At 38.1% G+C, this 1,153,433-nt stretch overlaps 7 protein-coding genes across 23 annotated transcripts; 4 read left to right on the top strand and 3 right to left on the bottom strand.

Annotated features, from left to right (window-relative positions):
- The first annotated feature begins 23,511 nt into the window (after positions 1-23,511).
- Positions 23,512-570,376, top strand: SORCS2 (sortilin related VPS10 domain containing receptor 2). 4 transcript variants are annotated; one of them, XM_082758745.1, is made up of 28 exons: positions 23,512-23,882; positions 199,729-199,796; positions 334,455-334,554; positions 462,377-462,541; positions 466,978-467,051; positions 476,518-476,582; positions 478,795-478,913; positions 482,967-483,056; positions 494,313-494,492; positions 499,765-499,911; positions 500,812-500,914; positions 511,230-511,306; positions 518,586-518,677; positions 519,761-519,868; positions 530,484-530,604; positions 532,078-532,211; positions 532,803-532,931; positions 535,030-535,201; positions 538,751-538,937; positions 543,834-543,967; positions 545,344-545,467; positions 547,376-547,488; positions 549,508-549,633; positions 554,523-554,622; positions 556,160-556,262; positions 564,053-564,210; positions 566,414-566,493; positions 566,825-570,376. In XM_082758745.1, exons 1-28 carry the CDS (start codon positions 23,526-23,528, stop codon positions 566,846-566,848), a joined length of 3,450 nt encoding a protein of 1,149 aa, XP_082614871.1. In that variant the 5' UTR covers positions 23,512-23,525; the 3' UTR covers positions 566,849-570,376. The 4 variants fall into 4 exon arrangements, with proteins under 4 accessions (XP_082614871.1, XP_082614872.1, XP_082614873.1 ...); XM_082758746.1 differs by having other exon boundaries at positions 564,053-564,198; XM_082758747.1 differs by lacking the exon at positions 566,414-566,493.
- A 12,291-nt stretch (positions 570,377-582,667) lies between these two features.
- On the bottom strand, positions 582,668-700,430 carry AFAP1 (actin filament associated protein 1). 4 transcript variants are annotated; one of them, XM_082759922.1, is made up of 19 exons: positions 700,306-700,430; positions 647,317-647,445; positions 642,454-642,551; positions 630,195-630,303; positions 625,871-626,082; positions 622,743-622,922; positions 610,612-610,704; positions 609,778-609,862; positions 606,751-606,900; positions 603,254-603,465; positions 601,306-601,451; positions 597,573-597,690; positions 594,152-594,266; positions 592,197-592,361; positions 591,411-591,601; positions 590,558-590,719; positions 588,689-588,751; positions 588,545-588,595; positions 582,668-585,994 (listed from the first exon to the last, which is right to left on the bottom strand). In XM_082759922.1, exons 2-18 carry the CDS (start codon positions 647,441-647,443, stop codon positions 588,590-588,592), a joined length of 2,232 nt encoding a protein of 743 aa, XP_082616048.1. In that variant the 5' UTR covers positions 647,444-647,445; positions 700,306-700,430; the 3' UTR covers positions 582,668-585,994; positions 588,545-588,589. The 4 variants fall into 4 exon arrangements, with proteins under 4 accessions (XP_082616048.1, XP_082616050.1, XP_082616051.1 ...); XM_082759924.1 differs by lacking the exon at positions 588,689-588,751; XM_082759925.1 differs by lacking the exons at positions 588,545-588,595; positions 588,689-588,751 and adding an exon at positions 595,756-596,013.
- A 10,696-nt stretch (positions 700,431-711,126) lies between these two features.
- ABLIM2 (actin binding LIM protein family member 2) lies at positions 711,127-858,340 on the bottom strand. 8 transcript variants are annotated; one of them, XM_082759280.1, is made up of 21 exons: positions 858,262-858,340; positions 820,837-820,980; positions 806,196-806,379; positions 795,694-795,809; positions 791,221-791,347; positions 789,698-789,791; positions 769,154-769,241; positions 765,781-765,839; positions 762,493-762,570; positions 757,772-757,918; positions 751,967-752,087; positions 750,166-750,264; positions 744,142-744,243; positions 742,949-743,002; positions 737,770-737,822; positions 736,985-737,132; positions 730,028-730,086; positions 727,733-727,787; positions 726,310-726,374; positions 726,053-726,133; positions 711,127-712,915 (listed from the first exon to the last, which is right to left on the bottom strand). In XM_082759280.1, exons 1-21 carry the CDS (start codon positions 858,275-858,277, stop codon positions 712,802-712,804), a joined length of 2,004 nt encoding a protein of 667 aa, XP_082615406.1. In that variant the 5' UTR covers positions 858,278-858,340; the 3' UTR covers positions 711,127-712,801. The 8 variants fall into 8 exon arrangements, with proteins under 8 accessions (XP_082615406.1, XP_082615405.1, XP_082615409.1 ...); XM_082759279.1 differs by lacking the exon at positions 858,262-858,340 and adding an exon at positions 828,652-828,772; XM_082759283.1 differs by lacking the exon at positions 757,772-757,918.
- A 12,072-nt stretch (positions 858,341-870,412) lies between these two features.
- SH3TC1 (SH3 domain and tetratricopeptide repeats 1) lies at positions 870,413-903,689 on the top strand. Of its 3 annotated transcripts, XM_082759182.1 has the most exons (18): positions 870,413-870,493; positions 877,399-877,671; positions 879,923-879,997; positions 882,435-882,562; positions 885,936-886,041; positions 887,859-888,002; positions 888,701-888,878; positions 889,712-889,785; positions 890,693-890,888; positions 891,846-891,973; positions 892,875-892,916; positions 894,402-896,090; positions 896,782-896,962; positions 898,388-898,538; positions 900,652-900,774; positions 901,069-901,219; positions 902,116-902,312; positions 902,535-903,689. In XM_082759182.1, the coding sequence occupies exons 2-18, from the start codon at positions 877,440-877,442 to the stop codon at positions 902,763-902,765; spliced, it is 4,026 nt and encodes a 1,341-aa protein (XP_082615308.1). In that variant the 5' UTR covers positions 870,413-870,493; positions 877,399-877,439; the 3' UTR covers positions 902,766-903,689. The 3 variants fall into 3 exon arrangements, with proteins under 3 accessions (XP_082615308.1, XP_082615309.1, XP_082615310.1); XM_082759183.1 differs by lacking the exon at positions 870,413-870,493 and having other exon boundaries at positions 877,622-877,671; positions 882,346-882,562; XM_082759184.1 differs by lacking the exons at positions 870,413-870,493; positions 877,399-877,671; positions 879,923-879,997; positions 882,435-882,562 and adding an exon at positions 886,544-886,639 and having other exon boundaries at positions 885,996-886,041.
- A 31,946-nt stretch (positions 903,690-935,635) lies between these two features.
- HTRA3 (HtrA serine peptidase 3) lies at positions 935,636-959,494 on the top strand. Its single transcript, XM_082759492.1, has 9 exons — positions 935,636-936,425; positions 944,232-944,331; positions 946,100-946,322; positions 947,026-947,220; positions 949,874-949,906; positions 950,559-950,673; positions 955,974-956,022; positions 957,633-957,728; positions 958,473-959,494. The coding sequence occupies exons 1-9, from the start codon at positions 936,002-936,004 to the stop codon at positions 958,636-958,638; spliced, it is 1,401 nt and encodes a 466-aa protein (XP_082615618.1). The 5' UTR covers positions 935,636-936,001; the 3' UTR covers positions 958,639-959,494.
- Positions 959,495-1,015,076: 55,582 nt separating this feature from the next.
- On the bottom strand, positions 1,015,077-1,052,673 carry ACOX3 (acyl-CoA oxidase 3, pristanoyl). 2 transcript variants are annotated; one of them, XM_082759025.1, is made up of 18 exons: positions 1,052,510-1,052,673; positions 1,049,393-1,049,576; positions 1,046,937-1,047,170; positions 1,045,680-1,045,751; positions 1,044,435-1,044,524; positions 1,043,707-1,043,850; positions 1,042,956-1,043,044; positions 1,034,131-1,034,227; positions 1,033,552-1,033,734; positions 1,032,038-1,032,160; positions 1,030,361-1,030,481; positions 1,029,752-1,029,871; positions 1,028,963-1,029,076; positions 1,027,167-1,027,282; positions 1,024,275-1,024,449; positions 1,023,654-1,023,721; positions 1,022,907-1,022,993; positions 1,015,077-1,019,050 (listed from the first exon to the last, which is right to left on the bottom strand). In XM_082759025.1, the coding sequence occupies exons 2-18, from the start codon at positions 1,049,558-1,049,560 to the stop codon at positions 1,018,931-1,018,933; spliced, it is 2,121 nt and encodes a 706-aa protein (XP_082615151.1). In that variant the 5' UTR covers positions 1,049,561-1,049,576; positions 1,052,510-1,052,673; the 3' UTR covers positions 1,015,077-1,018,930. The 2 variants fall into 2 exon arrangements, with proteins under 2 accessions (XP_082615151.1, XP_082615150.1); XM_082759024.1 differs by having other exon boundaries at positions 1,052,505-1,052,673.
- Positions 1,052,674-1,052,738: 65 nt separating this feature from the next.
- TRMT44 (tRNA methyltransferase 44 homolog) lies at positions 1,052,739-1,069,451 on the top strand. The gene is made up of 11 exons (XM_082759278.1): positions 1,052,739-1,053,140; positions 1,055,112-1,055,229; positions 1,056,068-1,056,287; positions 1,057,530-1,057,598; positions 1,059,850-1,059,957; positions 1,060,335-1,060,406; positions 1,062,971-1,063,077; positions 1,063,662-1,063,845; positions 1,064,688-1,065,075; positions 1,066,018-1,066,134; positions 1,067,720-1,069,451. Exons 1-11 carry the CDS (start codon positions 1,052,747-1,052,749, stop codon positions 1,067,953-1,067,955), a joined length of 2,013 nt encoding a protein of 670 aa, XP_082615404.1. The 5' UTR covers positions 1,052,739-1,052,746; the 3' UTR covers positions 1,067,956-1,069,451.
- Positions 1,069,452-1,153,433: the final 83,982 nt, after the last annotated feature.

The following is a 1,153,433-nucleotide window of genomic DNA, read 5'->3' on the forward strand; positions in this document are numbered from 1 at the left end:
CACATGCTGGTGTAGGTGGGAGGAAGGCCCAGTGACGTGTCATTTGGTGGATTCGCTGACAGCCCGTTTTGAAGCAGGAGGGTGTTTCTGAAGCAGATCTCCCAGCTGGCATCACTTACTGCACATTTATTTGCATCACAGAGCAGCTGTGAATTAGATGAACTAGATTGCTTTCAGAGGAAACTAAACCAGATCATCTGCTGTAGGTATCTACCAAATGCGCCCCAGTCCCTAGTACTGGGGACTACTGAAGCTATGAATTGCCCTCAGTACCATGAAGTTCCCAAGCATGAAGCAGACACACGCCAAGAAAGGGCTCGTGAATTTTTGGGAGCTTGTGCAGCACTCTGAATGTGCTTCTAGGGCTATACAAAAGCCCACGTGGCAGGTATGCATTGATGTTTGCTGTTGTTGACCACCCCTCAGCTCTTTCAAATTTGCTCCTTTTTGTTTTCTGGGACAACTCTTACCTTAATATTCTTTTCTTTCTTTATCAGCCCTGTTTTGTGGTACAGTCCCTGTTTGCTGAGCCTGGTTCTGAGCAGAGCCCTGCTTTCTTCCCCTGTCTCTCTGTTTCTCCCCCTCTTATTATTTCACGCACACCTCACTGCTCTCTTTCCAGATGGACTGTCTGCTGCTTCTGCCTCCCAGAGGATCCAACAAGGTACGTGCTGCAGCCCCAGGAATCTAGTTGTGTTTATTATCTTGTACTGTGAGAAAGCTGAAAACTTCTCCGGGGGCAGAAGAACCAGTGGCTGTACCAAGAGCTTGCTAACAACAGGATAGCTTCGAGGTGCAAGGGGCTGGCAGGCAGTGTTGTACAAAGCACAGCAGGATGAAGCTTCTCTTGGTAACAACTGCACTTTGGCAGGGGAGGCGCAGTGAATGCATAATCTGTGAAGTAGATTTGAACTTCTGTTCAGGTGGGAGAACGCCTCTTGGGCTGCCATCTGCTTGCATGCTTGCACCCTGGGTCCTGGGATCCTCGTGCGGTTAGGCATGGAATTGAACTCATTAATGCCACCCCAGGGAAAGCTGAATCCCACCAATGACTCCAGAGAAAAGTCGTCAACATCAAGGGACATTTCTTTTGTGTTAGTGTTTCCATTCTGGGTAAGCTTTTGTCTGCACAGCAACACTAAGGAGCCCACTTCCACCCCACAAAAGCAACAAGGACAAGTGCAAGCTGGGCTTGTTTCAGAAATCAAGCCAAGGGTTTAACTTGTTCTGCTGATACTTTTGAAAACTACAAAGTTTTCTGTCTCCGTTAATGTTCTACCCTTAATTTCATTGTCAATCTGATAAAAGCAAACCATGAGAACAATACTGACTAGCCAAAATTAAGACTTTTAAAAATATTTGTTTCTTCCTCCCTCTTTCTTGGCCTGTGTGATAATGAACAATAATTCAGATGATACACTTATTAAACTTAATGATAAGTAGAATAAAAAGCAGGTGATTCAAAATTATTTTAAAAATTGCAATTAAACATTTTCTTTTGAAAATGCATATTAAAAAAAATCCTTAAAACACGAGTGTACGCTAAACCCTTAGCTCAGTGAAAAAAAATACTTTTAGTTCTTTTAAACACTGAGTTTATTAATTTGCTGTCAATATCTTCAAGACTGAAACCACTGAAGTCACTGTGTATTTGAAATCATAGGTTACTGAGGCTCTAATCTAGGATTAGTGTTTTTCTGCAAGCACACACACAAAAAATCCCTTATTTTGGCCTTTTCAAACAGTTCAATTCAGTAATATTTAAGTCTAAGCTGAGAAACTGACCTGTACTGAAAAAGCAGAAAATCTTGCTTTTCTCTCCCAGATTTGATCAGGAGGATCAGACTAATTTAAAACTTGGAGACAGCAGCTGAAAGAGACAGTCGGGTTGGTTTGCTGCTTTTAGATGAGAACAGTTCTTTGTCAACTAGACATTTTTGAACAGAGAATTGGAGTTGACAAAAATTTCTCTTCAGGTATTCATCAGGTTGAAAATTTTTCTTTAACTTGTAAAATATCTTCAAATGCTGTGTTGTGCATTTGGGGTGAATTAGGATTTTTGATCTAATTCCATTTGAGAGAAATTACACATGCACATCTGGTAAACACGAAAAATGCTCTTCACAGGAGTCCAGCTCCAAGAACCTGAAGACTCAAAATCATCGTATACTACTCAAATAAAGCCTTAATTAGTGTATTTGGTTAACAAAGAGAAAATAAGGGTGTATACCACCAACAAAAATATACTAATTAATGCAATTACAAAATAAGAGTAACAAGTATTTAAAGTTTTCTACTTGGTAATTCAAATAATCGGTAAAATCTGTGACTACCGGCATAGCTCCAGAACCTGAGAATGGCTTATCAGGAATTCAAAGCTGGTGGCTTAACTTTCTTTACCCTTCAGACAATCTCAATATTCAAGATAGAAACTTCTGTGGCAAGACAGGCAATAGAAGAAAGGTTCTGGAGGAGACTGGTGATTGTGGTTGCAGTAATTCCTCTGTGGTACAACGCTTATTCGGCAGTTGAAGCTGAGTTGAAATGGTCTTACGTTTACTGAAATACTGACTTACTCCACCGGAGCTCGCATTTATTTCAATGTCTTGTGCAGTGATATGGTGTTTAGGTAGTCTAAGACTACTAATGGTCTTGTGCAGTTTTAGTTTCTTCATTCTTATGCCTGGAAACACTTTTCTCTGTACTTGTAGCTATGAGTAAATAAAAATAAAATGACCACCATAAGGGAATTGAGCCAGCGAAAGCAGTTTGCCTTCGGATATGGATTTAAAGTGGAAACAGCAACAACAAAAACTCTCAGAAGCCCATTAATTGGGAAAGGCTGAGCTCTATATTTAATTGTGACACTTTTAAATAAGTCTGTGTTGTTTCTTCAGGTTGTTTCTCAATGGATTTAAATAGTTTGTGATGAATAAAATATTGATTGGTGGTTTCAGATGACAGATGCTTCTAAATCTGAACAAACATAACTAATATGAAATTCAAATTCTGATCAAACAAAAAATTAATATGAATTTCATATTTTGTTGCTTTTAATAAGCACAGCTGTCTTGCCAGTGGCTTAGACTCTGTCAAGCATCACTGCATCATTTTTTTTTTCTGGGCTCAGATTTAAAGGTGTGGAGTTCCTTCTGTATTTGTGCTTTGCATGCAGAATCAAAGTGGTTGATATTCAGGCATAGCTGATGTGGATTTTCTTGAATGGTGATCATGGTTCTGATGTACAAATCTAAACACTCTTTCCTCTTCCAGTACCACATGTGGTTAGTAATTCAGGACCAGAAGGGTCCTAGCTCACCAGTGAATCGTGTCCCATCTTCTTGTAGGCAACTTAATCACATAATCCCTGTAACAGACTTACGCAGCTCTGTACCTCCTCCTGTTTACCAGTGGGTAAGAAAGATAAAATTGCTGATACTGTGTTAACTTCTACCATGTTACTGAAGATAGATAATGCCCTAGCCAAAATGAACTAGCATGAGTGTCTAGTCCAGTATCCTAGGTTAGGCAATGTGTTGTACCAGAGCAAGGTTTAAGCAGCTCTTTTCTGAATCATCACATGGTAACATTTCTCTGGGGGGAGGTATTTTTGCAATGGCTGTCAGTGGGTAGCTCACCCGAGTATGAAGTTTAGTGTTCCCCCTGAAGGAAATGTGTTGTTGTTGTTTATTTCTGCTGTGGAACTTGGGTGTTCTTCCTCTTCATAGAAACATTTAAGTTTTGCTCTTAATGCCTTCTAGTGATGAGCTTCAGAGGATAACCTGACAGTTTTATTACTTTAAATATTTCTGCCTTTTACCTTTTCTACTTCACTGAATGAAGGTATACCAGACCCTTGGCTGACTGTGGCTATACCACTGATTATTTTCTGTATCTTCATCATATGTCTTCATGTTGGCATCTTGCTGAAGCACTTAGTTTCTTCCATTATCTTTGAAAATAAGATGCCCAGAGCTAAATGCACTATTTCATCTGAAGGCATACTAATGACTATAATAAAAAGGCATGCTAGCATTATTTTTATTATTTTCTGTATCATTTCACTACAGAAAATAAGGCTGAGAGTCTCAAGAAATCATCTTTTCCCCTCCTTCTCCCATAATCCTAACATTGTTTGCCTCTTTATTTGCAGTTGTGTGTTGATCTGAAGCTTTTGTATTTGATCTGTTTACAGCAGAGCTCTTGTCTCCTTCCGGAAAGGTTCTAATTAATTTAGACTTTAGCACTGTAAGCAATTCAAACCGGATTAATGTATAGCGAGCTCTGAATTAAAATCCTTGTGTCTAGGGCTGCTGAGGGGACTGGTGAAAGCACGCAATGCCTTTCAGTTCCAGGGCACTTATTTGATACAGTAGGGACCCTGAGTTGTCACTGATGTGAATGGAGTTTGTGGTGGTATCATCTTGGCTCTTACTAGAAAAAAGCCACTTTTGTCATGACTGGTATGTTTGTAGGCAATCTTCACCGGGAGGTGTCTCTGAATGGTGGCAGAGTGACAACGCTGACACTGCTGCTTGCTCTGTGTTATTCATTCAAAAATAAGCCCTGGGGAAGTATTTTTGGTTTATGTCAGTGCATCTTAAGTGATATTTCTCCCTTTTCCAAAGTGGTTTTCTGAGCTGGACAACCATGTTATTACCATCCCTTTAATATCCTAACCAACCTCACTCTAAAGGTGTGGTGCCTGTGGCATGGCCAAAGTATCCTACAGTAATAATACATTAACAGTAATTAGCATCAATATGCAACAAGCTGGAATATGCCCAAGAGTGCAGGATGAGAAAATTCTGAAGAAAGTTACCATTTACATCCCATCACCTCAAAATATTTAAAATGAACAATATCTACATGTCTGTACAGCAGCAACACAGTGTACAGCCTAGTATAGAGATGTATATACTGATATGGAAAATAACACACTGATGGAAATCTCACTTCATGGCAAGAATGTAGACAGTATTCAAGGAGCGAAGCAGACACAACCCACTGAATACATGAAATAACAATGTATGAGAAGTGACCTAGACTTTTAAACTGTGCTGATAGACTTGTGGTAGATTGATATGTCTAATGTTTCTGTGTATATTTTAGATGCCAGAACAGCAACAAAAAGTCTTTGCCTAGAATATATCTGAAATCTTATTAATTGCACAAACTTTGTCTTGACAGCATTATGTCTGATGAAACACGAATTTATTCCTCTAGAAATTTCAAGTGCAAACTGGTGAAAAATCTGTGTGTTTGTGGCATATTTTCTATGTTTATAAAAGAATAGCATGAGCCAGCCTCTCATGGCATTCTGTACTACATTGTCCAATATTACTTAAAAGTTAGCATTTATCCTTACAGTCCATGCAAGACTCATGCTAGACAGATGACATTAGATAGACATTGTTCTGTCTCGGTCCTGAAGTTGTTCAGAACTGTCCCTGATTGCCATTACTAACAATATCTGCCTCTTTTGGAGCACCTGAAGAAGACCAGGACTGTTCTGTGTTTAATGCTGAATCGGACAGGTAGGAAATGTGTCTGAAGGCTGAAGTTGCCAAGGAAGAAGTGCAGAAGCATTTAAGTACTCAAAACAAACAGCCATTATATGTGTAGAATATCCACATGTATGTACCAGGGCACGTTTTAGCAAGCGTGAGAGTAGAAACCCACCATTTAATTAAATGTTAGCTCTATTCTTCTAGGTATCATGGCACAGGTAAGGATTAAAAAAAAAAAAGGGATAATCAATTTGCTACTGCTCTGACCTGGAAAGAATTTAATTCTCTGTGGCTGACTGATTCTGGAAGAGTAAAAAACTTACACTGAAGCAGACCTCCAGAAGTGATCGGTTTCATTCCCTTGCCCCAGTCTTCTCCTGGTTTGAATCCACGGAGCGACCTGGTTATATTGGCAGTCATCACACAGGCTGAGACTCCTTCTTTTATTTTTCTTAACTTCACATACTCTGTCCATCCTAATTATACAAAGCATAAGTGCCCAAACGGGTGGTTTTTCTTGATGCTGAAAACCTGATTTAGCATACTGGGTAGCAAAATGTAGCACTCATTCAACATTCCTCCTATTCCTTGCATGGTTTATGTAGCTTGCGTGATATCAACCAGCTATTACAGTTTTGTTTGTCTTGGCTTTTATGAGTTCATCTTTAGATTGGCTCACTGTGCTGCAAATGCCATAGCCACAGTTTCTAGTGATATATTTAAAAATTCTAATTCCGTTGTGTTGCTGCTCGGTGTGTCTGCATCCTGTCAAACTGATCACAGCGTTCTCAGTGCTCAGCGATCTCTGCGTAAGGCCAACATCTTGCAGCACTCGAGCAGCTTTCATCTCTTCCAACTACTTGCTCCTGCTTATAAACATTCTGCATGGAACTCAGGATTTATCAGTATTTTAAAGAAGAAAATAAAATCTCAAGAGAAATTTGTTTTTATTTATGTTTATTAAGTCTTCTCCTCTGACTGTGAAATATAGAATCTCCTATTCCTTAAATTAAGCAACCGGTATTTTAAAATAATGTTCATCTCAAGTTTATAGAAGAGCCTTTGGATTTTTCCATTTTAAATGCATTTTGTGTTTTCCTGTGGGATATGAGTTATTTATTGCCTTTCTCTCTTCTTTATCATGGGATGTGAGGCAAAGATTATCCTTCTGTTCTCAAGGTATTATAGAGCTGTATTTCTACTTTTTTTTTTTTTCCTACACAGACCTAGTGTACTTCTGATAACGTTGCTTTTGATTTTAGTAGGTATCATTTAGAGAAGAATCATCTTTCTGATTTTAAAACTGCTTAAAGCTATTTGCCTTTATTCCATGATTTGAAAGGACAAGAGAATACTACAGACATAAAGTCAGCTCCAGGTGCAACCAATATGGAAGAAGTGATGTTGTTGGATGACTCCTTCCATATCTTCTGAGCACTGTCATGTGTGAGACTGAGTGGCTTCACTGCTTTCCCCATACCCACAGGAATGGATTTGCTGTTGTGAAGCCGTGTCCTGACCGTCCTCTACAACCAGCCTCCCAATGACAAGAAGCTCCTTCCTTTAGGGTCAGATGCTGAGCCATCAAGAACACCATTTTCACCCCTCTTTCTGCAGCTATGTCTATTCTATTTATCTAGAGGGTGATGTGTTTTGGCAGGAGCATGTACCACTCGTACTTCAAGCTTTCTTTGCCCTCAGGGCAGCATTAAGAAATTTGTTAGAGTTGTTTTGTGACAATAAATAATAACATCTTGCTTTCTTAGGGAAATGACAGAGCCATGTCTGGTTTTGTACAACAGACGTGTTTAAATCACCTGAGTTTGAAAGGGAGTAGAGGTATCAGAAATATTACATGCCTGTGAGCTTTGTGAGAAGGGGTTGGTTAGCGAAGGCTTAGCCTTTTACATTTGCATTAATGTCAATCCATAGTGAGTAGGAGGTTTACTTAATTCTAGTAATTGTAGAAGCACTTGATTTTAAGCAGGGGGGCTCTCTAGATGGCCGTTCACCATTGGAAGGCTGTGTCTGGGGTTAAGTGGCTTTTCTGTCCCTTTTTCTTTAATTTCCTCTTTCTAAATTGGATAGCTTTTGAATACAGCTTCTATATATGGCACAAGAACTAATTGCTGCAATTGTAAAGGACCCGTTTTTCAGAAAACAGGTATATCATGGTGCTTTCAGAATGTAAATATTTAATGCAGACTTCTTCCAGGAGATGGAACCACATCGATCCTGTCTTCCTAATCTTTACAACTTTATGGTTTGTCTGGCTGCAATTGGAAAGCTTTCCTTTGTGGGCTTTGGAGTGTTCTTTCTATTTATGCTGAATGACCTTACTACTAACTGTAACTTACTAATCAGTCTTTCACCAGGTAAACTAAGGGTATAGGCATGAAGGAAGGGAAAAATTTGGAACTTTGTACACAGGAGTTATAATTCAAGCAACAAAGCCAATATTTTTCAGAACATTTATTAGTCGTTAAACAGAGTAAAATCAAAGCCTCCAACACTTTTTTTGTGTTGAGGTTTTGAGTTAAGATAACAAAATCTTCAGTAAAGAGGATCAATTAAATGAAGTCATATGCAGGCCGTAAGTAATAGCACATTCACCACTGCAATGGAAGTACACTTGATTTTAGTAGAATGTGCTTTCTTTCTATGAAATGAATTATACATGTTTTTCAGGTTTTTGATCTCTGATTTTTAATGAGTACAACTACATCTTCTATTCAGGTGGGTATTCATTATTTGGCAGAGACTATAATTTCTGATATTATCAGTTGGTGACTAGACTGCCCAAATCTGTCTGGAGCAGACTTTGCACCTCATTATAAAGCAGAGGAGGAGGTAGGGGCCGTGTGATGCTTTGGAGCAGTATGTGCTATAAAGAAGATGGGTGCATAGCAAAAACTCCGAGCTGTCACCCTCTGAGGGGCCCGAAGTGATCGTTCAGGAAGTTAATGGTTTGCAGGTCCCTCTCCTTGGTGAGGGTTACTAGAAGTTTACCATCACCGTGCACTGGGGTTGATTCATTTGAACCCAAATTGTTGCTGAAAATATCCCATAACGAACGGTAATCTATCCAGCAGATACAGCCTCCCGTTCAGCAGTCCTGTTTATGCCATTATGTCTGTAATCCTATTTGTCCAGAACACATACTCCAGTCCACCCTCGCAATTTCTGAGACACTGAATCATTTCATTTCCCTAAATCCCTCTGTGACTAGATGATGGATTCTTTCAACTCAGTAATCTTGCACCATCGCTGACATAACATAGTAACGGGGAGCCTTAAACTAAGCTCAGTGCTTTTACACCAAATCTGGGGGACCCTTATGTTTCTGTGGCTGCCTTGCTGAATGTCTTCAAAAGTAAATCCCGTTTCATGAAATGAATGGGACGAGAGCACAGTTCTGGTAGTGGTCTGGTTAGTTTGATAATGCCATCTGGAAGTAGTGCAAAAAGGCATGTAAGTAATTGAATTTCACATGCCTGTGTTGTTATTTTGTTAATACTGCTCCATATCTGAATGTAGCTTCATAGGGATAGAGAAGTGTGCTTGCTACTGCTCTCTCCTTTTCTAGTTAAACATCTTTGTATTTAAAAAGTGTAAATGGTGGTACAGGCACAGCAAGGAGGTATAAATAGAGTACTGTCTCACAATCTCCAGTAACAGATGTTTAGGGGAAAATAAAAGAAACAGGGCAAATGCAGAATAATCTTTCCCCGGTGCTATCCAACCTTTCTATAAATGGCAACTTGGGGCCTTTCAGACCTGGATGTTTCATTTATACCATGATGCTCAAAAGCCTTGATGCGCCATTACCTCTCTCTAGTGTCTCTTTACACTTCTGGCTTCCACAGCATCTCCTGTGGAATTTAATTATGTTAAGAAGTGTTTCATTTTCTGTTTTAGACCTGCTCCATGCTGAATTCATGAGCTACTTTGTCCCTATCAATTATTTCCAAGAACTATACTTTTCAGTTATCCCTCTTCCAAGCCCAAGGGTCTGACAAGCCTTTTCTCATGCAGATGTCGCTCGTGCTTCAATCATCGTTGCCCGTTCTTTCTTCTGGTTCTGTTGCAACCTTTCTGAGGGGAGGATCAGCACTCCATGCACTATTTAAAGTGTACGCACACCATAGTTTTGTGCAATGATGAAAACTGCCTTTGCATCTGTTTTCAATTTCTTTTCTGTAAATGTTAGAGGATGTCTGAGTGCCTTCTCATGCCATTTACAAGGTCAAAAGCCGTGCTTCAGTGGCTTTAATCAGTTGTGCAATTCATCCAGGAAGACGAGACCTTACCCCTTTGATGTCTTTTAATACACCCTCTCTTGATCTTTAAGAGTTTCAGTGCTCCCAAAGGGCCACGTTCTCTCCAGTGGGTGCCTGGCCCTGGAGCAGGTAACTTCTTTCACCAGTACTTCTTTTAGTGCTTTCCCTTCATTGCCTCACAAGCAGCTACTGCTGTTTGCTTGCTTGCTGTAACTGCTACTCCCCGGGTTCTGTATGCAAAGGTGCTTCCCAGCTGTCACATGCCAGTCGGCTCTCCTCTGCTGTGTTTAGCCAGCTCCTCTGACTGCTTTCACATTCCTGGAGCACCATGTTCTTCCTTCAGTCCCTGTTCCCCTGTCAGGGTCTTCCATTTCTGCATTACTTTGCTTTTTTTTTCTCCATCTTTTTTTTTTTTTTTTTTTATATAATCAACGGTAGTGTTTAAGCGATGGGAGATCGGAGGTCTGCGGCTCATTTCATCAAGCAGCAGACAAATGCGTCAGAAAAGGGAATCCTCATTCCTAAGAGCTTACCAGATAACTTAAAGGTAATGGGCAGCTCTGACAAGGGAAATGGAGCAGAGCAGTGAATCGTGAAAACCGGAGGCGGTCACAATGGCACCGATAGTAGACAGATCTGAGGCTGAACCTGAGACCTGTAGTATGGAAACGCGGTACGGAAGGCATGGGCCTTGTGTTTAGGTCAGGCAGAATCAAAAGTTTGATGTGGACACCACTGAGCACTATGGCGAGAGAGTGTTAAAAATTGAGATGTTTTCCTTGTGCCTCAGCCCCATGTTTAAGTGAAGACTTTAAAAAAAAAAAATAAATAAAAAATCTCTGATTGCAGCTACGGTAATAAAAATACCAAATAAAAACACTAAATACACTGTAAGGCTAATAACAAGCACACCTTGTCATAGTGATGTGTTCATGGTTTTATCCAGAGGAAGTCGTACATACCTATAACATGATAAAAAGTTATTATGGATAGAAGAATCATTTGCTTAAAAAAAAAAAAAAACAAACACAAACCTACAAGATATTCCACTACTAACAAACATTTATCTGAGCTCCACTTTTATTCTAGTACTTTTTTATAGCATCTTAACATAAGGTGTTATCTTAGACCTGTAAGTACAATACATAAGGGCTTGGGAGAAGAATAAACGAAAGTTGCTGTAGAAATAATACAGGAGTGCTTAAGAATGACTTTTAAATGGTTCGGTGAAGTAGATACGGCAACAGCAATCTAAATTCTATCAGACAAGGTAATGGAGGGTAAAGGAGCTGGCAAGCAGAGTGACTGGAAATCTAAGTGATAACATAAGCCTAAACCATAGAAGAGCTTTGAAAAAATCTGTGCAAATTAGCCAGGAACTAATGTATGCATAATGGTTTGTAACTTGAAAGGAGGAAAAGGAAAATCTGACTGAAAGGGGTCAAGGAAGAGCTGTGAGCCCCAGGTTTTACATGGGTTTTTGTTCTGGGTGCATGGAAGCTATGCAGCTGAGGGCTAAATTCCCATTTGTGGTGTTGTGACATGAAATAAGACCGTGCAAAATAAGTCTGGTAATGGTTATGTGGAGAACCTCTTGGCTCCAAACCAGAATTAACTATACCTAAACCTTCCTAGGCAAAGCCTCGTTCTGCTGGTCCTGGAAACGTGCATGGGGACCTGCAGTCACTGGGGGCATTCCCTTCCAAATGCCAGCACTTCAGCTTAGGGAACTTGTCCTGGTAGCTCGCCTTTGTATTTCTTCCCATACTTTTGACCCTTTACTTCCATCCACATCCTCAGCTAATGAGGATGAGACCTTGCTGCCGTATTAGCTTGAATGTCAAGGTTTCTTTCCCTGCTTCCACAATCATCCCTAATATCAGCAGTTATCCCTAATATCAGAGCCCTTGGGCTCTGGTCTGGAGTGAGCTGCTCACCTCTGTGGACAGGGAACCTGGGTCAGTGGCAAAATGGTGCAGGTGCCATATTTCTGTCTAGTTTTTTAAATTTATTTTATTTTACACAACAATGTTTGCACACCAGCCTGATAGCTACTAGTAGCTACTATTTTGGCTGATACCCTGATATCTAGGAGCCATTCACAACTGTCCGACTCTCCATATTAAGCCTGGAAGAAAATCCTGGCTTGAGAAAGAGAAATGAGTGGGAATACAACTTGGTGCAGGGGGGAACGTTTGTAGCTGGTGAACTCCAGACTGAAAGTGTTGAGTCTGAAGTGTCCTGACAGCGGAGTGCTTACTGACAGGTATTTAAGAAATACATCATACAATAGAGGAGAGGCAATTTTGGTCCTCATGGAACAATCAGTGAGAGCTGTTCCCAGAGCTTTTCAAGAAGTAGGTGAGCACTCACAGGTTCCTTAATAAAAAGTGCTTTAAAAAGAAAGCTTAGCACAGCGATCCTGCTGTCCGACAGCATCCTGAGCGAGTCAGCATGTCATGGGTACCACAAGGGAATCCCAGGGGGGTGACAGATTTTGGGCGTGTGGATGGTCTGGCTGCCAGTGGACACAGTCAAACAGCAGATGCTGTGTTGAAATTTTGATTGAGGAGAAGACTGTTTTTAAGTACATCATCCAGCACGGTTCCTTGAGGATTTAGAAGGAAGGATGTTCAGACAGCGCAGCAGATAAATGCCTCGTCTGTCCTGGTCAGTGCTGGAGCTCTGCTTGGTCTATCACCAAAGCCTGAGCTTCCCAGCACATGTGGTATTTGGAGAACTAACTGCTGACTTCATAAGGGGTACGAATTTGATGTAACGGGCTGTATTTTTAGCCACTTGGATGGTGCCACGCATTATTCAGTTTTGATTAGCTCAGTCAGTGCACAGGGCTAGTAAATGTTAAACATTAATATTAATCACGCCGCGGTGCCTCTCTCAGCATTCTGGTCCTCAGCCAGCAGTGCAGGTGTGCAAATGAGGAATGTGTGGGTATTAAGAGCCAAACTTCCCTGCCTCTCACACCTGCACATGTTTGGGAAATAAATACATCCAACAAAAGCTCTTCTAAACCATTATTGTCCAAGTATTCCCTACCCAAACACTCATGAGGTATGCACACGTATATAAAAGAAGCAGATTTTATTCTGAGAAGCGTAGAGCAAATGTATTACACAGACGTTGATGTGATCTTGTGCTTATCAGGACAGCAGCTTGTAGGAGGTATTTGATTACCTGCAAAGTTTGGCCTTGTCTCAGTAGACCGCTATATGATTATCTACAAAGCCTCATCGTGCTCACGCTAAAGTCAATGACAATGTTCTCGTCTCCTTGTCTTTAATGGGCTGTGTCCCAGCAATATTTCATTAGATTGCTGTTCACGAACATGAACTTGCAGTTATATTTGCAAATATCTCCTTGTTTGGTTGTCTGTTTAAGGAAGGCATTTAAATATTTTCACTTGCCTCTTTTCTGCGTTGTTTTTGTTATCTTACTGTAGGGTCATATTTTTTTTTTTTTTTTAACACTCAAAAATGCAGGGTCAAAATAACTACAGGAGTAAGTGGTATGTTACTCTACAGATTTCAGTGATGTTACAGACATTTAATTTTTAATCCATAGGATTAAAAATTTGTTTCTTCAAATGCAAAATCTGGCATTAATGATTTTTTTTTTTTTTTTTTTTTTAAGAAAACCTACTTTGAACACTGTTTGCTGCACTGTATTTTTGAAGATACTAGTCCAGAATAAAATAGCAATTTGGTAAAGTGTTCTTGCAAAAAGAATCAATCGCACAGGGGATAACATTTCCTGAAAGTTGCACAGACCCTGTTGAAAGCTCAGCTGCCAAGAAGCAAGGCCTTTTTGTAGCACAGGATATACAGACACCTAATATGTGACTTCCAGGGGTCAAGGAGGAGATAAGAAGATCACAAGTGGTCCACAGCATCTATAACCCATAAGCCTTTGACCAAGCAGAGTCCCATCCTGACTTGCCCTACCCGGGGAGCTCCCTAAGGAAAATGTAAGTGCTGGTGAATCCCTTCCTGACATCCTGTGAGACGAAGGATTTGGGAAGGATCTAACGTGGTTACTGTTAGAGCTTCAGCTGCCTAAGCAAGCATGCTTGCAGCATGGTGGTGGCACAGCTGGACTGCTTCAGAGCTGTTTTGATTTTCCCTTTTAGCAGCAGAGGTGAATCTGGTTTAATGGGTAAGCCCTGGTGAACCCAAGCTTACAAGATGATGATGGGGAGCATTGGCAGATATTTGAGGTGAATAAACAGCACGATTGAAACTATTCAGAGACTGAAAGGATATCTAACTGTCTGGAAAAAATGTAACTGAGACACAGAAAAACGGTTAGGAAAAGCATCTTATTTGCATTGTGGCGCTAGTGGAGCCACACTTGCTTATGCTAGAGCTCATTTAAGTCATACGCCCACCTAAAAAGATCACTGCAGGCTTGGTTTGTCTGCATGGCAGTAAATGTATCGAAGGTTCAGAAACAACCATTTGTAGCAGGAGAAGAACCAAGTGAATGGCAGTAGCTGTTAAGACATGATTAAATGTGATGTATGTCAGCAGCGGTTAACTTCTGAATGGCTGGAGGCTACTTCTATTCCCCGGTAGCTGTTTGGTGACCAGAAGCAGCAGCTTGCTTTCTGTGGCATTGCGTGACCTGTCCTTGATTAGCGCCCTCTGTAACCCTCGCCTTTCAGCTCTGCCCTTTAATTTGGTTGACCTGATGACAGTCCTAGAATCCAGGTGCCTCTAAGGTTTCAGCAAGACCTACAACCCACAGAGTTTCAGCCCTCAGATTGCTAACTGGCCACTCCTTTTAACTGTGGCTTTCCAACCTAGGTTAGGGGTCAGAGCATGGCTGAGTCTTTAGGGCAAGCTGGAAATAAAACGTCCAAATGACAAATCCAACAGCCTGCATGGACACATCATTAGTACGGGAAATACGGGAGAAGTCAGCTCTCCTCCCTGGAAATGCTAATGCGTAGTGAATGCTCTGGACAGGAAGTCAGGAGGTTTTCCACATTTATCTCTTTCAAAAAATTCACAAAAATATTTTGTTTTGAGGGATGCGAAGGAAGATTCCTAGTGAAGTCTGTGGCTCCGCTTGCATGATTTAAGTGAAACGGCCGCGTAAGGTCTCTGCTGATTTGTGGGCCTTGGCTGAGAACCTTCCTTTATTGCTCTTCTTTGTCACTGCAGAGTCAGTAATGTATTCAACATATTTTCCATAATTTATAACCCTACAGAGACGGGCAGTGTATCAAGTGCTGCTGTAGGAACCAGTGACTGATCGAACTAATGAAGTCCAGGGCCCACGTGCCGTGTTGCAGAGATTCACAGAGTTAGCCCGTGTTCTTGGAGATGGGGGAGACTCAGTTAACCAATATTAAAAAATAAAAAAGGTGAAATACGCATCTGATACACGGTAACACTCGTATCCCTAGGAATAGCTGCTAATACAGCTAGAATGGAGAACCTAGAAAATGAAGGTGCTTTGAAGATAGACCTGTAGAAATAAATTAAGGATCAGACAAATTCTGCATCAAGCTAGCTACAATGGAGCATCTTCGCTAATATTTTTTTTCTGCTGACAACAGAGACCCCATGAGAAGTCTTTTATTTTTTTTCTTCCCAAAACAGAAGATTTGTGTCCTGCGATGCAGTTCTGCACAGGCTAAAGCTACAAGAGAGCTGCTGGAAAATTGCAGGAACAATGATTTATTCCTGGGCTGAGAGCTGAACAAGGGGAAACACATAAACACTGCACTATAGGCACAAAAGGTGATTATTTTTGCCACATGAAACTGCTTTAAAATTCATGGGGAAAAGTAATTTTTGATAGTACAGTGTAGGTGTTTTAGTCCTTATAAAAATAGCTACGGAAGGAATGTTTGTTTGTCAGAGACTCAATCTTTGCTTTACCACTCAGGTATTTTTAATGACTTTCCTTGAATAAGACTGAGCGTGGTTATGTTTATTGATGGATGAATTTGGATGATTACAGCAGACTAAAATTGCAGAATCATTACGATAGCAAAAACAAATCTGTAGCCTTACTGTATTTTTCCTGAGCAAGTTTTCTTGGGAGAAAAGCTGTGATCATTCTATTTGATTGGATTTTTTTTTTCTGGTTATATGTAAATATTTTGGTGGATAAATGTACTGCTTTTCTGGGTGCTAGACTCTGAATCATACATGAAATTAGAGTAAAGTAGGAGTAGTTTTGCCACTAAAATGTATATAAAAGTAATTGTCTGTTTCTTTGTCAATGTTTACAATTTATATAATTCAGATTTGGTATGGTCTTCATGACCCCTAAGCAGAATTGTTTTGCCAGATGTTTGTTTTTAATTCTCCATATTCCCCAAACTTCTGGTCCAATCTTCTGTAGATCAGGGTACAGTATTATTAACGAAAGATTAAAAAAAATAATAATAATAAAAATCCCAGTTAAAGTATCTTTTCATTTTTTCTTAAAAATTATTTCCACAATATCATTTCAAAACCAGAAGAAATGAGCTCAGATCCTGTATGCAGTAACCACCAGAAGCTTTTTTGAGTTTAGTCAGGCAGGAGAAGGAAGGTGTTGAGAAAACCACGCCAAACCTCTTAGCCTTAGCACTGCCAGAGAAAACCTGTAAGGTTGAAAAATCATGAGATTGTCTTAAGGACTGTAACATTCAAGTGAAATCCTCAACTCCACCTTCTTTGGCTTCTGATTCCCTGCTTCTAGAGGATTTATTTGCTCCGTGTCTTCTATCTTTGAAAACACGAAAGCTAGCGAACTCTTAGATGCCAACACTGAGATTTTTATGCAGTCTCCTGATTCCAGCAGCTGGAGCTCTAAGAAAAGTCTTGCAAGTCTGTCAGCTGCTGTATAAGCAGAAAGCTGTATGTATTGTTTCCTAGAGATACACATTTGCTCTTATTTACCTCTCACACAATGCTTATTCGTGGTTTTCAGGTGAATCATATAGCAGGCATGTGGAAAAACATACACGTTTCCCAGGCTTCCCTGCTTTTTGATAATCCCAGTGCAAATTGAAACAGCCACTTGTGCCAGATTTCAAAAGGCAAATTCATTTTCTAAAGCATTTGAGCTCTTAGCTCCCCATTGATCTTTGTGCAAGGTAGGAGCCAAGTGCATTGCAAATGCCTACCTGCATCTTCACAGATTTAGGCTATTGCAAAACTGCATCAAAGGGACCTTCAGGCGAGGCTGTGGTTCTTTGGGACTGGAGAGAAACTACTGTGCTTGGAAGAAAAAAGGATAGGGAAATACTTTCTTTTGGATATTTTTTCATTATGTGTGATTAGAGGTACTGACAGTGTAATTTGTATAGGACTGTTCAAAACATAATGGTATTTATGTACTTGTTTGTTTTTATCGAGGTAGGTTATCCTCTATTCATAAGACAGTGCTGCCTATTCTTTGGGAGAACTGGTGTACTGTCTTGGTGTATGTACTCTTGCTTGATGCATAAAACAAGATTTTGAGATGTTGTGAAGTATATATACATGTTCTGCTTTACAAGCTCAAAAGCAGAACAAGAGTGATTTAAAGGAAAGCAACGTTTAAATATAGAAATTGATTTGATAAGGGGAGCCTTGGAAAATGTGAAGTTCTTTGTATTTCTCCAGCTCGTGATTCCAAAGCCCCCCAGCCTTTTGCTTATGCAAAACATCTGCCTTCAGCTGTTCCATTTTTCAGGAAAAATAGCTTGTAGGAGAGGCGCCAGTTGTCTTTTATGTTTCTATTACTTTAATTTTTACTCTTACCCATATGGCTTTTTTGGAAAATGGTCTTCTCCATAACGTGTGATAGTCAGGGTGTCTGGCATCTAACAATACACATTTCTGCAGTTCTACGCTGCTTCCAGTTACTTGTTTTTTCATTGGGAAAATAAAAGATCCATCTTTATCCATTCCCCTAGACCACACAAATGGAGAACACAAACAAATGAGGAAAAAAAAAAAAAACCACACATAGAAAAGAATAATCGATCTCAGAAAAAAGTACCACCTAAACAAAATGAGCGTACTTCTGTGGTCATTATTTAAACCAGCTGCTCCTGAAGGTTGTTACTGCTATAAGTGAATCTATCTCATGGATTGAAGGTAGTGTGGACTTCTGTGATGTTCTAGCTGAAAATGTCTTACACAAAAACCCCTTCTTGCTGGTTTGGCCTTGAACCAGCCACTGCTAGCATCTGGAGACCTCAGACACGAGACGAAAATTAGCAACCTGCCTGGAAAACTTGGAGCGAAAGCCTTCCCTGCGTCCAGCAGGCACGTGGTCAGCACCCAGTCCCACACCAACTGAAGCCTGCTTGCTGACAACATTTGGGATTTGCTCTGGGGGTCCAAGCCTCTTACCCATGGGTTGGAGCCTGCTCCCATTTCCACGAAGACCCTGAGAGGATTGTGCTAGGCCAGGACATGGAACAGGTAAGGGCTGGGAAGATCTCCTGTTAGAACAGTGGTGTCTTCGGGGTCTTTTGCCAAAGACCATAAGACTGACTCAGAACGGATTGGTTTTGATTGGGTTTAATGTTTATTCCTTTTTCTGATATCATTTACTCAGAAATGCAGCCATATCAGCAGTTGACACAGGTAAAAATCCTGTAGATTTGAAGAGCATGTAAGTGGTTGGTAAGGCGCTAACAGTACTTTCAAGACAAAAGGAATTGTGTATCTGTATGTACATGAAGCTGAACGTAAACCTGAGTGTTACCTCCTTCACAACACAGTTTTCTTACCTAACTACTCCATTTTTTTTTCCAGATTTCCATGTTTTCTCAAATTAGCTTCATGAAATCTTGGGAATGAAAGAGCACAATGATTGCGGAGCTATTCCATGAGAAAATTCCCACACATGAAAGAAAAAGCTCTGCTTGTTCTGTTGTGAGCTCTTAAGGTATAGACAATGAATCCGACCCTCTCATATTTTGAGACCTCTCCTCGTTAATTGTCAGTGAGAAATTACAAAGGCTGCAGACAGATAATCTTACAACAGGTACCACAGGGCATTTTTCACCGTGTTTTCAGTTCAGACTAAACCACTACTTCAGGGTCTGTGGCATAACAAATTGATGCAGGTTAGGTTGGTTGCTTTGAAAAAAAAAAAAAAAAAGATTTTTAGGGGCTCAAGGCAGCTTGTGTTCATTCTTAGTCTGTTTTGTAAGTGATGGAAATTTGATAACTTCAGTTTATGAGCTAGAGACAATTACGGTGTGCATTTTTTTTACCTACTTGTTAGGGAAAATCCTGCAAGGTGCTGAGCTGTTCATACTAAATACCAGTTACTTTAATTGAACTAGGTGAGAGCTGAAGATGCTCAAAGAATTAGGTTCCTCTTCTGTCTCAGTGACTTCTTGTTGACAGGCTACCAGCCCTTATAAAGGCGGCTGGTTGTGTCCGTTTTTCGGCATGCACACTGCCTGGCAGTTTAATGCTGCTAAAATGAAAAGCTAGTTAGCTTTCCCCCAAATCCCATGCAGCTCTTCCAAGTTTTTTCTCATGTGCATATGTCAGCACGCTCAGACTTGAACACAGCACTCAGTAATACTCAGAGATAACACATTATACTGAAATTTTCTCTGGTTTATATCATTCAAATGTGAATAGGATAATTGGGAGTGTACTTTATAGCTTAGTCAGATCCTCACAGAACAAATGCAGCCACTCACATTATTTTTTATTTTTTAACTTCAGAACTGCCCACAGAAGTAAAGTTTTTTTTTTTTTTTTCTTTTTTTCTTGTGATGAGTATTTCTTGCTATTAATTAGGTTTTCTTCTGTGGGCATCCGAGCTAGCAGCTGAGGGCAACACAGCAATGAGTGGATGCGAACAAATCAGCCTGACAGCAGCTTGGGTTTTTCACTCTGCCAAATGGAGCCATTGTTGGGAAAAGTGCTAGGAAAGACACCTAGATTTTTTGAATCTAGAAAGAGCACTATTCTGTTCTATTTATTTATTTATTTTCATAATTGTAACAATACAAACAGAAATTATTTTGGATCCTGAGAGGCCATGCTAAATGAAAACTGCTGTTTGGCATTAGGGCAATTAGGGTACGGCAATGTGCGTAGTAATTTACATATAATAGAGAAGGAAGCATTTGTTTTTTGTTAATTGGGTTACAAGGCAGTAAAGCTTTGCCGTTTATTAATTTGTTGGCTGGCAAGGTGGTGGGAGCAAGCAGGCTGCTTTGACACGACCCATGTGAGATGACGGTGCTCTCACGCGTGAGCGGTTTGTCGGAAACCCTGCAGGTCACTGGGTGCTGAACGATGGCGTTAACATAAACACGATGTAAATGGCAATCATTTTGTATCTCATCTATATAATAAAAGTGTCCTAAGCGTATCTTGATACATTAATTTAAATTGACCTTTAATTAGGTAAACGATCCATAAAGAGCATGCTTGCATGGGTGATTCTCTTGTGACTTTCTACAGCATTGTGCCTCTGTGGTCATCTTGCTCTACTGTGGTAAGAAGCCTGTGAGCTTGAAATATAGAACAAATTTATCGATATTTTTATTTGCAAGAGTTCTTCTTGCAGCCGATAACAGGAGGAGTATTAGTGTTGCGTCTTGGTTTCGGCCCAAGCAGACTTGCGACTTTCTGTAATGCTTCTCCGTGTCTGATCAGAAATGAACCTGCTAAAAATCAAGCGGTTAACTGAAGCCTTCTTAATCTTAATCTGATCTGACAGTCAATAAAAATGTGAGCAGACTTTATTAGTATAGCAGTAATAATTCTGCCATTAACAGGAAGAAACTTGTCTTGGATTTACAAGGCACTAACTCTTTTTCAAGCTTTTTCTATTTCCATTCTGGGACTAGAAGAGCTCAGAGGTGTCTGATACTAGGTTATTTTTCTTCTTGTGTGTCTGAGTGTATTTGCTGGGCCAGAGTTTATGGGAGAGATAAAAGGTGGCAGAAATTTAGGAAAGCCTTTTTGTTTTAGGAATCCTTAAACATGGACTGAAAGAATAAATGGTGAGAGGTGATTTAGTTACAGGACTTTGAAAGAAATTCATGGGAGAAACTTCTTTTTCAGTTTTGCTGCAAGCTCTCAGCCTTCTCTCCCAATCTGGTAGATACTTGTATTTTGAGCCATACTCATATTTTGTGCACACAGCAGTGATATAGGGCAACCGGTATTGTTGCTGCCGTATCCCTAGCCTAGAGTTACAGCACTGTGTTATTGTGAATTACGGATATATTAAACGTGCATTATTTATTAGATAGGAAGGTTCTGTGAGTGTGCATTAATCTGGCTGCTGTAAAAATGGCTTTAAAGCCATTGAAGTGGCCGGGTAAAAGCCTTTTACCTGGTGGCTGAAGTTTTTTCTGTACTTATCCTGAGAACGTGCTGCATAGACACAGATGGTGCAGGTATCTTCATAACATGTTCTGTGTTGTCAGGGAGCAGTCAGACGATCACTTTCTCTCCATCCACCTCGGTCAGCATCTTCTCAACCCTTCTCGATTCCAACTAAATTGGCAAAAGGGGGAGGTCACGGAAATAAACGGCAAGTGCTATGAAGGGAAAATTTTGGGGCAGACAGGGAGGACTTCACTGGTGGATTCGTTATGATCCTCTGAGATTTATGTGAAAGACAGTCTGATGGGGGAAAACGTCTGCAGACCTTGCAGTTATCCACGATGCACAAAGCTGGAGGAAACCAGCAGTCATTAGTTCTAGAGCAACTGATTGCTTTTTGGTTTTGTTTTTCAGTTTCATTTTGGAAATGTTGGTTCCTGCCAGGTGTAAGGAGCTGGCCCCTTGGGAACTTGGATGTTATCGTCTCCTCTCTTCCCTGCTGCTCACTGGGAGCCCTGTCTGTCCAACACTGAGGTGAATGCAAAATGGGCAAGCACAGCCCAACTTCAGCTGAATGTGGCATTCAGCTGAAGCACTGGTTCTTGTCTGCAAGTTTAAATCTGCAGCGGCTCAGGCCTTTCCTTCTACTCAGTGTATTTTTAGGTTATTATACAAATGTTGAGCAATCTTCACAATTTCATAGGAGATGTCTGGGAGTGCTGGATGGCTGTCATGCCAGAATGAAAATTACTCAATAATTGAGAAATCACCCTTTGTATTGGTTAATATGACTGCGGTTGGGCAGTGTTTCCTTATTTTTTTTCCCTTTAGAGGTTGAAGTGCAAGATGGAAGGTGATATGGTCGATACACAAGCAGTGCCCAGCAGGAATGACTTCCCACTGTCACTTGTGTGTTTTCTGGGAGCTTCTGGATCACTGCCTAATTGCTGCACCCCTAAACAACACGTCCACACAGTAAAAATTCAAACAAGTGTTTTACCACCTCCTGTCACTGATGCCAGTTTGCAAGAGCCAAGGGGTTTTGCCTGGAAAGCTGACTTTCTGCCCACTGAGGCCAGGTGCTTCTCCTCTTACAAAGGTTGGTGGTTTAGAGGAATAAGGTAACATGAGGAAACTGCATGCAAGGGTCGTTCTTGTCTCACACTTGTCTTTAACTTCACTACATGGCTTCCTACAGCCACAGAGGCCTTTTAAGGATGTTATCATCTCCTCTCTTCCCTGTTGCTCCAATGTTGTCTCCAGAAATCAAGATTTTTATTGTTATTTTTTTTAAAGATCAATCTGCTGGTGATGAGCCTGCTGCCTGCTAGGAGCTGTGGGGCAGAAGAAAGGATGCGCTCCTTCTCTCCACCAAAGCGTTCCTTATCTTAATTGCAAAAATTGCAATTTTGCAACTGCTTCATTCATTCCTCTGCTTCCAGCTTCTGACAGAGCCCTTCTGGCTTTTCTACTGCACCTCTCCGGGCCTCATGGCCAAACCCCGTGCTGCGAGAGGCCAGGCTTGCCTGCTCCATGGTCAGCAAGTAGCACGTCCACACCGAGGGGCTGCGTGAGGGTGGCTGGGGGCGCTCTGGCCCTGTCTTTCCCTGCAGCGCCACGGGACAGCCCGCAGGCAGCCGGTGCTGCAGCGGGGCTGCAGGAGCACGGTCAGAACCAGCAGCCCAAAGTGTGTCCCCATTGGGGTACAGGCGGCTGGGAGCGTGTGGCTGTGGCCCCCTGGGTGACCTGGTTGCTGTCCCCGAGTGTGACCTGGTCGGTGACCCAGGGTGTGACCCAGGGTGTGACCCAATGTGTAGTCCTGTGGGTGACCCGGAGTGTGACCTGGTGGGTGACCTGGTGGGTGACCAGGTAGGTGACCTAGTGTGCAGCACCGTGGGTGACCCAGAGCATGACCCGGTGGTTGACTTGCTGGGTGGTCCCATGGGTAACCTGCTGGGTGACCCGATGTGTGGCCACGGAGGTGACCAGCGTGTAGCACTGCGGGTGACCTCGAGGATGACCCCATGAGTGACCCACTGGGTGACCTGGTCGCTGTCCCTAAGTGTGACCCGGTGGGTGACCTGGCTGGTGACCCAGTGGGCGACCCGCTGGGTGACCCTCTCCCTGACCCTCTGCCCCCACCCTGTGCGCGCCCCCATGCGTGCCCCGCGGCGCAGCCACCCCTGGGGGCTCCCCGTGCGCCCCCTCCCGCGCCTCCCCCGGTCCCGGCGGGGCCGCCCCGGGCTCTCCCCCGGTGCCGGCGTTTCGCTGCGGGCCAGCAGATGGCGGCGCCGCCCCGGCCGGGCGCTCAGCCCCGCTCCGGCTCCGGCTCCGACCCTCCCCAGCCCCCGCCCTCCGCGGCGGTGTCTCCCTCGCCGCCACCTCCCCGCCTGTCACTGCCACTCCGGAGAGCCACCATGGCGCACGGCGGGCCACGCGTGTCCCTCGCAGCCACCGCCACCGCCGTGGCCTCCCGCCTGCCTCCTCCTCCGCTGCTGCTGCTGCTGCTTCTGCTGCTGGGCTCCGCCGCCGCTCTGCGCTGCGCCGAGCCCTGCGGCCCCCCCGGTCCCGCAGCGGCCGCCCGGGGGGCGCGGAGCACGGCCGGGGGGCGGCGGAGCACGGCCGGGGAGGCGGCGGGGGGCGGCCGCTCCGGGAGAGCATCTCCCCCGGCTGGCGGCCGGGAGCGGGTGGCCCTGCTCAGCACCTCCTTCGTGCTCAAAGGGGACGCGGCTCACAACCAGGCGATGGTGCACTGGACGGGAGAGAACAGCAGCGTGAGTACCGGGGGGGAAACACCAAAAGGGAGACTGGGAGGGGGGCTCCGTGCTGGCCGCCGGGGGTGCCGGCGCTCCGCCGGGCTCGTCTCGCCCCGTGCCCGGTGCCCCGTGGGATCCCCGCGGGCGAGCAGCGCCCCGACGGGCGGCGAGGTGCCGCTTCCCGAAAGTTTGGAAAGTTTGGAAAGCGGAGGGGCAGGGTGCCGCGGGGAGGAGGGTGGCTGACGGCGAGGAAGAGGAGGATGAGGAGGAGGAAGGCTCGGTCCCGGAGCGGCGAGGCGCGCACCCCCGGCTGAAGGAGAGGCGCTGCCCTCCGCGGGGAGGGGACCCCTGCAGGGATCTCCTTCTCTAAGGTCTGCACGGTTACCTCGCGGCACCCCCTCGGCTCCTTCATCCCCTCGGGACATCCACGGGATGCTGCCTGCCGCTCCCCGGGGGCTTCTCCCCGACCAGCTCCCCCCTCCTCGCCCCCCGGCACCCTCCCGGTTGTGTCCCAGTCCCGGCGATGCCCGAGACCCCAGCGCCCGGAGCGGGGCTCGCCCCGCAGCACCAGCGCTCCCAGCGTCCCGCTGCTCTTCACCCGGAGCGCTTCGAGCCCCGAAGTTTCGTGGCGAGCCCGGTTTCGTTTGCCTCCAGCCCTCCCCTCTTCGTGTGCCGACCCCGATGGCTGCGTGTTTGCACGGGCGGTCTCAGGGCTTGGCTTTGCTGCTCGTGGTTTCTCCAGCACGCAGGCAGCAGCTCGTCCCCGTGCGCGTCCCAGGCAGGCGATCCCCGGCACCTTGCGCTGCCCGCACAACTTCCCAGGCAGGGAAATGGTAGGAAGGCTCGAGATCAACTTTCCTCTAGAGGATTTTAGCGTTTCGGGAAACCCCTCGGGTGTTTTTACTGCGGTTCAGTCGAGCTCCTCCCCTGCTTGAACTTTGTGAGTTTAGCATAAAGTTTACTTAAACTTGGCTCGGTTCAGAGCGCTGCTGTTGTGGTGCTCGCAAATCCGCGAGCTGTCATCCTTCCCGTGGGGGGCCGGGTCCTGTTTTCCACCTGTCTGGTTGGGGATCCACCCGGGATGTGTGGCGGCCGCGGCTCGGCGGGTGGGGAAGCAGCGGTTCCCCGGAGCACGCCGGCTGCTCTTGTGGCATCACGCGTTTTCGTGTGCCAGAGGTGGAGGCAACATCGCAAAGCTTGGCGCTTTCAGAGCCGGTTTCTCGTTTGCTCGGGAAGGAAGGGTGAGAGGATGGAGGATGGCCATTTTCTGCTCACAGAACGCGTCGCAAACCAGCGGCATCAGCTCTTGTGACTCTGCCCTTCCTCCCCGGTAGGCTGCTGCCGTTCCCTGCCTGGGGACGGTGCTTGCAGGCTGCTAGGGCTGCCTCCTTGAAGAATTCAGTATCCAAAAGTTGGCAGAAGTTCGTTTTTTGACATAAAAGGCAAGATACCGCCTTCATGCAAAGCGCTCGGCACTCTGAAATGAATACAGCAGAGCCTCGCTAATCCACCTTTCTGGCTGGTGGTCTCTCCTCACCTCCATGCAAAGATTTAATACCAGATGCTGCAGCGAAGGCTTGTGTTGCTAAAACGTTATGAGTTTTTCACAGTGTGCTACAGTTCACTTGCTAGCGTAGTATGAAGTAGGCTGCTTGAGAGCAAAGATAAATGGCAACTGTCAGAAGAAATGAAAGAAGTGTGGTCTTTGATGCAACTTGTTAGCTCTTTTTTGTTTGCTTGTTTGCTATCTACTAATTCAGCACTGCCGGGCGGCACTCTCGTCCTGAATGCCTGCAGATATTCTCGGCGGTATTTACACGTTCAATAAGAAATGCTTTTTGCAGAGTTACTTAAAAAGTGTGCTGCTTGCCGTGCCTGCCATCAGGTGATTACTGCCAAGCAAGACTGGGTTTGAAGGAGTGACCTGGGAATGAAAAGCTTTGCTGTCCTAGCCCAGGCAGAGCAGGCAGACTTTTTGCACTGGGTGTTTTAAAGGCTGGCTGTCAGCAATTCTTTTTGTGCCTTCTATTCTTGTTAGCTTTGTTTTATTGCACGTTTCCAGTAGAAGAGCTGATTTTAACAAAGGCTTCCTGAGGAAAATGATTTGTAAAGAGATTATTTTTTTTTTCCTCCTTGGAAAAAAAACAGAAGAAGCGAATGAAGCCCAATGGAAGCAGGATGGGCTTATGGGGTTCGGAAGGAATCCTGCTGCCTCTGTGTATGTGAGATTAACACGTTTGAAACTAAATACCCAATCCAAAACGCATTTAAGGTAATAGTGAATGTTTGTTTGTTTATTTTGCCCTGGGTTGGGTGTTTGGAAGTAGCAATGCTAATATCCATCTCTTCTTGAGCCTGGCACCTTATCTTGTAAGTCTCAAGCCTAGGAGAGCTCCCCTTGCCGTGGAGGTACAGGCTTGAAAAGTGAAGTGCTGTTCCATCCCAGGCGTGCTGCTGTCGATGGAAGGACCGTCGTTCATAACCGAGGGCTGGATCAGGCCCCGTGAACCTCGTGAGGCACTAAGCAATCTTCAAGTGTCACCACAGACATTTGGCACCTCGTTGGAGGTACTCAGCACTTTGTAAACCATGGAGCTAAACTAGTTCCTTTCCCCTTTACAGCTGCGTGGCTGAAAATTTGACAGTGATGAGCTCCAGATGACCGTATATCCTTTTAAACACCTCACCTAGTGAAATAAATGAAGAAGAAATACGCAGTGGGATTATTCCTTTGAGCTCCGTGATGGGGAGACGAATAACCGTAAAAGCTGAGGGGGCAGCTGCTTCTCTGGGGAATGATCACCTGCACAAATAGTGCATCAGGAGCACCTCAAGTGTGGATCGAGGGCAAATAAATAACTTTGAGGGGGGCAGAGGTTAGGCTGATGTGCACATGGAGCTTTTAAAAAATGTATGTACGTCTTGTAAGTCCTCCTGCGCTTCCATAACAGGAGCATGTGATTTTGGGTTGCATGTGATGCCTTGAAAGAAACAAGGGAGGCTATACATTAAATTGTTCCTCTCTCCTCCCCCTTCTTTTCTGTAGCGTAGAAGCCTGATGTCCTCTCATAATGCCACTCATTTTGTGAATTAGGGAAATTGCTGGGTTTGATAGCACAGCAGAGTACATGGTTGAGCTGATGGCAAAGCGAGCTTGAGTAACTGGGAAGATCGCGGTGTGCTCCCTGGCTTTGTCACCAGAGAGCTGCGTGGGGAGCTATGCTAATTGCTTCCTGTTTTCTGTCCACATTGCTTTTATTTTGCAGTCTGATAATAAATTATTTATGGATTCCGTACAGGGTAAGCCTCTCCCTGACCTTTCTTGACAGTGGGCTGCATAACTAAAACTGCCACTAGTGATGCACGCCTTGCAGACCCAGTCCTTTAACACCAAGGGTGTATCTTGGTGAGTTCCTACAATTAGCGCTGCTGTTCTCTGTCCCTACGTCCACAGGAATCTGTTGTGCGCTATTACTTTCAAGCAAAGGTTCACACAAGTGGAACTGATTCCCTTTCCAGTCGTCAATAATCATAAGCTGAAGATAGACGTGGCAGGTGGGTGGTGTGGCACACACTTGCTCAGGTCAGGGCTCGTGACTGACATTTGTGAACTGGTGAGGAACGGGGAGCTGTGCACGCTTACAGAGCAGCCTCTTACTGCGTTAAATCGAGTATGTGTGCTCCTGGCTTTACTCAAAGTACACTGCCCACTTGGATTTAGGGAAGACAGGCACTTGATAGACGAAACTTTTAGCATTTTCTTTAGGAAACCTTACGGTCATCCCAGAAGCTTTTTTTTTTTGTTTTTGTGCTGGGTGAACAACTTGCTTTGCAAAACTGTGGTTTTTTTGACCCTCCTGGAGAACTCCCATTGTGCATTAATACCAATTGATTAAAAAAAGTAATCAAAGCCAGAACAGAAATAGGGGAAGAACGAGACTCGTATTCACAGTAGATTTTGGTTCCTAGGATGCTCTGCATGCTCTGTTCAGGCTGCTAAAGCGCCGTGAACAGGATGTCGGCCAATTAGTTCTGAGGCTGCAGCTTCACGGTGCCAGTATTCCCTCGTTTTGTTTGCTGTCGCAATATAAAGTCCCATGCAGGCACTTATTTATCCAGCAAGTTGATGTCATGATCTCTCCTAAATGAGCAGCTCTTTGTTGTGGGAAATAAACATACAAATGCACACAATCTTTTCAAGACTCAATATTTAGCAGCAGCTTACCAGAGGGGAAGATTTATTGCACATCCACAGAAATTGTTACATGCAAACTTCAGCTGGTCCAGACTTCTTTGTATTTGATGCCCAGACATCAAATATTTCTTTAATTTAAAAAAATATTATTCTTTGTAATACAGTTTCACTGTATATCATTGGTAGGGTCGAGTGATCACTAAATGTATTCTTCTGCAAGATATTTTATTTAATCGGTTTTCTGTTTTGTTCAGTTTGCAATAAATTGAGCTGAGGGAATCTATAAAAACCATTGACTTCAATATTACCATTGCACTATCTGTAACGGTAAATGTAATTATCTACCCAAACTGGGCAAAAGCCCATTTGTGGCAAGGTTTTGGTGCTGTTCCTCAAGAGTAGCGAGGCTACTTTTAAGGAACTAAAAGGAGCACGGGGTCAAAAATCCCGATGGCTCAGACCTTTGATAAATGGCAGATATATCATCAAGTGGAAGGCAGATTTCCCACAGGGAGGATTTTTTTTTTTTTTAATTCCTTGAGATGATGGCATGATAAAAAGCACAGAAACCAAACCCAGTAATCATATTTGAATGGCAGAGCGGAATCCCTCACTGGAAGCAAACTGATTTTAAGCTGACTGAAGGAAATGAGGAGTTTAACATCATATATATATTTCATCATGGTGTGAATTTTGTGGCTAGCTTCATTTATTTGTTTCTCTCAGCCTCCGTTTTCCCCCTCTTGCAGCCCTACAGCCTGCTGCTCGTGTCGCTGCCTGCTGAGCTCTCTCACATTTCAGCAAATTCCACCTGATGAAAAGAGGGAGCACCTCTTGTCCCCTGGGTAGACACGGAGAATTGATACATAATTTAATTACAAACCTCCTGTTTTAAACATGCCTCAGAGTCCTCCTCTGGGAGCACCCCTCCACACCTGCAGTCTTAGCTGGTTTTAGCTGGTTTTGCTGGTTTAACTGGTGTTACCCGCTTTGCCTAGGAGCAAGCTACAAGCAGCCTTAGCGTGAGCAGGCACTGCTGTGCAGATTTTGGGGGGTGCTCCCAGAGTTTGGATCCGGGAGGGAAATTTAGCAGTAAACACCACGGGCACACACAAGATTGAAACCATATTTCTGATGCTGATGATATATTACAAGTGCACGATGAGCCAAATCTGGCTTAATAACAACCATTAAATACGTGTTTGCTTTTGGTAGCAGGGTCATGTATCACAGGGGGAACTTCATGTTGCAGGTGTGTACAGATTTATGAATTAAAAGCATGAAACTGCCCAGATTGTGGAGTTGTTTCATGCCAAGCCCTTTGTATGCCCAAATAAAACATTCCGTGGTTGTGTCCATTAAGACCAAGGGGTGCTGGCACAAGGTGAGGCAATCTGCAGCACAACGCAGGTGGGATCCCTCTCGTTCCTGGAAGCAGAAATCCAAGTATACAAAAGCTGAAAGTATAGATTGGAAGTAGTCTGCAATACATGGCTGCTTGCAGGAGCTCAGGACAAAACTTGATGACCTGCAACATTCCTTCGGCATTTTTATTCTCGTAGCCTCACATTCTTTACCAACCATTCCCATCCCCAGCCCCTTGCCCCAGCAATAATAACTTAAAGCCCTGATGAATCACCGATGACAAAAATGCTTGAAAGAAGTAATGGATGAGATCCTTTGTCATGCCCAACCTCAGCCTGCACATCTAAGCTTGGGCTTCTGCAGTGGGAAGGAGGCAGAGATGGTCCTTGGGCTGATCTTGTTGATGATAATTGTAATGTACGTGCCTGAGGAAGCTGGGGTGAGTTGTCCCAGGAGAACGTGCACCTATCTCTCTCTGCTTATTTTAGAGGGGTCTGGGTGACTGACTTAGGTGAAACACAGGATTTGGTTAAAGTTATACCTAACCTGAATAACTGATGGTTGTGGCTGCTGCAGTTCCTTCCGCACGGCTGGTAGAGTTTGAGTTACGGACTCAGGCTCTGGTGTGGCAGGCATTGCTCAACCCCAGTGTGAAAATGCAGTCACAGCTTTGAAGAGTTTGTGCTTGCAGTTTTACCTACGTCCATCCTTGAGAAACAGAACTGTGTGCTTAAAGGATGTTCATTGACAGAGATCACACAAAGGTCTGTTTTAGTCCAAGGGCTGCTCCTGCAGCTAGGTATTTTTTTCTAACGACGTGGAATACTCGTACATAAGCAGTGTTTGGAGCAAGGCCTGATATTTCCCCTCCAAGAAGCTGTGTTTCAAAGGGAGTTGTTCCATGCACCATATCCCGTGTTGTGCGTGTGCAGCACCGCTTCTGTTGGACTCGCTGGCTTGGGTAAGTGGAGAAGCGCCATGTTTATGGATCCTACTGGATTTTGTCAGCCCTGGGTGAAGCTGGTGTGCAAAGAAGAGAGATGCTCTGACGCTGCTCTCTTGCAGCCTGCGGTGATGCTTGGTGAGCCCCACTGCCCTGATACAGGGATAGGTCAGGGGAAGTGCGAGGCTGGGCTGGAGGTAGAACACGAGGTGCCCAGTGAACAGCTTTTGGGTTAAATTGCAGCTGGACAGGAGTGTTGAGGAACTTTACTCTTCACCAGTTTCCTCTGAAATACCGTTTGTGGCACATAGGTCATTTTGTGCCTCAGTTTCCTACCTGTGACGTGACAATGGTGGTACTTCCCTAGGATCGAGGATTGCTGTCCTTCTTGATAAACCAGGCACTTTGATATGAAAGTACTGCTTACCACCCAAACGCCTAAAAGAGGCAGGATGATAGAAGATGATGTGTGGTTTCTTGGCTGCTTTGGCCACTTCGCAGTACAGGCTGGAGAAGAAAAGGCACTCCTTGTCGGTCCTGCTTGTTCCGGTGTTCATTTTCATCAGGATTTGATCAGGGTTTGATTTAATGTGTAGCCCAGTTTAATTTAAATGCCTAGACTTTGGCACTTCAGTGGTCAGACCATTGAATAGACTTCAGAGTGTCTGACTGCAAACATTTCCAGTGCAATTTAACCTGTATTTAACTGGTTCCCTCCCCTCATTTACCGGTATACTGAAATAACTCTGCTTCTTGCTCACTGTTTGTACCTTTCTGCTTTTGCAGACTAGTTATTATTTCTCTGAATAACTTCTATTTTAGCCTTTAAAATTTTCTTTCTTCCCAACTCACTTCTGCTAGCTCTTTAATTGTGCCATCTGAATAGGACAGTATCTCCATGGAGCTGTATTCACCTGCTGCGTGTTTGACGGGCATGTTCTTACCAATGTACATGCACCCAGGGATGGTTGTTCATTTCTGGGTTCCCTCTAGTCTCTCCAATGTCCCTGTGATAATCTGTGTGCTCTAAAAAGAACATTGTAGGACAGCAAGTAGGGTTTTGTTTGTTTTTAAGCAGTAAGTCATAAAACCACTCAAACAATGTGGTCATTAGGCAACATCTAATTGCTGTGGTTTCTCTGCAGTAACACTGTTAAAAGTTTGTACTAGTAGATGGAGTAGTTGCAATAAATGTTTAGCCTTTCCCCGTTTGCTTCATGAAATTTCTCTCTTCCACGGTGCCTGGAAGCTCATCAGGGAGCGGTGTGGCAGCAGCGGATTTGCAAGCCCCAGCTACCAGGATGCGTCCTTGTTCCCTCTGAGCAGTGAGCCCCCGTTTACTGGCCAGCACGTTCACTTTTAGCAGATGGCAAGCTGCAGTCTGTGAAAACACATTTTTTATTACTGTTGCTGTCTCTTCTCTGCTCCCAGACTGTCAGTGCCCCAAGGGAAAGAGCAGTCTTCCCCCAGCACACGCACGAGCGAACTGTGCTGCACCGGGGCTCTGCTCCGAGTCGGTAGCATTTAGGTGCCTCTGTGATACCAGCAAATAACGCCAGTGCTGGCTGAAGATCGAGCTGTGCCACCTGGAAATTGTAGCAGTGCCTCACCGAGCCTCCCAAACTGAGCCAGGCTGGAGAAAAGTTGCTTTTCTTGGGTACTGAAGAACAACCTATTTATGGTTAATGTATTTGCACGCCTGCCTCCAAGAGCAGCTGTCACTGCAAGGCAGATGCCCAAGGGGCTGGAGCTGGGAGGTTACAGGAGCGTGTTGGAATCCCTCTTTGAGCTTTGGGCAGTGTTTCACAATGTTAAATGTGACTGAATCTGAAGAAATAGTTGTTTCTTCATTGGAAACACAATTGTATCAAGGGATGGTAGGTTGCCATGAAATCCTCCTGGGTCTAAGTTCAATAAGATATTTTCCCTGTATTTGCTACTGGAAAATACCTTGTAACTTGCTCTTTTCAGAGGATTGAAACTGCCTGTGAGTGCAAGGCATCTAAATCTGCAGCAGTACTTGTTAAATCTAACATTTATGGAAAACTGAATATTTTGTTCTTGGTTTTTCCTTTTGTACTCTTAGGTATTGTGTTGAGGGTTCAGCATAAGTAGGGATCAGCACTAGCATAGGTGGAGGTAAGAAAATAATTCCCTGGGGGAACTCCTGAACCCCTTTTGTCCAGGCAGCTCTTTTTCTTGGTGGGCTCCATGAATGAGGCACCAAACTAGAAATAAAACAAACTAAACCAAATAGATGCCAGGGACAGGTTGATTCCTTGGTGCACAGAGATACCATCACACATCAGTTATGTTCAAAGGTCATCGGGGACCCATCGGGACACAGTGCACACATACCCTGTGCCTCATACATTGACCCTAACCTCTATGGGTCTTAACTGAACCCCAGCATCCCAGGCCACAGCAGGTTGGTGTTGATGCATCCAAGTTCTCATCTGGTTTTTAGAGTGATCCCACTCTTCTTTCTCAGCACTTTATGGGGCATCGTTGAGGTTAGTAGGGTTAAAATTAGATTTGGCTGCCACATCTTGATTCGCGGATACGCTACATGAGCATCATTCCTTCTGACCGCTCTCATTTTAGTCCTGTAAACCACACAAGTGTAATTGGTATGTATGGGACTCTGGAGCCATGGGTATTGTCATATTCATGTGGTTAGAGCAAAGAAGCAAGCAGGCACACGAACTAAAAAGCTTTCCCCTCCCATGGGCACTAGGATTTCATCAGAGTCGCAGGTTTTGATTTAGAGGGAAATTTCTTATTTTGTTAGTTTGTCTTTTAATCAGTGGTTTCCCATGTTTCCCTGCCCGTTATCCAACCACATAATGGAGAGCATATTCAGAGATCTCAGCTGTCTTGAAAGGGGTCTTAAAACATGTTCTTTGCCCTGAGAAGTGAAAAATGAACAGAGACTATGGAAAACTTCGATGTCAGGAGTACAGTGGCTTCGGAGTGAGAGCTGTGTCCTGCACAGCAGTGATGGACCATTGGGGAGTGGCACTGAAATCCTTCTTGTTCTTGGCTGGGTTGGTGCAGGGGGTAGAGAATTGGGAAGCTGTTCCTGCTGGCGGTTCCGAGCTTTGCTTCCCCAAAGCAAAGGCAATGAGACCAGTATTGACAAAGCCAGCTGAGACCTGGTCCTCTTCTTTTTGAGGTTTCCCAGCCTGGTAGGAAAAGCAAACATGAGAGAATCCAGAGTGATTTTTCCCTCTCTTGTATGTGACAGCCACTGAGGTGCTGCTGAGCACATGCAGCAGGGAGGGTGATGTGTAGATGGGGCAAAAGTGCCCAGTGTTTTTGAGCAAGTGGCCCATTATCAATGGTTTAAGTTTCTCTTGGGTCTCAGCTATTGTTATTAAACTCTAAAACAACTGTAAAGAAGAGAAGCAAGAAAACGAGTTGCACATCAGCTGTGCAGCATTTTTGTAGCTCTGTGAAGCCCAGCTGGGATTCACTGCCCAGACTGCTGGCACTCACCAGCTCCTGCCAAGGAAGACATAGAAGGAATGCATTCCCCTGCAGCTTGGCTGAATCGGACACCTCAGCTTACAAATGGCAAGGTGCAGCTCAGCAAACACATTTTCAGTTCCTAATGAAATACCTGTGGTCTTCTTCATGCAGCATCTCTCAAGGGCTACTGTGCAGAGCACTGAGGGCCACAAGATCTTCTTTTCCTTCCTTCCTTCCTTCCTTCCTTCCTTCCTTCCTTCCTTCCTTCCTTCCTTCCTTCCTTCCTTCCTTCCTTCCACTGATCCTGGAGAACTGTAAGAGACAGCATTTTTTGAATTCGCCCCTTGTGCCCTGTGTTCTGTTGGTTTATTTAAAAGCTCTAGAGAGGAGCAGGGAAAGGCCTTACCCACCGTGGGAGATTGATATCAGGCCACTGCACATAATCAGTGCAAGAGCTGGGTTGTTAGCTGCTAAATTATCAATACAAAAGTGTGTTTTAGCTTAGTTTAGCTTACTTCACGTAACTGCTCCTTAAACATGCACAAACTGGCACAACATAAGACCTGAATGAAAGCCAAGCTTCTTCATCTGCTGGTGGCCTTGGTTCGGCTTGGTCGGTCTGCTGGTGCCCAGGAATGTTTGAGCTGCTTTTGTGTGTGCTGGGGAGGCCGGAGATGTTTTACCAGCACCAGAGCTGCACAGGAAGAAGTTTGAATTGACATCTATATTATTGTGAGCCATTACATCTTGTCTCTAACATTGGTGACTGCAAAGAGACTGTTCCCGAAGATGGGAAAGTAGAGTTAGAGAAGGAAATCACCTTGTTTGCAGAAGCTGCCAGCAGGCCTGCTCACTGCCTTGCTGAATTTGGCGAAGTATGTCGAGGCTCCCGAAGGGAGCAGGACTCAGCCAAGGGTGATGTTTCGCAGGGGTCGGTAGCTCAGAAGTCAAGCCCGCTGAGATGAGAGCACTGAAATTCCCATTTAGACGTAGATTGTGTGCCAGGAAATAATATCAAGAGTTCCTAGTCTTTGATCCACAGCCTGTTGTGCGTGGAGGGTTCACACAAAATATGCAAGCTTTTTATTTTTGTGCTGCAGCTAAATAGACTTGTAGTTATTAACTGAGCCCGACTGTCACAATCGCTGTCACTCAGCGAGAAACCCGGCTCCCCTTTAGGCAACTTTTACATCTGTCCTTTGTTTCCCTTACTTTTCTGTCTACTTGTTTGTACGGCTCTCATTCCTCCCCCCTCCTTTCTCTGTCTCTGAGTCTCCTTTGTTATTCTGCCTTCATTTCTTCCCTGCATTAAATCACCTTTCTCACCCCTGAGGCTTAAATAGCATCATCTTCCCCATTCCATCTGCAAAAAAGGATCTTCAAAGACGTAGTCAGTAATGACACCGATGTGGCATCAGTGCAGGAGCTGCTATCCCGGCGAGCAGAGATGTTCACACTCGGTCACACGTTGTCTGCGGGCTTGGGCAGACACAGGGGCATTGCTTCAGGAAAGCTTGTGTTCATGGCACTATCTGTAGTTCTGGAAGACAGCAATAAGAGATGTTTAAAAAAAAAAGTCCCCAGAATATCATCTAAATTGCCAGTGGCCCAGGAGCAGTGTGTTTCACCTCATGCCCCTAGCCTAAAGCTGTGGAGTGATCTCTTAAACTCATCGAGGGAAGACTGGGGAGAGCAAGTGAAATACACTGCTGCTGTGTCAAGCTTCTGGGTGAGTTGAAATGATCATAATTAGAAATGAAAGACTCAAAATCCCATTTCCAGTCATCCAGTTCTATAATCTGCACATACCATCTAATAAGAATTTGTATATTGCCCATCACTGGAATTACTCTGCTGCTCATCTAAGTTTAATTGAAAAATAATCATAATCTATTCAGTGTTAGATTTAATGCATAAATGAGGGATTGTGAGCAAAACACAACTTCTGAAATGTCTATTACCGTGGGCTTTATTATGCAGGCTTAGTTCAGATATTAGTGCTTGTCATTCTGGTATTTGGGTGATGTCACTGATGTGGGACTTTGCCAAGCACGCCTCATTATTCCTTTTTGCAACCTACAGGCAGCGAATTCTTTTTGCCTTAAAAGAAATGAAATATTTACAAGCAGTCACTTATTGCAAGAATTTAAATGAATGAAGCATCTTCTGAAAACAAATGCAAGCTGAGGGAACCAGAGACAGCATGAACAGAAAGCTGTCATGAAAGGGAAGCAGTGCAGTTCATACAGGCAAGCTCAGCGGCTTTGACTGAGCCTTGAAAACACAGGAGTCAAGAGCAGGGAGTGCTAGGTCTTGGTTTCTGGCATAGCCCCTTGCCCTGATGTAAGTGCACTTGCTGAGCAGTCATGGACTCGAAGGTGAACAGCCTTAGAGTGCTTTTATCTAACATGAAATTGATACTCTGCTATGGGAGTGACTCAGGAGAAGAACACAAGAAGGTCTGTGCAGGGCTAGATCTGAGGATGTCTACCGGAGAGCACCAGGCTCAGCTGACTGGTTTGGGATCCTTCACCAGACAGCTTTTCTGGCCAGCAGCGGTTTGTGGCTCGGGGGTTACAGGAAAGCTTTTCAGGTGCAAGAAACACACCTTTTTATAAACATGAAAACGAGAGGGAAGATGAGCTTACATACTTCAATGCAGCAGTTAGCCAAAATTGCTGGGGCTGAATCTCTGTTGACCACCATCCTTTCTCCAAATCTAAAAGAGTCTGTTTTCTGGGTTTGATCTCTGAGTAACCTAAATTGTGTGTTCTGTAGCTACATTGTAGAATTTCAAAGCAGTTTCTAAGTGTATCAATTTAAATAATATTTAAATTCCAGAAAATTACAGAAGATAAGGAGTAGACCTATCAGTGCATAATTGACAGAGTACTTTTTTTTTACTGTGAGTTTCTCATCGGTTTGGAAAATCTAAAGGATCCTATTTCACTGAAGTGAATGCCATTTCTGCAAAGAAGGATGCATGGCAAAAGTAGTTTTTAGGTGGCTTTTTGTTTTCGTACAATTTATTGAAGCATCTTTCCAGGAGTGTTGGATGATGGCACTATCAGCTGAAAAAAGTTTGAAGTACGCTGAATGTTTTCTTTCATTATTTAGAGTGGAATTAATGTTCCTTTAATGGACGACCTCATCTGAGCCAGGTTTAATTTTGTTTCCAAGCAATTATTCTCTTGGTATTTAACCAATACAGTATATGTTCTTATCAACAATTGAGTCTAATTTTTAATTTATGAAAGTTTACCTCAGAGTATTGAAATGTTTCACCCTCTGTAAGTACGAAAAACATGCCTTTGATGTCTTAGTGTTTGACTTTAAACAGCTGATTTGTGTGAGGAAGTTGTTTTGATATTTACAAGATTTGCTCCTTGTTCGATGCAAGTTTGCATGGCAAAAATAAGCTTTTTTTTTTTTATGCAAAAATGGATGATCCTATTAAAGCAAAAATAAGTCCTTTTCTCTTAAGTTACTCTAAGGCCAGTTATTAAAACATCACGGTCCTGATTCTTAGATTTTAAGAAGTGCTGAAGGTGAATTTTGAGAATTTTCTTGCTCATTTAAAAATATGTCATGATTTTTAAAGACTTCTAGTGCTCTCTTAATTTTTACTATTGGATTGGAGGTTATCAGAAAAAACATTCAATTATAGTGGGCTGTCTGCAGGCTCCATGGGAACCCGAGCATTGTTTAGGTTTCTCACAAGTATACAGCGGCACTATTCCTCTGACTTAAATTTCTCCCCTTATGGAAGGATTCGTAGCTTTCATTTGTCTCACAGTTACTGGAGTCTACACAGTAATAGAAAAGAAGAGGTTCAGAAGCCTACAAAATGGGGAAAAGTAAACAGAAACCAGGTAATACCTCAAGAATTATATTTCAGATGTTGAATTCCACATTGTTCTGTTTTTACTCTTTTTCCTCTTTATGATTTTCTCCTTAAACATTGATATGTTATTGAATTTACCTAGAGAAAGCAAGCTTCTTAACTCCAGCAGAGGTCTGTATTTTGTTGTCCTTGTCTTCTCCCTCTCTCTCAGTCCTCTCCCTTACTTTCTATGGTTGGGTTAATTTAAGCCTTCTAGCTGCTGCCTTGGCTTGTTGGGCATCACCAGGGGCAGCATGTTACAGATGGAAGGCACGTCAGCTGAAGGGAACTAATATCCTGACCAACTTACCATCCCTGCAGATAGTGGGAAGCCAGCTGGGGTGGGCGAATTGATTTTTGCATCAATCTCCATGCACAGGCAATCAGTTTAACAGAGAGAAACAGAGTGGAAGCCTCATCGCTGCCCTGCTGTAGAAGGCTCCCTGAACTGGAGTCTCGTTCTTCATCACTTAGCAAAGCTACTTAGTGCTTTTAAAATCAAACCACCCGATATTCCTGAACCCAAAGCCCCTAAATAGCAGCAGCAGGCTTCACTGTGTTTTGGATCAGGTCCTTGAGCTAATAATTCAACATTTTGGCTGCCTAGTCAGCCACCATACTAGTCACCATGCTAGTTAAGAGGTATTTAAGCCACAAAAACATTAGAAGGAATCTGTCATAGCTAACAGCATGAGGCTCATCTTGATGACAAAGCAGGGCCAATTTTATTCATAATTTTTAGTATATCCAGCTGCTTTTTGTAGTTTCTGTACCGCATGCACACTAATAATTATGAGGAATGACATACTGTTTTAGTAGGCATCATTATTATATTCAGCGTGAGGCAAAAACATGGTGGTTTTGCTGCTCTCTCACTTTTTTTGGTGAAGGAACAGGAGTGCAGAAAAGCAGATCTGTTCTTTAATGAAAATTTTCAGGTCGCTGCGCTGTGTAACTCAGGTAATGGCTTAAATAGCCAAAGAGAAAGCAATTAGAAGGCTAATTTGGATTCACCTTTCCCCGTTAGTACTTAAAGGTGTTGAACATTGACTTCTGTTACTGCTCCATGTGTGTCAGACTGCTCTCGTCCAGGTGTGAGGTGGGGTTTTTGTGTCGCTGGCTCGCAGCACGTAGCACTTGAGGCTTTTCTGATACCACAGATTTAGAAGCAAGTAAGCTGACACACCGGCTTACGGACTTGCTCCGTGTTGGTCCCAAAGGTGTCATTGATTCTCTTTATATTACATGGTCAAATATTTGTATGTGGTATCATTGAGGCTAACAAAAGGTTGGCATAGGGCAGCAGTTATGTCACGAGTTGTGACATTTTCCTGTTGATGGGTAGTGTAATGTCAGCGCGCCGTGGTGCAAATGTCATCATTTTGTAACGTGACAAATTGTCCCTAGGGACAGCCCTTTTAAAAGACCTTAACTGACGTTGGGAAAATGAATTGGTTTTGACTGATTTTATTTGTGTCATATTTAGGAACAATCAGAAGTTTAGAAAGCAAAGCTTGCAGCAATTTGTCTCACTTTTCATTCTTGAAGGGTCTTTGCTAATGTCACAAACTCTAGCCATTATATACATGACACTGTTAGCAGACAAATCCGTTGACTCATCATGCTTAAGGGCAGCTCCAGAGTAGGCAATTCTTCAGTAGCTAACGTGTTTAATTGGACTGATCTCCATTTGTAACACGCCGGATTTTCCTGTTTTAACCACAAAACAGTAAGGTAATTTGGCATGCTTCCAGTTTTTCAAAATGCAAATGAAGTGGGAAATAAGATAACTGTGTTTCTGTTTGCTCTGTCCTTCATTCACCACTTCGCAGAGGCAGCTGCGGAGCGCACTGAGCAGTGCTGCTCGAGCCGGACCTGCAGGGCTAATTCTGCAGGGAACCTGGCTGAACCCAGCCAGAAGTGCATTTGGTATTACAATGTCTTCCTGGGAAGTTCCACATACCCGCCTGACACACGCTCTAATGAGTAGAAGTAGAAGGTGCTCAGTAGTTTCCAGACGACATTTTTAATAAACTTCAGACGTGTAACTTGCAGTAAAATCAGTCCCTTGGAGAATGCTGATCAGGCTTCTTAAACCATAAAGGAGATAGGATCACAGAATAGAACCACAGAATCATTTTGGTTGGCAAAGACTCTTAAGATCATCGAGTCCCACCATCATATAACACTACCAAGACCACCACTAGGCTGTGTCCCTAGGTGCCACATCCACACATCTCTTCAATGCCTCTGCTGCTGGTGACTCCACCACTTCCCTGGGCATCTGTGAGAGCTGAAGGCTGCAGAAATAGAGAAAGATTTCTCTTTCTGTTCAAATAGACATGATGGAAAATGTGTTTGTCCAATCACAGAATAATTAAATCATAGATTTGCTCGTCAGGTAAGGTGGTTTGGGATTTAATGGTGATGTTTGGTCTCAGACTGGCCCAGTTTTCTCCCGGGGGTGGCTGCATGCAGGTTTATTTTGCCCAGCGCCGGTCAGAAGAGTAGCATGGAACAGCATTAGCCAGCAGGGTCCTGGCCCCTGTTCCTGAAGCTCCATGTGTTTGGTGTAAGCTGAACACCATTAGCAATTCTGCACGGAGCTACTTTTCAGTAGGTCTGGGAAAAATCTGGATGAAGTTTATGCTTTCCAAGTCTGTATTCTCTCAACGTTGTGTTTGCACAGAAGGTATTGCATGTTTTGTGTATGTGCTGCAGATGAAATTATATATGCAAATGTTCAGCACTTTTTCTATGTAGTTTGTAGATTTAATGCTGATTTGAAGTGCTGTTCTTTGAAAAGACAAAGAGCAGAAGTTGTAATCTTAATACAGCGTGTTCTCTTGTAAGGTTTGCTAAACGTGGCTGGGTTGGGTAGTCCTGGATCAGCCCCCCCAGGAGCTGGTATCTGGGCATTGGGTATTTTTTTTTTTTTCAAACTGTTTTGTCTGTAATTGATCCAAAGCCTTCTGCTGAGTGAATTCCTGCTATATGATGTTTTGGCTCAGATTGCCAACAGCATAAACCTCCATTTCTGTGATTTCCATGTCAGTTCAAAGGCCGACTCCAGGTGAGCTGTGCTTCCTCTGCAGAGGACTCGCCAGTGGTCGCAACATGATGGCAGCTCCTGCAGAAACACCAGACAGAGGGTCTAGTTGTTTTTGCATTAATTTGGGCTTCAGAAAAAAACACTTTGGGTTCATTGGGCTGCCAGAGGCTTTCTGCTCAACCTCAAGCTGGTAACTTGAAGCTTTTTGTATCTGAATTCAACACACACATGTCTTGTTCTGCCTCTCTGGTTATAAGGGCAACATCAAAGATCATGAAGTGTTTGGATACTTTGGAAATTTGTGTGATCGTGTTACCCTAGGTAAACAGAACGGTAAAGAGAGGCAAGCTACACAGGAAAGTGATTTTTATGTTAATCTGATATAAGGGAATCTCATTTTACAGTTTCTTATCCAAAGCTTTCATGTGGCTTTACATCATACATGGTATTGCTTTTCAAATACCGTCCTGCAAAAACAGGAGAAACGTATGAATGATTTTTCATTTATGTACATTTTTAATGCCTGACGCTTGCGTTGGTGCATTTTGCGTTGGTCTTCTTACCAAGCCACTTTTTATTTTGAAGTATTTGATTTTCTTTCATAATAACATCTACTTCAAAAATCATTAGGAAATTTTACCTTCCAAGAAAGATTGGGATTTTTTCGTTCTTTTAGTCAACTATATGCTGTTTAAATTTTAATTTGGTAAGAGTTGTAAATTTCTTAGAAGACTCATTGCATACACAATAATTTGAAATGTGTCTGGCATTAGTTCTGCAAAAACAATCTGGATGTTCTCTGATCTGGATCTACAGAGCCATAAAACATATATGGCACTGTATTAAGTTTTATAATGCTCATTACTTCAGCGTTGTACCTGTTGGGTAGAAAATCACTGAAGCGAATGAAGAGTATTGCTCTTTGAGCAGCAAAATTATTAGAAGTGCTTTCACATGGCCCCTTCTAGATACGAGTTTCACTGCAGGGTTCAGCAAAGAAATAATTAGTATTTAAACTGTTTGCTAAGGAATATGACTATTCCTCCAGAGCAGAAGAATTACAAATCACTGAAGTGCTTCAGAATTTTTCTTTGGGCTAAACTAATTGCCGTATGAGGTCTTGAAGATGTAATGAGGGATATCTGTGGGTTAGTAAAACAAGCTTAAAACTTGATATAGGGGGACCCTTTTTTAATTCCCGAATCTTTCACAGAACCATCGCTGTAATTTTGGGCAATGCTCTCTGTTCCCGTTCTGGCTGTTAGAGCTGTATTAGCAGCTTAATCTGTGTGCCTTTAAAATTAACTGTGCCTTTATATTTAGTTACTTTCGGGGTCAATTCCTAAGCTACTTAGGCAACAAATTTAATCTACCTACTTTGTAATCACTGTAATCAGTACTCAGGAAGGCCTGGGACCAACATGTGTGTTGGACAACATAGATCATTTGAGTGCCGCAGTAAGCTCTGAAAGGTTAAATATTTAGATAGCTTAGTATTAGGTAACTTTCTGTTTAACACTGTAGCCCTAATAAATGTTGATATTCATCTTGATATCTTTCAATTGTTGAAAGGGATTTTTTTATGATCTGTAGAAAATGCGTTTATTTAATAGGTGTTGCATTAGTGTTGCTAATAGTTGTGATGCCTTACGTTTCAAAGGGTATCTTGAAATTCCCTACAGCATGGTGGAAGTGCCACCATTCACTTGGGAGCGTCTAGGAGAAAGTCATGCAGATGTTTTAGGTTTAGGATATTTCATCTTACCACTCAATTGCCATCACCAAAGCGCTGTTTATTCAGTCTCAGTAGCAGCGTACAGGATATGAGGTATTTTCTCTGAAACAGTCCTGTAAGTATCATGGTACAAATCCATAAGAAAGCTTGGAAGTTTTTGGTGGTTAAATAACCCCCAGCTCTGTTTCACATGGAGAGAATTTCTTGTCCATTTTTTGGATGTACGCAACTCCTGAGTGCAAAAAGCAGTATGCATACCCAATTTGTGGGAGCGACTCAGGTTCACCTGTCTGTTGCGTGGCTTTGAGGCTTTGTGGTGTGCTGATTTTGCATTCTCCCAGCTTATGGCTCCTTGAAACAAGCCCTCCAAAAGCAGAGTTATGCTGAAGTTGGCTCATTTCACTGTCCTGGCATACTGTGCCACCGCACTGGCACAACTGAAAGGGCATCGGGCGCTGACAAAGGGCTGAGAACAAGGGCCCAGAGCGGCTGAGAAATGGGAACTGTGGAAAGTACACTGCTGAATCAGCGTGTTGTGTGCTAGGTTCCTTAAAGCATAGCCGGCTGCTCTCTCTGGGTAGCAGTGCTGTCTTAAGCAACTACAAAATATTTCCAGGCCTGTGCAGACCCTCTCAGCTGGTGTTAGTGCTGTTGTTGATGGAGCTGGGTGCAGAGCTGAACTGGAGAATTGATCCTGGAAGATGACTGGGTTAGACTGTTTTCTTTAACGTCTGATTTAAGCCTGCTTTGCTTCAATTTACTTCTTTCCCTATCCACTATGAGTGTGGAGAAAAGTTTATTCCCCGTCTCTTTTCATCACACTTTAATATATCTGAAAGCCTTTATTATGCTTCTCCTATGTCTTATATTCTTCAGATTTAATAGCCTCAACTTCTTCATCCTTCCCTTCTCGCTCACTAGGTTTTTCTAGACCTCTCATCATTTTTATTGCATTCTTCCAGGCTCTCTCCAATTACTCCACATTAGTCCTGCGGTGCTGTGGCTTGAACGCTCTTCCACCTGAGGGCTTCAGGCCAGAGTGGAAGTTTCCTTTGGGTCTCACCATCTGCATGTGTCTTGCAGCCTCTCAGCCCATTACCTGATGATGCCACGCTGCTACGAAAAAGACAGACATTATTGTCTCATGATTCATTAACATTCAGAGCTCTTCCGCTGAGTGTACTTTGCTCTTGCCTATTCTGATTATATGCACTTTAGTATTTAATGCTCATTGAGTGTCATCATTCTTGCTGAACGGCACCCAGTCATTTTTGATCATTTTGCCAATTTGTGAAGATCACTTTGAATTCTAATCGTGTCCCTCCAGTACATCTTTCAGCTTGGTGTCATACGCTCATTTAATAAGCGTAGCTGCTTCACGCAGATGTCAAATAATACCAGGCTAAGGACGTGATCATTTGTTTGCCTTTCTGTTAGCCCTAAGGCCTGTTACTCTATGAAAGGAGGGAATTAGATCATTTTGATAGTATTTGCTTTTGAGAATTTCAAATTGCATGCCACTCATTGCTTGCACACAGATTATTTGGTGCTAGTTTCTAGAATTGTTCAGGGAGTTGAGAGCACCCTGACTAGTTGGTAACTTCCAGACTCCTCCTGACCCTTCTCTTTTTATAAAAATAGGTTCAATATCTGTTCTTTTCTGGTCAACTGGTAGGCACCCCATTTTATGTGAACTCTTTAAGGAGTGAAACAACCTCAAAACTTCTAACAGTTCAAGAATCTGAGGATGATGTTCATCTCCACCTTATCTATGCTGCTCTTGCTTTGTTCTTTATGAAAATACTTCCAAAGTCCTTCTTTCGCCCTTCTCCATCTCCAGCCACTGGTTACTTTCCAATTTCCCTGAGCTTTGGCACCACTACTCTTCATGCAGCCTTGTGGTGAAGCACATCAGGGAACTGATTTGATAAAATGACTAAACAATTTTCCAGTTTCTTCAACTAGTATGAGCTTCAAAAAACATTTATGGATTATAGACATTTGTAGGTAAGTTCTATATGACTAACATGAGCAACTAGGAAAAATAATTTCTACTGAAGTCTGTGAAGGACCAAAAACTCTGTGTGCATGTATACCTATACCTATACCTATACCTATACATGTACATATTTATATCTCACTTGAAATACTTCATAGGTTAACCTCTCATTTCTTTTCCAAGAAGATCACTGAAATGTTAACAAATGATGACCTCAGTTGCCTTGGTTCTATGTTTAATTTTATGTCTCCGTCCATGTGGCCAATGTGAAATCTATACTGCTCAAACAGTAGCTTACCTGTCGCTTCGTATGGCTTGGATTTTGGTCTTGGAGCAGGGCATAGAGGTGCTATGGTAAAGCAGGTAATAATAGCCAACAGATGATAATGCGTTAAACAGAGCAGAAGTTCAGGGGCAGGCTTCTCACTTTTACTATTATTGTGACACAGCTTTTAAGCGTCCCTTTGTCTTCCTAGACAGATATCTGGAGTTTATCGAGTGGAGTAGATTCCTTCTGGGTGTTTACAGGAAGATGTGACAAATGTGAGTTGATAACATTGACAGCTACACAACCCCCTTCCTGCTGTGAATCCCAAACAGCTTTTGTGAGCAATATGAAATTAAGTTATGGCCAAGCCCAGCCACCGTGAGTTACAGTAAAACCAAGCTTTTGATTAAAGCCACGGAGCTGAGGAATTTCTTAACAGAAACATTCAGACAATGGTGGAAGAAAATCAGAATGTTGATGAGCTTCATGTCTGAAACAATTAAGCTGATTTTTTAGATAAGCAGAAGCACATTGCTTGCTGAGCACAATGAAGGAGAAGCCTTGCTGGTGCTCATACCAAGCCATCACTACAGCCAGCTGGATTCTGCCCTGCTACAATCCAAAGACTTCTCCAGGTGTTGTGGGCTGTGCGAGGCCAGTGGTCTCTAAGAAAGTGCTGAAGGGAGGCCTAGCATGCCAGAAGAGAGAGGGTCTGGGTCTTCAGAAGAAATCCTGAAATAATTGGCTGTAGGTATTTTCACTGAATATTAAAGAGGGCTCTGAATTTCACGTTGTTACTGCTTGAATTGTTTTTTAATATGGTCATTGAGTTGTTGGAGCTCATGCTGTTCTTGCTGGAGGAAGAAACAAAGGTGAAATACGTCACTACATAGCAAAGGCTACCAAAATAATTTGGGAGACTTTTGGAAACAAAGAACAGAGGAGATTGTGCCAATGGGAGTTACTATTGTGATTGTAAATCTCCCTCCTCTCTGAGACCAGAGGAGCTGAGCTCTGAAATGTGGGTCCAGCATTAGTCGTGCTGGAAATGTGAACATGTTTGGAGAGGTGGGGAGTTTTGTGATGGGAAAAGTGATGGTGTGTCATGGGCCATAAGGCTCAGTTTTTTGCTTTGGCTTTATTAGAGCTAGATTTGATTTTTGAAGAAGTCATGTAATCAATCTCTTTCTTGACCTTGATAATCTAGCTTTTATTTTTATTTATTTATTTATTTATTTATTTTTATCTATTTAGATAAAACCTCAGGGAAAAGGCTCACTCTTACCATGCATTTGTGTAGCACAAAGCAGAGAGAAAGCCCACATTTAAGCATCATTTTGATGTTCTACAGCGCAGAGAGTTCACCAAAAGTAGAGTTGGTGCAAATTATTTTGCCTACTGAGCTGTAGCAGACCTGAAGAAAAAGTTTGCAGAGAGAGCGTTGGCTCCCCTTTTCCAATAATCTGTGCTTCAGCAGTTTGTGATTCCGCACATGTTCTGCTTCAGGCTGGATAATTAATGTTGCTCGTGGTTATCACTTCCAGTGTAATAACTCCTATCTGTCCTCGACTAGAGGATGATAAGCTTTTGTTCCATCTAAGGGCTGCTGTGCATCCTCATTGTGCCATGTATATACTGCTGTTAATGAGTAATAATCACTTTCTGAACTTCCTTGCTCGGGCTGCTCTGTGGCAGCGAGCATTTTTCAGGGTTTGACAGAGGGGGCGAGCGGGCGATACCCTTCACTGGGGAGCGAGGGCTGTTAAGGGAAGGCCATGTAACATCATGCTGAGGTATTTCTTGGTCTTTAACTCAAGCAGGCAGGAATTCCTGTCATTTAGGGAGCATATTTTAAACTTCTAGGTGGGAAAACATGCCTGTGCCTTCACTTGCTGAGTTAGAGTGGGGGATGGAGCATGTAGAGCTTAACAGGACTACATAGCTGTTGCTCTGTATCAGCACCCAGGACATCAGCCTGTAGGGTTTTGGGTGCTTGCAGAAGACTTCCCTTAAGCTGGTGCACTCTGCACCGGGGTGACAGCAGTGGCTCGCAGTGGGCACAGATGGCTCCATGCTCCCAGTTCCCTTGGGAGAAAGATTTATTGTCACAGCATCCCGTTGTGACTAACCGAGGAGCTGAGGGTAAAAGTGGGACGGAGGAGGCATTCGTCATAACTGCTAATTGTAAATACTCCTTCAGCTTGTCTTTGCTTTATTCTGATTCTGAGTCACTGGGGAATAAGCATGACAAATAAGCAGAAGTTATGAGTAAGACGTAGAGAGTAACCGAGCCCCAAAATGTTTATAAGATCACACTTTGATTTTTAAACAATTGCTTAAACAAATAGATCGTTGATAGAAGGACATTTCTTTGAGTTGGAATGTGATGTATGATTTGTACAGTAATTGAAGTGGCAGTTGCTTCATCACACTTAAGTTTATTGATTCCATTTGTACACTGACCTCCTTCCTGCTGAACCACCAGTCTGGATGTCCGTGCCGTGTGGGATAAATTACAAGGAAAAGATGCCATTTTCCTAACTACGCAGGATCCAGTTTTCTGCAATAAACAAAGAAATGAAAGCAAACAAAGTGGTGGACAAAAAATCCCAGGAGAAATGATGCTTTGAATATCTTTAGATTTGATGGATTTTTCAAAGAAGCTGTGAAACCAGAGAATGCCTTTTCTGCAGGTCAGTGATGGATATGGAGATTGCTTGCTTAGCTAAAGTGGCTGGCATCCATATTCCAGCAGTTCAAGTAAGCAGAAATCCAGAAGAATATGAAAATTATCATACGAATGGGAGAACAAGGCCAGCTGGAAAGTCAGTTTGTATATTCTACATATTAAATAATAGTTTCCACATTTTTATTTCCCCCCAGAAAGATGGCTCATAGTTGGGCAATGTTCAAAGCTGCAAAATAAAAACGTGGAGCATTGGCATGTGAACTCGGTGGGAGCTGGGAGCCGCTGCCTTGCAGAAAGGCAGAAACATCTCTGCTCATGTATTCTGCAGGGCAGCAGCTCCCTTCTCTAGCTGCTTTGGAGCAAGCTGCCTCCTGCTGCAGGCTTGCTCAGCCTTATCTCCCCTTTGGGAAGGAAGATGGACTTCTGCACCAAACAGCACCTGTACGAGCAGGGGCTGGGAGCAAGCAGTCCTCAGTCTCTGGCTGCTCTCTGCACTCCTGGCATCCCTCTGCCTGCAGCAAAACCCCGGGACAGTGTGTTGTAAAAGCTGGTGGTCTGCCATGACACGGGGTGAGTGCTCTTCCAGCCTGAGCGCGGCACTGAGGGATGAATATTTTGGCTTTGCTGCCTATCCCTCAGATTTGATAGGTTTTCTGTTTCCTCCCCTTATTCACTGATGAAAGTCAGCCAGCCTGAAAGGACGTGTTTTGCTCTTTGTAGCTGGGAAACAGAACAAAACAAAGTGAAGAGTTGGCCCTTGGGATAGCTGAAGTGAGAATAGCCGATCTTTCTGTGTCTGGTAGAAGGATAGTTGGTATTTTGAGCGTTAATGCTATCTGCTGGGCTAATGGATGTAAAGCCCCCAAAGTAGGTATTCTGACCATTTTAACATCAAATTCTGAGATAGCTATTGACATAAAGGACTTTGGTTACAACCAAGGCTCAATATAACTCTATGGAGCAAACATTCAAGGTCTCTCAGCAGTACTTAGATGCTGGTAGAAGAGGTGTTTAGTAAAGTCATCCTGGGAGCACCATATTTTTAACAGCAAGATTTGTGCCTGGATTACCACTAAGTGAGTTTTGACGCGGTTCCAAGAGCACCTTTTCATGGGACTTGGCCCAGGCGTGCTGTGCTTTCACTGAAGTGAGCCTGGGCCAGCTGAATGGGAGAAATAGAGATCAGGAATGGTCATGCTTTTTCCGAAAGGTTTTTCAAACAGATTTGTTTTCTTCCTATTGCAAGATGGAAACTTTTGGATGCAGAGCCTGATTCAGAGACCAAAGGGATAGAATAGTCCTGCATTTATTAAATTGCACCGCGAGTTGGGCCATATGGCACGGAAGAGAACAGGGATATTGTGAAGGTTTTTCTCCAGGGATCCAGCTCTCTTTCTGTGACTTCACTGGAGCTATTACCATTTTATTGTGCAGACATGCTCAGATGCTCTATTTAGAAGTGCCATATAGTAATCGGAACCGAACAGAGTTCATTGCGCTCTTCTACATGACAACAAATTCTCTGGCCACATTACGAGGTTGGCCTCCTCATCTTTTTTTGATTGTGTTGCTCTAAATTTGGACCATCTGCATGGGGTTATATTAGTGTTGTTGCTCAGAAGTTTACAAGCTTTCTGACAGCCAAGTGGAAAGGGCATTTCTCGTTATTGTACCAATGGCTGAGACACTGAGTGCTTGCCATTATGTTCACAAATGAGTGTGTGTTTTTTTGGCAAAAATGAAGAAGTCAGATTTGCTCATGCAGATTAAGGTCTTATTACAGTATGTCCAGGGGAGCCATACACACCCAGGTCGAACCACTGGGTCTTTCATGAGAAACAAGGGGCAGGTTTTAGATAAATGATAGAATTGGCATAATGTTTTATCAGCACCGTTCTATTATTTTTTTCATTGACCTGATTAGAGAAGAAAACAGGATCTAATTTAATTTCCTTTCCTCCTCCCTGTAAAAATCTGTTTTACTGGCAAATTAGAGTGATGAGAATTTCTGAAAATTTTATCAAGCAAATACTTTCCATCTGACAAGGCTGAAACTCCAAAGTTGCCAGGAAACCAGAAAGCTAGTGTGATGTTAATTAGAGGAGATGGTCTGGCTCTTGCCATCTAACTCCATTTTGCTATCCTTGCATCGTTTCACAGAGAAATTCCAATAACTATTCTAGGTTGAATAGCCAGCTGATTGTCTTGTCTTTTATATTGCATAACATGAATAAAAAAGAGTTTATTCGCACAAGCACCGTGAAATCTTTGCCTGTGCTATCTATGAAAATACAGTAAACTTTTCAGACTTCATGGGGCCTAAGATTAAAGGGGAAGAAGAGGTATGGGGACCAAAAACGTAGCCGAGTTCATAAAAGCTGCAAGAAATACCTTCTACAAGCTCTCTGTTATTGTTTTATTTAAATGATGATTAGGAACCAGTGTGAATACTTGGAATAGAGAAGAAGGTTATGCTTCCCACCTCCTGATTTAAGGAGATGCATAGGGATTAAATTAAAATAAATATACCTGTAATTTACTGTATTGAGTGCATTCAGCATACTCACTCTTTGACAAGTACCCAGCTCCTTTCTGTGCCAGCTACTCCCTGATCAATAGTAGGTGAGACTGGAAGGGGTCTGCTCAGCATCCCCTAGTTGAGTTTTTGCTGCTGGGTAAAACGGAGCAGAAGGCTTAATGGGGCCGGATGCAGGACAAGCAGGAGGAGGCAGGATGCTATAGGAACACATCTGCTTGCTGTACAGTTTGTTTATACCTTTTCCTTAAAGAATCATTGGCTAAAGTGTGTAAGTGGTGATTAAAGCAGTGTCTTTAGCTGTGGTATCAATAATTGTCTCAAATGAAGCAATCACTGACTCCCTGATTAAGGACTGTAGCACAGAATTTTTAGAAGTGGTTATTTCGAGTGCATCCATGTTGGCTGTGTTGCCAGCCTGAATATAAATTACTTTTTTGGTCATTTAGCTGTCATTGATGTGGACTCCAGCCTTGGGTGGTTATGAACACCTGCTGTCAAATAAACAAATGGGTCCAACATTAAGAAGTAGGTTTGAATTTAAGCTCAAGCTTATGTTTAGTCTTGGGATCATAGGCAGGGACTACATTCATTGATCCACAGTGTGTGGTATCCACTTGGTTTTGGAGTATAGATGTGGATAGGTGTATTAGGACTGCATCTTCTCCATGGAGAATTAAATGAAGTGCTGGGGCTGAGTCTAACCATACTGTAGAACCTGTGCAGAAACATCTAAGTTTAGACAGAGGCATAAGTAGCATGTATCCATTTTTTTTTGTACATAGAATTTCTTGAGAATTTAGTTAGAAGCTTGGCTTACAGAGTCCTTTCAGTTGTAGCAACAGTAATCCTTTGAGTTTGAAGGTGGCTATCATGGTTTTAGATCAACATAAGCCAAATGGAGCTGGCTGGTCTCTGGGATCTTGACCTTCTGCTCTGAATCTATACAATGGAAATAACGATAGCTCCTTACATTCATATTGTTATCCTGAGAATTAATTCATCAAAATTAAATCATGAAAATAGGTTGTGATATTTTTGAGAATTTCTAGAGTTTGGTGCTGTGGGCTACACAGAGCTATGGTCAGAAGTGGAACTGAAGTTCTTGTTTTAATTCAAGGCTATCATTTGGCGTGCCTCTTCCTTTGCAACCCGAGAATTTGTCCTTTTTAGTCTAATATAAAACAAAAGGGAAGTAATTTCTTTCATTGTTTCCCAGCAGGCATTGACCATGCATTGGACATGTGCCTGTGCCTTGATTACATTTTAAAAAGCCCATGATGGCAATAGCTCTGCTTTGTGTTAAAGAGCTTGGTCCTGCAGTGTGCTGGGCACTCTTGCCAGTTCTCAGTGCCCTTGCCATGGATCAGATGCTGAATGCATCCCACAGGACTCTGTATCCATGCTGAAATATATCACAGTGCTCAGAATTTAAGTTTCATTATATGTTCTTTTCTTTCCCTCTCTCTTATTTCTTTCAACTGTTCTCTCCATATGGCTTTGAGCTCAGGCCTGTAACTGATTCAAGGTTGTTAGCGAAGTTTTCCACTACCTGTCTACTGTTCCCTAATGAGAACCGTTCTCTGTAAGAGTAGAAACTTTCAATCTGTGAAGATTTGGTTGGCCAACAAGACTTTTTGCAGCCAAATATTTTTTAATGGCACATTGATTTGGTTTCTTGTAGCCTCTATGCCTAACCCTTGTCCCATCCCTAATGCCTTTCTCTTTAGCATCCACTCTTTATGCATTTATTTATTTAGATTTATTTATTTAGATTTATTTATTTAAATTTATTTATTTATTTAGATTTAGGACCAGATGCAGACATTGCTGGTGTGCCATTGCGCTGCCCTTCTACCTGCTGACCTGCTCCAAAGCAGAGGCAGTTTGAAGAAAGAGCCATACCCGTCCTAACTTTTAAATTTAGTGTGGAATAAAATAAACTGGGACATGGGTTCTGTGTTTCAAGCAGGTTTACAGGGCACAGGGATTGCAGGATTTGGGATCCTGGTGCTGGCCGTCCTGCTGAGCTACTGATGTCATCTCCTGGTTGTGTTGCTGCACCATCTATGCACTGTGGTAGGGAGCTGAACCTCCTTGCTCCAAGTGCTGTGTACACATCACAACACAGAGGTTGGGGAGCACTTTGCAAACTTTTTTCAATAAAGTTAATTTTCTAAAATTGATACTCAAGAATTTAAACGCACTTGGCTGCTTTTTCTCAGAAGTGCTGGGCTGCTCTTTACCCTTACAAAGACCAAGGGCCTAGCTCTTGTGGAAATGAGCTAAGGTATCAAAGCAAAGAATTTTAAAAGCAATTAATTATTAAATGTATTTATAGCTGTTGAATTATGTAAGGTTTTTGGAAACCCATTTTGAGCTTTTTCTTTTTAAAAAGGGTCATTTGAGAGGGCCAAGAACACAGAACTTTCTGAAAATTAGGTCTAGTTAAGGTTGCCGAAAATGGAGACGAGCGTGGGGCAGCTCACTAGTCACTTTTGAAAATCTGTGCCTGTCTGATGTTGAGGACCCCGATTTGAGGTCCTTGTTTAGAAACCCTGATACTTTTTTATTTTCCTACCTTCTTTTAATCTCTCTGTAGAGGGGACTGAAAGAGATAGACCTCATCATGCTGCTGTCAGAGTTAATATTTTGAAAGACTGAGTGCTTTACAAATTGTAACCCTAAAGTATTAATTTATTCATTATTGTGGCCGCAGGTGGAAACATACTTTGCCTTTCTATGTCTGTATCTCTCTAAAATGAGCACAGTAGCATTATTTGGTATTAATCTAGATTTTCCCTTTTGAGGATTGGAAACCAGTTAATGGAGGTAGGAAAATCCGGCACTTCTACAACCCTTTCCCGGTTTTGTAGCTTAAGAGTTCCCTCTGTCACGTTGCTGTCCTATTAATCTGAAATTTGAAGCTGTTTCCATCTCCTGTTTGGATGCCTGCTTTGTAGAGTATTTCTCTTGACATCACATTTGTGTTCCGCATCGTATCTGGTGCTGCCGCGTAGCTGAGAGGTGCAGGCATTCCAACCCCGAGCGAGTCTGGGGCTTGTATTCATATTCAAATTTTGGTATCATCTATCTATGAAATTATTCATCAGATTCATGTGTGAATGCTTTTAATGGTTTAATGTGTTCAGCTGATAACAAAGTGCATGCTCAAACGTAGCATTGCTCTTTTTAGCCTTGATTAGACTCTTTCCTTGATTGTGATTTAATGGCTGTTCACAAGCTTGTTCGCTCTTGCTGTTGCATATTAAGTACCGAAGTATCCAGCCAGGTCTGCCAAAGTCTTTCAAGGGACCATGGGTTCTCAAGGGAGATGAAAAGCCCTAAGTAGGCTAGCGGTTTGATTCAGGACTCGGATTGTGTTTGATTGTTCTTGATCATCAAAGATTTTGTCCGTAAATCCCTCTGGAAATGTTTAAGTGCTCAAAGACCTGTCTCAGTGCTGGATTTTACTCTCCTAAAATGCTATTTAAACAGTCAAACAAAATCCTTTTTAAAGCAATTAGCACAAGCAATAGCAGTCAAAACAGTTCCACATATAAGTTTTATTCACATTTTCCTTTTCATTTCTCAAATGCTTATCTGAGCCACTGTGCCAGAAAAAGCAACGTCTGATTAGAAGTCAGCTATTTTCCACATACTTTGTGTACCATCTCTAACATGGGCACTTACATGGCCCCAATTACCCTAATCTCTGCTCTTTAGCATACAGTATTTTTCAGTGTGCCCTTACAGAAGTACTGATAACCTGACCTCACAAACAGGAGGATGTGGGTGAGGTTAATGGGGCTGCTGGGGATTTCCACAAGAAGTCTATGGAGCAAGGGCTTGATCTGAAGTCTTAGGCTAATGCCATTGCTGAAGAGTCACTTTTTCCATAACTATCCTGCCTTCTCTGTTTAAACTATGAGAGGATTAATGAATTTTGATAGAGATACACTAATTAGGAGACTGTTTAAGCTAAACTTGACATTATGCCATAGGCTTGAACGTCATGGTAATGAATGAAATGTCCTCAGTAGTCTTCTGGACAAGGACTCAGATGAGGGAGGACACACTGCTGAGAATACCCCACCAGGAATGGCACAGTGAAGTTTTGTATCAGCGCTGATTTCCACAGCTTGCCATGATTGTCGCTTTTCTAAAGCTTTTTGCCAGTGCCTCCATCTTTTCCTTCCTCATGTCTGGCCGTGGTTAAATAATGTGCCATAAGGTTGCTGCAACTTTCATTTTAGCTGCAATATGAATATCACCTGATGCTTCTGAACTGCATTTTATTCACTTATTAAAATAAAATACGTTGATTAGGAGAAGGGAAGGGAAGGGAAGGGAAGGGAAGGGAAGGGAAGGGAAGGGAAGGGAAGGGAGAAGAGAAGAGAAGAGAAGAGAAGAGAAGAGAAGAGAAGAGAAGAGAAGAGAAGAGAAGAGAAGAGAAGAGAAGAGAAGAGAAGAGAAGAGAAGAGAAGAGAAGAGAAGAGAAGAGAAGAGAAGAGAAGAGAAGAGAAGAGAAGAGAAGAGAAGAGAAGAGAAGAGAAGAGAAGAGAAGCAACTTATCACCTGTGCTTAGGAAAAATACCCAACTCCCTAGCCTTTTATTAGCACCAAGTGCAGAAAGCTGTAAATGAAGGCATGGTTTTGCTGCGATAAGTAGCCTGGTAAATGCCAGCTATCAGGGAAAAGCCCTAAAAGAGATGCAATTTCGACTCCTGGTGAGGAGGTGCAATTGGCTTGTTTTGAAAGCAGTCCTACACGCCGACAGGTTCTTGTACCTTGCTTTAACACACACCTCCACGGGCCTGGGCCAGGCCAAGTGGAACCCCATGCCTTCATCCCTGCCAGCTAAAAGTCCTTCATTTTTCCATGGGGAAATAATCACCTGCTCAAGTGGATCAAGAAATACCTCTATGTGGATCATTCTCAGCAACAAGTTTAATTATAACCGAAGTGGCAAATATTCCCCTTGTGACACATCCTCCCTTTATTGGCATCAGAAGAAACATTTAGCAGTGGAGGAACTCTGAACTTCCCGGAGAATATTCTGCTGTTTTACTGCTCTGGCCAGGTGACTCTTACGTTAGCCCAGCTGCCCCTTTCATCTTCCTTTCAGGAGAGGAAGAATATATATCTTGTGATTTAATGCATACCCAGCACAAGGGCTTTCTTTTAAAATCTGCAAAATATTCAGCAAGCTTAAGTTGCATGATAATATTTTATTAAGGCAGCAACTCTGGATTTTGTTAAGATTTAATGTAGACATTTTTATTACTTATTAATCAAATCCCAGATACGTCAGGAGCATGATTTAATTTCTACTTAATAATCCCCTAAATGCAAATATTGGAACTTCTTAAAACAAGCTAAACATTTTTTTCACTTGAGCTTGATGAAGCTGATTAAGAATTACCTGCAATAAGGGGTTTTAGCTACAATGTAGACTGTCTGTTTAAGAAAATAAATCACCACCTCATGGGAGTGTGAAGAGAAACACCGAACACACCAAGAGTGAGATTTCCAGAAGCACTTCTCAGTGCCTCAGCTCTGCTCCTTGTGACTTTTCCTCTTCACTGCAAATGGATCAAGGTGAGGGAAACACCCAGTGTCCATCTGGGATAAATTCTGCATGGAGAATGCAGAAATATTTTTTCATTATGTTCTCTCCAAAATGTTTGTGCAGCATTGCTGTGAAATCCTAGTCATCTTGCTAAAATCAAGTCTTACAAAAACCAACAAGGACAGGTTAAACTAAGTGAGCTGAAAAACAGCTGTTAGATTCACTGGCAGGACTTTATTGTCTGTGTCTTGTTAGCTTTTTGTTGGATTTGGCTCTGTTCCTTGAGAAACAATCCCATCTCCTGAAGAAATAAACCTCATGTTACCACCTTAACATAATATGAAAAGTCCTCGGTTCCTCTTGCTACATTCCTCCCACCTTCTTCTCTCATTGAGCTGCGTTTGGCCACTTTTCTGTCGGACCCTTTCTGTACTGAACCCAATACCTGCAGTATTTCTCATTGCTTTATCCCTTAAAAGCTCAAGTGTATCGCAATGTTTGCCAGGAGTCATTCAAGCAAAACATCACTAGTTTATGTCTTATTATCTTATTATTATGTCGTATCTTTAATCAATATGCATCTACTTCTAAGAAATAGGAGATGTTAAAGATTGTTAAGCCAAACTAAGCATTGTGCCCTTGTTTTTATCCCCAAATCTCCCCTCTTTTGTTTGCCTGGATCTCTGTGAAATAACAGAGGGAAGCTATGAGTCCTTCGGAGGGGTAGATCTGCTTTGCCAGGGACCCCCCCTACTTTCTGGAGCCTGGGAAGTGATCAACATGCAGGTGAAGCAATGTGGAGCCAACTGGAAGTCAGAGAAGTGAGGTCGTTGTGTGGCACATCAGAAGTACGTGGCTTTTCACCCGCTGTCTCACGCCTGGCTCTTGCCAATGTCCCTGAAAGCACAGAGATCAAATACAACCTGCAACACGTCCGACCTCAGCTAAGCAACATGGTGCAGGGGCAGGCGCGATTCTAGCAATAAATCTGAATTTTCCGCAGTTTTGTCGTAGTCAGAACATAACTCGGTGTTGATGTAGAGACACAAGTGCATGGTATGTGCAATGGGAGGGAAGGCACCAGGGCTTCCTCCATGTCCCACGTGGCTCCAGCAGCCACCCAGAGACCAGGGCAGGGCTGTGGGCAGTGGCACGTGCAAGCTCATGCTACAGGGGCTCTTCTTGGCCCAGAGCAGCCAGAACCCAGCTCACAGAATGATTTGTTATTACTTGTCCTTCTGGAAGCTGATAAAATAGAGTGAGGAACAGACAGTAACTTGTTTCTTTTTTTTTTTTTGGGTGCTGGAGTTGAGTGCATCTCCTAATGGAAGTTGCAAGTTGCGGCAGCTCAGAGTGAGTGGTGTCCTCTGCAAGTTCGTTGCTAGAGAGACTGAATGCAATTCCTTGGGGAAGAGGGCATATTCGTTTCCGGACCTTGTGTATTAAGCCCCTTTAGGGAAGGAAAGAGAGTTTTCCATGCATAGTGCCTTTCATGTAGATGGGAAACCTCTTCCACAGCTGTCTCTCTTTTCTCTTAGCTTTGTGCAAGGGTCACAGACACGCAGTGCAAGCCGTGCATGTGCCTGCTGGGAGGGCTCTGATTAGGCAGAGGCACCATAGGGGAGCTCTTCTGGCTTCATGTCCTGTCCTTAACCCCAAGTGTCTTTGCAGCCCTAAATAAGTTACTTAGGCCAACATTCCTCAACGTGGATGTCTGCAGTTAGACATCCAAATCTGCAGTTAAGCAACTAAGTAGGGCTGCTCTGATTTTTATACGCACTGACTCCCACGGCGTCTTTATGTGCTATGTTGTGTGGGGGTTTGCAGCATTGCTGACAACTAAATGCGAATTTAGGAGCAGAACGTAGGACATCCGAGTTTGGGAATGTCAGCCTTGACCTACACACCTTTCATTTTTTGCCCCTCTGTAAAGCCAGCGTGGTGCTGCTTGCCTGCCTGAAGGGGATGCCAGCAGGACCGATGGGCTGTGAGTTTTCTTACTACAGCAGTGTTCTGATCAAGCAGTAGCTGCTATGTTCCAGTTTCTGAATAAAGACACTTATTGTTGCTACATAAAGGAGGAGATTTCTTCAGACCCGTTGCCCATGGTGCAGCTGACATGTGCGAATGGAGCTGGCCAATAGATTTCTAAATGTCAAGATCGGGCTGTTAAACACAGCCTGGTTTGATCCACCCTCCACCAAACGGATGAATCGCAGTTTCTCAACAAGAGGTTAGATGGCTTCTCCGAGACATGTGCAGCATCAGGCTGAGGAGATAAGGGCTCCTTTGTGGTGCTCCGCAGTCATAAATATGCTGGCTGCACGGGCTGGGGCAGCCTGTTGGAGCATTTTATTAAAAAGTAAATAATCCACTCTTTTGGTAAAGTTTTGGGGGCACATTTTGATCTCATTTTTCATCCCATATCTCTGGCATGGAGAACAGAGGAGCTTAGAACTGCACTGGAAGGAAACTCAACTTCCTTTTCATCGCGTGGGGACCAAAATACAGCGTTCTCCATTTAAAATTCCTCTTGTGTCCATGTAAAATTCCTCTTGTTCTGGTTTACAGTGGCAAGGGTACTTTATTACTACTTCATAACAGGGAGTGGGTTCAGTGGCATACTTTGAAGGCCTAGATGTGACGGTAGGAAGCAGTCGCAGCTTTCAGCTCGGTGCAGGATTAAGCCCCAGAGGCTCCCGGTCGATGTCATTCTGCTTGCAGGCGGAGGCGCCTCGACTCCAGGATCCCTCTGTCCCCCGGCTGGTGGCTGCTGTGCCAGCCCTGCCCCTCCTGGGGACAGACCAAAGTCTTCCACAGCTTTATACAGAGCACGTATCAAAGCCTACTTTTGTCTTGATGAATTCAATGGGAATTTTGTCTTTAAATGGAGCGGCAGCCCCGCTGGATTCCTTCCCTTAGAATTTCTTCTTTCAGGAGTTTGTGTCCAGAAGTGCTGCCTGCCTCTTGCCTCCCGTGACTCAAACATCAGCCGGCTGCTCCCAGCTCACCCTGGACGATGGGGTTCCTCGCTGCAGAAGGTTCCAGCTTAGACAGACAGTTGTAATTGTTCAGAAGCAAATTTTCCCTTGGTTCCTGATGAGCCTGTCTGAAGTCAGGTTTGGTTTTCGTGCTCTGATACGGAGGTGTGACAGTGCTTTTCACGTAATTGGGTTACCACTGCAAGTGTTGTCTATTTTCATTAACACGTTGCAGGTTTTCTTTAACAGGTAGGGAAGCGGTACAGGCACAGAATCCTTCTGACTACCAGGAAAATGTTCTTCAAGCAAATGGGTTTATTGCATACTTGACCAATCTTTCAAAACCCAGCTGTTGAACAGAATCAGTGTAATCAATTGTGCTCTCTGCATTAGTAAATAATGTATCAGAAAGGATCACGGCTTTTAAGAAATGTACTGCCTGTGTTGTTTTCTCGCTCCAGAGCCTTGAAGCTGCTTTGCTCCAGTTTGGATTCAGGAGCCTTATGCAGCACAGCGCCGTGTGCGGTACACAACTGCTGGAATTGTTTCTTTTTTTAACGAAGAGATTGGCAGCCACTTGGATGAGTCACAATCATGAGCCTAATTTTAGCTGGTATGTATGTATTGGGAGAATTTACCAGAGCAAGTTGCATCTCAGGGGTTCAGAGAGGTGAAGTGAATTTATTTTTTGGTGTCTTAGAAACTACCTTTTGGGTCTGAATTCTGTTTCTTCTCCCGTGGGTTTGTACAGCCTGACCAGAAATGCAGCGTTACGGCCTTGCTGTTGCTGTCAGAATTAACCAAACTCCTTCACCTTCAAAGAGATTATCAGAAGGAGACAATCTAGATTGACAACATCAATACTATGATTAATGCTTGCTCGCTATGTGTCTGACTTGCCTTTGCCTGTGTTTTGAACATAATGAAGTCCAGAGCTGAAGCTGTCTGTAGTGTCCCGGTGCATCTTTTAATTCACCCACACACAGCCTCTGCTAGCGTCCTCTAGCTGCCATGGGAAATAGCATGGTGTGGTAGGGTGCCACTTAAGAGTTTAATTCCTACAGTCAGAGCCCTCCAGTCATAATAGGCTACATAATTTGGTTACCAGCATGCATGCTACTGTTTTTTTTTAAGCCAGTAGAGATATTCAGTTGAATACTCCATTTTGCTGTGTTGGCCTACCTGTATCAAAGCAATGCATCCTCTGGCAGGAGCCGGCTCCTATTTCTGACAGCCTGTTAGGAAGGCAAATGTGGGACAGTGGTGCTTGGGTTTTGAGTGCTGTGTACACAAGAAGGAAAAGACACGCTTTTTATGGCATCTTGCGGTTCCCTCATGCATTATTCCTGTCTCCTGTGAGGCGGAGGTGTCAGACTGGATTGCTGAGGGAGGTGGAGGTGAGCTGTCATTTGGTGCTGGTGCTCAGCAAGAGGCTGTTAGGAGGACCCAAATCCCTCCCCTGCTTTGTGCTGTGATGCTCCTGCTCAGCCTCTTGCATGCACCTCGGTAGTAAACTACCATATGCTGTTTATAGAGGCTGCAAAGGCAGTGTATCATTTTCCACTTAATCAGGATGTTCCTAATCGGGGAAATTGCCCAGAGAACTAATTAAAGCCAAATGTAGTCAATAACTACTGTTTAAGAGACACTTTAATTCGGCTTAGCAGGAACATCCCCAGGTGATTTACAGGTACCCGGGCCACGTCCCATTTTTAAGCTGAACGTGGCCTGGTTTCTCCCGGGAGAGCTCTTCCTTCTGTCTGTGATACAGTGCAGGGAACGTCTGTGCAAGCGACTTTGTCACTGTCTGATCTGTTCTGAAGCTGTATCCTTATCTTTATGAGACCAGACAGGAGGAGAACCCTCCCAGTCCCTGCTGGGGCAGGGTGGCGAGCTCTGCTCCCGCTGCACCCCAAGCTGCTTTTCCCATTGCTCCGAGGAGTGGCAGGCTGGGTGCTGGTGCCGGTGACAGTGCTGCTCACGCTCAGCACAAACACCTCCTGGGCCCGGACACGTGGGCCTGATTTGGGCTGCCTCTCGTGCTGTCCTGGCAAAGCGTTTGTTCAGCTGGGCAGCTGTATCAGGATACCGGTCTAGCTGAAAAATAACCCAGAGAAAGGGGAAGAAATAAGAAAAAGAAGAGGGCTGTCTCACTGAGATGGGTTTTCTAGCCTGGTTGGCCATGCGGCTGTGCAACCAGCTGTACAAGCACAGAGGAGGGAGTGGTGGGAAGCGCTGGGTGAGGTCAGGGAGAAGGGAGGCTAAGCCAGCGCTGCTGCCAAAATGTTCCTTGCCAGATTACTTCTCAGCTTCTCTGCTTTCTTGAACATTTCCTCACATCTGCTCTGTCACACTGAACTCTTCTGGATGCTAGCACTCCTGCATAATAACATCTGTGCCGGGGCAGACAAAGCCTTATCTCACCCAATATCCTGTCTCCAGTGGTGGCCATAATGAGCAGGCCCAGGGGGTAAGAACGGGACAAGCATGTACGAGACTGCCACAGCTGTTCTCTCAGCCTCAAACCACTTTTTAGCTCAGGGGATTTCTTGAACCCGCTGTGATTCATTTATACAGTAACTCTCAGTGGGTCTCTCGAGTCCTTCTTGAAGCTGAATGCTCCCCGGCAGGCCAGGTAAGATCCTGGTGTTCATAGCGTGTTTTGGCAAAGAGTCCCACGGTTTTTCTTGGGGTAATCAAGAAGCCCACAGCCAGGACAGACCCACGCTACCATCCTGGGACCATGTGCCATGGAGGGGGACATCTGTGGGAGCCTGCCACCCACCCCTAACCTGCTACACCTCACCTTCAAACCGTGGTAGTCCCACCTGCTGCTCCTGCTGGCCATGGTCCCTGGCCCCGTGGCTCTTGGGCCATATCTGGTGGCTGAGCCCTGGCACAGGCGATTGGGAGCGGGGCCACTCCACAGCTGGCAGCACAGATGGGAGAGCTCTGGTGCTCGGGGCTGGTCCCTGGCACTGTTGTGTTTTTGGAAGGAGTTACAGCTGTGATGCCTTCAGTGAAGCATGTCAGGACTGAGATCATCGGGGTATTCCTAGATCAGCATTTTTAACCTCTGAGGATTTCAGGAAGGTGGTGATTTCCTAGAGGAGATGATAATGCTTATTGATAGTGCTTATTTAGTATGCTTAAACTGATAATTCCCTTGAGTCAGGTTTAATACCCAGTCCAGTCACCTGTGACCTACTGTCATGATTTTTATGAATGCATAACTTTACATAATGTTGGCTTGCTTGTGCAATGCATAAAAATATTGGGGAAAAGGCTTTCTTAAAGAACTGGAAGTGTCATGAAGCTGGTAACACCCGCTAGCTACTGCTCAGCGGAGACAAAATGTTTTGCTGTCTCAGTCCAGTACCTGAAAGAAGGATGCCAAAGGACCGTGTCCAGTGAGTGAAATTGGAGTACTTGGCTAAAAAGTCCAGGGAGGTGCAGTTGGGATGCACAGTATGTGTTCTTCTCGAAGGCAGACAGGTTTCGTGTCTGAAAGCACGCCAGCCGGTGGAAAAGCTTGCAGGCTCTATCAGTTCTGTGCGCAAAGGAAGTTTCTTTCCTAGTGCTTGTCTAATTTCACCAGGATTCGTGCCAGACCGTAAACTGGATAACTCGGGATAGCACCATTCCCTGTGCACAGCTGTGCTCTGATCGAGTCGGTGGGTTGCAGAGCTGTTCAAGAAAAGTGAACCTGATGAGGTGAGGCTGCGTTAACAAACCAGGGCAAAATTAAAATGTTCCTTTAGTGGTGTGTTAGAGGCAGAGTAGGATTGTTGCTAGAATATGCATACCTTGTGTGCTGTGATCAGAGGGAGAACTCCATCTCTTTTCACCTGATGCTCATCGTGTTTCCCATGGTAATGTAGAGGCTGGTGGGGCAGCCCTGCCCAGCGTGACTGCCTGAGCTACTGGAGGGGCCTTAGCAGTGAGGAGCACATGGGTAGCCTCATGGCAGAGAACAAAATTGCCCGGTATTTGTCTGCACATCACAAGCTTTTTATGAGTAGGTTGTGCACTGCTTTTTCCCACCCCCTTGGCATGTGGATCCCCCTTTGTAAGATATTCACACTTCATGTAAATGATTGTGATTGCCCAAACTAATCAAACCAAGGACGAAAGCAATCACAGGCTCTCATCTAGCATCCAGTTTCCCGACTCCACTTTAGCCCCCACATTAATGTCTCCTTCATTAAAATATATATGACCCAATTCAAGAGCTAATTTGGGTGAAACCATTAGGCTTCTGTCCTCATCGCTGGTGGAAGTTTGAAGTTCATTTTCACACACGAGCGAGCAGTTGCGGCTTTAAGATGCATGAAGGTTATTGCTGTGTGCGCGCGTGTGAGAGAGAGGGAGAGGGAAGGTGGCAGACACTGATCTGGTAGGACGTGCTCTTATTTCTACAACAGCATCATTTTATAAGGTCTTATTTGTGTTCTGCCTAGGGAATGTGGGGCAGGAGGTGAAAATGTTTGGATCAGTGAAGCACACGAAGGGCAAGTTGAGCCTCTGAGAGCAGAGTGGCAGGATGCTTGTGCAGCCTTGTAACTGCTGGTGGCTAATCCAGCGGCTGGTGCGGGGCTCAGCAGAGGCCCTAGTGGAAGATGTCTGGTTGGATCTCCAAAGGTGTTGGGGCCAAGCTCAGAGAACATCTACAAAGTCTGAAAAGTTGCTTGTTTGCTTGTTTTTCCCTGTTGGATAGCTGTTTAAAATCCCTTAACTTCAAAAAATTCTCTAACCAGGCAGAGTTTGCAAAAATAAGCAGAAGATGCCCAGATTGAGGATCTCAAGGTATGTTTTAATCCAGCAAACCCGAGTAGTTTATCCCAGTAACTTCCCAATGACGGGCAGGATGCTGCGACTAAATCGTGTCAATAATATCTCCCGGCATGCGTGGCTGGCGGGGGTTTCTTCCCTGGAGCTTCCACGTGGGGTATGAAGTTATCTGCGGCCTGATGGATGAGCGGCTGGGATCTCTGGTTTGTTTGCGCGGTGTATCAGCAATCATCAGGCAGCCGTCAGCGTGATTGACTAACTCAGCGCCAAGTGTCAGGCAGAGGTAACTGGAGTGAAGGAACGCAAGTGACAGCTGAAGAATAAGCAACAATCTGTCTTTTCAAATGAGTTGTTCTGCTGGCAATTTGACAAATGGCGCGGTGTAACTCAACGTTGGAGTTAATGCACTGCGTTGCTTTATTTCCAAATATTCTATTATGAATCGCTTGCATTTAAATTCCGCGAGATAGAGTGCTTAATGAGAGCAGCACAAATACAATAAAATTGACATAAAAATGCTGAGACAGTGCAAGTCGTCCAAGATTTATTCCTAAATATGCTTGCAAAGTCCTGTTTCAGCATTTTTAAAAATAATTTGACGTTTTTGTTTTGTACAAAATAGAATGTAATAGGGGAGTTCTCGATATAAATGGACAAGAAGGAGAAATGGTGGGATTGGAAACAATTTGTTTGCCTGTAGAAAATGTCCTGTAAACTTCCACTCAGCAGATTTATTTGGGTGCCATACCAACTGATTGATCTAATTTGCCTGCCTTACATTGGTAACTCAAGCTTTTCCCATCCTAAGAAAACTTGACTTGATGTTTGAGTTTGATCAAAATGACTCTGGGTCCACGATATTAGGGTGAGTATTTGCTGGGAGATGTAAAGAAGGAGTATCTCCATAAGCGCCCATTTTGTGCACAGAGGTATGCCAGGAATGTGGGAAGACCTTTCCTCCAAACTTTTGTTTTTCTTGGCTGGTTAATGCCTTTGGGGAGCTCACAGCTCTTGTAATCGAAAGTATTTCCCCATGTTTTTTATAAAATTACCGTCAGTCTGTAAGAAAATGTGAATCATGGTTTCTTGAGGAATGGCTATACTAATTTATTGTAACTGTATTTCAAGGTGTTATAATTTGTTTCTCACAATCTGGGCACTCAGTGGCTTGTACATGGCAAGCTAATGATACAGCCTGTAAGAAGCTCTACTGGAAAAATTAAAGTGTGATATTAAACAGTTGCAGTTTTACTGGTGTACCTCCCTGGGGGGATATCCTTAGTTTGCAATAAGCAACTTTTTCCTTTTTTTTTTTTTCCTGAACTGACAAATCAAATTTGTAACTAAATTGAAATATTCTGCTGTGATTCCAGAGGAGGTGTACCCAGATGAAGAGCTATTCGCAAGCAATCAAATGGCCCCATTTAAAAGACTTGCTGTGAAGGTGAAGTGTCCTTGTTTCATATCGTGCCGCATGGACTAGGAGGATACGTTGTACCGTGCGGGTGCCAAGTCAATCCCATGTTCATTAAAAACATACTCCGGCCATTAAATTGCTAACACTGCACCTTCAGCTAAGATTGCTCGGATGATTGCAGCAGCTTTTGGTATCTGGGTGCTCTAGGTCTCCTGGCACGCTTGTTAGTGTGAAGGAACTCTCTTTATGTTGGCAGGTAGGGATGGTACATTAAGCACTGCTTCCACAGCAGCACTTCTGTTTGTCTTCAGCACTGCCATGGTGCAGATTTGTCCATGAGTCTCCACGAGGTCAAGAACAGACATCAGGAACAAATTTTCAGTTATCCCTTCTTTTAGGAGACCTTGCAAATGGAAAAGTTTAAGCGCCACTGGCATCAAGACATGACACTCTTCTGCTGTAGCTGATGGAACTGAGTTTGGTTCTCTGAAAGGGCTGAAACTGGAGCTCAGACAGGGGCTAGGTGGTGGCAGCTTACCGCAGATGGGAAGGAGGAGAGGTCATTTAAATAGATTGCCAGCAAGTCGCGGCAGAGAATGTAACTTCTGCTTGCCCTGAAGATATTTACCTGTACTTTAACAGCTGAATTTGCAATGACATCTTAGTGCCTGTGGCAAGTAGCACCGTAAGAACTTTTTCTTTCAGATGCAGGCTTTGTGTCTAAGCCTTTAAAAGGCTGCAGGACCTGCAGCAGGTATTGTATGCATGACAGAACCAGCGAGACAGAGCAATGCTGAGCAGACCCTGCGGCAGCTGCATTCCCTCACCTGCACTACCTGCTCTGCCGTGGGGCAGGCAGTTTTGGAGGCCTTGAACTCCTCTCTCCCCTATCCTCCAGTTAGCCTGTTCCTGTGTGGGGTCCTCCATCGATGAGAAGCTGGTGGATGCATGCAGGCTGCTGTTGTTCCAGAAGGCACTTGACATGGCAGCGCTTTGGACGTTAGGGGTGGAGAGCTGTGGGTGGAATTGCTTACCAAGACCTTAGAAAGGAGAAAAAGGTGATTGCAATAACCCCGTTTCTCCTCCCCACAGACTCTCAGAAGGTTGAGGTTGGAAGGGACCTCTGGAGGTCACCTGGTCCAACCCCCCTATAAAACAGCTTGGATGTTGGCATCTTTTCTTCTGCTTTCAGACAGATGAGCACTAGTCCAGAGGTGTGGATGATAACAGTTGATGGGTTTACTTCTATTATGGAGTGAGTGATGTATTATCCTTTTATTCTGTGATTTATGGTTAAAAATAAAACTTCCGACAGTTCTGAGAATGCAGAAGAGACATTTCAAACACGCATATTGAAATAAAAAAATAATTAGATGGAAAAATTTACATTCCTTATCAGTAAGTGTGTTTATTTCAGGTTATTTTTTGTAAGGCAGATACGAAAATTTCGTTATCTAAGTTCATATAATTATGTTTACAATATTTTCTTACTTTGTTGGCTACTCCCTTTTTTACTCTATATCCCCAGACTTTTGAAGCACAGAGATCAGCTACTTAAAGAATCCCATTGTGGGCTTAGATTGCAAATTAGCTCCTTGAAATATCAGCTGTACTTACTTTGCATTTAATAAATTAATTTATTAAGGAAGCAAGAAATTGATTATTCAATTACTGTGGATCAGGCACCAGCCATCCTAGTATGTTAGATGAAGCATGAAGCTGATCAATAAAAACACATTTCATCAGGATTTCTTAGCAGTGAACTAGCAGCTCAGAAAGGAACAGAAGTGCACACATGCAAACCCCTCTCTGCTGTAAGTGTTTTCAGATGATGTGAAATGTCCTGTGCAATGAATTTGTGTATGTCAGGAAATTTGTATTATGTTTGAAATGCAATTTGCATTTCATTCCTTCAAACCAGTTCTACATGTTTGTTTATATTGTGTATGTTTGAATGAGGTATAGGGATCCCATGAATCAGAGACGTTATAAAATCCATACACAGAAAAAAATTGTTGGGTTGTAACTTTAAAGCTGTGCTGAACATTGGCAACCATGGGGAATCAAAACTGCTGTGGTCTGTATGTGTCTCCCTGTTTTCTTCTTCTTAAAGATCCTTTAAATCTGTGCCTGGGAGCAGCCTGTCCCAGACAGTTTACCGAGGGTGCTGCCAAGCTCTTCTCATAGCGGACATCTTACAGGGCAGGCAAAGCAAAACAAGTGTTTTCACTGGGAATTTATGTGCGGAGTGGTTGTTGAACACTTTGCCTATTTACTTTTTTTCAGGTCTCAAAAATGTTCCTGTTGTAGCTGCTGGAATAGGTGATGACTTACTGTGTTTTGCATAAGAATAGCAGCATAGATCAGTTCTGGGACGTGGGCAATAGAATATCGTGACCCTTAATAACATTCACTGTTTTAATGTTGCCGTGTTTGGATTCTAAGTCTGCAAGCATCAAACTGTTGCTTGCCATTGTAACTGCCTACAAAACACTGATTGTGCTTGGCAGTAGCATAAGTACTGCATTACTTCTGATCCCGTATTTGTTTAAGAATCTCAGATTTGGCTTCTGCAGGCCAGACAGTTCTGCACTCTTTGAGATAAGTCTAAAACCTTTGATCTCTGACAAACACTGAAAGTTGTTTGCATACTCATTTGAGATTAAGGAGATGACAATGCCTTTACTCAAGAGGCTTCAGTGGAGTTCTTTTCCACTTACACCTGAATAACTGAGATCAGAGTCAGGTCATTGCTTTTGGAGCCCTGTTTTTCTTCTTTCTTTACTAGAATCCCTCTAATGATATTCAGCTGCCCGAAGAATGTCAAGAGATCCAAAGTAAGCATTGCCGGGTGGTTCAGGAGGCTGTTCTGCCTTTGAACAGTTTTGTTTTGAAAATAAAATTGTACAAGCTAATTTTAGCGCATTTTGCAAGACACGGGTTGTGATCTATGGTTTGTGTTACGGTAACATTCTTGTTCAGCCTCACAACTCCCGGCCAGTCCTGGGAGATGTCGTAGCAGAAGAAAAATCTTTATCCCTCTGTCTATAAACCCATAAAGCTGCTACCACAAATCTACACAGATGAAAGAAGCAAAACAAGTTAAACTCCAGGTAGATTTATGGCTGTCACCAGCCAAGCAAGCACTTCAGCATGCAGTCAACTATGGACATGGGTTGAATCCACTTTTAGTCAACAGGTTACTGAAGTGCATGACTAAGTCCCACTGCATTACCAGAAGCGGGTGTGGGTTTACACGCCTTGCTGACTTGGAGCCTGTTCCCCATGAAGGCGCGAGAGTCTCCTCGTGTCGTGTGTGTGACGTTTGTGCCACGGCAGCTGAGTACAAAGCTGCGGACTGACGGTGAGTCATCGACATCACCACAGCAACACATTTCTTCTTAATTCTCAAAACCTTTGTCTCTGGTGAGACAAACCTCTCTTGCTATACCTCCTTCGTAGAGTGGTACGAGGATTATTAAATGTTGGAATGAACGAGCAGGAGGCTTGCACACATTGAAGATCAACCATCGGCCCTGCTTTGCATTGCCCAAGGGATCTTTGGACTTTTTGCCCTGTGCTTGCCTCTTGGATGCTGCCATGGTGCTCTCATACACCTGGAAAGGCTGTGGCCATCCCTGGGCAGGTACACATGAGAGGAGATGGGCACCGAGTGCTCTGCTGCTTCCTGGCACCTGTCTGCAACCCAGGGAGGAGCAGATCTTATTAAACCCACAAATGTTTGTGTATCAGCAGCAGCTACATCCAACTGCATCATGTAGGGCCATCCATGAAATTAAATTATTTGATATACCAGATTCTCAATTGGTGAAATTCAGAACCTGAATTAATTACAACGATATAAAGCAGCCAAGGGGAGGACCCGTTGTCTTCTGTGTGTTTTCTGAGAGTTTGCTCACTGAAGCAGACATCTGAAGTACTTTTTTTGTACGGTAACATAAGATGATTATTTTGAGAGAATGCAAATGTTCAGAATGAGCCATTTTTTAACCTATTTTGAGATTTGAATTACTCTTCCAGAGACAGCTGGTATCTCTTCAATTCTCCAGCAGGGCAGGGAACTTTCCAGGATGAATTTTGTGTTGTCCTGTTCTCTTCATTAGCACAGGTACAGATGTTTCTGTGAGGACTTCAAAACGAAAAGATGTGTTCTGAGTCTTTGAATAGCGATTTCCAGTCAGATTGAGACTCCTTATGGGATACCGTTCATCAAACACCTGTCAGTCACTTAATGTTCTCTGCTTTGTTGAATTCTCAAAAAAGGCATAGACGTCTGTTTTCAGCTTGATTCTTTAAAATAATTTAATAACCACGTGAAGTCAATTTTTTTTAAGATGCTTTTTGGCTTGTGTATGCTTTTCTTGATATGGATGAAGGCACTTGAAGCTGAAGCCAGACCAAGGGTCAGAAGAGAGGTTACACTGAGACAACCATCATGGGAGTCCTTTTCTCCCCACTAGAATTATTTTTGATAATGGAGCTGTTGATGATGGCAGAAAAGAGATTTGGGGACCCCTGTGGGCAGGAAGGCCTCGCAGACACAGCGGGGTCGGGTGCCTGTATGGAACAGTTAGCCGATATTCCTGCAATTGGGAGCATAATTACACTTTGAGGTTTTTCCTGTATCTGAAAATCAGCAGGAGAAAGGTAAACTCAGCATTATACACTGCACTAAGACACCACAATGATTGTACCTCAGCTGCTGCCTCTTACAACTGCGTGCCTCATTGTGTTTTGCCCCAAAAGGTTTGTTCTGAGGAATTAGAAATGTTTCTAAATTTAAAAAAAAATACTGCAAGATTTTGTTGTTGAACTGGGGCAGAGAGAAGACAAATGTCCAGGGAGCTGACTTTGCTTAATGACACTCTTTGTCCTGGCAGTTATCTTGTGGATCTGACTGGGCTCATTTCCCAAAATTTATATCCATCTGTAATCGGAAGTTAATGCCGTAGAGTAATTCCAGTTTGGAGCCTGTGCTCACTCTCTTAATTAAATTACTTAAGACAGTTTAGGGTGAATAGAGGCAGGACTATGCAAAAGTTGTAGCCTCCCTTCCATCTTGCAGAAGTCAGTGCTGTTTCGTGGGTGTCACCAACAAGAATAAGAAGCTTCCTTTCCAGGTGAATGCCATTCACTTTAATGGTTTATTTTTACATCAATTTAGAACATGCAGATGTGTTAAACTTACTCTGAGAGTATGTGCCAGAAGAATAGCAGGTAATATTGAGAAGCCTTACCCAAATGCTTTGCCTAACTTTTCCAGACATCGTTTTTAATAAAATATATAAGAATTTACTGATTGAACAGGCTCAGCTGGCTTTGACCAATTGGTAAGTGGTAAGCACATATCAACTCTAGTTCCTAGAAAGACGTTCTCTCCAACTTGCAAATTCTTAGTATTTGCCTACTGACTATATTTAAAGCTGATATTTTGAAATTTTTAAGTCCTTGGTGTGCTATGTAATGTGTTTGCCCTTCATAGCTAAATATTTGTAAAACTTGCTATCTGTCATAGCTATTTTTTGAATCAGTTGAAATAAAAAAGAGCACTTTCATTCCTGAGGACATTCCTCTGTGTTAATGGATGTGAAATAAAGAGAGGGAAAATCTGTATTGTACAAATCTGGTAAAACAAAAGCACAGGAGAATTAGAGAACATACACGAGGACATTTTCCCCAGGTAATATGGCCTATAGCTTGCTATTCTGCAAGGCAGACGATGTGTTAACCATTCAGCTCAAGAGAAGCACTCCATTTAGAGTTTTTTATCATTTGAACCAGTCAAGACCCTTGTGACTGCTGGATCTTGGAGAAATATGTGACTTTTTTTGTCTTGAATTAGCCATTACATTTGTAGTTCAGCAATATTTAAATACTGCATAAACTCTCTCTGTAATTCCACTTTTGATGTACACATTAGAATCATTTTTTGAAAGAGGTTACAACACAGGGGTTGCTGAACAGTTCCTGTTTTACTCCTGAAATTTACATGCCTAGGTATACTCCTGGAGCTGAGGCAAGTGCAATAGAACAGTATGATTTTCTTTTCAGTCCAAATGATTAATTTTTTCTCATGATATGGATACAGCCTAAGATTTATCAGTTTCAATTTAGCAGGTCAATAATGGCCTTCTCTCCAGATGTAATATATTGAGTTCAACAGACAGCAGCCTTTTAACATTTCTGTCTTCTAAATTGCTATTTACGGGGAGAAGACGAGTCAGTGGAATCAGCTGGATTCAGATTTTCCCAGCTCTTCAGAATGGGAGACACTAGAGTAAAATAAACTTCTAAGTGCCTTCTGGGTCTAACCAGCTGAGGTAGGTTATTCTCTGTCTACTCTAATACATCATAAGATATTCTTTGCTGTCCAGAAGCTAATAAATTGTACTGTGTGCTATCAAGGGAGTATAAAATATGACCTAAGAATTTGATATCCTTTTATATTGAGGGCTAGATAAGACATGGCTTCTTTATTTACTGTGAGGATTCAGAAGTAGTTTCATACTTAATGGCAGCTATTGATTTACTAGTTTTCTTATTACATGCTGCGGGGGTTGAAAGAGGAGTGCTTCTGTTCATGCATAAAGTAGCAGCAAACAAAATTTTTGAATCCAGGCTAAATCTGAAGGTACATCAGCGTAATCACATTGGTAGTCCTGGGCTATTTCTACTGCATCCTCCCTCCCCCCCCCTTTTTTTTTCCTCTCTGATTTATATTGGTGATAAGCACCTGTAGACCCTGATGACTCCTGAGTTTCATGGTGTTCATCATTTGGAAACAAGATACTTAGAGAAATGTGGATTTAATTTTCCAGCTTTAGGATGAAACATTCAGAATCTTAGCCTTTATTTCAGTGACTTGTCGTAGACATCACCGCAGTTTTCTGGAATAGTTTTATGGATGTATAATCTCTTTAGCCACTCTTATCTTCTTTCCCTCCTCCCTTCCATCTCATCTATGATCTCCTGAGCAGCCACAGCTGCTGATCTTGCACTCTTCTGTTACCATGTTGAATATTGCAGAATGAAGACCTAGCTATGATTCTCCCCAGCCTCGATGCTTGTTATCTAGAAGCTGCCTTGGAGAGTAGGGCTGAACATCAGCATGTAGGTGAGGTTGGCAGCATGCATCCTTGTCTTCTGGACTTGCAGCAGCTCCGTGCTGTTGTGCATCTGCCCCTGTTTAGAAGCATTGCCCTTTATGTTTGTGTAGTGGCAATTCTTAAGTTTCAGAATCCAGTGATCTCTTGGCTGTATGCTTTTGCTCCTTACCATGCGTGTGACTTGCATTAATAATGGTCCTTTTGGTACTGTGGGGAGTTTGGTTTGTGAAGACAACTCTTTCCATAGACAATCTAGACGGTATTTTAAGGACCAAAAGTTACACTTTTAAGCATAAGTTTTTTGTATATAAATTTCCTAATGCAACACATTTGTTGTACAAGTGATAGCACAGGACTGGCCTTACTCAGAGAAGTAAAAGATTTCTCATGTTCTTTCTATGTACTGATGCTGAATGGGGCTTGCTTCCATACCTAGTCATAGGTAACTCTTTCCTAAATGATTGTATGATCTGACTTTGTCTGTGTTATGATTACCAGGAAAAAAAAAAAAAAAGAATAGCAAAAATATGTTTATCAAATTGTATAGGAACGTCACAAAACAAATGGTTGTATTTTTTCCACTGAATGTTGATGGTTTTCTCCATCCTCACTTAACTTGTTGAAGGGATCTGCCTTGGAAGGTACCTGAACTCTGCAAGCCTCACTGGGAACATGGTCCATTGATGGGTGACACTTTTAATGCATTAGGCAGCCTGGTGATTTCTTAAAAAGAGAACTTAACTTCAGTATGCCTGTGAAAGATTTTATATGCATTGAGTTAGTAAGTGACTTGTGTACTGCAGAAGAATAGGAACTGATTTATCTTGTGAACAATTGCCTATACATAAAGTTGTAGTATATTAACAAGACTGGGATATAGCTGCTAGCACATATTGAAGGAAAGCCCAGCTCTGTTCCTATGTGGCTTCAATTCTGGTAAGTAATTATTGATTATTTCAATGAAATTATTTGGTTTATGTAATTCCATAGTGCCTTGATAGTGCAGAAACTTGTGGTGCACAACTGCATTGTCAAATTCCTGTTATAGTTACTGTTTGGGAGGAACATAGAAAATAATAGAATAAAAAAATCATAGAGGATACATTTGCCTGTTTCCAGTGGTTACACTAGGAGTTTTACAGTGTGCTTCTTCTCTAATACATGCCTGCATTTGAAATATCACCACCCCCGAATAAACACATTAACATTTTGGATGAATAAATGATCCATTTCTACCAAAAGAGCTTTCCGGGATATCTCATGTTGCTTGATCTCATAACGAGAGGGTTGGCTGCGCTTGAGACAAGCCCGCAGCTGTTCCCCACACCGTTTCAGGTCTGTGGTTTGTGGCATTTGGGATCTGGTACCATCCAAATGCAAAGGCACGTGGCCCAGGAGGAAGACAGAGTTATAAGATACCAATTTCAGAGCATGAGCCATTGTTATCTCTCTTCTTTTTCTTTAGTAACATTGAGGTCTTTCTGTGCTGCCTGTTCTTTGAAAATAACCTTTTCTTCTTCAAGGAGGAGAATTATGCAGTTGCCATAATGCTCCTGCTGGGCTTGCTAACAGGGCACTGCCGTATCTGTAATTACGGGTTGCAGTTGGAAATGCTTCTTCTCTGTCTTAGGCAGAGAAGGAAGAAATTAGTCTTTTTGGTGGAGATAACTGCATAGCAGGTCAAAACATTATTTTTAAGGGGGGAATTTTCTAGTGAAACAGATTTGAATGTGGGTACCAATTTATTTTTTTTCCTGTCTCTCTCTACTAATTTTCTGATAGGGCACCAACCAGCCAGAAGGCTAGGCTGTTGCTTTCTAAGAGACTTTCATTGTTGAAGTCTAGAGATAAAGCTTCACTCCGTAGGGTGATCAGTTTTCTACATGTGAGGGGAGCGTGGTGTATGTAAGCATCACTGGAGCTTGTTGAAGCCATTAGAAAAATGACGGCATCAGCCTTTTTATTACAGCAGTTGGGTTAGGACTTCGGCTTGCGATGTTATCTCAGAGGCAGCAGATGAAGCAGCTGTTGGGGAAGCTTTGCGTGTTCCCATTTACAAGGAGCTCGCAGCTGTACTTGTTTGTTTTTCAGGGGGTGGGGAAAAGGCTGAGGGAGCAAAGCCATGAAGTGGCCAGAAACGATACCAATCCATTGCGGTTTTCATGGTTCATATTTTTTTACTGTGCTGTGAATGGTTACTCTGAGCCACCCATGGAAACACACATAAAACATGTGCCTCCTGTGCTGTAGTGGATCGTGCCGTTTGTCTTCATCTTTCCCGGGTGATGTATTGATCCCGAGCCCATCGCCTTCCCTCATACCAACAGGACTTCCCTGCGTGCAGCCCTGCCTCAACAGGAGCCATTCTGGAAGGCCGGTTTTGTGTGAGGATGAACGTGCAGAACTGGGCTGTGATTTCTCTTTTATCTTCCAAGGTGCAAGGATTTCTGCTGCTTATTGATCACAGGCAGGAGAAATTAAATATACGCGTGTCCGGATTAAAACATGCAACCACCACGCAGCTCTTCCTTTCTTCAGGCATATATGATTTGAAGGGTAGATTTTCAAGTTTGTTTGGTTTTGGTTTTCTTCATTATTATTATTAGTTTTTTAAACTTACCTTCCTAAATCCTCTCTGGGCCTTGGAAGATAGGGAGTTTCATTTTCAAAGGCACTGAATAGTGATTCCATGACATCAGACACTTAGTACTTTCAATGATTTATAGACAGAGATTTAGAAATCCAATTTATTTTCCAACAAGGTATGAAACTCAAGATGTTTGTTAAGCTTTATTTAAAAAAAAAAGAATACCAATATGTATTCCCATCAAGATCTTTATTTCTTTGCATTTACAAGCATATGACTGAAAAGTTCCTTTTCCAACTTGTGATGATTTTTATTGAAGCTTCACCTAGAAAAAGTTTTCCCCAAAACTTAGCTTGTGTTTGGAGTTAAGCAGAAGGCTTCGTCAAATTTCTTTTGACAAGAATTTTCATATTTGGCACCCAGCCATTGAAAATACACAGTCCTTGCTGCTTCTCTCAAAGCTGCATTGTTCCTCGCGAGGAGAGCTATCTTGCAGGATCACAGAAAATGAGGGGATTGTAGAGACAGCTTGGTTAAAGGCTTTGTGAATTTAAGATAAGGCTTCAAAATATTTTTGAAATTAAAAAGAAGCACTCATGCTGACGAGATGTGTTTGTGCAGACTCTTGCTGTGCATGTCTTCATAGTCAGGGACCTCACGCTAGACAGATAGGGCTGCAGCAGATCAGTACGGGAACAATAGTCCACTGTCAAATTTGCTTGAACAGAAATGCCCAGTGTCTGGCATCATTAATTAAAACTAGGAGGTTGCTTTTAACAGTTCTGGGACTTTGAGGAAGAAGGGTAATCTTAAAAATAGCTTAGACCTAACTAATCCATATAAAGAATTTCATAGCTCAGCGTCTACATCTTGAACTGTCCTGGGGTTAACAGAAAACAGGTCTCAGAAATTATTAGGACATGTTCCTTATGGATAGCTGCTTTCTCCTTTTGCCTGCAACTCCACGTACAGCTGCTCCATGTAAAAGTCAATTCAGTAATCCAGTCTGCAGGTCCTAAGGTGTAGCAACCGTGGAAATTATGCTTTGACAATAGACTTCTAAAGTGTGTGCTGTGGCTTCAATACGGTGAATACCTTAAAATATGCTGCCAGTTCTCTGAGGCTCAGGCGATCTGGGCTGAGCTAGAGCAGAGATTGTAAATCAAGGCAGCAACTCCCTCTGAGCAGCCCAAGCAAGTGGGGCTCAGCGCGGCAGCCAGTGCGGTGATGAAAATGTTGCACCTATGGCTCCGTGTAGCACAGCTCTGGATACCACAAAGGTTGCTTTCAGACCAGACAGTGGATTAGGATTAGTTTAAGGGGGGCAGAGCAGATGGTTACAGCAAATTAGCTGCTCTGTATTTCAGGGAACAGGAAAGGTTTCGGGTTAATTTGTGCTGCCTTTGTTGCGACTTGTGGCCACCAATAAAGAAAATTGTGTTTTGTATGGACGAGGCGTCTAGCTTGCACGTGTATCTGAGATGCAGAAGATATTTAAGCCATTAAAGAGATGAAAACATAATGGTAGAAATAAACCCTTACAGATATGGCGTTATTGTATTTGGTCTTTTGCCAGGCACAGCCCTCAGAGTTACGGTATTTTGCTGTCTTTATTACTGAGATGTGGCCGCCGCGACAGTCGGTCAGGGTTGGAAGTTACTTAAATCAGAATGCAATATTGCCTGCTGAGACTTGCAGTCTGACGGGACTTCAGCTTCATCGAGCAGATGAAGATGGATGGCTCTGAAAGTGGATCTCCGGCCTTGCTGAGCTGCACACAAGTGTGAGGGGTCCGGGCAGAGGATTTATGCTCTGGTTCAGCCATCCTGCTGCAGCTTGGCCCCAGGGCTGCTACCGCCATCCCAGAGGGCTCTCTTTTGGCCAAAACCTTGCTGCTTCACCCTTAAAGAATTTAAGATAAAGGAATGCATGTTCTAGTCTGAAAATAATAATAATAAAAATTTTTCTAGCTGTCAGTATTATTTGTATAGCAAGCCTTTTCTGCTATAAGTTAGCTTCAGATTCGTGTGGCGATTGCAAAAGGTCAGTCTCTTGCAAAGTAACCGACAAGAAGGCGCTTGGTCGCTCAGCCAGCCCTCTTTCTCTCAAGTGTAATCCGTCAATCATTTCCCAGCTCCTCTCTCTGCTGTCATGAGATGATAGCAAATTAATTGTAGGTCTGTACATCAAACGTTTAAGCGCGTGTGTGTACTTCTCTGCAAAAACAGGTTTCAAATGGCTTGGAAATAACAATCCTGGTGAACACCCTCCCTCACCCATAACACTCTGCGACTTCATAAAGTCATGAATAAGAATTAAACGTGGGTTTAAAAACTAATAGCTGTTAGCAGAGATGGTTGCCTACACAAAATGCAGAACCCCAAACTGTCCATGCTGACCTCTTCATGCCTGCGTTTCTCTACCAAGCTCTTCTTATTGAAGGGAAGAAAGTCTCCGTGGAACTGATGCACTCAGTGATGAGCAGGGCATCCAGAGCAAGCCAAAATGCTGTTTCTTGCTATTTCTGAACAGCCAAAAGGCTTCTGTGATGCTGTGTATCTTGGTGTAGCTCTTGCTGCAGCAAGTGGGGATCTTGGCTGCCCACTGCAGGTGCTGTTGGATTGACCTGCAGAGCCCCATAAATGTGCAGGGTTGTAGTTTCCCAGCAAAGAGAGCCTTAAAAATCCCATTCTTTATGGCTCAAACTGATTCAAAGACCAGCACCTTTAGTAGAGCTTTCTGTTAATCTGGTTCTGTAAAGAAAAGTATCTAGGTCAGAAGCTAGAGCTGGTGTCACTTGCTTTTTTTTTTTTTTTTTTTTTTTTTAGCTGTAGTATGATTGGAAAGTCTTTGATAAAGTTGGATTGCCATAAGGTATCCAGTTGATTTGTGAAGCACTCGCTGAATTTAACCTGTCAAACTTGACTGCAGGTTAACTGAGGCTTGGCAGCCGGTGGTTGCTCTTCATTTCAGACTGACGTGAATATTTTGAGAAAAAAGCATGGAAAAAAAAAATCTGTGTTCTCTTTCTCCTATTCGCATGCCTTTGGAGCTCTTCTCACTTGTTTTCCTTCCTTCCTTGTGCTGCAAAGCAGAGCCTTACTGTCTGTCATTCAGTAGTGCAGGGCACCTGGCCTCATCCTGCTGCCATCTAGGGCAGTGGCTGCGGTGCTGAGGAGGCTGTGGCTGCTGGGGCACTGCCTGCCTTCTGCTTCACCACTGTGTCCTGCAGAGCTGGAGCCTCCGGTAGCAAGACAGGGAGCCCAAGGGGCACGGTCAGAAGTGAGGCTATCCTTGTGGAGCATAACCCTCTTGGGGTCATGCAGAAACGAGACTCAGAATGGACCCTGGTTAGAGCACAAACCCTGCCCCCCCTAGGAGAGGCACCGTGAGTGGAAGGACTAATTCTAGTTCTCATTGAAATGTTTTTTCTCTGACTTCAAAATAAAAAAAAAATAAAAAAAAAAATAAAAAAGAAAGCTTTTAAAGGGTGTGTAAGCAATTAAAAATTCAGTTAGAGGCCTTGTGAAATTTTAAGAAGAACCTGTCCTTAGCCTGCAGTTACTACAAGTACCTAAATGCCTTTAAAATCTTCCCTGTGGCTTCTCTACTTTAGATTTTCCTTCGGTGAAATGAAAAAAAAATAACCACAATTAATTCTCTAATGCAAAAATGTATGGCAGTTGGGCAATGTCCTGAGGACAAAAAGTATTTTCCATTCTGAATCCAAGAAGCACAAAATTCTCGTAATGCCTTCAGAAGACCAATATGAACTCCGTTGGCCTGGCATGGTGGAGGTGGCAACGAACAAGTGGTGTTCCCACTGCCACCAAAGAAACAACATCCCCCAGACTGCCAGAACTCTGGGGTCCTTCTTGGCAGAAAGCAGACTGACAGCATTTGTAGGTTAAATGAAACGAATTAGCAAACAAGTAATTATATTTGCATGTAACCTTGTTAAGATAATATCCTGTCCATCTTAAACCTGTCACGTTAGACATATTTAATCTTTGTGACGCATGGAACAGTATATTATGTTTGACAGCTTCTAAAGGAAGAAGGACGAGGGGCTGTAATTGGAATGCTGGCATTGGATAATAATGATGAGCACTTCTCATCTTCAAAGCATTTTCAGGCTCGCTAGCTAATCCACACGTCCGCTGAGTGGGGAAGGTAAGTTTTATCCCTCTTTTACTGCTGGGGTAACTGAGAGGGAAGAACCATCTCTGGATTGGAACTAGAAGTGCCTAGATGCCAATTTTGCAGTGTGAAAACAAAATTAATGTAATTTGCTCATTCTAAACAAAGTAACTGCATGGTTTAGAGTCAGATTACGTACATCTCATCAATCATCCTGGTATCTGACCCTTCAAACATAAAGTCAGTCTCGTGTATTACCGATGTAACAAGCGTTCTCTAGTAATCGCCTTACTGTTGTGTTCAATACTCTTGGAAAGTAAAATGTGAAGAGTTTCTGAGTGTTCACTCTCAGAAGGGATGATCTGATCCTGAAAGCCTTCAGAAGCCATCCCCCCCTTTTTATTAGAAGTGATTTGTTTTGGGTGTTAGACATACTAAAGGTGGTTTAAAAATAACATTTTCATTTGATTTTCATTTATTGTAAGTCTGTAAAATTATCAAGTTGGAAAATGATTTAAAAAATCAGCTTACTCAAATCTTACTGTACTTTTTTACTGTGCTGACCCACACTGGTGGGTCAACTACTACACGGTGCTTGTCCCTTTGTATGATTCTGTTGTCCTAAGGCTGGTGAGTTGCAAATATGCATTAGAGATTTTCACAAAAAGTCTGTTTTTCATGAATAAATAAATACTATATTATTTTCCCCTCATCTTAAATTTGGGAAATCCTCCCCATTGTCACCAAATTTTAATGCACAGAGGCATAAACTGAGCTATTCTGTAATCCCCCTGTGGAACTCAGTGGAACCCAGAACATTTTGCAGCTGGTGAGCAGACAGAAAAATACACTGACTGGTGACACTTATAATTACTCTCTGGAGAATGTTTCATATATGCAAAAAAAAATAAAATATCGACATTTAAAAACCTTAATAGTAATAATAAAGAAATATTCCCATTTCCTTTTCACTGGTTTTCTGCTCCCTTCACTTATTTTTACGTTCCAGACTGCCCAGTAATTTTGAGGGGAGACATCCCTTTTGTTTTATTTCCCCCTTTTTTTTTTGGGGGGGGGGGGGGGGGGGGGGGGAGGGGTGGAAATTCCTACATGCATTTGTCAGTTCCCCGATAAAAGAAAACATTTTTGCTTTGTCTTTACCTGACTTCTATTGGCTGAAATGACAATGCCATTAAAAATCAATGTGCAGAAAGCCAGATCATTACCGAGGTTCTCCGTTGAACAGTTCATATAGACAATACGCTCAGGAAAACAGCCTGGGTAAACTGAATCATGATTGATTTCAGGTACATCTGATGGGGCATAATTGTCTACCCATTCATTTCTTTCCATTCTCTTCTCTGCATGCTTCTTCTTTTGGGATCAAATAATCAGCAGCAATAACCACAAGCAGCAAGAATAATAAGAAAAAAAGAAGATACCTATAAATGATCCCCCCTCAGTTTTGGTTTCCAAAGCAAGTAGCAGTAACTTTATATTTCATACTGGTGAATTCTGATACCCCACTATAATACCAGCAGAATCTTTGGGAAAGCCCTGACTGCACTTGATGCTAACTTAATAAAAAATATACACTTTAGTTTATATTGATTGCTTTACTGTTAGTGGCATTGAAACTGAATTTTCATGTGTCTCAACATCATCGCCAATATCTTCTTCCACTTAACATCCTTTAAAATGTGGCAAGAGAATCAATACTGTGAGATATTAGGATTCAAATGGTACTGGGTTTTTTAATTGATGTTTATAGCACTCAAAATGGAGACCCTCTGCAGATTAGAAATACAACTCTAAATGGCCTTTTGGGAGACAGAGCAGTAATTGGGGAATGGGGGCTGATATCTTACTTGACATAAATTCAGACTACTTAATTTATATTAATAAACTTCATTGAATAAGGATCCTAATTAAAAGAAATCCAGATTTTGTTCATATTCCTTACCTTATAAACTTACATCAGAACAAATTCTGCTGCAATAGTTTGTAACTATATGAGAATAAATTGTTCTTCCATATCTGCCACAGGCCATAAGTCTGTTTTATAAAATTATTCACTGCTTAAGATATTATTCTAAAAATTACTTAAGAAATTAGTATTTTGGGTATCAGGCACAAACTTGTATCTTAACACTGCCTAAGCAAATGGTTTGAAATGATTAAAAATGTGTATAATAACACTTTTGTCTTACCTGTGTCTAGCAATGACATGCTGTGTATTGCTCTTATTGCACTGAAAGAAACTGTTGTCATGAATGAGGACTTTTTTTGTTTTGTTTTATTGACATGCTCTATGCTCTAAACTACTTTTATACCATTGATGATGTCATCAGAGCACTGTGATTTTGGGTGAATGCTGGCTCTAACATAATGGGTTTTGTTTAGTTATAAATTCAGATCTCTAATAATATTTGTCAACACAGCCTGGCATTCCATACCTATAACTTCTCAGTGTTTTAAGTATCAAAAGTACTGGTGAATACCTTTTGCCTTTTTTTTTTTTTTTTTTTTTTTTTTCCCTGCAAACCCATTTGAAATGTGAGAATGAAGCTCTGTGTCATTCATTGACTGTCATCAGAAAAAAATGATCCACTTGTTCAGATGATGCTTTTAGTGATTTCACCCACTGAAGGTAGTGGGACCGTGCATCGAGAACAAGGCTATGAGGAACGAAAACAGTAATATTTCATTTTCTCCAGATATGTCTCTGCAAAGAGCAGATGCCATGGAAAGAATGTGTCACTTCATGTAGAAGCTCTTCAGAACAGAACAATACTCTTGCATATCTGAAAAGTCATGTCTTTTGTCATTTATATAGGAAGATCGTTAGACACAGCTTAGCTATTCAAACTCATTCTCCTTTTCCTCTCAAGTTTAGGTGTACTAAATTCTTTCCTTCTTTCCCTTCTACTTTTCACACAGTTAATCAACAACTGCATTTTCCTTCTTTCCTTCATTGCAACCCTCAACCTTTCTTTTTCATTTCACTGTAGGCAAGTCATTCCAGCCCTGGTCATTTTTTTTTTTGTTACCCCCTGCAAACACTGTCCAGTTGATGTACACCTCTCAAATAATGATATGCATTGAAATGTTGGTTTGCCAACTGCATCTGTGCTAATACGGCCAAGAAAAGTGATTTAAATGTTTTCAGTTGTGTTAATATGTTAATACAAGTAAATATGATTAACAGTATATTGGCAAATACATTTCAGTATTACATGGACTTTCAAATATGCTTTTCCTATTTCAGCTTTGTCTTCAAGGAGTGCTATTTACTTCTGCCATTCTAGATGAATTTATGGTTGAGAAGGCCCTATCTTGCATCTTCTAAATCATTAGAAACCTTGCTATTGTCTCAAATGGAATAAGATAGCACGAAAGACATGATTTCTTTGTCAGGCACTACACAGAAATATGTGTCGCTCAATCATTTTTAATGAACAGCAAAGTGGATATAAGATGAACTGTCAATCACTTCTTAAGAAGTGTTGTTGACAAAAATCCTGTTTTTTTTTTTTTTTTTTTTTTTTTTTAAATAGTAGTATCACTTTAAAATGAGAGTTACCTGAGACAGATTATCATTATTATTTTTTTTCCTGAAACAACTGATTTGAATGAAGTGAATGGGAGAGTCAGATAAAGATGTACAGTGTCAACATCAAGACCTTTGCAGATACTGAAGTTTTATGGGAAACAACCATGAATTAGCTTCTGATGAGAATTATATTGCATTAATCTATTACTTTTTTTTTTTTTTTAAATACAAATTAATACTGTGATACTGTGGTCTTTTAATTGCCTTAAAACACATTTTCATTAATTAAGCAAGATAGTGTGTGACATAACTCGTATCTGATTTAAAATAAAAGAAAACATTTGAGTTTGATGTGTGGACCTGAGAGCAATGTCTACATCCTCCTTGTAGTCCTTCTGTTCTTGTATATCAGGGAAGTTCAGCTGTTTGGTATAGTCCAAGAAACTGTAAAGCAAGGAAAAACTGTGGAATTTGACTCTGAATCCAAGATAAAGTTCCAGATGCAATTCTATCCCTATACTTAAATCCACACTCGTACTTGTGGCTTATTTTTTCTTATATTTTTACTATTAATTAAAATGTTTCTACAAATAAGTCTTCTGAGATTTACTCTTCACTCCTCCCTCCCCCCCCCCCCTTTTTTTTTTTTTTTCCCTGACATTGGAGAATCTCAAGATTTTAAGCCATGATAAATCCCTTTTAGTTATTATCCATAATCAAATATCCAGTTAAATTCCCGGGAGAAAGACTCTGACAATGCAGCATCAGCTGTTACATGTACAGTGTGTGACTAACTCACAGGTCGGTTCCAATTGTGCGTTAAGGCACAGGAGGACGTATTTGTGATTTCATCCGCTTCCAAGCACAAAATTACATGTTGTTCCTCATTAATAATGTTCTTTTAAAGATGGTGCAGGGATGAAGAGGAAATCTGGCCAACCTCGCATAATGATACCCTGGAGCATTAGAGACACTATGAGCTTCTGATCTTGGTGTGAAAATAGTGAGCAAATGGAAAATGTCTGTGTACCAAAAAGGCAGTGAGGCCTTCCTGAACACTCTCGTGCACATTCCTTTGTTTTGGTAGGTTTGGGGCTATCCCGCTGTGTTTTTATGACAACCTATCATACATTAGTTTCTAATTACACTACTCTTCAAGCTGGTGTAGATCTCCAGGCTGTTTTCAGAGGTGATAGCTTCACCTATCACCTCTAAACACAGATATCAACACAGAATATCAATCACAGTAGTTGTTTGTTGCTGCGCATACAGAATCTGTGCTGTTCATAGGAATTCCTTTCTACCTGATGTCTAAGAAACTTGAGGGAGTGAGACTCAGTTTTCTACAGGTTTTCTGTGCCACCATAGGCAAATTTTTTAGGGTCATAAGAGAATTTTGGTCCTAGCACTTTTTGTGCTGTTTATTTTCCTCTCCCCTATCCTTTACTTTTTTTTTTTTTTTTTTTTTTTTTTTTTTTTTTTTATTGTAAAATACCCAAATAGTCCCTTACATTTGCACTAAAAGTGTTGGAGAAATTGTATAGTCCACTGTTACTAATGACCTGGTGGTTAGAGGACCTTCTACAAAATCAAGAGATGCAGGTTTGACTATAGGACCAGTATTTACAGGATAAATGTTTTCTCCTTTGTATTACACAGTATTGGGAGTAGTTAAGAGGAATGAATGACATTAAAAAAGTTGAGAATAATGAATGTAAGTGTATAACTGAATTCAGAATTAACAACTCTGCCAGGAAGCCTTTCATTTTCCTTGTTGCTTTCAGATATTTGAATTCACCAAATGAAACTTGCTCTGTACAACTACTAGTGAAAACAGGAAGAGAAACTGGTTTGAATCTGAGCCTTTGCCATTGACATGAAGTGCTCTCCTTAGAGTCCTTGGGAAAATTCTTTAGGGAAATCTACTTATTGATAGAGCCAGAAAGAAACCATAGAGGGGTCATAATGACAGCAGTAATGCTAGAAGCAAACAGAAAGACATTTTTGGAAGGTAATGCAGGAAGTGTCAGATGCTCAGGCAACCTGTCAGCAGAGTTGTTCTCTTGCTGCCATGCTAGTCGTACATAGTAGACTAAAGGGCTAAAAGTGATGGATCTGCGATGAAGACACAAAAGCCTAAATCAGGCAGAGCCAGATTTATAGTTCATAGTTGGTATTTCTAAATTTGGATGTGAAGGCAATGTCATAGCAATGTAAGGTGGGAGGAGGCTCGGTATGTGTGGCAATCGGCCACTGTGCTGCTTTGCAGTGACAGAGCAGAGATGTCTCCGGGAAACATTCCTGCTCCCAATCCACCAGGTTGTGCCTACAGCCAGCCTTTGTCAATCGAAGCGGGGTCCTCAGACGGTAGGTTAATTCCCAGCTGCCGTCGAGGAGCAGCTGGGAGCAGCTTTCCCTGTTCGCAGGTGTGTTTGTGCACCTGAGCCTCCTGGGCTTGTCAGCTGCAAATAGCGCGGAGCTGTCAGAGGGGGAACTAGTAGGACGACAGATCTTTGTAGAGGAAATCTGTGTGCTTTTTGTGCTTGGAGAACTACCGCATGAAAACCGCCTTCAAAAAAAGAGACAGCCCTACTACAAAGCTACAATTGTCACCTGTTTTAAAAGCTCCAGTCATAACTCCCAAATTTCCTCTTCAGTTGCCTTTGAGGTGCTTTGACATTTCGCCCTTCAGTGCCAAGGTTGTTTTGTTGCTGTACACGGCTTGTAGGCGATTTAGTCTCACTAAGGGGCCTGTGCTGAAAAAGGCCCAATAATGGGAGATGCTCTGTTCTTGTTACTGCAGTTGACATCTGTGGGGAGAGAATTCTGCATGGGTAGCTCAGGGTGTGAATTGAAAAAAATGGGGAGGTGATGAACAAGTCGAAAATGCTGTGAACGTGAGCAGAGAAACTGGATTGTTGAATGTTTCTTGTCCTGCAGCATAAAATAATTACTGATGAAAGTTTTAGTCTGCAGAAATTCTGTTTTGAATTTGGTGTACATGAGCTTTTCTGTTTGGCATGCAGATTTAAATGATGAGAATTGCAGTCTCTTTTAGGATGCAGCCACTGATGGTGATGGCATTAACCTGGAATCTGTTTCTGTTTCCTGTGAGTTTGGCAGGACAGCCTAGGAAAGCACTGAGCATCCTTTACAGTTCTCATGATGAAGAGGACTCATCTTCTGCACTGTGCTTTGGATTCCTCAGACTCCACAGAATAGATTATCCGGTGCTTTTTTCAGGAAGAAGTTACAATAATTGTATTGATTGTCTTTCATTTGACTCTTGACTGAGAGGAATAAAAAGCTTCAGGATTATTGATTTAGTTCTGCAGTCAAGTATTTTACTTTTGTTTTTACTTCCCTTAGGACCTAATCCCAAGGCCATTTAGGCAGTTTTGTAAGGCCTTAATGCAGTAGAGATAATGCAGTGCTGCTCGTCAGGAGCCTGAATCTGCAGAGAGCCCGTGTGTCTATCTCCCTGCTGTCATCTGGGAATAATCCTGAAATGAATTAAGAGAAGTTTAAACAAATGGATGTTTATTCTGCCTTCTGAGGAACTATTCTGCACCAGATACAGTGTACCCAGCAGGACCAGGGAAGTAACTGTCCCCTTGTATGTGGCACTGGTGAAACTGCACCTCAAATGTGCAGGCTGTTGGGCTCCTCGTTATAAGAAAGATTACGAGTTAGTTAAGCATGTGCAGAAAAGAGCAACGAAGCTGGTGAAGAGTCTAAAAAACAAGACTCATGAGGAGTAACTGAGGGAATTGGGGTTGTTTAGTCTGGAGAAACGGAGTCTGAGGTGAGACCTTATTATTCTCTACAGCTACCTGAAAGGAGGCTGCAATGAGGGTGGTGTTGGTTTCTTTTCTCAGGTGACAAATGATATAGGACATGAGGAAACAGTCTCAAGATGCACCGAGGAGGTTTAGATTGGACATGAAGAAGAATTTCTTCATGGAGAAGGGTGGTCAAGCATTGAAACAGACTGCCCAGGGAGGTGGGGGAGTCCCCATCTCTGGTGGTATTGCAGAAGTGTGGATGTGGCACTGAGGGACATGGTTTAGTGATGGAACTTGGTAGGTCAGCTTGATGGTTGGACTCGATGATCTTGGAGGTCTTTTCCAACCTAAACGATTCTAGGATTTTATGATTCTATTCTTTTCTCTCATGCACCCAAATGACTTCTAGGTAGACCTTGCTGTATCTATCCCTGTCAGTGACCTTGGGGGAAGTGAGAGAGGCCATTCTCAGCTTAAACTTGAACTAAAGGGATAGAGATTTAGGGCTACAGATCTTCTGAAGTTTCAAGTATATCCTGATCCTCTTGCTACTGAAATGTCATAGTAGAAATGCTCAGTGTGCTGTGCTTTGGAACACCCGTGAGTAGGCGTAAGGCCATGTGTTCGTAGTCAGCGCTTACTTACACTGTAGCATTTAAATTTGATTATCTTTTCCTCACACCCTGTTCTTCCCCACACAAACTGGAGTAGCAATAATACAGATCCAAGCACTTCTAGAGGAAGGCCCGTTGAAATCCCATGCTAACTGCAGAAGGGATGCCCACCCAGCTCACTGACTGGAATTGAGAGTCCTTTTCTTCAGCCTCTCTGTGCTTCAGACAACGTGAAAAACAGTCTCTGTTAAATGTGCTGGATTTTATGTTTAATACTGACTTCTCCAATTCCTTTACTTAATAAATAAATGAATAAGCCCCAGATATAAACAAAGGTCAGGTGGGCAGAAACGCTTAGGCATAAATACAGGAAAGCAAACTTACTACTAGGTAGACACAGAAATATGCCATTAAATACAAGAGAAAATTATTTCATGGATTAGGGTCTGTGGTCTGTAAAGATCATGTGGTTCAAAGACCCCAAATGGGCTCAACAAAACTCTCTCCAGCAGTGTATGCACAATGCCTGTTTATGTAGTGCTAGTGTGTACAGGAGGAAAGGAGCAGGACATGTGAATTGATCATTTTTATAACACAATTACAAATTCCAGTTCCTTTGTTTTGTGTACCATTGTGAAAATCACACGATGCTGCAATAATGTAAGTTCATCTTAGAGTTCATGGCCACAGTTCTTTCATCACTTTCAGATATTTTCTATACCCCTCCATCACCTTGTTTTCTTGATGTAAAGTGTATTAAAACCTAGGAAATTCTTTGGAACAGACGTGCATTTAAAATTATTTTACTATATTAAATTCATTTTTCACTCCCCTCTAAAATAGTGATTTATGCATGGCAGGGTAGGAAGAAATTTAGGAAGGCAATTAAATACCTTTAAATTAAAAATCCGGGTCAAGTTTGTTCTCTTAGACAAAGGTGTTTTTTTTTTTTTTTTTTTTTTTTTTTTTTTTTTTTCCTGTTAGGATGGTTAATCATAGAAAATCCTGAGTTGGAAGGGTCCCATGAGGATCATCGAGTCCGACTCCTGGCTCTGCACAAGACCACCCAAAAATCAGACCATGTGGCCAAGAGCGTTGTCCAAACACTTCTTGAGCTCCATCAGGCTCGGTGCCACGTCCCTGGGGAGCCTGTCCGAGTGCCCGACCTCCCTTTGGGTACAGAACCTTTCCCTAACCCTCAGCCTGACCCTCCCCTGTCCCAGCTCCATGCCGTTCCCTCGGGTCCGATCGTTGTCCCCAGAGAGCAGAGCTCAGCGCCTGCCCCTCCGCTCCCCTCGTGAGGGAGCTGCAGACCGCCATGAGGCCTCCCCTTGGCCTGTTCTGCTCTGGGCTGAGCAAACCAAGGGACCTCAGCTGCTCCTCATACATCATCCCCTCTAGCCCCTTCCCCATCTTTGTAGCCCTCCTTTGGACACTCTAATAGTTTTATGTCCTTCTGATGCTGTGATGCCCCAACCTGCACACAGTACTCGAGGTGAGGTAGCACCAGCACAGAGCAGAGCAGGCCAATCCCTCCCCTCAGCTAGCCGTGCTGGGCCTGATGCCCCCAGGGTTCAGCCGGCCCTCCTGGCTGCCAGGGCACACTGCTGGCTCACGTTCAACTTGCTGTCAACCAAACCCTTCAGATCCCTTTCTGTGGGGCTGCTCTCCAGCCTCTCATCCCCCAGTCTGTATGTACAACCAGGGTTACCATCACGGGTGCAGAATCTGGCACTTGTTAAACTTCATGCAGTTGGTAGCTAACCCAAGTCTGGTGCTCTAGTAGTGATGGCTTTGACTTACCAGATGACCTTGACAAATCTTTTCTGTTGCTTGTTGTCCTCATTTGTAAGATACAGATAAGGAGGCAGAGATCCATTGCACAATACTGTGACATTGCCTGATGAAAAATGCCGTGACATTTCCACGTATTTGTTATCATCCAAGAAGTGCATTTATTAGCGTACTGTTTCCTTGAGCGCATTAAGCACTTCTCTAACCTCTTCCTTTTCTTCTCCAAAAATGTATGTGTTTACCTAACATCGAGGAACCTACTCGCACTTCATAAAGATCAGGGGATAATGCTATCTCTATTTTACAGATGTAGCAACTGAGAATCTGTACTAAGATCCTTCCTGAAGGTTATACATCTTGCTCAGTGGTCAGGTTCCCATCTCCCAGCAGCTTTCATCACTAGACAACTTTGCTACCCTTTGTAACAGAGAGGCTGATGAAAAAGCCATCTGCTGCTGTGGCTGCCAGGGAGTCACATGCTGCCCTCAGGTTAGGCTGATCCACTTTCTCTCCCATTTATGTGTTAGTAACACTGCTTTACTAATGTTGACTTCGCTTTTTCTTTTTTTCCCCTCTCCCTCCCTGCAGTATGGCGACTGGACAATTCAAGGTGGACTGCATGGATTTCAGTGCGTAACCTCTTAATAGGTACATGCAGGAAGGGAGAGTAAGTGTAGGTTTAGGAAGCATTGCTCTGCTACTTGTTTGTTCTCTGAGGCTTCCAACATGAATAAGAAAACTGCTTTTAGTGAAGAATGCACACACCCGAGACATGGGCAGAATACTGAGGTTGCTATAAAACTGTTCATCATGGCTCTGTGGGGAGTTTCCAACTGTATTAGCATTTTTAGGTCCTCTTATCAGCTCTTCAAAGATAAAGTGGAGCAAGATGAACACTTCTCCCTTAGTGTGCCAGGTCTTACATACACTGTGCACCCAAAATAGGCAGGGAAGTCTAAAAGGGGATTTGCAAGCATTTTAAAAACATGGTGAATGATTTTTCCTACAGTTTTTAATTATGATTTGTCAGATGGCTTCTCTTAGGAACATAATCACATAGCAGATAATCAGTGATGGTTTCGTTAAAGAGAAAAGGAGAGAAGCCAGGGTAGGGTTTTTGCAAGGTGCTGCTTGTGGGGGCTCTGTGTCTCTGTCGCGTTTCTCTCTCAGCTCCCTGTCGTCATGGAAGCTTGGAGCCAACTGGGACACCTTGCTCTGCACGGGACTGGATTACTGACCCTAATGCATGGAAAATTGAATGTATTAAGCAGCAGCTGCATTTTCAACCCTAAGGACTTCACAAGGAATTTGAAACAAAAGGCCAGAGCCCTCTGAGGAGATTTTCATCACGGGGGGGAGTCTCATTTTTAAAAAAACAAATTAGCATCACCATAGAGAAGCAACTTCCACTGACCAAAAATTAGATTACAAAATGAAAGATTTTTCGTTCTTCTTGGTGCTGCTTTCCATCTCATTTTTTTTTTTTTTTCTCCAGTCAGAGGAGTGCTCTTGTCTTAGATATAGCTGAGGTGAGCTAATCTCTGACCTCAATGCAGTCGGTTGCACTCACATTGGAAGTGGGAAAACCAGAGACATCTGAATGTCATGCCAGTCTGTGGGTGAAAGATAAAAGAGTCTCAATCTTTTATAGAGGGTTAACAACAGCGGTCTCTTGATTTATATGTATATAAATTCTGTAAAGAAGGAATCTACAGGAGTTAATCTAGCAGGGACAGATAAGTTTTTTTTTTTTTCTTTTCTTTTTTTTTTTTTTGTTTTCCTGATGTCAAATAAGGTATTTTGCAGACTTCTAATAAAAGATAGTCAAAACTCCAAAAAGATCAGCAAAAGAAACCAAAGAAACTTCATGTGCTATAAAAACCTGGCTTCCATGTACACGCATGTGGAAAATGTGCATGCAGTGTACCTCAGCTGACACCCAGGAGCTGCAGGGAGAAGGGCTGAAAGCTTTGTGTTTGGAAACGTGATGGATGGAATTATGAGAGGTGAGAGCACGGCCCACCTCCGTGTCTCTGCTGAACTCTGGTTTGCTGCCTCATCTTGCAGATGTGGCCCAGCAGCTGGGTGTTGATGACTTTCAGGGTGAGGTTAATAACAGCCGTGTGCCTGGGCAGGAGGGAGGCAGGGCACAGGCTGATCTCAGTAGGCTCAGTGTGCCTACAGCCAGGATGCCGCAGAACCGCATGCTAACCATGCCCCCGGGGCAGTCACAGAATAGCTGCGTGCTCCAGCTCCTGCCAGGGAAGTCTGGGGGGGACTGGATGCTGAATAAATGCACGGTGAGTTTCACCCACCTTTCCCAACAATGGATCCTGTCTTCTGAGTTCAGCATGTTGTTTGAACTCCCCGTTTAAGCCTCGTAGCAAACAGTTTTATAAGCTAACAAGCTTATATTGATGAGTGTTTTCTCCTTAAGCCTGGCTATCCAAATGCAATAATACACTACAGATTTTCCCCTCAAGGGTGCCTGCGTAGCCTGTCACTTTGGAGGATATGCACTACGACTGAAACAACACTTCATTATAAAGAATAAGCAGATTTTAACGATAGCTGTTGTCGTAGGAGATTTTGCAAGTGAAGCATGCATTTTTGATGCAAGCAAACCAAGGGCAGACCTAACAATGCTCCCGTTGCTTTTTGGCTTTGTATGTAGAAAGATTCATATTTTTGTCTGCAAAACACTTTGTAATTATTAAATAACCACTCATCACAAAATACATACTCAAAGCCAAACGTGTCCCAAGGTCTCTCTTTGCCCATCAGATTATTTCTTAATTTCACTCATCCTGAGTTGATTAAGAAATAATTTCATGCACTGCTCCATGTTGATTTGTTTGTGATGGTAAAGTACCTTAAGAATTTGTAGCATAAGAATGAAATAGGTACCTACGTATTTTATTTTAAAAGATTCAAAGTATGTGCCTATATAATTAACAAGACTGACACAGCAGTTTCACCATGTACAGCTCTATGGCTTTGGACTCGCTGTACACAGAACATAGCAGGGATCTTTCATTGTAAAGGTGGTGGCAAAATAACCTCTTTGTGCTGTCCACTGAGCATTTAAAGGTCACGCTTGTTGGTAACTGTGACTTTATTTTTGCAGCACAAGCGAGGTGTTTTGTCCTGGTTTATGCATTTTACTCTAAGGTGCGAGCTGTGGTGCTTGCGATGTGACTTCACACCATTTCAAATGGGCGAACGCTGCGTGACATATACCATAGGAAACAGGATCAGGCAGAGAGGAACAAAACATCTTGGCATGATTTTGTTCAACAAAGATGCTGAATCACTGTCTGTCCTGAAGACATCTCCAGCAACATAGTAAAATTAAAAGACAGTAACTTTTCAGCTATTTAAGTGTCTCCTAACTTAGGCATACGTTTCTGGTGAAAATGGGGATATCTGAAAGACTGCATCCAGTTAGATAACAGTGGTAAATCATGACAGGAGGGAGAACAAAAGAGAGCTTTTCTCCAGTGCCAAAGTTATAAGGGAACAAGGGAAAATAAATAAATAATGAACACCCCACATCCCCAAGCAGTGAAGGGAACGCCGTGATTACCCTGGCAGAGAAGCAGAGATGCTGGCACTGCCGTACGTGAGTCAGGAGAAGGCAGCAATGACAAATGGATGCGCAACAGCCCGCCAGCCATTCGCAGCTGATTAGAAGTGCCACAGACAAGCAGCTGTCACACCAATGAAATATTAGGGAATTGAAATGAACTTACAGCTGGTTGGGGTGCCACCCCTCGTGCTTCACTTTTATCACTGCTACTCCAGGCTCCTGCTTTTTACCTAGTCACCGAGTCCCTATCTCCCCACATGCATCCCATTTAATTAGCTTCGCTTCAAATCAAAACAGGCTGCTGCTCCTGCAAGCCTCTGTTTTATAGGGTGGTGAGGTATGGGGCAGGCTCAAAGGGTTCTCCCCAAGCACAGCCAATACTGGGTTGGTTATCAATGGTACAGCTGAGATCCTGAACAGCTGCAAAAGTTAGGAGATCAGGTCCTTTCCAAAAAATCTCTCTGTTTTCTGCTCTTCACTTGTCTCACTCTTTTTCTCTGTTCTTTTTTCCTCTAGTCCTCTATAGAAAACTTGTTAGCATTTTGTTCAGCTACTGGCTAGGAGAAGAAATTTGCAAGTAAGGGAGCTGCTTTTCCTGAAGTAGCAATATACTTAAATTATATACCTGTACGCTTAAAATGCTGCACCTTAGTATAACACATGTAAAATATATTTGCAGGTTATTTGGCTCCAGCCACGGTGTGAAAGGTAATTCTAGTTGACTGCTGGGAAATAGGAAATGTAGCCTCTCATTTTCTGCTTTCAGTGCTGAGCTATTCATGGAATCTGCAACTTTTTTTTTTAGGTCTCTATTATTTTCCATTATTCTCTAGATTTAGCTGCTTTTAAATCCACAGCAATACTCTGGATTTAAAATATTGCCTCCAGGAGCTAAAAGTCCGTTTTCCTTTAGGATGGATGTTTTGCTCTTGAGTCTATTAATTATGGCCTTTTCTTTCAACGGGAATAATTGTGTTATTAATAGTCTTTTCATGAACAGAAGAAAGGCCTCTTTGGAAGGAGAATGCTCTTGCTTCACAAAAGGTTTCTGATAGCCTTAAGGTGGATTTATCTGGTGGAGCCTTGGCTAACCTTCATATTAAACAGACAGAAGCGGTTTAGGGAATTTGGGGATGTGAAGCAAATTAGAAAATAAATTAAAAGCATTATAGCTCAATAGTATAAATTAATGCAGCTGCCGTAAGCTTCATCCTGAGAGAGTTGTCAATATCTGCAAAGCTCCTGCTATGGGGAAGAAAATTAATGTGTACTCCAACATTTGTGTTTTGCCCCACAAGAAGCAATTTGAAAGAGTCCCCTGTAGCTTTGATGGCTTTTCCTTATCTTAACTCCTTCCACACCACTGCCCTGGGTGTTCCCTGGGGACTGCAGAGCGCAAGAGCTAAAACCCATCCCCAGCAAAGCACATGGCGAGCAAAAGCTGTGCAAAGCAGATGCTGATGACAACGGCGATGCCCAGACTTCCCTCTGCAGCTGCTTCTCGCTGCTACTGGCTGTGTGCGTTACGGCAGGCTTTGTCCAGCGATTTCTCCGTCTTGCAGATAGGGATGGCTTGGATGGGAGAGAGGCGTCAGCTGAGCCTGTGCCTGCAGAACAAAAGTCTTCTCTGTTCTGCTAGGGGTTTTGTTAGTGTTGGCGGGAGAAGAGTACTAACCTCCCTCCGCCTCCAGGATCCCAGCCCTGCTGGGATAGCCAATTCTCTCTGCTGCGGCTATTTGTCTGCTCTTGTCAGCTAAGATTTTAGCATTGTCTCTCCCCTTCCTGACACCAAGACATCAGAGAAGGCAGTGGCATGTCTCTTTTTTGCTTATGGAACAAGCAGAGGAGTGGTGATCATCCTAAACAGACATGTAAGGCAAACCTCCTGAAGCAGAAAAGGCTAAGATAACAAGAGCTCTGTCTTTAGCATGGACTGAGTCACTCAGAGTGGTTACATGGGAATCTAGGATAATAGAAAAAATATGTTCAGTTGCTGATTAAAAAGAAGACTCCATGGCATTTATGCTTCTCTAATATAAACAGGAATTGGGAACTGTTGTTGCTGTTGTGTTTATATTCTAGTTGCACTGAGCATTTGTGGTCCATGGTGTTCTGAGAGCTGTGCAAACACACAACGAATGAGAAGTTATGTCCCTGTGAGTTTGTGATCTTGATTGAAATAAGATGTTTTAAAGTATATGAAGGAATGCAAAGGAATTCAAAGAGGGTAAATGACTATTGGAGGTTGCCATTACTGGACCATACTGGAGTGAGACAAGTAGTGAAAGCATAGGGTGTGCTAATGTTGCTGCAGGGGACAAGGCACATATCCTTGAGTGAGAGCTAATAGGTGTTATCAGTAAGAATGGTGTGCCAGGGCACAGGTCCTTGTGGAGATGAGTTGGGTGCTACAAAAATGACAAAATACACACTGGGTAGTACCATGAAGAGGATGCAACGTGTGGCAGAACATAGCAGCAGAAGACCCGGAGAAAATTTAACTGGTTTGCTGTCATCTATGAGGAAATATCCTAGAGGTGTTATTCCATGGTTCTAGATGAGCTGCGAGATACTTTGCTAAATTTCAGCTTGCTAGCTGGTTTTAAAGGTTTTTATCTGTCGTAATTTTTAATAAAAAGAATTACTTGCTTTCTTTAACACTGCTTTTTAAACATGAATTCTAATCCTATCGCTGTGTAATAGGTTATGGCATGCTTCTCACAGAGCATGATTTGCCTCTAGAACAAACAAGGGAATTTATAATCTTGAAAATCTGACCTTTGCTTAATTTATTCTTGTTCTTAGTATTCTTGTTCTTGTTCCTATAGACTTTTCTTTATTTAAATCATGAGAGAACAGGAACGCTACATTCATCTAAAGAAGGTCTTTCCGCCTTCTTTAAGGTGCTCAGCGTACTTTGGGTGTCGTACAATTCGCTGCATAAGGGCAAAGAGATGGGAGGGAAGGATGAGGAGTTAAGGGACGTGGAGAAAGATGGAACAGAGCAGCTAGATAGAGGTTGGAGGGAAAAATTCTGATCAAATGATAGCTTGCACAATGCTGCATCTGGCAGGTAACCTAAACTCCTTGCAGCCTCTGCCAGAAGACTAGAAACATATTGTCTAGGCAATATGTCTGAGCCCCAGTCATTACAAATGGAGTAAGGAGGCCTAACGTGTGCCAGTGGGTGCTAATATCTCTATTCAGCTGCACCTGAGACCCTGACATTTCACTTCTAGTGCTGCTGAAAATGCAGGTCAATTAATAGGAGCAGAGTTCTCATTTTTGATCCTGTATTTAATTCCCTGAAGCTATTATCGCCTTGAGGGAGTGGGGGAAAACTGAAGAAGATAATTAGACTTGACCTTGTGCTATGGACTTGTGCAAACTGTTGGATTAGCAATGAACACTGTCAAAGCTTGGTTAGCAAGCAGGGCGGGGGACAGGGAGCATTGTAAAGCACATTGCTGAATATGCAAGAGAATAAAAATTGAAATGGGAAGCTGAAAACAAATACTGAAGCCAACTCTGCAAGTGTGATGCTGTCAGGAGTTAATATGTCTTTTTCTTTTTTGTTGTCAGAACATCAGCGATAATCAGGCAAAATGGTACTTACTGCAGAGAAACAATTAAGTTGGGCCTTCACAGACTGCATGATTAAAAAAGAGGAAAAATGGAATTACACTAAGGGTATGTGTTATAATGAAACTTGTGATGGCTAAGAGGCAGCCGTACATCAAATAGATGGAGCAGAGCAACTGATTCTGATCAGCTTTGTTTTTCTTCCCCATTTCTCTCCCTGAATGCTATCTCACACTATCCTACTATTAGCATTACTGGCTTCCATTTTGGTGTGGATTACAATGGCTTGAATAACTCTTTTTTTGGAAACCATCTGGCCTTAGACATCAAAGAACAGCTGTAGATAGAGCTGGCTTTTAATGTAGCTGAAGTTCACATCTCTGTGTAAAATAAAATGGAGCGGTGCACGCATTGATGCTGACATGGTGACACCGAGCCTTGGGGAATTCAGTTTCTCATTTTCAGTTTCTTTGCCTTTGGTCTCTGCCCCCATCGGGGATTCTGGGCCAAATTCTGTTCACCTGACCCATGAGAAAAGAGTTTTTAATGTCTCTTCTTCTCTAGCACCTTCAAAACACGCAGCCTATGTTCTAAATATAGGTGTTGTTCAGCAAGTCGGGCTGAAAAGAAGAGAAGGAGATATGAAACCCAAGATAGTAAGAAATTTTGTCACGATTTAAATTTTGATAAAGGCCATTTCTGTTTGTCTGAGTCCTTGGGGCACTGGAAATCCAAACTGAAAAGCACTTCAGCAAAAAGAAACAGCAGAATAACATAAAAGGGTGAAACCATAGGGCTGGATTCTGCTCTCATTTCCACCGGTGTAAATCTAGAGCGATGTGGACAGCTTCCAGATGTACATAGCTGTCACAAACAACTGCATTGAACCTAGAAAATGAAACTGCTCATTGTTTTCATGACCAGGCTGTGTGCAGGAGGGAGAACTTGAAAACTTGACATGATTTATGCAAACATATTAATTTTCTGAATTCCTATGACTTAGCGGTAACATTACGGCTCAGCTGGAGCTGTAACGTGGAGTTACAAAATTTCAGAGGCAGCATTAACAGACAGACCGATTCCAAAAAGCAGCGTGGGGTTGTTGCATGGTGACCTGTACGCGGGTCTGCATAAAGGGGAGCAATGCAATGATCCCCTTCCCTCCCCTTCTCTCCCTCCCTTTCCCTTCTCTCTTCTGGCTTTTGAGGATCGCGATAGAAGCTGGGTAACCTGGCTCACTGATCCTCCTTTTCTGTTTCAATTTCTGTAAATAAAAGTACCTGCGGCCCCTGTGTCCGGTGAAGCAAAGAGGAGTGTGTGTGTTAGTAACATGCTGCCCTGTCAAAACAGAGCAAACAGGGAGTGAGCAATGAGAGGGGAAACTAATCCCCTGTTTATACCAAATCATCTTGCATAGCTGTCTCTGACAGGAACAAAGAGAAAAGCGAAGGCAAAGGAAGAGGCTGCTGCAAAAACATGTTTCAATTACTTTATGAAGAAGTAACTGTAAATGTACCTCTTTAAAATTTGCTAAGCTTCATTGATTTAACATTGCACTCAACATGGGAATTTTCCTCCTGAGCTGCTAGGTTGTATTACACCTGACCTCTTCCCAGCTCCTTCTTTTATTTTTCAAGAGTGACTTTTTAATAATGGTTGGCAAAACAAAATTAGATTTGCTTTTATAAGCTCTCTCTCTACTTTCCTGTACTTTTTGGCCATTGGAAGTAATTGCTTGGAGACAAATACGCTAATGCCGTGAAAAAAAAAAATCTATAAATACACTGTATCCCAATGCCTTATTCTGAGCAGATTTAGTTTTAAGATAAAGTGCCCTTGCATACAGTCTCATGTTTAACAAAATGCTATGACCCGTAAATATTTCAGTGAATATTAAATGAAAGAGGTATTGGGCTGGATGAGTTCTCCTATTTTGTACTTCCTCCGTAGAGTCTCAGAAAGTTAATCCAAAGCCTGCTTCCCTTGGGCTGCCGAAGAGATAGGGAGTGGAAAAAAAAAAAAAAAAGAAGAAAAAAGTTGCCCTGAAGTTTGCTGTGGAATCGATGATTACAGGAGTGAACAGAATACCGGACAGATAGGTTAAAATCACTGCCCAGCTGTACTGGAGGTTTATACTGGGATTATATAATGAAAGCTCAAGGAGAGGAGTATATGTGAAATACATATATATATACATGTGTATATATATATATATATATATATATATATATACTTAGTCTTTTCTGTTTGAATTGTTCTGACGTGTTTGAAGCAGGGGCTGCCTGAAGGGGTGGCTTTCCCTGGGCTCCTGCCTGTGAGTGACACTGGTACCATGACGTCTCTGCGTTTCGCTGTCAGTGGCCCTGTGTTTAGATAGCAGTCATCGGTATTAAAGGAGAATTCATGAGCTAACTCAGTCCCGAGGGGCTGGATTTTATAGTTGTCCACCTCTTTCAGGAAGAAATAGGCTCAGATTATGAACTGCCTTCTGGAGGCTTCACCGTCTGCAGATGCGTGGCGTTGGCAGGCCTCCCTAGGCTGCGGTGTGCTTTGTGGGGGTCTCCGAGGAGCCCTGCCTCTGAAGGCGAGGGAAGGATTCAAGGCCCTTCTGCTGATATTTAACTGATACCTTTCCAGATTTGGGCTTTCTGGGAACTGTCTTATTTTTCCTTGCACTGTAGTCCTTCGGTGTACTCAGCACTCAAACTCACCATAGGTATTGTTGCTTCACCAGTTACTGTAAATCAGCCATGCTCTGGTAACTTTCTGTGAGTGCTTGATCATGAGCCTCAGCCCTTAAGTGGGTCCTAATTGCTTCACAGAGATCTTGAGTCCGATCTCCGTGATTTAACTGACTGCACAAGCTTGCTGTCTGCGCTCTTTGTTTTTCAATGATGCATTAGTTACTCCAAAGTCAGAGATATGCTTGAAGTTTTAAATCAGTTGCCAGTCCCAGAGAAAGCTTATTTTTTGTTCATCTGAAGATTCAGTTTACTTTTTTTTTTTTTTTTGAACTTGTTTTTTTAAATCCAAATGTATATTACTCGATAATTTGATCAGCACTGCAGCAACAAAGGGCAGCCAGTGCCTCATTGCCTGTTGTACCCTTTGGTTTGAATAGTAACTGCACATTTTCATGCTGAGTTTAGATGAATTGGCTCCTGCCTGTGTGTGCCGGGTAATGTCCTTTCATATTCTTGGCATTGGGAATGAATAGGATTTTGAACACAGCTTGCAGATGTTAAGGCTTATTGTAGGAAAAACCCTCACAAAAACTTTAAGCTTCTAATATGTGCCTAAAAGCCAAAGAGGGTATCGGAATTACAGCACTATTTCAGTTGCTATTGGGTGCTTGCTGAATCTCTAATTGCCTGTGCTGCACGCACTTAAATGCATTTGGTGATAGGTGACTTAAATCTATAGTTCCCAGACTTTTTTCCTGTGTTCTTTTGTAATGCCGTAAGACAACTTTGGCAACCTGATTGCTCGTAGACCTATGTTCAGCTACAAAATCCCAAATACCTTATTTGACATGAGTGGTGCCCTTGCATCTCAATTAAGATAAAAGTTTGACTTTTTTTCCCCCCTAAAGTAGCAAAATAACTCTGTTATGATATCATAATCTACTATAGGTAGGAATTAAAGAAAAAAAAATGACAAAAAAGATCCCAAACTCAACTAAAATGTCTGTTGTCTGAAGAAAATTAGTGTATTTGCCACCTTGTGATTTATTACTGGCTTGCAAAACCAGAAACTGAGAAAACCTTTGCAGTGTCAAAGCTGTCAACTTCTTACTCTGACAGGATGTTTTTCTGAATAGTAACACAAAGCATAAACAACTAACAAATCTCCTTTATTTTTCTTTTTCTTTTTTTTTTTTTTTTTAAGGAATTACTGTGATTTGCTGATCCTATTTGATTTTACAGCAGAGGGTAATGCTATTGAAAAGCCGGATTTAACACAGATAGTTAAGAGGGATTCTGTTTTTTTTTTTTATATTATTTTATTTTTTCGTTTTGTGAGACGGATGTTTATTTCAGCTGTGGATTTAATCCTTTCTTCAAAGAGAACTGGGGGATAAAGTGAATGCTAGAGCGGTGCTGCGGGTCTCTACTGTACTTTTGCTTTTTGTTGCTGCAGTGTTGTCCAAGGTTCTGTTAATGTGGTTGTGCAGGTGAAAATGCTGGGACTTCATTAACAGGCCTGGTGATGATGTGTGAACCAGAAAAAAGTCCCATTCCTCCTCTGTTAGCTGTTAGATTTGCAAGACTAACAGAAGTAGAAAGTAGCATGCCCTGCTTGTGTTATTCCACTGAGCTGATTTCACTCAGGCTCTACATGGGCAGTAGAGTGAAAAGAAAAATAGCAGTAAAAATGTGAAATCTTTATGCAGTCACATTGCTGAGCAAAACCAAACATCTGAAACCTTCAAAGTGAGGCTTCACAGGCAAACTACAATGGGTCATCTGTGCTATAGCCAAAACCTACGGAGAAAAAACAACCTGAGAATGACACATTAACAAGGAAAAAGTAAGGAAATGAACACATCATTTTACTGTGCAGCCCATGAAATTCGGCACAGTGTTGGAGACTGGAGGCAGACTCCTACATGGTCGCGTGTGGCTGTACTGGTGCCTCGGTTACCACCTCCCTAGCTCCAGCATGAATAAGATCGATGGTTGTGTGCCCAAAGACCTAGTCTAGGTCTTATGAGTAAATCTGAATGAATAATGATTTTTCCAATTCTAGGCTAAAGTGAATTAAAACAAAACAAAACACACACACACATCAAAAAAAAAAAAAAAAAAAGTGGAAAAATGAAATGTTTTAAACCAGGTTAGAGCCACTTGTTTTTTCTGCCCTTTGGTCCCTACTCTCATGTGAGAGTAAACTCAGTGATGCTTGGGTACTGTCACAGTGGAGTTGTGTGAACAGACAGGATAGTCCGTTTGGTTAAAAAGTATCCAGCCCACTTAATAATTTCTTTATTGCTAAAGAAGAAGCTGTTTTTGTTCTGCCTTTTATAAACTCTGTTAGATCTCTTTTCTAAGCTGTGTTTTTTTGCATAAAATAATTTAACTTATACTGAAAAGAGTGCTTCAACATGTGTTTTAAGAGAGATGAACAAACAAAGCCTTTTGCAGCAGCAGGAAGTACATCCAACACTTCATTCTTCTTAAGCATTGCAAAGCACAAGAAAATAAAAAATAGAATAAAAAAACACTCAGGTGAAGGTGGTAACAACAGAAGAGTTCTTTAAAAGCCAGTGTATCTTGTCTCTCGGTAAAGCAATCAATATGTTCTCTAAAAGCTTTAAGGCAGTATGAATTTCTCTAAATAGTGATGTAGTTTTGAAATTCCCTTTCATACCTAGGTAGAGCAACATTAAAACAAGAGATAGCATCATCAGACTTGCTTTGACTGATGAAAGGAAAGGGGTGGTTGTCTGAGCAGTCTTTCTGTTCAAGATATCTTGTTAGATGCAAATCACTCTAGACCAAAATCACATTTTGCTCTCATGTTACCTTCCTAGAGAAATCTTTGCAGACACTGAGCAGCAGTTTCCCTAGCAGTCACCAAAGTCATTATTTTTTTTTACTCAATCTTATATACTGGATATTTTACTTATTTCCCAGGGCACTTCACAGACATGAAGCATAAAACACAGGTCACGGGCACCTGTGGTAATTAAAGCCCCATGGTATGTATGTTCTAGGCTGTTAACTTGGGTATCTTGGCAAAGTTCCAGCGTGGGTAATTATGTGCTGTCTACCTGAATTCTGTCTGCAGCTTCTGCTGGATAAGGTATTGCACTCGAGTCTTATCCTACATTAGTACATAATTTTAGTTGCTTGGTCTCCTGGGCCTGAGATCCTAGGAGCTGTTCACTGATTTATCTTTTGGAAAATCACTAATGATTTTGGATATCTATCTTGTTGCCCCATAAAAAGCTGCAGTTCTGAGGGAGCATATCCTCAACACTTTGTGAAAGTCAAGTCCTTTCAATATTTCTTGTTACGTTAGGCATGTGAAATCACCAGCTATTTTGGAAAATTTAAGCTTTCAGCAGAAATTCAGCAGTTCCAGGGTGGGTATTGTTCACTGGTAAATGCCTAGTGGAAAAATAATTCTCAACTGGAGCTGCAATGCATTTACAAATAGAAATGACTCCCTTTCAGACAGAACAAAACAACCCCTCCCACCCCACATACACCCCTAATAATCCCAAATTTGCCTGAGAATATGTATATCTTTCTGTCAGAGACGAATCAAGGCAGAACAGATAACTAAGAGGACTGCAGTTCATGCTGAATCTTTACCGGAAAGGAATCGATTAGCAGGAGAGAATTCTCGTTGCTATTATCTTAATGTATTCATATATTCATAAATATTGACACTGTTCCACTGTTTTGTCTGAGAGTTAGTCAAAAGCTTTTGAATATGTAAGTCATTAATACTGTAACGTCTTGTAGGTCAAAGAAAATGATGCTATACTTTCTATACCATCAGCCGCTTTGTGAGAACTGGTTTTGGCCATATGCGTGCTCTGTTGTGTGGTACTGCTCAGCACCAAATTCCCGAAGACATCGGAGGTATGGTTCTGACAGTGCCTGAAGCTGCTCAGTTAGAACAGAGGACTAAATTTAACTCCGGTCATTTTTGTTTTAAAAATGGAGATTTATACTAAGAAGACACTCCAGTAAAGTATCCTAGGGGACTACCGTGATGAAGTTAATATAGCAGAGATTGTATGTCTTACAACATCACCTGCAGCAAACTGTGTAGTCACAAAAACCATCCTGCCTGTGTGGAAATAACCTCCTCAGGCACAATGTCTGCGGTGTCTCGAATAACAGGAGTGGTACCTCAGGATGGAAATTACCCAAACCATAAATGTACATAGGATAGATATTAATGGGGTTAAATGTACGTATCGTGCCTCTGAGAAGGAGATACTTAAGGGCTGCTTCGCCATCTGTAATTCTGACGCTGGTGTTATTGACTGCTTGCACAGACTTTGCTTCCTGGTGTTGGGAAGAATCACAGCAATTAACGTCATAGATTCTGAAATGCCAAACAAGCAGTTTTCTTTCTCTTTTCCAGCTGCATTTTTTCATTTTTTTTTTTTTTTTTTTTTTTTTCTGTCAAAGAGGAAAAAAAGAGCAGAGAATACAGAATGTCATTAGGCCTCAGGAAGCCTGTCTGGGTGGGAATAGCAGTGGTTCAGGGACATTCTTAATCCTTTTTGCTGCTAACAAGAGGATAAAAATGCTGTATAAGGTCATGTCAATGCTTTGTCTAGTACAGTGGTTTGTCCCAGGCAGTGGCAACAGGAGACACTAGTCAGCACTAGCCACATTCCTTCACCCTTGTTCATGTACTCCAACATCTACGATGATTAAGTGAAGGGTGCTAGAGGATGGATCCCCATCTATTCCTCTTAATACTTGATTATGGACCTGCTGATGCCAAATTTTATAATCCCTTTTTGAACTTCCCGATTCTGTCTCCACAACCTAACTGCTGTATAAAGAAATACTTCCTGATGTGTTTTTTAAACCCATCTTCTACTCGTTTCCTTGGGTGCACCTCTCAGAAGTAGCCAGAGTTGAGGAGCAGCGTTACCCTGTCCATTACTTTTGCATTGAGAAACACATCCCCTTTTGGCCTTCTCTCCAAATTTTTAGCCTTTCCAGGTATGGCACGAGTGATTTTTTCCAACAATATTTGAAAGGTGTGCTGGGTCAGCCTCTTGGACTTCACCTAGACACAAGTTGAAATGAGGGCAAATCCCATTAGATATTAGGAAAAACTTTTTCAACCATGAGAACCATCGGTGGTTAAGCAATAGAACGGGTGCCCAGATGAGTTGTGGAATCCCCACCCTTGGAGATATTCAACCTTTGGCTGGCTACAACCATCAGCAGCCAGCTTTACCCTGGAAGTTGACACATCTTTGAGCAAGGTACTGGACCAGATGACCTCCAGAGATCTTTTCTGCTTTATTCCATGATTCTGAATGCACATCCAGATATTTGGAGATGAATTTATCACTTGTGTTATTCCACCAGAACTGTCCTCATGCTATTCAAGCAGGTGGAGTTGTTCATTTTGACTTCAGTTGGAATTAGGACAACTTCTTAGTGTCTGTAGTCCTGTTCCAGTGCCCGTTAAATCAGACATTTCATGACTGCAATTTATTTCTCTAATTTCTCTAATCCATTTATACGTGTGACATCTCTAACCGTGTGTGGGAGTCAGTTCTTCAGTATCATTGTATGAAAAAACATTCTTCTGTAGCCTAAAAGTTTATCTACTTTTTTATTTGCATTCTTCCCCATTGCCTTCCCTCTCTGGTTTGGTATGAGTTTGTCAGACCATTTATAGGAAGCAGATTAGTGGGGGGAAACAGTAAAAAAAAAATCTTGAATAAAAGAGCTTAATACGTAACACTGAATTGGGAACTGTCAACCATGACAGAAGATGAAAGTGTTGAAATTCAAATAAGCACACTGGGCAGCGTATTTCTACCTCACCCTCAACATTAATATGCCTTGGTAGTGATAGCAGGGCATTGTGCATGCAGAAGTTGAAGGCTGCTCTAAGAGGAGGACTGGGGTGAGATGGATTATTTCTCCAAAATTGCTGACTAGCAGCAAGTCCTCAGCTGGTTTAGGAAAACCCTTTTACCCCAGCTGAGCATCCTGCCTGATGGTGTCATTGCTCCTGTGAGGAGCTGGAGCTGGGCCAGTGACCCGGAGGTGAAAAGCTCTGTATCCCATTAGCCAGTCTCTGGGGATATTTGGGATTTCCAATTTTAACTGTTTGAGATTCACGTGCTTTCTGTGACGGCTGCATTTGGCAAAGGCAGACCGCTGATAAGCAACACGCTCAGGCCATTCCCCTGAGGTTTCCTCCGTCACCCTCTCCATTTGTAACTTTACAGTTTGCATAGCAAAGAAATCAGTTATTTACTAACATTTTCCAGTCATTGAGCAGAAAAATGTCACAACATCTCTGTAATACCATCTTTAGCTCCAAATCACACTTTGAAATGGGTAGAAATATGCATGACTCTGCAGCAAGCAGAAGAATTGTAGCCGATAACTTTGCAACCAAATCGAGATGACACAGATGTGCTGTGTATGAATATCCCCTGCTGTTTGTACCTCTTCTGTCTGAGAATGGTATCTTTGCTACTTGTAGATCAGATTCTTGTAGGTTTTATAGTGTGGGGAAGAAAATCTGGCCACTTCTCTTTATCCTTTGCAGTTCTCAGTGTTTTACAGCCTCTGGTTCTGGAGCCCTTTTGATTACCCCAAGGTGCTGCTGCCGAGTTTGTTAGCACAGAGTTTAGAGGCACTAACTTCTGAATGGGCTGTAAAAGCTCGAAATCTGATCAATTATAAGGAGTGCGGTAATTCTCCTTATCTTAGTGCCTTCTCCTCTGAGACGGTGCTTGGTTGTGTTATCAGTGCATTGCTAAAGGCTTCCTGGGAGCTGCCTTTAAACCCAACGGTGTGGGCAGTACCAGCAGTGAGCTGGCATGTGGAAGCCTGGGTCTTCTCTGAGTACATCTCCAAGAGCCTTTGGTTTGCCAGCCACTTCCCACACTGCTCTTCTGAGCCACGCGTGTCTGACATAGGGTCTCCCCAGGAGATGGGAGAGTGCAGCATCTCATCAGTCCACGCAAGAGACTCTTTGTTTCAATAATGTTGTGGTTCCGCTCGAGTGGGCAGCCGAGCTCCACCACAGCCGCTCTCTCACTCCCCCTCCTCAAAGAGGAATGGGGAGAAAATATGTGAAAAGGGCTCAAGGATTGAGATAAGGACGAGAAAATCACGCAATAATTATTGTAACGGGCAAAACAGACTCGGCATAAGGAGATAGTAAGATTTATTGCCTACAACTAACAAGCGAGAGAAGTGAGAAAACAAAGGAAAAAAAAAACAAAAGCACCTTCCCCCCCCATCCACCCTTTTCCACCTCCTCCCCCCGAGCGGCGCAGGGGAACGGGGAATGGGGGTTATGGTCAGTCTACAGCACTTCTTCTCTGCCGCTCCTTCTCGGTCACTCTCGTCCCCTGTGCTGTGGGGTCCCACCCACGGGATGCAGTCCTTGATGAACTGATCCGGCGTGGGCTTCCCACAGGCAGCAGCTCTTCCAGAACTGCTCCAGATATGGGTCCGTACCACGGGGTCCATCCCTCAGGAGAAAACTGCTCCAACCTGGCTCCCCTACGGGCAGCAGCTCCTGCCAGATCACCTGCTCCTGCGTGGTCTCCTCTCCACGGGCTACAGGTCCGGCCCGGAATCTGCTCCGGCAGGGGTCTTCCACAGGCGGCAGCCTCCGTCGGTGCAGGGCCACCTGCTCCACCGTGGTCTCTTCCACGGGCTGCAGCGTGGAACCCTGCTCCACCGTGGTACTCCATGGGCTGCAGGGGGACATCCTGCTTCACCATGGTCCTCACCACAGGCCGCAGGGGACTTCTGCTCCGGCGCCTGGAGCACCTCTCCCCCTCCTTCTACACTGACCTTGGTGCAAGGCTGTTCTCCCACTCCCTTGACTCTCCCGGCTGCTGTGTGGCGCAGCGTTTTTTCCCTGTCTTAAATATGCTCTCACAGAGGCGCAAAACAACATCGCTTATTGGCTCGGATCTGGAAACCAATGGGGCCCTTCCCAAACATGGGGCAGCTTCTAGATCTTTCTCACAGAAACCACCCCTATGGCTCCCTGCTACCAAAACCTTGCCACGTAAACCCACTACAAATAAACATAATGCTGGCTGTAATAAGCAGGCGGTGGACTTCCCCATGAAGCTCTCTCTTTTTCCCAGAGGCGGTACAGTATAAAAAATTACTTTTATTCCATCCATTTCTGCCTTGAATGATGAGTGAGAACGGGCGATTCTCCTTAAAAGAGCATGAGACAAAAAGTGATCAGTGATATTGATATATATATATTTTTATTTTTAACAAACCAGCAGAATTAATTCCCTTCAGGTGGCCACATTCAGCAGCCTGTTAGAAGGAAACCAAGCAAGATATCTCTTCCTATGTATGCAAAATCGATTTGAACTGATAGGCTGGGATGTGGGAGCCTGTCACTCCGGCCGCGATGCCACCAGTGGAGCCTGATGGCATTCCTTGCGGAGCCCGACAGGACGCCTCCGTGCGCGATTGCTGTGCCAGCTGTCTCTCTTCCATGGAGTGTAGCAGAGTCCATTTAGATTCAATTTTGTTTTTATTCTTTGATGAGTGTTTAATAACCATTTCCAAATCTCTGCACAGTTGGAAAGTGACATTGTCAAGAACAGGTGCAGCCAGCTGAAATTATATGGTAATGCCCGTTGTAACAGCACTGGGAAGAAGCAAAGCGGAAAAGTTTTATTGCCTTGAGGGCAGAGTTGGCTAAATGGAGTTGAGATATCCTGGGATAAAATAATTACCCTCTTGTTTTTGGTTCACTTTCCATTGTGAGAGAAACAAAATGGCATTTGGGGCTTGGAATAAAAAGCCACATATTCCAATCCCAGCCTTGATATCAACTTGCTGGATGACATCTGAAAAATCACATGGAGAAAATATTAAATTTACTTGTTCTGCAACTAGCTGCTTACATAAGCCACCTAGTTTCTTTAGGTAACCCACAGCTTTGTTATTCCTGCTGGACACCCAGCACTGCCAGCACTTGCTGTTTGGGTAATTAGCTGTTTATTGATACAGGCACTTGGGACTGATTGTTTCAGCTTTATTTTTGCTGTAGGAACTCTCCGGGTTGCAAGGAAAATTAGTGGAACCTGGAGGCTCGCAGCATCTTCTGAAATTACTTCTTCTGTTTCTTAGTTTCTTCCTGGCTAAATTGGAGGGAGTAATTCATAGCTCATCAAGTTGTTTGGAGGGTTTTAATCAATCGGAGGCTGGTACTGCAAGGTATTGAACATGGTGAGCTCTGATGGATATTAATAGATGGGCATGCAGAACACGTGGTGGAAGCAAGGATATTAATGTTTGTGATTGCTTTGGGATCTTTGCTTTGAGGTGCTGTTGAAGTGCTAAGGATTATTAAGTGCTGTCTTAATGGCAGCAACCCCATGCACCGTCAGTGGGAACGAGCTGTTTGTGGCAATGCTCCTTTACTCATGATGTTGTGCTGCTTTTTCTCTGGTATTTTCTACTGACTGCTTCATATAAATGTTTTAATGATCTCTGTGAGTGCCCCAAAGCCTCCCCTTTTCTTGCAGATCTCTACCACCCTCTCCTCTGATTTATTTTTCTGTTATTTTGCCTTTTCCCTTTCATTCCTCAGTGTAGCAAAATAGCAGACACAGCAGTCTCTGTCCTTCAGAGCAAAAGGATTTACAGGGGTTAGATGGTGTGAAAGTGTACATTGGATGAATAATTCCCATTAGAAAATCTGTTTGTGGACTGTGGGAAAGAAGCTAGGGAGGGAGGGAAGAGAAGAAAATGACTTACTTAAAATTGTTCTCATGGGTCCCTGTTGAATCCTTGTTAGCATGGATAGCTGATATCAATGGAAACTCTCTAACCTCCTTTCCTTAACCATTAACTTCCTCTTCATTGTTTTAGCTCCTTTTTTTTTTTTTGCTAATAGAGGGGTTAACTCAGTAGATGGCAGTCTCTTTCCTCCGAGTCAATGCAGAGGCAGAGCCGGAGCTGCGCGGTGGTTCTGCAGGTGCCCTCTTTTGGAGAAGATACAAAGCCCATGCCCTGATCCACTGGCATCAGCCGGGATCGCTGCAGATTTCGTGGCAGTGGATGTCTTCTACCTGAGTAGGCCATAACTCTCATGATTGCATTTCATCTTTCCTAGTTAACAGTTTCTATTTTTATTATACCGCAAAGTTTGCAGGAAACAATGCTGCCGTGAGGTCCAAGGCTTGTCGCACTAAAGCTGGCTGCACAGGGCTGTTGAGCAGAGAAGCTGCTGCTTCTCATTTGTGTGTGGATGGGGAATCTATCCTGACACCTAATGTTTAGCATGGTATTTGTTCAAAAACATGAGAAAGGGACCATGAAGATAAGTAGTATACGTAAAACCTTAATGGTGAATAAAATGAGTAGGTTGGCTGCTCCTCACATGGAGATTGAGTGCCCCATGGAAGAGAAGTTAATTTTTTTTTTTTCACTTACATAGTCATTGTTGCAGCAAGAACCTGTAATATTCACTATAATACTAAATTTACTTTGTATTTTGTTGCTAACTAGTATTTAATTAATTGTTTAATATTTTATTAAAATTTTAGGAAGAAATTAAATTTATGTCCTACTAGATTCCTTGTTACAATATTGAAAAAAATCAGTCTTAAATCCACGAATCAGGCTTAAAAATCAAAATCAAGCATGAAACTTAAAGAGGAACCAAAATGTATATAGAAGTTTATTATTATTATTATTATTATTATTATTATTATTATTGATTCCTGTGTGAGGTTCTGCATGATTTGACTAACTCCAAGGGAAACCAGCAGCACTTATAAGCACTGCTTTGGGTTGTCTGCATGTTGACTTGAGGAGGAATCAACTTCCAGCCCCAGACAACATCCCATGGTTGCAGAAACTCACTAGTGTGGTTTCCAGCTGAGGGCAACTGCCAAATAGTTGGGTAATTTGAAGATCAGAACTTTGCTTTTTTTCTAACCTTTTTTTTAATTTATTTTTTGACTGTTTTCTCATCAGCCAGTACAGTGAGCAGAGCGGTGATGAAGACCATGCATTTTCTACTAATTGGACAGCAGCTGCCTGTTACTCCAGCTGGAGTTGGTTTAGACCTCCAGCTTTCAGTCCCACGTAGTCAGGCTTGGAGGTCATGTATGTGGATGACCCCGTCTCTCTCCCATTAGCAAGGAAGAACATCCAGCCCTGGATGGATTAGTTGTAGGATTCACTCCAAAATGCCCTTGCCTGTTCTTATTTTTGCCCCCTCCAAAACAAAAAGGATTCAGTTATTAACACGTCTAAGGCTGGAGACTCTGAATGAATTTTTAAGTGTTTTGCACCCTGCATTTTGACGTCCTGTACACAGTATTACTTCAACACCTGCTTTGAATTCTTTTCTCTCCTACCTGTCAGTGCATCATTTCATGCTCCACTAAGTGGTGTGAATAGCAAAACCATCTGTTCATTACTCATGTAGCCATTGTGTGAAATATGAATGAAACATCTCATGGCTGAAAGAGTCGTTGTCAACTGAATCCAGCTGGTAGGGCTGTGGTGTGCCCAGAGCCAGAGTCCAGTTGCTTCCTTCAGTTGCTGTGCTTAGTCTCGGTGCAGTACTCGTTCAAGCAAATGTTTAATATATGATTCAAAATCTTCTGTTTACACGCTTGTTCTCCCCCTTTAAGCATACTTTAGGGCTGAGATCCTTGCTAGGGTATTAAAAGTGGCAAGAGGCCATTCTTTGGCTTTCTTTGTAGGCACAGATAAGTGAATAATGTATGCAAGTATACCGACAACTGAGGGAAAGAGATTAATCTGTTATGTATGACAGGAAGGTAATGAATGTTTTAGAGAACTCATTTTTTTTTTTTTTCCCCACACTGTCTTTGCTGAAATAACTTCCATCAAAAGTTTTCTCCAGCAGGTCTAGAGTTCCACCTCCATCAGAGCTATTTGTACGATTCTTTCTCTTGGCAGAAAGAATTGTTCCTTTGGAAGCCATCATTGTCAGTGCTGCACAGATCAGATGGCAATGGCTTCTAAAATAGCAGGTTAATATCCCTGTCTGACAGGATTAAATGCTTAACAGTGATTCTTGCTTTTACAGCTATCAGGGTAAGTGATGCCATATGCAATGATAAAGATGTGACATTGTTCAGCATGCCTTTTGGAGAATGATTAAATGACATGCTTAAATCCTTTGTGGCCTCACAAATTTGATGGTACTGAATGGTGCAGTGGAGCAGAACAGCTATACCTTAAGTGAGGAACAATGGCTAAGTCACATTTCTGAAATTTAGTTTATACCTACAAGTTGCAGGCAGGAGGAACAGCAGGTACTTCTTTCATCTGTAACTAACAAATAGGTATATTGTAAAATCTGTCTCTGGTGTAAGCTCTGCCACATTCCTAATAAAGGAGGAATTATCCCTTTGGAGTGGAAAAGACAGGATGACAGAAACATTCAGCAAAACCTGCGCCTCCATCATCTCTTTAGAATTTGGGGTAAGATTCTGTTTGTGAATTTAAATATCTAAGTAGAGCTGTCTACATGTGAAGCAGGAGTCTAAGCTTGTGCAGTCGATGAAGATCTCATTGTAGGAGTGTAAAGCCATCCAGGTTCTGAAGCAAGGCAGACTAGAGCTGGTCAACTAACCAAATCGAAGTGCCTGCTTTAGGATGAGCTGAGCAGCTGACTTGGACTCCGTTGAGCGCTCAGGTGAGTTATTTACATGTGAACATCTGCGTGCGACACCTATATTTAGGTATCCATCTGTAAGCTGAATCCAAGCGCCCCTTTTTGCAGTTTACAGCAAGATGAATATGGCATCACAAAATGAACTGGACCATTGCAGCACAGCAGGTGAGAAGGGTCTGGCTTGTTGCGATGGACCTGTGAGCATCTCAGCAACCCAGGGCCAAAGCTGCCTTGTTTTCTGTGTACTGACTTGTGCATCTGTGCACCTGTGGGACTGAAGGAGCAGCTGAGCTGTAGGATTTGAGGCTATCTTAGAGCCTTGATGATAAATGTAGGTAGTGAAGCAGAGGTTGGTGTCTGAATATAGACAGTTTGGGCCTTGGCATTGTGCAATGGTTGCTGACATAGCTAAAACCAGCATTTGGAGATGCACTTTAGTCCATTTCCATGTTTTTTATTGCTAAGCATCTGATTTAATAGTTGTGTTGTACAATATTAATCATCCATACCAGGATACTGCAGAAGACAGTGCTGGGAGAGCTCTCAAGTGCCTAAATGGGCATCCTGTCCCCAAAGTCAGGATGAGGAGTGGCAATATATTTGGAGAAGTCCTGCAAGGGTGGAGCCTGACTGGTAGGTGCTTGGGGATCTCACTCGCTGGTCACACTGACAGCCCCATCGATCTGAGTCCTGCTACAGGTGTTGTAGGAGCTTCTCTTCATGCACAAGTTTCCCTCCAGCATGGAGGTAGGAAAAGAGTGCTTACTTCAGTGTTTTCAGTCTTTTTTTCTTCTGTTGAGAATGATGTAGTATTTCACACACAGAAATGACTTCATTAGCCAACATAAGAATTGTTTGACTAGACATTAATATCAGACCACATATTTCTTTTAAAATGAGAATTTGTAGCTGTCTGGCATAAACCTTTTACCATCAAGAGCAAAAAAACTGTTTCATTGCTCTGTGTTTCTAGCTCTAAGAGATCCCTGTAAAGGAAAATTAACCCTTCTATAATCAGGTGCCTAACATTTTACAGTAGGATAAAATACAACCGGTAGGTTTGCATTATGTGTGGTTTCCAGGCTCTTAGGATGTGAGCAGGTTTGGGTCAACCCTAATGCTACAAAATGACTCAAAGTTCAAAAATCTGGAAAGCTGATGGTGTTTGCTTTGCTTAATAAAGCAAACTGTAAGTCAAACATTTAATCACAGCATTCTGGTAACAGGGGGCCTGTTTTAATACAGCTCTTTTATTGGCCTCTTTGTAGTGCAGCAATAATAAAGGCGATCCTGGCGGATAAGGTGTTTTCAATGCAAGCCTCCTGTGGAACCTTTATTTTCAGACGCAGGCCTTGTATAACAATATGAATCACCAACACGAGAGCTGTGCTGATCTACGGTGGGTTTTCCAGTAGGGAAATAACCTGCTGAGTTTATTAATGTTTGTCTAATTTACATCATTAGGGTCATTTTTTAAATAGCCTTGTCTGTTTGCTTTATTGCTGGAGTGAGTGTTGGGAGGAGGGACGCCAGAGCAGGCTGGAAAGCCGAGCTGGGCATCCTCACAGGCACTCCCTGAGCAGGAGAGAAAAGCTCTGAGGCTTCAGGCTCTCAGGGCCTGTGCTTGCATACACAGGTATACATTTTTTAGTGGTTTTTATTTTATTTTACTTTTTTGTGGCTCTTCAGAAGAGCATTGTGACAGCAGGAGGGCAGGGAGCTGGCAGAGAGTGTAATGCACCTTTTTGGGATATTAAAGAGGAGTCGGTTCCAATCCCTGTTCTTATGGGTCTGGTACATCTCCTTTGCTGAAGGGGATTTTTGCAGCTCTTTGTCTGCGTGTTGACCATTTGGCAGTGCTGGCAGAATTTGGTGGGACCATCTTTGTGTTGTTTCTTACTGGGAGAAAACATAGCAGTGGCAGTGGGGACTGCTGCAGGCTGTTGTCACAAAATGATTCGTGTGGCGTATTTCTGAAAGACTTGTTCATCTCCTCTGAAGCAGCCCCTCCTCCAAGGGGTTCAAGATTTTTATTTAGATCAGACTGAAATTCATTTTTTTTCCATTCTCAAAGGGAAATAAATGAAAGAACAAGATAATATTACAATTTATATCCAGCAGACCAAGTTTTGATCTTTGTCATCCAGTGAAAATCTGCAATATCTCTTTGGTTTGCTCTTTACTTTGGGTTTATATTATTATTTACATTATAATCTGATCAAGCTGCTATATTTTTTTTTTTTTTGTGAACTGTATATAATTGATATCTATCTATCTACACATATATAGGTGATATGAGGACAGTTGCCTGTAAATTACGTGGACTAAAATTGCACTTCATTGTTGTGGTGGCAGAGCTAATTTGGTTCCATAGTTTCCACAATTAAGGCCTTTTTACTTGAGTGAGGACACTTGAAGGAGTTGCCCAGTCTGAGCCATTGTGCCTGTTGAGTTTGCCAGCATGAAGAATTGAGGTACTCTTTCCCATGGTGCATCCAGCCAGGCAGGTAAAGCAGAGATATTATTTTCTTCTCAATATATAGCAGAATTTAAGTTTTTGAGGTGATTTGGTTTTTGGATAAAAAAAAGTGCTCTGAAAGAGCTGTTCGCTGTGGCACACTGACTGTGGTTCTGTATTAAACTGTAAGGAAGCAGTTACAGGCAATGTATTCTTTCTTTTTCCTGGGTAGGGATTTTTTTTATGCTCTTTGTGTGGACAGCTGCTCAGCTTCAGGTAAAAAAAAATGTTATAGTTTATGGGACTGCCAGCTGGAGCCAATTAAAATCTAATGGACCAGAGTTAGCACTAAAATATCATTTTCTGCCCTAGCAAAGTTGAGATTTTGTTCTGCTGCTTATACATGTTTTAAGAGGTTTACAGTGTTGTTAAGAAACAAATTTACTTACCATTCTGCAAACCAAGACATGTTTGAATTTAAAACCTTGCACGGAAAGATTACAGCTTGGGTCCTTTAATGAAGTTATTGTTCCACTGAGCATGAAGAGTTGTGGTGCAGGGACGTTACCTGCCTGATGATGTTCTGCCCTAAGTACATGAGACAGCAGCAGAGAGCTAAATGACTTGCTTTGGTCACACCAAGGCCCTCCTGTATCCCTAGGAGAAAAATACAAGCCCTAAGACAGGCGATCTGTCTTTTTGTTCTGCCTGCCTCAAGCGAAAGAAACTGAGGACAAGACGAGGAGCCTGAGTTACAGCATTTGTGGAGTGAAAATCGTTATTATTGAGAGTAACATGGGCAGAAGGAGACTTGGCTGAGGTGTGCTAGATGGATAGAACAGAGTAAAAGCTCAGCAAAAAGAATTGATTTTCTGAAGAAGAATTCAGTTCATTTGAACTGGAATGAGATGTTTGTTCTTGAGAGAGAGAAATCAGGCTAGTCTTCTGTGCAAACTCAAAGGCTTAAAAGACGTTTTTGGCATTTCCAAAATGAAGTATTTTCAAACATCCAATTGAGACTTTTTGACTTAGTTATGAAGTCAAGATGATCTTTATTTTTATTTTCTTTTTTTTTTCAAAATGCAAATTTCACCAACACTGTATGACACAGGGTTGGTATAGGCAATATTTCTTCTAGGAAACCTTTCTATTTCTTTACTTTATGGTAGTTTAAATGCATTTTGCTTCATGTTTTCTGTGAGAACACTTGATTAGTCAGTGACCAGGGTTTGTCTGATAAACAGGAACTCAATTGCTTTGTGCTTGTTTCTCTGCATTCTTGAAGATGGCTCAGGGCATAAAAGATACCCTGATGGCAGGTACAAAAGTAATTCTAGAGATACATGAAAAAGGAAAGAGATGATTCTTAAGGCATAAACCTGAAGCATATTGTCCTGTGGTTTCCCCAAACAAGTAGGCCATGCACTTGTAAGAATTAGAAATGGCTATGCTGTGATTAGCAGGCATTCAATGCATGACAAATTTAGGCCCAATTTCTCTATTTTGCTATTCTTGAGGCAGATCTAATCTTCTTTCAAGCATTCTGTCATTGATTCAAAGATTCATGCATTCAAAGATTGGCCAACATGGCAGATATTAGTCCCGAACTGACCAGTTGCGACCCAGAGATGGGTTATTCCATGTTCATGACTTTGAAGGGTGGTCAGGTTGCCCTAGAAAGCAAGAAGAAAAGAGGATTGGAAGGACAATAAAAGAGTGTAAGAAGTAATTGAGTTTAGAGTTACTCATATGGAGAAGGTCATGCTGAACCCGAGAAACTTGTTTATTTTGTGAGGTGCTTCAGAAACAAAACCTGGGGTGCATCTAATACAATGGTAACTGCAAACAGTTAACGTGTGTCCTGGTTTGACTTGGCACAGTGCTTCTCTGGTTCCTGAATGACTTTCTTCCCACTGCTGTTGGGCTGTCTGCATTCACGTGCTGTTTTGTCCGAATGCCAGCCCCAGATCTGCCTGTGTTGAGCAGCATTTACTATTAGGTTATTCCAAGGTGAAGATGCAGAGCTCAGAAAACTGTCCTCAGGGGAATGAGAAGAAGAGCCTGGTCCCTTAAAACTGATTCAGCCCTAATATTATTTTTGTTCATGCTTTTCTTTTTCTAAGCCTTTGTGACCCATTTCTATCTGGTTTTGTGACAATAAATTAATGAAATTACCTGTAGTTTCAGAGTTGAAACTACGTAGTTCTCCTTATGGTATATTCAGCTCCCCTCAATGCTGAAACCAAGATTCAAACAGAAGTGGAGATCATACAGCCTCAGGGTGCTCCTCAGGCACACGACTGAGCTGGGCTCTCAGGAAACCCTTGGAAATGCTGCGTAGGTGTTGCTGTGCCTGTATCACAGCCAGAGGACTTCCTCCTCTGAACTTGTCAACGTGTCACTTCTAATAGGCATTAAATTTAATATCTGGAGAGGCACACAGCTTCATAACATTAATAACAGCTTCCTAATGTTAAAGACAAAGATATAACCTAATTGGAGAATGAATGTGGACTTCTTTGGCTACTGTTCAGAAAGGAGATTTGTTAGAAGCCCTGTAGTGCTCTAATTCCTAATCCATCTCCTTTCCCCCAGTTTACAATAAGTTACTCCATTTGCCATTCTTTATATAGACTACCCCTGAAATGGCTTTTTATTCATTTATTTGTTTATTTTTAAAGTTCCTGTGTTTTAGAGAACATCATGGAGGAAAAGGAAAAAGAAGCCAGTCCAAAACTGAATACGGATGATTCATAGTGAGAACTGTTGAGGTTGTAAAAAACACTGGTAGGGATTCTGACGAGTTGGCACATCTCCTTCCACATCTATAAATTTGTCGCTGGTGAAAGTATTTATTCCTTCACAATGTTATGATTTATATTGGACCATTGATACTGTGTATGTGGACCTCTAGCTCATCCTCAAATGGTAGAAGATGAACTCTGACTAATAGATTTCAGTGCCTATCCTGCAATTCTTGCAGGATTAGTATTTTTTAAAGGGTAGTGTGCATGATTTAAGTAAGGTTTGAGTACATAGCCATGGTTTGTCCTTTGCTGTCAGCAAAGCCATCCTAAGTTCATTTCTTTAAAGAAGCTCCAGGCCAAATGTCAGGAAAAATTAAATCAAGCAGTGATGTAGTCCCGTAGGGAAAATGTATTTCAATTGTGAGGTATTCATGGATATAATATGTCATCCTGTAGTCTGTGGCTGTTGGGTGCACTTACAAGCAATGTGGCTTAGTAATTGCTACTTGTTAAGAAATTTGGCTATAATAAAAAATGACCTGCCAGGGAGAGAGTCAGTTTTGTTAATTTTATTTATGAGACTTTCATCTAAGTTGGAAGGATGTGTGTACGTGGCAGCAAATCCTCCATGACACAGCATCTTTAGAAGGACATTGCTTTTGTCTTCCAGCAAGGAGGTACCACAATCTTTTAGAGCTTTGGCTTCTGGACGCTGAGGAACAAGTTGGACACAAGAGCCTTATTTTTGCTCAGCCACCAATATTTTGCTGCCTTCCTGATGCCAGGTGCAAGCAAATTTTCTGTCTGTCCAACAGCTGTGGGACAAGGTTAAGCTTGTTAGATCTGCCTGGATCCAAAGCTGGCAAGAATTAACTCCACCTTCTGTAAGTGTTTTTTCATGATGAGTTTCTTTTTCTGGTGTGGTCTAAATAAATCAGCCCAGAGCCTTACAGGGCAGAATATTCTTCAGTCTGGCTGCCTGACCCAGGTAGGAGAAGGTGGACATCCTAGCCAGAGGCCTGGCAAACCTAGATGGAGCCACAGACTGCCTTTCCATGAGATACCTCCCCCTGCATTTTGTTCCTGTTTGTTTTTATTCTCCATGCTTTCCTGAGGCCATCGGGTCTTGCAGTGTTTGTTGTTGTAGTTATTAATAGTTTTTAATTACAGATGTGTTAGTTTTGTGATATCCACAACCATCAGCATCAGCAGCATTCGGGCTGCCGTGTCGTTCTCTGCCCTCTTATTTGATTATTGTGAAACGCTACATGGTGAGCACACATTTAATTTAGAAAGGGTATCTCTTCAGATCCAAATAGATGTTTTAATCCTCGTAAGAAGTCGATGCACATTTGATAGCAACATCCTTCCAGAATGAACAGATTTATCACCTATTGAATCATTACGGAACAAGAGACCTGCTCCCTCAGCTGGTCAAAATCATTGTAGTGCTTTGGACTCCAGTGACCCTGTGACATTAATGATCTAACCCGATATTGTTCCTGTATCTGAGGAAGAGAGTAATGAAGCCACATCTCAGGGATTTATTTTAAGCTTATGGGAAATGGAAAGGGCAAGATTCTGCTTCAGCTTGTACCATGCTAAGTCCAGAAGAGATGAATTAAAAACCTTGAGTAATTTTGGTGGACTTGATGATCGATTTTGGTTTGAGTTGGTGAGCCTTGTGGGTCCCTTCTGCTTTTTTAAGCAGAGCATTTATATTTTTCCATAGTAACATTTCCCTAGCCAAAGCTTAAAACGAAAAACAGAAAACAATTAAATCTTAAAAATTTCTGAGTAGTGTCACTGTGTGCTAGCACAATGCATGAGATGTTCTGTGTAAGGAAATGGGTTGCACAGGCTTTTAAATAGGCAAAGCCCTCATACAGTTGACCCTTTAGACTCTGCAGATATAGGGCAGTGTTACAGCAGCCCCAGGCAGGAAAACCAAGGATGAGCTGTCACCAGACAGGTGCATCTTGCATGCCTGACAAGCCAGTCATTTCAGGGAGGGTTTTATTGTTACTGGTCCATCTGCAAAATGCTTTTTTTTTTTTTTTTCTTTTTTTCCCCACATCAGATTCAGCTTTGTTTGTCACTTTTTGTGTGCAGATATGTTGAATTAAAAGACCACTTTTAAGGAAGACAAAGTTTTTGTTGTATCCTTTAGTATTCATTCTTTCATGTCTTATAAGAATCATGAATTACTTTGGGTCTGTTGGGACTAATGTGTTCTGGGAGACTCTTAAACAATGCCTCTTCATTGGAACAGAGGTTGGGTGACAGATCAAAGTGCGTCTTTCCCATAATACCAAACACAAGGTTTTTGTGTTAAGCAAAGTGAAGAGCATTCTGCAAACATTACACGGGGCAATCTTCGCTGAAGAAGATTGCAGACAGGGAGGTTTTTGGCACTTGTGGTTCCTGTCCACTCTTTGGCAAAGCAATTCCTGTAGATGTTACCCAATAGCCCTCTCCCAGAGGTGCACTAGCCTTGTGGAGTCACGGAGCTCCTTGTAAGGAGGCATCTCCTCCTGGCCTGGGTTTGCAGGTGGGAGCCTGGGTCAAGGAGACCTTGTTGGCAATGGCTGCAACTTCCAGCTCCTTTGCATTTATCCCGTGAGAGGTACAATTTAAATTTTCAGACTTGTTAATGTGGTTTGGTGCATAATGATAAATTAGGAGCAAATACACTTTTGTACAGCAGCCGTTTGGAGCACAATGGTAATGTTGCACTTTTATTTCTAAAGACCTGGGGGATTCTTTCCGGGCCATATGACTCACAACTTTGAAGTCACTGAGCAAAGGGTCAAGCCCTTCTTCACTCAATAGATGCTTTCAGCTCCAAGTGCTACTGGTACATTCAGGGCTAGAATCTTGGCTATTGAAACAGCTGTAGCTTCAAAATGTCGTGACGCTGCATTAACGCTTCATTTCCTGCACTGAATCGTTTTGCTTGTGAAAGTATAAGAGCAAGGGACATTTGGAAAAAAAAAGGGAGAGAGAAATAGAAAGAAATAAACCTTCTGTCCTCTGGAATGGGTCTTATTCTTTTTTTTTCTTTTCTTTTTTTTTTTTTTCCTGTTGGATAACTTTTTCCCATCTCAGCAGTAAAAGGCAATGATATGGAATAATTATGTGTTCCTAAGCCTTTCCAGTTGATACACTGTTGTGAAAATATATTCAGTAAATTCACCTGAGTGACTTTGGAGATCGAAACACAAGGACGTTATGAATAAAAGAAACTGATACTCGACAGATACAATGGCGTGTTGTGACCACATTGACATCATTGTCAACCTCTATTCTGGATTAGGGTAGGTCTGTTGTCAGAAAAATGGGTGTGTGGTTAGGAAGGTGACTGTGAAAATGACTTGAGGGAGCTTTGTATTTATTCCCTCCCTCTACTTTCAGGTCTTAAAAATGTAATTCTGCATTGGAAAATCAATTTTTTTTTTTTTTTTGTCTGTTTTTTTCTTCTTGCTATTGTTAGTAGAAAGGTGACTTATTTATTTATTTGTTTATTTTCCCTGAGGGAAACCAAATGGAAGTTTTGCTGGGTGAGTAAACAGGAAAAAAATAAAGCCTAGCTGTCTTGATTGGCTTTCTGGTATGACCCATATTAAATATATAATTTTTAATATGAAAAAAAATTGAAAATTGAGTGCATTCAGATTTAAGGGAGTAGATACTTGGGCAAAGAAGGTGCCATTATTACTGATTTTCTTCTATCAGTAGGTGCATTTTGAAACAACACTCTTCTTCCCCAGGCTGTATTAGCATTGTGAACAATGAAAACAGAAAAATGCAATGTCATAGATAAAAAACATACCCATTATTATTCCCCTATTTTCCTGCAAGTATTCATCTTCTGCATTTGTCAGCCATGCTTTAAAATATGAAGTAAAAATTGTTTAAATGTTTGTCAGATGGGGATGTAGGAGTTAGGAAATCCCGTGATGAGAAGTTATTTCAATACATGAGATAATATATATTCTATCTAATGTACACGGTTTGATGTTATGAAGACATTATTGCGGAATTAACAGATTTCAAAAAGCCACTATGTACCAGCCAACTAATGTGACATATTGCAAATAAGGTCATCTCGTTGTACAGCTAGAAGTAATAAATTTATATTGCTCGTGATTGTGATTCTATATACATTTATCCTTCCGTGGCATTTGAATATTTTTTCTTTGTGTCTCACAACAACAGAAGAACTTATTGTAAAGGCTCATAAACAAAAATAGAAGGAAAAAAAATCTAAGAAAAGGCAGAAGAGTCCAAGAGCATTGCAGAGGATGGTTAGCAGCTGAGAAAAACCCTTCAGAAATGTATTTTTAATTCAAGAATGTAATTTTAATGGGAGACCAAGATACAAAGTTGCCTAAACCTTAGAATGATTACAAAAAGGAAATTATTTTGTCAAAGGTTGTTAAAAAAACATCTCCAAACCTCTCTTCTGATATATTTTTTTTTTCATATTTTTATTTATGAAGTGTTTTTTTTTTTTTTTTGTCTACAAACTTCTACTTAAAATAAATAGACTACTTCTATTTTTTAAATGATTATGGTAGAACTGAGAACATGTAGCATGTTCCTGAATGGCGTGACAACTATAATTACCCACACAGGGAATAATTTTTGAGAGAAGAGGTCTTCAATCCAGGTGTCGGAGACAGAGCAAGATCAAGTGGCAGGAATCTGAAGCCAGACAAATTCAAAGAGAAAGAAAAAGCACACGTTTTTAACCAGGTGCAGGGGGCTGTTATTCATAGGAACGTCTCTGCGGGGAATGCTGCTCTATCTCCATCGCTTGATGTCTCACCTTGGTGGGATGGCTTTCTGAAAGATGTACTGGAAGGGACTGAACAATTTCAGGGATTTATGTGCTTCATTCTGTCAGAGGAGAAGTCAGATGAGATATCACAGCAGTCCTTCTGGTCTTAAAGTCAGAAGCTAAAACATTTTTGGTAAGCTTTGTGAGTCTCGTCTATGGCTGTGGGATTCATCCTACATGCTGAGCCTGAGGAGCCAGTAAGAGAGCGGCTTATCTGCCCGCTTCAAGGGGATGGTTCAGAAGACCCGCATAATCCAGTACAGCATGTGGCACAGCCAGGGCTGCCATATCATCTTTTGTGCCCCCTCGACAGCTGTGTGTGTTGGCTTGTACATGCGTATGACTGGGGCAGCCTCAGCACATCTCTGCATGCACTTCTCTTTCCTATTCCAACTCCCACCTGCTCCCCAGCCACCGAGTGAATGCACAGCAGCGAGTTGATGTCCCACCGGCACTTGAAGGACACGCTGCTGCAGCCCACTTCTTGAAGAAACCTTCATTTAGGAAAAGAAATTTTTGCTCTCCAACCTCTCTCTTGTTGCTTTTTACAAGGATGCTGATTGTCAAGCCAGGAAGAGGAGGAGGAGGGTCATGGTTGCAGGTGGGCAGCTCTTTGCTGATGAGTAAAGGGTGTCCTGCTGAGAGCCGAGGTCAGGCGCAGGAGGAGGGATGTTTTTCATCTGGTTTTAATGTTGCAGGGAGTTAAATGTGGTGTTGCTAGCACTTCTGTCCCCACTGAACTGTGCTACATGGGACACATCCTGTAATTTCAGGCAGAGGATAGGTGAAACATTCAGACAGGAGGCTGCCCCCATTAGTTACTCAGTGGTTAGCACCATGAAAATACAGATAGTGCAGAGGCTAAACAGCACCTGAGGGAAAGAGGCTATTGTGTGTGAGCAGAAAGGTTTTACTTTATTCATACAAAGATTTGAAATTACAACTGAAATATAGCTGAGCTTTTCTCGGGCTGTCGTTTGGCTGAGAGAGGAGCCTGTCTTATTCATGGGCCAGCTACAGGTTGCTGTGGCTCCTGGTCTGCCTGAACATGTGCCTGGGTGGTGGAACAGCCCGATGACATGCAGTCTGGCAGGGTGCAGGTCTTCCCAAGGGAGAAGTCTGAGACATGGCTTTGTGGCTCAAGGCTCCCCTGTGAGCCAGGAAACGTTTTAGTGGCTGATTTTTTGTTATCCCAGTGGACAGAGAAAGGAGCATCATGCTAAATTCCATGCTTAGAAATGTTTCCATAATTAAATCTCGATATACCAGAGGGTTTGTGTGGGATTAATCAGCATTAATACTGGGCCATTAGGAGTTAAATCATTCTCCCAGAGTCTTCAAAAGGAGCAGAATCAGAGCCAAGATTTGGAGCCAGAATTTGTAGCCAGGTCCTTTGGTTGGACAATGAGGCTCGGCTCTTTTTTCATGGGGTACAGAGCAGCTGGAGAGAAATGTCTGTTATTTGCAATATACGTATTCAGAATATCTGCACAATTAAATTGCAGTCTTGATCCTTCAGCAGTTGCATTTGAAACCTCTGTTGACTGGAGGATGCAAACCTTAGTAGGTTTAATGTTTCCTAAATTGATTTTGTAATTATGTTTTCGATATTTCCATTTTTTCCCCCTGAAATACAGGCACTTGATATACTTTCTCCATCTGTCTCTGTCCAAATTCAAATGGTTTGTGAGGTAAATTTAATCTCTCCATTGCATCGTTAGATTCAACAGCTTGTCAGTATTTCCATTCCGAGCTGTGTTATGGAGGCCTTTGTAACTCATCTCGATCCTAGTGAAATTTGGGCTTAAATGACTAAGATGTGAGTGGTTCCCCCCTGTTGCTTATGGGTAATTAAAATAAATTGGTACGGAATGCATTTTTAAGTTTGAGGAAGAGCTAACGTTTAGACAGGGAATAGTTTAGGAGGTGGTTTGTTGCCGCTTGCACTTGGAGAAAGCCTGCATCATTAGTACAGTTTGCAGTTACTGTTAATTGGTCCATGCAAACAAAACAGACAAATTGTTTGCCTAATTCTCTTCTAAATCTCACCTTTTTTAAAGTGGTGCTCTTCCAGCATTGCTGATAGAATGACTGTAGATTTACACCTAATGACTAGCGTGGCGTTGTGCACAGTGCTCTCCAACACAGACGTGTTCCTTGCTTGGTAAAATCTGACCTCTGCCATCTTCAGGTACATTGAGTGGTGTCTGCATTGAGCTCATTGCCTGAGAGTACATTGGGCACCTCTGTTTTTTTTCCAGGTATTTACTGCTGGAAGCACTGTAAGCCCAGAGGGTCCAGATTTACATAGATAGGCCCTCTTCCATGCACTTAATTTAAAATATTAGCTGCATATTAGCTGAGTGTTGACTCAGGGAAGCAAAGCCTTGACCCAAGGCTCAGGGCAGGAACAGGTTTGAACTTGGCACTTGCACCTGACTCAAGACATCCTAATTTAGAATAATTTTCAGGTTGTGTTATGATTGACCGTATTTGTGCCATCTCATTCCTCTTCTGAAAATTTAAAATGCTCAGTGTGCATGTTAAGGCAATTAAATCAGCAGTGCAGGCCACAATTTACAAACCCTGCCTTATGTGTGTAGGTCCATGCATATCCAAAGAACCAGCTACGTGGTTAATTGGCATGAGATTAATTCCCCAGGAATGAGTAGGGCCCACGTAAAGGTTCTGAGGATAGACAAGTGAATATAGTCACTCAACATATTTTAAAATGAATTTCTGTGTGCACTAAGTATGTCCCAGAGAGATCTGTGATGTACTGAGATGGGCAGAGCCTTGTTGCCTTGATACCTTGCTCTGGGGTTGCTTTAGTTATTAGGTGTTGGAAGATGAAGGCTAATAAGGGACCTCAGGAGGCTGATTTTCGGTGATCACATTATGAAAATGAATTTCATTACATGCTTTGTGGTGTTCCTTCCTTATGTTTGCTTACAGAATAAATCTTGCATATTCAGTGTCAAGTAGGTGAAAAATATACTCATCTGAAATGAGGAGAGTCAGCATTTCACTGCAGATCTTTCTGGTACTCGTGCTTTCTTCTGCTCCGGAGAGGATTGGTGACAGTTCCCAGTCTCTGTATGGGACCTCAAGATGATTTCACCCTTTCCACTCCAGTTCCATGGTACATTTAATCAAGAATAATTTTAATCTTGTCTTAAATGTTTACTGCATAGTGTTTGTCTTACTGAAGCATAAATAATGCTTTGTTTTCAGTTGTCAGGGTCAGCTGCATGCACATAGAGCAATCGAGTATTCAGAAGAGTAGGAAACCTCTCCAAAGCTTTTGGCTTTTCAAGAATTGTAAGCTTTGAAAGTTAACTACAGTTTTGGCAAAAGTCTAGTATGAAGGGTCTTAATAGAATATAACAATTTCTGCATGTGTGCTATCATTGTTTTTGTGTTTGTTCATTGTTAGTTTGGCAGTAAGTAATGTGCTGGGATTATTTTTTTTGTTAATGTTTGTTTTATTACATTGTGGTACACAGAACAATTGCAAAAGTACACTTGTTTGTTTTAATTGTCAGTGGAGAGATTCTTGCTTTATTGGTAAGATGGGATACATGTCAAAATAAGGAACTACAGATGTGAATAGGCTGGGGCCATGAGCCCAGTCCTCATCACAGCACTCAAAGCACTGGATCAGCAGCTTTCCACTAGGGTCCAAAGCTGGTGTGTTGTTGCAGAAAAAGGGCTTCTAATGCTCTTCTAATCTGTTCTGCTTCATTTATTAGCATCATGTTACATTTATTTTGGATTTGATATGATCGAGGAACCATTTTCAGCATTTTAAAAGACATTGTTCAGCTTTCTGTAGGCATCTTATATAAACTGTATGTCCTGTATAGTATCTAGAAGGTACTAAATGTATATTTCCTTTCCATGACAAACACCGAGAGTTGACAGCCTAAAGGGAGTTCTGTAAAGACAAGAGTTTGCCGTTAGCATGGAGAAAGGATCAATAATACCTTTGATAATTCCATTTTTATAAATGGTTCAACACAGATGAAGCAGATGAAGGTGACTGAAGCATGCTAAAGCCATGTGGTCACTGTGCACGGAAGATCAGTATAGAAATGCAAGACAGACAAGAAAGGCCATGAATAACCTTGTTGCTTCAATACTTTTTTTTTTTTCTTTTTTTTCCAAATAGGTGGCTTTTAGGGATTGATGGATGAACGCAATTTTAGTGGCCTCATGTGGGAGCTTAAACTCAAGCAATAAAATGCTATCTAATCATTTTTCTCTAGTGAAGGTCCAGCAAGGTTAGCTGTCCTAGCAAGTAGCAGCTGTGGTCTCACCAAGGCTGCTATACTCCTAGCTCCTCAGTGGTGGGAAGATAGGAGCGTAGATTGAATTCACCATTTTCAGTTCTTTTTGACCCTCCCTATTAGATTTCTTTTGTGCTTAGTGGTCTGTGAACGCCCTCCTTGCCATTTATTCACTGTGCATATGTGGTTGAGTGATGCTGAGAGATGAAAATGAACTGTACCATCCTCCCACCCACACCTTCTTCTCTCTCTCTCTCTCTCCTTTCTTTCTCATCTATTTTACTTTAATTAATTAATCTATTTCAATGTTAGTTCTGCTTTCATTGTTACACATGACACCAGTACATTGAAGGGTTTGGGGATTTTGGATTAAGAGATAGAGTCTGATGTAGTGAATGTGCAGACAGAAAATGTGTGTGTGGCAGACGATTTTTTCATTTGCTGGTGAGCCGGCTCATGAACTTTGTGTGTATCTGAAACCCAAACTCAGATCTAACTTGGCAAAGCGCCCCTAACTCTAGAGTAGTCTGACTTAAAACCTCTGGGCACTTTGAAATGGAAATGAGTTAGTATTGATTTGTGTGTGTCTGAATGTGCACATACCTACGTCCTTCCCTTCCCCACCACCCACGCATTTTAGAATCCTCTTTTTTTGTAATTTTCCTTTTCTCCTATTTCATCCAAGGCCTTTTTGCCATTTCCAACATATGTAGGATACTATGAAATGCAAGTCCACACGGAGGTATGCACGTTAAACCAGCAGTCTGTTCTTCAGACAGACAGAGGGACATTTTGAAGGCACTCTACTTTGAGGAGAAAGCCAGCTTCAGTGTAAAAACAGTGTTTGAGAAATGAAAGTCACGCTCTTAAGGGCTAGGGCAGAGGTTGGATGCCATTAAAATTTTACTTAAGCTTATTCTTTGTGAAATTTCCAAATTTTAGGTCAAAACCATGTTTCTTCCAGAACTCCAGCTATTTCAAAGTCATTTTGTCTGTGAAACTTTCACAGCTTGGGCTGAAGTTACTGATATGATGCAAAGCACTGTGAGCTTTGAGATCTCGTGGGGTGTTCTAGCCAAAAGGCTCTCCTTTGGTAAAAATCGAAGTGAAGAGTTAAAAGCAAGCCGTGGAAAAGAGTGTGTAATGATTTTTAAAAGCCTAAGCATTTCATGCTCCCTAAATTTTTAAAATTAGGGCTTTTTTTTTTTTTTTTTTTTTTTTTTTTTTTCCCAGTGTTCAAAAATGCCATGCAGCATTCAGAAGAACCTATTTTACTATTTGTGTCCATAGTTATTTTTATGGTGGTGGCATCTACCTGTTCTGCCAGAAATTAGTACCTTGTTCTGTTCCAGAAAACCACTGAGAAGCTGTTGTGATTGAATAGGTTTGCAGCCTAAATACACAAGCATTAAAAGTTGGTGAAGAATATATTAGTATCTCCCTTTTCAAATGGGGGATATAAGCATGGAGGAATTCAGTGCTTTGGACTTGTTTGTTCTGTGCCTGCTCATGGCAGGAACAGAGCCCACATTTTGTGAAATCTCTGAAAATATGAATAGTTTTTATCTGACTGTGTCTTCTGGTGAACAGGTCAGAATTATTTAAAAATAATGCAGAAGGTATTATTAAAATAATGCAGAAGAATTATTGAAATAATGCAGAAGCATCTCCCCGTATACCTGCGATGTGATATGTATTCTAACCTACGTTTTAGTGAAGGAGAGCTGACAGAGAAGTGAATCAAGCTTTTTATGTCATTCCCAAACCAGACATCCCAGAGAGGGATTATAAGGCTAACACAGGAATTCTCTTGCTTTTGCAGTAATTCCCTTCTCAGCTTTCACCACAGAGATGCGATCAGAATCACTGTCTACCGCATCAGATACAGCTGCTTAGTTCGAAGGCAGGTTTGTGCAACTCTGCAAGCTGCTCTGTGGTTACACATAATCAGAGCAGCTATGAAATTCCATCACTATCCTGAATAAACCAAGAAGTTTTATATGTTTTTGTGGAGTTTGTCCAGGTTCCACTGAAAAAGAGTGGAGTTTGGGTCCTACATGGCCTTCAAACTAAAGCACATAGTATGGTAGTCTGATAAATTTTATTATATTTTTAATTATACTTTCTCTTTTTGTTTAGTTCTGTTTGTATTTATTCATATCTATACCCAAGAATCAGTGTTTTATATACCATTGGCTTAATTAATACTTTAATTAATCTCAAAGTCAGATTTTAATACAATAGCTTCTGCTCCTTAATATTTCACTGAGTTGGTTTTAAGGTGCATGAAATACACCTGTTTGAAAGCAATTTCCATTTCTAGTTAATCGTCTTTGAATGTATACCGGGAATCATCTGAATGTTGCTTCTTGCACTAAACTTTTATTTTATTTCTTTCCTTATAATAAACCACTTTCTGTAACAGGATTGCCATTTATTTTGATGGTACAAAAATATTCAGTATCATTATCAAAGTAACCACCTGGAGTGCTGTAAGTAATGCATACACATGGAACAAAACTCTGCTTTTTATTACGGATTTCTGAATGCAGTGTAGCCGTGTACCAATTTAAAATAATTGTTGACTTCAGTAGAGTTGCTCAAGATTTATACTTGTGTAATTGAGAGCAAAATGTAGCTTCATGTATACATCTTCTAATAATGCAGCAATATTGCATGAGCAGTAAATCTGAACTTTATTGCTGTCTAATACATTATCTGGTAAGCACTGTAATTAAACTACAAACCAGTTCATTAGATGCTAAGCAGTAGTCCTAGATTGAATCTAATATAAACTAGGTAGTTGCAGAGTGAGAGTGGCTGATTGTGAATATTATCGCTGTGACAGCAACAATTAATTCAAATAACGATGGAACTTTAATAGATGAGATTATGTGACAGAATTAGCAAAAGCAGAATTGCTGAATAATTGATTCTTTCGTGGTACAGTAAGTCATTGATTTCTATTCTCTTCCTTCTCCTCTCACGGTTGTAATCATCAATCTGATCATATGTGTGTAACGCCCTGAGACTTTAACTGGAGCCGTAGCAAAATCCAGTGCCTGTCAGAAGAGAGCGAGATTGGCAGATGAAACACCACACCAAGTACATCACCGAGCCAGGCGTGCAGTCCGGAGGTACAGGCTGTGAAACAGGGAGAGGAAATGCATTCATCTGGGGGTAACAACCAGCTGCCCCCAAGTCCGAGAGCTTGGACAACCCCAGGGTTATGCCATAACTCTGCTGAGCTGCTCTGCCTGCTCCTATTTTATTTTTTTCCCCAAATGAAGTTTTTGCCTAATGCAGTGCTTTCGAAGTGTAAATAACTGTGTTTATACTGCAGGTTTTATGTAGTTGTTCTTTTCTTCACTCACTTTTCCTTGACCTGATCTGTTAGAAAATGACCAGTCGAGCTGCTTCGCTTGCGGATCAGACAGTTTCATGCTGTCCTTTGCTCTCACAGCGTGAAGAGTAGTGCATTTTTATACCTGAGCCACTGCAAAGTGTGTGCATGCATATGAGCTCATGAATGGATATGTCTGTGGGAACACACATAAATCTTTTGCTACTCTGTTTTGGAAGCTATAACACCAGAGGTTGTCAGCAAATGTGTTCAGGGTGTGTAGCCTGCTCGAGTACACAAGCCAGTGCAATGTTTTGTTTTAATAGCACCAGGCTGTGGATTGTGCTGCCAGTTTCAAATTGATGGTAGCTGTTGTAAAACCATTCTGAGGAGAAGTGAAAGACGCGAACGCTGGAGACAACTGGTTAAAATGTGGCTCAATAGGCGAGTGTCCAAGGATCACTTGTAGCTCCAGACTCTGCATTAGGATAAATCAATTTTCTTACACAGTAACATTTCTCAGAAAGTTTGGAGTTGGAGCTACATTTAGTACCCCGGGGGCCCTGCTTTGATTTTATTTTTGCATACTGAAAGCCTTGATTGGACCCGCATGTCAACTTGCCATCGCTTCAAGGAAGTGTTACATAGATTCATCAATACTCATTTTCCTGTGCCATGACTGCCTGGCTTGTTCTGCAGCAGATGAGGTGAGTAACAGCTCCCCGCTGCTCCAGCCACTGCAGGCTCTGCACTTCTCTCACATACTGCTTCTGGTCTTTAATGCCATGTAACCACATTTAGGAGTGCAGTAATTTGGGACATGTTTCTTTTTGCAAACTCTCACAGTGCTGAAACAAGACTCCAGAATAATTCTTAAAAATAACATTTTTCCTAGGTTTCCACACACTGAGGGGAAAGACTGTGCAGGTATAGAGAAAACTTGTTTTTCTACATGCTCTGCATCATGTCCTTGCAGTTATTATATTGTATGGATTCATGCATGATTTAACCCAGATTCCAGAATTCCTCTGATTTTGAGTTAACCTTTTTGGATTCTAATTTCCTAGAATAATGAAGTATGAACCAAATCATGAACTTAAATGACCACAGAGTTCAGGGAGAGATGGAAACGATTCAGATAATATACATATATTTTTCATTCCTCCTTTACTAGCATGAAGTTGTTTACTGGATTGTGGAGAAAGTCAGGCTTTTTCAGCTGCAGACTCTAGGATTCTTGCAAATAGTTTTATATTCCAAGAGCTCCGGACTGATCTTCTGCCAAAATTCAGGAGACATTTGCCTGCTTTTTCTGATAAAGCAGGCAGTCTTTGCTTGGTATCACATCAACCAGAATCTAGACTAGCATAATGAAATATGTGCTGCTCTCTTATAATCTTTAGTGATTTAGTAATTTTCAGTGATAAGCTCGATTGCAGTTCAACATTTTTGTCCTTGTGTTATAGGCAGACACGATTAGGTACAACAGATTAACAGCTCAAAACCTTATTTAAATACTATAAAATCTGATTATTTTATAAATCTGTAACTTTATGCTTTGATTCTGAAAAGAATTTGGTATATATTCTGTTTTGTGCAGTCCTCTATCATTCTTCTTTCCCAATTGAGGAAGTTAGTCAAATCCAACCGGAGTGAATGTTTTAAAGTGATAATGATGTGTTGTTTTGTAATAGTTTCTAGTATACTACGACAGTCTGATATTTATCCTTGGATGCCAGTAGATAAATTCAACTTTGACTGTGGACATTTTTCTTGCTAGATAATCAATTGTTGTTTACATGGGTGCTAAATAAATAGCAAATATTTCCTTTCCAGCTTCTCCCTTACAGAACTTCCCTTACCAGACTTGACTGCAACATAAAATGGACAAATGCTGCCATACTGTGCCACTGGCACAGTATTTTGATAGTTTATGTGAAAATGTTCGTGTTCTTGGTTCCAAATTCTCTTCAGTTCTGCAGCTGAGAAGAGCAGTTCTAGTAAAGAGTAGATCTTCAATTTTCTTGTGAAAATCACAGATTTGGCTATGTTTTCTCTAGTTTTAAGCTTTTCATTCTGGAATGATAACAATTATAAATTTATGAGAAGTAGGTCTGGCACCAGTCATTTTCTACTGTATTGTCAGTATTTGTGGACAAGAAGTATAGAGACTCTCGAAACGAATATGTAGTTTTCCTGATTTATTTGCAGGTACGCTAATTTAAAATTGTAGATTTGCTGCTTTACTATTGAAATAGAAGAACAGTGTGTTATATACAAACCTTACAGTAAGTCACTAACAGACAGTTCCTAAAGGATTTTTAAATTTAATTCAACTTTTCCTTAATGGATTAGCTTTCAAAGATGTTAATACAATGAGGGTTCCCCTATAAAGTTTTATATAAATTCATATGATTTAAAGAATAATGTGGATAATTGTTCTTTTACTCTTTGATAATTATTATGGTTGTTAATCCTTAACGATCCAAGTAGATATATGAAATTAATTGGGTATTTTTTGAGCTCTGCTATGCTTATCTACCAATTTAAATACTTATAAATTTAGTTTGAAGTCTATTTTTATTTAAGAATGGATAAAAAGAAGCTGATTGGATTCACATTCTTCCATGCACAACTATATATTGTTTTAAAAATAGTTACATTGATTTAATTTGCATTTGAATATTTACTTACGGAAATTAAATGAGTCAGTTTTGCTTTTTAAGGGCAACCCTATAGGGTTTGATAACGCAGTTTGAAATTATATTGTTTTTGTTATGGACACAACTAAGTATGGAATGACTCAGTGCAAGGTAAAGCAAATCAATTTAAGCCGCCTGTGGTGAGGCTCAATATAAGCTCCCACACAGCACAGCTGGGAAGTGGTAACTTCTTAAGTGCTTGTAGCTCTGTGACTTCTGAAGAAGTGCTCATATCTTTGGGACAAATCTAGGGCTCAGGCTTGTAATCAGTTTAGTAAAGCTTAATCAGTTACTCTGCACCATCTGAGGTGCAGTAACAAATGCTCAACGACATAATCTACCTTAAATCTCAGTGTAAGAGGTTTGAGTTTATGTGGTTTATTTATTTATTTAGAAGTTTGAATTACATACCTTGGTATCTTTCAGAAGAGTTGAATTTTCTGGGGCTTTACCCATTTTACTCAAATCATTGGAAGTTGCTAATTGTTGAGCACTTCTCAAAAACAAGCCACATGTTTGTGCTCTTAATACAATGTGAGGCTAGTTTTAGCATCTTCAGGGCATGGTCCAAAGTATATTACATTCATAATATGCCTTCCAGTTATCTTAAAGATAGTAACTTAATCTGTAATTGATTCTTAGCTACTAATACATATTTTAAGATATCTTTTCTTAAAATACCTCATACTGCAATAGAAGAGCTTTGGAACAGGTATTCACGTACAGTGATCACCTCTGTGTACTTGTACAAAGCAAAACACTGACACAGGTTAGAAAGAATTGTTCAGGGACTGAAGTCTGTACAATACGGGTCAGGAGGTGGCAATTCAAACCCTCTGTAATTGGTGGTGTTTCTGTTACTTACCGATGTAACGTCTCCTCTGAATTCTTCAAGGAGATTGAAATGTTGAAAACCAATATTCTGACTTGGGCTTTGTGAGGTGAAATGGTGCTCCCAGCTCACGTTCTAGTTTACAGCACTGTCTCAAAAAGTTGCACATAGTATGTGCCCATAGTGCTTAATTGGAAAGAGAAATCTGGAAGCCAGGACTACAGCCATTCCCCGCTGACTTGCACCCGGTCATCTCAGTTAGACGCAGCTCAGTTGCTGTAAGTATTGTTATTTTTTCCCAGTTGCTTGGATTGTATGAAGTAGTTTTTAAGATCTTTGTCTGTTTCTTCCTGCACACACTATAAATATTACCTTCCAAAGCCATGACAATCTGATGGTGCTGCCTGCAGGAGTCAAACCAAACTGTGTCCTGCTGGAGCACAAGCACCCTTTGGGTGAGCTCTGAGTCTGTGTCTCCAACAGAGCACACCAGAGTCACGCCGCTGATAACCTGAGGATGGCAGACTTCATGCTGTCACTCCATCCTATCTTTCCATCTGGTTCTTTGTTTTCCAGCTTGCCAGTGTGTAGGGGGAAGCAAGTCCGTAGAAATCTAGAGTATGCTTCTGAGACTTCAACAGTGTAGAGCAATGCTGAGGTTTCCTATTTCAGTGATTAAACTTCTTTTCATATTCAAGTGTTCGGTGTTTAAAATTAAGATGTATAAAATCAAGATGAAGAAATAAGCTGTAATAATATTTTTTTTTTTAGGAAATTAACCAAGATAGGATCCTTAATATTGTGTAGCAGAATTTTTTTTTATTAATGCATTCAAATAGTCAAACTAAGATATGATCATACAATTAATGAGGTTAATGAGGTTACATTTGATGAAAATTTCAACTCTTTATTACTGTCATTGTGTTCATAGACTCCATAATAATGTCTGTGTATGAAACTTGCTCAAAAGAACAGCTCTGCTGGGGAATGCATTAAACAAGCATGTGGCATGAGGAAGTATCTGGAAATGAGTCAGAATTGTGTATTTAATACTGAAAGATTTCTGTGGTACTGTAGTGATCAGTAAATCTTAAGATTGAAACAGTAGCTAATTAAGGCAATTCTCTCAGTCTTATGAACAATAGTTTAGATAACACATCTGGATTCCCTTTTGTCTGCATCCTCTTTCTTTCCGGATTACATTTATTTCCACTAATTCTTGAGCAGAAATACCGGACTGACCAAGCTTCATAATAAGTTTTTTAAGAGGTGGAATTTCATCTTAGGAAAAAACAAACAAACAAAAAAAAAACAACCATGAACTATGTAACACTTTTTTATTTTTTATTTTGTGTATTGTGAGATTAATAAGGAAGAGATATGGGACTTGATGATCATAGAGGCCTTTTCCAACCTAAATGATTTTATGATTAAAGAACTAACAATTTCTAATCAATCCTTTACATAAGTTTTCTCTTACAAAAATAAGTTAAACTTGAGGAGCCTCTGTATGCATTTCCATGTCAGATCTTCTCTGGCCACAGACAGAACTGTGCATGCATTTTCTTTTTGACATCATCTGTTTTCCTCTTCTTCCCAGGGCTACTTTTTGTATTAGCATTGCAATCTATAGGAGAAAGGGTCCAAGACCTGAAAGCACAATTTTGAGAATGTGCTGCAATTGCCATTATGTGGTTCTGTTTAGTGGATGGTCTCTGTGATCTTCCCAAAAGGCATTTTGATATTATTTGAAACCAAATTAAAGGAAAGAGAATGGTTGTAGAGAGGGAAGCACTTGAGGACTAGAACTGAAAATGTAGAGGAGCACTTTCAGGCTGGCTTCTGTGAATAATGGTGTCAGAAAAGTAAAAGTAAATAGGAATAGGACTGCACCTGACTTGTTTCCTTTCACCATTTCTGCCCCACTTTCTCAGCAGCAAGCTTGAGGCTGGAAGCCTCTCTGTGGCACAGTATTGTGCTGCTGCTCTCCTGGCAGGTCTGTTCCAAAGCTATCTGGGATAAAAAGCCTTTGACACCTTTCATAGACGTGGATGACAGTGACTTTTTCTGGTCATTCTTTTCCATGTTTTCCTATTCAGAAAGGGTGACAACTGCGCCTTTCCTAGAATCTGAGATCTGAAATTGAGTACCTTTAGTAGCTGTCTTTCATCATCCTGCTAGGAGGATGAGGTCAGGCCACTTATAGATGATGAAGACCGATGTGTCACAGACAGGGTCAGAAACAGAATTTGCTTCATTCTCATAGAATTGTGTTAACTCTTGAAGAGCTGAGTTTCACTTTGGATTCTGCTCAGTAGGCAGTATTTTCAGCTGACTGTTCTGTTCACAGAAAGTGTCTACTGTCAAGCAGAATACATCACCTTAATCACTGATTACATAAATCTGTTTTTCCCGCTTATCATCACTTCATGAACAACTATCTTATGTTGCCCTTCTTCAGAGATTTAGTTTTCTCTTCAGGTCATTTTAGTTACTGAATTGCATAAAAGACTTTCTACCAGCCAAAGGAGGAATTATCTTAAAATTCCAGTGCACAAACTTTCCTACGGTCCCTCACTTGTCTGTTGATTTCAGCAACTTCAGCTGTGTGTGGACTATGGCATGGGGTCTGTTCTGAAAGCTTTGTAGTCAGGTTTGTCAAGAGACCCTTCTCATGCAAATCCATAGTAGTGAGAGCAGTTCGGTAGATCAGGTTGTAATAGTGACCATGGACCAAATGCTTGGCTGAACACAGTATGCCAGGAATTGTCAAGCTTCAAAAGGTGGCTACCAACCTATAACTGAGCAGTGACGTATCGCCTAGTGTTTGCATGCCAAGTCTTTTAAGACAGTGACTTGGAAAGGTGTGTCCTGTAATGTTCATATGCAAGCCAAGGCTGAGACATATCGCTGCTCTGGTGTAGAAAGATTCACATTCCTACAGCCCTTTCTGTACCAATTCCACCATTGGAATTGTTATTTTTCCAGAATGTTGAAGCACTATTGGACTTTAATGCCTTTAATGTGCCATGTTTAATGAAAGAAACTACTTCTGTTCCGGTTTAATACCTTGACCCAGATATGACAATCGCTCTGAATCGTCTCTCATTCAGGACATTCACATCTCCTCCTGTTGGCTGGTTCTGCACCTTTGTTCCAGATGGACTCACTCCTTCCTCTGATGTAAATGTACAGCCACTTCCCTGATAATATCTCTATCCTATAAAAAAGATTTATTAGTTCTAGCAGTCCCTTTCCAGATTTAATTAGTGACTCTTCTTACCTATTTGTACTGGCAGTATTTTTCTTATCCATTTCCTCCTAAAAAGGCTCATAAACTAAGAGCATAATTGACAGTGAATGCATAGAAAGATGAGTCGATGCTGTTCCATGGCAGTTGAAGGTCTTAATAGTGGTCCTTAGTTATAAAGGCTTTGTTGCTCTTGAAATTCAGTAAATCACACTGGATCTTTCAAACTAAATGAGGCTTCTACCTAGAACAGTTTAATCCTTTGCTTTCTATCACATGATAGGGAAATAATACAGAAAGCTAACATTTTTCATGTTCATATTCCGTGGTTCAGAGTGAAACATTGTGCGGCAAATTTTGAGATTCCATTTGAGGTGGGAATTTTTATGACTTCAGGTCATGTTTGTATTAGAGATTCTGTTTTCAGCATAAGGAAATTATTTGCTGTTAATCTCTATATATGTAAGATGGAATTTTCAAAAATGTAGAGTACTGTCTGCTTTCATTGGGGCATCAAAGGTAATTTTCCTTCTGACTTCAGTAGGAATTGAATTGCGTGCCAACTCTGCATGCTTCTTAACAATCCAGTTCCCTAATTATTTTAAATTTGGATACGCTTATTCCTGGCAAAGGTGCTTTGCTTAATAAAGTTCCTTCTAGACTTGGTTCTTGACCATATCCCATGACCAATATAACCTTACTAATCAGGAATTATAATCTTGTGATTTCATCTGACCTAACTTTCCATGGCAGTGCCTTTCTACTCTCACTATTACGCTTTGATAACATCTTTTCCTTACTTGAGTAAAGACTCTTAAATCATTTCAAGTCTTACAGGAAACTCAGCTTTAAGAGATTTGGAAAAAGTTTCTTCTTGCACACTCCATTGATGAAAGAATGCATAGAGGGAGCAGTAATGGTAACAAGAGGCTTCACATAAGGGTAATTGAAGGAAGACAGTATTTTAATTGCAAGATTTATGCTATATCAAAGACTTCACTGAGTATCATCTAGGTGAGATCGTCATTTAGGCAGTCACAGAAATGACTGGACATATCTGTCTCTCTCCTTGTTATTCTCTCCTTCGTTCCCTTTCTTTTCCTCTAGGTCTTCCTATTTAAATTCACTGCAGAACAGCTGCCCTAGGCCAGCTCCTGCTGAGCCAGGATGATGTGAGTGCAGGTTTTTGTTGCTTTTCTGTGGTATGTTGTGGGTGGATGTTGGACATAATGAACTCAAACAAAAAAAATAATAAAAATAAATGTACTAAAAAAAAAACAGAGGCTGAGCACTTTGGGGAGGGTGGGATGGTGTTCTGGGAAAATGCATTTGCTGTGTATTCCATCTGTGCCAGGATCCGAGAGGAGCGGTTATTAGAGCAGGACCCAGCGCATCACACCTGCAGTCCAGTCTCTGTGGGATTAGTAATTACGTGTTAATTAACAAGTCTGGAATGAGTGAGAGTTTGCATGTCAGCAGATAATCTGTATGGTGACTAATAAGCTGCAGAATGTTTTCAATTAGCAGGCTTGAAAAGGAAATCCCAGTGAGTGTTTTGCTTGGTTGGGAAAGGACCGAGTGAATGTGCTCTGTTGTTAGGACTCTCAAAATAGGAAAGTGGCAAATGTAAAAACTACGTTGTAAAGGTTAAGATCCGTGAAACACCTACACGTAAGTTACTTGCTACTGCTGTGCATTGATGTAATCATACAGAATAAACATCAGTGAAATTAAATTTTTCACTTGATTAAATAAGAGCAAACATGGAAAAGTTCCACTCTTGCACAGATTCATTAAGCCATTTTAGTAGTCTAAAATGTATTTTTATTACGAGTTTTTTTACTGGACTGAAGTAGGGACAACTCAAGAATTTGTTCACTCAGAGCTCTTTCTTTGACACAGCTTCTGGGAATCGTTGGCTATACTCAACCCCTGTTAAGCTTTTCACTGTGATCTCCACATGTTAGATTCTCTCCACTATGTTTACTTAGTAATGTAAGGAGAATGGTTATTTCCCTGTCACCTGGCTTGCCTAGTTTGACTTAGCTTTATTTCTTTTCTGTCCACCTCTGCACTCAGGGGCGACATTTGGAGATGTAATTTCCAGAAGCATTTGTGCAATTTCATCATTTGTTTTTTCTAGGCTGGTATTAAAAGGGCAGTCAGTTTGGGACCCCGTTTTTTTAACTGCTACAAACAAGGAGGACTTATACAAGGGAAGAATGATTAAAATTGTTTGGGATGTTGCACCATATAAAAGTGGGCTATAAAACTTTTCCATTAGACTGGACAATTTAAGAGCTTTGAGATATATAGTGCAGAATTTTGAACGTCTTTCAAGCACTGCAGATGGATCAAAACTGGCCAAATTAACATATGGGCATGGTTTTCAAGTTAATTCTTATTAAGTAAGCTATTTGAAAAGTTACATTCAGACAGAGGATACATGCTGTGATGGCCTCGGTGTACTGAGAATTGTCGTTATGGAGAACCACTCAAAATACAAGTGAGTTTTCAGTGAGTTTTGTAACTGTCTGGAACTATCTGGCTCTCTTTGCATGTTGTGCAGCTGCTCTTATTGTTTCCTCATGGTGAAGATGCTTTTTTTGGGAAGGAAAAGCTGATCCAGACCTAGTTTGTCCATCCTTCAACCTGCCATGACTCATCTTCAGTTCCTTCCAAACATCTTCTATCTCTGGTAATTAACATTTTACAGCAAGTGAGTTTTTATTATGATCTTGTTCCAAGTGCAGCTTAGATATGATTAATAGCATCAGTTGTGACTTTTCTTAATAACTGTTGGTCTTCAGGTTGGCAGTGAGCTATTGGCATGTCTAAAGTGCAGAACACAGATTTCTTCCTTTTCATTCAGGTAGGTACATCTTACCCACTGCACTACATTTATACTGATCAGGGCTTGAGTAGACCTTCTGTGAGCTTCCGAGGTGCTGATATATATCATACATCAATCATATATATATATATGTCCTCCTGTCCCTTATATTGTTGTGGGAATGTTTAGGGAAGCAAGGAGAAGGCACCTGAGGAGGTGCTAGGTCAGGACCACATGGTGAGATGTAGCAGAAGGGGACTGCTCACTTTAAAGCTCCAGATGCTGTAAAAAGCCATTCCCAATTTCTCTTCTGTGTTTTCCTGCATGTCCTTTCTTGGCTGCTCCACTGACTGGCATTAGGTCTAAGAGATATCGGTACTATTTATTGGTACTAATTACTACTTGGTACTAATTATCTCATAATTAATTTGCAAGTTTCTCAGTGGTACCCGTTAGGAAACTGAATTGGATGTACAGATTTGGCCAAGATCCTTCTAGAGCAGGCAGGCATTCTGCCATTGCAGATAAACTGTGCAGATAAACTGCTTGACTTCAAACCTTTCTAATTCTCATGGAGCTTGTTATTGCTCACCTCCATCAATTGCATACTGGCAGATTATTTTTAATTACATTAATCTTGTTCAAGATATTCCTCTTCTCCACCAGTTTCTGAAGGAAACGTGAGCTTGTATCTTGCTTGGATCAGCTTGCAGGTGTTTCAGCCTTCTCTTGTCACGTTAAAAACAGGATTGGTTGAAGCCTAGCAAAGAGCATGCATTTTTCACTCTGAAGACTACATACATCTAGAATTGTGTCCTCAGGTAACCAAAGTTGTGGCTGTTGTACTAGCCACCTCTTTTCACTCTGTCAGGGAAGGGAGGCACCATGGAAGACCACTGGCTTCTCAAGCCAATAGTCAGTGCTTCTGACACATGTAGACCATTATCTGTGTAAATATGAAGTGTTGGAAACGTGTTAGAGCAATTGTACATTGGTTGACAGCAGAGGTTTCTTTGGATAGCAAATACCATTATGGCCATATCTCCCGTTAATCCTTCTGCTTTTCCATCAGCCTGACAGCTTATTGTTGAGAATGTTTGTAAAGTGATGACAATTCATATTATTCCTCCCTTACGTGTCTTGTTCCAGATTTAATTAATCTAATACAATTATTTTTAAAGTAATTTTCCCTCCTACTTTTGGGTACATGTAGAAATCATTTAATTACTTGCAATTCTTCTTCTAAAGTACTGCGTACGTTTCTGCCTCCCCTGCAATTTGACAGGTTATGCTATACAAAATGTGAAGATAAAAATGCCAGTGAAACAATAGCAGCAGTTCCCAGCACATTGTGCCTGACACTGCTGCACCACAGAACGAGCCGTACAGAACTTTTAAATTACTATAAAATAAAAACACATGGAAGTGAAGTGTAAAGGACTTGATCTAGACTTTCAGATGTTCAACCGACCTCATGGAAGTCATTTCACTTATCTGTAACTGTCGCTATTTGACATCACCTGCATGATTTACAGTTTCTAGAAATTTCTCTCACAAATGTCTCTTAAATACTGTGACACACCTGGATGCCAGAGTACGATAATTATAAACAAATTCTCTTCCAGTTCTTAGAGCAGTCATATTGCTGTCTGAAACGGGGTGATAGCTATAGATGTAAAACCAGGGTCTCATACTCTGGGATCTCAAAAAGTTCTCATAGTTCTTAAAAAGCTAACGCTCTTCCACATGTTTATAAAAGCAGGTAATCCCAAATAAAAGCTGAAGTCCTTAATTCATTTTACAGTAATTTCTGCAGTATCAATGCCTCTGTCCTGGAGGTGCAGCTTGGCAATGAATTCACATGGTTGAAGTGGTGTATCGATTACTGAGTTGAAGTGGTTGGACAAAATCTCATCCTGCTCTCTGTATTTTGTGAGTGAATTATCCCAGGAAGGGTGGTGTGGCACGCTAAACCTGGTGTTTTTTAACTAGGTATGGAGTCAGACACTTACTGTTGATCATAGAGTTTGGGCTATTTAATTATTTATTAGCCATAAGAATCTGAGGATTCATGAACCAGCTCTTTTGAGGAATGCAATGATTTCCTCAGATAAATGTTTAAAGCAGAGCTGAGATAGTAGCCAACCATAGTAGAAAAATATTTTTTCCTTTGAGATAACCTCTTAAATATATACATATTTAAAACCATTTTATCTTCCCTGTCTAATTCTAAGCACCCCTTCTGTCAGCATCAGACAGAATTAAAAAGAAATAACCTTCAGTGGATGCCTTTATTTTTTTTTTCTGAAATGTGTCAGATAAGCAAAATGTAACTGGGTATTTATTCTACTTTTCATGTGCCCTGCAAACTGTGGAAGGCAGCAAGAGATAGATAGAGCAGCAACGGTCTGATAAGCATGGCTGTTCCTTTTTGCCTGCTTTCTGTTTATCCAGCCTTTGAGCGAATATTGGGCTGGGGACCAAATGTCTTTACTCATCTGGGAAATTTCAGAGCTCCTGGGAATAAACTGGAGCAGAAAGCATCTCCTTGATTACAAGATCTGTAGGTAAATGTTACCCTTCCAGTACTCAATGTTTTCTCTTCCATCTTCACCACAGTACATTTTGTAACATCCTAACAATGCCTAACAACAATAATAGCAAAAATAAGGAGTATATTTTACACTGGTTATTTGCTCTCTCCTTGCTGAAAAGGACACATAATGGAATGAATCTGGCTTCCCATCTGTTGCTAGGTGCAATTCAAAGTGGCAGTTTTGACCTATAAAGATTTGACTGGTTTGCGTCACACTTACCCTAGAGACAGCCTCTCCCCTTTAATTTCTCTGTGTCTCCATTTTCCATCTGTGAAAAATCAGGATAACACTACTTTTCTACTTCACAGGGATATTACAAGGACACATTTATTAACAGGGACAAAGTATAGGCTCTGTGTTAGACATCACATGAATATCTATGTCTAAAAACTCGCTGCCACCCTCAGTCCCACAAAACCCAAGTCGGTTGACCTTCATTATGGGTTAGAAGGTGATTCACTGTCCTAGGCTGTATTATGGACTGCCAGACCCTAATCTTACAATTTTTAAACACATGCATAAAGCGATCCTTGCAAGTCATCCAGCTGAATTTTGCATTTCATGTTAAATTGATTGGGACAGCCCATGAGTATAAAGTTAGAAGTGTATTTCCACATCTCAGTTTTGGGTCCCAAATAAAATCAGAGGCTGTGGGGACCACAAGCTGTTTTATGCTGTTTGGGTTGGAGAAGGTGTATGTAAAGTACTTGTTTACTTGAGAATGGTTTCTCCAGAGCACATGTTTCTAGAGTTATGGGTGTCTAGAATATTAGAAGTATAATAGTCCTTCAGTTAGCTTCACCAATCAGTAGTTGCCACGTGTATTTTTGCAGTCATGTGAGGTTCATGTTTATGAAGGTCAAGAGAAAAAAGATCTGGGCACATTAGCAGATAAGGCAATATTTTAGAGTTGTACTAGACTATGGACTCAGTCCTGCAAGAGTTCAGAGGGCATGGAAAGGAACCTTGACTTTACAGCAGCCCTTCAGTCCGAACTTAGGGCATTTCAGATCTGTCCTTCATTACTGTTGGAATCACAGAGCTCAATGGTAGGAGCTCTGCAACTGAACAGTGGACAGGGCAGCTGCATTTCTTGTGAATTATTTCAAGGTATGGTTCATCAAGCCAGATGGATCAACTTCCTCACTGGGGTGGGTCTCATCTTGGAAAAGGTGGGGTCCATCCCTACTTGACCTTTACAATCGCTGGTAAAATCTCAGTCTTCTTTCCTTGCTGTGCTAAGAATGGTCATAGCGTGCACATACTGCCATGATGCTAGTGGGGATCCCTTAGTGGGGATTTTGATGGTGATTCACAAGCTCACAGAGACTGGCAAGAGGCAGGTTGTGCCAAGATAGCATGTAGGGAAAATGCTACGAGTTTTTTTAAAAGGTCATTGGCATGTTTTATGTTTTCCAGCATATTAAAACCTATTATTCTATTCCCCCCCCCCACAATACTATTTTCATAAGAGTAATGAGTATTGATCTTGTTTTGTATGATAATGTTCTCTTACATCTTCATTGTGTTAAGTGTGTGTATACACATGCATACTCCTTCCTCAAAATCTTCCACAGAGATCTCTAACAGCTTAAAAATAAATAAATAAATCAAGAGCTGCAGCTCTTCCTAGCTGAATAAATGCTCTAAACTCTGTTCTTTGTGTGTTTAGTAAGTTTAGGGATTTGCCCTTTCCAGGTCCAGTTACCCTCCAAGAATCTTGTTGAAAGAATTAAAGAATGAAATAAAGTTCAGCAGGCTTTTTTTTTTTTTTTTTTTCCTCCAACCTTTGCTTAGGAACATGTTAACAAAATGCAAATAAGTAGCAAATTAAAATTTATCTTACTGTGTATTAATTTTAGTTAACTAAACAAAATCCACAGCCCCCTTCATTTGAACATAAATGATGTGGTAGCTGCAGTTCAGAGGTTTGGCAGGAAAGCAGCCAGCCTTTGAGAACTGGAAATAAGAGTACCGGGGGAAGATAAGAGACAGGGCCTCATCCTGCGAGGTTTTACACATCTGAATAGCTCTTCTTATTTTCCTACGGTATATTTGCCTGTAGCACCACATTCCAGTGGAACATCTCTTAATTTTGCTCCAAATGCACCAGAGTCAAAGAGATTACAGGGGGTCAGAAGGAGGTCATTTCTCCCGATGCACGCCTGAGCGCATCCCGGGGCAGCTTGGGCTGCCCTGCACCTCCTGCTCATCCCCAGCAGCAGTGCTTCGGGCTGGCCGTGGGAGCTGTCTCTGGACACCTCATTAGCATAGGATGATGGCTTTATTGGGGAGCGAGTCATAAAATAGCTTCCTTTGGTTAAAAGCGAGCAGTTTAATTTTAGCGTGCTGACAGCCCGATACCGAGGATTACATTTGCATTGCTGTTAGTTGTGTGTCTGCGTGCAGGCAGGAGGAGAGGACCACGGACATACACACATAGAAGGCAGCCTCTGTGGGGGCAGGGGGATCAAAAGAAAGAAAACCTTGATGTGGCATGTGTGTGTGTGTTTAACTTCTCAGGTTTTCAATCGATATGCACTCCTTTCAGCTCAATGTGCATCTGTTTCAGTAGCAAAACCCTTGCTCAGAATTCCTGCCCCTGAAGCTTTTCTCTAGTTAAAAGCAGTGATTGTTTGCAACTATGGATTAGTAAAGAACCAAGGAAGAAGGTATAAGTTTTTTTTTAATTATTTTTTATTTTTTTCCTGCTAAACATAAAGCAAACATCAAATTAATGTATTGAACAGTCCTGTCCTCATGGAAACACTGTCTATAAAAGTTTATATCTCACCTGTTCTAGTGAAAAAAATAATGTGGGAAAACATTAAAAAATAGAAAAAAAAAACAAACAACAACAGAATACAACAAACAAAAACTAAAATGAAACAGAAACAACAGCAAAAAAAAAAAAAAACCCTAATGGAACACCAGTATTTAAAAATCTAGGTTCACCTTTCACATGAACACCCCAGAGTGCTTTTCAGATAGGAGAACTGGAACACAGGTTAATGACGTGATATTTTTGGCTACCTATTACAATATACCTACTTCCTCTTTCTTTTGTATCATCACCTAGGAAAGCCAAGCTTGTTTTCTGTTATGGCTCGTACCATAGTAGTGCCCAGCCCAGAGGTCTCTGGATGCTACAGCAGTGTAAGGAATGCACAGCAGCCGATCACCTGGTGAGATAGCAGCAGGGGGAACAGAAACCAGGCTCCAGGGCATATTTTCCTGGCCACTAGACCGTACTGCCTCTCTATTGCTGGTTTTCATCATTGACGTTGTATTGATTTCCAACAAAAATGCCATGATGCAGACATGCATTTGCTGAAACACAGGGACAGCCTATAATAATGTTAGGTCTAGAAGAACAGTGCATGCGTATCACCCCCAAAAACCCGTGGTTATCTGTGGTCAATCATGGGCTAATATATCTGCCACCAGTTAACCACAGATATGTGTCATGAATAGTGTCTAAATTATTCAATACTAAAATCGAATTGACAGCCTTCTGCCCAACAAGTCACATAAAATAATAAGCATGAGGAGAGGTCTGACGCAACCTTTTTATTAATTGTTGTTTAGTTTTTGTGATAACAGCCAGTAGAGGGCACTGGTACATATCTGTATAGTACGGAGCTGTGCATTCAAATACCGTAAGAGCCCAAATAAACCCACAGACTTGGTGTGACTTGTTGCCAGGAATACGTTGCATTTGTCTCCAAAGTGCTTTATTCACCAACAGTATAAGCCTGCTTGAACTACCGGCAAGTGGATTTAGTTCTTCAGCACGTATTGTGGACCTACTGCTTTAGGTCAGGAGGTCTTAATCTAGCTCGGTTGACAGCCAGATGATAGTTCTTGTGATAGAGGACTTCCTGCTGAAACAGCAGGTAATATTTTCAGACAGTGCACTGAGATTGCCGTGCATTTATAATTGGAATGTCTATACGGGATATCCATATTTAGAGATTAGGTAGAGATGGGGAAAAAGTATTACACATCTTACATAGTTTAGCCACCTTAATTGGAAGTGGACGTAACTGGAGATAATAGACTTCTCTCCTCACTGATGAAGTTTTCTAGGTGCAGCTGTGACATCCCCACTTGCCTGCACAGTGTCATGTACATCTAACATGCAGACACACTACTTGCAAAGGACGAGGTAACTTAAAGGAGGTATTTGGTGTTTTGGGCAGGTCAGGCCCTGACCCATTCTCTGCTATCTGTGTGTTTCATACATTTTTGTGTGATGGCTCCATTTCTGTCCTAGTATTTGTAAAAATAACCAGCACAGAGGTACTCAGGTTCTACTCGGAGCCACTAGGCATTATCATGTTATCCACCTTTAAAGCCCGTAACAACCTCCTCATGTTCTTCTGTGACATACCTGCCTTTTAAATGGTGGTCATCATTACTCTTCCTGAGGAAAGGAGGAGGAACATTGAGTTGCCACTAAGAATATAGAACCTTAGAGCAAACAGATTGGTTATGGCAATTTTGGGTGTTTTGGAGCCTTTATATTCTTCAGGTGAAAGTGCTGTTTATTCCTAGTGCTGTTGACCTGCTTTTAATCCTAGCTAATGCCTTACAGCCATTGAATGGAATATATTGAGTAGAAAAATAAATTCAGCCTTACAGAATGATGCTATAAGAGCGGTTTAAAAAGGTCAAAGATGGAATTTATTTTCTCTGTGTTACTGGAACTTCTATGTTTGAGTGTTTAGAAATTTGATATGCCTTTATAGCAGTTCCTGAACACTTCACTGAGTAGCTTCTCCTTGGAGGTAAATCAGTGCGAGGTAAAAGGTGTTGAATGTCTTCAGCCATCTGAGGACGTAGAACAGATCGGAACAGAGTGGAATAGAATCCATCCATGAAATAAGTCAACACAAATGGTTTTCAGTCAATGCACAGTTTTTGCACATACTAGAATAATAAAGAATGAGGGTGGCCATATCAGAGGTCATAAGAAAAAACTGAACTGTGTTAAATGTTCGCATCTGTCAATCTTGGTCTTTTTGGAGTAAATGGAAAATAGCTGTAGAAATCATGATGTGTGTCCCAAGTGACTCTATGCATGATCTGGGAAGTCTGCAGGGATGGTATTTGATTCTGAATACGCACTATTTTTTCTTGTCAGTCATCAAATTGGCATTGCACACTGTTATTAAGCAATTACCCAGCTTTTGTAAAATGCACAGAATCATCGCAACAAGATAAAGCCCTAAGTGAAAGCCACAGTGGCTTGCAACATACGTGTGCTGAACAAAGCAAAGTTCATACTGCTGTCTTCATACTACTGATGATCATGGTCAGGGGCATGTCCATTTAATACACTAATGTATCAGCAGCCTGTCATCAAAGCGTGAGTAATAGAGAGTCTAAAGACATGAAAGGGTATTATGAAACCTACTAATGAAAGTGAGGATTTTGTTCACTGAACCAGTAAGATTTGTCGGCCACTTCCATGTGATTCTTTTAAATTGATCAGCACATCTGGAGCACAGCAGAAGGGAAGTGGCTTCCTAGTTGATGCAATACAGTTTGTTAAAAGGATAATTGGTGATTATATTCATTTTTTTTTTTTTTTGACAAATGCTTTCCAAAGCACCAATTCACTTCTGGATTTAAACAAAATGATGATGACTGATAAGTACTGTATTGTTTCAGGGACCTTGAGGACTGTAGATTTACCATAATTTGACTATTCCTTCCATTGACTTTGGTAGGTTGGGCCCAGAAAATGTTTCCCTATTTTAGGGGGAAAATATTTTTCTTTTTCTCTGGTGCTTATAGTATTTATTACTAAAAATACTTTTGCTTTTCACTTTTTAAATGTGTATTGTTTGTCTTATGCTTTTTTTCCCTCAAACCAAATGGACTTTCAGTTTTATCCACTGCACTCTCAGTTCCTTTTTCTCAGGGAAGTGCTTTGTTTTGAATATGGTATTTTGCACAGAATCTTCAAGAAGTATTCAAAATAGCTAGTTTACGTATTTTGTTTAGAAAATATTTGTTCTTTATTTCTTAAATGCTACATGCACATTTCAGATTTATAGCACCCATTACTTTTGAAAATGGGAAATGTAGACAAGGAAGACAGAGAGATTCCAAATATTCCAAGTATTCATTTAGTTTCTACATTGAAAGATGTAAAAGACTTTTTTTTGGCATTCAATTTTCTGCAGATGGATGAGAGCATATATTAAACTATGGTAGGGGCATGTGTACATAAACATAATCAACCTTATAATCTGTACAGTGTTAAAAGAAAGACCAAATTCTCTTCCTTGTTATTCAACAGAAAAGACTTGTTTGTAACAGGAGAGCAGCAATCCTAGAAGAACTTTACCAGATGTTTAGTAATTCCTTTGTTTTGTTTGGGAAGGTGACTGTTTTAAAATGACTTTTCTAATTCAGGATATTTTGATATTCAATAAATGATTTAAAAGAGTCTGGATTAGGATGAATGCCTTTAATAAATGTATTTTAAATTAAATAGGATTGAAATATTCATTTTTGTTCCCTCCAAGTTGCCCATCAAGTAATATATTTTTTTTGCTAGCTCCAAATTCTTCCCTAGTGTAAAGTCACCAGGGTTATTGGAGTTAATCCATGCAAATGCTTTTGCGCAATGTCATTTTTGGTAACTTAATTTATGCTTAATTGTTCATTTCAATCACAAAGAGTACTTCAGTGTTAGTTTATGAGAAATAGTCTCAATGAACCATTGCTAACACCATGGTTCCCTAAATGAAATGTTCCATCACAGTCTGCTAGTTCTAGCAGCATTTTTTTTGGTAAGTAAATAAGAGATGACATGAATAGATTCAGTGCTGAGCTCAACCTACAAAAACAAATAATTTTCCCCCATACCAACTTGAGCTTTTTTGCTCCTTATATCATTGCCCTATACCAAGTCTAATGGTGCTCTGTATAAGCCATCTGCACAATAGGAAGACTGCTTAGTGAAATAAGCTATTAGTTGTTTCCTCCTGTTGAGCGTCCTTGGACTGTGGATGGACTGGAAAAATGAGACAGCACTGGCCACTTATGTTAAAGACAGCAGGATCTCCATAAAGTTCAACTCTTGGACCTTGCAGGGCTCTTCCAACTCAACATATTCTATGATTCAATGTAATTAAAGGTTGTATTTTTCTAGTGTGTGTGTTGCATCATACAGCTTCCCCTTGCGTCTTGCACAACCAGCATGTATTACAAAAGACTGAGCTTACTTAAATTCATGTTGCAGCTCAAAATACTAAGGAGAATGACACCAGCAGATGTGGAGCTTTATAAAGTGACCTTCATGCTATTGTTAAAAATAACAAAACAAAATATAAACCTGACACTGAATCCTAATGAATGAGATCTTTGCAGTAATTCAGAGACTGTAATAGGATTTGGTAGGCCTTCTCAGGTGCCTAGAGTAAGGTTCTACTGCAGCTGTGAAAGGAAGCGTACAATTATGGGTATAATAATCCTTTCCTCAAATACTGAATATGCAGTCAGTTCCTTGATCAATGTCATTGTAGCTCCGTTGCCATGCAGAGTAAAAGGTATGAAAAAAAAAACTAAAAATACTGGTATGTAAATAACATAATAGCATATATTAATATCAAAATAACTGGAATTGTTCAGACCTGCTCTGTAGCTTATTGGGAGATACAACTGTCTATTGAGATGCAAACCTGCAGTAGGTTTGTATTCTCTTGTCTTCAGATGGTAACGATATTTTCATTTATTTCTCTGTATTGCGCACAGACTTTTGAGCTTCCTATCAAGCTATTTCATGAAATATTTGATCTACTTAATCTTATGTAAATACTAGCAATCTAGGGTAGGATTCTCATCTATTTTCATTTGCCAAAGTCTAGAGTAACTTTGCTCAGCTGAATTAGCTAGCCTTGTGTTGTAAAGGAGGTTATGGTCTGGTCCATAACAGCAAACGTGAATTGCAAGTCTCGCTTTTGATTCATGTGCATTGTTCTCATTATCCTTAATGGATGTTGCACACATATATTAGAAGAATAGACCCTATTAGGAACTGTCTAAGAAGTGAAATGAAAATGATAATCACTTTGTCTTGGATGAGGTATTGTATTTATTCTATGGGATTTTAAAGGATATTCTAGTGTTTAAATTATCTGGTGCATTAGAGAATGGTTTAGATAGGCTTTGGTTGATTGACAGCAGTGGGTATATTTTAGAAAATTATTATACTCACTGGGACTTTAATTTTGCTGTGAATTATATACATATATTTTTGGAGATGTAAATTGCTGTCTCTCCCCGGAGAAAGAAATAGCATGCTGCTTATTTGATTTTAGCAATAATTAAAATGTGTTGAATCAAGCTCAGGTAGTGTCATGAAGCAGGGCCCTTCTACTTGTGTGGCTGAGCACAGAGACCTTGATGAAGCTAGGCATTTGTGTAGTAAAATAAACCAGGTACCCCTTCCTTCTTATCCTAGAAGCCCCCATTCCCCATTTGTAGAGTGCTGATACCTGTACGAAGGCCAAGTGGCCTGGCAGGGAGACAAAGCAGCAGAGCCTTTCACTGAGATTAAGGGTGGGTGCTCTCCAAATGAGAATTACGCTAATTGAAGAACAGATGAGTGGACTCAAGCTATTGCCCTGCATTACACTTAGCTGACACTGAAGACTGTAATTTGGAGTGCTGTCGATCCTTTAATTTTAATCCATTGCCGTTCAAATCAGGTAAGGCTGTGACTGAAGTAGTAAGTGCATGAGGGCTTCAAGGGAGAATTTTCCATCAGCTGAATAATGTTGAGATCTGCAGGTTACGTCTCACTTCTCAGATCACCAGGCTTTGTGAAAGGGCTACAGGAGGGAATAAGGTTAAAGGAAAGATCATTGGGTCTCTCTGTTGTTTGGACTTTGTGGCTTCCTACCAGCAGTCCCAATTTAGTTCGGGTTGTTATTTTCTCCCCTAGAGAAGAGAAATCACGGGAAAAGTAAAGTGACGTTTGTTACAGCTGGTGGGAAGCAAATTGAGTGCAGTGGAGTAGCTGATCTTTATTGAGGACTGGGTGGCGATGTCACACATCACCCTGTGCATGGAACCTGGCAAGTGTAAAGATCCTCTTTCCTCTTCTCCTTCCCCATAGCAGGTGAAGGCTGTCATGCTGGATGGATGGCGTGAATGTGAGAGGACTTGGGGATTTCTTATGCCTGTAATTGAGGAGAATCAGAGAAAACCTGTTAATCTCCAAGGGACAGCAAAGAAAGTTCTGTCAGCCAGTCAGTCAGTCGGTCGACAGCTTGGTTCAGAGAAAGAAAAAGACTTCAGTGCAGGTACTCTCAGATCAGAGTAAGTTCTTTCTAAACAGGGGTGGGTGTGCTTGTACGTGCACATCCTTCAGTGCTTGAAGCACAAAATATTTGTCTGAAGCACAGGAGAGGGATTTGGAATAGCATTCAAATCTTTTTTATAAATTGTAGCAAAGATGAATATAAATTTACCATAGCAAGGAACTACAAAATTAAGACACAGTTTGTTTCTGTTGCACTACATTGCGTGCAGTGTCTCCTTTGTATGTTGTAAAAAATGGAAGTGCTTTGCAATTTAATCATGTTACTTCCTACTGAGGTCATCCAGTACTTTGAGAACACTTAGCATGCAAGCACTGGAAGGAGCATCAAGACTGGATTCCTACCACCGATTTTGAATTCCTTTTTGTTTTTGTTGTGGGCATTACAGGTATGGTCTTAACTCAAGAGACTTGTATTTAACTTTAGTTACAAATTGGGTATTTATTTATTTAATCCTGTAGGTAACAACGCATAATCTTGATGCTGGAATTCAACAGTCATAGGAAACTAGAGTCTGTGGGGCCTCCAATTATAACTTATTTGGAACATGGGCTCTTATTATGATATGTTTTCACCTACATATGTAGGGAACAGCAGGGAACTGAGTTGAATTGAGTTGGCTCCCAAAGGTTTCCATAGTATCAAGAAATGATATCAGAATAGGTACTTGCAGTGTTATATATTAACCATAAACCTCAGTGCTTTAGGTGTGTATACAAAAGTTAGCAATGAGGTAATCAAATTCTGTGGAATTAGAGACCACTCTCCTAGGCATCTATATAGGCAAAACTCTGAATACAACTGGAAGCCAAACATGGACACGTGAGAAACCTGCAATGCTGCATCAAAACAACTGTGTGATTACTATAGCTCCTATTGTCAGCCAGTACTCGAATTTTCCGAAGGCAGGGATATAACATGGCCAGTAATGGGTGACTGCCACATAAACACGAATTTCAACATTACTGAGAATTATCGTATGCAAAATGAGAAAAGCAGAATAGTCTTCTCTCTAAAATGTTATTTATAACAGTAGCTGGTGTATTGATCAGATATGCTCTGAACCAGTGTTTTTATTGACTTTGTGTTCTTAGCTGTTCATCATAGTATTTATTCCTTTTCTTTTTTTAGATTTTGAGGCAAAAATATCACTTCATCTCAATAACGATAGGACTTAATGATTTTCACATTCATTAAAAAAAAAAAAAAAAAAATCCTGCAAGGTTCCCCAAATCCTCCACATTCTTGATTTGTATTTCTCTTTATCACTTTCCCCAGTATCTTCTGCTTGCATCCTGATGATCACTTCCTTGTCAAATCAGAAACTCTTCCTGGTCTCAGAGAAGTTCCTCATCTCTAGCTTCTGTTATTTTGAATAAATTATTTGTGTATCTCCATCTTATCAGCTCACCTTAGTGACTGTCCAGTGTACTTCACATTTTGTCTAATAATCTATCTTTCTACTTTGTCTCCATTTCTTTGTCATTCTGCTCTGTCTTGATATTATTATCACTAACTATGTAACTTCAAACTGAAAAACAATCGGGGCACAATGTATCTGAAAAGCTCAATATGATATGAAATTGTCTAATATTTCTTTTATTCTGTTAATTCCTCAGGATGCTTCCCTCCCTGCAAAAACAAGGCTCAGTTTCTGGAAATGTTCCATATCAACTCCCAGCTCTGTTGTGCGCTACTGCATCTTGAGGTTGGCTTGTCTTTGTTGGTTACATGCATGGTTATGAGAAACAGAAAGTGAGCAGGCTTAGTTTTCCATTATTTCTCCAAAACCAAATGAGAATCACTCCCTATCAAAAATGTAAGCAAGTCTGATACTGCCACCCACACTTTCTGTGTAAAGAAAAGCCATCACAGAAAAAGATCTTGATAAGGAAATATTGATAGTATTTTTCTGGAGGTGAAAATTTAATATGGCTTGTTACTGATGTCTCTTGCACCAAAATAGTGCTGTTGACTCCAGTTTCACTTCAGTTCCTCTGAAGTCTTCAGAAATACTTCCAGCATGGAATGTAAGCAGAATGGATTTTGGTGTTTCCTGGGATCATTCTCTGTTTTCACAGTAAAAAATAATTATGTATGTGAACTGTGAGCGTGATCAGGTGGATGGGACACTTACACCCGCTGTGGACAGCTGTTGGTGACCACTGTCAGTGCCTACTCAGGCAGGGTCTGCACAACAAAGTGCTGCTGGGCAGAGGTGAGATTCGCAGGTCAGGTTGCTGTGCCAGTGACAATCAGGATGAAGAGCTCATGGCGAAGGGTGCTTTTGCCAAAAGAGCCGACATAAAGCTGAGGGAACACTTGAGCTGGAATAGCTCCTGATGACAAAAATCACCAGTTTGTCCCCATGAACCACATCTTCACAGTGAGCGATTTTTTTGCTGTAATATAGTAGTATAGCTGTAGGGGTGAAACTTGCCTTACACAGAAGTGGCCGAAGAGGTCAGGGTCTGTCGCAACCCTCCATAAGCTCGCTAGCATCTCTCTCACCTAGCTGTTCTGTAAACAAGAGCATTACTTTTCTGTCACTTGAAATGGGCTCGTGTTAAGGAATTGTGCTGTCGTGTGGGCAGGCTGCCTTTCAGACAGCGTCTTGGCACTGAGAAGCTGTCTGGTCTTGGAGAGTGATGTTTTCCTCTGCTTTTGAGTGTATCATATGTTTTTCGCAAATGAATTCCTTAGTCTGAATGCGATGCTGTGGTGCGTGGATCAATACTGTTCCTCTGTGGCAAGGTGCACAGAATGCCAAATGCATTCGGCAGTCTGTTATTATAAGGCTACTTAGCAGAGCCAAGAAGCCTGCAACCACCACTTTCATTAACAATAATTATCCTTGAGCAGCTGTGATAGGAGCAGGAGCCTGAATGGTAATTAGCCCCAATTGTTAGGAGATGCATTTGCAGGTTCCTATACCATTTTTCTGTCTGTTTAAAGAACAGACTGAGGGAAGTGTGATAAATTGCGAGTCCTTGCTGTTGGAGAGGAGCTAGCTGCCTGCTGATCAGTTCAAATTAGGATGTTCTTAGCATGTCCGTGTTCTCTTGCTGCAGTCAGAAATCATTCTGCATTTACACGGTTTGGGTCTTTGCAGCAACATTAACATTTTCCTATCTGTCTTCTGAACAGATGCATTGCTTTATTGTTGAGTTTTATGTTGTAATAAATTCAAGTGACAACTAATGCAGACCTGTTTCAATTCAGTTTTGTTATATAGGTAGAGAGGTGGATGTCTGTCACCAATGAGCAGAATTACAAGGCTGGTGGAAGTACCAAAGATACAATGTCAGTCATAGATGAAATTGATGTTTCTATCCATCAACGATATATATTGTCAGTGGAAGTTTGGTGTAAGATTTAAATGGAAAAATGACTTTATTTTTTAAACTTTTTTTTTTTTTCCCCAGAACCTTCCTTGCCATTATGTTTCTGTAACAGTAAATAGCATTTGGTGAGCTTGAAAAGTATTATGTCCTTGCCCCAACATCTTTTCATGAAACAAGACTGAGCCCAAAAGAATTCGTAAAGCTCTTACTGTGCAGCACAAAGCTGCTAGATACTTGTTCGTCCTTGGAACATAACAGCTATCCTTATCTAGTAATGTTCATCTTCAAAACTTTTACAAGCATTAGTTAATGAATTCTTGGAACACTGCTTAACCTTTGAAAAAGGGTGCATGAGTAAAGATGTTATGTAGCACATACTTTTCTGTATTACATTTCTGTGTAGGATACACTTGTTTTGGGGGAAAGAGTGAATGTTGAAGACTTGCTCCTGTGCTTTGGTAAGGAACCTTAAGGAATTATGTCAGAACCAAAGTCATTCAGTATTTCTGTGCTAGATGCTGGACCCCCTGGTGGGATTTGTCTTGGATGTCTCTTCAGGTTGCTAAGTTGTTTTTTCTATGACTGGAATTTATAGTGTACTATATAGAATAGTTATTGACTTCTTTTCAAATTGCATGCGAAAGTGTATGATAAAAATCTCTGTAAAGCAGGAGTAAATTTCATAGTATTACAGATTTGACTGTAAATATCAGTATTTCCTTAAAGTGCCTTTTCTTTCCCTGCTACTTCAGATTTTATTTTATTTTTTATTTTTTTCCTCCTAGTTAAGGTTTTTCTGCTTTCTGTTGGAGGTCTAAAACAATGGTTTCCCTCGTCTAGTTCTAGCAGAATTTCGAGGACGCTATTTGGTGTTAATAAATAGCATTTGATAAGCTTGATAGTCATTGCCACAGCATCTTTTCACAAAATGAGACTGAGCCCAAAAGAATTAGTAAAGCTCCTACCATGCAGCAAAAATCTGCTAGGTCAGTGCTGAGAAACACTGAGGCATTGCATAGATGGGAGTGGAGAGGACTCCAGGCACAGGGCTGATTTATGACCATGTGCTAGCTGGATGCCTTGGGGTGAGTTTTTCAGCTTTCCAGCAGTCTTCTTGGAAGTCTCCACCAATCTCTGGAGCTAAGGCTGTGCTGATGTAACTCTTAAAAGCAGAAGTTTTCAATATTTACATTTTTGACACCTTTCCTCTGCATAACTCAAAGTCCAGGGGTTTATGTTCTGTTGTAAGGGTGCTTTGTTGATGCTAGTATTGTTTTGTCTGCCTGCTTCTCTGTATAGAAAAGAAGGCCATATGAAGGCATGCTTATAGCACAGTCTAACAGAGAAGAGCTCAGCAGCTGAACCAGACATGTGATGAGCTTAAAATAATTGTCCATATATAAGTTACAGCATCTATCCAAATATTCCTTTGCAGTACCTCTTGTCCCTTACTTCTTCTCTCACTCTCTCTCTTTTTTTTTTTTTTTTGGCTGATCTTCCTGTTCAGCAGCTATTTGCTTATAGGTTGTGTTAAGTTACAACTTAATTGAAATTCCCCCATTTGTTGGCTACGTGTAGGCCCCCTGGTGCCTTGTTAAGTGCTCTGTTACCAGTGAATGTTCTTAATTATGTTCTGGAAGACGTTGTTCAAGTCACAAGTCATTTACTCAAGGTTTGGGCCCAGCAGGTAAACATTTTCAAATTAATTTAGGTTGCTAAACAGAAATTGCTTAGATTGCGTGAATGCTGATAACTTGCACTTCTTACCGAATTCAGGGGGAGAGGAGATTATTTACTGCAGTTTGAAATCAGTCTGATTGCTGTCTGAATGACAGAATAGGAGGGTTACTATTCTCCTAGTTTGAAATATATTGACTGTAATTCTCCAACTGTACATGCTTAATTATAATCCTGAATCATCACAGCATCTTCTCATACTGGGCAACTAAAGGGTAATGATGTGGATGTACAGAGTGCTGTCTACAAAGTGTCTAACTTGAACATTTAGATGGGACATCGCGTGTGTGCTAATGAAAACTGTCGCTTCTAAATTGCTGGTAACAACATCTGACTGCAGATGGCTAAACATGAAGATTCATTGTTCTGCATCTTAGCAGTTTCATATAAAGTAAAACAAGAAAGCTGGCTAAAAATCGCTTATTCCTTTGTGCGTACAGTTATGTATTATAGCAAATGCTCTAAATATTTTCGATATTGAAGGTGTGTCTATAGGGAAATGATCTGTTATTTGCTTATTAAGGACATATCTTTTGTTTTGTGGGTCTTCACTTTATTTTTTTTAACCTTTCATTGAAAGCCATATATAGAATCTTTCTAATTTCTTAGCTGTCATTATCATCATCATCATCTTTGTCCCAGTGCCCTTACTAATGAATGACAGCCATTTAAAAATCCACCATCAGCAAAACTAACACAGGACAGTATCCAACATGAAGGGCAGAGCACTGAGGGCTGCACTGCTGAGGGACACAGACTTTTACAACTGCAAACATATCTTGACTGAAACCAGACAAATTATGGGGAAAGTGTTTCCTCCCCTCTGTATCCAGTTGTAAATCAACCAATAAATAAAGCTAGCAAAAAAAGCAAACTAAAAATCTCTGAACACATATAAATCTCCTTGAGCTTAACTTAAACAGTTCCACTAAATTTTGTTGAGAAGAGTGTGCCTATTCCTGCTGAGCAATAAAGAAATAGAAATTTGTGAGTCTGACATAAACACAGCCTCAGTTTCTGATGCAAACCCTCTTACGATGATAACTGTAGTTCCAGAAAATTACCTTCAGCAGGGTCTATTGGCATGGACAAGAGTAGCACAAGAGTGGTCATGGTGGTTTATGCAGCAAACTTTAACGCGGGCATGTATTTGTGCAGCTGGAAATGGGGACTGCTGCTGTTGTAACTTGAAGTGCATGCAGTTTTGCTTTGTATTCCCTCCTACTGTTGATAACCTGTCTACCTCTGGAAAACTATGTTAGCTGTTTTAATCTGAGGTAATAGTGCTGAATATCAATACTTTTTAGTGCAATACTTTGGTTAGCATCTGTGATTTTGTTAGTATAGAACTTCTGACTGCAACATAGTAGTCTTAATCATAAAAAAACATTGAGCTTGTGGAAAAACTGTCAACACCAGAATTCAATTTTATAAATAGCTATAATGCTATACTTGTTAAGACTTTCTTGTGAAAACATCACTCCAACACACTTTCTCCCACCAAAAAAAAAGTAAAAAAAAGACTTAGCTAGGTAAAGCCAAAAAAGTTACTGTCAAATGTCATGCAGGTTATTCTGTCAGGGTTTATGAATTAAAATCTCTCTCTGTGTAGTTGAATTTACAATAAAAATCCAGATTTTCATCAGTCAATCTTGTTCAAAATGTTACATGTGTAGGGGAGGGACTGGATGCATCAGTTACCATGGAAGTATACAAGAAATATGACCCATGACTGTCATCTTCTGCAAGTAGGTGACTGTCTGAGGCAACTGATAGTAAATCTGGATGTGGATGGAGTTCTTACAGTCACCAGGAAAGTGGATTTGTGAGACTGTTTGTTACAATTGTGGTAATACAGGTTGTACGGATATTTAACAACTGGGTGTTAGCAGAATCCGAGTAGTTCCCATTAGAAAAAGATGTAAATAATGGGGATTTGGGCTACTTTGGATAGGAAAACAGGTGAGTGCTTAGGAAAAATGGTACTGGGTTCTTAATGGGAGTGTGGTACAACTGGATTTGGAAGAACTGAGAGTGAGACTGCTAAGTCAGCACAGAAGACTCTCAACCTGATGGTGGTGCTTCCACGCCTTTGCCAGCAGCCATTAGGCAGCTGGAGGGGTGGTTCCCAACTGCTCTTTCTGCAGTGGTGACAAGGACTTCAAGTTTAGATGTCACACTTGATGCTTTACTGACACTTCTTTTCATGCATGGTGGCAACTAGTGCTCAGTTATACTTCGAGATATTGGACAGAACTGGTCTGGGGTGAGAAGTGGTGAAGAACCTCTGTTCTGGCAAGTGAACAGCACACCAGGCCTCTCCAGTTGGTAGGCCATAAAAGCATGGGCCTGGTTAAGTACCAGGAAGAATGTGGATACGTGGTGAACGTGGAAAAATTATCAGTAGAAGCTGGCAAGAAAGACAAAAGCTGCAGACATTGTGGTTGGTTGAAACAGTCAGCAAAGTGGAAGCTGGTTGTTCTGTTCTCCTGAAGCCCTGTTTACTTCTGAATGGCCGTGATGCAACGCCTCCCCTGTTTGCCAGATGACTTCCTCAGTTCCTTCCAGGCCCCCAGACAAATTCCACTCTTTCCCCTTATGTGCTTGAGAGGTAAGGATGTGCCTCTACATTTCCTGAGCAACCTAGATCAAAAGGGACTGAGTTGGCAAGAGCTGGGATGGCTTCCTGTTCAGCCTATTCATCATACTTGACTGCTGATCTCCACATGCTTTCCGTTCTGGTATTATAATACAAACCTCTTTTGCCACTCATTTTAGTCATTTCGATGGGAATGTTTCCTGTAATATTCACATGTCGATATCAAAGAGCTTATTGGAATTCAAGAAGTAGCAATTGTTGATATGTATCAGCAGTAATTAACATTCTTCAAATTCTTGATCCTTGTCCATAACAATATAGCACCAAAGACCCGAAGGTAAAGGGGTAGCACTATCTAATGGTGCAGAGACTGCTTTCACCAGGTCGTATATCTGGTTTAATAAAAATCTGAAAGCAAACCTAGAAGTTTTTTCCTCGTAGGAATCCAAATACTTTAGTCTTTCATGTATATAGGAGGGGAATATACCTGCCCACAAGTATCAGAAAGAGCAAAGAGACCATAGTTAGGCAGTAAAAAAGCTTTTTGAAGACTTCAGTGAGTTGAGGCTCTGGGTTTATTCTGCCACTTCTTCAAAACTAATTACCCACTGCTGTGTATTGAAGCATGCTGGGGTGTTGCCATACTTTCTTCCTTACATCCCTGAGGAATAGTTCATCTTCCACTTCCTTTCAGAGAATCCAGAGATATGTTCTGATGTATGAACTAGGGATAGAACTATGTGAAAGCCTTAGCCACCCTGCATAACCCTCCCCCCCCCCCAAAAAAAAAAAAAAAGGGAAGGGAAGGGAAGGGAAGGGAAGGGAAGGGAAGGAATATATTCCACTTTTTTCCCCCTGGTTCCTTTTTCAGTCGCAGGGCCTCTTCCGTAGTAAGGCATGCATATTCTTTTTTATTTATTTATTTGCTTAAAAATTTTTATCTAACATCCCTAGTTTTTTGTGTTCAGAAGTGCTGTCCCTAAACCACAAGGCACTGTTACATTATTCACCTGTGAGCAGGAAGGCACTTTTCCACCCATGTTGTCTGAATAGTTTAATCACAGTGGAATTTATATTTAGAGAGGACAAAAATATTCAGAGGAAAAGGGGCAGGTTGTTCTGTACTGGCTGGTGCCTGGAAGAGATGGACAAAGCCCCCATGGACACATCTTGTTGATATCATTCAAAACAATGCCTGGAATAAATAGTTTATTGCTTCCTATCCCAAACTAGTGTACAGAGGGCAGTTCTACTCCCAATGCTGGTTATTTAATAGAATAGTTCAGCTTGAAGGGACCTACAAAGTCCAAGTCCAACTGCCTGTGCACTTCAGGGCTAATGAAAAGAGAAGGCATATTAATGAGGGCATTCTCAAAGGCCTTTTGAACGCTGCCAGGCATGGAGCATGCACCACCTCCTTAGGAAGCCTGTTCCAGTGTTTGACCACCCTCACAGTAAAGAAATGTTTTTTACTCTCCACTCCAGACCTCCCCTGGCTCAGCTTGTTGCTGTTGCCTCCTGTTCTGTCATAAGGTGCCAGGGGGCAGAGACTGGCACCTCCCTTCCTAGGAAGTTGTGGAGAGCAGTGGGGTCTCCTCCAAGCCACCTTTTCTCCAGACCAGACAACCCAAGCATCCTCCCTTCCCACCCTTTTGCCAGCTTTGTTGCCCTCCTCTGGATGCTTTCATGGACCTCAACATCCTTTTTGCATTGTGGAGCCCAGAGCTGCACACAATAGTCAAGGTGAGACTTCACCAGCAGTGGAAGAACAGCCACACCTCTTAAATGAGTTCAAATTCCTCTGCATTTATTTTATGAAGCCTAGTGGGCTACTCTGAAGTATTATATGATTCATTGCTGTATCTGTAATTGCTTCTGCGCCTTTATTTTTATGCAGATGTTCAATTGCATACTCCGAGAAGATAGCAGGCTTTCAAACCAGCTTGTCTGAGCTAATAGAACCTCAGAAAAGGTGTTTTTCTTAAAGAAACACAGCTAAATAGCTGTGAATACTAAGATTTACACTGAATATCTCCCCCCCAAAAAACAACAACAACAATAACAACAACAAAAACTGCACACACACACACAAATACCTATTGTGTTATGGAAGCTTCCCAGTACTGTTTTAAGTGACCTTACTGAGAGCACCATCCAAAAAACCTGCACACAGAAGCAAATTGTTAACTAGATCAGTAGACTGAATTGCTTATGAACTACTCCACTCTCAGCAGTCATGGATTCCTCTGGTAGATATATCGATGACCAACACTAATTCCTCAAGCTGTTCATGCTTCATGTTGTCAGAAGACCAATCTAATGCTTTTTCTCTCCTTTCAGCAGGCTGAGAGAATACTAAACTACATTTCTCTTTCCAGGCTAGTAGTGTACTGAAAAACATGTATTCAGGTAGTTTCAGGTACTGTCCTAGGGTGTGGACTCACCCCCAGCAGTACCTAGTGATGACTTGCACAAGTTTTCTTCAGCCAGTCTTTATCTATGTTCACCTGGCATCAAGAATTGGTAGAAACAACAGTCTCAGATGGAGATTTTTAGTCGAAAAACCCCTCTTCCAGCATTGTTGCAACAATATCCTTAGGGACATGACTTGATTACACTAGTAATATTATAATCTACTATTACGTAGCGTAATCTAAACTACCAATGAGCAATTGATCACTTGGTAAGAATACTAAAATGTCTGAGAAGCAAAGAGGACCACTTTGGTGGGAGTTTCCTTGTATTCAGATTTGGTGAGAACATCTTAACCATTTTCCAGTAACAAATTTGTTCTGTTAATATGCTAGGAATTCTTATGATGGATGATCTTATTTTGGTACAGCAAAAATTTATTTTTAAAAATCGTTATACATACAGCAAGCAGAAACTTCTTATTCTGCTGGAACCAAGTTTCTCCTCTCCATTGCAGGGGCCGGTGATGAGCAGTCACTATTCTTTAACTCTTGGAAAAAGTAAAGGAAGAAAAATCTCCATTCATTGCTAGTTGAGGAGGTTTTACATATGTATACTTCAGGGCTTTTTAATTTTTATTGCCCTTGATGTCTCCCTGTCTAGTAACAGTTTTTTTGGGGCAACTTTTCCTGGAGGCTGCTCTATTAGTTGTGGCTGGTTACCCTTTGCACCAGCCACTTTGTGCCTTGATGCTGCAGCTCGGTCTCCAGTGTCCTGACTTCACATTCTCTCTAAATGTCAGCTAGTTGGGGACTTGCCTTGTAAGTGATCTTTCTCATCTGGTCCTCAGGATACCACTGAATAGCTTGCACATGGACCTCTTCCAGCGTGTTTATCCACATCCCTAGCAGTTAGTCCTTAACTTGTTACAGCTGCTGTGAAGTAGTTGCCCTGAGGCAGAGAGTGAGAGCTGGTATCTTTAAGAAAAGCCCGGTTTCTGCTTCTGCTTTATGACTCTGCATACAGCTTGGCCTGTAGCTTTGTGCAGTGGGTTTGCACTGTCCACCAGTGCACTGGGGCTCCCTTGCTGATTGCTTGCAAACTGACTTTTCACAGATGATCTCTTATGTCGTGCATCTGGGCACGGAGCTCTGTCTGGGCTGCCCTTGCTAGAGCTGGCACAGCTGGCTTCACTTCCCTTGAGCTCTCTCTTAAGACAACTGGCACGAGCAGGAGGAAAACTGCATGGAAGTGTTTGCAGTGCATATAAATAGGCATCCAGAATACTCCTCCTGCCTGCCTGCTGGCTTGCCATGCTTTTCAGTGTTTCTGAAAGATGGTCTTGCCTGAATCCTGCCCTGCTTGGAAGTGCTGTAAGTCTGAATCACCATCTCTAAGATCCTCCCTGGGAAACCACTTGCAATTGCTGATAATTCTGATAGGTGCAATGCAGCTTTCCCTTTACTCCTTTTGTATCCAGAAAATAACAAGTCCAAAATTCAAATACAGAGATGCTTGGTTTAAGCAGCGTGATTGGTAAACTTCATCTCAAGTGGAAATGCTTTTTTTTTCTTTTTTTTCTTTTTTTTTTTTTTTTTTAATCATCTGAAACTGCTGCCAGCACTTGTAATCATTATTTTCAAAGACCACTGTTTTGGAGCATAAGAAAATTGTAGTTTCAACATACAGAGGTAGGATGCAACTACTTTTTTGCCATTCTTGTTATCCAGCTTCAACGCTAAGATATAGACCCACTTTTTTGTTTGTTTGTTTTTGTTCTTGTTTTTGTTTTGGCCTTGGGTAGGTATGTGTTTTTTTGGGGGGGACAAATGCAGCCAGCTTGCTCTTTCACTTCACCCAAAAGTGACATAGCAAATTGCACTGACAAACAGGCAATATGATATGCAAAAAGTGAAGCATTTCAGGTTGTAAAAAGAGTAAAAAGGAAGAAGACTGACTTCTAAGGAATGTTGCTGTTTACTTGAAAATGTTGTTTGTGCTTTGTGTTGCTAAGGTCAAAAGGAAAAGGGCCAAATCAGCTTGGGGCTCTTATTAGTATAGCTCTGTGGCAGAGCATCAATATTTACCCCTTAAATGAAGTAATCACAACCAAGTTGCATCCTTATTATGTTAGACACATATAACTGTACAGCCTTGGAAACTTGCTCTTTAGAAAACCGGATTTAGCAGATGAGTGAAATAACAAGCCAGGAAAGGTGAGGACAAATCAGGGTGGTGGTGGTAATTGCATCATTAGCAGTAATTGCAATTGCCCAGGCATTAGGAAAACATCCTTGTGGCAGGCAGTTGAGATGCATAAAGCAGTTTTGTAATGACAGAGAGCACCTTTTGCACTCCTAAAAATGAGCTAGCCAAGATGTAGCAGTCTGGGAAAATGGCACCATATGCTTGTGGGTTGTACTGAACTCTGCTATGGAAAACCTGAAAGACGGACAGGTTTCTAAGCCTCTTCAAAGGCAGAGTAGGTGTCTGAAGGTAACACCATCACTGTAATGTTCTGCCAGGCACCATCCTACCGTGGCTGGGAGCCAAGCCTGAGTAAGCTCCTGGCCCTATATCCCTGCCCATAGCTGTGTTCCCTGCTGCTTAAGGACCCAGCTTGCCTGCAGATCCTGCCAGCAACTCCTCTCTGCTACGGGGGCAGAGGCTTCCCCTCATGCTGGAGAGGAGCAGGGGGCTGCAGCCAGCCTCATCACTGCTGTTGTCTTGGCAAGCAGCATATTCTGGGATGGGAAGGCAGTGCAGGTGCTGGGGGAGGCTGTGGGTAAAGGCAGGCATTGACAGTCAGAGAGCCTGGGGGGTTCCTCTGCCAGCATGGCAAAACTCCGTTTAGCCTGTGCCTCTGAGAAGCTGAAATGTAACCCAGCTCCTCTGCAGCAGCTTAGCTGGGAAAGGCTCTGCGTCCTGTCCCCATTGCTCAGCTTCAGAGAGCAGGAGGTGGTCCGGGATATGCTGCTGGCACAGGTGGCCTTGGACTTAGTTCCTCTGTTGGAGAGAGAGATGCTGTGTAGGGCTTATAATATACGGAAGTAAAAACCAGACACAAATAGGCACATGCTTTCACCACTGCACATCTCAGTGACTTTCCTCTTCTAAGCTTTAGAAATTAGCTTCTTTGTAGGATGGGCAGCAGGAACTGGTCGAGCCCCGTAGCTGTCACACAAACCAAACTCCTCCAACTTAGGTATGAAAAGTTCTCTCTTTGACAGAACTAATATTTGAGTGGGTTTTAGTGCATGCAGAGGCTGGTGACTTGAGTCTGTCATGAAGTATAGGAGCACAGGGCTGTGCTCTGAAGACCCCGATCATTTACAGATTGAAAGGTGCTATTTAGTGTTGTTGGTTTTTTTTTTTTTTTTTTTTTTTCCCCCTCATCACTTGTTATAAGCTCTAATTTTATTTTTATTCATTTAAAAAACACACATTTCTTAATATTGTATTGCCTGAAGCTGTTAGGTAGTATTATGGAACAATTGGGTAGTTAAAACACTGCTTAAGAGTGTGTAGAAATTGAAAGAATTAGTATTATTTGTTAGGCTTTATTATTTTATATACCACTGAAAGAAAAGGAAAAAGCAAAACAAAACATGACAGAGCAAGAAATTCCAGTAAGGAACATAAGCTAACATGTAAGAAATAGTGAAGTGTCTGGCTTAATCTTAAAAAAAAAAAAAAAAAAAAAAAAAAAGAGTTAAGGCTGAAAAGTCATGTTGACAATCTGCCCTGTTGTTTATTTAGATAGTAAGAAGAGTGGAGGCTGAATGTGTTGTCAACCTGGATTTTCAGCTGTAGCTCAAAATCTAATTCAGATACTCTATTGTTTAAGAATAAATTCAGGTTCTTATAAATTACCTTTCCTTTTAATAATGTATTGTACTTTCTATAGAGAGAAAGGAGAAGGTCTTAAAGTCATTCTTGCAAGTCAGCTCCAGCCTGACATGCTAAAATGCAGGCATAAGTGTGTCTTTCAACAGCAGTTCACATGGAGTACAACGGGATCAGCCTGTTGGTAGAGAAGTGGTGTGAAAGCAGAGAGGTGGTAGTATTCTGCAAACTGCAGGTGATCAAAAATGAGGAATTCAGATCATTTAGAACTTGGCAAGCATCTTACTGAGTGCTTAATATATATGAGTGTATATATTATACTGATAACATATCAAATATATAGTTAGTGTAACTATAAACATATAGCGTATATGATATCTCTATCAGTGCTTACTTGCTGGCCTTTGAATGGCTCGAGTAGGCATGCCTACTTTTTTAAACTTTTCTTTCAGCTGAATTGCTATGACAGAAGCAGTTAGAATTTAAAACATAATCAAGAAAAGATAAGCAGTTGTTCCAGAAAATGGTTTAATTGCAATAAAATCCTGAAAGTTAAAAATGCTAGTTAAAAATCATTGATGCCGAATTCCTTTTGATTTTGAAAGGTCACTTAAAACTTCTCTCTGATTTGCATTTTATTGATGTGGACCTGTAATACTCACAAGATCTTAGATGAAATGGGAGGCAGAGAAAACTCACTTTTTTTTTTTTTTTTTTTTTTTTTTTTTTTTTTGGAAGTCTAAAGAGAACTCGCTGTTCTGTCTTGCTGTTTGGCTGAACAGTGTTTCCTGCAGATGCAGTGAAACCTCCTCCTACTGTTTCATTTCATTGTAGGCATTGAGTGTACTCAGCGTCTACGCAGCAGATGAAAATCTCTAACCCTTTGAATGAAAAGTGCTCAAAATCATCGCTGTACAAAACAGCCAGCACACATCGATCACTCATCTCGTCCCAAGTGGCCGTGATCAAACCCCTTTCCCCAGGAGGGACAGCATTTCCTATAGTGCTCTAGGGCTTTCCGTGTAAGCTGTGAAAGAAGATGCTGTGATAGGAAATCTTTAACTCGAGTTCCTCTCTAGTCCTCATTGACTGGAGTCAAGGTTATTGGCATCCACTGCCTTTGAGATGGAAAATAGATCTCATGATCTAGAACTCAAAGAAAATGTTCCTTCAAATTCCCTAGAGAGCACTAGTCTCTATTTTTAATTGGGAGACAAAGTTTAAAAATGGATTTTATTAGGCCTCCTGTTCCATGCAGTAAAAGAGGAATTTGCACAGCAGCAGCATTGTGTTCTGGTAGCATTGAAATAAATGCTCAAAATGGGCTTGAAGTTGGAGATGCATTTTATGTGCTTTAAACGTCTCTTAAGAAAATGTTGCTGACATGATCTGAGGTTTGTTTTTTTTTTCTTTTTTTTTTTTCTTTGTCTTAATGTACACATCCCTCTAAAGAAAGAACAGGCTATTAAAAAGAAATAAAAGTCTACTAGATAAATCACTGTGAGGGCTATTACCTGTTGCTTGTTTCTTCTAATTTTTATTTAAAGCCATAGAGCTTTTCTATTCTGAGTGTGTCTTGGGAAATTGCCGTGCAGTTCAGAGTAGTTTCAGGATGCGTGGAGTTTAAATTCACTCTCTGCTCAAGCATATCTTCTGACAAACAATGCTAATATGTTTCATTGGTAGAGAAACGTCAGAAACGTCGCCTTTTCTATTGAACTTAGCGTCCCTGTGTGATGCTATAAACAGTGATATCCACAATTCTCTTGTGGCGCTAAGTTGTCTCAAATCAGGTCTGTTTTCCCCTTAGCCCTCAACCCCACTTGCAACTTATGCTTTATAGCCCTGGAGATCTGCACAGCTGGCGTGAGCTGGGTTCAGGCAGGCTGTGCAGCGACCACAGCCCTGCTCTGATTTATTTTTATGTAGAAGACACATGCCTCTTTAGGGTTTTTGTGGGGAAGGAAGTTCAGCTGCTGGAAAATGCAGGATAGTCGTGTCAGGGACAAACCCAAGTAGGTTTGTCATCCTGCAGCTTTTATTTGCAGAGGAAAGTATTGTGTTGTGGTTTTGGTTAGTCTGGGTCTGGGCTGGAAGTTTGGCTTGAACTTTTCAGAGCCCCTGTTGTGAATCCTGCTAAGACTTGCTTTTTTTTCCCCTCTAATTTTCCATTTAAATTCATTCTCAGTGAATTCTTAAGCTTGGAGCTTGCAGTGCTTCTGGCAGACTTGTTACATGGGTGGTGAACTTTCAGCTGTGAAATTCTGAATGAAGGGTGTAGCAGGGACACAACAAACTGAGCTAATTTCCCCTTATTTTTCTCCTCCTCCTGGAGAAAAAAAAAAAAGCATGAAAGGCTTTTCTTTCAGCATCTCCACTGGCAGTTGTTTGGATTCTCCATTGCCCTCTGCACCCCGCGACACAGGCTGAGCATTCAGGACTGATTTTACATTAACAGGAAATATCTGTGTTTCAGAGGGGAGGAGAACCCCAAATTTCCTTAAATTCCTTAGCAGCTCCGAGTAATCTGAGCCATCATTCATCCCATGTAGATCTGATAGCTGAGCCACGTATCAGAGAAACACAGTTAAATGTAGTAAAGGGTGGGTTTGAATCATGGTTTGGCCTGAACGTAACCCTGAATTAAATGTCTTATATTAATATTTACAATTGATATTAATCATTGCAATTAGTAATAGCACTAATCAGAAGCAAAATAGTAACCTTATTAAAATTCTCATTTCAGTAATGTAACATGACTCAGATGTTTGAAGTGAAATGGGATGCAAATTCCTTACATATGAAAAATGATTTTTAGGACTTTTTTTTAAACCTGCTTATAGCTTGATTTCTAACCAAGGTTTACAGCTACTACTTCTAGTGGAAATGCAGAATCCAGTTAAATGGAGATCAGAGGAATGGAAAATCTAGTCTTGTGGCAGACTCCTGCTGGAGCAGGCTTGGTTATCATTTATCTCTGGGGTTATGTGTCTTGCAATTTAAATATCATGTTGCATAAACTGGAATCATTAGGGATTAAGGATATTTATGGTAACCATAAAATGTGTGATGATACTATCAGGTGTAATATTCATAGCGTCGCATGTGGTAAATATATAGTGATCAAAATACTGAATTTTCAGGTACTTCCCCCTACTTTTCTAATCAAAACAGTGCTATAAAATAGAAGCACTTAATTTCCTACTGCTGATATGATCTTTCTGCTAACTCCACCAGTAAAAGAGTACAAATACTTCTCACCGCATCTTAGCCAAGAAACACACATTTAAAAGCAGGTTCTGAGCAGTTTCTATAACATTCTGTATTCTCCTGCCAGAAATTTTCTGTTCTGCTCCTGATTATGTTCAAGTTGCAATCATGTAAACCATAATGATAATGAAAGATATTCGGTATTCTAGGAAAACATTATAAGCAGGAGAGTAGAAAATAGTTCCAGTGCTTTCTTGGGCTTTGTGAGGCTAACAACATGACCCGTCTCATGACTGAAATATTTGCAAAAACACTTTGTCTCAAAAAGCCTTTCCCAGCTTTTCATCTTAGGAGAGTCTCTCCATCTTCTTTTTTCTCTCCATTTCAGGCTGCCTTAATTGCTACAAGTCCTAGCACAAAAGTCTCATCTGAATGCATCATGCGCAATCTTCCTGGCTGTAGCAGAAACGTCTGCCTGTTTTTTTTTCTTTTCCATTCTTGTTTTCTGTTTGTTTTAAAGCCCTATTGCAGTCAAAGAAACTACACAGCTTCTGTCTGTTAGCTGTAAACCTGTCTTTTCAAAACATAAAACCATATTTTTTTGTGGCTGAGAATACTGCAGTTGCCTTATCCTGTAAACTGCATTTGGTGAGTGTGGAAAAGTACAACCACAAAATTCTAGGTAAACTGCCAATTTTGCCATTGGTTCTTTGCTGTTAGAAATCTCCATTACCACTTGGTTTTGGAGAAATTTCCCATCCAGCTCCCTGTCTTGGTGTTTACAGTTTTTTGGTGTCCTCAGTTTTATAGGACTGTTAGTATTATTTATTTATTTATTCCCCCCCCCCCCAGAAGTGATGCACTCGCTTTGGCTATTCAAAGCCTACTGAACACTGTTTCTCCATCTCAGCACTAGGCACAACCTTGATGTTACTCTTTCAAAGGTGTGCTTCATTTTGCTCCAGCAGTTAACAAACAGACATAATTCCTCATGGAATGAGGAGATATGTTCTCAGTCTTTGGGGGTGTGCAGCTTCTGACTTATTTTTTCCAGCCAGATCTGTATAGGTAGAGGCATTTTCCTCCAAGAACATGAACGATGTCCCTCATCCTCCATGTGGATTTACAGATTCATGTTCTTCTCTGGGCCCATGGAGACCACTGATATGAGCTGCTTTTCCATGGGTACCTATTTCATGGTCTTTATGGAAAGGTTGACTTGGCTTTTCAGCTGGAAAGGTTGCTGTGTCTGGAAGCACATCTTTTGACTAAGCAAGGACTGAGCAATTCAATTATTTCCATCCATCCAATTTTGGGTAGACCTGTGCAGTGCCAGGAATTGAACTTGATGATCCTTACAGGTCCCTTCCAACTTGGGATATTCTATGATTCTATGATTCATGTGAAATGAATTTCCTCTTCCCTTGTCTCCATGTCTCCTCAGCTCATGGGACAGGCAGAAGGGCTTTATGGCCCTGCATATTATTAGATATGCTGCGTGTATGTTACATATAGGTTATCTGGACTTGTAAGTTCTTTGGGGCCTGCAACTTTGGCTGGGTCTGTGTTCATTTACTGTGTAGTGCAGTGGGGCATGACCTTTAAATGGAGACCGAATGTAGGGCATAATCATGAAAGCCAATGGTTTGTCAAAATTCAGGGACAACTTAAAAACAAACATACACAGAAAAAACAAACAAACCAAACCAAACCAGGTCTCTCTTCACCTATCTTTAGAAGGTTCACTGTCTTCTCATAAAATCTTTGTATTTAAATAGCTCCAGATAAATCAAAAGAGCAATTACAGAGGAGACTCGTGGCTCCATAGTACTCCCCAGACTAACCATCTTGACTGTCCTCCCTGCCATTCCCATTTGTTTTCACATGCTTTCGCACTACTTTCATCTTTCCCCATCAATTTGAAAATCAGTTATTTCTTCCCCCCCCCGCCCCCCCCCCTTCAGAACACTTCTAAACTCCCAACCCATTGTCATGGGCCCATCATTGTTTTCTTGGCTTCAGAACAATTTTTCCTTACCCTTGATTGGACTTTCATCACTAACAGGAAATTTGATTGACAGGGGAAATTGTAATCATTTTCTTGCCTCTCTTGCCAGTCGTTTGGAAGAGAAATTTCCAACCCATTGGGCAAGGCTGCTATCTGTGGGAACCTCATAGTGTGCTTCCATACAAATTTAGTCTCATTACTGCAAGCTTTCATTTCCCGATAGCTCCTGCAAGTCGTTCCTTCACAGAAGATGTTTTGGTACCTTAAATTTTATTTACATCTGGATATTGTGCCTGCAGACTTACCGAAGTAAGATGCTGACTGATTAAAGTAGTCTTTTTGTATTCCAACTGAAAAATTCACCATCTGGGATCTGTAATTAGAATTCTCACTAATTAGATATAATAAATCAGCATAATGCCAACAGTTTGAGGAAAATTTATTAAAAATATGATGTAATATATGGCTGATTATTTTTTTTATTGCTTAACTGCAAGTAAAATGTTCCTCTCATGTCCTGAGCATCCACAGTTTCCTACCCCATAGGTTAAAATTCTTTTCAGTCATTCATGACAGTACTTTGGTTGCTATAGTGATATCAATTTCCTGTCTCAAATTATTGTACTTCAGAGGTACATGAGGCCTTTTAATCTTTTTTTTTTTTTTTTTTTTCTTTCCAATTCAGTCTTTGATTTTACAGAGGCTCTTACTCAAGGACTGGAATTCCTATATTGCCAGTTTATTTGTTCCATTATCTGATGGAAAACAGAATAAATATATACCTTTCCCCACAGGATTAATGAAGATTCCTGCTGTTTTACTATTACCCTTCCTGAACATTGCTTCATATCAAAGCCTTACAAAAGTTGTTTGATTTTGTTACGTGTCAATTTGCTAGAGAAGCACAGCCTGATCACCTCGGCCAGATCAAGAGCAGCTGCACCCAACCAAGTGGAATAAACATACCTATGAAGAGCAGCTTGTCAGTCACAACAGATGTTAGGTTGGGTGAGATGCTATTCAAATCCAGTACCAGAAGTCCAGTTGGGTCACACCTCTATAACACAACTGAATGAGGATTCAGCCCGGCTGAGACAGTTGGCTGTTTCTGTGATGTATGCAATAGGCAGAGATCACAGCACAGTATTCCTTTTGTTTTTCTGTGCATCACAAAGTTCGTGTGGTATTTGAATTTGCTGTGTGTATCAGGATTTTCTTGTGGGGTTGTCACCGTGCTGGGCTTCATGAGGTTCATAAGAAAGATGTAGAGGGACTTTTTACCAGGGCCTGTGATGACAGGACAATGATTTTAATCTAAGAGTAAATTTAGATTAAACATTAGGAAGCAGTTGTTTACTCAGAGGGTGGTGAGGCACTGGAACAGGTTGCCCAGAGAAGCTGTGGATGCCCCATCCCTGGAGGTGTTCAAGGCCAGGTTGGATGGGACTCTGGGCAACCTGATCTGGCAGGTGGCATCCCTGCCTATGGCAGAGGAGCTGGAACTAGATGATATTTAAGGTCCCTTCTAACCTAAACCATTCTGTGATACTTTGAGGGCAGCTCTGATCAGAGATATGCCTGTTAGTCTTCTGAAGGAATACCGCAGTTGATTTATGCCTTCTAATTCACTCTTTATTTTGTTCTCCTTCATGTTGGTGCTCTATGTTATTGGCACTTTAACTTTGATCATCAGAATATGTGGAGCTTCGTATATGTTTTGTGACATGTGCAGATATAAGCTGAACTAGCCTGAGTTCAAAGGTCCCTGTTGCTAAATGCTTTTCTGTTCAGGATGCATTCATACAGGTAAATGATACTGTTTCTCATACACATCACACCCTGAAAACTCTGTGGATTCAGATAGACTGATGGAGTTTCTACACAGTAAAAAAAAAAAAAAATAAAATAATAAGATAAGGTTACTGAATAAAGTAAAAACAAAACCTAATAAGGTAAAAAGAAAGTAATTATAAGTGGGATTACTGAATTCTCAAATGGGCAAAAACTACGCGAGGGAAGGGGCATATAGAAAACATTCAAGGAAGTCAGGAAAAGAAAGGGATCTGCGTGGCTGGAAAAAGCAATGAGTTTGTATTCTAGCATGTGATGCATGCTAAAACTAAAGGAGAATGGGAACTGAAAAAGACAGATTTATATGGATCCTGAGATAAATTCGTATCCTGTGGAATGATACCAGAATTAAGCACAGTGGCAATAGTGTTTGTGTAACTCTGAAGGAACATACAATATGTTTTTCTTTATTAATGTCTTTCTCATCTATATTATATCTTACCCAATTTTCTTTCTAATTTAGGCTGTCTTTTGATTTTTTTTCCCCATCTCTTGAGTGGGGTCTAGCATGGTGGATTTTATGTTGTTTGTTCAGCAACATTCTTGCTTTTCTGAATTCTGTCCCACATGTGTTTAGCATCATTTTCCTTTCCACTTTCACTTGTTGGCTGCTTGTTTAGCTTTCCCTCCCAGGCCACCAGTTCGGCTGTATTTTGTTGAGGGGAAAAAATTCTTTCTGTGATATGAGTAATTAAGTCTCCCATGCTAAAATCATATTCTCCAGGGTACTTTGGATTTGATCTAGGCTCATTCCCATTAAATCCATATGTATTGCCACGGATTGTCGATAGGAAAAAAAAAAGTCTTTTTATGCTCCTGTTCCAGACAATGAAAGTTGCTAGGGATGAAGTGGTTGGCAGCAGTTGGGTCCCATAGCAGTACCTGCAGCACACCATCAGCAGCTACGTGCTTTGCCTGCCAGAATCTTACCCTATGGTGTTGTCCTCTTTATTTATACTACTGTTCTCAGGTAGCAGATCCTTGCTTCACTCTGTTTTTAGCTGACTGCGTGTGGGCATGAAACCCGTGCAAGGATTGCTCTGCTGTGGTTGTAATAGCAGAAAATAGATGTATTTTCATCTCTCACTTGATTCTTCAGATCTTTTCAAACAGAAGTGAACTGCGATTGTGCAGGGTGAAAAGGGTCTTGTGCTTTTTAACTTCTATATGATGACACAAGGGACAACTGCATTTCTTTCTTCTTTTTCTGTTCTTTTTATTGAAGCTGGGAATTTAAGGCTTGTCTAGCTCAGGGGAATCCACAGGATTTATCTTGTTTTCTTTCTATTTTACTTGACTTCATAGCAATGATTGGTTTAGAAGTATTTTTTTTTTTTTTTTTATCCCTTTAACATTTGTTGAATTCCGGTGCTTTGTCTCCATCTCAGCTGCCAGTAAATGCTTCAACCACATCTCAGAACCCTGAAGAGTATTGCAGAGTAAGCTAGGAAGAACTGGTAAACCAGTGTCTGAATATTTTAAAACTTTGGCTTGCTTGCTTTTTAACTTTTATGTGGATATAACAAACCTAGTTTAAAAATAATGCAAAATGAAGGATTTCCTAGCTGCAGGCAAGGTAACAAGTCAGGTCCAAGGTCAGCCCAGGAGATCCAAGCAACAGTTCAGGAACATCAGAGATGAGGAATGGGAACAAGAAGACCTGTGACTCAGGCTAGGAGCATGTGCCTGAGCTGAAATTGAGGTCCTGGTGTTATGGACTGAGTGTGTAGGCTGGGTACAAGGTGAGGCTGCCCAGGGAAGACAAAACTTACTGGTGCTCTCAGGACTCTGAAAAATTCCCCTTTCTAAAAGTTTTTACTGGGAAGATCTTATGGCCAAGGTGATTGTGACAAGTTAGAAGCGAAGGGTAGAGCTAAAGGGTAAGTGATGCTGACTGTGGTAAGAATGAGCATGAAGAACATGGGGTAAGTGAATGCTGGTGTTCAGACTGAGCAGGAAATTAGCAGGAAAATGTTGAGGAGATGATATCATTCCAACAGTGGGCTGGATGAAGAAATGGATAATGACCTATGATTCAAATTCATGCCCTCTTTGTACACTAGAGGAGACTGGTAAGGGAGAGAGGAAAGAATATGTCTCAGAACAGCTAATAAAAGATGATAATTGTAACTGAATTATTCCAAAAATAATCAATATACTTACATCATACTTGCCTAGAAAGCCTGGCATTCCAAAATCTGGTCTTTTACTTTGTGCTTTTGATCTGTTAAAGTAACTGCAGGTGATACTCAGTTCATATTCATGTCAAAATACCCATTTTCTGTCACAGATCAAGTACTTAAAATAATAACTGATTGCACCTGTATGTTTTACGGAAATGACAATAGCAGGAAAAGGAGATGACAATGAAGAACCAAGGTCAAAAACCAGGTTCTTAGACTATCTGACTAATAATAAAAATATTTCGTTTCCTGAGTCATTTGTTTTCCAAGTAGAATACGCTTTTGGTAGGGTTATTTTTTACACAATGCAATTGGCCTTCTGCCAACAGATGAGAGCTCCAGATTGATACTAATGAAAGAAATATTAATGCACCGTAGCATGTCAATTATCTTGAAAAGGTCTCCAGCAACCATTTATCACTTACATTTCACGTCTTATAGCCAAGGACCAAATTGTGTTACATGTTAGAATAGTTCTGCCAAATTTGATCCATCATTAACTTTCATTTGTTGATAATTTGAATGTGAATTTTTATTTAAGTTGTGCGTCTTTGTCAACTTGATGGAAAGGTCCTGGACTGTTGTATTGTCATAAATGAGTGATGCTGCTTCCTTGTTGAGACTCAACTGTGTTCTCAAAAGCCTTAAAGGATATGTTCCCCAGGAAAAATCTGAGACCAGGGACTTTGTTTCATTTAAAGAAAAAACAAAACACCAAAAAAAAAAAAAAAAAACCAACAAACACCACCAACAAAAAACACTGCCAACAAAAAAAAGGTCTTTTGTGACCCAAATTTGATTCTGTATTGCCAAATGATGCATAAAAACTACTTACTTGGTTTTTGTTTTTTAGTTTTTCCACCTCATTGGTATGATGGTTTTCACTGGTAGGGCAACCATGCTTCCAAGAAAAACAGAGATGGTTATAAAGAGGAAAGGTTACAGTAAATTGTATTTATATGCTAGACAGACGGGTTTTTGTGGGTTAGATGACATATGTCAGGTGCAAGAAGGCAAACAAATCCCTTGTAGAGAATGTGATGCAGTCACAAGTCTCAACACTAAGGAATATTAATGATCATTACTTCAGATTTCAGATAAAGGCAACCCCCCAGAGAGGTTGGACCATGGAGGATCAACTCAGAAGCAAACCCAATCACAAGACTGGTGAAATCTTTTGGCTAAAGGAGTTGGTTGGACTTTGGAGTGTGGAATGTGATGGCTGCTCCTACTGACTAGTAAGGGGTAACACATGTAGGCTGTGGAAGTACATATATTTCTAGGTAAAGCTGGACCACTACAAAGCTCCTCAACTTCTTTTCCCTGTGCAAGGCATACATTTTTTCTTGCCTTTAAAAACAAACAAACAAAAAATCCCACAGCAGCTTATACAGGTATTATCTTTTAAAATTCTAAAATAAAATCCCTTGTGGCATGCAGAATTTTGGCCTGAGAAGGCTGTAGGAAGGCTCATACCTAGCAGGCTTCAATCACAGTGTCATATACTTCTGCAGTGTGCTCAGGTAATGTCTTCAGGACTGCGGTATAAGAAGCCAGTGTTGAATAAACAGAATAGGAATAAAATGAAATGTACTTAAGCAGCCAGCAGATAATTTAGGTAGCTCAGGTGATACCCTCAGTTAATATTAATTAAAACCAGCGCAGAGGAGATGACAAAGGGTAAACACTGCTTGTAGCTGTATGAAGTGCCTTGGAAATGGAAGTGAAGCCTTGGTTTTGGGAAGACCCGCATTTGTTTTCTTTTGGACTATTTTAAGCTGTGTCTGGTCAGCATTCTCACCCATGCTTAAATGGACAGTGCAAATGAATTTGTCATGCAAAGCTCAGAATTGCTGTGTACATTGTATTTCTTCCTGTATTTGATTTAATTTATTATTCCAAAGACCCGTAGCACTATGAAAAGCCCCATATGGCCTTACGTATCCTTTCTCATCTTTGGGTAGAGAAATTAGACCTTTGCATTATAAGTTAAGAGATCATGGTCGTAGTCATTTCTCCATTATCCAGGGCATTAGGCGGTTGGCACAGGCTTTTGGTAACGCACCTAATACAGGATGTGCTTGGAGTGCAATTTAAAGACCTCGAGTCATTGTGCTGAGCTCCCCAGGTTCCTGGAAAGGCTAATTAGCTCCGGTTGTGAACATAAAACACCTCTGCTCCGCTTCTAGATAAAACCTGGGCAAGAAGCGGCAAAAAATGAGTTGTTGCTGCAACCTGAGCTCATAAACCTTAGTGTGTTCAGCAAAGAGCTATATCCATAACCCTGTGCAATTAGTTGGCATCTTGAATAATTGGACCACATCTGGGCATAAACGACAGCGTTGCCAGCATTTTGCTCCACTGTTTTACTCTCCCTGCCTTGTGATGGCCAGTAGTTGTCGCTGTCTTTCTGAATTGTGCTCACCCTTCTGCAATGGCTCTTGTGCTTAGGGTTTTCTCTTGCCACCGTGTTTCCAGTCATGGTGTCTGGCTAAGGCCCTCCTTGCTCTGGGTGCCAAGTGGAGAGTTGTGTTTCTCAAGGACCACACTAATCTAAAACCTGTGTTTGTGTGGTTTTGTGATGGTACCTCTTCTGTCACACACAGTACTTCAGGAGGGGAGTTCTTTTAAAAGAGCTCCATTGCTTTTAAAACAGGGGGGCAGAGATATTATGGAAAGCTGCTTTTAGAGAGAGTGCTGCTGAGATGGAGACTCAGTTATGGTGCTGTCACAAATGTGAAATGTCAAGTCGCCCACGCTACCTGGTATAAACATCCGTGGATACTTAATGCATCTGTTCCTAATTTTATGTAGCTTTAAAAGCACCGTGATTCATTAGTGGTACATGAAGAAAACCACAGCAAGTAATATCTCAATTTGCTTGTTCTGCTGCAAGTAATATCTCAATTTGCTTGTTTTGCAGCAAGTTGAGTAATGCTCTCTGACAATGGACATGTGAGCATCTCTTTTATATCTAATGGTAGTATAAAGACTTCTGATATGTGCTTCTTAATTAAAAAAAAAAAAAAAAGCAAAACCTTTCAAGTTTTCCAAATACTTCTTAAATTATTATTTTCTGGGCTGTATCTAAATGATTCTAGATCTTACTGTTTTTATTTGTTTTATACATGTTTTGTGCATCATTTTGTATCTTTTAATATTTAAAGTCTCTATTACTTTTTAATTTTACTATCTCATCTTCTTAATCACCGCTAGAATTTACATACATGCTTCATGTTTGTCAGATAAACAAACGTGGGTCATTTTAAAGAAGTTAAAAATCTTTTCTGTCACCTTTTTTGCAAGAATTAAAAAAATGTAAACATCAGACATTGTGTGTGGCAGGGCCCTGTAATAGTGTACAGCTCATGGCACTCTTTTTGTATGGTATAGAGAATGGAAATGCTCGTTTAGCTCAGTATGGCTTTGAAACGGGGAATTTGAGTCTAGCAGTTGCTGCTTAAGGGAGAATTTTATGATTTTTTTTTCTAATGATGATGTATGTGTTTCATTTAGAGTAACTTTGGAAGGTTTTGGTGAACCTTGCTTACTTATTAGCAAAAACTACTTGATGCTAATATGAAAAATTCAATAGTGGAGTAAGATAATATTAATATACTGATTATCCTTCCACCAGTTTGACTGATACGACTCAGTTGCCTTCATTCTTGCTGTACCACGAAAACTAGCTGGGTACAGAAACTTCTGGTTTTGGAGGACTCTTCATGCTCAGTCCCCTTAGCTGTGAGGCTTAGGGAAAATAAATTTTGCAATGGAAGTTGGTCTTGGGGAAAGTAAGAGTTATAACAAACATCATTGCACTGAATGTGTTTGTGCCGATGTACGCTGCCCTGGCTTTGTGGTGCTGTTATGATAAATTCAACATAAGCAGAACTCTCCTAGCAATCAACCTGTGAGCTGGCAGAAACAGCGACCATTGCCTCCTGTCTGCCCTGTTGGGGTTGTGCTCCATCTCCTTACACGTACTCGTGGTCCACAAAAGTTTATCTACTCATGGAGTATTGCCATTTCTGTCTTGGGAGCTTTTTGGGAGAAAGGAAATTTAAATTCCAAGGATCTTTATCATCAGCTCATAACATCATTAAATTGCATCCAGTAATGGGGTCTTGGACTGACAGCATGCCTCAGCTCTTTCCACCACATAATCTGGGTGGCATCTGCAAAGTATCCAGGCAAACGGCCTGGATAGCATCTGCAATACTTGGCTGGATTTTTCTGACACCACATGATCCAGCCTGTGGTCTGCTCAAAACTACATCTCTGTGACTGTTCTCAATGGATGATGACTGGAGAGCAAACTCGCTTGTGTGCCTGGCCCAGCAGCACTGGTGGATTGTGGCTGGAAGGCCGTGCCAGTGCTGGGTCAGAGAAATGTGACTGCTGGAGCTGAACGGTGCTGAAGTGGCCTCTGACCGCCTTCCCATATCTGTGCATGGGGTCACCTCCCTCCACAGGCCCAAGGGAAGGCTTTTCAGTGCGGGCTCAGGCCACAGCCCCTTCTCTCCTTCATCCTGCGGCTTTTCCTGTGGGTAAGGAGCGTTTTGGCCAGCACGCTGCTGCTCTGTCCGCTTGCAAGCCTGTTGCTTCTCCCCGCTTGGTGCAAATTAGCAATGAGAGTCCGGCTGCTGGATCATTAATCCCAGACCAGGCGCCACTTCATCATCCAGCAGCCCAAGTGTGATGCGGAGCAGCGCTGTCAAATTAGCCAGGCAGCACAGTGTGAAATCCCCGCTGGCTCCGTGCCTGCTGCCGGGAGACAGATGTTACCTGAGCCACGAGAGCCATCGGAGCGACGCGGACGGGTGAAACCTGAAGCAACACGCAGCTCAACAGTACGAAATTAACTTCTCAGGGTTTGTTCCTCAGATTCGAACTGTCAGGGGGAGGTGATGCTGAAGCGGTCCACTGGTGGTTTTAGGAGCCCCAGGGGTAGCTGTGCTGTGGTATCAACCCACAGCCTAACTCGGCTTCAGCAGCTGTTTATGTAAAGCTAGTGGTGGAACCCTGCAAGAAAACGAGTGCTTAAATCTCCTTGACTGCTTTAGCAACCTCACTCGCTGTGAGAGATTTGCACTCGGTGAGCTCTGTAGCTCTTCCCAGCCAGCAGCTGGGCTCAGCTCGTGGAGTTAAAGCAAGCAGTAGGGGCCTGCCTAATGGGGTGCCACCCAGATGCAGCTCCATCAGATGAAACCAACTGGAAAGGAAGCACTACCAGGCACACTATTGAATGCCTTATTTTTTTCTTTCTCAGCTTTAAATTGCTTAGGTAATGTTGCTGTTACCATTTTGAGCTTGCTCCTTTTTTTCCCTTTATCCATAATGGGAAGAGACTCCCCAAGAAGAGGATCTCCTTCATGTTATCAACAACATTTTAAGGGCAACATTCATAATTTTCCAGTGGGTTAGCTGTGCTCATGAAAGAGTGCTTGGAAGTATGGTTTTCTGAGGAAAAAAAAAAAAAGAATAGCAGAAGAGTGCATCATACTGACTTTTGTGAGAAAATCTAGTTGAAAATTGGTGTGAAGTACATAAAATTTACGTAATTTTGTGGTATTTTACAGTTAGCTAATACTTTGCAGCTGATCAGGATTTGAAAGTGACAATGTTTGACCAGATTATTGTTTTGCAGACTGCTGAAGAGGTTGCTAGAAAGTCATCTCTGCAGGGTAGATATCCATAGCAGGATCTCACTGTTGCAAATGTTTTGTAAATTTTAAGACTTATTCTTTACAAAAGTAGTTTATTTTTCTAGGCTGAAACTACAATGATGCTCAGACCATTGTCTTAAGGATATGAACTCCCTTTCATGGTGCAATGCTATTGCAAAATTAGAAGCATTATGGGGAGACTTCTTCCTTTAAAATGTCCTTTTGGAGACTGACTATCTTTAGCTTTTTCTAGTGTGACTTTAAGTACTTTGCAGTAACCAGATGTTAGAATAGTAGAATATATAAAGTAATTGGAAATTCTTTTAAAATATAATCTACATGTATGCTGCCTGGCTTGCAGACAGATGACATTTTAAATAGTATTTTTTTCAAGCCACCAATGCTTTCTTTAAAAATTAAATTATCTGGTTTAGAAAAGGAGAAGCAGCTTTAACAAGATATAGTGACCTTTTTTTTTTTTTTTAATATACTTGTAGGATCTAATGGTACTTGTTCTGATGCCTCACAATGGACTATGTAGGTGATCACATTCATGTAGCTGGAGATAGTCATATAACACTGAGTCTATAGAGAGGGAAAGAAAAAAGAATCAGCTCAGCCAATTTTGGTTTTGTGGGAAGAATTTTATCCTAACTACATCTCCTAGTCTACTTCTTTCACAGTGAAACTTTTTAAAAGCAGAAAAAGTGATGAACATACAGTTATCATCGTGGGGGTGAGAAATAGATTCTGAAATAAAAAACCTTTTTTTAAAAAAAAACAAACAGCAAAAAGACTTGCCTGTGACACCTCTGATATTTACAGAAGCATGACAGAAACAACCTCAAAGCTTAGCCAGTTATATTTTAATACCATAAATAGATTTGAACTATTGGGTACTTCCAAGGAGCTGGAGGTATGTAGGAAATCATTCACAAAATGCTTGTGTGTATTACAATACAAATCTTGGTTGAGCATCAATTCAATGTCACTCTTCTTACTGCAGTAAAAATCTGTCCTGTTTGAAGCATTGCCTCTTGCAGTAGCAATATCAGAGATAAGAAATGAACTAATAAAACGACACTTTTGAGGTGCATTTTTTGTTTAATTTTAAATTGCAGCTGATGAATGACATTTGGTAGCCTGTGATATGGATGATATAAAAGTTGGTTTGGAGCTAATTGCTGCTGTCTAGCTTAGCAACTCAGTTGTCCTCTAGACAGTGAGCTTTAGGACTTGAGCTTTTAGGCCCTAATTCAATAAATACTTTGCATGTGGCTAAGTGCTTTGCTGAATCATGGTTTCTGTGGAAGTACAGGGCTGATTCCTGCCAGTTCCTCCCTGTTGGGCTGTTATGGAGCGTTGGGTGGAGGGGATTTAGATTCTGGCAATCCCGAATGCTTGGACTGAGCTTTTTTGTTGAAAGATGTGTTGTGCAGTGGGGGAACTGTGTGAACTTGACTGTCCCTTCTGTGGCACAACTAATACATTAGACTGCTTTTGTGAAAAAGAAGCCTGTGTTTCCGTGCTTCCCAAAGGTCATGATTTTGTCCCCCTCTGAGCACCCTGCACAGGGTGGTACGGAAGAGTCATTTTAAGTTTGATGAGCATTGGAGAAAGTCGCCATTCAACCTCGGAACATGTTGCTCTCACAGATGAACAAGTCCATGTTTGTTGCAGTGAGCTGGGGCTACTTGCTGCAGCTGTGTTGCTTTTCCTTTTTTTTTTTTTTTTTTTCTTCCCCCCCACCCTTAAGCTGTTGGTCCCCTTTTGCTCTGAAATATTCTGGTGTCTTCTCTGTGTGTTTGCGTTCACTTTAACAATAAAAATACTTTCAGTGGCCTTTTTTTTTTTTTTTAATTTTCTGATTAGCAATGTTGATTAGGACAGTGATTCATGAAAATCTGAGCCATCAGTCTGCATTGTGCTTTTCACAATAAACCATTATTTCCTTCCTTCTTCATGGAGGGCTACTAGCCCAGACTCCTAGCACATCCACTGCAGTAGCAGGATTGATTTAACTCAGATCTCCTTCTTGGCTCGAAAATAAGTGACTCATCTCCCCTTGCTCATCCACTCAGATGTACATCCTAATAAAAATGTTTGCTTCATCATTTTGTTGCAGACAGATCTAAGTTGCATTAAGTGAGTGTAGGGTATAGATTCAGGCGTGTCGTTGCAGCATGATATATTTTCATGCAAGCTCATGCACAGAGGCCAGAAGGGCTCAGCACTCCCTTGCCCTGTCCTGGTGGCTCGGCAGCCGGCTCTGGCTGCTCCACCTCACACGGCAGGAGATGGGAAAGGCATTGCTTGCAGCTCTAGCCCCTGGTTGCTTGGGGAAACCAGGCACCCTATCTAAAAATAGTCTCTTCTAAGTTAGCAGCTCTGCTTGCGGATGCATGGGAGAAGCCGATTGGGATAACGAGAGATTCCTGTGGCAGACAGGGAAACTGGGCTATCTGGGAGGAGACAGGCAAAAGGTGCTGATGACAGAGATGTCATGTCTTTCATTCTAGCACTACTGCTCTGTGGAGTGCTTGATGTGGCATCCTTTAAGTTTGCTTACAACTTTGTATTGCCTTAAGGTCTCAGTCAAGGTCAGAATTTCATCCCACTAAATGCTTTATACGCATATGTGAGAAAGCATTTGTCTGAAAGACCCTAAAGTTTTAGCAGGCCAGGGCCATGTGAGGGAAGACAAAGGATTACTGTATCCTTGCTCTGCTCATGGGGAGGTAAGGTGAAGGAGGCTTCCTTAAGAGGCTGAAAATTTACAATTGGAGGAACTCGATCCCAATTCTCTGAGCTCAGGATGTGACCTGCAGACCAGTTCCTCTCTTCTCCATACCGCCTGTGACCTGGCTTCTTCTCTGTCCCTCTGCAAAGCTCTCTGTAATCCTCCTGCTTTTCATTTGTGCAACTGAACCGAACTAATCCTGCTACCAAGGGGAATGCCTCGGCTGGGGGGTGATGCTCTGCTCCAAAGTGTTTGATTTTTCTGGTGGAGCTGGCAGCTAAGGGAGACTTTCAGCAAGATCATCCATGTTGCAAGTAGGGAAATAAAGATGGGGTTGGGAAATGCGATAGATAAAGGCTTAAGTGGTCAGAATTTAAATCTTAAATTGCCAATTGCATGGCGGGCGAGAAAAAGGAAATGTGGGAAGAAAAAGGAGGCAGTAAACATGATGATTAAGTGGATCTTACTCAGAGTAAATTATAGCATTCCTGAATGAAAGTCTTCTCTTTAACTGAGAAATCATTAAATGTTAAACTCACACTATTATTTGCGTTTCATTGGGTAGACTTGCATGTGCAGAAATATCCATTTTAATTAGTGTTGAAAAGAAGTCTCGTGTACAGAGCAGTGCCTGGTAGGTATTTTTATATTCTCTCTCAGTGAACTCATTTTATATGATGATGATTTCTTCTAATTTTTAATTAACATGTCTAAGTTAGAGTTGGGAAAAATGATCAGTGATTCATTAACTGCCTCGCACTTGGAGATCTATGCAAACCTAATTGATATGGTTGCTACAGGGTACTTTGTTAAAATGAACACTCCTGCCACTACCTAGCTTCCCTTACTTCTTATTTATGTGTTTGAATGAAAGGCATACTGCGACAGCATATAGTTTTACCTCTAAAGTGACAGCATGTGATATGGCACTATATTTCAGTGCAGTGTTTCATCCAGAATATTTTAAAAACATTTTTATAGACTGTGTTTTGGAAGATCATTTGTTTATCACTAGTATATAGTGTGCTAGTGTGCTGTTATATATATATATATATATATATATGTATATATATATACACATGTGTATATATATTATCACTAGTATATAGGGAGGAAGGAGCTACTACTCATCAGATGCAGTAGTAAATAAGTATATGCATGCTAAATGTTTTTTGAGGGGTCTAGGTTAAGCTATAGTTATTTTAGCTGTAGGGTTTCTGTTGAAGTACTGTGATAATGAGCAAGGATATGAAAACAGCAAATAAAGAGAGAGAGAGATGAAACGTAGCAATATACTTGGTGCTCTGCCTACAAATTATGCCATGAAACTGAATTAGGGATTGTAAAGTCTGAGTAGAAATGCTGTTCTCCAAACTTGCTTTATCTCAGGAAAAACATGGCCTTTACTGTCTGCTTATCATACTGAGGAGAGCTAACTGCAATTGCAGTAGTAGAGTTGATACGTTATAAATTATTTAAATATGTTTGTGTGAAGCCATTATGAAAAGATTAAAAAACTTTTTCTTTACAAAGTGATGAAAACAGTTATGATGATAAAAATATACTTGGTTTCCTCCAAAGCTTTGCACTTAGGACATGAGATTTCTTGATCAAGATTCTAAAACATGATATTCACATGAGATATTAACGCACAGGAGATAAATTTAAAAGCAGTTCATGTGCCAGAATTGCTGAATAATTAAAGTGGGAAGGGACATCTGAAGATCTGGTCCAGCTGCCTGCTTAGTTTAGGGCTTGTATCAAAAGTGAGATGAAGTTTTTTAAGGGCCTGGTCCAAACACATTTTGAGATCCCCAAGAATAGAGAGTCCTCAGTTTTGCTGGACAACCCATCCTAGAGAATTGTTAAAGCATGAATGGTAGGTCCTCACTGCTACCTGGATGCAAGGGGACTTGGTTTATATGCCAAACTTGCCAGCTAATGTGAGAATCTGAATGCAACCTGGTAGCATGAATCGTATAAAATTTTGTCTTTGAACCTTGTATTTCGGTTCTGAGAAGAAAAGGAGTAGGAGAAACACTCAGTCTAAAATATGAGAAGAAGGCAGCAAGTGGTCACTTGTAATGGCCATAGAGGAAGGCAGCAAGTGATCAGTTATAATGGCAATATTAAGTACAAATCCTAAAGTTTCATTTTCCTGGAGAGGTAATGAAGAAGTGAGTTAGAGAGAGATGAGTAAGAGCGTGTCTTTTTTGACTGGAGCAAGCACATTGCAAGCTTTCAAGTTAAGTGAAACACCAGAGCCACTTTAGAGTTACAAATGATTTAATACTATGAACACTTTATTTAACCATTTCCAGTTCTGCAATTAGGAATGTAACCCATTGCTTTATGAAAATAAAATTTATTTTTCCTGGTAGGAAAAATAAGCGTTGGGTAAATATGACAGTTGCAGTACATGTTGTTTCCTTAAAAACTGTGAGTTCAAATTTCAATTTTAGGTTGGATATTAGAAAGAACTTTACTGAAAGGGTTGTTGGAATTGGGGAACACAACACAGGGAAGTGGTTGAGTTGCCATTCCTGGAGGTCTTTAAAAGACATTTAGATGCAGAGCTTAGTGATATGGTTAAGTGGATTACTTGTTAGTTTTAGGTCAGAGGTTGGACTAGGTGATCTTGGAGGTCTCTTCCAACCTAGATGATTCTGTGGAGTGATTGCATTGTGTTGAAAAAAAGATCTTGGGTGTTTACAATCCAAGGCAGGTCTGAAGTAGGGTAATGCTTTCCACCCACTCATATAGTCTGGGGTAAGTGCCAGGAAAAAACAACAAATATCTCACAAGTACATAATTCACAATTTTGAGAAAACTCATTACCTTAGTTTCTAGGCTTTAGTTCTGGATCCAATGCTAGTCAGTAATTCTGTATTTTTAATCACTGATAAGGATACTGACATGAATTTTCCTGTTAAGTTTGTAAACGGCATGAAGATTTCTAAAATAATGATGGCTGTTGAAAGGATAATCTGTAATGGCTGATTAGACGATGAAGGTACAGCAAAATTCATTTTGATACAGCCAGATGCAGAGCAGTGCATCAAGACTTAAGAAAAATGGACCTATGACTCTTAGGGTAGAATGCTGATTTGGGAGAACTGGATAATTCAGAAGTCATTGTAAATTAATTGGGGATAACTTGTTCAACATGTCCTTTATCTGAATTGGTATGGCAAAGAGAGCTCATGAAGCTTGTTTTTCATGCCAAACATTCTATCTGTATTTGTGAATGGAATTTGGAAGACTGTTCTATTTCCTTTTTCCATTTTTTTTTTCTTGTCTTGTCTCTGACTCTCTGACTGCAGACTTTTTCTTGACAAACTTGTTCTTTCTTCTGCAGAAAGTCTGTTGGATTCTACTGGCAATTAGCCCAGGGAAGCAGAGGCTAGTTACAATAATTATTGCTGCAGGCGTAGATGGAGATCTATAAAGCCTAAGGCTAAACAAGAGGAGTCTGATTAGAAACAGCTCTTTGGAGTCTGAGAGATGAATTACGTCTGAGTTTGGAATGTTCTTGGATTCTTGGGGAGAACCTGGTGGTGTGGATGAAAAACTGTTGATTATTTTTGTATGTATCTGCACTGGTTCAATCCCCAATCTGCATGCACTAATTTTATAAGGCGTGCTTGCCAAGTGGTCATTCCATTTTAGGGAGAGAAGAACAAAATGTTTAATGCAGCGCTCCAAAGGAAGCAGTGTGCTGGATTATCCCAGAATCCCTAATCATGGAAACCTGCAATGAGGCTCCTCTAAGCTGTTTGTGGGCTGTCTGTAAATGGTACGGTACAAGTTAGAAAATGAACTTGTATCTGCCTCTGACTTTGGTGCCCTCACCTTACTCTGAAGACCACTCAGAAGATCTGGTGGCCTCAATTCACTTCTAGAGAACATGCTCTGAAGATAAAGGGTGCAGAGAGGACCCACAAAAGATGCTGGAAAATAAGCTTTATGAAATGAGCTATAGGGAGGTCAGTCATTAACCTTATCAAAGAGAAAAGATCAAAAGATGATATGATTGCTATATGTAATTACTTATGTGTGGAGAATATATTCATCAGTAAGGGCCTTCTAGTCTTGTATAAAAGGACACAGCAAGATCTCATATCTAAAGCTTCAAGTTGGACAAATTTAGTCTAGAAAAAATGATATAGGGAGTAAAATGAAATGATCTGATGGCATTTTCTTGCTAAAAGTCAGTGTACACACATCCCTCCCCAGTAAAAGTAGAATATGAAATTAAACACAGAATAAATCAAAATATCATTTCTATTTCTGATGCCTAAATTTCAGGAACAATCATAGGATCCCACACAAAACATAAATAATGTTACGATAAGTCATACTACAGATATGTCTTAAGAATTCAAACCTGCATTTTAGTGATTCTAAAGGCTAAACTACAAAACGCCTTACAAGCTGTCTGAGATGCCTACATACAGAAATCATTCACTTCACACCAAAATGGAACCACTGCTGGGAAGCAAAATATTATATTTCTATAATAACATGTATTACTGTTCCTTTCCCTTTTCCTTCCTTTCCCTTCAATTTCTTTTTACCAAGAATTACATTTTCTACCGGCCTAGTAAGCATTTACCTCACAGCCTTTATCCACTTGGGTTTATTATGAATTTAGGCAGAAAACATTTAGCTGTTGTGATCATTATCTGCCATCACCTGCTATGTGGATTTTTATACTTTACTACATTGAACATTACTGGAATTAAGGTTTTAGTTGCAATTCTTTCAAGAAATATCTATTTCCATGGATTTTCAGCTCAGTTCTAAGCATTCGGAATAGGAAGCATTTAGCTACAGGCAGTTATTTAATTTTTATTTATGTCTTTTTCCTTTGGTGTTGAAAATAAAATTTTAAACAGTATCATCTTCTGAAACTATCAAATTAACAGCTTGTCTTGGAGGCTTACTGATTTCTTCTACCTTCTTTTTTCCGTTCTCCCCATTCCCCTTGTAGCTGAAGTGAGATGGACTTTAGTCTGCCACTGTGAAATAACCACGAGAGTCACTGCAAAGCTGAATGGTAATTAATAATTAAAGGTGGAACCAGAGGAATGTATCTATAATGCATTGATTTGTGGGGGGAGGAGTGTGTGAAATTCTTTTTCTTTTTTTCCTCCTTTTTTTTCTTTTAAATTTTTGTAAGAAAAAGTCAGTAGCTATTCTTGATTTTAGACTGAAGTTTCCAAAATGTGTTTCTGAGCTTCTTATAAGACAGAATGCCATTTCTCAATGTAATGAATCAGGTATTCAGTTTGCAGATCTCACAGTTCTTGGTCATATTAGCCAGTCAGGCACAGCCACAAACTGTTAGCATTCTTTGCTCTGAGATTTTTTTTTTTTTTTTTTTTTTTTTTTTTCCTTTTTGAAGGAACGATAACCCTAGGTACCAGGATACTAAACACAAACAAACAAAAGAGTTTTTGAAACAGTGATCACAGACCCTATGCTATTTCCCTAAGCTATTTCTCTTAAGCCTCTGAGGAGTGAATATTTCATAGGGACTGACTGTTCTTCAAATACCTTACTTAGTCCCTTGAGAAATCCACTACTTGAATGGAACAGGAACCAGAGAACTCAGTTTTGGAGTATGTCCCCCTCCTGCTTGATATGTTTCACTTGTAACAGACTTACTGCCTTTCTTATTTTATTCATAGGAAATACATGTTCTTTCCAGGTATTTTCCTGATTTTTTTTTTGTAGTTCTCCAATCTCCTTTATATCCATGCTGTGCTTGTGCTGTGATTTGGGAAAGAGAAGGAGAGGCTACAAAAATACCACGTTAGATAAATTGCTACTTGTTGTCACAGAGATTAAAGGATGCTTTCACCTTCTGTGGAGCAGGAAATATGGAGGGGACTTGATTTCTTTCTGGTCTGATAGGGAATCAGCATCCCTGAAATTACGCAGATTTCTGTCAATGTCTCTGAACTAGGTAGTTTGTGAAAATAGATAAGAACTATTGGGTTACCATCCACATGTTTGGCTGTCAGATTTCAGCTGAAATAAACTTTAACATTTTTTTTATTTATTTAAATGCCGCTCTTGAAGAAATGTCATTCTTCTCTCATTGGAAGAGAGTTCATTGAAGAATTGTCAGGAAAGTAGGAACAATAACACTGTAACACAATACGAAGTAGGAAAGTAGGAACAATAACACAATATCAACAACAACAAGTTCATTAGCTTTTGACATGCTTCTGTCTTCAGGAGGTGGCAGAACAGTCTTGAATAGAAATTTTTTTCATTGTATTATGTCCACAAAATAAACTTTTGCAAGCTAGTTCATGGGCTGCATTGAAAGCATCTTGTCCCTTCTCTTTGCTGTTGAAAATCATAGGTGTGCTGCTCTATTTAAGATAATGAAATTAGGAGAGGTTGGAATATTATTTCTGTGCTGAGGAAATATTATTTTGGGGGAATAAAAAAAAAAATAAATAATCTCAAACTGTGGGGAAAAAATTACCAGGAGTGAAGAAATTAAAGGAGTCAAATGTTGGTTTTAGATGTATGGGATACTTTTCCTGTGGCCTTTTTAGTTGTATGGGATATTTTTCATTTGGCCTGTAATCTTGCAAAATACAATTGTATTTTCAGTAGTTATTTCAAGTAGTCTACCTCTGCTCACTTTCTCTCACACGTTGCAAATGCACTTTAAGAAATGTTTATTTAAGAAAGAGCTTCTGACATGTTAGTTTCCACTACAGGATAAAAAAAAAATTAAAATAAATAAATAAAAATTGCATTATTAACTGTAACCCTAGCTGTCCTACTTGGGTAATGTCATGTCCCTTATAATTTGACATTTAAAGCCATAACTTTCTGAACCTACATTCATTTTGTGGAAAATATGGCACGTATTTTCATTGTTTTTCCTGTGCATAGAATGTATGAGACTTCTAGAAATACTGGTTTTATCAAAATTGAATCCTTCCCTTCATGAAAGAAAATTCAAGATCAGATTTTATTTTAATCTGTTTAGAATGGGCTTAATCCAGATTCCCATTGATTTAAGTAGATTTTGGATTGGACTCAAAAGTAAATGCATGGGTATGTAAGGGTGAGGAAGGAGGAAGAAAAACATCCAGTTGGTAACAAGATCAAGCTGTAAAGTTGCCATTGGGTTTGGGCTATATCCTGTGTGCTCTGAGTATTAATGCCTTTCTGTCACGGCATTAAATCCCAGACTCCAAACTAAAGAAAAACAATTTGCAAGAATTTGAGCGTTCAGCATTTTTTTTCTTTGTTTTAGGATAAAGTAATTTCCACAAGAAAAGGACTATTGACTTGTAAACAGAGGATGCTATGCTGCAAGTTTTGGAAATAGAATATAAATAGAGACAGGCATTTATAATACAAATATAGAACAAACTCATTAGGAAAAAAGATTGGAAAATAAATAGCAGTTGCAGAGAAATGCTTAGTATAACGGAGGACAACAGTAAATGTCATGTACACTGTATAGAATTTTTAACTGTTTAATACTATTAAGTTCTGTAATACAGTACCATGCTACAAACCACATCAGAGTTATATATGCCATTTTCAATAAATTGAATATGTTCGTGGTAGTTACAAAACGTATTCTGTACCTTCTGAAATAAAATATAATTGCATGAGTTTCTTTTAACTCCTCAGATTTCCATTTTTTTTTCCTTGTCAGGAAATTGAATTTTTCCAATAATGAAAATTTTGACTTCTTGGCATAGTTTATATTACACATCAGTTAGGAGATCTGTGGTACAAAAGCACATTACTGTACTTCAGGCCTCCTAGGCCTGCAAAATCTGGCATTGTTGTAAGTCACAAGTCCAAAGTTACAGTAAGCGGTCTTGAATCGGTCTTGCATGAATTGGGTCCGGGAGCACCAAGTATTACAAAAGAAAATCATTAAGGTTCATGGCACACATAATTTGTTGTCTGCTTCTCAGTTTGTTCCCTTTTTACATGTTGTTTTCAGCTCAGTGTAGACTTCTTCCACAACTCACTTACGTGTGGATTCATCCAGTTTTACAGAGAGCCTCAAGCTAAAAGTATAGTTTCTTGGGATCAGTAGTCAATAGGAAACAAACACTTCCAAAGGGCTGTTCAGATCCAGATGGGCAAAACTGGTCTCCAGAGGTCTCTGTCTGCCTGTAGATGCTGGTTCATATTAAAGTTAGGTGGGATAGATACATCTGTGCCTCCATTTCCCAACTGTAAAATAGATAGTGTTACTACCTTAAGTTAAGGGGAATAGTTAGTGTTACTACCTTAAGTTAAGGGGATGTTAAAAGCCTTTAATTGGTGCGTTTCTAGAGAAAAGAGTCATGAGAGGATATAAGTGTTAGAGATAATTGTTCAGAAGTGTTCTAGTAATGAATTAAAAATATTTTCCTTCCAAGTCTTCTGCGGCTAAACTTGTGCATCTATCTGTGAAGATTGAAAAGAATAGATCTTATAACACAGACAAAAAGTTATTAACATTTTAAAAACAATCTAGGAACACAGAGGGAGAGACCAAGCATGAAAAATATCAGTCTCTGAGGGGAAAATCTCCCTTTAAGTGTTTGTTACTGAAACTTTTTTGCAGCTCTAACTGTAGCCAGATAAATGCTGACATAGAAAAACTGTCTCCAAAGAATCTGTTGAATGCCCACTTCTTTGCTAGAGTAAAATAAAGAAATATAGATCTCATTTATCAGGGCCTACAATCTTTTCCTGCTTGTATCTACTTGATCTGAGGGTCATTTAAAATATATTAGAGGTTTAAGATTGGAATGCGAAGCTAATTTGAAACCTGGCTCTAAGATGACCGATTGTGTTAATATTCGTGCTGGTTAGAAGTGCTGTGTCTGTGACAGGACAAAATTAGCTAGGGATCAAAAATGACATGGCACTGCCTGGTGAAATAGTCATTTCTTTTCACAGATAATTCTGCATAATTCCACTTAGTTTTGATGGCCCCATGGCGCCTAAAGTAATGAACACACAGGACAAAGCTGGGTGAGGAGTCGTCTGAGGAAACACAGAAAGCTGGCAAAAACTCTGTGCTCACAGCTTGGAAACCTTCTGGTTTTGGCTTTGGACCGAATGTAGAGAACTCTCCAGAGCTCCCCCAGCCCCTTCCAATGTTTTCTCTGACATATTTGGCCTTTGACCAATTTTCCTAACAGCTCCCAAGCCCTTTCTAATAGTCTCCTAACCCAGTTGGATGTTCCTGCTGGTCCTTCACGCCCTTTCCATTGGCACACATACGAATTTCTGCTGCTTCACAAATAATGTCTAAGATAAATGTACTTTCATGCTCCTTCGTCTCAAAGGGGACCATTCCCATTATTTTGCAGTAGGCGAATTCTATTAATATCATTTGAGGTGGTATTAATTTATTTTGAATTTAACCACAGGGAGTAGACAGCTTTGGAAGTTGAGTAGTAAGGGGTTCCCTTCCGTGCCGTACTGGGGACAGCATGGCAGTACTTCTGCTAAAATTATTATTAGTATTATTATTAACAAGGAAAGTAGGAAAGAAACAGTTAATAGGAAAGACAGACACAGAGAGACAAACTCACTCAGTAAAAGAACAAGGAGGGGTAGCGTTGGGCCTGTTCTGTCGCTGTGTGAAGCTGTAGAGCAAACAGTCCTTGATGTGAGAGGCATCTGGGCCTACCCCATGCGGAGGGTGATAGCATTGGGGTACTGGAGGATGTATTTTAGACAGCACTTGAAGTAACAGCCCAAGATGTGTTTATTATTATTCCTGTTTTACTAGGCAACCCCGTTTGTTTTCCACTCTGGTTCTGTGTCATTGTCTAGGCATGATTTTATCTTTGGACTATGGAGTGTTGAAGCACCCCTGAGTATGCTGATGATTTCCAAAGCAACACATACATTCCACGTCACAAAAAAAAAAATCAAATGGAGCTTTACATTTGCTTTTCCTGTGTCTCCAGTCTTCTGGATAAAATTTTAATCAACATAACCCTATCACCATAATATAACCACCATATTCTTTAGCATATTTGTCCTTGCAGTATGCCTTTCAGGTAGGAGTGTGTTGTTGGTCCCCTTCTGTACATCATATGACCATCTTTAACTTTCTAATTTATAATGAACAAATTCAGGTATATACAACATCCAGGAAATATCAAGTCCAGTCCTCATTCATGATAAGAAGGATATTAAACATTGTGACTCCCTGGCTCATCTTGTTGCAGCATCAAAGACTTTGTTCCCATATGCAGTCTTATAAAGCCCCTTTATGATAGGTAGTTAGGTCTTACTTGAACACCATAAGTCATTCTCAGAGATAATTAATTGTAATATTGAGGTCAATGTAGGTTGATACAACCTCTGGTACATAAGATGTTATCTGGTACAATGATATTTAATCCTGTGGTTCTGGTGAAGACAGAGCAGCAGTGAGGGAGAGTAACCAATACGAACAGATCTGCCAACATCCCTGCGTCAAATGAACAGCCTTCCCAGCTTGTGGTATCCTCTACAGATGTCTCCATATGTCTTGCATAATAAATTCTTTTTTTGAAATAAAGAGCTTAATTACTTTTATATGGTAATGTAAGAAAATAGCTTTGGCTTTGGAAAATGATTTAGCTAAGTGGATTGGAAGTTCACTTTCAATTTTTATATTTTATTCTTAGGCAATAACATTGCATGACAGCCTGGAAATATTTCCCAAACAGCATTTAAAATTTGATCTTTCTTCTCTGGCGGTGAATAGTTATATAACACTGATGACCAAGGTGAATTGTTTACCCATAATACTGGATTCCTGAAATATCCAGAGGACAGCAAAAATGTTTCACATATGTCTTCTGTGGGTGTCAGCTCTGCTTCCTCTTGAATTTTCATAGGAATGAAAAAGAATATTCAGACAATAGGCTTGCTTCTGCAGGATTGTTAATTCAATTTAGAATACATTATTAGAGGAGATATGTAAAACCAGTCTATAATTCAAGATTTTTTACAATTAGGAGTCAAGCCAGACTGTTAAAAACTGGGAAAAAATATTCTTGCTTCATTCTTTGGAAATTTTTTCTTTTGGCATGTTCATGGATATGGTTTTAAGAGCTTACAAAATGCAATGTCAAATATTTAAACCTTAAAAAAAATGCAATGCTAGAAAAAGGCAACGGCAAAGAACTGGAGATTTTTGTGTCAGAGGTGACTTTGTTTTGGGCTCTTTGAAAACAGTTGGGAAGTGCAGTGGAACAACTAGTCAAAACATTAGGCATTGTTTTCTAAATTTCATGTGTAATCTGCATTTTTGGTTCCTGTTACTATGTGGCCTTTAAGTTGAGTTCCCATTTGCTTGAGTGAGTAGCAGACCGACTGCCTGAGTTGCAGTTATTATTTGCCTTCTTTTCCACAAGGACACTTTGCTTGCTCATCTTCTACTTGGTGTCCACCAGGACCCCCAGGTCCTTTTCTGCCATGTTGCTTTCCTACTGGGCACCTCCTGGCTGGAAAGGCTCCCCACCCAGTGCTGAGAAAGGATTCACAGAGAGTCACTTCGCTTCATGTCCAAAGATGGGCTATGAAACTGGTGAAGGGTCTAGAGAATAAGTCTTATGAGGAGTGGCTAACGGAGGTGGGATTGTTCAGCTTGGAGAAAAGAGCCAAGTGATAAGACGAGGGGAAAGGGCCTCAAGTTGCACCAGGGGAAATTTAGGTTGGATATTAGGAGAAATTTATTTACTGTAAGAGTGGTGTGGCATTGGAATAGGCTGCCCAGAGAAGCAGTTGAGTCACCATCCCTGGAGGTCTTCAAGAAATGTGTAGATGTAGAACTTTATAGCATGATTTAGTGGTGGACTTGTCAGTACTACGTTAAAAGTTGGACCAGATAATCTTAGAGTTTTTTTCCAACCTAAGTGATTCTATGATTCATTGTTCTTTTCAATACTTCCTTAAGATTTTCCTTTGTAGTGACACCTCTAACCAATTAGTTCTTTGAGTAGTACTTCTTAGGAAGCTGTTTCCTTTGCTCTTCCCTTGATTTTCAGATGGGGTACAAGCTTTGGCTGAAACACTTGCTGCATTTGAACATTCATAATTTTGTCTCATTGCAGCTTTCCCTTAGTAGTATTGTTCATTTGAACCAACAGCCAGTTCTTACAGACTTCTTGGAGCCCAGGATCTCTGTCAAATATGATTGAAATCAGTGGATTTAGAGTTATAAAGTAGAGACTGCATACACATGCAGTGCCATCATGTAAGCATAATTTTCTTAGGAGCTTGCACTGAAAATCTGAGATAAGTTGTTGATGTGAAGACCTATTTTCTGAAATTGGATTATAGGTTCCTGATGGCAATGGGTTGTCTTTTTGTTCTATGTTTATACAGTCATTGTGAACACAATATAATATGGTTCTGTAGTAGGCTGCGTATTACATATCGTAAAGTTACGCTTTTGCATAAGTGTTTGCAGGGTCAATGTGTAAAGTACTAAATTTCACATGGTTTTTGAATCCGGAAGTAATCATAGCCACTGCTTTCAATAATATGCACTTATTCAGCTCCTGTGGTAAGAAATACCATTTAGAGAAAAGGAATTGACCCATTATTGTGTCTTGCTTTGAATTATGAATAAATTCACTGTACAGAATTATTACTAATGCTTAAGACATAAGTGCACTGGTCCGGTCAGTGACTTCATACACAGCAAGTTCTCTCTTCTCCCAATACAATTTAGTTGGAAGAACTATAAATCTAATCTCCTTAAGTCTTTCATGTTAAATCATGGGTTGCTTCTATGAACTTTATTAACAGAGAGGAGTAGAAGCTTATACAGTGAATTCTTAATAGCTTTAGTAATGGTCTAAACGTCTCCTATTTCACCTTTCATCACAATGCTGCAACAGAGTAAACCTAAATGCTCTTTTCCCACTTATAGTTCTTCCAGCATAATCAAATTATTATAAAGTTGTTAATAGTACTATGGGACCTGGACCATGTAATATACCCGTGGTAATATATTTCGTATTAATAACCTTTTGTTTTTTTACTTTTCTTGCAAGTGTCTTTTTTAATTAATAAATGTATAATCTAATGTCAGCCTTAACGTGATGAGCAAAGAACCTGCCTGCTGCAAAAGTAGAATTGGCTTGAGGGACTGGAGCTGTAGGTGGTTACCTATAATTTGTTTTGGAATTTTTTGATTATCAGCTGTCAAGAAAGTTCTGGAAGTACAGGAGGTGATGGTGATGAATTAATAGGCTGTGCCTAGAACATCTTGAACTCCCTGAAATAGTTACAATTTACGGTTAAAAAGTTATAGTTTAATAGCTGAAAAGATGAATTAAGCTATATTTGTGAACAAAATAGCAACTTACGTTCCAGTCATGCAGAGTATTAAGTGCCTCTTTAAGTGACTCTCATAAACACTTCTGCTGATTTCAGTGGGTTCATTCGCATGAATTAAATTAAGCAGATGCTAAAAAGTTTCCAGAAACTTGAGTCTGTCTGAGAAGTAATTTTCCTGGTATTTGCAGTGTGCTCTCACCTTCTAATAAACTTGGGAAAACACCAAAACTTGCAGTCATACCTGCAAGTATACATTTGAAAGTATGAGTGTTTCTCTATTAAATTTCTGAATAGATGCCAAAATTAAATAGATCTACAAAATCAAAAATTTCAGGGGTCAAATAAAGAATAACCCACAAAGATCTTCATGTAGATAGAAGAAGATAACATGGAAAGTGATTGACCTCTCTCTATATATTTTTCCTTTCTCACCAACCTAGGTGACATGGTCATGAAAAGAGAGGATTAAAATGGGCTTATTTAAAGGCAAAAATTTATTAGGAACTGATTAAAGCATATTGTAATCTCTTAAAGGGAAGGTTTACTTGTTTTGGTCCACCATTGCTGCAATGTATTTTCAGAAGAGAACGAGAAAAAAGGAGATAATTCTAACTTTAATTATTCATGGATTATATCTGTGGAATATTCCTTTTGTTTTTGCTGTCCATCATTCACTGAAAACCCATTGCACTCATGAAGGTGGGCCTATGTCCAGAAAGGATTTTGGGGACGGAAACTGCTACAGCACCTCTGCAGAACAGCTCTGAGCTGTAGCTACTTTAACAGTAAGAATCTATCAAGACAGATTAGGGAAGCAGGAGAATGGCGTGGGAGATCTCTGGCAATTCACAGTTCTCTCTGTTTCTAGAGTAATTTCTGAATTTCCACAGAAAACTTGCTTTGAACGCACATTGCATATAACTTCCTAAGGAATCCTAAGGAATTTATCCTCTGTACTTCAGCCCACACGGAGAAATACTGGCCAACTCTGGCTTTATGGAGGGTTAAAGGGGTAAAGTAAAGAGGGAGATAATAGAGCACTGTTTTTGTGATATAAGCTGAAGGTTTTAAATTTCCTTTTCCTCTTTTTCTGTTTTAAATCTTTACTGTGTCACATAGTTGGTGTATGCCTGTCATGCAGTATGACTTGAAAGAAAGAGGTGAAAATATTGTCTCCTGAATTCTTTGCAGGGAACCTGGCAGGAAACTGGAAATGTGATGCTTGTTTATTCTAATGTTCTCCAATGGTCTGCAACAGTGCTGTAAAGGGGGCAGAAGGAGCTAGTTTCTGAGCAAGCAGTAGAGATGTAATCAGAAACCTGTAAGGTACAGTAAGGACTGCACCTAAGAGATGGGTGCAATGCTTAAATACCGGGCCAGAAAGCTGCACTGGGCATTCATGTCTTTATCTTGGGCCAAAATATGTGTTTACTTTTATTTGTATTTACTTAACACTCCTTCCCTCCTCTACCCTCCCCCCCCCCCCAAACCAACCAACCAAAAACAAACAAACAGAAACAAACAAAAAGAAAACAAACAAGCAATGAAAACAAAATTCCCATCTTAGAGCTTCATTAAAGTTTTCCTCCTTTAGGGATTTGAGGTAGAATAGCCCTGGCGTTGTTACTGGTAACAAACGCTTTCTGAGGAATCTGGGAAGAAGGAATGCTGAGGGATTTCTGTTTCAGGCAATGAAAGAAGGGATACATTTCTTAGGTATTCTTGGCCAGAAGCACCATCAGCTGTGGTGACGCTAGATTCCTAGCACACAAGGGCAAATTATTGTCGCCACCTCCATTGACATGCTCTGGCAATTAACTCAAAGAAATGTGGGTGAATTTAAGATGAAATAGTTCAAAATAGTTTTATGAGTCTCCCCGTAAAACAGGAGGTGGGATGGACTAGGAGATCTCTAGGTAACTTTATAGATCTATCTTTAAATACAGAATCTGTTGAATTTAATTCTCCTCTATTGCCGTTCTTTTTAGCTGTCCTCGCTGATGATAGCAGGAGCTGGTTCTCAATCCCACCCTTGATCATTGCTCAGTTACTGTTGTGCTTTGAGCCTCTCTCCATTTACAGGCAATCCAAACACTTTCACTAGGGCAGCAGCGTATATGAGCTACTGGCTACCATCCAAGCTGTAAAAATGCTCTCAGTTGCAGAGTTGCACTGAAATGAAATTGGTGAAACAAGACTCTGCTCTTACAAATGATGCAGAGAATCTAGAGATCCCAAAGACCTTCACTTTTTTTTTTTTTTTTTTTTTTTTTTGTGAAATTATTCCTTCTGCTCTTTGGATCTGTTTACTAATTGAGGGAAAATACCATCCTGTTTAACAGTATCACTGTTTAGCCTGAAAAGATGCACACAGTCCAAATGACAGTTCTCTAAAAATCTGTAAAGCAGACAATCTGTATTTTCTTCAGATGCTGGGATAAAATCCACTGGCATAACTGAAAAAGTGATCAACCTCTGCCTCATATGCCACAGGTTGCAACAGTTTAAGAATTCAAAGATGGCTGGTTATCACTTTGTTTTTCCTTCATTAATATTTAGGACGGATGCTGAGCAACAGAAATGGCTCATTTGGATTGTACTGTGTTGATCTTTTGGTAGAGGTTAAGTTCAAAGCACGTGGATCTATAGGGATCTTCAGTGTGTGGTAGTTATCAGCTTGCCCTGTGGTAGAGGGGCTCCAATGTACATTGTTGAAAATCATCTAAATAACAAAAGTTATGCTTACAGGATGCACAAGAATGAAAAAACATTGGCCTACTAAATCCAGGATTCAGTCTCTTGTTCTGCATGAATTTAAGGAAAAAAGAGTACTCTCATGTATCTTTTGATATATATTTTTTTTCAATACCAAATATACATTCTTGTATCTCTTAAGGGAATCTCCTAGGTCAACTCTTGTGGCCTAAGGAGAATTTCAGTTGTTCAAAAAAGCAAGGTCTGAAACTTCTTCCTTAATAATTAGAACCAATTGATGCTCCCAGTAGTGAAGTTTCTTTCTTTTCCTCCTTAATTGCAAGCACCAGCAGAAAGCTGTAGTTAGAACGCTGACAATAGAATAAATAGCTGACCTGATGGAGCGTGCTTGGGCTGTAGCCAGGAATCTCATCAGTAGATACTCTGTCCTTTGGGAAATGTTTCTTTCTTCTGTGTTTGTAAGTCTTATAGTAATCTATTTAAAAGTAAGAGATTTTTTTTTTCTTGTTTGCTTGCTTTATTTTAAACCAAGACTCTATTTTTATAATGCCTTCTCATCAAATTCCAATAAAGTGATCTGGTAGATTTTGATTCTTTTGAGAATAGGAGAGATTAATATAATTTGTGAACTAAAGGATCGATTCTGAGTTTATTTATATCAATATATATCCAGTGATACTTTCTTTTGTTATTTGTTAGGCTTCAATCACCCTGAGCATGGCTACTATTATAGCTCAGTTTTGCAATATGTTATTTCCATGACACCACGTACATAACACCCATGGTCTGGGATTCTGCTCTCTCATAATCTCCAGCGTACAGAGACCCGAGCACTGATCTGTTACATAAATGTAACATCAGCATATGAATTATCTGGATAATCAAAGTGGACGTCTACAGTTGCTGTTTGCTAGGGATTTCACCTGATGGTCATGAACAGAGGAAGTGCCGGTTCAATAACAGCATGCTCCAGGCTGCTGGGGACTGATGTTGACCCTGCATTAAAGAAAACTAACAGCTGTGCAAGGAACCAGAGGTTCTCCCAACTCTACCTCAGTGGGGTTGCTATGGTAACTTGGGGATAAGAAGCACTAATATGGACTGCCAGTGAGTGAGGGAGATCTGTTTTAGGTGATCTACATATAAAATATAGCTTTCAGATTGATTAGTCATGGACTAATGCTTTATGTTTCTTGACCAGTGAATTTGTCAGATGTTGAATGAATGGGATGTGATTCCTACTGGCTTTTTGGGTAAGCCGAAGATGTTTCATGGGTGAAATTTGTTAATATGTATTTGGATGACTTCTGGTAATCCAGATGAATAATTTACAGAGTGGAGAGCTGTTCTTGAAGGAAGAAAAATGAGTGATACTTCTAGGAACAAAAAATCACAGACACGAATTTCTCATTTCTGATCTTGTAGAGAAGACCAAAGCTCATTTTCTGTCTGAATTTATCTGGATAATCAGGGTCAATTGACATTGTTTACCACCCTGTGTTAAAAAAAAAAAAAAAATAATAATAGTCGTGTCATAGATGTCAAAGACAACTGCCTCCTAAATTTAAATTAGCAATCAAATCAGTTCTTCCTGCTGAGAAAGTCATTCAAATTGCTTGGGGGCTGTCATGGAGTAGGGGGATTTATGTGACTACTCCAACTCCACTGTTCATGTGAAACAGGCAATCTTTCACAAAGTCACTGGGTTTGCAGAAAACTTTGAGTGCTGAAATCACTCTCCCCAGGAAAAGGAAGAAAACCCACCCGATCAATCTAAAAATAAAACTGGTAAGAAGTGAAAAATAAAATGAAACAGTTCAGATTTTCAGCAGCCTGACCTTCACATTCACCAGAATAACTGCCCATGATCTACTTCTATTTCTTTTATCAGTGAACTTAAATATGTTTGTTTTTCATTGTCTTTTTAGGTGATCCTGATTCTTACCAAGTATTACCATACCGACATGGGAAAAGTCCTGGAGAGCTCTTTGTGGAGGTAAGTTCTTTGCTTTTCCTGTAACATTTCCCCCTTTTCTATGAGTAGATTTGTCTCTCTTCCCATTAGAAATTGCTGGTGAATTGATCTTGGTGTTAATATAGCGGTATTACCCAGAATCTCAATAGTGTTTACTCCTTTTCTTCCTTAAATGAGCTGCAGTTCAGTAAGAAAGAGCTTGAAATGAATTTTAACAGTAGAAGTAAACAATGACAGAGTATAAGGTACCTTTCTCATGTCACTCTTCAAGATGCCATTTCTCTTCCTTTTCTTAGAAATTTTACCTCTAAGTTACCTGAAGTCTTTGAGTTGCTTCTTGTGTTGATGTCCCTGATGGGAGTTTTTGCTGTTCTTTTGTACTGCATTGTGGTTAGTGAGTAATCCTGATTTGGAAGGAGTCATGATTGTCTGGATGTGAAATATAATACCAGAGCTGGTTTTGTTGTGACTTATGATGACTGGAAAAATGTAGTAGTTCAACTAAGATTTATAAATTGATTGTCACTTCCTTAACATCTGTGAATTAAGATATCAATATGCTTATTGCCTGTGCACACACAAATTGCATCACTGGATGTTTATCAGCACAAAAACAGGGCTAGGGTAAGCCTATGCTACACTAGTTCAACATCATAGATCAAGATCAGTACTTTCCTATTCCATTGTCTTTTTTCACAAACATACCTGTTTTCAGCTTGCCAATAGGAGATAAATTGCTACAATACGCTGTATTTTTTGCATGTTGAGATGATTTGTTTTTTCAAGGTAAATGGTTAACAGGCACCTAGTTTGCGGAGATGTGTGCATCTGAACGATTATAGAATAAAAAGTGTGAACCTATTTAAAGTTATTTAAGTGCATCAGTACTGAATGATAACTCCTACACCAGACACCTGAAATCTGGTTGCCTTCTGATACGTTCATTTTATTTTGCTCTGTAGGCTTTGTGTGCTCTGTGTAATTTTCTGTTTATCTCTATAAATCTTCTACCACAGATTTTCAATACCCATTATGTACACTTCAAAATTGAAAATATTTTGCAGTTATCAATAAATATAAAATGGCTCCAGTGTTTGCAATGCTAGTTTTCCTGAGTTATCTGTAGTGCTAGAAGTATTCTTGAAATACTCTGCCTGGATATCTAAATAGTTGTTAGAAATGATAGGAGACTTACTTCAGAAGTCTGTGTGAATTTCTTAGGTTGCCAATAAACATCAGGTCTAGAAACAAATGGGTGATGTAATACCTTGTGGCTTAGGTACTTGTAAACATCATACTTTCCCCAAAGCTATATTTTTCACAGAGCCAGTCCAAGAAAAGGAGTGGGTCACAGAATAGGGAGTGAGAGAAGTCTGTGACCAGGACATGGTGCATAGCAGTCTTGGTACTTTTTTTTGAAGGAGGCTGCGTTGTTTTAATCTTGTGAGATTTCTCATGGCAGCAGCAGACCTTTGCAATACCTTGTTTTAATACTGCTGGTAGTCAAGTCTAGCCAAGTGCAGGGCTCCATGCAACACAAGGGTGTTTTCAAGTAGAAAATAACACTTGTAAGCACTGAAAAGGTGTCTGCAGGAAAGAGAGTAAGATCGAATGGAGAACGCTTAGTATTGGCTAAGAATTGGCCTTTTAGGGCTACGATGGTTCATTTGTAATTATCCTTTAAACTTACAAGATGGGAATTTAATTGCATATTTTTTTCTGTTTTATTTTTCGTCCAACATCTTGTGCAAAGAAGACAACCAAATGGAAATTTGTATGCTATCATAGCTGCGTAAGCACACGCTGCTTTCCTGTTGCATGACCCTGGCCGATGCAGCATGTACAATGTGTTTCAAGTTTTGCTATTCACGCCTCAGTACAATCTATCATGGAAGTCTTTTAAACTTATCCAGTCAGACTCTTCAAAATAAACTCTCTGCTCTTTCAAAATAAACATAAAACAGGCTTCAGATAATGTTTCTTTCTTTAGAGAACATAAACATTTTAAACAGAGTTGTTCAGCCCTTGCTGACAGCTGGTGTGAAGACGATCTGGTGTGAACTGCATTTGAATAGCATTGATGCTAGATTGTGTTATAGGAAAATCAGGTCCTTTTCCTCACGAGGAATGGATTTGCCACATGCTTTGGTTGTTTATAAAAGTAGGATGGAAAAGCTTAAAGGAAACAAGTGCTTAAGAATAGCATTTGGGCCAGAGGGAGTAGCTGATCCATCCTGGCTGTGGTCTGCTCTGGGTTCACCTCCTGCTTCTGTCTCTGCCCGTTGGGGTGTGAGAGCTGCACACGCAGTTGTCAGGCTGGGACTTAAGAAGTGGCTGTATTTAGAAACGCACAGCCAAGGCTAGCATGCAAAAATATTGAATGTGCCTGGCTCTGTTGAGATGTAGCTCAATATATGTAGTAAACGAAATAAAAATAAATACTGAACAAAGCAGACTGTAAAGTCAGGGAAGTTCTGTATTTTTTTCCTATGTTAAGAGTTTGGGTGTAAATTGGTGAAGCTGCATGTTTCACCATGGTCTTGTACTCATGCTGGCAGTCTGCCCAGCATGCACAAAACATATGTATTTTTTTAAGCTTTTGGGTTTGTTTCTCTTCTGCACTCCTCTCATTTGCATCAGAACAAATATACAGTAAAATGGGTGTGAAAAATGTTATAGATTTTTTTTTGTCAGTGGATAAAATCCATTAATCTTGGTGAAGTTTCTGTGCCCCAGTAGGAATGGATGCTATTCTGTTATTTTCTGATTCAGTCCAGTGTTCTTCTTCTTCCTGTCTTGCCCAGCTACATCATACCAGGCAGTTAATATTCCCTAAGTGAACATAAACCTGGTTTATAACCCAATCAGTCCCCACCAAGTTAATTTTTTAACATTGTTTATCTCCCACTTTTATCTTGCTGATCTCTATAAATATTATCACAACTTGGCATTTATCAGTCCCTTTATTTCCTGAAAATACATCCTTATTTTCTTCCTCTAAAACATATTTCCTCTTCACCTCTCTCTCTCTTTTTTCATCCTTCACTCAAAATAATTGTTTTTCCCTGCAATCACTTTGTGGAACAGGGAGTGAGAAGGGAAGGGTGACTTGGTGGTCCAGTGCTGGTTAGTTGTTCTCAGTCACCATGGCATTGCAGGCAGACTTTCAAGTGTAATGCAAATGATGGAGGCAAAAAAGAAAACAGTTTGAGGTATGTTCTGGTGGAGGTGTGGGGAGCTGCATACAAGGAAAACAGATTTTTGGAAATGGTTCTCGGTGGCAAATTTCTGCACGTTTGCAGACCTTTGTTAATTTACACAGGTGACTTATGCCTGCCCCTATGGGTCAGGTTACATGACTGGGATGTCTAAATTTTAATTGCCTTGGAATCTTATCATTGTCTAATAAACAGTGAAAATGGTGCTGGAGAATAAAAGTCTTTTGACTAGTAGCAGTTGCTTCTGCTTACACTAGCCAGGTGAAGGCATAAATATCAGCGGAAGCATGCTGTTAGAGAGCACCCGTGTATGGTTCTCTGTAGTCAGCTAGTTCTGATGCTTTGTTTATTCACTTATTAAATAATTATTAAGGTAGGGTTAAATTGAATAGTTATTTGATTCAAAATAAGGTAAGGAAATAAACTGAGATGGCATTGGTTGCCTCTTGAATATAAAGTAAGCAACTTTCTGAGAAGGAACAGAAGATTGTTTCCAGAATTATTTTAAGAGTTTCTAAACTGTAGTATATCTTGGGAACACAAGTTGGTTGTCATTTCAGGCCTCATTAACTTAATGAAAAAACTGATATTCCAGACTAAAACTTCAAATTCAAGTACTAAAGCTATGTTCGCGTATTGTGCATATAGTGTGGATATATGCATATAGTGCTATTTATATCAGAGTCTGCATGTAGCTTTAGACAGCATGCTTAGCATATGAAGGACTTGAATTCAACAGAGCGTTTAGGAAAACAGATACTTGATCATGTGTTTCCTTGTGCTTTATGGACATGTTTGTACCTAAATACATAGGGGCACATGTTTTACAGCCTCAGGTGCCTGCATGCAAAAACTGCATGCGTGCAACTTTAGGTGTATGTACTTGAATCTTAAAATGAAATATTTTAGCTTTAAATTGGTAGCCACTAAGAAACTAATACTAATAATTATCTGCAGATCTTAGTTAATTAATCATGGTGATATCTCTTGGAAATGGACATATATTATTATCTCCATTCTATAAATGGGGCAACTGAGATGTTACCTGAGATGTAACCTGCAGGTTATCCAGTGACTCAGCACCGAGTGGCCATGAGGTTGACTTCCAGCCCTGTGCTCAGACTGTCTCTGACTCCTGTTTCTGATATGTATGCAGCCTTTCCTTCTTAACTTGTTCTACGCAATGAATAATAGATGCTGATGATGATTGCTAATAAAGTTTTGATTGCATATTATCAAGCATAATGATAGGGTAGCGCTAACTCGACTTGCTGTGTAATTGCCATTGTTCCCAATGGCATCCCCGTGTTGTTATTGTTTCACCACAGCAAAACAAGCTGCATTGTTGGGTATTAGCTGCACTGTTACCTCCCAGTACTCCACCCTGAACCCTGACTAGGCCGGTTGACAAGATGTTTGTTGGGATATTTTGCCCAATGTTGTCAATAATGAACTGAATGAAGCAACAGACCTCTCAGCCCACATAGACGTGGCCAAACGTACTGGGACTCCCTGCTCCAAAGGCAGCTTGAAGAGGGAGTGAGGTTGCAGTTCTGGGAGCAAAGCTGTGAGGGTCCAGGTCAGCAGCTGGGCATGAAAGCAAATATCTGAGCCTCACGGACAGCATGACACTTGGCAAAACTCAGGGAGTCAGAAAAATCCTTCTCTTTGATGGCACAAATGTTTTATCTGCACCCGCAGGTAAAAGCCATGTGTTCTGGGAAGACCCAGTCGTGCAATTCCACTGTACATCATTAATGCTCAATGCACAGTGACCACACAGTGCTTTGGGCATTTACACAAAAGTGTATGCCTACACCAAGGTTAAAATCCAGACTACAAAGAGCAGGAGAGTCTTTTAAGGTAGATGCAGTGAACAAAATACCACTCAGAAAAGTACAATTTCTGGACTCTGTGTGGCTCACGGGGTGTGAGAATGAGTATAGGCAGTTGTCTCCAAGCTCTTCGCACTTGTAGGTGAAATTAATTTAAAAAGAAAACCAAAACAGAACGGACAACAATATAGGATCTGATGCCCCAGTCAAATTTGGTTTTGGTGTGAAATGCTGCTTTCTATGTGAGCAACCATATTCTGCAGCAGTGTGCCTTTCCAGATGGTCTTATATTGTGGTTCTGCTTTGAAAAGTGACTTTGTAGAAATGGCCCCAAGGGACTGAGTTATTGAGCCTGTGATTTCCATATCAAATTTGCTCTTTTTCCAAGTAAAAACAAAAAAAGAAATGGCTTTCTAATTATTAGCCCAGCAAACTCAGCTTGGGATCTAATGTCTAGCTGTGCTTACTCTGGCTAATGCATCATCCTGAGTAATGCAGATTCTGCAATCAAACTAGATTGCCCTCAATTATTCTGCAACTCTTTTTGCCCTCCTATTATATCCTTGTTTACACTTGTTCCACCATGAAAAGGTTTTGGGCAATATGGTTGAAAAGGCAGCCCTACAATTAGAATTCTGTTTTCATTATTGAACAACAGATTTCTATACTCTCTTTGATCATATTTCCATATTTGCCTAATACCATTACTAAGACTTCCATTATCTTTGCTGCAATTTCTGTCTTGCTAATACTCTGCAGTGTGTCATTATGAGATGAATTGTGCAGGCGAGTTTCTATTTTAAATTTATTTTGGGCATTTAATACGGGCTGTAAAACCAGAGTTAGAAACTGAATGTAGTAGATTTCAGTCTATGAGCAATGTTTTAATATGGTCGTCAGGTAAGGAAAATACATAAAAGACAAAGTGAAAGGAATCCATCTCGACAGCCTTTGAACATGCAGGATGTTGAAGAGATGATTACTGATGTTTGTAACAGGCAGTTGTATTGATTTAGATACTTAGAGGATGCCAATGTTGAAATGTGCTTTTGTGATGTGTACTCCAGCGGACACATGGCCCACTGTATTTGTTCCTATGACAGAGACCCAGCATGCTGGCAATAACCTTGATGTCACCTTGATGCTGCACTCATCCTGACATATGTTTTAGCCATAGCTTTTGGCCATTTATTAAAGGAATGAACTTTGGTTGCAGATGTTGCAAAACACTATGTGAGACGATCATGATCCAATATTCTGTAGACACCTCTGAATGCGATGTCTTTAAATAGGCACTGGACGTAAGGAAGTCCTTCTGTGTCCTCTGTTACTGCAATGGCAGCTTTTGTATATTTTGATGTCTAGGATCTTTGAAAGTCTGAACTGTTAAAAATAAATCCCTCAAGTAAATTAAAGCTACCAGAGATCTCTATCCAGAATTCTTTACTAAAGATCTGTTGTTCACAGATGACAGTGCTGTGTCATAACTATTTTTTCAAGCCTTCAACTTGGAGTGATGATGATGATTTCAAATGTTTATATGTTTCTAAACTAGTTTGTGAATACACAAAGAATATATGACATATGGATTAAGATCCACTTGGAAAGCTGTGATTTATGTAGTTAGGAAAAGGCTTTTGCTTGCAGGGTGCTTGTGTCTCTTCAAGCTGGTTGCAGCACGGCTGCTGAGCATGTTCAATTTATCTTGGAGGATGGGGATGTTTCTACTTTACAGGCTGGTTTTGATCTCTCTCTTTTTTTCAGATTGTTCTCTCTTATTTATTTTATTTATTTTTTTAATCTACTCTAACTTCTGGAAAAGGAGTGTGAGATTTATCTCAATGAGTGAGTCAATTTATTCAGAAAGAATAATCATTTACCTAAAATGGTGTATGAATCCTTTACCATTTTTTAGTAACTTGATCTTATGTGATAGAATTTCTGATTGCTATGAGTGGAACTGGAACAGTCTTAAAACCTGGTATTTTATGGGTGCAGGCTGTGTGCGAATTGTCCCATAAAATACGTGTTTGTGCCTTAAGTGAGTTGCATTTAGCTGGGGTTGATGTTAATGGAATAAGCAAAATAAGCATTTTTTCTACTCCAAATCCATCCAACTCAGTAGTAGTAGTAAGTTCAGAAAGGCCACTTCACTGGCTTCTGCTCAGATCTGTCATAGTATCTATTGCACAAGCCTCCATTAAAAAAATTATGGTCTTTCTTGCTAGCTTCAGCAGGCAGGTCTAAGATAAGGAGAGGAGAAACAATGCCCTTCTGTGCATTAGCCATCTGTGGGGTTTCTAATTTTTTTTTGTGTGTGTTGTTGTCATCCTCCCTGCCAGCGTGCTCAGAATAAAGAAGGAAGCTTGCATTGGCGCTGCCCACGGTCTACTTGTATGTGATCAAACTGAGAACTGCAGTCTCAGAGCTTTTATTGTGACATGATTCCTCTGTACTAAATTCATATAAATAGTTGAGCCATCATTTTTTTTAGCTAATCAGAAGTACTTCGCTGCATTGTCATCCATTAACTCCCACTGTCAGCAGGCCAGCGCAGCGGGGAGGTGTGGAGCCCATAACCTAGGGGCAGATGGAATGACACCATATATATATTAAGCAATGTTTCCTTTGCCACTCTGCAAAATGGAATAAATAAGAAACCACAATGAAAGCAGCCGTTTCCATTGCTCATCACATTTTTATGATGATGAATGAGGTATAAAAACCTGAAGAGGATAAGTTTTTAAGAACTGAAAAAGGACAAAGTCACGGCTTAGAGGAGCATATGGGAAAGTAGATATGGCAATGCACTCAAACTAGTCATGCTACTGGTTCCACCTTCAGCCTACTGTGTGACCTTGTTTGAAGAACTTACTGTGCCTGTGTTTTCCTCCTCTTGGTCTTTGCCTGATTTGTTTCTTTGGAGTAGAAATAATTTGGAGAACTGCTTGTACAAGCACAGTCAGTGTTGGGGCTGTAATGCTGTGTTAATACAAATAATGTGAAGGAGCTGTAAAACTTAAGGACTTTTTGTGTTCCATCTCCCCAGAGTTTTGGGGTTGAGCCTGAGAAAGATGGGGGGCCATCAGAGAGCACTGACGTACAATGAGAGCCACCTGAAAACACTTATCTGTAGTCTCACAACAAGGCAGCAAATGACTGCACAAGCAGCAACAGTTGTTTTTTTCTTTTCTTTTTCTTTTATTTTTTTCTTCTCTCTCGGCCCCTATTTTGAAAATAGGGGTTTTGCAAACCCCCATCGCTTCTCTTGGTGTTGGGTACCTTGTGTTACTGATGTGGGATGTGGCATGTGAGCAGCCTTACTTACTTCTCTAGGATGTGCAGTCTGCTCTAGTGCATCCCCTGCTAACTGATTGCAAATTAATTTGGTTGTTGGGGCTGAATGAATGAACAGCTGCATAGTTAATTATGCAGAATGGTATAGAAAAATGTAGTGTTAATGTTTTATACTCTCATTATCCCTGCAGTATGGGTTATATTTTTCAACGTGAGAATAACTCAGGTGGTATTTCCCGCATAACGTATTTATTAGGAACTTTGTAATGTTAGGCAGCTTCCTCTGTTATACTTCAGTAGGGATAGGGAAAATTAAAAATTCCATACAAACTAGGTTTTAAAATGTAAGTATAATCCTGTGTGCTGAGGAATTTGAGGGGGTGGGTAGTTTACAAAATGAAATTAATCTTACAGCAAGATTTAAATGTCTTGATTCTTTTTGATTTTCTGAGTTATGGAAGGTGAGAGGAGGGTTGTTCCTTTCTATCCCTGCCACGTCTTACTGTTCAGATGATTGATAATTAATCAAACATTTGATGCTCTGTTCCATCTCTTTTTTCCTTCTCTCTCTTTTTTCCCCCCACGTAGTGTTTGGTTTTCTCCCTTCCATTTTACCTCCTGTTCCCTCTCTTCCCACTTCAGCGTCATTTCCTCCTATTGCATATAGAGGGGGTTAGTAACTTACTAACTGTAACTTCAACATATAGCAATTTTTGAGCTAAACTTTAGGAAATGTATGTTGCTTTCTCACCTAGTTCTTCCTTGCTAGTTATTGTCCTCCCTCTTTCATTGGGCTGGATTTCTGTCTTTCAGGCCTGACTTTTCCAGTCCAGACTGGAGAAACTGCTTTTTGGATGGGGTGCTAAGTGCCTACAAGAAGTTTTTGCATTTTTGCCTAACATGTCAGCTCCAGTGCTGCCTTTTGAAGATGTTCCAAAGCTGATGTTCTTCTGATGGCAGCGCTTTTCCCCTTTAGTTGCTTTGGCAGATTGTAGATTTTTCTATGACCTGTGAGCACATTTGATCCAAGTTTTCTATCACAGGATCTGAAATTGTGATTTCAATCTGAGGGGAGAGAAAAACCCCCGTTATCACCTATTTGTTGAAAAGCACCTGTCAGCATGAGTTTATTTATTTATTTATTTTGATTCTGGTATGTACTTCCTTTGCCAAATGGATATCATTTTTCTTCAAGAGGGTGCATGGAGTTCGAATTATGCCCCTTGATAAAAAGACATTTCATTATCAGTGAAATACAGCCACCTCTGGGCAAAAGCCAAGGGAACATGTAAAGCAGACATGCAACAAAGTGTGCTTTCTTAATATCAAAAGGACTAACAGTTCAGTCAGTCTCAAAAGAATCTCCATAGTTCAACCTTTTGATATCCAGTCTTTCAAGCTTTCCTTTCTGGCAGGAAGAGGAAGTTTGCTCGTGCTTTCTGTACGATTCAGATAGTTTTCTGTAACGCTGAGCTGTCCGTAGGATTGTGGCTGTGCTGAATACTTCAACTTAAAATGTTAACACATGGGAGAGAAAATGATTTTAAAAATTTACTCTCTTCCAAGAATTTGAAGACTTATCACTGTTTTATCTTAATTGTTACCATGTGCTGTCCATTCCTTAATTTTGTAATGTCTCTTTGGGATATGGTGTATATGGAAAAATGTGATTGAAAAGTACAGTTTTATTGTTCTGAAGTACAGTCTCAATTTTGAGATTTCTCTCCCTCTGCCCTACCCCTAGGCAGTGTTTGTGCCAAACCGTGGTCTCTCATGTTTCACAAATTTGCTTTTTCTTTAGCCTAATGCTTAAAAATAGAGAAAAAAAAAAATAGTATTTTACTTTTTATCCTCATTTTTAAACAATCAGAAGCAAAAATATATAGAGAGGTGTTACACACCTGAACTCATCACATATGTAACACTTGAATTCTTGGTGCTATTTTGGTACAATTTGCATCTTGGTTCAGACCACAGCTTGCTGTCTGTTCTGCTCTGTGCTAGTGGGAGGTACACACTGGTAAAAAATACTCTTCTGCACTATGAGAGTGCAGTGCTTTCTGGCAGGCGTAGGAGCTCAGGGTGAAAAATCTCATGCCTTGGCTTCCCATGTGGCCTCTGGTGAGTCTATGAAGTTGTCCGTGTTCCAGAATGGAAAGCATCCAAGGAGCAAATTTAAATAAAATTAAAGAAGGTAAGAAAGTTAATTATTTAAAGATCAGAAAAGTATGTTGCAAGTGTGGTGTATAAAACACCCTTCCTTTGTTCCTATCACAGTGTTATCTTAATAGGTCAAAATTAGAGGAGACCTTGACTCCTTGCTTTAATATTTTTCTGATACCACATCTCTGTGTACTGATACGTGACATTTAGAGTTGGGTCCCCCAAAAACTGGGTCCCCCAGTGTTAACTGGACTTAGCTTCTCAAAAGGCACATTAACATTTGTCAAGTACTTTAATAAGTAAGTGTAAGTAACCAGTTTTCTCCTCACTCCCATGTTAACTGCAGTCTTGGTCTTGGTACTTCCAAATACTTAAGTTTTTATGAGAATTTGTTGAGATTTCGTCTTGGGAATGGATAAACATTGATGTTGTTATAAAAAACATTTTCTGTTTTTCTTGAGCACATTTTGTAGGGCTGGGAATAGGATGTGAGTTTTCTGATTTGCAGAAATCACTGCTGTGACTGCCTTACTGAGATGTTTCCTCTGTATTGCAATGGTTCTGGTTGCAAGAGGGCTCTGGTGGTCACCTCATACAGCTTGCTGCTCTAAGCAGGGCTCACTGCAGCAGTCAATCAGGACACTCAGTGCCTTGTCCTGTCTGGTTCTGAAAACATCCCAGGACAAAGATCCCACAGCTTTGCTAGGCAAGCTCTGTCTGTGCTTTGTTGCTCTCATGAAGGGTTATGTCAACTGGAACTTCCCATCTTGTGCCTGCCATCTGTCATCTCCTCACTGTGTACCCTGGTCCTCTCTTATTTCTAACCTCCCTTCAGATATGGGAAGATTGGAATCAGATCCCCTGTTAGCGTCTCTTCCCTGACTAAACAAAACCCAGCTCCCTCAGGCTTTCCTTGCATGCTGTGTGCTCCAGCTCCCTTGCCATGTTAGTGACTCTCCACTGGACTTGCTCCAGGCTGCTGAGCTCCCAATTTTATGAAGCAACACGAAACTAAACACAGGTATTTTATTCTATTTGTAGAAGTGGGACAATCTGCCCTCCAGAGGTCCCTCTGTTTCTATCTCCACACAAATAGGCTATGCTTGGGTGAATAGTTTAGAATAGTTATCTGATTATGAAAATAAGTGAGAAAAATCTCTAAATCTCAAAATCATTAAAAATATAAATTCAACTCTTTAGAAACTGTTTGGATACCCAAGTCACTTCATTACCTCTTGAAAAAAAGATAACGTTGGTCTTGTTGCACTGAACCTCCAAGTGTGGAAGATTGGGATGCCAGCATTAACTTTGTGTCCTCACTTTCGTTATGCAGTGTGAATTCTTGATGGGTTTTGATTTACTTGCTGGTACATTATTTATGACGTCTCTTGGCTGCAGCTGCTGTAATCCACTAACCAACACAAAGCCTATTGTTTCTAGTCATAGAATTGTAGTTCGCTATGGAGCCACTCCCAGGTAATTAGGCAGTATATGCTGTAATCTGTTTTAACACGGTCTCTTCTAAATAAAACATTAATCAGATTGTTTGACAGGTTAAAGTTTTTTTTTTTTTTTTTTTTCTTGAAGATGTCTGCCACAGGTAAGCATTATTGTGTCTACAAACATTAGAAAGCTTAATTTTGCCATGAAAAGAAGGAGAATTACATGATTTTTTATGGTCCTTCAACTAGAAGAGAGTTTTTCTAAGTTGGAATATTGAAACATCCAAAGCAGAGTTTTTGAAGGCAAGAATTCACATACTAATTCCAGGATGTGGCTAAGGCTGAAGTCTTATTTGGGGAGGGGGCTTCATACATCAGTCTTCACTGCTATTGGATTTACAAAGTTTTGAACAATTTGGGGTCATCTTTAGCTTGGTCTTTACTTTTGTACATATGTAGTCTTGATTGATGACGTTTCAAGGGCCATATGTAGACACCAGAAATTGCTGGAGTAGAAACTGCTGATTGCTTTAATATGTGATTATGAGCTAAGCATAAATTATAAGAGGCACAGCACTCATTGGTAAATTTCTTGTGTCTTGACATCTTCAAATCACAGATGGATTCTTTTGCAGAGTGTGTGGTAGGTACAAGTTAACCTGGAAACAGCACGAAAGAAGTAGGATGATATATAGCATTAGCCCTGAAAATCAGAATATACAGTAGCCACCCCAAAGCTAATGGATTTGCTTCTGTTCTCACTGTAAGTTACAAAAACATTTTAGCCACAAGAATGTTCAGGACTGGGTGTGGGAAACAAAAATGAGTAAAATCACGTTTGTTCCATTCAAGGTTGTTCCCTTAAAGGTGTTATTTTTTCCATAATGTTTTATTAAGGGAAAAATAAAGAATGAAGCACCAAATTTTTTATCCTTTATGACTGTCCAGCTTTAAATCAGTATATTCAGATTGGCTAATTGGAAATGGGGTTTGTGGAGAGGCTCCAGTCTACTCTCTCAAAGTGAATTACTATGTGTTGCACACCCCAGAGCAGGTGTTTGGATGACAGTAAGTCAGAGCCTGGACCAGATGGGGATTCTTCCATTTTTCATTTTGCTCTACTGAGTGCTGCATAGTCAATATTTAATTTTCGTTTGCACCTTCTCTGTGAAGTTCACATGAAAAGTACTGTATGTTGTCACTGTCTTGCTCCCAGTGAGGTAGATTTTCCTGTCTGCAAGTCACAAAGATGTTTAACTGGGAGAAAATAGTCCCTCCAGAGGAACTCAACTGGCTGTTGTGACCCTTGGGGAAATGCAAACCTACATGGCCCTCTCCTCAGAAATAACCTATATTTTAGGGCACAAATATATGTGGTACTGGGGAGGGGAAAACAAATTGGCTGTGTTGCTGTAAATAGTGCTAGTTCTTTTGGAGATAGCAGGGCTGCAATGATTTGCAGAGGTTACAAGTCAGGTCCAATAGTTAGCAATAGCCTTCAACTACTGTTCGTACCCTTTGTGGATTTTTCAGAAGAAACATTTGTGGAGTACAATGCTATTTGTTATGGAAGTTGGAAGTGGTGGTCATCTATTTGCATTCTTTTTTCACTCTGCTTGGTAGTCTCAAAGGAGGCATTTCTTTCATTACTGGAGTGTCTGTCCAACAGATGAAGTCTTCCAATAGAAAAGGGGTTAAATCTGAGCCCATCAGGAATTTTCTCATCTTGAGAGTTTGCATTTTTTTTTTTTTTTTTAACACAAAGCATCTTAATCTAGGCAGAAATTGCGTGATCTTAAATGGGATGGGAGGAAGGGGAGGTTAGTTGTGTACAGGTTTGATTATTATGATTAAAAATTGTTGCTTGAAAGCCTTGGGCATTCCGCCATGCATCTTATAATGATTGTGTTTAGACATCATTGTGGAGAGAATTGATGTGTTAGGACTAAGACTCCTCATACATTCATTCTCAGTTTTCTGACCTATTCTTTGCTTTGTCTCAAGCAAAGATCTTTGGACTCATTCCTTACCATTCATTTTGTCACTTAGTGTGAAGGGCAGAAGATTTCAAGGAGGCACACTGGAGGCAAAGTGGCTCTGGAGTATATGCTTGGCTCTTGATTTCCTTCTGCATCTGATAGCAAATGGCAGGAATCCCAGTGCTGAACCAAGTCCTTCTCCCCCAGCCAGGCTTAACTCAGTCCTGGCCACGCAGCAAGACTGCGGGTTGCATAAAGGCAATCACTTTGTCACAGTTTGCTTGCAACACCTGGCTTAGCTCCATCCTGAAAACAAACAAATGGATCAATCTCTCCTTTGTTTAAATATATGAATATTAAAATGTAAGTGTAAGAGATCAGATTGCCTTCAGCCTTGGGGACACTGCTCAGAATTTGATCAGTGGTAGGGTGCACACTTGGCATGGCATCTGGTTGTCTCATGTTTTATTTTAAAATCAGTGCATGACTCACCCAGGCTAAGCAATTGTTGAAATTAGACCATGGTGTAAGGCTCACTGAAGCCATTATCTGTGCACCCTTTGATATAAATGTGCCGTAACCTGGTCAGTGTACTTGTTCATGTACTAAATAAATTAACCCAATATTTCCATAAATGACAAGTAATTACAGATAACCAACTCAATTTCAGAGGTTGGATGTTCAGTACTTTGTAGTTACCACGAATGCCTTAAAGCTCTTCCAGCTGAATACTCAGAATGGGAGTTACCCAAAAGTATGATCTTTGAAATTAAATGGGGAGATGTCCATGAAAAAGCACAGTTGATAAACAGTGAGAATTTACTGTTCACCAAGTTTGTGCTTTACTATCAACTGTTCTGTTTATGCAATTAAATAAGAAGTATCAAGGAAATAAAAGCTGATCTGGTTTGCTTGATTTCCACTGTTTTTCCACACCTTTGCTAAAATTCTCCCTAAGCTTTTTTCTTTCAAAATTAGACTGGGAGTTTTTGAATTTAAATATTCCCACTGATTCTTTCCTGTATCATGTTCTGAGTTTACTGCCTTTTAAAACTGAAACTTCCTGATATTCACTCTCTATTTGGAAAACCAACCAGCCACCACCACCAATAAAACACTGAACAGCCCTGTGCAATGTCAGTAAGTCAGGGGTAAATATATTAAGAACTGGTTAATTCACAGAACTTAAAAATAAATAAATTAACATTGAGTGAGTAATCCCAACTGTCTGGAGTTAGTAAAGATCAGTATCAGCCTTGCTTCTAGTGAATATGTTAACCACTTGTTTGGCAGTAAATAGAAATTATTACAGTTATAGGTGACAAAAAGTAATTAACAGTTATGAGGACTGGACTGGCAGAAAAGCTTTAAGTTGGCACGTTAAATCTGAGTTCAGCTTAATGGAATGCTATTTATCTGGGAACAAGAAATGTGGGATATGATATACAAAATGTGTTGGCAAATGGTAGGAAATTGTGACTGTAAAAAGGCTCAGGGGATCAGAGTGTGGTTGTGGTTGTGTTATGGGTAAATGGCCCCTTAGGAACTTCTTGTAAATCGCAGTCCTGAGCAGGGCGAAGAGCACTAACTTGCTTTCTGACCGTGCCATTGCAAAAGTGATGGTGAATTACCTGCCTAGGCCTCCTGCCCACACATTCAAAAGCATATAGAAAAACTGAAAACAGTCACAAGGAACATTTGAAATCTGGTGTAAATGGCCTGCTGTGAGAGATGTGCAGAGTTCAGTCTTTTTGCTTAATGGAAACGAGCTCTTTAATTTAATGGTTACACTTATAGTAGGACTTGACTTTTGCTCTGCCTGGTCCTAGGTGACTGCTGTAGCCAGTAGGCTGCTGGGAAATTAGGGCTGTTTCTATACATTTTTGTTATTGTTTCTTGTTTGTTTATTTATTTATTTATTTTTGTTAATCCCCATTTTATCTGTTTTGACCAAAAATACATTTCTGCCTCTTTGGTCCCTAGCCCAACAGGCTTATTTGTGAACTACTTTTTAGTAATTTTCCTTAAAAAGAAAGGTGGGGAGTATTTGTGAAATATGCTCTCCTCCTTGGATGTGGACAACTCAGCCCAGAGATTTGGTCCTTAGCAGGATGCTTGCTTCTCTTCTTGTCTGTGCTTATCTTCTTTTGTCTGCTTAGTTTCATCAACAGTGCATTTTGAAACTGTGAAACCTCATTAGCTGATTCTTTTAAGACTATGTGAAGTAAGAAAGTCTCATCACCTCTGTGCAACAAAGAGACAGCAAAGAATCCAGACTCAAGCAAGGGTGATAGAGATTTGCTTACTGGGAACATGTACAGCACATTTCTCTCTGCCTTAAGGATGCCTAGTAAACTCGGAGACTTTGGGATTTGATTCTGAGAGCAGAGGCAAAGATGATATTCCTATTTTGCTTGCTTCTTATCCACATACTCTGTCCCTTCAATGTTTTCTCAAGAGAGTCTTAATTAAAAGGAAACCAGATATTTTAAATGGAAAGGATATCAGCAAATGCTGTTTGAATGAAAACGATAAAGGAATGAATCTCCCTCCTGTGCCTCCTGTGTCACTGCTGTTTATAGAAAGAATCGCAATATAGAGATGAAACATGCAATGGCTTAGGTTTGTATCATTTAACAATTTGAAATACTCTAATTTCAGTAACTTACTAGGTACTTTTTAGGAAGTAAGTATTAGGATAAGGGGTTGGTATTTGGAAGGAGAACAAATGACTTATGTGATTCAGAAACACTATACTAAACACTAGTAAATATGCGTTTTTTGTTTAGGTTGAAATAGAGACTTTACAAAATGATGTTGGACAGCTTGTAGGTGTAGCATTTACCTGAGCGGAGATTGTTTGGTAGATTTCGATGGTCAATTTGAGTAGCATCTATGCTGGGGATGCAGTTCATGTTTTACTTCTCTATTATTCATTATTAGTTTTCTATTATTCTATTATTAGTTTTGAATAATTATTCAAGGTTTGTTCAGTATTAAAATAAATGGGCTGGAAGAAGAAAAATAAATCAAGATTAATTCCCTTTTGGAGGATATGATTTTGAAAACCCTTACTATAAATACCCTTCAAAACACCTTGAATATACAGAGACAACTTTTGGGGAGATTACTTTTCTTGGAAAATTTTCTTTTCGATTTTTCCCTTTTTATTTATTTATTTTTCCTACCAGATGAGGAGTGAGGAAAGGTGAGAATAAATGCATTGAGTATGGTGAGAGTCAGAGTACAAAGTAATACGAGAGTCCTTCTCAGGTGTGCATTCATTATTTTCAATCCTGTATTCTCTGAGTTGGGATTAGAAGCGGTTGGGTCTTTATGAGCCAGCTCTGAACAGCTTCTTCTCTAGAAAGAAGATAAAAAAGAAAAATAGATTCTTCAAGTAACATAAACTCCATTTAAATCCTGGAGAAGTTTCATGAAAAGGAGAATCACTCCCTGGAAAGCTTTTGCAATGTGAGAATTGAATTTAAGAGGCTAAGTGTTCCGTGATAATAATTGCATAGCTAAGGATGATGCAAATTTAATGGCTTTAATCAGATGAGGTGAAAGAAAGCAAACATTAGGTTTATGCTTTAATTTGTGATTTGCTCTACAGTTGATTCTTCTGTGCAGGAAGAAAGGTGGATTGTGTGGTGTTCTTTTTCTTTTTTCCCCTTTTTTTTTTTCTTTTTTTTTTTTTTCTTTTTTGAACCTAGAAAGCTTTGAAAATATTAATCAAAGTGAGAAAGTAATCTGCATTAAGATAATCTGATTCCAGCTAAAAATATGCATTTTACTGAATTTAAAGTAAAATAGTTTACTGTAAGTTATCCTATAGAAAACAAAAATGACCATAGAAGGTCCCAATGAAGGACTACCCAGCTCAGTATTCTGTCTCTGCCAGTGGGTGATATGAAATAATTCTGAACACTACGAAAAGTGAATAAGTCTGTAGTAGAGTGAGTTGTCCAACCCTTGTTCAGCTTCACGAGATTCCTATTTGCCTGCTTCTCGATCCTGTTGAGGTCCCTCTGAGTGGCAAAACAACCACCCAATGTATCAGTCAATCCTCTGTTTTGTATCACCTGCAAAATTGCTGAGGTTAGTCTGTGCCGTCATCTGGATCATTAATGAAGATGTTAAACAGTATTGGCCCCAATACCAATCCATGGGGTGCACTGCTAGTTCCTCATCTCCAGAAGGAGTTACTGATGATGGTCACAACCTGCTGACATGCTGAGCCCAGGAGTTCAACCAGTTTTCAGCTCATCTCACTATCCGTTTATCTACCCCCATATTTAATCAGTTTGTCAGTTAGGATGTTAGAGTTAGGAAAGAGTGTCAAAGGCCTTGTTAAAGTCCAGACGAACAATGCCTACTGCTCTCCCTTCGTCCTCTAAGGTAGTTATCATAGAATGTTATCAGGTTGGCCAAGCATGGTTTTTCCCTTCATAAATCTATGCTGACTTCTCCCAAACCTTCTTCCTTTATGTTAAAGTAGTTTGAGGATTATTTTCTCCATCATTCCCAGGGATGAAGGTGAGGTGGACATGCCTGTATTTTTTTTTTTTATGGACACCGCATTTTTTGGTTCTTGAAGAGATGTCATTTCATACCTTACCATCGTCTGTTCTCTATGTGTTTCTTGTGCTTCATTTCTGTCCTGGTTGAGGTAAGTAGAACAGTATTGAACAGTGTTAAGGTAAGGGAACAATGAAAGGGCTAATACAGTGTGATCTTGATATTTTCTATTATGTTCTGCATTACCTTCCCCAATAAATCAGAATTGATTTATGTTTTGAATTGCTGTTGAACAGCAAATTGATGTTTTCATGGAACTGTGTATCATACCACTCTGGTGCCTTTACTGCATGATAGTAGTTTGTGCAGAACCCCTCATTTTGTATTTCATAGTAGAATTGTTCCCTGTGAATATCTCTTTACATTTATCTACTATGAATTTCTTTTGCCATTTTAATCACCAGTCTCTCAGTGTCTCAGTGTCACAATGTTCTTCTGCAGATTTGCTCATTCAGCCTTTTTTTTCTTTCTTCCCTGCTCGAGTACTGTAATGTTATCAGCAGACTTTTGTCACTGTCTGCCCCTATTTCTTTAATTATGAATACTTTAAATAGCATTGCCCATATTCCTTCTCTGGACTCCCTTCCTGACTTTTCTTGGTAACCAAAAATGAATCAAACCTTACGTTTCCCATTTTTACAATAGTTACTCTTCCAAATGAAGACCTGTCCTCTTATCCTCTTATTCTCTTGTGATTTAGTTTCTTGAGCACATTTTGTGGGAGATCTTTCTAAAAGATTTTTAGCGTAGGCTATTCAGTTGAATGTTCCTTTTCACATATTCATATATTCTGTCAAAAAACTCTAGGAAGTTAATGAGTCATGCATTCCCTCTCCAAAGTCATGTAGATTGTTGTTCAGTACATTTTCTTTCTATGTGTGTCAAATTACAGAATTGGAATAATTTTTACTAATTTTCCTAGTGCTGTCATCAAACTTTACTGCCCTGCACCTCTCTAAATTGCTCTCAGCGACCTTTAAAAATTGGAATCTGTATTTGCAATATCCATTTCTCTAATACAAACGTTATTTTAAATGAGAAGACAATCTTTGCAATTAATGGCTTAGTAATTTCATCCTTGAGTTCCTTCAGAACATTTGGATGACTACCATCTGGTTTGGGCAGATGAGTAGTGTTGATTTGTGTTAAATGTCTTTCACTGACACTTTAATATGAGACATATCTTAATGCAACCACAGCAAAGAAGAGCTCTGACGTGGGAACCTTTCAGAGCAGCTCCAGAGTGAATGACACAAAACATTAGCTTGGCTTCTCTGCTGTGGCCTCATCTCTGGATGCTCTTTTCTCACCTTGCTCGTGCATTGGCTCCACAGGTTTCTGTGTCCGGCTCCTCGACTTTTGGTAGATTGACAGAAGATTCATTATTACAATGTAAACTTTTACAAGTTGTTTTTCAAAGGTTTTTGTTTTGGCTTATTTCATTCTAGCTTTATCCTTCTAAGGACTTTTTTTTCCCCTGTTACCTTCAGCTGGACAAAAATTCATCTTGTTAAAGTTTTGTTTTTCTTCAAGTAGCCATTTTTTTTAGTGATGCTCTTTTATTGCCTATGTTTGATCCATTCCATGTAATTATGCATTTGCTCTGAACTTCAGTATCTTGTCTTTAAAAAGACATTTCAGATGTTTTACTTGAACCAGGGCTTCTTTTTGTTTTTCGTTTTTAAACAAGTTTCCTCACTTTTGGGCAAGAATCCTGTTGAATCCACTCCCGCTGTGGATATTTTGGCTTCCTTGCTTATGCACAGCTGTTGCATCTACGTCGGCAATGATCGCTATTATGGAGTGACTCACTGACAGCCCTGCCGAGACACAGTGAAGAGTTGCTTCCCCTCGAAGTTTCCTGGCTAGCTGCTTGTGAAGCAGTGCCTGAAAATTTACTCTTGGCACCATGCCCCAATATAACATTTAACCCATCTGCGTAGGGTCATTGAAATCTCCCGTTGCCGGTATGTTTCCTCATCTTTCAGCCTTGAAGTTCACAAAGGGAATCCTGGTCACTGCTCCCATCCAAGCCAGCCCATCGGTGGCGTGCTAAATACTAAATGCTGCACTTCCAGCCCTGAGTGGGACTGAAGTCCTAATCCACAGGGATTGTGTGCTACTTCATACAGTTAGCATATTTATCTGATTTAACTTTTAGCTCTTCCTGATGGATAGCACCCTTGATAGCTACTCTGGTTTTTGTTTTTTCCTTCCTTCCTTCCTTCCTTCCTTCCTTCCTTCCTTCCTTCCTTCCTTCCTTCCTTCCTTCCTTCCTTCCTTCCTTCCTTCCTTCCTTCCTTCCTTCCTTCCTTCCTTCCTTCCTTCCTTCCTTCCTTCCTTCCTTCCTTCCTTCCTTCCTTCCTTCCTTCCTTCCTTCCTTCCTTCCTTCCTTCCTTCCTTCCTTCCTTCCTTCCTTCCTTCCTTCCTTCCTTCCTTCCTTCCTTCCTTCCTTCCTTCCTTCCTTCCTTCCTTCCTTCCTTCCTTCCTTCCTTCCTTCCTTCCTTCCTTCCTTCCTTCCTTCCTTCCTTCCTTCCTTCCTTCCTTCCTTCCTTCCTTCCTTCCTTCCTTCCTTCCTTCCTTCCTTCCTTCCTTCCTTCCTTCCTTCCTTCCTTCCTTCCTTCCTTCCTTCCTTCCTTCCTTCCTTCCTTCCTTCCTTCCTTCCTTCCTTCCTTTTTTTTCCCCTGGTACTTGAACAATCTGCTCATTTCTTAGAAATTTAGCATTTATATAGAAGGGCATTTGTTCACTTTATCTTCTGGTCTTATTTTTATTATTTCCTGCTTGCTTATCTGACTTCTTTTAATCATCTGCCATTTCAGAATTGCCAACGCCTCTTCTGTTCTTTGCCTAAACATGGTGTTTGACTCCTTTCCTAACAAGATGTATTGTCTTGCATGTCCTTCTGCACCTTTCAGTATTCTTTATTATACATTTTCTTAACTTGTTTTCTCATGATGTGACTATCAAAATTATTGACTTCAAACCTACTAGTAAGTAGAATGCTGACAGCAAGAAATCGGCATTATTTTTCCTCTGTGGAAAAGAAAAAAAAAAGCCAATGATGCTAAATATTATAACATACTAAAATATCTTACTATATTCTGGGGATTTCTTTTCTTTTATTTTCTGTTTTTCCTATGATTGTGAGTTTGCACAATGGAAGCGTAAAGAATGGGGCAGCAAAATCTTTCTAGGGAGGAGGGTCCTCAGCTCAAAAGCATTCCTGCCTTTCTCCCTCAGTCCAGCAGCTTCCCTGGGAAAATTCTTGCTAAGAGCAAGAAAGCCTTTATAAAATCCTTTGCCATGTGTTTTCTGTATATTTGTCATCTAGTCTTCTTCTTTCTTTTTGTTCTTTTTTTTTTTTTTTTTTTTTAAATTTAAATTTTCTATTTTTCTTTAAGTTACACATATTTGCTATAAAAGCAAGTTAAAACTAAGCAGAATTTGGAGTCTTTGACTTCTGGTGAAAAGCAAAGATAGTGCACATGGATAAAACAGACTTTGCATGTCTGCAGCAGCTTCCCACATTCGTTCCATGTAGCAGCCAACACTTTCAGTTGGCGTTTCAATTAAAGCTGCATGCATAGGCATGAATTTGCATCATTTAAAACCAAACTGCTGTTTAGTGCCTCACACACATTAACTCCAGAATATTATTATTCGTTCATTTTTATACCTAGAAACAGCTTAGTCATCTGGATTGTAGTTTATCTTACTGCTATTTGTGCTTGTAGTAGATTCTCTGTCATCTTCCTTTCTATACATTTGTCTGTATTTGATTTGTGAAGCAGTGTCTGGTGGTCCTTTCCTCCCCACCTGTACCTCTGCTGCTCCTGGCTCCTCCTTTTTAGAAAGACATCTCTTATGTTCCTTCACCTGAGAGGAGGCTTCTCCATCTTGTCTTTCTTCGGGGTGTTTCAGAATATAAGTAGAAATATTAATAACAGGAGATCATTATTTCTAAGAATAAATACAATTCATGGTTGTTTCCAGGAGGGAAATCGTGGATGAAATTTCCTGGAAATTTCTTAAAGTTTCCATGTATTTCAAAATATGATTTCATATTATTTTTTAAAGAATATTGCTTTTATTTGTTTGTTTTTGCAGTAGTTAAACTCTGCCCATGACTTTCCTGTAAGAAGAGACTGAAGCACTTTCTTGCTAAGGAGTCCAGTGCAAGGACAGAGCTTTGTATCAGACCTGTCAGGGGAAGAAAGAAAAAAAAAAAAAAAAAATGCATTTCCCACACCCCTGCATATTCTGTATCTGGGGTGAGAGAAGAGGATGATAGAAGTGAAAACTGTTGAGAAAAGATAAGTGGGAGGAATTCCTAAGAGACTATTTCGCAGCTTTTCTCTGCAGAAAATGCAAATGTACAATATAGAAATACTGTTTGCCAGCTAAACCACATATTAAAGTTTACGTAGTCATTAGATTGTTAGCTTGTGTATGTCAACTCAACTGTGTGTATTGAGGGGTATATGGTTGCAATAGAGGGCTACTTGAATGTGAATGTGGAGTGCTTTGTAAGCAAGGACTGATTGTCCTTCCTTTGGGATTTTGCACTATTCCTTGTAATCAGGACCAAAACGAGATCTAAGCACCAAGGAGTGCCTTTAAATTGGCTTTTACAACCAATGTCAGCAGTTTAGGATGTGCCAGGTATGTACAGAAATGAACTTGTCTGCTGTGAGCTGGAAATCCGTTCTGTCATTCAGCTGTGGAGCTGTAATCACTTCAAGCTGTGATCTTGTCAGATCCCATAACCTAGTGAGCAGGGTAAGGCAGCCTTCTCCACTTCTGTTTCAAACTTGGAGCTAAGTGCTGAGCGTAGTGCGGAGGAGAGGTGGCCACTGTGCCACTGACGCTCCTCTGAGTGACCAGTGCTGTCTCTTTGATAACATGCAAATGAAATAATTATCTTTAGTTATTGGCAACCCAGTTTTTATGAAAGGAGGATACATTTAACTGCTAGATGCACATTTTTCAGTTCTTGTAGAGGTGTTTATCTCAGGTAATAATGATGTTATGCTCTCTGTGCTTGCCTGTACACATTCATTTTTTTATTCACTAATATAAATCATTTGGAAGAGATTCATTGTACCCTCAAAGAGAGGAAATACTGCGTACTGAGAAGGCCTAGACTCTAATAGAAAAAGGCACGAAAAGAAGCAATGGCTAGGAACTGAAGCAAGACAACATTAAATTAGAAATCAGGTACACATTTTTATAATGCATAATTATGTGCTGAAACAAACCAACTAAAGACAGTGTCAGATTCCTCTAGTCAAGGCTAGGCAGCTTCTGGAAAGACAGGCACTGCTCAGATGAGTTGGTGTGCTCTTACTGAGCTGCACTTGGGTGAAATGCTCTGGCTGGTTCTGTGCAGCAGGCTAGATGAGCTAATGATTCCTTCCAAATTAAAATTAAGTGAATCTGAATGCTAGCAGCATTGCTATTTGACAGATGTTTCTCAAACTGGAAAACAGCAACCTTGTTAAAATGTAAAGGGGCAAGTGTTAGTCTGTGTGAGTTTAAATCTCTGGTCTAAAACTAGCCATTTTTTGTGCTCTTTATTTTTGTTTGTTTGTTTTTTCATGGCATTTATTTTAACCTGTGTTGGCAATAAATAAATAAATAAATACAAGAATCAATGTACAACAGCTGTACAAGGGGGGATCCAAGTGTATTTCTTAATGTACGTTTATAATTTGTTGGATTAAGGGGAACTATGATGCTGTCATTTTCCACATAGGAGTAGGGAGCAACAATTTCAAATAGAATTTCTGTTCCTTTTTGGTTTTGGCTCATTTGGTCCTTTTTACATGTGCCTCCATGAATATTTTTCTCAGTGTTGTTTTTTTTTTTTTTTTTTTGACTGTGTTGTGGGGGTTGTATCCTTCTGTTTGTCATTAGATTGTGTCTCCTTTTACTATCCAATGGAGTAGAATAGAAAATTGGACAATGCATAAGAGAAATTTCCAGTGGTCCTACACTGGAGGAGGCAGGTTATCCATCTCCTACTCTGGCTGCTCTGTCAGCCTTATGTCAGAACAAAGAAGCAGCGTGTCAGCAAAGTTGAGATGGGGAATGCTGGAAAAGCTCAACTGTGCCGGCCTTAGAGGAGATTGTTAAGACTGTTCTTGTATGCTAGCAAACTCTGACACAGTGAGAATTAGTATCTCTAGTGCTGGTTGGGTCTCTTCGGGGATGGAAGGAAATCAAGCTTTGAACAGGCATTTTGAACATTTTTTTCTGTTCCTTCTTGTATAATACTCGCTATTCTGCCTGACAGTACATTGGCATCCAGGGACTACTGGTATCCCCTGGATGGGGAGGAGGAATCATCCCTGGAGATTACATGGACGCAATCAACTTCCAGCAGTTGTAGGATTTCAGCCACCCAAAGCCGCTACTGCCATCCATCATATTTATTTCAATAATTTGCTTTTGAATACATTTTCTTAAAGCTACAGCAAAATATCACATTGGTGTTAGTACAAAAATGTGGAAGACTTTATATACACGGTACTCTGGGAGACCATGCAATGTACCGGATCTCTGTTTGTGTGTGTTTCTCTCTCTTTCTCTCTCTGGCAGTAGACAAATTACACAGGAAATAGAAATCTCTTTCCAGCTGTTTTCCTAAATTTTATATAGATTTGGAAGCTTCCTATGAAGTCATCAGTCACCTAGTTACTGCACATAAATGTGTTCCTAAATGAAACAGGTTTCAGATTTCTGGGTAAATTCCTCTTTGCCTGTGTCAGAAAAGCCCCACAAACTGCAGACAGCTGGAGCTAAACAGAAGAAATCATTCTGTGGAAGCGCCTTTACTGTGCATGGCAAATGAACCACAGTTACTCAACTGCTTTTTAGCTTGCTCTGTTTGTGTATTTTCCTGAAGACTGTACATAATACTAAGGATGTTATAAATTTTAAATTGTCGCTTTTGCTACTTTTCTTACCGTCAAAGAGTAATTTGGACTTGGGGAACTTATTAGTAAGGCCTTGAATCCATTTGTTCTGCCCAGCAGAAACTGTTTAAAATATTTAGAAGTGCTACTAGAGGAAAGCAAGGAAAATAAAGATACTTAATGCTTAATGAACAAAATTGTAATTAACTCAATTCCCTATTCCGCTCTCCATATAGTTTTTATTCTTTGAAGGAAGACTCTCCTCTAAATGAACCAAATGACTGTGAGCCCCAGACATTCTTATTAACTTAAATGCCTAAATTAGACATGTAGTTGCTTGAGGTCACATGTATTGCTACTAGAAATGAGTAGAGGTCTCCAGAGGATGATTTGGGAGTGCTGAGCTGACCATTGCAGTTGCCTTTCTGTGCCCACTAATTCCCACAGGGATAATGTTAAGAGGGATGGATCTGGATCCTAAGAGTCCCAATGGGAGAGGAGAAAGGAGGAATCAGTAGATACCAGCTCTCCAGTTCTGTTGTTTTGGAGTCAGAGCTGAGGATCTGAGATAAATTTAAAAGGAGGAGGAAAACCAACCAAACAATATAGAACAACTTAGGTTGGATATTAGGAGAAATTTCTTTCAACTGAAGGGGTTGTGCAGCACTGGAAAAGGCTGCCCAGGGAAGTGGTTGAGTCACCATTCCTGCAGGTCTTCGAGAAATGTATAGCTGTAGAAGCTAGTAGCTTGGTTTAGTGGTGGACTTTAGTACTAGGTTAAAGGTTGGACTAGATGATCTTAGAAGTCTCTCCCAACCTGAATTATTCTGTGATTCTATGAACTCTAGGGAAATGGGATGGGTGATGTTCATCTTAGGGCCTGCTGGGCAAGGTGTAAAGAAGGTGGGAGATGTGATAGGAGAATGACACAGAGTGAGAAAAACAGTAGCAGACCAAATTAATCTTGTCAAAATACCTTTTGGATGATGTTCATGTCTGGTTTACTCCTATCTTCCAGTGCATCTAGAATGTTTCTGGAGCAGGGAAAGATTTGCTAATTGTATATTGTGTCCTCAGAGGTTTTGCTATGTAGGTTATGGTAACCATGACCATAGTGCTTTTTGATGCAACAGGGATGTTATTGCCATCCCTTCCTGCCTTGTTCAGTGAGTTGTTAGATTTCCCCTTCAAAGAAGTATCCAACAGAAAAGGATACTGCAGTTCCTCCTAACAAATTTCTCATTGTCTGGGTAGGGACAATTCTTGTTCTTAAGGAAAGAAACAGCTTGGTGTGCCACCTCCATCTGCTGGTTGAGCAGATTGGCAACACAAATATTTTAGGAGAAAGATTATTAATGCTTAGGGAAAGATGGGTAGGAAAGTAGAAAGCATGATACACGCTTCAACCCTTGCTGGGAAATGGCATGTAATCAACAAAAAATAAAAAATTGTGTCCTTCCCCTGGATAACTTAACCCTGTCATGAAAATGTAGAAGAATGCTTATAATTGCATATTGTAAGATTAATTGCATATGATATTACTGTGGAATATAACTTTACTGATATAGGTATACCGGTATGCCTAATAGCGTATTGAAAATGTGCTAAAAAGATTTTTACTTTTTTTTTTTTTTCTTGGAGAAGGTATCATGGTTTGTTTTCAAAATTCAACTATGTATACATTCAATAAATTGTGTACTTCACAGACTGTTTTTGTTTCTGACAATGTACTTGGTAATTTCATTGTTATTCTTAGGGTGTAAAATTGCTTAATTGCTAATGAAAATGTTCAGCCCACCTGAAAAATGTATTACCTAAGTGCTCATATCAAGTGTTTTCTCTACTGTATGGAACAAAGGAAGTTCTCGTTTTCAAACTGGTTGTCACTGAAGTATTCACTTACTGTTGCTATGCTTCTTGATTTGAAATCTATTTAGAGGAGGAACCTAGGAAATGTATTTTCCTTTTCAGATTGTAGTACATAAAATAGTCTGAGTGGCATGCTGATAACCTTTGGGGTGAAGGGATTTCTTCTGTGCCTGAATAATGGAGATGTACATTCAAGGCTTTCCTGAAACAAATTTTAGAAATTTTAAAAAGGGTAGAGGTGAGCTCTACCAGCTGGCAAGTTTGCTTGGCAGGTTGAGTTTGCTAAAATAGTACACTAGGTAAGTTGTGACCTGTAATTTTGTAGTTCAGTCAGATAAAATTGTGTATTTACATATTTTTAAATTTGTGTGTGTGTATTTATATGGGTGTGTGTATTGCAAGTGTGTTCCTGAAGTTTAGCAAACTAAGCTTACCAATGTGTTTTCCCTGCTGTTTGAATTTATATTCAAAGCAAAGAATGGTAAAAATTCTGTAAGCCCTACCCTTTCCTAATTTCTAGAAGATACTATTTCCTTGGTATTGACCTATTCTGTTATTTATTTATTTATTTAAATATATATAGATTTATCTGCATAGAGAGGTAGAGAGAGAAGCATTAGTTTCTCAGCTGCATATTTCAATGAATACAAAACCAAAGTGATGCAAGAGTGATTACTGTCATCTTCTGGCTTAGGGTCAAGGTTTTGCATCTGAGTACCATAGTGACTTTTTGATGAAAAACTGTGTGGTTTCATCTTTACTTAATCCATTTATTTGAAAACTGAAAGAGTCCATCAGGTTCCAAGAACAGGCAACATATACAGACAGCACAATTGAGGACAGAATTAATATAATTATTTTATTTTTTTGACTAGAAGATTAAAAAGAAAAAAATCAAACCAGAACAGAGTAAGTAGTTTAGTATTTTGGAAGGGGTTGGAGGTATGTGCCAACTAGTTATTGATTGTAGTATGGAGCAAAATAAAAAGTTACTGTGATAGTTATACATTGACAATAGACCCGGTGCTTTGCTTTGCATTTCTCCTCTCCTGGAGTAGCAGCACTTACAGTTTGGTATAACTAGGATTCAAAAACTTCATGCAGTAAGGAAATGTTAAGTATCTCGACTTGAAATCACTGATGCTTAGTTCTTGGTATACTATCTCTTAGTAATTATACTATCTCTTAGTAATTCTTCCAAAAGCAGCAGGATATGGGAGGGACCTGGTGTAAACCTGATCTGCTGTTTATTCCTTAAGAGTTAGTTGGCATTAGGTAAAATTCATCTGTCCAATCTTTGCCAGTTTGTAAAGTGTGATTGGCAAGAATATATATCTAGTTTCAAAAATAATTGCACTATTCATGAAGTCTATTGTCTGATGTACATTCTTATATCCCATGTGAGTTTTCCTTCCATGAAAGAACAGGTTTGTCTTCATGACAAATATTATTTTCTTTTAGTAAGCACACCTTTGATTAAGAGATGATTTCCATCTTAGAAAAAATCAGCCCAAATAGGGTTTGAATAACCACCAGCAGCTGAACAATAGTTCCATTTCGTCCTATTAGAATATGCAGTGTGTACTCTAGTACTGCAAGCAGAGAACAGAATACGTAAATACACTTTGAAGAGTAGTAAGAGTCAACCCTTTCACATAATAGTTGATTGTGTATTCCCTGATAACGTATCACTACTAAGAATGTCAGAGCCTGTTATTTGTTGCTGCCTGAATTGCTGGAAAACTTTTAATAATGATAAAGCCTGTGAATGTTACTTTGAGGCTAGGTCAATGGGACTATTAGTGGGGCTTTGTGCTAGCTCCCACTTCAGAGGCATTCACTGAGATTCCTTCTTCAACCTTGCCTACGGGAAACTCGATTAAAAAAAATGAGAGCTTGTTTTATTCCTCCAAGATTTCAAATCCAAAGAGGAGAAAATATACTCAAAGGGATCAGAGAGGATATGCTGGTATGTCTGCCACAGACATGTCTGATTTTGATGTCTTCCCTGGAAAACAAAATTTGTTCCTGTGCTACCCCTCAGGCTTCTGAACTCTTAAGCCATTTTTCAGTTGTAGATTATTTGAACAAATGACCCATATCTTGCTAGCGGGTCCTTCCTGCAAGGTTGATAGCACCGCAGAATTTCCTTCCCCCACTTTTTCTTGGGATTATTTCAAGTGAGGATGTAGAGTTCTGGTGATGTCTAAAGGAGACTAAGCATTTCATACACCAAAGAAGGGGATCTTTCTTATGAGCTCTGAAGGGGATAGTCTTATGTATGAGACTGTACCCCAAATCAGGATCACAGCTGGAGTTACCCAGTTGTGCAATGTCTGGTCAAGTCTTGGAGAAACTAGTTAAAGGCAGGATTCCCACCTTTGGAAATGGACGCTAGAGGGAAACTTCATCTCTGTTAATGAGAAATCACCACAGGATAACTGTGTCACATAGTTGAACTGTTGAGTTGACATAAATAGAGGGGTGGCAGGGAAGAAAAGGGGTAAACCCAAGTGTCCTGCTTGCTGCTGATTTTCTGTCTTCATTCAGTGCCAGAACAAAGTGCAAAAAGCTCAGGTTTCTCTTTTCATTGCTCTTTCCTTGGAAGTGGTATGTTTGAAATTGCTGCCATTATTTCTTTACCCTGGGGTTGTCGGGAACCTGGACCTCCTACCAGGTGAGAGAGACTTCTGTGTTCCCATGCCACAGAGTGCAACAGAGGCAGCAAGTGTCCGGATGAATCCAGGCTAAAAGCATTTCCAAGGATGTCTCCAAACTTCCTGTGGTCCAGAGATGGTGGTTTAAGGAGAGATGGCACAGAGATCATTCAGGAAGTCTCTTGATGGAAGAACACAAGCTCCCTTTGTTTGTGTGTGGTCTAGTCTCTGAGACTTTATTAATTATGGTTTAAACTCACAGGAAGGGGTAAGTGAGCTGTAAAAGCAAGATCACAGAATCACAGGCATGTTGGCTGGAAGTGACTTATGGAGGTTATGTAGTGCAGCCTCCTGAGATCTGTGCATTGGGTAATTTCACCGTCAGCAGCTGTTCAACAGAGGTGAACCATTATTACTGTTGTATCTGTGAGGCTGGATATTGAGGTTATTCATATGCCTATGTTTTAGTGTTTTCTTATTTTCATACAATTTCTTTTCCTTGCAATAAAAGTACCTTTTTAACCAGGCTTGTGAAAAGGATTGAGCTACTGAGGCGTAATCAGATACATAAGATCCCTTGGATGTCTGCATCCTTCCACTTCTGTCATTTACAACATTATTCCGACCAGGATTTGGGTAGGTTTGTTTGTTTGTTCTGGAAGGGACAATGGCAATATTTGACCAGCATGTGTTAGGTGAAGACAGACTGGTTTTAGTAAGAAAAGGAAAGAAGAAAAAAAGGAAGTGCACATATGAAGTTATATGGGATACTGTATGGAGGTGGAAAACATGCTTCTATACTTGGAGGGCACTCCAGGTTTTATAATGTATTATGTATTTATCCTTTAATGTTACTTTGAAGGCGGACGGTGTCTGGGAACTCCCTCTTGCACTGTTTCCTAAATACCTTAAATATTTTCCTTCAGATACTGTAAGAAAAACCCAAGTGGTTTTGAAATATGAGAGAATCATAGTGTTGGGAAGTGAAAACCTCTTTCTTTTATGTGCAGATCCAGTTCAGCAAAGGTCATGATAGGAACCGTTTCCCAGCTTGACCCTGTCCAGTGGCACCACCTCTAGCAGAGGGAGGCTGTGGGCTCTGTTGCTGTTGCCTGTTGAACCACTGACATCTTGCCTGTGAGATTGCCAACAAGGCTGTCAATTAGTACTAATTGTGGTGGTAGATTTTGTGAGTCTAATTGCTTTTTCAAGTCATTCACATTGCTTTCTTTGGCCTTGCTAGTTGACTTAATGTTACTCGTAGTCTGGGAGAAAATATTTATGCTTATGTTGCATCGTTGCCAAATTAGATGGTTTAATGCGGATAACTAGTTGCAAACTGATGCATGTAGCCTAGGAGCACATGGAGGGAAATAAACACTAACAGCATCTAGGAATAATTTTTTTTTCTCATTTTGATTTGTGGGCTCTTGCACAGACAATGCTTGCAGGTGTTAATAAACTCATCTGCTCTCCCAGTTGTTTGCCCACCAACTCAAGTAAGTAAATAGTGTAATAAGCAACTGGAGATAGATGATGAGCTGTATGTTTGAAGGTGTAAGTGAGCTTGGCTTCATTAATTGTGATGAGCTTTACTTTAATTTCCATTATTTAAGGATATGTCTGTGAGGGACCCTATTTCTGTACATACTGAAGTAATGACTAGGGCTGAGAATTTTCAGGATATAAAGTGAGATCTTGGGATGGGGGGAAAACCTAGTCTCCTTCTTAATATAATACAAGGTATTGGAAGAATTACCACTTTGACAGGAGTGCTTACCTGAGTGCACTGGCATACTGCCATTCACTAACCTTCATTTGAGTCTAATCTGTGAAGTAATACTAATTCTTCAGATAATTTTTTTTTAAAGCTCCAGGATGTTCCCACAAATTTTGAAAGAAAACCCACGTGATCAACTGTTTTCATCTCCATCCTGCTGCAGGAGGGGAGATTATTTCTAACTCCTTCTTTCAAAAAATATGCATATTTTCAACAGTACCTGTTGTCCCAACCCACACAGTAACCTTAGCTACAAAACATAGGAACTGCTCATGGCATTTCATAAGCAGAACAAAATGTTTCCTACACTTTATGTGACCATACAATGATGGATGGAAAGAAAAATGTGATATTGATTTAGGAAGTGGTGAACCTTTATGCTCCATAGACTAACTTGCTGTGTATTCAGAACTTGATATATTCTTTCTCTCTGTACTTTATAGAACTTTGTATGGAAGGAGAATTTGATACTAAGTTACCATCATTTTTATAGTAAGAGGCAAAAAGCCTGTTAAGTTGATCTTTGAGGAGAAGTATTGTAGAAATATAAATACTTGTCTAAGCTTTACTTATGCACAATTTAAAAATGAATAGAGGAGCTAGAAAGCATATGAAGTTTCTTGCTTGAACATGTTCTCTAGATGAACTAGAAGTTCCTGTTACAGTTATTCTAACCTGTGATAAAAAGTTTAGCCCTGGATCTAAATGCGGATTGTGAGCATCCCTTCTTATTGCTGAAAGCCAGGGGTTTGGTATTGAGTCGATACTAGTAGTGTTTCAGGACTGAGGGGACATTCACAATGGGGGCTCGAGTTCAGAGACCTGTCTCCTCTATTATCAGATTTAAAAACCCTTAAAAATTCTGGGTTTTTGCCTTGGTCTCAGCAGCTTATCTTGGGTTTATTTTGTAAAAATGAGTCAACTGGGGAAAATTTTCCTTTTTTTTTTTTCCTTTTTTTTTTTTTTTTCTATTTATGATTACTCCTGCTGTCAGGGCACAAGAGAGTTTCTTTAAGGAAATTTATTGCTGAAATAAAGGAAGAAAATGAAATTCTGCTGGCTGCTGCTTAAGACTTATGGACAAAAGAACACACAGACAAAAATTACTTTTACTGGAAAATATAAAAGCTTTTGCTATTAGCTAAACTGCCTTTAAAGAAGGCATGTGCATAGCCGGCACAATTACTTTGTGTGTGTTCCTGTGTAATTCTCTGGAGGTTTTTCAGTTCATGTCTGTGTTCACAAAGCTGTTCATTTCTTTCCTCTTTTTGAAGAACTTCTAATGCCTGTTTGGACACAGAGAATGCACACTGTAATACAGAGTTCTACTGCAAAATTTGTTTATTTGTTTATAGTGTTTAATTATAATACTGCATGGAGGTCTTTGATAACTACATAAGTATGTGGGCATCTGACTTGCACTTGGAGCCTGTGTCTTAATATAATTAGTTCTTACTTTGCAATGAATTTTCTGGTAAATTGCAGTTCATCTGCTCTTTTTGGGTATAATATTTCCCAGAGATGAAATTTAAGGAAGGAAATGGGGAAAAGCTAGACTCAGGCTTTGCTTTCTGGATAGCTCCTCTCTGGAGGATCAGAACAAATCCCTGAATTTAATGATGCACTTGAAAGTAATGAAAATTTGGATATTAATCATCAGTAGGAACTCATGTTCTGTCCTCATTAAATAGCAAATTTTGGTGAGTGCTCCCCATTCCCTTACAAGAGAGTGTTGTTCCTCCAGAACAGCAGGAAAGCACCTAGCAACGTCAGGTTACAATGAAATTTTTTTGTTGAGGCAGAATAGTGCATATTACATTACTTTTCATTGAAACCTCAGATTCTGCTTATCCTGATGCAGCTTTAATATAATAAATATGCAGAATGGCTTTATTATATGCAATATCAGATTCCCATCAGTTCTCTTAGTGAATGCCTGGACTATTTAGAAAGACCAGTTGTTTTAATCTACATATGAATTAAATTGAAAAAGAGATTTCAACAGAGATGAATAATAATTCAAGTCACTTTAGAAATACATGACTCCTCAAATATTTCCTGGCTTCCTAGGGAAGTATATCTTCATGAATTAATTATATCTGTATACAGGGATGCCACATAACCTTAATCTTTGGGGTCATACAAGACTCTCAGCAGCATTCTCAGTCCCGTGCATTCAGAAGTCAGAAACAAGCTTGGCTTAATCAATTATGAATTATTGTTGCTTGTCCTCTGGCATTTTTGCCTTTAGGATCTGATTTTCCCTTACAGTGATTTTAAACTTAAAAAAAGAGGGAAAAAGCTTATGATTTCCATGTGATTGTGTGTCTCACTGAAAGGAAAGAGGTCATTTGAAGAAGAAAAAAAAAAAGTAATTTAAAATCTGAAGTCGTGGGATGATGCTCAGATTTGTTGTGAGATTTCACATTGTGTGAAGCAGATGATCCCCATGGGTGGATGTGGCTGGCCTGTTCACAGGACAGTGTTCCTTTTTCTCTCCATAACCTCCCACAACTGCTGCAGCCAAGGTATGTTTTGCTGTGATAAAGGTATTTCCTATTCTGATGGGGTTGGTGAGACTCAGGAGACAGGACTGTGGCAAGTGAGTAATGGCATTTGGAGTCTAGCTCTGGGTCTCTTGCCGTGATGCCCTCCTCCCTGCTGACCCCAGCCAGCTCTTACCTTGTGGTGTATCCTGGCACAGGGCTGTCACTCTCAAGGGGACAGTAAATATGCAGGTATTTAAGCAGCAAGGGATGTGTGCTGATTGTCACTGCCCATTTCCACTGAAGTGCAGTTAAATGCATATGCGTCCACTGTGCAAGGAAGTCTAGCCTTTTATATACTCTGTGGACATGTGGAGATGCCTCTTAGTTGTTTGGTTCACACTGTAGGAAGCAGCTGAAGAACCATTCAGGATCCATGTGTTTCATCAGAAGGAGAAAACCTAGGGTTCCTTTTGTGTAATCAGTACAGGAGCACCACTTAGGAGCAGAGCAAATACGACAGCAAGTTTAAATTGTCTCTTTTCAAACTGCTTTTAACTTGGAACAGCAATATCTAGGCTAATCTTTGGGAATGCAGCTGAAGGTGTGTAACTTCTGAATTTGCAAATGCAAACATTTTTAAACATGAAGAAAACTAGACTGGGAACAAGCAAACTAGACTGGGAGCAAGCAATTGGACTCATGCTGTTGGTTCCCTTTGTTAAGTAAACTTGGCTAAGCATTATATGGCTAGACTGTATTAGAAAATCATGTATTAATACATTGTATGTTAGATAATAAAAATGAGGCCTCTGAAGAAGATTTTAACTTCTCCTGGCTTGTTTGTTGATCTTAAGCAATGATATTTGAATATCCTTGCTTCTGCAAGCTGGCTGGGAAGTGGTGTTAATTCACCAACAGCACTTTCTAGTTGGTTGTATTTTTTGGATCTTCAGATTCAAAGGAGTAATACTTGCTCTGGAAGTATTATCTATTTTTTTCCTATTTGTAGTGGATGCTAAGCAGCTCTTCTTTCAAGACTAGACTAAGCTTGCAAAACTATAAACTCTTGTACTAATGTGTTTAATACTAGATTTATACAGTCTGCTTTACAAAACCCAAATTGGAATGGACTGTTGACAATATTCTTCTAAACCCTCTTCTCTTGTGCAGTTTCATAATGATCTATGTAATTTATAGGAAACAAGTATCTGCAATTACTTTCTGAGTTCGCATTCCTTCCTAAATGCCATCTTCTTGTCTTGCTTTGTACGCAGGAGAGGATCTGGGGAGACAGTGGCCTTATTTATTCTAATATCATAATCATACATTTTAGTTTACTTGTGTACATCAGCAAATGTGTGTTCCATTCCCATAAAAGGAAAAAATAAAACCTCTTTTTCTAGCATTTGGCATGACTTGGTTCAGTTGAGTCTAGGTTTTAAGAGCCAAGATTTGCCCATTTGTCCATAATTCGCTAACTAGTAAAGCCTGCTATTTGCTTGTCCTCCCCATACCATGCCGACTGACTGGTTTGAATTTCATGACTAAATGAATTTTTGAGCAATAGTTTGTTCCATTCTGGCTTAAAGGCTTAATGAGAATGTAATGTATCCAGGCTGAGGTTTCTGTTTGATCTTGTAATAGTAGGAAACAGACAAGTAGATTGCTCTAATCATTAACAATTGCTAATACATTTGTTTCCCCCTTATTCTGACAGAATGACTGTCTAATGCATGGGTTAGCATCAGGCACATGGTAAAACCAGAAGGGTTATATTATCTCACTTATGTAATGTCACGGACAAAAAAAATACATAGCTGGTTAGAGAAGGCTGGCTGTACTTCAAATCTCCCTCTGTAGGAGTTGAAGATGGAAGGGTCAGCACTGTTTGGAAGAGCAGATGCTTGTATGGGGAACATCCTCCTCCTCTGCAAGCATGGCAGAGCCAGTTCCAGTGAAGGAAGTGGGATACTGTCAGTCATGCCCTGTGTGAATTGATAATCCAGAGCATTGTGTTTGAACTGGTGGCATTTTCTCCCAGTGGATCATCCCCTAAAAGTAAGGGATCAGCTTTAATGTAGTGACTCTGTCTTTTGGTGTTTTTTTTTGGATTCACTCTTAAAACTCACTCCTTTTGTTCTCTTGTAGGTGTTGGAGTGAATTATCTGCCCTGCCAGAGTAGTCTGAAATGAATATGCTTCCTTTAGGAAAACTGCAAAATTAAATTAAACTTTAAAGAAACCACAGAATCCCTCTTGAATATTTAACTTAAACCTTAACTTTTTTTCCCCCTTTCTCCTGGCCCGACATCGGACAGAATCAAAATTGGAGAATGGAAATAAGGGGTAGTATGGCAGCTGTGAGCTAGAAGTTGTTTTTTTGGATTGTGGCCAACCATGGGAGAAAGCCAAACTGGAAAACTTGCAGAGGTGTTACAGGCTCAGGCTCCAAGCCCACAGATCTAAGCTAGAAAAGGCTGTTGATTTGAAAAGGTAATGTGAAATGTATTTTGAAACATCAAGATGATGACATAATATATGTAGTGAAAGGGAAGCAGTCTTGGACTTCTCAAAAACATCTGGATGTTCTATGGTGATTTTTGTTGTTGTTTTTCTTTCTTTCTTTCTTTTCATTTTTTTATTTTTTTAAAGTTAAATAGGACTTAAAAAATCTGCAACATATGGGAGCTGCAAATTCCCACCATGTGTTGCTGCTAAGTGTAAGGGTGTATGGTTTGTGCAGCAACTTTTATTGTTTTTAAAATGTGATTTATCTGCTTGCTTTGATTTTGCTTTCCTTCCCTCCAAACCAGCGAGTGAAGGCTGTCAGCTTGCAGAGGGAGAGATCGCTGGAGCCATTGCAGATGAAGTCATGGGGATCTGGAGATGGAAGTGGGTCCCTGAAGGAACTGACACTGGGAGCCTAAAGCTTCACCTTGTAACTTCCACACTCAGCTTACTTTCCATAGACCTTGTCAGTGACGCTTAACTGCGGTGGTGATAAGTGCTATAAAGTGTTAGGGGTGTTGTCTAGAGCCAAATCCTGATGGTGTTGCATTAGTTTAATCATGTGCATATGCATTTTCTTAAAAACAGTTCTGATACCGAAAATAATCGTTCGTGCACCACCATTTGGCTAGAAGATACATAGATCTCAGTAACAACACAGACGGCTTTATTTGCTTTTGGAAGGTTTTGCTGTCTGGGTTCATGCTCCTTCCCTGTCTTTCTCCACCCTGATTTTTTTCTAAAGTAGAACTAGGTCAAGGGACAGTGGGTTTTGCAAGAAACCTAATGCTTTTTGGTATCTCAGTGACAAAATGGATAAGGAAGTCAAGTGATTTTTCCTGGCATACAAACATTTACTGACTGGAAGAAACAGTATGTCGGGAGTATCCAAACATTTACAGAAAGAAGGATGGCTGTGGCAGCTGTGCTATATTTTATAACTGTGCCAAAGATAAAATCGTTCTTGTTCTTCTTTGAACCCAAGGAAATAATTTAGTTAAGAAGAAAAGTCATTTTCTAGTGTGTGTGAAGAAACCCACATGCACACTAAACTATTAATGTAATTGAAAAAGTATTTTAATGTAATAATTTCAGCAAGTTTAAGAGCTGGGATTGGCCTTGTGTTATGACATTTCTTGGGGACACGTAGAGCAGACACTTGTGGCCTCTCGAAGGAATAACATGTGCTGTGTGATCTGTGTGATCCTTAAGCCTTATGATGTTATTACCCCTATTTTCTCTTCCTATTTCCATGTGCACTCTTTTAATGTAATGCTTTTAAGGGAGTATAAGGCAATCTGATCTCCAGGTGGGGATACATAGCCATAGGTCAGCTCCTTTCTTTGAAACCTTAGCAATGTCTGAAACACTGGGGTAACTTCACAGCTTGAAGTGGCCCATCTTGGTGGCTTGGTTAAAATATTGAAAGATGCCAGATGGATGATATGGTGTTGTTGGCAGATCACAGGGGCTATGACTAAGGTTTGTGGAAATCCAGCCATGATGAAGACCGCTAATAACAGATGATGTATAATTTTCTAGCGCAAATGCGAGAAAGAGTAACTCAGAGGTCTAACATCCTGTTACCTAGGCAGATGATTCTGGAAATCCCCAGATGAAGGCATGACCCACCTGTTGTATGTGCTGGTAACGATGCTTTGTTAGTCTTAGAAACAAAGCATGCATTTCCTCTTTGTTATTTCTTTTGAAAACCTTCTTTGTATGCAATGACTAATGTTTTCTTTGCTTGGAGCATTCACTGAGCATTTTTTAAAAACTGCTTTTAAAGATACTAAAGGTTACTAAATAGTCTGCAAAAACAATCTGCTAAGTTAAGAGATGCATTACAGGATTGTTCCTAGCCCTGAATAATGAAGACTAATCAGAGGGGAACAAAATGCAGTCTATTTTTACATCTATTCTGGGAGATAGAATAGACGGGTAATCTTTTGGTTCAGGCATAAGTCATGGGTTTGGCTCTGCTGTAAAGTTCACGCATGGTGCTCTCAGAGACTATTCAAAGAGCTTTCTCAAAGCATCTACAGAGCATGTCAATGACCAGTTTTGTACATTTAGGAAGCACAAGGTTTCAAGGTTAGTCATGGTTCTGGGAAAGTGATTTCCTGGACTGTGTACGCAGCTCTCATCGCTTACAGCTTAAGCAGTACACAAATGCTGCATTTCTCAAATCCCATGCAAAGTGCTCACTTTTGGGCAATCCTATCTTTCTGGGCACTCTCGTTCTCTGATTATAATTGTTACTGTCTAAGTGCAATTATAGTCTTCAGTAGGGCAATTGAAAGCATACTACCTGTGTTTCATGTGAAGCGTTCGACATGCTGAGATTTGATACAAAAACCTGGTAAGCATCAGTTGTGCTAGGGAGACATAAACTGTACTTCCCATGATTCAGGCCAACAGGAAACACTAGATGATGCAATTCTTATTTTTGTTAGAGAAATTCATAGAAAGAAGTCATTTTTGTTATACCCAAATATTCCTGTGTTCAGACTAAAGAATTTTTGTCTTCTGAAGAGATGGGCCTGAGAACAGGAGAGATCAAGAAACTTCCAATGCTTGATACCCTTGGAATGATGGAGAATTTATTAGATATAATTACATTGTTCATTGAAACAAAAAGTTAACTTCTGCTTAATCTCTGATGCTGTAGATGTTGTTAAATACAGTCCTTTCCTTTTCTGCCTTTGGAATGAGTCTAGATAGCTGCACAGGAGGGAGAGCTGTTGTTTCTGACCTCAGTGCATGATTTTGGAAGCCCTAAAATATGAGACTTCAGTAAAATGATTTTCTTAAAGAACAGAAATAATTCTGACTTTCTTGGGGGAGAGAAAATAAATGCCATTTTTTCCTGTGACTTTTGGAGGAAAAGAGATGATTAGGCAGAGGGTTTGGAGTTTGTTTACTTTGTAGTCTTTTCTGGCCCTGAAAGTCAAAACACTATCTTTCCTGTCCAGTCCACCAAAGCTCATTAACTGCAGAAAATTTCTCTAAGAATCTACAGGAGGAAAAAAATGAAACAGAAGAAAAGATCTATATTCTAGAAGAATAACATAATTTTCTTTCAGACTTGAAGCAATGCGGAGTCCCATGGTAAAACATTTCAATTTGATTTTCCCAGCTGCGAAAGTAATCAAAAGCTTCTTTCAAGGTTTAACTTGCTAATGAGCTCCAGTGACTGAAAGTTAGTTATGCCATTGTCTGCACGATTAACTATTTCCATTCTGATATTACATAGCTATTATGTGTGAAAATACCTGTGCGTGGTGATGAAGTCATCCCTTAATCTTCCCTTTGATGATCTGAATATGTTGCATTTCTTGAAGCCTCACCTTGTAAATCATGGTTTCTAGGCCTGAGTCATTTTTGTGGCCCTTTTTTGAATGATTTCCAGTATTTCCACATGTTTCTTAAATTGTGAACACTACACCAGTAGTCTGTCAGAGGTCTCACAAATGATGCAAAAAAAAAAAAAAAAAAAAAAAAATTTGGTTTGCCTTCTTGAGTTTTTTGTCTCCACTTAGAAAATCTTTCGGGACTTCTCCATTCAGTTGAAGTTCTTCTCTGAGTTCCTGAAGTGAGTGGCTGGGAGGGCAGTGAGGAAATGATGGTGATGAAATGATGGCCTTCAGGCACCCAGTTCTGGAATTATCTTTCTCTTTTTTTTTTTTCCATAATTAAGTAGGAAACTTAGGTTCTTATTTTAAAAACTTTGACGAGCTTCTAAACTAAATTTCTTAAGAAGACAAGTCAAGTACCATCCTAAATCTCCCATTAGGTGCATAAAACCTCCATTCTTAATTCCCTTTGTGTTACCTTTAATTTGGTTCTGTTGAATGAATGCCATTAGATTCTCCTTGTAGCCAGCAGCTCATATCACTTCTCAGACACTACATTTTCTTCACTAATCTTTGAGATGCTATCTCACCTAATCATGTATTTTTTGATAAAAATAACTTCAGATGAAGAATTAATCCCTCATTGCTCCTCTAAATGAGTTGTTGTCAGTATCAAGAACGTTCCAAGACCTGTGAGTATGCTACAGCTTAATCCAACTGAAGTAGACTCTGTTAATTCCACATCATCATTTTTTAATTGAGATGTCATGTAATACTAAGTCAAATGCCATGGAGAAATCAACTACAGTATAGCATACAATTGCCTTTGTCAACCAGATCTGTTATCTCTTCACAAAAAGACAATAGGTTTGTTTTACAAGACCAACCTTCCATTACACTAACTGATTGACATTAATTAGATTTTTAGCTTCTAATTCTTTGTTGATGAAATTCCAAATTAATCACTCCTGTTACTGAATGTAAAATAACTATCCTAGAGGTCTGTGGCCCATCTCTTTTATCCTTATTTAAATATTGGATGTCCTTTGGCAGTCCTTTATTTCTCTGGAATTTCCCCAGTTTTCAATGGTTTGTTTAAAAATTGATATTAGCAATTCAGGGAAGCTCCTCAGCATGTCCTTTTAACACTCAGGGGTATATGTTAGCCAGGCTGCTGATTTGAATGTTGTTTAATTTTAGCAGATGCTGCCTAACATCCTTCTTTATCGCATATGGCAAACTTTGTGTTCCATCCGCAACTTTGCATGAGATAAATGCATCCTCCGGCTTTATTCTGAATATAGATCACAAAAACCCATGTGAGCATTTCTGTGTACTTTACATTATCCTTTGCACTTTTACTGCTCAGCCCTTGCAGAACTTCTGCGTCTTTTCTTCCCACTGCTATCTTCTGTACAGTGTCATTCACTTATGTTTCCTTGTCCTTAGACATCCATACACTCTGTCTCTTTTCCCGTGTGCATTTTATTTATTCTAATTTCTTTTCTGTTTGTGTTGCTAACTCCATGTCTTATTTTAGAAAGATATCTCCTCGTCCTTTTTGTGTGCATCTGGGTAATGATGTCTTTTTGCGAATTTAGGATACTTGTAAAGGCACAAATGTACATTGTTAAAACTTTCAACTTAAATTTAATTTGTTGTTTTTTAGTCTTTATGCCCACGGTTGCTTTACTTTTGAAAAAGCTATCCTCCAAAATTTTCAAATTTCCTGCAAAGTGAGTGTTTGTGGTTTTAGATAGAATTATGATGTGCTTTTTTTTTTTTTTTTTTTGGCATAGAACTGTTTTGCACAAGGTAAGCATGGTGAAGTCACAATCAGGAGTACCCTGGTCTGACACTGAGCATTGTTTTTAAAGCAGTGTTTCACATTTGATATCTGAAATAGCTCATGGCTGATGAACCTGGAGTTTTGGGGGTTCTGACATGTTGATCTTTGCAATGGATGAAACACGTTATTTGTCTCTGCTAGAATTTACTTGTTTTTTCTCAGCGGAGCTATGCGCATCAGCTGGTGCAGGGCCTGTGGAGAGCTGTGCTGTGCTGCCAGCATGGGGGCTCTGCGCCATCAGTGAATTACAGCAGCTGGTGTCTGCAAATACAACATCCCTTTAATGATACTTGCTGGTATTTACACAATATTATGGTCAAAAGAATTCATTCAGGCCCTCTTGTGTGTGCGCTGTTAATGCAACATGCTAGATCTCCTGCTTGCTGTCCCTCCTATGGTACAACTGCAGACAACAGGATTAATATTACTTCCCACTGTCCCAGTGTTTGGGGAGGTGTAATGTGGGGTCTGATTAAGCTGTACTGATGTCTTCGTGTGCTACCCTGTCTACTTCGGATGCAGAATCGCTGTGGTTAGGAGTCCCTCCCCTCAGCGTTCAGTCTGTTGGGCAGCAAACAGGGCTGTAGCCCCTCAGGTTTAGATTTACATTTAAGAAATGCCACAGAGGGAAGGCAAATACCCTGTCATGGTTGAGGTGAACCCAAGACATCCTGTGGCAGGATCTGCTCATGGTCACTCATGGTCCTATCTCCTCCACTGAGCCCACGTAGGCTCAGGATGCTGCCATGGTGAGTAGGGGCTGTGTGCAGGGAGGTTTGTGGGGCTACTTGGGAAGTCTGCTCCTCAGAGAAAGGATGTGTGTGGAGATTTTGTAAGAAGCAGGTGGGACCAGGGAAAGGGAAGCTGAGAGCTGAGGTTGGTGAGCACGTCTGAGCAAGGGGAGTACACTTTCATGCAGCAGCTTGGTCTCACAAATCTTCCTGTAACTCTGGACGGCTTCCAGTAGCTGAGCTGTGGGTACTGATGTGTGGTACCTGCTCCATGTAGGAGTGGCTCAGCTGCCTGTATGCTGTTCCTAGCCCCAAGAGAATGGTTGGGTTTGTGTCCTGGAATTTGAAGAATATATTAACTGCAAATTAAGAGAGACTTAAGACACTGCAGACTTGATGTTCTAAGGGTAATTGCCTCCTTGAAAATCTGACATGTTTCCCAAAATATTTTCTGTATGTCCCACCCACCTCTTCAGATTTCAGCTCCAAGTCCTGTGCTTTCTTCCCTCTCTCATTAGTATTCCTGCAGATCCCAGTACATCCTCTGCTGCTCTGAGTGTTGTGGTAAAGATGACTTTATTATGAATACAATTACAAATGCTCTTTATGGTTTGTTTGACCCTTTTTAATCACTTCCCTTCCCCGAGTCGTTGGCTGCTGACAGACGGACTTTGTTTTCTGGCTGTCACCGAGTGTGTGGAGATTGAATAACCTTGGACTTCAACTGCATGTTCAATGCTTACTTCCCTAATAGAAAATTGATTGATTAGCTAATTGATAAAATCAGGCTAGGAACTTACTAAAGTGCTTGTGGGCACCAAAGAGATGAGGGGGAAAAAATGGAAAACCTCTTTATTCTAATTAACTCAGAAAAAATAGTTTAGGAAACAATGCCTGCCTCTGTGGTGTGGAAGCCTACAGATACATGCAAAACAGCTTCATATATTATTCCCCGTTTTATTAGGAGGGAGTTTCTGGTTTGTCAGAGGGGCTCACTTTGCAGTATTTTTGCTATACAAGTCTCTGTTCTTTGCTCTTGCAATGTTTCCCACTACAGCTAAAAAAATCAGAACAAATAAAATAGAAGAAGAAAATTTAAAATAGAGTACTGGCAGCTTGAATGTAAAGTGTGCTCACCACAGTGATCTTTATTCTTTTTGCATCCTCAAGCAAAGAAAAATCTCCCTTGCTCTTTTATTTCTTGCCTCAATACATATATTTGCAGTAAGGCAGAGTCAAAGTCAGTGGTAAAATTCAGGGCATGAGACATTGGAGTGAAATGGAAAGGAGCTGCAAGAAATCAGACACATGATTCTAAAACTCATTGATTTTATCTGCTTCTTCCTGGGCTGGAGTTGGGAAGAAGCTTTTGACCTTGCATCCTGCTGCCTCACCAGGAGTGACAGAAAGGTTGCTTTGACCTGTAAGTGTTCAGGAGTCTGAGTGTACATGCATGCATGGATAGTTGAACTTTCTACAACTTTCTGTGCAGTTGATTCCTTGGAAAAAAATTGAATGCCGTAGCAAAACATTTATTTAAAAAACAAAGTAGATTAAACCCACAAAAAAAACCCACAAGCTCATCTTTCTTCAGTATATCTTTCCACTTATTAGAAGAATAAACTAACAAATCTTTACTTGTCTGATTTTAAGGCTTGATTGTAAGAATAGCCTTTAGAGGGTGCAAGCATTTATTTCATTGGGATGTCAACCTTTGAAAAAAATCAAGTGGTACCAGTGTGAATAGCATCTCTTTCATGCCCAGTTTAGGCAATGAAATAATTAACTAAGTAATATGATTTTTTTTCCCAACTCAGATGGCTTCCTCAGGTATCAAAACCTTCTAGTATTTCCTCTCTATCTATCAAAATTTCTGCTTTCCTGGTAGCTTTCCTAATGGGTATTTATAACGTCCTCGTGCGTTTTCAGCACAAAAGTTTCTCTGTTTCACTGTTTAAATCTTGAAAGCCAAAGTCATTCAAATGTAGAATAAAATTAAATATAGCAGTAAATGCTGACCTGATTATTTAATACACGGTTCACTTTGTTTTTAAGTGTGATGCACATGCACATTTCCTTATGTTGCAGTAAATGCTAGATTCTTCCATTGAGTTTCAGTATTTCTCTCATTGGTCCTTGAGCTTGTGTTCAGCAAGGTCATTCCCCACGTGCAAGGCTGTGTGGGACAGCAGGGGAAGCCACTGACTCGATCTGCGATTCACATCTAGCCCTAGCAGGGTCAGCGTTACCTCACTTCTCTATCTGTGGTAGACGTAGTTCTTAGATCTGATATAAAAGGTGTACCTTTGTGGGGACAGGACATTTTCTTCCTGAAATCTTTGATTCTTCCTCCCCTTTATGAATAGCACAGAGCTACTGCTGTTACTGTTCGCAGATTGGCAAAGAAACTCATACAATGCAGCTGCTTTCCTTCAAAAATGACTTCAGTGAGCCCCCCGGCTGCTTTGGGTACATCTTGCTACTGTAAAGCCAGGAAAGCAATGTGGTACTGCTTTGACAAACCTTAATTTATAAAAGAAGGAAAACTTTGTTTTAAATTAAGAAAGAATATTTTTTCTACCAAAGTGTCTTGGTTTTTCTAGAAGCAGCATTTCTATATTTTATAGCTATGTTACAAATGTGACATGAAATTATTTTTAATATGGGAAGAATATGATCTCTTCAAAGAGTTTGTCTCCTGTCTCTGTGTACCACCAGCTATATATTGCTGGTAAGTACGTTGTGTCAAGTAAGTTACAAGTTTGGTTCAGGATGACTTAACTCAAATTGCCTCAAACTAAAGATCTTATAAGCTCCTAAAGTCTGAATGTCCTAGCTCAAGGTATTTATATCTTCTGCTTGCCAAGGCCAGGCTAGTTTGTTTCTTCTGCAAGAAGAGCAGCCTGAGACTTCTGTTCCTTTTTTTGTTTTGTTTTGTTTTTCTTTGTTTATTTCTTAACTTGTTTATTTGTTTGCTTTTCCTTGTCTCTGGGTTTTTCTCACTTCTGAGCACTCCTGATACTGCTAAAAAAGCAAGTCACACGCTCATGGCTTGTGTTAAGTAAGGGCGAAAAAGAACATACACAAACATCAAGAAGCTGAAACTAAAACTTGAGTATCCAACTCTAATTCACCCCAAGTTGTATTTATAATTAGATAATGTGTAATTTTGTAGCATTGACTATTTATCATACAGTAAAATCAATCATGCTATAAAAAGTTGAAACTGTCACATCCATCATATACAATCCATCACAGGCATTGAGGGCAATGCAGAATTCCATTTACAGACAGGAAAAAAGGGTCTGTTCAAGAATGTAAAAAAAAAAAAAAATATTTACGTTTAAATGCTGCAGACAGGCCCTTTAAAATAGCATTAATTTCTTACAATTAAAACCCAAGCTGATATGAATATTTAATACAGGAAATTATATTTAGTGTATGGAATGCATTAGCAGTTACTGATTGCTTTGCTAAGAATATTTGAGGCAATGTTCAGGTTAACCTTGGAGAGCTGGCGTGATGAGACAGTCAGCTGAAAGCCTGCGTTCAGGAGATGTGAGAGCTCCGTGAGGCTGCACACCCTGAGGCTGCAGACAGGCTGTGCTGGGCTCTCTGGGCACCATGGGTCCTCCGCAGTCCCCACAGAAGCCCTGAGGTATGGCACCCAGAATGTGAATTCCCTGCACCCTGGCAGGGGAGCCAGAACCTAGGGCTAACGCTGGGCAGGCTGCCAGTTCCTCTTACTGCCTTTATCAGTCTGCTGGTGTGAATGGGTGAAACCGCTAAAATGTGCCTTGACTCACTGCAGCTATATGCAGAGACCAAGCAAGCAGGAGAAAATGAGTTTGCCGGGCACCGATGGGAAAGCAGAGGGACAAGGGGAGGAAGCGTGGCTGCTGGGCACACTAATGTAAGGGTGGCTCAGACAGAGCCTTAGTCAGAAACCTGTTCCTAAAACATTCTGTTTGCCTAGTGTGTAGGTAGGGCTCCCGCCTATCTGTGATTTCCTGGAAAAATCTGCCTTTTCTGTTTCTAATTTCAGCCTTGTTGGTGTCTGTTACTTTGGTTCATGTCTGAGATTCCTGCTTGACTGATGGTGCAGGCACGAGCCCCTGCCCTGCTTTCAGAGCATTTGCAGCTCAGAGGAGGGGCTGCTCTGTGCAATTCCACCTCTAACTCCTGCTGCAGAAACCAGTGGCCAAACACAGCACCCAAAATATGATGTTTCTGTAGGAACTTTATCTGGCTTTGCATTAGTGAGACAAGGAAAACAGTATATTTTATGTACTTAGTTATTTTCAAAAGCTGTCTCTGTGCGTGGCAGGGACCTGACTTCTTTTGTCCTTCACTTTAATATTAATTAATATTTTCAGTAAGTGGTTAGCTTTTCCATTACAGATTTTTGCCAGTAAAGATATTGTGCTGAACATCCCCTCCTCACATCCATTGGCTACTTTTGCTGTCAAAGGGTCTGATGTTGATTTATTTTCCAAATAGTACATTGTTGGTAACTAGCTTTAAAAAGGTAATGTACCTCCAAAAACTGGAATTTTGTTCATCAGCTTACATGCATAACACAGCATGAATGGTGAAAAAGGGAACTAGTCTTCAACATGTATGCTTATTCCCTAAACAAATCCTTGTTATAATTATGTCTTCTACAACTTATTTTTTTCCCCTTACTTATTTGGGTAATGTTATATAACTTCACTTACATATATTTATGTGAATAAGTTTATTAATTAAATTTGATATTTTCTCTCATGTTAGTTTTCTGATACTGCCTTTTCCCTTTTTATAAATAAAAGGGAAGTGAAAATAGAAAGACAGAAGTTGAGTTTTGTCTTTTGATATCCTACAAACAGGAGGTATATATCTGGAAAATTGTTGCCTTCTAAGGCCTCCCTCTGATTCAACTAATCTTTTTAAATTGGTGCTCACTTCTGCTCAAATCTAGAAATAAAATGTGTTGTAACAGTGACCTATGAGCTGCTTCTGGTTTCCAATCTTTTTTTCTCTGCCTCCTCCCCTTCACATAATGCCTGCTGGTAATGGGAAAAAATGGTCAACCTGTTGTACACATCTAATTTTAAAATATATATATATATAGCTATGTGAAAATGAATTCACTTTGAGCAAACTTATTAAGTTCCTGTATTTCTCTGTTAATTCTGTGCCAACAACTTATGTGCAAGCCCCCTATCTAGCTGAGGGTCATCCATTAAATTTTTTTTTTTTGATCTTAGGTTTGTGGGTTGGAAAGGTACATGAAAGATCTAGTACAGACACATGTAGTCTGCCTACACATATGTGAAATGGACACAGATTGTTACTGATTTGACAAATTTGTTCTTTACTGTATCTGAAATAGGCACAATTCTGAAGTGCACCCAAGTGTGCAAACATGGATCCTAAACTTTGTTTCCCATTAATTTTTATTTCTTTGAAGTCTCGTTGCATGGTTTTGGAATACTTTAGGTGACAAAATTAGTTGCTGCGTAATTCAGTTAATGAAGGGATTAGCCTTATTCTTTCAGTAAGCGCCGTATTACTGGTAAAGAGACTATAAAAGGACTAAAAATACCCTCCAGTGCATCCTACAGTCTGCATGAGTGGTGCTGAAGAATCCCCTTTTACTGGATTAAGTCTAACCAAACTAATAATGAAATAAGTCAAACAGGGAATGGAAAACTTTGGGTTTTAATGCACAACCAAGATGCAAAGGGTGTTTTGAACTTCATAGAATTTAACACCACCTGTAGTCCAAATGAAATTACCTTTTATGAAGCCAGTGTACAAATGCTTAAATAGTTGAGTGGAAGATTAAATGCTTTTATCTAGTCTTCACATTGGGGTGGGCAGGCACTCAGTGTAACCTTTCACAAAAACGAAGCCTGTTTTGCATTACTCAGAAGTAGCAGCCTTTGGTAGCATCTGCTGGAGCAAGCAGAACACAAGGGAGAAAAATACAAGAGTGGAAGCATCTCCCTGAATACCCAAAGATATGACGTTGCCTTTGAGTGGAGCTTGGCATGCCAGAGCATGGGATCAGCTGCGTTGTGAAGAGATGTTCTCACATCTAAGAGATGTTTGAGTTGTTTTGTTTCAGTGGTAGCCACGTACGGATGTAATCTCTGCTGCACTGTGTGCTCTCTGGGAAGGCAGGGTACTGATACAATCGGCTGGAAAATTTAGCCAGATATTAAGGAGTCAGATGACAATCCTGAACATGGATTGTAGATGGAGAGGTGGAGTTCTTGGCCTGTTATTTAGTGTCTTCATTTGAACACAGAGCACTTAACATCATAACATTTTCATCTCTCAGTGGTTTAGATGCTGCAGTCTTTATGCAGATAATGATACCCACAGAGCAAATAGTTTCTGCATTCCAGCAATCACTGTTGCATTACAAGATAACCTTTTCCCGGGGGAAAAAAAAAAGGTAACCACACATTCATAATCAGGAGAAACTCACTCTCAGAGTGAGTTAGCTATGTGTCTAGTGCTACTCTTGTAGAAGGTAATATTGTGTACCTGTAGATGTGATTACAGCCCTGTCACTTTTCTTAAAAGGTGTTTTAGGTTCTTCTCAGTGATTTTTCTTGATCAAACTGTTGTTCCACGTAACAGAATCATTACCCTCGTAACACTGTCCCTCAATGGTATTGATACCTAACAGCAGAAATTGAGCTGGGGACACTTCAGTGCCAACAGTGTGCAAGATAATTGCAGTCTTTGCATCATGCCCAATTTCACAGGAAGTTCATTTTTACCAAACTAATTAAACACACTTTCAAGTGATTGAAGAAACCCTGTAAAAACTGGAAAATGTTTGGAACAAGGGTTTTTGAAGCCCAGTGTTCTTTCACAAGCAGTGCCCAACGGCAGATGTTTAGGAAACTGTGAAATAAGCATAGGTTATACATTCAGAGAGATCCTGCCTCTGCTGATAGACAATATTTTAGACTTTCTGAACCACAGACTGCATGAGGATTACTGCAGCCATTCCTGAATCCTCCTCTAGTGATACGATACAAAGGAATATCTATAAGAGAACCAGTAAGGTTGAAGTCTGTCCTGTGTACTTCACCATAGGCATAGGAATCTGCTGCTTCTTCTATGACCACATCTTTTGGAAAGCTGTCCACCTTTTTCTGTAAACTACTTTATCAACCTTCTGGTATACCATATGCAACGGTATAATGGTATACCATATGCAAATGGTATAACATATGAAGGTTTCCTATGCTACCTCTGAGAAACCTAATTTTGTAAATCATATATTTTTTAAGAGGATATATCTTTTCTTTAAAGATAAAGGTTTGACTTGTTCAGCATTTATCCCAAGTGCTTCCTTCCCAGCTCTGCCTGTGACTCACTTTGGTTTTGGACAAGGCTGTTAATCCACTTGTGGAAGCAGAGGTAATATTACTTTCTGATTGAGGAGACGTGTTTAAAGTTTTTTAATATTTAAAGATACTAGGCCCACATTAAATCATAGTATTTTATTCATGAATTGGACAGTGTGTAAAGCTTACAGTAATCATGAGATATTGTTTGGGAGCCAGCTTAAATTTACCTAGTGGTGAAAATTCGGTATATAGCTAAATAGCTTTGGCATATCAGAAATATGCATCTGAAATAAACTGAGCTTTTTCCTTAAACACCATGTCATGTTGGATTTTGTTTTTATAATAGCAGAATTCATTTCAGCTATTTAGGTCCTATCTGTACTTACAAAGCACTTGACTCCTATGGAATAATGCTTAATGTGCTCTAAAATTTATTGTGTGGTGTTAAACCCCTTTTCTTTCAGGCTTTGCTCTCATTTTTTAAATGTAAAAAGCCCTTTGGTCCCACAAATTTGAACTGTCCATATTTAGCTGCATACCCAGCCTGACCTGCTGAAGTCAGTTTGCTGATTCTAGCTCTTCTAGAAACAGTTGAAAGAGCCAGGCTGTATCTTTGCTTTGTAATGTGTCAGACATAGTGGTTTATTGCATTTGTTTCCAACTTGAAGTATGGTGCAAGAACCTGAATCTCATCATGATTTCTTCTGGTCTAAAGCACATGCTAAAATGGGTATGAGATTGCTATGAACAGGGAAAATTATTGCCATTAACTGGTATAAGTGGCTAGTTGCAAGTGGGCAATGCTGAGCAAATGTGCCTAAAATTAACTACTGAAATGTAATAAGAAAAACCTCTATGGCACTATGGATTCCTACAGGAATTTTATTCTCCCTGAAGTGAGATGCGGAAAGGATATTTCCTTACAGACTCTGCTGCATTCACCTCCTGCATCACTGGGTGTTCCTTCTTTATGATGGGGACATTTTTAGAAGTTTGGGAAAATGTACATTGCATCAGAGTGAAAGATCACTCCATTCTCTCACTATTTTCATATGGATATTTTTCTTATGTAGTGGTTTAAATTAACTGAAAAACAACTGTACAAATATATATGTACTGTTTTGGTAAATGAGTCAAAACTGTACCCTTTTTTTTTTTTGGCAGTATTCTAAATGACGCATCCTATCCTATCCTATCCTATCCTATCCTATCCTATCCTATCCTATCCTATCCTATCCTATCCTATCCTATCCTATCCTAGTTTCTAAAATGATACTACCTTCCTTAAATGATAACTGAGTTTAATTGCAGCAAACACTAAAGTAAGGAATTGCACAAAGATGCTGCTGTGCCAGTTTCCCTGTGCCAGCTCACAACTGAACTATGCTGAACTGAACAGCCTCTGTTGTAAAGTTCTCTATGTACAAAACTGAGGAATGTTTTAATTGTTGACCTCCAGAGTGAAAAAGCTGGTGCATTAACTTATGATGTCTTCTACTATGCTGTTCTTATTGATTCTAGGAGTCAGAAGTGTTGCATCTTAACAACAATTTATTATAATAACAAGTAATAATTGTTTGATGGCACCTCCTCTCCTCTTGTTCATTCCCTCCTGCAATATTGTCTTATGCTATGTCTTTGCTTCCTCTCCCTTAAACTGTTGGTTTATCTGACCTATTTACTAGTGTATGTAATTAGTGCATGGATTTTTAATTCTTCATCAGATATCCAAAGAATCTTGTATTCACTAGGAAAAAACACGGTTGTTCACAGTAAGTTTTGTAGCTCTTCTCTTGGTTCAGCTCAACAGGAAAAAAGAAGGTTTACTGGAGACCTCGTTCTATAAATTGTTTTGTGTCTTCAAGGAAGTACAAATACTGTTTTGCTAAGAATTGAATAAAAGAGATGTTTCAGACCAAATTGTATTTGTGCTAAACTGCATGGCTAGAACTGAGCTAAAAACCAGCCGTGTGCCAGAAGTCACAGCTAGGGTTTCTGGAGATACTCTTTTAGAAAGGATGCAAAACTCTTAAAGCCACTGTCAGCAGTCTGCCTCTGTCCTGTTGTGATGAAACTTTCCAGCCATGCAGAAAAGTGATTTTCTACAGCTGTGCAGTTTATCTTTTGCTTGATCTCTTTCTTTCCTCAATCCCATAAAGAATATGGCATCTCTGTGAGGAGGGGCTGGTTCTGTTATTGACCTGACCACTGACCAACACTGCTCCTCATAAAGGACAAGAGGAAAAGTCCGATGTCCCAGCAGTTGGTCATTGAGATGCCAATGGGTGTTTTGGTCACTGATGTTAAAATTTAAAACTGGGAGTAAGTGTAGACTCTCTTACCATATTGAAAGATCTCAGTTTAAAGAATTGTTGTACAAATCCAAACAGCTTTTTTTATTATTGCATTTTTTAACATCAGAAAATCAATTAAATGATTAAGATTGATGAAAGTTTTATTCCTTTCAAGTACATTATTGTAATCTCCTTTTCAGCTGCCTAGGCTACTCTCTTTTTCCTTTTTCTTTTTGTGCATCTTTGCTCCTGATTTTGGTCTTGGCAGGTTGAGAGCTCTGCAGGGAAAACTCTGTAAATGCTTTACAAATCTTTAGTAAATTAGGCTGTAAGTTACATCGAAGTAACATTTGATCTCATTAGCTAGAAAAAGAATGGCTTGCTGAATAATTTAATGGTGATTGAAGTGGCTGATTTTCTTATTTTTATTTCTTGTTTTGTTTTTATACTGGCTACTATAATCTCTGATGGATGTAGCTGGATAAGCCATTGTCCAAGAGGACATGTGTCTTATGGAGAAGTACAGTAGTAAATAGTTCAAACTAGAACTGAAGATGTTAAAAAAAAAAAAAAAAAAAAAAAAAAAAGAAAAAAAAAGCTATTGTTCCATGAATACTCATTCATGAAAATACTCATTTTTGATCATTCTCACGACACACATTGTATTAAACCAATCTGACAGGTTTTATTTTGTAGATATGGTGTTTAAAGAGAAGAATAAATTATACATTTAAGTATGAATGGCCTGAATTCTCATCAACAGGAACCACGAATTCTTGTGTCTGTTAGGAGCTTAACCCTTGAATACACAGACTGGCAGGTAGTGACTGCAGCTGCTGTTGGTGACTAAGGCACAGTACGGAGCTACTGTAATTGTTTATTTTTGTCAGTTCTGTAAATTTTTGAGTCTTTCCAACTAACGATCAACCTAAGTTTTATGGGTATTTTTTTTTCCAGTGTGGACAAATGTTTCCTTGTTTGCATTTGAAGTCAAGGCAGTCAGTCCTCCTTACCAATAGATTAAAAAAGAAAAAGCAAATTCCTTCATTCCTAGTCCTCTGTAGAAAAGATAATGAAGAAAAACTTCCAAAGATGTGATTGATAGACTTTTAAAATAATTTAAAAAGGTGGTGAAATCCATGACATTCCAGAAAACATGGCTTTCTGTATGTGTGACCTTTAGGCAAATTTTTACATATGAGATTTTGGACGTCAGACTATAAATGATAGGTTCAAGCAGAATTTAATCCTGATACTAAGGACAGCATTAGGTTGTGAATTAACAAACTGCTGATTGTTCTTATTCCAGTATTACAAAGAAGGATTCTCTGAAGCTCTGCAATGAAGAGAACGAAGGCAGAATGTCTTGTTAAAGTATGACCACTGGTGACTTCTGGTGCATATGGTTGAGGTCAGAGAGGAACCTTTAATGACAATTGTGTGTCAGGAGAGATTGGTAATAAAGGTCTTGGTAGGTGAAATATTTTCCATTAACTGCAAGGACCCTACTGAAAGCTCACTGGCCGTATATGGATCATGCTTTTAGTGCTGTGTAGTGTGGGTATGAATTGATTTGTCACGGGCCTGCATCACTTGTACTCCAGGTACAGAGGTAGTCTGATGTGGCATCTGGATCAGTTATTTTGCAGTTGTGTTTTTGGCTTTTGAGCTGTGCAATGCATTGGCTTCAGAAGATCTTAGTTTGTCATACATTACTGAAAGAGAAGGTAATATTTTAGTGCAACTGCACTACCTACTAAATCCCTCGATGCAAGATGTAAAATAGTTATGCCTAGGGCATAGGCAAAAGTTCTAATGATGGTTGCGGAGCATTTATATTCTGATTCCTCCTTTCCAAGACTTATCTACAAAGGCTCTAATTGTCCATGCTTTGTCTCTGCCTAGGAGCAAAAGTTTTGTTTGTGTGGGGGTTAGGGGGTGGAATGGGTCTTTTTCTGTTTTTAAACTCAAGCCAAAATGGTTTAGTCATTATACAGAGACATGAGAATACTAAATAGAGCAATTGTCCCTGCTTTTTACAGACTGAGAAAAAAAATGAAAAGTTTAAATAAGAAATGAGAGAAGGATAAAATTTATGACTGAAAAATCCTTGCCTCAGAACATAGTGGGGTGTTTTGATTAGGTTGAGCAGACAGAAAATATTCATTTTTATCTTGATTAATACAGTTCTTTTTTGCCTCTTAGTGAAATCTGGCTGAAGTGCACATGCTTGACTATCATTCTCTGCAAGTCTTGAACCTTGCATATTTTGTGATGTACTTAACCCTAAACATTTTATTTGTTAGACATCGAGAAGGTCTTCTCTTTGACCAGGAAAAAAAAAAAAAAATGAGTCCTCTGCTTGGCTCTTTGCCTGAGTACAGAACAATCTATCCATTGTTCTGTTCTCTGTCCATGTATTCTGCTCAGGACCCAGGTGTGTTTCTACTTTGTTTTTCCTTAGAAATATTTTTCGATGCTGCCCCATGGCAGCAGCACCCTCTCAGTGCAAGGAGCTGGGAAGATGAGAAGATGAGCACTGGAACATTTTCATTCCTGGGAACCTTTCAGAAGGGTCTGGCCATAGATATTCAAACAGACTCTCTAGGATAGGAACATATTAGGACTGAAGACTGTGATTCTGCAATGGCAGGTTTCCTAGAAATTTATCTTTAGATTTACAAAATTTCCTTTTTTTTTTTTTTTTTGTTTTTTTTTTTTGTTTTTTTTTTTTTGTTTTTAATGGTTCACTAAAGGCAATTCCCTTCCTTAAAGAGGATCAAAACATAAGCAAGCTTTGCCTGCTTTGTGTTTTCCTAATACAGAGCTTTGATTTTTGGCATGGATGGGGTGGCAGGCAGAGGCAGGCATGTTTTTGCTTTTGATAACTGTTGTTTGAACTTGGTTTGAGAACAATCTGAATTCTTGACTAATAGTTTGAGACAATTTAGTCTTAAAGCAACCTAAGAAGCCAAGTGATCATAAACAATAATTGCCTAGTTTCTTATATAAATCTATTCACATAGCTCTTTTAAAGATGTAATTTAAGTCTTCGTGATATTATGCTTGTTAGCTCTCAAAATAATTTTAATTTACATTTATAATTCAAGTGAGTAATTCTTACACTATAGCATTATGCTCTGGATAGTATTTATTCAATGTTTTTAAATGGGGAAATTTAAAGCATTTCACAAAGCATTAATAATCCTTGCAATTGCCTTCTTAAAGGAATTATTAATAGCCCCCGTTTACTTATAAAAGAAGACAAAGACATTGAGTCGTTTGTCCTAGGTTATAGAACAAATCAGGGCGGAGTGAAAATATAACCTATAGGTCCTGATCTCTGAAAAGTAAAATAAATCTAACAGGAAGAGATTTTACACTGCATGGGATTTCCTTTATATGAACAGGGGGAATAGGGAATAGGATAGACTAGTAGGTTTAATGAGTAAGTGCTTGTGGAATTATGTACTAATTTTCTTGAACTCTTTTCCATACCTCTTTGAGAATTTTTATATATATATATATGTATACATATGGTTCTTTTTGAAAAGATAGGCTATAAGTAAAATTTACTGATAAGACTATATAAAAGACTAAATAAGAATGCTTATCTTCTGTATCTTCTTTTTTTTCACTGTGGTATTACTAAAACAAACATTATGAGCAGTGTTTTTGTAAACATTTGAATTGTAGATTAGCATTTAACTGTTCAATGGCAATGACATGAAGCAGTAACAATCAGGGTTGACACGAGCAGTATGGAAATACACAACAATGCAATTTTTGCATCTGTGAAGAGAATCGTTACTGTATGTAGAAAAGTATATTTGAACAGATATCAGCCATATGAGAATAGATGCTTTTAATTGGGTCAATCTAAGTCCTTGAATATAAAAATGCTTTGTTTCCATAGCCATACACTACTATAGCATTTTTTTGTTCTGTATTTGATTTTTTTTTTCTGTATTTAGAGCTACATAATGTGAATGTTCAGATTAGTGATAAATTAGTTTAATAATAATTAAAATTCTGCTGTAAATCAAATGTATAGCTCTGTTTTTATATCAGTTTCACAAGAAATATAAAACTTAAAAATTAAACTTAATATCACAAAAAGCAATGCTATATTGAAAAGAAATAACACTTGCATGAAAAGATTATGTATTGAAATCAAGTTTTCTTTTTTCATCTAGCACAGAAAATTTAATCTAATTTTCAGTGATGAATGAATCATTTGAGTTGAATATACCTGATCTGGTGACCACTGATCTTTATAAGCATCTGGTTTGGAGACTGAGTTCTCTGCTGCTGGCTCATGTCTGAAAAACATCTATTCTTCCATAGTCAAAAGACCAAAATCATCAACAACAAAAAATCCCTTTTTGTGAGATAACCATAGAAATCAAGTACTTAAGAGTAACAAATACAAGATTGGAGCTAGGTATAAAGAAAAAAAAGGTAAAAGGAGAAAGGGAATATTTTGTAACAGTACAATTACACTTTCAAGTAACCTACCTAATTACTTTCTCTTGCTGATACAAGAAAATGTTGATCTTTGAGCATCTCGTGGTTTCTAGGTGACCAATGACCAGCTTGTCCAGTAAATAACATCTGAGTACCAAATGCTCAAGAAAAAATTCATAATCCTTTAGAGGTCTCTTTTGGTATTTAAACTCTCTGAGACCCTGAATTGGCTTCAGTAAGGTTTCCAAAATGTGCTGCAAGACTTGACAGCAACTCTAGAAATCATTATTTCTCTAAATACCATGCCATGATCTGAATAACATTCTTATGCATTCTTGGTATTTCCCTGCTTGATTTCTCAATGTGACAGTAAAATCCATGGATTCATTGCTAGAGAAAGATTGCTTTGCTTTGCTTTATCAAGTTTGATTTGATAGATTATTTAATTGAGTATACCTTTGTCACTGTGCTACATTAAAAAAGTGTCAGATCAGCCCTCTGTAGCCTGTGATTTTGCTATACAGTATGCTTATCATCTTCCCTCTAATGTTATCTTTGTAAAATAAACTATTTCAGGCTCTTAAATCACTCCTTGTGAGGGAGTGCTGCTATCACTCTATAATTAATCTTATAACCCCCCCCCCCCCCCCCCCCCCCCCATAAAGCCCCATTCAGCTCTTTAATTAATGGATTTAGCAATTTGGATTAAGCATAAGGCAGACTCATTCTGCAACTAGAAATGGATTTAAATTTGTACTTTAATGTTTTGCTGAACCCTGGCCTAAATGAATACGTTGGTTAAATTATAAGTGTTTCTTAATTAGTAGGCAGACATTGGTGAATGAATGTTATTAATTTCTTATTAGCTATTTTGGGATCGAGTTAATAAAATTATTGAGCATATCATAAATAAATATTTTTAATATTTTCCTATTGTGCACTCCCGCCTTCATATGTGATTTTTTTTTTCAGTTCTTAAGTTTTCTTTTGCTCCCTAATGGATCAACACCACATTTTAGAAGCAAACTTGCCATTACTATATGGCTTAAATGATAAAGTGCTAAATTTTGGCATACAAATAATATGAGAAAGTAAGTCTTCCACTTATCAAAGGTTATAAGAGAAACCTGGGCTGACCTTTAGCTATAATGTCATAATGGTGACTATATAGCATAAAACACCCTATTGGATTTCAGGTGAAATAACTTAATTTATTTTAAAACAGTTTAGGACATTGGAACAAATCTGTTCCCTTTGGTTCTAACAAGCCTTATGGTGTAGTAGCCTTGTTAATCTTCCAATATATGTAAACCACACCACAGTTTAAATCTTTGCAAGGGATAGGTACACATACACAAACAATAAAATGATTGTATGAATTACGTGAAAAAACATTTTATAATGTGGATTTGTTAGGATTACCTTCTTTCAAGGTCTGAACTGTTTGTGAAGTGGGAGCGCACTGGGAAATGTAATACGGTTTGGCTGCTGGTTCGCAGTCTCTCCCCCTCTCCCTCCCCTTTTTTCTTCAGTTCCCAGTCCGAAACCTGAAGCTTTCCCAAATCCACTTCCAATCCACAGGGATAAGTTGCTGGTAGTGGTTAGCCTTCCAGTGAAAAGTGTCTGTTCTGGGGTGCTGACATCTGTGGCCGTGACCTTCCTGTGAACTCCCTAACAACTCTATTGCATTTCTTCTGCGTTTCATTCAATATACGTGGCAAAGATTCACTAATTGCATTTGTTATGCTATGCTACCCTTAAAACATGGCTTTTATAATGTCTTTTCTCCTTATCCACTGTTTTGTTGTTGTTGTTGTTTTATTTCCTCCTTCTCTTCTGCAGTATCTGGAGAATATCAAGCTGATAGTTGCCAACTGAGTAGGAGCTTTTGAAGTCCAGACATTTGGAATATTGCTCAGCTTTAATGGTGAAAATGTTATTGAGAGATATTAAAGAGTTCTAATGACGTCAGGCCTGAAAAAATGATTATTCTATCAGTAGAACATTTAATTTCCAAAAATTAAATTATGCATCATTTCCAGATTTGTAATAAAATAATTAGTGTCTGCACTTTCTCATTATCAACCAGTTTGCTCCAATTTCTTTATATGAAAGGGGCTTTGTCGGTTAGTGAGGAGTCATATTATAGTAAAGTTTTACACGTTTTATTGTCTCAAATTCAGCTCCAAGAATTACATGTCTACTTGGGAAATGAATTCACAGTACCACAGTGTCTGGCAAGCATCCAGCTTTTAATTGCTTACCAGCGAGGTTCAGGGCAGACTGTTCTTCCTAGGGTGGGAAAACGAAAAAGAAACAAACCTCAGTTGTGCTAAATAAAATGAAAACCACCTTTTTGAAAAGAGTGTTCACTGATACATGGAACAAAGGACTGCATCATATTTATCGTTGCATAGGGGGCCCTGTGGCTGAATTAACAATGTTGGGAAACTATAAGCAAGGTAGAAGCTGGCGTGGTATCTAGCCAAGTCTTCTGGCTTTTTGTAACGAACTTCTCTGATGCAGGCTGAAGTAGCTGATGGGGAAAAAAAGGGGAGTTAAGATCAGAATACATGGGAAAAGTTGAGAGGAAGGATGGGCTAAAAAGCTCTGTAGTAGCAAAACAGAGAAGTAGCCCAGAACATGTCAACTGCAATTTAAAGACACCACACGAGGAGGTCAAGTGATGAGATCCTGCTACGAGCAGCCAAGAAATGTGGATTTCTGTCTCTGGCTCCGCAAGTGACTCCTCTCAGGGCCTGTCTTGCTGGGTTTTGGGTATTCTCTATCTGCAAATAGGGCAAGCTTTTCCACCTTTTGCCTGAAGATACCTTGCTCTCTCTTTTAAACCGTTATTTCCATTGTGTAACTTCAGATCATTGCTTTCAAGTCTCCAACTTGCAGCGCGTAGCCATCATGATACAGAAAAAGTAGTGAGAATAACAGAGTAAAGGACTGGTGAAGGGTAAATGTCTGAAGTGAAATAGCAACTGTAGGTGTAGGAACTTCTGTGCAATTTATTGCCGTCATCCAGGCTATTTATTTACTGCAGCTTTCAAAGGGGATCATAGGTGCTTTGAGAAGGAGAACGAGGTTGTGTTTCACCCACTGAAACTACTGCAGCAAGTGCATAAAATGACAAAAAGGAAACAAGGGACAGAGGACAATGTTGAACAGGATCAATTCTAGGCTCTTTCTGAAAAAGTCATACCACAGAGTTAAGTAGTTAATAGGAATTAAAAAAGTGAATTTTGTTTGCTATAAGAGTGGGTAGAGAACCAGTGGAGCTCTACTAGGAAGGGTATATATTGCACTTTCCATGAATAGATGAAAAATGATGTGCTTAGATTTGGATATGAGCAGCTTGGGATATTGTGGAGGAGATCAACAGCTGTAGGCAAGCCTGGCAGCTGGAAGGGTGGCTGGGTTGGTGCAGGGGGGTGGAGGGGTCTCTGTTCCAGGACTTGTTTACTTGGAGCATGGACAGCTTGACATCTGGTTGTCTTCCAGTGAAACTCAGATTCGCAGCTTCACTGCCTCTCCTGAGCTTTCCTTTCATACCTGTTAACCAGCTTGTACTAACATTTGAGCAACCCCCATATTTTTCATTCTTCTTTTCATTGCCAGTCTGGTAAATGACAAGAAAGAGATCAGCGCTGTTTAGCCAAGGGAAAAATATTTTCGTGCAGTGCAATGTGGATGCTAAAATATATCCACGGAACAAGAGAAAACATACTGCTTACATGAGTTAAGATCGCTTTACCTGTCAACAATTATGTGCTTCGATAGGTACTGTTTAATCTCAAGGTACTTAATAATACACATGCTAAAAAGAGCTCTAGTTAGATTTGTCAGATCCCAAACTTTATAAGCCCCGCTATTCACTCACTAATGTTCACACTCACTGATGTTCATGCTCATTAAATGTAATATTCATTAATAATATATAATCTGTATTAATCATTTCAGTTATCCATCACTAAATCAGATTAATAGATCACTGTACAATTTTACATTCTTTTTACAACCTCATGGAAATGGTACATTATTCAAATCCTGAGCACTGCCCCTGTGCACATTTCAACTGTGGGAAAAAAAAAATCACCCATTGCTGAGTGACAAAAAGAGTGACGCTGACAAATGTATTAGGAAATCTTCAAGATGTTGTTGCTAAGACCCCTTACAGGGCTTGGTCAGCCTTCTGAGTCATTACTCTGTGCTTCTGGTTTCTTCTGCATCCCCAGATGGGGTAATCCTGTTTTGGCAATGCCTCTGAAGGATATGATCTCTGTGGTTGGATTAATGGTTTTTCTTATTATATCTGATGACTTTTCATATTTCCCATTTGAATCCATCTTTTAAAAAAGGTCTCATGTGCTGGTAGCCTTGTTCCCACGAGAGGAGGTCTGTTTTGATCAAAACATTTTATTAAAGGGATATTTTGAAGTAAATATCTCATTCTTTTTGCTGGTGTTGCCATGTAAATACCACGTAACATTGTATTGTATTTTAAAATTATGTGTATCTGAGATAGGCAGGGCAAGTTTCTATTCAAGTTAACGGTTTCCGAGCACACTAAGGGGGTGAAAGACAATGTGAAATCATAGCTAACTTCATTAATCAAAACAATAAATGACTGCAAGCATATCTCTCTTTGATTTGTTTCATCTGGTTTTAGCTGAAGCAAAACCTGCACTCCGAAAGATTTCTCCCTCAGGATTTCCCTGCCTGTCTCACCTACTCATTCTGACTGTTTGTCCTGAGCAACATCTCCAGAGAAGATGGCTACTGAAAACCAGTGTTTAGCAGTCGGTCCTTAAAGGACAGTCTGTTCCCTGCCTCCATCCCAAAGATGCGTCACCATGAGGCTTGGGAATAGGTTCTGAAGCCTAAAAGTTTGGGCAGCCACAGGTGATGCGAAATGATGCAATTATGGGAGAATCTGTTGGCAATCTATTCTTGTGTTTAGAGTCGGTGGTGAAGTAGCAGATATAGTGTGTGTGTGTGTGTGTGTGTTCGGCCAAACTGTGCATGTAATATCTTGTAAAAATATCATTTAGTTAGTCCAGCATTTTCCCTTTTATTCTTTTGTCCTCCTTTACCCTTCATTGCCCCCACACTTCATTCTCTTTATCCATACCAGGGATCTGCTTGTCAAGGCTAATGGCGGCAGGGATGCCAGGCAGGTGCCATGCTGCGGGTGCAGCAGGGACATCCTTTGATTCTGGCATTTCCTCACAACCTGATTCCGACTGTGCTGACAGTCTCAAATGGCTGTGTACCGAGCGAGGTCATCACTTTTTGAACCTGCTCTTTTCCTCCTGTTTGTTTTTCTCCTTGTTTTTACCTTGTTTCCTGTGCCTGCCCTCTGCCTTCCCTCCCGAGAGCTGCTGTGGAGGGGAGCGGGTGCAGGCCGGACTCGCTGGCTGTGAGAGGTTTCCACAGAGGGGCCTTGTGGGAGGTGGAGAGGTGAGAATTGTTTTCTTTTTCCTCAGTAAACACTTAAAAAAGCAGCCTTTACAATGAAATAAACCTTCAGAAATGGTACTAGAAGTAAAAGTGTAAATTTTTCACAGCGTGGAAAACGTATCAGGCAAAGCATATTTTAATTACAGCTACAGAAAAGCACATAAAGAAACTTGTGAAGTCCCCAGTTTTTAGATTCGATAATAGTAGCTTTGTGAATTGCTCAGAGAGAAGTGTTGCCATGCTGGGAAATCATCAGATTCCCCCATGCTTGCCCTGTATCTGTAAAGCAAAACCAACTCCACTTTATGTATTTATCTGAAGCTTACTCTCTCCGCTCCTGTAAGCTTCTCACAAACCGAGAGTGGAGCTGAGTTATTGATCACTCCAAAGTAAGGCACTTCAATAACAGAAAAAAGAAAACAGCACTAGATACTGTATCAGTATTTTAAACATTCAGCAAACGTATTTCACAGACTATCTGGCAGTCCTTTCCTAGTCATGCATTTGGCAGTAGATTTTTTCTGTGCAGCTCCAGTGATGCAGTGAGTTGGGTTTTTTTTATATGTTGTGCAACCACACGTGACTTCACCTAAATGTTTCTAACTTGAGAGACAGTGATGAGGTAACCTGTACAACAGGATGTGAGCTCTGTCCTATAGCTAAAGCATGATGAGCCAATTTGTATTGACCTTTGGAAGTGTTTGGACAAGCTCTTACACTATGAACATTTTGTTTTAACATTCAGCGGTTTGCTGAGATTGCTATTTGCATTTCCCATTCTCTATGCCTTCCCACTCCCTGCCTGCTCTGCCTTCACACTTCCTTCCCAAATACAGTATCTTTTTTTCCTCTATTTTCTTGTGTCTTTTTTCTGTGCCTTTTTTCCCCCAGTCCTTTTCTAGTCTGAATTCCTTTGTTCACTTTCAGCATCAAAAAACCTCACCCGTATCCTTACCCTGACTCTATAAAGCTTTTCAGAAGCAATCCTCCTCTGAGAATCCCTAATGTCAGAAATGAAACAAAACAACAGAAGAGGGAGGCCAAATTAATGATAAATGCATCTTTCTGAGTTTCAGTATTTAGCCTGCATTGTTTTTGTTGGGGCTATGTTCTGTACTAAGCCCTTTGTTTATGTGGTAGAGATGCTTCCCTGGAGAACTTACAAGCTGAAAAGCACCACTGGAGAAAGCAATCAGTTGAAGAGGTTACCACATACCAGCACAGTATTTGGACAAACAAAAAAAAAAAAAAAAAAAAAAGCCCCCTACTAGAAAGGGCTTTTTTTTATTTTATTTTATAATTTAAATGGCACTAGTGTGTCTTTAGGAAGGATGTGAGCAATGAGAAACCTGTAGAGAAATCATTTGCTTAAGAGAGTTTCTCATGTGTGAGGGGCATGGGAAGGAGGGGAAGGAATTTGCATTGTTGGTGGAGGAAGGAGGCAAGGGAGTAATTTTACAAGAGATCAAGACAGTTTCCTGGACTTACTGCTCCAAGTTCAATGGAGCCTCAAAGTGGAACAAAGAATTTTGGATGACAGTCTGGCCTTTTCAAAAGATGAAGGCATTTGTATCCTCCTTAAATATTTAAAGAACACAGTGAGCACTCTGAAAAGACTAAAGCATCAGACTAGGCAATTAAGAGAGAAGATTCTGCTGAAACTTTGTTTTTGAAGATGTACTGGAGAGGTTAAAAAGAAAAAAAAAAAAAAAAAAAAAAGGCAGGCTGGTCTAAATGCTTAGTGCACTGAACATACCAGACAGTAATTGCTTAAGCAAATGTGTGTCATAAAAAAAAAAAGTGAACTATGCAAAAAAGGTCGGTGTTCCTAATTTGCTGTCGAGAACCTGAGTAGTGTTGCACTCAGTTTGCATTAGAAATCTGTGCATGTAGTACCCCCCCTGTACTAATGAAATGATGAGCTTTCCTCCATAGTTCTGCTTGGACAAAATTATTGCAGCTTCTGCCCAACCTGTCACTGAGAACTGATGGGAAACCCAAGATTTATTGTGCTCTGTAAGCTTTTGAATGCTCACATTTTTTTCATGGCTGATGATCTATCCAAAGGAGTTAATCATACGATTTATCAATCACCAAAAATGTCCACCCCCAAACCCTGGTAATGTGAGGATTTCTGTCCTGAATTAGGAGATCTTTGATATAGGTAGTAGTAGTACCTGTAATGTGCTAACAGAGATGCATAAGTGGAGAAGGCATAGGTCATTCAGTAGTAGATATTCACAATTGAGAGAAGTCTACAAAAATAATTGGCCTCAGAAGACTTTTGATTTGTGATTAATTATTCACAGCACAATTTCTCTAGCCCATCTTGGTCTTACAGTTTAATCTCTTCAATTTGTCTGGCCTTCATTGGTTTTATTTGTAAGTTCATTAAAATTAATCTTTCTGAAAAAGAAGTCTGACTTTGAATATAATCTAGCTTGTGCGATGAATGTGGACATTTTGCTTTGTTACGTGCATATATATATCGGGGGGAGCCGCATATAAAAGCGTAGTCATGTGGATTAGATGAATGTGCAATCAGCTATCTCTGGATGTAATATGTTGCACAGCTCCCTTGTACAAGATAATGGAGCATCTGTGTGGACACATTCCCTGCAGCAGCGCTGCCTTCCTATAACCGTAAACTGGTTGAAGAAGATAAAAGCACTGCTATGAATGGCTTTGAATTATTTCTAAATGGGAATGCAAGTGCAAAGCCGAGCTGTGCTTTAGGTGCTGTGTTTGGTTTCCTACTGCTCAATACATCCCATGTGGTTTCTGCTGGCTTTGGTATGGGGTTGTGGCATCATTTTAATGATGAAAAGTCCCTGTGGCACATAAAGAGGGAAACTTATGTCTCCCTCCTTCCCCAGTTACAAATCACATGTACCTGGTGCTGGTGCTTGCGTTGGTGCAGCTGTGTGGTGGGCAGGGCAGAGCGTGGCTCTGGCTGACAGCTTTGGGAAGGGGATCAGCCCTCAGCCCGATGGGTTTCTTGCTCTTGCTCACTTGTCTCACCACAGGTTTTGGTACAAAGGAGGGAGCAGTGGCATGTGGCAGAAAAGCATGGCTCCAAGCAGGCTGTGTTTCTGCTTCAGAAAGCATCGGCAATCAGTGCTTTATGTATAGGTGCAGGTTAGCATTGAGGTAAACCAAAAGTAGCTCAAAGGATAGGTAAGAAAGGATGTTTAGGACAGCAGTATTGGTGCTAATGAATTTAGGTACTAATCAAGGCTGATGCATGGTTTCCTATAGCGCTATTTTAAAATACTGGTTGACATAAAGAAGTGAAATACTATTTTTTTGCAACTTTAATATTCTGGTTCCTGCACCCCATCTGCTGTATTTCACTGGGAGGTGGTGTAGGTTCCCTCTGATTTGGGATTTGCTAGGTATTCTGGTATGTAGCCATTTGCTTGAGTTTCATGCACCTTCTTTTGATCTCTTCAGAAATATTTCTGTACCCATCTGCAGATACATTCTTGATTAGGCATCAGTGTTTCATCTGAGCCTTTTTCAATATTATAATGATGCTCTGCTAGTTCATATTCCAGGAGGAATACATTTTACCTTGCTTTAGTTCTTATGAAATCATTACTTTGTTTTCTGCCTCTATAGATTTTAAATGTGTTTTTTGATTCAGCTAAATATAGTTAAATTTACTTTTTTTTTTTTGAACAAAATAATAAACCTGAATTAATATTTCATAATTAGCATATCCTAGTGTTTGCTGATAAAAGTCAATTTGAAAATGAATCCAACCAAGATTACCATAGTGCTAGAAGTAATCATTAGGTTTTTCTGTACATAATACTGTTCCAGATGTTCCCCTAGGTTTTTGTGCTAATATTAGGATGGCTGGCAGCAGATGGGGGAAGAGTTTGGGGCTTAAGTCCTCAAAACAGTAGCAGATCCGTAATTTTGCATTGCCCAGTATGGAGCAGAAGCAAGAGAAAATAGGATGGAAACGTGCAACCAGTATGAAGAGAGATTATATCACGCTGGTAGTCATGCTGTCATTTAGGCACGCTATTCACAGCCAACTCAGCCAAGGATCAGTTTGCTTTATTCTTATGTTTCTAAACCTGTTGTGAGGGAAGAAGGGAAAGCATAATACTTCCAGGGTCTTGTGATAATGCTTTAATCCATCACATGTCTTAGTGGAGCTTTTCAGAATTGCACAAATGCTGTCTTTTAGTCTCAGGTCTTAAAATGGGAAAGGATGAGTCAAAGCCTTACCACAGATGTGATGAAATGGCCCATGGAGGTAAGGGAATGTCTTGCAAATGAAAGAGAGAAGTTGGAATTATTTGAGAGCTTCCAGTGATAGGCTGTAACTGAATGAGGGATGAGTGAGGCATCACAAAGTGATTTCAGCGATATGAGGTACTCATTAAATTTTGCTGTTAAATAACATTTGGAGCTTTACATAGAATTGAGCAAGTTGTTACATACATACCTTTCTCTTCTTTCCAATATTTAATAACAAATTTTGTAGCACTGAGGGGGGAGTAAAAAAACAAACAAACAAAAAACTACCTTAAACCCACATGAATTAGCCCAGTATCTATCTCAATATCAGTTTCTTGGGAATTACAGATATCTCCACAATTGTATGGGACCATTCATTAATCCTTAACATGTTTTTAATTTTGGAATTTATTTTAATATGAGGTAGTACCCAGTGATTGCATAAATACCAATACTTAGATGGCTGTCTCTCTTAGCAAGCTGTTTTAACATGGGTTTTAGAAATGGAACATTAAATGCACTTCCTTAAGCTTGATCAGAGTCAATGTGATTTGGTATGTTTTATTCCCACATTGTAGGTTTTGAAACTCAAAGTTTTCACAGCTTGACTAAATGGAATGAAAAAATCTGCTGCTTAGTTTAGATGTGATTCATTGGGAATTCATTTTATTCTCAGCTGAATATTCACTCATAGGTATTCAGACGGAACTTGCTTTTCAGGTGAATTTTCCAGATGGTATAGCCTACACATACAAAAATAAACTAGCAGAGACTACTGTTGTAGAACAGCATTTTCACTGTAGATAAAGTCAAGAACTGCTTTTAGTTTGAAGGCTCACCATCCAAAGTTCTCTAAAATGTGTATGCTTACTCATTTATGTATTTTGGGTTATGTGCATGGATATGGCATTAACATGACTGATTAGGGATCTCTCAAGGAATGCAGTTCTGGAACATACACCTTACCTAGATGCTAGAGCTGTTTATTTCCCTCAGTTCTTAAACAAAGCATATTGAAAAAGTAAATTTTGGTTTGGTAGGGCCTTCAGTGCTCTGAATGACATAGTATTTCCAACCAAGCTGATAGAAACTGTGTGGAATTATAAGTGATATTTAGTATCAAAGTTGAGTGATCTGAGTATGTGTGATTATGGGTCTTAAAAACCAAATGATTCACGCTATTCATGGCCAAATAATTTACGTTATTTAACTTAAGTTGTTCAAATACATCTAGCTTGTTAGTTTTCATGTAGATGTAAGCTAAGTCATCACTGAACCTTTCCTAAAACCCCTGTCCTCTGGTATTATACCAATCATAATGAAATTAGAAATAAAAGCAAACAATTCTTGTAGTGTGCCTTTGTCAAAACATTTTTGTTCCTTTGTGAAAGGTGAATACAGTAGAAAATTCAGAAAATGCTTGTTTCTCTGGTGACCCCAGGGGTCAGTGTAATGTATTTCCTTAAGCACTGAACTGATCTTAGATTGCTCCCTGTTTTCAGTACTGCACTACCAACCTGCACTAGCTGATCCTAATGCACTGAATGTATCTGGAATGCTGCAGATTATTCCTTATGTTCAGCTTTATTAGGAATTGTAGAATTTAAATTTTCAGAGGTTTGCCTTAAGTTTTTAGTTTCCAAAAACTTTGCAAAACTTGAGATTCAGAAAGAAGACATGCTATTATCAAGCAATGACTTATTACGCAGTATCGTCTTCAGCTCAGACATTTACACATTACCAATGTAAAGTTAAGCAAATGCTTAACTTCAACTTGCATTGACTTAGTGTACAAAATTTTCAGCTGGTGTGTTTAGAATTTCACAAATTCAAAGACTTACTGATGATTGAAGGAGTTTTTAATTTTTATGTTGCTTGCATGAATGAATTTCAGGGATAGGTTACTGCTAACCTCATAGGCAGGGTCTAGAGAGTTAAATCTTCTTTGTGTGTATGAATATGTTAGCAAAATTTTCTTATAATATGGCATATTTGGAAACAAAACAAAACAAAACAAACAAACAAAAAACAGAAAATTGGAAATAGCCATACATTAGTATTCCTCTGATTCAAAGATCGAAGCCGTAATTCCTTTAAGTGATATATTCTTTATTGCAGCGCTGGATGCACGGGGGATCTCTCCACCTATCGTGCATACCTAAAGCGGAAAGCAGTCTTGAATTTATACAATCAATCTATCAATATTCTACAAGCACCTATACATATGCATTACCTATCCCCGCCTTCCCTTGCTTCTTATGCTAATTAGCCTTTTGGCACCTTGCGCCTGCGTAGAGCCTCCCAAAAATTGTGGGCAGGGGTCTTTGGGACGTGGGCAGGGGTCTTTGGGAGGAAGACCCCGAGTCTTCCTCACAGTGTACTTTTCACCTTTGGTCAGGAATCTGCTGAATTGGCAGGTTTCTTAATTGCAAGAGCTGGTTGTTGCTAATTCTTCCATTTGTTGTATCTTTATAATGAATTCCAATGTCCAGTTTTGAGATTTATAGTCCTTACGTTTGTTTCTCTGTCCGTCTGCCGCTTCCTTATCATGAGTTCCAGTGTCTTGTTTCGAGATATACAGTCCATGTCTGGGGATTGTCCTTGCCTCCCCAATGCCTCCCCAATACCTCCTTAATCACCTCACAGAAACTTGGGTACTTTGGCCTTCGAGTAGTGTGTGGTGGAAGGATGGTCATTGTTACTGTTGTGGTCTTTTGCTCCGCCTATATTCACTGAGTTTCTCTTACCACAAACTCACTGCATGTGAATTTCTACTGACCATTTGTCCCAACTGATCCAGCCAATATTGTCTCCTTTTACCAAATGGAATGAAATTGGGCAGTCAGATGGAAACTCCTATTCACACTCTGAGATGAAAAAACTAATGAAATGCTCCATTAATCATTTAGTTTAACCTTCATTCTGACTATAATAAAGAATGAGAGGCAACATTAGGCCACCTGAAAGGTTTAAGCATTTGGGATTGATCTTGAATAGGATAATGATGTGATATGATACAGGATTACTGAAGGCTGAAATAAATAACTCATGTCTTATTGTTGTGTTAACATAATAATCTGCAATATGTAGTTACTTCTAGGTACTGTATTTAAATTTCATCATTGACATATCTCTCACTGCTGGGTGTTTTGTCCATTTGCTGAGAAACTTGTGAAGGATGTTGTTTTGGCTATCCAGTATTTAACTGCACTCTTTATAATGCTGTGTTAGCAATGCTAACTGATGTAAGAATTATTTTTAACATCTGTAAAGTAAAAGTACTGCTGCTTTGTGAGATTTTGTTAGTTGATATCAGCAGCATTCTTCCCTTAGTGTGATGTGATCTGACATACAAATCCCAGTTGGAGACATGGACATCTATCAATTGTCTCAACATCTTGACATGGTGTCTAGTGCTTAAGTGAGAAGTTGAGCCATATTCAGGCTTGAAGTGTGAATTCTGAATTCTTGAAGTGTGAATTACAGGCATGCTTTATGAAAAATGTAGAAGAATTTAGGATGCAATGTAATTCACATTTTTCTTCTGTAATGATAGCTTTCCAATCCTTATAATTAGGACAGAGCCTCTATGGAAACAAGCATTGGTATTCAAGGGGATTTCCATTATAAGCGTCTCCATTAAGTAAATAGATGTAGGAGTCATAGCAAAGCAATTTGTTGTTTAGTTGTATAAAACAGCAGTGATTTGTGCTTATTGAATTTTAAAATAATGCAGAAAAAGTTAGAGCAAAATTTAGGAAATTGTTATGCAGTTCTTGTTCACTGTTACAAAAAGTTGAGCGATGCATACAAATAGCACTAATTAATTTTTCAGGAAGAAACCAACACTTCATGCATACTGATTCTTCCAACACCGGCATGAAATTGGTTACACTAGTTTTGTATTGGGAGCAAAAGGCATTACTGAAGAGAATTATAATGTGTGTAGATAGATGTTAAGTCATCAGTACTTCTTGGATCTACAGTCTCATTGGCCTAAAGTATTAAAATGGAGAAATGTAGCATTCTGTTTTTACTTGTTTTACTTACTTGGAAAGCATATGAAGTTTGAAATACAATTTTCTTATTTTTGCTTTAAGTAAATCAAACAATGCTCAGTCTGTAACAAATGGAAGGAGTACTGTGATGTTTGGGTCAGGGTAGACAGCAAGCTATGGGCAATGACACTCATTATTAAAAGAACTGAACTTGTGACTTGTCAAACAATATTTGTTTATAGAGCAAGTTTAATACTAGATTTTTAAAAACAGCAAGACTTCTATAGATTGCTATTTAAAGAACTGTAGTGTTCCTTTCTTCCTAATAATGAAAGAAGAATGAGATTTTAATTTATTTTATCAGACTGAAGTATATTAAAATCATTAAGTAGTAGTTAAGAACTGCAGCTGGTAATGCCACTTCTTTGCATCTACCTTTTTTTTTTTGAAATGCAATAGAAAGCAAAAAAGTGTGATAAATTTCTGTATTGTGGGGAGCGGAATTTCATCGTTCTGACAATATGGAGAGTAAATTTTCTGTAATGTTTTTACAGCAGAAAAATGTGTTATAATAACAAATGAGTCATGATAACTAAAACTTCAGGTCATTGAAGCCTTTTCACATCCACTAAGGAATTAGCCCATTAAATATTTCACACCTTTGGATGACAAAGTGGAAAAGCACCCTTACTTGTAGAGGATAGAATGGACTAGGTGATCTTGGAAGTCTCTTTCAACCTAGATGATTCTGTGATTCTGTGAATATAAAAAAATCGGTACAGGAGTTCTCACAGCCACTGTTACTTTCCACTTCCCACTTGATTTGGGTGCGCATACTTTTTGTGGAATAAAAGTATACAGTGTACAAAAGTAGCAGTTGATGAGGTTTCCATCTTTCACCAAATAAAGTCTTTCTGTAGCTTGTGTTAAAATAACATGGAACTAATTCAGAGTCGGCGTGTTTGTGATTTTATGAGTTGAAAAAAATGTGTTTATGTCTCTGCAAAATGTCTAAATTATGGTCCAGGCCTTGGCTGCAGCCTCTGGGATGATTGTCCAGTCTCAGAACAATTAGAAAGTCTTTCATCTTCCCTTGCCTGTGTCAAAGTACTCACTCTGTAAGCTGCTATGGGAATCTCCTGTTGTTTCCTGAGAATGGGGTGCCTGGCTATTGATATGTATGACAGCAGACATTTGGCTCAAAGGTGTGATGATGCTGAATAGCCTGACCTCAGAACGTAACAACAGAAGTGTAACATTTAAGGTGTTAGTGCAAAAAATTACTATTGATTTAATTGGATGCAAGATCACATGTTAGATAGATAGAGCATGATACAAATTTCAGTGTTAACATTACTAGTGTGCTCTAAGAAAACAGTAATTTTTCACTCATTCACAGGCTTTTCTTTATGCTTTTCTTTATGCTTCCCTTAGAAAATTCTCCTATAGGTTAATTGACTGATAGGGAATGATTTGGAATATTTCTGAAATTTCTTTTGTAATTCTCTGTGACATTTGCAATTCATCCCGCCAGGCAAAGGACTTGAACACTTTTCACCAAGCTGATGTATCAGGGCCATTCTCAAGTACCAGCAAACATGGTTGCTGTGTCAAACTGTGGGAATTTCGTGTCACAGCTCTGGTGCTCTAATGCATAGCCATAGTCTTTTTAGTAGGCCAGTCCTTTCCCCAGCTGGAAAATTTGAGCCAAACTGAGAATTAGCTAAGTGTTTCTGATGATTTTCAGGCCTATGTTCTTTGTAACAAAATACCCAACTGAACAGTCCTACTATATAATATTACCTTTATTGATCTGTACTATCAAATTGGGGGTGTGTTAAGTGACTAAATGAGTCATTTGATCTATGTACTGCTCAGAATGCATGCTACTTGCTGATGGTAGTACAGAATTTCTCCTCATGTAAATTAGTTTAGTATGGAGAACAAGATTTAAATCCAGTTCTTTGAAGAGATAATAGAAGTTGTGCTTGTGGACTGTATAAATATTAGAATGGTAGCAGCTCAGAGTAGAACAATTTCTGTGTGAAACAGGAAAGGGAAAGCCCACCAGCGAAGCCAAACAAAATTTATAGCCAGATGGTAAGGGTGGGGTAAGGTAAAACTGCTGAAAGTGGTATCTTTATGGTAATGCTACAGCATTAATAGAGGCATAGAACTTGCTCTAAAACATCATCTAAGAATTCAGACCTGTTTATGAATTCAATTTAATTTGCATTCAAATGCTTTTGATGGTATCCACTATTATAGTCAAGTACAATCTGTGACACAGAGGAAGGTTTTGTCACCTTCTTTGTTCACTAGATCCCGTACGTATTAGGAAAGTTAATGGAAGAAAAGACCTTTTATGGAAGAAGTACATCTAGAGCCTTGAAAAGTTTTCTCCCCTCCCTGGCCCTCCCTTATTCAGCTATATTCCTGGTTTTATGCTACGGTATTTTTTTCTAATGCTATATTTTACACCCCTATATGAGATCCTATAGCTGCCTGACAGTTTCTTCTATATGTTGTATGGACAAGACTTTGCTTAGAATGAATCCCTGCAATTTCTTTTGTGGAGTTTATTCGCTCCATGAGAAATGGAGACAACGTCTCCTTTAGTTTTGAGTATGACACTGATTCAAACTGCCTGATTCCCTCTTAGACTTGTCTCTTAGATTTTTCTCCTCAATTTATTGTAATAGGTGATTATGAATGTTATTATTATTATTATTTAAATCTAATCTAGGCTTTTTAGCTTGCATATTTCTGTAGACTATGTAGAATAGTTGAAATATTAATCTGCCCATATCTCTGTATTCCCAAGTCATTAACAATATTATTACTGCTTCCCTTTCTATTAACTGTAGGTTTAAATTATCAATATTTTTAACCTGTTTACTTATTTGTGAGTCTTTGATCAGTTTTAATTAAAGACCATTTTTAGATTCAAGCTATTACTCACTCATTCTAATTCTCTCTTCTACCATTGTAACTAATCCCTTACCAAAAAGTATTATTCTTAAAAGGTGTACTCTCACCTTTCCCTCAAGGTATAAATGAAACATTCTCATTCCCTCTCCTCTGGGCTTTATCTTTACAGCCCTTTCATTGTTTTGCTTGCCTCCTTTAGATTCTCTCTAATTTATTAATGTCCTTTTTGTAATAAGTGCCCAAAGTGGCATGCGGTACTTTAAAGCACAGGTGCTAAATAATTTATTTTCTATGAATAATTCAGTCCATATGCTGTTAATGAACTGATCCAGCCTCCACAGAAGCATCCAGTGTTCTTAAGTGTGTGCCAAATAGTTTGTGCAAACAAATTTTCAGGTCATGTGGTCTTGAATAGTTCAACTGTTTTTTACTTTTTTTTTTTTTTTTTTTTTTTTTTGTGGTATATGACATAAGGTCTTGTCTTATGACAATTTTCCTTAGTTATGTTGGTGCAGAGGGCTTAAGCTTTAAGAGAACTTTGACATGCTATTGATTTTTAGAAGTTCTGCTCATCAGCTCATTTTCATCAATTTTATCCATGCTCTTAGTCCATCACAAATATGACATGAGGTGGGATTTTGCCTGTCTTTGAGATAAAGAGGTTTAATCTAAACCCTGATACTACTGCTCATGAGTTTTCAGCATTTATATTTGTATTCTTTTTCACGTCTAAATTTAACTTACCCTAAATGTTTCTCAAGCAACTTCATCTAAGTTGAAACAAATATGGTTGAAATGGTGTAAGCTGAAATGAGAGCACATACAAACACCTTTCAGAATGTCAATGCGACTCCAATCCATTTCTGTCCATGTGCCAGGATTGCAGGAGTGAAATTTGTCAGTAAAAACAGAGGGATTACAGAGAGACATTTGGTGAAAACAAACAAAGGAAGGCCTGCTAAACAGGTAGATATGGCAGTTATTACCTGAATCCTATTCCATATCTATTCCATCCTATTCCACATGTAACAACATGAGCATAGTCAAAGCACAGTCTTTCAGGGATGAAATGTCAAGAGTAAGGTCTGGAGTGGTTTCATTCATGATTTTATTGCTTCTAAAAAGCAAGATTTAAAAAAGCTTTTAGCTGGGGCCACACATTTGCCTGTTAGTCAATGAAAGATAACACTGCTTTACTTTTCCTGCTATTAATTGGCTTTCCACAATTTGTGGGATTAGTGACATTGAATTTTGACAGAGACATTGAATTTTGTAACAAGCTATTACAATAATATACTATAGAAAACATCACTTAAATTTATTTAACAAGCAATTTGCTCTTTTGACTTCACATTCAATTTCTTAATAACCTGGTCTGTAAGACATTGCATCAAGACCCTCTTCTTCTGTGCTTTGCTGTCTGTCTCAAACTGGGTGATACAGATAATGGAGTAATACAGATAACTTGGTCCTAGTGGAGTTCTGTGTTAGTTTAGTCCTGTAGATTGTCTGCATTTTTTTATTCAGTTGCTGTAAATAAAGAAAATTCAAAATATCAAACTATAGATTTAAAACAGTCCTATAGCATGTGATACATCAGAATTTAGAGATCAAATATCTCTGACATTATATTTTGAAGGAAAACTTTAGCAGACTTTGGTCCTGAATGTTCTCATCTAGGCAAAACAATTGTAATTCCTCTTTCCTGTCTGTTATTTATCTGCAAAGTGAAAAGTCATTCTGGTCTTGGTTACTACCTCTGATTTTAGGATTTCTCAATTAGGGAAGCCATTTTATAATGCATTTCGAAAGTAGTATAGAAGCTCTATCCCATCTCTCATGAATGGTTATAGAAGATGGTATTTCTTTGACTGATGGGCTGGTTTTGACTTCAAGTAAAAAAATGAATTGCAGCCATAACTATGAAAGCTCTATTTCCAATTCCCATAAGTGCTCTTCTATTGTATATTAAGGAACTGAGATCTGAAAGAAGATTTAGGAAGGAGTCCTATAATTCAGAATTAATAGAATATCTGGAGTTATATCAAGGTATTTGGTTGGCTAGTGTACAACTTATTACTTCTTCTTTAGAGTTCATTTAAAACACATTGCTTCAAAATAGCCTTATGTCTATCACATTTAATTATTTTTTTATAACAGCAGTAAAATAACTACTAGTCATTTCTGTGGAATCAATTGTCAACAAAGGTTAAAAGTCCCAAGAAATATGTTGCTTCTCAATCACTTTTCTAACCTTAATGATTCTATGACTCTATGATTCACTGCAACTGAAAGAGGTGTGGATAGTTTAAAAACTTGAAAAAGTGCTGGCAAGTACACAGAAAAGTCTGTTCTAAAGCATAAAGATGAGAAACCATATCAAAAGTAAGATGTGTGAAGGAGTATAAAGAGGTATTTGCATTTGGACCAAGAGGAATTTAAACAACTGAGAGATATTCTACAAATAGTTTCCTGAGAAACTTCAGTTCAGTGCAGCAAAAATCAAGCATGTCACATGGAATTTTAGTATAAAAGTCTAGCTTGGCTTTATTATGATTTGACAAATAGAGAAAAGCAAAGAAAATTGCAGAAGAAAAAAGGTGGAACTTTAAAGTATTCAGAAATGGCAGAAGTAAAATAGAGAACAACTTCTGAATCATTTTATAGTTATATGAGAATTTTAAAACACTTCAAAGATTTGCTTAAAGCATATCCATGGTGGCATGCAGCTCCCAGCACACTAGAACTCATTTTTTTTTCAAATTCTTTGTGTTTGAAGATAAAAAAAATATTTGCTGTTAATGCATAGATTTGTGAAAGAGATTATACAGCAAACTGGTATAAGTAGGTGGCAGAAAATTGGCTAATGTACTTGTGGCAAAGCCATTTTCCACTTTTTGTCCACTGGTCCTAATTTTGTAGTCCCTGTAGAGCATTATGGATTCAGTGCCATTTGGAGACTCTTTTAATAACGGTTAAGCAGCAAATTTCAAATGTGGAATGACACTAATGCAAGACTTTTCCCCTGACTACCAATAATATTTAGTTAATACCCCATGATTATCTTTTAAAGACACCTGATATTATGTGGATTATTTTCACAGTCTTTAAAATTTTGTAGTGATTATGTTATCTAATCTTGAATTAAGCATAAAATAGTAGGATATTTGGCAGAAAAACACATATATACTTTTTCTATTTCTAAAATAAAATAATATATTCTAAAAGCAAAACAAATCCACTAGATTAGAGGGCAGTGCTGTTGAAATTGTGAAGACCTCCATTCAGGAAAGCATTCAGGACAGTTTAAGCATAATCTCCTCTGTTTGCAGTGTTTCAAAAAACAAAGTCAAAAAGACAACAAAAAACATTCAATCCTTCTAGAATCCTCAAGGCCCTGCTGAAGGCACTGATGGGCCTTAATGACCTTGAACAACCTCTCTCATCCCCTGATTGTGGTCCCAGGAGCTTGGGTTCAGTTCAGCCTTGGACATCCAGCCCCTGCTTGAGTGATGCCATACCATAGCTGTACCTGCCTCCAGCTTTGGCACTGTGTGCCCCTTCCTGGCCATGGGCAGTGATGATCTGGACCCCAACATGCAGGTTGACTTGGCTTGAACTCAAACCTGCCTCTACATGTGATGTTGCCCTATGATCTGGACTCATAGTTGGACCTGGCCATCATCCCTGGGGCTGTTCAACTCACTTCACTTGGTGCAGTGGGACGTGGCCGCGGTTGGTGAGGTCCTCGCCCTGTTCACCTTGGCCCTCAGGGAGCAGTCATCCCTTGTTGCTTCCTGACAAATTAAGGATAATTCCATGTATTTATAGCAGTTAGACTTACTTTTGAATGAATTTGAACACTGCAATCTCTGCAAAAGTCTGCACTGCAGTCCTGTATCTCCCCCAGTATTTCAATAGTTGCTTTAGGTTCATTTTATTATAAATCTCAGTAAGGGAGGAAAGTAGGCAAAATACACAAACTGCATGCTCTGTTGCCTGCTTCTGCAAAACAGTCTAAAGGGAATGTTCTATCTGAAAATGGAAGTCTGAAAGACTACTTTTCCTTATCGTGGTAATTAACCTCCTGCCGGGAAATGTGCCACATGTCAGCCTAGAGTCTGGAACACAGACCGGAGAACGACGAAAGATCAACCCATCCTGTGAGAGAGAATATATTGTGTTGATTGAGAAGATCATAGGCAAAGACTTGTTTTCAGATATTGAAACTGTGGTAACTACAAAATTGCATCTGTTAACGTAAATACACTGCTAGGGGTGGCTGAACTTCTTTCTATACAGGGTATCTTGCCTCTATAATTTTCTGCTATTTTGTTATGTGACTCAAACCCATTGGGATGTTGCCTTTGATCTTTTTTCTGGGAAGGGAAAAAAAAAAGTTGCTTTTGTTATGAAAGAAGAGCAAATGATTAACATGTTTTTGCAAGGAAAGCATGCTTATCAACAGTGACAATTTAGGCTGGTTTGCAGCAGAAGATGCAGCATACTTTCTAATTTAGGTAAACGCAGATAAATTCATAGTCAAATACATGGAGATTTTGAAAGGTTAATATGTAAAGGCCAATATAATGAGCTGCAGACATCCTTTGTGTGTTATTTGTTTTAACTCTTTATTCTTATTACTCCTCTTAAAACAAGAATGGAAAATGCTGCATCTTGGACGCTGACATACAACCTTCAGGCTTTTCAGGAATACATGGCAACTCTTCTTCATTGGTTGTTGCTGCTGAAGAGCTTTGTGGTAGCAGCATGATTTAATCAGTTCCCTCTCTGGGCTGTCTCTCTGTGCTGCCTTGGCCCCGGTAATAACAATCACTGTTATTTTTCTAATGGAGTTGTTTTACAGCTTGACCACTTTCCCCATTCTATGCATCAGTCACACAAACACCTGCTGGAGCACAGTGTTGTGGCCACGCAAGAGCAGGAGTAAGTGGCTGGGACTGAGGATGTGATTACTTAAGCTGCTATAAGCAGTGCTGCTGGTGAATGTGTAATTGCAGCCTAACTCCCATTGACTTTCAGCCTCTGTCACTTGTGCTTATGGAAATCTGAATCATTGTTTATGACCCAGCAATATTTCCTGTTGTAGACTTCAAGCATATTTAATCTGACTACTTGGTGTTTTCAGACTGAAATACCTGACCTTTTTTTGGTTTATCTGTCTTTATATGACCCCCTGAGTAGACAGTGACTTATTTGCCCTACAATACTGAGACTTAGCTGTAATTACGGGCTCATTCAACCATTCTGGAGGATCTGATCTGCCGTAAACAATTGCATTAGGTGAGCAGTCCCCTGCTAGTGAAACCACTTGCAGTCACTTATCACAGCCTGCTCTCATTCCTCTACCTTGGAAGAACTGAGTTTTTGCAGATTGCTGCTGCTTAGCAATTCTCCAACTTCTTTCAGCTCTTTTGCCCCCCTTCCAGAGGGGCCATGATCTATGGTGTAAGGATGCATTCATATTCATAAAGTGAACGAATGAAATGTGTAACGTGAAGTGAAATTGAAAAGAGGGACGTGGATTTTGGAAGAAGGAAAAAAAAAAGCCTTTCAGAACCACTTAATCTCTTTTTGAGCTTCATCGTAATAAAAATATACCTAGCAGAATCTGTCTTTTATTAACTTGAAGACCATATTTCTTGCATCATATATTAAGTCATCCTGCTGCTTTCATTGGGGCTATTTAGGAGTGTAAGACGTGAATCAGCATAGCATTTGAATGCGGCTGTAAGCAGTGCTTGAAATTATACTTTCAAGTGTTTCCTTTTTAATCTTGGGCTGCCTTATGAACACTTTTTTTTTTTTTTTTTTAAAGCTATTTATTTATTTTATTTATTTATCTATTTTTACAATGGAAATCATCATTTAATATAGCTTCCTGAACCAGCTGTGGAAGCTTGCCAGGGATCCATAAGTAGGCTGGAGACTGCATTCTGAGAGCCCAGGATAAATCTAATGATACGTAAGAGTTTGAGAAGTTTTCGTGGTATCTTCTGAAAGTCTAAGTGGGTAAAAATAACAATATTCTTGTCCTCTGATTTGCTTTATGATCTGAGACCACCAAGAAGCAGTATTTCAGTGTTCTGAGACAAAGATTAATGATGTTTAATTCAGAGTTTGTGTTTGTTAGTGTACAGACTGCCTCACTTTCTCTCAGCCCAATGTGCTGTTAAGCTCATATCAGACACTAACAATTAGCTCTTGGCTTCTACTAGTCCAATGTATATGCATTTGAAGGTGTATAATGCTCTAGTTCTCTCTCCAGTCTATTTTAAATTGTAAAAATCAGATGGGATACACTTAGTTTAGAGATGTCTTGAGCTTGAGGGATCTAGCAAGTTTTTAATGTGCTCTTTCATTACTCTGTATGCCACTGAAATACATCACCTGTCAAACCTTTCTTTTCATCTTCTTTTCTTTTAAATCTAAAGTTACACTCCTTAATATAGCATGGAGAGTTTCTTATGAGTCTGATCAATCTGTGATGGCTCCCTTTTGGCTGGTGCAGGAGATGGTGATAAAAATCTTCATGCTTTTGTCTTGAGCTTAAGCCAGGGTCTTCGGCCATAGCAGCTGTGAACTAGGCCAATGCGCACTGACCAGTGGGTTAAACGAGGACCATAAAACTAGATGAGAATCTTTCCAAAACTTCAGTAAGGTTTGGTCTTGATCCTGAATAAAAATTAAACATTTTGAAAGGGACATAGTCACATGATGTGTGTTATATTTATGAGCTGTAAATTTTCACATGTACCAGGAATAGGTTTTGATGAATGAAATGGCAGCAGTTCAGCTGGTGCTGCTAAGAAGTACATTGATTGCATGTAAGCAAATAGAGACTTCACTAATGCGTGTTTTAGCAGCCACATAGTGTCATTCCAGGCTTACATAAGTTATTGATAATGAAATGTTTCATGCCTCCAGTATATTTTTGCCCTTCAATTGGAAGCATATTTATTGTACTCGTGATCTGGAAATTAGCTCTACTGAAGTTGGCACATATATTTTGCTATTTTGAGGGGACATAATAAAAGCAAACATCACATTACAGTGTAGTAGAGAGGTAGATGAGTTTAATTTCTAAAATATTTTATGGGACTTGCAGCTGAAATCCAGTCTCAATCTACCGTGCAGTGATTGTTGTTCTATAATAAACTTACGGTGCTGTCATAGGATGAAATATATAGATGTAGACACACAGTTGTGTTATAAATATTTGATTCTATGTTTTTACAAAGACTCACAGCTTGAATCATGTGCTTTTGTTGATTTGCTTTATAGATCACATAAGGGTAAGTTGATTCCTCATTGTACAAAAAATACCTTTGGAGGGAAAAAGAGGGATATTGAATATCAAGCACAAGAAGGTTTAAAAACAAAAACAAAAACAAAAACAAAACAAAACAAAAAACAGTAAAAGGAAGACAAGCAGAAAAAAGGAGAAATTAAGATACAGAGCTTGTGAGAGTTACTCCATCAAGCAGTGAAACAGACTTGTTCTTCTTCAATATGCCATGCTTAGTCTATATTGTTTCAGGCTGCTGAATCCTGTAGTCTGTCATTTTTCCCAGTTCTTTGGCTTGTCTGTTCATTTTTTGTTGTTGTTCACAGCAAAGAAGTCTTCTCCAGAGGACTGCAGTGATAAATGCACAGAATGCAGGACATCCATCTTAGTTATAATTATGACCTTGCAACTTTTAAGGAGTATTGGAGGGATTTCTTGCACAAAAACTCCCTAGAAATTGCTCATTCATAATAACAGCATTTCAAATGAAACTGGCAATGAACTGTTCATAACACAAGGTCAGTGAATCATCAATGGTAGTTACTCGTGGAAAAAGGTGTACTCTAATTTAGATGATGTTAGCGTCAGAGTGGTTTGTAACTGTAAACATGGCATTGAATGCTAGTGTTCTCTGTGAATTATTATTTAGCTTAGATACATGGAGAAAACAAAACAAACAAACACAACAACAACAAAAATCAGAAAACACAACAAACCAACTGAAAAAACAAACCTTACATCTAATGGCATGTGTCTTTATGTTAGTCACAGTTAACACTTAGTCAGCCTACATGGAGTCCGAGTAAACTGTGCAATATTGAAAGACAGTGCATTCTTTAATAGTGCCTGGGGTTGCAAAAATTTTTTCTTTAGAAGTATATGATACCACTTCTACAGCAGGGAGCATTTGTACATGCAGGTTGCATCCTTCCTGAACAGCCTCCAGGCCAGACTGGAGGCTAAATTCATTACCTGTATATTTAAGTTTGTTAAGTGCCTTCAGGGTTGCTTCTGCAGTGACCCAGCAGTGTTTCTGGGACCTCCTAGGTTTCAGCACACACTCAAGCATTCATAAATTTGTATACAGCCTGGTATTCTCATATGGCATTGGCACACATGTAACAGACATTTATGCAGTACTACTTACATGTTCACCACATCTATATGCAAAAAAGGTAGACAGATTTCTGTAGGTAGCAGGATTTCAGGCTGTGCACAAAGAAAATGTGGAAAGATGATACAAGCCTAAGCAAGTGTAGGCATGGCCAGAGCACCTCTAGTGGGACCAGAATCTTTGATGAAATAGAAACAACAATAATAAATAAGGAATCTGTGGTGTGTGCTGTCCAGGTCTCAGAGTATAGAGGAAATACAAAAAGGTTCAAGCTAGGCTATTGCTTCTTATTCCTCATCTTTCATTTTTTCATTTTCAATATGATGTCTCCTGTGGATTTCCACATCCACCTTCACTCTGCCTTTGTAGAGCCTCCCCAGGTGTATTGTCTCCAATAGTTTTGCTCTCTGTTCTTTTCTGTAGTTTTTCTTGCTGCTTCTATTCTTTGAACTACTTTTGGCCAAATATATTGGTCCAGATAAGGGAATTACTTCATGCCTCAAACCCTAAAATAATAATAAAAAAGGAGTACTGGAGAGGGAAATCAATTTTTCCCCTTAATCATATCTTTTAACTTTTCTCCAAACCATCTTTTGTTTGCAGGCACAGCTCTACATTGGAGTCCTGCTGCCAGCAGGAAAAAAAGGGTCCCCAAAATTAATAAAACAAAACACAGCACTTTATAGATACCTCCAAATATATGGTGTGTGCCTGCCTAAATGTGGCACAATATAAACAGTAGCAGAAAGAGTAAGAAAGCAAAATGTTTCAGTAGCAGTATCTTTCACCGCAGCAACCAGGAGTCCCATTACATTCCCTGTGGTCATCACCATAGCAGAAGGACTGACTTGGTTAGTCAGGCAGCTATCCCTAAGCATGAGAAATGAGATATGGGAACAGAGGAAAACTGTGTGTGAAGAAAACACGTTTCTTAATTGAGCTGGGACTGAAAGTGAAGGAGTCTTTATAAGAACACCTTTTATTATCTCTCTCTGCATCAGGTACAAGAAGTGACCTGGAGCACTTTGTTAGAAATATTTTCCCCTGTTAGGGTAAGCACAGCAAACAATGTAGCCCAGCAGTAAAACTAACAATATAGGACAGCACAAATGTGCATTGGCAATTTATGCAAATGTTCCAAAAAGAAAATTTCATTTATTTATATACACAATGTTATCAACACAGTCAGAATTGAAAATAATAAGGTCTGAATTGTTTAGCTGTTTTCTAGATAAAGTGTCAAATGTAGGAACCAAATAGTATTTGCATTAGTTTTTTAGATGGGATCATTTAAAAATTGTTTTTATATATCATTGTGTCCTGGAAGGTGCTTTACAGCTGAAGAGACTTATTCAGATCTATGAAGAATTGCCATGCTAAATGAGGCTCTATTTATTGAGGTGTTATCACATTTCTGCTTGAAAACGGGACATTCCTTTTCTAGCTACTTAGAAGTTTATTCTCTAAGGAAGGGTGCCCATTACTCAGGCTAGTAGTCGCAATTCCAGCACCGTTTTCTTAATTCAAGAACAAGTCTTGAATTTGCAGGACATACAAAAAAAAAAAAAAAAAAAAAAAAGGAACAGGATTGATGTAGCTCAAGCTAGACAAGAAGAAATTAAAGCTTGACTGCTTTGAAAGATGGATGCCTCCCAGCAGGAGCTCAGAGAAGAATTGCATGTAAGAATAGAAAGTGGGGACAGGTTGCTGGGAAACAGATTAATGAGCTGGAAGATAAATTGAGAGGAAAAATTAAACAGCAGATAGACCCTGCCTTTAGTGTCACAAAGACTGATGTCCATTTCCCAGTAAGTGAAGAAGCTGTGAGTAAAACTTCCATTTTAAATCCTCGTGCTCCTGGTTTTCAGACCAAAATATGTTCTGTAATCACATCTGGTGGCAGGGGAGGTTGGTGGGCTTTGCACAATGCTTGTGTTCTCCTGCCTGCTCATGGTGGTATCAAAACATGCTGTAGTGCCAGCATTAATGATGCTCTGATAGCATTATAGGGAAGAAAGGAAGAACTGTACCATAAACTAAGCAGAAGAACATCTAATAATATGGTGTGGTAAGTCATATTTGGATGCATTTACCTTAGTTGCATTAAGCAGATGGGAAACAGTAATGTTTTCTGACATGTTTTAAGGGGAAAATTGCTTTCTTAATTCATTTAAAAGTTAATCTTTAAAAATGACTGGAATACTTAAGAATTTTATTTAGGAAACAAACTATTAAGATGCTATGTATGATGTACATTCATTGGTACAGTATCAATCTGTTGTCATTTTACAATCTACACATTTGGGATTAAGGTTAAGTTGATCTCATATGCCTAGAGGATATCCTCTGACTCACAAACTTTAGTTTGTCTGAATAATGGTGCTAGTACGTCACAATGAGTGAGACAGTGATGAAACTTGTAAACATGAAGATTTTGGATACGCATGGGAGATCTACAGATTCTCAGACAAAAGGAGAACATGTCCCATTTGGAGAGACAGCAGTGGAAAAAGCAGATTATGGAAATGGGTCATGCTCTGCAATGCCTGAGAGAGTGACCAAGAAGTGCCTAAGAGCTGGAAATGTAATGACATGGTTATGGATGGAGCAACTCTGCTCCATCCCTTCTGTTACATCCCTTTTGAAGAGCAAGAGAAGACAGGTTCAACAAGAACCGAAGGGAATCAACAGTTACATACTGAGTAAATGTTTCCTGTACTAAGGCCTTGGTATCGAGGCCTTTTGTACACGTTTCCCAAAATAGAAGGCTTTTTTTTTGTAGGCCTTTTTTTTTTTTTTTTTTTTTTTTTTTCCTCCCCAGTAAAATCTTTCGTACCTTAATTATGGTTTCATTTAGCCTGGTGTAAATTTAAGGTCAGTCCATTTACTTCACTATTTGCTATTACTTTATTTACTTTACTATTTGCTGTTTCTACTAAGGCAACTGCAAGCAACATCTGACACCTATGGATGTTATAAATTTGAATGCTGAAGAGAACAGTTGTGTGAAATTATGATCTTGTCAGAGCATGAGATCAAGAATGTTAACAGGAAGGAGGTCACCCTTCTAAATTTATAAAATTACATTAAGTTTTCTGAACTTGTGGCCTTTAATCCAAGCAAAGGCAAGCATGGGGCAGAATCTCATAGGATGGGTAAAATGAGAAAATGAAGAAAGGAGTCCAGCAGAAAAACAGGCTGAGATGACAGGGTAGAGAATTGTATCATTTACAGTTTTCTGATCTATGTCTGATCCTGTTGTTCTCACTGGTTTAGGCAACAGCAGGCAAGGAATGGAAATATTATGTGAAGGTTGGGAAAAAGCTAAGTGGTAGACTACTTAGAATTGAAACTAATAAGGCGATATGGATCTACTAACCAAATAAAACCAAAAGAAAGGAAGGGAAGGAACACCCCAAATATAGTATGTTTAGACAACCCTGAATTTTTTATTGCTCTTTACTTCTCTTCCAGGCAGGGAGAGGGAAAACACGGGGAGTTTGTTTTGTTTAATTATGCTACATACAAAGGTAGCTTGAGTAATTTTATTTTTTGTGCCATTTTGCCACTTGTCAAAATATGCAGACATGCCCTCTTTGTCCTGATAATTGATGTACTGCACAAATTGCAGTCAGAGCTGGATGATGCTAAAAAAGGTTGGCTTTGAAAATACAAATATCTTCTTTGCTATATTAGCTCCCCAGCCTCTGTCCAGCAAAAGAATGGAGACAGTGTCAGCTTCTACAGGATACTCTTTCTCTTTCTCTTATTGTCTGCTAAGTTATGAACAGTCATATGCCTGGTGAAGCAGCTGGCTAATCTTTAATTCTGTAGTGAATAAGTTCTCCTGCCTTCAGCACTGATGTGAAATAATGGGCCTGACCTTTAATTTCAGACCCTAGTCTTGGGGGATAAAGTGAAGCATAATGCTTTTTTGGAGCTCCAGGAGATTCCCTGTTTAATATTGGCAAACGTACAATAAGAGCTTGTGTCTCATTATCACTGGGAAGTTTTAGGGATTTTATTCAAAGTATTTAGGAAAATAACAAGAGATGCCCTTTGTAGAAGCTTATGTATAGCAAGTATCCTGATGAAGCGTTTCAGCAGGGCCATCCCATGAAGCATATCAAGGTCTATTATCAGGAAGACACATCTCTAGTGAAATAATCATACCCTTATTCTATCATATATCAAAATCCTAAGAACTGCTTCTGTCCTTCAACTGTTATTTTCCCCCCAGTATAGTCCTATGATTAATAAAATATTCACCTTGAAACATATGTAAAAAAGAAATTAAGATGAAGATAAATTTCCAGGCATATTTCAGAGTTCCAAATTCTCTGATTGCTGATTATGAAAATAAAATTCCTCTAGTGCAGACATTGGAAACGTGTAATGTTAAGAATAACTTGTATTGTTAGGCAGAAATGTTCCAGTCCTACTAATCTGTACAGATTTATTTTCTGATTTTCTCTTCACACTGATTTGTTTATGCATCACATTTCTGTTAGTTTATTACCTGTTTAAAAATGCAGTCATTTTCAGTAATGCTGATACTGGTATAGTAAATCTCAACAGTGTAAACTAATATAGAGATGATGAAGCATCTTAATCTCTGTGTCTCTGCTGTTAAGAAATCACACAATAATTATGCCACTACTTAATAATATTTTTGAAGGTTTCTTTTGTTTTGTGAAATGCAATGCTAGGCATCAAATTAAGTAACAAATGACAATGCCCAACCATGACAGCTCTGCACACAATATTCAAATACAGTAGCTATGGGAGAAGACCAGTTTCTTTGATTCGTACTTTTAAGCATAACTTATTTTTATGTCGTGCATAAAATATACCCTTCAACTAGTTTTAATTTCACTTGTTGTCAAATATATTTTACGTAGGCATATATCAGCTCTGTTGCTTTTAGGGTCAAGATTTCACATGCTTGTAAAAGCTATTGAAACTAACAGAGACAGTTATCATAAACTAATTGTTTTATTTTCTTCTGATTTAAATTGCTGATAAATATATTTTTCTAGAGGATGGAAATTTGAATAGAAAACAAAACAGTGGAAGCTTCTCTTCCCTGCAAACTAGTACTCTTCCCTGCAAACTAGACCTATAGTCTATCAGTGGGGATAAAGAAGTGTATGGCCTCTTTCGTAATCCCCCAAATGTTATGTTTAATGTTGGAAAAATTCTTGATCTTATCAGGACATGGCTGTTATAATTTAGTAAGAAACATTGATATTTCTCATTAATTTGACTGGAATTTCAAGAGACAGTAAGTTTCCATCAGTTCGTATATTGAAGAGACTTTGATATTTGATTAATTTGTTTCCAATTAGAGTTCTCACTTATGGATGTTTCCATTTGTTTGACTGCCAAAACTCTGGTGAGATGCAATTTGTTCCTAAAATGCCTCAAAATCTATAACATGTTTGTCATCTAAAGATGTCAGAAACCAGTGGAGAGAGTCTTCATTAATTTCAATAAGATTTGGGTTGATAAAAAAAAAATAAAAAATTACTTTACTTTTAGACTTTTTTCTACTTTCTCTTTACCAGCACATATTGTGGGTTACGCATTTTTTCCATACCTCTCTCTTATTAAAAAACATGTTATTTGTAGAGAGAAACTTATAAGCATCGTGTGGTTGGAAGACAAACATTCTGCTTTTCAGTTTTTAGTTAAGTTTTGTTTTGTTTTGTGAGGAGACTCATTTTTCACCTATGAAGGTATTTCAACTTTGTCATGATCAACAGTTGTAATTAACATTGTTCATTCTATTTATTATTTCTTTTCAAATAAGAATAGATAACCATTTCCTAAAATTATGAGAAAGCAAAGAACTGGGAAGACAGATGGATAGTCTTAGGGAAGGGTTGAGGGGGAGTTAGAATGTTCAGTCTTTTCTAAGATCTATAAACAGATTACTGACTTCTACGTGCATAGTTTCTCAATGGAAAAAACAATCTTCCTCTACAGGAGTTGGCTTGTTGTAATCTAATCTGTGCAAGAGTTTAGAGGCATAACACTCAAGTTTAAAATGAATCCATAAATTGAAAAAAAAAAAATCTCTCTTCTCTAAACAATGGAAGTATAAACTACAGTCTTTCTGTCTTGGCGAGAAGGGAGAATTCTGTGAAATGTGGGTGGTCCATAGTCTGTGCAACAGACAAACTCTAATTTACACAGGGCTCATGATTTTAGGGGATAAATGTTTATAATCCCAGATGGAAAAAAGTATTAGGAAATACCTTTACAGTCATGGGGTTGCTACTCAGAGAAGAATTAACTTCTGGATGTAGCTTCAGTTAAATATGTGTATGTACACCAATAATAATTTAACACCTTCCTTCTTTTGTGCCTAACTAAGCTGGAGAAGGGTTTTAATTCTTCAGCAAACCTTTGTCTCTGTTTTCCTCTTCCATTGATTTTTCCATATATCTGTAATAGATGCCATGAAATGATAAAAACGATTAATGTTTTAAGCGATCTGGTGATGTAAGACTTCCTAGCATTAAAAATCCTAATTACTCAGCATTACTCACATTTTCAAGGCTACCTTTATTTAATTTTCAGTACCTTCCTTGTAGGGTGTTTTAAATCATAGATCTACTTTTTTGCCCATATTCAAGTACAAATATTCAATACCTTGATTATTTGCCTGCCTTCTGTTAGTATTTTAACTTACTGAAATATCCTTGCAAATACTGGAATATTCCTCCTATATTTTTGTTTCTTTATTTTAGTTGTGAAGCATATGTATTTATGTTTATTATATGTTCTGGGTTCGTTTACAGCTTTTTATGTAATCTGCTTTTTACTGAAAAAAAAATAAATCTAATGTCCCAATGTTTTAATTGCATCCTTTTGAGGATCTGGGCAAGGTCTGTAGAGTTCATGCAATACACTGTGATGGAAATTAAATGAAGAATTAAGCTTCTTACTCTAGTACTTCATGTAGTTGCTTTAATAAGCAAAAGGCTCTCAGTATAAATGAAGCAAGCAGCTCACCAATGGCTGAGAATTGTAACTGTAAAATTATCCGGTCCTTTGGAGTGGAGAGGATCTTCTTTACAAGTACTTCAAAGAAAAAAAGCATCTACGGATTGACTCTGGAGACTTTATGAATGTGTACCATGTTTCTAGGGCTGCACTGAAAACACCAAGACAACTGCTCTTACCCTATTTACAGGAGGGAATGATATCCCCTGGGTTGTAGTAATGCAGGAAAACATTGAAGTCACAGAAATTTTCTGAACATAAAATATTAAAAATTATTCAAGGCCATGTTTTGGTATTTTATCCCAACTAAGGAATTTAAACAAGTAACAATAAATTAGCAATATTTGTGAAGAAAAAAAAAAAGATATTGGCATCAGATACTGAGTGACCTAATTTAAATGTCACTGATGTCCATGTTTGTTGTCTAGATTTTGGTTTAGACAAATTTGCATAAACTTAATCTGTAAATTTATATGTCCTATTAACTTAATCCTAAAACAGCTTTCAGAACAGAACCTTGGTATGCCCATTCCTCTTTGCTGGTGATGAAGCAAGACCACATGACTGATTCAGATGTTGGCACTTACACTGTAGAGGTGTAACATTTGGCAAGATGAGTTCCTCCATTGGCATTGCAAAGTTAGAAAACCCTAAATCTTACTTGATTGTTGATTTTAGTATGCAAGCTCTCTTCTCAGTTGACAAGGCTATGAAAAGGCCATGCAGAATACAAATTGAGAAGTAATTTATTTCAGTGCCATGTTGTGTTTTTGTTGAAATGGGCTGCACCTCAGAACATGTTTTACAGAAGAATAACTTTGAGTTCAGTCAGTTAAGGCTCTAAGCAGTAAGAAACCACTTCTACACAAGAACTCATCAAAGCAGCTAGGGATGCGAGAACCACTGACCACAGTGCTGCATGAGTGAAAGCTGCTTAGATCCATATCCATAAGGAACATTACCATCAGCAAATCAATGAAAGTTGTCAAAACTCTAAGTAACGGAAAGACTCCAACACTTAGTTTCCTTTCTGAAGTGCTAATCATATGCTTTCATAACTGAAATGGGATTTGACTGCATGAAATTTTACCTGTAGCTGAAATTTCCAAAATGAAGAACAATGTTGTGGGTAAAACCCAGATATTGATGTGGTTCTAGCTGACCTTTATAAAACAAATTACTGACAGATGTTCCTTGTTTTACAACAACCTGGTAAACGTGTAATATCAATTGTTGTATTCTATACTTAGAATGCATCTCACTTTTTCTTAAAACTGATAAAGTCCTACCCTGAGGCATCTGAAGTCAGTCAAAGTAAATTTTCATCCCCCCTTTTAAAATTCAGTGGAAACTATCCTGTCAGGTACATGAAAATCTTTCCACCATTATTAATGAACATCAACCAGGTTTTGTTTTGGGAAAACTGACTTTTTTCATCTAAGTTGGCTGTTCAATATCTTTTCCTACCCTTAGGATTTTAATCAAAAGGCTGTATTCTCATTTTAGGCTTTAGGATACCATTCATTCATAATGACACAGAATATCTCTTTGCTATATTTAGGAAAACAGAGCTTTGGGCTTGGATTTATATTCAACCCCCAGGTGACTGTCAAAACCAATCCATAGACATTTTGTAATCTCTATCCTTTGGGAGAGGAAAATTGTTTAAAACACCCTTTTACACCTCTTCTCTTCATCACTTCAGTAGTTTCTCTAGTAAGACTTAACAGTAATCCCAAAAAGGAAGGGATAGCTCTGGCATAGGACATGCTAATCATTTGAATTTGCTTTAGCACAGAGACATCAGAAAACATGTTTTAGAAAACTATACTGCAAATATGAATGACATATTTATTTATTTTTTTAATTTTTAACTTGTATGATTTTGTAGCCTATATAGTTTATTTTCTCAAACTCTATTTTATGGCCAGAGAATTTGTGTGCACAGTAAACCAGGATAGGGCTCTGTATCTGTTTCTCTTGGACTGAGGTTTGCTTTTCTTTGACATACCTCTACTTTTTGATGATCTGTAAAATTGCTTACACTATTCAGTATAATTGCAAGATGGCTGCAAGGGCATTGTCCAGTTCATCCTTTCCCTTCCACTAAATCTGAAGTTTAACAACCTTTATGTGGCATTCTCTCCAGAATGCCTTATCTTTTTATGTTCAGAATGTCCTATTTTTGCTCAGGAAAGAACATAAGAACTGTGACTCTGGTCAGGTCACAGGTCTTGCCAGCCCAGTTTTCTTTCCCCATGAAAGACCAGTATGAGGTGCTTAGTGGGCGATAATAAAAATAGGGCTTCAAAAAGAAGCTTTAAAATATACTGAAAAGTCCTTTTGTTGAATTTATTTCAGCCATTGATCCAAACAATACACATTTCAATATACATACATGAAGGAGTTAAATCCACCTGGCGGCTGGTCTCCAGGGGTCAGTGTTGGGGCACATCCTCTTTAATATCTTTATTGATGATTTAGATGAGGGGATTGAGTGCACCCTCAGTAAGTATGCAGATGACACCAAGTTCAGGGGAAGTGTCAATCTGCTGGAGGGTAGGATGGCTCTGCAGAGGGACCTGGACAGGATAGGTTGATGGGTAGAGGCCAGTGGGATGAGGTTCAACATGGGTAAGTGCCAGGTTGGCAATAACCCCGGTTGCAATAACCCCGTGCAACACTACAGGCTTGGGGGAGAGTGTCTGGAGTTGTGCAGAGGAAAAGGATCTGGGGGTGCTGACTGACACTCACCAGAACATGAGCCAGCAGTGTGCCAAGGTGGCCAAAAAGACCAAAGGCATCCTGGATTGTATCAGGAATAGTGTAGCCAGCAGGACCAAGGAGGTGATCATCCATCCCCTTTTACTCATTTCTGGTGAGGCCGCACCTTGAGTACTGTGTTCAGTTTTGGGTCCCTCAGTAGAAGAGGGACATTGAGGCCCTGGAAAATGCCCAGAAATGGGCTACAAAGCTGGGGAAGGGCCTGGAACACAAGTCCTGTGAGGAGCAGCTGAGGGAACTGGGGTTGTTTAGTCTGGAGAAGAGGAGGCTCAGGGGAGCCTTATTGCTTGCTACAACTACCTGAAAGGAAGGTGTGGGGAGCTTGGGGCTGGCCTCTTCTCACAGATAACTAGTGATAGGACTAGAGGGAAATGGACTCAAGCTGCACTGGGGAGGTTGAGGTTGGAAATTAGGAGAAATTTCTTCTCAGAAAGAGCAGTCAAGCATTGGAACAGGTTGCCCACGGACGTGTTGGAGTCACCGTCCCTGTGAGTGTTTAAGGAAAGGTTGGATGTGGTGCTTGAAGACATGGTTTAATGAGTGATATTGGTGGTAGGGTGATGATTGGACCATATGATCTTAAAGGTCTTTTCCAACCTTAGTAATTCCATAATTCTATGATTTCCCTTAGCAATAGTGCACTCATACAAAATAGTCTATGAAAACTTCTTTCATAGTTTTAGCAGCCTTACATCATCTTTAGTTTTGTTTTATACCAAAGTATAATCAGTGCTTACTATTTTTCTTTCTAGACTCATATAAATTGCTGTATGAAATATAAAATTTTAATAAAAATGGAGATATAACACCTACAATCATCTGTAGAAAGTTTTTAACATATAAGGTACAATAAATACAATAAATCTTGATCTGCTCTTGTTTGCTACATACAGAACTGTTCTTCAGATATGAAAACAGGCATAAATAATGCTGGAGAAAGCAGAAGCTGAGATAGATTAAGTGACCTTTCTAATAAAACGAACAACAATTGTAAATTAAAGTTTCAATTACCCAGCATAACAATGGATCAATATCTTCAGATGAGTCTTCTGTTGTGGCCATAAATACTAATGGAAAGATCCTATATTCAAGAATAGCTTGTTTTTAAGCTCTCTTCCTTGAATCTCTGGAATTTTTGTTTTTATTTTTATTGCATTTTTTTCTACTGTAATTTCTTGAGAGGGTATTATGTTTGTCCCCAAACCTAGAACTTCTTATCTTCATTTCTGTTGACTTTGCCTTGGCCTCTTTACTTACCCTCACAACTGCTCACTTTCTTTTTCCCTGGATCTCTCTACCAGGCTTGCCCTTTGCTAGCAAAACTAATATAAATAATCCATTTATATTCTGCTCTCCACTTCTGTTTACATTTCTGATTTTCTCACTTTCTGCTTCTGTGGCATACTCTTCATATAAAATTTTCTCCATTTTATTTTTCCACTCTGAACTTTGATTTCTTATTTACACCTGGAATTTTTTCCCCATTCAGTGGGGAAATAAGCTCTCTTCATTCATATCCATTTGAAGAACTCATCTCCTGTGTATATTTGATACCAACATGCCAACAAAATTATTTTAGTTATTCTTAAAATAATTTATAGTTTAAGATAAAGTCGTCTTCAGATCTGTAATGTCTTATTTTTCTGTCTCGTATGGCTTACCTTTTCTGACTATAGCATTGTTGGGACAGAGTTCCTATCTTCATTTCTTTTTGTATGCAGAATTGAGCATGATACCATCACTAAAGAAATCATGTTACTGTTGGCTAATATATGGGATTTTTTACTTATCTGTTTTCTTAATTTGAACTTGTGTGAAAGGTGATTCCTATTTTTAACTACTTAAAATGTATCATACAGTTACTCTCAACCTAATGGAAGTAAACAAGGTATTTTATTGGCAAAAGCATTTTAGGTAAAATCATTGGGATGGCTCCTGAATCATGTTTTAGAAGATTTTAGAACAGACATTAGAATGATTTTTAAATGAAATACACTGAATGATATGCTGTGCTCACTTCAGGGAATGACTGACAGGCAATCTAGGATTTCTTCACAGTTGTATAGTTACTACTTTTGATTTTAAAGTGAAATTCAAGCCACCACTATCAATTTGATTAATGGGGTAATACAACTTGTGACATGAAAAAAGTTAAATGCTGATAAAGATAGCATTTGCCTAGAAAGCTGAAAATATATTGCAAATATTGCTGAAGAGTTATGAAGCCTGGTTTGTTGAAAATGTTAGCATGATTCTTAATGTTACAACTTTAAATAATACTTGTCATCTGAATATTTTTGCAATTTTCCATTCTGGAAGACTTAACTGTGAAATCTTAATCTCTGCAAGGGCAAAGAACTTTGTTACATAAACTAATTGGTTGTGAAGAAAGGAAAAGGGCATAAAATTGACAAAAGAATAAGCAGTAATGCCACTCTTTGAAATCCACTGATTAGAATAGTTCTGAAAAAAAATACATCTGTAATGTGGATATGCAAGAAAGCATGCTGGCCTTTTTAATTTCAACATTTCATTTTCTTTTTTCTGTGCAATACGTGGTATTTTTATTATATTTAACTATTGCAGTAGTACAAGATATCATTCAGTTTAAGGAAATACACAATTTTCTGTATGGGTAAAGCAAAAGAATGCCATTACAGACAGAGACAGCAGTAGTCGGTACAAAATGTAGTTTAACATGCAATCCGTTCCAAGAAGTGACGCTCTTTCAACTGTGCAGTTGAAACAGGGAAGAGGAAATAAGATTTAGCAGGAGATTGGAGTGTAAGGGTAGATGAAAGTAGGGTATTTAACAGGAGGACTGGAAGAACTGAACCCTTCAATATCTGTCTAAGTCCGTTTTTCTAGAGACAGTGCTAATAGCACCAATGAAGAGACCCTGCTCAGTGGGTCTTTCTGTAACATCCTTGTAAGCATTCCACCAGTGTTCTTTTAAAACCCAGCCTCTCTTCCTTCCAAGAAAGATTATTCTGCCCATTATTACACAGTAGTCATTCAAAATAGTGTATTTTCACAGGTGAGACAAAGCATTATGGGCAGAAGAGATCACCAAACTATGCACTCATTCCAAGAGGAAAAAATGTGTAATTATACACATAATTAATTTAGTATTCTCTTGATTTCACAATAGAGCATAGAAAAATAGTTTTATTTGCTGTGAAAAGTGTTGATTCTTACAGGCTGTACTGCACATTAGTTAGCATTTCTTAGCATGTATGAAGTATTTCTTAGCATGTAGTTGGGTGGTTTCCTGAGGAAGAGAGAGTCCTTTATGCCATAGGGTGTAGGTATGTGCAAGTGTGTGATACAGTTGGTATCTGAAAGACCTCACATTGTAATCAGGCAAGAGGAGCTGTGTGTGATTGGAAAACAAACAAACAAACAAAAACCTTATAATATTATCCTAATTTACAGCCACAAAACTGAAGAACAGAGAAATTACGTAATTTGACTGAGGCCATGGTACAAATCTCTTGTGACAGCACTGAGCCTTCAAAGCCCAGTCAGATCTTTCCAGAACTTCCCTCAATAGCAGGAATGTTTGCTACCACTACTTCAGCTCTCCGTTTGCAGAATTATAAGCCTTGGATTGATCTTGTCCATAAGGTATGCTTCAGGGCTTGTAAGATTCATGTCATGAATACTTCAACTTTTCAGAAACTACATCATTCCATCATTCTCAATGTCATCATCTCACCTCCCATCTCTTCAGTTCCTTGATTAATGTAAATGTGTCTTTAATGAAAGACTGGTGCTCCTTACAGATTTTGTTTATAATTACCATTGGTTTAGGGAAGATTGGCTTGTTGTTACAGTGCTCATGTAAATTCTTCATGGACAAAAAGAGCCTTGAATGGCATTAAATGCATGTTTTAACATCAGTTTTCTCGAAATAAATTGACAGTTTTGGAGATTTAAATACATATAGTCCCACTCTCTGTTGAGACTATAAGCAAGCCCAACTGGATTCATAACTGAAAAATAAGAAATTGCATAGTGAATGAAAATAGCAAATGCCAGTCCCCTGCTATTAATAAAATGATGCAGTGGAAACATACAAAGTTATGTCTAGGGGAAGAAAAAAAAAGGCTTTAAAAGGAAAATAGAATATAGACAACTATGAATAAAGATTTAAAAGGATGATGAAGATTACCTGAAAGCAGAGTAGATTTAAGAAACACCTTGCAGAATGAAAATTACATCTCTTCTCCCCACTGATATTTTGTTCATAAGATTTTAAAAAACAGCACTGACAAGTTAATGCTTTACACCAATTAACATTTTCTCTATGATAGACTTTGAAGTTTCTGCATTCTTGGTGAAATCTAAATTGCATGGTAAAATACTAAAATTGTGTTGTTTAAATTCTGTCATCTTCTTATGCTTGTGACAGATGAGAACCTATTTGCCTTTATTTTCACTCATTTCATTCAGTGGTTGCTACAACATTGACTTTAGGTTCCTATGCTTGGTAGGCTTAGAGGACTTTTGTGTGATGTCTGAATGTGTAATGGTGCTATCAGGCCCTAAATCCAAAACATTTTCCAAGGCTGAAGCACAGATGTTGCATTCATTTCACTGAATGTTTGTTTCCTCTGTAGAAATCTAATTCAAACTCCCATGGGGCAGGTTTCCATCTTCTTGGTTCTGTATAAGAACTTCTCTTAGACTGTTGAATCTAGTATCTGTCTCCAAACAAAATCTATTCTTCATAAAAGCTGTCAATGTGCTGGCACTGAATTGACTGATGCCATCTGTATGTTGATTTCCACATTCTCTATGCACTTATGGCCTGAAATATGAAAGTTTTCTTTATTATACAGATAAAATCAGAAGCAGAAATATGTGGAATTATATTGGTTTTCTTGGTGTATGGTATTGAGGAGTAATGAGTCCTTATTTTTGGCTTTTTAATCACTAGATACTGATATGGTGAATTCAAAAATTAGGTTGAGCACCAATATGTTTTAATGTAGCTGTGCATCAGGTTTTATTATTGTATCTTTATATCCAAATGATTTCTTCTTCCTATTTCTGTCCACGGTGTTCTACATTTTTATGTCTAGATGAAGCAGTTTTATGGTTGAGAAGTTTTTTTCTAAAGCAAATGATGAATGTAACTTTACATATGAAATTGAATGCAACAGATGCATTCACTTATAATAGAACCTCAAAGATGCCTTGAGAGCAAAATGAAAATACATTAGTTTGTTATTAAAGGAATTTTGACTTTGTTACTAACTTAGATGAATGTAACAAAGTACATTTTTGACATCTCATTAGTTAAGTTGATTTCAGTGGAGTTGTACAATGGTAAATATTATAAAACATGACATTAGACCCTTGACTACAAGAGATGACTGGAAAATACAGTACATAACAATTTGGAATTGATTTGTGAATTATTTTCTGAACCCACTTTTTGCATATGATCAACATGTTTTTATGTTAATCTTACATCAATCTTACATAGGTATTACAAAAATACGAATTTTGCCCTGTTCATTTATTTATTTTTTCTTTTAAGTGCAAATACAACTATATGATTGAGATACAAAACTACTTTATAGTTAGGAAAGAGGTTGGTACATAGACTTTCAACTTGCCCATACCACTGGGGATGGTACAATTTTCTGAAGAGCTGGTGGGCTGTTTAATGATTGGTGTTACCTCTTAGGAACTGGCTTTGTGCAGGGATAGCTGAGAGCAAGCAAAGTTTAGGATTCAGGAGCACAGCGCACAAATGCATCTGTACACTTCTTTAGGGGAGTCCTGTTCAGTCTGTCACCAGCTTGGGTCAAAGATCGATTGCAGACTCCAGCTTAATCTTGATCACATGGACTAGATGGAGCCCTTGCCTCTGCCCCACACCTCCACAAAGGCTCTCAGGGGGGCTTTGGTTGCACGTTATCTTGCAGTTCATAAGTTCTCCCTTTGGGATTTGTCAGCCAAACATCATGAAGCTGATACTTAACCAGGTCTTGCTAGGATGTCTTTGAGTACATTCCCATACTCCTGTTTCTAGAAGGATGTATTCAATGTATCACACTCATTTAATTTGCTGACTGACACTACAATTATGGTAATGTAGTGCAAACATCTCAGCCAAGCTGTAGAACCCAAGGTACTACAGACAGCTGTATTTAGTACAGGAACAAGTCAAGCCTCTTCTGATTATCTGGGGTTTTGCCCTTCTTCGGAGTGTGCCAGTCTCCTTCCTTGCCTTAGATGATAATAGCCTCTTTTTTGAGGATCTACTAAAATGACAGTCTAGGGACTCTTTCGAAGGTGATAAAATTTAAATGATTATCAGTGCTGGTAGTTATTCATATTTTCCTTTACAACCTTAAGAAATGTGGAACAGGACCTAGGAAGGATTTTGTTGAGTGTACGTTTAGAGTCATCTTATTTTCACCTTCATTAGAAGTATATGAGGGACAAAACATGGTATTGAGACATTATTTGACAATATTCGGTCTTTCCAATGCAGACAAGATGGAGTGGTGCTTCAAGTATGTTGTTGAATCTTTGCAATATGTCATAATGTATAGCCTGTCTCATTCCTTACGTAAAGTCAGAAAATGTACAGAATTACTGAAAAGTTCATTGCTGAAATGTAGAACAAGGTTCAGGAGCATGAATAAAGCACAGATTAATCTAAACCACACAGAAATAACAGATTTGTTATTACTCTTGTGTTTTGATCCCACAGTATAGTTAATGATAAGTTAATGATAAGAGCTTGGATGTAACTTCCTATAATATGATTTAATGATTGTATAGCATGGCTTCATCATTTCTATATTTATCTGTTTCTAGAAATAAGCAGGAAAAAAAATCAAGAAATTCAAAATGGCTCAGTCAACACATAGGCTAAAAGAAAGGAATAAATTGAGCAAGATAGAGAAACACAGCATTTTCACAATACTGCTAAAAGGCAGGGTGAACATCATTACAGGAGTGACCAGTTTATGGAAAGAGAGGCACTGTAATGATAAGGAGGGAAAGAGTACGTATAAAAAGAATGGTGCAAAAAGAAAGTATGCTGGTTGGTGAGAGAGAAATTATATGATGATCTATGAAATGAGAGAGGAAAGAAGGATATGATGAAATGAAATTGCATTTAATGAGGTAGAAGAAAGGTGATTAGGGACAGAAGAAAAATAGAATTTAGTGATGAGAAAATCCTATTAAATTATCCAATAAATCTTCTTGCCACTTAAGGATTTCCCTTCTTTATTCTCCTTCTCCTGAGGATATTTTCCAGGGTATTGTCTCAATATTCAACCATATGAGAATGCCATTTTCCTTAGGAAGGACTTCCACATACAAGACTAGGAAAGCAATATAAGTGTACTCCTGACACTTAGTCATAGCCTTCAGGCTTGCAGTTTACATAGTGTGTAGTGCTTTGTCAAGACAGTGTTTAGGATACTGGCATAACTTTATGTCCTTATCTAAGGGCTCTTCTTGTTGGCGGTGTTGGGTTTTGTGTGTATTTGTTTTTACAGGGGGAGGGATAGGTTATAAGGTTATATTTGTTATTTATATCTACTACATATGAAATAGCTATCCTTCCAATTTTCCAGTAATCTCCATTGCATAAGTTAAATCTCTGGATTTTTTGCCATTCGCTTGCTTTTAACATTGTTCAGTTCCATATTACAGCTTTTAAAAATCCAAACAAAGTAGATAGAAGCAGTGATAGAATGCATGTAGCAGATGGCATTCCATTAGGAAATGATCAGTTTAGCCTACTGTAGTCTTGTCTGAATCATACTCAAAAGGTAAAGTGCACAGTATTTGTGCAGACTGTCTCTTTGCTTTCTCTTTTTGATGGATAAACAGGAAAATTCAACACTTCATACCATAAAAACCATAATACCATAAGACAATCTATCAAAACAACAATTACAATACAGCTGCTACTGCATTCTCAGTATGTGACCTTTCTGCCTTGATGTCATGTCATTGAGACCTAATTTGGCAAAAGCTTGCCTATTAGTTAAAATTTGATATGTTTGGACAGTAGGATAGAAATGCCAGCAAAATTACATATGGGAACCCATTCTGATTTTACACAAAAAGTGTTTTAACAAAACAAGTCTGAAGAGACTTAAAGGAAAATTCTTGTTTTGGTCTGAGACAGGGCTCTCTTAAGGTCAATGAGATAATAGCAGTGGAGGAGTGTGGTGGAGGGTTGTCCTGAAAAACTAGCACAGCTACACAAAGTTTTAATTTAATTTGCATATAGAAAGCTTTCCTATGGTGTTACAGTAGATCCGATGCATCAACTAAAGCATCAGTACTAAACTGGTATATGTTTTATACAGCTAATTGACCTGGAGATCTCCTGATCCTAATGAGTAGTCACTGCTTGTTAATGTTTTCTTTTTTTCCTTTTGCAATAGTTTAGTACTTTTACAATGCTTTTTAGAAGACTATTTTGCAGTAACAAAGAAACCCAGGTTAATGTCATTAAAGAAATGTGTTGGTTTGTTCAAATCTTAATATTTACTGGAATATATTGTTATCCTTATCCTATAAACTGGGAGCAGAAATAAATGTGTGTTAAATATATCTACCTACCTCTGTGTCCTTCATGGGAAAACATTTTGAGGGTTACAGTTGCTCAAGTCTGTTTATTCAGCTTGAAGCGTGTTTCAGAACTGTTCTGGTCAATTACATAAGACTGATGTTGGTCAGCAAAGTTCTTGATTTTGAGTGCCATAAAGTTGCAAGGAAGTTCCCGTAAGCAGTCATCCCCATCACATAGAAGTTGCTGAAATCAAAAATGAACAAGCTGCTTTCCTCTCCTGTAGTCTCAGGCTAATAACACTGTCTCCATGTATTCAAGTTAAGCCACCCCTTGTCTTACTGAAGATGCAATTGGCAGCATCGTAGAGAAATAAAATTCTTCAATTATTTTAACAAGAGAACCAATATCTAAATACAGCCTGTATACCGAGATTTTGGATTTCTCCACACCGTGTGTGTGTGTGGAGAAAGCATTTATCATGACTGTGAAAAAGAGAAAAATGCTGAAGTAATGGCACAGTTTAAAAAGAGAAAGAAATATATGCTTTTAGCTCTGTGCTGTATGTGTTTCTTAAATATGTGGCATTAACAGCAAGGACTCTGCATTAGTCCTAAAACCTCTCTTTACTGAGAAGATGATGTACACAGCCTGGTATGCCAGCTGTTTTTCCAGCCAATGAGCATGGTCTGTGTTTTTTAGTTATTCATCAAATGCCCATTCTTTTAGTGGTGATTCTTGCATCATGTTCTGGGTAGGTTTCAGCTGCATGTTTGCACTGAAGAGTCAAATTATATGTGAAGTAAAATTTGAAAATCAGACACCAAGAAAGATTTTTTTGAAGGAATATAAAATAAAACGTGATAGCAGTAGAAAGCTAAAGGAAGCTTGAATTGGCAAGAAGAGGCAGGAAGTATTTTAAATTTATAATGAAAATTAATTATGCATTCACTACATTTGAAGAGGTCAGACATGATGAATTTAAATAGTACATGAGAATGAAGGCCATCTTTTATATTAAAGGCATTACAACAGGGCAATGTGAGGAGAGGCAGGGAAATAAAGGAAGCAAAGGGGGAAAATTGCAACATTGAGGCAATGAGTAACAAGAACATTAAATCGAACAGATCTGCTTTGTGACTAAATTGATTCACAATTTTCAAGCAATTCAAAATAATGATAATTTATTAGCCATAAAATTAGACTGGAAAAATGTTTAAAGCTTCTGAGGAAGTTAATAAAGGAAGGAATTTCATAGTGGATTCTCACCAGCTCGCAGCAACCTTTAGAAGTTCTGTACAATAGGGTAATTCTTTGTTCAAATTTTTTTCCTTTCTTCAATGTAGTTGCTATGTATGCTCGTTGATGTGAAGTGGAAAATACTTTTATTTTTTCTCCTTTTCCCCGCTATCTCCTGTCAAATCTGTCTTGTTTTCACTAGTCCATTTCATTTGTGAGTACAGTATATGAACAAAGTAATTAAAAACAAGTTTGTGGAAATGCCGTATGATATAAGTAGCTGTAGGGCTAAAACAGAATATTTTGAGCAACCTGGCCTAGTGGGAGGTGTCCCTGCCCATGGCAGGAGGGTTGGAATTAGATGATCTTTAAGGTCCCTTCCAACCCAAACCATTCTATGATTTTGCCCCACTTTCTGGAATACTGGAGTGCAGTTTTTGTTTGTAGGGACAGACCATACTGAATAACATCAGTAGAAGTACAGCACAGCCTCTCCGCCTAACAAAGTTTTAGCATTTATTCTGGGATGTTCTGAATGCATATATTCTGGAATATTCTGAATTGTGGTATTCTGAAGATACCTCATTACTCTGCAACCTTTCTGTTCAGAAACTCGGATACTTTGGAGCTGGGGACTCTACATCCTCTTGCGGAGCCGGGCAATACCTACTGTGATGTCTACGTGTTGCTGTCAGACCCAATAGTTTATTTTGACTCAAGGTATTGCTATGGAGCCTGAGGAGACACAAGGAGTGTGTGCACAGTAGCATGGTTAGGAAGTCCGAAACTCACACTTTCTTAGTGAAAGGTGTACATTTAGTTACAGAAATTCCAGGTGAAGGGAGTCCTTCAAGAATTACATTTCTGTGGCCCTGAGCTAAGGATTGTTAACAGAAAGTTAAATCTGAGAGGCTTAGTGGTTAAGAAGGGCAAAAAAAAAGCTAGAACAGCAAATAGTAAATTGTCACCTAAGGCTTTTACAAAACAGCACATAAGAGAAATCAAGACTTTTTTTTTTTCCCCTCCCTCAAGGGTGGTTTCATGTACCAAGTTGTCCATGGGGTGCAAGGTTACCAGAACAGGATACTGTACCAGATAATTCCCCTATGACAGCTTTTTTGATTCATTGGTTTTAATATTATCCTCGAGTTCACTTGAGGGAATTCTCAAGGCAAGCTTCTAAAGCATAACATGTAACCTAATAGCATTATTGTTTTTATTTTTTTTTATTATACGCATGTTCTTCATTTACTTACAATCAATCTCTATGCTGAAAATGGCATCATAATGCCTATAGCCACAATTAGATAACCACGGTTAGGTTGAATCAATACCCATTCTTCTGAAGAATATTATAGTGAAATTGTGGAGTATGGCTCTCATCTTTCTCCTGACAAATGCAATTATCACTAGAACCAAGTGGATCCAAGGCCCACTTAATTCATGTAATATGTTATTTACCAATTAAACAAGCCATCATTAAAGGATAAGTAAGCATTTAACATATTTATGCAGTCCTCGTATTTTAGAATGTTAAGTGTTCAGTGTGGTTTTATACTGATGAGTAGTTACTGTACAATGTTTGATGAAAAGTCTAACAAGTTTAACAGCTGACAAGGGGATTGCTAGGCATCTAGCACATGGGAGTTTTGATACCTTTTAAGAAGTGAGGGCTTTTCACATTATATTTCCTTTTCTCTTTTGTTTCTCATTCTTCACCCTAGAGATGAGGGTAATTGTTTTTGTGAGGGTAGAAAACTTGTATGATATGCCTCCTTACCCCCAAAGCACTCGATGTTAATTCCCTCTCAAGTCTTCCACTGCATTCTGAACTGACAAATGGCTGGGCTAGCGCAGTTCTACTAAAATCATCAACAGTGAAAGCTATCTTATTAACTTGTCATTTTTTTTTTCTTTGAGGACTTCACAATTCCCTCCCCTCAGACTGAAAATCAAGTCTAGCATTACAGGTACTGATTTACAGAGATTTGCCATTAGGTTGGCATGCTGGAAGGTACTTCTGTACAACTGCATGTTAGCCTTCTAGCACTCATCCATGTTCCTAATTTGCCTTATTTTGCTATAACTGTACCAAAGATTGGCTTACCTATTGTCAAATGCACAAGTCAAGTTCAAGCACAATGTTACAAAACACAAAATCACTTTCTGATTCAGTTACATTAGTGATTTTGCAGTATCAGTCGGGTCTTTTCATTTGCCCCATGAACAAGGCTCTGTGTACTGGATAACAAAATGGAGTTAATAATACACTCCCTTCTCCTTCAAACTCATAGATAGGTAAAGCTTTGTCTGTGTGGAGATGACAATGTGTGTATTCCCCAGTTGTGGCTTCTCTTTGCTCAGTTGTGCCAGATGCAAGTTTAGTTAGCTTTTCAGCTACATCTAGTATGGAATATGGGGTGTGCAGAGACACTGCTGCAGCTTGGCAGTTGCTGATCTTGTGGTAGGAAGTGAGGGGGCAGGAGGCAAAGGAGCAAGTTGCAGGCAGAAGGATAGATATTAGATTGTTCTGGGCAAAGAACTTATAAATTTCCATGAGAGAGAAATACTAACCATAGTATGGCAGGGAATCAGCAGAGCATATCAGACATCAGTTTGCATTTTAGAGAGTCAATGTATAAAATGGGACAATCATCTCTTGGTTTACACTTCAGTTGAAATTCAGTTCCAGTCATGACTCTTTTTCAACTTTGTGGGATTTAAAAATGTTTCTACATATTTACTGTTTTTATTTTATTACTCTGTCCTGAAACAGAAGTAGATTTTTTCTCTTAAAAAAAGGAAAATAGGGAAAAAACCTTCCCTACTAGAAACCAGTCAAATTTTCCTCATCAGTTAGGCTGACAGTAGGTTTAGCACATTCATTAATTATGAGCATGATTTGTTAGAACAAACAAGATTCTAAACTTTTAAGAGGCCTGGCATAATTATAAATAATAAAGAACCTTTAAAAATGCTTCAAGGCAAGAACTCTGTAAAGAAAAAGAAGGGAATATACTTCGACACTATGCCACTAAAGGGGTGAGTACTTTTCTCTTCCCCTTTTGAAGACTTATGAAGGGTATGATAACAAGACATAAATGGTCTACAAGTATAGACATTTTTGTTTGTTTGTTTGTTTGCTAGAGATTCATCAGAACAAAAATGTTATGAACTTGTGTAAATCTCTTTGTGAGTATCTTTCATCTTCAGGACTGGAGGTATTTCTGCCCTCTATCTTGTGTCTGAGCATACTTCCAGCTTTGGGGCATCTGTCTATGCCACTCACTAGATAAAATTCTACAACAGCATTGATTAAATGGAGAAGTTGGCACTGTCAAGTGATTTTCTTCTTTTTGCTCTTCAGGCCCTTACAAGGATCTGTGGTCATCTCTCCAGTCAAAATCCCTACGCAAAAATGGGCAACCACCTTTTTCAGAATTATCATCTCACGATAATTGTCCAAAAGGGGAAGGTTCATTTTCATGTTGCTTTTGTTACCTTTGGTTCTGACTGACCAGAAGCAAAATATTAATGCTATGGAAATCAGTTGTCATAAATCACTACAGAGCTGCTTTTTGTATGCCTATTGGCACAGTCAACTACTGGATTTAGGGACCCAAATATCCTGTGTTACAGGCAGACAGTGTGGTGATTTAGTAGGACAGTGCAAAGCTTATTGATTTCAGATCTTGAGAGACTTGTTATTGTATTGTGTTATTGTATATATATATTGCATATATATATGTATATATATACATGCACTACAACATATTACGATATATTGTAAAGGCCAGTATTCATTTATTGTTTTTATGAACAGACGTCTATACTGAAACAATGAAAGTGGAGTGTGCAGTGGTGTGAATAAACCTCATGGCAATGTTTTCAGATGAAGTAAATACCTATTTGTAACAGGTACAATAGTATTTGTCCCGATCTGCCCTGTGTTTCCATATTTATGATTATCTCTTTACAAATATAAATTTCCATTTTTATATACCTCACCTTGTGAGTATGTGCTTTCTAGTGCTGTAGCTACTCATTTCTGTGATAGATCACCAGTATGAACAGTAGTGTCTTGTCTTACTGTCCCAGGATTAGTATGTGTCTGTATTTTCTGCAGGGGATTTGCATCCACCAGTTGCTGCACTTCTATCTCACTGCTATAGGCTTGACCATGAGAATCGGAAAAAAAAAAAAAAGTAATAAAAAACAAATAATCGGCTCATCACTAACAGTAGAACTTCAGAAACATTTTTTTTTTCCTTATCTAACCTTAAGAACTCCTTTTTCAAGGAAATACAAAAGTGCATATGCAGAGATCTGCATTCACCTCTTTATTACACTAATGTTAAAAAGGGCTTTGTGGCTGCATTTCTGAGGCAGTTAAAGGAGATACTTCAGCTGAATTTGACTTATTAACATGTTTTTCTTAACATGTAAGATTTGATTTTGTGAATGTACTAATCTAGTCCGTTGCTTTTCTAACTACATCAGTTTATTGGAAGCTACATCTAAGATAAAATGGTGTACAGTCAAGGTAGGACAGACCCACAGGACTTTGTCAGTCAAGAAGAGAATATTGTGGACCGTGAGAGTGTCTGTGACCCAGAAAGTAGCACAGAAATGTATTTGCTCTGGGTGCCGATGACATGCTCACTTTGCTTTTTGAAGGACTTGGTCACTCATTTTCGCACTCTATTATGTTTATTGGACAAGTTCCACATAGCTCATTATCAGCAGAAAACTGAGGTCATACCATTAAAATTTTTGGCGTTCACAGTTAGGCACATTTTTCCCCTTGTAACAGAACACAGCTTTGAAATACATACATTTTAAAACTCTAAAGGCAATCGTAGTACCTTGTATTACGCAGGTATGTTAATGACTAGATTTTTCAAAAAATGCTGGTGCCGACAACTTGAATCAGCAGTTGCTCAGCTTTTCTGAAACTCAAGGTATCTACTTAGGTACATAAGTGTAATATCTCTTTCTGACTTAAGAGTTCTACATTACCTTTTTTCCATGATCTCTTTGTGGCTTGGACGGTGGTCTTCCTATTTTTCACTTGACACACAATTAATGACCAACAGAAAGCAGGCTTGGATCAAAGTGACTATAAACCAACAGAGAAGTGAAAGAACTGGTGTCTGAGTCTCAGATTTTAGATGTTTAATATCTGAACAGTTCATCCTTGTATGTGTAGTTGCGGCATTGACCTGAAGGTCTATGCTATCAGTTGGAAGGCAAGTATTTGTGTCCTAGTTTTGAAAAAGCTCTGAAAGATGAGTTTTTAATTCTCTGGTACTCAGAGAGATGTTGTCCTATTGCATTAGGTATTATAGAGAATGCATATATTATATTGCATAATGTGCTTATATCTAATATTCTTACAAAGATAATTGTATTATAATTAAAATGGCCAAGATAAGGAAAGAGATGTCTGAGGAACTTCAAGATTAATTCAATATTGAGAAGGCTGGTTCTTCATCTGAAAACTTTGTGCTCTGCCTGGCATTTGTCCTGTGGAGTACTCTTCTGTTTCGGTCCTTTTTGTTCCTGTCATTATCCTCGGTGACTCTGCACTGCCCGGGATTTCTTCTGTGGCCTCTTTTTGCTCTCCCTATCATTGGGAAGGAGACTATCATGCATTTGGGAAATTACAGCTTTCATCCAAGGTATGCAGACCAGATGTGATACTTCTCATTTGCAGGTTATTTTTCCCTCTTTCCCCCAATGCCACCCACTCCACATGTGGTTTGTGCTGCAGGGTGACTGCTCAGTTTGTACCAGGAGGTGGTCTTGTTCATTCCCTATGTAGCTCTCCTTTTGCCTTGAAGCCAGAAAAGTACAATTTCAGCTGCTACCTGTGGTTCAGGCAATACAGAACCAGGAAGGTTTCACAGAACTCATCTGTGAACAGCTATGTTTCATGATGCTCTTCTGTGGATTTTGGAAGATTCTGTATTTAAAATGACCAAAATTTAGTTTTAACAAATGCTTTTGTGAACAGTTCATAGCTGTGCCCAAGCTGTTCTCCACATTTTGTGCAGAGAAGGCAAGACAATTTCAAAGGAAACATTCTGTGCCTTTCTGGATAGCATCCTGCTGCTTTGCAACCTTCTTTTTTGTTGTTCGTCTTTTATTTTTTTTCTCTCCATCATATATTAATTCTGTCTCTTCTTCCTTCTGAGACAGATGGTGAGCTGGTGATACTAATGAGCTCCCTGCTGCCCAGGGAAGGCAGAGTGAAATGGTTTGTGTTCTGAGAGTTAACAGGCTGAGCACCCTCACTAAGGATGTAACACGCACGTGATGGAGGGTTTGATGCACCACATACTGTAGCAGACTTTCTTCACATCAACCTATGAGTTGTGTTTCCCCAAGAGAACAAATTCCCCAAACAGCCTACCTAATAGTCCAAACCTTACTGTGTTTATGGGGGCATTGTTGTGAACAGTGCAATAATCTCCTGCTTATCGAGATGGAGAGAGCATTAGGTTGTGGACACATGGCAATTGAATGCCCTGCTTCTCTGGCATTAGCACATTGAGAAATAAAAACAAAGAGCACCTGCTGTTTCTCAAAATGGTTCTTTGAACATTATAAACACTTTCTTGGCAGAAGGCCATTCTTTTCTGGGCTAACTTAAAAAAAAAAAAAAAAAAAGCAATTAATTATAGGCAGTGCAGACCTCTAAGGTAACAAACTGCAATTATCCAGGGATTCATGATGGATTCATTTATATCTTGTTTAAAATATGTCAAAAAGTGACAATATAAGTCAAAACTGACTTGTACTAAGTATGCAATTAAAGATAAGTCCAGTTGGCCTGCAAATCTAACAGTTGCAATCTTGTGGCTAGTTCAAGGCTAACTACAAAGTTCCCAAATGGTGGTAGTTATGTGAATTCAGCATGATAATGAGCAATTTTTCAAAACCTAATGTATTGGTTACGATGCTGAGAACTTTCTTAATGGATTCATTAAATGTTCTCTCTCCAGCAGAGATCACAAAGAGAGATGTATCCATTTCTCTACAGTCAGCAGAAAAACTGCAGTGACACAAGATGTCTAATTGAGTGAATGCAAACCATTCACTTTTTATGTTTAAAAACAAATAAATACTAGTATCAGAATATGTGTCTCAATGTGAGATCTTTTGATCAAGAATACAGCATTTTGGCACTGGAATGGAGAACGTTTAAAAACTCAGATGTTTGCTTGCAAATACCACACAGAGAGATATCACGTAAGTTTAAGGGATAGATGATAGTTAATTTAACCTGATTAACTATTATAGCTGATAAAGAGGTGTTGGTCTCTTATCAAAGCAGGTACTTTGATGTCTGCTGATACAGAATAGTACCCAGTCCACATTTAAGTTAATTACTGAACACTAGCAAGTAACAGATGTGCTGCAGATGGCTAGGGTGATTAAAATAAAAAAGATCACAAATAAAGATTTTACAGCTTTGGAAGCTAACAATAAATAAACAGGTTAAAAAGCACTATATTAAAAAACTTAAATATTTTAGTAATTAAACCGAAAATGTGTTTGATTCCTTATTATCAGCCTGTTGCGGTGCATAGGTTTAAAACAAAGTAATGAGTTACAGACTTAAATAGAGATGGTTTTCACATCTGAACTTACTAGTACTACATCAGCAGTTACTTTGGGAAAGTGTGTGTATACTCTGTTCTTGGGTCTGTGCTTTCACCAGCTTTCAGTAAGAACATAAAATAAGGGTTTTTTTTTTTTTTTGAATGTACATTTACATTTACTGAAATGAAAGCTTTTTACAGAAATGAACAGGTTTCGCAAAAAATGCTTTTACAAGTATTTGTGCTTTATGACTGGAAATCCTACCCTGAAAAGAGAGGGAGCCATGTATAGATATACAAACACCTATCTTGGAAGAAGTAAGTTGGTCGTGTAAGTAGTATAGCATCAGGAAGCTGAACCAAAAATTCCACAGGAGTGGTGGGTATCTCCACTACAGAGCAGTTCCCTTTTTTTTTTTTTTTTAATTTGAATTTTATTTTTTATATATTTTTTTATTCTTTCCTGGTGGGGGGCTGATTGAGAAAAAGCCTTGGCAGGTCTAATTTCATCTTTATTTTCATCCTAATTCAAACCATGGCAATTTATGGAGTCTCAAAACTTTCATGTGACAAGAAAATGGTTTCCTGCCCAGCTATAAGAGGCATCATTGTAAGATGAGAAAGATTACGAAATGTTAGTAAAGGAAATGATACAATCCCAGTAATTTAATCGTGTATTCGCAGGTTGACCCAATTTCCAAATTAATAATAAAAATGTAAACCACCTTGCCGTGAGATGTGACCTCTTAAATAGATAAGTGGTGTGACATTGAATTAGCCTAAAGGGGCTTAGCTTATTTGGTATACTACACTAGGTAACCTGTGCAGAAGACCCGCCATACCATAGTACTCTGGGCTGAATGCAAAGAAGAATAAATAAATAAATATTAGCTCATAATGACATTTTTTTCTTTTCTTTCTTCTTTTACTTTTTTTTTTTTTTTTTTTTTTTTTTCCTGGTGGAATTAAAAAATCAATGAGAAAATGTATGAAAATGTATGACCTTTGGTTTAAGAAGGTATTTTTATTATTAGGGGAAATAACTTCTTTTAAAAAGACATTACCAAATGTAGGTGGACTGGTTTTTTTGTTTGTTTGTTTGTTTTTCAGGATTATCTTGTAGGTATTTTTGCAACCAATTGTTAAAGGGGAGATTTTCAATAACAAGCTCAGCTTCTACTATTTGTTATAACAGACTGCACTGTAGGAGTGGGACACTTGATAATCCCAGTAAGTGTATAGAAAGGCCATAAAAATTTCTCCCTATATGTTAAGACATTGTGCTTTTTGTTCTAGTAAACTTCAGTACTGTACAAGTCATTCACAACTTACTCTTGTGGAAGGAGCTCTGGTGGTAGAATCACAGAACACCCTGCTTGTGGGATTTTCTTCCCTCCACTGTAGCAACAAACTTCCTTGCTGTGCTCCCCTGACCTTTCTCTTTGACTCCTGCAACACTGTTTGACTCTCTAGTTGTCACCATGTACTTTTCGGAAGGGGAAGACTTTCACAGGGCTTTCTGTGGCTGGTAACAAGTGACATGATGCAGCAAGCCAGCTGGCTGCTGAACGCCAGGCCCCATAATGGCCTCTTCCATTTGTCTTTCCCTCAGCAGAGATGCTAATTGGGTCTGTATCCTTTATCCAGCTATTACTATTCAAGAAACTTGCAGGAGTTTGGGATTTTGGGGGTCTCTCATCCTCTGAAATCTGGGCCCAAAAGCTACTTTGGAGGAAAGAAGGAAATGAAAGAGAAAACAAATGATCATGTAAGTCTTATTTCCTTAGGAAGCCAGGCTAAAAATGTGTATCTAAGACTTGTCTCACACATTGTATATCAAGCAGAAGGCATTCTCTGGTGTATAGGCAGAGTGGGGAAATTTAATTACAGGGGTGACCAAGAATTTAAAACTGACTAAAGGGTGTTGCCATGTCACAGCTCTGGGGTTTATTAGTTCAAAAATGGAGTTGCCATTTGTTAAGTCTGTAACATCACTGATTTTACAGCATTATGCTTTTCTTTCATGTATGTTATAGGTAGTTATTATCTATTTCCAGCTGTTTCCTCTCAGGTAATAGACAGCAATGGCATGATTACATGCATGAAATAAATATTTTTATATATTATATATGTGATATACATGTATATTCTGTTTGCCAAAATGTGTTGTATTTTTTAGTGGTTTGTCTTGTGAGAAAGTACACACTAGATGCACTGCAGAAATTTCCTTGCACTGTTGCCTCATTTTTAAAATTTGGTTTCTATTAATGCTTTCTGTTAGTTCTAATTTCTGGATGTGGTGGAACATTATGAAATATAATGTAATTGGGTTCTTTCTTCAGAGTAGTTTTAAGTATGCATTGTATCAGACACTGCCGTAAAGAATTAAATGAGAAGGAAAAAGAGGAATGTTGACTTTCCCTGAACTTGGATCACAAAGCACGTTCTTAGAAATTGTTTCAAATTTCCCTCATGTCATACAAAAAAAGTCCTTCCTTTCCCTTTAGTTGTGAGACAAATATCCCCCTAACCCCAGAGGCACAGAATGATGGAGGCTGAAGGAGTATTTTGAAATTTTTAAGCTTTTCAGTTGGAACATGTGCTGGTGTTACTGTGGAAACCTGGGAAATACTCTCCCAGTAAAAACGAAGTGAGAGAAAATGCCTTTTCAATGCTGAATAAACCGCCTCTGCGTTAAATATGGAGAAGCTTTGGTATTTTGGATTTAACGAGGCCTAAATATGTCAACATTGGAGGCTGTTTGCTTCTGTTAAATAGTTGGCATGCTGTACTAGCTGGCATTGTTGTATTTGGTCTGTCAAAATTCTACTGAACTCATCGTTTTCTGAACTGTATGGATTTAGCTCTTTTGCCTGACTTTATATTAGGTTGATCTTTCTAGTTCTAGGATGAACCACATCTGCTCTTTATTTCATTTTTGTCCAAATGTCTTGCTATTTCTTCTCTTATGCATTAATATGCATAATACAAATTAATATGAATAATTCTTTTGAATAATGCCAACCCAAGAAAATGTTGCATCAAGTGATGAATTTGAATTGTGAACTGAGGAAGTGTAGCTTGTCAGGACTCTCTAAAGCAGCCCATTTGTGTTTCAAATTGCTTTTTGACCCTCTTAGCCAGGGATACAATACTCAAAAGTAGGGAGTGGGTAGGTGTGCAGAGCCATATCTGAAATCTCCTGAGCTCCCAAAGGAATTATACATGTTATAAGTGATCAGTCTATAATCTACTATCAGATTCTCCACCAAAAATAGTTCTAGTCACAAAGTCTACTTATGTTAGTGTCTAGAACACATTTTTCCTTCACTGCTATGTTTTTTTTTCTCTTCTGCTGTGCCTCGTGTAAAATGACGACAATAAATTATTTCCTTTGTTGTAGCACATATCTCTTGTGAGTACAATGCTAGAATTATAATGTAAATTGTTAATATCCAATTCTGAGCTCTGAAGTCAATGGAAACTTGGCACATAGGATGATGAGATTATCAATTGAAATTCAGCAAAAGGCATGTAAATGCTATTGCTTTACTTGGTCATTTTCCATGAAGTAGTTTAAGAATATCAAGTTCTTTATTTTTCTCCAAAGATTTTGATGGCCTGCTTAAAAAAAAAAAAAAATTTAAAAAATCTAAGGGGTCATAAAAGAAACTCCTACAGAGTAGATGCAGAACTGGTTTGAGAACTTTCTTAGCACGAGTCATTGCTGCTTCACTGAGAAAATAGGGAAGTGAAATGAAGTGATTCTCTAGAGATCTGCTTGTGTTCAGGGTCAATCAATTTTTATTAGTGACCTGGCTGATGGAATAGGCATCATATATATGTCAAGGAGTCTGAAGGGCTTGTAAGTATCTTGAAAGACAAAATTAGAATTCAAAATGATCTTGTCAAACTGAGGAAATGACCTAGGTAAAGAGAGGGGAGTAATTAGTGGGTATAAGTGTAAACTATTGCATTTCAACAGGAATTGCCAACTTCACAGGTACTAATTTTGTGGACAATTTGCAGGAATAGAAATTGGGTATTACAGTGAATCACAAATTGAACCATTTTTGTGCATCCTAGTGATGCACAAAAGCCAAAACTCATGCTGGAAATATACGTAACTGAGTTTAAATACAAAAGAAGTGAAGATGTCCTTCTGGTCAGTTCAACTTCAAATTTCACCGAGTGAGTCTGGAGAAGAGCATTGGGAATGAAGGAGGATCTAAAATGTGTTCTGTGACAAAGACCAGAAAAATGGGACTTATTTGTTTTAAAGAAGAGTAGTAAATGGGAGAATTGGTAACAGTCCTCAAATATGTAATATAAAATAAAATAAAAAGCTCAGAAAAAAGAATACAGTCTCCATGTGCATAGTGCTAGATGATGCAATTTAGAAATTAGGGAAGACTTTACAGAATAATATGCTGTTTAGATTATTATTTGCCTGAGGAGGTTATAAAATCCTCATTACGGGAGGTTAATAAATATATAAACCAACATCTGTTAGGGATGACAGAGATATGATTCACCAGCCTTGGCTGCAGAGGAAGTGGAGTAGTCTTGTTCTGGAGGAACTTGCAACTCTGTTTTTTGGTTTTCTAAGAGGTTTTGTTTGTTTGTTTTGTGATTATAAGGACAAACTGCTTTTATCTGATTTTATCTGCTCTGATATCTTGATGGTAAATAAAATATAATGTTAGTATTATGGCTCTTTTTTAAGTGTCAGATTTATTTTGATTACTACTGTGACCTCCTGAAAGTAATAATTTGGAAAACACAAAACTGTTAATGGGCTGCAAAGGCACATTAGTATGTTTGGGATTAGACTTTATTTCTAACTTCAGCAGAAGTTCTTACAATAAAGCAGAATTTGGCTATTTGTCTTTGGTCTCACTCATACAGATGCAGTGTTACAAGTGGCATAAAACTTACATGGAAAGCAGCATAAAATAAGGTTGGAAAGTAGCACAACATCACAGAGAGGAATAACTTCAGTAGCATCTGATGAGGATTCTGTTTCTTTTGTTCTCTGTCTTTCCCATCCGGAGATTGGCATAACACAACAGGCAGGGCTCCATGTGTTATTTAATGTAGGACACCTGAGTTAATCCTTTGTAGGGGTGAGCAGTCACCAGAAGTCCCACAGACTTCTGCTTTCTCCCAGTACCCTTCATTCTATGATTTTAGAAAAACAAATAAACAAACAAGCAAACAAACAAACAAACAAAAAAAAATTCAATCAACTAACCAACAAGTAATTTCAAGCTGGGGTGAGTATACATAGAACAGAATCAGCTCAGGGGTCTGGACCCACCCAAAGCGTGATGTTGCATTGCTAAGAATAAATTCCAGAGCTCTGTAAGACCATCCTTCAGCATGGACTGTGCCCCAGTTAAGTGTGTTCAAACCAAGCTCTGCATGCAAGTACCTTAGTAAGGACACCATAAAATGCTTATTTGCTAGAGAAAGCAAGTTTTTGATCCTCAGAGTTATGGATAACATCATTGTGGATTACAGGTGTGCTGGAAACTGGTGCTTTAGTCCATAAAATAGATCCATAATTAAGTAATGGATCAAGATCTAAAACGTTTTTACTGAGAAACAAACAAAAAAAGATAATTTCCCACTAGTTGTATACAACAGTGAAATATTTATAGGCACTGTGATAGAAAATTGGAATCCTAACAGCAAACTGCAACTTATACTTGAATCAAGAAGCTTCTTTTTTATTTTTTATGCTTTGCATGTGTTCACATTTCTGTCCAAATGTATTTTCAATGCCTTTTGTCACCTTAAATATCATCCATCTTTTAGATTTTGAAGAACAGACACAAGGCTCTTTTGTTCCGAATTGCAACGTTACTTCATGATTTTATCCTGTCACATAGCAGCAAACACTTAGCTGCGTTAGCTGGCTTAGAACATCATGCAAAGTTCTACATGAATTTGATATTGTACACAGATGTCAGCTCCACTGTAAAGGTACAGCACTGAAATCTGATCCTGTTATAACTGAACTCAATCTCAATGCTTGCTATCATTAAAAAAATCTTAAAATAAAATAAAATAAAATAAAATAAAATCTCTCAATGACCGTAGTAATAACAGCAGCCCACTGCAGGTTGTCAAGGTTGTGAGCATTGTCTTGTGAGCATTGCCGGATGAGAGTTGGAATTTGGTTTATATGACTGTTGTGTTGTATGATGATTACCACTTGAAAACACTTTCATATATGAACACTCTTCATATGTATGTGAAGAAGAGGAGCCAAGATGTGTTTGTGGTACTGACTGATGACATTGGTAATTTTCTGTAGTGAAATCAATTTTTTATGAAAGCTGGAGCATTCCAAACTACATTAGAACATAAAATTCCAAGGTTAAGACTGAATTCAGAATGTTTCCGAGTGGTGAAACATTGCCAAAAAGGCACAAGTGTACACCAGATGAAGAAACTCTTGTTCTGTAGGCCTTGAACTGCTCTGCTTGCACTCTTCTGCTGACTCGAGTTTCTGGGGAGAAGAAATACATGCGCTTCAATTATAATAACTTTTAGTTTGACATGGAATAGCTTCTCAGTTAAATGCTTCTTAACAACTTGGATAAGCAGAGTTTAGGATGAAAGTTATTTTTTATGAATGCTCTGCGTATTGAATACAATAGGAAAATAACAGTTATAGGATACATTTTTTTGAAGTGCTCTTTAGAGCATCAATTGTTAGTTATAAAGTACGTCATTCCCTGTCAGCATGGTTAGTGGTAGCTAGTAGACAAATAGGACAACACTGGAATATCTGCTTGGCTCTGGAGGAGCAAGCGTCTTTCCTCTGGAGCACAAAGTGGCTCTGGCTCCTGTGATAACCCAAGAAGGGCTGCTGTCAGTAGGTCTTGTCTGCTGCAAGTTCTTCCAAGCGCCTACATGCACTTAGTGGGGCATTTAACAGAATCAGTGCTGCTAGTAGTTGTTACTACAGAGTTTATGGCATGTAATGCAAGTTCTGTTTTTTGTGTTGCTGGTTTTTGAAACCAATTCCTGGCAATGTTCCCTGCAATGCAGAACCTGTTAGCAAAACCAAGGGCAGGAATGGTAGCATTCCTCTCATACTGAGGTTTAAATGAAAAGCCAAATAATACCGTTGTGGAATCAGAGGAGTTTCTACATCCATGAATTTTATCTTGGAAGTCTCCTCTATATTTCAGTGTGTTTGAAGTTGTGATTGAATTTGGTTTCAAACAGGAAGCATATGGCAGTGGGCTGGGGAACTGGGACATTGCTGAGATACAGAACATGCAAAAGAAGCCACACAAGTAATTGAATCACTTGTTATGGTTGAGTAGAGCAGCAGAAAATTGCAAGTTTTCTGTGAATATTAGCTCACATTTGAAAATTATTTCATTTCAATCCTGTCTAGACCTATCTTGTGTTCATTTTCTACAAATGGACTTCAGCAAATGGCAGGATTTGCCAAATCAATACATTAAAGTATGCATTACAGAATACTCCAGGATGGTAATTGGAGTTTATGATCACAAATGCTCAGAAGAGAAGCCTGATTCTGTAAGTCATGGCTGATCTGGCAAAAACTAACTCAACTTGTTACTTTATGGCCTATCAAAGCTCATGTATCTTCATCAAACATAGCTAAGAAGCTACAGATCAACAATTCCTTTACAAATAATGACACATATTGTTGATTTCTTACATAATTTACAAACAAAAAATACATTTGTTTGGATAAATACTATAATGCAACATTCAGTAATATTCTCATGCATCACGAAGTATTTAGTGCTCAATTCCAAGCATTTTACTTAGGTGCCTTTTTATTACAGCTTTGAAGGGTGGATTGTCTTCTACCACTCAGCACCTCTTCCCTTCTTGTGTACATCTTTGTAGAATATTTACTATATTCAGAAAATGCAATTTGCCTGACTGTTCTCAGAGCTTTTCCTTTTCTTTGTTATAACAGAAACTAGGGTGGTGAGGGTGGTAAATGAATTTGGAGAGGGTAGGCTAAATCCTGAGTAAGTAAACACAGTAAAATAAGCAGACTACTGTAGATTTAAATGAACAATTTTCCAGCCATCTGTCATGTTTTTCTCTGCAGAATGGATGGCAGGGTACCAAAACTGTAGAGTGGTTAGCGATAGCTGTTAGAGGTATCTGTACATTACCTATATATATAGTGATTCACAACTAGTGAGTATAGATCACTGATGATCTTCAAGTTTATAGGCAATGCGTCACAGCTAATCTGTGGAAACACATTGCATGCATGCTATTTTCAATTGGAAATTTAAAGCATGGTGGTATTTGAAATATTCTGACAGAGATGCACTTATCCAAAGTTTTTGGAACCACTTGCCAAAAGACAAATGGACTTAAGGCACTTTTCTTGTCTTTCCTGAGATGGGACAGTAAATTGAAACCAAGCACTGATATGCTAAAATAGCACATGATAGAAAATACCAAAGCAAATACAAATAGGTCTTCTCATCCACGTGCCAAGGATGCCTGACTTTGCTATCAATACTGTCAGTGATGCTCTACCTGCAATTTAGATGAAATCTGTGCTTAGCATGCCCGGCTTTCAAAATAAGGAATAATGCATTTCTCTTCCCTTGCTGAAGCTATACGGAGTCTTGTGTAATCACAGTGAAAAGATAAGAATAAAATGGGGAAAAAAAAAAAAAAAAAAAAAAAAAAAAAAAAAGAACAGTAGCAAAAAACAATGCTGTTCTGATGGGGAAAAGGCAAAGAAAAGATAGGTATAAAAGGAAGATTGTATGTGTAATTGGTGCTGTGATATTAATTTGAAAAGCAATTACTAAAGGTCAGCTATCTCCAAAGGCAAACTTTGCTCTACTGCTTATGGACTTGTAGGATGCGGAGAGAGCAGGGGGACCAAAAGCAGGAGGCTTACAGGAAGTTACAAGTAGGAATGGGGTGGGAAGCAGAAGGTAGCTGATAATATTTTTCCCCTAGAGAGACATTAGATTTTCTAATAATGAAATCTAGTTATCGTATACCTAACAGTATGGCTTATTTACTACATCTTCAAGGCACAGAATGCTCCGTTCCTGTTTTGTTATACCTCTGCCTTTGTGTAACCACTGTGCTTGCAATGGAGGAACAGTGGAACTAATTCCATCCCACATTATTCTATGGCATTTGGCGCATTTACTAACAAGACAACATCTTTCCTCCTCCTCCTCCTCCCCCCACCCTCCCAAGTTCTATACCTAAAAACTTGAAGAGGCAATTGTAAAGCATAAAATTGAAGCCCGAATGTCTACATTCAGTATGCGTAACTCGAGCTGTATTTTGTTTCAGATACTGCATTAAAATATGACATAAATATTCTTCTTTTGTTTCCTTTTTCACTTGACAGAATGTGCATTTAAATCTGAGAGTCTGAATGTGGTATTATTTATTATTGTAGTTGTTGTTATTTAGTAAAGCCACAGAAATGAAATTGTGAGTAAACAAAGCATCACAATAGGCACGACTCATGGTTTGCTCATAAAGTATTTGTTGCATTAGCTCAACTCTATTGTGTGGTTTTAAATTAATTACATTTTGAATACCAGTGTGAATAACTTACTGGTTTGGAATCACTTGAAATTTCTTATCGATACATTAGCTAATATCCCTTACTTATAATTTGCATTCTTAACAGAATCAGAGACTCAACGCAACTTCTTATTCAACCTTCTGATTATAATCTACAGCTTCCTATGATTATATGGTAGTTACCTTCACTTTTATGTCCTTCAGTGTCTTAGAGGCAACAGGTATCAATATGGTTCTGTTTTTTATTCTTTATTGTGGCAAAAGGAGAAGCTTCTTTGATCTCTTACAAAGTTTGAAGACTTCTGAGGAATCTGAAGCTCAGTTGTGTTAAATGTACATCTCTTTATCTATGTAAATATGTGAAATGTTAGAAGAACCTGTGGTAGATACAAAAACTAAACCCAGAAAAAAAAAAAAAAAAAGGAATCTGTAAGTGCTAATCAAAATGCTGTCCACACATAGCTGCTGAATAGGCCATATGTGGCCAATGCAAATACAGGTGTGACGTGACTGTTCATTGTTCCACCAGATTAGTCAGTTCCTGAAGACAAAGCATTAATGTTTGAGGACAATTTCTCTGGGATTTCATGGGTCACCTGATTATCATATTTTATATTATTCTTACTAATCTCATGCTGTACAGTAGATGAAATTGTGAGAAAGTAAACAGGAGGAGTGCAACTCTATTGGAAAGAGTTGGAAGTAAAGAACACTTTTCCTCTTGAGATACTTATGCAGCAAAGTAAAGGGTCTTTAGCAAATACAAGAAAAAGATATTGCTTTGTGTGTGTGTGTGTGTGTGTGTAATATTGCTAAGTAAAATATTACCTATGAGAAAGATTTCCTTCCTCCCTCCTTAAACCTGTCTGTCTCATTTTCATGCATCTGAACTACAGGAATAGAGTGTCCATGTTAGTGACAGAGGAACAAATAGCCCCTTTTTTATGCATTGGACATAATGATGAAAGAATAAATCAGCAGATAGGCTGCTTCTCAATTTTTCCCAAAACTTGCTCAATAAGAAGTGACTCAGCTTTTTGGATTCTGTAGCTGTTTCTGGAAAGGGTTTTGTATTTCTTAAATCCTCTGTCAGTATAGCTTTTTTCTTGTCACATAGTGTGGTCTGTGTTTGGCCTGAAAAAATAATGTTCTTCAATAACAAAAAGAAAACCCACAAAGAATAAAAAGTGGCTTAAGAATTGCTGTACTTGTCCTTAATCGTAAAGTGGAATAATGAAGTTTGTCTTGCTTAAAGTACATTACAGATGACCCTACTGTCCAAACTCATTTACTATTATTAGATCTTTTCAAACCTGAAAAGTGCTGACATCTTGTCATTAATACTCTTGTAAATTCTGAAGTAAACAGATTTCAAAGACACTCAACTGTTAGTGTGAAGACAAGGTCAAAGAGTTGAATGACAAGTCCTCCTGGTACAATAAGACTACCCATCAATCAGTTTTACTAGCAACTTCTTAATAAAGAAAAGAGAAGTGAACGTGATGAAATAATATCTCGAAAAATGTATGTGCATGATGTCCATTTTGGTATCCTTGGACTAGAAGTTAATGAAGAACTAATGTCAACCATTACATATGATCTAGAAATATGGTAGTCTCTGGTAGAAGAACCTCTTCTGCAGTTTAAAACTTTTCAAAGGGATCTTGTCTTAAAGTGAAATTCATAAATAGAAAAAATGTATTGTGTCAAATCTTTCTTTTCTATTGTATTGCTACTAGAAGATATATTAAAATAACTGAAATAAGTAAGAGGGGTAGATTTTATCTAAGAATTATCAAATTTTAGTAGTGGTCACTCAAGGATGGTAATTTACTGCCTTAAAAATAATTTGATTTCAATTATTAAATATGCTTTTCTATGAGCATGCAAGCTATGCTATCAAGGCATTTGGCAAATACATAGCTCAGAAGTTAGGTCATTTTCCAGTAACTTTCTGCTGAAAGTTTTTAGAACTTTTTAGCTTGCTCAGTGGTGCAACTGTGTTTCCTTTCCTTATATTTTCAATGGCATTGATTCTGTAGGATTAGATATTGCAGATAGGGATAATTGATAATGTTAACTACAGCCAATCTACAAGTTTAACAGTAGGACACTATCTAATTTTAGACAGATGATCCTAGAAGAAGGAATTCCCCTTTTCAGTAAGTAAATGCATAGGAACAACAAAATTATGATTCAGGTCTGTCATTTTTATTAGCATAGGATATTAAAAATTAGACAAAATACAAAGTGCCTGCATGTGCAATGACTCCACAAGCATTCAACAGTGAAGGTATTATGTCTTTAAGATATATTGCAATACTTTTTCAGCTGATCATTGTCTCAGTGGTGATGATAAGAGTTTGTCTCAATAAAAAGAAAACAATAGGAAGTTCATATCTGGAGATTCAGTCTGATTCAGGAGAAGAGAAAAAAAACAACACTTGGTCTTTGAAATTAAACAATGGAAGAGATCTTTGGTAAACACCGTGCAATTCTGTGGGTCTGCTGCAGATTTCCTGCATGACATTAAGCTTTTTCCTCTTATGCTAACCCCTCTGGTTCCCCAAAGGCTTAACAGTATTTATCTTTCATTAGATTACTTGGTGAGCTTTTCAAGATATAGTGTAGTCTTTCCCACATGGCCTTCCAAGTGAGAACCCATCTCCGAATTGGAGGCTCTTCTTCTTCAATAAATGAAGAAGTAATGAATAGTAAGTGAAAGTTACTGGGAATCCTAAGTGATTCCTTTTATTAAAATGAAAATGAAATACTTTGCCTGCTCAGTGGAAAGAATGGATATATAACACTTCTGCAGACATACAGATCTTCCCATTTCATTTTTGTATTCTGTAACCATATAATTTTGGTTCTGGCGTACATGTAGACCAATGTTGAACATCCTAGTTGCCCTCCTTTCTTGTCTTATAATTAACTGCAAGGCTCAACGGTTGTTGTCTGCTTTTAATTAGCTCAAGATCTGCTGTTATAGTTAGTGCTTGGAAAATACCATGAAGATTGGAAGTGGTCATGTGAAAAGACTAATTACAGGAATTAAAATGTCCCTCAGGCATGTTTCCTGACATAAATGACAGAGCAAAGTAATTGTCACTTGCAGTTTTGGTAAACATTTGGGGCAGCTGTGAAGCCATTGTAGTTTTTTTGTTTGTTTGTTTTAAAGTATTGAAGAGTTTGATTGTGAAAGATGCCTCTTGTTTTAACTGTTGAAGTTTTCATATTGATAATCTGGATCAGTATGGCCAATGTGTTTTAATAGTATTTAACAAGATTGCAAGTCAACAAGTAGAACTACAAATGCTTTCAGTGGATAATGGTCATAACGTCACTTCTCAAAAAGAGTAAAGTGCAGTTATGTGGTCCAGAGGGAATTCTCACATAAGGATCTGTTTTATTTCCTATAAGATCTCAGTAACATTCACTACAAGTATTATATGGGTTCACAAAATGTCAGAGGTGTGGCTAGAGTATTTTTTGATTTCCTTCTGATCAGCATTACTTCAGTGAAAATCCAAGACTTTTCAGGAAGGTTTTTATTATTATTATTATTATTATTATTATTATTATTATTATTATTATTATTATTATTATTATTATTATTATGACACTGTATTTATAAATATTACTTGTAAAATAGAATACTGATTTATTGATTTGGTGTTGGTGCTCACTCATATTGTGGCAACATTTGAGCTACCATTTCTGTTGGAAATGCAAATACACAGTTTTTGCCCCAGGTCTGGAGGTAGATGCTCAGGTTAGAAGAGGAACCCAGAAAGCTGAACGGGTCACCATGCAGAGCAAAAGACATTTACTTTATTTACATTATTTCAACAGATGATGAATTTATATGGAAAATTCACTTGACATTATAAAGCTGAGTGAAGGTCAGCAGACTTGTCTGCTGTGTTCCATGGGAACAGAAATGTGGGGCAGTTGGCATAATGTTGTGTAACAGCCCTCCTGTTGCTTTCTCCAAGAAGAGAGCTGGAATCTTGATTTCTTTGAAAAAGATTGCCTTGAAGTGGATGTGATTTGGAAGTAAGAACAGTAAGTGTATCTTACTCTCCCCAAACGTTTGCACATTGGATTTCATTTTTATTGCTTTCCAAGTGATGTATAAAAAGTACTTAATAAAATATGCCTGGTGGGACTAGTGGCTAGCATTTGTGATCTGTACATACATTTGTAGATGAGTAGCATTATGCTGAACTTTCACTGCTTGACCGCATTAAAAGAAAAAAAATAAAATAAAAAAAAGCTTTCATTGGGCAAAAACACTTTTTTTTTTATTATTTATTTTTTTTTCCTTGTAAGTCTGACTGCTTTGGGCAGAATAAGGGTTACCTGAATGCAAGAAGAAATGTAGGTAAAATGCCACCTTTTGAACTGCAAGTGTGTAGTTTGGGATAGCACTGTCATTTCAGACTTAAGATCCAAAGATTTTACAGGCCCAATGTTTTAGGTACATTGCATATTAATAATAAACATTAGTATATCTTTTGTTGGCTTAACCAACCTTGCCACACAATGTTCAACACAAGCAAACTCCAGGCAGAGTTCTGATTCTACTGAACTTACAGACTAAGCAAAATGATGAAGCATTTGCTGTTTGTATGGTCAAGACTGTGTAAAGTTGTGGATTTCCTAGAAAATACTCAAATAAGTTTCTTTTGTGAGTTGGTAATGCTGTGTTTTTTGTTTGTTTGTTTGTTTTTAATCTACCGTTGCACAGTATCTTCAACAAAGACAAATCATGTAAATCATGTTATTTAATTTCATGTAATTGCCAAATCACAGAACCAATGAGGTTGGTTTTCAAATAAGATCATAGCCCTACAACTGCATACAGACTTCACATTTTTCCTCTTCATTTCTTAAGCTGCACATATTAGTGTGCAGTCACTTCTGATGGGCACCTAGTTGTGCTGATTTCCCAGGCAAAGGGTGAAAGCTTCCACTACAGGACCCCTTGTCCTGTGGTGTCTTCCTTATCTAAGTGTACACAGTTGGCTGGACCCCCTTCTGCCCATCACTGTTGATTACAAGGTCTCTCATGTCCATGTGACCTTGCACCCTTTGCTCACCAATCTGGTCTGCCACTTCCTTACTTCATTGTGGATACTCATCTCCCTCTCTTGTCATTTGTAGTTTAAAGCTCTTCTTACCAGGCAGACAGCCTGTAGGAAAAGATATTTTTGTCTCTTTTTGTCAAGTGGTTCCCATCTCACTCTAGTAGTCCTTGATCACTGGAGAGGATCAAGATTTTATTTGGTCCATGAGAAAGAAGAGCAGGGAGTAATAAGGAGAAAACAACAACAACAACAACAACAAACCACTACCAACACCAAAAAACACCTTAGCATCTGCCACATCCCAGATCCAAGCCCCTGACAAGCAGTAAATCCCCCTAGGCAGCAGCTCAGGTAAGCAGATAGGGGCCCCCACCCACTGCAGTGGGGAGTCTTCAACTACCTTCACCTGCCACTTCTTCCTGGAGCTGCTGCATGCTGAGGCACAGCCAGCAAAATGTATTGATGGATGCTGCTCCCAGCCCTTCATGTGCTTCCAGGGCACTGAAGGTGTTCTGTGGTCATAGACCTGCACATGGAGACAAAGCTGTCCTCCACGTCGTGCCAGGACTCACCAGCTTCCAACCTTCATCATCATGGGAGGAGGATTCAGGCTCATGTAGCTGCAGTGTCTCAGGATCCCATGGATTTCTTTCCCATAATTGTACGTGCTGTGAAGGCTGCTGACCTTCATCTGGAGCTCTTCATTTGGTGACCCAGAACCTTTATCACCACAGAGTTCCTGCAGGGAAGGAGGCCATCTTCTGTTGTCCTCAGCCTCAGTGAGAGACCCCGGACACCCCTGCAGCCCTAGACCAGCAGAGCTGCATCACCTCCTGGCAGCTTCATCTGACCTTGAGTGGTAGATGCTAGGGGAAACAGGGCAACATGTAATAATCCTCATTCCTTCAGAAAGAACTTGTTTTTACATGCAGGGTCACTTTTTTTTTTTTTTCTTTTCTTGATCTTCCTGAATGTCAGACGAGTGTGATTGAAATTTTCAGCTCCATGAGTGCTTTGTGTTATTTTAAAGGTAGAGAGTTAATCTTATTCTGTGGGGGTTGTTTTCACTTGCATTTGAAATTACATGGCAACAATTTATAGTGGACCGAGCTTCTGTTAAGAGCAGTTAGTCATCATCAAGTGAACAAATGTATTAACGTGTCACCCTGGCATATATCAACCCACTCTCCTGTAAAGCACAATGTCAGCTGTGAATGCACTCTTAGCGCGACTTTCTTTTTTACAAAATAGATCCAACATGGCATGTATGCAGAACGCAACCTCTGCCAAGGATCGTCTCCTTTCTGTTTTATTTTTAGAATGTTAATTATCATGGTATGGAAGCACAGTAGATTCATCTGAAAGTGTTAATGGCCGTAAAATCGCCTGCTTCCTGTACTTGTTGCTATGAAGTGTAATCTTCTCAGTTTGGAAACTTCTATGTAAATGCGTGTATTTGTCTTTGGGTTCTGTTTCCTAGCAAACTGTGATGCAGTGCAAAATGTGCTGCATTTGCTGTGGCTAGCCCTTGTAATCTGTCTGCATAATTTATGGGAACACTTCACTGCACCTTCTGCTGCTAATGGTCTCTCGGAGTCCTGCAGAAAAGGTTGGTTCTGCCTTCTAATTTTAAGAGCCATGATGGTGGCACTGTTTGTCTCTTTTCTGGATCTATTTTGGATTTATGTCTGGCCAAGGGTTTGGAAGAGCTGCTATAAAAGCAGAAACATCTGCTGGGGTTTTATGTGCTGCTGGCTTGCCAAGTTCAACAGCAGGCCAAACTACAGCTGATGGGCCCAGCCCTCCCCAGGTGTCACTGCAGTTACAGGAGAATGACTGCAGGGGAAATTTGGCTGCTGAAAAACTCTACACAAAATAAATATAGAAAGGCTTCGGCAATTGTAGAAAGCTATTAGGAGATTATGACTGGGCTCATTAGCAAGTAAAAGAAACAAATCCTACTGAAATGGTGGTGAGCATCCGAATTCCCCCAGTTTCCCTGGTGAGTGACCGTGGCCTCCCAAGGTGTGCTCCTCTGTCGGTAACTGCATGTGTAAGCACTATGCTCAGCAAAGCAGTTCAGGTGGCACAGACACACTGTGATTTTAATGACTGTTAAGAAAACTTGGTCTTGCTTAACTGTCTGGACATTTTTGTGACTTCGTATACATCACCGCAACCATTGGGTGAGGCAGGCAGTGCTTTTAACTCAAGCAGTGAACTCCTGTGGTAGGATAAGGATTCAAAATGTTGCCTTAAAATTCCTTGTAGAGGTTTTGTTCCTGCAGCAATTGTAATAGCTTACAATAATCCTTTAACAATGGAGACATAGGAACTGATATCCTACATGAACTTGTGCTCCATCTGGACACTGTCCAGCCTCGATTCATGATGTGTGCAAGCAGATTTGAAGCAGCATGCCAGATAAACCCACAAGAGATGACTGTATGGGACTTGGTAAGTCTTTAATACATTTATCATAAGGCTTGACACCTTACAGTGTCTATTGATCCGTATTTACTGACTGGTTGGGTGATATTTTCATTCTGTTTATAAATATGCCCAGTTGCTCCCTGTGTTCTGCCAGACATTTGGCTTCAGCGGCAGAGTAACAGTCAAATCCCTGACAAAACATTGACTTATTTACCTTTTTATAAAGTGCTACAACCTGTTTGTGTAAAGTGCTCACTGCTCCCCTCACTGAGAGCAATCATAAAGCTGAGGTCAGCACGTTAGCAGGAAAAGTCAAAACTTCTATAAATTGAGTCAAAACTTCTATAAATTGAGTCAAAGAAGGAGTTCCACATACAGAAGAGTCAGTAGCCAACAGTTATAGTTGGCAGAGCCCATTAGTAGAGGAATACGTAATCACATGCAAATATGCACATACAATTATTAAAAGATTATCAGTTCTTTTTTAATTTCCTAAGTGTTCTTGTTGCAGCTGGATCTCTCCAGTGATTACAAGAAATTTTGTATTCTGGTCTGAAAGCACAAAGCCAAATTCTCTCGTCTCATACATCCCAACATCCTTAATGCCTTCCAAGGAGCTGCCTCGCCTGACTCATATTAGGAGAATAAAGTTAATGATGAAATAATGAAAATGATATAAGGATGTTTCTGCTTTTGGCAATATTGGTTATAAACATAATTTTCAAAAATTGTGCTTTAGCACCAATGGTTTTTATTTCTTTTTTCTTTTCTCTAAATTGTCAACAAACATTTTTTTTTTTTTCAAAATCAGTGGAAGAAATTTAATAATATATAGGAAGTGATATATTCATTTCTTTTTTAGATAGTAATGTAATAGTTAAGTGAAGCCACTTTTTTCAATACAGTACTCTCAGAAATAATAAATTGAGGTTGTAAAGGAAAGCCTTTTTATTAAAAAATATACACCTTATAGTAAAATTCTTCCTGTGTTCTAATCCAGGCAGTATTTTTATGATATGAAACAAAATAAATTAATATTAATAATTTTTGTATTGCTGTTGAGTTATCAGTTCTGAGTTCAGAGTTTATTTATGTTTCTAATATGCCAGAGCTGTTTTTCAGCAGCAACCCCCTCAAACCCTCTCTTAAGTACTCCACTCCTTGCTGAGACATGCTAATGCAATGCTGGATTTGCAGCTACTGAAACTAAATCTACACAGGACTGTTTCTTAGAATAAATACTTGTTCACTAACAGTTAGTTACATGATATGCTGAATTCAGTGAAGAAGGTGTGGTAAGAAAGCTTTCTGTATTTTCCACCATTTCATTCTCATTTTCTACTCACATGTTTAGGCAACTAGAAGTATTTGAGGGAGTGAGTTGTTAACAGGATTATTGAAATGAATGAGGTTAATAAGAAACCTTCAAAAACTATCATTTGGATGTGGATCATTTCCATTGCTTTTTTTTTTTTTTTTTTTTTTTTTTTTTTTTTTTTTTAATTTATTTCAATTGCTTCTAGCAGGACAAAATGGCTGGAGGTAGATTGGTGGGGATTTTTAAGGTGCCCCCCAGAGATGTCTGCATTCTCCAGCGACTGCATCCCAAGGGCTGTGTGTGCTTCTGCTGGCCACAGCCCAGCCTGGATTGCAAAGGTAGAAAGGAAGAAGTAATAAGGAGATTTTACTTTTGTGATTCGTATCCCTGTTTTCCTGGATGTGTCTTGTCTTTTTTGTCACTGCAACACTACATGTTATGTGGTTGAGTGGATTCATCACAAATATGATGTATGGTGAGTGTGGCTACAGACTATATCCCCTAATATGTGCCCATCAATGGCTTCTGTGCCTTGGTGATTGAATTGATACACCAAGGCAGTAGTTCCAAAATAGATGTCCTACTTAAACTAACAATTTCAGGGAGAAAAGGTGGTGATTGCAGCTAATAGAAGCTAATGCAGTGTTGTGGAGGCCAATAAAATATGAAGTCTAATTATTGGAGCTGTGCGGCAAAGTAATGAGGAGCTTAGAAATGTAACTGATAAGGAGCTCGATTATAGGCTAATGAGCAGGATGTTTGTGGTATATTGAAGGACTAATGAAGGGCTACAAAAGATAACTATGGTGGTGTACAATGAGCGTATGCAGAGCAGGAATATTTAAATACAATCCTAAAAGATACGTAGTATATATTGAAGCCACAGTTCTGCTTACCACTGGAGTTTAAGTGTGTGCATGTGTTTACATTTTACAGAGTAAGTAGTTTGGTTGTAACTAATAATCAAATAAAAATACGTGGATAAATGCAATGACCGAGGATACCAGTAAGAGAAAGCCTGTTGCAATATGTAAACAAACAAGAATCAGTGCTTAAATTTCTGTGCTAGATTTCACTGCCGACTAACACCACATGCATGCAGGGTTTACTTGCGACCTTCCATGTTCCCTCATAAGAATCTGTCAGTGATTCTTGTACTGTGGTAAGCTTTGTGTCTGAGTAACTGAGACAGAATAGTTCCTGGAAAGGGTGGCCTTGGAAATACTTTCTGCAGATGTAGGTATTGCAGCATCAGGGTAGAAAGTTGTAGCCTGGCATGCCAGTATGGGTAAGTCAGACCAGGTCTGCATTGTGGAGCACACTGTCAGCCCCTTAGGGATGAAGCCAATGTGTCACATTGTTTAGAGTTTGTCTTTGATTTTTAAGTGCATTGCAAAACAAGGCAGCATCCTATTCCTCATTTTGAAGTTAGTAACCACAGACACTGGGGAAGGACATGTCTTGCTAAAGCCACCCAGCGGGCTAATCCTTACTTTTATTACTGGCTAAAAAGGACTGTTTTTCCCTCTCAGAGCAGATGGTTGAGTGAGGTGTTTTTTAAACATTTAGTAAAAGTCGAGTTCTAGAAGTCATGACTGTTTGATCCTCCTCGAGTTCTCATTGGGTATGAACACAGTTCAGTGCTTTGTTTTATTCTGTGGCTTTTTTGGAGGCAGTGTTTTACAGTCAAATTTGAATATATATTTACAGATTGATGAAAAGCCTCTGCAAATAGCTGCTTGTCTTTTATTGTGCTTGCATGTAGTGACTGGGACTGTAGGACTGTTCTTGTGCATGTAATATTTGTATTAATGGGAGGGAATCTCTGTAAGTATATAAACACTGGGTTGCACCATCTTCTCATCAGAGCACTACAGAGGAGTTCACTTTAGCCAAAAGCCTGCTGTGATAAAACACATTTCTTTAAAATCTGGCTACTGTTATCAATAATGGACTGATAAATAAAACCAGGATAAGTTCATCTTCACAGTGAAAAAAAAAAAAAAAGAGTAAACTATATATTGCCTAAATTTGAACTGGTAAACAGGTGAACTGTTTATCTATTAGCTCTTGACTGCACTGTTGATTTTTTAGTGTAAAACTGGATTAAGTCAAAGAAACATTTCTAAAACTTCTCTATTTCTGAGAGGAAAAATATCATGTAACTTCAAAAAGGCTCAACTTTTCTAGAAAGCCTCAGAGTGGAATACTTATGCAGAGCTGGTAGCTGATGAGTAATCTGCTAATTGGATTGCTAGCATTCATACTCTTGCATAGCTGTTGAAGAAACTTTCATCTGCATGAATTCCTAAATATTGTCAGGTATTGGAACTCAACCATTACAATATGTTTCTACTGTGACGAAAGGTTTTTTTTGGTGTGTGTGTGTGTGAATGATGTAAATACTGGATCATTCTTGTGACCAAAGCAAGGGGAAGGAAAGAAGATGTGCAATACAATCTGGAAAAGATTTAGGTGGGAAAAAGTCTAGTGAGTGTTATGAACAGATCCACTCATCCTTGATACTGCAATGTGTATCTCAACTGAATCGTTTTTTTTTTTTTTTTTTTTTCATTCCAAAAATTTATCAATAACCTTTTTTTTTTTCATTATTATTATTTTATTATTATTTTTTTTTTCCAAATGCTTTCTTTTTATTTGGCTAGTTAACTAATTCACAAATTGTTTGAAACTTCTTCATTGTTGTCTTCCAGGATTTTCAAATAATAGAGATTGTACAGAATATCTCATTTGGCTAAAATAGTTCTGGAGTTAATCTTCAAGGAGGAAAGGTAGAGAAAATCTGATCCACATGTGTGCTAGCTCTTCCAGCCACTGTCTTTCCAGTCCCTCTCTTCAATTCATTAATAGGGGAAGAAGAGGACAGGACTAGGAAAGGAAAGGAAATAGCATTTTCAGTTGGCATTTTCTTTGACTATTAAATTTTACTTGGAATTTTGCAGTTTTGACCTCTTTTTTTTTTTTTTTTTTTTTTTTTCCTTAACATCTATCTACATTTTAATATATCTATTTTACTATATACTTGTAAATATCATCTGGAAAAACAGTAATACTGAATCATAGGTGTGAATCATTAGTGGAGAGCTGTATAATGATAGTGAAGTTTAGACAGGCAAACATTTGGTTTGTGTCTCTTTTGGTATCTGTTAAATTTCTTCTTCTTTCTCAATACTTCTGTTAAAAGATGTCAAGACTCAGAGTTTAGGTACAGTTCCAAATTATATTAGGCATAGATTTATTTCAGCTCAAGTATAAAAAAGATGGTTTTTAAAGACAAGATCCAATTTTCACAGTTTTGGCAGTTTTGAGTGTGTGGCCCCCCCCCCCCCCCATCATTTCTGTACCAGTTGGAAGGTTTCCCAACTATAGTCTGAACTCACAGCATTAAAACACGGTAAAGACATCATTCTGTCTGTGCTGTAATATCATTGTTTGATTTTGATGATTGCTATTTCAACACACAGTTATTAGAGTGGGAAGCGACTTCTTAAAAAATAAAAATAAATAAATAAATAAAAGGAAGAAGAAGAACGGCACGTACATGTATTTCAGCAGAGGCATACTTTCAAAGAAGCTGTTACCTAGCAGTAGGGCCTGTCAGGCTGTGTGATGTCTGCATCTCTACACGAATAATCACATAGTTTCAGCACCTGATGGTTCTGCCTGTCAGGAATGGCCCATCACCAAAGTTCAGAAAGATGTTTTTCTTACAAGTCCTCCACTTTACTGAGTTTTGCTATACTAAGAAGCATCCACACAATCTGTAGCCCTTAGTGTCCACACAGATGAGGAAGAAGCACGTGTGGATTGCTTGCTGTATCTGCTGGAATGTCTCACAGAAGTGAAAATAGTCACTATCTGGATCCAGATCACTCAGAGCTGCAGTCAGGCCCATGTTTAAGAACTCAACCTTTATGCTTCTTGTTCAGGTTTATGGAGTTCTGCTGTTGTGCTTCCAATGCAAATAAACCATGTTATGGAAGGATTTTCTTTTTACTCTTCTTATCAGTTGCATGTGTATCATCCTCTTTGCATTTCACCTTGAAAATATCTTTTCATCAATTTTCGTGAAGGAAGGGGAATACTTCCCCCTTCCCCTCCCCCCCCCCCCCCCCCCCAATAAACAGAGATTTGTGTTTTGCTTGTTTTTTTTTCACACTCCCAAAAAAAGTCGTTCTATGACTGGAAGAGAGTAAAGGGCTCTTCCTCTCCTGAATTTGGTACAACACTCATTTTTTGCTGCTACATAATACATTTCCAAAGCAGGCAAACTCTGAGGTCCTGGAATTTATCCTCCCCAACCCTATAGCTGAGTTATTACAGGGACTTTGTTAATAAAAATGTTAACTCTTTATATATGCTCAGTCAGGAACTTGGAACTTATATCTCAAATAGAAAAAGAAGTTGTGACCTGTTTTCTCTGGATTAACACAAATTTGGAAGGCCAGGTGATTTTTTTGGACAGAGCTTCCCTTGAACGAGGTCCTTGAGCTATGTCCTCTTGAACGTAGATGTCTCAAGGAGTAGCTGGCATTCCTGGTCTCCCTCAAGGCAAGGTTGTAGTAAAAAAACAACAGTCTGAATAAATTTCTCTATAGATCCACAGATCTGTCAATCTGAATCTTCCTGCTTGGGCATGGTGCACCTGTATGGATATGCATTAGCTTGTTTTATCATGGTTTTTTTTTTTTTTTTTTTTTTTTTTTTTCCCCTTTTTCCCCTTGAGATAGCTAATTTGTATGAGAAAATAATTTTGACTAGAGTTGTTCTACCTTTGAAAATACTTTTGTTAATTTAGTGTACTCTTTTTGTCACGACTTTATTATTTCTTCGTAGTAACTTTTATAAGTCATAATAGTTAGAACAGGAAGTTTTAGACTGGATTTTTTAATCTTTGAAATGGCTTATCCTCTTCCTGCCTGTACTGCTCTCATACCTTGATACAGTTGCCGTCACCATCACTCCTGTGGTGTCACTCTCCAGTGGTCCCATTGTATTAATCCTGGAATTGCCTCTTCAAAGTAAATTGGATCATCTCTAAAGTTCAGAGAATTATTTCAGGATTTTATTACTGGGCAAGCTGCTGACCTGATATTCTTGCCTCAAAGAGAATATACCAGGCTCTGTTTTCAGCATAGATACTTGTTCTGTGTGATTTCAGTACATCTGGCTGAAGTCAGTATTTTAGTTTTTCCTTTAATTTCTTTTCTGTCAAACACCTCTGGCAAAATCAGCTTAGCACCATCCATCCTATTCCCCTGAGAATTTTAATTAGCTCTGTGCTGAATGCCCACTGCAGTGCAATTGTGTGCGCTTGATTTCTACATAATTATTTGTCAAAACTGAATTGCTATGATTATGTTAACTTCTGCATTGTTGTGTATCTGCAGCCCAAACAACATTATGAGGAAAAAAAAAAAAAAAAAGGAAAAAAAAATTGAATCCATTCAGACATCACTATAAAAGAGATATGATCTCAACCTTGGGCTGTGGGTATGGTCTGTGTGTCACAGTCATTTTTTGACTGGTAGAGAGGAAAGAAAAATAAGGTAAATATGAACTGTTCTTTACTTGGTGTGCCTTTGGGACTGATCCAGATATACCATTCTGTGTCTCATATGTTTGGTGATGCCAGAGACATAAAAACTACTCCAAGACAGTTACAAGCTCTTGCAACATGCAGGCAGCTGGATGTGTGATAGAAAAATAGCCATCTCTGGCTTCATATCATGTGTATTCTGACTTAAGTAACATTCTTGGTGGGATGGAGACACAGGGAGATGGAGGCCAGGTGCACTCCTGCAGGCAGGTGGACCCTTGGGTACCATTCTGCTTTATGTAGCTTGAAGGAGATCTTCGGCTCTGAGCCACCTGTCAAGGACACGGTTAGCCAAGGATTTATCTCCCTTTTCACTCTTGCTGTATGAAGTCATGCCTTTGAATTTCAGCAATAACTCACCTGGGCAGGGGGGATGCAACAACAGAGCCTGCTGAGGAGCAATGAAAATGTGAGAATGGTGCCGTGGCGCAGAAATCAGTTATAGGCAGTCCTCAGTGTCATGCTGGAAGGGACCGAGGTTTCATTGTGATTCCCTTGGATAGGCTGGATAAGAGAGTTGTTGAATGTTCCCACTTGTTGGCATAACCCAGGGGCACCTTGGCATAACCTGACAGGGCACCTTCAGTCCTGGCTTTTGACAGAGTGTTATTCCACTGAAGAAAAGGGAACATGGAGTGGGAGTCCACCCAGCAACTCTCTGTCCTAGGGAAGGCTTCTTGGTAGAGAAAGGGACAGGTGCCTTAGATGAGTCTCCTTCCAAATGAGAAGGGAAAATATGGAGAGACCATATGGTGCAATTTAATCCTGTACAGAACAAATGAAGGTTCATCCACAGCGAGTTAATTTTGGATGTGACTTGCTTTGAGTTTTGCTTATTAACGTTTTGCTAAACTAATGTTGTTTTTATACTAGACTTTGGAGGTGCAGGTACCTAAAACAGATGCCATTTCTTGCTGTCAATTTTTCAGGAATACAAGGCAATTTCTGCTTGTGCTTACATTTGTTATATTCATAGCTTTGTGTGTAAGACATATTGATGGTCAAGAACTTGCTTTGTTTTTATTTAGTCAGAACTATAATGATCCTCCGAAAAAGAGCTTGAGGAGTGGATACCTTTGTCAAGTCTAATGCCTTTCAGATCTTAGGCCAAATTGTTTTTTTATGCAACACCAGGCACTGAAATTAGCTTTTCTTTTTCCACATAGCTGAGCAGGTGCCGTTAGTACTCGCATACAAGCCTTTGCTCTGCCTAGCTCTTTTTTTGCAACTTGTGGGTGGTGATGGAAAGGTATATATTTTGTGCTTCTCTCATTGTACAGGGTAGTGTCAGGATGAAAGCTAGCACTGCACAGACCTGTGAAATACAGACAAGACTAGCAATGTTTTTTCAGACCTCGAAAAATATTCTTATATTGGCAGGTTTCTTTTAGTCGCTAATGAGCAATGAAAAGAACAAATGGATGGCAGAGAAGCATTGAAAATGGATAGTTAGTACTACAAAGTGTGCATGTATGTTTTTTTTTGTGTTTGTTCCTCACCCCCCCCCCCCCCCAAAGAGTTTTCATGCTGAAGCCCTTAGAGGAAAGCACTTACAGATGTTTGATTTCTTTCAGGTCCTCAGATTTTGGGACATTATACACAAAGTTGAATCTGCAGCCTGGGATTGCCACTGTTATTGACAATTTCTACATTTGTCCCACCAACAAGAAAAAGGTATGTGGCAAAAAAACGACATTTTATAGTGCAATGGAGACTCTATGACTATGTGAAGTGTGTTTTATTGGCTTGTAAAAAATAGCGGAAAGTTTTTCACAAAGTTGCTAGTCTCTTTAGGTGCATTTGTGACATATGCAAGCAGGATATTTATTCTTGCTGTATAGTATAGAAGGGGAAAATGCCTTGAAGTATGAAAAGTATGAAAACTTTTGAGGCCGTTGACTTCTGGAAATGGAGTTTCCATGGAGTTTTTCCCAGAAAGAGAAAAGCAACTTGTGTAGGTTTTCACACATCCACACAAAATTTGGGACTAGCATTTAACCTCTTCGTCTTTTATACACAATTTAAGTCCATTTGGATGTTTCTGAGTACAAAGTATAGTTATTGGACAGGCTGTAATTGAGAATGATGTTTATCCTGTGCAAAACCTTAATTAAAAAAACAAAACCCACTGATCCTTGGAACTCTTTTTTTTTAAAAACAAAACAAAAAACAAAACAAAACAAAAAACAACAACAACACGTTTCTACATCATTACTGAACCAAAAAGCTTTTCATGGCACCTAGGAAGATTAAGTGAACTTCATATATGAGAGTGAAATTGACCCACTGAGTGTATTTACAATGGATGTTATATTAGAAGAGGCAAGAAGAGTGATTATGAGAAAAAAAAACAATAACAAGCCTTCTAAGTCTGCAAAATGCTTGTGATTTAAAATGCAGGAATTGTGAAATACATTATGAATAGCACAAACACAGTAGGTCTTTCATGAAATAAGAACTTTCTCTTGATAGGTGCCTTTTAACTACAGTGTAATATGGAAGAATTGACTTCATGTGGAGGCCACTGATTGGAAGGACAATTTTAGTTGTGTTTATCTGTCTGTTCTGTTTAATTAAAATCAGTAGAATTTGTTGAGACTGCCTGGATGATTAAGTACATATTTTATTTCTCTTGCAATTGTGACTGGAGTTTTTGTGACCAAGCTATGCTATTCCTTGGTAACATATTTTTAATCTCCTATGAAGTCAGAAATGTTTTTTTGTTTGTTTGTTTCTTGGAGTGGATCTACCACCAAGCACAAAGTTTCTGTGCACTGTATGTCTTGGAGCTAAAATTTACTGATGATTTCAAGTCCAAAAAGAATCAACAAAACTTTATCCATTTTGGTTTCCGGATTGGAAGCTGAAAGTATGAGAAAGATGACAGCTCTGTGGAGAATTTTTCCCAGTATAAAAGCCTACAGACGCATGTCAGTGCCTGTGTGATTGTGCCAGTTGTCTGGCAAAATGGTAAGATCATTGCTGAATTTCAAGCCTGAAGATGGATGTTCACAAAAAATCTCATGTTAACCCAGTCTTAAAAAAAAAAAACACACAACAACACTATTTTCTGCTCAAGGCAACTTGAAGTCCTTAGAGATACATATCTGGCTTAGTAAATTGATATTGTATTGCAGTCCACTGATTATAGAGAGTGCTTTTGTTGTTAGTCATTAAATACACTATTTTTATGCTGTTTTGTTTTTCCGAAGATGATGTTCAATAGTATATGAACAACAAAACAGAAGAACAGAAGGACTGTAAGGAGACATATGTATATGTGCAGATGTACACACATACATGGTACAAAAAAATGGTGAAAGCATTGGAGTCAAATGGTGTAGCCCACAGCTTCAAACTTGGCTTGGAGATGGTGTGGTCACACATATCAAGTAAGCAGGAAGTCTCCATGTCATGCGAACTTTGTCAGTTGAAATGGCTGCTTTTCTGGTGTTGGACATATGATTAGGATACAATGACTAACGTCTGATTTCACAAAAGTCATTTGGAAAGATGGAAGAAAATTTCTCCCTACCGTCCATTTCAGGACAAATGCACTAGGGTGTAAGAAAACATTTACAGCTCTGACTTCCTTTTCTGACCTGAGCAAAAGTTTCAAGTTTTGACTTTTTATTGATATTACTAGACTTCAGATCACTGTGGTGTGGGTTTTCTTCATCCAGTTCACATCTTTTGAAATGTGCTGAATATGGGAGCTGTGCTGGAGTGCTGGCTGTGCTTACTGGCATTGAGTGTGCATTTAAATTTAAGGCGTAAGTAGTCCCATGCTGCCAGTTAGCATTTAGGGACGGGGAATATGCATGAAAGCAAAGATAAAAGACATCGATGGTGATTTTTTGAATATTTTGCATATTGAGCACTATTCTGTGCTTTAATTTTGTTTACCTATTGTAGACCTCATCTGTGGAAGAACTAATACCGCATATATAATGCTAATCTTTTACACCTCAGTGTCATCAGTGCTTTAATCTCACCTGAGTTTAGGTGTTCTGTCAAGTCTCCTCTCTCTGTAGTGAATGGAAAAGCTTGGATACCTCCAGGCAATTCATCCTGTTAAAGTCATAGATTATTATACGTATGAGAGTAAGACTGAATGGTCTTGCACAGGTTGCTGTGAAAGATTTTGTGACTCTAGTGGGTCTGCAGTGAGTCTCACTGCAGCTTCCTACAAAGAGAAATGAAGAGATGGAAAATAGTTTTTGGATTGGAATGATATTAAATGAAATATTTGTAAGAAGGCTCCAGTCTAGTTCTTGGATTGACATTATTTCTTCAGTTTACCTCTGCCTATAGACCAGCTCCTGGAAGACCTTACAATTTCACTCAGTGTGCTTGCAGTCTGTGAGGTGTAATTATACCATAAAGACCAATGGACTTGTAAGTGAGCTTTATACAGAAAATGTGAAATTATACTGGAAATTTTTGAATCCTGTGAATTGCTCATTTTTACTTTCTTAAGATGAAAGAAACCTTAATTCTTATCTTCCCAACACCATTAAGAAGTTTAAGAAGTTAAAATTCCACAGAATCATCATGCTGTTTATGATGAAGTGCATTTGCAAGTGCAGAGGTGAGAACCACATCCTTTTCATGCAGTGCTCCATGGAAAGGCAATTATATTTCTAAATAATAATATAATAGTTTTACAAGGTAAGCTATAGGAATGCTGGGGACTTTCAAGTAGTCGGTGGAAGGAAGGAAGTCAATTTACAAACCCCACTGAATACATCCAAAGAAGTGACATGTTCCTTTTCTATGTTACTCTTCTGTGAGTGGATTGTGATGAGTACTGTTCATAGGTCTGCAAGAAGAATCAGTACAGAATTGTATCAAGGTTATGTCTTTTGTAGGTGGTTCTTGTTCTGCCTGAAAGCAGCAGAACTCTGATGCAAAAAATGTGTTGCTGTGCTTATCACAGGACTCAACCTATGAAACCCACTTTTGATGAGAAACGATGACAAATATCTGAGGGTAGAGCTTTAGGGTGTTTTGCATTACTCTGAATGAACCTTTTGGATGAAATCATGGCATGGAGGTGTAAGCTGTGACTGTTCTGGTTGTGAATCAGAGCTGACTGCAGTCAGCCAGCAGCACAAGAAGACATTCCCATCTACATGCAGAAGTTTTTGTAGGCTCACCCTAAATTGCTGTGAAACAATGGAGTAATAGGAGAGGTAACCCTAATTAAAAGTTCACACTTCCTGAGGATGCATTATTTGCTTTGTAGTCTGGCTGCTTTTAGCATAGTAGAAATCTGCAACAAAAGACAGGGAAACCATTAATCACATTTTTCTGCCATGGTTTTGGAAAGTTATAAGGTAATGTGGGTGAGATCTCTTACGCAGTCTCTCTGATAGTAACTTCTGCATATGAACTAATTTTTCATTGATCTGTGACATAAAATACCCCTAGTTTTTGCCAGCCTTGAAGTGCTGTGCCTTAATAAGGGATGTTCTTGCACTTGAATCAACAGAAACAACTTTGCAGTAATTACTCTATGCTGATAGCATCAAACATTGCAGGCTTTCTAGAACGTACCACGTAGAGAAAACAATTTGATCTGTATCCTCTGATTTTTTATTTTTATTTTTTAAACAAACAAGCATGATAATTATGCTTATGAAATGATGCACACAGTTCATGGAATACAGAATTATGTTTTCCATAGTGTCATTCTGGAGTCAGGTAAACGGAGTATTATTTTTTTTTTCTATAGAAGACAAAAACTAGCAGAAGTCACATTCACTGAGATAAATTAACAACAGAACATATAATATTTTTATAGGTCATACATGTTTTGAGGTATAGAAGTTATATATTCATTTTAAATCTGTTTTTATAATATTGCTGGACAGGAGTTGAATGACAATGCTGATCTTTTCCCACATTGGGCACATATTTTAATTTTCATTGATGCACAGGAGTGTGACGCATCCATCCTCTATTTACACACTTCTGGAAAAGAAGCAGCTAAGCAGTTTGTATTTTCATGTTAATAGAAAATAAATGTCGATTGTGTCTATACTGACTTAATAGTTAAATGGGCTGAACACTTACGTTCTCCAGCTGTCACAATAACCAACAGCTGCATGCTTTTCCAAGCTAAAAGGCAAGATGACAGACATGTATTCTTGCCTGACAAACTTTGCAGAACATGTAAAATAGTAGTAAGGATATAGGCTATCCTCTACAATATTTTAACTCCCGATACCTTAAAAAATAGTATAATTTACACATGATAGCAAAATGGTATTTGCCACAGCTATAAAAGCATTTCCCAAGATGCAACTGGGTTGAGCAATGTTTGTAATCACTAACAGGTAAATGCAGTCCTACACCATTTTGACATTCGTCTTTCAGAGCAAAACAATTGGTAGTGGAAGTTGTCAAAATGCAGCATGGCTACACTTACTTGTAAGGAATAATTCTGCTTGAGTTTCAATTTCCTTAGAGACCATACCAGAATGTCTTGAAACATACCGAGCAGAATTATCTTACACTTTTATTAGTAGTTGTTGTCAAATAAGAAATATTTCTTTCAATAACCCGAGTAGTTTCTTCAGGAAGGTTTCACTCTGAAATTGCAGAATATGATCTGTATCTTGTGATGCATCATCATGATGCATTCTTTCCTTATAAATAGTGTCAACATTCAGTTTTATTCTAGTAATGCACCATGAAAATAGATGTAGCCTGACTGCATCACTTTGCTTCAAACCTCTGTCCAGCACTGTTCAGTTCATCCTCAGATATTCCAATATTCCAGATCCTCCCAGAAGTATGCCCAGTAATTAAAAATTGATTCCACCCATAGCTTGCTACTAAGTGGATTGCTGTGAGAATCAGTCCTATGCAGAAATTCCAGATTTATTCAGACACAACTGATGAGTAGTTGCATCAGTTGATGGCCTGCCTGGAAAGCTGTTATATGGAACTAAATAGGTTAAAACTGTCAGAGCTTTCCCTGAGTGGTTTATTAGGGGTCACCATCCACAACAGAGGTTCATGTAACACCACTGAGACATAGCCATTTGGGGAGAAGATTTGATGGATGCTATTTGACATACATAGATGTGGAAAAAATGTAATAAAGGTTTGAAAAGCTGAGAGAGAAGCAGCTGAAAATTAAGAACATATATGCAAAAATTACTAGGAATACGGCTATTAGAAAAGTATTGAGCTAAGTACTGGCTGAATGAAGGCTAGGAACTCCAACTTCTTCTGTCTGACCAATTCCAGCTATGTTTGAGAAACCAGGGATTTTTCAGACTTCATATGTAAACAGGACTGCATCAGAAATGCATAACTCTAGTAAGATTTTTGCATTCTAACTCTTCAGAACACCTCCAATAAGTCAAATATAACAGCAGTATTACAGTATTTAAATAGGTCATGTATTTTAAATAGATTTTGAATACTTTTTTTTTTTTTTTCTATATAGTGTGATGGAGAAAGGTTTGGTTTGGTATCTATAACAAGATTTTCAGACACTTTCTGTGCATTTCTTCATCCTGGTCTTCTACATGTGGAGCTTGAAAGGAATCCTGTCTCTTGTTGACGAAGATGAATTGTTGTCTGCATCCTTTTCTACTAGAACACTGAACCATGCTGTCTGAAGCTGCCTTTAAACTTCTTTATTTCACTTTTGCTGTCTTTGACCTCCAAATGTTTTATAGTCAAGCGCATGAAGTAGACCATGGTCAAAGGCTGCACCTCATAAAAAAAACAAAATGGAACAAAACAAACCTGGCAAACAGTACAAGTCTAGTCATGAGTAGTCTGTAGGTTTGCCATAGCATGTAGAACAATTACTCATTAAGGTAGAGGGTATGTGGGCTAAATGGGTGAACACTTGAACAGACATTCTGTATTATTATTGTATCCTATAATTTATTTGATGTTTAATGTGGAGATCTCAATTGAAGTTTTTGAAAATGACCTGCAGCTGTGATTTTATGTCCTAATGTGTAACTTTTGCATTCTTTTGTGCTTAGGCATACAATTATTCTAAGGAAAAATACTCTTGTCTTTACCACATGCTTATTATAGATTCTTTTGTTCTGTTTTTATGAATTTCCTGACTAAAACTCATTAATCAGAAATGCAGACCAACAACTACAAAAAGCCCTAATGTTAAATTGTGTTTACTGTAGTGAAGCCCAAAATCCAAAAATAAAAAAGACCAGTTTGTGGGAGTACAACAACAACAACAACAACAAAAAAAAAGAAAAAGATTTGTGTGAAAATGGAAAAGACCTATGAGCAAGTGTTAAGAGACCATTATACATGTGATTCTGCATGTGAAAGACATCTATTTCCCTTCCAGTAATTCTGGGAAGAGAAGGAATCAAAGCGTCATGTTTTCAGCAAGGTTTGATTTCCTGTTATGATGAGCAGGTCATTGCCTGGAGATATAGAAGTAGTCAGTCAAGAGCATATAGTATGTATGCTATGAAACGTATGTATGTAGAAATCTGTGTATGTAGAAAGTATATCCGAAACTACCTTCTGCAACTGTGGCACTGGGTGCTACTGAAGGGGTGTCTAAACTGAAAAGCTTAATGGTCCACACCAGAGAGATTTTAAGATCTGGGATTTTTGATTTGGTATGTTTTTTTAAAAAGTGAATTTTGCAGAATTTAGACCATTTCAAAGCTCTTTATCTTAAAATGTTGATTCTTGTATTTAGTCCCAAATCTAAATCTGCGTTATATCACAGAATCACAGAATGGCTGAGGTTGGAAGGGACCTCTGAGGATCCTCCTGTTCTTCAGTTTGTGCCTGTTGCCTCTCGTCCTGTTGCTGGGCACAACTGAAAAGAGACCGACTCTATCCTCTTGACACTTTCCTGTCAGATACTTACACACATTGATGAAGTTTCCCCTTAGTCTTCTCTTTTCCAGGCCACTCAGCTTGTCCTTGTACAATAGGTGCTCCAGTCCTCTTTTGATCATCTTCATAGCCCTCCTCTGGACTCTCTCCAGTAGTTCTTTGTCCCTCTTGTATGCCAGAGTAAAATCTAAGATGTGTTGATAGATACACTGGGCAGGTGATGTGTTTCTTTGGTCTGTCCATGAACTCATTGGCTTGAAAGGACTTCTTAATTCCTCTTTTGCTTCAGAAGAGAACCGAAGAGGAAACCAAAATCAACTCACCAACCAAAGTTGTCCATGAGGGAGACCTCAGCTTTCCTCTGGCACACAGGCAGCAACTTTTTGCATCCTAGCTAGAGCTAAAACTGCAGTCTTTTGGTCAATAGCTATGAGGATCACACAGTTTTTGAATGCTGTGTGTTCCTATGAGAACATAATCCTGGTAGATTTTCTCATGCAATATGGAGCTCACAGGTTTAAATATAATGAAGAGGTAAATGGTAATATATTGAGTCCAAAAGAGAAGGTATCCATATGAAATGTGCTATGGATAAATGAACCAGAATAGAATAGGCTATTATATCAGCAGTGATCAAACTTTGTGAAAGGATAGAGGAGAAAAAAGAGAGAAGGTAATTGTGAAGAGGGAGTGGTTAAGGGGTAGTAGCAGGCATCCTACAGTACCTAATAAGTAACTGGCTGCCCTGTGTGCTAGAATGAAATGGATGCAGTTGTGCCCATAGAACAGATTTCTGCTAAAACCAGTGTGCAACAAGGCCTTTCTGTGATGAATTCTATTTTTATCCATTGCATTTACTCTGAGACGTGTTGAGATAACTTCTGTGCAATTGTTTGAGCACCACAACGTGTCTTGGGGTTCCTCTGTTGCAGAAGGGATCAAATTGGGAACTCTTTCATCTCAACTCAGTCTAACCACGGCAGTAACTAAGCACCAAGACAATCTTTAGGACATAACATGAAAACTTCTAAATGCTATTTGAAGAAAGATGAGTAACACTGTTCAGCAGATCTGCAAGGACAATGTACAGTGGGCAGATTCCCCAGACAGCCTGGAAATAATGGTGTAGCGAGTTTGAAACATATTCATCATGCTTGCTGATGAATCTTCTGCATCTCCTGGGGACCTGTGCATTTCCTCCTCATTTCCCCAATGATGGAACAGCAGCGTGAATCCCAGCTTCCACGCTTCATGCTCTGTTAGCATTTTCCAATCTACTGATGTGTCAGATTCTGCTTCTCTTCGCTGCAGCTGCTCGAGTTCCCCCCACTCGTGCTGACCACAGAAACTTCTCTTGCTCGCTCAGGAGCAGAGATGAAGGAGGATTTTTTTTCCCTGGGGTTGGCATGGAAGCACAGTGGAAATGAGCAGGGTTTAAACTGCTTGCAGCATGCTCACTCCATGTTGCAGGGCTGGTGGTGTGCTTACCCCAGTGAGAATCCCTGGGGTTGCTCCCCCCCCCATCCTTGCTGGGAACAAACCTGCTGCTTCCACTGGTCAGCTGCTGCAATCTCACTACTGTGGCACAAATATTTATAAAATAGAAAAGACTCCTAAACTACTGGAATCTCACAGTTATATTCCAGCGATTTTTGTATATTCCAATCTTTAAAACAGTGCATTGTGGCATTTACTTAGAAGGGATGAATGTAGCTGTTTTCTTACTTGTGTCTATTTCTGGAATTAGTACTGATTCTTGGTAGCCTCAGCACTCTGCAGCAGCAAACTTCTATTGAAAAGGCAGGGCCAGTGTGACAAATACATTTTAATCATGTCTTTCTCGTGCAGCCTGTACCATTTATTTGAATATAGTCATCAAAAATTCATGCAAACATAGAAAAAGATTTTTTTTTCATTTCACACTATGCACTTCTGTCAGGCAGGGAAAGATTCTTACTCATGGAAACTGCAATCTCATATGTTTAACTAAGCCAGCTCTGAAGCCTTCTTGACAGTCGCCTCTTTCACACTCTCACTCTAGAGACAGATTTTTTCCATTTGTGAGTAATGCACCAGGCTGCTCTAGTCCCTTTATACCAGAAGATTACTGTCAGGTGAATAGTGGATTCTTCATAATTCCTGATTATTTTATTTTATTTTATCTTATTTTATTTTATTTTATTTTATTTTAGTTTAGTTTAGTTTTATTTTTATCCATCTATCTATTCATTTATTTTTGTGGTAGAATCTTCTCCAAGCTTGTTATGTGCTGTGTATTTTTCCCTCACCATTTTTTTCCATAAGGATTTTTCACAACATTTCGTTACCTCTTTCAGTCCATCCAACACTTAATCTCTTCTAACTCTTTCTTGTATTCCTGCTTTCCTTTCTTCCATTGCTGAGCATTACTCCTTTTTGTACCTTTCATGTAGTTTCAGGACTGAACTAAACCTTTTTATTTCACAGTTACAATCATTGAAGAAAGATATTACTGTGAAAAATATAACTAATAGTCTACATTTCTATTGAAAATCATACATTTGTTGGGAAAATAGTAAAAAATGCTGACAAATCACTAACCATAATTCATAAAATGAACCTTTTCAACAGCAATAGCAGGCTGATTTGATCAGGGAGCTGTTAGCCAGGAGACCTGACTTCAGTCTCTATGACCTTGAGCAGTCCTGAACTGCTCTGAAGCCTGACTTCCCATTGCCTCACACCTCACAATATCATTTGCCTTGTGCTAAAACATTATGCCATGCCATTGTTTGACAGTCTACCTTGAGGTCAGATTACAAGGTTTTACAAAAATATAGAAAAAGTCTGGGTTCATTTCCTTATGTATAAACTTAAGAAAATAATACTGAAATGCAGCGCACCTGTGATCCTTAAATAAATGCTGAGTATTTTTATGATTCCATTTTGAGAAGAATGCATATTTATAAGGTATTTTTTATGTCATATTCCTGCATTACTGAACAGCATTTTAAGATTTGCAACATGCTGAAAATAATTGTTATAAATAAGTTCCTATGTTTCTCAGCATTGCTTAGCATTTATCAGGCATAGCTGTTTCAGGACATAGGTAATAATTTGAATATGATGGTAGCATTTCTGCTCTCACATAAATGAGGAAATTAAACTGCTTGCCCCAAACAGAACAGGATTAATTTCTGCTATCATTGCTGGAACTACAATTTATGGATTTACAATCCTGTTCTCAGTCCTCTAAACAATATTACCACTCTGGGCATTGAAAGGACATTTAGATTTGACTTTAAAATGCTCTTATTCTTTTCCAGAAGACTCTAAGCCTATGCAAGGAGATCTTGTGGAAAGGTCTGGCAGGAGAAGTGCCTCAGGTAGCACTGAGGGATTGTGGAGTGTTTATCTTGTGAAGCTTGGTGCCAAAAACCGGCGACTGCTAGTTGCGTAAAAAGCTCTGCTTTCAGGGTAACTATGACTACAGGAATTGGACCAGCATCACTGGGAATAAGCAAACATCTTGTGTCCACTTAAGATATTAAATGCACTGGAGATGGTCATCTTTAATATGCTAGTATACGTTCTGTTTATTTAATTCAATCATAACTGAGAAGTAATTTTTTTCCACATTGCATCACTTCATAGGATTTTCTGTGTTTAAGTGCTTTTACAGTTTGTTTGTGATGCAGTGCAGGCAAACATAAATGAGGGTGTTTTTGGCTAAATGTTTGAGCCTCTCCATGAAAATAATACCATGCAGCAACTTGTGCTTTCTGTGGGCTCCAACAAAGACAACAGCTCTGTTACGTGCTGCAGCAGAAGGTTGGAGAAATGTTTTTATTAATTAATTAATTAATTTATTTATTTATTTATTTATTATGCTGTAGCTCAGGAGCAGAAGATCTGGGCCTCCACTGCCAGGCAGAGCCCTGGAGTACAGGGTTTCTGCCGTGCTTTGGGATTGCAAAGCAGAAAGGCTCCTCGGGAACTCGCCCACAATGTATATTATTGCAAAGGCCAGCCATAACTTTTCGCTTGACTTAGGCAGACAAACTCTATAAAGCTGTCCTTTCTGGGATAAAATGCTGTTCTGAAGGTACTAATGTTCCATTCTAATATTGTTTGGTATATTGTAAGACCATATTAAATCCACTTGTGAGTTGTACTCTGCCATAAGATCTCAGAATTTTATATGCTTGTAGATGATTTTGTGTCTCCTGTTAATAGCTTTGGGAATTCTGACGAGGTTATATGATTTCCATTTTACAGACGTGGAAACAGAAAGATGTAAATGACTTGCCTGGGAAATAAATGAAAGAAATTTAATAATATGCTGTGAGTCTAAGCCAACCTCTCAGCTTCAAGCACAAAGCAACCCTTCTGCCCCTCAAGAAAATAATAGATTGTTTAAATCAAATGCATTTCTACCAGTTGAAAGGAGAGTGTGGGTTTGTAGATGATCTATTGATACTGTAAATATTATCAGCAGTCAAATATATGAAAGCTTATCTTTGAAAAAACAAAACAGAATAGATAATATTTGTAGAATAAAGGACTGATTTTTGTGTTTGTGTGTGTTATGATTTCACAAGATTAAGTAGACTAATACAGTGAATTTGATAAAACGTTCAGAAAAACCTCTTTTAAGATTAAAGTTGTGACTTTTGAGCTAAATTTCTCTAAGAAAGAAAGTTAACTTGTGAAAATAACAAAAAAAGTTTAAAATCTGTTAGAGACAATTTGAGCTGCATCTTTAAAAATTTATATTCAAAAACAAAGGACATAAATTCACATCCAGAACTGTAATTTTAGGTACTTTATTGGGAAACACTGGTCCTCTTTCCGCACAATTTTTAAAATTCACTTTATTTTAACATTCCTGTACTATAACTCAGTTACCATGTAAAACATGTCTAGATTATGATAAGGTCAGAAATGATTTTCAATCCTTTGAGAAGTTCTGAAAAAAATGTATCTGGACTTACAGATGAAAATAAAAAACTTGGAAAAGAGTCAATGTATCTGAAATAAGAAAAAATAGATGTGATTAACTGAGATATTTTTCTTTAAATTGTGACTCTCTTAAATGTAGTGTTTTAAAAGTATCTTGACGTTTACTTATAAAAATCATAAATACTCAAAATTAATATTTGAACTGGGAAAATTGTCAAAATCAAAACATGCACTGGAAAACATTGACATTTCAGCATTTTCTGACCAAAAATTATTTTTTCAGAAAGTGCCTTGGCATCTTTAATAGCTAGCGAAGTGCCAGGATCTTATACATTTTTTTCCTCTGATATCTGGTACATTTTTGACTAGCATAATATTAATGACTCTGAGCTTATCTCAAAGCATTAATGTATTCTGTTTTGCTTATATGTTTTTCTTCCCATGGGATTCTTTGATTCATGAGGAGGCAAATTCATCAGACTGATACTCAGAGACTGCATGTAACACTGCTATATTTTATTTTATTTTTTATCTTTTTTTTTTCCCCCTGTACTCAGTAGTCCATGATATAAGTAATTATCAGTCATTTATCTCTGAATATTTTGATAGCACGTTTCTCTTATTTCTCTTTTTTCTTTCTCTTTTTTTCTCTTTTCTTTTTTCTTTCATTTTTTTTCTTTTTAAATTCTTTTTTCTTCTTTTTTTTTTTTTTTTTAATTTCTTATTTCTTCCTTTTTTATTTTTTATGCCTTTTTATTTTTATTTTTTTTTTTAATTTTTATTTTTCTCTTCTCTCTCATCAGCCCTCTCTATCTGGAGAAGCTAATGCACCTTGTCAGTGGCTGAGGTTGGACATTTCTTTGTTCCTTAATATTACTGTGTCACCTGCCACTACATTTAAGTCATGTTAACAAATGTAAGTTAAATATTGCCCAGTTAAAACCCAGAGAGAGGCAAAATCTCTAAATGCTCATGACAGCAAATAAGTTTATTTAAAAGTCACAGTGTGAGTCCCCACTTTCTGCCTTCCTTGGAGGTTAGTTTATAAGCTTCAGCTCACAAAATTACCCACAGAGAACATTGTGATTGTAAACTGTCATTGTAAACTGTCATACTGTGGCAGGGGACTGTAGGCTGTTACCCAAAATCTCAAAACCAGCTGTATTCCTACAGCTGTGGTTATTTTTATCAGATCTTCGAAAGGTGAAAGTATGACATAAGAATGCACAATAATTTGTCAGCCCACTTTTTAATCCAGTAAATATTTGTGGTGGCTGGGCAGTAAGATATTATTGTGCTTTTGCCCTGAAGGATTTGAGTTTGCAACTTATTTTTATACTTAAGGATCTGCAAGAATCAGGAGGAAACCGCCCATTTAGGCTTGCCCATCTCTCTTGCACTATATTATATGGTAATCAAGCATACTTCAGATTGATGACCTTTCATCTAGGGCTGTTGTTTAACAGCATACAGTGCTGCAATCTGGGCTTTCGTGTGTTTTGAGTATTGATTTTCCAGATACAGCGAACTGCAATAATAACCTGGGGAGGTCTGGCAGCACTGTGACCTGGTTTGCTTTTATTCTTTATGGCTCTAGGCAAAACAGTCAGTTCCCAGGAGCTGCAGGCTGTAACCATCTCTCCCTCCAGCTTTCTTTTCCGGCTTCTTTCCATTCCATTTCTCTTTTCCCAACCTGCCTGTTGCAGATCTGCCCACTGGGATCTTTCCCAGCACCCCAGGAGCAGCAGTGTTCAACTCAGCCTGCATTGCTAAGCAGCCTTGCCCTGGTGCTACTAATGGCAGAGCGTCAGAACCGGAGTTGCATATCAGGTGCACAATTGCATATCCAATTCAATTTTGGTCAAGAATCACTTCAAAATGGTCCGGTGCATTGATAACGTTGTCTCTTTCCTTTGGATAAAGAAATGTCCTGGCTCTGTCTGGTTCAAAATTCTGTGTAAGTTTCCTTCTTCCCTTCATAAAGCTCAAGGGTATGAATCCCATTCACGCTGGGGTACCATGGTGATAGGTGGCTTACAAATACCAAAGACAGAAAGTGTGATGGTTGCCGTGGTATGCTTAATCCCCTTGTGATCCTCTTTGTAGAAGACTAATTCTGTATGAGGCACCCATGATCCAAACTAAATGCTCTCCATGTCAATTAGATGAGAATATGAGGAGCAGTGGTGTCTCGTGGGATTGAGCTGGTGACTGATGTCAGTACTCTGTGTTTCTAAAGCTGTGGCACCAGATGCCTTTGTAATCTTTCATACATTTACTTGATCTAAAGGACTCTGGAAATGGGGTTCTCTTACCTGACTGAGGTTACTTACCGCTATTTCAGAATACAATATGCTGTCAATATTTGTTCATCAAATGTAATGGTGAGTATGCAACATTTATAGGGTCTTTCCCTTAGGATTACCACTGGGAATAGCAGAGTCACAGCCAATTGCCACAGCTGCTACTTACGAGAGCTAGCTCAGTTACCATAGCTTGGTTGGAGTAATGTAGCCATGCATCATAAGTGTATTACCCAGAAAATGCAATGCAGTTGATACCTCTTTGAAGAGATTCACTCATTTCAAAAATCTCAGGAGACAAAATAAGTTATCTGTGTGGCTGAATCACTGAACAAAAGAGAAGCCATTTGTTATCTGAAGAAACAGGACAGCATATGTTTCACTGCGGTGTGGCTGGCAGCCTAGAGCCTTGAAAAATATGTTCTTGTCTTCAGGGGAGCACAGACATCAACTTTGTGCATCTCAAGAGGTGTTAAAACAACATCTGATGAGTCAAGTTGCAGTCAAATTAGCCTTGCTAGGGAAGAGCAAGCAACATATTCAAAATTTTGGCAACTGCCTTTTTACCTTTGCCTTTTTTAAGCACAGAAAATCCACTGTGGTTTCTCACAAGTTTTCTTGATTCTTGAGCTTTACAATAAAGAAAGATGCCCTGAGCAATTATGTCTCTCACCCAACCATCTTGAAATTTTAACTTTAGAAGTGAAAATTAAAAGTTAAAAACCAGGCAGTATTCTTGCTTCTGTTCTTTCACCTATTAAAAATTACTGAGTTTGTCACCCAAGATTTACTGAGTTAGTTAGTAAATCAGAAGGGAGACCCATGGAGCTTGTTTCTAAACTGGAAAAAGTAAATTGTCAATTTTTATTTTTATAATTTCAAATAACACTTTGACTGCCAAACAATACCCCAAGGAGTCAATTCTGCAGATGTACATAGTCCTAAATTTGTCATGTATGTGTTCAGATATCCACGCCATCTGTCTTCATGATTTTTAAAAGAACTATTACTTGTGACCCTTCAGGTTTGTATTTTGCAGTAGAACACGTCAATGATTCCCACACTTTCAGCACCCTCACACTGGTAAAGAAAAGACGGTAATGACTAGAGACTTTTTATGCCTGGCAGCTTGAAAACACTATGGAGAGCAGACAGTCCTTGCACAAGATAAACATGAAAGGTGTGTGAAATTTTTAAAGTCCATATGGTTTCTACAAGGCTGAGTAATTTCATGAGGGACTTCATTTGTTGCTGGTGAAAGTGGCTTGGTCAAAAGAGGTAACATACATAAAAGTATGTTGAGGGGTTATTTGCTTTGGTTAGATCTGTAATTCCATTATTCTGTCTGAGTAAAAGGTGCATGGAAAAGAAGTTTAACAGCAGAGCCCGAACCACAGATTCTCTGGAAGGAGAGGATTAGGCAGAGAAACCATCTTCTGCCTAGGCTGAGCTGGCTGAGGGTGGAAGCAGAAACTGATTTCACAACAGCTAACTGTGGCTGATTTAGTGGAAGTGCTTCAGCTGGGGCTATGACACATTCATTAATGGAAAATACATAATTATGTTAGTATCAAAAGCTCAGACTTTTCCAGTCTTCTGAAGTAATTAACAGCTTCATTGCTTGAACATGTCTACTAGTACTATTGCAAACCAATCATTAGCATGTAGTAATGCAGTACTCTTGCCAAATCCACTTAGAAGCAATTGCAACAACCTGTAAAAAGGTAGATAACGTAGAGACCTGAAGCTGTTTATGTTTTGCTTCACCTGAATCAAAACTGCTGTGCTTAGTTTCTTAACCCATCCTTCTAGTACAACGTGCTGAACAAGGTGTAGGCAAATGAGAAGAGATGCCTTAGGTGTGAGGCTTTTCATTTCTGATATATATATTTTTTAAACCTCAGAATACCTTTTTACCTCACAGAAACCATGTTTATAATGGAAATTAAGGATTACAGAAAACCCCATCATCTTCCTGTGGAAGGTAATTAGTATGGGAAAGTAGAAAGAATGACCTGTTCTATATACAGAAATAATAAAGAAAAATGAAATCAATCAATATAGAATATCTCAATATATGTTGGATAAAACTGCTTAGTTGTGCCTGATTCATCATGAAGAAATTTTTATATTAGGATGACTAATAATTGCCTGAATGAATGACCTCCGATTTCATCAGCATACCTCTGCGGTTCTATGTTAATTAAAATGATCAAGGTAGTAGAGTGGTTTTTACATGTGAGATGGCAGTCTGTTGACATCATCCTATCAATACTTGGTCACAGGATGAGTGGTTCAAGTGGCTTGTGGGTGGCAGTGATCAGTAGGTGAGACAGCAGGTAGACAACGCTCTTAAACATTATTACTTTTTTTCACTTTTGGCTTTTCCATGGCAGTGAACAACATAGAAGAACATAACAGGTGCATATATGTATATATACATTAAAGTAAATTAGGTGGATTTACTTTTTCACATCTAAGCAAAGGGGCATTTAGGGAAAAGTTGTACAAAACTATGTATGTTATGTTTATTTGCCTATAATTTCATTTACACATCATCACAAGCCTAAACATTTCATTTGTCGCTAGGACTTGAGTGTTGAAAATAGTTCCTTAATTATTTTGGGCACCGTGAACATTTCTTACAATCAGATTATTTCCTCCCAGCATAGAATATAGCTAGACATGTATAATATGTAATATAAATATGATAAGCAGTGTCACTAGAGCACATCTTTGATTAAGAATTTATTTTACTCTCCTCTTAACAAGGATTGACTGGATCACAGGCCATTTCATTTAGGAGGCTGTATGTGAGAGCTTTGTTGATTTTTAATTTTCCTCCATTGATTTTCTGCATCCAGAGAGCACTTGTTCTCTAATGGCTCTCTGTGTTGGTGTTTGCTTGCAAATTGAAGTAAAAGATAAATGGCTTTCAGGGTAATACCTCTCCAAGGGCTTCCACTTGAGGGTTGGTGGCTGTTAGTAGAGCTGCAGTGTGTTCAGAAAAGTTCTGTGCTCAGAGAAAGACATTCCTGAGTTGCAACATGGTAAAATTAGCTTATTCCTTGCCCTGGTGTGACAACAGTTATCAAGGTGATTGATAATTCTTTAAAAAGGAATAAGCATTTTTGTATGAAAGTGAAATGCTCTGCACTTTTCTCAGTAGGCATTTAAATGTTTTCTTTATACATGCTTCCTCAACAACAACAACAAAAAGATTTTTCAGTAAAAGAAAGGAAGAAGAGGTGCTGGTATTTGGTTAGTTACGGACAAGTATTTGAACTGAAATGCGGTAAAGTTATGCTTCTGCTAAGATTGAAAGATTTGGCCTCTCTATTGGAAAAACAATATTTGGAAAAGACTATAAATTTAATTTTCAAAATCTTTCCCAGCTTATGAATCTTAAGCTCATATTAAGTGTGAATTTACTTACATTTCGATATTTCAGACCTGCTTAAATGCTGCTGCTGTAACACCTTATTGCATTGTGTCACTGTGCATTGTGTCTTGAAGCCGCTGCTAAAGGAAGGGTCCTGTTTCATGCTCCTTATTCATTACCAAGTCAGGCCAGGTTTCACTGTTTGGAAAAGGCATATGCTCTCCCTAATTCTGGAGTATAAAACCACGGAAAAGGGCATGTCAGTCTTGTGGAGCTCCAGGGAGATGATGCTGTGGATAGTGAGCCTCATCTCCAGGTGCTGGGTATCTCTTCCCATGGGCTCTTCTGGGAATGATTGCTGCTCATTGTTTCAGTTGTATTTGCATGTCAAGTAGCTTTATACAGTGCATATGCAGTATGCATTTTCATACATTTACATGTTAAAGTTAGGTGAACACATTTTTAAAAGTGTTCAGTTATTAAAGATAAACTGCTTGTCCATGTATCTTGTTTCTTTGTTAGGTTTTCAACTTTTCAAGAGTGTCCTGTAAAAATCAGTAAGAAATTGGCCTAAGGAGCCTCTGATACATTTCTGGTACTCTTTGTTTCTTATGGCACGTGCATTGGGCTTAATTCAAGCAGCTTCCACAAAGGTCTGGAACGAGATATAAATTCACATGTACTGAAGCAGCTTAACAAATGACTCTATTACCAAGCAGGTCTAAGAAACTAAAGACTTAGTCTGGAATGAAGAGGAGCTGCAGATCCTGGGATCCTTTCTCAGTTCTTTGCTCAGTCACTTTGTCTCCCAGATGGATGTTAAGGACAGTATTTCTTATAGTTCCCTAGCCATGCAGTGCCTGGCATCAGTAGGAATTCAAAAGCTGGAAGAATGGAGATCTGAATTTCAGGTTGGTTTCTACGTTCTGGCTCGGTAAAAAGTTTAAGCTGTTCATGTTTGGCATTAAGTGCCTGCATGATGCCATTGACTTCAGTTCAGCGCATAAGGTTAAGCATTTGCACAATTGCATTTGGGAACTGGGGAATAAAATGGAATGCACACAAATTAGTCATTACCAGAAGAGCGGGAGAGCAACCTCTCCATGTCTTAATTTATAAATGAGAAGAGTAGATATTTTCCAAGCAAATGAAGTTACAGTTTTACAGCAAAATGCAGTTTATCTAAAGCCTTCCATTAGCTTTTTTTTTTTTTTTTTTTTTTTTTTAAGCCATAAATTGCTGATGGCTGTATGTGCCACAGGGCACACAGAAATCTTTTGCAGAAGACTTTGTTTCAAGGTTTTGGGGCTTTTCCTTCTAAATAGCTAGGCTTATTACATCATGTTCTTCTGTTTTGTTTCCTCAGTGCAGCTTTCAGGGTGACCTCTGCTGAGATGAAAGGACTAAAACTGCTGCGAATTTTCCTGTTCCTGGAGCAACATCTTCAGCAACGATGGGCAGGCAATTCAATGCTCTGAAAGCAATTGCACACTCCTGAAAATAATCCAAAATAGTCCTGACCAGGCCTGGCAGAGTTCTTAGTTTTCTCTGCCCTTCCTGTATTGCTTATGAATCAGAGCATCAATGTTAAATTGTAAAATGCAGGAATATATGTAATGACCATATTAGTTTTACAGCCTGAGAAAAGGTGTCTTGTTTTTTTCTTGAGGAATTAAAGGAGTACCGTAGTGTATTTACATTCCTGGTTGTCTGTTCAGGGGGGGCTCTTCCAGAAGAGCTTGAATTTGGGGCTCTGTTTCTTCACTGCCTTGCTTAGTGTCATTTAAACATGCAAAGTAGTTTAAAGTGCTGCCAATAGTGAGGGCTGGATTTAAGCTTTTGTTACGAGAAGCAATAGGAGAAGGTTGTAAGCAAAATTAGGCAGTTTCACAATCCATAGGTTAATCCAAGTGCTTTGAAATGAGTGTGTTGTGTGTGTCTGTTTATCAGCAAGAGATTCTGTAGGAGAGTTTTCATGGAAATGAGCAAGGGTACTATTAGGGAATGGTCCTGGAATAAGAAACAGGTTGATAAAATAATGAATGTTTTCCATAATAGTTCTTTTTAATAAGATGCCTAACAAGGGAGTTGAGGGAGGGCATTGGAGTGGTCTGAAACTGAAAATCAAGCATTTTTATGGAAATAGCCTCATTAAAGCTGCCTGTTAAAGAAGTGCAACTGTTTTTCTATGAACAGGATATTCATTCAATGATTGAAATATGGTTCTTAAAAAATACATCCTGTCAGATTTATTTTTTTTTTTGGTCTAAGTGTTTCATGAATGCTATTTATAAGCAGTCTAGGAATATTGGCCCAGAAAGCCTGGAGCACATCTACCTGCTTTATAGTAGTCAGGTAATACAATACAACCTACAAAATAAAGGTTTAGTTTATTACCTTTAGGTATATTACTAATACAAATCAGTAAATAGATAAGTGGTTCTACACTGCAGCATGTATTGTCTAATGGTGATGAACCAGACACAAGCTGGTTTAAGTTCTTTGCATTATTCATAAGAAGTTACATGAACGAATGACTTATTTTACAATATATTTTACAATTTATTTTTAAAGAGCAGTTCTAATCAGATCACTCTGCCCTCAGCTTCGTCTGCTTGAGCAGGAACCTGGGCTGGAGACCTCCTGAGGTCTGCTGGGCTCTTGGGGTTAGTGAATGACACACACGTTCAGAATTTAGTTCCATGGTTTGTTCAGTCAGAGGTTATGATTTACTTAATGTGTTTTTATTTTATATGTCCATTTGTTTATCTGGAATTCAAGACTGCTTATGAGTTGAGGTTTTTTTAAGGTAAGTCGAAAAGTATGAATTGCACCATTTATGTTTACAATCTGGTTATATATTGTAGAGTTAAAAACACCATGAGAAAGGAAAATGCTACGAAGCATGCAGTATAGATCCTTGAAATAGATCCTCCGAGTCTTAAAGTCACCAATTTCTTACTGCTCGTGGTATGAAAAAACATTGGTTCGATTCTCCAGTTGGTCACAGGTCCCATTTTAATCATTTATTTCTCATTTCCTTGATATCCATTCCCCCTTGTAAGTATCTGAACTAGACTTTTTGCAAAACTGTAGCATTTCCTTCCTCCCCTTCCCCTGATGGGGCAAAGAATTGGTGCCTTGTTAGACTGAGAGCATCCTGATTTCTGAAGGGATGGAAAACTATGCTGTTGTAAGCAAGATGACCCAAGTTCACTTGGTTTTGTTGTGTTATGTATATTGATATTGGTTCTTTTGTCGCTTGGCTGACTTGTCACTTAACAACCTCCCTGATTTGAAGTCTAAGCGGCACGCTGGAGACCAGTTGAACCAGAGAGGCACTGGTGATCTATTGTGTGGGAGTTAAAGATGTATGAAGCTGTGGTTTGCAATTCAGTGAATGCTGCACAGTTCTTGTGGCAGATGCCATTAGTTATGGTTTCCCTTCAAGCAAAAGGTTTGCAAGTGACTTTGTGCTGAGTTCATTGGTAAAACAGAAAGCTGTAGTACACAAATAGGGTATTCACTCCATTACTGAGCAATGCCCTCACCTGCATATTTTTTTTTATTTTGCATAACATTACATACTTTGCTATCTATTGACAGGGTTTCCCTCCCTCCCTCCAGGTTGTTCAAACAAAGACATCAAAACATGCTAAAGATTTGTATCCAACCCCTGGCAAAAGTGAAGGTCAGGTGCTGGAACACAATTTTTCATGGAAAAGGAGACACAGTGAGAGGTAGAGGGAATTGAGGCAAGTCACACACCATGTGTGACTGAATCATGGATGGCTTGCAGAGTGCTGATTGCATTCCAGTTAATAGTTCTGGTTCACAACCTTTAGTTTCTGAGTTACTTAGGCATATATTCTCACTGTGCAGTGCATGAACTGCTGGGTCTTTTGCTGTTGACACAGAGTATTGAAGGTAGACTTGTACAGAATCTTTCTTCCTTCTTTTTTTTTTTTTTTTTTTTTTTTTTTTTTTTTTTTTTTTTAAGTCTTTTTTAGTGGAGGCAAGCTGTGAGAATCTCCAATGTGCCTACAGGTGAAGTGCATTCTGTACAGCATATTTGGTGACCCCTTTCAGCTCTTCCAGTAAACAGCGGAGCACGTATTGATGGGCTTTGTGTTGGCATTTTCATCAGGTTTCTGAAGAGGCAACATTGCTGTCTAGATCAATAAAACTCAGTTAGATTTACTGATTACACTATTCCCTTTTCCCGAGACAAACAGCAAGTTAGTAATTGCACAGCATACTATATTTTCTACCAGCTATACCCAGCCACACCTGTCAGTTTGCATGTATTTGGCAGGGTTTGAAGCACTTCAGATCTCTTTCTTCTCAGCTGTGAGCTGATGGACTTCCTTTAGTGGAAAAGGAGAAACATGCTTTTCATAATCAGAGTCCACCACTGCAGTCTTCAGAGCAGTGACCGTAACATGAAACAAATCTTCTGAGATTTTAAGAGGTTAGGTTGTGACGGCTGAGTGTGCTATCTTAAAAAAAGAGGTGAACTATTTCAGTATAGCATACTAATGCATACTAATTTATAGTTACAAATTAAGATACTGTAGTATGTTCAACTGATCTACACTATCACTGTATTTATTTATTTATTTATTTATTTTCTGAAATGCAAATTAACTTTTTGTTATTGCCAAGACTTTGCTAGGAATGTTAGATGCATATCTCATATCTACTATTTTCCTGTATATTATCAGGCATGTAAGTTTGTGAAGTAGTAGGTTTCCAGCACGCATAAAAGCTCTGGACTTAGTATTAAGTGTAAGGGTCTCTTGAGCAAACTAAATGCCAGTCAAGAAAACCTGATGTTAAAGTCTACAAGTAATTAATTCATTTAATCAAGCCTATCTGTATATCTGCAAACCACTGTGCTACATGTTAATGGGCAAGTCTCTTCAACTGTCTTTTTTTCTCACTAGGTTTGGTAAAGCAGGTACATCTCCTCTTTGAAAATTCAGGTCATGTACAACTCCTGAGGAAAATACATGCTAAATAACGCAAAATAGGTAGATGAGAACTTCCATTCCCATAATCACATTTTCTCCAGAATTGCTGTTGCTTTTTAGTAATCTATTTACTACTATAAGAGTGCTGCAATTACTGGACTAAAGTGTACTTACTGAAGGACTTCCTAACTATCTCTGAGATATGTCCTCCTTTAATTTGACTACCTACTAGGGAGTTACAGATACTCCCTCACAGCTTCCTTACTTCTGGAGCATAGATTTTCAGTTGACACAAGCAGACAACGTTTCACTGATAACACTACAGATTTTGAGCCCTGTCTTTGCCATGCCCTCTCCTGCACTTCTGTTGCTGCTGCTGGAAGAGGATCTTCTCATCAGCCTTCAAAATTTCTTTTGTTAAACGTAACTGCTTTACCCTCCCTGTTGTGGGACGTGCAAATATCATATACCTGGAGAATCTGTGGGAAAAGCAGGGAAGGATTCACTGATGCTGAATTGCCCCCTTTTAGGAGGTTGTGTCTCTTCAAAAAAAGTAATGTTGATAGTCTTGGGGCATGATTCTCCACTGTCCTCAAACCTGTTTAATGACTTCTAAAACTGAGAGGTAAAGCTCCAAATTCCCTCTTACTCTTTTAACTCAGTAACAATGCAAAATGAAGGCACCAGAGAAACAGGCCTGTTTTTATGCTGCAGAAAGCAATGATTTGAGGGCCCTAATACTAGGCTTAATAAACGTTCTCAAGGGTACAAGCAGCCTGAATTTCCCAATGAGTATTTTATTAAATTTCAGGCTACCATTTCTCCAAAATTATCATCTTTGTTTTCTTTGAAACAGAATGACCTGCAGCTGAACTGTGCTAAGACACAGGTTTAACAGAATTATCCCAGCTGCTAATAGAGAGTTAGAAAAAAAACAGGTGCTAGATTCACTGTTGATATAAATTGATGCAATTAGATGGCATTGAGGGGAGTGCTGCTCATTATAGGAACCTGAGGATCTGGTTGTTGGGGCTTTTCTGAGACTGATGAGTAGCCTGTAGCTGCTATTTTCACATGTGCTTTGTTGTTTTGCTTATGGTGAGATAGTGCAAATACTTGTTTTTAAGTCTTAGAGATTATTTTCTTGGAGTTTGAAGAGTCTCCTGAATTTGACCTATTACAACCACTAATGCTTACTAGCTCTTGAAGAGCACGATGTGCTGTCTGCCTGGCTGGTTATGAGCCAGCCTCTCAGAGATACTGAACCTCCCTAAGGTAGGCATCAATACATGGGATTTCTTTTTTCACTTACCAGTATAGATGTGCTTAAAAGGAAGTTCTATTTTCAAGGAAAACCGTGCTGTCTCTTTGAAGATATTTACATTTGAGCAGTATCTGTGTATCTGCATCATGGTCTTAGCCAGTGGTTTGCAGGTAATTAATATTAAATAAGGGAAAGAAATTGGCAGCTTCATGTTTTCTAGGTTGTCTACTGCTTAGGGAGACTATACCTGTGGCTTTCTTCATTAGATGAATCCATCTTCTGTAGAAATTATTATTTTTAATATTAGAAGTCATCAATGAACAGCTTAATGTGGTTTTATGTGGTTTCCTCGTAGTGCTCTTAAATTATAAAAATCTACGGGAGATGGCTGCAATAGAAGAGAGTCACTATCTAAGTCCAGAGGGATCTTCAGAGAGAAATGCTAGGCTGCTTTTGTCCAAAGTTGTGTTTTTCAGTATTTATCTATGATAGTGTAATTTCTGTGATGAGTTGAGACTTCCATCTTTGTTTTTTTGAAACTGAAGCAGTAATTTTATGTTAAAGGTGTTACTTCAGTAATCTGTGCTTACTCCTGTATGTAGAACTAAAAGCCTTCAAACGAAATAAAGGCAACTATGCTGAAGATATTTTGAACATCTTTACTATTTTGGATATCTGAACTAACATATTCTCAGGTGATTATTGCCTGCTGTTTTCTAAAGTAGGGACTGTCTTCAAGTGTGTATACGAGATTGAGATATCAAATCCTTTATTTGTGACTGCCTTTTAGATAGCATATTGAACCTAGAGGGAAGGGCTAAAAATGTTAAATGATGTGTCCTGGGACGCAGATATGAATTTCAGAGGCAGCATTAGGATTTGGAAAAACTAGCACCCTTCTTGGATTTACACATTTTGGTGAAAAAAATCTTGGACTCTTTAAATTTCCTTGCAATAGTTTTAGATTTTTTTCTTTAAAGATTTGTGTGTGCATATACTTTTTTGAAATTGAAATTTATGTTTGTCTAAATTACTTCCTTCCTCCAATATATACTATTCCTTATAACCAAGGGGATAAACCATTTATTTGTAAGGTAGGACCGTATGTATTTCTAGCCTGTTTTGGTCGGGTTTAGCAGGTGGAAAGGGGAACTTATTCCTGCCAGGTGCGCACACTCTGCAGCACCAGCAGGTGAACTGCTGGCCTCTAGTGGTAAACAGGGAGCAATCTGGGAGGTGGAATGTGTCTTGCCCAGAGACATTTTGTGTTATTATTTCACGTAAGATACACCAAAATTTGAAGCGTGAGTGAGACTATGGCTGTTATTTATTTTGTTACATGACTTATGTTCGGTGTGGTTCAGATAATCTTGAAATGAAATGCTCTTCATTTTTACGGGTGTAAATAAAGCTCAAGCTGTGTGTGATCACTGGAAGAAAGCAATTCTTGTAGTGAGAGCAGAGGGAATATGCAGTCAGTATCTTATTTCTGTAATGAGGAAATGATGCTGTCAGTCTGATTTTGGTGGAGAAATAATGTCATTATAAAATATGTAATCCTCCGAATATATTTATTTATTTTATTTTTAAGTGGTTTTATAAAGATATAGGGCTCTCCCTGGGCTGTTTAGGTACTTCTCTTGTTTTACAGTTAATAAGGAAAATAGTATAAAGGCCGCTTTGTTGGCCTACAGGTACATGCTGTGTGACAGGGCTGATGGCAGATGCTGCTGATATGACGAGCTGCTGCATTCCCCTTATTAGCACATCACTGAGCTGCTGTTCAGTCCGTCAAGTTTTGTAGTGGTGCTCGTGTGAACTCTCCTGATTAAAATCTAGTTGTTGTCACCTGAAAATTATACCCAAAGCATGCTCGATCTGTCCAGCAGCCTCTAGGACAGATGATCGTTATAGCAATACTGCAGAGGAATTCCAAGAAGGGAGGAAAAAGCAAACATTTCAGGACAGTTAAGAAGAAGAAAAACCCTTCATTAGCCCGAGATGCAATTAGCATGGAAGCAAGACATTTACTAATTTGTGTATCTTCAGATGTTTTTGCATTGCTTTAACTTACTATGATAAGTATGAATTAAAACTTTTCCATTGCCCAACTTGTACTAATACTCAATGTAGTTACTTTCAGCTCAGTTCAGTCCTTTTTAAAGGGCAGAAATAATCTGAGCCCTGCTCATTGAAAATAATGCAATTCAAAGGTAGAATCAAAGGATTTGTGCTAAGGCAAAACCAGAATGGAATCAGATTAACTTGCTTTGAGTTGAGTTTGACTGACTCTGAGGTTGCTCTAGCATTTTCGGGTTAGCTCAGATTAGCTGCCATTCCTACAAGAAGGATATTCCCTTCTGTAAGCCCTCCTTCATCCTCTTTTTGCTCCCCCTCCTCAGTCACTGGAGTGACAGAAAGGATCTGCTTACGCTTACATGGACCTCAATAACAGTATTTGCCAAACATTCTTTGGCAGGACATTTTGTGGTGACTGGAAGTTTCTCTTTTTGTATCCATTTACTCCCTTGTTTGCCTATTTGGGGGCATCTAAGGCATCTTCTGAGTTTCTGGACGCATTTTATCCAGCAGAGAAAGGCATAACAGACTGGGAAATTCTAGAAATATAATATACTTCTCTCCATCAAAGATGGTTTTCAGCACAGGCTGCTCAGCAACAGACCCATGGCTAAATTGTGCAGAGCCTAGCTTTTCCCACTGTGGGGTGACTGCATGCATAGGATGTGACGGAAGGAAATGGCAAAAGCAAATTAAAACATCAAAACCTGCAAGAAGCTTTAATGGCTAGGTGTTTACCTTGTGTTCTTTCTTTGAGTCTTTTTCTGTAGAAGTTGTAAGTGTTGCCTCTGAAAACTTCTGTATTTCAGCAGCTCTAAAGCCTCTTGGTGCTTTCCCCCAGTGTCCGCACCTTTGAAGAATGTGTGGCTGTACTGTAGCTGCTGGAAATCAGTCTTTGTGTTTGTTTCTTAGTGCTGTTCTCCTCATTCACAGGGAGCAGTGGCTTGGAAGAAAAGACTGATGCCCCTCCTGGCATTCATAATAGGATTTCCTTCCATTTACAGGCCCTTAACATTACTTACTCAGCTGTGCAGGGGTTGATGTCAGTGAATAGCTGGCTGAGTCATTTTTGAGTTATTTAATGTGTTGAGAATAAGCCTGCAGCTGTCAGACAAGTAACATCGACATAGGCTTTTTCTAGTTGCAGCCATTCTTAATTTCTACGCTATATTAAAGCTAAGCTAATAATAGTACTTTGGGTGATACTTTGATGGGAAGCCTTTGTAATATGTTTATGAGGACTAAAGAGGCCTCAGTAGTGTCATTGCACCTCTAATGTTTCTGTTAAACTGGAGACTGAATGAATAGATGGTGCAGCTTGTTGTTTTGCTGGAGATACAGTATCTGTGTATAGGTCTTTGCAGTGAATTAGCTGTTGAATAGGCACCATAGCTGTGTTGTCATAGCTGAATTCGCTTCTTTTCTTTCTCTTTGACCATGGTTGCTTAGTGTTTCAAGTAGAAACTGGATTGTTAAAAGTGGGACAAATTTAAAGACATAGGGTACAGATGCTGAGTTCCTTGTAACACATTAGAACTCATCATTAGCACTCATTCCCATCATGGTGTTGTGTGGTTTTTTCTTCCCCAGACATAACCTAGCATTTAGCCAAAGCTAATCAGAAAGGAGGAGAGTGGTACGACTATTTTTGCTACTTTTAGACAATGTACAAATGGCACCTATTCCTAGACTACCGTGCAGCAAAATAAATAGAGCCACCTCTGAACTATTTGGTGACTTGAGAATGTTAAGAAGAGCGACAGCAATGAGCTGCATCTGAGAAGAGCAGGCAGTCATGGTAGTGGAGAGATTGATAAGGCCACCATTGTAGCAGAGCTATCTGTCAAATATACCTGTGCCTAGAGAACCAAATCCCTTATTGCTTGCTGTGACAGAATCAGGGAAGCTATGGTGACTTGGAACATGTGAGAATTTATTTCAAATGGTATGTCGTCTTATTAACATCTTTTGTTTAATGGTATAGAATGGCTGATGTCTAACCTGTGTGAAGAACCCATACTGTCATGGGCAAGAAATAAGAATAGAAAGTTAACAGTAAATACAATAGTTATTATAAGACTGTAACCCTTTAGATGTCATACTGATTTTTGTCTTAAAATTATATTCCATTAGATATTAACTGAACATCAGACCTTTCTTTGAATAGTTCTGTATTTATTATCAATAAACTAATAAATACTGAATAATGTGTTGATTTCTGTGGATATCTTTTTTTTTTTTTTTTTTTTTTTTTATGTGCAGGTGGAGTTGCAGTGTGAGAACTAAATGTGTTAGAAAGTATTTTGTCAGGGATTATGTTGTTTGCTTTCTTGCTTTTCCTTGCCCCTTGGGGTCTCTCTGTGGAGCAACTTTTCTGTATTAGGTAAATTCTATTTCTTGTATAGATGAGCTTGAAAACCATTTTGAAAGAAAATGCTCTGTGGATTGGGTTTTATTTCCTTTGTTCATACTGAATAAGGCCATAGTGGAAGAATTACATTATATGGCATTGTTTAGTATCGATAATCGTGGCAAAAAACACTTCATGTACTTGAGAAATTTCTTTGTCCAAGTCTGTGAAAACATCAAGGGCACCACAAAGAAACAGGCCAGGGTAGCTTGAAAATGCTCTGAAATGACTGGAATGCTTTGGTCTACTGAAAAAGATTATGAAAAACTTAAATATATAGCAGTGCAAAGAAACGAAGCTTGAGGTAGCCTCTTGTTGCCTTTACGTAAATCTCCATGGTTAAGGGTGTAAGCTAGCATTTGAAGTCCCCTGGCAGGAGACTCAATGCATGTTTATTTGTTATTGAACCCCTGTCAGTTTCTCTGTAGCACTTTCCATCCAAGCATTTACCCCAAGAGTTAAACAAGTTAATCTGGTGTCTGTGTTTTAAATATAGTGAAGCTGTAGCCCAGGCAGGTTAAGAGACAGGTCTGGGGCTGCCCAGTGGCAGGAGGCAGATGCAGAATGCAGCTGGTGCAAGACTCGCTTCTGTCTTTGCCATGCTGAGGTATGCAGGACATACGGTGGTGGCAATCACCACACCTTCTTCCTTTGGGTTTTTGTTGTCTTCTGATTACAGAATATCGCTCAGTGTAGGACAAAACATGTCCTTCATGTTACTTCTTCACAAGGAACATTGTGGAGACCATGAGTGAATGTTATCCTGTGGAAAATATTGTCTGTAATCTATATATATATAAAGGGTACCTAGCAGTGGCAATTCTCTGTCCACATCTGCTCCTCCTTTTGAAGGGAGAAAGGCAATGGGGCCAATGCTTTGTATTCCTTGTGACCCTATTTGTCCACAGTGTTATGTAAGGAGATAAGCTCCTCTCTTATATTCTCTTTCCAATTTTCTTGCATGTTTTGCTTCTTTTTTCCCCTCTTTGTTCATTGTCCGGTTGATAAACCTTGAAAGCAATGTGTAAGAATAAACAGATTGTCCACTCTCTGTATCCCTTACAGACAATAGACTTTGATTTTATTTTTTTTTTCTTGCTGCTAGAAATGTCAAAATAGTCAGTGACTGGAAAGCTACTGCTCCATGTAACTGGAAAATGTTGACACAATTTTTACTAGCATCAAGACTCTTAATGAGCAACTGTTAAGGGACAGAAGACCAAAACAAGTAATTGTATTGTTCATTGCGCTTACCCTGTCAGCTACAGTCCTCTTCTGAAAAGTAGAACAATATCTTTATGATAATTAGAGATGTAAGATCTGAGAGTCTCTTCTTACACTTGAAATTTGTAATTACCAATCATTCCGAAAACCTGAATAGGTATTTTGGCCACAGAGTGTTGAGAGCAAACTTGGCTCAGAGCCATTAATGAGTCACTGGTAGATCGGTGTCCTAACCTTGTCTTGGCCTCCATGCCATTCACAGTTAGTGTGAATACCTTTGGATGATATAACTGAATAGGATGCCCCTTCTGGAGATTTCTAATGCTGGAATAGCTGCAGCCCTTTGTCTAGTACAATGATATTTGCAGTGGCAGTGAAACAGACACATTTTTAGTAGTTAAAACAGTGAATAATGGAAGCTGAGGGAAATAGTCTCACTTCTCTTTGTGGGATTTAAGTGTGCAAAGTCTATTAATGCAAATGGTGGTAATTAGTTTAGACTCTGCTAGTACTCACATGTAAGAAATATGCAAAATCAGCTAAAATACGTACCTTTTTTTTCACCAGGATTGTCTGAAAATTAGCAAACTGCTGTTCTAGATTTTACTAAAGTGGGTTTTGTTTTTAATGAAAAAAATAGAGCTATCACAAGCTTCATTAAAAGGACACCCTGGTTTATGTACTGTACAGCTGTGGTGCTTTCTGCTTTCTCTGCTGATTGCACTGTCATTATCCCAGGTATAAAGGCTGTTCATGTGTTCAATGTGTTCTCTAAACATTTTTATTTTTTTTTTTTTAAATACATAGACCTTTAAAGATAGCTCTATGCAAGAATTAATTATTGGGATGGAGTCAGAAGGGAATGCTGGAGTCCAAATTCAGGTTCTCCAAACATTTGGTTGATGAAAGAACTTCAAGAGGTCCTTGTTTCAATGAGAAAAATATTTTTTATATGTTTCTCTCTCATTACTTGTTCTATTTGCTAAATGGTACTTCCTGCTTGATTTCTTGATGATGTGATGATTTAGAAGAACTGCCAACTTGAAAAAGGCTTGGAAATTGAATTTGCCTATACACATGCAGAATATTTATTTTTTTCTCTTGGATTTATTTTGTGACTATTATTGCTAAGGGCCTGATTCTAACAGCTACCACCTCTATTGGTCTTATATTTTTATTACAGCCTCATCTGTAGGAATTAGATTAGAGTCAAGCCTTGTAGTAACAAGGACTGACTTGTTTGCTCCTGAATTCTTCAGTTGTACGTCCTCATCTCTCAAAAGGTCACATGTTCTGTCTGTCCCTCAGGTTTTTAACAAAGTGAGAACCTTTAGATGCATTTTGTGTATCAGCCTAACAAATAATATTTGGTTATGTACTTAATGAAAAAGATTGCTTGTGGATGCTCTCGCTTTACTTTCAGTTATCTGTGCTCATCGATCCATGAGAGCAGTTTAATTGGACTAAAAATGAATGTCTATGGATGTAGAAAAAATAAGTCTTTAAACTCGTTTATGGCACTGACACAACTGACTCCATAGAATAATTTAGGAAAGGTTAAAATGGAGATACAATGTTCCATGTGGCTGCTTCCTTCAAAACTCACATTTAACCTGCCACTATTTTTAAAATCAAGAGCTGTGACAATGAGTTGATTTGTTGATGAGAGTTCTGGAGGCTTCTGGTAATCTGTCTCTGTGTACATACATTGCTTTGATTTACTGTGAATTTATTTCAGCCACGCTTATGACAGCAAGAATTGGCCATGAAAGGATAAGAAATGGCCTTAACTCTTACCCAAAAACCAGAGAGAGTTATTGACTGAGCTTATCTCTGTCTCTTAAATAGCTAAGTGGGAAAAGTAGACTTTGTTCTGTTTTGTTACAAGGAAGTGGATTCTTTTTTTTTTTTTTAATCTTGAATATAATGTATTGTTGAACAATCAGAATCACCAGCTGTGTTTTCCAAATTGTGGAATTCAAGACATCTATTTGTATGCATGTAGGGCAGAAGGGTAATTGATGTTTAGGTCAGTACCTTTAATGGTCTCTCAAAATAACATAGTAGTAGTGTGATCTGATTGTTGCTAATCTCATTTCCTGGTTTAAAAAGTGTTTGAGATTTTTGGCTGCATTTTCTGGCAGTCTGCTGAATTGCTGGGTGAAAATACAGTAATTTAGAACAACTCACACTTCTTTAACTCAATTTGTAAGTGAATTTCTCAAAAGGCTTGATAAAGCCTTTAATTACAGGGTAGCTCAAAAAAACTATCCACAGGACAATGCAGATACCATTTCAGTCTCAGCTATATTACCTTTATGGCAATCACTCTTAATGTCAGCTAATGAGTATAGTGTTGAGGAGAGAGCAGGTATTGGCAGTATAACACAGCTGTTGCTGCAACTATAAAAGGTCATTGGATTTTTAAACTTTCAGTTAGCAAACAGCTACTTAAATGGAACTGGGAGTGATGTTTCAGCCATACAAACCAACAACAAAGCCTTCTTTAAACAGTAACCCAATCACATTTAGGATTTCTTTTTTTTTGGCCCTTCTCTAAGTGTGGTATGGTGCTTACTTTTGAAGCTGAGACCGAAACAATCACTCTGAAGTCAGACATGATTTCCAACTCTTCAACCCAGCTCCTAACTTGGGTCTCCTGGTGCTGTTTTGACATCTTGTCTGTTGGCTTGTGCTTTCCCCATTAGTGGCACGTGTCCAGTGTTTTTAGCTTGCTCCTGTATTATAGTCAAAGTAACGAGTATTGCTCATCTCGCTTCCTGCTAGACCATGCATTATATTAAAATCAGTTTTTCTATGTTACCCTTAACTTGAACTTGAGGGTTGTCATTATAGTTCAGTGTTTGTGGCTTATTTAACATTGTATTTTTAAACACAGTTATTTGTATTCCTCTGTTCTTTGTTTGCAATCACTGAAAGGAGACAGTAGCCCTGTCTGACCAAGTGCATTGGACAGAGAAGTAATTTACAAAATATGGAAGAAAAGATGAATGGGAAGGAGGAAACACTGCTTGTTAAACAGGACCTTTAGTTTCCTATCATTTAGGAACAGGATAAATTATTCAGCTAAGCTTGTTTGTTATTTAAAGAATGTCATGTCCTGATATAATTCTTTGATTCAATGATGTGTAAAAATGAAAACTTAAAATGTTTGCTACTGTAGTTTTGTGATCTTGTAAACAGTAGGCCAGATCCAGAAAGCAAATATTAAGATTAATTACACGCTACTTATCTAGGAGAGAAATTCACTTCTAAATAATAATGTGAATTTCTCTCTTCAGCTTTAGCCATCCAGAAAGTTAGGCATTTAGCATACATTAATTGTCAAAATTAATTGACAGGACAATAGCATCTCAACATGATGCATTGTAAAACTGGAATGAGAGACAGCTGGAATGTCTATCATTGAATGCGGAAAGAGCTGAGATGACCGGCTTTGTCTAGAGACTGGGAATATTATCACTGAGAGACAGGTTTTTAGAAATAACAAGTGGAGAAGATTTTAGAAACTGGCCTTTCATTGTCATTATTGACTTCTGCTTTGTGTGTGATCACTGTTAAAACCTTAAGCATCTAATCCTGTGTTAAGTTTGCATTTCTAAATCAATACTACCAGAGGAGAATTTTGCTTGCAGAGTTTATTCCATGTTTAACAAATGAAAACTATTAATGAGGAATTCCTAATTTCCATCTACATTTCTGTTATGCATTTAGCTTAAATGATAGATTTATGCTACTGTGCTTCGTCATTCATCTTCCTTTCTTCTAACAGAAATTATCGTTATTATTTTTACTTAGAATATGTTAAGTGGACATTTTTTGTCACTGTTATCAATTGATATTTCTTGGTGCACCAACAGGCATGTTGAACACCTTGCAAAGCAGTAGAATATGACTTCTGAACCTGGGGAATTGTGATGAAAATTGGTGTAATGAGGGTGTAGCAGTGACGATAGTAAAACTAGAAGTGTTCCTATATTCAGCAAGATTATAGCATACCTGGAGGTAAACAAAGTGAACTGGGGATATTTGTTTTACTTTTCTTAGTTGCTGGTCTCCTTGCAATGCAGATCTTTTGTCTTTGGAAAAGCTATGTCCTTTCTCAATTGTGTATGTGTTCAGCAATAAATTACTTGAAAATAAAAATCATAATTGTGTACGCGCCAATGAAAAATGAGTCTTGAACTCCATCTCTACTTAAGTGTCTTCCCTCCTAAAAGTAACTTGTTACTGCTTTTGAAAATGTAATAGAAAATGTGCAGCAAGATGATGTGACACCATTTTAAATAGTCTTTATTGTCCATGGCCGTTTCCTGTTGATTTAGAAGGATATACATGTTTGCTGCATATTCCTCTCAGAAGGGCTCCATCTCTCTTTCAGGACTGTGGTGATATTAATGTTAAGAAGGTATTCCTGCAGACAAGACAAATAGAAGACAATAACAGTTCTGTCTAAGGTTAATCAAACAAAGATCCTAAAAATATGGTGGCCTCTTGATAAAGGTAATTCTGTATTTGTAGATCAAGACGATCTGCAGATCATTTTGAGCATGTAAGGATTTGCAGTAGGCATTGTCATTGTTTTAATAGGGTATAGCAGTACATTGTCTGTAGATCAACAAGGGATGACTGAAGTAATTCCTCTAGAATTAACACTCAATAAAAAAATCCCAGTAGGATTAATGAAGAAGGGAGATCAGTTATAAAGGATATCTATTTATACTTTTAACACTTCTGAAAAACTGAAAAATACTTTGATATATTTGTAGAGCTTGAGGGTCTTCCTCAGTTGCATAACAGCACATGGCTTCTGAAGTACACAATAGATGGACTACATTAGTGTGGTACACACCAGATTGGCAGCAGGCATGAGTGATGCTCATCTCCTTTCTGAAGCAACTTGTCAGTCATTCAATTTAGCAAATATGTGTTTTCCACTGAGAGTGGAAATACCAATGTGGTACCGGGTTGATGTTGAATACCAGATACCATGGCTCTTTCAGCAAAGGTAGTTTTTTTTTTTTTTTTAATTTCACTGTCACTAAGATTGTAACCTGCTGAATGTGCCTAACAATTACAGACTTCTTTAGCTGTCAGCTGTCACTGTATTGCAGAAGCTGGAGATTTTCATTGGCACTGTACATGACTTTGAAATCTTCTGGGGTGAGCAGAACTGCTGTGTTAAAGTATTGCTAATAAAAATGTAAATACCAAAAGATACATTATCCAGGGAAATTCAGATCTGCAGAATGTGCAGATCTGTGCTGCAAACCTTTGTGAGGAAGAGCAGCAATAGAGATTTGGGTATTGAGATGAGCAGCACTGGCTTTTGACTCTTCAAAGTGTCACAGATGGCAGGGAGGCAAATTAACAATTCTTTGAGAAAACAGTTGTGTGTGTTACCAGGCTTCTGACAGATGGGTTTCTGCAATAAGGCCTGCAAGCTATAGTTTCCGCTGCTGCTGTTGACTTACGAATTCAGGGGAGTTAGTGCTGGATCAATAGGGATTTCATAAGGCTTCAAGGCTTATACTCGGAGGTGAGTAAGTGATATCCTTGGGCATTCAAGAGGTTACTCAGTAATAAATCAGGCAAATAAATGAATTTATGCTACAGTAGTGATATTACAGAATGAACTACATAGCTTGGAAGGTACTGTTTTTTTCCTGTCTTTAGCAAATGCACGTATGACCAAGATTTGGTTAATTCAGTTTGGTAACTGGATCAGCAGTTTCTGTGGCAAAAGCCTGACTACTGGTAGTGCTGATGACAGAAGTGCAGATCTGTTACCCTTCTGAAGAGCTGAGAGGCTAACCCTTCCTGTCCTGTTTTCTGAGGTGCCATCGCTGATGGTCCTCTGGCTTGGTGGGAACAGCATCTTGTGGTTCTGCCACACCTGTCCTGTGGTGCATGCATTGAACCACTCTTGTTCCTGGAACGGAGTGGAAGAAAAGACTTTCAGGAAATGACAGTACTCCAAACTGCTACTCTTTGATTAAGAAAGAAATAGGAGGAGATCTAAATCCTTTCTCTGCAGACTTTTTTAAAAAAAAAAGAGACCAGCAAAGGGTCTCTGCTGTACACATGGATGCATATGAGATCCTCTTACAGGAAGAGGAGAAGGCAAGTGCATGCTGATGTTCTAATTTCTTTCTCTCAAGTTTCTTTTTTTTTCTGGATGCATTCAGTTATATGATAAAGAAAAAAAGCTCGGATTAAACTAACCTCAGATCTCTTACAGAATGTCATATCAAATGCAGAGAGAGAATACCTCTTAAGAGAATTGTGAGTTGTTATCTGAATGGTTATAGGAATTCCTGTCATATTAAAAAAAAAAAAAAAAAAAAAAAAGCAATATGCAGAAATGCAGAATTAGGAAGCAATGGAAACGTGTAATGTAAATAAGAGTACTAGGATTTATTGGTGTCAGTAAAAGGTTTGCCTCATTTCAAGAGGCATGGAGAGGGTTGCATGTAGGGGTATTTAATGGACATAGAATTAAAGAATGGTTTGGGTTGGAAGGGACATTGATGATCATCTTATTCCAACCCCCCTGCCATGGGCAGGGACACCTGCCCCTAGGCCAGGTTGCCCCAGGCCCCATCCAGCCTGGCCGTGAACAACTCTGGGGTGGAGCATCCACAGTTTCTCTGGGCAACTTGTGTAAGTGCCTCACCACCCTCATAAAATTTGCATCTCATTTGGGATTCAAAATCAGAGTACAGTATTCAAAATACTGAACATCAGATTCAAAATCAGTACAATTTAACCTACTGAAATTTCCACCTGCAGAACAAAAATCCTCTTGCAGAGGCAAGGGTAACAAATAGGGGAACATCAGATATTGTATCACCCTTGGTATACCTTTTCCCATGATTTGGGTCAAGTAAGCCCCTATGTGCCTTTCCTAGACCACCTGCTAATGGTTAGAACATCTCACTACTTGAACAAATAACCCAGTGTTGCCCTTGAGGAAGTCATCCTTAGATCCTCAGGAGCACAAGTTAGGAATGGAAATCTATGGGAAAACTGTTTTTGCACATCAGTGAATGAACCTTTTAGATTCCATGGTCCCCAACATCAAATTTTGACTAAATGCCTAGCAGAGGGGAACCCTGATTGCACCTGGACCACTATGCACCAAAATACAGATGTATTAATTAAAAGTGTAGTAAAAGCAGTAACTACATATGGCATTAACCTATTTAGGAAAAAAAAAAATACTGTCGATGAACGTTGTTATTCTCAAATTACTGAACTTTTAAGTAATTCACTTTCCAAACATTTGTAATTCTTGTGCTGTATCAGTCAGCAGTATACCTAGTACCAGGGAGGGAATGTTTCATACTGACAGGGTAAAGGAGAAAAGGGAATGTTATTTTTTTAATTTTTTTCTTCAGAGATAGAAGCAATGCAATTCATTGATGATGGTGTCTTAGGAAATGTTAGGGACAGCCTGTCAGGTTCACTTGTGAGAACATCTTCTGGGTAGACTGATAGACAAGAATAATAAAGCTAGGTCTTAAGAACATGAAAGAGCAAGCTCTTGGCAGGAAGCCATAGGCAAAAAGTTCATCTCTGTTTTTAGAAATGAGTAAAATTCCAACAGAAAGGAGGTGGAAATAAGCAAAGCTAGATGGGTAGAAGGGTAACCAGAGCACTGATGCTATTTGCAAAGGAAATACAGAGCTGCATATTGCATGGGGACTCATCACAGATTCATCCCTATTTCAGTGTCTGAGAATAGAAAAGGGGCAAATGAAATCATGCAAAATTCAGACTTCCTGTTAAATTTTTAGTATTGTACTGAGAGCAAGACATCTGCCCAAACCACTTCTACCCCAAAGCACCCCCTGCTGCATGCAAACACAAAGCTGAGGCATGACCAATGCCTGAAGCCAGTGGCAGAAGGCAGTGAATGTGCTCAGCACAGGCTAGGAGCAATTAGCTGAACAGTTTGCTGTCAGTATGGCCTGGGGTATGACACCTTCCCAGTCCTAAAACTAACATGAACATAAAGGAGATGAAACCATGAACTTAAACAATATTTGTAAAGTCATATATTTGTATTTCTGCTTTCATATATGATATTCTAACGTGCATATGTAGTAAAAATAAATAAATAAAAATTATAAAACTCCATTATAAAACTGACTTTTCATCACTTTGAGCACTTCATTTTTATTTTTTACAGTTCCAACAACATCATCACACTTTATATGCTCCCTGCTTTATACTCTATCTGTATTATTTATTTATTTTTTGTCACCTAAAAATGGTAACAAGAAGAAATCTGTATGGTCGATGGTGATGTCTGGTTGGGGAGGGAGGGAAAAAACAACCCTGAACACTGCTGAACTGTGTATGCTGCAACTGGGGTAGCTGAATATTTCTTGAACTTGTCACAAAATATGTAACTGCAGTTGTGATGTTGGCCTAGATCTGTTCCTGCTGGAGACCATAGTAAACTTCTTTTTCTATCCAGTGGGAGCTAAGTTAGTCAGGCAATGAGAGCTTTAGAAAATCCCACCCTACAATTACAACCAAAAATAATTTTATAGCAAATGGTTGTCTCTGGTTTCTTTCTTTAAAGCTAAGCCACCCACTGGGAGTTTGATTCTATAGGACTGTGAAGATGATTTGAGGGAGGGGAATATCAACCTAAAAATAACTTTTTGAGGCATAAAATAACTTCTCTAAAGTCATGGTTGTAGGCTTGTTATTTCTGGACCTCTAGGGCTGAGAAATAAGTGGTGGATGCTTTGGAAAGAGAATATGTGTGTGTGCATGTGCCTGTGTGCTTTGAATGTATACACAATTTTTTTTTTTTTAATTTTTGCCATCCTTGGAATGAATTAGAATCACTTATTTAAGACCCTTGATTACTCCCTTCTTCAACGTTCTCAACGTTCTCATTACATTTGTTATAGTTACTGCAGTTCTTAAGAGTCTTAATTATTAGAAAAGTTGTTGAAAATCGTTTAGTTATGGTTTATAAAAGGTGAGGCTGTTGATATAGGCAAGTGAATCACTGTCAGCAGAACTGCAGAAAAAGCTAAAGCTTTTTTTTTTTCTTTAGCAAGAATCTGAGAAGCTTCTTTGTAAGTATAACAATAGGCAGGGGAGCCTTTTTTTGTGCAGAATTCTCACCAGAGTCGATCCAGATTTGGTAACTTCAACAAATCTGTGATAACTTCCTAGTGTGTTCACATGAGAACAGAATATGCCCTGTGGTGTTCTGCTGCTTGCTGTACCCTAGAGCTAATTAACAAAGTTCTCTGCTCTGGCTGTTGCCAATTTGGGACTAGCACTACTGCATCTCCCCTTTGCTGCACGCCTGGCTGTAGCATCATTGGAGGCTGAGATGTTGCTTGGGAATGAGGTGGCTAATTCCTGTGAATAAAAGGCACCTACTTTTTTTGCTCCTAGGAGACCAAAGCGTGTAATGTGTTGGTTGTGTTCAGTTATCAGAGTATTTGCCAGGTGTGCAGACTTTTTTTTTCTCTTGTTTGAGTTGACTGACTTGGGAATACAGTCTTACTGCTTTTCAGAGGGATGTCATTGGTCTTGCAGTGTAAATGCATAAGGCTATCTGCAGTTCTCTGCTGCATTTCTGCTGGCAGAGCTGGCTATATGATGTAAGGTGAAGCTAAAGCCAGAAATGGAACAAATCTTGCTTGAGTTCTGTAGCTCTTCCACGAAGAGTTAATGTTCATGTGTTTGTTTTAAAGCACGTTTTTGTGCATTTATTTTTTTCTTTGAGCCTTCAATAACACACATCAGCCTAATATATGAAGGATTTGCAGTCAGATGCTACTTGGGAAGAAGCAAGGATGTAAACATTGCTGCTTGCTTCATAAAGAAGCATATTAATCTCACTCTACCAGGCCTTTGTAAATGTTTGCAGTGGATAAATGATATTACAGTTCTTCAAGCATGTAGAGAAGGGAAAGCTGGTTCCTTCACTTGTGCTGTCAGCTATCATTGGCAACATAAAGTCTGTGTTCCTACAGCTGCTGACAGTTTGTAGAAATCATGAATAAAAATATGCATTTTTAGTCAAATTGTGCTGTCTAACCCCAGTATGCTGTTAGCATGATATCCTATTTCTAGGAGGAATATAATAATTTGATTGAATAATTCTGTTTTGAATTAGTATTTCATTTTTATGCCTGTATTCTCAAGGCTATAAATATATTCATGTGATCATTCTGACGTATAATAAAGAGCTATGATAATTCCTGAATAACATAAAATAATTCATCTGCAATTTAGTTCAAATGTTATATATATGTATACACACATCTCAATGATTATGCAACATTTTATTTTTGTCACCATTTTACAAAAACTTATAATTGCACTTTTTAAGACTATAATTTCAAGAAAAATTCCATGTAGTAATTGAAGTGTTGATTGGTGCTAGAAAAGGTAGATTACAGAAAGCATTCCAGTCTGTCTTCCAGAGGTCATAAATAGAATTGCACATACCACAGTAATATGAATTTTAATTTATATTTCTGTTCAGTTATAGAAAACATTTGTGGTTATTTGTCCTCTGTAATTTGCCGACTGTTTTGTGTAAATGCCAGATGTACCATTTTTCTATATATTTTCCATTTCTTAGCTGAACAAAAATGTCATTTCCCAGTAGACGAAGTCCTCTGTAAATAAAGTAAAAACACAAATGTAAAATGTCAGCAACTGTTTTCTTTTAAAGAAGGCCTTTTTTGTTTGTTTGTTTGTTTGCATGCAGTGGGTAGGGAAAAGGAGTTGCATTTTTTCCCATTATTGCCAATAAGCGTGGTATTTCAAGCAGCATCTTTAATTCTTCTCTAGGGGCTGGCTGGTATAAAATGATGATAATGAATTATTAACAGTTTTTAACAGAGATGCTGTTAGTTCAGTGTGTCTGTAATCCATAGTCAGGTCCTGTCCTCCTCAGGGGAATAGCACTTTGTTCTGTGAAATCAGTGGGATTTCAGCTGTGGTCAGATGATCTTTGATGAAACAGCTCTAGTGGCCTGAGGTGTTACCATCCCTGAACTGCTCAACTTTGTGTTGTAGTTTGGGCTGGAGGACAGTTCTGCTAGTGGACAAGTTGTGCTCATCAGCAGCTTTGATATCAAATCAACTGTTGCTGTTTAATAAGGTCTCACTTGAAGTGATGCCAGCTGACTCTGTGCTGAGGAGGAGGAATGTTCATATGATCAGCTCCTCAATGGACAGTGGAAGGAGTTGTCTCCATCTGAGGAGTGAGCAGATGGCTTATACAAGTGAAAGGCTTACACCATATAGAAACAGGTAGCTCTGGGAAATACCAGCCTTTAGGTTTTCTTAGCTTATTTGAAACATGGGGAACAAAGTTGTGGATCATGTGTGGATCACACAGAATCACAGAGATCTGCACATTAGAGCCCAGATTCGTTCCAAGAACTGAGTAGATGGCAGGTTAGGAAGGTAAATTGTAGTCTTCATTTGAAGAGAGAGAGGAATTTTGAGGTTATGTTTCCTTCCATCTAAGTTTTAAGTAGTTTCAAGTGCTTGACCTTCTAATTTTTCTGTAGAAGGACCACATGCCATTTTATACACATACATTAAGTATTATCCTTTGCTTATCTTACACATCCCTAGGTAAGATGAATGTGGTGTTAACAGGTCAAACTCACAGTCACTGTGCTAACAAATTGCTTCTGATAAAGTCGTGCAAGTTATCTTGCGTATCTCTCACTATGTGTTAAGTTGTAGTGCATTAACTTGCAGTTAACGTCTAAAACTGCACAGTGATGGCTGCCAGGGTTAAGCTGATATTTTGTAGGTGAATAAACCATAGTAACTGGTTTTGGAGTCTAAGCCCAAGCTGAATGTGCATATAAGGAGTATTGACATGACTTAGCTTCTTTAGTAGTGCAGCTGTATACTCAGAAACCAGGAATTACAGTAATAGGTTCAGCCTAAGGTAGGTAAATGTGATCAGTTTAGTTTAGTACCCTACATCTAGCAGAAATTTGTTCAAGGAAAAGTCAATAACTTAGAAGAAAAAGTGAAAGGGAAATATTTTTTTTTATTTTGTTTTCCTTATTTTTTTAATAAATATACCACTACTCGATTTCATTGAATGACCTACACTCTTCTGTCAGGAGACAGAGAACTAAAGCTCTCTCAATATATCATTATTTTAGCTACATTAATTGTGCATTTTCTTATTTCCCTTCTGGGATAAGCATTATCAATGTTTTCAAATCCTACTTCAAAGGAAGAAGTTCTGTTTACAAAGAATTTCTGAAAATATGGTTAATCTTAGAAGTGTGTTCCAGATAAACTTTATCTAATAAATGTAACATTACTGTTACAACACATTACCTATTTCCATTATTGTGGAAAACATGGAGTCAGAAAATAATGTCCTATCTGTTCATTCACCTTGTGCTGGTACCTTTAGACTGAGCCTGAGAGCTAGCACGAGATAATCTGTCTGGTTATGTTTGAGGATAAAGAACGAACGATATATTTCTCATAAAATCAGCTACTAGTGAGTCAGGGTTTTTAATGGAGTTTCTGGATTGCCCAACTCCCCAGAAGTGTGTTAGAATGGCTTAATAAAGAGCAGCACAAACCAGACAGCACAGTCACCAGAGAAACAAAGATAATCTACATATTTATGAGAATAAATAAAGACAACATTTGTACTACTTCTTCTTGCTGTCTCAGTTGCTTCTTCCAATTATAGCATCCTTTCTTTAATCTTTCTTCATCTTTTTCTTAATACTGGTAAACTCATCTTTAGCTATGTTGTCTAGACATCTTTTTCTTGCTTAAATATTTATATTTTTAATTTGTTTTAATTTATGATCACAACATACTCTGAATGAGATAATATGAATACCCCTAGTTGTGTTTGCCCTAGGCTACTTTTGTGGTGTATTTGTGACATTTAAGGTGGAGTTAGAGAGAGAGAGCCTGTCTTTAACATAACCAGTGGCAAGAGGTATGACACCGTGCGGGTAGATGTGGATGTATATGTTGGGAATTTGAACAGATATGTGCCTCTTTTTTTTTTTTTTTTTTTTTGAAGAGCATACTAACATGCATTCTAATGCTCTCTCATCTGTAATAAACTTAGCACCAGTGCCTAGGTTGTTAAAAACAACAACAAAAAAAAAACACAACACCATACTCATCTAAAAGATGGCCATTGCAATAAGACTTCTAAATGAAATGTCATAGTATTAAAATGTGAAAGTATTGTTTTTTTTATTTAAAAAACAAACAAACAAACACAACAACAACAACAAACTTGCTGAGCCCCTGCAGAATTGTGATCTAGTAATTACTATAGCCAATGGTCAAATTCTGTGTAATGAAGTCTTAGTGTAAAAATAAATAAATAAATAAATAAAGTTGGTAACTGTTGTGAAAAGATTGACCAGTCCTGAGATTACCTTTCTTGACCTAAGTGTTTTTGGTACATCCACCTGTACCATGCTTTTTAGCATTTGAGAAGAACACTAAAGGGGAAGAAGCTACAAGGGGAATATATCTTATAACTAGTGTCTGTGCTGGCTAACCATGACAGTGCATAGCAGGAACTACGCATACCTTGTTTAAGTGTAGTCTTTAGGTAGTAAAGAAGAGAGCTAAGAAGGATTTAATCCTTACTGAATGCTTTAGAGTATGCATTCCCACCACAATCCTGAACAGACTGCTGCTGCTGTAGACCAACAATAGAGAAGCTCAAATTTTGCACTAAATCAGGAAATCAGGGTGATTCAGACAAAATCAGGGTAATTCATATAAAATGGATCTGAATCAGAAGGTATTCCAATTTGTGTTATATAAATGTTAGTGTTATATAAACAGTGTTTTAACATGCACTTATGTAGACTTTTTATCATGATTGTGTTTATTTGGTATTGTTTTGCTGCAAGAAAATAATTCTTGAAGTATAACTAAGATTAATATTTTTCTCTTCTGTTAGTAAAAATAAAAATACAAAGTTAATCTGGGAAAAAAAAAAACAGGTGTCTACTCCATTTTATGCATAAATGCTAGATAAATGCCAATCTTATGTATTTTTTTAATTAAGTTTAGTAAAGGTTCCTTGACTAACTCTTGCACTTCTTTTGGTCATTGATATATTAGGTGAAATACCTTTATTCAGTCCACATAATTGTACAGATAAATTAAACCATAATAACAGTGAAGCTGTTTCTTATTTGGGAAAGAAATCATGGTGGTCAGCTCCAATACTGATACATGTATTTGGGCCCAGGACTTAGGATGATGTCTGTCTACTACATAAATTGAATAATCACTGTTCAGTTTCTGCTATGTAAACTTTAAATGCTGTAAAGGTCCCAGGGATGATACTGGTGCTTCTCATGGGTAGTATCTCCTTTTATTGTTGGAGAAATCATTGTGAATTCAAATGTTTCCCAAGGTAGTCTGATATGTTGAACAGTTCTAACAATTAGTTACTTAATGATTTTTAAAAGTACTGAAGATATATGGACATATTCAAGGAATTACATAATCTATACAGTGTAAGTGTTAAATGTAATGTATTTGATATAATTAGGAAAAACAGTAATTGAGATCTAAGAACGGAATTCTCTTTTTTTCTTCTTTGTTTTAAACTTCTCTACTGTTAGCCTACTAGTAGCTAGAAGATTTGAAACTTTTTGACGATCTAAATTATCTTTGGATTTCTTATATATAGAGAAAATAAAGAAAATAAGTTTTTAAAAAAGGATAAAGGCAACGGCAATTAATGAAGTTGGAGAACTTTTCTCCATGGCTGGATGATTTCTTGTTGTCTGAATGAGTTTCTCTTAGCAGTGGCCAGTACAGGAGAGACTAATCACAGTTCATATAATATGAGTAGCAAAGGCCTAAACTCGGAGTTCAAAGTCAACAGTTCTTCCTAACCACAACAAATTGCTCCTGTGTGTTACTCTACTAATGTATTTCATGTTTACATAAAGTATTTTTGTGTATGTGTGTTTGTCAAAATTCTCCATTATAAGAACAAATACACTTAATTCATGTTGATAACATTCTGCGAGCTCCTTTTCCCTTTTTTCTGTGATTGCTTTTGGTTGCATTTTTGAATTTTTCTGCTGGTCTAGCTGATACATTTGAAGACTCCTGTGCTGCTGAACAACAAGCTATTTGTGATTGCAACAGATGTTTGTGGCATTTTGCTGAGCATATTTTGCTATTTGTTCTACTCCAGGAGTAAATGAAGGCGTGGTTCCCTGAAATCAACATTTGGCAACGAGGGCTAATTGTGGGAAAAATCTGTTTCCAGAAGAAGTCCTTGAACCATCTCTTCTGTGATGGTCGATTCAGACTTTTGAGGCAGAGAAGAATTGTATCTGTTGTGCAAGTACTTGACTGAAGGCAGCCTTTCAGAACTGGAAACTTGAATGGGTGGTGTGCTTGCCTGGTGCTTTCAGTTATCACGAACTATAAATCTGACTAAGGACCGCACCATCGTGATTGTTGTATATCATCATATAACTGCATCTGGAAAACTGTTTGTCTGCCATTAAACAAACATTTCAATGCTTTAAGACAGCAGCACACATACAACAATTTCAGGTCATTCATCTGTCCAGCTTTTGATCCACTGTGAAACGAAATGACAAAGTTTATGTACTTGGTCACACTGCTGACAGATTCCTCAAGATGCTTTGAAGAAATCTGGCAGCTCCAATTTCAGTTTACTAATGTGAGAAAGTGCTTTTTAAAGGGAATAAACATTTTATGTGGTGAGTTGCAGTCTTGTCAGGAAAAGTGTTTAGCTTTACAAAAACATAAAGCAAACTCTCCTCCATAAATATGATAGGGCTTTTCAGTAATACTGTTAGACAAAACTATATCGTTAATGCTGCAGAAAGTTTGCTGGAAAAAAAAAAAAAAAGATTCCATAGACCACTGTATTTCTAGGGGAAAAAAAGAAAAGGAAATTGAGAAATATTCTGACAAAGTTAAACTGCATGATTAAAAAAACAAAACAAAGAAACAAAAAATCCTTCATTGTTTTGAAGTTTGTTTTTTTTTTTTTTTTTTTTTTAATTCTAAATTTAACATGAAATATTGGCCCAAATATGATTCTTTAGGGAAATACCTTTACAAATGATAAATCCAGATGTTCAATATTTTTAGATAATTCTTGTTTATGGACTAACCTGAAACTTTGTATTTAACCTCTCAAAGCTGCTGATGTATCCAAATCAAATTCTTTGGTTTGGGACTGTCTCAAGTTTTACAACAGAGTAACTGGTTGAAGGCATTTCTTCAGTGATTTTGTACATCTGGAAGGAGATTGAGAGTACAGTAAGGGTAATTGTTTTATCCAAACACACAGAGCAAGAAGTAGTTCAGGAGAGAAAGCTGCCACAACACAAGTTTGGGCACTGCAGTGTCTGCTATGCAAAGAGACTTTGCTCCTGAGAGCAAAGAATAAGAAAACTGATCTCTCCCTTCCTATTCAAATTGGATCGATTTCCTTAGTGCTTTTTAAAACAGTATAAATGAAATAGAGCTTGTAGAAGAACTTAATTGCTGTTCAAGACAATTACTTGTTTTCTGCTGTACTGTAATATATAATGCCCTCCTCCCCCCAAGATAGCATGTTTCATCTTAGGTTGAAAACACTTAATAGTAATTATTCTGCCTTTAAGGTACATACACCCATGGGAAGGTAAATATTATGTTATTCCAGATGTGAAAGGAACATAAGGATGAAAAAATGGGCCTTTTAACCTGTTGCTGATATCTGATGTGTCACCAGAGGGCTAGAAGGTCTCAAATACACCTCAAAATTGAGGGAGGTGGGAGTGATCTGTAGAACTACTCAGTAAGCCCAATACCCATAAAAAAATGTTTTTAAAAAATAAAAGTTAAAGAACAAAAATAAAAGATAAATTTGAAATAAATAATATTGAAAGGATTCTATATGAAACTGAATGTCTCAAACCTGTTGGAGCTTTTTGGAGGAACTTACCAAATGTATAAACAGGTGTGATTTGGTTGTTTTAGTCTACCTGGATTTTTCAACAAAACACCGGAGCAAATCCTTTCAAACAGTTCAACTGCTGTAGCTTGAGAAGTCCTACTTTCCTATGTCTTCCACTGCTTTGAGCGTTTTTATTGGCATAGGGTTCTGTAGATGCTAAAAATTTGCATTGGTTTAAAAAGGGATTAAGAAATTCATGGAAGAAAAGTACATCTAGACTATTAAGCACAAAGCTTTCATTCTTGGCTTAGAAGCTACTGAACCATGAGTTGTGGGAAGATGGCAGTGTAGAAAAACCGTAGGGCAAAAAGCACGGGGCAAAGATTTACTTTCCTATTATGATTTGCCTCAGAAATCTGTTTCTTTCTGATCTGGGAGAAAAGACATTGATATGCAGCCTCTGTCTACTCTAATGTGGCTAATCTTATAAATATTTGAAGAGTATAAAACTGCAAAAGCCCCTACATAGCATCTGCACCTTGCACTGGCCAGTGCTCTCTGTAGCTATATTTTTATGTGAGGTAATAAAAGTACTCAAAAATAATTTCTTAAATTAAATATTATGGTGGTTCTCAGAATCGATTATTTTTGAATGATTACCCTCGTACAGCTAAAAATACTTGATTTAACACCATTCAAGTACAATTGTGCAGTATATGATTCTCTTCAGGAGGATGTACCAAAATACACCTGGATACACCTGAAATGACTCCACATGTTCTTGCTCAACGTTCTGAATGGAATTCCCTTATAACTTATTATATGATATTTTCTATATGTTACCTTTAAGTGTTGGATTCACTGAATGAACATGTTATTGGGTGCTGAACTTTCTCGTAGCTTTCTAAATCTTCTAATTTCTTTCAGGAGATAGATATGTATACAGTCTTCTGTGTAAATATAACACATCTACATACTTACTACTTCTTTTTTGATTCTTATAGCACACACATTGTCTTTCTCTTAAGACTAGATCAACATTTAGCATCTAAATATGTTTAGTTGGAATTAAAGTGCAATGTCACTGGGCAAGTCAGAATCCCTGGAAGTTTTTCTATTAGTGGAGTGCCTAGGATTTTACTGCCAAGCAAGCGTAGGGCTGAGTCTGTCTTTGTCTTGGCACCTGTCTTGTGCCTGAGGCAGTCAGTGTGTGTGATTATCAAAGCAGGTATCTCAGTGCTTGATCCCTCAAGCCAACAATATAGTAGATATATTTAGCACATGTCTAGCTGACAACATGTTGCAAAGGTATGGCTATTGCAATTGCTACAAGTGGTTGTTATACCTACAGACCTGTAAATAATTCATAAGGGTATCTATCCAGGGAGTGGAAAATCAGGATCTTAGGACTTTGGATAAAGTCAATTAAACCAGAGCTTTCACTTTTCAGAGGTGTATCCTAAATATCAGTTTGTTTTACAATAAATAATCAGTGTATATATAAAATACATGTCTGTAAGCAAAGGCCAAATCCTGGACATTGCCTTCCCAGATGATTCCCAGAGGAGTTAGACAGGATTCTGCTGCTCCTTTGCCCTTCGTGCCTCCCTAAATCTCTTGCTGATGCGATGGCCAAGCATTAGTGTGTGAGTTGGATTGTGACCTTGTTCAGTTTGGCTGAAAGCTGGGTGGTGGCATAATCTTTAATCTTTAACCTTGTGAGTAGGTTACCAAAGATAGTAAATAGCAATTATTATACCCCCTTGACTTAATAATGAAAAACGTACATCAGTTTTGTACATAAATATTAAGCATTTAGTCAGAGGGAGAGGATTTCAAGCTGATAATGCCATCTTCTGTAAGTATCTAACTCAAGTCTTTTGCTCAGTGTGAAATCTCTAGAAAAAGGTGATATTTTTCATAATTTTATCTTGCTTTAGGTATACCCTCAATTCTCTGCACTTCTCAGTGTAGTGACTAGGTATATCCCGCTTGCTGCCCCAGTATCAGTCTACATTTTTTTTTCTTTTCATTGTATTTAAAAAAAAACAAAAACAAAAAAACAAAACAAAACAAAAAAACAAAACAAAAAAAAAAACTAAACACAACTAATGCAGACCTGAGGGAAGCCTCAAAGGCATGGCACAATATGCATGCATTTTCTTTCCTTTTTTTTTTTTTTTTTTTTTTTCTTTCTAGGATCAATACATCTGTTTTTGTATAGAATCATGGAATGGTTTGGGTTGGAAGGGACCTTAAAGATCATCTAGCTTCAGCCAACTTCTATGCACAGGGACACCTCCTGTTGCTCAAAGTTCCATCCCACCTGGCCTTCAGCCCTTCCAGGAAGGGGACAACTTCTTCCTGCATGATGGATGTGTGAGCTCAAGGGTCTCTGCATCACACTCTTGCTTACAGGACTGGCTCAGGAAACCCTGTTGGGGAACTTGGTTAGACAAACTTTCTTGCCCCTTAAGCAGGCTTGGTAATTTGGCTTTGGTAGGTGGATGTCTTCCCTTCTGGACATGACCAATGGATTGTGTGGATACGTATGCTGTAATTCAGCATATGTTTTCATACTCTTCTGCATTTTTAAAATATGCCTATATCTCTTCCATAAGCACAGTAACTTAAGCTGTGGAAGTTTTATAACTAAATGCATTGAAATTGCCATATAGTATGAAGAAAATTTGAAGACATGGTTCAATATTTTGTTTTAAATGGATTTGTAATTACATATGGGGATTCTTTGCTTCCGCAGTCCTGAATGGGACAGAAGGAGAAGAATGACAGTATGTGTGGGAGTATTGATTTTATATAACCAGACTATTAAATGATAGCAAAAAATGCATCACTCAGTAGATACCGCTAGGGACGATATCACATTCATCTATCACTGTGGAATGAAAAGAACTTTTAGACTAATACCTCAGCTTTTTATATAGATTTTTATGGATTTTTTTCTTTTATAATTGGATTAGAATTGTTGCACTTGTAACCTTTTTAGTAACTAGTCATTCCAGTATTGACATAGGTATGTTTTATTAGTATCAACCTTATTATGCAAGGGCTTATGCTACAAACAAGTGGATATCTGGTTCTCTAGAAATGTCTCTGAATGACCACAAATTCAAAAAAAAATAAAATATAATAATATTGATTTTCGTTTTTTTCCCCTTTACTTCAATTTAGCAACATCTTTTCAGGTTGATAGTGCTGACTATTAAAAACCTCTGTTCAGGTTCACATTAAACTCTTCTCCCTGCACAACAGTTAAATCATGTCAGCCATTCTGAAAGGTGTTTTATGACTGTTTAATAGAGTTGGGAGGTGTTTTGTTGTTTATAATAGTTGTATCCAGTGAAAGATACAGAACTTTGGTTAATAAAACTATTTTTAAGTTTTTGTTGATGTAATAGCATTATTAATCAAAAAAGTGGGGGGGGGGGGAAAGGTTGTGATATTGCAAGAGAGACATTTTTATTAAGATGATTTTCATTTTTAAGTTGTTCTAACTTAAAAATAAAATGCATTAAGATAGGTGATTAGGCTGTGCAGTAGTTTTTAATCCCTTTCTCACTTTCAGTATCTAGAAATAAAGGAAGTGCTAGAACCATTTTTTTCATAGCAATTTTGAAATCTCTAGAAATTTAGAAACTTGCGACCAGGAATTAGGAATTAATAGCATCACATAGATACAAAAAACATTGAACTGGAGAGTAGGCATCATATTTCATGCAAACATGTAACAGATACTTTCATACTATTTTCATGTAGACAGTATGTATTTCAGCTGGTGAAGTCTCAAAAGCAAATGAACGCATTTAATTCAAAATGAATTACTGCTAACAGTTTAATGTTGATACAAAGGAGGCTTTTTTGATTTTAGAGTAATTTATTTTTAATATATGCACAAGATGTAATATTTTGAAATTTTGTTGCTGTGCTCAAGATGGTATAGCTGTCTTGCATTATAGCATCCTGAGGTGCATTTTAGTTTTGGTAACACTTGTGGGAGATTCATGTGAGAAGGTCATTTAACACCTTCCTAATGCGGAGAAATAGTGGAGAATCCACACTAATGGTGGTTTCAGGATACAGACTATTAGGGCCTAATCCTGTACCTGACTTGTGAGGTGTGTCTCAAGTATGAATATTTGCATAGGAAAGGATAGCAACATTTCCAATTCACTCTTTCCCCGTCAGGAGTTAGATGACGCTCAATGCTATTAGTATGAAAGTGCTCACTTAAAGTTTGTTTTTAATCTTGTTTTCAGTAAAATGTTTTGTATTCTTACAAACCGTTTTTTTTCCTGTACATTTGTCTATAAATACATGAGTTTAGCTGAGGAAAATCATACCCATGTAAACAGTCCTATTAATGTCAAAGTTTGTGACTAATCATCCTACACTGTACAACGGCATAGGCTTATGTTCTTGTGGGAGCTCTTTAAAGACAGGAAATTCTCTCTGATTTTTTTTTCTTCCCCTCCATAATCTACCTAGTTCTTTTATTTTGCCTGCTTGTTTCTTTTTGTCACTCTTAAAGAAAAGAGATTCAGAGCTTATATACTGACTTCACACATGAGTAATTTTTTTTGGGAATTTGTAGAGTCATAGAATCATTTCGGTTGGAAGGGACCGTAAAGATCAACTAATTTCAACCCCCCTGCCATGGACAGGGACACCTCCCACTAGACCAGGTTGCCCAAAGCACCATTTAGCCTGACCTTGAGCACTTCCAGGAATGGGGTATCCACAGTTTGTCTGGGCAATCTGGTCCAGTGCCTCATGACCCTCACAGTAAAGAATTTATTCTTTATATCTAATCTAAGTTGACCCTGGTTTAGTTTAAAACAATTACCCCTTGTCCTATCACTACTCCCCATGACAAAGAGTTTGTCCCCAGCTTTTCTGTAGGCCCCCTTTAGGTACTGGAAGGCTGCCCTAAGGTCTTCCCAGAGCCTTCTTTTCTCTAGGCTGAACAACACCAGTTCAGTGGGAATTACCTGACCACCTGTGATATTAGACTGCATATCGCCTTTATTCCTTGGGGCTGGGATTACTTCTCATCCAATACAGTGCAATGCACATTATCTACACTGTAAACAAACCAGTGCTATCTATATATAAAATACCAGGCTTAGATTTATCAGTGTTCAGGAAAGTACAAGAATAGCGGTTTTGGTGGTGGTCTTCATTCTTTTCTTTCCCCTGCTTCCTCTTGTAAATTTATTGTGCATAAATAACTCAAAACTGGCAAAATGATCTTGTATTAACCTTTCTGAAGTATTTTCTTTTGGAATTGAGAACAGGCAAGAGCAATATCATCCCAGATGCATGCATTTTTTAGGAGCTTTACATGACAGAAAAGGCCCAGTTAGAAGTGAAAAATGCTATCTCAACTTGACCTTGAATGTCCATCAGCAAGTGATGCTCTATGAATAGTTCTAGTGAGGCTCACTGCAGTCTGGATCGTTATCCTCAATATCTGATTGATGCATTTCTGATAATACAGGCTTCGGATAGGAATATGCTAACAGAAGTTATATTGGTGATGCTAAAAATCTCTGTGGTGGTGAGAACCAGGTTGTGGTGGTTTAGTGGGGAAAGCTGTTGGCTTTCAGCTGAGAAAAGAGGCTGAAGAGGCTGAAAAGAGGCCATAGCCTTGGTGATTTTTTTTTTTTTGTCCTCCCCCCCCCCCCCCCCCCAATGTAGTACATTGCAAGCATCTTTCTATTTGCATTTCTAAGATGTGCATCTTTTCCCTATGACTCTATATGTGCTGCAAACAAAACAGAAATGACCTTTTACTGAATCAAAGGCAGACTATCTCTGGAACAATCACAATTTTTACAATCTAAAAATGTGTTTTTAATCAGGTCAGGTAGGCAAGAAACAGTTATTTTCTGGATCACTGTTATCTTCCTTGTTCTCCCCTCCTTGGTGCACTGTGCACAATCAGGAATAAGTTAATGTTGTGAACTCACAGCTCCTGCTTTGGGACCTTACTACGTAAGCTTGCTTGTATTTCATACAGGTGATGGAGTGGGAGCAAGCAGCATCAGGATGATCCAACCTTTCCTTCCTGGTGGCATTTCTAAATTGCACATTTCTAGGTTCAGTAGCGTTGTCTGAAGCAGCTCAGGCTAATAATTGAGGTCACTTCAGTGTTTTTTATTTTTTTTCTGGTAAATTCATTTTCAAAGTACAGAAGGTTGCTGCAGGAGGCAAATGCAAGTCCAGTGAGAAGAGCAGCAGATGCTGCCTACTACAAAAGGGGGTTGAAAGGGATTTTGAGGACATGAAATGAGGATAAAGATAAAAGTGAGCTGCATATATGTTTTGAAAGCTTTTGAAGCCATAATCCATTTCTATCATAGGATTTGGGGGATATTTAGAATCCCATGTAAGGGCAGCTTTTTCAGGGTTGGATACTTGTGTTGGCATAAGGTTAAATTAAAAAAAAAAAATAGTGACAAGTTGTAACTACAATATCAGAAAAAAAAAAGTGAAGTCACAGGGGTGAAAAACAGCTGACATATCAAAGTGTAAAGTATGTTTTATCTTGGTTCTCAGTCCTTTTGTAAGATATTAATGGTTTATTTGAAATGCAAATGAGAAAGTACTAAATTTTATTGCAAAACCATATTCCACATCAAACTTTGATGTTTGATTATACAGCAAGAACTTCTAATTTTTTTCTGTAGTTTTAAAATCAGCTCAACATATTCTTAAAGGGCCTGAATTTGTCTAAGATAAAAGACTCAGTAAGCAAACAGCAGTTGCTGTTTTAAGTGCAATTTCCTATTCTCCAATGCATCAAGCAGCAGAATCATTAACTCTCCTTTGTTTAACTCAAGTGGGAAGAGGGGGCAGGAGGTGAGTAAAGACATTGTTTTTTTCCACAGAGACTGTTTTATGTAGCCTGTCTGTACCACCTGACTGTGGATCAATACTACTTTATTGGAAAACAAACAAGCAAAATGAGAACTCCAGAAAGCACATGAACATATCTGCCTGCATTGCCATTGGGAAATTAAAATTTTCTTCAGCTTTCAGCATTTGCACTAAAGGGCAGCAATGCTGTTGTTTGTTTGTTTGTTTGTTTGTTTTTTCTTTTCTTACATTACATCATTACATTAGACTTTTTGACTTTTTTCTACAAATATCATATTCTAATATATTTTTTGTGTGCGTGTAATATGAACCATGTATTCTCTTATGTGCTCTCTCTCTCACTTTTTAACCACATTGAGCTCTATTTTCTTACTTCTTTCCCTCTTTTCTTTTTCTCCTCCCAAACCCCATCCCAACTTTCAGTTCTATACAATGGAGTAAATGGCAAACAAATTGCAGGGAAGTGGATAAGTATTTTCAAATGACACAGAAACTCTTGGTCTCTGGTTTGCACTGTGGACATCTTATCTGTGTGCCTTCCTGTACTGAGGAAGTGCTATCAACTGAACAAGGTAAAAGAGAAGTCAATTCTAATTCAAGCTGAAAAAACTGAACTGGAAGCTTGTTTCCAAAGTGAAAGAAAAAAATTGTTTAAACAGTTCATCAGAAAAATGTGGCAAGTCTGTGATAATTTGTGAATGGAATGAGATTCACTTGTAAAAGTTGGCATTAAAATAAAGACTACTGACCCAAGTTATGGATTGTAGCCTTGAAGGAAAGTCTCTTAAAATTATCATTGTTTTTGTCTTTCTTCTCTTCTCTTCTCCTTCTCTTCTCCTTCTTTTGTCTTTCTTCGCTTCTCCTTTTGTCTTTCTTCGCTTCTCTTCTCCTTTTCTTTTCCTTCTCTTCAATGGTTTTGTAAAAATTAATGATGGTTAACTTTGGGGGAAGAATTCCTTTTCCTTGGACCTAAGGAGATGTCAGCATCTCGTTTTAAAGTGGGTGGAAGGAACTGCACTTTTAGGATGCAGTTCAGTTCATAGAATGTACAGTCTTAACTTGTACAACAAATCGCTTATTTCTCTTTGTCTAGAGAAGCTTGGGCAACTAACTTAGTTCTAGGTATTTATGTAGATGTCTAAATTTAGAAGTTAATTTTATGCTCTAACTTGGTGACGTTCAGTTACAAATAGACTTTGGCATAAGTGTATGTAGCTGAATTCAGGCTTCTATTTATTGTGCAACAGCTGTCAAAAATAAACAAATAGTTAAAGGAATGGGAGGAGGAAAACACTACTGCTACTATTTTATTAAATTAAAAAAAAAAGTCAGTGCTATGCTGTCACCTGGAATATTGCATTTTGATTGCTGCATCAGAAAGATACATTGGAAAAACAGAGTACTTGAGAGAGGGAAGATGAGAATGATAGGGGTATGGAGAAAATGTTCTCATGTGACAAGAAGTTGAAAAGACTAGGAGGACAGGCAGGGTAGGCGAGGTGGTGGGGTGGCGATGTATGTGAAGCAGGGGCTGGACTGTGTGGAACTTCAGGTCGGTGATGGCAAAGTTGAGAGCCTCTGGGTAAGGATCAAGGGATGAACGAATAAAGGGGATGTCGTTGTGGGAGTCTATTACAGACCGCCTGGCCAGGACGATAGCGCCGATAAATTATTCTTTACAGAACTAAGAGAGGCCTCGAGATTAACTCCCCTTGTCCTTATGGGGGACTTCAACTTGCCGGACGTTAACTGGGAGTGCCACACGGCTGACACGAGCAAGTCCAGGAGGTTCATGAAGCACCTAGGTGATAACTTCTTGGTGCAGGTGCTAACGGAGCCAACTAGGAAAGGTGCCCTCCTAGACCTGTTGCTAGAAAACAGAGAGGGTCTGGTGGGAGATGTGGTGATTGGTGGCCGCCTCGGTCATAGTGACCATGAAGTGGTTGAGTTCAAAATTTATGGTGACAGAAGGAAAAGTGCCACCAAAACCTCATCCCTAGATATGGGGAAAGCGGACTTCAGGCTGCTCAGGGAACTAGTCAGCAAGGTCCCCTGGGAAACTGCTCTTGAAGGCCTCAATGTCCACCAGTGCTGGTCACTCTTTAAGCGATGCCTCCTAGAAGCACAAGATAAGGCAATTCCAAAATATCGCAAGTCAGGCAGGCGGGGCAGGAGGCCGGCATGGCTGACCAGGAATGTTCTAATGGAGATTAGGCGGAAACAGTGTTTCGCTACTGGAAGGAGGGCCAGGCGTCATGGAAAGAATACAGGGATGCTGTTCGTGTTTGTAGGGAGAAAGTTCGAGTGGCCAAAGCACAGCTAGAGTTGAAGCTGGCTGTGTCTGTGAGAGAAAATAAAAAGGTTTTTTTTAGATATGTAAATGGAAAAAGGAGAACTAAAGAATACATAGGGCCGCTCCTTGATAGGGAAGGTCTCCTCACAGACGATGATGTAGGCAAAGCAGAGACGCTTAACGCCTTCTTTGCCTCTGTCTTCAATGCCGATGATGGGCTTCGGGACCCAGGGTGCCCTGAGCTGGAGGGCCGGGACGGTGGGGATGACAAACTCCCAACTGACCCTGAACGTGTGCGGGATTTGCTACTCCACCTGGATCCCTACAAGTCCATGGGTCCGGATGGGATTCATCCCCGGGTGCTGAAAGAGCTGGCGGATGTCATCGCAGAACCTCTTTCAATTATTTTTCAACGATCCTGGGAATTTGGAGAGGTCCCGGTAGACTGGAAGCTGGCAAATGTTGTGCCAATTTTCAAGAAGGGTCAGAAAGAAGACCCTAGCAATTACAGGCCTGTCAGTCTCACATCAGTGCCTGGTAAAATCATGGAGAAGTTGGTTCTCGGACTTATTGAGGCGCACCTGGGGGACAAAGCAGTCATTGGTCCCAGCCAGCATGGGTTTGTGAAGGGTAGGTCCTGCCTAACTAACCTGATTTCCTTTTATGATAAGATCACCCGTATGGTGGACCAAGGGAAACCAGCTGATGTGATTTTTTTGGACTTCAGCAAGGCTTTTGACACGGTTTCCCATAGGATCCTACTGGACAAAATGTCCACCATACAGCTAAATAAAAGCATCATACGATGGGTGAGCAATTGGCTAACGGGCAGGGCCCAAAGGGTTATGGTAAATGGGGCTGCGTCAGGCTGGCGGGCGGTCACCAGTGGGGTCCCTCAAGGCTCCATTTTAGGGCCGGTACTTTTCAATATTTTTATAAACGATCTGGATGTAGGAATAGAAGGTATTTTGAGCAAGTTTGCTGATGACACCAAACTTGGAGGAGTTGTGGACTCAAATGAGCGCGTAAAGGCCTTACAGAGGGATCTGGACAGGTTGGAGAGCTGGGCGATCACCAACCGCATGAAGTTCAATAAGAGCAAGTGCCGGGTCCTGCACCTGGGACGGGGAAACCCTGGCTGCACGTACAGACTGGGCGATGAGACGCTGGAGAGCAGCCTAGAAGAGAGGGATCTGGGGGGCGTGGTAGACAGCAAGTTGAATATGAGCCAGCAGTGTGCCCTGGCAGCCAGGAGGGCCAATCGTGTCCTGGGGTGCATCAAGCACGGCATCGCTAGTAGGTCAAGGGAGGTGATTGTCCCGCTCTACTCTGCGCTGGTGCGGCCTCACCTCGAGTACTGTGTGCAGTTCTGGGCACCACAGTATAAAAAGGACATGAAACTGTTGGAAAGTGTCCAGAGGAGGGCTACGAAGATGGTGAAAGGCCTGGAGGGGAAGACGTACGAAGAACGGCTGAGGTCACTGGGCCTGTTCAGCCTGGAGAAGAGGAGGCTGAGGGGAGACCTCATCACAGTCTACAACTTCCTCGTAAGGGGGTGTCGAGAGGCAGGAGACCTTTTCTGCATTAACACCAGTGACAGGACCCGCGGGAACGGGGTTAAGCTGAGGCAGGGGAAATTTAGGCTGGACGTCAGGAGGGGGTTCTTCACAGAGAGGGTGGTTGCACACTGGAACAGGCTCCCCAGGGAAGTGGTCACTGCACCGAGCCTGTCTGAATTTAAGAAGAGATTGGACTGTGAACTTAGGCACATGGTCTGAACTTTTGGGTAGACCTGTGCGGTGTCAAGAGTTGGACTTGATGATCCTTAAGGGTCCCTTCCAACTCAGGATATTCTATGATTCTATTTAGAGAGAGGTAAGTAAGAGAGAAACATTGAAGCTACCCAAAGTAATGATTACTGTAAAGAAAAATAGGATGGGAACTTGTCCTTCTATTCGTGCTTTAGAAATGTAGTACAAGGAAACACTGATTGAATCTGGAAGGGCGAAGTTGAAAACTGATGTAAGGAAAGCTCTTATTCACACATTTAATAACTAACCGATGGCATTCATTTCCCTAACATGGCATTGATGGTAGTGTTTTAGCAGGATTTGGAAAAGGGACTGGAAATACATATGGGAAAAAGCAAAACATCTACAGCAATGGTAATATGCAGCAGCCCCACTCAAAACCAAGAGAAATGTTCTGAGTCTTTTCAAAGTATTTTCAGTGCTCCTAGAGCAGTTTGATTTTGGGGATAATTTCAGATTTCGCTGCTTCTGAACCAAGAAGAAAGTAAATGGTTTTGAGGAATTTTTTTTAAGAGGTAATTTGTTTATGCAAAATAAATGTACTATTTGAAACCATCAGATTTGATATTGCTTAGTTATCATCTGTTCTCATTTACTCAACTTTATGCAAAATCCATTGTGGGCCTCTATCAGAATGAAGGCATGTTTTTGTTCGTGATATATTAAGGGCAAAATAGCAGCAATATTTCAAAAAGAGTAGGCTAAATCAGTTTCAGTACATTGTCTGGCTGGGAGATGAGCTCAAAGGAATCTCAAAGCAATTCAAGGAGGTTGCAGCCTTTAAATGCTAATTGGGTTTGTCTGCAATGTTATTGACAGAGCCTCTGAGGAAGAGAATAAGAATTCATTATCTTTTATATGAATAACCAAAGGAAGAGGAAGTGAATTAAAGGCAGATGTACTTTTTCTTCCCAAAGTCTAGATTTATCAAACTGAATTCACTCATTTGAATCTTGTTTGGTGGTCAAGGTAATGTTTTAGATTTTCTTCTGTTTGAAGGTCGCTAAATATCTGCTGCAAATATCAGTACATTTTGACTTAAGCAGCTAGAAAGAATGTGATCTCTAATTAATTGCTCCAGCTGGGGTTAAACATAGCAGTGCAACATTTCTATGTCTGCTTTGGTCTATTCCATAAGGAATATATAAAGTCCTGTTTCTCTGAGTTAAGAAGAATTAAGAATATACAGTTTTCTGAAAGCCTAAAGATTGGTGGCAGGTCCTGGTTTAAACAACCCTTAAATATTCTTAAATGCCTTTTTTTTTTTTTTTTTTTTTTCCTCCTTGGAAATATGGAGTTTTTCTTGTCTCAGCACACGTTCCTTGCTGTGGCATTGGATTATGCAGTTTTCAAAGATGTATAGGCCCAGCTGATTCAGGGTTGGTGCAAGAAGGCACACAGCAGCTTCCTGAAATTAATTTGTGCTCCATGGAAAAAGGTACAGGGACATGACTTCCAGAAATGTAAGATAAAAGTTTGTGAGGTAGCACGTTGATTAGAGGTAGTGTAAAGCAGCAAAAATTGAGCTGCTTGGAAGTAAACTTTTTTTTTAAAATGTTGTTGGTTTTTGTTTTTGTTTGTTGGTTTTCTTTCACTAATCTGGAATCATATTCTGGTTGTGTGCAATTCTCTCCCTTTTCTCAGTATAGTTTTCTGTGGTCTAACCCTTAATATGAACCCCAGATTTCCACTAAGCTGCAGCGGTGAGTATAGAATTGGGTTAGAATGTGACTAAGAATGAGCATGAACAGAGTAAGGAGTTTAGTACTGGGAGCAATGGGTTCACTAGTGTTCACCAACTATTCACTAGTGTTTACCAACTGTTCCGTCTTGATATGAAGGGTATGAAAACAATCAAATCAGGAGATTAAACTAAATGTATGGCTGCCTTATGTTACTTTCAAAGCAGTTGCCCTTCTGTACTGGTGTACAGAATTGTAATTTTGAGACTGTTTTGAAAAAGGAAGGCCCTTCATATTTTAGATTTATTTTGTTAAACTGAAGGAAAATTGATGTCGTTGAGAAGACTTATTTTTCACAGACTTGAAGTAAAAACTAGAGAGCACCTGTAAAGATGCTGGATACTGTATGAGCATACTGCAGATAGACACGCCCCAAATATCTTAAGAACCATTTGCTGAAATGATTTTTTTTTCCTATTTCAGTGACGTTCTTTCAACTCATTTCTTTTTTTTTTTTTTTATTGATGTGTAAAACAGATTTTAAACAAAGTTTGCAAGCTCTGATTTTCACTGATGAAGTGTGTTTTTTTTTTAATTCTTTTGTTGTTGTTGTGGCATTGAAATGTTATAATTATGCTCTCTCCTAAACCAACCCAAAAAGCATTTCTTTGTGGCTGGGCACAAGTTTGTGTGCCCTACTCCACACGTTGTGGACTCATGTATTTCTTGGCATTCTCTCTTAATCATAAAATTTAAACCAGAACAACAATAAAAGTTGTAGTAGTACAGAATTTTGCCTGAATTTTCCTTTTTTTCTTCTGTAATACCTCTTTCCAGTTGCTTTTATAGGGTATTCCCAGCCATTCTCACTATATATCTTTCTCACTTGTCTTTGTAATGTTGATATAATGAGAACTGTCTGAGTAAAATGATCCAGCACAATAGCTCTTTATCTGTCTTGTGGCCTTATGGGGGAGAGAAGAGGGCAGGAGAGGAGGAAGAAGAGGCAGGGCATAGTAAGTGACACCTGGATTTGCAAGGTTCCTGAAGAGGTCTTGTTTTGTATGACATCCATGGGATGTAATGTTCATTGTCTCTTCTGAAAATCAGTCCCTGTCTTCCCAGGCCTTAATGTAATGTTGGACTTAGTGGGACCATCTGCATGAAGTTTTTTAACTTTACTACCAGATGTGTCATTGCAGAAGTAACATTTTCCTCTGAACTACTTGGTTCTCACAGCAATATATACTTTATGCACTTCTGTATATCACTCCATTATTAACTACTATGTAATTATTAAGAGAGGAGTGATAATGTAAGTAAACATAATGCAAAAAAAAATATATTTTCTCCTATGTTCAGACCCTAAATGATGGAGATTTAAATATTAACATTGTATAAGATGATATATTTACTTGGTAGCTGCCAAATTAAAGAAGAATGGAAGCGTGTTTAAATTGAACTTGTTTTGAATTCCCAAGCACCAAATATAAACAGCTAGTCACTGCAGCTCTTTGTGTTATAGCTCTTGAGGAGAAAAAGTGTGTAAATGAAGGAGGGGGAGAGAGTTTGTAGGATTCTAACTGTGAAACCCAAACTCTAAAACCAATGAGGATAATTGGCAAAGTTATTCCAGTTATATTTTAATACGAATTAATTATAGTAAATCTGTTCTGCCCAAGAGGCAACTAAAAGCTGTCTGTCATCATTGTGTGAGTGTATATGGTGTATGGAAAAAAAAAAGGCTTTACATCTGTAGCAGAAAGAAATGTTTCAGAGGGAAGATTTAGAACGCATAAATTTGTAAAATAGAGTCAAGTTAGAGAGAAATAAAAGAATGAACCTATGTAATAACTGTCTTAGGTCACAGACAGAGAGAACATGTTATGGCCGGTATTAAGTATTAGCAGATGATGAGTAGAATTTTTATCTTAAGTCATTATTGTTACTTCCCCATTTCACAATGACAGGCAGGCCACGGAGCATTTCCAGTTGGTCTGCTGAGCAAGGGAAGCATCAGATGCTTTTTGCTAATGGCTGTCGAATTGATCCTTAGCATTAGAGTTTTTCTGATTTTTTTTTTAATTTTTTTTTTTTTTACTACTTAACTAATAGTAGTACAAATATTGAAACTTATACGTTTCGAAACGTATATGAAACTTAAACTTATATGTATATTATACATACGTGTATGCTTACTTCATGATCGTATTTGTTAAGTATCCTTTCGGTGCTGGTTCAATACCCAGAAAGTGATCACAACCAGTGCAGAGAAAAACAGGAAAAAAATGTCAGTGTGAAGTGAGAAGTGAAAGTGCAATCGATAACTAGTGCAAATTAAGGCCAAGTTTGATTTTCAAACTATTGCATGGAGAGCGCTGTATTAGATTTAAATTTCTTTATGAGCATTGTAAAATGTGAATGATATTGGTGTAAAACAGATGAGGAATTAGAATAACGGTTTCTATTTTCCTAGTGCCTTTTATGCTCCGATGATGCAAACAGAATGGAAGTATTGGTTAGAGTGAGTTTAAAATAAGATGAATCCTGTTCCTCTGTTGTGTATACCAGTGAGGTTTAAAAAAAAAAAAAAAAAAAAAAAGGAGGAGGGAGGATGGAGAGGGAGAGAGGACTTGGGAAATAAAGCGTTGTCTGTAAATTTGCTTCCTTAAATTAGTAGTCTTGAAAATCAGCACAGCAGTCATTGGTATGTTTTGTTTTTCTCCATCATTGGTATTGCTAACAAGAACATTTCAAAATTATTTACCTTCTTTGAAATGGTGACCAAAGCTTTCCTACAAGTCATTTGCCTTGGCTTGCAGTGTAATTTTTTTCTTTGCTTTCCAAGGGGAGGCACCACTAACTGGCAACATGAGCAGAAAGGTTCATTAAATGAGAATATGATGGTGTTTCAAGGCATTCCATATTAGCTGCACATGCTATCTGCTCTCCATTATGAACCATATAAGACAATTAATTGGACCACCACTGAGAATTTTTACAGCCATCTGGTTATATACAGAAATGGTGGTAGAGGCTTTCTTTTTTTTTTTTTTTTAAAAAAAAAAAAGCGCTAATCTCACATAAAGGCTTTAACATCTGTTAGTAGAACTAATAGTCCATAACCATCAGAATTTTGAGCATCAAATATTAAAGGCTCAAACATATCTGACTTAGCAGTATAAAAATTGCACATTTAGCTTGAGTTGTTTTTCTAGTGTCTCTGTCTTGTCAATGGACAGAGCTATCTTGGAGGATCACTTGTTCTGTCCTAAAGTCTAAGATGAGTATCAGGAACTGCCATTTCAAGCTGCCTACCTCTATGGTATGACCTTACAGAGAAATTAGGCCTTTATCTGTATATTGCTAGGGTGGTCAGATTAATTCCACTCAAGATACAAAACTGCAGCTTATTAAAAAATAAATATATATATATATATATATACACACACATCAAGAAGTGTGAGGTGATGATGGCTATCATATAGCAGGTATAAGTCAAAGGGCATATTAGGAATCTTCTAAATCAACCTGGCTTTGGAAGTAGTGATATGTAGGGATGGGACAGGATAAAAGATTGTTTGGAATTTAATAAGACATGACATTATATAAGGAACACAATACTCTTACGTTTGTTTTCACTTGGTCAACTTAGGTCTGAACCCCAAACAGATCTGTGCAGTAGGTACTTGTCTTAGCTGTTTAAGTATGACTACTTTTTAAGCTGTGAGTTTTTTGTTTTTTTTTTTTTTTTACAGTTACTCAAGCATAGATGCTGATGATTCTGTGCTATAAGGGAAATTACCATTTTCTCACCTTAATAGAACTTTTTCTAAGGAAATTAGAGCATTCCTATCTCCATGCCTCTTTCTCCATGATTTAGCAAATCCCTAGTGTATTTGAATTGTTCATTAACCAGATGCTACCTACATTAGAAAGAAAAAGGTAATCTACCATGCAACATGACCCAATACTTGCTTAAAAACGAACTAAGTTCATTCCAAGCCATAGCAAATAACATGGGCTTGTCTCCTGGGCTTTCCAATGAAAATTTTATTCACAGTATAAATGTTACGCCTGTGTTCATATGCAGTTTGTACACGTTCCATTTTTGTATAGTGAGATGTCAGTTTTGGACAGAGTTGGAATAATCTTGGAATAATTTAAACAATCAAATAGTTCTACAGAGGTTCTGGAATTAGATCTGGTGCCCTTCTTCATAAATCTGTTGATTTATTTAGGATTTCATGACATTTTAAGGTCATGTGAACAGACTCTAGTTAAGGTTAAAGGGTGGACCTGGTGCTTAGAGACATGGTTTAGTGGGTGACAAAACTAGCTGCATGTCACCTGATTTTCCAGTGATTGAATACCTATTCCACTGGCTACTGTTTGAAACTGGTGGGTTTTGTATAAAAATCAGAAGAGAGGACAAACCACAAATTAAAAGGTACACTTTAAAAGTGTGCAGTAGAGCTGGAGGCAACAAGAAAATGGAGCATATTGAAAAAAAGCAATTTTATGATAGGTTTTGTATGATGACAATGGTAATAGTAACATAGTAGTAAAGTAACGTAAACTCAAGATACCCATTTGTCATCTACTTGCTATTAAAAAAAAAGTCAACTTTTGTGCTTGTTTTGGTGTTCAATGCCAATATTCTAGCTAGGTTTAACTTAATTTTGGTTCTTTTATGTTATTGCTCATTGTTACTCTTATTATTTTAGATACTTCCTTTCTTCTTACCTCCTCTGTGAGAGAAAGGAAGAAAGTGCTGTGATGTTTAAGATCAAACCATCATGATGGAGTTCAAATTTGGTGGAATGACTTCAATCAGTTTAGATACTGATATAAAATATACTGGTAGTTAATATTTTTTTAAAAGTTATATATATTGGGCTGAATTACTCCATGATCTTATGAATCTTCAGTATTATAAAGCAATGCATTTCTTCTGGTGAAGTTCTAATCTCAACATGCTGTAATGCAATTGTCGCGTTAAGGGGTGTAGCCATTAACCGTTACGGGTCTGGTCAGATTCAGGGTACTGAACTATCACAATCACAGATTCACCTCTGAGAAATTCAGAGTGCATGCTCAGTTGAGGGGTGGTCGCACCTTGGAAGTGGGTAGCTTTTGGCATGGAGGTGTGTTTTGATATTATAATGAGCAAAAGTACACTAGGATACAGCATTTGTCAAAACATGACGGGTTCTTAGCTCAGGGTAGCAAAAAGTGCAGCTTATTGGTCTCGGTATGCACAAGAACAATTGGGTCCCCACCTCATCGCAGAGCCTAGCCGTAGTGTCTCCACTCCACTCTACACTCTGTACTGTTCCTTAGAGCTAGCACACCAGGTTTCCCCAGCATGATAGCATCTAAGGTTGGAAGCCACTTAGGTAATGCAGCTACACCCTATCCTGAAAGCCTCTTCAATGCTGTACATTTTTTTAAAATGAGAATGTTAGTTTTATTTTCCTAGTTACTTTAAGCAATTGCACCACATCAATAAGTGCATTTTTTTTCTTTTCCTGTAGAAAGCCTAACAGACTGTATTTCAATTGTTTTATTCACAAAGGTGTTAAATTATTTATATGCTACTTTGTATTCACTTCTACAATTCCTCAATGAGCAAATTAAAGCTTAAGAAGTCTGTTGGGTGTGTGGAACAGTATTGTGTTCCGCATCTCAAATCTTTTATCTTAATCCTCTCTTCTACTTCCATTTATCCTTACCAGTGCTTCTTGTGTGTGTTGCCCGTATATTTCTGACCCTCTGCTTCTGTTTTCCCATATTTGTCATATCTTCTATCTACAGAATTTCCATTTCTGCAAAAACACCCACACTTCCACAACCTACTCAAAAGTTGCACTTTCTATTTAGTTAATTCTGTAAGTTACAGAAAAGTATCAAATTTTAACCCATTGCAATGGAGGGGGTGGTGAAATTAAAATTTCTGTTCACTTATTGACAGATATTCGCCTTGAGACAGTGCTGAGTAGCTGGAATATCAGCCTTGTATTTTCTGTGCTGCTTGGAGCCTAAACCAAAACTTCTTCACCCAATTTTCATGAATGTAAAATATGAAATACTTCCATTAGAATCAAAAAGACAAACAATTAGCTTATTTATATAAAATTAATATTATCTATTTTCTGTTGCGTAACTTGACTAAATGACTCATAAGTTCACGATGAAGAAATTAAGCGTCTTACAAGGCTCTAAGTCAGCTCTTTGCTGACTCCAAAATTAATGATGTAAAGACTGGAGGTAATCACTTGTCAGTTAATAATCTAATTAGGATGATATATATGTAGGTTTTGAGGACAGCAAGAAAATCTGAAAGGCATCTAGAAAAATTCAACTCTAGTGATTTCCTTCGTGAACAGGGTTAGTAGGGTACTTTGATGCTAGGAGAAAACATTCATGAGAACGCAATGGGTGTCACTGCAGACCAAAAACTACAGTCTTTTGCAAGGAAGGAGAGGAACTCATTCTGTTGCAGGCAATATTTCACTGCATTAAAGTGTTAATAAAAATAACTTACAGTTAAGCTGTGAAAATCAGGAAGGTTACATTCATGGATAATTTCATGCTAAAATGTATGTGCTCAATGGTAATCTCCTTGTAAATGTGTTAAACATGCATGAGACACTCAACTATATCTCAGAGCAGTTAGAGATAACTTCAGTAAGGTGACATTGATATTCTCTCAGGTTTTACTAGTAATCAATAAGAAAAGGTTGACAGCAATGTTGCTTATTAGCACATACATGTAGTTGTTTTTTTAGTACCACTTTCCATTTATTGAGAAAAGAAAATTAGAATTTTGATCTAAAATCCTGAAATTGTTGACATGTCCTGAATATTTTTATGACTTACAGTAAATTGGTAAAACTAAGACTTGCCAGACCAGCGTTACCAGTCAAAATCATCTTCATGCATGGCGGTTTGGTTGTGTTTTTTTTTTGTTTGTTTTTTGTTTTTTTCAAAGACACAAGAGAAGATAAGCTATTTAGAATTAAGTGCAGACATCTCAGCAGTCATTGAATGGTCAAAGTTGAGTTAGAGGTAGTTTAAAAACTGAAAAATGAAGCCAAGAATGCTGTAGTTCATAGGTATGGGGGGGGGGGGGGGGGGGGGGGAAAGGAGCCAGAGGAGGAAAGAATAGAATAGAAGAGAATAAGAGAACAACAGAACAGAATAAAAAAGTTGCTTGAATAAGTGTCAGTGGGATAAGGCTGCATTTGCAAAGGCCAGGAAATACTAATCTGCAGGAACAGTTTGACAATGTAATATGTTGAACAAGACCAAATAATATGGTAGGAAATTTGTATTTTAGATTTGGCAGAGTGCCTGCTAAATGTAGATGCATGGTAAAAAGGCATGTGAAATGGAAAGTTCCTCAGTCAGGATAAATCATCACCATCTCCTAATCCAGAAGCTCTTAAATTACTGACTATTTTTCTTTAATAAAACATATGTTTTACCAAATAAGCCTAACTGTTATTTAAGAATGTTTAGTTGATTTAAGCTTGTATACAGTTCAGATTTATAACAAATTAATGAGATCAATTTAAAATTGATTTGAGTTAAACAAGTTCAATTTCTCATGAAGATTAAATTACAGATAGGTCAACTACTGGAACAAGAGATTAGGGCAAAGTTTTCTTCGACAAGGAGAATTTCTAGATATTGGACAGTTAAAAAATTCAAAGTTCTTATTGAGTGGCTAAATCAAATGTGGGAACTTAACTCTGCTCTCTTTTCTTCTCTTGGCCTTAGTGACTTGCCCAGGGTCACTCTGTAAGTCAATGGCAGAGCTGGAAATAAAACCAAAGAATTATTACTCCCAGTCACAGGCACTAACCACAAGACAATCTTTCTTCTCATTCTTCTCATTTCCCTTTTAATGGACAACACTTGCATTTAGCATTCCACACCAGTCAACAGGGTAAAATTATTGGCTACAGTTAGACAACTGTACTAAAGAGTACCTCAGTTTATGGATGAAAACAGCTATAAAAATGCTCAGTTTTATTATTATTATTTATTGTTTGCAAACATGGAAATTCAATAAAAGTTTACTGATAAAGGAGGCCCAGCATAGGACTTAAATTTCCCATTATTTCTTTTCTGTTCCAAAAGCAATATGGATTACTTAAAATATTTAGCTGAAAGACTTTGTTGCCAACTTTTTTTCTGGTATTTATTCTTGGAAAAGTATATAAAAATATGGAAGAACTCATTATTACAAATTATTTTAAATGATCTTTTTCCAGTTCTTATCTTGTCGTCTTCACCTAGTAATAACTAATGCAGTTCTCTGCTAGTAATAAAAAATAGTACCTATTACTGATATTAAGAGTGCCTATAGTTCTGAGTAATCTATGAAAGGTTTCATTGCCAGATCATTCTCACTAGTCTGAATGCCAGCTCAGTTTTCCACACTAAGGTCAATTCCATTTTTTTTTTAATTGATTTGTCTTCCTGTCTTTGCCTATCAATATGAATGAATGGTGGGCATGAGTAGTATTATCAAGTACCATTCAACAAGTATAGCCCATAAAAATTAATGTCTCTCTTTTTCTTTTGGGGATGCCATTATTTAAATGTGAACCACATTTGACAGCAATCATTTGCACCATGGATTGAAGTAACTGGGAATTGAGATGAAAAGCTAAGTTTGGCAAGCTATGAATCTTCAGACAGTTCTGCACAAAATTGGCAAGGGCAACACAGCATCTCCAGTCATGAGATGAAGGCTCTGTCTTCTTGAAGATCTCATAGTCATGAAACAAAGCAAAAAGATCTGTGAATCTGGCAGAACCTGGCTGTAATGCTTCACCAAAAGCATCAGCAAGCTATGCAGGCAGCAAGCAGTGTTGGTTTTGAATATTAACTATCGCTCTTGGGAGCGAGATACAGAGATATGCCATGCAACTCACCATGGAGAGCAGAGAACCTTCAGGTTATTCATGTGCAGTTGTGAGGCTTGAGGGCAGCACTTCATCATGTTTAAGAATTTCAAATTACTTCTGTAACCAGAAGACCTATCCCCATGCATTCAGTGTGCTAGAGGCGTACTACGTATTTGCAGAAGAGGCAATGGGGTAATATACTGATGCTTCTAAGGACTCTAAGCCCTTGCAATAAATGGCTATGTATTTTTGAATTCATAATAATTTATTCCATAGCTTATGGGCATGGCATGAGCATCTGTGAATGAAATCAGAGTGGTGAAATGTGGGATTGGTGCTGATAATAGATAATATGCTGGTACTGCTATAAAAGGGTGAATACATTAGCATTAGCGAGTAGTCCAGTAGTGCTGCTGCAGAAATGAGATGGGGAGATGGGTGGTTTTGTATGACATGCTTGGGCAAGTAAAGTCATATACAGAAGCAAAAAAAAAAAAAAAATATATATATATATATATATATATATATATATATATTTGCTGATATGTCTGCTATTGCTATCTATTGGTATCTATGCTAAACTTGAATAATAAGCCAAAAATCAGTTTCATGCGGGATTACAGATAAATACATGTACATTGATGTAGCTAGTACAAAGTGGTGCTTTTTGTTGTTCGTCATGTCCACCCCACGCTTTTTTTGTTCAATTTCAGTGTCTTAAAGGACCTTCAGTCTTCTCATTCTGTTTTTTGATTACCAAAGGATTGAGAGTGTAATCAACTTCAGTTGGCCAAGAAACAGCAATTTTAAAGCTTCCTGCTCCTTGGCTGTTTGTGTGACTCATATACTTAAGTTTTTCTCATTCACTGATGCTAAATCCTAGCAGAGTGAGTGAAGGAAAAACAGAAAGGAAGCCTCAGAACCTGACACAAACCACAGTCAACAAGTAGCAGAATCCAATAGCAAATTTCAAGCTTCCCTTGACTACAAATTAATTCTGCATTCTAACTTTTCTCTTTGGGTCATTAACATTCCAGTTTCTTTCGTGTTTTCTGAGCACCGTGTTTAACTGTAGCACACCCCAGTTTACTTCTGCATAATAGCATTCCAGTAGCAGGCAGCCAGCTCTGAGAAATACTTTTTTTTTTTTTTTTTTTTTTTTGAAACCTCCCCTCCAATATTTTTATGATCTTAAAGTCATTAATAACATTTTGGTACCCTTTGGTCTCATTAAAGAGACTTAGTCTGTTAAATAGACTCAAGAAGGTACGTATGTGTGTGGGGAGAAACTTCCGTGTTTGAAACAATACCAAATTCTTCTGGCCCTCCCCACACCTCTAAGATATAATTTTTAACTAGTAATCTGAAAATATTGTGAAGAAGTGGTTATAATGCAGAAGTGAGTACAGTAAAATTTAGTGAATGTGAAATCATCATGCACTTGCTTTAAGATAAACTACAAATGATGTGAATTGTCAAGCTTTGGATTTGCAAGCTGATCAACTGGAGCAAAAGAATCTCCTAATCTCCAGGTGCATGAGGTTTTATGCATTCCTCTAAAGCATTAAACCACAGCTGGAAACAGATGAGGATGATCTGTGGCATTTAGTGTAACAATTCCCAGAAAAATACGCATTTAGCATTTGCAGCCATGAAACAAGTACATTTATTTCATGGATTTATGTTGTTATTCCTTGGACAAATGGTATTCCAAAAATGAAATGTTTGGCAGACTGCATTACAGCGTGAGAGACAATTTTTTTCATTATCCTCTAGTAAGAGGCTAACAATATGATGTAACTGTTTCACTCTGTTCTTCTTAGTGCACTTCAGTCACGAACACTAAATGTAAGTGTGCTGTGACTCATGTCTCTTGCACAAGCCGCTCCATGTTGAGGGATTCACATCTGAGTTTGGAGCCCTGCTCCTGGATTTATTTTTATTTTTTTCAGATGGTGGCTGTTTAACATGCAATGTATAAACTAACAGAAGATATAACCCAGATTCTCCCTCTTCCCACTGAGTACCTTGAGGCCACAGAAGCTGTTCTCTCTGTAAATGAACGCCTTCATGCTGCACATGCTGGGGGTGAGATGCTCCTTCCACTACATTCTTCTGTAGCCTGGTGGACAGGCACTTTGGCTTGTATTTGTCTCCCTAAATTTTAGGCACTTAATTGAAATGTTAAGAGGAGATCAGTATCTTACCTCAATAATGAACAGAAAGAATGTTCAGTGTTCTCAGTTGAACATATTTACAGTGAAATTGCTCATGGGAGGTACATCTTTCTCTCTTGAACATAAAGACACCTGATAAATGTTCTCTAAGTTTAGGAAAACACCTAGATTGATGTGGCATTGTCATGCCTCTCTGAGATGCATGGCAGATGCTTTTGAGTTTCTTCTACCCAAGGGAAGACACAGAATTCCTGTCATCCATTCATTGTTGGATATGTTAATCTATATGGCACTTTGCAAGTGATTATTGTCACCCACCATTGGATGACGTTTATAGATATGAGTCTGAACTGCAGCTGTGGAACTTGTATCTCAAGGGACTTCCTTAGGTGCCTTCATTCCAGAGCATGGCAGGAATTTGGAGGCAGCCTTGTTGTCTAGTTGTAGGTTTCTCCTTGCTAATTTTGGGGCTTCCTATGTTGGAAGTTCCTGCTGCAGCTCTGCTGTTTTTTATTTATCTGTTGATGTTGTTGTTTAAAGAGGGTACAGAGTACTCAATTCAATGCAAAACAAGAGCACATGTGTTTTACCACTTGTCTCTGTGAACTGGCTTATTTAGCAACCCCATTTGCAGTCACTATTGTAGCCAGGCTTGGCAGGTTTCAGGCAGTTCCCAACCAAACAGGTCTTTAGCTCTGCGCTATCTCTGGTCAGCAGGATAAGGGGTAATATTCGTTTCCCTCCTTCCTTGTTGTTTTGGATGAAGAGAACATGAGTAAGGCTGACTCCAACCACAAAACATTACTAATAATTTCTGGCAGCCTGGTATTAATATACCCATCACATTATCAAATCCTGGTGCTGTGAGAAGGAATACACATCTTCTTAAAACTCTTAGCCTGGAAGATACAATTTAGTTATGAATAGGGATGCATCTATTGAAAACAAAATCTTTCCCCAGTTTTGTTCTGAAGACAGTTACCTGACTGTTTGTGGTTATATACATGTATTTGTAGTAAACAGTATGACAAGCATATTACGTATCAATGCAATGTATAAGTAATGGTCAGCTGAAAATGAAAATGCAGCTCAGGTGAACTGAAAGATTGTGGTTGCAGTCTTTTCTCCTCTCACTGTAAGCACTGAAGAGTAAGTGAAATGTCCCTTGTTTATATGTAGTTATGTAATTTTGATATAGTTAAAACTTGATATTTTGGGCGGGGAAAAAAAAATCTAACTGGTACAGGTTCTCCTGAGTTCTGCTGATTTTTTTTTTTTTTTTTTTTTTTTCTCCTCTTCATTCTGAGAAGTGATGATCTAGTAATATCAGAAGGTGTAACAGTAACATTTTGGCCAATACAGTATGAAGTGCCTTGCTTTAAATTAAAGTACATCATATTTTTGACTTGCATTTTAAATTAAACTTAACTTCTCAGTCAAGCATACAGTGAGATGGCTTGCTTAAAAAGGAAGTCCTAACGAAGGAAAGGAAAAACTATTCTTCTTCCAACAGAACTGTTTTTGTTTGTTTGTTGCTTAATAATAAGGAAGAAGTGATTTGGCTTCACTGTGCTTTTTAATAACACACTTCTGCTAACATCTTTTTAGCACAGCTCCTTCTATAGATTGTATAAATAGGGCAAGGTGAGCGTTGTCTCTCTTATGAATGATAAGGGATTACAGCTGATGGGCAATGTATATGAATTCCTGTTTAAAGACACATTAACAGTTCTTTGGTCTGCTATAGGGCAGAAAATACACATATAATATGGCATTTATTTAGTACTAGTGCTTTCAAAGACTGCTTTGAGTTTTACAAAAATCATAATTAAGAACTCAATAAAATCAATCCATTAAAAAGTTCAACAAATAATTAAAGTACAGTGAAATGTCACTTTTTTATTTATTAAGTAGGTTTTTGAGTTACACTTTTATTATGCTTAAATAAGTAAAGTATTTGAATAAGGTCATTTTCTCCAACTCTTAAAATGTCACAATTGTATTTCTAAGGGGAAAAAAAAAAAAAGAAAAAAAAATTGGCATTGAGTATCCTACTTTTTTTTTTTTTTTTTTTTTTTTAGATTGCATGCAAATTGAATCAACTAAGCATTTGAAAATGCTCTTTGCTTTAAATTAATAGCTGTTATTTCCATTCTACATGGGACTTAAGCAATTCATTGGGTTTTATAATCTACTTGACTTCATTTCCTGGAAAAGTACTGGAAGTCACTAAAAGTATCTGTAAGCACATAGAAAAATAAAAGAGATGAGAAATGGTAAACATACATTTGCCAAGAACAAAATATGTCAAACCAATTTATTTTTTTTTTTATCTATTAGAGAATAATAGGCCTTTTGGGTAGAGGACAGGCAGTAGATATCTTATATTTTGACTTCAGCAGAAGAAATTATTGTAGGTGGATAGAAAACTGTTCAAAAACTATAATAGTGTTATTCATATGTCACTGCCAAAAGGAAGCATGCATCAAGAATGTGCTTATTAAATTTGGATAACACTAACCTGTGAAGTACTGTAAGCACTTGGAAAATAGTGAAGAAAAACATCAGGAAAAAAAAACACTAAAATGTAATTACATAAGGAGAGGTACATGGAAAATGTAATGATGTTGCAGTAATGTAGGGATGCTTTAGTTTTGCAGAAGTTTAATATAAACTGAGGCTGAATAAAAAGCAAAGCAGATCACTACATTTGCTATTTTTCTTGACTGCGTTTGAAAAAGATCTGATATGATACTTCTATCTAATGATTTGTGTGAAAAAGGTTGTATAAATGGCAAAGGGCATAGTATGTTTGAGAAAAGTACATATCTTCTATATAAAAATTTACAACTATTTTACGTCACAACTGGCTAAAACTTAAATTTCAGCATTGGAGTGGATACCTCCATTCTATTCAGCCATAAGCTTTTCTTGTATTTACTGATTTTTTATCATTTAAGTAGGCAAAATATGCTTTACTTAATAATTTAAAAATATAAGAAATTATGTAACGAAGCAATTTTTATCTCTGTATAACAATGAGAAGGCAAATATTCTGTGGTAAAAGCAGCATAGCATCATATTTGAATAATGTCATTTAAATGATGTTATCCACTTTGCTACTTATTTTTGATACTATATATTGCTTCTGATAGAAGTATATTAACATCTTAATATTAATATACCATCTACATATGTATATATGCATGTTAATGTAATGCATGCATATATGCATGTTAATAATGCCTGAGAGACTTACAGTTTTCAAAAGACTATTCTTAAACCCTCCTTTAGGAAGTTACTATTATTTTAATAAAATTATTTACTTTCATAAAAGAAATATGGAGGAATGGAATTCAAATCCTAATTTCCCTAATAGCATTGTGTTAAACTCATTAAAGAAATTCTATGAAGTGTAGGAGCACTGTGGGTTAAGTAAAGGATTGCTGAACAGTTTCTTTTCATCCCATCAAAATTATTGGGTTTAAGTGATCAAGTCCCAGCAAAATAAAGGATTCCAAAATTTGCTTCATTTCAAAATACGTATGGGAAGTAACTTTTTTGGGGAGGTATAAATCTGCTCTTCAGTTACCCTGTTAACATGTAATTTGTTGTTTCTAGTCAATGTGTTTTTAATATTAATCCCATTAGTATGTTTTTACTATCTTTTTTTTAGTAAGATTGTTTTATCTTCACTGAAATCATTATATTTTCTTTAATAAGATGAACATTTACTGTGCTCTTGGCATGAATTAATTTTTAATAAGCCATTAATAAGTCAGATCTCTGTGGATTTCTTTCCCCTAAAAATCAGTTTTTGATAGATCTCAACACTTGAATTTATTGTAACATTTTCAACATTATTCATACTAAGAAGAAAGGGAAAAATTTGTTTTGTCATAGAGTAGATGATTTTTCCCCTTTTGATACATTTTTGAGATGGTGTAAAATTTGTACAGCTAGAGAAGCTGATTACTTTAAGCTGTGGTGAAGCCTGGGTTATTATACCTTCTGTTTTATTTTCCTAGCAGCAATTGGCAAATTTGCAAATTATTCCTATTTATCTACCTGTCAGAACGTCTGTGTACTACTAGATTTGTATTTAAATTTTTTTTTTTACAAGCACCAATTTACTATTCAGTTGGTTGATGAGCCACCATGATAGTTCCTGAACTGATGCTTTGAAGAGCTGAGTTACAGAAGTGACATGGTCTGAGTACAGAAACAGCTATTCTACTTAGAACTGGAAAACCTAGTGTGGTAAACTGCAAATATCTCCTTTTATCTGTTCTGTTCATGACTTACAAAGCAGATAGTATTGGCGGTTGATTTTTTTAATGATCAGTCTTTAACTGATAAATTAAATGTGACGGAGTTTGCATATGAACTCCATGAAAAACTCACAGGGGGAAGGGGAACGTAAATGCTGGGTTAATTTTTGTTGCACTGCCTGTAGGGTTGGGAAAAAGTGGAAAACATTTTGGGCTTTCCAGTTCATAAGAGAAGCAGCAAACTTCCAAGTGAACAGGTTGTCAGAGTTTAGTTATGTTGATATCAGGTAAACCATTTGGGAACAGGTGTTGTGTTACCTGTAGATAAGAGTGGAAGAGGCTGAGTTGTGTGTGCTCTCCAAGGAAGAGATCAAGACTAATTTACAATTTTTCCTATCCATTTAAAAGAAATGTAATTCAATGCTAATTGCTCTATGCAAGTTTAGGAAATTTGGCTTTTTAATGCTCACAGATATTCAACATTTATAGCAGAGAGATTTTGTTGACCTCTAGTGGGTTACTGCATTTAACTGAAGTAAATGGCTTTTCCCATTTAGTGTAAAATGGAGGTAGAGCCTTATAACCTCTTGTGCATGGCCTGTGGTTCCATATACATTTCTGTTAGCTGAGAACAAAAGGTTGTATAGTGGAAGGCTTCTCTGGGGTCTTGTTGTGCATCTGGAGTTATTTCAATATAAAGTCCAATGGATGTTTGCTTAAAAATTACAGAAAACATAGAGTGCTCTGAATTCCAGATTCTGTTTTATTACAGACTGCAAGGAGAGAGTTGGGTACAAAACCATTTGGTCAGGACATACCCAGAAGGAAGACCTACCCTTGATCCTACTTATACTGAACTTTAACGATGTTTTGGGTGTCTGTGGCCTGGCTCCAGGATAGCACCTAATCATCAGCTGAATTTCAACTGTATTAGTAGTTCCCTTGAATTAAATGGGGCTCCTTCCATTCTTCCAGCTGGAGTACAGCGGGTGCTGCGCAGGATCAGGCCATGCATAAACAGTGCTTCAGCGACTTTGCTATTCAATGATGAGCCCAAGGCATTTTTTAAAGAACAATGTGTTATTAGTGAAATGGTGGTGAGCCTAGGATAACTTCAGCATTTTAAAGAAGCTGCAGCAAAGCAGAGAAACATGCAATATAGGTATTCCTGTGTTCTGCAAAACAGTTGTGGTAGTTCCTTCCTCCATTTCACTATGGAGACAATATTTTCCTCAGGTTTGAACCCTTTTCTCTCTGCCCAGAAGTGCTGCTGTTATTGTGGAATTCAAAGAAAAGGAAAATGTTCCTGTGCTCAGTATGATTGTGTGTTGAAGATGTTTTTGGTCTGAACCATTGGTTTAAGAGGAAGCCATTTATTTTGTTTAAATTGGAGTGAAATGTTTTTAGTATAGACTTCAAAGATAAATGGATAAAACAGTCTGAATAACTTGTAACTGGTCTGGATTTAGGAACTATGTAGTTTATATATCTTGCGGTTACTTCCAAGAAACTCATCAGCTTCTTGCTTCAAAGATGCTGACAGTTTCTACTGTGGTGCAGTCTGAATAAGCATGCAGACATGCAAATTAATAACGTTTTACTAATACTAACAGACAGTTGATCAAGTTGAGTGACAGAGGAGGCCATGAAGGGCTAAAGCCAAAGCCTGAAGAGGATTCTCCTTGCTTCCTTTGTATTCATTTTCATTGATTCTAAATCACTGAGGTACATGAAGGGGAACACCCATGGACATTTCACTGTGTAGATGGTCACAGAACATCTAGAACATGCCTTTTGCAAGCATCTTTTTTAACCAGTTACTGATACTTTGTACGTCACAGCATAGCCATTTTTATTATTGTCTAACTTAGTTATGGAACATCCCGAGGCTTTTGTTACCTGCTCTTCTTGCTCTGCCTGTACTAATTCTGTCCACCCCAAAACAAGGAATCTTGTATAGTTTCAACGTACTTCTGATTTGATAGGTGAAATCCTCTGTGTTTTTTTTTTTAAGATTTGAAGCTGTCCAATGTAGAGGATGACTATTATGTTTAGAAAATGCTTAAGTGCTGTGTGGTTTGCTTTATTATTTGTTTTTGTTTGCTGTTATGAAACAAATTAGTGAAATTAGAAATACAAAATATAAATGCCTTAGAATAACTAGACAAATATGATTAGAAAGTGTTTTTGTTGGAATTGTACTTTTTGGTCATCTAACTACTTTTCAGACAATACTTGTTGAATATGATCGGTGCTTTGTGTGTATGGGTGCATTATCAAGCTACCATACACTGTATAAGCTACTGTATAGTGCAGTATTTGCATGCATTGAATTTGGCCAGTACAATAACCAGATGGCTGAGGGACTTTTTTTTTTTTTTTTTTTTTTTTTTTTTTTTTTTTTTCCTGAAATAACACTACTATAGTTACTGAAGTAGCTTTCTGAATGGTAATGAGCATTAAGGCTGCATGATTTAGAAAGTCTGCACAGCCTTGGGTGTTCATCTCCGGCACATAGCTGTCAAGCTCTGGTGCAGAAGACATACTGTTAGGCGCATCATAAAGAGGCTAAAGGAATAAGAGCTAAGTGTCCCAAAATAAATACTGAGCATGTTGGGCAGGAAAAGCTGTTGAGGTTCATTTGCCATCTCCGTTGGTCATTCTAATAAGAAAACAGGAAAACAAGCCCTAAATCAAACTGGTCTTCTAAATGTAGTTTAGAGGAATCTTCTGAAGATACTTGTGTCTCATGTTGTTAGTGCAGTATTTGCTTTGGAGATGAGAGAGACAGATTCAGCACCGCTGTCAGCATGACAGCGCTGTGTCTCTCTGCTCCTGATGAAAATTGTCATTGTGGACAGTGTAGGAAGAAAAAGAGAGGAGGGAAATAAAATACAGGAAAGAAAATACAGGAGTGGTCTGAATTCTTGTGACTCTGCTTCTGTATTAAGCAACAACTGTTTAATATAAAAGATTTGAGTGGTCTTGTAAGCAATGATTCAAGGCTTCACAATCCCTGTTTCTCTGCAGTCCATCCTCCCCATAGGTGGTCTCATAGTTACAGCCCCTTTGATAGGAGACATGGATTTGAACCCTTTTAGGTAGAGGAAGATGTTGGATTTCACTTTCCTGTTCTGCAGGAATTGTGTTTTGTGCAGATTTTTGTACTTTTTGTATCAGTGGTAAATGTTAACAATACCTCGAGAACATCTACCAGACTGAGGCTCCAAAGGCATATAGACAAATAATGTCTCTCTCTTTTTTTAAATCTAGCTGGTCTTTCTTGCCATGATACTTATTTAGCAAAACCTTGGTGAGAAGCAAGCATAATGTCATTTGTAGAACAAGGGAAGGAGGCATATTCTTGGCGTTATGAGGTTATCTGCTTTACACTGGAAGGTATTAAAAAAAAAATTATTTGTAAGGAACTAAAAGATGATAAGGAAACAAATAACTAATCAATAAATCAAGAATAATCAATAATAATAATAATAAAAAGCCAGTGTCATATGAGTTTAATTCTCAGTTCTTACAACTTAACAGTTCTGGCAGATAGAAGCCAGAATATGTCTCTATACGTACTCATTAGAAAATTTCTCAGAGTGGACAGATGTATCAAATGGGACTTTTCAGGAGCCTGACTTCAGTCCAATTTCTATTCCCATATTTTCTCTACTTTGGATGAAGGATAGAGACTGCTTATTCAATCTTCAGATGAAAACGTCATGGGAAAATGCACAAGGATGTTTGGGAGGCATGGTTTGAATTCTATGAATACAAAAACATTTGAGTCGTTCTATTCTCGAAACACTATGGGGAAAATAAAATAAGCATAACTGGGTTGCTATGTAGAAAGGACAGATTTAAACTGCTATATTTAGATAGGAATAATTAACTGTACAAGCACAGGATGGGTAATGACTCCTTAAGCATCAGCAATACAAGAAAAAATGTGGACTAATAGTCAATCTCAACTTGAAAGTAGGTAAACAATATCTTGTCAATCATGTTAAACACCATCTGGGGTGTAAGGCACATTGTGTTAAATAGCAGAAGAAATTCTTTAGCTCTCCTTGAACCTACTAAGGTCAAAAAGGGTATGGACCAATTTAGGAGAGTTCAAAGAAAAATAATGAGAATCTTCAGAGGTCTGTTTAAGAGAAAAAAAAAAAAAAAAAAAAAGACTAATAATAAAAGGTTGAAGGAGCTGGATTTTTTTTTAATACAGAGAATGTAGGACTAAAGTGTCATGATACAGCTTTCAAATACATAAAAGGCTGTTGCAAAGAGGTAGAGAATACATGCATGGTCTTTCACAGGAAGATCAGTGAGATACAGACTTGAATTACAGCAAGGAAGATTTAGGTTATACATCAGAGAAAAAAACAAAAAACAAAAAACTTCTAACGGTTAGGATGGTGAAGCTTTGGAACAGATAGCCTAGGGAAAATGTGAGGTTTCCATTATTTGAGGTTTCAAGAACAAGTACTCAGTATTTGGGGGAATAGGGCAGGAGCTTGAGGAACTCTGACTAAGGGTAGTGATGCATACAAATCTGATGCATGGAGTAAAGCAATTTATTGTCTTTGAATTCTTGGAGATGTGCTTGTAATTGCATGCTTGTTGCATGATACTGATATCTGAAAATACTAAGATGTAACCTACCAAAATATGCATTGAACCTGAGAAGAGAAACGTGTTCCTTTGCACTCTCATTCTTCTGAGCAAAGGGATTTCTATCTGTCAGTCTTTCAGAGGTGAAGCAGAGAACAAACCTGAACTGCTTTTCTTACAGATTGTTCCACCTTGAAATGCTGGTTCAGCACTAGTGTTTCTCAGCAGCTCAGAGCGCAACCCTTCCACTGGAGAGCTGTAGTTCTGTCCTAGCCCCATTCTAACAGCACCGCTGGGCCCAGTGCTTCTCGGCCAGTGCTTGTTATTCACTGATTTTGGAGAATGTGACAGATAAGGTCCTGCAAACTCCAATCTTGCTATATTTTTATTTCTGTGTTTCATAACCTCTTTAGGCGAGCACTAAGGAAAGCTTCAAAATGCTTCTCTCTGCAACTCTCCCCTCCTCACCCTCCCCCCCCTTTGTCCAACCCTGGTTGGAATTGTTTCAAATGGTGTCCGTAAGCATCAGATCCACAGCAACCTCTCTGCTTAGGCCCCTGCTTTTGTTGAGAAAATAGATCTCTTTTAGTCTTGTTTTTAAACAGCAAAGGGCTTCACTTCAGGTCATACTATTTATCTGAAAGGCACTTCAGAGATAAAAAGAAGAAAGCTGTATTTATCTTGCAGTAACAGCAACATCCAGTGAATAATGCAGCTTTCTCCCTTGGCTCCTATGTCTGAGATGCAGACAAACCAGCTATAGTTGCTATAGACAAACCAGTTCATGTTGCTATAGACTCTCAATTTAAGCACTGCATATTAAAGGACATGTACATGGCCTATTTTTTTTCCTTGCTTTACTCCCTCAGGAGGAAAACACACCTAGCTGTTTTTCAGTCACAAAGGTTCTCAGTCCCAGCAGACGGAATAGTCATCACCTCTCTTCTCCTTAAGTGGGGAAAAAGGACATTTGTCAGCTTTTAGAAGTGGATGCAAAAATCAATAGCTCCTGTGTTGTTAAAGCAGTTCACATCAACATATTTGTAAAATAGCTTAATGTAGCGAATAAAAACAAAGGATCACAATAGGAAAACCTCACTAATTTAGCCAGAATATTTGCTATTAGCTCACTCAAATATTAGTATAGTTCCAAAATACAATTTGTTTTCCTTCTAATCTAACACAGACTTGGTTTTTAAACCCAAAGTGAATTTCTCATGTTTCTTGTCTTCTAAAGACTTATGTACCTTAAAATTTAACGTGCACTAGCTTAGCTAGTACTGTATGCATTGTAAGATGTGACTGGTAAGAATTGTTTGTACAACCTTGTCTGTGCAGAAGTGACTCAAAGGCACAAAGCGAGTAGATGGGGGTTGCTTCACTGAGTTTTGTTTTGAACTGGTCTGCAGTATGTAGCTGAGTCACTACTGCAATATCCTCTGGTGGTGACATTTCAAGGTACTGGAATTTGTCTAGGATAAATGCATCGAGTCTCCTGGTGAGTATAAACTTTCTTTGTTCTGGAAAGTTAAGTGCGAGTGGGAAATCATTTTTCTGTAATTAACGGCAGCTCTTTCACTTATCTTGACCTGTGGAGGTGTTTTTTTCCACCCCTCTGGAATACATGACACAGTTTGATTCCTTGATGACACTGTTCATTTGAGACCTCATGGCCATCTGCAACTCACTTTATTTTTTCTAAGTTTGAAACTACAATCTGTATTTAAAGACACTTAGGACTTTTTATCCTTATGTAAAAATCTGTTTTATGTCAGATTTAAGAGCTTGATAAGGAGAGCTGGAATTAGGTTGTTCTGGCTGTGTTATGTCAATAAGCTATAACAAATATATTTCTCATCTCATTTATGTTTTAGCAGATGTTAATATAAAAAAAAAAAAAAAAAAAAAGCTTGATTGAATGTAACATGTGAGAGACTGAAATCCAAGTTCTTTGTCTGCAGGCAGAACTAAGATACAAATCTCTAGTTCCCATATCACAGATAAGTGCCCCAATCTCTGTGTATTGGGTGTTCTGCCTTGTTGAGGTTTTGGAAAGACCACTTGGGAAGGTATCGAGTAGTTGAATTTGTAATGAAAAATTTCATGCCTGACACTAGCTCATGGTCATAGTTATTCTTGCTAGTGATGAACATCCCTTTTATACCATATGTTATTAATGTTACATATTACTGTCTTCATAAAAACTCAATAATGTTTGTTTATATGCCAATCAGATTGTTTACAGACCATTTATGAAAATTCATTGAAAGCGGTTGGTTTGAAACGCCAGTTAAGTCAGGATTGGGTACTTTGTTATTGCTGTAGATTGCTTTGAATGAGTATAATCTTAATTTATCACATGAAGCAGTATTTCTAGTATTGACAATCTTCTGAGTAGTTCAGCTTGACTTTGCACATTGATATTTTTAGTGGTAAGAAAAGTAAATAGCTGTGAAAATCTTGGAAGGAGTATGTCTTGAAACTGAAATTTTGCAGTCATTTATGCAATGCAAATTACACTAAATGCCTTTATTTCAGGATAAGCAGGAATGGTTTTTCCTTGTTCAGACAGATTTAGCCTACATTACAGGGAAATCTTTATCTTATCACAGGTTTTCTTCTGTTGTAACAAGGTATTATCAATCACATTACTGTGACATCAGATCTTGTTTTCTTCTGGAGAACAAATGTGTTTGCAGTAGTAGATTTCATTCAGTGTATTGTTTTCAAGGTGAAGACTTGAGATATCCTTCTCCTAATGAGAAAACCTTGAGTTCTTAGATGTCATCGTTGCTTAGGTTTAGAGGAAGTTGTGTTAAATTTCAATTGTGTTAGTAAAGATGGTCAATTGGTTAAAGAATTCATTCTTTTATCTGTATAACATCTCTAAAATTGCACCTTTTTTGGTTCTGACTTTAAAGATTAAAGGTGACTGAGGGGGTTGTTAGAGGTGGATTTCACTGAACGCTTTGAAGAAAATCCTGGTCCACTATTCAAAGAAGATACAAAGCTGTAATTCTTTCTTTGATGAAGTCCACCACTGCGTGATTTGACACTTGAGTCCCCATTGTATTCTGTACACGCATGATGGATTTTTGATAAAAGTATCTGCTGCTCTCTCATCTGGCTTTGTGTGTGTTTGTGTGGTTATTTTAGAAGATATATAACATCTCTATCCATTTTTGCTGTCAGTGTTCTCAGGGTAGTTAACAGAAGATCTTTTAAAAGTTTTATTGTATAAATTAAATTGTAGATGAAGAGGAACGTAGTGGCTCATCACTACAAAGAAGAAATACAATTACTTTTTTAATTGGTAGTTGCATTGCAAAACACGTATGCATAGTCTTCTGAGAATTTTGTTGTGCTCAATGTATCGTTTCCAGTCTTTAACACTTTAAGAGAGATGCCAAATTCAGTTTTGAGTACTTTTATGTGGCAGTTAAACATAAAAATTAACTAAAAGTAGTTTGGTCACATTCTTGATAAGAACATTAAGGAAAATTATCTGATTAGTGCTTTATCGTGACTTTGCCCTACATAAGCAATATCACCTGTGGGAAGATATAATCTCTTCAACCTGAAAATTTTCTATTGAGATTTGTGCTTCTCATTCCATTCAAAAATAAGAAAGTAAAATAGGCAGAGTTCTGAAACGAGCATCTCTGAAATGATCCTTTGTGACATGTACTCAACAAAAATGCCACAGTTTAGCCTTATGCTTACGGCTTGTCTTCGTTTTCTTCTTTCAGACATTGGCAGGTATTTTATTTTTTCTCCTCTATTAACAACTCTGTACTACTGGCCTAAGGTACAGCTTCAGTTAAAAGAAGCATGTTTGAGTGAAATCAAAGGAACAACAATTCCTCTTGGGCATGACAATATCAACACTTGAATGATATCACACCGGCAGAATAGATGTAAGGATTTGTATGCTGTGTGATTTTTTGGGGGGTCCTAGGCATATGATGACAGGCTATTAACCCTTAGGTCCTCAGCTGGCTCTGAAGCACATAATCCTGAACATTGACCATCTTTACAGCTGGGTTAGAAGAATGGAAAAAATAAGTATTACAGCTGGATGGATATTTTTTGGACTTGGTGGCAGGTGGACTTTCTATTGGGCATTTGGTAAGGTGGAATTGCAGAGAGGTAAGGGAGATGGAGGAGGGGCTTAGAACCTGAGCATAGCCAAATCATTTGTCAGAGAAATACAAGTGGATTAGGCAACTGGGCAGTGGGTCTGTAACAGCTGCATGGTCTGAGGTTTTAGCAGCTGCAGAGAGGAGGAAAGGTGCTAGAGATGCACTGCATGTATGCTTTGAATGCTCAACAACAGTTGAGAATGCAGCAGAGGATGCAGCACTTCTTTAGTCCTGGCAGGTTAACAATAAATCTTTCCAGTGTATTTTCCAAGTGGTTTTTGTGTGTTGTTAGCAGGCTCACCGAGTGTCCACCCTCATCCAGGGTCTCTCTCACAGCTGCAGTTATTTTGATCCTGGTTATGTCTTCTCAGGCTTTTAAGTAATACCAGCATATTAAAACCTTGTCAGCATTTAATGTCAGCAATTAAATAAAAGGCAGTACCCCAATATTTCCTCCTCTAAAGTAACTCAATTAATTAATTAATTTTAATTTGGAGTCAGGGAAGAATTTGCGTATGTTTGCTTTATTTGGCTTAGATAGTAGGATAAGAGGGGCACATAGACTGAATGCCTGTAGGTTGTTTTTTTCTTGTTTTGTTTTGTTTTTTAACCTGCACAGGTAATATTCTCAAACGAATAAAAATCACTAGGAACTCCATTATTATTCCATGGACTTGGGAATTAGATGAGAGATTTCAATCACCTGTGGTTTACCTTACAGCTCTTGCATTCATGCAGAGCTGGAATCTTTTGCAGCATGATAAAAAAAGAAGTCCAGATTTTCACAGATTTAGGTGAGTGTTTTGCTGCTAGAACACTGCATATTTTGAGGGATTTTTTTTAAACAGTTTTCAAACAGTGCAATCTCATTAGTTTATCAAAAGAAATATTGAGATATGACTTGACTATGATTTATGAGTAGTGTAATTAGAGATTTCAATAAACAGTAAGCCAGAGAGTTTAAAATTCGTAGTGCATGCAAATTTTAATGGGTTGTGACTTTTTACCTCTTGAGGTTCCTGGCTTGAAACTGGTGCCCTGTTGTATAATATAAAATACACTGTAGGCAAATACTAGTTGAACTTGAGAATAATAAGCTCCATTCCATGGCCATTACTGCACTGATTTCAGGCTATGAGTCCTGATGACTCCTTACTTTAGAAATTGGTAAATCAATGATTGCCAAGTACTAAAAAAAGCTTCTGACAAATCTAAGCTAAAGTAGACCTCTGCATTTCTTATTCAAAATTAATCAGTCAAGTTAGACCAAAAAATGGAACTAAGTTTCATTTGTAGAATGAAAACCTTTCTTCGGTAGAACTGAAAAAATATGGGAATTGTAAATCATTAACTTTTCATGAGATCTTGGCAGTTACATCTGGCTTGTTTTACACTCCTGTATCCCAAGCAGAATAAGCAGTTGGCACATAATCTTTGTTACAGTAAGTGCAACAATCAGTGTTAATACTAATGAATTTATTCCAAACTTCATGTCCATTTTTTTTTTTTCTGGTTTTAAATATTCTAAATAAGCCTAATGATGAGCTCTCTCTTACTCTTCATTTGTTTCATATCAGACTTGACCAATTCTGATTGAAATGGATGGCTGCAAACTTCTGAAAATTGTCTGCTTTAGAAACTCTGTTCTGAATCTTTTCTGAGCTAATGATAATGTTGAGACTTGATCCTGTAATAGCATAGCTGTCACTGTCACCACTAAATGTTGGAGGTGTTCTGTTCCTCAGGAAACTTTTTTTTTTCCCTTCTTATTTATGCAAGAAAGTTACCAGCTTTATGGGAGAAATACTGTTTGAGTTGCAGCTGCTAAAGCAGGCCTGTTCCATCAACTTTTGGTCACTCTCTGCCAGTTCTGGTGTTTCATAGCATTGATCATCCTAAACAGAGAGATTTCTCTTACAAACCATTTTGTTGTAATGGTGTTGTGATTCGTTAGTGGCCTGCTGATTTGTGAATGAACAAAAAGTCTTTCCTATTATCCACATCTACTGCTCTTCACATGATTAGCAGAATTATTTGCTTTTGTGAGAGTTAGGGAAGTGACATTAAATGACTAACGTGACTAAATTATTAAGAGCAGACTATCCATGAAATAACAGGCATAAAGAAAAGTTCTTAAGAAATTGCTTGTCTAACAAGGAGATGGTTATTCAATAAAGGCACCAAGAGAACAAGAGGAGAGCTCTCCATCATCCTTATGCCGTGTATTAAAAAAGCTAGGGAAATGTGTCAGAGCTATCCCGATGTGAGATATAAGCAGTTTGTACCAAACCATTGCACCTGTATTTTCAAAATTAAAAGCATGTAGGTAGCCTTTCTTATTTTCAAATACTTTTTCTTGCTTTCGGTCTAGATTTGGTGTATTCTTGGCATGGCCAGAAATGTGCCCTTAGGGCAACACGTTGGTGGGGACAGGACACAGCCAAAGCCCTGTTACCTTCTTCTTTATGCCGGAGCCATTCTTTGGTGGCTGCTTGCCAGGAGGGTTCAGGATGTGTGCTGCAGCTCCAGTCACCCCCAGCTTGCCACCAGCCACAAAACGGAAGTACAATTTGCAAAGGTCCATTTCCCATTTTTCCATTTGTTTTCTCTTCCATTTTCAGAGGAAAATTATTTTTGACCACTAGAATTCATAATGTTACCAAACTCAGACCGTTTCAGGGTGGAGGGAGTGATTTATGATAGATGAAGAATATGAATGAGACCTGAAACAGTCTGTGACGAAGAAATAACTGCTGCTGTTGGGTTGTTTTTTGAAGGAAATTCATAAATCTGAAGCCCAGAGATGCATTGAATATGTTCTGTGTATAACAGATCAGACCATCACCTGTGTGATGAGCTGTATATCTTGACTGGAATCTGTAGGCAAAGCAGATTGTTTCTGAGATGTCTTAATTATTATTAAAATACTGGATTATTAAATCAGAAGAATATTACTATTATTTTGAGGTGTATAATACCTAGGATGCAGAAATATTTTGTTAATATGCATACAGAGTAACAAATGTTTGCTATAGTGTGAGACAATAATGGCTGCTCTTCAGTAAGCCGTTTCTTGTTCATTGCAGGCATTTGTGTAAGCTTTAAAAGAATTTATTTTTATATTTAAATATAATTTTATTACATAAGTTCCTGTAACTGTATAACTTCAACAGAAAAAAATAGGAAATTTCTAAACAAAGAGTTCTCATAAAATGATTTCCTAGTAGTGCCAGGCTGTTGTATCTGGAAGTTGTCTCTTTTGAGACAACTCCAGTACCAAGCTATGCATCTGTACAAAGACATGTTCTTTTGTGTTTTGTTTGTTTGCTTTTTAAAAAAATTCATGCTGAATCAATGCTGCTCACTCAGTCCCTGACATCTTGTTTTTTTTTTCCTTCCCTCGTCCTTTGTAGAGCCAACACCAACTCCCTTTTAACAAAGGGATGCAGTCTGTGATTTTATCAGTATGCTTTCTTTCCAACTGCTCGTTGTTCTCAACAAGGCTGAGGAGTCTGTTGCTAGCTAACTTCAGTTGTTTTTGGAAATGAGCTCCATCATTTTTACACTGCAGTACAACCCAGACTTTCTTTGTCATGAATTTTCTTGATAAATTAAGGCAAACAGATGAACTGTGAAGGTGTATTGCTCTGTACTTGTCAGTGAGGTATCCTAAAATACAATACAGAAATACTCCCTTTGCAACTCTGTTGTGCATCAATGGGGAAATATTTGTGCAGGAAATGCTGTAAATCAGTTTGCTGAAGTATGTCATCCATGATTCCTAAATTCCTAGTTCTCAGCTGGGAGCAGGGTTTTATTAATCATGACTCAGTTGGGAGTTTTATAATAATCTGTCATCGCCTCTCCTTCTTCCCAACCTGTCCTGTCTGACCCTTTTCTCCTGCTAATCAGTGACAGAGATGTTTTTATTTCCTTGAATTTTGTCATCTTGGTGACCCCTCTGGAGGTAGTGCTGAGCTCAGATAATCCATTTCAACTTAAAGCTCTAGACAAGTGCAGAGGAAGACAGCAGGGAGTGATAGAAAATGGTATTTGGAGGAATAGAGGGTAAGCAATAAATTTTTAAAACATAAGCGATGAAGAGGTGGGGACACAGGGAAAGAAATAGCAGCAAAAATGTTTTCATGAATAGGACATCTTTTCAAGTCATTGTTTGGAAATAATGGGTCATGTTATGTAGTCCTGAATCCTTGCTTGGAAATTCTAAAGAAACATTGTACATATGGCATCAAAAAAGGCACTATGATGTTAACTGGCTAAGTTCTTTATTAGAGTGGTTTCTCTGATGGACATCTGCTTCCATTACTACCATTTTGTTTGTGTTCTACTTCTAAGTTCATTAATTTGTTACATCAAGATAACAAACTAGAAAGATTTTTGGTTATCAGCTTTTTGGTGCACCATAGTTTTCACTGACTGAAATTCTTACAGTGATTTTGATATTCAGAATATACATCTGAAGAAACATTGTGATTTATCAAATTGGCACTTCTCAGGGTTACACCTGCATCTTCTTGCAGTTCACAGCACATAATTTACAAAATCAAAATCCTGGTTATGTGCTTAGCCCCACAATAGGATGGTGCTCAAAGGTAAGCACAGCTGAGATGCCAACACCAATTTTCTGCAAGACCTGAGATTTTTTTTTTTTTTTTTTTTTTTACACTTTCTTTTCAAATGAATTTGATGAATCACAAGGAAACGTTGTCTGAGGTCACACAATTAAGATCATGGTTCAATGCCTATTTTTCCTTAGGCATTTTATCCTTTCACTTAAGTACCTGATGGCGCGGTCTCATTAAAAATGAACTGGAAGCAAGAATATACAAGGATCCTATCAAATCCTGACAATTACTGCAATATGGAAATATATGCCACTCAAATGGTACACTTTCAGATTAAGCAGAGTTAGAATGGCTTTCCAACACCTTTGTTTCAGGAGGACATAACTGATAATCAAAAAATGAGCCAGTGTTCAAAGGGAAAACTGCATGATGTAGCTAAGTGCTTTCCAAGCAGTGATGTAGTGGAGGGCAGGTGAAATAAATTAACTCTGCTTCCCATTTTTGATTACCATTGCAACACTGCCTTGAAGGAAGCAAAAATTTATAATCATGTTTTGATCTTAAACTGAAGCTACTTAGCGGTAGAGTACATTAGCTATCTCTAATTTATAAATATCCACTGTGTTTATATATCCTTTTGACTGAAAAACTCAGCTATGATGGTCATTGGTTGTATTTGCACTGAAGTCATAAAGAAAGCGTGAAAATATTTAAATGTGAAAGATATCTTTTAGTAATAGATGTGGTAGGACTGCTTTGATATCTTCTCTGTAGTAACTGTTCTTATGCATGAGCGGCGTCTGTGCTGGACAACGCAAAAACCTCTCTTCAAAGCTGTCAGTCTGAAACAGGCAGCCTTTGAGCAAAGCAGGCTTCAAAAAGCCTAGAGAGGGCTTAGTTGTTGCTGACTTGCTTTTGGTCAATAATACAGGTTATCAGACTGAATTCTGTTAACATGCACATGAAACATTTTTATTAATTTATTTTTTTTCAAATGTCAGAACAATCCCATGTCGTGCAGTGTTTCATATGTTTGTGAAGTAATTAAAGCAATATAAGTAAGTTTTATTTTGGCACAGAAAGCAACTATAACTCTCTCTTGAGATTGTTATTCTTCTGCAAGGGATGAGCATAAGGAAGAAAAGACCTCATCCTACCACCGTTGAGGTCAATAGTAAATAGCTTCCTCAAAGAATCTTGTCACTACAGGTCTTCCTATTGATCTCAGTATTTATGGGCCAGCCTCAAGAGAAAGGGAGAAGGTCCCTAGCAGAGGAAATGCAAAAAGAGCAGAAAATGAATTTTCACCTTGACTTTAATCTATTTTGAAGGGCCTTGAAGTTTTGAATCCCCTGAAGGTGAACCATCCTCACCTTCATTCCCTGGAAGTGTCTCATATCTCCCAGCAGGCCTGCAGATGACCCAGGAAAGGACTTATTGCTGCAGATCATCTCAGTTGTCTTTTAAATATCCAGCTGCAGAAATGGAGCCCACAAGTCCATCATCCAGCACCTGTTCTTTATAAAGTGCAGGGAGAGACTCAGATGTCCAAGCACATGAACTGTGCAGGAATGTCTAAGCCAGCTCAGAGCTGTAGCCAGTTGCCTGGGGCTGCTGAGGGTAATGCAAACTGGTCTCAGCAGCAGCTGCAGGCTGACAGCTGTATCATGAAGAATGGGGAATGAACGAGATCCCAGAAGATGATGTGAGAGGAAAGAGTGAGATCCCAGAAGAGAGCAGGGAGGAGAAGAAGAGAGACATGTGCAGCTTGAAGAGCTGTGATTCCTGGTCCTTCAAACCAAGTCCATGCAAATGTGCAGATCCCAGTACTCTTACTGCATCTTCTCATCAACCTTTCCCATGTGACTCTCTAGCCATTGAAATCCTGATGGCTGCTTCTGGCACTTTTGCAGTTCTTAACCCACTGCATTGCCACTGCAAGACTGAATTTTGTTAATGATGTTAAACCTGAGGTCACCTGTGAGACATTCAACAGGAAAAGTAAAAAACAGACAAACTTGTCTGGGACTGTTAAGTATGGAGGGTTTTGTATATCTCACCCTTGGACCCTGCCTAAATTCTGGTTGAGTTGCATTTTGGATGTCTGAGTATTTTTTGGACCGCTTCCTAACTATGGACAGATAAATATGTCTTGGGTAAAATTGAGGCACACTTAACTTGTATATGTATATTGCTAAGGAATGTTTTATGTTAGAAATTAATTTTCAGAATTATGGATGGATTTTTTCTATGATCTTCCTTTTCTTTAATTATGTATTGGAATCTGCTAGGAGCTAATGATCTAAAGGTATAATAGGCACTGGATTTTACAAGTTAGATAATACATTCATTTTTTTTTCAAGGAAGGAGAGATAATGCGACTCAAAATGTATTTTATTAAATTATTTGACAAACATAGATTAATACTGAATTAAAGGCTTCCCATAATGCTAATAAATATTATTTGATAAATTTCAGCAAAGCTTGAGATTCTTACTGTAATGCACAGTAAATTGCAAATCTCATTATGTCAGTCTTTAGAAATCCTTTCTGAGAACGTGGTAGGTGGTGATTATAATGCAAATTGTGGATTGCAAACTAAATATTACCTAGTAAGGTGCTATTCTATTTAGATTTTATGATTCTTATTTTCTCAGATAAAGCTACTACATTTGTTTTCAAAAACAATAATGTTATTGAATTTGTGCCTATTATGCCCTAATTTTATTTTATTTATTTTTTTTTATTTGTGGGTGTTTAATCTGAAACAGTTTGTACATGAAGATAAAGAAAAGTGCTCCCCTTCACTCCTTCCTCCTGCTCTGGAACTTTTTACTTTCTGCAGTGACTGCTTACTTGGCAGTAGTAGAAGGAAAGGTGATTTGAACTGGTGTGACATGGCTTTCTGGCTTTCCTGGCAGTTCTTCTGGCCTTAATTTCTCTAGATTTGTCATGACTTCCCAATGAACTGTCATTCTGGCTCTCCCCAAAGTGATGATTCCCACTAATGCATTGACACCCTTTCATGACAATGTGCTTATCAGAAGTGTAACTGTTCCTCAGCATATGCGGTATATAATGAAACTGTCTTTATGTCCAGGGTGGGTTCCCATGGCAACAGCAGTGTGTTTGCTGAAAGGTTAATTACAGTCATGTTGGTAAATGAAGTGCTCCAGAAAATTGGTGCTGAGTGGTAACTAATCTTGTCTACCTGTGCCAGCCACAGTGGTGATGTTTGGTGTGGGAGAGCATATCATTCACGTTTTGAAATTACACAGTCCATAAAGCAATTCCTTCTACAAAGATCAGGGCAGAACAAATTTGACCAGTATTATTTTGGTTAGATTTGGGCTAAGGACACAGCCTGGTAGGTCCACTATTGAGGTCACCTCCACTGACCTCTGCTATTCAGGTCAGGTTCCACAGAGCTGGAGGCAGTTGGTGCCTCTGAAGCACCTTATGGGGTATTTCTCTTGCCACAGTCTGGCACATACTGGACAGCTTTGTAACTTGACAGCAGATATTTTTAACTTTTCACTGCATATTTTAAAAATTATTTGAGAAAAATAAGTTTTTCTGTGAGAACAATCAGTCATGGGAACAACCTCCCAGGGGTGTGCTGGAGCATTTTAAAACGTGATTAGATGGGGTGCTAGGTAGTCTCATCTAGGCTCCCTTTCCCAGAAAAAGTTAGACCAGATGATCTTTTGAGGTTTCTTCTAACTTGGGACATTCTATGATTTTGTTTTCTGGGTTTCTTACTGCAGAAATGTAATGTCAAATTTCAGCAGAAATCATTTTGGAAAACACGATAAGGGAAGCAGCAGTCAGAACATTATCTATTCCTTCTTGTTTAACCCGACCACCAAGAGTCTGTTTTTAACTGTTACACAGAGCGAAAAGTTCCAGAACAGATCCTTATAGACTTTCTAGAATCCATTTTGTTGTTATCTGACAAAAGATATGAGAAAGTATAATATCAGAATTAGCCCTACAAAGGTATCAATGCATCAGCAATATATTGAGAGAAAAATCCTCTGAAAGACAGTGGAGGGAAAGCTACAGCTCTTGTCCTTAAGATGTGACTAAACTTTTCAAAGACAACAGAATGAATCCTGAAAAAATGCATCTTTTATTTCAGATAGTTACTTTTTCCAGTTTCATTTGTTTATTAGCCTCTCTGTTAAGCCGGTCATCTTGGTTTTTTTTTGTTTGTTTGTTTGTTTTTGTTTTTTGCATTTTCATTTTGAAAGCAAATACTGATTCAGCGATTTTGCTTTCATAATATAAAGTGCAAGTAAAATCCTTAGGAATATAACACAGACTGGGAATGTCTTCGTGTGAGACACCAAGATGTTATTCTACCATTTAGTCCAAGATTGTATGCAGTGAGAAGGGTATATTGCAGGATTTGTATACATTGCTGTCTTCCTTTTATCAAGCAATGACTAAGAAATGTGTGCAGAGGAAGGAACAGCAGATACAGTTTAGCAAACAAAATGTATACTGAGCTTAGCCATGCTTTTATCTCTTCTTTTTTTTCCTTTGCCTAGTTTGATTTTATGCCCTTCAGAATAGTATCTGTCTATAAGAAGTACATCACTGTTCCTTTTTGATAGGATGCAAATAAACGTTAACAGAACTTTACCTGACCTACAGTGAGAAGCCAGGGAGACTTGGTCAGAGAAATTTCCTTAGCTAAGCAGAAGAAAATCACCATATAAGACAATTGGAATTTCAGACTGTGGAAGATTGCAAACACAATTTGTAAAAAGTGTTTGTTGTGTGGGAATAGTTGAGATATACAGAATATACAGAGCGTTTGCACTGGATGCACAGAAATGTTTTTGTTTGTTTGTTTGTTTGTTTTTGGTACAAGTAAATCTGTTTTGTAGAGATCAGAGTCTTTTAAATAAATCTACTATGAAATGAGATGGCTTATTGCTTATTTCTTAGTCCAAGCTTAGATCATTCCAGTGATGGATGCAGGACAGTTAGATATCCTGTTTCTAGTGTGATTGAAGCCTCGAGAGACCTGATAGCTGCTCATCAGCAGAGATAGCTGGCAATATGTTTGAAGGACATGGTGGAGGTCACTTTTTAAAAAAAAATCTATCTAAATTCTGTCAACAGTTTTGTGGAGCCACTTACAATTCTGTAACATTTGTGTCTATTTAGTCTCAAAATAAATAAAGAGAGCTAGTAGGAAGTAGGTGCAGGGTTTTGTTTGCTTGTTTTTGATATTTTTCACCCCAACTGTCTGTCCCTTTGGACAGACAGAGTAATCCAACTAGAAATCACAGAAATATGCAGGAACTAGATGTGCAGTTCCCACTATCATTAACTTTCTGAAATAATCTAAAATAATCTTAGCACAGTATTTTCATCCCTTGAAAACTAAGTCAATCAGATATTTGTGGGGACAGGGAGGTGCAAAGTAATAAATATGGTATCTGCATGTGAAAAAGTGTGTGAATGAGATAAGGCTGTTCCCCGGTTTTAGTAGAGAACTTGAGGGTGAGGTATCTGGAAAACAAATGTAAAATCTGTATTAAAACAAAGAGGGAAGGCATGCCATGGTTTACTGCTTTGTGTGGATAATATGGATGCAGTGTTGAAGTAATGCTTTTGGACAGCTAAACCAGTATGTAAAAAATGGAGTATGGTCTGTCTAACATTAATTTTATTTCCCAAAGCCTTCAGATTTTCCTTGAGGGGACAGCATACATCCAGCAGGGAAAAATAAAAATAAAAAATCGGTGTAGATATGTGCTGTTAAAATGATAGGGATTGACTTCAAAGGCAGGGTTCCTAGTCAAGTCGGTTTTGACCCAAAGCTCTATTTGCCCTTAGTCAGGTTTATTCTCTGGAGTTGTATGTAAGGGTAGAAAAGTACATATGTTTACACAAAATACATGAATGTTGGCTGTTAAATAAGTGGCTGGATTACTGCCATCTTTGGGTAATCTTCTACAATAGCATATGTTGGCAAGAAAATATGTTTATGTAAATGACCAATTTGTAGACAAGGAATGCTAAGTGAGATTTGACTCGTCTGAGCATGCCCAACATTAGAAGACGGAAGATTAGCCTTGTCAATTGTAATCACTCTCTCTTCCTCCAGCCCTTGCAGGGGAAGAATGATACCCCATGCACTTCACTCCTCAGTACCTACTGCCATATGATAATTACTTTGACTCAATCAAGCAAATTGAAATGTTATTTGTAATTTTTCTGTAAAGAAATATTTGCTTGCATTTCTTAATGGGAGGTCAAATTGCTTATCCTAATAAATTAAAACTATCAAAAAATAACTAAAATTTACCTTGGTGTTTGTTTTTGCGTTACTGTGGAAGTGTTTAGAAGGTTTCATCCTGATGATTTCTATATGCAGAGCTAACAGGCAAAAAAAAAAAAAAAGTTAATTTGTTGAGTGATTTTCCTCTTTAGCTTTCATCTTCACATTAAAGTCTAACATTCTGATTGCTTCCACATCTGAGACAGATCTCTGTGGGAGGAGATTTGTTATAGTACGTCTAGCAGATAGGGTGGGGAATCTCTTTTCTGTCATAAGTACTTTATGTAAGAACAGGCATAAATTTAGTCTCCTTATTGCTGTGTACAGGAAGGCCAGTTTTCTCATTCTCTTTCCACCAAGAATTAGTGTAAAAAGTTGCTTCATACTCCAGCATCCTTTTGTGATCTCTTTTTCATTGCTGACATAACTAACATACACTTTACACTTCAATGGTGCATTATCAGAGTGTTGTGCAGATCATTAACAATCCTTGTCATTCCCCTTTCATTTTGTGATGATAGGTATTATCATTGACATTTTTATGGAGAAGTTTAACAGGGAAGAGAAGAGTCTTCTCCATCATGGTTCATTAGCAGAGTTAGACCCAGAAAGTGAAAATAGCAGCGGTAGAGTGGCTGGTCACCAGGGTGCAATTCTAAGCAGCGTACCGTGCTGTCTTGTTGGGAGGAGAGTTAAGACAGGATTTCATGTGAGACAGACTGAGAGAGCTGGGGATGTTCAGCTTGGAGAAGAGAAGACTCTGGTAAACCTCGTTGCAGCCTTTCAATACTTAGAGGGGTCTTATTAAAAGGTTGGAGAAGGACTCTTTACTTGGGTAGATAATGATAGGACAAAGGGGGATGGTCTTAAACTAAAAGAGGATAGATTTAGATTAGACATTAGGAGGAAATTCTTCACTGTAAGTGTAGCAAGGATCTGCTACACAACTGGATCAATCCGTGAAGGTGCTCAAGGAGAGGCTGGATGGGGCACTGGCCAACCTCACCTAGTGGGTGGCATCCCTGCCATTGGCAGGGGGGATTGGAGTTGCATTTATGATCTTTAAGGTCCCTTCCAACCCAATCGATTAGGAAAGGAGACAATATTTATCAAAAGATTCATATTGCTGTTGTGTTTTCTTACCAGGGAAGTGAGAGCATAAATATTCAGCCAGATTTCTAAGTGTTCTTAGCCAGTCAGAGGGAATATGCAATCTGTGCATTCAGAGTTACATTTCTGTGAATACAGCATCAGTTTTTAGTTGCAGGACAGTTTTAACTCTCATATTGTATCATCTTATTTGGCATATACTCAAGCATAGTCATCAGATATCTGTAATTCCTGTCCTGTTTTCTTTCTCTGAATGTACACAGTAAGTGACCAGTTTACAGGTAGACTTCTTGGAAGTCATTTTGTTTCAGCTGTAGTGGGACTCACTTTTTGCATAAGAAATCTGTTTACCCACCAGACGTATTTATGCAGTGATTCCAGTGAAGGCTTCCTTGAGGAGATTTCTTAAGTAAATGAAGAAATTTTCTCTTTCTTTCTCTCATTTGTGTTTTGGGTATGGAAATTTTGTTTGTTTTTGTTTTTCTGTTCATGTATATGTTAGGCGGTAGGTAAAAGGATAGAAATAATGCAGTTGTGGATTTTGGACTATGAAAATATGAAATTCCTTTATTGAAGACATGGGTCATGACATGGGCTATTTTTCCTTTACAGTCTCCAGATCTCCTTGTATTTAAATTTTTGTTATCCTTGTCCTAAAGAATTTCTTACCTCATCTTAGCTATAGAAATAAGTATTTTTTTTTCCCCACTGATTTAAAACAACCAATTCTCTCTGAAATTCTTCATCTATTCCATCTTCTGCTTTGCTCTTTCGATGACTATAGCCTTAGTATCTTGTATTCATTCACTATCTTGTCTGTTCTCAGTTTTAAACCTATCTATACAGTTTACATTAATTTTATTATCTAAATTACTTAGCATTTGAAATGTGAAACACATATATCATGCCTTGGACTCAACCACTGTAACTTGTGTTTCTTTGTGATTTTGTTTTTTCAGCGGGAACTGAGAAGGGAGAAACTCACTCATGTGAGCAGAAGTAGTAGTCCTAGCAAAAAAACAAACAAACAAAAAAACCCTACCTAGTAGTAGTCAAAGCAAAAATGGAATCTAGAGCTGATGTCCTGTTTGTAGACTAAGTAAAAATCTAGCCCAGGCTGATGAAAAAATTGAATATTCCCAAAGGATTTTTTTGCATTTTCAGTCATTTTGACAAAACCATCAGAAATAATAATAGTGAGTCAGAAATTGGTAATCTTTAATATTTTTATTTTCCTTAGGAAATCAAGTTGTTTTACCATTAATATGGTATCTGATTTTGTATAAGCTATGCTACTTAAAGATGAGCTATATTCTCTGTAATGACAGCTTAGCATAAATGCTTCCAATTTAGCCTGTTACTTTGACCCCATATTATTAGTGTCTGACATATTTATGTCTCATCATAATTTGGCCAAGATGACATTAAAGTATTAGCAAATTTCTTGAAGCTACATAATGTAACTTTCTGTAACAGATAAACCTCTCAAGTCAGTAACGTATTTAAAACTAATTAAAAAAAAAAAAAAAGCTGAAGGGTAAGAGAAAAGTTGTCTACAGTGTTTTGGAATCCTGTAGATGAAAATCCTAAAGACTTCATACTTCATATAGTAAGCATTTATTATAAAAATAAAAGGATGAAATTATTTCCAATCCCCATATAGTATCTATCTTGTTGTCAAATAATATGACATCCAACTAGTTCAGTCCTTGAAAAGCTTGAACGTGTGTGAAAAGTCAAGCAATTAAATAAAGTAGGTGATAAACCCGAAGAGGTTATATTGTATGAGGTCAAAACAGAGTGGCCTGAAATTGTCACCGTAGGTTTGTCTCAGGATAGCATCTCATGCCATTGGTCAAGGTCATCCAATCTGTCCAGTTCCTGTTATATATTATGGATAAGTTGTTTGACAGGTTGTAAGAATAAAGTTTTAATCCAGGATCTGTGGGGATGGGGAGGCACCAATACGTTTATTCAAATACTTACTGTATTGGTTTCACTAGGTGCTCGATGTTGGAACTTATGTTTATCTGTTTGTGATAGTGTTTAACTTGCAGATGACATATAGAAGTTTTTCAATATGAGTAACTCCTCTTTTATTATATATAATAAATATATGAGATATATATAATCATCCCTGTGTTGTTGTTCTAATATGCATGTTCTTTTTCCATAAATAAGAAATGTAGATCCTCCAACAGAAGGGTTTTTACAGGCAGTTTTCCTGCCTGAGCAACTTATCTATTGTACAACTGTCTACTGAAAAAAAGTTCAAAATTCCCAGAAATAATCATCACTGAAAGAGAACGGAATGAAAATTTTTGTAGTAACAGATAATGGTGGAAAGAATGTGTGAGTGAAGATGAAACCTTTTGTGAAGATGACACCTTCTTGCAAAGGTGTTTTATTTTCCTCCAAATCTTTGTTTCCTTTTCAAACCTGGCCTCTGATTGAAAGTTTGTTCTACATAATTGATTTTGTGGTAAATAAACCCTAGATGACATGTATAATATATACTGCAGGCATCTGTTCTTCTCTGATACAAACTTCTGCTAGAACAAGCCTTTCAACTACCAGATGGCTATATGTGTTTTAAAGAGCGCTTTTTCATTTTGAACCTAGGCTCAGGTTATCTTAGTCTATCCAGTTTGCTTTGTGGATTCTGAACACAGTGTTGGAAAAATAAATGAGTGCAGTGCTACTCAGTCTAATAATACGTACTCATCAAAGTTTTTCTGTTTTTATGCACTAACGTTTAAAGGAAAGAGAATCACAGTAGTCCATGATGGTTTGGTTTCTTTTGTATAACATGATCTGGGCGAAGAATGTGGCAGTTCTTTGGGCATTTAAGAAATGAATGTTGAATTTTCATATTGAAGCTGAAGAATTTCAAGTATGTATGGTACAAAGTGAAATATTGAAGCTGGAGAATTTCAAGTATGTAAGGCGCAAAATGAAATGCTTAAGAAGCAGAATCAACATGTCTTTTTGAGTCTTTTAAGACACAGACATGGTTTGATTGAGTTTTAAATTTAGTGAAATGCTTTTTTTTTTTTAAAAAAAAAAAAAAAAAAAAAAGCTTGTGTGTGAGAAAAGACCCATATATTAAGACTTGATTACTTTAAATAATAGGTTCCTTATCAGTTTTAAAAACTTTAAGTAGTCACAGTAGAGATACCACTGAGTCACCTTGTTTATTTTTTTGTATTGCTCATTTTAATTAACTGCATCAAGGAGAATTTATTAAAGTGACTAAATGACTTACAGTAACGTGGCAGTGAAAGTAGCGTGTTCAGATTTTTTTTTTTAAAAAGATCTATGCTTACTGTAACCTGTGATGATGAATTTTACAAATAGGGCAAAAAAGTACTTCAATAAAATGAAGCGCTCTCATGCACTTATCAATGATTTTGATTAAAACCTTCATTTTCAGTGCATAAGCATTGTTTTAAAACATTAAAAATAAAATGACTTGATGAAGCCATAAGTAGCCTTGAACTTTTTGTCCTTTCTACAAGATTTGATGTAACACTCTGTGTCATTCCTAAGCAAAACCAGAAGTAACAGGAATGTTTTAAACAACCAGAGGATTTGGAGCATCCGTGAATAATTGAGAGAATGGAATTGACCTTGACTGAAGGTTGGCTTGCTTATATGGTCTTAAGTTTAATAGAATATTACATTTTGCTTTACTTGCCTGTTATGTGAGAGCCTGATTCCAAGCTGAATCTTCTCATATCCTCCACTGGGTTTTGAATAGATTTCGTAATGCAAAAGCTGAGTCACCCATGGTTATTATAAATGTTAACAAGTTAATGTTTGCAATGCATAGAAAATGTAAGGTAATCCCCTACCCAGTGAATATCTTGAATTTAGAAGCAGCTATAGTCCTGGTATGGATTGAGAGAAGGGGTGTGAAAGGTTGAAGCAAGCTACATGTCTTTGTTGTCTGCAGCTAGGCTAACATGTAATGCTAGGATGTGGATTTTGTATTACTAATCTCTACCCTAGACAAGCAGAATTTTTTTGCCCAAAGACCAGCAGTGTATGAATGGGATACTTTTAGATTTGCTCTCATGAAAGACAGTTTATTGCAAAAGTTAAATAAATACAGTTCCATTGTGTATGTGTTCCTAGTCATGATATGCCCTTTTGAATCTGAAGGATTCCCTTGAGGGAAGAAGCCAGAAATAATATTAAGACAGGAGAGGGCTGGACTTTGAGACCATTCAAAGGAAACCTGCACTTTTTTATATGACTATGTCATGTCTAGAATAGTGAAACCAATTAGCAGTACTCTGGGCTTGTAGAGCAGTCCCTATGGGCACGTTAAAGGAAAAAAGTGACACTCGGTAGTAAGTGGAAATTAATGTACCTTTAAAGATGTTTGGCTCCCTGCTCTATTTCACCCTCCAGTGTAGAGTTTAGCTTAAGAGACTGTAGCTTTAGGAAGATTCATTGTTTAAACAATATTTTAATATGCTTTTGCTTGGAAGTAGGTACTGGTAAACTTTGCACTGAGCCATGAAGTCTTTCCTTTTTATTGTAGTTTTTTTAAAACAGAAAATTGTTGCCAAAGGGATGTTACCTTGCTTTATTGGCTGACATTTCTTTGCCTCACTTTTTCAGTAAAGTGCAATTGAGATCAAGGAGGATAGTGAACTTTTGAGGTAAAAATCAGGGACAGCTGCAAGGTATGTTTTACAGCCAAAGAGGATCACTTATCATCTCTGTTACTAAGAGCCATGGGGTACCTTCTGTCTCCATAAACATCTTTGTAGAAAAACTTAAAGATAACCAAAGATGCTGAGAAACATTGGTTTAATCCTGCCTCTTGCATCAGAAAGGAGTGAAAATTGAACAGAAAAGCTTAGAGAACACATGAAAGTGCTATAATAAACAAACATATTTGGCTGTGGATGAAGATAACTGGACACATCTGCCTCTAGAGATGTATAATGCAGTCTTGTGTGGCAGCCAGAGGGGCCAGTTAAGAGTGATCTGAGCTGCTAGCAGCCCCCAGGAGATATTAACAATTGGATTTAATGCTTATGTAGCACTTTTCCAGTGTTTAACTGGATTACTGGAGACTTGTAACTTAAGGCTTCTGGTGACTTAAAACAGAAAAATATCTGAAACCCATTCAAAACATAAAATGCCTCCCCTCCCCCCCCCCCCCCCCGGAAAAACAAACAAATAAACAAACAAAAAAAACAACAAACAACAACAACAAAAAAAACTCAGTGTCCCCCGCCTAAATCTCTTGCTCTCCAACAACAGCATGATTAAAAAATAAATACAACCAGAGGGAAGAAACATCTTCCTCCTTACAGAAATACTCTAGGACAAAAGCACTCAAGTATGTGTGTGTATATATATATATATATATATACACATGTGTATATATATATATATATATATATAAATAAATAAATAAAGAGGACTTGAGTACTCTCAAACTTTAACTTCACCAAATGTATCTTGTTGCATTCAGACTTGGCACCAAAATATCTAGCAAGACAAAAAATTGCAATCTTTCTTACTTCTTTTTTCCTTTAACTTTCAGCAGATTCTTTTACAGCAGGAATTTTACAGTAGGAATATGATAGAATATGGAGGGAATAAATACTGAGGTAGTATATCAAGATTTGGCTTCTCTTAGTAAGGGGAAAAAAGGAGATATTCTGATGCTAATAGCTCAGCACACTACAAATATAGCAATGCAGAAGCCATGCGAGCAGTTATGAGCATGGTTGACCAAACAAATATAATTGTGCTCAGTCAACCTAGTGTGATGGTGACACATGATGTGTTCCTTTCCAGCAAGACAGGATGTGCAGTTTCATCATGACATGTTGCATGGACCAGTAGTCCACCTAGAAATGCTTTTGGTAGAAAAGATCAAGTAAGTTGATCTGTTGTAAGTACTGAGGAAAATACATTTTATCTGTGTTTATTCTTGAGGTTTATACACCCATTTTTCTGGATGTCAAATGAAATGTTTCATTCAAAAAAAATGAAACAATCTGGTGCATTGCCATTTAATCTTAATCTCTGAGTTTCCTATTGTGTGTTTCAAATTTTTGTTTTTATTATGTTGTTGTTTTTTTTTCTCCCAAATGTATATGCAACCAGAAGACTATATTTTGTTTTCAATAATACACTAATTTTTAGAACAAATAAATAATAAAGGAGTATAAAACTCAGGTTAGAGCTTTGTCCTCACTGTGTTCATCGTGGTGATGAAAATTCAGTTGCTTTTCCTCTAAACATCCAGTTACACATCTGCATCTACTTGTATGCATAATTATATAAGCAGCTTTTTAAAAAAATTAGGTCATTTATAATTTTGCTTACTCTGCCCCTGACAAAATGGTCAGTCATCTTACTATTCCAAGAGCATGCTTGATTGTATGTCCGTTTGTATAATGTAGTTAGCTAGTTTATGATTACAGAAACACTTCAGTTCTCAGCTGATTGGGAAAGCTGATTAATTGTGAACAGTGCAGGCAGACTTCAAAGCTCGTTTCACAGCTCCTTAATTGTAGACAGTTGTTGTGCTTCCTTGGGAAGCCAGGGAGGCTGTGCTTTGGAATTGCAGGTACTTAAATCCTTCTGCAATGAACAAAAATGTTGGAAGCATGTCTATCCTATGGAGAACCATTCTTTGGAGAATCATGATGCATTGGTGGTATTCTAATACAGCGTTAGAGTTAATAAAGTGCTCAGTGGATTGGTGGTTTATTACAGGCCCTATGCTTACCTTCTATCCAACGGTGATTTTTTTTTTTTGTTTGGGGGAGGGTGGGAGATGTAAAGGTTTTATATCTAGTCCAAAAACATTTCAGCCAAACTTCATATTTCTCTTACATATTCCTTTTATGACTATCTGCAGAGATGTGATTTTAATTTTTCCAGTATTTTTTTTTTTCTTGCAACACTGATTAAAATTGAGAAATGGCAAGGAATTCTTCTTTCAGAATGTATCTGCACAATGTTTGGTAGTAATCATGTAATGTCTGATTACATAGGCTGATTACAAAAGCAGGTGTTCAAATTGATTACATAAAACAGCTTCCCTATTGCAAATAACTGTCATTAAGGGATGGATTGTGCTCTCATGCTAGCATAATTCTAAAGTCACTTCATTTAAAATTAATGGAAAGTCTCTGGATTTCAACCAAGATATTGTGTTTAGTGAACAATTCAGGTGGCAAGCTGACAGCCATACGTATCTGGCCTATTACCGTATAAATCTGTTTCTCAGGTGTTCTCTTAAAGCCAGAGAGAATGCTTTGGGATGATTGTCTAGAGGTCATTATCTGAAATACAGATTAAAGAAAGGAGCTATGTAAAGTAGATTTCTTTTAAGTTTGTTTGTCGTAAAGAGTGGGAAGTTCAGGTTTGAATGATATAAATCAAGTATATCATTTTGTTGGTGTCTTAAATGGCACTAAGAAATAGGCCCCAGGCAGAAAAATATAGTTTTCTTCAGGAGCATCATTTATTTGCCTTGGATACCTCTGCAATTCCTAATGTAGGTAATGCTCTTCCTTGACAGCTGTAGACCATTCTGCAGTTGAAATATGGTTCCATTAATGTAGAGACGCATTGAGGTTACTTGGATACTAATGGCGTCCCAATATTTCCTGATAAGACCCAAACTATTGCTGTGTTCCCTCATAGGGGATTCGTTTGCTATGATATTAAATATGGTGGTGTTAGCATAACTCTCAATAGTGCCTCCTAGTCTTTGGATCTTTCTGCTAATGAGATGGACTAAAATTTTACAAAAACAGCAAAACACATTCACTGATTTAGGAAATAAGCTGGCATCTTTTTGAGTTTTACTCTACATGATAGTGTTTGTTTGTTTGTGTAAAAAAGTAAAGGCAGCATAGTATTAAATAAATAATTAATAAAGATCTGTGGAAATTCTGGCAAGCCAGCACAATTATGCAAGTGCAAAAGTGACATTAGAAATCAACATGCTGTTCCAGCAGTGTTACACTCATAAAGCAGTCTGTGTTTGTGGCCCCTTCTAGCCTTAAAAGGTATGAATCTGTGAGATTTTTATAGTTATTGAAAATATTGAAATTGCTGTGTATTTTTATCCTAAACGAGTACTTTTAAAAATTGCTTGATGTCAATACATGTAACTGAGTAAGTTGTATATATATCTGGGTTGCAATCTGCCTTTAAGATGAATACCTCCAACAAATGGAAGCGTCATAATAAATGTCTTTAAGCACTGTATGGTGCTCAATGTTAATAATATGGCACAGCAAAGCGTTTTATGATTTCTTACTGGGCTTTATTGTCTTTGATGTATCACAGAAGGAGAGATAAAGGACTATCTTCACTTACTGAACTTTCTCAAGCATGCCCTGCATTTAAACAGGAACATTGCTTAATATCATCATATTACAATTCAAATTCATTGCAATGAAGCCAACATTGTCATGATTTGAGCACTTCTGAGTTGATTCTGTTGTTTAATCTATAAATTCACAAGCTGCTGTACAAGCGATAGCTTATCAAAACTTTATTAAGAGGTAGAAACTGAGTAGGCAGGATAGGAATCTCAAATGCTATACCTTTTGAACTCTCACTTTAAAACCCTGACGACAAATAGCTGATAGCAGTACGTTGCTATTGCAAAGGCTAAGAGAGTACTGGTAAAGGGCAGTGGTGCACATCCATGTCAGCTGTGTATCAGCAGTGATATCTGCCTCTCAATTACACTTATCTCTGAAGTTTTATGACATACCACTGTCATAAAACATACTAAAAAAATATATAAATCTAATGCATAGAGCCCAGTAAAAAGTTGTCTGTCTTCTACAGATGCTGAACTGGAAAGTTACTGAAGGAGGATCTGTAAAAGAGTGATGAAATTCAGAAGAGAAAAACACTTTAATAAATCCTAACTCTTGACTCTAATGAATGTTGATTGACTGTGTAACTTTTAGGTAGGTTTGAGCTGGAATAAATGTCAAATATAATTCAGTTAACACAGCAGTGTGAAAAGAACTGTTACTTCCCTCAGAGAAAACCTGACAGCCCAACTTTCTTAAAGGGCTTTTCTGTCTTTCTCGTTCGTTATCTCTTTGTAATGAAGCCTTTCACAATTGACATTTCCCTAACAAAAGGTAACACAGGTCATTCTATTAAACAGAATATTCTTCCATCAGTGACATTGCAGCTATAATCTGAGATCAGAAACCATTATTTCCTTTTCATCTAATGGAAATTTGAATTGTTACTTATACGAATAACGTGGTTTTTCAGAGCGGTATCTCCATACCTCAGGTGACTGGTATTGATGGCATATGTTGAGAACTGGTAGCAGGTATTTATTTGCCATAAATATATTAAAAACTAAAATGAACAACAACAAAAACCACTCTATATATGAAACTAAAAAATGTGTGGTATTAAGTTCTTGAGTGAAACTGAAAACATTAATTCCCAGCTCTACGATAGACTTCACATCTACAGAATCCTTTTGGGAGTAGATTTGGGAGATGGTGGGAGAGGAGAGAAGGGATCAAAATTGCTTACTGCTTATCATTAAGATCAGAATTTCAAGAGCTTATAGTACTGATTTCTGACATAATTGGAAAATGTCTTCATGGGGTTGCAATAACAGTTGCTCTATGCATACCATTTTTGAAGACTAGGTCTTCATTTAGAAAAAAGAATCATTGAATCATTAAGGTTGGAAAAGACCTCCAAGATCATCTACTCCAATACTCCTCCTCCTCCCCCCCCCCCCCCCCCCCCAATATCACCCGCTAAACTGTGTCCCTAAGCACTAAGTACAAACTTTCCTTAAACACCCTCAGGGATGGTGACTTCACCACCTCCCTGAGCAACCTGTTCCAATGACTAACCACTCTTTTTCTGTAATTTCTCATGATTTTTTTTTTTGGGGGGGGGTGTTTGGTATTTTCTGTTTTCCTTCCTTCCTTCCTTTCTTCCTGGAGAGTGATGATATTTTTCCCCTGTCCTTACTTTGTTCTGTTATTTACATTATAAAAGAAGCTTAGGATATCTCTTTCCTTCTCTGTGCTCACAGTTTTGTTCTGCTGTCGTTGGTACAGAGTCAAATATGTATTCAGAAATCCTTCATATCCATCTGTTATATTTTAATATTTTGGGGTGTGATCGTACTGCTTTTCATTATTGGAGATAACTGAGAGGAAGGCCAATGCATATGCCAGGCAAGTTACGAGGAGCAGAAGTGTTTTATTTTCTCCTAACAGGGAAGGATAAATTGAGTTGAAAAAAGGAAAAAATTCCCTTCAGTTGAAATCAGGAGTGGTGCAGGAGCAGGGAGAGAAAGGAAAAGCAGGAGCAGAAAGCTGTGGGTGCTAGAGATTGCTTTTGACAAGTGATTCAGAAAGCAACTGTCATGTCAATGATTCAGCTAAGTCGAACCGAAACACCTACAGTGCTGCTACTTGTTGGAAGTTGAGATATGTGTTAATTCAGCATGTTAGTGAAAATAAATAAATAACTGTGTCTGACTGGCAGGGAGCTGGGTTGAGCCACTAATGAAATAGAAAAAGGATTGCCCCTGTAAAATGGAAAGAGTTCTGTAATTAAATAAAGCAGATAGTAGGGAAATATGAAGGAGGAAAAAATATGCATTCTCAGGTAAGATTGTGATTCTGCTTGTATCTGTATTTGTTACTGGGGAAAAAAAAAATACAGAAGAACAGAAGATAAAGATCCTGTTTGAAAATCATTATCCCATTTCCTTGTGAGGAAATGAGTTTTGAGAGATCCTTGTGCTTAGAAAAGGAAGGATGATTCCTCCATCCATCCATCTATCCACTCCACATGGGGAGCCTGTCTTGGCTCAGTCCTTGGCAGGTTTAGAGCTTCATTTACTGACTTTTTTTGGGAAAAGGGGTGGGCAAAGAAAGAGGTAGTGGATGTTTGTTAATGTTAATTTTTTGCTCAGTAGTGAATTACTACTTACACCTTTTGACTTGATGGGAGTTAGCTTTTGCACAGTGGAATTATTTATGTAACGAGTAGTAATTGTGAAGAAAAATCTTTTCTATTACTGGCAGGTTTTATTATTATTATTACTATTTTATATTTGTCTTGATTAAGAAAATCATTTTGGTAGTCCAGTCTGAAGATAAATTTTGACTTTCCAATCATTCTGTAAGTACAGTTGTTTATGACTTGGGAGAAGCTGGCTATGTGGAGTGGATAATGATGATATCCCTAGTGATTACTTCGAAGGCAGCAGGAGTGGTACAGTTTTCTGGGATTTTCGTCTAGATGAATTGTACAAAAACCACTCAGGGATATAATATTTCTCAAACGACCAAATACTGTTCTTTGAAGGTTCTCAGAATTACTCTGGTAAATGTATTTTCTATGTAGGTAAAAGCTAAATAACTTACATCTTAGAATGATTTGCAGTGCTGTATTTCTCTGCCATATTTTGCTGCCATGCCATATATTCCCCCCTGAGTAAGAACACATTAATACTGCTTTGAAGTAAGAATCATATTTGATTTCCCTCATTTTAGCCATTTATCTTTTTATAAGATGACCACTTCAAGGTGGGAAGGCTGAGGTACACACTTAATGCTTTCCAATTGCTCAATTCTGAATTGAGTTTCAGTTCAGACCTAAGGAAAAGTGCACTGGCTCTTAGAATAGTCCACCGTGGTTGCCTCCTGGGTGCTTCATGAGAGAAGTATCCCAGATTCAGGCACATGTGACCATTTTCTTCAATAGGACCTGCTCTGGCTTAACCTCTCTGTTCAGCCTACTTCACAATCTCAGAAGCTGTTAAGTAGCCTTGTTGGCTAATTATTTAGTAGGTAGATTAGTCTGAGGTTATTGTGATTTTAATGCATGTTTCAGTACTATACGGTAGATTTATTTCATTTTGTTTCTTAGCTCATGCAAGAAGCCCACTTTGCTCTGTGAAATATAGTGATGGGATCCACTGGGATTCCAGAGATCCATCAAGCCATGTCACTTAACTGAACTGTGGGAAAAGTAGATGTATGTTTTGAAGGAATCCACAGGGCACAATGATGATACATCAGGAAGAAAATCAGGGATTGAGGTAGACAAAGTAAATATTCTGATAATTCAGCAGAGTGTACAAAATCACATATTTGTTTGCTATTGAAATCTGTAGATACTGAAGTTCTGTGTTATTGTGTTACTCACTAGCCTAATGGATAAAGCTTGTGTATGCAGAATACAAAACTTTCTTGGAATTTGGTCTGGAGGAAGGTTTAAGATTTGTCCACAAACTGTGACTTCTACAAGGGGCACTCTTGATCTTGTATTCTTCAGAGTGCAGAAATACGTATATTGGTGAGTGGGTCATCTTTCAGTAAAACTTCTGATAGAGGCTGTGCACAAGTGCCTTGTTGAAAAGTATTTTTAAGGTTTTCTTTGTGATCAGAATATATTGATGCATTTATTCAAATCAGCTGTTTCAGAACTTAGCATCCAGAAACACTGCTAAGTTGCAGTGCTAATGAAATGATGTTTTTTTCTTCTGAGGCAAATTATTATTTATATTGACTTGTATGGAGCATGATTTGACATGAAATGACTTATGATTCCTTTTTACTGAGTAATTTAAGTACAGTCCAATCAGAATTCGCAGCATAATTGTGATTCTGCTTTTTCCTCAGATCTAAAAACAGACAGCTAGCTAACCTCAGATGAGAATTGGGAAAAAACAATGAACTACTAGTACAAGTGTTAACTTGTTACATTGAATTCACCACCTCTTGATAATATGAAAGACGCAGAAATGAAGCTAAGGATAATCTTGCGAATACTGGTGTTCTTTAGAGGATAATATACCTCTACAGACTGAACTCTTACACCTCTGAAAACTAAGACACTTATCACAAATTGTTTTACTTTAGCAGGTGGCCATGGAACATGATTGCACAGCCTCCTATTACAAAAGAAAGGTTTACCTATTTCAGTAAAATAAGTTAAAATGGAGAAAGACTATATAGACTTCTACCTCCAATATCAACTGTTTTTTTGAAAGGACACAATAGATATTGTCTTCATAGATCTAGCCACAATTCGTATATTGGTAGATGTGACAGAAGTAGATTTTATGTCAAGGGATTTTATTAGGGATTCATATCTGTTTGAATTTCAGCAAATTTATGGTTGGCTATGTCATTTCCAGAGGGAACTATGAGGTTGGATGAGTGGAGGTGACAAATGGAAAAACTGCTCTTGAGACTTCATCATGACATTACAAAAGATGTTTGTTTTTCTTCATGGTAGTGTTGGTTTTCTTGTTCAGTGGCTATTTTTGACCTACATTATGCACATTACAATGATAATTTTACATTAAATGGTTAAAATGCCAACATGAAAAACACAATTATCAGGGTGAAACCTGTGTGCTTTTATGGAGAAGTGTAATCTAGAGTTTTCTGAAGTACTTGGAACAGAGGACAGTTTCAGTCATATTTTAATGCCATCATCTTTGTTCTACAGAGCACATAGGTATTATCTCCATTAAGTTGATTTGCATCCAAAAGCACAGAGAGGTAAAGTAAACACTTAGTTTTATAGTCTTATAGCAAGTTGCTGAGAAAATCTCAAATACAGCATGAGATCCTGACTCCCAAGTACCTGTTGTGACTGTGTTGTGCAGGCAATCAAGTCCTTGTTGGGATCCAAGAGTTACCTTCTGGTCAATCATATGACTGTCCTCCGTATTGATGATTTAAACAATATACCAGTCTGTGACTGGGGCAGGCATTTTGCCATCCCTTTTCCAGAGGGTAACCTTCAGCAAAGAGGTTGTACACAACCAATCTCAAAATGCAGCACAGTTGGCATAGATTTAGTATCTTGTGTTGAGGGCGAAGGCTTTATAAGCATGTACTTTAATTACAAATCTCCTGTTGAAAAAAAAAAAAAAAAAAAAAAAAAAAAAAAAGGCTGTGTGCTTTTTGCAGCCGTGATCTACATTTGTGTAGTGCAATGTGCTTTGGGAAACAGTTACTGTACCTTGTCAGCTCGCATTATGTTACAGTATTCACAGAAAATTGTTTTGCTACCATCACTCTGGTGGGGAAAAAACAAAAACAACCTCTCCAATGAATTAAACCCATTGAAAGCATTTTTCTTTCTTACATTTAACAAAGTGAGTATATATTAATAAAGGTCACAGCTGATTATTTTGCCTAAAAATACAGTAGCTGGATTTGCAGAATAGTTACAAACATTACAGTGCATTCCCCAGGTCTCAGGACAAGCATAGACAAAATATTGACAAAACCAAGCCATTCTTCATTATATGATAATTCAGAGTATCGCATGATCACCCATTGCTATTGTGCTACATAATGGAAACTACAGAACACCAAATGCTTTCCTGTGGAGCCCAGATCTGATAGAGATACAGGTCAGCATATAAATCACTGTAACTGCAGCTTTTGATGAAGACACTTATATGAGCGTTTCTTGTTCAAATCGCCTATAACCTGCACTGCTCATTCTCCTTTCCCTTCAGTGATTGGTGGTCAACTTGTAGTTTCACTTAGAAATGAAAAATGGGGAGAAATCAAAAGATGGACTGGGGGTTGAAGGAAAAAAAGACATAAATTCCCAGCCTGAGCATGGAAAATTTTGGATACTAATGACAATACAAACTTGAAATGCATACTGTAATGTGATCTGTATCCCATGAATGTTTCCAATGCCTTGCAGACATGTAAAAACAGAAATGGTCTCTGATTCATAGGTTATTATATGGACATGTTGGTAGGCTGTAAAATTTAGCTGATTGTCTTCTGTCTTTCCGAGAAACATCTCAATATAAGGCATACTTTATTTATTTATTTATTTATTTATTTATTTTCAGTGAGATTAAGTAATTATATGACTGTAGAATTAGTTCTAGTTGGAAACCAGAGCTGCACTATATTGAGCTATGTGGCCTCAGTTCACTTAAAAGTGAATGGATATGGATACCGTATTCCATAAGAAATTGTGTGGCCTAAATGTAAGTTCACAAATTACCCTCCCCCAAACAGAGACAAAATAAACATATTCATTAAGTGTAAATATGAATGTGGATAAGAAAAAAAAGTCAGCAATTATTTTGTTTTAGAAAAATCTTGACATAGTATTACAGGTGCCCTTACTGGTGGGATTTTTGGAAATGACCTGTGCTGATGACCTGTGTCCAGTTCAGCAGAGGAACCTGAGCCCCTGATACCATGGAGAGAGTGTGTAACGGGAACCAGATGAGTGGGACTTACTTAAGTCTTGACAGATTGAGTCTGTTCGTTTTGGGAGTTCGCAGGGATTTGCCATTCTCCAGAAATTATATGCCCCATGCAAAAACAAACAAACAAAAAAAAAATCCTTGTTTCATCCTGTTTAAACTAGCTGTTGGCAATCTGACATTTCTTAGAGCTTGTATTCCAGGTACAGCTTCTCACTGGCTTGCAGCGGTTACAGTCAGTTAGCATGGTGTCATGACAGGTTGTTCAGGCATGAACCTGCATCGTTCTGTTTTACTCTCTTCCTTGCTGGTTGCAGCAATTTTAACAGCCTGAATGACATCAAGCCTTTCATTAATACCCACTGCTCCCTACAAAACTTGTCTGTGATTGTTTACAAAGTCACATTCGTAGCTCCAGGATACTGAAAACTCTTCCCAGTGATAAACCTTGAAAAAGATGCTCAGAATATGAAGCTTAGCAGACTCAGGCTGCTCTGTAGGCATAGATTTAACATCTCTGAAAGTTGTGGAAAGCATGAAACATGATGATACAACTGGGAATTTCTGGTGCTTAGCATTTTGCAAATCACACCTCTAGTATATGAGCAGTAGTACAATGAATGAGATTAATGGAGTTGCTTTCTGTTTATGGTGGTGGAAATGAGAGCAGTGTATAGCTCATTTGAATTAATTTGCCATATATATTTGATGTCTCTCTAAAAATCACTAAGTTCTCATCTAGGGGTTAAAAACAGAAAAAAGAATTGAGTTCTAAAAATGCTCAGCAGCTCTCAGCACTTGGAGTGACCAGTCTGTTTTTTGCAGCTGTATTTATTTACTTTTATCCTGGTTGTACCTACAGGCAAAGGTATGATTGAGCTTGGCACTGTCCAGATGTGAAAGAGAGAGACAGTCTTGCCCTGGGCAACTTGTAATCAAGCTGACAGAGGAGCATAGATGTGCTGTAGCTTTTTGAAAACTTAGCTAGGACTGTAGGCATGCTGACTGTGTTTTAGATGGTGGAATCCTATTGCTCCTTTGTTTATGAACTTTAACTTGTGTTATTTCTGCATCCCCAAACACCACCTTGATTTATGCAGCTGCAACTGACAGAAATGTTAGTTATTACTTTCTGAAACATTTTGATTTAGGATCCTTTGGTTCTGTATAAACATGCAATATTGTTTAGCAATCAAAAGAAATTATTTCACAGACCAGAAAGGTCTGTTTGGAGGCAATTTGGGAAGACTAGCCATCCACCTGGGCAATCTTTCTTCTTGAATGAGACTGAGACTTCTTTTTTCTCTTGGGATTGAGCTTTTTTGGTCAATGTAGCATCTTTGATGTCTTTTATGTCTCATAGGTCCTTTTGTTTTCAGTAACAGTAAATGAGTTATAGCCTATTCCTCTACTTTTTTCTTGCCTGCTTATTAATTCTCTCAAAGAAATGCCTAGGAGCAAGCTGATGAAGTGAGGTAGATTTGAACATGAGACACTGTCAAGGAAGAGAGTAAATAACTGTCTCTGTTTTTCTTTTTTTTTTTTTTCTTTTTTTTTTCTTTTTCCAGCCTGTCACTGAACTGTTTAACTTGCAATAAATTATCAAGAACTGTTAGTAAATTAGTATGCCACCTGGGACAGGCTGTTGATTGTGTGATTTTTTTGTTTGTTTGTTTACTTCTCTGGAATGGGCTGTAGTCTCAGATGAGTGCTTCTTTCAGGAAACTCACTCATATAAATGACAAAAGGCCATTTTTCCTGGATATAGATTATACTAAGAGTTTTTAATTAACTTTTAATTATGTGAAAGAAGCTCTTCATAACTTCTAATGTTTCTTGTTTTATGGCTCATCCTTTCTGGCTAACTCACACCATCTAGCCTCTACCCAGTAAGTTGTGTTATATTACACAGAGTTTGATGGTGCTTACAACTTTTTAGGACCATTACTTCAAATGCAATTGATATAAAAGACCCTAAATCTTCTGGTGCTTTTAATCAGTGGCTACCTGTAGTCCAGGGCAGCAGTGGATTAAAACATAGGAGATGAAGGACAAGGTGTCCCAAAAAGATATATTGGAAAGATTTATAAGCTTAAGAAAACACAAGAACAAAAAGCAAATTTTGAAACAAATCTCAAGACCAGAAAATATTATTTGAATGCATTCTAGAATATAGTTGAGCAAATAAATGTTCTGTGGTGGTTTTACCCTGCTGGGCAGCTAAACCACCACAACTGCCCTCTCACTCCCCCTCCTCAAAAGAACAGGGAGGGGAGAAGAAACTATGCTGAAAAGAAGAAGGCGGCTCACAGCTTGAGATAGAAAGAATTTAATTCAAGGAAAAAGGAGGAGAGAGAGAGAGAAAGAAAGAAAAAGAAAAGAAAAACAAAAAACACATTTAAAGGCCATGCAGAGGCACAGAGAGAAGAAAAAAAATAATTTCTAATTCCCATCAATGAACGATGTTTGGCAACGTCCTAGGAAACAGAGTCTCAATACACGTATCAGTTGCTTGGGAAGACAGACGTCTTCATAAGGAGAGCCCCCCCTCTACTTCCCCTTTCCCACCATTTATTGCTGAGTGTGATACCATACAGTATGGAATATCCCTTTAGTTGGTTTAGGTCAGCTGCCCTGGTGATGTCCCCTCCCCACTTCTGGCTTTGCGGGCTTGGAGGGAGTCTTGGTGCTGTGCCAGCACTGCTCAGCAGTAGACAAAACATTGGTGTGATACCATTGCTCTTCTAGCTGCAAGTGCAGAGCACAGCACTGTATGGGTTGCTGTAGGGAAAGTTACCTCCATCCCAACCAGACCCGGTACACATTCCTAATTATTATAACTGACACTAGAAGACCAAGGGTGGAAAGTCATCGTTCTAATCTAGGGATTTTGACAGAGATCCTGCCTCATCATATGTTGAGTCTTGGCCTAAGGGGCAATTGACCTCACTTTACCTGGGAATCTAGCTTTCACCAACAAGATAAATAGCAATTGTTAGGTGGCTCAATCTACTCACATTTTTTTCAGGATGGCACTTTCAGAGCCACCCACTGTGGAGGGGAAAAAAAATAATCCTATATATGGGATGTAATAACTCCAGCAATTGTACAAACAGGGGACTGACTGGTTAGAAAGCAGCTTTGCTGAAAAGATCTGGTGGGTCCTCATTGAACTGCCAAGGGCAGAGCAGTGTGCCTTTTCAGCAAAGAAAGCCAACTACATATTCTGGAAAGAATGTAGCGAGCAGGTCCAGGGAAGTAATCCTTCCCCTCTACTTGGCAGTTTTCGAGACTGCATCTGGAACAGCTCATCCCATTTTAGGCTCCCCAGGACAAGAGAGGCATTGATGTAGCAGGAGCTCAGTGGAGGACATGCTGAGCTTGCTCAACATGAAGAAAACTCAGGGAAGATCTTATAGGTGTCTAAAACCAGGTGTATCTGAAGCTGGAGACTTCTCTTAGAGACATAGACTGGAAGGAGAGGCAGCAAGACAAACTGGAACATGGGAAACTCCAATGGCTTACAGGGAAAAGCATTTGTATGATTAGGACAAATACTGAAACAGGCTGTCCAGATTGTGGGATCTCCATCCTTAGAGATACTTAGGACATGAGGGAATATAGTCTTGAAATATCTACTCTACCTGGCCTTTCCTGGAGGAGGAGGTTGAGCTAGATGACTTCTGGAAGTCCCTTCCTACCTACATGTTTCTGTTATTCACTGTTCTTTGAACATTCTAGGATTTATCCACACAGCCTGTCCGTTAGCACAACAGGGGATTCAAGGAGCACAGGCAAAGGAGAGGGGGAAAAAAAGAGAGCTGAACTTCTAACCCAGAAATAAGAGTGCGTTCATTTGAAAGGAAAGAAAGAAAAAGATTGTAAAAACAAGGAAGTTCCAAGTCAAAGAACTATATTCTTATGCAACACCTGGGCAGTATCCATCAGTGTTTATCAAACACTGGAACTACATCTGCCAGAACAAGAGCTAATTACCAACTGAGATTAATTGTTTTCATCTTTTCTGTTTAACCCAGGTTATTTAAGACTGTCTGTTCAGTTCCAAAGGCACCCAGGTCTGTGTTTTGTTTGCTGTGTTTGTACATGCCAGCTGACCTGCAGATTTAATCAAAAGCACGCACATCTGCACGGCTGAGATTAGAAATCAGTTCTGGAGCAGTGAGGTGTTCTTCCCTCATGAAAGTTAACTCTAAGATACCAAGGCCACTGAAAACATCAGTATGGTGTGGTGTTAATGTACAGTAAATGGGTAAAATTTATTATTCGGTCATTGAAAAAGGTTATTTAAACTAAATTTTTGAAATTTTTAAAATAGCTAACTTTTCTACAAGTCAGAACAACTCCTATTACTAATATGAACTTTTTGTGATTAATGTTTATTTCATTTAAAACATGGGGGTGGGGGGTTGCTTTTTTATTTACTCCTATAATTCTTTTTGGGTTTGGATGGCTGCTTCCAGTAGCCCCACATATACTTCCAATATGCCCAAAACAGTAAAATGACTTATATGGTATCGGGTACTTGCTGCTAATGAAATCAAAATATGAACAACATGGAGATTTTGAGGAGAATGGCAGAAATTTTTTCCGTTCTTTGTTGAATTGTCAATGCATCCTCTTCAGTGTTTTGTTCTCCTATTCTTGAATTTCACTCTTTCTGGGATTCTTCCATTTCCCTTTGAATACCAACTGTATGCATGTACATAATTTTATTCCCATCCTGTTGGTATTGATGTAAAAGTTAGAGAAACTGTGCTTCCAACCTAGAAATTCTGTGATTCTCTGTAACATGGGTTTATGAAAGGCAGGTCCTGCTTGATGAACCTGATCTCTTTCTATGACAAAGTGACACACTTAGTGGATAAGGGATGTGGAAGTGGTCTACCTTGACTTCAGTAAGGCTTTTGACACTTTGCCACAACATTCTCCTCAAGAAACTGGCTGCTCGTGGCTTGGACTGGCGTACACTTCGTTGGGTTAAAAACTGGCTAGATAGCCGGGCCCAAAGAGTTGTGGTGAATGGAGTCAAATCCAGTTGGAGGCCGGTCACTAGTGGCATTCCCCAGGGCTCGGTACAGGGGCCAGTCCTCTTTAATATCTTTATCGATGATCTGGATGAGGGCACCCTCAGTAAGTTCGCAGATGACACCAAGTTAGGTGTGTGTGTCGATCTGCTCGAGGGTGGGAAGGCTCTGCAGGAGGATCTGGATAGGCTGCACAGATGGGCTGAGGTCAACTGTATGAAGTTCAACAAGGGCAAGTGCCGGGTCCTGCACCTGGGGCAAAAAAACCCCAAGCAGAGCTACAGGCTGGGAGATGAGTGGTTGGAAAGCTGCCTGGTGGAGAAGGACCTGGGACTATTGGTTGATAATCAGCTGAATATGAGCCAGCAGCGTGCTCAGTTGTCCAAGAAGGCCAACAGCATCCTGGCTTGTATCAGAAACAGTGTGGCCAGCAGGGCTAGGGAGGTGATCGTCCCCCTGTACTCAGCTCTGGTGAGGCCGCACCTCGAGTACTGTGTTCAGTTCATAGAATCATAGAATCATAGAATCATAGAATATCCTGAGTTGGAAGGGACCCTTAAGGATCATTAAGTCCAACTCTTGACACCGCACAGGTCTACCCAAAAGTTCAGACCATGTGACTAAGTGCACAGTCCAATCTCTTCTTAAATTCAGACAGGCTCGGTGCAGTGACCACTTCCCTGGGGAGCCTGTTCCAGTGTGCAACCACCCTCTCTGTGAAGAACCCCCTCCTGATGTCAAGCCTAAATTTCCCCTGCCTCAGCTTAACCCCGTTCCCGCGGGTCCTGTCACTGGCGTTAATGGAGAAAAGGTCTCCTGCCTCTCGACACCCCCTTACGAGGAAGTTGTAGACTGTGATGAGGTCTCCCCTCAGCCTCCTCTTCTCCAGGCTGAACAGGCCCAGTGACCTCAGCCGTTCTTCGTACGTCTTCCCCTCAAGGCCTTTCACCATCTTCGTAGCCCTCCTCTGGACACTTTCCAACAGTTTCATGTCCTTTTTATACTGTGGTGCCCAGAACTGCACACAGTACTCGAGGTGAGGCCGCACCAGCGCAGAGTAGAGCGGGACAATCACCTCCCTTGACCTACTAGCGATGCCGTGCTTGATGCACCCCAGGACACGGCTGGCCCTCCTGGCTGTCAGGGCACACTGCTGGCTCATGTTCAACTTGCTGTCTACCACGACCCCCATATCCCTCTCTTCTAGGCTGCTCTCCAGCGTCTCATCGCCCAGTCTGTACGTGCAGCCAGGGTTTCCCCGTCCCAGGTGCAGGACCCGGCACTTGCTCTTATTGAACTTCATGCGGCTGGTGATCGCCCAGCTCTCCAACCTGTCCAGATCCCTGTGCAAGGCCTTTCCACCCTCATTCGAGTCCACAACTCCTCCAAGTTTGGTGTCATCAGCAAACTTGCTCAAAATACCCTCTATTCCTACATCCAGATCGTTTATAAAAATATTGAAAAGTACCGGCCCTAAAATGGAGCCTTGAGGGACCCCACTGGTGACCGCCCGCCAGCCTGACACAGCCCCATTTACCATAACCCTTTGGGCCCTGCCCGTTAGCCAATTGCTCACCCATCGTATGATGTTTTTATTTAGCTGTATGGTGGACATTTTGTCCAGTAGGATCCTATGTGAAACCATGTCAAAAGCCTTGCTGAAGTCCAAAAAAATCACATCAGCTGGTTTCCCTTGGTCCACCATACGGGTGATCTTATCATAAAAGGAAATCAGGTTAGTTGTGGGCCTCTTGCTGCAAGAAGGACATCAAGGTGCTCGAGTGAGTCCAGAGAAGGGCGACGAAGCTGGTGAGGGGTCTGGAGAACAAGTCCTACAAGGAGCGGCTGAGGGAGCTGGGTTTGTTCAGCCTGGAGAAGAGGAGGCTCAGGGGTGACCTTATCGCTCTCTATAAGTACATTAAAGGAGGCTGTAGCAAGGTGGGGGGTTGGTCTATTCTCCCACGTGCCTGGTGACAGGATGAGGGGGAATGGGCTAAAGTTGTGCCAGGGGTGTTTTAGGTTGGATATTAGGAAGAACTTCTTTACCGAAAGGGTTGTTAGGTGTTGAGTGGGGTTGAATGGGCTGCCCAGGGAAGTGGTGGAGTCACCATCCCTGGAGGTCTTTTAAAAGACATTTAGATGTTGAACTTAGTGATATGGTTTATTGGAGGACTTGTTAGTGTTAGGTCAGAGGTTGGACTCGATGATCTTGAGGTCTCTTCCAACCTAGACAATTTTGTGATTCTGTGATTCTGTATGTAAAGCTTCATACGAAATTCGCATTATAGCCTGAAATACTAAAACCAAATCTTCCTAAGTGCTAGACTCGTGGCCTTTGTATTCTACTTTAGATGGTTTCAATGCTGGGGTCTGCATTATGGACAGTTTGTGAAGTTCCTGCTGACTCTGAGAACAGAATTGGTACCCCCAAGGTTAACCTCAGCCTGAGATTTTTAGAGCTCTGTGTAGCTTTTATATTTAGACAAAAAATATTAATTGTATCACTTCAGTTTTCTTTTTCAGTAGCAGCTATAATTTATATCTGAATCTCTTTAGCAGTATTCTTGCCAAAGACAGGAAGCTCCTGAAATCTTCCTACCTGCCTTCTGTGTATATAAACTTACTGCCAGGGTCCATGCTCTCCGATTTCAGAATTGCTCTAAAGTAAGATTATGCTTCCCCCCCCACACCCTGTAAATAAATAAATAAAAATGAAGCAGCCCAGGATAAATTACAAACATTTCATGAGAATTAAATGTTAGTATAAGTGGGAGAAGGAGGATTAGTAGAAATGCTTTATACTTGTGCATTCATTTTGTTTACTTTCCTACTTCTGAACTTCTCATTAAAATGTTCTAATAAGAGCCAAAATAAAGTGCTTGGGAACAAACATAGAAACTATATACCTTGGAACCAAAGTTTACAAATCTAGCTCATGAGCGAAAGAACATTTCTTATATTTCTGTCTTGGTTCTGCTGATGTGCGACCTCTTCTCTCTAATACGTATGAGAATACATAGAGAATTGCCTATGCCTCATGAATCACAACATTTGACTGGGAAGATACTAAGAGTCATGTTTCTTCAATGACACATGAGTGCTCTAACAACTGATGCACAAAGTCAGTGTCTCTGTCCCAGCAAATATTTTCTATTTATGCGAGTAAGGTGGAACAGACCCAGAAAAAATATCCCCTGAATCATGCTGGTAAATTTGTTGTTGTAAGTTTTCAGCAAAACCCGTCAGTTTTGACAAAATGATGCTTTTCAATAAAAATAAATAAAATAATCTTTTAAAAGCTCCAATCAACACCTACCCCAAGTACATCAGGAGAAAACTAGCACAGTGAGTGCCAGATATGTGCTTTTTCTAAAACCCTACCTCAATATAAAATGGGTATTTTACAAAAATCTAAACCCTGATGGAGAGAGGTTTATTATCTACAGTGCTGCTAGAATCAGGCACAGCAGTACTGTACGCTTCTGAATATAAAAGCTCCATTCTTCAGTGAAGTCCTTTTTCTATTAATGAGATTCACCCTAATGGGACCAAAAATTACTGTAAAAGACATTTCCTTTCTGCTTTTCAAGGGCTTTTTTTCCAGTCCATTTGGGCTGGATATCAAAGATAAGGAGAAATATTTCAATAGCAAGAGATTTTATAATTAAGCTTTGTAGTCCACATAATGGAGATATAGCCAAATTCAAGTGAAAAATAATTACTGTTTTTGCAGCGCTTGCTTCTGCTGCTCTGCCTCCCTTTCTTCTTCCCTTTCCGTTTTCCTCTTCAAAACTACATAATCAGCTGTGGCTTATGTACAAAAGACTTGCTGGATGCAGCTCTTTCCCCAAGGTTTCCTATTTTCCCCGTAGTTTACAAGAGAAGAACTACTCAATTTTTAACTATGCCCAGACCTCCATTAAGGAGAGCACCTTCAGTTCTTTAAAGGAAGCAGGTGCTTCTTTAAGGGTAAGGACTTTAATAACTCGCTTTGTAGTGCCAGATATCCCTTTAGATATTGGAACAGTTGAGTTCAAAATATGGTGTGAGACTTTGTAGATGACGTTAGGATGGGCACTGTGTTTCTCTTTTCACAATCTTCAGGAACCTCTCCCAATCGCTAGAACCTTTCCGAGCTCTCAGTGATTTCAGCCAGCTGCTTGAACAAGTTTGGATGTATCCCATCTGTTTGCATGAACCTTTGCATGGGTAGAAAAGTATATACAGATACATAGTTTTGGAATATGCTGCGTATACTTTACAAATTCTAATACAGTTAGTGAATACATTGATCTCCATAAAAGCTGCTTTATAGCATCAGGAGAGAAAGGAATGGAGGTGCTTTAAGTTGATTCCTCTGTTGGAGTTGAGGATATCTTGGGAACATTATTACATGGCATTTGCAAGAACACCAGGAATCTGTTGAGACTTTAGGACCGAAGGGGACAATCTTGGCACACCTGATTTTTAGTGTGAAGGAATAGTTTTACCTTTATTCAATATGATGGGTTTTGATCAATGCCATACAACTGATATTTTTACCACCATAACTGCTTTCCTTCATGATTTTTTTTTTCTTTTTTTTTTTTTTTTCCCCCTCTATTTTCTAATTACTATCCATGTAATTTCTCTTCAAAGTTAATGCAGTTTTAATCCGAACAAATTAATGGTTGGAGGGTGGGAACTGTTTGACCTGTCTCTTCATTAAATTAGATCAACGCATATATGCAGTCATTTTTTGTGCATCCAATGTACTGTTTGAGAAGCATTGCTTTATATTTATGCTTTGTGATGTCTTCAGGCAGAATATATTTACAGGTTTATTGGAGGTCTGAAAAATACGTATTGAATTAGATTAGTTAATGAATGCCCAAACTAAAAAAGATCAGTGTGTGTCTGTTCTGTCTGGAAATAACGTTTGTGGAGATGTTGGTGAGGAAGAACAAAACTTGCCCATATTTGTTGTGCTATCTAACTCCCCTCTCTCCCCCCCCCCCCCTTTTTTTTCCCTCCAAGTCACACAAAATGCCCTCATTTTATCAGCAGTATAAAACCTGGTTAGAGAACATTCTCCTGCTGTGACAAGAACTGGCTGTATGCCTCCCCAAGTGCTATTTTCCACTCAAACTGCTGATTTAGAACATACTGAAAGACCAATTTTGTTCCTGGTGTACTAGAGTACATTATTTTAAATGAAACCATATGAATATGTGAACATATCAATATGATAATCATTTCTCAAAATATCTTAAGACAAGATTTTGTAATTTTAGATATAGAAAGTTATAAGTGGTACATTAAATGATCACCTTTGCTTGAGAATTAGCAATAGCCAGGTTAACATTGGACCTTGCAGGAAGATTAAAAGGCTCTTCAGTTTTCACTTTAATCCCAATTGTACAATACAGAAATGCACAGTGAAATATGCAGAGACAAAACAAAAAAATAAGGTGCAATGATATCAAAACAATATCAAGATTTGTTATTAAAAAAAAAAGAAAGAAAGACATTGACTACTCTTTCTCCCTGTACTGTAGCCTTTGACATATTCACCTCTCTGTCTCAGTATACTGCAGGAATGCCAACCTTGGTTAATCCAAATTTGCTTAATATTTGCTCATTACTGTAGAATCTTTGGTATGTTTTTTTTTTTTTTTTTTTTTTTTTTTTTTAATTTGTGTTTATTCCAGCAATGTACAGGTGGGTGAAATTTGCTCCCACTGAGGGAGAGGTAATGTCTCAGCTTCTTTATCCTACCCAACACTTATCCTACCCATTCATTTCTCTAAATAAGAAAACTGAAGAATGGAGCTGCAGTTAGCATTCCCCAGAGATGGACTCTCAGTAGTCAGCATCTTTGAGGTGTTCAGTTATAGAGATCAAGCAGATTTAAATATATACAAATTGCCAACAAGTGCAACAGGGGAAGATTTTCAGGCTGGTCATCAACCTCAGTCAGAACTTCTGTAGCTGTTTATCTGTGCGGATTCATTAGAATAGATACATAGCCTGCCTTCAACTTGCTGCCCATATAGTGAAAGCCCTATAGAAAAGGTAGCTCTTTCAAAACCGTTTCCTCTTACTAGCAGATTATGTCATTTCAGTCTTGCCTAGTTGCAGTTTAAGACATTTGTTGCTAGCATCAAATGTGATAGCATCACACTGCTATAATAATACTTTTCTGTTTAGATACTGATTCTGATGCTCATTCCCTCCTCATCATGTTTCATGTGTAACCAACTACTGCAGTTTGTAGCCAGCTTGTTTTAAGATCCTGAATTCTTTATATTTGCTCCACATCCTAACATACCTAACATGTTGTTGGTACTAGATTAATAGTTATTAGAGCTTCAGTTGTGATTCTCCAAGTGATTAATGAGCTGACCACAACATGGGGGAGATGAAACTGTACTACATGCTTTCCATTAGCCCCACCATATTGTTTCATATAACCTTTGATTGTGTACTGAGATTATATGATCAGTGGAGCAGATATACCTCGGGAGCCTTCCTTAAAATTACTGCCTTCCATTCCCTAATCGCAATTTTCACAGAAACTAGTTGCTGTTTTGAAATGCGTATGTGCGACAGTTGGAGAAGACTCTTCAGAAGAAAGAAAATACATGTATGAATTCTCAAAGTTGTTAATGTTTACCATGAAAAGTACTATTTTGGGATGCATGTATATTAATGTTAATGTACATATGAATGTGCATTTATGCAATTCAGTTGCACAAAGAAGCTGGATTTCTAGCTCTTCTCAATTTTCAATGATTCATTTGTGATTACATTCACTAATAACTATAAAATTTGTAAGGAATGATTTTAGGTGCAATTTCAAGGAAATATCTACAGGATTAACTTGCTAGCTGGAAGGAATTTTATTTTACTCTCTGCTTGGAATTACCCTGGTTCGATTCTTTAGATATTGTTTTTACCACTGTGAGAGTAATGGAACTATATTTCACTCTGTGGCTTTGCCATTCTTGAGTTATCAGGTCTTTCATACCATCCAAGATAAAAATCATAACCCTTGGCAGTCTGTATTCTGTTTTATGAATGCCGTCTGAGAAGCAACATCTCATTTACAATTGTGACCAGGAGCTAGAGTAATTTCTATACCAGCCAGGCACATCTAATAACACATAAATAATGTAAACTGTACGAGCAAGAAAAATAGATGACTTAGTTACTTAATCTCAAAAATGTTGAGGGTGTGATTGCAGTGCTGTGAAGCTATATGAATATTGCTCTGAGATAGCTTCAACATTCATGCAGATGTGCAGTTTTATGTGGTGGTATCAGTAGGATTTCAGGGTTGCCTTGTGCCCAGCAGCCTTGAGTCCCGTTCAGTTAACAGCCTTCATCTAGGCATAATATTACACGTTCTTAATGGAAGTTAATTGACCTTAGTGGGGATGGCTCATAAGTTTAAAATTAGTTCTGCCACTAAGGTTTTTGCTGGAGTGAGTCCAGCACGCACTCCTTAGGATTGAATGCCCATAGCCAAGTCCTCTATGTCTACTGGAGGGCCTGGAGAGGTGTAGGTGCTTCCTGGGCTTGCTTAACTACTCTTGTATGGCTGCTGTGTACTCTTAAATGAAGAGTTTATGAATTTCAATAACTTACTCAGTCCAAAGTAAATTTATTTTTTCCAAGTACAACTCAGAGTGCTCAGGAATATGGAGTGCCCTGATTTTTGACCATATACGGGCTCATACATTTTAAAAAAAAACAACAACAACAGAGTGTATTATCTCTCTCACCACTTATTGCAGAACTCTCCTGGAGTGAGTCAGATGCTGGAAGTCTAGAAATTTCTTTATGATGGACATTTTGACTTTTTTCCTTTTTTTTTTTTTTTTTTTTTAATACTAGAGAAAAGGAACGGAAATAAAAGCTAGAATTATAATTAAGATCAGTTGCTGAAGCTGAAAGAGACAGCACAATTGTAATTTGTTAGAAGATTGCCTTGTTTTAGAGAAGTGCTGATTAAGATCAAATTTATCTTGAGTTTACATTTTGATTGGACCTAGGCTGAGGGGAGGGAGTTATATTTCAGACACAGTGCAAATGATGCATGTTAATATCCTGTGTTTATTGCCACTTGAAATTAGAGCATAGCTTTGAATTGCTGCCAAATCTACAGTTAAGACTCCCTGGTAATCACTATGATTATTTCAAGTCTTCATGGTAATAGTGGGAAGAAGAAGTATGATACCCAAGCTACTGTAGCCTTTGCTGTCAGTGTCTTTTTATCCTTTGGGTTCAGATTGTGATTCCACCCAGTAAAGGGAGCAGACAGACATATATGTTGACCAATCAATCCTGAAAGAGAGATTAAATATAAATGGCTTTAATCACATTATTTTCAGATTTATTTGGCTTCTTATATTTCTTCCTGCTTCACTATGTTTTTCTGAAACAAGAAAATGCATGGCTTTCCTTAATTGTTGCTTTAGTTTACATATTGACTTGGTTAACTATTTTTTTAATAAGAAATATTTTTTGCATTCCTCTCTGTTGATCTATAGCATCCTTTTATTCACGTGCTTGATAATCCATGGGTTATGTTCTCACCTTCAAATATTCTACTTACATTCAACTATTGGAAGTTGTAGATTTACATCTGATCTAAATATATACACATTTATTATTGTGGTCTGTTTAACTGATGGGAAATTAAGAAGTGAGATTAGGGATGAACAGCATAATATTAAGCTCAATTTTGTTTTAAAAAAAAAAAAAAAGAAAGAAAGAAAAGAAAAGAAACTTAAGAGTTTGACAGGAAAGAGAAATATCATGTTAAAAAAAATGTTTAAAAGAAGCTTAAGTGAGGTTTAGATGTGATTAAAATCTGTTCTGGTTTTTGGATACTAAATTATTCAAGCAAATAGCTGTTTATTCTGAGTTAAAACCCTCAGCACTTCTAGTCAGCACTCTCCAGATAGTATGTCCCAGTTGCATCACTTCATCAGTTGCTAGCAGGAAGGTTTGGGTATTTTTTGTACTTACAAAGTAAATAAAACGTTATGGAAAGCATTTAATGTGGGTACAATATTTACTCTGGAATATTTTCCTAAATAAGTAGTGCTAGCTAGCAGGCAAGTCTGAGCACCCAGTGCGTTAGCTGTGGGGAGCAATTCTGTATGCTTGGCACAAAATCATCAGTTTAAACTATGGAAATATAAATCAGAACACTGAGTGAAATTCAAAAATATTTAATTAAATGAACTGTGATACGTGTGTAGGTAAGGATATAGTAAGGGACTCTGCCATGTATGCTTAAATATCTACAATCTTTAGGCTATATTTTTTCTCACAGATTTAACTCTGAAAAATGCACAGTATTTTTTTTAAGGACACCATTATCAATTCTCACAGTGCGTTTGTATTTCATTATATCTGACGTTTTTCCTCAGACTTCAGTTTCAAGAATGATACTCTTTGAAAGTTGCTTTCTTGGTCCTCATTATGGATGAGAAACAGACATATCTATACTCAATGTTCATCAACTGTGACAGCTGCTCCCATATTTATAAAATTAATTCCTTTATTATTTTGAAACCAATCTTTGGGTATTTTTGTGATCATAAAATTTACTGGGCCAAAAAAAAAGAAAGCAGGTCAGTAACGCTGTAGTCTCTGGACTGTAGTCACTCTAAACGGTAGTCTGGTTATTATTCCCTTTAGGTGCAATTTATACCTTTTCTGGGGTGTATGCTATAGTTATTTGTCTTAGTTGTATATGTTGTTAAAGACATAAACAGGAGGAAAAAGAAGATAATGACATTTATGGAAATGATTTGGACTAGCAGACACTATACAAAGGAATTAATCTTTCTACATGGAATTAGTTCCATACTGAATCTAGTGATGCAGCATGGAAGAACTTGGACTTTCTGCAAGCTATGCATGAGTCTCAGGAGCAGTCTTGTGCACCATCCACACGTTAACAAGCTTCAGCAGGATTTGTGGAACTGTTATTGCAGCCTTCCTTGTGGAGTTTGCTCGACCTTTTTACACAGAACTGTGCGTTTTTTTTCTGTCATCTGGCCAGAAACCAATGGGATTGAGTGTTAGGTGGCTCAGGTAACATGCTGACAGTTTGAATTCTTTTATTTCCAAGAAAAATTAGATGCTTTGAACCTGAGTTGCAGTTGGCAGTATAACAAGGAAAGTATACATCTCCACACTGGGCATAAGTATTTCTCTGCACTTTGTGATGCAAGCAGAGGTGCAGGGAAGCACATTATAGCCACATTCAACTTCAGTCTGGTGTCACACCTCTGCAGAAAACTGCTGAATGAACATGTTACAAGAATCTTTAAATGCAGTATACACTAATAAATTAAACAGATACTGTTTGAAGAGTTTACCAAGGATAAAGGAAGCCATTACATGCAGTAGGAATAAGAGATGGCTCTTGTGAAAATGTCATTTTTAAAGGCCTTACAATAAAAATGACACATTTTCATACTCTTGGGTAAATTTATAATTAAAAATATGGAAAATCTTGGGAAGGTTATGGGCTATTATGCTCTTCTGACTGACCTAGTCACACAGCTAATCACTGCAGTTTTGGCTTAATGAATGCATTAGCATGGGGTCTCAGAGATGGACCGTGGATCCTGAAGTATGTGTAAGTTTCTAGTTCAGCAATCTATTTCAATATGTGATGTATGAAAGCTATGCAGAAATTTGTGAAACTGCGTATGTGTTTCAAGTACAAGTGCGCATGCATCCTTAAGTATTCAGTTTTACCCCCAAGCAGTAGCAGTAAAAGCCTCAACCGTTTGCTGTATCTGTGCAATTCATTAAAAATTTCAATTTTTTGAACTTCAACTTCACCCTAAAAAGATGACTACATAAAAATTGTGCATTTTTTTCTAATGTATTTACTTCTCTATATTCACATTATTGTAATCCTATTTGCATAACTAGTCGCCATTTAGCTCTGTTAGCAAGTTGTAGGCACTGTATAGCAATGATCAGGATTCTGTGACATTTGCTGAATATTTTATACATGTTTTGATTCTAAGATTATTACTGTTTTATTGTTTTTAAAAGGGTGAGCTAAATAGAGCCCAGCTGTCCTTTTGAAAATCCATGTTTTGTTTGTTGGCTCTCAGTTAATAAGGGCACCTTTTCACTTGCAAATGGGGTACATTTGGTCTGGAGAGACGATAAAAATGGATCTCCACATTGGCATTTTTTAGAACCATGCTGTAACACACTGAGCAACTACAAAAGGTGAAGAAGTTAAAAAGAATGCAGTTTTGATTAAATTATATGAGGAGAATTTCCTTGTTTCTGAAAGCCTGACACAAATTTCACACAAGAAAACAGCTCAAGTTATTACTATGTTTGAAGTAAGGTATTATCTGAGCATGCAAAGGAAATGCAAATAATTGATTGGCTTATATTTCTGCACCAAAGTGAATTTCCCTTTTATCCAAAACGTGGAGGAGAATTGTGAAGCAATGGAAATATGTTATAACGTAGTTCTTTCTTGTGGTGATTTTTATATAACTATAGCAGAGATTATGTTTAGTATTTATAAAGGTAGCCTCACTAGATAAAGTGATGTATTTATATGGGCATATTAAATCCTGACTAATATTAGATCTTTTTTGGTTAGTCTCAAGATTTTCTCTTGTAGCTTCATGAACCTTGCATGAGAATGAAGATTTAAGACAATCATTTTGAATAGAGATGAGAATTGTGATCAGTTTGGTGTGATTTGCAAGAGAAACTATAGAGCTTAAGATTCACAGATTAGGTCAGGGAAGATTAATAGGATCTTGCTGACCCAACATCTTAAGATGCCTTTGAGTTTCTTTTCCATAGGATTTTGATAGATAAGGTGTGTACAAATTCTGACATTTAAAGAATAAAAATAAGGCTTTGTTTTCTGTTTTAGAGAAAACAATCTTCTGAGTGAATGTTTATTGTCATTTTTGTCTTTTAGATCATTCTTGTAAGCTCTTCTCATAATGACCGTGACCAAAGCCTTTTCATAAGCACGGATGAAGGAGCTACTTTCCAGAAACAACCTATTACTTTTTTTGTGGAAACTCTCCTTTTTCACCCAAAAGAAGAAGACAAGGTGCTTGCTTACACAAAGGAAGGCAAGGTAAAGTATGAAGATATCGCATTTGCTTGAAATTTAGGAACTAAATTTCAAGGAATTCACTAAGGAGTTAAGAAGATATATGAAACTGTTGTCATATGTCACTGAGCACTGGGTTTTATGAAATACCACTTGTCCAAAAGGAAACCATATTCAGTTTTTGAGAGGCTTATTTGAATATTTATTTCATTAATGTCCAAATCTTTGCTTTATGGTAATTTCAATCCTGACATTTTTGGTTGATATGGGTATCAGTAATATTTATCCACCTGGAGGGGAGTTGAGTACTACCTCTGGAACGTGCTCCTCCCTAGAAACCGAATGTAAGCAATTGTTCTTTAATTCATAATGTAGTAGAAAGTTAATAAAGCTGAAATATTGCCTTCAAAGGCCTTTCATGGGACGTAAAGGAAAGTAAAATAAACTGTTCAGTCATACAGCAGAAGAGGATTTTGGTAATCACTGAATCTGTAGAAACAGATTTCTCTCAACAGTAGATTAATTCTCTCACTCATGATAGAATATATTGAGATGCAGTCATTGTATTATGTAATTTTGACCATCCTTGAGACTTTTTTTCTGATTAACTTATAAAGTCATCTCTCTGGATGGGTTAGGCTAAACACCAAGTGAGCAGACAACCTGTAAGTGTGTCATTCATCTCTTTTTTCATAGTGCCCAAACTGCAACATTAAAGTCACTGTGATTCTGGTCCTGATAGTCTTGCCTGTCTTCCATTGTTACTCCTGTTTTAAAATGAAATTAGTCAAACACTAGTCCAAAAATGGACTCTTGTAAGAGATCACAGAAGGTGAGTGTAGTCAGACAAAGTTGCTAATGCTGCAGCAAAATACTACACTGATTTCAGTTATGTTACATCAACTCATCCTCTGGGATATTTTCTGTAATACATAACTTAATAGCTGATCCCAAAACAATTTGTTTTTACAGGCATTTGCAAATAAGGATGGAAGCATAATAATAATAATAATAATAATAATAATAAAACATAGCAAACCAAACTCAGTCTCAAATTACATGGAGTATTTTCCTTACTAGTTTCAATTTCAAATCCTAACACAATTAACTGTTACAAATGTGGTGAATATGTTATGTGAACAAAATGCTTCAGGGGAGCCTTAAGTTATGAAAAGCCTATGTAATGATAAGTGCTGTTCTCAGTTTGACTTTTGTTTCTGATGATAGATATAATCCCCAATTTTAATATAGTTAGGAGATCAAAAGGCTCAAAAAACTAAATGGCAGAGTCTTTAAGAGTCATAGTGTGCTTAAGAAGTTGACCAGCCACAGACAAGTGATTAAAAATATTTGTCAGGAAAGAGAAGGGGATAGGAGCTCAATGTGAGGCATTCCCTTTGTGTTTTGATGAATTATGCAAAAGGGAGGTTTTCAGGCATTTTATACTTCAATAATTATCCGAAATAAGTGATACCATTACTAGCTACACTTAAAGTGCAACTGGATAAAAAACTACAAAATACTCACTAAATAATAACTCTAGTAGTAGCAGGGAAAGTTAGGTAGAGTCAACCATAACTTACTGGACAGTCCCTGCATCTCTACCTAAGATGTTAAAGGAGGAAGGGTGCCTTTGACTATAACTGGGCAAGTAATCTGCTTCAAATTTGTTTAAGATCTGACAAAGCTGGCTTATCAGGAAGAAACGATATTGGCAAAGGAGGAGTTGAAAATCAGACTTGTGGCTTCTCATGAAAAGAAGTCACTGTACTAAACTCAAAGGTTTCCAGAGAGTCTGAATCTGAAGCCAAAATCTGTTTGGCCTAGGGAGATTGCATACTCCAGATTTTTGAGTTAATTAACTTTACTTTCACTGAAATAGCATAGTACGAAGAAGTTATATGAGCTAAAGCTCAGGAGAAGCCATTACCTCCTGTTACTCAAACGATTTCTTACAAAGGCACTTTTGAAAATACAAGGAATGCAGGATCAAGTCCTTCATAAATAGCAATCAGCAAAGCTTCTCTGTCTACTGGAGCATCACGGCCTTTCTCACAACTTCTGATTTGATTTAGTCCTTATTTTATGTTGCTAAATCTGCATTGTTCTTTCATTCAGAAGCCTAGATTTTATTTAAATACAGCTCTAGCCTCTGGCTGACACCATAAATGAATGCAAATCTAGTCAATGTAGTTGGACTAATCCATTTACTGTCTCAAATCTATACTCCCTTTTTCTGGCTACCTCAGCAATAATGAATAACAATCAGCTATTCACTGGGTCTCTATAAATGCTTTTTGATTTTTAAAACTTGACAGAGATACAGTAGATTTTAATTGTTCATTGGGAAGCTGTAAGGATGGAAAAATGGTAAAACTAAGAATTGCATTTTTAATTTCTTCTCAAAGTGATTCTCTACAATTATTATATGGGTGATAATAAACATCTATTAGATGTGTTAACTAAAGCCAGAAATTTTAGCTGTCCACTAATATAACTGTTTTCACCTCAAATGTGTACATAAGTTTGGTACAAGTTATTTTTTAAATTTCTTTCAAATAGCGCATCAGTTAAAAATCCCTCTGTTTGAATGTTTCATTATTCCTACTTTGTTCTCCCTTGCAGTAAGATTGCAAGGGCTTCTCACTACACGAAATCAAACTGTTTGTTCATAAGTTCCTAGAATTAAAATTTAAATGTGTGTGGAAGGTTTATTTGGATTGGGAAGGGCCAGAGTGTGGTTGGGGTTTGATTTCTTTGTTGGGTGTTTTTTTTTGGCCCCCACTGCACAGACATCACTGTTCTATTGGTGAGATTCTTCTCCAATTTTCTTCTGAAATTCATCCATGACGAAAAATACATTTTTTTGTTATGTGCCACTGTTGTCTGTTATCACAAATCACTATTTTCACTCTTCCAGGAACCTCTGAATTCTTGTTTTGTTTGCAGGTTGGACACCAGAGTTAGGGCAAAGCTTTAAATGATTATCTCTTCCAGGTTTATAGTGGTTTGCTGTGACAGGTACCTAGCTGAGCAGGGCCCACCCTTTGATGACCACAGTCAAAACGGTGGTCATCTTTTCTGCCTGTGGTGACAAATGTTTGAAAAAACAGCTCAGGTTCTCTGCTCTGAATGGTCTGGCAGGTGCAAAGCCATGCTTCTCCCACTCAGGAGGATGCTCTGCATTCTGACTTTTTGATTCCTGGATTATTTCTGTCTGTGCACTGGCTGGGTCAACATTAAACTATCTGAGTCCTGATCCTCATTTCTTACCACAGCTGTACTTTACCTGCTTTAGCTGATTGTGCAGTGGAATGAAGCCCAGTAATTTTGAAGTGCATAGAAACTGTAGGAAATGCTGTTTTATTTCTAATTCAAATTTAATGAATACCTGCAGAGTTTATGTTGAGGGAAGTTACTTCAGCCCTTATCTTTACATAGTAATAATGCTGTTTTTCTCTAGTAAAACATAATTCATAGTTCTATTCATTTGCCACTGAACCTGTAATTTTAAAAGAAAAACATTTCTTACTAGTCCTCATAAGATTCTCTCCTCCATAATGGCTGGTGACTGAACAAGTGAATTATTCCCACGTCAGAGTAGGACAATTTTATTTGCATTTTTTGCATTGGAGACATTAAGAGAAATCCTATCATATGTAAATTGTATCAAACAAGAAATGCATGTAGGCAGCAGGGGGCTTTAAATCTGTCTCATAGGTATTTGCTCTTTTAACTACAGGAAACAGATTATGAAGGCAAATGCTAAAGAAGGGAGATTTTTGAAGAGCTATTTCATTCCCCAATTTATATTGGTTAAAACAGCTGTGGTCTCCTCTGTTGATATATATCTGTATCATTAGCATTTGACTTGGCAGGAATAAGCTTTTCTGAGGGAAGGTGGAACATCCTCTTCCTTCAGGCCATCATCTGCCACTCTTTTGAGTGACCATTTCTCACGGGTCTCGAATTGCTGTCCATGACGCATGCACCTGAATACATCTTTCCTCATCAAATCTCTGAAGTATTCCTATAATATCTTTTGGTCTTACTTTAGCAGAGTTTTGAATCCATTGACTTCCTAGCTTAAGTATGTTTGATGGAATTAAGGCCTGAAGCATAAAGGGAGTATTTGTGCTTGTTTTGTCAATGAGGGGAAAGAAGGAGAAGAAAAGTATCCTTGTACCCTCCCTCTTATGTAGCTTTGCTGGGGTCAAAAAGAATCTGACCCAAAATGAATTATGAATTGTTTTCATGGTGGACAAGAAGACATTGTCACTGAGTTTTGTTCTTTATGGAAAGTTATCATGGAGAGTTCCTGATTTTTTTATTTTATTTTTTTTGGTGTGCAATCTGTCATTTTAATAGTGACATGGGACCTCCGTTTTAATATGTATATCATTGTTTCCTATTACCCTATTACCTATTCTCTCTTTTTTTTTTTTTTTTTTTTTTTTTAGGTTTATGCATCTATTGACTTGGGGAAAAAATGGACTCTTCTGCAGGAGCGAGTTTCAAAAGATCACATTTTTTGGTAAGATGCCCATTATCTTCCATATAATAATATTTTTTTTTTTAAAAAGAGGAGCAAAAATATTTTTTTTCTAATCAAGAAAGATGTTTGCAGATGTGCTAAGGAGAGTAGGAGCTTTGGTTTCTTTTGCAGTTTGAGTATGTCAGCATTGATGCATCCACTATTGCAAATTTGTGCTCACGCTAAGTATCAGTATATAGGGGTTAATAGGTCTAGTTCTATGAAGCTGAAGATTAAAGAGAACTGTAATGTCCATTGACATTTTTTTTTGTTTTACTGGTAAAAACTGGTCTTTAGAAAGGGAGAACAGTATTTTCACAGAGAAAAATCTATAACATTTTTAAGAAATGTTGAATCAGACCTATTAACTACAGTCATATATAAACTTACACTGTTAGGGAAACTGGTGAAAAATATGACTTTACTGAGTACACATATATCAAATGATTTTAATTTATCTTGCCTCTCAAAACATTTAGGAAGTGATTTAAGCAGAATGACAACATTTTTGAAGGATGTCAATGTCTGTTTTGTTTTCTTTTCTGCAAATTAAGAAATTTTGTAAAATATATAATTTGCATCAAAATTAAACTTTGGTGTTTTTAATTGATTTTGTATTTAAAAGTCTTCAATTTACACAGTTCATATTGATCTGATTTCTATTGGAAAAGTCCAGATAATTCCACCTTTCACATTTTACTTCAATGTATTAATATAGAACGTGTATAACCGTATTATTACAAATAATTAGTTTTTATTACAGGATTAGTCATAACATGCTAGTCACTTTAGTTCTCTAAATGACTTTTGATTTGTTTTAGTTGTAGAATTGTCCCTGCAAAAATTAAGGGAGTTTCCCATAGTTCCAAATAACCTTTTTATTAGTTTGTTTGTTTTTGTTTTCCTGTAACCTATTACTGTCCATATTAATCTATGTTTTTCCATAGGTAAACAGCCTGTGGTTTGTTTGTAGTAACACCTATGTTATTTACTCCAGTCTGTCTCAGCCTTCTCTGCTGAAATATTTGAGTCGGATACTTTCTGCCTCCTTGGTCCTGCAAAATATAGCCTTGCTGCAGAATTTACTGCCACTCAGCAGCTGGAGTTTTGCAGGCAACATGCTTTACATGTATCTCAACTATCATGCAAGTGGTATAATCACTTAAAATTACACAGTGGTGTGTCTAACAGTTAAGGAAGAACAGCAGAATCCTCTTCCTTGAAAAGTTTTTTAATGTTTTCTTTGTCTAATCCTGGGTGTATTTGGGACACTGAAATTATGAAAACTTACCACTGAAATACATGTTGGTTTTGAGCTCTGACTCAAGCTGTCAATGCTTTTTGAAGAAAACCAAGCAAGTATATGCTTAACATTATTAAATCCGTATTTTGCTGTATTTCAAAATCCTTATGCTTCTTTATATCATTCAGACACAGTCAAGGAAAATGTCCCAGAACTTTGGCAGAAATAACTGCCTTGTATTACTTCAAACACAGTTTGTTCATAAATGTCACATTCCTCTCAGAGAAAAGTAATAAATTTGTACATTTACAAACATTAGAAATAATTTCCAGGCTTCGCTTTCCCCTTTTCAGAGGAGAGACCTCTCTGATTTCTCTCAAGAACTTTATCAGCCATCAACAGCAAGGATTATGGGGGCAGATATTTAGCACTACATTATGACCATATGATCCTTCTCTAATACTTAGTAAGAGTTATTAGAAGTAAAATCTTTATTTCTAAAAGAATTTTACTTCTAAAAATGTGTGATGTTGCAATAAAAAAAGAATCTGCTGTGAATGGAGGGTTGGACATCATGGCCTTCCTGTAGATGTTACTGTAGCATTATATGAAACTTTCCACCCTTCATTATGGCCTTCATCACCTGAGTTATCTGAGTGCTGAGTAGAAACTAGTATTTGTGTAGTTTTCCATGATCATACGATTTGTTGTCAGACTTTGCCTACTGGAACACTCTTCTAAGTCTAGTATTGTTTTCTTGGCAATATGTAATATCTGATATGTTAAAGATAGGTGAAATTAATTCAAAGTAATCGTGTATCTCTATAAATTAGGGAATATGTCTTGCTGATACTGGCTGGTTGTGCTGAGAACTTTTCACTGGGCAGGTCTTTAGCAAATGGTACTTTGGTATCAATAGAGCTTTGGCACTGTATTGAAGTGTATAACATAGCCTAAGATTTTTATTTCAGCCTGGTAAATACAGATATCCATCATAATATTTTCCTGTGCTTTTTAAAAACAATTTCCTCCTGTGCCTCCAGCAGAAGCCAGATATTCACACAATTCCTGAAGAAGCTTTTTTTATTATTATTATTGAAAATCTGAATGCAATGAATTTAATGCAATGTCTTGTATATTTATTCTATGTGAAGGTCAGTAGGGACTGGGTAGTTTATTTATGTGAAGATCTTATACTATAGATTTCTAAGCAATATATTTAAATAATCTTCAAGGCTTTATGTGCTTTTTCAAGTGTTTTGGACTGTCCCTTAAGTGTTTTTGCAGATCTAACATATGGAACTTGGTCTTTCATGATAGTGGAACTAATGGAAAGATTATTGATATCACTGGAAAGTGTATACAATCATCTCTATTTTAGCAGTACAGAATATTTTCATCCCACCTGTGATTTAGTGTGGCATTTTCTCCTCCTCCTTCCTCTCCCCCCAGCTGTTTTCCCAATTTGTTTCATTTATTCTTTTGGAAAGGAAAGTTGACTAATCCTTCATAGCAGTTTTTCTTCCCATAGCAGCTTAGGAGGGCTTGGGAGGCTGCAGATGTAAAGATGGTTGCAAAACTTACGTATTCTAGAAACTTCTTTGTTTTTCTATATTTGTTTCTCATTGAAGTTGAAATGAAGAACAAAAATATTGGGGAAAATAAAACAAAAACTTTTTCAGTGAACTTCCATGTAAAAATCCTGAAAATAAATTATTTTAATTAATTTCAAAGCAAAATCATGAAATGTAGATTTGAAATTAACCTCAGAAAATCAGTGAAGTTTCAATATAATTCAAAATAAAATATTTCATTTTGTACCTGAACTTAAAAATAACTGTTTTTTATAAATACTAATTGAGAAGTTTCAATTTTTTTGTGAAACGTTTGAATTTTGAGCAAATTCTTGTGCACTAAAATTCAGAAATTTTGGTTACCATGACCAGTTCTACTTCTGCCTATAAACTACAACCAACCATGCATTATTGTCCTGAAGTGAATATTTCTATTGAAGCGGTGTTGTAGTGCCTAATCCTTGTATGTAGTTTTTTCCAGTTCTTAGCATATTTGTTGGAGCGTATGCAAAGAGTTTGCTTTAGAAATAAAATAACCTGTCCCAGTAAAACATTAAGCACCCACACATCACAGGATATATTGGTTTTATATATCAAGCCCATTTAAAAAAAAAAAAAAAAAAAAAGAGGGAAAAAAAAAAGTATATTATGTGGTAATAGTCTAGAAGAAGAAAGAATTCTGCAGTTTGGGATTCCTCTACCTCTGCTGCTATTCTTTTCAGTCCCTAAGGCTTATGCACCAGTTAAGTTCCTTTTGATTTCTTAAAATAGAGCTTAGTAATTCATAAGAGAATAACAGATTGTGAATCAGCTGTCTACACCAGCACAAATATAACCCAGGACAGTAAGTCCTGAAGCAGTAATTACCAGAGAATTAGGCCCAACATACTTTCATTATGATTTTGTCTGGAGCCTTAGAAATGTTTTATCCTCAGCTTACTAGAGTATGTGGATCCAATGTGAAAGGTATCTATTACTCTTATTTTTAGATATCAGTTCTCCATTTTCATGAGAGGTGAAAACATAAAAATAAAAAATGATGAGTGTATTTGGGTAGAGCGGTTGTTCTCCAGGGACCAAAGTTCTGTTCTTATCATGAAATCCCACATGAGCAATCAATCATAGCTGCAGCCATTAATGTCAAGTGTAGCGAGTTCCTGCCTATTTTGAGTGTCAGGTGAAAGAGTGGAGTTTAGAGGTGTTATGCCCTGAAGGAGAGAGAAATGGAAAGAAGACTTCACTGAGCTTTTAACATTGAATTTTGTGTGAAAGGCTCTTGTGTGGGAAGCCAGGGGATCTGCGTGGGCAGTCATTCTTAAGTTTGACTTAAGTATTCAGGATGATATTTGTTTCTATTCCTATCTGTGTGGTGATGGGGATGACAAACCACTTTGGCCCTGCTGTTCAGATAAGGGTGGCAGGAAAAACGTTTTTATTAAAAAGTGTTTAGGAATAGGGAGGAAATGAGGAGCAACACTGGCTGTGCAAGGCATTGACTGAGTCATTGAAGGTGCATCTTTCAAAGAGATGTGAAGAAGGCAAGGCCTGAAACATAAATCAGTTGTAATCTACTGACTTTAGCTTACATAAATCAAATTGCGGTTTTGTCTTCCTGAGTAATCAGGTTGCCAAGAGTCAATTGCATTTTAAGCTACTCAGAAAAAGCATCTACATGCTTTTGACTTGCTTTCTAAGCAAGACAGTACCCTTAAACCAATGATGTGAATCACTACAAATCAGTCAGTGTAAAGTGGGAACTTCTTACCTTTTGGGTAAAGTTCATGTTAAGGGATGATAAGAGGGGCAGATAAAAGAGACGTTTTCAGTTGGCATTTCACTGGGGACTCAGCCACATCAGCAAGCAAATTTGTTTTGATTTGGTTTTGGATTCAGATGGTATATTTGAAGATATCACTTCATCAATATGCATCCAAGTGAACTGGATTGAATATTTAACAATGAAGGGACCTGTTGGAAGGAGAGGGAGATGCATGTCCACAGCAGACTCTGCTTGTTTAGTGCCCATAGGCAACTGCTCTGCCTCAGAAGTAAAATATAAAATCATAATTACCACACAAGGGATTGATGCTTACAATTCACATTTTGAGATATGTATTACTACATATCAGTGGTAATTTTTGTTTGTGTATATTACATAAATAACAAATTCTAGGTAAGCATTGATGTTTTTCTATTATTGCATACAACTGGGATGAGAAATTACTGGGGCAGTTTATGAGGAAGAGAGCTAGCTGAATAAAAGCAAAGTTGTTATTAAAATAATGCCAAATGTCTGCTAACTTGCATTCTTAATGAAGAACTCCTAAATTTTAAATTAGAATTTTAGCATTGTCATTTAAAAATATAAAATTTTAAATGTCTGTATCGTGGAGTATATATTTATACACAGACCAAGACGGATGCAGAGATCTTATTAGACCACTCCATCGCACCATTTCTATGCTGATGTAATGCTGAGCAAGTTGGTGTTGTGTATTGGTGGAGCACTAATACAGAAAAGTGAAGGTCAGGCAAAAGCTAATCTTTTGAAACTTCTCTAAAGTCTCAAGCAACATATACATAAAAAAGAGCTGTAGTGTCCCTCAAGAGACCGAATTCAGCCCTACCTTGTATATGGAAACATAAGTGTCCTGTTTTTCCTTTGTTTTGCACTTTATTAGGTGCATCTTTATGAGCTTTATGACATAAATAAATCTAGACATGCACAATGGCTGCACCACAGCAACCTTGTATCAGTGCACCACCAAAAGGCACTTCTTTTCTTCTACAGGATTGGTGGTCAACTACCTTCATGGTGAGGTGGCTTAAAAAACAGAAAACCAATCCCACAAATTCCCCAAATTACATTTTGCTGAATTAATTTTCCCAAGAGGCTCAGCATGGTGTCAGACAAGCACGAGTGCTAGCACAAGGGAGGTGATGGGAACTTGTGTTCACAGGAAAGGGAAAAAGCATATTGAGACTGCCTATATTCACAACACCCTACAATCAAGTCGGTCTATTTTCATTTTGAAGTGTTGTAACCACACTGTAATGCGATCTGAAGTGCTGGCATGTTGCACTTGCTTTAATCGGAACAGTGTACTTGATGAAGAGATATTTATTGTCATAGAGGAAAATTTGTTTGATCTAAAATTAATCTGTTTTTAGGTCCCCCCTCCCCCGCCCGTGGAAATTTTAAGTGCATGTTGTAAAAACTGAAATTGAGGAAAAAGAGTTTCGAAGCAAGTGCTTGTTGCACTGAAAGCTTAAGTTTCTATTTGAAAATAGAATTTAATGTTGAAATGACAACAAAAAAGGAAGAAGCTGTTGAATTACAATGTATTACAAGTTGTTGTAATACATTGTGTAAGATGAAAGAGATCCTGTCCTAGAGCTGGCTCAGGAGCTGTGTTTGTGAATAGATGTGTGGACATAATCCTCACACTGATATGATGTATCTATGTTGTGGTAGCAATCATTTTTATATATGAAAATACATTTAAAAAAAAAAGCTTAGATTTCTCCTTCAATATGAAAAAGCATAGCTGAGCCTTCCTTTTAAGTGGATCACTTACAGTACGTATGGTTTTTGCCTATCATTTTACGAAAGCTATATTGCATGAGCAGATGGACTGTGTTTAGCCCTGTAGTATGTTACACCTAGTATGATACACCTTTTTCCTTTGGTTCATCGTTTAAACACAGTTGAAATAACAATATTGCTGTTTAAAGTACTTTTGGCAGGGGATTTCACTGAACTGAATGGATTAGTTTATTCTTTGGGGATATTGCTTCAAGTTCTCTGCATTAGCTATACTCCATTCTGAAGATTTTTTTAGTATAGATGGGTCTTTTTTTCAATGAAGGAAAAAAGGACTGTTCCTAAGTGTTTGTAAAAATAGGCAAAAAGACTTCAGAGTTGGGAAACTTTGCTCTATAATTGATGTTCAAAAGTAGACTTTGAGGGTTTAACATCTTCAGTGAGTAAATAGAGAGCCATCTGTACAATTGGAATAATATAAAACACAAAACCTGGCTTTGAAAAAATGAAGTTGTTTCCTTATTTTATTTACCTATTTTTTGCCTCTCAGAATGAATAAACTCTTCACTTAAAGGGTACAACTCACATGTTTGACATATCTAAAGTGAGTTATCTATGGGTACAGCTTAATGATATCTTCTTTTGGCAGCTCTGTGGCTTCTGTCTTTGTGGGGTTACCTTTAAATTAGATAGTTCCAAGCATTGGGACCTGACTGGTTCAGTGGAACAACTGAGGTGGTGACGGAGAGGCAACACTGGGAACACAGCAGGGAGGTGGCTTAATCTGGTAGAATAACGAGTAGAAATGGTTGTCAAATTGCAACATGGAGTTGTCACCGTAAACCTTCTGTGTGTCAATGGAGGTGATCCAGCTGGTTTAGGAAGAGAGGACTTACCCTCTTGTTTAATGAATGTTCTCCTGTTTAATGACGCATAGTTTCAAAAGGGGGAATAGGGGAAATGTGTGAACTTCAGGGGGAAAGAGGTATTACTTTTTCCTGACTGGGTTTTAAAAAGCTTTTCTTGTGATTTTTTTCACACCTACTGAAATACAAATCTAAAGGAGAGATGTAGTCCAGGTTGGAAGCTTTCATGTTCTGTGTACATGTGGTGTTCATTAACACCGATCAGTTACAACCTCTTGCACTAAATGATTACACTGGAAATGAGATTAGACTGTACTTGTGCCAGCTGCCACTGTTAGGAGGAACATGATAGACAGATCATTCTCACTTCTGAGCTATTGAAAGAAGTGTGTAAAGGTATTGACGTATATCTCTAACTGTGCTCATGAAATCATGTGTAATGAGTTATAGACATAGGAGATTTTTTTTCACAAGTACCCCAAAGCTGTATTATTGGTACCAATCAGCAAGTCGGGTTGAGCCTCAAAAAACTTCAACCCTAAAGTTTCTGTTAGTTTGTAGTACAGCTGCATGTGGTCTAGAACAAAAGATAAGGTGTTCAACAAACATAATTCTCTTCCTTTAGAGAGCTGACTGCAAACTAAATAGAAGGTTTGATTCGGTATGTCGTGAATATCTAGAAGAAATAGATAGTATAATAGATAATGTACACTGCAAAAAGTAGTCCACAGATCTCCCCTCACACCCGCCCCATTCAGATACACTTTTATCAGACCTCAGTGAATATAATAGCTTTTCTGACTTGATGTATTTTCTCCAAAATGCTCTAATAGTTTGTGTTTCAGAGGCACAATTTCTTAGAAAATGCAGGACTTGTCCATGCATTTATTAAAAATTCCTAGTAGAAGTTTCCTTCACATTTCATGGCTTGGCAGAGCTCATCACTCCCCCTCCCCTTCCTTATTCAGACTGATCATTTATCTTATTAGGAAAAAAACAGCAATGTGATTATTTCTGGTTGTTATGCAGCAGTGGAAATCATCCAGTCTCTTCCCCCTGGCCTGCATTCCCAAGGAGCCACCAATTACTGAGTCTGGGTTTTCGCCGCTCCTCATAAATCAATGTCATTAAAATCATTAAACAATGATGTAATTTCAATCCAAAGTATTAGCTTTATTGCATTTGATTATTAATAATTGTATCAAAATGACCCTTTTCTCTAAGTATTGTAATGAGGTTTTTTAGTGTCTGAGTCCAGCTGCATTTTGTTACTCAGTGCACCTCCTTTGAATGTCTTCAGCTTGCATCTACTGACTCAATGGACACACATTGCCATTGAAGAGCCTTGTGAAAAGTGATGTAGCTACATGGGAGTTGGGACGGATTCTACTTTGCTTTGTGACAGCATGAGTGTCAGCTCCAAGCTATCTCTGCAGAATCTTCCTGACTAATAACAACGTAAGGGCCAGGAAAAAGCACAGCTGTGGCTGCTGTCCCTAGGTTGGGATGGGAGCCCTGAGGGTAGAAAGCTCATCTTTTGGCTAAGTATATTTAACATGGGGAATATTAGGAGAAAATCAGCCTGTATTCTGTGTGCACTTTTTCAAAGTTAAGCTGTGCTTTGATCAATTCTGACTGAATTTCCTTTTCAGGATATCGTTCTCAAAATTACTTTTTGCTTTCTTCCTTTGTCAAAGTAGAATCTACTCTCCTTTTCAATATACTTACCAATGACGTATCAATTAGTTATGGAAAGGATGTGTCAAGTTTAAGGTATTTCTAATAAGAATGGAATCCAAGTCTCCTTTAGTCCCAAATCTGCCTTGTTGTCTCAAATGTCAGAGGTAATTGTAAAAAGATGCTCTGAAGCTTGCCAGTAAATATGTGTACACATGTATCTGTATATATTTATGTATAAACTTGGGATTATAAAGTTTTGTTTCCAATTTCATAACTATTTTGGTTCTTTTCTCCAGTTGATACTAGGATCCTATTTGTATGCATGTTTTAGTAAGAGGTATTTTAAAGAAATTTAAGGAGAAAAACATAATATCAAGTACAGAAAAAAAAATTGTTTTCATCTAATGTTAGTAATATGACATTATAAATGGGATTTATTTTAATTTCCCAGCTAGAAGAATGTTAAAGCTGGTTAGCATGAAATCCTCTCTTGTCCTCCATCCACATAATTACAATTCTGTAGCTGGCTCTGCATAACTTGATTATATTATGTTCTCAGGGCCGTTGCTGGAGTTGACGGAGACCCTGATTTAGTTCATATGGAAATCCAGGACCCCAGTGGAGGTATGCAAATGAAAATGTTATCATTTGATTCCCTAGGGTATAGTTATTTCTCTTTGTTTTAGAGAGTACTTTTTGGATTGATTTTTAGTCAGAAGTACAAGTCAGATTCTTGCTCGGTTTATCTGTAGTCAGTAAAGCTGTCCTTTTATATAAAACTATGGTATAATTTAAAATTTACTTGTTTTCCACTCTAAAATGAATTGACATCAAGATGCTATGCTCTGTTGAAAACTTCCATTAATAGTGCAATTTGTTCTGGCAGTTAAACATTGAACATTTTTTCCTGATTTGCGAATAAAACTGGCAATGCAGTGGTAGTGTTGGGTAAATGTCTGTTAAAGTGAATTGTTGCATATGTCAGTCCTACTGAACTAACCACTGTCTCCCAGAATTTTCTCATGTTACAGCATCTAGTATACTCTGAGACTTCAAAAGCAAAATAAATGAAAAAGCAGATCAGCAGTCAGGATGTGATGCAGTAAAGTCACCATGATTCAAAAAGTTTATGTGGTTTCTTGTTGCCAATTGTACTCCTGAAAGATGATTTAATTCCTTGAATCAGGTCATCTAAGCTCCTTTGTAGTCTTATAAATTAATTGTAAAGGATGCACTGTTTGACTTTCCTTGATCCCTGAAGGTTTTCCTTTTTTTTTTTTTTTTTTTTTTTCAGCCCTATATAAAAAAAAAAAAAAAAGTCAAGAAACCTGGATGACAAATTCCCTAAATCTTTTATAATTTTTATGAGCCCTTCACAGCCCCATCACAGCCCCAGCTGCTTTGTGTAGAGACATTGTAAGAAGTTTGTTTAGGAGCTGGATGGATTTTTTATTAAATTAAATATATATATATATATATTATATATATATATTTATTAAATATATATATATATTTATTATATATTAATTTAAAGGAAACAGCAGAAAATGAGAAAATATAATGAAATATTTACTGCCTGGCTGGGTTCTCAATTAACCACACTTAAGGTCAATACAAGCATTGCCATTGATTTTAGTGGAAACAGTATCTTTGTACTACCTGTCTGATAAAGCACTAAAATATATGTCCTGTGAACTATAAATAGGTGAAAGACTTTATGAGGGCCCTTTGCTATGCTTGCTCAAATATCCTTGTGATGATGATTTGGAAATAAGCAAGAGAACTTGGAATGACTCTAGCTGCCTTTTAAACAGATCCAGATTATAAAACAAATATTTGTATTTAGCACACTGGTTTGGCCTTTTCTAATAAAAAATCCATGAAGTATGGAATGCATTTCCTATCACTGCAAAAGTAACAAAGGACATGTGTGGGGGTGCACTATTTGCTCTTTCACACTGTTATCTGGAGCATGGAAAACATTAGTGATCTGAACGCAGGGTCATTCATATAACTATTTTCTCACTGCACTTGGGAATGACAGCCATAGTTTGTGTTCAAAGGCTTGTGGTGAAGGGTGAGCTTGAATCTAGGAGAAGGTTGTTGGGCTGCAGCTAGTTTAAGATATGATATTGGCTCTCCTCTCCCGGTTTCATAGGAGCAGATTGCATTAAAAATGCAGCAGTGCTCTCCTAACTACTCAGGCAGAAAAGATATTCCTTGTCCATGGCTAACTGGATAGGAAGAGAGCAGCCATAGCCTCCACTGATACAAATCAGTGCAGGCTTTTTCAACAAGGTATTAACACTTAGTACAGAAGTCCTGCCCCAACAAAGCAGTTCTAATACTGTGTTAACTTTTCTATAGGGCTTTGAATATAGCCTTTCGAATTCCATATGCTGTATATTTAACTGAGTCTGATTCTCATTTCACTCATCACAGTTTTATATTGGGGCTGATCTATCGATTTCAGTTATGTTGTGTAAGGCTGCCATTTCTACAAATGAGTGATTTGGCTATGTGCATAGGTTAAGTGAGAAAAGAGGCTTCTTCTACTATCCCCACCTATGAATGTCTCATTCACCTAATCCCTAATCTCTCTGGACCAGCAAAATTTGGAGAACAGGCTAACACCCATGAATGATCTGAACTGTAGGCACTTAATGTATTCTCAGTACATTAGAAATTGAAAAACTCTTGTATGAAGGCTTAACATAATATTACAACTAACTCAACTGGCAAAGGCAGCACTTTCCCTGCACGAATAACATTTTATACTGCTTGCTTCTTTTTCCCTTCAAAGCCCTGTCATATGTTTCTGTCTCTCTTCCCTCAGGTTATCGCTACATCACTTGCCAGATGCAGAATTGCTCTGATAAGACAATGACAGTCCAGTTTGCTGGTAGCACTGATCGGGATTCCCTGACTGTGCAGGATGACTACATATTTCTTCAGGTAAAGCCACTTTCTGGGGAGACAACCCATTTTAAAATTCAGAAGTAAAATTTTAGACAGTACAGCAGAACTGTAATTTAGGAGCATGGAGAAACCTGTTCCAGAGTATGCATGATGATTTATGAATATTTACATGGAACAACAACAACAAAAAATATCATCTTTAATTTGTGCAGCTGGTTGCTTGTGTATCCGGTTGATTTTAATTCATCACTGACCTAGCTTTAATTAGACTGAAATTTTCAAATGGCTTATGTGTTTCAAAATTACTTTTTATAAATACTATTGTATGGTAGGCAGAAAACAATCCTCTGGGGTTACAACTTTTTGTGGGTTCTTTCCATATTTGTGTAGCATGAAAAGATTTCCTAAGAAGAGCATCTAAGGAAAGCCACTAGCAGAGTAGTGGCTCAACTTCTTCGTATGGATTCTCCTGTGAAGAGGTGTTGGTGAGAAAGAAGTTACATGACAGTGCTTAGGAAGCAAAAGTGTGGAATGGCCATAGCTTGGGAGCAACTTGTGATGATCCAAATTCCATTGGGATTATTTCATTCCAAAATGAAAAAACCTGCATGCACAAGCCTGGGCGGGAGCTCTGTCAGCCTTATGGCACCAACCAAGTGCAACTTAGGCCTAGCTGAAAATGTTATTTAATGTGCCTGGGAGTCATCAGAATTTGAATCTGCCAGAGCTGCAAACTTCTCAAAGAAAGGTTATATCCTACTTGTTTTTCATGATTTTCCTGTGAGGTCATGTGTACTTTCCCCAGTGATTGGCTATATTTCCGTTATTTTGATATGATTTGCTTGTCACAATGTTTGTCTGATGATTGACTCCTGCAGAAAGACAGTTTTATGTGTGGATACTTCTCCACACCACTGTCTTGGTGTACATTAGATTGGCTTTTTTTGCAGCTTTCCTTTCTTGTGGTTGTTTCTTCCAAAAGGATTTGTAAATTGATAGAGATGAAAGAAGCTCTCCTCTTAGTCAACACAGCAGTTTCAAGGACCCACACAGAAACAGCAAATTGGACTTGGAAAAAAAAAAAATTTTGAATTTGAGTGGGCATTTTTCAGCTCAGGTTTAGAACTTGTGGCACCCATTTTATTCAAAGCTATTACTATTTGTGGCTCCCACAAGGTGTGCTTTAAAATCTATTTCCCAGTTTGTAGATGGTGAAAAGTGCATCTCACCACATACAGTTCCAGGCTGCTGCACTCAACAAAACACAGACTGCTTCCTCTTCAAACATTTGTGTATTGCCAGACATCTTGTATAATTGCACCTGGAGCTGTTGTTGTTCTGTCTTATAGCAGCCATGGACAATCAGGAAATGGAATTCCAACTTGGAAATGTACACATGAATTTAACAGACAATTGCTTTTGCAAAACTATGCCATTGGTAACATAGTCTCTGTAGATTTGAGACATATTAATGCCTAGAAGAGAGATAAACATAAAAGGGTAGTATTCTCTAGTTCCCACATAAAGGGGAAACATCTCTAGTCTTTTCCTTTCAGACTTATTACAGTAAATCACAGCATGTAAAATAAATCTCTCTTGTTGCTTAACTGTTTAACAGCTAGCCAGATCTGTATTACTGAGGGATAGAAGGTATTGCTGGGATTCTTTAGTCATATGTGAAGTGCAGCCACCTTTGGGATGTGGTGCAGGACACTGCTTTTGGCTTTTCCAGTGAAGCCACACAGCAGCTGTGCATCTGAGAAAGATCATACTTCTGAAACAAAATGAAAATTCATCTTTTATCTAGGCTGAAGTGTTGCTATGAAAGTTCTAATCAGAGCAGGGACTGCTCTTGATATCATAGCAATATCTGCCAAAAAGATGTCTCATAGTCATCTGTGCAAAAATGAGTTTGAGACAGTCGTACGGCCCCTGGCATCACTCACCCATCCTAACCTGGTGCCTATGAATCAGAGCATTGCAGTATGCAGGGCTAATCCTGTCCACACTCACAGACTTTTACCAATTTAGAGGTAATTCTCATCCTAATTTCTTTAGTATGTCTATATCCATGAAGATCAGCAGTTTTCCAATGCTCATTGCTTTCCTTCAGTTTGCACTGTCAGCCAGATGGTTTCAGAGGTGATTTTAGTAGGATTAAAGTTTTCACACTGTTTGAAGCACAGACCAGCCTTTAATGTCAGTGGGGCTTGACACAACTAGCTGCTTCAACTTTGATTCTCCGCTGCCTTGCATCATCTCTAGTCATTTAAAATGAGTGACATAAAGTAAATGCATAATGAACATGAAGGCTATTGTAAGATGGGTAAGACTGATATTTAACACTAATTAAATAAATGGTGAACTTTTTGCTTTAATCCATCATTTAACAAATCACATTCCTAAAGGGCATCACATTCTTTCTACCACAAAAAATGATACTGGTTTAAAGAAAGCGTGAAAATGATTTCAGTGTTAAATACTTTGATAATTTTATAATATTCAGGCAGGTGGACCTGCTGACATGCATCAACTTCATTTTTTACCAAGAAAAGTCAAGTTTATTTGCTTCAGGATAGGCTGTTCTCCAAATCAGGTTCCTTTTATAAACACATAATATTTTATGTCATGGCCTACAGCCAAACATGCTGTTTGTTGTGGCAAACAGCATTTGATTTAAATATTAGCAATTTACTGCAAAACCTGGATTTTTTACTCTTTTTAGTATTATGAAATCAACAATGAATCTTCATTTGAGATGTATCTTCCCTGAATGAGGTTATTTTTTAAGCCTTTCTTTCATAAATTACATTGAATTTCTACCTTTTGTTTAGCCATCAGCTTACTCCATTTGTTTCCTTTTGCTCTGCTATGACTTATATAGGAGGGTGAAGTAGAAAAACTGAATGAAGACATGCTCATGTTAACCTCTAAAACTGGCATCTCCTCCTCTATCTTTCCATCTCAGTAAAATTTCATTTGACTTCTTGAACTAGACAGGATCCATATTTGTAGAGGAAGTGAAAAACCACAATAGGAATGTTTTTCCCCATGACAATGACAATGGCTTTGTCAGATGAGGTTTTGGCATTACATTTCTGACAAAAAAAAAAAAAAAGCTGATGAATATTTTCAAGTGTTTATTTATTTAGAATCTTTCTTTGGGTCCTTTGGAACAAATTTTGCATTGATTTTTGGGGAATTACATAAAAGTCTTAAAATTGCCACTGTGTTGGGCAAAAGGGGAAATGGGTGCTAATGAATAATAGTTATACACAGGTGTTCCTTTCAATGTGCATTTGTTTGCTTGCTTTGGTGGAAATCTTCATAAAACCCCAGGTATATTACATAAAACCTAATCTGTCTTCAGTTCCATGCATGAAAGCAGTTGAAATATGCTTTACCTCTCTATATAAGTGTAGAATTGTGTCTTCAGGACATGTAACTGGTTTTCAAACTGACTGACCAATGAACTGGGAATTGTATCATCTTCCATGCTGCATGTCAGCATCTTGCACTGGAAATGTTTTATCCTGTACAGAAAATCCTAGCCAAATACAGTGAACACTTGGTACAATGTTAGCGTGAGTTATTCAGTCCTTTATGAACTGCCTTGAATTGGGCTGTTGGAGAACCACTTGCCCTTGAAGTATTGGTGTTCACAGCCAGTGTGCCACCTCCCTGCCTCCTGTCTAGTGGGTCCTGCTGCCAGGGATTCCACAAAAGGACAGAAATGTGGAAGGCCAATGGGAGAACAGTGTACAGAGATATCAAAAGGACTGAGGTCAGTGAGATGCTGAAGTCTCAGGTATTACTCAAGGTAGCTGAACTGGCAAAAAGAGGGAGGTAAATCTCTTTGTTCTCCCTAAAGAAGGGGAAGAGGGGGTTGAGTCTACCTGGAGTCTGTTTTCTCACAGATGTTATTTATCCTATTAGGAGAATACTGTGCAAATTCATCCTATGTAATGGAAGTAATAGCTATATATTTCAATTGCAGGTTTAAAAAAAAAAAAAAACTTCCAAAATATTCCTCTTTACATTTAATATAAACTATCAACTATCACAGGGTTCTGTTTTCCCTTTGTACAGACAACATCAGCAAATCGGACAAAGTATTACGTATCTTACCGTCGAAATGGCTTTGTACAGATGAAGTTGCCAAAATATGCGTTGCCAAAAGTGAGTATACATATTTTTATTTCTACTTCTGTATTTTTCTTCTTCACTTTCATAGTAAACTAGCTTTGCTTTTTTCCTTTTTAAACCTCATTAGTTTGAGATGATAATTTCTCCTTGAAATGGATTTCTAAATCCCATTTTTGGTATATTCTTCCCCTACTGTCTGCATGTTTATTCTAGGAAAGTAATAGCTTATAAACCATAGAGGACAAGAACATAGGATAGCTTATACATCGTCAGTCACCACAATAGTTTCTGAGCTTTGCTTCCATGAAGCTGTGCTACATACCCTATGGCAATATAATGATATTGAGCAAGTGTTCTTTCAAGAATAAATTACAGTTTAATTCCACATGGTGTTTTCTGGTATAAGCATGAATAGTAATATAGGAGAAATTTTGCAGTGGATGGGTCTCTATTTCATTAAAGAATCCCAATATGGACTTTAATTACTTAACAGAATGGCAGAGTTTTCTCTGAGATTCCTTCAGTCTAGCATATTTTTATAGTGACAAGGTTTCTATATTTGTGCAGTAAAGCACAGAGAGATATTTACACACAGTCTGAATGATGCAATTGAAATTTTGTACAGCACACAATATGTTTCATGTTTTTATGTATAGTTAAAAAGCATCTGCAATCCTGAACTGAAATAGTTTGCAGGTTTTAAAGACTCACTGGATAAAACCCAGCTAACCTGATCTGGCCTCACAGTTCACCTTGTTTCCATCAAGAAATTGTTCTCCCAACCTCATGATGTCTCTCTCTTTTCATGTGATACTTTAGGATTCCTTCATTTTACATATTAGAAACTAGAATATATCATTGTTGCATGTATTGAAATGCATTGGTTAATTCACTGCCCAAGTAGTAAAGGACAAAGGAGTACACTGTATTTACTTGTTTTGTTATTTTTACAAAGCAAAGAATTTGTTAAATGCTGTTTTAGTGTTTGTTTTTTTTTTTTTCATTATTATTTTTTTTTTGTTTTTTAAACTAAGTGATGGTCTGAAGACTTCTGCTTTCAAATATACAGCATATTAACAAAACCCTCAAATCAAATCCTCAGACACTATTTAGACAAGGATCTGAAATTTGGCTATGTTCGTTCTGAGTATCATTATGCAGATGACTGTTTGTTTATTTATTTATTTTGAAAAGAAATGGATAGCCAGGGACAGGTAAATATATCAACTATTCCACATAATTATTTCAATGTTTTAAGGCCATCAGCCTTTATGCTTTCTTGGAGGAATTTGTAATTAGAAAAACAACAGAAGAATATCCAGATGTAAATGTTAAAATGTTCCGAATGTGGACATCCTGAGAGATTACAGCCCACGAGCAACTCCTGCTGGGGCAGGGATCCCCAGATGACTGCAGCTTATGGGTGACCCACACCAGGACAGAAGAAACAAAGGGGGAAGGAGCAAGGGAGGAAAGTAAGGAATGAGCAAGGAAAGAAAAGAGGAAAAAAAAAAAAAAGGCTGATGAGTCCAACAGCCCATTAACTCTCTGAAGTACCTGGGTGGGACTGAATTAACACAAAGTGGAAACAAGGAAGTTGAGGCTATGAAGAGGGTAGAAGAGGTGTTTGAATGAGCTCAGCCTGGATATGGGAGAAGAAAGGTGTTTACTTCAGTGTTTAAATGTTTTTGTTTGTTTGTCTTTGTTTTTCTCTATACACAAATCAGTAATTAATAACATGTTAATTGTCAATAAATTAAAACAAGTAAAATTATCTTAGTCTTGAATGTTTTGCCAGAATTCCTGAAGAAGCGTCAGCACATTAGTGCAAGTGTTGACGATTCTAATTTATGTTGCAAAACAGTTATTTGTTTGGCAATGGAACAGGTTGCCCAGAGAAGCTGTGGATGCCTGGAGGTGCTCAAGGTCAGGCTGGATGGAGCTTTGAGCAACCTTGTCTAGTGCAAGGTGTCCCTGCCCATGGCAGGGCATTGGACTGGGTGATCTTTCAAGTCCCTTCTAACCCAAGCAATGCTATGATTCTATGAAATGGAAGGCTAGAAATCTTGTATGGAAGAGCTGAGCATTTCTTCCTGTGCTTCTGCATGGCCTGTTCAGGAATCATAGAATGGCTTGTGTTACAAGGGATCTTAGAGTTCATCTAGTTCCAGCCCCCAAAGCTGTAGCTTTCCACTGCAGTTTCATTCTGATTCCCAGTAATCTGCTGCAGCACATCTTGTGCTTCCTGTAACTGCCATCACAAAGGAGATGGACATCTAACTTAAGTCTGTGAGAGTTGCACCGTGTGCTATGATTACAGACAGAAGTTCATATTCTATGTGGATGAGTACTTCAGGCATTCAAGAAAGTGAATTATTTATAATAAGCAGGATGCAGACTTTACCTCCTTCAAGATATGTCTCTGATTTAAATATCAATATTTGTCATACACTATATTAGTAAAGGATGTGTTATTTTGGTTCAGATCTAGCTGTCAAATACATCTTAATAAATGGGGGGAAGGTTGTCATAATCCAAGAACTAAATGAATTGTTTAGTTCTTGTAGTCATCCACGCTTGCAGTAGATGAGCTTGCATCATTGTGAAGAACAGCAGCAAATGTTATTGGAGGGTTAGAAACAAACCACATAGTGGGGGACCTAGATCACAGTCCTATGGAGCTTTCTTTGGCAGCAAACCCAGTTTAAGAAGTTCCCTTCAGTCATTCGTTGCTATCACTCTTCTGCCCACTGTGATCTCTGTAGTGTTTGTGGGGCCACCCTACAAACAAGATCAGTGCAGTGAAAAATAGCCTTAAGAAAAGTATAATTTGTTTTTCAAAAAGGAAGGTCAAGAGGTAATTTGATTATAGTGAAGTCTCCTTATGGGGAGAAAATACTTAAGAGTCTTAAAGTGCTTTTGTAGAGAGAGAAACCCATAGACGGGAACTGAAGACAGTCTCTTTCAAATTAGAAACTCAGCTGAGCTTCTTAATAGCATTGGTGATTAATTATTTGAAAAGGTGCCAAGGAAAGTGACAGATATTCTAGGTTTTGAAGTTTTCAAATAATAATTGAGTGCTTTTCTGGGGGATTTGCTCTAACCATACATAAGTTATTTGCTCTGCCTGTGTCTTGTTAGTTGTGCAGAAATAATAGTTGGAAATTCTCTGGTTGGAAAGACAGTAAAGAGAGAAAACTAAGGGATCTAATAATCATTTTTAGCCTTAAAATACATGTGCAAAGGATACTTAGTTTACTAGGCATATGATCTTACTGAGTACATTTCTGACATAGTCAGTCAGTCATAACTCACTGGTCTTTCTGTTGTCTGTTTGAAATAGTGCTGCATCCTGAATTCTTTAATTCTTGCAAAATGTGGGTTTTGTTTATTTGTCTTTTTTTTTTTTTTTTTAAACTTCTAAGCAGATTAACTCCAGGCTTGGCTGAATAAATAAATTAGAAGCTAATGGTTTCATTTTGGATACCGTCAATAGCTAGCTAGGAATAGGATGACTACATCATTTGGAAAAAGGCATTTTTGTGTTGTTCCTAGTTGAGACAGTGCCCAATGAGTGGAATGAAATAAACTGTATCCTTTTAGCATTTTGATGATGCCTCCAAGAGAAGTTGCTTTGGTGTCTGCACACAGCAGAGCTGAAAATTTCACAAAGAACCCAGACATCCATTAGAACAGCAGTAGATGTGAGTGATGTTAATGCCTTATGTAAAAGATCCATTTTCTAAAAGTGATTTGCTATATTTACATTATAGCAGATTTTTTAGATACTACACATACAAGAACACAACTTTTCATCCCACTGAATTTCAGTGGGAACCATCAGACTGCAGTAGAAATGTATGTTTCAGTAATTTGAATGGAAGGAAAAGATAAATATTAGTAAATTACCAGTGAAATTTTGCAAAGAAGCAGAATATCAGCAAAGACACTGACACATCAACAGTACATCTAGAACATGGCAGTGAAGCTGCTACTTTTATGGTGGTAGGAGGTAAAGAAAATGAAATATTTTTACAAAGAAAATTTTAAATGTTTGATTAAAAGCAATAGCTTTTCAAAGAACTGAGTTTCAGGGTTTTTCAGTATTGGATTCTGCCTAACCTGGAGATGGAGAAGAGCTAAAATAGGCTCTATCTCCTTTTTATTGAAAGAATGGAATGAGGCTTCAAAAAATCCAGATGGAGCAGTGGTTGTGTACAGGGAAGGAAAAACTGTCAGAAGATACTGCAAGAATCTGTCTGACAACATCAGGAGAGCCCCAGGATCTAGCCTGAGGGAATAGCGCTGGGCTATTCAGATATTCCTTTTTTGCAGCACAGATGCATTTCACAGTGATTTTAAATGTGGAGATAGAATGAACACTTTCAAATTGAGTAATTAAAAATGTTGTTGATGTCTCATGTTTTTGTTTTGATATGTAGATGTTGTAAATCTGTAAAAAAATAAAATAAAATAAAAATATATATATTAATTTTTATTTGCATTTGTGTTTGTCTTTGTCAAAATATAGCCTCAAAGTAAAAATACAGAAAAGGACATATCTCAAGGCCTCCTTACTTGTGAGTCAAAGGCTGATAAAAGCAGTTTCCAGCCAAGCTTTGCAAGTTCTGAGCTTCATTTTATTTGTTTTTTCTTCTAGGTTCTAGCTCCACAGTGCACTTCAGATTGACTTTTTGTAACACATCATAGCTACATGTATGTACAGAACAGAGCTGTTGGGAGCCACCTAATGAACAGAATTCAGATTATATTTCTTTAAGCTCTTTGCTGTTGAGAGATTTTCTGTAGCATGTTTGATGTTGACATATGTCAAATCACACATCTGTCTCCTGTGCTTGGCAGGAGTTGTGCTGCCAGACAGAATAGTCACAGGTTGGTGAGGTCAGCGTAAAAGGCTGCCTCTATGCTCCCCGTAACAGGACAGGAAATTTGGAGCTATCGATTTAAAACTGCAGTGGCTTTAAACTATATTCTGTTTTACCAAGATTTCTTGTTCTCTGCTGCTAAAGCTAGATCAGAAGTGAGTAATTCATAGGAAGCAAATATCAAAATCAAGCCAAGAGTAGCAGGATTGCATTTGTGTTGTTAGATGGCTGCCTATCCATGCAAACGTGTTCCAGGGGACCCAGATCTGCTAGGCATATGCAGCAATCCCTGTTGGGTCGCTTTCAGCCCAAAGCAGGGTTTCAGCAGCTACCACTGGTAGAGCAGTTCTGCTAAGGAGAACAGGGTGTAGCCCCATCTGTCATCACCCTTGTATTGCACAAAAGTTCCTGCAGCAATGATTGCCCTTGCCTGGAAGAACATGAATTTGAAGAGAATTGTGTTGGTTTCTGGTCCTTATTTGGGATGTTAAGTTATTCCCTAATGTGATTAACAGTAAAACTGGGAACTATTTCATTCTTCAGTTTAAGTGAAAAATGTCTTAAAAAATCTTGACCAAACCAAGAAATTTGCTGCAAGTCATGTTAGTTTTACTGTTGCAGTTTGGAAGAATTTAATTATTCTGAGTCCCCTTGCTAGCTCTGGTAAATAAACTCCACTGATAATGATCTCCTTTTATCAACTGATACAAGGCATTCATTGATTCTGCATTTGTTCATGCCAGCTACAAAAACTCAATAATGGAGCAACTATATTGCCTGTTGTATCCTACTGCAATTCAGAAAGTAAAATATTTAGTTCTGAAAAGATATGACATGGAAAAAGCTTATTTCATTTATCTTGATCTCTGTATGTCTTTTCTATCTTATGAAATAAGCACTAAAATGAAATTTTTTAGGTAACCAAGATAAAAGTGAGTACACGGAACAAATAAAATAAAAAAAAAAAATCCCATTACCTTAGACATAAGTGAATGTCTTTAATGTATTCATGGTAGTATGAATTTCCTATACCTGCTTTTTACCAACTCCATATTTTATTTTTATTTGATTAACACCTAGTGTTAGAAATACAGATAGTGGTGATATTTGAAGCAGTAAAGTTACTCCTTTCCTGGGAGGTGTCATGGCACCAGCAAGTGAACCTGTGCTGTAGCAGCCGTCACTCTGAATGGCTCCCAAGTCACAGAAATCCTTTTAAGATGGATTCAAGGAACTCTTCTTTTCTTCACAGCATAGGTTGTTATTGATTTCTCTCCTTGCACCATTTTAGTCAGCCAGGCAAGGAAGATTAGGGAGATTATCTTTGGGATATGTGCCATCCAGTTACCTTGATTGTACTTAAGAGATTACAGGGGTATAAATGTGGTGCATCTGGAGGTCAAGGCTAAGACTACAGAGTTTTGAGTGCTTATATCTGTTGCACTTGTGATAAATTTACTCCTTATGATTCTCTGTTTAATTTTGCACTTGTTCAGGTTAAACCCACTACACATGTACCCCAACCTAAGCATTAACCATTTGCAGGGCAAGGGGTGGAATTTTGACATTGGATTAAGAATTATAAGATTTGAAAAATGAGTATTTTGAGTTTATTTTTGAACCTTCCTTGGTGACTGAAGTGCCACAGCCCCGTCTATGTAGCACTGTACAGCCTATTCTGAATCTTGCCTGCAGTGTTTCCATTTGATGACATTTCCTATGTCATCAGCACATTTTACACAAAGGAGCACTGGCTTGCTCTATGATCTTTGTCATCTTTTATATCCTTCCGTCTTCAGGGTGTAATCCTATTTATTTGTGTCACAGGTTTTCTTAGCACAGTAGTAAGTGCAGGTTTTCTTAGCAGTTAGTAATATAGTAAACTATATTGAGTGTTTATTGAATATAAAATTCTAGAAGGTATTAGTAGTTTTAAAGGCAGTTGAGTTACTAAATGTAGATGGTATGGGGATGTATACAGTGAAAACAAAGCATTTCTCTTCCCTTGCTCCTCTAAACTTCTTGCATTCCTCCTACCCTCACCTCCAGAAACCCCTGACTCTTAGCTGCTACTGCTTTTGTATAAAACAAAAAACAGACATTGTCTTTTAAAACTATGTTCCTATTTGTATGTGCAACATTTCAAGTAATCTCAGTAAGGTGTTTTTATTTTTCCCCATTTTCATACAAGAGTCAATTTACCTGTGTTCCTTGGGGTGGCTGTTTACATTACTTGAAGGATGTTTTATGTCTACTTTCCATACATCCATACATTCTACATCCATAGAGAAACAACTATGTGGACCCAATAGTAGCAGGGTGGATTTTGTATAGTATAGTAGTTGAGCAGTGGATTTTGGAGCAGTTTGTAGGCTTCTTTGGTTTCACTGTAAAGCTATCCCTGGCCCTGGCCACTGTTTTGGACCTATGAGTAGTTCCACAGATTTTTAGAGATGAAGATACATCTGTGGCATTACATTATCCAGTGAAGAGAGGAGGATGAAGGGAACATTATGTCAATGGAATTCGCAGAACATACTGTACAAGAAGCACCTTAGCAAACAGAACCAAGAAGTCTAATGGTGTTTGGAATAGTACAACAAGCAGTATTGTGAGTATTCTCAGAGCAGCACAGGAGCTTACAACCTAAAAAGATGAGATAAAGCAGGAAGAAAGTTGGCTGGCTGGCTGGCCTTAGGAATTTTGTATTTGGGAAGGACAGTTTATTTCTCATACAGATTACTATTGCTGAGCTATGCAAAAGTATAAAAAGAGAAGGAGAGAAGTGAGAATGCTGAAAGCATGGGTGTTTGGGTCAGCAAGACGTGGAAGATCAGAAGAGATGACAAACTGGACTGAGCAAAAGCAAAGTGGTAGGTAGTAAGGGAGAAAGGATGTCCATGGAATAATGGACATGCCATAGAAGTGCTATAGCAACATGGTGCTATGACAAACCTGGAGAAAGATTCTGCCTGGGAACACCTGAAAGAGCACAGACTCTCTCATTTGAGTATGGAAATGAAAGGAAAGCCCAAGACCTCAAATATTTAACATGTGTGTATATATATATTTTATATATATATAAAAAAACATACATTTGGAGATAAACAAAAAGAAACGTTCGAAATCCTGAAGTGCTGTAACATTACTAAAGGTCTTTATACATTTTATAAATGAATTTGAATAAATCACGTGTGAATAGCACAATTACAGGAAAATTACGTGATCAGCAGGACTTTGAATAGCCTGCAGAATCTGGAGAGAGAAACACAATGTCCAGAAAGAAGGCAATTGCAACAGTCCAAGCATGAAATCATCACAGAATGAATGCTTTCCTTATAGGATCTGCTGAGATTACAGCCTAAGGCAGTATCTGTGGCCATGAATTAGGTAGAGCAATAAAACTTGCATTCCCTGAATCAAGATATTACCTCTTTTTCAGATGTCTTTACTAGTTAACTCTTCAGTGGCAGTAACTTATGTCTAGCAATATTTGCTGACATCCCACTGTCATGTGCTTGTCCTCTGTGATCAGTGGGTAGTTGGGCTGATGGGTTGGACTTGGCACTCCAAAGTCCTGTTGTATTTCTTAATCATTTTTTTTCTTTTTTAAATTCAGTTTTACAGCAATAGAAATAGTAAAAGAGAGACATAATATATAGATTTTTTTCTGGCTACATTTTAAACATCCCATGTCATTTTAAAGGATATTTAAGAATCAGACATACATCTAGAATTTGCAGATCTCCTTACTTAGTCAATTAATTTTCCCAGGGGGCATTACGTCATAACTGTGGGCAGAAAGTGCTGTGCAGGATTAGTGCAAGGTAGTAAAACTGAAGGACTGTTTTGCTTTGTGGGGAAAAAGAAATCACTGTGAAAAGAAATAGCAGCGAAACTGGAAATTTCCAGTAGAAATTTCTACCTTCCAGTACAACTAGAAATCAAAAAGTGTAAATGCTAAGTGAAAGGAGCAAATTTCAAGGAAGTGAAAAGGTGATTTCACTTGCTAAAACCAGGATCTTATAAGTTCTTGCCTAAGAAAAAAATACCATCAAACAGGCTAAGTGTATGGGCCTCTTTCTTGATAACAGTCACAGCCAAGAGAGAAGTAAATTCCATTTGTTGCAGTAAAATAGTCCAGTCTAACCATGCTTTCACCCAATCTTTCCAGTCTTTCCAAAATTAATCTTTCCATTCAGTACCACACATTTTGGCTTTTCGTGTATTGCTTCCACTGGCTCTGCAGCTCCTACAACAGCCTGAGGGATGAGAACTGCAAATGAGCCTGTCCAGTCTGCTATCCCCTCTGCCAGCAAGTGCCACCCGTGCAACTACTGCCACCCCATGTGTACCTCCATGTGTACCTGGGGCAAGGAAGGGGCCTTTTCTGCATTTGCTTATGGGGATGTATAGATGTGTTACTTTAATTACAAAATAATGTAAGTGATAATTTTGCTGCAAGCCCTGGCATCACAGAAGAGTAAGGGTTTTTTTAGAGGTTTACATGTAGAAAAAAGAAGAAAAGTACTGTATTTCTCGCTCTTTTGTTTGACTCTGCTTCACTTCTGTCTACTTTCTGGGTAATCAGGGCAACTTTTCTCACACTGTAAAAGAAAAGGTGACTTCAATATTAGATGCGGTTTAAGACAGGAGATGCAGCACTGTGTACATATAAGAAGCTTTTTAAAGAACCCACTGGGATCAGTTGAAGTGTTTTGCTGGCATTCTTGCATCGGAACAGTTAGTATTTAGTAACTTTCAGATGGAAAGAATCAAAAGTTCTGCCAAACTCCCTGCTTCTGAGTAATTTTTGAGTATAAGATAAAAAGAGATCCACTAATGGAATGTTAAACAAAAATCTACCTTAGTACTAAGTTCAACATGAAAGACTTTGAAAACAGCTCTGGGAGCTGTCATTGATAGAAAACTGCAGTTAGGTTCCTTTGTGTTGAGATGTCAGATATTTAAAAAAAATATAAAAAAAAATTAACTAACTACATGGTTAGTTAGTAAGTAACCATCTTTTGTTCATGTTAAAATCTTTCCAATGTACTCTTTTGTTTCGATAATGCCTTTTTTCAATCTAACTTTCTCAATCACATCGTGCATCTTGCCTGACGTGTGACTGCCATGCTCTGCCAAGTATTCAGCGTTGCACATGCTCACATTTTCTGTAGTGTAAACTTGATTCTTACAGACTTAATTTTATTTCTCTGTAAGAAAGCGTTCTGTGAAATATTCCTAATTTTTTTTTTTTAAAGTTGATTTTTTTTTCCACTCATGTTCTCTTAACAGTTTTGGTAGCTTTGTTTCCTATTCACTCCATCACTTTAATGATTTTTTTTCAGTAATAAGATGGCCAGAACTGTATATAAAATACCAAGAAGGTTATGAAGAGTTTACAAGCTTTCTATCTCTATGACTAGAAGTCCTTTCACCTGTAGCCCCAACGTCTGCCTTTTGGCTGCAATTTCCAATTAACTTACATCCTTTTTGTGTTTGTTAAGCTTAGTTCATTGATGCCACTTCCTGATTTATTTCTTCTGTTTAATGTTAGTGTTAAATTATTTTTCCCATCTGTATAGTTTTTTTTATGTCTAAGAAGTTTGGAGTGGAGGAGCTGGAGAAACTGAAAGAAAGCTGTTGCAATATCCATGCTTGAAATTCTTGAGAAATGAATGTACATGTAGAACGTTGACTTTCATGTTATTACTGTTGAATATTTGACTGAATCTTTCTACATTGGTCAATAGGTTAACATTACAGACTATAATATACATCAACTGTGTGTATAATACATAGTCCTTCCTCTGTGTGACTGCTGGAAACTGTATCATATTGTCTTTGTGCTATATTATGCATTGTCCTGGATGAAATAGTTCTTAATTCTTTGAGTATCTGATGATTATTTTTTTAGGTTAGATTTGCATATGGTGTTATGAATCATACAGGTTTTCTATCAACTGTCATCCAGAGCTTGCAAAAATCATTCACTTTTCTTTCTCACCCATGGACCTAAATGACATTGCTAGATTTTGAAGCTTTTTTTTTTTTTTTTTTTTAAATGTTGAAACCCAGTAAGTATTCAATTATGTAAAAGCCAAAGCAGATTGCAGCTTTCACACAATTGTGATTTTTGGTCTTCACTAAGCTGGTTTGTACTCTCTTAGCCTCTGTCCAGAAGGCACTGCCCAACCACACTGCAGTGGTGGGATGCAGTGTGCTGATTAGTGCTAGACTGAGACATTACTGTCACCTAGCATTCAGGTGCATTTTACCACCCCCCACACTCCCTCTACTCTTTCTAGTATTCGGTATTTCTTGTAGGATTATTATTTGTGTTGTATCAATTATGAAAAAATGAGTAATTTCTCTCTCTCTATTTTTTTTTTTTCTACAGGATTTACAGATAATCAGCACAGATGAAAACCAGGTATTCGTGGCTGTTCAGGAATGGTACCAGACAGACACATACAACCTGTACCAGTCTGACCCACAGGGTGTTTACTACTCCATCCTGCTGGAGAATGTCCGGAGCACAAAGCAACCAGAAGAGAATGTCCTGATAGATATTCTGGAGGTAGGCTTTTCTGTCTTCCAATGTCTGTAGTCTGGGTGGAGATTTAATTCTTTTATTTTGATTTAGGGATATTATTAATCTTGTTAGTAGATTCTCACAGTTATCTTTAATGTTAAGACTATTATTTCTTACTCATTGATAGTGCACCATTTTTATTTTTGTTTTGTTTGTTTGTTTTTCCTCCTTCCCTGCTAGTGTGCTGTGAACCCTAGAACTAGATTGGGTTGCAAGGATGTGCAAGACCAGAATTGGTTGAGGGTTCCTGTAAGATAGGAAAGCTGGCAGTGTAATTTATTGTTGAAGTAAGAATTATGTAGCTGCCTATGTATGGCTCTAATTAGGTCCTTCTTGGTGTGGGAAAATGATAGTGTTGTTGTTGTTGCCTTTATCTCCTTCATCTTTGTTTAGCTTTTACTTATCAAATGGCTGTAGTAAAACATTTACCAATTACCAGTGTAGGCACAGATTATTTTCTGTGCTGTCCATATTCAGAAATGGGTCTTAATGAGTGAATCTACACATTGTGTGTAGCCACATTCCCACAAGGTGATTTATCGGGAGCATTATTTTGCAGCTCTTTGCTCCTGGTCACTCCTGCAGGTTGCAAAGCTGAAAGGGAGTCAGGTACTATCTCTTCTTCTTGCATAACCTGGAGCGTGTAATTTCAGATCACTTGTACAGAGATGCTATCCCTCACTCTCCTTTTGTCTACAAGAGTTATTTGAAATCCTTAGTGAAACTGAATTAATAAAGTATTACTGAATGTATATTTGATAATGCACAAAAGGGAGATATCCCAGATTATTGTTTTTGTTTTTTGTTTTTGTTTTTTTCTGCCTTTGGACATTTTAATGCATGTATCCCAACTTGGGGACAGGAATCTCCAATGCAACACAGATCCTTGATGGTTGATAATTTCCAAAATTCAAGTGTTTAATTCTCCTTAAAATTTGCACTGTCTTCATTATCTTTTGCTGACCTCACTTCATCTTCATCTGCCATAAACTCTTTTACTTGTCTGCATTAATTTTCTCTTATACACTTTATCTTTTGTACCATATTTCATTTCTGCTCACATTGCAAATATGAATGTGAAATAATTGTCAAATATTGGCATCATAGAACAAAAAAAAAAAAAAAAAAAAAAAAGAAAAGAAAAGTATTAAGTGACTATACAAAAGCAGCATGCCCTTGAAATTTGTATCAAGTGCTGCCACACTATGAACCAGTAAGGAATTTGACACAAGCACATTTGAAAATACTACTTCTAGGCTGGATCCTGTTATGCCTCCTATATGAAAAAGAGCTATACAACTGGCAGCATACATTCTTCCTATTTACTTTCTTTCCTAAACAACAAATCTTAAGTATTTCAATTTTAATCATAAGCTTATGTTATACAGATGTATTTTTTGTATTTCAGTAACTGCTGATAATAAACACTCTGGGGCCATCTGAATGCCGCCTCTTGGTTCCCAACTAATATAGAATATTATTCAACTGTTACTAAAAGAAAATCAAACAGTGCAGAAAATAATGTGTCACTGAATACACAGCCATAGCAGCAAAACTGCTTACAAAATAGTTCTATGAGGTACAAAGGACTTTTCTAAAATTGTTGGGGAGCCACTAACCCTTGAACTGTTTTTGAAAAATAGGTGCTCTGAGAACTAACCCAAAGATTGACATTTCTGAATTTCCTGCCTTGGATAACTACTCTAGACAGCTACTAGTTTCGCATCTTAGGTAGCTCAGTAGTTACCTAGTAGGCTGCTCATCAAAGTAGCTGAGCACTCCCCAGTGCCTAAATGTCCTCTTTTGCATAGGACCTTATTTGCCATATGTGACTCTTCCCTTTTTCATAGAAATATACTAATCTCACAGTGTTAGACTAGGGAACTGAATTAGAAAGTGCAGAAGAATTTTGGTGCCTTGCCGTCACAATTGAATCCAGAAGGTAAATTTGACATACAGCACTTTAAATATTTACAGAGAGTCAGGTGTGAATTTACAAAGGTCACAAGACAAATACAATAGAAAATGCTATATAGGGAGAAGGGTGTTTTAAAGCTGCCATTTTTATGCACTGTAATTTTTATAGTAGGTTGTTTTGTTTTGTTTTCAATGTGCTTTTTTTAGCCTAATGCACCTCTCCAAATATCATACTTCTGAATTTTCTCTGAAGATAGATGCCTGGAATCTCTTACTTTTTAAGGCAGGGTTATGCCTTTCTTTCAAAATAGGGCTGCTGAAGTGCTGGTCAGCTTTTATCTTTTAGAGCAACAGTGAGAACAGTTAACTGGGACACTGGAATAAATTTTTTTTCATGGCCTTTTTTTGCCTGATAGGATTCAAACCTCTATCTCCCACATTCTGCAGAGGAGAGGTTACCCTAGCCACCTAGTTACGTTAGAGATGGGAGTGGGAATGGAAAGCATTTTCAGTCTGACTCTCCCTGAATGATTATATAGAATGATTGAATATTCATTAAACAAGAATGAGAGAAGAAACAAAAATATTCATGATACATTGCTGGTTTTGCCATCCACATATGAAGAGGGAAACTTCAGTTGCAGTCCCTGATCTAATTATTGCTTAAATATTTAATAGTCTTCACTGCAAAAAAACTACATGCACAGAAATTGAAAGCCAAGTCTACCTTTCCCAGTACATGTTTGAACTGCTAGGCATTTCATTCATACTCATCTCTATGCTGTCTTCGGAAGGTGGAATACATAATAAATCCCTAGCAAGTTGAAATATCTTTGAAAGTAAAGAATGCACGTTCCTTATTTTCTCCTTCTCTTTCCCTTTATCACTGCCAAGTACCTTACTGTTATGTTTGACTGGGAGGTGATGCATAGCTTCTAGCATCCTGGAAAAGTCAGCCGATTGCATGTGCATGGGGTTTAAGTAAGAAAGAGTTCATCAGAGAGATGTAAAATGACAGAGTAGCAAAACATCTATAGAAAATTTGATTCTCTAGACTTAATATATTTTCAGGTTCTAGGCTATTACTGTAACTGGCAGAACTTTCTTATTCTCTGTAGAATTCAGTCAAGAAAACAAAATAGATCATATTAATGAACAATAGGTATCAAGTCTGTAGCCTGCTTGTTTAGATGCTTTCTCTTCAACCTAAATGCATATTTTTTTCTAAAACGAATGTCAAAGGGAGTTAATAAATTGTATTTGGGGAAAAATAAAAAAAAAAAAAAAGGAAAAAAAACGAACAACAAAAACTAAAAGCCAGTAAGTGTTTCTGATAAAAAGCAAATAGTCCAAGACTGAATCACGTCAGCAAGAAACAAATATTCCTGCTCATGCTGAGACCTGGCTGTGTTGTGCCTTTAGTTGAAATGACTTCTTCAGTGTTGCTATACTGTGCTGTAAATGGTGATACACATTTTTATGTTGATGTAAGTTGATACACATTTTCTAGAATTTTTACAAAATTCAAAAAACCTTGTAAATAAGTGTAAGGTAAACAGGGGCACTCTGAAGGAAACCTTGAAACTTAATGCAAGATCTTACCTCACACCACTGGGTGGAATATTAAAATATTAAGTAAATTTCAGAATTTGCTGTCTTGTAACTAACACAGAGACATTACCACATTAACATCAATGTAAAGTTTTCTTTGATTTTTAAAATATTTTCAACCTTTTATAAAAGGGGAAAAATATGTAATGCTCACCATGACTGATGCTCTTGCACTTTATCTATATGACTCAAAATAAAATCTATAGAAATCAGAGCATTCTTAGGCAGAATGTTCCTACCTGCATTTTTCCCAGGGAAGGTATCAGACATGTGCATGGCAAAGTTATTGTCACACAAGTGTCTTCTTGGTGAAGAAATCCCAGGCCTTGGCCAGTCATAGGTTTTTAGTTAATGCTTATTGTGGAGGTGTCAGGGTGTTGAACCAAACAGGTCCTGGGATATTTATGTATCTTAACTGGTGGGTCTCCTTTTAAACACCTTGTACTGATCATGTAGAGTACCAAAGAGCTTGAGTCTACTTCATTCTGTAATTACATAGCTATACAAATCCCTATTGCCAAACCTTAACAGGTGTAAATACATCCATTGTGCTATAATTTCACCGCCTGTGTTATATCACTCGGGTAACTTTGTGGTTGTTTTTTTTTCACTTGTAAGCAAAGGCAAAAGCCTGATTTATAACTCAGAGTTGCAGCAGGTATGGTACAAATAAAAATATTTTTTTTAGCATAGATTGAACATTCTATAGTAAAAGATGTGCTACTTATTAAGGACATTATATGTTGGTTTGGGTTTTACCTCCATGGTAGTATTAGCAATCATGGAAGGGAAAGGATACAGAAGCTGCCACTGGGAAGGGTGAACTGTTGGGCCTGGTTGTATTATCTTCCTCAGGAGCTGAACTGGCATTAAGACTGATGTAATTCATTAGTAGGCCCAGGGTGCTTACAAAGGATAGATATTCCAGTATATCTTGTCAGCACATTGGGAGTTATGAGATTAAAGATTCATATGGCTTTTTGTTTGTTTCTTGCAGTTAATTTTTCTGTTGACTTTTTTTTTTTTTATTAAATACAAGGAAAGTCTCTTAAGATCAGGGCTGATGCTAGAACTAAAAATATTAAGGTACAAATACTCCCAAGGGCACTTCTAAAATATGATATGCATTACCTTTGACACTCTAAGTTGTAATAGCTTTCTAATGCAGATAATTTTGAAAGAAAACAACTAAATGTGCCCGGGAAAAGAAAGCCTGTAACCTCCCTCCAGAGGTTAAACCCATGGAGGGAGTTTGTGGAGTTAGACTGGGTCTGGAATCATTTCAGATGCTTGAGAAGATATTTCAGTCCTTGCTATTTCTGCCCCAGAAGATCTGTCTGCATTTATTTACTGCAATAGATAAGTGTGCTTCCTAATTCGATGTTATTTTTTAAAGGACGTTATATTTTGTTATTTTAACCATTCTGTGTAGTATTTCTGTGATGTGGGTCACATGACTACAGTGTAAAAGTCATGTTGCAGCTATAAATTGGTTCTGTAATTTGCAGAATAATGTTTTAGATATGTCCACATTAAAAATAAAAATGCAGAAATGTATTAGGGAATTTTGCCAGTAACATAGAATAATGCACTAAGGTATCATTCACTTTCCTAGTGGAGAAACTACCAGAGGTAGTTCAGAGCCACAAAAGAGCAGCTGATCAGCAGTAATCCTTGCTGAAAAAATGTGTATGTGCTGGTCATTAATGCTTTCTCATTTATGTTTCAGGTCAGAGGTGTAAAAGGAGTCTTTCTGGCTAACCAGAAGATTGATGGGAAAGTTACAACTCTAATAACCTACAACAAAGGCCGTGACTGGGATTTTCTAAACCCTCCGGACATTGATATGAATGGCAAACCGACAAACTGCAAACCTGTAAGTGGTCTTATCCTCTCTCTGAAGTCCACAAGGATTATTTGTATGGGCGGGATGTAGTGCAGGCAGCCCAAGAGCTTTGTGCAGTGTTTACTAGCTAAACTAATAGACAAATCTACTTACATGACATGAGCACTGGTTTGGTACGCTGTTAGTCCAGTCATTTTGTAGAATGAGTCATGACTGTCTGTAGCACTGCAGAATATTTTAGAGCTTAGTTTGACACAAAGATGATATTTTTCTTGTGTGCCAACCACACAACTCAGTTTTGGATAATCATGACAACAGTAAGTTGTGTCTGGGCATAAGGGGCACATTGTCAATCAAACTTATCTTACCAATACCTTTTTCTGTTTTCATCTTTCATGTTTTTGTTTCATCTTAATCCAAGATAATCTTGTCAAAGGGAACTCTTGCTTGGAAATAAACATCACAATTAATTGAATCAAAGAAATCCTTTCTTTTTGCAAGAGGATGTTATTTCCTTTTGCTTATGTGTCCCAGCTACCCATAATAATTTGTTCTTTGTTAGACTGTTGTTAACGATTGTTGCCATTGCTGCTAGTTAGTTTTTAAGCAGTTCTGCCACAAGGATTTTTTTTATACAGTAATTTCATGCTGACTTCTTTGAGTTTGCAAATCTTGTTTATCGAGGCAGTGGAAATTATCACTCTGGAAATTATCAGAGGACAGCAGAGGATTATGGACGGCATCAGAGGTTTTTGATAGTTAGTTTAGGTTAATATTTTGGTTTGGACTTTGGCTCCATGGGAAACAGACATTCTCTTTCTCTATAAAGACACACAGCTGAAGCTGCTCTCTGACTGAGCTTTCATTATCATATGAACATAATTGTTAACTTTTTTTTTAACACCTGTCAACTTCTTCTTCCTCTACAAGCCTGATTGCTACCTTCACCTCCATCTCCGCTGGGCAGATAATCCCTATGTGTCAGGAACAGTCCATACAAAGGATACTGCACCAGGACTCATCATGGGGGCAGGTAAATGTATGAAATTTTGTAACAGCTGGAATATGGCAGGAGTTTTTTGCATAGATCCAATCTTTTGGATTGTAGCATTTACAATGCTACAAATGTTAACAAAATCAGGCTTTCCCTGCAGAATATTCCTTTGTGACATCCCTTGATCAAGCAATTTAATACAAGTTAATTTAAGTCCAAGAGTTCTAGGACAGATCTCTGACAGTTGCCTCTATACATTATACTTCTCTCTGCTGCGTAGTATCTCCTTCCCCTTAAGTGCAGTGTGAAGCAGTGACAGTGGCTGAAGGACTTGTCCTGCATTCTTTTTCTCTGGAAACGAAAAGCCTTACCATCTCCTCCAGTGTGAATAATAGCCCAGCAAATTCAATAAATTAATCTAAACAGTGGCCAAGCCTTTGTTCTTGAAGCTTACATAGAGATAATTTGTCTTGTAATATTTGTTAATACCTTCCCACCTAAAGAGAGATAAAGTGACTGAGGCAAATGTGTCTTTGCCTCAAAACAACATAATCAGTGCTGAGAACAATGCTGGTTGTGTTTGCTTCATTATAACATATGTATTGTACCATGTTACTGTGAAGTGGAATTTAATACTACGGTGGAATTTCTTTTATTGACTACTCATCTCCAAAAAAAAAAAAAAAAAAAAAAAAAAAAAATCACAAGTCTGTTTTACTTTGTACCCTTGTAGTTCATCTATTTATTTATTTTGATTTTCTGTTTCTTTGTTTCAAAATTCTTGAAATGCTAACTGTTAAAAGAGTTTTTTAAATCACATTATTCTTATGTTCTAGAATATGCTTAGGTGAAATTCACAAGTGTACTACTTATCTTTTCCTACAAATATATGTTTTTAATCAATAACTGTTTTTACTTTAGCTTATAATAGTGTCTTATAAAAAGGTTTCTAAACTGAAAATTTCCTAAGAATTTCAAAGCAAGCATATTTGCTGTTGAATGAGAACGACAGTTCCTATTACTTCAATATAACTGAAGATTTCAAGTGTTCTCTTAGTGTAAATGGGGTTCAAAATATTTTACTGGAGGTAGACCTACCTGGGGAAATGCTGCTATGTTTTTAGTGACAAGGATGAGACTGAGAATTTGTACAGTGCTTTTGTAGTTACATTTCTGGGAAGTATCTAAGTTGGTGTTTAATTCACATTTAATATATTCCAGTAATTCAGAAAATAACTTCCTTCTCAAGGATTTTCTTTTTACATAAAAGTACTCCTATTCTAATGTAGGTTCTTACTTCTAGCCTTATTATATTGAACCTGCACACTTTTTACTAGCATATTAAGCAATGCAGTTTGATTAATGAGTCTGTTATTTCCACTTCTTTTTTCTCTGTCCTTGCATTATAATCTGATGTAGTGAACTGATAATTTTTGAGATCTTGGTTTGTTTTCATTCGACTGGGTTTTGTGTGTATTTTTGAAGTGCACAGTCCTGTAATATCAGGGATGGCAGGTTGGAGAAGAATGCTTTGCCCTTAATTCCTTCCTAGAATGCAGTTCCTTTAAAAAAAAAAAAAAAAAAAAAAAAAAAAAAAAAAGACATATGAAGAGTGGCTGAGGGAACTGGGATTTACTCTGGAGAAAAAGGAGGCTGTGGGGAGACCTTACCAGTCTCTAAAACTACCTGAAAGACAGTTGCAGTGTGACAGTCTCTTTTCACAGGTGGTAAGTGATGGTGTGTGAGGAAATGGCCTCAATTTGCACCAGGGGAGGTTTAGATTAGATGTCATAAAGAGTTTGTTCATGGAAGGGGTAGTTAGATACTGCAACAAGCTGCAGAGGGAAGTAGTGGAGTCCCCATCTCCAGAGGTATTTAAGAGATGTGTGGATGTGCTGTTTTGGGACATGGTTTAGTGGTGGGCTTGGTAGTGTTAGGTTGAGGGCTGGATTTGAGGATCTTGAAGGTCTTTTCAAACCTAAATGATTTTATGATTCCGTGAGATTATATCATTGTGACTTTGTTTTAGCATATCTGGTAGGTAAACAGCAGTTTTCCTCAATATAAGGAAATGTTCTTTCTAATGTCATCCAGATATCATTAAGAACTGGACTGATTTGTTAAATTTGACTTGTTGAGCAACCTCTAACAGAATTGAAATGGTAGAGGCACCACCACTCATAGCAGCTGGCTAAAAAGATGGGAAGAATGGTGTGAAAGTACAAAAAATATTTCCAGGAATAGGGCAGTACATCCTTTCTGTGGTAGAAGGTCATGTAGTTGTAAACAGAGCAGAAGGATGATTTAAAAATCTCAAAGAGAAGCTGCATGCCTCTTGTAAACAGATGACCTGTCTCAGCTCAAATTTTGACTTGCATTTGTATTATTTGTATGCTCAGTGCACATCCTTTGATCTTATCTGGAAAACCTGATATTCTTGTGAACTTACCTTCTTATCAGAAATACTTTATATACAACAAGCTTGTGTTTCTTCTGGACTGATTTTCAACATTGATAATCACATGCAAATCAGCAGAAGTACTAGTTCCTTAGCACATATAGAAATCAGATTATTTGGGCCACATCACACACTTGCAATTTTACTGTTAGATTTAGTGAGAGCACATCATCTGGAAATGACAGATGATAATAAAGATCCAGGAATGTCAGTTGATCACAGTGTGACTACAAACCATGAATGTGTTGTGCTGTGGAAAAGGGGAATGTATTCTGAGGGTGAAGTAGGTAAATAATTGCCAACAGAGAGAGGGAAATATGAACACTGTCAAAGTACTGTACTAATAACAGCATGTACAACTCTGATCATCAATTTTCAGGACCAATGAGCAGGTGCTAAGGACTACTTGGCATTTGATGAAAACAGAGGTTCTATTTACATGGAGATTCTCATTAGTTGAAAAAATATGAAGGCTGATAAAGAATCTGATTTTTCTTGAAAGTGTAACCATGGGGTAGAAACAAATGGCAGTAAAGAGATGCTTATCGTATGATGTAAACAACTGGATAAGAACTGGAAATCAGAATTTTTAATCATAAGAGCAGTGAAACTACTCCTCTCAATAAGAGCAGTGTGGTTACTAATAAAAAGGCCAAACCAAAATAATGATGATGATGATGATAATAATAATAAATTCCTTTAACATGAAATTGGTACATTATAGAAACATTATATGACACGCTTGTGACAGTTGAAAACCTAACCCATGACTTAAGGGTAGATTTGATACTATGCTTGAAAATCACAGCACAGAGACTACTAAATAATGTTTTAACTTGAAAGAATAATTAAGTGGCAAACAGCATTAAAGCCTTGAGCATTTGGGAAAAATGCAAAAATACGATGGTAAAATTGCATCTTTTTAAACTCACATTTACAAGTAAAAATTGCACTCTATTAAAGTTGCATAAATAGTTATGAGGTATGTATATTTGTAGCTTATAAATATATATCTAAATTGTGCAGACATAATATTAAATTTTATAGCTGCACATTAAAGTGTTCTTTCAAATAACTGGCTTGTTCCCTTTAAGAAACGTAATAGGATTTCACATTTACATTTTATTTTTGTGCATTTTAATCTTGGCAGCAACTTCTCTTTTTTTCACAGCATCAGCTATGAAATGTGTGTCAATTGATGTGTAAATTTTTATTATAAACTTGTGAAAGACTTTCCTATGAAAAATGTTTAGAGAAGTGTAGATTTTTCAGGTGCTAGTTTACTATAATTCTCTGCTTAGCCTCCAATCCAGATGGCAAGTCAAGCAAGCAGTAAGTTTTGCACTTCTGTGTGAATTGAGGAAGTTCACATTGAGGAATTGAGGAAAGTTCAGTTTACTTTTTGCCATGTCTGGCCCAAATACGTTGCATGCATTGTAATAAATGTATGTAGTTTTTCACCAAAGTAGCATACCAAGCTGCCGCTTCAGAAAGGGTGAGATAACAGGGAGATGACGGAGCATTTCCTAGTGCTCTTCACAGTGAAGATCCTGCAGTTCCTGAAGATTTTTCTCATGTCAACATGTTCCTTAACTTTGTGTGAATCGCTCCCTCAGCTAAGCACTACTTCAGTTTGCCAAGCAAAAACAGCCTATCTGGGACATTGAAATGCAAATTGGTCACATGCTTGGTCTACACTGACTGGTAGTTTACAAACCATGAATTTTTAGCTTGTTCATTGACTACAGAGATGCTATGGATGTATTAATTAACAGGCAATGTAGGCAAGGTGCATTCCTCTTTCTGATGCAGGTATCTGTCTGTATGCTAAATTTAAGTATCTGGAAAAGATTTTCCATATTTGAAGAATTATCAAAGTGTTGCATGTGGGGATTATTTCTTCTCAGAGTAAGCATGTCTAAAATCACATAAAAAATATGGGTAAATGCAGTGATAAGTAGTGGTTAGAATACATAAATCAGTAGTAAATTTTAAATGAAGTTAATCTCTGATATTTCTGTGACCCAGTAGGAACCTGCCAAAATGCCTGAGCAATGAAAAACTCTAATTAGCTAACTCTTTTGAGGTCTGTATATGTTTTCACAACTATACCACAATTCCAGAGAGCTTAGCTGTCTACTGGCCATCATTAAAATGCATTATTTTCTTTCAGAAATCAGAGCACTGCCAACTGCTAATCTGATGTGCAAAATTATGAATAGCTTAGATAAATATGTGGGACAGTAGTTGGTGACCTTGTAGCCTAGCTTTCAGGCATGCCACCCCTGCAGGGATGGAATGTGATTTTACTCATTTACCTTACCTAATCCCTTGTTCAAGAAAGGCAAATGGAAAGCATAGTCATGAAGATTTGCTATATCCCAAATCACAGTTTGAAAAGGCTTTTAAGAATGCAAATAGCAGAGATGAAAGAAGACTGTGTTTAATAATAAAAAATAAAATAAAATAAATCTGAAATTCTTACCAAAATGTTTCCTTATGTTTCCTAAATTTAGCAAACAAGTTGTCCGAACATAACAGCAGAACCATACTGGCTAACACCAAGAGTCTCTAGCACAATATCCTGGTTCTATTGGCAGCAAAAGCTTTTGGGGAGGTTGTTAAGAATGGTGAAAGTGTGTATGGTGACCTGGCCGTGATGTAGGAGAAAGCACACACACACGAATGTTTCTGATAAATTGTATAGGGAAAAAAAAAACAAAAAAAAAAAAACAAAAAAAAAAAAAAAAAAAACAGAAAACTACCACGGTTAGGTCCCTTCACCTACACAACCCACTGAAACTGTCATACTTTGGCTTTTTACTTTCAGACACATCCATCACAACCAGGGTCATGCCATAACACATCCTCAGTTTCATGACATGAGCACCCCATTTTCATGGCCTATAACATAAACCTCAAGTTCTTTTAGGTAATTAGAACCAAAACCAAAACAAATGAACAAAACAACAACAACCAGAAAATCCTCACACACAAAAAAAGAACATTTACCAAGGCAATAGCACCTGGTGAGACCCTGGGCTGTGTTATATAGTATGAACGTGGGCAAGTGATGCCAGTTGGCCTCAGGGCTGCAGGATGATCCCTTATTTAATGTATGTGTGTAGTTTGCAGTAATGCCACCTGGTCATTAGGAATAAAAGATGAGGCAATACATTGAAAATTGAATGAGAAATGCAGAAAGCGAAGTTGAAACACACAGTCTCAGTCATTGAAGGGTCATCTTTTCTATTTTCTCATTTAGCTGCAAAGGACAAAATAACCCAGGTTTGAGAAGGTTCTGTACCACAGGTGAAAATTTTAAGATTAGGAGGCAAAATGTGAGTCAGACTATTTTTCAGGCCATTTAGATCAGCAAAAAAAATACATTAGAATGATACCAATCATAGCTCTGGCTAACATAGTCTAAAGTTTGTTACCTACACCAGATGCAGGAACTTTTCCAGTATGGACTTGAATTGCACTCAGGATATTGAGTGCAATTCAGGATACCTCAGATTTTGAGATCTAACACAGACCCAATAAAATGATAAAAGGCTTCCATGTTGTAGTGGCACACCTGAAGAGTTACTTCAGATTTTTACAGCTATAATAAAGATTTTGGCATGATTCACCAGCTTACTGTGATGTTTGTGGATTGCGTTACTGTGTGGACATATCAGTGTGTGGTGGGTAGCAGAACGGTACTAATGAACTGCTCTTCGGGGGGTAAGACATTTGATGTCTTCGAAGTGTTGGATTCTAGTCTTAGGGCTGAGTATAATTTGGCTATTTCTCACATTCTGCATCACCTGATTGTGATGCAGAATGTGAGAAACAGAATGCTTATGTTACTGGCTGCCACACTTAACACAAATATGGTTCATAATTCCACTCAGATACAGCAAGAAAAATTTTAGAATGTTTCAGCTGTGTTTTCCGAGTGCTTGTATGACTTTGCCGTCATTTGTTTGCAATGTTGTTATGTCAGGATTTTTTCTGCATTTTGTCTGAAGTGAATTGGAGCTGTTGCAAAGGAGTTTATGGGGTGCTATTATGTATGCTTTGTCTAGTTAGCTAGTTTAATTCAGTAATGTGACACACTGTGAAGTAGCTAGAGCCTTGAAGTAAAAGTGTACACTCAAAAATAGCAATCTGCTGTATCTTTGAAGTTGCATGTTACTAGAACATAGGAAAAAAAAAAAAGTTAAATCAATGTAACACTTTAAATACAGACCTCTTAGCTCTTTTGTGACATAGATTAAATAGAAAGGTTTGAAAACAAAACTGTGATGAGTCCACTAAGTTTTTTTTTGTTTTTGAAGAACTTGTCTCCATTTGTGATGCAGGTTTCCTGCTTGCTATTTCTCCTGCTTTTTCCTTCCCAGTCCACTAACACTGTTTTTCAACAAGTACCCATTGTATAGCTACCAGATAGCAAAGAGTAAATAAATTGAAAAGAGTTTTCTTACGTGCGTGCAGACTTGACTTTATAAAGTTTGCAAAAATTAATGGAATCACTTCTTAAAAAAAAATCTGGAGTTAGTGAAAATTACAGCCTTCATTAGTGCATAGAGCATTATTACATCAACAATCAGAAGTCACTGCAGGCATCACTTTTTTTTTTTTTTTTTTTTTTTTTTACCTTTGACCTGGGGATGGACTACTTTTAAAGGTCAAAGAGCAGAGCCTTTCCCCAGAGTAGCACACCAGCCTTCATGCCAAGTTTGTCATCAGTTGTGTTTTTTGACAGAATGGCACTTCTCTGTAAGTACAACTGAGTCCAACGTCTTTTGTTCACTTACCAAGAAAAGACAATAAAGGTAAAAACAAAGCTAGGAGAAGTCAGATCTGTCTTCTTACAGAGCTGCAATTACAAAGCTTTTGCTAATATCTTTCTCATTAGCGTATCAGCTGGATGTAAAAGGCTTTCTAATGAAGCAGAAGTTGATGATGTTTAGTTTACAGACTAATTCTCCATTAGCTAAGGCAATTTACCACTGCACTTTTTAAGGTGCAGCTCCATATCACTTCTCAATATAAAGATCTACGCATGTGAGTTCATTAAAAGGTAAAAACAGAATAATTGGCATTTATCCAAGAGCAAAACTAACAATGCAATCATTAAAAGGTATCTGTGCAAAGAAAGGTGTAGACTGAAAGCAACACATTACATCCTAGCAAGAAAATAAATCTCCAGCTATCCCAAAGAAAAAGTTCTGTAATTACAGAATCACAAGCATTTACAGGAGCATATGCCAATGAAAACTGTATAAGGAAAGTAAGAATAGTGAATAATGAAAATGAGAATAGCAAAAGAGTAAAGAAATATATATTTTGGTTAAACAGCAAGTCAAATCTGCCTTCCCTTCCTACAAATCCTGAGAAGATATTTTCTCATTCACACCCCCTTCTAGTGGCCAGACTGATCTTTGCTACACAAAACTGATAGAATCTCGTCCTACTTCCCTATGAGAGCTTCAAGACTCGGGAAAATCAGATCAACCTTCCTGATCTTTGTTGACATGGGTTTTTAAGATTCAAAGTGATAATAAAGTGAAAATGGCTATAAAACAAATATTTTTAAATAAACTTAAAATTTAGGAGGAAATATAACTGAACTCAAATGTGAAGCTTTCATTTTACATCTGTCTTATTCAAGACAGTTTCTTATTCAGGAGTTTAAAATGTTTAATTGTTTCTTGCTTGCTTTGTGTTTTTTTTTTTTTTTTTTTTTTTTTTTTCTTAAACTGGAAGTTCTGCCTATGTGAAATGTGTTTGCAACTTACTGTTGTTTCTGTCACTGAGGTTTCATTTTGAATGCTGGTATCATGGGGCCTTTCTTAAATCCAGACAGCCTTATGTGTAAGAAATAACTTCGTTGTGAAGCCAAGTGATTGCCCTTACTAGCCCAGCTGCATGGACCAAGTTGGCAGAGAGCTGTGGGAAGGTGAAGCCTCCTGGTGAGGCCCCATGGCCTTAATGCTGACATGGTGCTGGGCCATTTTTGAAGACAGTGATTTTTTTTAAGGAAGGAATAGGGGCTGTTTACTCTGCAATTACCTGCTTCTTTTTCTTTTTCCTTCTGGCTTGGTACAGCTGCTGTCATATCCAGTAGCAGCCATGAGGGTCATCTATGCACTTTGAGTCTAAATTGGTTTTGGCACATTTTTAATCTTACTGGTTTAATCATAGAACTGTAGAAGGCCTCATGTTGGAAGGGACCTTAAAGATAACCTAGTTCCAGCCCCCTGCCATAGGCAGGGATGCCACGCACTAGATCAGGTTGCCCAGGGCCTCATCTAACCCGGGCTTGAATGCCTCCAGCAATGGGGTATCCACAGCTTCTGTTCCAGTTCCTCACCACCCTCTGAGTGAAGAATTTCTTCCTAATCTCTAATCTAAATCTCCCCTCTTTTAGTTTAAATCCATTTGCCCTTGTCCTGTCATTATCTGATTGAGCAGAGTCGCTCCATCTTTTTTATAAGCCCCCTTTAAGTACTGAAAAGCTGATATATATATACACACTTCATCCATACAAGCCCAGTTCTTAGATGAGTATTCAGTCCCCATCACCTTCATTCATACTATACCGACCTTATCAAATCTCCTAATGGCTTACAGGAACGGGTTTTATTTCAAATTGACACAACCAACTAAATCTTTGTTGAACCATTCAATAAATTGAGGACATGGCGTTAGATGGGAAGAGGAAAAAGCAAGAAGCATCTTCTAAAACAGTTGATACAGTTGAAGGAAATGAACAGCATTTTATAAATTTGCTGATCCTACATAAAAAGTAGCATAATCTTATCTAGGCTGTATGCATGGTTAAATAATGTAGTTAAACTTTTAAGTAATGAAACACATGCAGTCTTGATGGTCTAAATAGAGTGTGTGTTTTGAGCAGTGAGCAGAGTCATTCCTCTCTGGAACCTTTCAGCACTAATGACTACGCTCTGCCAAGACAGATCTGTTTTGGTGGTAAAAAACAGCTATTTATATAACACAAATGAAATTTCATACTGCTAATCTAATCTCAAGTGTTTTGCTTCCTCATCTCTTCTGCTTAAGAGGATCTGGTAACTTTTGCCTTTCTTTTTACTGCAAAAACATGCAAACCATATATTTAAGTCAAAATCCCCTGTAGGACATCATTTAGAAGGAATATCATGCTATGATTTTTTCACTACAGCTGTCTGGTGATTCAGTAGTTTGCAGTTTGAAACAAAACATGTTAAAAGATGGAGATCTTGCTATTTGGGATTGCACCTTCTAAGATCTTGTTTCACAAGTTTGTTTCAATACTTCTGTTTGCTATCTGCTGCTCTTCAGTGCTATTTTTAAAAATATTCCATAGCTTCCTGGTGAATACTTAAGTAAATCAAGTAATTCTGCTTGAGACTTGCATTTACAGTGCCTTTCAGATCCCATCCCCACTTTTCAGTGTTACATATTTATCCTGAGTATTTATCCTTTTTTTCCATAAAGTCATGCAGATAAAACATTTTTTATTTTAACACTTCAGTATGAATAATTTTACATAATGTGATTAAGGTAGGGATTCTGAGTTGATGCACATTTCACACTTGCATCTTAAATATATGTTCTAGTATCAATTTTTTAAGCATGCTGGAAAAAAAATAAAATGTTGTTTTGGCCTGTGTTTTAGTACAATTAAACTTCATTGCTCCCACCTATATACATCTAGCACTGTTGAAAAAAAAAAAAAAAAAAAAGGTTGCATATATGTTTTTAAGAGGCTATATCTATTGATACTAGAATAAGCATTTCTACCAATCATCTAAGTTTAATTCTTGCTCTGACTAGTGTCAGAACCGGATCCAATGTCTTGTTAATTGGGTGCCACTCTTGTTTCCTTCTCCTTTGTGACAGGTAACCTGGGGTCCCAGCTGGTTGAGTATAAAGAAGAAATGTACATCACATCTGACTGTGGGAATACGTGGCGTCAGGTAGGAAACAGAACTAGTCAAAGGCAACAGGAAATATTTTTAATTTAACTAATATGATGTATTTTATAATGATAAATTTATTTTCATACACCCACTCTTTTGAGGTAGGTGGCTATTATTATTCCCCTTTCACTTGGAAACTGAGAGATTAAAGAGGTGATTTACAAAGACTCTAATTGGTTAGGCTGTCAGGTTCCACTGAAACAAATATTTTGTTCTTTTTACAGAGCTTGCAAATACATTGCATAAGAAACATGCATTTAGTTTTTTTCATAGTTTCAGTAATCTTCCTATGCTAATGATGAAGTTGACTTGGGCTAAATCTTGCAGTACAAATATTCCAAGCTGAAAGACATGGTTTGGGTAGAAAGGGGGACATTTTTCTGCTTCACAGTTAAAACTGGTATTTAAGCTTAAACTTTTTTCTCCATTGAAGGTGAGAAAGCAAAAAGAGATTGAACAGATAAAAAAAAAAAAAAAAACTTTTCATTTTTTTAGTATGATTTAATCAGTTATAGGACTACAAACATTGAAGTATTTTTAAAATAACATCACAGTCTTGTAGTAGTTGAAATGGCATTTGATTTTTGGATGTCTTATGCTTCCAGTTCTTAGTGTTGATTTAAGCATTGTACCTTTGTTATTCATTTTATCATAAATTGCTTTGTATCAGCAACGATTAATCATAGGAATATATTCTTTTTGAGTGTAAATATCAACAACAGTAATGGTCATAAGACATGATGAAGTTCTGTGAACTACTTCTGATGTATATTCAGAAAAAGAAGGAAAAAAAAGCCCTCAAAGCACCAAAGTGCATCAAAAAGTCATTTGATTTCTGTTAAAATGGTCTTTTAGTGTTCAGATGAATTAAGATCTAGTTGTGTTATAAGTACAAGTAGGTGTGCAAGCGCTCTCACTAGCACTAGTGTTATTGACCTCAGGAATTTTGAGATAAAAAGAGCAAAATACAGACGTTTTCTTAGATTGCTATTTCAGGGTGCCATTAATACTCCACAGGAGGGCTTTTTAAAAGAAATATATTATTTTTGTCATGATAATGTCCTTTGAGTTTTAAAAGATGAGATTTTATGCCAAAATCTTTCTTGAATTCCAGCAGATGATAAATAGGTGGTTAAATGCAAAAGCCTTCCAGGATTTACAGCCTGTACTGTGTTATCTAAGTCTTAACAGAGGACTCTCTAATATTTTATCATCACAATTTTCCAGAGTTCTATAGTCTTGATGGGGTGAAAAATAAGAAGGAAAGAGAAAAAATGATCAATTTCATATTTTTGCTGCTTTTATTTGTGAGGCACTCAGGCAAATGATCTGCGATGGAACTTGACCTTAAGATGACTATTCAAGCTGTAAAACCAGCAACAAACTGTTCCTCATTATGACACCATTGCCTGCTTGATTTTAATTAAAGATGCTATGAAGCCTTTGGAAGAACTTACTCGATATTTGTGATCAAAATAAAAATTTACATTCAAGTGAGATGATATGGGAATTATTTAGAGAGTAAACTACAGGGCTCTTGTGCTGGTAAAATGAGAGTGAAGTTCATGTTTTGTTACAATTCCTAAGGTGGTTTTAAGTCACTGGCTTAGAAACGTTGTGGCAATGGTTGGTAAGTGCCCAGCACCTTTCTCACGCTCCACACATGACATTGCAGAGCTGTCTACAAACTCTACTAGAAGAAAAGCTATCTGTGTTTGTGTAGAGTGAAAAAGCAACATAGAAAAGTAAATATAAAGAACCTAGGAGAAAGGGTAGTTCAAGGAATTAAATAAAAGCTTTCCTGAAGTCAGAGCAATATTGGCACTGAGACTTATAGGAATATAGGACAGGGAAGAAGGTCAAAGATTGTGTAATTCAACCACCTGCTCTGAAGCAACATCAAACGTACCAGAAACATCTTTAACAGCGATTTGCCAGATCTATTTGTTAATCCTTCACTGTAGGAGATTCTGCAATCTACCTATGTGCTGTTTCACCGTTCTTCATAGATTTTTCTGAGTATTTAACATAAGCTGCTTTTTGTGCTGCTTTGCAAATCCTTGCTTTTTGTGGTTGTTCTTGCAGTTTCATAAATTTTGCAAGGTAAGCTGATTTATTCCTGTCTTTGAAGAGCGGTGGTTTCCTGTCAGCTTTAAATAACCTTTCAGATGTTGAAAGGCAATTATCATGTCTATCCATAGTACAGGTTATTGTTGGTTGGTTTCCTTTTTTTTTTTTTCTTTTTTTTCTCCTGCCCTCTGGAAGAAAAGCGTTCTTTTCCTGATGGATCTAGTTTCTAAACTGCTTTTCCCCTTTGTTGCTCATCAGCTGGACTATCCAATACGATGGCTCTCCCTGGAGCATGGTAAAACAGGATGCAAAATTACAAATTTTATCATTACTAAACAGAATTAAATGTTTGCCATTGGTGTCTTCGCATTTCTGTCACCTTAATTCAGAAGATCTCTCTTTTTTGCACTAGCATTGCATTGTTGACTCAGATTCAGTCTGTGATTTGTAACAGGGACCAGTCCCTAAGTTACTGAATTTATAGTACATCTCTAGGTTAAAGAAAATCTATTCATTATTTTCCTTCAATTTCTTAACTGATTTTATACACTTGGAACGATTTCAACTGAACCTGTATTTCCATAACTTGTGTATTGTAATGTTACATGGGAATTCAGGATGACCTACTATGAGTACCATTCATGGCAGGATGTACAGCTAACATTGATAGGCAGAAATAAAAATGCCCAAACAAGAGTTTTGTAAAATTAAGTAAATATTTTTGATAAACAGGAAAAAAAAGGAAAAAAAAATCTCATCAGTGACAATACAAATTGAGTTGGTTCCAATTGTTCTCCTGCCTTTCTGACGTATGATGCTGGAGTTGCTTATTGACATCTTTCGAAAGCACTTTTGTGTTGAAAACACTATTGCTTTACTGTATAACATTTTATAGCAAAATGAAATTTGTAATGGTGTACAGTACAAAATGGCACTGTAAACAGCAGAGGTTTAGGAGCCAATTGACAAGTAACTTAAATGTCCATGCAGTGGCAGTGATCTGGATTGTATGCGAGAAAAGGAAATCTAGCCTTGACGTTATGAACTACATGGGCTTAGATCATCTTAAGTGAACCATGAAGATGTAGCCTAAGGTGAACTCATGGGATAGATATGTCTATTTGGAAGATTTCTCCATCTATTAGACCAGGAAAACAATATCGTAAAATGTGTTAATGATAGTGAATAAGATAGATAAATAAATCTCACGTCCTGGGAGCAATGCAGCATCTTTGAACACATTTTAGAACGTAAAGGTTTTAAACATTGTTTTTCCCTGTGGGACCTGTTTTTTCAGTCCTGATTTATGAAATTTTATGATGCTCTGCTAAATGTTAAGAATGACCTTATGTATAATACAAGTATGTTTATTTTTTTTTCTAAAGAAATAGTTTATGTTCACATTATGGCTGCCACTGCTATTTCAACTGCATGTGTTAACAACACTGTGTTTGAAATAGGGCAGAGTAAGAGTGGCTTTTGGAAGAAATTGAAAAGTGAGCCCATATGGAACCTAATGAGGTTCAACAAGTCTAAGTGGAAGTTGAACTGCACCTGGGTTGAGGTAATCACAGACATGAATACAGAATGGGTGGAACTCTTTGGGAACAGCCCTGCCAAGAAGGACTTGAAGGTTCTGGTGGATGAAAAGCTCGATATGAACCATCAGTGCGTGCTTGCAGCACAGAAGGCCAACTACATTCTGGGCTGCATCAACAGAGGGGTGGCCCACAGGGGAGGGAGGGGATTGTGCCCCTCTGCTCTGCCCTTGTGATGGCCCACCTGGAGTAATGCAGCCAGGTCTGGTGTGCCCAGCACAAGAAGGATGTGGGCTGTTAGGGTGGGTCCAGAGGGCCACAAAGATGATCAGAGTGCTGGAGCACATCTCCTATGAAGAAAGGCTGAGAGAGAGCTGGGGGTGTTCAGCCTGGAAAAGAGAAGGCTCTGGGATGATGTTATTGCAGCTTTTCAGTATTTAAAGGGGGCTTAAAGAAGAAGATGGAGAACAACTTTTTCCTTGGGCAGACAATGAGAGGACAGGGGGTAATGGTTTTAAACTAAAAGAGGGGAGATTTAGATTTGAGTTTAGGAGGAAATTCTTCACTCAGAGGGTGGTGAGGCACTGGAACAGGTTGCCCAGAGATGCTCTGAATTTTCCATCCCTGGAGGTGTTCAAGGCCAGGTTGGACAAGGCCCTGGGTAGCCTGACCTAGTGGGTGGCATCCCTGCCCATGGCAGGGGGTTGGAACTAGATGATATTTAAGGTCCCTTCCAGCCTGAGCCATTCTATGATTCTATGAAGAAATGGCTTAAATAAAAGACAAGAATAAAAAAACTTTCATGGTGGATCTGCTGCGGAAGTATCTAGTGGAACCACAATGCTCTATCAACCTACTAAGATGACAAAGAAAGTCTATTGCGTGTCTAGGAACTGAATCTATATCCCAATCTGCAGTCCACTGCTTCATAATCTTTTTGTATCAAAGTAATTTGGAATGTATTTGTTTAAGTGAGATTAGGTGTTTGTGTTTTTGGTTTGTTTGTTTGTTTTTCCTGCAGACATCTTAAAAATGAGATGAAAGTGACTTCAGGTATTTTGGATTACTTTTCAAACTTAGGCATCTCAGAGTAAAATTGTGTGCAATAAATTTTTCTTGGATCATTTAAACGTGTTTCATTTATTTAATGGAGATCTCTTAATTGCTCCCAATTGATAACCTGGCCTGAAATAGCAGCTGAAGTTGTTACAATAGACACAGGAACAAACAGAGAGAGCAGAGGGAGATAAAAGACATTGATTTTTTTGGAGAACTTTGTCATCAAGTCAGAGAAGGAAAGATGTAGAAATGGACTATAATAATCAAGTTCTGTAGTGGCTGGCTACTTGTTAGGGTCATAATAAGTATATTACCTGACTTCAGTTAGTGGAGAGGCATAGGACAGAATTAATGGCTGACTGTGAATATGCATATTACTTATTCCTGGATTTTGACTTCAGCTCTGATACCAGGACCATCTTTACATAAACCCTTTTGTCCTGGTTTTGGCTGGTATAGAGTTAATTTTCTTCCTAGCTGGTATTGTGCTGTGTATTGGATTTAGGATGGGAATAATGCTGATAACACACTTATGTTTTAGTTGTTGCTGAGCAGTGCTTACACTAACTCAAAGATGTTTCAGTTTATGCTGCCCTGCCAGCAAGGAAGCTGGGGGTATGCAAGGAGCTGGGAGGAGACAGAACCGGGACAACTGTCCCAGGCTGACCAAAGGGATGTTCCAGGCCATATGGCATTGTGCTAAACAAACAAACAGATAAAAATAAATAAATGGGGGGGGAGGGGGGGGGGGGGCACTGCTCAGGGACAGGCTGGGCATGAGTTAGCAGGTGATGAACAATTGCATTGTGTATCACTTCCTTTGTATTTTCTTTTCTTCTTATTATTATTTATTATTTTTCCTTTCTTTTCTTTCCTATTAAACTGTCTTTATCTCAACCTATGAGTTTTTACTTTTTTACTTTTGTTTTTAGGTGTTTTAAAAAGTAGAGATAAATATTTACTTCTGTACTGATCTCCACAAGATTGAATTTATTAATACATTTTGATTTGCTGAAGATGAAAGAATTTCATACATTTTGGTTATAAAATGTTTGTAATGTGTGCAAGAAGAGCATGGTATAAACATGGTATTAATGTGTCCACTGTGCCTTGTAGTGTGCCATAGTTTATGTGGAAGTAGGGTAAAGCTGACATACTGAAATGGTTCTCTAGGAATTGCTATGGTGCTTTTCTGGGAAAATCTGATTTGGATGAAGTCATGTGGATACCAGCCTCCATTATCTTCAGTATGAAGGTGAAGCTTTTGGAGACTTGATGTTCTGGTATTGCTGTTTCTTTTTGATTTAAGCAGTAGTTCAAACAAAGTTTATAGGAGGATCAAAACTCCGCTTGCTTGTCCAACTGATCTCGTCCTCTTGAACCGTGTCTGAAATTAATGTCTGCCTTTTACTGTATTCTCTTCTAAAATATGCAGCTTTATGGAACAAGTAGACAGGAATGTAAATGCTTCATATCAGGATGTTGCCAGTAAATTGGCAATACTGAACAGCTGATCAGTCACTTGAAGTCCTAAGATTCCCATAAAATATACTCTTACTAGATGAGAGGAAGACTGAATTCCAAATCCAAATTAAATGCTTGCTATTTTTGAAGTAATTGTGAATGACAGATAAAGACTCCCCCCACCCTCCCTTTAGTTCAATCTTGCTGATAAACTCTCTAAATACAGCATTCTATAATATCAAAAAAAAAAAAAAAAATAGCATTTAGTGTTGTTGTCTGTATTTTCTTATTCACAAGAAAAGTAGAGCTAACCTTTATGTTCTTCACCACTGTTTGTCAAAGCATGTAGGAGGTTGTATGTTCATCTATTAAGTGCTATGCATGTGTAGTAACTGGCATGTTAATGCCTGCTGTTACGTTAAATGAGCTTTAATAGACTAATAACACAAGTAAACCATATCTTAAAACTGATACCGGATGTGGAAAAGGGAGGATAATTACCTATTCATTCATACTGCTGATGGCCTCTAGAAAATAAATGAAAAGAATTTAGGAGATTTTGAATACCATTAAATCAATATTGAATATATTTTGGTTCAGAACTTAGAGCAGCCTCCATGTGAGATCACACACAGTTTGAATTTAAATTAATCATTGACACTGGAAATGCAGAAAACATGCAAGCACCAATTATTTCAAGTTCTGTGGAGTCTGAAGAACATGTAAGAAAGTCACAGACAGCAATAGTTTTCCTATTTTTCTTAGAATTAGATTACAAAGCATGTCATTCTACAAGATACAGAGAATATGGCAAATACTGAAGTGAGGTGATAGGTCACTTGGTGATATATAATAGGAAGGAATGCAGAATGCACACTGCAAGAAATACAAGCTTGGGATAAAATAACTTTTGACAGTTTAATCTGACTGTGATTTGAACCTGAACGTTGTCTGATTCACCTGCTTAACTTTCTTTTGTGTTACAGCTGGGGAAGTATGAGTTAAACTGACTTTTATGTCCTTCTCAGTTTGAAGTGTGGACGTTATAAAACATACAAGTCTTTTAACCCTGGTTTGCTCATACATTTTATTTCTGCTGTTTTGTGCATTTGCTTAGTTGGCCTTTTTTTTTATCTGACTTGTAGGTCTTTGAAGAAGAGCATCATATCTTGTACCTGGACCATGGTGGAGTTATCGTGGCTATCAAAGACACCTCCATCCCACTTAAAATACTCAAGTAATCCTACAATCAATTAGAGTAGAATTATTGTGTATTCAATGCCTCAGACAAAGTTCAGAGTTTAAGATGAACGCTTCAATGTAATCATGTATGAAATGCAAGTGGAGTCAACTTAATTTAACATTAATTAAGTTGACAGAATTCAGGTGGATGTTTTCTTAAAGATTACTTCATGGTGCTGTTGACATGACATAATGCATTAATTATAACAAGATTTTCTTGCATCAGCGTAGATCTTTTTAGTTTGCTTAAAAAGCAAGCCTGGAATTCTAAAGTACAAGCATGATTAGTACAGCATGGAACTCTAAAGTACAACCATGTTCAGTATGATTATTGTCTGCTACTTTTTTGTACCAGCAGTGCATGGCACTGATATTCTGCCTGTTGTGCATATGTGGCTTAGGTATCCAGTCAGAATATTACTTTCATACTGTAATAAAGCTCATTTTTCAGTAATAATCCCTACACTAATATGATCATGGCTGTACACTTAGTTTGCTGGAGTAAAAGCCATCATTAACCATCCGAGTACAAAAAAAGGAGGAAAAGTACACAAGACAAGAGAATTGGAGTCATAAGCTCTGGGTGCAGAGACTATTTGAAATGCATTTTGCTGATCATTCAGCACCTTTAAAAAAAAAAATTTAAAGGATAGTTATATCTGTGAGGGGCCATCATCATGGTGCCTGGAGTTATTGAACATCCCACGTGTTTTAGCAATTGAGCTGTTTTCCCTACTTATGTTTCAATGACCTCTGCTTAACAGGTCTCCAGCCTGGGGACTACTAGAAAGAATGGAGTGTAAATTACTGACTCTTAAACCTACAAAGTAGCAAGATTGTTTGTTTGGCAGAATTTGTTTTTTATTTGCCTTAGAATTTCCACTGTTGTTACAAATTTATTATACGCTTCCTAATAATGTAAGCCACTAGCACATTAATGAGATATACTACCCATGCAAACTGTCTTCTGGTGATTGTAAATCCATGGCTTTAGAGTTTATGAGATTTTTTTTTTTGAGTGTATGAATTCTGATTTATATAATACTTGTAAATGAAAACCATTTCTGCTTTTCAACAGGTTCAGCATAGATGAAGGCCAGACTTGGAGTACACATAATTTTACCAGCACTTCCGTCTTCGTAGATGGATTGCTAAGTGAACCTGGAGATGAAACACTGGTCATGACGTAGGTTTCTGTTTTCACCTGTTTTTTCAGGGCTCTCTCTCAATATGCACTTGAGCAGTTTTTAAATTGTGGATGTTTGAAATAGTCCTTGAGTAACTGCTTTTGCTTCCTGCAGTCACACAGGCCTGATCATATCCAAATAGTCCTACTACGCAGCTTGTCTTTGAAGTTACCTGAGTGCAATTTCAGATTGTAAAGATGAAGAGTTCTGTTTGTGTGAGATTTCACATAGTTGCAACCAGAAGGTGTGGAATAGTAGGATTACAGATCTAAATCTGAGAAATATAGGTAAAAATAACTATAGCTTGCATTTTTTCTGTTTTCTACAGATTCTTAGGCAGACTTTAAAAGTGTTAAATATCAATCCTTTCTTGTGAAAATTGTCTTCACAGTGTAAACAACTATATTGTTGTCTTAATAACTGCATTACTGTATGAAACCAAACACTATGCTAACAAATACATGCTTTAATTCTGTGCAGTGGCTGAGGCATATGCTGCAAATAGAGTTTAAACAACCAGATTCTGCAACTCAAGCCCACATTTGTCTGTCTTTTTTTTCCAAAGAGCTCAGGACAGCTGGATCTGAGCTGCAGGTTTTGCTCTGTCTCAGGATAAATGCTAATTGTTACAAGTGTCTGAGAGTAAAAAAACACCTGCCAATTAGAGAAAGGGACAGGCTGACTGCAGTAGTAAAGGGGAATTCAAGAAAAAAAATATTCCTGCACTCAGAGATGTGCAGGATGATATGCCCGCTCCTATCAGTTAGAACAGCTTGTGCAACACTTTATATTGGAGCTCAGTGTGCTCATGACACACTTTTTTCTCCTATGAATTAGAAACAGGACTGCCTTTAATGTGCACCAGTAGCATTTTTCCCCAAGGGAGGAAAAAAAAAAGTGCTTAATGTACTTCTCAATGTACTTAAAAGTGTTGTGCCATGTTCACAATGTTATAGTGCACAGGGGTGACTTTGGCATACTGGTAGTCCATTCTTTCTTTCTCCACTATCCCATTCATTTCTCTTCCATTTTAACTTGTATGATCTGAGAAGAACAGCATTATTCCAGCATCTTACTCTTCTCTCAAGCACAGCTTTTTATGGTATAATATATTCCACACAGAGATACTTACAACTCTGAATGAAGGATTTCTACTGCCTTCATTGGAAGTTCAGGGATCAAAAGCTTATACTAAACTGTACTTACTGGCAGATAGAAAAGAATGTGATGACGATATGCTGTTTGATATTTTTTGTTGGTGGTGTTGGTTGTGGTTGTAGTATGTTTGTTTGTTTTGTTTTGTTTTTTGTTAAAAAACAGTGATTTTGTGAAAATATATTTAAATATCTGGATGAATAGCCAAAGACCTGATGTTAAAAAAACACAACACCTTTTTTGCAATCATCCATCTGAAATTAGGTTAGGGATTTCCTTCTACATTTCTAATTTGTATTAAAAAACAACAACAACATTATCTGGGAAAGGCATAAAGGGACCCAGTAGCACTGTGTCTAAGAGATTTCCTGTTCTCCATCATGGTGACTGGGACACTGAAAGTCCCCTGCAAGACAGGTTATTAGAATTCTCTTCTGTCCTAATTTATCCAAAATGACGTGGTCTGGAAAGCTTACTGAAGCAACAGGGGAATATGAACATGGTTACCTCAAGTCTTCATTTCAGAAAGTTTTGTGTTTTCTCCAAAAAACAGAAAAAACAAATGTTGTTGACTTGTCAAAAGTTTTCAGAAAACTGAATTGTCATCTGCCAGTCGACATTAATCAAAATCATTCACCCACATCCCCTGCAGTATTCAAAATATGTACTGTCAAATGCCAAAGAAAATATATTTTATTCCATTGTGCTCTGCAATAGACCTAGTGAAGAGTTTTAGGAGTTTTAAGCAGTAAAGTATTCATACAGTTTAGGAAAATAATTCTGTGTAAATTCATTTTCTAAATGAAGAGCTCAAATCCACCATTTACTGCTAAACGAATAAGTAAGGTATGTTCAGATATTGTCTCAACTAATTGATATATGTTAAATTCATCAAAATAGTACACATTCTAGTAGATTTTACTTTGCTCTAAATTCTTTAAGAGTGAAATTTACTGAAACTCAATCTTACGTTTCACAACATACTATTTTTGTGGGAAAAAAAAAAGCAACATAATAACACTGGATTGAGTGATGGCCCAACTTAGTGGAAAAAGGAAGAATTGTGTGTTTCTGAAATATTGTTGTTCCTCTTCAAAGGATGTAGTTCATATAATGAAAGTTTCAAATCTGTAAAAATTATTTCTTAAGCACAATTCAGCTTCTGGAAGCATTACCCAAACCAGGTTATTGAGATTGCAATGTAAATCCAGTCAGCACAATAACCATGGTACTTCAGTTTTAGTAGGAGGTTACATAAAAGGCCTTTTCTTTGTGTCAGGTAGAATCAAAATCTTCCTTATGGACAATTGTTTGTTTTTTTTTTTGTTTTTTTTTTTTTAGGGATTTTTTCCTAAGATCTTGTGTAGAATAACCTTTATAACCTTTTACTGTAACCCTTTAAAAAGGGTGACTAAATAGTAGATAAAACCTCAATATGTAAGAAAGTAGCTGATTTCCCAAGGTGAGTTCTAGGTTTTATTTGCAGCCATCTGATTTCTTGTCTGAGTGCAATTTGAATAAGTGTTGCTCAGATATGTTTTGCTTTTAAAATGAAGGCATTACCTCCTCCTATTTAGGTGACCATACACTATTTACTCTGGCTCAGCCAGGTGAAATCTGAATGAAGAATTTCCAATCTGTAATAAATAAAAGAGCTCTGCTTTTTAAATATGTGAGTAGAAAAAAAAAATATTAGCTAAAGAATTAATTATAAAATATAGTAAATTACACAGATTGATTTGATCTTTATCTAAGATGACACCAGAGATTTGATTGATGCAAAACTATGCTTTATAATGCCATATGTTTCTCCTTAAATTAATCTATTTTCTTCATAGTCCACCCTGTATTTACTTCTGCATAAGGCATCAGGCTAGGCATTAAATCTACATTTTTTTCCAAATGGGTTACAAACTAAAAGATTGTTCTTGGACAGGATTTTACTGAATAGATGGAAAAAAATGTTGGAGGTAATTCACAAACATCACGAAGCCACTGAACCTTTGGATAAAATGGAAAGGCGCTCATCCTGCTCCTCCCCAGCACTTCTCAGAACCTACGCATTCATTTCCGTTCCTTTTCCCCAAAAGAGCTGAAACCAAGATGTTCTGGCATAAAAGAATGATTGGCAATTATTATTTTTGGGGGGCAGGGAACGTGAAAAAACATATTTTGGTTCAATTTCAACTAAAATTGTTTCCTCCCCTCATTTTTCACTTTGGCAGCTAAACCGGGGGAAGGGGAGGGGAAGAAGAAAAGAAAAGCTCTTCTTTTTAGTGCATTAAGTATATGCACGTGTTTGTAGTTAAAAGCACTTAAGTCATAAGTGTCTAAGCATATTTGCACATGCTATGTTGCGTACACAAGCACTGTTTATATGCAGTTGTTTTATGTAGGCAGGTGTCTATGTTTGCACATGGAAGCATTCATCACTTTTGTAGTTGCAATTTAGGAAGGCCATTGATAATGTGACCTCTGTTATGTTTTTTGGGGGAATTAGAAAAATATGCTGAATTATGATCTTGATGCATAACAGACTGCAGTTTGAATGTGACATCACTTTCATCCATTTTACTAGTATGATCCCACTCTACATTTTTTGTTGATTTTACAATGGTGTAAAGGAAGTGAAGACAACTGTTAGAAGGAAAGCATTTCTATACAAATTCATTTGTCACTTTTCAAAAACAACACTGTATACACAGTCATGGCTAACATATTCTTCTAGCCCATATCCCTGTGCAAATCTTTCATTAATAATGTCACCACTTCTGTGAGTTAAGAACACTACACGTTGGCAGTGGTTACACTAGAGATAAAGTGCATCCTCCCAGTGCCAGAACCTTACTTTACTCCCTCAACTTGATCATTTCTTTAGAGATTCTGGCATGGGGTGGCCATGTGTCTTGCTTTATATTCAAAGGCACTATAGTAATACGAACTACAACAGGCAAAACAACAAAATTATTGTGACCTTTATTTTACAACATTTGTTGTTTCAGTTATGTTGTCACAATCTATTGTAAAGATCAAAATGAAGCTAAGGAGTCTCAGCTCTTTGAGCTCATCATAAGCTGACAAAAAACTTCTACCAAAGTATTGCTTTTGTGTAAGGTACAGCTGAGAAAGTCGTTGCTGTGGTAATGTAAATGGCCTCTGATATCTACTGAACCATAAAGTGGATTAAGCATTCAATCTGCAATTTCAATTGTGTTATAAAAATAATCAAGGAGATGTGACAATTAGAAAAAATACTGTAATGGTACAGTAAATTCTCTGACAACTGTTGTTCCTACTAATATGATTTGCTACTGGAAAGGAAGCCTTAGCATTAGGAACAAAATCTAAATACCACTTTTTTAGCATAACTCTGTGACTAGTTCCATTTAAATACTTTCCAAGAGATAGACTGGGAATTATTAAAATAGGTAGCTAACACCTCTGAAAGTCCTATTTCCTTTCTTGGCTTGGTCACACACTCACTGTTCAATTTTGAGGTTAAGATCCAAAAATAATTTCTGGTACCTGCCTACATGTCAAATGCTTTGACATCTTTGCTTTGGTGCTGCCTGGAAGAAAGGTTTAAAATGCATTATCCAAGTTAGAGCCATTGACGTGACCTTCTCTATAGGTGATATGGGCACTCCTGATTCAAATCCTAGCTTTTATTCTGTTGATAGTTTTATACATTTGAAGGATCTCCCAGAAAACAAGAGGTCTTCTTCTACTCCCAGCTGGCATGTGAAGCTAGCAGTGTGTATCAGCAGGGACTGCGCAGACAAATTTTGTTACCTGGCAGCGTGCTATTTCAAACATCACAGATGATGACAAAGACGTACAGAGGAATGCAAAAGCTAATGCAGCACTTGGGAGATTAAAGCAGTATGTCTAGAATGAAAGAGGCATCTGATTTCAAACAAAAGTAGTTATGCATCACATAGTTGTCATCACTAGTCTTCAATACGAGTGGAAAACTTGGACAATTTAAGTTGCCATGTTAAACATCTGAATAAATTCCACATGTGCTGTCTTCACGACCTTGGTGCTGTAGTACAGCAGGATTACTTCCTCCACTCAGAGGTCTTTGATTGTTCTCAGATATTCAGCAGTAAAGCAAAAGTGTTGCAGGTTAAGGTATGCTGCTCCAAGTATTTGGTGGGTCTATCTGACATCAGGCTGCTCAGAGCCATTTCCTTTGTCCAGACTAATAGAACAGGGCTAACAGCTCAAAGATAAACCAATGTAATGTGAAAAAAAAGTTGCTTAAGGCATATATTAATTTATATGGCATTAGATCCATGGTATGGGACATGATAGACGAAATCCATCTGCTCTGGCAAAGAATGTGTTTTGATGCTGTGAAAACCTATGAACAAAATCTTGAAGAACACAGGAGAAAAGTAAAAGAGGAAGGCAAGGATGGTGAATATAAAGAGCTACTGTGACATTTGAGATGAACAGCATGGTGTGAAAATCTTGTTCATTTCTCCTGAATGAAGCCATGAAAGCTGAATTTTTGGAAGACTTCAGCACCAGCACCATCATAGCTTCAGTCAGGTGATTCTCTAATGACACAGACAGCGGGCAATGCAGCTATTACTGCTCCTGTAAACTAAGAATATCAATTGAATAGATGCCCTTTTCTATTGAATAGAAATATGAATTTACCGGAAGAGATTATCATTGCATATATTTTCTATTAAATTAGCTCTCCCTCATTATGAGCTTTATCAAGAACAGAAAAAAAAAAAAAAGGGGGGGGGGGGGGGAAGGAAAGAGGAAAGAAAAAGCAATCCTCCAGCAAATAGTTTAAATGAGTTAGCTTAAAAACTGCATTAAACTGTCTTAGCTATCAAATGATGCAATCAAATTTAAAAATGATGTGCTCATAAATGAACCAGGAACAAATGTAAAAAGTTGTTATGGTAACTGAAATACTGAAGTTAAAATTATGGATCCCAAATCCTTGCAAATAAAAGGAAATGAATTTCTAAGGTAATTGGAATTTCTTTCAAAAATTATGTATCACAGCATCATCTTTCATAGTTTAAGCAGAATTGATTTGATGACTTTCTAATGAAATATAATTATTCAAGAAGAATGTTTTAGTAGCTTATGAATTATTATATTCTTGATATTTGTCTTTTAATCATTGGTTACCCTTGTTGCACTGTATGAATTTTTTCCATTCATATCCATTTTATTGGATATATGTTTTGCACCTGAGCTATTAGATTATGGTTGCTGTTATGTATCACTTTATTGTAACTTACATTTTTCTCCAATCCATTGCATCCTACTTTAAAAATGCTCCCTCCCTCCCCCCTCCCATTTTTTTTACTTTGGAAAGACACTTTAAAAATAAAAATAAAAAAATAAATCCTAGTGATATTTGGTAATACATTTGAGTGGGCTCTTGTGACATGTCTGCAAAACACTCAATAAGGCAACAATTTTTATGTCAGCAACAGCATTAATAATCATAAGACCACGTTTTCAAAGTGTTTGCAAAGCTAGGTGCATGCAAATTGCTGGATTCCTTTGGAAATGTGTCCCAGGAAATTCAAAGCTGTATGCATGCAGTTTTCAAGGAGTTTGTGGTTATGATGAGACAATTCCTTGAATCTCAGGAATTTTACTTCACTGAGAGAATGGTTGAATCAGGTACTGTCTCTGTCAGAACGTGGTTTTTGGTGTATAGAATAAGAAGAAACATAATGGAAATAAGTTTTTGTTTGTTTGTTTGTTTGTTTGTTTTCTGCAAGAGGCTGAGCTACAAGAAAAAGGTTATTTCTGTATTTTCATAAAAGTCTTTAGAAGAGAGACTTAGGATTTGTGTAGTGAGACAGTATAGATATAGATTGCACATAGCATCTATATTGTTCTTGTGGAATTTTCATGATTTCTGTAGTAATTTCCATGATTTTTTAATTATTATTATTTTTTTAATTAAAAGATGTTGGACTGGGCAATATCTCCAAATGTTATCTTATCTCTATTGCCCATGTTTCACTAATATTTCACTTCTATGGGAGACAATAGAACCTCAGCAGCCTGTGAATAATTCTGTAGCTGTACCTTTTAAGTTATTAATTCTTGTTCTTCCTCCTTTGTGCCCTTCCTCCTTTATGCCCCTCCTCCAAGTCTTTTTGAAGACAGCTCTTCAACCTATAGAAAGACTCTGAAGACATTTTGTTGTTGTTTTTCTTTTTTTTTTTTTTTCAAGAGGAAAAAAAGAATTCTTTCCATATATCTTTATTGGTTACTTTTTCTAAGCAGCTTGTGAGTCATCCTTGCCCTTCTTCAAATCCATTTTTAGTTGATGTGTAAGTATGCGTATAACATCCAAAATCAGACACCATGTTCTTTCACAGGCTTCATCAGTGCCAAGTTTATCAAAATATTTACCTCCAGTTCTTCTGTTTTCCGGTTCTAAATACAACCTAGAATTAGTTTTTCTTCTTTTGCAGCAAAATTGTGTTCTTGATATAATTTACAAGTCTTTGCTTTGTTTTTTGAAAGTTATTCTCCATATCAGTTTTGTATCTTTGATTTCTCTATTTCTAGGAGTATTTTTTACACTTGGTTTTGGAGTATTTTATCATGCTGATTTTTGTGTTATCTACAGAAAAGTTTCTGTGTGTTTGTTCTTTGACCATGAAGGTGCTAATGAAAATATTAAATGTAGATCTATCATATCTTTGTAATACATATCTCAAAATGTCTTCCTCTTTGAATAACTACTTTCTGAAAATGTCTTTTTTTTTCCTAATTAGATATGCAATCCCATTCTCATTATGATTTTAACTGCACTGTTATTTACTGTTTTGTTTTTTTTTAAGTTCAGACAATGTCACCTAGAACTGTGTAACTGTTTTAACAAAGGTCAAAATATGCCACATTTACTACTTTCCTTTATCTACTAAGCCAGTTACCCTGTAAAAGAAGGAAATTACATTAGTTTGACATGATTTGTTTTTGACAAATCCATGGTGGCTGTTATCATTTTAATTATCTCCAAGGCGCTTATAAGTGGATAGCTTAATAATTTGTTTGGTATCTTTGTGGGTATCAAAATGAATTCTGTAACTCCGTGGGCTCTAGTTTTTTTCACATCAATTTTGTTTTGTTTTTGTTTATTGAGGGGAGTTTAGGGGAATCTGTGTTTTTGTTTTAAATATATAGGTGAAATATTCTCCTTTTTATAGTCATCTGGAATCAACCTCATCCACTGTAAGGTCTCAAACATACTTATTAATTGTCCAGAGATTGTGTTTCATGCTTTCAGGAGACTTTTGACTATATCCTGCTTTGAACTCAACCAGCCATCTCCTTCCTTCTCCCTTGACTCACCTACCTCAGATAGCTAACATGAATGAAGAAAATTTAATTTTCTTCAGTAGAAAATGTTTTCCTTAGGTCAGAAGTGAGGCTTTGAGAGGAATTGAATCCTTGCACTTCAATGTATTTGTTGATAAATGAGTTAATAAAAGAAATGTAGCTGTTTTGTAAATTTTTTTGGAGCCTGGAGAAGCATTCACTAAGGTAGGTAGCTGCAGAAAAACATGGTAGTCTGCCTTACTTTAGTACCTTGTGTGGAGAAAAAGAAAAAGATATTAAAAAAAAAAAAAAAAGAAAAAAAAGAAACAGGTATTTAGCATGCAAAAGACACTTAATTTCTGTCAGCAAAGCCAGTCATATTGAACTAGGCATTGTGGAAAAAGCATGAGACCACCTAAGCAGTCAGTTTATTGCATATGTAAGTATAAGTGAATAAGAACATATGGTGACAGCAGCTCTCAGGATCCAGCTGAACCAGAAAAAGGAACCAAACCTGTAGGTCTCGATGCAAGACAGTTGTCCTGCTGAGAGAAGAGGGACCACACACCTATATTCACATACAGTCAGTGGACTGAGCCACAGTTTTTTTGGTTTTGTGTATTGTTTCTACTTCTGAACCCCAGGGCGAAAAGGAGAGAGAGTAGATGATGCAAGTCCTTTAATTTCAGAACCTTACTATGAAAAGAGCAAAACATGCAAACTAAATGCCGATGTTTCTGTTTAAATAAGCACACTTCTGTTGGTGAAGTTTCCTGTGAGTGTGGACTGTTCAATCATGGGCAGTAATCTATCAATTATACCTACACCTCTGTGCTATGTCTGAAAAGCAAAGACACTGGGGGGAGGAGAAAAAAAAAAAAAAAAAAAAAAAGGAAGAAATCACTGTACATCTTTAGTCTCTGCAACTTTTTTTCAACCTCTGTGGTGGACTTCAGACCTCTACATCCATCTACCATGGAAGAGGCTTAGATGTTGCCTCTGTTGCCAAGAATTCACCATTTCCTCGCTTCTGCTCCACCCTAGCTCCTCTTTGAACCTGGTATTCAGGACAAGAGAAATGAGTGTAAACAGCAGAATGCTTTTAGCAAAACTATACCATTCCTGCTCTGTCTGGACTTGGGCAAAACAGAGGACAAAACAAAAGGAATGAATTAGTTTGGAGAATGCTACTAAAGCTTGGAATATGAACTCTGTGCAGTACGAGCTGCACAGGAATTGTTGGCTTCAGAATCAACCTTAAATTCCTTGGCAAGTAAGACACGTAAACCTAATACAAACCACAAATACATTTGACTTTTGCCCAGATAGAGTCTTTATCCTTTCTAATTTGTTGCTGAATGTCATACTTGCCCATTTTGTTTTGGAAATAAATATTCTGGCTTTGAAAACGTTGGCTGCTTTGGCAGTGAAACCATGTTTTTAAAGCTGTGAGATTTCCAGTTTTTTTTCAAAGAGAAATCTACAGTTTATGACTGTTTTTTGTTTGAGATTGGACTATCTGAAATGAAGAGGAGAGTCAGAATTCTCCAGCACAATGTGTATGTTCAGTCTATTCCTTAGAAAGGAATACAATTTCATGATGCTGCTGTGAGTTTGAACCATAGTAATATTGCCATCTGAAATCTAAATTAAAAATCTAAAAATTAAAAAGAAATAAAAAGTTAAGAAGTTGCACCATCATCATAAGGACTTAGTGACAGAGTTGGAACCTGAATCCAGCATTCCTAAGTTCTGATCCCTGATCAGAAAGGTCAAAATTCCAGGTCAAAATCAGAGGTTGTTTCATGTAACGAGATAATAGACAAAAATATTGGGTTCCAAATTAGAAAAGGTGGTGTATTTCCATTTAAACTCCTGGACAGTTTGCTGGCGGGGGGGGGGAGGGGGGGGGAATCTCTGATCCAGGAGCTATATTTTTTCTTAGTAAACTTCTGTATACAATTGACTACTATTTTCTAACTGGACATATTGTATGTGAAGATGAGTAAAAGTAGAAGAAAAAACATAAGGGACTTTTTAGTAGGGAACCATGACCATGGAAAGCAGAAGATAAAACTGGAATCTCAGATGCAAGGTGTTTCTTACCTTCAAGATTTTATGTTTGATCTTTTTGTTTAGAGTCTTTGGACACATTAGTTACCGTTCAGATTGGGAACTTGTGAAGGTGGACTTCAGGCCATCCTTCCCCAGGGAGTGTACTGATGATGACTATGAATCCTGGGATCTCACAAATCTACAGGTATGCACTGTTAAATGCCATAACTTTTATGTATCTGAAAGATCCGTGTACTGCTGTGTGCTAGGAAAATATTTCCTAATAGAATTTGGATGACACTTCACAAGCTTTAATCTCCTTAGGCTGGTATTTTGTTGATGTTAAAATTGTTTAAAAAGGGGGAGGATTTTGTGTTCCCTTTAGTTGTGTGAACTGTATTCTGGGAAAAGTGGAAATATATGTGGTGGTCTGCCATAATAATAGGTGGTCCTAATGGATTACGAACCATTACCATAAACTAAAATCTGTATTATTGATTGAAGCAATTTCAACATGTAGTCATATGTTCTGCCAACTTCTTGACCACATGCTGTATTCATATATAAATTGCCACATGTAAAGTCCATTCCAGACATAATTTAGGATCTCAGTAGACTGATCCTGTAATAGAGTCCAGTTATTTGGGGCAATACCATTTCTGCAGAAATGCATTAAGTTTGTGCTTATCCTAGTGCTCTGGCCAATTCCATTTTGGGGAAGCTACATTCTCTATGTAATGTATTGATTAAACAGACTAATGTGAAGAGTTTTGCATTAAATAGGAATTAGTCATATTTATTCTTACTCATTCTAATTATTGTGTTTGTTTCTTCCTAAATATTTGTTCTCTTGCTCTGCATGTTTCTTTTTCTTATTTCTTGTTTCTTTTTTGTATACTGCTTTGTGTTAGTACAGTTCTCCAACTTTCACTTGTTTCTCATGCATATTTTTATTGTTCTTCTTTGAAATTGCTGTGTATTTTGAAAGGATGTAATTCACGACTGAGCCTAACAGTAACATTTTCTTGGGATATTGACATTTAAATGTCTTTCAGAAAATAAAAGCTACTAAAATGACTCTGATAGAGCACTTACAGCTGCCCTATTACGAGTAGAGTGTTAGATGCAGATGGTCTTAATTCTACCTGTGAACATGTGCCTGGTGCTTCCTGTTGACTGCCTACACGAGATATGGTCATTTAGATAGAACTTCAGCCATCTGAATCAAGACTGATTTTTTTAAATGCACTTTTGTATGCTTGTGCCTGGATTATGCACACATGAAACGTGGGTTAAACTGCACTTGAATTTTCATGCATATCTTTGGATTTGTGCCCGGAAATATGGTGTATGTTACAACCCTGTAATGTCCCAGTAATGGATGTGAAAGCTTTGTATACTTACACATTTGAATTGAATTGAATTGTGTTGTGTTTTTGTTTTGATTTTTTTTTTTCCTTCTTAGAGTCTGTTATCCTACAGTCTCAAGTTCAAAATACATTGATCACATTTTTATAGTCTCCTCATAGATAATTTGCTGTAGATTGCTCTAGAAATTGATGACTTGATACCAGTGTCCAGTCTTGGCAATAAGACCAGCCTTTCTCATGACAACTTAAGATCACATCTGCATGGTGTAGGTTATTCTGTGCAGTAAGTCTGGTGCTTTGATGTCCAGGGCGATCGATGCATCATGGGTCAGCAGAGGAGCTTTCGGAAGAGGAAAATTTCATCATGGTGCATTAAAGGGAGAAGTTTCACGTCAGCTCTCACATCCAAAGTCTGTGAATGCACGAGCTCTGATTTCTTATGGTGAGTCTGCCTGTGGACCTTCAGATTTACCACTAGAGAAATGTTACATAGAGTTGGAGGGGTTTATTTTCCTCCTTTTGCACCTCCCCCTGCATAGCTGTGTGCAAACAACCAAGAAACAATGCAAAACATAGAATAACAGGGTGCTTTTGCATCTGCTTTTGTTTAAAAACGTTGCCATGCTTTAAGTATTTGTCTCATGAATCCTGATGTCTGTTGATCAAGACTTCAAAATGACGATTGGATTGATTTGTAGGGCAAGCAAACCTGTTCCATTTACAAATTAAGCAAACAACAGAAGAAATGTGTTGGTCCAAGTGGCAAGGAATACCTTTTAAAAATCTAAGCTACCAAGAGAGTTAATTTTTCAGAACTGACAAAGTAATTGCAACCAGTTTTGCCCCCATGGGTACACAACTCCTGTTATAAAACTACAATTAAAACAGAACTACCTTCATAAAGTTATGTGTCCAGCTATCAGGAGATAATATTAAACAAATCTCCCTTGCTGTTAAAGTAATCGCATCTATCTCAAATTAGATTAGTGAATAAAGTGGGGATAGTAATGTGTTTGGTGTTGATGTTTTTCAGTGATTATGGATTTGAGCGCTCTGCACCTCTAAAGTCACAGTCTAGCAAGTGTTTCGCTGACTTTTGGTTTAACCCAGAAGCACCTCCCGAAGACTGTGTGCTGGGGCAGGCATACACCAGCAGCACTGGGTAAGTTGATTTTGTATTTGACTGGCTTGCAAGAGTCCAGGCTTCCACAGTGGAGGAGTGGTGTTAAGGAAAAGTAAATGGCACAAACTGAAAAAAATAAATAAATAAAATAAATAAATAAATGCAAGTGGTAAACTGCGCTGGCTGACTTATAGCTTGTGCAGAAGCTTCCTACAGACTAATGAAAGATAAATGTTACTTTAAACATTCGCAGCAGTTCAAAAACTAATTTGAGAAGAGGGGGAGCTGTCTTGTTCCTTTTCTTTTTTTTTTCCTAGTAACTGCAGGGACAGCTAATAAGCATTGCTATACTTCTGATACAAATGCCTATTCAAAGCTTTTTCTTTTAGCCCCCAGACCAATTTTCAGGCTGAATCCAATTAATTTACTCCAAGGAATAAGTAACATCTCACAGAACTTTCCACTGTCTCTCACGTCCATAGGGATAAGGAGCTGTACAGAGAACGGATTATTTTCATGACCATATGGGACACTCAGAATCAAAGAAAAGCTTTAGTAACTGTAAACAATATCACACAGAATGTACACTACAATGTATTCTGACGTCTGTGCTGAGAATAACTTGCAGCTGGCATCTATTCTGGCTTATCATAACATCATCTCTGTCGGTTGTGGAGATGAGAACCAAATGATCAAATGTCAAATCTGGCAATAGAATCATGGTCTCTGTGTATATTTGCCTTACTGAGGAAAATGATGCCTTTTGGGTTGTGGCTGACAGCTGTGATATGCAGAGTTTGAATTCAGAAGAGTGAAATCTGACTCCAGTTTTAAAGGATGTTTAAAAAATAACGTACCTGAGTGAAACTGATCTGTAAATACTTACTGTACACTTCCAAGTTTTTCTTTATTAACTCCTGAAAGGCATTAGCTTTTTACCCTTTTATATTGTTTTGTGAAATAAATGCTGCAAGTGTTCAAAGAAATGCGTAGATTTGAGAGGAGTAGATAAGCATAGATAAGAAATTACTTTGACATATGTTTAGTGGTTTAATTTCTTCCTGATCTTTGGGATTTTAACCAACCACATGTAATGCACAAGTAGAATGGGATAGGATAGAGGCTTGAGTTTGACAATAAATTTGAACAGAAAAACGCTGGAGCCAAGATCTCGAGCACTGAAGACTGATGAGAGCTAGGAAGGGGCATGGCAGAGAGGACAGGAGAATACTCTGTTGATAGCAAATCAACAGAGGCATGGCCAATAGATCGAGGGAGAGAATTGTCCCCTTCTACTCTGCCCTTGTGAGGCCCCACTTGGAGTGCTGCATCCAGATATGGGGCCCCCAGCACACGAAAAGGTGTGGACCTGTTAAAGCAGGTCCAGAGGAGGGCCCTGAAGATGATCAGAGAGCTGAAGTGCCTCGCCTATGAAGAAAGGCTGAGAGATCTGGGGATGTTCAGCCTGGAGAAGAGAAGGTTTCAGGGAGACCTCATTGCACCCTTTTAGTACTTAAAGCAGGTTTATAGGAGAGATGGAGAACAACTTTTTACATGGATACATAGTGATAGGATAAAGGGGAAAGATTTTAAACTAAAAGAGGGGAGATTTAGATTATAGGTTAGGAAGAAATTCTTCACTCAGAAGGTGGTGAGACACTGGAACAGGTCGCCCTGTTGCTTCAGAGAAGCTGTGGATGCCACATCCCTGGAGGTGTTCAAGGCCAGGCTGGATGGGTGGGTCCCTGGGCAACCTCATCTAGTGGGTGGCATCCCTGCCCATGGCAGGGACTTAGAACTAGATGGTCTTTAAGGTCCCTTCCAATCTGAGCCATTCTGTGATTCTATGATCTTGGAGGGCTGATCACATATGTTTCTAAATTTGAAAGGACAGACTCTTCCATTGCATACAAATGAAATCCTGATCATGCTTCACTCTGTTTTTCCAACAGCTTTCACTCAGTAGAGCCATGTCCCCGAGAATTTTTTTTTGCATCACAAGTTGTTTTTTTATCATCTGCAATCTTGTCTGTTTATGAACCCAAGCAATATTCATTAGCTACTGCCACATTCAGTGCTTCTGATGGTGTTCTGCTCACCTCCAATTCACTGTGCTCGCTGCTTACTGTTTTTGCAGGTACAGGAAAGTTGTTTCTAATGTGTGTGAAGGTGGCATAGACCTGCAGCAGAACTTAGCACAGCATATGTGTCCACTGATTGCTCCCAAGGGACTTCAGATCAGCATCAGAGGAGAAAGCCTGGCTGTTAAGCCTGGGGAAGACATCACCTTCATTGTCAGACAAGAGCAGGTAGTAATGAACATTGGCTTTATGAAAGTTTCCTTGCTATTTTTAGGGTTTATTTCTCTCCTAGTTGCTTTACTGCTGAATGAGATTAATTTGTGCTTGAAACAAATATGGATGACTTTCTAAATATTGAAACTTCTGTTTCCAAGTGAATCAGGCAATCCTGTAAACTCAGTGAACCACAAAGTTTTGCCCAGAGAAGGGGATTTGTCTCCTCAGCAGCATGTTCAGACATTATTCCTTAAAGGCATCAGCTTCTTGGAAAATCAAAGGAACTAAATTACCAAAATCTTCTTGAACTGAAAATTTCATCTGCTATATCAGAGAAGAACAGAAATGCAGAGAACCTTTAATATTTTGGCTTAAGTGCTTTTGAGAATCTGCCTTTCAGTAAGGAATCAGGCAAAGCTGTACAGAAATCAGCAAATAGCACAACATAAATATGTTTATTATGTATTAGTTATGTTGACAAAGGTCTGTGCCCCTCCCCCCCCCCCCCTTTTTTTTTTTCTTTTTATTGAAAGAGACAATGCCCTGATACCCTGAGGCCCTGACTAAAGGCAAAGAGTAATTTTCAGATGTGGTGTTTGCCCTGGGTATGTTTTTTAATGCTTGTGGGTTTTTGTTTTGTTTTGTTTTTTGTTTTTTGTTTTTTTTTTTGGTATTAGATTCTAACTGTTATGCTCAGGTTACAGGAGTATTTCCTGCCTAACCCCAACTGTTTGTAGAACTTCACATATTTTGGCAAATCTGTGTGATATAAGTCAAGCACTTGGGATTTATTTCTCTCAGAGAATCAGAAGAGTTATGTGCAGGATACAGTGCTGCCTAACCCATCACAAGTTGTGGTTCCAAAAGCTTGCAGAGCAGTAACAGTTGCATGGCAAGTTGTGCTTCCTTCTCTTTTCTCTAACTTGCTTTGAAGTGTTTACTGGAAGACTAAAGCATTTGGTTGTAATTTGGAATCTAATGATTTTGATTGACAATTTCACTTTCCCCTCCCCAACCCCCCCCCCCCCCCCAATGAAACGTTCTGAAGCTTTCATGAATCTCTGCTGGCAATAGGTAAAAATTAACACAACTGTTCAAAAGTCTTCCAAAGTCAGAGATCTTGAAGGGAATCCCTTGCTGTGTTTCCTCAAGCCTTTGCTCAGTACACAGAACGGGAATGGAGATTTAGAAGAAATGTAACAGTTTGCTGCCCCCTATGGTTAACAATGTTTATACTCAAAAGTCCTGAGCATTGCTTAGGATTTAATACATACATTAAAGTCTAATGAGAATTCTTAACAATTGGTGAGTTTAAAAAGAAACTACAGTAAGATAAACCAAAACATACCGCTTTCTCGCCCTGCTGAACAACATTAATTTACTGTTTTATGTGAAGGCATGCTACTAGATGTGGGAATGCCAGGCATCAGGGAGTAAAGAAAGCAGGACGTGTATGTTTGGGCAGTTTGCAAGTGACCTTAGAAATAATAATTTACTTTTATATTACATTTTATTTTATATTATATATAAAATTTTTATACTATCAATTATTTCTTCCAAATTCTGTTGGCTATTTGTATGAATAATTAATGCATCAATCGAAACCCATCAGTTTTGTGTGGAAACGAAATTCCTAATTCTGGTATTAGGGGAACTAGGCTGAATTTTCTCTATGTGATTATATTTTTTTGCCTGTCCACTGCTCTGTCTTTCCTGGTCAGGGAAGCAGAAATGCCCTGGTATTTTGGAGACAGCACTCCCACCTTTATACTAGGGAAGATATTAGAATAACACATTGAGAAAAACTTATATCCACTGGCTTTTAACATTGGTTTCTGTTTCACCTGGAGAAAATATGCATGTATACTTGTTAGCATAAAAAAGAGCTAACAAGAACTCTCTGCAAGTTAATGTCATCTAAATGGATTCCACTTACTGGCACATTGCTGGCAAGAAGACATGTCTTTTTGCTTTAATAATACATTATCTCCACTGCTAAATTCTACCCATCTGTTGTCAAAATAAAGATGCTATTTTGGAAAAAAAAAAATAATTCACAGTGAAGAAGCTTTCAAGGTCCTTTGTATGTGTTGAAATATGGTGTTAGGTGTTTGATAACCCTACAGGTTCCTTATTATGAGTATTCTTTTACATGATAAGCAATGCTCTTTCATCTGATAAAACATGGAAGAAAATCAACCAAACTGCAAAATAATAAAAGGAGAAAGAATAGTCTGTTTTCCTTCCCTTTGTAATACAAGCATTTGAAAGTTTTAGACTTTGTTGCCTCCTTTGATTTTACATTACTGTTGCTATTTGGTATTAGATTTTGATGTAAAACTATTTCAGAAAATGGCTTATGGGGAAGTGAAGTGTTTTTTGAATACTTCAGAAGATGTTGATCCTTCTCTGGTCTAATTGCCGTTCAGGTCACATTACTAGTGTATGTATTCCTTTCCTGGAGGCATTGATGATTTTTAAACCAACACTGTGTTTTTACAATATGAAGGATTTTCTATGAAGCCTGGTCCAACAACCTGTTTTAACTGCATGACTGTGATGGCAGTGTGCTGTGAGATGCAGGAAGGAGCATGTTGCTGAAGATAGAGGAGAAAAGGCAACTCATTAAGACACTGCTGCCAGTAGCATTGACAGTGTTGCTGCTCACAGCTAAAATGAATTTTCCTTTGATTCCATCCATATGGCCAGTCCACGTAGCACAGGCCTGACTTCTCTCATGAGCAGCCACACCATGACAACATGAGTGATGGGCATATATTTGTCCTTTGACAACAGTATCAGTCATTGCAGTATTTTAGGCCTAAGTTTAGGAAGACTGTGTCGTTTAAAGGAGCACTTAACGGAAGTGCAATGAATTGTAAATTATGTGAGATGCTTAACATGACAGAAGTATTTGGCTAGTCTTTTAAAGTCTTTACCAAACTCAGCTCAATGCTCTGCTTCATTAAACATGCATCTAATTTTTCAGTAGAGCATGCTAGTTCTAGACAAGCTGAGAGCTCTGTGTAATGCAGTACAACTCTGAAGAAGGTATCAGCTTGAATTCTGGAGGCCATAAAGTTGACACTTGGAGAGTATGGTTAGAAGGTGCTGTGAAAATGGTCTAGCCCACTTAATTTTGCTTTATTATTGCATATGCTAGAAGTTTACGGTCAATCAGTTACTATGAGCCACTGGATAAGCTGTAATTTGCAAACAAGAAGAGCATAACACAAGAATTTAGGGTTGTCTTGCACCGTTATATTAATTAATGTCCAGATACACTAAGATAGGATTGATGGTTTCTGTGTCATACAACTGGGCCGAGTGGTCTGGAGTGTTTTGTTTTAAGGTAGTGCCTTACTGCAGAAAGTTAGCATACAGCATTTATTGCTCTAAAATCTTTGCAATGAGTTCAGTGGTTTTACTGTAGCTGCTGCAATTGAGTCAAAACATCTGGCTGGGGCTGGAAATACTGTGATTCAGGAAATGGTTAGAATAATGCATCTTGTCTATTTAGGTTCTGATCATTTTAAATATTTTTATATATTCTCCTTTTAGGGCGACATATTGAATACCAAGTACCAGGTAGATCTTGGTGATGGCTTTAAGGCAATATATGTGAACCTCACAATGACTGGAGAACCCATTCGTCACCGCTATGAGAATCCTGGGATTTACCGTGTCTTGGTGAAGGCTGAAAATGTTGCTGGGCACGATGAGGCTGTGGTGTTCATCCAAGTGAACCGTAAGTTACATTTTTATTTTTACTTTTACTCTTCTGCATACAAACCTTGTGACAACTATGAAGTAGTTAAGAATTACTAGTCACAATTAGGAAAAAATACATATTTTTTCAATAACCTCATGCAATCTTCCATTGCTGTATGTTATTACTGTAGAGGCTTGTAAACATAATGTATAATGAGGTCAGAGTTAGTTTTGTTTAGATTTAGAAGAAGGATGGTGTATTAATATTTTAAATAGCAAGCATTCCTCAGTTCAAATCTCAGGTTTGAACCCTCTTCCTAACTCAAGACCCTATTGTCAGTCTTAGCAGCTAAAATTTAGCACTTCAAGCTATGTCTTTTTAGGAGATTTTAGGTGCTGTATGAAGCAAGTGAACAGACATATTGAGAAAAGTATGATCTCTTGTACAGTTTTAACAAAGTACAAGTTGATGGAAGGATCAAAATCTTAACATTTCTAAAAGTCAGGTTGCTTATTAGAGTCCTTGAATCTAGTTTTAGATCATTAATTTTCACAAAGTTTTAAAGTGTTACTTGAATTTAATTTCATATTGGCAGGCAGTATTACTTGACTCAAATCTGTCTCCCTCTCTTCTTAATTAAGATCTAAAAAAAAAGCATTTAATAGATTCAGAAGAAAAGACTAGCATGGCACAGGGAGTATCATGCACCATCACAGGCTTAATGTACCTCAGTCACCTCATAATTGAAATGAAGAAGGAAACTCATAACTGGAACTGAATTTTCCTCTTACTTCAAGATTCAAGACAGCCATTGCTTTGTCTGTTTTCAGATGTGTCAAAACTTCAGAAACAAGTAACATCAAAGGAAAAGATATATTCATTTTGTATTCTCCAGGTGTCTGTTTCCACTGGTGGGAACAGTGTCTTCCATCCTAATCCCAAAGCAACAGAAAGCAATGGAACCACATACAAGGCTGTGCACAAATCCTTGTGTTTTATGTCAGTCTTTCTGGTGGGATGCTGCTATATCTGCATTTTGCTCTTCAGAATCTGAGTCCAGCATTTCCAGTTGTGCTTTGATTAACAGACGGAGCCCAATCCATTAATGCTAATGTCCAATCTCCTATTAAGATCAAATGGAAATGGTCAAAATCTAATTCTCCATCTCTGTTTCATTATCTGTTTATTCATTGTTTGTTTTTTTTAAAACATTTGACAACTCCAGAGAGCTCAGATAAATTTCTTAGTTTTACCTTTATTTTTTAGGAGTTTATGCATGTTGAGAAGTAGATTAAATACAGAAGTCTCTAAGTAGAAGCACAGTTGGTAGATCTTTAAAAGCAATGAACACCAAAAACTATGTGTAACATCTTCTCTCCCCGGAGAATATCTTCTAATTGTTCAGAAGATGACAAATGGTAACAAGCCCTGATGGAAAGCTGAACAATTGCTTTCTCAAAATGTGGTTCTGATTTGACCTACATCTGGATAAACAGTAAAAATAAAAGATGTCAATTGTGTTTTATGCAGTGGTTTTACAAATTGCAGTAGCCTGAGGTATTTTCTCAAGAATAAAATGGCAGGGTCTTTAAGAGGAATTTGGTACTGAAGTACAGAGTCAGTGGAGTACTAAAAGCAGACTTGGTTATTTCTGAACTCATCTTGAGCTTCTCTGCGGATGTTACAAATGATCCAGAAGATACATGGACGCATGTTACCCAGCATGCTTGAGTAAACACTTCACATGGGATTTACAGTGTTTATTTTTTAAAGTAAATTATGAGATTTGAGGAAACTAGTTGGAAAAAAATAATATATTTCTAAATTTTAGAGAAACAATAACAGCTGCTCAGGGCCAGTTTTTGTTGTGGAATATCAAGAAAGCAGAAATGTCCAGAGTCCTTCTTTCACTCTATTTCCATCTGATGTATTCACAGAGAAATTTTATGAGGGGCAAATGAAATATTTTTAAATCCCATGAAGTTCTGTTGGTATGAAATGCCATGGGGCATAATAATATAGGGCAAATATATAAAATTTGGCTTGTGATTTGTGTTTTCTGATCCTGATGACAAAATCTACAACTTGGTAATAAACTGTAAGATAAATTAGAACAAGTCTGATAGTATACATGTCAATAGATAACGCAGAATAAAAAGAACTCAGGAAGAAGTAGACATGCATTTTCTTCTTCATGACATGAAACCAGAGTCACTATAGTGTGTGATAAGCTTGGTGATATATATATTTTGCGGGGGAGGGGAGGGGTGGTAGTGGTAGTGGTAGAAAATGACATGGAAATGATATGACAGCCTGGAAAAGTGCACTGAAATTATAGTTCGGTTAAATGGTTAAACAGAAATAATATAAGTCAACTTCATTCCTAATTACGAACATTAGAAAGTGCTATGAAGCTTGTTCAAATGCATTACAGAATGATATGACTGAGAAGAACAGGACTTGCAGTAATTATTAGCTCTTTCCTGTATAGAAATGGCAAACTCATGATTCAAGGGCCAAACAACTTCCCCTATAAACAAAATTTTGAAAAAGACAGTAATCTTCTTCAGGAGCAAAGCCATATTTCAAAAAGATCAGTTTCCTCTGTAAGAATGGAAATATATGGCAAAATCAAACAGTGATGCAGATTCTCTCCAGAATGTATTTTGCATCATCAGAAAGAAAACCTGTTTTCTAGGAGGAGAAGATTTAATTGGAATTCCTACAGTTTCTGAATTTTCCTCAAGACACCAGCAACAGAATGAGCATCTTAATTCAGCTTTGGTAAAAAAACTACTGAAGAAACCTTTTGTTTAAACATCCAGAATGAATTGAACTTGAATTCAGGTAGATAGTTAAAGAGTCCTCAGTGAAAATTCAGAATGAAAGTAGAGCCTTAAGTTTGGATGAAGCAGCACAAACTCAGGTTGAAGTGAGGTGGAAAAGGAGAATGTGCACAGTCTAAACAACTTGCTCTCTCAGAGAAATTCAATGCACTGACTGAATTGATTGAAAGTGAATGGGAAGTGACTTCAGTTAATGAAAGAGAGTAGGAGAAAGGCCTTAAACCAATGTTAATTACCTTTAAGTTTGAAATGATGAGATGAAAGACCTTGTGTGAATGAAAAGATACTTAAAGTAGAACAAAAATGGATGTATTAGTATTCACTCTGGGTAATTAATGCATTTTTTTTTACTACACAGCGTTTTTGTATCCTGAACAGATTGTGCAGCTTAAGGTAGTTTAAGCATTGGTTGCAGGAAGAACGGCTGAAAACACGACAGACACTAGTATGGTCAGATCATGCTCTCCTTTATTACCCGAATAGCCTGACTTTTATAGCAAACTTAACAGGGGCGGATAGTGTCTCACACAAGATTATTGGTCAAAAGCACTCGGACAAATAACTGCAAGAAAAATACCCCACCTGCAAGAAAACAACCCCCTTGTGATTAGCAGTCACGTAGATCCTTGAAGCCAGCTGCTGGCAACAATATTTTTCTAAATTCCTCAATTGGGCAATGTGGGAACACTGTCATGGGAACTTCTCATAGTCATCCTGGTAGCTTGGTTTGCTCAGCTGCAGCAAGTCATAGCCTCCTTGCTGTTTCAAAAATCCCTCAACAAGCATTTCTTAAGTTAAGAAATTATAGTTGTAACATTATAATGTATATACATAGAAATTATAACCAGATATTCTGAAAAATATACACTCAGAGACAAAGATATAATTTCAAAATTTCAATTGTACTTCAAAGGAAAATATGCCATTAAGATGAATTTATCTGATTTTATCTTAATGATGTGTTTCTTATATAGAAACACAGAATGGTTTGGGTTGGAAGGGAACTTAAAGATCACCCAGTTCCAACCACCCTGCCATGGGCAGGGACACCTTCCACCAGACCAGACTGCCCAAAGCCCCATCCAGCCTTGAACACCTCCAGGGATGGGGGCATCCACAGCTTCTCTGGGCAACCTGTTCCAGTGCCTCACAACCCTCTGAGTGAAGAATTTCCTCCTAACATCTAAACCAAATCTCCCCTCTTTTAGTTTGAAATGGTTCACCTTGTCCTGTCATTATCTGCCTGAGCAAAAAGTTGTTCTCCATCTTTTTTATAAGCCCCCTTTAAGTATTGAAAAGCTGCAGTGAGGTCTCCCTGGAACATTCTCTCCTTCAGGCTGAACATCCCCAGATATCTCAACCTTTCTTCATAGGAGAGGTGTTCCATCTCTCTTTATATACCTTCTATATAAATAATAATGCATACAGAATTTGTAGAAAAAATAATCTGAAAGGGACAAACATTCAAAAAGCACACAGTGCACAGAGGTTATCTGTCTTGATTTGCAAATAAATGCTCCCCTGGTGTACCCACTATTTTAAAGCAGGCATTAATGAGAGCTTATGTGTGGTGAGCCTAACAGCTGATATTTTATAATGCAAATGAATACTCAGCAACATTTTTATTCAGTTTTCTGCTTTTCACTTTGCAGTTTGAAAGATTTGTTAGATTTCTATTTATTTGATCCCTTATTACTTAAAATAAAGCTGAGATTGCCTTTTTTATTTTTTATCTGGAGTGTATGCATATGGTCTCTAAAATTGAACAGGCACCAAAAAAAGTACAACAAAAAGTACACCAAAAAAAGTGCAACATAGAGGTGCATCTTTATGATCCATCACATTGCTCAACAATTTTGTTTTTCTCTATGTTTTTAAATTATTTTATTTTTGGTTGAAATCATCCAATTATGCCCATAGCTTTCTACACAGGCAGGAGAGAGAGAGAAAAATAATTTCAGGACCTTACGTTGTACAGGTAATAAGCCTTTGGGGAAAAAAAAAAAAAAAAAAAAGGCATTAATAAATTGATGGATTCAATTGTATTTCAGTGATGGTTCAATGATGTTTTGGGAACTTTGTTCAGCTCCACTGCAGGCTTTAAATTTAGAAGTGGTTCCAGTCATTGGCAGAAACCAGGAGGTGAATCTGACAGCCATCATATTGCCCAAGAATCCTAATTTGACAGTCTTCTACTGGTGGATAGGAAACAATCTTCAGGTACATGAATTGTTTTGGCTGAGATTATTTTCAATCTCTTTCCAGTAAAGATTGAGTGACACTTTATTTTAATGGAAATACTACCACGTTACATGACTTCTTTCAGACCATCTTTCATTCCAAATAGACACCTATATCCTGTGCAAGGAGTATCTAACATCCCTTGCTTTATCACATACTTTTAAGGTGTTCATTTCCCTTTATTCCTATTTATGTGGAACTGGAAATTTCTCTTCTAAAACTTGTTTAAATTTCCAAACCACATTCATTTTGAAGGAAAAACAATTGTGTTTAATTACTTAATGGGGGGCAGGGGAAAACAACAACAACTTGTGGAAAGGTGCATTTGTGATCACAGCACTGGTGAATGATAAAACTTGGATTTATGCACTTCCATGTTGATTGTGTGAAATTCTGAAAATCTAAATACTGCACAGAAATGTATATATATTCTGTGATTCTGTGATTTTATACCTAAGTACTTTCTGGGAGCCTAAAACAGGGAGTCTAAACTAAACGGTGATATCAAAACTAGAGAGGATATCAAAAAAAGGGTATCAAAACAGTCAGAGCACTTAAACAATATAGTGGTATTTATTTGGGAGTACAAAGTCTAGATACGCATAGCCTAGAGCAATAAATAACCAAGTATTGCCATTGGGAATACTTGTCTAGCTGGGTTAATTTTTTTAAGGCAGTTTTTTCAATAACAGATACATAAAATATTTTCTTTATGAGGGAGACAAAGTATGACACAAGAATGATTTCAGATAAGTGCAGTGAACTTTTGTCTTGCATATGTGTGGTCTAACATAATCCTTGTCTGTATCTGTTCATTGTAACTGAGTTTACCATTGCCAGAATAGGCACTGCAGATTGATTTAGTCTTTTGGAGGGTTTCGTAATTCATACAGATGTGGTCAGGGAGCAGATTAACTCAGCTCCACCTTGGAAGTTACAATAGACTGGTGCACTTCCATGGGTTGTGCTCTCAGCTGACTAAAGTAATCCATTTGACCTTGGCTATAACCCACATTTTTTGAGGCAAATGACTTGCTGAATGTGATCTTGTAAAGATCTGTGAGCCTGACTCAAAATCTATTTATTTCAGTGGGATCTGTATGAAAACCTAATACTCTACCAATTATTCTAACAGAAATATTTGCCCAGTCTGGCAGTTTTCTGCTTATAAAAGATCCATCTGGGGAAAGAAACAGTCTTTGAAAATTATAATCAAGTAATTTGATAAAATGTTGATCATCAGTCTAAAAAGTAATTGGTCTGAAACCTTCTCTGCTGATATTTTTAGTGGCTCTCTGTTCAGATGCTATTATGGTTGTTGAAATTCTATTTTCAACTTTTCTTTGTTTTTAAAGCCACTTCTTACATTGGACAATTTTCTGGTAACGAAGTTTGCTGTAACAGGTGATGTCAGAGTGACAGTGCAAGCTTCCTGTGGGAACTCCATGCTTCAGGATTCGAAAGTTGTCCATGTTTTTGGTAAGACTTTACTCATTTATTTATTTATTTATTTATTTGTTTGTTTATTTTCACATGTACGTGTTTTTATATAACTTTTAAACCAGTCCTGGCAGAACTGAACCTGTTGAATAATCATATGTAATGCCACATTTAATTCCTAAAGTTAGAGGGTTAAAGTGTCACTTGGTAACTTCATGAAGTTGAGTAGTGTGATTGTATGGAAGGGTTTCATTTGAAACCTTGTCTTTCCTTTGCTTATTGTAAAAGTTGCTGTGGTTTCCAAATGCTGTATGTGGCAATAACATTTAAATAGTATTTTGGCCTGTGACTAAAGAGTTAGTTAGAATTTCTAAATGCAACAGTTTAAATATCTCTGGAAAAAAAATAGCTCTCAGTATTAATAACAATATGAAATATTTGATTTCTATGACAATATACCACCATTCCTTTGATGTTTATCTGAAATATTTAATCAAGTGTTGCTTTGTTGTAAATATTGAACTCTTCGATAGAAGAAGCTGAACCTCAGCTCATGTTTCACATTGTGGCCTGGTGTGTTTTCTGTGTTGTATAATATGGTGACAAGGCATACTATACTGTGAAAAATGTAGTGCTGACAAATTATTTACATTTGAATTTGTGCTGTCACATGTGAGAATTGTGATATGCAAAAAAAAATCTCTTTAATACAGAACTAAAAGCTTTCAGATATCATGAAATACACAAAATGAGACATATCTCTTATCTGAACAGTGAAAGAAGGTTGTTTTGCTTTTAGTATACTTTTTTAAGTAATGATGAAAACCACACTCATGCTAAACAGAGCTTTTATAAACCTTCTCCTTTCCTGAGATAAATGGATTTAATATTTATGCTACCAATTAAAAGTGCATCCACTTTTTTAGAAAGAATATGCCCTCTTAGTGAGACGAAATCAATGTCTTTGGCTTTCTAACATTGCTTCTGCTGTTCACGTTGGCAAATTCTGATCCAAAGAGCAAGAAAGTACTGATGGAAAATACATGAAAGAAAGTACATGATGGAAATAAAGAAAGCCTTGGAAAAGAAAAACATAATTATAATAAAACACAATACAACTCTGTCCAAACTGTTTGTGAGGGGCACGTTTGAGTCATGCCTGCATTCCAAATGATCTCTTTCTCTGCTTTGCATTAACTTCCCCAGGTGTTCTTCCAAGGAGCCTGTTAGGAGAAAGAGTAGAGACTCCTTACTGAGAAATAGCCCATTTCTAGTATTTCAGATATTTTGGACAATATCCAAATAAATGTTGTTGGAGTATTTTTTTTTTTTTTTCATAGAGGACAGTAGTTAGCATTTGGCATATCATTTTTGTTCTTATTTTTGCAGCTAGTTTATGGAATATGCAAGGTATCCATTTTGCATGACAAACAGGAACATGTAATAGGCAAAAAAACATATGTTTATGATTCAGCGACAATAGAATCCATTGGCAAATTCCCATTAAAAATAAAAGAAACCAACAATGTTTGTGTGGTGTATTGTCTTTTAAAAAATTTATTGGGAATGTTATGACCCCAGAAAATGAATGTAAATCTGCTTGCTTTATTTTTTTCTTATTGCCTTTTTTTTTTTTAATCTTTAGGCACAAATTTGATGATGTTGATGAAAATACAGAAAGAAATTGAGTGCTTGACAGGAGTGTACTTTTGCTCCATGCTGCTGTAGACTGTAGGCTCTTTGGGGAAGGGTTTGTCACATACTGCAGCACTGCATAGAAAATAGACGTTCTTTTTCATATACATACACACACACACACACACACACATATACATATAGATGTATAAATATGTATATATATGAATACATAAATATAAAAATATATACAAAATGTTTTTTGAAATCTTTTTTTTAATGGTTTGAAAACATTCCTTTTTGTCTTTCTAGATCATTTCCATGTTCTTCCTCTGAAGTTTACTAAGCACCTGGACATGTACAACCCCGACATACCAGAGTGGAGGGAAGACATAGGGCGGGTAGTAACACGACTTCTTGCAAAGGTGCTCTTTCAGATTGCTCGTAAATGTTCCCTCTCCAGTCGTAAACCTTGAAGGTTAAGTTAATGCCTTCTCATTTAGAAAAAAAAAGGACACAGAGCAAAATAATAAAATGAACCTCACGAGCCACATTTCAAACAAGTTTGAGCCTAATGTCACTTCTATGGGCAAGCTGTGGATAGTGATATTGTAACATACAAAAGTTTAGTTCTAACACAGCCTAACTGGCAATTAATGCTAAATATTGCTCTATGGGATTAGGAGTAGACATCATGGCAAATACTGCTGACTCCAAAACAGCAAGAGTAGTTTAAATATGATATATGTAGCATAAAGCAAAGGGTACTTTGTAATTTAAAGACATAGTCTTTGTGTAGAAAAAAAAGCAGAGAGACTTCACAGTGTCAGTTGTATAGTCAAAAATTAGATAGAATGAACAGGCAAGCAGTTGTTACAGCTGTGGATTTTTTTAGATCATATTTGCAAAAGAAATGTGGACTGGGAGCAGTTGAATCCTGTAGATTAAATCAAGTACAAAGCTGTGCAACAGTTCTGTGTGATAAACGAAGATGACCACATAAAATCTGTGAGGTTTAGAGCTATACTCTTCAGATATACATGCTGCCAAAGTAGAGCATGCACATACAGACTTTTTGTGAGAACAATATCACTGAGTTGCAGGTTTATGATTTTTTTTTTTAAGTAGTTGTGTTTGAACACAACTTTGTGTGGCTGAACTGGGCCTGTTCAGCCTGGAGAAGAGGAGGCTGAGGGGAGACCTCATCACAGTCTACAACTTCCTCGTAAGGGGGTGTTGAGAGGCAGGAGACCTTTTCTCCATTAACACTAGTGGCAGGACCTGCGGGAACGGGGTTAAGCTGAGGCAGGGGAAATTTAGGCTGGACGTCAGGAGGGGGTTCTTCACAGAGAGGGTGGTTGCACACTGGAACAGGCTCCCCAGGGAAGTGGTCACTGCACCGAGCCTGTCTGAATTTAAGAAGAGATTGGACTGTGAACTTAGGCACATGGTCTGAACTTTTGGGTAGACCTGTGCGGTGTCAAGAGTTGGACTTGATGATCCTTAAGGGTCCCTTCCAACTCAGGATATTCTATGATTCTATGAAATTGCTGGACTTTTCCTTGATTTGCAGTAGTGTACATCAAATTTTTGAATTTTGACTTTATACAATTTCCTGCTTTTTTTTTTTTTTTTTAAGCTTCACATCAAATGTCAAATTAAATTCCCATTTACACACTTCCAATAACCAGTTTCAGTCTAACAAATATTTTACCACCCTATAAAATTGCCCTTGCATTTTAGTTACTAAATCATTTGCAAAAGAATATGGACAATTTAATGCAATTTCAGTATCTGTTCCGAGAAAGGCAATGGGAAATGCCCTGAGTGTTGTCATTTCAAATTTTGTGACTGTTACATAACACATGGAGGAATTTGGGTCAGAAAACAAAATTTTCACAAACGACTTTAATAAGGGATGGATTTGACTTTCAGTGTGGGGTGCACATATTCATACCAATCTGAGCCTAGGTGCTTTTAATCTCACCCTGAGAGATTGTTCTCTGTCCCTTAAACGCAGAAGGAAAAGTAGCCTCCTTAAGCTGACGTTGGCTATAATGTATATTCTAAGTCTGCTAGGCGTCTGAACAGCTGACAAAAGATCCTAAATCGCTAGGAATTATTTTTAAAGTTACCCTAAAAATTCAAAGCCATTGCAGAGTTTTGCTAAAACTGCATACCACTTCATTTTGCTTCTTTCCATGATGCCACTAAATCTTTTTCAATATGATAACAATGCGTAGTTCTAATCTTCAAAGAGCAGCTCACATTTCAGTTAATTAATGTTTGGCTTTGTTCATGTTTTAGCTTCTGGTGGAATCCACTCTAAATGCTAGGGATCTGAAGACTAAAGAATGAAAGACCCATGAGGAATTGCTTGTGTATTTTATATAAAATACAAAGCACCCTGTTCTATAATTTGCCATATATCTTTGTCTTCACAGGAAACCAATATACCCGAAGAAACACTTATGACAGTAGTGAAACCTGGTCTTCCTACAACTGCTGACTTGCATGTGCTGCTACCAGCAAACCAGCCTAAAAGGAAGAGAAGTGTAACTAGTGATAAGGTAATCAGAGCAATGTATGTCTGGTTAAGCTAATTTTTATCGTATTTTTAAATTACTGGCTGTACTTTCATTGTCTTTATGTGGAATTAAAAGTTTCTCCCTGACTGTGTCAAGATCTCACTCCCACCTGACAAGAGACATGTAAAAGCTGGCAACAAGTATGACTTCTGTGTATGGCAGTGTTTAGACCACCTTCCTATATTAAGGAATAAGTCCTACCACGTGAGAAGATGGAGGAGAATAAATTATTATTATTCAACTAAATGCTAACCCACAATAACCGTTGTTCCCTCTTAATGCTTTTTCAGACATACAGCATTTTCACAGTAGGCCATGTTCTTCTCCACAGCATAATCTAGTGATATTTCTGTATTTCTCAAGAATAAATAATATTGATCTGTTTTTTAAACAGAAACAACAGCAATAGCATGACAGTCTGTGAAGATCAAGTAGAACAAAGAGTGTGTTCAGAACACTGATGTTTCTAAAGAGGAAGAAACTTTTTTCACTTCTTCAAAGGCAAATTACATTTCAGGCCCAACAGAAACAGAACCTTAACAATAGACCTGTAATAGTTGACCTAAAGAGCATCAAACAGGTAGTTTCTGTCTTTTCTTTATGAGATCCTTTTCAATTGCCAAGAAACAAATGAAAATCAGAAATTAGTCCGTTGTCGTCGTTCCCCCCTGCACTCCCCCCCCCGCCCCCTTCTAAACCATATCCCTTCCATAATACATGTAAAAAGTATATGCCAGTAGAAAATAAGAATACTGTGTGGTCTTTTTTTCTAAATTACTATTTATGATACTTGTCCTTTTGCTGTGATAGAAAAGGAACAGATCCCAACTCTGTGCCAGTATCTTGCAGCTCAAGTCCTGGCAGCTATGAAGAATCACAGTGTAAAGTATTGTTAATTTTGAAGGGTATTTTACTACTCTTTGAGGCAAGGTCACAGTATTCAAAGAGCTGGAGAAGTAGATAAGACAAAGCTCATCATATTAATACAATAGCAATAGAGTGTTTATGGTACTGATGGGGGTACACTTTGGAAGATCCAAAGGGGTAAACTGACATTGTCCAAGTACTTGAACAGGTGTTTTGCACAGAGAGTGGTGTGAAATATGCAGAGAGCAGTATGAATAAACAGAATATTCCCCCTGTGGTAACCCTAAATTCTTACTGTTCTCACTCTGTAATCATAGTGGGAATTCCTGGGAGTCTAAAATCCTGATTATATTGCAGGAAACAGTTAATTCTAATAGGTTGTTTCCTTAGTAAGGAGCTATTCATGAACTATGGCTTTTGGCCAGGTGAGTATTACCTCTTCAAAATTACTTGCGTCTTTCTACTTTAGGAGGCAAGGTGCAGCTTCTAAAGGAAATTATTTCTCTTTATTCCAAATGTATATAGAATGGATCCCTCTAATAATTTAAACAAACTATGGTGATTGATTCTTGGGTTCTGCAAACATTTTACATCAGTGAAAAATGTTATGTATTTTAGTTCCCTTTAAATCTCTACTGTTATATTAGCACTGTTCTTCAAGGCACCTTGAAGAATATTATCAATTATAATCAATGCTGCATTTTTATTTATTTATTTTTTTATCTTCTATGTGAAATACCCTGAGTTGCTCTATAGCATAAAGAAGAACAATCATATGTTGCAAGTTATTTGTGAAAACTTCTGTTGTTTAGGTGGGCTATGGAGATATTACACTAGTTTAGGAGAACACACTTCCTGTAATAAGTATTATCCCAGATAGACCCTGCAAAAGTTTTCTGAAACTAGAGTGGAAAGGTGGAAAGGTGAAAGAAAGTGTAAAACCTGGAGAAGAATGGTACATTTCTGACACTTAGGTTAGACCGGGTCACACAAATGGTGCCTGGGAATTACTTGTATGACAATACCAAATATGGTTCAACCTGCATTTGGTTGGAGCAGGAACAAAGAAAGACAGGAGCAATTACAGTCACCTATGCTATCCAGTGATAAAAAATCAGCTACGCTAGTATTGCATCTCAACTCTTTGGCTGTTTTATAGAGTACAAAGCTTTAGAGTCAATCATCTAGTGCCAGGTGCATAGGGACATTCCTTTAGCTGTGGATATGTGTATATAAATTTGTTGATTTAGAATTGAACGTCATCATTTTTGGGGAATATGTATTGTGTCTGTGGTGAATCATGAAAAATCCTGAAAATATATATCCTATGTAAACTTAGAAGGCTGAACTATTTAAATCAACAGTTAAAGACTCATGGTGTTACATGCTTAAATATGAAATAAGAGAATTTTGAGGGTCTTCATCATATTCCTTTTCTCATGTTTTACTGAAAGGATGTGCTCTGTCACGCTGCTAGTGACAGTTTTCAAACTCAGTCCTGTGGTGTTCCTGTCAGAATTCATCAACTCAGAATGTTTCCTGCATGTTTGATGGGAGTGCCCCCGAAATCCTTATTTTAGACATAGTTATGAAGTTTCTTCCCTTAAAGATAAGCTATTTGTTCCTGGTAGACAACCTTTTAGAGTTGGGATACTACGTGTAATTTCAGAAGGATTGTTAAAGACAACTTCTAGATCAGGCAGAAAGCAAATATTTGCTGGAGCTTGTGGTGGCCTTTTACAAGGCATGTTGTGATGTGATGTTATTTATTAAGTTTATTAGAAATCTAGATAAGATGTCAGTACTTACAAACGTAGCCGATGATATAAAGATTGTAAATAAGTTGGCAGGACAGTAGTAGGAGCCCCTTGGATAATTCTGTCATTTGGTTCCATTTAGGCAAAAGACTTTTTTCAAATTTATGCATGTAGAAATAACAGCTGAGGGTGTGAGGGTGATTTTGCCTGGTTTTAAGAACACAACAATTTCAGAAGTGCTTCATTTATATCATTGACTTTAGAGAAAGATTTGGTTGTTTAATTTATGCACATCTATTACACATCTAATGGTGGTATAAATCCAGTTGAGTCAACTAAAGCCTGGGAAGCAGTGACTCCGAGGAAAATTTAGGATTGTATCTAGACAAACTACTGTATGAAAATTCCCACTGAGTTGTTTTGACAAAACAGGTGACTCAGATCCCCAGGTGTGTAACCAAATGAGTGAGTTTGAATAGTGAAGTTATTTCTGCATTCTTATATAGGATCCTTTGTTTTCAAATTTTATGATTGGAAAGGATGTAGGAAAAGAAGATAAAAAATCAAATGCCATTGTAAGAACTTTAAGAGCTCTAAACACTGGGTTATTTTTTTAAAAAAAAGTTAAAGTTGCATCATTGTGCTCAAAACATACCACAGGGAATCAATCAAACCAAAACCATCAGGGCTGAAACAAACATCAATCTAACAGTAAAATACATATGCCAGAATCTTTGGATGGATTCACGTGGAGTTCAGATCTTTGACCTGTGGAAGTGTAGTTTACATAGACCTAGGTGGAAATGTAGGGGTGGGGTGAGAAATAATAAACAAGTTTTAATTGCTTGAGAAAAAAAAAAAAAAAAAAAAAAAAAGAGCAAATATTGGATTCTTCAAATACCTGCCAGGAAAATATGACATTTTCAAAGGTAAATTACAGGGCTTAGTAACTGCGTTTACTGGATGAAAATTAGATTAGCCTAAAGCAGTGTTCCCTCTCACCTTGTATCCCATGAATGTGATTGAGCCTGAACTGACTAAGTAACTATTTCAGTTGTGTCAGTATCACTTTAAAGTCTGCTAATCAATATAGTTTTCATATTCATTCTCTTTTCAGACACTGGGTAAAAAGATAAATACTTAAGAGCTATCTGGAGTAATTTTCCTGTAAAATAACTGAGGCCATGCTCACATCATCCTTAGGTTAAGTCATTCCTTCACCAAAAAAAAAAAAATCAAAAAAAAATCTAATAAAGTCAATGGAATGACTTCGGAAGTTAGATATTCCTCAATAATAGCAAGAATATATGGATCTGAACTTTTGTGAAGTCTCTCCATAATATGAGAAAGACTGCAGGGATTTTTGTGTGTTGTGCTGCAAAGGCTTGTCAAAGATGAGCACCGTAATTGATAATGTCATAAAAGGAGGTTCTTGTGAAGGTTTTGTGAATATAAAGCATATTTCTAATTTGGCATACTGTGGGAAATCATACCTTAAATTATAAGGCATAGAGTATTAAACTAGCTTTGATCTTTTAGATGATTGCCTGTGTTGAAGACAGAGGGAAGTAGAAGGGAAAATTCAGCCAGTTTTTCATCTGGAGTTAGGATATGATGGTATATTTAATGGTTCTGCTCCATAAAAACGTAAGTGACCATATATTAGTATACTCTGTCCAATGGAGAAAAATAGAAGGAATCCTTATTTTTTCCACATGGATGGGTGTATATATTTCTATAGAATATTGTTAAAAATTAGATACAAATGGAATCCATCCAATTGTAGCAAAAGAGATGAGTTAAATTACAACACGCAGTTCATTATCAAATAACAGTTACATTTCATAGTAAAAAAATCTAAAGTGACATTGCAGATTGCCTTCTGACAGGGTTAGGAAAATGGATAGAGTTTTTAATATGGCTTATGCATAGTCTGAGTTATGAATGAGATAAACCCAACAGTGCATGCAAATATAACATGTTGTCTGTCACATACTCAGTAAACCTAAAGGGTTTAGTAAGCAGAAAGATTTGGCTATAAGGATTTGACATTTTCAGCATTTACAGCTTGTGGAGTTTTACATGATTTTTAACTATGGAATTTCTTTAAGATTTCAGCTCATCGATGACAAGTGCTTTCTGAGTTTCTCACTACAATGAACCAGGGGCTGTCCTATTCAGAGCATCGTCTCTCAAAGTAGAACTGAGTAAAACATGTCTGAGACATTCTCTCTATTGTGTTTTCAGAGAATAGCAACTATAAAGCAGGCCTTGAATGCACACAACATCAGTTTCTTTCTGAGGGGAGGATATTGGGTCTTGGTGACCTTAGCGGACTCCGATTCAGGTAAATACATATCAACAAAGCTCCTGACTGACCAGCCTCTGGATGCTTATTAGAGCTCTGATAGGTGAAGGAGAAAGTTTCTGTAACAGTATATGTATGTGTACATTTATATACATACACAAGTACATATATTTACTTGGGATGTATAGCTACACACACACGTTTATATACGTATATAAATATATATTTATATATATACATACACATGTATGCGTGTATATATTTTTTTACTTGGTACTTGTGAATAACCATCACCACCAAATACATGCTTTTTACATAATTCTATTTTGTCATATATCATGATTTGTATCACAAAATGTTCTTTTTCACTCTTTTCTGTGTTGCCATGACATTAATACCTATACTGTACAAAACAGTGCCATGAAGGAAGGCTTCAGAAAAAAACACTTGTTGAACTAGAGGCACTTTGAACTAGCTACTGAGAAAGCAGATCTTCTGAAGCCATTAACTCTCCTAAAATAACTCCATGCATCTGTGACATGGCTTTGTGTCACACAGATGGATCCACAGATCTGAAGCTTGCTGTAGGGTCTCTGCAGAGAGACCCTGCTAATCCTATACTGAAACAAATAATCTATGTTTTCTCTGTTTAAAATAAATTGAAACTTTTTTTTGGAATATATTTTCTCCATCTCTAGATTACCTTTGTAGATAGGACCTGGTGAAGAGAGCGTGTGTGTATATGTGTGTGTATATTTTGAACAGAGATGTGTTAAAATGATATTTTAACCAGAAAGTTCAAATTTCTTAAACTTCATATTAGCATGTCTCATAGATTTGGTGTATCATCTCCAGTAACATATTCTTGTCTCTTACTTGAATGTGCTATGGAACAAAAGCTTAGCTGACCACAATCAATTTATGCTAATACTGATGTAAATGATACTATGTCAGCTCTCTGTAGAAGATAAAGTTTTTGTTACTTAGTCTCTTTAAAGTAGAATCATGCTGCAATTTCACTGTGGTACCATGTCTGATCTCATTAGAAAACATTCACTTAAAGGAATAACACCTATTTACCAGCTTAAAAGGCTAGAGTTGAAAGTGTTTTCCATACATTCCATTGTTTACCACTATATGATCTTGATGAGCTTCTTTGTTGTTCAGAGCCTTAGTTTCTCCATCTGTGAAATTAGTACAGCCTTGCTTTTGCATGATATTTACTTAGGGTATGTGGTATTTCGTATGATAACTTTAGATTCACAGAAAACAAAACAAGCAAACAAACAAACAAAAATAAACCCTGCTCAGTGTGCAAATAAATGCAAATAATTCAGGGTGCTTTTTTTTTTTTTTTTTTTTTTTTTTTTTCAAATTGGTTCTTTGTCCTTCAGTGGAAAGTCACCAATTAATTTTGTGTTGTTGCCTTTTTGAAGAGGCTACAGATGGATTGGAGAGGTTACACAAGTAGGAACAAATGTTTTGACCTACCAATTAAATAGAAGAGAAACCCCAAGACTACGACTGATCTAAAAGAGGTCATGCTAAGCTGTTGTGCTGTTTTTTTTTATTTCAGACTCTCAGAGGATTGGAGGAGGCAGTGGCTACTGGGCTATTGTGGTTCTCTTTGTTATCTGTCTAGTTGCAGTGGGGGCTTTCATCCTCTACAAGTTCAAAAGGCAAGTAAAACCTTAATCAACGACATATACATTTTGAGGTTTAGACTTACCTGCAGATCAGAAAAAAAAAAAAAAAAGTTTATTGTTTCAAAAGGAGACTGCAAGAAGTCCAGTGCGTTGAAAATCATATTTGAAGCTCATCCGTGCTTCATTCTGAACTAACTTCAAGGAAATAGTAGCAATATGGGAACTGTGGAGAGTGTTCGCCTTGTCTAAATAATATCATCAAGAAAGAAAGATGAACTAAAATATTATTCCTATCTCATTACTCTTATCAGTTATGAATGAACTCCAGTTACCACAAGCATCTGCAATGCACTTTGCTAAAAATATATATATATATGTAATTTTATCAAAATTTACAACTCTGAGGAGTTTCTCTTTGCAAGCATAACATTTTAAGTGCTGGGACAATGCCACATAGAATAAATGATGGTAACAGATGAGCATTAATTTGACACTAGTATGTGTTAAGGGAAGAAATAATTATAGAGGTGGCCTTTATGTGAGACATATCCTCAAAATTGACAATGGTTACTGTTCCAGTCTTTGGTAGTCTTACAGATCTTTAGTCTACAATGGGTTTCAATCATAACTATTTGGATGCTGTGCAATTTAAAGAAGAATTTTGTTCTTTTTCATGAGTTTGTGTTATCACTGGCTATATTCTTAGCATTTTAATAACTTTGGAGCATCTAGAAGCTGTTGGATTTGATAATATTGGAAAGAAGCCTTCGTTATCATCAAATCTTTACTCAGGATTTCTATCAATTTGTCATATTATTCAGGGTTGATTTTTATTTGAAATGAGCATAAGTTTATAGAGGTAAATGTGGCGCCAAGTTTATAAGGACAATAAGCATAGAAAACATTTAAGTGAGAGTTTGTTTAGATGAGTGTTTTTAAGTCAATAGAGAAACCTTCTTTGCCAAGAATCTCTTCATTTTTTCCCTGCAGGACATAAGTTTCTTAGAGCCCATAGTGACTGATTACTCTAAAGGACAAAGCACATAATGTTGTATTAGACTGTCTATAACTGAATAAAAATCCATTTCCCTATTTTAGGTGCCTGCAGCAAGAAAAGGCATAAAAATGGTTGATGTGATGTAATTATAGTATTTCAGTAGCAATACATGGAGGATTTGTTGGTTGTAGCATGGAATCATAAAACTTCTGGGCAATATGTTTCGAAAGCAGTATGACTTATATCTTTTATTAGCTCTTAAATGAGAGCAATTAAATAACAGACACAATTACTGTGTGGCAAAAGAAGTATAAAATATTCAAGAAAGGAAGAAAAAAATTATTTTCCTTAAATCCTTTCTAAAATGCCCAATGAACCATTGCTTTATAAATAGAGCTTTTATTAAGGAGGAAACTACAGTACCATTTGCAAATTGTGAGCTTTAATGTCTCGCACACTTCCATACATAATTTGTGAAAATCATTTGCATTTGAATTTTATGGGCGTTTAATTTTAGTGCAAGTGAGGAGAAATGTGAGATATATTCAGATGCTTCTCAGTAGCCTGAAAACTGCTGTTGGCATTGATGAATGACAATGCAGTAATATTCAGTTTGGATCTGTACCATATCTCTTTCTGAGATATTTGACAGAATTATTTTTAAATATTCCTGCTAAGCCTTTCCAAGATGCTTTTTTCTTTTTTTTTTTAGTTGCATCTTTTTCATACAGTTTGGTTTTCAAAGCATATTAAGTGCCTAATCAGTGCTCAGTCTGAAGAATCACTTTTTCTCTTTGTGCTTCCTGTGAACTCCTCTCCCACCCAAATATCTAATCCCATTTAAAAAAAAAAAAAAATCTTAAAAAAGAAATCTTCCCTGTGTTTATGTGGACTTACAATAAATTTCTGTATCCCCATGGAGTACTTTCTTGCAAGTGCAGTCCCTTTAAAGTCAGAACAGTGAGTGTATAAGTTTACAAACTGGCCCCTAGGGACTGAGGTTATGAAACTGAGGTGTCCTTCATTAGTTATAAACCAACCTGAAATGCATGAAGGCTTGTCAATGTTAAGAATTCACTGAAAGAATGCCACATGCAACAAAAAATCTTCAAATTTATGAGATTACTTCAGCAGAATAACACTTTCTAAACCCTATGGTACCTCAGACAACACATGCAAATGTAAATATGAATTATTTCCACTTAGAAATTATAGGCATGTGTAAGGTGTTGAAGTGTTAATACTGTCCATGATTTTTGTATAATTCAGAAAATTATACAGGAGGACATGGAAGAGATTTAGTGTGGTGGTGCTTCCCTTTCGTTTGTGTAAGCTGATAGGCAAATACTTCCTTCAGAAAAGCATTAAAATTCCATTTATCTTCAGCCAGAGAAAGGTTTATTAATCTTAGTTTTGTCAATACAATACTTGGGTCTACAGGACTTGCAATTGGCATTGGGGCACAGGCAAAGAAGAACATGACTTGGATTATTCTCTTTCTTTGCCAGCACAAAAAATAGTTCCTAATATTAAATTTGGTATCTGGAAAGATTTACCTGGCAAAAGAGAAGTAAGTTTTAAATGATTAATGTTGATGGCTTCTAAAAAATAACCCTAGTCTGATTCCATGACTGAACAAAACTGGTTTTACATGGTTTGGGTGGAGGAAACTTTCAGTATAGTGGTAAGGAAAGAAAAGTAATACTCAGGCCTCTAAAACTCACTGTGGCTGTGACATGAGACAGTGCAGACAACAAGCGTGGATATTGGACAAGCCAATAATTTTCCTTTATTTTACATTCTGGGTATGGAAATCACCAGTCTGATGCCTCAAGCAAACAATGTATTACAGTACTCACTAGGACACTTCAGACAACTATCCAGGTAAAAATGGACTACAGCTGCTTCTTTAGACCAGAACAATGTGAAGCAGATGGAAAATATTTTTGAGAAATCAGGTCAATTTTTTTAATACAGATCTGAGACCTGCATATATATTTTTTTTCTGTATCATCCTATCTTTACTAAATTTTGTTCAGTAAAGAAAGACATTTTCCAATCCCTTTGAAACAGTGTTTTTTTGTTTTGTTTTGTTTTGTTTTGTTTTTGTGGGTTTCAACTCAAAATCCAGAAAGGATTTCTTCATCCTTTCAGAGAAAACTTCCCCAGTGGGGGGTTGTGGGCAACATTATAGAGAAAGCAAACAGCACTGTCTGCAGTAAGCAAAGCAGAGGAAAAGAAAATTATATTTTAGCCACATCAAAGCTGCCATATAATCATTATGTTACTAGTAGAAGATGTGAAATCATCCTTTTCTTACTTTTTCACTTCTGTATAAAAACAAGGTATTAGATTAACACCAAACCAGAGCAGATAAGAATTTTTCTGTTTAAGTGCCTTACTTGGTTAACAGTAAAAAAAAAAAAAAATAAAATAAAAAAAAATTCTCAAAAATAGTATGAAAATCTTCATCTTTTAATTTGTATGCAAACTACTGTCTGTATCCTAAAGCTGAATACTGTGTTTTCAGAAATGTCTCTGAGTCTACTTCAATCAAATTTATATAATTTCATGCATAATTCTTTTTTTTTTTTTCTTGGGACTGTCAAGTGCCACTTTTGGTAAATGAACCCCCTCCTGGGCCATTTCCACAATGTGGAGCAGAACTCTGTTATCTTTCTGCCTCATTGACTTACTATCTCGTTTTCAGTCTCTGAAGAAAAGCTATCTTTTTTTCCCTACCTTGCTTATACTGCTTTTATGTTCCATGAGAGCAAGTTTAGTCCCAATTCATGCCACTTAGTTATATACATATATATAAAGGCACTAATTTAATGATCTGTAATATTTCATAAAAACTTCCTCTGAAATCAAAGTAATAGCATGTATAAAAGATTTCCAAAATGAAAGAGGGAAGTAAATCAGAAGCATCTCAAAGCACAAAGAAGCCATTCATCTGAACATTAATCCAAACATAATAAAACCAACACCACAATAAAATATTCTGTTTAATGGATTATTGTTGTTGTTAGTTTTATTTAAGTTCCAAGAGCATGATGCATTATTCCATATCCTTTGCCATATGAATATGTTCCTACTTTATATACTAAACAGAATCTTAATCGAGCCTCTGGAAAATGAGTGAAGCTGTGTAAAGGCCAATGAATATTGGCTCCACAAGGCGGGAATTGAAAGCCAAATAAACTAGAGAGTTTAAAGGAGTGGGAATCAATATCTCGTCCCCCTCCTGCTGTTTCATACTGCTGAACATTTTTAAGTACAAACAGTTCCTGGTATGGACTGATTAGAATTTGTGAATGTAGAAAAACAATTATTTCCTAGAATATCTTCTAAAAGGTTTGGGACCTGGAAAGCTCAGTCAAAGTCATGTGCTGGGATTCTCATTAATAATTCTGTGCAGAATTAAGTCTCCTGTTCATGTTTTTATGGTCCTCAAAGCAGGCATGAATATTTCTTCCTCCTCGTGGTTGAAATAAAATGCTACAGAGAAAACAATAGGAACTAAAAATGTAAACTATGGAGTGCTGTACAGCAGAGGTAATTGTCTCCAGTGATGGATGCAAAGCACATACATTTTGCAGCTGAAGAATAAACCCCCAAAAGAAACCATTGCATAATCTTTTTCTCTGTTCTGATAAACGTGCTTTCAATTTTTGTATTGCTGATATAAATCTCTTGGGTCAAATTTCATGTCTTGTCATGTTTTCACAGTAGTCTTTTATGTAGACCCAAGCATTTCAGCTCTGCCTACTTCAAACACTTACAATGGACTCAACATAAATTGCTTCCTTAAGAAGAGCAAAACACATCAGGGTACGCACTTTTTTTTTTTTTTACGGAATAATTAGGGATAGCAGCTTCCTTCCTACATGTTAGAGCAGTGTGGAGCAACTGGAAAATTGCCAGAATTATGCCCGTCTTTTGCAAGGATTCAGTATCCACATCCTGTTTCATTCTGCAGTGTGGTTGTCCCACGTAAACAGAACATCTGGCACATGTTAAAAAATGCTTCTTGAAAAGACTTGGACTGTCATTTTCTTGAGATTGGATAAATCTCTTCCTTGTAAAATTGAAGCAATATGAAACACATAGAAATCTCTATAATGTATCAGGTCAGATGGCCTTCACAAGACTTGTAATATTCCCCCTCCTCCCATCCATGCTCCATGATACAATCTAAGATACTACACTGAGTACCTCAACTTTATACCTTCCCTTAAGGATCTGTGCTTAACAGGACCAGGTTCATGAGGTTTGAGCAAGAAATATCAGCTTATGTATTTTCTCCTTTTATCCATAACCCATAAAGGCGTGCTCTTAACGTCAAGAAGTTTAATGGTTGTAAACTTGCGAGGTTTCTTCATTCAGGCATGTTTAATAGTGTGTATTGGGATTATGGTGATCTAAGTAAGATTTACTGGATACAACAGTTGAAACCTCAGGATTTATACTAAAGGATGCACCCTGTTAACATGGTTTCAGGCAGGTCCTTTGGCCTGTGAAAACAGACAGACAACAAGTAGGTTAGCAGCTCTCACTAAAGATCTGGAGTGCCATATGGGTTTGAGGTGGATAACATCATTATTATGCCAAAAATATTTTGGTAATGCTATTGATGCTTCCAAATCTGTCAGAACTACATCTTTGAGAAGATTCCCCAATTTCTGTAGAAAGGTATGTGCTGCAAAGCTTTTCTTTTGGGTTTTGTTTCCCATAGACATTTGATGATGGACTGAAAGGAAAGCAATTTGACAGGTTTGGTGCAGGTCTGATTGAGACAGATATTGTTTTACACATGACTAGTTTCATTAGCAGACACATTATAAACTGTCTGAAGTTACTGGCCCTAGAGAAAAAAATCACAATTAATTACCTAATGCATTTGTTTTCGCAATGAGGAAGGAATGTCCCTCTCCATTTTAATGTGGCTTTTTTACTCCAGTTAATGGGAGGACAATGATGCAGGGCTTGGCAAAGTATGTTAGTGTTGGAGGAACCTTTGCACCTCCTGAAGCAGTCATACCAGCATAACATTGTGCTACCAGACCCTTTTCCCATCCTTGGGATTAGTTAGTGCCTGTGCTTTATTTACTCTATGCTCAGTGGGGTACAGAAAATAGTAAAACCAAACGCATTTCTTTCTCTGTGCTGCTCGTAAATAATGGAATAAAATGCCTGATTTATAAATATACATGTACGTGTGTATGTGTGTATACACACACAGCTATACAGATGTGTGTCTACATATTTAGATATATAGGATGCATTTCATCAATAGGGAGGAGATCCCTTTCACTCATGTTTCATTGTTTAACAATATTTTTTTTTTCCTGTAATCACTTGTGATGCAATGAAAGCTGCTGTTCAAAATAGGATGCTGCAGTAACTTTTATCTGAAACTGATGCCACGTGGAACAGAACCTTTCTTCTGACATAACATTTAAACACAGGTCATCTCTGAAAGCCAAAAGAAAGCAGAGCAACTCATGTATTTATCCGGTTGTCATACTGCTGCCAGACTATGGAGCAGAAGTTGGCCATTTTTAGAGGGATACCTAAAAATTGCTGTCAGTTTTTCTGTCTTTGCCCTGTAGATAAAGGAGCAAAGCAGAAACCTCATCTTAACCTCAGCAGTTCAACCCCATTTTCCCTTTTTTCTTATTGTCTGCCCATTGCAACCATTTCTTTTGAGCACAGACTTCAACAGCCATGATCTGCTGTCATGCTGATCAAGCTGTCAAGCTGCTGCTTGCTATGTGGGACAAGGAGCTCACAATCTGCAGCTCCCTAATCAGAAGTGTTTGCCTGGCGAGTAGGAATGGATGCTGTTGTGTGCCCAGGCTGATTTCAAATGAACACAGCTGCAACAGAGGATATGACTCTCTAGAAATGTTTAAACCATGAGTTCTGCTACAAAAGTTAGAAACCCCTGATTTATCCCCTTTGATTTTACAAAGTCTAATTTAAGTAAATCTAGGTAAGAAATCTTTACCATACTTACTTTAAAGCTTCCCAAGTTCAGCTATGGTGCTAATTGTCTGTTAGAGCTGATAAAGCTGTTTAATAACATGCTTTTTCTTTTTCTAGATTCATATCAGAATGAATAAGTTAAATGCTGTTTTCCATGGAAAATTTGTTTAAATTGGCACTTCCCAGTAGTGCTTTAGTGCTGCCTGCTTATCTCTACCGAACTAACCCTGCATAGAAGCACAACTTTCTTAATTTCCCTTACCAATGCTGGGTTGCTTCCTTACTCTACAGCCCTTTCTCCTGGACTCCTGGTGCATCACTCTCTTCTCCCTTCCCATTCCCTGTCTCCTGGATTTCTCCTGCTTCTTTCTCCTCAACTCTAATACATTATGAGAGTGCCATTGAATGCTACCACTGACCTTCAGCGTCAGCCCACCTGACCAGGGAGATGGGCTTGACTGATTGTGACCCAGCTTTAATCTGATGTCTGGTACCAGAAAAGAATTTCTGTTGGGCCTTATTATTGTTTTATTTCACAAAAATAACTTTTTGTGTGGTTTTATTTATTAATTTATTTATATTTCTTATTTTATTTTTAATATAGTTTATTGTGTATCAGACTTAGTCAAGAAATCATCAATGCAGAATTCTTGAGCAGTTAAGGCAGTTAAATAAAACTCTCTTAGATTATGAACACAAAATCAGGGATGGATATGATTGGTTCTATGACGTGATTCTGGTACTGTGTCACTCTGCTGGAGCTCTGCTCTGGTGCCAGCATGTGTGTGGCACAAAGGATTTCCATCACAAGACTTTTTCTTCTTGTCCAATTTAGGAAACTGCCAGGCAGGAATGTCTATGCCCAGATGCACAATGAAAAAGAACAGGAGATGACAAGCCCTGTCAATCATAGTGAGGACACCCAGAACATCATCCAGGGTGAGGAGTTTATTGATGATGATCTGGACTCTCAAACGCTAGGTAACGCAAGAGGTAACTTCATTTTTAGTCTATAAATTTTCGTAAGTAATTGATTTTTTACTTGATATTCATTTTAGGTTATTGTTTTGTTTTCTTTTTTCATTTTCTGCTCAGACTTGGGATGAAGCAAATAGTACACTACTGACAAAGGATTATCTCAATTATCTTCTTTTTGCTTGCTTGTAATGAAGGCGAATGTATGAATGACATGCTATGTAGAACATAGGTACAGAGACAATAGATTTTAATGTCAGGAGACTTGGATAATTTTTATAATTAGAGAAATTATATTTTGTAGAACAGGATATACTTGGTAGCCTCTGAATTAATTCAAGAATCCCCTGAATTAGTGGAAAATCAAGAAAGCCAGAAAGATTTTTACAGTCAATATTTCCAAGATTTCAGATGAATTGTAACTATATGCATTGCTGTATTGGTGATTATATTCCAGTGGCATTTAAAGTTTTCATTATTAGCAACATTAAATTTATTCCTGTGTAAAAAATGTTATGAGTCTTCCCTATTTTAACTGTTAATTATTATATTATTATTATTCATGGGGTGGTCATAAGGAACCTATAAGGGAAACTTCCTGTGAAACTCTGAGTAATTATTTCAGTGTCAGGTAGAAGTGTATATCCTGGCCCCCAGTGGTTATTTTTAATGTAGCATAGAGTACTGAGCCATAAAGTTCCTGTGAAATTTACCATTGTGTTCAGAGTTCATTGAAATCAAAGTCTGAAAAGTGTGGGACAATGGGAAAAGCTCATTCACTTCATTCATACAAATTTTTTGAAAATAAATCAGATAATCCAAAGCTTTTGGAATTTGTGGCAGTCCCTTCATGCTGTAACAGGCAACTATAATGTCTTCATGTACCCACAGAAAGGGATCTATTTCAGTTGTGACAAAACCTGAGGTAGGACAGAATTTTGGCAGAGGACAGATTTATTTCTCCCAGGTTTCATCTTTACCTTCTGTTGCAGATGTCTTCATTTTCATCTGCTGAACCATGTGCTGTTTCTATGTTCTTGAAGACGTTAGCTTTAAAACACAAGGGGAGCTTCCATCCTCCAGCTTTGCATTGTGTATCTTTGTGTATTTCTATATTTTGTTTGACAAACTTTGTATATGCATACCACTGTGTTTCTATTCAGATTTTGCAAGAAGACCTTGATCGCACTCCTGACTGTTGGAATTAATTCCAAAAACAAGCCTGGAAAAACAAATTTTGTGTTAAAATTGTTTGATCAGCTTATCTCTAGGCTCTATTAGAGGAGAAAGCTGATTGCTAACAAACTCCATGTAGACATGCCTATTAATGTGGAACATTCAAACACCTCTAGTAATGTGCAAAAATATAACTTTTAATGGTAGAAATTCCCTCTTGGTCTATTTATATAGTGCAGCTGGTGATGGTGTAATAAAGAAATGCTACCCTGATTTGTGACACATTCAGAAATAATCTCTACTTGCTGGCTACATAAGCCTGATCCTGCACACATTACACAGAGAAAAAAAAAAATAAATCTTGTATCTGGGTGGAGTATTGTTATGGTTAAAGGGTGCAAGATCATGATGTTTTGATGTGAAACTTAAGACAGTGAGCAAAGGCAGATCCTGAGGTGATTTGTGCTTCTGCCAGGTTGTCAACACCAGAAGCATTTCAAGCAGAGCATAGAGTTCACTTCTGTGGATCATAATCATCTATATTCATCAGCTACTGTACAGCTTTTAGACACAAGACTTTATTTAAGATGTAAAACTATACTTCAGCTCTCTGTGCTGTTTTGTTACTTGCAATGCTTTCCACAAGCTCCGGTATCACTCATTACTGCCAAAAAAATATTCCTGTTAATGATACTCTTCTATTTTATCTGGCTAGAGTATGAAACATGTTAAAATCCCTGCTCTATATTAAATTCCATTTTACAACACTGTTTGCAGAAGGTTTCTATGCTGTGGAGATCCCCTCTAATTCTGGTGAGCTTTCTCCCTCCCTGTTGGGAGAGGTCTGTAACAGCCCCCACTCCATGCACAGCAGGGTTTTGCAGGCCTAGGGTTCTGTTTGTTCTCTCTCTTCTCATAACTTTTGAATTTCCACAGTACAGTATTTCCAGACTCACCCATCCACTTTTTTTTTTTCTATATATTTTATGTTGCCTACTTTATCGCAACCCCCACCTTGGGACTCCTCAACACCATTACCTTGCAGTGACTCCTTCTGGGAGAAGTGGCAACTTGAACAGCTACAGAGTTCCCCTATTGCTGATGCCGGTCAGTGTCCAGTCCCAGGTCAGTGGCATGTTGAATGGACACCTCAGGTGCCATTCTCCCACCTCACCTGCACCCCTCGAGACAACTACACCTTTTTAAGCTGCAAAGAGAACCACCTTATGCTGTCACTAGGATAGAAACCCTAGGAATTCACCACAAACTCACCACCATGAGCAAAAGCTTTAAGTGAAAGTATCCTGTAGGTACACGGAGCTGTTGCACCAGCCTTCACCTGTTTGATAAAGCCAGTCTCTTTGTGTGATTGACTTGTCCCTGCGATAAAAGGGGGATTTCTTGTGGAGTACCTGAAATACACTAATGCTGGTCTTTTGTTTCTGTATTTTCATAGGCAATCACTCAGGCGTGGTTTTGAGCATCAACTCCAGAGAGATGCACAGTTACCTGGTTAGCTGATATTTACAGCTGAACACAAAAACCGAAAGACTCTTCTCTGTATTGTTTTATTTTTCCCTGGTGATGTCACAAAATTGCGAATATGGCTGTAAATGCTGGTGGAGAGAAGGTTCCCTAACAGTCCCGTGGAAAAAAAGCATTCATCATCAGTTACCAGGGGAGAAGGATAATACGTCTTGTGTTCACTCTATGGCCTGGGAACTCTTTACAATTCAAATTCAAACTATGGTAGCAAATTTGTAGCCCTAGGCACATTCAATGCCACCTTCTTTTCTTCTGTTCCTGTATATGCTCTAGTTCTCTGTGTTTATTTTTAGGACGATTGACTGTAACTTTTTAATTAGGTTTTTAACTGACGTATTCAGTGGAAGGCTGGGACTCTTCAGCCTGAAAAGGTGATTTCTAAACAAGAGACTAGACCCGAATAGACGGTTGGTTTTCACGATGACATTGTGTCAGAAGGCCATAACTCAGAGTGGTTCTGTACTGGGAGAGGACTGAGCAAGAAGTCCTATGCACTCCTAGGCCATACAAGCTCTTAACTTAAAACTGTGTGAGACAATCTAATGAATTTAGGCTTATGCCCTTCTGTGGATTACAGGAAGTGAAATGTTAATTAGGATATCTCATAATTATAGGATAATTCTCCTTTAAGTGTAGCAAGTCCTGACAAACCATCAGCATAGGTATGTACCCTGATCCCACCCCATGTGAAAGAGAAACACCAGCGTGAAGCTTTTCCCAGACCAGGTGCCTTCACTTGCAGACAGTCATTTCAGTTGCTCTCTTCTTGTCTTCTGAGCGAGCACCTCTAGGACGATGGCAGCTGCCAGATTAGTTATCATGTAAAAAAAAAAAAAAAAAAAAAAAAAAAAAAAAAAAAAAAGGTGCTCATGGCCTGCTTCTTTTTAAATTTCCAGAGAGTGTAAATACCTCTTTCAGGTCTCTTTCTTTGTATGTGTTTTTTGTTTTTGTTTTGATAATTGGAGCAGAGATGCCAGGAAGGTCCGAGCTCTCCTCCAGGTAGGACACTGCAGTCCCCTTCCCACTCGTGTCACCCCTGGGGCTTCTGCTGCCTCTTGGCCCTTGGAGGCAGGGGTGGGCAAACCCTAACCTGCACTCTGCTTGGGTTGCTCTGACAATCTGTAGGGCCCTGGGGAGGACCGGTTGTGGTTTCAGAGTTGGTATTTCCTTTCTCTCACCACAGGGTGTCACTCGGTCCCTAGCACAGCACCGGACCTTATTCCTGCAGGTTGGGCAGTGGGGCTTCTGAAGGAGCCTCCTGCAGAAGGTCTCGGGGGTCAGCCTGGAGGTTCCCAAGCCCAATTTTGTGACCAGCTCAGAGTTCCCAAATCTCAACTTCTGTACCCCCAGGCAGAGGCAGTGTGGTGAATCTGCAGCTTGCTGCTGGTTTCCCTGTGGTTGATGGAGCAATGTAGGAAATGGACTGTGGTGTGATGAGTTCAAACATCTGGCATCCTTTGTGTCACAGCTGCCTGGAATTAGAACACTCGTCTCAGAAACTTATATAATCTCTTCACTTTTGCCTTCAATAGAGAATAAATAGCTCTTTACTCAGTGAATGTCATAGTGATGCTAATGGCAAGCTCCCACACCACCTTGCTTAAGGAGGATGCAGATAGCTAACTACATCATTCTGAATAAACAAACAGTAAATAACGAGCGCTGGCAAGACAGAAAATACCTATCTTTAAATTACCCCATGCATTGGAGTCATTCTTCCATGTAGCTGTTGATATCCTAGAGCATATGGTTGTCAAATGCAACAGACTGTGATGTAATAATTCAGTGCAGCACTGTAGGCTCTCGCAAACCCTACAGGATGTATGTGTAAAGCACAAGAAATTCTAGTTTAGAAGAAACTTAATGTATGGACCTGGGAAAAGTTAAAGATTCTGAAAGTGCTTGCAAACTGCTCAGGAAAATAATTTCAAAAATCTTTCAAAAAAAAAAAAAAAAAAAAAAGCCTATGTAGTGGTAGAGTGCTGTGCAAATTGATCCAGAGAGGAGCAGTGCTCTAGCTGACATGTATGCAGGAAGGACCATGCTTAAATCCAAGGTGTTACATGTGTCTGAGTCTGCATTTCTTGAAGAGTACAAATACAAAATGTGCTGTGCATTGGAAACTCTCAGGATTCTTGCACCAGAGGCTTCCCCTTCTCACCAGCCCTTTCAGCTCTTTCTAGGGGGAATGAGCTGGAAAAGAGTAAAATAGTATTGCAAACAGCTTGCTTATACTTGTGAAATAAATCTGTAGTAGGTGTGGGGCAGGTGAGTAGGGGATTTGCCTCATGAACAAGGAGTAGGATGGAAATCCTAGTTTGGGATCGTTCTTCCACAGATTATCTGATTAGTGAAGGACACTGTTGGAACTAGGTCACACATCTAATTTATGCTTTAACAACTACTTTTGTGTATGTAATACAGGGTGATTTGTGTCTCTGACAACAGGAGTCTTTTGGAAAACCGTAGAATATTTAACTGCTTGATACTCTAATTAACGCAGCACAATATAGTGCCTGTAATAATGTTTTTCAAAGCTAATTAATCTGATTCATGCAGCACTTGTGTGAGGTTGGTTTGTCATGTCTTAAAAGCACTGTTTTCTAAAGAGATGTCAGTATCACCGTAACTGTATTAGCAATACCCAGCATATAATAAAGGAAACCTTTGATTCCTTGGCAAGAATAACTTTAAAATGAGTTATTAAAATTTGAGAAAAATACCATGCCCGTTTTCCCATTCATGGTTTATCTTTAAATGAAAATTCTCACAGCATTAGGTTTTGAATCTCTTGAATTGCATGCAGGACATCTTAGCATCTTAAAGGCTATGTAAATATATATACATCCTTGATAGGTATCTAAAATCCTTTTACATGCATAAAAAGAACATAGAGTTCTTTCTATGCACAATTGCTAGGCACACATGTATGCATTTGTACATGCAGTATTCGTATGTACTCCAGTTAAACTTGTTAGTGAGCAAGGGTGATTTGATGGCTAAGAAATGGAAGATGGGTGTCAGGTACCTAGATTCTGTACCCAGACTTTGGGCAAGCTACTTAACCTGTATGTGCCTCAGTTTCCCCACCTGTAAAATGGGGCTGATAGTAATTATTAGTAATCCTTACAGAGGCGTTGTGAGGCTAAATTAATTACTGTTTCTCCGGGACCTTTAGAGTGAAAGAATTATGTGAGTATATATAATACTAATAGTCTCACTTTTTATTTCCTTTTTTTTTTTTTTTTTTACTTACTATTGCTGTAATTTAAGGTAGTATACTGAAACAAACCACAATTATATGTAAATGTAAAACATACATAAACGAAACAGGTACATAACTGTTAAAAAGAATAAAAGAAAAAAAAAAGGTAATTTCGGTTGAAAGCTGTTATTGGACCATATGCAGAGTAGCATTGCAACATGGGCTGTGATCTTGCTAATTTGCATCCTAGTATCTTAAACTTGCTTTCTGCAGTGTTATTTGTCAAAAGTCTTATCCATTGGATATAATGATACCTATCAGCATTGACAACGAAATATACTAAAACCAGAAACAACAAAACTGGTATTGTATTGGTAACATTTAGAACTTGTGGCCTTCTTAAACTCACACGTATTTGCAAGTTCAAAAACACCTGGTACTTCTAAGAATGCTCCAAGGAGTTCTGATGTGAAGCCATCAAGATTTACAGTTGTTAACTGTGGTTTCCCTTTTGACACTGGATGTTTGAGACAGCTTTAGGATGGTCTACTCATATAATGTGCTCAGAAATGCTCAGAAGACATTTACAGACAACCACACACCCCCAGTATAAATTAATTTCTTAAAAATAAAAGCAATATAAACCAATGTATATTTTTATACCCTTTAAAAGATGGTGGTGGAAGCAACTGTGAAGAAATAGAAGATGCCAGCCTGAGGCAAGATGTTGTTATAGCTCCAATTGATATCCAATTTCTTTGAACATTTTGAGGATATTCTCATTGAATTATATTATTCTTGAGTTTTCTGCTTTCACTGACCAGTGAGAGCAGCATTCATTCACGTAAAGTAGATGATTTGTTAAATTACTGTCCTCTAGACAGACAGAGACAAATCAATGTTTTGTGATTACTAGCTCATAGTACAAAGCAGATTTCAGCTGACGTTATTATGTTGGTTATCTGTTTTTAGTCCGCTGAAAAATCCCTTTAGTGGGAATACTCTATTATGGCATGTCGCTTCTTTAATAGAGAGTAGCAGAATGTGACTGCATTGGTTTCTATCCTCCTTCCATAAATACTTGCTCAAAGATATATGTATATATATTTCATTTTTAAGAAATTAAATTTACTGCCTTTGTAGTAGCTTTTTGATGACAAAGCAATGATTCTGATAAGTTTTGAATTTTAACGTTATTTAAATTTGAATACAATGTTGCTAAATCAGTAGCATTGATGACAATGTCAGTTGAAGGTTTTTCCTTTGTTTCTTCTAAAACTATGATGTGGCTGTTTGTTTTAATGTGGCTTTGGGGAAAAGAGGACAAGAATTTTTATTTCATTATCGAATTATTTACAGTTGGAGTTGCTTTTGTATGTCGATTGATATTGCTGTGTTTTTTCCATCTTCATTTTAATTTCAGAGTTTTAGAAGAAAGTGCAAATTTCTCTCAAAATACCGGCTTACCACCAGAAAGAAATTTATTAGCATTTACCTTTATAAATATTAGGTTTTGAGATGCAAAACTTTGATGGATATTCTAGACCATCCTAGCTTCCTACCATATTTTCTCTATTCTAGCCCCAATTGCTTATTTATTCCACAACTTTCTTTGAGACTGGCATATAGCTTAATCTTACTACTCTGTGAAAGTCTTTCTAAAACTTCCATTAGAAGAACATTTAAGTGTCTAGAAGTAGTTACAGTGTCTGCTTAGAGCATTTTTATAACACTGTCGATATTTTAATATTCTTTATTTCCTTTCAGTATTTCAGTATTTGCCCTCTGACTGCCATTTAAATGTTTATTCCTTTCGTGGTTACGTATATAATGTTTTTCACTTACTTTCAGACTACAGTCATCAAAGTGACAAGTTTTGATGTATCTCAGACACCCAGTTACCTTTTGCAATTAGAAGCTGAGCCCTGCAGTCTTTGGAAAATGTCAAGCTGTGCACTCTTTAATTTTTTAATCTTCTTTCATAAGTCAGCCCTCCTACCTGGCTGACCGCCTCTGCAGCTTTTCTTCCCTTTCTTTTTGCTACCTCCAGCTGGTGGGAGTGCAGAAGGGTTTCACAATGCCTAGATGGCCTACAAGTCGATTCCCAAATTTGAACAGGAACTGTTTAATGGACTAATTTTTTTTGCTTTCATTTCAAATATTTTGCATATAGTACAGAGGGCTATATATACTGTCAGGGAAATAAAAACTAGTAATCTGCACAAATTGTTCTTCATAATGGTATGAAGACTAAAGAATGTATTTTCAGATTTTTTTTTTTCCTGAAATTGATACCTATAGTAAGTTAGTTTCACGGTTTTTAATATGCCAGGTATTATTTCTTTAAGTCTTCAGAACTTCATTTTTTTTTCTCCTGTTAAATGGAGTAACAAAGTATGTAAAATGTGAATTGTGAAGCAATGTATGACCAACTGGAAGATTTTCGTTCTTTTCATCTCTCCCTCTCTCTTTTTTTTTTTTTTTTCCCTTGTTTTAGGCTTATCAGAATTACTATTTTCAGCTAGTTTACATGACAGTAGCTGTGGTGATCTTCTGGAGACAGTATTTAAGATGAGAAATACTGGAAGGCTTAGAAATACATATGCTGTATGTACAATATAGCCCTGTAGGCAGTGCTAGGCTATGAATATGCTGGACAAAATAACATTCTTATCAAAGAGCTGTTATGGTTTGTATTCAAATATTGTCTTTTAATATATACAGATATAAAATATCTCTTCAAATATGTATACTTAATTGCATATTCTTGTCCCTCTTTTAGGTTAGTTTTCTTTTTAGGAATGACATTTTGTAGTCCTGAAAAAAGTAGATTTTTTCCTTCACACAAGTAATTTAGTTTAAAATTATTTCCTTGCAACACACTGAAGGCATTAGGTAAACTTGAGCATAATTAATCAGACTTGATTTCTGAGTTTCTGTAGAATTTGCATCTTTATAACAATTTGTTGCAATGCAGTGGACATAAAGCCTTGTTGTGCAGCAATAATACATGCAGCAGTAGTTGCCTTTGATGCACATACTTTTAAGGGTGTAATGAGTTTATTGATCACCGGTAAATTCAGGCTTTCCAAGTAAATTTCTTAGCATGTCTTATATTTCTATGTAATTTGTTGCTAATTTTAGCCAGCTTTTGGTACTTACATTCATTTCTGTCTGACACTGTCTGCTCTTGCAGATCAAAGGGCAAGAATTGGCATATTCTCGTTAAATGTATATATATATTAATTCACGCCATTTGCTTGTTAAGTTAAAAGAGTTTAGAAAGTAAATCTATCTGAAATGGTGAAAGCAATGCTTTTTAATGAGGACAGCTCATACAGAAAAAAACAGCAGACTTGTATCCACATGTTTTTTGAGACAGACAATCTTGTTATGTGTTATGAATGGGCAGGACTACACAGAATTTGTACATCTCAAAGAGCAGTAACATGCACGTAGGCAATTCACAACTGATAAAACTAGAGAACTTTTCAATACACAATTTGTATGTACCAGATACACATAAGGATATTTAAATGGTTACAGTTACAGAGTATCATCACAAACATCGTAAAATGCCCAATTTACTATCTCTGCTTGCTGGTAAAGCTGGTAAAGGCACTTTTTTTTTTTCTTTTTTTTTTTTTTTGGTTTATCTTTTGAGATGCTGGTCTTCAGAGAGGTGACCTGCATTGTTTAATGCTTGGAACTCTTTGATAAGTAATTGGTGACACTACATAGGAAAATTTATATGAATTTCCATTCTCTTTTGTTTTCCCTTGTTTTTGCTCCATACTCTTTTTTCTCCTGCTGTTCTGTTTCATTATTGCTGCTATCTGTTGCTCTGCCTTGCCTGCCTCCTCCTCCTGATAACAGTTCTCTACAGTCCACTTTTCTTTCTTCCATGCATTTGTTTTGCTTTGTGTTCTGTTTCTATCTGTGTCCTGAATGCTAACAAGAGGAATCACCATCTCTTCCCCATCCCTCTCTTTTCTCTCAGCTCTGGTGTACTATCTTAGCTGATGTACGTCCCTATGTTTTGTCTCTCTGCATTTTCTTCTTGTTTCTTTCCCACTTTCACTTCTTTTGATATTTTCATGTTAAATTTTGGCTCTCATTTTCTATAAATCTTTCTGGAACTCTTCCCTTTTGCCATTCCTGCCCTTCTCTCATCTCTTTGACCCAGAGAGCAGATACTTCGTCCTGAAATTGGGATCAGTGTTGTCCTCCCTGGAGGAGTGATAAGCTATAACCAGCATTTTCTCTCCTGATCTCACTGTCTCTCTTCATTGGAAGAAATACATTTAATTGGCAGACAACTAAACCCATGATTTCCCAAATACCCCCTTTTGCCTAACTTCAGGTTATGAGGAGGAGATATGGTGTTGGCATGAGCCTCCTGGAGCACAGCAAGGGCTGGATTTCTTTGCCTACCCTTCAAACTGGCAAATAAAGGACAGCAGCAAAGTTGGGCAGAGACGTCCTGACAGCCATTGGGCTGCATATGTATTTCAGTTTGGGTTGCTGAGGACCAAGATACTACATAGCCTTTTAGATAAAATGGTACAACCTGAAGATGAAGAATAGGCGAGATAGAGTCCATTGCTATGGGGAAAAGCAGGACCAGGGATCAGTTGTCTTGGGAATGGTTTGTCATGTTTGTATGCAACCTTTCCTGGATGCAGAGGCAAATAACTCTCTCTTAAGCTCATTAATATGCAAGTTTAAGCTGTAACCATATGGGTTTGGTAGAATCTTCTTGTCGGGGAGCTTGCAGAAGATGATGGGGACGAAGTAATTGAAAAACTCAGAGCTATTTTTGTAGGATAGAACCTAGGCTAGAGAGGAAGTGTATGTAAGAGAGATGCAGGAGGGAGAGGAGCACAGGATTATACAGGACAGGGAAATGCAGGGAGAAAGGCAATATAATCAGTGTGTGTGATTTTGCCACAAGTTTTTGATGTTATATTTTTCTTAAGCTTTGGAGCTTCTTTTAATTTGTAATGACACATATATTGTATTAAGTTTTGTTGGTTGCATACAGAGGCTTTCAACCATGAATCTAAATTGCTGCGGCACGAGGAACATGACAATGCTAAATTATCAGCATTAATTTCTACTTATAATTTAGAGAGCACACAGCAATATCATACTTGATGGAAAAGCATTTGCTTCCCAGCAGCCAGGATGCATGTATGTGTGCTTCACAGGTAGCTCTAATGTAGCCTTACCTCGGATGATTGCAGGCCGTTTCTTTATGGTGCTCCTCCTTAGAATGGCACTGAGTTAGGAGGCAAGGGAGAAGAGTTATTTTATGGATTAGCTATGTGTCTTGGATTTATAGTGATTAAATGTAATTTGCTAGAATCCCTCTATGACATGTAATTTTATAAAATTTAGAGAGGACAGATGAAGTTGGTGAGTAGGCATAGTATTCCTAAAGATAAACACTAGACACTGGACTTTCTCAAAAAGTGTCTAGAAATTTTAGTTTTAGGAACTCAGAGTTCTTATATTTTCTATACACACCAGGCATTTGAGTACAGCTTCTTTCTTTATTTGTCACTGACATGTTATGAATCATTTCCTCATGGGTGTATGGCATGAGATGAACTTGCTGCAGGGCAGAGGACTCTGGAGAGAAAACCTAATCACATGGAGAAGTACACTTGAATTCTTCCCTCTTGATCCCAGTCTCTTCTGAGTTACTTTTCTCCGATTGTGGTTCTGCCAGCCAGCTGGTTTGAAGTCAAAAGAAGATTAACTCATTTTTATCTTCTTTTGTATGAGTGAGAAAAATACAAGGAAAACATTGCAAAGGAATAGCAGCATGAAAGAGGTAGGGAACTTGATCAGCTGGTAGGGTGCTTTGGGAAGCTTACACCTTTTGTGCTTTACTTACCACTTAAATTCACAATTGTGTACAGCTACTGTGATTTCTCCTTCCATTAATCATAGGTGTGTTTTTTTGCAAAAGGGAAGGTGGTTCTAAAGAATATCACACCAGTATATTGCAAATGTGGTGTTAGAAGGCATCAGCTATCACCCTTTTTCACTTAAACGAAAGTATCATAGTACCATAACTTTGCGCTTATGAATCTACACTAGGAATATCAATTCACCCTGGACTTGGTATTGGAGAAAGATTTGAGAGACAGTGAGAGTTGGAATGGAGAGTTTTCCATTTGAAGAGTAAAGGATTTATGTGGTCTTATTTACACTGCATCTGTGGCTGTTCCAACACATGTGGGTCCAAAATCCCTCATTCGGACAAATCCCTGGCTTGGACAAATCATATACATTTGCTGGCATTGCCTGTGGGAATAAAGGGGAAAAAAAGACAGTTAAACCAAGCTCAAATAATATCTTCAGGCTAATTAGAGCTTCAGGTCTTGGTAAAGAAAGAAAAGCCAATAAAGTAAGAACTAGGCTTGACATGCTAGTTGTGAAGATTCACAAAGTGGTCTTCACTGCCCTGTTGTTCCATGTGGAGAATTACTTATTAGGCCTTGCAGGGCCAAATTCTGCCCAAATTTATGGCCATGCAGGTTCACAGAATTTGTCAGGTAAACCTTTTGTTCCAGAAGAAAGCTGTTCATCCACAGGGAGTTTGAAATGTACCTGCAGGCTAAAATCAGTTGTCGTCTTGCTGTATCCATATGCACACAGGTGAGTGACTAATTTTCACATGTAATTCCTACTCCCATGGTTCACATGCATGTATTTTGTATGCACATAAGCTAATTACAATGAAGGCAACGCTTAGTTTTTGAACTAATCACAACTGCTTTTTTAGAGTATGGTCAACAAATGCTTAACACTGTGTTTCTAAATGGATTTCTGATACAGAGGCTCTTCCAGTCCAGGTACAGGCTCTTAGTAGTAATCAGTATGCTGTAGTCCATACCTTTAACAGACGCAAGTGTGCTGTTCTCTCCTTTTGCCTTTGCACATTTTAATGTATGTGAAATCCAAACTAGACTTTTCCTATTTTACTTTTTTTTTTTTTTTTTTTTCTTTCGGGAAACCTTGACTTTGGCTGGGTTTCTTTGTATACGGTATCAGGACTTAAGGGAAGAACAAGATTAATCCATAACTGGTGCATTGTCATAAATGGGGAAAAGTGTTATTTGTATATTTTTGTAAATATGTAACATTTAATGGCAGTTTTGTAGTGACGTGCTGTTTTTGAGAAGAAAAAAACAAATAAATATATGTTTGAATATGCTTGATGTAACACTTAACTGTGATTCAATTGCACAATTAATAGCTTAATCAAAAGTCTTGTGCAATATGTAGTGCACACACATAACCAAGTATCTGTTAGTGGTCCACAACCAAGTTTTTGGCAACTTTTAATGATGATGATGAACTGTGCAGAACAGTTGATCACAGTCTCTTTCAGCTTCCAAACATGTAGCAGGCAAACTACTGTATACATACCTGTGTACTCCACTGCATCCAAAGGTATGCATTTGTCCCAAGAACCTGCACTACAGGTTTTTCTTTAATAAAATTTGGTTCTAAACTATTTGTTGTTGTTTTGTTTTCTTGTGAAGCAGCTTATGGGTTTTGTGGAGGGGAAACGGCTTAAGCAGTCCTCAGAGTCTGTGGGCTTTTGGTTTGTAAGTCATTAGCAGCAAACTTGTACGGTAAGGCTGCAGCAAAGCCTCATCTCCTCCTCCTGCACATCATTACAGGACGTTGCCTTTTTGCCTCTTCCCCTAGTGGAGTTGAGCTGCGGTATAACTGGTGTGAGGGTGACACTCTGTGGTGAGAGGGAAGCCATGCAATTACAGCCAAAGAAAAGTAAATGTTCTCCCAGAATGCTGCTGAATCAAAGGCCGAAAATTTCTGTCTAGCTTAAGAATGAAAGAATTCAGCAGGTTTTAACCTTGATCTCCCTGCAATAAACAGCCATAAATAGAACAAAGCTGTGTGTTCTTCTGACCTTCCTGTGTCTTTGTTCGGATCTTTTCTGTTTTCTTTGGCATTTTCACACACTACTTACTCCTTATTTACTCATTTTTTCTTTATTACCTGTATTGGCTTTTCTTTATCCCACTCACTTCCTGCCTGTGCTATGTAGGAGCTGCATCCTCCTTACAAAATTGAAGGGTCTGCAAATCCAAACCTGTCCTTGAGCCAGCTGTCTGCAAGGATTTTGCCCCAGCTCTCAAAGTGCTCTTTTGTGACTGATCCTAGCAAGAACTGTCTTTCTTTGCTAAAGTCACTGTACTTTTAAGGCCAGAATATTCTGCGCAGCCATGCAATATGGAAATTCCTTCCTGGTTTAAAACTTGGACAGACTGCTCAGACTTAGCTCAGATTTACTGCTATAATACAGTTTTGGTTTTGCTGATAGGTGGTTGCTGCTGTGCAGATTGGCTGTTCTAGTGAAATCCTGAAGCTGGTAAAATAAAAACCAAAGAAACAACTGAAAGGGAAAAAAAAAATTCAAAATATAAATTCAGACTTAATATTCTTAGTGTGAATGTTCTGCCCTAGTTTAACACTTTCAGATGGTCACGGCCAAAAGACAAAGCAGTTAGAGGAGCCATGCAGGATGGGGAATGGGATCCTACCCCATGGCACATCCTGCTAAATGTAAGGCTGGGTTCAGAAATGAGCTTGAGGCTTTCCCTTCTTGAGTGCCTCAGCTTGAAGACATTTTAATGATTGTCATTTCAATTTCTCTAATCCTGTATTGTGGCTAGCTGAGACTTTAAACTGCAATCTGTCACTAAAAAAATGTGGCCTGTTGAATCTCAAGTGACTGTTTCATTTTCCAAATTTCATGCTCTGATATAAATAAAAACAAAACCAAAAGAAACCCTAAACCCTCTTATTTTTAATGATGTTCCACAAGCTCTTTCAGAGGAAAGCTTCTGCTTTGGAAGGACAGAAGTGAGAACAGGGAGACAAGATGCTCCTGGAAATAACCCACCTCAAGAAACTTGCCAACATTTAACCTAAAGGGCTACTTTACCAATTTCGATGGAAAAAAAGGATAAGATAATCGCTTCATTTCTGTTTTCTTTGCTGTCCTCCTCAAAGCCATATTAATTGCTGTGTTATTTTGAAGTCTAGTTGGTTTCAACATCATCATGGATTATGTCTCTGTAATAAAACTTCTGAGTCATAAACATCAGCCAATATTTTTTCCTGTTTTCCATTAAGAGACTTTTTTTTTATTTTTTTAATTTTTGTGATTTATGCCTTAAAAGATACTTTGCTTTTATATGATTCCAGCTGCTGTGGTGAAAATGTTACTGTACTCTGACCTTCATGGTTTTCAAAAGATGATGCAAAATGCTGCAAATGCTGCTCAGTATATTTTTAACATGATAAAAGGGTCCTTTCTCAGCATTTCATCATTACAGCATCATACCATAAGCTGACCTAAAAAATAAAAATAAAAAAATAGTAGTATGTGCTAAAAAAAAAAAAAAAAAAAAGTTAAAAAAGTAGTAATTCCAATCAATAATTCAGTGACAGCAGTTATCAGTCTCTTGAAAAATTAATGAAACCAAGAATGAAACTTTTCATTTATGTTTAACTTGAGCCTGTGTGAAGCAAAATCTAATAGGAAAATTATTTCCCCGTCATCAGGAGAGCTCATTGAAGAGGAATATCTTTCCTCTAATTATTTCAATTATCTAATATCTGAAGCAATAATGTTGCATTGTCTTGATCTTGAGACAGATGTTTGCATTAAAAATCAAATTGAAAAGAATATGATACATTATTTTATAGGAAAGAATGTTTTTGTAACTAGTGGTTGGAAAAATTAAATAAGTCATTTCTGAGAGAAACCAGCGTCATTTATCAATACGAATATGTCAGGGGAAGAGGAGGAAGCATACAATACTTACCCAGTGCGTGCTTCCAGCTTCCATTTACTGTGGAGCTGGACCTCTCTGCAGCAGAGCTGGTAGCTTTGTGGTAGCTTTGTGTCAAATAGCCTTAAGTAATTCTTCTCTGCCATGAATTTTCTTTATCGTTATGGGCCTGTATAAGCTTTTAGCATCCATAACATTGTGGCAATTAATTCCACAGCTGAATCACACAGTGAGGGAAAGTACCTCTGTGTTGTTTTGAACCTGCCCCATTAATTTTGGTACCCTGAGAGTTTGTACTATTGGTGACACAGACTATTTCATTCCCTAGTCACATTCTCTTTCTGGTAGTGATTTTTTTTTTTTTTAACTTTCTAACATATTCCTCACCCTCCTTCAGACTTCTTTCTTCAGAAGAAACCCTTATCTTTTTCCCCCTTTGGATTTCATTTTAATATCAATATTTTTCCCTGTATGGAGGGGTCTCTCTTGCTTTTGTACCATCACCAGCCTATCTATTTATGCCATTCAGTGTCCAGACTTTGGATGAAGTTTTATGGGTCCTAAAGAAGTCAGTGGAGCTATCAGAGTATTTACCACTTTGCACAAGTTCTGGTGCACAGCAGTTGTTTGAGTGTTATCTTCATCTTTGTCATGGGGACGTGTGGTGCCTGGATGACATATTGCTACAGCTGAAGATGTTTTGCTGCTGACAGCATGTGTTGTGATATTACGTATGTCTCAACCAGGCAGGGTCTGGAATTTTGTGCTGTGTTTTAAACCACAGGGTATTTGCTGGTTGTTTTGTTATCGTTATTATCATTGTTACTATGCAATACATGGATATTTTCTTTGACCTAACTATGATCCATGATCATCTTTGAGTGTAGTCAGAGCTATGTCAGCACTCATAATTACATCTGGATTATTTTGCGGAATTGTTTATCTTTTCTTATCTTTGGCAGTTCTTTCTACATTTATTGACATTGTATTTCTTCTGACATTTTAATCACTGGTGAAGTTTCTGCAAATCCTTGTAGTTGGATTTTAGTGTTAATATCCTGAAACAGTAACAGACTTTTTTTCATCTCACTTCTATTTTTTTTCAGTTAGTTCTGAATATTCTGATATGCACAAGCCCCAGACCCCAGCCCTGTGGTATCCTAAGGCTCAGGGCCACTGGAAAAAAAGAATTTGTGATTTTTTTGTTCTTTCTTTCCTTTTTTTTTTTTTTTTTTTTTTTTTTAGCAACCAGTTATTTATCCTACTAAGCTTTTACCTTTTATCCAGTAGCTATTTAAGATTCCTTTGTGATGGACCTTGTCAAAAGTGTACTGAAAAATTCAAGCAGAATATGTTATTTTCCTAGAAGCCTCACAGACCTCTTAGCACTTCATGACTAATGACATCCCAGTGTAAAAGGGATGCCTGGTGATTCTCAACTTTCAGACAACTTGTTTTTGTTTTTGTTTTTTTAGAAAAGGTCACAGGGGTGATAAAGAATCTAGCATTAAAGCACTGCAATAGTTATAATTTTGGTGCCTCAATGGAGTAAGCTAAGGTGTTGGTGAGGTCTTTCACATCATTGGATGCCTTTGGTATGCAGACACAATATTAAATTTAGTTTAAATAAAAACACCATTAAGTTCATTTATAAGGCATTTTTAGGCCATGAGTCTAAGTAAATTAAGATATTCATTTTCTAATTTTTGCTTATATATTATTATACTGTAATAACAGTATATATTACAACTATTCTAAATAAATATATTTTATATAAAATATGTATATACAATTGTATACAATTTTTATATAATTGATTTGTATAATTAATTATATTGTTATATAATATAATTATTATATTATATATAATATATCTGTTATATATAATTGTATATATGTAGTGTATATATATTTCCTACAAACATTCTTACTTTCTCTAGAGAAATGTTAATAGTTTGCTTTGCTTTTGAGGTGGAAGACTTTTTAATTGCATGAAGAGTAGTGAAATATTACAAGCCTTGATTAAGTAGACAAAAAGCTGTGTCTACTTGTGACACAATTCTTCTTAGTCATATCACAATGACATGTTTTACATACGCTGGCCATCTTTTTCTCCTAAGATCAAGGAGGTTGTGAGTACAGAAAGGAAACCAATTAGGCTGCTTCCATGAATTTAGTAAGATGAAATGTATTTTCTACTTAAACTTGACATTCAGTAATAACTTTAGTGTGGTGGTGGTGGTGAGAGCTAAATCTAGGGAAAGCAACAAGGAATACTTATGGCACATCATTATGCAATCTCTTCTTTCAGTCATCTATAAGGAATTGCTATAATCACAGTTATCTTGCCTGATAATTAGTGCAGTCTGATTTTGATCTACTTTAATTTCTCTGGGGTAATTTTTATCACTGTACATAAAAATGTACACTATGTTATTTATTAATTGGTTTGACATCTAAGCAAATAGTGACAATAGATAAGCAGTGCCTTCTGCTTTGAGTGCTAAATGCACTGAACTGCTGTTTTCCATTGCTGGGCTCTCTTTTAGATATAGTGTATTCAAGTTGAAGAAAAAATGTACATTTTAATGTGATACAAAAAAAAGTGACATAAAGAAATATATATACTTTATATACTATATACACTTTTATATACCTTTTTTTTTTTTTTTTTAAATAACAGGAAACAACAATGCAAATACTTCTTTTATTTATGACAGGTAACTTTATTAATAATGGTCTTGTATCTGTCGCACCTACCAGGTGCCAGTCTTTTTTCACACTCTGCAAGACTTCCTGAAGAATAAACTAGAAAGGCATGAAGTTAGTTGAAGCTACTAAGACACACATGTATAGGAGGGTCTGTTTTGGACTTTTTTTTTTTTACAGAAGTTTCCATGAATGTGTGCCAAAAATATTAAATACATTGAGAAATACAGTAGAAAGAATATATTTACAGTCAATTATAATGGGCAATCCAATAACAAAAATAAAACAAAAACTTTTTTCATGTTTCTTTCATGCTTTTTTCACAGAAATTTTTAAATATGATTTTGTTTTTTAAAAAATACAATAAGGAAATAATTACATTCTTAATATGAGAACATTATCTTACAACATACAGCATGGGCCAATTAGTTTGAAAGTGTCATAAATGAAAAAAATAAGATACTAAATTAAGTATTCTCCATTTCAAAATTCAAATTGCCACAATCATCTCATTAAAAAAAAAAAAAATTTGATCCCCTAAGATTATGATCTGTTTTTTAAAAAAGCATCACCCATTAAAAAAAAAATAAAAAAGCACCTGGTATAGTAACAGGAGTTTGTTGAGGAAGCAGAAGTGTAACATTTTCTCAAAAGACATAGAAATGCAATGGTTTAAAATACAATACATTTCATTTTAAAAAAGTCATACTGCTCTATTACTGATTGCCTGGTGACCCTGAAATCCTGAAAACATTGAAAATACAAGCTCTGTTGCTTTTTATAAAAATTGCACAGCAACAGTACTATTAAAAAAGAAAAAGGAACATTTCACAGCACTGAATGTGGTCCATTGAGAGATTATTTCTAGTGGGTTTTTATTTATTTGTTTCCTCCTTTGAAAACATTGGCCATTACAAAGAATAGACATGTCACTAAGGCTAATTGCAATGTTACCATTAGAGACACGCAATTATACAGTATAGGGTGGGGAAGTGGCTTTAAGGAGCCTCTGCAGGAGGATGGGCAAAAGGGGATGGAAGATACAATATTAATATTAGGTAAATAAGTCTCACTCAAAGGAATTTGGCTTTCGATTACTCTGCATTACTTTATGCGGGACCACTTCTTAATGGCAACTGTTACATCCTTGCAAATGTTTACTAGAAGCCTAATTTGCATCATAAATATGTACAGATATAAATTAAATATTTATTGAAATATACAAATAAATAACTTAATTTGAAATAAAAAGCCTAAATGAACTTACTTTTGCTTCAAATTTGTTTCTGCTGTTGTTTATGGGAACTTGGTAATGTTTAGTCCATAGTCATACAGCATAGAAAGTGCCCTCCACTTACAGTAATAAGTAAGCAGATGACTGAAAATAATATAAAAAAAATCCTGTTTTTGATGAAAAACACACTGACACTTGCTTCCCTATAGTATTTGCATTCCTGTGGCACTTTGTACAATGCACAGTCCCAGGAAGCAAAGAGCCTTTTCCAATCTAGGACCCCATTTCTCCTCTGCTAAGGGTCAATGTGATGCCTGGCACATTTGGGAACAGGATTTAGCACTTCTGTGTGCACCATTATGGACACGCTTTTCAAAACCACTTGGCATACACCTGATTTGTGGGAGCTGCTAAGTGCTGGGTCTTTCTGCTAGCTCTGTGCTGGGGCTCTGGGCTTGCCAATCCTAACAGTTCCTTCAGGAAGTCCTTTGGTGTCCTTAACGGGACCTCTGGACCGTAACAGGATTTGATCCCTGATAACTACTGTGTTGCCAGCTTCTGTGATTCTACTTGCAAGTCTTAAGTACAGATTCCAGCACTAACATCTCTGATTATCTTAAAATATGAGTAGTATTTTAATTTTTTTAATTAATTTTCTAATCCTCATAGTTGAGGAGAAAAATCATGAGAATGTGATTGAAAGCTCTCCAAAGGCTTTAAAAAAAAAAAAAAAAGAATAAATTAAAAGAACCCAACTTATTATATATTTTTTTCTCTCTCCTGATTTTTTTAAGCCAATCTTGAGATTTTAAAGGACTTCAGCTGGCATTTTACTGCACATAACTTTGCAGGAGTGACATAGAGACAAAGAAGAACAGGTATCTACAATTTTACAGACTAAAATGCAAGACACAATTTCCTAGTAAACAGAAATGGACTCCTGTCTGAAAAAATCCCCAATTCCTTGTAAAAAGATTTATAAAAAGAGCCTTAAAATTATCATCCTTTCAGTCTCATCTTCCTCAAAAATAATAGCTGAGGTCTGAAAAGACGAAGGAAACTAAGTACAGCAGTGTTCTATAACTCAAGTTTAACAATACTATATTATTTAAAAAACAAAACAAAACTGACCACATAAGCTATTCTGAGTTGCCATTATCTGTTGATTAATTTCAATCATTTTTCTTTTTCAAAAAGTATAGAAAAGAAGTAATATCTAAAAATACCTGTTTGCCATTTTAAAAAGTCAGGAACAAATCATTGCTTGACAACATGACCTTTGAAAATGACTGGTGCTTCAGAATAAAGAGAATGTACTAAAATGCTTTTTTTTTTTTTTTTTTTCTTCAAAGCATGGCAGCTTTTTATCTCCCAATGACAAAAGTGACTGTCTTAAAAAGTATCAGAGAACTCTTCACAGCTAAGTTGTGTCATTCCACTGTTTCGCACTGCCACTGAGGCCAGTGGTAATGAAGAGCTCCTGACTTCTCGGTTCAAGAAGGTCATGAATGACCCTGTGAACACATTTCTTCAGTTTTCTTTTGCCACATGGACAGCAGTGTGACTGCTAATGAGCAAACCTTGGCTCAGCAACTTCTGTGGCAAGCAGAGTTCTTCAAGGCAGTATTACCTGCAAGAGCACATACCTGAAATGATTTCACATCATTCTTAAAGAACGCACTTATCTTCAGAGCTGTTCAGGTCATCTGATGCAATGTAATTAACATTGCTGCTCTATACTGTTTCAGCAAAGTAAACTTTCAATTGCAACTATATGCCTCTTTTTACGTACTATGGTTGGTTTGCTTTTTGATTTTCATTTTCGTTACCAATGAAGGTGGAAATGAAGAATTACATGTAATAAAAAGGGGCACACGTAGTTACATAGCAATACAGTAGAGGGAATACAGGCAAATTAGCGCCAAGCTACCATTAACTTAACAGAATTATAAAAACCTCTTATGGTGTATCACTTGATACCACTTTTTAGATGAGTCTTTTGCAGCCTATGTCTTGGTCCATAATAGGTAAGGCCTTTATGGAAAGTGAGTGGTTTTGCTATACTTATGTTCCATTTTTCATCTCCCATTCCTGGAAGGGGGAAAGAAAGATATGGAAAATGTTAGAGAAATCAAAATATTTCACTGATGTCATCAGATCTGCTAAGCCAAAACCAGCTGAGGTCAGTAACAGTATTTCCACTGACTACTGGATCCAGCCATCTGCCCACAGATTAGTTAGAGAATGTTAACAAGTATGTCCTGATACGGTCTGTGCACAGCCTCCACCCCTCTGCGACTACATATGGCAACTTTTTTCTAGTACTTTCTAGGGCTTTCTAAATTACATATGTGAGAGAGAAGTAAGCACTCAATATCTCATAGCTGACACCAAGTCATTTTAGTCTTACGTACTCTTCCATTTTTTACTGTAAAATTCTTGGTAAGCACACATTATGGCTAAAAAGAGATGCTTACAGGCAGCGTAAAGTTAGGTAACACTGTCTTCATTTCCCATATACAGAATCCAAGTTGACCTATTGCTCATTAAATTTAAGAAATCCCTTTTCTTTTCCATCCCTCAGTTTCTCTGCCTGTTAACTGCAGATAATGACACCTACCATCCACAGCAACGCATGTGATCTATAATGCTTTCACCCATGTATTTCAGATAAAGGTATCATGATTGCCATTTCTTCTGCCACAGAAGTGAAAAGTCGCAATGAGTTTGCTATAGCTAAACACCTCATCTAAGGAAACTTGTTGCTATTGACTTGGGTGATATCTACAGTACTTCCTAATATTACATCAGAAGAGAAGATGTGAAGAAGGATGGGCCAAGCCTAGGACATGCATGATGTACCAGCTCCCTTAAACACATCCGTACAGAGATCAGGAAATAATGAAGTGCCAAAGGAGCTGGCCTCTTGCTGAAGTAATCTCTGTGGAGCAATTCCACAGCTGTTCCTAGCCAGGAACCGGGGTCTACAAATTCCTCTCCCACCCATCGACTCTGCAGAGATACTCTGCAGGAAGCCTGTTAAGTTGGCTCCCAAGCTGAATTCCTGAGTTTAACACTCATTTCATGCTATTTAAGAGCTCTAGCTGAAAACTGTTACTTATGTATGTAAATATCAGTTTCTGCTGCTGAAAGCAGTAAAAGCATTAGTTTGGCTGAACAGCTGCATGACCATGACACCTCTTCAACTATAGTAAAGCACCACTAAAATCACAGTCATTGGTTCTAGCAACATAAGAGGAAAAAAAATAATAATAAAGCAGGTATAGAATAGGTTAATATTTTTTAAATTTTGGGTATTTTTTTTTCTTTCCATTTATTAAGATATAACGCATTTTCCCTTTTCAGTTAACACTTTAAATTAAATTAAACCTAAACTTAAAACACAGGATTGGTGAACTCTAGATTACTTTGAAAAAGGATGCTAAATATATATTCCCTAAGTCTACGCTGCCAAGCCTCTAAAGGAAGTCCTTGTCTGAGCAACAGGGAAGATATTTATTTTTTTTTAAATATGTGTTAAATAAGCCTTGAAAGCAGCAGTTTATTCTGCAGGTGCCGAAGGAACATCTCCTTTGTTTCCATTGCTCCAGCATGGTTCAAGTCAATGAAAGAATGTTTAAGTCAACACTGACAAACTGAGTGAGAGCTGGGAAACCAGGAGTGCTCATTTTCTTCTCCAAGCCCCAAACATGAGCAAAATGTAAGCTGCTGACCTTCACCAATACAACAGTTTGAAAACAAATTAGAAGCAATCATTGCAGTCTCCTTGCTACACATAAAAATTTGATTTTAGAAAGTCACTTGACCTATGAAACACACTTAAATAATCACTTTATTCTTGCACAGCAATGATATTGGGAGTATTTTACTTTACTCACAATGCTAATGCAAATTGTGACGTTCTACATTTTAGTTAGAGTCCCCATTGCCAGCACAGTAGATTACCAAAATTGGTTAAAAAATCATTCTGACTGCTGAAAAATATACATTCTTAAAACAAAAACAACAACAACCAAAAAACTGATGAGGAAATGAGGAAAATTAAAAAAAAATCCAGATAACTGTATGCATACATATGTACAGTGTTTGTCTAAGTACTCAACCACCTTGTTGCTGCTTTCAGATTTATCCCTAGATCTGTCTTCTTACTTCCCTCTGCATTTCTCTCTCATGGTGATGCATCTGGAGAGATTTCTGCTGGAGTAGAACACCCCCCTGGGGGCAGCACTCTGCCACACAGCTCTAACACAGCAGGCTGGACAGTGCACACATTCTGCAGCAGCAGCTGCCCCAGCAGAGAAGAGCGCAGTGCTCTGGGCTGCTGAGCACAACAGTGCCAAGAGGGTGGCTGCAAACAAAAGGGTGGCTGGTGACAAGCTCAGCATCCTGGGTGCAAGGGCGGAGTGAGAAGGGAGGCATTCGGTGCATTGAAATGCATAGTGGAGAGGAAAAGGAGGAAAAAAAAGGCATTTTGAATGCTTATACAACCATAACAGTGGGCGATTTGCCAGTTGCTGAATACACAAGCATTAGCACGGACATGAAATCCGCTTCACTCCCACACATTGCACTGACATTCATGCACCAAGAGCCAAGTAAGTTCTGCTCTGGGATACTCACGTGTGACTCCCTTTGTTTAGCCACATCTATAAGGCCTGGGCTCACTCATAACTGCAAAAGGCCAAAAGAATTGAGAGCCAAATTCCACCCTCGCATATGCACATTTAACTCCCACTGAAGGGCGGGTGTGCTGTAGATGCATACCTGATGGCAGGATTTGGCTGCTGCTCCTTGCGAATGGGCTGAGCACAGCTTGGGTTGCACCGTCTAATTCAGCAAAATTTCACCGTTAATATTTAGTGCACGAGGTTTTTAGGAAAAAGCTGTTAAAGCTGAATTGGATACTTTGAGTTATTTTTCCCAGGGTAGGAAATGCACTTATTAGCTCCATAGCCTTTCAGATTAGCCTGATTTTATATGCAAGATTCCTCTACAAAAGGACTTGACCAAAATATCGTGCCATCCAAAGTGTAGCGATATCAAACAGCACAGCAGGATGCACCATTCTCTATGGTGCAAGTTGCACACAAAAATTAACTACATCTGGAAGGTATTCTTTACATCAAAATTTTTCAGGTTTTTATAGTGCCCAGGTTTCTTCAGCTCTAACGACTAAATGTGCCTGTCTAGTCTGTAGCACGTCTGAAACAAATCCATGCTCCCTTTTGTCAAGACTGTGCTCTAACTGCTAGACCATATTTTATCAGTAATGCCGAGCTAACATGCAAATCTAAGACAAAATGTGTTGTTAGAGATAATACCTGTCTGGGACAAATTATAGTATAATTGGCGTACTTCAGAGTACCTGAATCCTTCTTCAGGTTTGAAACAGAAACATCAAACTTCAAAGTTAAATAGAACTGAAACTAATTACTCCCAGTTTAATTATTGTTATCTGACTTAAATGACAGAAAAGGCCATTGATGCCCATGAAAAAGAGGGAGAAAGGTGGGTGGGAAAGTGCTCACTTAAGGTACAGCACGAGAATTAATTCATGGCTTGGGCAATGTAGGGAGCTTAACGGGGACTGGGAGAGACACAGGGAGAAACTGGGATGTGTCATAAAATCAAATCATTTGGTGAGCTGATGATGTTTTATAATCTAGTACATTTAGGTGCCAGGCTTATGCCTGACAGATTTATCACTGTAAATGTGTGTTATCAATGAAGACTGTAAATGCTTTTAAGGAAAGTTACTTAAAAAATCCCTATTTTGCGGAGTATTTTATTATTTTGAGAACAGAAAGCGTCTACTAAGAAGACAGATGTCTAAGATTATTATTGTTTATAATTACAATTAGCAGTGAATTACTAAATCAACAACAGCTCGGGGCAGTGCTATTACTGTCACCCTTGGTTATATGCTGCCCACGTGCTTATGTTGCTGGCAAATTCAGCCCACTAGAACGGTCATGCAAATCTCATTGAACGTAAAGCACAAAAATGGAAAAAAACTTGTAACAATACAACACGAATGCAAATTTCAGCTTGTCTTGTGAGATTACATTAAATTAATTTCTACTTGAAATGTACATTAAGAGTAGTTAAATTGCGTAATGCACTTTCAATAACTGTAATGCAGAACCATTCTGTTCTGTGTCAGCTGGCAAATACCAAACCTGAAAATGTGTTGTATCAGAACACTTACTATAACTTTTCAGCCACTTTTCAGCTATACTGGTTAGTATAACTTAGTGGATTTTGGATGGACTGTTTACACCACAGACCACTTACCTTGCAAATTAAATTTATAAAGGAGCAGAGAAAAACAGGGAAAGAGAGGGAAGTAGAACTAAATCTGTCTGTCAAAGTACTTATCAATTCTTCCATAAACAATTCCGTGAAACCAACCCTGACTGGAGGGCAAGCATGCAGTATTTATAAAGTAATACAGATAATCTAGATATTGTACAGTCTCTTCTTAAACATAAATTTTACCAACAGAAGCAGAAGGAACCTATCTTTCCCTCTCTCTACCTCTGTCCCTCTACATGCAAATAAGACTTTTTTTTTTTTTTTTTAAAAAAAAAAGTAAGAAGAAGGACAGAGAAAGAAAGCTACACATCTTCTCACCTTTGCTTTTCGAAGTACATGACCTCGACATGGAGAATTATTTGATGAAGGAGGTCGCTTCAGAGCTGCTGCACTGTTCACAGGTATTGAGCACTCGGTATCACTGGTATCACAACTGGAGATTGGAGAGTTTTCCAAAGTTCGATGCTTGAAAATTGGAGACTAATAAAGAGTGAAAACCCTACCTTGAGTTTCCTCCAAATAATCACAGAGGCAGTATTATTCATCTAGACTTAGAAATACAGAAACTATTTTTAAAGAAATCATACTCACGATAACGTTGAATAAATGAAAATGGGGCTAGAACATGCTAGAACAATATTAGAAATAAAAAAAATACAAATTCTGTGTTCTGTGATGAAAATTAAAGTTCATTTTCTGTCATAAAATAACAATAGGTCATAGGGAGGAACTGACATCTCTCTTAGATATCTCTAATACAGCTACCCAGCTGCTTCTGGCACAGCTCAATAGCATGAGCAAGGTTGCCACGCTCCATCAAGAACGTGTGAGCCATTGCAAAGGGTGACAGTGGGACCAAAACAAGCAGGTCTCAGCCACTGCATGATGATTTGGTGTATTTAAAACTTCCTTTGGGATGGAGCAATGTCTCAGTTTATGCTCTTGCAAACTATTGAGGACAATGAGGCATCAATTTTTGTGCCTTATCATAACACAAATAATAGCTACACACATACTACATACATATTACCTGTGATTCCCATGTTTTCCTGCTCCCATTGCTCTAGAAAGTACACTTCTCTCTACACGAAAACTCTCATTTCACATCCATTTTACTGGAGCCGTTCTAAGCCATGGTACTGGGGTTTGCATATCCAGTGGATTAGCATACCTGTGGGCTTGATGTTCCTGACTTGGGCTCAATAGCTAAGCCCAGTGTGATGCCACCAGCCAAGGCTTTCTTAAGGCTCTCCTTCACCTCAGTGAGTTCTAGCTCCAGGTTTACACGCTCAGCCTCCTTTGCTTTACATTCCTCTTCCAGCTTCTTTAACTTGTCTTCAAGAATTACTTGGGTCTTCCTGCCTGTCATCCACAGAAATGTTATGTCAACAATGAGCTTAAACTGACACTTTCAAAAATTATTTTCTTTTTAACAAAGTAAAGAACAAGAGTTCAAAACATCAATGACTTCACAAAAATGTTGCATATTTTGCAAAAAGCATTTTTCCATGTAAAAATCTAGTAACAGAAACCAAATGTTTTCTTTCAGGTTGCTTCCCAAGATTTCTAATCTAGTTGCAAATCAGTATTTGTTTTGTTATTCTCCCATGTCATGAAAGTATAATTAGCTAGTCACAATAAAATTATTCCTCTGTTCTGCTTAAGTCCCCATCACTGTTAGCTCACAGGTATACATATATATGTATATATATATACACATCAATTCATATAAATGCACACATATATTCATACATCATGTATGTATATATGTATAAAAAGCAAATATAGATATTACAGAGTATAGTTTAACATCAAAGTCAAACAAATATAGACATTATAGAGTATAGTTTAACATCAAGGCCAAACCTCATGTACTGCCACACCTTCATCACACAATGCAAGGCTGGGAAATTAAACATACTGTGGGCAGGATTCAGCACAATAAGGCACCTCATACCAGCATTGACTTCAATGGCAGCGCGTAGATCTTTTCTTTCTTTTCGGAGCTGGGCCAGCCTATTCCGCAGCGCTTCCTTCTTCTTTAGTAGTTCCTCCTCTTTGCTCTGTAACCTTTTTGCATCTGCCTCCACACGATTCTTGCCATATTTGTACTGCTCTGCATCTGTACATATTAAATGGCAGTGATTTATTTGATCCAGTTGGTTCCTGCCTGCTCCCGTTCAAATTTTGATCACAGTTTAAAATGGGACACACAAAAAACCTTTAGTTTTCTCAATTTAACTTTGGGTTAATCAGGCTTTTGTACCATAGATGTTTTTGTACAGATGCTTCCTTAGCTGTTCAGGCAGTCCACTGCCTCAGTGACTTGCTTAAATTAACAGTAAAACCCCAAACTGTGCCCTAGGTCTGAACATCACAAGAAGCACTTCATGAAACTGGTTTAATGCCACTCTTCCACTGGCTTTTTCTGAAGGTCTGTGATTCCTAATGAGCTCTGAAGCACAGCTACAGAAATGCTATGGGACACATAGTTAGTTCTCTAGGTTTCTACGTGAAAGATGAGAAATACCACATCATTTTTTTTTTTTTTTTTTTTTAATGGCCTTGCCGTTCTCTGTAGTTCAGAGAAAGAAAAGGAGGCTTCTCTTTATCTCTGAAGCCTTGATTTTTAATTGAAAGTGGTCAAAGGAAAAACTTCTTGGTTGCCATTTTTACCTATTTTCCATTTCTATTTCAAGTACCTACAACACACACCTTTTCTCATCTGACTGAACAGAACACAATGTTACTTTAGAGCTTTCTTTCTTCTTTATTTTATTTGATTTTATAATTTTCCACACAAATGCTTTCTTTTCCTGGCTCACATATATGTGTTCTAATTTATTTCACAGCCACTTCTATACCTGTGCTCCAGCTGTAGACTCAAAGGAAATAGGTCACCACACAGATCAGTTAGTCTGCATATTTGAAGGCAGTCAAATTCACCTAACCCATTCCTGACCAACAGTTGTCTAACCAGTTTTAATTGGTCTTTAGCATCTGAGATGCCTTTACTACAACAACCTATTCCAGTACAAATTGACCTGTGCAGTTAGAATGACACTTTTTTTTTTCTTTTTCCTAAAGTCTAACCCAACTTTCCCATGTTCCAGTCAAATCCACGACTTCTTAAAAAATTACCATGGGCTGAAAAAGCCATGTTCATTCCTTCATTAGCAGAAGCCAAATTTTGGAATCTATATCTTAAAAATTATAACTCTTTTCTTGTCTCTTCTTCTTTAAGGAAAACTATCCTTGTTAGGCTTGTTTTTAATTGCTAAAAATTATAGTATTGGAAATTAGACAAGTTTCTCCTCATAAATTCCTTTCTTTCTACAAAATTCCTTTACTGAGCATCTCAGGATATTACCTACAGGCAATCTACCTGCCCAGAAGAATCCACATTCTGAATTTGCTGTTTATGGATTGAAATCTCATCTAAGGAAGCTTTTGAGCTTTATAGTTATCTTCATTATTTTGTTGTACCTTTTTCTTTTTCATTAAAGATAAGAGTAAATCTGCTTATGAACAATATAATGTTCTAACGCATTTCCTAGCTTCTCATCCCGCTCTTAAGCAGAAATACAGAATTACCCTCTGCCTCAAATGAAGAATCATTACTGATTATTTTTTTCCTTCTGCTCTCATGACTTTTGGCAGCCACAGGGCCACATTTCATATTTATCATTCTGCACATCACAACCTTTTATCTCAAGGCATGGCTGGAGTAACATTGAGTTACCAATGTACATGCTATCTCCTATTCAAAACCTTGGTAGACATCTCCTGCCTAGTCTCTCAGACTGAAAAAAAAACCACCATAGTGGTTCTTTATCATTTGCCAAGAAGACAGCTGCCTTGGGTATCCTCAAAACTGCATTCACGGTGGCACCAGTGAGGAGATATACTTACTGGACGCTGTGCGCTTCACACAGGACACTGACTCAGGTTTCTTCGGTTGGTTGTTTAATGTTCTCACTTTTCCCGTGATCCCATTGGCAGTCGCAGGAGGTTTCTTGCCTTTAAACTGTTTGAAAACAAAAGTACAAATGGGCTCTGGCTATTCCTGTGCCACTAGCATTGCAGTTAACCTTTCATCAAGGGCAAACCTTGACAAAAAAAAAAAAAAAGTTGCTTGCTCAAAGAACCTTAATAGACTACACTGATCCAGCTGGAGACGGCGCATCCTTCAGGAATTTTGTCTCTGAAAGCTGCCTGCTCAGCAGGATACCAGAAGTGAAAACACTGGGAATCACAGGATAATGAGTGGATGAACACCCCATCTCTAGTGATATCCTGGTTTCCAAATTATTCAAAACTCTAGCATTTACTGTACTAAGCCATTGTGAGGCAGAAGAGTTTTACATCATAATTTCACACAGTGAAGTTTCATGAAACACAGGTTATTCAAAGTTAATTGCATACAGAAAGACCCAACATGGTTTGCCACACAGAAATTTGACACTTTCTTATTTACTATATGGTCTTTCCATCACTGCGGTACATGGATTTATTATTTTTCCAATGATACCATTATTGCACATTTTAAAATATTAGGAGTTAATGCATCAACCTTTAGCTGCTAGTTAAAAGTTTTCTTTCTTTAAAAAAGACAAACCCTCATAATGGCCAGACAGGTCCAGACCATCTTGGAGGTCTTTTTCAACCTTAATGATTCTATGCTTCTATAAGATTACCAGGAAAAGTATGTTTTACATCCAAGGGGAGCAGTATGGACTGAAACCTGGGAGAAGAAATGCTGTCCTGCTTACTCCTGGTGTTTCCATCTGGAATGTGTTAGACAGGCATGAGGCACACCTGTGCCACGGTATTTTCACTTGCTTCTAAAAGCTTTTGAGGACTGAACTAAGAGTGCAATGAGAAGCCTGCTGCAGCAGAGTAGGATCAGCAGAATTTATTGCAGAAGCCCCTTCTTTGATTATGCAGCTTCGCTGAATGCTAATATTTGAATATGAGGTTTTTGTAGGGTTTAAGTTAACACATAATGCAAGAGGTACCTTTCGCAAGGGAAGTAACTCTTATCTAACTGTTCTGTTTCAGATTAGATTGAAAGTCACACAGCTCTGTGATACTTTGACAGGCTTATGACCAGCTTTTGGAGACTGTCACAACCAAGCCCTATATCACTTTTTTTTTTTCTTTCCTAGTCATTATTCCTTGCCTAAGGAGACAGAAAGAGGCTTGATATGAATTCAGGTTAAGTTTAGAAGAAAAAAAATGTTTTTTGTTTTTTTTTTTTGTATTATCTGCAATCTGTAAATTGTCAAGAGCTTGTGAGGAAGGCCTTCCCCATGTGCCACAAGGAGACAATACTTCCACAGCAGAATTTACAACTTAGCAAAACTGTTTTATGGGCAGTAACTTATGACTAAACCTCAAGCACTTCAGTGTTCAGATTGGGTGAAGTATTCCAACATCCTTAAGAAAACAATCAGATAAACAGAGCAGAAAAAAAAAAAAAAAAACATTTTGTCAAGTATTAAATAGTACAGTACCTGCGAGACCGATCCCCTCCCCACAGCAGAGGTATTAGTGACAGACTGAGCAGAAGACAGATTGGATGAGACAGGGTGTTTGTAATGGTTAGAGGAGAGTTTGTCAGTAGATAACCTATTGGTTTTTCTGTCAGCTGGCGGATAGCGTGCAAAGATTTTTGGAGACGGCAAGTTATCGTACAGGCCTGCATTATCATAAAGCATTTCTTCTCCAATGTTCCTGCTACGGGAAGAAGGAAAGCCATCTTCTGGTTCCCACTGCAACACACACACTTTGGCAGTTAGTAAACAATACACCATGCAGAACCTAAATGAAATTAAAACATTAGTAAGATTTTTGACCATAGTAAGCCCTCTGCATTTAGCAAGCATATGCTTATTGCTCACACTTGAAGCTAACTACTTTGTAAGGTGGGAGAAGGCACAGTGTGGAAAGGAAGCAGTGCATTACATGGTTTATAGCCTTTGCATTCCAAATAGAATGAGCAAGCCAGTGCTATCCTATTACTTTCCCTGTTCACAGATTGTACCATCAGTGTTTAGCTCTAACACTGAGAGGGCGCAAGGAGAATGTGTTAACAAGGGATATCCACGGGCTGTGCAGATGAAGTTGTGGGATTACATCTGGTACATAAAGTGTTAAAAGTAATAATGCCTATAATGCCTAACAGCTAGCTGAAACTGAGTTTTGTTTGTTTGTTTGTTTGTGTTTGTTTGTGTTTGTTTGTTTGTTTGTGTTTGTTGTTGTTGTTGTTGTTGTTTTTCCTTCTTCAGGCTATATGTCTTTCCAGTGAATACCAGCTGCTGGAATGTTAGTATTACATTTTCTTTGCTGGAGGATTATTATTCTGAGCTAACTATCTAAAATAGCTACAGGCCATTTCCTTTTTTTATTTTTTCTTCAGAAAAATGGAAAGCTCAACAACAATACTCCAGTGATTCATTCAATCAATCTTAAAAGAAACCAAAGGACTGGTTGCCAAATATCCTTCCTTAATCCATCCTGGCTGTGGCAGTATGCTACTCATACAAAGGCTTAAGCACATCCAAGAGCTACACACAGAGGCTACTCACCCCCCATGCTGTTGCGTGCAGTTCCCAACAGGTTTTTTTTTCTTACTTTCTGACATTACTAAGACATGATGGAGGCCTGTACTTGCAGTCCACTTAGCACTTTGAAGCAATGAATTCTTCTGAGCGCAGCCTTAGTGGGGGCCCTTATGAAGAGCCCAACTTAAGGGCTTCCATATCTCGCCTGTAAATTTTCTTGAGGACCACGTATTACTTTGGGTTAATATCCATTATGTGTTAAATGCTATTACACAGCTGCCTATGATTAGCTCTGCAAGTTAGGAGGATGGAAGTGAGCCCTGTGACTCTCCTTTGGGATCTGCAGTACCTGCTCTCATGAGGAACGAAGCCCCAGGGACGGAAAAGTGTTGTTTTTTGTTTGTTTGTTTGTTTGTTTTTCAATTGAGACCAACAAGTGCCCAGTGTAACAGAGTACTCAATTTTGCCAGGTCTAGTGTGATTGAAAAATACCGCCTTAAGACAGTATCATATTCAAGGACTTGGCAACAAGTCGTCAACAGGCAACTGCTTTCTAAATGCACGTTGGCTCACATGCAGGTTAATGTAAGCAATATGTCCCACGCCCCTAATACCCTATAGGTGTGAGGGAAGTTTGCAGTCCCCAGTCAAAAAAATAGGACTTAATTTGGAAACTGCCCAGTGGGCCTTTTTAGATAATATAATTTTCAGATGTCCATGCATTCAACACATGCAAACCATTTGTTCTGTGTAAATTCAATTCTTACCGATCCATTTATGCAAGGAACATCATCATAATGAAGTGCCATTCCACTTGGACATGCGTAGCCATTGGCAGTGCTTCCCCGGTACGGATTTGTGGATATAACTCGCCTGTTCATAAAACTGAAAAAGGCAAAATAAAAATAATAAAAAACAGCACTTGAACCGAGCCTAAATGATGATTCAGTGGTATGTTCCCTGTATCTGATTTTGTAGTCTGGAAGCTCATATCTTCTCTCCTTCTGCAGGAAAGCTGAGGACAGTTTTCCCTTTGCTACTCACATGTTACTGCTAGCAGCCAATATTACACCATATGTTTCTGTATTGTATTCTTACAGCAGGGATAAGGCTGTGTGAAAGCCAGGATGGCAACAGCTGTAACTGCTCAGTGGCATGTTTACATGGGAACCTGCTGATATATGTTATAAACCAGCTTGCCAGTGTCACATAAATGTTCCCTTGTTGTCTGCATGGGGGATAAGCAGGTGTTTCTGAGTGCACGCATGTCTGGGGGGATGAGAACTTGGAAACTGGAGAAACAATAATTACATCCAGCAAAAAAATTGAAAAAAGAAGTGGAATTTGGATAAAATTTGAGTCAACACATCCATCAAAATTTGCAGGATAATTTATTCCCCAAATTCTGGGGATTTTTCATGTCCACGTCAGAACTTCTGGCTAGGTAGAGTTTGCACAATGGCACTATGCTTCCCAGCTCTCTGTCTGGGTAACTGTGCACGCAAATACTCCATATTCTCGTTATTGCTATGTTTCACACAGTGGATGTGAACCCTCTGAATGCTTCAAAAGGCATATATATTTTTCATTTAGTTTTCTCTTCCCAAAATCTATCTTGTAGTTTGTGTTACTGGAATTCTGAAGAATATCACAGCCTACAGCGGGCTTTGTGTTGAGAGCAAAGATCTAACAACACACAGACTGACAGAATCAGACCCAATAGCAATAACGACCTCAAGAGGTAGTTTTCCTTTCTAGCAACCTCTGAAATTGAATGAGGTATCAAATGAGATCCCAAATAATTCCTACAGATTCGGGTATATGTGAACAGGAAAACAAAGCTTTCCATCTCAAACAATGGGACTATTCAGGCTCTGTGGTGATATTCATAAAATATGACAAAAGCCCTACTAAACCTGAGAGGGTCTTCTGTAGTGCTGGCTGGAGCTCAAAAGTTCTGTGGTTTCAACATTTGCTTTCTTTTGGCTTTGGAATAACATCTAGTTCACTGAATTTGTTATTCAGAGGGAGACAGACCTCATCCAGCTATGGCTCACCTGAGCCATGGGAGAGCCAGGTTCACTGGAGGGATGAACCTGTCTGGTTGAGTGTGAGCCTTTTAGGTCTGCCACAGCCCCAGTGAACGCACAGCACAGGCAGTGCATGGGTGGAATAATCATTAGCTAGAAGATTTTCTTGTTAAAACAAACAAACAGTAAAGAGCCTAAGATAAATGCCATGATAAAAATGTTTATCATAGCTCATACTTCATTAGACATTATTAAAGGGCTGCATTTGTTTATTGCTCCTCTTAATGAAGAACATTACTCAAGTGTTTCTGGTTAGTCTGAAGGACTGCATTTGGAGCTGTTATTGTAGCTTTATTTATTTATTTATTTAAGTAGCTTCATTGAGAGTAATGCATAATAGCCAAGTCTGAAAACTGGGATATTCATTAATAACATCTGATGCACCTGCAGTAACTGTTTCCACCACCACAGTAAGCTAACATTTATATAAGTATCTGCAAACACTTCATAAGCATTATTTCACTAAGCCTCTCCAAACCGGTTTACAGAGGGATCCATGTAAAATAATTGTATTCTGAAACTGCTAGATGGGAAAGCCAATGGAAAAAAGTAATTGGAAACAACTTTTATTCAGCCTTTCCTAGATGCCTAATGATTTACATACAGGAAATTGATGGGATTATTAATGCAGAGCCAATCACTTGGCACAGTAACAGTCTCAGGAAAAGAATAACTAATAAATCGAAGTGGCTGAATGATAACCAATGCTGTAATGATAACTGTTGTTAATTTGGAATATTGATATTTGTCCTATAAAGGGCGGCAATAATATTTTGTTTACACAAGCATCATTGTCGTTTCTCCTTATTTTCTAGTAGTTGAAAATCAGCAGATGGCTACCCTACTTGCTTATTGACAAGCTTACAGTCTTTTTAAGACACCCAATGAATTTTAACTAATTCTTAATAGGGGAATTCTGCTATTTTGCAAGTTGTTTGACATTCCTTTCTAACATGTGGTCTAGTTGCATATGTTTTTTCACTTGGCTCCAATTAATATCACATTTGTTCAGAAAAGGAAAGCCAAGCAATATTCAAGGGGAAAAGGTTTTCATTCTGTTTCTTTCTTAAATGTGGTTATTGTGAGATGCTGACTGAAGCAAAAATACATGTCAACATAGGGTAAACTTTTTGAACCCTATTAACTTCAAATATGTAATATAAGTCTATAAGTGAAGTGCATTTTGATTCTATCAAAATTATCTTGGTTTTTTGTTTGTTTGTTTGTTTTGTGTTTTTTTTTTTTTCAAAACTGCGATTGTGATAACATTGAGTCATTTCCTATCAAAAGAAGTTCAAGCTAGATCCTGAATGAAACTGTGCATTTTCCCTTTCTAAAAGCTCTTTTAACACATAGCTAATGGAAGAAGAGCCTTCTTTAGGAAAGCTCTGAAGCTTTTGCCTTTTTTTTTTCATATTCATTCTGTTTAAAGTTATGACAGGCAGATGGGGTGTGATTCTCTAACGTATTGTCATGCGAATTCCATATTTGTGGAATTTGAAGGAAGTCTCATTTGGCAGAGATGAGGGATGACGTCTCTGCAAACTGTCTTGCCAGGCAACCCCTCCTGTGACCCCTGCAAACTGCGGAGTACATCTGTAGCAGGAGATGTTGTGTGTCCCAATTGTTCCTTCATTCCCATTTCTGAACAATCTTATCTAGCCAAGGAAAAATGACAGTCTCATCTCACCAGAGATTGCTTTAATGCCAGAATTAATTAATTAATTTACTTTGAACATGTAAATCACTCTATATGCTAAGTATGCATTACTTTTTTCAACACAGGATTGGTGATGGGGAATTCATTGGACTGATTTGCATTTTAAACATAATTTCTGTGCTGTACCCAAGACTCCTACCCAATTTCCACCTCCTAAATTAAAAACTAGAAATAAATTGAACTGGAGCTTGATTAAGTTTTTAATTAATGAGAAAAGAACTTAAGAAGGAAACATGGAGAAGGTGACTACTCAAGATGTAAATTTGCTGCACATTTTTAGTGGTTCTGTTCAGATACAAATATTAATATAGCCAAGAAGTAAATAATTTTAAACTGCATGGATGCATAGTTATTTACTTTTCAGCATTTATCCTCTTCTAGTGATAGCTCCAGGACTTCAACCAAAATAAAATATTAAAATATAGCATTTAGTAAGGAGACTTACTGGAAAAAAAATGAGTCAAGATTTGAGTAAAGTTGGATTGTGTCTGCGTTTTTACAGAACTTTAGCAGGATGCCAACAAGATAATCTTAAACACATCTATCATGCTGTGATGCTGAGACACTTAAGGATTTCAAAATCTGGTAAAGGGCTGGGGGGATTTGATAAGCTCTGTTGGCACCAGAGTTAATGTGCAGATATAAATTCTCACAGTACTGAAAACACGCGGGCAGCTGAATGCCTCTCACCAGAAGGTCTGTTTTGCAGCCTGGATGACGCTTGCCGTCATTTCCACATCGATGTAGTCATAGTGCAGAGCTCCAGGGTCTGTTGAAGATCCTGTTTCTGCCAGCAACATCCCTATCCATCTGCCCATGTCTTCAGAGGAAGATGCCTGCAAGGAGAGGGCAGAAGCATACATAAGGTCTTTAGTCAGCCACTAAATTGAGGTTGTCACAGAATTATTTCAAAATGTTGCATTCTTCTTGGCTGACAAATTGCTACCATATTATATGAGAAGCTCTGGCTTTCTTCTGCTGAATTTAGGAAACCCAGGATTTCTCACTAAATCTGCTTTGCTAGAAGTGTACTTTAAGTAAGCCATGTGCTCATCAGTTATGATGTAATATGAAGTGGGCAATCTCCATAAATGAAGAAAAAATAATCACTTATGGCTAGTTGATTTAAATTCAAGTCATGCTTATATTAGACCTCAGAAAATTGAAAACTGTAACAGAACTATTTTCCTAGGAAAGGCCAAGGGGTTTTAGTTAGGATGAATCCTGAGAATAAAGTATTATTGCCAAGTAGAAACAAGGAAAGAAAATAATGTTTGTTTTTTGAAAAATTCCACTTGCATTTGTCTAGCTGATGGCATTTATTTTCCTAGTGACACAAATAAAAACAAATACTGTTAAAATATGTTTTTTAAAAATCATATTTTACTTCAAGTCACTAATTGCAAACTTAAACAGCAGCAAAATAAACAATTGAAAAAAAGGTGGGAAAAAAGAAAGAGTGTGGTTTCTAAATTTTTATTTATTTATTTATTTTAACATTTCATGGCCTTTCATAGCTCTTTCAGCCGCTTTCTAGTTTTTCAAATTCTCTGAACTGCTCACATGCAATAGGACTTTTTGCAAGGACATGAGAATAGTATGACCTACAGTGGGAAAACCAAAGTGGTCTAAGTGCCTGTTCTGCCACTGAAAACAAAAGGTTGCCTCCTGCTAAATCTTCACTCTGCTTGACTTTAAGTGGCTTTGCATTTCAGCTTTCAAAATACAATGAATACAGCCCCCTGCAAAAATCACATTTCAAAGTCCAGTTTTGACAAGATCTGAAAACAAGGTCTGACATAATTGTTTAACTTCATTTTGGCTTTTCAATCACATCTTGCACTTGAATTTCTGGCAGAGATGTTAAATGCTCTAAATAAGACTAGACATAGCCACTGAAGGCAATTTTGTAGATCAGATGGGTTTCCTCTACCAGTTTGCCAGTCATCAGCAGTTGCCTACTGTTTTAGAACTGGGATCCCATCAGACTGGATCCTTCCCCAGGTCAGATCAGCAGTTGTCCAGGCTGCAAGGACTACCACTGTGCAGCTCCCATTCATCCAGGCACACTGTTACTGTGCAGGTAACACAGGTGAAGGTATGACTTCTGTGGTGCTAGGAGTATGTCACTGAATACACATGCAGTGTATAATGAGACTCACAAAGTTGCTGGCATAATGTCTTTTCCTACTGTAGAACTACATTAACTGAAATTCAGGCTGAACAATAGTTCATGTAAGTAGCAGACAAATGAGGGTTAAGATCTTGAGAGTTCCCATCAACAGTGGTCCATTATTTAATTATTGAGAAGTTATTTATCCAAAGTGATTATAATTCTGATACAAAAGTGTGCCTAGAGAAGAATCACAGAGATTTTAGTACCAATTCAATGGAACACCAATGCAGGGAAAAAAATCTTACAGAGATTTCTGAACTGCATTATACAACTTGGCCCTAAATCTCCGTTCCTTCTTTGACTATAATTCTTTTTTTTTTTTTTTCCCCTCCAGTATTTATTATCCATCTCAGAAATAATATTATTCCAAAGATTTTTGAAATGGCCCGTTAGTATGGAAGTGCTTCTCTAATTTAGCTTGTGGTAGTCCCTAAAAGTCATAGCCATTAGCAGCCACGGCACCTCAAGCACAGCAACCTCCTGCCCATTCCGAAGCAGCCGGAAGGTCAGGGGATGCTTTGAATCCAGTCCTGGGATGACTTCACAGCCACGGAGAGGGATAGAAACAATATGTGTCTTCAGATCTGTCCTGTCCTTGTGGAAAATGAGTTTATTATCTTTCACTCGGCACCAGCGCTCACGCCAACGGTTATTTGAGAGCACATTGAGATATCCTGCAACAAAATGAAACATAGGATGTTTTACTCCTGACTTTTTTTGGAAAAAAAATACAACTTACTTTTCAGTGTAATGCTAGAATTTAAACAACTTATTGCTCTTACAATAGAAAGTCCAGATGGGTTTTATGAAGACAAGTAAATGACCCTGCCCCACAAAAAGCATATAAAGATGTGATCCTGCTCACCTGCAAGTGGCTTTCTGTATCAGTCACTGCAGTGGCTGGGTGAGCAGGAGCTCACCAAACCCCAAGACTTTAGTAAGAAGGGAAGAGGGAGAGTAGTAACAAGTAGATACACGGCTGATGTGCTCACACAACTTTTTCATAAAAGAACCACTTTCATGGTAATAATGGTTTTGATAATTGTGACTGCCCAAATTTTCTGGGAAAATCACAGTTCCCATTATATAATTAGGTCATGAGCTGGCTTCTGTAACATCCACAGTCAGAGTCCCGAAGACCTACTAAGCTCCTTCCACTCAATGACAGTTCATTCTGCTTTGCCAGGAGGAACAATTAGCACAGTTAACTGTACACAATGATGTTACTGGTTCTGATTTCATTTAGAAAGAAGAATGCAATACTTCTAAAGAAGAATTTTAAGGGTCACTACTGATGCCAACAGAAATAAAATTAATATTGGCTTAAAAATTAAGAAATAAATACATATAAAATGTAACTACAGTTTACACAAGCCTTTTTTTTCCTCTTTTTTTTTTTTTTTTCACTGAGAATACTACAATACCCTTAGAACAAATCAACATTACATGACTAAATTGCATTTTAAATAAACTCAGCTTTTCATATCATGTTCTATAACAGATGCAGACAATATCTAGGCATATGGAGTCAGAAAATGAGGAGCGTCTTTCTTTCTCTGTCCCACAGCGACAATCATTCCAGACTCAGCTGTAAAAATCAGGACAACGAACATCCAATTTTGCTGTCTTGTTTCACTTGTAAATGGAGAAAAAAAAAAAAAAAGCAAACAAAAACCCCTCCAACACATATATTTTGCTTCCACATTACAGCTAAATGCATACAGCATGTTTCCAAACATGCTATGAAGAAAGAGACAAATAATACCTTGCACAGGCCAGAATTTATATATATATATATATATAAAATCTTCTACCTCAGGTCTGATTTTCATTTAAGCACTTAATCATGTTGGATAGCTATCTCTTTGGTTTTCATTAAAACTATGACTTATCATTGTTTTCTCTGGATTTCCCTTCCAACATTGTGATTCCAATGTCAAAGCTTGATCCAACAGGATATAGCAGATCAGAATTGCGCACATCTTGGAAGGTGCCATAAAAAAAGAGGATGTGCACAATCCTGTTATTTTGGCTCCTTGTGATGATCACACTCCAACTCTCCTTCCTCCTCCTGTAACAAAAACCTGTATAGCTGTGCATTATAATAGAATCCCTAGAAATGGAAAACCCTTCATGTGTGAGCCAGCTGGCTTGTTTTGGAAAGAGTCCTTTTTTCAGACAGTACTTTTCCCCCACCTCTGCTCCCAATGCAGCTCTAAAAAAAACACTCTTCCAAACTCTCATACTTCACTTAAATAATCAGGACTGCATACTTGTCCTCCACAATACCCCTACTTAAAGCTTCAGAGCTTGACATGACCAAAATGCCTTGAGCATGTTTCTAGTTGGGGCATTATCACTTCATCTCAGTCCAGGTGGCTGAAGACCAGTGATGCTGTAGGGAAGAACTTTGCCATGACTCTGAGTGCAGGCAGTTTTCCATTTCCACTCTAACTGTGTGTCCTCTGCAGCCCCACTGCGCTTTTCCCTTTGTTCATGGTAGGCAGAGCCTTCTAAAGTGTAAAAGCCTTCAACTATGGAGAAACCTCCCAGAGGGTATTGCACTCAGCCAAATTTCTAGTGGTGAGAAACTCCTTTTGCAAAGACTTCCTGCAATGACCAAAGCCTAGACACTTAGAATATATTTTTCTATAAAATTTGCAAGTGGTGTAGAGTAGAGCCAAATGCAGACAATAGTAATGGCTATATTTATGTCCATTTCTGAAATAATGATAGAAGTACTAGGAATTATGTTGCACAGCTGTGGTTAACATATCACATAATATGAAATAATCAACAGACTGTGAGACCCAGGAAGTTAGAGGCTTTATGGAAGCCAGATGCTTCGGACAATGCGTCTGGCTGGACACAGCTTTTACCAGCTGTTCTTTTGCTTGATAAATCACATCTGTACTTAGATGATGTATGGACATATATGCACACACTTATTTAATCACAGATTGCTTATGGGAATGATTCCCAAAGTGTGGCTTGGGAGCCACCTGCCATCTATGAAGTTCTTGCTGGTGGTCTACTGATCTGTTTCTTTCACACTTGGTAAGCATCCATCACACTTTGTGCTGCCTAATCACAGATTTCTGTGTTTCCCAGAGATTTCCTAATCAATTAAAGGGGAACAGGCAAATCCAAATTAAAAATCCAATGCAACTGATTTACATCTGTCTTGCTATGGAACTTTTTTGGAGAAGGTTGGAAGAAGAGTGCAAATTTATTCAAATAAATAGGTATTACTTAACATTGGAACACCAAAAGGAGAACAGAAGAATGTAAATATATTGCATTGTTTGAAAATAGCAGAGCTGTGATGACATCAGCTAAATGCATTATACAAAGTCCTAATTGGTAAGCAAGCATTAACAGCTCAGATACATAACACAGGCATTTTCTACATGTTTTTTTCATATACTTTATTTGTGTTGCCAAGCAGTACAGCTGTTAGTAGGAAAAATCAACATCATCAGTTAAAATAGCTTACTATAAATTTGTTACTTCATTCAAGTTTTGCCCCATATGTACCACTTTGGAAACCACAACTACAGTCAAATCACTTTAGCTGAGGCCAGTTGACTGCTGTCATGACTGCCATTGCATATAACCTCATCATAAAACGACCTGGTGCCTTCCCAAGAACCTTATTCTAAATCCTAGTGTAAATTTATTTTATAATCTAGCCTATATTCATTTTATACCCATTTGAAAACAGCTCTTGTTTCCTTCAGAGCCTGTGCTACTGTTTTATTAAAAAAGTAAAGCACTTTTAGTCTCTTTTCAAGTGATACGCTCTTGATTACTCTCTTCCTCTTTCATCAGGTGCATCCTTCTGATGTGGGGATAAGAATTACATCAGTAAAAGTAAACTTATAGGAATTTCTAGCTTAGAATTTTATAAAATTTTAATCACATGCTACATTTCAGACTTAAAAAGAAAAATCACTTACCACATGTTGGTACATCTTCTTCAGCTGATGAGGTCTGTTCATCTGTTGATGGCTTTTTCTTTCCTAAACCTATGATCTTTGTTATCTTTTTCCCTGTTACTTTTGTCACAGTGCCCTTGGCTTCTGATTTTGAACTTTTTTTCCTCTTTACTGTGAAGAAAGCAAAAGTGTGTATTTTAGTGGGTTTAAATTATCCAATCAACAGAGGGAACCTAAGTAAAACTAATAGTTCAGGTATCCAGAAAAACAAAAATCAAGCTTCTAATTCATTTTAATTTAATCAAGCTTAAAGTCTCTTTCCAAAGCAGTCATCATCTAACTTATCAATATGAATGAACTACTTACCTTATATACACAAGAATAAAAATCCAGCCAGATGATCAGTCACCATTCTAAACATTTACCTCAAAATATTTCAACAGTTAAATATTTAACAAAGACAGAATATGCTTGCCTAGCAAAAGTGGCCCTGCCGTCAAGGAATATAAACAGAATGGGCCTTTTAGAAAGACAAGACTTATAAATTAGCAATTAACAATTAGATGAGTGGGATCAGTATAAGCATTCAATGATTAAAGTTCGCACTTTTTGCTATCTTACAAGCTTACATGAAAAAGCTTGCTGAAAGGAGGGATTTTGTCAATTGCCAGTCTATGCTTCCATTAATGTGTTACTAGTAAAATTACAGCTGTATGCATTGAACCATGGTGAACTACTGGAAGTAACATGGCAAAGACAACGGATATCATTTTAAGAAGTACCTATCTGACTAAAACCCTAACTAACTAGTTGAAAAATATGGAAAAAGGTTTCTAAAGCCAAAAAGAATTTAAAAAAAAAATACTTTGCAAAACAGACTCCACCCCCCAAGAAAAAAAAATCATCTTCATTTCAGAAATGATGTTCAGTGGATTTGAATTCCATCAACAGAGCAAAAGTTACTCTGATAACTGTCAGGGTAGCAAATTTACCCATGAACTTGCACTGATTTATGATTTTGATGAAAAATACATTTAAAATAGTTACTGATTGAGCTGCTGTAAGTTTATCCCTGACCTACCAACTCCCTTTTCTACTTCCCCAAAACAGAACATTTAGTGGTTATGGACTTGTGTAAGCTGAAGAGAAATAGGACAAAATGTTCACATGAAAAATAATTATGAACTGATGAACTGGGAAGAAGAATGCATGGAAAACAGAGTAGCAGTTTGGGACTCACAATGGCATAATTTATCATGTTTAGTTTAATTGTTAGCAAACATGGAAAATGATTTAGAAATTTTATCTATAGGCAAGACTGTACAAATAAATCTGCCACCTGCTACATGTGGTGCTGAGGGGGAAAAGGTGTTTTTGGGGAGTGGATAGCTTTTGCTCCAGCAAACATCAATGCAGTGTGTGCAAGCAAAGGTCCAATACTCGCTTCCTGAGGAAAGGCTGTTTACAACTTATCCAGAGCTTTCCAAACATGAAACAAACTCCCATGGTTGAGGGAGCTATTTTATTCTGCTGTAGAACAGAGAGGCAACAGAAACAAGGCCTTCATGACTTTATGTTTCAGACTCTCAGAGATATACTGATTGCATGACTGCAAGTGATTTTTGTCACAAAAACCTTTTCTTCTCTTTTCCTTCCCACAGCAAAACAAGAAGCTGGTTGAGTGGCAGAAAGGCTGGTCCATGGGTGATGTACAGCAAAGCAAGCTCCCTTAAGCATTTCCTTCCCATTGTTTAAAACCAATTAAAAATATTGCAACTTCACCCAGAACCACATAAAATAATGCCGAAAATATTTTAATCTCTTTGTAGTCATTAATGTCTGTTAATATTATTACTACACAGTTGAAGGTCATAATTTTCAAAGCAACTGGTATTTTTAACTTCCCTTCTTGAGAAGTCTGAGGTGTGCTGGCTTTCTAGCAGAGCATGCTCCATCAGCATGCTTCCTGCAGGGCACCTGAGGTACCAGCCACTTTTGGACATCTTGGAGAACACCCATTCAGCTTATGTACCACTGAGGTACTCAGCAGGCTCCAGAGGTTAAAACAGTACTGAGCTTTTTGAAAGCTAAGTGGAAGACTTCGTGCTGTGGAATCTGACCATGTGCTGCAACTTCTACAAACCACCATAGCTGGCAGTGTGCCGTACTGTTGGGTATGTAAGAAATCTTTATGGTCAGGAAACGTTGGAAAATAACACAGGAAGAAGACAGTGAGAGAGTCAAAAGGCAAGACAGGGCTGGCACCAAAGCCAGTATTGACACATTGTGTTCTCAGCGGCTCACATTACCCTCGTCTTCACAGCTGTAGAAAAATGTCAGTTTTGTGTATCTAAATGATACCATTGCTACACATCAAGCTAAGGAAGTCACAGAGGTTTCTTTGTTTTGGGGAGGATGGTGAGATGTGGGGATGGAAGTATAGGGGTTGAGTTTTTTACATATAACTCAGACAAAATTCCCTCTGGGTTTGGGATGTGCCTCTGTCAGATTATAAGGAATATAAAATATGCACAGCTCCAAAGTAGCATGTGTAAAATTATATGATTATATAAACCCATTGATATTACATGATTAGGTACATTTTAATATGTTAATATATATAATCATACATAATACTCATTTTTACATGTGTGTATAAATACATGTGTATAGACTGACATATATGTCTATATATACATATATATACATAATATGCACTCTTTGTAGCATTCAATTATAGGGCTTTTTTTTGCTTAAAATCTACATTCACTGCATTCATGTTGCTGCTGTACACAATTACCACAAGCAACTGTTAGATGCTTATAGTGGTTGCACTTATCCTGAAGAAAATGTACTTTTGAATACACAAAAAGTCCAAGCTGAAATTTCTGTATTCTATTTACTTGTACTAATTATATTGATATTACCCACACAATAACAATTCAAAAGCATTACTACCTATTTTAAAAAAAAAAATCTATACCTATTTTACTACTCTCTGTATTTGCGGACACTCTTTACAAAAAGCATCCAACGTTTGAGACTTACCTTGTTCTTTTCCATTGCACACTGTAGCAATGCCATTTTCCACAGCACCCTCCCCATCTGAACTTGGCCTCTCAGATGACAACTTCTGCAAGGACAAAGAAAGCTGCCATATAATGTCACCTTCATCAAATTAAGTGTCATGAGTCAAAGTATGCTTACTATGAAGTAAAACACTTTCTAAGTACCAATCCACCTGAAGACAAACTTAAATTAGTAAAAAGGTTTTTTGTTGTTGTTAATACTACCATATAGGCTTTAGAACAGCACATAAACTACAAATTAACTCCATATTTGAAAGTACAGTAAAAAGATTTTCCTTCCCAGGAAATTGGTGATAAAGCCTTTGTCAGTAGGACTTTTAAGTAGGGTCTACAGAGGCGTTTGCTCATGTGGATGCCTCAACACAGCAGGGGCTTAATCAGTGCTGGTAAAGTACTGACTATTCACTGCAGAGTTGTTCTCCTTTCGGATTCTTGCTCAAATATCTTGCTGAGTAAAGGAAGCAGAGACAACTGCTTGTGGTAGCTTCTTACAAGTTTTTGTGTTAAGGCACAAATGCTTGAAAGGGTCTACTGAAACTGACAGCATGCCCAGGGAGATCTTTAAGAACTAAATTCTCAAAGAGAAAAGACTTCCCCTCAAGACTTCTCTATCATCTTCAGCTATTCTTCCCTGAGTGTTACAGCCTTGCTTGCACTTTGCACTATATGGATTTATTTATTTAAAACCTCCCTAGAATATGGTATAACAAGAAGAAGTTAGTGCATTAAATCCAGAAACTAAATCTAATTTCAGCTTTTGTGGAAGTGAGCATTATTGGTTTGATAACTTTACCTTTTCGAGTTCTGTCTTGTGTACTGGAGAACTAGACAATGGCCCATCGGAGTCTACAGTGCCTGTACAGTTGCTGCACACATCTTTTATAACCTTAGGAGACAAAAAAAAATAAATTAATTAGCTACCAAATACAAATCAGAGAAATTATGCATGGATGTTAAGGGGAAATAGGAAGGAGAATCACAAAGCCTTTTAGTAGGCTGTCAGGTTAGCAAAGCATCAATGTGAAAATCTCCCTGTCCACAGCAATGTGTTAGGCAGGCTGCCACTGTATGAAGCTCTCCACACTGCCTCCCTAAGTCATTTCATGTGTGACCTCAAGGAGACATAATGTCTAGAGGTGGAAGGTTTCAGTTTCTAGACAAGTTAAGCTCCGAGGCTCTCCTGAGTAAAGAAACCAACAGTGCTAGTGATTTCTATGTGCTAGTTTTGCAATACAAACTCAGCTGACACCACCAAATTACTTGCACTATGATGATAAGGATAACAGTTTTGCATAGCATATTACCCAGCTGTTTTTGTTGTTGTTGTCGTTGTTTTTTGGTTTTGTTTTGTTTTTGCTACTGAAGATCTAAGGAAGTGCCAGTGAATACCTTGGAGTGGCATTTTGTGATATTTTCATTTTATACTTTCATACAGACATAAAGGTATAGGTCAATGTAATAGTAAATGTGTTTTCAGAAATGGGCATTAGGTCTGTTTTTAAAATGTTAAATAAAATTCCAGAACCTAGAAATCAATGAGATTTCGACAGAAACTGAAGTTCAAAACCTGAAACTAAATAAATGTAAAAATACGCAATGAGCAAAGACATCTGTTGTTTCCCTATGGACATCACTACTTTTTTTTTTTGTTTTCCCCCTCTAGTAAGGTTCCCACCTGACCATTATCGGTCTGATGAGGACAGATCTTGAAACTTCATGTCGATTAATGTGGAGAATGATTACACTTTTTATGTCACACATGGTACTCGTTACTCTTTTTTTTGTCAACTTACCTTGTGACTGTGATAACATACAAGCTTAAGGTCTACATGAGCAGTCAGAAAAAGTGGGCTAGGGAAAGCAGCAATAAACACTACTATCATTTTTAAAGCTTTTCAGACATACATTAAATAAAAATTTTAAGTAGATATTTGGAAAGATAAATTAGAAAGCAGCAGACAGAGAAATTAGAACACACCCTTTGTGGGGAGAGCTCTTCAGTGTTCAGCATATCAAAACAGTATTTACCACATCTTGTCATTACTAAGCAGGTCCTGATTGCTTAACCTGATCTCCTTCTATGATAAGATGACCTGCTGAATGCATGAGGGATAGGCTGTGGATGTTGTTTATTTAGACTTTAGCAAAACATTTGAAGTTGTTTCCCACAGCCCTCCTCTGGAGAAACTGGCTGCTCATGGCTTGGCCGGACATTCTGTCAGCTGGTTTAAAACCTGTCTGGGTGGCCAAGCCCAAAGGGTCACAGTGAATGGAGTCAAATCCAATTGGCAGCCAGTCACAAGTGGTGCTCCACAGGGCTCTGTACTGGGGGCAGTTTTGTTTAACATTTTTAACAACAAACTTGATGAGAGGATTGAGTGCACCCTCAGTAAGTCTGCAGACAACACCAAGTTGGGTGGGAGTGTTGATCTGCTTGAGGGTTGGAAGGCTCAGCAGAGGAATCTGGATAGGCTGGATCAATGGGCTGTTTCCAGTTGTATGGCATTCAGTAAGTCTTGAGTGGCACATTTCAGTCATAATAATGCCATGCAGTGGTATAGGCTTAGGGAAGAGTGCCTGGAAAGTTGCCTGGCAGAAAAAGACTTGAGGGTGTTGTGCTGGTTGGCAGCCAAATGAACATGAGCCAGCAGTGTGCCCGGGTGGCCAAGAAAGCCAATGCCATCCTGGCCTGCATCAGAAATCAAGTGGTCAGCTGGCCTAAGGAAGTGATTGTCCCTCAGTACTTGCCACTAGTGAGACTACACCTTGAGTACTGTGTTTAGTTTTGAGCCCCATGCTACAAGAAGGACATTGAGTTGTGAAATGTGTTCAGAGAAGAGCAACAAAGCTGCTGAAAGGACTAGAAAATAAGACATATGAGGGGTGACTCAGGGAACTGAGCCTGTAGTCTAGGGAAAAGGAGGCCGAGGGGAGACCTGATCAATCTCTACAACTATAGAACCGCAGAACCATAAAATGTCCTGAGTTGGAAGGGACCCATAAGGATCATTGAGTCCAACTTCTGGCTGCAAACATAACCACACAAAAATTCAGACCGTATGACTGAGAGCACAGTCCACACGCTTCTTAAACTCCAACAGGCTTGGTGTCATGACTATGTCCCTGGGGAGCCTGTTCCAGTGCGCTACCACCCTCTTGGTGAAGAACCTCTTCCTGATGTCCAGCCTGGACCTCCCCTGTTGCAGCTTGACACCATTCTTGTGGGTCCTATTGCCGGTCACTAAAGAGAATAGATTGGCGCCTGTCCCTCCACTCCTCCTCATGAGGAAGCTGTAGACCGTGATGAGGTCTCCCCTCAGCCTCTTCTTTTCCAGGCTGAATAGGCCAAGTGACCTCAGCCACTCCTCATATGTCTACCCCTCTAGGCCCTTCACCATCTTTGTAGCCTTTCTCTGGACACTCTCCAGCAGTTTCACATCCTTTTTGTACAGTGGTGCCCAGAACTGCACACAGTACTCGAGGTGAGGCTGCACCAGTGCAGAGCAGAGCAGGACAATCCCTTGTCTTGCCTTGATCGACTAGAGGGATGATATGATCATAAAAGGAAGTCAGATTTGTTAAACAGGACCTACCCCTCGCGTACCCATGTTGGCTGGGACCTATGACTGCTTTGTCCCCCAGATGTGCTTCAATAACTCCTAGGATAATTTTCTCATCATTTAACCAGGAACTTATGTGAGACTGACAGGCCTGTAGTTACCAGGGCCTTTTCTTTCTTTCCCTTCTTAAAAATTGGCACAACATTTGCCAGCTTCCAGTTTACTGGCACCTCTCCTGATTCCCAAGACTGTTGAAAAATATTTGCGAGAGGTCCCACGAATAGGGAATACAAGGTTGTGATAGACTTTCACTGGGCACTCTTGCATGCAGGATGCTAAACATTGCCATCGCAAATAAAATAGCTTCACAGAATATCCTGTCTGAAAAAATTTATTAAGATTTTTCCTCACAGGCAGGGATGGGAGGAAAGAGCATCCCGCAGAGCCGGGCACCTCCCCTCCCATACAGCCTCACCCATGTTCAGAAATGTCTCCTCCGAAGCACCCTGCTGGCACAGCAGGCACATGGATCTGGCCAGGGAGAGGCCCCATCCCACCACTTGCAAGGCCACCAGCGCTACCAGGGAGGCACTAAGGCCAACACCAAGGAAGCCGACCTGTCTCACCGGGCGGCACATTAGGAGCACAGCATCCATGGGCTCCATCACCCAAATTTCTTTCCACAGACAGCCCTGGGGGCTCCCACAGGCCATGCAAAAGGAGCTCAAGGAGCTACAGCACTCAGGCAATGCCAGGACCTGTGTGGGGACTGAGGGCAGGGCCGGGGGCCCTGTGGCGGGGTGGGGGTGCAGGTGACACCACAGAGGACATGTCACAATGCAGGGGCTGCTTTTAGGGCAGCAGCGCTGCTGCAGTTTTGCCTGAGCCATTGGCAAGGTAAGTGAAGCAGCAGAGGGAAGGCTAGGCTGGGCCATGGCCAGGGCACAAACACCAGCCCCTCAAGGGGTAGCTAAGCCTGCAGCGAGGGCCCAGCTGCTCAGGGCAGGGCTTATGGCTGTCACCACCGGCTCTGGCTGCAGTTCCTGCTGCCTCCCACCTCCCTCACTCTGTCTCCTACCTGACCCCGAGGGCCTGCAGCTCCTGCCCAAGCTCCCTCAGCCACCAGCCAGCTCCCACCCAGTCCCACTGACTTGCTTCTCTCTCAACTCTTTCAGACCATGGTTTCGGCAATTTTCTTCGCCCTGACCTTCCTGGGTTTAATACATAGCCCACAGAAAGTCAGCAATGAACTAGATGCAGCTACAAATGAGCGCATGCAGCAGCGTGCAGAGGAGCTGCAAGATCGCATGATGCAGCTGCTGCTAGAAATGGAGCAGAGGGACCAGGAGCACAGCTGGGCGCATGTGGGAGCCCTGCTCCTATCTATGCTGCAGCACTGGCAGTTCTAGGCCCTGACTGGAGAGCTTGTCTTGTTCTTCGTACTTTGCCACATGCTCATGAAATTGCGTCGTGAGCTGGGCAGCAGAAACAATAATGGCATCTCTGAAAGCAAGGGGGACAACGACATTGATGAAGACTCCACTGACATTTTGGATGCACGCAGATTTGTCAGTGGGTACCTGCAGTGGCCAGTAAGGAACCCGGAAGAAACATGCAAGCTCGTGGAGGAAGTGGTGGATAAGCTTCTCTGCATCTGCCAGACCATTCCCAGGAATAAGTTCATGCCACGACTGCAGCCACCCATTGGGGTGAGCAGCACCTTTGGTCCCACTGAGAACGATACAACTCGTGTACATCATGAATTAAAGGCACTATATCCCATAAAGACAGGAAGAAAACCAACCCTGTTTTACAGATAAAGAACTTGGGAATGAAAGAAAGATTAAATCACTCACTCAATGTTACATAAAAATCTAAGCAGACGAGGGAAATGAACCTACATTTTTATTTCTAAGCAAGTATATTAAAATGTTTCAGTGTTCTTTCTTGGATGTTTGAATTTCTCCGTATCTTTTCTCAGAAATGTAAGCACAGTACTATCAAATTCATGGCACTTGGCATGCTTTGTAACAGAAAATTTAGATGTGTCTGTTCCAGAATATTTGCATCTTGGAGTTAAACTTAGCCCTAAGTTCCTCCCAAAATACATTAGAAACTGTTTCTGTATATTGCTTTCCTTTCAATTGCTGGTCTTCAGTTTGGTGTAAAATTGCTGTTTTCCTCGAGAAATGTGACCATACAGTTTCTGAGAACATTCATTTCTGTCTCCTGCATGACCCTGATTCAATGGCTCATGTTTTCAGCATCTGCTCACACCACACGGTTAGTTAATTTTGGCAAAGGCAGATAGTAATGGGAGTTACAGACAGAACAGAGGGGAATGATTTGGCAGCACTAACTGAATAGTATGTGCAAAGTCATGCACTCAAGTAAATACGGTTCTTATCATACCTCACATATTTAAGGAGACGATAAAGTGTGTAATTGGGTTGTAATTAAATTTTGATTAAAAAAAATGACACACTCTCAAATGGAAGTTCACATCAAGATATGAAGAAAATGCACATTTAAGGATCCCACACTTCATTTCGGCTCAAGGGGTTCACTGGCAAAGGCTTGCTCATCATCTTCTGTATGCTGTATAATTGTATTTGATGCACAGCATAAAACTCATACTTACAGAGCTCACCAGGATGAAATGCCTTTAATATATAATGGTTGACTGGATGCACTCTATAATTACGTTTGCAGACAGCTGCCATTATAAATGCGGTTTTCACATGCTTATAGCTTTAACTCAAAATTTTAAGGATAAAACATTCCACCAGTGCTGCCAACTTGCATAATTTCAATCACAAGACTCAGAGTCCTTGACAATTTTTTCTATGATGTTCCATCTCCTGGAGTCATATGAAAACAAAAGAATGCTATTTTCATTAAAAAATACTTGTGAGCAGGAGGGGGGAGAGGAGGTCAGAAAATTTTTATCTGCTGCAATGAAATGTATGAATATTTGAGCAAATATCTCAATGGTTCCAAAACTAGAAAGCAAATAAAAGGAACCCCCAAATGAGTGATTTTTAACAAAATGGCACAAACTGGAAGGCTGTTCTGAGAATACTTTGTAATGGAGCATGCTCCATTAATAGTTTAAATTTTCCCACACATAAGAAAAGGGAAATCATTCTCTTTCTTACCACAAATGCTTGTATTTTACGTACACACACGTGCATGCACAGAATCTGCCAGGAAAACACACTATGTATTAAAATATTTAAAATATATGAGAAAATATAATCAGAAAAAAGAAGACCTTTCATTTCTTTGTATAGCTTCAAAACTAAATACATTTAAAATAATATCCTGTTATTCCATCACAAGAATTTCAAATACGACAATTGCCATTACAATAGTACAGCCGGTAGACTTCAGAACTGCCTCTCTCAAATGCAGATATGGAAAAAGCTTGTGCAGCTTGAACTGTATTGCAATTACTTATTTATCTTATAGGAAGGTCTTGAATCCCCCACTGATTTAGGATATAGAAGTGTATTGTTTGACTTCGGTGACATGAGGAACAGAAGGGAAATATTTGCAGGTACACAGCTGGAAAGATTGCCTGCCTGAGTCAGCTGACAATGAAGGGTGAAGTCAGTGGAATTTTTGCCATGTGGTTTGTCTGGAATACTTCTTTGTTTTAAAATACCTTACTATAAAAGCAGTAGAGTTTACTATAAAACCTTCATACCAGTGTTCACCTACAAATTTATATAATTATTGTTTTTTATTTTAAATGACACTGTGACTGCATGCAAAATAACTTACCCTACTTTTATTCTTTTTACTTGCAAAGTCAGATGAATCAAATTTGATTTTTTGAGCTACCTTCAAACATGATGTCATCATTAAAAAAAATATGAGCTATGAAGTAAAATCAAAAAGTCAACTGCTTGCTAACCATACACTCCCACAAAGGAGACCAGCAAATTCTGAGTAAAAGTACTAAGTTTGCAGCTGGGTTGTTGTGGTTAATCTCTCTGGTACCTGATAAGGAATAAGACTGAAAGCCCCCCTTGTGTCTGAAGAGCTTGTGAACCTCTGTCTTGGTAGATACCATTGGATGAGTTCAGGCACAAACTGTGCTTACCACAGGGATGTGATCATATAGCAACTCTTGTACACCCAGTACCTGTTTTCATTAAACTCACAGGAATTTAATGACTGCCACTGTGTCCCACGCCAGGCAGAGAAAGGAATAACATCACAAGTGAGTAAGTTCAGAAGTAATTAGGGCTAAAACTGATAGTTTTGCATCATTTCTTGAAGTACATTTGCTTAATTTCATTACTCACTACGTATGTTAGTGTCAATCTTAACCTCTTTAACAGAGCACCAAAGCTTTAATAGCACTTTACTGAGAAGTAGAAGAGATACCCCATGGAGTTTACCATGAAATTTGTAATTTAGAAATTACAGAAATTAGAGGAAAAGCATAAATTATTCACCTTTACAATGCTATAAATCCTGAAAAGAAACATACTTTACCCTGTGTACTGGAAAACATCCTCAAGCCTGAAAAGATTTACCTTTCTGTCTTATTGCCATTTGAGTAAACTGGGGATGAGATTCCAGCAAACTAGTAGTCAGCAAGCCTTTAGTGCCTAAAAATATCCCCTTAAAAATACTTTTCTGACATATTTGAACAAAACGAACCCCGTACCCTTTCTCCTGCATCACTACCACAAAGACTTTGGTCCTATATGACCAGACAGGACAGGAGGCACAGGGTGGCTGGAGGCATCGCTACTGCATGGGGAGCATTGCCCCTGCAAGGTGGCATGGAAATGCAGGCTGCATTTCAGGCCATAAATCTGAGCTGGGTATGGTATAAATAATTTGCCATCCCAAGATGAAAGTTGGAGAGATAAGGAATACTGTCTAGTGGTGAAAGCAGGGGACCAAGTCACAGCCCTCACAGATTCTGCTGCAAGATCTGCAACAGCTTAACAGCCTGTATTTGAGATCTTAGCCAGGAATGTAAAGAAAATTTATCTCTGAAAAAAAAAAAAAAAACAACACAAAAAAACAAGCAAATATGATGTTTGTAGTTCCTTTTTTTTTCTTTTTTTTTTTTTTTTTTAAGTATTACGTACTGTATCTGCCTTTTTTTTAAAGTAACATTCTTTTCATTGGTGCCAGTCATACAAATACAGTGGTTCAAGGGGACACTGGCTGCCCCGCAGCCAAACCAGGGTATTCCTGTTTTCCAAGTGCGTGAGAAGAAATCCTACCAGTAAGTCTGGCCACAGCTCTGACATGCAGCTCAGCCCTCTGAACCTCCAGGTGATGCCTCCATTGCTGGCAGTGATGTGTGGTGCAGAATCAACCCAGCCTGACTGCCCTGGGACACCATGAGTTCCTGAAGTTACCAGTAAACCAACAAGCACTATATGGAAATCAGTTGTACTGGGCATACATCCCCTAACACTTTATCAGTCACTCTAAAGGCACTTAACTTCACTCAGCTACACCATACAGATAATAATCTCTTTAGGGAATATTACTTAAGCCAAGAAAGTAATGTTTGAAGTCTTTTGAGATCTTCGGCTGGAAATTCCCATAGAAACTAAAAACAAGCACACAATGTTTACAGTCACAAGCCCATATGACCGATTTAAACTGTGGTTTAAACTTATACTGATTTAAACTGATAAACAAAGAGCTGTGACAGTAGTTTATTCTTCAGTAAAACTCAGTCCACATTAAGACTGGAGCACAGAAGTTACTTGGCTCCTTCACTAAGCTCAGTGTAGTGCAAAAGGAGATTTTTTTCAAAGACTTTTACTGGAGATGACATGCAATTATCTGAGATGGAAGTTGAGTAGGTCAACCTGAGTAACTCTCCTGAGGAGTGTTGCAGGGTCTTTGAATGATACAATCTTGATTTTTTTCTTTCTTATAAGCCCTAAAATGAAGAGATGATGCAAAATGGCTGCATACCATAAACAAAAACAGTTAACCAAGGGTGCATAATGTTAGGAAAAACAAAGAAAATCAAGGGCAGGATTCCAAATGGTAAATTACCTCTGATGCACAATAGATAGATAAATGATGAATGATAGATCAGAAATACATTTTTGCAGGAGGCATTGCTAGGAGGAAGGGAAGGCCTTAGGGCTGGACACCATGACCACATCCTTCTTCCACTGGTCTTCTACAAGAAGCTGCTTCAGAACTTAATTTCTTTGGCATCCATGTATTTTTAATACTAGGAGCAATTTTCTGTGGCCTTGTCTGAAGGTTCTGCACACAGAACACATTCATCTATATAAATGAAGCCACTAAACAAGCATCTTCTTGTAATCTTCTTAGTAGTCCTTTTATTTTTAATGTAGCATGTCCCAGGGATCCTGACAAATAAGTGTGTAGTTTCTGTGGGTCTGTTGGATGTGCTGAGACAAACAGGAAGATTTAAGACCTCACTTGACCACAAATGCACAAAAGTGCACACAGATGCCCATATACTCAAGCGCACATGGAAAAAGCTTATGTTTGGGTCAGAGTGTGTAACTGCATACATTTTTTCATGTACATTTTTGTGGGAACATTTTAGGACTCAAGTTTGGAAAATTCCACCACTTAATGTTGCACACTGTATTACTGATATGATCTCAGCTCTAGGCTGGATTTTATACTAGTTGCACTCGATGTTCTGAAATCTTGACAGGCTCTTTGGTGACATCAGCTATCCTTTTTTTTTTTTTTTTTTTCATCACACATTTGTTAACTGGTAAACCTGAAACTCCCTTTGTGGTTTCCAGTCTAGACTTCAATTTGCAGTAGCTTTATCAGCTGTTTTCTTGGTGTCATCTTCACAAAAAAGGTCTAAAATACTCTGCATTTACTTCAGTTCGACTTCTAATATGTCTTGTCTTCCAAAAGATATTTTAAAATTATTTGCTCAAGTAAATGTATTTTATACTGATTACATATGACTTAAAAAGATCTTCTGTTTTAGCTTTCACGGGAAATTCTAGCCTCCAAATCCATTCTGAGCTTTTCAGGCTCAAGAGTAAAGCTTTAATTTGATACTTACACACAAATTTCCTCATGAGAACCTGTCGTTCCCAAGTGATAACCTGGCTCTGCTGGCATGTATTGGCACAGTATCTTTGGCAGAGGAGGTGTGTTAGGATTAGAAAGTATGGATGCAGAGACCCTTCTCATCATTAGTGCCTGAATCAGATATAAATTTATATTTTAGAATAAATATTCTAAAAATAGAATTTATTACCTACAGAAACCATGCATAGATGATAGAGAGCTGTGGGGACAGAGAGTTCATGCCCCACTGGCAGAAGAAGCTCATACCACTTCTTCAAAGACAAAACAGTGATCTCTTCTTCAGTATAAGAAATTCCTACATAAATCTACACATGAGTTTCAGAAGCTCATTTTAAGTAAGGGATGCATGAAGAAAAAAATATATTTTTTTGCAATTAAAAAAAAAAAATCTTACATTTTTAAAAACACAGAACGAATGCTTCTTGTTTTCTGAAGAGCCACATTTCTTGAAAACCCTGGAGCTGTTGCAAGAGCTGCACAAACTATTTTTGGTTAGCTGCTGCACTGGTAATTTGTACTGTACAGGACGGAGAGTGATGCAGCAGCACTGAGGACTTGGAAGTTGAGCGTACGGTAGCATTGCCATGTAGTTGAGAGAGGCTTATTAATAGAGAGCTTTGCAGCATGAAGAAACTACATAAAGTATTGTCAGACTGTCTCCACGTGCTTTGCAGATAGCATACTTTCCAGCCGTTCACTCCTGGCACACACAATTGTGCTAACATGCAATGTGCAAAACTTTTTTTTTTTTTTTTTTTAAATAGCAAGAGTGCATCTGGGATATAGAAAAACCTAGCACTGCTCTGCCTGTGTGAAGAATGCTTTAAAGACAAAATAAAACAAAACAAAACAGAAACCCAACAATTTTTATGAAAGTCTGATAAATGCCAATGTATTCAGCTTTACTAAGCCCAAGTTTAGAACAAGACAGGAAATAATGGTGGAGTTACTATGATCTAACTGAAGTGGAATTCCCTTAGAAAAGAATATGACTGATGATTTTTTTTTCATTTCAATCAGTATTTTTGAAACTCTAGGTGAATTAATAGGACCCTTGGATGCTACTATGTTTTAAAAATTGAAACAAGATACTGGTGTTAGAAGAAGCCTAACAAATACAGATTACTTTCCACTAAAATGACAACACAAAGTGCATTTTTAAGATAAGACACAAACTCCCAGTCAAAACCAAAAGCAGACATACTGCAAACCCCCCAAAGGTATATTCAAATATTGCAAAATAGGAAATTACAGATTAATTTTCCACTTGGTCAATTAGCCCACAGCAGAAAGTCATACCTCCTAAGCTGCATTTTATGTCTTCCGCTTCTACAGAAAAAAACTGTCATCAGGAAATTCCTATGTGTTTAATTCAATTGTGTTTGGAAAAATACAATTTATTCTTAGCACATAAGTACCATATAAGGTTAGATCAGAGCACAGCATGGAGAATGCCTGATGAGTCTTATGCATTCAGATTTTTAATATGCATTCAAAAGGCTGGATTTAAAGTTCTTAAATCAAGCCACTAAAAATGTAGTGATAGTTTCCCACACTACTTAATTCACTGACCTCCATATCTGAAACTGGCAAAGTCCAGTATAAATACTACTAATCTGGTTGGGATCTAAAACTGCAGCCCTTGCACCAGGATTTTCGACATTTTCAGACACTGAACAGAAAAGGGTTGAAGATGACAAAATCCTATTTCTCAGAATTCTGCCTTCCCAGAACAAACCGTAACAGATGATATGTTGCTCAATGAGAGTCAGCCAACTTTAATTGACTTCTAGAAGCTGAATAATTTTTCTCCCTCTAGAACAATTCAAACAGGTATCTCCTCAAGGTTAGCTTGTTTAAAAAATGGTATCTGTGACGGTGGTATGTTGAATTTTTGCAAGACAAGCCTTGTCGGCTATGCTTATGCACCACTCCAAAAAGCAAGCTGGGTGCCAGCTCCCTTCATGTTAGGGAATCTGAGTCACCAAAGCTTTCCAGATAATGAGCTGGAGATGTAAGTGGAAGGGAATTGCCACCTCCCTTCTTGCTGCCAGACTATTGTGCAATTAGCAGTGAAAAACATACGCACCCACAGCAGCTGTGTAGTGCTGAGATTATGGTTGCCCAAAGAGCTGCTTCAAGGCCCGAGCATTAAGTCTGGATTTCTGCAGTCCCAGACTGGATGGGATTTAAGTGGTCTAGATTGCCTGAAAGCTATGAACAGGCAATGGAAGTGCTTTGGTGGTGAGAAAGCTCCTGGTCAGAAGTCACCTCTTACCTTTAGCCACTGTTCCGCCTGCTCTTTGCTCTGTACTGCCAGAACCAGTGCATCTGCTCCTTGGTGCGAGATTTTCAGCTCGTGCTTCTTCTTTTTGCTGTCTTTGGGGATGTACGTGATGCTGCAGTCATTCAGGAGCAGCTCCATCTGGGGCTGCTGGTCCTTGGAACTTTTGTAACACTGCAAAATGCAAAGGTCAAAAGTTAAATCTCACCTTTGTGACCTTTAGGGGAAAGCTGTTATTATATAGAAATGCTATTTTTAATATTTTCAACACAACTCTTTACCACATACCCCAGAGTTCAGCCAATGCTAACTTTGCATTTCTTTTCATCCTCTTTGTAAACCAAAATTGCTTCCAGACAGACATTAATAGAGATCTTTTATTGCAGGTACAACATATGGAGGGCATTTAAGCTTCTTCTGTGTTATCTTTATGACTCAACCTTGAACTCCATCAGGTAGGAAGAGGGTGCTTTTGGATATCTGTTCACATGTACCAGCAGTATACACTTGTAAAGTTAACAACTTTCAAACCCAGATGCTTACCCTGGCCTCCAGCAACATCTCAGCGTATCAAGGCAAACCTAGACCAGTGCTCACATGCTGCCTTCGCAAAAGAGAAGGCAGATGCCTTATTCAGCTGTCCTTGTTGAGATAAGTAACAAAATTTGTTGCAGTCTGGACAGGGGGAAAAACCACAGGACTGTAGTTTTTCAACTAATTTGGTTTAATCAGTTACTGCACAAAATCACATAAATGTCGGTTTACCCTTTAAGGTCCTGCCTAAAACTGTGTGATTTATCCAGTGATTTTTCCCCAAGTAGAAAGTTCTGTCAGTGAACAGCCATTTTGTGCTGTATCAAAGATGACTCACTCTATTTTTGAACTGGTGATTTGAAGATGCAGGGTTTCACATTGCATCATTTGTCCTGTTGACCTAGTCCCATCCTCTAACACATCAGTATAGCTCATTTTTTTAAAGCTGTCACAGACTGCCAGACTACAGAGCAAGGTTTAACTGTGAGTATGAATGTCCAGTAATTTTATATACTAATGTAAATTGGGCTTTTACTGATACAAATAAGCATGAAGGCTAAAGCAGTATCTGATATTAAACATGGACTAGTATATGCATACATAGAATAGTTGAGTATAAATGTGAACGGAGAAAGAACATAAAGACTTTTACATGTCTGAGGCAGTGTTCATGGCATGATGCAACTGTCAGGAGCACAGTAACTGTTAGAGGTTATAAACACTTCAACTTAGGCTGAACAAATAGAGCCACTCTCTGCAAAACATTCATGATCTTCCTTTCCTCTCCAAGGGCAATTAACTCAAAATTTCTTGGTCATAGATTTAAAGTTTGCAACATTAAAAAACTTAAGTTTTCAAGCTATGAAACCTTGAAAACATATAGCATTAGTCACTTCAAGAAGCAATCAATAGCATATGTTTTCATTTACATTTAATTAGAAATTTTATTTATAAAAGTTAAGTATTTACTAAAAGTTAAGTATTTATGTATAAGTGACTTTACATGAAAAACAATTCCCTACTAAGTGTTATTCTTAATGTCTAATTCAAATTAAAATATTTTATGATGACAGCCGCATTATTATGCAGGCAACTTCTAATCCCTAAGAACATTTATTTGTTTTACTTGCATATCTCATATCTCCTTCAAACAATAAACAAATATTGTGTAATTTAGTCATTAGACTCCTACTGGGATTTTTATTTTCTTAATCCCTGTTATAGAATTACTGAAAGACACTCTGCATAAAGAGAAAAAAGCTTTTCAGAGCACACGTGGCTAAAGGAAATGAAAAGAGAAAAAAATAACAGATTTCTATATAGAACAACAAACATAATTCTAGAAGAAATACTGTGTGACTTCTGAGAAAATCTGTTTCTTTCCCTTTTTCTTTTCTTCTTTTTTCTCTTCAAGTTGTTATCTGACGGTCCTGAAATCTGACACAATTCTGGTATATGCTGATAAAAATGTGGGCTAAGGATAATGGCATTACAACAATATAATACAAAACAAATCATATTCAACATTCCTTTTATCACTTAAATAGAGCTGGATGCAAAAATTAAATCCTCTGTAACCATGGGAAACTAGAAATGAATTTCAACTATATTTTCAGAAACTTCTTACCCAGATATTGCTATCTCATACCCTGTTATTTCCTACACAGCCATAAGCATGAATGTACTTGTAAACAAACACACCTAAGCTGTCTTTTACTAGTATGGAATTATGAGGTTCTACAGAAAATGTTCTATCATCTGTTAACCAGCTTTTAATACTTGGGATATTACAGTAAATACTAGTTACATAAACAGCTATAACTGTTGCAAACACCAGATAGGAAGACAGGGAGTGTCTAAGACTCCAAACGATTTATTATGGTAAGCCTTAGGTTGCTTTTAATGTCACAGAAATGAATGTCTCCATTAATTAGACTCTTTTCAATAAACAAAAAGACTTCTATGAGCAGATAATTTCCTAACTTTCAGAATCTTTTACTTGTGCCTGCAATTAGAAAGAAACATAACAGATTTGCTTAAGAGAATACATCCACTTGTTTCTTTCCTTTCTATAATGCAGCTGTGCATCATGTGAATACTGCATCTGTAATTACTGCAGAACAGATGGTGTAGGTTTAGTTTAAAGTGTATACATTACAACAGCATATGCTGCCAAGTGAGTTCTCAGTCTAACAAGGGACTTTTCTCTCCAGCAGTCTGATCCAACAGTTCATACACAAAGCTCCCTATGAGATTTTTGGTCCACAGGGAATGAAAGATTGGATTTACAGTTTCAGCTTTTTTTTTTTCAAATTAAATACAGTAGAAGCTAATAGGGTAGACTTTCTTTCCTATATCAGGGTACTGACCGGGTTTAAGTGCAATAAAAATCTGAGTAGCTACATGATACACTTATAATTACAGTGGTTCTCTGATTCTTGGGTAAATCATAACTGAAATCTTTGGTAAGGTTACTGTAGACTTGGCCACTGTTTGCAGAACATATTCCAAAGCCTAAATTCCTATAAAAATAAATACATCATCTAAAAGGTAGAAAGAAAATATAGTCAGATAAAAATAAAAATTACCAGTAGTTTGTTTTCTTTGATAACACACAGTAGTTTGGTCCATTGCCCAAATCGTTTCTTTCTAAGCAGGAAGGCACAGATTTTGGCATCCTTCACCAGATCCATAGAGGCCTCCTCAGAAGGCCACTGATGTCTCATTTTCTTCCCCTTTCCATCCTCTTCCTCTTCATCATAGGATTCGTAAGAGCTGCTCATGGCATCCGAGTCATAATCTTTAAGAAAAGGATTTTTACTCATAAAAGTGTCAAGTTAAAACATTTAGCCATGAAGTATAGTGAAAGAATTGAAAAACTCAACGGGGTTCCTTTTGAGTTAAGGCCTTTGTATGTCAGCCATCAACAAACTACTGTTTCAGTGCTTAGTAATATCACTACATTAAGTTAATTGAATAAAAGATGCAGTTCCATTATGAAATTTTACAGAAGACCTGTGCTGATGCCTTGGGAATTTTAACTGAAAGAATGAGCTTGGAATAAATAGCTACAATTTTAGGTGGTGCTTCTCCATTCTCATGGAGAAGAAACAATTGGAATATTTTCAATAGCTGAAATTTCATCCAAATATTTCAAGGAAGAAAATCTCTTATTTGCTTTAGCTAGATATTTAGGACACAATTTGGGACACAAGGGAAACCTGCAGCAACTAGGAAGGGAACAAGAGATCAAATGGCTGGAGAGCTCATTCTGAAACAGTCCCTACCTACGTGCAGAGTCACAATGGGTTATACCCAGATATCTGCAACTCCAAATCAAGCTTAAATATTCTGATACAATTTGTGGTTTCACAAAGCTTATATAGAATACTTTATCTTCATTTCAAAGAGAATATATATATTTCAAGCTCATGAAACTTTTTTTGAAAATGAATTGTTGTCTTCTGGTCAATTCTACTATGGAGGATTTGGCTTGGGGCAGCTCCATGTGGGGAAGTGGTAAATGCCACAGATGATTATCAATAGGAAAATACAACATTTTTTTCACCTATTTTAGAAAAATCAAGAGACAGATGGAAAAATGTAGATTAGATGTTTAAACTGACAGATTTTAAAACATTTATTCCAGAGCATTTTTTTTTTCATATTTGTTTAAAAGAACGCGTAAGATTTGGTAGAAGTCACCAGACTCTTCTAACTTTCTACCCAAAAAGCAGAAAAAACAAACAAACAAACAAAACGAAAACAAAACAACAACAAAAAAAAAGAAACACCAAAACAAGAACCAAACCAAAATGTTCTCCCTCTGACCTCCTTTTGGAGTGGCTATCCACAAACATGCATACAGAAACATCAGGAAATGTTTGGCAGTACATCGGCCAAACTCAAACACAGAGTAGAATGCCAACCTGTTTGGACTAGAGGAAGAATTCTTCATGTGGTGTTACCAAATATGAAGATGTAAGATCTAGTCACTCATCATCTTTGGGAAGGCCCTCTTTCAAAGGCATGAATGGGCTAACAGACAAACCTAGAGTTGCTCTCCCTCTGGGAACTGGTAGTGTTTCACATAAAGCATTTCATCTTTAACTTCACCCTCTCCCTTTCCAAGAAAAATAATACATAAGTGTCCAAACATAACTTCCTCATCTCTTTTTTAGATTTAGTAGTGAACTTTTGTTGCAGCTACACCACTGTCATAATGTTCATTTAATGTTTGCTCCCTTTCCACAACCATTGTTTACCTCACTTGTGATATTGTTCCACTTTTGGCAATAAGATCGTACTGAAACTTCAAAATTTGTAAGGGCTGACAAGAAGCAGAACAAGTTACTACTTGTATACAGAGATCACAGAATCACAGAATTTTCTAGGTTGGAAGAGACCTCAAGATCATCGAGTCCAACCTCTGACCTAACGCTAACAGTCCCCACTAAACCATTTCCCTAAGCTCTACATCTAAACGTCTTTTGAAGACTTCCAGGGATGGTGACTCCACCACTTCCCTGGGCAGCCTGTTCCAGTGCCTCACAACCCTTTCAGTGAGATATGTTAATACTGTTCAGATAGTACTCTGCCAATATTATATACTACCAATTAAATGAAAAAATGCCACCAGAGTAGTGTTACCATATCTCACTACCTAAGATACTGTCTCTGCACGTGATATTATTGTGTATATGTTCAAGTAAACACACTCTTTGGGTCTTGTGGTGGTGGTGGTGAGAAAGGAGAGACTTTGTAGGAAAAAAATGAAAAGGGTCTGTCCAAAATGAAGCAGTTTTGCCTAATCAATAAGGTCTGATTGACTTTAACCATTTATAGGTATTCTATTATGGTATGGAAGCCTCCTTGTTACTAATGATATTACAAAAAGACTCTGGGAATATTTACTGAAGTTAATTACATCTATGCCAACAGTTATTTAACAATTTATTATTGCAGTTCTTATATTTTTAACATTTCTTTGGAATGGTCTTTATATCAATCAGTCTATAGGTTAATATAGTTATAATCTTAGGTTAATATAGTGCATTGTTGGGTTATTTTAATTACCACACACACTAGATTCAGTGGAAGTTTTGCTTGAACTGAGATAAATTGCTAATGGAATATTGAATTTAAAAATAACTTCATTATGGATAAAGAAGAATGGGTAACTTTTAATGTAAATTTTAAAAGGTGATGAATTCAGGACATAAGAATATACATCAAAATCACAGCAGGGCAGATGATAAGTTACAATAGAAAAAAGCATTAGATATCTGGGTATATATATATATACATTTATATTGCAGAATTACTAATGAACTTTTAAGACTGATATCCTAAATATTTTTATGGGTTTTGATTGTTAAGTACAATAAGACAGCAGTTTCATACTGTGCCATATTTTTTCCTAGGCAATCCTTTAGCAGTGCTATTAATATTTGTGCTACTAATGTTTTTCTGCCTGAGCATGGCTCATGTTTAATGACAAAACACAAGTCAGTGGTTCACAGGGTATAGCAGGACCACCCATCATGTCCACCCACCAAGGGAGGACATGAGGAGAGGAGTGATTCTGCTGCCCTGCTAAATTCCTGTAATTACTTTGCATTATATAAAATTCTTTCTTACCTTCAATTTCCTACGTTAAATTAAGAGCTGCCAACTACCCTGGTTTGTTTTTTCATGTTTAGAGCTAATGCACAATGACAAATTTCCCTGCCACACAGTGTACAAATGAATAATTAATGTTCCAAGGTGACTTCTATGCATGTGTTTTAAGGACAGAGATATTATTTTGTTCATTTGCTCTGGTTCAAATAATAAAAACAGCTATAAAATGGGGGCTGATATCCCTTTAATACAAAAAACTAACTGTTAGTGATAAATCAGCCACACACAAGCAATAAATGACCCTATCTAATAAAAAAAGAGCAGCAAAAGGAAAATCTTTTCAATTTGTTAGTACATAGTGACAGTTAACTGGGTTGACTGACCCTGTGTACATTCTCACAGCAGTCATTTCATCGTTTCATCAGTGTTCTCATCGTATCTCCTCTTAAGTGCAATCAGTCTTCGGATAAGTAGTGGAATTTGGTAAAGAGTGTTTGTGTTACAGAATGAAGTTCTGGCATTTAGCTGGGAGACAACCCTATGGTTTTTGCACTAAACAGTCATAGAATCATAGAATCATTCAGGCTGGAAAAGACCTCTAAGATCATCTACTCCAACTTTTAACCTAGTACTGGCAAGTCCACCACTAAATCATGCCTCTAAGTTCTATATTTAGTCACTGTAATAGTGACATGTTCATCAGGCATGGCTTATGGGAGCCAGTATGAATGATTTATCCCTATCCACAATACATCATCAGAAATGCTGCAGATCACATCCTGTCAATAATTACTCACTTTAGAAAAGTTTTTTTTTGTTTTTTCTTTGTGTACTTTGGCAAGTAATTCAGTGCAATAGGAACATACCAGGAGATCTGCAGACCAACACCAAGTTCTAAGGCATCTACGTTTACACTATTGGTAGGTTAGAGGGTTTTACTCCGGACAATCCGAACTCTGGATCCCTGGTAAGAACGTCCCCATCATATTCATGCTTCAAATATATCCAAAGGATTAATGGCTAAATCGGACTCTCTGTCTCCAATAGCAGTCAAAACACATGTGCACCTAACTTGGAGCTCCAGGTTTAGTTTCCTCTAAAAGGAGCCTTGTTTGTGCACACCAAAACAGCTGTGCACACTAAAACAACCTATGGCAGTGAGGACAATTAAACCACACATATGACACACTACGATGGCACTAAAAGAGATGTAGCTGTTGAACGCTAAAAAAAGCCGAAGGACACTAGAATTAGCATTTGTTCTGAAACTGATCTGCATACACTACTCACTGGAAGTGATGTACTCAGGAGCCTTCCCAGGACTAAGTGGCACTGCCTCTTCGTAATAGCCTTCAGGAAGGGAAGATGTTGGTAATGGTGGAGGCCCATTATCTGGTGGCTAAAGGAAGAAAACAGGACAAAAAAAAAATCAGAAAATAATTAAAGGTGTTAAAATAAACATCGTTGAAACATCTGCTCATTATCAGTTTACAAGTAACACATATATACATATAGTCAGGACTAGCTGCTGGGTTTATATATATAACTATGTAACTATATCTTACTTTAACTATCTCTAAAGCCAAGGCTCTGGAGGCATGAATTAGATGTTGACCTTTGAGTAAGACATGAAGGGTAGCAGCATTTAGAAGGAAAAAAAAAAAAAAAGCCTAAATCTCAAGCTCCTTTTATGACCTAAATCTCAAGCTCCTTTTATGATGCTATAATTAAACAGTAATAAGTAGAGGTTGAGATTTGAAGATGTGAAGTGACTTATTTATGCTTCAAAACATAATGATATACTTCACAACCTATCATTACTGCCAATCCCTTTACCTCTGTTCATGGAAAGGATGCAGAACCTTCTTGCATGTACTTCAACTGATGTCCTTCAGTGATATAAATACTATAAATACATCTAACATGTTGAAAAGATATAGTTCTCTCTATTTAAGGACTACAAATGTAAAGGATCTATGTACCAAAGTGATTTACATACATAGGACATTTTATAGTGTTGAGGCTTATTTATTAGTATTCTACATCTAAAATAATTCATATTACAGTAGCAAGCATCACTTTGGTTGTACAGTTTAGAAAAGTTAAATAGCCTGATCTGGCAGAGATCAATGATAGATAACCTAGACCATGTTTTAATGATGCATTCTGTTTTTCAATGGCAAACCAATTCTTAATATAGACATTAATTTTTAAAATGTACCTCTACTTGGTGAAAACTGAACTATACAAATGATGAATAGCTTGGAACATCAAGAAACTATTATATGATAAAATAAATATTTCAAATACCAGGTCAAATTCTGAAATGCTTCTTTTCTAAATATAAGCCTGTTTTAAATTTAAAACTGACCAACTACGGGTATGTTGATATAGTAAAAAAGTAAATTTAGTACTCAGACTTCTTCCATATGACTTTACTGTTCTATTTCTTTAGCAAGGACCAAAACAACTGCATTTTATAGAACACGTTCATATTTGCCATAAGTTTTTAGATCCATATATTCATATTGGAGGAAATACTTCAGTCTTTTTCCAATACCAGTGGTTTATTGCATTATTACAAAAATGTAACTTGTAAGCAGAGTCTCATTTCTGCAGTAACAGTTTTTGAATACATCTTTGTCATGTAATGAAATAGATGTAACGGCGTTTGTCTTCATTGGACCGATCCACTCAACATCAGGAAAACAGAGATATCTAAGTAAGAAATTAGTCACGTGGGCTTTACTTATGGACAAACGTTTCTAGAGCACAGTTCAGATCTCAGGTGGGCTGAATAGTCTAGGAGAGGCGGAAATCCTTTTTCCATGGAACATAGGTGAAGGCACAGTGACTATGTTCCTCTTTGGCTATAGGCCTATAATTACCTGAGAGGGACGTGAGAATTAATAACATGTGACATTGACTGTTTTGAAATTAGGTCCTTGGCACTTTCAGGGATGGATTCGTCTTTCCACATTTCATAGCCAGACACCTCGACACCGACTAAACTGTGCCAGACACCTAATTCTCAACTACTCAGCAAGATGAGTAGTACCAGTCTTAGAGCGCTCTGTAGTTACATTTATATGCAGTAGGTTATTCTGCCTCACGGGTACATGCTTATGAATTCCCAGTTGGCACAAAGGCAAGGAATAAATCTGTACTTCAGAAGATTGAGCACCAACTTGCCATTGAACACTAAGCTGCCCAGTAAAATTTAGAATTTCCATATGACTAATGAACTGATTTGTGCCTAAACACAAACATTCTTGGCTGGATTGACATTTACACTAATATTATTTCTATATCAAATGATGTAGCAAACTTAGTATGTCACAGTCAATTACAGTTAAGAGACAGCAATTACTGTTATCTGCAGTGTGAACCAAATGAGTTTTCATCACAGACCAGTTTTGCTAGAGAAATTATCTGTCAAATAAGCAAAATGATGAAAAAATACAACTTTTACTGTAGATTCCTTGTGATTCTGCTAAAAAACACAAATTGCAAATCTGCACATCATCACAAAATAAATGAGCCTTTCAAGGTTACCTGCTGCTGTGCAACAGGCGTAAGGGACATTACATAATATTACATGTTAGTTAATATTGGAAAATTGACAGCACGTTGTGAATTTTACCCTACACACCTACACACACAGTCAGGTCTGTGTGCCCTGAATTGTTGGGTACAATAGGGAGAACTTCCTCAAAAGAGTATGCATTTTCCTCTTTCAGGCAGGTGGGCAGAGCCTTGCTCAAGTGAGTCAGGGTCAAGGCTTATTCCTGGGGCAATGCAGATTCATACCACCCCTTTCATAGGACAGATATATTAACATATCTTTGTCTAGCCTTAAACTATTTTCCCTGCCAGGTGTGTAGATGATATATGAAATTCCTATCATTATTAAACCTAATTCACCCAGGAAATACCCATCCTGAGAGTCATTCCAATTTTGACTTGACATAGCAACAAGGTTTCAAAGCTATCTTTTACCAGAAATAAATAAGAGGTTCCAATAAAGATCAGGAAAAAAAAATACTTGTTTTTAGACAAAATGTTATTCAGAAAGAAAGAAAAAAGGAAATGAAACACAAATGGTGCTTGTCTGAATTCGACCCTGCTGGAGCACCAGTTACTTCACGCAGCTGGGGCGGGCTGGGCTGTTCAGCCAATGTCAACACAGATGGAATCCATTGCTGAATTAACCGGCCTTTGGTTTTGAAATGCATTTTGCAGTGCTTGCTATAACAAAGTTGAAAACAATTATAAAAAGATTTCATTTTCACTGAAAATAAATAAATAAATAATATATATATATATAAGAAGAAACAGAAATATCCAACATTGAATACTTTCTGATTAAAGCAGGCTGCTTTAATATTGAAAGAAAATCCAACAGATTAAATACAAAATAAAAATAACTCATTCAAATCTGTATCATAAACAGCTACATCTTCGGGGAGCTATGGAACACGTATATCTTTGAGCATCCAGAAATATAAAAAATACATATGAGCATTTTGATATTACTTAATATTTACAGTGCTTTACTTATTTTACTATTGATAGTTGTATTGCCTAATGTTTTTAACCTGGCAGTTTTTCAGTGGAAGACCTGTGGTTAAGTTATGAATTATGAACTGGAATAATTCTTGATTGAATAATTTTTCATTAGTTTATCTGAAAATAAAAAGTCCATAAAAACACTAAACTATTTACATATCATATAAAAGGATTAAGTCTCAAAACAAAAAAAAAAAAAAAAAAAAAAAAAAACCAACCATAGAACATGTGTAGTTTGAGTGGTATCAGGAGGAAAGACCTGGCAACCTGCAAAGAAAGCATTAGCAAAAATTTCTGCTTTTATTTTTTTACAACAGACCACAGGGAAGAAAATGAGAGAATGCTGCCTTTCAAGAACAAATAATCTTGTTCAATAACAGGAATAAGAACTGAGTTAGAAAAAAAAAACAAAACAAAAAACATTATTTTTTATATCACTGAAGGAAAAGGGACAAAAATGAGTGGGATATTGTTGCCCAGAATAACACCAGTGACACTGAAAAAACAGATAAAGATGTTTGACAGGAGCTGGGTCTGAGACAAAATGAGAGATGGTTTATTTGAAATGAAGACTCATAAGGGGTGATAATTATATTACAGAACTGAGATCTCTGAAGACACTAAAGATTGGGTTGTCCATGGGATGCCCAAAAACAATTTACAGGAGAGATTGCTCAGAGAAAGAAAAAAAGTATCTCCAAATAAGCAATACTTACCTGGACATTAAAACTCACTATTCTACTGGATACTATGACACAGACTTAGTGGAAACATTAATTTTATGGTCTATTATGGTCTACCTCTCCACCTGCCCTTCTGTGTTGCACGGACCACAAATGAACTATTTCTTTCTTTATCCTAGGATAGAAAATACTTCATTTCCCTCTTTTCCCTCTTCTGTCCAGGGGTTACCAAGGTAGGTAATAACTTTTTTTTTTTTTTTTTTTTTTTTTTTTTAGGGATAGTCTATCTGATACCTGCTGAGGATACACTAGCATATAATGTGAAAAGTTGTATAAAAGGCAGAGGAAAAGAAATGTCATCCTCCACAGTTTGAGGTTATAAAAGCACTTTACACCCCAATGAAGCCTTACACTATATAGGAAATAGAAAGAAACACCTCTGTGCATGCAATGATTTAAGATGTGAAAGTTTACTGTGAAAAGCAGTGACTTTAACAGAGGAAAAGACTGTCGGTACACCCATGCTGGAGCCAAGGGCTGCCAGCAATTCCACAGCCATGCTCACACATGTGTTATTAGATCAGCCACCAGTTCAGATCCAGCTGGACTGTAGAGCCAGCTGCTACGTTACCCCTCAATGCTGCAAAGCAGCAACATGACACTGGAAGAGTGGTCACACACTGGTGATGCATAATAAAGCTATTCAGAAGGCAGCAGGCAAATGTGGGCTTTCAAGCAAAGTCTTTGACACATGCACGTGCCATTTGTGCCAGAGCAAGCTTTGAGCTGACCTCCGTACAGCCCTGTGGCATCCTCAGCCTGGGGGGGGAAGAGGGCTCATGCAATTATGATCCCGCTCCCCAGATGTAAAAAAAGTGAATGTCCAGATGGCAAAACAAATTGAGAAATTGAGCACCAATACAATTGGCAAAATTGCTAACGGTACATGTCAACGAGGCTTCATCACACCGCAGTAAAGGCTGGAAATTGGGCATGAGTACTCACCACACACTTGGACTTGGTATGAAAGTCTTTAGAAAAACTCAGAATCACTAAGGCACTAAAAATAAACTGCTGTTTATTGCCAGCACTTGAGGACGTGGATGGACCATGGATTTTTCAGGTCAAAAATGCTGACTACATGGGATATTAAGAGCATGTTGAGCTGTGCAGAAGTGAAATATTAGCCTGAGTGCAAAGATGCAGAAGACAAGGAGAATTCTTCATGTGACCACAGCCTTGTATTCCAAGGTTTCGGTTTTCAAGGTTGACAATTTTTCAGGTTGTCATCTAGACCCTAAGAAACTGGGAGCCAAATAACATGAAAAAAAGTCTAACAATTCAACTTTTCAGACTCTGAGCACATCTGACAAAGGACAGCAAACCAGCCAGCCACATAACAAACAAGTGTGGCTCATAGGACTGGTAAGGAGTAGTAAGAGGCTCTGGTAGTTGTCTCCAAGATGAAATAAGGCTTTTACTACTGCAAAATTATCAGCCAATGGCATTTGGTAGTCTGGTGTTTACAGATACAGAAGAGATGAATGTGCTCAGAGAAGCAATCAGGTGCAGGATTGCGTACTAGTGGAAGTGACCACCAGGCAGAGGATGAACATAAGCACAAGCAAAGCTTGTGTTCAGGATGATTCTGAACAGCGGAAGATTTGAGACAAATAGCAAGGTACAGGCTTTGCACATTGCTCCTGAGAGTGGAAATATGTCTGAGACTGCCTAGGAGTGCGCCTGCTGACGCAGGAGTGAATATCTAATTAAAGGTATCTCTGGAAAAGTGATTAGTATTTACAGTGACTACAGATTCCAGCCTCAAAAACCACAACCTGATGATGGGAAAAGGATCTGAACAGACTTAGTCACAGTTAAAGAATGACTCAAGGCGTCCTGTGGCTCCACAATTTGATCTGAATACTGTCTGGAGAGTACTTACACAGGAATCACACCAGGACCAGAGCTACTTAATTAATTTGCATTTAATTCATTGATATTTAAGATATTAAATAAAACAGAGAAAACTGCAGCACAGGATGAACCATAGAAAGAGTTTCACCCCAAATCTATGGAAGGCAGAAGTGAAAATAAACAGCAGACCCCATGTAAGTAACAGAAGATTTAAAGAAATAAAAAGAAAATGCAAAAAAGAATGAGGCAGAAACACAAACAGGGTATTTCTGTTTCATTCAGATTCTGTAATAAAAGATTATTACACAACTATTTGGAACTGTCACTCAGATTAAACAAAAGTTGTCTCATATCGAGCAAAGGGTCTGGGTGTAGCAAGAAATGGTCTTTAATTAATTCTGAGAAACATTTTCATGTGTATTACATGAGAAAGAAGAAACTGAATTTAAGCAGCACAGAGCCCTCAGTCAGAGGTGGTTATTCTAGCTCAAAGAAGTACCTTAATCCCCAGTCACCTTCCTACTCCACTTTATAAGCTCATCCAGGTGCTTGTGCAGACAAGACAAGCAGCACTGTGAATAATGAAACACCATTTCCTCTGGAGCAATATTCTCTAAGGGCCTAAACTGCATCAAACAAAAACGAGAGACTTTGGTACTTACTGGCCTAATTTCATAACTTCCTTTTACAAAGGTCAAAGACCATGAGCATCTAGTATAGACAGAGAAGCTATAGACATATAGCTTCACAATGATCATAGGAAGAATCTGGTGTAAAAAAGTTCCATCCTACTCTAAGCCCAAAAAGCTCATCCAGTTTAAATGCAAATTCTAGGTAAAGGTTGTTGGGAACAGTCATTTTGTCAGATTAGACATCAAGAAAGCTTTGAAATATTGTGATGGTCACTGTTAAAAAGGCACTGTTATAAAGGTAATTGTTGTAACTAAAACTTTTCTGTGATACCATTTGCAAATGTGATATAAATAATCAACAATAATACACCAACCCTATCCAGAGAAAATGGATATGGCAAATGTGGTGTCCTGCAAGAGAAGATCAACACATGCACAAAAACAACCAACCAAAATAAACAAAAAAAAAAAAGACCAAAAAAAGACCAAACAAACAAACAAAAAAACCACAATGGCTTATTCCTTATTCAATCACATATATAAACACTGGAAATATTCCACAATGAAATCATGCCCTGAGGACAGCTCTTCTGGTCACTTCTGGTCAAACTAGAATATGAAACTAGAGCATAGGAGAAATACAGATAATGGAAACTAGTTCAGCAGGATCAAACTATACTTCAAAACAGAAACTAACAGAGCCTGTCTTACATGAAATGTATAGAAATGAAACCTGAGAAGAATATGACTGTGATTTCAAATGACAAAGGATTTACCAAAGTGAGGAAAAAAAACCTACTTAGACATAAGGACAATGGCTGACAATGAACATGGTGGAACAGCCTTTTGAATTGAAATAGTGGTTTAAAGAAACCTAAAATGGTAAGAAATAGATTTTAAGTTTCTGAAAGAGCTTATGTGTTAATTACCCGCAGTAAGAGCAACTGGACTCAATAATCAAAAAGGACCTTCTAGTTGTTCCTTCATTACTGAAGGTCTTGTTCATTCAGATTGAAGCTACTGGCCAGCTCTGAAAGAAACAATTGAGTTTCTTGTTGAATTGTTTATTTTTGCTTCTAAAAATTTTTTACGAGGAAAAAAAGCTCCAAAGCCAACACTATTTTAAGATTATTTTTTAAAGTACTGAGAATAACAACTGATTTCCAGTATCAGAAGAAAAAAAAAAACAAGATGAAACAAAGATTCCTAAGTACCCACCTGGTACACAAGCCTCTTGCTTTTGCTGTCACAAGCCTAACTGCACATTTGAGAAAATCTTGAAGACTGGCACTTTTTGTTTGTTTGTTTGAAGAATGATTAATACAACTGATGATATATCACCTTAAAAATCCTTTTGATTTCAGGATGATTTTTTCTTCTCCAAGGACGCTATTTCCTTTCAGCATTTTCTAATAAATATCTGAGAGTATACCTGACAGGCAGCCAGATAAAGGGGGGCTGTCATATCACTTCTCCTCAATAGGAAGCCCATTTATATGAAACACTCCTACAGTGTGACTGTGTATGTTGCAAGAAAGGGTTGGAGGAAGATGACCTATGCTTTTGATTTATATCTACAGGGGTTCTGGCATCTTGCTGGACACTTGTTGCGGTTAAATAATTATTAAATTGACAATATTCCAGGAAAAACAAAACATATATCCAATTTTACTGTGAAAATCATGCAAAAGAGCTAAGGGTGCTGTTCGTATTTGATTTTCTTGGACTGCACAATGTGCTGAAATCACTGAATGTCAGATGTACTACGACAACCAAATGCTTGGAGGCTAGAAGTATTCTGTCACTGTCATACTGTGGATAATTTATGCCAGTATTCCTCCGGCACGTCAGAGCAGCAGGACATAGCGGATATTATTCTGTTGCCTCAGTGTAAAATGGACTTCAAGGCAACTTGGTGATAGCGCAGTGATGGGATCCTAGTTATTAAACCCTGGCAGCACTGTGAGGGCTACACACAGAGTATTAACTTTCTTATTGCTCCAAATCCCCCACTGCTGCCTGTCCTTTCACTGCAGGGATATATCATAAAAGTGAGTGCTGATTTGGAGAGGGAGAAAGCAGGCTAAAAGAATGGAGAAGCATCTCAACTTTATTTCAAAAGATGATCTTCTCTCTCATATCCAAGTAAGAGTTGACTCAGACATGCCTCTCATGGTCATGTTTTTTATCTGAAGCTTTTACTTTGCTGGCCATCTGAAGGAGCTGTCTGCATGGGCTAAAGCATGGGAGGATTTGTGCTTTCTAAGCCTGACAGAAAGTCTGCTAGACCAGATGTGGGCAAGGGAATGTATACAGACAAAGAATTTCTAAGAGAGTATGTGATTTATTCAAGTACATGTAAGGTCCAATTTTGTCCCTGGATTTTAAGACCTGGTCCAAAGCCCACTGAGTCCAGGAAAATTCTCTGGGCTTTAACACATTTTAATAACTGGAGACTTCACTTTAAATATTAACAACATGTCTCTAAATAAAATGAATTTTATGATCTTTGTTCATAGGCTGATGAATAATAACAAAACTGATATAAGATTTGGCCTGAGCAAATATGCAGGTCTATTTACAGATCTGAAAAGGAAACCTCGCACAGCACCTGCCCACACATAATTCTGGCTCCTGGCACTACTTTAAGGAGGATTGAATTCCTTCCCACCCACACATCTTTACATAAGTAAAAGCTTAAACATCAATTCAGACTAAACATTTTTGAATGCACAATCCCTTGAGTGCCATAAAAAGAAACAGTGGTGTAAATGAAACTTTAATTTTCCAGCATGCTCAATAACTGATGTGCTAAAAACTTAGATTTTAAACAGTGCATAGCTTATTTAAAGTTATTGATTTCCACTTCCAGTAAATTGCTGTGTTCCAGCAGCATATTGTGTTTCTACCGGAGGCTGAGACCAACTGGAAGAACCTGGTCTCTGTGCTGAATGGTCGACAAAAGGAGGTGACATGTAATATGACTTCTAACTTGCAATGTGAAGAAGGGCACCTTGGAGCAGAATTTCCTATCCTCAGGTGAGCCCAATGGTTTCCTTTCTCCAGGCTTTCTTCTTCTGTGAAAAGTCTTTATGAAAGGCAGGACATCGGTGTCACTGAGCAATGTAATTATGTACAATTTCTATAGAGATTGACAGCATCATCTACCCATTTTTAGGAGCCTGTTGATTAAGAGATTAAAAATCACTATGCAGGAGCTTTAATGGAAGGGAAAAATAGATCTTAGCCACTATCACGGATGTCCAGCCTGGTGTACAAAGAAAGATGATGCAACAGTCTCTGGTCATATCTAATTATAATGAGGGTCTACCAAAGAAGCCTCTAGCAGTGAAAGGTTTAAAAAAAAAAAATCAATTCCATTGTCTCAACATAACTTCAGGATAATTTTTTAACAGTCAAATTGGGGTTTGAGCTTGCACCAGTGTTCAAAAGTCAAAAAGCTGATAGTTTTGCCCTTCCCTTCTGGCTCCACCTGATCTTTTGCAGGACAACAGCAGTCTGTCATCTCTTTCACAAATTATGATCTCATAGTGTCTTAAAATAACACCACTCGTAACCTATATTTGGATAACAGAAGACAAAAAGAAGCCTGGAACATTTTCCAGCTGATCTCAAAGTGGTACCAACACCAGAAATGGAGGCACGGACCACCATTGCCTGACAGCATCAATAGGATTACAGGAAAAGTGGCCAAAATGAGCTTCCACCACTACAGAAAAAAAAAAAAAAAAAAAAACAGTTCAGCTTCATAACTTCACCAAGATGCCGAGATGGAAGGACCTGCAGTGTTACTCTCAGGTCAGAGGGAAGGGCCATGTCCCAACTCCACTTTGTCAGACTCAAAATAGCAAGAACATGCCCCAGATCAACCATCTCTAATTCTGTCAATTTCCACATTAATTAATCACTGTATCTCAGAGAACTATTTTTGTTACTTTGAAATCCAAACTGAATAAAACTCCTGCAAAACAGCAGTGACCTACTGGACCAAATTCATACCTCACTACATTTCGTTCAGTGAAGCAGCACCAACTTTAAGGGAATTTTCATGTCAGTATATGAGAAAGGAAATGTAGGTCAGTTGTCTTTAGAACAACAATTTGACTCTTCAGAGGCAATTTATTAAACTGAACCTACACAAATATGAAAGAATGAGGAACTCAATTGGCTTGAGTTTATGAAGCTTGAACCTACAGTCTACATTTCAAAGTCATGTGTATTTTGCATAATTTTCCTCCTTCTCATCAACAACTTGCCTTGTAATTTATGCTACATGCATCTTGAATTAAAGAAAAAAAAATCATTTTCAGGCACTGTTAACCATGAAATGGATTCTCAAGGTTTCCCTGCATATTAATAAGACCACTTTTGCATCCACTCAAATCTGTGCATAATGATTTTCTAACATTCATTTTACTTGAATTCTGATACAATATGTATGGCTCTCAAAATGGATGTTTCTAGCACAAACATTCCCTTTCTATAATGGTTTGAGAATACTTCTTTACATTACATAGAATTGAAATTTAAAAAAGAAAGAAATCTTGTTCCAGGTCACAAATCAGCAGCTGGCAGCACTTAGAAACAAACTATGGTTAAGATATTTTATATAACATCCCTTTTTATTTTTAATTTGTTCAGCAGTATCTAGTATTATTCACTTTCAAAAGGATGGCCAAGAGTTTGATCTGATAAGTTAGTACTTATCTTCACAAGTTGTTATTGGCTTATGAAATAGGGAAGCTGCTTAAACATCTGGGCAGAGATGCAAAAACAGAGTAACACATTAAAATGAAGAAGAATGCTTTCAGTTTTTTGGAGTCTTCTGCCTCCATAATGAGAAGACAGACTGCTAATCTGTAAACTGCACATGTACTTCATGCCTCAGACGAATGAAGGCCTCCTCGGTACAGCTTTAGACTGTCCTTATCAATACATACACTTTTCCACAAATTAATAAAAAGATGGATAATTCATCAGTATTAAGGCTAAGACTATGTTAACCTTTCAACAGGATAGACCATTATTTGCATATGCTTCTCTGAAAAAAAAAAATAAAAAAATATGTTGCAAATGTTTTCTTCAAATCTAAAATAGTAACAGAGCGGTAACAGAGGAGAATTAAAACTTGTTCATAGTTTACTGTTTAATAAGACAGCTGCTCCCAACTGCAGGAATTGAATTTGCAGCCAGTAAACATATAAACATCACTAAGAACTTAAACTGCTGCTTGTTCTGCAGGGAATTTCTTACCAAGAGACCAAGCACAGAAGGGCACCAAGGACTTTACGAAAAAAAGAAGCATTCTTTCTGGACTTTAAAACTCTACATTTCTTAATTCATGAATGTTCTCATAAGACTTGATCCAGGAAAAGCTGGTCCTTAAAATCATAAGAAACTGGCTAGGACCCATGATCTCCACAAGACAGGCCAATCTCTGAATACAGCATTAAGTTGCTTGGGCTTTTGCTGCTCTAATTCTGAAAACTGCCAAGGACTGCAGTTCCACAGCTCTTGCAGGTGACCTGTTCTTTGGTTTATTTCACCACAGGGGATTTTTTGCCTTCTCTTCGGCAAGTTGATCCAAATTTCCTCAACCAGAGTGGAGCTGAGAGGAATAATCATTTCCTTGGACACACAGGCTCCTTCCCTTTGTAAGCATTTCTGCTAGTGCTTACCACTAAAATATTCTCTCATATATATTTATGTACTTAAATTAACACTCACCAGCCACTGCTGAGGTATTTCTGGCAGAGGCATTTGAGGAGGTGCTGGCAAACTGTTGGCAACTTCCGTTTTCTGCACATGTTCTTTTATTTCAAAACCTGTGGAAGAGCAAAACATGTCACTTAATGCTTAGGTGGATACAAATGAGACATTTTTTTCTACATGAGGATACTACCATCACACACTGGAATCTGACATGTAGTCCTGCTCACAACCTACCTCCTAAACCTGTTTACTGAGGAAGAACTGGAAGAATGGTAGGAATTCAGGAATTTAATCAAGCAGAACAAACACATACTTACTATATACGATAATGACATAAATGATATTTGGATTAACAAATACCAGACAGAGAAAAAATTTACAGGAAATCGTGCTGAACTGCCTATCCATCTGGAACTGAAAGACATAAAATTCAAACAATTTGCCTGGCATCTATTACAGAGATAAAACCATTGATGAGGGGAAGATAGCATTCTTGTGAATGTCTGAATGGCAACATGGAGCAAATTAAACAGGGTCCCCGCCCTCCCTGGGGAAAGAGGAGTGACTACTTCCACGTTTTCTTGGCATAATCATTTAAATCCCAGTCGAACACACTTCACGGTATTGTTTATTTTTCTAAAAATCAAAAGCAAGATTAGGGTGCATCTCAATGCTCTGACAAAAAAATCAGTCAATAGGATGGATGTACCCTGTGCACATCTAGACTGAATTTAGCTCCTCATGTTTAGATAAGTTGGTCAAGATCACATAATTTTCAAAAATATAATCAATGATGAAATGTTTCTAGTCATAATAACCCAGTCTACTGGCTGTGAAGTCCTGGATTGAAAATCAACACTGATAAAATAAACTGCCTCTAAGGGCCATAGAATCTTCTTTCTTCCTACAAAAGAAGAGGTGATTAGTCTTGAGAAACATTCCTTTTTTTTTTTTTCTTTTTTTTTTGATATAACTTTCATTTGTTATTCTTTATGTAGGATCAATTCATTCTATGACTGCTATCCATATCCAAGTCCCCCATACAATCAAAAGTCAAATATGAAGTACATTTTACTGGGGAAAAAAAAAATGTTTTCTAAGTGGGTTCTACTACTTCTGTAAATCTAGTTTCTCCCCAAAACTATGTTTGGTGAAGCACGAACCTGCTCTTCTAATATTTGTATTCTTCTACCAAACTACACAACAAAGCATTATAGATTTATAACAGCAAGACCCTTTAAGGAAAACAGGCAACAGTGATGGTCATATTAAATGACTGAATCTATTAACAGTTCTTACTCCAAAATAAACTGTTTGTGTCTTTGCCTTTTAGAAGTCTGAGTTTCAGAAGGAAAAGCCAAGTGTTTTCTCCAGGCCTACAGTACATTGGGCATACCAAGATTCAGGAAGAAAAACAAAGTTTATAGTTTTGCCAGCTCATCAGAGTAACCACTGATTTGGACATGGTGCAGGCTAAGGCCCAGCAACCTGAATAATATATCTGACTGGCCCAGTACGCTCTGGTTGGTGGACACGAAGTGAAGATAATGGTGTGCATTTAGGAAATACATAACACAAGGCAAAAGATTTCTGAAGAATTCCACAAGTAAGAACTTACTGAAAAGAAAGCTACAGTTTAAAGTGTTTTACCAAAATCCAACTTTATAATAATTTCCACACCTTTACAAAGAAAAACTTAATTGTTAACTTCCAGATGTTAGAAAGAATCCAGGCAGTTCCCAGCTGCACTGATCCTTCATTGCCTTTCCCTGTTGTTCTTAAATGGTTTGCTTCAGCAATCGAAATACACTGTTGGATTCAGGCAGTTGATTTTTGCAAATGCCTATAAAGAGTCTGAACTCAGCACAGACCTCAGGCCTGTGAAACCATGCCAGCGATCTGAGAGCTCTCATGGAGTTATGTGGGTGGAGTAAAGCAACATCTTGAAAAACAGACTCGGAATGACAGTTCAGCTCAGTTACAGAGTACTGAGGGTTTATGTGCCTTTCACTGCTTTTAATTTTAATGAAGAGATTAATAGTTTCAAAGGAATGGGAGTACTGAATGTTACAGCTGATAAAAAAAGCAGCAGGGTCATCTCCGTTAATGTGCATGACTCCCTCTGTAGTTTCACACACACTTTAAGCTGGAATGAATGGCTGAGCTCCCAAGGAGGCAGCACCGCTCCTTCCTTGCCTTGTTCCTGTCCCTGCACCAACCTCTCCTTTGTGCCAGCGTAAGCATGTGTGTGGCCTCAGGTTGAACCAGAGCAGTGAACTGACACTGGTTAGGAATAAACCAGAAAAAAAAAAAAAAAAAAAAAAAAAAGCAAATAATGCTTGTGCTAGCAGAAAGGAAGCTGCAGTACACGATGAGCAAGAATGAGTAGCCTGGGGAGAGAAATAAGATGCTGTTTTTAGAGGCCATGCTGGCTTAAACTCTATTTAAATTGTAGCTCCATAAACTAGAGTTTATAGACATATGAAGTACAGTCCTATGACCTCTTGCTTAACTGAGCTATAGGACTTCCTTGAATTAATTCTTGTTTGAACTAGAGCATATCTTTTAGCAAAATATTCCATCTTGATAAAATGCCAACAATGGCATGCAGACACTAAGTTCTTCCATTAGTTCATATCGTCAATGCTCAAAACATGTGCTTTATTTCCACTTTGAAATAAACATCCAGCAACTGCACACTGCTTTTTTGTTGTGTAAGTCTAAGAGCTCAATCTCAGCCGTCACTTTTCTACATCAAGATTAATTATGATACCTCCTTTAAGGATAATTTGAACACCTATTTCTGGACCTTCTATCACTTTTATGACTTCCGTTTGACATGTCTAAACTGTATCTCCTTGAATACACGCAGTGGAAGTGGGTATAAAGTTCCAGTAACTGAACCAAGCTCTTCCACTTAATATATGGATCTTGTATGGATCTTGTTAATGGATTGTTCCCGTATTATAACATGCAATGGATCTTGTTACAGATCCTGAAATAGGCTCTAAAACCTACGATATAGGTGCTGAAAGGTGGAAAACTATGGGCCTTGGTTCTTTTTATCATCACCCACATCTATAGTCATAAATTAAACGTGTCTGGGAAGATGCTCTAATACAGAGAAAGCCATATCCATAAGTTTAACATCTCTCACCCTCAAAGCCAGGGTGGAGGACAATTTTGGACAATTTTGAACTGGATGGACAATTTTGAACTGTTTGCTAGGCATAGATCTTTGCCTGTGATAACTCCCAAATCACACCTAAGAACTGATAATGGAAGAACTGAATGGAAAATGCGTCAGTAAAGGCCAAACTCATGCCAAGTACCACTCCATAATTTCACAGTGTCAATGCTTGAGTTGCAGGGTCCAAAAATGTACCCAGCACTGTTTAATTTCCTATAACAGCTATAGTTTTATGTCCTGAAAAACCATCCACAATCCAGAAAAGATATAACAATCTTTCTTTTCTGTGTTTGCACATTCACATTCTGCGAATGCTGACTTTTTGAGAAAGTCATTTTTTTTTAAATAAATCTAGTTGTAAAAATTAAAAGAAAAACATACACTGTCAGGTCAGAATTGTTGAAGTTATTTTGAACTGTAAAACGTATCAAATTGCAAGTTCTTACCTACAGTTTTTCGTTTTAAGAAGTGCAGGGTATTTTGATCAGCTTTTGGAGCACAAAGCGTCCTTCCACAACATGTGAAATTGTTACCTGCTTCCTTCTGCTATTAGTAAGGTAAAAAATAATGATGGGTCCTTAAGAATGTGAAAACAGAAGGAAGGACAATCATCATTTTACAGCTCTTAGACAGTTGCTCTTAGAATCATTATGGTTGAAAAAGACCTCCAAGATCACCTGGTCCAACTGTTTCCCTATCACCAAATATTACTCACAAAACCATCTTCCTAAGTGTCACATCTAAGCTGATCTCCTTGAACTTGAATCCTGTAGCAAGTGCAATTTTTTTACATTTCTTCACTGCATCAAAAAAAAAACACCATATCTTTTTTAGCACGGCAGAAGAAAGCTAAGAAATGCAGCCACTTGCAAAGTGGCATTTTTCTTCAAAACACTCTAGTATTTTTAAAAATCTAAACAACGGGGGTTTACAGCTACAGCATTTCTGTCAAATGCTGGAGAGACAGAGAGGTCTCATAGTTCTGATGCCTCCTTATACAAAATGAAATTTTGTAAGGAAATATACAAGTACTGTTAGGAAAAATAGTGAGGAACATTCTTTGTAAAAGCACCGTTGAAAGGCTGATGTATATAGTCAATCATTCATGCTGCATTCAGTTCCATAATCTTGATGGAGATAAAAGCGATTGTGCAATCAAAATGGTTTTAGGAAGACAAAGGGTAAGTGAATATTACTCTACTTGCAAAATGCAAACCAAACATGTTGACAGCCATTTCCTAGTTCTGCCTTGGCACTCCTGTATCAGTCATGCACTGGAGTCCACTTCAAAATCAAGCTCTTTGTTGGATTTGGGTCATATGGCAGAGATGTAGCATGCAGCACCATGCGCATGTGGCTGGCACTCCTTTACTTTTGCATCAAAACTAACAAATAGAATTGCTGCCACAAATAAAATGAAGTAACTTCAACGGAGATGAAAACATTCATCTATCATGTTATTTTGTGGCTGGATTCACCCATGTGCAATGAAATTACTTCCTTTATGTCTTTTGCTATATTTTACTGTTGACTGTGAAGGAAAGCATTCAGGAAAATTCCATTTTGGATTCACCCTGTCTTTCTGTTTTGCTTCAATTTAGGGCTTGTCTTTACCCCTTAAAACAATTTCACTGAGCACAGACTTATTCTGTGCATTCTGCAAGCAAGAAAACACACCCGACGCTGACCTTTTGATGACTGTATCCTCAGGAGAATGTTAGTTATTACTGCTTTCTTCTCCCTGACAGTCGAAGTTAGATATTCATGGTCCAGAAGTTCAAGAAACAGGCGCAGCTCAACTATTAACTCTTCCATGGCTGAAAGACAGTAATAAATTTACTTTTTGTGAGAAATCCCATTAGAAAAAAAAAAAAAAAAAAAAAAAAAAAAAAGGAGTTAATTGTCATTTATTCATATTCATAGTTATTTTCTAGCAATTCTTGTAAGTGAACACTCTTCCCTGCTGGAAATAGACTGCATTAACTGGCAAAACCAACAGACTAATTCATTAGTGAGCACTACTGGTGTATCTAGCAGTTACCTCAAAATTAATGAAGAGAAGACACTATTCTTTCACATACCACGTCATCAAGCCAGTCCTGCACAAAAGTGCAGGAGTGGCAGCAATAAGTTTTTCTAGCAATGCCCCTCTGGTTCTTCTCTTTTAACAAACAATTTCTAACTGTGCAACAAAATTTAAGCTTGATAAAACTTCCAGACACATTGGTATTTTCCAAAATCTGTAGTGAGAGTCTCTACTTCCCTCACCTTATTTCTTCTGTTTGCAGTGGGGAAAAAAAAAAAAAAAAAAGTCATTTTTTACAGTGACTCATATTCCTACCATTTTTCAAAGTCAAGCTCCCAACCTGTCACATAAGTTCTTATTACTCCCTAGATTCACTGAAAATATGCACTTCTTATTTCACCCTACTTCTGCTATTCCAGATCTCAAGGCTTTCCAATTCTTTGTACAAAAAAATCACATTCCTTCTCCATATTCACAATTTTTCTCATTTTTGTTATCAACAAACTTTATAAGTGAATTTTCACTTCCTTCCTTTAAAATTACCCCTGATAACTTGCATTGTCTTGATAGCTGTAGCAGCTCAGACCATACAACTAAACACATTTTTTATGGCTTAATCATATGATACCTATTCAGCAGATTTATGAGAAGTCTATAGTATTTGGGCCCTAACATACAGTATTATAGTAAGTGCATATTGGAACCACATTTTCATGCTTCAGCTCACTCATAACTCTGAGATTCCTTGGTCCCTTCACTTAAGTGGATTGTCTATTTTTATTTATGGTTTCATCTTGGATGGAATAGTTCACATTTCCATACTTCTTGTATCTGAGGATATTATCCTCATTAAAAGATGAGGGGAAACATTCATTTCATTTCAGGGCCGCACCTAGGATTAATCTCAGTTCTAACCTCATTCCAAAATGCCTCTACTTAAGTTTTTCTCTGCTTACTCACTTTTGTTTTTATAGTCTTTTCAGGGCCTAACAGGGCAACTGCTGGTAAGTCTCTTCAGACTTCTAAAAAGCACATTCTTTGCTGCTTACTCCCTTACCAGCTCTTCCCTACTCTTAAAGCCTTCTCTGATATGGTTGTTTACCCAAGTGAACCTGGAATCTGTTTCTTCAATTTCTGACAACATTCGGACAACATTTTTTAAAAAATGGTCCTTGGTCTTGATTTTATCTGATTCTTGAGAATAGGACTGCGCAAGGAAACCTGCAGATGTCTACTATACCCCTGCAAGAGGCTGTTGCTTCTTCTTGTCACCCGTGAATGCAGATGACACTTTTTATTTACAGATGATTGTACCTCAGCATACACTGGCAAAATCAACATACTCCTAGAAGGCAACAGAAGACATGGCAGTTGGCAATACTAAGGTGTGATAATGTTTTAACAACAACAACCAGAAAATCACTTAACAAGAAGTACACTTGAGCAAATCTTTTCTGAAACACACTGTTAGTTTACACATACATATCCATCCTGATCAAGTTTTCTCTTGGTGAATATGTTCTTCTACAAAACAGACTACTGTCATTGCTATTATCTACTATATAAATAGCATACATTTACATGAAAAACATTTCTGAATGATTTTTACAAAGTCTTTTACATAGAGACCAAAAAAGCATATCCAAAATGATGGCATTAAATCTGTTTACATTACTTGACAATGTAGCTCGTGAAAAACATCCAGCAGCTATAGGTTTTTTATTTTTTATTTTTTTAACCATCATACTTGAAGCTGACTAGGGCTCTATCAGAAATCCAAAAGTATTTCAGGAGAACTACATTACTTCTAGCTGTTCACATTACAGAGGAACATACAGCTTTTGAAGCTAAAAGGAAGAGATTCAGAGCGATGATTTAAATCTGCTTTGCAGACCAGTACGCAAGATCATAGACTCAAGAAAAACAAAGAAACAGGATCTACAACTTCAAAAAATAAAAAACAAAATAAATAAATAAATAAATAAAAACAACCAACCACCACCACCAAACACAAGTTATCAACTCTGTGTTGTGGTTTTCTTTCTTTTATTATTATTTTAGAAATAAGATGTATATTCTATTACTGGTAAATGAGTCTGGTTATGGTTGTCTTTTGCTTTTAGGTCTACTTTGATTATAAGATTTACTGCTATTATTGTTAGAAGCATTACTTTAAATTATCATGGAATATATGAATCTTTTAATATTTACTGATGTGATATTAATTTCAAAAGAAATCATTACCACAGAACCTAGGCAATCATTGTGAAATCTAATCAGTATATAGTACTAGAACTGTACTTTTTCAACTACTTTTATAGCCATATCAATTACATGTACATAGTACACACCAGAATATATGTTCTTTAAAAAGGCATCTATGTTCTTTTAAAAGGCATCTATGTTCTTTAAAAAGGCATCAACAATAGAAAATAGGGCAGTTTCAATTGCACATATTCAATAAAATTTACTTGAACTGTCATCTTTTCTGGATCCTTTAAGGCAAAAGACTGTAAATAACCTGAAAGAGAGCTCTCCTTTTTCCTCTTCCCCAGTGAATGTAATGTACAAGAGGAATACTATTTCTTTGCCTAGAACCTTGGCTTCTGGAAAGGAGGAATGAACAAGAGCAAATGCCAGTGTGCAGTGTGTGTAACTTTCTTCAGTTATTAAAAATTATCAGATCCTTGTAGTTGAGAGCTTATTATGTAATAGATAGCAAAATGAGAAACAAAAACAGACCAAGATGGTGTTACAAGGCAAAGACAAAAAGAAGCAAAAGAAGAGGAAAGAGGAAACTGCTGCTGGAGAGACAACTAGGAGCTGGTAGCTTAATAGAATAGGCATAGAATTGGCATAAAATAGAAATACTATCATGAAGTACATTTAGTGCATTTAAAATAAGGAGAGTCTGCAAATTCGTCTTTTAAGATAGGCAAAAAAAAAAAGTATGTAGTTGGGAAAAACATGTTTGTCTGTTTTCAACCCTTGGCTTGTTTTCTGTATTAAAGAATCTTCTCTTCTTCTTCCTAGAAATGTAATGATGTGCTCACAAAAAGTAATAGAACTGAATAATAGAAAATCCACATAATACATATTTTCAGTAAGCAATCATTACTTCTGAAATGGAGACTAAAAATGAGAGGGTGATGCAAGTCCCAAAGAAAAACATACTCCTCTAGTGAGAGATTACCCTTGGAAATCTGACATCACCACAAAATAAGAATAATATTCAGAAGGTTCTCCAAAAGGGGCAAATTTATTTGACAGTTCTGGCTGAATTCTCATTGTCAAAGGAATTACTTGTAAATGGCAGGTGGTGAAAGGCGGGGTGGAGCCCAGGGACGGTAATCACAACAGTAAGCAGATTTTATCTCAACTGAGGAACAAAATCACATTCCATATCAAATGATGAGAAGTCCATTCTATGCTCAATAGGACTAATAGGCCCCCAATGTACTGATATAATTGGCATGTACAAATAAAAAGCAATGATAGATCCAGAAGGGTTTCCAGGTCTGGCTCTCAAGAGTTTTAAAGATTTTCAAATGACAGCACATAAAAACTATACACACAAGCCAGCAGAAGAATACACCAAGGTAAAAATAATCATAGAGAGGCAATTACATCACGCTGCAATTTTTGTTCCAAACCAAAACGAAAACCAACTGGAATTGAAACAACATAATGATGCAATTCCAAAATCTGCATTAAAGGGCACTAGTTTAAATCTTTTTTTCTTTTTTTTTTTAAGAATATAAAATATTTTACTCAACTGATTAAAACATCTTTAGGAACAGTACAGTACAAACCTGAAACAAAGTAAATTCATTTTCATGCTCACATCTATTGTAAATGCAAGTATAGTTTTATTTACTGATAAATTTATATAACAGAAATATGAATTAAAATTGAACTTAATTTTTATAGAAAATGTTCTTGATCACTTCCTTGCACACTGCTGAATAAAAGTTCTTTGGGTTTAAATCTTTCATTCTCCATTTAGTTTGTGATTTACAGATGCTTAAGACCAGAACAGACCATCTAATTAAGATCTCCTAGAAGAAATCATCTAATCTGATCTTCTACACAAGACAGGCTAGAGAATTTCATCTAGCTAATCCTCTATTAGCATAGAAACTTATATTTAAAAACACATCTTCCAGAAAAGCCAAAAAACATGTGCCACCCTTTTGCCCTCTGCTGGGGGGTGTGGAGTGGGAGATCCCATTTAACTTCCTGGAAAAAAAAAAGTTTGATTGGATTTATGGATCATCTTGAGGCCAACCTTTAAGCTACATACAAAAATCAGTTACAGAGAATAGGTGTGCTTCAACCCAAATACAACTCCATACAATCGTGCACATACATACATACACACTACGTTGGGTAACCATTAAGAGGTTTTCAAAATGGATGTCCCAGCCTGGAGGAGAAGCAGAGCAGCAGTCAGTGGTTTGCCCATGAAGCCGGGGGCCACCTACATTAGCAAGAAAAAAGCCAGTAGATGGAGGGGAGTGATCATTCCCCTCTAAACAGCACCAGAGAGACCACACATGGAGTAGTCTGCCCAATTCTGGCCTTCCCGGTGCAAAAGAGCACCAAAAGCTGACAAAGCTGAGTGAAGGCTACGGAGATGACTAAAGCCTATGACAAATGACAAGAAGCTGAATCCCTGATATCTTACACATGAAAAACAAAGGCACAGAGACTGCATGACTACATAACATTAGCCCAAGATCACATAAGAAGGCTGGATGGGATAGAAAGTGCATCCCTGAGGCATGTTATATCTTTACCATAAGACAATGTTTCCTGTAGAGGAAAGGGTAATTATAGACAGACAGCAGGCACACCATTTATAGGCAGTGAGTACAGTACTTGTGAAAAGTGAATTTTTGTTCCTATACTCTGTATTCACTGTAAAATCTGCAGAGTGATATAGTAGGAGAGAAAGGTTTAGTGGACCCGAATTCTTCTTTGCATTACTATCAAAGAGAAAAAGAGAGCAAATAGAATCAACTGGCATGGTCTTAAACCTTAGGATAAACAACACTACAGTGCCTGGTCTGCCTGGAGACAGTTTCTCTTGCTACTGAGGGCATCCTTTCATTGCATCCCAGCCCTCAGTTCCTGCTCCTCATAGTTGACTTCTTTGTTCAATACCCAGTCTCTCTTAAAGGGATCTGTGATATAGAAAGGAGGGGGGGGATGAAGAGTGAGAAGATGAGACTTTTCACTAGGACAGTTTTCTCACACAGTCCCTTCTGTGCTGCTCTCTTGACTATAGTATGTGAGGTGTGATGCACCCTGTTAAGTATACTAAAAACCTGCTCTATAAACTAGAGATCATCTTGGGTGTGCATGGTATTTTTAGAAAGAATGGCAAAGGGGCATGAAAAAGGGGTGAACCCTAAATAGCAGATGAAGCCCTAAAAATTAAGAATTAGCAAGGAGCAAGTAAAACATATACAAGGATTGTCATCGGGGTGTTTTAACATACAAATAATTGTATTTGAGCCTCTCTAAAAACTCATAACAAAGATCTTTTGTTTAAAATTTGGAGCTCTCCAGACTGTCACAGACTCTCTTTCCAGACAGCTTGGGGCAAGAGAAGCAACACAGCTACTAAAAACTCCTCCTGTCTCATGCATATTTATGATCAACCTCAACGAGTGTCAAGGGATCATTTCAGCCACAACCCACATGTATTCCTCTTTCTCTTTCTTCCTTCTGCTTCAGCTTCCAAGGAATTGGCTTTTACAAAACTAGCTTTCCGAAAAAGCTATCAGAGCTCCAAATACTGCTGTTGCAGTGCTTAGGTGATAAAACATGAGGTAGAAAAGCATTAAGGAATGTTTGGACAAGAAACAAGCTGCCAAAAATCCTACTCAATCAGTGAAAGCCATGCAATGAGCGACAGCAATGCAGGAGTGTAATCCATTAGGATGAGGTAGATGGATAAAGAGTTTATTTTTTGAAGTCCAGACCAGTGTTTAAGCACTGCCACAGACCTCAGAGAGGAATGCCTCCTTTTAAGCAAGTTCATAGACTCACAAGAAGAAGAAGAAAAAAAAAAAAAAAGAAAAAAAAAAGAATTTAGTATTACAGGCATTTGTTTCTATTTAAGGATTAATTATCTACATTGAACTCAAGATGTTAGCCAGAAAAAGAAAATACTGATAACTAACTACAGAAACTTACAGTTGTTTTTTTTCAAGTTGCTGAAGACTTTCTCTAAAAGTATATTTTCCACATCAGATTCCTTTTGTTCCCAAAATAAATTTTGTAAAGCGAAAGAACATGAATTTCACTCCTTCTGCATGCTCAGCAGCACAGGAAAGTCTCACCCTCCTGCATCTGTGCTCAAAGAGAGCATTCAGTTTCAGTTTCCTTTTCAGACCCTCATTATCCTACTAGGGCAGAAAATGGAGATTTTTTATTTTTTCTTCCCATTTAATCATCTCCAAATGTATCAGGTGACATCATCTTGTCAGGAAAAGGCATCCCAGGTTTTGCTTGCCGGCTCCGGCATTAATTCAACTGCTCCATTACTCCAAACCACAAAAGATAGGCAGCCACGACAGACAGTATTAATAAACAGACTCCAATTCCAAACAAACAACAGTCTCCTCATAATGCAAAAAAAGAGACAGAAAATCTGTGTCAGGAGGTGAAAGTCTGCTCCAAACTCCAGGTCCCAAGTGCAGATCAGGCTCAGCTAAGGCTGAGACACACAGAAATAGATAACACACAGAAATAGATAACTCAAGTTAGTAAAAAGAAAGCAAAGCATTGCAGGATATATTTTAAGTCCTCTTCCACAGAGATCCTCAACTGTGCACAGATCTGTTTGTAGGTTAGAAATTCTTTCAAAGTTATGGATAACATACCTGGATTCTGCTGGATTACATAGCCAGCAGAAATGTAAAAGAGTAAACTGTGTAAGTTAATGGAATGCAAAAAACAGAGTAGTGAAACAATGACAAAGAAATACAAATATGGCAATTGTAGGTGGTAACTGCAAAGCTGCATTTGGTATTCCTTTTATTCATCAATACAGTTTTTATTATACATACTGAATACCAAACTTTAAAATGGTTCAAAAAGTCTTGAGTATGACTGTGGATCTGGTGTTAAAGACTTCCAGTTTGCAGCTAATTTAAAGCCAGAAATGAGATAATATTGTATTTTATAAGAACAGATCCAGAAGTCCTCACAATTTAATGGGAAGATGAAAAAAAACACATATATATATATAAATATAAATATACATATATATGTATTCTGTAACACTCAGTTCTCACTGCAGGGTCCATTATGCAATGTGTAACTTCTATCATACATAGCTTATTGTATGGAGAGAAGCATGTTCTACTTTTTCTGTTAGGGTTTTTAAAAAAAATCTTTAAATAGATGTACACACTGATACAGACTTTTGTTAAGAAATAAGATCAAAGAAACATTCTTTACACAAATAGAGAATAGAATGGTGTGAACTGTGATACCCCTTCATGTGGAAAATTCCCAGCTTTCCAGCAGTGTCCTAAGAAATTTGACTCAATTACTGCCACCTTTTATTCTTATTTTTGGGGAATTTCATTATGTGACAGATTACTGTCAACAGAAAAAAAAGGAAAGAAAAAAAAAATAGAGCTTGAGGTAGCTTTGAAACTCAAGATCCATAGGTGAAGAATCATGGGAGATTTTTTTTTTTTTTTTTTTGAAAAAAATCTTTAGAGAAGGTGCACAAGCAATGTTGTTGTACTACTTGCACTCTGTATTAATACTACTCTCAGCATGTATTGCTGCACTTCAGAAGACAATCACATGGCTTATATACAGAATGATAAGCAAATTAAATGCCAGGGAAAAGCAAAACCGAAAATCTGGCATACTAAAAGTCTATAAGTCTTTCCAATTTCCAGTTTCCTATCTTCTCCTACACTTCATGAACACTACATTATCAGAGTTATCAGATTGCAGCAGGAATCCCCAACAGAACCCATGCTGACGTACCTAGTAATGCTCCATGAGGTTCCAGCAAACCCTTCATAGCAAAAACTGCTTGAACATTTAGAATATCAAAGATATAAAAGTCATTTACATGGGTAGATAATGACAGAACAAGGTGGTGGGGTGTGTGTGTGTCATAAACTAAAAGAGGATAGGTTTAGACTAGACATTGGGAGGAAATTCTTCACTGTAAGGGTACTGAGGCACTGGAACAGGTTGCCCAGAGAAGCTGTGGGTGTCCCATCATCCCTGGAGGTGTTCAATACCAGGCTGGATGGGGTCTTGGCCAACCTGATCTAATGAGGGTTGGAACTAGATGTTCTTTAAGGTCCCTTCCAACCCAAGCCATTCCATGATGTGATTCTCTGATTGTTCCCTCTCTTTCTTATCCAAGAGTATCTCTGGTTCTTAGGGACCTCATACTCTCTTAGGTGTTACTTGGAATGCAGAAATATTAGTTTTCTTCTGACCTCTTCTATGGTATTCACCCTTATCCAACTGATTTGCAAATTAAGTTTGCTACAAAGCACAATTTCACAAGAAATATGTTATCATTTTAGAGAAGGAACTAGGTTAAGGAAAGAATGAAACACGAAAGAGAGAGAAGAAACTGGTGATTCTGGATCCTGTTTGAAATAACCGATTTTTCAAACTACTTGGAACCATGCAGAACTTGTCTCATTCCTGCACACCTCTCCTAATCGCTCGATTAGGACTGCTCTGCGCTTCTATCAGGTAGGTCATAGGACTTTGACTTCCATGTGGGCAGAATGCCAAAAACCTGGTCTTTGGCAGCCTTCTGGGAAGTCAGGTCTAAAATACTTGGCTTCTCATACAACTCTGGAGACACAGAGGATCCAGACAGTGGATCCATTCCATTGCTCTAAGGCAATGTTAGACTGCCAGAAAAATTAGTTATCCTTTTTCTGCTGCAATTCTTTGCCTCCTTTGAAAATTTGTAGGACATATAAACAAGTGCCCTAAAGTCAATACCTTCTCTCACTACACAAGTTGACTCACCTTAGATCTCTGATCTATGAAACACATTTCATAAAATCCCATTATCATGATAAATATCACCAAAGCTTCCTAGTTAATTAGTCTGTACCCTAACCTATTTTTTCGAAGCCAGAAATAAAGTGAGCTTTGCTACATCATCAACATAGACTTTTAGAGACCAAAGTGCAAAGTGTTCCAAATGTAAAGGACCTTAAGGAGGAATACCTAACAGAAAGCATCGTCTTACATAACAGTGGGCCTCCCTCTCAAGCACCTATCTAAACTATATTTTTAACAGCTTTTCCCAGTCAGGCTTTCAAAGAGGAACAATTTGTGGGTTTATGGAGATATGAAAATCATCATGTTGCAAACATCTCACAAACCAAGACCCAGTCAAGATGATAACAGTAAATGAAGAAGAACACATAATGTAATAATGATGATAATGATGGTGATGATGATGATTATAATATATGGCTCAGCATGTAGCCCCTCGCACTGGAATTGTGTAGTAACCATGGAGAATATTTTTGGTATCAAAGCTGACACCAGTCTGCAGTGGAAGATAAGAGGCAGGATCTGCAGCACCAGCTAGGTAATGAAAGCAAGAACCTACTATTTGGTGACATATAGGAGGGGTTGGTGGCAGACCCTGTATGCTAAGAAAATTCATCAATGGGTGGCATGGAACAGCTCTCCTCCTAAGCTTTTTTCAAAGCTTTTTTTCCAGAGTGCACATACACATACATCACTTTGCTACAGTTCACTTGGACCTCTGATATACCCGATTCATAAATGTAACCATGAAGCATATTGCCAACTGAAAAAATAATAAATGCATTTCAACAGTGGATTCAGCTAGCTCTGATAAAATAGAAGAGTTTTGATGATCTAACAGGAAATTTCAATTCCCCTTGTTCCCTGTAGCCCTTGAGTTAATTCACTGGAATGTATTAATGTCTCCCTGGTTTTGCCTTCTCTCTGGTTTTCCTTCATGATTATTACACAGACAGTGAAAGCAAATCAACTTTCAATTATATAGTTTCTTTAAAAAAATAAAAATAAAAATTATATGTGTATATATATATATCCACATATATAAATATATATATAAAATCATGCTTAGCTACCCAGAGCCAAATTACTCCTCTCAGTTCCTTCCTTCAGTGCATGCTATACAGCATGCCCAACAAGACCGACCAAACATTCCTGATGTAACCCATCAGTGCCGACTGCACAGTGAGTGCCGGTAGCCTGGATTTGGTCCAGCTGCCTTGGGCTTGGGCAGACACTGCTCAAAGGAGAGCCACAGCAAATGCATTAACTAGACATGATGGATGAGCCAAAAGTGGAATTCACACTTGCTAATGGAGCTCCACCGACCAAACTTCAAGGCCCCTTTTTTTCCAGTTCCATAAACGTGTTTATAAGTGAAGGATACTCTTTCACTATAAAAGAAGATACGTTTAGCAAGTACAGTTAAAAAACAAACAAACAAACAAACAAACAACTATGAAACTTTGGGTACAAGAATCTAAATTAAGATATACCTCCTTAGAAAGAAGAAAAATGGAAGTCAAAAAAGTGCATTTTTTCATATTGACTAGAAAAGAGGTGCTAAAAATGTACCACTGATAAGCTGGCTCAGTAAGTCAACAGAAATTTTGCCAGTTGAGCTAAGGATTGTGCGAGAATTCAAAATGCTATTATATCACCAAAACTCATACTGACAACTTTAAAAATATGCCAGAACACTTCCTCAATTAGATAGTCTAAGACAACACTTGGAGATGCATATGATAGTTTTAAAGAAAAGCAACTGTATGCATGTGAAGTTCACTTCCTTGGCAAAACACTGTCAGACAATTATTATCATGAGAGGGCCTGAGACTAATATGTGTGAGCATATTTCAAAGAAAGGATCACAAACACTCCAGGACAATTTTCGTGAATAGCTTTAGACCCTGCAACTCTGATGTGAGAAGTTGTGACACTACTGTGTTACCAACAAGGAGCCACAGCACATAAATTAATTGTAAAGCTATATACTGTCAATAGTCTGAGTACTGATACATGTTGTATTTTATCTCCAGCACTGATCAGGCAGAAAACAAAATATCAGAACATTAGATTTCAAAAGACTTTGGCAGGTCATGACATAAAATTAAAACCATGACTCCTTTTTAAAAGTCCTGAAGTTTTATGTTGTTTTAATCACTGACCTTATAGTGTGGATCTCTGTGAGGTGGTTCAAATGACTGAAATTGGTGAAGTTATTTCTTCATGGAAGACTTCAGTGTGCACAAGCAGATCCCTGAAACATTAAACCCTGGATGCTACGTTGTCCTTTAAAGGAAATTTCGTCTTTCTCATACTAACTTCAGTTACTCTGAAGACTTGTGATGAGCTGTATGAGCAGAAAGATGAGGTGCTACGTCAGGCACCGAAGTGATCTACAGCACTCTTAGTTCTGTTTGCTGTGATTTTTCTTTAGAGAATGATAATCTAGCAGCAATTTTTGCTTGAAAAAATGCAGATTCTTACAAATTTATTTAGCTACTGTTAGGTTTATATGTGATATGCCTGTATACAAAACTTGGGCTTAAAACTGAACTTCCCTCACCAGACTAAATAAACATTAATCTATATTTATATTCTAAGGTTACCTAGTAAAATAAGATGAGATAATTTCCACTTTAAAAAAAAAAAAAGGGGGGGGGGGGAGAGGGAGGGGGGAGTCAGGGAGAAGAAAAATACACGATTAAAAACTTTGGGTCCTTAGCTGGTGTAGTTCTCTTAGTTTCTGTGATGCACTAATTCATTGCAGCCTAGGACATATATCTAATACTTGTGTATTGTGGAGATTTCATTTTAATGACAGATGTGTTTTGAATTTATTGTGAAAACAGAAAACGAATGTTTAACAAACACTATTAAACTGCTGCCTTTCTTGGGCTGCTGTAGACACCTTTCCTCTTCAGTCTGATCATGATCCTCATGCCCCTTGCCCCTCTTTATGATATGGGCTTTGTAAAACAGCTTACTACAGGTCTTAGGCAAAATTTACCTCTGTGGTTTTCACTCCCCTCGGCCACTTTCTGCTTTCTGCACGTTATCCATTTCTTCTGCATCTGGTTACACTGCCCCATATGTCTGGATCAGTCTCCCTTCTCCCTGCCAAGCAGCCTCCTCACTCCCATGAAATCCCTCTTTCTTTCAGCAGTCCCTTCAACAATAATCCTCACATTCTCCCTCACCGAGCGGTTGGGCCATGTCTCGTCATGCATCTGGTTTCTTTATCTACCTTTAGGCCAGACCTTGCACACACTTTCCCATGGCAAAAAAAAAAGTCCCCATTCTTCTGATCGGTTCCACTAACCTCAACAAGATGAGTTGCAGAGAAAAAAAAAAACATGTCTGTGTTTTAGTTATTAACAGCTAAAAAGCAGTAATTTCACTTCTGTGCAACAGGAGCAAAGTACACAAACAGTTGGATGCCTGTTCACCTTGCCAAAAGCGAGAGGATGTCGTAATGAGCAGGAGAGAACAGATCGGCGGCAGGGAAGCACTGCCCTTGGTAGTGATACCCAGCCGCTTCATCCTCCCGCACAGAGCTGGTCCCTAATGTCAGGGAGGGCACATAAAAAGATGTATTGTTCTCCCATGGTACAGAGGCATTGCAAAGATCTACGGGTGTATGTCCAAAACACTAGCATTAGCAGGGGTGTATGGTAGCACTCTAAGCAATGGCTGTGGCTGAAGAAGACAAGGCAACAAAGTCCAGGGCAAAAAATCGTTCCAGGAGAACTGTAACAGATGTCAGTCCCAACTCTTGCTCACTATGAGGCTGGGGGCATTTTTTAAGGTTAATGAGCTAATCTACCATTTGTAAAATATGCTGCCACCAAACCGAGCAACATGAGCAACACCAGCTTCTCACTGTTACAGCACCCAGAAACTTCATTTTTGGCCACATTATACATATCCTCAGCATATTTTCCTCATGACTGCCTGCTTCTATCAGCTGATGTATACCATGAAGATAAAAACGGACCATTGAATCCAGAGCAAAACCCTCCAGTCAAATTATGCAACTACTTCTGACCAGACTTCAGTGGTATAACTCAGGCAGGGAAGCCACATTTTGTGATTAGGAGGTTCATTGTGGCTCCACTTCCCATCAGACTTCTGTCATGGCTGAGCGAACATCCTGATCAATATGAGCTTCTCCAAGAGCTCGGTAAGCCATCCAACACATGTCTTATGTTCCTGGATATGTTCCCAAATGGCTTGTTTAACAATATTTGTCAAAAGGTGCTTCCTGGTTCTTCCTGTATTCCTAAGTAACAAAGAAGATGCACTGCCAAATATCCTCCCACTGAGATCTCAAAAGCAAAAAAACAGCACCCTCCCCCAAGGAAAAAAAAAAAAAAAAGAAAAAAGAAAAAAAAAAAGCAGGATTTCAGTTTATAGCAAGTTTGCATATTTTCTTGGGTTTATGCACATTGCTTTTCACAGACTCATAACCTAACTAGGAAACCGCAGACTGCTGCATCTGTTGGTCTCAGTATTATCAAAAATGTGCTGACACTATACAAAAGTTATCCCATTGCATCAGAGCACAAACACCATGTGTCGTGCCTGCCACCATACACACACCAGTGTGCAGCAGCCCCCTGCAGCCAGGCTGGGCAGGGAGCAGCTGGTGCGACCGGGACACCCATCAGCCCGGCTTCAGCCACATCCACGACACAAAGGTAAAAGCTATCGATGGCCAGCATTTGAATACTTCCCTCATCTCACCATCTGCTTCTGCTGCTGCTCACTTGAAAATTAATATGGGTGTTGCTTGAACCAGGAGTTAATGCTACATCTGTCTTCCTTAGCATTATAGATAATTATTAGACTATGCATACAACCCTTTTTGCAACTCAAATGGGGAGGCAATGGCTTCTGATTTGACAGGCTCCTTCCTTTATAAGGAGAGACCAAAATGCTTCATTTGCATTTGTAGACCCTGAAACAAATTGGAGTGAATCTTCCTCCTACTACTCTTTGCTCCCTTTTTCCCCTTCTTTTTCTTCTTCCCCTATGTACTTTGGTCAGAGCTAAATAGTAAATGAATAAAGTGTAAATCTCTTTCAAAGAACACAGAAAGGTCTTTCATAAGCAAATGTATGGAAAATTCAGGGCTGGTCTTGCTTGTATAAATAACATCTCCCAGCCCAATTTCTAGGGGCTGTTTGCCAGTCTTGGACAGTAAGAAAACAATTGAAATTTCACTTTATCCTCTTGTTCATTTATTCCTAATAGTTTCCTATTTGCATCTGATTTGCAATGCAAAAGGAAAAATGTAAGAAGAATCGAATGTATATTGTCATAAAAGTCCTTGAGCTTAGCATACTCATACGAATCCCAATTCTATAGCCTTTAATCTGAAGAAAGTCTCAAAGAGTTATTCCCTAGATATAAATTACAACATCCTGGTTTTACATAATGACTAATTTCACAAGATTCAGGGGAAAAACTCTGAGATAGAAATCTTTTACCTTTGTTCCCACATAAGCCACACTGGAAAATGCTTATAGGAACATTAGCAAACTACATATTTTTAACAGCCTCTTAGTAAGAACATTTTAACCCTATAACATGAATTTTTCATCATTCACACAGCCTCTTCTTATGAGTTAGAAATCATTTACAAAAAGAAAGAAAGCAGCCAAATCCACTTTCTTAGATTTTAGAGGAATTTCAGAAAAATGTATATATAAACAAAACAGCACTACCTCCTGTTGGAAAAAGTTATAAAATGCAGTGAAGAAACCGTCTAAGAATAAAGTTGCCAGTATTTTTTTTAAACTATACTTTGAGCACCATGGTTATAGTGGATAAGGTGCTAAAACCAAGAAAATTGTAAGAAAGGATAAAACGCTCCATTGTGTCCTAGTCCTCTCCAGTTCTGTCGCCCTGTTTGCACAGGCTCATGACGTGCATACACATTAGCAGAAAAATAATGTGAGATGATCTCCATTACCCCCCCACTAGCAAACCAATGACAGACAGCTGGCAAAAGGCAGAAAAGGCCAGTGGGAAAATGGAAACTATTTAAATAAGCCTTTGTTTTAGACCATTTGAGAATGGCAGAAAGGTGCTTCAAAAAGGCCAGGTGGTCCCATGGTAAGAGAAGAAAAGGAAGAAAGAGATGGGACAACCAGCATCCATGAACCTTAACAGTATTCCTTCAAGAAAAGCAAAAAGGTTTATCTCAGTACAATGCTTTGTTTATAGGAATGTTACAAACATGCATTTGTGCTGAGCACGTTTTCTCTTCTGTGCTGCTTTAATCTCTTTTATTGAGATTTTAATTCTCCTCCCCCAAAATTTTTCTTAAAAGTCATACTACCAAATAAATAAATAAATAAATAAATAAGGCAGCATCTTATCTTTTTTTTTTTTCTTCATTCCAAATGGCAAACTGGTGAAAAGCCAAATCAAGAAACAAATTAGCATGTATTCTAAAAAAAGCCTTTGAAAATTTTCAAGTGAGAGGAGGAGAGCAAATGTTCATCACTTAACTTTTAGAAAGCAATTTATGCTCTTAAGGTACCGTAGACACATTAAGTATCTCATTTTCTTGCCACTCTTTTTGGCTGCAGAGTACCACTCTCTAGTTTACAGCTGGGAAACTGGCAGGCTCAGTGCCACCAAGAGGAGCAGCCACATGTGCCACTCACATGCTGTCCTTCCCACCTCTTCTTTGTGCTGGCACACCTGTTTCTGAAGCTGTATGATGGCTGGAGCAGGGCAAGGATGCTGGTTTTAAGTGCAATGCCTAGCTGTGCTAGAATAACTTTATGGTGGAACAGCAGCATACAGACTACATCTACCTGTACCTACATTAATGCTCTGTGGAACTTCATGGGAATGCAGTCCCAAATTCAGGCTGCTTAGAAATTCCTTTTATTCTGGTATCAGGCAACAGCAGGAAATTTGTGTCTGTAAGAATCAGGGGGTTTCTCTGTCTGGGGATGGACAGGACACACATGCAGCCAGTGCCCCTCACTGCTCGCCAGGCCAGTTTTGTGCGTGTCCTAAAGCAGGAGAACCTGATGTTCTCCCCTGGGAACACCAGCAATGAAGGGGTAAAATGCATGTTCTGCAGCTCTCCAAATGTATAGACTTGGTGACAACACCACTGCTGCGCTATAGTTCCCAATGAGCCCTACAGACCAACTGTATCCATCTTGAGTGTGTACTATTGTCTGTTTGAGACAAAATTTCAGAGCCGCTCAGCATTTGCCTAACTATTCCCATTAAAGGCAAAGTTCTCCCAGTGCCAACGGCTGCTGAGATAATCTCCAGCCCTCAGCACATCTGAAAATCCAACTCACGCTGTGGCCCTCCCCAACTATCTGACTAACTCTATCCATTTTTGACAATGTTGGCTATTTCTGTCTCTGGCTTTTGTAACTAAAATGTGGATCTGAGTCACGTGACCTAGATGTGGTGGGAAGGCCTTAAGGATTTTTTTTTAAAAAGCCATAAACTTTCCCTGAACCTGAAAACTAACAAACAAAACAAACTATACAGTTTACAAAATGGTTAGGTGTTTGCATTAGAGAATCAGATAAAAGTATTTAAAATGCACAGAACTTCCTATTACGCTATTAATATATTTAATAGCACTTAATTTCATTAATAAGCATCTCTACCACTTGGCAGGTTTCCCTGGTGCTGCAGGGCTCTCCCAGGACCACAGCCCTGTGGATCAGGGCAGACCCGGCCAGTAGAACCTGCCTCCGTGCATGCTGCAGCACGGCTTGACCAGATGTGCAGCTGCCTAATAAATAATAGTAATGATGATGCTGATGGCAGAACCATGTAAGCATTCACGATTTTCTCCTTTCCAGCCTCTCCCCGCTCTCCAGCGCCAAGCTGCCTCACGCCGCTGGCGAGAAGTCAGATGCTGACAGCCGTCCTGGCAGCACTTGCGGCCCCCGGGGCCCCTCATCAAATTATCCTGACATGGAGCAGGAGGCTGCGGTGCCGTGGGCTTGGGGAGACACCCAGTTTCACCACACGATGACCACACTGACTCCAAGAAGGCCAGCCTGGCAGGACCGTCGTGGCCACGTTCGGCCCCTAGAACTACCTTCCTGGCTTGCACTAGCCTGCAGACAAATTGCTCACCTACATCCAGGAGTACTAAGGAAGAGGATAAGGTTTCAAGCCAAGCCAGTCATCATTTGCAGCATGGATTAATTAAAATTACTTGGATTTCACTTTTTGCCCTCTCTCACTGAGAAAGAATAAATGTTTTGGAATAAAAATGCTAAGCCATGCCAATACATCTTCCCTCTTCCACCCCCCAGCTGCTTGCTGCACGTGCCAGCATGCAGCCTGCACACATGGGGGTGGCATAATTCTCAGCAATGATGACACTTAGAAAATTGTTTCAGTATACAGTGAAGCTGTATCCCACTCCTATCAGTTCAGCCTACAAGTATGAAACAAGAACATGGAGGAGTAAAACAAGAGATGAAAAATATCACCATAAACAAGCAAACCACATGCACAACTCCAAAATGTTCATTATAAAATTCCAAGGCATGCCTTCAGCTCTGTGGCACAGACAGAATTAATTTTGAAATAATGAAGGAAGAAGGATGGAAGGGGGCTTGAAATAAAAGCCAGCAGGTGTGATTACTATTTGGAAAATTTTTATGCACTTATTCTTCAGAGTACTGCATGAATATTCATTAAGCCTCCCAGCTTAGGAGGTTTCAGATTGTAGTGTTGATACCTTCGCTTTACAGGAGAAAGCAAGGCATAAAAATTCAGCTTCAGACAGCTAAGTGGAATTTGAGGATTGCAGTTACTCCAAAGCCTCATCAGTTCTTTTTACCAATTATCATCTTTCTTTAAGGAAAAAAGAGCAACAGCTAAGTGACTGTGGAGAAAAGCAACTGCCTAAGACCACTACAAAAATAAATGGCAAAGCCAGAAATGAATGCAGATCACTGAAAACTCACTCCAGTACCCTGGTCCTTTGGGAGCACTACTTAACCATAGCAAATCATGAGCTAATGTCGCTCCGTTGAGCTCTGGTAGCAGTTTCCCAAAGCATGCTCTGTAAGGCCACAGTGCAATGATCCATGTAGCTGATCAATGAAGCAGTGCTGTCAACAGAGCTTCAAATTAAAAAGGAAGAGAACAGGGTTCACTGAGATCCTGTCATAAATTTTAGGTTCAGCAACAATACCCTAAAAACGTTCTCTGGCACTCATTACAATCAGATGGCATTTTTTTCAGAAAATATCTCAAGTTTGGAAAACAGTATTTTGTCAGGGAGTGTCATGCAAGCCCCGTATATACTGATTTTTAGCTGAGGACAAACACCTCCCCAGGTGTGACTGCTTTCTTTAAGCATAAATTAGAGAATCCATCCAAACACTGGGGCAATCAGTTTTGCTTCAAAAACTCAAATACCTGTTCTGAGAAGAAAAAATCCTGGCTGTAGTCTATGTGGAAAGCCTAGGAAGTAATCAAATGATGTGCTGTGCTCCAACACCTTAGCTCCCCTGAAATGAGAGGACTAAAAGGAAGATACTGGAGGACTCAGTAGACCAGCTGCTACTTCTTCATGTGAAATGCACTGAAGAGAGTGGTATCTCCTCTCTACCCTCTAGGTCCCCCATCACTGGAAATAATCATTTTAATCCCTTTTGTTATCAGCCTTGATAACTAAAGACACCACATTAGAGTTAGACACCATTATATTGTGTTTTTTATTTTTTTAAACCATACATATGAAAACAACATAATCATTCTTGCATATGCAAATTTACAGTTTAATGACGTCCCAACCATACAAATATGAAATTATGGCAATAAAAAAAAAGTGCTGCAAACATGGATGACCAGAGTATGATTCCAAAGTTCTGCCAGCAAGCAACCAAACGTATGTTACTCCCTTGGTCCTTTCTAACTTTCTCTGGATTAGAAGAAAAAAGGTTCTATTTAAACCCACTTGCAATATATTCCTTTGAGTACATGACACAGAAGAGGTCATAGGTACCCTGAGAGGATTTAAACTTCTAGGTGGTCTAAGCAATGGTGAGGTCTCTCAAAATGAACAAATAAATACATATCTTCAAGCCTTTTCCACTTGAAAGTAAACAATATGAAGCTAAGTAACCTAAGAACTTTAAGTAGAGTAAAAACAAATCAACGAAAAAGGACTGTGAGGCAATGCAGATGGTAGAAAACTTAAAAATTCTGCCTGTGAAGGGTAAAATTGGAAGGAAGTATATAAAAAAGAAGCATGTAAAAGCTGTTTTTTACATGCAGGGTGTCTTAGCTGTGGGTTTGTCTGATGCTGCTGGGAAAGTTTGTTCACGTTCACCCATGAGCAACCACAAAATGCCCATTCTGACAAGACCTTCTGGGCTGAGGGCTCCTGCCTTGTTCCCTCCTGCTCTTCCTTATCATGTCACTAAGTGGAGAAGCCAGGAGGAGAGTGAGCTATGGCAAAGCCATACACTCCTCAGTGACACCCCAGCACCTCTGGACATGCCCTGCAGCATCTCCCCAGCCTCTAACCTTTCTGTCCTTGTCACCTCAAGTCATAGAATCACAGAATATCCTGAGATGGAAGGGACTCACATGGATCATCAAGTCCAACTCCTGGCTCCACATAGAACCACCCAAAAAAGCAGACCCTATGTCTGAGAGTGTTGTCCAAATACTTCTTGAACTCCAGCAGGCTTGGTGCCATGACCACTGCCATGGGAAGCCTGTCCCAGTGCCTGACCACCCTCTGGGTGCAGAACCTTTTTCCTAACACTCAGCCTGACTTTCCCCTGTCCCAGCTCCATGCCACTTCCTGAGGCCCATGCTCCATCCCAAGAGAAAAAAGGGAAAATTCAGTGAACATATCTACTTCACATACCACATCCAGCAACAAAACAGGGAACATTAACAATGGAACAGAAAAAAAAACAACTGAATTTTATAATGCTACATGCTGCTCACAGCACCCACATATAGAAGATTAAAATGCTCAAAACACAAGGTAAACTTGCTTCAGAGAAAATATCAAAAGCATAAGCTGTTTGTTTTAAGAAAGGCAAAAGTATTATGATAATGATGTAAAACACGACATTGGTATGCTCCTTTTTACTCATCTGAATAACTGAAGAGAAAGGAGATAATAAAACTGAAAGACAATAGACAAAAGGAATTTTTGTTTAGGACTACAGCAAATTTTCAGGTGAAATTTATGAATATTAAAAATCAGCAAAGATGCATAGAATATACATTTTGCTAGTAATTCTTAATCACTGGGTAGGACAAAGACCAAATAGGGCTCCATGTTTCTCAGTAGGTGAAGAAGAAACTTTCTGAAGGGGGAGTTATGATGAGATCACCACAAATGGGTTGAGGCATGCTTTTTTGTCCATTTTGTTAGACGACGTGGATCTCTGGCAACAATGCCCTCAGACAAGAGCAGATATGAGGAGAGCTTTGCATTTGCTTTGGCATTGTGTTGATGGTATTTGATTCCTACTGTCCCTATTTCTGCCTTCATTTTCTTGGACTCCTACACTGGGAGCATGTCTTGGTGCCAGGGAATCAGCAGAAAAGACAGCGGAGATGACAAGGGAGAAAGCTGACTGCAATTAATTGTCTGGGCCATAGCTTATTTATTTATTTTTTTTAATCTTTTGCTGAATTCTATGAAATTCTGTGCATGTTTTCTAAGAGCACTGTATTTTTGTGTCTTATTGTGAATTCTGCACTTATTTATGAGACTTGTTGCTGCCTTTGGGTTTTGGACAGGCTGCACCCTTATCTCTCTTTGCAAAGAGTTATTTATCCTCTTTGCAAAACCTTATTTATTGTTGGACACTGATAGTGAGATCAGCCTTCTCGAGCACAAGTGTGGATATAGTCCAAACCCCTGTAGAGTTTACAATCCAAACATCCACTCAGCAGAAAAATCTTCGTTAGCTCTGTTTCATCCCTCTTTCCTACCCTTTATTTATTTTGGCATTGGGAAAGAATATGCTCTGCTCATGAAAACAGAAGTCTCCTCTATGGTAAGACCTCAGTACATTACAGCAGGTAAACTGTAATTTTGACAGGTATCTAGGTAGTAGCCTGGTGTGAGTGCACATGTTCAGCTACACCCTTTGCTTGAAAGATACTCTGAATTGCATACGATAGCCACCAACTTCTCCCAGGCAGCAAATGGGATGAATGAAAGGAACCAGATCCAGCAGTACAAGGTTTCCCAGTTTGTAACATCATATTCCTGTCAACTGCGCAGTTGTGAGACCCTCCAGGGTAAGACATTTGTATATAAACACATACGCATATCACAGCAAAGGGTCTTTAAGAGCTTCTGACTCATTTGAATTCAGCCTCACAGCCTCTGGTGTGATCATCTGGAGGGTTAGATAATCATTTCCTCAGCAGGACTTGAATGCCATGATGAGGAGCAGGTTATCTGCTCTGCTTCTTAGCCAATCCTTCCACACCAAGATTACAACATTCCAAACATAGCAGGATCACACAAAGTGGTGAGAGGCCACCAACACCATGTCAGATGCATAGTTTGTATGGACAGAAAGATGGAAAGCACCCGGCATGGACAGCAGGCACCTGGGGCTGCCCACTGCGTGCCACCAGTCTGGGGACAGGTTTGCTCAGCTCCTGCAGGTGTGGGAGGTGGATAGGGCACATCTCCTTGCTCCCATTTCCTCCATTCCAGGTCAGTACACTAAAAAAAGAATTTTCATTAAACATTTTGAGAACTGAAGACTAATTCAAGTCTTTTATCAAGCCAAAACATAAGACTCCACCAACCTGAGCTACCAAGACAGAGTCAGAAGGTTTCCTCATTTACAATCTCTGTTCCAGAGCTATTTCTTCATGCCTTCAAGGCACAAGAACACTTTATGTCACCTCAGAATGATACAGTATTGAATATTAGAAAAAGATGCTCTGGAAACCTCCCGTGTATTTTACTAGCAAATATCTGCTTCTTGCCAGCTTCTTGTATTTGAAGAAGTCTTTTATTTAGTTTTTAAAAATAAAAGATTTTTTCATTAAATAAACACACACATTATTACTCATATCCAGAAGGAAGTGTGACTTTTCAGGAACTTTCTGCCCAGGCAGTCTCCAGTAAGACTCCAGAAGAATGAGTATGCTACGAGTCAGATTCATTAAAAGTATATTAAAATCATCTGCCATAAGATAAACTTCATTTTTCCTCCTCTAAACTTTTGTTCTGAAGCAGAAATTAATTTCAACTGTATCTCAAAATAAAGTACATAAAGGTTTTTTCAACTTGCACTATCTTCCTAACTGCCTAACTGTTTTACTAAACACAATATAAACTGTGTTTATACTGAAGTTATTTATTTATGGAGGGAAAAAAAAGGAAAAAAAAAAAACTTTGGGTATTATTTTTGGCTGGTTTGTACCTTCTTAACAACGATGTTTTTTGTTGTTGTTGTTTTGTTTTGTTTGTTTGTTTAATGACTATTAATTTTTTGGTATTACAACGCCTTTGGATAATTTGGGAAATACAAAGATACAATGAAGTCTGTATCTTTACATCAGTATTTACATGTTTTTTTTTTTTTTTTTTTAATGAATCACATTGATTTGTTTTGAAATTCCCTGGAAGATCAAAGTTCTCAGCACTTTTGAGAATTGGCCCTTATTATCAGTTAAAATATCTGATATATTATTAGTATGTTTGGAAACCAGAGCCTATCCACTTAATCATAAACACTATGCCTAAAGTCTGACCCAAGTAATCTGCCAAATGCTGTGCAGGACCTGGTGCCAGTTAGGAAGATAATCTAATTCCCTCTGTTCCCAGAGCTGGGCTGCATCCAGGGGACAGTTTTTTCTTTGGGTTATATTTCTTATAAGCTAATTTGGAGCATTTTGCCTTTGGCTTGGAACATTTTTAAAATAAAATAAAAATATTAATTTGGACATAGTCTTAGAGCCAATACCACAATGTACTCCTTTTATATGGTTTAACATTAAAAAAAATTCCCCATTAAATGAGAGAGACAATTCTAGTAAAACAAAGAGTCCTAAAAAGACTTCTCTTTCTTTCAGACATGGGAAATGTTGCTCTGAACAGATCTGTAGAACCTGTAGCGAACTCCAAAGTTAACCTGAATTGTCCTCCTATGACACATTTACCTAAAAATGCAATTTCATGTTGCTCCTCCTGCAATGTAGTTGTGGGCTTCTGGGAAAGAGTGGAACTGCCCTGATCCCACTTTCTACTCTCAATTTCTGCCTTTTCCCCTATATAAAGGCCTAGACTGAACAGTTGCAGAGTGCCTCAATTCAGTGCAAATGGAAGGATTCATTTTCGTTGAATAAGGACTCACCATACAGCTGCACAATTGTTATATCTGGTGCATCCATCACAAATCCAACAGTCACTGGGAAAGCAATCCAGTCAGGTGCTGAAATCTTCAGTACTTCTGACTTTAATTTTACAGTGACTCTGCAGCTACTAAATTTCCAACTTCTTTTTGTTCTGCTTGCTAATGTCTTACTCTGAAATCAAGAATTCAGTCTCTTGACAATCAGGTTTAATCACAAAACCCATGTATATTTAAAAAGTGCATTCTTCCGATATTTGTTCAATTGTACCATCCTGAATTTCTTTTAATAAATTACAAGAGGGTAGGGTTAAATTCTGTATGACAAGCAGTTCAGCAGGTCATCGTTATTTTAAGAGAATGTTTTATTAAGACAGAGATAGAGAAAATTATGATCTGTCTTCATGGAACAGATTCTTAAGCTTTTATTAAACACTTCCTGCTAGCTATTCAGTCACTGTCTGTTGGAAACTACAGCTTTGATCCTGGTCAAGTTGCATCTCATGAGGCACTGAACAACTTCTGCTGGGGGCTGAGAATCTGTCCTACAGATCTTCACGTGCTTTCTTTTGTTTGTTTTTGTTTTGTTTTTCAACCTATCACTCATGCTCCAGAAAAAGGGAGCATCTTTCTCCACTGTCCCAGCACTGCTCCTGCTCAGTCAAGACAAAGAGGCAGTGCTCTCCCTGTCTCTTCTTAGTCTCACTGGTTGAAAACTACTGCAAGACTATTTCATGTGGTTCAGTCCTCCCATTCAATGCCAAAGACTGTCTTCAGGATAAAAATGTGTCTGTAAGTTTACTGAGGGACATGTCTAATTTGCAAATATTTTTTTTCCATCTACTATCTATGGCTGTAAAAGATCACATCCCATTAACCAGTCTAAAGTTCAATACGTTTAGTTCTACAATTTTGCAACTACAGTGATATATGTATATATTTCAATTTAATCTGTTTCAATTCATTTATCTGAATGTCAATGCCTGGACTGTGAAGTACACAGAGAGATCTTTCTGCAGAAGTCTCATGCCATCAGAACAAGTCTTTTGATGAACAGCCACAATGCACAGTAGCATTTGCTGACAGTTATAGCACATTGACAATACTTACGTTATTTTCATTGTGATAATTCCCCCAAAATTACAAAATGGGCTGAAATGAAGTGAGGTTATTTTATCGCTAAGAATACATTACCACCACTTGAAAGACTGGATGCTTAAGTTGTTTTTTTCTGTATGTTATCATGTTTGCCTTCCATACTTATTTTAGTGTAGGAAGAATCAGTTCTTACATCCTTTCCATTCTGAATCAAAGTTACATTCATCTCAAGGTTTCATTCAAGCATGGAGACAGTAATTATAGTGAGGTTAGTCTACTATGTCTAAAATGTACCTTTGTCTTAAAAACTGACAACTTCTTTTTAGAAGCCCAACAGGAATATGTTAACGTAATGGAAAACTTCAGAGGATGATGCACTAACAGACCTCAAATGTGATTTGGAGAAAAAAAAAATCCAGATTAAAAAAAAAAAAATCACATTCTAGGAAGTTGCATTATTTTGTTATTCATTAATTACACCAACTAGATATACATTTTCTAGACCAGTTGCACCATAACTACTGTAGATGTCTACTAATAGCTGGATGAGACTTCCAGCTCATTTTGCAGTAGCTACTAACAGCCTCAACCATGTTAATAGCTTTGAAGCTGGCTGGATTTCAACTAATAACCCAAATATGAACAATACAGTGTATCCTATTACTAATAGCATCCCTTCAAATGGGCATTAAATGGATATTCATCTTGATATTCAGAAAGAAAATGGGAAAAAATCTTAGTTGAGCTGCAGAAACTGTTTATTTCAAAACTGAACTTCGTAATAGACTTATTGGTTTAAAGAATTATTAAAAATAATAATAATAGTAATAAAAAAGAATTGCCACAAAGTCAAATCCACATAAAATTCTAATCTTATTCCAAATTTTGACTATAATCTTTCTAATGATATGCCTGACTCAAGTTTCAGGTCCTAATAGTTCAGGGAAGGTTTGGTGACTGATCAAAAGATATCCAATAAGAGCAAGTTACAATTCAAAATAATAATCAGAACAGCTCCTGAGGATGACTGTGTGGTCCAGCTTTCTTATCTCAATCTTTCATTCTAATGAAACTACACACAATTTCACATTCTGTTTTGATATAAATAAATAATTTTATGAATAAACCAAAGCTATGTGAACAAAATGAGTATTTGGTAAATATAAATTGCAAGAACAGAAAACCTGTAGAGACTGTTTATGATGTGAGTGCTAGTTAAAATTACTTCAGATTATATGTCACCAAAAAGAGAGTAATCAAAACTAAAAATATAACAGAAACAAAGAGGGAACTGTATGATGATCTACTATTATATATTTTAAATGACAGGCTTTGAGGTAAATACAGCTTTCTTTAAACACTAAAGGTTAGTCTAAGCCTGCTCTTTCTTCTGCTTTCCCTAACTTATTTGTTTCTAATTTCTGAAAGTCTGTTGCTGTTATTGGACCTAATCCCTTCTTAATGCTCCAGCACTAATATGCTTCATATCCTGAAAATAAACATGCTCACAGAATCTAGCAGCTGATAAAGAAAAAAAAAAAGAGGGTAAAAAAAGTGATAAATTAACCACCTAGAATAACAACTATAATAAAGGATTTACCAATTTCGGACAAAATACTAATATGCTGAACAAACATTAGTTTTCCCTTAAGTGCTGTTAATTCAAAAAAATATGAAGGACAAAGCACTCTTCCATTCTGAATAGTTGCATTTATGCATATTGGTTGCTTATGAAACACAATGCCCAGGCAACCTGGAAGTCTGGTCTGCACACCAGATCACAAGCATATTTTAAGTCCTGATAGTATAAAGAAAGGAAAGGATACGAAACCCAGAAGAGAGCTGGCATGTGTCTCAGTGGCATACATGTCAGACAGATACCAGATAATGAGGAGGTCAAAACCTCAAGGCTACTCACAGATTATTGTTAAGTCACAAGGTCTATAAGAACAAAAAAATGGATAGTTTCACTACTAGCCAAGAAGTAACCTTTTGGGTTGGGTACAAGAGAAGTTCAGTATAACTCCAGCTCTACTAAAGCTGATATAAAAATGGAATAATGCTGCTTGTGCTCCTGTTTGTTTTCAAGAGTTATTCCTCTATAAATCAGGAACCATTGGTTTCAATGATCATGTAGGGGAGGCTGGAGATTTAGATTGCAGCATTTTAGTCTCAGGTTCCTCATGGTCTTTCAGTACAGCAGATGTTTATACTATGAGATGTTTAACATCTCTTAAAACATTAATACAGTGCCATCTTATTTTCACAAGTGCTACAATGAGTTGAAGTCCTCTGATTAAAGAGTCAGAAGTGCTCATACTGCCAACATGCCTCTTCAAGCCATCACATCAAAGTCTTCACCTTTTCAAATATAAACACTAAATACATTGGATAATATAAATACTACAGGTATGAATACAAAGTAAATAGGTTGTAATGTGTCAAATTAGCTAATATCATGGTAAACTAACACTTTTTACACAGCAACTTCAAACCACATACAATTCTGCTAACACTGATGGATTTACTTCTTGCTCTACTCTCATCTAAGGAAGATCCAGCTGTGTTCCTAAAATCTTAAGCACAATACAGTGGCAGTGAGAAATCAGTTCCTTGTCCTCTTCCATTTGTGTTGCTTCATTTTGCATCTCTGTACTTCTGGAAAAGTTCACAATCAGTGACTGATTCTGCTTGTTGGGAATCATTAATACTTATAGCCAAAAAAACACACATACCTGAAAAAAGCTAAGGAGCAAATTTAATAGAAAAAATATCCTGTTATTTATGCAAACATGTCAGCAACATTAAATGTTTGGCCATGGTTGTTCACATTTACTTTTATATATTGAAGGAAGAGTGGTGAGACTTTTTTGATATTATAACAATCCCACCATTTCCAGAGAGGTCAGAAACAGCACTATGCACTTTCTTGACCCTTATATTAACCATACAATCTCTATCCTATACTCTCTTGCAGTTACACCCCAGAAAAACTCAGTTCAAGATTAAAAAAAACAGTGTACACTTATCATTATTTTTTTCTAATTTTTATAAGTAAGGAGGCCAAAAATTTTTGAGATTTTTTCTAAACAAGCTTTTCTAAACAAAGACACTAAGAAAACAGTCCAAATCAAATCATCCATCTCAATTTAAGTGTCAAAAAAAGGTAAGAAATCTTCCATGGACTCCTGAAATATTTTATGTACAGAGTGTCTATCATTTTAAAGGGAATTAAAAAAAAAAGACAGGAATATTCTAGAGTGAATAGTCTCTAAGTACTCAAAAATTAAAAAGAACCCTATTTTTGCAACACATAAAAGCTTGTTACTGTTACCTCATTATTACTAAGACATTAGAAGAGATTTTGCAAAACAGTCCAGTGGCCTTCCAACCTGCAAAACATGCCAAATTCTTTGACTCAGTTGCCATAAAACTCCTTTAAATTGCTGGAACCAGATCCAAATTTTGTTTTATGAAAGTATAAAAAGGATATGAGTAAAACCGTGGGTTGATTCACTATGAATGCAACATATGTTAAAGGGTTTCCGGGTCCTGTTACTCATTATGAGAGAATAGCAATCCAGATACGCAGATATATTATGGTGGCTCCACAGATTTAGACTCATCCTATTGTTTTTGGTAGTTTTCCCTTTCATCTAATCATCTGCATCTGGATTTTCCCTAAGCAAACCCATGTCTTCCAAAACCAAGCAAACTAAAGTAGTACCATCAATAAAAAGTGTGTACTTTCTCTAGTAATAAGAACCACACATGTTCCTCTTCATCAACAGAGCAAATTGGATCACAGGGAAAACAAAACAACCCTCTGGAATACTCAAATATTGAACTATACTGCTATGAAATTTGGAGTATTTTTATCCATTAAGAAAATAATATTGCAACTTACAATTGAATTGATACCCAGATTGTAAAAACAGCTAGAAAGGATCCTGAAGTATTATTCAGTTCTTGCTCAGAATGTTTCAGTGAAATTTGCTATGAGCTTTACAGTTTATACAAATTCTTAGAGGCTGTTCAGTAGTTAATGCCTTTCTTATAATCAACTAAGACATGATCTTCATGGAACTCTGACTTAAATATGCTAAAACATATCTTCTGCCCTAAGAATATCTGATCTACTGCTAGATGGACTAACCTGTTTCAGGTGTGGGATATGCCTGCCTACCAGGTATAAGATGCCCTTTGCCTTTCTGGGTGGGCTTTGCAGGGATACTGGGAGTGTGTCTCTATAGGCACAGCATGTTCTTTCAGGCAAATATAGGAAATTATGGGAATGCAGAAGAAAAGTAACTACTCTTCCCCATCACAGTCACGCAACAGTGTCAATCAACTTATCAGCTCAATTTATCTGTTCATACCAACCAGCTTGCTTGTACTAAAAGCAGCACCAAATTGAGGTCAGAACTTTTCAAGTGTGCTTGGGAAGTGCATTAGACAAGTTCATACCCAGGTAACTGTTGGAGAGATGCCTTCAGTAGAAGCAGAACCTAAAGAGCTTGTCCTTCTTGGAGTCCGAGTACCTGAGTACCCTCAGAACTACAGCTAAATGGGAGGTAACACAATGCTTAATATTACTGTTTGGCATAGTAGGTATTTTTCTTTTTTTTTTTTTTTTTTTTGTCTAAACGGAAGGCTGGAATTACAAAGACAAATACAAACCAAGTTAAATTCTTGTTACAGCTTGTGATGTTCATGTAATATGCAACTGGGCTTTCCGAATTTCAGGAAACATTTTTTAGAGAGTTCAAGTTTGGGCAATGCCGGGGGAGTGATGAAGCTGTTTTGACCTCAGTTGTAAGAAAAAACACTTCCATGCTTTTAGTGTCAGTTTTCAAAGAGCAGAGATTTATTTCTGTGTGTTTGTTTTGTTTTGTTTTCCTTCTTTGGAGTAATTTTTTAACTTTCAAACAAGCTCTGAAATGACCCAGTACTTTAGAGGATTGTGTGGGAGGTGCTTTACCTAACATCTGAAGATCCTTTTTAAAAATAAAAACTGTAATCTTTTCTGTCTCACTGCTAAAACCTTTTTCTTTTTCTTTTTCTTTTTTTTTCCCAGCACACTGATTTTTTTTTTACTTTTTTTTTTTTTTCTTATTTCACTCATACCATAGAATAAACATTAACAGACAAACATCAAAATAAAGCAAAAGTACTCTTTGGATGGTTTTGCTGATTGTGTCCCTTCCACATTTTTAGTGTTTTATGCCACTATCAAGCCACTTCTAGGCAGCAGCTCAAGGAAAGCCAGGATTTCAATTAATATTCAATATTCCTTTCCCTATGTGGTGTCATATTTCAGGTTTTGCTTTATATTTCCTGTTGTCATGTGTCTCTGCGTGTTTAAGATGTGATTTCGGCAGACTCTGTTTCTGTGGATTTTAGAGTAGAAAAAATGTACTTTAGCAGAAAGAAAGCAGACGACAATAGGGAAAGATGTAAGAGGTAAAAAACTTAATGAGGAAAATACTTGTGAGCAGGGTGTGACTGCTACTCCAAACCATTGTTTTCAGCCCAAAATGTTTATAAAAAAGTGGAATCTTAATCTTCATCATTATATCTGTTTTCTGTTTTTGTAGCTAAGTGATTATATTTAACACAGCTTGAAGCCAGTCCTGTTTATACAAGTGTAGGGGTCTAATGTAGAGAATCGATGTCTGCCAAAAGTAACTGAATCATAAATGTCAATGAAAATTTTCAAGTTATACCAGAGTGGGAAAAACACAGATATCACTGCTATACTGTAACAAGATAACTGGATGTGCACAAGGAAGAGAAAGCTAGGTATTCATAGAATCATGGAATGGTTTAGGTTGGAAGGGACGTTAAAGAACATTGTCATAGGAAGGGACACCTCCCACTAAACCAGGTTGCTCAAAGCCCCATCCAGCCTGATCTTTAGCACTTCCAGGGATGGGGCATCCACAACCTCTCTCAGCAAAATTTGTTGACCATGTTTTCTTAGAAATGGTATCTTCACAATACTTCTACTAAAGCTGCTTCTAAAGCAAGAGCAATCAGAAAAAGCAGGAAGAGACAACAGATGCAGGGGGAAGCAAGGACACCCCAAAGCACTAGAAGGAGATATGCCCTCAGTCAGATCTTCTTCAACATTCACTCCTTTAAAAGCTCAATTAAGATATTTTCCTCCAAAAAGTCAAGTTTTAATAATATCAATTACTCTGTGGGGACTGTCTTTTGCAAATAACATCTATCAGTGGTTGCATCTCATAGGGATGAGCATAGTAGTGGGTTGACCCCAATGAGCTGCTTTCATCAGGGAATGAGAAATGCCATCCCCTAAAAACTGAAAGAAGTCAACAGTATGCATGCCCCGGTAGGCCACTGGCCTTGTCTTTGAACTGACACCAGCTCCATTTCAGACACAAACAGGGGAGAGAGCAAAGAAAGTGCTGCTGGACAGAGGAGGTCACAAAGCAACTAGTCCTACAGCTGTTATCAAAGTTAAAAATAATAATAATAATAAAAAATGTCAGTTCTACTAAAAATTGCAGAATTCAATTTCAACACAAAAAAAAAAAGGAAAAAAGAAAAGTATTTCCAAATATAAAGTTATATGGAAAAGCTTTGTGTGAATATGAAACTGATCAGAGAAGACAGAACTAAAGAAATGAAAGTGAAGCTATAGTATTTGGCAGTTAACGCTTCCTCCAATGAGGCAAAATCATTTTGCATTGGTTACTGTATTAGCATCATATTCTACTTAAGATGGAGAAACAGAAGCTGTCAGGTCATTGTCTAAAGAGAGCAGCCAGGAAGTCCAAGCTAGCCTCATGAAAAATGTTCTTTATGATGTTTACTTTTTCAAGACTAAGTATTAGTCTGAGGAAAGCCATAGTAAAAGACAGAGGAAAAAAACAATCATTTGGGTGGGAGAGGGTTAGAAAAATATGAGAACACACACACACAGCATAAATAATTCTTGCTCAATCCAAGGATATGGCTAAAAGAAACACTGAGGGAGTGATGTTCATCATTCTCATCCAAGGTGAGCTCAGCTTTACCCACCTCGCTGCTGATAGATGTCTGTCCATCGTTTGACCTCCGCTGGCAATCTAGCCCAAACATCAGCCATTGTTAACATAAGAAAAGTGGTTCTTACGTGTAATATCAATCTCCTTTGCTGTGGTTTAAGCTCCATTTTTTCTGGTCCTATCCACAAGAGATATGGGGAACATACTCCGTTTCTCTTTGTAGAGGTCTTAACGCATTTGGAGACTGCTGTCATGCCTCTCCTCAGTTTTCTCTTAGCTAAACAATCCAAGTCTCATCACCAATCTCTCACAGGCTGCATTTTCCAGCCCTCTGATAATTTCTGTTACTTTTTCCTGAAACATTTCCAACAGTCCGCACTATTGCTATTCTTGATAAACAACACCCTATATTATATGCTGCTCTTGTTGAGAGCTCCTCTAGGTTGTTTGGAGCAGGGAGACAATTTCACATCTCTTCCAGATGACACTCCCTGTAAAATGTTTGTGTGTTTTTTCTGGCAACTGTATGACAACAGTCCATCAGACTTGGCTGACATCTGGCCGTCACAACTACAGATCTCACAGAGCATACAGCTGTTTTATTTTTACTGTAGGTAATGCAACAAAATGAAAGGTAAAATTGATTTTTACTTTTGTTACTTAAAAAAAAGAAGAGAAAGGAGGCACAGTGTAGACATTTTATAATGATACTGGCCTCCAGCCCCTGTATAAGCATCACCGAAAATGTCTTCAGGGTTTCATCACCAAATTCACCATACCAAAGAGGAAACATGAGTGGGGAAAACTCATCCTGATTCCCTGGACCAATAAACCTTCTTGTCATCTGGGCATGAGACAAGATAACAAAAGAGCTGTAAAGTCCCCAGCTGACAACTGGGAACCAAATTTCCTAACCTGGCTTTACTCTGGGTTGAGAGACCCCTTCCCACATGCCCAGAATTTGGAGAAGACTCCTTCACAGTGTTAGTCAGTTTTATGAGAAGCATAATGATGAAAAGAGGTGGGACTGCATGGTACAATAGATAATACAGGTACTTAGGAGTCCAAGAACAGCCTTCATCCTGGACTTGTATTGAGGATCCTTGCTATTTTTCTGCTTATGGAATGTTTGAAGAGTAATAAGGTCAGCACTCGGGGAAATAATAATATATAATCTATCACCTCCTGGTATTGTTTTAATCATTTTAATCAGAGGAGCAGCCTGCATCTGTCTAAAGTATTAACAGTAGTAATACATACATAACGCAACTGACCTTATCTGTTCATCATAAAAAAAAAAAAAAGAAAAAAGGCTATGATGAGGAAATACTGATGTGCTATTCTAACAGATTAATAGGTTGCAAATAAGTGGACACAGGACAAAGCCTTATTATAACATAGAGATAATAGGTTATAGGCTCCTTTCAGTCTGTCCAGAATTGTTCCAAAAGTTCAAGCAAGAGGGTAAAGTGCAAAATATTTACAGGATGTAATCCTATACATGCCATTCAAAATCAGCTCAGCTCAAAAGAATGACATGGATCTCTCAGGGCTTGAACATACCTTGGTACAGTTGCCAGGAATACTGTTGTCCCTCTTCCCCATACTTGGAAGCTCTACCAGGTCTTATTTCAGCTGATGAGCCTTTGCAGCTGAAAAAGTCATATTAATGTAAAAGGTCCCCACTTTTGGTCAGAATTTAAATGCCACAGCATTTCAGGTAGTTAAGCCACACACAAGTAGTACTAAATTCAGTTGGCCTTGAAAGGTACACTATAGCTCTTCAAGTACGATTTGAAAGGTTCACTAGTAAGGAAGTCTGTGCAGAACTTCAAGTAACTGATCTTCGCCTAAGACCCTCTTCTTTGCTTCTAGCTTTATGACATGATATCATTTTCACAGAAAATAAGTGTTTCTCATTAATTATTTAGATTTTTTTTTTTTATGCAGAGTGCTGTGTAAGTAGGAAGAAATCAAGTTCTTAAGAAATCAATCTGATACTTGTAAATGGGATAACAGTTATTTAGACATTAGTTGTAACATATTATCCAAATAACACAACCAGAAAAGTCAGAAAAAGGTTAATTTAGACATTGCTAACAGTTTAAATATAAAAGGTATTAATCCGCTTGTCTTTAGATTGACATCAGATAAACAACATAACTCTGTGAGAAAATGATGTATAATTGTACATAAATAATAAAACAACCCTCCCATTGATGTTCTCTTCTCTTCTCCCCTTCCAAGATTCTTATGGGTACTTTCAGCTTAACTATTTCCTAGTAAGAGAACTTGCAATCCTTAGTTCAGACCAGATTTTCTGCATAAAACCAGTTATCAGTGTTTTTTTGTTTTGTTTTTATTTGTTTGTTTGTCTTCCCCACTGTGAAAATAGAGTCACCTTCTGAGATACTGAGAGTCACTTTCTAAGATATTGAGATGACTTTCAACTCAGTCTGTATGAATCAAAGAAGCACGTACAAGTGTGCAAATATGTTTGTATTTCAGATGAGATGGTTATTTCTGCCTTTTTTTTTCTTTTTTTTTTTTTTTTTTCCCCCTGCCTTCCCAGCAAGCTGTGGTTTTACAAAAACTTTAAGTTACCCTATGTCTGGGCTGCTGCTGAGAGGGGCTGATCTCCTCTCTTATCCCTCATTTCCAGGGCACAGACCCAGCTTACCACATGTCCACAGGATCACTAGTACCCACACAGGTCAAAAGCAAGCAGCAAAGAACAGGGGGCAAGAGTTGATCGACTCTTTTAATGGCAGCCTATATTTAGATTTAAAGCTGCTGTGAAACCACCATCTCTAGCATAGATATCACACAATGGTTAATGTTGGAAGGGACTTCTGCAGATGGTCTAGTCCTAAACGCATGTGTATACATACGCTAATATTTGTATATACGTGACTTTCTTCATGTTGCTGTGGATGGACACACAACTATCAGGATGTGAGTAGAGGGAGAAAACATCTCCATCTTGCACTCTGGGGCATGGCAGGAAGGCTGCATTTCACCCCAAGGTCCTCAGAGAATCACTTCTCATGCACAGTTCTTATTCCTGTGGGGTTTTATTTGTTTACATGTCGGACTCAGTAGCTATGTGGAAGCAAGAATAAGAATGGTTTTATTATGCAGTAAAGGACTACTGAAGCAAGTATACTCAGCTTCTTGAAGTGACTTGGACACAGAAATTTTGGGCTGGATAGACCATACTGTAACAAAACACCTGAAGGTAAAAGATGTTACTTATTAAAGACATATGCCAAATATTTGTGTGTATCCTTATATGTGACATACACTTAGGCACTATAAACTGCTGAAAATACTGGAAGCAATGTCACCAATAGCCTAAAAGTTGTAATTATTTTCAAATGAAAGCAATAGCTGCAAGAAGGCTCACATTTAACTTTCTCCTCCCTGAGGCAGTGCATTCCAAACACGAGTGTTATCCTGCATCTCTGTGGAAAGCATTAGCTGCTGTGATAACAATGCAGCTCTGTGCTTTTAAGGACTACAAAGCAACCATGCAAAGAATAGTAAAGTTCATTCTGAACATCTCTATGAGAATTAAACAGTCTAGTAGTATTTCTTGTTTTACATTAGGGAGATTGTTTGTTTTCCCTTCTGAAATTCGTATTACAGTCAACAAATACAACATCAGTAGAGATTTATACACACACACACATATATATATAAAAAATATGTATAAAATAATGAAGCATTGGGTTACCACACCCACCATTTCCATTTTACCTCTTTTATTTTGTGGTTCTCACTGATAATTAAACAGAAGAGACTGAAACTGAATAAGCAAATGTTATTATAGGGCAATGTACACAGTTATTCAAATCTTTCATTTCAAGGAGACTTGTGTAAGTTTTGATGTATTTTAACTCTCAGAATGTTATTCTCCAGATGAAATTGAATACAGTACAGTTCCTTCTACATTATTCTTTTCCTAGAAGTATGATTCAACAATATTATTCAACCCTTACAGAAACAGTAATATCAATATGGAATAAACACACATTTCTACACCATAAGAGGAATTTAATAAAGCTATTTATTGGAAAAAAAAAAAAAAAACAAAAAAAAAACGACATACACTTTGATTTGTGCTGACATGTAACAACAAGGAGAAGTCAGCAATTCTTAAAGTACCTCCTGGCAAGGTTTTGAAATCTACAAGCGTACCATGGAAAATGAATGCAGTACATGAGGGAAAAAATAAAATTAAAAAAATAAAAGATAAGCAAACAAAAAGAAACCCTTGAGTGTACCAGGAGTAAAGCTTTGGTGTTTCCAATAGATGAGAAAATGGAAACATCTGAAATGATAGGAAGAATTTGCTCATCATAATTCCACTGCAACAGGTTAGGATATTGTATTTCTAGTAGCTTATGTATGGATGTCTGTTACACAGCATACATGCACACAGACTGCATGCAAGAGACTACACATACATTAATTTATATATAAGACCAGCTGTTCGTAACACAAGTAACTGTGTCTTTCCTCTGATGTAAGGTACAAAAATTAATAAACTGGAAATACTATCTGTATTTCCTTAGTGCTCTTGTTTCTACAGGAAAATCCCGCATCTCCACCATGGACTCATGAAAAAGAGGCAGGTTTGCCTAAGTGAAGAAGAATCTCAATGCCAAGGATGAAGCAGAACATTGTGAGGGCAGACATAGATTTGAGTGTCATTCAACAGCATGCCTTCTCAGCCATCCTCCATTGACCCATGAGGAGCTCCTGGGGTACACTGGTTCTTCAGTAAAGGCACAAGACTGTAGCAACAACACATACAACAGTCACCAATCCCTGCTGCAGACCTCCACAGTGCAAGAAATGAGTGAATGAAAAGGAGTGTTACATTTTACATAGCAAAGAGGACCAGCTGTCAGTAGGCTGGATATGCTTGACCAAATCAACAATGATATCCAAGGAAACAACCCATGATGATGCTTCCCTCCTCTCTCCTCACAAAAGGGGTGCTGTCACTATGTATTAAGTTTGCATACATTTATATATACTTACATATTTATATATGCACACAGTCTGTAAGATATTGATAGTGGCATAGCAACATAGGAGAAGAAGTGCTGGGCACCAGCTAGTCATCTGATAAGAAGCTGGCACCAATTCTCCACAAACATTTCTGCAGTCAACAAATGAGGCTGCTTGAAGAAAAATAATTTAGATGCTTCTGCCTTTTGGAAACTGAAAGCCTGTGCTGTTGGTGCTGTCTTGATTTAGGTTTATTGAATAATATAGGATTTTATTTCAGATTTACACTTTTTGGAGCACACTTTGCAGTGTACTTTTTGCAGTACCCTTTACCAGATTTATGAGGTCAAACTTCATTACCTTCTCTGGGAGATGACTATATGACTAGTTTTCAGCCAAGAAATCCTATCCAAGTTAGTATTTATTAACATCTTAACGAGCTAAAAAGGTATAAACAGCTATACACTGTATGGTTGTAGTTACAAACCACTTTCTTCCAAATCAAGGCCAGCAGTAAAAGCTAGGCATCTCCAGAAGATTGTTCCTTGCACTTAAACTCTTAATCCCTGCTCAGTCCTTTAAGTCTGCTGCATCTTGATCTTTAACAGATATCAGCAGTTCTCTGGATAACAGGGCAAGGAGGGTGGTATGAATATCTTCAATAGATCTCTTTCTACCAAAGCTAGTAGCAACTTGTGGTGTTTTGCTAAGGATCTGGATACAGTTTTGGAGAAAGACTACAAACATCTACTAAGACTTGATGCCCTCACTTAGCTCTATCTTGTCTTTGTGGTTAATACATAACGTTAACATGAACTCCAGCTGCTCAGTGTATCATAAGCCTTTGTAAAGAATGTATAAATGCATGCTCGCCTAAACTAAACAGCAACCATGTGGTGGTCTACACTTGAGTGAATGTGATGTGTTTATGAATAGCACTTTCTAACAAATGCTTTACCTCTCCAGCTCCTAACAATATTTAACTTATCTTTTTCCTTGAACAAAAATGATTTAGTTAAAACAGTACAGCAATTGTCATGTTTTGAACAATAACGGGATGTCACCCACAGAAGGTAACATAAGCAAGATGTAGCTAGGTAGCAATTATTCAGCCTGAAATAATGATGAAGACTACATTCTTTACAAAGATAATTTAAACTATTTTTAAGTCTTTGAACTATTTTTAACACTTCAGCAACAACAGAAAGGCAGACAAGGACTGATACAAGTAAACAAATGTCAACAGGAAAAGAAACAGTGAACATAGGATTGTGTACACTGTCTGACTTAAGGGTGAAGTTCACCCCAGTACGAAGGAGCTTCACAAGGCCCTCTGCATCTTTCTGTTTTATTTGACCTTCTGGCACATAAACAGCCTCTGAATTTTCCCATTGGCTTAAATGAAAACACTCACACGTGTAAAGGATGTTGTTGGACTGGTTCTTGGATGCAAAACCCTATCTTCATAGGTGTTCATCTCCTGTTGGAGTCATTTGAGTACTACTGCATGTTTACAGGTGGGGTACAGAAATAGCACTTCCAGACAGACACTTCCACAGAAATCTCCTTGCTAAATTCTATGAAAATTATTGCTCTACTAAATTTCCTGAGAAAAATATATTATACATAAATATTTTCAAAATATGAAATACATAATATGTAATATATTAGACATACAATTGAAAACCAAACAAATAAAAGTTTGATTAATTCAGCCTTTATGGAGATCAGCTTGCAATATAATACTTCATATGTGAATTTCTGTTAAAGAAAGCCATTCACTGTATTTATGCCTGTATTTCTATATCCAGATCTGAAGTATGCTAATACAACACAGGCTCTGACAATAAATTCAACTACTGGTTCTCCTTGGACTTCCTTGCAAAATCCTGAATCCCTGACATTACTCAGATGTAGGGTTCATGTTTAAATTGATTAACATGTTGTTCCCTAAAGCAATATGTTTTCTTGAAATCATTGCCTATGATGTGCACTTTTTCTAAATACACAAGCAACAAAATTTTCCCAAATTCTAGCTATAGTTTCCCATGTACTTTCAAGTGATTGCTACCAAGGCACAATACAATTAGCTTCTTTCTCACTTTTTCTGGCTTCAGAATATTTTTTTTCCTGTAATATGACAGCACACTTTTTTTTGTTTGTTTGTTTTATTTTAAGTCTTAGCAGTAGTAATAAAACTCATTATTTTTGATCTATTTAATCCTGAGAACCTTGGTCACCAAAACACAAGACATTTTATTTAGTGAGACATGGAGCACAGCAGTATAAATAAAAATCTCACAACTGAATGAACCAACATTTGGTATACAATCTTCTATGAGAGCATTGTGGCAAATTTCTCGTAAAACAGAGAACAAAAATTAAACAGCAATTCTCAGAAATACACAGCTAAGAATTTTATACCATAAAGCTCATTTTCCAGAAATCTGTCTCTGTTATCATTCCTGCATTTCAAATCTCTTTTCAAGGATGTTTTTATTTAGTCCTCTGATTGTTCAAAGCCTTTAAGCAGCCATACAAATACATTGTGACAAACTTTTTTCTAAGTGCCACAGAAGCCTAAATTGAGAGTACAAACCAACCAAACAAACAAACAAACAAAAACTATCTATGCAAATCCAGAGTTGTCATCTTGTTTTAAAACTCCTAAATAAATTATTTAACTTTAGAAGAATTACTCATTTTACATGGTTGAAAGTAGGGAGACAGGTCATTTGAATTTCAGAGGTGACATTCCTCTGACTAAATGCCAACACTTACAATGCAGTCATCTGTATTTGAGCTAGTTGCCCTAGGCTCACTGTACAGTCAATGGAGAAGTTTAGGCTTCCTAATATAGACATATAGAACAGAACAGATTAATTACATCCTCAAGAAGCAAATCTCCATCCAATGATCATAAAGGGAGTCTACAGGGAGCAAGTTCAGCTACAGACCTGCTCTCCTGTGTATGTCTCAGGTCTGGCAGGATGGATCCCACTGTAAGTGCCTATAGGTTTTCACGGGCATTTAATTTGAAAATCCGATTCCATATTTACTAAAGAGAAAGTGAAAAATAGCTCTACTGTAATGAGACAGCACTTTAAAGATTGTAAGACAGCTGTTTAAATACAGCCACGTTATTTTCACATGCATATTTAATAGTGCTAATATTACTTACCATCTTTATGACATCTTTTACCTGTGCTCAACCAGTTTTACAGGGAATAGAAATGAGACAAATATCTAGACTTAAGTTTTCTGAAGTACATACTACTTGGTAACATTGAGAGCCCTTTTTTGTCATGTTCAGGATCACAGCAGAGGTTTCATCCTACTGTTCCAAGGGAAGGGAGAAGGAGGGAAATAAAGCACTGCTGTCTCCTGAGCATCAAGAACAACCTATGCAACAGCCACCACAACAGTAAGTTAAATCATTTGAACAGATGTCACATATACTACCTCAAGTGCCACAGATAAGCAGGGACTTACACTGCACTCAGTTGCTTTGCTTTTCAGTACAAATTCAGCTCCATCAATCAGTCATCCTCTTCAGATCCCACAGTCCAGTGAATAACACAGTTCTATATCCCATTACTACTCTTCTACATCCGATGATAAACATCAATGCATTTATTTCACAAGTCTCCCTCTCTGTTACTGTTTGAAATCATTCTTTGATCAATATCCAAGTTGCTTGCACTCTGCTTCACTTTGTCTTTGGTTGCAGACCTGGCACATGTCAAGTCACATGCTGTCCCTGAAGGACAGTGGTTGAAAATAATCTGAAATTAAATCTCCTAAATAATTTCTGCCTATGGCCTTTTGATTAAAAATAAATAAATAAATAAAATCAGACACAAACAAATTCCCACTGACAAGTCTCTGCATGGAGGGACTGAAAATTACCGTGCTGGAGCACCTTGGTCACGTTTCTTACAATAGGGAACTTTCTCATCCTTTATCTTCTAAAGCAATTTGTCAGGATCCTGATTCCATAATCTCTTATCACATGAAATTTCACAACAGATGCAGGTCTCCTTCAAATACAGAGTAAGGCAAGGCAAAACAAAACATACATATGTATATATATACGTATGTGTATATATATATATATATATATATACACATACGTATATATATGACAGACAATTATCAGACAGTTATACAGAGGATAAGGCAAACAGGCATATAGGGCAGACTTTTGTTTGAGAACAAGGTAAATATACATAATAATGATGATTATTCTGGGGTAGGATATTTACAAGCATTGGTTTCACTGTGGAGATGAATCTTTTTAACATTTTCCAAATCCAGCAGGAGTTTTATCATCTTTGGACAACACAGTTAGATCAAGCTCAACCTACATTGTAGAGTATCCTATGTGAGTAGATGCTGATAGATTATCATTTGAAAATATGCTTGGACAAGTAGCTATGAGTCACAGTCAATACACCATTTTAAATTTTCCCTTCAGAAGTTTCAATTTTCAACCTGAAAAACTGATAGTAATCTGACCTAACAAGTACCTTTGCAAAAATCCTACAATAACAACACAGCAAAAGAAAGGTGACACATTACTGATTACTTATCTTATACAGTATACAGGAAAAATACACAACTCTTCCCTTGAAAGAGTCTGAAAATTGGTGCACATATGAAGAAGGCAGGAAAAAAAAAAAAAAAAAAAAAAAAAAGGAAGATGAAGAGGCTCTGGCAACACAAAATTGCATAAATCAATCCCTTTGCAAATGTTCATATACATTTTACAGTTGTTTAACTAGCTTAATAATGCCATTTCTTAGCTCTCACACTTGGAACAGATGGGATGCAACTTTCTGATCCTTAAATTAAAGCACACACGATTTTATGCTGATGACACTTTTAATCATTGAGGACACACAGCCTACCACCACCAGAATTTTAATTTAGTGACATAATTCCATGGTGTGATCAGATAAAGAAAGGAAAATAATGGTATCCTCAAAAGTACAGCTTCTAGTAATCTTTAATACTAGTAGCAAGCCATCAGACAAGCTGAATGTAAAGCAAGACAATGAAAATTCTTTGAAAATTCAATGAAAATTCAAAGGCAGCAGACAATGAAAATTCACACTCTGCTGGCATTCAGTGATTTTCCAGCAGTCCTATTATTGGGTCCTAAGTCACTGATCCTCTGATTATTAGTCAATGACAAAAATTCACTTCCTACAGGTAGGGAAGGGGACCAGGGAGAGTGACTTATTGTAGATATGGATACTATTTAAAAAAAAAAAAAAAAAAAAAAACAATTTTATAAAAAAAAATATATAAAATTATATTAAAATTAAATTTATAAATTTATAAATTTATAACAAATATTAATATAGTAATTTAAAAAATTACTATATTACTATTTTTTAAGCACAAGAACGAATCATCACTCTGATTACGACTCTGAATTAAAGACTGAGTAAATTATTAAATGTTGTAGGTTTACTACAGCATAAAATGTAGATGTTCTACAGTATAACTAATTGCTTAAAATTCCAAAAGAAAATGCACTTCAAATGAGAAATTTGTAACCACTGAACATTTATTTTTTCAGGTGGCTTTTATCATTTTGTTCTTAACAGTTTGAAATGGCATTTTCCCCTTCTGCTTTTGGACAACTTCCACTGGTGAATGTGGAGTATCTATTTCCTCATGATTTTCAAATTTAACAAAAATCTCACTGGGAGGAAATTCTCAATTTAATAAAGAAACAACAACAAAAGAAATTTCACATTTTCAGAAAGTATCCAATAATTACAATTTTGAAAAATTATGCCAGTAATAGCTATTTTTCCAATCCAAGGAAAAAACTTCTTGTAATGCCGTTTGTCTGCTTTCATGTAGTTATACTCTAACAGAATCTGTTATCACACAGGCACAGTTGCCTACAATTATTTTATACCTTTCTGAAACACCAAAGTTATTATTGAGTACACACTGTGAAGTGCTAAGATACACACAGAGCCACACTTTGTCCCACCCTTCTTGGAGCTGACAAGAGCCTTCAAGAACTGTATGCATAATTTTAGTGGCTTCATTGCAATGGGTAGAGCTGAACTGAACAGGGGAAGGATTATTTTGGCAGACTGCTATGGAGACAGGCACTGTGAATACAATCAAAGAAAAAACACACATGTATGTGTGGAGAGGCCCAGCATGTCTCATTTCAGTGAGATAACTCACATGGCTCTTCTTGACTGGCTTGCTAGTCTATGATTTTAATAGCAAATAATATTGAATTATGTGATACTGCTCATGTAAGGAGAACAGGGCTGTAAGACAGCAGGTGAGATGTTTTTCTCCACACATTGCTTGACAGAAGGGCAAGGTGAGCTGGACTCTAATTAACTGCAGTTCAAAAGTAGTGCGACAAATGGTGTTGTAGATATAACATCCACCTTTATTAAATAAATTGTTTCCCAAGTAAAGTAAATAAATGCTTGTTTATCCCAGCTTTTAGAAGTGTTCCTAAACTCATTTGAATTTCAGGAGTTAAGATAAAAACTTGTAAAAGAGAGGTGACTATAGCAGGAAGAGATGCTATAGGACTCTTACATGCTTCTTACCCTCCTATACACTTCATTAAAATGTAGTTTGATTAGGGTTTTGTACTGAAATCTCGTGAGTGTTGAGTCAGTAGTGGGGCTGATGAGAGGCTGATGATAAATAGCATGCCAAAATCCTCACAACTTTGCTAGGCATTTGTTTCAAGCCTTCAAGGAAACCAACCTACTTCTCTCCTTCCCACTGCACCCTGAATATCTGCCATTTCCTGTTCCTAATCCCCATTCCATCTCATGAAGTCATTAATTTTTGATGAGTTATTAACATGTAAAGAGCTGCTCTAAGTAGGTGCTCTGTAGGTCCCTAATGACAACTTACTAGAAGGACACAGACTTCTTTGTATAGCTCAGGCTATATCTCAGGTGAGTTCCCGTTCCTGCTCTGTTATCTCTGGTCGAGAACAGCTCCGCAATCACACCAAGGCAAGGTGTGCACCTTCGTTTCACATATCTGTACTTTCAGGTTTTTACAATTAGGTCTTCCTCTGGGTTGACCAGATCGTGACTCACAGAGAAAAGCACTTAGACCTCAGTAGGAAGCAGTCCTTCCCTCCAGTGATGAGCAGGGAGAGGGCCAGACTCGTTCATAAATACTGCTTCCAAGTCAGCTCCCTGAAGGGGAGAGGAACTTAATGAGTGTGAATGCAAAGACTGAGACTACTTAAAGCACACTCAAGCCATGCTAAGGTCTAATCCTTATTTGGCAGGGTATTTTTTCTTTGTTTGACTGTTTTTCTTTAAGGCTGGCAGAATGACAACCTTGGAACAGCTGTTTTTTTGCAAGGGCTGGTATGTCAGGAAACCTATCCCAAATGACCCCAAGTCTCAAAGACTGATTTTACCCTTTGCTCTCATAAAGTACAATAAACTTGAGGGCAATCTGAGTTTGCAGTTAGATCTTGGAGCCCTAGTCCTTGGAGCACATCTATGCTTGTGCTGACCAAAAAACAGAAAATGCAATTACAGCAGAGCTAGTCCTGTAATACTTAAAATGATATTACTGTGACACAGAAGAAGAGGAGGGCTGAAGATCCCCCAAAATCACTACAATCCCTTAAAACCCCCCAAATCATACCCTTCAAGACAGCTTTTGCTTTCCTTGCAATATAATCAGGATTTTAGCTGTTCTTTGAGGAGGCAGCACATGGGCCCCGTGCGCATACACATAATTGCCTTTAGGCTGTACAGAGAGCTACTGTTTAGAGGGAAGCCTTCAGGGTAGCTGCTCTTTACACTCAAATTGCTTTCAAAAGTCACATAGTTGGACTATAAGCAAAAGGAAAGAAAAATGAGAGATCTGGAGACGATGAGGTCAACGGGGTAACAGCTCTCAGCTAGTCTTTCCACATATGCAAAATCTAGACTAAGTGCTTTGTAAACAATAATAAGGGAGAACATCCAAAGGGATGTGAAGGAAATGGCTGCATTGAGTGGATATGAGGCTCAGTCATGGCAGACAGACAGACGGGAACAGCAGTTACCAGGAGACTAATTGGACCCTGAGTCAGGTTAAAATTACCTGTTGTGTCTTTTTGGCTTGCTGGACAAGGTCTAATCCAGATCGGCACTGTTGGAAGTTATCTCAGGCTGGCTCACAGCTGCAGGAGCAGAGATTGGTAGGACAGCTAATTTGGGGGACAGAAAAGTCGGTGCCAGGTGGCCAGGTACCCACCAGCCCGGCTGACTGGTGTTTGCTTGAGCTCCCGTTCAGCAAAGCAACATAAACACGCATACAACCCAACACACTGATCTCACCGACATCAGATGCGGTGATTCACTGACTTAGAGCTGAGTGTTTGCAGCAACACTTCTCAGAGCTCTTGGGAAAGAAGTGCAGGAGACAAAGGAACTGCAAAAAGTGAACCAAGGACAGCAGAAAGTCCCAGAAAAGATGAAAAGTTCACAAGCCACAGGAACAGACAAACTTTCCCAGAGAGGGAACAGCACTTCTTTTCCCTGGAGGACACTTGTTTTGCTTATCTGAGGATTTTGCTGTGTGATTTCAGTTGTTTGTATATTTAGGGGCTTGCTTTCATTAATTTCTGAAGTGCCAGACTTAGGTTTTTTGCTTTTTTATGTGTATGTATGTGTTTTTTTTAAGATCTCCAACTGGGTTTTTCCTTACAGATAAAACTGTACTTATTAAATATTCTTTTTTTTTTTTTTTTCCCCTTCCCAGCAGAACTAACTAACCTTGGAAATATGGTTGTTTTTGTAACCAGGTGGGGTCCCACCCAACTGCACTCAGCATTATTCACACTGGCCCTCATCCAGAATCTTCCCCAAGACACTTCAGGGTGGATTTCATTCCTGTTAAGCTCAAAACAAAATGCTGTGGCCTGACCTAGCCTCTACCTCCTTCCAGCTCTCCTGGTTCTTCCTGAAGGACCCACCATGCACCTATCATCTCCTGTCCAAGAGGACTTGCAGTTTTTCATGGGCCTAATTAATTGAAAACACATGGTACAGATGGAGGGATGGGGTGAGAAGAGCTCTGTATATTCACAGAGGCTCCTCAGCCTTTTCATTCCAGAGGGTATTCTTTGATAATACATTTTGATAAAGCTGAAAACTGGATAACTCTAAATATTTAAAAGTTGTGTTGTCCCCCCCCCCCTTTTTTTTTGTTTGGTTTGTTTTTACATTTAAATGTATTTTTTTTTCCTCTGCCTGTATCTCCTACAGCCAGCTACAACGTCCAGTGAGTATTTAACTCTATTCCCTATCACAGACTTGACTTATAAAAATAAATTCCATACCATACATAAATTCCATACAAGGGAAATTTCTTTCAGTCTGATCTATGCTAAGCCCCAGCGGCAGCATCAGAGTGGCTCCTCTGTAGCTCAGCTCTTAGCCATCCCAGTCTCGGTAACACTTAACAGCCCTACTTCTCCTTACCTAATGACTTTGCCTCTTACATTCTCTATTTTGTTTTCAGCTCCTGCTATTCTATCATCTCCCCACTGTGGCCCATCCTGCCTGTTTTAATAAAGGATGCCTTTTTGTTCAGTCTGTGCCAGGGCCAAGTGGCCAGCTTGGAGCACACAAAGCAGGAGCACCCGAATGATGACACAGGGCTTGGCTCTGATTTGGCTAGCAGCTTCCCCTTTCTACCTCAACCTCCTGCTGCTGTGCACCCTGCTGATTGCTTTCATCTCCCACAACTCCTCTGCCAAGGCCCTGTCCTGAGCCTGGGCACAGGAGCTGGGCTAAGACCCATGAGTGATGCTGGCTTGGCAGTGAGGGTGGCACCACGTGCACTCAGCAGCTAGCAGCACCATCCAACACCACCCAAGAACACCTCAGGACCCTTCCCCTTGGCTGCCTAACGCTGCTCTGCATTTACTGAGTGCTTTCCTTGCACCTGCTATTGTATGTTGTTTATGGCATTTCCAGATTCCTCGCCCAAACCTGGTACAAATGTTGCTTCTGCCAAGAACCAACTGGTTAAAACCCCAAATGAATTATAGATTATACCCCACTCTGGCCAGCAACATCACCAGTTTCCAGTTCAGAGCCTCAATATAGTTGGTACTGAAACAACAGTAAATATATATTAGTAATGAGCCATTTCTCTCAAAAAACCTGTGACAATTGCAGTTGTAATACGTATCACCTATACATACACACTCTTTCTCTCAATGTTCATCTGTATATACACACGAGCATAGGCTCACCAAGGAAGTTATGACTGCACACTAGCACATCTGCCTGTCCAATTGCTCCTTGCTCTGCCATCTAACTGGAAGCAAAGCACGAAGTGACAACCTGCTGCTGTGCCAAGCCCTCAGAAAGATGGCGAGAAGGTTGCACTTCCTGCAGCTCGCACGAAAAGGAGAGCAAAGGGACTTGAAAAAGGCATGGGATTGTAGCAGCGATCTAAGAACACAAATTGTTCTGAACTGCAATACAACTCTAAATGCAGACCAAGGCCGGTAGGGAAAAACAAACAAACAAACACAAAGCAAACAAACAAAGCACTTATATGGTGTGAATAATGCTTTGCAAGTTTGAAAGCTTGATGTTGCAGCTCACAAGCTGACTTGAGCCATCATAATAAACTTGCCTCCAAATGCAAGCCCCAGAAAAACCTGTGAAGGCACACAAGTTCCCACCAAAGCCAACAAACTGCTTCGTTTGGCAGAGCTGCATTATTTCATCCAAGAATCAACAAGGCTCAAAACCCTTCTTCCTTCCCTAACGCTTATGTATGCAGAAACTACCTAAAATAATCTAACTGCATTAACTCCTTGGTAAAAGTAACACTCAGGATTAGCACAAAATGAGAACAATGACTGCAAAAGGCTGAGGATGCCCTGGTTTGTGAGTAGTGTCTTAAGGACACCGAGGCTTAGTGTGAGTCTCTTTCACTGCTTTCCAGACATCGTATTTTATTAATCAGACCAATGGCACATGGTAAAAAATGAAGTCTGTCTACAAAGCTGGCATACATGGGAAAAGCTCACTCGTGTTTGTTTTATTTCAAACGAAACCTACAGTAGCTCCCATTGTTTGTTTGTTTTCCCCCCAGACTAGACAGCATGTGGCTCATGAGCCACACTGACAGACGCGATAAAGCTCGTGCCAGATCTGATTGATGACTGCACTAGGAAATGCAGTGAAGGTCATGCTGTAATTCTCTGTTTGCAGCTGCTCCTGGTAAGAAACACTGAACACAATAAAATCTGGGTCTGCTAATTGCTAATAATGTGGAAATTCCTTCCTTACCTTTCCATATCTTCTGTTCCCTGTTTGGACAGCAGCAACTCCACAAGCATATGCAACCATTCAGAGACCACGTAAGTTTGAAAAAGATACTTAAACATACTTGAATGAAGAAAAAAATAAAAAACACCCACAACAACTGGTCAAATATTGAGCTTTAATAGATTGGAAGACAGTTCATTATAATAGTTTGCATGAAAGCAGCATATTAAAGAGTTTTTACTATTTGCTTCTCTGCAAATCTGAGATAACATAATACTACATGTTCTTTGAGAAAGAGTGCTGTCCCTGATAATTCACATGAATTAAGCTAATTTCCCAGAGTCTGTTTATTTTAGATGAACCAAGCCAGCATGCTCATTAGAAGTGGCTACCAGCACAGGCTAAATTCATTGAGCCAGAACATCAGTCAGTCGAGTAGAAGGACACCAAAATCTTGTTTTCCCTAAGTGTTTAGATGTGGTTAGGAAAGTGATAAGAGACTTTGGGGAATTCACAAACATGATATAATGGCAGTCCCCTAATGAATAATATATATTCAGTGCAACTCATGGCAATTACCTCACATATACAAAGTGCTGTACTTCTTAAGGGTTAAAACCTTTGGGGGTTAAAAGTCTTTGAGACATCAACTAGATTACGGATTAAATCTGAGATCCCTTGTGCACTCTTTTATGGTACTTATTATCAATGGATGGACATATTATTATTCAGCATTTTGTACTCATAAACATTTTGGCACAACAAGGACATTACCAACATCTGTCCTACAGTAAGATAGTTATTACCACTCAAAAATACATGGTAGCAGAGAGATGCTGGCAGCAGAAAACCCCAGATACTAAAAAACCACCCACCACTATGTTACCATGAAAGGAATAACATACTGATTTTTAAAATGCTTATTTATTTTTCAGTTTAGGAAAGATATTTAGAGAAAACAGTCCTATGCAGTTCTGCTTATTTTACTGACATGCATATGGCATTGACTTTTAAGATACCACCGCACCTATACAAAAGCAGATTTATAAAACATCCTCTTAGGAATTTCTTTCCTAGATTTCTTGATGGACAGCTGTGAAACTTACAGCAGATATTGACTCATCCTTTTCACAGCCTAGGGTGATCTCCCAGGGCTACTTTAGGGGAAATGATGCCCATTAGCTCACTTTGACAGTGTTGTGTGTTCAGGGTGCTCAGCAGCTTGAACAGCCAAATCTCACTACACAATGTATGTTGTGAGCAACTTTCTGTCAAGGTAGCATGGGATAATGGAAGGCGGACAACTCTTCTTCTGCCATGTAGGACTTCATTTCTTGCCATATGTGAAAAAAAAAAATGTCATCTGCTATAAGATACCCTCCTTTCTATACTAACCCTCATTATGGTCCTGCAATGGTATCCATTAGCACTGCTAACTTCAGCACATGTTTCATGACCTGGAGAGTCCAGAGTTAACTTTTAATCAGAGAGTAAGAGCAATGAGCTCTTCTAAATCTGTACCATTGTATATGCAGTAAAAATACCAGACCTTCAGGTATACGTGCATGGGTAGGTGCTGTCTGACAGCCATGTACATCACTGCCATGTGATCACAGCTACATATTATCCTACTGCCTCATAGTGTTGATGGACAATTCTCTGTATTGCTTTATGCAGACACTCTACAGAAAGACATCTGGTATGATATTAAAAACTTACCTTTTCTCTAAGACCAACTTAGGATAGAAAAACTAATAGCAGAAAAACTAATTCCTCCAAAATTTGAATACGTAACTATTAAGGAAGACTTAGGAGCACATTCAGGACTCATTTTTTTCAGTCCTGGTTCACAGTTATGCTGTAAAATTTTGTATTGGGATATATTAACCTGGAATATTATCAACTGATTGTGTAAAACTCTCACCTGCCCTGCCCAGACAAAAGTTCCTGAGCCAAATGAGACGTGGTATTTGCCAACAAACTGATGAATCAGTGGAAATCCAGGGCCATACCACAAGCTAGGTGTCATTCACATGTAAAACAAGTTGAACTGCACAACTGCAGGATGCATGAATTTTTCAAGGACTTGACACAGTAGGCTTTACTGTGACTAAAACCACAGTATCACAGAGTTAACTAAACTGTTTGGGAGTTTGGAAGCTAAGTCCTTGCATCCCACCACTGCCACTTCAGCCAGGCAGAGATCTCCTGCAGATGAACACAAAGCACATCCTCGCTGCATCCACGCCACACAAAGAGCACAGCTTTGAACAATGCAGTTAACCAAGCGGGCCCTTGCTTACCCGTACTCTCATTGACTGAGGTATCAGATATGAAACTTTTGAAAACGGATGGAAATTAAATTGACTGACTCCAGATTGCATAAAGCAGCCCTGAAATGCTGGCTCTTTGTCCTGAGGCAATGTCTCAAGGAAGTCTGCAGTGAGCAGCTGGGCAAGACAATTCCTGTTGTGACCTTACAGAAGGCTCCCTTTGCACCACTGAAAGGAGCAGCACCATTAGTCACATGTGTATCAAACACAGCCTGGCTTCACTGAGATTGCATTGACACTTGCAAATGTTTTTGATGTCTCTGAAAATCTCTCTTCAATTTTGAAAGCTGCAGGAGATGAAAATAAAAAAATGCTTCACACAGGTTGAAAAATTGTAAAGTCATCTGACTGGCTGACCTATTTAAATGTCTGTATTTTACCCCTTTTTGCTGTCACTGCTTCAAGAAACACTGTGATTTTGACCCCAAAGACCTTCCAAATACCCTTATCTATAGATCTACCTGAGAACCAGGAGCATCACACACCACTTTGAGTTTTGCTGACATATTTCCTGGGAAACACCAAACAGTTCCGTGTATCACCAAAGGCAGTGCATGTCTGCTCATTGTTCTGCATGCAGACTTGTCACTACAATCACTGGGTATTCAGGCACACAAAGAAATCCGTAGATGCTTTTTTTTTTTCTTTTTTTTTTTTTTTTTTTCAGAATTCATTTCAAATGCTTCTTAGCCTCATCTGGTGCCCTATAGCCCTAGAAAGACAGGATTGCTTTCCCTTCAGCTCTAATACAGGATTCGGTTCTGTTCCACCCCATTTCCACAAGGAAACAGGAATTGTTCAAGAGGAGAAAGCAATTGTGCAGCTCTTCCTGTGGAAACCACCAGGAGGCATAAGGGATGACTGAAGGGCACAAAGTGCCCATATAGGAGAGCGCTGATGGATGGATCCATCTGGCTGCCAGGCTGTTCCCTTGTCCCTCTGCCCCAGCCCTTCCCAGGGAAACAGAGGAGAATCCCTTCATAATACTTCCATTTTTATACAAGAAAAATGTGGCCCTGAAACACCTGGAGCCCACAGCCACAGAGCACCTGCGAGGGTGAGACACCCCACTTATGGAAAGAAAATACCTCTGAGAGCCAACCCAGTCTGTGCTGTGACATTTTTCCTCCCCTTGAACAAAACAAAGAACTGCACAAAGAACAGCAAAGCCTATCAGCCGAGGAAGCTTTGAATTGCTGTATGATACTGAATTAGATCTTTCTCAAAGCAAGAAAGCTGATAAAATAATAGGAAGACCTCAGCTTAAAAGATCAGTCATTGCACAGGTACGACATATAAAACAGGCACAAACACAGCAAGTGTTGCGTCAAACTGTTCACAGAGGATCCAGAGGGGAGATTAGCTAAACACTTTTCCTGACATTTGTCTTGTCTTGCCTTTCAGAAGAGTGCATCCATTCATCCATATGGTGTTTGTGGGCAGGTGAACGCCTTGCTTTCTGAGGGCTGCCTGCCTGAATGCACCAATTACGTTGACTCCAAAACTCATAGTTTATAAAGCAATGTCTGCTTTTGGCTGTTTATCTGGCTCTCTCTTTTGCCGCCCATTATTTTCCTACTGGCTAAATCTTTGGCAAGTTTCTTCCATGCCTCCCTCCCTATACACAGACAGAACTGACACAGTGAAAATCGAGTTTCCAAAAAAACTCTCAGTGGAAGAAATCAAAATACGTCGCTGCGAACTGAATAGCCTTCTACCAATCACACGCTGCTTTTTAGTTTTAACCTTTCTGTTAAACAGGAAATAAAAAGGAGGGGGTCAGATGGTGAAGCCAATGGGATAGATCTGGAAGGACGGTTCTTTTCGCCTTTGCCCTTACTGAATCCAGGACTGTAACATGATGCAATCTCCCCACTACGATGAAATGGGTTCGAGTGGCAAAGTCTGCAGAGAGACCACCTCTTCCCACCCTAAAAGGCAGAAAATAATGCAACTCGCAGCTGTACAAAGCAGCAGCCCGCCTGCGCCGGGCTCCCCCGGCAGCCAGGCTGGTGCCTTTCCCTGGGACAGGGGTGCGAGTTTCTGGGACGGCAGGAGGAGGGTTTGGTTCCGGGGGATCTCAGCCGGGTTTTTTGCCCCTTCAGAGCCCGAGCGAGCACCGCACGGCGCGGCGGTGCTGGGGCCGAGGGGACGCAGCCTCCGCTTGATGCTCGGGCTCGCAGCCTTTCCCGTGCTTTTCTCCCGCCCGGCCAAGAAAACGACCGAGACTTCACGTCTTTTTCCTCGCCCCTGGGCTGGAAAAGCTCCCAGCAAGCCCACTGCTTTGCCTGCTAGCAATGAGCCCGGAGCAGCGGAGCCTCGGCAGAAAAAAAATAAAATAAAAAAGCCCCTTTCTGTGCCCAGCCCTTCCCCTCCCTCCATCCCTCCCAGCCCACGGAGCTGGGCAGGGGGCTGCTTCCCGGGGGCAGCAGGAGCCGTCCTACCTTGCGAGCCGTCCTCGCCGCGGCTGCCGGCACAAAGCGGGCTCCGCGCAGCACCGGGGGCGGGCGCAGCCCCGCGGAGCGCAGCCAGCGCCGCGCCGGGGCGGGAGCGGGAGAAGGAGGAGGAGGAGGAGGAGGAGGAGGAGGAGAAGGAGGAGAGTGGGGGACAAGGGAGGGGACAGGGCCGGGGAGGAGCCAGCGGAACAAAGGCCCCCGGTACGGGATTTAGGGAGGGGGGGCAGGTGCGCGGTTGGCCCCATTGTAAGGGGAGCGGGGCGCAGTACGCCCCGGGCAGGGCAGCCCCAGGCAGCCCCGCTGCCAGGCTGCTCGCCCCCTGGGGGATGGAGGCTGCCCCCAGCTCCCGGGAAAGCGCCACAGCTCGGTCCTTTCCCTTCCCTGGTCCTGGTCCTGGTGCCGGCCGGGTGATGCTCTGCTCCGGCTGTCGGCCGCGGGGCACACCGAGCACGTTGCCATCTGTCTAAAGCCAAGATTTAAGCCCTTTTGTTTAAAATGGTGTAAAATCACTCAGCGCCAACGCTGATTTAAAACCATCTACTTTTGGCACAAGAGAGAGGTGAGGCAAAAGCACAAGGTGAGGCTGGTTGTATCGATTAAAGTTTGTACTGAAAGTTCCCTCAGAGAGCTTAAAGCAGATTTCGATTTTTGACAAGGCTGCGGGCTGAACCTGTGCACAGTGCCATGGTGGGTAAAGATGTTGCAGCTTTGATAAATTCACATTTTTATTTTCTTCTCTTTCCATAAAGAAATTGGTAAACTGAAGCCACAGAAACGTAGCTAAAGCAAGAGCATCAGTTTCTTCATTTTTAGTCCACTGGGTGTTAGGATATTTTTAGCTCTTCTTCAGCTGTAACAGTTGGCTACACAAATGTTCTCTTGCAACAAGTATTTTTGCAGCATACTATATGCAAGTTCACACTTACATGTATGTACCAGGATGTAGCTCATCTGTGAGTATACAGCTCATTAAGTCTTTACATTTGGTGAACAAAACTCAGTTTGATCTCACCAAACTTGATACGGTTTGCTGTCCATTTTTATCATCCTCAGTCATTTCAATTGGGTGATAACCAAAGTAACAGGTTAGACCAGGGAAAGTTCTATTTATTCAGCATTTACAGTGCTTGACCAGCTAGGAAATGGATGAGCTCTCTGTGGCCTAAAACAGGAGTGCCTACTTCATGGCCTCACCTTGTCAGGACAATTTATCAAGCCTCAATCTCCCTTCCAGCTGCTCCCTTCCTTGCTTGCCTTTGGATATGGGCAGGGAAGGAACTGCTGCCAGGATGAGCTCTTCCAGCAGCAACAGCAGCCTGCTCCTACCTGCCTTTTTGCATTATGCCTGTTGGGAGCTGGCAGGAAGGGGGTCTGGAGTACTTAGAAGCAGTGATTTTTCTGGCAATATTAAAGGGTTCTGTCGGCCTTGAAAAATTAAACCGTAGCTCCTCTTCTCCACAGTTCAAATGCTCTCAGCTATTGCTGTCACAGAGCTACTTGATTAGTATCAGGATCTGCAAAATGTGAGAGCTAACAAGAACAGTCCAAAACAGTTTGCTGGAAAAGTCAGAACAGCTCTTGGCTGCTCTGGCAAATGCAGTGTAATCCATGCAGAGTACCACTGACTCGTACAATTGCAGCAAGCACTTCTAGGATGTGCTGGCTTTGCTGCCTCTGGACAGATGAATTTTAATGCACACATTACATTAAGTAACATTTCAATGCTCAGCCTCTGCCTAAGTTGTGCGGCCTCTCTGCAGTCTGTAAGCAGGGTGCCTGGGGCTAGCCGTACTGCAGAATATTTCTTCCAAATAAATGTCTAGAAGATGTTATGAAGCTGTTATGAGATTAATTACTAGTTAGTGTCCCAGCTCTGGCAACAAAACAAATCAAATTTCCAGTGGTAATTTCTGCAGCCTTTCCAGAGTGGATTCAGAGACTTAAAAGCTCTGCAACAACACAGACAAGACAACAAGCACTTTATGCCCTATGCTGGGTGAGAGAATGAGATAACAAGGTGCTTGTCCTTAGGCTGTTGGAGAGACTGGTAAGGACTTCATGCCTTCTGGTGGTAACTCCATCGGGACTAAAGGGTGGGACGTTTCTCATGGAGATGAACACCAGCCAGCATAAACCATTCCTCTTGGAGACAAACTCCCTTTAAAGCTGAAGAGCTCAAAAGAACTTTTTCTCATTTGAATTACTGGTTTCCACAATCCATCATTTTTAAATGCCATTTTTCCCTCCAATTCTGAATTTGGCCATGTGCATTTTGTGAGCTACCTCAGCTGCAAAACAGGCTGTAGAGATTCAGTGAATTTCTTTCCCGTGAGTCTTTAATGATACTATTTAAACACAAAATCTATTCTATACAATTAAAAGGAACAGCATATAACTCACCTCAAACACAACATGATCAGAATAAATCAATTGATTACTAAGGAGTTTCTTGCATGGAAGCTGAAGTCACTTCATTAATAGGAAACCTGTGGTTCACAGTAACTGTACGTCATACCTTGCACCCAATAAAATTCTTAAACTAATCATCTTCTAACACAAAGCTCTACAAGGTAAATTGGTACAAATCCTCCCATTTGAAACATATGTCCTCCATGTTTGAAAAGTGCCTTCTAGTTTTAAGTTACGAAAATGACAAGTTACTGGTAATAACAAACATCCATGTCATGTTCCAAATACCATCTTTGTTCTCAATAATTCACAATAAATTGCTAGTCTATCAAGGGTAACTTCATTAACATAGGAATAGTCTTTGGAAGCTTTAGGCAATATTTGGTGAAGCCTTGATACCCTTATCTTCCTGTAAACTTCTTACCATTCTTAGTACTGGTTATCACAAAAATAAATAAATAACTAAAATCAATAAAAAGAATCATAGCAATAAAAAGAAGAAAGAAAGAAAAAGAAAAAAAAAAAGAAAAAAAGAAAAAAAGAAAAAAAAAAAGAGTACTCCTAGCAGTAAGATCTCAGTATAGTTGTTTACAAGATTGGTCTTTAACTATCAGATAATCCCCAGTGTGTTGAAGGAAGAAAGTTATGACAATGACAGGCCATATTTATTATCTTTAGGAGAGTTATTATGCATGTTTGAAGATTTTTTCCCTTGGAAAATCAACATTGGATGAAAACTGAGAAACACAGGCATGAGAAAAAAAAATCCCCAACCATTTGTTGAGATTTATGTCTTGTACGAAACTCCAAGCAATTTGGATTTGGCTCACTTAAGTAATGTAAAAAGGCAGGAAAACAGTACTTTAAGCATTTAAAAGCATGGGTCAGTTTTTAAAAATACACTCAGTTACACTTCAAGTCTGGACTCTTGGACTGAGTCCATGAACAGACAACTTGCTAGAATCAGAGACCCCAAAACCTCAGCAACATCCTTGTGGAAAAAAAAAAAAAAAGAAAAAAGAAAAAAAAAAAAACTTTAGAAAAGCTATTGAATGATATAAGCGATGCATCCCCAAAATGTCTGTGCAATACTTTTCAGTAAGACCTTTCTAGATGCCTAAGCAAGAATATGGCTTTGTCAGTAACTTAGTGAAATCATAGCTGTAAGAAGCAATCTGTACGTTCTTGTCATTTTGGTACCAGAAAGGCTGTCAACATAGCCTCCCCCACCCCACCCTCACCTCCCCCTGCAACTGGCAAAATGACACAACGTAGTGGCCAGACACTGCCCCACATCATGGACACTGGCATTTGGGACATGGGAGATCAGAGCTTCATGGTGGCAGCCTTGATGCCACTGCCTCCAGCACTGTCTGACCTTCGGTCTTCCCATCCTACTGGCAGGGATGCGAACGGATGGTTTCAGGGCATTTTGCCTGAGAAGAAGGCAAAAATACTGTGCAATCTGGGCTGTCAAGAGATGGAGTGACATTACAGTAATTCCCACTGTCTTCAGTAAAATATAATGATGGCAGGATTTCAAAACAAGAAAGCATGTTACAGATTTTTAGAAAAAAAAAATCATCTGTCACCTTGAAACTGTGATTTTTCTGTAAGAAAAAAATCCTTTCAGCTGTCTCAGAGGCTTGAGACATTTACAAACTAGAAGAAATGCACAGCATTTCATTCACAGAGTAAGCACAGCAGAAAGCTATTGATAAAGGATTTGTTTGTTTGTTTCTTTTATCATGCACTGTGATCCTGTTACTACCAACTCTATTATTGTTAATACCAAAACACTCGGCATCTTTCTGAATGTTTTAAGTGTATCTTTCTGAAGCAGCTCTTCAACAAGTTTTTTGTTTGTTTGTTTTGTTGTTTTTTTGATTCCCAAATATCCCACTTTTCAGGTTTGCTGGGGAAAAAATCAATTTTACATATGCATTCAAAATTTGCTTGAGGACTCTCAGTTAGCACTGAGTATATATATGCCCCACAAGGATTTCTTATATAGGTTAAATTCCCTGTTACAGAAATGCCATTCACCTTTCTGCAGAAAGCAAATTTTAAAACGTGTGCATCACAGAAACTTCAAGAAGAAAGATTATGCAGCTTTTATATAACACATGTGCTTCTCCTGACTCTTTATACAAGGAGAGCTTCTGTGTAACAAAAGTATTTGCAATTATACTCTCTTCACAAATGTAAAATAAACTATTGTTTTCATTCCACCGTTGATTGATTTTGAATCAGGGTGAGTGAAGGAATCACAAAAGTGCTGTATACTTTCCGGAGTCTGAATTCATAGCTTGAAGGGGTTACTTCCCATTTACATCCTTCTGGTTGAGTTAAGCACAAACAAACAATCCCCTCTTCTGATTCCACTTTCAGATGTTCTATACAACCTGACCTTTGCGGTGCTCAGCAAGTAATACTTCCACTGATTCCAGTGGGCTTAGCATTTAACAACTGACATTTTTAAAATGTTATGCTAAGAACCTTCTATTCTTTGCATATTAAACTCCTAGAATCACTGAAAAGCAGCTCCACCTTTGTGTAGTACGAATGTAATTTATTTATTTATTTTTAAGGCTGGGCTCGTTATTTTTATTTTTACATTAAGGTCAAACATAGCAGGATAAGATTTCCTGTAAAACTTGCCTCCTTGTCTCCAGTTTCTTCAAACGGAGGCATGACAGTGCCAAAAATGGAATCTCAGTCCTTCCCTGCCTCTCTTCTTTACCCTGCATTGTTCAACAACACATGAAACTCTATACCCCTCTTCTCCTTTATCATCACGATCAGGGAACAGCCAGTTCTTAAACTTACAATCTGTCAAAATAATGTCTGGGCAATCTGTTGAAAATCTCCACTATTCAGCTAAACCTACTGTGTTGTTTTACAACACTGGTTCTTCACACTCTTTCCTCCTGAAGGTCACTTACGTAAGCAGTGAAAAAGCAACTTCAAGTTACTCCTTATTTATATCTTATTTACTCTTGAGGTGACTGTCTGTGATATAACAGTCTCTCTCTTTTTTTTTCTTTTTTCTTTTTTTTTTTTTCTTTTTCTTCAAATAAGTAGTTTTCTTAGTCCTTCAAGCAACCATAGATACTTTCAGAAGTAACAAAGCCATGCTGTTCATAGTTTTTCTGCTCTAAAAAACATTTCTGATTCTTCCATTTAAGCTAATGAATTAGAAGGATTTTTGAAAGAAAAAAAGACCTTATTTATGGTTGTACACATGCTACTCTGATGCTTGTTTTCTGTACAGTGTTTGGAAATCAAAGTCTGATGATGCAGAGTTGGCATCCTTGTAAGGTTTGCTTTACAAATAGTAAGCCTCCTCATTTCTTAATGGAATTTCCTACAGAGATGTTTTGCCATTAATTTTTTAGTAAGCAAGACGGGAGGCAAGAATTTTTTCATACATACATCTAATTTCAAAGTATTGCCAAACTTATGATTATTTGTATAAAAATACTGATTTTATTTATCTGATGAGCACAGAAGACCTGAAATGTGCTAATTTATACAAGAACCCATTTCAGAGGTACAAATGTAAAGTAAATGTGAAAGCACAAAATCTGATATTTATATTTGTATAGGAGATTTTCAAAAACATTTACAAGCCGTGAAAGAAGACATCTGACTTGAAATTCAGCTCCTTGTAACAACCTATAACAGCAGTCCTGTTAATTACACCAGTATGTTCTGTGGAACCCTTTCATTTTAGCCCCTACTCAATAAATAAATAAATAAATAAATAAATAAATAAATAAATACTTTCAGCTTCTGCTTCTACTGTGCATTTATATTCTAATGTGTCATTTAGGAAAAAAATAATAAAGTCATTCAGTAGCCTTTGATTACTGTTATTTTTATTGCACTAAACAAATAACCAGTTATTACACTGAAGAAAGAATTTAAAAAAAAATGCAATCTGAACAATTTGATGTTGTTTATATTTTATTCAGTGACTCATATAGTTCTGTAGACACTGCCATCTATTAAATACTAGCTGGGAGATGAAAAATGTCTAGTATAATACTAGAAAAAGTGGGGTGTCCAAAGCATCTGTATCCTTAACTTGAGAGAGTTTCTTTAAATCCTGAGTAGCAAAACCATCAATTGACAAGAATAGTATTAACCTGGTTCCCCACCTACATTATTCCAGGCCATATAACTATAAAGAAATTCAGAAAATCCATTAGAAACCTGGATTGACTTAGCATCTATCATGTTATCTATTTACTTATTATAAGGGAATGTAAGGATTGCAGTGGAAAAAATTAAAAACACTCAGAGTTCAGAAGCATGTCCATTTAGGCAAAGAAGCTTGCAACATCAGAGTTTCAAATTTAATGCAAATGCAAATTTAATGCAAATTTATAGTAAAAAAGTCAAAGTCATTCTTACCATTCTTTTTTCCCTGTCCAAAAAAAAAATAAAAAAATGTTAGAATGTACTAGAATGTTTGACATAATACAGAGAATGTAAGGCAAATACTGTAATGCCTTTATTCTGGGTTAGGCCACCTCCTGAACACAAGGTACAATGGGATGAGAAGAATTATCAAGGGCACAAAAAGGTTTTCACTTCAAAAAAAAGATTGAAAAGATTGCAACTTTTACTGGAAACATGAGTTAAGAGGATACAATGCTCATCAGAGAAAGTGGAGAAAACAGACCAACAGCAAATCATTCAGGACACAGTTTTAACATGAATTCAGGAGAGGAAATCAAGGATATCCAGATTTATTCAAACAAATGGTAAATATACCATAGCTGAGACAAGAAAAACTCATCCTTAAATCTGTGAATCACTGTACATTTAGATGATACCCAGGACAGCTGTCTTTTGCCTGATTTTGGTTTCTTACCTAGATCATTCTGGAGCAGCTGGTGTCTAGCACAGAACTATTGGCTGGTCAAAACTTTTTGAATGCTGAAGACATTTGTTTGATTATTTAAAAAATGGAATCTTCCTACTACAAATGCCTGGATACATAGATGTCAAGACATCGAGCACCGAGGAGTAAGACAAAAACATACTGAATGATTGAAGAACACTTAGAAAAACAGGTGAAACTATTTACTTCTCTTAGCTTTAATCAGATAGATGCTGGATGTGAGGAGAAAAACATAACCAGCTGCAGTAATCCATCAAGCAAACTTCAACTTGCTGCATGTACTTGCAGCTTTATCATCAGAGAAGTAAACTATTGAGTCCTACTGTTTCAAAGGCACATGTTCTTCATGAATATCACCTTTTCCAACATGGCTTTTTCAGAATAGAAAGAGTGAGAAGAGATGCAAAGACTCAAAAGCATGAGCAAGCACCTCCAAGCACCTCCAGCACTTGCACAGTGAGCCTGTGATGATTAGGTCGTATGTCAGAGGTAGTCTGGTGCAAACCTCCAGTATTATTTAACATGTACAGGAGGTTTTCAGTCTGTTATTAGGATACTAAAAAGTAATTTATTTTTTTTTCAGATACTCAAGATATCTGTAAAATAGTAGCCATGCCTGTGTCCTATCAAATAATTGGTCACGTCAATCTAGATATTAGGAAACTTAGAAGAATATGACCCTCTTCCTCACAAGTCAAAGGGACAGTAAAATGATGCTCTGGAGCCCATGTACCACGCATATGGCAGTGCCTGGGATCTCATCACTGCAAATAGCAGAGCTGTGAAAAGGCTAATAAAATTAATGGTCTGTCTTCATCACACTTGAGAGAATTTATATAGGTGGTTCCTCGTCAAAATGAGGAATGTAATACAAGGTGCTTCTCTCGCTGTGAGCTGCATTTTTTTTGCTCATGTAAAACTAGCCTTGTCTTAGGGGATTATTAGATTCTAGGGAGCTTCTCATAATTATGTATTTCCCTGTTTCTGCAATTCCAGCTTTCAGAGTTCTCCACTGAACCACAAGGAAAAGAAATAGAAGGTCAGACAAAAATGTCCAGCCTTCTCAGACAGCTATAATAGTAATCTGGCATGCCTGGTTTCCTATCTGGAATTGTTGGTCAGATATGCTTCAGCATTAGTAAGTCAACCACAAAATCCATGTGTTCCTTTGTCTCAAGGAGTATGATGATGAAATAAGTTGGCTCTTTCATTGCTGTGTTTGAGACATGCCTTTAAAATACATGAAGTGAGAATTAGGTCATACATCAGGGTTGTCACGAACAGCTGAGACATACAAATCAGATCCAGGTATGAAAATGAAATCTCTGACAGAATTCCCTTACTTCTTGAATACATATCAAGAGAGGTTTCTTCAAGAATTAAAGTGATCATTTTGAACCGCACAGCTGTACCCATACTTACCACAATGCTGAAAGATAGCATTTCTTTGAAAACAAGGCAATGGAACAATACCTAATGGTAAAGGGCATAATCCTAAAAAACAGCCAATGATTTGCTGAGACACTGATTTTCTTGCTGCCAATGTTGGACCATGCTATTAGATGGAAAATTCTGGCAAAGATTTATCTAATTATTCTGAAATGCATTTTCCATTTCATAATGCTATTTAAGATTAGCATATGGAGTTCTAGAAAGAAACCAGAACATTGATTATGCACATGTTAATCTATTCATGCATAACAAGACACTCCAAGTTATTGCATGTAGAATATATGACTAAAATTTCAATTCACAATTCTTAAATGGGGAAAATATGATAAATTTTAAAAACACAAATGTATTCTCTGGTATGCCATGTTCTGGTTTATGGAGTTTAAGTGATGTACAGAAGAAGTAGCAGTAAAGTGAATTAAAACACTTTATGGCCCTTTTCCACAGGTATATCTGGCTGGTTCCAAATCCACCATTCAGTAGCATGCTGTAAAAGAGAATGATATGCTAAAACGAACAACTAGCTAGGTTTATAAACCATGCGACAGTAGATGCTTTAAATATAGAGTGATACACTGCCATGTAACACCTGAAGAACAGAACAGCTTATTGAGCTATGCCATCTTCTCACAGAACAGACATCTACAGATCATTTCAAACTTTGGGGAAAATGAAATAAGAAGGATACACAACTTGTTCATCTAATGTCAGCAAAGGTTTTGTCTATGGAAGCCAAAATTCCTTTTTGGTTTGGCTGGCAGTAGGAACTTGAGTTGATAAACTGGCTGTCGTCTGAGACATTTTTGTGTGTTTGGCATTGAATGTTTGGTGAGTATATAATGAACACAAAGAATTATTTTATCAAGGCGTTTTATGAGATCTGTGCAATTCAAAGTACCATCCTGATGGCTTGAAAGTGATTTGATAACATGGGTTAGGAACTGCCAATGGTTGCGACACTGATACTTCACCACATTGAGATTGCTGTCTTAATGTTTTCACTTGCACAAAAATTCATTTTGTCTAAGATTAGGTAGTATGCAATGCATATTTCTCCATCTGGATTGGCTTTCTTTATATGCAGTGGACAGAAACATGGTAGGTGTAATTCATATAACTGGCTTTTAACACTAGGATGTGATAAAACTGATTTTTTCTCTTGACTGACCATAAAAGGAAACCCAGAACGATGCCCACTGACTTGTAAGCAAATATGGGTGGATGATGGGGTACCATTCCTAGGTACAGTTGTGCATCATCATGACAACTGGTGCTCACGAGCTAAAACATTGACATGGGGGTATGCAAAATAAGAATTGCATCTGTTTTAGCAGTGATAAAAATAAGGATGAGGACCTCCAGAAGACACTTTTAAGCTGTTGGCATTGTGACAGACTAACTGGCTCCGAACAGCATAAATGGGCCAAACAGAGCTCACATGCTTTGATTGTCCTCACATGTCATCTGCCATAGATCTGTGTAACTCAATACAGCAATATGGAGCTCTTGATCACGTGTTGATTAGCTATGCACATTTTCCTTGCACTGGTACAGTAACTGCCGTGGTTAAGCAATCTTCATGTTATTTACAAAGATCCGTGTTAAATCTGATCTGTATCACAGATTGCTGGTCACATTCTGCATTGGTCAATTTCAGTGCGCAGCAAGGTCTCACAAATATGCAACACATAACAAGCTATTCTGAGGTTGAAAAGAATTAAGGATGCTGCCTGCATCCCTAGTTGAGTTGAGTTCAGGAGCTCTCAATTAAGACTAGCTTATGGCTGTATACACTGAACACCCCAGCAAAGCAGCTCTTGCCTGGTGAGGTATGCCCATTGCTAGATGGATCATTTAAATCATGACAAACTTTGCAGTAAATTGATATTCAGAGGTATACTTCACAATAGAAGATATCCTTTCTCCTCATTGAACAAATCTAACAGAAATTACATATTAGTAACATAAATATTATTGGAAGAACCTATCCAGAGCAGCAATACAATCAAAAAATTATACACACATATTAGTATAGTCATCCAGTTATGTCTTTGTTTTAATGATTTTTTTTAAACATTTGTATCATCAGACAAAACATTTAGGTCATGAGAAAATATTTATTTCCAACAGCATGGATTTTGAAAGTTATTGGAAGAAGGCATGTTCAATGCTATGATTTTTCTGATGCTGGGGCAGTTGAACCAGTGTGTAGTAGTGCATATATTAACCAGTTACTTCAAGGAAATGGCAAAAAGACATAGTGAAATAGGAAGTGAGTACAAACATTCAAGGCAGTAAAAATGCAGAATACTGACACATGGCTGAAAAATGTACTTTTGTAATGCTCTTTTAGTATCACACAAAACTAGCAACTCACTTTAAAACATTCTTTGTCAGCAACCATACTTGTGACCGTATGAAATTATTAAATTTAATACAGTCTTTCAGCTGGAAGAGATAATAAGATCTAACGCTCATATCAAATGCTTGATTTTGTTAGCTTTGTTAATTAAGATAGTTTCAAGGTACTGCACCGGTATCACATAAAGTTGTTTTTTTTTTTGTTTTTTTTTTTTTTTTAATTGACTTGTACAGAAACATGCAAGTAGTAATGCATGAGGGTTTCATATATTTGATTATAATTTGATAGACTATTGATAGAGCACACCAAGCTTTTTTTTTTTGTTACATTTTATGCTGAACTGTTCCATTTCCACACCTACCAATTGCTATTACAGTTCTCATGGCTTATCAAGATAAGCCAGATAGTGGAGAAAGTAAAAATGTCTTTACTTAGAACATATATTAATGAAAAAAAATCTCTTATAGATAGATATCTATCTACATATAATTAAGATTACATGGCATTTTTATCAGCATGAAATGTAAAAAAAAAAGTCCCCCAAACATCCTAAAATAGTAGGAAAACACAGTTTACTAGCATAATAAATTCTTATGCCAGTTTTGTAATAAGGCTTCAGTTTTTCTGATGAATGGGACTACATTTTTAAGTAGGTTTCTGTATACATTTTGTTATTATAAGTGTTTTATGTCACAATATACTTTTAATAAAATAAAAACTCTTGTGCTGTAATTAAAGATAGCTAGTTACCATTTAGACAAATACAGCCTTTTAGAGAGTAGGCTGTGTCTAAAGTATAAGAAGTAGAATTAAGGTGCTTCCATATTTTTGCTTTCATTCTTAAAAAGTACCACACATAAACAAAAGCTGCAATAATTGCTTGTGGACATGCTTTTCTTTGGCTTTTACCACATTTTCAATAGCATGTGATCTCCCATTGGTGAATTTTATATTAATTACTTACTTGATTTCATAAAAATTGTATTGTAAAACTTAATGAAACAAAATGTTGGATGTATTTCCTTTGTCACAGCTACACTTTTTCTCTTCCTTTCAGAATTTTGATTTACATCAAGCAATAACTGCAAGCAACAATAAATTTAAAGCTAGATTTTTGCATGTTGTAAACTGGATAGGACCAGGAGTTACTGACAAAACCAGCTGGTCATGCAAGTTTAGCAAATTGTCTGTATTCCAACGCATTGCCATCTAATCTGTCCTGTTTCCCCTGACACATACTAACACAATGAAGCTGGACAATGGTTGAACAGCAAGTGCATGTGATAGTTCTGGCAAGACTTTTTTTTTTTTTTTTTTTTTTGATTAAGCACATATTTATCCATGAGGGACTAGAAAAGCAGGGCCTTTTTCTTCAGGTCATTCCGCTTCCAAAGTGCCAGACGATCAAATTCCTCAATGCTCATTTTGAAGACTTCCTGGAACTCTTCAGGGGACAAATGCCTCTTGAAAATGAAAATAAAAAAGTATCATTAAGCTCTTCTGTACACAGGCACATTTCTGCCCTTCCTAAGCTTTAAAACACACCACAAAATAATTCATTTGTATTTACATTTAAATTCCCAAATTCTGGAAGAAAACACATCAAAACCAAACCGGCTTACAACAGCTGGGCAGTGAAATTGTTAGCACTAGCAACTTTTGAAAAAACAAATCTTTTCAATATAGTTCCAACTGAGTGGAAGCTACAGTCTTCAGGAAAAAGATGTATTTATATATGGTGCACGATGACAGAGCACACTGAGACAAATTTAAGCGACTCCTGGACTTTAAAGAAACTAATAACAATGTAATTTCAGAGTTGGATTTGTTTTGCCTTGATCTTTAATGAGAGCTATGGACATCACACTGGTTCATTAATAGCAGCCTTGTAACAAAGGAGAGAGCACACTGCTAAATTCTTAAATCCAGAATGTGATTATCCACGGGGATAGACTTGTACCAGGAGCCCAAGCTGGATAAAGCTTTTTTTAAATGCCAAGAACTATGCTTTTATTTGATGTTTTCATATATGAGACAAACACAAAAAGGGTAGAATAACAACTTTAAGAATTGGAACTAGGTAGGATAATGAATGTATACAAAGTTTGCCTAACAATTACTAGTATACCTGCAGAAAATGCTGAAAAGATAAATGTGTGAATTAGAAATGAAAAGCATACAAAATTCTTTTGATAACTGTGGGCTAACTTTTATTCAAGCATTTTAGTACTATCAATCAAGGTCCTGTTTCCATTGTCTTAAGCATACACCGTCTAAAAGGGACAGATTAACTGCAATGAAAATTACAAATTTATTATTTATTTTTTTTAACACATCCTCTCATTTTCCACAAGACTTTCCTTGAAACCTTTCTGCTATTATCCAAAATTCTGGCAGGGACCACGCTAACGTGCCCTAATAATGCCACAATGGTTTATCTGACTATGGTGGACATGACCTCACTGGCACTATCTTACACAGCTATTTTTTTTTGACAAATTTGAAAGCAAAATTTTGATTTCCACTTATTAACGTTGAATTTCTCTTTTTAATGTAAATTACACATGGAAAATTTATGAATTTGTTTGCAAAGTATGACTAATTACCTTGAATGGTCATTGTGGGCCCTTATGGTTTCCTAAAAAAGGACAGGCTTTCTATTTTTTTTGCCTTGAGATTCCACATTTTCAAATCAACACTGACTAAGAGTTTGGAAGTGAGCCTTCATTCTTCATTTGACCAATGATAGCAACCCAACATAAGCACTACGCATAGCATGGAACAAATACGCCATGCATATTTGGCAGAGGAGATCCTGTTTCACATGGAAATAAGCAACATCTGACAATGTATTTTAGAAAAAATCTCTCACTGACAGAATTTAATTCTACTGTGTTTGGAAAGAAAAAGAAACTTCTGCCTCCACTAACTTTGTTGTATTTTTCTGGTAACCTAGTGGATAAACTATAGCAAGCTTAACTTATTTTCTCAAAGTAAGGAACATGTCTATGAGCTGTGGGATTGAAAAAAAAAGTTTGGATGAGCATAAGGTATCATAGTTTGTTTTATCTTGCTTCTAGACTGTGGGCAACTCTTGAGATGTCAGCTCAAGAGAAATCAGTGACAAACTGTAGTTCATATTCCAAAAGAAAATCAGAAAGCTTGTACCTTGCAGGTAAATCCAGTAAATCCAGTGACCATTATTCAAAACCATAGTAAACTATGATTTTAAAAAGAATAATTGCTCCTTTTTTTTTTTTTTTCCTGAATTATGTTATAAGATTTTTTCCTAGGAATTGCTATAGTCTCATCAGATCTATTTCAACACTGAAAGAAAAACTGTAAGTGCTACATCAGGCCACAGGTCCTTTCTGCAAGGTGCTGAATACTTGCTACAGCTCACTACCACAAGAAGCTTGCCACCAACCTCAAAAAAAAAAAGCTCTGCAATTCCTCCTTTCCTCTCCAAGGCAGAACTTTCACATTTATCATTTTGCTCTGCCCTCAGAGTTAATGAGCTTTGAGTCCACATGCATCTATCCAAGCCAATAAAAATTAGATATGCTCTCTACTCCTGCTTATATGCAGATGACATCACTTTCATTCCTTGCATGCACTAATTTTCTAATTCTACTAAAGTTTGGTTTTATACCAGCAACTTTTTTTTTTTTTTCCTCATAGAAGTCCTCAGTTGGTGCAGCCTGCTCCAAAAGCAGCTGAGAGTTTCCAGTCCAAGAATACCAACTAATAGCAGAGATTGAGATGGGGAAAGGATGAGCTCTCTTATTTTTACCTCCCACTCTACTAAGCAGTTACTTTTTGCTTCTAAGTCTCCTCTATATACTGTACCTCATGTCAAGGACTAAGCTACCAGACTGCAATATCAGCGAAGTTTTTTACATTATTAATGCAATACCCACACTCAAACTTAATTCTAGTAGGAGGTAAAATTAATTCTAGTAGAAAGGAAAACTTCCTCTTTGGTTTGAACCCTCTCTGAGGACAGCCATCTATGCCCAGTGTCGCATGATTCCCACTGTTTTTCCTGCATCTCAGAAATTTTCACCATCCCTTTTTTAAGCATCATGGGCTTTGGGACCAACACTAGCAGCAGCGATGATTACAGTTCTGTCTGCAGATTTTGGAATAACCCTTGATCCCTGAAAGATGTTGTCAAACTGGTGACATTTCAGATAAAAGCAACAAATATAATCATGGGTTGCAGAGTTTGATTTATGAGGAAAGACTAAAAGGCCTAAGTATGTAAAATTGTAGCCAAATGATGACTAAGGGAAAATATGGTAAATGTCTACAAATAGTTGAAGGGTCTAAACGCCATGGGAATAGGCCAGTGTGGGAAGCTTATGTTCATACTTTTCTTTATATGTGTGATGTTAAATTTTGTCTGCACTGTTGTTGGACTTTCTTAAACCTTATAGCTTTCAGACCTAAAGCTCTTCCCAAAGGCAGAGAAAATAGACTGCTAAGAAATATTAGACTGATTTTTCTTAGGTATTTGAATATTAATTTGTATTAGCTGAAATGCTCTCATGCAGAAGCATTGCCTTTTCTCATTAGTCAAACAAAAGAAGGGAAAATGAAAATTATTCATAGGGAATAGGGCAGGATATTCATCTTGAGGTATGAGATAAAATACGTATGAGGCCAAGAATGTGATTTCAGATTTGTTTTTTACTTTTTATTTTTTATGATTGGATCAGCTTAAAATATCCAGCTATGTTAATGCTGCATAATTGGGTCATTAAATGAAAAGCCCAAGTTATAAGCAGAAGTAACTTTTTTTTTTTTTTTTTTTTTTTTTTGGCCTTGTTTACAGGTGTTTTACAGTATGCCAGAAACCACTTCCTAACTCCCTTTGTGACAATTTGGACGCATTCAGACAGCTTAATCCAATCTACTTCTCTGCTCTGCTTCAATGGCAAAGTTGTACACAGTGCTGACACTGAGGAGAGGTACACAGGACAAGGCTAAGGCCCCTGTCTGAACACATCCTAACTGGCTGTATTTAGATTAGCTTAGTTTGGAAGCTGCATAGTGATGTTAACATGATGCTGCCTGAAAGCCTTTGTAAAAGATAATGTAAATAACTTAAATATGGTTCTTCACTGAAATGGCTGCTAACCTGGAGCCATTGGATGGTTGCAACATTCAACATTTTGGATATATTTAAATGTTATCACACTGGAAAAGACTACTGCATCACATTGTTTCAATAAAATCATATTAATCGGAGCCTTATAAAGTCAATAGCGTTCAGTCTTTTCTTCTGGACAACAGTTTGTGTCAGTTTGCATGGGAAAAGAGAAAAAGACAGTGAGATTCAAGTTCAGCAAAGTGCTGTATCTGTAATTCCTCATTTGCATGTTATCTGAAATATGGCACAGTGCTGCCTGAAAAGGGTAACCATGCCTTTGCTGTAATCATGTAGCTAGCTCTCCTAAAACATAGAATTAAATGCAAAAAGAATTTAAATGCAAATGCTTTAATGATATGATATACAGAACTAGAGGGCTGAGCTAAATCTCTCTACTGCATTGCAACCACTAAAATGGAAAATCCTCATGTTCAACTAAGCATGATCATTAAGATGAGCAGTATAGATATGTGCTCAATTTTAATTTCCCAGAAGAAAAGTAATCAGTTGCACATTTTAACTCAGAAAGAAGTGATGCTTTTTGCTGTAAATTAACGAGGCTTGTTTCTGTTTTTCTGTGGCACGCTAAAAAGCCACTAATCATTCTACATGTAAATAGAGTTATAATGTTTATTTAATTCAATGAGATTTCTTTTGCACAAGAAAAATCGTGCTTTTAATGTAATTCAGAGATCTTCAAAACTAATACTTAGGAACATGGCATTAGTGTGAATAAGTCACAGTAAGGAAAAATTGCAATTAACTTACAGCTGTACCGTAGTAAGCGGGTCATGCTACATAACTGCATTTATTCTGTGTCAGTAATTGGATGGGAGTCCTGAAGTGAAAACTTGCTGATGTAGGAAATTCAGAGGATATCATACTTCCTCATAAGTCAATACTGAACCAATGAACCAACACAGAGGATGGCAGGAGTTGATGAGTTGAAGATAAGAAAAATCAAAGTCCTAATTCCTAGGGGTTATTTAAAACATCTGGCTTGTTTCTCTTTTTGTTTTTGTTATCTTATGTACATAGGAAACTGCGGCTAAGTATTATATTGCCTTTGCTACTGTGCACTCTGTTGTATAGAATGTAATTTTAAATAGTTGTCCAATTAAATTAATTTTTGTTCAGAGTCCTTGTAATACTTCCAACTTATGCTCCACAAAATCTAGAAGTAAAAGCTATAGGATCTTTACCGGAGTCTTGAAAATGCAAAATACTCAAACTAAACTTGAATTTATCCAAAAAATTAACCATGGGTATGCATACATGTAAGTAAACAAATTTTAGTTCTTTAGGGTAATGCAGAGACTGTACTGATGGGATATAATCTTACTTCCTATATTAAAATTTAGTATGCTAGACGTATCTTAACTGAATATATTTGGAATAAAAATAGCCTGTTCCTTTCTCCCTTCTTCTGCTCCTGTCCCCCTCCTGTCCCGCAATTCCCTTCTCCCATTTCTCTAGAATTTTGACCAAATGTCACTTTCAGATGCCCAAACATATGTTTTTGGAAAAAAATCTCTTTGATGTACTGAATTTTAAATCCTTATTTTGCAGCATCAAGATGAACACTCCTCTGCATTCTTTCTGTTGCACTGCAGGGGCTCAGAAGGCTTTTCAGAGGCTTCTTCTAAGTCTACTGCATGGCTCATTACAAAGCTATAATTAGCCATGTGCCATGTTCCCAAGGGAATATTGAATGTTATCCTCATCTACCAAGTAATTAAGCTTCATGCCTAATAAATATTTTAAACTATTAAGTAATTATATGATAGGGGAAAGGAAAGTTAAGAAATGGCAGGAGTTGCCACCTCATGAACTTTAAAAGTATGAAGAGAGAACTGGGGCAACTCCATTTATAAGGGCCTTGTTTACAAAGGAATATATATATATAATATATATATATATAATTTATATAATATATATATATATAATTTATATATTTATAAGGTAGGAAGTGCTGCAATTGCGGTTTTGCTAGAACATGACACTTAGTCACAAAACTGACTAGTTGGGGCACTTTGTGCAATCAAGTGTTTGCAGGAGGTGTATACCCCCTTTTCTTCTCTGCTTCCACATTGCAATGTGGGTCCCCAGGAAGGCTCCCAGAAAGAGCAGTACAACAGAAGCAGTAAGAAAGGGAGTTTGAAACCCCTATCACTTGCCAATGTAATCCCTAGCATCCATACAATGCTCCTGGATCTGTGAATATATGTCATTTAGTATCTCACAGTATCATGAAACTCCACAGAGAATCTGCATTCCACTGAACAGCACTACTATGGGGTACTTACAGTTCAACCTGTCATGAAAGAAGGCATATACAAAATATTCTGTAGTAGTACAGTACATTCAATATTTTCCCTGTTTGAGTAATTATGCAAGAAGCTGAAAAGATACAAGTATTTCAATCAGTGATATCAATACATTCCCTACAAAGTGGTGTAAGAAGAACATCTCTAAGGATAACTTATCCCATCATTCTGTCATTCAACCAAATGAGCTTTTATATACTGCCATTTATGTAAGTAATTGCCTTCAACTTACTGCTGATAAGGATACCATTAAGAAAATGATTCATAAATAAAATTAAAACTATGAATCCATGGTAAATTAAGAAAATATATAGAAGATCTTGAGTTTCAAAAATTTAAGACATGTAAGTGCAGTTTTCTTAGAAGAGGGAGACATAGATGATTATTAAACTGGAAAATCCAATAAAGGTATTTACTGTGTATTCATGGATACTAGTGCTAACACTTGCTTGGATATTTGTCGCAGACTCACACCTGGGGCTCAGAGGTTTGGTTTCTGGTGATCTATCTGTGGTCTTTGGGCCTTATCCAAAAAAAGTACACTGAAGTCAACATGAAACTTTCCACATACACTTGCTTTAGGTTCAAAATACCTTGCTCCTAAAGCAGATTTTCCAGTTTTCCTTAATTTGGGTTTTCGTGTATCCACAATACTCATTCTCCACATCTGATCCCTCTTCAGTTCTACACTGGTTCCACTCTGGTAGGAATTAGCTCTATTACATATCATGTCATTTCTAATGTGTGCTTTTGTTTTGCAATGGCTCCTTTCATAAGGACTTTGAAAATTGATATAGACATCCAGCACTGATCACAACACAAGCATATGCTTAGAATAAGAAACACAACATGAATGTTTTGCAAGTTAAACAGTGTGAAGTTCCACTAAAGTCAGTGAACTGCACTTTTTCATGCCAGGTTATGAGCTTCATTGTGAAGTGAACTTAAAATTCAAATTTAGCTTCAAACTACAAACTGCTCTTCCCCATGTTAAAACACATAACATTCCACTTTTGCCTTGATTTTTCCCATCCAAGCTCTAGAGGAGGTGGCACATACAACATTACTTGTATGAATGACATCTACAAGCTGGGGCTGTTATAAATTCAAACTGAATTACTGGAATCCATTCCTAAAATGGTTGCAGCCCAAATGGCTTGAACCCAGGGCAATTGTTGAATAAAAACTAGTGGAAAAAATCTCATCCTTAAAACAGATCCAGACAAGCAGTTTCAGGAGGAAAAGCATGTTTGAATTAATGTTAGTGCTCTGTTCAAACAAGACCGCACCCATGTTTAAATCTCTGATTTCTGTTTACAAGAGAACAAGGTGGCAGATGAAGGTTTGCTACTTGACATTCCAGAATATTTTTTTCCTTAGTAATTGTTTCAGTTAAGCAAAGAATGAACAGGCTCAAACAGAAGTGGAATAATATATTTTCTACTGTATTGGATGGGCATGAATGAATAATGCTTTTAACTCTGACATTCAAAAGAAAAGGCTAGAGAAACTCAGATGCATCAAGATAAGAAAATCAAAAGAAAAAAATAAATGATGTTTTCTAAATGGACTTTCCAAAAAAGACTCTAACTATGTTGACTTTCAAAACTACCAGCCTGTGACCAGGAAAGAAATATTATCCTCTGTGATAAAAGCAACTTCCGGAGAAAAATAAATAAATCTATGTGGTTGCGCATGAGCCATACTCAAAAACAGACGAGCAATATCCAGTGTAAGCTAAAAATATCAAGCACATTCTTTTAGGAGCCCAAGGAAAAAACTGTAAAAGGTATTCAAGTGCTTAAAAGTGGCACAAATATTTTCAAAAGTGTCCATAGGCCTAGCTTCTGTTGGAGAAAATACAGACCACATGGAACACTACTCAGAAAAGAGCAGGTAAAGAATGTGCTTATTTATACCATCCAAAGGTGATGTCTTAGCCCCAGAACATCAATATTTAACCCTCTGCATAATAACATGAACCTTTTGATAAAATGTTCCAAATGCACCAAAGTATTTATTTTTTCAATGCTATTGCAGCAAAAGTAACCTAGAATCCTATTTTGTGATTAGATTACTTTACATTAAGGCCTTGTCTCCACAGAACATATCATGATAAGCAAATTAAGGAGCTATGGAGGTCTTCAGAGTGGGGCTGACTTTTAATCACATCACTCAGGGCCTTGTCCAGATGAATTCTAAATGCTGCTTCAGCCTCATGGGTAACTGCTGTTCCAGAGCTTTACTCTCCCAGTGAGGAGCTTCTTCCTTATATTTAATTGTAACTGGCCTTCCTGCAACTCATAACTGCTGCCTCTCAACCCTTCAGAGCCTACATCTGAAATGGGCATGATTTCTCTATAACCCCTTTACTGCCAAATTGTGCTGATGACTCACGTTCAGCTTATCATCAGGACCCTTCTGCAGAGCTGCTCCCCATCTTATGTTTCTGAATGGTGTTATTCCATCACAAGAGCCAGAATTGTGGTTTATCTTTGTGGCACTTCATGAGGTCACTATTGACTCACTCCTCTGTCCTCTCCAGGCCTCTTTGAATGAAAGTGCTGCTCTGTAGAGTATCAACTACTCTCCTTCCAGTCTGTGTTATCTGCAAACATGGTGAGGGTGCAATTCCTTTTCTTCACCCACATTGTATAATCCAGTCCCGTGTTACTGTTTATATCACCTAAATTAACTTGTTCTTCAACATTTCCCCTTATAACTGCTTGTGGGAATGCTGTTGCATTCAGCTAACATTAGAATAAAAAGCAGCGTGGTAAAGAGAAACTTCTTAAAAAATCCTGGGCCAAATCCTTATCTTTTGTAAATTTCTCACATTTCTAATCAGCTTATATCAGAAGATCCAGGCTATTCATTCAAAATCAGAGTGCTGGTAATATATTTAAAAATCAGCATGTCATTTATTATAACTAGTTCTCAGTGCTGTGTGTATTAGCTCACTGTTGGCATAAGCATCTCCTCTAGGAGCACAAAGAACTGAACTACTTCTGCCTCACTGCTGAGTTAGAACAATCAAACAAAAACATGCCGAGTGTTTCTACGTTTACACATATGTGGTTTTGAAGAAAGAATTCCTATTATTTTAAAGGATTTATTACCAGTTGAGCCCTCCTAATCTCCAGATGCCTCTTAGGCTTAGAAAAATATGCATTTTTAGAAGGAAAAAAAAATATTATTTATAAGCCTTGAAACAGATTTCTTATGCAACAAGTAATCTAAAAAATACTCACAAGGGGAGCAAAGATAGGCAAACACTACCAAACATTAAAACCCCACCCTCCTGCAATCCTTGACCATTAGCAGAAACTTTCATGGCTGCCTCCCTTAATCTGACTCAAGGAGCTAATACCTTTTATGTGAGTTCACTTTTCATGATAAGAACATTCTCTACAGGAAACTTTCCTTGTAATAAGGAATCAGAGAACAGTGCCTTCTCCATGACATCTATGCTGGATCATTCAAAGTTCATAACAAACCCTGTTTCACAAAGAGGAGTTTGCTTCTAGTCAACTTGCAAGGGCTTTTAAAGAAATGTAGCTCATGCAGATATACTGATCTTACTGCGACTAAGCAGACCAGGAAATCAGAGATATGATGTGTAAGAGATTTTAACTGCCTTAGGACAAGGCAAGATCACTTTCAAGTTTGACAGTTAATTGAAACCAATGATTTTAACATTTCCTTTCACCAACACCACATCTATCCTCCTGTCCCTACCCATCACACCTAGGAGCTAGTTTACATTTGCAGTGGTGAGAACAAGGTAAGACTTTAGCCTGAGAAACTGATGGTAATAAAGCTATAATATTAGAACATTGACTCTGAAAATATTTTCTGAGATAAACCACTCTACAGTTTGGATAATACACAGGCTTAGCAGTGCTATCATCCTCACCATTTCTGCAGGCAAAATACAGCCCCTTCAAGAGTGAATTGGCTTTGCAGGATGAAAACAGAAGCTGGCAGCCCATTCTGCTTGGAGGGAGCATTTGCCTCCTGGAGATTTGTGAGCATTGAATCACACTTTTTAGAGAAAGTGAAACATAGCTTAAAAAAAGGTTAGAAATCTAACCTTACTGCTTACTTCCAGTATTCACAGCGTTGCCTCCAATATCTTAAGGATATCAAAAAATGCTAAATGGGTCCTCTACTAATGGACTGTGTATATATGTGTGCATGTGTGTCTAATCTCTGTCTGTTCCTGTGGAAACTTATAAACCCACGTACTCTTGGGCTGATGAAGTCCTGGGTCTTGCCCAACCTTGAAATCCACTGAATGTACAAGTCAGCAAACAAGTTACAACCTTCTTCTTCTGCCACAAGAGGAAATAATGACAAACTGCTTTTCTACCCAAAGCTACCTATTTCCAGCAATCCTTTAACACAAAAGAGTGGGACAGAGAAGAGAAGAGGCTGGCAAGTGAAGGCAACAGTTTAATCCTGTCACTCAACTCTGCATATGGTTTGAATGCATAGATGAACTGCTGTCTCTGTTTTTCCAGTAGTTATAATCCTTTTAAAATGTTGCTAATTTAATTGTTAAAAAAAAAACAAACAAAACACACCTACCAATCCCTAATAAATGTAAGATGGTCTACAAAAGGGTCATTTGTAGACACACATGTTTAACATAGTGCAACAATCAGCAGATCGGTCTGGTCCCCTTATCGCTTTTCTGCTGCAGGTTTGAAGCAGACCTTGTTTATTGTTCTTTTGCAAACCTCTGTGAGATCTTTGAAGTGGTTGTGCTTCTTGAGCCATCAGGCACAGAGCTGCACCTGGGGTGAAGCAGACTGAGCAACTCTAATGTTAAACAAACAGCAGTCGCAGCTGAGGAGAGTGTATGAGTTATTGATAATGGCAGTCAGGATGTGCATGATCCATCCAAAGCAAACTATATGTTGTCTTAAAAAAGCAAGCTGGAGCTGCATTTGGTATTCAGACAAGCCTGATGTCTTTAAACAAAGATGCAATTTTTAAAAATACACAAACATATATATGTGTACATAAAAGAATCCTTTATAAGATGTGTCCAGATGAGTATCCTCCCAACTCCCTGCTCCTTCTTCTGGATTCATTATGCTTTTTATTATGGATCTCATACCTTGCTATATATCAGGCTTAAAACAGAACACTTTTGAGGCTGTCTTATCCTTACAATCAAATCCATACCATTTGTGGGGTAATCAAGCAACAAGCACATTGAACTACTTAAGGAATGTACAGCATTTCCAAAATATACAGTATGTTTAAGAATTCTATATATGATTTTGTTTTTGTTTGCTTTATGATATTTCTTCATTTCTTATAAAGTTATCATGTTAATAATACTATAAATTTATTTAAATATAAAACTTCCCCAAAGTCCAACATTGTTAATCACATATTTATTGTTGAAATCTCTCTTATTAATAATAATTAAAACAAAGGTACAAAAGCTTAATAATTTATTCAGTCCTGTCATTACTCAGGCAAAAAAATTAACTTTGTGAATTTTGCCTGAACATAACTTCAGGATTTGGCCTTTGGAAAAAAAGCTCCCCTCTATAATATCTGCATTTCTCCAGCTACATTACTACTCATTGAGAGAGGTGGGTGCTACTGCAAACTTATAGTACATTCTCATGTGATCATAGACCATACAGCCAAAAGGGGATGCTGAATGAGATAACAGACCTGTAACATAGTTCCATACATTAGAAGGATAATTGGAGCTTTTCTCTTTATTTTGTAATTCTTAGGTTATTCTAGGAGAGTTTATTTTTTTTAAATATGATCTGCAACGAATGAGTTTCTATCTACCCAGTTTTTATTCCCAATACCCTGTAAAATCATCTAATACTAAAGGGTTTAATTGCTGTCTTTGTGAAACACCATTCTATCACACATTTTGGGGGTTTTGGGCTACTCCACTTCAGTTAAATTGCCTATGTAATATAATATATATATATATATATATATATATATATATATATATATATAGTATGTACAATTGCCTTGGGACTGGTACTATTTAATATATTTTTCAATGACATAGACGGTGGGATTGAGTGCACCCTCAGCAAGTTTGTCGATGACACCAAGTTGAGTGGTGCAGTTGATACAACAGAAGGAAGGGATGTCATCCAAAGGCACCCGGGCACCAAAAGGGACATGGACAATCTTGAGAAGTGGGCCCACATGAAATGAGGTTCGATAAATTCAAGTGCAAGGTGCTGCACTTTGGCTGGGGCATTTCAGACATGAGTACAGACTGGAAGAAGAACTAATTGAGAACAGCCCTGCTGAGAAGGAATTGGTGAGGACTTTCATCTGGTGGATGAAAAGCTTGAAATGAGCCAGCAGTGTGCACTTGCAGAAGGCCAACTGCATCCTGGGCTGCATAAAGGGAGAAGTGGCCAGCAGGTGGAGGGAGGGGATTGTGCCCCTTTGCTCTGCCCTTGTGAGACCCCACTTGGAGTACCGCATCCAGGTCTGGGGCCCCCAGCACAAGAAGGATGTGGACCCATTAAAGTGGGTTCAGAGGAGGGCCATGAAGAAGATCAGAGGGCTGGAGCACCTCTCCTATGAAGAAAGGCTGAGAGAGCTGGGGATGTTCGGCCAGGAGCAGAGAAGGCTCTGGGAAAACCTCACTGCAGCCTCTCAATACTTAAAGGAGGCTTATAAAAAAGATGGAGAGCAACTTTTTGCTCAGTCAGATAATGACAGGACAAGGGGGAATGGTTTTAAACTAAAAAAGGAAAGATTTAGATTAGAGGTTAGGAGGAAATTCTTCACTCATTGGAACAACTTGCCCAGAGCTGTGGATGCACCATCCCTGGAGGTGTTCAAGACCGGGTTGGATGAGGCCCTGGGGAACCTGATCTAGTGGGTTGCATCCCTGCCTATGGCAGGGGGTTGGAATTAGATGGTCTTTAAGGTTTCTTCCAACGCAAACCTTTGATTCTGTGATATACTGGTGCTTTCAAATAAAATATTATATATAGTGTTATTTTGCTCGTTTCATTGCTGTTACTTAACTTGGGCTTAGGAATACATCAGATGGTAAACAGACAGGACAAAGACTTGCAAAGCCATCAAGCACATATCATTCCTACCTCCAGTCTGGTCCTGTCCACATCCTTAGGCAATTTGACACGAACTCTGTTTGTTACAATAAGGGTTTCATAAGGATAAATCTGTTAAAAAGACAAGAACATATGAACTCCAGCCAAATCTGATTCTGATTTGTGGAAATGACAGTGTGGGGAACTTACTAATATTAATGGTACATACTTGCATCCTTATTTGACAAATATTTCACTGGGACAAAATTGACAAAATAAAATAAATAAAAAAAAGAAGCACATGTAACCTTGCTAGGAAGTGCTGAATCTGATTGTTCTTCCAGTGTTGGAAAAGCCCTTCTTACCTTGTATTCTGCAAGAGAATGAGAATAGGTTCACAGTTTAGAATTTATAGGCTGCTTTTGAAGTCACCATTATGAACATATAGGTACATTAGTAATTTGTTATCCTACTACATTTCTCTTACAGTTTTCAATAGCTGTTGGATAACTGCATGCATTGTAAGCATTTGACCCCAATGGTCTCAATGCCTAGAACACTGAAGCAACAGTCCTTGAAATCAAAGGTTTATTACAGAAACTCCATCTCTTGATACCCCGTGAATATGGCAAAATTGGGAATTTCTCTTTATAAGAGGCTTTTGTGCAGAGTTAAGTCAGACTGTCATCCAAAAGTCCCGCCCATATTGTTCTTTACTGAAAACAGTTAAAATATATGGATTATTACAGGCATGTCATTTTGTGAACATACACAAAAATCATTAAGTTAATACAGTGTTCCAAGATGCCAACACCCTGCTCTTGGACTGACTGCAGTGGAAATAATGACAGCAATTGTTTTGTTTTTTGGGGGAGTAGGGTGGGGTGCTCCTGCATCTAAATTAACACAAGAGTATTCTAGCTAGGCCAGTGTTGATAGATATGACTGCAGTATGCTCATCTATTCTCATATACATCAATGATTAAATGCTACTAAGACATCCAGCATGTTTCCATAGAAATATTTTTTTTTTATGGTCAAAAAATTAAAATCAAAGATAAGTCTACTTTTCAAAATTTACACTCTCCATTACTCAGACAAATATTTTTATCAACACAGAGGCATGAAGTGTAGCATTGGAGTAAGATTCTTTAAAAAACAAGATTAAGTGTCTTGGAAAAAAACACCCTACTCTTCCCCATCAGAAGATGCATGTTCCTAAATTGCTCATCGCTTTTGAAAATTCTAACCCAATTTCCATATTAAGCATACAGTCCACTTAAACTGTAATAAAATAAATTAATGTAATGTAATTCTGCTTTTTGAATGCTGTACATCTTAGCCCTACTGTAGGACTAACAAGAAGCACAATGAACTTTATCTTTTTATCAGATACGGCTCAAAGAGTAATTAGCTTAAGTTTCTTCCTCTCTTTGACATGAGAACACCACCTGTTAAGCAAAGAGAATCATGGAGGCTGTTGCCATATATTCAGAATACTGGGATAAACTCAACATTGTTACATCACTTTGTGATGCAGGTGTCAGGCCTTTGTATTCAGTCAGATAAAAAGAAGATTCTCTGTGATGAACATGATACTGAGCTAGCTAGCTATCACTATCACATGAACCATGGGATGATATCAGAATAGTAACCCTTCTGGCAAGAAGTTAACAAACATCCTCAAAGGAAGAAAACATGAAGCGGAGTGGAAATGCTACTGCAATATACCTTTCATCCCCCAGCTTGCCTCCTGGTCTGTTTCGTATTGGCCCATATTTTCAGGCTAAAAGAGAAGAAAAAATGCAATGTAACAGCAAAATACACCATAAACCAACCCACACCACTCTGTGCACAATCAAAATACAGATCCTTATGAGACAGAAAGAGAGCAACATTTTTATTAGAAATTGACCTAATTGCTCTAAATGGGTATGCAGAGCACTCACAACACCCTTCAATCTACAGGAGCAAAGAAGGAGCTTTTCTTGTAGAAGTGGATGGAGTGTCAATAAGTGTACATCAAACTCTGAGGTAGTGCGGGTGCAGTGTACTGTCTACACTGTGAATTTCCATGGACCAATGAAAGATGGTGCTTGGGTGTCATCCAGGGAAGCAACTGCAAAGTCTTATCAGCCCATCTCACCCCTAAATCCTGTGGGTGTTTTTAAGCTCTGATTCTTAGCAATTTCCAATCAGGTTGAAAGGTGTCAGAAAGCCACCAGCCACTGTCATTTGAAGACCTGACATGAAGGTAAGCCTCCAATGCCTTTCCCTGCAATGCAGCGTTGTTATGACAGTCATCCCAGGAGACCTGATCACTTATGCTGCACTGAAACCTGTGTGTCTTATTCTGTTTTCTGCTTCACAACTGCAGATGCCACTAAGATCAGGGAGAACTGTCCATACGTGTCATAGCTTTGCTTGATCTATTGTCTTTTTCTTTGCTGGAAAATGCTATGACGATGACAGTTATTACAGGAGAAAGGCATTATTATTTTTTTTTCCACTAGCATATACACCATGTGCATATCCAGGCTCAGAACAAACAGCAAGGCTCCTTATTGTTTGTTTTTGTTTTATTGCATTATGCACCAATGGGATAGTTGATTAAAAACAACATACCAAAAAAGCTGGTATGAATCTGCAGTCTAAACAGAGCACTTTCATTCTGAGAAGAATTTGATATAAAGGATTTGATCATTTTCAACTTTCCTGAAATTTTCAGAGATGAGGTTGCACCCCTTATATGGGACAAATGCTGCCATCTGCTGCTTCCCTATCACATTACATGACTTAAACCTGCAAAAGTACAGCAAACACTGCATCTATACTTTCTGATGGCTTTGTTTCCTCAACAGTGCAGAGGTTGTGAGCAAGTTGATCTTTTGCTTGGTCCAGGTTACTGGTAACAGTTATTCTGAAAAGTCAGAAAAAAAGCTATTGACTCTGAAATGGGGACAGGTTTATCCAAACATTTTCAAATTCATAAATCTAATTTCCTTAAGTTGTGTTGCCATTGGTTTCTTTAGAGAGGAATTCAAGCAGTCAGGTATTTGAAATATCACAGGCACAATTAGTCTTGTAATATTAACTCAAAAGGATGGACAGTAACTACAGAAAAATCAGTTCAGCTGCTCTCTTACAATTACTTTCTTGTAGCTCCTACTAATAACCTATAGTTTAACTCATCACTGGAGAAGTTTAGGCCTGCTTATATACTTATGAAGCTTTCATATCTTTGTTTGGAGAAAAGAGGGAATTTGAATGAGGTCTTATCCATATAATTTAGACACAAATCAATCTTCAAAATGCAAGTGTATCTACGTATTCCCAATTTATCACCATTAACCATACTGTGTTTTTACCAAAAAATTTGAGACATGAACTGAGAAGACAAAATATCGAATGCCAGAGAGAGAGAGACCACAGTATCAGTGATGGATTTTTCCTGAGGAATTACAAAAAGATACATAATAAAGAATTAGAAAATGAACTCCTAGTCTTAATCTGATCATAATTTTGTTATGTATTTTGCTTTCTAGGTTGCTTCCTGCCGTTCTCTCTGCCTTGCTCCCTCCTGCCTTATATAATGACTACATGTATATATATACACATACCAAGAAGGAAAAAAAAATAAAAAATAAAGTGGTTTAAGAAATGCAAAGGTTATGGGCTGCTCCACCTTTGCTCTAAGATCATTCCTTGCCTAATGAAAGGTTTAACCCATCCCATCATTAATTCAAGTTATACTGTGGTCTGTTAATATATGCAGCTTGTACATTTTGGACCTTGGTCCAAAGAAGAAGAATCAAGATTCCCAATGCTCATGCCACACCCAATCAAAACGAAAAGACTCAGTCTTACTCCTGCAGGCAGACAAACTGTAACCCTCATAAGGTATGAATCTGTCAGGCAGGGCTCATAGCCAAAAAACTGTGAAGTGTTACTGCTGTGTATATTTTTAACTAGTTGCCTATTTATGAAACGCTATTACATGGAGAATGCGTTTCAATGTATACCTACCTGATGCAAGCCGTTCCTTCCATAACCAGGTAGAGAAGCAGATTTAGAATATGGAAATCCTATAAAAGACGTGATATATATATCATGATAATATTTTTTGTAAAGTCCTTTACAACTTAGTAGAACACAGAAATCAGGACAACAGCCAGAAACAGCAATTGCAAGGTAACTATGTATATTGTATTCATAGGATAAAATATAACTGAGTACTACTCATTTTAGAAGGATTAGTATCTTATCACTTAAGAGCAAACAATCAAACAAACAAACAAAAAAAACAGTCATTTTGAGTTCTTTAAAACTTACACTGCTTCAAGTGGAAAAAAAAAAAACAAACATAAATGAAAGTATGGCAATGGAAAAAGGAAATAAGTGAGAGCATAAATACTGAATAGAAAGGTTCTGCATAGATTAAATTCACAAAGTGAAGTTACCAGTAACAGAGTAGATCTAATATGGTGAAAAAAACTTTTAATATCTAGGCTAATAAGAAAGTTTGGGTGTTCTCTTTGTTGGTAAATGGACAAAAAGTGTTTTAGACTAGTTTGGTTTATAAAAATAATGCTGCATAGAAGTGGCAAGTTGAATCAGTTTAAATTCAACAGAAAATGAAGAAATGTGTCTGTAGTAAACGCTACTGATTTCAGTACAAGAAACTGATAAACTGAGGCAAAGAGTTAAGAGAAGTCACTTAGCTCAAAGAACTGAATGTACAAGTGTTCTTTCTGACAAAAATGCTAGCAATTTGTATCCAAAGGGGAATAAAGGAAGGGAATTCAGACCCAACTGGATTAATAAGTACCCTAAGGAGATTATTAGGAATAACCACATAGAAAGAAAAAACAAAAGATGGATCAGCAAAGAGCTCACAGTGTGCTGAGATAAAGTGAGAACTGCCAGGAGTCAAGCTGAGTTAAACATTGAAAATTATATTAAAACAAATAGCAAAAGGTTCTGCAGCTACACAAAAAAAAAGAGAACAAGAAAAGAAGAAATGGGATCACTGGGAATTATGCTGTCAGTACACAAGATGAAACCTAGGTAGGACTCCAAGACTAAAGGATTATTTCACCTCAGCTTTTAGGAACAAATTTAGAGTATGGAGCAATGATAGAAAAAGCTAATACAATAAGGGTATGCAAATGAATCACAATTGTGACAGAAACATAATTCAAAGCACTCTGTACTTAAACAAGGGAGCCAATAAGCTCACAAAAGATTGGAAGTCCAATTGCTTATATCATTGGAGAACAGCAATTGCAGTTTTTGTGTTTGAGAAGGGAAAAAGGTAGTCAGGACTTTTTTGACAGAAAATCAATTATATTCATGTAGATTTTGATTGGTTTAACATAAAAGTTAGAGACAGCATCATAGTTCTGTGGTTGTTTTATTTGCTAAGAGAAACAACTTCCACGCAAAATAAATTTTATTGGATCTCATCTAATAAAATATCATCAAAATGTTCCATATGTTGCCAAAGATGAAATTAAAGCTTCTGGAGAAGATGGAATTTATCAGAGGAATTTTAAGGTCAGTAAGGAAAAAATGAAATGTGAGAAATAGTGAAAACTGAGCAGTTCTCACTAGAGAGGGAAACGTCAGCATTAACTGGTGTGGAGTTGAAATTCCTTAATATTTTCACTAATAAACTGGACACCAAAAATAGTAATGGGCTAATAAACTTGGCTGTCTACACAGAAGTATAAAGAATTGCCAATATAGAGGAGGATTCCCCAATCATTAACTGGGAAAATCTTAATCATAAAAGTAATTGAAATGGGATGCAATTTAATAATTCATGGGAAAAATTGTACTTAGGGACTAATAAATATCCCAAACTTCTGCTATTTAAGCTCAGAGCTCATCATTTGGAAACAATGGAGACAGGCATAGTTATACAGCAACAAGGTGACCATTATAAATACACTTATTAACCTAAGTGTAAAAATGACAAAAGTTGGAAATGGCTGTCTTGATACCTTCAAGATATGGAAATAATTGTAGTGACAGGACATCATGGAAGGATGCTCTGTTCAGGTGGGTTAAATCAACTTCACTAGAACAATGGTCTACAGGATAACTGGGGCAATGAAAGCTCATCATATGAAAAATGGCTTTATGAAATTGACTTTTAATTTAGGAAAATTAAGACAAAAGTAAGAGATGTTTTAGAAATAAAATCTAACATCATGGAAGGAGTGGTATAAATTGTGAGCATATAAATTTGTTGGCATCTTGGCTACAGAGAAGGTGAGTGGGATTTGTTCTTTTGCCAAATTTGTCAGTTACAAGGGAAAAATACACTAAGGAAGAGATCATGGTTTGAAAACAAACACAATTAATTTTAGCACGTAGAAGCTCAGGAGTTGCCTCCCAGGCTGCCAGGACTGAGCCACATTTACAGGCACAAGCGACATCGTGTGGCTAGCTGGAAAAAACCCAAGAGGTGTATAAAGTTGGAAGAGCTCAGAACATACTAATAAGAAAAGAGACAGTGACTCCAGCTGGAAAAAACATTTCACCTAGTTTCTGTTTCCCATGAACTTATTTGTGAAGTTAAAAATGTTTTATTTTGCTTTTTTTTTTTTTTTTTTTAAATAAAAAAATAGCAAAAGCCACCTACTGCTCATTATCACATCCAAATGCAGTTGTACTTTTATAGCAAATTTTCCCAAATTTTCTGGGGTAACTGATCAAGATAGAGTAATCAGTCTCTCTAATTAGGCACTATCTGAACATCAGATACTCTCTGCATGGGCATGGATTCTGCTTTTTCCAATACGACATTCACTCTAACCTGGATATTCTGAGGCTGTTTTTCTGCACATCAGGTACACATTAACAGCAGGAGTTACACACCTTGTTAGATATTTAACTTCATAAATATGTGAAGTTAAAATAATGATTAATCATAGAATCATAGAATCATAGAATATCCTGAGTTGGAAGGGACCCTTAAGGATCATCAAGTCCAACTCTTGACACCGCACAGGTCTACCCAAAAGTTCAGACCATGTGCCTAAGTGCACAGTCCAATCTCTTCTTAAATTCAGACAGGCTCGGTGCAGTGACCACTTCCCTGGGGAGCCTGTTCCAGTGTGCAACCACCCTCTCTGTGAAGAACCCCCTCCTGACGTCCAGCCTAAATTTCCCCTGCCTCAGCTTAACCCCGTTCCCACGGGTCCTGTCACTAGTGTTAATGGAGAAAAGGTCTCCTGCCTCTCGACACCCCCTTACGAGGAAGTTGTAGACTGTGATGAGGTCTCCCCTCAGCCTCCTCTTCTCCAGGCTGAACAGGCCCAGTGACCTCAGCCGTTCTTCGTACGTCTTCCCCTCAAGGCCTTTCACCATCTTCGTAGCCCTCCTCTGGACACTTTCCAACAGTTTCATGTCCTTTTTATACTGTGGTGCCCAGAACTGCACACAGTACTCGAGGTGAGGCCGCACCAGCGCAGAGTAGAGCGGGACAATCACCTCCCTTGACCTACTAGCGATGCCGTGCTTGATGCACCCCAGGACACGATTGGCCCTCCTGGCTGCCAGGGCACACTGCTGGCTCATATTCAACTTGCTGTCTACCACGACCCCCAGATCCCTCTCTTCTAGGCTGCTCTCCAGCGTCTCATCGCCCAGTCTGTACGTGCAGCCAGGGTTTCCCCGTCCCAGGTGCAGGACCCGGCACTTGCTCTTATTGAACTTCATGCGGTTGGTGATCGCCCAGCTCTCCAACCTGTCCAGATCCCTCTGTAAGGCCTTTACGCGCTCATTTGAGTCCACAACTCCTCCAAGTTTGGTGTCATCAGCAAACTTGCTCAAAATACCCTCTATTCCTACATCTAGATCGTTTATAAAAATATTGAAAAGTACTGGCCCTAAAATGGAACCTTGAGGGACCCCACTGGTGACCGCCCGCCAGCCTGACGCAGCCCCATTTACCATAACCCTTTGGGCCCTGCCCGTTAGCCAATTGCTCACCCATCGTATGATGTTTTTATTTAGCTGTATGGTGGACATTTTGTCCAGTAGGATCCTATGGGAAACCGTGTCAAAAGCCTTGCTGAAGTCCAAAAAAATCACATCAGCTGGTTTCCCTTGGTAAACAATAAACTATAAAAAACCTATACGTATAGAAACAAGACACATTTATGCAGGTGGATGTAAGGAGATGCTGTCCCTGTCACTTAGTCTTCAACATGGCTGGACACAAGCAAGCTCCACTCCAGATACCTGCCAATTATACAAGCCTCATACATAAGTACTTTGATGTTAGATATATTCTTCTGGGAATGTAGCTAGAGTAATGTGACTAAATATCTTCTAGACCAGAATACCCTTCTTTGGTTTGCTCAGAGGCTAGATGAACGAATGCAGGGCTCTGCACAATGTTTGGACACATTTCCAGAGATTCACAGTCAAATGACTGCTAACCCTTCTATTCTGTATGTAACTGTTTGCACCAAGCCTGTATCTGAAAAGTTTATTTTCTTTGATACTCACTGGCAATGCCACAGAGACAGGGCTAAATGTCAGGTTAAAGATCTGGCCACTCTCAACCATAAGTGCAAAAGGGAGAAAAGCTACTGTTTAGGTGTTAATGAATTATAGATGTTAATAACTGTAAATAATAGATGTCCTGTGTGAGAAGTGATCAGACCTAGTTTTTTCTTGCTCAGGATTTTCTACAAAACATCTTGTGCACATGTATGCAATGTCTGGTGATGACTAAGGAATCAAATCCCTTCAGGTTAGACTAGTGAGACTGATGACCCAAAATAACCTTTTTTTTTTATCTTGTCACACCCTTGTGACAGGCTTTGTATCATCTGTTTTTCCTCTTTCTTGCATAGCTAAGCCATAATTTCCTTAATAGAAGTTGATGGAGCCAGCTATCACATTACCAAAATGCCCACAAGACTGACATCCTAGCCTTGCTGCCAGACATGCCTCACATTGGATACATTCTTTCGGAAAACTGCTTCCCCAGCTTTTTCACCCCAGATGACCTTCTACTGTTTTATGACATAAAGTGGAGGACACAGGGAGTGAAATGTCCAAGTTATCTGTTAAACTTTTAGTGATCCTTATGCTTTATCGTGATACGGAAAAAATGGCTGTACTAATATTCAAAAGACATAATTTGTATCAAGGAGTAATTACCACAAGTCAAAAATATGCTTGATACTACTACCCTGTTTTGTTTTGTTTTTTTAAATAGGTAGCGTACAGATAAGTGCTTTTATGTATTAATGAGGGGCAGGTTTTTGTTGTAAGGAAATTCTCCTCTACAGAGAGATAATACAATTTCATTATATAAGCAATGCTTCTTACGGTATATAAGCACTGCAGCCAAGTCTGCAGTGACCATGAAATGGTAGAGTTTAGGATCCTGAGAGCAGCAAGGAGGGAGCACAGCAAGCTTGTTACCCTGGACTTTGTGAGAGCAGACTTTGCCCTGCAGGGATCTGCTTGGTAGAGTACTATGGGATAAAACCCTGGAGGGAAGAGGGGCCCAAGAAAGCTGGTTAATATTCAAGGATCACCTTCTTCAATCTCATGAGTGATGCATTCCAACAAAGACGTCAAGAAAAAATGCCAGGAGGCCTGCATTGATGAACAAGGAGCTCCTGGCCATAGTTGAGGCAGAGAAAGGAGGCCTACAGAGGGATGGGTAGCCTGGGAGGAATACAGAGAAATCATCCAAGCAGCCAGGGATCAGCTCAGGAAAGCTAAAGCCCTGTTAGACTTAAATGTGGCCAGAGACATCAAAGGCAACAAGAAAGGCTTGCAATAGGTGCATCCGTGTTTTGTAAAAGAAAGACTAGGGAAATTGCAAGCCCTCTTCAGAAGGAAATGGGAGACCTGGTTATCCAGAAGAGAAGAGAAGGCTGAGATACTCAACAGCCTTTTTTTGCCTCACTGGCAAGAGCTCTAGCCACGCTGCCCAAGTCACAGAAGGGGGCAAGCCTTTGTGATCCTCAGGAAGTTCAATAAAGCCAAGAGCAAGGGCCTGCATATGGGTGGGGGAATCCCAAGCACAAATACAGGCTAAGTGGAGAATGGATTGAGAGCAACTCTGAGAAGGACTTGGGGATGTTGGTTGATGAGAAGCTTGGCGTAAACTGGCAATGTGTGCTTGCAGCCCAGAAAGCTAACCTGGGCTGCATCAAAATAAGTGAGGCCTGCAGGGTGAGGGAGGTGATTCTCCCCCTCTGCTCTGCTCTTGTGAGACCCCACCAGGAGGGGTGTGCCCCCAACATAAGGAGGACATCAACATATTAGAGTCAGTCCAGAAGAGGGGCACAAAGATGATGAGAGGGCTGAAGCAGCTCTCCTATGAAGACAGGCTGAGGGCGTTGAGGTTTCTAAGCCTGGAGAAGAGAAGGCTCTGTGGAGACCTCATTGTGGTCTTCAAGTACCTAAGGTGGGCCTACAGAAAAACTAGGGAGGGACTCTTTGTCAGGGAGTGTAGTGATAGGACAAGGGGGAATGGATTTAAACTGAACGAGGGTCAATTTAGATTAGATAATAGGAAGAAATTCTTTGCTATGAGGGTGGTGAGGCACTGGCACAGGTTGCCCAGAGAAGCTGTGGATGCCCCATCCCTGAAAGTATTCAAGGCCAGGCTGGACAGGGCTTTGGGCAACCTGGTCTACTGGGATGCGACCCTGCTCATGGCAGAGGGGTTGGAACTAGATGATCTTTAAGGTGCCTTCCAACCCAAACAATTCTATGATTCTTTCATTAATAGAAAACTAAAAATAGTTTCAATATTGAAAACCAAAGGTACCGAATGATTACAAGCCACATAGCTAAAACAACTGGAAAATATACGTAACTATGATAGGGAAATGAAGCATAAAGCACTAGAGAACTATTTGGACAGGCCTACAGCAGGGCCATCTTCCTTTGTCACATTCCTTCTTGCCCGCTATGACAGCCCCGAGATGCAGTACTCACGGGAGTATGTGGCAGTAGTACCCTCCTGTGTTCTCTGGAAGTTTTCTCTGTCAGTTCCGGGAGTAAGAGACAGGGACCGAGTTTCTGAATCTGGGGAATTAGTTCTGGTGTCCATATCCCCTTTCAGAATAAGCCAACTGGTCTTTAGCTGAAATGAATAAAAAACAATTAAATCAGCCAAGATTTAACATCCAAATGCATGTCCTACTTCACCAGCCTGGGAAGTCTTGCTAACTTGCATGTTTATACTCAGTACAGTCTGTACCAACATTTATCAAATTATAGAAATTGACTATATAACAGGATTCCACATCAGATGTCACAGCTACTGAAAACTTTTAACTTTCATCTGGGCTGAGGATAATTTCTCTGTTGCATAAGTTGTCCACTATGCCCCACTTTAGAAGATGTGCTATGTCACGTTCTTACAACTAACCAGTTATGACGTTTTTCTTGTATGTTAACACACACCCTAAGCAAAGGTCCAACAGCCTTAGCTGAATCACCAGTGTATGTATTGAGACTGAGTAAAAATCCACAAACTTATTGTTGCTAATCTTAATATCCTTATTTATTTCTTTACTGAAAAATGTAAATTCTAAACACTCTGGGTGAGACATTATGCTTAATAAATATTCCTGAAACTGTCTTTTGTAAAGACCTAAAATCAGTAATGCTTATTTCAGTTATATAAAAGAATACCTTTAAACATAACCAGGTTTTATAGAACAGTTCCCTCAAGAAACTCAAGTAAACTACCACCTGTTGTTCTTTCTGGTCATTACCTTCTTACTGTCCTGATCCAAACTTCCATCCTCCCCTTCTGATCTTCTTGATGCTGGAAGATTAAAGTTAATTTTAAAAATTGAAAGAGATTACTTTTTGTTTTCTGTTTTGGCTGTGTTAATGTTCTAAATATTCTCAAAAGGGGAAAAAACAATCCATAATGAATCTGAAGTTGGGCAGATAATTGGATGCGTAGCACTACGGTGTCACAGAACTAAACGTTTGGAAAAGATTATGTTAATACTAATTCTGTAGACATACAGTAAATGTAGAAAAACTAATCCTGATGGATTTTTAAACTATCTTCTAGGAAGAAGCTACTTCAGTGGAATGACAGGTGGTTAAAAAAAATACATCATAACTTAGGGACAGATCTATATAGTCACTGCACCAAGGAGCAAGTCATTTGCAAGCAAATCTCCATTATTCTTTGTTACCATGATCATGAAAGAACATATGTTTATATAGCTATATGGTGGTCTTGCACATTTGTGCCTCCTACGTTCTTCAGCATGTTAGGCAATGATGGCAAACAAGATAGGTACAAATTTAGTATTACCTCTTGATGATACCTGCAAGACAGGCTGTGTCAGTACAAGTGAGAGTGAAGGTAAGGTAAGGTGAGGTAGGTAAGGGCCAGGCGGTCCTGACCTTCACATAGCTGCACTCATCATTTCTTAGATAAAGTAAAAGAGGACTCTCAAATTCACAGGATAACTCAATTTTTTAAATATATTGCTCTCTGTAATAATTTACTATCAAGAAATATTTATCTCTTGTTATATTATTCTGTAACCTGCCAACTTCCTGAGAAGAAAAAATGAAAATTGAAAACCTACAAGATAGTCACTGAATAGTTCCCAACCATTAAATATATTTTTCCTGGTATTCTCTACTAGAGTTCTGTATCAGAGACTGATTTATAACTCAGACAGAATTTTACAGAAATATTTTGTGCCAAATTTCATGCCATTTCAGATTACTTCCAAAAATCTGAATCTTTCTTGCCCTTGTATCACTCTATGTTGTGGGGAGAGTTTTAATGGTATAAAACTGGAGCAGTGCAATGTCTTAGTATAATTTTAAACCCATTTTAAATCCATTTTAAATTCCCTTATAACAAGGGAATTGTCTGCAATATCTGAGTACAAGAGCAACAGAAGAATTCCATGCAGAACGAGGCAGCCAGAAGAATATATTTATTAACAATACAAGTAGCATGAGAATACAAAAGTTAAGGAACAGATTAGATTGCTCAGAGACAGAGGTGAAGAGGAGATCAAGTTGCACCCTTAAAAGTCTGCAACACTCCCAGCTAGCTGGGAACAACTTTGCCCTCTCCAGTTCCCCAGCCAGCATGTTTGCAGAGGATCTGCCCTGCATCTAAACAACATAGTCGAAAGGCCACTACATTATCATTTCAGTGCTCTTCTGTTTCATTTTCTGGTGCCATTACACAGGTTGCATCTAGGCCTTAACTGGTTTTGTCAAGATAGTGATACTTGAAAAATTAAAAAATTTTACTTGTCATTTTGGAAATACCCATGTGAAAATATTTCAATACTTTTTTTTTTTTTTCCCTCTCAATATAATTAAACAAAAAAACAACATTATGAAAAAAACTCTGTTTTCACAATTAGCTAATGGCATTCTGACCATGGCATTTTTCTGATATGGCAAGCTGTTTCTTTGAGAAAGAAATAATAGCAATTTGAACATAGCTTGTTGATTCATTAACAATGTGAAAGATGAAAAATTGAAGTGCCTACATTGCAAGAAGTTCTTGGACCTGATTTACTGGTATTTTGGGAGCATACCGTAAATCTCCAGTCAGCAAGCTGTTCCAGGTTATATGGATGGATCTCTTTCACACTCAAGAGAAATCCATGCAGAGAATTTGATGCATGTTTGCAAATTGATTTTGTTTCAAGACACTGATGCTTTTAAAGAATAAAAAATACATATATATTTTTTTTAAAAAGTGATATCCAAAGTGTTATTCAGAAATTCCAAACATCACATGCGATCGTCAAAATAGTTAAACACCCAAGTTTTACACAGAGGTCCAGAGGAGTCCAATGAAAATCAAAAGAGGCCTGCAAAGCTTCCCAAGTTCCTGACATTACTGGCAGATAAATCCAAGTGGCCTGAATTTCATCAGTATTGAGAACTAGCTTCTCCAATACAAGGGATACTTGGTTCTGTTGTGAACCCTGATGTGAACTACACCTTTCACTTAGATCAGTGCTAGCATTGCCGCAGAACAAACTTTTTTTTTTTTTTAACTTTGTATTATGTTCAAATGTTGTTGAAATATCAATGCACAAAATAAACAAATAAATAAATAAAGACCATTCAGGCTCCAGCATGCTTTGATTTCTGACCCGATTTCAGACCTCTCAGCCTGACCAGCCTTGTATGAACCATTCTTCCACAAGCTTTTTTTTTTTTTTTTTTCATTCTGCATTTAAGTGTTTATAATAGAAACACAGAAGCTGTAGCTATAGCAAATCTGTTGGGCACTGCTGTAACTGAAACCTCCCAAAGACAAATGTTTTGGAAGAGCTTCTTGCACTTTTTGTTTTAAAGAACATTTTTGTGCTTGTTTGTTCAAACTTGGTCTTTTCAGCGAAGGAATGTTCTCTGGCTCCCTTTCAGCATGCATTAGTTCAGTGTCCCTTTAGCTTGAGGAGTTGAATCATCAGTTGCTCATGTGTTCATGCTTTAGTAGAAAGATTTATAGAACTTCTGCTGGGAGTTCTTCCAGAACAAAAGGTAAATGCTACTTTTTTTTTTTTTTTTTTTTTTAAATGCAAGGAAAGTTCATTAATCCATTTTGTTTGTTTTTGAATTATAGTAAATTAAGTTTTGCTTCTCAGCAGAAACACAACTAGCACATATTTTCAACACATCTGCAATCCACACACTTAGAATATCTATAGTATGTAAAAGAAGTTTAAAGTATAGATCCTCTTAATGTATAGAGTTTGCTGACTAGATAATTTCACTTTCCACTTCAGTGATTACTAGGAACAACTCCATTAAAGTTAGTGGACATACAGCAGTGCAAAATTGACAAAATCCAGACTTCAACTGCATATCCAACTAACTGAAAACTGATATAAAAAGCCCTGTCCTGAAAGAAAAAAAAAAAAAGAAAAAAAAAAAAGCTGTTCATTATAATCTTCTTTGCAAACCAAAAGTATCAGTAAAATTAAATGACACAGCCAGAATGCAAGAGCCATATCATCAGGTTGTGTAAATCGCTGAAGCTATGTTGATTTATATCAGAACAAGTTCTGACACTTATTTTGTAACTTTGCATTTGCTCTTTCCAAACACCACTGTAATATTCAACTTTTTCCTTTGTCAGTATTTTTTTTTTGCCCAGCTTTAGTACTTAACACTAATGATTTGTGCATCTAAAGAGAAGAAAGAATTGGACAGCTTGGGCAGCCTCTAAATTTTGTGGATGACACTAAATCAAGCACTACATCAAACAGATATTATCTTTTACCTTTGGAGGAAGCATTAGTTTGACCAAGATTAGGATAATGTGAGCAGAAAAAGTCTATCTAAAGTGCACTGAAACATCAGCAAGTCTGACTTTGCTCAAAACCAGAGCAACCACAGAGGTTATCTAAATATTAATGATTTGAATGTGCAGTTACTTGAGCATGAAGCACTTCAGTTACAGTGAATGTACACAGGGTGTTTCACCCAGCTGGGACATAACATTTGTCAATTTTGTTTCTACTAATACTGTATTGGATACAAACCAGAAGGTTAACCAAAACAGAAGTGTTGTTTTCCATGAAAGGTAGTATAAAAATTTTAACTACATAAAAATATTATTCTTTTCACTATGCTTATTGAGCATTTTAAAACAGCTAAAGCCCTCTGTTACCGCAACAGGAAAGTATTTAAAATGTATTATCCTTATTCTGATCATGAAGACAGTGATAAATCTGCAGTTTCCTAACCTTTCACTCATGGAAAGCTATCAACTATCAGTTAAAGTATGTGAAAACACATATGCATGGTTTTCTCATTCTTGTATGCAAAGTGGGAAGTCACCTCTGTGCAGAAAGTGCTGCAGGAGTTAGTAAAATGGGAGAAGTTGCTCCAACAGAGACCTGTCCTTGCCATTAAGAGTGATATAGCTATCTGTATTGCTTTCATCCCCTAAGTGCCTTAGGTACGGTTCGCAGTGTGATGAACATCCACTTCATTCTCTCACATCTTTCCAAGCACGGGGGTAAATCATGGCTTTTGTTTTAGGGCAGATTCATATCATGCATTTCATTTTTATTTTTGCCTTTTTGTCTTTTGAGTACAGTAGCACCCCACTCATGATTCTTTTAAACAGAAATGTACTTCTGCACTTCTCAGGCATTCTATAACAGCATATGCCTTATATATTTGCTTCCAAAGATTAATAATGGAATTTAGCTCAGAAAAATGAATTCTGAATTACTAAGCCTGTATTATGAACAAAGATAATTGTCAAACATCACTGAGAACCCAAGTAGACACTGACACAGAGAAATTACAGTGATGGTAATAAGTGAAATATACAATAAAAATAATAATGGAAGAATGCAGACCTTATAATCCTGTATTTTTTTAATATTTACTAGAGTATCAATGCAGATCCTCAGTGGCATAAAGCATCATATATTTATTTCCATGGTTTGGAAACTCAGACAGCAACCTTGTTGCTTTGTCTATCAAATGGTTTCCAATCGTATCTTGCCAATGTTATCAGATACTGAATTTGTTTCTAACTGCCATGGTGTGATTACATTAGATCCCAATATTATACAGCTTGAAGAACTTGCAGATGAGAAGTAGGTATTTCAATTAGGTGTTGGACTCAATGATCCTTGTGGGCCAATTCCAGCTCAGGCTATTCTATGATTCTATAATATACACCAGTTAATAATATATATATATATATATATATATATATTTTTTTTTTTTTTCCCTCCAGCAATATAGAAGAGTTATTTACCAAAACTGGATATTCAAAGGCATGGTGTGAAAACAGGAGATCAATTTCCTATGTTTACACATTTTATACCATTATGTAAATAAGAAAACTGCTTTTAATATCTGCTCTAAATTACCAATACAAGTCAAAATATCTTTTTTGCAATAGAGAAAAGCAGACTGTACCATGCTGTTTGTAGATAGGAGGTTTCCTATAGATGTTATCTTTTACGCCAGTGTCTGAGGAAGAGGAAAGAGAAAGGAAAGAATAAAAGAGTAAGCAAGCAGTTCAGACTGTGCTGCTCTTGTCTCCTCTCAACAACACTAAAATGCAAACACTTGAGCAAAGACTGCTGATTATTTCATCGGTTTGTCATTCAGTTCTTATTACAAGAGAATGCAGCCTTACCCATCAACTTTATTTAAAACAGTGCCTACGCCTACCTAAATAGCATAATCCACTCTTAAGTCCCTCAAAATGTTTTCAGATATCTTGAGTGCTGCATTACCAATTTATATAGACAACAAAGAAACTGCATATACTCGTCATTATTTAAAATAAAATTAATATAATGGTAGAACAGACTACTATAAAACAGTCAAACTTGAAAAGGGACTGTTTCTCCATTAATTAGAAAGACAGATATATGGTCAGATATAGATGTTTATACTGGAAATGCCTAATATTCTAATATGAAATTCTATAGCTTGTCTACATATTGAAATGTATAGTTGGCCTTTCAGGAATTTTTGGAAAGCCCCCAAAACCACAGTCCAATGTTCCCATATCGTGCTGTAGAGATGTCAGATGTTACTTAGACCTACCGACCTGAGCAAATACAATTCCTAAGTACAGTGTGTTCATAGAAACACTAATCCCAGAAGCTAAACATAATTAAACAAAGTATACCATTGAGCTTAGCAGTCGGTGTGCTTAGCAGTCAAAAGCTAAGCAGTGTGAATATAAATGTAGTATGCTTGTAACTGAATGCAAACTTGAAAACAGCATAGTATGTATGCAAAGACACAGCCTCTGTGAGCTTCATGGAGGCCCAAAGTCTTTCACCAGTTTTCAAAGTCTGTATTTATGTGACTCTCTAGTTCAGAAAGTGAATGGATAAAGAAAAAAAGTAAAACCAAAAACCCCTGCAGCTAGGCTTCATAACATTTGCCATCATCTAATGCAAATTTTTATACCTAAGCACACAGTACTAACTCCTTTATTTATGAGACAGTTTACAGATTTTCACTCAGTAATTTTCTTCTTTTGAAGCTCTAAATTCACAAATTAATAGGAAAACAAACAAACAAACAACATTGAGAAGAGAATAAACAGGTGTCAGCAATTGAAGATCAAACACTAAGCAGTGAATGCCTACCTGGAATATGGAAATGTCTAGGAGCCTGCTGATAGACAGAAGATGAAGATTTGCTGTCTGAGTACATGGATAAGCTTGGAGTGCTCCGACCACTTTCACTGCCTCCAAGGGGAAGAGCAAAGAAAGCAGATAAAAGAAAAAAATGGAAGGCAAAGTAGAGTATTTCAAGCATAAAAGCTTGTTCAGAATGACTTGTTAATCCAACAGTTTTAAATAACTGGGAAACCATTTTCAACACAGTGAATTGGCTCAATCAACAAACATCTCATCAACAATTAATATCTGATAGATAATATCAGATTAAAATGCAGTCTTGCATCCTCTCTTTGAAACTAAAGCTCCTCTTTTAAAAACACCATAATGAACAAAATAAAAGGATGAGTGCATCCACAGTCTTGTAGTATGTTTTGCATAGTTAAGTGAATAACCTATCAATCAAGATTTTGAAAAGTTTAATGCTATGGCTCATAGCCTGCCCTTAAAACTAGTAATAAATTATTCAGTACTGTTTAAAATATCTCAAAGCAGGACTAGACCAAAAAACAGATGTTACAGTTAAGTCAAATGCTCCTACATGTATCAATTACAAAACTAGATGTTGATTTTTTTTTAAATTGCAAACATTCCTCACAGATAACATGCCACAGCATTTTATATTTATTCAAAGTTGGATTAACAAGTCATAGATCTATAATGCCATAGTCACTTGACAAAATTTGAAGACATATATAACATTGATTGGTATCCATTTTTCCACTTGTTTTGTCAAATACTCATTAAGTACCATTAATTTCCTCTTAGTTTATTTCCCCGAAGCACACTCTATGGCATTATAGTGCAGCTTGGCAAACAAAAAAGTAAAGCTCTACTTTTTTGGGACTTGTAAAATCCAATTAATTTATAGCACTTTTAAGCAACTGGAAGCCAAACATGACATTTATTCTAACATAAAAGGGCTGTTAATTTACTGTTATTATTTTAGTTCATATGGAGCACAAAATTAATGGATAGTAATAATGAAATTATAGCAAGATTTTTTGGGGAAAGGAAGTGCAGCAGTTCAGAGCATTAGATCTATAACTGAGATCTGCCTACAGGGATTGGAAGTTTTATAACTATAAAACCACTGGATTGCCATAACTATCAAGGCTATGCCCACGGAGGGCATATCCACTGAACCCTTCCCAGATCTCTGTTGACTTGATGTATGATCGATGGTCTGTAACCAAACACGGCCTGGACATGCACCACTGAAATCAATAGGGTAGTGCTACTGAGTTCAATGGGAGCAGAAGCAGGCCAGATGAAATCATGATGATACACTAAGTTATCCATTCTAAATTTTGTCTCTGTTATTTTCACATTTGGTGAAAAACTAAAATTGAAAACTATTTGGCTGTTAACACTGCACACTCAAGAACAGTGATTTCCTGTTGGAATAATGCCATGAAGTTGATCTGGAGCAACTCTCTTATGAAGAAAGTCTGAGAGAGCTGGGTCTGCTTCATTCAGAGGCTGGTTAAGCAGTCAAACAGGTTGCCCAGAGAAGTTCTGAATGCCCCATCCTTGGAGGTATTCATGGCAGGCTGGATGTGGCTTTGGGCAACCTGGGCCAGTGGGTGGCGTCTCTGTACATGAAAGAGGGGATGGAACCAGATGGTCTTTAAGGTCCCTTCCAACCCAAACCATTCCATGATTCTATGAAAATACAACTAGAACAGGTGAGAAATTGAAATTACAACTGTGGGTGGTGGTGGTGGCCTATGGTCTTTCCAAAAAGGAAGGGAAGAATTACAGAATTACTAAAAATCTGTTACACCACAATCAGTTTGTAGTCAAGTTGTCTTCAGACAAGGAACCAGACGGTTATTCAATTTCTTGATTCCCACTTTGCTCTTTGAAGGAAAGCAGTGGTGACAGGTTTTCACTATGCATTTATTAATTCCTTCTTTCTTTGCTGCTGGCTTCTGAGATGCTTGGCCATCCCTACTAAGCAGAAGAAGCCTCAATTTCACTCCAAATTTGAATGCAAAGAGCAGTGGTGGCTACTTACTTAAAGTAAATTTCCTGACAACTCCAACAACCTTAAAAATCTTCTAATGTCATTCATCCCAAAGTGATGTGATTGGAATTCCAAAGTGATTGGAATTTATTAATTTAAAAAGAAAGGGAAAGTTTTCAAGTGATTTTCACAGTGTATTTATTCGTCATTTACTTAAAAATTAGCATGTTATTAAAAGCATACATGTATTAATATATAACCTACATGAAAAAACACTTCAGTGAACCCCAGTGACCCGCAGGTGCTGGCATTATACACCCATAGAGTCATTATTCTGGGATAGGGTGTCAGTAGCATATTCGGGGAGCCAGGAGGAAGCATTAATTAGGATGAATAAACTTGCAAGAAAACAGGAAGCAAGAACAAGTACCAGAAAACAACAAATCGCAAACTTCTCTGTGTAAGCATCACCTGAAAGGAGCATTTAGCAGAGCCATCACCTCTAATTTGCTTGAAAGGGAAGAATTATGGATGGAATGGGGGAAAAGTTTCTACTGGCAGCCCACTCATTCAAGTTGATGTATATTTAAAATATATTTAATATTCTGCCACTGATTTCGACAAACACAAAAGAATAGTTGCATTTCACATTATGCATATGAAAATAAGTATTTAATAATAAAGCAAAGTGGAGATATATGTAGGAAGTTCACATGTTGAAACTCCAGACACTCTTTTAATCTAGCCTATAATGAGTCTCTAAAATAAGACTCTGCCAAGAATTTGTCTCTTTCAAGGTTTGCCTTGTACACACTGAAGAACTTCAAATAAGGTCCCTGAGAAAATAAAACTACTGGACAGAGCAACTTTTCAAACTCTTGGTTTTGTCTTCTGCCACAAGCAGCTGCAGGATGTGATCTGATCTACTGGTCACTGTAGAGTGAAAAACCAGAATCACAAACTCTTCCCTGGATTTTGTTTAACTTGGAAAGAATCTGGAAAAGTTTACTTTGAACTTCAGCATCAACCACAAAACCCTTCTTGTGTCTTTTGGCTGTGGAGAGGATAGGCTGCTCCTTTAACCTTGTGTATTTTTGTAGACAACTGACCAGAGCTCAAACCATGCTCCCTTTTTCATAGTGCTTAAGGGACTGTCAGGAAAAGTGCAATATTGCTTATACCTCCTTCCTTGTTGGCTTTTATCTTATTTGGTAGGATGAGAAATTTGATAACATGTTACATTAAGTGCTGTCTAAGTTTCCTGACTTGTGTTTGAACAACAAGCAGATACCACTGGCCAAATAAAGATGTCAAAGATTACCCCTGAAACTGGATCCTTCAACATCTATTGGCACATGGTGCATTAAGCTAGACAAAGTTTTTTGAAGTCTGATTACGAACTCTCTCCAAGTATTCAAAGCCAAATAAATGGGCTTTGGAAGCTGTGTTCCTACACTAGAAATGCAAGATGCTTTCCACTGTGTTTCAAGCAAGCGTTTTTTCACTGGGGCTTAAGCACTGACTTTATGTTCCCTGACTCAATGCTCAATGACTCCATCAACTCAAGAGGAAGAGTTGTACCAAGCATAGGTACTCTGGAGATCACATACTATGATTCTGAAGGGCATGAACTGTGATGCTTTCTTGATGCAAGACTGTTACAGAATTTATCTTGATGATATTTTGAAGACAAAAATTCTTAAAAAGGGGAAAAAAAAAAAAACAAAAACAAAAAAACCCCACTACAAGTAATTTATCTGCATGACAAAGAGCAGCTCATCCTATTACTCTTCGTGGAAGCTAGACTACTTCTACAGGAAGTGTACTGAAGAAAGAAGAGAAACTCGGTTATTTCTGTTGGAAAAATGATGAACCATGTAGCTTTTGGGAAGAACATGATACAAACTCAGTGAAATCAAAAGGAATATTTTGGCAGGTTTTATTTTTTCTTAAGGTAGTAAAAATTCTGTGAGCCAGAAGTTTAAAGAAATATTTTTATCATGATTGTGGACAGCTAGTTTTACAAAGATTAGTTCTATTATTACTAACTAGTGTATTATTTTCTGGATTTAATCAAAGCTTATTTATTTATTTGTTTATTTTAAAAAATAGTTTGATTTCACTTTTTAAAAGTTGAAATGGCAACAATAACCTTGGTCTGTATATGAAGCACAGAGTCCTACAACTCTATTCTTTCCACACTAACCACTTTGAAAAGAAAAAAAACAAAAGTACAGCAACACCCTCAAAAGACTTATCCAGATAAGGAAAAAAATGCAGTCTTCAACTTAGAGAAAAGAATTCACAGAACTTGAAGAGGATAGGGCAAATCTTTTGACTCCTTTCAGGCTGAGACATTAACTCAGTGTAAAGCAGTGGTTAATCCATACAACCTCTGCAGGGCTCAGAACTACCTATAAAGAAGAATTATAAACATGCTTGCCTGCCTCGTAGGAGTGCTAAAAAGCATTATAAATTACTGCTTGCAAGATATTTTAGCTTCATGATAAAAAGTGTTGCAGAATTGCAAAATATTATAATTTTGATCACTCTACTAATAAATGTATGGGCAAAAACAGCTGCCACTTAAGGATTTCTTCCTCCAAACATCAGCAATAAGTAATTGCTGCTGCTCTGAGCAACAGCAGGTAGCATTGAACAGAAACTCATTTTAGCAAGAGTGCTGCTAAGCAACTGCAAGCCTTTGAATAAGAGCTTTCTGTGCAGTGAAATCAGGCAATGCAGCACAGTGATGAGCTTTTCTTACTCAGTAGATCAGGTTGGATAATATTGTCCAAATTTAGAGGATATAGAAAAAAAATGTTCAGGCAGTGTTTCAGGTGTGTCAGCCTTCCATGAATTGCAGGTGGGTGGGTGTGTTTGTGGATGGGGGAAGAAGCTTTGTAGGTAGACTTTAAAATGACAATTGGTTTAATCTCATAAGCTTTTTCTTCCAGAATTTTCTCTTAAGGATCACATTTGCAGCACTTAAGTCTAATTCTGTTCCTATTTGTGTTCATGAAATTCATCTGACTTTGAACAGAACTGTTTATGGATACATTAGAGACTAATCAAGATGCATTAGTTATTTTTTCCAAAGGCAATGAGCATCTGCAATTCATTTGAGTTTGTATGTCAGATCTATTTGTAAATCTGGTTCCTGCAGAGGGTCACTTCCTTTTCTGTAAAGGTTACAGTGACAAGAACAGTTTCCCTTTACTAAATAAAATGGTACATAAGAGCTGGGGAACAGGCACTGAAAATGTTTGCCATTCAAATCTCCTCCACATTCTTGTTGTTCCTGGAGAAGACAGAATCAGGGGAAGACACGTGGTAATTGAATGTCTTCTCTTTCTTCTGTTTAAGTAGCTAGCTAAAAGAACAGCATTTGCCTGAAAGGCTTACAGGTATTCCTCATTACTGTCTCCTGTCTGCAACATGGAGTTCATTAGCAGTTAATATCCAATGCAAAAAAAAAAAAAAAATGTAATGGCAAGGAGACTAGTCTCAATTACTCTGCTTCAAAATACATGGCACAAATTATTTGCTAATCAGTGCAACTATATTGATTCAACCAGCTTATCTGGAAAGATTTCTGGTAATGCTGCAAATAATAATAATAATAATCTCTAAATGAAAGTTATAAGGTTAAATAACTGACTCTCTGATGTTGGATCAAACATACAAGCTTGTCGTAATACTTATTTAGCAACACCAAATTAGGGCAAACATAAACATAGTATCTTAGAACAAACAGGATTTAAAATTATTTCCCTCTCTCATTTTCGTCATAAAATCTATTTCCTCCGAAAAACAATAACACTCACTGAAAATAAATAAATAAATAAAACAACTCATACCCACTCATTTCTTAAAACTACACAATACGTCAAGAAAGCACTTGCAAAAAATTAAGACAAATTTTATCCAATTGGAAGCCATGCTTGCACAGACAAAAAAAGTGAAACACATCTGAATAAGTCTACAGTATCACAGCACGGTTTTGCATTCCTGGACCTTACCTTTGAAGAAAGGGATGTAATGATGTCTGAATGTAGATGTAGGGCTTGGGTGTTGGGGCAGGGAGATGCAGCTACTGGTACCAAGACTCTGAGTACCAGCTGGGGGCAACAGAGAGTAAGTGAAAATAAACTATTTAGTTCACTTACTGAAAGCCACAAATTACAATGCCATCCTTTTTTTTTTTTTCAGGAACATTTTCCTCCTGATGCTTAGAAAACATATATTTTATATGTAAGATTTCATCTTTCTCTGGTTATGTATAAAAACATCACAGTGTATGTGGCTGACCATGGACAAAGGATTTCAACAGAGAGTTATTGTATAAAACCTTGATAATGTAATGCATCAGAAAATATTCCAGAAAAGGAACCACAAAAAGCATAGCTGCACTCAGGGAATTTCTGCATATTAAAAAAGCTGCAAGAGGGAATGATATATGCTTATAATGGATCTAATGAAATGAAATGGGGAGTGCCTTGTCTGTGATGAGAACTGTTTTACAAGTGGGTCCAGTTCTCACTGCTGTCAGTGCATATTGGTAGGATTTAGTCCACAATGTACCAGGACACTCAAGTGCATGGCTAATTTAAGCACTTGAAGAAATGTCCTGGAGTTCTTTCAGCTCTGAAAGTCAGACATGTAATTAAATACTTCGAAAAATATTCTTAGAAGTCACTTTATTTGTTTGCTTTGTTGTAACAACCTCCTGATAACGTATTTGGAGGACGAATAGAGAACTATTAAAAATAACAATTATGATGACTAAATTTTCAGTGAAGCTGTATGACAGAATTAATTTGGAATTTCTTTCACCTTTGTTCCTTCCTTTAATATTGTGCAGCTAAGCTTAGGTATGACACAGCTGCCAGACCTTCAGCACAGACTAATCTTCCCTATCTCTAATAGATCTTTGATCCTCTATCTCATCTTCACTTTACCAAAGACTTTACATAGTACAAATAAACAATTCCTGTTTCTGTTACCCATACAATTTTTATTTCCACTGGAAAGATGAATAATTCATTTTTTTTTTTTTGTTCTAAACTAGTTTATAATTATAATGTATCCCCAATGAAATTGGTAGACACTGAGAAAACAATAGAAATTTTCTGAATTTCTGTGTTTTCAGTTCAGATGATGAAATGGAAAAAAATTAGAATGAATTTTGAGCAATTTGGTTGATCATTCTAAGGATAAAATTCTGCACAGTGTCCATTTTGTAATGGGCCTTAGTATGAGGCATCCATGTAAAGATCAAAAGAGGGTGATCCCTCCTCTTTGTGCACAAGAACATCAATAAACATTGCTGACAGCTTCTCTTCTAAAGCAATCTGGACTTCAAATCTAGTTGCCTCTTATTAGTGCCTCTAGTTGCTCCTCTAGCTCTTGCACTGTGGTGAGGAGAGCCACCATGGATCATAAACCTGCAGTACAGAAGGGACACAAAATCACCTGAGCACCCTCTTGGCTTTGTGCACATTCACTGGTATTATGCCAAACCATGAAAGAGCTGTGGATTGAATGTGAGGAAGGATGGGACCAGGATTAAGTCTGTTATATCTTCTGTTTACAGATACATAAAATCAAGCTTTCTAGATGCTTGTTTTCTTTTTCTTAGATGTTTATACCTGAAGAATTTTCTCCTTCCTCCCCATGGGACAATCTGTTCATGATAAACAAAATACTATTCTGAACTACGCCTCCACCTAAAACACCTGTCTACTGGAGTCTACCCTGCCTACAACATGAGACAAATTAGGGGAAAAATCTAGAGAACTAATAGGGATGATTCTCAATTACCTGGTCTGCTGTAATGCTGAGGAGAATGGGACGTTGGAGTGTAGCGACCATAACCCAGTGAGCCAGCAGAGCTAGGACTTGATGTCCTGTACTGTTTGAAAGATCTGTCATCTTGGTCGCCCTGAGAGGAAGACAGAAAATATTTCATTAGGGAAGATAAATCACTTCCAAAGCAGGCAGAATATGCCATTTCACGTGTTTCTGTGCTGTGTAGATGGAACTTGATGCTATTGTAATGCTCCATGCAATTCCAATGAAACAAGGTGGCTTTCAGCTGTAAGCACCTCAACTGCAGTATGACCAAAGGAGCTCTGGAACGGCCAAGTTTCACAGAATGGTCATGTTCACAGGAAAGGCAACACATACATGAATTTAAAATGACAGTATCATTTGACAAGAACATAATACTGTAGAAGTACTGTTTCAAGGCAGTATAATTTGTCAGTCTCTTCCACCTTATGTAAAAGTTTAACATACATGGGGGCAGGTGGAAGATGAGATCAGGTTAGCGTGATAGCACTATGGTCACTTTTTACCCACGTAGATGGCTGTAGAGTATAAGGGTCACAGACAACACAATATCAGCACTCGGCTTTACTGCATCACAGAAACTACTGTTATCTGCTATATAAATTGTCCCAGCACGCCATAGTACAAGCAAAACATGGTCACTATTAGCTAGGTAATCTATAATACATACTCATATAAATAGCATTAGAATTAACACTGCAAAATTGTACAATATATAACCTATTTCCAAAAAAGCCTTGACTTCAGCTACTTAAAATCATGTACACCCATGCAAAGTCCCTCACTTTCTATAGCTAGTTAAATTACAGTTGTAATTTGCCCAGTGTCTTAACAGTAAAAACATCCAGTAATGAATAAGGAAATGACTTTCTGTCAACTAGCTACAAGAGCAAATTCAATTTTCTTGTTTAAGACAAGTGAGAAATGGCTTCAGTTAACTTCAGATTAGAGCAAATCAATGTAACCTAAAGATGCTCCCTTATGGAAAGTGCTATTCCAAAAAGTGCTACCCCCCTCCTATTCCAGTAGGAGTGAGTGAAGAGCATGCCATCCCATAGCAGGTGTTCGCCACTTATCATGAATCCTGGGATATCTTTAGGCATCTGTAATTCCCACTAGATCACTCATCATTTAAACACACTGAAGGTCCTAATTGACCCCATCATAATTTTCCAGATTCCTATCAGGACAACTAAATTATATCTGTTCATTCATCTTTAGATTCTTCCTGCCTGAAGTTTCCAATTTGGCTGCTCTGGGACTATCCTTGACACTGGGGATGTACAATGTCATCTCATTCACCACTTTCTCTCCTCTGGCCAAAGTGTCCTCTGTTCCTTCCATGTCACCCCATACTCAGTGACTGCATTTTCGAAAATATTGAAGATCAGTTTTGCATACTAGGAAATAGCATTATTGCTTAAATATCCATTTCAAAGTCAGAAATACCTGAGAAAAGGAGAGCAACAACTGGCACCTTCCCAAGCATGCAGCATTATACAGGCATTCTGCCACCAACTCCCCCATGCTCGGTTTGGAATGTTTCTCCATTTATGTAGCTATGTTATTTAATACTCATTCTAACCCAGTCAAAAAGAGTTATGCTGCAGTATAGCCACATCTCTGGAAAATCTTGGGATGATATTTTAATACCACATGAGTGTTATCCAATGTTCTTTGAAGTTTTGGTTGTATGACGCAGTGAACTTTTTTTTCTGATAAAACCCTCTCCAAAAAAACTGGTGACAAGTTTGCAGATGATGATACCTAAGCACCTGATCACAGACTCTTTAGAGGAAGACTGGAAACAGAAAAGCTGGATAACCTGGGATAACTTGTATGACATAGGTAACAGCAGCACTGACCTCCATACTAGTGCCATGTCTGCAATTTAACAGCATGACAACTAGCTCACTGATAGCTAATTGAAGGGAAATTATTGTAATCTTCCACAACACCAAGAGTTCATGTTGATTATTTCAGACCTTACCTTTTGTGTACTTTTGGTCTCTGTAATGAACAGTCATTCAAGTTCATGAAATCCAATATTAAATAAAACATGTTTTTATTTTTAATGTGTAAAATAAATTACATTTTGATTGGTTAAATTCTCTGTTTAACCAATATTCATGGTGAAAATTAATGAATTATAACCTTTAATGGAAATTGCCAGTTCTTCTCTACTACCAAAATTCTGCAACATAGTTCTCTTTACAGAAAATTGGAATAATGGAGAAATGAGCCAGGACTGTGATATTTGAGTTGATATCTGGGAAGTTATGTGAAATGCTTTTGCTGCCTGTAATAAGATGAAACAGTGACAGGCTTTTATCATTAATGTACATCAAGATACACTTAGAAGTTCAGGTATGTGCACGATTCAACAGTATATGTGTACAAACAATATAAATAGTTTAACTGGCTGTGGAATAAAAAGAAAAATAATAAATAAATACATAAATAAAAGAGAAAGCCATACCAAGCATTAATTCATATCAACTCATGCTGGCAGCTTTAAATGTTAAAATAAATCCTGTTTCCCAATGGAATTTATTCAGTAGAGCTTGTAGAAGTGACCACAATACAACCTTTATTTTGGAAAGCTGAAACATGGATGACAGTGGACATAGATGAATACAGATGACAATCCAGAAGCAGAGCACATATTCAACACAAGTAACACTGTTAAAAACAAATTATAAAACCCCATGCACTGCAGAGGCAGGAGGCAAACCCCACATTTCAGACGCTGCTGGTTATCAGTATGACCAGGTTTATGCATCACAAAATGGGTCAGAACAGGAGAACAAAGGCACTGGGGATTACCTCAGTAGGTGTTGGAGAGAGCAACTGAGGTGACTGCAAACAGCAACACACAACAAATTAGTGATACAAATTCATGCATGATGTTACTTGTGAGAAGAACTACTCTTAAAACATCAATATCCATGTATAACACATGATATAGTTAAGAAAAATAACTGTCAGGTAAATTCAAATATTTTTTTTTATTATTTTTCTTTGTTTTTAAACAACGTAAGAAGGAATAAGTTATAAAACCTTTCATAGACAGCTGTTGTTGATTTCATTACTACAAAATCCTGTGGCCTGGTGAGGCCAGACCTGTACCACAAAGTACTGTTAGTAGAAAACCCACATTTAAAGCAGCTGCCTGAAGTACTACCAAAATCTGGATTATAATTCTGTTGCTCAGAGCTAGCTGCTTTAAGGGAAACAAAAATATTTGTACTATTTTATTTTTAATTAAATGTCATGTAATTCAATTATTTAGTGTTCACTCATTTTCCTTTCAAAATTAGTAAGTTTTAAGCTTGATTATCTGAGCACAACTCTACTGAAACTCCTGGAGCTGTACATATAGCCAGGATGCTGAAGTTTGAAAATCAGGATATTTTTTTTACCATGCTAAAATCAAGGATGTAAAATATTTAAAGCATCATGAAAATGTGCATGTTGGATTGAGAGTACAGCCCCAAATGCTCTTCCTAGTCTAGGCGTCTAGAAACCAGATCTTATTTTTTCTTTTTTAAGATATCACAGAGGTCTTAGTGACACAAATAGCTACATCAGCATAGACCTACCTAAGCAAACTTTAATCTAGCTACAAACACTGGGGAAAGAACAAATGCAACATGAAACTCAGTACATGCTTTAAAGCACGTCCATGAATGAAGGCAGAAAACTGGCTGGAAAGTCTGTGTTAAGACAGGTATCTTAATTGTTATTGGTAAGTAATATATCTAGCTTAAAGCTTGCTCAAATATATCTGTATGCTAGCAACCATGGCTGAAGGGGACATGCACTCCTGAGCCTCTTTGGAAGCAAGCAAGAAAACAGCTGTTTTGTAGGCAAGTACTGGGCTGCTGGTCCCAAGTGAACCAATGTATCTCCTACTGCCCCAAGTGAAAAGACCCTTTTTTATGATGTGGTCCTTTTTATCATCTACAAAGGTATTTATCTTCCAAAAAGAGCAATGACTCCAGCTGTCCCAATAAACTTTTACTATAGCAGGATAACCACTTAGCTATACACTAAAAGCAGCAATACCCTCTTTGCTTTTTTTTTTTTTTTTTTTTTAATTTATTTTAATTTATTTTATTTATTTTAAGAGCTCAGCTGCAATTGCCTTCTAACCCACTCCTAAAATTTCAGTGCTGAGGTTTCCAAAGTTTGCAGGCACTGAATCCCAGCCAAAAATGGGCTACCACCAAATCAGTCAGTTTCACTGCACCTCTGAGTGGCTGTCCCACCTGTGGCAGCTCCAGATTTTGAGTGAAAACCATGGGGGTCAGATCACACCAGGGGTCCAGACAAAGCCTCGTACCTAGCTCAGCCACACAGACACCTACTCTGGCAAAGGACTGAAACTGCAGCAAGTGGCCAAGGATCTGCTGAAAGTGGATGGGAGAAACTCCCTCCAGCAGCAGCATATATTTTTGGTAGGTGAGATGCTTTTATAACCATCTCCTTGACACATGTGCAATGACTGAGTCTTCAGAGGAGCAGGGCAGAAAGTTGCAGAGCATATGCACCTCTGTCAAATCTAGATGTCACCTCTGAAAGGTCAGATGTGAATGGGCAGTTGAGGAAGGACACAAACATTAACAGCACCCACAAATTTTGACATAGAAAGGAAGTGTTTACACTGCATAGGTTCAGGGTGAGGCAGCAGCTTCCAGTTTTATGAATTCAGAAACCATTAAATACCATTTAAACTCTTTACCAGATATAACCTTAATTCTTTTAGCACTCGTTATAATGGAGCTACTGTGGTTCAGCATTGTATGGGGAGGATTTGGAAGTGAGTCTGCAAGAACTAATATGTACTGCACTTTGCCTGAGAGTAGCACTGGAGACTTCAGTGGTACTGATTAAGCATAAAAGGCAATGGTGATAGCAAGACTGCGGCTATTATAAATAGTACTACTATTATTTCTAGTACTTATTTCTATCCATCCATTTACACCTATAGAGAAAAAAAGACTTCCATTCTAGACAGCATATAACTTATTAACATACCTACTATACCTGAGAGCTTTAACTTGCAAAAAGCATCTAAAATTATAAAATAAATTAGAAATTGAAACAAAAGGAAGATATGATTAGGGAAGAAAAACAAACTTGTATGACAGGAGTTATATACAAATATGCTTCACAAAAAAAAAAAAAATAAAAAGGAAGAAGAAAGAATCAGAATTAATAAGATTATGTTAAATTAGATTTCATTACCACAAATTGTCTAACATTAGCTCTGCATATGAATAGATTGAAATGCATGTGTGACATGAGGATGAACTTTAGTAAGGGACAGTTGAAAGAAATTTGTGCATAGCAAAGTGATACCATTGTTGTGCTACCAAAATAACATAGTACACTTAAAAAAAATATCATGAAAGACATTTGGCTTTGCTTCTGATTTTTGCATTATAATTAGCAATGGCTCATGTTTCCTACCACATGCATGTAGAACTCCTCTCATAGAAAAACATATTTTAATTACATGTCATCTGTTTAAAAAATGATCACAGAAAGCAATTCTTTAATTTCCATGAGCTAAAAAGTGAAATGAAAGCCTCACTTGTATTTTTAGAAGGCTAAAATGCGTTGTGGGTGAATGGATGACATGACTCAACTAATTGAAGTTATAAAAGATATGTATTTTTTTAATTCTGCACATTTTAGTGTTCAGCAAATTTTAATGATGCACATTAAAATCTCAAATTTGTATTAAAAAAAATACCCATGTTTCAGTACCTCCCCGTAACTATGCCTGTCATCTGAAGAGTAACTGATATATGGAGAATAGGAGATCATATCTGGGCGGTCAATGTTATAGATGGCTTTATTTTTAGGAAGAGCAGCCAAATCCCTGTAGTCAAGAATTTCATCTCCAAGCTTTGCCTAAGAAAAGGAGGAAAGAAAGCAGTGAGAATAAGAAAGAATATGATCAGGATACAATCAGAAAAGGACAGATATATATAGATAGAAAAGTCATCATCATAATAATAGGCTTTTTCTTTGTGCAAATATAAGTATCTTATATTTACTACACAACACTAAATATTACTATTGCTTTCTTATTATATACTGGTGCTTTCTCCTTTTCTTTTTCAATCACATTTAGCTAACAGGAGTAGCATGGCACAATTCCAGTTCCCTTGGTAATATCCCGCTTACTGTTAGCTGCACAAAGAGACATGTGGGACAGATATTGAAGTCTTTCTCAAGCAAAACACCCTTCATTTTAAAGTGGTTTTGGTGTGCAGGGTTCCCCTACCACAAGCAGTAGTGAATAATCAAATGTGTATTTCCAACATATACTCTCCAGACGCTGACAAACATTAGTCAGGTCTTTAATTTTTTCCATTCAGCTGTATCCCACAACTTCACCTCCTTTCCTGACTATTTCTAAGTAGTCCTTAATTACAGATCACAAACCAGCAGATGATGGATTTGCACTGTGGTGGATTAGTTGGAAAATCACAGATGCCACTTAAATAAAGCTCATATACTTTCAGGAGACTCACACAACCAACAGAAGAAAAAAGCTTGCTCTTTCCCAGCTGTTTCACTCTTCATCCTCCTCTTGCTATCCTTATTCCAAAAGCATGATTATCAAAAGCCACATTTTCACAGATTATCCTTAGGATAATGGTAGCTTGCAGTAAAACTGTATCCAGCATGTATGTACTAGGCTTGTAGATATGATGACAAGCCAGCCACGCTGAGAGGAGAGAAATGGGAAGCAAAATTGTCTAGTTCCTACCTCAGGCTTTACGGAATGATAAGTTCTTTGCTGGCAGCAAAATGATGACTGAATCACGCTTGTCTCTGAGAACTCACTGTTCTCAGTACAATCAGCTGTAAAACTGCGATAATGCTTTCCAAACGCAAAAGATATGAAAGTATCCAAGATTTATGTGTGCAGTGATTATCTCTTTTCTTACTATGAGATAATAAAAGTTCAACAGATTTTTCAGGAAAGTTTTCTTTTAGATTAATTATAAATACAGAAAAATTAGAAAGATTTAGATTAATTATAAATATAGAAGTTTGGCATGACAACTTTCATTTATCCCTTTCCCTAAAATAATGTATGAATTGTACATACATTAGCAACATGGAAAGGAAGAAGATTCTTCTTAACTAAGAAAATGGAATGAAGAGGTGGCAACCTCTAATGCAGGGACAGGTCATTCAAAGATCAGAAGCCTATCTGGCAGGTCTCTTCCAGGAAAAAAATGGGCAGAATTGTAGCTTACAAGGAAGATCAGGGAGGCTGTGATAATTTCTTTTTAAAGGTATTCAGGTTGTGCAGATTATTCTAGAGAAAACAAAAAAGTTCAAAATTGGGAATATGTGAATTACAGTAATTTTATCCCCTGTCTCTCTGTGTAGAAGTGCAATGTTGGATCCTCCCACAAAACTTCCAAAATATCAAGAGTAAAACTTACCTACTTACAAAATTCCTGTCACTCTAAATATCCAAATGTAAGCAAATTTGGATGAAAAAATGCCTTAGAGATACAGTTGCTTTCTAAACACTCCATTCTGCAAGCATTCAGCCTACATTTTCTATTTTATTTTTACCTACTTTCAAATACTTGAGTGGAATTTAAATATTCTAGAGATGACTCAAATTACAGCTAAGAGGCTTTATTCCATTTCTTCAATAATCTAGTATTTTGGATTCTGTTAAAAACAAGTTTTAAGTTTAGAGTATCTTTTTCATTTGGACTATGTACTTCTACAATTGTATAATAGCAAATATGTTTCTGTATGAAAATATAATGTGATTTATATTCCCAGTATAAGAATGTACAACACATCTTTGTAACCTAAACTAAACCTGGTTAGATATATATTTATCTGGTTAGATATATCTTTGTAGGGATAAAGCTCCTAAATATCTTTAGAATTTAGCTAAGTGTAAATAAAGACTTCTATTCAAGCTCTATTTAATGGCATGACTTAGAAATTTATTGATTTTATTGATTTTTAAGTGGTATTCAGTGACTCTGAAGGAATGTCTACACTGGAGTAAATTTCAGTCTGTAAATTTCAGCCCAGTCATCTCTGAAATTAATGAAAAGATGACTGTTAACTTCAAAGGGATTTAGTCTATGCCCTCTCTCAGTGCAAGAAGACGCCACAGTCTATTACCAAGAAAAGAAAAAAAAAAAAAGATATACAGCTTTAGTAAATGGTCTGCATGAACCACACTCAGGTTTAGTTAAAACATGCTTTCTTAATCTTTCCCTAGCTGACCAGTAAACCACAACCCAGAAGCACATCACCCCTGAGATGGTTCAGAACAATCATGTCACTCAGACTTGATGCCTTCGAAAGAATAAGTACCACAGAATCATGGTTCCTAAGTTTTAACTGTTTCTCAAAACGCTCTTTTGTCAAACACAGTTCTTCAAAGAGTTCAACAGCTGTTAAGATACAGTTTCAGTAATTATTTTAATTACACACATGCATGTTATTGCTGATGGTGCCTGTTGTGCATGTGCTTTACACTCTGCTCTGCCTTCCCTCACCTCTGTTAGCATTATAAATTTGGTAGACAACTGTGTCTTTTTCATGGGTTATTTTCTAATAATAATAATAATAAAAGCTTTTCCTGGGTTATTTTCTAGCTGAAGATAGTCTCAAATCTGACTGATCGTATCTCTGTGTACCAACTAGCACCAAAGAGGAGACAGGAGGACAGGGCTGGAGAGGAACAGGACCATGTGTAAGAAGGACTTTCCTTTCAGTGGCAGCATAGATTTGGCTAAAACAGTCATGAAAGCACCCAAGACAAATTTTGAGCATGTCTGTATGTCATAAAAAACAGATGCAAAAGATAGCCGAAGGATCATTTGGATAACATATAAGTCCAAAAACATGTTTTTGATTCTTCTTAGTTTTCTGTTCCTAAAAGCTGAAATTGGATTTAATTGAACTCACAGCTTTCTGACAATTAAGCAGTCATATATGAGACAGATATAGCAAGAACTTGCACACCTCTGGGAAATCTCTTTTTTGTAATTGGCTCATATTTGCTTGAGAACTTTATTCTTTCATAGCCCCAGATGCCTCTAAAGGAGTATATTACAGTAACAAGCATTAGAGTTGTGTGCTAACTTAATGATATCCTTTGAAAAAAGCAGAAAAATAAAATGGAGGTTTGTCCTTGACTGTTAACAGCCTATGAAGTACATTTAAAGTGATAATCACAGACACCAAGAAAGAGTACCATCTAATAAAAAAAAAAAAATCATTAAAAGTACATAAATCTTAGAAGAATGCTTATGATTTGTAAAAGCAATGGAGCAGCACATGGCTGAAGAGATGGAGACCATCTGGCCAAAGAAAATGTTTACGTGATAATAGTCTTTTACCACCATGAACTGTCTTCATAGCAGTCTTGGCAATGACATTTTTTTAAGTGGGAATATACCCTGGTATGCAAAAGCATGGAGTTTTACTGGAAGGAGAACTCAGAAGCACTTATGGCCTTTCAGATAAGGGGCAATTCCTACACTAGTAGCTCATATAAAGGGTATATTGCTTTCAAAATTATTTCTATTTGAAGAAAGAAGACAAGTTGGCTTCAAGGCACGGTTTCACTTGTCTGTGCAGTAAATAAGAGTCCTTAACTTTAGCATAGCAACCTCTTTGACAGTCAATCACATCTCCAGCAATTCCCTCTAGTACTATTCAGTGACAATGACTTACCTGTCTGAGGACAAAGAAATCTTGGAAAGAACAAAGAATAGTCCTGAGAATACTGAAGACCTCACAGAGATGTTTATACAGATGCCACAATTCTGGATTTTTTTTCACCTATTGCTTACCAAGTGGTAGCTTTGAGACTTTGCTCATGAACAATATCTACAGCAATTATTACAACTAAGGTACACCTGGTACTGAAAAAAATACTCAGCATAAGCTTTTATCATATTTGTGCAGTTATTTTAAACTCTCTGAGCTTTCCAGAGCTAGCACTTATTAGACCACAAACACATCAAAGGTCCTCTGAGGTTAGGGACTGGAATTTGTTGAGGCCTGAGTCCTGCAATCATACACAAGTGTTTTCATAAGCAATCAGAGGCAGCCTCAAAGGCTTGATTTAGACGTATAGTGTTCAAATCTAAGCTTGTAATCTACCTGTGGGCTGTACTGTTTACTTAAACTTTTCTTTTTAGAAAGTATTGTGGTATTTTGCTTGCTGTGGTACAAAACAGTTCTGGTAGTAATGTAAGTGCTATAAATACACCACAAAAAATAACAAGAAACCGCCAGAAGTCTGTTATGGTAAAGGCAGTATTCAAACATTTTAAATATGAGTAAGTAAATTCCATTTTAGAGGAATCACCAACTATAGTGGTTTGGAGACATTAACTTTACATACATGTTAAACTGTAGGAGGAAGCATGGGCTTTTTTCCACATCTCACAGAATTCATTTCACAGTAAAATACTTACATAGATCACACGGCTTGGGGAACCTGATGTACTTGAAGCAGGTACAGAAATAATACTCTCAGAGGAAGTCCTTGTTTCCTATGGCAGGAGAAGAGATGTGAAACAGAAGAAATAGGGAGACAGGTCAGAGACATTTCTTTTAATTTAATTTTTACCACTTAAAAATGGCATATCATATTTAGCTAAAAATGTACAAGCACATCAAAAACTTGCAAAAAATGTGCTTAATCCAACTGATAAATTTGAAAATGCAAAATGATTTTACATACAACTTGCTCTCCCCTCTTCCTTTCAGAAGAGAATGGCCTGGGGCATTCCTAGGCTGCCAGGACAGCCTTTGGACACTATCAGAGACATTACAGAAGCACTGCATCTGGTGTCACAAGGTGATTTGTTTGCAATATTACTTATATTTGCAACTCTATGGTTGTAATGTCAAACCAATTCACGTTGCTACTGGAACGTGTCGTGGTAGTGTGTCATTCACTCAGAGCAAACAGCATGATATCCTGCAGAACATCCTGAATCAGATAACCAATAGCTTAGCTTTGCCCTCTCTGATTTTAAGAGATTTGTTTCAATATTCAGCTATTTTTTTTTTATGTTTTCAATCATTCTGGCATTCAGTGACAGATCATTATTGCTTTTGATAGATTCCTTTACGATGAAAGATATAATTACTGATAAATAACAAAAGGTTGTGAGAAACAATGATACTAACAATGAGTGAATAGATCTGACATTCTTAACTGAAGTTTAAACAAATCTTACTAAGAGTTTTATACCCTATTTTTACCCAGATATGTTAATGTATTGTAAAATATTTTTTCCCATCTATGGAGAAAACTGGCCCTGATTGGAAAAAATATGAATTTTGCCATTTGAGAATTTTTGAGAATTCATTTAAGAATGACTGTGATTTCCTATTTCACCAAATGCAGACAATTCTTATCTGGAGGTTACAATTGCTCAAAACCTTTTAGCATTATTAAGCTGTCAGGTCAAGGTAGCACCCTTCCTACTACTTGTCTTTTCTTGAAATATTTGCTAGCTTTTAGAAGCAATATGTAAATATACCTTATCTCAGAAGTGTCTGTATGGCAGGTACTAACACGACCTGAGGAAATGCCCATATTATTCAATTTGTTGACAGAGAACCATAAAATGAATATGTAACACAGCAATCTCTTACCAAGTAGAGAAACAATGATCACTTAATAACATAGCATTTACAGATAGGGGTGAAACATTATTTGTAATCATTAAATGTTTTCACATGGAACAGAAAACTCTTTAATTATGAAGTAGCAAGAAAGAATGGCTAAAAGTAAAAATTCTATAAATCATACAAATATATCTATATATTCTTCATCACTTTGATGAACTTTGACTTCTTCTGCCATTACCAGCTTTATCTCTTCTGTTTACTCATACTCCCCAAATTTTTCTTTTTGCTGTCACACTTTTTCACTTCTTCATCCCTTCCACTCCATCTCCAAAGTTTTGTAGTGTGCTGTTACTTACTCTTCCTACCTTTTTTACCTACTTTAGTTACATACTGTGCTTATATTGGTATAAATACATAGAGAGATGACTTTTTAAAAACAATACTCTTCACAGATTGACCAGAAGATTGCTCAACCAGTATATCCTATTCCCAGCTGTACTAGATATGCTGAAAAGTCCCTTAGTACTCAATTTGAAAAAGCATCCTTTCTTCTTCTTATTTCTTGTTTGTTTGTTTGTTTAATTAATGAATATAATGATGAGGAAAAAAAGAAAAACAAAACAAAACAAATCAGGAAAACCCCAAAGAAAAGGAAAAATGACTAGGCTTGGAAAAATTATTTGAGTTTCATTCTGTTTTTTATTTGTACTTAGGCAAGCCTCCCACTGACTTTCAGATTCAGTTATCTTTCTCTGCTGCGGAAGGGGCAGACTCCCAGCACTCAGGTGATATGTGTCATGAATGACATGTGTCAGCCTCTACACAATATATTACAAGCATACTTTCTTTTCCTTGGTGGGGTAGAGACCGCCAGTATGAACCCAGTACAATAGTATCCACTGTTTGTCTTTGAAGGAGACAAAAAAAGGACTACTACGCTTTCAATAAAGTACATTGGGTTTCAGTCCTGCAATTTCAGTTACTCAGTCAGAATAATATCCTTAGGAAGCCTGATAATAGAAGCTGCGTAATGCTATTAGACTGAATCAGCAGCACTTATTAAACTGAAATATTTTGACAATATACTTCTTTTTTTTTTTTTTTAATACTGAAACACTACTTACTTGGTATTCAGAGCCCGCCACAGAATACCAGAGCAATCACTTCCTAACACATGGGTACAAAAGCTACAGCCAAGATCCTTCAGGGTAAGGCCCAAAAAAGATTTTTTCAAAACTGTAATTTAGTCAAAGTTGTACTTGCTAACACACCAGATTTGTAAACACTCTTTTTATAGTTGCTGCCTCCTGTTCTGACTTGTCCCATGTGACTTGTGTCCAAGCCTTCATGAATCAAAGCAAGGCTTTTTTGAACAGGATACCAAGGATACCACTTGGAGCATCAGAGAAAAGCAGAACCGAAAAGCTCCACAGTTGGCCTCTGCATTAAATGAGATAGCTGCATCTCAGTCCCACCACTTCAGAGAGATCATTTCCCCAGCTACAGATTAATTCTTCATTTCCTAAGGGCAGCTTATTCATCTGCTAACCTTGTAATTATTAAAGTTGCCAGAACAACCCCCTCTTCCCTTTGCACACAGACAGATGCACAAATCATCCAACTTAAGGAGGTACTTCAAGCCAGAGATTAAATTAAGTTGTGGCTGGCTTGCCAACATTTTACAAACAATAAAAAAGAAATTCCAAGGAGAATTGGTACTTTTTTTTTTTTTTTTGGTAAAAACAAATTAAGTGAACCTCCTCTGATCTTTTAAATGCTGAGCCACATAAAAAGAGAAAAGGTCATGCACTGATTACATCATAATCAGACAAGTTAAAAAATAACTTGATTTCTTTATATTTTCATATTTTTTCCTATTCAGCTTATATATATATATAACTCTTAAGTCAGGATTCTCCTTTAATCACCAGTAAAAGCAGAATAAAAACCACTACTTTAACCAACTAGATTTCTGTCATTAAAGTTTAAAATTCACTAATTTTAATAAAAAAATCCAAATCTTTCCCTCTACACCTACTCAAAAAAAAAAAAAAAAAAAAAAAAAAAAAAAAAAGGATAGGGAATAAAATGTAAAAAGTGTAAAAATAAGGTATTTTTACCTTGTTTTTTTCTTCAGCCTTGGCAGCTTGTCTACAAACTGGATGCCAGATGGATGTACCTGGAGAGTAAGTTTAAAGTTTTGCTTAATTAAGTTATCAAATAAGAGGCTTTTATAAAATACAGCATGCTAACTGATTTGACTGCCATCACAATTTTGTGGATAGTTTCAAAGCTAAAAAATGACAACAGCTCAGTATCAGTAAAACTGGCCACATACATTTTAAAGACTTGGTGCATTTTAGAAAGCTACATGGACTTCAATAAGTGAAATTAACATCAAAACCTGTGTCCTAAGAGGCATTATATGGGATCTCTGGAACTCCTCCAGCCTGACCTGTTCACAGCAGGTCACATTTCAGAAAGCAGCTCAGGGCTGTGGCCAGTTGGGTTCTGACCATCTCCAAGGATGGAGATCCACAGTACTCCTGGACAACATTTTCCACTCTCATGGTAATTTTGTATTTCCTTATACGTACTCAGAATTTCCTGTTCTCTATTCTTGTAATAGGTTGGCCCAGGTCATATTAAGGAGAACCTAGTGATGGAATGGAATGTCACTGTGGCATTTAAAACTAGCTGAAAATCCAGTCTTTTTTTTTTTTTTTTCCTAAATTCTTCATTGTACTGACCTTGCACTATGTGTTTGTGTCATATAAATTAAATATTAAAGAACTTCTTTAATTTAGGGGAATGTTCACCCTCAAGAAACAGAAAATACACAAATGAACCAATTCTATACTGTATATATGTGTTGAATAGAGGACTACAAACTCCAGAGATGTAAGTCAACAGAAGTCTGAAAAAGAAACTTAATGATTTTGAATTTGTCAGAAAGAAAAAAAAATCTTTTAAGAGTTCAACATAACATTCAGTACTCGTTGTGTTCAATGTTCAGAGGAGTGGAATATGTGTACTTATTTAAAATAAAGAATTACATTCAAATTTTAATAGCAAAAAGGAACTGTTATGTTTATGTCAGGCTGACATAGGACAAGACACAAGCTAAAGCATTTCTCCACACATATAAATAATATCAGTGCACTACAAGTTCTTTCTGAGTAACTGGGAAGTTGAGAATTTCTGTTATAAAGGTTTAGTGTTTAGACTGGGTGGAGAGCACCAAGAGGATTTATAGGAAATGCTTTGTTTTCACAGCAGTTTGATAATTTTCCAGCAGATAGTTTGATAGCAGTTTCACCAGTAGATTTTGGAAACAAGATAGAAACAGAAAGTCTATTTCCCAGAAGACAGATGGAGATCATCAGAATTCAATTCACAAGAATAATCCAGATGAACCCAGACTCAAACAGTAAAAGATTATCTGCAAGTCCAGACTGGATAAATTAAGTTTAATAAGTTACTGAAGTTTTCTAGTGACTGAACCACTAAAAAATGGTTTTATAGCACCTTCAAATTCAGTGCTAATTTATGCTCCAATTATGAATGGGTCTGAGCTCACCAACTGAAAGAGTTTGTCTCAAATGGCACATAATTTGATGTAAATCTTCCAAGTGGTTCTAAATAGTAATTAGATCAATTTTTTTGAATTACTTACTCCTGTCTGTGGTCACATGAAATAGGCTAGGGAACTTTTCATATAGAACAAAAAGTCATTTCACCCAAAAGTCATCTGCTGGATCTACTGAAGACTCAATTTCTGCTAAGGCACATGCTTAAAGTTCTTAAGGGAACTTTATGTGTGTTTATTAAGAAGACAAAGAACATGTTATAAACCCCTAGGATTTTTTTAATTATCTAACTCATCAGGTCAGGCAGTTCAAATAACTAATCACAGATCTTTCACAAAGTTAACACTTAACAAAGTTAAGTTTTTCATTTAAGTTTCTAACGGAAACTCCTTTTTACATGAAGTAATAAAGTGTATGATAACAAGTTGGTAGGAATGTTTCATGTATCAGGAAATAAAGTGAGTAAGATGGGTCTAAGTTAGTAGGACAAGAGCATAGTTTTTTAGCTATTGAACTGTAAATCTGGACAGAAATTAATATCAATCCTTACAACAAACTAAACTTAAAAAGATTCACTGCAAGGCAATTTCAGATGGTTTGAAATCTAGAAACAAATCTGCAGTTTGGTATCTTTTTTTAAAAGTATTGATTTCCCAGGGGATTTTAGCATTGCTAAGCTACTTTGCAATTGGAAAAACCACAGCATTTTCTGGCTCCTGAGAGAGAATGCATGAGCACAGACAAGGATCATTATGTCCTTTAACGAGATAGTTCTTGTTGTAAACCAAAGTGACAATAAAATTGTAATTTTGAATAACATACTAAATTATAATTAGATCTTACTGAGACCACTGTTTTGTTTTAAAGTCAAACTTTTCCAGCTTAAAGAATGATTTCTAAGTACACTTCTAGAAAACTGTGGACAATTGCATAAGTTGTAATGCAATGGGCAAGGATGTGATTTTGGAATAATACACCAACCTTGCAGTTCCCACATCCTACTGAGCTTCTCTTCTCTATTTTGTTTCGAAAACATAGGCCCTGTCAAAAATGCAGGCAAAAGCCTTCATTTTCTCTGGTGACTGACCCTCTATTTAACTGTGTACACAGCTTTTCTCTTTGATCAATTTAGTACAGCCAAAATTTGCTACTTCTGAAATGCAGATTTTAGCTTATATCTATGTTTATTATTATTATTATTATTGAATAAATTACAGACCAAGTCTTTCCTATTACCGCTGAAATTCCCTGACAAGAAACACTGAATTTCTTCTGTGCAAGCTCCTGGCTGTCTCCAGTACAGGCACTGTCTGGTATAGGCTTCAGATCCATGGCATCATCATCACCATTCTCAGAGGTTACCCTGAGAATGTCAGGCCTGACTAAGAATTCAGGTAAGGTTCTATAGGCTTTCTCCTTGTATGTAAATGAACAGTGGGTGCAGAATTGGTGTTACATCTTCAATGGTAGCTTTAAGAAACCTACTGTCCTGCATGTATGTTAACTTTTATGTGGAAGTCTTATCACTGCAGAAAAGTCACATTTTCTAGTAAATGGAAAGGTTCATAATCTTCACTGTCAAGCACTTCCATCTGCATGAAAAAAAAACAACCTGCTACCACTCATTCTTCCTGTGATTGCCACTTGCCCTGTGATTTAAATCAAGAGAGAAGTAACAGTGAATAAGAATAAATAAGTTTTCCTGCTGTTGCTTTTGCTTTTCCTCAGCCTACATGTTGCATTCTCCACTTTCTTTGGTAGTTATGAAGAATATGCACAATACAGCTCAGCCATGTGAGCATGCTGCCTAATATAACTGTTGTTTTTTTGTTGTTGTTGTTTGTTTGTTTGTTTTTGTTGTTGTTGTTTGCTTGCTTGTTTTTTTTTGTTTGTTTGTTTTTACCTTGAAGATACATTTCTTCTCCTTCTGCAAACATCTGACTGCACCTGACACATCGTGCGCAAGTTGGGTGATAATGTTTTTCTCCCGCCTGTTTGGGAAAAAAAAATGTACAATTGAGTAAGTATACTGACCGGTTTTGTAGCTTCATTATGAGAAGGGCTTTCTTCACAATCTAGAATGTTTAATTACAGTAAATTAGTTAATAGAGTTAATTAGTTCAACAGTCTTCTAAAGTCTCAATGCTTATTTTTGATTTTTGGTTACAGACACTTCATAAAATGAAATTGTGGTTTTCCCTAAAATAAATAAATAAATAAAAATAAATAAAAGTTAACATGCACTAGTTAGGTTTGTGAATTTATGAAACAGAAACACTTCAATATAGAGAACACTTTTTCCTGTGAATAATCATACTTTGCACCAAATGCAAGGTAGCTTAGGATTTACCTGCACAAGGCAGGTGGGAGGTCATGGATTGAGCATGGATTTGCAATTCACTGTATGCTCCTCACAACCCCCCTACACTCTTAATGCTTATCAAGAACCATCTTGTGCAACGAATGTTTGTATCTGCTTTGAAAGTGAAGTGTCTTGCAGGTAACAGGTACTGAAGTTGATCCATGAGAGTTGATCCAGAGCTTACACTTCCAGATACTATGCACTAACTTCCTCACACAGATAAACCAGGAGTTTTGCCAAGTAATCTTTGTAATTTAATACCACTGTTTTCATTTATTGGAATGAGAACAGAAAATTGCTTAGAAAAGTTTAGTAGGTAATCAATTTTCATAAGTTTCAATTTCCAGTTATTTTACAACCCCATTAATTTCAACTGTTTCACCACTTACTTCAGTGTGTTTTTCAAGAGGGGACACAGAACAAAAGAAAGAAAAAAGAAAAGAAAAAAACCACACACACACCCACAAAAAAAAAAAAAAAAAAAAAAAACAACAACAACAACAACAAAACAGGAACAAGAGATTTATGCAGCACACTTTTTGGTAGCTTGGTAACTTTTTTGCCAAAAAAAGCTTGGTAGCTTTGTTAACTTTTTGGCCAAAATTCAGTTCTATGGTCAACTGTGGGAAACCTTGTTAGCTCTGGTTCCTGTTTGCAAGGACAGCAGCAATCCAAGGCAATGAGCCAGTGACAAAAACAGCATCCAGGGAGTTGTGCTCTTCCAAGTAAGCAAAGTGGGCAAGTGACATCCCTTACTTTCCCATCTCCCCAAACATACCCCCGACACCATCTTTCAGATGACACTCACAAAACAGAAATGTTAAAACAATGAACTGTGAAACATTCTCCCTATGTGAATATATCCCTATGTGTATGTGTGTACACATACACATGACAATAGAATGGTTTAGGTTGGAAGAGACCTCTGAAGGTCAACTGGTCCAGCTCCCATGTTTAAGCATGGTCACCAAGAGCAGGTTGCTCAGGCCTGTGTCCAGGTAGCTTTTGAATATCTCCAAACAGGGAGACTCCACAAACTCTGTGGGCACCTCATGCCAGTGCTTGGTCACCTGTACAGTGAATACTTTCTGATGTTTAGAGGGAACGTCTTGTGTTCCTGTTTGTGCCCATTGCCTCTTGTCCTAGCATCAGATACCACTGAAAATAGCCTCACTTTGTCCCTACTACACCCTCCTTTCAGGTATACAACCCTCTATGCACAGTTCTCACCCACAACTCATGTGGTCTCTACATATAACAGATTCCTGTTAGGTTCAACAACCCAAAGCCAGCTCTTGCATATGCTCCAAGCAGCCCTTGCTCTTCAAAACCCCTATGGAAACAAAAGCCAGATCTTGTCCTCTTTGACCCTGCATTATTCAGAATGGCTCATGGTTTTTGAGGTCAATGTGGCTTCCATTATGAAAAAAAAAAACACACACACACAAAACAACAACAACAACAAAAAAAAAAACACCACAGGAGACCAAGTAATTCTAAAGCTGAGTCTGACTCCAACAGAAGTTCTCAATGAAGTAAAAATATGCAAATGTAGACTATGTTGCCTGTTAACCTGGAGGAGGTTGAAAGGGCTACTAGAATTCTGTGTACGTTTAACAAATTACTAGTACTGTCCCACTATCTTCACCATCTAAATATGCTCCCAAAGCACTGTACCTTCTGTTAAGCTAGAAATTTTACACTATTACTACAGAGATGGCTTGTCAATCTTTTTCACTAAATGAATGTCAAAGCCTCCAGAGGTTTTTATGCTGAAGAACATTATCTAGGTCTAGGGGCTATTTTGCCATTTGCAGTTTGAAATATGGGAGCATAATTTAGGTTAAAAAATCTTGTTTCTACTTCATAGAACCACAGAATCATAGAATGATTTGAGTTGGAAGGGGTCTTAAAGATCATATAGTTCCAGGCCTCCTGCCATGGGCAGGAACACCTTCCACTAGATCAACTTGATCAAACTTAACCAATGTAAAGTTCATGCACACCTGAAAACTTGTTCTTATTTTTGAAACCATTGTGGTGTAAATGCCTGAAGTATGATGATAGTGGTTGTAGGCAAAATCCTAACTACCCTATTCCCACCTGGAGTGAATTGGTACAAGACATAGATAAGTACGGACACCGAATGGGCTGGATTAATTCATCCAGTATTAAATCCCAAGACCACTCGGCAGGTCCACCGAATCCACACTCAAAATCCCAGATACCCCAAATTCAAAGAGAGATTCAAACCTAATAGGGAATGGAGTGAGTTGTGGTGTCGGCAAAAAAACTCTTATCCCCGGGGAGGGCAGTGAGCCACCCTGCTCAGCGGGTATTAGCAATTCAATGGCTCTCTAATGAACACTCTGACCCTATCATTGCCATTTCTGTTGAACCCCCCAGAAATATTGGTAAATTTTCTTATTGATACCAGGACCCAAATGTCAGTAATTACACATGAGACAGCACAAACCCTGAGCATAACACAAACCCTGAGCAGGGGTGGTCAACACAGGGTTAAATTCACGGGAATCAATGGTGTGGAAAAACAATGCCCCACTGCAAAAATTTCACTCTGGTTGCCAGAGGAACAAAAATTAACCAGGATAGAAGTATTAGTTGGTGCTGCATATACTAATATTTTAGGATTTGACATACTGCATGGTTGTATGTGGAAGCTCCCTGATGGAACTGTGTGGAGTTTCGCGACACATCAAAGGGATTCAGGCACTGTGAGACTGAGCCTGTTACAAACATCCATACCCTTATCCCCTGCTAAAATCATTAATGATCGGCAATATCTGTTGTCAGCAGCAGCACTTATGGGGATTGACTGGGTGGTAACAGAATTGGAAAAAAGAGACATTATTAAAAGGACCCATTCACCTTACAATTCACTGGTGTGGCCAGTAAAGAAACCAACCAGGCAATGGCGTTTTACAGTGGATTACAGACAGTTAAATGCTAACACTACACCTTTGACTGCCGCAGTTCCAAACATGGCAGAGATAGTGAAAGCCCTCTGTGTATCTAACAGTAGTAATAGTGCTAACTACTCCCAAATATTTCTATGCATGGGAAATCAAAGATTGCTATTTCACCCTCTTTCTAACCCTGCCGGTTGAGTACAACCGAGCATATTTTATTTTCCTTTGTGTTCACAGGAACCCTGAGCGAACTGTATATGGACAGCTGGAAGATGATGAATCAACAGTTTGGATTAATAATGCTATGCTTTACCCTGACCTTGATGCAATTACAGACCTTAAAGGAAACTTAGCTACTGTGGCTGTGCATGGAGCTGAGGTGTTTCACCATGGCATTTAACCACGTATTGTCACAGTATAGCACAGTACAAAATATTTTCAAAAGATGAATGGAGTTGGAACGATTCTCTAAGAATGGCTGAACTTCAAGCCATGTCTGGACAGACAATACAAATTGGTTGCCGAATAACTAACTGATCCACTTATAATCGGCCGACTGAAATTAAGACAGCTTCCACAATAACTGAACCAAATTTTGATTGCTGGTACAATTTTACTTTCACCAAACCTATAATTGTGTACTGTCTTTGGGGTTACAGAGGCACAGAAATATTATTTGAATTCATGGTTAATACAGAAACATCATCGACTACAAAGGATAAGAAGCCTCTGCCTCCGCAGATACTTGAAAACGAACCTACTCAGCCTCCCATTGGTCTAACTCCTTCCATCTTCAACACAGGTCCTTACATAATTAAAAATGTGGGACAACAACAAATTCTCTTTAACCCTAGTTGGTCCCTAAAAAGGGCCACAGGATGCAACTAGGTTATTAGGGACAGGATTAGGTATATTAAATAGCATTGATGCTGAGGTCTTAATGAGTAGAGTAACTGCTACTACAGATGACCTAAGGAAACTGGAACAACCAATAAAATCATCCTTATTGGCTTTAGGAGCAAATCAATGGCTTCTATCAGATATTTTACCCCATTGGGAACAAATTGAGGAAAATGATCATAAATTAATTGTAAATGCCCTTGGAAAAGCCCAAGGCAATACCTCCCTTGCCTTGAGCTGCATCCAAGCGCAGTTATGGATACAATCTGTAGCAGCAGCTATTATTAGAGAGGGAGAAGGAAAAACTTTGCCCATTGAAATTCGAAAATTGATTTGGGTTATTACTTCAGAATTTGAAAAAGAGTTTCAAGCTTGGTGGCAATTAGTCAACTTTACCCATTATGCAGAAAATGATGAAATTGTTGCCTTTATACTTACTATAAGTAATGTCACCGTATACAATGTATATCCAATCATTGCATTAGGACTCAATCATAATGGAACTATACTTTATCCTAAAGAGCATAAAGTATGGGCCCATCAAAAGGGAGGAAAGTGGCAAACAATTGATGTAAATGCATGTATTGTGCATGAACAAAAAGGTTTCATCTGTGAAAGTAACACGCTGGAATCCCAAAACATTTGTCTTGACACTGAGCAAAATATTTGCCACTTTGAGATACATCCTAATGAAACCCTTGAAACTGTACTTGTATATATTGGGAAAGGTTGTGTTTGCATGAGAACTCATTGTGATTCTATAGTCGTAGATAATGCAGTGGTAGATACCAGTAATCACTCTAATGTTTGTGTTTGCAATTTTACCAAAATTCTAGGATGTGATTTTAGATACTCAGTTCCTGACACTTCTTATCAACTTATTGCATCTAATTATATTCTGCTTCATGAACTGCTGCCTACTCCTATTGGAATGAACCTTGGTGAAGAAATTGCTGGTACATGAGGACCTGAAGCAGCTGATGACACAAGTCCGAGAAAATGGACAAAAGACTCTGATTACTGTCCATCATGATGCACGAGAAATACATCAAGTGATGGAAAGAGTAAAGAGAGATGAGAGACACCGTTGGTGGGACACTTTGTTTGAATGGTCACCAGCTGCCACGGGAATCTTCAAGATGCTTCACCCTGTTATTGTTCTGTTAATACTCACTGTATTATGTTTTAGACTGACAATTAGTTTGTATGTTAAACTCTGGTTTATAAGAAACGTTTAGCATCCCTACACAATGTACATACACTCGATAAACCTCATTCTGAGAATGTATGTGATATCCCCGACATATTCCAACCATTGTGAAGCTTGAGTGACTATAGTCACGGGGTGGATTATGTGGTGTAAATGCTTGAAGTAACTAGGAAAATAAAACTAACATTCACATTTTTAAGGAAAAGGTACAGCATTGAAGAGGCTTTCAGGGTAGGGCATAACTGCATTATCTGAGCGTTCCCTAGGCTCCCAGCCTTAGATACTATCGCGCTGGGAAACTTGGTGTGCTAGCTCTAAGGAACAGCACGGAGCATAGAGTGGAGTGGAGACACCACGGCTAGGCTCTGTAATCAGGTGGGGCCTCGATTGTTCTTGTTGTGCACAAAGCTGCCTCTTTTTGCCACCCTGAGCCAAAGACCTGTCATGTTTTGACAAATGCTGTACCCTAGTGTACTTTTTGCTCATTATAATATCATTATAATACCAAAACACACCTCCATCCCAAAAGCTACCCACCTCCAAGGTGCGACCACCCCTCACTGAGCATGCGCCCTGAATTTCTCGGAGCCTATTACTTTAAACGGAGACGGGAAAACTTTACACCAATCATAACTAAGATATGCTTGACTAGAGCCACTCAAGCTCCACCTAAAAGATAGAAAATAATATAAATTGGTCCAAGAGAGAGGGGATGTTAGGGAAGATACCACCGTCAGGGGAGATACCATCCCGAGGAAATACAACATCCTTAGGACCTCCTGACTCCTGGGATCAGTCGACGGGCTGAGCCTCTCTTCCCCCCCCCCTTGGGATGCCTTTGGGTGAGATCTGAATACTTGCTTATAAATCTCTATAGAGTCTTTGATCCTTTTAATGTGTTTATTTCTAGGCTGCGCACCTGTGACACCTGTAACATCTATAACACCTGTAACATCTGTAACACCTACAACACCTATAACACCTGTAACATTTGTAACACCTACAACACCCGTGTATTTCATGCATACTAGCTTGCTTTTGCAGACAGTCCCTATCACCGGCAATCCAAAAGAACCTGATTATCTGTTGCTGTAATAAACCATACTTTATTGCATTGTGATAGCTCTCATTAAGTGCAACTAGGGTGAGGGTGGTTAACCATGATAGTTCAGTGTTCTGAATCTAACCAGACCCCCAGACAGTTAATGCATTTTTGGTGAATGTCTGAATGGACCCCCAGATGGTTAATGCGTTTTTGGTGAATGTCTGAACGGACCCCCAGATGGTTAATGCGTTTTTGGTGAAGGTCTGACTGGACCCCCAGATGGTTAACGCGTTGTTGGTGAATGTCCGACTGGTTCAGTACTCTGAATCTGACCGGGCCCATAACGGTTAATCAGCTACACCCCTTAACGCGACAACCATCAACAAGGAAGAGCAACACATCACATCAGAGTTACCATTTTGAAAACAGCTTTTCTTTTTTATGGTATCATTTGTGCAAACTGCTGAGTGATTTCTGCAATGTAAGGAATGGAAGTTGAACACTATTTACTATGTCAACACCTTAAGTTATCATGCCATTAAGTATCAGTATTGGGTTTAAACCTCAGAGGTTTAAAATTGCTTGCATGAATGCTGGTGTTTAACCACAGAAGGGTATTCAGCTATCACCAGATGAACTCAAATTTATAATATCAAGCTGGAAAGAAATATAATTTGCCCTGGAAGATTCATATCGCACAAGCATTGCTAATGCAATGTATAGCCTCAATAATTCAATTGCTTTGGCACAGATGATATAATTCCCAGGCTAACACTAACTAAGGGAGTTCAATTACTACTTTGCTAAAATAAACTGTCAGAATACATTCTCATATAACTTGGATGCATCACAGAATAAAATATATTTCCCTAAATATAACTAGATAACCAAATACATCATTTTCATTCAATCTGTATAGAAAGTAATACTGACTAGCTGTAGAATGTCACAGAGACCTCTTTTTATGAAAAATACAACAGGAAAATAAGGGAAGAAAGGTGCAGTGATCCATTTGCTGATGCTCACATCTGAATAATTCCAGTTGATTTTGTATAATTACCTATGAGTTAAAATAGGATATACTCAAATTTTTCATATAACTCTTAGTGCTGACACTGTTTTTTGTTTCCCCCTTTATTAAATGTATTATACCCCTCTTCTAACCAAAGCACATAACACAAGAATTGCCAGAATCCTTATCACTAAGTGTTTAAAACATCACACCACCTTTCTAAATGAGAGGTGATAACTAAATCTGAGGTTACAAACTTCATGCAGGAATTAACTAATAATATTCCTTAATAGGTTTATACAATTAGACTCATTAGATACCATACGCATTTAGACCATGGGACCTGGGTGTGTTGGGTCTGAATGCAAACCATAACCTCATTTGGGTATGTGCCAAAAAGGCTTTCATTGCTGTCCCTCTTCAGGCTATTTCAGATGCTTCATCTCATGGTTGAGCAATTGGTTCCAGCAGAACCCAGAAATTTTATAAGCTCAGGACAGTAACTGTTTTATGTTTTCAATTTAGTTGTATTGATGTCCTTGTTATTTTTTATTTTCTTGGTTATATTGATATGAGGGAATTTAATGCAGATAAAATAATCATACAGTTTCTTCTTTGCACAGCTTGAAAGATCAGTTTGACAGATTGTTCCCCCAGTGTTGCCTGTTTAATAAAATATCTACACACACACACAGCACAGATGAAGCAACAACAATCTCTGAGAGATCTCTTACTGTTCAAGTGGTAGATTATCATAGAATCATAGAATATCCCCAGTTGGAAGGGACTTCCAATGATCATTGTGCCCAACTCCAGGCTCTGCACAGGACCACACAAAACTCAGCCCGAATGTCTAAGAACATTGTCCAAACACTTCTTGAACTCCAGCAGGTACCATGACCACTGGCCTGGGGAGCCTGTCCCAGTGCCCAACCACCCTCTGGGTGAAGAACCTTTCCCTAACACCCAGCCTGACCCTCCCTTGTCCCAGCTCCACGCCATGCCCTTGGGTACTGTCGCTGTCCCCAGAGAGCAGAGCTCAGCACCTGCTGCTCCGCTCCCCTCGTGAGGGAGCTGCAGGCCACCATGAGGCCTCCCCTCAGCCTGCTCTGCTCTGGGCTGAACAAACCAAGGGACCTCAGCCTCTCATCATACCCTTCCCCTCTAGACCCTTCACCATCTTTGTAGCCCTCCTTTGGACACTTTCAAACAGTTTTATGTCTTTATGCAGTGGTGCCCCAAACTGCACACAGTACTTGAGTTGAGGCCGCACCAGCACAAGGCAGAGTGGGACAATCTCTTCCCTCGACTGGCTGGCAGTGCCTGATACACCCCAGGGTATGGTTGGCCCTTCTGGCTGCCAGGGCACACTGCTGATTTATGTTTAACTTACCATCAACCAAAGCTCCCAGATCTGGGGGACTGCTCTCCATCCTCTCATTCCCCAGTCTATATATACCCTTCCCAGGTGGAGAATCCAGCACTTGCTCTTGTTTCTTGTCTTGTCACTTGTCTCTTCATGTGGTTGTTGACTGCCCAAATCTCTAATTTGTCAAGATCTCTCTGCAGAGCTTCTCTACCCTTGAGGGAGTCCACAGCTCCTCCCAATTTAGTATGGTCCACAACTTATTTAGTATGCATTTGAGTCCTGCATCCAATCATTTATAAAAACATTGAAGAGAACTGGCCCTAAAATGGATCCCTGGAAAACCCCATTAGTGACTGGCCACTAGCCTGATGTAACCCTATTTACTGTAACCATTTAACCATTTGAGTCCCTTCTCAGTATCCTACATTTCCTTCAAGACTGCACCTGGTCTTTGCACCCAGGCATTCAGATGTGAAGAAAGTATTATTATGAAGATCAATTTAAAGATTAATTTGCAACTGAGACTTCCTCAAACCAACAATTTAATTAATTTAATTACCAACAATTTAATTTCCTTTCAAGTGACTACACCAGCTTTCCACAATCACTGAGTCAAAGTGTTGGTGTGCAATTTAAAGATGGAATCAAAACAGTCCTTAAACTCTGAGGGAAAAAAAAATAATAAAAAAAAAAAGTTATGAATTACTTCATTCTTCTTAGGTATGAGGGAATGCATCCTATGATAATTCTCTTCTGTGCAGTGGGAACAGTTTTCTGGATGACATCAACATAAGAAATGTTCTCACACTGGATAAAGACCACTAACAACTATCCACACTCTCTACTCGAAGCATGAGGGACACTGCAATTACTGTCTGTCCCACAGCACATCAGCAAGAAAACCCAAGTTTCACTAGGAGCAGGAGTAGAAGTCTCTGCAAAAAAAAAATAATAATAAAAAAGCATAAAGTGTATACAACTGCATTTACTTATTTCCCATACCTTGAGGGACTGAACTAGGAAAAAAAATGAATTTTATGTGATAAGTGTGAATTGCGTAATTTAAAGCACAATTTGAAGACAATAAAGAGAGTAATCCTAGAGCCTGTAGGGAACCGAGAACAGCATGAACATCATGCCTGGAAAACATACAATATAATTTGTACCAGGAAAAACAACCTAAACTACTAAAAGTTGGGTTCTAAATTAGCTGTCATCACTCAGGGAAAAGATATTACATTATCATAGACAGCTCAGTGAAAACCTCTGAAATGGCTGCGATAATTGATGAGGTGGTAAAATATATAAAAGAATGTATGTACAGTAATTGAGACTATCACAATGACATTGCTATTCTGGCCTCTCATGCCATTGTTGGAAGTGTGACAGATGTCACGGTTTTACTGCAGGTGATGAGCAATAGCTGCTTGTGGATTGACACTTGAGGGACTAAACCAGAGTGGCCCAGAGCTCAAAGTGTGAACTAAGTCCCAGAAAGAAGACTCAAGATTTCTGACAACTCACTCTCAAGTGAAGCACAAGTACATACTATCTCACTGAATTATTGATTTAGTAAACTTGTCTGTAAAGGAAGACAGAAAGTAGACTCTATTTTAAAACTAGACTAGTAGAAAAGTAGAAAAGAATTAGAAAGTAGACTCTATTTTACTCATTATTTAATTAGTAAAATAATTATACTTGTAACTACTTGGTTGCTGTCCCGATTATGAATTATTCAGTAAAATTCCTCCTTTTAAACAACAACAACAAAATCTATCTCAGCAGCAAAATGCACAATAGTATCTCACCTCTTTTACTACTGGGAGTAAAGAGCTCATATAAGTGGAAAAAAAATGTTAGACTGTGGCAGTCTCATCTACTGAGATAGGTCCGAATCCTGTCATCCTCATACACTACAATCTTCAAATGAGGTCCTGACTGCACCCTATTCTGGACAAAGATAATGGAAATCAGCCTGCAAAATACAGAACCTGCTGTTATGCTGACACATGTTGTAGTTGTGTGAACCACAAAGTCAACAAAAAACTCATATGAAGGATTCTTCATTACAGTCTTTTTCCATGGTACAAATCTACTACAGAGTTGGGTAATCGCCAAGAAGACACCTGTTCAAGTAAAGGTAAACAGAGTAAAGCACAAAAATAACAACAAACAACACCTTTAAATCAGGAAGCTTATCTCCATGTATTCATATCAATACAACTGGGGAGAAAAGCAACATCTTAACACTCAGTAAAGAAGATCATTATCTATCATTTTAAGTTCAGCATTAAGAAGTATCTACCTTCACTGAGAATTTTTACAGAACATGCAAATTAAAAAGCTAAACTCCTTTAATTTATATTTAATTCATCTTGTTTATACTTCCTGGTTCATTCCTAAAATGACTGTTTTTACTGGGGAATTAAACTGTAATGTGAATGAACTTTTTTTTTTTTTTTTTTTTTTTTTCTCCTCAGGTGGTAGAAATGTACAGGAAACTGATGATGAAATACAGGTATAAAAAGGAACTCTGGATTTTTCATGAAATTCAATTAAGTTTTTAAATGAGATACAGCTTTTCAATGTTAATGAACCCAACCAGCCATTGCATTGATTTATGAAGGCAAATTTGTAATTTCTGTAAGTAAATGCAGTTCCCTGACTTTAGCTGTGCTGAATTTCTAGTTCCTGCTCCCAGAAATATACTAGTTATTATTTAATTACTGCCCAACCTAACAGCACAGAACTAGCCCAGAAAATATTCCTACCTTGGTATTCCACCTACCAGGCTGAAATCAGGACTTATTTTATTACTTATTATTGTCGTTCTGTTTTTATCTCAAGAGTACTGGGGAGAGGGCGCACAGCACCGTACCAAGTGTTGTTCAGCAGTCACACCCTAATACCTCTGCTATTGCATGTGATCATAATGGCACAGTATGTGGACTATACTGTCTTTGTAAACTGGAGTCTATGGGGTTTTTTCAAATAAGTGTGATGATGTTCAGAAAATCAGATAACCACTGCTGCTCGCAGTATATTACTGTGCTTGGTTGCCAGCTTTAGGAGTAACCAGATAAAATCTCCATTCACATTTATAGCAAAGTCAGAGCTTTGCATATTCTACAGATGAACCTGAAACTTTAAACAGTAACAGGTGCATACAGTAATGGTTAAATTAGTAAAAAGCTATCATGTCATCTACTGGGTATGAAGGGACAGGCAACATTAACAATGCAGAGATATTCAGCAAAATATCAATTGCTTATATTATACAACAGTGCCGAGGAGAAAAAAATGTGACAGCAACAAGACAAAAAGAAATGTGGAGGAAAACTCTTACTAATTCTCTTAGTCACAGTGCACCTGACTCACCACTGAGTCACTTCAACAGTGTGCCAAGGCAAGTGCACTGTTTTCAATGGGGTTTACACAAGTGTAAATGTTGTGTAATGTTTTGAAACAATTCTTCTCCTTATCTTCTCCTTATTGGATTCATTTATCTTCCCATTAGATGCCAATAAACAGTCATTTGAATTGTTCAGCACATACATCTGCAGCATTACTTACAGCTCTAGCACTCTCACATGTACGACTATTTCATATTGTCTTGGTTCTGGCTCATCCCCCTGTACTTTGCAGAGCCTTGAGAATTCCCACCCACATTTGAGTAATTTTTACTGCCTCCCACATACTTTTTATTCTTCCAGGTATAAAATGCAGAATTGAATGTACCAACAGGGATATATATCTCAGAATCATAGTAACTTACTATATACTGGATGTTCTAAAGTATAAGTTTCTAATGCTTGTGTGTGTGTGTGTGGGGGGGTTAATAATAATAAAAATAAATACTAAAGGGAATAATTAAGAAAAAAAATAGAAAAAGCCAAACACTGTTATAACTCTAATCTCATTCTGTGACACCAGCAAACAAGTTCTGACTCAGGAGCGGTTTCATCCCTGCCGCAGTCAAGCAAAAGCTGAGAAAGGCCAACAGAACTTGGTATATGATCTTGTGAACCAAAAAGGTCAAACATGCCTAAAAATCACTAATTTTTCACTCAGTTGCTTTTTTTATACAATGAGTGATCTTTTGTCTTTTTCTACTTAGCTTTGCATTTTTTTTCTTGCCACCCACTGAGACTGGAAGAGCCTTCTGTTTTCCATTTGCTCAACAACCTCCTTCATTTCTTTTCAACTTTCCTCTCCCACTCCTTCAAATCCACTTATGGGCCAAGACAAGCTGCAGCTGGCTCTCACTTCTGCCATCCCTTGATAGGGGAGAGAGAGCAAAGAAGGAGAAAGATGACTTGCAGACATATTCCCCTTCCTTTTCAACTTTGCAGCTGTGGATTTCGCCCACCCGTTTCAGACAGGAAGAATGAAGCCGCAACCAACATTGAACAGCCCTGGAGAGGCAGGATGTTTTACCAAATGAAGCCAGCACAGCTCTTCTCATGTCAGTTGTGGTGATCAAGGATGCAAACTTCTGAGGACAGAAGCTGTCTCTCATTATGTGCCTGAATAAGGGCTGATATTTTGGATCCCCAGATTTAGCTGTGACCAGAAATGCTACTTTCATCTACAGAATTGACATTAATAGTACTTCCTGGGAGTAGGAAGGTGTTGCTTTAATACTTAGAAATACAAGAAGTAAGTCACATAGGCAGCTCTCCTGCTAATAGCAGATACGTGGAACCATTGTCACATGGGCCAGAGCATACTGGAGATGCTTTATCAACACAGGCACTTGTCACTAAGTACACTTATTGCTACACCACTGTCATGGTTACAGGACAGAGCTGGAGGGAGGCTGCGTGCTGGTGGCTGGATCGTGGCTGTGTTACAGAGCACAGCAGAGAAGCCGTCTAGCCGACCACAGTGTGCCCAAGGCATGAATCAGAAGAGAAACAGCAATGAGAGAAATTATGCAAAGCAATATGATGAGGAACTGAAGGTGTCCAAAAAGTGCAACGTTTCACACTGTCAAAATATTCAAATGCTGGCAAATAGTGCTAGATAATAATGTATCACCACAGCAACACAGTGCTCAGAAGGGCATTGTAACTGGCATAGTGCATGCTGCTTGTATCTTAGGTACAGGGTAAATACAGAAGCCACTGCTTTGATGCAAAACAATCTTAATTGATTGAGATATTCAAAACTAATTAATAATCTAATGTAATTAATTAATTATGGCAGTTTCAATGAACTGCTACTACATTTTTGCATAATGAAAAGCAGTGGACATCACTCACCTACCTTTCAGGAGTCTAACCATGAGCCCGGAGTCTAATTACACACTAGACCTCTATCACACACAAACCCACACAGCCAAAACTGCACAGCAGTGCTATCAGGGACCATTTCCATGCATACAACAGGAATTATTACAATAAAAGAAAGCACACAATTGAAAAAAAAATAATCTACCATAATAAGTTTTACCTCTGTATCAACCAATTTCCCTCATATTTTGAGCTTCTTATTTGTATTATTCAGAAATAGTTTGCAGAATCTCTTACTTTGGTAAAAATTTAAAAATGTAGCAGGCTTAAGCTGTTGAGAAATGCCACTGCTTGCACTTACTCAAGAACCCCAAAAAAATTACTTATAGGGTAAAATTCTGCAACCAGTTCCTTCTAATATGTACTAGTTTTTCTTGACATCTAAAGAGCTGTGAGTTTTTAACAGTTTGGATAATAAGTATAGATAAAAGTAGCTCTGTATCTCCTTCTGGACGGAAGAGGCTGTTGAAAAAGGGGAAGGATGAGGGTGGGAGACAGATTAGGTGAATGAACCTAAAGCATTGTAATTGGGCTACAGAAAAGACTAAAAACTAAGCTTAAAAATGTTTGCATTGCTATTTATATGCTTGTTGGTAATATTTTAATGATATCTGTTTCAAAGCAAAAAGCCCAGGTCAGCTCACCCAGTTGAGTTCAGATACAACGCACTGATGATTAACCTGCCTTTGCAAGCCAGCAGCTCCCGACAAATGCAAGTGGCACTGAAACAGAGACAGTTCTCAAACTGCAAAATGTCTTGCATCTTAGCAAAGACTAGTCATTGAAAGTGCTAGTTAATGTTTCCTACCTTTGATGGTTTCCTTTGGCAAGAGCTAATGCTGATTTATTTAGATGTATCTTTTCCAACAGTTTTCCTTCTTCTCTCGTGATGGAGAAAACCGGCATGCAGAACAATTTCTAAATGAGGATCAGTATAGACACTTAGATCCTTTTGCTGCTCTGACAACCTTCTCGAGGCTGTCCATGCTACAGGAAATATTTTGTTCAAATAGACGGAGTCACATTTATTGCGTGCTTCAGTATTAATGCTTGTATTATATGCTGCTGAAGTACCTTTCACACATCACTAGGTTTTGTTGTTAGTGAAACAGCAGGGGAACAGACATTTCAGAATGAACCATTATTCCACACTGCAGGCAGAAATTCATACACCCTGCTGTAAAGAATTAGTCTCGTCTCTCTGCTACACTGAGACTTCTGCAAAGGGAAAGGCAATTGATTTACAAAGTGGATGGGGAATAAAAACCAGCTCAACCCTAGGGGAAAGAGAAAAGCAAACTACAAAGAAAAATACTCATGTTTTAATTAATATGCCACTGAGGTATAATTGCCATTTAATTGACATGTACATAACTGGCATTTCTAGTCTCAGTCTTGTCTAGTGCCTACTGCATTTCTTACCTCATTTTAAAGCACCATACAGTTATGATTAATAGATTTAAAAAATATATTAATTATATTTTCTAGATATTTAAGCAAACAACAAAATGTTAACCCTCTCTTCCCCATATACTGACTTCCATGCTGCCGTATCAGGCAGCATTTAGACCCATCTTTATGTTTAGCAAATGATATGGCCATTATCACCAGTTCGTGTAGGATACATTTACACCACAGCCATGTAGCTGTAAATCAGGGGACAGTTGTAGACAAAAGTCTATTCAAGAGGTGAAAATATCCCTCAGCACTTACAGTAGCAATTACGTTAGTTAGGTTGCATGGAAATAAGTCCCAAAAGACCTTTCCAAAATCATATGCTCCAACATTTTACACTGTCAACTTTTATTCACATCAAACGCAAAACACCAGCTACTAGTGACAGAGAATCATCTAGTTCATCAGCTACCACTACAGTTGGTCATGGAGGAGCTCAGCCTGGCCATAACTGCTGCAGTTCCCTATCTAAGCAAGAACACCTTATTTACTCACAATCTAAAAGGAGTTTGCCATCAAAACATTGCCAGGAGATTAAGTTTGGATATTAAGTTTTCTCTAGCAACCTAGGAAATCATTTGCTGAAACAGCAGATGAAGAGAAACATCCCCCAAGTTATATCTTACTATAGGCTGTCAGTGGTAACAAAGTCACTGGAAAAAAAAAAATAATAAAATGCAAACACCACATTCAGTCTGAGATGTTCCAGGGAAGGGACTTTCTTTAGAAACAGTGAAAAGAGTTACTATTACTGGACAAGGTAGCGGTGAGACGTCATCTGGAGTACAATGTCCATCCATGCTGAAAGATTGTGATTCCAGCTGGCAGTGGGCACTGTGAAAGTCTACCAACATCACAACATGAGCTTGGAGCTTCTTTTACAAGCTGAGGATAATTTGGCTTGTTCATTTTAGCAAATGAAAGTTGGTAGGAACTAAGACTGTTCTCTATATTTTTTCCTTAGACTTCATCAATTAAAAGGAAGAAGATCAAAAAAGCTAAAAATCAATCTTTATTAGAAGAATTAGCAACTGTAGACTGACCACATACAAATAGAAAGGTGCTGGAATTGAGATAAAGTTTCTAATTATTACAGGTTAAGGAAACCCAGCCACAATTCCCAGAAGAGGACCAGAAGTTGCTGGCTGCCACACAGTACCTCTACACACCGCATCAGCCTTCCAAGCCTCTGCACAGGTTGTCCTGTGGGAAGGACTGGGATGTAGGGAACCCACCTCTGTTCCCTCTGAGCAAAACACAACAAGGAGATCGATAAAAGTTCACTAAATAAATGGAAAGCATTCTTTGGACAGAAAAGAGTTTGTACCAGCATTTGGATTATCTTGTGAAATATAGTATATTTTCATAACAAAACAATTACACTTATTTTGTCTATTTTTATATGCCTATTAGCACAAGTTGAGACTTTAATTAATAAGTAACTACTTGTGATATTAAAAAGAGATAAAAAATGTTTTTAGTGCCAAATGAAGAGGAATAGATTGCAACACAACAAAATGGAAATGAATGGTTATAAAAAAATCAAAAGCGTATTATTTTAAAATGTGTTTATTTTCTGTGCTACTGCTTGATGTCCACTGTTGCTAGATGGAGAACAGAGCTGCAGCATAGACACATGTGATAGCTATAGCACAAAGAATAAAGTCTTCTTTTCCCTAAAGTCTTGCAGATACACTGCATTAAGTCAAACTATAAAGCAAACTCCAGCCACCTCTTCCTGTCCATTTTAGATGGGAGGAGAAAGTAGGACAGGGCTGATGTTGCATTAAACAGTGCCCTTTAGGCTTTCATGAGCAAACCAAACCTTATCCATACAATCACTGGTGAGAAGGGCTTTTGTAAAAAGAACAGCAAAAATTTTTCTATTTAAAGCAATAGAATAATTTGTGGTCTCCATAAATCATTTGCTTGTCCCCTTTTGTGTCTTTTTCAGTACAAGTTCCCTGGGAGGCTGAGGGCAAGACAAGGTGGACTAAAGAGGAAGAAAGCCAAGAAAGGAATTATAAACAGCTATCCTATGTTTAAGCCTATTTTCTCCATGGAATGGATCTGGCCCTCAGAAAATGGGCTGAAGGAGGAATTTAAATAACTAAATCATCGTTGTATTTGGCTGCCAACCTACAAAAACAGACATATTTTTAATAAGTTATCGGTAATTCACACTAGTTGACTCTCCCTTCCTCTTCTGCTGAATAAACACTTAAAATGAGCAAGTGTTGGGAAGGGAGACAGTATTATAAAATCTGGACACAGAATAATTGTGGAAGCAGCTGTCCTCCTGACATTATCACAGAAATCAGAGATGGAAAAAATCCTATTAGGTCATATAGTCCCACCCTTTGTCATTGCAGGATTGTTCCCTAACGTAGATTTTCCAATGCCTTGTCCAATCTAGTTTTAATATGATCTAAATGATAGCTTCCAGCATCTCTCCTGGGGGACTATTCCCGTGGCTAAAAAGTATCACTATCAAGATTTCTTCCTCTCTTTAACAGTAATTTGCCCTACTATTTCTGTGTATCTCTAGATTATATTCAAGACCACAAAAAGAAATACTGAAGTACTGAAAAATGTTTCAGGATTCCACACAATTCTATCCAAAACCTCAAAATATGACAAGCAGCCACAGCTATTTTTTTTCTATCCTCCTGACCAGGAGGTACACAAATGTCCCAACAAACTGGCCAGTGACAAACACGCCCTGAGTTTGATACCAGACAGATTGAAGAGATCAGCCCCAACTTCAAGCCTTTTGAATAAATCTGTCTGCTACAGGCAAACAACAAATGACAACTGTGGTAGCAATGGACGTAGTCTCCATGTTTTTTCAAATTTGTTTGCCTAAGTCACAACTTTTAGTCTCTCTTATTCATGAAATAAGGTGTGCATACTACTTCCTTATCTGGCTGTTCTCCATTTCTGACACAAGAACTCAATGGGAATTTTCTGAGATCCCTCAGAGAGGTCCAAACGCTGGTGGAAATCCCAGGTCGGTAGAGGGCTGAGAGTCAAATCAGGGAGAGGCACCAGCAGTAACTCTCCAGCCTGTGGACTGATTACCATGTAGATATTACACTATCTGTCATCTCTTGCCCATGTAAATGTGGTGGAAATGTAAAGGAAAAACACTAGAGATATTTGAGAGGAAATGACCAGGTTTGGGAGAGTTGAAGATGCACAGCTGGAATTATCATGGCAGCAAAATACTAGGACACAGGACAGTCCAGTTTCCAGACTGTTATAACAAATCTCCAGTTTCTGAATATCAATGTACCCGTTCTAATCCATTGCCTACTTCATACTAAGTTCATCCCAGCATTCCTATTTGAAAGTGACACTGTCTGATGCTACTGTGCTTTTACAGATTGCAAAAGTCCTTTTTCTTACATATCTGCTTCCTCTTTTTAGAAGTGTTTTCAGAATCAGAATTGATATTTTCATCCACACTTAAATGCTATAGACTTCAATCAGTTGCTCCCAACCTGCACAAGTAGCAAAACAATAAGTCTATCAATGCTACAGCTTTTTCACAAGAGCCACATTACAGGGGGTAGGCAGGAAGGACAGAGGAAAGGAGGTAATGCATGCACTAACCAAAAGTCAATGAATCAGTGATGGTAGAACTCGTACAACACCTTTAAAGAATTATCTTTTCTCAAGCTTATTATGGTCCATCTGCAGCAAAAACAAGGAATTCTTGTGTTGCTCAATACACTCTCACCAAGTAATTACAAGAAATGGATAAAGATGTATATGCCCACAGACTTCACAAAGCAAACTGAGCTCTGTTACTACACAGGCCACATTGTAACACATATTATTGTTTAACCAAACAGTGGGTAAAATTCTACCAAATAAAAAGAATATTTTTGTACAGATGTTATTAGAAGTCTATTTTCTGAGATGTCTATGAAACATTTGACAATAACAATTTGAAATATTTCCCATGCACTAATCCCAGTAACACATTATGCCAACTAGTACAGACTCATTGTTTCCTTCCACTTGCCTCTCAATTCCTTCCACAGCTATTATTGTCTACCATTTGGATAATTAAGTCTGTATGACTAGCAGCTATTTCTCTGGCAGATGTCCATTGGGACTTCTCCAGGTTCTCTGAGCTGATGAAAAGAAGGAAGCAGAGATCTGGGGAACCTCTTACTAATTCCAGTACTGCTAAGGCTTAACAAGATGCAGAGAAAGGGCAGATCCAAAAAGTGGATAAAGGATAACATTGATTGGATCACCACACACTTGGATCCAGGGCGAAATTCTATTTGAATCAAATAAATTTATTAACTTCTAACCTTTGGTCACTTACGTGGAAACCTCTTTTGGATAAAGCATAAACATGCACTTAGAACAAACAATCTCCTTGCTCAAAACAAGCAAACAAACAAAACTCCCCAACAACCAACCCTGAAACGTAGCTCATTTCTGGGTGCAAAAATAAATTTTATAAATTTTGCTCAAAAATAAAACTAATTCTAGTTTTTCAGCATCTTCATTGTAAATCTGGGGAATGTCAAGCAGAATCAAAGAGCAGAGTTTACAAAGGAATTTCACATAAGTATAAAAATATGTCTGATAACCCATTCACATCCTACTTCTTCTACCTGAATGTTCTTCAGTACCACAAACATCTATTTAGGATGTGTATTATCAAATTGTTAAAAGATGAAACAGGAAACAATTATAGAAGTAATTCCTACTATTGCATAAAAACAAACAAACAAAAAAACACATTAAACCATTGAATTAACACTCATTTGTGAGCGTAAGAATATGTGGAAAAGAGCAAGTCTCTTTGCATACTTTGAGATTTGTTCAAAGGACAGATTCTCCTTACCTCGAGCACTCTTCCTGTGATATACTTTTCACAATTGTCACATCTGATACCAAACTTGGCATGATAGTCTGTTTCACAATATGGAATGCCATCTCTAGGGAAGAAGGACAGGCAACACAGAGCTTTACATAGGCTTACAGGTATTCTGGAGGATTATACAGCCAAAATATGTTAACAATTACAATTTAAAAGTATGAATAATACAAATGGGAGTCTTAGCTGTTTTTTCCTAAGAAGTTGGAATCAAGGAACTTGGTCTACTTCACTGAAATTAACCCATCTGTTAATTCTGCATTTATATCACAGTTTTTCAAAATTTTGCATTTAGATCACTAAACAGTGGAATGAAAAATAATTGCTTTAGAAGAAACTGGAGACTGTTCTCTTGTGTGAAGTGCAAATTAACCATAGTTAAATCTGTTTGGTGCATTGCTGCATAATATGCTAAAAGAGGCAATGATCAGGTGGATTTATTAGCAGAGGCACAGTTTTATTGGACTTTTTCCTGGAGAAAAATAAGTATTAATTTTATAGCATATCAACTGGAATGGACTAACCTATAAGTTATCAAAATAATTAACTGAATCAGTTGAAGAAAGGATGTTTTTTTCTATTCAGTTTTGTTTTGAATTTAGCTTTTTTTTTAAAGAGAGGATTTCACAGTAGCTATATATTTAAAACATTTTTTTTCTTAACAAATAGAAAAAAAAAATCAAAACCAAACAAAATGTACCAAAATACAGCAGAATAATGTAGGATTTGAGATAATGCAAAACCATGTTTAGGAACACCCTTTTTTAAAATATTGTTTTCTTGGTCTCTGGTTCATGCTCCAAAATTAACTTGTATTAATCTAAACCCAGAAAATTGTTGAAAGCCAGTGGGACATTGGCTGTGAAATCCCATTACCTATGAATCTCTGGGTGCTGGTGGTTGTTAGCTGTTTAGGAAAATTTCATCATATCAACACACTTCTCTAAAGGAGAAATTAATCCCAGTTGCGTTGGCCAGTGAAAGCCCTGTATCTCATCAGACTGATACGAGTGCTGACATGAGACTTTGTCTGTGTCTGTGTTTTGTGCTGACTCTCACTGCTGTCATCAAATTCAGTCCAAGTCTGATGGCATGAGGGTCTGGAGTAGTGCAAAAAAGTCTGATACATGCCTCTTTAATGAACATTTAGAGAATTTTTTTGCTTATGTGAAACACATGGAAACATTATTCACATTACAGCACTGCATAGAGCAAAAGCAAACAGAAGATTAAGGGCATATCTGCACAGCTTTGAAGCATACTCCACCTTTAGTATAATTGGTTTTAGTATAATTGCTTTTTTTTTACCAATACTAGGTGAATGGAAAAATTCTACTTCTACTTGTTTTTCTTTAGATTGTGAATCTTTAATACCTCTAAAACCATTGATAAACACAAAGTAAAGGATATGCAACACTGAATTAATCATTTGCTATCATTGTACTGCTGAAAACAAAGGAAAATGCTTTGAGCTCCCCCACTCAACTTACTTGCTGATGTACTCTGCATTCAGTAGCTTGCCACATGTATTGCACTTAAAACAGCCCAAATGCCAGTGTTTGTCCAAGGCAACCAATGACTGCCCATTTTTTATTTCTGAACCACAGCCTCCACAATCTGCAAGAGAAAAATCCAATATGAGTGCATCACATGCTTTACATGCTCAAGATCGATACACATCACTGCAGTACATGAATCCACTGCTGTCCTAGTAACAGCTTGTGCATTCTCTAAAGCTTACTACTGTGGTCCTGTTGTAATATCCTAGATGACAACAAATCATTCAACAAACAACCCTACTAACTTAGGTTTCCTAATAACTTTGGTTTTATTGCAATTTCTTTACAATCTGTTTAAAAAAATACGTAAAAAGGAAATGTTGCTGATTGAAAGTATAGAAAATCAGTCCTAAATAAATAAATAAAGACCTAAAAGTTACAAGACTAAAACAAATAACTGATTCTTTTTAAAAGACTTTATTCCAGGTCTGACAGTTGGCTAATGTTTCAAACTACTTTTTGCAACTTTGGAAAAAAAGTAAGCTGAAATTCTGATGTGCAATTTCTGCAACCACGAAAAGTATAGCAAAACGTAAGAGGCGTTAGAAATTCCTGAATCATAGTGACATTGGATATGCAACATGTGAAAGAGATGGCTGGCTGTAAAGACATTATTTATAGAAACTCACTTATATAAAGCTCCAAAAAGTTCTAAGAAAAATTAAAAGCAAACCATGCTGTAACTGGATAATATAGCCTAAGCTAAATCGCTTAAACAGGCTGCATGTGAAGTAGTGCTTTACTGCTCAGGAACAGTAATTGAAGATAAGACTTTTGTATTTATTTATGTATTCATTTGTTTTTAATAAAAAAAAAAGATGGATGCTTTTGATTGATACTGATTCTAGTATCAACAACAGAGTAATCTTTCTGATTTGTATGATCTAATCTGAAAATATATATATAGTTTTGGAGGAATTCTTCATATATACCAACAGTTTGCTAAAGAAAAGACAAAACCTGAATGACACATTAAAGAGTCAGTTAAAGATGCCAGAGGAGAAAAAAGAAACCATCTTACATGGAAGAGAAAGATACACAAAAGCATTAAAAAAAACCACCACCACCACCAAAGATTTATCTAGTTATTAAGAAAGTGCTCCAAACATAGGATCTCATTAAAAGATTTAAACAGTCCTCTTAAAAACTTTGTGATTTAAGATTCTATTTAGTTGATTACATGACCCTAATGAGACACTCTGTTAGTGCAGTTGTAAATGTTTAATTTCTGAGCACAAAACAATAAAGGATAGTTCTTATTTTCCTTTAGTGGATTTGGAATGGTTTACGGGAGTTATATCATGTCTCTTTAATATCACTCTGTAGAGCACCAATATGTGGAAACAAGACCAGCATAAAAGTGTGTGCAGAACAGATCAGAACATTTGAATTTTTGCTAATAAGAGAGAACATTTGGGTGTGTGCCTACATTTAGTCCCACAAGACAATAAAAACTTCAGTATCTATATTTAAACTGCAATCAGAAATTTGTTTGTGATCTCCCATGCACCAGGGGTTTATCTGGTAATCTTATTTAATCTCTCTAGTTGAAAGTTTATTTTGCAAACTTAATACAACAGCGTGTTGAGATGTCATTTGCCTTTCATATTGCTTAAGCTTGGGTGTGCAGAAATGCAGCATTCTGGGGGTGCTGTTTTCTCTGTTAAGTTCCAGATAAGTAAAAACAAATATTGTGGTTGCTATGCCAACACTGCCTATTGATGTGATGCCCTTGTCTTCCTGTCTTGGGTGTAGCATCCTTTGGTGACTCACCTAATCTCAACCAATAACTCTGCAGAACACACCAATTTGTTGCTACCTATTGATATTCTTCTCCAAGTACTCTTTCAGCATCATCACTGCCACAAGGGGTTTTCACAGATAGTGTTTTATAAACTCAATAACAGAGGTAGGTAGGCATGTATATAATCATAAGAAATTCTGGGGGCTTGGGCAAAAAGCAAGTATTTCACATTCTTCATTTATTCTAAATGTAATGTATAGAAGAGTTCAAAACTAAATGGGGAAGACAAAAACAGAGGATGTGGTCAGAGGGGGCTGTCATGCTGGGAGATCAGTAAGTCCTAAGACATCTCCTCAAAGCATTCTTGAGCTCAATTCAGAGATAAATAGACTAACAAATAGCATACATAGCACATATCAGGGATTCAGAGGCAAGAGTAAAACCGTGTTAACAGTCGTTCAACACATATTACTCAGTCCTTTACTCAGCTTGCTTGAGGACACATGTTTTTGTGCACTACTGTTCTTTCATAAAATGAATTGTTTGTTTAAAACATGAAGTTCTTTTCCAAGAAGACTGTTATTAAAACAGGAAGATACTAATGCTATTTATTGCGTTATGTAATACATAAAGAAGCTCCAGACAACCATTCTGGACTTTCAATTTTGCACTTCAACCATGATGTCATTGACACTGAGTTGTCTTTGTCACTGCTTGTTTATTCCTGAAATGCTGGCTCTAGCCTAAGGGTTAGCAAGTGATTGAAAAACAGATGTTATTACATATTTCTCTTTTACATATTGCATTATTTTCTGAATATTGTCCAAGTTCATTCTTATTCTTTTAGCTATTTGGTTAATTTCCTGCATATCATCATTTGCCAGACTTATGTATCCAGCTACTTATACACAAACACACTTACACACATTTGTGTCTGCAGTGTTTCCCCTTAATCCCTCAAAGCTCTATGTCCCACACCATTGCAAACCAATTTCCTGAGGCCCTTGATCTTTGCAGCTTCTGGGTGCTGCATGTTACCTTGAAATCAGAAGATGTTGCCCTGCAGCAGCACTGCAAGAAACTGGGGCACTGGAGTAAGAAAAAGACAAGAATGGACATAGCGTGGCAGATATTAAAGATATTATTGAACCACAGCTCTTACCCAATTCCACTGAAACCTGTAGAAAGATTTCCTCATTTTATAATGAGACTTAAGGCAGACCTGTATTTGAGGCTTAAATACTTGCATGTGTTTGAGGATTTATTTGGAGAAAAGCCAAACTTTTGTTTTCAAAGGTCCTGTTTTGCCATAAAGATGTGCTTCCAGAACTCATTCTCTTTGAGGCATGGGGTTTGCTAAGGGTCTGCAGGCAAGGAGCTGTAGTAGCTGTGCACTGGGGAGGCATGGTGAAGGCAACTAGGTGAACTGGGGAAATACAGCACAGGAAGCAGCCTCTGTGACATGTGTGTGTGGACAAAGAAAGAATTTAAGTACATTAAAGGATTCTGTATCATAGATAATCAAATGAACTTGTTCTGTCAGTAATCAACCAGGCAAATCATTTCCATTAAAGTCAAAGGCAGTTTTCCCATAAGAAAAAGAGACAGGTAATTAAAGGCCATATAGTATGGGTCTGCACATTCAGCCAGACAAAATGGATTAGATTCAAGGCTGAGAATGATCTGTCTCCAGAATAAGAGGCAAGGAAAAGCACCTAAAAGAGACACGTATTGCCTCCTCTAAAGAGAATAGCAGTAGCAAGAAAGGAGTCAGCATAGAGTCTCACACCGCATTTACACAGCAGCTTTTGCTGACAAACAGAAAAAATGAGATGGTGAAAATTTCTGTAAAGGGAGAGCTGTGGGGAAAAAAATGGTGGGGAAAAAAAGGGGGGGGGGGGAGATTTCTCCCTGAAGCGAGCTGGATTCTTTACATACAAAGATAAGCAATCTAGGTGTTTTTTCCTCATACTAAATTCAGCTTGATGTGATAGTCATTAAAAATATTTCTGTATTCATCATTTAATGAAATTGCTGTTGCTGTTTTATTACTCTTTTTGTGTGGTAGCTGCTCATGAACGAATGGGCACAGTGACAGAATTCAGAGCAGCAATGCTAATCTATGAAACCTCAGTTCAGCTGCAAAAAATGTGCTATGAAACAATCATACTTCTCTGTAGTGTATGTATCTTCTCATAGAAGTCCCCTTGATTACATTGCATACTTTAACCCTTTCTGTGCAGTATTTAGACATGCAACCGTGTCACTGATATTTCTAAATCAATCCTGGAAAACATACAAATGACTAAATCTCATGTTGGATTTTATTTTAGCTGGAGTTGGATTAAACTCTCAAAAATATTAACATCTATATTACGCCTTCTTTCAAATATTTTGATTTACTCCAGTTTTAAACTAATGTTCTGAGAGGTTCTGTGTATTATTAAGTCTACATTGGCACCATTTGTGTTTCATTTTAAAAATCAGACTTTCTCAAAAAATTGCCATGTATTTCTTCATACGACTACACTGGATTTGTTGACAGCTTCTATGCAGTGTAGTAGTAAAAAATCCAGTTACAGATTTTAGTGTAAAATTTGTTCTTTAAGCATGTGCAGGCTAGAAAGTAACAACAGAAAACAGCACAACTCCCCACTTACTTCGCAAGTTCTGTACTGGGAAAGAGCCAGTGCTGCTGGAAGGGGGCAGGGAACATTTCTGGCAGATGCACTCTTTCCCATTAAAAGTTACCCGGTCACCTGCGGGGAAAGGCAGCCTAAAACAGAGGAAACAAAAGCATATGGGTTACATTCTCACACCTTTATTGAAATGAAATGTCTTTCCGTAAAGGTACTGCCTATTACTGTAGTTGATTTTTCTCTACTTGTCCATATCTCATTCCCCATTTCTCAGACACTTGTAGGCTAAAGTATCAAAGGGACATTTGCAAATGCTGATGTTACAGCTACTTATATCAAGAGGTACAAAAAGACACCGAGCACTCAAGTCCAAATTCTTGCATATATAAGAAATGTAGTATCAGCAATGGTTGGTCATTAACAGGATCAGCTATGGAATGAAAATAAAATTGGAATTACAGGGAGCAAGTACCAGAAAATGCAGATGTTATTAAGAAAATGATGCCTGAGGGTGATGATTTTATTCCTTAAAGATGACAGCATTTCTCCTCCCAACTTGGACCATATAAAAGTCCTTCACTTAATCCATTTATACAGAAAGCAAATATTAGTGGACTCTCATCGGAGAAAACACATCCTTCTTATAAAAACAGAAGCATCTACATCACTTGTTTGTTCTATCCAAGAACAGCTTTCCTTACACTTAATTAAATCTTTCCTTTTTATCAGTGTCCTTAAAACAACAAGCTTTCTGCCATGAGCTTTCTTGTCCATGTACAGAAACACAAAGTTTTTTTTTCTCTTTATAAGAGGACCAGATGGACAAATCACTGTATAATTCAGCAAAGGATGGTAGGGTTTAGAAGCACATTTCACTCTACTCAAAGCTCAACTAAATCCCAAGCGAGCTATCAAAATATGGCTTAAGTAGGGCATAAAAATAAGGCAGACCTTCTGCCTCCTTGTGAAATGTATCTGACCAGATTAATTCATTAACATTTAATTAAAAATCTGCATGACATTCCCCCACAGAAGCTATCAGATTTATACTAAAGAAGAGATTGTCTTTGCTACAAGACACACAGATATTTCTTGGTATGTACAAACATTATTTTGCTCTCTAAACTGTCTTAGAGTAGCTTATTTTACATTTGCGTTGCATCTAAATGAAAAAATTAAGTACTTCAAAAGAGAACAAAAGCTATGCTATCCTTTGTAAATATGGTTACTAAAATACATCTAAAACCAGCTAGATAACTGTTCAGCAATGTCATCCATTTTGGACCATGGGCAACACTTAAAAAAAATATGAAGACACATGCAGTTTAATTACTTTTATATCTGTGGAAAGCTGGTAATGGATTTTGCTTGTCATCTGTTGATGACTTAATACTCCAAATATTTGCTTCCTTCTTTCTTACTTACATTGAGCTAAGGAATAATATTTTATGGAAATACCCTTTAAAATTGTTTTGCTCTTTTATTCAACTAAATAGTCCATGTGTGATTCTGATAGAGTCCCAAAATCATGCCAGTTCAGATAAGGGAGTGCTACATTTCCACCTGTTCAACAGAATATTTTCTATGATTGATTTTACTGCATACACTGATTAGAAGAAGAAAACACTGCCACCAGTATAGCAGGCAGAGTGTGATGGAGCCAAACTACTTCAGTGAGCAGTAAGTCTGTCCCATCTTGCAGCAATGCAACAACAGCAAGCTCCTGTGTTACATATATAAAATGTTCTTTATGGGTCAATATTATTATTCACAATGGATTTTTATATTGCTTGAAGTCACAAAGCCTTCTAATATCTAGAATAAAAGAGTTTCATGAACATCACAGAACGGTTGAGGTTGGAATGGACCTCTGGAGGTCATCTGGTCCAAAGCAGAAGTTTATTCAAATGAACATAGAGTGATTTGAACAAAAATTACCCCTGATTACCCCAAAATGTCTCAACAGTGGAGTGATATAATTCAAGTGCTCTACTAGCTTTCTACTGCCAATGTGAAAGACACCATTTAATCATATGTTCATTTTAATAAGATATTACAAAACCAAGTCTAAAACCAAGCACTATTCATTCACTTTGAAAGGCACAAGGCAAGGAACTTCAACTGTTCCAGGACTGAGATCAGAGCTCGTAATAAACCTCCTACATGTTTTTAGGAAGAAATCTCACTTTGATTAGCAGATGCACGTAGATTTACCAGGACCACTGGTAATCTGCTGTAAATTAAAACCCCACAAAAAAGTAACTTGTTCCACAGATACAATCATGCAACTACACTGTCAAACAATTACCCCAATACCTTTTGTTCTTATGAATGTTTGAATTCCCTGGGCAGGATGTTACCATCCATTATGGTTTGCCATATTCTTTAATGGGAATAAGGCTGGGAATCAGCTAACGAGCCAATTGGACTATCATGTGAGGTCTCAATAAAACAAAACTCTTTGCAGTATTTATAATCCTAGGGATAATGATGTCATGGAAGCCATGAATAACTTACATCTTTGAAGAAGTATCGCTACTACTAAGCATTCTTGTATCTATTACATTAGGAGATGTATTCAGAGGGAAAAGTTTTTTTTTTTTTTTTTTTTTTTTTAATTTGCTTGACAATAATCCAGCTGAACATAGAAGCCATCTGAAACAGATGCACCAAACCTGAAGTAAAGCAGAAGCAGGGACCAATCACTTTAAACTAATTCATCTATGTGATCTATGGCAATCTGAAAGCAAATGCAATTAAAGCTAGAAGAGACTAATAGAATAACTGACCTCCTATGGCACAAAGACACCCACAGATAGATAACACCCACAAAATATGCCAATGCTCACATGTACCACAACAAGCCACAGAGTCTAGTTCAGGGGAAAGGTGTGGGGGGCTTTATTATCCCATTTGCTTTATTTTCTGAAAGTTTAGTAACCATGCCCTTTCATTCAGAGGGGAAAGGGCAATAAATTTACTTCTGTATTAAGTTTTCCACGTTTGTAAGATAACTTGCTCTATAAAAGTTGGGAAATCCTCCTTGGAGGTTATCCCCCCAAAGGCAGATTTCTATGTCTTGCTGCTTCAGCATGGGCAGTAGGGCCTGACCAGCAACTGTCTAGTTTTCTAAACTCATAATCAAATGGTGGCATTTGCTCCACTATCTCATTCACTGGGAATCCAAAATTCATACACCATACACTTGAGAGCATTTTTGTAACATCTGACCTCTCCATTTCACAAGCAGCCCCACTCCAGGATTTCAATGCCAGTACAAGTGAAGGCACAACAGAAGGTGATAACAGACAGTTAACAAGGTTTCAGTTTCTGAGATCTGTAACTTGTGAGCAGGACTATATATAGCATTGTAGGTTAAGGGCAGCATATCTGCCTTTGAATATAATGACATGTCACAACCAGCTACTCCCTGAACATTGCTAGGTATGGGTTTTAATTAGCTACACATCCCTTTAAAAAATATTCAGTGTGATTTTCACAGTTGGTTAATCTATTTTTAAGATGTGAATTAAAAGTATCTTTAAAGCAGTTCTCTGAAGTGTCTTGTAAGCTACATATTTCATGACTTATGTCCCCGTGAATTTTGTTTTATCCACCTGCCTACAATATTTGTAAAGTTTGTGATGACTGGAGATGACCAAAAAAATTATATTGTAAAACATCAAAACACCACCAGCCTAACCCAGGGTAACTGTGTGCTGACACTTAAAGGTCTGGCCTTTGTCTTGTACATGCACTCAGCATATGCAGCTGAGGGCAAGTCATTCAAACATTCTGGGCCAAATAGAAGATGTTCATTTTTTCCAGAGCAGACTGATGGCTTTCTGTTCTTTAAGTTGCTGATCTGACTGCATGGTTGAACAGTCAATTAAATTTGATATAAGAAAATTAACAGAAGCATATGATCAGGAACGTGGGGAGAGCAAAGCTATGCATTTCAGCAGCAGCCTGCAGTTACACTGGGTCAGTGTAATGCCAGAACGTAACCTGAGGACCTACAGGATCATATTGTGCTCTAATTTGTACCTGGTACATTCACATTCCTCAAGGTTGCTCCAGACGGATGAATTTGACCCAGGATGCTAAAGTCGGTGAGACAAAGTGAACATTACTTGCATCTATTGTCTTCATGAAGTTCAACAAGGGCAAAAGCTAAGCTTGCACCTGGGGAAGAACAATCCTATGCATCAGTACATGCTGAGGGTTGATCAGCTGGGAAGCAGCTTAAAAAGATTTTGCATAAAAAGGTGTGTCAGTCTTGGTGGACATTGTATTGAATATGAGTCAGCAGCAAAGTCCTTGTAGCAAAGAATGTCATCCACATCCTGGGCTGCATTAGTGCAGTCAGCAGGATGAGGGAAGTGATCTTTCCTTCTGTTCATCACCTGAGAGACTGAATCTGAAATCGTGCACCCAGTTTTGGTCTCCTCAGGAAAAGACAGACATTGATATACTGGAAGCAGGTCAGCGGAGGTGGCTAGGCCCAGAGCTGGAGTACAGGATGCACATGGAGGGGCTGAAATAGATGGAATAGTTCAGCCTTAAAATGCTCAGGGGAGATCTTACTGCTGCCTAAAATTACCTGATAGTGTGTATACGAAGCTGGAGTCAGACTCTTCTCAGAGGTACAGAGTGGAAGGACATGAGGCAGCAGACATAAGCCAGAACATGGGAAATGCCAACTCAGTATAAGGTTAAAAAAATCATACCCTGAGTGTGTTCAAACACTAGAACAGGCTACCCAGAGACTGTGGAATCTCAATTTTTGGACATATTTAAAATGTGACTGGACAATGGCCTCAGCACCCTGACCAATCTGGACCAGCTTTGAGCCAGGGTCTGGACCACAGGACCTCCACAGGTCCCTTCCATGAGCCTAGGTACACTCCATGCATGAATCTGAAGAGCAGTTCAATAAGAGTCCTTTGTCCAGGAAGCAACTTATATTGATAAATGCATTTGTTTTACAATCAAAATCCCAAGAAGTCCAGTCTGATTTCAAAGTTTTTGTGTCAACATCCAGATGAAGAAGTCTGCTTTATGAGATGCTTTATTAAATACCCAGTGGTGCTTAAGTGGGAACAAACTCTTCCAGATTTCAGCAGCATTAAAAAAGTGAGTAATTAAAAAGGTTTAGCATATTCAAGGTTTAGCATATTCAAAGTGTGACATAATTGCTACATTCCAGAATGAACTGAATTAACTTCTAATTTTCAGTATTGTCTTAATTTCTTAAGTCATACGTATACAAAAGCCAATAAATTCTTACTAGAAATAGCAGTGTTATATAGGACTATAAACATTTTTTTTTTTCAACAAAGTTTTCAGTTTTCTGAATTTTTATATTCAACTGCTTGGCTACAGTTAGTTATGTTCATGAAGATAACAGTAATATAAATGGATTGAGAGAAGTTTTAGAAACAGATTTGGCACAAGCCCCTTGAAGAGTAGATAACTGTACCTCTTACCTCTACCCATATCATTCACCTCTGGGCACGTATTCTACTTCTGCCAATACATTGTTTCAAGAGAAAACTTTCTAAATTCAGATGAAACACAGAACTCGGATAGTCAAATTCTGTAAAGCAAACATGATGCTGTGTGGACATTAACCCAAAACAGTCATGCTAATTTATCACACACCTAAGTGTTAAATTGTTCCCTATTCATCTTTTACATGTCACACACACACAAAAAAATGTTTATAACTAATTATAAGAATTGTGAAAGTTTAGGGATGACAATTACATACACTTATCCAACTGGGTGAATAAATAACTCCTATCCCAAACTTATTTAATTATATTAACCCATATTACCAAAACCTAGACTGATGCCCTATGCACACATAGCATGTCAGTATCACTGAAATACAACACAGTGTCTATGTATAGTTTAACCATATCTTACATATGATTAATATATCTATATAACTTATTATCACATTAAGATTTCTCATGAAAATTCCATTTTAAAAAGTATTTTTTTTATCATCACAGGTAATGATTTCCCATTGCTTTTGAACACTATTTCCTGGCCTTCCACATTTGTCGTGGTTTAACCCGGCTGGCAGCTAAACACCACGCAGCCGTTCGCTCACCCTCCCCCCTCCCTCTCTGGGACGGGGGAGAGAAATGGAAAGTGAAGCCCGTGAGTTGAGATAAAGACAGTTTAATAAGACAGGAAAATAATAATAACAAAATAATAATAACAATAATAATAATAATGTTACAATGGTGATAATAGGAAAGTAATAATAATATGTACAAACAAGTGATGCACAATGCAATTGCTCACCACCCGCTGACCGATGCCCAGCTTAACCCCGAGCAGTCCGGCCCCCCCCCCCCGGCTAGCCACCCCTATATATTGTTTAGCATGACGTCAGATGGTATGGAATACCCCTTTGGCTAGTTTGGGTCACCTGTCCTGGGTCTGTCCCCTCCCAGCTCTTACTGCACCCCCAGCCTGCCTGTTGGCAGGACAGAGCAAAAAGCTGAGATGTCCTTGGCTTGGTATAAGCACTGCTCTGCAACAATTAAAACATCGGGGTGTTATCAGCACTCTTCTCATCCTAAGCCAAAACACAGCATTCCACCAGCTACTAGGAAGAAAATTAATTCTGTTCTAACTGAAACCAGGACAACATTGTACACAAGCTGCTCCTTTCAGCCATGAAGTTTTGTGTCTGATCACCATATAAGAATTATGAGAACAATTTTAATAAAACTCAGCTCCTCTTGATAGAGATAGCCTTAATTATCTCCCTCTTTTTATTTTGCTTTTACAGATATGAGACCTTTCAGAGGAGATGTCTCTGGCAGCCCTCAGAAGGACACAGCCACTTCCAGTTAATGAACAGGACTGCTTACCCCCTTCCTGGGAGTTCAGAGTAAGAAGTTAATCTGCAATGTTTTTCAATCTACATTGTCATTCTAGGCTTTCCTGGTTTTAGGCAATATCATCACAATACATGACAGCTGCAAATAGTTACACTCAGCATTTGGAGAAGGAGCTAAGCCCTCAAACTATGCCAGCAGAGCAAACACGCAAATCAAACCTGAATTTGTTTAGGATCAATGCAAGATAGAGAGAAAAAATCACATAGGACACTAGGTTATGTTGTATTTTTAACAGTCAGTTTTTCTCATTGATAATGAATTTTTTCACTTCAAATTTTGGCAGCTGAGGGAACAAGAACATCGAAGTCCCAATGGATGCCTCAGGGAAGATTTGGGTTTCTGACACAAGCTTTTTCACAGAGCAGTGCAGCAGCTTATCAACACAGTGCAGATGGCAAGAGGGAATACAGCTCTTTTGTGTGACACTGGGTCACATGGCATTCAAAAGTAGTAATGTCAATAGCTCCAGAAACTGATTGGAGCTATGTTATTTGCATTTTCCCCACTGCTCCAGCTAGCTGTGTGTACATTACATTTTCTCACTGATTTTACCATCTGAAGCCAGACACACTTCCTACCAGTTTCTGTTCAAATCAAGAGATTCTGTGAAAACAAGAAAAAAAAAAAAAAAAAAAAAGAGTTGCTAGTGTCACTGGTTTACTACTCAATGCAGGAACAGTTTCTTTACCAGCTACAGAAATGTAGGTTACAAAAGTGCTCATTTAAAGTCCTTAACAATCCTGCAATATGCTGAAGACCCTTCTCATAAGCACCAAGTGCCTTCTGCTGTCAACGATTTCTTTTGCAGCTGAAGTTGGTAAGAGCCATGCTTGGTTTCCATTAGAGCAGGAAGGGCAGCCACCACTGTTCTAGAAGTCAGACTTCTAAGAAAGAGCCCACATTAAAGTCCAGCTGCAATAGGCAATGTCGGACACAATTTGTGTGATCAGCCAGCTGCCTAAGATGGTGTGCTTTTGGTCCATTATTTAACGTTTCTGCCCATCTGTAATAAATAAGGACACAAATGGTACTCCAGACCCTTTCCTCTAAAGAAAAGGCCAAGGAAATGTGCTTTGCAATTTTGTACCCCTAATCAAATGTCTCTGGGGCTTCCCACCCTTTTTTTTTTTTTAATTTAATGATTTATTTTTATTTATTTAATGAAAAACACAAACACACAAAACATAACCTAACTCTATGTGAGCTTAAACCACATGTATTTACAGTCTACCCACCTGAATTTTGCTGAGGATACCACTCAATAAAATAAATGCTGATGATGTTTAGATCAGACACTCTTTCCCATAAAAAACATGAATTACGTTTGGCTTACAAAGACTAGCATAATTGAAGCAAGGCTGATTTAAAGCAGTTAAGAACCTGGTCTGGTGTTTTTAATATAAACGGATGATAGTATTCTTCTGTTGATCTACACCACAAGTCAGTGTTACAACCCCCCTAGGAGGCACAAATTGAATCCTGCAAGTCAGATGGACGTTAGTTGGCTCTGATGAAGACAATACGAATTTGTGTGTCCTTCTAAGGAAAGCAACAGAAACATATCTATGTCTTTCTAATGAAGGTTTAGACAGCAGCAATTAGAAAATTTATCAGTACAACAGCTTTTAATCCAATAATTTAGTTATACATGAAAGTTAGGGAACATCTCTGATTTTTTTTTTAATTTATTTTTTTAATATGAAATAATATTGTATCAGCAACTTTATGTTTAAAGTTGTAACCTAGGTTTGGCATGTCTTCACTACCTGTGATATTTGTAGCATTTTCCTGTGAGTATCTTCTCTGTATTTCAATTCAGCTCACCTGAAATGTTAGGTACTTAACTAATTTAGTCATATGGAAGCTTGTTCTGAATTTCCAGGGAAAGGAGACAAATTGTACCACAAAGCTCCCTACTATCAGCTGAAGGACTGACTAAATACAGCAAGAGGTTAGTTTAGCAACAGCCTGACTGAAACCTGTGTGATTTAACAAGTTTCTAAGTACAGTAACACACAGGCACATAAATTAGGCCCCAGTGATAAGCCCTAGTCTTATCACTGAGGATGAGACTATGAGGATGAGACGATGAGGATGAGGAAGCTGAGGATGTCACCACACTTAGCAGGAAAGTAGAATTGATGTGTTTTTATTCTCCTCTTAGCTGAAGAAGTACCTCACTTTACAAGAAGGTACTACTGCTAATAAAGGTACCAAGAATTACCTGTGCTGCTTTGCAGATGAGCTGTAATACTGACAAGCTGCGGGTAGAGCACGTGCAGTCAGCTTTTAACTCATGAGTGTCACAAATAACCATGTAAATCATTCTACCTCCTATTAAATATACACGTGTATTTAGACTTATTTGTTATCTTCTCTCCTCATGTTTGTTTAAACTATACAAAAGGAAAAATCTCCTGTTAATCATGGCAAAACCTGAACAGACATAATTTAATCTAACAAAGGCCTGTCAGTCTTGGAGACTTCCCCTTAATGTGGCTATTTAATTATTTCTGCAATTGATATATTCAGGCTACACAGACATCCTGCCACGAAGCATGGCTGTTCTGGAATTTGAAGCAAGTCCTGTTTCTGTATGAGCACAGGACGTCAGAGCTGCATAATTATCTGGACGTGGCATGGCATCTATAATGTGATGCCTCAGTGCCCCGTTACTCACAGCAACAAAGCCTGTGCTTTCTCTTTGAATGCGGAATTGCTTTATTGTGTTGGTACAGGCTCCAGTTTAGACAGATAAATTATTAGAGCATTTGCATTTACTTCAAACTGTTGCAACAACGGTGCGTTTCCTAAAGATGTAGTGTACATAAAGTTTCTTCCAGAAGTCTTCAACAGATGTTTGTGTTATTTCCACAGACGAGGGTTAAGATATGGTTCCAATAAATATCAATATTTTACTGCAGAGGCTGCAAACATTGCCACCAACACTGGGTCACAACATGACATGTGCATGCACAGGAAATTATCCCAGTGAACTCCACCAGGCTGCTCAGGGAGGGGACAACCTGTATGCTGTGTCACTTGTCACCTATGCTCCTGTGGGAGAATCTTGGTGAAATCCAACACATACCTCAGTGTCTGTGAGACTGGGACCTTTCTGTCCTATTTTAAATGACTACTGTAGTTTCTGGGAAGCAGCACTGTGATATTTCAATTTAAGTCTATTCGTACTGTATACATTTGGCTTGCCTCAGACTCAGTCAATGGTTTCTGAATCCTGTGTAACTTCAGTCAACAGAATACAAAAGACACCAGAGAAATAAGACAATATTTGGGGGAAAATGATTGACTGTAGATGCAGTGGCAGTTTCTGAAGTACCTTGAAAGCCTCATATATAAAACACCATAAAATAGAGAAAGCATTAAAAAACAAATGATGTACTCACAATTTGGATGTACTTTTTTGATGTACTCAAAATCTGCTATTTTTAAGGAGTAGATAATAGAAAACAGATTTTATATATCTATATCTATCTATCTATATATATATATACACATACATGTTACAAGTTTGAATGCCTGGCATTGGTCCTTCAAAATCTATTTTTTAAATGAAATACAACTTGAGAGAACACATACCTGCACACAGCACACACAAAACAGTCTGGGTGATACGTTTTGCCCAGTGCTGAGACCACTTCTCCCTCAATGAACTCATCGCAACTGAAGCACCGTGTACCATAGAGTCTCTGGTAGTCCAAAGTACAGATGTAGTCTCCCTGTCTCACAAAAAATCCTCCTTGAGCCAGGTCACATCCACAAGCTGCAGGAAGAAAAAAAAAGATAGACTCAGAAGGCTGAAAAAGGAAAGCTCTCTTTTTAAGATGATTAGTAGGGTTCCTCGTGGAGTATTTCAGCAGTTCAATACATGGGCTTATGGTCACAGAACAGTTTGGCATCTGAAAAGCACTGCTTTTGTAGTAAATTACATCAGTGATGCATTTTGTACACCAATAGTTCAGATTTATTCCTTGTAAAAATACTAACATCAGTGCAGATGCCGCTAGTACAGAGTTAAGTCTTTAATAGTCAGGTACAGGGCTGGCATAAACAATACTCACAATTATATTTAATGGGTTAAAGGAAATGCATAAAGGATGTAAACCTTCATAATCCAAAGCACCTATGTCACAATTAAATGTCTCTGATTTTACTCTACAATCGCTTGATATTCTTCCTGTACACAAAAGTGGATAAAATACTTCTCCCCCTAAACTCGGGGTTTGGTGTGCATGGCAACTTCTGTAAAATTCTGTTACAGTTTACAAAATCTTTTAAAATAGATCTTAGGTTTACCTGATAAATGTCACACACCAAGCATGAGTAGAAGAGATCTCCAGAACCATCTGCTCCTGGCAAAAGTAGAGTTTTTAATCCTATCTGTTGATCTATAGTTTTAAAGCTGAAGCTGGAGGAAAGGGTTAAAGTGCATTAACCAAATATTTGTGAGAGTTTTCAAGAGGCTTTCTATATTGCACCAGGCCTTGTGCTAGGCTGGCATTTTGAGATTATAAAATAGGAAAAGAGAGAGACAACAGACGCTCTCTCTCTCTTCTGTGTGGCTGAAGTCACACAGAGGTAGACAGAGATGCAGGAGATGATCTTCATCCATACTGACCCAGATCCTTGAAAACCTATCAAACTGATTTACAACAACTGAAATTGAAAACGGTGATTCTGCACTGCACTTCTCTTATTCTAAGTCACAGCATAAAACATGTTAATACGGTCTTCTGCTCCTGGGGATGTGCATGTTGGGAAGTGCTTCCAGCAGCAAACTGTGCTTACAGTCAAATGAGTCTGAGATGTGTAGCAGAGCAGACTGTGACAGTGTCACTACATGGATGCAGCATGCAGATGAGTGGAAATGTTGCTTATCACATTTGGGTTCCATGTACTACATGCCGCAAAGATTTTCTGTGTCTCTGTCCCAAAACTGCGGGAGTACTTAAATGTCAAAAATGTTCCCGAGTAAGATTCCTGCTTAGGTACCAGAGTCCACAGACAATGTTATTTAAAAGTAAAGCTCCCTTTTCACACCAAGACCTGATTGCATCATGGCCAGAATCAGATGTTTTGTATGTAAACAGTGAGAAACGAGTCCAGTAAGCATGCTTGAGGCACAGAGTAACCGAGTAACATACCCACAACACAGAAAATCCTAGAAAGCATAGGATCCTGTTGTTTTCATTCAAAACCATATCCAGTCATGTTTTATTTATTTATTTAATTAATTATATATTTTTTTATCATCTTGCTTAATAGCTAGAGACTGTGCCACGAGAGGCCTGGACTCAAGGCCCTCTTTAAAGTCTGAGTGGGCATCTAAATTTCATTCTTCCTCCCTGGAGATGTCCCTAACCGCTACATGACAGAAAACAACAATCATGCTGAAAACGTATTAGTATATGAAGAAGAACCAAAGAACCTGGGTTAATTAATCTTCTTAATTAACCTTTCTTTGGCTTATAGACCAAAATAATTCCAGTTATATTGTATTATATAACAACAACAACAATAGGTTAGATGATTCATATTGCAGTAGTACATTGTTCGTGTGCCTTACTTCACAGGCTTAAGATATATGCATTAACATTTTTCTTCCTCACCATTAGCCTTTGGTCTAATTTTTAGTAATGACACACTTTTTGTACAAACTCTTCACAAGACTTGCTAAGTGTTACGGGTTTCTTTGTTGATGTATTTTGCCCAGGTATGTACTGGTGTGACAAAAACACAAATCAGCTATGGATTTAAGATGAGGATGAGCAGCACGCTGAAATGATATTAATGATGTGATAGCTCTAAATTGTATTATATAGTGATTAAGCTTGCTGAGTGGGTCATAAATAAAGAAAATTAAAGGACATAATTATGTTTTTGAAAGGAGCAGGGAGAGGTTGCTTCCCTATTGAGTACTTCTTTATGCCAGCGGTGGCATATCTTTCTACAGTGCAACTGGAAAAAGCCACCAAGAACTGTTTTGGGCAAGATTATATCATAAGATTACTAGTTACTATAGCCATCTGAACTATGAAGACAAGATTTCAGCATAAACAGAGATGCTTTGGCAAAAAGTAAAGACAGATTTTATACAAAATCAGACAAAATGCACAATGAAGAAGCAGCTGTCTGGAGAATGAGGTGGATGTTTGTAACGCTCCACACAGCTTTAACTGCCCATTGCACCTTCACCCTCACCAGGTGAGCAGCACCCCTCAGGCCTCTACTGCAGCCACTCACAGACCAAGCTTGGCAGGAGATGCAGGACAGGAACTGACTTATACATTTTTGCCTGCACCATCTAAAAGCAACTTGGAGCTTGGCATCCAAAAAAAGGAGATGATGAGGAGATTGTGATGTACTCATAAATCATCTGTCACTACTCTGTCTTGCACTCTTACCATTACTCACCTGCTACTCACTTGTTTGTGCAGAAAACACAAACAAACCAACGTTTGCCTTGCTAACATGGGTCACAACAGGCTCTGTCATGACAGCCCTGCCACTATCATTAGATGGGACTCTGTCTCACCCTGAAACTATTTGCCTTTCCTATCACTGCCACAGAGGTTAAAATTACCTTGGCATGTTGGGTATTACTCCACATCCCTTTGCACTAATGCAAAGGAGAGGATCATGATAGTAAGGGGGGCTGGATGTCTTGAGATGTGGAGCAGGGATTTATTTTCAGGACACAAAGTGAAATGTCTTCCGTGCAAACATAAACAACAAAAATCCTTTCTGAGTGCCAGAAGGAAAGAAAAAACTTGCAAATACTGGCAATCAGAGAACTACAAGTCATTAATGCTTTAGATGCACTGTGCCAAGTAGGTCCCACAGAGCTAGTGAGTATTGGAGGCACTATACCTTGTGAGACCTCATCTAGCACATAGGGTATAAATTGTTGTTATTTTCACAAAAGACTGATTCACACCAGAGCAGGTGTAAGGATGGCTATCAGGATGACATGAAAAAAAGAAAGCCTATTTTAATAGAAAGGCAGAACTTAGCTTGTTTAGCCTACCAAAACAAAATCTAGCAAAACCCTAGAAAAAAACTAATATCTAAACATAAAACCAAGGTTGAAACAGATTGAGTTTAAAGAAAAGATTAAGAGGTATTTACACCCAGTGAGAATGTTGCCACAAGAACAAGGGAGGAAATTAATAGAAGTGTTTCTAACCATCACAGGAAAGTGGTTTTGGAACAGCAAACCAGTAAGTATGGAAGAAAAAAAAAAAGGAAAAAAAAAAGGAAAAAAGGCCTCAGATCTCTACAGCTTTGGTATTAAGTCTGAGCAATATTAAAAAGGGATTATGAGGTGTGATTGATTGAAATGTTAGCTTAAAGAGACTATTTTTAAGGGTAAGAAATATCACAGAATAATAAAAAGCATGAAGTGTGAGATGAATTAGGAGGTAATTATAAATACATATATTTATAAATCTATATATATTAAATATCTTGGGGATTGTGTACCTTATTATATATTATATCCAATAATATATATATATATGTGTGTTCATGGAATACACATATCAACATTTTAAAATACATTCCTTTCATTTAATGCTTTTTCTTAATTAAGCAGATGCATCTGTCACCCTCCATAAATCAGCACTTAATGAATGTTATAATATAAGAAAAACCTGAACAGCTTTATTCAACTGTTCCCCAATAATGACAAAATGTCAAGTTCTTGAATGCTATGCTTACAATGGAAAGTGCATAGGAAGTGATAATACTAGTTTCTGTGTAATACAGTAGTAGAAATACACTGACATAAATAAGTTATAGCAAAAATTTATTTGGAACCAATTAGATCTGTAACAAATTGAATTGCCGCTACTGGCCAAGATACGTATTTTTCTTTGGAGATTTGATAACCTCTTCCACTCAGCAAGACTATTACCTCATCAGTGCACATCAGTGCAACTAATGATTCGGTTTATTACACTAACATTTTTATGGAAGAGTATTATAACTTCCTTGAATCTTTGTTTTATAAACTCAGCTGTTTTTATGTCAGTAAAAACACAGTTTGTGAAGATTCCGTCTGAAGCAATCTTACAGGTGCCATACTAAAGATTTTTTTTTTTTTTTGCTTTTAGATGAAAAAAGGCTTTTCAGGCAAAAACATCAGGTACGTTGTAAGATACTAAATCACAGAAAAAAAGCTGGGAGGAAAAGTTTTAAAACAGGCTTAGCCATCACACAGCAGTTTTCTTTCTGTACCAATAACATCACTTTTAATATTTTTTTTTCAGTGTCTTATCATTCTAAGAAATTTAAAGTAATTTTTAATAGATATTTATTGATGCCACATTTGTCCCCCTAATCTCAATTCTTGACAATGGTCATCAGTACTTCTAGGAGTTCCCTCTAAACTGATTAGCTATAAGCAAAACAGCTATGCAAGAAAGTCTATTAATATATATATATATATTATTTTTATTTATTTATTTTTTTACACAGAAAACTAAGCAGAATGAGCTTTTGGCCCTTCCTTTGTATCTTTCCTTAGTATCTTATTTTAGCATGTGTCCATAACAGACACCACTTATGTGACAGTGGACAGAGGTCTCTCTGCAAAATCAAGATTTATTCATGAATGGGGAAAAATGTAGCTCATGAGTGACTTTGGGGCACAGGACAGAGTCACCGTGGTTATGCCCTCCTGCTCACCCCCTGATCCAGCAGCGTGGGTGAAGTTCCACAACCCTCCTCTGCTCCTGGCACATTGCTCCCCCACCCACTATGCTGTGCCACGTATAGCCCAAGCCATGAGCCCTCACATCGAGCCTGCACTCTTTGAACCATTTGATATGTTTTAACTTGATACCTAGCTGAGCAGAGGACAATACTAGGAATCCGGTTAAATGCTGGCTTGAATATTAAAAGAAGTCCCAGTTTACAGCTGAGAGGAGGAGATCTGAAAAACAGACCCACAGTCTCTACCTTAGGTGAGATGCTGCCCCCTTTCCTACTGAAGATGTGGGCAGAGACACACTGCCCAGCTGAGATGGTCCTGCACACCTGCAGAAACAAGAAATCAGGGAAAGGAAACCTGAAGAATGCCTGGGGAGCACGTCTGAAGGCATTCACCAGACCTCACTCTTTTAGGATAGGAAATCAGCGTTATGTCACAGATCCACTCCTACCCAACACTTGTCACCCGAAATGAATATCTGGAGGTAGGGTTATTTAAAACCTAGAAACAGCTTCCCACTACTACTGAAGTTCTTCTTACTGAAACAAGGAAAACATTGCAAATATAGCACTTGTGATAATAAAGAGACAGTGACACTGAGAAACTAAGCTGCTTGTCTTGGCACCACCCTGCACAGCCGGCAATGCCCCACACTGAATGGCTTTAGGAGCGATTTTCAAGCAGTGAATAGACAAGTGTTTGTGTCCTCCTATGGTATATGGCAGCAAACCAGTACCAGCATGGTGGGGGACTCGAGAGGAAGGTAGCTGCACTGTTTCTGAACAGGGTACCTCAGGATGGTTTCTCCCACAGCTTGGTATTTCCACTCATGGAGATGATTTCCAGTTACCTGACACCAAAATACCTCCTATGGATATGAGGGGTTCCTCTACTTACTAGAAAAAGGTGATTTTTTTCCCCAGCCTGGTCTCTGTAACAGCACCTGGAGTACCGTCATTTATGCCATGTGATTTCACAGTCTAACTCCATAAATTTTAAGGGTGGTTCATCACATAAGGCCTACAGCCTATAAAGATAAATAATAGCAATTAATTAGGGGACTTTAAGCACACTGCTAGCCCTGTTATTCCATCAGTATTCCATTTGCACTGTACGAATATAGAACAGTCCTCTATTTTCCTTGCTTTCAAATGAGACTAGTGAAAGAAGATTAATTTTTCGGCTGTGTGCAGGGCCTGAAAATCAGCTGTGTCATGAGAGGCTCAGAGGATGCTGCAGTTGCTGTGCTACAGCAGGCTGTAACAGTAAAATGCGCTGGTCCTCTTGTCATCCAGGCAGTGCTGTTTTGCTTTCAGCCTGCCAAACAAGCAAGCATTTTGCTTATCAACCTGAAAATGCATGTATGAAGTTTTTTTGTTGGTGTTTTTTTTTTTTTTTTTTTTTTTTTAAATTGTTCCCTCTCCCATTTGTTCCCTGATGCAAGCAACTAGGCATGAAAACAAGATAGGAGAGAGATGCATAGTCCCTGAAAATAAAAAGAAGAAAAACACAACCATAATGTTACAGGCTAAACAAAGAAAAAAATATCTGCTTTCCCAACAGCTAAATGGAAATTTTCTTCCTCAGCACTGTAGTTTTAGTCCGTTTCTAGCATTTCCTTCCATCTCTGAGGTGGATCCTGTTGGCCAACTAAGATCTCAAGAATAAAATGCTAAGTATACTGCTAACATAGTTCTCTTCTGGCAGAAATATATCACTGATGTAGTCTGGGACCTCATCCTCCAAAAGCCCATTATTATTTCTGGAGCATTTCTCATGGCCACTATGCCTGTGAGAAACAACAACAATCACCTGGCAAGCTTCCACTGCTACAATTTTAACTTAACTTCAAATTAATTGCAAGTCAGTTTGAAGTGGTCTAAACCAGTTACCAGAAGATAACTGTCCATACTGCTCTTTCTGCTCTGTGTTTTGGTGCTGATGAGTCCTGGTAAACTTCTCACAGAAGTTTTGGAGAAGTCTTCTGCGTCATAATATCTGCAATACCTGTAATCTCATCTCATTTTCTTACAGCCTGTTGCAAACAAAAGAAGGAGCATGCAGCATCAGAAAAGGTGTGCTAGACCCTTCCTCAGCTTCCAAACAGGAACACACAAGCAGGCAGCTCTAGCAGGGTGTAACCAGAACAGCTTTCTGGAGCAGATAAGACACAGAGAACTGTGGGAATATACCTTATCCATCTTACAACATTTCACCTTACACATGTAGCACTGATAACAGTCTAGCTCTCAAGCTAGACTGGCTATTGTACATACTTTAGTGCAGGAAAACTAGAGATTCTGAGTGATCTTACCAGACTGATGAAATATTAAAGACTCAGTTGCCTTAATTAAAGTGAATAGTTTGGGGAGCTTTTTGTGCATTATGTAACTTGACTCCTATAATTTATTGGAACTACATATCTAATAATGTTTGCATTAGTACATGTCCATTTTTCATTTTCCTCTTGTAATGCAGAATTTCCCAATAGCTTAAAAACAGCATAACAGCCCTGCAAAAGCTCTCACATAATGTTACTATATATATGGCTCTTCCTAGATACCACAACTTCCCCAAAATCTAGAAAAATTGTCTGTATTGTTTTATTATTTTAAGGAATCAATCTGATTATTTTTAATTTACAAGCAAGCTGGAGAAACTTAAGAAACAGAATAATGTGTTTTCAGCCACTGTCAACCTTCTAACACCTTTGACATTTCTGACAAAATACTGCTGTCATTTGCCAGACTACTTAAGATATCGTGTCTCTCTTAAAAAATAAAATAAAACCATGTAAAGCGAAAACATTAAATATTTTCTATTTATTTATTTTTTTTTTTGTAATGATGCTTTGGGTGCCAATTACAGGTTTGCAAATTAAATAGTTTTTCATCTGACTACATACGGATATGGCAGATGGTCTGGTGTTAATGAGTCGCAGAAAGCGGGAGGTGCAATAACAGTACTGTGGCAGTGATGAATTTAATGCAACAGCTCTGGGTCTCTGTGCAGACCTCACATCACCTTGGCACACTGAAATGCCCAGTAACTACCCCAGCGCGGTGTCTGTATCCTTGTTGTACCTCCATGTGAAAGGGCGTGGTATACAATCCCCCTCCACAGAGGCAACTTTGCACTGACTTCTTTTGCGTGGGTAAAAACTTCACCCAGAGAAGAGAACTTCAGCAATTGAAAAGAATTACAGGCTTTTCATAGAGGTGACACTATCTAATGTGGGCTGAAGTTATGTATGCTCAAAATTGCCTTATTGAAATAATAACTTTACTGCCTGCAAAGTTTGTTTCCATCTAACATTTCATTTAATGAACATCAAGCATCATTTTAAAATGCATTCAGTTCTGTCTTATGCACATGGCTGTATGTGTGGTTTGGATCATCCCCCAGAAGTTTCAGCAATAACTTCTTTAAAAATCCATGTTTTCAACAAGCACTTCACTTTCAAGTATAACCGCTCCATCTTTGGACTAGAAGGATGGGGTTAAGGCTAAAAGTAAGGCAATGGAAGGACTAAAGAAAAAATGTATTAGTAAGAAAATACTGGGTGGTATCCTAGGTGTAAAGACTAGAGTGAGCAGGTACAGTGTTACTATGCCCTGAAAAAACTAAGGCCCCACACACTGTGTCTTTAAATGAAATCAATCAAGTGGGAAACCAGAAATAACAAAAGCATGGATTCCTGTGTTTGATGGTTTGATAAGCTCTATTTAAATGTTAGTAAAATATTCCTTTTCCAGTACTTGCAACCATGATACTTGTAACTCTGTCCCTTTCACCAAATTTTACTAATATTATGTAAATTAATGAATGATACTTTAAAAAAAATCATCATGCAGATGAAATATATGCCTTGAAGCAAAGCTTTCACTAAAGCATTGATGTGGTTGTTATACCACCAAGACTTGAGGGGCTTCAGTATGTTGGATATTAGGAAGAACTTCTTTACCAAAAGGGTTGTTAGGCATTAGAATGGACTGCTTAGGGAAGTGGTTGAGTCACCATCCCTGAAGGTCTTTAAAAGACGTTTAGATGTAGAGCTTAGTGATATCATTTAGTGGAGGTCTTGTTAATGTTAGGTCAGATGTTGGACTAGGTGATCTTGGAGGTCTCTTCCAACGTAGGTGATTCTGTGATTAACTTACCTTTTTTTTTTTTTTTTTTTTTTTTTTAATACTTAATAAAAGCAAGCTTTAATTATTAAGTTGCTTTTAGAAAGCTAGTGATTAGTGATTTCTAGCATTTAAAAATCTCAAACCTCAACACAACCACTGCCCACTGCAGTAGATCATTTGTACATTGGCAGAAGTGATTTTTTTCAGTGATAGAAAATGTAAAGTTAGCATGACATTCCTAAATCAGCCCTACACCAAACGTACTGTCAAAGAAAAACTTTGTCATTATTGTGTCAAAAATGTTTTTTTTTTCCCCTATTATACTGAGTTAGTGTGAGATTGCAAGATCCTAAAGGACTTCGGAAGTGATGGGCATGTTGCTGAGAGTGCCTGATGAACAAGAGCCACCACATTTCAACCCAGTGCCTGAGATACCACACATGCCACCAACCCCCACTGCTTTGCCAAAAGCTGGGACTCAGAAATCTTACGAGTGAGTTTCCCATAAATGACTCCCATTCTGAAATGTGAAACCCCTTAGCTATGTGCAGATACCAGTCCCTCAGATCACACAGCATAGCTTTTAACGTGCTTATTTATATCCTAGCAGATGTATTTGATCTAACAAACAAATCACTCCTACTACCAAGTTACTTTACTTTTTTAAACTTTTCACCAAAAATTCTGTCTTAGCCATTCCTATTAAACACAGCTTCACAACAAATGGAATAAATCCAGGCTGCACTGTATGTTCTAATAAAAAAAGCATGCATGTAAGGGCCTTAAAATTGGTCTAAAAATCCAGTCCAGGGCTCTTTCACAATTCCCAGGAAGTTGTAATGCTGCAAGATAAACATTGAACCACCTACTTAACTCCAGCTGAAGATTAGAAATGTTCTACCTGGTTAATTAAACTAATAGATCAAAATATGTGGGGAAAAAAATTGTACTTCAACCTGTCAGCCATGCTGCCATGGAATACTGTATATTCTGCATCCATAACAAGACAGCATTCCAGGGAATCCTGATTAGGGGTCAAGCAACATAACCTATGGATACATACATAGAGAAGCTTATATACCACAATGGTCATGTTTTTGTTTTTTTTTCCTCTTGTCAGACCAAACCAGTTCATCTTAAATATGAACCATCTTGTATATAGAACAGTTTTGCAGGATTTTCCCATTTAACTAGGGTGAAGGCTACAGAAATTTTGCATGTAAATAGATTTGCAAACTTGCTATGGATTTTCCATTATCTAGTCTGCTAGAGTATATAAAATATTATATATAGAGAGAGTATATAAAATACTGTAAAGTATGTTTTCTGGTTTTATATGAAAAAATAGTAATCATATTACCCATATCCTTAGAAATGCTGGGCTTTGATTCAGACTTCCTTATTTCCTGAATACTGTATTTGCCACAGGCTACTGCTACCTTGTAAATGTCAGGATGCTATTACACCACAAAAGAAATACTTGAGAAACATCTAAGAACAAGATAATTTCTATCTTTATTTAGGGCCAAAAAGGTTATTCAGGATAATATAATCACGGCACCTACATCTCTCCTATCTGCAATTTTACATTTGTCTGTGCCTCTCAGGGCTGTTGTAAATTATGCTGTTGTAAATGAGCTCCAGGTGAGTATTTACCTAGCACAGTATGCAGTATGAGAAGCAGTCCTGACAGACACCCTCAGAATGAACTAGACATTGCAATTAGTTTCAGTTTTATTGTCTGAATTGTCAATATTTTATCACCTCTTCTCATTTTCCTTGTTGCTTTACATTACAAAAGAAGGAAATAATATTAGAATTTGCAAGTAAGGGAACCAAATATTTTGAAGTTTAATGAATAAAATGTTTGCCTTATATTTCAAAGACATTTTCTTCAATTGTAACTGCACTTTTATTAAACCTGATTAAAGTGGGAGATATTTTAAAGACTGAGTAAAATTTTGAAGTGGGGCTCAATGGCACATTACCTACAGCTTTTTACTAGCAGATTAGTTGTGCACTTTAACAGTAAATAATACATACAAATAGATATGAGTATAAGCATTGCTTATCATGCATATTTACCTCCATAGATCTTATTAAACTTTTATATTAGACAAAAATAGCAGGTGTTCACAGTATTTCCATTACATTTTTTTAACGTGTATGTGTACCTCACATTCTTGAATAAGAACAAGAATCTTGAATAATAACAACAATCATTTCAAGAACAGGAAGCATTTGATAACTTTTCTCAGAATTCTTTAGAACCATTATCGGGGGAATTCAGGAAGAACTGGATGGGAATGAGTGACTTTATACTAACCTTCCTTAGATTTGCATGGTTGTATCAATTATTTTAAAGGTAAACAGCACCTACATACATGCCATTACCATTCTGAGCATTTCTGAAACTCATAGTCCGCATAGGAATAATCAGATGGCAATACAACAATATATAAAACTATCTTTCTACCCTAAAAAAATGAAACACCTAGATGTCTATACTACTCTGTCTACTAAACCTCGCATTTTATCCAAAACTCCAACTCTGATAAGTGGTTTCACATTTCACACGTATTCAAAAAGTACACACAACTTCTTTGAGTGTAATATCACTTCTGACATATCAAGTCATTTAAACATACTTCCAATAACTCTAGACACCTCTCAAGACATTGTCATTTGTACTTCTTCATGATCTCTTAGTTTGTGGTCTTCATCCTATTACATCTATACATGTGAAGAAAAAATTTTCTGCAGTCTTGAAAGCATCTTAAGCTTAAGGTTGTCTGATGACGGCCATGAGATGGTTTAATATGGAGGCAGTCAACCTAAGGACGCAGGCAGCACACAGCTCTGCCAGCCCACACCAAGGATTAGCTGTCCTGGGACTTTTCTGCTGCTGCACTGGATGGACATCTCCTCTTGAGGTGCTATCTTTGGTGGATGAGGCAAAAGGGGGAAAACAGCATCACCGAGTACCATCAAAATAAATGCACTGCAGGGAGGAGTCAACTGTAATGTAAATTTATTCTCAGGGTAGTCACCCTGCCCATGCACAAGAGTCTAGTGGCATGACAGAGAAGGGTTCAGAAAAGGGGTTGTGACACGAATCTCTCCTCCAAGCCTAAAGGGAGGTAAGTGGTTAACTGACCAAGAGAACTGAGAAACACTTTTTGCTAAATCCTAACATATTAACTACATTTTACCATCCACTGATTTAAGCACATGATTAAAAACCCAAATCACATTTGTCTAACCTAGTTTTCTTTTCCCATTACATTAACTGGTGAAATGTATGTTCAGTTCTCTGTTCTATTTCTAATCTCATCTCACATAACAGTGTGGTAAATCCACATTGGAAAGAAACTTACCGTTCATAAGTGACATATAAAACACCAGAAACAAAATAAAAGCAGATATCAGAGATAGGTCTGCTAACTGATGGAAATGAAAAGTAACAAAAATAATTTTGGCATTTAAATGAGGAAAAACAAAAACTAATTTAAAAAATCATATGTAAACTTAGTATTTAGCAAAATTACTAATACCATGAATCAGTGTAACCATGATTGATAAGTGTAACTTATACCATCTCTCCTGTGCTAACTGGGAGTCTGATGTGTGGCTGACAGAAGCTGCCCTACTTCTTGCTTGTTAATATAGAGGGGTGTTTTTTTTTTCCTCAGTTTATCCAAGATCTGCCTGAAATGAACATACAACTACTTATCTCTATGAGGCAGGTAGGAGAGGTAGGGGTAATGTACTTCCTAATCCAGGAAGGTTTCAGTGAAAGGATCAGAGAAAGTTTCAGAATCAGCTTGCTGCATTTGTGGGTGACAGCCTGCAAAAGAATGTGCTCTGTGAAATGAACACATGGATGTATTGTATGGTCCCTTTCCATAGGATTTGTCAGTTTGTTTTCTCACAGCAGATCTGTATAAAAGAGGACTTGACTTCATCCAGACAATTAAATGGAGGATAAACCAATATGTTTTGAGACTTCAGGAAGGAAGCAACTCCTGAATAATAAATTAGCTGCTCTCCTACCAAGTAAGGTCTTAAAAACTAATTTGATGATAAAATTAGCCAAAAGAACAGGTGACTTTAAAAAAGAAAGGAATGAGTATGGGTTGTGTGCTGCTTCAAACACCATTCTGATTCTGAATAGGCAACCCAAATTTTTTCCTATTTAGGATAGCACATTATGCTTACTTTTCTGCTGTGTAATTTTGCAACAAATGCAATTACTGAGCTGCACATTTAATACTATCTATCTTACTCATTAAAGTCTGACTCAGGTATTGAATACGATATATGGGATTTATAAAAATATCACTGTACCTGACAGATAATGACAGTTTTCTTTCTGATTATTTCCTCAAGAGTCTTTTCCTCAAATTTTAAACAGCATTAAAGAAGCATTCAATTTATTATTGAAATGCACACATTGCCTGGTAGACAGGTGCAGTGCAGGAATTACTAAACCTTGATCTAGCAGTAACCAGCTCTGTTACATTGGCAAGTCCACTTTTTTTTTTTTTTTTTTTTTTTCTTTTTTTTCTCATGCTTCTCCTATCTTCATCCCTCTAGATTGTTTCTACCCTGAGAAGTTAGATTTTCTTGGAAACAGTCACATCAGCAGAGCTGGGACCATGTTCTTAATTCTAGGTGGTGCTATAGGCACGGATAAATGTCATTTTAAATACTAAGTGATGTACTATCCAGTAAATGTAAGTTAACATTTTATTCATTTGTACACCAAATTAGATCTTTGCAACTTTCAGGTAATCTTTCAAACAACTGTGTACCTACAGAATGTTTGTCTGTCACTTAATTCCCTGTTTCTTTCCAAGACTCTTATATTTCTGTCATCCACAGTGTGTTAATATTAGATCCCTTCCAGGTGCCTATCTGGAGCAAACCAAGTAGCTCCCCAAAACAGAAAAGCACAGACGGTCACAGTAGTCTTCAAACATCACACTGTGACACAAGACAGTCTGAACAAACAAGGCAATGGCTCACACTATGGCATGCATTGGAAAGCTGGAAGAGAGAGAACCTTGGAGTTTCTCCATAAATATTAATTTTCTCCTGACCCCATACTATGCTTCACTACCAGTTCCCCCAACCTGCTCTTCTTCGGGTCCCAACTCCATAGTAAAATTCATGGGTTTATATCCATTCAAAACACACTCCACTTTTAGGGTTTAGAATGTTTACACTCTTACAGTAAGCAGTTTGTACAGTTTACAATAAGTCCTCTCAGGCATGGATTGCATTGTAAATTATTTTTATGAAGTTTCCAATACCGTGAAGTCACATGTCCTATGTTAATGCACTCTTCATAGTAACAGCTGTCACAAACACTTACCTTTGCAAACAAAGCACTTAATATGGAAATATTTGTTCTGAACTCTCAAAACTTCTCCTTTGCATGGGTTTCCACAGGTATTGCAGAGAATTGCAGTACTTGATGGCTTCTCCAGTTGGCTATGTACAGCCTGGGGTTGGGAAACTGCAAGGTAAAACCAAAGGTTGAACATTTTAAATGCCATTGGATGCATAACTGCAATAAAGCCACCTTCTGTAAGGTCCACAAATCATGACAATTAACACTTGGGACAAATCATGTCATGTGGATAGAACAGTTTTAACTTGTACATGTATAATTGGCCAGCACAGGAGAAAATATCCTCTGAATGAGCTGGGACTTTTCTTGTTTCATAACTTGCAAGGCTCATGACTTCAAACATCTCAAACATAAATGTGAATTGCTTACAGAAGAAAAAATCCACATGATGAAGTCTTGTGTGCCACTGCCTGAATTTCAAAAAATTATTTTTCGCATGTTATTTTCAGATACCCAAAAACTGCAGATGAAATCCATTATTTTCATACAAAATACCTTCAGTGGGATTTAATAACTGTTACACTGTGAGCTACTTATATTTACGATTCGAGATAATTACCTTTTTAATTGATTTTAAGGCAGAAATACATTTCTGTAGATACTTCGAGTTTATACTTTGAAATATTAACGTCTGTAAAGATGCATATCTGATCATTAAATAATCATTTTGTAAGAAAACTGATTTCAAGAGATTAGGCTTATTTAGGTTAGTAAAAGATTAAGTGAATTAAAAATTTGCTGCCATCTTGTGATGTAAATTAGAAATTGCATTTATTAGACTTGATATAACCATATAAATTGACATTACAATATATTATGCAGAACAGGTGAGATATGACCTTATTCTTTCGATTCAGCATAATTATATGCATATTTTCAGCATATATGCATGACTTTTATATTGCCCTGTATTAAGTAAGAGTCTAGAGAGTAAACATCATGACAGTTATTGTATTGGGGCTGTACTATAATTCGAAAGATGTCCTTTTTTCATAGCTGAAGGAAAATTAGTAACAGAATAATTTATCACAGTTTAAGTAAATTACATAATTCATGACATTCTTCCTTAATATGTCATGTTTATTCCATGTTTGGATTGCTTATTTCAAAGTGACTGAATTTTTAAAAATTTTACTTCAAAATAAACTTAACAACATTGTGCAAATTCTCATAGGCAAATGCATTAAGTATGAATGGGAATAAAACATGTTTCCTTTTCAGGGTTTAGTGAGGGAATAATGTCACTGCTGCACAACCCTTTTCTTCCATTAACAACAGACAAACAAACAAACCCACCACCATTACCACCAACAAAAAAAACATAATGAAATAACTTTTTCTGTGAAACTGCTGCAACATGATTAATAAAATTATAAAAGTCTGAGTTAAATTCAGATTGGCCAAGACCTTTAATTTATATTTCTACTGCAATATCAGAGTTGTAACATCAGAAAGATGTATGATAGAAATATGTATGATGGAAATAAAATAAATAAATAAATGTAATAATAAAAAGATGGAAAAACAACCACAACACAGAATTGATTTAATTATAACCAAAACCTGAAAGCCCACAGTGACATCTGTATCTTCACATAGGTAGAGAAGATACAGAAAGGCTATGACAGTACTACCATATAAACATATATGATAACAAATTACACCAAAATCTGGAAGAGAGTCTCATTCAGTTTTCTAATATCTGCCCTTGCTGCAATTCCTCCTCCATTCTCACACTCATTGCCACCACTAGATACCTAAAAGCCCTTTCCATGTCCACCAAGTCAGTAGTTCACTGAGATGCTGAACCTCCCATTCAGTCTTCCAGGGGAAGTTTCTGGAAGTTTTGCCCAAACTGACACACAATACTCCCATAAACAGAAGTTTTTGTTTTGTTTTGTTTTGTTTGCTCATTTTGTTTTTGTCTTAGTACATGCATGGGATTGAGCTTCCTGTAGCATTATTCAGCAGCCATTGGTATTCTGTCTTGTCTGCTAAAATTACCCATTCTCTGACTGTCAAAAAGTCCTGTTCAAAGCAATGTGATTTTTGGAGCTATTACTGAAGACCTGGTTATAATTAAGTACATATCCAATAAAAACAACACAGTGCAAAAAGCAATTACAAGTTTATAGAAAGGCAGATGCTCAAACTTACACAAACAGTGCACACAGTTCATGCTAATGTGAGCCTTACTCCTCCAAAGAAAACAGGGGAAACTGAACTTTGCAGTGTTTAACTTTTGACATGACAATTTCTCTTTACTGCAACCTGCCCAAAACTACCCACCCTGAAACAAGTAAAGTACCAGCCCTGTAAGAAACTGAAACATGTTTTCTTGAGCACAGTACTAGCTTATAACTGTGGAGGAAAGAAGCTTCTTTCTCCAAAGTTATTAACAAAAGCATCAAATTTGTAGCATTTAATTCATGAAATACTAGATTTAAAAATAGCTGACTAGCCAGAACATATTGGCCTAAAAGAAGATGCCGGAGGTGCCAAGTACACCACCAGAGAGTCCTGCAGCACTCTGCCAGGACAGACTAACTGATCTTCACTGCAGTCAAAATATTCTTATATTTTCAGAGAAAGCTATATTTTTCTTCTTCAAAACACAAAAAACATTCTGACTACGCATATACAGAATTGACTACTTCAACCTTTTCCCCTTGTTTTTTCATGTCAAGTGATGATTTTTATAACCTCTGCTTCCTAGCTAATCAGGAATCACAGAACAATGGTATGGTTTGGGTTGTAAGGGACCTTAAAGCCCCATCCAGCCTGGCCCTGAGCACTTCCAGGGATGGGGCATCCACAGCTTCTCTGGGCAACCTGTTCCAGTGCCCCACCACCCTCATAGTAAAGAATTCCTTTATATCTAATCTAAATCTCCCCTCTTTTAGTTAAAAACATAACCCCTTTCCCTATTGCTTTTCTGTAGTCCCCCTTTAGGGAAGGGGGAAATTATGCATAACTTCTTATCAAGGTATAGAATTAAACAAACAAAAAAACCAACCTTGGATATAAAATAAATTATAAGAAAAAAACATGGAGTATTTCTTTTGGAATTCTACGAAACTTGAAGTAACATAAACCATATTTAAAATATGTATGTTAGATGAATAATTATGTTGCTCTCCTCTCATTTCAGACCTACACTAATCAATATTTCACACAAAACCCAAGAAGGGATACAGTGCCTTTGGCTCTTTATAAAACTGTTCTTTTGAAGAACAGTTTCAAATACTTTCTTCTAGCACAACAAAATGATGTAATTAATAGTATATTTGTTTACATTTGAAGATTTAAAAATATATTGTGCTTTATGTTAAAATAACAATGATTGACATAATTTTGAGAATATTAGCCGACATAAAATTTTAGCTTGTGTATGACTCAATGTGTATTGAGTCATTTTAAAATAAATATGTTCAAGTGGTAATTTTCATTATTCTTCTTTTATGCCTTTCTGTATCAAAATCATTCTTCAATGCAGAAGTTACAATGAACATATTTAATGAGTGAAATAGTGAATTACTGATGGAATGTAATGATCTCAGACTACTTACCTGATCACAATTGAATAGGGAGCTCATTAAAAACTAAACAATTACATTATACCTTGGTTTGCAGAATGTAATCAAACTAGAAATTTCTTTCTTAACATTGAATGATTCCTTCTGACTGGAAATACAAGTGCCTGGTTTTCCAAAATTTGCCTCCTCCCAGTTTGGCAGCATTCTACTTTGGCAAAAGTATGTTTTTTTAAACAACAACAAAAAAATAATATATAAAAAAAAAAACATACAATAAGATAACTTTCTCAGATAGATTTACTTCTTTTCTGTTTGCTCTAGACACTTCCTACAAGCACTAGGAGAAGAGAGGATAATTATATCACACATTATTAAAGCTGCTTTACAAACCTTACTGCAATTGTAAAATCATGTTTTCAATGTGCTTATGTCTTTGCCAAACTACACCCATTTATACTGGCATTCTTCACATTTGGTGTTCTTAATCTCATGTCTTTACAGGAAAGTTCAGACAAAGTGCTTAAGCTTTTTATAAAGGTGAAAAATAGCATAGGATAAAATATATTAAATTTCAATGTTAAAAAGAAAGAGTAGCACCTTGGAAGTACTTTGGAGTGAAGGCTGACGAGGAGATGGATTTCCTACAGGTACACAGTTTTGCAAAAATCCACAGACATGTGGTCCAAAAACACCCAATTCTTAGAACAAACCCATCTCATTCAGCATTGCTAGACTAACTAGGATGTAGCAACAATGATGGCTGAAGAAGAAATTTGGCTGAGACAGAAGTGTTTTGGAAGTAGCGCAAAGGAAACTGTGGTGGCAGAAATGGAGAAGATTTGTGAATCCCTGATCATGCTCTGCTCTAAAGCCTGGAATGGAGAATTCAAATCCTTGGCAAAAGATCTTATCTAGGACTAGTCCACGCAGAGAATGACAAACCACTTTGCTATCATGTTGTCTTTTAACCAAATGACAGAAATCCTCTCAGTGGATTACAAACACTATAAAGAAACATATGGCCAGAAACTGCATAATTTGACATAGTCTAATGCTTTTTCCAGTTTTGTGCTTTTATTTTAACTTACATAAGGACCCACAGAAGCCATTACTGAGTGTAGAAACAAAGTACTGAAAAGTGAAGATGAGTCACACTTAAGAATATACATTCAGTCTCAGATCAGACCTCATATATGAAGCTTAATAGTAAAGACTTCCACCTGTTTTGACCACTGTATGGACACAAATAAGTCCACACATCCCATTTACTCCATATTATTTGACACTGTTCTAAAAAAAAAAAAAAAAAAAAAAAAAAAAAAAGAATTATTAGGCTTCCTACTCTTGGTCACCATAGAAGCATGAAATAACGAAGGACCAAATTACACAATTTAACCATTGGTCTGGCAGGTGCTTTCTGTTCTGTGATACAGATATTTTCAAGAGTGTTGTGAAAGAAACAATAAAGCACAGTTTGAATGGATAGACAACTCTGACGCGAATAAATACTTTATTCCTAAAGAACAGTTTTTAGCAGTCCCAACAATTACCTCTCAATCAATGGAAAGTGCTGATTCTTCAGCAAGCTTCTCTGATGGATACTGTAGAACCAGAACCTAAAGTCAAAAGTAAAAGGAAAACCAGAGAAACAGGAGGGGTTTGTTGAGATGTGGAGGTGGTTCCCCTCTCCTGTTCTTTTTGTGTCAGTTGTGGGTTTTGTTTTGTTTTGTTTTGTTTTTTGTTGGTTGTGCTTTGTTTGTTTGATTGTTTTTTTTTTTTCTGTTCTTGAAGTTGGGTTAAAAAGGGACAACCCTTTCATTTCAGGCTCACGTAAATGCACTATCATTTGTCTTCAAATCACAGCCCTTCATCAGAAGAAAAAATACATGTTTTTCTTCAAAAACTATCAGCACTAATAGCTCATCTGTAAATTCAGCAGGAACATTCCTACTTCACAACCCATTATATTAATTTCATGAGACAGAAACGTTTTGCTTGAGCAAAAAAAACACACCTTGTAATATCTAGAATAACATATAAAATTACCAATATCAGCTGTTTGGTTCATAAAGAGATCCGGCAAAGCCAAAGGCCACATTCCAACTCCAAACTAAAACCATACGTTATCATTCTGAAAATGAATATTGTTCTGCATAACTGGATTAAGAGAAAGTTATCTCAGCAGTGTTGACACTGAACCTTGTCATATCTACAGCTAGAGATGATTCTTGAAAATCAAAATAAACAAATAGGATACACAAATACCATTTACTTATTAAGAATTTTGGACACAGGACAGAAGTATTGATTGTTGAAACCCTGTATTTTGCAATTTGGGAAGGGTGTGGTTCAGGGAAGCCTGGAGGGGAATTAAATTTTCAATCTTCTCTGAGGAAGATTAGAGGAGAATCAGATGAGAATTAGAGACCAAAGCTCAAGCTGTTATTTTGCCAAACATTTCTGATGTTGCTTCAATCAAAACACTCAGAGCTGGACTCAAACCACCAGATGAAAGCAAAGGAAACAAATATTGAAGTGCCCATAAAAGTCCTTTTAGGCATTACTTGTGGTTTTAGGTGTCTAAAGCTGGCCTCTGCTGCCTCCCTGCTTTGTGTTTGCATGTAAAATGCAGTGACTAGGAGCACCTCCAATGCTGGCATGTGCGCAGGGATAATAAGTAATACTATAATAAGTAAGTAATAAGGTAATACACATGGTGTTTGAAGAACTAGTTGGGCATGAGCTAAAAATTTCCCTTAGACAAGGGGTTTTATTTTACTATTTTTTTTTCCCCCTAAGAACTTGTGATTCATTAAGGAGCTCTGTGGGGGCGTAAGATCTCAATGGTCCTGCAACAGCATGTTAAATATCCCATGGCAGCCTGTTCTAACATATTTCTCAGTTGTTTATGTTAAAACCTTTTTTCAGGATAGTGCATTTGTGCACTTTGCGGTGCCTTTTCATTATCATGTAATACCTTTTCTTTTCATGCATCACAACAAAACACAGTTAACAAGGAGAAAAGGAAAGCTAAAGTGTTGCCTTGTATTTCCACATCACATAGCCCCTTGAAAACTCCAGCTGGCCATGCAGAGGGCTGAGCTGTGCCCACCCAGCAAGCACAAACGAGCTGCCCTCCCAAGCAGGGCTTTGCAGCATCAGCTGCCTGTAGTTGCTCCTGCAGAAATGCTCACAGCTTCTCCCAGCACTACTGTTGTAGACTCCTACTGCTATTACTGCTCCTCTCTTTAGTTTATATTCTGTAAGACAGGCCGTTCAGCAAATTCAGTAAATCTTTATGTGATAGGCCTCTATTTAATTAAATTTACTAACGTGGTCCAAAAAGACAAAATACCACAATTTGAGAATCATGTTCCTTTTTGAACCACAAACCTGTTTCTACTGTTTATAGACAGCTTGTGCAGTGCCTTTCCTTTGGCACAGGGGAGAGGACTGCATGCTTTTTCCAGCACTTCCTATGGATCAAAATCAAATCAAAAATCTATAGCTGATACAGGACAGCAGGCAGTTAACATAAAGACTGAAACAACCTGTGATTTTTTTGGCTAATTTCAGAGTTCATGGCACTAGAGATGAATGAGAAGCGTTACCCAGCAGAATGCAAAGCAATACAAACACACATGAGACACAGCACAAGCACTCAGCACACAAGAGCTCCAAATCTCACCATATGCTCAGTGCAAAATTTGTGTCATATAAACAAGCCTAGCACAAGCTAACCTCCTGCCTTCATAATTGTAATAAAATATTTACTGAATCCAAGTACAGTTAGAAAGAAATCTCTGCTGAATTTTAGAAACTGTTAGTGCAGCAATATAAAGGCTATTTTTGCATGGCTTCTAGTGAGACTGCAATGAGAAAGAATATAGCAGCAGCTCTGCAATATATCCACATGTAGCTAATGGTATTTTTTCATTATAATATAATGAAGTCTAAAGTAATTTAATATTAAATAATAATAGGGAAATTTAAAAATTGATCTGTCAACTAATAAGCGCTAGTATAATCGTAGCTTCATAATCTTCACTGATGTAATTAAATTATCTGAAACAATTTGAAGTAAATGTTTAACCATCTTTCTCTACTCTACAGAATTTTCACTTAACTCCCAAACAAACATTCTTGTGACAATACCAGTGATTAAGTTCCCACGGTTCTGGATGAAAACCAAGTCATTTCAGGTCTGTGCCCCCAAAAACGTGGAGTCATCCCACCATACCTGTATCTTCTGGCATTCTTGCATTAATCCAGCTCTACTGGGACATGGACGTGGGAAATGCCACCACGCTTTCCTGAGCCCTGCTCGCAGCGAGGAGCAGCCGGCATTGGGACGAGCAGGCGCTGCGGCAACGCGCTGTCACGAGAGTGGCTCTGGCACAACTGCGGCCAGGGCTCAGATGACTCCTGCAGCACCCACGCACAGGCGGGATGCAAGCCAAAGCCTCGCTGGCATGTAAAAATAGCGCCCTGCAGAAGGCTCAATGTTCACATGTCCGCAGGGTGTCCAACGGCGGGCCACTGCTGGCAAGGACATGGAGGGACTGGGGATGCCACCTCCTATAGGCACTGCAAGGCAGCACCAGAAAAAAAAAAAGGCTTGAAGAAGAAAAACCTTCAAACTGGCTGGCCAAAAATTAAAAATACAGGCAGCTGACAAATTAAATATATGGTATCTGCCACATGTGGAGAAACCCCTCTAGCCATACCCTCAATACAGGCTGTTCCGCTCCCTGTCCCTGTGCACAGGAGGGCACAGCACTGATTTCAGAAGATGCTCAGAGCTCACTTCTCTCCAAAAAGCAGTCACGGAGATAACTGGCAACCCAAAATCGCTCCCCTGATTGCTCATATGGAGCTGGACTGTGCATCACTGGAATAACAGTGATGTGTTGAGCTATTTAAAGCAATACTTGCTCGCCCAGTTCTCATGTGAATATGTTACAATCTGTAGCTCTTGCTTTGGACTAACTTTGTGTGAAGGCGGTAAGGTGGCGTGTATATTCAAAAAGGGGACTGATGGAATGGGGAATAACCTGGCTAAACCTGAGCTAAAGTGCTGGGACAGGAATAGGACTGCATCTGCCTTTAACATGAAGATTTTATTTTTTCCTGCAGCCTCTGAAGCCACCAAAACACTCTCCCCTCCTCCCTTGTTCACCATCCTCTATCCTGTCATTGCCTGCTTGGTTACAAAGCTGCTAAGAAACAGTTTCTTCTCTCTTTCAACAAACAGAAACTGGTCAGGGGTGTAACTGTGAAAATATCTCCTCAGTGTCTGATGCTGCTGTGGGAGGGCTGGGAAAGCAACACATATTATGCAGCAGTGTGCACAAGAGTTACAGCAAGTTCACAGTGCCATGCAGATTGAAGAATATTTTGCACCAAATCATATTAAAATCTATTGAACTGATCTTAGCTGCAGGCACGTTTAAGGGTGATTCTCCATCAACATCTATAGTTGATGCTGAATCTTTTCAGAGAAAGTTCAATTCCTTCCAATTTCCATCAAAAAATAAAGCTATCATTTAAAGCTTATTTGTGCAGAATAAGATGGAAATTTAAAGAAGGCTCAGTGAAGCTCTTACAAATTTCTCTAGGTTCTTACTAGCTCACTATGGATGGATTGTTATAAACACTACATAGAAAGAGGTAGGTGGAGGCTTTTTTTTCCCCCAAAAAAAACAAAAGCATCAAAGCGTCATAAGCATCGAGATGCAATTACGATCAAATTTGAAAATATTTCATGATGATAAGCCAGAATCAGCTGACTGTTTTTGATCTTACAGACTTGACTATCAACTAACGCAGAAATTAGTAGTAACTCCAGCACTTAGTAGTAACTCCACCACTTTTGCAGAATGTTGCCCTTTAGTTTATTACTTACACAAAATATCTTTACAGCAGATATGAAATAAAACATTGTTTTGTTTGTCAAGTACTGACTATGGGGAATGGAAGAAGCTTGTCTATAAGGACAGTTGAGGAGCTTGGACTTCAGAGATCCCTGTGGTGTCCCTGGGCCATGCCTGACATGGTCCATAACTTTACAGAGCCCCTGGCAGTTGCAGCCTGAGACTCAGACAGCAAGCTTTAAGATCGCAGCTCCTGAGCCCAAATTCTGCACACTGAAACCATAAGCTCACATGCACCACAAGCTGCAGACACAAGGTGTGATATCTGAAATCAAGTAAGTTTAAAGCCATGAATTCACTTTTAACAGTATTATATATGCCCTATCTTACAGGAGCTGACTTTTGGCATTAAAACCTTATGACAGTACTTTTTTCATTCAATACTTTTGTGCTGTCTGTGCTTGGCCAGATCATTCCCCGCAGTCTTTTGGATCCCCACCAGATGTCCTGGCTGAGCACTCCAGACACTGGCAGGATTTGGCCTCTGTAGTTCTTCCCAGAGGCTGCTTCAGCTTGGCAGAGAGGCAGGAAGCACTTTGCTAAATAGCACCACTCAGAAGAAAGGTAAATGAATAGGCAGGAAACGTCAAAGAGCTTTCCTTCTAATACAGCCTTTCCCTCCACTTCCCAGACCATTTCCTTTTCAAGACTAAATGCTATATCATCTATATTTTGACAATCATGACACAGTCGAATACTGTTCTAATTTGTATTTACAATTCCGCTTGTAAGCTTTGAGCCTCCCCTACGGTCTCGCGACTTGGCTACAGCAGAGGAAAACTCATAGATGAATAGCTGAGAGGTTTTTGATAGTGTTACAGTGAAACTCCAGCACTTGGCTTGATGGACACAAACTAGCAGACTATTGCCCCTCATTCATTGTGGTTTACTGACAAGATGAGGCAATGGCAAAAGATAACTGATGGCAGCACAAGCAGCACAGCTCACATACCGACTGCTGACACTCCTGCTGCAAATGAGCCATAAAACATTACAGGTTTAAACCTATTTCTCAACTCAATGCAAGCCAAACACCTGTAACTCCTCTATAGTAATGGCAGTAATAATACTCCACCCTTGTTATAGAAAAAGATGAGGCCCTTGGCTCTTCTTGAAACTTCAAGTTCTGGTAGCCAGGGCACTGCCCTCACAGCATCCCTCACCATCTTTCTGCTTTGGGTTTTGTTTAACCAAGGTTACATCACTGAGGTCAATGCCTCTGCTGATGGCAGCCAGACAGCTTAGCAACAAATTCAGGCCACGCTGAAATAGATTAGCAAGCTGCAAACTCTCTAGAGCTGATGGTGCCATTGGTTTTAAATGGCTTTTTTTTATTATTATTATTAAAAAAAAAAAAAAAAAAAAAAAAAGATTTCAGATCTATTCCTGATTAATTCACTTTTTTCTATATTCATTTCACTCTTCCCACTACAAGTGAGTGGCAATAGTATGGAGAGAGTATACAATCTAACACTGCTCCCATTCTCCCATGATCAGAGCACCTTTCTAGACCCATTTGAGCTTTTTTTTTTTTTCCATAGCCTGTCTTAGAAAATGTTTAGAAAAAATATTTACTTTATAAAACAAAAATATTTATTTTACTAAATATGGAAAAATGCAGTGGTTCTTCACTATAAAAAACAAAACAAAACTTTTATCTAATTGAGAATTTAAAGAAAAAAATCAGAGCTAACATAACAGCTGAGATTCAGGAATTTTGCAATATACAACATACACATGCCTGCTTGCACACAGCAATTCCCATGCTGTTTGAGGTCCGCATGTCCATGAACTATTTGCCTCTTACTAAGTTTCTAACCAACAGTGTATATGATTTTAACAGCACATGGAAATTACAGAGCTCACTCTCACTAGATATTAAAAAGAATTACTTTTTATACACAACCTGTAATTGATGAATTTTACTTTGAGTACACTGGAAAATACAAGAAATATTTCACAGATTGTTCACAGCATGCTTTAAATTATTTTTCCTCCTAGTTCACAAAAAGTGGCTGCAGTGCTACTTGGGATAGCATTTATTTGGATTTTCCATTGAGGACAGAATGATCACAAACAAACAAGCAAGCAATAAAAGTGAATACATCCCTGTATATAAATACAGAGATTTTGGCAATGCTTGATCACTAGGACAAAAATAATGAAACAGATTTCCTTTTAATTATCATCATCTGTTAGTTGAAGTAATCTGTAGTGGTTGTGTTCAAAGTTGGCACTACTGCCAAATGATCCTTGCCCTCAAGCACTTATGATCTAAACAAAGACGACAAACATATGGTGGAAGTGAAAACAAACAAAAAAGGGTAAAGGTTTAACAACATAAAGTAGGATAAACGGTACATCCACAACTAAACCTATAACCTTTGACTTTCTGCCCATTCTTTCTTGGTGTTACCAAGCACAGCTCCCATTCCTGCTGGAAATGGACTTGCAGCACCACCCAACTGCATCCACTGGGACCAGATATACCCTGACAAATCTGTCCTGTGCAGAAGTAGCCCAAATTCTAACTTCTCTTCTGACTATCAAACACTTCCATCCTCAAGTGAGAGAAAACATCTGCACAGTAATGAAATATACATGGATGTGTCTAACTGAAACACACACACGAGCAAGTCTGAGAAAAGAGCAATTTGTGGTTTCTTGTAGTGCAAGGCATTGAATTATAAGATACTGAAAATGCTGCATATTTATAAAGCAGAAAATATTCAAATGTGAAATAAGGCTGAGAATTCACTCTGAGCTTTGCATATAGAATTGCACGTAGCTGTGCTTGCTCCAGAGGTAACTGGGTCATGAGTCCCTTCCTGCTCCCTGCTATCTCTTGGGAATAAAGAGCTTCCTTCAGCCCTGAAACTGGTGATGACAGCCCTTGTCTGCTGGCCAGCCCATTGAATGAATGAGACCACAGCTTCTCCCACTGCCGGCTTCTTTCTCACATGGGTCCCCCTACAGCAGACCTAGATCAGACTGAAGCACGTGATGTCCCCTTTTACTGTCCCGACTACAACATAAGCACCAGCCTCCAGATTTATCTGGAAAAAACATACTAATACATACAAAATGGTGCACAGAGGTCAAATATACAGCCTTTAGCGAAGCTTTCATAACAGCAAAAATACTATACAAAGAGGTGCAAGAAAATTCTTAAGAGAACTGGAGGAAAAAAAATATCCCTGTCTCATAATGAGGTCACGGCATGCCAGCACATCCAGAAAGTGGTTTGCTAAGTGACACAGGTCAGAGGGTAAATGGATACGCTCTGGTTAGCAGCAAAGTGACAGTGAAAGCCACAGAGATGCCACCATGTACCTCACATCTTACAAATAGACCTGAAGCACAGGGAATTTGCTGACCTTGCAAAACTGATAGAGATGGCCAGTGAAAACGGAGCAGATGTCAGAAAAGACAAGACATGCTTAAGTAGAGGTCATAGACTGACGTGCTATTTAGAGCAGAAAAACCACCATGTAATATGGGTAAGGCAAAGAATGAACAAAAAGTATTCATTACTAAAAGGTCAGGCACTACAAGGGACTAATGAGAGGGAGGATTAGAGAGAGAGGGAGGGAAACTTAAACCCTCTGCTGAATAGCTGGTATTAAATGAGGAACACAATCAGGAGAATGGGATGTGTTGTGTTAAGGGAAGGTATCCCGGCAGCAATAAAATGGTACTGTAACAAGAACTGTCAAGATAAAACCCTGAATCCAAGCTCAGCACTTTATGGGAGGGAAACAGCAGCAGCAGATGAGACAATAAATGGCAGTCAACATGACCAAAATTCTCCCTAGAAGGCTTGGAAGTTAGAAGAGCTAATTTATATCCTTTAATACAGCAGGAACTATACTACACGGAATTGTGACATTTAGAGGATTGTGAACAGTGCAAGAAAGATGACAGGCCCTGTGAATATGCCAGGATCATTTGGGGGTATTTCTTCTGGGAGTAAATGAATGCATACAGCAGGTTTTTAAGGTTGGATTTTCTGTGTGGGCTAATGTTTCACATGCATACAAAGGGAGAAAGAGATCACTAAATGTTATTTTATCATTGTTTTACACACAAAAATACCATTTACATTGTCTGGATTTTTAATCAATGGAAATTTCCAGTGCTTAAATAGAGAATAAACCGAACCATTAGCTAAGTAATTACATAGACTTAAAGGGTCTTCATTGCTTTGCTCTCTTCAGGAAAGTTACACAGCCATTTCCATAATTTTGCAGACATAAGCTGTCTGTTGTATAGGACCATCAAATAATAGTATAGGTTGACTGCTCTCCTTGTCCCCTGCATGTACACCCAACTCCTAGCACTTTAAACCCACAGTGACCAAGCCAGGAAACAATTTTCTGCCTGCTTTCCAAATCCCATCTTCTATAAAACAATGTAGCTGCAAAACAGCAGGGCAGATCCAAAGCCTGCTTGAATACATTAATTTTGGTCAATGGTCACTGAGGAATTTGCCAACAGTATGGGTTGTTGTTTAGAAAGCAAAGATAAAAAATAAGTCATCACTGGAAATCTAATACTGTTGGACTTTACCCTGCTCCCAATGATGCCCACCAGTGAAACAGCTATTGATTCAGCTGAAAGACTTTAAACAGCATTAATTTCTCATCTCAGTTCAACTGAGTTTTGATCTCAGCATTTTACTTATCACTACGAGAAAGTTCAGCGTTTTCCCTATTCGCCTAAGGTTACAATGTCTCATCAGCAGCATTTGAAAGGAAATCACCTCTGAGCTGACTTTAATACCAAGAAACAAAGCAAAAAGATTTTTTTTCTTGGAGTGCTTTAAATTTATTGATATTCTTTATTGTTCGGTGCCAGAATAAGTAGTTCCAAAATTAATAGCTGCCTCTTTTTTAAAGAATCAATTAAAAAACCCTGGACTCATTACCAGTGTATCAGCGTGAACCTGAGATAAATGCTCAAAACACTTTAAAATTACATGCTGATTTATCATAAGAGGAAGCTCACAGAAAGCTGTGAAACTACTAAATATGTGTAACCTCGAGATAACGTAAAGGGTTGTTGATATGAGTGTTCTGCTGAAGGCAGGTGTTGTTAGACAGATTAAGCCCCACACAGGCTGCAGCTGATGGGCAGTAAAGGAGGTGCTGGAACTGCATCTGCTCTGCAGCTCCCTGGCTGCCCCATGGTCACTTCCAGTACCTCCACTGGTTATTGGAGCCATACTCTTTCCCATCTTTAGGATATCAAACCATAGAGAAGATGCTGTAGATCAGAACCTGCTGTTTTGTTGCTGGTTTCCACCCTCCGGTTGGCAGTACTGACCAGACTATGGCCCTGCTCAGCATCCTCCCACCTCATTTTCACGGTGATATTTGCTCTCAGCTGTGTTGTTGAGCAGAGGATTTGAACAAGAAAATTCCCTGGCTAGGAAATGAGCAAGTGTTTGGAACCAGGAAAAAACAGTTTAGAACAAATTTCCATGGCTCATTTCTCTTTCCATTCCCTGGTACAAACAGAGTAACAACAGCCATGCCTACTTGTTATAGCAACACCAAAAAGCCAAAGCAAAATAAAATAACATAAAACCCAGTAATTTATCTTGCTAGTTAAGCCACAATGATTTACCCTCAACCATTGATTACTCTATAAGGTACTCACTTTCCATTAATGTTATATGAAATGGAGTTTCTAAAAGGATTACAAACAATAATTTAAGGACCTTTTCAAAGGTTCTTTCTTTTTTATGTATTATTCTGTTGAATATAAAAATGTCTTGAATAATTCATGCTGCAATATAAAACTGAACTCCTCCTGGCTTTATTCACTATGCTTAATTTGGCATTAAGATGGGATTAACCACTGTTTTATTGCAATCATACAGTTACTTCAAATATATATAGGTATTGACATTACTGAAGTGTTGGAGCTAAAGTCACACCACTTTAAACAGGTGCAAATTAGTTAACATTGGTGAAGTTGTCACAGCCTCTGGTCACAGCATGAAACCTCTTCGATTCACTTATATATGAGTTAAATTGTGCTTCATCCCCAAGAGATACATCAGCACACTGTCTCTATTTTCACATTTGGGCTATACAATTTCTGTAATTGCTTCTCTTCCAAAACTGCATCCATAAGAGAAACGTGTTACATTCACACAAACACAACCCCTGAGCCTAGAGCCACTGTGCTACTTCTTGCACAGCTCTGCAACCAACATTTTTACTGCCTCCAGACACTTTTTTTAGCTGCTTACAACAGTCTTTGAGCACACAAGATAGAGTTTTTGGTTTGCTTACTTTGCAACATGCCAGCTTATACTGTTAGTGGATTCATGTAAAACCAAATACATGTATTTTGGTAAGGAGCTTTATACAAACCTGTCATGGAAAGAAGGGGAAAAAGAAATATCACCTAAAAAAAAAGTGTCTATTTGTTGGAAAGGTATTGCACAGCACTTTTTCCAGGTAATATACAGAAATGCAACTCATTGAAGGACAGATGAAAATGCTATACCAAATCCTGTGCCAGAAGAGTCCTCTAATTTTAATAGGGTTGAAACCTGGAAAAATTACGTTCCCCATTTCAGGGGAACAACAGCAAGATGTATGCAGTGTGTGGGCAGGAGACGCTGGAGCCTCTATGCCTCTTCCAGCCCCTGTGCCCAGGTTGCTCTGCACAGAGGCCTGTGTTTTGAAGAGGAGCATGAACTTGGTGCTGCAGCCTGGTTCCAGCCCCGGGGCAGGGTGAGGCTGTGCACCACCAGGTTCTGTCTGTGTCAGAGTGTCCAGAGGGCTGGAAAAGAAGGAAAAAATGCAGCCCTGTGTGATGAAAAGTGGGATTCAGAAACTGATTTCAGTTCACCAAGGGGAAAACTGTAAGTTATGGTTGGAGGACAGCACCGAAGAGCATTTTTCAATTCAAAATAAAAGTAACCAGAGGAAAATACTTTAAAGAATTTTAAGGAACTTTCTTAATCTAAATACGCCATTAGTTTCACTGTGACTGAATCTGGTAAATCCTCTCATTGCAGGCAACAAATATGAGGAACCTAAGACTGTAGCCAAGGCCTGGCCTTGACCAGCTGTTTTTCCAAGAGCATTAGGAAAAACCTTTATTTTCCTCTGCCTCAAGAGACCCCCTTCTTTCCATCCCTAAGCCAAGAGTTTTTGCCAAGCAGAGGCCGATGCCCCACCACCCATTCCACCGGCTGCAGCTCCTGGCAGATGTAGGTCACACCGATGGGAAGGAACTGTGGAGCTTGATCTGCCTGCAGTCTGCTCCAATTGCCAATAATCCCACAGATTCTGGTCTTTAATGACAACATACTAAGATGATGATTATATGGGATGCAAGTAGCTATTCCTTGACCTATAGCCTGCTAAAATGAGACTCAGTCTGTCTGGCTTTCCTTGCCACTGCCAGTCTGTGACACTGTTGCTTGATGTTTGGCCAACTGGTATTTTGTAGAAGTTGGATAAATGATGCTTGGCTAAGCCTGGTGGACCATGGGAGCCAGGGGAGCAGGAGGAGGCTAGCCTGCCTTATTGTCTTGCAGGACTGCAAAACACAGGAGCTCTTTTTCCTCTTCCCCATTGTGGACCACATGCCAAAGAAGCATCAGGCACAATCCAGCCCTGCTCTACTCCCCCAGTATCACAGAAAAATAATGGTTTTAATAAGAGAGCAGTCCAACTTCAGTTTAATATACTACACAGAAAAAGCAAGCAATCCATGCTACCACAGTACATTTCTAGTGTTTATTTCAGAAACAGAATATAAGCAAAGATAATTCTCCTCCCAGTCCAAACAGTCATAAAGTAAGTGATGACTCAGAGGGTAAATACCAATTCTATGGCATCCCAGTCCTCTCTATCATTTAGAGTGACAGCCCTGCTCCCACTGAATAAAAAAGACAATTCTGCTTTGTAATGAATGAAATAAACATTTGCGCCAGTATGACTAGTTTTTCTGCACTGCTGAACACTATCAGTATCTGTATTTCAAAACCTCTGTGTTTTAACAGCAACTCTCTAGAAACAGGCCTGAAGTTCAAAAAGTTATTTTGCTTTTCTGAGTACTTCCTTAAAGCATGGATATGAACACAGCACTAAGTAAGCTACCTAAGAAAAACATAAAGTTAATCTGATCAAGCTAGAAGAAGTCAATATCAATTTCATATTCAAAGCGTGATATCCAACACTGTGAAAAGACTGATGAGGTCCTCAGGGTATGAAAAATGATAGGATGTGATTGAATTATCTCAGCAATACAATTAAAAGAACTAGGAAAAAAAAAAAAAAAAAAAGAAAAAAAGAAAAAAAAAGAGACACAGTGATGCCTAACATGTTAAATAAGCAAAGAACTAGGAGCAATTCCTTAATCCAATCCAATCCTTACTTTTCTAATAAATTTAGCTACAACTGTCATTGCTGCTGTGCAAAATGAGACATTTTCTGGAAGTACCTGTCTGCTCATTAACCACCTCACTCACCCCAGCCAGTGACATATAAGGTGCCAAAAGCACAAATCCCTAAATTAGCCATCATAACTTGCAGAAGCCCTTAATTTGAGATAACTTGAAGACTCAGTCATTCTAACAACATCTTTCATACTGTCAGTCACATATCAGTCCCATCTCTTTAAGCTACTCAACTAGTAATACCTTTCTGTCTCAGAGTTGGAAATTCCAGTGCTATCTCAATTTCTTCCTGCACTGAGTTGAAAAGCACGGTCTGAATTTCAGTCTGGAAGAAGGGAATGACATGCACTTAAGCCCCAAGCCATACAGCTTAATGACCCACATCATGTCACAGTTTCACCACCTAACACCGCACTGACAAACGAAGGCAGAGGCTTTAACGCTATGGATTGTGCCACTGGTTTCATAATGACAATGTTTTTAGACAGTTTTATATATTCAAAGCACTGTGAGGAAGAGTAACATTTCAAACTGCAATTGTAGTCATTAAAGGAATGAGTTTTCAGCTTTTCACTCTGCAAAAACACAAGCTTTATACAAATAGACAAATAAGGTCAAATTTCTGTCTTCCCTTGTCTGATGGGATGGACATCATCTCACCTACCTCCAAGCATCCAAGAATTAGGAAAGTCATTAAAGTCATTAATATATATATATATATATATATATATATATATGTATATAATTACTTTAAACAAATATCATTGTTTCTGGAGGCTGATAACACCTCAGTACAATGTTGTCAATCCATTACTTCACCAATGCACTGCACCATTTTCTTCCTTTTTGTGCTATTTTTCTCCTTTGAGTACCCCTTGATAATTATGAACTTTTAATCATTAATTATCCTAGTTATTGGCTGAGACTTTTTCTTGTTTCTTTCTTTGTTTTTCCTCTGCAAATATGAATTCATTAATTGTCTTTCATATTTTTGGATGTTCATACTAACAGAGTGCATACTACCATGAGCATCAATGAATATGAAAAATATTAGTGCAATATTTCAGTTGTATTGAAGTCAGCTGAAATACTCCTGCGTATTTCATTCATGGATATATATTCATGGATACCTATCTTGATGGGTTTGGCAGGTCAAACTATCAACTCTTCAGAGGCAAGTTCATAATTACTTTTTATCTCTATATTATGCCAGCTTTTGTTTGCTCAAATAATACTGCCAAGAACAATGCAAGTTTAATCAGAAAAAAATTAGCAATTTCCACACGGAGACCACTGTGCAACACGTTACAACATGCAAATGTATTTTATTCAAAATTATATTATATTATATTATTATAACGGTTTAAGCATCACTCTTGGATGAGAATTAACAATATGTACCATTGTGTAACAAACACGAAACATCTTTAACCTCTTAACTTTAAAATTAGGCAACGGGGAAAAAAAGGAACTCTTTCTGAATAAATATTTCCCAAATGCTACAAATTCTTATTTCCAGATCCTGACTGTGCAAGTTCAGGATATATTAAATACATTTGTAAACTGTCTCTTTAACATAGACTCTTAAGAAAACTTTACAGATAAATGGAAAAGAATGATTTTTCAGTGAAAAGGAAAGTTGTCCTTTTTAGAGTAAGGTTTGTAAAACAATAGGAAACCTCTACATATAAGTACCTGGTAAATTCATGCAAACACAGGCATTGCCCATAAGGAAAAAAAAAAAAAAAAAAAAAAGAAAAGAAAAAAAAAAAAAAAAAAAAGAATTACTCAAAATTACTCATCTCCCTGGGAACAGAAGAGCCACAGGTACTCTGCAGTGGGGAAATACCTGAAAGCAGCATTTCTGACTGAGGAGATTGCCTCCTGTTTTTTGGCCCTGCCATTCTCAACAAAAATGGTCTTTTTTTCACATTATTTTCTTATTATTTTTTTTTTTCCAAGGAATACATGCATCCATTGTCAATTCTTCTTCCTAACCAAAAGAATAAAAAGCGCCCTAAATGCTAGCTTACAGTATTGCTCCTATTTTTTTTCCTCAAATGGTATCATTTGAGGATTGACATCTATCACTTTACAATCCTTCGAGTTTTTGATAAAACAGTCTTGGTCAAGATGCTGTATTGGAAGTTTTCTATAAATATAGTAACAATTATATTTTTATTAGTAAATATGCCATTCAGTATGGCATTCAAGAGAAAGTAGCCTAATCCCTGCACCTGTATTCAAGAATATTTTCTGTTCTGCTTTACAAATGGCTTCTTTTAAGCTCCCACTTTGCTTTCTTTGCAGTTGCAGGTCAAATCCACCACCTAAGTCATGCAATCAGTTCTAGCTTGATTATCCCTATACTGATGTAATCAACACTTAGTTGCCAATTAATTGAGCTGATTTCAGTTGTGAGTTCCACTTAGTGAAGGGGAAGGATACAGGAAAATGACTCCAAATCCTTTCTTTGCTCTCTAGACATGTGACCAATGTGCCATGCCCTTCACTACAGTGGTGTGATAGCAGCGCCCCAGGGATCCTCTGGCAGGCTGACACTGCTGTGTATTTATCATTTCCTCATATGGTCTGATAACAATTATTAGAAATTTTTAGAAATTTAGAAAATTATTAGAAATTTAAAAGACAGAAAATAATTCTAATCAAGCTGAAGTTGACTATTTTTCATTCATAGTCTATGTTTCTTTTTAAAGCAGTGAGATTATGTTTTTGTACATTTGCACAGAGGCAGAATTATAACGACTCCTTTAAAATGCATTCTTCTACTTACACAGAAAGATTTAATTATTTTACTTAAAAACAATACAAACCCTTTTAAACATTCATATCTCCTCAATGACTTTAATGACTATATGCTAATCCTAAATTCAGTTATGCATCAATCCATTTATTAGCTGCATGATGAAGCATGGCCATAGATGGAAAATATAATAAAATAAATATTGCTCTTTTAAAACTGATTTTGGTCTCATCTTTAAAACAGCTCCTTGTCTACAATATATTTTACAATCATTTTACAGATGGTTTTATATTAATGAGTTTCTACCTCTCCTCAATAGATATTCAGGAATTCACAATATGCTTTCCATTCAGTGCACAAGAAAATAATGATCTCAAGATTCAACTTTAAAATCAATACACTATCTTAAAATTGGCCTAGCTGTAGTAATGGCATACTAAATTAAAAATTAAAAGCTGCGCATTCTATTATGCAGAAAATCTACAGAATATTTGAAATGTATTGTTTTTATTCTCAGGTCAGCTGTGTAAGAGATTAGATCTTTTAATTATCTGTTGCAGAATGGGCAAGTTAAGTCTTGAATCCATTTAGCTGTTCAGTTTATGACCTGGAGAATTAAATCTGACCCTTTATAAAGTGCATCACACACACTCTGACACATGGCTACAGTTATAAAACAGACACATAACTCTTAGCTGAGATACCATTACGCTAAAGAAGAACTTAAGTTTCCATTGAAAGTTTTTCTTTTATTTTTGGAAGCACTGCATGAGAGTCCCAGAAGCATTAACTTACTCTTCAGCTCTAGCTTTAAATAAAAATTTAATCACACTGAAGTCAAGTTTAGCACACCCACACACTACATTTAGAACCACAGAATAATGTAGGTTGGGAGGCACCTCTGGAGGTCATTGAGTCCTGCTTACCCCTCAGCATGGATCCCTCTCAGTCAGGTTCCCAGGGCCTTGTCTGGTTCTGATCTGACAGAAGGATGGAAGGACACCACTTCCCTGAAAAACCTGCTCCAGCGCTTTTCCACCTCCCCTGGGATTTTTTCCCCCCTTATATCTAATCAGAAATTCCAATGCTGCACTGCTGACTCTTGTTCTTTTGCCATGCATCTCTGAGAAGCAGATCTCAGAAACAGAAGTTCCACCATCTTTTCAGTCCACCAGGTGGAAGTCGAAGACAATGATGTAAACATCCTCTCAGCCTCCCCTTGGAGCCTCCTCAGCCTCCCCTTGGAGCCTCCCCTTGGAGCCTCCTCACAGCCCCTCCTCATACACCCAGACCCCAGCTGCCCATGGACGTGTTCCTCTTTGTGCCGGGGCAGGACTCTGCACGAAACCCTGACCTGACAGCAAAACAGACCTGTCTAAAATCACTCTCTAGCATGAACATCACCATAAATGCATGAGGACTCTTTGCAGCAAGGTGATAACAATTAGGCTCCCAAATTCATATTCAGGATCTACGGAAAAAGCGGCGTGGCATTCGGTGCTGCTGAACACCTTTAACTTGCAGAATCTTTTTCCATCTAGATTTTTACAAGGCCATCTTCCATCATAATGTTATACTACACAACACAAGTAGTAAAGCCAAACTTTTCTCTCCAGATCTGCCATAAGGAATTTGGGATATCCTGGCAGGGGGTCAACATTTCTCATCTGAACTTGTAGTTTTAGACCACTGGATTCTATTAGAACAGAATCTACTTTTAGGCAGTCATATAAGTGACTAAATGAATGACATTTATTTTTCTTCTGTTGTTGTTGTTTTAAGATATAAATGTCAAAATGAATTTCTTATCCCATAGTGCTGTCAGTCACAATGAATATGTATTTCCATTTATACTTCTTGCCTTCAGACTTGCAGCTGTCTGGCTCTAGGATAGACCCAGAGAGAGTTCAGGAGGAATTTCATTTCAATCCTACAAATAAAATATTACTCACAATGACCTTGGAAATGCCATCGTCAAAAAGTCACAGTTAAGTGGAGGAGCAATGCCATCTTTTAAAATCTATGCTTATACCATACATACAAAGAAATGAATCTGGTTTACAATATTAAACATTTAACACTGCACTTTGCAGGGCCAGACATTAGAAAAGTTGTAGCAATTTTATAGCAGTAAACACTGATCCCAGTGAACCACATGTTCTACAGGGCACAATCTTTGGCACAGATATTACTGTACATGTATCCAGCATCAAGACTCTGCATGCTGCACAGCTCCCTTGCAGTTCAAATGCTAGGCAAAGTGATTAGCACTGCTTATCTAACTGCTTGTTGAAATTTGGCTGACTCTTCCACTTTGGGAGCTTTGGGATTGCAATATAAGAAGCATTGTTAAGTCTCACTGTTTTATCACAGCCTTGAAACACGTGATGTTTTAAACTAAGTGCCATCACTGTGAGACTAGTGATTATGCAGAAATCTACAGGCTGAGGGAATTGGAGTTGTTCAGTCTGGAGAAGAAAAGGCTCTGGGGAGACCTTAGCAGCCCTCCAGTACCTAAAGGAGCCTACTGGAAAGCTGGGGAGGGACTCTTTGTCAGGAGGTGTAGTGGTAGGACAAGGAGTAATGGCTTTAAAATAAAAGAGGGGAGATTTAGATTAGATGTTAGGAAGAAATTCTTTACTCAGAGGGTGGTGAGGCACTGTAACAGGTTGCCCAAAGGAGTGATAGATATCCCATTCCTGGAAATGTTCAAGGCCAGCCTAGATATGGCTTTGAGCAACCTGGTCTAGTGGGAGGTGTCCCTGCCCATGGCAGGGGGTTGGAACTGAATGGTCTTTAAGGTCCTTTCTAACCCAAACCATTCTGTGATTTATTTATTTATTTTTAATTATTATAATCTGTTTGTAACTGTTCTAGTTGCAGAAGAAGGTTGCAACTTTTTTATCATTTTAAGTCTCCTCATGCCATTCCCATATGAGCAATACAAATTCCTAATGGCAAAAAAAAAAAAAAAAAAAAAAAAAAAAAAAAAGATGCTCCAACTTGTCTTTTACTTTTCATATAGAGATGCTCGCAATTTCTCCCCTAATTTCCCTGCATGTGTACATGCCCTACTTGATAGCTACATCTCAGGGGTAAGCATGAGGTTTTCACTTCTGTTTGTATGGTACAAGATTACGTATATCATGTTTATCTGGTAAACTGATGATACTAAAATTATTAAAGAAATTGTAGAAAACTACTTAAAGTCCTAGAGATACAGTAGAATACCTTGCTTTGGAGTAAGATTGACAGTCTCATGAGTGTTGTCCTAATGATGCCTACCTAGGGTGTTGGGAAGAGCAAAGTAACTTGGAGAAGTATTATGGGGAAAAAAAAAAAAAAAAAAAAAAAGAACAATCCTCCCACAGCTCATTATATTTATATTCCTCATTGCTAGTGGCCTAGAACTGTACACAGCAGAAACACCAGCAACAGCCCATTAAAGCCACTCACCAATTCTAGTGCTGTGGCAGGAGGAAAAATAGGACAGCAGGGACATGCCTGATGCTGAACATCTCCTGCAAGCCCAGGTGGGATGAAGGGGCTGCAAGCATCTCACCAGTGTGACTGGAGTCAAAGGACCCAAAACTGGCCTCACCACTTCGAGCATTAAATCCTGAGCTGCTGGATCTGTCTGTGCAGCTTTTGCCACAATACATAATTTTCCAGCCCGTAGGCAACTGATAGAGCAGATGTTACCAAAATGACTTAATGCATTAAGCTGCTGTTTGTTTAATTCTGATGTGGAAAATGTGTCGTCCTCCAAATAGTTTAGTATGTTAACGTACTGGTGCAGTGACCTACAGCAATCTTCCATAATTTTATTCTATACCTATTTGCTTATTGATTTTATTCTAAATAATAATCAAAACCTTCTGTTTTCTTGCATCATACCTGTGCTTTTTAACATGCTCCTAACTTCCAGTATAGGTTCCGCAAGCTGAATAAACAAAACTATTATCTGAAAAAAACATTTAAATATTTAATGTCCTAACGTATTTTATCTATAATTTGTTTGCATTAAATGACATAAACATCTGCAAACTTCCAGAATAAAGTAACCAGTTAATAACTTGCAACACAGTACTTCACAGATGAAGGATTTAGGGAGTTCAACTGTAAGGGAAAACAGTTTAGGATCTATATCTGCTCAAGGAAGATGACCAAAGCTATATTTGGAGTGGTCTGTGAGTAACATGAAAAATCTTTTCCAAGAATGTTGATTCAAATAAAAAGATTTTAGAAATTTTAAAGTCTAACACAAGGGATAGTTTTTAATAATCATATCAAAAGAGTTTTGTTTTTATATTTATATACTTTCTTATGCTTCAATAGGACAAGTGACAAAAAGCATATCTAGTCTTGAAAGTTATTAATCTCAAAAACATCCATTTTAGAATCAATTTTAGAATAACTTTAAAAACATGACAAGCACTACAAATGAAGAATGCCAAGCTGTAAACAAGAACAGCATCCATTTCAAAACAAAGGCACAATAAAATGTGTACTAAATTTAACTCATTTGTGGATTTGCATCTGAGGTTGTGAAGCCTTCTTAGCTCAAAGCATGTAAAATTAATCCTCTTGCATGTAGCTGCACTCCTTTGATAAGTCAGCATCCCCAGCATTAGCACTTATGCTTTCTTGAGAGTCTCTGGTAGTGCATAAGATACTTTTAACTTGCCAGCACCTTATTCTGATGTTCTGCCACAGCACATTTTGACAGCTATTCCTTACGGGGACTGTAGACTTCAAGACTGGCAGTTGTTTTTATCTATGGCTTCGAGAGAACAGCTCTGAAAATAAGCTTCAAGAAATTTCTTAGACTACAAATTTGAACAAACTTTTGAGTACACCTTGCAAAACACAGCTTTTGAAACTTCTGTTGTTTGAAGTCCGGTTGAAGTCCATCATTTGTATGGTATTGGGGATTTCCAGCAAAGAAATACTTGTCTGTGTTTTGCTTTACATCAATTCCAATCAACTGGTTGTTGTCAAATGACGACTCCTCACCAACTAGACTGCAATGACCCAGATACCTGTTAGGTCAAGGTATAACCATTGTGAGCCACATCTGGAACAAAGGCCAAGCACATAAACGGGCTTCAAACAACACAGAAAGCTGAAGTGAGTTTCAGTTCTTCATTGGATATAAGGAAGAAATTTTTCAGGATAAGGGTGGTGAGGCACTGGAACAGGGTGCCCAGAGAAGCTGTGGATGCCCCATCCCTGGAGATGTTCAAGGCCAAGGCTGGATGAACAATCTGGTATTGTGGGAGGTGTCACTGACTATGACAGGGGGGTTGGAACTGGGTGATCTTTAAGGTCCCTTCCAACCCAAACCATTCCATGATTCTATAACCACGCTGTGCTGGTACTGCACCAGTCTCCAGGGGACAACATCTGGTGTGACCTTGTGCATTCCTAGTCTCATTTGAATGGTTCTCCTTATTCATGTGATGCTCTTTGCTCTACAAATATGTGGTATCAGTGGTTATACTCTTCTGGAATCATGACAAATTTACCCAGTAAACAAGTCTGACTCAGTGCAAGCCCTCAGGACTGCCATAATCTCCACCCCAGTAACTAAGCTTTCAGCTTACCAGGGATACAAAAGCTTAGAGGCATTATCAGTCTGAATCAAAAATATTTTCCAAATTACCTATTGTATTAATGTGACCGTGACTGATGGAAGTTGCAGGAATTGGCTCTTATTTCAGTTGGACTACAAAAATGTTCAGCCATCTGACACCCTCCAGCAGAGCCCTGGCTTCTCTCCATTCTTACTGCTGACCTGCCTTGATGTCTGCGCCCTGCTCTCACTGCTGCACACAGCAGGCCACTGACCCCAGTGCCCAGCTTCCCTACCCAGCTGGGAAACAGTGATGGGCAGAGAGAAGAGCAGGGGCTTTGCCTTATTTCTACATGTATCTACAACATTGGCCTTTGGCGCTAGGGAAATATTAGCTTAACCCTGCCCCTAGAGCAAAGAGTGGCATGTTATCTCTCTGACATGTTACGTCACCTTTAAACAGCTTGAAACAACTGGCAAGTGACAGTGGCAGCTGCTGGCAAGGGTCTGCTGGGACAAGCGTGCTCTGGGCTGCAGATTCCTTGGTGGGGCTGCACGACTGCAGCCCATGTGCCAGTACATGCAGCCCTTGCGTGTTGCGTAAAAATAAGAATGTTACCCAGGGTTAGCTTTTTGTATCTTCATCTGTTTGATTTAAATATTTTACAAGAACAACCATGTCTGATGGGCGACATCAGTTGCAATCCTGATTTCTTTGTGGAATGGAGTCTCATGGATACTAGCCAGATGGAAACAAAGCTCAAGGAGGGGAATATCCAGGCTGCCCAGTGCACAGAATCAGCAGCAGGAAACTGGCTTTGTTATTTATTTATTTATTTTTGCAAGTCTAATTCTTCCCTTTCTCTTTCCCTCCTTTAGCTGTTGGACAACCTAAGGACCAGATTTTATTTTTCAAAACTTGGTGGAAGGTGACAAGAGTTCATTTTCCTTTCTTACTTCTTCATCCAAATGTCAGCCACTTACATCAATGCTAAAACCAACCCCAAATATATCAAGTTTTATACTTATGAAGCCAGTGACCTAATGGATGCAACATTTAACTCATACTTTGGTATTCCTAATTCTTTTTCCCTTGATCAGTCCTACAAAAGACAAGTCACAAATCTGTCCTCAGCTCCCCTAGGTGTACAAGTGAATTAAGAAGTCATTAATTCTCTTGTGAGAGCTTTGTAGCACATTGATGAACAGTACTAGCAAAAAGCTAAACATATTTATAAAAATACACAACTCCAACAGTACCACAACGACATTCTACCAAAAGGAAACCCTAAAATCAGAGAGCATAAATGTAAAGAGTGATCCATCCTAACAAAAATGGAAGGAATTCTTGCCAAATAGAGGAGAAATTTCCTAAGTAGATGAAGTTACTTTTCAGTTTGGGACTAAAAATAGTATGGCTGTTTATGCAGTACACAGAGACAGAACCTCCTCCCCAAAGTTTACAAGCTAAATAAACTGCAGTCAGATGAAGTATAGGAAAAAATATTAACAACAATAATTACCCTCTTAATTGCATTATTTGTATGTAGAAGAGCTTTCCATTTTCTTACTGCGTTAGCAATTTCTTTAGGGCATAACATTTTAGGATGCTTACACTGAAATATGCAACAACAACAACAAAGTCTGAAGTGATAAAAAGAAGCTTTAAACGCCAACATGGAGATGCAACATTATGTCAGACACAGCAGTTTTGAAGAGATCACAGCCTAGAGACAGGATGAAGTGAAACATGTAGGATGACCAATTTGTAGGTTAGTACCACCGGACTCTCCTGGACACATAGCTCTTACTGTCCATCAGAAGTCCTCGATCCCTACTGCTCAAGTGCTATACATAGCTGTCAAGCTGAAATGTCAAATAGCCTGTGACCAATATAGGACCTTCGGTAACTGTTAATTCTTCACAGTCCAATAATGTCAATGCAGTGATAATACTTTCCATACCACTGTTTTTTTCCACACCATAATTACCAAAATTTCCCTAGCAAATTTCTAGGAGATTCCTGTTAACCTGCAGCCCTTTGCCTTCCAGCATGCCCAGAGCACTGGAACCACCACCTGCCTTCCAGAACCACATCAAGAAGCCTCAGGGTAGGCTAAGAGTAGGCAGCTTTCTTTATCATGTCAAGGTTTGCTGTTTACCAACTGCAAAGGGCTCTCTAAGTGACACTGGATGCATAACTTAACATACATTCACAGGTTCACTTCAAGAAAACAGGTTCAGCTACAGAAAACAAGAAATGAAATGTTTCTAAAAATATGAAAGGGAACAGTACTTTCTAAGCACAAGAGTGACTAGTACAGAAAAAGACTATCAGGAGAAGTGGTAGGTTTGTTATCTTTTGTTGTCTATGGGGAAGACAGGTCTGTTTTTTCTAACTCGGTTCTGGAATATGCGAGTGCAAACAACCAGTTATTCTGAGAAGTAGTAGAAGATTAGATGATTAAGCAACTGAATTTGACCCGTAACCTACACAATAAAATAAATATAGCTCAAATGAATAACTAGAGTTAAATAGAAATTCAACCTAAATTCCAGACCTGAAATTGGTGAACTGTTTTGATGTCTACAGTGCAAACAGCTATACTGAAATCATCCATCCCTAATTGAACAGATCACCACAACAGTCTTAGGAAACATGTGCAAAATCAAAATCAGAGCTGAAGCTGAGAATGCCTCCTATATATAGCATTCCTATATATTTCCAAAAATATTAAGTACCTTTGTATGCATAAATACTCTGAGAAGCTGCCTTGTTCTAATTTGTAATGGGTGAATCAAGCAAGTATCCAACCAACGTTATGGCAGCTTCTGACAGCTCTAGCTTAACAGCCAGGCTTTTTCTGCCAACTTCAATTTGCAGCAAGTGCTATGTATTGCCTTCTAAAATAGCCATGACTATGGCATGCTTCTAGATCTATGCAGACCTTATGTGCTTCAGAGACAGCATGCAGAAAGCCCAGCTGAGCATTTCTGCAGAGCTGGCAGCATCACTCTAATGTTAGTCTCATATTCTTTTCAGGACATGGACCATGTTGTTCCCATGGAAAAATCAACGCTGACCATGAAAAAAAGCTCAGGCATATCACAAATTAAAATTTTAGCTCTAAGGAAAAAAAGAAAATTGAATTTGAAATGAGTGACTACCACTACCACGGTTTTCCTGAAAAAAAAAAAAAAAAAAAAAAAAAAAAAAAAAAAGTGCACTATAATGTTCACTCTGGGAAGATTAACTCTGAGTTTAGAAATAACAGGAGTTATGGGTCCTCAGCACAATCTAGCTTTCACTCTTAGCTCAATCCAAATTAATAAATAATACAGACAAAATCAAATCAACAGCAGTATAACTGTTTTTCAGAATAGCTCTATTAAGATACAAATGTATACTGAAGTTTATCATTACACTGACTTTCTGCAGAGAAAGAAATTTAGGCCAGGATATTAAAAAAGAGCTAAAATCAGGTATTTGTATGAAACATTGCTTTGTGTTCATCCTGGTCTTGCACAATTTTCAAGATACTATTATCAGCCACTGCTAACCACACTGGGTGATGGGTGCTGCTGGACACAGTGTGTTGGGCCACACAGGCACTTGATCTGGTATAGGCATCACTGCAATGTTTGCTTAAATAACAGCAATGAATGTGACATACAGCAAAATGAAGTGCTAATGCTTACAGTTTAATGGCTTGTAAAGACATACATGTAGCTGATGGCACATTAACACAGTCTCTGAGATGTTAGTTTAGTTCCATATCATGAGAAGCTGTGTTTATTAAAAATGTTAACATCTTTACCTTGATTCTTCAGTTAGTCATGAAAAGAAATGCCCCAGTTGCAGAGTGAAGAAGCACTCCGCAGCTCTCAGTGATCTCAGCCACAAGTGCTATCATTTCTTGAAATCCCAGCATGGATGGAGAAGCCAGATGTTCACACCATGCTTGGTGTCTGTCACCCCTTGGCTCTGCAGTTGTGCTAGCATAGCCCACGGGAGTGGGCCTGCATCTTCTGGGTGATAGTTCAACAGGTTTGTGGTCCATAAAACACTTTCTCCACAGGGCCTGGTGCAGGAGAACTTACAAATGCTCCTACACAAAGCTGAAGCTAGAAGTAGTAGTTTTTTTCCTCCAATTTCATGAGATAGGAATGAGCCACCAAAGCCTAGGAGGAACGCTGATCAGTAAATAAGTAAGGCATTCAAGATAAATCTGCCTGTAGGTCTCTGTAGCAGAGAGATCCTCAGAAAATTTGGGACTGGATAGGACACCCAGAGGTCCAACACACTGCAGGTCTATACTCAAAGTTAGGTCAGGTTACTCAGACTTTTGCAAAATAGATTTTTAAAAACCCAGAGGCTGGACGTTTTACGGCCATCTTGGGAAAAACTCTTCCAGGTTTCAGGCACTCCCATTCCTGTTTTTCTTCTCCTTACAGCCAGCACAAATTTCCCTTGCTCTAACTCCTAGCTGTCACCTCATGCCTTTTCTCCACGTACCTGTGAGGGGAGCTTGGCTCCATCTTCCCTACAGCCACTCACCAGGCATTTCCAGCTGAAGAGAGCAGTGAGATTCTCCCTTGTGCAGGAGCTGTTAACCACGCGGGTGGGAACTCTGTACCCAAAGGCACACTGAGCCATGGACGGGCTCCAGATGGCACACAAACCCGCTCTGGCCTGTCACCACTACCACATACCCACAACCTGTGCTCAGGTGCAGCGCTGGTCTGCTCTCCAGGCAAAGGCAGAGTGCATTATTTTCGGGTTGGCTCTGCTTTATTTAGCCTGAGTAGGGCAGGAACTGGTGAGCACACTGGAACTCAGGCCGCAAGCAGAAACCCTAAAATTGGCACTCAGAGCCCGACTTGCAGCCAGGTTAGCACATAGCAGAACGGATAGCATATGTGCGAGTCACAGGGGCAAGGTGTTGGAGGCACTGCCAGACGTTTGCTCCAGATCGCCGCCATACAGACATACGAAGGCCCAGCTGTTCCAGATTGCCTTGTACACCATTTGTGTGAATTGGCTGCAAATCCTACTCCATTCCTGCCTTCCTGTCAGCAAGGCCAGTTTCTGTCTGTAGGTCTCCATGCCCTACACAATTATATACATACAGCCTTAAAGATTAGGTCCTCTGTATCTGTGTTATATCTAAAATTGTGATCAAGAGATTGTTTAAACGCCGCTGGTATTGCAAAGCCAAAAGAAACATGGGAGCAAGGCAAACTCTACAAGACTATCAAAAGCAAACTTGTCAGCTAAACTCTATTAAAACCCCTCACTGTTTTGTTACAAGGCAAAGCAGAGAAATAACTTGCAGATCCAAAATAAGTTTGCAACTCTGAGAACACAACAGGAAAGGAAAAGGGACCTAGAGAATCTGTAAACTGGGCAAAGTAAACACAAGTAACTGAGATGAAAACAAAGATGAAACTGTAAAAATATTTTTCATGACTTCTAGATCATTCACATAACTTTAAACTGCAATACTGCAACAATCTATGATTTACAAATGCACCTCAGTGAACTATCTTGACAAAAGTAGAAATAAATCAAGCAAAAACTGGCCTCTGATCAAGAACTCTCTGAATTAACCACCTCATGTTCATTTAGTCCCATTTAGCATAGCTTAGAGAAGATCTCAGTATTTACTTAAACAATTAGTAAAGTGCCTTACTTATTACCTCTGAGGTTTGCTGCCACCTGTGAATCCACAAGTCACACACCTGCAAGGGGAAGGAGCTCTAATGACCTATTTTCTGAAGTTGCCAAAGCTCTTGTATGACACACTCAAGCATAACAGGTTCTTTGACTTTTTCTGCATATGATATGGATCAAACTTTAACTCCTCCCTCTTGCCCAAGGATTTTACACTATAAACAGTCATAGGGATTTGGTTTTACTTTCTTGTCCTTTGAAACAGGCTTGAAGGAACGCAAGTACAGTATGCTTACTGCTCCACATTTACACTATATTCAGTTATTTCACTCCATAAACCAGCAGGGGCCAGAATTTTTTTTAACACCTATATTTATTTTTGTCTCCCAAATACGAATTTGGCAAGAGGGAAGAGGAAAAACACAGGACAATCACATTTCATCCTCTCTTGATGCATCAGAGACTGACCAATGCTAGATATGTAAAAACAAAGGAGGTATTTGAAAACTTTCAAGGACTGCTGTGTTTGTGATCAGTTACCATACAGTAATAACTAAGGTACCACGCTTTCTTCTCCTATCTATCATGAGGAGCAATTGTGGTCTGTTATGCTTAACAGTGACAATACTGCTTAATTCAAAAAGTAATAGTTTCTAAATAGCAAAAAAAAAAAAAAAAATCCATATTATAGGAACATTAAAGTCTTTTAAAAACATCTTTAGTGATATCTTACTATTCAGGAATATTTATTTTTATTTTTCATGGCTAATTGCAGTGATGCTTTGATTTCCTTCACTACAGATCAACCAACTTGTACTATACTATCAGGAAAAATCTCCAAAATGAAGGTATTGATCAATATAGCTAATGCCAGTAGAATTGTTTTTACAGAGAAAAGGAGAAAATATGTTCCTAAAGCAGACAGAACTATTCACTGAATGGAGCTTATATTCCTCTCAGATTTCTTTTCTAGAACAGAAAAATAAATAACTGTCCTTCCTGCAAAACAAGACTCCATCTAGATTTCAGAGCACGAGCATCAGCTAACCAGCTGTGAAAAAAAACCCTCCAACAGTTCAGACGGTAACAGCTCAAGGCCCTGACACACTGCTAATAGATCTTGACACAGGGAATCATCTAAATTCAGAAATATTTGCCTGAAGGATATATTTAAGGATGCAGACAATGAGCCAGCAAATTGTCTGATAATCTCTGAGGCCCCTCTGCTGCCGTGTCTGATGCTGGCCTGCTGGAGGGATGAATGAAGAAGGCACAGTAGTACTGCTAGTCGTTCCCGCTCCCATCCCAGCAGTCATCCCTGCCCTGTGAAAGCCCTAAGCAGAATGCTCTACTTCCACCCAAATATGCTTCATTCACTGTTATGATCCCTTTGTTTGAAAATTCAGGGTATGAAGGTGAGCAACCCCCCAGCAGGACTGGAAAACACTGCTCTGAGCTTTAAGTCAGGAGGGACACATCTCCACAGCCTGGATTTGGGAGTCTGTAGAGGATAGAAGGTGAATGGTTTGTCAAAATCAGCAAAACTATGACCGGGGTTTCCTCACTTTGAATATTGGCGAGCCCATGTCACAGAATGAGGAAAAAGAGGGGAAAAGTTACCTCAACAGCCACACTTTAATTGGTTTTTCAATTATTTATCTCTTTACATTTCTTGGCTCTCTGTTTCTATCATAAAGTTGAATATTGGGCATTGAGTATGTAAGCCCTGTGCAGCAAAACCAACAGTGCTTTACTACCATGCTGAAGTGGCAGCCAGCTGTGGCCAGAAGAGCAGACACACAGGGTGTTCGGTGCTGCAGACACCATGTGGAAGACGGGCAGGTTGGCAAGAAGCAGACCTCACTTGTGGAGCAAAATGTCCGGGTGTTTTAAAGGAGAACAAGCTACCTTTCCCATCTGAGCAGAGCTCGGGTAGCACAGAAAGGCCTGCAGCAGGCAGGATGTCCTGCAGTCAGAAGTTACTGGCTGATGAAGCTATCACCTGATAATCTCTTCTGACCAATTTCACCCTCTTGTAGCAGTGCTGTATATTCTTACTATCAAAGAACATGATGTTGCAAAGAATAATCTTCAACAAAGAACAAACAAACAAACAAATAAAAAACAAACAAACAAAAACAACTTAAGCCTAAGATACAGCTTCCTATTTTTTTTTACAATCCAAATATATGTGTGTGTGTATATACATATATATATATTCCACAAAATTCAATTTTAGAGCAAGAATTACCATCAGCAATTACATGCCATTGTATACTTTCTCAGGGAGATCATGCCATGGCTAAAATGGCAAGGAAATGAAGTAGCTCTAATTCTGTTTAATTACTAAACTTGGAGGACTGCACATTATTATCTTCACACATACATATTTCATTAGTTGGAGAACTCCAAAGCAAGGCGACCTCTTGCTGCTCCCGTCAAGTAACTTAATGCTCTCTGCTACCAGTGCTCAAAAGGAAGGGATAAAAGTAAAACAGGAAAATATACTTGTCTGAAACAAACAGGCTATTGTCTCTGGGGAGGGTTCCCGTTGGCCTATTTACATGTGAATTTTGAAAAGGAGTTAAGCATCTCCCCGGCAGGGCATGAACCAGTGTGACCAGCCTGTGCAGCCTCTTTTGTAACCAGTGCACTATGGCCATGCGCCATTTGGGTTGTGAACCTCTGTCAGCAGCTCTCTGATCCACACAACCAAATTTTCCCTCTAATGTAACAGTTTAGAAACTAAAGAGCCAAGCGAATTTGTGTCATGACATTTAATTTAATCTAATCTGAGATAATTCACCTAGTATGTAATTAGCTCTGTGATTCTTCTTGCACTTAAATAATCAACACCATGTTACCCTATTTCTGGGAACTGATGGAAACCTAGTTTTCTCAATTTCAAATTTTTAACCTACTTTGTTCTTTTTGCTATGATTTCAAGACAGCAAAGAACTGGGATATCAGGCTGATAACCATATTATAAATTATTAAAAGTACACTCAGAATCCCGAATACACAGCCATTTCATGCAACTCTCCTAGGTATATAGGGGTTGTGAATGAGCCCTTGCTTAGAAATGTTTTCAGACAAGGTCAGAGGTAAGTATATGGAATTCAGCTGAGGATAATCATGTGTGGGAAAATCTAATTATGCTATAAATACTAATACATTTGAGTTGTGTTTTCCTATGCCACGTGATCATATGTTTTCTAGATGTAAAACTATACCATGAGTCTGTAGTTCATTAATACAGAATGACATTTCAGAGAACTATACAGCCACTTTAAAAGGTATTATCTGTATCTATGTATCATAAACTAAATCACATTACCAAATGTAACCATTTGTACATCTAAAGGGCAAGGCAGCGTGGCAGGGATCCAGGCAGGGATCCCAATGATGTGGCACATCAGCACAAGACATGCAGACTGAGCAAAGGCTTCTGGAGTAGCAAGTAGAGATCCACAAAGGTTGACTCCATCTCATGAGGATGGATCACCAAACACGGCAGCAATGCCTTAAACCTTATGTGGCAGTGATTTCGATGCCACATTTCAGCCTGGTTTTCTTGGCAGAGACAGAAACATCCTTCTGCTACAACACCACCACTGAGCTTTGAATTGCAGCCTTTCCAGAGCAATTTTGGTGGAAATCTTTTGTAAGCAGTAATTTTACTCAAGTGAGTTGTGGCATTAAATTTGCTGTACGATAGTTGCACTACTGATGTTAAAAGAAATTTTCCATTGCTTTTGCAGAGTAGAGGTGGGCTCCCCACATTTAATTTATCATAGAAATTGATTGCAAATTTTTTACATAGTCCACACAGACACGGTAAATCCAAATCTGGAAACATCAAAGCTAAAGTGATACTTAAAAACAATGCTCCTAAAACTGCCAGTTGTAATTTCAAATGAGAGCTAAGGACTCTCAGGGGTTTTTCCACCCTTTTTCCTAGGATGTTATTTTTATCTTGGCACTGTTCATTAGTTCTCTTTCATTTACGCTGTATTTGGTGCAATTACAGAGATAGAATTGTGTCAAGTCTCATCTGTACTAGACTGTTATCCACAAACTTTTCTTCTGTTTTTCTGACTTTGCAATCTATCAAATTTGTGTTTAAAACATTCTTAAGATGCAACTCTGGAATTTTCTACTCCCTCTCTCAGCCTCAGCTCTACTGCTACAGAATTTAAATGCTTCACAGTGCTGCATATTCTTCTGTTGGAGATTACAGATGGGGAACAGGATAGGATTCTGTGCTTGACTTTAATCATCTCCAATGCAGATGTCACCATCTGTGTTAACCATCTAGATTCCTTTAGAGGCAGAAGAAAGGCTCAGGATTTCCAGCACCCCTGAACACGCTCTTGCTCTGCTCCCACCTGCCCCAGCCTGGGCACTTGGCAGGTTGGAAGTGTGCCTTCCATGCACAGACCACACGGAAGCACAGCTGATAGGCATATGTGGAAATCGCTACGCTTTCAATAGAGGAAATGCAAAGCTCCGTTTTTATCTGAAGCCTCCGGCAGGTGTTTGACCCCGGGTCTCTCACTGCTCTAACAAGGAGCCTGTCTTCCTCTTTGTTTGCGTTAGGCTCTCATTTGGCTCGCTGCGAGGATGTGGTGTGATTAAGCGTGTTGACATACAGAGTCACCACGTAATTGTAGCTATTCAACGTCTCCCCGTTGTTGTGGCAGAGGATATATTTAGCAGCTACAGTTATGCTCAGAAATGAAATATACAATCAGCTCTGAAAGCCTCCCCCTTTCCCTATGCACAACCCTGGGTTTGCCTTAAAGACTATAATATTGTGCGATCAGCTGAGCTCTGAAGCAATCACCCGCCAGTGCCACCCAATGCAGACGAATGCTGAATTGCTGGAAAACACAATTTCAAGCCCGTTCACAAATCCTGCATGTATCACGGGGGGAAGGAGGGGGTTGGGGAGGGAATAATAAAAAAATACTTTTGTATTTCCCTGGGCAACTGGATCTCCTGGGTGGAAATCGTAGCTGGTGTTCCGACGAAACCTGCGTGGTTTTCACCTCCCCTGCCAGCACGCAATCTCAGCCGGGAGTAGAGGCCGAGCTTTCAACCCCAATATTTTAACCTCAAACCCGTCTGATGAGCTGCGGGCTCCTTCCCTGCGGGATGCCGGGCGGGGAAGGGGGGCAGCAGGTTCCTGCCCCACGCTCGGCGGGGTACCGGGGGGCGCCGGCAGCCGAACCCACCCCGCGGAGCTCCCTGCGGTGTGCGGGCGGCGCCCGGGCTCTGAGCTCCCCTCAGAGATGCACATACATACAATAATAATAATATATATATAAATATATGTAAAAATACAGAAATCTTTACGGTCCACAATTTCCAGCTGCCCCCCCCACCCCGCAAAAAAAAAAAAAATCGCAACGTCGCCCTCCCGATATGCTCGGTGCATATGTAGGGGTTCGGAGGGGGTCCTCCCGCTGCCTCCTACCTGTGCCGGTGCTCATGTCGCGCAGGAGGGGCCGCCACCGCCGCCACCGCTGCCGCCCGTCCCCGCCGCCCGTCCCCACGGCCCCGCGGGCGGCCCCGGCCCCATCCCCGCCCGCCGCCGCGCTCCGCCCCTGCCGCAGGTGCCCAGCACCCCGGCCACCCCAGCGGGCACCTTGGGGTTTTCGGCAGCTCCGTGCCTCCTCCAGGGGTTTACATCTCACTCCGGGGCTGCGGGGACCCCCCCCCGGTTCCCCCTCAGCCGCATCCCGCTCGCACCTTTTTCCCCGGCAGCTCCCCTTCCTCCGCATTTTCCTGCCGGTGCTCGGCTGGTGAGGTCGCCGACGTTTGTGTAAAGCGGGTCGCTGCACAGGTGCTTTAGCATGTCCCCGGAACGGCCAGGGAAGGAGGATGGGGATGTTTGAGCTCTTCCTCAGCTCGGCCCGGGCTCCAGGCAGCGCTGCACCGCAGAAGACGTTTGGCAGCAAGTGTGGTTATTGAGGAGAGGAAGGGAGTGCTGGCTGGAACAGGGGAACCTCACTGATCCTTCATTTGTGAAATTAGAAAGACTCACAGTGTTTTGTGAAAGCCAGCCTGTCCAGTATTCCATCTATCTAACAAATAATTGCTATAATTCTGATAGAAATAATGTTTTTTTTTGTTTTGTTTTTGTTTTTTTTTTTTTTTTTAATTATTATTTTAATAAAACAGCACCCAAACTTCCATTTTAAGAAACCCAGCAAGATCCAGATGCAGTTACATAAGCACATCATGTTGCACAGCTCCTCTGATGCTGCGTGCAGGGCAGCTTGGCATAACACTACCAGCATGAGGAAGCAGGAGCGTGCAGAGGACTCCTGCTCTGCACTCAAATGATGCAAATCCTGGAGATAATTGCTGCCACTGGGAAGAGTATGGACCTGCACTCAGGCATCACAGGGATATGGGATCAGACAATCCAAGCTGGTGCCCCACTGCTGACAGCCAGCAGCAATGGATATTTGCAGAGCAGACTTGCTGAGCCAAATGAGTTTTCTGCATGTTTAAGAACCTTCCATGCATTTTCTTCCATTACCTTGCTCAACTGTTTTATTTTATTTTATTTTATTTATTTTGTTTTGTTTTTCAGTCTATGCACACTTCAAGCAACCACAGTACCCTGCTTGAGACATTTCACAGCTGAACTATGGGTGCTGCAAAGAACCACCTGCTTTTGTTTTGAACCTGCTATTTGCTACCTTTATTCAATGCCTACTCACTCTTGTAGTGGAAGAGAGAGCAAACATATTGTTCCCTATTCACTTTCTCTGTGTCACTCATGAATCTGTCCTATCAGATTCCACCCTTCACTCCTACTCTGCTTAGTCATTCCTTGAAGCTCATGACTTGTAACTTCAGTAGCATGCTGCTATCCCTTTCTGTCATTTGCAGAATGCATCTTTAATTGTTCAATAACATGTTTTGCTAACTGCCTTTATTGCCATTTTTCCATCCAGCAACCTTCTGCCACCCATTTGCCAATGAAAGCTTTCTTGCACTGCCCAGTTGCACTAAAGTGTGGCAGAGGAGTTGCAGTTGGTCTTGTAGAACTTCACTAGGTTGCAGACGGTACAAGAATATCCATGTGTTTATGTCTGTTACATATCAGAGTAGCAGAAATTTGTAGAGCATCTCAATTGTGGCAATGCAGCAGCATTCATCTCGTCTTTGTTCTGCATTCATGTTAATAAGATCTGGCTTCCAGCATCACCGCAATTTGTGTAACAGTTTAATCATGAAATATCTTTGCATATAACAACTATCATGAGTTCAAGGCATTCTTTGAGTGATGCTAGTAAGCCTGTGGCTATGCAGAAGTGTTGCTTTGAAAGCAAAATTAGACATAACTTGCAATCAATAATCAATAATTGTGCAATCAATACCGGGTGTAACAAGAGGGAACTGTTTTGGGCTTTCAGGCTGCTAAAGTTGGACCCTTCTGCTGGGCAGTAGTGCAGAAGGAGACTGAACACTAAAGCCATTGCTTATTCATTGCAGAGAAAACCCAAGGTCTATGAGTGGATTCTTGAAGTTCTATCAGTCATGGAAATAACCAAAAGGCACAGTTACCCAAATGCTCAGAATGGTTTGCTGAGCACACGGCACAAATGTGCTTTAGGAAATGCTGTAAGAAACAGATTTTGGAGTTCAAAATTCTCCTTGTTTAAGACAACAGCACCTGCCACAAGCTTAATTAGGGGACCCTGTGACCCAGTGCATAACTCATACGCTGCCACTCTGTAGGACCTCACCACTCCAACCAAGAGACCATGGAGCAATCCCTGCTTTTGTGGACTATCATCCAAAACAGCCTTATCCAGGATACAGAGGGCAAGAGAAAGCTCTGCCTGAATGACTTTTTGAAGTAGTTTAATGCTAGTAGTTTTAAAACCATCCAGAAAAAGTTGTCAAGAAGGTTAACGCTAAACAATTTACACTGAGCATTTTGTCTTATAGACAAATCAGCTGAGATCCTTCAGGACAATGATACACCCTGAGAATGATCACACAGTCATCAAGGCACTGCAAGATTCAGTCTCATGTTACCAATTAAAATTTCAGGCTAATAGGCAATGCTGACAATCGTTGTGACAATCATCTCCTGACAGTGTTTGTGAAAGTGATCAGCTTGTCCAGCCACTGCGAAAAAGGCTGAAAAGTCACAGAACCACAGAGTCATCTAGGTTGGAAGAGACCCCCAATATCAGCCTCCAAAATATCAGCATTTTGAACCACTTCTGTCTTTACTGGAAACTGAACTGGCATTTGACAGTCCTGATAGTCTGGCTTCCACCAAACCCTCAGTGTTATCATGGGAGAGATTAAAAAACTCTGTGCAAGGCAAAAAACTTTACTTTTATAGCATATGAATGTTTTCTAACATTTCTTCACTATTGTTATTCAGGGATATTGGACTAAAAAATTTTTAAAGATCCCTTCCAACATAAACCATTCCATGATTCTAAGAACTTACATTGCATTTTACTGTACCTGGGTATTTAAACTGTGTGTTTCTTACTTATATTCATACGTCTTCTATTACATTAGTTCTATTGGAATAAAAATCTTTGCTTTCTGTTGAATTGCTAACCACCCCAAATATCAGAAATGAATCCATGGCAAATAAAAAAATACATCTCACGTTTCATTTTCTCTGCTTCCGGAAAACAGATGGATATAGTCAGGTTCTTACTGCCAGGCAAGTTCTGTGATATCGTGGTGTGCTTGACTTGAAATTATGTATGGCTTCACGTAAAGGAAAAAGGAGTGAACACTTTAAATATAAAATAGAACAATCAATATAGCATATATTCATGAATAGATACTAGCGTTACACTTGACAATGTGTATGTTCTTGTTCTTGTGTATGCCTCTGTATCTTAAGTACACTGCAGATTTATGGACTGACAAAATATACATTCTCGCAGAAGCTGCCCCATATATTTTTTTTTCTGTATATTTAAGTGAAGTTAAGAACATTGCTTATATTTCCCTTTCTTCACTTTTTCTTTTTTATTTTTCTTAAAATTCAGAGTGTTCAATAGGTGTAGTATTCAATTAATAATACTAGCATTTTAAAATTCAGTTTCTCAGTAAGGCTGCCATACAATATTTTTATTCAGAATTTTTATTGAGAAAGTCCAGTTGAAGCAAACAAAAAAAGGCTGTTTTTGAAATTCCTTTTTATTTTTTTTTAATTTTTATTTTTTCCAACAATGGGGAAGCCATAGGCTCCTCAGTGCAATAAAATTATTACTTTTATTTAATTGTTTGTCTGCAAAGTTTTTTTAGGTCATTACCAGTATAGTATGAAAGGGGTCATATTTTAAAAGCATCCCAATGATGGAAGGTCAATCTACAGGAACTTGCTGCTCTGCATGGGGAATGAAAAAACACTCACTTGTGAAAAAACATTCACCCAGTCAGATATTAGAAGTGATTTACATTCTTGTCCAGAATATAGGAGATCGCAATTTCAAATACCTGATGTTGAAGTTGTTATAAGAAGTTGGCCCTTGGCTTCACGTTCAAAGCGGAGATAGTACCAAAGGATATTCAGGGCAACCTAGAGCAAAACTTTAAAATAAATAAATAAATAAAATTCATCAGTTTGTGGCAGTTATACAATTAGTTGCGCAAATTCCTATTAAAATGACCTAAACTTATCATAAACAAATCAGAAAAAAAATAATCTACTGTGCATCTCTGTATTTTTTGCCATTGAATTCTATGAGGTAGTCCTGAAAACTGAGCTTAATCTGCCAAGAAACTTTGGCATTTCTTTACTTTGTCAACTTAAATCTAATTATTAGGATCGTATTTACTCCAAGTTGCTGTCTTTTGACAACTATTAGATCTCCTGTAAGATGAAAAGTGATCTTGCAATCCATAGTAATTTATTTTGAAGAGCTTATGTTTTAAATGACAAATTGTCCCTCAATTTTGTTCCAGAAATTTCTAATTTTCCTATTACTCCCAGTTCGAGTTATGGCTTGTTCAACATTCAGGCTACTATATTCAGGCTACTACATCAGGGAATTGCTGGCTCTGGGACAGCTGCCAAAATGGGCCAGGCTTGTGTTTGCAATGTGTTGGTGCCTGTGACACTGGGTGCTTCTCCACCATGTTCCTGGGTTTGTCATGTGTTGCTTTGGCATTGATAGTAAACAAGATGTAAGTCAAGTCTGAAGTCTACAAAGAGTAACAGGCTGAGAGATCTTAAAATGAGATTCAGGATATGAAAATAAATTGCCAGCTATTTACTAAGCCAGAGGTACACATGTTTATAACTAATGAATTAGTGTGGAACAGCTGTAATGAAATAATAGAGCACTGTATGGAGATGTCTGTATTGCAATACCAAGATGTCTGTAACAACTTTTATGTACAGCTCCTCTTACACTGTGGGCAGAATATAAATATTACATCAGCGGTTTCAACTTAGGCATCAATTACCCATTACAAACCTAAATGCATTATGATCAGTAGGTCAAATACAACTTCAAGGCAAACTTTGAAAACAGAAAGAATGGAATAACATCAAAGGAAACAATGGCTGAGGATGAAAGAATTCTCTGTTACAATGAGACAATCAGGGACTGTTCTCTCATGTCAGCAGTCAGCTTTTGGAAAGTTGGTCAAAACAAATAAATTTTAATATCGGAGACTGCTGCATATGACAGGAAGTCTAGCAGGTAATGCTATATAATTTATATCCAACAATGACAACCACACAAGTTATAGAAATGAGGTGTGCAGAAATATAAATACAAAGAATGATTTGGGGAAGAGCCAATATAAGGCATGAATAATATAAAAGTCACAACTACACGTGCAAAAACATTGGCAAAAGTTTAACTTGAATTTGAGAACAGCAGATGAAGCTTGCAAGGATTACAGTGTAATGTTACACAGTTTATGTAGCTAGTGAAATCAGTACCCCTGTCTGTAAATTTGTAAATGATGTGCTTTCTGTAGTAAACAAGCTTGAACTCTAATACTATCCCCTTTGTGCCTGTTGCAGAGAGGTTAGCACTTATTAAGCACCGTGTGATCTCTTGCAGATGTGACTCCTTGGAAAATTACCGCTTTTGTGAAGCTGCAACTTCTCACTTCAAGTAGCTGATATTATAGCCCACTGTCCCTGAGTCAGTTTAACTCTGTACTCTGCAGAACAAGCTGATATATGCTGATTTGCTGTTGCTTGTCTTGCATTGCTGTTGTAACAACACTGTTGTAATCTAAAAAAAAAAAAAAAAATACTGTACCATGTTAGCAGAACTTAGACTCTTACTAGGTGACAAAATTTTCACATAGCATCATCTGCAAGCAAGGCCTTGCCTTCATGACAGTTTATAGAAGCTTTCGCTGCACTCTGCCAGGGAATACACCTGGTTTGGAAAGCATCAGACCCCAGGAAAATGCAGCTGTGACTGAACAGTTCTGTGGATGTCCTCAACTGCATCAAAGCTGTCTCATGTTATCAGTATTGCTTTCCAGGCTTAATGATACCAGTCGAAGGCCCTAGTTTTTATGTAATGGCTTGGGCCAAGCCTACCTAAAAGAAAAGTTAAAGGTGGCTGAGGGTTGTGGATAATGTATGCAGAGAAGTCACCTAGAAAATAAGGAATAAATGATTATTTTTTATTTTTATTTTTTAATTATTTTTACTTCTCCAAAATGGATCAAAATGGTGAAAAATGGATCATTACTGAATATAATGTATGGACATAAGACACATACTGTGCATTTAATGCAGTGTACCCAGCAAGTGACAAGGCTTGTTATAATTTTTCTTTTTAGTTGCATGCCCTTAAATGTAGTAAAAATATCTTTATAGCATGTGCCCTCCCCAGTCACACCTTCACATAATTACAGTTTCTGTTGGCACTAACAGAAATAAAAATAAAGCACCTCCAGTCTCAAAACTAAAAGCTTTAAATTTGTGTAAATTGTATTTCATGTAATCAAAAGTTCATAAGTGGAATTGTAAGATGGTTCAAAAGCTGAAATTCAAATAGGAAGCATTTTGAGTTCCAGTGATTTTCAGATCCTTATTGAAAAATCCTCCACTGTGCCTCAGATATTCTTTATTAAATAGAAAATCTTTCCACATATTTCACAAGATGGATGATTTCACTGTATCTTTTAACTATTTTATTCTTTTTCTAAGAAATATTGAATGAAGCATGCCAAGGCTGGACACTTAAGTAGCAGAAAGTGTTGGTCTTGTTATGTTTATTGCCATCATTTCATATTCTTAGTCTTGGTGTCTTTAGACAACCGTTCAATAGAGATACATATAAGAGGAAAGGTGCTCCTAGGAGAAGCTGAGATCTAGTAACTACAGACAGAACTGCAAACACTGGACGCTTGAACACATGAGCCCTTCTTCAGGTCTCAACTAGAGGGCAGCAGTAATTTGGAAAAATCCCCGTCTTCTCTTCTAGTTTTATATGAGTGCAGGAATTTATGGTCATTTGTTAAAGTCAAAACTATCAATATAAGATTTTCTATCTTGTAGACATTTCAGGGACTGGAGGCATTAATCCAAAACTATAAGAAAATAATATTTTATGCTATATTTATCAAAAGGAAAATCCTTATATGGCATACCTACCACCAGTATTCATTTCATCAATCATGGAAGCTACCTACACTAACTTTGTGTGGCACAAAGATGACATGATAATAAATCACAGTTTTATGATCATTTCTAATCTGGTGGCTATCTATTGTTTTGGTCCTCCAGGTAGTCCTTCAGGCATATCCTTTCGCAGAGCATCAGCAGAGACAAAAGCAAACCTTTATTTTACTGAGTCTACATTGAAATATATATTTATATATAGTGATTTCCTCCACTTTGGATGCCTAAGTCAAAATTTACTTCCTTAATACCAAAATTAGCTTATGAAATATCTGTATTCCATATATATTCAGGTTCCAATAAGTACAGTTCCTTCACACTGTATTTTCAAGCACTAATCAGAATCACCTAACAGACTGCTGAAATTTCAGTACTGCAGATTTCAGCATACAGTAGAAGCCTACTACTCCAGTCTGGTTTTAAATCCTCACAATAAACATGTTCAGATATACTGAAATAGTTTTCTGTTTTAAAAACTAGAGGGAAAACTCTGACAATATAAATAAGAAACTCACTCAGTGAAAAACCTAGATTAGTGTCCTTTTCTGAATGGCTAACGTGAAAAAGAAGATATTTCTTCAAAGGAAAAGAAGCATTACATTCATTTGAACAGAGTAGATAACATATTATCATATTAGCTTTCCTTGGAAATCCATAGGAAGGTTACAGATTTGTCCTTAACTCTTTCTCCCTGAAAACTTTAAGCAGCTGGATAAGTCAACCTTTAATGAAAAAAAAAAAAAAATTCACCTGTTAATGAAAGGAAGTGCTCATTTTCCTTTAAGTTGCCCAAAATGCTTTAAAAGGTGTCTCTTCAGGTTATGCAGGGGTGGTGGTGGCAATTAAAGTATAAATTGAACTAAGTTTAGATAATTCTATTTCACCTTCCTCTTTTTAATAGTTGTAGGTTTGTAGAAGAGCAGTACTATTGCCTCTATGTCAAAATACATTTCCTAAATTCTTAAGGCTTTTTTGTGCTTTTTAGAGACCTGAATTTCTAGGTGGTTTGTTAATTGCAGTGACTAAGGAAAGATATATGGAATTCAATTTCATCTAACAGCTTTAATAATAAAATAGAGAAAGCTTGTTCCCTGTACTGGAGCTTGTGAATACAAACCCTGACTGCTTTTGGTTTGGGGGTCATGAAGAAGTATAAGCTGTCTGTGGTATGTGTGAATCCAAAGTGTGTAAGTGATTATGGGAGGTTGTTATGGCTGTGGGTCAGAAAATAAATCTTGGTGATACAGAAGGAAGGAAATGATAAATCTTCTGAGTGGTAAGTGTGAAATACTATTTTTTATTGTGAGATGATGAAACTATTCTAGAAGGTTTCTTTTTCTCTAATACGTGAGAGACCTGAAATCTGTGTCATGGCTGAAACAGAACAGGGAGTCCTATCATGACCTTCTTGCCTGCCTGGACTGGGATACAAGCCCAAATGTTTTCACTGGTATGAGCTTGTTGGCTTTTTGGTCCGTGGCCAAAAATGTCCTCAAGCAACTAACAGTGGTTCTCAGGAGCTGCTAAACTTAGGAGAAAGTTTTGTCAGGAGTGTACCATGTTGTGGTTTGTTGAGGGATAATGAGCTTAATAGAAACTATTATTAATGTGTGATAATTGTAAGTAAACTTAGCTGTTATTTAGTGTGCTAGGTAAATAGCTAAGGAACAGTGTTGAAGCAGTGTAACAGCTGGATGTTTTGACTCAGCATTTTCCTGCAGACTACAAGGCGACGGCATTTCCTTACAGATGGATGGGAGTATATTTTTCTTTTCATGTTTTCTGTTTTTCCTTTCTAACCCAGCCTGTGGAGCTGGGGTGGTGTTTTTTCCAAGACCTGGGGGAAGTAAAGCTATCTGGGTTCCAACCAGGCAGGGGAAAAGATGACAGGACTCTGGGAGAAAACACTTTAACTCTTTACCTAACTGTATGTGCAGTCACTGGAGAGATAACACGCTAATCAAAAGGAAACATATGGCTAAACCTATTTATAAGGAAGTTTTATGCAGCTGTAATATTGAAACATTGACACAACGTGCACATTAGTAAGCCTGTTAAAAATATATATCATTATTTAGGCAAGTTCCTTAAATAAAAGGTTACTACTGTAGGCTCACACTCCAAGCTGTACAGATTTTACATCTGTGTGCTCAATTGGTATTTCTCTTAAATTTACAGTTCAGATTGTATTGCATTGCTTTTGTTTGTTTTGTGAGTATACCTCAACTGCTGGATGAAATAAAACAAAGAGAATAATTCAGCCAAAAAAGCAGCAACTTGCATGACTTCAAGTTTGTCATGCCAGCTGAAGTGATGAATGTTAATTTGAGCAAAACATTAAACAGAAGAGGTTCTTTTATTATAGGATTCAGCAAGGGTAAATAGGCTTTGTAACACATCGTGGGCTTGAGATGAAAGATTATCTGGCAGGAATTTAGTAAACAGGTAGAAAGACCCCTTCTTGCCTAAATCTGTTATTTGCTGCAAGTTATCAGTTAATAAGGGTTCCAAATAAGTTACATTTCAATGCGCTTAAGCATTAAAGTTGGTCCCTTTGGTAGCAGGCTAAAATATGCTTTCATAGGTATATCTCTAACTGTGATGGAAGAGTAGTTATAATAGAAGGTGTAGCCTGGCCTGACTATTAAAATGTGTTGTTTTTCCCAATGCAAGCTGTTCTAATGAAAAGCTGCTGGACAAATATGCAGCTGCAGAAGGGCAGACAAACAGGATAATGAAAAACAATGACAGAGAAAGACAATTAGAGGAAGTTTCTTGTTTCAACACGCAATGTCCTCCTGGCAGCTTCTTTTAATGATTCTGAAAAGCTCAGGGACAACCACACATAAACAGGCTGTCAAGTCTGCTTGTAATCTTTATAGTTAAACAAGATGATTTCTGAAGACTGTTCTTTCACGTAAGGAAACCTGAGCAGGTGGCACAACTCATACGTAGCAAATTTTTGTGATTAAAATGTAGTCCAATGGATGTGATTACTAATACGGAAACCACCCTGCTAACTTTGCCTTCTTCCTGTTTGCTACAGTATATTGGTCTCTAGAGTTATTTCATGGGAACAGCTGTTCACAACTTCAGTAACGCTGAATAAAATCTCTGTAATGTGGATTGGTATTCTTTTAAAAAGACGAGAGCAAACTTCTGATAACATTGCCCTGAGGTTGAAAACTTAGTTTTCTTACTTCCACCTAAACTACATGGAAATAGACATCCCCATGAAACTAAACATGGCATGATGAAATACACTTTGGAGTAAAATCATAGAGGACAGCTGAAGAAGAAGGTACTGAAAAGGAAGTTAAGGAACTGTGAGTTCAGCTGATAGTTTGTAACTTGTTTCCTTAAGCAAGATATGTCTCTCCTGATTTCACTTCTCTAAAACAATTGTTTGTACTTCTTGAGATTTTAGGAACACACGAATCAGTGGTACGTGTGTATGGATTCTGCAGTGACTGGGGCATAGAAACAGAAGATTGAAGGTTGGTAATCATGGAGGAAAACAGGTTTAGATTTTTTTTTTTTTCAAAACTATTTTAGGTTCACATTAAAAAAAATAAAAATAAAAAAAAAAGGAATACCAGCAAAGATCTGAGTTTATAATGTGATAAAAGATTATCCTTCAGTATACAAACTAAATAAATGTGCTAAAAAGATTTAGACATTTATAAAAGTTATGGAAAATTAGTTGTTTGTAAAATGGTGATATAAATATGGTATTTCATACTGTGGGCATAGCTAATTTATAAATTAAAACTGAAGTGGTACTAGAACACAGCTTTGTGCACTTTGTTATTGAGCAATATCAAATAGATTCCAATAGGAGAGAAGCCCTGTGGGATGGTTGGTTAGGTATGATTTATACACTCACTTGAAAAGAATTCAAAATTTATAATTTCTTGAAGGATGGAGTGTTCCCAAACATACTGTGGGAACAGATTGGCTAATCTGCGTGAAGTAGTATTTACAATTCATGTTAATATAGTATGACTGGCTGAAGTAAGGTAAACAAGAGTGTGATTTGTAATTAATCACTACTTATAAAGTCAAGAAGCAACTTAAATGTGCGTTGTGATTTTGTTGTCTGGGGATGTCTGAGATGCCAGATGTATAGACTTTGGGGCAGACACCCTCTCTTTGTTCTGTTCTCATTTAGTGCCTGCTGCAATGCTGAGGACAGCCCACACCACTGGCTTTTGGGCGTACATAGTGCTTACCAGCAAGGTGGCCATGTGTGGAATATTCACTGTTAGGCAGAAAGAAAAGATAAAAACAAAGTCATCTTCATCTTATTGCAGAGGACAAAAAGCCAATAAATTTGAAGTGGGATGGATTCTTATTCCTTTGCCTTTGTGGGTCATTTCTTTAGGCTGTGGAATCTGGATCATTGATAAAGGCTTGTGTATATATTCCTTAACTTCCAAAACTTATTTAATGCTATGTGGCTGCAGATTGCATGATTGAGCTGCAAAGCCCTACACTTTGCAATTTAAAACCAAGTGTATCAGAGTGAGTTCACTGTCAAATAATTTTTCACGAGGCTTTTTGTAGCCATAATGATAGCAAGAAATCTAATTCTGTGATTAAAAGCAAAGGGGAAACGAAGCCTGGTGCTTCATCTGAAGGTCTATTTGTTACTTTGACTGAACATGCTTGCTTAGCACAATGGCCTGGATATGTCCATTGAAACCTTTTAGCAGCTAATGCAAAATGACAAAATGAATTATTGTTTTGAAAAGCAGGAATAAATGAATTCCAGCACATTTGATACATTTCTGCTTTGTATAATAAACTTTAGTAGCTCAACTTGTGAATGTTGTTTTTTTCCCCCTAAAAAAAGCTTTTCAATTAACAGTATCAGTTAATAGACAACTTATTGTACATACCACATCCCGGCCTGGCTGTGCAATCAACAGGAAAGATAAGAAGGTCAAACAGGAAGAGCTGTGCTGGAGTCAGTTCTGACCAGAGCGGAGGAAGGCACAGATCTGCCTGCTGTTTACTGGCATGTTGCAGCAAGTCCTACGTGCAAAAGGTAGGAAATCAGTGCTCTGTGTCTGTACCTCTGCCTCTCACCGTTATTTAGGTACTTGTGGTCTGGCATCTGACTCCATGTTTATTGTTAGCATGTTAGAATTGCAGCCAGTTAAGGGGGACAACTTTAGTAGTTTAATACTTTTATGTACCAATAATGTACTGGAAAATGTGTGAATGTGATCTGTTGTAGTTTGAGAAGCTGTTGTGGGCAGTGTTGTGTGAGCTATTCTGTGACAAGAGCATTCCTCCTACTTGATTCTGCTGCGTTAGCTGCCAGAGGCCAAACTGTCAGACCTAACACATAAAACGAAGTGTTGAGATTCACTGATACCTTTTATAGTTTTCTAGTGGTGATCTGATCTTCTTTTGAAGCACCCATAAAACTTGTGTATTTTTAAGCAGCTATGCAATCCTAGATTTGAGTCTACAAATCTCAGTGTCAAAACTTGGAAGATTTGAACTTATTGTGCATTCAAAGCTAAACGTTGAGTGGAAAGAATATTTCAGTGCTACAAAGGTATGAAGAAAAAAGAATCATGAGGGGTTAAAACTCCTGAAGAAATCTATCGCACCTTTCAGATTTGAAGCTGGGGCTCTTTTGTTTGTAGACTAAACATGAGAAATGATACTGCTTGCAACATAGCTTACTAAGAATTGATAACTAACCTAGTTACTTCACTGAAGTAACTTCAGTGATAAAGGAGTCTGTCTTACATTTTTGGAGAGTGCTCAGATGTCTAAATCCGTGTAACTTGATTACAGATTTGCTTTACGTTTCTGTGTAATACATAGTAGGACTGAAGGAAAAAAACTCACTGTTTTAATTTTTGCCTACGTAGTACATAGTATGGATTATTTTTTTGAATTCATGCCCATGACTGACTTACATGAAGACCAAGGCTGTGATTTTTTTTCTAAGTACAAAGTTTGTAATAGTAGTGAGATGTTTCTAGCCTAATAGAGAAGAGGTGAAGCAAACATGAGTTGAGAGAAACATGGAAGAAAGAATAACAAAATAATCTAGCATCAGTTTGGGAAAATCATTTAGTTTAACTTTGGATCTGACTATTTGAATGGTCTTGATCTTGTGCAGACTGCAGAGAACAAGATCAAGAATACAGGCAAATGTGCTTCAAATGAAGGTGTAACACAGGTTTTGTTAGTAGCCTTTCTTGGTTTGGAGCCCCTGAGGAATGCAACACACCACAAGATGAGTAAAAATTTGGGGGCTACAAGTGCTCTGTTGTATTGGGTACAGAAGAGGCTAGAGACTTAAATACAGAACAGTTGCCCATGTTCCAGGAGGGGCGCAGGTGAGCTGAGATGAGGAGGGAAAGAAAGTAGCAGTTGCTCATTTGCCTTAAAGATAGGAATTAATGCACAAAAGGAGCAATCACAGCAACGTTCCCAATATGTACGAATTATCCCCTTGGATAAACTAATTGAACTTTACATTTACTTCTGGACTCTGGTTATTTCTCCAGCACCTCTATAGCACTCCTGTATGACCACAAATAATCTCTGCATGCAGTTTTTTGGCAACTAGTTAAAATACAACCTATTTTATATACTGGGCACCTTTCTCAGACTTAAAAATACACCTTTAAAGATATAGACAGAACCTGTTCAGCATATGTTATTAGTTTTCTTTTTCAACCCTCTTTAATTGGAAGAAATTGACTGAAGTGAAAATTAATGTTCCTATCATCCACAACTCCTCTTAAAACAACACCAAAAAACAGAGGGGGGAAAAAAACCTCCACCTTCATAGTCAGGGTAATGGAAAATATCAAGCTATGTGTTTTTTCTTCTGTATCTGTGTTTTGAAAACAGATACAGGCACTCAATGAAAAGGAAGCAGCAACAGAGGGAAATTGCACACCTCTTGTGTGCGTGGCTTTTGCACAGAGGTTGGTTTCAAAAAATGAGAAGATCACTGGCTTTTTTGGACAGCATCCTACACCAAATATTAATTTCTTGGTTGAGCCTCAAAGTACATAAGATGTAAGTAAAATGTTTTGTCAGTGCACACAAATACAGAACTAGCTTTAAAAGACAAAGTTAGTAATCAAGATATTAGAACAAATCTTTACTCCACTTCTTCATTATCTTGTAATTGTTGCTATCACTGAATAGCTAGTTTCTAGTAAATACAGTAGTAGAAGTTGGGGCTATATGTTTATGAAATATATTTGAGTGATTCAAGCACTGAAGGTTAATATTTATTAAATCTTATAGTAGTTAAAAGTTTTCCTCTGCTTTGGTGCTTCTGAATCTGTTTTAATGTGTATTGGAACTATTTGATAATAGATGAGAAAACACCAAGCATAATAAAGATGCTGACATACCTTAGCATTGTTTTTATGTTACAGTTTTGCTCCTTGGGGTACTTGATATTCAAAGGTGAACAGTAAAAGAACAGACGTGATGCAAAATTCAGTGAAAGATTTGTCACTTGGGTCCAAATTTGTATCCCTTGAGATGTGTTTAAATGTGTTTTTGTTTGTTTGTTTGTTTTTTAAAAAAAAAATGAAAAAGGCATTCTAAAGTGCCCAGGTAGACAAGGTGCCTACCTGCAGGGAAATGATTGACAGTCTTGTTCTCAGTGTCTCAGTGCTTGTATATAGCTACATAGGCTGACACTTTAAGGTAAACCTTAAAGATGGGAAAGAAAACTGCAGAGCTGAGCATGTCTGTCAAAGGTTTTTGAGATCTTAATTTTAATTCTGTGTATTTTGGAAAAGGGAAGAGAAAATACTGAGAATTTATCACTTTTACTTTTATTTCCCCCATCCTGATTTGTTCCTTGCCTTAGGCTCTTAGATACTATGGCTTCTTAAATAGATCATATTTACCTTGACTCATTCAAAGTCCCACTTGTTCTTGTTTTTGCAGCACCATGCTCTATAGGTTCGTTCATAATCCTGTTTATATATGTTACCCTTACCAACAGGCAGGCACTCATGCAGAAGATAGGAAGATTTAATCTATATCTGTTCTCTACCTCAACTGAATTCTAAGAATACAAGTTACATTATGATTTTTGGTAAAACTTTTAAAGGAAGATATTTCTGCTTGTAATAGCAGATGATGGAAAATATTAAGATTCTGAATATTGAATTTCACTTCTGGGATTAAGGATAATCTGATCTAAAAATAAGAACTGGCTTTGAGATTCATAGAACAGTATATTTTAAACTACATATGGAATTTAGTTATCCTTAATATCACAGTATTTCTTCATGAGACACCACACATAGAAGACAGATACAGAAGTGTTTAATTCATAAGTGTGGAAAAAATACGAATCATGGTACAATACGAAAAGGAATGGTGTTAGCTACTGCCATTACTCTAAGGAAAAGACCAGCTATATAAATGGATAAACATATCTCTAGTAATGTGAGTTCAGGCTCTGCAAGCCTGCATTTTTAATTATTTATAATTAGATCATAAGGACAGATACAAAGTTTTACAGGAGAGTTAGACAAAATTGAGATCAGAAGTAAGAACTGCAATGTTACCTAGATATATTAGTAGAAATACTCTTAGGTGTAATTACTAAGATACATTGAGTTTTGAGTTTTTGTCTGTGTTTTGTAAGTGTATATAAGATATAACTTCATGGTGAGAACCACGGAGCTACAGCACAGTCTTCTGAAAATCGGCCTTGCCACTCTGACAGGCACTTAAAAAAAAAAAAAAATAGTGAAAGGGGACAACAAAAATATTAAAACAATGTTCATCCTAATCTCTTTATACTTCATTAATTTATGTGGTTTAATTCTCTCAGTTGATCATACTACCTTCATGTATACCTTGTTAATTTGTTATCATTGTGTAACATTCTTCTGTCTATACATATTTTACTGTTTATTCAAGTGCTCTGTGGGCTAAAGTTCTTATGACTGCAAAACAGTATGGAGGTTGTGCAAACAGATCGCTGCCTTGTCCTGTGTGTCTGCCCACCACGGCAGGCAGCGAGGGGCTGGTGCCACTGGTCACAATGGCCATCAGTTTGCTTAGGTTATGGAACCTATGACATGAGGCTTGTTACGGAGCAAAGTGCTGGAAAGTGTGTATGTGAAAGGGCAAGCTGGAACAACGTGCTTTAAGATTCCCCATTTCATAGTGAACAGATGTGGTGGTTTTACTCAGGTGGGCAGCTGAGCTCCACCACAACCGCTCTCTCATTCCCCCTCCTCAAAGGGAAAGGGGGAGAAAATATGATGAAGAGGGCTCAAGGGTTCAGGTAAGGGCAGGGAGATGACTCAACAATTACCATAATGAGCAAAACAGACTCCATGTAGGGAGATTAGAGAAATTTATTGCTTATTACTAACTGTGGTGTTTTTACTCAGGTGGGCAGCCAAGCTCCACCACAACCACTCTCTCACTCCCCCTCTCCTCAAAGAGGAAGGGGGAGAAAATACAACACAGAGAACTCGAGGTTTGAGATGAGAAAGGTTTAATTAAAGGGAAAGGGAATGGGGAGAAAAACAAACCACAGAAACAGCAAGTCTGCATGGAAGCACAGAGAGAAGGGAAAAAATTATTCTCTACTTCCCATCAACAAGTGATGTTCAGCCACGTTCTGGGAAGCAGGGCCTCAAAATGCATAGTGGTTGTTCAGGAGGAACAGCCCCCTCCCCCATGAGAGCCCTCCTTTTTATTGCTGAGTGTGACATCAGGTGTTATGGAATATCCCTTTGGTTGGTTTAGGTCAGCTGCCCTGGCGATGTCCCCTCCCCATCATTTGCCCACCCCCAACCTGATGGCTCTTGGGGGCTTGGAAGGAGACCTGATGCTGTGCCAGCACTATGCAGCAATAGACACAACACTGGAGTGATATCAGTGCTGTTCCAGCTACGAGTGCAGAGCACAGCACTGTATGGGCTGCTGCAGGGAAAAGGTGACTCCAGCTCAGACAGACCCAACACATTAACAAGCTAGAGAAGTGAGAAACAAGGAAAACAAACTTAAAAACACCTTCCCTAAATCCACCCTCTTCTACCTTCTCCCCCTGAGCAGAGTAGGGGAGCAGTGAATGGGGGCTGCAGTCAGTCTACAGCACTTCATCTCCACCACTCCTGCCCATATAAACCCACTACAATAGAGAAGAGAGAGATTTGCAGACCAGTCTAAAGGTAGATCATAAAGGGACACTAGGGTTACTGGGCACTAGTCTGAGGTTTTGGAAGAGCAGAAGCAGTCTTTCATCTACAGCTTCATTTTTAACCAATTCTTCTGGACAAGAAGCAGCAGAGGAAATTTCACAAAGATTACAAGTTTGATATACTTACAGTGATAGTCGCTTGTTAATGAGCACGGCTGGAGTAAGCACAGAGGAATTTGGGTTTGAGTCCCAGTGACAGAACTAAGGGAAAAATCTATCCTGTGGCTTTATGAAACCAATTAAAGAGGTCTGTGAGAACCCACTGAGGAAGTGGGTCTAAATATCAGTGGGATGTGCTGGCTACATGAGCTTCATCCTTTGCAGATGCACTGGAGATGATGTCTGTTCCACTTTTTACACAGAATCATAGAATTGTTCAGTTGGAAAAGATCTTGAAGATTGTTTAGTCCAACCTTTAAAACTGGGTTTTGAGACTGAACTAGCTTGTCCTGAAGATCCCATTTCATGGTTACATCTCAAGTCAGCAACCTGTAAAGGGAGCAATGAAGCTTGCAACTACTTGTGCTCTACTTCCATTTCTATTGCTTTTTCCTGATGTTCGTGCCAGTAACAGTATTGCTGCCAACAGCCTCAAGCTTCAGTGGATCTCTGCTGCTTTACTGCAAAGACATATTTGGATGCTTTTATACCAGTCTTCCAGCACTGGGGGTTCCTCCAGAGGATTCATTCTTTAACTGGATTTATAAAACTTTGCCTGCTTGTTGCAATTAAGCATGCAGTACCCGTTCCATCCTTGTCACCTTCAGAAAATGTTTTCCCCTGCATTGCCTATGTTAATACTAATGACGCAATACCTTGGAGGCTCTGCCTTAGAGCTGTCCAGGAACAAATAATTAGCAGTGGACACAAATATGTTTCACTTCAGGCCTTGGAGTGCTGCTATTAGTCAAACCTACTGAGTGCTTTGTCACTAAAGCAGCAATGACACCTGACTGCAGGAGCTTTTTCTGGGATGAGTTTGGGTGTTATGTACCAGTTCTGTCTGAAAGAAGTCTAAAGCAAAAGTCAGACAGTGACAAGCAGTGTTTTCAAAAGGGAAATTACAAACACTAGTGAATTTCAGACACCCTGTCCCCAAAAGTATGTAGTAAACTTGATTTCCTCTTCGTTTGAGATGTGCAGTGAGGGAGAGTGAGGTATTCATTAGGTAAAGTGCCTTGCCCAGGACTAGGGTTAAGGTATGACAATGAGGATGTTTCCTCACTGCTTCCAGTGTAGTTTCTGGAAAAGTTTCTAGAGTATTTCAGATCGCTCGCACATGGAACTTGGATATCTTTCATAGGGTGTATCCCAACACCCAGCCTGGGGAAGCACTCCTTTCTTCTTCACACCCCTATTTGTATCTTCAGATTCAAGCAGCAGCAGAATAGCTCTGAGCGCTTTCCCCTGCCAGCTGCTGTGTTTCCAACAGCTTCTTCCCTTCCTGTCACGTTGTACAGCTGATCACAGGTCAACTGTCCCTGTGACAAAGCAATAACATCTTAGTGTTGTCATAGTAATTGCTTTTTCTCCGTTATGTTCCTTTCTTTATTCTCTTTTCTGTCCTCCATGACTTGGGTCTCCAATCCTGGTGGGTTGTGAAATAATACTTTAACATTTATTACAATTAAAAATAACTCCCACAGAAGACAGAGGACAGCTCTCGCATACGTGCATGTATTCTGAGATTTTTTTAAATACATTATTTTATTTTATTTTTCTCTCAGATCATTGATAATGTTAATCATGTCACTGTGAGGACCTGCAAATGATGGCAAGTTTGGCAGCAGGAGGTGGCATGTCTGTGCTCAGCTCTGATGGCACCATGGAGGAGGGAACCCCTGCTCCTACTTCAGAGGGAAAGCAAGGCAGTAACTTGGAAAGAAATGAAACAGAGCAGGGAATGTGCATGCCTAGCTGGGAATGTGAGGCAGCCAGTGGTGCCATGAGCACTGCCAGGGATGGAGGCAAGACAGACACTCTGCAAGAACAACAAATGGGTAAGACCTCTATCAATACATTCTGATCACTTTGCTCTTGACTTACCTTTGCATTTAATTTTTTTTTTTTTTATTATTATTGTTTGGAGGGAATGGTAAATGAGTGTTTTTGTTTTGTTTTGTTTTTAACAAAAACATTGCTTGCAGTGTGCTAGCAGAGAGCTGTCGTGTTTTTCCACTGAGTTTTTTTCTGACCTACATCTACAGTACAAGGCGAACAGCCGTATTTCCTCTGTAGTAATGCTGCAGAGGTTTGCAAACTAAATAATCTATATAGAAACTCTATGTTAGTTAAAATTAGATGAGATGAAAATTATCAGAATCCAAGAGCCAGAAGAGTGAACTGCAGGTACTTTGCTTCGCATTTTTTGCTATAATCTCTGAGAGCTGGAAGTAAAGACAAGTTAGACTGCATGTTTCCATTTTACAATACCATATACCATCTTTATTTTTCTGCAAATGAAAACATACTTCATGCTGTAAAAATATGCAAGTCAGAAACACTTTCTGGGTGGACCAGTGGAGTGGCATAGGTCTGTCAGACCTATGTGGCCAAACTCCTACTTTTTAGTAGGTCTGAATATGAGCTTTCTAAATGTGAATATACTTTTAGAGACCACGAAAACTTATTTCATTTTAAATTGTATGTCCTGTGGCTTAGAAAGACGATGTCTTTCTGTTGACAGCTGCAACTCTCCTGACATCCAGGAATACCAGGTACAAGCATCCCAGGGCAGTATAAAGTTTCTTTTCAGTTTGCCAAGAAGCATGCAAGTCATCCATTCATTAAGAATGGGGCATGGAATGCATGTTAAATCTTTGAATCTAATTATAGAATTTCAGAAAATGTTTAAAAGGTATTTATAGTAACTTCTATGCTTTAATTTAAATTTTATAGCAAACCATTATTTGTAATTAAACTCCCTTGAGTAATAAAATGCTTGCTCATAGTTTTTGCTTCTTCCCCAAAGTAACGGAAATTAGGTTTAGTTTTAACATAAAACATTACCTGCTGGGTATTAACATCTCAGCAAATACCTTTCAAGAAAAATCTGTATCTGATACTATCGAAATAACAGTAATGCCTATTTCACATACCAGAAACATCTATCAATAAATTGCCCTTATTGACTACTGGGTAATAATAAAACTTATAATATGTTGTTAGAGTTTTGACAGTTATCTTGTACTTCTGGCTGAGCAGGGAGATGGACCAGAGGAACTCCAGGGGTCCCTTCCAATCTCCAGCATTTCTGTGATTCTGATTCTATGACACCACCTACTCTCCTGCGAAATCCAAAGTGCTTGGGAACTTCAATTTCTAATGCTAGTATAGTAATAATTATCCTTAAAGATGATGCTTTTACTGTGTACTGTTTTATTTCTGATGTAGGAAAATTCTGTGCTTTTGTATTCCTAGTTGGTCGTGTGCCATTGTTCATGTAATATCAACAAAATCACTGAAAGGGAAGATATTTCCACATCCTACTATATTGCAACCATTTTCTTAAGACATTTTCCACTGCTCTCCTTTTAAGATACATGAAAATTGCATCAGATTTTTTCTTTTAAAAAAGAAAGACCTTTTCCTACCACTTTCAGTCTCAGAAATATCAAGCTTTGGCTTCATTGATTTTTGCTCAGGGAACCTTGAGAAAACAGAACTTGCTTGGGCGTGTGTTTTCTAGCATGAAAACCTACCATTTCCAAAAGGACTGGAAGAAATATGAGTCAAAAAAACAAAAATTTTTTTTTGGAGTTAATTTTTTAAAACTTCAGTTCACTCTTATTTTTTACATTATCCCTCTCCCAAGTGTTAAATTTGTAACAATTATAAAGAGAAGGATTATTGCTCCCTGTGTATGCATTGGTATGTGTCATTGATACTAATTGCAATTTATACTACTGAAACTTCTGTGGAGGCCACTTTTTAGTATAGGTGTAAGTGAAGAAACAATGGTGTCTGACTTTTGCTCCCTCCCAAATGGGACTTCAGTTTTCCTTTTCAGCAATTTTCTATTGATGGAAAATTCCATCTTAAAGCTTCACATTAGGATAAAATCAAGATTTAACTTTCTCCCTGGTAGGAGAGAAATGATCTTTAGATACTTTTAAAATTTTGGAGAATTATAAAGCAGAAAGGGAAAAAATATTTATTTTGTTCTAGTACTTCTCAAGAGCATCAAATGAAAGTGATTATTTATGTGGACATTGAAAATGCACTTAACTGCTCATTTGTTTATCATAATAGATTATCCACAAAATGGAAAATGCACAAATGTCAGTTCAAGGACCCTTCCCAGTCAAGCTGAGAATTTTCCAACTGGTAAGAATTTTTCTGCTTTTATATCATGCAATCATGCAATGCTTTCTCATTTCTTTTTCAAATAGAGACAGCTACAACAACAGCATTTGCAGTTGTCATTCCTCTAATTTTATGACATGCTTCATGGCATCTATGAAGTGCCTAATTTCTACATATGATTTGTTGACAATTTCTCATAAAAAAAAAAAAAAAAAAAAAGAGTAATTTATTAACTGCAATAAAACCTAGAAACTATTTATGGACTATACTGGAATGGCTAATAAAAACAAGAGTAGCAAATAAAAACTTCACTGTTTTATGTACGGGTTTCAGTTCTTCAAATGTTTTATTTCTAAGTTTGCAGCCCTTCTAAGTCTCAAAATTTAACATGCTGTATTTTTAATAAAGCTGGAGTTGAGTTCTTCAGGAAACACAACAGGCTTCTTTTGAGGTGGGCTCCTAGCTCCCTCTGTGAATTGAGGGTGTCATCACATTTTTTTCTTATGGAAAATGAAAAATAACAGACTGGTTGATATCAAAAGATTTGACTCTTAAAGGAAATGTGTGAATTCCTCATCATTCTGGAGTTTCTACTCCCTTCCTTCAAGCAAACTAGGTGCTCCTATACCAACAGATCAATGACTCCTCTGATAATTTGGGAGATGTTGATATCTTAGAAATATCTGTGCTTGATGTCCTCTGTAGTCTGTCTGGCTTCAGTATTTGCATGAAGCATACAGACTTAACTCACTGAATGTAAAGCAGCCCCTGAACCCAGTCTCCTGGACTCTGCTCTAGAGATAAAGAAATTGGAAACAACACTGGGATGTTTTCTGGCATATGGTGGTTTGTACGGAAATTATTCATGCTTGCCTCACCCATATAGAATTTGGGTTTTTAATTAAGGGTATGGATCAGGGCAGACAGGACCACAATTGTACCACAGGTGCAATTGGGTTTTGGACTATATTTCATTCCGATAAGCCATTACTATTTGTTCTCTTGGCAGAAGCACGCATATTTTAGTCCGTTTAGTTCAACGCATTTATTATTTCAGTCTTATTAACCCATATAAGACTTAAATCATGTTTATAGAGTTAAATATTTAACTTGAAGGTAATTTGATTATGTAAAATAATTTAAGCAAACTTTTTAAAAATAAGTCTTTTCTTGCGCTAGTATCTGTCATGGCTTCGAATAAAATGAAAAGATCAACAACGCTCTTACCTAAAAGTGATCTGAGTAACACTCAAAGGCTTTAGTTTGTGTTTTGTGCTTTACAGTTGACTGTATGACCACAGCTATACAGAGGTCTTGTAATTCAGTAATTCTGCTTTGCATCTCTGAGAAACCCTTACTGACATTAAAGTAATGGCTAATTCAGGTTCAAGTCAGTCATAAAACTCCAGAAACAGAAAGCACTCCGAAAACAGATTAAGATGCAACACTTTAGAATGTGAAAGTATCTATTTTACTGGATTAAGAGGTGAATCTCAGAGGAGCTGGAATATTTTAGAATGTGCAACTACCCTAGTTATTGGTGGAAGCATGACCTATATACATGCTTGCAATAGGAATTCTTCCTGAGTGGGTATTATTGGCTTATGTGCCTATCAAAGTATCTGAAACCTTATGAATATGATTTACTGTTACTGAGTTAAATTAACAGATGAGACATGAAGAATGAAAGCAACTTTATTGAAGATCCTCTTTATCTGAGAGGAGTTAGCAACAACTATACCCCTAACTGTTGTAAAAGCTTCTCATTTGCTACTTTAAGGTCTGAGCATAGGTATCCAGATTCTTTCACATATGATAAGGAAATCATGTAAGTGAGTCTTTAGTTTGGCCATTTATTTTGGTTTATACTGCTTAACTAGCTTAGCTGAGAAAGAGCTTTTCCCATATTCAATTTATAGAAGCCTTCTGAAGTAGTGGGGATGATGTGTCGTCTAACCATGAATTTAAGATTAGCATTGAGCATTGTTGTAACACACTGAACTATGGTTGTCTTTTCCTGAGATGCCATTATCTAATATGTTTTCTTTGACTTTTAAAATATGCACAGGATATTTGGAAATCTGGGCATGTTCTCAATGCCTGCAGAGCTGTCTGATTTGATAAATTACCAATCTGCTTGATTTTTCTTCTTCTACATCCCCAAGCATGATAGTTTCAGAAATTTTCTTCAGACTATCAAATCCTTTGTATAGCTGAAGCCTTTTTTATAATACCAAGAGAAATCTTGTGTCTTATGCTAGATCATTATTCCTACTGGATAATAAAAATGAAGAAAATATCCCATGTGTGAAGCAGCCCAATTTTCTGTGTGTCTGTCTCTGAAACTGTAAAAATATTTCTTAATGTAGATTCTCTGCTTTTGAGGGGTTTTCTGGCTCTACAAAGCTGATTCTTCATCACCAAACTTGTAGCACTATAAATGGATATCCTTCTCCAGATATCTCCTTGAAGTTAACAATGGTAAGGCGCAAGAGTGGATGTCCTGATCCCAGACTCCAAAGACACCTCAGAGAACAGCTCCGTCTTCTGGAAAATGACAGCAGGGAGGTCATGGCAGTTTTCAGTGTAAGTCAATTGTTTTGGAATTGAGAGGTTTATTTGTTCAGAGAACACAGCTGTATGCTACTGAACTCATCAGGGAGATGCTTTGGTTCCAATCCCATCTGCATGCTGTATCCTTGAATTTGAATGACCAGAGTTTCCTCCTGGTTCACAAAATGATCTACAGACCTGAGAAATATCAAACCATTGAAAGAGACAGCAACACCAAATTCACGCCAAATAAACCCAGCTAAATAAGTTACTTAAGAATTCTAATTAAAATATCTTCTACTTTGATTTACATCACAGGAAACTGTCTTTTGTATGATTTATTAATTTGCCCTCACACTGGCTTTTCAGTTTCCAGTTGCTTATAGTCATTTGGCATGTAAGTTACTTAGAAAATCCACTGCAAAGCCCAAGTGGAAGTCTGAAGAATAGTATAAATATTCAGCTTCCTAGGGCTAGATAGCTATAGGTTTAAATTGCACACAAGAGCATTAAACATTTTTTATTACTGTCTTTAATTTGTTAGTATATAGGAAACCTGTTCTGTACAAATACTGAGGTTTTCTAGAAATACAACTTAAAGTCTTCCTTTTACTCTTGATGAAAAAAGCAGGATGATACCATTTGACCTTTGGCATCCTTTTTCTGTTTTAGCCTCCTTCACTAGCAAGCCAAACACTGAAATCTTAATTAGTTATGACTTTATGACTATGCTGGATGTATGTGTTCCTACATGATTTTCCTTTCATGTGTTATGAACCCTCCATCACCAGCCTGCTGATTTTGTGACTGTGAAAACAGCCTGTACTCCTGCTGCTCTGCTCTAACTTTTGTTTAGGAGGAGATGGAGGAAGAGATGGGTGATGAGGAAAAGGAAAAGAGCATGCAAATAGGCTAGATTTGTGGCCTTATTAGAAACAGACTAGGAAAAGAACTTTGAAGGAAACAAGATTTATAATGATAAATTTCCTTAGAATGTTGTTTTGATATTCATCAGTGCATAAAGCCCCTGAGGCTCAGATATTTTAGCATGTGTTGGCAATTTATTAATAGATTTCAGGCTCTTGTTAGTATTTAATCTGGTGAAGAAAGGAGTATGCACAAGATCAAAGCAGTGATGAGGCGTGCCTGTTGGAAGAGGCTTAAACTGGACTTTTATTTTCAAAAAGGAATTACAATTTTAACGTGTTCATGTTGTGTGAATTAAAAATACAGAAATTAATTAATTCAGAGAACTTTTAAAATTGAGACATAAGTTATAAACTGTGGATCAAGTTCTGTCTTGCTTAGATTACAGAAAATATTTGAGGGATAAATTCTTGTAAATTTAAAATCAATTTCTAGATCTGTCTTGAGGATTACGTGGCAAGGGCTCAGTAGAAGGGGGTTTACCTCTGTGAACGGAGCCCAGTGCTGCCCCATGTAAGCTCCAGCTGGCTCCAAAAGGGACCTGCTGCTGGTCAGAGCTGAGCCATGAGTGGTGGTGGTTGGGCCTCTGGGAAAGAAGACTGAAGAACAGGAAAAAAAAAAATAAAAATGTTGTGACACAGCAGCTAGGAGAGAGAAGAGAGATCCAGCCCTGCAGACCCCAAGGTCAGTGCAGAAGGAGGGCAGGAGGTGCTCCAGGCATGCAGCAGAAGTTCCCCTGTTACCTGAGGAGAGGCCCCTGGTGGAGCAGGCTGTCCCCCCGCAGCCCATGGGTCCCACATGGAGCAGATCTCCACACTGCAGCCCATGGAGAGCCCCCGCAGGAGCAGGCCCCAGGCCGGAGCTTCAGCCCGTGGACAGGAGCCCACGCAGGAGCAGGGGTCTGTGGGGAGCAGCCACCCATCCATGGGGGACCTGTGCTGGAGCAGTTTGCTCCTGGGGGATGGATGGACCCCGTGGTACAGAGCCATGTGAGAGCAGTTCTTGAAGAGCTGCTGTCTGTGGGCAGCCCCCGCAGGATCAATTTGGGAGGGACGGCATCCCGTGGGAGGGACCCTGCATGAGGCAGGGGCAGAGAGTGACTGAGAAGGAGAACTGCAGGTGAAGCATTAGGGACTGAATGTAGCCCCCATTCCATGTTCCTCTGCACTGCACAGGAGGAGGAGGTAGAAGAGGGTGAATGGGGGGAAGGTGTTTTTAGTTTGCTTTTAATTTCTTATAGTTCTAGTCTGCTAGTGATAGGCAATAAATTACATTAATCTCCCCTCTTCCTTTGAGGAGGGGGAGTGAAAGAGCAGTTGTGGTGGAGTTCAGCTGCCCAGCAGGGTCCTTATCTTTTTTTAAAAGATGCACTTCAATTTTATGATGTGCCAGGATCAAAGCTACAGTACTGGGAAATGATACAATAAGACTTTTGGCTGTGCATCTGATTTATTCTCTGAGATACTGGTTCAGGTATTTGACTCATAAATTGCCACAGTTCTTCATATTTTCCTGAAAGATAGCAACCAACAGTACTGCAGAGCCCCATTTTTAAACAATTAATTGATGTGCAACCAGACCGTATATTGTCGATCTTTGGCTAGAATCCATTAAAATGCATATTTCTTACACTAATTTGAAAGCTTATGTAGCTCTCACCATGAGCATTGTCCTTATAAAATTCAACATTATAATTTACAATTATTATTGCTGCTCTTTGTTAAATTCACAACTTAATGATACCCTAACAATATGAACTGTTACAAATGAGGAGGAAAGGATCTTTGTGCGTATTCTAAAAAAAAAAAAAAAAAATAAAATATTCCAACATATTAAATTAGTCTTAATGCATGGAACCAGAGAACTAGGAGATGTCTGTTCCACGTCTCCTCTGGCACAAGACTGAAGCTCCCAGGTAGCAGGTTCAAAGATGCATCAAAGGAGGTATGTTGTCCTATGTATACAGAGCTCTGAGGTGAGCCTACAATAGGATGCCATGGATCCTAAAAATTTGCAGTGGCTCAAGTGACCTACAGATATTTTAAAATGTTAACAAACAATCAAAAATCCTTATGCCTTTTCTTCCTCTTCCTGGCAAAAGCAGTTCCCAAGCTGTAAATTGCTTTGGGCTAGGAGGGTATTCTTGGAAAGGATCACTACAGGCCTTCCTGGCTTTCACACTCCATATAGTGAATATTGGCCACTATACAGACAGGTCTGAAATTCCACTTTTAATTCCAGTGTGGTTAATTTACAAAGAAATTGTTAGTATAACTGGTAAGAATAAATTGGATTAAAATTTGTTTGGCTATATGTTATAGACGTGTTAAAGAAGAGGTATCTAATATAGGCAAAATCCTGGATGATTTTTTTTTTGCGCTTCTTAGTACATAGTGTTTTAGTATAAGTGTTAACTAGTGAGAAATTTTGCTTGAGCCTGGCAAAATTGTAATTAAAATATTGTTTTTTATTTTTTTAGGAGCTCTCTGCTAGATTGCTCTCAATTCACAGTGATCAAGATCTAATAGTGGTGACATTTAAAACTTTTGAAGAAATATGGAAGTTTCTAACTTATCACTCACTGGGTAAAGCTCTTTTACCATACGGCAGTACAATATGCTTTTTTTATTCCTCTGCATATAATTTCTGATTGACTGGGAATATGTTGAATGCGATCTTGACGTTTTCAATGTGATAACTCCTAAAAGCAGTAAATAACGTGCTTGACCATAGTACTGGTGATAGGGCTGGAGAGACATCCCCCACCTCCAAGAGAACCTGCATTTGTACCAAAGCAGGTAACAGCTATCATTACTGGATGTTGTTTAGTCTAAATACCCCAGCATCCAATCATGCTTTCTTTACAAACAGTTTATTCTGATCCAAGTGTTTGTGCTGTATTGTCTAATCCGTGCTGCTACTTAAATACTTTCACAGCTTTTTCTGCTCACCCTAGATATGGAGAACTTATAATTCTTTCCTTGCACCAGGCTGAGACCTAAGTGAAGACTTCTAACTCACACTTCCCCTCAGTGTTTTTTTTTTTTTAGGAAAATCCACCCTAATTCCTTTAATCCTTCTTCACAGAGTGTATTTTCTAGAACTCTGATCATGTTCCCCACTGGACTCCTCTAGTTGGTCCACATCTTTCCTGAGTAGTAATGAGCAAACTGGACCAAGTTGGTAAGGCTTCAGATGAAATATCAAGTAAAACAGATTTGCATGCTTTGGTCCTGTTTCTAAATCTGAGCATACATTTTGTGGCAGTGTGGTGCTGTTGATTTGAGTTCCATTTTTAATGACCTATAACTTCACAGGTCTTTTCTGAAGAATAGTGTTTGAATCAGATTTTGTCTTTTAATTTTGTTCACTTGATTATATTTTTCTTATGTATATGGAGAACCCTGTGTGCACTACTACATTGAGTTTGTCTGTTTTCATCAGACAAATTTAATATAATGACTTTTATTTTTTGTTGTTATTTATTTGTCATTTTGTATTTTAAGACATTCCTTAGTGAAATAGAGAAAATACCTTTCTTATCCAAATTCACAGAGAAAGCACAAAAAGATGAAGCTTCTTATGTGAGACTGGCTGAAAGGAAATCAATTAGCATCTTCCAAACTGCAGAGTAGCACCTTGATTACTGATCTGTCTGCCCCTTCCTCTCCACTGTAACTGTATACTCAAAGGATCAACTAATGTTCTAATCTTGGTCCCTGAAGTAATAATCTACCATCTATAACACACTACTACCATACTATACCATACTACACTGACTCAGATGTTCCTGTAACCATGGTACGGCTTTGAAAGCTGTAAATCCGAATGTAAGGAGTCCCAGTTTCCAAGATCAAGCACTGTCTTGTGGCTTACTTAACTCTAATGTGCAGTATCATCTCTGTCTCAAAGAAATTTCAGGAATTTGATACCCAGGCACAGTATCTACTTAAATCGACATAGCTGATACAGGCAACAGAAGTTTATGAAGAGATTATTTCTTGAGATTATTTCTAGTCACCTGTTATTACAGGATGCGAAGCAGCTGTTATGCAAAGCTTGCTAGTGAAAACCTTTGAAATACAGCTAAACCACGTGGAACCCTTGTAATGTGAGGACATGGTCTGCTTTTTCAGCAATGTTAGAGGCAAAGAACTTCTGTACCTTTTAGGTGTAGCTTGTGATAGCTAAGCACCAAAAGTTGCTGTAATGCATGTGACTCAATGGATGTAATTTTGCTTAGTAACAATGGGTTAAATAACAACACTATGGGTTAAGCAATAATGGAGTTATCAGAATGCATACCCCAGTTTATGATTTTCTGAAAGTTATTTTCTTTAAAATATAGTAACACTGCAAAGAAAACAAATTCTTTTTTTTTTTTTTTTTTTTTCTCTCATAGGTTTTATAAATCATTGCATGGAGAACTTATTCCTAGATCATTCCTTCTGGCTTTGTTCTCAAGAGGAGGAAGAAACAGGCATTGAAGTGTGTGTAAACGAAAAATCATTGAAGATGATGTACAGAAGTCTACTAGTACAAGAAGGTAAGGAAGACTGTATGCACTAAGGTTAAATTTAGAAAAGTGCCTTTCTTTAAAGCTGTTTCTTAAAATCCTTAAAAGTAAATCTTAAGATCTACTCAAATACTTAGTTAAGTTGACATTTAAATCTGTTAAATCCAAGTGTACCAAAAAGAGAAGAGAAAGGAGTAGCTCAGGAAGAGTTCAGAAGAATCAAAGGGGGATTAGATAAATTCAAGTGCAACTGCTCCATAAATGGATACCAAAAGGGTTAGATAGGGATGTGCATTCCAACTTGGTTAATATTACTGCAGATCCTGGAGTTGTAAAAGGGATTACAAATAGTTGCCAGGCTTATGTGCTTCTCTTAAACAGTATCATCTGCTGCCACTGTCAGAGACAGAATGCTGGACTAGCTAGCTTGTTGACCAATGCAATAGGAATGTTTCTTGTGTTCTGCAGGGAATATAGACACACATATCCAGGTAATCTGCTGCAAAATAATGCAGAAGAGGGTTCTACACTTTACGTCATTTTACTGATATAGAAACTAGACAAAAATGTATGAAAATCTGATAAATAATGAGAAGGATAATTTGAGATTTCACAATTATTTTCTATCTCTAATTGGACGTTACAGATGCTCTTGAAGAGAATTTTAAAGCTTGTATGGCATTAAAAAATTACATAAAATGGCATCTGCTACACTGCATTCTTTTTAGGGGCATTTTTTGTTTTACATCCTGACAATCTGGTAACAAAGATAACGGCTACAGACTGCGAAACGAACACTTATTTTGAGACTGCAGCTTTTACTGAAGATGTAACAGATGGATCTGTGGATGGTGACATGACCATGCTGTCTAACATTTCTCTGGAGCCACTGATCCCTTTTCATCAGTAGGTACCTGACCCTAACTACCTCTTTTACATGTATATGCATCTGTTTCATGCGTATGTATCTGATTAGAGAAAGGTCCATCTAAATGATGGTTTCTTATGGAATATCCATCTTCTATTAACACTGAGAACAAATGCTCTATTTCCTTCCATACCAAGTAATTGAAATTAATTCCAATGCCTGAAATGCAGCTTTTAAAGAAGATGGTTTACCATCTTGTAAATTAGATACTGCCTTTTTTTTTTTTTTTTCCCTGAATATGAAATATAAGCTATTAGTATTTCTAAAATAATTTAAATTGACAATTCTCGTTTTTCAGGATGCTTGGAAATATGGATGGTAACAGGTGGGATGCTTGGAAATGTGATGAGGACAAGACAGCAGTGTTTTTACTCAATGTTATTAGCAGAAGCCATCCGCAGTTATAATGCAGTTTCTTTCAAGTTCATATCCAATCTCGTAATTGCTAGAAAGCTGAAATTTTATCAGTGGGCTTAATCTACTCCCTATTTTAGGAATAATCAAAAATTATTAATTCTTGGTGTTCTCAGTAGTTCAAAAGCTGTAATTTTTCTGTGGATCTTGGGTGGGGAGAAGTAGCAGGGCTTTTTTTGCTAGGTTGCTAGAGGAACTGAGGTAACATTTCTTTCAGTGCTAACATTGCTCAAAATATAGCTGTATCTGAAGTTTAGTCAGTGTTGAAATTGAAAGATACTTGTTGGGAGTGGTACATCTTTTTGGTTTTAAATGCATTTAAAACCAAAACTGTTACTGTCACAAGATTTAATAAGGTGTTTCATGCACTAACTACAATTTCTTTTTCTACTTAAAGATGGTTTCTTAAGGTGTATTCTGATCCTGTTGATGTTACATACAAAACTGAATGTAAATCCATCGGGCAAGTTGGTAAGAAATTCCATTCAAATGTCAACGTGTGAAAAACAAAACAAACTTACTCTATGATTTCACTAGGACAGACTCTGAAGGGTTCAATATTTCTTTTTATTATATTAGGATGAGAAAACAGCTTTTAAAATTGTATTGCTGTAAAATTAGTGAAAGCATAAATCTCTGCCTACGACAAAGGGGTTTTACAAAATAAATGGCTAGATGTATCTAATTTGAGTTAAACTCTTAGGCTTATGTCTCCTTTTTTTTTTGTCTCCTATATGGTGTGTTAAGTAGATATACAAAGTAATTAATTTGATGCCCTGTAGATTTGATGATAAACTTTAAATAGGTATACACACCAATGTAATTTTTGTGGATCTTTCACACGTGTATTGATGTAGCTAGTACTGACAGAAAAATAACACTCATACAGACGGGCTCAGGTTAGAGAGTAAACATGGCTTATTTTCTACCATACATGTCAGTTTCAATACTGTATGGACTGGTATATAACTGCCTATTTACTTAATAAAGATTTTATAAATTGGTTCAAATGCTTGTGCTGTGGCCTGGCAGCACAAAAGACAGAAAGGAGGGACTTAAAGCAATTCCTTTTTGTCACTTTTTCAGATTTTTGAAAAGGTTTTAGATTTTGCTTTCTAGTGGCTGGGAAATTACTAGTATAGATTTTAATGCTGTTATTCACAGTTTTAATTGCTCAAACCAAACTGATTCCATACAGATGTTTTAAGTCTTGCTGCATTGGTTGTACAACTCAGGTTGTACAGGGTTCCAGAAAAATATTCCAGGGTTCCAGGAATATTTTTCACTACATAAATTTCTCTGCTGAGTTGCTAGTCTACTAAATGTATTGTTAAACTACTGTATCTTCAAATAATATTTATCTATCTCTATTACACAGCAACAGGATCCTGTATAGCTGTGATGAATTATGAAAGTACTGTGCCTGAAGAGATTAGTTTCCAGGAAGGAGACGAAATTGAGATCCTTGGTTACCTCATTGAATGCATGGAATGGTTTGTTGGAAGACATCTGCTTACTGGCCAAATAGGTTTTGTAAAGACGAATTCTGTTAAACTGGACTTACCTGGAAATACGTAAGTGTTACGTATTTAACTTGGAAACCAAAAGAGGCTTAGGAAGAGTCTCTTGAGCTTTAAAATACCGAACTTTAAACTTAAGTTTGCAGTTTTTTGGTTTGGTTTTGTGTGTTCTGTTGATAAAAATTGCCATAGTGTATATCAGTCAGAACTAACACAGAGAAATATGAAATATGAAATTAGCTTAGATATTGGGAAGCAATATCACATTGTACCTGAGTTTCTTACTGGGAAAAGGGGTTGCTGTAGTTGCCTATATCTGGTTCAGTGTCTATTCTTTGGATCATCTAATCCTAGAATTTTTACTGTTTCAGAAGATTCAATTTTTACTTTTTTCAGGATCTTTATTAAAGTATCCAACTTCTGATTTTGCTAGTACCATCACCATAGGCCTTAACTTGCTTAATATGAGGTTCATTTATGAATAATTGTTCATAATGCAAAAAGAAACCTGTAAAAATGTGTATTTCAGAATGCATTGGTGCCATGTAAATAGGTTGCCCTTATGTCTGGATTGCACGCATGCTGAAATGAGGAGTTCTTAGATGTTGCTTATAGTTTCATTTGATATGTAACATTGAGCTTAGAACATCAATACCATAATGTCCTTAAATATTTGTGTTTTTAATAAATTCTCTCATAAAATGCTATACAGTGATACAGATTGACAAAATGGCAGAAATAATACAGCAGAAACTGTTAGCTTGCAAGCATCATTAGGTATCATTAGTTTGTGTATACAGTTGTAAGTATGATGACTGATACTAATTTTGAACACAACCGGTTGTAAGTATGATGACTGATACTAATTTTGAACACAACAGGACCTGTAATGTGAAGCCTGTATTGGTTTCTCTTAACAAGTTCAAACTTAGTGAGGCATTCAAATTTCATTGAGCTTCTCAAGCCAAATCTGCTTTGAAACACCTTCTAAGTTGCTTATTTCTTTGTTAGAGTACAAGACCTGGATTTTCTTAAAGCAGAAGAGCTGTCTTGTTTTTCAAAAGAAAAACAATTAGAAGAAGTGGTACATTTGTTGAAGCAAACCTCAATCACAGATGTTTGCTCTGTGTATAGAATAGGTAAGTACAAGTTTTACTTCTTTTCGCTGCCTAAGATGCATGTGTTTTTCCTATATCCTTGTCATAAGTGAGTTTTTTTCTATTTTAACAATATTCTAGACTTTGTAGCTACTTTGAAATATATTGGTATTCAGTTTGATCACAGATACGTCGTTTAGATAATCTTTGCTATTTTCCTGCTGATGCAAAACTTCTCCCAACAGAGCATTTAGAAATCCTCTTTTGTCCATTTTTGAGCGAATTAAACATCAGGACTTTCAAATACTGCTATTGAACTGAACAGATCATTAAGCATTCAAACGTCAGAGTGCTGCATTAGAAAAAACTGTGTTCAGCTAAATGTTATCTGCTTTGCATTTTTGTTATGAAATGTGGCATAATGATTATTGACAGGTAATGTAAACACACACCTCTTCATGTTTCATTTAACTATCAAAAGCATAGCAAAATCTATTAATACAAAGAAATAATTTACTTGTAGCTACATCATCTCTAATACAGCTGTTATCTCTTGAAGTGTTTATGCTTCATGTGAAGTAATTGGGACAATCAGGGTTTCCTCTCTAGAGACTTGGTCTAAGGTAGTCAATATAATTAATTGTCTTGCTAAACTGACCAGGAGCACTAATTTCTTATGCCACCACAGGCTGTGTAAGACAATGAAAATAATCAGTATGGCAACTGGCATATCCTGAGAAATATCTTCTACATAAAAAAGTAATTCTTTTATGTTCTACAGATGTGCTATGTTAGACATTTAAATATAGATCTTTGGGTCAGATTTAGGAAATTAATCTTTTCTAAATTTACAGGGAACATCCAATTTTTCTACCCTATGGAACTGGAAAAAAAAAAAAAGTTGTAAGATACCATAGCTAACATGACTTTTTCTTTCTTACAGACCAGTTAGAAGAACAGGAATTTCAGAAAACTCATGAATGTGGTAATAAATATGCACACAAATTTTTATTTATTAAAATTTTTGTATTTATTAAAACTAATGTAGCTTCTAATCTTTTTGCTTTTGTCTTTCCGATGTCTTTTCACATTCTGACTTTCTCTCATTGCTTTTCTACCTTATCATTAGGTTTTGCTGTAAGATGTATCTTTCACAAGTATCGGATGCCTTTCTCAGACATTGCTATCCTATTGCAAAGTATTTTTACTGATTTGACCACACGTTATTTTGTTTAAGAAGTCAAAGTACTTTTTATGGGACACCTGGCAAGTGCCCAGTTTGAATTCTAGTAGATCTTCAGTCTTCTAGAAAACATCCCATAAATATATTCCCTAAAGGAGTTACTTTGAGAATGCAGAATTATTTCCTGCTGGAATTTAGCTACTAAGCTGTTACTGCCATTACTTCCATTGTACTAACATTTTTCTAAATACTGATTTTATGTTTATGGTTCCGCTGAACACTTTCATAAATGGAGTTCTACGGAAACTGAGCTCTTCAATTTTGCAAGGTCAATAAACTCCTGTTGATACTCAGCTGTAAGCTTTACACTGACTATGAATGTAACCTGATAACAGTGGGAGAACTGAAAAATGATAGCATGTCTGTCTTGTTTGTGTTTATAATATATTCAGCAGTGATAGCTCTAGAAGAATTTAGATCAGTGACCACAATGACAACCACAAACTTTGTAATTCTAGGAAAGATGATCTGCACCAGCAGAGAAGCGGGGTTGGTATCTGACAATGGAATCTTATTACACCTGTTACACAGGCATGGCTGTCCACGTGGAGATAATGTGGGCAAGAGTACAGTACTTTCACAGGCGCCCACTTCAGACTTTAACAACACAAATAGCTCCATCTCACCATCCCTGGCTAATCTACCCTAGTTTTCTAGCAGAATTTAGGCTTACCCTTACTCAACTCAAATGCTCAAATTTATGGTTCCTTCAAACCTTAAATCTATCCCATATCCATGCCCAGACCTTAGGCCCTTTATTCAGCCTCCACTGTAGACCCTGTTTTTTTCCAGATTCTGGTGGTCTCCAGCTTACCAGGTAGTCTGAATTTTAATTCCTTGGTAGTGCTTGCTCTTGCTTTCATATACACTCAAAGTGTACTTTGAGTATACACTCAAACACAAAAAAAAGTTTGTATTAGTTAAATAGGATGGAACAGACTTTGGTGATCAGGAACAGGTGAGATAACTGTAATAATCAGAAGCGTGCTTAGGTGTGGAAAGTCCTTTTATCCCCATTCTTCCATTTCCCATGTTTGTTCCTCCCTGACCCATCTTGTTCTCTTCTCCCCACCTTTGGTTTGTCTCCTAAACATATTGTTGAGAAAGCAGTATGTTTATATAGTGTTTCCTAACATCCTCTACTGATAAATGTTTCTGTTGGTCTGAAAGATCATTGTGTACATGCACACATGAAACTTTGATCTGTGAATTATTTTTGAATTGCAGAAATTCCATGTTCACACTCTAACACGGTATGCACTAGCAAGAATGGCAAGATAGAAGAATTCTTAAAGAACTTCAAGAATTTGGAGGTCACACGGGCAGAAGGGCCAGCTACTGAAGGAAAGGATTCTGTCATGTCTCCAAATCAGGAAATCTTTCCTCCACCTGCAGGACCTTGCTTCTACATCTATCAAGATGATGGTCAAGCATCTGATGTCTTTGAGTCATTGCTACTCTTCTTAAATAGGGAAGAGTATGAGAGAGATTTCAAAAACCTGTATGATTTCTCTTATCCGTTTATTAATAGCATGTTTTATGGCTTTTCAGAAGAAGATGAACTGGTTAGCTTTTTTAGCATAGCAAGGGAGTTAGCAAAGAAAGCAGGTATGTCCTGGGCACTAGCGAGGCTATGCTTTCTATTAGGCAGGCTAAGTTTTAAAAAAGTGAAGTTTTCTCAAGCTCGGGTTTATTTTGAAGAAGCATTGGGGGCAGTAACTGGAGAGTTTAGTGATTTGTACTTCGTAATTGCTCTTTACACAAATCTAGCAGTCATCTACTTGACACAGAAGAACAAAGAAAAATGTGCTCATATTTTTGACAAGGCTACATCTCTTCTCATGGGAATTCCCAACTACATTTGCAGTGCTGACCTTGAGTCAGATATTCTGAAGTATGCTCTGAAGAGGACAATTTTGAGCCAGAACAAACATGCGGAAGCAAGGGCATGCTTTCTACTGGCAAAACACTACACTGCACGCAAACAGCATGAAGAGGCACTGCCCTTCTTAGAAAGGCTGCAATTGTTGCTTAATGATTTGGGTTTACAAAACAACTTATCCAACAACTGTTATTTCAAACTAGCAGAGTCCTACAATGAGAAGTGTTTGCCACACATTGTGTTAAGTTGCATAAAAGTCTCCGCTTCCCAGAGCTCAAGTACTTTAATGGATTCCTTGAAAAGGATTGATTTAGTCATCAAAAATGCTCCGAAGCTCTATGGCTTGAGGAAACTCAGACAAATACTTCCAGCTCAAATTGCACCTTACCTGATACAAGCTCTTTCCTCTGCATTTACAAATGAGCGACAAGGACTGTGCAGCACCATCTATCTCAGCTTAGCAAAACTGTACAGCCACCACAAACAGTATGGAAAAGCCATTGTTTACATGATGAAAGCACTGGACTCTGATACATCTGTGAAGCCAGAGGAAACTATTAACTATTTGGTTTCGCTTGCTTGGTTATACATTCTTTACAGGCAATATGATGTGGCAGTAACCATTTTAAATACTGTTGTAGACTCCTCACAGAGCAATCCTCAACAACTAGGTGTTGCTTATAATATGCTTGCTATTGCTTTGAAAAGAACAAACAACACAAAGGAAGCTGCTGAAAGCTGTTATAAAGCTCTACAGCTTTCTGAAGAGGCAAATATGACCCATAACCAAGCTATAGCTCTGGCTAATTTTGGGGCGCTCTGCCTGCATGCAGCAGCCAATAAGCTGGCAGAACATTATTATATCAAGGCAGTGAAGCTATTCTCCAAACTTTCAAGCATGGACTGTGGCCAAGAGTTTATCCAAGTCCTCCTTCAACTGGGATGTTACTACGTTAGTGGAAGGCAGAGAGAAAAGGGAAGGTTTTATTATGAATGGGCATTTTTAGTTGCAATGGAGACAAGTCATCTGGAAAGTAAGTTTTTTTTGTTTGTTTTTCTCTTGAAGTTATGAAATGTACCCTGTTTGGGAATGTTTGTTATATGGACGTATATTATTTTTTTCTTTAACTTTTTATGTTTAGTTATGTGACATCTGTGATAAAAATCACCACCATTCCATAATGGTGGAGAATATAAGTACTTGTTTATTTGTATTTCTGGTACTTCTCAGGCCAGAAATGATGGAGAAGGTGTAAGCATTAAGTAACAAATAAATTACTAGAAAGTCTAGAGACCTCTTTGGTCAATACTATGTATAATGTCAATGTTCAATAATATTTATAACAGCTATGATATCATTGGCTGTACAAACATCACAAGACTCAAATATAAATGTGAAAACAATGGGTACTCTGGATTAATTTTGCATAAAATAGCTGGATTTAGAAGAACCACGCTATATTTATGTTTGCTGATTTAGGCAGTTTATGCAGGTAAGGTGACTGTTTTATCACTTTTTCCAGAAACCAAGTTTTAAATAACCTCTAGCCTTGCTTAATTTTGTTGAGGGTGAAGAAGCTTGTGGTGGAATCTTCTTGTCATGACTTCTATATTATTCACTGACTGCTGAGCTTATGAAACAGTAGGAATGAACTATTTTAAAACTAATTTAACTTTCATTTTAAAATAGAAATTCATGGCAGTATTTCATATCTATTCCCCTAGGTCAGCTTCAAGCAATTAAACTGCTGTGTCAGTTCTACAGTACGGTTGTTCCCAATGAGGCTCAGTGTGTCATCTACAATGAATATCAACTATCTTTAGCTAGAAAGATGTCCAATAAAGTTCTGGAGGGACAAATTTTGGAAACCATTAGTCAGCTCTATTTGTCATTAGGAACAGAAAGGTAAGACATGCTGAATTACTTTTCTTTTATCCTGATTTTAACTCTTCTGTCATGCTAAAGGATCTCAATTTTTGCAGCAGTTGACTGTGACTGATTTTTTTTCCCTCTGCTTTGCCAACACACTTTATTATAATTGAAGGGGGTCCAGTGCTAGTGAAGACTTCTGATTTGCTTTTTTAAGTAACTATCATCTCTCAAGGGAGACAAGATGTTCAACAGGGATTAGCACCACTTCAAGAGCCAAAATATTTTTAAAATGTAAGTAAATGGTTTAAAAAAATTGTATGCTATGCAACACTTGACTGCAACATCACAAGGATTCTTGCTGGTAGGTGACTTGTTTGCGATAAATTTTCCATGACAATTTTTCCATTGGAAACTGAATGGGATATTCCAAGTGAAATATCAGATTGTCTCTATGTAAGTGTTTCTCTTTGAGGAAATGTTTTTCAAAATTTATATAATCAGAAAACCTATGTGCAGTACTGCACAGTGTCAGTCTACAGAATTTTCTACCCTGTTATTGTTCTTATAATACCATTTTTTTTGTTTATCATTAAAGAAAATATAGACTGCACAGCTCCATAGTAATTAACAGGTGCTTGAGAAACTTAAGGGGTTCTCATAACAACAACAGCAGAAGTGTTTGTCTGAATTTTTTCTTACTATATCTCACTTGGGGAATCAGTTTAGATTCAGATGTCTTTAGGCATACCTCAGTATAGGAAAAAATATGCTCAATTGTGGGGAGAGAGTAGATGCTTATTTTTGTGGCTTAAGTTCAAGCATCTAATTTTTCTAATATGCCATCTAATTTATTCTGCTTTAACTGCTTCCATTTGCTGTAAAAGCAACTGTGCACTTCATGGTATATTTTAATATGTTTGTGCCCTGTGCTTGGAGGAAAGTGCATCTGGTCATGGTGATGGGAATCTACCATAGGACAGATAGAAGAGGATTTAATAAAGAAATCTGGGGCTTCTGTGGTTGATATCAAGCACTGCAAGCAGCAATCAGTGCGGCCCAGTGACCTCATAATTTATGTTCCCCCCCAATCCCACTCCAAAATTTTGTACAAGGGTGGATTAGTCTGAACTGTACATAAGTCAAAGGCCTAGATGATATTTAGAAAAACAAAATTACAAACTATTTCTTTCTGAGGCTTGTAGGAAAAAGAGCAAGTAATAGAAGAGATGAAGGTGAGGAAATATTTTTTCTACCTGTCACTATCATGAGGTAGGGGAAAAAACATCTAAATAAAACTAAATAAATCACTCTGAAATAACATAATGTGATAACAATCTAACAGAAAACAGATTTGAACCAATAGTCTTTTACATTAGTATAACACTTCTCTAATTATAATGAAAAACGTTCCCAATTCTCAAGAGCCATTCAGTGATAAGCAGTTTTCCCCCATTTCAGGGCTTACAGATCAGCTCTGGAATATACCAAAAGAAGCCTTGGAATATTTATAGATCTCCAGAAAAAAGAGAAGGAAGCATATGCTTGGCTACGGGCAGGAAAGATATATTATGTTCTGAGGCAGAATGAGCTTGTGGATCTTTATATTCAGGTATGTTGTCAAGACAAGCATGCATATGTCATCAGCATGGTGCAGGTGGCATGGTAAGAGAGTAAATAAGTAATAACTATCCCAGAGATTTTGTTAACTGATGTTCTGAATGCATAGTAACACCATTCATGTAATAAGCTGAAAGTCTGAGCATCTTCCTGTGGTGTTCCATTTTAACCTGTTGCTAGACTCTGGAAAGATGTTGTGCCATGACCTTTACTGCCTGCTTTCTTGCAAACTTTGTGTTCTGTGCATCTCTTCATCCTATTACATAATTGTCTACCAGCTGTGCAGCACCACAGCAATTGAATTGTTTATGTGTGCTACATGCTGGTGGATAGCATAATTAGTATAGTGTGCTGGCTTGTAGGCCAGATCCTCAGGAAAACAGAGCAGCTTCTTCAGCAAGCATTCCCAGAACATCTAAAGCATTCCTTCCATGTCTGTGCACAGTGTGGCACAGGGCCAGCTGGAGCTGCTGCTGCCTTTGCAGCACTCAGGCTGGTGGCTTGCACAGCTTGGACCCCCTGCAACTGAGTAGGATCTGCTACTGCTTCTATTGCTGTGCTAACAGACTGAACAATGACCTGAAACTGGGATCCAGGCCTTGACTGCTGCAACTGGATCATCCAGAGTCTTTTTTGGAGCTGCACTGCAGCAGAGACCTGTCTCTTAATCATCTGTACAGCTTCTAGCCAATCACTTAAGTATCTGGGGAATTAATTTTTGTAAAAAGCTTTTGTAAAGGGTGTAAAAATCCTCCCCATCATAAGGGAGGGTGATGCTTTGCAGCGATATATACAGAATTTGACATAGCAAGATCTGAGTCTTGGTTGGTGTATGAGTGGTACCAAAATAGGATAGTAAAATAAAATATTCTGACATCTACTGTTTTGAAAAAAATGTGCAAAGAAGCAGGAAAACATAAGGAACAAATTCACGTTTCAAATGTGCTGAGACATGTTGGGCTAATTTAATGAATTTTTCTGTTAGCTTTTTGAATGCATGCCAGTAAGACTGAATAAATGCATCTACGGGAAGAAACTGTGCTATGGATATATTATTTCTTCTTCTTTTACTAAATGGTTTTATCTTATAGTTTACAAGTCTGTCATTCACCTGGTAGTGCAAAACCTAAATAAGCATTTGAGATGGTTTTCTCTGTTACACTTTCTTCAAGAGGAAGGGTGGGTCAGGGACATGTATGTACATGTATATTCCATAATGTGTATGTATGGAATCTGATATTTAGAACACAGTACCTTTGCATGAGGAAAATCTTAAAAGAGGAGTCTCCCCACTAGAAGGTTGACCAAAATTCTAGTAATTTGTGCAAGTCATCACAACTCAACTTGCACGTAAAGCACAACTTCCAAAACTGTAGAACAATAGTCCTTCGGTGCCTAAAGCTAAAACAGGCTGAAAAGGGGCACTGCCTTTGAGCCAAAGCAGAGAGTTGCACTTGTATTTATTTTGATGCAACTTGAAAACCAAAACAAGATTCATCCTGCTTTGTGTGCAAGTCCTCTTTCCCATTACTGCTTATCCAATCAGTAACTGAGTATCCTGATATCACTTATTTTCTTTGGGGTGGGTGTATGCTTCCTCTCATGAAGCATTTTTTGCTAACGTGGCATACATTTAGTTAGAGCAGCCAGGATAGTAGAGCAGCATTTATTTACAGAATTCACAGGCTTTTAAATCTGTGCTGTTAGCTATATCTAACTCCCAATCACTTATTTCTATGACAAACTTGATTTCAATTAAATTTAGTGTTACAGTTATCAAGAACAGTGCTTTTTTTTTTTTCCTCTGTTGTTCTGTTTTGCGCTGACAAAGTTAGTAGGATATTATTTACAGAGAAAGGGAGACCTGTATGTGCCCTGGTTCCTATATTCTTTTTTCAGTATCTACCACTGGCCTACTCAAAAAGAGCGTACCAAAAAAAAGACGAAGTATGGTTTCATGAAGTATAGTTTTTCCTGTATTATAATAAGAAGAGGGGGCATAACAAGATCATTTTTTTCAATTGATAGTATTTGTATATTTTTTTTTTAAATCAAGATGTAATGAATATTTTTTTTATTTCTTTTCCCTCATTCCTTGTTTTCAGGTTGCTCAGGATGCTGCTCTCCATACAGGAGATCCTAATTTAGCAATGGAATTGTTTGAAGCTGCTGGAGACATATTTTTCAATGGTACATGGGAGAAGGAGAAAGCAGTAACTTTCTACAAGGTTTTGTGTATTTTTATTTCTTTTTACAGCATCAATAGTTACATGCCCTCCCTCTGTCGCAGACTTCTAAAAATCTTGAACCTCTCAGCAAACAAGATTATAGCCTATTGTACTGAGTACTTCATGCCATCCTATTAGTAGATTTCACCTGTTGCAACTCTTCTTCTGGGTTTAAGAAGTGATATATTCAAAGAGCAAAGAAAAACAAGAAATTGCTTGACATGATGTAAATGGAAGTTTTTCAGTGCACATCTTGTGGTCCATAAATGCCTAACTTGTTCTCGTGCATTTCAGGACAGGGCTCTTCCACTTGCTGTTGAGATTGGCAACAAAAACACAGAACTCAGATTATATAATAAACTGGTGGAATTGCTGGTGAATCTGAAGGTTTACGAGGAAAGTCTGGAATATGCAAAAGCATCTCTTATGCTTAGCGTAAATTTAGGTAAGACCAGTTTCAGTTACAGTTGGATATGACTGATATCTCCAGTTTAAGACAGGAATCTAAAAATAAGATGTTTTTGTCCTTCAAATTCAGTCAGATTTCCTGACAGGAATTCCTAACAATACTCTCCTTGCTATTTTTGCCTCTGTTCAAGAAAGAACAATGTTATTGCTGCATCTTCAAGCTCTAAATTCATATGGAAAATGTACAGCACAGAATTAAGTGTGGGATTCCACGCCCAAGTTTAATGTGTTTTCTTACAACCAAGCTGCAATACTGATCAATACCTTTGTGCCAAGATGCTTATGAGTATCATGTGCTCTATTCAGATTTGCTTGTAGCCTTGCTGGTGAACGGATCTAAGAAAAAGTAATTAAAAACAATAAGGCTAGATTCTGAAATGATTTTCTTCATTTTTGAGAACTGTTCAACTGATTAGGAATGCTTCTGTCCCTCTGTACATGCACAGACAGATCATTTTGATCAGTCATCTTTTTTCATATAAATTCTAATGTGAAGTTTTCACTAGGAGGGTTAAGGGAGTTTGTAATCCCATTATCTATTACCCTTTTGAAAACTTCCAAAATAGTCTATGTTCTTTATAAATGTGCACAGTGTGTGATACATGAAAGGTATGAATGCAGTTATTTTAGAAAATCCCAGAGACAGTCAAATCCGACAGTCAAAAAAATCAGTAATTCTTTGGGATATTTAAGGAAAAAGGCAGGTTTTGCCATGTATTGCTTGGCCATGTATCAAAACAAAAATAGTTTTGATCAACAAAATATTGCATAGAAATAAACTTAAAAATATATATATTATAGATGTATTCTGGTTTGAAAGAATCTGACTTTTGTTTCTTTGGTTTTATCCTGATTTGTACGTTATCTCATTAGGAAATCAGCTAAATGAACGAATAGCTTATCATCGTCTGGCTGCCATCCATCATCATTTGGGTCACTGTGAACTAGCTGAACACTTTTATTTAAAGGCCTTGTCCCTCTGTTCCTCTCCCCTGGAGTTTGAGGAGGAAACATTGTATTATGTCAAGGTGTACTTGAACTTAGGAGACATAATATTCTATGATCTTAAGGTAAGAATTTCTGAAAACTGCTGTGGAAAATGATTGCACTTAGTAATGTTTCTTCACATCATTTTGCTAAATTTTTATGCATTTAGAATGTAAACAATAAGGTGGGAGAAGATCTGAAACTATATTTTTCTGGTTTGTTACCTAACAAACTGAGCTTGGATGTCCTCTTAGACAGCTGTACTGGAGAAGGTACTACTGTTTTTATTTATTTTTAAATTTCAGGATCCATTTGATGCAGCAGGCTATTATCATTTGGCTCTCGCTGCTGCCATGGACTTGGGCAATAAAAAAGCTCAATTGAAGATTTACACAAGACTTGCAATAATCTACCATAACTTCCTTGTGGATCGGGAAATGTCTCTCTTCTTCTATCAAAAGGCAAGAACCTTTGCAACAGAGCTGAATGTTAGAAGAATAAATCTAGCTCCTGATCAGTGTTATAAGAGTTTATAAACAACTTTGAAACAATGCAGTCTAGCAATTACAGAAGTAGTTAGAGAAATATTACACAGGTTTGGCAGGAGCATGCAGAATGCTCCTGTCTCATACTGTTCAGTGTCTCATACTGCATGTGCTGTGAGCAGGAGTTCAGCATCCTGAGATAAATTACCTGTTTCCAAGACAGTGGACTGCATTTTATCATCTAAGATGATAAAACATCTTGCACTTGTTATCTGAGGATCAGACTATGAACTAAAACCAAAACCCATCAGCCTTTATTCTTTTTAATATTATTTTTTTCTTTGCTATCTTTTTTTTGCCTAGTTGCATATTAGAAAATGATCAATGTATACATGTGATGAAAAGTATTTAATAAAGCATTATAGAGAAATAACACTCCGTACAAACTGGCTTTCTTTGTATGACCTAGTTCTTGTTTGACCTACCTCTATTTAATTGTAATTGATGCCAAAGAACTATTTGCACAAGCATGTTAGATGCAGTATTTGAGAACTGGTTTGATCCAGTTCCCTAGAAATCACCCCTCATTTCCCAACAAACTAACCTACTGCAGAACTCAGAGCTCCTAATTATCTCTGAAATTCTGATGTTGTATGTTGTAAAAACTAACCAGTGCTCAGGAATGAAGTCTCTGGTAATATGCATGTTGTTCCATGGATTTCATTTGTCATGTGAAGGCTCTCTTTCTCTCTTTTCAAAGACATTTTTAATTGACCTTTTTCAGAATTGTCAATATTGTTTGCAATGACTTACTACAGCATTTCCTGCCATTTTACATATATTTACATTATATTCAGAAAAATGCATCCTTTCATGTTAGTTGCAAAAATACTAGATTGTTAATTTTGGTAGTTCTAAATCTTTATGCCTCAAAACATTTTCATACTAAAGCTTTATGAGAAATGACATTGTAGAATGTATATACTGAATGTGTATATCTACAAAAAAAAAGTCTGTTAAAGTTTCAATTAAAACATTCAGAGAAAATTTGAAATCATGCCTGTTCGTTCTCTATAACAATTTTATATAGAAACTTAGTTTGCTATATTTTTAAAGGACTTTTAGAAAGAATGGAAGCTTCAACGGAAGATGTGCACACAGACTCAATAGCCAGGTGGGGATGGGGGTCGGCTACCTATTGTTTTTATTATCAAACCTGGGGGAAGTGAAAGATGCAAGAAACAACTTATTTTCTGGTTTGTGTAGCTATGTATTCTCATTGCTTTGGTTCTTTGCCCAATAATCTTTTTTCTTTCCTAAAACTGTCATTCACAGCAGACTCTGAAACTTTACATATATACAATTGGGCATTTAACTTTTGCCATCTTCCTGACCTTGTGAATTCTTCATTCATTTGTAGACTTCCTCCAGTAAAGGAATAGAGTATGCTTGTAAATATATGTCACTCACCAAATATAGCTAAAAATTTTGCTTTAAAAAAAGAAAAAACATTATGTTGAACAATGAATCAGACGCCTGAGTGTGTACTGCTGAAAGCAATTCCACTCATTTTTTCTGAACGCTTGCAATCAGACTTGAACCAAGCATTAAAGCTGGAAGTTTTAATGTTCAGGTAGCTTGGGATCTTACACTAAAGGCATAAACACATTCAGTCTGGTGTCATACTGTCTCAATAAGCATAGGAAATATGTCCTCTTCCTTGCCTTGACCTGAAAGCTCAACAGAAATCTTGTATTATCTCCATAGAGCTGGGAAAATTGTGGATGTCGCTCTCTGTAAAATAGCTTACTTTTCAGTGCTTGGCAGTCTACTCTCCATTTCATTTGGCTTTCAGTCTAGATAAATTTATAACCTCTCTCTGGTTCTGATTGCTGTAAGCACAGGCAGTCTCCTTATATTCTGGGAGGGGAAGTTGTGTTTCCAAACCTGTAATTCAATTCTTCTTCTAAGACCTATCTTCTTTCTTGCATTGCTACTTCATTTTTATTTTTTTTTTTGCCCTGATTCCACAGGATTTTTGCTTTCACAGCAATCCAGTACTTCATTACTAATTCACCTTTTAATGTTAAATTGTGCTTGTGTCTAGCACACCACTTCTTGGGCGCTGCCTTCAAGCCAGATGAACAGAATGAAAACTTTAGCCAATTTTTGAAAAGGCAGTACCTGAATTCTCTCTCCTTGCTCTGCGAAAAAATGTTTTCCTACTCCATGTGGTTAAAGTGATCTGTAGGTATGGAACTTCAAAGAGCTGCATTTCTATTAGATGTCTGGCATTTAGAAAGTACAACATAATTTCATGATTTTCTTGTAACAAATGCAATGCACTTGAGCAACAAAGTTCGAATTTACAAATTCTGGGAGGAACTAAATCTGGGCTAAAGGATTTTGCTATTTAGTTGTGTTCCCTTTGATCAGGAATGGTAAGATTCATCTTCCCTTCAGGAAGACACCTGTTAGATGGCTATGGTCCTGTTAGCATCAGAGAATGGTCAGCAGGCTACAAAGCAGAATTCTATAGGTGGGTGAGATGAATCTCTCCTGGCATGCTCTCTGGTGCAAGTCTATATAATGTTTCAAATAATCAGACTTACACTCTGTTTTGCCACAGCTATTATGTAAATGATCAATTTTGGCTAGGTGACTGGCAGAACATTCTTCAAGCTTAATGAAGCAAAAAGGCAGAACAGCATGGAATCTGGATGCCTATTAGATAGGGATTAAAAAACATACCTCTGCAGAAGATGTTTGTTAGAAAAGCCAACAAGGAAGAGCATGTTTGGTTCCTAAATTAAAAAAGACACAGAAAGCAAATGCAGATTCAGTGGGCTTACACTCAACGCTAGTTATATAGCCAGACAGTAGAAAAAGTTTGATACTCTTTTAATGAGCCAAAAAGCCCTGCTGGGCTGTTAAAACCTCTGCAGGCTACTGGCACACCAGGTATTCCTGCTTGAATTGAAAAAATAACAAGCTTCTATTTCCAGGAAACTATGAACTGGTGCCTGTGAGCAGCTACATACCTAGAACCTTGTCAAAGATAGGCATACAACTGTGGTGTTTTCTCATCCAGGTACAGATGTCGTGTCATCCCTTCATTTTGAAAATGGGACTAGGGAGGACATAATACTACAATCATTGTACAGAATACTTAATTACTAGAAAAGGGTCTCCCTGACACGCACACAGGCTTTGGTCTGGTCCTTTTCTCCATCCCTTCTAGTTAGATAAAAAGATGTGCCAAATTCTTCATGCCCTCTGGGTCTGTGTGAAAAGGGAGCTCGACCTTGTCCTCTCAGGAATTCACCTTGGAGTAAAGGAAGGTTGAGCTCCACCACCTATGTTCTGAAGCACTTGCATTTAACACCTCTGTATAACATACACTCTCTGGATTAGAAACGCACACAGAATTCCTGGATGTTGGGCATCTTATTTATTTAATTAATTTTATTAGAGTATCATTTTTTGTTTTGTTTGTTTTTGTTTTGTTGCAATTTTGGCCTCTTCAGAGAAGTTACACCTGTTTCATGCTGGTTTTAGCAGGACCTAAGCCATTCAATCTTAACACTTCAGTTTTTCCAGGACCAAAAGTCACTAGCTAGCCTAAAAAATCTGTAGCCACGTGGTGGCACTCTCTAGCTTTAAATAAGTGGTCTCCAGTCCTGGAGGCTAAGGAAAGAATTCAGAAACCTGAAAATATAGCACATGGTTCCTCCTTTACTCTTAATTTCCAAGCAAAAGCTAACACCCTGTAAAACCAAACCAAACAAAACCCTTCAAAAATGAGGCCTAAGGTCCTTTCTACGGACTCTTCTGGTAAAGCTCCTTTACCAGAGCAAGGGAAACACTGATCTTCCCCAGATAAGCATCTATGTGTTCTTCCACAAAGGAAACATACTCCAGGAAAGCAACAGAGCACATGCAATGAATAAAAAGAGTTGTAGATAATTTTAAACTACTTTGAAATATTGACAGTTCTTGTAACTGACTTGTCCACAGCCAACCTGGATAAAGTCATCAGCTCTCAGGTATTTCACGTTTTTATTTGGTACTCAGAAAACTGGGGTGCAAATATAGAATACTGCGATAGAAGAGAAACTTAGAAAATGATACCAGAGGCAGGCACACACTGCAGACTGATGGTCTTTAAAATGGTCAACTTCTGACAGCTACCTGTTTTGTTAAGATAAATGCCATCGGAATTCCTTTGTATGAGCCTGGTGCTATAGTATTCCGGGCAGTGATATTCAAAATAGTTAACAGATGGAGATCAGGCAAACTACTTTTTGGGGGGAAAATATCCTAAAGCTATCAGCAGATTTGGTAGCAGTTTTGGACATATAAATTGCTCTCCTGGTATTAATGTCTGCTGATGTGCAAAGGAGATGTTGCCCTAAATATTTTACTTTTAATGCTGTTCTGATTTCTTTTTGTTATTTCAGATGGTGAAGGGAAGAAAGAAGATAATGAATTTCTCAGCAGATATTCCTCCAGCCAGCACTTTGATCACTAAGTGGGCAGGTTAAGTTTCCCTTGCAGTGCACTGACATACTAAATGGATTGAATCTTTGCATAAGAAAATAAATATAAACAAACAAACAAAAACAAACAAACAAACAACAACAAAAAAAAACTAGATTAGTCTGACATATTATTTTAGAGAGTTATGTGCTGGGAAACTCTTGAAAATTTTCAGCAGGTGTTTTTCCTGATGTGGCAGATGTACAAAATCTGCTCTCAAAGTATTCTTTCTTTGCCAAGTCAACAGAAGGGAATTTCACTATTGCAAGGAATTTAATTTTTTGGAAGTTTTGATGAGTATGATTAATGAAGCATTTCTGCTTCTTTAAAAATAACATGGCTCCCTTCTGAATGTTTTCTGAACTATATCTAACACTACTGGCTGTTTGTTAAACATAAAAAAGAAAAAAAAAAAAGTGTTATATGAGTTACATTATAAACTGTGGGAAAAGACAAACTTCACAGGAGCCAATCCATTTGCAAAGCAGGAAAGAACTTTACCAAGAATTACTGACCATCATCCACCTGCTTATTTTCTGCTTGAAATGTAGATACATTTCTTTGTGCCTGCCTTTACTAGTATAGGCCATGTGTGTGAGACACAACACACCTGTTTCTTTCTCTCCCTTAAGAAGGAATATCTAACACAGTATAACTGGGCATTTTGTGTAATATCAAAAAGCAACAGCATACGGGCATTAGGACATAGAAAGAAACTCCCAAGAAGTGACCTTGACCCCCACCTTTTCCTGGAGTTCTTGTACATTTTGGCCTTTTGACATGAATACTCACAGAGAGAGGAGACGTGTTTTTATGGGAACTGGGGGCTTAGGTCTTGTGATGTATCAAACCCCCAAATAAATTTCTTCACTTTCCCATAATTTATTTTCACCAATTCCTATCTATTTAATAACATGCAAAAACTTTCAATAGAGCTACACTGTTATTTTTCAGTGCCAATGCAGGGAAGTATCCATACTTGCTTGAAATTCTGAAGTAAATTCTAATTATTTTTTAGTTTACTTTCTTTCTACGAGTATCTTCAGCCATGAATGACATATGATTTTTTGAGGCAATTTGATCCTCAACGCATAATAGAAGTATGGAGCATCACTGTAAAATATGGCTCTTTTTTTTTTTTTTCCTGTTTTCAAAATTTTCAAAGTTGCTATTAGTATCAACTATGTAGAAACACCTATATTGTAAAGAATTAGGATAGTAAAACAAATACATCCCCTCTACCTATTGCATGTGAGAAAGCATTACTTCTTGCATTCATAACTCTTGACATACTTGCATTTAGTTGCCTGGTAGACTAAAACTGCTATGCTGCAAGTTTCTTTAAACCTTAAACCTTTGCCTCATATTGGTCAAGATTTACATGGTATAGAGACTCAGTTAACATTTGTGCTCTCTCATACTGATGAATTGAACTCAAGAAAAAACACTTGTAAATTGCTTACTAAGTAACTCAAAAATGATTTTCTTTTATGCTCTGCTGTAGGTCTGTCAATTACACGTTTTATAAAAAATGTTGTTCCTGTTTTTCCTGCATACCATAGATAACAATAGTCTCACATGCAAATGTATAGCTAAGGAAATGTTATTCACCACAAAGTAATGATAATTAGATTACTCAAATATTATTTGGTTATCTCAGAGAGCAATCAATCTAAGTTTCTCATTTTATTTTACTTATTGATAACTATACGATTTTTAGAATCTCAAAAGACTTGTGATTACAAGAAGCTTCAGGAAAACTGAGCTGCGTGTCAATAAGTATCTTAGCCTGAAATTCTGTCTTTTATTAACAGATTTTGACAGATTTGTTTCCAACATGTTTTTTCTTCTTTCTCAGATATGTGGAATTTTTGGATAGAATCACCTGGTAGATTATTAGTTTCCTTTCTTTGTCTGCCAGTAGATCAATATGTATGAATTTCTGTCTGGGATTTTCTGGGTCACTGAATCACAATTTCTTATTAAAGCAAAGAAAAGTTGTCCATGTTGCACCTCTTGTCAATTATATTTGCTCTATTGTTTTCTTTTTTTAGCCACCATCTTTACTTGTTTTTAGGTCTGCCAGACTTTTCATCACCATTGCTGAATCCTGGGTGTCTGCCACATACCAGTTAATGCTGGAAACAAATCATTCCTATTTCTAAGAATGAGTCTGGAAAAAAAGTACACTAATTGGTCAATGTTTATTTTAAAATGAGTGAAGTCTGGTTACCTGTTTTCTACAATGGTTTACCGACCAGGAGCAGGGATTTAGCAGCAAAGTGGGATTGCTTTAGGAATGGACTTTCTCACATCTAAATATATTCCTATCAAAAGCTTTTAAAAAAATTACAACTTATGTAGTAAGGATGTTTTGACATGTGCTACCAAAATTTAATGCTTACTGAGAGAGCTTAAGCTACTTGTATCTTGGGCAATTGAGAATTTGCCATGTGTAAATGATGTTTCAAGCTATTAAAAGTGTAAAGGAAATAAAGCTAGGAGCCTTGCAACAGATACTAAGAGACTAGTTTTTAGAAGTATGAGGAAAGCTTATCCTCTGGCAAGAATGAGAAAGAATTTAGGAGGAAAATGTTTGACCATGCTGCCAAAGGATGTATCATGGGAGTAAACACTGCATAAACAACAGTAAACATGAATAAACAACATTAGTTAGTGGATTTTCTGAGTACTTAACAATGTTTAATAATTGCATTTATAGACTGCAGGTATCCCATATCAATTTTTATTTGTTAGTAAAGGATTATTGCCTATTATTTCCCTTCTACTCTAAGTTATGTTAGTTTTGAAGTAGCAGATACCAAGATTGAACAGAAAGGGAGCCACTTTTGAAGATGCTCACATCCAGTCTCCCACAATTACAGCAATTATATATTAAAACCTTCAGAATTCCTTGGTGCCTTTTGTTAGACAGACCAAAATACATCCTTTTTAAATGGCAAGAGGTAAAACTTAAAGCAGTGTACTGAATATGTTTCTCCGTGGTCTTTGTAGCAGGCAAACATCTTCAGTTTTGCAAGCTCCATGTTTAGCTCTTCTGAACTTCCCTTTTAAACCTGTACCTGAGTTACCCAAATGCATTTGCTCTTCTTTTCTGAATTCTCTTCTTTTTTTTTCTTTTTTTGTTTAGTAATTTTTGATCTCTTACCCTTGTATAAAAATACACTGGATATGGTTTATAACAAGCAAAATCTAATATAAACTTAGATTGAGCATTTAGAAATATTTAGATTGCTGCCTCCACATGCACAATTTAAGGTTTTATTTTACTCAGTTGCTGAGATGTGGATTTTGATTTGGACAATAGGCCACTTTCTCAGTTCACATAAATCAGTTAAGCTCCATTAAAATAAAACTCCAGTTCTGGGTTAAATTAACAATTTGAGATTTGGCTAAAGGTCTGTATCTAACATGACATTCCCTTGCCACAGGAGATTATAACAAAATGCTGAGGTTCTGCATAAAGGTCCAAGTCGAAGAGACTCCTGGAAACAGTGAGTGTATGTGAGCTGAGACACTCGATCTTCCTCCCATCCAATAGCTGCTGAGCAGCTCTGTTGTGTGGCTCTTTTCCCAGTCTAGAGGAGTGGGTTGTGTGGGCATGGATGCACTGGAGAGACTTCCTCAGCATTGTGTCTGCACTAAACCACGTGGAACACGGCTCCACAGGATGCCAAAGTTTTGGCATATTGCTGCAAATCCTCCTCCTTGGTTGTCTTGTCCACGACCTCTCACTCCCTTTACTGTTGTACAAAGTGTGAGAGGTTCTACAGGAAAGAGGGCTACAGAGTAGGCCACATTTTGCAGCATTTGGTTTGTAAGACCCACTAGGGTCTCATTCTGAAGAAGGTTATGACTGCATGCTCTGAAACCATTCTCTCTTTCCATTTTATTCAAGATTTTACAGAAATTTTTCTTTCTATCTGCTGAAAAAAAGAATGTGTAACCCTTCATTGACTTATTCATATTTTTGTAATTAGTCTTCTCCCATTTCACATTTTGTAAGTCACGATACTGTCTGCTCTGTTTACATTTTGGTTAAACTTATGCTTGGACAATTTGACTGTAGTACAATTTAATTAAAAAAAAACAAAAACAAAAAACACCTTGGATTCTTTGCTACTTCGTTTGCTATATTATGCAGAAACTTTGCATACAGTTTGTCAATGACTAACTGATAGACTATCAATAAGAATATAAAATTATCCTGCATTTAAGTCTGAATATCAGTAAGACGGGAAATTGTAAAATTGACTCTTCAGTTCTCCTGAGTTAATTTATAAGGGAAACTGTGAATGCTTTTAATTTCTCAAAATTGCTATCAAGGCATATTTTTGTTTATGTTTTTGTAATTTTAGAAATTTTAACTTAAAGCTGAAATTGTTTAATATAAAGTTTCAGATTAAGCAAGCACATGTATTCTCAATGTCACTCAGCTAGTTTAAAATAGTCTTAGGAGCATCTAACAGAATATGTGTCTAGTCTGGTGTTTTATTAAAGTAACAATGTGTGTGGGATAATCAACAGTGTTTTTCCATTGTGGTCAAAGTACTTTGGAGAATTCAAACATAAGAAAAACAGTCTCAGGACACTTGGAAATCCTCACTTTTTTCATTTTTGTCTAATAGTTTCACTGCATTGCTTCTATTGGCTTTATTCCTTTTCAACAATGAAAATCAAACAGAAATGTCTAGAATAAGTTATTCAAGTGGTTCCTTTCAGACTTAAAAAGTTTAAATTTGTGAACTAGACAAGCACAAGAGAGCAACATATCTTTAATACCTTGATCACTTCTTCAAAAGTATTATAATTTTTTCTCATGGTATTGATGAGCTAGGCCAGAGCAAGTAAAGAACAAAGCCATTAAAACCACTATCTGCACTGGCAGTCATGTAGTTTAAGTGAAGAGGCTTAAATTATTAACTGAAGAAAATTCAGGCCACTAAGATTCAAGCATTCATTAGCTATATTCCCCAGTGAAGTCTTTGGTGAAAACTACGTGTACAAAAAAAGACATAACAAGGTAGAAGATGGCAGAACCAGGAATTGGGATAACCTGATTATTTTCAAGGTCTTAGATACTTCTTTTCTCATATTCCAGCTCAGAAATTTTTCATGTTTCTATTTTTTTGCAAACATACAACTCATTTTAAGATTTTTAGCACTATTTTTATTTTGCTTAAAAGTACATCCAGGTTGGATGGGGCTTTGAGCAACATGGTCTAGTGGAAGGTGTCCCTGCCCATGGCAATGGGGTTGAAATTAGATGATCTTCAAGGTCCCCTCCAACCCAAACCATTCTATGACTGCAAAATTTATTTCATAAAGAAGAGGACTGGATCACTATAGAAGAAGATATATGAAAACCAAGATAGCTGTTACACCTCATGGGATAAAGTAACAGAGTTATGACCCTTGAGCTCCCAAGATCTACAGGTTCAGTCAGCCATGTGTAAGCATCTCAGATATGGAAGCAACCTTGGCCAACGTCTGAATGCTCAGCTGCTGTACCTCATACTACAGGGTGTGGTAGTATATCAGTGTTGAAAATCATCTATGTCCTGAGGCAATACTTTTGAATAAATAGTGGGAAACAAAGTGGATTAAGTTTTAGAAAACATCTGAAAATATCCTGAAGCTATTTTTCTTCCTTCTGAATGCTCAGTCCTTTAAGGGGAGGTGGCTCTTCTTTGCTAGGTGGAGTCAAGTATCATTTTTCATTTAGTCCATACATTACCATACGTTAAAATCCTGTTCATTCCCTAACTTCATCTTTCATTAATAAAAACAAACTAATAAAACTCCCTGGAAGAACTCACTGTGCAAATAAACTGTTTCACTATTACAGAGGCTTATATCATCACTTAGAAATAAGTGTATGTACTTATAATTGAACTTATTAAAATAAAAGATCTTGTTACAGATTTACTTCACACACCCTTTTCCAAAGAACATACAAATTTGTTTCACTCCCAAGAGGCTGCTCTTGGGCAGACTTTTTTATTATTATAAGGATGCCAGTACAAAAACGCAAAGTCTCTACAATTTGGATTTGATAACTTTGCAATTCCTAGATTACTGTTGTCCTTATACTTTGTAAAATCTGTAGCACTAATCTAGGTACTCACTTTTCCTCTGAACTCCAAAGACTTCACAAGTGGGTTTTATAAAAACACGACATGTTATAAGCCACCGGTGTGAGACTGCAGCTGGCAGTATTGATACCAAGATAATGGTAAATGATCTTAGAGCTCACATGCCAAAATTTTGCTTGCACAACTATGTTATCTAATGGGACAGTTTATGAAGGTGAGATCATAAATGCCAGGACTATGTATAACAGTTTCACATCATACATTCTCCTGTAAAAGAATATGGGATATTGTCTCAACATTTCCATGACCTGAACATGTGATTTACTAAAAAATTGAAAATTAGATATTGGGACATCACACTTTATAAATGAAAGGGATTTCAAACAGGGCCCTGCATAGCAAAATTTGGGGACCTCTTTAAATGATTTGAAGAAATCTGGATGTCTATAATTTGCTGAAGATGGAAAACAGGAAAGAGTAAAATGCACTCTTGAGGGTGGTAATGCAAAAATGGCAAACTTCAAATCAGTGGATGTGTCACAGACAACAAAGGAAATTACTTTCTGTCCAGTGAGACCTTGGACGAAGAACTCTGTCTAGTTTAGGCACAACACAACACATGAAAGATGTTGACAAATTAGAGTACAAAGAGGAACAATAAGACTGATAGAAAGTTTAGAAAATATGAACTTTGAAGACGGGTTGAAGGAGCTATGTTTGTTTAGTCTAGAGCAGGATGAGGGTAGATATAACAGTCTTCACAATGCCTTTTGTAAATAAGATAGCTCTTCTCATCTGCAAGGGAAAGAAAAATAAGATTTATATTGTGTATTTTCATAATAGTAGGGTAATGAAGCACCAGAATCTATTATGGAAGGATAATTTCTTCACTGCAGCTTTTTAAAAACATTAGATAAATATCTTTTGCTATATGGTATCCTAATTATGTTCATTTCTGCCTCTGTGCACCAGGGCTTCACTGGGTTCTTGGTGATCCCTTGAACTTGCTTGCTTTCAAGATTTCATTTGACATACTAGAATGGTGTAAGCTATGAAGGGATTAAAAGACATCCATCTGTAAATGTCACAGAGCAAAGTGGATATAAACCAAGGGAGATGGTGATTCAGACTCTTTCATGTCTAGTACTCCAACCACTAAGTAAAAGGGCATTATATCATTTGGTTGTGTTCTGTTGGGACAAACCATGCTTAGATCACTGGAGTGAGAGGTAGGGGAAACCTGTTTTCTGACAATTTTGTAAGAGTACAGCTGCTTCTTTGGCACTGTCAGTGCTGATGTGTATGTGACCAGTGCCAAAACCGTAAGCGTACATGGGATTTAATCAGGCTGAAGTGTTGAGAAGAGATTTTGAATGGTGGCTATACCAAAACACAGGACAGATGCTTAGTAAGGAATCCCATATCCTACAGTGACTGAATGGGCTTTGGTCTACCCAAGCTAAACAATATAAAATCTTTTTGGAAGATTTAGCTTTTTCATTGTATTATTACTGTGATTTTGCTGAGCTCAGACAAGCCTAGTGCTTCTGAATGAAATGAGATATGACAGCAGAAGAGACAGACACTATTTCCTTATCTGCACAAGCACAGTATGAACCACAGTGGCAATACTACTGCTAAAAGATTTTTCTCAGTTTTGAGAGAGGATAGTTTAGTCTTCAGCCTGAAGCAGAAACAATTACTTACAGAGACTGATGATTCTGATAAGGATGTCTGTCCACTAGGAAGTGAGATTGAAAGGAGTGTAGGCTAACAAACAGTTGTCACTAACATCTCAGACAGAATTAAATCCATAATTTAGAAAAGAAATCTAACATCCACTGCCTGTTACTGGTCTGTTCAGCAATTCATTTCCTTTCTAAAACAATTTTTATAAGCAGAATTGTGTTATACACACAGTTTTATTTCAACAGAAGTAACGCTCTAATTTTAACTGAAAAATTCAGCTACTTCCTGATTTTTACAGTACTTTTCAGGAAGAATCAGATTCAACAGTGAGTCAAACATGACACAAGCTCATCCGGTAATCTTTCTTGTTACGTATTTCTGCTTGCTCACATCTCTTTTCCATCTGTCAGACCTCAATGACAATAATTCAAAATGCTAATGTATGGGCTACATGGATGAATGAGTATGTCAGATACTAGACTCCTGACATCAAAGCTCTGGCCCTCCAAACTCCTGCTTATGACCTGCATAAAGCATTCTGAAGTCCATAAATGCTTATGATTTTGGCCATTACATTCTGTTGACTAGATATTCTTCTTGTGATACAACTATAGCTACTGTATCACAGGAAGCTCAAAACTTCTCTATCATTTAAGTTCCTTCTCTATCATTTAAGTATGCTAACAAGACATTCTTTGGCTTATTTTGTTTGACATCTCAATCAAGAAAACAGCTTCAAACTTTCTTAATAAGTCATTATTTCCAAAAAGAATAGCTGAAAGATGTTTCTCATCCTAAACATGAGGCACTGCTACTTTTGGGGAAGAACCGGTAGAAAATGGGGCAACTATGCCCCCAGTAGAGCAATAAAACTGTGAAATCACATGGAATCTCTGTGGCTTAATGGTTTGGGTACTCCTTTAGCATAAACTTATAGGCACTACTGCTGAATATCAGTACTTATCCTAAGGTCCCAGATAAATATATGTGGGCTTTGCAGTTCCAGAAGAAGGTTCTTATGGGAAGAAAAGTCTTGTTTTGGAAGAGGAAGGACACCACTAAAACAGTGGGGTAATTACCCTATTCCTCCCTTTGTTGTGTCTCAGCTGCATTAAAAGTACAATGACCCCAGTGCTGTAAACTTCCATTACACCTCCAACTGGCATTGTTGATTTACCTAGATTGGCCTTTCAGCTTTGGATACTGTGGTTTGATGCTGATGAAAACTCAAGCAAACACTCTAAAGACTGAATGATGACTGCTTTTTTTCAGTGGTTGTGGTATTACACCAGTAACACTGTGAAGTTTACAAAGATTAAATCAACCATTCCATAGTATCAAATCCATAATAGGAGCAATACATTGTCTTCATCAAAATATATATCCAAAAATCTAGACTAGTGACAGCTTTCTTGTGTTTAATTGGTAGAGTTCATGCTACTGTACTAATTTTACCAGCTGAGAGATTTGTTGTCATTGAGTTTGGTGTCCTATTTCAGGTATAAACCAAGAAATATACCCTAGAAATATACCCATTTTTAGCCATTGAGTTTATCACCTTCATTGCCAAAGAAAATATTTTCAAAACTGAAAAACACACAGGCTTTATTTTCATACTTGTTAAAAAAATTTCCACTGCTTACACAAACACAAACACACCCGTGAGCACAAATCCTCAGTGAGGTAATGGCAAAGCTAGGAAGCAAGTCTGCAAGAACTGAGACCTGCTTATGTGGATAAAAACATATGAAATTTACAGGCTGGTGGCTGACTGCTATCTTTCACAGGTGCTGGACATAATTTAGCAATATATATATATATTAATTACTGCATTCAGTTTTTATTTTGGTTGCTTTTATTCACAGTATATGCCTTTGATCTTAACTACAATCTTCTAATTACTCTTACTAAGCTCCTTTAGTTCTAATGGATATCCATATTTGTGCCTGACAGTAGCAAAACAAAAGAGAACACCATGGCTATGGTTTGCAACCATCATATTTGTCCTTATGTGGCATAAAGGAAAATGTGGTCCTGGTTCTGTTAGTAAGAATAGTCTGTCTACTGCTATAAGCACTATTTCCAAATCATTTTTGATCAAAAAATTACTGTGTTCTTAGTAAAAAGGTAAATGTATAAAATACCAGGGAAATAGAGTATTTAGTATTATTTTCAGTTTTAGAGGTGTGCAGCTTTTTGCCTTAAAATAGAACTAGTGACTTAATGAGGGCAGAGGAGTGAAGAGTGAGAAGCTCCATTCTTTACCTTTCTGTTTTCACTGAAAATTTACTCTTTTCCATTAAGTTCTAACCTGATAATCTTACAATTCCAAAGGTACCCTCAGACAAAATTGCTATTACCCTGTCTGGAAAAGGAGATGGTTTAAAGAAGATTTTGCCTGCATGTTTCATAAGAACGGATTTCTGAGAATGACTTAATGGAAAAATTCTGTGGACTTAGGAGCCATTTTGAGTTACAAAATGATGCCAGTACTGATTATATTTGTCCATGGAAAATGTTGACCTACGTCAGGAGGCCTAAAGCAAGGCAAAACAAAACACACTTTCTTTAACAGAGAACTAGGAAGCTGGTTGTGAGAATAAGAGCTTAAGTAATTGAGTTTCTACCCACTCACATAAACAGCTTTTGGGATCTCTACCAATATTACCTAGATTAGACACCACACAGAAGGGAATCTCTGAAGCCTGCAAAGAGAACCAAAAATTGCACTTAAAAGGTATTAAAATAAATTCCATGACAAGGACATTTATGTACTTTTGGATCTGCCCCAAAAATTGGCCCTGTAGAAATAAGACCACAATTTCCTTCTCTGAAGAGTTATAACCCAATAGCAAATGTGACATAATTATTAAGAATTAGAAACAACAGCTAATGAGAGATGTGCGCCACAGAAAAAGTCACGGCATACTGAAGCTTCTAAGAAAGTCAGAGAGCCACTAGTGAGAATTTGTAAGGAACACATTAAAAAGCACCAACAAACAAACAAACAAAATAAATGACCATCATAGATGCCACGGTATGGACCAGAGAAATCAGTATTTCACAGAAGCTACAGAAATTCAGAGCTTAATTCTATCCTTCCATTCAATAGGCTGGGCACGTTTCACTTAAGCTATTCTGAAGGTGGCCTTTTCCATGAACATTTTGAGAAGGCAGACACATGCAGTCACTTTCCCAGAGATCTCAAGAATGATATCCTAAAAATGCTTGCTGTGATCAAAGACATTATCTCCTACAGTTCCACAGGAAAGTAAATGTGTAAGAGATTGGGAGACAAAAGCTGTATTGCCACGTATATGTATCTGGTTGGTTTTGTGTCTACAGAGAAACAATACATTTTGACTTAGGAATATGTTGAATAAAAGGTAACACAGTCCTGAACCTAGCATACAGTGCTTTATCTGCCTCAGAGAAAATAACATTTTTTAAAATTAAGAACATTGGTGGTAAGTTTAGGATAGTGTAGTTTGAAAAATATTTTTAGGATAATCTCTGCCTTTCTATGAAATCTATAATGATAGCACTGGACTAAAGGATTATGAGCCTAATATGAATAAACAGAGAGCACATTAAAGAACAGCTGATGAAGCAAACACGAGATCTATTTAAAACTACGTATACAATCAAAAACTGGCAGCAATTTATCTGTCTATAGCATGTCAGATAATTTCTAGGTTAAAACCAAAATGAAGGACCAGAATTCCTATGACAGCAAAATTCTTCATTATACTCCACTGTAACATAGTAATTTTTGGAATTATTATTGCATAGAGTAAATATTCTCCTATCTATCAGGGTTTCAAACTCATCAGTGAAGAGGCCTGTTTCAATGCCAAATAGAAGTAATGGAAAAACTCGGAGTGTCGTCAATGAGAATTGAAAAAGTCCTTAGAGAAGGAAGTCTGTTGTGAATAAGGTTCCTTCCTTATGGTATGGGTTTCCTTCAACAAATGCATATTTCCACAGATAAAACTGTTTTTATAAGCAATGTTAACTGCTGTGGGCCTTAGTGAAACAGAAAAACTGAAGTCCTACATTACACGCTTTGCTCTGTGGCAAAAGTATAAGTGCTGCATGTAAAGTATTGGACTCAAAATTGCTTGCTCAAGGCCTTTTTGTAACATTCTTGAAAGAAACAGTGAGAAGAGAGACAATAAATATTTAGAATTTAAATGTGTAATTTGAATATTAAAGTAGGATACCAGGGAGAAAGTTGGAAATGATTATGTAAATCTTGCCAGTGTTTTCTACAGGAAAGATACCAGAACTGTTCAAGGTCATTAATTTCATACACATATACTGAAATAATTTTAGGTTCATTCTTTCCAAAATTATGCTTTCTTCAATCCCACAATCCAACTGGTATTATCAGTTTGGTACTGAAGCAGTAGAATGGAATTGATGACACGGTAGGAGGCTTGTCTAAACCAAATGAGTCCACGTAATCAATTTTTTTAGCTAACACAGATTTTCCTGCCTCTCTGGTAATCCTTGCTATTCAGGCTATGTTCCTTTCTTAAGGAAAAAGATATTCCTTACACATTAAAAAAGGAAAAAAAAAGAAAACCAACAAAACATAAAATGACTAATGCTTCTTTAAGCTTATAGTGGTTCTAAGCAGTAACTTAAATGAGAGGCTATTAGTTCATCTGTGACTGAAAACCAAAACCAGATGGATTATCTTGTTAGAGTTCTCACAAAATATAACTATGAGTTATAGTCATGGTTGGGAATGCATTTATTTTTCAGTTGCCTTCTTTTAAGCTTTTCATTCAGCTGTTTCATTACACTAGGCTTTTAGAAAATTGTTGCATTTAATCTCTTCTAAAAAGTCTTATTGAGTAAAAGGAAAGAACAGATGTTATTTTCATATGTAAAAAATGTAGCTAAATGATGAAACAAGTTTGCTAGGGACAACTCATAAACCCTATGTGTTCTAATACTTGTCTTCTGTCAAAGAGAAGCCAAATTTGAAATATAGTTAAACAAAAAGAGATATTAATTTTATGTTAAATCCACATTCTTCTTTTTGAGTTTTTGCATGAATTTAGGACTAATGAATGAATATAACAGCGGCTGCTGCTCATTGTTCTCTGTGTATACACAAACATGCTTAGCAAAACAAATGCACCAAATGAATTTAGCATGAAGATACCAACAGTGTGAATTTTAAGGGGCTCTAACGGGAAAGGGGAAGTTAGATGTCCTGCTTTATCAGGACAGTATAATTTTACACATCCCAAGGAACACAATTTTACATACATATGGAAGCTTTAACTGGAAAATTGTATTCATTTCAACTCATGATACACTATGGTGCATTATAACAAGCTTCTGCATGGAGAGTTCTGGCAGAAGTGTGCTTTTGAGTCCCCCTCCTGTTCAGACTGGAAAGGCCTCCGTTTCTGTCAGGAAGGGAGTGGATTTATCAGGTCATTTGGCAAGTTTTAAGACTCCTCTAGCTCCTCTCAAACCTCTTTCATAGAATCATAGAATCATTAAGATTGGAAAAGACCTCCAAGATCATCTGCTCCAACCATTCCCCTACCACCAATGTCAGCAACTAAACTATATCCCTAAGCACCACGTCCAACCTTTCCTTAAATGTCCCCAGGGATGGTGACTCCACCACCTCCTTGGGCAACCTGTTCCAATGCCTGACTGCTTTTTCTGAGAAGAAATGTCTCCTCATTTCCAACCTAAACCTCCCCTGGTGCAACTTGAGGCCATTCCCTCTAGTCCTATTGCTAGTTATCTGCGAGAAGAAAATGAATCTGATAAGCAATACAGATATTCAGTCTCTGGCAGAAATTCATGAAAAGGTACATCAGGCTTTGTCATATGAACATCTTTACAATACACAATATGTCTCAACCACAGTGGAAGAAATATCAGCTACTAGGGTAATTAGGGTAGTTGCCATGCCTGTTTGGCCTTTGCTATTGGTTTGCATACTGATGCTAACAACTAGTGTCCAGCTACAGAACTCTGCAGCTAGCAAGCTGAATCAAACCTATTTTTTCTCATTATTATAAAACCTGAGTCTTGGATGCACAACTAGTATGAACTTCATTGTTTTTTGGCAGGATGTCAATACGTATCTACAGGACTGAGATACCAAACAGCTATTAGATGAGAGTAAGTTTTGATTCTGACAAGCTTCACTTCTATTTAAAAAGGAATAATGATAGTTATGAGGACTCCCAGCTATTACAGATAGTTGAGCCAATTCCCATCAAAACACATGGAAAGACTGCCAGTGTCTTGTGAAAGTTGACCTAAATCCTTTTGAAGTTCTTAACTGAAACAAGACGTAATGTATATTATTCCTATCAGCTAAACTCAAGGACTGAATTCAGCTGTCTAAATATTCTCCAGAGGGTCATGCTGCCATCCAGAGGGACCTTGACAGGCTGGAGAGGTGGGCTGACAAAAATCTCATGAAATTCAACAAGGAAAAATACAAAGTCCTGCACTATTATCAAATCTACACAAATGCTTAGACTGCAGGTATCTAAAGCTGTTAAATCCCACCTGAGCAATGCCAACATGATCCTATGTGAACAACTCTTTCAGAACAGGAGAAAAAACAAAATGTTTAGTTCATAAGTAAGTTCTTTCTCAAAAGAACAGTTGAAGAAACCTCCATGTTATTTATTTCAAAGCTTAGAGATGAGCTAGTGTTAATAATATCTTCCACCCAAGGCAAAATTAAAGCCACAGAAATCAGGTGGTCATAGAATGTAAGCAACAAGGGAGTCTGAGGAAATGACAATACAGAGAAATCACAGAGGGAATGAGAAACTATAAGCTGTGATCGTGTACAGCAGGATTAAAGTCATGTATGATACTGCAGAAAAACTTCCAGCACTGAAGGTCACTGAAAGTTTTGTCTAATCCTTAAATAGGCAGACACATTTGATCAAATCCATTGAACCTTATACTCCATTGACTATACTGATAAAAAGAACTAAATGTTCTGCTTCTCTGTAACTCCCACAATGGTAAAAACAGCTAAAGAGTCTTTGGTTTATGGCTGACCACTGACACTGTGCTCAAGTTTTCATTTCTCTGCCAGTGCCTCCAGACTGCAATGTAAGGATTTTCTCTCCTCGGGGAACTGTCATGGTTCTCCAGCTCATTTAATTTTCTGAATGTCCACCAAACTAAGTAAAGCCGTGTCAGTTTAAGTATAAATCACCTATCTAGGAGGAAGCTGACAGATTCAAAAGACAAACTTTTAATAGGATATCTAAGTTCCCTGTACATTTTGTCTTTTGACTAGCTAACTCAGTCTGATCTTTCTTGTTGTGCCTTGAAAGCTGTATTTGCATTGTGGAACTTGTACATAGTCTGCCAAATTTTAGCCTGCCTGCATAATAATGAGTGTAGTTATCAGCTGTTTGTTTAGAGGTTTCTTAAATTGTAAGGCATTTTCTTCAAGTCAGCCACTATACAAATTCAAGTTATGATCCTTCCAGATCTTGCAAAGCAATGCAGGTTCAGAGTGGCTAAAATCCATATGGAAGCTGGGATCTCAGAACTGCCAGGTGCTGCAGTAAAACAGTGGTTGTGATTCAGAAGATAGCATCTTCTGAATGAAGGATGCAGGGTTGTGATTCTCGACAGGTTCAGCATCGAACTACTACCCGGTGTGCTTCAAAGAGGCCCTGTTCTGTTGTGAAAGATAAACCCGACTCTTGGTGACTTGTAGTCAATTAAAGATCTCATGGAACTTTTTGCAGGGGGGAAAGATATTAACCTTTGTATCCTGGCCAAATTAAATGGTATTAATAAAGTCAAGTCCCCAACATTTTGGGTCTGGTTGTGCATTCCTCACTCATAGCTGGGTGCCAGGATCTCTCCTGGTATCCTTTGAATTCAAATGAGTTCCACGAACTTAAAGCTGCATAGGATTTGGCCCTAGAAGCAGTTCCCTTTCAGATCTGCTGCCATCTGTGCATTGGGAAATTCACCAGAAGCAGATGATTTTTGTCTTGTTTTGGTTTTGATGCTGTCAGGTGGGTGGGAGTTATCTGAACTCCAATGGAAGAAGTAGAAATAAAAAAGCAAGCTAAATCCCAACTGACTGCATCCATAAGAAGATGCTTTTAGAAAACTGCAATTAATAAGCCTGTACCAGAAAGCATCAATTACAATAGGAAAACAGATTGTTGGCACTTAATGTATTCCAAGAAAATAGCACTATAAACGAGGAAAAAAGAAAACATTTTATGTTAGTGCTTCTAAATCATATTTACTTGCTAAATATTAATACCAGATGAGTTGTCATTTGTTGATTAAAACATTTCAAAGTGATAAAGGCTTTCACCTCTCACCTCTCTCTCTTTTTTTTTTTTTTTTCTTTTTTTTTTTTTCTGTGAAACATTGCAAGATGTGGAATACTTAAAAGGGAAAGACAGGGAAGATAGGTTGGTTTATATATGAACAAGCAAAACTTGAAAATATTTTGAGTATGAAATGTAGGGACAAATACAATCACAATTCAATGGATTGATGGGGCACACAATAGGCAGACTTGACTGACTACTGTGGCAAAGTAACACTTGCACTAAGTGTTTGAGATACCAGTGTGAATATACACTGAAAACTCAACTTGTCCCTAAGCTGACATATACCTTTAGGAATATTTTTTTCATTATTGTGTGGAATATTTTGCCATTCAAAAAACTTTTCAGCCTGCTATGAAACACTATACTATGAGATCATTACACAGAATTCTTGGGAAATTTAACTATAGATTGAAAAGGGACTGATCTAACTTCAACAAATAATGTAATTTATTTGAGTGTTCATCACAACTAAGTCAGGGATATATAAGGTAAGTCACCTCTTTAAATGTGGGGAAAGAAGAGGGGGAGGAGATGGGGTAAGGAGGAAGATTCTTCAAGAAGCCAGATGAAAAGACAAAGGTGAGGTTAAAGAAAGTAGTTCTGCTGAGGCAACCTCTCAAGAACTTGGGGAAGTGAAAGTAGCTGTGATTAGATAGTGATTAGATAAGGAGTCAAGAGAAGTTGGTGTGGAAGAGGTGAAAAGAAGTTATGTCTCTGGAGACTGGAGTAGGAATAAAAAGTGTGAATTTAAAGTTAGGAGAACAAGTGTATAATGAGAGGCCAGCAGTAGGAAAGGGTAGAGTAGTGTGCCTGAGGGAGTTAGTTAGAGGGAGCTGAGGGAGTCACACTGCAAAATGGCAGCATTCTGCTCCAACAGCAAATACCTCTGAAATCCCACGTGGGGACAGTCTAAAATATCTCCCTTAACCCATGATGTTGCCTATAAATGAAATAAAGCCATTATTGCTTTAAGTTACTCTGTGATACCTGGTATATGTAGTGGCTCCCAAACATGGATCTTGCTGTAGACTACCATTTACTAGGATTTTGCAGAATGGAATTCTAATTCTTCAGTCTATTTAAAAAAAAACAAACAAAAACAAAAACAAAATTAAAACATTGTCTTGCTCCCTCCTACACATGCATAAAAAACATTAATACACTAGAATTTTGTAGCATAGGTTTATTTTAGGTAAGGTCTTACAGAAAGGGGCAGTAGGGAGACACCCATTTTTTAAAAAACCTGTCTCTGAAGGACACTTATTTGCTAGTGTTAGGCTACTGAGCACAAACATTGTGTACTGGCATAAGCGTAAGTATTCGGAAGACTTTGCCACGCTTGTCCCACTGAGCTGAATATCCTAAACACTAGACTATAGAAGCCATCTGCCATCTGGACTTATGCATTTTTATGGTCAGAAAAAATGGTGGGAGCTCTCAAAGACAATTGCCAATAGCTTGTCTAAAAAAACAGTAGGAGATGCAGGCCAAAATCCCTTCCAGATGAGAATGGTCAAGAATTCTGCCTCTTGATTCTTGGATGAGTTCCCTGATCAGTATATTGCTATATAAAACATGAATACCTCTCCTTGTCCTCCAGTGGTCCTTCTGAAGAGGAGCAGGCAAACATGTCTAAAGAGAACACTCAGGTGTCCAAGCACAGGAGCAAATTTACTCCTCAGTCTGTTTCACTGCAGTAATTGCCAGCCAGCAACATCACGCTTGGCCTATTCCTAAAATTTTCAGCTACCTTATCATGAGGAGTTCATCTCATCTGTGTTCCCCATGCCTTTGTGGCACAGTGTAATGCCAAGGACCACCTTTACAGACTTAGAAAGCTGAAACTACTAACAAAGGATTTGTGGATTAGTGTCATAAAGAACTGTATGAAGGACTTGGAGACTGAGTGAACACAAAGTTTTGGGACTCCTTGAGGAACAGAATGGCAGCTCAATGGAGATAAATTCATGCGTTTGGAACCTGGCTGTTTCATTGCTGTTGTCCCTGAATAACAAGACACTGGCATATCCAAAAAAGAACCTGCTCTTCCAGCTGAGGCTCAACCCGCCACAAACATTTGCAGACAAAAGCTTCATGAGTCTGTGCACTGCTAAAAATGGAATTATTGAATCCTTTTTTAATCTTGCAACAATGAACACCACATTATTTAATTTTCTTCTCAGATTTGATTTCAACTGCAAATACTGATATATTCATCTTGTTCTCTTCCATATGTAGTCACTGTTCTGACAACTCTGAAATGCAGCTGCACTATGACAAGTAAGGGATGAGAAAACAAGCATGCATGACTCTTTGACTAGTAAAATTTTCCAAAGACTGGGCCAGAAGCACACAGAAGTCAGGGGGATAGCACTAAGTATGCATTCCCTTGGGTTTCTTGGAGTGGAGAGAAAGCAAGCATCTCTTCTTCCCTCCCCCTCCCCACCCTCCCCAATCAAAAAGACCCTTCGTTTTCAGCACTTCTCCAAATATATTTTGTGCACCGCAGTAATAAGATTCATTAATTTCATTAGGCAAATAATTTCATTAGGTAATTATCAAACTTGGAGTGCCCTTCTTTTCTCTGGTCATCATCAAAAATCGTTAACAAATTAGTCTACCTGGTTAAATCACGTTGATAAAAATATTTGGCTGAGAATACCAATTAAAACAATTTTTTCATCAAGAAAAACTGTGGGAGACGTCAAGCACGGGGAAGATCTTGGCCTTGAATGGAAGAGGACTGTGAAGCAGACGTGAAAGAGCCCATCTCTGCCTTTCAGTGTGGCTCAGTAATGATGCACAGAATTTCAACAGGCAGCCATGCAGAGGGGGTGGCAAGCAGAAAGCCTTGTCAGGACTGCTAGTGAGTTTTCACAGATAACCATGCATGGAGATGAACCAGAGATATGTGATTAATGAGCTGGAATAACACGATCTTGATGAGTATTGCAGTTTGTGCTACAGTGTTTCTTCCCACTGCACACATCTGTCACAAACAGGCTCATGAAATCATTTGCTGTTTGCTTTATCTGCAGAGACATTCTTTGTGTGCTGACATCATATAAATCGTGCCAGGGTAAGCAAATAAAACCCTATGGCAAACAGCTTCATCTAACAGTGACACCTGTCTTCCTAACTTGCTTGGGCCAACTATTTCACAGGGCTAAGCTGAAAAAAATGCTCACAGGTCAGGTATGACAGTCTAACAACCGTCTCTCTTTGCAGTCCAGCCCTTTGGCTCAGAGTTAGGCTGGTGCACATTGTTGGAGACTTCCAATTTGAAGAGTTGCAGAGGTGGAAGGGTGTATGTGAGCAAACTGCTGGTCCCAAATCGGTGCTATCTAGGGTGGGCAAGTGTCAGTTCAGCCTTGTCCTATTCTTTTCCAAGGATCTGTTGTAAGGCACCATAAATGAGAGGACACCATCCCTCTGGACTGATCTAGTAATACCACACTTACGATCTTATCTATCTTGAATCACTGTTCCCCATCTTTTCGGCCCCCATACCATGGCTTTTGAGTTCTGCTAGTGGCTCTCTTTAGCTGTCATTCAGCCTTCACAGGGAAAAGTCAGGCACCACTCTAATTTTCCTCAGATGTTGACTTAGCCTTTAATTCTCCATAAGTACTTCTACTTATCTTCAAGTTCTAGGACTCTAAAGCTTCCAACTCTCATAATTTTACTGCAAATCTTGAAAATGTGGTGTTTTTCTTAAAACATTAACTCCTGCAGTAACTTGAGAGTCTCCATTCCATAATAAAACACTTTTTCCAGCCCTCACTTGATGGAGAGAAGCTCAAAAACATAACTTCTAGGCTTATAAAAAGAAACAGAATAAAGATTATTAATTTTCAAATTCATAATTAGAAAAGGGTCAGGAGTTTGGGAATTTGATGTTGGCAGTACTCCTAAACCCACCTTTCCTCATCAATCTTCCTTTGGACTGATTAATGAGATAAATTTGATGAGAAAAGCAGCCAGTTATATCATGGCTTTTTGTGTACCCTAAGCAGGAAATATTCTTATGGCAAATCTAATATTTTCCAAGTGAGATTGAATCATTTGTCCATTCATGGATTAAGTAGAATAAAGATTTATTCATTAATTTAAACTACTTACCTTGATTTCTATAATTTATTCTATATTTGTTTCTGTAATTAATTCTATAATTCTGTTTCAGTCTTCCAACCCTCATCCCTCTTGGCACTCATTTTGCAGACCCTCTCACAGAAGGATTGGCTGATATCCAGTGACATCGACACCATCCTGCTACAATGCCAAGTCACCATAAAAAGATCCATAAAATCTGCAGGCCCCTGAATCTTGTTACACTGTCAGGGAGGAAAAAAAGCAGTCGCAGAAAATGGGATGGTATCAACAAGAAAAATTAGGGAAGAGAAGGAAGGCAAAAGGAATTTAATTTTGTTATGCTTTAGATAATATTCATAGCTATATGTCTAATAACTAGTGATACCAATAACAATAGCCACACAGAGAGTAAGTTTGATTAAGACATAGAATTGGCATATTTAAAACATAAACTCATTTACAGGAAGCCTTTTCTTGCTGAATAGAATTTAATATAATACACTTGCTATACCTCTCTTTACAGTGCATCCTCCTTTTGGCTAGATTCTCTAATCTTGCCAATCTTTCAAGGAGATAATACATGCCATCTGGAGGAAATGTTTCTTTTTCCCCCACAGTCCCATCTGTTATTTATTTCTCTTTGATCTCTCCCACCCCCAGCATTTTATCCTATGATCATCCCTAGACCTCGAACTCTCTTGAATGTGCTCATTCACATAGCTGTACAATCATTTTCACTTTCAATCTCAACGTATTTCTATTTAGGTTTTGCCTTGTGGTTTTATCACACGACTGAAACTACTACCTTACAATAGTCTTAACTGTTTTTTTTTTGTTTGTTTGTTTGTTTGTTTTTTTTTTTTTTTGTTTTTATTCTCCAATTCTAACCTCTTTCTTCCTTTCTTCTTGAAAAGAAGCTGACTTCTCTGAGTCAGCTTCCTAATTTCTTTTTAGGGCTTCAGCTATTTGATTATATACTCTTTAATATGGCAGATTGTATGCATTAACATCAAAAACTCAGAAAAAAAAAAAAGTAAGAAGGCAATTCAACATTCTACCTACTAAAGGCAGGGTCAGTTCTTTATAAAGAAGTTCTCAGTGTTGGCTATCTAAGCTTTCTTATACAAAAGGTCTTAAAAAAATGGACATTCTACATCTCCACAAAAGTCCGTTCCAGTGCTTTGCTACCTTTTTATTTTGAAAGTTCTTCCTAATATCAGTCATAAACTCCTAGCAGCATTTTGAGCTTTTTTCCTGTCCTACACCAACGAACATGGAGAACAGCTTGTTACTCTCATCTTTCAGCAACCTTTTACATATTTGAAGACTCTTATCATGTCCCCTTTTTGTCTTCTTTTGTTTAGACTAAACAATTTCAGTTCTTTCAAGCTTAGCTTGTAAGACATATTTAAGATCCCTAATGATTTTAAAGTTCTGGAGTTTTTCTCCAACTGATTTCCCCCCCACCCCCCCTCTTTTTTTTTTTTTTTTCTTAATGTGGGAGATGCAAAACTGGCAGAGAATTCCAACTGAGACCTTATAATCAGTGAGGAAAAGAGAAAGATTTCTTTTGTTGTTGTTTTTAGTAAGATGTACAAAGGATCTGTGTATTTCAGTAAGGTGGAGAGGCTTTGATGGCTTTGATGTTTTTCACCCTCCATCATGTAGACTGATGGCCTCTCGTAAACTTGAAAACTTTTATGGAGAACTGTATTTAGCCAGTCATTCCCTGTTTTATAAATGGGTTGCTCATTAATTGTGCCGAACTGTAGTACTTTGCCCTTGTCATTATTGTATTGCATCATATTTATGGAGAACAACGTCTCCAATTTGCAAAACAAAACAAAACAAAACAAAACAAACAAACAAAAAACAACAACAACAACAACATTTTATGTGTCAATTTTTCTATTCTTTTATCTTGTGGTCAACTGTAGATTTAATATGAATAGTACTGGACTCAGGCTATGCCCCCATGGAAACCCCTGACACTACATCCCGGGTAGATAATGAAGGAAGGATGACTTTTTGGACAACAGAATTACCAGAAATTATACAGCATGAATTTTCACACGATTTAAATTTCATTATTGGCTTACAAAAATAGTATAATAAAACACAGTATCAAAAATACGAATGTATTTTTTTATGTGCATTTATGACATCTACAGCTTTTATCCTCTCTACAATTCTATTTTTCAATTATAGAAGAAATCTGATTGGTGAGATGTGATATGTTCTTAATTATAACGATTGTTGTATACCACTTTATTGTCTTCTGGAGGTTTACAAGCTCACTTTATTTTCACTCTACTGTGAACAGCACTTCTAAGCTGCTTCTGACAGTTCATTAAGTGCTTCCTAAGGTGAATTTTATTGGGCCTGGATGAATAGAAAACATCTAAAAGTGACTCTTTAATTTCTACTCAAATTCATTCCTCTTTCTTTAACACACATCAGCAGGATTTTGCAGGACACATGCATTCATAGGAACACATCAGATGGGATGAGGTTTGAAGTATTTTCTCAGCAGTGAAGCAGAACACAGAAAAACAAAACTCCATTTATATTTGTGTGTTTTCCTCCAATCCACTCTAGCTGTTTATTAGAAGAATAAGGCATTTCTGTGACTCATGATCATTTCCATTTGACTGCTGGTTCCACAAATTCAAATCACACACACAAATCTATGAACTAGAGGAGACTGTGGTGCGGTTCTGGCGATGTGTCTTGTCTGAAGAACCCACAAAAGCGTGGTTTGAATTGAAGGAGATTTCTTTTTCTTTCAGATAGCCCCACACATGCTAAACTGATAGCAGTTGGTGTCACAGGATCTCTCTTTGGAGAGCTAATAGGAGGCAAGGCAGCAGCATTTTTAGAGAACTGCAAACTCACGTATCCTGCTGAGCAGTGCCTTTGCCATCGGTCTGCCTTGTCCTCCTAACCCCTCTCAGCTGCTAACTGAGCTTGCTTGTTGCATCTTCAGACCTGGTGCAATGTCTCTTACACTCTTACAGAGTGGCAGAGTGGCACAACCAGATGGCCCTATTCAAAAGGCTCTTCACACAACCTCTGGGCCCGACTAATGGAAGTCCCTATAGGAGGGTGCATGTGAAAAAGTCTGCATGTGACAACAGGTTTCATATTTGTTTTCATTTTGCTTCTGCAAAAACTAAGGCTTCTAACACCTTATATAAGAAAAAATGAATCTTCCGGGACAAATTAAAAAAATAACCACAACACAAAAAAAAAAACTAAATTCAAGTCCTTGCTATTGACCGGAAAGATCAGATAACTGAGTCTGAGTTTTCTACATTTCAGAAGAAAATCTCCAAATTTTCATTCTTGGATATCCTGGAGCGGAAAGACAAAGGGGTCTTTTCTTTCCCTTTTTCATTCTCCATCCTTATCTCTTCAAACATATGCTTTGACCAGATCTACCCGTTTTCTTATACATACTGTCACACATCAAACAGCTCTTCCAAACACAAGTTTTCTTCCTCTAGATACCCTTCATTTTTGTGAATCGGTATTTTCTAACAGAAGTGACTTCTTTTTTTGCCCCAGACATCTCCTCAAATACACACCTACCTTTTCCTTGCAGATCTTACATTTAATGTTTAAAGTTTGAGATGGAATTCCCTCTTCTACAGTTAGAAAAAGACTTATTAAGACTGTGAAAGAATTTAAAGTGTATGATTTTTAGGCCAGTTCTGCTATTAACGGTCTGAATTTCCTCCCCTTAAGCATACCAACACAAACTGTTCTTTTGGCTAGAAATATTGAAGAACAGAGCAGGCTGTGGCATTTCCTTCAAATAATCCCATGTCTGTGCCAAAAGCCTACCTTTTTTTCTCTTGCACCAAGTGCAATGAGTTCAGACTAGCTGTCTCTCATGTTAAACGAGAACAAGCAATCGATTTTTTAATTTGCTTTCAGGATACTTTGCAAAAGAATTGCTTGAATGCATGATTTGGACTCATCAATACTTCCAAACATTATTTATTGGCATCAGTTTGAGCAGAACATAGAGAAGAAAAATGATGCTATGATTTTTAACTGCTGTTAGGGGATGGGAGAAAGAGAAAGAGATTGTCCTTAAAAGTGTATTGCTAAGACACAGCTTGCCTGGCTGATGAAGGCAGCCGAGAAAGTTCTCACTTTGTTTGAATTGATGTGTTTGTGGAAGTCTTATTTTTTTCCCCCCACCCCTATTTTTCTCCCGCAATGTCCAGTCTTGAAAACAAACTGACAGATGTTCCGTTGGATCAGCTTGTGAGACTTGCAATGTCAGGAGTGCAAACAGACTTTAGCTGTTTAGTTCGGGAAATGAAATGTGGACAATCTGATAAACAAACAGTGCTTATTACCCGAGCTTAAAGTGTGCTTTGGATTTCTTTTCAAAATACTAAAAGGAACTGAGAATGAATATTAAACATGTGCTTCTAATTTAGAGACCTCAATGGAGAGGTCAGAGTGGTCTTCAAATTACACAATTTGTATAGCGAGGTTATAATATAAGTGAATGTTTCTGAACTCTAACCATGTTAAGGAAACAGTAACAAGAAATTTTAATGATATAGAAATTCACTCCAAAGAACCTTCTAAGACTTAGGTATATGCAGAGATGAATTAGAATAATAGGACTTAGGAGAGTGTGTGGATTAGAATATGCTCTGATTTAAAATGAGAAAAAGAGGCAGACGGACAAACAGATGTTTAAATTAGCTGATACTTAACTATCCAGTTTGGGTAGGGACAAGCCAGAGTAGAAAATATTCTTATACTCAAGCCATTCAGTGTGCATTTAAATGCTTACTGGGACATGCATTTAGAATTTGCCAACAACTAAATGGCACTTTCTTTACCAGCAGCATATAGATCCCTATTGCAGTGCTCTGATGAGGCATTATATCACTATTAATTCTGTGCAGTGTCACGTGCTGCCTTACTTTGTAGCCTACAGGAGGACTACATGAGGACTACACAGCACAGAAGACATCAGTATCCATATCTCCGATACCTATCCCAGGCTCCTGGATCATAGGAGTCTGGAACATAGGAGCCTAGGAACATATATATACCTGTCCTGCATATACACCAGGAGGGGAAAATAAACTGGCAAAATAGCACAGTTAATGACATAGAAAGCCAGCAGGGATTATTTTCCTAATCTGAGAAAAGGAATAAGAGGTTTTAGAATGCAGTAGGTAAATTTTGGAGTGAACTCATGGTGTTCTCTTAAGGGCAAGGCAACTACATGCTTTCTTGATCTTTGGGGTTTGCATGAAACCACAATTTGGCCCTTAAGGGAGAGGACCCTTTGAGTCATCAGTAATGTTTCCTTCATTGCTTTGGATTTGTCTTGAGGCACCTCCCTTCCAGCTATGCAGTAAGCATCATTTTCACCAGACGGAAGTGATTCAGAACCCATGAAACAGTCATTTTTCCAAGTGATGGAGAACTCTTACTGAATGAGTTATCATTTGAATAGGTTTTAATACCACTTTTGACTTTTTGCACGAATTAAAATTCAAGTGAAAGGCATTCAACAAGTAGTACTGAGCCATGAAACCTCTTACTCGCTTTTCCAAAGAAGAGCACCCAGTACTTGACATAATATTTTTGTTATTATTATTTATTTTTTTCTAGCCTTGCTCTCTGTGTCATTCTTTTTGAGGGAGAATAATAATTTTTGAAAGATGAAAAAAAAAATAGTAGCAGATACTTAAATATCACTTACTGTTCTTGTTTTGTCTCCTATAATAAACAGGAGCCTAACACATACCCCTCAAAATATAACTAATGTTTAGCTTTAACAGTAGAAGCTTCTCTAAGAAACTGCATTTGTTTTATTTTGGCTATGACAACAGGCAAGAGAAAATACCTTTCAGATTTATTTTCATTCTAAGTTAATAAGATGCAAACCAATAAGACATTTACATACGATTCTGTGAATCTCTTTACACTCATCCAAGATCACAAGCACATCAGCTGAGTTTGCTCTATTTCTCTGTCTGAATTTGTCCTGTATTTCCTATATGTTGTCTGAAGTCTCCAAGAATGACTACAGAAAGAGGCAACCAACAGGAATGTCAATACAGCTATAAAAGATTCTGTAGCCTAACAGCAATAGCTTACAGACTGCTATTTGTAATTTGAAACATTTTCCTCAACCTCTTCCTTGTAACTGTCATCATAAATAATGAAAATATTCATGTTACTTACACACAGAGCCCTTGTTTTCCTTCTGATCTATGTTTCAGACCTAACACTTTTAATTGTATGAGTCTCCTGCCTCCTTAAAGGGCAAGTTTGTATCAAAACATAGACATTTTTCATATTTTATGTACTGCTCTATAAGAAAAAGTAAATCTTACCTTTTCAAAAAAAAAAATGACAAAATGTGTTCTACAACAAAGCTTTACAGTTTTCCCGCTCTACTCTGCGCTGGTGCGATCTCACCTAGAGTACTATGTGCAGTTCAGGATGTGAACAAAGGATGTGAAACTGCTGGAGAGTGTCCAGAGGAGGGCTATGAAGATGGTGAAGGGCCTGGATGGAAAGACATACAAGGAGCAGCTGAAGTCACTTGGTCTGTTCTGCCTGGAAAAGAGGAGGCTGAAGGGAGACCTCATCACGGTCTACAGCTTCCTCACGAGGGGGAGTGAAGGGGCAGGTGCCGATCTATTCTCTTCAGTCACCAGTGACAGGACCTCGGGGAATGGTGTCAAGCTGCGGCAGGGGAGGTTCAGGCTGGATATCAAGAAGAGGTTCTTCACTGAGAAGGTTTTTACGCACTGGAACAGGCTCCCCAGGGTCGTAGTCACGGCACAAAGCCTGATGGAGTTTAAGAAGTGTTTGGACTTTGCACTTAGTCATATGGTCTGAGTTCCTCAGTAGACCTGTGTGGTGCCAGGAGTTGGACTCAGTGATCCTTATGGGTCCCTTCCAACTCGGGATATTCTATGATTCTATTCTATGATTCTATGAGTTTTTTTGTTTGTTTGTTTTTGTTTTTGTTTTTTTTTGTTTGTTTGTTTTTTTTTTTTTTTTTTTTTTTTTTTCCCCTGTAAGTGGGACTGCAGCTGTCTGGAGAATCCAGTCTTGAACCACTTCTGTCTGTATAACACAGGAAACAACAAAACACTAACTGTGGCTGGGGATTCTAGAGTCTGCCTACTGCATTCAAGGTCCTTAACTGGAAGACAGCAACAGCATTTCTCCCTCGGTATGACCCTATAGCCAGACGCAGATGATCAATAAACTGTAGTCATCTATTGCCGACTTACACCTGGTTCATGGGATCCCATCAGGAGATGTCCAAGGCACAGCCTTGCAGGGTTCAGTATGCTGTATCCCCAACATGAAGGGTGAACTGCAGCTAGAAGTGAAGAGTCTGTCATACCCAGTGAGTAGGGCTTGCTTATCATCTTCCGTGTGGTCTTTAGATGAGTTATGTTGGAAGTTTTTCTGCATAAGTTAGGGTAAGGTTTCTAGCAGCCATAGGTAAATTAAGTAATTTGAAAGCTGCAACAAGCTACATGAGAGCATGTGTTTTGTTGGTAAGGATAGTGCACATCAGTAAGTTTTACTCTATCTATTACGAAAACTGTGTTAGCGGCTAGTTAACACAGCTTGGCAGGTACTCTCCCAAATGAGAATGATTCTGAACACTTTGTAGTAAAGGATAGCTGAAAAAAGAAAACAATCACCCAAGGATTAGGCCTTCGGCAATACTTCCCATTAATATTATATTATACAGAAGCTACCAAATCTTCTGTTGAGGTAAGTTACAATGGAGAGCCCCACGGATGCCCTTCGTTGGGGGAAGATGTCCTGGACAACTTGCTGTCACGCCATACAAGTGATCATCTGGCAGAACGTCCAGCTGTGTCCCTCTCACTACCCGGCTCGCTACAGCCGGGATCCCCCTCACCCTTTCCCCCCTTTTGGCCGGTGATTTCCCAGTAGGAGAGCAGCATGAGCCAAACTGAGGGGAGCGAGCCTTCCCCGCTCCGCCCGCCCGCCGGGAGCCGTCCCTCCCCGGCCGGGGTGGGGCCTGGCGGTCACCGAGCTCCGGCGGCTGCCGCTGGAGGCGGCGGCGGCCCGGGGCACGTCCCCCATAAAACCCCCCTTGCTCCTCTCGGTCCTGCTTGTCCTCACTGCTTCCCCCGGCCACCTTGCGCGGCGGCTTGGCCATGGCTGGGCGCCTCAGCGCTGCCAGCTAGTGCCGGGGAGCAGCTGGGCGCCGCGCCTCATAAGGACGGAGCTGGTCTTCATCCCGCAGCCTCCTCCTCCTCTCCGCTTTTCGCTCCTCCTCGGGGGAATCAGGACTTTCCCACCCGTGTGTGCACCAAGCCCGACTTTCCCTTCCCTCACTGCACCGCGACTGCACTTTTTCCCTCTCTCCTCCTCCTCCTTTTTCCTTCCCCTCGGGTCGGGCAGAGCTCGCACCCCTTCTCCGCCGCCGAGGATGCGGGTGTCTCTGCTCAGCCCCTTGCTCCTGCTCTCCCTCGGCTGCAGCCGAGGCTCCGCCGAGCTCCCGGCGTCCCGAGCCAAGTGCCCGACCCGCTGCGATGTCTCCAAGTGCCCGAGCCCCAGCTGCCCCAGCGGCTACGTCCCCGACCGCTGCAACTGCTGCCTCATCTGCGCCGCGGGCGAGGGAGACTCGTGTGGCCGCAAAGAGGATCCCCCCTGCGGGGACAGCCTGGACTGCCGCTACCCCATGGGCAAGCGCTTCGCCAAGGGGGTCTGCCAGTGCAAGCTCAGCGCCCAGGTGTGTGGCAGCGACGGCCGCACCTACGACAACGTCTGCCAGCTGAAGGCGGTGAGCCGCAAGGCACTGCAGCACGGTCTGCCCGCTGTCGCCCAGGTTCAGAAGGGAGCCTGTGAATCGGGTAGGAGCATGGCGGGGTCTGCCTGGGGTGGGTGGTGTGGGGAGTGCTGCTTGACAGGCCATAGTGAGGGGCTGGGGGCTGCAGGAGGGCTTCGAGGCTTCCCAGGGGCAAGGCGGCTCGTCCTGCTGTCAGCATTCACTGTGGTGTGGTGTAGGGGTTTTTGGGTGCTCAGGTCCTCTCGGAAGGGATCAAATCACCTTCCTGTATCCTCTGGGTGGGCTTAGAGCATTAGGAAGGTTGCCCCGTGGCAGCATGGCCACAGGCACCTCAATGCTGTGCATGCTGCTGAGCATGAGACAAGCACGGTTTGTCGTGTGGCAGTGACCACAGGCATTAGGCAATCAGGTCAGTCACCCCTTTTCAAGGCACACTGTCCATGCTACAATCTTGCTCTGATATTGCCAGCATCATGTTTACTTCATAGGCTTGGTGCTCATTATTGATGCTTCTCAATGGCATTGCCTTTGTGAGCTGTGCTGAAAAACCATGGTGCCATGTCCTGCACAGAGTGCAGAGCTGGAAATGACTCTGCTCTGGGATTGTCCCTGGGAATGTTATCAGAGGTTGCTTTGATTCACCTGACAGGTATCCTGGCAAGAAAGTGCCTGCTAAAGTAGTGTATCTCAGACAGTGCAAAAAAAAAGCACCAGGTAGTACATAAAACATCTAAACATAGTCTTTTATTTTCTTCTCACAAGATGTTTTACAGCTGGAGTCTTACGGAGTTTAAAGGGGAAAGGATGCCTGTAAACCTTCCTTGTGGTTTAAAATGATGACACTCACGATATCAAGCAGTCTTCTGTTTTGCAATAACATACCAAGGCCTTTGCTTGACCTAGGATATTGTAATAATCAGCAGTAACTTCAGGCTATAACATCAGAAAGCTTAGTAATCACCTATGTTGGAGTTCTGTTTTGTTTCTTGTTACTAAAATTGGTCACTTTATATAAGGGTTAACATTGCTGGTTTCTTTTTCCATACTTCCTTGTATGTTATTTTTAAGGGTGTGCTTCTACTAGCTTTCTAATACCGTTCCTAGAAAGAAAACTCATATGCATAGTGGGGTTTTAAGTCATGTATTAGGGCATCCATGTCAGGTGAACCACCAACCGTTAGCAAACATAGATAGCAAACTTTGTAAAAGCTATTGGGAGGAGTTAGAGGGAAAAGGCCAACCGTTGTTGGCCTTTTAAAACCTTTCTGTGAATAGGAGGGCTTTCATATATCCCACTTTTCTGAGAAAGCAAAGGGACGCAGAAAGAGGGAGGGGGTAAAATGATATTCCTGAAGTTACTTCTTGGCTTGTCAGAGCCAAAAACTGCTCCACTGCTAGTTGGAGCTGTGATAATCAGTCTCTCCAGTGTTTAGCAATCAGAAACTTCTGTTTGTCTGTTCATTTTCTCACAAGCATCCGTTAGCTTTAGTACTCCTAATATTTGGTTGGAACTGATCCACTCAAAATAACAAGAATGTTTAACCAGAATGGGTGAGCTAGCCTGCAACTTAGGCTTACAGAGTGCTTGGGGCTTGGTACACATGACATTTTCTTTAAGGAATCCTCCTGAGTCTACTGTTTAATAGGCTTAGGAATTCAGAGCAGTAAGGTAGAGGTATGATTTATTTTTTTTTTCCAAGCAACTATTTTAATGTTCACTTTATTTTGGCTTTATTTTTTGTCCCAGTAAACCACAGCTTAGATGAAGCATCTGGTTCTCTGTGAAGTTTTAATTTTTTTATTCAATTCTACAGCTGCACAAACTGAAGCTCAAAGAAACCAAGTGTCTTGCCCAAGGTCAAACTGAGTTGGTGGTTGAGCCAGGAATAGAACTCAATTATGTTTTGTGTTGTTTTTTTTTTTTTTTTTTTCTTTCTTTTTTTTTTTTTTTTTTTAACAATAACATGCAATGGCTGTAATGAGAGGCTTTAGAAGAAAATCGACAGTTTAAAACTGCTGTTGAGTTTCTCTATTTTCCCTGTTCATGAAAGCAATCTGGCCTCAGATGACTCAGAGGTTGGAGACCTAAACTAGTTACAAAGTAAATCCAATTTTACTTAACCATACATACATTAAAACAATCTTAGATAATGGTAGCCTTACATAGCATGAATTAGGTTGTTTTCAGAACATGCAATGACTTGGAGAGCAGCTCTTGAAACTTCTGTTTCTGCCCATTTGTAGTTTCTTACCTTGATGCTAAGTTAGATGCTCGTTGTGATAAACCAAGGTAGGCTAAAAAAATTTAGCCGTAGTTTCATGGTGACAGAAATCTGGTGAATGAATGCATTAAAAAAGGAGTAGTAGGTGCAGAAAGGGAGAAAGGTGTCTAGAATGACAAAGCAAGTGATATTTCCAAAGCTTACAAACCTTAAATTTTGGTTTTTCCTTATTAAGGACCTGTATTAGCTTGAAGAACACCATGCTACATTGAGAGTTTTAGATGCAGGGAACTGCAAGGTGGTGGGTACTGCATGGAGATGCAGGAACTCTGTTATGGGTTTTCTTCAGTCTGCCTGTGTGCTGAAATGGTTATTCATGCAATCAGCCTTATGCATCTGAGCAAACCCATGAACTTACTGAAGACACCAATGGAAATTGTATGCAGAACTTATGGACATATTTGAACTATATACTACATATAATTGTGTGTTTGTTTTTTCCTTGTTCAACACAAGGTACCTTATGATATGGTAGCCTTCTGAAACAGCTAGCTTTTACCTGCCTTTTGTCACGTTCTGTCACAAAGACAAAGCAGTATATGCTAGTGTGTAAGTAATGGCATAAACATTGATGGAAGACAACCTCTGTAGTCAAAGACCCATTCTTACAGAGCTCTGTTTACCACTGTAGCAAATGGAAGTTTTAATGTCACACTCCTCACGCAAAGTATTCATTAGGTCACCTGTGATTTATTGCCAAATTATGTCAGATTTTTTTTTCTTGCACAGAGGGTTGTTTATCAGCTCTCAATACGACATGCTCGGTACAGTTAATAATTCTCTGCAATGTTATTTTGCTAATGGTTTCTTGGAAGGCAGGTCATATGTCAAACAATTTGGGTTTTCTCTTCTAGGATGCAGAAGCAAAGGGGAAAAAAAAAAGGAATTTTTAAAAAAAAGGTGTTGTTTCATCAGTGCAACAAGAAAAAAAATAGAAAACCTTTGAGGAAATAAATTCAATAAATTCCAGGAAACAAGACCCATTGGCCTTAATACTGATCTTTTGCAGGGTTCTGCCTGAGAAAGTCTGCCCTCTGCATTGTGAATTGAAGTCATAACTGAAGTCACTGTCAGAAAGCAGTCATGATATAAAACATTACCCATGTCAGTCAAATCTTTGCAAGCGAGGAGTCTAGATGTTTCACTCGTGAAAAGAAACACTTGAAAATACAGTTAAAGTTTGAGCAGGTCATTGCACACAGTTCTGCCTAGGGCATTTGGATTGTGTAAGAGTGTAACCTTGAAGATGCAGAGGAATAACTGAGGACATCATTACTTGCATTTCTGAAAAACTGGCCCAGTAAGAGATACTGAGGTCTCCTAATGGTATTATTGTCATCAGAACTTTACACCTGCCTCCAGCTGTATTTAGGGAAATGCATTGCGGGGTATTAGCTGGAAATAAACTCTAGTCACATTCCTTTACTGATTGTTTTCTTTATGTCTGAGTTTGGGTTTAGTTCCTGCAGGTGAGGATGAACATAGTACAATGTTTGGTATATATTCAGAGTGTAGCACTTCACTGTTTTCATAAAAGATATTTGTCAGGAAAGAGATGTTCTCGTGTCTCATCATGAGAGTCACTTGGGAAGAAGGAATAACAAGCCTCTGAAGTCAGTGATGAGGTGGTTAGGTGTCTGTGCTGGAAGGCATGTGCCAATCTTTGTCTGGCTGTTGTGACTGCTGTACTGCACAGGAAAGCCACTTTGGTGTTGGTTCACCAAATTGTTTTCATCTGTGCACAGTAGACATCCACTGTATAAGCAAGCTGCCTGAACCATAAAGTGGCATTAAACCCACCAAGGCTTTATGGTCAGTGCACAGCTATGCAACTTGATCTTAATGCTGAATTCATCAGAAAAGCTGCCCATGAACCTATGTTTCCAGCAGATGTTTCTGTTTTTTAAGCAGAGACATTATAATCTTTTATTTGTCTTTCATTTCTTGCCATGAAAGCGTAGTAGGGACAGTGTTTATCCCTGGTGATCAGATCTGCCAGGTTGCAGTCCTCCCTTAGACATAATAATTTTGCTGAACATACAGATCCTTTCTGACGCTGGTTTTGGAAGGGTAATGGCAGAACAGCCTCAAAAGAATGGGTTTCCCAGGCTCACTAATTCCTAATGAATATAAATTTGTGGATTTTGATAAAATGTATCATCTTTAAGAAGGCGTTGAATACAATTTGGTTTGATTCCACAGGGAATAAGTTGGCAGATATTCAGAAATTTTCAGTCTTCTTCAACTGTAAACAGTTCAAGTTTTATTGTCTTCAGTGGGATAATGACAATTTATTTCTACTAACTATTTTTTTTTCAGTTCTTTTCATACTAGCTAACTCCACAAATTTGTTGGAGTTGTTCCTGATTTACAGCAGTGCTAATGTGGTTGGAGGGGGTCTATTGCCTCTGCAAGAAAATAGATATAAAGCTATTAAATGAACTCATAGGCTGTAAATAATGCTACTATCCAAATCTTCAGCTGATAATAATGGGCTCTTACCTGATTGTCACTTAGCTTTAGCCAATTGGATGTAAATCCATAGTAGTTGGAGCCCATAGAGCTGGAAACGCAAGATCAAATTTAACAGACTAGACTGAACATCTTTAACTTCAGTTCATACACTTATACCCAAGTCTGGAATTTGAATTCTCCATGGGAGGTGCCTGAAAGCTTTTCAAGATTTAATGACTTGATTTAAATGGTAGGATGATACTTCAGATCTGCTGAATCTGGTTGATTTGTGGGTATGGATTGGAAAAAAAAATCTAGCTATTTTGATTAAGAAAGATGCAGAGAGCTAAAGACTTTGATAATATAAGTTTGTTTTTGTTTCAGGTACAACCTGCTCACAACACTTTTCATGTCTTGGCTGTTCTGCAGAGAGTTACTTGCATCATATTACGCCTTCTTGCCAAGATAAATTAGCTTTGACTGATGTGAGATGATCTTGAACATGCAGCAATAACATGGAGAAGAATGGATGCTATTAAGAGACCTTTAAAAAAATATGCAGCAAATCTCATTAGGTCAATAGGTCAAAAGCCCTGAAGCTGCTGTAAACGTGGAGCTTTTACATTCTCAGTCCAGCAGAGGTCTGAGAGCTGCATGAAACTGAGAGACAGCAAGAATGTCTGGCGGGGGAGAGGAAGGAATAAGATGTGATTAGTTTTATGTTTTAGTAAAAACAGTAGCTAGTCCTTACCACCTAATGCAAATTAAAGGATAGATTGAAGGTCTGACATAAAACCCTGATTCTATTACTCCAGCTGTGACACTTCTTTGAGGATGACTTTATACAGCTTAGACAATGCTGTATATTCATTCCCCCTTCTGTTTCTCAGGCTGCAATACCTGCCTTTTAAAGCAGATTGAAAAGTTCTGATGAAAATCAGTGGCTTAACAACTGTGCAGCACACTGTTATTGATTAGCAATAACCAACATTTTAGTTCCCTTAAATCAGTCTATACATCTGAGACCAAGTATTAGTTGCCAGTTACTTCTTCCTGGTCCACAGTTTGAGCTTCCTTGGATGCCATCTAATGTGGCTAAAGCTTCTTGTCACTCCCAGCTTGCAGAAAATGATTCAAGAAAAGTCAGTTTCTATGCAGGCATCTCAAGATTGGCAGTATTTAGCCCCCACCAGAAACTAATAAGAACAGCTCATCTCTCATCAGGCCAGGAGATCTTCAGCTAGACTTCGAAGAAAAAGTTTGCATGTCTGCTATTCTTGATCCTTCTTTGTTTGAAATTTCCCCTTCCTCCAAGGAAGGCAGGTTTGGATTCACCTTCACATCTGAGTGTTCATGGTTTCTGACCCCAGCACCAAGCTTCTGGACTTTGCTCAGACTGAGAAATGCTTTCAGTATACTGTGGAAAGACGAGATTTGCTTCAGTTTTACTCTCTTCTCTTTTACTGCATGTTATTTTCTTCCACTCTTTCAATATTTACATTAATCCACTGTTTTGTTCAGATTTTATCTTTCTGCTTACCCCAAATGGTACCTGGAAAGCCACTGCCACCCATGATGATTGCGTGGTGGTGGGTCAGGAGTGGTGTGAAGATGAGTTCTTTGGCAGGCTTCCTCCTCTGCTTTTGGCAGAGTGCAGCACTGTGACAATTTGGCACGAGTGGAACAGTTCAGCACTCAATAGATACAAAGCATTGTAGTTGCCCTGACTCACATAGTACATCACTTCACTGATGTACACCGACTGAAAAAAGCTTTTCACAATGCTTTACCCCACACTTTTCTGATAGCTCATCAGCTGAGGGTCTAGCCAACTGATTTTCATAGATGTGTAGCCATTTCTATTATAATAAATGTGATGATAATATTATATCTTGTCAGTGTACACTGCTGTGTGTGCAACCATTTAAAGTCATGTTAGTAGACTTCAAAGGATATACTGCGTAATCTGGCAAGCTGCTTGTGAGCTGAAGGTAAGATCAATCTTCAGTGCCCCAGAAAGCAAAATAAATAAGTGTATTGTGCTTACATGTGTCTGCCTCTGTGATTCCTGTTTGCAGTGTTTCTTTTAAACCAAATACTGAAAGAAGTATATTCAATTGGATGGAAGGATTTTTCAGAGTGCGTGAGAATGTACATAGAAATAATAGCCTGAATCTGCTCTTGCCAAGTTGTTCTGTCTGTTTATACCGTACCATATAAATTTAGCTTGTAAATGTAAGCATGGTTTCTTTACCCTCAAAAGTAAATCCCATGTCCAGTAACAGGAAAAAGAACGCATGGACTTCTATGGAGAAATGCCTAATTTTGTTGATCTGGTTTCTTTAATGCTTTCTTCCTTCATACTGGTGGTGTGTCAGTTCCAAAGTTCCCTTCTTTGCTACAAGTCTCTACATATTGTGGTAATGAAAAGAGTCTCACTTTATGACTTTGTAGGTCCTTTAACAGTTTATTGTGAAAGAATTCTGAAAGACTATGTGAACTATGACAGCTAGTTAATTAATCTTAGGAATTAATTCAAAGAACAGGGTAGATCAGTGAGATGTCTTTTTTTTTGTAAATAGGTTAAACTCCATGGTGCTGTAATCTCATGACTCATAAACAACTTGAATACAAAGGTTTCATGGTCAGTAATACATATGTAGATATGGATTGGTGCAAGTGACCTTTAAATTAAGAACTATGCAGCATACCAAAATGTGCGAGATCTGTTTATCAAACTTCTCTCCTTCTTTTCTGTGTATCTTTCCTTTTTGGGTGATTCCCCAGGACCCCTTTCCTTTTAAAGACTTGGGTAAAGGGCATCTGAAGAAAGAAGTGTATACTTTAGAAAGACAGAATCTTTATCTGTAGCCATTACTATGTTATGTCATCTAGAAATAAGCAAATCTAGTACTCCTGAAGACCAGGTGTTGACTTGGAGTACAAGACCTACTACTGTGAGGTCATTCTTCAGTATGAGCTGAACATAGAGAAAATCATGGTGGCACAAAAGCATTGCTTCTGATGATTTGATGTCATTTAGAAATTAGAATGTAGAGCCTCTCCTTCATCTCACCTACTTAGTAAAAAGGGTATTGTCTTATTAACATATCCAATTCTTTCTGCTAGTATAGGTCACCTACAGTCCAGCAGCCCAAGATATAAATTCAACTTCATAGCAGATGTGGTGGAAAAGATTGCACCTGCAGTTGTGCACATTGAACTTTTCCTCAGGTACTTCTTCTAATTCTTTGATATGTAATTGCATTGTTTAATGAAGGTCTAAAGATTTTCCTTTTCCTCTGTTTGCAACCAAGTTGAATTGTGTGCTAACTTGTGAGTTCTTGATATTCCCAAAAGAATCTGAAACATTACAGAAGACCCATTTATTCAGAGAAGGTTGATACAAAGGTTGTGAAATTGAGGTATCACATGAATAATACAATTCCCATTATGTGTTTTGCTCCTGTTTAGTAGATCTACTATATTGGTTTTAGAGTCTTTTAAGTACTTTACATAAAAAATAAGTCTATTTCATCTTTGGATGTCTCTTCAGCCTTAACTAAGATGTGCTGTTTATTAAATTATGTTTAATATCTCCAGAATTTAAAAAAAAAAAAAAAGTCCAGAAATAAGCTGAAAAAACATAGCACCTTGGTGTTTATTCCACTTTCAGTGAGACATAATGTCAGCTGGTTTTATTTGTCAGGGAGAACAGTAAGAGCCCTGTTGACCATCTCTATATAACCTATCTAAACACATAAATGATTTCTGTTGGGGAAAAATGATCTAAATTTGCTGACCAAGACATACCGATATTCAGTGTTACTGAAGCTGAGGAGCCAGGTTTGATGTTGAGTGTTCAAGCCAACCAGCTGTCAGAACAAGTTACTGCAAATATTACAGATGTTCCATTACCTGAATATCTCTCTACCCAGGAGATATTTTTACAGGCTTTTTTATTATGCAAAATCAAGATAATCAGATTTTCTGAGACCTTGCTTTATGCACATAGTCTTACTGGTCTAATGAGAGAACATTAAAATTGAATGTGTTTGAGATCTTTGCATTCTATATGTAGTCAAGATTGTTTGTTCTTTCCCTATAAGTAAATGTTTGTCCAGCAGCCTGCTGGGTGCTAATTGTAGCACTGCCTTCTGCCTGGGATTGATTCCAATTCTTTACTGCTGAATAGCCCAGAATTTTCAAACAATTTCCTAATACGGACCACATCTTGGAAGAAGGAAGAATTTGTGGACCTTTTCTCATCTTCTGCCATATTTTCCGTTCCCCTAACAAATTTAAGGTCATAACGTCAATTGTTCACAGAGAAAAGTCACAGTACTCTAAACAGTTTATAAAGTCTTAACTGTCTATATTGCAACAAATGTCATTCTCCACCAAATCTTACCCACTGTTAGTGTTTTTCATTTCTTTTGTCTTTTGTGTTCCTAGTCCTTTCAGTCTCCAGACATATTTTTTTCCTGTCTTTCTACACTTGTGCTTCATGATTCCCTGAGAAGTCATCTCTTCCTTTGCTCCTCTGTCCAGCTGCAAGGTTCTTCTTTGTCCCTGGTCAGCTTTTTCCCATTAGAGGATCAGTCCATTTGTTAGCCTTACTATTTTCTGTCATCATTTTCTTCCCATATGGAAGCAGCAATTAGTGGGTCAGACGGGCTCCTTCTCCTTCCATTTTTGTCACCTAGCCTCTCTGCAAGGAAACCTATAGGATTAGAAACCAAAGGAAAAGGACCATGCCAGCTATCCAAAAAGCTCAGTTTCTATCTCCCTGGCTGACTACAATCAGTCTGCAAGAGATGCTTTCTCCATCAATGTATTTTTTGTTTGTTTGTTTTGTGGGGTTGTTGTTTGTTTTGGTAAGGGTTATAACATCCGTGATCAAATGCTTTGTTATTGGCTGAAAGATGGTAAATGATTTCTGACATAATCATCTCTACATTATGTTTCCCTTATGAATCACAATTACTTGCTTCTTGCACAGGCACCCCCTCTTTGGTCGAAATGTCCCACTTTCCAGTGGATCAGGGTTTATTATGTCTGATTCTGGTTTAATTGTGACTAATGCCCACGTGGTGTCAAGTACCAACGCTATATCAGGGAGACAACAGTTGAAAGTGCAGCTACAGAATGGAGACACCTATGAAGCAACTATCAGAGACATTGACAAAAAATCTGACATTGCAACAATAAAGATTCACCCTAAGGTGAGTAGCATAAAGACCTTGATGAATTAATTTGGTAACTTTATCTCAATTTCATTTAGTGCAGACATATTGACTGGCGTATATGCTTAGGGATTCCTTGGGAATATATCTGGAGACAACAATGTACTAAACAAACATTTTCTATTGGCCTGAAAAAAAATTCCCACCTTAGAATTAAATTACCTTGTCTTCTGTACTACAAACTGCTTTTTTTTTTTTTTTTTAAAAAAAAAAAAAAAAAAAAAGGTGGTGGTTGGGGGAAATATAGTTCAGCTAGTATGTGGCCAGATTCTGCTGTCCTTACCTGAAGACACAGGGCATCTTAGTTAATCATTCTAGCTTAGTGCCAGTACATGCTCTGGCAGGTAATGCAGGGGGAGTGGCAGGCTGATCTACAGCTGGTTTGTATGCTGTTTCCAGGAGGAGGAGGTAAAAATCTGCTGGAAAATGGGGAAATCTGGTTCAGAATCTTGTTAACATTTTTCTGGAATTACTGCTGCTAGCAGTTAGTTTCTGAAGACAGTTTAAGGCAGTAATGCCATGCAGTATACTAATGGTATCTGAAGTAAGTTTTGGGCATATGCTAGTGAGTTACATTAATGTAATGGAAAGTATGTGTTCCGAAGTTCATGCTAGTTTATCTTTCTAAGCAAGTTACTATCAATATAAACTAATGGCTGTTTCTTTCTGTGTTTTATTTAAGAAAAAATTGCCAGTATTGTTACTGGGTCATTCTGCTGATCTGAGACCAGGAGAATTTGTGGTGGCAATTGGAAGCCCTTTTGCCTTACAGAACACTGTGACAACAGGTATTGTCAGCACTGCTCAGCGAGATGGCAAAGAACTTGGCTTGCGGGACTCTGATATGGATTACATTCAGACAGATGCTATTATCAATGTAAGTACTAGGTACAAGAGAAACTGGGCTTCACAGTCCTGGGACTTTTAAATCCCTCCCTTTTTAACAGATAAATCCACCAAATGAACCCTGTGTTTGAAATCAGTGATAGGCACTTATTTTTATAAGACTACGCACTGTCTGTTAGCTGCACTCAGGCATTAATGTCATAAAAGGGATGTTAAATAAAATGGACCTCTCTGAGTTTATCCATGAAGATGTTAGATATGACAGACCCGTCTCACTCGGTAGATCTCGTGCAGTAAGACATGATTATATAGACCCACAGTAAATCAACACATTTCTCTCTGTGCTTGTTCAGCTGGTCTGGCCCAGCATACTGTAGAATAGAGCCAAAGTTTCTTTCATCTCCATCCATTAGAACCAGATGGAGCAGTCAAGTTGATAGCATCTGCTTGAATTTAATGTGAGAACACCAAGGTAAGAACTTAAGGAAAAGGTTTTTCTGTTGTTTTTCTTTAAGGAGAAATGGGGGGAGGGAGGGTGTCTTCCTGTTTTGTTTTCCCTTTGAGCATCACATAATTCAAATAAGAGTCTAGATGTAAAAGAAATTAAACTTTGAAATACTGTACAGAGTTAAAGCCCCCTAGTGTTGCCTGTTATATAGAAAAACACGAAAATAATACTCCTTCAGAGCTTCAGCTTGGAGAGATCCAAAGTGCTTTAGTGAAGTCCTTGGGTGTGTATATAACTTGTAGTGATTCTAAAAAGAGCACTGCACGCATATCTGAGGTTTTACAGCTTAAATCTGTTATACATTAAAAGAAAAATACTTTCAGCATTTATTTGCTGGACCTCGATACCAAATTTCACATAAACACTAAGCATTATGACTCATTTACACATGCAAAGCTCCTGACAAATATGTATCGTCACAGAGCTATTGAGAGAAATTTTATGAAAAAAACAAGGTTAACTACACTTTTGTGCTAAGATATGACATAAAAATGAACTTTTTGAAAAAGGCTTTGTTCGATTCAGAAGCTGAAGGTCCTAAGACATGTAATTAGAATTAGTTTCTTCAGTTGTAAAAAGAAGATAGGAAAACTTATGCAAAATGTTTTACTTGGAAGCACACACTGATTTGGTGGCAGAGGCAAAATTAGAACATGGGATTCTTGACTTCACGCCTGTGCACATTCCTCAAGATCAGACTGTTTCCTTGCATATAGTTAGGCATTCACTGCACTCAAAAGCTAGTGGACAAGTTTACACAAGGATAACAGTACATCAGATAATACTAGAGCAAATGGAATACTGATAGTAGAGTAGGTAAGGAAAATGACAACGTGTAAGTTGCCATCGGAGACCACAAAACATGAAGATAGTCCCTGGCATAGGGATGCTGTGTACTTAGCTAATGCACTAGTTTTCTCCTGAGAATGGGAGGAGTTTGAGTGCTGGTCTAGTCAGAGCATTCCTGTGGCTTAGCCAAGATGTTACTGTAGGAATGTGCATGCAGCTGCCTTCTGAGAAATGCTAGGACAGCAGGAGCAGGAGAAAACAGGACCGTAAGTTCCTAAATGGAGCTATGTTGCATGTGCTAAAGTTCTTTCACTGAGCAGATCCTTCAAGCAGAGGACAAGTGGATCAAAGATGGTAGGCTGAGCAAGTCTGAAAAATCAGTCTCAGTTCTTTTGAGTCAGTGAGACCAAAAAAAAGTAAGCGTGTAACCTCTGATCACTGAAAAGATACATTGTAAGAAACTGATCTCTTTGTTTAAACGTGAACTTTGAAGCTTATTTTAAAACGTTGATGTCTGTTTTACTGTTCTGAGAATCTATAAGGTTTGCTCAGTGCTATCTAAGTGTAAACAGTTTATATGGCTCACGTTGCTGTCATGCATCACTTAGCTTTTGTTTATTTTGAGTGGTAAGTTGCTGCTTTTGGCTGTTCAGTAGACCTACTTGAAAAGTCTGGCCTTGCTCAAAAATGAACTTGTTGAGCCAACATGAAGATGGACAAGGAAATTCTCCAACTCCCACTTCCTGTAGTCCTGTTGGATGTTTCCTTTGAAGGACATTAAGTATTAGGTCATTCCAGATTGTTCAGAGCTGCTATATGCTCTCCCTAGAGGGGAGTGCATCTCTGTGGCTAAATCAGTCCTTATGTAGAACCTACCTCATAGGTGATTAAACTTCCAAAGCACTGCGTTCTCTTCCAGTGGAGAATGAGAGATTGACAGTGCTACAAACCAAAGTGATGAATAAAACTACTTAAAAATGATGCATATGTTGAATGTACCTCCTTGAAATATAACTGTAACCAGCAATTACTTATTTCAAACCCTTGTTCTAACAGTGTTTAGAATAATTGAAATACCCATTTTTAATTAGCGATTTAGTGATTCTTCTTTAAATTTAAGGCAGAACTATTTTGAGTTTTAAATTGCTGCTCCTAGCTTAATTCCGGTTATTGAAAAGAAAAAATAATAATCATCATCATAAGAGGTGTGAGCAGGTAGTGTAAAACCTACTTGCAATACTGATCACAGAAGATTACATCCTTCAATGCTGCCTAAGAAATGCCTTGTTCTCTTTCAATTGCTTACAAACAAAATACTACTTGAAATGCAATCTTCGTTTCCTACGGTGGAGCACATATTTATTGTTCCCTTATGTCATTTTTACAGTATGGCAACTCTGGAGGACCTCTAGTTAATTTGGTAAGTCCAGGTGACTTGTCTTTAAGAACTAGTTTGAAATAAGTTGGAGAATATTCTTTGTAATGGTTCATAGACTATACCATCTTCCAGCCATCCAGCCTAATGGTGGGCAGATAACCTGAAGCTAATACAAGCAACACCAATTGAGCTTCAGTTCATACATCTTTGAGAAACATTCCATTGTTGGGTACAGGAAATTATACACAGCAATGAGGAAAATGAGTTCTGGTAGGAGCAGTTATTTTCTTTCATGCTCTGAAACCTGGGGGACAAGGCAAAGATGGGACTTGCTCAATCTACACAACTGCTTTTAAAATAGATTACTTAAAACCAACCCTGATTTTGTAGGTCAGTGAATTCTGGCTGTAATGATAGTTGTGACTCTGCTGCCTGCTCGGCAGAGAGGAAATCTTGATGAGTGGTTGGATGTACCTTGGATGAACAAACTGTACTGTAATCTCTCTGGCCATCACAGTTAAATGTGAGAGGGATTGTGAATCAGAGCCCAGATCCTCCCTTAGAAGTAATGTTTATTTCTTGAGTGATTACAACACTCTACAATCACTTACACCAGACTTTAAAATGAAAGGCTAGGTTGTGAGCTGAATCCTGTCACTTAGGAGCACATTAATTGATTGCTGTCTCCCAACAGGATGGTGAAGTGATTGGAATTAACACCTTGAAGGTTACAGCTGGAATTTCCTTTGCTATTCCATCAGATCGCATCACTCAGTTCCTTACAGAGTCACTTGACAAACAAAATAAAGGTAAGGTCTGCAAGATACAGTGATGATGTTATCTTCCAGTTATTATCCTAACCTGAAGTTTGGGTGAAATGCAAAAAGGCACAGGTCTTGGATCCTACTGCTGAAAGAAGTAGCATTATTTTACCATATAGAACACCTTGAACTTGAAAATAGAAGACTTCTTCATAGAAGAGAGAGTGTTGCTTTATTATTAACAGCCCCAAAGAGTAGGTATTACCTGTGTAAATCTGGAAAAAGGAGCTCTGTGGTCACAAATGAGTCATGACAGTCTCAAATGATCTTGAGACCAGATGGTGACTCAGCAAGTCTTCTTCTCCTCTTTCACATTGTCCAAGCAAAAAGGAGATTAAGATGTACTGTGGACAATAAGGAGCAAACTCATAAAACAATTATCCAACAACGGTTTGTAGTGTGCACATTATCTGTGGTTGATCTTTCTTTTGTCCTGGTCATCTATGTCTGTGCTACGTAACTGAATATTGCGATAGATCCTCAGACCCATGGGGAAGAACAACTACGTGCTAGTTCACAGGAGAGGAAAAAATATCTCAGAACCAAAGAACATATACTTCTAAATATATCAGCGACTGCATTGCTCTGGGGTTTTCATATGTGCCTCATGTCTAACACTGTACTAGTAGGTGTCATAGTATGTGCTACACAGCCAAAGTTGATCTAGCAATACTTCATCCAGGCCAAACTTTCTTTTCTCTCATTTGCCAACTTATCTGTCCACACCCTACTCATCTTGCTTCACGACTGCTGGCTGTTGCTTTTCTTGAATCTTTTTGATTTTAATCTCATCCTCCTCAGTTCATCCAGTTTCTGATGCCAGAACTGCTTCCCTGCACTGCTGTCTTCTATGTTCTGTCAGACACTTTTAATTCAGAAACTTCCATTAGAGAATTCAAAGTTATGCATCTGCCTATATATTTGAGACCATCACTATTCTGACTGGGTTTCCTTCATTCAAGCTTTGCTACTTTCCCCAAATCAGGTTGCTTTCCCTTGTTGATTTGGAAAAAAATGATGAAAATAGGTACTAACTATGTACTGAAAAGTGCATTTCAAGGTAGCTGTCTTAATTTTACTTCAGTCAACAAGTCAAAAAAAAAAAGTTTCTTTACTCAGTTTACCAGCTGTTCCATTTCTGTTGCCTTCTGACAGAAGCAGCCTATACTGTTGGTGATGCTGCCCTGCAGAATCAAACTGCTTGCTCCAAGACAAGGCAGAGTGATGATGTACCCTGCAGGCTATTGAGGCTGAAAGCCTACCACCTGCCAGCAAATTCTTGGTCACTGTATGGAAGGTGAAGGCTGGATATGCCACCACTGAAACAAGCCCTCTTGTTTCCTTAGGCACCCTCAGGCACCTTTGCTTCTCCAAAGTGGTGAACCTGCTAGGCCCAGCTAGAGGACCTGGAGATGGTGCTGCCTATGGACCCCTAAAAAAAAATAGCGAAAGATTTAAGCTTAGTTGGCACGTGACACTCATTATTTTTGATCCTTCTATTTACCCTGTGATGAAAAGAAAAGGATTCACATTAACTCTTAACATCAGCAAGCTTCACTGTCTGACATATGCTCTTGGCACAGGCAATTTTTACAAATTTTTTATTTGTTACTTATTGAAGGACCTTGTACTTTCACTTCATGCATTTAGAGCCCTTGATGCACAGAGGAGGAGAACTTCTAGCAGATATTTTCATAATGTCTGAGATTTAGTTTGCATTTTTTAGGCATTTGTTAATAGTTTTAATTTTTGTTTTATAGACGTTATTTCTTGTCATAAAGAATTTATGTAAGCAGGATTTTTGGGATGTTTTTATCATGCTTTATTTTGCTCCAGTTACATTTCAGTAGTTTCAGTGGGATCCACCCTTATGGTACAATTAGGTCACAGAAATAAATTTAAGGGTATTACCATCTTGCTGTAAATATCATATTGCCTGAAGATGATAAAATTCCCAGCGGAAACATCTCTTTCTTCAGAATCTTTTCAGATTCACTTTGGCCTATAGGAGATATTCAGGGTATTATTAAATAAGTCTGATTTGAGTCTTTTAAATCTCAGTTGATCAGTTAACTGCCAGTTTCATGTAGAAGGCATAAATTCTTGAAGTCTCATCCATTATATACCTGGAAATATACAAATATATAGTCTACCTAAGTACAGGGGAGAGGGGAAGTAGAAGAGAATGGCATTTGAATTAATTATCTAAACATTCTTTGTTACCAAATATATTGTATGGTCCATACAAAATAATTTCTAATGTATTTTTACCAAAAACATACCGTGCTTTGTACAGATCATGCTTACTGCTTGAAAGGTCTGGAACTTTGCTAATTTTGAATTCAAGTCATAATGTCAACCTACTTCCATAGTTATGAATTCCTAAACAGGTGGATGAAATTAAGTGTTTCCATCTATGTCTCAATTTTAACCATGTGTTGTGTTTTTACATGTGGAAATCAGTCTATATATTTTGGCATCCACTGATTTATTATATATTTTTTATTTTTTTACTTCAGTGCCTTTTGCTAGTGTCCAACAGGAATTTCTTCCTACTGAATTAATTAAGCTCTGCAGTTTATATTGAAGATACACTACACATAATTCAGCATTATAGTTTGGAGTTATATTTCCTGATTTCTTTTTGGCTGTGGAATATCTTTTGTAAATGCTTTCAGGACTGCTCATGCAACCTGCAAGATCTAAGTGTAGAAGTGGGAATTTTGTTTGCCATTTGAATAAAGAGTGCAGGTTTTGTTCCTACAGTCACATCGTGGTGATATCCTGGACCCACTGATATTAACTGCTCATGTGACAGATGTTCATGTCCATGAAGAGTCTGAGTGACTGACTCCTTAATTTAAATTTATTGGTTATTTTTGTCAGTTTATAAACATTTCTGTCTTCAGCCTCTGTTTATCGAGCTGCTTTGTATATCTATATACAATCTATATAGATTGTATATCTATATACAATCTATGTATATTGTTATAAGCATCAATTAAAAACAGTTTAATAGTAAAATAAATACTTTCCTTACTGTGCAACAGAAAGCTCCTTAAATAACGAACTGAATCTAGATACTTGATGTCAGCTGCTTGTCACTTTCCATTAACACAAAACAGATTTAATTTTAAGCTGATGGCTGAGGCTGGTTTACTTGACTTTGTACCACTGGAATCGGTGTTCAAGCTCACCAGGTGTCCACAAAAACTAAATGTGATTTGAATCTCTCCTTCTGCCATGCTCTGCTAAAACTCAACGCTGCAGTGATTTCACAATTGTTCAAACTGACTGTTGTAATATATTAACCTTCTTTTAACCTCTGCTGGGACTTAACCCTGGTGATGTGCTTATTAAATGTATGACCTCCCTTTATTCCAGTTCTCTCAGTTATTTTTCTTCTTCTGCCTCGTGATTGCACAAATTGACAAAATGATAGGTTTTGAGTCTTTTTATTTGCAGAGGAAATATATGACGGGTAGTTCCAGGTGCTGCATACTGTTTTGCCAATGTGACTCAATCCTGACCCATCACAAGGCCCCTTGGGATGATAAGACAGTACAACTGGTTGTCTGTGCCCATTCAGTCTCTGTTGATATTTCTAAAAAAAAAAAAAAAAAAAAAAAAAAAGACAATTTTACTTGTTGTTCATGAAAACTTAGTGTAAGACTTTTGACTTGGCTTAAATTGGATGGACTTGTACAAAACAAAAGGCTTGAAGCTTTCTTTACCTTTCTTACCTAACACATTTTGGTTTACAAAATGACAGTGATTGGGAAGGGGAGGAATCTAGATTCTGCAGCTTAAATAACTTATGCCTCATAGCTTATTGTTCGTATTCTGCATTTCATAGGCAATGAGTGACAGCAAAGTGTTCAATACAGACAGTAAACTGTCCCCAGAAAATTTGTCATCTATGTGGTCTAAGGAAGTCTAAGGATGACAATTTCATCACTTAACTGTCCACATTGCAGAAAAGGGGGGGGGAATTGTTTGTCAGGTATCGGAGTTACCATGTTTATTTTTTATTTTATTTTATTTTATTTTATTTTATTTTATTTTATTTTATTTTATTTTATTTTATTTTATTTTATTTTATTTTATTTTATTTTATTTTATTTTATTTTATTTTTTTAGAGTGGACATTTAAGTATTTGTATATGCTGTGTATGCTTGTGAAGCACTGTGAGTGTGCTAGTTCATGGCTGTGCCCAAGGCTTATGAGACTTCAGTTTTGAGTAATAGGACATCTTTGCGATACTTACACTAAAGCTGATTGTGATCTCATTAGTTTCACTAATACAATAAAATACAAGAGACAGAACATTTCAAGGAAAAGCAGAGATGACGGTTACAGATATGACTGTCCAGAGTGTCGTAAATTCCATGTTTTAGTACTCAACATTTTCACTGACATTAATGGGAATATTGGACATGCTTAATATTTAGGACTAATTCTTTTACTTGGGACTATTTTTCTTGGAAAGAATAAGAGTTAGAGGAGGCTCTACATCTCCTCTTCAATCTTTTTCCTCACATGAGAATATAGAGAAGCTCAAAGAAATTGTGGAGTAGTTATGCTGGAACAAGTAAGGGGAAATACTGTTTCATACCGGAGATAACTAACTACTGAAGCACTCACTTCAGGAAGTCATCAGACTGCATTTGTTCACAAAACAGCTGTGCAATATCATGACTGCTAAAAGGCAAATACAGAAATTTGGTGCTGTTCCTGAAGGAGTGAATTTGTACCATTTAAAATTCTGTAGAGTCCTGGGTAAGGTCTATGGTGTCATTTTGTTATTTTTTTTTAACTTACTTTTCATTCTTTGGAGTAGAACTCGTGAACCTTTCAGTTGTGTCTTTATAAGGCTGTCTTTTCTCTGAAAGGTGGAAATTTTCCTTTCTTTAAATCCCATTTCTACAATTTTAATGAGGATACTATATGATTAAATTGTTTTGACCAGTTTCAGATGAAATGGTAGTTGGTTATGAAATCTATTCACTGAAGTAGTATGATACTAAATCACTGAATTTTTCCTAAATTTCCTGAAGGAAAACTCTTAGAAAGCATAAATGAGTTTCTCTCATACTTACTGGCAGAGAGCAGGATTGTCATTCCATATACCAAGGTTAAGCGAAAGATGACCTCAGCGTAGATGTGTATGACTCGTTTTTAGATTTATGATACTTCCTGTTTTAATTGACAAGTACTTTAGGGGAAAAAATAGTTATTTTTTGCAGTATTTGTCTGAATTTTTCAATATTTTTAATGTTATTTTCAGATAGCAAGAAGCGTTTCATTGGCATCCGAATGCTGACAATAACACCTGCGTAAGTATCTTGGAAAGGTAGTCTGTATGACTGTGCATAGCATGTGTGGCAATATACGTCCAGTTGTGTTTCAGAACTTCACCATTCAGCTTTTGCCATAAGTCTCCAGAGAATCGAGAAGTGTGTGGATCACACAGTTAGCTTCTTGGAAGTCTGTTAATAATTTAATTGTATTGGTGAAATGTGTGTTCTCAGACTTGAAAAAGCTGTCCTCTAAATACTGATAATGGTAAATGACTTATTGGAAGCTGAGGGAAATTAGGGAGGGCTTGAATACTTCCTTTCCTTCTTGACAAGGTTGTCTGGAGTGACACCAGGTTATTTAAACAAGCTGCTGCATTCAGGTGACTCTGAGTGCCAGTAGCAGATTAGCTGCCTGAGGGTTTGTTGATGTATTTTTCAGTGCCAGTAGAGGCTATATGATATGAGATTTTATGTCTAACCACTAACTGGGAAGAAAGTAGTTGCTAAAATTCAAAACTATGCTTACATGTTAACAAAAGCAGGATATGGACACCTTCCTCCATTTTTTTTTTTTTTTTTTTTTTTTTACTTTTTTCTTTCTCGTACTGCTTTGTGTCTTGCTGTTATTCGGACATGTCCTGGGATTACAAATGAGGGTTCTTACACTTTTGTTCTTTCTCAGCAGTAGGCACGTTTCCAAAATGGCAGTAGACTAAAAAATTAAACAAGACAATTTCCAGCTGGGGTTGTAGTAAAGCCATCTTTATTTATTGAGTTACACTCTTGCAATCCTCCCCAAAGAGTCAGATCCTCAGCTGGAACAAATCAGTGGAATGGCATTAACATCACTGGACTGCCACCAATAAAGAGGAACTCAGAATGTTTCTCTGTGTAGCTATGACATGAACACAATGTGAGATTTTACTGGCTTTGAGTTGTCTAATGAACCAGTGTAAGATGTCTCCAGGCCTATTTTCAGGAAAAGGCTATTTCACTCCATGTGTTTGCTTTAGTCATGTAATTATGTTAGCTTCCTTAATAAAAAATAAAACAAAGTGAAGCTCTGTGCAGCCATTTGAGCTTTCTTTCAATCTGAGGGTTTTCATGACTGACAGCAGAGAAATCCATCATTAATTAAAAATTCTCTGTTTCTGGAAGTGGGTTTTAACCTACACAGTACACAAAGCTGAAATAATGTCATCATCTCAAAAATTAGAGAATGTTTTTAATGCCTCTATTTTGCAGCTGGTTCCTGTCTTCTTTCTTTAAAAAGACGAGCACAACCCATTTTATATGTGAGAAAATTTGAGGAAGATGAAGTTTCCCTGGAAAACTCACAGTTCTAATCTCCTACATGACGACTGAAGTTGTCAAAAGCTATGTTGTTCTATGGATTTAGACTATCTTTTAAAATGTAAAAACGCAAAAACATTAGCAAATTTCTGCATCGTTGCCCGTGTTAGCTCTTTAGGGCAGAAATGTCTTTTGCCTCTGTAGTGCGTAGGACACAGTGCTACTATTTCTGTGCTGCATTCAGTTTTAGTCACAAACATTTGAGAATAAATAAATTTGAGGTTATATATGAATTTTTGAGTGCTGCTGCTTTTGTAGTGGATTCAAATGCTATATAATTGTGTTCTTTTTAGCTTGGTGGAAGAATTGAAACACAATAATGCTGATTTTCCTGATGTCAGAAGTGGAATTTACGTACACGAGGTTGTTCCAAACTCACCTTCTCATAGGTATGTAGAGCACATTATTCTCTTCACCATAAACAAATTTCCAAATAGATATTAGTAGGTAGTATTCCTATTCATATTCAAGTACATCATTATATCAGTCTTGATTTCTGTTTAAACAATTTAAAATAGTGCCTGTGGGTTTAAAAAGAAAAAAAAATGTGCTAAGATTCTACTGCAATGAAATATTTTGATATCAGAACTATTCTAAATGACACCAGGCAGTATTGAATAGTGTGCAAATTTAAATAACACCCTTCATTTAATGAACCAAAGTTGTGTTTGGAAAGTATGTTGAATATTTATAAATAGAAACTTGGACTTAGTTTAAACAGGAAACAGGATAGCACTCACATAAGATACTGTCTGAGCTATTGTCTGAGACAATGCTTTATCTTAGAGGAAAAGACTATTTTACAGAAAAGCTGGAAAATAAATAGCATTTCTATAAATTATTTCAGGAATGATTAAAAAGCTGTTAACTGTAGTTTTGATGAAGACAAAGAAAACTAGACTACTTTAGCTGTTTTCTGTTTTAGAAGAAAATCCTCAATGAAATATTGTAAGATAAACTGCATTTAGCAGTACTACAGTTTATTCTGTTCCAGTCAGAAGGGTGAAATTCCCTTTCAGTGGAAACTAAAACACACAAAAATTCATTACATCAGCCATAGAGGTGGTGAGTTTTGGTACTTCTCTACACAGAAGGCAAGGCATACTTATTGTCTGTTTCTTCTGTCTTTGCAGAGGAGGGATCCAAGATGGAGATATTATTGTTAAAGTCAATGGGCGTCCTTTGATGACTTCCAGTGACCTGCAAGAGGCTGTGATGAATGAATCACCTCTACTACTTGAAGTCCGAAGAGGAAATGATGACTTGTTATTTAACATTGAGCCTGAAATTGTCATGTAAATAGAATTGAGGAAGCTCCCACCATAATTAAACTCACTTATTCTGGAACACTAGATACCTCCTTTACAGCTACAGTAATTGTACTTCCTGTTGACTAATGACAAGGTGGACTAACTTAATTGCCTGAACCATTTCTGTACATAGTAGCTAGAATAAATTCAATTATGCCACATATTGCAGGTTTGACTTTCAAAGCAATTTAAGACACAGGTTCTGGGGTTGGGGAGGAGGAAAGTAAGTTTTGGGTAGCCAGTGGAAACGGGGCCTACTTCCAGTTTGAGGAGATTTCAGAGTAGGTTTAATTCTTTGTTCTGAAAGATGAAAATACAACTGGAAGCTAGAAAACACACCAAAGGGGTAAATTATTCTTAAATTACAGTCATAGCTGCAGCAGAACCAAGCTATTGCAACTGAGCTTTTTTTATATATAACTTTTTCAATGTGAAACTACTATTGGCAAAGCTTGTATTTGTTCTTAGTGCTTGTATGCTACATGTCAATGCAGGTAGATTAAATCTGTAAATATCGAAAGGAACAAAAATGGTATCAGGCTATAGAGTGTTACACCTAGGTCATGCGATTTTGGAATATAGTAAATGATTCTTATAGAATTAATGCCTTATATAAATCAAAACAATGTGCTGAACAAAGTTAAGTTTGAGAAAGTGCACAGTTTTTTAAAAAAAAATGATACAAATTAGTTTTGCATTTTACTGGTAAGCTTTGCTGTAAAATTGTTATACTACTTTTGGCTTGTACTGTGTAAGTTTCTACTGTAAGGAGATTAAAGTTTACACAAATAAAGTGTTGGTGTAAACCTCTTTTTAAACAAGTGTTTTCTACCTTCCCTATTCTATCAGACTGGAATAGACTCTCTCAAGCCAAAATTTTCTTGCGGAAAATTGGGCCCTGATGTTCTGAAACCCCTTTGCAATCCTATGGTATAATTATTCAGCCCGTATTTAGGCTATGTTTAGAAATGCTTTGTACACAAGTCATTTATTTACACTATTTTTTTCCCATATTTATGAATCATGCTTTGATGTAATTTAGAGACTATCTAGCTGGGTTCCTGTTATGCTCTATTCTGCAAATACGTGACAAGAAGCAGAAAGGAAGCACTACTAAGCTCCAGCTAGAGTGTGTGAGATATATGTGTAATAAATACAGCACAGAAATTTCTGAAAGCTAAATCCTGATCTCATTTTGAGGTTTAGGATACTTATCTTCTTTCTTAGTGAATATTGCTACCATTACCAAAGAGAGACAGCAAGTTTTTATCTGGAGCATTTTATACATCTAGCTGTGGTTTCTAGACTTCTATTTAGATTACTTGTGCCTTTAAGACATTTTTTAATCAAAGCAAAATCCTTGGGGCAACTAGAAGCTCCTCTTTAGGTAGCCGTCAACTCTAGACATGTGGGCTATACCAACTAACTTGTGACAATTCTTGTGCCTTTGTGGTCGTATGATGGCAAGCATGTGGAAAAGAGAAGTCTTGTTACACACTGGCTATCTGTGACTGCAACTATACAGTTGAAAAATGGGTCATATTAATCCTGAAAGTGAATGTGTTTTTTCTTCCTTCTCATTATTGCTTATGTCTTTGGTAATGGCATGACACCCATGTTGTCACTAAAATGTGAGCTGTAGACCCTGTCAACAAATGTGTCTTAGTTATATCTGTAGAGTATTCACTGTTCAGGGGGATTAACTACATTCCCATGAGTTACAAAATTTGCATCTAAGCTCGCAAAAAACATAAGTATGTTGAATTTAAGATAACTGTGGCATGTAGGATACTGTCACAGCTAAATTCAAGCCTATACATAAGTGTGTACCATGTTAGGACTACCGTATTCTAGTTCATGAAGGATATTGGACTGTTTGTATCCACTTATTAATATTAGACAAGTTTAAATATTTCCAACAGTTATTAATTTTTCAAATTTTTGACCGAGTATGTGGTAAGATCAACTGAGTGATTAGCCATTTCTGTGGTGCTTCTTGTAACAGAAGCCTTATGGCTTCCTGATAAAACAACAATGATTTTGAAATAAATTTCTTACAACTCTTGTTACAATAATACTGAACAGAGTCTGAAAGTGACAGAGCAATGTTAACATTTAAGCAGTGCACTCTATAGAGTGCATTGGCCTTTCAGTCATCACACTACAGAGGAGAGACACTACTCATCTAAAACTCTTGTGTTCCACCAACACCTCCCATTTTTCAAAGCTCTGTCTGAAAATCTTGTGGAGCTTACACATCCAACAGTCTCAAGTGCCTTTGTATTGGGGGGGATTTTACTCTGAGGAAATAAGTGTCAGATGTGGTTCTCTTAAGGAGAAAAAAAAAAAAAAGTCATTTCCTTTGGACACAATAGTGTCTGTGTCACTTCAGCTGTTGTGTGACCCTTTACTGCTGAGATATGAGAGCCTATTTTATTAATTGCCACTTGTTCCCTGACTTTGGTCAGTGCTGAAAAGGTTAATTGCTCTGTCATAAGACAGAGTCAGCATCTACTGATAGCAGCAGTTAACACTGGATCTATAATACAGCCTTATTATCTTTCTTTGTTTCTGGGCTAAGACCTTTGGAGTAAAAAATGGCAGTTGGTGTCTCTTTACAAAAAGAAATGTTCCCGCAACTTTTCTGCAGTATGCAATTACTGCCTGTCTCTTGTTTAAAAAAAAAAAAAAAAAAAAAAAAAAAAAAAAAAGTTAAATAAATAAATAAGTTACAGAAGCCCAATCTCAATCTTTCAAAGAAACTGGCAGCTACAGCTTTTCCAAGTCAAGTTTGAACTAGAAAGATGAAAATTTTGGTGTTCATTTGTCCAACAAGCCTTTTATTACCACAAAGATTTCTAAAGCCAATTCATTGTTTCTGCAAGGCCCAATGAGCAAAAGTAAGGAAGTAGAGAGATCAGTAATCACAGAATCACAGAATTGTAGGGTTTGGAAGGGACCTCCAGAGATGGCTGGGTCCAACCCCCCTGCCAAAGCAGGTTCCCCAGAGCAGGTTGCCAAGGTCGGTGTCCAGACAGGCCTTGAATATCTCCAGAGAAGGAGACTCCACAACCTCCCTGGGCAGCCTGTTCCAGTGCTCCGTCACCCTCACCGTGAAGAAGTTCTTTCACATGTTGGTTCCTCTGCTCCATTTTGTGGCCATTGCCCCTTGTCCTGTCCCCACAGATCACTGAAAAGAGGTAGGCCAAATCCCTCTGTCTCCCACATTTCAGGTATTTATAAACATTGATAAGATCCCCTTTCACTCGTCTTTTCTCAAGACTAAACAGACCCAGGTTTCTTAGCCTTTCCTCATAGGGGAGATGTTCCAGGTCCTGTATCATTTTTGTGGTCCTCTGCTAGACTCTTCCCTGTCCTTTTTGTACTGGGGAGGCCAGAACTGGACACGGTACTCCAGGTGAGGCCTGACCAGGGCAGAGTAGAAGGGGAGGATCACCTTCCTTGACCTCCTGGCCACACTCTTTTTTATGCACACCAGGATCCCATTAGCCCTCTTGGCCACAAGGGCACACTGCTGGCTCATGGCCAACCTGTCGTCCACTAGGACCTCCAGGTCCTTCTCAGAGCTCCTCTCCAGCAGGTCATCCCCTAGCCTGTACTGATACATGCAGTTATTCCCTCCCAGGCGCAGGACTCTACATTTGCTCTTATTCAATCTCATTTTGTTTCTTCCTGCCCAGCTCTCCAGCCTGTCCAGGTCTTGCTGAATGGCATTACAGCCTTCTGGCATGTTGGCCACTCCTCCAGCTTTGTGTCATCAGTGTACTTGCTGAGGGTGAACACTATTCCCTCATCAAGATCGTTGATGAAGATGTTGAACAAGACGGGACCCCTGGGGAACACCACTAGTCACTGACCTCCAGCCGGACTATGTACTGCTGATCACCACCCTCTGAGCTTGGCCGGTCAGCCAGTTCTCAACCCACTTTACTGCCCACACATCTATTCCACACTTTCTCAGCTTTGCTAGCAGGATGTCATGGGAGACAGTATCAAAAGCCTTGCTGAAAGGCAATCTGAAGGACATGAGCATTTGGGGAAGTTTCTATGCTGCAGCCCAGCAAGGCCTACAAAGCACAGCACTCTAGCAGGCTAACCCCTGACTTCAAGCTCCCTCTCACCCACCCTGCCTACCTGTGGCTGCTGTGGGACTGAGGAAGTTAAAGACAACTTTACAGGTTCAGTGTACATTAGAAGGCAGGAATGGGATGGTATCATGCATAAAACAGCGTTAGTAAATGGCAATGGTGGCTGTTACAAAGTATGCATGAAGTAGACAACAAGAAGAGGAAAGAGCATGAAATAACAAGAAAAAAAAATAGTCCCTGTAGGAGATAAATCTTTTAAAGACAAAAAATCTTTTATATAATTATATAGGCACGACACTGGGCCAAGACTACTGTACAGCTGCCTCAACTAGGTATTTGAAGACCCCTCTCTGCAGGGTTGGCATCTTATTATTATCTCGGTAACCTCATAGCAGTTTGGTTCAAGGGAGAGGTAACATCCCTAAACATGCACAATTCTTCCTGAGAGGAACAGGTGATAGAGAGAGAGACTGCAGTCAGTGGGGCACACACCTTCTCACTTTTCCTAAGCCCCATCCTCAGCAACAGCTCCTGTGGCTGATGATTTCTGCCTATTTTCTCCTCCACTACGCAAGTGCCCCGTTGCACTTGTACTTCTGATATCAGTTCAAAAATATGACGTCAGTGGAGAGACAGGCTTTTTCTATTTGCAAGCAATGAAAAACAAGGGAGTGCCTTTCGCTTACAGAGGATTCTGTAGCTCTGTGAAGGAACTGACAGGAAATGAGGTGCATGAGTTGCAGCTGGCTGCAGTTGAAAGGCAGGCAAGGAAAGCTGGTGATCTGCAGTCTGTAGCTGTACACCACAATGCAGTCGTACCTGCTGCAGCTCCAGGAATTTTGGCCTCTGGGGATCTGAAAAATCTTGAAAAGGTTGGAGAAATATGAGCTACTGAGGAGCTTCAGTGGTCACAAAGGAAAATCAGTGCATGGCAGCTCTTCTGCAGAGCCTGTTCCTTGCTTGCTGTTCTGTATTTGTTCTGCACAACCACAGACAGCCAGCAGTCCCTCCTTTCTATATATCTATTTTGACTGCTCCTGAACTGGCTCCTCTCTGCAAAGCTCTTCTGCATGGCTTCTTCCACCGTAGCTGTTCTGCACTTTTGCATTTTGCCCTCTACAGCAGCTGCTGTGTTTATTTTCTCCACTGGTTTTGCACCAGCTATTCTGTAGCACCATATATCCCAGACAGTCATCTCACACTCTTTTAATTTTGTTTTGACTGCTTGTTTCTTGCTTGGGGGTTTGTTGGTTTACCAGAAATCCAGAATAAATAGGATTTATTTATTTATTTCTTCATAAGCTCTGAAGTCTGGAGTGCTTTGCTGAGCATTTCAGGTCTGTAACATAGTCTAGGGTAGTGGTTTGGTGATTTTTAATTTTTTTTTTTTATATATATAAACTGAAGATACTACAGGATATAAAAGATGATGCTGTCTCTGTTCAGGCACTGCTGGCCAGGAAATGGTGTTCAAAGACATGTGAGACTGAGAGTCTATCCCAGAGGTGATGTTATGGATAGTATGGGTATGCTCCCTGTACCCACATCTAGGGCTAAAGTCTGAGGATTACTTTGAAGTGGGAAAAAGACCAAAACAGGGAAGGAAAAGGGGATGTAGCAGCATGTTTATTTTATTTTATTCCCTTTATTTACTTGGGTTCCCGTAATCTTCATTTAACTGAAGGTGCCTGGGGAAACAAACATCCAGGTCTGTGTTCGTTCCCATCCCTCTTCCCACAGTAGCAGATTATTTTTGCAACTTTGGTGTTCCACAAATAGTAGATTTGGTCTTTTATCCAGACCCTCCCAGTGCTTGGATCAGCAGACACAGCTTGGTGGGGTTGTGCAGTAGAAAACTGTATTGGCTATGCCATGGAGTGTAAACCTAGGCTGAAAGAAGCAGAACCACCAGCAGTTAAAGCAGAGCTGTTTAGAAAAGATTGTTGGCTGGTCCAAATCTCTATCTTTTGGCAAGCACGCAGGGCAATGCTATATTGCATTTTTCTACCAAAAAGTGCTCAGCAAAAAAACAAAACAAACAAAAAAGAAAGAGAGAGGGAGAAAAAGATATTTATTTTTTCTCTTTTTATTTTTATCCTCTGGAGAGAAAGGTCAGACAAAGCAGGTCTCCCCCAATCCTCCTTCCTCTTCCCCTCCCTCTCTATCAAAGGGCTCCTCTGGAGACTGTGAGAATATGTCAATATTAAACAGCATTTTCCCTGTAAGGCTCCCTGGAGAATAACAGAAGTAACTGCTCACTCTTTCTTTCTTCAACAAACACCAGCCAGCCTTCACAAACAGCCAACTGAGGCATAGTCAGGAAAAAACAAGTTCTTAAAGGAAGCAGTCGCCAAGGAAAATAATTGGGCAGCATGAGGGGTTTGGTGACGCAGCTGCACAGCTGCGAAGTTCAACGACTTCTCGATTGCAGCATCTGAAGTTGTGCTCCACTATGAAAAGATCTACCTCCATAGCTATAAATAGTTGGGCATGATGGTTTGCTGCTTGAAATCCCAAATACAGCTTGGGAAAAATAAAACAAAATCAAACCCTGACAACTAACCCAATGCATAACAAGAAAATAAGAAGCATTCAACATCTTCTCAGTAAGATCCTAAATGGCAGAGACAATGAAGCTGGAGAATACAGTGCTAATGTCTTCGAAGATGATTTTCTAACTTCTCATCTGGTCTTGAAGATATGCACTGATATGGCAGCAATGCCAACTTGTCTGCTCTCCTGGGCAGGCGGAAACCCACATCAGGGTTGATGTCAGGTAGACTGACTGCCAGTTTTGCATCTGAGCTACCTGTCTAGATGTCCTTTAGCATCAAGATAAAGAAATGGTAGTTTCATCTTTTCAGAAAGTGTAAAACAGATCCAAAAATTGTATCCTAAAACTATTTACTACAAGCCTCCTTCCTGTAAAGAGGGCCTCGGGTGACTAGAATTGATGTACATGTCTGGGTCATACAAATCTCAAGGTTGGTGAGTTTCAACCCACTGATCTTACAGCAGGCTGTAACGAAGGTTTTGCCTCTGGTTACCAGCATACTTTCAAATAAGTAAAAAAAAAAATCAGAATATTGTCTCAAGTCCAGGAGAAGTAATTCATAAAGTTCTGGGTCAATCGGAAAAATGAACTCTGAGTGTAGTAATAAGTGATGTTTCATGGTATAGTCTAGAAGGTATATTCGCAAAAGCATTGGATACCTTTTTGAATTGAAGGTAACAAAATAATTTCTGCCTTACACAAAATGTTATCTGACAAGTTATCTGATCAGAGTCTGAAATGCATTGATTACATTCATCTTTCTAGCCATGTTACTTCTCAAGCAGTTTCTTTCCCATCTGTAAGTCCAGATGTAAGGAACATAGGAAATATAGATTGAAACCACAAAAAATACTCCCAAATACCTTTTTTATGTACATAAAAATATCTGAGCTTGAAAGTGCATTATGTTGGTAGTCTTTGTGATCAGACACCAGTGCTGTTTCCCATTGCAAGTTGTGCAGGTCACCTCCTGCAAGCTCTATATCCCCCTGAAAAACCTGCTATTGATTACATTAGGGGCATAAACTGCCAGCTGTGCCTCTACAGAAAGATTTCAACATTTGAATTACATTACTCCTCTGGGATTAAATATTGCCATTCTGGTGTACTAAAATATTGCCATTCTGGCCTATAAATCTTACAATGAAATCCCATATTCAGGGGAAAGCAGGAAAAATGTTGTGGTCGGTCAAGGGAGTTCTGATATTTTGAAAAGCCCTTTACAGCTTCTCAGTGGTTTGGGTTGTCAGATGTTATATGAAGAGAAGAAATCAGTGGGCAGAGTGTGAGAAAGTGATGAGAGGTACAGTGATAAATGTATACCATTGTTCCACGTTTTCTTTCACCAGAATGCATATACATATGGTCTATGTTTTTGCTGGTTTTGCTTTTTTTTTGTTGTTTGTTTGTTTTTTTAACAAATTATCTAAATGCTAGTGAGATTTTTTAAAGTAAAAGTTCTCTGATTTCTTGCAGACCAGTACCATTAGTGTTATTGGTATGAGGCTAAACAACCACAAACAGAAATCTAGCATGGTATGAGGGAGCTGAGGGAGCTCTTTCTTTTTTTTTTTTTTTTTTTTTTTTGGCCTCACATCTGCAACAGCAGCTGCAGAAAAAAGAAAGACATGAGGACATGAGTAAATCCTGGCAAATCGAAAAAGAGCAGCCTCTGAAAACAGCCTGCCTAACTCCTGTAAATCACCACCAGCCCTTTAAAATACAACAAGGTTTTCTACAAATTAGTTGTACCACTGAAACAATTTAATATGTGTTGAAAATTAAAAATGGAATCTGTACTCATTTTGCACTGATAGGCATTATGAATTTACCTTAACTTGGGACAATATTTACAAAACATACTTTTTGAACAACCATATTCCAAAACAGGATAGGTAATTAAATAAAATTGGAACAGAAAAGTGAACCTTGTCTAAGAGTATTTTTTTTTTCATTGGGACATATTTTCATAACACATTTATTTTGCATAGTACTGAGGAAATTTGACCCAGTAGAGTTAATTGCTAATGCTGTCAACCCTAATGGCATGGGGTCAGGCTCTGAAATTAAAGATTAAGGCACAATGGCTCTCTAAAGAACACCTGAAAATCATCCCATCAACTAGCAAAACCCTCCTTGGAGTTTGGGTAGATTACCATAATTCTGTGGGCTGCTGCAGGTGAGGCATACCTTTGCCTGATGCCAATAGGTAATTGTAATGGTTGTGGGGGTTTGCAGCAATTGCTATTAATTACAACATCTGGGCAGAAATTATCTCTCCCAGCTTGCTCATATAAAAGAGGTTCCTTATCCATCTCCATCTGACCATGTTCAAGAATGTGCTTCTGCAGATGATAAAATGGTATAAAATATAGCATTTTCCAAGAAAACTCTGATTCCCCTTTAATGACACTGCCATTCCTCTTCTATAAGGTAAAAATTTGCTACAGTTATCATCTTGCTCAGGTCAATGAACAGACAGCAAGGAGTTTTGCTGTTTAATCCTAGGTTTTGAACAGAAAAGATTTTGATGTTGATGCATTTAAATTTTGTATGTGCAAGCATGGATTTATGAGTCACAGATGCACCCTCTGTGAAATCAAGTCTCTGTGGTCCTGTTTTTTTGTTTGTTTTATTTTGTTTGTTTGTTTTACAGAATAAAAAGAAAGGAAGAAGTCTCTGAACAAAAGAAAAAAAAAGAGCTACGCACTGACCTCTTTCCTCTGTTAACATGGGTGAAGAAGAGGAAGTGAAGTGTCAGTAGGCTCTGCCTGGGATTAGGAATAGCTGGATGATATAGAGATTTATTTATCTGTCTGTGTCTTTATACAAACCTATTCCTATGGTATTTGAGGTCCAGGTTCTCCAGAAGATGTAGGTGGTATGTCCTGAATACCTTATAGATTATGTGATTCATCATGTGTGGCTCATGGGTACTATATTTGCTAGAGACTGACCATAAAACAAAATTTATATGTGTGTGGCAATTTCTGACACCACAGCACTGGTCTGTGTCCTGATTCCGGGGAGAAAATGACAGAATGTAAACATCTTTCCTGGAGTTAAGATTTCCCACCAGTTCATCTTGACAATTCCAATCACACCAAAACATTTCAATACATGTATTTATCTCCCAAAACCAGAGCAGTACCTCAGACAGAAATTACAGCACTTTACAACACAGAGCTCACAGAGAACATGGAATGAAGATAGGAAGAGAGAAGGCTTTTTTTTTTTTTTTTTTTTTTTTTTTTTTGTATCGGAAGTTATTAAAATGCACAGAAATTTGTTAATAAGTATATGATATAACTTAATCCAACACTATGTGTGAGTAGTAGGTAAAGAAATCTTACCAATATTTGGTCTTGCTTATACAATCAAGGAAAAGAAAACCATAAGAGTCATATTTTGACACTGTATACAATTTATCAGGATTTTAATGGCCAGTATATATTAATAATAAGGAACAAATGGAGTTTCACTCTAATGAAGGTTTTAGGGTAAAATTACACCATTCTGAGAATCTGCTTCAGGTTCAGTTTTTAAAGTTACACAAAACAGGAAAGAACTGCATGAAGTTAAGCCTTACTGGTTAAAAAACACTGTGTAGCAGAAGTGTTTCTGCTGTTAGTACCAAAAATGATTCACCCCATTCTCACAGATAATTCCCCACGTATTTTTTGCCAAGATTAGCAAATAGAAAGTTGTGTGGAATGTAATGTGCTACACAGGTAGGGTAGGTTTGGATTGAAATTATCCCCTCAAAACAGAAACAAAAAATCCTGTCAATGTGCTATTCAACTCTTTTCATCTGTGAGTGCAGAGATTAGGAAAGGGGATTTTAACTGCACAGAGGGCGTTTTGGATTAAACCCAAAATCTAATCCCATGTCTGTAGCAATAGTATTTTGAAAAATCGTTTTTCAGCTGCTATGGTAAATGTTTCTAAAAACAGAGGAGAGGTTTACAATCTGTTACAACAATGAATCAAAATAACTCTGCTCGTTTTCCTCGTGTAGTCTCAAGAGCCTTGGTAAGCACCACCTTGACTCATTTGAAATGGAAGAATGATTGACAAAGTAATACAGCTCAAAAGCTGAAAAAGAAAACAGGTAGATTAATTATCCATTAAATTAATACTCACCTGTTCCCAAGAGTTCCAGTCATTGAAGCTGGATATGCTTAATAAATTGTCTGTGGCTCCAGTATGAGTGCACCTTAGAAACCTAGGGCCTGATCCTAAAATCTGTGAAGCAAACATATGCTAGAAGTTAAGTACATGATCAATACATCAGTGAATGCTGCAGTCTGGGCCATGCTGCAATTCTCCTGATGTGAATTTTAAAACATCCCTGCAAATTTCTGCAAGTGATTGATCGCAGTTTGCTGTTCCAACAAAAATTTTGTATGCCACTGGTAGCAGGCCCATGGTATCACTGATCTTATGAATGACAACACAGCATACAAATCTAATTAACCCCAGGTTATAGATACTATAAAACATGCAAGATGCGTTCACTTTTATTCATTTCACATGCATGTATACAGTCTATACATGTATAACAAATAAAAAGGGAGATGAATATGCAGAAGAATAAAAGAATTGCAGAGGTATTTATCAGGGAAATGCAAAGATGAAAGATGAATTCTGTGCCTTGCAGATGTTAAAGTATCTGATACTGGGAACTTAAAAACAGCTGTTCTAACTGACCCTTGTCAGATAAAACACCCTGCTCAGAGTATTGGCAATAGTGCAGAAAACACATTGTCTGACAGATACTTCCTTCTGTGATTAGTGCAGAGGTATTATCAAATGAGATTACACCACATGTGGTGATCAATAGGATGGTGCTGAAATTCTTTGTAGTTTAACAGTAACTCAGGGTGCAGTTAGCTATATCTAGAGCTAGTTTTGTTTATTTTTTATTGTTTTATCAGCAGATACAGATAACTCTTATCCAGCTGTTTTATAAGCTGTCTAATGATTCATGTTAATTTTCTGTAAACCTTTGAAATGTAGCGATGCTCCATGGATTGCTTCAGGTGAGACTGGAAGATCCCTGACATTTTTAAGGCCTTCTAATTAATAAGCATATAAATAAGCATCCAAGGATAGCTTGTGATGTGATCTTTGAGTCATGCTAATAACTTAGCAGCTCATATAATGAGTTGAAATTGGAAATGATAAACTGATCTGAATGTCTGGGGGAGGAAAAAAAAAAAAAAAGATTTTGTTTGCATTTTATGCAGACCACAGGAATGAGTTGTGTGACAGTATGAAGGCAAAAGAGGAGGTGGCTAAGGTAAATAAACTGTAGTGCAGATAAAATGTTTTCTGCAACTCATTTGAAAATTAGGGGGTTTGCAATTCAAATATATTCCATACAGTGATGCTGGATTAGTTGTTCAACGTTCCTTATGCTTCAGCCCCATACATTTACTGTCACTGGTTACTGACATGAAGCACTCAGGCAAATAATATTCTGCTATCAAATCACAAATGCTGTCTCTGTGTGATTAAAAAAGAAAAACACCACCACCACCACTAAAAAAAAGAGGCTCAGTGAGCCTGTGTGGTCTACAACAAGATAGACGTCTAAATGGAGATTGCCTCCTCTCTGGTTTTCAGTCTCGTCACTGAAACCGTAGTTCATGACTGTGAATATGTGCTTTTATAGATGTCTGAATTCAGTGTCTCAGCAGGGCAAAGGCAACGTGCCCAATTACCCAGGATGATGTCTCTAAGCCTCCCAATGTTTAATTTGGACTGCATTTCAGCTGACAATTTAAATTTCATTGATTATTATTATTTGATCTTGATAAGCCACAATCCATTGTCCAATGTCCAGCAGGTTTTGCTTTCCTGGCTTCATTTCATGCTCTCTGTTTCTCCTTTGTCAGAAAACTTTTTTTTTTTTTTTTATGTATGTTTGGTTTGTGTCAATTTTCAGCCAGAAAACAGGGGATTAAGGCTCTTATAATTTTAAGATAGAATAGTAAGAAAAATAAAATTATCCCTTGGACCTTTCTTTTTTTAACCTCTGTAAACTAATGCAGTTCATAGGAAAAACGCAGAGCTAATGCCAAACAAGATAAATTCAGCCTTGGTTGAAGATCTTCCACTTTCTTTTAACTCTGTGAGATTAAATTTCTAGTACTTGAATAAAAACTGGAAGCAGTCAAAGGGAAAGGATATACTCCATTTTTATAGGACTTGGAGGGAAAAAGTCCCAAATGAAATTTCCCTCCAATGAGAAATATTTTGTGAAATGTGACCTGCTGGTCTCTTTCCTACGTGTTATGAAATATTTAAAGAAGATTGCATTAATATTTGGATATATTAATATGACAGATCCATTAATATGATCTGTTGCCATCCAAGAAAACAAAAGGGCACCAAGTAATGGCAAGTTCTCGAAGTCTATGGCTTTAATCACATCTCTAGGCTGTGTCGAGAGCTTGACCATGGTGTGTCCCTCAGACTGATCTCAAGCAGGTAGACGTGTGCCTCTGGCCAGTAGCAAAAGGGCCTGGCTGACTTTGTAAAGCGTTATTATGCAGAAATTGTGTCTGTGCTGACAGATCTTATCTGCACAACGATCCACAACAACATGAGCAGACGCTTGTCTGAAATGGTCGGCTTTTTGGCAAACAGCCTTTATTATTGGCCATCTGCAAAGTATCTCAACATGCGAACAACCAGGAACAGGAAAAAAATCCTCATAAATATCTGCGCACGTTAACAACGCATCTGATTCTGGAAGGTCAGAGACATCTGGGAGCTGTTTGGAAAGCTGGGAGTGTTTGCACTATGAAAAACAGCTGACAGCTTTAAGGTGTGCTGGAAGTGGCTAACTACGAGTCACCTGTCAGCCTCCTCATAAATCTGTTAGAAAGGAGATTATGCACAAACTGGCTGGTATTCTTTATTTTTATGCACAGAATGATATAGCAACAGGTGACTTTAATATAAGTCAAGTAATTTGTGCACATTATGCAATATAAACTCTTCAGGCAGCTATTTTGATACTGGCAAGACTTCTGAGCAAGCCAGTTTTCAGGAGAAAAATAGAAGACAAGATTTATTCCGTTTTCTTTGATTCCTCAAGATGCAAGAAGGCATCCAGCCTTCCTACTACTAAAGCATTCAGAAGACCCATTAGAGATCATACTAGAACTATATTTCATGTGCTTCACCACTTATGGTAGGTCATCAAATTAAATAGCCTCTAGCTTTGTGAACCCTGCCTTCCCACTCCCAAAAATTCCTTTTTGCCAAACCATCTTTTCCAAATAATTGTAGCAAAAAAGCATGGGGAAGTATCTTGCAAAGAAAGGGATTATTTCAGAGCAGAAAATTCTGAGAAATTCTGACTTTTTAATGAGAGTTTCTACATTGTTATTACCTGCATACAATACTGTAAATCTAAGAGGAAACTTAGTAAGGCATTATTTATTCATTAGCTCTCATGAAAGGAAACCACATGAAAAATTTCTTTTAGCATGGAAAATAGTAAATTCCCCAAAATCAACTTTTTTTTTTTTTTTTTTTTTTTTGAGGGGGGGAGGGCAATTTAGGGGAAAAGGTAAGCTGATAGATACTGCTGAACTCATTTTTAGTGGTGAACCAGAGAAGTGATATGAAGAAGCCAAAAAATAAATCCAGACACCAATCAATCACTTTCCTCTTTCTTGCAACTACAGACAAGGTTTTGCCTTTGTGATTACAATAGCAAACTGCTGAGAACTGGACTAAGAGCAACAAACTCCTTTTACATTTGTCACAAAACAGCTATAATTTTACATGAAGGGGTGACCTGGATTTGAGCCAGCTGACCAGCTGGAAAATATACAGCCAGTTTTAGGATCTGTATAAATTACTACTTTGACTCCTTCTGAAGAAACCAAGCTAAAAGTGTTTAGATCCCTTTGAAACATTGCAAGAATCAAATTGCAGATAAATCAAATTAAATGTGGACCACTGGCTATTCTATTCTATTCTATTCTATTCTATTCTATTCTATTCTATTCTATTCTATTCTATTCTATTCTATTCTAATGAATAAATATGTGACTGAATAAATAAAATGTGACTGTGCAGTCATAGCTTGTTATTCTCTGATTCTCTCCTCAGGAAGAACATGCAATCAATAAAAGTAACATGATTAAGCAGTGATTTATAGTTTTCAGCTAAATCAAATCAAAAGAGTTTTACCCTGATCAGGATGAATTTCAGATTAGCTTAAGAGTTTCCTTAATTATAAATATACTTAGCTCAGACATTGACAATTGTGGAGTAAAGGGATCAGGACCTTGAGCTTCATTTGAAGTATGTGGGGAGTCAGTGTTGTACCCAAGTTGTCATTGAGATGTACTACAGTATTTTGCGTTAATATTTCCTAATGGATGAAGGCTTTTAGACTAAATACATAAACACTGCTGATGTTGAAGTGAGAAATATAAAGGCACAAGTAACTGTGATTACTTGAAAGAGAAATTAGAATAAGTTGCAATAGCAACATTTGGTCCAAGTCTCTATTACTGTGAGAGTTTGTCAGTCTACCCCAGATGTATAAACATGGAATAAACAGGACAGGATTTCCAATATAGATTGCTGAAGCAAGATAAAATATGAACCAATAGGAAAGTCAGTTTCATAATGGTTTTTATGGAGTAGGATATACAAACAGAAAGATTTAACTTCAATGACAACACTTAGTCTGTTACAGCCTGGAGACACATTTCTTATACGTGTTGAAATTATTTACATGCCATCTCTTGCAAGAGTACCTTATTGTTCAATAGGTTTTGAGTATGAAATAGATGTATTTTTCTATTTTTCTAACTCTATGAATTTGTGACAACTGTTTCTTTACAACAGATGTTTTGTTCCCCTGGGAGAATCTCACAATTATTGGTGACCTTCTGCAAGACTGTTTTTAAACAAGGTTTCTTAAATCTTTGGCTGAAAATTGAAAAAATAGCCCATAGCATTTTATTGTTGCCTTGAATATTGAGTCTGTACTTGCTTACTTCTGCAATTAGATCAGCTTTTTTTTTTTTTTTTTTTTTTTCTTCCTGTTACTTTTCTAAACCCATTTATGGTGATGCAGAAGGTAATATGGCCAATAATGGAAGATTTAGAAGGCTCCCATAGAATAGCTTTAATCTGATCCTCAGCAGAGTGTAATAAAATTCTATCCATTAGTAAAGAGCTATCAGATCTCAGAAAATGACCTTTACAACCCTACTTTCCAGTTCTAAATAAAGTAGATGTAGTTCTGATACAACTGTTACAAGATTTTTTTTCCCCTTTTCCTTCTGGGACATAAATGAATACAAATACTACTTTGAAAAAATAGACAAGTAACTGCTCCATGTACTGCACTGAATTGGGTCTTCTTTCCTACTGGTACCTCTTCAGAGCAGCAACTGACTACTCTGTGCATGCACAGCCTGTAGTCTATGGTCTGAGCCCAGCTATTACTGAACTCTAAATAAGTGTATTGACTCACACACTCACTCTGACTGAGCCTGGATTTGTGGTTTCATGTATTTCCCAAAAGCTTTGAGAATTTAGGCTGAGATTGTTTGTGTGCCTGGCATATGGCTTAACGCACAAACAAGAGTGTGGGAATACATTTTTTTTTCTACTTCTCCCTCATCAATAGTAAAAGACTTCATCTGTGAAATTTCCTAACCCCAACTATAGTGCAACTACAGAGCTGCGGAGGTAGAAGCCAGTGAACAGAAGTTGTCATGCACTGAGCAGTTCTGGGATCGTTCCTACAGCTTGCATGCAAACTCTCATCTCCATCTCAGCTTCTCTGATGTTGTGCTGAAGACCTTATCCCAGTGTGGGCTATAGGGAATATCTGTCAGTCCACCCCATACAGCAGATGTGCTGCAGTCAGGTCCAACCTCCCTCATTAAGAGCAGGAAGGGACAGCAATTGCCTCACTTTTGTACTGAATGGAAAACAAACATTATGGAAAATGTCTTTTGTTGTTGTTGTTGCTTTTCCATGACTTTTATTTCTTCATTTCTGCATAGGAGATGGAATTAGTTCATTCAGGCTGATTGACCTTTAAGTTCTCAACAGATCCGTTTCATGAATCACAATAAATACGTTAGCTGATTGCACTAGGAGCAAGAATGGGGAAAAATTGAATTTCTTATTCAGTATCCTGTGAGCAGGGTGTGATTTCTGCCCCAAAGGAAAAAACAAAGATCCAGTCTGATTAAACTAGAATATGAGGAACAGAGTCTGATAAATTATCTCAAATTATGTCTTAACTGAGATTAAGTATTGAGGTATCACAATATTGAAATCTCTCTAAAGTGTCATCAATGTTGAGAAATGTCTAAACTCCATGCCTCTTTTTTATAGGAAACAAACAAAAACATACGCATTGCTAAGGATCAGATTAAAGCTATTTTATGGGAGTCTTCTATATCTTCCATTATTGATCATACTACCTTCTGCATACACCCTTTCAATACAGTATACTTGTGACACTGCTGCTTGTCCAGGAAATGTGAAATCAGGCTTTGATTCAATTCTGTGATTAAGGGAGCTCAAACTCGTGTCTCCTATCTCCCCAGTGAATTGCCTTAACTAAACCAATATTGGAGAAATGGTGAAAAAGGTGTTGCTGTGACAAAAAAGATTCAAGAATTGCCATGGATGCAATGTTCCTGGGTTAATTTTGGCTTTAGAGTCCTTTCCTATCTCCTGATTTTTTTAATTGCACTGAGTTTCTGGCTGTTTTTAGTGATTTTTTTTTTCTTTTTTTTCCTAAAGACAGTAGAAATGAGCACTGAATGGGCTCTCCTGATGGAACAAAGTCCTAAATCAATGTGAGATGTGCTCAGAAAGGGGTTGTCCATACATATCCTTTCTTCTTTGTGGGTGGCTCCAGGGAATAATGATGCTATTGCTTATACAGAAGCAAAGGGCAAGAAAGGGGAAAAAAGCTGACCCAATGGCAACCATCACTGCAAGCAGCTCAGAAGGATGAGAGTAATGCAAACACAGTTCCATAAGATGGAGATTGCTTTATTAAAAGCATCTGGCATGGGATATTTTGGCACCATCAGAAACTTTATCAAGACCTAGCCATGTAAGGCTGTGTTGATTGTTATTTATAGCATTGGCTTAGAGGGGGTATGGAAATTATACCAGGAACCTCATTAGTATCAACATGAGAGTCATGGCCAATCTTGCGGCTCGAGTGATTGTGTTCATTCCATAGTGCAGATATTGCAAGCAGCCAAGGAAAAATCTTGGTGCCTTTCAGCTTTATTATGGAGGAAATGTGAAAATGGAGTGACTACAATACTGACCAGACAACACCTTTCAGGGTCCATTAACTATTTTCTAGAGCCAAATACATATTCTGAAATATCCCGTCTGCTAGCTTCCAGGGAAAAGTAGATTTCTATTTTCTTCAGAAATAAACCCAGTAGAAAGAGGAAATTTCAAGAAATAAAGCTTTAAAAAATCATTGATTTTTTTCCTTAAGATAAAGTGTAATATAAACTGAAGTTATCAAGGGATGACATATGCCATTAGCAGATTTGCAAGTTATCTGTTGCATGCATTCAATGTGGCAAAATCTGGCATGAAGTTGTTTTGATGTAAACCTCTTATCAGTTTGAGAACTTTTCAGTCTTGCAGGCACTTTCTTTAAGTTGATCACCTGACACTCAGTCAAGTAAAAGAGATGTCTGATTTATTGTTTAAAGCAAGATGCTGCCAATTACTAACATTAACTACATAACACACCCACCCACTGTAGGTGTTGGAGCCCTGACTTATCTCTAATTTTCAGGCTGCATGTATCTGCTACAGGCTCATTTTGACTGTTTGGTGTGCTTGTGGCTTTTTTTTTAAAAAGAAAGCCCTTGTTGAAGTCCAAGCAGCTGGTGTTGCTGTCACACTAGCTCTTGTCAAGGGAGAAGCTGAAAAGGTTTCATTTCAAAGGATCTAAAGTACTGGTACATGTGTTTGCTAACTGCATCACCAGAGTTACAGAGGGGAAAGGCTGAACTTAAGGAGTCTCCATGTGTATAAAGAGCAGAGCTGCAAAAATGTTATTGAAAAGAAAAATCATGGCTTGAATTGTAGAATTTTCCCTCTGTGCTTGCTACTGCTTATTGTCTGAATTTAATAACATATCCAGATTTTTTAAATTCAAGCTGCTATGCAATCCTACTTTAATCTACTAGTTTTATATCAGGTAGACGAGTGGAAAAAGACATGCAACAGTACTCAGTACTGTATTTTGAAATTTTGCATTCCTGTGGGTGTCTGTTAATTTTCAAAGGTTCCAGTTTAAGCTGGAACAACTGGGATAGAAGTTACAGTCTGAGAGTTTTAAGTATTATACCTTAGCTGAATCAGATTTTTTTTTTTTTTAATTTTTAAATCAAGGTTGACAATAATATATTTTATTTGCAAGATTCTTTATTAGTAGTAATCTGAGTGATAAAGTCCACATGAAATACAGCCATGTCAGTAACTGAAACATCTGATTTAACTTGTCTCTCCAGTTTGGTGCAGCCATTCCTAATTGCTTTACCTCTGAACTTTTCTCCTCTGTGGATTAATTACCCAGGAAAATTTATCAGCCTCACTAATATCTGGAGTTACATTCTGTTTAACCAGTGCCTCCATCCTTTTTTTTTTCCCCATGGGCTGAATGTCAGTTTAGTACATTCTCTTGTCTTTGGATATTACAGGAAAATCTGAAATGTCTAGGCCTTGGCATGTTATTTTCAGAAGGGATTTTTATACGCAAATTCATTTTCTCTTTAATAACTCTCTGTTCTGATCCATCCTTTGCAATAGTTCCTTTCCAATCCTTATAAGAGCCAAATAAATTTACTATAACATATGGAAATCTGAACTGCCACTTTAAAATTTATTCTTATATTTTTTTCTTTTCTTTTTATATTCTATTCTTTCCCCTTATTGTTAAAAATTAGGTAGCCAAACAACACATATCCTCAAATGACTACGTGGTATAATTCTTACTGCCAGTGCAGAGATCGTTGTGCGTCATTTATCCTACAGCACTGCTTCCTCTCCTTGACGTTATTACATTTGCAGACAAATTTGAGGATTCATAAAAGGATTTTTTACTGATAAATTACCTGCAATACACATTTGTCTGTAACTTCTGAAAAATGTCTCTTATTTCCTGATAATGTTTATGCTGCTTAGTTTAAGATTAGACTCACACAATCAGAAACATCCAACCCCCAAATAATTTTTTAACTAATTCCCCTGTAAGCTGTTGATAGGTGACTGAAGTTATATAATCTTGTTCTGTGTTTTTTGTGCCACAACTGTTGAAAATGGAATCACCCTGCTGTTCTCAAATGAGGTCTAAATAATGATAGAGGATTGCATGGTTTCTGGTAACTCCACTTAGAGTGCAGCAGACAGACGTTAAACATCCTGTGCCTCCCATTTGTATAAACACTGGTTTGGAAATCAGTAGGCTCAGTAGTCTTCAAAATCCTCAGTAACCACATGGCTACCATTAGAAATTAGAAGTACAAGCCTGACTTCAGGACACAAGTGACCATTTGGGAGATGTGGGTTCAGGATCATGCCCAGGCTATGACTAACACCTGAGCTGGCGTGACATCTGGCAGCCAAAGGGATGCTCTGTACACATCACTTGATAAGCGGCAGAAGGAGAGGAGCAGAACATCAAAAGGACCACTAGCAAGGACCAATGGCTTTATATTTATACATTGCAAGTCATCACCCCTTTTCACTCCTTAAAAATTTAGCAGGAATACAGAACCACAAGAAAAGAGGTTTCTGTTTTCCTAGAAAGAAATTGTTTCCTACATGAATGCTTTTAAGGCTTCAGTATCACAAATTTTGGATTATTTAAGGATACTCACTGTGTCTAGTACCTGTGCCCAAGTTAGAAAAAACATTATTCTCCACTGACTCTGTGGGAAATGAGAGCTTCTTAAGGTAGTACCGACTGTTAAGATATGAATATTTCCCTTTGTAACTTGTTAGGCATCCATTTGATTTTGGTCAGGGAAAGAGCAGTATTATGTTTTAACTTTAGAGTCCAGAAGTAAGAGTTAGGTACACAAAATAATTATGAATATTATGGAGAGGATTTCACAGAGATCATGACAGCTGAGGAAAGAATTTGATCAAGAAGGGAGGGAAGGAAATGCTATTAGGCAGGTAGGAAATCTGGGGTAATGTGGTGAAAAGGAAAAGTCTGAAGAACAGATGAGTGTCTGGCAAATGTTATATAACTGGAGTTATTCTGGACAGCTTTGGGTAGAGAAGAGCCAAAGCCCAAAGCAGGCTTTGGTAAGGACCGCCCAGAAAGAAGTGAAATGGAAAAAACTTGTGAAGCACTTTCCAACTGTCCCAAATTCCTTCATCAGTAACATTGAGTGTGCTTTACCAGTCACCTTGGATGGGGCTGGAGGTGATGAGGTAGCGTCTAAGCTTCAACATATACATAGCAGCTTTCATGCACACTCAAGTTGTACTGGAGAAAATAAAAGATGAGTACCCAGTATTTTTTAAAGGGAAAAAAAAAAAAAAAGAGCTCTGCTTAATTACTGAATTTTGCTTAGTTCGCCTACCAGCAGTAAGCCATTGTAAGAACATTCAGCTCATTGTCTCCAGAGAAGACGTTACCAGTGGAGCAGCTGTGATGTTTCATGAAGCATCTAAAATTAAATCACATGAAGCTGTCTAATTTCTTATTTTCCCATTCCAGTAAAGCCTGTTTTCTGGTTCAAAAACATCTCGAATGCCCTCAGCTTTTCATGACCTACATTCCATGCGTTAGATAGTCTCACCCTGCCCCCCGCCAGTGACAGACACCCAAGGACTAAATGTCAATAATACTTTCCCAGAAATAGAGATGTTGCATGTCTGAGTCAGGAAAGGAGAAACCAACGGGTGTATAAACAATATGGGTCCAAAAAGAAGAAAATAATGGAAAAGAGAATCTGAAAGAATTTGTCTTCATAATTTTACATGAACGCAGATTATTCAATATCTAAGTGATGCTATCTACCGTTCAAAGACTTGGAGATGAAATAATCATTGCTTCACCATTTTAAAGATACAGTTAAATTAGGCTTCTAATTTAATTTTTTATATAATTCTCTATTTTGTAAATTGATCTAGGCCATGTTTTTAATGTGTATACCTCAAATATATGATAATGCAATTCTATTTTTTTTTTTATTTAGGTATTTATTAATGACAACTATTAGCATGACATATGAAGGTTGTAACTATAGATTAGGTATATGTTCTTGAAACATGTCTGAACAGTGTTATTACTGAATTTGTGAAGCAGAGGCAGAAAGATTTAAAGATATGACAATTTTTAGGACTACCCAGGGAAACCAACAATGTCATAGACTGACACTGATGAAATCCTTCTTAAACGTCTTAGCCCACTTTTCTATCTTGATCCATGTGATTACAATCTCATGATTTGGAATATTTGGCTTTCTTAGCACTATAAGATTAAAGACTGTGATACAAACCTGGCAGTTTTCAGCCTGTTGTTTTTTTAAAACAAAACCCCAGATGATGAACTTAATAGGGTATGGAAAGAATAAAGGTATTTTTAGCCTTATATATATAGGATATACTTATCCTATATTTTACAATGGCCAGTAACATCTCATAAAGAAATAGAGTAAGAACAGGGCAAGTAATCAGTGACATTTTGTGCTTGTGTTATATTCCCAGAAAAATATTCCCCTGTGATGAGGGGATTTTGAGCTTCAGGTTATATCTGTATTTTTGTGTATAGTAATATTCTTATAAAAGACTTCCCTTTCCTTAGTTTACCCAGCTGCTGTAAGACTATCAGTCTACGTGCTCCTTCTTTAACATATTCTCCCTAAGCATTTGCAGAGTATTCTCAAAGACAAAATACTAGACTACATTACCAGGGCTGGTTCTCCCTCTGGAAAGGTGCCTTCCATTCAGTGATAAATTAGTAGGCTTCTTTGCTTAGATTGACTCATGGCTGCAAAGTTGTAGAATCTTAATTCTTGTAAGGTTTCCAAGATTAGGCTGGACAAATACAGGTGACTGGATCCAGCACTGGTGATTATCCTGTTTCCAGTAGGAAGCTGGATCTCCAGAGGTTCTTTCCAATCAATATTTCTATGATTATGATATAACTGATGTGGTTGAGATAATCTGAAACAAGTTTAATTTCTTCTGCTTAGGCATTTGTAACACTTAAGAATGTAATTGGAAAATGTGGATAAATCTAGTATAATCGTATGTCTCTGTAGTCCCATTCACATTAAGGAGAAGCTATAATAGATTGAGCTAGTTCAACCACTAGCATTAGCAAACTAGTTGCACAGGCTTCAGTGGAATATGCTGGATGGCTCCAGTGGGTGGATGGAAAAGTGTTTAATCAGAATTGCAAAGTGGCAATGCTCCAGTCAGTGGTTTGCTGTGACTGTGTTACAAAGGTTCTTTATGCCTCCATTTCTGTGTCAAAAAAAAAAAAAAAAAAAAAAATGTTTAGATTCTGTAATATCTTTTGTAAATATTCTGTAAATATTATTTGTTGGGGTTTTTTTTGTTTGTTTGTTCTGATGGTAGGTCTCCAGGCTGTGAATGTTTTGGATAAGCCAAGTAAACTGAGAAACCAAATTTTGTTACATACACAGGCAAGAAACTTCATGATATGAATCTATCCCAGAGGTACCTGAGCTGGTTTTCTATGAGGACTTTGGTACCTTTAGACACCAGCATTTTTAGTTCATTGACCCTCTGAGTGCAAAGAAGTGTTTATGAAGTACATAGGCTCCCTTTGAAGAGCAGAAGGAAAATTAGATATCTTGGATAATACATAACACGTTCATTAAGCAGGGAGAAGGTTAATGTTAACCAATAGGAAAAATTAAGAACAGGGACTTTATATGTTATGAATACTATCCCTCTCCAGAGCATAAACTCTGGATTCAAGCCTACAGAATGGTGTATCCATTCATTTTAGTGCCTAGGGTCTTCTGTGGCTAGACATTTACATCTGTGTTTTTTTTTTGAGAGAATAAGGCTCATGAAAAAAAAAAAAAAAATGTGGTGCTCTTGTTCTTTAAGGACTTAACAGGAAAACGAGAGACCGCTGGTCCAGACAGGCACTGAATATAAGGTGTTTGACCATATTGTTCATACAAGTGGCCTGGCTTCATGGGCTATGCTGTGGGGAACTGGAACTTTCCCTTTCCTTTCCTATTGTGCCAGATCCTCTCAAGGTCCAGAAGAGAACAAAGAAAGTGGGGTACACAGCTTGTGCCCAGTGTGGAGGAGAAAATCTTTTAGCAGAACTAAAATTTTCACTGAAAATTATTTGAGCAGAATATGGGAAGAAAACCTCAAGAAAATATACAAACAGTAATCTGGTGTTTTTGTTGTTGTTTGTTTGTTTGTTTGTTTGCTTTGTTTTGTTTTTAGTGTTAGGATTTTCTTGAAATTACGAATCTCTCAGAATAAGCTGCCTGGGCCTCTGTGAGCATAAGCAGAGGAAGGAGTTGTTCCTTTGTCCCAGATGAGCATGGGGCAGCGTGCGGCCCCAGCTGGGACAGCTCTCAGCGCTAAAAAACTGTTCAGGCAAACCAAGCGCTGTGCTGACAGCAGGCACCAGCTAGGCTGAGGTTTGGGGGCACTGAGGCCTTTGTTCCACCAAAATCCTTGCTTTATGTGCTAAATACACAAGTAGTTTCCTGCATCTGGACTGGGGCAATCCCAAACACAAATACAGGCTGGGCGGAGAATGAACTTAGAGCAGCCCTGAGAAGAAGGTCCTGAGCTGGTGGTTGAGAAGCTCAACACAAGCCAGCAATGTGTGCTTGCAGCCCAGAAAGCCAACCATGTCCTGGGCTGCATCAAAAGCAGCATGGCCAACAGGGTGAGGGAGGGGATTGTCCACCTCTGTTCTGCTCTTGTCAGACCCCACCTGGAGCTCTGCCTTCAGCTCTGGGGCCCACAGAAGGACAAGGGGCTGGAGCACCTCTCCTGTGAAGACAGGCTGAGGGAATTGGGATTGTTCAGCCTGGAGAAGAGAAGGCTCCGGGGAGACCTTACAGCGGCCTTCCAGTACCTAAATGGGGATACAGAAAAGCTGGGAAGGGACTCTGTCAGGGAATGCAGTGACAGGATAAGGAAGAGGGAAAGGTTTTAAACAGAATGAGGGTCAATTTAGATAAGATATAAAGAAATTCTTTACTATGACGGTAGTGAGGCACTGGCACAGTTTGCCCAGAGAAGCTGTGGATGCCCCATCCCTGGAAGTGCTCAAGGCCAGGCTGGATGGGGCTTTGGGCAATCAGATCACCTCAGCCTAGCCTTCAGCCTTGCTACAAAGCCATTGCTCCTCAAATGCATAGCACTGCTTTAATAATCAGCCTGCAGGCTCTTAGGCTTGTGGATAATTTCCTCCTCTGATAATTGTTCTCAGATTTCTGCCATTTCAGGAAGGTGAAAAGGCTTTTCTAAGAAAATCCCAAACCAATGCTGCTTGATCAGAGTGCTAGCAAGTAATTGAAACCTTTCTGTTGAGCCTTGCAGTATGAAGACTTGGAGAGTAAAGACAAAATATAAGCTGTTTTAGCTCAAGACAGGCTTCAATTTTTTCTGCTGCAGGCAAGAGGAAGAATTTACCTCCATGGAGTTTCCTGTGTTTGATGCTGAATGAAAGGGAAAACTTTGTTGGCACTGGTGGGCTACAAAGTTAAAACGTTGTCATTTTTCTGTTTGTTTTTGTGTGTTGTTGTTTAGTATATGAAAATTGGAAAAGATATCTAGAGTGATTTTTCATTTTGTATTTTGATTACACAAATAAATGAACACTGAACTGAACTAGGGGCAATATGAAGTCTGGTATCCAGCATAAGATTCCTTACATGAGGGTCACAGATAAAGAAAGCTGATGTGATGAAAAAAATAATGCACAACAAACAATTCATAATTTAGGAAATAGGTGTAGGCACATATGGAATATTTTAACATTCATCTAGTGATGGTCCAGCTGTGGTGACAATTAAATCCCCCATAGAAAAAAATAATCAACTTCTTGGCAGAGTGGACAGTGTCATCTTAAACTACCTTACCTACTTCTGTCAAGGCCTGATTTCCTATTTAGTTTCTTGTAAAAGAAAGAGAGAGATGTCATTGCTGACCTCAACAGGGTGCTGTCAAGTAGCTTAATAATTTACAGCAGAAGTAAATTGACATCATTCATAGAAACCAGCTGCAGAAGAGAAAAATACACATAGATCACCCCAATGGGTTTCGCAGCTACTATCTGGCAACAGAGAAAGATGAGACTTAGGAAGCTGGGTGCCCACTGCAAGCTAAAAAAAGTATGTTATGACTCCCAACTTGTCACTTTGTGTCTCATCTTTTCCAACATGTTCATATGACTGCATTGATTCTCCTGGGCTTCTTATTCCATGTAATTCAGCCAGACCCAGTTCCCATCCTCTAGGAAAGGTTTAAATATTTGTTCAAGAATGTTCAGAGCATCTTTCCCTTCACCAGTCTGTGTTTGCCTCCTCTTTCATTCTCACTAGCCAATTTCTCCTCTCTGTTCCCTCACATCCAAGTTCTTTTTTCCTCTCCATTTGCATTACTTAGCTTCCCCTACCAAAATGTCTGTGCCCCAAAAAGGAAGGAATCTGGAGAAGACAGGTATCCTATGTCTCATTCTGAAAGCCCAGAACTATGGGAAAGGTAAGAAGCTTGGCTGCTCAGTGAGGACAGTTGATGCTGTTTAGATTTTAAAAGTTAAGCTGTTTCTGCTGAGCCCATTTAAGCTGTGATTTCATACAAATTTATACCTTGTAAAACTTTATCTAGATTTCGTGGAAAACAGTGAAAGCATTCTCCCTGTAAGAAGGCTTCTTTTCAAAGTCTTTCCAGTACGTATTGTAATGTAGACTTCTAGATTCTCCAAGAAAATATCTGTATACTTTTAACGTCACGAAAAAAAAGTTTTATTTTTGCAGTTTTGTTATTGGAAAAAAATGAACAGTTATGCAATTCTGGATAATATTTTCCAGTAAAATTTAGCCCAAGGCTAATATTTCCATGCAACATGTAAAATTTTAGCACAGATTGTTCAGGTTTGGCAAAACCATCAGCTGTTGAATACAAGGTCTTATAAGTGGAAGCGTTAGAAGAGTTTAACAGTAAGCAATGCTACCAACTCCACCTACAATATATCTTAAATCTACCATTAGATGTATAAATTAGATCATGGTAAAAAAAAAAAAAAAAAAAAAAAAAAAAAAAAAAACAATAACAAACATGTTTAAATAGAACCTGATATGTAATAAAAAAAAAATTTAAATGCTTAAGCCGATATATAAATTTGGGTTTTGATTTTCCAATATATCCTAGCCAGAGGCAGAAGTTGAAACTTTTCAGTTTTGGTCTTTCTATTCCCACAATAGCCTGTTGGCTAAGCTTCACTACCTTGATCTTCTAAATAAATTTTCCGTGGGAGTTCCTGTGCTCTGCAGTTCATGCCCTGAAATCTCTGCTCAGTCATTACATGACCAACTCCCACTGAAGTCAAGTTTCCCTGAGAGAGTATTGAGCAATGGCTGAATAAGGACCTCTGTGTGTAGAAACATTTTTACTGTAACTCTAGTCATGTAGCGTATTTTCTGTGATGTTTTTATGATAAGGGAGAGCAGGATCAGGGTGTGCATATGGAGGTTGGAGCAAGAGAGCAGTGTAATAGCTAATATCTATCAGACCTAAATTCTTTGTCATTTGCTGCAAAGCAGCTGTTAAAGTGATGAAAACAAAGAAGAAAGAGCACAGTTGTTTCAGACAAATAGGTCCACCAAAGTTTTCTGAAGTATATGTTGAAACTGTGCTAGAAAAACAAAAGGGAGAATGGAATGAAAAAACAGGTATCCAAACAGTGGGTTTTTTTGTTGTTGTTTTTTCTTTTCTTGGATAAAACTGGTGGACAGACCAATGACACGATGGCCCTCTCTTTCTCTCCTTTTCTCTTTCTCTCCCTCTCCCTGCCCTGTTCGTTTTTCCTCTCTCTTCACTTTTCCCCTTTCTTTGTCCTCCTCCTACATTTGTCCTCCTCCTCTTATGTCCTCCCTTTCCCTCTTCCTCCACTTCCTTTCTCTTTCTCTCTCCCGTTCTTCAAGTCTGGGATTCTTAAAAAATAAAAATAAATTAAAAATAAATAAATAAAATGTCATGAAATGGGCAAGCTCCCACAGGTGCCACAACTTTCTCTTGACACTTCAAGATCAATCAAGATACCCCTTTCCCCCCCTCTCTCTCCCCCCTCATTGTGCCAGATATGAAGGAGCCAAATCGCATTGTTTCTTCTACCTGTTTCAGCTAATCTCTAACCTCTTGGGCTCCCAATGTCCTTTCTTTTCACATATATCTTTTTCTCTTACCACTTTATGGCTTTGCACAACATTTTTTATTGCTTTTTAAGAATTAATGGTACCTACGTAAGGCTCCTATACTATTTTTGTTATCTTTTTGCACAGAGGCAGCTCTAAGCATCAGCTTGAAGACCACAGCAGTCTTATCAATTTGTATGATCAAAAGCACCTAATGGGATTTTGTGCTCCAAGTCTTCTGGACTGAGGTGACAACTATTGGCTGCCAACTGAGACTGAACCTTTGCTCTTCTTTACCTCTTCCCACTGGTGTATGTTTATTCTGCAGAATCAATGTTATCAAATGCACAAACTACTCCAGCACCATCCTTGTTGATAATTACTTTACTGCCTGAGGAATTTTATTACTGTATTTAACACTATCTCAAAGGTTGTCAAATTATGCTTTTCTAGCAGAACAAGGCTCACAAAAATGAGGGAAGAAGGAATGAGGAATACTGTCAAGTAGAAAGTTTTGCTTGCCACTTTATTCCTATCTTTATTTATATTCTTTATTATCTTTAAGAAAATACTGGAGATTTCTAATTGCAGTTGTTGGTACAGGACTAGCAGGTTGATATTTGAAATGCTGTATATCACCAATATCTAACATTTTTTTGGGACTCTGGTTCTAGTTTTTCATATAAGTGAAATACAAAAGCAGATGCCTGTCCCTTTTCATTCCTAAAAAGTTGGAGAAAATCCCCCCTTCTTACTGGTTTGGGAAAGAACCACTTCTCTATAGCTCCCTTTTCCCATGGATTTAATGGAAATAATTTCTGCTACTGCATTGCATTCTTATGCTCTCCTGTGGGGTGATGGTTCGTTAGTTCTTCCCACTGCAGAAGGCAAGCTTTTCCTTACTTAGGTTCAGAGTTCCTGCAGTCCCAGTCATGTATGAATCAGAAGATTTTCAATTCCCTCCATTTTTCTTATCAATAAAGATGAAGGTGGAAAAAAATCAAGCAGAGATGGACTTTCAGTGAGGAAAAAGCTAACCATCTTTCTCACTGATTACTACATAGTAACAGGAAACAATAATCAAGGCAATAAGGGCACTATGGGGTGGGGTAACTTTAATATAATCTTAAGACCTGTGAGAGCAATTACTATTATAAAAGAAGGTTTTGAAAAAGAGAAGGATTTAGTCCTTAGAGTACAATGAGATTGTATTGAATAAAACAAGGATAATCATACAAAACTAATTCCCCCCTCAGAATGCCAACTTTCCTGAATGTAGTTAGAAGACTAATACCAATACAAATAAACTATGTTTCTAATAATGTGGATGAATTGAGCTCACGCTTATGAATTCTTGAGGAAAATGAATAAAAGCAATGTCAAGCTGGTTCCTTGGCATAATGGTAAAATAAGACGTCTGTACTGCTGCTGTACATAAAAGGCATATGAGTATTTCTGTATTCTAGAGTCATCTCTTCAACCTATCAAATATATTTCCCTTATTCTTTCTGTTCTGGGAATGCTGGTTCTTAATACTCCTTAGGCTTTGTATTCTCCTCAGACTGACATCTCTGGTAAAATGGAGTGGCAGGATTAATATACAATAGGAATTCAGAATATTTGCTGAATCTGGACTCTATAATAGCATGGCATGGAGTCTCATTTTAGAAATGAATTAAAAATGACTTGGATGACTATGCTTTCAAGTAGGCTGGCAAGCAGACAAGGGACCATAAATCAAGGTTAATGATAATGGCAAAGTACCAATTTGGAAGGGAAGATGAACATAAGGAGTATTGCAAAAATTGGTGCTAGGCCCAGCTATACTAAAAGCCATTATTTATTATGTTACTGGAAACTAAAGAATACTGAAGTCAAAGCACTTGCCAAAACCTGTGGAAGATGGAGAAGTCATCTTGCCTAGTTTCAGCCATCTGAGCATTACTTGCTAGAACATGATAGTTTTCTAAATTCTCCTGATAAAAATGGAGAGAAAAAGGTAACTCAAAAAGAAGTAACCAGACTAAGAGCAAGGATCTACTGTCTAGAAGCACCTTTTTATAGATTTGGAGAAAGCCTGGAAGACTGTAGCAGTTAGATAATTGAAATAATTTCAGGTTGAATAAATTAAATTAAATCTGAAAAAGGGTGAAATTATATCCCCCATTTGATTTGCTTTGAATTAAGACATTCAACTGGAGAAAGATGTTTAAAAATATTAGTTTTAATAAAGAAGATTTAACAAGGATCAAGAAGTGAAAATTAAACTTCTAACACTAAATAGATCCAGAGTCAAGTGTACTGACACTCAAGAGAGTGTTTTAGAGCTCAATATGTAAAAATCAGACAGGTATTAGATAATTTAATTGCAACAATAATACAAAATATATGTCGAATTTGAAGAACAACAATATTGAATGAGAAATCAAAGGGTTAATTAAACAAATCATGCACTGAAAGTTTAAAAAAAAATCAAGTTTGGCCTAAGGATGAATAAGAGATAAAAGAAAACCTGCTAAAATTATTTGTTTAAGGATGAAAACAACAAGGGGAGTGATAGCCCAAGGGGCATGAGTAAGGAGGATGAACTCAGTGTAACTATAAGATGAATATTAAAAGTATTGCTTAATACTAAATGTCTTTATATTGAAATATTTTGCAAGAAAGACAAATGAAGCTCAATATCATCAGCATTTTTTTGCCTTTGTTGTTGTTGTTTGTCATATTATTTTCAACTAGTTTTATAAAACAATGAGAGCACACAACAGAGTTGTGCTATGCTTAAGGAATGTGCAAATTAGAAATGAAGTGACCCTTTAAAGATGAAGGAAAGAAAGTTTCTGGCAATGGTATTGTAATAAGTGTTGATCACGTTCTTAAAGCAAGGAAAAGTGCCTTCCAAGGAAAAGCGAATGAGGCAGAAGAAGCAATGAAATCAACACTCTAATCTAGTAGTTGGGTCCTTCCCTGAAAGATTGAAGGCACTCTTCCAACTTCACTGCATTTGAGAACTGTGCATCCTATTTCTACAGTATCCATAGTAACTAGACAAGATACCTAAACAGTTCTTACAGTTAGGACTGGAACCCAAGTCCACTGTTGCAAAGGAATTATTTAAACTGAAAAAAAAAAAACAACAGGATATTCTTTTGGCATAGTGATACTTTTATAACTACAGGGAAATTTGGCTGGCTAGAGGGGTGCGTGAAATCACCGCCCGAGAGCTCAATGTTTATATCCATTCCTGGGACACATGTATTTGATATTTCTTAGGCTAAAAAAAAAAAACAAACAAAAAAAAACCCTGGAAATAGGTGTTTCACAGGCTGTGTGAGTGCTCTGCCCAATGCATTCATTTATGGATGACAAATCAACCTTACAACCGCCAAAACTTTTGCTGGCATTTCCATGAAGAACCTTGCCCAGTAGACATGCTCTAAAAATCTTTAATACACTAGAGATAGAAAAGGAAATTTGTTGTCTTCTGAGGTAACTGATGTGCTAGACTTTTCTCCATTGTCAGTGCTAGAGCATATGTGGAAGGTGTTGACCAGGCCTATAAGTTACTGGTGCAAATGGAGACATCAAAAGGCCACCATTTTGGAGTTAAACATACAAATGCAACCTGTGTCCCATATCCGACTTTATATCACTGATTCTAAAAAACATAATGTTCTGACAGAAACATCTGCCTGTAAATTCACTGGAGAGGATTGTCCCACAGTCAAAAACTCCACAGCTGGCTTTCAAGAAGCAGGAGTGGAGAATTTACTTCTTTGAAGGCCACCTACTTGCACTATATCATCTTTTTTATTAATCCAGAAAACTTTGTCATTGTCTGGAAACAATTTGCTTTGAATATATGCAGGAGTTTTTGACCCTGTTTCCAACTGCCCCAAAGCAATTCCCTGCACTACAGGTAGTCCATTAAATAATACATAATTCCTGTTTAGGGTTTAAAAAAAGGTTTTTGTCTTTTGCATTTCTGATTGCATTTTTATTGACTGCACATAGTAGAATACTGTGTCACTTTCCCTGTAAAGATCTGGAAGCTGTGAATAACATAAATGTCAGAAATAAAAAGGAAAGGCCAAAGTCTGCAAAGGAGTATAAGGTACTTAAATACCAAACATAGATCCTTGGAACTTTTTCATATCTTTCAAAGAAATAGAATTCCCATCTGTGCAGATTTCTAGAAGTGTACAATTCTAGTGTTGGAAACATGAATTTCTTTCAAAATCCTGATAGCAGATCAGTATCTAAGTCCTCTTGGGGTCCCTAGGCTTCACATGTTTTGTCAGTCTTCCTCCTAAGGTCCATGTCCCCCCTCTCCCAGGACATGTTCCAACTGTGCAGAACAAAACCTGAGCAGAAGGTGAAACCTCTTTTGAATTTTTGACAGAGCAGTGACCAAGTGACACTCTCTTGTTAATTCAGGCAACTTTAATGATATCTGTATGTTCTCATGAAGGTTGCTGAACCCTTTCGTATCTGCAGTTCCCCTCAGTCTTTTGTGAACATCGTCTATCCAAAAACAAGTGCATGCCAGTCTGTCAGAGGGGGTTCAAAACATTGGGTTGCTCTTGGACTTTTGTAATGGAAATATAATGTTGTGGATATCTATTGAAAAGTCACTCATTTTGTGGAGGAAAGTTGTGAAAATATCATCCGTCATCACTTGCTAAGGCACCATGCCTAGAGCGTAGGCAATGAAAACCTAGGTCCCCTACCTAGATGAGTGCCCTAGTTGTGTGAATATTTGGCAGCAAGAGGAATCTGTATCTTCATTTAAGGTGCTTCACTGAAAATTGCTAGGAGAAACTGCGGTCTAATTCCAGCAAAAAGTTATTCTGGATCCTAAGGGGACCAAGCACCATAAATTTTGAAGAATATGGCAATCAATCCATAGGCCAATGATAGAATAGATACATGTAAGCAGAAGATCTGATCTAGGTTCTCAAGAGTTCAGGAAATTTCAGGTTTATGTGTCTGAGCAGGAGTCCCTAACCAAAGGGGTAAGGGATTGTGCTAGGGTGAGTTGAGACACTCATGTAGTAGTGATATGGAAAAAAATGAACTGTGTCTCTGAACAGGCACAAGTAGGCCATGGCTTTCAATGACCAGAGAAAATGAATTTCAGGATGGCACTCACAGAAAAACTGCCAGGAACATCATTGAAATAGTTTTCTTGTTTCTCAGTTGTGTATACCATTACCTATATCATAGGTCGGCTCCAGACAGATGTTTATAAAACTCTTACACAGCCTCAAATAGCCCTTGGTAGCTTCAGATTGCTGCAGGCAGCCCTCCCACTGACTGCAGGGTGTGTTAAAGTGAGGCTGAAGAAGTGGGAATTGGAACAGCATTCTTTAGGTGGGCGGATCTGCTTGTCACCAGCTATTGGCAAGGTAAATGCTGTGTCAGGGTTGTGCCTGCCTTCAAGTTTGGATTTTTAGACAGTGTGTTCTTGTCTCAGATCTTCAGATATCCCTGGTGTTCTATGTCACTAGTAATGAGAAAAATGTCTCTCTCTCTCTCTCTCTCTTTTTTTTTTTTTTTTTTTTTTTCCTTCTGTTAAAGATCTGCACTAATTTTCTAGCTCCAAATGCATCTTTGCTTTTCTAAATGGTCACTGGTTGCCTTTTTAAATGGTCACGTGGGCTGCCTTTAAAGTGAAAAAAACATTTGCCTCTCTTTGAGTCAGGTTTTTCAACTATGGCCTCTTTGCAAATGTAATTTCCATCTAATGCTTGAACTAGACCTTGTGAAATAAAATGCCAAGAAAGATTTACAAGTCACCAAGGCTTGAGCTAATGTGCTGATAGCTGCGGAATTTCAGATGTTCAAATAGAAGGCCTCACAGCTGCAGGAGGAATTTCCTAATTTGCCAGAATATCTTAGAAAATAACCCTCCAAACAACAGTAACTGAAGGTTTAAACTTTATGTGCACACTTTATTGTTTACAAATTTAAATAGTTCTTACAATCAACAAAAATAATTTTGGTATCAACTTCATATACAGAGGTAATTCTGAGGATGGAGCAAGCAAGGGATGTTGAGGCAGATCTTTCAGATTGCTCTGCCACTGGAAAGTCTCCTTGCCATGTACACCTGCTTGCACCTCCCCTGCAGAATAGCTGTGAACACATCCAAAGTCCTCTGGGAAATCTGTTACTGGCTTCCATTTGACTGAGACTTTCCTCAGCATCTAAGCACAACATACATAGTTGAATACTGCCTTGAATACTTGTTTGAAATATTCAGTGATATTAAGTGAATATTTTACTTAGGCAAAAGCTAAAACATTAATTTCATCATTAAAAATAATGGAGGATTTGATGCAAGGGAAAGCTGATTTACTAATGTGTAACATGCTGAATCCAACTTTCATTTTTTTGTTCCACTTGATGTTATTTTGAGGCATTAAATGGTCCATTCCCTATGTTATTTTCTGCAGGAAAGATAGAGAGCAATCCTCTTTTATACGTTTCATCCTTGAAGTAAACATTCAGAAGAGGGATCAAAAGCTGCTTAAGTATCCATCAAGGGAGATAGGCAGTGCTTATAATAATGAAGCTGGAATTGCTTAAGAATGTTATTATTTTTCCAATGTATATATCCTGGCATAAAGTTGGTTTGGAGAGAGATAAAAATGTATATTAATAAAAAGTTTTTACTGGTATAATTCTTTCCCTGGCCAAAATCAGCCATACAAGTGTAAGCATATGCATATAAGCATAGCTATGTTTATACAATTACCAGGCACAGTTGAAGCTGGATAGTGTTTCATCTAGGCAAGCTTAAGTCCTTCATCTCTTCAGAATACACCAAAATGACACCCACCTTAATGTTTAGAGAGCATTTTTGTGATCTAATTATAAATCACTTTTCATTTCCCTACATTTGGGGAACAGTCCTTAAGCAAATATGTTTCAAGAGAAGACTTGCTTCCAATAGAGACATTGGAAATATTCATTTTTTTTGTGTAGCGTTTTCAAAAGCTAGTTACAGCAAGCATGCCAAGTGTTTGATGTTGGTAAACTGACACTAGCGCTTAGAAATATGTTGTCTGTGATCTGATTTTGGAGAACACAAGCATAACTATTATTTGATGAATCCTTGACACTTTAGTTCTTTAGGGAAACTAAAGAACTAAAAACAATAAACTTCAGCCACTAAAACTCTATTCTATTGCAATTGCATCCAGATATCCAACTGCAGGGTAATGAAAGTCAAAAACATTCAGGTGGAAAAAAAAAAAAAAAAGACTGCTGATCAGTACAATCCTGTGAGAGAGCATTGCTTTCACCCTACAGTGCTTCTTCAATAGTACACGGAGTTATATTAGGACCCGAAGCAACATTGTCATGTCCAAACTAGTAAAGAGACGCAATAGAGAGATGTGGCACATCATCTAATCATCTCAGAAGAATCTCCAATGACCAGCTTGATTGCCTATATGTCCATAGTATTATTTGCAACTCCGATAGTTGACTAGCCGATTTTGGTTGTGAATGCATGTACGGGTGAAGAAAATCATCTTACAAAACAGTGGAAATTTTCAAGGTCTGTCCCAAAGTTCATCGAGGTCTATGGATGATTTGGTGTTGTTTTTTGTGGTGTTTGTTCCAGCCTCTTAGTAAGTCTGTATGTGTAATATCTGCACTTCCATGGTTCATTATATTGCTCAGATTTCACACTGAGATGGAATAAATGCATGATATCAGTTTGAGGAGAGTAAAAAGCCTTGGAGAATTGTCTCAAAGCCATTTGGGACAATCTATTACAAAATGTGGTTATGTATTTTCAGTCCTTCATAATGCAATAAGTCAGTATGTGTTATTCCAAGAAGAAGCAGTTGAGTTAGGATGATTTCCAGGCCGCTGTATGTTTTCAGGAATTTGCTGCAACACATGAAAAATCAGTCTGTCATATGAGGATAAGGAGTCTACGAGACATCATTGGGTGTGTGGACTTGGATGAGCTCTACAAAACAAATATCTTCCAAAGGATAAGAAACTTTAGATGTTATTTGAACACTGATAAAATAAATGTGTTAGACACAGGCAGTTCAGAAGAGGCTACAGTAAATTTTATAGCTTGCAAAACAAATACCTTTGCAAGTGCAACTTCAGCATTCGGTCAAGGTCTGTGGTCACAATGAAGTCATCACTATTGTTTTCCTTTGTTCATTATTTTTTTTCCCTTGTAAGATTATTTTATTAAAAAATTCTTTCATATGTCATAGAAGACTTTTCTAATTCCCTGGTTATTTATAAGAAATATGCTGCTAAAAAAAATTACTGTTCAAAATGTCAAGCTTCCCGTAATTTTCAAGTTGTTTTAAAAATAATCTATAATTAATTACTGTTTAGTATAGGAGTCAGAATCACAGAATCCAACCTCAGGGTTGGAAGGCATCTCTTGAGGCCATCTGGTCCAACCCTCGTGCCCCAGCAGGGCCACCCAGTGCAGGTTGCCCAGGACCATGTCCAGGTGACTTTTGAAGATCTCCAAGGAGGAGACTCCACAACCTCTCTGGGCAACCTGTGCCAGTGCTCATTCACCCACACAGCACAGCAGTGCTTCCTGATGTTTAGAGGGAACCTCTTCTGTTTCAATTTGTGCCCATTGCCTCTTGGCCTGGCCCTAAAAGAGACTTGGCCTCTGAAAAGAGACTGGCTTCTTCCCCAATGAACCTTCCTTTCAGGCATTTATAGACATTGACAAGATCCCTCTGAGCCTCCTCTTCTCCAGGCGGGGCAGCCCCAGCTCTCTCAGCCTCTCCTAACATCAGAGGTGCTCCAGGCCCTTCAGCACCTTGGTGGCCCTCCATCGGACCCTTCCCAGTATGTCAATGTCTCTCCTCTACTGGGGGCCCCAGAATTGTGCACAGTGCTCCAGGTGTGGCCTCACCAATGCTGAGTAGAGGGGAAAGATCACCTCTCTTGTCCTGCTGGCAATGCTTTGTCTAATGCAGCCCAGAATACTGAGCCTTCTTAACAGCAAAGGCACATTGCTGGCTTTTGTTCAACTTCGTGTCCCCCAGGACCCCAAGGCCCGTTCTGCAGAAAAGCTTTCCAGCTGGGTGGCCCTCACCTTGTACTGGTGCCTGGGGTTACTCCTCTCCAAGTTCAGGACTTTGAATTTTCCCTTGTTGAACTTCATGAGGCTCTTGTCAGCCCATCTCTCCAACCTGTTGAGGTCTGGATGGCAGCATGACTCTCTGGCAAGTCAGCCAGTCCCACACAATTTCATGTTGTCTGCAACACTGATGACAATTTTGTTAACATGGCTTGTATGTGACATATTGGTATATACAGCTTTATTCTCTAATCATTAATTTTGTTTGAGATAGTAGCTGTTTCATGTGCAGCTATTTCAAGCCAAACTTACTTTCTAAAATCCTTCTAATCAGATTGGATAACCTTCTGATGTAAATGCTTTTTTTTCCAAAACACACCAGTGATCATTTTGTATTGTAAGTTTCAAACTACTCTTATGAAGAAAGTGCTGTTACACTCCTATAAACACTAAGACATTAACGTTTATCTTCTACTTCCTAGACAGCTTGTATATACATACTACTCCAGTATAGTTAAGTAGTTTAATATTTAGGACTGAATTTGGATATATGACATTGTTGTGTATGATCCTGTCTGTAGCTCTAGTAGGAGATTTAAGCCCATATTTAACAGAATACCTAAATTAAGACTGAAATTCCAACTTAATGAATTTACCAACCTTTGGTAGGGATGGAGATGACATGCATTGGGTTGGTAATGCAGAGTAGGGCTTGTGACAGGTTAAATGCACCCAGCACCCATGGACGGGCACTGGGAACCACTGAGAACCAGAACTTTCATATGTGGACTTTCTTGAAAGCCTCCGTAGAGGCCAATGGGATGTGTTGTCATCACACTAGCACGCATCATCTGGGTTTCCAGCCTCAGCAGACAGGGTAAAACTCAGGCTTTCACAAAGAAACAACTCAGAGATGACTTCTCAAAAGTAGCTGGAGGTAGAGAAGTTTGAGCCAACATTAACCTTTTAGGTCATATCCTAATGCCTACAGATTGGGCTAGGAATTGAGAGCTCAAAAATTACTGATTTCATTTACTTATTTATTTATTTATTTATTTTGCCTTTTTTAGGATCTCCAAGTTTTCATGCATCTTAAAAGCACTCCTGGCCAGGCTTGACCTCTGGGCTGTTGTGGTGAGGAAAGTGGTTATGTACACCCGGGAGACTTTACAGAGAAAAGTTACTCTAACAGTAAAGCACAGCTTTTTCTGGGATTAACAGCAGCTGAATGAGTTTTCTAGATCACACCTATGAATTTAGAGTATTAGTCAATTAGATCTGACTTCTTTGGAGCTAACCTTTAACCTCTCTGCCAGTCTTTTACACTATACTGGGGATATGTACCTCCCTCCTTGTACCTTGAAGAGGGTTTTGATATCTATATTACCTTATACCTTCCATGTTCCTGCCAGTGTTTGATTGTTTCAGGGAGAAGTACTTAGGACTTTGTGTGGTCCAGACACAAGAATTCCAATTCATTTTAGCAGTAGAAATGGTATTTCAGTTTAAATTTTCCTAACTTCTTCCTATGAGAGCTCATCTAATTACACCAGGCAACTGAGCCAAACTTAGTTCAGCCAAATTTATGCTGGCTAAGTTCAAATTTGGTGAGTCTAATTTCCCTTTAACTTGGAAAAGCCCCTTGCACGTGTCTGAATGGTAAAGCTAAAACACTCTCCTAACAGTGTTGAATTGGGTTTCTGAGATCCAAACACCTTCACATCTTGGCGTAAGTCTAAGTGAAAGCTCACTTCTTAGGATTGTATCTCCACCATCCAGCCAGATTTTCCATCAGTTTAATATCTCTTCATGCCAGCTGCTAAGAAATTGATTATTTTTTTTTTACTTACAAAACTGAACTCTTGCATTTTTAGCCAATAAAAAATGTCTTCTTCAGTCCATTGCAGCCACTGCCTTTTATCTTCATTGGGACTGAATCTTATTTCTGTGTTTCCACTCCGTGTTTCACTTCCTGAGTCCAAGTTACAGGTAAATATGAAATGCTCTGTGGCACACTGCAGTATATGTGCAACGTACACTAAGTATTTTTAAAAGTCTCTGGAAAATTTTGTGTATTTAAGATGGAAACGCTTTTGTTTCTAATGTGCAGTTAGGGAGTAGAAAATCTTTCATGAAAATCTGAATGGTGAGGATAAAAGATTCCAACAGACTAATATCCCTTTAATATCCAGGCCTGGTATTCAGATTAAATGTCTCTCTTTCAAGGTGTGACCATTTTGATTCTTCTCTTCATGGCCACAAAGTACCGTTTAGTAAGTCTAAGATGCCTACTGAGAAAAACTGCTTCTACTGCTCTACAAGAGAACAGTTCTCCCACCCTTCCGAAAGCTGGGAAAGAGTTGCTTAAGCTGTGACAGTTACCTTAGTAGGATAAATTGTTCAATGGGAATTGGGCCAGGTTTGGGTCTCTTCCAGAGCAATTCCTAGAGCAGCAACTGTGAAGGTCCTATAAAAACACCAGCCTGAATCATTTGCTTGCTGTCCTTTGCCCCTATCTCTGAACAAACTAAAAATAGAGATGAATTATGGGGCTCCAAGTAACTGTGTAGACTGTAGCATTTGAGATGGTGGTGTGTATTCAATGAGAAATGCTTTATAATTGAAATAGAAATAGTAGGAGCTAAATATAAACTTCCTAATTCATTTGGAATCTGGAGTTGGCAGTTTCATCATTTCCTTATTTGAACCAATATGAAGTGGGATGTATTTTTTTTTCCTTTTCAAACTCCAAGCATTTCAGTGATCCAATGTTTTTAGTACACATCAGCATGGACAATCTGACAATTGCAAGTCAAAATTTAAAATCAGACTTTGCCCCCTTGAAAAGTGCCTGTGAAGAAGAGGTCAAAGTAGGTGTTAGTTAACCCTCAAAAGCTGACAGAGGGAACTACGCATTTTTGCCAAATCTTTCCCTTTTTTTTTTTTTTTTTTTTTTTTTTAACTTCAATAAGCAAATCTAAGGTGTTGTTACCTTCATTCTGGTTGTAGAGATATGCAAGTTACTTCCTCCCACATTAATCCCAAGTGTTCAGGGACACTTGATGTTGATGTACATCTATTTATTGCTGCCAATCCAAGTTACAGAGTTGATATGTATGATCTCCTGCTTGAAAAGCTCCTGCAGAAATCTCTACACTTCCCTGCAGGTGTAGATCTTCTCTAAATTCTCCTGGCTGAATAGGAAGCAGTCCCATTTTTTATAGAAGAGGTGTTGCATGGTCAACAAAAAGCAAAAGCACGTCAGGTGAGGCATGGCCTGTGGATAACCAGCTATTACTGAGCAATACAAAGTATGGCAGAAAAGCAAGCAGTGGAATGCAAAATAAAATACCAAGGTTACTTAGTCATTAAATTGCAGAGTAAAGGGGTAGTAAGCCACTAAGAGTAGTTCTCTCACGTGCCTGTAGCTGCCTAGAAGTCTAGTTTTAGCTAATTTTCTCCGTCTATAATTGTGGAAAAAGAGAATTCATCCCCTTAACACTAAGATGTTGAGTGCTGCCTATTGCAATTTGGCCTCTCTGTACCCATTAAAAAGCCTGGATTCCACTTCAGGGCAGCTAAAACCAGAAGGGAAAAATTCTAACTTAATAACAGAATAATACATAAAAACTCAATATCAGAAATTAACATCGATCAATAATTAACTTGAAGGCATCCCTTCAAGAGAGATTTTTGTACATTTTTCTTTCCAAAATTAATAATTTTGCTAAAAATAACTGCACTGCTTCGGTTCAATCTCAACAAAAATAACAAACAAACAAGAAAGTTTTTCATTAAAGACTACAATTACTGAATAACAGGATATGACTTTCCACCACATCCTATTTCTAGCTGTAGGCTTTTTGAAAAATGCACCAGCAGAACTGGTGGTGTTGACTGAGCTTGTTGGCAGCTGAGCTTTCCAATGACAGCAAGTTTTGCTTTTACCTCTCCACCAAGTCTGCCAGTGGCTGAGTTCAGAATTAAGTCAGGAGGGGCAAAGACATCACTGCATCATCTTTCAGCCCTTCGAAAAAAACAAAGAGCACATACTTGGCAGTACTTTAATTTCTATGGTTACTGATGAATAACAGCACAGCTGGGGAACTGTTGCTACAACCCACTAGCAGAGATAATTTAAGAGGTCACACTTAAGCAGCAGATCCTTTATAAAAACACTGGTGGTTTCTTTCAAAGATAATAAAGCTGAAGACTGTATGTTGTACTCTTTGGATTAGTATCAAGTAGACTACCCAGATAGTCATAAATTTGTCCTCATTACTGTCCTTGTTTAGAAAGTAATAAAAAAAGGAGGGATGGCTCTTTACTTAAGATGCTAAACCCCTGGTGGTGGTCTCTGGACAGAATCTTGACCAGGACCATGATTTTCTTGGATTTTGTCATGGTCTCAGATGGTGGTATCTCCCTTGTTAATGCAGGCAAATGCTCCAGGCAGCCTGGAGAACCTGTCTGGCAGGGGAGACCTGTATCAAAGCTTTGCTTGCTACCAGGGAAACAGTGATACATGTTTCCAGGAAAACACAGAAAAATTAAGTGAGTAAACCTGAATCAGAATGGTTTGGGAGTTCTGACATAGACTTACTGCATGACCTGGGTGAAATGGTTGTTTTATTCTTTCAATTTTGATCTGTAATCCCTTTTTTATCTATTAGGGTACTAGTCCTGCAGCCATGGTGACTTCACTGCAATAAAACATATCTGTAAATAATGAGAGGTGAGACTATAAAGGTCTTTAGGGCAGGGAAAGCCTATTACTTTTTTCATACAATGCCCCATTCAGGAGGGAAATGAGGACAAAATTCACTCTTCTTTTAGCCTACCATGCCTAGACAGGGGCTTGGCTGAAGAAAATCCATTTGTAAAACAGCCAGTGATAACAAAAAATATTTTTGTTTTTAATTTTGCGAATTCAAAAAATAAGAATAAATAGTATGTAGCTAAGGAATAGAACAAACCTTATTTTATGTGTCTGTAGGTATAGTTTTAAAAGACCCAGTTAAAAATATAAATCAGTTGTTAATGGGCTGAACTTTTGAGTTGGTCCACTGAAATACACTGTTGCTCTCAAAGCAAATGTTGCAATTTTGCATTTTATTCAGTGTACCCTAGGATTAGTGTTAGAAAAGACAAAGGAAATCCATGCAAGTCCTTTTGCAAGACTCCTCTTTCTACATGTTGTCTACACACACTGGAACAAACACATCATTGAGAATAAAACCATTGACATCAGTAGTGTTTCACCTGGGACGGATTTGGCCTACTTCTGCTAATTGCGTCATTACCCTCAAGCTATGCTGAACAATTCATTAGTGGCAGACAGCTGAGTTTCTAAAAGTGTGTGTAACCTAACTCTAACCACCAGCACAGTAGAAACTACTCTCAGTAGCTCCTCTGGGCAACCAAGGACACCGTGAGAGTGAATAAATAAATATAAACAGAGAATGTTTTTCAAGTTGCTCTGCATCTGGAGTACTGGACATTTTTCCAGCTCTGAAACCAAGGCACGTTTGCAGACTATGACCAGCAGTTCTCTTCACCTTCTCCCATTTCTGATGATCCCAGTGCATTTGACAGTGTTATTTCTTTCTATAGGCAAGAGATTTTTCATTATGTGTTGTCACTCCCAAAGAATAAGTCAATATGCCATTGGCTACTTAATTTTTGAAAATTTCTGCTGAAATGTCTTTTTTGCAGCCTTGGGCAGCCCTTCCCAGCAATGTCCTGGCTTTTCCTGGGGCTGTTCCTGGCAGGTGGTGGCTGCAGGCCTCTGCCCTGTCTGGGAGGTGACACAAGCAGACAGGGCTTGTTCTGTGCCAGCTGGCTTGGGTGCCTGACAGCTCTCTGAACTTGCTTAATTTACTAGCAGAGGTGCAACAGAGTCTGCAATAGTGCCTTTGCTGGCAGCTACAAGTTGGCTGTGCGTGCTTTCTTTCTTTTGTTGATAATCCATCTTAAAAAGGAATGGAGTTAATTAGTCCTTTTGTGTTAGACTCTGGATAAGCAGGTTGTGTCCTACCAAACTGGCAGTTCTGCACTCCCAAGAGCCCAATACTCAATGTAGGACTTCAGTAAGAAAATAACCCCCCACCCAAATAACCTGATCGTAAACCTGAAGTTTCATGCCTTAAGACATTCCTGGATTGAACTAATCTGAAGTGTTATTGCTTTCTTCTTCTTCCTCTCTCTCTCTGGTTCGTGTTCATACTTTTGCTCAGTAAAGGTGCTTCAGGAGTGGAGAGAAGCTCCTTCCATCTATGGGATATCTGGGTAGATATTCAGAGGCTTGTGTCTGGGTCTCTCTGGGTCTGGTTGGCTGCAAATGCAGCAGATCTGGGGACATGTAAATGTAGACTTAGAAGTATTGCACCTAAAAGATGTTCCAGTCCAGAAATCAATGCCTTTCTTAGTGTCTTTGATCTTCAAGTGCAGTGGAGAGGGCTATTCATCTCATTCCAGCACAAAAATCTGAAACAGGTGTGATGAACCGTATCATTTAAGTGCCTGTTTCTATTCAGTGATTCTAAAGGGAGTTGAGAAGATCACCTTACCCACACCATTTGATCGATATCTAAGATCAAGAGAGGTTGGGTCAGATGCCAAATTACTGTGCTAAGTCTACATGGAAGGTTGTTCATCTTGTACCTTGAAGAGGTACCACAGAAATTAGGTGATTTCCTTGCTCAGATACTGTCCACAAAACGAAAATATGAGATTAAATCTTCCCATTCTTGTAGAGGTCCCTCCACACTCTGGTGTGTTCAGGGCCCTTTGGCCAATGTCCAGTTTATGGGCCTAACCCAAGTTCTCCTTCAACCCTGACTCGTATTTCAGGAAGATCTCCTTTTTCTTTCCACAGAATTAGCAGTTTTGTCAGTTTTTCAGGAGATGTAGTCATGCTTAGAGCAGCATATTAATTCTGGAGGTGCTGGGACTCAAGTTTGTGAATATTCCTGATAGAAGCTGACTAATGTGCACCTGCTGCTCAAACAGGCCTCAGTTAACCTACTGGTCATGGTCTTGATTTGTTGTTGTCTCAGATGTGCTGATTCATCAGAGCCTCTCCCCTTGCTTGGTGGTGCTGTCTTCCCCTTTCTCCTGGATCTGAGTCCAGACCTTACTGCATCCAGTGTTCCCAGGAAAACAAATCACTCTTCCTGAATCACCTCATAAGGCAGGCATTTAATCGTCCTCCACCTCTGGTGATCTACAGAGATCCTGTGTAAATAAAGGAGATGATTCATAATTTTCACAAATGTTTAACTGTCCTTAGTCTAATAATAATAATAATTAAAAAAAAAGTATCAAAAGATTTTTATACTGTACATGGCCAGTTTGTCCTGCTTCAGCAAAATGTAGCCATAGACTACAGAGATGCTGATCAATAAGCGGAAGAAAGCTTGTTCCTTATGTGTACATCCTTTGACTCCTCTTTTCTCGTCTTCTCTATATCTCTTTCCTTCCTTTGCCTGCCAAGGAAGTAAAATTGCTGGTGACAAAAGAAGCAACTGCAATGGCAGTTTCTCACTTGCTCTAGTTCTAGGAATAAAGGCCAGTTAATGCCTGATGCTGTCCTGCACCTCCTGCCTGCCCAATCAACCCAGCTGCTGCAAGTCCATCCATTTTAATGCTTCTCTGCATTTAATAATCCTTTGCCAATTCTTAAGTGCTCAAGCAACACATTACAGGTAATCAGTGATAATCACAAAATATCACACTGAGACTCTTCCAAATTTTCTTAAATACATGGAAAATTTCTAGTCTAGTGGAAACGGATCATTCTTGAAACTGCGGTAGCTCCTGTAGACCCTGGTGGGAAGTGTAGCCCCACGGTAGATGTGATGCATTTACACAGCTGATGGCACTCCTCATGCCAGGCTTCAGCCTGAGCATGGGTCCTGTTGGGAGAGTCTTCCTCGCTGCTGCCTGAGATATTCCTGATCTCTGACACACCAAGCACTTCATTTTAGGCACTGATACTGGCTCTTTCCAGTGTCTCTGGATCTTTCTTCTGGTATTTCCTCTGCCATTTTTGGTTCCATTTTATATGTCCAGGCAGATGAGACGGTTCACCTTTTTGCTCAGATTTGAAATGCTGTTTCAAAAAGGGTGCTCCGCTAAGACAGCACCATCTCATTCCAATTTATAATAGATACGTATATATTATAAAAGCACATTTACATGCTTATAATACTTATGTTTATGCTTTTGCATATTATACCCTTTCAACCCATAGTGCTAAGAGGTTTTGAGTAACATAACTACACTGAGTTAGATAAATACTTCAAAAATAAGGTCAGAATGAGCATTGGCATGTTCAAAAGGTGCAATGGACAGTGTAGGTTGGGACAATAAACAGCTGTCCTATTTAAAGCAGATCCCATGCCACAGCTATGTCAAGGAAATATTTTTGTCTTGCTCTGTAAAATGGCTAAAAGGTTTTTGGGACCATTTAAGTATATACAGTCCAAGGAGATAAACAGGACAACAGAAAAAAGAGCTCTTCAAAATTCAAGGAATTGTAGCATGCAGCAACGGTAATTTGGCACAGAGCTTGCACAATAGATTTCATTTTTTCTTAACAGAATGATAATTGAAAACTGACTTAGCCTCTTAAATAAACCAGTGACAGCTGGGAAAATCAGCAGATTGGCCCTTTATGCCTGTTTATAGTAGATTTTGGCAGCAAGATAGTTGATGCAGTCTCTATAGGACACGGTCATTATGTCTTCCAGATGTGCTTGACCTTTATCTTGGATAAAAAAACATCTTGCCATAGAAACTATCAATTTATATACTCCTAGCCCAAGTCATCAGCTACTTTAAGATGCTGAAAAAGTCTTCTTGGGATGGTTATTCTTCCATTGCCATTCAGTACAGGTGTCTAGCGTACACATGAGTGCTTAGATTTTCACATGTGGGTATATAATTTCAGCTCAATGTGCCTGCAGAGCTCCTAATATGAGAAAGATCTGTAATATGATGAGACTTGTTCAGTGCTTACAGAAGGATATTCAGGAAGTTCTTCCCTGGTTGTAGTGGGTGGAAGGAGAAAGAAAAATTGTGACAGCTTCTTCGTGTCTTGTCCTGTTAGTACTTACTTATGTGTACAGGATGATGCTACTGTTCTCTCTGCCTCTTTGGGGAAACTATATCAAAGGCAGTTACCAGCAAAGAGTTAAGGTACAGACAGCTTAATACCAGGGAAGCTGCTCTGAGGAATGGACGTTGTAGCTGAGATGGCATGGGAACCACCTCATAGCTATTGACTCTAGGGTACTTCAGCAGGAATTCCACCAATGCCAAACCTGCATCACTTTAAATGTCCTACTGGCAAAACCCCAGAGCCAGGAAACAAAACAAAACAAAACAAAAACAAACAAACAAACAAACAAACAAAAAAGGAGACGAACTAAAAGAGGATTTTCAGTATATTAATTTTCAATCAGAGAGGGACAGGCTGAGAGGGTCACATCATAGAATCACAGAATGGCTCGGGCTGGTAGAGAGGACCTGCTGTGTTGGGAAATAAAACAAGGCATGTGTTAATTAAGTGGTTTGCACTCACTGTCACATGTCCATGTCTCCAGAATGGTAGCTGAAAAGTCATGGTGCCCTGCTCCTACTGGAGAGTCCCATGGTTGTTCTGGCATCTGAGCAGCTTGGTTAACCTTATGGTGAATGAAATTCTTGCCTTTCCTTCTCATATAAGCCAGATGTGAGAATTTCTAAGGCAGAAATTGAAGTTCAAGTTCAAAAACAAGAAAACAGTGAAACAGTACTCTGATGAGTCATGCAACCTGGTGAGTGCATTCCAGACACCCGCATTGCAGCACTGCAGATATTCTACCATCGCCATATTTCCAGCGTAGTAGATCATAAATCTGTAGACCAACTGAATCTAGCTCTGTGCCCTTATGCAGGAGCTAAGCATGTGTGGCAAGCTGGTTATACACTCAGAGATACCTATGGATGGCACCTATAACATTTTACTGCACTCCTTCCACCATCACACGAGCCATATCTCTTGGCCTCCTGTGATCAGACAGACTCAGAGATGTGTATCCAAGGCATAAAGCTCCCCCAGGGCCACCTCATTACATTAATTTGAATACTGATGCCTTGTGTTGGGAATTTGAAGGTCTGGAAGGGGTATGACAGGTTGGATTAAAGTTATGGCAGAAGAAACCTGGCTTAACGAAGTAGAAACCTGGCTTAACGAAGTAGAGCCAGGCTGCATGAGTGAGTGACCCACCAGTACGGCCCACAGATGGCAAATGTGGATGTGACCACATGGCTCCACAGGACCATCTACATGGCTCTGGGACAGGCAGATGAGCTTAACAAAAGCTAGAGTATAAAAATGCTGAGTAGAAAAGACAAGAGGGGCTGAACAGATTGCACTCTTGTCCACATTTTACCCAGAGATAAAGTTTTCTGAGATCTTGTGACAGGAGAGTAGGCCAGTTTCAAAGGAGTAGGAGGATTCTGGAATGCAGTGTCTGGAAGACCACGTAACACTGTTTCTGAAACTGATTTTCTGAGGAGTTGTTTGTGGGAAATAAGAAAAAAACATCATAATTGTTCAAATTGGACCAAAATTGCATGCAAAACAGAAATCTTGCTTTTCAGCCTCGCTGGCTGTCTTCTGGCTTTTCTACTGAGGCTAAAATGCTAGCTGGCAACAGACGGACAGTGGTTTATCTGATGTTGTTTCCTGGAGATTGGAATATTTTTAGGCAAGGTAATAGGCAAGACAGAGCCCTGCTCCATCATATAAGCCACTGGTGTAATGTCCTTGGAGGGTATGACTTAGGTTTGCAAAGTGGCAGCTCTGAGCAGGGCTTGCTGTCTGTATGTAGCAGAGTCCCCCCTAAGGATGAATTCTGTCTGTAAATCCCTGTTTCTTTCACAGTTGAGGAGGATGTAATGATACACGTGCTGATCTACCTATGTTAAAAACTTATATCATTTCATGGTATCTTTAACTCAGGAGGGAAATCAGGAAAGGTAGGAAAGCAGAAGGGTATATGATTAAGTATACTTAATCAAAATAATGAAAGTATTAATATAACCAAAAATAAAAATAACTTTCACAATGTGGGAGGAGAAAACAGCTCTGTCAGCTGTTGCACTGCTGTGTAAACAATTCAGAACAATAATAAAGCTGCTTCTGGTCATACTGCAGCACAAATAAGAAGGTTGTTTTTTGTTTTATGTTTTTTTTTTTTTCCCCATTTTGTTTTTTTCTCATTTTTTCCCCCATACTTTCTTCCTCTGTTTTCAGATGCCCTCCTCCCAAATCATAGGCTGTTTCAGTAATTTGGTAATATTTGGTGAACTGTGTTTGCAGAGTGATGTGCAGACATTTCAGCCTGAGCCTCCACAGATGTTGTTATTGTCTGGACCACTAGGGATGGGCAGGTGCAGCCACAGCGCGCTGCCAGAGGTGCTGCTCTCGGGCCATGTCTCAGCTTTGTGTTTGGGCTGAGGAAAACCACAGACTATCTTCTCCGTACCCCTTCTGACTTTCCAAAATCCATGCTGTGGCTGCTCAGAATTAGCTTGTATGTATGATTTTTGCCAGATTTAACCAGTTTGAGAACAAAGAAACATGACATTTCCCAAACTGTAAAATCCACCAGTTAGAGTGATGGACCCTTCCTAGCTGAAAACTTGGCTCTGGCACCATTGCCTGAATACAGATTATTCTTTTTATTTATTTTATTTTATTTTATTTTATTTTATTTTATTTTATTTTATTTTATTTTATTTTATTTTATTTTATTTTATTTTATTTTATTTTATTTTATTTTATTTTATTTTCAATGTTTGTTTTGTCCTAATTCTGTTTTGTTTTCCTTTGTTTTGGTTTGCTTTGTTGTTTAACTGTTGCTTGCTTTCCCACTCACAAGCACTGTAACACGTATGAGACCACTATTTTTACTGGTGTGCATTGCAGTGAAATTCATATACTGCATAGTAAGGGAGGCTTTTAGAGTGAGTTTGCCTTTGAAGTGTGGAAATGGTAAAATGTAATTATTTATAATTAAATGTGCTTAAGTAATTAGGTGTGAATGCATTGTAATGAAGTTTGCATGAAAACTTCAAGCTTTTATAAGCATTCAGAATTTACATAGCTATATGTTAATCCACAGACATTATATAGTTTCTCGTAGCAACCAGAGAACAACAAATGATTTCCCTGGGCTATTTAGGCATACCACTGCTATTAGGTTCTCTGGTTTTTAATTAAAATAAAATAGCTCATTTCTGAGCCCTATCCATCTTGAGGTAATTAAAACTGTAATATCTTCTGTAGGATGCATTTGTAACAATAATTCCTCTCTGTGAGTTTATTACTTAAAAATAAAACAGCAACTTCGTTACAAAAATGAGACTATTTGAATCTTTTTCATAAACTTAAAACACAAAATATGCTTGCAGTTCTGCTGCAGTTCTTGAATGTAATAAGAGAATTTCCTCTCCCATTTTTTTATAGTATACTTCTTGAGATAATAATCTTGTTAACTTTCATTCTAATTTAGAAGTAGTATTCCATATCACAAATTGCTCCTTATTATCTCTCTGCCATTCATAATGCTTTTATAAGGAGTTAAATACTGTGCTAATGTTGTGACTCCTTGTTAAAAAAAAATATCAGATTCAAATCTACACACATACCTAGCTTTACACGTTCACTTCTGGCTGAATTCTGACAAAAAGAAATAACAGCCAGAGGGAAAACTGGCTAAGCCATTTTTGTACATGCACTTAAATATTGCTTACTTTTTTGTCTGTACACACATGCATGGATTGAGTTTTGTAAATGTGTGTGTATGAAATCTGTATCTTTAAAGTTAAAATGTTGCAACATGCTGAAACAAACCACTGAATTTCTAGATGTTTTCAGAGAATAATATTATTCCAGGTGTTGCCTAGATACATATGGAAGCAAATAATAACTGAAAAAAAAAAAAAAAAAAAAACAACAAAAAACAAACCACCACCAAAAAAAAAACAAACAAACAAACAAAAAAAAAACACAGATGCAATTACTTAAAGTAATGGTTTAAAGAGCGACTTGCATTGTGGACAAAATCCTACTGTCAGACAGTCTATTCCTTATGCCCAAGCTCTCAATCATTATTTTTTTGGGGAGTTTTCTGCAAAAACTGTTGACTTTACTCTCTCCGACATGTAAAAACTTACTCAGTCATTTCAGTACCCATTTCTTTTTTGTCTGGCCTTGGTAGAAGCTGCTCTCTCCACATCATTTCCATGCCAAATACGAGAGATTATCTGTATGTTCTCTTAGCACAGGACCTTGGCACTCTCCCTTGTTCTCTGTGTCTTTCTTTCCACTGTCTTCTGCACTAGATTAAGCATGAATTCTTGGTCTTCACTCTCAAGACTCCTCATAGTCTAACCCTAATTTTGAAACCTTTCATCCACTGATAATGTATTTACTCAAATATGATGCCATAATTGTTGACAAGCTCTGGCTAACTATTTTCTCATAAACGTCCTTTCCAAAGCAGGAAGGTCTCATAAAATTTCCAGAGCAATCTCCCATTATCTCCTTTTTAATCTCACATTTAAACTACCCTGACACTGAGTTTATAAAAAAATAAAATAAATAAATTAAACGGCCAAAATAGGCAACTGGAACACTACAATTTCTGCACATAGGGCTATCCCGTACTGACATTAATCTGCTCATGATTCATTATTTCTTGTCTTCTATTTAAATTACCAGGGTTTGCAAGATAAGGGAGCATATATTTGTGAGAGCTTTGTACAGTACTTAGGATGGTGGGACTCTGGTCTGTGACCTCATCTCCCAAGCATTCCAGCAAGTCCTCTCCTCTGAGAATCCCACAAAAACATGTGAGGAAAAAATACCAGATTTCTAGAGTAACAACCATGCTTGCTTGTTGCAGAATGTTAATTGGAATTCAACATTGAGTCTATATCTGAGAAAATGTCAGATTTAAGGACTAACACAGATATAGTTAACGCTGTCTTGAAGAACAGTTGAGCAGAAGACATCTTGAGACACCATAAGACTTAAAATGTAGGTGCACCTACATTTTACAGACCATAAAAGGTCTGTACCTTTTATTAGTTTTTGTCCATCAATTATTTCATACCTGAATGGGAATTTGAATACAGAAACATCCTGGCCATTCTGAGGTGATGTGATGGTACTGAGAAGTGGTATGACACACCCCATTACTAACGACAATGCTACCATGTCCCTCCCAGACAAAACAAATACTAATCCATCATGTTGTAAGTTGGACATCTCAGGAATGTACCTTTTTGCAGAAGTTTTTGCTCTTGAACTTCAACTGAAGTAAAACATAGCATGACTCTTCTTCAACTCTGAGCTTTCTTAGGTCAAAAAGAAAAAAAAAAAAAGGAAAGTTTTTTTTTAAAAAAATTTTATTATTATTATTATTTTTCTCTGAATGTCTAAAATCTTGTCTTGTGAGATTAGTTTGTGAATCAAGTTTTGGATAATATTATTATGGGAGAAGTCAAGCAAACAGAAAGATGACTCAAACAGTTTAGTGCCAGGACTATTTCTTAACACACAGGAAAATCATCCCCTGGTTGCATATGGAATCCTCCCACAATGAGCAGGGACCCTAGCAACAAAAGTAAAACTGCAAATTGCTCAACTTTTGCTGCAGAACTGGACACACAGTGGAAGTATAATAAGGAAAAAACAGAAAAACATACACTGTCTGAGGACGAGAAACTATGACGTGGCTAAGTAATGTGCCTAGTTCTTTGCTTGTCAAAATGTCAAAACAGACAACTTAGCAGATAGAAAGGTAAAATTTTCTTTAATTCTTCCTCCCTCCTTCTCTCTCTCTTTCCTTCCCTCCCTACCAAACAAATCAACCAACCAACCAACCCCCCAAAACCCAACAAATGAACCCAAAGCCCAAAGTAGCCTGAATACTGAACACTGCCTCAGTGTTCACAATAGCCTGAACACTGTGATGGACTACGTAGGCTAAGAGTGGAGAGCATAGCAGACCATAGGAGGACAGCACTGCAGCAGCTGGTGGCTGTCGCTGGGCCACCCTGAGTGAGACTAAAGAGTGGCTCTGACTGCATCCACAGTGATGGATCATGCCTTGCATGAACAATGCTTGGTGCAACTGACTATTGGGAAAAACAAAACAAAACAAAAAAACTGTTTTAATCGGCTGTATTGCATAGCTCAACTGCACGAGTGCTTCTGCATTGAATGAAGAACTGGACTTCTTGTTGCTCAGTGTCTTATGCACTTCAATGTTTCTTCTATGTTCTTGTCAAAAATCAGATGGTGGTACCGTCCCTCAAGTGGTTAAGGAAGTCTTTCTACAGAAGTACTGTGTGAAAATTGCACTGCCACTGCCCCATGCTGCTGGCTGTGGGGTTTATGGCATAATAGCGTGGCTATGGATAAATAGGTTTGGACTGGAACAGAATATACAGTCTCTATGAAGCTGGAAGACATCCTTTCAACAAGAACTTGTAAAGAGATCAAAACAAGCACAAAAACCCAATTCCACCCTATATGTGTCAAAAATAAATTTACAAGTGGGAATACTCCCCAGGAGATATGTTTTTCCTGGCTCCTCCATCATGCTAGTAAAATACAGCCAGCACTCAGTTTTGAACTTTTCAAACACTCATCATTGATAAACTACATGAAAAAGCCAAGAGTTTGTGTGGGCTTAAAAAAAAATCATTATTTAATGACACTCAGAGAAGTACATTTGGGGAGGGTAGTTCAAATGGCACCAGCTGTTCTGAAAAGGAGATTTAAAAGATCTTTGTACAGCATATAACAGAACTATAGACCATTGTTTGGTTGTCCCAAATAATGTGTATATAAGCACACACTTTCCTTCAAAGTAAACCATTTCCTTAAATCTCTCCCTAGTGATTGGACACAAATTAGTTTTGTTTTGACATTCAACATTTTGTTCCACTTTTGGACAAGCCAATAATACTGTAATCGCATCATATTTTAATCTCCCCTTTGACATGCTAAACATTGAGTTCTTCCAGTTTCCTGTTGTACCACACTTTTCTCCAGCTTTGAAGTCAATATTGTTGCTTTTTTTTTTTTTTTTTTTTTTTTTTTTTTGCATCCTTTGCTGTTTTTTGAACAGGGGAATCAGTTATCTGGAATCTGGTGTCTGTGAGCATGGACAGACACAAAATTGCCCTCTTCCACTCTATTCTCCTAAGTTAAGCGCATCTAAAAAGGGTTACGTGAGTCTTTGTTACCACATCATGCTGGGTGATCACACACTAAATTGCCTGTCTGCCTTGACTGCCTTAAGTTTCTCTTATAAATCTTTGTCTTCCACACTAGTTTCCATTCTCCAGGCAGGCCTGCATTTTTATGGGTTCAACTCTTGATGTGTTCAGGCAAGAAGAAACTTCCATTATGTCAAGGTTGTTAGGATCTCTTGTCTTCTTACTCTTCTTCTGACACTCCTGTAACCTTTAAAAAATTGTAAAACACATCCTTGTCTCCCAAATACATCAAAGCAGTTGTTGATGAGAGCAATCAGCTAATGTGGAAGGAAAACGCTCACCTTATCTCAGCCCATGCTGATCTAGAATGACAAAACACCTCTCTAGCCCTATATTTCTGAAGGAGCTCTTTGCATAGTAGAAATCAGGAAAAAAAGACTGGTTTGAACTTATTAGCTATTTGAGACTATGCTGTATGTCAAGTCTGTTTTCAGCTCTATTTACCAGTCCACCAATTCTGCACATTTTAATAAAAGAGATTTTGCAATTATTTCCAGCTCACTTGTGAAAATAATAAGCACTGGCAGGTTTAGCATTATCCCTAATAACATACCAAAAGCCAGACAATAATTTCTCCACTGATAGGTTTCTAAGCGGTATGGTTTCTAAACCATATCGCTCTGATAGGTGATATGGTTTAGTGGAGGACTGTTAGTGTTAGGTCAGAGGTTGGACTTGATGATCTTGAGGTCTCTTCCAACCTAGAAATTCTGTGATTCTGTGATTCTGTAAGATCTTGTCAGTTTAGCAAATGCTTAATCCAATTCATGTGTGTGCTACTGATAGATAGAATGCTGATTTTTTTATATCACAACAGAACATAAAGCTAACTATAGTGTCTTAGATGTGTATATGTACATTGTGTGTCACATAAGCTAAAAAGAAATAAAGAGTTTGGGAACACCTGGGAACTCCTCCAAGAATGAAATCATGGTAATCTGAAAAAGTCTATTTCCTACAAACCTTTTTATTGACATTTATGGTACTTCTATATGCTACTTGTTTTCTTAATTGAATCCTATTTCAGATTTTACGTTATTTTGTTTATGGTAGCATCACATTCTCCACTTTTTTATCCTTTCAAAATATTGCTATTATATTCTGCAAACACTAGTAGAATTTTTTTATACACTTAAATGTAACAAAAATGAGTATCAGTAGGCCACTGATCCTCCTAGTCAAGTCTTCACAATCTTTTGTTGCCGGTTGCATTGGTCTGCTGATTTTGAAGTGTTCACCATAGTACATGTCGCTCAACATCCTCCCTCATTACTATTGGACTGGAAAGTACTCCACCACATCCCAGTGATAAAAGCATGTAAGTACAGTGCAGAATCACTTGACTTCTTTTTTTTTTTTGCCCTTTTTTGACTCATCATAAACAATTATATATGTATTTATATAGCTCATTTTTGCTACAGGGAATGATGTCTGCATATAAATTCCTGTTTTGACTTTTATATTTTACAAAGATGTTATTACATTGTTAAAAGGTTTCATGCTCCATTGCTAATGTACAGGCTGCCCCCAAACACCTCACAGAGGTGGTGGGCTCACTGTGCAGTTTATACACATTTTGTATACAATGCTAGTAGTAGGTTGCTGTTTTCTGGATGCCTTAGAAGGTGGCTTGGCCTATGGATCACCTACTGAAAGCACAAGGCATGGCTCTATCACAGTCTGACCAAACTAGAGCTCCATGTTGGTCCTTACACAGGCTATTTCAAAATCCTTGTTCTCTGTGGCAAATACACTGCAAGCAATTGCCCCTCTAATCAGAATTGCCATTATTGATTGAGAAATTTCCTCTTCAAAGAACTTATTGTTTAAAGATATTCTTTGCATAAAAGGAGGAGTAACAATGGACATTTTAGTATTTGGCAAACTGCTAGTTTTTAGCAAAGCTATGAAAGCAGAGTAGGTCAAAACTAGGTGACACGAGCTGGGCAGGGCACTCTGCAGGAGGATGGAAAAGCACAGGCAGACTGGGGGTGACAGACCAGTGGCACTGTGTTGTTGGAGGCTTATGTAGATCCCAGCAGATGCTGGACACTGAAGCTGACCATGGTCAATTTGCTATAAGAAATCCACTGGAAATTGTTCTAGCCACATACTTGCCAACCTGTACTTTGACATGGTGAAAGAAGTTGTGATGGAAGTGGTATTTACCCAAGACTGATTCATGCTGAGGGCAGACTGAACAAGTGCAACCAGACTGCAAAACTTTGGGAGAGATAATGGCAAGGAAACCAGCAAAACTGTTGCTTTCAGCAAAAAATAAATTCATCCCTTGTTCTGCCTCTGAAAAGAAATGATGTGAAGTGCTTTGCTTGCATTTGATAAACCATTGACCTGACTTGCTTGGGGAAGGGTGAAGCTTTGTGCTTCTGTTCCCACTGACAGCGTTGCGGGCTGCCTGCTGTGCTCGCAGCTGACCCTCCCTGGCTGTAGCTGTCTGTCTCCGATTATGCTGTCACATGGCTGTCTCATGCAGCGAGCTCCCCTCTGCTTATGGTGCTCCTTAGGCCAGTGAACCGAGCTAAAATGATCTGGAGCCTTACTCTGACCTCGGGCTAATGAGAATTGGGAACAACAAAACAGTACCAAGACCCATGGAATTACAGGGCTCCGAGAGGAAACACGGGCCCTGGGATGTTCATGTTGTTGCATCTGAGACGGAATGGTCATGCTGACAGCAGTGTGTGCTAGCATTAAATCACCACTCAGGTCTGAAAACACATTATGTCAGTAAGGAAAATACATGAATAAAAGCAAACAGAAGAGAAACTTGCTACTCTGCAGAATTCATGGTAAAACATTTATTATAGTGGGAAAGAGGTTTACAGACAGAAATGGAAGAGCATAAGTCTACGGCTTAGTGCAGAAAATAAGCACCTCTGGGAAAGCCATATCCCCAGATCTGCAGCTGTAAAGCTGGGAGGACTTCCATCTGACTCCCTGTTCTTTTCTTCTGACACCATCACTCCTACAAAAGGTGATGTGAAATATCTACGTATGTCTCTTGCCACACCAGCAAAGGAGGTGTGTGCATTCAGTGTCCTAATGCACATGAATAATACATTTTTTTCTTATATAAAAAAGCTTTCTTGCTTTAATTGACTCACATCAGCAGAAATATCACATCACAGAGGAAAGCAGTTTGAAACACCCTTGGTGGGGACGCAGCCTGACAAAATCTCAAAGAAGAAAAATGGCACTACTTAGGAGACAAGCCACCCTGGGCACAGTGAAACCTTGTTGATCAGGGCTCTTGCAAAAATCTACTTGAATTCAAGTTTCTGGTGACAGACTTAGCTGCCTTCATGTGGCAGCTTGAAAGGACAGATTCCCATGGCCAAATTGTTTTGGGTTGAAGCTATTTGACAGCCTTTGACCCAGCTCTCTGCCCAAGTTAAAATGTCAGATCCAACCTTATTTGGCTTTTGAACTGGGAAGGAAATGACTTTTCTGTTCAGCCAGAAGTCTCTTTTATTTAATGTCCTGTGAAGAGGAACAAACTGCATATAACAATGACATCTTGTGGTAAGTGTTGAATTATTGACCTATGATTTAGTAGAGAACTGGATGCCAAATTTCATTACATCTTTCTCCCTCCATGCTACTCTGCATACAGCTTCTGGCCTCCTGACACACTGGATATAGAAGTCCTCTAGAACCTCTGGCTTGTTACTGACTTAAGAGGAAAATGATTTTGCTTATTTGGTTGTGTTGTTCTGGCTTAATACACAGACCAGAACTTCATAGTAGTAACTGATTAAGGAATGCTTATCCAGATATTCATACATAAATTATTAAGGCTTTGGTAATCATTGAGTGCAGAATGCCTTGGAGCTACATAGTGAGCCTGCTGCACTGTGGCTCTGCATTGAGTGTGAGAGTAAATGGAGATAGCCTCTGTTGGCAGCACAGAAAGCCCAACAGCTGCTGAACACCTGGCACTGAGTGTGCAAAGTCTTGGTGAGCAGCCACCATCGCCCCCTCGGATGGGGTACAGAGATGTTGAGTGTCACAAACTCCCTACGGTCCCCATGTACATCTGCTTCATTTTTCCTTGTTCCAGTTTGGCACTTTGTTATCCAAGGTGTGGTAAAACGTGTAGGTGGCCAACTCCTCCCATGACTGTATGGGTATTCAAAGATCCCATGAAGCTCTAAACTTGCAGCAAGCCGCTGGGTATCCAATTCTGCCTACCCATAATCATATGCTTGCTGGCAGACTCTGCAGTGCTTGTTTTAGTCAAAGTTAGGAGGTTTTCAGTACAAACATCACATTTCCCTGTCAGTTTGTAGTCCTTATCAGCACGGAGGAGCTCAGCTTTTATCAGGGATTTTGGATGTTGACTTAATAGTAGCCATAAATAAGATTAGCTGGAACTGTTTAGGGATATATTTCTACAGAAGTGATAGGATTATGTTTTTCCTGTCATGTTTGGTAGATAACTTTGCGGCTTACTGTGTCTTCAGTTCGGTTCTAATGCAAGACAGCTGATTTTTCTGTATTTTTTTTTGAAGGAAAAAAAAATGCAAAACACTCTTTTTCTTCTGGACTGCAAAGGTCTCACAAATAAACTTCTAGTATATATGCAAGATATAAATACAGCTCTGCTATGTTTCTTCTTCCTAGGTGTGGAAAGAGGCAGGAAAAGACTGCACCACTCACAAACAGCTGAGAGGTGACGGTGAAATCCCACATGTGTAAGACAGTTCAGACATAACGCTGCTGTGATCAGTTGGTAGTAGTGAATGTGGAGTGGCAGATCAGTGCTGCTGCTTGCTCCATTTTGTGCAGAGCAGCATCTCTTCTCCCTCTTGCCCCTTTTGATACCAGCAATCCTGGTATTCACACCAGATATCAGGCACAACGTGCTCTACCTACTTCCATCAGGTCTGCACACATGCAAGTAGTAGACAGCTGCTGGATTCCCCAGTGATACAGAAAATAGATAACGTTAATTATGTGACTATAATTCTATAAAATCTAATCTAGCTGTAGTGATCTAATATTTTCCATGGGATGATGCCATCTATTGGACATCCTTAAAAGAACCAAAACAGTTCAAAGAAAATAAATACTTAATACTGATTTGTTTATCAGCAAAGATGGCTAAACTTTTACTGTTTCATACAGTTCTACAGACAAAGAGCTTGCGTTGGAACATCCTCAACTGTGGTACTTCGTTAGAAAAGAAGAAAGAATAGAGACAGAAGAAGAAAGAATAGTTCCAATGGAACTACACAAAATATTTTTGTTCTTAATAAAGTATGTTGCGGGTGATCTTACAATTGACCATGAATTGCTCTTAAAACCTTAAAAAAATCTGTTTGGTAAATAAATGTACCTTGAGGTCCTCTGAGGGATCTTGACACTGCCCTTTCAATGCATTCTCCAGTAATGAAATGTTTCCCGAACTCTGTGAGATTTGGATGGAACTGTAGAAGCCTCTACAGAAGTACCTGATCACATTGTAGCAGTCTGTAAAGACTTACTTTCAAATATTGACATTGCAGCTATCGAGGAAATTGTAAATCTCCACAAAGACAAGGGTCTGATTCTGCTCAAGTAGAATTCAACACTCAAGTATTGAATTCACATTCATTTAATAGCCCAAGCCAAAAATTATCCATAATTAGCCACAAATACTCAACTTTTGAATTGATAAATAATCTCTTTGGCTTGAAAGGACTGTTCATAACAAAAAAAGAAACAAGATTTAGGCATAACAGTACTTCAGTTCATAGACACAATAAAGGAAAAATTAGTTTTTCACAACATATCTGAAACAAAATATTATGAATTTTCAAAGTTCTGTTAGTCTTTTCTATTTCTGAAGAAAAACAAGTTAAAAACATTTGACAGTTAATATAGCTGAAAGAGAAAAATACTAATACATTTAATAATGCCTATCACTGTTGTATGTACTTTTAATTCCTTATTTATAATAATTCAAGCATATTCTGACCTAAAACATAGGTGCAATTTCTGTGCGTCAATATATCCCAGACTTGATACTAGTTGTGCAGCAGCAAAAATGTTATAATCAACAAAGAAAATATATACAAGACTTTTGAATTTGTAGTACTACACATTTAAAAAAAAAAAGATGCATGAATCATGTTTGATTTGTTGTATGTACAGATATACACACGATTCAAAGGCAGATTATCTACAAATCCAATCCTTTTCTTGCATTGGAAGAGCAATTAAGCAGTTTAACACAGACGTGCATGAAGTGAATCAGAAGAGCTTCATAGCTGTCAGGAATTAGGTTTACCACTGTTGATGTTCTTGAAGTCTTTTTCCTTTTTTTCTTCAGATTCTCTTTTATTTTGCAAATATTATCCTAGAATCTCAAAAAAATACATTTGTTGAGCTTTTTCATATGCCCTGGAGGAAATGTTTTTTGATTATTTAACTTCTGCAATATGCCAGTGGTCAAGAGAGCAATTGGAACACTTCGTTTACAGAAACTTTGCAAAGCAATGATCATTACGAACCTTCATTCTTTGTATTTAACCGAGTAAATATGAATAGTGTGCAGATGTGTTGCTCCCACTCCTGTCATTATTATGTTAAGAGTCCTTGAGACCAAGTTGGACCTGATTTCAAAGTTATTTTAAAACTTGGCACTTCTATATGAAATTTCTTGCTTTTCAGTGTTTGACATATGGTCTCATTTCCTCTTGACGTTTGAAATATGGTATCCACCTCAGGCCTATCCGGCCTTTTACAAGTTGTTTGGTTTACAATCTTGACCTCAGCCTGCCTGTAACAGGTTTATTAATACAAAATTCTGCCCACCATGAAGGTCTGTTCAGAGCTTTGTTGCCTTGAAGGATCTCCGACCACATATTTTTATATAACTGAAAAAAAGAGAAAAATATACATAAAATAAATCCAGGAAAAGTATCAAACTTACTGGTTTAAACAATACCGTGACTGAATTTTTAGGTAATTAATGTGAATAATTATGTACAGATGAGAATAAATAAAAAGACTAAGCTCAAAATTTCTAAGTACTGCTAACATCAGATATCCACCCAAATCATTTACACCATCTTTGGCATAAGAACAGGGAAATAGTAATCTTTATGATTTTTTTGTTTTATATTTTACAGTAGTTGTATTATCAAAGGCAGAAATTTGGAAGCAAGTTAAATTAAGCTAATCTTTGCTCTGTCCAAACCTGAAGACTGTTGGAAAGCACCCATGCATGTCTGTTTTCACCTTTATTTCAACCCATTTCTCAACAGTACCGCAACTTCTCTCCCAGATGTGCACTGTTCAGTCTAAGAAAGTTCTCTCTTATATGCAGACTGTTAATTCGTCACTCTTCATCAATTTGCAATTTAATGTGGAACAGTTAAAAAAGGTACATGAGAGGTACATTCTGTAGAAGTGTAATTTCAGAAACATTTGGCAGCTCATAATTAACTTAAGCTTAAAGCTTTAAATAACGTTATAGAAAGGTGAGGTCTGTATCTTCAGCAGTAGGGCTGAATGCAGCACAATACCATATTAACTTAGTATAACAGCAGTCTCATATAAAGTGAAAAGCCTTTCATCCACATCAAAAGAAGGATTGGCCCTATATATTTATGGTGATTTAAATAAATACTGACATAAATCCTCTGAGTATTAAATGTATTTTCACATTGATTATGTGGACTTATGTTAACTATCTCACCCATTCCAAGCTTGGCTTAACATTGTCTAACAATTTTTAATTAACCTTGAAATAAACACAGACATAATTTTACATACTTAAACTGAGATTGTCAAAGTTTCTTTTAAATAAAACCTGAAATCTTATTCATTGCTTAAAGCTGCCCATAATAGATTTGGAAGCTTCTGCTTATGAACTGTGGCTTGTGGTGAAAGCCACTCCACTTCAGTGCACCATAGGTAATCCTGAATTAAATTCATTTTCCTGTTATGTTTGGATAATCTATTCTGTATCATACTGTAATTTGTACTAAAATGATTGCATTGGTTTTGTTAAGTTGCAAAGATGGCACTGAACAAAGAATTAAATATAGACAGTCAGGAGACAGGGAGCTTGAAGTATTTTCTCTGAGTGAGGGATTGGCAGACTTTTTCAAACTAGAGTTGAAAATACATGCACAAGTTAAAAACCACAGACTTTGAGGCAGTTCAGAAAACCTCCCTGAATTCTGCAGAACATGGGTTAGATATCACTGCTTAAAATTACTTTCTCAATATAACTCAATTATTTTAGAAAAAAATTAGCAAGTATTTAGTATACTAGGAAGTCAGTAGTGATTACAGTCCTAATCTGCTTGTCTCACATTGTCCAATGTCTGTACTGCAACTGATGTGGTGGGTTGTCTAACGGTTTCCAAAGTCCTAAAATGCTCTTGAGCTAAAGATACACAGTTGCTGGAATAAACTGACATCGTTCTTTTGTGATAGATTTTCTAAACAAAGGAAATTCTGTAAGAATGGGGTAAACTGCATTGATTTCAGTGATGTACATGGAAATAAATTAGTTTCAAATTCCCAATATTCATCCTTAATAAGTCTACATGGCTTCTGTATTTGTGTGAGTAATCAAGCCAAACTTCTTGTTAGAGTGCACAAAATAACCCCAGGTAGGGATAGCCAAATCCACCACATGACAGTTTTATCAGCTAGTGATAAGCAATCTCCAGATGACTGACAGGGAGTAGTACTCTAGGAACAGATCACTGTGTACTAGCCATGTATTCTTGGCTATAGCATCCACTGTCAGCTTCTGCTAGAGACAGGACATTGGGTACCAATGGGCTTTTGGCCAATACAGATATTTTTACAGTCTTACAGATGATGTTCCTTCCTTTAGGATTACATTGGGAGCTTCCCTCCCTCTTTCATTAATTTAAGCCTCAAAATCTACAGGAAGGAAAACAAAGCTTCCTATCATGATTACAGTCCTCTTGTTCAGGTGGCTTGATATGTAGAGCAAGCCCTTCCTCCTTTATTTATAGAGACTGTGTTACCAAAGTAATCATTCTGTGAGGTCAGTCTCTTCAGAAACATTTGGGCTGCCTTCTGTATTGCTTGATCACCATGGGAACTACGGACAACTCGAGACATAAAGACACAGACAAAGAATATTGAAAACCATTGAGTACACTTGACTCAGCAATCCTGTCAAACTTCCTGGCACTCTCCCTAGGCTCTACTGATTCTCTGCAGGGTCTCTCCACACTAAACCAAACTGCTGTACTGTGACACCAATCTCCACATAATAGTTATCCCACAGCTTGGCCCTGCTGAGTAGGGCTGGCCAGTAAGCAAGAATTTTTGTTTTACTGAGGCTTTGGAATGAAACACAGCTCTTTAAACATGCCAAGAAAAAAAAAAAAAAAAAAAAAGCAAAAAAAAAAAAAAAAAAGCTGAGAGGAACCATGACCTAGTAAAGCCAAATCCATGGTGCACCCACATCCTGAATCCTGCTTGTAGGTCTGGTGACACCTCTGAAAGGATATAAATTATATATCCACCTACATCTGCTATATTTTATATATATAACATATATATAAATAATATATTCATTAAAGCAAGGAGAGGTGCTCACAAAACACTGACTTTCACATCTGTATTGAGATCACTGAGACCCGTTGGGTAATGCTGTACCTTGTACTGGTTAGCAAGGGAAAACTGCTAACATACTGCTTGGTAAGACATTTGGGAAGCACTTCATGACAGGTTGTTCCTACATGCTCACAGCAGAGTAGAAAGATGAGAGTAAGGAGGAGATGCTGGCTTCTAGGAATCTATCACAAATAAAGTAAACAAAACCACAGTTTCATAACAACTTATCTGTCAACTTGTGACAATTGCTGTGTATATTCTACAATTCTAGCAACCCTTAACCTTTGGGGCTTGTGTTTCCTAGGCTATGAATTATGTAAACATACACTTACATTGAAAGGTTTCTAGGAGCTTTAATTAAGCGGGATTTTTAATTATTCCAAGATTGCTAGATGAAAGACAGCGTAAAAGTACTTGGTGAGAATTAATGACTACATAACTGCCAAGGGTTACAAACATACTGGGTAGATTAATTAATTTGGTTGTGGTGTGTGCCAAACTCCCCTGATTTACTAGGAGAATGATGGCAAACTTGAATATCAACTTCCTCGACCCTCCCATATATGCAAGAAATTCCAAACAGAGCTGATTTTGGTGTTGAAACATGCTGGCTGTAATTGTACCTTGGAATATGTGACTTGTTGCTGGATGTTTGACACACTGCTGTTGAAAACATACCAATTTATTTTTGTCTTGAAAAATACTTACATATTTGAATTTAAAATTCTCATTTCTCCTATTAAAATTAATATTTTATGAAAAATTAAGAGAAGGAACTAATTTTTACACCATTTAAAGGTACATTACACAAAACTGGGAGTTAAGTGAATACCAATAAATGCAGCACAAGGTATAACTTTTTTTTTTTTTTTTTCAGCAGCACAGGTCCCCGAAAGAGCAAATTCAAACAATACTGTACAACTTTTTTACTAAAGTGTATCTCCAACAAATAAATTCAAAACGTAATGCTTTGCTGACTTCGATTTAACTAATATAGTTTCTGTTGACAAAGGGTCATCTTTTCTTGCCTAGCTGTGAAGTGGTTTGAATATGTTATGGCTATTTACAGGACACATCATTCTTAATGATTAGACTTAACAGTGCTGAAATAGGTTTTCTTACCTCACCACTAGCTTTACCAATGGGAGAGTTGAGAATGAAGTCAGGAGGAGCAAAGACATCAACAAGGGCAACTGCATCATCTTTCAACTGTTTAAAAACAAAAGACATACATTTGGCAACTTCTGAAGTCCTCTACGGCTATCTGTGAACTACAGAACAGCATAAAGATTATTTCCATAAAATACCAGATAGCTGTAAACTTAAGAGAAATACACAAGGAGACTCAATTTATTTTCCTGTTTTTCCTCCCAGTGAAATTGCCAGAAAGAGACTGTTTTCTAAAACATATTTCAACCAAGATCATACTGTTTATACACTTAAAAACATAGAATTTAGAACTTTAAAGACATAACTTCTAGATTCTTCTTTTAAATTTTACTTACCTCGGAAAAATATGAACCACTCTGAAAAGCTTTTGTGCTGAGAAAAACAATTCATGAGCTAACACAATAATGAAATAAGGAGCAGTAGATTACAGTATTTTGATGGCTTTCCAACGAAGACTGCAAGACTACAGGTAAGAAGAGTTCATTATTTTGTGAGTTAGACCATTTCTCATTTTCTGGTAAATAAGCTAGGACCAGATTCTGGCTCAATGAATTACTAATCTTCTCTTAACATCAAGTTATTTGGAAACTACTGAGGCAATATCCTCCTAATTTATCCCTTCAAGTATGGAATATATGACATCTCTTTTTTAGTATCTATATATTTTTTAAACACAACAAATAATATTGATTTGCTTACCCTGTAGCAAAGCTCCAGAATAGCATTCTGAATAAACCTACCAGCTTGTTCACCTGAAACATAGCCACCTGCAAATACATTCACAACAAAATGATCAAAGAAACTTACAGCAGTTAAGATTACACTGATACAATCCTTTTAGTAAGGAGTTAAAAATCCTTTTAAAAATTCTAAAAATCCTTTTAGTAAGGAGTTTATCGGTTCAGTATTCAAGAGACCAAATGCTCCTATATAATTGGATTGACTGTCATTTATTAATGAGCTGGCTGCAAAACCATTAGGCTAAGACACTGGGAGACTTTTGCATGAACGAGCATCTACTACAACATTTGGCTTCCTATCCTGCCATCTCCCCCAAGCACTGGGCCACATCAAAACTTGTGAATCCTCCATCACCTCAGAGCTGAGAGAGTCTTTTGGGTTAATTTGTAGCTTCATATCCCTGCTCCTGAAATTTTTGTCCAGAATGAACGTTCTACGTTACACAGGCAGTAAGAAAATGCTGTAATCATGGGGTCCCTCCCCCTGCTAAAATACAACTTAGGAAAAAAATCCCTAATCTTTAGGTTAGGGCTTTTATAAAGTGACATGCATAATATGTAGTCAGGGAGCTGATCTCACCTTGGTAGAGCACAGCCAGATGTTTACTTAAAGACCAGAGTCCATACAGAGCACTGAGATTCTTAAGCACTGTCTGCAGAGTAGATGGTATGTTGGGATCATGAGTGTAGTCATGGTATCTTTGTAAGACTGTTTGTTCAATAAAAGCAATGGCTAGTGACCGACAGTAGTACACCTTAGGAAAGAGAAGAGAAGGATATTGAGTAATGAAATACAAGGAAACAATCCTCAGCTGCTGCAAAATGGCATTGCTGTGGTGGTGTCAGTGGAGAATTGTTGGTTTAGATCTGCTGTTGCAGCTTGAGATAAAAGAAAGTCTAAGACAAAACTCTAGAAGAAAAAACTCTACAATTTATTTGCAAAGGTTTTATATAAAAGACTGCATGAAAATCCCCTTTAGAAATAATACCCTAATTTTCCACCGTGTTCCAGTTTGAGTAGTCTCATGCCGATCTAAAGGGAGCAAAGATTGTATGCCTAAAATATAAACTGACTTGGCAGTGCATGTTGCACCCAGACCGTATGGGAGCAAGTATTTACATTAGAGAGAAGACCAAGCAAAATTAGGACTGCTAACTTCAGGGTCACTAATAAACCCATTTAACTCTAAAATTATAAAGGATGGTTTATATTTATTTAATATTATGCAGAATTTTATAACAAGGATAAAAATGTGAAAGGTGTTCAGTAACCTACTGAAAACTTACTACAGTCCATTCAAATAATAAAATCTGATCATGTTAGCATGAGTCTATTCAGTGCAACATGCTTTGAAAGAACTACCCAACGAATCCCTGCCAACTATGAGATCAGAAAGGCAAAAGTGACCACTTACTAATCACTGTTATTATGGAATATGAAACTTTAAGTGATTGTACTCATACAGAAAGGCTTGTCCACTTTTTTGTACTTCACCTTTGTTGTATGATGGTGCATGTATGTCCTGTCCTCAGACTGCTGACTGAAAACATTTTAGTTGAACAGAACAGGAATATATAGAAAATAGAATATAGTGGCTGATTTGTAAACTGATGTTTGCTTTTAGCCCATTTGTTCAATTTGTTTCATTTAGAATTGATTGATTAGTTTTCCTTTTTTAAAAAATAATTTTATCATCTTTGCTTTTAAATCAATTGTAGCATTAAAAACGGGCATATTCCAAAGGTCACTGTATCTCTATTGATAACTGTATAGTGGCATACTTATGACCAAGCTCGGATACAAGTATAAATTGCAAAATTGCTATTACCTGCAGGTTTAGGGATGACTTCCCCCTTAATAGACAGACTTTTTAATATCAGAATATTGAAATGTCAGTTCTCTAGTCAGAATGAAATAGGTTTCAATATCCCAAATGCAACACTAACAATTAATTCCCTATTCTTCTCTCCTACAAATTCTATTTCCTTCTTTACCTTTCCTTGCAATTCTGTATTGTTTCTATCAAGCTCCTGGCTGAAAAGAAATGGACCTTCTTGCTTCCTGAAGTTGGTAAACTTCCAACCAGTGTGAAACATCATAGACAAGTAATATAAAGTACTTTCTCCTTTCTGCCTCGGGACCTAAGTTAGGAATCTCTTCCAGATTTCCCATAGCAAGAAAAAATACTATATATTAGTCAGTCAGTGGGCTGACAGAGAAGTGTTTCTTCATGCCCAGAAAGTTTTAAATCAAATATGCATTAAAGCGCACCCTGTAAATCATTTTCAGATGGTTTTGAGGCATGTCATTTAAAATAAGAAATCCCTCTGTTCTGAAGATGAATTGTAGGGAGAAAAGAAAACCTAATGACCTGAGGTATATCAAAGCCTATCTCAAAAGCAGCTGTGTGCCTAAATTTCTTTAAATTTTAGCACACTGAAGAGAAGTGAGGTGAGTAATCTTCATACCGCTGTGCAAACCATCCTCTCTGGCCCTGGCACAAGCCTCCCAGGAGCTGGCCAACTGACAAGCAATCAGATTTAAATTTCTGAAACTTATCTTGCATTCAGCTGTAGGGCAATTCTCATTCTGAATTTCACCCTGAAGGACACCTCTAATAGACTGCTTCTAGGGTAAAAGCAGGAAAGGTTTCCTCTCCTCTACCAGTGGTTTTACATAGATTATCCCTTGTTGAAGCCAGACTGGATCTTTCTAGGTGAAGAGTTGAATCTTCCTTCCTGCTGCTTTTTAACGAGCTTTGCAGATAAGGTAAACCACATTGCCCATCTTCAGGGAACAGATCTCTTTCCTCGGTGACAAATGACAAGTCTTATTTTCTTGGATACAAGCCAGTTTCTCATGAAGGTACCAGAAGAATTTGGGGAGCTTGGGGATATAAACCAAAATTTGGAGTTAAGCCATTACTAGCTGTTAGAACTTTCTGGTGAGAGAGTGGATCTGCTATTTGTAGATTGTCAACGTTTCCTTTTCAGGTTCCAATGCTTTCAGTCTGGTATCTTTCATGAGTGCTTTGCACTACAGAAACTGGAGATGGAAAAGACCTATTAGGTCATCTAGTCTACCTATCTGCCAGAGCAAGATTCTTTCCTACAGTATGTATTTGGCCACAAGAGCAGATGGAGATGTAATAATCAGATGCCGCAGTAGATTTAGTAGTAGCAGATTTGGTTTTCAGAAGTTGTGATAAACTTATACACACCATCCAGCACATGCCTGCAACTTTTCTGAAAGGAAATATATCTTGGAAGACTTCTGCTGATCATAACTGTCCTCCTTCTATCATGTTCAATACGATTCATATGGACAGGAATTACATATTATAAGTTATATAACTTGCTGCTTTTTGCTTAAGGAAATTGTACTTCCTGACGCAAGAAGATAAAACTAAAAGGATCTGGCAAACTTGGATGAAAATAAGTAAACAAAATAGGAAAGCTGTATAAGCATTACCTGACAGTTGTTTTTTGCCTCAAAATCACTCTGCCCTGACTGCTTCTCCTTCTTCAGCTTTAGGTCACTTTCTCGGAGCAGGTAGCAAACCAGCCACTTATATGCTGCTAAAGGAACTGTGGAAAAGAGAAGTCACATGCAGATTCTACTGCAGTCTCAGTGCATTATTTTTTTTTATTTATTTTTTTTTTTTACCTAAGATGAAAAGTGAAGATGTTAATCAATCCATTAACATGACACTTTGCCCATTATCGTAGCTGCAGTAAATAAATGTTGGGTAAAATAGATTAAAATGATACAGCGAAGACCTACTGTACCTGACCATGTACTAGTTCCAACTGTGCCTAAGCTAAAAGACAAGATATGTCCACAGCTCAATTTAGATGCATTTTCTGATTTGATTATTTTTTTTACCTTGTTATATTCTCTTCCATATTAAGACCTAGGTCTATAAGATACTCATTCTCTTCTGAAAATAAAAGAACAGAAGAACACACACAATCTGTGGGCCCACTCCATTTGCAGGTATGATGTTACATGCTTGCAAAACACATGATTTCTAACACTGCAAAGGTGGCCAAATGTAATTGCATGTGAATGAACTATTTCGTATGCTTGTGCTACATTTTTTACAGCAGCCTGGAACTAGTAAGGGGACAAGTACATCAGCATAAAGTCCTTTTAATAAATCTCGATAGCTTGTGTGTTAGCTGAAGATTTTATGTAGGATATTATCTAGGTAATTATGAGGGTTCACATGCTGCCTAAACCTATGCACCTGTTTTAAAATCCCAGCTTCTAGCAGAATGCAACAATCAACAGATTCATATATTTTTTAAACTGTAATCTGGTCCAGTAGGAAACACAAGAGAAAATATTTTAAGGTATCAGTTTGTGCTCTGTTGGATTTCACAAGCTGGAGACATACAACAAAGAAGAAAGCATGCAGTCATTCTGAGTTAATCTTTTCCTTATAAGCCTTTATATTTTGAGTTTCTTCATATTTTCCCCAAATCTATTATGGTATCATATTACTACTTTGCATCCCTATCTAAAGCGGAGGTTTTTTTGCAATTATTTGAGCACTGAAATGGTTATTGCATTCAGAATCAATATTATTGTCCCTTATGCATTAAGACTGGAGTTTCTTCATCTAGTATGTTCTCAGTTTCACAAATCCACTTTTGCTCATTTCCTTGTCACTATCTCATTATCTCTTCATTTCTCTGTTAATTTTTGCCTCTAAGGGCCAATCTAGGCTCACAGTGATACAGAAGTGGGAACGGCATGTCATGTCATACTCGATTATAGTACAGTAAGCCAGTAAAATTGTAGGGAGTTTTCTTTCACCGTTACTCTTTTTTCTCCATGCAACCAGAAGCAATTGTCAAGAGTGCACACACTTAAAGACCTTCCCAACACATTTCTAAATCATGTGTATGCTTTCCTAAAATAAGAAATTTTAAAATTCCAAGGTAGTAACGATCAATGTCCCTCACAACAGTTTCACTTGAAAACAATCATGTAGTGGCAAAAAAAATAGATTAGAAATTATATTTTAGAAGAACAAAAATGGAAGAAAAACAGCTGATGCTATCTTTGATTCTAAAATTGAGGCTGGGGATAAAAAAGCATTATTTTGAAATGAAAACTGAAATGCATTTAATACAAAGAAAGTCAGCATATAGCAATGTAGAAAAATATGTAATAAATAGCAGAAAGTGAATCTCCAATCTCTAGATCTGGAAAGAATTTAAGATTCTAGAGTTTAGAATTTAACAACAACAAAAGGCTACCTGAGGAGTCCATGCAATCTTCAACACTAACGGCAGTGAATTTCCTGCCAAGGATGTGATGGTAGTCTTGCAAAAAGTTTATTGTTCCAAGAGGGGATTCGAAAGGAACTTTATCTGAAATACCAAAGACAATAAAACTGATTTATGAGAAAATAAATTAGACTCTTTGGAACTAAAAACCTATTACAAAGCCATGCATACCCTTGAAAGGCCAGATGCAATTAGGACATAATATTTATTTTATTATGGCCTAGTCCAGCCAAATGAGATGGCTGACAAGTACTGAAAAAAATTACATCACTGTGTATAAGTCCCATAAGATTCAACTCCTATTGCTGTGTTTTCCAGCTGGTGAAAATTACTGCTAGAAAACTGAAACAAAATCATCGATCTGAAGAACTACAACATGTACCGATGAAGACTGCAACCAAGTTAGGTGGTATGAACTGTTTTAAGTATAATGAACAGAGCATATGCAGACTTACAGTGATTTTAGGAGTAGTTCCATTGAACTAACCTGCACTTCACAGGGAGTAAAATACTGCATAACATGATTAAGAATGGCAAAACATCTAGTTAGCTACAGCAAGACACAGGAAAAAGTATATTTCTTGCAGCAAGTATCTGTGTATTTGTGAATGTATCATATGATGGAGTCTGTAGCACATTATTTATGCTCTACAAAATAATTAAATGACTATCAGTTGCTTTCAGTATGAAATTACCTCCTAATTCCATTACCTACTCACTGCTGGGTCCAACACATGATGCCACAATAAAAAAACTTACCTCTTATGCAATTCATCCAGCTCATTAAGTAGTTGCTGGTTTGCTGAAGCAGGACATTGTTATCTCCCTCATATGTGCAGTTTGGATCATTGTCATTTCGGATTTCACCCAGACGATTCACTTATAAAGATCAAGTGAACACGTTAATATATTGCAATGCACCAAAAGGAAGCTAAAACGGATTAAATAATTATACTGTAACAAAATGTAAGAGTTGTCCGTTCCTGTATATATGGGTATTCTTACAAACATGTGAGCTTGAAAGTTCACTTGTTAGCTTGTGAAAATGTATACTGTGAAGACTTTAGAGAAGTGTGGCATTCAACTTAGAAGAAGAACTTTCCTCTATAAAATCTGCATCTTTACTTCTGGAATTGAGACTGAAAAAGAAAGTCTTATTTTGTCCAAGTGCTGCTGCAGATACTGCACAGGTTTAGTTCTTTTAATGTGGTATTAGGAATAAAATTTTAAAATATGGATGTGAGGAAAAATCCCTTTCTAAAATTCGGATACCTTCCTAAAATTCGGATACCATGATGTAACAGTCAAAATACAAGTGAACATAATCATTTTATTTCTTATTAGTGCATGCAATAGTTTGTGACTTACTTGCAAGGTAACCATGCCCTCCACAAGCTTCTCGACACTCCTGGGCTGCCTGCTGAGCAGTCCAAGAAGACAGTGGTTTGCTGGCAGCACATAAGGCATGAATCTCACGTCCCAAATCAGCCTTGTAAAAACAAGCTACAAGTTAGTAATAATTTTCACGCAAAGTAGGCTTCTGACCAATAAAAGCCACAGCTCAGTGTACTTCTTTTAAAGAAGAAAAAAAGAAAAAGAATAACCTGAAATACATACATACAAATTTCTGAGATCTATGTAAGCGCAGAATCTTTTTTTTTTTTTTTTTTGAAACCCCTCCCCCCCAAAAAAAAAGGAAAAAAAAAAAACTGCCATAAAAAACTTGCTAGATACTAGCATTCTTACATGGAACTGGAAAATTTTGTGCCAGGTAATAGATACATGGCTCAGTTGTGCCAGATGAAATGGCATTGCACAGGATAGCTCACTGACTGCCGATCTATTCCTCCCAAAGATGGAGGAAGGTTGTTGAAGGTGGTACATCCAGAGAAAGCTTCTTTCTCCTCTTTGACATAAGCAATCCCTCTCTCCTGAGTCAGAAAAGGGATATTTATATTATTTACTGCTTTTTACTGCATTGACACTAATGTTGTTGGCCTTCCTTTGAAAGTGTGCTTGGAACCTTCATACTACATAGATTTTCTAGAGGTGTTGGGTTAATACCACCAAAATTGTTTGAAAGCAAATAACATTTTTTTCTTTTCTCTTTTTTTTCCTTCAGATCTCCCATACTACAAAAGAAGTTCATAAGGATTACATTCTTAACACTGTCAACAGGCAGATTTTTTTGTTACAATCTGAGTTTTATCTAGGATTAGTGACTGCACTGGAGACCTCTAGAGATAAAATAACAGATCAAATAATCAATCAGACTCTTCTGTGGTTTGTGCAAAGAGGATAAATTACAATACCCAGCCACTAGTACAGAAATCTATCACAGGCTTTATTTTAGCTGGAAAAAAAAATGAATGTTTAAGTGAGATCTGAGCAATGTGTAGCCACTGTGTAGGACCTTACAGTAAAAAATGTCAAGATTTAAATACACACACACACACACACACATATATATATATATATATAATTTATATGCTATAAAAAAACATACTGCACTTACTTTGGCTGAGAATCAGTCCGTGCAGAGACTGATTGATAGATCAAACTACTTTATAAAGGGGTAACTTCTGATTGTCTATGAGTAGTTGAGAAATTCAGCATTAAAACTCAAAAATATTAACGTTTTTCTCCAAAAGCATATTTCCTAATGCATGAGTATGAATTGCAAACTCAAGCTAGACTTGCATGGTTTGTGCAGTAATTACGAATAGTACCATTTTGGAAAGTGCTTGATATATGCCCCCTGCAATATCATTTTTATAACGGTCATAAACTGAATTTACATCATCATATACTTATGATAAACAATTTGCAAGGGGACATAGTCTTAAATCCCAGTGAAACCAATAAAACTTTAACCACTCCATTAAAACTCATCTGGGGGCTTTTCCTTATTCATCCATATTTCTGAGACATTGCTCTATCATTCTTGATCATAAGACAGCCTACTTCTAAGTAGGTCCTTCACTTAACAAATTCCAGTTTGTTGAAGTAAGAACACAGCTAAGAGGAAATGTGTAGATATCTCACCTGCCTCTGACTCCTTTGCTTTGTCAATAAGCCTGCAAAAAATTCAACGAAGTTCTCAAACAGTGATTTGGAGAAATAATCTAAGACATATGCAGCAGCCAAATAAGGAAGAAGACGCCATTGCTAGAATAAAAATTAAATAGATTTGATTGCAAACTGATAAACATATATACTTTGTAATTATATATATAAAAAATATCATTTGGGAAACAACATTCCTTTTTACCTTTTTTAAACTGGAGATGTGTGTGAAGTTATGGTGAAGAGAACTTAGCAATAATAATTTATAAACATAATTAAATATAACTATTCTGTGAATAAGTCATTTATATTATTCCAGTCCATGGATTTTGTGAATTTGTGATCAACATCCTACATCCTGTTAACCCAGTGCAGAAGTTCACTGCAGCTTTGGGGACCAACGACATTTTTTGCTCTGTGTTTACACAATGCCTGGCATACCGTGGTCCACCACCATGGCAGAGGGTATAACTATTTCACTTGCTTGTTCATTAAAGAACCTAAGTTAGTAGTGCTCTTTGCACTTTGTGAGGAAAAAATAGAAAAAAACAGGGCTGGAAAGAAGAAAAAAAAGCATCTTTATATGCAAATCAGATGGAAGCCCATGAAGGAGAAGGGAAACTGCTTAAAGAAGCTTTTGTAGTAGAGAAAAAAGGGAATAAAGGTTCAGGAAGCAAAACCTACAGAATAAGCTGAAGTCGAGCAAAATAGAGGTTCACAAAGTAGTGGGAAGTAAAACCAGGTTTATTTAGATGAGGTGGAAAGAAGGCAGCTTTTGCTAGAGTTTGTTGAAATGCATGAAAACTTAAAAAGTTGCAAGCCTGGAAAAAAGGCACCTACTTTGCAAGGACAGAATGGGTGGGTTGGTTATTCTAGCACTTCTTACCTAACAACCTTTCTCATCCAGCTGATCTGAGTTTTCTCACTCTTTTCTAGTTTACCATTACTACCCATTTTACCTTTTTCAGACCAAAAAGTGTTTTTCATTTGCATATTCTGTGGAAAAAAAGGTTGGCTGTATTCGTCTTAAAATCAGTGCTGGCTGGATGTTCACTACAATGATTGTCATTGATTTGTGTACTTTTAAATACTAAGGTCTAAAAAAGAGAAAATGAAGATAGTAGCAAAAGATGCACTGACATTTTTTAATGCTAGTTTCTTCATCAGTACTTTTTTGTGCACATAGAAGACAGCCTTTCTCTGAAAAGGTTACTATTTTAGAAGACATATGGTTCTAGGTACTTCGGAGAGACATAAATATTTTTTTTCTTTTGCTTGTCCAAGAACTTATCTCAAAAGTCTGATCATGCCAAGAGAATGGGTAAGAAGTCTTAAGCTGCAATGAACACCCAAAGCTACACTGCATCTACACTTCAGATGAAAAAGACAATTTTAATTTCATTAACTTCGGTGTCACTATTTTGATTTGCAGTAGCTTTGAATCTGAGTGTCATTACATAAAAGTCTATAGATGCAAAGTCTGAAGTTTTTACCTGTGTTTGGTATTCAAGAACAGGTATTTCCTCTTCATCAGTTGGTCCAAACTGATGGCGAGTTGCTGAGAAGCGAATGGCTATTGATAAGGCAAGCTTTAAATTGGTTGCAGAAACTGCTGTGATCAGAATTCTGCCGATGGACAAAGATCCAAGAGATGCGCTAAAACGCTCTTTAACATCCTAAATGGATAAACGGCACAGAGTAAATGGAGGAGCTAACATTTCATTTGCCTACCCTATAAAAATACAACTCTGGAGCATGATCAGAAGCCCAGAGGGCTGGACAATTTTATTTACTGACACAGTCAGTTAAGGTGTTTGGAAAAGATCCAAAGCAGTTTCTTTAAACTACTTTGGGACTGCTGTGGTACCTCAAAAAGCAAGAAGTCAGTAAAATCAATAAGGTGAATTTAGACATCACTGAAAGACAATTAGAAAATCAGCATTCATGCGACACTGTGTCAACAATCATTTAGGTACTAGTGCTTACCAACATATGATGCTCATGCTTTATCTCATAACCTACTTGTGGCTTTGTATATTTACATATTAATGAAACAAAACTTTGATTCATACCTTGAAAGAACTGGAGTATTTCCCCTCAGCTGTGACGTCTCCAGCTATATTCAGGATGTTTTCTTTAGGTATCCTGACATTGTGAAACATGGCAAACCTAGTCAAACAAACACACAAGTAATGTAAAATCTATCTTGACATAGTTTAGGGTGTCTACATTTCAGAAAAAGGTCACAGCATGCATATCAGTAAACCCATCAAGACAGGTAGGTAATTTTTGGATAGTATGTATTCATACTCAGGCCAGTAGAGGAAATTCAATATGGGAAATTATTTGCTGTCACTCTTCAATTTGTTTTTTAAAAATTAAGGTGATGGTTAAAAAACAAACCCTCAAGGGACCCTTTGAGCAACTCCATAAGAAAATAAGTTTTTAAAAAAAACAAAAAACAAAACAAAACACAAAACAACCAAACAGAAGGAAGAGCAATTTATTCTCTTTGAGGACAGGGACAGTCTTCTGGGTAGTTACTTATCAGAGACCTTATACAGAGTCTGTGTGATAGACGCTTTCAGCGACAGAGTATAAACGTCTCAGTCTGCATGAACTTAGGAAAGTGAGTTAGCTTGGTGACTCAGTTATCAAAAAGCTTGGGAAGATGAAAAATTCAACTCTCTCTGCTGCTAAAACCAGGCTGGGCCATTCTGACTCCAAAGAATTCCTTGACACTGTTAATTCTGCTGAACCAAATGTCTTATTGGCTTACTGAGGGGTTGCTCATTGCAGTCTAGAGAAGGTAGTGCTTTCGAAAAGGGGGAAGCTATTTGTGTGAGTCTACAATACAGATCCGTGAGGGTCTTCCATGTTTCTGTAATACAAATGAGTACACAGCTGAATTAGTGCACTAAGAAGGAACAGAAAGGAGAACCTTCCTTTGCTTGAACTCAGACTAGGACTTCTATTCCCTGGAATGTGTCATCTTAAGAAGGGATGAGTGACATTGTCTTTTCTAAATTGTGGCATCCTAGCAGCAATAAAGAAGGAAGCTGTTAGAATAGGCAGACTGTCCTAAATATTCATATTCTTCAGGAAGAAAGTGTATGAACTGTTTCACCAAAATGGGCAGTACAACTTGGCTCGATAGGGGTAATATCTGCTCCACTCACAAATATCTCAGTATCTAATAGCACTTGAAAAGCTGCATTTGTAATCAAAGCAAATTCCTTCTGCCTGCCAATACAGGCTGATCTACTTAATAAGGCCCCTGAGAGCCAGGTCTTTCACGTTAATAAATTACATAAGGGCTGCATTGCTGCATGTGCTTTAAAATTACGAGTTGTTTCCAAGGAAACATATCTGCATACTGAATTTATTCAGCCTTAGAGATACAGGCTATTTTCAAACTTAGCCACAGAGAAAAGCAGGCTATCCTAACCAAGAACCAGCTGCTTACTGGCCTTATACATGTGCTTTATTAAGTGCGAGTTTCAGTGAGACAACACTACATAATAGAACCAAATTCAGAATTTCCAAAGATCTCATATACATCTTTGTTAATATTTCTTCTTATCACTGAAAATAAAAAAATCTAATTCCAAAAAGATATTTTGGCTAAATTCATGTTCCCTGCTCCCTGTACACCAAATAAAATTAATCACATCTAAGAAAGTATAGCAACTCTATTATTTTTAAGCAATAGCATGCACACTAGATAGAATTTGAACTTTTTAAAAATTATTACTTTAATTACAAGACAGTGTGTGTAGCAAGGATTAGATCCCTAGTTTAGCACTCTGCTTAGCGAGCTGTACATCCACAGAACTAGGAGGTGCCTTCTCCTTTGACCTTACAACCAAAGCGCACAGCAAGAAACTACGTATATAGTTCAAACTGTGAGGCAGACACTATCTGCTACAGAATACTTGCTTGATGTATCAGCCAGTCACAGTAGCTAATCATTTCTTAATCATAACCATTTCTTACATGCCATTAGAACAAATGAAAACTTTAAGGAAGAATTTGAGTGATGAAAGGAAGCCTTGTAGATTTTTCTAAAGAATCCCTCCCAAGCAGGAAAAGATGCATGGAAGAATGCAATGAAACATCATTTAGAAAAGCTACTGAATGGTGATAAAAACTGGACTCGTGAGCCAGGTTAGAGGAAAAGTTGACTTAACAAAGACATGATACAAAGAAATTTCAAAAGGCTCCAACTCTTGGGACTTCTATTTGCAAATATACATCTGGAGTAGGTTTAGACCTGTGTATGATGATGGCAAGATTCATAGTAGCATTAATGATGAAGATGACTAATTGTCTTTTAGAGTTTTACACTGTAGTGATTAGTTCAATTCATTCAACAATGCTGTGCAATTGTAGAAAGTCATTATATTGATGTGTGCTTGAAGCTCTGTATCTACTAACATACACATCTTCCATATAATAATAACCTGTTTTTAGGAAATGCAAGTTTACTTACATTGAACACATTGTGTGTCAAACAAAACAGCTAGCAAAATAACCTGAACAGTTTAACTCCATTTCTTCAACTGTAATATAAACCTAAAAACCTAAACGTAGAATAAGTCTTTATGGAAAGAGAAAACCTTGTAGAAAGTTTTGTTATAACCTGTCAGCCATAAGTGTAAGGTAGGTAGGTCTGCACGTTATAAAGTGTTACCTAGAATTATTTTGATTAAAAAAGTATACCTTCTTATAATCACTATTCTTCATAGCTAGTGAACAAGAATACTAAATTTCTACTCATTATGTAACAACCTATTTTTTTATTTTGAAAATTGATTCAAATAATGCACACTGAGACAGGTTTTAGAAGTTCGGATTTCTTTCCTTGATATTGGCCATTAAAGATACTTTATTTCCTTCTTTTTCTGTAAGCTGCTATCAAAATAGAGGCATGTAAAATGGCAAAAACTTTAGGAAGCCAAGGAGAGAGATAGAATTAGCAATTAAAAAACCCACAGAAAGCTCCCGTGCATTAAGAAATATGATATATTGCCTATAAGCACCAATGTTGAAAATAAAAGCAGAACCTTATAGGATCTGGGAGTTAGTCGACGTTATGAAATGACTGCCAACTGCTGTTATGCTCCCTCTCCAAGAATTTTGCTATTTGAAATTATTAGACATGCTGGCCAATTTGAACTTGATATCGGAACGTATTAAAAATAAATAGTAAGCTTTAATGAAGTCAACGATCACATTTCTAATGGTTATTAGCCTAGGAAGCACAGTGAATAGACATGGACCACATCTGTCAACGCATTTAGGAGAAAATCTCCTCAAATAATTGAAGAGAAGTAGAAATATCTTACAATAATGGAACTGTATATACAGCCATGGGGATATCAAGTACCAGCAAGTTTGGAAAATGTCTGTGTTTCACATGGTGATGACAAGACCATAGGTTTGAAAGCTACCCTAATTAGGGACTCTTCTGCACAGCAATTAGTGTGTCTGAGATTAAGACCTCTCTGCAAAAGAGACAGATAGCTGCCACTTTAAATATGTTTCACAGAGCTCTAAAGAAATGTGGAATTTTACAGAATCTAGTACACAGGTAAGACAACTGTATTTCATACATTTCTTCTACCAAGATTAGCTGAGCTGAGTGAAGCACTATTCCAATAGTAACATTTTTGTTTGGGTTCTTTGGCCGGTGGTTTAGGGAACATTTCAAGTAAAGTTAATCTTACTGACTTTAAATCATGCAAAAGTAATTCATCTGGTGTGCAGTAATGCTGATTAAAAAAAAAAAAAAAAAAAAAAAAGAGCAGCTGGAAAAGCCACGAGCTCCTTTTGCCAGTACTAAATTAATAAGCTGTTACCTATGGTACAAATAGCTCAAATATGCTTTAGTGAATTTCAGACCCACAAAAATGCCTGTCCTGCCAGCTTTTATTACTGACTCTGTTAGAGATGGTGCAGTGACAGTTCTGTCAATCCTTTTAGCCAGAAACAGAAAGCAGGTGAATGGTATTGAAAAACTGCAAGTCAAGTGATCTCACGGCTGTTTATGAGACACAGTAAACCTTCGGAAGAATAACATTTAAGAGGTTTGGTGAAAAACTTGTGGAAGAGAAAGAAAACAGCCGCATATTCCAGACTGAAACTCACAGAAAGGTTAAAGTTGAGAAGAGTTACAGTGAGGCTGGGGAAAACTGAAACGCGGTATTTTAGCTCCAGTTTCTAAGAACAAAACTAATCTAAGAATGCAGGTCTGTAGAAGAAACACTCAACAACAGTAGTAAAACAACAGAGGCCTCCTAATCCTATCTTAATGGACTCCATGGAGACACAAAAATCCAGTCACCCTACAGTTCTTCTAAGTTAAGTGCCAGTCAGGCAAGGAGTTCAAGGAGTTCCGGATGGTTAGACCCCTGCAAAAGTCAAGAGCAGACAAAGCTCTGCTAAGGAAAAAGAAAAAAAAGGCTGTCTGAAATACACTACAGATGTGAGGCCCAGTTTCTGCAGGTGATAAAACAACTTTGTGATCAGATCTGAATCTGCCTTTCCCCGTTAATACCATCAGTGCCTGTCATTATGACAGGCATCACAATATGTCTTATTGGCTATCGTGGCTAAACTAGCTGTGGCTACGCTGTTGTTGTGTACTTGCAAGTGATAAAAATGAGAAGGGGATAATGCATTTAGCTCTTTAGCGATGTGACCACATCTTAGCCATGTATGCAGCATTATATGTATCCATACATCTCACCTTGACTGTAGAAACTAAGTGGAGAGAGTGAAACAGGGAAATATCAGTGAAACCACTGCAAAATCACTGTTTTGACTTAAATTGCAAATATACAAGACATGTCTTACAAAATATTCCTCACAAGGACTGACGGTAGTGTATTCAGGTAACTTAAGTTCACGTACAGGTATTTTAACTATTATTTGTATTTTATAGCTGCTTCATCTGTTCTCTTCAGACACTTGTTTGTGGCTCTGGTCAGTGGCTCAAGGACAATAAAAACCTCAAACAGGCATGAGCTTGTTATTTCTAGAGAAGCACAACTGATCTCTATGCTTGCTTTCTTATTTACATCCCTATACTGTCACTTTCCCTGTACCGGAACAGCCTCTACTGTGGCCTTGCAGTGAACCAGACCTGACAAATCATCTGCTTGAAAATAGACTTTTTTTTTTTTTTTTTTTTTGGTGAGATTAGTTTTCAGACAGTTCCTGTTCCCTAGCTGAGTCCACTGCACAGCACAAATGTTTGTCCCAGCACAATGAAAAAGGCAGTGTGGGAGTAGAAACAACCAACCAAAGGACCATAGTGTGCAACTTATCTTCAGCAACTACTGCTCTGGATTGTAAAATGAAGCTCCAAGAGACTACTTAGGCTCCAAAATGAACTTCAGCTCCAACCTTCCAAGTGAAATAACTGCAAACATTGGGAAATCTAAGATTTAAAGGCATAAATTCTGGGAGACAAAAATCCTTTGAAGGACTAGGCTTTCATTTGGTCTACACTTCACATCAGCAGTAGCAGAATCTTAATTTATTGTGTGTTTGTTAGTATTTCAGTTTCACTGCCAGTAATTCATTAACATTCTGCTACTGCTACAGCTACCAATAAATAAATTAGCTAAACATTTAAATGACATAATACAAAGGACTTGAATTTGTATGATGTATGATATCTCTAGCATGCAAGGAATTGCAGTGAGGGCTTTCAGAACCCTCAGTTTCTTTCCAGGAGGGCTTCTTTTACAGGACTTACTGCTTTTCTGTCCAACAAATTCCCTTTACCCATTCCTATTGGGTTTTGTGTTTAGTTTTCAGCATTCAGAACTCTGAATCTAGCTTTGTTGTTACAGAACACATTGAATGTCACAGCAGGTTGTATGTGCAGAGATCACATGCTAACTGTATATGAAAGGTTGTTAAAACTGCTAGTAAAAACCCTTCGGTTTTCTGAAGTCCATCATTAAATTAGATACCACTAACAATTCCTGTTCACCCAGAAGACCCTTTTTTCCCCTACAAACAATTCAGTTCAAATAAACAGCTTTCTCTTTGGCAGTGGTCTGCTGTATTGTTGATAGCTTAATTTCACTAGTTCTTCCCTTATCGTAGGTTTTGTCTGCTCAACAGACCGTATCCACACTACCAGTAGATACAGCTGAATGAACTCCGAGCACGTTTTATAAAGACAGGCATGTTCAGCACTATTTAAGAAACACAATTAAAACTAATTTTCAAACTCTTTCCAACATAAATTCAGGTGGGCATGTTTTCTTTTTCTGAATTGGAAAAGCAGCAGTTCACTCTTAGTTACAACAGGATATGAAATTGTTTCACTACTGATTTGGTGGCAATCATTTACTGAGGTGCGCTGCATAATGGGAAGGTTTGGTAATGTTACATTACCCAGAGTAGACAAAAAACAAAACAAAACAAAACCAAGACAAAGGGGAAAAACAGAAATGGCCATCAGCAATTAAGCTCTTGTTTTATGTTTCTCAACTTCTGTACCTGCCATACATGTTACTGAAAAGCCCCTGGATCCTAACTACACTTCTGGTTTTTTTTTAGTGCTTGTTTTTTTTCCCCTGATATTTCGATTTTGGGACCACAGTGAACAGCATATTTCACAGAGTGCTAGACTACTAGCAACAGGTGGACATTTTTGTATTATAAAAATAAAGACTGAAGCACTTGCATCCCCTAGTGGCAGCCCGATTTATTTTTTGGAGTCTAAATTTAACGTAAGAAAAAATGTATTTCTATCTTTAATCACGTATGTATTTATTACACCAAATTTTGTGAATGACAAAAAGAAAGGAAGATAATTTAAAATACTTTGAAGTGATTTTTTTAAAACGTTATTCTAGTTAAATGACATTCTAGTTAAGAAGTTATGAGAATTATTTGGAAAGACAGACTCTGAAGGAGCAGGTTAGTCAGTTGAATTCACACCACAAAAATTCCCACATTATTTCTGCAACTCTTACTGAAAACATTACACTTTGTATTAGAATGTATCAGTCAAACTTCAGCCAAATGACAGAGGAGATTAATCTTCTAAAACCAAAAGGGACTGTTACAATCACCTTCTCTGTTCTCTTACATAGCATAAATCAATTACAATGTCCAAGCAAACTAGATTTTTTTCTCCATGCCCTACAAATATGCTCATGAGTTTAAATCTGTATACCCATGTTGAAAAGGCATATCATAAACTTTGAGTACAGGAACAAAATCTGACATCTCTATCAGTTTCCCTGTACTCCGATCTTCACTCTGACCATTTATCCTAAGTATTACTCTATGGAAATATATCTGATTTACTTAAGTGTCAATGGTAGTAGAACCAGAATTCATATGTACATTCAAGAAACTGGCAAAGTATGAGGTAGAGGCTAATGCTTTTAATAACAGCATAATGGGATCTAATACTTTATTAGATGAACATACATACAGATTATATGACAAATTTTCATTTTTTTCTTTTCCATCCTCATGTTGTGCTTAAAACAATGCTGCAAATTAAGAATGAGCAGCAGAATTTGACTATTTCTACTGAAATATGAAGCTGGATTACATTCGGAATACTCAAACCCATGTTGCTGTGCCATCTGGTGGCTACAAGTTTGTAATGCAGATGCAGGCAAATCCCAACTAAACCTCCCTAAATTCTTGTCCAGGCCTCTTCTCACATCCATCCTCTATAAAACTTCATTTGCTGTATGCTTTTTTTTCTTCTTTCATCTGTGTCTTTACACTACAGAGCATCAATAAGAATTATGTACATACACAGTCAGAGCCACTATTGACACTACAGGTTATTTGGGGTATTAGGAGGTTAAAGTCAAAAGACAAGAGTTTTTGTCTTTTGGTAAAGACAAAAACTACAGAACACCTATGACCTGCTGGAAAGCCAGTCAAAACCATTACATTGCAAAGAAGGATACCTTAAGATATCTGCTTTTTGCAGATGGCAATGGCACACTGCAATGACACACTATGTAGGTCAACAACTGAACAACAAACTGAATCAACAGAAAAAAAGTAAATTGCAAGCTTAAAGAAGTGACACCCACTAACACCCCCTTTATTATTTCAGATTTCTTGTCTTTAAACAGAGCTGTAAAAATAATGTAGGGGTTTAAAAAACAATTTTAAATATTTTCTGTTTCTATGCACAAATCTATCAGATTCCTTTGGTCAGCAGAGACTCAACATGGCCACTCAATGCCCTGACTGAGAAATGAAGTCCAGGAACTTCTTTATTTCAACTGTACACATAGAATACAGAAGAAGTAACTAACCTCCTCATCTGAACTGGACAGGGTTAGTCCAGGAACCTCATGGCTTAAACAAGACAGGTAATGAGTCTCTGACTTGTGTCAGAGATCCAGACCTACTTAGTCACAGTAATCTTATGTCTTTACTAACAATAAGCCTTGTCTGTGGTCCTCTACTAGCCCTGCTTTGGGCTGGAAATTAATGTGCAAAAAAAATGAGAGCTTACACCCATGTGGATTTATAGACTAACATGCTTTAGCTAGTAACTTTTTTTTTTTTTTTTCTTTTTTCAGTATTACTGTTGCAGAGTCTGACTATAAAATCACTCGGTAACATCCACAGAGTTATCAGTGGCACTTCGTACTCTAAAAAGTGAGTGGAACAGAAAGACTGAAAGTTCCAGGAATAGAAAATAATGAAATTCAGGATTCTTCAAAATTGATATTTCATTTTATTTTAAATAGCAACATATTAAAGCTACTAGCTACCTCAGCCCTTTCACCATCTCAGAAGGACAGGCAGAATTGACACAGGATTTCAGGATTTTGCACCACTATGCATGATGTAATGTAGAATGTTTCCTCGTTCAAACAGATAGACTTACCCATTATCTAAACCATTCTGCCCAAGTTTCTTTCCTATGTCACCTACCATCACACCTGGCATAGGTAGGAGAGTTTTTGTATCTCGAATCTGCATAGAAGAGGAAGGAAACATTAGTTCAGTTGTGGGACAATTAAAGTTCTTGGTTGAACTCTTCAAACAGTGAAAATATTCCCATATTTGTATTCTGTCATTAATACTAAAGAAAGCTCTCTGATTTTCCAGGCACATAATCCTAGATATAACTCATACTTACATATCCATTCATTCAGGACATAGGTCCCATAATGAAAATTACTTAAGCTAATAACAATACTTCGTTAAATAAGCCTTAACACGGACCAAACTAACATTGAAACCTCCTTCAGGTGCACGCAGAGAGCAGGAATCAACCTAACTTCAATTGAACAATCATCTTCGAGATATTCCCTGACCTTAAGCCTTGTCCAAGACTTTCAGGACTTCATACAGCATAGGTTATTTCTAACTGTATAGGCAGTGTGATAATCTTCAGGCTTCTTACCTCTTCTGCATTTTCCAGTTGCAGAAAACTGACATAAAATTGGCTGAACAACCAGCACAAAAACACAGTGAACATTTTAAAATGGTGCACTGTTCACAATTGCTATTAATATTGAAGGCATTCATTAAAGTTCTGGTCAGCCGTAAGAAACAGTATTAACAGAAGATCTTTAATTTAATACCCCTCACCCACACAGAAAGACAACAGATTAGCAATATTCTTATCCTACCTGTACAATAAAGGAATGTAATCCTTGGCATTGTCCATCAGGAGTATACAGTTGGGCATACACAACTGCATGGGTGGCGTGTTTCCCCATATTACCAACCCAGAACTTTGCAGCTTCAAAATCAGGTGTATTGATGATAAATTCCTGCAGCCAGCAAAAAAGGAACAAAATGATTAAAATGATAAAAGCTATTCATGGACAAGATCATGTTTTGAAAGCATCCTTTAGCTGCCAGTATTTCATCCTGTACTGTGCTTCAACAGTTAAAATGTCTCTTACAGTGTTCAACTTTGGAGAGAACTCATGTGGCGAGGAAACCTTTAAAGGAGAAAAAGTTCATGACTTGACTGCAAGGCCTAAATTTCAGCCTTTAAATTGTTCATTGAAGCAGTTAAAAAAGTAAAGCGAAGTGATGGACTTTGAAGCATTTCCTAGATCTTGGGTTAAGGTGAGCTGAGTCCACTGTGGGCTGAAACTTCTGCAGGGACCACCTCCTTCTTGTGCAGTTTTCTATGGAAAGGAATGCTGGCTAACAGTGTGAAAGCACATTTTCCAGTTCGGACAACTAAGGGACCACGAGTAGGATCTACTCTCTAGAATACACGTATCACAAAATGCAGACATAGCTTCAACATTCAGATTTTTAGATTACAAGTACTGTGTTTTCTGAAGAAGTCTAACCTTAGATTAACAGTGTTAAGTATTATTCCTGTGCATTAAAGACTAACCTGAGTGCTACGATCAAATGTGGCAGTGGTCCGTATGCCTTTGGTATTAGTTCCATGGCTGAGTTCAGTCAGAGCAAAACATCCAAAAATCTAAACAAAGAGATATAAGGCACAATTCAAGACTAGTTTATTAGAGTAATTAAAACCATAAGACATGAAAACGATTACTAATTTAGCTCTTGAAAAGTGACTTGCAATTACAAAATCTACCTGCAGTAGGGTAAAAGATTTTTTTCCTTTGCTGATGGCTGATTTATTCAGACAGGTACAGATTGTTACATCCACTGACTGATAGTTTTCAACTGTCTGGGCTGAGAGAACTCTTTTGCGATGAAAATGGGTGAATCATATGAATATATGCATGCACTTGATTCTCCATCAGTATTTGGGAACACCAGCTGTTTGAGGTCACACTGAAATGTACATATTGCACCCTTTTACCTAGGCTGGTTTGGCCTGTGGTATGCACTCGTAGTTACCAAACCTTTGAAAAGCAAGTGAAAACAAAAAATGTAGGAGTATATTGCTGTCTGTCTACTGCTGAGACATAAACAATTTCAGAAGATTTAATAAGCAAGGAAGGTGAATGGTTGACAAAGAAACAAGATAAAAAATGATAAAGAGATACAAAAGAAGCATGATGCTCAGTTTGAATGCACTCAGGAGTATTTATCTTGCATAATCAATGAGGGTCAGGCAATGAGTGAATGCTGAGCAGGAGAAAATGTTCAGGATTGGCTCTTTCTGTATGAGGTAGGCTCGACTTACTGTACAGAGCACTTGGTTCTGGGTCTCCTTTGGAATCCCTGTGGAGTTTCTGTGGCATTAAGAGATTATTGTTTTCCAGTTTATAGCATTTCTATGGAATATTTACAGCATCATGCCAAGGGCTTGTGTTGCATAGCATATGATGTAGATGTTGGAGTCTTTGAGAGTGCAAAATTTGCTACCATACTGTTAAAGACACTGGGCAATAACAAAACTGGCATAGTGTCATCAATGTTGCCTTTTTGGGAGAAGTCTGCAAACTTTGACTGCATGTTAACTTGGACAGTCTAATACAGATTCAGGAACTGGCATGACAACTAGCAGTGAGAGCATTCAAGGCTCAGTGCTTCAATGTGCTCCTTGGTCTTCTTTTTGCTATTTAGAAGTACCTAAGTAGATCAGAAATAATACAAAGGTACAGGTAATGTCATGTTTCTGACAATGCCCAGTTCTCACAAGCTATTCAAAAAAATTTACCTCCATGTTAAAAACTTTTCCCAGTAGGTCTGCAAACCTGTTTGAAGCACTCAAAATTGTACCTGCAAATACCTGTAAAAACAAATAATGAATGAAATCGGTAATCATGATAGAAAACACAAATATATATGCAATAGTGATATCCATTAAAGAGACAAGGGAAAGGTTGGTTGCATAGTAAACTACTACTTAGACTATACCTTAAGGAAGCAAGTCAAGACTTGATCTTGTCATGGACCCTTTGCAGAGGATTGAATACTCTCTGAAGAGAAAACACTGAGTAGTGAGATCAAAGACTAAATGGCCCATTGCTGCAATATTTTCAAGACAGGATCAACTTTTCACAGTATGAACCTCTTCAAGCCTTCCATGCAAACTCTTAGAAATGCGTAGTGAGCTCACTTTCCACTTTTATATGTGGATATCTCCTTGAATAAAGCAAAATTTTCAGACTATTCTAGTTTGTTTCACAGCAAATAGATTGGGAACTGAAGGTAGCTGCTTCAGAACCAGTAAGATTATTGTTTTTAAATCTACCTTCGGTTTTTCTAAAGAGATGTTCACATAACAAAACTCCAGACCTTCCCTGCAATGAGTAATAATTTACTAATTCAGCAAATATTATTTGACCACCTATCATAGAATCACAGAATGGCTTGTGTGGAAGGGACCTTAAAGATCATCTAGTTCCAATCTCCCTGCAATGGGCAGAACACCTCCCAATAGGTAGTGGGAAGTTACCTATGTTAAGTATTCCTTCTGAAGTATTTTCTGAGAGACTCATCTAGGGGGGACCTGATGAACAGAAGCCCAGCCACTGATGTCAGTGATAATCTCTACACTGATTTCAATTCCTTTTGGATTCTGCCTTGAATCAACACTCAAGGGGATGAGGCAAGGAAGTTTCTGATACTTGTCTCTGGAGCTGTAGAAGTTCTTTTAGCTACTGCTGCCATTGAAGAGGCAGAAGAGGACACAAAAGGTGGAACTGTAAGCATCAAAATACCTTTCTGTAGCTGTGCCCATACTGTTTCACCTTTACTCTCCAGGCAGGATTCCAACAGAGATGGGGCTAAATGACAAAGATCTACTAATGTTACCCCACAGTTCTGTGATTCTTCCAGACAGATAAACTGAATTTGATTTTTCAAAACAATGAACTGGAAAAAATATTGCTTTAATACAACAGACAGAAAACAACAGATTTATGGTATTATGAGACACTTAAATTCAAATATATTTTTGACCTGTACTTACACCACAATGCAAGAAATACTGGAGACACGGAGACCAATCATACATTCCTATGCAGATAACCATATTAAATATTTTTAATGGATTCTCTATGATCTCTTGCTGAGTAAGAAAGTCATACTCAAAGAGTCGTTTACAGCGCAGGAACGTCAGCTCCTGATACTTCTCACGGCTCAAATCTTCTCCAGGACGATGTGCGAAGAAAGGATCATTTTCTAGAGCAGAGAAGATTCTGTTCTTGAGGGTGGAAAAATGACATGAGAATGTTAACAGAAAAGCATTAATAAAACAAGTTAATGTTCTTCTAGGATAATACTAGGCCTCAAACTACAATAGTTTGATAGACTCAAGTTTATAAAGGCAAAATCCCCCAGAATTAAAAATATATCAAAATTGTCTGTCATTATATATACAGTTCATGCAGCTAAATTTTACAAAAGCTCCTTTGTCATGAAGTAACAAGTGTGAGACTGATTCACTCTGAATGTAAGAAAACGGTTTGTTAAAAGTTACTTGCTTTTTATAGCCACTTAAATATTTCACCATGAAGCTGAGGGAAGGACTCTAACGAGCAAGGGCTCTCAATCTGAGAACAAAGGCAGAACTCCAGGGGTAGCATCCAGTTAAAAATATGCTGTAACGTTAAAGGCATTAGGGTACCACAACTGTTCTGTTCCCAGGTGAAAGCAGAAACGTACTCCATTTAATATGTAAATGTGCACATCTTTTAAAATTTAATTTTTTTTTTTTTTCCCTTAATTAAAACCACAGAATTATAGAATGGTTTGGGCTGGAAATGACCTTAAAGATCATTTACTTCCAACCCCCTGGCCATAGGAAGGGATACTTCCCACCAGACCAGTTTGCTCCAGCCTGGCCTTCAGCACTTCCAGGGATGGGGCATCTACAGCTTCTCTGAGCAGCCTGTTCCAGTGCCACATCACCTCCATAGTGAAAAATGTCTTCCTTATATCTAATCTGTATCTATCCATTTTTAGTTTTAAACATTACTCCTTGTCCTATAACCACAGGCTCTAAAGAATACGTAAGAAAGTTCTCCAGCTTTCTTGTGGGCCCCTTTAGGTATTGGAAGGATGCTCTAAGGTCTCCTTTTCTCCAGGCTGAACAATCTCAACTCCCTCAGCCTGTCCTCATAGCAGAGGTGCTTCAGCCTCATCCTCATGATCATCCTCATGGCCCGCCAGTGGACCCGATCCAACTGCTCCATGTCCTTCTTGTGCTGGGGGCTTCACATCTGAATGCAGTACTCCAGGTGGACCCTAACGAGAATGATATGCTACAGCATTTTTATCACCTCAAATCTCTGTCTTGATGATATGATATCTGCATCTTCTTAAATATCTTTTGCGTGATTTAGAAAAAAAAAATAATAAAGTGCCTTAGGCAAAATCTTATTTTTTTTTAATTTTTTTAAGTCCTTTTCGCCTCTTTGAAAGGAATGTTGCAGTATAAAGGAAAAAAACAAACAAACAAAAAAAAACCAACAGATGATTCCCCATGCTCCTGTTTCAAAGTTAGGGTTATTCTCTCTCTATGAACAATACCATTTGCTCAGTTTTGAAACTCTTTCAGATGCAGAGCACTCACTTTCTCTTTTTTTTTTTTTTTTTGGCATACGCTTTCAAGTATATGTTAGATACAAAACAAGGCATTTTTGATTTCTTTGATCCTCCTTGTAAGATTTTAATACCTACAGTGCACCTTCAATATTAGCTTAAATCCACATAAATCTACACCATCCAAAAAAGGCAGTTCTGTCTCCTCCTACATCTTCCACATCATGCATTCCTACACCACTTTTTGAGCAGCAGTTCATCTCCTTTTTTTTTTTTTTTTTGTAGGCCCAGCTTTCAGCCAGGTAGGCAAGCTAAAGTGTCCAACACATGCCACATAAGCATTAATACAAGCACAGAAGACAGTAGGAACTTACATCAGGTCAAAGAACAGCAGAAATACCATGAGGCATAAATTTAGGTGACTGTAAATTAATTGTAAAACATGATATATAATATTAATAAATATCAGCATTAAATAGAAATACATAATACATGATTTAATGTCTTATTGTTTAATTTTTAATTATTATTTATTTTTATTTTTAAAAAAAGTTTAATTATTTAATTTTTAATGATTTAATAATCATAAAGAAAACTGATAAAATATAGTTCTTTCTCAGTTTGGAATGGATAATGAAGTCCTGTAATGTAGCATCTACTTGTCTCCACTGTATTGACAATTAGTAATGAAATAAACCTTAGCTGGCATCAAAGTAGTTTGCTTAAAAATTCAGTTCTGCTCTGGAAATTGCATGTGCAAAGGTAATTTCATGCTCCATAAGTACAGAGTGTTATTAAATACTTTGTGTTTGAAAATCACATGTGATTCTGTTGAAAAGATGTACAAAATTTAAACATGCTTACTGTTCTTGCTAAACTTACTTTAAGCTGGATGATATCCTCACCATCCAGAAACACTGCCATCTCCTTCCAGTTGAAGGAAGCTTTCTTTCGATATTTGCAGAGCGGCCCCTTGGGGAAATCTGGTAGCAAAGTATCCCAGGAACTTTGGTTGCCATTGGCTTCTTTCAGATTCACAGTGGATGCCATTGATAGCTAAACCGTTCTGCACCAAACAAGAAAACATACAACATGCACTGAGGCACTGCAGATGTCTAACTTTTAATAGTATAAAGAAATAAAAAGGGTTGTTAATTTAACCTGTTCAAATCTGTGAATACAGCAGTGCAAAGCAGACTAAAAGACTGGCTGTACGTTTTTCTAATTCAACTGACGTGGTACAAGCTAAGGAAAAATGTCTTTGATCAAATGTAAATGAATTACATGGCCTTTGTTACTAAAATATGGCCTGCACATTTTAAAAGGAGCAAAATATGAAACAGGGACAGCATTGGTGAATATTGCATAATAAGAGGTGAGAAAAGATCTAGGGAAGAAAATTGCATGTTCTGAATAACCTAATGTGAATGATTAAGCCACTTCACTTCTATCTGTAGTGCAAAATAAAATATAAAAGCAACCAAACGTGCACAACAAAACGAAACCCTGTTCAGAAGATACCAATACTATCTCCACATTACTAGTTAAAATTCAAGCAATTCTTATGTAAATGTCATGTTGGTTATGCGTTAAGGCTTATTATTGCATAAGTGAAGTAATAAGCTGTTGTTCAGGCATAAACAACACAAGTCAGAAGACTTAAGGGAAATGGTAGGAACTCTGCCCTTATGTTCCACTGGTTGAATATATGAATGAGTAACCATGCAATAAAGTCATGTACACCACTGCAAGAAACAAACTCCTGTAAATTCTGCACATTTGCAACTCCTTTGCCTGATTGAAATAAGGCAAGTCATTATGAAAGCAGACTTCCCAAACCTCCAGAATAGTTAGCGTAGTCCTTTGTTAAAGAATTAACTCATGACCATCTACTTTCACACATCTGCAAAGTTCTGGAGAAAAAAAAAAGACACTGTGTTTCAGTTTCAAACTTAGATAGAAGATCTATTTTTGGAATACAAACTAAAGTTCTCATGCTTTCAAAACAGGTAGAATTTTCTTCACTAAGACAGAAACTGTACAAAGACCGTAAACCCTCCTAAACCTGCTTCCAAATAGTTTTGTAATATTCTAATACAAAAAAATACTGCTTTTGCCCTTCCTTGTATTTTGCCAAAATGTTTCTTAAGGCCTGAAGTACTGAATAGTGCATGTTATTTTTTTTGCAACAGAAAATTATTATTTTCCTCTTAATCTATTATTTTCCTTAATTGATTTTTATAGAGAATAGTCAGTGAAATGAAGTTTTTCCATCTAACTTATATTTTTCAAAAGTCTATATGATTTCTAGGTATGTCAGATACCACTATATAAACTGGAAGCACTTTTAGATCAGTGTAGAAATGTTACAGCTGAATTTTTCAGGTGCTGGGCTAACATATATTAATTGATTTTAAAATGAAGTTTAGTAATTTCATTTCCAAAATTGGTTGAATAAATCCTGTTTACTAAGTTAAGAAAATTTAAATTTCAAAAGTTAAGTTTGAAAAGTTAAATTGGAATCTTCCAGTAGGAAGATTCCACATTATTTTCTCAGGAAACAAGGACTTTTCTGCAGCTGGAATTCTTCCTTTATTTGGTGAAAAATTGTGCACTTAAATTCATTAAATAAGGATAAATTTTGGGGACTGAAGATCAAAGGCACTAGTATTTGGCTAATGTCAAGCAGTTTACTTAAGTGAACAGAAGGTACTCTAAAATTATTGCTGTAATGGACATTTGACTTAATTAGCTAAAAGTCCATTCAGTTATTTGGAGTACTAGGAAATGGGGAGCAGGAAAGGTGGAGTGGATAGATTACTGTAGATAACAGTACTGTAAAAGTACAAAGCAAATATCTGATCAGACCAGCATGGAATGATATGGTGCCTTCCAAAGCTCCTACTAATTTAATATTGTCCAGAACTGGGCTAGCTCTCACAAATAAACTTGGCTATATATACTATATATGCTAACAGTTCCAGGAAGGAGCAGTTCCTTACAGTACTGAGCAACTGGTTTGGAAAGGAAAAAAAAAAAAGAAAAATAAAACCCAAATCCCAGGCGCTGAGAAAAAGCATTTCAACCTGAAGCCATACCAACAGACATTACCCTTTTACTGGCAAACAAAAGTGAACTGTAAAGCATTTAAATCAGGCTGAAGCTTCTAGCTCAGAACAGAGAAAAACATGACATCAAAATACTGCAGTTATTTAAATATGTGTGTGTATAAACATTATTTACATTGTAAATCAATGAGACTGTTCAAATAATTAAACTAAGCATTCAAGAAAAGTGTTCCTGCATAGCAAAACAAACAAACAAACAAAAAACACATTTCCCTCTCTGCTTTCCTACAATGCTTTGATTAAGTCCTTCCAAGCAACAACTTCAAAATCAACTAGAAATCAAGCCAGGTATTTATTTACACCAGAAGAATGGCAGCCAAAGGACTGCCCCAAGGTGTTATGTCCATCCTCGAACAGTATTCCACTGCCAGTTTGAAATCCGCACATGGATGTGGCATGAAACAACGGTGCAGATTATCTTTAACTCTCTGAGAATTGCTGCTTATATGATACATGTTGAGTTTATTTATTTATTTAATTAAATGTGGAAGGTGCTCCTGCTGGTAATTCAAGTTCCGTGACTGCCCAACTCCCTTTGAGGTTTCAGTTGCACAACCTCTCTTTGAATTGCCTAAATTAAGCAAAAGGGGCTCGTTTCTGGCCGGAAAGCAAGAAAAAAAAAAAAAAAAAAAAAAGACTACGTGAGATACCACGTTTTACTGCAAAAGCGTGCTAACATTTGTTTCCTCGAGATTGAGGGGTCAGATAGTGTGTGACCTGCGGGATTACAGCCCTAAAACCCCGATCAGCTTTCCCAGAAATGCGTTTTCTACACCGAGGTACGGCAGTCAGCACGACAGCTTTGAACTTTAAAAGCCGTAAACACGTTAAAAACCCTTCAGCCTTGCTGCTGGGACTAAAGGTACCTTACACGGTGCTGCTTCAGGGAGAATTCGCAGCGTTTGGCGCCCGCTCCCCTACACAGCAGCAGAGCGCTTCTAGGAGCCGCTCCGCAGCCGCCCGGCACCACAATTAATCGGGTTTGCAACCTTTACGGGCGAGAAGGTGATGAAGGGCCGCTCTGTTTACCGTCGCCGTCCCCGCCTCAGGAACTGACGGGAGCAGGACGCGCCCGGTCCCGCCTCCTTCCCCCCGCCAGCAGGCGGCCATGGGGCCGGTGGGCACGGCGGCGGTGCGAGATGGCGGCGCCGCGCTGCCCAGCGGTTTCTGGGCGGCGGTGCGCGTCTGGCTGGAGAAGCCGCAGGTGGCCAACAGGCGGCTGTGCGGCGCCGCCATCGAGGCGGAGGGGACGGTGCTGCTCGGGGAAGGCGAGGAAGGGTCTCCCCGTCTCACCGCTGTGCCAGGAAGAGGGACAGACGAGGGGCCGGAGGGGGCTGCGGAGCTGAGCCGGCTGTGGAGGGAGGTGACCAGGCACCTGCCGCCCTCCCTCACGGCCCGGGGCCGGCCGGGCTCCGAGCTCCGCGCCGTGCTGAGGACGCTGCTGCCTCGGGCACGGCCTGCCGGGCCCCCTGCCCCTCCGACGAAGGAGCTGGTGGTGCAAGGTGAGCCTCCAGCCCTGGGCACCCCCTCTGATTAATTGGGCCTGAGGGAGGGGGGAGAAAACGGCTCATCGTCCCGTCTTCCTTAGGGAGGCAGGAAGGACTGTGCATCGTGTGGGCTCCTGTCAGAAGCTTCCCCCCACAGAAACACTGCTCGTTGTGCAGACCTAATGACAGCTTGCAAGGAGTGACTGTACCCTATAAATATGCTGAGTTAGCTTTCAGAAAATACATAGACAGCTTTTGCATCAGCCTCGCCACTTCCAAACTGCTTGTGCCAGTTTGCATGCTGTTGGTTTTGCTTTAAAAAAAAAAAAAAAAAAAAAGCGTGGTTTTTTTTTTTTTGTTTTTGCTGTGGTGGAATCACACTGCAGGAAGTCCTGCTAGGACTTAGAGTGGTCCTACTGTGTAAAATTACTTCTGAGTACTGAGGAAGCCTTCCAAAAAAAGTCTATGTTTAGGCTTGTTTGTTTTCTTTTGATGTTGTAAGGTGATGTTCTGAGCTACACCTGGAAAAACCCTGTAAAATTTTCTTGTTATTAAGATTTTTAAAATCTGGAGCATTGAGAGGGGATTGGCTAAGGATAGGCTGAAAAAGCAAGACTTAATGTTTGCTCTATTGCAAATTATTCTTTTCCATCTCACACAAGAAATTTTGGTGTCCATAGATATTTTGGTTTCTTTGTCAACGTAATATTTTCATAGCTTGGAGATTTGCAGTTATCAGTTTTGATGTTAAGTGAAGGATTAGTTTCAAATAGGGAACTTATGTTATTCTAAAGAAATTCCCTTGGATAAGCAATAGCTAAGTGTTGTTTGTTTTTTTTTGCAACTAGTATGTAAATTAATAATACATACGTATCGTGCCATATAGAATAGAGTAAATCCTTTTAGAGAAAATTTATAGGAAGGATATAGGGACTAAATTAAGACGGTAAAAAATAGTAGCATGTGAATACTAGATTGTATGATACCACTTATGTTTCATTACAGTCTCTTTTGTTTTTATTTGAAAGTTGTTTCAAAAGGATGTATTCTTTCCCTCTGTGTTTCCCTTTGTGTAGGAGTTAACTGATACATGCATGAGTAATGTTAGAAAATGTAACATGTTAAAAGTTGCAGGATATCTTCTTTAAATATGGTAGAAGCACTGAAGAGCATGGCCAGCTGTTACTCTGCCCATCTCAACTTTTTCAAAATCCATAGTGTTCGGAACTTAAGCATAAGTATTTTATTCCACAGGTGACAGATACTAAGATCGGTAGGATCGCTGCTGAACATAACTTACTATTTAACATATTACCTGTGCCTTTACCTAAAAACGGGTCTTCTCAGGTAGTCTCCTTTCAGAGTTACAGAATACTAATTTAGTGTTTGTATGTTGTTGTTATTTTTCATATGGCTACATCCAGGAAATCTAATTGGAAAAGTTGGTGTTGCTAAAACTGAAGAGTGGTTATACTTCATCATAATCACACGGTAGATCATACTGATCATATTTTCCATAGTATTCCATAATATTATAATGTCATGGAATTCTGCATTTGATAGTTTCTCTAATGTCAGGCTGAGCAGGTAAGTCTGCAATAAATTGGAGTGTGCATCCCATAACTCCAGATTTGCTGTGTGGAATGGGAAAGCATCGTTTTTATACTAAAAAATCTCAATGTCTCTAGCTTTTCAGATATTTATAGATTGTGAATAGTCTTGCTGATTGGCCTTATACCTTTTGGGAAACAACATGCAGTAGAGTGCTAAGAGTAGATCTGCTTCTCAGTGTGCCTGATGTCTGAAATTATTGAACTGTTTGAATTCCCAAAATTCAGCGTTGTGGTTCTTCCTTCATTGTCCTTGATCTTGCCTCAGTAGTATGCATTTAATATAGTAAGAAAAAAAGCTATTTTTTTTTTTCTTTTGTGCTAGATGGTTTATACCATGTAATAATAATATATCACCATTTACGTATCTTTTCAGATGTTTACAATGGAACTGTGACCTTTCTGCCTTTGGAGGAAAACAAGGAAGGAAAATACCAGATTAAAAAGTGCAATACTTATGAAATTCAGCTTATGCACATAAAAGATGAAGAATGGTGAGTGAGTGGAAGGAAACCCTGAGTTACTTTAAGAATCACATCGTGGTTTAGCGTTGGTGTCCAGGTGATTTGGTTTTTATAACTTGTGTGATTAGCAAGTGGCATTACTGGTATGATCTCAGTGCATAGTGTTCAGTTAAAAATGATACGTAAAATACCAAAATCAACACAAAACGAATCTATTTCAATTTCAAATGTAATATATTGACTGTATGTGTATCCTCATCAGCAGGAGATAACTATGTCTGTGCTGGAAGTCAGGTGTAGGTCTTAGTAAGGTTAAAAAATGAAAAGGAATTGCTCTTTGGAACCTGCCAGGCTTCAGTCATTAAAATGTGTGGACATCTTGGTCTTGAGCGTGGAAGATGTAATTGTTCATGCTGACAGCTTACATAACTAACAAAATCTAAATAAATTTAGAGATCGGAAATAGTGAAATGTACCAACTGATGATATTTTGCTCCTAATTTTTGTTTGTTTTCATGAGGTACCCACTTGTTAGCATTTGGAATATTGTGGTAAATCAGGTTGTTTATTGTATGTGAGTCTTTGGTCGTTGTAGTAAATCTAGCATAGACTCTCATATGGTGTTTGAATTAGGAGATAATGAGCTGTCTAACAAAATCTAGGAAAGACTGTTTTATTATTCATTAACTTCACTTTTATTTTCCTCTTGTTTGTGCATTTATGTGCTTACAGTGTACTCTTAGGCCTTTATTTGATCTTCTGATTTTTTTTCCACTTTATTATATTTTTCTCTACTCATGAGTTGGTGAGATGTGTGAATCCACTGTATGTCATCAAAGTTTTAATTAATTTATTTATTTATTTTAAGGTCTTTGTCTATTGTTGCTCTGTCTTCAGAAGATTGGTTTTCAGATGGAATTACATACCCCAAACTAGCATGGCTTGGAAATGAACTTTTGCCCAAACTGGCTAAGTGGTCTGTGGAGCAAAAGCACAGTGAGTTTAGAAGTACACTCTCACTCATTTCTGTAGCAAAGTACTGCAAGGTTTATCAAGACCTTAAAGAAAAATACAAGGAGATGGTAAAGGTAAGTTTGGCAATAAATGTAGTAATAACATGCTTTCCTGCCGTTGTTTTTTATTTCTGTTATGTTTCCTGAAACTGCTTCTTCCATTTTTTTTTTTTTTAATAAAGGAATCAGTTTAATTAAAATGCATGCATTATAGTTCATTGGATTGTTTTTTAGTCTTTTACTGCATATGTGGAGGAAAAAAATAGTTTTTATAGTATTTGGAAGAACTGAACTGGAAAATCTTGAACCAAATTCACACTAAATATCTGGTGGTGATAGACATGTTCCACAGTCTTTGTCTTCAAAAAAGAAGTAAGCAGTAGGTCAGTGGATGGAAATACTAAATTACCCACACAATAAAACATAAATATAGTATGTTCTTGTAAAAAGCATCAAAGAGTTAGGAAGCAACGCTGGTTAAAAGTCTGTTGCTTTATTTACATTTTGATGCATTAGTATGCCTTTCTGAGTTGGAGCAGCAGTGTTTTAGTAGCGTCTTATCCTGTGGATTCCTAAAAATGACCTTAAATGCTGTATGATGTAATATCCTTATACACCAAACTCTAGAAACCAAAGAAGTTGATAAATGTTTTTGTAAAACATTATGGAAATGTTGAAAGGTTTTGCTGTTGATGTTTCTCCACTAATAAAAAGATACATGTGGCAGGAAAGTTTGAATCGTGAGTAAGGTAATGGGTTCTTTTTTTTTTTTTTTTTTTTTTTTAAGCTCTTCAGTAGCGTTTTGTACCATAGAATGTTTTAGTCCGTCTCCATTTTTCATTTAGAAAATAGGGATTATACTTTTTCTATCTTTCTCCTTCATATTTTGATTCTTCATGTTCCATTTTGCCAGGATAGTTCCTCATCTTTTGAAAATAAATTTATGAATACTGTAATTAACAATGCACTTAACAGGAAGAATAATAATATGAGAATTAGAATAAGCAAAAGAATACATGCTCTATTACAGACCAGATGCAGCAGGTTACATGCAAGGTGTGCATATGGAGCTGTAACGTTCTTGGAAACTTTATTGACTGAAAGCAGACATTCTTTATACCAATGTACTTTTGTGTGACTCACAAAATCTTTGTTTACGTTTTTTGTGTGTATTTTTACTCAGTTCAAAATGTATGAAGTATAGAAGTCTATTGAAGAAGATGAGCATGCAGGTAATTCTGAGCTCTCTTTGCAGTATTTTAAGATGGCACAGAAAATAATAGTTTTCCTTTTTTTTCTTTTCTTCTTCTCCTGAAGGTATGGCCTGAAGTAACAGATCCTGAGAAGTTTGTATATGAGGATGTTGCCATTGCTACTTACTTGCTGGTAAGCTTTTATTAGTGTTTTCGAACATAACTTGACCAAAAGTGGAATTTGTGGCTCAGAGTGTATTCGAATTGAGCTTGTATTAGGATCTTCTTTGGTAGTACTCTCAATGGCATTTCAGGGATTTATATACAATAACCGATTACAAAAAGTAAGCATTTTACAATAGAATCTGGAAAAAAAAATAATGTGACAAAGCAAGGGGAAAACAGAATTTATTTATTTTTTTTATACCATGACATACCACAAAAAATAAGCACAGTAACAAAATTAAAATTAGAGGAAAATTAACACTTTTTTTGAAGACTTGCAGTCTTTTGTCATAGGACTCTTATGTCACACAGGCAAGCTGTAGTTTTTTTGTTCATTTTAGAGTGGTTAAAACAAAAGCACTTACATACCAAAGAAATAACGATTATTGTCTAGTTTGGAGATGAGAAGCTGTAGGCACATCAATATTTTGATTACTATCTAGAGTGCAGTAAGAGTTTGTCTACCTAGAAGTATAATGCAGATACCTGTTGCATCTCCTCTAAATCAGTATTTGTAAACAAGTTAACTCATTTACAGATCTCATTGAGGACTATTTTAGTTTACTAATTGTTTGTTTAAACTTAGAAACTCAGTTCCTTATCCCATCAATTTTTTAAAATTGTTTGAGGAAGCCTGACTGCCATAGGCTGCTCTCAAAATCTTGAATATCATATTGATGTGACATTGGCTTGTGGAAAGAGCTAGTTAACAGACTTTTATCGTTTTTTCCCACCATGACAGTAGTAGCTGTTGAATGTTGAAAAATAGAAAATGAAGTCAGGTACATGAGGAATTATAATAGTTGTAGCCCCAGGAAAATTCTCTGATGACACTGCTGAAGATGTTGTGCATACAAATTTGCAAGACAGTGTTTATTTACAGTCATAATGTTTTTTAGTTGAAGTAGCAGTAACTTTCCATAAGTTATTAAAATGATGCAATAACTGGCTTATATAAATTAAAGCTTAATATATTAATAACCTAACCTCACTGGGGAAAAAAAAAACAGATATGAATAACTCATTATTTAGAAATATGTTAAATGAGTGATAAAAGGTCCAGTGTTAAATTAATATGGATTTACAGTACTTAAATTGACATGATGAGAGGAGGGGTCATCTGACCCCTTCATTATACTCTGCAGTCATATAAATGCTGCCTACTGTCTAGACACATTACCAGTGAAGTACCTGTTCAGGTTGAATCATAAGAAACTCATCAAGGGATGGAGGATGGGTGTGATCTGAGTAGGAGGCAATAAGAGTTTTCTGGATTACAGTTTGGAGAGCAGAAGAGCAATGATTGCTACATTTAAAAATGTAAACACAACCACGTAATCCTATGGTTTATCTGGAACTTCTTTGCCTAAACTGGCAAAATAACAAGCACCGATGTTACTAATTCTTGTGGTTAAATATTCTTGACAATTTCTGTTATTCATGGGGAAAATAAGAATTGAGAAGCTTCAGCGGACACACTCATTGAGCAAAAAAGAGTTTGACAGGAATAAGAGGAGACTAATCTATATGCTGAGGACAAATATCCTATTATTAAGAATAGCAATTTCCAAATTGCAGAACTATGTAGGAGTAACTACTTAGGTACAGAGCAGGGGCTGGAACTGGACTAAGAGCTTTGGGGGATCCACTTCATCTGATTCAGAATTTGGGGAAGCTGATTCTTGCAAAGTAAATTACAATTTCTTGTCTGGTCTATAGAAAGTTGCAGTTCATAGCCAATTGATTACAAGCGACATTTTTATTTTTATCCCTGCACCCAATTCTTTCTTTTATACAGTGGATATAAAGGCTTCTGTAGTGTCACATGCAGAGATATTGTTGTTAATTTAGTTGCTGTTTCGTCATGTTAATCTCTTGTGCCATTTGTTTCAGCAGCATATTTTTACCTTTATGCTTTCCCTAGCCCAGCCAATATTAATTTCAACTTCAGGCACTCAGAAGTGAGTGGAGGATGCTTAGCACTTGGAAAATGCTCGATACTTTGAAACGTAATCTTACTTCCTCCATTAGTTGTTTTTTTATATTGTTTTTTTTTTTTTTCCCTTCTCAAGTTGCTTTCTCTTTGAGTGCTGTGGCTGTCTTCTGTCACTTCTTCACTGTCTCCCAGCATTCTCCTTTTGTTTCAGACGTCTTATTACTGTTTTCTGACAGGGAAATTTGAGAGTATAAGTCTAAAATGTTTTCTTTTCTTGTCTTAGATTCTCTGGGAAGAAGAGAGAAAAGAAAAAGGATTGGCCAAGAAACAGTCCTTTGTAGATCTTGGATGTGGAAATGGTTTACTGGTTCATATTCTAAGCAGCGAAGGGGTAAATAGAGTGCATTTTAAAACAGACAAAAGATACCTTCATTATTCTTGTTTTGCTTTCCTTTGGCAGGCAAATAGTCAAAATTCAGTTAATTCTTGTCATTAGAACAAGACTTTACTACTCACTAATTATCAAAAAAAAAATAGAGCTTTAGAAACCTTCTAATTATTATTAATAGGTAAATAGAAGAATAGAATGGAAAACAAGGGATTAGAGGTGATCAATTTATGCCTGAAATGATGAAACTGTGTTTCGTTATGTGTCCAAATTTTAGTGTGACTGAAGTAGTGTATGTTAATATGTACATTTAGTCAACTTGTCTGAGAATTTCTACTGCAATTGATACTTACAAATGATACTTTGTTCAAATATTTCAGCACTCTGGTAGAGGAATTGATCTGAGGAGAAGAAAAATATGGGACATGTATGGACCAGAAACTCATTTAGAGGTATTAAGCAAATGTATGTCAATCTCATTCATTTGTAACTTTATTCATTCGTTCATTGCTTCAGGCTGTGTTGATGCAAATGTAATTAAAAGCATGGGGTTATTGACAATTGTCTAAAGCTATGTGTGGGTTTGGTATGCTGCCACTCGTATGTCCTAAAAGATTATAAAGTAAGCTGTAGAGGGGATTAATAGAGCAAAGCTATATCATATGCTTGCTTATTTGCAATTTACTTAGTTTTTCAGCTGAGAACACTAGCATGATTTCTTACTGCTTGTGCAGACATGCACATTATGAAGCAATCCTTGATTTTACTGGAAGTTCAATAGTGAGCAGCTTTATTTGCACCTTCTGTACATCACAAAAGATGTTGGTTTCCAAAGTTGTGGGTAGTTTATTCACGAATTAATAACAGAATCACTCTCAAAGTGATTCTGATCTTATAGTGCTCTGTATTGTTTCGGAACAAAATTGTTGAAACTCTAAGGAGCCAATTCCTCTGCTGTTCTGACCTTGTGGTAAGTCATTGCAATAACAGCCTTCAAAAAAATTGACAGAAAAATGAGTCTGAAAGAGGGATTGTATTTCAAGTTCTCCATTCTTGTTTTTATGAGGACAGGAACAATCTGAGCACAGGCACATTTGCTTCAACTCTAGCTGGTTTTCATTTGATGCTCGTTTAAGTGTGGCAGTGATGAACAGTTGCCCTTTCGAGGTGAAGTGTTCCTGGTTTCTTGTTCTCTAGACTCTGGAGTTTCTCACCTTATTCCTTCAAAAATTGTCAGCTTCCAATACACTAACTTTTCTGTCCATAGCTATTCTCTAGTAGGTTTGGTTGAACATCAGTTCAACAAATCTTTAAATGCTATCAACTTTACATCAAGAAAAGAGCAGCAGCTTTCATAGTTGGGAGGTGGAGCAGTCATATTGTACAGCCTTTGCTTTGCTTTGGTTTGATATTAATTTAAAGCATGAGTTGCAACATGGATATTGGCATTTGTGACATTCAGTGTCTATGCTAATGATATAAACGAATGTAAGAGGTGGTACTTTAGATCACCAAACTACTGTCAGATATAACAAAAACAAATGTGATTATGGGTTACTGTCAAAATGTGGAGTATAACGCTGATAATTCATGCTATGCCTAAACTGAATAATGAAAACTGAAATATAATGGAAGAGTAATTTGCTTAACCATAAGAAAACACTTACAGAACAGTTGTTTTAACATATGCCAACCTTTCAAAAAGGAAATTTGTTAAGTATGTTATCTGGAAATTATATACATAACTAAAAATTGAGAGGGATTTGGTACTTCAAGTAAATGATTATATACCATATTGATACTTAAAGCACCTAAAGCAATGCTTTCTGAAGAGGACAATTGGGATGGAATAGGGAGAGCCCGAGATTTCTGAAATTCCCTGTTAGCTTTTTTGAATTCCTGTACAGATACTATTATACATGTGTGTGTGAATTTGGCATATGTTCTATATATAAAATGAGAGTAAAGGCATCATTTTCAGAATTGTTATTAATGAGATTAATTGGAGATTTGAATCTGAAACATGATTGTTTATTCTTCAAATCTGTCCAGTAATTGTTGTGAGATTTGTACATGTTTTTAGAGAAGAACGTATTCTTCCATAGTATAAGGAACTTCAAGTATTTTCTTTGCTGAACTTATTTTCTAGGTAGGAACATACTGAGATGAATGTTAAAAGCACTCTGGAACTTTTACAATTTAGCCTGTATGAGCTGTTCATGCTGTTTGTTTGATGGTTTTTGTTTCTTGTGTGTTTTGTTAAAGAATAACAGAATAGGGTATTCTTAAGATTAATAACCTGTCTCTTTATTCCATATGTAATGAAATAACGCAAACAAAATGCTATCATAAAGGCTGCCAATGAAGCCTTCTTTCCCTGGCGTATTGCTTTCCCATTTCTACTCCTGATATTGCATGTATCATAGGGTACCTCTGATACAACTTGGATAAGAGCGTTCTGGCAACATACACAAGGAAGAAAAAGTGGTGGGCTGGATTAGGTTGATTATAAACAAATGGTAAGGTTGAAAGGTGGTGTTCTGTGTACTTGGATTTAATTTAGGAAACGCCTGTGAAAGAAGAGAAGATAGTAGGGAAGCTGTGTTCTGATTCATTGCTGTGTGAGACAGAGACATAACAAATGAAATGAGTCTGAAAAACTGGGCCCAGAAATACATGTGATAGGAGAATGGCAAGAAATCATAATCGATCTATAAGATTTGTTAACATACATTTAGGATGTCAGATACCTTCATCAGACTTGTCATTCCTCTCTTTGTCTGACCAATATGTTGTGGGTTGTTGCTAAATTAATTATTTGTAGCTATAAAAAAAATACTGCCTGGCGAAACTTCAAACTGAGAAAAATATTGATGGCTTCTGTGGGTTCTCATTCACCTTGTATTTTTCCTGTTGTAGGATTTTATATTGTTGTTCAGTGCTTTATTGGCAAATAAATCTAAAGAAACCTATAATAAATCGTACTTAAACTTTTTTTATTTTTTTTTTTTTTTAGGAATTATCTATCATGCCAGGTGATAGTCATCTCTTTCCAGATACTGATTGGCTGATAGGTAACCATTCAGATGAATTAACGCCATGGATACCTGTAATTGCGGCCAGGTACTTGGTGGTGGTGGGGAAGCAGGAGGAAAGGAATAAAAGCATAACTACCTATATGTGTTTGGTGAAAACTGCTGCTTTTGCAGCCACATCAGGGGTTCTTGCAAGTTTTGCTTCTTGTGGTGCCAATCGATTATTTTTACAAAATGTTTTTTTGCTGCAGAGAAGCCCAGGAATAGCATTTATTTTCTCATGGAATTCAGTACAGCATTTTGCTTTTGAAGTTCAAACAGAATTTTGTATTTATTCTTTAGACATGAATCTAGTTTAAAAAAAATACTGTTAGTCCTGCCTTTCTTTGAACCATTCTGCTTATCACAACCAGCTGCAATAGTTTGATACCTTGAGATTTAGTCCTGCAGACTCTGTTGATACAGTAGTTTGGTATAGCAAATACTTTATGAAACAGTGACTTTGAATATACTAATAAATTTTCTGAAGGAGGAACATATAAATAGTACTTCATAAAGCCCTGTCACCTCCATAAAAATTTCCATCATTGCCTGTGTCTGGGCTATTTCTTAAATTTGTGTGTTATCTGAAATAACTTTCCATTCAGCAGTTATCCTTTATCCTTCCCATAGGTCTTCCTATTCGTGTAGCTACTTTGTGCTGCCATGTTGCTTCTTCGATTTTCATGGAAAATACAGTCGAAAACAAAGCAAGAAGACTCAGTACAGAGAATATCTCGATTTTGTTGCCCAAGTGGGATCTGTATGTGGTTTTCATGTGGAAGAAGACTGCCTTAGAATTCCATCAACAAAAAGGGTAATTTTGGACTCAGTAGGGCTTTTATCTTTATTTTTAAAGGTGTTGTCTGAAGTGGGGCTTGTTTAAAAAAACAACAACAACAAAAAAACTTTTTGCTCAGGCAGCTAGTGATAGGACACAGAATAACAGAATGGCTGAGGTTGGAAGAGACCTCTGAAGATCATCTAGTCCAACCCCCCTGCAGAGTAGGATGAAGGGGGAATGGTTTTAAACTAAAAGAGGGGAGATTAGATGTTAGGAGGAAATTCTTCACTCAGAGGGTAGTGAGGCACTGGAACAGGCAGCCAAGAGAAGCTGTGGATGTCCCATTCCTGGAGGTGTTCAAGGCCAGTTTCTATGGGGCGTAGAGAAATCTGATCTACTGGGTGGCATCCCTGCCCATGGCAAGGGGATTAGAACTAGGTGATCTTTAAGGTCCCTTCCAACCCAAGCAGTTCTATGATTCTGTGATATTTCTTCGTTATTGTTTTTTGAGATTGAAGCATAGTCAGTTGCATTGCTTTAGATAATATGCTTTGAAGATAGATTACTCAAGAAACCCATGAGTATTTTTAATCTGCTATATTAAAGTTAACATCCTAGGTTACAATCCTCAATACAAGAAAGAGTGAAAGGATTTATCGTTATTTATTATACTTGTCTGTAAGATGGAAAACTTTAACGCTGTCTTTCTTTCTGCCTTTGTTTTTCCATCAGCCTATGTTGGTTAATTGTATTTAACTTTGCTGTTTAGAAGCCTGCATAAAACGTGCTGTCTGGCTGGGGGGCTGTATCGAAGTATGGGACTCTGTTTAAATATTATGATACAAATAGTGATTTACCTATTTCTGCTAAGATAGGTGTGCCTTATTGGAAAAAACAGGACCTATCCACCTACAGAATGTGCTTTGATTGACGATCAGATAACACGGTATATTCATAATCGTCAGACTTGTCCTGTGGTTGCATGTGACAGAGGAGTTGGATTTAATCATAAAGATTGCTCTGATGTATGCAAAGAAGCAGGCTCAGGACTTCCTGAAAATGAAATGGAAACTTCTGGTAGAATTTGGATGCCTGGATTTCAACCCAGAGAAAAAGTAGAGCAAATCAGAAATTGTGCTGCCCTCCCTCGAGATTTTGTAGATGATGTGGTTCTGAATGTGGCAAATTTGCTATTAAATACAGTCCCCCAAAAATCATGTTCTAATACTCACGGTGGAAATATGAATACCTGGAATCAAGGAGGTGAGATTGTCTTTCTGGCAACACTTTCTGTTACCTTTTACCTTTGCTGGTGGAGGGTGTTTTTTCCAATGAATTTACATGTTTTTAAATTTAGTAAGTGACATAGACTTTAGGAAATACCATGAACTGAAAAAAAACACCTTTGATTGCTACTATACAATGTTTTATTGCACTCTGGGGTGCAAATAAGTCGCATAAGTGTATTTTGAAACTCGTGTCTTTGCTTGTTTTTCTTTTACTCTACACTTGAGTACTGTGGCAGAATCAACTTAAACAGAACTTCTCCCTGTTTCACAAAACATCTCTGCATCTAAGCTGGGGAGGATCTAAGTTTATTTTTGGATAGTGACATAATAACTAGCTATAGCTCTTGAAGAAGTGCTTTGAAGTGCCATTTAATTACAACATGATTAGGGATTTTTGGTTGGCTTAGCATTAGAATGAAAAGGAATAGAAGTTGCAGCCTATTTTATAGGCACTCAGTAAGTTTCATTTTCCTGCACCCATATTTATTATTTACTCACTGTAGTTTGTTATATGCTACAGGATATGCTATCGTATATGCAGTTATATGCTACTGTTAGGAAGAAAATGACTCATTCTCCTTCACTACATGCATGTAAACTTTCTACTACGTGCATGTAAACAGTGCTTAGTACATTGAGGATTACTGCAAAAAAAAAAAAAAAAAGCAGTGAAAGAAAAAATACGTCTTACCATGGAAATTCTGACTTGAGACCTGTAGAATGAAAACTGCCATTTTACAGACAATATACATATAAAATATACCATTTATGTGTTTGATATTGGGAACACAAAGTTGTTACAGTACTTGTGTATAATTCATAGATTCTGTTCATAATCGTTAATTTATACAAAAGTTAGGGTTCTCAAGGATTTTAGATATACACATCTTTATAGCTACACCATTATTTATTACAGAAAGCCTTTCCTTGAGAGAAGTAGCAGAACATTTAAATAAAGAAACTTTAAAGAGGCTGAAGAGTGAATATGGAGGCTTACAGACACTGCTCAAGAACAATCATCAAGTATTCGAAGGTAAGAAGTAGATAGGCATTATTTGTTTCGCTTTGCTTTTAAACTTAACTGAAAAGTTACTGTTCTAGTCTGGAAAACTGAGTATTCTTTGTGCCCCTTCATTGCTCCAAGGTACAGTTAGTAAAGCTTCCTTTTGAATAAGACTGGTACGGTAATCAGCAAAGAACTTTTCTAGATCAATTTTGTCTGAAAAGACAAACCTTCAGTTAAAGTGGCTGATCTAATACTGTTGTTTGACTAGGGAGATTTTTTTCCTTTCTTGTAATGTATTCATGATTTAGGGGGCAGGCAAATGCAGAGAAAGTTTGCTAAAGCATTTAATCCGGGCCTGGCCTGGCCTTACCAAGCCCTGTAGTATAAATGGCGACGACAAAATCAAACTAGTTATGCTGTAACTGTGAAGCTTGATGTATTTATATAGTATGTAGTAGTATGGCTCAAAGGGCTCAGTAACACAATTTTGTGGCTGGCTTGATTTGTTTATAGCTGTGATGGTAGTGGGTTATTTGCTTTTTTTTTTTTCCTTCTCTCCCCTCTTGTAATGTGGTATGGGGAGGGTGTTTGTGTGTGTATTTTTTTTCCCATGTTTGTTTTTAATTTGTCATGGATGTTATCTGCACGTTACCTCTGAAGAAAGACTAAGATTAAGGCCACATCTTTCACAGCATCTTGCATCGCATGGAAAGTGCCTGGGACTTCAAGACGACCAATTTTTGATTGTTTTCTTCAGTAGTCCGTCATTGTAACAAGGGACTTCTGCTAGTGGATGTTGTGGAGGGACCTTACTCATGCCAAAGAGAACAGAGGAAAATATGTGTAGAGCTCTTAATCTCATCACAAACAGATGTATGCATTCACAAAAAAAAAAAAAAACGAGACTAAGTGATCTATGAGCCCTAATAATCTAATGAGATCTACTGGTCTGCTTATTTTAAGTCTGAGAGAGATTTTAAAGCACTGAACCCACTTCTGGATTGGCTTTGTGTGAGTTTAGAGCTATTTGTGCATCACAAGGAAACTTGGAAGGATAAATTCATCCAGGCTTGAATGTGTGATATTAAACTTTTGCTGGACTCTTTTTTGAACAGTGATTATCAGAATTAATCAGACTTAAACTAGTTTTTTGCTGGTAATTACAGTTTGAACATGGATTAATAAAGTGTTGAACAAGGGAGGGATTATAGTTCTTAAAGATCAAACTTTTTTCAGAACTTGCAATCTAAATTCTGAGGATTTTGGTATAAGTTATCTTACCTGATATATTTTTTAAAAAAAATACACCTCTGTAAACCCTCTCCTCTATGAGGACGATAAATAGGTGCCTCAAACTATTCAGCACGATGGTAAAACATCTCTCAGGGAAATTGATCAATTTTTCTTTAGACCATCTCTGTCCATCTCTATATTACTTCAGTTTGTTGTGCACATCTTTCTGTTTTTTTACAAATGGTACATTTGGTTTTGCCTGAGTGATCCATTTGTAGAAAATATATGTTATTTGCTGACTGTCACTATGCATTTTTTCCAGTATGATTCCCATGGCTGTCTATTAACAGCTGCATTTTTGTTTGTTTTTAAATCTTAGTTCTAAATGGGAGAGTTCATATTCGTGACTGGAGAAAAGAGAAGCCATCAAGGAAAACTAAGCCTGAAGTAAAACGATGCCTTTCAGCTGAAGCATATAAAACACGTCTCTGTTGGTTTTTCATTCATCATCCTAATGGTTGTGCTTTGCCTTCTGAATCTTGCCCATATGCTCATGGGACTGAGGAGCTAAGACAGTCTAAGACTATTAAAAAGAAAAAACATACACAGTGTTAAAAATCTGCCACTTATTTTGAAGTTCGTGTGCATAACTGAATTTGACTGACTTTGGGGTACCACTTAGTGCATGAAGACCTGTAAAGTTTTTTGTTTTTTTTTTCTTATTCCTATGTATCTTGTTTTCTAGTTGGTTTACAGGTTCTCCTGTATTTTAATTCTTTTATTATTGACATGGAAAGGTTGTAGTAAAATATATACATACTTTTGGGTTTTGTCTGTTTTCTGTAAAAGAATGGCTTGTCTGATATGCATTTGTGTAAATGCAAAAGTTTACATTCTTCACCATCCTTGATTCCATCAAATGTACACGATGGATTTGCAAACCCTAACATTCAGTTGTTTTGCTCAATACTTTCCAGGATGATTTATGGTTTCTTAAAACTCACAGTGTCTCTTGGGAGTAGAAGCAGAGAGGCTTCACTCATTTCTGGTAACAGCCTCTTTACTGTGGAGTAATGCTAATTATTATCCTTCCTTTCTTGGCCAGACCTAGTCTAATAAAATGATTGTTGGATTGAAGAATTAACTTCCTGGGAAGTTATGGAGGTTAGAGAAATTGCGTAGGAACTGATTATAGGACAAGTAAGTTTAGGACTACAGGTGACTAATGCATGTAAGAACTCTGTAAGAGCACAGGGACTCTGAATTACAAAGAATGGAAATAATTGAAGACCAAGCAAAGAAACAGTGAAAGATGACACTGGAAAAGATTTTTATTTACTTCCTTCGCTTTCAGCCAACAGATTGCAAAGAACTCTGAAGTGTCATGTTACTCTTCTCTTCCATTTCTCTTTTGATCTTGGAAGAAGTGGCTCTTGGTAGATAACAGTATCCTAGGTTGTTTTTTTAATTACATCTTTCCAGTGAAAGGGGAATTAAACACATGCCTGACTCACTGAAGTTCACAAATATGCACATGTTAAGACTATGGTATAAAATTTAAAACTAACTTCTGTTTTCCTTTGTGCAATGCTATCACAGAATATATCACAGAATGTCTAGGTTGGAAGAGACCTCAAGATCATGGAGTCTAACCTCTGACCTAACACAAGTCCTCCACAAGCTATGATAACTAGTATGTTAGTATAGTACGCTACTTCTGTTGTACAGACACTGTTCCCTAAACTCACCAACATAACAGCTCTGACACAGATCCATGATGGCTGTTCTTTCAGTTTGGCATCGCTGCAGGTAGCAAGCCATCCAACAAATCTGTATTTTCCTGTTCTTTGGAGAAGTGGTAAGAGAACATTCTTCCCGCTCAGTTTTGAGTAGAAATGTTAGCCTTGTATAATTCCAAATATAAATCTGAAGGTAACTGCCAAACGCATAAAAAAAAAAGCTCTATTTTATATTAATGCTGTATCTTATTGCTTCGTCTGTGATCCACCATCTTAGAATGGCATTAATATGATAATTAACTTTGGCAATAGATGAAAGCCAGTAGTGAGTAAGGATCAGTTTTACTCTTAATAAAAACCTGTTTATCCACAAGGCATTTGAGCATAAAATCTCAATCATTGATGTCATGCTGTCATTTTACTGCTAGGTTTGTTATCATCACTACCCATTAGTTAATTTAGCTTTATTTGAAATCTTTCATTATAGAGGAGAAACAGTTGCTGTTGTAGATATGTCACGAGCGTGAGAGCATTAGAAAGACAGAAGATTTGGATGACAGATTGTAATCATAGAAATACTAGGATCTAGAGATTTTATAATTGCATCTGTAGAAGAGTTACAGTTTCAAATAGTCTGTAGTTGAATATTCTAAATAGAATAACAAAAAATATGAGTTTGCTTTCTCTCTTACACATCAGTAAAGGCCTGAATTTTTGTTTTTCATCAAGTCACTAAAACTGAAATGAAGTCACAAGACAGTATTTTCCTTATGGAATGCCTGAATGTATCTTCAGGACAGTCTATTTTCTGGCACATTTCAAACTAGTTCGATTTTCTGTGTTTGTATCATTTGCGTTGTCTGTTTATGAAGTTACTGTCAGTACTTCATGTTATGTTATTAGGTAGCCTGTAGCCTGTCGAGGAGGTCTTACAGCTTGTCTCACAGCAAATACAGGCCTCTAGGCATGCTTTGTAATGAAGTCAATCTGCTCATGAGTTTGGGGACTTGTTTGTTCAGATTCAGAGTTGTAAATGATAATTAACACTTACATGATCTTAAGGGCATGCTTTTATGAGCTGAAATCTAGCTTTATCTAGCATATAGAATAAGTAAGAGCAAGCAGTCATCAGCATTGCTGAAGGCATCATAATGGCAAATATTTCAAAGTCAGCAGAAATAAAAAATAAAATCTGAATCTTAAATCTGAATCTTACTAAGCAACAGCTAGAACAACTGTTGGGACAGGTGTCCGATGAAGTGTCTAAACATTCAGCATCAACTGAAGTCAGACACCTGCACCTGCTCTATTATCTTTTGTTATTGCTGGTAGCTTCAATTTGTATTATTGAAAGAATATTTTCATAGAAAAATTGTAATTACTTGGGAAGTGGCCTAGAATATAATGTCATCATGTTACTACAAGGAATACCTTCCACAATCACCTTCACCTGTTGTTGTATCATGGTGAATCTGTAAGGAGCATCTTAAAATTTTCCTTCAGGGTGTTGGTGCATTTCATCTTCTGGAGCCTGTTACAGCAGCATACGTGGCAATAGTTTCATGGCTGGGCATTGTGTGTTGTGAGTAATTTTCAGTGAATACTGTTATTTGGTGAGTTTTTGTGGTTCCTTCCTAACGTTCACGTTTTTCAGGTAGAAATACTTAACTGCTTTAGTGCTCAATTACCATCTTCCAGCTGCTGCTTTAAGCGACTTCTAAGGGGCTGCTACTAAAATACTGCCAGATGGAATCTGCTTAGCAATGTCAATCCAGCTCCCCTCTTCCCTGTCCAGTTTTGTTATAGCAGGTTTCAGCAGCTCTATATAGGTGAGTTCAGCTTCAGGTTCCTTTGCAGTGGGAGCATTATAGCAAATTTTTCTAACAGAAAAGATAGATGTTAATGTTTCAGATACCTGGGTCCATCTGCATTAGTTTTCCAGCAAGCCACACTGTGCTTTGCACAAAACTGTGGAAGAGCTCAGCAAATCCAGCCTTGCCCACGTATGTGGTGCTTATGCATACTCAAGGGCAAAGCGTTGGCCGCTGAAGCTGTGTGCACCTGCCACGTTTTGGAAACACTGTCATTCAAGCTGCCAGTCAGTCCTGTTGTTTGACAGCTAGCCAGGCACCGTGTACAAAGACAAAGCAATCTTCTCCCAGAAAGACTGCCCTGGATTTTGAGTGCTTTGGTGATTGTTTTGCTGTAGTAGCAATAAGGAAACTGCCTTCACAGCTAATTGATGTTGTGTGGGGGGTGTATACAGAGGTATGACAGCTGTGAAATGACTGTCTTTTTGCTTCAAATTATAGGCTTCATGTAAGTATTTTTTTAATGCAGTGATTAAATGTGGAACTGAGAGAGGAAGGGAAAATTGGCCTTTTCTCAGGGACAAAATATTGAGACAGTAGAGATTTTTCAAGTTGTTTATCTTTTGGCACTAAATCGTACTTTTGTCTGTTTGTTTTCTTTGAATGTGCGACCTTCCCAGAGACAATGTTTTTACTCTGCAGCATCTGTGCTGTCTTCAGTGGTCTTTGGTCCATCATGAAGTACAGTACTGATACTGCTATCATCGTCTCTGTTTTACTATGGAACAGTACAGGTTTAATCATTTTGGTCCTCGTTTTTGCCTCCTATTTTATTAAATGTTTTCTCAGATTGTTTCAGAGACATTACACCCTATAGTGAATTTAATCATATATTGTCAATGATCTGAACATAATGACCCTTTCTGTAAAGCTTAGCTCAGCAGTTGTATCCTTCCTTCCATTTGGAATATAGGGAATACTTTCAGTGAGTGTAGCTTAATGTTTTTTTGAAAAGCTTTAATGACCAGGTATTTTTGCCCTTTCATGCGGTGTTGTTTTACTGTGTTGTCTCAACTGTGTGATCTCACAGTAAAAAATAGAACAGAGAAACTTCATTAATGGCCTGTAGAAGTACCACGGTGTGAATCATTGGCATCAAATGCTTTTGTGTTTGCGCTGTGCTGCTTTCCAGCATGGCCAGCAGGTGGAGAAACTGAAGAAGAAAGCAGTAGAGAGGTAACTCCTTGCAGCAACTGCAGATACCCTGGCTCAGAAGGGCCTAGGGTTGCTTCTTGCAGTGTTAGGGAAAGTAGGCTTGTGATTGCATTGAGTTTTGTTAGATGTTTTAGGCAATTGGTTCCTTCATTATTCTTCCAGAGTATTCCTGTATTCTGCTCTTCTAAATCTAACTTGTAGTTAATTGTCTCTAGGATCTTTCTTCTGTGTAAATTTAATTGAAGTACATTACAGCTAAACGGTGTTATTTTCATAATTGTCCTGATTAGGTGGAAGACACTAGGTTATTTCAAGTCATTTCTTGGCAATCTGAAATGCAAATAGTTATTAAGAAACTGTGTATGTATGTAATGCTGCACTCTTTTTTTTTTTTTTTTTTTTTTTCCCCTTCTGGAATATCATTTTCTTTTCTAAAACTGCCTGTGCTGTGCTAGGTCTTCTAGTAGATGGGAAAAGAAGGACGGTTCTTACTGACCCTCCTCTACTAGTGAGTAAAAAGGTCCTGAATTATGCTATGGATCACTCCTGATAAATAGATAGAAATGTCACAATGTTCCCTTTTCAAAGGCCTCTTGGAATCTCTGTAGTAACCAAAACAGGAAAATGCTGCACAGTAATACAAATTACTGTCTCCTTAGGAGTCCTTATGTGAAGAACTGTGTTTATGGTACAGTTAAGGGCTTTTGTGAATTTTTTTTTTTTTTCCTTAGTCAGTCAGCTTTACAAGGTAAAATGAATGTTGTGATAGGAAGATGTTTAAAAATATTTATGAACTTAATTCCCCCAAAAGAGTAATATAAAACTCAATGAGTAGCTGACTACTAAATAGCAGGGGTCTCATTAAAAATAATAGAAGTGCTGGTTTGCTTACAGATGTTCAGCAAAAAAAGGGTGATTAGCAGGGTGCTGGCTGAGCACAACCAATGTTACCTTGTTAATTGTGTATCAGGCATGTAATTACTAGTAGCTCAACTTACTGCATAAGAGCTTGTCATCTTTCCTGCTCTTTGCCACAGGTTATTTAACATCAATTTGCACCTGACACATAGCGGGCAAAGCTGATTTGTGTGGTGTCTGTCACTGATACGCTCCTTCTGTTTAAACATCGATGCTTTACTCAGAAAAATGTTTATTCTTTGGATTTATAAAAAGGAGTTCCTTTGGTTTGTATTACTGTGGTTGCTTTCTGATACTGCTTCATGTTGGCTTGGAAAGGGTTATAAAGAAAGAGCTTTTGAAAGAGCTATAAAGAAATTAGGAAGCATTAATGTGATGATGGGAGTGAAAGAAAATGGATGGTATTGATGTTGTAAGAACAGCCAACCAAGCAGTTGGCTTGTAGTTGAATCAATAGGAGAAGGAACTTCTACTGACACCACTTTAGCAATACCTCAGGGGAAGATTAGAGATTCTAACCTTAAATACTTTAAACCAATATAAATGCCACCTGATGGTCATTCAAGAAAGCTCCAGTTCTGATCTATCACATCACTATCAATCTGGAGTCAGGCCCATGGACAATACTTCAGTGCATCACACTGGAACCTGACCCTTGGTCATTGCTCTGCTCACAGGGCAGAGGTACCTCCACAGCTAGAAGGGAAGCCCCAGTGCTCCCATGCCTCGTTTATTTACAGCCACTTTCTAGTGTAATGGAAAAAGGACAAATCACCTCTTTTCTCCACTGGGTTCAGAAGCCAGATTGTATACCTTGCTGTGGTAAACTTTACACAATGGTTTGTATGATACGATAAACCATGTTATTATGGCCCTGCAAAGGCAACGAGCTATTAATTTTTTTGAGATACAGGATCAAGCCTTAACAAAGGTTCAGGTCCCTTTGAACACTTTTGCTGCCATTGCTCATCTGTCACAGCACTCCACCTCTGCACTTCAGTAGATTATAGGCTTAACTTTTGTAAAATGCAGACATATTTTGTAATTTTGTCAACAAGCAATCAGCTTTGGCTGGAAATACTATTCTTAAATGTGCTCACTTAATGGGAAATGGCTTTTTTGTTTGTTTCCTCTACAAATGATGATTGTCACTGTTTAATCAGCAGTGGAACAGAATCCAGCAGCTCCACACTGTTTTGATGAATAGGGGACTGATATTTGTGATGAAAGAAACAGGATATGCCCCAGCTCATTCTTTGAAGTACTTTCCTTTGTGGATCATTGTTACGCCTTTTGTAGGGTCAGGATGAGTATGCTGCTCTGCATAGGAACTAATTTCTTCCAGGCATTGTGACATTTTAAAGATAGCAACGTCTACATCTGTGTAGTATACAACAGGGAGTCAGCTGTGTGTTCTTGGCAGAGAAACCTATAGGTTGCTTTTAAACCTCCAAGTGTACGTTGAAGAGAAAGGGAGATAAGATACATCCCACTAGGAGAACACAGCTAAAGGTTTTTAGAGAGGATGAAAAGCAGGATTACACTTGTACTCCTTGGATCTTTCTGAAAGAAATAATTACTGCCTGCATTGCACAGTATATGTCCACAGGAATAGTTCTGGTTGCTGGCTGACACTGAAAATAGAGAGACTGCACTTTTTATTATTGAACATGTCAAGCATTTCGGCATTTTCTCCGAGCAAGAGGAAGGCGTGCAGGCAGAGATGAGATCCGTGTGCTCAGTTCTTTTTAAGACTTTTTTTTATAGCATACGTCAAGTAGCTTTGAACAATTCTCCTTTGACTCATTAGCTGTCAGAAGCAAATGTAGACTGCAGGCATTAAACTGTTTCTTTCAGAAAAGAGGAGTATAGCTGCAGTATAGTCTTCCTCTTTATAGAAGCATCCTTCACATAAATCTAGGCATAAGCGAGCACCGACGCATTAAATGACGTATTTATGATAAGGTAGGGAAATTTAAAAAGAACAATTCAGTTGTCTAAACATGAAGTGCCACTTGAGATAATGTTATCTCATCTCATCTCCTGGTTTCTCACCAGCTGTACAACTACTGACCCAGAGGAATATAGGGCCTTCACTGAGTTGTTTATAGAATAAACAGTCATAGAATATGTCAATAGTCATAGAATGCTTTGGGTTGGAAGGGACCTTAGAGACCATCTAATTCCAACCCCCCTACCATGGGCAGGGACACTTCCCACTAGACCAGGTTGCTCAAAGCCCCATCCAACCTGGTCTTGGAACACTTCCAGGGATGGGGCATCCACAGCCTCTCTGGGCAGCTTGTGCCAGTGCCTCACCACCCTCTGAGGAAAGAATCTCTTCCTTATGTCTATCTAATCTAAATCTTCCCTTTTTAAGTTTAAAACTATTCTCCCTTGTCCTATCTCTACACCCCTGACAAAAAGTCCTTCCCCAGCTTTCCTGTTGGCTCCTTTAAGTACTGGAAGGCCTCTATGAGGTCTCCCTGGAGCCTTCTCTTCTCCAGGCTGAACAACTCCAACTCACTCAGCCTGTCTTCGTAAAAGAGGTGCTCCAGTACCTTGACCATCTTCATAACCCTCTTCTGAATACTCTCTAATACATCCATGTCATTCTTGTGCTGGGGGCCCCAGAACTGAATGCAGGGCTCCAGGTTTGGTCTGATGAGAGCAGAGCAGAGGGGGACAATCCCCTCCCTTTGTCCTGCTGGCCACCTGTTTTTGATGTAGCCCAGGACATGGCTGGCTTTCTGGGCTTCAAGCACACATTTCTGGCTCATGTTGAGCTTCTCGTCAACCAGCACCCCCAGGTCCATCTCAGGGCTGCACTCAATCCATTCTCTAGCCAGCCTGTATTGGTGCTTGGGATTGCCCTGGTGCAGATGCAGGGTAAGGGTCTTTATGTGAATTTTATCAACTGTATTAATAACAAGAATGAGTAATTAAAGATAGGGATGAGCTGAAATAGCAAACTGGATCTGACAATCTTTGATTTTGAGCTTTGGAATAGTGAGTCCCATAGATAGCTGTATAGCCAGCAATTTGCAGTATTGCACTAGTTAGGCTCCTTGAATAAATTTTTTCTGATGCAGAATTGAGTTTGTAGGGAGAAAGGATAGTCCCTGGCTGGTAGGTGGCAATTCCTGGGGAAAGAATGAAAGTGAAGGACACAATTATAATTCAAAATGATCTTGATTAATTACAGAAGTGGTTTGAAATCAGTGAGATGAAATCCAGTAAGTTTGAGTACAAAATACATGAAGTGTTTGTAAGCCAGGAGGGGGCATTAATACAACACGGGGAGTTGCTTACTGGTTGATGATGGTCACAAACTAAATAGGGATCAGTAGTGTTTGCTGGGGAAAAAAAAAAAAAAAAGGATAAATTTGATCTGGGAATTTAAGAACAGGTAGATCATATATAGGAAGCAGGAGGAGAGACCTCAGCTGAAGTAGACTGTCCAGTTCTGTACACTGTGGATTAAGAAAGACGTACATACATTACAAGAAGACCACAGGAGACTCATAAAAAATGATTAGATATTTAAAGATCAAAGGGCATGACCTTCAGGTGATATAAATCACTTCAGGCTCAATAACTCCCAGAGAACTAAGCTGATTCACACCAGCTGAGGAGCTGATTAAAAGAGTTATTTTTTAAATTTTCTTTCTAATCTAACCTTAACAGTTGCAATTTGCATTAACTTCTCAGTGCCATCAAGTTCTCCCTAAGGCTTGCAGGAAAGAATCGAGTGTCATAATTTAACTCACTCTTTTTTCTTTCATTTTTGTCTTAAACTGATTTTTTTTTCCTGTTTCTATTTTAGCATTATTTAAAAATGAGCACAGTTAAAATGGAAAAAAAGGAAGTACTTTTTTAAATACAAGGCACAATTAACCTCTGAACTGTGCTGTCTCTTGTTATCACTGAAACCAGAAGCTTAATAGGATCAAAAAAGGGTAATAGATAATGAGAAAATCTCATGACAAATTAGAGGAAATTAAAATTTAAAAAAAGACTTCAAAATAGAAAAGACCATAAAACTACACACTTAAGGACATAAGACAGCCTTTATAGTATGACCTTCTTCCTGGAGGGAGGAAACTGGTTTCTCTAAGACCATGTTGTCCTACAGTTGTCCTTAATGAGCTTGTCTTACTTTGATGCATCTGTAGGCCCTTGTTGTATTAAGGATACTGAAAGAGATGGACACAGGTCTCAACATGTCTGGCAATCATATTTTTTCATTATTTGATTTCCGTACAAAATTCTATGCTACTGTAGCTAACCTCTTAGCAATGTGGAAAAGTGCCATGAAAGTGCCATTTTGTTTAAAAAACAAAACAACAACAACAACAACAAAAAAAAAACAGTAAAGCTTCTTTTTTGTTTGATTGTGTATACACGTGTCTGCATATTAATATCATATTTGTGTTCACCACTACATTGTTTCAAAATCCTTTAGGTAAGTATGTTTTTGCTTACTTGCAGGAGACTGCGTGAGTGGGATGAAGAAAGGCTTCACCAAGGGTTGGTCTAGGAAGAAGGTGGACAACAACAAAGAAAAACAGTGAAGGAAGAATAAGTAAAAGCACTGTTTTAGTACTTAAGGACAAAATCAGAAGTGACAACATCCAGCTGCAGCTAAATCTAGCAGGGAACATTAAAAATGCTAAGAATCACAGAATCATGGAATAGTTTTGGTTGGAAGGGACCTTAGAGACCATCTAATTCCAACCCCCCTGCCATGGGCAGGGATGTTGCACACTAGACCAGGTTGCCCAAAGCCCCATCTAACCTGGCCTTGAACACTTGATGGAGCACCCACAGCTTCTTTAGCTCATGTTGAGCTTCTCACCAGCCTGGTGTTGAAAAAAGCCTCCTTATGAAAGCCTCCTGAGGGCTGCTTTCATAAAGATGGATTCCAAAAAAAATGTGCTAGCTGAAAAAGGAAATTTAGGAAAAAAAAAAAAAAAAAGTGCCTGTTAACAAATGAGAATCTAGTGATAGACAATGAAAAGAGCTGAAATTCTTGGTAACTTTTTTCTCACTGTATATAGGGAAACTTGCTTCCAGAATTCTGCATGTACCACCAGTTTGGAAAGGAGATTGTGACCAATGCTATATTCAGGCTGAATTTCTTAAAACCTGAGGGTGTGTGTGTGTGTGTGTGTGTGTGTGTGTGGATGGGATTCACCTTAGGGTGCTAGTGCAGTGACTATGAGGCTGCTGTCAGTCTTTTATCAAAACTCCTGTTGCTTCCCAATAACTGGAAACAGTACACGCCATTAAAAAAGGCAAGAAAGGGGACTGGTGAGCTACAGTTAATTCAGCCTAACACTTCTTGGAAATGTCATAGAGTATATCCCCGTGGAATCCATTTCCAAGCACGTGAAGGACAAGTGGTGTTTTTTTTTTGTTGTTGTTAATAAAAAACCAGACAATACATATTTTACTGAGGGGAAATTTCAGACTATTTTTTTCTTCTGTAAAAAAATGACTAGCTGTGTGGTGGATAGGATGATAGAACATGTAGTATTTGTAAACTGCTAGCATCTCTTGGAAAGTGCAGTGAGAAGTATTAAGGTCATTTTTGCCTAGGGAAAATTGTTCCTCTTCCAATAGGAATATAGAACTAATAGGAATTTGCACTGCTGAAGGCTCATACATAGCACCACAAGCCCCAATAAGAACATCTTTTATCTCCCACGAAGGTCTTTTCCTAGCCGGGTATGGGCACTTTGCGAAGCAAAATTGGGAACCCCCACACTGTATTGCAGTCAGTAGCTTTCTCAGGAAAGGTTTATGCTTGTCTGCTTTCTCAGATCCTGAGCTGAGCTGATTTAATACCATGATTAATTTTTTGTGGTACTTTTCTTCTCCGAAGCCTACATATTGCTCTTTGGATCTGTCGGTGACTCATTCCTAATAGCCTAATACTGATGGAGCTATGTTCTGGTGACAAGATATGTGAGCTTTTGTTGATTTCTCCTAAAATTGGGTAGACCCAGGAAATATAATCCTTTGAGGGTAGAGACTAGAATTTCACCCCTACTGGCTCGTTACAGTAATCTTCATTAGATCAGAATTAACAGTTTAATATAGCAATTCAATAGCCCAGTCTGGGATGCTGAGAAGAGACTTAACTCTTGCACTTTTTAATATGAAAGTTAAACAGATGTGTGGTGTTTCTAAAGTCATTTGGGCCTTATGGAAACCAGAAATGCTTAACTGAGTTGGACTATTTGGTTGAATTAATAGATCCTATATGTGTTACAAACATTTTTTATAGCTTCTTTCAAGCTTACTTACCTGGAAAGCCTTTTCCAAGCCTCTTAAACAGCAGCACAAAATCTTTTTGTGGCATTTTGCAACTACTTGAGGAATATGTTAATGCTTTTTCTAGGTTGTGTAAAAATTATATCTAGCCAAATCCCAGTTTGGGAAATTGCATCTTTTCCTATGAGATTGAGACAGAGCAATATGTCTACAATGATTTATGGTGATAGGGCATCTGGCCTAATATCCTAATAATCTGATATACACAGGATACAGTCTCTGGGTCCTTTATGATGTGGTCTGACTGTTGGTTTTCCTTAATGTTCTTTGCAAAGAAAGGCCCAAAACCACAGAAAAGAGTGGACTGAGCTGAAAAAAAAAAAAAAAAGAGCCTTCAATTTCAAGTGTTAGTTTACAAGTTTAAAAACTTCACTGTTTTACACTTAGAAAATGTCACTGTTCTACTTTTTGAGGTCCTTAGTTCAATGGGAAGAGTCTTCAGGTGGCAACTTCAGGCTGGATCCCTGTTGCCTTTGATTGCTTGTTCATTAAGCTATAATAGATTGAGAGAACTAAGGGCTGTGACTTTCTTCAAAAGATGTATTCTATCTTGATTTGAAGATCTTATTCAATTACTTTTGCAGTTGAAACTGAGTGTTTCCAACTTGAAATTGTTTGACTTGATCTGTCAGCCACTGTTTCTTGGCTTGCCTCTGCTTGACTACAGACCCTGTTTGGACTCAACATCCCTGTAGGTCTCTTCTTGTCCGTTTTAACTCTAGATTCATTTTAAGTCACTGCTTTGTCGATACACCCCCATTCTGTAGGTATGATTTGCATTTTTCTTTATGGATATATGATGTGAGCTTGATTCTATTAAAATATTTTGTGGGCTTGAATTATTTTGTGTGCTGAAGTACTCCAGATTATTCTGTAACTGTTCTATCTTTGATCCTTTTCATTCCACCTGTTTTTGTCATCTGTAATTGTTTTAAGATTCCATTAGCCTTACTTTAGAATAATTTATGAAAATGTCTTATATTTTGAAGTCCAGTTTCAGCCCTGTAATCATAGTAAAATTAATTGATTTCCACGGTGTTTCCCCTTTTGTGATTATTTCTAGAAATTTGTGGGTCAGTTTTAATTCATTTAATATGTGCAATGTGTAGTGCTATTTTTAGATCAGTTTGTCATATGCTGCTAAGTCAAATGCCTTATAAAAGTAAATATAGCTTCACAGTTATATATTTATTTTTTTAAGGAAAATTGTGACCTCATCAAATAATAAGATTTAGTCAGTAAGATCTGTTTTCTCTGAAATCATAATCAATGGCTGTAATTATATTCCAGCATTTAGATTTTTAATTGGTAAACTGATACAGGATTTAATTAAGAATCTGCCCATGTTAGATTAATTGGCTTGTATTCATGCAGGCTGTCCTATTTACCTTTCTTGGAAGTATGTGCACCAATTAGCAATCTTCTGAATCTGTTAAAAATAAATATCAGCAGACAGATATTGCTGAAAGTAGCTGTAGCATGTCATTGGTGTGTAAGAAAAATTTTGAACATCATCAAAATATTTTATCATACTGTTTTAAATGGAAGAAAAAAAAACAAAACATAACAATTAGCATGTTAGCATAACAATTTAACATGTTGCTAAATACCAGTCTAAGCAGAGCACCTCCACCTCAAAAAGAAATCCCTTTGTCGTGTGTACATGTATTTACACAACATTAAACATAGTTTATAGCAAGTTACCTGTAAAAATAAGATGACAAAACATGGAGCAGGATGAGGATAATAATTATTATTTTTGTCCTTATTCTCATCCTCCTTTAAAGTCAAATCAACCTGCATGTACTTGAGATTCAGAGCGTGTATCCTTGATTCAAGGATAAATTGAGCATCTGGTAAGAGCAGCAACCTCAGTCTTTATATTGGCAGATAATAAAACTGAATCTACTTTAACCAGAAAGGGGCAGTGAAAATCAACAGCTTATGACTGAGAACTAGAGAGGCAGCAGGGAGAACTTCAAATCTGAGCCCTTTGAGGCATCATCAGATGCAGATGAGAGGCAGCCTGGAACTGAGGGGGAATGGGCAGTCCCCAGAGAGGACAGGATTTGAGCTGCAGCTGTCACATAGGTGGAGGAGGAATTATCTAAGCCAAGAAAGAGCACTGAATGGAAATCCTTAAAATAACAGACAAAAGAATAGCACAGCAGAAGCATGTGCTAGGAAGATTAAGAGGGAGCTGGTACATATCGGGGAGAAGAAAATGAAGCTATGAGTGAAACCACAGACTTCATTTGATATTAAAACAAAATTAATCTAGCAAGAAATTCTGATGGAGGCTTCGCAGCAGGAAAGCAGGTCACCTGTGTGGACTACAATAAGAAGAAAGCTCTGATAGCATGGCAGGCTGTGTGATTGCAATGCCAGGATATGGACACAAATATGAAGCTATCTTGCTGGCGTGAGGAAATGGTAGTGTCCAAGGGAAACAAACCCACAGTAGCCCAACCCTACATAAAATCCATGGCAGAGAAGAGAGATGGGTTAAAATCAGTGCTCTGCAATAGCACTATACCTTTCACTGTATCTTTTGTGGAGCTATATGATCTCCAGGAACAATCAGAGACTTACTTCTGTTTACTAATAATGTTGAAGTTGTTTATTCTTCTGTTGTACGTGCAGGACCAGAGTTTTTAAAGTATGTTGAGACAAGTGGCTTTTGAGTTTATTGAGAGGCTTATGAAGGGACTTATCTGTTCATATACCTTTACAAATCTGGTCTTTCAGCTAAAATTTATTTCAGTTTACAAGCCTATTTCTCTTTATTTCAGAGAATTTTGAATTGGGCCTAAGTTCACCTGCTTGATAATCTATTTTAGCAATTTTTGCATGCAGGGCATTAATTTATTTTATTTTATTTTTAAAGTCAGACTGCAAAAACAATATTTTATTCAGTGCGCAAGGTAATTTGATGACAGATAACACCACTGTTTCTGAACTGACATGTACCTACTCCTCCTTCAAAGAGAAGAATCTATGTCAACTCTGCAAAGTTGCTAGGACAACATGAGAGAACTTACGAATTCTCCTTCTCAAAGAGCAGCACTTTTCTTGCTGCTGCATTAATTACATTACTCTATATTTATCACATAGTTCAGGAGAAAAGTGACAATTAAGCTGTGACACTTCTCTGGAGAATTGCCATTGTACTTATAAACAGAGTGAAGATAGGGGCACATAATCAAAATGAAATAGAGACCCTTGCCACGCTGTGCTATCAAATTTATATTAGATAGGTTTTTTTGTTGTTGTTTTTGTTTTTCTGATAGTTACCAATTTAAGAAGTAATGTAGCATTTGCTTTAGAAGTGATAGGAGTTCTGGCAACACAAAAAGTTTGATTTTAAACAGAGCACAGGCACCAGAAGTAAGAGTTGCCTTTTACTCTTGTGCAGGGAAATATAGGATAAGATCCTATTGCCAGGGATGCTTGAAAATGTTCTTTGAAAATCCATCTTTAATGTTCTGCCATCATAAAGTGTCAGTTCATCAAAACTGGGAAATTCTTCAAAAACAATCTTTTCTAACTTGAAAAACACGTAAGTCTTTGTCATATGTCAGTTTTTCATGATTCATCATATTCCATTTCACTTGCTTGATTTCTGAAATCAGCACCTTGATTTATTTTATTTTTTTTTTTTTACAAAAGAAGGATTCATTTCACCTCAGACAACTTTATGCTAATATTTTTGATAGATCAAATACAAAATATTCTGTATGTCTCAAACGAGGCTTCAGGTGATTAGTTGCAGAAAATATGTAGATCCTCAACTATGTGCCCAATAGGGAAAGAAGAAAAAATCCTAAGGGTGGATAAACCCATTTCTCTGACAGCCTTGCCCCCATAGACAGTCCAGTCTGAACTAAGGAATCATGCTCTGTGATTGCTGAACACATCCCTGGGATGCACAGGTGGTGCTCTATAATACACTTAATTGAAGGTTATATATGCACCTGCTTACTCTCTTTCTGAAGCAGCATGGCAAGGAAACAATCTTCAGAACTATTGTGACAGTAGGGGTGTACCTTAATTTATTGTTGAGCTGGCTGGCAGATAACACTCTCTTCCCAGGGAGCAAGAAGAAAGCAGGGAAGGAAGTGCATTTAGATGCTTCCAGAGCTGCTCCTCTAAAACTTGAAGCACTAAGGCAATTAAATTCACTTTGATGCAGTTTGATCATAATTAAAATGGCTGTGAGTATAGTTAGAAGTAACATTTTTATTTTATTTTATTTTATTTTTATCTTGAAGCATTAATAACGAGGTACTTACTAAAAGAAATCAGTACCAGAACATATTTTTTTCTCAGAATCTTGCTCTGTTTCCCCTACACTGCCTGTTAGATAGAGCTGAAGGTGTTACTGTGTGCACTGACAATGCTTTTAGACTGTTTGATCAAATTTGTCATTGTACAATATTATATCAAGTATTGCTTCTGTGCTAATTGTGTCTAGATGGGTTTCACAAGTATCTGTAAGGGTCAAATACCTCCGTGACCCATAAAGATCAGTATAGTTCTTCTAACAGATTCTAGTTTATATTTTTGGACTGTTTCATTTCAAGATAAACCCTGTTGCTATATTATATTTCTCTAATTAACAGCAGGAATAAAAAATCAGCATTATGCTGATATATTCATGATATATTACTATGGAATTGGAAATAAAATAATATTTGTCCCTACTTGATTTTAAGACAATTTTTTTTTTCTTCATGTCCTCAACTTGCATTAAGAGGTTGGATTACAACATGAATTATTTATGAATAATAACCTTCAGGAATCAGAAATCTAAAACAATATTTTGGAATCATACATAAAGTTTCATACAGACATTTGTAACTAGTTTTGTTCTCTTAGTTTTGCCTTACCAATATGTGACACAAAACAGAGGTCTTTTAAAGTCCACTTCAAAACAAATCTGATTTGCACTGCTTAGTTTGGCATCTGAGAATTGTAAGCTTTGAAATAAGACATAGCTACAATAAATGACATTAGATTCACTAAGTAAATGTGCTTTCAATATTTACTATTTTTTTTCTCCCTCAAATTCTTTGAACATACGTGCTGATAATTGTAATGTATTACTCCTTAGAACTTCTGGATATTTTTGTGTCATGAAATCATTTCAACAGATGGTTAATGTATGACCCCAGAAGTTCAGTGAATATCAGCAAAAAATTACTAGATTAGGTTTATCCTTGGTTTAAACTCACTGAGTCAGATCTTGCCAGGTGTATGGGCCTGTCAATGGGCCTGTTTAATCTACCTAATTGTGGTGTGGTATCAACAACTTATGCACATGCAGTATTCCTGTGTGGTAATTCAAATAATTTTGATCAGTGACATACTGCAAATTGGTGTTGTTTGTTTGTTTGTTTGTTTTTCCAAGAAAGCTATTACCATCTATGGTCTTTCTTTTGAAAGGCATGTATTTCTATTCTGCATTTTTATTTATTTATTTATTTTTCCAAAGAAGGAAGACTGCTACGTTAGTGATATTTCCAGATGACGTGAAATTTGAGAGTTTTAAAAGAGTCAGACACAGGTAAATAAGAGTCAGTAAATCAAACAGGAAAATGAGAGTGATTCAAAATATCGGCAGAAGATATGGTTATGGGCAAGACAAAAAGTAAATAGCCCAAAGAATGTGAAGCTCAGTGCTAAGGAGAAATTTTAAACTAAATGACAGAATAACAAGTTTAGTTATTTTATGATTAGATTTCTGCAATGCTTTTCATGCCAGTACTCATGAAACTTCAAAACAGTGGAAAAACTTATCCTCATAGCACATTATATTAATACACCATGGCATTGCAGTTGAAAAGCTGGCACACACTTGTATTCTTCAGAGAGCAGAGCATTCTCAAGAGAAGCAATTTTCTGGCTTAAACCAGACAAGCTGCTCCAAGAGGCGTTCATCAATTGAAACCATGGTACTTCCTCCAGACTAAAGCACATAAAGGTCTTCTCTGGCATATCATGAAAAGACCTTGTGTTACTTTAGTCCTGATATGAATTTTATCCATAAAAGTGTTCAGCCTCTCTAAAAGAAACAAAACAAAATAAACCAAAATGACAACAAACTGAGTGGGCAATGAATTATGGGAAGAAAGACTTTTTGTATATTTCTCCAGTAGTAAGATGTAATCATATTTAACTTTGGATTGAGAAGGTAACCCTCCTTGTTGTGTGAATTTTGGGACCAGAAGAATTCTGTTTTCAATTCTGGGCATCATGTTACCAAAAATTCTGTTTTCAATCACGATATCAAAAATAGACTGTTTTTCAGTAATTAACGGGGAAAAAAAAATTAGAATTAAACAGAAAAAAACTAAAAGTAGTAATGGTAAACAGATTTTGTGATACTCAAATTTCAGCTGCATAGTTAACAGGAGCAGACATTTGCCCAGGAAAAGGGCACCAGCTTTCTGTCTAGAGCACTTTCCTTTTTGGGTACCTAAGTGACTGGATCTGGTACATTCAATTAAACTTGAATTTGCCTTGTTCTGGAGGTAGGGTCACTGAGCCATCTTTCTACAGGTACTCTTTCTCTTAGTCTTTCTTCTTGGAGTTATTCTACTTTGCATTAAAAATGTGCAGGTACTTTTCAATGTGTTTTACCTCTGAGGAATTAAAAAGAAATCTGCTGTTCTTCACCACCACCCCCCTCCACACCCCAAAAATAAATTTGATTTGCTCTATTTTAGATCAACTTGTAAGAAAGCTCACAAAAGGGTATTTAAAACATAAAAACAAAACAAAAATAAAACTCACTGCTGATTATTTTTCATTCCCACTTGCCTTCTTGCTTTGACCATTTTGTCAGTGTAGCAGGACAGGATCTACCAGTATGTCCCAGACATGCCATGGCATCCCTTGCTCCTTCTCTTCTCCGTCCAGCACTTAAATTAAAGACTAACAATAAGTTTGAGCTGAACTTCAGCTGCAGGTTTATGACCAGACTACCAGAATGAATAACAGTGATATGCAGAATAACTTCTGAAGCACAGGCTGCTTTGTGCCCTCAGGCACTGCTGGGGATGCAAACGATACCATCCTAGATTTAGCCCAGAGCTGCACCAGAGCATATCTTTCTTCTCCAGAAGCTGGTTCCTCACCTATCAGAAACTTCTTTCAGCATGGAGAGTGCCAAGCAATGTTTCTGCAAGCACTACTTGCATTTTGCAAGGTGAGTGATTATTGTCAGTTTGCATTTTCAGTTAACATCTTTTGTTGCTTTAAAGAAAGGCAAACAAACAGGACAAAAAATCTCCCCAGATGGCAGTCTCACAGATGAGAAGGTGCTGCCTTTTCTCACTTTCTCATTTGTTGAAGTTTTCCTACCCTTTTGCTGCTTTAATTTCATCTTGTTGGCATTTTCCCAGTGAGTCTGTTTTCCCCATATGTGAATATTGTTTTTGCTAAACTAAGGTAACACTGTTGGCAAATGTCCCTGGATATAAAGGGCTTGTTTCTTTTTCTATCATGATCAATAGCATTTGTTTTATCCAGGAAACATGTTTTTTTTTTTTTTTTTTTTTTTTTTTTCCTGTGCAGTCCCTCAAAAGGCCAACATAAAAGCATCATGCTATCTGACATTTTTGTTCTTGTGTGTAAATAATCACTAATCAAGGATCATTCGTTGCAGCTAGGGCAAGAAAGGTAACTGCAATTCACATCTCTTGTCCTTCCAAGGCTTCCAGATAACACGTGTATTCCCAGATTTATGAGATAAAATTTTCACCTGTTTTTGTGTAATAACTGCACTATAGCCAGGTAATGGCTGTACATCACAGTTTACTGTCTGTTTAATTATACCAATAAAACTAAAAGGAATTAAAAGTTATCTTACTGTACAGATGATGAAGGAAGGCACAGAGAAAATCAATACTGTTTTGCCACAGATACTTATCTTTTGTAAGACTGAACTTCTAGGTAACCTGTTGTCTAGTAAAGAGAGTATGGCACAGTGTGAAATACCCCATGAAAGACATGCTTTTTTTGGTTTTGCCTGTTCTAATAAACAAGTGTGCTAAGGCCTGTTTTGTGGCATTGGTGGCAAATGACATGGTATTGTTTGCATCTGGCTTTTTCCCCTACCCAAATGAGTGGGCTCAATTATTTCCCAACCTGGACATTTCCTGGGAAGCTGGTGGTTGGCATAAGTCAAAGCTGTACTAGAGAAGCTAACAATTTAGCAATATGAGCAATCATGGCAACCTTGGTTTATCTTGCAGATGTAGTCTCAACCAATTGAATTAACTTGAACCATATGGAGTGCTGCTTAAAAGCACTTAAGAGGTCCAGACAGAAACCACTAGATTCATTCACTTCTTATCTTGGCCAAAGTCCTGCTGAAGTTCTGCTTAAGTCTTGTTTTTCCTTCCGTAAGGAGAAAAAGAAAGACCTCTTGGGATAGCTATTAACCTTCCATTTGGAGAACTTCTGAGAACAACAGTAAGCCTGGGTCCAGCCTGTACAGACTAATCTGAAAGGTTTGAACCACATCTGCTTCCACTTCGGCGGAAGGAGATGAAGTTTTCTTTGTGTGAAGTACATGTATGCTCTTGTACTTTATATTAAACAATTATCCACCAAGCCAGAGAAAGTGAGAGAATAAGAGAACAGTTTGAAATGTTCATGTAATCAGAAACAGAGTGGTGATCCTACTTAGTTGGATCTAAAGCTGAGACACAATCCTTCACCTGTTGGTAGTCATTTGTGATACATAGCAAATCAGTAAGAAAGCTGATTTATGTTCCTTCTGCTCAAGTACTTTCCTAAAATATGTGAACTCCATAGCTTACAATTAGGTGATTGTATAACTGATTGTCAACATTTACGTTAGTTTCTTCTTCAATGGACATGGATGTAGGAAATGGAACCATTACTGAAGCTGCATCCTCATTGATACTGATGACTTAATTTAGAGTTACATTTGCTGGTTTACTGTGTTTGTTTGTCTGAATACTCAGAAATATATAAGTATAACATTATATATAAATAACCGTGGAATAGATTTTCTGACTTCAGGCCTCTGCACATTTACCAATACTTCCACGAGGATTCTGTCTGATTTCGTTTAAATATCTTTTGTAGACAGTTAGGGTACAGAAAATAAAGGAGGTTGAGAGATGCACTTTCTTTTTCTCTCGTAAATTCTGTTGGACACATAAATACTGTAAAGTAATTAACATTGATTTAGAGTAAATATAAAGGAAACTCATAATTTCTTAGGTGAAATGCTCAACAAAGCTTGTGGAATAAAAGCTTGAGAACAGTGCTAGAAAAATGTTCAGATTTTCCATGGATATAAATTTTATGGTCAAGAAATGGGGGTGAGAAGGAGGGTTATACATCAAACACTGACATTCTCTTTTATCTAACAGGTTTCATCTTTCTTGCTTTCAACATCAAAAGCTAAAGACAGACCCTAATGACTGCGATTAAGATATGCCCTCTTACATCAGGGCTGAAAGTTGTGCCTGGTTATTTGAAGGGGAATAATAAAAATGACATAACTATATTTTACTTGGCTAGAGCTCTCTTTACATTAACCAACATACTACAGAAAAGTTATGGGCTAATGAAATTTATGGCTCATTTATTCAACTACCGTAGTGTAATTCTGGCCAGATCAAACATTAAGCTAGAAGACTGAAGACTTTTTTTTTTTTTTTTTTTTTTTTTTTTTTTTTTTTCCTCAGAGGACAAAAGAAATCAATAAGAAATAGTGTTGTTCTCAGGGCTGTAGTCAGCATGACCTCTGTCTGTTGTAGATTCTTCTGTTCAGCTATAAAAGAATCATGAGACTAGGTTCTGAGCCTACAGGAAATCTATTTGCTTCAGTGGAATAAAGAAGAAGGGACAATAATTATTTTTTATTGGTATACTAAAGCACCTCTTGTTAATTAAAATAAGACTTGAGTGGGCCTATGCATAGAAAATTAGGCCGTAAGGTCTAGTCTATAATATTTGAAATATCCTGCTCACAGATGAAATGTAGATGAAATTCACTTGAAAAAAATAATAAAATAAAAGCACATCTTTGCATATTGGTAATTTCCAAGATCTGTCTTTCCAAACTAAAATTCTGAGAACATAACAGACTTAATTTTCAGATCTTTTGATCAGACATTAAGAGGGACAAGGCAAGTATTACACTAAAGAACTCTCTACTGCATTAATGCTGAGGTCTTAATGGATGCATTGGGATGGAGGACAATAAGCAAGACAGGTATTTCCCTGTTCTGTCTTCCGTCTTGCACACATCCTAATCTGTCCCAATTCCATGGATTTCTGGTAGCTATTAGCTATCAGATAGCTATGAGATTTATCCACTAACTATAGTGGATATGGAGCTTATGGCGATTACAGACTCCTTCATGTAGATTTAAAGCCATAAAACATCACAGTTTTCACCTCCATTTCTCTTCAACAAGGAAAGATGCTGTATTCCTCCCTTCTTGCTTTCCTCTTTCAGCCCTCATCACCTTCTTTATGAGGTACGCTGGTGAGGTGACAGGAATGGCTTTGGCTCACGTGTTCCTGCTTCCCTCTGCCAGGAAGCTCACTGGTCACTGAATCACATCCCAAAACAGGTTGAATTTGAGTACCACCCATAACAGATGCATGAAGCTTTATCCCAATACATAGGTCCCATCTCTACTGATGGTGAGATGAGTGGTTCACCACTTGGTGTTGGACTATGGCAGGTATTCTTCTGACCTGTGTTATCCAGATGCAGAACATCCACATAGCCTAGGTGCTGAGGTATAATGGAAAGAAAATTCAAGAGGGAATCTGTATTGCAGGTTGTGTGAAGTGGCCATCTGGGCCACAAAAGATAAAATAATGTGTGAAATGGCACTCGAGAACTACAGTGAGTAGTTGTACCCTAGAGTGTGAAACTCTCTACAATAAGTAAGACTTACAATAAGTAAGACTGACTCCACAATAAGTAAGATTGTAAAGTAGGTATGTTTACTCAGTTCCATGCAGCACAGGGCGGGTATTCCCACCAAAGTAGTGCACGCCTTGAGTGGCAAATTGCTCTAGTAAAGAGTTACATATACATGAACATTCCTATACATATACATATTCCTAACCTGTCCTAACAGGTTAGGAATATGTATTCCTAACCTATTCCTAACATATTCCTAACCTGTCCCTTTGTGAACAGTTCTCCTTATCTCAGACCCCTTGATCCGAACCTTGATCCTAGAGTGTGAAACTCTAGGGTACAACTTGTGCTGATTCACTGCGAAACCTGACGTATACCTCAGAGAGTCAACAAAATGAATATGCCCGGGTGCATGCTGCCACATAAATCTCTGCCCTCATGGACAAAGTGGCGCTCCTGCAGTCCAAGCTGAACCAATATATCTAAAATAAGGGAAGGTGCTCTTCCTGTGCTAGTTCTTTGCCTGTTATACTTCAGTGAGGTTAAATACAGCTCTATAGCCAAATAAAATAAATTTCTGGCAAGCATGACTAAGGATGTATGGAGACAAAAAATATTTTGATGCGTCTACTCCAGTTGTGTATAAACTTTACTGAAAATTTAATTTGTTTAAGCGTCAGAGACGAATCACATGGGATCAGGAGCTCTACATTTTGAAGAAGTTCGCGTCAGGACAAACTTACTTTCCAAATATTGTTGCAAACCTAATGCAAAGGTTCAGGTTGATTCACCTTCTCCAGGACTCTTGCTGGCTTGACTGCCTTGCAGCTGGTGCCTGCATTGTAGCTACTCCCATTATTTTTCTAGCAAAGGAGCACTTTGGAAATGTCACAGACAGTCATAATATTTGCAGTTTCTGGCATTATTAAACGTGGGGTTGATTAAGGAACATATTAGACACCAATAAATAACCTATGTGCAGTTTGAGACCTGTCTGTACCAGAGACAACGTGCTTAGCACAACATCCTGAGGTTTTAATGGCTGAATGTATGACAGAAATAAACATAATTTTATGCAAATAATTTGTTGGTCAGATGGTCAATTTGAACCAGGGCTAATATCTGTCCACTGTTGGAGATTAATGCTTTTCCATGCTGTGTTGGCTCCTTTGCCTTTTCCTGTCTCCTCAGACTTTACTCCAAACAGTTTTCATGAGGTCTGCCAGAGTGGCCCTCGGTGGTGTACTTGTAAAAGGTCTTTTGTGCATCTTTTCCTGATGGATTCATCCCCAAACACTAATGCAATGAAAATATTGTTAATGCTGTGTTGTGTAACGGTGCTCTCAAAGCATGCCCTGTGGAGTGTTTGGTGGGGCTCAGCAGCGAGCTGGCTGCCCAGATGGTGCTGGCTCCTGCTCATTCCCACTTGCTACAGAGGTGCTGAAAAGCAGCTTAGAATATGTTGCTGAGAGAATTTTTCTATTTCTTCACTAGAACCTAATGAAAATGGGTAATTAGGCCCATTAAATTGGACAGTGGAGCTGGGAATTCACAAGGCTTAATTTTTGTTGTCCACAATGTAGCCCCACTAAATTCCTCTTGTAATGAATGGGCAGCAGTGAACACTTTAAAGTGGGGGTTGTACTATCTGGTTTAGCTGTCTGCTATGGGATGTAAGGAAATATATGCCAGAAGTGCCTGCTTTTCCTCATTACCTATAAATTACCTGCTCCGTGGAAAGGGGAAGGAAACAAACCCAGAGCCAGCAACAAATTCCTGCTTCCCAGCAGATTCAGCAGTAATTTTCGTGTTGCAGGGACCTGAATGAGCCTGCTTGATGAAGGCAGGTGTGCTGCCCACCACCTTCACAGGGATTCCCCCACACTTTGTATAAACTCCCACAGGGAAGCCCTGGCAGAGCCATGCCAGTGTCTCAAGCTGGCCTTCCTGCTCCTGGGTGTTTCTTCCCTAGAGGTGCTCTGCAGGAATGGGAAAGGAAGCTAACTTCATAGCTACAGATTAGGACAAAAATTTAAAGTCCTCATGCAAAGAAAATGCATGTTGTCTTGCTATAGAATATCCTCTACAAGCTTAATAACATCCAAAGTACATATTTTCAAGTTAGGTTGTGTAAATAGAAAGCCAGTCTTAAAAAAAAAAAAAAAAAAAATTAGTCATAGCACTGTGTTGTTCAATTCTGGATCAGGAGCTAATACTGGGATCCATTTTGAGAGACATCTGTATTTTTACATGCAGCAGCAAACATGGCTTTTTGAAAGTTCATTTTCCTGAAAGCACACAGCACATTAAAGAACTGTAAAGCCTGCAAGAAGTGCTTCATTTTTCTTTTCATTAGCATAAATATTTGCAGACAGTTTTTCCCCATTTATTATAAACACTGATCAAGTGTTTATAGAAGTTAGTGTTCTTAAGTCTGAAAATCCTACAGAGAAAAGAATCAAAGGAAAATTACACAGGCATTATGCATTTATTGATTATTATCTCTGTGTGATTTTTTTTCTATTAAAATCTGAAAACAGGTTAGTTTGTTACACAGACTTTTATGTGTGCTTTTCTCTTGGTGTTGTATGTATATATGCATATATATACATATAGGCATAGGTAGTTTATTTAGACATGCACTGTGAGTTATTCTCAATTTTGCTGCTGCTACCCATCCAATTTTAAAGCAATCACAGGACAGCACATCATAAAAATTATTGATTTATATTCCGATCATAGGATCATCTATTCCATTTAAATACATCTGCTGTATGCATTATGTATACAGATGTATACATATTATATTTAAAGAGATATATATTAAACAAATGCTCTCCATTGAAGTACATTTATCTGCTTTCTCTGCTTGTGATATGCTTGCATACAGGTTTCTATAAGCAGCTTTTCAAGGGGAAGTGTTGAGCAGCCAATACTCTGTGCAATGTCTGAAACAAAACTGATTTCTGCTTTTTATTTGTGCAAAGCAAAGGCCAAGTATTTGCTGCGTGACCTGGTCAGATGTCTTTGTAAGCAGACTAAAGATCGCCCTGCATTAACATATAATAGCCCTCTAGGAACAAAGTCAAGTTATTAACAGGATCCCATTGTCTGTTGCATGAGAAGTAAAGCTGGTCTGAAAGCTATTGCGTTTCAGCAGTGGGGCGTTTGTACTGCAGGCTGGTTTGTGTAGGCTACTCACACCCAGCAGGGAGCCCCTCTCTCTCAGGGCTTTGCTAAGGCACAGGGAAAGCAGTATGGATATTGAAATGAAAGGGTCGTCAGCTCTCCCCTCCACCTTCCCTCACAAAAGAACGCACAAAACAATGATTTTCGATGTGTTGTGCTCTGCACGCCATGTATTCATTCTAGCACAAATTCACCCCAATATTCCTTCTTATGTATCCGAAGGATTTTCACTTCGGTGCTGTGTTTAACTGGCATGTGATGGCAGGTCAGAAATGTACTTAGGCAGCATGAACCACCTACTGCATCGCGCAGAAGAAAGCACTGCACACAGGCAGAGGCTGGGAACACCGTGTCCATGCTTTTTAAGTAGCTCGAACAGAAGAAAATCAGCTGAAAATAAAATCTTTTTATCAGCTGCAGGCTGCTGTTGTGAGTGACAAAAGCAGATATGCCTAGCTGCCTTGTCTGGCCAGTAACAGACAACAACACCGAAGCATTAAGCATCGCTCTGTTTCGCTTGGCATGGGTAGGATATGTCTGGGATTGATGTGGACTGGTTGTTGTGGCCTGAATTGAAGAGCCCTGGGAGCTCCTGCATGCTGTGCTGGCACAGCCCCAGGGCAGGGATTTATCACAGGCATAGAGAAAATTAAAGTTTTTCACATGTGTGGAGGAAACCTGTTCAGCTACCTTCAGAAATGCACTGAAGAGATTCAACCACAGTTATCTGCCTGTGCTGATGGAGGGAGCCCTGCCTTGCCATTTAATTTTCATCTTTTCAGCCCTATAGCACTGAGAAATGTAAGCTGACAGCGCAATACAAAGAGTTCTCAGAGGCTTAATGTGTTAGTGTCAAATGAAACAAAACCTGAGATTAGCTTTTTAAAGGATTTTGTCTGCTACAGATAAGAAGTGAAAGGCTTTTATAGATCAGGTTTCTGGAACATGTCTGGGGAGGGGAAGGAGGAGGTGAGCATCAAGAAGAAATAGCGATGGAGCTACCAAGGGGATTAATGGAGAGTGACCATAAAATGGTTATTAGCCTCCATAATTAGTACCTGCTTGAGTTACAGAAACTACAGGTAACTTACTGAGGCTGCAGAACATGCCTCAACTGGAGAAGGATAAAAAATAGCTTTCTAAGGCCTAGAAAAACTTGAAATTATGATATCAGTCTTCTCAATTTTGGGTGTCCTGGTCCTTGGCTTCTACTTGTTGAATTGCTTTACTTAAGATTGTATAACTAAATATCCATTCAGCCAGAAAAAAAAAAAAATATTGTCATACAGAAAAAAAAAACACCTTTCAGTTGGAATGGAGGAGGGCCAAGGGTTGACTGACTGTGCCTATAATGTAAGAGAGGAAAATGTGGGAAGAAGCTCACGCAGAACATCTGGGTGGCTGGGCTTGCATCTTTGAACATTGGAGATGGAAACTGCTTCAGGCTGGCTTGGAGCTGCATGCTGCTGGTCCCTGAGGTAGATATTGCCCAGGATATGTGGGGAGTTGCTACCTTCTTAACTTTGATAAGAAGGAGCACTGGGAAGCAGATTGTTCAGATCTGAGAAGGGTTTTCTTGTCATGGGACTGTTTATGAGCCATGCTAGAATGAAGGAAACATCTCTTGGTAGTGCCATTCCCGTTTCAATTGGTGGCATTTTCAATAGGTAGCTTGTTTTTGACAAGTAGACATCTTCCAAGCAAAAACTGCTTTGTTAGAAAATCCCCAGGCAGTGACAGAAGTGGCAGCATGCTCTGAATTGCTTACTATGGATATCATCTGTAGCATGTTTTGAGGAGCAGCTGGTGGTTTCACCATGGTGTTTGTGCCCTGGCACGGGCTTAACAAGTCACCCTGTGGGGAAACAGCAATTTCATAAAGGCTGCTGCGTCTTGGTGTCTGATTATACAGTGCAAGTCTGTGCTAAGCAGATGGCTTTCCAGACATCCCTGAAGGGAAGGACTGACTCCGTCTTCATGGAGGGTGGACTCTTTGGTAGTAGCTATATGGTTTAAGAAACCACCAGTGAAGGCATTTTCAATGATTATAATGCTTCTAAAATACCTTAATGATTCTAATAGTGCCAGGGAACAGTTTATATGACAACAAACAGAGGAGTTGTGATGAAACATTGCTATGTGTACCTTGGTTTGTCCCCAGTCTCTTCCTAGAGACCGACTCTCCTGGAAAGCAAATGGGAAGGGGAACCCTGATGCCCCTGCCAGCAAAGACACCTGAACAGGAGGGAGACCTGCAGGCAGGCATTGAGCAGGCACAGAGGGCTGTTGTAAGCTGAGGGGTTAGGCTACAGGGGAGTCCTCACTCGGCACAAGTGCCACCTTGCAGAGGCGTGTGTGGCTCTCCTGGTGCAGCTGGACACCCACACATGGCTCCATTTCTCCAGCCACGTGCATCTTCCCAGATAAAAGAAGAGAGGGATGCTTTTACCTAAGTGTGGGAGAACAATGTCATTTCAGTTTTGCATCACTTCATTTTTCATCATCCTTCTGGTGCAATCAGAATATTTTGTAGAGCTTGCTCTCTGGCTTGAGTAGTTACCAGATGATGCCATTTACAAAATTCATAAAAGCTTAACCTGGGAAAATACCACAATGAATAAAAATAACCTTTATTGCATTTCTTTTTCATTTGGTATTTACTTTTCTTTCTTTAACCTTTATTTATCCATCTATGGACTAGACCAGGAGTCCAGAGTTCCATAGCCAGTTTACACTTAATTAAACACTTGAATAGGAGTCACTATGAGGGTGTCTCACAAATCTACTTCTTATGTAACTGTCTTAGCTGTCAAACAAGGTAAAATAATTTGATGAGACACTGCAATTTAACAGATAACATGAGGGATCTAAGCTACCACACACAACTTGCTTGTTCTTCTGAGTACTTGCATGTAATGACTTCTAAGCACCTGATTTCTGAGGGTTTGTCTGCAGCAGATCCCTGTCTGAGCTGGCACTTAATGCTGATTTCATTAAAAAGCATTTAGTCTTTCTGTGAATGCTTGAGTTCAGAACTGAAGTGGCCTTTGGTCAGTTTATCATTACTGTTAATTACATTAAACTGCACTAATAGTTTAATCCCAATTAAAAGACACAGTTTCAGCATTAAACAGGAGTTTAATGCATGATAGTTTTCTGCCATAGATATACATTAAATGTATGGACAGATACATTCACTACTACTAGGTGAGTGAAGCTGAATTTGCAAAGCAATACTAACCAGAGGTAACTGTCTGCATGCATGCTTTAGAAGTTAAACTATGGATAAGAGGGGTAAATTAAATTAGCCTCCTTTTTTTTTTTTTTTTTTTTTTTGGGCAGGAGGATGCATGAACACAGCTGCAAGATTTGTTAAAGTTAAGCTCCAAGTTCACAGCCTCTCCTCCTCTCCTCCTTGTAACTTACGCGTGTGTTGATAGCTTTCTCTAATTTATCCTGACTTTCTTTCCTATTCCCAAATAGATGGGCTTTCAATCTTATCATTTTCATTTGCTTGTTTATTTGTTTGCTTTCTTTGTAGGAAAATGTTATTTCAACTGCCTGGTGTAGGTTATTTCCCCTAACAAGCAACTGTCAATCAGATACTAGGCTGTCCTAGGAAAACACAGCTTCCCTTGGATTTCTCTGCTCAGACCTCTTTCTGTGCTGCCTCTGAGGAGACTCAGGGTTGCTTGGGAGCTGGAGTTTGAATGAACAGACCAGGGGAGCAAGCACCCAATTCTACTGAAAATGCTGAAGCTATCTGCTCCCTTTTTAGCATAGGAGAAGTCCCATCTGCTTCCAATATTAAAATACATGCATGCTTCTTCATATAAAATGCTACTTTAGCAAATGTTGATATAAGGGTTTTGTAGCCATGAATGTATAGTTTGAAAATGTACACTTTAGCAAAACTTGCAAAAATTGTATTTTTAAATATAAGCTCTCTGCAGGTCCTCATTTTAGTACTGAAGCTAAACATACATGACAAGTGACCATGACATACAGTTGCTGTATGTCATGGTCACTTTTTATTTGATTCCCCATGTGTCACACAGTATATGTGAAATAAGGAGGCATCCGATTCTGTCAAGGTTTTTCATTTGGTGCAGGAAACCCTTTTAATCTTCTTTAGTAAACAGATCTTTGAAAGGACATCTACGTAAGTTATGTCTTTTATTACAGGACATCAAAGCATTTTTACCCCATGATGGCATGCAAGGGGTAACTGTAGCTGGCTTGTGATGTCACTGCAAAGGGAGTTCAGTGGCAAAACCTTTTGCTAAGACCAGCAACTATTTCATCCCCTCCATGGTTCCTCCTCTCGCTTGCAGGATATAAATCAATGCTACTTTAGTTAAAGGTGAGGGTATTCCTGTAGTAGAAAATCATTTTAAGATGGGGATGGAGTGGGTAGAATCAAGCTCTAAAATTGTATTTCATGCTTCATTTGAGGGAAGAAGGAAGATATTCAGTTGTCCTGTTTACCTGTAATGGAAGACTATTTCCATGAACCAGATAAATTTGTTGTTTCTTTAAATAGTCTTTTGGTGTCTCAATCTTCCCATGTTTTACTTAAGAACAAAATAATTATGAAAATTTTGAACTTCCCAGGTATATTTGGCTAAAGAAACAAAAATATTTTTCAGAAGTTTCTTATGTTATGAAGCACCTCACTTGCACAAAACATAGCTAGCCACTGGCAAATAGTCAAAAATAGAATGTTGGGAAGCAGATGAGAAAAAAATAATGGCAACAATAGTAAAAAAAGCAAAATAAGCCAGTATAAGCCAAAGCAGTTAAAGGAACAGGAGGAATGTGAACAAACAAAACTGAGGCAAAAACATCTGAGAAGCAAAGCTAGAAAGACAGGTAGGTTAGAAAAGTTGCAAATGGCTCAAAAATCTGGATGAATTTTAGGAGAGTGTCTGTGAACAAGATTTAGTAGTCTGTTCTTGCCTTTGCTTTTGTTCTTTGGTAACACTTATGCAAGATACAGTGAATAATGTCACTTAGTAGGTTTATCATGATACATAGACTTCACATAAAAAATTTAGGTCCAAAGTTTTACAGTTACTCAAGTCTTTCCACTCTCCATTACTGGAGCATAGGTAACTTCCCCTGAGTTGCATTTTCTTCAGTAGATTTGCTTCCAATGTGGTTGAACATTCAAACATCTTCATTTCACCTATATAATTTTTAAGAGCCTGTGCTGTTTTGGAGATACTTAGACTCCAGCAAAGGAAAGGAGCAAAATCTTAGATTGCACTTTGGGCTGGAAGAAGATAAAAGCATACAAGAAGCACTGCCATAATCTGCTCATCCTGCTCAGATAGTGAGGCCACTGTGCTTTGAATCAGCTGTAGGAATCATTCCCAGAAAAAGAATATTTTTTCTACTCATTTTTCCTAAATTTCAGGTTTAAAATCCACTAAATAAAGTTTCCTTCTCTCTTCCCTCCCCATGTTGTTCTTATTTTCTTGTCAATTTCACGAGAGCTTATGTATCTCAGTCTCACAATACTAGAAACACCAAGGACTTTGTGGGGCGTTAGAGTATAATGAAAAGGATTATTATGGGTTGCTACTGTTGTTTCTCTGTTAATAAAGAATTAGCTATTTGAAGCAAAGGACATTGTATGGAGATTCACCATGCAACAGAGTTATCAAGGAGAAATAATGCAGCAGACAATGATTGTTTCATAACTCATACAGAAGGCTATGATTAAATCTCATGATATGATTTATTGAATTCTGAGAGAAAGAGAAAAAAAAAAAAAAAGAAACACTAAGGCAAGATTAAGAAATACCGAACAGATGATGATTTACAGGCAGTAAGAAACTGCATCTGTGCTTCTTCCTCAGATGTCAGCCTCGGTCATCTTACAGATATGCACTTGCAAGTATCATTAAAGGAAAATTAAAAGTCATTTCCAGTTTCTTCAGTATAGTGGCTTTGCATTTAAAGAAGCTGATGACTCATGCAGTGTTTACTTCATCAGGGAGTCTGACATTTAGAAGGATGCATTTAGTAAGAGTGGTTATATGGAGGAGGAAAATTCATTTCTCTTAAAGACACTTATCTTATATGTTAAGCATCAGCAATATGTTTAGATCCATGCTAGAGATTATGCCTAATTTTCTTCTCAGTCACACCTGTGTTAATCAGAAGTGATTCTAATGGCAGGCAGTGAAGTGACTTGCTAAAGTGTCAGGGAATGGGAGCTTTCAGTTTATGTGTTGCTGCTATTGGCAACAGTCAAATTTTGATAAATTTATTTTCATTAAACAGAGCCTCAGTGCATTAGATGTACAAATAAAAGATTTTATTTAACATTGGAGAACTTTTGCCCTAAATTTTCATTTATTATAAAGCTAAATAAAGGACTGTGGAGAGGCTGGCTACAAAACACAATTTCAGTCTTTTTGTGGTTTGGGAATAAAACCTGTTACTCTTGACTTTTTCAGTCACACATCAGGTTGACATTTTAGTACAGCAAAGGGGACACTTCCTTCTACTTTTAAAGATTTAGATGGTTGGTTTCTCAGGAATTGTTTTTTTTTATTAGTATAACAGCAGCAGGGGCTGCAGGACCGATTTGTTTTAGAAGCTAAAAAATTCGCTGTTCATGTGCCAGAGAAGCATATTTTCAGCAGCAGAGAAGGGAGACATCAGTGCCAAAGCTGGGATGGACAAGGACTGCATTTCTGGGAGTATCATGTTTCCTTGGTTGTCACTGATAGCAAGAGGAGGCAAAAGTTTTTCCCTTAGCTGCGTGAATTGACACATTCATCTCTTGTAGCAGTTTTCTAGCTGCTCTGTTTAGTGATCCTGAGATGGTCTTTACTGATTCAAGGGAAGGAAGTTTCTACCATGCCTTCTTCTGCCTAGAAACATAATCAAAAAGTCAAAAAAAAAGGGCTGTATATGTGTAATCTCTAAACACAAGTGGAAGTTTTGATGTTACAGTGAGACTCAGGTCTGATTAGTCTTCATAACAGAGATACACATTTAAAGTTCATTGTAATTGTCTGTTTTCCTTTCCTACTTTCTGCAGAAAAATCTCTCCCTCTCTCTGAGGAAAAGAAACCATGTAGTTTAACTAGCTTGAGTTCAATTTTCTGGTGGATCAAAGAATGTCTTTCTAGCACACTAGGGAGAAACACAGGTGTTGTTGGATAGATTATGCAAAACAACAGCCATGTAAAGAGACACAGTAAATCCTTTTGCAATCCTAATTACTTTCATTTCACACAGGTTCTAGAAATCCAGCAGCCAGAGGACTTGGTGGTGATACCTACCACAAGCTCTCTCGGAAAAACGTGGATCTCCTCCCAGCTCACCTGTCTTCACACCTCACAAAAAGTCTGTCAAAAAATACAAAATTCTGCCCAAATCATGGGCACCTAATGGATTCATTGGCGCAGAAGCAAGATGTCACACTTCTCATCACAAGAACTATTCTGAGTAACCTAATTAACCAAAAGAAACCATGCTCTGAGTGGCTGCAGTTTTACTGATGTTCTTGATGGCCATCCCACTTTATCCCACGTTTTCACTCCATCCAATATATAATTGATAAAGTATTATTAAATCATATAAGAACCAGACTCTTCAGCCTTAATAAATTTCTACACAAGTCACTTTAATTTTTGGCTCCCTAATGATTTCCTTTACGTTACAAGATTATAGTTTCTGCAAGTTTTGTTGTATATGTCTTTAATTTCTTAATATGTACAGAGTCCATATGGTCCTTCTCAAGTGGATAAATAAAAATAAAAATAAAAATAAAAGTAGCTTCTGATTATCCCTGCTGCATTGAGACAATTGTTATTCTAGGAGTGACCTGAAGCTGTGGGTGGTCTGCAGTGCACTCCCATGGAGCCACATTGCCTTTATAAACCTGAACCTTGTTGCTCTGAAAGTGGTGGATACTGCCAGTCTGCACCAAGATCAACCTCAGGTTGCCCACAAGGTAAACAATAATTTTTGGGTCTATACAGCCTGGACAGACAGCCTTTGTGCTAATTCTCAACTTCCATACACATTAAATTTATCTAAGATGCAATAGGCTTGTCCACACCACAAATGATTTTTTCCCAGGGATCACAGTGATTACGTACCTACTCAATGCTGTTCTTCTCTAGCCAAACAAGGGTCTTTGCTGAAAAGCAGGAAATAATCTGTATAGCTCTTCCACTCTTTTAGCTTTATAATCAAAAAATGAAACCTGATGGCTTCCTGAATGTGCTCTTTCTCCCCTCTTCTTTCCCTTCCATATGTAGCTTACATGGCTTTCATCATGTACTTTTTAGGGTGAATGGAAACATCATACAGGAGAGAGCTGGGAGGGTTGCAGGCAGTGCCTGGTAGCTGTCAGCAGGCGGACAAGTGGGTGTAAAGACTGACCTGCCAGGGGCAGATTTGACATGGAAAGTCTTCCCTTTTTAGGTTCTGCTTGGATTAGGTAGGTGAGAATAAATCAATTGTCACCTGAGGTATAACTAAGATTATGGGAAGAAATAGCCAAACTCTGGAAACTTCATAGAGTGCAGCTGTGTCCTTAATACAGCTGAGAGAGGTACGTGGGAGAGCAGGAGAATTAATTTGTTGGTAAACACTTAATGCTGGAATTACGGATGGAGGAGGATGAAGTTTTAAGCTAGCTAGAAACTGCCAAGGGACATCAAAATGTATTTTATAAATTGAGAGCAGGCTCAGACTTGTGGGATTGAGACATCCTGTGAATCTGACTGCGAGCTTGCTTTTCCTATACGGTGTAGATGAAGCCATGATGTCTGCACTAGGGGTTGTTCCAGGACAATTACTCAGAGAGTGAGGTCCTCCAGTGAAATACCTCCAGGTATTTATTCTGTGTAGACCAAGTTTTGGAAATATTTCTTGTTTTAACTATGTTTTTCAGGATTCTTTTTTCTTTAATGATGTGTTCTGTCTGCACAGTGCTGGCAGCCTAACTTGTTTTTTTGCTCTACCCTTTCGTGGTTTCAGCAGAAGTAAAGAGCAATACAAAAGTCAGCAATAACAAATAGCTCAGGAATGGAATGGCAAGAATGAAAGCAGTTCCCATTTGGCTGTCAAGCACAGAACATGGATCAGAGATAAGTGTTTGCTTTTATATATATATATATACACACACACATATATATATATATATAGCTATATTAGAGTGTAGCACAGAGAATTTCATGTTTGCCTGTAAAAATTTATGCCTTAATTAGAAAAGCAGCCCCTCTCCTCCTCCTTGGTATTTTGGTTTAAATTGCAAGGAGTGATGATTTGAATCTTATTTCTCTTCATGAGGTAAACAGCTAAATGAATACTACTCCAACAACACTGAGGAGTTACTGTCAGAGTGGAGTTGCCCAAAGTGGATCCGTAAGATACAGAGAAAGTAACCCAAACTGAACAGGGCGTGTTGGGCAGCAGCAGGACAGCTGTGGGACAATCCCTTCAGGCATGTTTTTTATTATGGGTACAAAACATCAGATCAGTCTGCAAACCCACCAAATGCAAATTAAAAAATACTTCTCACTCTATAAAATGTAACTATTGACAGCCACCACAAAACCAAGGAAAAGTACAAAGTCATAACTCTTTTTAAATAGCTTTCACATATAGAGATTTAGAGATATATTCTTCTTTGGCCTTGAACTCCAGAGAAGAAATTCAGTCTTTTCCTGAGATCCCTTTTCTCTGGGATTGCATAATAACTGTAGTTCTTTCCTGCTTCACTGCCTCAGTGTACCGGTTACCTTATAGACAGGAATAGCTGCTGAAGTCATGTCCTGGCTGCCTTATAAATACCCACTGCATCCACTCACTGTTATACTTAAGATCCCTTTTTTTGTGGGTGAAGGGAAAAAAAACAAAACCTTATACACAAAGCCAATGATTTATTTTTAGTATATTTAAAATCTTAACAGTCTAATCAAAGAGTTATCACTAGTCCAGAAGTCATTGCTGAGTCAGAAAACAGACACATTACATGCATACCTCTGACCCTTCCCTGCTGTACGCTCATCACCTCCCTTGAGCCCAGGTCCCAGGTTGGTGGCTTCAGCCCCAGGGAGGTGGTGGTGTGCTGGGGAACCACCTCCCAGGTCCTTCCCTAGTGCCCTGGTGGGGTCATTTCTTCCCCTGCTTTGCCAGCAGAAGTGTGATGTTGATGATTTCTTCCTCCTCACTCCAGGCTCCCAACAGGGCTATCTTTATGCAACTTCTGCCATGCCTAATCTCTTCTCTTTTGTCTTTGCAGGCTGTAATGTCACACTGCATGTGTATATCCCGTACCTTTAGTATCTTGCCATGTTAGATACTTGCCTTTTGTTCATTATGCTGTAGCTGAGGCCAGTTTTGCACAGTTCCCAATCCAGGTCTTTAATGTGGTCATGCCATGAACCAGTGTGGGAGGCTCACATCCTGCAATGTCCAGCACTAGCCCATGACCTCTCTGTTGTTATCCCTGCCAGCACTGCTTTGCACCCATCCTGGTCATTCCTACAGTCACATTGTGGCTGCTTTCCTCTGCACAACATGGTTAGCTTGGGGTCATGAATATTTCATGTTATACCAGATAGCTACTTATTACTCCCAGCCACATAAAAATTATGGTAATACTCAATTACTAGACATGGAGATTATTCAAACAAGTTGGGAATTAGCCACCTGGTCATTAGAAAAATTGCTGTTACAGCTACACGAGCTACACCAAACCTCAGATAAAGCAATCTTGCAAGGTTAGTGGGAGGTCTGTGGCCTGTTAGCAGCAATGGCAACATGGCATTTACTGGGCTACAGGGCTGCATCTAGTCTTTCAGCCAGTATTATTAGCTCTTGCTGTTTTGCACTTTCTTTTTCACAGCAAAATGTCATATTGGCAGGTTCATCCAAGAGCCCTTAAATAATTCAAGAATGAAGTGAATGTTCTGTTAAAAATACACACATGCAAACTCATCTTAAAGGCAACTACTTGCTCTGAAGACTGAGTTCTGTGATCATTAAAATCCAGTTACAGTGGTGTTGGATGACTATAAGACAGTGATAATGTTGCTGTTGCAGAGGCAACTAAAACCTTTCAAACTTCTTCTTGAAGGGGGTTGTTTGGGTAATTCAGGATATCAAAAAGCCTCTTGCCTTAACACTGAGCCACAGCAAGCCCCACTCACAGCAATCTGGGTTAGAAAACGCACAGTAATTCTGCTAAAGCAATGACAGGTCAGGCTTAAGGGGCTCCAGCTGCCACCCACCATCTGTACTGGTATGAGGATGCTCTTTCCAGACCTTGGCCGAAAGTCATCCTCCTCCCCTAATGTCTATTTTTCTTTGCGTAGCTTTGTGGCATACCCCAAACTCTGAAATGACTGGTATTAAAAACAAAACTAAACCAAAACAACAACAAAAAAGCCACCAACAAAACAAACCAACAAAACCCCACCATCATTTAAACTGAGGAGGTGCTGATCTTTGGTAGGAAGGCAGGGTGAGAGTGGTGATGGGAAAGGAAAGGGACTGGGGCTGACCACTGCCCAGCTTGTCTCATCACCATGTGGGTGCTTTGCTTGCTGCTGTTAATGGTTTTTAGCCAAGTCTGATCAGTTTGACTGAATGAGGTTAGGGAGCAGCCAGCTGAGCAGTGTATGCCAGGTGATTTGAAAGGGTGCCAGTTTTTCCCAGGGAGGTGATTGGGAGAATGTAATGCTGAGCTGGGGGACACAGATGAGCAACAGCTAAGGAGAGGTGCAACCAGACACTCCAGCTAAAATAAAAAAATCATCAATTAGAAGCTCAGAATACAGGGGTCATACAAAACACAGATTTAGTAGAAAATACTCAAATTTCAGTGTTCTGCAGCAGAGTGTATATATATATATATATATTATTTGTTGTGGACAGTTGTTTTTCACCATGAAGTGGCTACAGCACATCAAAGGCTACACGGCAGCTTCTGCAATCCATTCAGATGGAGACACAAATTATAATTTGTAATTATATAAACTCATAATATTAGCTTGCACAGGGTAATCACATGCTTCAGCAGCTGGTAACTGGTGCTTGTCGTGAGCCTCCAGGTTGCCATTGGGAAATGGGGACTGGCATCGCTCCTGGAGCAGCTGCAGCTCCTATGGAGATTTGGGGTCATCTGAGATACTTTTAAGGGGCGGATGTGCCCCTGTGCAAAGGCATGGGCAAACTCCAAATCAGTGAGACCAATATGCATCAGAAACATTTAGAAGTCAGAAAGCAGTCTCAAGAGAAAAAAAAAAAGTGTGCTCGTATAGTCTCTTCTCTCTCTCTCTCTCCCTCTTTTTTAAAGACAGCCTCCTTTTCTACAGCTGATTTATTGTTTTTGAACCTACTGAACTGTGCTGAAGCCTAAATTCAGGATGAATTTATGAGACTGGAGACATACTTGTTTCAGTTTTCAAGGTGTTAAACCTCAGTGTTTTATGATATAAATATACTATATACTATCATATCTGTTCATAAAGTAACAATGTGATATAAACATTCTACTTTTTAATATAATGATTTATATTACTTTTAATTTAGTGTAATAAAAATAATTTTATATATGTGTAAACCTAGATACTTGCTTCAAATTATTTTTATTATTATCAGCCTCACAGAGGTGAATTTTTATTTCCCCTATTACCATAATTCTATTAAACTGTCATCATGAAATACTGTGAATTAACAATTTTAGATCATTATTTTAAGTAATGATTTTTCATTCCCTCTCTCTCTCTCTCTCTTTTTTTTTTTTTTTTTTTTTTTTTTTTTTAAGAGAAAACATATATCACCTCTTGTTGGGATAGTTATCTCAACATGCAGTGGAATGTGAGAAGTAAATTTCAGATGTATTTATTAGGAATGAAAAAGCATTTTGATTTCCTCTTTCAGTTGTATACAATCTTGAAATTTGCTGGAAAAGCTGCATGACAAAAATAGCAGTAAAAGGAAGATGCTGGATAATGCTTGTAAAGTATTCCAAAGTCCTCTTGAACAATTTTGTGCATTTTATTGAAAACATAAAGAACACATTTTAATACATTTCCATTAAAAATTAGTTAAGCCATCATTTTAGTTATCTGTGGTTTACCACTTCTAAGACAATACATTAACAAAAGGAGAACATTTTCTCTGCTTCTTGGATAACCTTTGCTGTAGTGAAGACCCATATTATCTTCATAGCAGAGGTAATCAGCTATGACTGCTGGTATAACATACAACTCAACCATATTTTTCAAATCTTCATGAAAGACATGTTTGATGGGTATGTGAGAAATCAGGAAAAGCAGCTCTGTCTGGTGGTGCCAGCAGTGCAGGTCAGCTTTGGTGGCTGGGCTAATTAACTGCATTTAGGGCACACCTGTCCTAGTTCTGCCATCCAAGCCACCACCCCACTCTGTCACATATAGAAATGCCTTGGACATCTCTGGCCATGGTCACCGTGCTCGCTGCTGGTGCTGTGCAGAGTGGTATGCGTGCACAGGGAGCAGCGAGTCCAGCAGCTAAATAGCTGGGACAGGATCAAATTAGTGTTTCTGCTGTGATATTTTGGATGGGTTGTTAAAAGCATCTAATTTACTCAGATACATGCTTTAGAAATTTATACTGACAGTTTGGTTTTCATAGGTGATGAATTAAGTGGCAAAAGATAGCCACAAAGTCTGCTTTCATAGCTTGTGAGATGCACCATGAGTTTTTTGTTTGTTTGTTTGCTTTTGTCAGTGTTACTGTCTGCTTGGATTTCTGACAATTGTTTTTTGATTGTGAGGTATATGAAGTGTAAGTTATTTTAGCATCACAAAACAATACCAGCTGCACCCTCAGTAAGCTGAACTTCTGATACCTTTTTTTTTTTTTTTTTTCCCTGCATGAAATTTCTTATTTCTGCAGTGTTATCTCAGCAGTCCAATCTGCGAAGGCAGATTTTTTTTTATTTTTTTTTTTTTTTCCTTAAAGCAATGCCTTTCTGGCATCGTGACAAGCATTCTGTGAAAAATGCAGAACTGATAAAAGAAAAAGAATTTATTTACTGATAAGCCTGTTTCATTATTGCTGTTTTACCAGAATGAACAAAATTACTTTGTGAGCTTGAGAAATAATGTTGTTTAGTTCCTGAAAAGTAGAGCAAAGTAGGGAAATCACTGCATTAAACACAAGTCGCTATGAGAGAGCTGGGACCTGTGCTGAAATATTATAAAACTCTGCTTTTTAGTCACTCAGAGCTGGGGAATTTGACCAAGACATTTTTGTTTTGGTGTTTTGCTGATCAGGAGGGCATTACTTATAGAATCATAGAATATCCTGAGTTGGAAGGGACCCTTAAGGATCTTCAAGTCCAACTCTTATGTCTGTATGGCACAGTGTGACTCCACATTACCTGTGCCAGTCCCTTACCTGGGGAGCTTCAACGCTTTTCTGGACAAATTGAGGGGAGAAAAAAAAAAAAAAAAAAAGTGAAGTGGTGTTAACAGAATCACAGAGTATCCCAAGCTGGAAGGGACCCACAAGGATCATTGTTCCCAGCTCCTGGCTCCACACAGAACCACCCCAAAATAAGACCCTATATCTGACAGTGTTGTTCAAGCACTTCTTGAACTCCGGCATGTTCAGTGATGTGACCAGTGCCCTGGGGAGCCTGTCCCAGTGCCCGACCACCCTCTGGGTGCAGAACCTTTCCCTAACCCCCAGCCTGACCCTCCCCCGTCCCAGCTCCATGCTGCTCCCTCGGGTCTTGTCGCTGTCCCCAGTCAGCAGAGCTCAGCGCTTGCCCCTCTGCTCCCCTCATGAGGGAGCTGCAGGCCGCCATGAGGCTTCCCCTCGGCCTGCTCTGCTCTGGGCTGAACAAACTAAGTGACCTCAACTGCTCCTCTACATGTCTTGCTCTCCAGACCCCTCACTATTTTTGTAGCCCCCCTTTGGACTTTCTCTAATAGTTTTATGTCCTTCTTATACAGTGGTGCCCCAAACTGCTCACAGTTCCTTAGGTGAGGCTGCACCAGCATAGAGCAGAGTGGGATAATCCCATCCCTTGACCGGCTGGCAGTGAGTGCTGTGCATGATGCCCCCCAGGGTAATGGTTGGCTCTCCTGGCTGCAAGGACGTGCTGTTAGATCATAATCTAAGTTTCCAAATGTTCCCAATCAATCTGCTAATCCAGGACTGAAGGGTCCTTTTACAGAATTCATGTAAGCAGCCTGAGGAAATCTGTCTGTAGCTGATAGTTTGTGGATGTCATTATCTTGAGGCTAAACCACATACTTAGGTCACATACTTTCTTCACCTACTTTGTGCAAAGACAGCCCAGCTGAAATAGCCCTGAAATAGATCAGGTTATCTCAGCTGCCTGTGCACTGTAGGGGATGAAGAATAATTAAATGATCCATTAATAGATTTGGGTTGTAATTAAAACCTTACTTGAATATGACTGTGACTATGTGATTGTGTCTTAAACTAACATGTCCTAGCTTATATATCTGAGCCCTGAGATGCTTTGGCAGTGAAGTGTCTTTCCAAATCTTGCAGAAACCCGTGTGTTGCTTCTGGATACTACTAACGCTGTTATTCCTTGAGCTATGTCCTGTACCTCCTCCACTCCTGTCTGATGGGTTCTAGTGAAAATCACAACTCAGTGCACTATTTTGGGGCAGTAGAAGCCAAAATCTGTTTCTTGGCATTTGTGTCTATGTAGCATGACAGTCTTATACAAAGCTGGAAGAAACGTTGTCTCTAATGAGACACTGCTGCTCATACCCCGTCACTTCCCACCACAAGAACACATTATTCTGTTTTTACAAGGCAGGGATTTCAAAGCCCGTTGACTTTTTGGTTTCCTTCTATCTGCTGCTTTATTCTTCCGAAGCTCTCCAGGGACTGATGTCAGTCGTTCATGGCAATGACCTTCTTGTTTTCAATTTTCTGTTGCACGAAATGTCAGTATGGGAAAACCTGAGCTTTGCTGGTGCTGTTGTGCAATTTATCAGGGGTCCATAGCAAGGAGCCTTCTGCAAGCTGGAATGGTGGCCCACAGCAGGACCTCACAAAGGAGCATCCCCATCCATGACTACTTTACGCTAAATCATACTGTTTCACACAGAACAATTATTTCTATGACTTTTTTTTCTTTTTTTTTTTCTCTTTTTTTTTTTTTCTTTAGCTGTTTTATTCTGAAAATTTCATCTATTCAAAAGAAAAAAAAATAGACAAAAAGAATGCCTTTGAAGCTAACCAATGGTATTCTAGTTTTAACAGAAAATTAGTGCGTGGTGAACTGTTGACAGCAAATAATTTGTTCCTTGAATTGAGCTCTTTTATGTTTCCCACTTGCCAGTAAACAGATGATGACAATAAAATCCAGAAATGTATATGTCACTCATACACAAATCAGCAAAAGAGTATTTTATGTGGATAAAAAACAACCCAGAGATTGATTTGGCCATGAACTGTATCCTGCAGGACTGTTTTGCATGGTTACTATTCTCAGTTACTATGATTTTTCTTAGAGACACAGGTACCTTACATCCTCTTCCTGATGAGCAGGGTCTGATGCAGATAGATGTAGCTGGAGAATTAAACTAATTGCCAGGAAGATGTGCTGAAATAGCAGCAGTAGCTAAGTAAAATTCATATGCTAAGAAGGCTTCTTGAAATAAATCTAAAATAATGTACCTCATTTAAGTTTTAAGCGATTTTTTAAAGTATTAAATGCTTAACTCCTATCAACATGATTACAGCACCTATTATAAATGCAAAGTTTAACACTGGTGTTAATAATGAGAGAAGAGTGTTATTACTGGTGTTATGGTTAATGGGACTTCTATTAGGGAGATTTTCAAGAACTGGCTAGATAAAAGCCTGTGAGGAATGATTTAGGATGGTCTTGCCTTAGCATAGACAGATGCACTGGGGAAATTTCTGTTTTCTGGGAGTCTTTCTGCAGAGAGGAGATTTGTATACACCAGGTCAAATAACAGAAAGCCTGGACACAATGATCCAAGTAAACCATGCTGAGACTGCTAATAGTCAGCCCAGCCAGAGGGGCCAGTTGGGCTTAGGATCGTGACAACTGCAGACAGTCCTCAGCCAGAACAAATGCTGGGCGCCACTACAATGAGTTCAGTCTTACTCTCCGATCCTTTGCAAAGCTCTCAATGAACTTTTCATCCCTTTGTTTAAAAAAAAAAAAATCAACTTGGCCAATGAACTAGGATCGTTTTTGCATGTAAAATAATAGCTAATACTGGCATTTGAAGACAAGATTGTTATCAAATGAACAACTGCTGCAGTTTTCATACTATGTTTCTCATTATGCACTTATGTACATTTAATGTGGATCTCTCAGGCTATGACATATGCCTACAGCACTAAATATGTTGACCAGGATTTCTCAAAAGAGTAATTTTCTACAGAGTACTTCAAGAATGAAGTCTGAAATCATTTTGCTGCTCCTATCTTAGAAAAAGGGACAGACTTTTCATTTCATAGAAGATTAATGTGTAGTCAGAAAGAAGAGAATGCTTATATTTGGATCATTCTTCACAAGCAAAAAGCTGACTTTGTTTCGCAGTGATTGCCTTTGTTTGATAAATAGTTCCTGGCTGAAATGGAATACGTAAATATTTAGGGACATAAATAACTCCGTCATGGTAATGACTTGTAGACAGTGATATATCAATGCTATTATGGAAATTTGTGTTCAGCATCATAAACAAAGGCTAAGCACTATAATGTAGGAGGGTATTTCAGTATAAAAATTCCAGGGAGCAAAAGTTTTTATGTACATGCTGCAGATTATCATAAATTTCCGAACTTTGAGGTGGTGTGAAAGAAACTAGGTCTACAAGGGTTTGTACTCCATCTGCTCCTGCCTTGGAGCTGCTCTGAGTATGGTTGTGAGAGGACAGAGTAGAGATAAGTCCTTAGGAAAGAAGTTATATCAGATGGGCAAGGAACTGCCCCAGGGAGAGATGTTAACAGGCAGTGTTAGGTTAATGGAAAAGAACCCCTTTGAGCAGCTAGTGTTCATTGCTGACCTGGGCTGGCTTTGTGCAGCTGAAGCAAAATCATGGGGAAAACTAGTACAGAGGTGGACTTGGGTATCAGTTGAAGAACTGGATGGCTTGTCAGGCTGGGGAAATGGGAAGGGACTTGTACTCCATCATGGAGAACCCAATACCACAGGGCTGGCAATGAGACTTCTGCAGTAATCATCCACTGGAAAAAACAAAGTGAAGAAGACATATTTTTGGCTAAGGGTGATTGAAGGCTGCTGTTGTGAAAACACTTACATTGCCTCAGAAGAAAAAAGTATTTTGATTAGGGATAGAGATCAGAGATGTTGTAGGCCCTTGTGAAACTTCTTGTACATCAAAAATTCAAAGAATAAAAGCGATAAAAAGTGGATGTGTAAGACCTGTCCTTTGGAGGGCTCTTCTCATGTATTTTACACATGGAAAACTAATATCAAGCAAAAAAAACAACCAAACAAACAACAACAACAAAAAACAAACAGCAGAACTACTGACGAATTTCAGTCAGGACGTAGCTGGAGGATTAAGTTAGGAAGCAGATAAACTTATTTTAATTTCAGGTTTTGATGTCTACCTTTTAAACAGATATTTTAAAGATCTCTGTGGCAAAAAGAAAAAAAAATAGACAGCAAAGAAAAGCCAACCTTGACCCGGAATTTAAATTATTTCTAATTTTGAACATTTAAAACTAATTTCAAGCAGTCTAATTTATGGGTATCCTGTGCATTGGCTACACTATGACACTGCAGTCTCACATTCTTAACTTCTAGTGCTTGATTTTGCAAATGTCGGAATAGTTTTAGCACAGGTTTTGTTTATTTGTTTATGTTTTGGGTGTGAATGTATGCAATGTCTTTAAATGTATGTTACCATCTGGAAACAGGGATGAAAGCCAAAAAAACACAGACGGCTCTCTTATAAACTCCAGCCAGGGCTTTTCAAATCACATCAAGGCTTACTGATTTATTGAATACACAATTGTTGAATACCATGAAGCACATGGAGCCTGAGGAATGGTGAACTTTAGAGGAGATTTTAAAGGTTCTCCAGGGATATTGAAATGAAAGTGCCTTCCCTACCCTGTTCAGCAAATTGTGTACACTGGGTTCAGACAAGTATTACTGACTGTGTTTGACCTCTGAAGATTACTGGTTGTACTTGGGATGTACTTTCACATTTCCAAAAGCCACTGTGAGCTCTCTTTCTTTTCAACAAACCTTCTCATTCCACTTTTCAACAAAAATTAACGGGAACCCTAGAGTTATATGTTTATGTAAAAAAGCAGATTTTTTTATTTACTCATTCTGAGAATACAATTATCAGAATATATGATGTGTCTTAAAAGTCAGAATTATTTTGTTAAATAAAATAGAATTAAAAAAGAGGATAAGAAAAAAAAACAGGATTTATTTCAGATTATCTTAAAACAATGTGTGCATTGTTTTCCAGCAGCTGTATGCACTCTTTGGAGAATCCAGTAGCCAAACAAGATGTATAGAATATATCATACAATAGTCCACTGCTAGAATAACACTGCTTGAAGTTGCTGTTATGTCTGTTGACTTACCAGAGCTGAGCAGTTTAGACAGAAGACATAGGTCTCTGTTTATGTGGAGCATAGGAATACATCTTTCTTTTAGTATAAAAGCAATTTTGAACTTTTGAACTTTGGTTGCTAATTTATTCATTTGTCATGTTGCCTTTCCTCTCCAGTGAAAGCAACATGTGTTCAGCTTTTGAACATGACCATGTGCTGTAGAAAACTGTGGAGAATATATATATACAGTGTCTTTCAAGAATTTCTGGGCTTTTTTCATTTATTTATTTTTTTTTTATTTTTTTTTATTTTTTTATTTTATTTTTTTTTGTCTTCACCTCTGAAGAGAATAAGTGGTTCTGAGTTCAAATAGCCAATTTCATTTACTCTCCACCTACACTGTTGGCGCAAAGCTTCCTTTCTTTTTTTTCCCCACACTTGTACTAACCTAAATAAGGGATCCCTGCATGAGCAGGGGGATCTGTGATTAAGCTTCTAAAAAAAAAAAAAAAAAAGTGTGCCAGAGAAAGCACACCATGGGGATGTGGACTGGGATGGGAGATCCAGTATCATGTAGAGCACTGCAATTCACAGCCCCAAATAGATGAGGATATGTGTGAAAAGTGCCCAGCTGTACATATGCCAAAGGACACATTTTTTCCCCTACCCTCTGCTTTTTCTCACGTGGTGGGGAGAGGAGTGCATCTGACCCAGCATGGCACCTCCCTGCACTTGTGACCTATAGTCACCATCAATCCAGGTTAATCAAATGAGATGTGTCTTGCTGGAAAATTATCTTACCCAATAATTTACCATCCTTTTCTTCTCTGTCAAATGGCATTGTTTGCTTTTCTCCAGGATTTATGCAAAAGCCTACACAAGGTATAACCAGAGTTGTACTGTATGTGAATATGGATGCAAACAGTCATGCAGTGGGAGGTCAAAGTCACAACAATCCTATAACGGCTGGGGCCCCACACCTCAGGGTTTAGGGAAAATTATTAAATCAGACTATAAAAACAAATATAAAGGTCTGAATTTTCAAAACTCAGTGAGATTCCACTGCATTTTAATGTAATTTTATCAATATTAATAAATGAAATTTTTATCAATTGTATTTATATTACCATAGAAATTCAGTGTGTAAAAACTTCAATGCAGCAATCCTTAGAACACCTCCAAGACACAAGAGTTACTTCTGTCAATGGACAGCCAAAGCCAAGATGCTGCTTGTCCTGTGTGGCAGGATCACCTGCATGGTCTTTTGCAGCAAGTGAGGAGCATAACATATATCTCCAAGAAGTTAAAAAACAAACAAAAAACCCTTAATGTTGGAGTGTTTTTGTTTTTGTTTTTTTTTTTTATTTTTATTTTCTTTTTTAGAGTAAAAGAGATGATCCAAGGTAGGCAGAGAAAGCCATCATTTTCTAGGCAAACTCCCCAGAATTTTAAAAAGGTACTTAAGCATTGACTATAGTAAATGGCCTTAGGAAAGGAAGAGCAGCAGTAGCTGAAGAGAAAGGTAATGAGGGAAAAGAAAAGTGAAACAAACCAGACCTCTGCTAAAAGGTTTACGTGTAAGACCCAACACACTACCGAGAGATGAAACACATCAAATCACTGCACCCAATAACTTTATCAAAGGAAGCAATGTAGTACAGCAGTTGAAAACACATCTGGGGTGAGGGCTGAACAAAAGTGAAAGAAGCTCTTTGTACTTGCTGCCCAAGTTGGTGGTGTGTACCCATACATGGGCAACCAAACAAAAAGGGAAACATCTTCTGTGGAAGGGAAGACTGTGCAAGGGATGTGAAGTAATTTCTCATAATTGTCCTTCTCATTCAGCAGTGGTGCCTATCAAAACGATGTTCTCTGGCAGGATGAACAACAGACCCCAGCGGGGAGTCAACGTCACTGTGCCTTGCTTTGGGAGCAGTCTGCTCTGGCAGAAATTATGGTCCCATCCATCAGCACTGAGCCTGTTCTTTGTCAAAAATCTCTGTGCCCATGCACAGAAAGGTCCAATATAAATACTCTGCATAGCAGTTCCCCAGCTTTCAGTCTTTGTCCTCTGAAGTATAAGTTTTCCCATTTTGAGGGTTACATTGCTACCATAATTGATGGTGAAATTTCAACACATGGGAATGCTGCAGCTAGCACTAATTTAGGTGGTGAGGGTACTGACAGATGTGCAACTACAGCAGCATGGCTGTCAACAGGTTGTTTTCTGTGGCCAACACAGGAGGTGGTTTTGAAGAAGCCTGCGGTGTTCAGGTTTCCTTTCAGTTGGCATCTGGCTACCCTTTGTATATCTACAGTTAGCAAGTTGTTGCATAGCATTTTGTGTACATTTCCCTTTGCTGCTTAGCATTTTCAGTCTTTAAACAAACAGCCATTTTTTAATGGGTCTCAATGTACAAGTAATCTGTGTACCAGAAGTAGAGATGTGGGTTGCGCAGGGAAAGGAGGGTGAAGAGCAGTTCTCCTTCAAGATAATTCCAGGTTTTAATGATTCTTTGTTCCCCAGAATGACAACCTCTATATAAAAATAGATTATTTACTTTTTTTTTTTTTTTAATGATATGAAATTAAATCACATCATATTTGCCCTAATCATTTATGTAAAGAAAACTATTGTTACATCTCAGCTATCAAGACAAAATATTTAATATTGCTTTCCTTAGCCATCAGGGAGGGTTGTTGTTGTTGATTATTTATTAATTTTTATTTATTTGTTTTTTCATTGCAGAGAGCTGAACATATTTCTGATGGATTTAAACCAGCAGGTGTGTATTTTGGTTGTTCAGTTCACATACTGGTATTTATAGTTTCTGTTAGACTAATAATGAATCTTTGAAGAAGCCCATCTGTTAGGCTGCACAGACACAACTTTGAAGACTTTAATTTCTTTTGAATTGCAATATTCTCAGCTGCACAATGAAAGACATTTTTTGATCAGTCCACAGCATTATAACTTTTCTGCCAGGCTTATTGTACTTACAAATGTCTGATTTGTATGCTCATGGTGCCTAGAATATGCATTACAGAGTAACCAGTGTGGAAGCTTCACATATTCTCATGAGACCATCCCAGTCAAAAACAGGTGAAAGAGGGTGGGCAAACATCCCCTCAGATGGTTACAGGCTGTTCTTGCCTCAGCCAGCTGACACTGATAAATTGGCACTTGATAAATTCTCAGTAAGACTGAGGAAAATGTGACGTGAGGATGTTTCATGAGGACTTAAAAATGTGTCAAACAGAATGGCTGAGTCCAGAAGGGTGAGGGTGCATTGCTGGTTCATGGCCATCTTGGTGCTCACCAGCGCAGCCTGGTTCTTTTCTGCAGAGCTGCTTTCCAGCTGTAATGATCTTATTTCTGCCAGGTAGAGTATTTTCCACTTCTTTTTATTAAATTTTATGAGGTTCCTGTTGGCCTATTTCCCTAGCCCATTGTTGTCCCTTTGGACAGCAGCATAAACCAAACCTTCTGTACCCCTCTTCCCTCCAGGACCATACCCTGTGGGAGTCTGCAAAGTAGGCCCTCAATAGGCCAAAATGAGGAGCAGCTTTTAGATATACAAAGCTTGTGCCGTGTAAAAGGTTTAAATTCAACTTTAGCTATAAGTCCCTGAAATGGTGGATAGTAGCTCTAGGGAATATGACGACTCTCTTGGCAGAGGGCTCAATAAGTGAATTTTGTTCCTGTTATTGTTGGTTCTGCTTCTGAAGGCCTGACGATTTTCTACTCTCTCTTTATTCAGGCAATACTCTCTCTTTATTCAGGCCAGACAACGCAGTTTCTGAAGAACTTCTGACTCATGGGGTGAAGCCTGACATTGGGCCAGGATGAAAAAATTGGGAAAGTCTTATGTGGGAGTCTGAGAATTGCTTTCTCTTCTGAGGGAAAATCTGGTTATATTTGCCCTATGTTGTAAAAGTAGAATAATAAAGAGGAAAATGGGCTTAGTTAAAATTGACGTTGCTGTGATTAAGCAGAGGTAAGTTGTAGGAAAAAAATACTGAAGCTTTTGAATAAGTCCATACATTTTCAAATGACTTGCTTTTACATTTCCTGAAAGTAAAATAAAAGAAGAACAAACACCAAACAAATGAGAAGAAAACATTCTGGTTTAGTTGAGTGGCAAAGAATTTATGGTTATTTTGTTGAAAAAAAAAAAAAAAAAAAAAGATTGTCTTATTTCAGGCCAATCTTTTTTCTGTTATTCAGTCATCAATCCAACAATCTATTTAATCCTAAACGTCTCACTGTTCTTCAAAAACTGTGTATGTCTGAAAAAAAAAAAAAAAAAAAAGAAAGAATATTTATGATTCATTTATGGTATATATTTATTTATTTTTACACAGAAATATAAAAGAGCTCAAGTGATATAGATCCAATTTACCTTAAGAAGGCTTACGTTTTTACTATGGTGAACACTACAGATATACAGGACTTAGACAAAAGATAGTATAGGCTCTCACAGATTAAAATAAAAATACATTATTTTAGTACAAATGATGTGGACATGCAAGATGCATATTGGATGTTGAATGCAATTGGTTTCCTAAAGAAAATTGGCAAGTGAAGCATAAGAGCTACAGCATCAGAGCCTCAAGAGAGCTCCTCTGCTGTACCTGCTGCCAATGAAGAAGTGTTATCTTTCACATTCAGACCATTTATTGTATTGGGCAGTCTAATTTTTACTCTGCCAAGTGATGAATATTCTTTTGCTTCCTTTGGGAGACTGTTTGACAGACTAACTAATACTCTTGTCCTCATAATTTTTTTCTTAAAAATCACCTCTGCTTTTCCTTTTATCTGTTATTTATCATTGTACCATCAATGATCAATTCGTTTCCGTTTAGATAGTATCAATCTACCCAGCTAAATTTGTAGAGCCATTTATTTAGGGAGTTCTGCTCTATGAAATGAAGTTAAGCAGGTGTTTCTTTTCAGTGGTCTGATTTAGAGAAATCTTTCAAATCCATCTGATTTAATTTCTACCAAGTTAAATTCTAATATTTTTCCTTCTTGATATTTTGAAATTTCTTTTCAAGCAGATCATTTGAAAACTAATTTCAAATATAGGATTTCTCTATGAAAGCTATTATTTGTCTGGACAATACCCACAAGAAAAGTTATATGAGGCTCTTTTGCTGCAATTATATTTCATCTAAGAGATTATCCAAGATACTCGAGAAACACAAAGCAACTTTGCGTAGCTTTTGCCATATCCTTTATTCCTTCTAAGCACTTTCCAAATGATATACAAAATATTATTCCAAACATTATTTCCAAATGATATTTCTAACAGTGTTTCCCTGCTAACTGTGCTATGCAACAGAGGCATGTTCTGCATTGTTCATCTCTTTTGCAGTACAAGTATTTTATCATTCAAATCCTTTCAAACACTGTCGTTTCTCTCCTTTACATTCTCGGTCACATTTTAACACACAAACTGATGTCCACAGGCATTTGGATGCACACACACTGCGGGCAACCTAACTGTCCAACTTCTCTTATTGCTGGTAGTAGAAAATTTCATGTAATATTGTGATTTTCCCTTATCTACAGAGCCTGAGGAATTGGCTTATCTTTTATTGACTTTTATTACCTGTTGCACTTTTATCTGTTGGGAGGGTAGGATATAGGTAGCTGAGCAATGGGATTCCCTGACTTCTCTTTCAAGAAAGTGGAGAGACAGAGGAACCAATGCAGCCAGCAACTAGAGTCCTAAATAAAGTCATGAGGGAGATGGGTTAAAATTCCTGTTATAGCAGACCATACATGTTATATATCTACGCCAGTGCTCTAATCCAAACAGCAAGTGAGGCATGCACTTATGCATTGGTGTCAATTATGCTCTGAATTTTCACAGGTGTTTAAGAGAACTGGGACACCCAAGCTCCATATTGGCCATGGGCTGTTCTTATAAAACATAAAACTTAGTGGCAGTTACACAGATTGTGCTCTTTGCCATCTCCTCTCTGTTGCCATCTTTGATGTATTTGTTTTGAAGAGGTATTTTTTCTATGAACATTGAATATTGCTATATTTATAGGATTGCTCTCAGATAATTAACTTTTTTATTTTCTCAAAAAATAGCATTTTAGAATGCTATTTCAGTCCGTATGGACCTTTTAAATAAGGTAGTGTTCAAGACCGCAACTTACCAACTAATATTGTAATGTTTATAATTGATTCAGATTCAACAGTGTCTTTGGTAACATATAGGGAGGAAAATCCAAGTGGTTTATGTACCTAGAAGTTTATAGTCAGATCCAGCTGGACGCAGAGTACAGCCATAGACAGTAAAGAAAAGCAAAACAAAAAGTAGCAGCCAGGCAAAAGTCTGAGCACTTTCATAAAACTGGCAATTACATTCTTTCCCTTTCAGTTGCAAACCTGACTCATTTTTACCCTCAATTAATGTTGAGGGGTGAAGCACATACTTAAGCAAAAGAACATTCTAGTTTGAAAAGTTTTCTTTTTAATTGACTGAAATTTTCATACTGTTGGACACTTTTTTTTTTTTTGTGTAGAATATTAGTCCACATTTCAGCAAATATGAATCATTAAAGCTCCACCAGCTTCAGCAGGAAGAGATAATGCTCAAATTGATTTTGTTGAAGGATTGAGTCTAGGCCACTGCTATGAAATTGTAATTTTGAAATTAGGCAATCTTGGCTAAAATACTATGTTTTATTTCTCTGGTATACATTTAATTGATACAGTGGAATCATTACCTTTTCTATTATTTTATTCAGGTGGCTTTCATTCCCTTTTAGTTACATTTCAATAATAATTCCCTCTGCTTTATGAATTTGGGTTAAACCTTAACTTGTTTGCTGCTGCACTGTGGCATACCTGTTTGCAGCCTGTAAGTTAATGTCATTACTTTAAGAACAGCTGTAATATGAATGTCTCCTAACACACCAAATTGCTATGTTCAGAAGGGTTAGTTGAAAGCCTCAAATTAGCATAACATACAGATGGCCTTCAATAAGGAGCAATAAAAGGGTTTGTGGTTCAAAAGTAATTTATGGCTGAAACTGTTGTCCCTGGCAACACACCTACACACTTTGTGGAATGTATTACTGTTTCATCTGCCGGAAGGGAAAAAAAAAGAATATTTAATGAAAATAAAGATAAAGTATATTATTAAAAATGGGAGATGAAAGAAATTGGATTAACATAGTCTTTCATTATTTTTGTTAATCCTAATCAAGAGTTATCGTAGAAGTATCTGATAAGTTTTAACTCTATATAGTAGATGTTCTATCTAGAGAAGAGAGAATTAGAGGATAATAATTTAGGTCTTTAAATAACATCCCCACAGGAACATATCTTGAGGTGTTTCTAGATGTCCTTTTTTCTTTTTTAAGATGAAAATTCAGAGCTGCTTTCGACAGTTTGTAATTGTATAGCTATCAATTTTCCTTTGCAAACCACAAGATAAAACATTAAAAGTCGTATAAAAATTCATGAAAGATAACAATTAAAATTATGAGCACAATGGTGACAAGGAAAGGTTATTACTGAAGCTGTTTGATAAGAATATGTTCTCTCTCTGCATTTTTTTCACCTGGAAATGCCAGATTTCCTAGACTGAAACACATAAATATTTACCATGTGCTCCTGATAGACATGCGATAACTCTGTCTTGAAGCTTGACCCCATCATTTGCTATGTGTCACCCACTGGGTCTGTTTCTAATGCTTTAAAACTCAGCAACTTTCAAGCAGCAACAAATAAAAGTAAACTGAAATCTTGCTTGTATATTCTTTTGTTTTCCATTGACTTCTCCTCCACACCACTCATTCTTTCTTCTCCTATCTGAGTGGTTACAGAGGTTTAAGTTCTAACGGGCCTTGCACAAATATTTATTTCTGGGCATTGGACACACTGTCAATAGATAAATCTCATGTCTGGGCACAGAGGCTGTTCCCTGAGGATTCCCAGCAGACCTCCAGCTGCTGGGAAGCTGTGGGATCTTTCCCTTGTTTTCCAACTAGACAAAGCTTGGGAAAAACATGGAAGACCTACATGGAAAACCCAGGTGTTTGTCAATTTGTGGAGAGCCCCCTCTCTTCTGAAAACAACAAAAATGAGGTTCAACAGAGTCACAAGAGAAATATGATAAGGAAGGTATTGTGGATTCACACAATTTTTATATGAAACTGTTTTTTGTTTGTTTGTTTGTTTTTGTTTTTTCCAGGTCTGGACAATTCTTATAAACAGACCTAAGTTACAAGGATTTTTAAGGTATTTCTGAAGCTGATTTTAGGAGTGAAATTGGAACACAACTAGGAAAGGGGAATCTGATCACTGACCCCATTCTCCCAGCCACACCATATAACACCTCTTAGGCAATTGTACATATAATGTGCTATAAATACATATTTCCAACATATCAGAGATTATATTGCTCTTATTATATCTTAAATTTAGCTCGAGTCTTGGTCCTTTTGCGCCGTTTAGACCAGACCTTTTGCTCTTAGGAAATTTCATGTTTTTTTTTTTTTTTTTTTTTTTTTCTGGCCTAAATACATTCAAGATCTATTTATAGTATCTATTTATGTGTGTATTCCTGTGCCAGTATTATACTTCAATAGAGACTGCTCTTATCCTGTCTATATTTATATGATGATTGCATCCTATTTTCACCTTTTATGTTTTGAGACTGAACAAACCAATTTGCCTGTCTCCTTTCATGTGAATGACTCTCTTTACCTCTAGACTTTCTAGTACGCTGTTCTCACAGTGGACAAAATTACAATATTTGTAAATATGGTGTTGAACAGTAGTCAGGATTATTTTTCTACTAAACCCAGCAGGTTAGACAATGTACTATGTCACCATTCATCAAAATTCGTGTGTAGGCAAGTATGATCCAGACCTTTTTTGCTTTTAAAAATGCTTAATGTTATAGAAAACTTAAATATTCTTTCTCTACCACCTCAAATTCTTAAATGGATTTTTTCAATGAAAGGAGAAAATAGTTCAAATGCTGTTGGAAAATGTTTCGCTACCAAATAAATCAGAGATGGATACTGTTAATCGATATTGGAAAGTTTAGAGGAACTGCAGATCAGCAAAGCTTGGAAACCACCCTGATATACTGGTTCGAAAAAATGAACTCCTTGATTATGATCTGAGTAACTTCACAGTCTAGCTAAAGAATTTTTAAAGGAAATATTTTTAGAATCCATTTATAATCAGCCAATTGATTAATAATCTAATCAACATTCTCAAGTCTTGGAAAACTGTTATCAGTGAATAAGTGATACCTAGTGAAAAGTATGAAAGGGACAATTAGCAACTAAGAGTTAATTAAGAGTAAATATGAAATCCAATACATGATATTAACATTTGCTAACTAGAAGAAAAAGAATAAAGTTGTTCAAAACTTTAAAAATGCTATAGAAATGTGTGTAAATCTTTTATCATTTTTTCACTGAAAATTAAATTTAAAATCAAAATACTGAGTATTTATGTTTCAATTTACGTTTTATGTCTGATTTCCCTTCCCTTCCCTTCCCTTCCCTTCCCTTCCCTTCCCTTCCCTTCCCTTCCCTTCCCTTCCCTTCCCTTCCCTTCCCTTCCCTTCCCTTCCCTTCCCTTCCCTTCCCTTCCCTTCCCTTCCCTTCCCTTCCCTTCCCTTCCCTTCCCTTCCCTTCCCTTCCCTTCCCTTCCCTTCCCTTCCCTTCCCTTCCCTTCCCTTCCCTTCCCTTCCCTTCCCTTCCCTTCCCTTCCCTTCCCTTCCCTTCCCTTCCCTTCCCTTCCCTTCCCTTCCCTTCCCTTCCCTTCCCTTCCCTTCCCTTCCCTTCCCTTCCCTTCCCTTCCCTTCCCTTCCCTTCCCTTCCCTTCCCTTCCCTTCTTTCTTCCTTTCTTTCCCTCTCCCCCCACCCCCATTTTCCCTCTGATAAGCCTTTTAAATTTCCCTGCTACAAGCAAGACAGTGAAAGAGAAACAGAAATGTGGAATAAGTATAGCCCTGCAGCCTTCAAATTTTGGACAGAAAATTTATTGATGAAAACTAATATTTTTTCATTAGTTTAAATTAATTCATTAACTTGTTTGAAACTTGTGACTTTTGTAGAGTTATTTATTACTCTAAGCAGCTATAGCAAGAAGGCATAAATGATTTAGTTAACTAATTATGTTCAACATGTGTAAGCTGCTGATCCTAAAACGGGGATTCATATAATAAACTCTACCAGTCACATATTAATGACCATTTTTAACATCATTTAAACTTTTTTTTTTTAATTATTTTTTAGATTAAAACTATCTGAAATTTCCAGAAGCTGTGTCTTTCATTTCCTCATTGAACTCAGGATAGTGTGAAACTGTGAAACTGCCTTCCGAGAACTCCAATAAAAGCAATTTTATCACAAAGACATTTTAACCAAAAGAAACCAACAGTGAAAGATCAATCTTTAAGAAGTCCTCTTTGTTCTCCTAAATGGCATTATTATAGGAGAATTGTCCCTGGGAAAAAGTTCACAGAAGACACCCCATCACATTTCTTCCAGATTTTCTATCAAATAAAAATGCAGTGGCAATAATCATGGAGTGGCTGCATAGCTGTGTGTGCAGGGTCCTTTGGACAGAAACTTCTGCCTTCATGGTCTTAAGAATGAACAATTCCTCATAGAGGGGGAGCAATTTGGAGCACTTGCAGTTCGGGTACCTGGTGAAGAGATGTTCATGTTTTTAGCTACAGCCAAAGCCTGAACTGTCCTTCCAGGCAGAGGTTAGCCTTTGAGGATATCCTTGGTGTCCCTCACTTCTGTTCTTTGGAGGCAAAGTCACACTGGGAGTGCTCCCAGGGAAATTGGGAGTGCAGAGGAGGGGGTCTGTCAGGAGCAGTCCCTCAGCCAGCCTCAGTCACCACAGCACCTTCTCCTCCCTCTCCTTGAAGGCAGCCTGAAGCTGTCTGTGCTCTAAGCCTGGGCTGGCTGGAATGAGACTATTCACTGGAAGTTCCCTTTTGCTGCATTTCACTTCCACTGCTGTTTTGTCTTCATTTTTTTCCTCCTTATTTTGGTGGTATAACATTGCTTAGGAGGAAGATTATTTTTCTCCTCAATTTCTCCTAGTTTATGTACCTTTAAGGCTGGCAATACTACAACAATATCTATAACAATCTTCCATGGCTTATTTTTGACATCTGCAGTTTTTACTTGCCCTGTGTCAGTCTTCATCTCCTTCCTTTCCACTTTAACATTTCTTCTATCAGAAGAGGTCTGTGCCTCTATCAGTATGGTCTGTGCCATTCATTGTAACACAAGTCCTTAGCACAGTATGATTTGTCAGTGGTAGCTGTAGCCATACAGTAATGTTTCCTGAAACTGGTGAATAATTACAGAGCATTGCTTGTCTGCCATTTTAGAGATTCATCTCTAAATAGATACCCTGCTGTATGAAGGCTCTCATTTTCCAGAACCTTACCTGGAGTCTTCCTCATGTTTTATCCCTCAAAACTTCCTGGGTCTCTGAACTCATATTGTCAAAAGCTGAGTCTTTCAAGACAACTGGAAATAGCCTTCGTTATTTTGTATGGAGAAAACCAAGCTCTCTGTAGGAGGATTGTGTGGGTTCAAGTGGTAGCAGAGTCAGCAGTGGTGCAGCACATACACAGTTGGATTCCCTTTCTATCAGCTTAATTTTGAGTGATGGTAACATTCTTTTAACATTATAATAAATAATGACCTTTCTTTCAAGAATGTGATTGTTTTCTCTTGCATTGTATTTTGGAAGATTTTTAAGTGACTTTAACTTAACTTTTTTGAGTTTTTCTGGATTGACATATTAGAAGTAATGTGTTGTGCTACCAAACAAAGATGATCAATAAGCCAAGAGTTCTTTGAATTACCATGCCCACATCAATCAGCGGTAGGTGCAAAATGTCAAAAGCTTTCAAAAGCTTACATGCTTTGGAAACTTATAATCCAAAGACTACATTCATCCTATGCACCAACAGACTGCAACACCTAGAAGCTCACAGAGACTACCACTGCCCTGAATACAGAGGCAGCCTCGATCAAACTGACAAAATCCCCATTGGATCCAGGGCTGAGTCTCATCTATGGGCTGTTTGCATGCAATTCAACATTTTATTGGACTAAAAGAAAGCTTTCTGCTTAAGAAGCATCGAAGTACTCATTAGAAGTGAGTTTTAGGTTGAGAACATCCTTTTAGGGAGTTTGAAATGTTAAAACTTTCCCTTTCTTGGAGCAAGTGTCCGGTCCTGACTTGTTCCTTTTTCACAAGCAAGAAAATGTCTGCAGCTGTCGAGCAAGACCTCTGCTGATCATTTAAGAGAAACAGAAGTTCAGAAATTCTGAATAGCAAATCAATCCGTGTTATTTACCTGAAGTGGTTTTGGTAAAGATAGTTAATGATTTTCCATTTAAAAGCCAAGTCTCAATATAATGCACTTTCAGGACATCTTAAATGTTCTTATTTTGCCAGGGGGTGGGGGATGGGAGGGTAGGGTGTGTGTTTCTGCTCATGCTTTCAAAATGCAAAGGTGCATACATAATGAAGCATGAGCTATATCAGTTTCAGTTTAAGTAACATACTTAGCAAATGTCACTCATATCTTTTTATTACATTTGCCTACTGCACTTTAGTTTAGAAATGCACTGATGTAGAATCTCCCCTTCTATTTAGAATCATAGAAACATTTATGTTGGAAAAGACCACTAAGATCATCAAGTCCAATCCAATTTCCTGCAAGTTATAGGATTTTATTTTATTTTATTTTAAACAATCTGCATAAATTAATTTATTTGCACAGTTAACCTTTAAATAAAACTCCCATTACTGCAGTCAGCCACTTAATTGGGCTTTTTAAATCTGCTTCAGCTCATTACCAGTTCCTCCGTCTTTCATATCAGCCTCTCCTGTGGTGGAGAACTGAAAACCTACCAGCGCACCCAGGCCACAGGCAACTGAGGTTGCCTGGGCAACCAATATACAGAAATTGGACATGTGTCTGGTGGCAGGAGGAAAAGAAAACCTCTAAAAGAAAAAAAAAAAAAATCAAATACCTTGTCGTTTGTAATACTGTTTGTAAGTCTTCCAGGATAGCTCTGTACCAGTGTTGGAGGAGCAAGTAACGTCTGCCTTGTAGTGAGAGCTACAAGAAACTGAGTTTAGCAAAGGGAAGGTTAATATGATCACAGTCTAGAATTATCCAGAGAGAAAATGATTTCTGATACAATAAGTCTTTCTATTTTAGAAGAAAAGGTGTAACAGTATCTGACAGCCAGATCTTGCTGAAGCTAAATACATTTAAATGAGAAATAATGTATGCATTTTTAATCAGGAGAGTGGTTAAACTTTGAAGAATCTCGCCTAAGAATTTGTCACTCCTTCATCCTATACCTTTATAATTGTCTCTTTCTAAAAGATTTTCTTCAACTTTTGGATAAACTGTGTATGTCAGAAAGGTATCACTCTCCAAGTCAAATAGTGCCTCATGGATTAAAGTCTATAATGAGAAAACAGAGCAAAAGAAATATCATCAAAAAAGTTATCACATATTCCTTACAATGAATAAATACTAACGTGCTGGACCAGACCAGTGCTCCATCTAGTCTTCTGGTTTTAATTTGCTTATACCCTGACTGAGGTTTGACAGAGAAGGATTTTTTGCAGTAGGCAGTTCTAGCAATCGATTGTCTCCATATCGATACTGATACATGAAAAGACGGTCCTGGCTATGAATGTGGTTTAACATTTGCACTCTTCTGTAGTTCCATATTTGCTTTCATGGTAAATGTATACACTCCAAGCATTTGTGTCATTCATTTTTTGCCTCCTTAGAGACAAACTGTGGTTTTATAAATCACTCTATGATTAACCGACTTCTGTTCTAATTGACAATTTTTCCTTACACGAATTAAGCCCCAAACCTTAACAACTAGTGTTGACATGTGCATGTTTTCAGTGGCCAGAGATCAAATCCAATAGTATTTCTTTTTGATTTTAAGTTTTAGCCCATCTGCGATGTATTTTCTGGTTTCCAATGCTGAAATATTGCCCACATTTTCTTTCCACTAAGAGACAAAAATCTCAAGAGAACAGCTGGGGTAATTTCAAAGATAAATCTAAAACCTACTGCTGACCACAACTTATGCCATGAAAACTGGTTACTAAGTTACTTGAAAAAGTCATTTATATCTTGCAATTTTATTAATCATTCTGCTTAAATGTCTGCCTGCTTTTTGAAGTGCTGCTTGTACATCAGCCATCTCAGTAAAATTCATTTTGCATAGAAATGGGAAATACATAAAGCTATATTTAAAAGGGATCTCATCAAGCAGCATCTGTAGAAATAGAAGTTTATTCTGACTTTGACTTTTTACGTCAACTGAAAATGGAAGTTTACTGTTTACATTTAAGTAATGATATGTTACTGTGGAAGAGTTTTGTATTGTCATAGAACACATCCAATATCTTCTAAGAAACTACATCTGCAAGAATACCTTTCCTCCCACATACTCACTCAGTAGTATTATAGTTCACTGCAGTAGTTTGATGAGAGTTGAAATTGTTCAGAATATAGTTTTGGAATATAGATATGCTATAAATATATATTTACACTCTGTGAACTCAAAACCAGCTAATCAATTTTCCTTTATTCCAGAAGTAAAAACACTGAGAAAAATGTTGAAATACATACATACACATATACATGTATATGTATTTAAAGTTATTTTTTGGACAGTTTTGTTGCCGGCTTGATAGGACAGCCAGCCCTCAGACTTCCTAATTTGGATGGGAGGGAGACAACCTCATAATAATAATAATAAATAATAAAGGCAAAGGGAATGTTTAACAGCACCCTGCCCTCAGAAGCCTTACTTTCCTTCCCCTCCCACTTTTGTTGTTGTTGTTGTTATCTCAACTACTTACAATCCAGCAAAGCATTAATTACACTCCTGCCTGCCACATTAGGTAATTGTAGGTTTATCATTTTGGTTCAGGAGTCCCAGGTTTGACCTCGTAAAAGTTTTAAGACAATTACTGAGAAGAAAATGCACAAATAGCCATGGATTTATTTTTTCTTTCCCTTCTGATGATATCACTTAGAAATAAAGGAATTGCTCTTAATTCAGAGTGATGAATTAACATGCAGGTGTACAGGTGTACAGGTGTACAGGTGTACTGTAACAAGCTGCCATTTTCCTCTCCCTTTTTTAAATCTTTGCAGATTCACAGTGACTCTTTCTGTACACAAATCAGTTTTGATACAAAGTTTATCATGTTACTTTTCCATTCCAGAACACATGGAAATAGAACACCATCATTTGTATGTGTACTCAGTATGCTAAGAAAAATGTTTTTCCTTCTGCAGATGTTCAGACGAGAACATTATTTGCTAAACAATGCTATTTTATTTTATTTTATTATTTTATTTTTTTTCTGGACCAGATCCTGCAAAAAAAAAACAATATTTCAACTTAGACAATTCCAACATGATCAAAAGATTTTGCTGATTTATAACAACCTACAAAGCTAGACCAGAAGTTTGAAATCAATCAGGTGTTTAATAAATTAAATTATATTTTCTGCATTGTATGAGAGTAAAGTGGTTATTTTAGTGGAAATTGATTATGAGAAGGGAAAATACAGATGGGTGGGAAGAAGACAGAAAAGAAAGGGGGAAAAAAAAAAGCTGAAAAGTGCTGCAAAGAAAGGAGAAAAAGGAGGAACAAAGAGAGGGGGAAAAGACAAGAGCTGAATCACTTGCAAATATGAGTTTCCAGCAAGAAATGACAACTAAGAGAGTAGAGGAAAATAGATGGAGGAAGGAAAGTAAAATTAAACCAAGGAGAGATAAAGATAAGTAATATAGAAATTACATTTCATTCTTAGCACCTAGATTGATGGGTTTAGGAACAGTCTCACTGTACAAATGGTCTGCTCCATACCATAATCATTTATTGATGTTGACCTGCTGCACAGTATTCCCCCTTAGTCTCTGCTCTCTGTCCTTGTTAAGGTACTTTTAATATTGATGCACTACATACTCTGTGTTGATTAATGAAGTCTACATAGGAAGTGTATGTTTGACAGACTACTCAGACTTGTCAGAAGTCAATGGGAGGTCTTTGTAAAGACAAAAGTAAAATTTAGCCCTCAGTCTTGCAGACTTATATTACTTATTGGGACTTTTAAAATGAGCAGGTTTGTTGAATTCATACTCTATTTACATATTCTAAAAATTCTTAATGTTCTTAGAAACAGCAATATACTCTATAAGAGTCCCACAGTTAGATACTACAAAGTATAAGTTGTAGAGGATAACTGTTACATAATGAGAGGTCTAAATAACATACTGCCTTGTTCATAAAACTTTTATTCACCTAAGTCATCTTTTTAACTTCAGTAACCATACTGGAAGGGCTCACCATCCCCAGCTAGACTTATATTAATCCTGCTGTAAGTATGTACAAGACCACAGTAACTGTAACATCATAGATTAAAAAAAAAATGGTCAAAAGAACATTATGTAGATAGTGGAATCACACAGGAGTAAAAAGTGCTGGAAATAAAATTGTCTGTGCAATCTCAATTGAAGTTTAGGTGAATAAGCTTTCTTTTATGCTCTTTAACCACCTACAATGTTTAAAGACTAATGTCCTTTAGTTTCCTGCTTGAATGCAGGAAGAAGATGGGTAGTACTCATTCAGTAATCCTCAATTTTTCCTCATTATTAATGACTCTGCATTGTGAAGTGAAAGAATCAGTTTGGAAAACCATTATTTACTTGTACTCCTGGAATGGGACCATCCTCTTATTTCCCATTTTACAGAGAGAAAGTTTAGGTAGAAAATGTAAAGGAGAACTTAAGGCAAACACTTGTAACTAACTTGTTCAGAATATATATAAAAGCTACTGCAGTGGACAAATTCATTTTCCTGGCATTGTTTAAGTAGAATTTTGGTTAAAAGTATAACTTTACTCTTGTATAGTTACACTACAGAACTTCTTTTTTTCTTCATAGAACTTCCATTGTCTAACAAATGAGCAGAACAATGCAGAGGAGTCAGCAGAGAAGGCTCATTTGTGCGCTTAATTGGAGACAATTTGGAGAAAAAGATGTTTTGTGTCATGATTTTATGTTTCATCATAAAGCAGGAACTCATGGGTTGAAGAGAACCAGAATAAGTGGCACAGCTACTTAAATTTTGGAATTTCATAACCATTTAATTCTTTGCATTGTTTTTTGTTGTTGTTGTTGTTGTTGTTGTTTTCTAAATAGAGGGCATTGTTTGTTCTAATTCAAAACAGAGATTAAAATATAGAAATGTGATGTTAACCTTCAACTGGGTCATCAAAAAGCCTGTGCTGTTATTACACTGCTCACTGTCACCTGAGAGAGTAGAGCAGTGACTTTCTGGTTTACCTGGGGACCATCACTAGAGATGGAATATGATTTACTACTAGATAGACTTCCACCAACAACACAAAAGAGGTGAGAAACCTTTAAACTTGGGCAGAGACCACGGTTTCACAGCCCTGACTGTCTGAGCTTCTGTGGGGTATTTCAGGTTTACCTCTGCATTGAACCATTCATCCTACTTTCCCCTAAATCTCTTGGAGGGATTTGATCTGTGAAACCCCATTTGCTTTTTAAACTATGTTGTATTTGGCATGTTTTTCCCTCTTCTTTTGATTTACAGTGTAATCTCTCTTCTTTCATTCATGGATTTTGGCATTTCCCCTGTCTGGGTTCCACTCTTAGCTTCTTATTTGGTACCTCCCCATGGTATGACTTACCTTTTTTTCCTAGATTTACCATCCTACCACTTTTACTCTTCAGTAAATCCCTGAACTCCACACACGGCAAGCCTCCCTCCTCATCCTTTGCTTTCCGACTGCCTGGGCCTTAAGAGCATTAACAGGCCTTAACATCCCTGACTGGCCTGCCTTGGGACCTGTCCTCATCCCTTTTCCATGGGCCCAGAATCCTTATTTAAGCTCAAACCTCAGTCTAACCTCAGCTATGTTGTAGGTGTATCTGTCTTTAGTTCACTTTTATTTTGGCTCTGTATTCTGGATGAATGTTGGACATATGTTGTGACTTAATTTCCAGTCCCAACTCCTGATGCTCCTACATGGACTGTGGAGGCTATCATACTGTTTGTACAGTTCTTTGATTTGCTGGGCAAAAGTCCGACCGGTTGCACTCATGCCCCAGCTTTGATGACCTAGAAGCTGTGGGATACCAAGTAGCTGAGTGAGTACAGTAAAGGAAGTGCAACCAAACAGTGAAAACAATCTTGCAGTTGCTAAAAACTGAATCAACATGAAAACAAAATACAAAATCACATTTCAATTGCTCATAGTGAAATATATAACAATATCCACTGAGTACTCTGGTACTGTTAGAACAAAATATCTTTTTTAATGTAGAGGGCTTAGACTAGCAGGAGCTTCATTTGATATTGATCTAGCAATACTGAAGTGCATAACCTTAGTTGCAAGACTTGTAGTATTTTATTACAAGATATTTCTGAAAGAAATTATGAAAAATCTGTATCTATTGAGTTGATAAATGTCTTATTGACATCTCAAGCTTTTTACAAAAAATCACATAATCACCTTTAACCCCATTGACAATTCAATCCTATAAACATCACAAAACTATATGATTTGGTCTGTGTGATTATCTGTTTTCAGAGCATGTTGACATGTCAATTTCAAGATTTTTCTGCCCCAGGTCAGTAACTGGGGCATGTAGGTTTTTGGATTTAATTATTTTTTCTCCCTTCAGTTTTGTTTTTACTAAGTTGGGCTGATGGACTGGCAATGCTGTGGCGAAATGAAAACATACACAAAGCTACTTTGACAAATTTGCTATAAGTTAGCAGAAAGGAATTCAAATTAAATTTAACCTGGCACATTAAACTGGACAGGTCTAGAATATAATTAGGTTATAATTACTGTCTGATTAGCAAGTACTTTCTTCAAACAATGACGTCCTGACAGCTACTATCTTAGAAGGAAGTCAAGGAGTCAAGAAAGAAGCTTCAAGCAGAAAGATGATGTTATGCACAAGTATTTTCTTAACTATAATGTTCAACACTTTCTTTCAGTTTTAACTATTTAATTGTTACAATTTTCTTTCTCAATCTGTTTAGCTGAAAATTACCTAATACAATTTCCACCACTTCATTACATCAGTAATTCTTGTGTGCTCATTCAATTTCCAGGATTCATGGGAACTTTCAAGTCTGTTTAAAATTTCCACCGATTTCTAGACTTTCTGCACGTAGATGGAAAAGCAGGAGATCTATATAAAAATCAGTCTTGAAAACAGTGGCAAAGCCTGAGACAGAGGTACAGGTGTTTTGTTTCTCTCACAGCTGAATAGCAACTTCTGTCTCTCTTTCAATAACACATTTTACTACATGGTAATGGATTTTTTTTTTTTTTTTTGATAAATGCTTTAATCCACAGATCCATGTATAGAGTACTGTTCTTTGGGTTTGAATGAGAACAGCAATGTGATGCTCTCCAAGTCATAAAGAAGTAGCTTTAGATAACTGTTGTGGATCTAATGTAGCAGATTTTGTAATGGTTATACAATTCTAGTTCATGAATCATATCTTTATGTCATTTTAAACAATAACTAATATAGATCTATTCCTATATTTGGCTGTAGGTGCAGCTAATGTTCCAGCTTTGAGATAAATATTTAAAGCACGGCATCTGTAGCAGACAGTGTTTTTAACAGTTTAACTTTACTTTTACACTATCTGTATTCATCTAAGCAATTGATGAAACTGCTCTATTTCTGAGTTGAAAATGTGCTGTAATGGAATGAAAATCATAAGCCTTCTGGGGAAAAAAATCTAGGTTTCCTACGGTCAAATTCAAGTCATGCTCTGGAACTGCTTTATTTTTACATTGTGTTTCTGTTGTCAGTGCTGGAGCCTCCTGCACACCTATGAGTAGCAGTAGAAAGGATGCTGGAGTAGAAGGGAAGTGAGGAGCTCTGCAGTGTCTCTGCTGAATGCCTTTCCTCCTTGGACAATCTTACTAGACCAGGCTCAAGAAGACTTATGCAGAAATAAGCTATTTTTTGTCTTCTCTACCCTGGCCCTTAAAGGAAAATGTTACACAACATAATTCAGTATGGAACTGAATTTGCTGTAGAATAACATGAGCATCTTACATTGGGACTGTAGAAGTACACTTACTTTTTTCCTTCAGAAAGATGTTGTGATAAGAAAGTTGGTTCAAATTGCCTTGGCTTAACTCATTTGCAATACTTTTATAATTGCATAAATCTGGCTTTAGGGGTTCTGCCAAAATAATGATTCTATAACCTGTATCTAGAGCACTGTCCTGGTCACTAATGGGAAAATAGCAAAACTAGTAAAACACAAACAGCCAAAGGACTGCCCCGTACGTGACCATCCATGAATAATGCAAGAGCTTAAAACAGGGATGTGATGCTAATGGGGTCTGGGAAGTGAACAGCTTTTTTCAGTACGGATCATTTTGCAGAGAGCAGAAAGAGCCATGGAAATAATGCCTTTTAGAGCATTAGTAAGATGAGAATTTCTTACTTCTCTTGTCACTTTTCATCATCCTCTTGGTTGATTTCAACAACTTGAGGTGGGGGTGTTGATTTCTTGAGTTGTGTTCACTTTCCCCTTTGAATTGATTTCTTAGATTAAAAAAAAAATAAAAAAATCAAACCAAGCAAAGCAAACAAAAAAACTTCCAAGGGAAGATATTAATATTATCCCTTGTTGGAAAAATACTTAGTTGCACTATATGTATATTTATAAACTATTTATTTGTTTATTTATTTATTTTTACATATTTAGAATGAAATCTTATTTCATGGTTATTGGCTACAGTGGGAAACAATATAAACGAAAAAATATGATCTCCCAGTTAACTGTTCTGTTGTGGCATCTTCAAAGGAAATTTTGCTTTAAAACATTCTATATCTTGAGTTTATCACAAGATACCAAACAACATTTTATACACCCTCACACAAGTACTGTATCTTCAGTCCAGAAGGCATCAAAAGGAATGTGTTTGAATGATCACCCTCAACTGAAGGATGGACTCAGAGCTGGTGTACTTTGGTTCATCTGCTGTTAAATTCACTACATCCCCAAGTGCTCATCAGGATTTTCTTGAGCCTGGAATTACTTGTTAAGCTGAGACATACTTGAACCCCCCTTTTCCTTGCAAGACAGCATAGTGTTACTGGTGGTTGAAGAGTGCTTGGGGATGGAGGAGAGCCTGGATGTGTCTGGGTTGGGCATGTGAACAGCTGAACGCAGATGACTTCACCTCTTCAGACAAGCACAATTTGCACCTGAAGAGGAAGAGATAGTTAAAGCCACAGGACTGGTGCATGCAAAAGGCTCCTTAAATTCTCTGTGCCGAGATCAACCAGTCATAGAGCAAATTCAAGAGAAAAGAAATATTTGCTGTTTCTCTACTCAACTACTGACATAAAGGTGTGTGATGAAAAGTGAACTGCATAACTGTGTGGTGAATGGGTCAAAATGCTGAGTGGGTGTTCCTGACTTTGACTGTGCTATGTGACTTGAAAGTCTCTTTTCTAAACAGACAGTTAAGGTTTATGTAGGAGTACAGAGTAAATCTGCTTTTATGGAGGTTAGTAAAGTATTGGGACTTCATGATGTGTTTAGTTAAATTAGAGGAGATGTAGATTTGTATATAAAATGTAAAGTGGACAAATGAAGTAATCAGAGACAAGAATGCTTTGCCATTGCTCTGAGAAATATTCATGGAGGTGTACAACTGAATGAGAAAGCACAGAAAAATGTCTTTCTGAGGCAGCCTAAACCCAGCTGTTCTAGTCTGAGACCAGCCTCTATAAATTGATGGTATGGCTCTTGTGTTGATACAACAATGTAATTTTAAAATGCCCTTGCCTACAAGACACCCTGTAGAGATTTCCCACAAGGTAAGAGGTGGAGATAAAATTTAAGCTGCCTGGTGATGGATTATTTGTCTTGCCTGAGTGCCTGACTGTGCCTGTGAGTTATGCATTTCTACCACTTGCTTTGGGAACAGCATGAAACTGAAACGTAAGCAAAGGATGTCTCATGTAGATTTGTTAGTATGATCATTTAGGTCACTGCGTGCCATATTCCCTGAGGATAGGCTAATAAATACTTGTAGCACTGTTCTGGGGAAATGTGTTTTTGTTTTGTTGGACTTCTGCAGCTATAAGCACTTCACTCACACAGGGCAGTGAGCAGCTCCCGGGGCTGAGTCCCACGACTCCCAGCCAATGCTGATTTTTCTGGGAGATGTAGGCACTCAATACAGCATCCTGCAGGACTGTGCCCCTTCAGTTAGGAAAGCGCAGTTACTAACTAATGTTCAGAGAGGAAAAAATTAGGAGGTTGAAGGCACTACCAGTTGGCAAGAGGTTTGCATACTGATCTTCCATTTCCCTCAGGAACAGTTAAATGAGATCAGTTATATTTGCATATAAAATAGCTTATCTTTTCCCTCATCTGAAAATAAGTATTATGAGACTCTTCTCTTTTTCCCTCACAAAAATCCACATGAGGATTATCTAATTGGAAAGCTTAAATCTGTTCTTCTAAAACCAAATAGAAAATGAGATTTTGTATACATTTTTTAATAATATTCACAAATGGGAGCTTTAATAACTTGGTAATCTGAAGAGAAGTTGTATTTAACATTTTAATGAATGTATAATGCTTCATAAAGTCATTTGTACCCATCAATTTAAAAATTAGTTTTAGGTATTTTAAAGAAATCTTATTAACTCGTTTAGACAAATGACAAAGAACTCCTAACACAGAAGTGAGGACAGCTTTCCAAACTGTTACACTCTTGAGAGTTTGCTACGACTTCAATAATATGTATATTTTTTGATTGTATGTTTCCAGACTAATTTTATCTGTGAAGATTCAATTTTAAGATTTGGGACTGGGTTCTGAGTCACCAAATAGTAATAGATAAATCTCCTTTAATTTACTTGGGTAGATTTTTTTTCATTTAATCTTAAATCTCGACCTGCAAATTATTTCATACCCATCTCTGGGATTCCTTAATACCTATAAAAGTAGCCCTGTTCCACCACACTTGTGTTGCACCTCACTCCTATTTGGCTGACCAATAGGGTTTGAAACTGCTCTTCATGGTGACCAACAGGGCTGACTCTAGAGCTCCTGGGCTATTTCTGCATTACCATGTGGCTTAGTCTAGAGGTCTGCTTAGCAGTTTGTTTTGTGGTTCTGTGACTGATAAGCCACTGGCCAGATGAGTATTTGCTAGATCAAGGACTTCCAGGGATAAAAATGCTGTGTGTTACAGAGGGTCTAAGGCTCTGTAGATGGAAATGTGTGACTTACCCAGATGGCATGAAGTTTGTTTAAAACACACTAATGACATATGTTTTCTGCATGACTGGGAGGACAGGTGGATAGCTCAGTAGGTCAGGAATGGGGTGGCAGGAAAACCTTGAAACTTGGGATTTTGCCAGCCTGCCTCTGCCCCACTGCTGCATATTACTTTGCAGGATCCCCCTCTAGGCACTATGAACTGCACTGAGCATTTTGGCAGATCTGTGACAACAAACCAGGGATCTGGCACTTCTCAAAGCCCCCCATTTATGTCAGAGTGGGAGAAAAAATGATGCTCTGAGCTGTACTTTCTCTGTGTGCTGCTCCAGAATAGAATCCTTCATCTAAAACTTCAGTACTAAAAAACAACTCTTAAAGCTTTGCCCAAAGTAAACTTTTTAGCATCATTATTTCACTGAAAAAGTTATAGTCCTGTATGACAGTTGTGAAAGGGGTTCAGAATGTAGCCAACAGCTTTTTCTTTCCACGTGTGCTTACAGTACAGCCCTGCTTCCAGGCTTGGTAAGGTTCTTACTTTTTTTCATTGTAAAAACAGAGGAGAGTTTGGAAGTGAGGCTGGGGATATAATTTTGTCCACATTTTTACTTGTATTGAGTCTTATGACTTGTTATGAAAGCAGTGGTTGCCTCTGCTCAATAGGTATATCAGTATATGATTAAGTCACTAAGTCAGTGCCTGCATAGTGGTTTTTTTTGTTTGTTTGTTTGTTTTGTTTTTTCTTTTTCTCATGCTTCTTCACCATACCACAAATGACCTGCTGAAATGGATGCTTTTCAAATCTAAGCAACAGTCCACATGTAGAATTCAACATCACTAAGCCCATTACCAGAAATGACAATTTCAGCAGGAAAATGAGGTCAAGAAACAGAGCAGTTGTGCTAGCAGATCAATGCATGAAGTTTTGCTCAGAAATCTTTACAGACATACTGTTTCTTCCAGTTTCCAAAAGCCTGGCTTTTTGTTAAGAATTAAAGAATAAGAATAAAGATTTTTCTTTTTTCCCCACTGACTTTTCTAAGGAAAGGAGAATTACACATGCACTGTCTCAGAAATCTCTCCACCTCCTCTCTGCCTTTCAGTCCATAATGTTCTCCATTCATTGATTAGTTCCAATCATATCTGGTAAAAAGCTGGGAATGTCAAAGATTTCTAGATTCCTTGCCAGCCCTGCCTGATGCCTGGTCACTGGCCAGCCCTCAGGCTGTTGGCTTCATCCTTACCTTCATCCTTCACCTTGATGGTGGCAGCAGCCAAGTAGCAAACTTACACACCTCCAGCTCTGTTGAGGACATGGAGAGAAGCTAATGTTACTGCAGGAGGATGCAGAGCTGGGGGAATTGTACTACAGCTGCAAGGCATTGATCTTCATTAGTCTTACTGCAAAGATTTGGAGTGATTCTTTGTCTCTCATGAGATGGTCTTAATCATCTGGGACAGGGGAGCTCAGTGTCTTTCTCCCAGTTGTCCCTCCAGAGGCTGCTCCTTTTGTATGAATGATCCAGTACTTGGTACAGTAGCACAAGGAGCCTACTTGAGAATATCAGGAGGATATGTCAGCTGTAACTACTGAGCAACTGTACACCCTGGCCCACTGAATATGGAAAAGTTCACTAACAAATTTCAGAAGGAAAAAGATATTTCGTAGAGGACAGAAAATTCAGCACTGAGGAGAATAGCTTGTTCCTTTTCTTGAAGCTGTTGCTACTTACATGTTACAAATCATGTGCTTTTAAAATAAAAATAAAGAAATAAAATTAGAGAATGAATTAATTGAGAAAGGTAACTCTATTCTACAAAGACATATATAAGAAAAATAATATATATATATAATAAATATAAATATAAATATATATATTTATATAAAAATATAAATATATAAATATATATATATAAGAAAAGTTTATATATATATATAAACTATATATATATAGTTTATATATATAAAAAGTTTATATATATAAAAAGTATATATATATAAATATATATAGTATAGTATATATATAAAAATATATAAATATATATAAATATAAATATAAATATATATATAATATATATATATAATATATATAAATATAAATATATATATATAATATATATATATAATAAATATAAATATAAATATAAATATAAATATATATATAAATATATATATATATATATAAAGTTTATATATATATATATTACTTTTCTTTGCACCCAGAAACAAAGCCTGAAACAGTGCCCATGATGATGTTTTGGATTGCTAGACAACTGTTTATGCCCATAGTTTTGGCAAACCTTGGATATCCTGAGAAACAGTCCCAGGCATTGATAATTCGTCTAGTACTGCAGGTCTTGGAAGGATGCTTCAGCAGGGACTTCCTGCCAGAAGATGTTCAAGTTTCTGATATTTTTCTGCTTTGGTTTTATCAAAACCTGGCTTTCTTACAGGGATAATTTGATCCTTCAAAATCAGGTGATGCCACTGAAACAATATGTTGTTAGTGTTTTATCAGTCCCCTTCAGATTTTATCAACTTTCATCAGAATGCTCTTGTCAAGCTTGACAGAACTTTCATTCTCATTTGAAACTAATTAAAGCCTCTGCCCTACTTTGATTTCATAAAAAGGAGCTATAGCTGGGGAAAATTCAGGTAGTCTTACAGCCCTAGTCCTAAAGAAACATCTCTATGTAATTCAGCAGACATCTATATGCAAAATATGTGTTTTACATAATTAATACAATATAGTGAGACATATGCCTGTTTTAATATACAGACATAACTTTCAGTACTTCTTTGTGTGCAGATTAAACTCATAACAATTCCAAAAGAGTTGGAATTAAAACATAATTAGAACATAATTAAAATTCTGGTAATTATTTATTTCCAATTAAAATATCATTGTGTAATGAATAATAATAAAAAAGAACCAAGACTTTCAAATGTTTGAGGTTGAGTGCCTTGAATTAATATTTATGAGCTAAAAATAAATGTCCTGACTTCATAACAGTGCTGTGCACTCAGCAACATCTTCTGCAATCAACAAAAGTATGGATGGAGAATAGAGTAACCTGGTGCTCTTCTGCAATTTAACTGAGGTCAGGACTTGCTGTCTTACTAGGTGTTCAAGGCTGCAGCACTTGCTTCAGGTGTAAGTGTGTTTCCTTGGTTAGTGATGACAGTTGGCTATTATAACTAGTTTTAAGAAGCAGACACAGCACTTTAAAAAGCACAAAATAGTATTTCTTGAAATCCTGACTTCTGAACAGACCACTTGTTTAGTCACATAAACTAATGCTAAAACAGCTGCCAATCCATGAGGGTGATTTTCATGGATATTACAACTTTGTTTTGAACTCCGTTATTATTATTATTTGTTTTTTTTTATTTGTTTGTTTTTTTTCTGTGTGAAGATTGTGGGAATACAAAAGAACAAATTACCATTATCCACCCCCCCTACAAATAAACTGGTTTAAGCTCTCACAAAGGCTATAGCACTCCTTTTTGCACTGGAAAGCAAAAGGTTTTGTTCTGTAACAAAACTTCCATTTGCTTTTTCTGTCCATTTGCTTTCACTGTCCAAGCACTTTTCTGGGAGCATGCTTAACTGCAGTCAGAGAAAACTGCTATGTTAGTTGGTGCTTTATAAAGATTTGCAGCACTGCACTTGTAAACAGTGTCTAGTTGGTGTGGGGTGCAACAACAAATGCTGGAAAGTTGACCCTGCCCCTGTAGTTCCTGACTTTCCACAGTATACAGTGCTCTGATGCCTGTAGAGATGTTGAGAAACTTTCAGCAGTGGATAGGTGTAGAGGTCTGACACATCAGCTGGTATATGAAAGTGACAATGTCTATAGGCCTTTTCTGGTTGGTCTTCTGTAGGCAAGCCCTTCAATGGCATTTTCAACTGTTTGCAAGTCTTTCAGAAACTCCCCAGGCCGCATCCTCTTCTTGTTTCAGCTGGTGCTCCTCTTATAAACAGAGGTTAAAGCTTTCTGCACTGTTCTTCAGTCCATCCAGTTGTCTGTTTGCTTCTGGCTAGACAACCAACAGTAATTCCTGTAATTTCATAGCCTTAAGGATTGTTATCATGGGTCCAATACAATTCTGCCATGCTTAGTTATTAGTGACTGATTAAAATGGATTTCCAAACTAGCTGATCCAAATATATTACCTTACTTAAATCCTTCAGAATGAGCAGTTGCAGGAAGTGTCAGATGAGCTAGGATCCTACTAGCCTCCTGTACAATGTCTCCACCAACTCTCCCTCCTGCCTGGGTACTCTCCAGTTCCTTCCTATGCAATCCTATAGTGGCAAGTGGGAGAAGTAGTTTAATATCACAAGAGGCATGGTTTAAATCTCTGACTTACACTTCTAACTGTGGATTTTCACCGAGAAATAAATAAAAAGGTCTTTATATGAAAAGAATGATGAGCCATAGTAGGTGAAGTTAAACTTTAGGTAGCTTTTTTTCCTGGTATAAATAAATTTCAACATTTCCTGGATTGTAGTTGTTATTCCCTGGCTTTTATTCCAACTTACCTTTGCTAAATAAAGTTCTGCTTCGCATAGGAATTGCATAGAAGAATGAACCCAAGGACCATCTAATTTATCAGTTAGATATAGGTCAGTATCTGCTACTGCAGTGGAAGGTGTGAAAATCTCTAGATCTCTAGCAATCTCTAGACATTAAGTAAAAACATGTAGTGTCAGTTCTGTGTATCTAATAATTAGAGAGTGGCTTACAGGCTTGCATGCCACATTTAATGCACTCTATTCACATGGGGTAATTCTGTGAAGAACTTTTATCAATATGTGTCCAACCCTCTGTGGAAAAAATAACTGTTTACCTGCCTAATATTTCAAGCATTTTGTCCCAGATAGGTGACCAGTGATCTTTCTGCCTTTCTGTAAAGAAAGTTCTGTTTTCTCTTGGTTCACTCTTTACTTGTCCTTTACATTCATTTCTTAGTTATATCTGAAATAATAAATTTTAAAAGATTGGGAGTGACCTCTTCCACACATCCAGCTTTATGGAGTCAGCATCAATCCAGTCCCTGGCATCCCTGCAGTGCCAGGGAGAATTTTGGGAGAGCTGGGGAAATTCAGCCTGCCAGCACTAGTGAAAATAACTCTGTTTTTCAACAACTCTGTGCTTCTAATTTGGTGCCAACTTGCAGGAATGTAGATTTCTCTGCTGATTGCAAGAACAGGTTTTTGGTTGACTGAAGGGAAATATTCTTAAAAAGTCTCCCAGAATACTGCCAGGTTTAAATTCTGATGAAAAACTTGATCTACTCAAGTAATTGCCTTTCTGAAGTGAATATTTTTCAGAGAAGCTTTCCCTGGCCAGCCCTCTTCCCTGACATTAAAACATGGCTCTGACTTACTAAAGACAAATGAAACTCTTCCGTATTATAGAATATGGCTGTCTGCTTAGATGTCTCCTATGTGCATTCAGGATGAACAGCTGCTGATTGCAAGGTGTTTTTTTGTTTGTTTGTTTCTTTGTTCATTTGTTTGTGTGTATGTTTGCTGTATTTATTGCAGGTACCTGCAATCATCTGGAAAGATGATATGCAGATAATCAGCAACAGATAGCTGCTAAAATTAGGTTGTCAGAGATGAAACGGGTAATGGAACTTCAAAAATCCTGAGGATCCTGCTGAATTTGACTGCAATCTGTGTGGTAGGATGATTGGAAGAGTACTGGATGATTGGTAGAGTACATACTCTACTTCCTGGGTAATGTTTGAGCCTTGTCCAAATACAAGGCAACATAAGGTATGCAGTTTAGCTGCATAATCATGATGGAAAACTGAAGAGATATTTTTATAGTAGAACTCTTCTGCCATGGATGCAGGTATTTCATCTTTTCTCCCGTTTCAGATTTTCACTTATAAACTGAGAACAATGGTAATTTTTCCCTCTGTCCTCTTGCCCATGTATGCTGCAGCTCTTGGGAGGGACATCACCTACCTGTGTGTGCTGGCTGTGAATGGAACTTTTTGTGATGTAAGTAAATAAAATGGGATAATGCAAGTAATTAAAATGAAAGTAGAAAGTTGCTCACTCAAAGTGTTTAACCCACAGCTAATACAAAGTTACTACCTTATGCCTGACAAGGACTGCAGATTTGTCAGAGGTTTCCTGTCTTGGACATAATCCTATCTCAGTGCTTTATGGGAAAGAAAAGAATTTCCTATTCTTCTAAATGGCATGGCCTGCTGGGATCTAGATCTGTGAATGGACAAGGACCATGCACAGCCCTGGACTATGGAAATATTTCTCTTTTTGAAATCTTATATCTGTGAGAAGTATATGATTACTGATAGGTTTTTAAATTTTATGGTTTCTGCTCCATGTCCCAAGGTATGCTTTTTTCTCTTCTTCTTCTCTTCTTCTTTTCATCTTCTAATATAGTGATATTACTAAATGGATTGAAGACAAACAATTTATTTGTTTAGTTCCTATTCCATATTGAATATAAAGCCTTCATTACTGTCTTCCATTTAGCAGACCCGTGCAGCTAGCTATGCCCACTGTTATTCATTCATCTGAGATGTTGCAGAAAAGCTTTTCATTTGACTAGGAGACCTTACCTCAAGGACTGCAGTTTTGCACCTGTAATACATGTATAATGCTGTATGATCTTCCGCTATGTCTTTCTCAAACACCTGTAAGCCTTGTTCTCCTATTTTGTGACATTGGCTTCTGCTGCCCTTCACAAAAAGGCAGACAAGGAGTACGAACTGCACCCTGAATAAGACTGATGCATCAGTGCAGAAGGTAGTGCTCAATGTTCCCACAAAATTCTGTGCTTCGACAAAATTTAGTGGTACGACTGAATGCAGGGTCATGAACCAAAAACATTGAGGAAAAGTTCTAGAAATTACTAAGAGCTGAATGTGAGTATCACTTTTCCTTTGAGATAAAACCACAGATTTCTCAGGCCTCACAGCCTGCTAGTCTATGCCCCATGTAAATGTACCACAGGCCGTGACACTGAGCCACACAGAACACTGCCATATTCATCTATCCCAGCTTGACAGACTCATGTGATTTTTTTTTTCTATGCCTGCACTATATTAGTTAAATCAGAATTTCAGTTCGATTTCAACACCAACAGGCAAGTAGACATACTATAATTGAATATTACTCATGTCATAATCATACGATCAACAAAACTGCTCAAAATTTTGAAAGCTATAAAGTGCTTATTTGTGTGCAGCTAGTACTTACCGATTTATTGATCAGTTTCTACTCAGCTCAGGGTAAGTGAGACCTCACCCTGAAACCACATCAAACCTGATCTTTCTGCACAGGCATTGTGTCTATACCCATCCCTACAGTGCAGCACTGCAGCTGGGTGGCAGGTGTGTTCTGCAGCTGGCTCCTCTGCTCACTAGGCTGTGGCAGTATGAGACCCGGTGTCCGCACAACTGGTGCTTTTTGTGTCATGTACCTGTGACAAACACAGACTGTGAGCTCAAAAGAGTGCTCAAAATTTTCCTGCTTTCTTCTTGCCAGTGGAAAAGTTTGTCATTGGCAAAAAAATCTCATATATAAATATTTTGAGGGTTAAAATGAAGAAATTTAAAGTTTATGGGATAGATATGTAATGGGAATGCCCAGGCATTGATATGAAAACTCATATAATAAACACAGAGAGACTATGAACTGGATCCCCTATAAGCAGTAGAAATTCTTGGTGCTGACTGTTTAGGCTTTCTGAACATATAGTTTAAAGAAATACCCTAGGCAAATTTAAAGAAAATAATCTTCAAAAAGCAAACCATTATCTCTTAAAACTCCCCTAAAGCCACAAGATCTGCTTTCTCTTAAATAAAAGAATTGCAATATTAAGGATGACTGAATATTTTCCATTGAGGCTAGTTTATCTGTCTTAGATTTTTCTCGAGGATATAGGAATATTTTCCTCAGTGTGCTCTGTCCTCACAACTCACATAAGTCATGATGAGAGAGACATCATCCTGGCCATGCCATGGTTTCTAGGCTGCCAGGAACACAGTTTAGTGAGTCATCACTGAGGGCTAATGTTGTGTCCAGCTTAGATATTTCATATTAAAATGTACATGTATTTCTCTGTCTTGATGTAGATAAGCATATGTTGACTGCTTTTTCTAGTACAGACTATTCTGTTTCATCTGATTGCGATTGAGTGTGATTTCTCAGTGTGTTGTCTTGGCCAAGATAAGTAGTCAAAATGCTCCAGCTGACAGTGTGATTGGGTCTGGTTTTGCTGATCACAGACAAGGAGGGACACTGCAGCTTGAGCAGAGACTCCCATGGGGAAAACTCCAGCAAAAGCTATTCACATTGACTTTCTTATACAAACCATTGCCTTGTGAAACTATGGTCTTGGATAAAGAAATGATATCATTGGGCCTGGACATTCAACTTTGTGTGATATAATTCATGCCTATATGATGTAAGTACTGAATACTACCAGGTCTGAATTTCAGTGTTTTAAACCTGGTTTGTGTCTAAGTTGCTGTCCAAAAGGAGTGTTAGAGGGCCAAAACGAATCTGTATCTCATATCAACTGAAACTTATCAGTGCTGTTGAATTTCTAGCAGTTGAACTGAGAATTACCTTTCATTAGACTATATTTCAAAATCTCTCATGTGCTTATAGATGAAATAGGAAATTGCTTAATCAGGAAATAAAAACAGATTAAATCACAGAACAAAAAGCTGTGTTTCCCCCCACCCCCCACCCAGGCAGTGTCCGTAAGATCCAGATAAGAAACAGAGAGGCCCTTCAGAGACTGTAGTATCTTTATTGTCCGTCTCACTCTTGCCAGACAGAGCAGCTCAGGATATAAAATCCCACTGATTTTTGGAGCTGGAGGTTGACATTTTCAGCTCTTGCTGTGTGAGGCTCGATGTCACACTTGCCTCAGGTTAGACAGGATGATGCTGAGACTGTTGGTAGTGAGGGCTTCAGTTGGCATAGGGTTTTATTGCTGCATGAGTCACTACTAAAGGGTATAAATACAAAATAATATGAAGTATGTGAGCCTTGCAATCTACATGGTGCAGGGATAGTGTGACTCAGTCCAGTCACCCCATCCCCAATGTTATAATTTCTTTTGTCACTATTTGATACTTGAGCTCTGAAATGCTAGGAACAAGCTGGAGTCTTTTCCATTAATAAGTTGTCTCTCAGTTCTTGTTTCTCAACATAAATTATTTTATTATATTGCAACAAGTGGGGAAAGACTAGAATGAAATGCCTTGTGAAAAAAAAAATACGATAAAAACTGAAGTCAAGTTAAGAAGATAAGAGAGAAAATTAACGAGGAGTGAGGAATCTTCATACTATAGTGTCCTCAAAAATTCAAGTGAAACCATAATTCCTGATTGTGAAAGAAAAGGGGAGTGAAATGCATCTCATTTTAATATTCATAGTTGTATATATATATATATATATTCAAGGATAACTCAAGCAAGAAAAAAATATTATAGCAGGTTTCAGGATCAGCTTGGAGCATCTGTTTGCATCTTGACCAAGCAAGGGTGCAAACAATGAGTGATGAACAATGTGAAGGCACAGTCCTATAAACAAAGTCCAGGGTTTGCAGGAAGTTCTCCTTCAGGAGAAATGGACTTTGAGAATCTGTCTTTTTCTTTTTTATCTCTGTAGGTCTTTACCTAGAGAGATAATTTACCTACATAATAAAATCATCTTGTATTTTGCCTAGTCTTGTATTTTGCTAGACTGAATATCTTGTGCATGATCTTGTCTTGTAGTAAATCCCATATCAGAGTGGCTTTCAAGACTCTGCAAGCCCACTCCTTTGGGAACTGAGGAGGTATTTGGAAGGGTGCAGGTATTCCTTGAAGTGCCTGGCATCCTAAGAATGCACTGGAAAAACTTTATACAACCCAGGCCAAAGATGACAGTGCCTGGTTAGATGGAAGTGTTCCTGGGAAAGCCTACTTAACTCGTGAGTCAAAATTTAGTGAAACTGCTGTGTTTTGAAGAGTTTTCTTACAAAGAGCCATGAGCAAGTTTCCTTATGTCATCTTACAAGTCAGGTAGTCTTACATGTGACTGTCACCATGGACAACAAGCAGAAGAAACTGCAGATACTGAATAACATGTTTCCCACAAAAAATATTATTTTCTGCTTTTATTTTAAGGGGCTTTTCACTGGGGAAAAAGATGCCCATTTCCTTCCTTTGTGAAATGGATGGGTAGGTAGGGCTGTTGGTGATGAGGTGGTATCCTCAGCTGGACAAAACTATGGGAGATGTGAGGCATGATATGGTCTCTGTCAGCAGAAGCAGACTATGCTGGGGAAGGTCAGGCTCAGGAGGGGAGGAAGCTGAACATCAATTCATGCAGAGGTAGGTGGTAGAGGTCTGATTGAAACTTTGCTAACTGGCAATTCTAACCTTTCCTAGGAAAGGTCAAGCTAGTTTAGCAGGAAAAAAAGAGCTGCTTCCAAACCATGACTGGGTTTTCTGTTTTTCTTTCTTTTCCCCAGCTGGGAATAACTCTGAATTGTCTGGATAAGTTTAAGCTGTTGCAGTGCCAGTGAAACAAGCAGAGTTACCCTGGGCCAAGTTCATGCCTGGCGTGACTACTTGCTGAGCTGCTTTTGCTCCAGGGATATGTTTTATTCACCCTTCAAGTTACTCTTCTGGACTATAACGAGCTTTTATCTGAGACATCTGAATAAAATAATAATTTTAAATCAAAAATATTAATAAAGTAGATATTTCAGATTCTTCACTTGCAAATAATTCATTGCATTGAATTAGTTTTCTCTAATCAATTAGGAGTCTGCCAGGTACCAGCAAATGGTAATTTAACAGCAGGAACAATTTTATGTATTTTTAGAGAGGATGACAGAGTAGAACCAATTTCTTTAAAATTGCTCCTCCAACCCACAGGGCCCTGGCTGAATTTTTGCCTCCAACAACACAATGTCTTTTGTTCACCAGTCTTCATATTTGGAACAAAGATATACTATTTTGACTTGGTGGTACTCTCAACCTAGTTATTTTGTTTGTTGGTGGAGTGCCATGAGTATTTACCCTTGTGAGCACAATATACAGTCATATGGTTTATGTATCTCAAAGACAAAACCAAGATCTGCAGAGACAAATATGAGTGTCTATAGTTTCTACATCTGTAGCTGAAGTGTTTTTAACAGGATGACGCAGACCACTTTTACAATCAGCACAGAAATCCAGAAAGCAGCATGGTGATCTGAGCCATGATACAAACATACTGTTTTTGCATTTCTTGATAGATGTTACTCATTAGTCATTAATGGATGAATCTCCGATCTAACCCAAATAAGTTCAGTTCTGCCTTGAACTAGCTAACATAAAACAATAGGCACAAACTAGGTCTGAACTGACCCCCCTCTGGCATTTGGATATTGTTACATTCTTTTTTACATTTCTAGTGTTACATTCTTCTACCTATACAGAATCTAGATGCAGGTGTTGCCTTTCCATTTGGTGTCAATTCCGGTGATGGAGTTGGGGCTGGTCACATTTACAGTTAAATCTGGAGTCAAAAAAACCTTTTCCCAGAGTAGGGATTACTGTTCTGCCTGTTCACCACCTGTAGGCTGGATTTGTGCAGATCAAAAGACAAATGCCCCTATTTTGGCCACTGTCACAGAGTGGCCTAGCTGACAGCAAAGCCCATGCAGCTTTCATTGGATTAAAACAACATGTCTCAAATGAACTGAAATAGCATTTGACCTCAGGCGAAAGCAAGCATGTGCCATGCAATTGTCATTGCTGCCTTTCTGTATGATTGCAAAAACTTGAACAGCTTACAGTTGTCACATTTAGTGTCCTAATTGCTTCCACATTTCACTGGAAAAAAAAATAAATCTCAACTATTAATATTTTGCAGAGCTCGAGAATTCTCAGTATCTGCTTCTGCAAACTCTATGCTGGTTTCACTATCTAGTGTACATCTGAGTCCACGCAGCTGGCTGCCTCAAGCTTCAATAGGGGGAATAGCTGAGATGCAGCCCTCTGAAGCCATCCACACCATACTGAGGACAAATCTATTTCCTTGGACTTCTGTCCATGGGAAATATCATCAAAATCTCCCAGGGAAAAGGGCTGCATTTCTTTAAGTTGAACCAACTAAGTCATTTTTGAAAATGCATTATATTCTGACACCTCTTCTTACACTTAAGAAATAGCTCTACAGGCTAATAACTACTATATTAGTGCCAAACACATGCTAAATGCTGTTGAAACACCTGAAACAAAGCCTCTAGACCCAAAGCCTTTGTATTGCACGTTTCTTGTTAACTAGGCCCATATTTTCTCACTAACTGAACTGAAACAAGTCATGACTCTCCCTAGCCTGTCCCACTGCTGGTCTGTCCTCATGGAGAAAACCTTTCTCCTTCCATCCCATCTGTCCCTCCCTCATTTGATCTCACATCTGCTATCTCTCATCCAACCACTACATGAAGACTATGGCTCTTAAACAACATTTTTTCTTAAAATTTTAACATTGCCAGGGACTTGTCAAACACCTATTTTTACTAATTTAGTTTTACAAATTCTGTCTCTTTTTTTTTTTTTTTTTTTTTTTTTCCATTGGAGCTTAGTGAATTAAGATGTACAACAGTATTTTGTGTCTGTGTTTGAGATCCCATGAAAAGCAAAAAAACAGCTCTGTTAAAAATGTCAATAATTCTAAGAGTTGTTAAAATTTCAGCTTTCAATAATTTCAGCTGTAATTAAAATAATTAGTATGCAATTTACTCCATGAAAATGTTTAAAAGAAATGCTAAAAGAACATACCAAATTAAAATGTACATGTTTTAGGGTTCATAAAGCATTCAGTCAGTATCTCAAAGGACCTTAGAGTCTTACTGTTTTTTAAGTAAATGCATTATGCAGAGCTGCCAGACTTCTGGGCCTTTTCCACCTCAAATATTAAGATTCCCAACAAGCTTATGAAAATTTCTGCGGATAAAATACATCTGAAGAAAATTTGTTTTTATACTGTCAGCTGGGTATTCTTCCCTATTGCACATTCTCTGGTGCTTTGTCTAGCCTAGCTGTAAAATAAGGCTATACAATAATAATTTAACTGAGAAAACGTGTGTTGCTGCTCAGCAATTGTTTTCCTGGTATAATGAGTTGACTCTTTTCTACAGCACCAAGTTTTGATGCCAAATGCAATGAGATAGAATATGCAGATTGAAAGTTATTGCTTCCATAATGACTTGGGAGGGTACTTTGATGGTTGGTTCTAAATATTGGGCAGAATGACATTGGGATCTTATTAGCACTAGCACCAACCTTACCTGCTGGATAAGCTATTACATCACACTTGGAAAAATGGGACAAAACTTTTTTCCTTGGGATGAGAGGTAGTAGGATGAAGAAGAAATCCACTTGTTCCTAGCACACAGCTCAGGGATACTTTCTTCACTGTCACAGGCCCTTAATACTGACTTGATTTATTTCCTTGATGAGTTACAGTTAACGACAAAGAGTTGTTTTTTCCTTAAAGAAAATCTTTGTGTTTTGGCTCCCTGGGCAGTGCTCCTAGTTGAGAAACCTTCCAGGTGGTTTCTCATCCATTTCAGGAGTCCCTCTAGTGGTGTCATCCTGGAAATTTTACATTCCCAAATTATTACAGAGTAAATGCAAATCAAAATTAAGAATTATTTTAATGAATTCTGTCATTAAAGAAAATAAAGTAACTTTATGAAATCTGAATGTGTTTGGTATCATTGCTCTTAAACTTGTGGAAAATCATCTACCAGGGCAATTCCACTGACTTTGGCTTAACAGTAGTTGATGTTATTTTCAATGACAGCTGGGCAAGATCCCCAATTTTCATGCAAACATGAAACAAACTAAAATTATGATGATTTTTTCAACATGCAAAATGTTCTCAGCTTTTCTTAGAAAAATATTTGAGGAAATTTATTTTGAGAAAATTATATTTCTATGGTGACCTTGTGAGGGACAACTTCAGTATTACCAGTGTGCAAACTAAAAATGTGTAGTTCAAGCTGGTGTGTAGTGTTCACAAACAGAACCTGAGAAAATAGATGATATTTGTGATTACTTGAAGCCATAACATATTAGGAATAAAATAACAGTAAAAGATTGGAAGTGAAATGGAAACAGCTGAAAGTGAGTTAGAAGAACGGAGAAATGCAGAAGTTCTCTGAAACAAACATTGTGTGTGTGTGTTTCTTTTTTTCTTTGTTTTGACTGTTGATTTTAAGCAATATAGTTGGGAAGATAGTAAGAACCTCATTTAGTCCTAGGGCCTTTTTTAGCTTCTGGGCTTCAGGGCCATTCAAGCAGATCTGCAAAATGTGGTTTGCTCTGAACCTTTGAGTGGTGAACTGCAGCATAGAAGGGTGGCAGAAATTAGGCTGTGACCTACATGAGAGTGCACTCTGTCCTTACTGGCTGCATGGCCAGAAGCACGTTCAGCACCACCAACCACACAGATGGGGAAAGGAATTTTGTTTGCTGCCCAGGTCAGGTTGAAAGGGCTGTACTGGAAGAACAAGGCACTGCTGCTACAGCAGCCAAGACTGTCCTGAAAATGCAGTGGATAGAGTCGTGCAGCTATTGGTAAATATGGGCACTTAAAGTTTATTCATCTTGCCTTTTAGCCAGACACATCCCAACCACTCCTTGCTGCTCCTCCTGGAGCCTCAGCCACCTGAGGGGATGTGCTTTTCCCAAAACACCAGGGAACAACAGGGGGAAAGCATGTATACTCTTATTTGGTTAGGCACTGAATTTGATCAAAATTCAGCTTTATCTGGGAATAAAACATTAACTCTGTTAGTCTGAGGGATCAAGGGGTTCACAATGGAGAAATCAAATTAATTTCCTTTCTTTAAACAAGTTGTCCATTAAGACATGGGAAAGCAAATGTTATCATCTCTCTTTTTTTTTTTTTTTCCCTTAATACCTTGAGGTCAGATGAGATTAAGCATCTTTTCATACTGCACCCTCATGCAGCACTCTGCAAGGACTTGTCCAAAAGCCAGCAGCTGGCACACCAGGGAGGTACCATGGTGTCCTTTCCCTGGTTCTCAACGCAACTGAGATGTGCTAGTCTTGCAGGGTAGTTCTGCTGCTTTTGGGCTGGAAACTTACAGTTTACAACCAGAGTCCAGATCTAGCAGAGCTTTCCCTGCTGTACTCTGTGGGCTGTAAATACGTTTAGATACTGTGAAACCATCCGTGCCTCTGTGGTGTGATGTTTATCTTAAGAAATGTGGTGGATGAAATCTTCAAGGGCACTGGCTTAGACCTACTATTAAAGTCAATAAAAGGAAGGCACAAACTACAATTTTTCTCTAATTCTAAATATTAACTTTAGCAGAGGGACTTACGAACAGCTGTTTTGCTTGAGTTACAGGTGCTTTGGGTATCACAATTTTGCATTCCTCAGTAGTGTATTTGAATATTGAAAGTGTCATCCAAAACACATTTCAATTTCCTTGACTTCAAATTTTAATTGATTTTTCTTTTTTAGTCAGAAATGTACTCTATACACATACATATATACAACAAACTAAAATAAAGAACAGAAATAAGATGTGGGCTCACAAATTACTCTTTTAATTTCAAAACACAATGCAGAGAACTATTACTGCCTGATATTAGTGTTTATGCCTCTGCATACAGAAGTGTGCTGACTATGGAGGGAAGGTTTGGGATCTGGAATCAATACTGAGTGCTGAAGTAGCTTTTAGATGTTCATCTCCTGCTGTGCATAGTCTAATTTGCATTTTTTTGATATCTCATATGAAATGTTACTGGAGGAGAGGAGTCCACTTTATCTCAGCAAGAAATCTAGGGAAGTCAGTAGTTGAGAATAATGGATCATCAGGAAGTAAATGTAGGGATAATGCATGCAGTGAAAACTTCAGCTATGAAACTTGTTTTGGAGGAGAGCAGGCAAACATCTTTGCTTGATTTTTACTATTAGAAATTAAATTGTCATACCAGTATGGAGAATGATTGGGTATAACAGTTACATTTAGGTTTTACAGCTGAAGTCCCCAGAAGAATGTCATCTATTCATTTGATCTAGCCTACGAAGATAAACATCCCTGCTTGAGTTTTTGGAACAAGTGGTCATTTGGGAGAAATGATCTCTGTAATTTTCCTTCCTCTATTATAAAACTCCCCTCTCCCCTCCCCCACCCCTTCCATACACACGCTGTTATAAAGCAGTACCCCTAGCAAAAACCCTCTCTCATCATAGCACATGGATTTGTGAACTCTTTTAACGGTATCGGAAAATTTCTTTGCCTTCCTGAAAGAGTTCTCAGATGGAATTACAAATGTATGTAACAAGTCTTATGCTACCAGCCGGAATCTAGATGCACAAGTGCTTAAACACTTAGAAGTTTCAGGAACAGGCTGTGCATTCATGTGAGAGAGTCCTTGCCTTCTCTTACTGCTTCAGTTTTCCAAAGCCCCCAGAACCTTTAGAGACAAAAATACAACAAAAAGTTGTGGTCATTTGGGTGTTAATTCCTTTTGGTGCTTTTGAAAGTTCACACTGTTTTGCTAGGAGAAACATTCTCAAAAGACTCATCCCAACCAGAGTTCAGTCTTACATGAGGGGAAGGACATAAGAGGGTTTTCCTGAAATATTTCCTCCTTTGTTATATGCAGTGTGCAGCTACCCTTGCCCAGCATCCTGTGCCTTATCCATCTTCTTTATTCCTCTGTAAAGAGTGGATGTAAGAGCTCTTTCCAACCCTCTGAGGGCACTGGGCAGGTTACAGGCTATGACGTCCTTGCATATTGTGCCCATTGAAGGTGAATATGAGAAGCAGAGGTTCTTTTGGAGCATTTCCCTCTGACTTGTCCAGAAAGAGCCCCTGGAAGGACAGTGAGGGCTACCTGCCCCTGCTCTGAGCTTGCAGAGGTGGCACTGCTTTTCT

This window comes from Aythya marila, assembly GCF_965140915.1.
Source record: "Aythya marila genome assembly, chromosome: 4".
Classification (NCBI taxonomy): Eukaryota; Metazoa; Chordata; class Aves; order Anseriformes; family Anatidae; genus Aythya; species Aythya marila.

What these genes read in the sequence shown, in the direction of transcription:
- SORCS2 (XM_082758745.1), top strand. Translation starts at nt 23,526, where the DNA reads ATGGCGCACGGCGGGCCACGCGTGTCCCTCGCAGCCACCGCCACCGCC. An exon ending in GGACGGGAGAGAACAGCAGC is followed by an intron (nt 23,883 to 199,728) that starts GTGAGTACCGGG and finishes TTGTCTTTTTAG; the next exon opens with GTGATCCTGATTCTTACCAA. An exon ending in GTCCCACCAACAAGAAAAAG is followed by an intron (nt 334,555 to 462,376) that starts GTATGTGGCAAA and finishes TTTGTCTTTTAG; the next exon opens with ATCATTCTTGTAAGCTCTTC.
- ACOX3 (XM_082759025.1), bottom strand. Translation starts at nt 1,049,560, where the DNA reads ATGGCATCCACTGTGAATCTGAAAGAAGCCAATGGCAACCAAAGTTCC. An exon ending in TACATTCCTTTATTGTACAG is followed by an intron (nt 1,043,045 to 1,043,706) that starts GTAGGATAAGAA and finishes TCTTCTATGCAG; the next exon opens with ATTCGAGATACAAAAACTCT. An exon ending in TTGGTAAAGCTAGTGGTGAG is followed by an intron (nt 1,019,051 to 1,022,906) that starts GTAAGAAAACCT and finishes TCTTTTTTTCAG; the next exon opens with TTATATAAAAATATGTGGTC.
- SH3TC1 (XM_082759182.1), top strand. Translation starts at nt 877,440, where the DNA reads ATGATGGCAAGTTTGGCAGCAGGAGGTGGCATGTCTGTGCTCAGCTCT. An exon ending in AGCTGAGAATTTTCCAACTG is followed by an intron (nt 879,998 to 882,434) that starts GTAAGAATTTTT and finishes ATCCTTCTCCAG; the next exon opens with ATATCTCCTTGAAGTTAACA. An exon ending in TATGCTTAGCGTAAATTTAG is followed by an intron (nt 901,220 to 902,115) that starts GTAAGACCAGTT and finishes TTATCTCATTAG; the next exon opens with GAAATCAGCTAAATGAACGA.
- HTRA3 (XM_082759492.1), top strand. Translation starts at nt 936,002, where the DNA reads ATGCGGGTGTCTCTGCTCAGCCCCTTGCTCCTGCTCTCCCTCGGCTGC. An exon ending in GAAGGGAGCCTGTGAATCGG is followed by an intron (nt 936,426 to 944,231) that starts GTAGGAGCATGG and finishes CTGCTAGTATAG; the next exon opens with GTCACCTACAGTCCAGCAGC. An exon ending in CACATTGAACTTTTCCTCAG is followed by an intron (nt 944,332 to 946,099) that starts GTACTTCTTCTA and finishes CTTCTTGCACAG; the next exon opens with GCACCCCCTCTTTGGTCGAA.
- AFAP1 (XM_082759925.1), bottom strand. Translation starts at nt 647,443, where the DNA reads ATGGAAGAGTTAATAGTTGAGCTGCGCCTGTTTCTTGAACTTCTGGAC. An exon ending in AGGCGGAACAGTGGCTAAAG is followed by an intron (nt 610,705 to 622,742) that starts GTAAGAGGTGAC and finishes TTGTCTCCTAAG; the next exon opens with GTTATAAAAGATGTGTGCAG. An exon ending in GCTGCAAAACAGACCTTCTG is followed by an intron (nt 597,691 to 601,305) that starts GTGAGAGGCATT and finishes TGCCTTTTTCAG; the next exon opens with TTTTATGAACAGGCGAGTTA.
- ABLIM2 (XM_082759280.1), bottom strand. An exon ending in AGAAGAAATGTATCTTCAAG is followed by an intron (nt 765,840 to 769,153) that starts GTAAAAACAAAC and finishes CTTACTCTCCAG; the next exon opens with GTACATCCATCTGGCATCCA. An exon ending in AGGCTGAAGAAAAAAACAAG is followed by an intron (nt 762,571 to 765,780) that starts GTAAAAATACCT and finishes CTCCTGCCATAG; the next exon opens with GAAACAAGGACTTCCTCTGA.
- TRMT44 (XM_082759278.1), top strand. Translation starts at nt 1,052,747, where the DNA reads ATGGGGCCGGTGGGCACGGCGGCGGTGCGAGATGGCGGCGCCGCGCTG. An exon ending in GACCAGAAACTCATTTAGAG is followed by an intron (nt 1,060,407 to 1,062,970) that starts GTATTAAGCAAA and finishes TTTTTTTTTTAG; the next exon opens with GAATTATCTATCATGCCAGG. An exon ending in ATACCTGTAATTGCGGCCAG is followed by an intron (nt 1,063,078 to 1,063,661) that starts GTACTTGGTGGT and finishes TCCTTCCCATAG; the next exon opens with GTCTTCCTATTCGTGTAGCT.